Source organism: Calonectris borealis, chromosome 1 (assembly GCF_964195595.1).
Source record: "Calonectris borealis chromosome 1, bCalBor7.hap1.2, whole genome shotgun sequence".
NCBI lineage: Eukaryota > Metazoa > Chordata > Aves > Procellariiformes > Procellariidae > Calonectris > Calonectris borealis.
In genome coordinates, this window is record NC_134312.1 from 155,953,009 (window position 1) to 157,106,441 (window position 1,153,433).

Sequence of the window (1,153,433 nt, forward strand, 5' to 3'; positions counted from 1 at the left end):
CTTTAAAAAAAAAAAACACAACCAAAAAAACCCATGCTAGTTGCAGACCCTAGAGCGTAGAGTTGATGCCTCGATGCTTGCCACTATGTCATGTAATAACATACTGTCCTTATGATTCCTCTTGTTGGCAGAGCTGCAAAGTAGTCCTTAACCTGCTTAAAGTAAAGCCAATAAGATTAACACACATGCAGTTTCTTCTGCGTTTTAAACTAAGGTATGACTAAAGAGGACTAAGGAGTGCTCAGATTAGCCTTCCATGAGCAGACATGGGAGGGTGTTGACTCCAGCTGAACACGAGCTCTCAGTGGAACTTCCTTGTTGAAACAGGAGGAAAATATTAAGCGAAAAAGAAAGGTAACGGTAACCATGTTTTTATATTGACAAAACTGTTTGCATATAGTTACGACTGCCAAAACTGAAGAGTGAAAAGGGTTCAGAACAAAAATCCAGAATGAATATACAAGGCCTAAAGAACTCATCGCGGAAAGGGTATTCAGTTTGTGGTTAGCAGCCTGCTTCTACTGGCCAACTTCCCTGAAAACCCCTTTGCAAAAGTTTGTACCATATTCACTGGTTTTGGCTCAAGACACACATGCATGCAATAAAACCTTAGGGCAACAAGTGACCACCTCAAGCCTAGTTCAAAGCAGCGTTTTCCAAACAATTTCTAGAAAAGAAAATGCCTCTGCATTAAACTGCAGAAACCTAGTCCTGGCCAACTAACTCTGGAAGCAAATAGGAATAAACCCTTATAATAAAGGTATTCTGAAAATATGGTCCTATTTTGCATGCACAGTACAGTTGATCCATGCACACACAGTGAATCTAACCATTTAGTACCTCCTTAACCCAAAGAATCAGCTATGCTGAACACTCAGGTTGACTGACTGAGGGACCTCTTTAATTTAGCCAAGGAAAACTATTAAGAAATGCCTTGGCTAGTCTAAGAATTTTACTTAACCAAGTCTTTTACTTTTCAGAAAAAGAGCAAACTTTTAAGTAAAACTCAAAATAAGAAGAAAAAAAAAATTAACTACTGAAGACTCTTAATGGTGAAATGTTTCACTAGAAGAAATGGATTCCTGAACAAAATCAAGGCTGGTTAAACCTTCCAAGATGTTACAGCAGAAACAAACCCTGTAATTTCTGCAAGCAATTAATTTTTTTCATTTCCATTATGCAGAGTATCAGATTAAATGATCAAGATGGGCCCTGCTAACCTGCAAATTTATAAAACATCATCACCACATCTGCGGGGAACCAAGGCAGAGATAGTAAGCAATCACACAGGAAATTTGTGGTTGAACCAGAAACTGAACTCTTGATTTCCTGAAATCCAGTAATGTACTTTAACCACAAAAGCATCTTCTTTGAGGGGGAGGAAAATCCCATAATGAATTTTAACGTACAAAAGAGAAGCAGATGATTTGAATATGAAGACTTGGGTAAAAACCCAATTTACTGAAGAACTGTAAAAGTTTACTTAAAAACAAATGTTCTGGTTTTAAAAGGGATGTTGTGCAGATGCTGCAAGCCAGAGATCCAGGCAAATGTCGATGGCCATACTAAAAGTACGCCACTGGTGGCAAAGGTCCAACTGCACATATTGTGAAGTAGCCACAAAATGGAACTGCTCCCTGCGGTTATTACAAAAAGAAAGAGCCCACGATAGCTTGCCTCACTACACAAGACAGTGCAGAACAGATAGAGGAGCAAAGAATAAGCAAAGCTTCCATTTTAAACACATGTAATTTCAAGTCCTTTCTGAAGATGGGCAAAATGGATGGACTATTTTGGAGGAGATCAGAATAAATCCTGTATGACAGTTTTCTGCTATTACAGATATCTGTATTAAGACTATTCATAGATAGCCCTCTGAAACATTCCCTACAAGGACACTTGATTAGTTCTTTCAGCCATTAACTCCAATTTACACAGTAGCAAAACCGGGTAAGTTCCTACCTCACATATAGATCCAAAAATCACTCTATTTGGGGCTACTGTGCTCCTGTGGCTGTGTACAGCTTACATCCTATTATCTTAAATTTTAAGAAGCTGTTGAATACCCCACAAGTAAAGGATGTGTTATACAAACAGTTAAAGCCTTATTTGATATATTACCTTGTTAAAAGGGAAAGATAAAATCCTACAAGATTTTTCTGAAGAAAAAAGGTATTCTCTTTTCTTTGCCTCCAAATTTCAAAATTGCCCAGGATAACACGAGCGTCTCTGCACATTTTTGATATGCCATGCTTGATTTATTCCTTGCCTAAGACTTTATTTCTCTAGACATCTAGACAATTTAGGTCCAGATCCGGCATGCATACTACACAAAGTAAACATACAGCTGACTTGGAACCATCGTTACATTTTAAATGGTTATTACAGTGCTTTCAAAGAGAATAGGAAATGGGACAGGAAGGAAAAGCAATTATTATAGATGTCTCTCAAAGTATGCAGCAGAACCAACAAGAAATATAAACTAATTTTAAAGAATATATAAAATATAAAAAGAAAACCCAAGGTTTATATACTACCGCAGCTTAATGCCAGCCTCCTCCCCTTCCCCCCGGCTCCCATGATGTTATAGCAATTCCTCCTTACTGCACAGGGAAAAAGGAGCTCTGTCATACAGCTGTAGCTCACTTCTCTTGAAGTAAGTCTCACTGGCTTGGCTATCCAGCAACACGGGGTATTGCATTTCTCCACCTCTTCGACACTATGTAACTTGACAGATTTTGCACAGATGGGCTAAAAATGCATTTGTATGGTAGCAAAATAAACAAGGAGCCATGGCCCTTCATGTGGGAGTGGCCACTCTGCTGCTGTACGGCCTGTGGACCCTCAATAGAGGGCGCAGGACAGGGATCCGAGTATTTTCAAATCACAGTTATTTCTTCATATCTGTAGCTAATTGCTACACTGTCCCTGAGTCCTCAAGGACAGAAAGGGACGGGTTCTCTGCCTGACCTTTCCCTTTGAATTTTTGTAAATAATTAGCCCACACCAGATGTAAGCATAACGCAAAACAGCTGTAGAACTTCCTTTCTTTCTGTCTTCAAGCAGCAAAATCCATTCCTTAGTTGCTCATCAAAACTAGCGGCGACATCTCTCCAAACTTGTTATGTGAACACACTTACATTTTATGTCAGCAACCTTGCAGTTTTGCATGTTTCAGCTCATTGCTTAAGATTATTAAAGATGTATCTCCAATTATTATGACTGAAACCGTGTCCTGTAATGCATTAAAACCAGGTCTGCTCTTAAGCTGTATTGCCTTTCAGAGAAAGAAAAATTGCTGTTTTTCAAGACATACGAGAGTTATTCTGCCCCCACTCAAGCTGAAGCATAACAAATTAATCACATAAAGGTTTTCAAAACATTTCCAGAAAATGTATCTTCCTATCTACTTACAGAGAGAGAACTCTGTAAAAAGTCTAAAATGAAGACCCTGAATAGGGTCCAACAAAGGATTTAAAGCTCAGGCATGTTCAATATCTTCAAGAGCAAATAGTTTTTGTCTAGCCCATGGTTCAGTATTTTCTCAAAACCTTATCTACCTATACGTGATCTTTTTAACAGGCAGCAAGTCCCCTGCCTTTGGTTTAGGTTTCATTTCTAGCATTTTAGCTTAGATGTTCATATGCCCTTACGAATGTTTACTATGATTTAAGCAGTACTTGCAAATTCTGAGAGAAATTCAAATACTGTATTTTACCTTTGTCTATCTGATATGAAGGCCTATACATATCTACTAAGCAAATGAATGTAACATCATGAGACATTCCAGGACACAGATGGTGCACTTTGTAGCCCAGCTGCTTATCAATTCTCAAATAAGAAAAAGCAAATGCAAGACTTGTATTCTTCAGAGTAGCACTGCGCAAGTGAGGTTTAGTGACATAGTTCACAAGACAGCAAAGTGCTTTTCATTCAAGAAAGGTAGTATTCACATGAAGTACCCAAACCTGAGTTGCTCCTTTACTTTCATTGCTTCCTTTTCAAGAATTAGAAATACCTTTTTTTTTTTCCCCATTCAAAATTAATAGGTATCTTGAATAAAGTTTCAAAATGTACCACCCACCCCCCTACCCTATTTCCTAGGTATTGGGTTAAAATTGAACTATAAGCCTTGCAGTAATCCAGGAGAGGACACACATTTTGCAGCTTTAGAAGAGACAGCAGTAAATCCTTACTTTCTGGGTATTTTGCATTAACTATGCAGGATGGGAGCAGAGGTGATACAAGCCTAGTTACGCATTTCTCTGTAAGAAAGTAGAAATTGCTTCAGCCCGAGTATCCCCCTGCAGCTACATGAATTAACTATAAAACTGCTAGAGTGGCATTATAGCATTTAAAATTGACATTTGAAACATTACCAGCAACAGGTGGTAAAACTAGTCAAAAACACTTAAAAATATTTCCTAAATGACATAAAATTTGGACCATCTCTCAGTCCCCCAGATAACAGAGACATTTTGAAATGCAGAATGTGTTAGAAAGTGATGGACAGCTACTGCACATCAGGTTTACTTATTAACGCTTCCTAACTGTGAGGATACGCGACGAAGCTAAGAAACAGATATTTGTAGTATAGCTTTTCCCTGCTGTAACAGCTTTCCACAAATGCCGCATCTAACAATGCAGATGTCTAGTCCATGTGCTCTGGTTTTAGTAAGTAACGGAAAACGATACCTTGAGGTTGATCAGTTACCGTGCATACAAAAATACCCCTGTTCACATACTGAAGACAGGCCACAAACTAGGACAAGACATTAACAGCACTTTTAATGTATCAATTTATTGCATATGTCAGTACATAAAAATAGAAAAGTGTTTTTTGTAAAATTAATTTTACTGTAAAAACCAGACTAGAATGAGAATGTAAAACTTTGCCACAATTAGCACATATACAGTAACATTTATGCTTTGTCTACAAAACTTAAGAATACTTTGCAAGACATTTTTGCTTTAACTATATATTAAAGAAAAATCAGATAAAGAGCTTGCATCATATATTCAATGACTGTTTCTGAATTCAAAACACAAGTGCTATTTAGAACTTGAATATGCTCTCTCTATTTACATTTCTGCGGGGTTCTACTCTAAATTATACAAGCAGGATGGCATTGTAAATTATTCTTAATGGGATACATCACGCTGATCCCACTACATGCAAGAGGCACTGATTTTATATTTGGCAGAAGTGCCCCTAGCAAAATCACCTGTCATTAACAAAAATAAAAATGTACTTCTCAGGAATTGAATTATGAAATACAAATGGAGGTACGTCTGTGTCTTTTTGCTAATAGAAGAGACCATACCTTGGACTCTCAATTCAGCCTTGCATTCTTCACTGTGAACATCCAATGTGACGCAAATGATTAGCTTAGAGATGCTGATATGCATATTTTGTATAGTTAATCCATCTGCCCTTCAACTGAGAGATTGTCCGTAGCCTACCAAACGTATTTGTGCTCTATTTCTAATTTTACCTGAGAAATGGACATGAGGGCAGCTACACCAGTTAACATTTCTTCAGATGAAAGCACAGCTTGTCTCTCTGCATTTCACAGTTCAGAAACAAATATTGGGAATGTAAACTTGGGTTAGCAGGAAGCCTCAAGTATTTCCACTAATTAAAACCACACACACATGTGCGCACACGAGGTCTTGTACTGGATGCTTTCTTACAAGGACTTTACTGCTACAGCTGTTTCAGTTCAACTCCTGACCCCCCCATTCTTTTCTTCTTTTTCTTTGTTTAAACTTAAAGTTCCTCTTAAAAAAGAGACAATTCCCTTAATGAGCATATTTAAACCAAGAGGCTTTCTCACAAACCTGTGAAAATAACTCAACTTCCTCTTCCCAAACTAGAAATTTATATATACAGGAGAAATACTTGAGAAACATCTATACACAAATGGAGAACTGTTAAGGGAAAACGTATCATGGTATCAAGTGGAATAAATGCAACAGTATCATAATACACCTTTTGGCAATTTAAAGTTATTACTACTATGTTGCTTGCAGTTCACTTTTTAGCAGCAGATAACTGTGGGTTTCCATCACAGAGACCACAAAATAAAAACAAGTCTTGACTTGTCAGAACAAGTTTCTTCCCCCTTCTCGCTCCCTTAAAAGATCGTATGTACAGCAGTGAAATATTTGCATAAAAAAAATAATTTCCTTCCTATTTTCTTTCAGTGGATTTCATAGCCAACGCAATGAAAAATAGCATGATAACAGACATTCATTCACAAGTGTATGCACCCAGCCCATTAAGGGAGAAGTAAAAATGTGCATATGTGGAAGAAACCACATTAAGTGTAAAGGATGCATTTATGACAATTGTGTCTTCTCATACCCAATACTTGCAAAATCAGACCAAATTTCATCTTTATATCCTGCAGACAATATAGTGAAAAGATACGGCCTAATAATCAAAAGTAATGCTTAGATACAGTCCACTCTGAACAGCTCCAGATTTCCATAATCTAATGCCACACATTTGACTTTGACTTAGCAACTGTGTGCCCAAATGAGAATACTTCATTTGTATATAAGTGCCACATAATACTGGGAGTATTTTGGGTTGAGGTTTTTTTTCGTCTTTGGTGGGAAGTGGGGTAAAAAGTCAAGTTACTTTAGACATTGTCATTTTATGAAAAAAACAGTGGCATTTAATGGCAAGTTATGACAACTTCTGAAACAATTACTTACTTTTTTTTTCATTCTGTCTCCAATAAGTAATCTATTCTTTTGGCTTTATCAACTTATTTTTAGAAAAGCAGTATTTGCCCACTTATTTTCCTTCTCTCCCTCCACCTTAATTCTAAAGCAATGTGACGTAGCTGAAACAACCTATGCAAGCAGCTCACCTTGTCATTTTAGAATACATCGGGGAAAGGGAATGCTATGTCTATTAACTCCCTTCTGCTATATAAACACCCGCACACCAGCCAAACTTCACCAATATACCTTCCCCACCTGCCTCCCCCCAAAAAAATACCACCACTGGAAGGCTGAGGAGATAGTTTTGGTTTCACTCAGATTTAAAACTATGCGCTGTCTATAATGATTTTAGGCCTATAGATCCAAAAAGCTGTAGCTTTTTCAATCAACTCTAAGAAAACCTTAAAAATAGTATGACAAAAGATACTTACCAGAGAAAGCAGCAACTTCTGGTATGAACATGTTTATTTAAAAAGAAAAACAAAAAAATCACATTTAAGTGAAGTAAAGATGTATCACCCTATCTATAAATTGCTGACAACTATTACCCATGTGTACATAAGACCTGTAATTCCATGTAATAAATTTTAGGAGGCATAACCATTAAGGCACCAGTTCAGGAAAGCAGTTTTATTCAACCAGAAAACTTAAGCACAAGCTTAAAATACCACTGTCCATCAGGAAATAGATTTTAAGTGTGTGCTGAGATGCTTTTCTGAATCAGGACAACATGGCAGAAAAGTTTATTTAAAAATGTCAATCCGAAGGGCAATTGTACAGATTGTGTGGAAGATTTTCCACAGTTCGTTCTTCCCATAAAGAAATATTTCGAAGAAGCAAACTATCAGGTGCAGCAAATGAGAAATTAAACCTGCAGAAGTGATTTAAACAGCCCCACACTCCAATGCGGACTGAGCTAACAGCATACAACTTTGATATGACTACCTAGGATAAAGAGTCCTAAACCCAACCAAACAAACAAAAAGAGAACTTCAACAGTCAGCCAGAATCAAACTCTCTCAATTTAAGTACTGCTGGTTGTGAAATGGTGATACTAGCTTCAAAAATCCCAGCAGAGCTGAAGAAAACTCACTTCTGCTGATGCTTAAGCTACTTCCACATGGTACAACAGAACTGTAAAAGACTTTTTGCAAGCAAATGGGTAAAAGTGTTAAAATAAATGTCGTCTCTTTCAGACTAACTAAGCTTAGGTCTACTAAATTTGATGCGCTGCTCATTTTTATTATCCTTATTGTAGCAACTGTATACGTTAATCTCTAATGATGTGATCACTGGTAATTATTTGGATTTGTTTCTTTTGGAGGTATAAATAAAGGGCACAGACATTTAGCTACACCAGCCTTAAACAAACAAACAAACAAAACCAAACACAAATACATACTTCTACCTTGTACGACACTCCTTTCTATCACACCACCCACTCTGCCTTGGGAAATCCCACCTCAAATGCACAAGCAGACTAATACCAACAAACAGTTTGCCCGTACATTAGCGAGGAGAGCTTGGGGCAGAGAGAAGCTTAGATCGCACTGCTCTTCTCGAAGGTTACTTCTATTTTCTATGAAGAAATTGCCTGGGCAAAATCCTGAAGCCAGGATGTTTAGGCACATACAACTTTCCAGGCACTATTATAATACAAATAGTAAAATGAAATCAGGGAAAGTGTCTTTTCCTCTTCACTTACAGTTTGAAATATATATGTATGCATAACCATAAAAACCAGTAATAACCCAATAGTATACCTGCAAGTATACTCTACCATTAATGTTATTTTATATTATTTAGCACATTAAAGGCTTCCCACCTTGCATAATATAAAATTTCAAGGAATAAAACATTAATCTCATGCATGGCACACTTTAAATAAACTCTAAGAGAAGCAACAAATCATTTTGCTAACCATGACTGTCCAAAAAGCTCACACATACAGCAGTGAATACTGAAGAGCCTCCCGTTGATCTAAACTAAAACATTCTGTACTACTTTTGTAGCAAGTTTCTTTAATAGCATCCATTGTACATATCAAACAAATGGAATATATGGACAGAGATACCAAAAAAGTATGAGAAAGACATAAAATGGTTCATTTACAATGCTGCAAATGTAAAAGTTATCTGGAACATCTTAATAAAGCATCAGACCTTTCCAAGTTTAATTTCACTCTTAGGCAAGTACAGACATGACATACATTTAAAAATGGACATTCTTTTACCACTTTTCACAAATCAAGGTACAGTGCAGGTACTCCCCCCACCCCACCCCAAAGAAGAATATCAATTATATTATTGTTACGTTAGAGGATGTTTTCGCCATTTCTTCAGGGGAGTGACTCTTTATTACTTCTTTGATGAACTGTTCAAGTGCAGTGAAATAACCCTGGCACTGCCAAGTGTCATTATGAGTTCCATCAGGAAATATCGCCAATCTCTTAGTCCGAGCTGGGGATAATTCATAAAGTTGCTTCATCATAACTGGTGGAATTAACTGGTCAGACAACCCAGAGATGAAGAGAGAAGGCATTCTGCACTGAGAGATTTTTCTGTAGGACAGAAACTTATTTTTGTAGCACCATAAAGGAAGATATCTCATTGGAAAGAAAGAAAACAAAGTGCTGGCCATGTATGGGATGCTAAGAAAGGTGTTCTCCACCACGATGGCAGAAATCCTATGGGAATTTTCAGAAGCTAAGTGAATAGCTACTGCTCCCCCCAAGGAACGGCCAAAAAGAAAAATTTTTGTTTTATCGAGATCAGACCGAGTCATCACATAGTCTAACACAGCCTCAGAATCTAAGTACAAACCTTCTTCACTTGCTTCTCCTTCACTTTTTCCATACCCTCTATAATCGACAAGAATTAAGTTTACTTTCAAGTTTACCAGCATTAACAAAGCATTTGGCAACCTGTGGCCAATGTTGCCTGCATTCCCATGAAAGTAAATGATGGTCGGAGAATACGCTGCATTGTCCCCTGTGTATCTCAGCAGAATAAGATTGAGAAGAACTCCATCTTTGGTTTTGATGAAGATATTTTCATGTGGTATACCAGTAGGCATAGGAACATAAAGGCGTGATGAAGAGGGCTGTTCAGGAAAGTAAAGCAGCACATCCTGGAATTTATATAATATACCCGCTATTGATACAAATATTAATATAAGTAGTATAATGCCTCCGTACAAGTGAAAAGTTACTATCAAGGGTAAAAGACAAATACGGCAGAGACTCCAAGACCAGGAAGCCAAAGCTAGTAGCCATCTTTTAACAAAGGTCCAAAGCATCCATGACTTTTCCATTGTAGAAGTCAGTGATCTTTTACTCCAAGTAAATCCTGTAAAAAAAACCCCAAACATATATGTATAAATATAAGGGAAAGAAAAAGGAAGCAATTTAAGCATTCATACTTGCAGAAGATTAATGGCAAGTCAGTACATTACAGTATAAACATCAAACTTGGTGGCAAACTCCCTTTGAATTTTTGGAAACCATTCAACTCTGTGAAACAAGCAGTTTCATAAGGAAAAGGCTTTAGAACCCTTCAAAATCCCATGTACATTATTTCAGCAGGCAAGGTCCATCAGTAACACTAGAAAATTGGTTAACTGGGACCATAATAACTTATGCTTTCCCTCAGTCTTCCCTACTGACCAACAGAACAACCATACAGACCATATCACCAGTTTGTCAAAGTTTTTCACATAAGTAATTCTAGAATCCAGAGAACACGAACAAAAATAGCCCTTATTTTCAAGTTGCTACTGATTAAGGCCAAGAGGAGCATTCAGTAAGCCTACGCACTTCACTCTGCAACCAGTGGAGGCTCACAATGCATACCGAGTCTGCTATCATTTAGTGTATGTCTTTCAGAATCTTCATCAACTGTGATTACAGAGCAACACGTAAACTGGTCAGCAGAAAGACACTCCTCTATAATAAGATACCACACTGTAGTTACATTTATGACAGCTGTTTTGCTATATTTGGATTGATTCTGATTTGTTCTGATTTATAATGATAGTTTTCCACTATCAGATCAGTAATCCATATTAAATTAGCTGAATGAAATATTGTATCATCATACAAGACCACTGAAAACAGTCAGCTAACTACATTATTCTCTGATCAATGAAAAGCCCAACTGCTGAAAATTCCAAACATGAAAACAGACTCATGACAAAAACATACACACAGCATACAATGAGGAGAGTGATGTTAATGATAATGGACTAAGTCTTCTTTCCAACCATAAGAGATAGTTATGTCTCACAGCATACACAGAATCTCTCACATTATTCACTGCTGGGTTCACATGTAATATGGAAATAGGCAAAAACTGCCAAACCTACAGAAGAACTACAGTAACCATTCTGTCGCCACTGAGTTGAATAACCATACTGCTTGGAAGTAACAACACCAGCTCACTTGTTTAAGAACACTCTAAGTTATAGAACAGATAATAATTACAGTTTAGACACACTCAAAGTTATAACCTCCTAAAATGATGTAGTGCAGTAAGAAGCTGAATTAACTCCAAAGGAGTCTGACATACAGAGATGCATCCAAGCATTCAATTAAGTCACAGGACCCACACTAAAGTAAGCTGTATGGCCTAATACAGGAGAGGGCTGCAACTGCATCAGCCATCTTGGTAGGATCGAGGGATAACAGCCTTTGCACTCCACAAATATGATAAGCACCCAATATGACCAGGAAAAACTGCCATTTGTAGTTATTTTATGTGACAATTAGATATAAATCAGAAATAAAAATAAATCTGGTACTTCTTAAGATACACATATTAACCAAAGGCAACATGAAATTAAGCTTTTATATAGTGTATCTACTCCAAGTATGTAAAACTGGTGAAATACAAAGTAGTCTAGAGAGCAGTTATCCCAGATTTGTTCTCTCATATTATTTATGAGTTCATATTCAATATCCACATCCAAGTATGCACAAATACTGTCTATAAGAAAATTTAATTCTTGTGATCCATTTCTCTAGTAAAGAAATGACAGTAATGAGGAGATATATAAAGTAGACACTTCAATTTGTAAGAGAACTTCCTAATGAAGTTGACAAACGTTTCCTGCATTACATTTCAAGACTATAAGAACATTGATAATGACACAGTAAAAACACTCTCCTTACCTATGCTATTCAAAATTTTGCTGACTTTCTTACAAAATGAGAGACACCAAAAATGCTCTCAACAAGACACTCACAAAAGAATAAAAGACCCATCATTAAAACCAACTACTAAAAACCAAAGAAATCATAAAAATCTTACTTAAGGTGATTAAATTTTGCAGATGGCTATCCCATATACACTAAGGATTGCTATTTGATAGTCACAGCTGATTTTATAAACCACATTAGCTTCATTTGTGCACTGCTTCTATTTTCATTTCAGTAGGATAATATTATCAAAATGCTGTACTACTGAGATACTGCTGCTGTGTGATTACTTCTGATATATATATATATAGGTATATATAAAAACTTTGCTACTGGAGTTGCAAAGCCAATGCATCCTACAACTAGAACTCAACTTATAGCAGTTAGCAAGAAGGGTAAGCCACAAACGTTTCATACTCACCTCTGTATTTAAGTAAAGCTGACTACTCTGCACTAATGAACAACTACATGGCTATTAAAGTTTTCTTCCCAGCCTCGTGAAACTTCACTAGTTCCATCCTTTCCACACTTGAATCAGACCATGGCTCTTACTACACATCTTACTACAAGATTTGTTAGCTAGAGACCTAAGATACAAGTTTCTCCTAGGTTCTTCCCCGCCTCCTTCCAATACCAATTGAAAGATCACTAGAAAGGAAAATGATGGTTTTTCAAACAAGCACACAGGCCTAGAAGAGACTCTAAATCAAGACAATACATTCTCATTCTCAATAAAGCTACAAACCATGCTTTCTATGGAGCCCAAAGTAGCAGGTCTTCCAAACATTATCTTGTTTGACCTGACCAGTAGAACATGATACAAGCAGAACCGGATTTCCACTTAAAGAACATAAATAAAAAGAGTAAGCTAATATAGTAATTTTCAGTGAGTAATAAGGTGTTCCTCAACACTTTTTGAAGTGTATGAAATTTGAGATTGCTCAACATACTGCAAAACTACACACAAAAAAAAAATCTTCTTGCTCTTCATTTCCCATTATTGTTATGCTGGATGGGAAGTTATAAACCTTTTACAATATAATATCTTATGACGCTGTCCTGGGTTTCAGCTGGGATAGAGTTAAATTTCTTCTTAGTGCTGTGTTTTGGATTTAGTATGAGAAGAATGTTGATAACACACTAATTTTTTTAGTCATTGCTAAGTAGCGCTTAGTCCTTAAATGTAGTCAAGGACTTTTCAGCTTCCCATGCTCTGCCAGGTGCACAAGAAGCTGGGAGGGAGCATAGCCAGGACAGCTAGCCCAACTGGCCAATGTGGGATCCCAAGAGTTAACTGTTTTGGAGGCCAGGTGAGCCTAACCGGGACAAAAGCACACCATTGTGACTGGCCCAGTGACTCCATGCATTCTTGGCATAGACCACTTCAGGAGAGGGTATTTCAAGGACCCAAAAGGGTACCGGTGGGTGTTTGGTATAGATGCCTTGGAGACGGAGGAAATTAAACAGCTGCCTACTTTGCCCGGTCTCTCGAAAGACCCGTCTGTTGTGGGGTTGCTGAGGGTTGAGGAACAACAGGTACCAATTGCTGCCACAACGGTGTACCGGCGGCAATATCGCACCAACCGAGACTCCCTGATTCCCATCCATAAGCTGATTCGTTGACTGGAGAGCCAAGGAGTGACCAGCAAGACTCGCTCACCCTTTAACAGTCCCATATGGCCAGTCCTAAAGTCCAATGGAGAGTGGAAACTAACAGTAGACTACCATGGCCTGAACGAAGTCACACTGCTGCTAAGCGCTGCTGTGCCGGACATGCTAGAACTTCAATACAAACTGGAGTCAAAGGTAGCCAAGCGGTACGCCACAATTGTTATCGCTAATGCGTTCTTCTCAATCCCTTTGGCGGCGGAGTGCAGGCCACAGTTTGCTTTCACTTGGAGGGGTGTCCAGTACACCTGGAACCGACTGCCCCAGGGGTGGAAATACAGCCCTACCATTTGCCATGGACTGATCCACACCGCACTGGAACAGGGTGAGGCTCCAGAACCCCTGCAATACATTGATGACATCATCGTGTGGGGCAGCACAGCAGAAGAAGTTTTTGAGAAAGAGGAGAGAATAGTCCAAATCCTTCTGAAGGCTGGTTTTGCCATAAAACAAAGTAAGGTCAAGGGACCTGCACAGGAGATCCAGTTTTTAGGAATAAAATGGCAAGATGGACGTTGTCAGATCCCAACGGATGTGATCAATAACAGCCATGTCCCCACCAACGAGCAAAAAGGAAACACAAGCTTTCTTAGGCGTGGTGGGCTTCTGGAGAATGCATATTCCAAATTACAGCCTGTTTGTAAGCCCCCTCTATCAAGTGACACGGAAGAAGAAAGATTTCAAATGGGGCCCTGAGCAACGACAAGCCTTCGAGCAAATTAAACAGGAGATAGTTCATGCAGTAGCCCTTGGGCCAGTCCGGGCAGGACAAGATGTGAAGAACGTGCTCTATTCCGCAGCCCGGGAGAATGGCCCTACCTGGAGCCTCTGGCAGAAAGCACCAGGGGAGATCTCGAGGTCGACCCTTAGGGTTCTGGAGTCGGGGATACAGAGGATCCGAGGCCCGCTACACTCCAACTGAGAAGGAGATATTGGCAGCACATGAAGGGGTTCGAGCTGCTTCGGAAGTGGTTGGTACTGACGCACAGCTCCTCCTGGCACCCCGACTGCCGGTGCTGGGCTGGATGTTCAAAGGGAGGGTCCCCTCCACACATCATGCAACCAATGCTACGTGGAGTAAGTGGGTCACACAAAGGACCCGAATACGAAATCCCAGTTGCCCAGGGATCTTGGAAGTTTTCACGAACTGGCCAGAAGGCAAAGATTTTGGAATAGCCCCAGAGGAGGAGGTGACGCGTGCTGAAAAGGCCCCACTGTATAATAAACTACCAGAAAACGGGAAGCAATATGCCCTGTTCACTGACGGGTCCTGTCGTCTTGTGGGAAAGCATCGGAGATGGAAAGCTGCTGTATGGAGTCCTATATGACAAGTTGCAGAAACTGCTGAAGGAGAAAGTGAATCGAGTCAGTTTGCAGAGGCCTTGGATATCCAGCTGGCCTTGGATATTGCTGAACGAGAAAAATGGCCAGTACTTTATCTCTATACTGACTCATGGATGGTGGCAAATGCCCTGTGGGGGTGGTTGCAACAGTGGAAGCAGAACAACTGGCAGCGCAGAGGTAAACCCATCTGGGCTGCCGTGTTGTGGCAAGACATTGCTGCCTGGGTAGAGAACCTGACTGTAAAAGTACGTCACGTAGGTGCTCACAGACCCAAGGGTCAGGCCACTGAAGAACATCAAAACAACCAACAGGTGGACCAGGCTGCTAAGATCGAAGTGGCTCAGATGGATCTGGACTGGCAACATAAGGGTGAATTATTTATAGCTCAGTGGGCCCATGACGCCTCGAGCCATCAAGGAAGAGATGCAACATATAGATGGGCTCGTGATCGAGGGGTGGACTTGACTATGGACGCTATTGCAAAGGTTATCCATAAATGTGAAACATGCGCTGCAATGCGCTGCAAGCAAGCCAAGCGAGTAAAGCCTCTTTGGTATGGAGGACGATGGTTGAAATATAAATATGGGGAGGCCTGGCAGATGGATTATATCACACTCCCACAAACCCGACAAGGCAAGCGCTATGTGCTCACCATGGTAGAAGCAACCACCGGATGGCTGGAAACATATCCCGTGCCCCATGCCACCGTCAGGAACACCATCCTGGGCCTTGAAAAGCAAGTGCTATGGCGATATGGCACCCCAGAAAGAATTGAGTCAGACAACAGGACTCACTTCCGAAACACCCTCATAGACACCTGGGCCAAAGAGCACGGCATTGAGTGGGTCTATCACATCCCCTACCATGCACCAGCCTCTGGGAAAATCGAACGATACAATGGGCTGCTAAAGACTACGCTGAGGGCAATGGGTGGTGGGACATTCAAGCATTGGGATACACATTTAGCAAAACCCACCTGGTTAGTCAACACCAGGGATCATCTTTCAATCAAGCTGTACCTGCCCAGTCAAAACTTTTATGTACTGTAGATGGAGATAAAGTCCCTGTCGTGCACATAAGAAATATGCTGGGGAAGACAGTCTGGGTTAATCCTGCCTCGGGCAAGGGAAAACCCATCCACGGGATTGCTTTTGCTCAACGACCTGGGTGCACTTGGTGGGTAATGCGAAAGGATGGGGAAGTTTGATGTGTACCTCAAGGAGATTTGATTTTGGGTGAAAATAGCCAGTGAACTTAATTGTATGATGTTAATTATTATATAATATTGTATATCATTATTTCTATGGTTGCTGTCAATGGTATAGCAGTAAAAATCACCCAGATTAATGAATGAACTTTGATGAAACTGAGCAAAGTGCAACAATGATAGAACCGGATGAGCGCAGCAATACTGGAATCAGAATTGGCTTCAGGATGCAACAGTCGAACACCACACACCATCTCTCCTGCCCTGAAAGACTGTTATGACAGATAGAGCCTGCAGTCATGGACTAAATGAACTAAATGGATATTTTAGAGGGATGGCCCATAGACTAAGGGAATGATATCTGTATATACCAAAAGACAAGAAAAGTGGTGGTAATTAACTGGTATGTATTGGAAAAAGTGAGACCTGGACATGACGTAGATGGTATAGAATAAGGGGTGGATACTGTCCTGGTTTCGGCTGGGATAGAGTTAAATTTCTTCCTAGTGCTGTGTTTTGGATCTAGTATGAGAAGAATGTTGATAACACACTGATGTTTTTAGGTGTGGCTAAGCACCCTTCTAGTCAAGGACTTTTCAGCTTCCCATGCTCTGCCAGGTGCACAAGAAGTTGGAAGGGAGCATAGCCAGGATAGCTAGCCCAACTGGCCAACAAGGTATTCCATATCATGTGATGTCATGCTCAGTACATAAATAGGAGGCGTGGTCCAGGAAGTAGCGATTGCTGCTTAGTTATTGGTCAGTGGGTGGTGAGCAACTGCATTGTCCATCACTCATTTTATATATTCTACCATCATTATCATTATTATTATTTTCCCTTCCTTTTCTGTTTTATTAAAGTGCCTTTATCTCAATCCATGAATTGTACTTTTTTTTTCCGATTCTCTCCCCCACCCCACTGGGGTGTGGGGAGGGAGTGGTGTGAGCGAGTGGCTGTGTGGTGTTTGGCTGTCCGCTGGGTTAAACCACAACAGATGCAAAATCTCTGTGTTGAATTATGAAGAGCACGTGTTGCGATTCTCCTGTATCTCTAATTTTTGTGACTAATGGGATACCAGAATAACCAGGGAAAGGTGGGGGTGGAGGGGATAGGGAAGGAAAGGGAGAACAATATCTTTAGACTTTGATATCTGAGCTGGTCAAACTGAGAAACAGAGCGGACCCATCACCTGGAGAAGCCTGTTTCTCTTTCTAGACAAGACTACTTCTGTTCCTAGACTACAGGAGCCACTTACAGACTTGCTCCATAATTGCCTGATGTCCTAGTTAAGGCAAGAAGTGGGCACCCTTTATATCTTCCAGAAGAGAACTTTTAAATCAATTTCTGTCATCTGCAAATATGACAAGTTAATTTTCTTTTAATGGCTGACTGTTTAACAGGATTATCTCAGCTATATTGCCTTCTACTGTTAGAAGTATCACAGCTCTACAGAGAGATGGAATGAAACATCATCCACGTATTGCAGATGGAGACACTGGAACCAAGGGAAGTCAGCAAGTTGGCCAGTGGCATGCTAGTGGAAGTTCTGTTTCAGCCAGGGAAATAAGGTTTTCTTTACAGATTTCCTTTTCAAGTCTCCTCGATAAAACATTAACCCCTTGGAAATCATTCTTGCTTCACTAAAAAAAATTTGTTTTTTTAAAGGAACGTTATATTGAAGCACTATATTTCAAGTAATTGTCATAACTTTGCCAATGACAAGGTTTTCCTACAAGAAGTCACATCCCATTTTACAGCACACACAGTAACAGTATTTTATAACTGCTGATTATTTAAACTAAGTTAGAGGCTATGAAAACAAGCATAAGGGAGATTGTTTTGTTTCTTTAAGCTTGTTATGTGTGCTGGTTTTGGCTGGGATAGAGTTAATTTTCTTCATAGTAGCTGGGGCTATGTTTTGAGTTTGTGCTGAAGAGAGTTGATAACACAGGGATGTTTTCGTTACTGCTGAGCAGTGCTTACACAGAGCCAAGGCCTTTTCTGCTTCTCACACCAGCGAGGAGGCTGGGGGTGCACAAGAAGTTGGGAGGGGACACAGCTGGGACAGCTAACCCCAACTGACCAAAGGGATATGCCATACCATATGATGTCATGCTCAGCATATAAAGCTGGGGGAAGAAGAAGGAAAGGGGGGACATTTGGAGTGATGGCATTTTCTCTTCCCAAGTAACCGTTACGCATGAAGGAGCCCTGCTTTCCTGGAGATGGCTGAACACCTGCCTGCCGATGGGAAGAAGTGAATGAATTCCTTGTTTTGCTTTGCTTGCATGCGCGGCTTTTGCTTTACCTATTAAACTGCCTTTATCTCAACCCACGAGTTTTCTCACTTTTACCCTTCTGATTCTTTCCCCCATCCCACCCGGAATGAGTGGCTGCGTGGTGCTTAGCTGACATCATGAAAGTCAATGTCTGTGACAAATATACAGTCATCAAGAGCAGAACCATTAGTTTTACCTGGTAGATGTTTTCCTAAGTAACTGTTACATTAATGGAAATTCCTACATAAGCTGTTCATCACTACTCTTACTACTAGAAAATATTTCTTAATACTTTATAGGAAGGGAGACTTAGTAACTTAAATTCTTTACTTCTAGTTCAATGTTCATTAACCTCCAAGTAGGTAACCTACCTTCAATTCCTTCGGACTATATAAACTCAGTTCCTCCATGTTCTCCTCACAGATGATGTTTTCTTAGTCACAAATATGATCAGAAGTCTTTCCTCTAGCATCTATCTGCTTCACATTTCCTCCTGTCCCTCTAATAATGCTGCATTAGAAAAGCTAGCCTTTGTGAATGCTGATGGTTCCTACAAGTGGTTTTTTGATGATGCTTGCAAACTTAAGAGACGAGTAGAAGACAATATTGAAAGACAAAGTTCTGTCGTGGAAACCATTAACACAGGAGAACAGCAATGTGGCCCAATTCAGCGTTAAGACCTAATGAAAGTAAGACTTAGTCAAACTGCTGCTCTGCCGTTGGCTGAAAGGCCATTAAAGACCAGTTCAGTTTACACAGCCACAGAACTGCATTGCCACTCAAAACAGAAATGAATATTGGAAGTGATGAGTTTCAATTTTATGCCACAGGGATATAGACATATGTAGATATGCACACACACTTCTGTATCTATACATTTCCACTGCTGAATCCACAATCCAGGAATTATTGCAGAGGTCTATGTTCTATCAGATGAGCTACAAATCCCATAATTAAGTAACTACTGAAAATACAAATCACTCATAACAACAAAAATTCTGAGGAAAAAAATAAAGTCTTTATGATCAAGACATTTTTATAATATTCTGCTGTGCCCTAATGCTATTCTTGAATGGTTAATGTCATCATCAACTGAAGATCATAAAAACTCAAGTGCATACTTAAGGTACTTGGGAACAATTTTTCATTCATTTTGAATGGCAGTTGAAATTACTCTTGTATTTGTCACAAATTCTGTTGTCTACATTTGTCTTTGTCTACATTTTTAATATTAAAAAGTGCTATTTTCATACACTAATCACACGATAAAACATTTACCTTTGGATGTGATGATTTCCCAGGCTTCATCTCTGCCTGAAAGACAATTCCATTTATGAACTTTGAGTAAAACTGCTTTGGAATTACACACATAATTACTGTTTTTCTTTCGTTACCTGAAAAAAAAATTAAGAAGCGCTAACAGCCAATATCCCTAGAAGTTACATGTGCTTTACTGATGAAACCATGCATACCATGCTCATGCTCCTCCTTATCAAGCTCAGCTCTTGTTTGAAACATCTGATAAACTTGAAAACAACGTTTTATAAGGAAGTTCAAGAATCACGTTGAAATGTTCTGGACTATACATACAACACACAGTATAAAACATACATAGTGCATAACAACAAAGTTATGATAGGTTTACATTGCCTCCTTAAAGCTAACTTTTAGTGTATGAGCAGCCTTAAAGTTAATGCTAAGAAGAGCATTCAGGTGTTTAACGGCTGCTTTCTCATTAAAGAGCTTTAAAAAAAAGAAGTTAGTTTTACCACTCACTGCAATCCTTCAGATTTCATGGCTTCAAAACAAACAAACAAAACGAGATATTTCTTAAAAACACAAAGAAGTATCTGAAAACATCTGTTTCTTTCTACTGCACTTCCTTCCCCTACACTCCACCTCCTCCAGATACAGAAAAGATTTACACAAGCTCTACATTTACTCATATTTATTCAGAAGACTTCTGTAAGTAGAAATATTAAGTCCTCAACTGTAAAAAATTATTTTCAGAGGGAGAACTAATCTGGAAGAAAACCTACAAGTTTAGTAAGGACAGGAAAAATACACATTCTTAGTACTAAAATCTTACAGAGACTCTCATTAAAAAGAAAAAAAAAAAAGTTAAAACAGCAAAGTAGCTACTCATGACCAAGGAAAAAGCAGAGCAAGAACAACTAAGTGTCAGACATTTAAGGCCTCTGGCTTTTAAAATCAGCGAGCCACTTCTCCTACTTATTTCAAGCAGCAAACTTCCACTGCTCTGCATCAAGTGGTACATATTCATAATTGAAAGTGTTTTCCCCTTAACTCTTATCATACTTCCCTTCCCAACTGACAAATCATGATGAACCTTACAAGCACGTCTTGAATTATGATGGTACTGTGTACAAAACCCAAAACCACGACAAACCAAGGACACATCATATTAGAGCCTCAGCTTTCTAGCGAGGATGGGCTCCTAAAACATATTACTTTCCAAGCATGTTAAATTATTTCCATTTTTACCCGGAAGAAACATCCTGCTCAGCCTCGCCTTTTCAATATATTCACCCAGAACATTAAGTAACATTAAAGTTATCATCATCTGCCCCCTCTCCTACAAGCATCCCCGTTTGCAGAAGTTGTTGCGTATGGCAGTGGAGCCAAACGAAACCCGAGAGCGAGATCCTGCTGCGAAGATGCAAAAGCTCTCCCCGGGCCTGGCAGGAGGGCACCTGAGGGAACTTTTAACGGCGCTCTCAACACAGCAGTTCCCCGGGAGCGACGTCCCGAAAGGCAGGCACAGGCGCCACACGCCCACGGGCGGCACCCCGCCTGCAGCCGCTCCCGCCCAGGGAAGACCCGCGTTTAGCCACGGCGAGACCCCGAGCACCAAGTCAAAACCAAAGCTGCCGCCCGCCCCCCCGGCCCGGCCCAGCCCGGCCCGCTCCCACGCCCCCAGCAGCCGCGACCCGGCTCCCGCCCACCCCGTTCCGGCCTTGCGGGGAGGGGACCGGCCCGCCACCCACCCCAACCACCACCACCCGCGGGGCGAGGCGAGGCGAGACCCACCCGCCGCATCCTCCCGCGCAGCCGCTGCCGGCGGCGCCTCGGGCCAGCGCAGACCCCAACGCGCAACTTCAACCACCGCTCCTTCCGAGACAGGAAGTCACGCCCGCCGCGGCTTCCGCTTCCGGGTCAGGGTCCGTCCGCTCTCCTTTTTCTCCCCGCCTTCCCCTGCCTCGGGCACTGCCGCGCCGGGCTCCGCCAGCGCTTCCCCACCGTGGCGGTAATTGCGCAGGCGCGGCCGGAACCACTCCGCCCGGGGGAGGAGGTGCGGGCAGCGGCGTCAGCGGGGCGCTTCTCCCCTTCCGGGGTGGAGGGCGCCCGGTGTGACCTGGGCTCCGCGGGTACCCCCGGCTCCGCGTAAGTCTTCTCTGGGGGTGGCCGTGACTCCGCCGGTCCCTTCCGGCCCGTCCCCGTCTTCCCGCTCCTGGGAGGGGGCGGCCGGTGCGGCGCCGAAGGTGCCCCCCGGGTGGTGTCCATTCCCCCCCGCCCCGTGTTCATGGCAACGCCGTAGCGGTGCGGGGGGGGGGGGCGGGGAGCCTGCCCCGGGAGGAGCCCCCGCCGCTGCGCCCCCACCGGGAGCGGCACCCGGCCTCGTAGGACCCCGCTCCCTCAGCGGGGCGGGCCCGGTGGGTCTCCTCAGTCGCCGGGCGGCCGGAGCCGGGGGAGGAGTGGGCCGAGGGCGGGGTGGTGTCAGGGAGGGCTGTGCTCCGGGGGAGGGCGGCGGCGAAAATCGGTCTCCGGGCAGTGGAAGCTGCCGCCGGCGCAGCAGTGGGAGGGGTGCGCGGTGCCTTCTCCCGTCGGCTAGTCCTCTCGGCTGGGTGGTGGCGGCGTGGCAGTGTCCTGGCTGCTGGGTTTCACCCGCAACGAAGGATGGTGGTGCCAGCTGGTGACCCTTAAGTAAAGATGTCAGTTAAAGCTTAATGAGAAAAATAGTAAATCCTAATTAGAAATATTTTTTTCGAGACAGAATAACGTGCTGGTGTTTTCTTTCTCTACAAATATATACTTTTTTCTGTTCTTAGTGAAAAACGGACTCTGATGGCTTCCGCACCTGCTTCTCAGCCTTCTAAAAAAACGGTGGCCTCTCAGGTCCCTTTTGCAGATCTGTGCTCTACCCTGGAGCGAATACAGACATGTAAATCTCGTCCGGAGAAAACCAAGTATTTTAGGGATTTCCTGGATGCCTGGAGAAAATTCCACGATGCTCTTCATCAGAAAGAGAAAGATGTCACGGATTCGTTTTATCCAGCTATGCGGCTTATTCTTCCACAGTTGGAAAGAGAAAGGATGGCGTATGGAATTAAAGAAACTATGCTTGCGAAGCTGTATATTGAACTGCTTAATCTACCAAAAGATGGAAAAGATGCTGCAAAGCTTTTAAATTATAGAACACCTGCTGGCTCACGTGGAGATGCTGGAGATTTTGCAATGATTGCATACTTTGTATTAAAACCTAGGAGCCCAAAACAAGGCAGATTGACAATAGAACAAGTCAATGAACACTTAGATGCAATAGCTAATAATAATGCTGCTAAAAACAAGGGTCTTTTAAAGAAAAGTCTCCTTCAGTTAATTACCCAGAGCACAGCACTGGAACAAAAATGGCTCATCCGGATGATTATAAAGGATCTGAGGCTTGGTGTTAGTCAACAAACTATATTTTCCATTTTTCATCCCGATGCTGCTGAGTTACACAACGTCACAACTGATTTGGAAAAAGTTTGCAGAGAGCTGCATGATCCCTCTGTCTCACTCAGTGATGTTTCTATCATGTTGTTTTCTGCCTTTAAACCAATGCTTGCTGCTATTGCTGATGTCCAGCAAATTGAGAAACAAATGAATAACCAGGTATTCTACATAGAAACTAAGCTGGATGGTGAGCGTATGCAGATGCACAAAGATGGAGATGTGTATAAATATTTTTCCCGAAATGGGTTTGACTATACTCAGCAGTTCGGTGCTTCCCCCCTTGATGGTTCATTAACGCCCTTTATTCATAATGTATTTAAGAGCGATATACAAAATTGCATTCTCGATGGTGAAATGATGGCTTACAATCCCGAGGCGCAAACCTTTATGCAAAAAGGAAACAGATTTGACATAAAAAGAATGGTGGAGGACTCTGATCTGCAGACATGCTTCTGTGTGTTTGATGTATTGATGGTTAACGATAAGAAGTTGGGTCACGAAGTATTAAGCAAAAGATATGAAATCTTAAGTAGCGTATTTACTCCGGTAACGGGCAGGATACATGTTGTACATAAAAAACGTGCTGGAACGAGAAAAGAAGTAATTGATGCTTTAAATGAAGCAATAGATAACAGAGAGGAAGGGATTATGGTGAAAGATCCCATGTCCACCTATAAGCCTGACAAACGTGGGGAAGGCTGGTTAAAAATCAAGCCAGAATACGTCAGTGGGCTGATGGATGAACTAGACCTTTTAATTGTTGGTGGTTACTGGGGAAAGGGCTCACGTGGTGGAATGATGTCTCATTTTCTGTGCGCTATTGCAGAGACGCCCCCTCCAAATGAAAAACCCACCGTTTTCCACTCTATTTGTCGTGTTGGCTCTGGCTATACTATGAAGGAGTTGTATGACTTAGGTTTGAAACTGGCTAAACACTGGAAGCCCTACCATAGGAAGGACCCTCCCTGTAACATTTTGTGTGGAATTGAAAAACCTGAAATGTACATTGAACCTTGCAACTCTGTCATAGTGCAGATCAAGGCAGCCGAGATTGTTAATAGTGATATGTACAAAACTGACTGTACTTTGAGATTCCCCCGAATTGAGAAGATAAGAGAGGACAAAGAATGGTACGAGTGCATGACTTCAGACATGTTAGAAGATCTCAGAAGCAAAGCAGAAGGGAAGCTGGCATCTAAGCACCTTCATATAGAAGAGTATGATGAGCCACAAGAAAAAAAAAGGAAAACTGTATCAAAAGTGAGGAAGATAATCGGAATAGCTGAGCAGTTTAAAGCTCCTGATCTTTCTAACGTAAGCAAGGTTTCAAATGTATTTGAAGATGTTGAGTTTTGTGTTATGACAGGAACGGGAAAATACTCAAAGTCCGAACTGGAAGGCAGAATTGCCGAATGTGGTGGCAGCGTGGTACAGAACCCGGGGCCGGAGACTTACTGTGTCATTGTAGGAGCTGAGAATGTCAGAGTGAAAAACATCATTGCTTCCAACAAATACGATGTGGTGAGGGCAGAGTGGCTCCTTCAGTGTTTTCAAACCAAAATGCTGGTGCCTTGGCAGCCAGCCTTTATGATTCACATGTCTCCTGATACAAAAGAACATTTTGCTCGTGAGTATGATTGTTATGGAGACAGCTACACAGCAGACACAGATGTTGCTCAACTCAAGGAAGTGTTCTCAAGAATGAAAGACAGTAAGGTGATGCCTTTGGACACGATTGCAGAGTTAGAAGAACGTTATTCGTGGAACAGTTGTCAGCTCAGTATATTCAGAGGAAACAATATTTATGTGGACTGTTACGCTGTTGTTAATGAGCCCAAAACTAAAATCCGTGGAACAACACTATCGATAAGAGCTTTGGAGCTCCGTTTTTATGGTGCAAAAGTAGTCTCTCACCTTGAAGAGGGCATCTCCCATGTTGTTATAGGAGAAGATCATTCCCGGGTAAAAGAGGTGAAAACACTCAGGAGAACATTTGGGAAAAAATTTAAAATCGTATCTGAGCTGTGGGTAACGGAGTCAGTGAAGGAAGGAGTCCCAAAGAATGAAAATCCGTACTTAATTTAAAGTAGTTTATAACTTGGAGTGAAAGCATTCTTGTTGGCATGATTGGATTTGGATATAATGAGGTTGCCTTAAATTTTCTGTGTGTTTTCATATCTGTTTAAAGCTGGCTCTGGCTAAAGAATAATGCTGCATTGTTGAAATTAGAGGAAGGCTTTTAATTATGCTGTTGTGGAAGCAAGAGGATGCTAAGCTATGTTGGAAGAGAAAAAAACCACCACCAGATAAATTATGTAAGCCTTTTACTTCACAGACAGGTCTCAGGAGAGATCTAATATTTTACTTAAGAGAATTCCTAGCTATTAATAGTGCTTGCCTCCATTGTTCAAAATGGAGACAATAATTTACTATTTTATGGAGATTCTACTATTTAACATATTGTTTATTTATCAGTTTACAATCACATTCATGTTTTTTTTAGAATTGTTTTGTGTACGTTCCATATGCTGCAGAATTCAGTAATTTATAAACCTTGTCTGTACTATTTTAATTTGTTTACATTGTTTTTAGCAGAGCCCCATATAGCCTCAGCACTTTGGTTTTAGGATATTGCATTGATCTCATGTTTCTTTGTATAAGTAACCATTGTAAGATAGAACCTAAACTTCTGATTGAGGTGCTAATAAATTAATAATGACCTATATATCTGTAAAATGCAAATCAATTACTTAAAAACTGTAATGACCTCCTGTGCTCATTACAGTCAAAGTTAAACTGTGAAGTGTGACAGCTAGGCTTTTACGCTTAAATATGAGTTTTACCTTTCAAAAATAAGCTATTTCAGTAATGTAAGATTAATTTCCAAATATCCAGTTCAATTTTTTTTTTTTTCAATTACTAAATAAAATACATTTTTAAATCTGCCTGGTGTGGTTTTCTTAGTGAGAGAGAACTCTTTTGAAAAGCACAAAACTTAGTTTCTGATTTTACTCTGTTAGATAATTTATGCTTTAACTTTGAGGGGAGAAAGGTTCAGACCTCGATTCTTGTTACGTCAATACTGGTATCAAACAGAACTGCTGTTGGGCTGAGATGTGGCACAGAACCAGTTTTTGGCTGACCTATTTTTTCAATGCTTTTTGTGGTGGGGTTCATATAAAAAATTACTGTAAAAAGAATTGGGAAATGTTATATGAAAGGCTAATTGGAAGGAAGTTTATTCTTATCTGTTATAGTTAGTTTAAGCATTAGGAGCTCCCTTATTATTTGAAATACTAAATAGGTAAAATGTAATAACCACTTCTCTTAAGCCACCATATAAATTGTTAAAAAGCAGAGTATTTTTTGTATACATAAAATAGTATATACTGAAAGACAGTGCATTATTTTTCCTCTAATAATTCAAGCTGAAAATTGGTATATGTGAAATATAATACTTCAGTTTTAACTTTTTGGGCTTCTTCTGTGTAGTGTCATATATTCTGATTTATAAATAGAAAATTAAAAGAGCATTTGTCTTCATACCCATACAGATTTCTCTTATATGAGTTTTAGTAAAATGGTTTCACATATTTTAAGTGATCCTGGTTAGGAGAGTTAAGAGAGAAAAAAAGGCAAATATGAATTACAGCTGACTCTTGAGACATTGTCAAATATCTCACTTTAAGATCTAAATGTTATTTACAGAGATGTATTTAAAAAATGTTAATTCCATGTTAGTTTTTTGTTCTCTCAAAGCTATGCAAGGCTGGGGAATCTAGAACTAGTAACTTGCCAGCAAAATTGTTACTCTTTTTACTGACTCCTCAATACACAATGTACTGAAGGTTTACTTTTACATACAAATATGTGGCATGATAATTAGCATACTGGATAATGTCAAGCAATTTAGATGGCATGTATTTCTTCTTTTGGTTACTGTTTTGCAAATTTACATTTACTTTAAAACGTTGAATAAGAAATGCTGTACTTCATATGTCAGTGTAAAAAGGGAATCTTGCTACTATGCTGCAAAAATACAGGCATTGCAGGTCAGGTTTTCTTTTGAGATGCTTCTTCAATGTGGTGACTTAGGTGGATGGACTGTATGGATCTGTGGATGAAACTGGACCTGGCTGTTATTAAAGTATGTATCTAGAATATAAGCCAGGGGAGAGAAGAATCCATGGATCCTCTAAGCAAAGGCATTCTCATGGAAGAACAGTAGTGACAGGAAAACAGAAGTAGGGAAGTAGTTTGTGAATCTGCTTAGTTTTAAGGAAATTCCGATTTATACTTAAAGGAACAAATGAAAACTGGAAGTGATTCAAAAAGTAAGAATATGTTGTCCAGACACAAATGTTTTTCTTAAAAAGTCAAATCAGTTAAGGAGGTATGCAGAGAATTTCATGCATGATGTCTAAGGATGAATATAAGACAAGATTTGTAAGTAGCAGTAAGAGTTGACGTGGATCAACGGAGTGTTTGTACCAAAAAAATGTCTTTTCTCTATTTTGTTTTATCTAATTAAAGAAAAAAAGTTTTGACATACAAACTTTTGTTTATATGTCTTATTATTAGGTAATCATCATCCTTTAAAAACAGTGTTCAAGAAAGAAGAAAAGCTGGAGTCAAAATGCTGAAACATTAACCTGATATTTGAACTTCCAGTCGACTCGCTCTGATTACAAAACATCAGCCTATTGTATTTTTTACTGCAATAAATATTCCTATTTTCTTAATTACATTTAGATGTTTGAAAATAGAGGTTTTGTAGGTGAAGATTTCTTAGCTTATTTACATTTTGTGTAAAGCTGATTTTTTTTTTTTTTTTTTTTTTTAAATAGGCACTTGGCTTGAGAGCAAGCCTTCCATTTGCATTGAAATATAAAGTTTTAAGTTTATTTTAAGATGATGTTCCTGAAGAAGTGGGAAAAGAAAGAATAGAAAAAGGTATTGTAGACCTTGCAGTTTGGAGGGAATAGAGAAAAATTTGGTCTTGTTCCTATCCACTGGCTTGTAACTGGCACTTTTCAAAAACGCTGCCAGTGACGGAGAAAGAAGAAAGCAACTTTCGGGACCTGCTGTAGCAGAACACCTGGTAGGTACCCATCCTGCCTGCAACTGTGTGTTGGTGAATGACGGGCTGATTTCTTGGCTAGTTACAAAGGCAGTTCTGCACAGGCAATAAACTTCACAATCCCTGGGAGGAGGTTCCACTGTTTACTTCGTTTATTAAACAATTTAATAAAATAGGTTCACATCTAACTTTTTTATACTCTGAAAGGCATACGCTCAAACTGATGTAGTGCAATTTTGGAATAAAAAGCCTGTGGGCAGCTTGCACAAAGTATGATAAATCTTGCCAGGGAGCAATATTTTTTTATTTCTTCATATGATCTCTCTGACTTGTCAGTGGAAACACAGCGTGTATTGACTATACAGAGCTGGTGAAATTTCAGATGTTCTCATATGTTAGAATATACACCTCAGTTTCACATCTAACGATGTAAAATGAAAGACTATGACTTGCTAATGCTGTAGACGTTTATGCCAGGTACAAAGCAAGTGCCAAGTGCTGCTACTGCTCTTTTATACCCTTTTCATATGCCAATGGATGAAAGGGCTGTTGCCTCTGCTATCGTTACATGAGAATGTAAGAAGCCAAAATCATGCGTAGTTGACATTCAGAAGGCATTGGCATATGGTGTTGGCAAGGGCTATTTTTTCCTAAGACAACTTACTGAATTCTTCTAATTCCACTTGGAATGCACCTGCCTTGTTAAGCAAACCACTAGTATATGAATGAGCTGAAACGTAAATATATGAAGAAAAATTATTCACTGGGGTGGGGAGGGTAGGATTGCTTTCTAGAAAGCTAGAAACTTGTGCATCAGTGGGAGAGCAAGAGCAAGAAAGCCTTGACTAGTTGTTAGGTGTTTGCATGTCAGCACAATTTTCATCAGCCCTCTTGCTTTATTTCACATTTCCTCTGCTTGTGCCTGTACACTGAAAAGAACTAATTGACATTCTTGCTATTTTAAGGGACTTAAAAAGATCTTATTCTTGCATCTGCAGATAGGATCTAAAATATAGACTCTTGCAAAATATCATCCTATTAACAGTTTAATTATCCTTTGAAGACCTGAAAGCTAATAACACTGAAGGTAATAGTGCGCATACAATAGATTGCAACCTGCTGACTCTGTTGAAGATGTATTATGCTAGCAATTTCACATTTAAAATATTATAAGTAGTAACACTGGGGAAGCTCAACTGTGTGGATGAAAAAAGCTTCCCTCTCTTTTTGCTACAACTTAGCTGTAGTATTATGGTAGCTTTAGGTCTTTTTATGCAACTCTGCTTTATCATAAGTGTAGTGAATATCAGAATCAAATTCCTGCATTTCCCTCCTGCTTTTAGAAAGATAAATTGCTGGAGAAAGAAAAGGCAGGAAGCTGCAGTGAGTCAACACGAGACACCATCCATTTTCATATACACTGGTCTTCACAGATACCGCATGAAATGATCACTAACTAATTAAATGAATACTTCAATTAGGCAGGAGGCTATAAGTAGCGTTTTACATAAAATACGATGAAAAATCATTGTTATTTAAACAGTTAATGAAAACCATCCCCTCTTAGTTAATTTGTATTTTCTTTGTTTTTGAAGAACAAGGATGATTCACATATTTAACCTCTCTAGCTAAATTGTATCATCAATTTATTTTGGTATTTGGCATACACCAACAATGATAACTTCCAAGGGAAACTATTTCAACCACACACGAGTAGGATTTCTAGTGTACAGAGCACTTCATAGATGGGAAGGAGCTGTCAGAGCCCCCAGTGCACCTGCCTCCTCCTGGGGTATGGCTGCCTGTGCTCACGGTGGTAGCTGTGTTACCTTGCTCAGACAGCTGTGAAAATGGCTGTGTGCAAAAAGAGTTGTGACAAGCCTTGCTAGGGACCTCCTTCGATCAGCTTGGAACCTGCGTTTGAGTTCAGGCCCCTGGTCTTAGTCCTCGCTGTAACTATCTTGCAGCTGTGCTTGGCCATGTACCTAGCTGATCCCAGTCCTCACCCCCTGACTTGACTTCCCGGCTTGACGTTGGACCTACTTCATCACTACGGGCTTACCTAGCCATCACTAGCTGACCAAGTCTACCATCACCGGGCCTGCTTTGCTCGTCTTCTTGGGTGGGACTTGGAGGGTGGGAGTGTGCTGTTTGTTGGTGAAGGCGCTGCCTCGTGCCTGCCTTGCCGTCCCCGTGGCTCCCAGCATGCCTCCCCGTGGCTCCCAGCATGCTTCCCCGTGGCTCCCAGCATGCCTCCCCGTGGCTCCCAGCATGCCTCCCCGTGGCTCCCAGCATGCTTCCCCATGGCTCCCAGCATGCCTCCCCGTGGCTCCCAGCATGCCTCCCCGTGGCTCCCAGCATGCTTCCCCGTGGCTCCCAGCATGCCTCCCCGTGGCTCCCAGCATGCTTCCCCGTGGCTCCCAGGATACCTCCCCGTGGCTCCCAGCATGCTTCCCCGTGGCTCCCAGCATCCTCCCCATGGCTCCCAGCATGCCTCCCCATGCTCCCCACATGCCTCCCCTTGGGGAGCAGCCCGCTTGCTTCCTGTGATACTACGGGGAATTGAACGAAGGAAATGGAAATCCTCACCCCTCACAGAACCCCCTTTCCTTGTCCTCTCTGATATTTCATCTGATATTTAGTTTGGATGTGAACTTCTTTCCAGGACTGAGTTCAAAAATTGTGGAAATCTTATAAATTTTTACCGTAGTACATCTGTTTGGTGAAACACTTAAAAACTGTGTGGTCCCTGTTGCTCAATTTCCAGTTACTCTTCCCTGAAATAGTACATCTGTATGTTTTGAAAGAGTCTGCATGAATATCTTTGAAAAGCACAAGGTCTATTTATTCAGGTGAAAAGAAGTCAATCAAAATCTCTGTCAGCTATGGTAAATGACAGGTAAGGTGTATTATTCCGTTTATGGTGCCCTGATTTAACTATCTGTTGACAGATTTTAAAAAGCTCTTCAGTTTGCTAGTGAGGTTGGCACACTTTTTTATAATATTCAGTTTCAATCTTCCTGTTAAAAAAGAAAGTAATTTAATCTTTCCAATCCATATGTAATTTCAGTTTGAATGCTTTCAAAAGAGGGACTTGAAGTTGTAAGTTATAAAATTTCTTGCGAAGGAGAAAGAAATGTTCATTTGAAGGTGACTAGGGAAATGCCTTTTAACATAGTCAGTTCAACCAAGCATAAAGCATCTCCAGCTGGTAACAGCTGTTGTACCACAGAACAGTAGATGGCCTATAAAATTTTACTGTACTACTTTTTGCTATGAGTGGATAGGAATGAGGGAACAGTCTGTAAGTTTGAATTATTATACAAACCTAAGAGTGAAAGTGGAGCTTGTATGTATAATTAAAATGTTTCTCCATGTTATTTTCTAGAAGTAAGGAAATTAAAAGGCACCTGTCTTGAAATGATTTTGTTTTAGATAAAATATATTTAGCATTTTATTGGGATGTTTTCAACAGATGTAGCTTTACTTTTCTTTTCTTTGTAATTTTGGGGAAGATTATTTTGAAAGAACATATGAGAGAGAATTTCAAGTTCAAACTGCAAGCATTTATGTTCTTCATTTTTTCTTACAAAGAATGTAGAAAGATGTAGAATGCCTAAGCATGTGATTGCATTTGAAAATTGATATAACAAGAATATTTCAACACGTGTATTTGTCGCTATGTTAGTGACAAAATATATTTAAATTCATTCTCCTGTTAATGCTGCAGGTGGAGGAACTGTGTAAAACTATGCAACCAGAGTTCCGTTTTCTCCTGTGTCATGTATCATACACAAAGTAAAATACGTTTTCAGGACTTTCAAATCTCAAGAGGAAGCTACTAGAAATAAGATACCAGGGAAAAAAGAAGGGTTGCTACACACAAAATGAGTGTGTATGGTGTGAGGGGTTGTGTATTCCACACTCTCGTCCTCAATCTTTCCCAGAATATAACCAATTTACATTGCCGGTTCTGTGTGGAGCGTACTAGTCAGTTAGAAAAGGTTAACTATGATATTACTATCACTTTTTGTAAAGTTCTAATTAGCCTTTTGGGATAGACTCAGATACAAGGGGTTTTTTTGATATTTGTCTAGCATTATGTGGTTTGTTGTAGTATAAGACTAGCTTGGTGGACAAGGGGAGAGCACTAGATGTTGCTTTTCTCAACTTCAGGAAGGCTTTTGAGACTGTCTTCTGTAATATTGTCATAGACAGCTGACGAAGTATGGGCTAGATAAATGGGCAGGGAGGTGGACTGCAAACTGGTTGAACTGCCAGGCTCAAAGAGTTGTCAGCAGGGGCCCAGGTGCAGGATAAGAGGCAATGGGCACAAAATGAAATAGGGGAAATTTTGTTTAAAACTAGGAAAACCATTCCTTAAACTGTGAGGCTGATCAAACACAGGAACAGGTTGCCCAGAGTGGTTGTGGAGTCTCCATCCTTGGAGACATTCAAAACCCAACTGGATAGAGTCCTGAGCAACCTGCTCTATCTGCCCCTTCAAGAGCAGGAGGAGTTGGACTAGATGATCTCCAGAGGTGCCGTCCAGGCTTGATTATTCTGTGATTCTGTGAGTCAGGTCTGAACTGAAGTTCCCACTCTCATTTCTGGTGTCTTGTGAATGGGCAAGCTGTCCAATGGTGACATATTATACATTGCAAACTTAATGGATTTTTTTTTTTTCATTTGCAGTACAACAGGTATTAGTATAGCTAACACTCTTATCAGTGTGATTTTGGCAGCTACACATTAAGCTGCAGGAAAACCACAGAATTTACATAATCCTGTACTGTAAAATTGATAATAAACTAATGAGTCCACAGCCCAAAAAACCACACCACCCCTCCAAAAAAAACCCCACCAAAATCCAAAACATAAAATTTTATTTCTGAATGCCAGAAATTGAGTTATTCCGTACATGAACACCAAGGTTGTTCAAAATCTCATGATCAGTGGGAAGAACTCTCTAAGCAATGTGTATAAATGTTTAAATAGTAGCCATATCTGAGAGAACAGAAGAGCTTGCTTTCAGTTTGAGGTGATATATAGCCCTACCAGTTTTGAAAGGGAAACCAGGTTCCAGTAACTTAACCACTTTAGGCAGATTGCCCAGCCTTGGACCCAGGGGTGCTGAAATAACAGCTTCTTTCTGGCGATGGTAGACTTCACAAACATAAAACCCTACTCCAAACCACAGTTCGAGTCCCTGCAGGCAAGCGGGGATCGAAGGAAGAGGTAGGATTTCTCCCTGTTCTTGCACGTGGCAGCTTCCTCCTGCAGCCGATACGCTACAGCACGCCTTTCCTCAGCGGGCTTTGCTGCAGCAGCAACCAGAGGCAACCTGTTCTGTCAAATCCGTGTTTTCAGCCTCCGCATCTTACACCTGCAGTTAATGAACTAACGGTCTCGAAAAAGGCAGGTGGATAAACGGGTCATGTGTGCGTGCCTGTGCATAGGTACGTCTATTCGAGTAGAAGACAGCAGTAGACCTGTAACAGCTAGTCTCGGTTTAGGTTTTGTGGTTGCTTTTTTCCTCCCTGTTCTCCCACAGCTTCTCCCCAGCCTTAGCCTCTTTTGACTAGCGTATTATAGCTTTTAAATACCAGACCTCTGTGCTGCCAAAGCAGAATGATTTTATTCAGCCAGCTTAAAGCTAGTTTGCGTAGGTCTGTGTTATGCTTCAGTCTATCCTATAAACATGCTCATATATGATTATACCAGACATAGTTAAATGTGTCTTGGATTTATTTTTATTTTATTTTAATTAAAATCTCTGAGTGCTATTGGGGTAATAAGAAATTAAAAACTATCCAAGGCAAAAATAAATACGGATATTTCAGGTGTCACATTGTTCAGGTCTCTGAACATGGTTGTATGAACAAAATAGAAATAAACAGGATAGCCAGTTTTGCTGATTCCATCTACCTGTAACACCGAGCAGACTACCTGACGTGCTGCTGTTAACAGCAACCAGGGCAGAGCAGGGGGCTCACGTGCATTAACAACATTAACAAAGTTAATAAATAAAAGACAGTTAAGAGAGAGAAAAACATAATTTTACTCCTTTTTTTCCCCTCTAACTTATGTGGTAACTCTAGAAGCCTTTTTTTCTATATTGATATATCTAAATTCTTATGCTTGATGAGAGCTTTATAAACACACCAACTGCTGTATACAGACCTCATACAGATTCCTGGCAGACACTCAGTAAATGGCATCTGAAGTGCGGTACAGGTAATATTTAAAAATTTAAGACTGAAATAGTTAACCTTTTTTAATGACCGGGGGATGTAAAGGGACATCTTACCACTTAATAAATAATGGGACAGGAAAAATATTCTGCTGTACCTGTTTTGGATAGCCTGCCTTCCTGACCTGTATTTTTGGCAGACACGGCCAATTCAACCTTTCCAAAATCATGCTTACATTTTCTCTCACAGTGCATTATCTTTTAGAATTACATGGTATTTGTCTCTACATGCATGAATGCATATGCTTTGTGGTGGGTCTTACTTGTTTTTGAACTCTGGTCTGACTTACACAATGCTGTGGTTGTGTCGGGATGCTGAACCCTTGACCCACGTTTTGGCTGCTGCCCAGGGATGGACTGTGGCTCGGTCATGGCCCGGCCCTGGATTTCTGCTGCTGCATGCTTGTCTGTCCAGCTTGTGAGTGAGCTCCAGGGATTGCATGGAGGGGAGGGGGATTTCTAAATCAGAGTATCGAAAACCTGCTAGAGTATGTGTAAGTGTGCACACACATATATAGTGTGTATATAAACACATGTGTGCATGTATATATACATACATGTATTTTTATGTGGTGCTTCTGATAGCTCTTTTCTGCACCCATCTCTTTTTCTTCCTTCTCCTTTACTAATGCTGAGGAATATTTTTAGAGATCCCAAAAGTGGATGGGAAGGCAAGATGGCAAGAATCTGTGGGAAGGTGTCTTAACATTGATACCTACAGACTACCCCACAACTTTGCTCATACCCCAGCCTAACCAAACTTGCCGCTACAGTGTAGATGTGCCCTACATACAGACCCCTTTCCCCCATCCAGGAAAAGGACCATGGAAGTTTTACTTTGTCAACAGAAGTAAAAAGTTCCCAGGACTAGGCGCAGACTGTATGACCATTTCTTGCGTCCTGCTGCCTGTGCTAAACAGGAGGAGTGGCTCCCAGTTACGGCTCTTTAATTTGTAACTTCAGCCACCAGCTAAGTGTGGTCTGCCCTCAGAGTGCCCCAAAGCGACTGGAAGGTAGAGGAACTGCCCTTTCAAATCTGAATGCCAGATGGAAAGTTACCAAGCAGCAAGACACCGGATAAGGGATGAAGACCAGGTGAGAACAAAGGCTAGGTGATACTTATTGGACCAGGTCTGCTTGGAGTTGTTCTCTCCTCCAGGTTAGCTCTGCTCTAGTACTTAAACACTGACAGGGACTGTTCCCTGGTCCTGGTGACACCGCTGTTCCTCATTCATACAGTAACTGTTCTCATCTCTTAAAATAGGGTGGTCATTTAAAAGCTGCACCCTTAGCCCTGGCCAGGTCCTTCCAGCCGGTGCTTCAGCACTGTTTTGGAGAATGCTATTTGGTCTAGGCTAAACAGTTAGCGTTATGGACAACAGCATGGTAGTGGCAGGCCAGTGCCGTGGCTCTGGCTATCCAGGATGAAGAATTGAGCCTGGGCTGAGTGACTGATGTGGAGAGGGGCCCTGGGTTGTGTTCAAGAGCAGAGAGGAAACACAGGGAGGGAGCTGTGTTTCGTGGTCCCTGAGCATGGGCAGAGCTCTGTTGTGGGAATTTGAGCTCATGGGAAGATTTCTAAGTGTTTACTGTTGGCCATGCAATTATAGGTAATGTCAAAACAGAACAAGTACCCAGAAGCCTAGAGGGGGGATGAAGAATGCTACGTGCATGCAACCAAAGCGATCAGCGTGAATGTCCAGCAAGGGCAGTGGCAGGGCTTTGCTGCTGTTCCGTAAGCTTTCATCCACAGCTGCCTGGCCTTTGACTAAATTCCAAAATTCCCATAGGGAATTTTAATATTTATTTATTATCTCACAGAGGTTTTAGCAATCAGACAACGACAAATCACAAATTATCTTTTACAATTATATTAAAAGCTAACAAGAATTAAAATAAAAATTAAAATCATTTAGCAGCATTCATACAATAACAGTTCCCCAAGGATCAGCATGAGCAATGAAACACTGGCAGGAACCACGTAGTTAGGCAGGTGGCCAGCATAGATAACTTGGATTGTAAGTATTCAAGCAGAAACGGTCGTTGCATTGTTAGTCAGCCTAACCTTTTTTTCCACCCCCTCTCCCTCTTTTATCCTCTACTTACTCCTTTTAGGTGGGGTTGCACCCTGCAGAATCCTGTGCTAGGTCTGGTCTTAAACACTGTTGAAAGAGGGAGACAGGCTGTTTCAATTAACATATATTTGGCAGGATGACTTGGAAGTTAGTTAAATGCAAAAAAGGAGTTCACTCACTGGCATTAAGCAGTGTGTGCTGAAAATGGTGTGAAATAATTTTCGTGTTGAAGGATAACAGGCTAGATTGTGTTATATCCATGAACGTACTGTGAGCAGTTTCAAGACCATCTCAAGGAAGAAATAATTTCTGCCAATATATCCTTCTAACTTAAATGTTGACCCGTTGTTATATGTGTCTAGCTTCAAATGGTGATCAGGCTGTTTAGCAGAACTGCTTAAGTTCGCTGAACAGCCTGTGGAGAGCTGCAGAGAGAAAACAGGTCCATCTGTTTCCCGTTACTTGTACAAAAAAGTCAAGCACTTCAATGGTATCATCATGCAGTTGCTGATTTGGGTGTTCAGCCTGTTCACTGGAGCTGTAAACTTAGCACTCTGTGAACACTTTCTAAGATAAAGTGGGTCCTCTTCCCAGGACTGCTTCCTAATAAAATGGTCAACATATACTCATGCCCCAGGAAGCCAGAAGTAGAAACCCTGTTTTGATCTGTCCCAAAGAAGTTCATCAAAGTGAAGTCTGATTCCCTTTGGCTTTTCGCATCTCTTGCCCCACAACTTTTATAATCCTGCATGGATCCAAGCTTTGGGAGATCAGTTAATAGAGCTTTCACGCTTCTATATATTTCACCCACTTTATTTACAGTCTGTTACCTGAGTATTCCCCAGGAATGGGAGGGCCATGCAGTTGTATTGTACGGAACCCAAACCATCCTACTGCCTGGGTAGGTACTCTGACAAATGGACTGTTATACCAAAAGGGCCCTCTCGCTAGAAACCCCACAAACTGGGTAGAATGCTGTTAAAGGCAAAGAAAAATCTCATCAACTAGAAGAAATTTACTTCCCCTCCCCCCCCAATTTAGATATCTAAGGCAAGACTGGCACAGAGCTTCGGTATGCCAGTCCTATTGGGTGAACATAAAGTATTCTTTGAAAAGGACTGGTTAACGTCCAGGTTTTAAAATGGCTTTATAACCTGGCTTCATGGATGAAGTACTTGCCATGGGAAGTTTCAGTCCCTGCTCTCAAAGCTGTTTATTTGTTTTACATCATGGAGTCTTTATATAAAAGGAAAAATCATGATAGGAACTGAGACAGTAATCCAGACAAGTAATCCTAGCCACTGGCCCACAGGATCTAGTGAGAGGGCTGGGGCTGATCCAAGGAAGACTGTATTTCCAGCAAAGTTCTCAGGTAGAGGAGAGAGACTTCACACGTCACAGCTCTTCTGCTGGTGGAAGACATGTGTAAGTTTCCCAACTGTCAGCTCAGAGTTTCCGTTTGGGACAATAGCTTACCCGTCAGCTACCATATTGCTTCTGACTGATCAGGAAATGTTAAAAGGTACAGTGGTCCAGTCTGAAAAGGGAACATATACAGTGTTGGGGAATTTTTATGGTACTCCTCGAGGTGAATTAAACACACGTTTGTGCTTAAATATAAAAGAAAAATTTAATGAACAATGCATTGGGCAGAGTCCTACCGCAATACGGGGTTCTACATGGAGTCTGCAAAGATGCGGCACAAGCAGATTCCTTATATACACTTGCACCAGCACCAGTCCCGAGAGCAGTTGCATGCGGCACCTCAGCCCGGACGTGGGTCCATCCCTCAGCCCAGCTCTGCTGCCCAAAGGTGTCCTCTGAGCTTGGGCCCCTGAGTGCTCCCATTCCACGATGGTCTACAAGACAATGCTGAGGCTGTTTCGTTTCTTATCACCAAAGGAAACTTCACTCCTTTGCAAGGAGTCATTCTGTCTCTGGCATTCCGGCTTCCAGCCAGTTTAACCTCTTCTTGCAGTCGGGCCTTCTTGCCCTCCATGCCAGATCATTCCTCGATCACAAATGACCACTGCTGAGCAGTCACAATTAGAATTTCCCCTTCAACAGCCAGATTTCAAAAGCTGCACCATGCAATAGATAGTACAGGTCATTTAACACCTTTCCTTTTAGAAACTATACCTCAAAAATCTCTCCCCGTTCAAGCTCTGCAACCAGTTGCTTTTGGCCTGTTTTGTTTTTGGTGGCATCCACAGAAACTCAGCATGACTAAGTCATTACCTGTTTGATGTCACCAGCTGATGTTTGGATCGCTTTGGACACCTTTAACTATTTGCAAAGAGACTACGACAGCTTAATATATACAGCTTTAAAGTACGTAGCAGTTACTCATTGCTTGGCCCATACAGAAGATAGCTTCCTAATAAAGAACTAGGCTAAACATTAGTGTGCTCAATCTTTACCCCTTCCCATATGGCACTCAGAGACTCCTTGCTAGCCAGGCGGGAGTCAGTAACGAGGTGGGGTCAGGAGGATCCTGAGTCAGGTAAAGTCACAAAGGTTGGCCTCTGCTGCTCCCTGGATCTCAGCTCTTCCCGAGTTGCTCACCTCCACCTCCCTGTTCTTCTTTTAGGGTTTTTTCTTTTCCATGTTGGCATTTTTCCGCCTGAATCCTTGAGCTACTAACAGTCCCAGTTTCAATAATCCTACCTCCACCAGCAATTTTACCTTTCTTATCTCGCACGGCTCCACGCTACAGATGTTGTCACAGCTCTTTCTCATAACTTAGCAATTTCCTCAGAAGTTTGAGCCAGGTTTCCCTACCAGAGCTAAGCCTTGGATTCTTGAAACACAGACAGCAGAAATCCTACAAGGAGGGAGGAAAAGAAGGAGATAAAAAGGGGCGACATTTATAAAACATATAGATATATTTAATAGGACTTGAAAGGCAACCACATTTTTGGAATAAATTCAGAGAAAACCTACATGCAGTAAGTGCTGTGTGTAGTAAAATCAGGTTTCCAGGGACTTGCTTTTTTCTTTTCTTCCCTCACTGGGAGAATTTTATGTTAACCATAAAGTGAGAAATCAGAGGCAAATTGAAGGGAGCTGCAACTTGTTAAGAGTCAGACCTCTTCATACAGAAAGCAGATGATTTACTTGTGCCCTCTGCCTCCCTTCACATTTTTAATCAAGTTGCCTGAGAAGAATGAGCATTGAGCAATCAAAGTGTGAAAGCCTGTGTCTGTGTCTATTCATATCTTACGACTTCTGAACCAACCAGCCAGTTCTAACCAGATCTCACAAAGGAATAGTGATATCCCTCTCTCTGCCCGCTCCTCTGCCCAAGCTCCAGTACGGTAGGTGCCTGAGTAGAAGCGAAGGCATTAATGGCTTCTATGAGAGAAAGGGTCTGTGAACCCGTCCTGGAAAGAAGAAATGATAAAAATATTTCAGATGCCGAAAGAACTCCCCCCAGTTTTCTCATCTTCTCATAAAGTCAGTCCACCCAAGGCGCAGCAATATGGAAACAAGTTTCTTTGGTTGCGACACCGCCTCCCCTGCTCCACTCTGCTGCTTAGCGCTCGTGTGAAGAGGGAACTACGAACGCCCAGCCCCAGGAAAATCTCCTACTTCATTAGGCATCGAAGTATCTAATCAGTAATCCACAAAACTCTTTGAAACCACTCTCATCTGGTTCTGTTGCTTAGAGAGCTACGTGTGTCCAGCACTGCTGCAGTGCGTGATGCATCCTGATGTGCACCCCTCGTGCAAATGCTGTATCATTTCTATTTGCTTGCTTTATGCAGACTCTCAGAACCTAGCAGACTCCCGCTATGTTACGGTCTGCTGTAACCTGGCGCTGTTTGTCATTTTTATTTAGTAAGAAAGATACTAAAAATGCAATGCTATCACATCCTTTTTATGAATATCCAGTGAATTCAAATCCAGATAAAAGGGGAGTACCCATATCATTTCTACCTGGACAGAAAGAACCAAAGATGAGGAAAAGAGACTGATAGACCGAAAACTGTTCCACAGATTGTTGCTTTTATTTCCATAAACCAAATAATTGCCAAGCCCACAGCACAGGAAGGGTGATTTGATCATCAACAGATATCCCCATCAAAATCATATGATTCAATTATGGTTTGGTTTAGGTGGTATTCCAGTGCTTCACAGGAGTTACTGGGTATTGTGCAGGATGAAGGGGTGCTGCACTGTCCAACCATATAGGAAAGCTATTAATTTTATATTTTTGTTGGTGATGCGATTTCAGAGTATTCATTTTTCTCAGGACAATGCAGTTTCTTCATTAGAAACTTTAGGGCTTGGGTTCAGCCCAAGTATTTGGCATTGCTGTGCTTTTTCTGAAATGCTCACAATGATATGTCACTGAAAAGCATTTTTTTAAAAAACATTGTTCTTCAGGATCCAAAATTAAGGTAAGAGCAGGTATGATGGTATCATTCCTTCTTTACCTTGTTCCTACATGATTTGATAATGTCACAGTGTCATGCTGTCAGTTTTAATAGTCCTGTGCTCAAGATGTATATCTGTTTTCTCCATGGTTCACAGTATAATGTTATTTATACTAATAATGGAAGCTTTCATTTAAAGAATAGTTAAAAGGGCTATAGGTCACAGATTTAAGAATTTAAAAAGTAAAAATAAAAATGTGTATTTCTATGGATAGAGGGGGGTTCTAAAAACTCTTCTGATTTAAAAATGCCAACTTTACTGTGCAAAACTTAGTGTTGTGATCCAAAGGATAAACTAAAATTCCTGGATAGTATTGGAAACAGATGTAGTAGCTAACACAAAAATTAATTGTCCCGGGAAAAGCAAACTCAAGAGGGAAAGAAACACCCTTGTGCTGTGAATGATTTAGACATTAATGAGTCCATGTTCATTAACAGTGATGATTGTAAGCACTTAAGACAGTGTAAAACATCAATGTCTCCTTTCAAAGACACTCATAAAGCAGACAAATTCTACAGCAATCAGAGTTGAATGAAAGTACTTAAAAATAAATAACAATCAAATCAAGCAATGACTTTGGGGTTTTTTTTTGGCTGGCTGTTCTTGTGCTCGGTAACCCAATATCACTGACAGCAGCAGGCTCTTAATGCAGACAAAAGATTCCTTATGAATACTGAGTTGACATTTAAAGTCTTCTGATAAATCAGCTTAGGGAATAAATTTGTACCTGAAAATTCAGCTGACGTATAACTGCACAAAATCCGCCAGAGCAACATAACTTTAACTGCCTGAGCACAAAAATAAAGCAAAGCTACTAATCTTTATATTTTTGAAATTATAATGATTACCTAAGATCTGTAAAGATTAAATGAATGAAGTATTGAATCCACGGTTCTTGAGTCATCAATCAGCATTCCCAAGTGCAGCAGTGAACAAGACCAAGGTATGAACTACAGGAGTGAAACATTTAATCAGAAAATACATGTTTGAGAGACACCCGTCAGCTTGTACAGGCTGGCCTTTAACTCCAAATTTGTAGTAGTTCTAATGGTATGGAAATTTGCACCTTATATAATTCATGTTTTCTAAGTCCTTTGACGTATGAGCACACTGTTATCCTCATTTTGTTAACGTTGCAAAATGGGGTTTAACTATTACAAGCTCACCTTAGGCAGAGTTTAGGGACTTCTAATTAGCACTGCAATCCTGGAAGACCTGTTTAATTGCTACCAAAAGCTACTAAAGCTTTGTAAGTTCCTTGGTACCTTATCTTAAAAAGCATTTTGTCTCCTGCTACTGAATGTGGAGAGCAGCATCTCAGTTTTCACAGCTCTGAGCATTGTTGGTGATGAAGGCTGATGATAATCCACAACTACTCCATCCATCTCTCTGCAAGGGTTCAACCCCGTTAGCACTTCACAGCAAGCCTACTGGTGTGGGTCCAGCTGACATGCAACGAAATTCATTGTTTCTTTAAAGTGACCCTGGTGTTGTTATAACAAACGTTATCATGCAGGGTGTGGGCGACCTGTGTTGAATATCCTGTGGTTGAGAAGCTACAGGCTCACTGGTGCCGGCTTTCCAGAGGAACCCCAGGCGAGCAGGCTGGAGGCCACGGGCTACTGTGGGCATTCCTCACCTTGCCTGTGGAAGCCGTGCAGGAGCTCTGTGTTGCTGACTCTGCTTCAAGAGCTGTTTATACATTTTATCCAGTAACAGCTTAATGCAGAATGTGTAAACAATCCTTCACAAAAGGATTCAAGTTTAGACCTTCTTCTAATTGATAATGGATTAAATTGTCATTGTGCATAGATAATATGTAGCTTTGTATATACATATTAGCTTTTTATATATGAATGTACACACACACACATATATAAAACAGGTATCCTTCTACAGAAGAGGTCCCAGCTGGAGATTTTAACTAGATGGAAATGCCCCTGGATAGCCTGGAGTCCTGTGTCTAAGCCCTGGAGGTAGGTGACCTCTCAGGCACACCCACGTCCTTGCTTACTGGGTCATGCCTCCTTAATAGTCAAAACAGAAAAAGCAATCCTTTTTCTATATGCACCTGTGTATAATTTTGTTTCCTCATGGCTGTATAAATACTGAGAGAAGAATTGGAGATACTCAGAGTTTCCAAGAGATATTCAGAGACAATCCACATCTGACTATTACTAATGTGTAGAAAGAATTGCAGAATATCTGTGATATAAATCAAGAGTTAAAATTTAAATTGACCTTACTGTCATACGGTAAACCAAATTACCAAATTACCGTGTTTATAGAAATGACATTTTAATAAAAGGAAAATCAAAAAAGTAAGAGAAACATATCTAGATACACATCGTCTTTATGGTTGTGTATATCTGTATAAGCATTTCTTTTAAATTAGAAGGACATTGGTTTGTATTAAAATACTGACTTTTGAGAAGAGCATCACTTTTATTCTGATGGTATCATCAGTGAAGAAGCAGCGCATCTGCTAATAATCGACCTTTTCTGTTTTTCACTTTTCAGAGAGCCTGAAGATATATTGCTCTTTCATTGCTGAAAACGCATTTGCTGTTTATGCTAAGTCAAATCAACACAAGCAAAAACCCCCATGTCAGTTAGTGCATCGAGAGCAAACAATTTAATTCATGTGTCATCCTTCTAGTAAATGAAAGATCAGAGGCTATCAAAAAAGGTAAAGGAATTCAGTGCTTTGGCTTGTAGCATTTTTGTGGCTCTCATCCTGCCAACTGCTTAAACGTGTGGTTAATTTTAAGCGTGGAAGCAGTTCTACTGATGCATATATTTTTAAATTAATTTTTAAAAGGCATCTGTTTAAGAGTGTGTAGGACTGGATTAAAATTTAAAATTTAGTTTCCACATGTGATACGCACAGATTATTCTGGACATCTTTACACACAAGCAACATTTTGAGCCAAGCGTTTAACTTACGAAAGTCAACCTGGTACAGCCATTGACTTTGATTGAATGATACTGTTTTACACTACCTGTGATCAAACTATTTTGTTTAGTTTAGAGCAAAGTCAATTTTTGGTGGATTTGGCTGGCAGATTCTTGCAGGTGAAAGCACAAAACAGTGTGGAAACAATTTCCTTGTCAGACAGCATTTTTGGAGAGAACCTGCAGAGTTCAGCACAATAGAAACAAAAGCAATAAAACTGAAATGCAGGTGATCTATTCTCCACTCCGTTTTGACTAAACCAATGCAAAATAAAAGGAAAAATAAAAAGATTTGGACAGAGAGAATGTTACTAAGAGAGATTCTTTTGACTAATCTTGCATATGCATTTGTCTGAAGGTATACTTGCTTTAAAAGAAGATATACTGCCGCTGCGGTGTTGTCAAACACATGTACCCATAAATATTAAAATATTTAATTTATGAGGCACCAACATAAAGGTGCTTCATGAATTATAAGACACCTACAAAAAGAGTAGAAAGAGAAGGAAAATGCTTCAAAATGAGGTATGGCATCTCTCCAGAGAGGCAGAGATTTTTTGGAGTAAGACAGAGGCTATCACTAAAGCAGAACTGAGGTTTGCTTAACTTTCATCATCCAAAGAACATGTTGGGATTTCTGGGCCATTGTTTTACAGTTCTGTTCTTTTCTTTTCTTTTCTTTTCTTTTCTTTTCTTTTCTTTTCTTTTCTTTTCTTTTCTTTTCTTTTCTTTTCTTTTCTTTTCTTTTCTTTTCTTTTTTCTTTTTTCTTTTCTTTTCTTTCTTTTCTTTTCTTTCTTTTCTTTTCTTTTTTCTTTTTTCTTTTCTCTTTTATCTTTTCTTTTCTTTTTTCTTTTCTTTTCTTTTCTTTTTTCTCTTTTCTTTTCTTTTCTTTTCTTTTCTTTTCTTTTATTTTTTCTTTTCTTTTCTTTTTTCTTTTCTTTTTTTCTCTTTTCTTTTCTTTTCTTTTCTTTTCTTTTCTTTTCTTTTCTTTTCTTTTCTTTTCTTTTCTTTTCTTTTCTTTTTCCTCTTCTCTTCTCTTCTCTTCTCTTTTTCATGCTAAAAAAAAAAAAGAATAATTAATTGTCCTATTTGTTCCTAGTACAGTGCAGTTTCTAGCATTGTGCATCCTGGAACAACACGTGGTCTATTCCCAGCTTAAGGTGGTCAAAATATGGGACAGATGTTAAGGGAACAGATACTATTAGGATTCGTGTTTAAGATAAAAGAAGGATCATTGGAAAACGTGTATTTTAAAGATGGATATGGAGGACGGAGTGAGTGAAAGAAAGGAAATTAATTTAGGGACAAAACCAGTATAACCAACAGACTGGGAAGAGACAGATCAATAATGAAATGGAGAAAGACTGCACAAAAAGGACATCAGAAAGCTGAGGTAAGAATTATTGCCATTAATAGCTAGGGAAGGGAGGCATGGCCAGCAGCTCCATTACATCTTATCCTGCAAAGAAGTTTCCTTAGCTCAATTTGATAGCCTAAAGTTTTCACCCATAATTTCTTCTCTCACAGAAAAGTCTTATTGACAGAAGTATCTCAGAGGGTTACAAGGAGCACAAATCACCTGGAGAGCCCCAGCAGCCTCTGTGCACATAGTCTTTCTTGAATCTTTCCCTACTTCAGTTTATTAAGCTAATTCTGACTGAAGGGTGACTCACAGCGTGACACTGAAGGAATTCTGACTAATGAGGATATGCAAATAAAGCCAACCGAAATAGCCTTTCCTTTCCCCATTCACCAACAAACAGAAGGAGAGAGCTCCGGATTTCCTGGTGCAGTGGATCCCAGGCAGCACGTAGAGTTTTCTGCAGCGTTCAGGATGGAGAAGCCGCAAGCGAGGTGTGTTCCACCACCTTTCCAGGGATGACACCTGCCGGCACTACTGCTGCTGGCGGTGGTGCTCAGACAAAGAGGCTTGGGAAGCTCTGCTGTAAGGAGGAAGGCAGTGGGGCTTTTGAAAGCGATGCACGAACATGTGGCAAAATGTTTTGACATCGTAACAGGTAGAAAAGGGGAGCTTTGAGAGACGCTAAACTGTGAGGAAATCAATCAAGTCTAGCAAGATAATGGTTATGACTGAAAGATTTTAAGTCTATAAATATAGTGGGGGGAAAAAGTAAGAAAAACAGAACAGAGATATTAGGAGAAAAAAGAGGAGGCATTCAGTTTTGGAGAGGCTATGCCTGAAATGGCACCTGAAACCTCCAGGAAAAAAGTGTCCGGAGGCTGCCTTAAATGTCAACCTGGACAAAGGGAGAAAAGAGTGAGAGGAGTAATTTTGGTGGGCTTAGTTGGTAAAACAGTGGGAGCAAATTGATTTGGTAAGGAAAAGAAAAGGTAGAGCGACAAGACAGGTGATCATAAAAACTAAATATATAACAAGGAAAAGGAATAATTTGTTACTTTTATTGTTGTTGCTATTAATAATAGCAATTAGAACTATGATTCCTGTCGTTAGCATGGGTAAGTATTGAAAAAGCACTCAATGGCCTGAGCGGTAGGTTGCAGTGGGGTGGGCAAGCCTTTCAGTGTTTTTGGCCAAATGCTAGTTGTGCCTTAGTTATACTCTAACAGGAGTAACACCCTAACAGGATACCTGCATGGGCTTGTGAGGGAACTGGTGTCCTAGTCCTGCAGTGTGAGGCTGCCTAGGTGATGAGATGAGGGAGTAGGAAAGCATGCAGCTTTAGCACTATTGCTAAAACCAAATTTCCCTTGTGGGTGTGCTCACACCATCCTTGGAGCGGGAGACCCATTTCCCCGCTGCCTGGCCTGCATCAGCCTGAGTGAAACGTGTGCTGCAAGGCCAGCAGGATGGGAGAAAGTAGCTGGGTCTACACTGCACAGACTCCTCTGTTCCCACCAGTCTTCAGATGCGAATATGTCACCAAACATACCAGCTCTCTGGAAAGAGTTTTCCTTGATGGGCTTCACTCTTGGAGGGGTGCTGCTGCTATGGGCAGGAGGAGAAGGGAGTCTAGAGAGAGCTGCCGTGGCTCTGGTAGCTCCTGCCGCACCGCAGGCTACACTGTGGAAACACCAGAAGGGGGTTTCTACAGTTCCAGAGAGCAGAGCAGAATAAGGCTACAGCCAGGTTCAGCTCAGGGAGGGGATGACTCTGCTCTGCATCACCGCCTGGCAGCCCGTGGCTGGTGTGGCGTTAGGCTCCCTGGGTAGAGAAGAGAAAAAATTCTACACGCTGCAAGACAGCCACGTGCTAGAAAGACTGGCAGCAGGGACAGGATGACTGGGATTGTTCTCGATGAAAAGCAACCTGTAGAAGCTAGAACAGAAACTGCATTTGCTACAGGACAATGTGCTCGGCTTTTCTTATTAGCTTCTTTTGTGCTTGTACTTTCTAATGTAGTAGTAAGTACTACATATACACATGCATACTTATTGGTACAACATAAACTTCTTTCTGCCTTCTTTCTCTTCTGCCCTAGACTTAATCCCTTTTTTCCCCTCCAAAATCTTGAGCAGACATAAGAAACCATTTTCCAGATTGTGACAAGCAGCCTAAGCCACTGACTTGATAGCACTTCCATGGATTTATGCCTGCTGAGGATTTGAGAAAAGAGTTTACACATAATTCAGCTTCTTAATTGGAGGCAGACAAACATACCAGGAAGAAAACAGAGACACACATTAAAATAGCCATATAGAATGTGTCCCTTGCCCCTACAGTATTCTTATTCTAACAAATCATGAAGAAATGTGATTGATTTCCTGAACATTTATTGGCTTTCCTTTGAGTCGAATGGGCAACTGAGTAAAACAATAAATATTTTAATAATTTATATTCTGAATTTTTGATCCCTCATGGCTTCATTTATTAAAAAACTTCTACTCACCTTGGAGGAATTGTTAATTTCTTAACTGAATTTTCTGTATTTGGAAATGGTTAATCTTCATAATTATTATTGAAATAATGTGCTATCAATTTCATATCTATAACAGAACTGTGTCCTAAATTTCCATGCATCTTAGAGACAGTCAAGCTCCAGCTATTACAAATCATATATAATTAAGAAACTTCTACGGTCAGAAAATATTGGGATGAATAGATAATTTAATTAGCATCAGAGAGAGATGTCAACAATCTAGCTGTATTTTAAATCCAAGGCTGACTACCTTATGCAGCTTTAAAAGCTCTAAAACTGCAAAGGCAATTTCAGTTGCTTACAGCAGGTGGTAGTATGTGCTATTAAAATAAAATATTTACTTCCAAGAAAGACTGCTGCTTAGTTAATAAGAACATGAGTAGAATGGGCAAGAAAATCGCTGCTATAATGTGTTGAAAGCTTGTAGATTAGAAAATTGAGTATTTATTACTTCTTTATTTTTAAAGCTTCCTGTTTCTCTGCTATATGACTACAGCACTAACATCTTGGGGAACAGTTATGGACAAGCCACAGACATGTTACCAAAAATAACTCAGATAGCCTAACTCTTACAGAGCGGTTTTCATCCATAAATCCACAGTCTTTTAATCCCACAGCCTTTTACAAAAGACAGACATGAAGCACTTTAGAACAAGATGTAAATGGAATTTAAGTAGGTAAAAGCAAAATGGTAATTCTGATAATCCTCTTTCCGTTGCTGCCTGAGACTGGGGTGAGCTGAATCTCCAGAGTCTCTGCTGCAGAGTCCACTGGAGGCCCGAGAGTGCAGTTTCTGCCCATGTGGAGCTATGCCTCAACCTTGCCCAAAGCTCACTTGGGTCTAATCCAAAACTTACTGGGTCTAGAGACTAGATGTTCCTACAGCAATATCCCTGAACCAATATATGTGGACACGTGATGCATCCAGCCAACAAGATGAGGCTACTCACAAAGGAAACTGCACGGATCCTGAGCAGAAAAGATACCTTCTTGTGGTGTTTGGGGATGGACTCATCACATATCTCCATTTTCACTTTATATGTATTCTGCATCCAGAATATGACAACTTCAGACAGATTCAGATCTTTCTCTCCCTCTTGGGAGGGAACCTTCACAGGACCATGAATTCCTGTCATGGGGACCCATGTGAAAAAGAGGGACTGAGATACCCACTTCCATTGTCGGACCTAGTTTTGTATGGGTATGAACACGGGTTCTCCACACGCGGTGTGAGATTCTGTGATCAGCAGCAACATCCCCTGCACAGCTACTCTGTTTTCCATTGGGTAGGTGAATTCTGACAGCATCTTCCAGACTGAAGCCCAGCAGTGAGATGAGGGGCAGTATGATTAATGAGTAATTAGAATCAGAGAGATGTCTACCAGCTTCCAGGTTGCAGTTGATTCAGGGTGAAGTTAGCAGCAGATATTTAGGGTAAGTTTATCCATAAAATTATAGTTACCATGGCATTTCAGATGCCTACAAAAGTCATAAAGCAATAAAGATAGTTGTCAAGAAGCTCAAAGACACTGCTGCAAACCTAAGTCCTTCTGTGAATTTTTGTAGGTTAGTTTTCAGTCTCTAAAAGCCTTTTGCCCTTAATTTACTACATTAATACGATATGTCTAAAGGTTGTTCCCCTTGTGATGTTACTTTAGCACAGCATGGTCTTTAACTGAGCCATCTTCTTGGAGTCCATATAATCATTTGCAAATACACAAAACCAACAGTTAATTTAAGAAAGTAATTTTTCTTCTCACAGAAACATCTAATTAAGATTTTGATAATTGTCAAAATAATTTTTTGGCTACCAGTTCTGCTCAAACATGGCAAAGATGGGACCCATGGGACCTTATTTGAGTTAATGTCAGGGTACCAAATAGTAAGAGTTTCAGGGGCACCTGACAGCAAAGGTTCTTTATAAGCCATCTCCATCCTTATGTGCCATTGGTTTTGTACAACTGCAAGGTTTTTCCTCAGGCAATGAGCTTCCGTTGCAAAGCAGAGAAGCATTTTTGTTTTCTTCCACCTTGGAGACTCATTTTTAAAACCAAACGACTCCAGACCAAACCTCTGTAAATTGCAGTCCCCAAAAGGGCAAAATTTCCCTTCACTGAACAGACATTTCAGTGTCAGCTTTGGCTGAAGCTGGGCTGTTACTCTGACATCCGTTCCTTTTATACTGACCTACAATAACCCTATCATTCCCTTACTCCCTTGGGCAAAAGTTAACATTTGTATCAAGCTCTGTTGTGGTGTCTTGATTGCAAATACCCACTAGGAATTTAGCTGAAACACTCTTGGCTTGTGCATTACATAAAATTTCAATCCTGGAGCACAGTCAGATAAAAGAAACTATAATCAACTGTGAATTATCTGTGGGTGGTTTATCCGGTTGCTGATTAATCACTCCATTAATCGTTGCGAAGACAGTGAGCTAACTCAGTGCAGAGCCAATTTCTGTGAGCTGGGCTTCTAAACTCAAGCGCAGTGCTGTATGTGTCTGGCTATATGTGCCCAGAAGTAGTCACTTTTGCACAGTTTGGATCTTGAGTCAGTAAATGTAGTGCCATTCAGGAGCTCCTGAACCGCTGCATGCAAACCCAGCCCAGACCCCCGTTACTGGCAGCTCTGGGCAAAGTGACACAGAGCCACCAGAGTGATGCTGCATAAAGCCAGTGCAGGTCCAGCATGGGCGGGGCAGGGGGAGGGTGAATAAAGTCACAGGTATCTGAGAGAAATTCTGCAGAATCACTTTCCAGCAGTCTCGGTAAAAGGATTTTCCATTTCTGGTGCAGAATGAGGAAAATGGATGGAGCCAACACAGACACAGTGCTGCATCTGAACTAGTAAACCTGTGTGAAACCAGAAGCCTGATGCAAGGAAGCCACTGTGAGAGTAATTTCAGGTCCAGCCAGTGATTCAGTGATTATTGTGAACGGAGGCTACCGAGTTATTTGGAAGCCTCTGTACAGTGTTGCCTAGAATCCTTATGATCTGGGGTCGTTCATCTGCTTGCTTACCCATCTGTCCCAGTCCATTACCCTGGATGGAAGAGAGCTAGCAGTTCTCAGATGCATCATCTGTTTGTCCAAGTGCAATGTGAGTTTTACCTACAGCAGTATGATAACAAGTCTCCTAAAGAGCTGCGAACTGAAACTAGGAAAGTAGATGCAAAAATATTACAAGCAGTACACAGTAAAGGTAAGTAAGGTTATACTTCAGTTATACTCCAGTTTTTGAAGCTTTAACATCAAGATGGATGACTTTCTGAAAGATGTGTCCGGTTCCAGCTGAAGGTACGGGCCTGAAGGAAACAGTAGAAGCCTAAGGACAAACTGGTTGATTAGATTTGTTCTTTCAGTTTAAAAAGTCAACATGGTGATGCCAGCAATAGAGATAAAGCATGGGGTAGGTTCTGCGAGTCAGATCTATTGATTTACAGGACTGATGAGTCTCGGGTTTAAGGTTTAACTTCTGATTTTTCCGCACAGCTATTTATTATGAAGAAATAATTGTAAGGAAGGTGAAAGGCTTTCCAAGCTCTCCCTTCCCAGCCAAAACACTCTGGTATGACAAAGGCAGGTAGGTGGCAGTAACAAGTGACTAATACCCTGCTGGATAATTACATCTGCCACAGGCTTATCTCTTAGCACCAAGTGCCTCAAAATTAAAAGCAGGGAGTATAAGACAAATGCTAAAGATACTGAATTAAGCAGAAGGAGAAGCCTGTATAGAGTCAAAGAAACTGTAGGAGTTCAGATGGATAATGAAGATTGTAATGTTGACAGAGACAGAAAATTCAGTGTGAAAGCTGTCTGAGGGAAAATGTTAAAGACCAGAATCTGCGGGCATATTCTGGGCCTCTGAAACGGGTATGGCAATGCACTGAAGGTAAGCCCCTTTGCCATAACAAGCTAAGTCAAGGTAAGGTGCCTAGGCTTTCAAAGCAGCGGGAGAGAGAGAAGTGCTTTCAGATGTCTGAGCAAGGCACTTGTTCTTCACTGTGTAAAGAGCCAAGGATTTCTGTAAAAGGGTTCAGTACTTCTTATACAAAAACCTACACCCCTGATTCAGAACTTCACAGTAGGTTTCCCCATTTCATAAAGCTGAGTCTTTGTCTCAATGTAGACAAAAGGGAGAGGAAATTTTCTTTTTGGCACAATTCATGTAGTTGCAGTGTGTGTATATGCAAGTGAGTAATTTGAGGTACAGGCTCCCCATAGCTTGACACCTTTGGACGTACCTAATCTGTTTTTTTTTAAAGTGTTTGAACTACAAGACTACGTGGTATTCCAGGAGGAGGGTCACTGCACGTCTCTCCTGTTGAAGGAAGACTATTTTGCTGTGCTGAATGCAAAATTTAGGGCCTGCTTTTGTAACCATGGCTATTCTCTCAAAATAGATACCCACTTTCAAAAGGGCATTCCCCACAGTAGATATCAAGTGGGTGAAGGTATAGCACTGTAGCCCAAGAAAAACATGCTGGGGGTGGCACTGATCTCCAAAAGTTTTAGCACATTTTTTGATCTTTAGTCCTCTAACTGTGAATAACAAATGCATCTTATAAGAAATGCAATAGCAGCTTCTCCTCATCTTGAAAAAAAAAATATGGAAGGGTACTCCAAATTCCCACCAAATTCCCACCAAATTCCCAAATGCCTGTTCTTATCGGTCCTTTCTACCCCAGAAGATACAGTTAATAAGTGCAAAGTACAGCCCGTCCTGAAGGCCACCAATTTAAACATGTTTCTAAATAAAAATATTCTGGAAAGTTCTAAAACCGAGGGAAAATAACTTGCTGAAGTCTGAATATTTTATTTTTTGAACAGAGGGCTCTAACTTACATGTCTTTGCTGACCACAGCTGCAGCAATAAGGTACATAGAAAAGCTTTGCCTTGGGACAGGTACTCCCAATACAGTTGTGTCTTACTAAATCAAACCTAAATCTTAAACTCTATTTGGGAAGTGATAAGCAACAAATCTTGTGGAATTGGTTTCACTTGCTCCCATGGGATTCAGTGCTCAATATTCCACATCAGCATTAAAAGGGTTGATTTAAGAAGCCAGCTTTCCATCTCAGCTGAACCTGTTTGGCATATTAAGAAGGCTTCCTTTGCTGGTGAGGATTCAAACCCATACAACGGTAAGGACAAGCAGACATATCTGGGATCTCCAGACCACACGCGCACATTTGGATTTCCTGATAAAATGTTTGTTTTCCATGTTAAGACTTGTCTTGTAAAAAAAAAAAAAAAAAAAAAAACACCAAACAAAAAAACCCCACTGGTGATTTCAAACATGTTAAGGTCAGCACCATTTGAAACATAATTAATTAGGACAAAGTGGTTGCTGGGTGCAACCTGGCACAGAGTACAGAACACACTTGAGCTTTACAGACAATACCATAGAAATCCAAAATTTACAGAGGAATTTCAGCGATGGACTTGAACTGAGGAGCCTTTCAGAGTGAGAACTGATGGAGAAAGAGGGCAAGCTCGAGTGATGGTAATGGTGATAACACAGGTGTCTTGCAGGCTTCTCTCCTGTACCAGAGTGGCATACATACATGATCCCTGAGGAAATGGTATTTGTGCATGCTTAACTCCAAACCCTGTCCAAACCCCTTAAGATTCAGTGCTGGAACAGTGTTGTCCATTCATGCAGTTCACATACAGAAAAGAGGAATGATGCTGTTTATCTGCCTTTGAAAGGTTGCGGGCAGTTTACAAAAGTCAAAAGGTGAGACATGGAACTGAAAAGAATAATATAGGGAGTGACCACAGCTGTTGTAGAGAAAGCTGAATTTATCTCAGCACAAATGGGATGCAGAATGGCCTTTGTTTTGCATAAATATCTGTGTCAGTTGAGTGGATCAACTGGTTGTGTGAATAACCTTCCCTGAGTTAATCAAAAGGTGTGAATGCCTTCCTGAGCCAGCCAGACCAGCAGTGCCTGCACTTTGATTCAAACACGTATGCAAATAGTGTAAAGAAACATAGTTTTCACAAGGATATCTCATTCATACTTGCATTTAATACTTTTCTTTCAGATTCACATTGAAATTCTCAAAAGTTTTCATTTGTTGTTCAGCCATCAGTCTAATTTTTTTTTCCCGTCTTCCCAGCTTGCTACCGAAGTTTCTTGTATGTATGCTATAGTGTGGGAAGTAGATTAGACACTAATCATATCTAGTAAGACTGTGTTCTTGCCAAGAAATAAACAAGATATATTGATCACAATTTAACTGTGCGTAGTTATACATATATTGAAATGTCTGCAGTTATTATTCTGTCAGCATTGTCCTACTGCAGCCACAGAACTATTCATCACATAAAATTCAGCACAAGAAGTTGGTTTGAATCAACCAATCTCTCAGTCATTTCCAATCAAGTGAAGAATGTTCATAACATCATTTCAAAAATCTTGCTACCATTCCTGCCCTGGCAGGAATAATAATTCATCTTTCACCTTCGGTGCAATGAGAATTGTGAAGAAGAATTGTTTATAGGTTATCGAGGATACTTGAAAGACTGATATGGTTCTAAGCCTGCATGACAGTGAAGGAGGCTGAGCTGTTGTCCTTGTACTATGTCTTAATATTTATGTAAGGTTAGTCAGTAGTATTCAAGGCAAGTAAAGATGTCAAATTTAGTTTAAATTGTACAGATATGTTTCAGAAGTAGCTAACCAAGCATATCGTTTTAGCATCATTTAATGGACTACTTTATCTTAGTGGGAACCTTATTTGCAAGAATAATAGTTAATAATTTTCAACAAATCTTGAATAATAGGAACCAGGAACACACGCATTTTTTATAAGTTTCTGACCTTGTTTCCTTTCCTTTAAAGCAAAAGTTGTTTGTCAGCTTAATATAATAAACTGCTTTCAAGATTAACATGCCCTTCAGGTGAACACTGAAGATAAAAGAAATGTCTCTTTCAGTTGAAAACTGGACATGATATATATGACACAATTGCTTACACAGCCAGCTACTATAATAGATAACGGTTTATCTGTAATATCTGTATCTATGTAAATATAAGTGAAAAGAGTAAGAACACTTATTAGTAAATCAAATCCACCTTTAGCCTAGGTTAGTATTATGTGAATATTAATCATCATTAGAATTTGCCCTAATTGTGTGAAAAATTAATATGCTGTATTAAAGCAAATAAACATATCCTTTAAAAATACTAAATTAGAAATTAGATTTAAAAATAGACAGATTCTTAATTTTGTAATATTATAACTTTTAAAATAATGATACAATTTTACCATGTAGGTTCAGCCTTGTAAAATTATTTTCCAGCACTTTATTCCCTTATACCAGCAATTTTTAAACAGTCTCATGAAGAAATGTTTAAAGGTGTGAAATCTGCTACAGAAGAATAAATATGGCTTGTGTCTATTTTTTCCTTATAAGAACTTTTATGTTCCTGTATTCTTTATAGCATAGCATGTTCAGGGCATGTTTTAAAGTGGTGTTCATAGATATAATTAAACAACTGTTCCAGGACAAAGGTAACGAGAGAGAATTTCAAATATCCTAGAGGTGCTAACTCAGATTCAGTAATTTTAGCCCTGGTGCCCACAGTGCGAAGTGGACAAATTGTAACAGCTAGAGATTGGCAATTGAAGTTCTGGCACTTAAGAAAGTCAGTAGCCCTCAATTCCAAGCTCTCACATATTCTCAGTCCAGCAGCAACTGGACTTTTCCAGAGGGGGAAAGGCGGTGCCCATAAGATGACGGGTGGCACGTGGCCGATGCCTCTGAGCCTGTTTAGGCTCTAGTTTGAAGAAAGAAATGCAGGTTTTTGCATAGCACATGGCAAGCTGCTGGCCTCTGTGCTAGTCACTAGTGCTTTCCTCCTTCAAGTGCCCACAAACTTTCCTGAGAGCCTTGCTGTCCCAGTAACCTCTTTAGACATTTGGTTACATTTATAAAGGTTTGACTATCCAATGTGGGAACAAATGGGCAGCACACAATGCTGGTCTTCCATGAAACTTCAAGAAAACAGACCTTGTGCTCTCATGTCCAGGTAGAAAAAGAGTTTGGTCTACAGTGGCCAAACCTGGCTGTAGTAGTCTCACAGCAGCTAGAAAGAGTTCACAAAAAACAGTATGTTGGTAAAAATTGCTAATAAATATGAAAAGCATGCACCTTGTAAAAGATTATTAATAACTGTAAGACACTTTTCAAACAAAATCCCCGCAATAATAAGAGTAAAATAATTTTATATTTGGCTCTAAGCAACAGTTGCAGTGATTCAGCTGTTACTTTCTCTTTTCCCTCTCAATCCCCCCTTAAAGCTTATTTCTATAATTTATGTTTTAACTTCTATCTGGAGAGGGTCTCGTTTTGCTTTGTGGGTTTTTTTTCATGCTATCTCTTTAGAGAGATAGAAGATATTTGTTTATTCCATTAATTCAATGGAATTGATTTGAACCCACCTTCATCTGCATTGGGTTATTCTACCTAAAAAAAAAAAGAATGTCTTAAACATGCTATATTTAATAGTTTTCTTATATGATCATTTCTAGATGGTTTAATTAGTTTAGTGACTGTACATGCATGAGTTAAAACAACAAGTCTGAGTTTATGCTGAACCACATTGTTTCTAAGTTTTGAGAAGGTGGATTCACTTTCCTCTTCCTTTAGGGTTCCAAAATGGCCTTAATGCCCTCACAGTATTTTTTCTCTTGCATGCTTGTCTGCAGTTGCTGAGTTTTACTGCTGCAGGAGGGTAGCCAGGCACCTTTTTCCCTTTAGCCTTTTGCTTTAGTACAGAGGGTGGCAGAAGGTGGACTCTCCGCTCTGGGTTTAGAGTTCTTCAGGAAACATTTGAAATCCTACTGCTTATTCCCACTGATTTACCACTTCAACATTTGTGATGCTCTCTAGAGCTTTTACAGTTCCTTGGAGATGTTCTGAAATCTTACTGTTGTTGAGATTCCTCCTTCGTTAGGAGTCCACTAGCACGAACAAAAACCTTGGCAAGGAGGAGTGGAAGGGGAGAGACCTCACTTCAGCAAAACATTCTGAAGTGTCAACCTAGAGTCCCTTCACATTTTAAAGGGAGATTTTTGAGTTCCTTTTGTATCCTCCTTCTGGCAGCCAAACAGCTGAATGCTAAGTAATTTTTCAATACAAGAGCTAAGATCAAGATAATAATCCTAAATTCTAAATGGTAACTAGAGGAAAATGCATGTTGTTCACCTGTTGAATAGGAAATACAGACGACAAATAACATTTGCCTGCTTACATTCTGATTTTCCAAAATATCATGACAGCAACAAAGTTTATTGTGGCTGAAAGTTCTGGTGAGCTGTAATTCGCTTTCTATATTGATTTCTGTCTGAAGAGCTCTGTTCAGGTGAATCTTGTCAGAATTTTTGTTTCAAAAGGGTTTTTATGTCAGAAAATGAATATTCCTCAAAAACAAAACATGTTTTGCTGGAATGTTTTATTTTTCACAAGAAAAAATCAAATTCAGAGGCAGAAATGCAGTTACTAACCAGGAAGTTAATGATTTCATGGTCGTGGAACTCCTCTAGGGGTTGGATAAAAAGTCCCAAGTCTCTGTTTTTTTCAAACTATTGGGCCAATGGCTGTTTTGAGGTCAGAGTCACTTTTTTTCTTGTCCCCTTTATACCATAGGAATATCTTGAAATCTAGGAATTTGTCATTGTAGAATGGGAAAGATTTTTTGAAAGATGCGTCAAAATATATCACAGGGCTAGGAAAGCCATTTTCTGCCTTATTCTTTTCTCTGATGATTCAAACAGCAAGTAATTGGGTTTCCCCTTGGCGTGCATGGCACTTTATGTGTAAGCCTGGGTTCTAGGACAAGCAACGCTGGTATGAATCAAAAATGTATTTGCTGACAAAGTCTTTGTTGAAATTCATTGGCTTTTAAAGAGGTGAAATGGGGTCTGTAGTGGTCCTTTTCATGATCCAAAGATCATGTCTCCATTCACACACACTGCAGAGGAGGCTGCAGATTTGTTACTCGGCTTAGCTGTGACGTATTGCCAAGAGATTTGGACCAGACGCTTCCCGTAGAAGGATTATAAAGCAATTTATTTTATTCTTGTAGGAAGTCAGTTCCTCACATTTGAGAAAAAGGTGTTCTTGTTGTAAAGGGCAGTATGAAAGGCAGCATTTTTGGTCACTTTTTGCTATATCAAATCCTATGAGGGGTTATAAACAGAAAATGTATGTACGTTAGTAGATACAGCTCTCAAAAATTCCCTTCAACCTTCTGCCAGAAAGAGGAAATGAGTACTTATTTACATGCCACTGTTTGGTAGGGGAACAAGCTTTGATCAACAGCAGAACCTCTGAGGATCTGTATTTGCAAGAGATTACTTAGGAGCCACAGTAAATCAGTTCATTTCCCATATGCCACATACCTTCATAAATTTTTCTGACAACCAGCACTTTCCTCTTCCGGGGAATGTACTTTGGACCCTCTGGCCGAATGAAGAAAGCAATAATGGAGTGGCACAGTATGGATGCAGGTCTCTGCCTGACATTGGCTGGCATAATACAGCTGAGGCGTGGGCTACAGGTGACACAGCTTCACACCAGCCTGGCAGCTCTGCTCGGGGGTAAAGGAGATGAACCTTTGTGAGGAGCGTAGCTATAGATACTGCTTTGCTTTTCTGTCGAGGTTTGATGTGAATGCATGCCACATAATTGTCTTTCACCTATTATTTCTCTGAGGCTGAGTGCTACTGCTAACAATAAAAATTCACAGGCTTACTTTAGCAGAATATTAATGAAAATCTTCTAAATCTTTGCACATACACATGCAAGGCAGCAGCTGCTTTTGGTACTCCGAGAGAGATTTCAAACATTTACTTACTGTTGAGCTTTATGCATATACGTGCATGTGAAAGGTCAGAGATGGTCGTTCTATCATTTGGGATGAACACAGCTGAATTGAAATGTCACAGCAGTTGTACCTAGCAATTTTAAAGCTTTGGAGGGTTGCAAGCCTGTGGATTCTCCTGCCAAGCAAATAAAAATCGACTCTCTGACTGTACAAATTTACATGATTACAGATAATATATTTTACATCATGCTTGTGGAGTTTCTGAGCACCGGTAGAGTGCAGGCAGCTTTTGGAGTTGATTGCAGTCGAGAAGCTTGCTGTGCAGCCCCGGAGCAGGGAAGCAGGGCAGGCTGTTCATAGCATATCATGGAAAGCATCAGTCAACCTGATGTGCAGCTGATAGATGTTAGCCTTTTTAGACCTCTCAGATGTTACAGAGGAACTCTGCAGAAGACGTCAGGGGATGTCATGGTGTAATAAAGAGCATGAAGAAAATTAATTTTAAATAATTAATTGAAGAAAAGGCAGTGTCTGTGTAAAAAGGGCTACACTAAAAAGACATCATAATCCCTTTGTCATGTTTACATCTGGTAGTTTCAGATAAATACCTTGTTTATATCAAGGTAGTTTCACTTTCCTTGTTGAGAACGAGAGCTGTGTAAACAGAGTGCAGGAACTTGCTGACTCAGGGGAGGGGGGACTGCTGGAGCATTTGCAGGTGCTCCTTTCCTCAGGGAGCACTTCACTGAAGAATGTGGTGAGTGGTTCAAATGGGGATGGTGAGGGTGGAGGTGGACACCTTATAAACGGAAATGGGAAAGTGCCTGTTAAAAAAAAAAATCCAAATGTATGAACACTCCACAAGAAAAATCCAAATGTATGAACACTCCACAAGACGAAGTGTGTTGTAATTTTGTGGTTGTGTAAGGAAAACGAAATCAAAAGGGCAAGAACAAGCAACCTGGATTCTGTCTTTTCATCTGAGATTCATCCTGAGAAGAAAAGAAATTGAGGTTAATTTATTTAGTGTATGGAGTGAGGACAAACCATAATGAAACTCATCTCCATGCGGAATTACAAACTCTACTCCTGACTATTTGTATAATCATTAGATATTTTTCTCAGAGAGTCCTCCAGAAGAGATGATAGCAATAAGGGTCTGTGTAAGTTCTGTAGAAATTGTTTTGAAACCTACAGAATTTAATAAAAAGTGGGATAATGCCTATAAGATTTTAAACGAAGCTTACAAGGCAGAAAAGTTTATCTATTGAATTTAATATAGTTAAAATAAGATATTTTATGTTTGTCTAATTCAATTTTACAGATAATTTTTAAAAGTTTGTATATTTTGCTTCTCTAGTGAAGGCAGATATTATTTGATTAGGGAAAAACAACTATTATTCAAAAACAGGCTGCTGTCCACCTGCCCACTCTTAGCATACATTCTGTTTAGCAAGTATAAAATTAGGTTATATCTTGTACATCATCCACTAAGTGGGTGCTTCATGGCATCAGTGAATCTCAACATATGTTGTTTAATGACCCATAGCTGTCCCGATTTCCAGCGTAACCATCTTTTATATTTATATTTGAGAACAGTATCTAGTTGAGAACAAGCACAAAATATCCATAAAAACTCAAAAGAAGGGGTAGTCAGACTCTCATAGATCGAATTTCTTCAACCTCTGTCTTATTTGTTTGTGTAATTTTTTAGGACAAGAACTAGTTCTTCCTCTTCCCTGATTTCAGCTGAAGACACTGCGGTGATAATTTTGTTGTTTCTAGTAAATAAATAATGATTTTGGAAGAAAATAGTTTCTATTCACCATGGCTGCTTTCAGAGCCAGAGGACAAAATCTCCCAGCACATAGATTAAAGGTCCTGCTAGGAAACACATATCGGGCAATTCACCCACCCTGAGCAACCCTCTCAGGCAGAGAAAGGCCATTTCAGAGCTCTCAGCCATTGCCAAAATCCCAGCAACCTGGCTGCTGCTTTTATCGTTAGCATTCATCGAAGCTTCAGAGAAGATGGGAAGGATTTTGAAGTTGCTAATTTCATGAGGGAATGAAGCGAATAAAGTTAAGGTAATTTGAAAAGACTGAATAAAGACAGCTGGCTGAGGAGAGTTGGGGATAAAAATGCAAAGAGTTTCATATGGTGTTTGTCCTTTAATAATAGCCAGGAAATAACAGGAAAAAAAGCCTTGCTGGTAAGGTCCACTGAGAGACCAGAGGCACCCTAGGGGAAGGATTTGGAAAATCTAAGAAAAGGCCCTCTTGCCTGAAGAACTCTGGCTGCAGTGTTCGTGTTCCTGTGGCTGCAGATAACAGCAAATGGGAAAAAACAAGCAGAAAAGCTTCTGTGGGATAGGCAGCTAAAGGCACTCTGGTTTACAGACGGGAGGGATGGGGTGCCACATGGCCCACCTCTGCCAGCCAGTCTGCTCTGGGTGTGTTCGGTACTGCTGATGGCACAAGTATCTACGTTAGAACTAACGCCTGTACAGATGAGGGAATGGAGGTAAAGCAAAGCACTTCAGTATTTAGCCCGTTATTATTATAGATATGCATCACTTTCCCCTACCAAAAGAAACCCCAAAAGACACCCCTCTTACCTGCCCCAGCAAAGCCAAAATAAACACGAAGCGAGAAAACCACAAGCCACTTTTTTGAGCACTTGTGGGTTGGAAACATAGAAGCAGAACGGTAAACGATGCTCTGGGGCGGCAGACCTCGCTCTTACAGGGAAGTGAGAAGTTTAGACACTCTTGGGTTGAAAAGGAGCCATGTACATACAAACCATAAGACAGTTATATGTCTGTGCTTAATTGTAAGGAAAAGAGGGATAAGGAAAGAATTACCCTCTAAATTTGGAAAGGAAAACTAAGAGGATTTTTGCTGTTCTGACTCCTCCTTTGAGAAGAGAGGGTATAACCTTCGCTTTGGATGTAATTTTTACAGTCTGCTGTAGACCCCAGGACTAAACAGGACGACTGGTTGTCCTATTAAGCTTCAGAAAGCAGGAAGCCGCAGGGTTGCTGACGGGCAGGCAGGCACCTGCCGGGTAGCGTGGGGGAACTGAACCAGTGGGTGCTTTCTTCTCTCCTCCGCTTTGAGAGTGCTGTGACAGATGGCATTTAGAATTGATTGGCGTATCTTATAGGGTCTGTGCCAATTTAAATTATCTTCCAGTTTTATCGTATAAAACACTGAGGTGAACTGTGTGACTCGGTGAATCGACTCACTGAGAAAGAAAGAAAGAAGAAAACCCACTCTGAAAAAATCCCCAAATCTGACAGCACAGAGTCTAAACGAGGGGAAAAAAAAGAGACTCATCTGAAGACAAGTGTGCTACAGCTTGTGGATGAGTTGCGTAGTGTTGTCAGTTTGCAGCCTTACAAGGTGACTGCATCAAAAATCCTTCAGACTGTTATCAAAGACAAATGCTCTATTTAAGCAGAGCTATTCTTATTCAGAAAGAAGAGGGTAGTATACAGTATACAAAGCTGTTTCTCTGTGATCAAAATTTGTTGTATGCCTGAAATGAATTGGCTTAAATAAACCACTTATGAAGGAGAGGGTTGGGTAGCATTCCCATCATCTGTTTGCATTAAGTCTTAATTTTTCTGGGATGAATATTGTGCATAACATTCTGCGCTTCCATTTTACTATGTCAGTTTGGTTCATGTTCAAACAGGCGCTGTAGATTTGCTCTTGCTGCTGGCTTATCGGAAAGAATAGCCCACTCACCCAGGAGGCCATAACACCATTTTAAAAGTCAGGGAGAAGGAATCAGGATGAAGCCTTATTAGAGCTGGTAATTAGAAACAGGGACAGCAGCACAAAGCTGTTTTACTCCGTCGGCTCCTAAACTCCATCAAGGACTGCACTTGAGAGAATAAAATGTAAGTGCTTGTCAGGGATATCAGTGAAGTTGCCTCATTCCTGCAGAGGTCTCGCAATGCAGAGCCAGAGCCGTCCCAGAGCAAGGCTCCTGGCAGCGTCCCAGCCCTGCCGCTGGCATCCCTCCCCTGCTGTCAGTGCTGCAAGGCAGGTCACCGCCTCCGCTCCTCGTGCTCTCGGCTGCCAGCAGCAAAGGGACAATATTGCTCGGCCTGGCGCCAGCTGCCTGGTGCGACGGCGTTGGATCAGCTCCTCACCTGACATAAGCCAGGCAGAAGGAAAGTAGACAATGTTCTGAAAGGTGAGAAGAAGCAAGAAGAAGGTGACAGCAGCCTGGCGAAGTGTCCAGCAAGGTGGAGAGAGAGAGAGAGAGGTAAATCTAGGAGGGTCACCTTGAGGCAAAGCACCCACTCCTTACAGCGCAGTGAGAGGTGGTTATTTGTCTTTTGTGAGGACTGTACTTGGCCCAGAGAAAGAAATAGAGAGGTTGGTTTTAAAATATGTAATTTTCTGGAGATTGAACATCGCATAAAGCAAATATTGCCACTTTAAAGTAGATTCCGCATTCGCAGGAAAACAAGGTATATGATTTTATCAGCACTCTGCTACAATATCTATGTTACAAACATATTCCTAAAGCCACGGAGATGATCCTGAACTGAACTTTCTACTCAACGCTTTCATCTTTTAGGATCTTCTTGACAGACAGACTGCCAGTTGTCAGAGTGTCTGTCAACTGTGAAAGCTAGCAGCATATGCTGAGACAAGCTGGGAAGGGCAGGGTAAGAGAGATGACTTCTCGGTTTATATAACAGGAGCTCCGCAGAGTGCCTACAGCAACCCTCGGGAGGTGCAGACGCATCTGAAGGTATCAAAACCAGGCAGTCTGAAGTACTGCAGGGAAATTTGTTTAATGCACAAAGTAAATTGTCCTAATGCATCTCAAGAGCTAACTAGTGCTCTGTTTTCTTTCTGATGATTCACTGTTGTTATGTACATTATCGTTTACTGCTAATGATTACTTAGCACTCTGTCAAGTCTCTACTGTGCAGGTCACGTTATCGATGCTTAATGGGCGTTACTGCTCAGAAGGGGGATTCACCCTTTAAGTATTTGCAGTCTGGTATGTTAGAAAGCAAGGTGAAGCTGCCCCGATGTTACTAAAGAGACTTATACATCTAACGAGCCACCTAATGCACTCTGGAAGAGGAAATCTGAAGGTTTGAAACGCTCTGTCTGAACCCTTGAAGTCTTTCTCTGTGGTCATTCCCGCACAGCCCTCTTCAGCCCATTCAGCTCTTCAACAGATGCTTTGTCTAAGCTGCCTTCTTAAAAGTGGGGAAGATCAAAAGAATTAAGACCTGTGGCCTGCTTTCCCCATCAACCACCTTTGGCAAATGGGTTATCTCTCTCTTTTGCAATATTTGGATGCTACCTTGTGTTCCAGGATTAATTTAATCCACATCCAGACTGACCCACGGCTTTGTGCCATTCAGGACACAGGGTCCTGATAGCCCCTCCTTGCAGTCACTCACTGGGTTTTTTTGCCCATGGACTGACAACATTCAGATCTGCCTCTGAAAAATGGAAAAATGAAGGAGGGGCCCCAGCCGTGATATAAACGCAAAGGTCACGTGGAGCCAAACTGAGACAACATCTGTACTCGATGTAGAGCATTGCTGGTTGCTGCTGCTAAGGTCGTTAATATCTTGACCTAATGAGTAAATGTGTGCCAGGTGTCTCCTTCATTTGTGCATTCAGGTGAGAAGAATAAGCTTATCATGTGACACTTGAAATACAGTACCAAAATGTTCTATCAGGCAGCGTGTACGTTTTGGTGGCCAAGCTATCATGGAGACTTTGCAACATTGATATAAAGCAATGCCTGCTCAGGGCAGCAAAATTCCCCCAAGAAAAGGGAAATCCTGCCTCCCTTCCTCCCTTCCTGGTCTAGAAGTTCAGTAATCATTGTAATCCTTATTACCTGACAGCATATAACCAGGGAAGGGTTACAGAGCTAATGACATCGAAAGACAGTTTACAACTATACACTTGAGGAGGCTTATCAAGGCATACTTAGCAGGAAATTTTCAAATCTGCTGCATTTGGGAATTTATCATTAGACAGCAATGTCAAATTTTAATAAGTGAAATTAGTTAATGCATGTACAGTGCTTTGAAGATATGAAATGCTGTTTAAATTATGGGAAGTCAAATCAAGGTAAGGAATACAGGCTGAGCAATGGAGAAAGAAATATTTTTATGTAATGATACAGTGGCTTCATGTGCAATGAAATACTATGCACTCCTTCATCAGTGGAGAGCCCTCGATCACCTTTTGAGGAGGTGGAAATCTTCTCATTTTGCTGTTGTTACCTTGGACTGAAACCCAAAGCATCAGCTTTTTTTTGGATTGCATCATTTCTACTCCATCTTATCAAAAGAAAAACAGCTTCTCCTGCTTTCTCTTTTGTAATGCATATTTCACTAAGGGAATTTTGGCACAATAATGTGACTATGGAAAAGTCAGCTAGGCTTTGGGGTGATTATTATCTCAGTTATAACACTGATTTCTGCAGCTTTTTTTAATTAGTCAGTTTAGGGAAACACATATTTGGGGATTAAATGATGCTCGGAATAAAACAGTGAATGTGCCATTAAAGACAACTGACAGATCTTAAGAACAAAGTAGATAAAAAAAAAATGAATTTTTTAAATGAAAAATGTGACAAATATTTGCATTTTTTTGTTGAGAAGTTTGACAGCACAATAAGCTGGTGAAAAATCTGGAAAATGTCTTACTACAATTTTTCAAAACATATTTGCACAAATGAATTAAACAGTAATTTTATGCACTACATTTCCCTTTTAGAAAAGCAAATGTATTTTACTGATATGAAATTGATTGATTCATAAAGCTTCTTTTCCGGTATTTATAATGGAAATCCTTAGTCATTGGCTGACCTGGTGTAGTGCTCGTGATAATCCTGCTTCAAACGGGAGGCTGAACTACAGGACTTCCAGACCTCCCTTCCAGACAACATTTCTCTGATTTTAACATACTCAGTCTTTGACTTAAAAACACAAATAAATACAAATCTATGCCAGATATCATGCAAGGCATCTGCACAGATACAATCTAAGAATGCTCCTTAGTGCTACAGGTAAGGTTTTCTATCTATTGATCTTGCTAAAAGTAGCAATGCATTAATGCCCTCAAAGATAGTGTTAGATTTGTTCTCTGCCTCATAGAAAAAGCATATATGTATATTTTGGTGGGTTACTTTGCCTTTTTCTTTTTTTCTATTTTTGAGCTCTCAAACACTTCCCTATAGAGAGAGACATGACCTCCACTAAAGAAAACAGAGGCCTTCTGACAATCACTTGCTTATTCTTCAGTTATCTTTCTTTGACCCTTTAACATCTCTAGATTTTGAAGCCATAGGTACTCGGTGCTGCTATTATTATCTAAGAGAAAGAGAGTGCATTGTGTGCAAGCCATAGTATCTCTAATGTACATTCATTGTAAGTCTGTAAATCTTTGAGCAACATGCTTGTATTGTGTTAATGGAAGTTTCTGTGTCTAAATTAAAGGTAAAAACATCCCCTTTGTATTGGGTTAGGTAAGACTAGAACTAGAAGCAAGTATTATCTTTATCCGTCCCAGCAACTGCTACTTTAATAGAGGAAAATATATAAACACAAACAAATTATGCAGGGGCTACATGGGCCACACCACAACTGTGCTGGAGAGGGTATTGAGACAGTAGAGAATACAACTCATAGAGCTGTGCCCAAAGACACTAGTAGGTGCTACTATGCTGTAACTTACACTATGTAATTTACAGAAGCTCAGATCCTGGAGGACAATCTAGAGTCCTGCGCAGGGCACCTGCAGAGAATGGAGGGAGTTTGGCAGTGGGAAATGCTCACTTCTTGATGCCATCCAGAGCTTTGATGCCTACACAAAGTTGCAGGGAGATGACTCTTTTCTCTTTGGCTTCGCCCTTTAAATCATACTCTGATAACAGAGCAGAAATCACCTCTTGCTTTTTAAGGCGTTAGTGCTGGAAAGCCTATGGTTGCCACTTTTTTATAGTAGCCTAACAGGGAAATCACTCATCCAGCGGGCTGCTCATTTGTTACGTTTAAAATCCTTTTTTCCCATAGCTTTACCACGCTCCCAGGCTAGAAGGGAAGAGACGGGGGGTACTTTCTACACATTTGGTTGAAGTTATTCCACTTGACAGCGACACTGAGCCACAGAAAAGCAGTCACTATGAGCCTATGGACTAACAGCCAATGCAGCCACCTCCTGCCTGGAGGGAGAGGAGAGAAACTGTGGAAGCTTGTCGTCAAGACTTATACTGTACTTTACATTGAAACACATATTAAATACAACGCATAAATAGTTCTTTGCTCATGCTGAAGATACTGGGGCCAGAATAGGGCTTGTTACATGATTTGAAAGGTATTGGCAAAGTTGTTAAGGGAAGCCAATGTAATGTCTCTCTGCAGTACATCTGCTTCCGCTGTGCACTAAAGCCACAGCCATTACTTTTTTCTTACATGAACACCACAGCCATTCTTTTCAATACAGAGATATTGATCCTACCTCTGGGAGTAGCTGGGCAAGCACATTAAGGAAGCTGTATTGCTTGGAAAAACTGATAACTTGTCTCTTAAGCTCATACTGTAAAATGAGGTGAAGCAAAGCCTACTGTAGGATGCTAAAGAGGAGCTTACCAGCGAAAAGGTGACAGAAGCAGCAATATTTCCTGTCTGATTTTTCATATTAAAAGGCAGAAAAGCTGAAATCTAGCAGAATGAGGCAGGTGTGAGTGTAGTGTACACTGAACATCTGAACAACACTAAAACCCACTAAATACTAAAAAAAGCCAAGCTGATCTTTTAGCAAGTCACAATGCCTGATCCTTTCTAAACTGCTTCAGTTATTGCATGTATCGTTCACCCTGTCCATTGCATTGTATGTGGATTTGGTAGAGGATGGAGGAGCAAACTAGTGTGTCCCTAAATCCTCTGTCCAGCTCCTTTTTTATGTAGGTGATGTCAGGAAATGGTTTTGGTTACTGAATCAATTGCATGTTCTGGCTGGAGGAAAAAAAAAAAAAAAAAAGTGGCTAGACATTCATTTGGTAGATGCAAGGAAAATCCATTATTGCATGTATCATCCAGGTTAGCAAGGTGTGGAGCAGAGCACCAGAGCTAGAGTTCAGCTAAGAATTGTCTTCCAGTATGAGCATGGCTCTAGTAGATGTGTGTTAGCAGCTCCACCACTGAAATGCAGAAGACCCAAATCCTCATGTGTGCTGCCCTGAAGGAGTCCTTCTGGAAAGGAGATGATGAGGAGGAAAGCTCTGAGTGAGATGTCAGGAGAGAAAGTTCATTATCACCCAGCACTACAAATAACCTGGCCCTCACGAAGCAAGCCTGTTTAGCTAAGAAAAAAAGTAGATGAGTAGGACATAAGTAGAAAGGCTCAAATTAATCAAGTTTGACTCTCAGTGAAATTACTCCTGTGTAATTGTGAAGAGTGAACTGGCTGTTCACTCAGCCCCTTCCCAATTAGAACATTAAGATTAAATATTATACTATAAATGTGACAGCAAAGAAAAAAAGGCATGCATATAATATGCTAGAGCCTATGAAGTCCCCAAAACTGAGTGAGATGGAGATCTGCACACTGCATTTGTAAGAAAGCACCTAAACTGGCTGCAAACCTTACAGAAAGAAAACAAACTCTGTTCCATTACAGCCTCAGATGTTGATCCATAATACAGGCATAGAAAGCTCTTCTCTGTTATACCTAGAAAGCCAGTTTGAAATGTGTTCAATCCAGAGTCACTAGCTTGAATCCTGCATTTTATTAGCAGTGGTGAAAACAGTTCTGCCCACCCTCAACAGCAGTTAGGGTGGGGAGCCACTATCAATAGCTGCTGCATCCGGCTAGGTCATGCCAGACGGTATTCTGTAAATTTAATTTGGAGTCCCAGTTTTTGACCAAGATCTGGTTCAAATTTATTCTGACCCTTCCCTGAATTAATCCATTATGCAGATCACATCTGAAAAATATACAAGATGAAATTGCTCTGAAATTCAGAGATCTTCTTTTTAAAAACTGGTTTTAGGTTAGTTAGTAATGATGGTAAGTTAAGTATCCCTGTTAAAGACTTGAATAAATTATTCATGTAATTACAACATATTCAAATGCACATACTAGCTTCTACAGAATGAAAGAAGAGAGGGAAAATGGGTATATACTAATATTAATTAATTAGACAAGCAATGTTAATTAGGTGACTACATAATTAGATTTGGGACAAGGAGGTTTCATTTGCTATATTTGTTAATATTTGCTTCCTTCAGACCGAAGTCTGTGTTAAGCAGATGATCTCAGCTTACTTGCTGTATGTTTTTCAGGGAACCTGATAAGAAATGCTGTCAGATTTTCCGGTGTAACAGAAAAGGATATTCTCTGAGATACTTATGTAAATACCACAATAAAATTTTCCTTGACCTATTGGCTTTTTCTACAAATGTTTCCTAGAGGACTGCAGGGTATCTGAAAGAACATAGGAGTGCCTGAATAATTAATTATACATTTGATATAAAAGCATGAGGATGATTGCTTTCAATTTTGAATATATAGTAATATAAGGTTTTGTCAATTATATTCTGAAACTACAAAGACTTTCCAAAGCACGAACAGTAATAATCAAATGGAGTTGGTGATTACTCCTTAACTGTTATAATATGCCCTTGTTCACATGAAATTAGTTTTATTAGATAAATGCATAAAGATGTTCAGAAATGTCAACAAGCTAGTAATTCAGATTATTGCAATTGGTTTGCATTATTAAGTTGACAACCTTTGTCTGTCTTGTTTTCATTCTATCTTTATCTTCATATTTCATCAGTTCCTTTTCTCTTCTCTTTTGCATTCACCATTTTTCTTTAGTGCCTAAATCTATCTGTAGAGCATAATAGGGGTTTACATCCAAAGCTGAGAGTAGTATTGCTGTAACGATCTTGAAAAGACCAAGGAAAGACAATGTCCTGGTTTTGGCTGGAGTAGAGTTAAATTTCTTCCTAGTGCTGTGTTTTGGATTTAGTATGAGAAGAATGTTGATAACACACTGATGTTTTCAGTTGGTGCTAAGTGCCCTGCTCGTCAAGGACATTCAGCTTCCATGCTTTGGAAGAGACTGGGAGGGAGCATAGCCGGGACAGCTGGCCCAGCTGGCCAATGGGGTATTCCATACCATGTGACGTCATGCTCAGTATATGAATGGGAGGCGTGTTCCAGGAAGTAGCAATCGCTACTTGGTTATCAGTCAGTGGGTGGTGAGCAATTGCATTGTGCATCACTCACTTTGTATATTCTATTATTATCATTATTATTATTATTATTTCTTTTTCTGTTCTATTAAACTTTCTTTATCTCAATCCACGAATTTTCCTTTTTTTCTCCTCCCGATTCTCCCCCCCATCCCACTGCAGGAGGGGGAGCGGGTAGCGAGCGAGCAGCTGTGTGGTGTTTAACTGTCTGCCGGGTTAAACCACAATGGACAGTAAGGAATGCAATACTTGGTCCGTTTAGCTCCTCATGACGATGGCATCTCTTTCCTGTTCCCATTTTGTCACCTATTCATCTCTACCTATACCATTCATGCTGTTGTCGTTTCCTGGACAGCTGGCAGCAACCATCTTCCTGGCATGCCTATTTTCTCAGTTGGGTTTTACTCCAAAATCAACGCATTTCTACTCTTTGCAGAGCTTTACTTCCGCTGTATTTTCTTGCGCCTGTCTAGGAGCCAGGAAGCGTATTACTATTTCATGACTCAGAGAACAAATGACTCTATTTCAGCATTCTTCCTCAAAAGTAACTTTACTTTTCAAACAATCCCTTCTTTCTGGCACTTGGAAAAGTAAAAACTTCTCATCATGTTTGATGAGCATTTAAGTGAAATCCTCTGAACCAGCACAGGGTTGTTGTTTTGTTGATGTAACAGGAGCATCCAGGAAGGAGAGCAGGGGGGAGTCACTTCCATTTGTCTATGGTCACTTCTTTCATGGGTGCTCCCTACTTGAGCTGGCAGAAAGAGGAAAGCTGGCTGTATTGCCGGTATTTAGAGTGCATGTCCCGGAGGTTTGATGACCTGGTGGGGAGGGTCAAGGATTTTGATCTTCTCCTACCATTCAGTGAAGTGTTTTAGCTAGCTGTGCATGTGGATCTTAGTTGTCTTAGGTAATGTATAGTATATGAAAACAAATGGAGGCTGTTCCTTAAGGTTTTTCTTAAAATAGAAACAGAACAACATTTTTAAAAAGTAGAAAAAAAGTGAATTAATGATCCATAATATGAAAAGATCATCAAGTTTTGAGAATAAGGGTTTCTCAGTTTGTAATTTGGCTGACGACAAGCTGACTGATGAAAAACAGGAGAGATGAAGCAGTAGAACTCTTCAGAGTTACAAGAGCTGCAACAGTTAGCATCTGTTATCAGTGGATGCCCCCTTCTGTCACACTGGGACACACTGGTTTTGACCCTTGCATTCTGTCCACACTACATACATGCTAATTCTCACTTTAGCTCTGTTATGAAGAAGGCCAACTTAAGAGCAGATATGAGGTAGAACAAACTCTCTCCCCTAGATATAGTGTCTCCTGATTGTAGGTACAGGAGAGCAGCAAACCACCTAGCTCTCTAGCTCTTGTCTTTCAGGGATATCCACAATACCTGCTTGCCTTACAGGTGATCGCTACAAAAAAACGTCCCTGCTGAGCTCCAAGGCAGCTGCCTCATTTTTGTGCATAACTATATGAAATGACACATTTGCAGAAGGAAGTGACTTTTTTGTCCAGAAGAGAATGGGACCCTTGTCAATACATGCCAGGACCATTCTTTCAGAGACAGCTTTGCAGCTGGAGAGTTGCCCGGCAGCAGTATGATGAAAAAGACTGACGCTGGCTCAGTCAATTAAACCAGCAAACAGCACTTAATCTTAAACCAGCATGCATTCAAATGAGCTGAGCTTCTGAGTGTAGCTCAGCGTAGTTGACTTCTCTTTTGCAGAGCTGCACAAGATTTTTGGGTAGCAGGCTGTCAGGGCCCTGAGGACACTAATGGGCATTGCAGTCCCTGCCCGGTCTTCCCTCCTCCTGCCCATGGGTCCTGGAGCCCCATTTCAGCTCAGCCTTAATTCCCTTCCTGAGCTGTGTTGTAGGCGTTCCCGTCTCTGGTCCTACCTCCCAGATGGACCTCAGACCTATCTTGTAGATAGCCTGCCTCCTGGATGGGATGGGCCCCTTGGTTCATATGGCTCCGTCTCCTTGACAGATTTTGGACTCACATTGCTGCCTTCTCTTCAGTCCTGTTTCAGGCCCGGTCTCCTTTTGCTCCTGACGGGACTGCCTGGATCGGCCTGGACCTGGTTCATTGCTTGCCATGTCAGGGGCTGCTGATGCACCCTGTGACCGACAGGGTCCTACCCTCTGGTCCGACCTTCAGAAAAATAAAAGCCACGCTTTGGGACATGCTTGGGTTTTTTGCATGGAAGAAGCTCTGCTCCTCTGATCCAGGGTTTGAAGGAAGAAGTGTACTTTTTGATCAGCCTCTTTAAAGGATCGCTCAGTTGTCTGCCCAGCAGGTATGCATCCACTCCGGGTATATGATGTGGGCAAACTCACAGAGCAGATTTGAACTTACTACTGACTGTCCAAGGTGGAGTTGACAATGCAGCCCTATGTACTGTGCTGATGATTTTTAAAAAAATCTATCCCTTTGTCAGCAGATTGGCCATACCAGACCATTTTCTGGGCAGAGGTTAAAGGGAGCAAAAGAACAGCCCCTCTTTGACTTCAAAATCTAGAGAGCTGAAATCCCAAGCTCAGCCTTTCTGAGTTTGGATCATCTTCCTGGTGTGTTAGTCCAAGGAGTCAAAGGATAGTCTGCTCTCTATGGTTCAATGTTGGCAGTCTCACTGGCAGCAACTACATTAAAAAAAAAGGAAAGCAACATAGCTGCACAGATAAAGAGAAATGGAAATTTCGGTGTCATACGCTGCAGTGCATGGGGAGGGTGATGAGTTGCGAGCAAGCTATGTAGAGCTAGATCACGCTACTTTGTTGGATACTGAGGGATTGCTGGCTAGTTCCTACCAAAGTACACTATGAATGTGACCTGCCTCTCACAGAAGGTCCTCGTACTTCAACAGAACAGTCAAAAACCTTTTTTCTGTATGTGACCCATAAGCTACAGGGAGCCACTACCCACGAGCTATTGCACGTGAGACACCTCCTCCTCATTAGTTAAGTTACTGCAGAAGTACTTACCTTGAAGTGTATGCATTTTATATGGTTGTAAAAAGTATGCATAGTCATTTGATAGAGAAAGATTATTTTTGTTTGATCACAGGTGTATAATGAAATGCTTGATTTTATATACCTATATAAAAATATGAAAATCTTAAGTTTCAGGCAGTTCAATGTTTGCAGGTATAGTAGTTAATTACCAAGTTACTCAGCTATAATTATACATGTAAGCTGAAAGGAAAATTACCCAAGCCTTTGACATTTCTGTGGCTTGATTTGTACTTCACATGTAAAGTAGACACATCCACCAAATTTAATGTTGTAAAATATTTGTGTTACAAGGATGTATTTAATTTCTAATGAAGGATTAAAAAATTCCTGTGTTGAAATAATACATGAATGTAACCAAAAGATTCATTCTAGCCCTGGGAGATTTTAATCTCTAAATACTTGAATTAGTATAATACATACTATAATATCATGAGTCTTAGGATAATTTCCCAATACATCTTTTCTATATTCTGTTTAGTGGAATATACACTGTCTGGCTAGTCAAAACACATGTGTTGGTGAGGCAGTCAACATGCTTTAGATTCAAACTGCCACATTCAGTGTTTTCTCTTGCTCTGTGGGTGTTAGGGAGCTGCGCTTATTGTGGCAAGAAAGCCAGCAGGATGAAAGTCGTAAATCAGTAGGAAATTGTCATTAGTGTCTGTAATAATTTGTCTTTATTAACATTGGGCAATATATTCAGAAAAAAAAGAACTACCATATAAATACTACAAACTGTTCGTTGTAATTTCTCTAGTTTGCTGTAACAAAGTTCTGGAAAGTTTTTGGCTTGCAATAAATAGAGACTGTGCAGAACTTCTGTCCCATTAAGTCAGTTGGCATTTGCTATCAATTAATTTCACATTACACATATAGCTCATGTTTTTCTTACATAAAATTGCAAAAAAAATTCAAGGTAGATTTTGCACGGTTTAAACCCTGCCTGCCAAATCTTTGCTACTGTGCAACAGAGGGTAAAAGATGCTTGAAACCAGGGAGAACAAAGAAGTGGGAGCATGACCTGCTTAAGAAACAAAAATATTTTGGGGAATTTAGCCATTTAATTTTAACCACACTTTTTATTTTTTTCTCTCAGATTCTAGGCAAATAAGTATACAAAGCCTAAAAGGGGATATTTCTGTTTGCTAAGGAGAAAATTGACTGGGGAACTCACTTTTCAAGAGATGAAAAAGATAGTAAGAATGATAATGCAAAAGGTCTATGGCTTTGTTGTAAGAAGTATCACAAACAGTCACACAAAATAATCTCAAAAGTTTGAGGTAAAATGAGATATAATCTTGTTCTCTATTTTTTTCCTTTTAATGGATTATCAAATTCAGATTAGAATGGATAGCAGAGGCGCACTAAGTAGTGGAAGACATTGCTAACCATTAAAAAGCTTTAGACTAGGACTGGTTATATTTTAGCAATCATTTTTGTAGTTAATTTTGATTCAAACATGAAACAGACTCATGTCTTCTGTAACTGATTTACATTAGGAATCAAGTTGGCTTCTAATACTTAAATTTCAAATTAAATAAACAGAAACTAGCACTAAAATTCCTTAATCTTAACATTATCCCAAACAGACTGGCTTTAGGAGTGAAGAATTGATTAGCTTATTGTAGACCTGTAGCAATTAATAGGTTTAGTAACAATCACTTTGTAAGTAAAGTCATGCTACTAAAAGAATACAAAAAATGCACACCACATAATTTTTGACATCCTTACAATAGTATTTACTAAGTCTTTAATATCATACCAAAAAACAATATAGCACACTCAACAGAAATTAGAAGTATTTAAAAATATACATGATCTTTTAAATATATGGAGATCAGACTCTGATGATGTTGTTCAGTAGAACTTCATTCATGCTTCACAGCAGCCCAAAATTTCAAAGCAGTTATTCTGAAAGGTGAAATATTACAAATCTAAATCATTAAACAAGCTTTGGGGTGAATACTAAGGTAACATTTAGAATTATTTATCAATACTGTATACTGATCACAAATTTAAATAGATTGATATATGCCTGATAATCAGCACAAATCAGCACAAATGTTGTAACTTATTAATGAGCAGTTTCATTGGGTGTCAACATAATTACCATTTCCTTTTGAAATTAAGTTCTCATGCCTTTATCTAGTGACTGTTTACTGTAAAATACATGCTTACTCTCTGTCCAGCGAGCACTGAGTAAAACCACAAACTGAGTTGAGTACCTAACCGCTTTATTTAGCTCCTTCTTGTACCTACATTACTTTTTTTCTGTCTTATGAAATGCTTTCATTCATAGCAATCCACCAGGTTTTTTACTAGGAGAAGTCAGGAATTTTTTCTCCCCATTCTGGATTTAAGCCTGAAGGATTATGAGACTCTCCTGGAAGTTGAGAGATGTGGGATTGGACCCTCTTTAGGTGAGGAAGAGTTCTGAAGTTGTGTTTCCCATTTTTTTCTTGTCCAAGTGTTGTAAGTGTTAGGCTGCTAGGCAAAAGACAAACCACTATCTGTGGGGTTTTTCTGGAAAGATTACTACTGCTTTATTGGAACTGTCCTTAAGAGACCCCCTCATCCTAGATCACAATGCAGGTGTTGAATCTAAACTCTGGATGGAAGAGATTCAAGCAAAATATGTATTTTTTGGTTGTTGTGTCCTTACTCTAAATTTTAGTTAGTTGTCAGAGGTGCTTTATTCTCTTTTTGGCAGTAGAAATGTCTAGCTCTGATACTTGGAGTCATCATGATGGAGTCAGATAAACACATTTCAAGTGTTCATCCCCCAGATTTAGGGACCTGTAGGTAAGAAAGTGGTCAGTATACTGCAGTGCAGTATTGCTATTCAGAGAGATTTCAACAGGCTGGAGAAATGGGCTGACAGGACTCATGAGGTTCAGAAAAAGCAAATGCAAAGTCCTGCACCTGGGGAGAAATAACCCATACACCAGTACAGGCAGGGGACTGACTGGCCGGAAAGCAGCTTGGCAGAAAAGGCCTTGGGGGTTCTGGTGGAAACCAGGTTGAATATGAGCAGACAGTGTGCCCTTGCACCAACGAAAACAGACTGCATACTGTGCTGTGTGAGCAAGAGTGTAGGTAGCAGGTTGGTGGAAGTGATTATTCCCCTCTGTTCAGTGCTCGTCACCTTCATCCAGAGTGCTGTGTCCAGTTTTGGGTTCCTCAGTGGAGGACCACTGAGATGATTAGAATATTTGAAAGGATGTGACATACAAGGAGAGGCTGAGAGAGATGGATTTATTCAATCTTAAGAAGAGAAGGCAAAGGGGAGATGTTGCTGTCTTCAGGTACTTAGCAGGAGGGAATACAGAAGACGGAGCTTCTTACATTTGCTCAAGGACAAAAGTTGCAACATGGGAAATTTTCAATAGATATTAGGGGAAAGAAAATTCACAACAGGGTATTGAAACACTGAAAGAGGTTGTCAAGAGGCTGTGGACTCTTCATCCTTGGGGATATTAAAAACTTGACAAGGCCCTGAGCAACCTGATCTAAGCTGAGCAGTGAGTTGGACTAGACAGATGATCTCCAGATGTCCCTTCCAACCTGAATTACTCTATGTCTCTATGACTCTGTAATGTCTCAATTTGTAGATTTAAGTCTGAACAGTTCACATGCTAAAATATGCCTCATTTATATGACTCGTGACTTAAGAAGTTAGATGCCTTGGCTCTTTTTAAAAATTCCTGTGACTATTTGCATGTTTAGGCTTCTAAGTAGCTTTAAGGCATATTTCCAACCCTTTTTGCCGTCAAGCTAATGTGTCATATAGCTGTTATCTTTCCTTTCTTGAAACAGTTTCCAACAGGAACCCTAATCCTCTCTGTGTAAATGCAGAGTAGCCAAAACCAAGGGGGTCCTATCTGTGAGTGTTACAGGGAACAAACCATTGTTTTTTTCACAGTTAAATACCCAGATGACAACTGGAAATTCATATCTGGATGCTTTTGGATATTCATCCTCAAGGAATGTATTAAATTCTTATATACTGAAAACCTAATGTTTCTGATTTGACCGGGCAGCATCCAGTGTTACACGTGATCTGGAAAAAGAGAACGGATACTGAAGAGATACTGATGCTGTTGTGTTCACACATAGGTAAAGAAAAATAAAAGTGCATGATGCTGCTTTGTATACTACAGTAAAGATCTCCAGTCTCAGTCCCTGTACTGTCTTAAACATATGCCAGATTACTGGTTGGAATTGTAATACATTTAAAAAAAAATAGAGATTCTTAATGTTAGTCCAGGTTGCTGGAGTTAACAAGTTTTTGTTTTATTTCTGGACATCATCAGTTTTATTTGACCTCTGGTAGAGTTATTGAGAAGGTTAAGAAAACATGAGATATCTAAAAATTAAAAATCTGGTTCTCCCAAGAGGGCTTAGATCACAATTCCTAGACCAGCACACTTGTTTGCTGTTCTAGCATATGGAGAATCCTGATTGTGATATGGAGATTAAATTGCTGAAGTTTTAATTTTGATGGCATTTCCTCACAAGTCACTCCTCATAAAACCTGTTTGCTAAATGAAATTAAGCTCCATAGAGAGTGTTTTAAAGATGGGTTCAGAGAGTTTAAAAACGATCACTCTTTCATAAATAAATTTACTTGCTTTCCCTAGTTGTAGTGCAGGAGATCTAGAAGGTAAGAATCTGACACCTCAACAAAATGTCAGTCTAGGGATGTTTCAAAGAGATAGCTCTCTGAATCTAAAGGCTATGAATATGCAATTATTGTCATGTTCCTGGAATATTTCCAAGCCCCTTGATAGAGAAAAGATATGCAATTTGTCTGACTACCTGTAACCGTATACATGTGTATCTCTAACCATGTATATATATACATGTGTATATATAACTGTATAGATATGTATATCTTAGCTAGTCACCCTTAGGTCCTCTTTATAGTCAGTGCAGAGAAACAGACACTTCTAGGTCACTGTTCTTCTTGTCTTAGAGCCAACATTTAAAATGGGAGAGTTGTCTGTGTTGTTACCATCAAAAATTAGGAGACACAAATAATACTGAAGATGACAACTCTCATTTTTAAAAATCTTGTTTAATCATATCTCCCCAAAGCTACCCATGAGTAGCGAAATGTAAAGGCTACCCAGGAGTAAGCTTCCCTTTTGTACTCAGAATGTATTAATGGGAATAAAAAGGCTCGCATGACATCTAATTTGCTCTGCAAAAGCTGCTTATTTTAGAACACAGAAAAAGACAAAATGGTTTTGCCGAGTCATTCTGATCTGACCCAAATACATCCAACCGGTGCCACGGAGCAATATTTTTTCTGTTCAACTTTACTGATATTTAATTTACTTGGCTAGAGCAGAAGCTAGGTACTGGTTCAAAGGCAAACACACTTGGCTGTAATAGAGGAAGTGGGCCACTTGATGGAGCCATGAGAAGTAAGGAAGCTAGCCTGCCTCTTGCCGTGCCTCTGTGATTCTTCCATTAACATGTCAGCTTGTGCATCTAAAACGTACATGTAAAATATAGCAGTGCCCTTAAAGAGGGGGAAAAAAGCTCCCATTGCCTCTTCTACAAATTCAGTTCCAGCCTCTACCAGCCCCTCTGGACCTTGTTATAGTGAAGTGACTGGCCGTGCCTAGTTGTCAAGCACGGAGACATTTTCCGAACTTCCCCCAGAACCGAAAGCCACTCATGCAGGTGTTCACCAATGGTAAATAATAATAAGAATGGACATTGCTGTATGAAGCATCCTCTTGCAGTTTGCACGATTCTGCATGTATATTGTTTCTAACGTGCTTGACAAAATCTTGACAGCAATATGCAGCTGACTTACACAGAGGCATTTTTTAATTCAATGGGATGGATATGGACTGAACCAAAATATATGGAATAGGAAATACTTCTTATCAAAAGGAAGTATCTTAAATGGTTGCAAATGGTATTCAAAACATCTATTCACACAATGTATTTTAAAACAAAACCACCTTGAGTAATATTTAATGCAATATTTCTCTGCTTTTGAAAATATTCAATTGGAGGCAGACCGGATATAATTTCTTTTCGATTTCCTGGTTTGGGTTTGGGGTTTAATTTGAATTTAAGTAGTCATATTACGCTGAGACACAGCAGTGAATTACTTGAGCTGATGAACGGTCTGACTTCTGCGTTACCAAAGAATCTCACCAAAGAAAAACTGCTATTTCTCTATGACTACAATGAAATATTGTAAGGACTGTCATTTTTGCTTTAGAGTGCAGATGTTTATATTGAAAAACAAATGCTGATCCTTAATGTTGGCTCATTCTGTAATAATTATCTTTTAGTACTGCACTATATTTTATAATCATCATAAAATCTTTATAATCATCATCAACTCAACATATTAATACATACAATGTAATTGTTTCATAGTTTATGTATTATCATTTGACAATTCATGCTGAAAGCAAAGATTCAGCTATTGAAGGAAAGTAGGCAAAATGTAAGCAAAAACATGGGCAAAATATTGCCTAAATGACAGTATTCCATACTGAAAAAGTAAACCTCTTTTTTCTGAAAGGTTTTCTTATGCCTCACAGTCAAGAGAAACATAATGAAATTAAGTATACATATGTATAAAAGAATACATTAAGGGAAGGAACTTTGTGTAAATGCAGAAATCTCAGTGAAATGAATTGAAAGGACCAGTGCCACTGTTGTCATGTTTTATCTTCTTTTCCAACCCTTCATCTGTTTTTTGTTGCTTTTTCCTCACAATTCGTAATCCTGCCCACAAGCGTAATATTATTGGAGATTATTAGACAAATACACTGCCTACCGAGTTCTTTGCAAAAGTTCTTGCCTTAACCTGATTTGTAAGTGCGTATTTGCTTGAGAGGCAGCTCTGTATTCTTAATAAGGAGTATCCTGTGACACCCCATACATCCAAGATAGGGGTTTACAGCTATGATTTATACTATATTTAAAAAGCATGCAAACAAATCCCATAAAAAGTATTTCATCACAATTTGGTTTCATAGCATCAGTATTCCTAATTATTCCATGGCTACATAATCAAAATGATACATGGTAATATTAAGCAGTTACAGCAATTAAGTAAATATGTGATAAAATTGCTTAGACTGGAGGATGAACTTCATTAAAGTTTAACATCATAATGAGGTAGTTTAATTTTTAACCTCACAAAAATTCTCAACCCTACACTTACGTCAAGAACATACAAGAAGTAACACAGCAGTAGCTATGAAGGTTGTTTAAAAATATTCCATGCTGTCAATATGGCATTAATTTCTGTGTTTCTGATGTTTTTTTAAAAAAGCTTGTTAGAATATTTTTCTTTTCATTTCCTGGTTTTAGAATCCTTTCTTGCCATTTCTTGAGAATAAGAACACATTTAGTTTACCTAGTTTCTTTTTCATTTGAAAAACACCTACTCTTTCCATTATGTTGATAGAATCAAAATTAGCAGAAAACTGGTTTAGCTTTCCTGTCTTTAAGTTCATTCCATGTGCAAAACAGTCATCCAAGAAATCCTGATGTGAGATCTGTTTTAACCCTGAAGAGAACCGTGCGGAAGGTACCTTCAATCCCATGTGCTATGAGCAAAGGACACTGATAGCAAGAAAGGATTTTCGGTATTCTGGGCACAGCAATAAAGCCTTTTGGGCTAAATAAACAGATGTAGAAAATTGTTTACATTACAACCAAAGTTTTATTTGTATCGGATGACTCACAAGATGTTGTGCGCTTGTTTGTGTGGTAACAACCAGAATGAACTTCCATCTCGAAAGCGCTTAAAGCTCTTTCACAGAAGTATTGGGGTCTATCTGGAAGCTCATTAGAGCTCCAGTAGTGTCCCTAAACTTGTGCAGTGAAGCCTGTTTTGGATAAAGAATAATAAATATTTTTAATAACAAAAGTTTACCCTCCTTATATGATTTCCTAAAGTTTTGTTCAATGCTTAGAGAGCAGAGGGTATTGTTGAGCTAAAGATCTCATTTTTTTTTTTCCTATCACTAGTATGTTCTATAGGACACAAAAAATTCCCTTCCCACTGCTTTTGCTGACACTAGGTCAAGAAATTATCCCTCTCACAGATATGAGGAACAAACAGATTTTTCTGGGAACTTATGAACAATTTCAGAATTCCTTATAATGGGAATGCTGGTCGGTTGTAAATTACCTGTTTTAAAAAGCCTCTTTGTCCTTCAAAGAATTTAACTTTTCACCTCAATTTGTTGAGCCTACTTTTGCTGAGCATCCTCCTTTTTACTGAGTCTACTCTCCATGGTCTGTCTTCACCATCCACCATCCTGTCAATGGCTCCCACTTTTATTGTTGCTTCTACCTACTCTGAAACCCCCATTTTCCTGATTTTCAGACTACAGCACACATGATACAGTACGCATTTGCTTTTCTCAGATGCAAAAGCGCAAGAACTTTATATATTTATCCCAATAGTTCTATTCACTGCCTTTTCTCCCAAGGTTCAGGTCTGAATGTCATTCCAGAAAGGATCTGTGGTTCCAGTCTGTACAGTGTACCCTCTCTTTGGTGCCTTGCTGTCTCCTAGACTGTGTGAAGCAACAATTTCTTTAACACAGTAATTGGTGCAAAAGAAGATGACTAATTTCTCTAAGCCTTCAGCGTCATTTCTGGGTATGAGCATAGCAGCTATTTCCCTCTCCTGGCTTTACTGGTTTTAAAATCAAATACCTGAAGAACATCAGAAAATTGTTTTCAAAGATCATAGTGATTTTCCTTTAAGTAAAAACCCTGATTAAGGTATGATTGCATAAAACACATGTTTACTGGAGACATAGCAAGGTGAAATAAATAATAGCCTATAAAAATTCCTTCTTAAAACTGAGTACCTCTACAGGTGGCAAATCTTAATGCATGTTTTGGTGGAATCTTGAAAGACCTCTTAGATGTGAAGTTGGAGACTAAAATGTACGATGTTTCAGTTTGCTTGACTCATATTAGCTTTCCCCCTGACAAAACAACAGACTGGCGCAGCTTACTGCTTTACTCCCTATTCAAGGAATTTGTTCAAGACATCAAATATTCAGTAGTAGGTATTCCAGACAATAAATAGTTGTCTCTTTTCAATTTGATATAGTTATCACTGTTCAATAGGGTTTCAGAGTAAATAAATGCCAACTCTTAATTCCTGGTAGAAGCAAGGAGGAGAGCTGGGGTTCAAACGAAATAAAGGTAGACCAGTGAGCAACTCCAGTGAGAAAAAGTGTATTTGTTGCTTCTGATTAGATTGACTTCCACTAATGTATGCAATGCTATCATGCCGTAGCATGATGGACATGTTAGCATTCTTGTCCAGTGCCTTTTTAAAAAAGTAATCAGTTCTCAGTCTTTTTCAGTTCGTGCTTTATGCTGCACAAATAGAGATTTGTGACAGCTTTGCAAACGCGTAAATGATCTGGTCATTTGCCTGGCCATATGGCACAATGGATTTAGTATGACGTCCCAGCTCAATGAGAGGTTGGGGCAAATAAACTTAACTTCTACAATATTAATTGCAATTGTCATTAGTGTTTTGCAACACTATATTTGAACTGAAAGAAAATACTTGGGAAATGTACAGAAAGGTCTATTTCTTTCTAATTTCTTAGGATATTTCCTCTTGCCTTCACAGCTACATTGAACCTTCTAGCATGCTGTCCTAAAAATAGATGCTCAGAATTTTTACATAAGTACCTAGAATTATTGATCAGTGCTTTTATTTATTTCTCCCAAAGTAACGTATGGCTAAAATGACAATTTAGTGATTCTTCTAAAGCAATTAAGTGTTCTCTCTTTATTCCATCGCTTTCTTTCATTTTCCTTGCAGCAAAATTGGTATCATTTTTTTATTAAAATCCAAAAGACAAAACTGGCATTGTCTGTCATGAGACAATACAACAGGAAAAAATGGACTTAAGGGTAGTTTGAAATATATGCATATCATAAAACTGAGTCTAAAGGACTAGAACTTTAATGAAAACTGATTTTAAAAAATGCATTACAAGAGTAAGTCTTAAGGAAGGTATTAGTAAAAATAAGTACTGTGCTGTGAACACAACTTTCTTTTTAATATTCAGCTGACCCTCTCAAAATATGATCACTTACTGTAATTAGTTACATTTTCAGATAATTTTCTGTAAACTACTGACATGAGGCAAAGAGTGTGGTATGCAATTGTTAATTTCTCTATGATTTTACAGAGACAATTTGTACAGCTAACTTTAAAAATTCACACTTAGTAATTTGAATTTTTATTAGAAGGGGACCAATACCTAACACTCTGATATCAAGGAAATGAAATGCCATCCTTTGGTATAACTAAACTGCGAGTTTCAGAACACAGGACAAGTGATCCCTGAAACACAGTATAATTGGATGCTGCTGCTTCTCTTATTTCAAAATATTAACACATGCTTCAGGATATGAAGGACTTTCCTTCTATTAGTGCTCTGTATGCAATAGTTTGGAAAGGAAATTAGTGTACACCCATTAGTTTTGAACCCTCCCCAATTTTTTTTACTGTCTGGGAAATCTCTCTGCTCAGCTTCTGGTCACTATTACAAAGCTGTAATAATGAAAATTTTCAGATTACTGAATTCCTGTTTAGAGATTCATGGTGGCTGGGTAGGACTGAACCAAGTATCTATCAGTCTAGAGTCAATAGTTAATAAATGGATTCTACTGACTGCCTAATCACAAGGTGGAATTATGGATTAAAATGACAGAACAAATATAAAACCTTCTTATTTGAAGTTAGTAGGAAGAAATGAAAAGAGTGGACACTTATTAGCAATAAAAAAAAAAAGGTGGGTGATAAATAAAGAACAAAGAAAGAACTAGAAAAGTAAGATATTTTAACTTGAGAGGAAAAGGTAGTATTTTTTTAACAATTAAGGCTAGAGATGTACCTTGAAGCCCAACCAAAAGAAAGAAGAAATCACCCCAAAGGAAAGGAAATCTCATCAGAATGTTTATTTTAAACTCTCTTTCTTACGAATTATTTTTTATGCTCTGTATAGAGTCTCTCTATCTCAGTATGCTTAGAATTGCTGGGAAGCACCTGGCCTCATGCCTTTGGCAAGATTTAGTGAAGCAATGCTAAAAAACTTGGCAGGTTTTGGGGGTGTGGTGCGGGGGTATGGTATTCAAGCAAAGAGGTAGAAACTGAAGAGTTTAGAGTGGGGACTGATAGCTGAAATAATGACTCCAGCTTTTAAGATAGGGCATATGAAGGACAGGTTTTGCATTTTAGATGCGTTTGCATACTCCAAAGCAAAGTCAGAATATGGATCTGGTCAGTGAACAAACGCTCGAAACCTTTTGGGAATTCAACAGGTGCAGTTCCTTAGAGCAATCTGTGCAATGGCCATGAAGGAGCAAAGAACAAAAACCGTCACACGCGGAAAAAACTTGATGATGTAATATAGGAGGAAGCCAAAATGTTAAGCATATGCATTGAGAATATAGTAAAAGCAAGATGCAAAAACATGTATTATGAAATCCAGAAAATTTGCAATTTGCAACACAAAACAATGCAGAGGTGCAAAAATTTAAATGCAGAAAGAGTTTGAAACAGTACAGAGCATCAAATTAGGGCAATTACAGACCTCAGATATATAGGCAATCTTCTGAACAAGCACGAGTGAAAAACAGTGTTAAAAAGGCAGGATAGCTTTAAAGCTTTTGACAGAATCCCAAGGGAAAAAAAAATTATGAAGAGGGAAATTGTGTTCTGAAGAACAGAAATAATAATGCAGATTTTGAGGGGGTAGTTTTTCTTCTGTTTCAGATATTTCATAATAATGTCTATAGGCACTGGAGGGAAACATGAAAAAGGGTGCTTCAGGCTGTGTTACAGGAAATGTAAAATGCCAGCTCAGTTTGTGTAGTGTGCAGTGTTTATGTGCTTCTCTGAATTATGATGGGCTATTACCAGTGCTGAGGTGCTAGCCCTACATAATGAGCAATGACAGACTTTTAAAGAGTCTCTGGCTGCATGGTAGCTTGGGCATCACAATATGGTGTTTTCATTAATATCATATTCATGTCTATATACCACAGGTTTATGTACCTGCTTTGTAATAAAACAACCCCAAACCACTGAAACAGTTTCTGAAAAGAAAAACATTTTTTTGAAGAAACTGATCTGCCTATTTGCCACTGAAAATGGTTATACACTTTAAGTAAAAAGAAGCAAACACAGATATGCAAAAGGATTAGGAAACAGAAGAAACCAAGAAAATAAGGCTCCAAGACTGTAACTACTACAAGGCATTACTGGTAAATCTCTGAATATATCAGTCTGGCATTTTTGCTGTCATTTTATATATGTCTCAAGAAAAAGATACCTGTTTAGGTATAGTAAGGTAAAATTAACAAAGGGTTGTCAAAAACCTGAAGCTCTAAGTCTAACTAATTACACTTATTATATGTATTCATACACGTTTTTAAAGACAATGGGTATAGGAATTTTATTTTAAATATATTAGGGTCTCATGTTATTTAATGAGTCCTGTGAATACTGAGTATACACTTGTGTTATGCTCCTGTAACAGCTGAAGAAAGCCAGTGCTGTGATAGCTGAAAGTTTGAACTTCATGTAGCATGAACTGAGTGAAAATGTTTGCAGACTTATGCGAGTGAGAATCACCTATACCTGGGAAGTCTTGTTTCCGACAGCAAAGTGGGCATAAAGGGGGAAACTCCCTTCTTCAAACTTCACATCAAATAAATAAATTTATTTCCCATTGTTCAAGATCAAAGATATTTTGAGTATAGACAATTGGAGAAAGCATGTTAATATTGGACTACCTTAGTAAGAGTGCAATCAGTGGACAGAGTGTAGTGGAGATGATCCAGAGAAAGAAGCAAAAAAAGTGAAGAGATTATGAACTCCAGGATCATCCCTGAAATTTTGGGAAATGTGTCCTATTGTGGTCTGACGCTGCACTGATGATTTGTACTTTAGGAAGGATCATATATTTATATATGATCATCAACAAATTTCAGATGTAACAACCATCAACTTTCACTGTGTTCTGGAATGAAGAAAAGCTGCAAGAAAAAAAAAAAAAAAAAGAAAGGTGGTTCACACAACAGTTACGCTTTCGCAAATTGACTACTACCTGTAAATAGAATGTTAGCTGTGTAGCAGTAAATTCTTTTTTTTTTTTTCTCCTGGCTTTAAAAAAGAAGAAAATGAAAAGGCCAGAAAGGTCAATATAGAAAGAGCTACAATAAGTTCTCAATACAAGAGGGTCATTGAAAAGATCTAAACCAAAAACTATAAAGGACTGGAAATATTACAAAATGAAGTTAAGCCACTGTGAAATAAAGGAGAGGGAAGCAAAGGCAGAGAATGACAGGAAGATTGCACCAGAGGTTAAGATAAATGATAAGAAATGTTTCAAGTAAATAGAGAACAAAAGGTCAGCAAAGGAGACACAGGAACTCTAACAGATAAGGATAATTTATTGACATAAGGGTAGACAATGCTGGGAAGAAATAGATGAATCCTCGTTGCAGTGTTCACTGAGAAGCCCAGGGAGCAGAAGCTGGCAGAGATAATAGACGTGCTTCCACCTGTCTCCTGCTGGGAAAGAAGAAATGCGGACAGAAATGGGGATCCCTTCAGAACAGGTCACTAAATTACCACCTCCCTGGCCACTATCTCTCCAGCATTTGTGTAAGGATCTTCTTTGTCTCCTGCCATGCGATAGACTCTCCCAATGTTTTTCTTACCCCTCCGTTGGCACAAGTCAGCTGTAGCACACACTAAGAATTTGCCATAGAGGCTCAAATCCCTTTAGTTTGTAGCTGCAGTTGCTTTCCCCATCTGCCTGCATCTTACTTCTGTAGTACAGAATAGTGACTACTTCCACAAATTACAATCTGTCTTCATAGCAGCCACGGTCTGCTTTCAATGAATTTGGCAGACCACATTGAAAGAACCTGTTTCAAGAAAGATGCCACAAATGAAAATGTTAAAAACTGGCAAAGGTTACAGACTAGATGAGGTCTATGCTGTTATTTAGAGGGAAGATTGAAGAATAACCCCTGAAGCCAATGGTGATGATATCAAATATATTTCAATACACATGTAAGGAGTTGTTTATGATGGATTTCAATTTAGAAAGATGTAAAGAAAATGTCTAAATTTCCTTGTTTCTTCTAGTATCAGGAGAAGATCAGAATTTTGAATATTTGCAAAACTTTCATGGTGACCTTGCTCAAGCCATAGAAATGCCACTGAAATAGGTGTGATATAATTGCATTAAATGATATCCTTTTCTCGCTAAGGATTCCTGGGCATATTGTACTCTATTGTCAAAAAAGATGATAAACTAATGGTTTATAACATCAGGTAAATTCATTACCAGGGAATAAAACCCTGAGCATAAGCTCAAGATTCTGATATAAATAAGCATTGTAGGCCAATTTCAAGACTAAAAATCAGGCAGAAAACAGATTATTTTAAATATAATGCATTCAGTATGACGAGAAGTCACTTGCAATTTTTTCTAGTAAACACAAGATCACATTTTTCCCCCTGTGTTTTTAACAAGGGAACTTTTACTATAATATTTGAGCTAAATTAAAAAAAAAAAAAAAAAGAAAATAGTGATCAGAATCAGTACAGTATACATAATTTAGATTTTAAAAAATGTTTCATTTTTTCTTTTAGTTTAATGGTTTTGATAAGTCAAATAATTGTTTAAACTGAAAAGCTATATATTATTATACAAGTTAACACCAGGAATTTAGTTTTCAGTAAGTAATAAAAAATAGCTCTAGTGAAAAGAATGGAGGATACATAAGTTATTCAACAATTTCAAAGCTATTGGCTTAGTTAATTTTTCAGTGGATATGTACACATTTCTTTTCCCTTTTTCCTGTTCAGTTCTGACCTCACTTCTATCAGCTATCCTTCCTTTTCTTACTTATTTATTATGTCACCAATTTTGCTATATCATCTGGCAAAAATGCATATTTCAACCTGGGATGTAACATCATCTCTAATCTCTTTAAGACACATGAAATAATATTTTTTTTCCTCTCCTGTATTAGATCTCAGCTGAAGTGCCTGCTCTGGTTTTAGGCACTCCATTGCAGGAAAGTTGTGGACTAATAAAAAAAACTCAGTAGAGAGAAAGAGGATTAATTAGATTTTTAACACAAAGGAAAAATATTAACTGGGACTTTTTAGTCCTGAGATGAGAAAACTGTGGCAAGACGCAGAGCCACAGTGAGGGGGGAGCAGAAGAGTAATTTTAACCACTGGGCTCGGAGCTAAGCCACAGAAGAGCTATGGCACCTGTAAACGACTCATAAAGGAGCCAAGGTCTCAGCATCAATGTGTGGTACCCTGCATGCTTGGAAATCGGTGGAGTATGGAGGACATGGGAGTTAGAGACAGGATGTATACTGCTGAGGACAGCGGAGGTGGGAACAAGACCTTCACTGGGGTAACCAGCGGACCATAGGCAAAATCTCTCATATTCTAACGTCCTGCAAAGTTTGTAGAAACTTTTTACGTGTTGGAAGGAAATAAGTTGTTCTCCACATCCACCAGAGATAAGATACAAAACTGGGTTAAAATTGCCAAAAAGGTGTGTTCTGACTCAACATAAGCAAATAGCATTATTTATGTATAGGCTAGCAAATGTCCAGCTAGACAGTAACAAATGTTTTTTAAGTAATAGAGTGTACTGCTTTGTAGGGATCATGGAATTTCCTTCCAAGAAAAATTTTTAAGAATAATTCAGAGAAAACTCTGTTTTGAATAATGTAGAATTAGTAATTGATGTTGCTTTGGGACAAGGAGATAGATTTAATGGCTTATTTTGATTAGAGTAGGTATTCTATTGTATATACCCTGGGAATCATTCCATCGCTGCAAAGTAAGTGGGGAGAATTGATCCACCATTCTTTCAAAGTATTCTTCATTAAACTTATCATTGTATGTTCAAGAAATTACAAGATTTTATGAACTACTTAGACATACTTTTTGTGTTTTGGTTCCTTTAATAGTGTTCAAACTTTTAAATTGGGATAGGTAGTGCCATGTATAGCAAACCACCTATGCTAAGTATTTAAAAAAAAAAAGTTCATATTCATTCCAGTGGTAAACACCATCAGCTCTTGTTATTGAGTGGGAGCAGTGATGGTGTAATATCAATCCATAATGCAACAATCATCCAGAAAAATACTGTCTGATTACTCATCCTACACATTTTAAAGCAGGGAATTTATATATGTATGCTTACACAGGAATTATTACCCATATATTTTGATAATGCTTTTTTAATAGTGTATGTATATGCACGCTTACCTTCTGAGCCAAATTGTAACATATGGTTTGCATGTGATTTCATAGCCCATCCTTTCATTAGCATGCTTAGTTTGAAAGCACAATCACCAGAGTTATGCACACGAATCAACTGTATGGTCAGACACAGCATTATTGTTGCAGTTGGTCATTAGGCATGCACAGTCCATGTAATTCTGATGTAAATTTGACGTACCGCTGCACAAATTGCACATCTGCTTCTGTTAATAGTCTACCCAAATTTTAACCACAGGAAATCTGTATTTGTGTTTACTAAAAGCGACAGAGACCTGGATGCTACAGAACTGTTTTGGCTAAACTAACTCTCAGAAGGAGATCGGGAGAAGGCGGCTGTGGTTAAAAGATTTGCCATTATCCAGTTTCTCCCATCCGCTTACTATGAGTAGGCACTCTGCTTCTATCAGGATGTAGGCAATGACCTCAGTGCACTTGGGTGCCTGAATTTCCCTTCCAGCTGTACCTTTGCACATCAGGGAGCTGCCTGGCCCGTGTTCTGGGGTCATAAGCTAAGCCTCAATTATTAAAAAAACAAAAGAGAAACAAAAAGAAAAAAGAAATGTACTAAAAATAAAACAAGATGAGTCAGAAGTCTAAGAGATTGGAAAAGAAAAGGAGACAATATAGGAAATGAGATTTCTGACTTGGATGTGGCAATTCAGGAATGCATTTTCTAGCTAGCTGTAGACCTTGAAGTATCAGGTTTCACACATCAGTTAGCAATTTTCCTGCTATTATGCAGTAATGATATTATAACTCTTACTCTGTCCTTTCCATCCAAAGATTACAAGCACCGCCCGTATATGAGCAAACAAATGTTCAGCCATGCTAACATTTATGAAAACAATTATATTCATATTTCACAGATGGGTAAATGGGAAAAATTAAACTACTTCTTAGGATTATTCATGAAGTTTGTGGCAGAATTGCAGAGGGAATCTGATTTTTTCAGTCTTTAGCCTTGCACAATATTTTCTGGTAAAATTTTTGGCATACTGAATGAAAAATGTTGTCATCATATGAATGAACAGGAATTTCCAAGGAACGGGTTGTTTATGTCACTATTATGTAGGGGTAGATAATTACAGAAGATGCACAGCTTTACAGAGTTACAGCCTCACCTTTCTTGATTTTTTTGCTTTACCCCATAATTTCTTCTCAAATGTGTTACTAGACCTAAAGGACCAATTCAAATATACAGAGTAAAAAGGTGAATTTACATGATGAAAACTCTTATTTTCTGTGTTGCTGTGCTCTGACAGATATTTATCCTGAGGAAAAAAAATTAAAATGCAAACTAATAAAAAATTCATCCCAGTTTGGGTAAATCACATACAGAGGAAATGCTGTTTCTTTGACATAATATCGGATGCCAATATTCATAAACGAAAAAATCGCAGGGTAGAATTTTTACTCAACATTTCCAGGGATGGAAAGCTTACTGCTTCTGTGTGTTCCTCTCCAGAAAATTAAAAGCTTCATCTATTAATGAGCCTTCTGCATTACCCAAGCAAACTCCATGAGTTTCAGTGAGGATTTCATTGCTGCTGCCATTGTGCTGTAACACCGCAACTTTTGCAAGTGTCTGTCCAGAAGCAGAGGGCAAACTGAGCTGATAGGATGACTCTGTGTGTGCACGACAAGGGGGTTGTCTATTTCTTTGCTGTAGAAAGCTCGATCCTACAGGCAAAGCTGTCTTTAGTTATCAACGTACTCATTTTCACTCCTATTTACTGTATGTATTTAGAAGGCATTAGCTATTGTAGTAGTTATTTCTATATTACTGCCAATAACAACTGACTTAAGTGGGTATTTGACTTCTAGCATGCCAATAAATGGCAAGCCTTGCAGGAGAAACAAAATATTCTGGTCGAAATGCGATTGCTCCTACAGCCACCTTTCTTTACCTGAGTGCAGTCTTTATGAAAGCTCTGCCCCAAAATTGTCAGTGTACTCATCCCACATAAATGTTAAAAGACAGCAAGTAAGCGGTGGTACATACATTGCCAGATGTGTCTGAAGCAGAATGTGTATGGCACTATTTTAACATTAGCTGCATGAGAGACATAGTAGAGTTCCTACTCCACTATCAAAATAAGTAGAAAGCAAACACCAATTTGATTTTTCAGAGGAGTAACATAGAATCTGCTTGATAGGAGACCTATATTTGAAGTAGAACCACTATGCTCAATTACATTTTTACTTTCAAAATTAAATTCAGGTATGAAGTCTGCATTAGGGTAGATCTTAAGTTTTCAATCAGAAAACCCTGAAATTGGTGGATTTTCCATGGATTTCTTTCATGCTTGGTTGACTTCATGTCATGTCATGTTCTTTTCATGAGACATTTATAAATCACATGTTGATGCCAGGTATGCAGTCATGTTTGAAGGGTCATGTTTTAGCTTGTCTTTTAGGAAAAGCATTAATAAAATCTTCTACCTTCTTCCCTGTTTCCTGAAACACATAGTGTCTTCCTTTGAGATTGTTATTTTTGTATCAATTAGCTTGGAAATCAGTCAACAGACTCAAAAGTTACTGGGGAGAAGGGAGGGTTTGCAGCTGGACATGCCTGCAAGCCGAATGACCACGAATATCTTATTTCCATAGCTAGCTAGTCTGAAAGTTGCTTAAATTTGAAAGACAAACTAGAATTAGCCTCCTCATATTTGTTGTAGAGACATGTATTTGGGAGAAATGTTGATTTTTTTTCTTTACTACACACTCCTGCCAGGACATAACTACTATTGACAGCAATGTAGAAGCAGATCTAAGGATACGTTGAGTTAGATGTTAAATCAATATTGGATAGAACAATGCAGAAGTCAGAAACAGGTATTTGCTGCAACATAGATCCTCAAAATTACAAAGAGTTTTAAATCCCTGTGAAATTGATGGGAATTTTTGAAGATTGTACATACCACTTGAATTAGGACCTGAATCCCCGTGGTTTTCTTCCTATTCATACAACTATCCAGTCATACATTCACTATGTTAAATTCAGGACAGTTTACCAGCAGTAACCACACATTTGAGTCTTTGCATATATAGATCTTATTCTCAAATTCTTTTTGCTAAAGTTACAATCAATGCTTTCTTTTGTAATGACCTTTTGTCAGATCTCATGAGTCACCATCATTCAGACCTCTACCACAAAGTGATGGATGCAGCTGGTCGGTCTCTATTACATGGCAACTCATGGGCTGAATGTAATAAAAAAGGATAGCTTTCTCAAGCATTTCTGCAGGATTTGTGTCTTCTCTGTATCACACTTCCTGAAACAGCTGATTTTTATTTTAAGATTGTTTACAGGTTAAAGGCACAGGAATAATCTATTTCTACAGCTGATCTCTTCATCTTGCGTTGGTAAATAAATTGCTCAATATTTAAATTGCCAAACTACATTTTTTTGTGGATATAGTCAATACACCATTGCTATTTACACAGAACAGGATTTACTTGGGTCTATATTATACCTGGCAATGTAATCTATCTTTAGATGCATATACTTATGAGATGTACAATATATGATAAAGTGAAAGGAGCCTCTAAATTAGACACCTTTGAGTACCACACAAGAATCCAAAATCTAGGATTGGGTGTCTAACCTCCTTCTGCAATGCCTGAAGAGAGTTGCATGCCTGAGAAGACATTTATGAGCTGCTGAGTGAGGACACTCTTAGAAACAAAGCAAAGGAGAAACGTTAAGCCTGGGGTATTTCTGAAATTCCATCTTCTCTGGAAATGAGATAATGGAGGCGAGGTTGCACATAGATTTCTCTCTTCCCTGGGGCTTGAGACCTGAAGGTACGTAGCTAGAGCTATTCATTTAGAGAATGAACTGGAGTTGCTTCTTTCTTTTAAAATGCAGTTATTGATGTTTACAGCTTTTGAACAGCAAATGGGAGACCTAGATTTAATATATCCTCAGACCTAGATTTAATATATCCTCAGCCTTATAAGTATTCCAAGTTGTATCTGCCGGCACTAAATGCTCTGCAAGGCTTGGGCTGTTGCCAGTGTTCCTAACAAAGTATTGTAACCAGGCAGCACAGAATAAGAAGTTTAGTAGAAAGAAACTAGAAGAGGAGAAGTGAAGGGAACCTAAATATCAAGCTCTGTAATGAGTGATCTTGCCTATGTGCCAGTGGAATAGGGAGTCTTGGGGATCAGATTAGAAGGGCATCAGCTTCACCTTACAGGGTGGAAAGTGCCACTCCACTTACCTCGATAACTAAGGAACTCTCCGTGAGTAGAAGTTTTGATTTGAATGCCTAATTCAAAGGGAATATTGTGGCAAATCTAGCCATACCCAGAGGCAGATGCTTAAAGAAAATCACAGGTGATACCTATGAATTTAGGTAACTCTTGAATGTTAGACTTCTGTGCTTGTTGTCTTCTGGTTGTCTTGGTGCTTTCTTTGTATCTGGGCTTCATTCTGTTCAAGTATCTGGTTGTCAGGTATTTTAAAGCAGGGGCAAAATATAACCGTATTTTGGGATCCTGCTGTTTGTCCTAATTTTCAACATTAAAACTTAGTATTGGCTAAAATCATGGGATCTTTGAGCGAAACTGTTAAAACAGATGTGATTGATTTCTGCTCTGTATTTCACATACTTTTTCTTAGCCATATTGACATGTAGGTGTTTTCACTTATGAACGAAGATGTTCTACAATTTGAAGAATGCTTTATGGTGCTAGGAGATAGCTTACTTTTTCAGTTGATGTTTATACCATTCTTTTGGGCATTCTGAAGTTGTATTGTCTTCTTTTTTTTCCTTCAGCATAGAAAAACTAAACAGCACATTGAAGCCCTCCAATTATTTTGACAATTATTTGTTCAATTTTTCTCTTTAGCTCCATTATTTTCAGTATATACGCAGTAAATTTATAAAATGGATTTGGGGAATTTGCATTTTCTTAACTGCTCATGCTTTTCAGGAATGATTTGGTAAGTGAACAACTTAAATGAGTCTGTATGCTCTCTTTTGAAAACCAGGGGAAAATCCTGAAATAGCTTGGACCCCTATTAAGTAGAGCAGGAAGAACTTGAAACTTAGAAGACTTTATTTTCAAATTTGCTTAAGTATCAAGAGATGTAGAGGGGCACCATATTGGCAACTAAGGTCTCAATGTGATTTAGACAATTAAGTTGGTTAGATGATTATTGTATACTTGTTTTTATTCACAGGTGCATAAACAGCCTGCAGCTTTTCCCATTATATGGACACGTGAAGACGTTACTGTGAAGTAAGTCTGGGTGTGGGTAGCATCATCTGTTGCACAGGTCCTGTCTGCATGTGTGTACTTTTACCCTCTGACATGCAAAGTGTCTCAAGACCTTTTTTGCTGAAGGTTGTAAGGAAATCTGTCACCCAGATTAGTTTTGATGCTAGACTTTGTCACCCCAGAGATTGCGTAAGTGGTCCGTTTCAGTGGAATACAGGAAACTGGTTGCTAAGAGTCCGAGACCTATTCAGCTTAATAGTTGAAACAGTCCATTAGTGACATTTGAGAGCACCAGTTTGATCGTCTTTCACCATCCTCACTTCTGTTCAGGATTTGCTACCACGTAGTGCAGTGTAAGAGGGGACTTACGCAAGTCTTTTAAGATCAGACAGACGTGGGGTATTGAAATGTAACATGCTGAGAGGAAATGATGAAATCTGTATACCTCATGCAGCATCAAACAATATGTGATGTTCTGAAAGTGCAGCTGGATATATCTAATGTGATGTGACAGAAAGTATGGAGAAAGAGTGGTAGGAAAATCACCAAAACCACCTGAAATATATCTGCCTCTGGAAATACATGGAAGATCTCAGGTAATGTTCTCTGGAACCAGAAGTTAGAATAAAAAGGTGAGGCAGAACAACATTCCAAGAGCAATGATGTATAACATTGAAGCGCAGGAACAGTTAGTAGACTCCATTATCCAAACTAATCACAGAATAATAATCAGGAATGGAAGATTAAGCAGTATGGCAAAAGCTATTCCTGTGTCCAGTGATAGGTCATACAGCTGAATGAGTCAGTATTTGTGACGCTTTTTCTCTCCACAGAATTAGTATATTTTATTACTCTTCAACGGAAGCCAAAATAGGTATCATCTTAAACAAAGCTATAGTATGATTCAATTAGAATAAAAGGGTTATTTTATCAACATGATGTTTTGTCATGAAAGAAAGCAGTCTTGAATCACAGGTGGCATGCTCCCAACTATATCGAACCAAGAGATCTTGACAGCAGAACAATGTTGTTTATGAAAACACAAAACCAAGGGAGGTGTGATTAATTATGCCTGTTCTTGGAAGATGTCAGAATTGATTAGCAGATAAATGGCTGAATGATTCACCTCCTGCAGGTCAAAGTGATTGCACAAAGCTGAAATTAACATACTTAATACAGGGGTTGCCTCAGCAGTTATCCCACTGCGAAGGAAAGCATGGGAAGGTGATACCAACTACCAGCAGCCCCCCTAGCCTGGCTCGCGCTAGCCCTTGATTTCACGGGATATCGTAGTTCAAGGAAAGTTATACCACTCATTCTTCATGCAAGAGAGACAGATATTTTTTGAATTTCAAGAATAACTGTATTCTTGGTGACTCCTTTTACATCTTTGTTATTCTTTCTAACCTGAGTCTTTTTCAAAAAGCTAAAAAGGAAATGTTGCTTAAGTTAAAAAGATAATGTGGAAAAAGCTATTGAAATTAAAGCAGCAGTGGGATATTTGGGAAGTTTAACTGCATATAGATGAATATATATGGAGACTACTCGTTCTAGCATATAGTAAATGGTATATAGTATACGTATAAGAAATAAGAAATGAATGTATTGAATACTAAGAATGTTGGAAAAGCCTTGGAGTTATGGGAAGATACACAAAGCTTATAGAAAGATCAAACACTGTACCAATCTTCAAAAACCCCTCTTTCAGGCAGTTTCTTTAAATATTAATATATATAATAACTTTTAACTTATGGCATCAGCCAAGATATAAAAAGCATAATTGGAAAAATAGTAGTTATTTCAACTCACTTTTTTTCTGTCTACAGAAATGAATGCCAGAATTATTCTATTTTCCCTGATATTCCCTGCCCTGCTCACAACTAATACACTTCAACGCTCCACCCTGTACGTGACTTCTTGCCTCCTGAGGAAGCTGTGAAAAAATGCATCTTGGTAAAATGCTGAGAGACTTTGGTGTTGAACACCTTAAGAAAATGCAGGATGGCAGGTAATAATTCTATATTGAGTTCAGTGTTTAATATATAAAATATAAGACCACATATTTTGCAGTGAAGATTTAGAGACACAACAAGCAGGTTCTCATCGGGATTAGATTAGCCTGTTGCTATCCATGGAAAGCTTCTTAGAGCTGCGGGCCTGTTTTGGCACCAGCTGGAGCTGTTTGAGTAAGGAACAGGAGAAAAAAGGGAATATATTAATAATGTACAGGAAAACAGAACTCTGATATTTCCAAATTTTGAATTAGTTGCATTAGCAGCTTAGTAGTGCTCTGGGATTGCAGGAAGAAAACATCTGCATACACACACACACACACACTGCAAAACCTTGGCTGAAATAAAGAAAATTAGCCTCTATGTGAAATTTAGGAGCTTCCATCTCAGAACAATTTGGTACTGTGTTTTTGAAATAGGATGGAAATTAGGAGGCCAAAAAAAAAGTAATGAAAAGGAAATCAAAATAAAGCATTTAAAAGAAAATAATTTCAAATGAGGCAAAATATGTTTAAAATTTACTCCAGATTGTAGACCAGATGAAATCTTCTTTATAGACTGTGGTAACTTCGTTATGAACTGTGGCGGTATAAGTTTTTTTCTCATAGACAAACAAGGATTCTTCTGTTGCATGAAAGCAATCCAGGGCACAACATTCCTGTGTCCTGACATTCTCTAGAGGACAGCTTTATATTTTACCATTTATCACTGAAGCAGTAACAAGACTATCTAACTGCTTTAATTTGCTCTGGTGAAGAAGATTTAAAGCTACTAAAAATACGCGTTGCAGGATTTTCTCTCTCTACTGTGCTTTAGGATGCCTGTACTTTGTAGTGCTGTGATTTTCTGGGAGGGGTATAAGAATATCAACAGGGCCATACTTGGTGAGCCTATGAATGCATATAACCCAATAACCTTCTGCATTAAAAAGCTGCGATGTGAGCCTTTCTGCCTGATTTTCCTTCCTCATCAGGTCGGTGGGCTACATGTTTGCACAGCATTACTATGCAGAAGTCCAGCACATTCATAGCTCTCAGACAGAAAGACAATAGAAATGTCAGCTGATAACTAAACATCCAGCCTATCATTTTCAATTCTGTTAAAAGAAAAGATTGGTAGACATTTCAGATGAACAGAGAACATTTAGGAGGGACATCACAGTAAAAGAACACTCAGCAGATCAACAGCTCGATAAGAAGCTCAGAAGCAGCATTTCAAGAGTCTTTTTTTTTTTTTTTTTCACTTGGAGGAATTGCTTTTTTGTCTGTTTTTTTCCTATTTATTTGGCACATAGAGCTGTTCTCCCCCATCCTCACAGCTTTGCACATTTACAACTTACTTTACAACTTACTTTTCCCCTTCAACAAACATTTATCAGGGAAACACTGAAATCCAAAAAGTTTGCTGAAGGGACAAATCCCTACAGCTACCTTCATCAGACTGACAGCCCAGCAAAAACCTGTACTGCAAATTAGATGGCTTCTTCTCAGGTGCCAATCAAACACTGTTTCTAGTTGAGTATTCACCCGTTCCTTTGCCTCTTAGACCTGGCAAAATTGCTGTGTGTCTACTTTTAGGCCCTTTTTGAACCCAAATTTGTAAAATAAACAGGCTATGAAAGCCAGAAATCTTATATAGTGACTTTTCAATATAGCTAAAAATGTAGTAAAAAAAACCCCCACACCCTCCCCCATTTTATCATTTCATTTTTTTATCTGACTCTCTTAAGCCAACTTTGAATGAAATCTCTATATATGCACACATATAAATTGTGCCCAACAATATGAATTACTCTTGCCACATTTTCTTTCCAGCTATGACACCTGCAGTGAGGTACTGTTGAATCCTATTCGGCACTGCATTACTTATTTTCAAAATTCTTGCTTCTGGAGGAGGGAGTTTCCAGAATAAGCAGTTCAGATCAGTAAGGAACATGGGAACCTAAATTCCAAATAATATCTTTTCTTTACTAGTGAGATAACAGGTAGCTAAACAGGTTTCTCTTTGGAAAGGCTTTATGATGAACATTTGCAGTTACAATCATCAGTTACAGCTTCCATACAGAAACTCAAGCACAAAGATAACGAGGGTGTTTCGGGGTTTTTTTGTTTGTTTGTTTTTGTTTGGTTGGTTGTGGGGTTTTTTTTGCTGTTTTGTTAATGGTGCTTCCTGGAAATTGCTTTTTAGGATGACAAATTGCATTATTTGGTAAGATAATTGCAGGCTCTATAAATATGGATTCTCTGCAGAGTACAGACCTGTTGGCTGCAGTTATACCTTATTTAGTTTTTAAATAAAAGTTGAGAAAGTACAGTGCTTGCTTGAGAAATTATCTTAAAGATAGGGTCTTTGCTTTGTCAGTCTCCTGCAGTGAACACTGCAGAACAACAGCAGGATGCAGAATGCAGACAAATGCAGAAATCAAATGCACTTTCTACTATTCTGCCCTAGTCCTATTAAGAGCAAACAGCAGGGCAAAAGAACGGTGTAGGTGGCATTATACAAGACACTTTTGTCCCCTTCTGGGAGACTGCAACTTTACAAGGTATCTCCCATCAATTTAATAAAAGAAGTATTTTTTTTTCTGTCCAGAAATAAAATGATTTTAGTGCTCCAAACCAATATTTTAACTTTCTTAGTAATACCACAATTTTCCAGAATATGCATGGAAAGAAAATCTAATTCTGCCTTTCAGAATCATTAATGAACTTGGTCTTTCCATCAAGTCAACAGGGATCCTCTGAGTCCAGGTATTATGCTCGGCTCAGTGCTGGGACTAAGAAGCACTGGGGTACACAAACCCCTTTCTGCTGTGAGCTGGTTGGCTAAAATGTTGCTAATGATAGACTTTCTCTGTAAATCCAGAAGGTGGTGAGCAACTGGGAGGTTAAACCTGTTCTAAGCTCCGTGCCTCTGTGTTTCTGCAGCCAAATTACACCGTAATGCTTGTTGTCAAAAGAGGTAAGTTCAAAATTAAGTATGGCCAAATCTATTAGTGCATTGCACTGTTTTTCCACACAGCGTTTTTGAAGCAGCTACATCAGGTAATAACAGGTGGAGGCTGGGAGCCAGCAGGACTAAGAGGACAAATGTTTGAAACACAATCAGGGACACGAAGCCTGCTGGAAGTTCCAGCTTCAAAAAAACTGCCCTTAGATCCATACATAACTGAGGGCGTTTCACTATTACATTGAACCTCAGGAGCATATATGACTCTACTGGAATAGTGACCTTTGTCCCTTCTGAGCTCCAGAGGCAGAAGCCCTCTGTCAATAAGATGAAAGGCTGTCTGTTTTGGGGGTCCAGCTGGAAGAGGAAAGGACACAGTGGTCTTGCACCTACTCCCGAGGTGTTCTGATGGCCTCCTGTGCAGACAATGAACAGAGAAAGGCAGTTTAGTGTCCTGCTAAGATATGGCTCAAAACCATTGAAACTATTTTTATGTGTCAAAAGCTTGACAGATCCCTGCTGCACCTTGTGTCTGAATTTCAGCTGATAGCACTGTGCACTGAGTCTTTACGTGGCTGGAGCAGGTCTGTCATTTGGAAATTGGCTTGTAATTTAAGACTTAGAGGGCAGAGAGGCGTCACGCAAGACACAGGGTGAGCAGAGGGAGTGAGCACAATGCACTCACTGGCATAATGCAATTACCAAAATTTCAGTGACATATGAAATAGTGGTTTTAGGCACCATCTTGTCACATTTAAGGTATTCAGTCACAGGTATATGTACCCAAAGAAGCAAGAAAAGCCATTGGATAAGTCTCATTAAATTAAAAACAAACAAAAAAAGAGTAAAGAAAGTTGAAACCCCTTCCAGCAGGGTTACATTACATCATCGCTGGAGATGAGTGATAATTAAGAGCAACAGAAAACTGGCAGTTTAATGTGACACCACACTGGAAAGGAAGGAGGCGATTCAGTCAGATCACTGACTCAATGCTTAGTGGCCCAGGTCCTTTATCAGTTTAAATCCGTGTGTAAACTTCTGATGTGTTTGGCATCAGGAAGAAATTTCATGGCAATTTCTTCAGTAGCAAGAAGAAGCTGGACCATCACTGGCCCTTTGCAGTAACTCACACAGAAACCGCAAAGCAAGTTCGTTCAGTGATAGTGTCAAGAATGTGATGCTAGCACAGTAATGGCAGAATAATTCAAAAAGTTATCCAGTTTTGGCTCTATAGTCTGACTCACCCTTGAAAATGTCATTTAAACCGGCTTACCATGTTCCCCTATTAATATAACTGTTATTTGTGTTTGATTTCTAAGTGACTTTAGTAAACTGACAGCTATGGCAAATACAAAGGTTGGCTGTAAGATTTGAAAATGCATCCTTTGTTGCATACATCACCTTTACAGAGAAAAATATGACTTATCCTATTTTACTTCTAATTTTTCCAGAGGAGAGGGCCATGTCACTACAGTTCTCAGCCAAAAAGGTTCTCCAGGAGTGACTTAGCCGAATTTGTATCAGGCAGCAAATCCTGTCTGGAAACCTACAGTCCCCTCTGCTTAGGAAACTTTGTGAGAATGGACGAGGAATCGCAGTTAGACGCATATTGCTACTCTTCAAAAGATTGGGGTTTGGCTTGGAAGAAAAGGCCCTGTTTCCTACAGACATGAAAGTATGCTCTTCACCTACATATTTTCACCTTAGAGAAGTCAAGAAATGATAACACTAAAGCTTTCATAATCTCACTGTTGCCCATAGCATGTGGTATTATCATACACCCTTGGTAAGTATTCTCGTACCATTTTTAAAACCATGATAACATCAGATAACACTGTACACAGACGTATTGACCAATAAGTATTTAATTGGCATGTCTTTACCTAACTGCTCAAAAATGCAAAAACTGCATTGATAAATTACCTGCCAGTCAGGTTTGCCAATCTTCAGATTTTATTGTGGGTATCAGAATGTTTATTGCTTTTCTTAAATATCTAGTAGTACAAGACCTGTGAGCAGAAGGTCTTCTGAAAGGAACTTCTTTCTGCTTTAAATGAAATAGTAGCAAGTAATTTGATTCATTTGCAAGAAATTCTATCAACTAGTTGAAGAAAATGAATCATTGCCGAAGTGTACACTACAGAAATATAGAAAGCAAGGAAAACAGTTTCAAAACATCTTGCTGTTTCAGAGGGAATCTTTCAAGAGAGAAGCTGATTTGACTACTGAAAGATTTCAGTGGCAATAATGCACTACTTTATTTCCTTTTATGCATGTACACCATGAGGCTCCTATGGACATATCTATGTTGCATGACAGGACTTTGTACAGATCTCTGGGTTAAATAAAACCCGCTGATAAGCTCAAATGTGCCACCTGGGGTCCAGAACCACCAAAGCTTGTTGTGAGTGTTGAGAATAGGACTTAAAGCTCAAGCAATCTCACAAAAATCGTCTTTCCTGCTTTCTGAGCCCAAAAAGAGAACCAGCTTAGACATTGTTGCACCGTATACTCCAGAGCTTCCAGTTCTGGGGTCAAGGGCTGTGCAGTCATAACAAAGGATAAAGTTATGTTTGGACTATATTTTGGAACAGAATTGTTGAGTAATATCACATAAATATAAAAATAATTTCTTAAAATTTGTCTGCTTTTAGGTTTGCCTCATGCCTCATTCTTTTGTGGGGAATCACAACCACTTAGATTGGGGAGCCTAAACTACTATTATCATTTCTTTTTTCTTCTCTAACTCAGCCTGAGTGAGTTTGATGCCCAGGATCTTCTGTGGAGCATCAACGTAATGGGCCCCAGGTAAAGACAGAGCTTAACCTAGATGGAATGGAAGAATCCTCCACTGGTCCATCATATCTGGGGCATCTAAAGCAGAGTCTGATGCTTTTTGGTCTGGCGATGACTGTTCCACTGCAATAGCAATTTATGACCTAGTTCTAATAAATACCTGCACCTGGGGATCAGTTCACTGTCTCAATAAGGACAGTCATGTTTGTACAAGAACTCTGTCTGTTTGCACAAATAACTCTATTGTAAGGGACTCCAGGGTTTGGGCCCCTATTTTCCCTGTTAGTTTGCATACCTTGCTCTCCTTTTGAAGGCATGTGTATATGTGTTCTTATATCTAAAGCTCCTAATGCGCAAATAGAATTGATCTAAGTCAAATACTCTTTATCTGACCAAAAAAAATCTAGTATTGTTCAGCTTTTGATTCATTGTGACAGCAAGAAACAAACTGCCAACTATGTATGCCGTTAACAAAACATCTAGTTTGCATGAAGGAACTAATTAAGCAATGTCAATGACTGTACAACTAAATACTACTGAGCATGTTCCACACTGCTTCTCCTTTACACATAAAAGGATTCATGGTCTTTGCTAGTTTTCTTCCCCAGTGCTTGGCTGATTTATGTACAGAACATGAGTTTACACCAATTTAAAACTGTATTAGTTATAATTGTACAGATTTCATGTATAGAAGGGTTTATTTTTTAGAATTGCCTTATTTAAATTTGATTCCTAGGCAACTTCAGTTAAACTAAAAGAAGTCCAATTTAAAATGATGAGTTTTCAAGCTTTACTGATTTAGTGAAATTGTTTGAAATCATATGTCAAATTGATCACTACTGTTTTTTCCATAAACAAACACTCAAGCTAGATTTTAATGTGCCCTACATCTAGCATGGATAATTTAGCTTGGTACTTGAAGCACTGGCATTCAGTTCTGCCAGTAATTTACAAGTGAATGTTCACTTTTTGTGGATGTTAATGCTCATTTAAAGTGGAGATCCAGCCTTTTCACCATCCATGATCAGATTCACAAGTCAAAGTCTGGCCTTGCTTACACCAGGGAGTTCTGCTAAAATTGATAGGCAGGGGTCCTAAAGCACAAGAAAATTGGTCACAAAAATTAAAGGCAGAGCTACTCTGTCGAATATAGTGAAAGATGGATGTACATGAGCTAGTTTAAGAAGCGGAGTCATTTTGGCAGCACAAAGTAGGCTAATTTGTCCTCCTTCTTGGTGGTCTCTATGTAAAACCACTTTATCATGTCTACCTGAAACCATTGCTGGATCAAATCTTGTATAAATTCATTGAATGGTTTGTGTGTATTACAAATGTTTGCTCAGTTCAATTTGTAACACAAATAGAAAATAATAATATTTTCATATTGATGGAAACATTTAGGTTGTAATGGACCTCTTGAGATCATCTAGCCCAACTCCCCTTCTCAAGCAGGATTGGATAAAGCCAACAGTCCAGGAGCTTGTCCAGCCAAGTTTTGAAAATCTCCAAGGCTGGTGACTCCACAACCTGTCTGGACAGCCTATTCCAGTGTTTGACCATTCTCACAGTACAAAATAATTTTCTTGTGTTCAGATGGAATTTCTTGTGTTCATTTTCTCTTGTCCTGTCAGTGGGCTCCCTCATCTTCATTCCCTCACATCAGGTATTTACACACCTTGAGAAGATTTCTCCTAAGCTTTCTCTTCTCCAGACTGAAAAGTCCTGCCTCTCCATTTTGTTTAAATGCTTCCTATCCTGGTCCTCCTCTACCAAGGGTAAGTCTTGTTCCAGATCTTCCCTCTGGGATCCCTAAAGGCCATTTTTAATGGTAAATACTTTTTTTTAATTGGGAGGGAATTTTTCTCTCACAGCTGGGTTGATCGAGGCAGAAGTGTGTGTGGGATCTTCCCTCTGTCATTGCCAGGAATCACTTATGTGGTTCAGGAACCAGGTTCAGTCTGCTGCGGTTTAACAGGGCCTTACTATAGGCTTAGTTCATCAAAGAATAGAAAGAGAAAGACTCCTGCTGGAGCTGCCACTATTTAGTATGAACTACACTGGAAACAGTTTATTCACCTCTTCAGATTTAATGCAAAGGGCTGATAATGGCATCCAGAATAGCCTGGGGACCAGATCTGAAACTGATGATATAGCTACATGTACAAACAATTAAGGAAGGAGTGATGACCAATGCAGCATGAATTATTAGTGGACAGCTTCCAAATGAAGCAAGTTAATAAAAATATGGTCTAATTAAATCATGGTCCCTGTGTCTTATCTGCCTGCATGCCCCACACAATGGCTCTCATTAGTCATTCAGGTAACCTGTCTGGAAAGCACAAAAGAAAAGAGAGTAGTTTCTTGCCTCTACTGGAAGTGATTAGGTAGGAAAATGGATTAGAGGAAATTCTACTGGGAATGTGGGGTTTTTTTTGTGATTTCTGTGGAAAAAATGAACTCTGACATACTTTGTATTAAAGCTTTTTGGGTATAGAACTGCTGAAGATACGTGAGACATTTTACTTTGTGTCCCAGAATATCTGAGGCTACAATTCCTCCTACAGTACATGTTCCAGCCTGTTAAAAACCATAATCACCATCTCAAGAAATGGTTCCAGTAACTTTGCTAATGTAAGCTCCTTCCGTTTTGGATCGGGAGTGCTCACTGAAGCAGTAGTCTCCTGAAGATGGCACGAGAAGCCTGTGGAGCTCTGTCTACTACCACTGTTGTTTGAAGGCAAAAAAATATTAAGGCAGTGGGTACTGCTTTTAAATAGATGGAAATACTGAAATAAATATAGACGTTTGGTAGTTAGAGCCTTGTCTCCCATGTAATTACTGTGAATTTTATGTATTACCTACTAGTAAGAATAATTTAATTTATATATGGCTGTGGGTTAAGTTTTCAGTTTTTTGACAGTAGTAATATAACTTATCATTGGTTTTTAAATTTTTCTGCTAGGAAAACAATATATGCGCTTAATTTTTCAGAACTTTTCTTTCTCAGTCATTCAGAAAAATAAAATCTGTCCTTTCATCTCCTCTCTTGCATTTATTCTTTTTACTTGTGACCTTTATGGCAACATAAAATGGACTGCAGGCTTAGGTTTACCAAGCAGGAAGACAGAAGGTAGCAAAATGGGTGTCTCTCCACTGACACAGTGCATGATCTACTCTCTCCTCCTATCTCCAAAACATCACCCTCCAGGTGGTGCTTAATAGAGAAGCATTAAAGGAGCTTTGCTATACTTTTTCCAAAACACCTAAGTTTTTAACTTATGATTCTTTATTTCTATTTGTTCTACTGCATCCATTGTTGAAATACTGTTGATATTTTTTTTATTCAGAAGGTATATTTCTGTGAATAAGGTGGCTGACTGAAGAATTTTTTCTTGTCCTTTTCATTATCAAAAAGATGTGGAGAATATGAGAATGTGGAGAATATTAAAATATTTTCTACATTTTAATGTTAAGATCTACATGCCTCTCTTTTAATTAATCAGAAGGGATTACGTTTGTCTTACCCTGACACGAGATGAGGAATGTTACAGAAGCACTTCAGCGCTCAGTATCAATGGATTGGCCACATAATTGAAGCAATAATTTGGCTATGGATTGTGGAGTTTCTGCCAGACCTTTGCTTTGTACAAAGAATCATCAGGAGCAGCTGTCAAAGAAACTTTTAAGCATAAGATTCTCTTAGAAGAGAAAGACTGAAAGCTAACGAGTCTAGCAATATCTTGAAGGGAATTGAAATATGGGAGAAGAACCACTTCATGGATGGAAAGCAAGGTGGCCTATTACTTTGTTATGTGACTGAGAAAAACTTTCTATGGGTGACATGATTAAACAAATATCTCTATTTATAGTTCCAGGGCTTCCCAAGAAATAGTTAAATCCTTTTTTTTTTTCAAAACAGATTTGAGTGTATCTGATGGAGCCAGGAAATTTAACTGTTCCACTATGACTTCTGCAATTTGCACAGAGCTGTAGCAAAACATCTGTACAGCCTCCATAACAACAAATTTATATTTGAAAGGTCTTATCTGCTGACAAATTTTAACTTCCGAGGATCTGTAGAAAACTCTAACCCATATTTGCCCCAAGGGTTTGCAGACCTGGGTGAGTTTGTCACATTACCTTACAACAGACTTTCTGTATTGTATCATCATTGAATGGCAGGCTTGGAGGCTCCGCTGTTCCATCTTTTAACCAATAATTAAAAAATCCACTTAATAGTGATCTCTCTCTGCCCAGTTTGAGTTTGTTTAACTTGGACATAGTCAAGTGGCTTTTGCACAAATGTATTAGTACCCCACTGATGCGTATAAAAGGATTGAGAATTATACTTTCAGTTGATTTCTTCTTTGACAAGCATTTTTAAATTACCACTTGGCCTGTTTTTAATCAGCTTTGAATTTCTGTCAGGCTGAGATGCATTCTGTGTTTAATGAAGCAAATTGTTGATTAAGGCCTTTGCTATCATGAAAATTATTTGGCCCTTATTTTCAATTCTTTCTACCTCTGTTATTAGAAAGTTATGCTGATTTGCAATGATGAGGCTGACAGTGATATTGGCTGCAGTCTTAATCTTTATTGCACTGTTTACACAGCCTTTATTACACTAATATAATACACTCTCTATTACACTAGTGCAATTCTTTCTTTTAGGGCCTGACCAGAAGTGATCCATACATTCCCTTCATTGTCCTAACTGTCAAACCTTTCAAACTCAAAAATAAAAAAAAAGAAAGAAAAAGAAAGAACATGTGTTTTGTTGCAATCAGTGTCCACAAAATTGTATTTCACAATTTGTCATTCTTATGCAAAAGATAAAGCAGCTGCAGTTTGATCCACTCTATCTAAATTAAATGCAGGCTAGCTGCTTATTTATGAATGCCATGTCATTCTTGCTTTTGGTAAAGGTTATTTCCACCTATTCTACTTTTTTGCCTTTGCCCTTCAGTTAGATTGGGACCTTAAATGTAATTGGATGGCACCCGAAATTTAACTGGAAGTGACTTTCTGGTGTCCAGTTCCTACTGCAGGAAAATGTGAAGTACCATCCATTTTCTAAATTCATCAAAAAACTTCTTGACATTAAAAGATTAAAAATTGAAAAAAACAAACCCACAACCCCCCCCAATCTACTGCTACTTTTGCTATTCTGCTTGCCATTGATGTTTACTAAATTTTTCTTTCAGTAGTTTTAAATATTCTCTGGGTATATGGCCAATTTCCACTCCTTCACTTTTTATTTCATATTCTTCCTTAGTTAAAGTGTTCTTTTCTCGCTGCAGTGATTACCTCCTGCTGTATGCATAGACAGCAGTACTGTCCTACACTTTATTTGACTAGGATAAAGAGCTGTTATTTGCTCTTTGTGTGATAGTATCTCCATTCCTTTGCTCTGCTTTCTCTGTGTTTGTTCTAGTATGATCTCCTATTTTCTGAGTACAGGTGATAGGGATTGTACTCACCATTCCACATGAGCTTTATGATGACATTAATCGTTCTCCAGAGGACCATATCAACTGATACATTCTGGACTTGCTTTTTATCATTACACTATGCTGTTGAATCATAGTTATTCCATGATTATCTAACGCCACAAAATACCATTCTCTTTTCTCATTTCCAACTGACAAATTCCATTTCAGAGCAGAAATTCTCAATATTAAGTGCATGACCTTGCATCTTGTTCTTTTAAATAGCATTTTTTAGAACATAGGGCCTCAAAGACAGACTGTTTTCCTTATTTTGAATCCTCTGTAATACGGAGACTATACTTAGCTTTCCCTCATTGCCAGATGTCATCAGAAGACTTCCACGCCTTGTGCCAGGACCATTTAGTGGAATTTGTAAGTGGCCTCAAGCTCTACTCAGGAGATCTGCTGATAAACTCTACCTACACAGACTGTATATTTAAAGCTACCCATTTTTGTCTCCCCCCTAAGTCAGTCTCTTTTCTGTCTAACAGGATTTTATTAATCCTTACCCTCTTCAGATGCACTAATAAAATTTCTTACATGACATCCCATCAGATGATTTATAGTAATCATATTAGAGAGATTAGATCAATTGCTTCTCATCTGTCTGAAAATTTATATAGCTCTTCAAGGGAACAATAAATAAAAGTAAGATTTGTTTAAATAAATGTCCGAATAATAACAAAGAAAGAATTGCATATTAATGCAACCTTCCCAAACCAGAACACACAACTATTTGTTTCTTTTAAGTCTTTGATGAAAAAAAAAATGGTTCTTCTGCCAGAATCCTTCATTCTTTAATTTGTTAAATACATTGGAGTAGAGTTGAAAGGAAGAAAAAGAGATCATTCCCTTTTGTAGCTTATTTTGATGTTTGGAAAACTGTTCTCACTCTGACTTGGATCAAAATCCAGGAATATTCGCATTTGCTAGGAAATAGTATGGAGTTTTGGTGCTAGCAACATTCACCTCTGTCTGTCCTGCGGCCCCTGGAAGACCCAGAGCTCATGGTCGTGGTACCCAGCAGGTGCTTTATTGAGGAACCATGGAGATGAGCTGGCAGAACACCAAGAAAGGTTTCAAAGCTCATCTGGTGCCAGATTTCCAAAAGGATTTCATCACAATTGGACTATTTTAGTAAAAAATTTGCATTCCGAGGAAGTAAAAAACTCCAAAACCAAAAGATTTTCTCTGAATTTTCTGACCAGCTTTAATGTAAATTATTCTTGCTATGGCAGATAATCTCTGTACGGGACACGGGGTGCAAAGAGTTTACTGTGTTGGGACTTCCTCTGAACCATACTTGTGGTATGTCCTGTTAGGGCCTTGAGGGCACTAAGGACCTTCCTGTCCCTGCCCAGCTTCCCTGGGGCTTTGCCCCATCCTGCCCATGGCCCAGGACCCCATTTCAGCCCCCTGAGGCCATCAATCCCTGCCCCAGCGACACTGCAGCAGGGCTGGTCTCCAGCTCTCCACAGCCCTGCCCTGCCCGGCCATGGGGCCACAAGACAAAAGACCTCCACTTCTTTCAGGTTAAATTGATGCTAACTTGCCTGATCGATGCTTTGATGAGACATGCTTTTAACTGCCCTGGTTTTCTGGCTGGGTCATAGCCCCTTTTGTTATGGTGGGTATACTGAGATCTCAGAGCTGGCAGCAAGTCTTAGACAGTTAGCAAGGTCCATATTTATCACAAATTTCATTGTAGGCAAGGAGGAAAGGGGTTTGGAGACCTCCTTTAAGATTTTATATTTTGATAAACCTAAAAAACTGGCCTGGGATTTAGCCTGGGATTTAACCATAGCAAAATTATTTCTTATTGTTATCTGGCATAAAGCCATAGCTGGCAATGAACTAGGCGTATGAACCCCATGTAAATGTCTGGAATAAAGTCTACTTGCAAATTTGAGAAGAGCTATGAAATCTAATATTCAGTGTTTAGAAAAACTTCATGCTATGGAGTTCACCCAGCTAAAAATAATAACCTAGGTAGCTTTTTTAAAAAATTTTTTTCTTCAGTTCACATCAGTTTCCCAATTTACAAGGGGCCAAATTTACAAGCTGGAACACTGGGGTGAGGAGGAAGACAGAAATTGCAGAGTGTTGGAAAACAGAGCAGGATGTAATGAGACAGACTGTGTGTATTTAAGCTGGCATTGCCTGCAGAAAAGACATAAACTGATGAATAAATAAGTAGGTTAAGTGTAGCTTTCTTCTTTTTCTTATTTTTACAAACTTTTCTAAATGTGTTACCTGTTTCTATTTGCCTTTAAATTAAGCTGGTGGTGACTCAAAGGTATCTCTCTATCACAGAAGGCAATCTGCTCCCATTTTTGTAGTAGTTCCTTTAGCTCTAGAATATTCTTACCCAGCTTGGACCTCCAGTGTATTTCTCCATGATACCCCAAAAGTTGTGCTTTCAAGGCTGCAGGAATCAGTTTGAGAATCTAAGAAACCAAGATGAAGAAGTATAATTTTCTAGATGTTCCATAAAATGTTACAGTTATTTAGGATACACACATTAACATCAATTATAGCCCAGAATGTAAAGTTTCTAAACTGAAAGTTGCAAGCAAAACAGGATGCAGTGCTTTGTCTCAGTTTCAGATCAAATTCACTTTTCAGGTTATTGATGTTTCCTTGTGCAAATAATTTCGTATTGTAATTCACAGTTACAAAAATATTTTTTTACCCTGCCTAATATACATGATATTTAAAGCTTATGCTCCGAGGCACAGATCAGTCATTCAGTCACAGGACATATGAAGAAATATGTCCTATCAGCAATTTATTCTATATTTGTCAATGCTGGAATTTCTTGGTCCTTTCTAAATCATCTGGTGCTAACCACAGTGAGACAGGATACTGAGTAAAACAGACTAATGATCTGATCCAACCTGGCAGCTTTTGTGAGGTTAAGTCACAAACGGAGGTGGGTTTATCCTATAGATAACAATGGCAATTATATGCTTGTTAGTACAGCTTGACCTAGTTTTCCTTTGATTTATGCAGCAGATGACAACTAAAGCTAATCTATGACAACTATTGTTAAAGCACAAGTATTGCGGAGTTCTAGAACCACATAAGAGCAAACACTGTCTTTTCTGCTGTTTCCCAATATCTTTGTAAACCTCTATACATGTATAAATTTTCTTTTGTCTTTGTATCTCCCAAAGTATGGCAACGCTAAATGTATTGGGATTCTGTATATTGTCACAGAATATATACCGACTTTTTATTGCCCTGCCTGCCTCTCTAGTATATTTTTAAAGGGTATACTCAAATAACTACTGTACTGGGAGTTATACTGCATCACAGAAATTGTGACTTCAAATGGACTAAAGCATGCTGTTCTTTTTTCAGCTGTTCTTTTTCTTATACCTGTTCTTTTCTTTTCCTTTTTTTCTTTTTTTTTGTACTCTAGACAATAACCCATTCACCCCCATTCAGTTTTCTTAGCTCAGAAAAAAGTGAATGAACACTTCAGGAGTTGGCTTACCAGTATTATTTCCTAGCGGGACTGTGAGGTCTGAAATTATATTTCTTGGATGAACCTTACTGTGCTTTTATTCAGTCTTTTTGATCAGTTGATGTGACCTGCAGAGATGCTCTGTTACTCCGGTGACTGCACTCCTGAAAATAAGGAAGTCAATAATATTAAATAAACTTCTAGTCTTCACCTCCTATATAAACTTTGAATGCTTCCTGTCTGCATGAAATATGTTTTTCTTAAAATGTAAGCTCTCCTGGCTATAAACTGCGATGTTTTATGACTTAGAAAGTCCTAGATACATTTGTTTGTCTTTAACAAAAAATAGCTTGGCAACGTGTTAGGTGGCTAACCCTGCCACGTATGGGGGGAGGCAGCACTGCCAACTGGGGTGCACCAGCCCAGAGCACTGAGCACAGAGCTGCCCAAGCTGGCTGGTGGGCACCGCGGAAGAGGCAACTTCCATTTTGCTCCTCTGCTGACTTCAGTACCCAGCTGGGATTGAATGGAGAGAGTTACATTATCCTGTGGTCCTTAGCCTGGTCACTAGAGTTCCTCTGAAGAATAGGGAGGGCTAGGGCATGTCTTTTTTTCAAAAAAGCTGCCGGTGAAAATGATATTTGAGTGGGATGAGTTTACCAGTTTGTGGAGGTGGGACGCCTGGGTTCAATGCCTTCTTTTGCTTGAGGAGATGTATTTCACACTTAACTGAAGTTTCTTTAGCCACCAGCTGTTCTGGGTTGACCTCTTTTTGAACTTCTTTCATTTTGCAAAAAACAATGAAAGATTCATTGCCTCAGAGACACAGATAAAGGAGGAATGCCTGGATCACAGAGCAGTACCCAGTGAACCTAGGGAGAGGTAAGCACAGCAGAACTGCCAAATCAAAGTAATAAAAATTGGAACATTAAGGCTCTGTCTACATTAGCATTTTGGTTTGGGGCAGCAATGCAATACTGAGATAAATCCCTTGATTGCCCCTATCAGTGGTTTGGTTGAGAGAGGTTTTTGGTACACACAAATGAGACTCCTTTCAGGGATAATGACATTAGAAACTCTGCTTCAGGAGCTCACCAAATACATTCTAGCTTCTAATGGGAAAATAATGGTCCCAGGCAAAGACTGCTTCTTCCAGCAGATCCAAATCACATGTGGTGAGGTTCCAGGTCCAGGGAACTGACTAGCTTGAATTAAAACCCCAAATTACATTTATTATAGATGTAGAGTTCTCAGCAATTGCTTTGATCTACTTCTGCTCCTGTTGTGCTGAAGTTTGGATCAGCAGAGAAATAAATTCAGATGATACTGGACCATAAATTAAAAGTTAGTTTTTTGAAATAGATAGGAAGAAAGAATTCAGCCAGCAGAATGGATGCTGCCTAGGCACCCCTAATATTAGGCTCATTTTAAAGCAATAGGCGGAAAACATTTGTTGAGATAGAAGTTATTGAACTGAGAGGCAATGGGAAACAAGAAAAGTTTTAAGTATCATTAACTCAGTTTAATGTAATTTTCTTTAGTTTAGTTGGTTATTGAACTAACAGCCCTGAATACAAAATAATACATAGCTCTTTCATTAAAGATGTATAGGCTACATGTACGCTCTTATGTTCCAGCTATTGAAAGTATTGCTAATAGAATTTCTGAATGCCTTCTGATCATTCCTTTTGATATGTACAGCGTCATTTGGGGAAACTACAGTAATGTATTTTTAAAATGTCTGAATGGCCACTTGTAAATTGTTTCTGTTGTTAAATGTAGTTCTGTATTCAAATGCAAATGAATTATTTAATAGGATATATTTCAGTAAAATTGCTATTTTACTTTTACAATTACTGTTTTACCTTTATAGATACTCTCTTAAGAAAAAGATATCTGGCAATTTAAAATAACACAGAAGAGTAGATCCTGGACTAAACCCTATCAGTTATTAAACAGTAGTGTTTTTCAGTTACATTAAAATTAAAGTCCATGTGCTGATAAAAACAGTAACATTAAAAGTATTGTACTGTATTTTAGAACACTCTAAATCAGACAGTGTAATCTAAAATTACATCTCTCTAATCATCTGTTTTATCTCTTACTTCTGGCATGGTTTCAGCAATTAATAAGGTAAGAAATGTATAAATAAAGTAGAAACTTGATGCTTAGAAATTCATGACTTCTTGGAAATCTGGATTTTTAACATTCATACAATTCAAATATCTGACAGTCTCAGAGACTAGTTGAAACATTTGGTTGGTAAAGGCTTGTGAAAATGAGGGTGTGTTCAGCAATACAAGGTGGTAATATTTCCAGGATGACTAGCTCCTTGACAGAGGCTTGTAGAGGCTTGGGTTTACAATATTTTCAGTCACAAACAAAGAGTTTAATCCAATAAGGAGAACCGCAACTCCCTATTTGAAAGCAGTGATTGACTCGGAGATGCCTTGCTCCTACAGTGACATCCAAAATCTAAAGTTAGAGGCATGGGAGGAAGCAACATTCAAAGAGGAGATCAGAAATCCAACTACTGAGCAGAGCACCACCTAAACCTGGCTGATTGATAGAAAACGCTGGGAACACCCTGAAATTTTGCCACAGGGCAGAATATAAGTGCTTGGCTCAAGGCAGCAGGCTGGCATCTCTGTCTAAGCACAAGGCGCATAAAATTATATTTTCTAGCATTTACGTACCTTGACCTTTTATCTCCACCCGGTAGAGTGGGCAGACATCTTTTATGCGAGGCTAATGGAGCAGTTGCTCAGGCAGCATTAAGTCTGCCTGTGGTAACGTGCTACAGGTTTGAAGGTTAGCGCAGTGTGCACGGAAAGGCACACGCACTCCTTTTGGCTATGTTAAGGAGCCGAGCTTGCTGTGTACAGCAGATTGCAAGATGGTTGCATAGATTGAAGCATTTCAGTCACAATGCATGTGGAAGGATCATAAGCTAAAATTTGTCATGAAAATGTGCATATCTACATCTACAAGCAGGCTTCCACAATTAGAAAATGTAAGATATCTTGTAATCAACGCTGACATTTGGTATTCAGCTACTGGAAAGTGCAAATTGCCAAACACTGGACCAATTACTTCTAGTAAGGAACAACAAATACAGTCTTAGCTCTTTGAGGAATGTAAATTAAATCTTAGCAGAGGAATTGCTGCTGGTTAACCATGGAAATAGGAAAAGTAATGAATACTTAAATGTTATTTTAGAAATCTTTCACATGTGGTCAAATCAGGCCACAGCTGCTAGTAAGTCACACAGCATCCAGAAGTGAAGTGACAGATACTGAGGATCAGAGCATAATATGCCAAGCAGTTCAGATACACATCATATCACCCCATTTCAATCTAATCTTTCATGAGCTTAAAGAAGATTGAGATGAACAGGAAAGTTTTCCTTCTGCCACAGCATCTCAACAGTAAACCAACAAAATTTCTTGCTCTGTGAGAAAGGCAGTGTGGTCAAGAAAGCTTAGATGGAGAATCGTAAGCACAAGCTATGTTGGTTAAAGCCATCTTGAAATGTTTGATCTAATTTCAGAAAATCTGAAACATTTAATGAAGAATATCTTACATAGTCTTTTCAATAAAATTTTTCTTTTGCCACCAACCTTAGTAACAAATTACATTTTGCATCATGGTGACATTTGAAGGCCACGTCTCCCTGTGTTAGATAGAGTCCTATCATTCAGTGAAGCCACTTCTGTTCTGAAGATCTTACAATGTAAGAGTACAAGCACAGCTGACAAATAGATAGAACAAAAGGTGGGGAAGGATAAGAAAAGAAGGACACAGGAAAGTAATACAACACCGTTCAAGATAAGTCTGTTATAAAGACATACATTCATATCTTTTTTATCTCTGCTCAGGCTAGGACATAATTGGTAAAGAAAGACATTTTCAGGAGGCAAGGCTACTGTTCAGATTCCAAGGTACTGACCCGATTTCAGAATTCAAGAGTCATCATACTGTGTTTTTTTTCCTGTATGACTTTCCCTTAATAAACCTATGGTTGGCTTGGAAATAAAATCTTAACATGTTGTAAAAAGTGGCTAGTTAGCTGATTTAGGTTAGTGTTCTCTAGCATTTCTCTTAGAAAGAATATGTGGTTCAAATAAGTCACAGATAGACCTAGCAGAAGAATCTGGGGTATAGTTAGTTAGGAATTTGCATTACAAGTGGGCCATTGATGAACGAGAAGAGGTGTCTCTGTTAAAGGTAATGCAATGATTAGTATGCATCTGCAAATCTACAAGTTCAATTTTGGAAGCAAAGAGGCCTGGACAATTTTTCTACATGATTAGCTAAAATTAAACTTGGCATACGAAACTTTAGTTTCGGTCATCCATTCTTAGAAGATTCAATGCACTTTAAGTTGTGGTTAGATACTGGAATTCTATAATCCAAGCCATTTATTTATTTTTATATATATTTATATAAAATATATTCATAAAGGAAATTAATATATATGTTGCTTCAGATTAACTATTTCTTGAAAATTTCTCACAGTAGTTTATACTTTCTATTTTGAGGGAAGTGTGACTGGTTTGACTGCCTGAGGATACTACTTCTCACCTCATACATTAATTACCCTGCCTTGTATGCACTGGTTTTCCAGCCTCTGAAGCCCTCCGTTAGAAAACGGTAAGCACAAAATCTGCACTACAATTCGGTGTGCTTGAATGGTGACTAACGTGCCTATAAGTTAATTTAGATAGAGAAACGTCACATTTGTTGCAACTGCAGTTACCAGGATCCCTTTTGCCCTGGCCACCGAAGTTTGAAACTGAGGACTACTTCACAGTGGGGAACCCTGATCTCTTCAGACTTTTAGGCTACTGTCTTGCAGTAACATCCACAGGTAAATCTCTATAAAGAACGCAACCCGTATTGTCTTAGTGTGGTTCTTTGATAAGCGTGACTGGTCATACCCACGTTGACACCTCTCCCTTTATAAATGTCATACTGTCATATTGCTTTTGTTGGAGGCTAGGTAAGATTAAATCCTCTAAAGTTACCAGCTAATGGCCTCGTCTTTTTTAACAATCAACAATTTTGGAATGAAACTGTCTTTTCACTAGCTTATGTAAATTTTCTCCCGTCTTATAGATGTGTAACTTGAGCACCAGCTACAAAGGGAGACATAAAAAGCTGCAGCATATCATCTCTATTCCCTAATTCTGGGAATGGTTCCTTTTGGACTTAGTTCCCAAAATGTTTCAGCTAGGAGAAGTCCAAATAAACCAGTTCAATAATTGATTTTTTCCACTTGTTTCTTTCAAAACCCTTCATCGAGTTTGATATCAGTGCATGAATATATTTAGTCACTCAGAATTATTTTTTCAGAAATAATTAAATAAAAAAGTCATTAATCTCTGATTCTAGGGAATATGTGCAAGAGAATGAATTAGAGGCGTTGCACAAGTGGTAGTCATGCTGGTATTTTCTATCTTTTTTGTTTCTGCCTTTTTTTGCCTTAATAATGTTCTTCTAATATAGATTTTGTATGTGTAATATATTTTATTATTTCTTCTACCTTTCTCTAATATTTATTCAGCTAAAGTCTGCAAACTGGCTTTGTATGCTTTTGTGTCTTTAAATATTTGCTCTTATAGGAAGACTCCTACATGTACATTTTTGGTGATGATTCTAATGAGGTACCCCAGCCTCCAGGGCATAGTTCTGTCAGCAGGTGCTCCATACAAAACAGTGTTCAAGCTTGTAGGTTATCTTCACAATAGTGTAATTTTCTGGAATGATTCAGTGTGCAGTGGGGGAAATACTGGCATAGGGCCCAGAGCACTTAAGCATCTCTTTTTCTTCTGAACTAATATTTACAAGTTAAATACCACATGCTTCATAATATAAGTAAAAGTTAACATTACTAATACTGGTGGCATTGTACTGCTACCCTTTTCATGATGGCAAATTTTCCTCATCAAAAGAAAAAAAACAAAACCAAAACCCCACTCCTCACCCCTAAAAGTTCAAGTTGTTATTAGACTTGTGATTACAAAAGCAAAGATGTTTAACTTCAAGTTTAAGCTAGCTAGATTTACTTGCAGGCCTCTCTTTTCACTCTATTTTTTAGTTACAATACAAGAAATAAAACTGACATTATTCACCCTTTTGAGTTATGCAATGACTACGCACAGTGATCATCCATTAAACAAAGACCTCTTTTTGCACTCCCGGCAACACGCTCACTATACAAAACCATCATGTATTTCATATACATCATATAATTTTTTACTTACGATGAGAAGTTATTAAAATACTGAAAAAATGAAACACATTATTGATTCATCTGATATTAGAAATCCTTTATAGTTATAGCATTGTTTACAAAATAGGGTATGAATTAAAAAGCTCTTCTAATTAGAGACTTTGAATTTTAAATAGAAGGTGAAAGAGAATGCTGTATATCCTGTTTCCAAACTTCCCTATTGCAAGTTCATGTTTATACTAGAAGAGATTGCAAAATTATAGTTAAAAAAAAAAAAATCAAAGAAAAATTGTCTGGTTTAAAAAGTTAGTATGCCAAACAAAATTTTAGCCAAAATGAAGCAATCTTTCTTTAATCAATATTTTGAAAACTTTTATAAGTTTTCTCAAAGAACAGGTATAGTCTTCTTAAGATGACAGCAGAGATCACAAATTGTTGTCATCTCTGCGTGCTGGTCCTTAGAATAATTGCAGCCCTGAGTCCAAAAGTGAGTTCTGAAAACGGTCTTTGCTGGAAAGCGTTTTTAAATGATCTTCCAGCAGTTAAGGGTATCAATCATCAATCTACTTTTTGACAGTACCTTGAGTCAGTGTTCATCCTCGTAAAATCAATATTAAGTCATATGGGTAGTACACACTTTGACAGATTTCCATTTCATGCTGACTGCCAGGAGTTACTGCCAGGGAGCAGCCGGGGTGCTGCCCTGCGCCGGCAGAGGAGCTGGGAGGCAGGAGCTGGAGGCAGCGGCGGGGAGGCAGGCAGGGCAGGTGAGATGTAGAAAGTGTTGTACCTGCGTGATACCGCCTACCTCACTTTTAGTTTCAACATCGGCCACTTTATAGTCAGCTCAGCGAGGAGCTGAATTCAAGCTCACCTGCCTATGTTGCTATTGAACGGGAACTCGCGTCCTGCTGGAGTGCTGGGTGTGCGCAGGATCCACCTACCGAATAGCGTGCTCCAGGGACCATAGGCAAGGGAAGACCATAACTGAGAGTGCCGGTCAAACTGAGGTGTGACGGCATTCACCCTGTCAAAGAGTTACTGACAGCTGTCATGTAGCTTTGGGAAGCTTATAGTGGAACAAATAGTTAAACATACTTCCCCTATCCTATAAAATCCTTCTATATTAAAAGATCCAACAGAAGACCTAATGGCTTAGTGAAGGACCAGCACACCATAAATAAAAACCAGCAGATGATGAACTGGATTAAAAATTTGGACCAACTGGATTAAATCTTTGATACTAGTTGATAAACATTTCCAATGACAAAGTAAAAGTCAATTGGTTACAGTAATTTCCTATAAAAGGGGGACATTGATAATATTATCAAAAGGGAATGTTCCAAGCAAGCCTGAATAGCATATTCCCAATAGGTTAAATGTAAGCTCTTTATCATAAGTCTTCATTTAGTAGACAAGATCTTTCACTGGTTCATTTGAAAAGGGTCATTTAAAGTCAGTAGAGGTATGCTTGGGACGACCAGATGAGAACCTGATCCATCGTCTTTTTTTTCATTTTATGTACTCAGGAGACTGATCCAGATAAGGATAGCTAGACAATATAGCGATAGATATAATTGCTATTGCAGCTAGTAACTTATCATTGCAGAGTATCTGTGCTGAAGATTCTCAGATTAATCACGTTTTTACAGATTTCTTTCATGAGATATTTTACATTTTTTAAAATGTATGTGTTTGCAAAGACCATATGAACATCTACTATTTATGAAATACATTTTTAACAACTTCTTTAAAAAGTTTTTTTCAAGTTCAAAATTTTCTGTGAAACCATATTTTTCATGAAGAGCAAATGGTGATTAAGAATTCTCTTTGAAGTTGAACACTTGTGGAGAAACAAATGAAACATTTTATGCACTTTTCTCTATGCTTTCAGCTAGCCAAAAGTAAAGAATTTGCAGATGGTTTTGAAGAAGGCGGGAGGGAAGGAATCAGATATTTATCTCATTTAGAAATAAAATTGTGCCATAATGGTGAGGTTTTCACGATGGATTTTGTTTTGAAATACAACAGAAATAAATATTACTCGATGCATGAGAAATCCTAGGTTTCAGGAAATTTGATGTCAGACAGTTTGAAATCAACAACCAAGATAAACAGCTGCTGCCTGTGAATGAACTAAATATTTATTGCAATGCTTGTCATGGGGGAGTTTAGGGTGCCATAACCACAAGAACAGAACCGTACCACTCAGTGGCACGAAATACAATTTATTTACGCAGAAGATGGGATAATGGTTTCTGTGTTGACATCCCAATTCTAAGATGTCTGTTCCTCGGCACAAGCACACTACACGCTCACGCCAGCACAGGTCCCGGGTTTCCCCCTGCCTTTGGTGCAGCTCAGACCTGCACCGTGGACCCAGGGAAAGAGGACACTCACACCCGAGCCCGGGCCAGCAGCCCTGGCCCCCGGTGTAGCTGCACCTCAAGCCCAGACTGATATAGGGTGCCAGGTACACAGAGTACCCTGAGGGGCAGCTGTTTTCACTCTTTATTGCTACTTAAAAACAGATTGTCAGAATAAGCTACCAAAGTCCTTGCTATTTACATAGCTCCAGGTTGATCTCTGTGATTTTCCCCATATCCAGAGCCAATTACAATTCATTGCCTGTGTTACCATCACCTTCCACCCTCCTGCCCCAAACAAGTTACAGAGATATCAAGCTGCTAATAGCTCGCCTGTGTTTCCTTATTTCTTTCCTGCACGTACCTAAACCACCACAGCAGGACAGATTAGCTGGTGTCTCATTCAGCAGTGCTCTTGGTTGGCCATCTCCATGACATTTATCTGTGCGTCTCTGTTCTCTGAGAACACACCAAAACCACCTAATCAGTTAGGGCTGAGCAGCTGTGGTCAAGGTCCCACCTACCCAAGCAATGCTTTTGGGTAGGCTTTATCCTGGGACAAATGCCACTCAAGGAGAGAAGACTTATTAGCAAAATCAATTGTAGGCGCTGCTTTGGGCGACGAAGCTTTGTTGACCATATTGTCAGCTGACAGCTTTGCTCTGGAGTTGTCTGAGATTCAGCAACTGCCGTTGTACTGTAGGAATGGTTATGCAGTCATCTTTCCAAGTTAAATATGCTTCTTACCAGCACACGTTATTTCCCAAAGACAGAATTCCGTATCAGTTATATGCATAATTTAAAAAGTTATTTAAAGAAAAGACAAACCCTTGTCCCTTATAAAAAACATGGCAGTCTAGCAGGTGGTCTAAGGCTGCTTAGCAATTTTCCTGGTACTATTTTTGCATTTCCTTTGAAATCACTTCAGACAAAGAACATCATATTTACATACTTTGTGTATTTTGGTTTTGGATAACGTGTTATGAGAAGAGGATAAATGGCTTTCAAAATTCAGACACAAGAAGAAATATTCTGATTTGTAGCACAGGTAGTCATTACACTTACTGGGTTTTCTGAGGATTTCTGTGAAAATAGTTTCAACTAACAGCCAGCCTGAGATTTTGTAACAAAACAAGAAGATTGATTTTAGTGATCTGAAAACAGAGGGGTAATTATATTCTCATTTTCATGTTCATGATGTGCACAATTCTTCTATTAAACTTTAATGGGTGTTGCAAGTGAAAAAACATATGCAACAAGAGAGGGAAAACACCACAAAGCTGTTAGCTTTGAAACTCATTGTCAGATAGCAAATATTATCGCTATAAATCTTAACTTTCACAGCCAGCGAGAGCTGCAGGCTAGACTAGAGAAAGAGACAGGCACGGAACTGTAGCTGTGCATTAAAAGTAACACACTGTACATTGCTAAAATATGTATTGTGATTAAGTTAATATTGAACAGTGAATTTTATAACCTTTTCTGATTTTCTTTTCCCTAGGCAAAAATCAACACTTTTCTAACTGCAGTATCCTTCACAATTCATTTTCTGCAGTGTTAAAAGAGGTGTATTAAACACTCTGGGAGAAAACACACTCTCTGATATGGTGGCAGCAGGGTGCATATGGTTTCATAACAACATTAAAAGCTCATCTTTCTTCCTCTCTCTTTCCAGGAGCTGTTGTGAGAAGGGTGACACAGAAGTGAGAGTGCACTACCTGCAGTCGCTTCTCAGAGAGCTGTGAGAAAAGACGGCATGGAGGAGTGCGGGGTATACTAAGTAACATCTGTTCCTAAATGGATGCAATAAGATCCGACCTGCTTAGCATAAACAGAAACGTGTCAAGTTAAATAGGGTAGCAGCAGGACTCAAGGTAGAGCATGTGGAAGTCGTGAAAATAAACGAGCGGAGCACTAACATTTGTCACACCAGTCAACTGCTTAACCAGGCTGGTGCATTCCCGGTGACGTGTCCATTTATTAAAAACACGGGGAAAATGTGGAATTCCAGCCATTTGACATAATGCAGAAAAGAAGCATTAGAAACTGTGATTTACAGTATGTCTTTATAGGAAGTCTGGAAGGCAGGTATAGCGTTTTCTCTTGGCTTTTGACGCAATCAAAATTTTTGGGGTGAAGCTGGACAGTTAAAAACCATGAAAATAAAAGGAGGGCAAAGTTTACAACCAAACAGAGAGCTGGAATGGAATTTGAAGGGGTAACCAGAAAGAAACCTTTGCCTGTGCTTTCACAGGATTTTTTTCAGGAACTGGGTCATTTGTTTTTCTGATATCTGGGGCTTTCTTAAGATTGCAATGATTTTTTTTTCTTTTTTTTTTTTTCCCAGCTTCTTCTACTACCTTTGTTCAAGTTCAGCAAATACTGTGTATACATTTTGATTTAAAAAAAAAAATCTAGATATAAATATGCACAGATGTTCATTCCTTTCTGAGAGGAAAAACTGCCCCATTTTAAAAAAGCCCCAGATCTGAAAGCTATCTAATGAAGCCTCAGTGAGGGAGGGAATTGAAAAGGAACAATCAAAGTAAAAATAGATGTTTTGAGACAAAAATTAAAGAAAGCAGATGACACAAGTGAAAAGAAATACTGGGAGGCTGATTGAAATCAGATGTAACAGAAAAGTTACATTTACAGATAATTTGATGAATTACTTGAGATGACGTTTGAGAGTGTGATGATTTTAGCCCACAGCTTTGCTCTGTGGCACCACCAGCATGCCCTTGCCCATATGAGTGCTCCATACTAAATGCTCCCTGCAGGAAACTTCTCAAACACATCTCCTGCATCAGCCTTTAAATGCAAGTTTTCCTGTTCCCAAATCAGTCTTTTCTAGAAGAAAAAAAATATGATTTTTTGTGTCTTCCTGGAAACACGACAGAAACTGCAACATGTTGGATAATTAAATATTTTTTTTTCACCAGTAGGAAAACAGAGAGCGAGGACACAAAAAAGAACATTCTCCAGTTCCTCTAAAAAAGGACAAGTCTGCCTCTATCAGAAATTAGATGAGGTTTTGGGGAGGTAGTTTTATACTTCTCTGCAGGGGGAAGTAGTTTTATACTGCTTTTCCACCAAGTACATTAAACATAAGTCTAGCAGCTTCATCTTGCTTTTCAGTCATTCTTCACTCAGTGCCACACACTGAGCAAAATTTGACTCACTCTACACTGGTAGTGCTTTTAGTGAGTTACTGTGAAAAACAGCATGGCATTTTAACCTAACAGCATGAGAGCAAATACATTCATGCATCTCCACTGGAAACAATATAAAATAGGAAGTAGATAATATTACCAATGCTATATGCATGGTACTGCCAGCATCCTGTGTCATTAACCAAGAGCTTGTAAACATTACAAAATACAGACACTAACCCACAGATTTTTTCTTTTTTTAAAGTTTGATTTTGTGAAGCCCCTGTGGCTGGCAGCAAACTGCAACATCCGAAGTGCCAGATGCCAGCTTGTTTTGTTTTGCTCTTTGGTTTACAGTTGGATATTGCTAAGTGGGTGCAGACTATCAGGTTTATTCCTTTGTCTCCTTATTTATTTGCTTTATTTGTTTTCACGCACAAGTAATAAACAGCTCTCCGGTTAGCTGTCAGTAAATCTCTGGGTTGGAGTGTATGGTGTGGCAGTCCTTACTCTGAATTAATTAAGAGGCAAAGTCACATCAAAGAGCTTTTACAGTGGTCGTGGAAGAAGAGGAATCAGTTTGCTCTTAGGAGACTGTCTATGAGAATACGTCTGTTATTGGGGGGGGCTGTTTGTGTGTGTGTGTGGTAGAGGGGTGGAAAACAGGAAGGGAGATCTGTGTTAGGGAAAAGCAAACTAGCCGAAGCATGCTTTTCAAAGTTCTTTGATAAAACAGGTTCCATGCTTTATGGTGGGGAGGGAAACTGGGAGAAGTATCCTCAAGCATTTCAGTTAACCTAAAGTATTTGATCTCATTTTGGAATTATGTGATGTGTTTTTAAAGTTTTTTTAAGATCGGTTTTGAAATGAAAGTCATCTTGAAACAACTACTTTTGTTCTGAAAAAATACAATAATTCCTTTGGCTAAAGCCAGAAATTAGCTCTTCTTGTTTTAGAGGAGAAAACTAGGGGAGAGAAAAAAAGAAATTTAAAAAATCATGGAAGCGGAATATCTTTGAATAAATCCAGAAGTGTTACAGTAAAAATTAACCTATATTTGTAAAGTTCTTCTAGGAGGTAGCACATCATCTCACTAATGTAAAATTCCATCTGTCTGAAAAGGCTGAATTATAAACCAAATTACTCTGCCACTGCTAATGCTGTATATAGTTTTAAACTTTGTTTTGAAAAAAAGAACAGGAAGTGGTTCAGAGTCGATGGCAAGTCTTCTCAAATATGGAGGATTAAAGTCTGAACTCTGCCAGCAAACTTTTCTCAAAACAAGTAGAGTAGGCTTCGTCTTGCATTACTTTCAACTTCTACAGCGTAGATCTGAATTAGACACGCTTACCTCCCTTTATAGGCAGTGCAGAGAGGTAAGTACAATTCATCTCACCCTGAGATAAAAAAGTGAAACGTTTAGGTGAACTGTTACAAAAAATGGCTTCTTCCTCCCCAACTCCTCACAGAATTAAAGGTCAGGTGTAGACATTTACATTATAGACACATACAATTCAGTTTAATAAATCTTCCTGTGATGTTTCTGGGGATTCTCAAAGCCATCAGAGTCTTCTCTGTGTTTTGGGCCGCTTCAGGAGTAGCCCCAGTCCATCGCGGCTGCGGTGGGAGAATGTTGAGCCTCGTTGGCCAGCAGAGCTGGAGGCTCTGTGCTGTTTTTGGCTGAACTCACCTTTATAAAAATTACCCATCTGACCCTGGTAGACCCAGAATAGAAAAAAATTTGTAGGATAGAGTAGTATTTCTTTAAATACTTTGTAAATCCGCTACTGATGATTACCAGATCTTGTGTTTAAGGAGACTCCGAGCTCCAACTGGTTTACAGGTGATTAGGCGTTGTGTTTTGCATATTTTCAATAAGCACTATCATTCTGATCCCAGCATGAGCCTCATATTAAGTTTGCTTAAGGAGTAAAAAAAATTAACACCTACGATGTTCGCACTAACCCCCTCCATCTTAAGTGATGTGACAGCAGTACATCTTTCAAGTTTAGTCACTGACCTGGCAAAAACACTGTGGCATGGCTGACAAATTTTCTTTTCAGTATAACAAGAGTTATTTTTTCATTAATAAACTCTTTCGGTCCAATAGAAAGAAAACTTTGGTTGATGCTGTTTATGAAGGTTTTGTGACTATATGGTTTGGAAGTGGAAGCTGGTGGAAGCTGATTTCACTGGTCTCTGGAGTTCCTCTAGCTTCACCTTCAAAGGGTTTATACTACTATACTTGTTAGCTTTCCTTACGGATCTTAAATTATTTCCATTCCGTATTGCACTACATTAAAGCATGCCAAAAGAAAATCCCACAGATTAGGACAAAGGTACAAGGATGGCATTTCATACTTGTCTGAACAAGAGAGAGTTGGGGCAAGGTGATAGGCAAAACTCACAGCAGCATGGTCGGATGTAATAGATGATGGGAAGAGAGCAAAGGAAACTGCTGCTGTAGAAAAAACTAGGCTGAGAGAGCAGCAGCAAGAGGATTTACTGTCTGATAATGATATAGATAATGTGTGACAATAAAGAAGAATGAAGGACACAGGAGAACAAAAACTGAATGACAAACAGTATATGGTCTTTTTATCAGGGACCACTAAGGTGAAAGCAGAGATCCCGGATTAGGGCTTTCGGCAGCAGTCTAGAAAGAGTTTTTCAAGGAGCTACTGTTTCCAGAAAGGCAAATGACAGCTTCATTTGTTGTCCTAAATGCTAAGATGCCCCTAAATGCAAAAAGTCTTTTTGCTACTGGAAAATGAAACATATGATTTGTGAGATACATGTCTAATTTTACAAATTACTTTGTGAAATTAATGGCTTGATTCAAAAAAGACATGGGGATTTTACATACAATTGGTACTGTACAGAATTTATTTTGATCTACCAGTTAACCTTTGATTTTTATGATCATACAAATTATATTAAATGTCATTATGGTTAAACTATGACAATGATGATACTACATATTATAACGTATTTTAACAGACCTGATCATTGATCAGGTTTCATAGCCGCACTAAATGTTCCTCTGGCTTACTATCCTTATAAATAGATATTGGGTACAATTTTCTAAACTAAATCTCCCTTGCTGCAAATTAGGCTGATTACATAATTGAGAAATATTAATTATCTATCTCTTTTTACAGTAATACCATATTCTATAATATAATTTGAAACTGAACTAAACTTGTTTTACATTTCAGAACTCAGAAGCTTGGATGAATAGAGGTTAATTTTGAGGACTCATTGAAAGGTAAAGTTAAAACACATGACCTGGAAGTTATTTTATTTTCTTTGTTTATTTTTTAAAGTAAAAGTGACTATATTTGTCTTTGTAAGGATTGTCACACAAAGAGAAAGAAGAGTGCACAGTGTCATGTAAAATGCAAGAGTGAAAAACAGGCACATTATATTTTCAGTAAAAAGCAAGTTTTATTAGTTGATGGCAGCAGCTCACCTCCAGAATCAGGTTACTGATTCAGCTGCAAAACACTTGATTGTAAAACATTTCAGTAAAAATTTACAGAATTAGCACACCAAAATTGGTCTTGACACAGTCCATCCAAGATAAATCGTGATGGGATGAGGATGGAAAAGAGGCTCTTAAATCCTATAACAATACCATAAAACATACAAAAATCAGAAAAGGGGTTGTCCTTTAAGTAACAAATGGTGTGGTAATATACAGGAGAGCAGGAAGAATAAGCAAATGTTTCATCCATGTTGAAGAACCAGATAGCGTTACAACACTGCTGAGGAATGTTGATCCAATTTATTTTTAAAACTGTTTGGTCATTTTATGAACAGACCTAATCATTTCATAGCCTCAATAGCTGTTCCTTTGGCTTACTATCCTTATAAATAGATACTGGGTACAATTTTCTAAACTAAATCTCCCTTGCTGCAAATTAGGCAGATTACATAACCAAGAAATATTAATCATCCATCTCTTTTTACAATAATTTAATATGTACCTGGAGACACCTATTACATACCCTTTCATTCTTGTCTAAGCAAATCCGATTTACTTTTAAATCTTTCCTTCTGGGTTATGTTTTCAAAACCTTGTATTTCTGCTGTTCTTTCAATTTGTTCCAATTTGTTGGCAACTTTCTTAGCATGGCATCTAAAACTGGACACAGTGTTCCAGCTTAGGCTTACCTTGCATGGAGCAATGCAAAATAATTGCCTGCCATAAGATAACAATGACACTCAATTATGGTATTTTTTTTACTGAGCAAAGTAGGCATTGAATTTTTTTTGAGTCATCTGTGGTTTGCTTGCAGCCCACTAAGAGAATCCCTGATCTCCCTCCCTGTCTGTCTTGTTTATAAAAGCTTTCCTAACATTGTATCCCTTACCAAGTGTTATTTCTTTCAGTCTTCTGTTTTTCTGTTTTATATCTCTATATGGGTACACATTTTCTGTGGGATTGGGTCTTAGAGACAGGGACAGGTTACATACAAATCTTTTTAATTTCAAGATTTTGTAGCAGTAATGGCATATAATTTCCCATCTTTTCTCTGTATTGAAACAGTTTGTTCTTTTGACTTAATAGTGACATTTGTCAAAACTAAAGCTTTTTCTGAATTTTTTTCCCCTGCCTGGCATCTATTCTAGCAATTCTCTATGCTGAAATTTGCATTTGTTTGAAGATTTTTATTGTTCCACTGCTCTCACTTGTTCCTCACCTTAAAATCACAAACTCTATTGCTTTGTGATCAGTTTCATGCATTGTGCTTTTCTATATTGTGAGCTAATGCCTTCTTATTCAAAATGTACTGTAAAAGAGCTGCTCTTAATTGTTGCTTCCAGCTTTTTCAAACCTATTTTTTCAAACATAGATTGCTATATTTTTCCTCCAAAAATATAGTGGCAAAGACTTCCATTACTGTTTTTTGTTTCACCTGATAATTCACGAAAAAATTTGTTTCAGCCCACACCTCCTTTTAATTTAACTGTTTATTAAATACCTACAATTAAATCAAGCCTGTTTTATTCTGTTTTATTTTCAATCAGATACTTTCAACAGATATTTCTTTCAATTCCTTGTAAACTTCAAAAAGCTTGAGAGGATAGAGGTTGTTCAACAAATGCTGAAACAAAAGAAAAAAAGCAGATGGTGCACTCATATGTGTAACCCTCTTCATTTTTTTAAAAATAAAACTTTATTTCTACACTGATTTCAGTCAGTTTATCCCTTCTTTTTTCCTCTGGTTCTGATCAAGCCATGGTATGGTTTCTATAAGTATACTCATTTTTCCTGTTTGATCCCTGTACTCAGAGTACAGACACCTAATGTTATCTTACCAAAGACTTAATTTTAATATCCTGCTATTTTACCCCACTTCTATACAAAAGGTCTCTCTCTCTTTTTTTTTTTTGTAACCTACTTTGTGGACTTTTTACTAAGTTGGCAATTCTCCATTTAATACCAGATCTGTGTCACCAAGGAATGCTGCTTTCACTTAATTTCTTCCAGGTATCATAGAATCATAGAATAGTTTGGGTTGAAAGGGACCTTTAAAGGTCATCTAGTCCAACCCCCCCTGCAATGAGCAGGGACATCTTCAACTAGATGAGGTTGCTCAGAGCCCTGTCTGACCTGATCTTGAATGTTTCCAGGGATGGGGCATCTACCACCTCTGTGGGCAACGTGTTCCAGTGTCTCACCACCCTCATCGTAAAAAATTTCTTCTTTATATCTAGTCTAAATCTACCCTCTTTTAGTTTAAAATCATTCCCCCTTGTCCTGTCGCAACAGGCCCTGCTAAAAAGTCTGTCCCCATCTTTCTTATAAGCCCCCTTTAAGTACTGATAATAAGGTACCGCAATAAGGTCTTCCCGAAGCCTTCTCTTCTCCAGGCTGAACAGCCCCAACTCTCTCAGCCTTTCTTCATAGGAGAGGTGTTCCAGCCCTCTGATCATTTTTGTGGCCCTCCTCTGGACCCGCTCCAACAGGTCCATGTCTATCTTGTGCTGAGGGCTCCAGAGCTGGACACAGCACTCCAGGTGGGGTCTCGTCAGCGCAGGGTAGAGGAGCAGAATCACCTTCCTCGACCTGCTGGCCACGCTGCTTTTGATGCAGGTTACGGTTGGCCTTCTGGGCCGTGAGCGCACATTGCAGGTTCATGTCCAGCTTTTCATCCACCAGTACCCCCAAGTCCTTCTCGGCAGGGCTGCTCTCAATCCCTTCATCCCCCAGCCTGTATTGATACCGGGGGTTGCCCCAGCCCAGGTGCAGGACCTTGTATTTAGGCTGGCTTTCTGGCTACTTTGCATAAATGGAATATGTTGAAGATCTGTGTTAGTGTTCATCATGTGTATTGGCTAAAGAGGTGAAGTCTGAAGTCTGGGATAAGCAACTATTTCCATCTAAATTACACCTGATTCTTTAGCATTCCAATGTCAGCCTTCATCATTACGTTCCTTAGGTTTATCAAAGAAGGGTAGAGGTTCTGGAGAGGAAGGGATCTCTGGAGGTCATCTTGTCCAACCACCCTACTCAAGCAGGATCACCCAGAGCTGGTTGCCCAGAACCACGTCCAGACATGTTTTATTATCACCAAGAAGGGAGACTCCGCAACCTTCCCTAGGCAACCTGTGGCAGTGCTCAGTCACCTCCACAGTAAAAAAAAGTTTTTATGTTCAGACAGAATCTCCTGAAACAGAATGCCTGTCACCTCTTGTCCTGTCCCTGTACTGAGGGGCCCAGAGCTAGACCCAGAACTCAAGGTGTAGCCTCACTAGTGCTGAAGAGAGAGAAAGGATCACCTTTCCTCAACCTGTTAGCAACGCTCTGCCTAATGCAGCCCAGGAGGCTGTTGACCTTCTTTGCCACAAGGAGACGCTGCTGGCTCATGTTCAACTTGCTGTCCATTAGGACCCCCAGGTCCTTCTCCACAAAGCTACTTTCCAACTGGTCGGTCCCCAGTACTGGTTACTGGAGTTATTTCTCCCCAGTTGCAGGACTTTGCACTTTGCTTTATTGAACTTCATGAGATTCCTATCTTGCCCATTTCTCCAGCCTGTCGAGGCAGCACAACCCTCTGGTGTATCAACCACTCCTCCCAGTTTGGTTTAATCTGCAAATGTGCTGGGGCTACACTCTGCCCCATCATCCAGATCATTAATGAAGATGCTGAACATGATTGCATCCAGTACTGACCCCTGTGGTACACTGCTATTTACTGGCCTCCAACTAGACTTTGTGCCACTGAAAACCACCCTCTGGGCCTGGCTATTGAGCCAGTTTTCAATCCACTTTACCGTCTGCACATCCTGGCCACACTTCAACAACTTCTCTATGAGGATCCTCTGGGATACAGTGTCAAAAGCCCCACTGAAGTCTAAGCAGACAATATGCACCGATTGATCCTCATCTACAAGGTGGCCTTACTCTTCTGCTAGAGACAGACTCTGCCTGTGTCTCCACTGCAGTTGGGGTTTGAGGCTCTTCAGGCTGTTGAGTTTCTGAGAAGATCCTGTGTGTCTCTCTCTCTTTCATTCTCTCTGATGCTGTGCAGCCTGCTGACTTCCTCCCGTGACTCCTCCAATTGGCAACACAGCTTCTCAACAACGACATACCTCCTGCAGGAAAGACGACCATCTCTCCCAGCCTCAGCGAGAGGCCCCAGGCACTGTCTGCAGTCTGGGACTTGGAGGGCTGCATCCACTACCCAAAGCCCTGTCTGGATTAAAGCCTCCACTCTGGCTGGGACAGCTGTGCCAGCATCCGCTGGAAAATGTCCACTGTGGCACGTTACAATGATACATGAGAATGTTTATGCTGGTCTGAACTGAGATGAGGACCCCCTCTTGGTACCCTGCTGTACCAACTTCTGTACAAACTGCTGCATCTGTGAGCTGCACTTTAGGTCTAGCTCTTTTATAAGCCTCTCCCTAGCACCACCTAAACCAGTGCTTGACCATCCATAATCAGGGGACAGCTTCAACAAACGCTTCAAGCATCTTTAGGTCAAGGGCAGATGACTGAGTTCTTAGAAGCTGATAGAGCTTACCTCATCCTTACTTGGCAGCAGCAGGTACCCTCAAGTTTCTCAGACTTGAAATCCAGGCATTCACCGACAATCCTGGACCTTGTCCCCAGAAGATCCAGAAGCTCCCAAAGCAAAACCCAGAGACTGCTACACAAACTGCTGCATCTGTTAGCCACCTCTTTTAGCTGCACTTGACAATGAAGGATATGTACAGTGTGTATATAACACTCCAAAGTAAGAAATGTTGGCTTTCTTATTGAAAAGTCCATAGAGCAGATCACCAGTTCACACAATCTAAGCGTTTAAGGGTTATCTCTTTCAATAACTGTTGCCTTTGTAGCTCATCTAAAATGGTCTCTGGAGAGGACAAGAGAGGATTCTGAAGCTCCAGCTCCAGACTACCCTTCTGCATTAGCAGAACATCTCAGGGAAAGCAATAGTGTAATTCCCAAACCAGCTCTTCTTTGTGAATATGTGAAGGACTTAAGTTCTTGGGCTGCCACACTGGTCCTTCATAAAACCATATATCCTGTCAGGGGTGAAGAGAGTGCACTGTGAAGACTGCCTTCCAAAGCTGAGAGTCTTTTTTTTGGTGAGAAATCTTATGCTCATTTTCAGTCCTCTTATCACACTTTTGGTCAAATAGCGCATCCTTACTTGCACTGTAGTATGACGTTGTCGTCTCCAGTAAAGTTTGACATTTGTGGCATTCATGCCAACTACTTTCTTGCTTTAATATTATTGGTTCTAAAATAAAGAGTCTTTTCTCTTCATAGAAACAGCCAAATTTTGTCAACCAAGTGTCCATCTGGTCTAATATCCTTGCTCTAACAGTGGTAAGTAGCAGATGCTTGAATAAAGTGCTTAAGTAAAAGGAATCTACTAAATATCCTTCCTTGAAATGCCCTACTGGTTTCTGACAATCAGCAGTTTAGGGATTCCTGCTGACCTATTCCTAATTGCATTAGATGGTATATATATCTTTCCTGTCACTCTACAAATTCCAGTGCAATAGTGTAAAATAGTGTGAAAATGGGAAGATCGCTCACTGAGGTGGTATATTTCACATAGTGTGATATCATTTAGGAATTGAGTGCTATCATGTGTATGGCTCTTTTCTTTTCTTGGTTGCTGTATAATACAACAATACAAAAATGCAATAAAACCTCAGAATTATAGTTATGTTTAATAATGCCATAACTAGAAAATGGTAATCAATGGACAGGTCAAATAAATCAAAAGAGGATTAAAGATAAAAAATGGCTTTTTTAGTTTTACCTGCGTAAAAAAAAAAGATGAAATGCTTTAGAATCGATGCACACTTTACAGTTTCAGCCAGAAATTACTGTAAAGCCAAGAAGTTATAGGATGCACGTAACTCAACTTGAGAATCTTCAGGAGAAGATTATTTGAGATGCTGAGCACAGCCTGTGAAAGTAAATATTTTAAAATTTATGAAGCACCTTAATACTATAGAGATGGGAGACTGTAATTACTTCAGTTCATGATGTGCTGAGCACCTTCTCTTGCCAAACTGATGTAGGTTTGCTGATTTAGATTGTAAACTACGAGGTCCTCTGGAAAAAGTTTGAAAAAAAAATCAAGTAAATGATAAAAAAAGAACAACAAATGCAATTGGAAATGAAATGGAACTGAGAATTAAACAGTTAGGCCAGATTCTGCAAGAGGCTGTGTATTTTTCAGCTGGTGCTGAGCATTCTTGACTCCCACTACAGCCATTGAGTTCCTAATGAGCTCACACACTAGTTTAAATACTTCAGTTTGGAAGCGTTCATCACTATATAATCTCATTCTTGTAATGACTGCCAATACAGCCGTTATGTTAATGAGACAGCTAGAAATGAAAGGAGATAAAAGGAAAAATGATAACTAAAATCCAAAGCAGTTTTAATGCTTCTAGTTTTAGTTTAATTATGTTCTTCCAAAGAATTATGACTGGATTAGCAAGAAAGAAGAGTAAATATTGTAGATTAAAGAAAAAAATGCTTTAGTACTTCTCATGTAGATTCAGGGGCCATTCAATATTCTCATATATGTTTTAATATTGAACTTAAGTAGGGCCTCATCCCGAAAGACCTCCCTGTGGGACATTTTTGGACTTCAGAGTACTTTGGCACGCTAGATCAATTCTATCACTATGATGGTTAATGGGGGAAAATAAAATAATAGGGCTAAGAGAATCCTGAAGAGTTGAACTGGCAGAACAGCGCAAGAAACAGAAAAAAATAAAGTGAAATAGAGTTCAAACCATTTGATTGAAAGACAAAATTAAATACTGAAACAGATTAAATAGTAAAGTATGATTCAACACAGACAAAAGTGAAAAGAATGAGACGGTTCTAAGACGTGTACATGGCCAGTTTCTATAGTCAAATACTTTAGAGCAGATCCTCATGAATCCTTTGGGCACTAATAGAGCACAAAGTCCAACCTTGTTGGGAGAACAACTGGTGGTTTTTGGTTTATGCCTCAAAGACTGCAGAAAACATCATAGTGACTTGAGTGATCTCACATTAATTAGAGTTGCTTTGTTATCAGGAATGTTGTTATCCAGCATAATTTGGAATATCAGATGCTGCTTCACTTCCTGCAGTAACCTGCACCACTTAGAGGAAAGCAAGGTAGTGCAGGGGAAGTTTGAAGCCCACTTTGACCTCATTCTGAAAACCCATTCAGGTCAAGTGTGACTTTGGAAGGTCTTTTTCTTTAAGACAAAACTTTTGCCCTGAAGAAAGACCACTGATGTAAACCTCTAGAACCTGATTCTTGTTTGTTAACATGCCTTCCAGCAACTTTGCAAGACTCAGAACTGTATGTTGAATTCTAACATGATTTTTTTTTTAATGACAGCTTTCCAGGTGGTGATGACTAGTCCTGAGTCATATTCCCATGATGTTTTTCATTCCATGACTTCAACCATTTCCAGCATCCTATCCTATTTCAGAAAAGTTGGAAAGCTTTTGAAAAACTCTCAAGAGTAATTCTTTGTCATGATGTCTGCGCAGAGCCATACAAGTAAAATGATAGCAATAAATAGAACTTATCAACTGCTTGAAAATTGATGAAATAAACATAGCCTGCAGAAAGGAAGACCTTAAACAATGCACCGTTAAATTAGTCTATGTCTACTTAGAGGGAAAGTTAGGGGCAGTTGCATCACAGAACTCCGCAGTGAATCAGTTTGGGTTTCTCTCCCAGGGTACTATCCTGCATGAGGCAGAGGTGGCACAGGGACAGTGATAAATCTGGTGTCACCCACAAGAAAAAGAAAAAAAGCTTGAGGCAGAAAAGAAATAGCTAAATATGAAACAAGAAATATATCTGGAAAGGACATACACTTGACCTGCTTTTTTTTTCCTTCTTTGTTTAATGAAGTTATGTACACGAGGCTACCAAAAAATCAAGTGAATTTTTTCTTTTTTACTGCTGCTTTACCAAGAATATTGCCTGAAACACTAGAAAAGTGTATGTTAAAGAGAGCCAGACAAAACAAAACTGTTTTGTTTTTACCTGAAACTAAGTATAAGAAGATGCAGTCTATGTTATCATTGTGTATTTCATCAAAATCTGGTTGTTTTTCATAAACAGATCTAGGTTCATGATGACATGCAGAATATATGTCAGTAGTATTACACAAGTTGCAAAGGGGAAAACCCATAGATCTTGTGAGTCTCGCCAGGATGAGAATCAGGGTTGCTCATAAGAGAAAGGGGACGGCTTTCAGGAACATAAAAGCTTGTTAACAAGGAAATTTTGTTTGTTTGATTCTCATGTCTGTGTGAGATAGTACCAGAAATAATGAACTTGAATTGCAGCAAGAAACTGTGGTAGATTAGAAGGAGATGAGAAAAAAAAGAACCAGAAATTTTGTTGATATAAATACATTGAACTGCTGTCCTTAGAAGAACTGTAGGGTCTCCACCATTGGAGGTCTTAAAAAACTGGTTAGGTAAGCATCATGAAAACATTATGCAGGTATTGAGCATAACTGTATTAAAAGTGGAATTCATAGAGAATGATGCAGACTCTTTGGACCTTAGATTCGCTTTGGATATACTTTTAACTAGTTGTGATCTCAGGTGGGAATGGATTGTTAGTTGAGCTATATGTTTCAGATAACAGAATACAGTTTCTGTAATGTGACATTTTAAAGTAATACCTCAAACAAGAAAAAAAAACCACAACAGCTGTTGAAAGTTAGGAAAGTTCTAGCTTCTTGTATTTACACTTTTTTTTTCCCTCCAGTAGACAGAAATGAGAACTAAACAAGCCCTGAGCAAGATTTGAACAAGTTTTAATCAAAATTTAATTTCCTATATTTAGAGTGGAAAGACGACAAGGACCAGTAGGGGACAAAGATGTGAATTAGGGTGTGTAACAGGGGAAAGAAATCAGATTTAATGACAGAATATTTCTGTGCAAGCAAGAGAAAGCCTAACAATGCTGGCAAACTAAAACAGCAAACAGAAACAAAATAAGATTGCTCTGATTTGGGTGTCAAGCAGAGAGAAGTAAAAGTCTATCTTTTCATGCCAAAGAAATTAATTTAATCCAAGTCACGGAACAGTTTTTAACCTTTTTTGCAGAAACAAATTCTTCAGCTTGGAAATGCCAGTGCAGACTGAACAAATGTGTCTCCTGATGTTACACAGTCTTCAGCCCCCTCTAGTCCACCCCCACAATCCTTCAGTTTGGGAGAAATTCGAGGCAACCCCTCCTACTGCCCTTTCTCTTCCAATCAGCGAGAAACAGACTCCCAGCTAGGTATTAAGCAGTCTTGAGATACCGACTTTGTTTTGTTTGTTTGTTGTGGTTTTTTTTTTACAGTGAGAATACTTTTGTTTTCAGTAAAGAAATTCCCTTCCCTAACCACCTCGTTTTCTTTAAGTGAGACCATTTGTTTTCAGCAGTGCTGAATTTTCTTCCCTCTTGCAAACATGATCAGTTTTTGCAGCTAGAGTACAAACAGCAAATGCTCACTAGAATCGCTCATCTCTACTTTCTCCCCCCGTCCCCCATACCCTCAGCCCAACTCCTTCAACAAGCCCAGCAGCGGCAACCATATGTTATACATTAAAGACAGAGAGGTTAATATTTATTTGTATGCTGCCTACATTGACAGAAATTGCAGATTCAGAAAAACAGTGTTTATTTTCCTTAGCTTGAAATTTTCTTAATTTCTCAACAGATAATAACAATTTGAGAAGTTGCATAGTTGAATTCCTCATGCCTTCCAACAATTATTGCTATGTGTAACTATGGGAATGCATCTGCCTTTTCCTCCAAAAGGAAATAATGTTTTCTTTCTCTTCTATACATACATTCTCATGTATACTGTATTTTTCTTATTTAACCAAAATTGCCATAACATAAGTAAACAGTTCTGAACAAGAAGCACCCTTCTTTTAGCAACAGATAATGAGTAGTGTACCTATTGTCTAAGCAAGATGCCAGAGACCTCCTGACAGAAATACATAACCTGTATTTTGTGTTTGAGTGTTATATTCCTGTGGTGCTGTATAACCTTTGGCTTACAAAAAGACTGTATCTGTGCTCTTTATGCAAAAGCTTTTCTTTGTATTTTTAAAATTGGCAGCAGTGGGAGTTTTGCTTTTGCAGGATCTAGTTTAAGGAATACAATAACTAGGTTCTCAGAATGTAGCAAGATAGGAGAAACAAATATGAATATATATAGATATTCAAAAGTCATCTGCATTGTCCAAATTCTCCTGCTATAGAAGTCCAATAAGAGTTTTATTGCTCTCTTTAACGAATCAGTGTTATTCATTTTGCAGTGCTTCTTCTGACTATTTGATGTCTGAAAACATCCTTCCACAGCTGAGTGAATATTGAGCAGAAAAAAACAACGAAGATGAGATGTTGGATGTCTTCTCTGTAGTACAGACTATATCTGAACAGCTCTTTGTGCTCAGACTATTCAATGTTGCCTTTTTTAAACAACAATGGAAAATTGTTGCGTCTTTGCATAACTTTCATATTTGGTTTTGAATGAGCCAGGAGACGACCAGTTGTGCAAACATCAGTATCACTGAAAACATCACTCATCTCCAAGATCAGATCAGTAGTTTGATTTCTCATTGTCTGTTGTGACTGGTACAATATGCCTTCAGTAAATAATAGAAACAGCAGAAGTCCGGAAGTCAATTTATTCTGAAAAATCTATCAATATTTAATTGCAAATTATCTTTTTATCTATACAAATGCTAAAAATTGCTGTGAATTCACTAAATCCAAGACGCTGGATTTAATGATAATTAATGGCAGTGAGTTCCACAGGTTGGTTGTGTTAAAATTAAAGAGTTTTTTCCTGAAATATGTTGTTTTTAATTCCACTGTGTTTCCTCCTTTCTTTCTCAAGATGCTAAGCCAAGTGAGAGCCTGATTATCTGAACTTGTTTTGTTTTTATGTAACAGCTTATGTTCATCTTCTTTGAAACTATGATCCATCTTCTTAAAAACTTTCTGCCTGCACCACTGCTATACTACAGTTTTCCATACAATTTGCAGGATGTTACGCCCCACCCCCACACCCCGAATCTCTTCATTCAGTTAGTTTGTTTTTCATCCAGTCTATCATCTGCCAAACACAACATCCTAGGCTGGGGATGGCAGGTGGGGAGATGTGCTTATTTATATAGGGGACAGCCTAGTCCAAATTTCTTTTAAATTCTTCATAAGATCTGAGAGTCAGAGATCAAGATCCACATGGAAAACTATGTCAACATTTATCACATGCACTTTTAAAGTCCTTTCAGAAGTTAAATCCTAGCAGGCAAATTCTTCACCAAGTAGGTTATATTAGAAGTTCAGGACAGAACAGATGATTTGGGGGTGGGGACACTAAAGTCCAGACACTGGTTCCCACCATTGCTTTAAAAATAGTTCTTCCTAAGACTTTGTAACCATTCTTTGGTTCCCTCTTACTGTAACCTAAACTGTTCTGTTATGAAAGAGATTTAATTTAAAAGAAGAGAAATTGATTGTCTGAGCAATCTGCCTCCCACTAACCTCTCAAGTAAAGCCTTCAGGAGGAGTCTGAAGCACCTAATGACCTCACTGGCTAATGTTTATATTACCCTGCAGAAAAAGCCCCTTGTTAAAACACCAAGTAAATTAAATTGCAGGCCACACAAGCTTTTAAGGTGTGTTAAGATGAGAGGGTAGCTGTGCTAACTGACTTTGAAGAAACTAATTTATTTTACTCAGTCCTGTCAACTTTCAGTGACTATATACTATGATTTTTATGCTGACTTAAAATTGTCAAAGTTGAGTGTGAGGTTGTGTCAAGATGACAAAAGTTTATATGAGCAAAGCATTCTATGGGGGAGCAAAACTGGAATTTTCCACTGCACTTTTTAAGTACTTCATGACCCCAACTTCAGTGATCTCTTCAAATCCTTTAGAAGAGACAATTTCTCCACTGTCATAATGATGTGATGTATTAAAATGTGATTGAGTCATAATTTCACAATTAACTTTCTTGAAAAGCACTCTTCAGCCCTGAATGATATAAAATGAATGCAAGACAGGCAACATTTTTATATTAATGTTTTTGTTTCTTTATCAGGTGTATTTTTAGCTAATCAGGAAAATCATTAACTATAAACAAGGAATGGATCCCCCTGATGTTTGCATGTATGTGTGTATGTTCTAGCATTGACTGTAATCTTGCATGTGGTGACAAAATAATAAAATGATACTTTCAAAGATGTTCAAGAAACTCCAGAGACTAGTTGTCCATTGGGAAGTACAGGCAAGTAACTTCTCAGTACATGATGGTGAGGACTGAAATTTGTGTAATGTTTTTCAGGAAGAAATAGGAAACATTTCTGAGGCAGTTTACTAGATCACTTTGTAGTGATTTCATCAGCTCTCCTTTGCTTGGAGGTACTGGGAGCCTGGAGCATTTGAACGAGGATGTTCATATGCTCCCAAGTCTGTCTGTATGCGTCCTGAGCAGCTAGATAACCAGCTCCTGCATTAGGATCTAGGTAAAACAGCATCTTACTTCCCATAACACTTCAATTTCTGTATGCAGTCAGTCTATACTGGACCTCCCAGAAAATGTGGTTGTGATTATTTTCTTTTTAAAAAGATTGTAGTGCCTCCACCATCCTTGTGCACATTCATTTACTCTAGGGGGCTAGAGCACTTGCAGAGCCTACACAAATAGAGCATTCAATCTTTATTCTCTGTCTAGGTATCTGTCAAGTGCCAGTCTGCATGTAGCCTCAGTAGGGTGGGGAGTCTTTACGTGTTTCTTGCTGAAGCTTGGCCATAGTGCATCCATTGATGCAAGATTTCTGGGAGTAGGGAGAGAGAGGTCAAAAGGTAGAACCACAGACTCATAGAATCTTTAAGGTTGGAAAAGACCTCTAAGATCATCCAGTCCAACCGTCAACCCAACACCACCATGCCCACTAAACCATGTCCCTGAGCACCTCATTTACACGTCTTTTAAATACTTCCAGGGATGGTGACTCAACCACTTCCCTGGGAAGCCTGTATCTTTATAGAAGGAAGAAAAATAGTGTCTGCACCCAGGATTATTTTGTTTAAGTTAGATGTTTGGTAGAAAACAGATATCAACATGGGAGAGGTGCTCAAATCTCCCTGAACCGTTTATCCATTAAGGTCTTCTGTGAAGAGTTAACCCCACCATCAGTGAAAGAAAACAAGCCTCACTTAGCTCTTTGCAAGAACAATTTGTAGTCATCTACCATCAGTATTCCTGTCTCCAGATGTTGATCATAAAGGCATCTGTCTGCAGCCTTTAATGAGCTGCTCAAACCTCAAATGTGAGTGGGATTACAAACGCTGTCTGTAGAATTTGCTGTTGGATTGGCACCTCCCTACTCTCCCTGAAGCAACTTTAAGCAGCCTTTCTGAGGCACCTAACTATCTCTGTATATCATGGAGCGATTACAGGTATCTAACTTTGGGCTTTGAGAGCCGGGACCTGAAAGGCAGTTGTCACAGCAACTCTGTCCTTCAATAGCTCTGATCCTCGGTAACTTGTTCTCTCATCAGCCCAGTCTGGCAGAGCAGGGAGTTATATACAGGTTCCACTTCTTCTAACGATTGAAGCTCTTGAACTCTACTTCATTTGGGGTATCTATCAAGAGATGACTTCTTCGCTGAATGTAGGGCATACATTCTCTCTGTGGAGATCAACTATTTATTTCCTGTCTGTGTATTATCTGATTCTGCACCATGCAAAGATGACTCTTGCTGATAGAGTTTTTAATACATGTTGGTAACTGGTGCCTAGAATTACATTAACACTGATATAGTAGCAGCATTTTCTACCCCTTCAAGAGGATTTTCAAAAAAACAGGGGACCAGGGCAGGGTGCTATGATCTTTCATCATTTTACTTGCTGTAGTAGCTACTTCCAAATTACTAAAAATTGCATGGATACTCCAAAACCAAGAAACAACTCATCTTAGATTAAATCACTTTGTGAAAACAAGCTGGTGTCATTGGTGTGGTAGTGCAGCTAACCCAGGATAATATTTCTTATGAATAGAGTCCATAGTGATAGACCCCTTGGAAATATGCACAGTAGAAAAAGAAAAAAAATCTTTGGCAACTGTGAAAGCACATTTCAGGAATTTGGCATAATCTAGTTAGATTGTAGTTATCTCTTTCTTGAATAAAGGCTGGTGCTATTCATTTGATGTTGAGAGGAATCAGAAACCCTGCTGAGAACTTTAATAAGATACCTAACAAGGGAAATTCTCCACATCAGGCAGTCTGGCTAGCTGACAGTCACTGCTGTGCTATTTCAAGACGCTGTAATATGCCCCAAGTTAATATAATGGACCTCTAGAATGCTTCAGTGAATTTCAGTTTTATATACTCCTTATTGAGATATTACATACATATACATATATGCACATAAACACAAACAGATATATGTCTGTGCTCCACAAGATGAAATAGGACAGCTGGATGAAATTATGTCACTGTGTGAAATGATTGACCATGGAAATAATCCTTCCACTCCAACCTATAAAAACAAGCTCTAAAGGCTTGTGTTTTGGAGACAGAAGTTCAACATCTAAATGTTGCTGTAGTATGCTAAGAATTTAATTGAAAATATAACTGGAAGTGAATTTCTCTAGGACCGAAACTGAATCGACTTGAAAATTAACAAAGAAAGAAAAAGGGAATGAGTTTGTAATTTTTTTTTTAATTTGAACTTTTTATACCCTTTCCCATTTTTAAATATAAATTAACATTTTTAACATTAACAACAGCTTTGGAAAAAAAATCTTATAGTTTAAAAATATCAATGACATTTTTCAGGTTATTTTCAATGAAATTTGGTTGAAATTATAAGTATGGACAAGCAGTTTCTACTGGGTGACTAAAAATTAACTGAGGCATTTCCAACAAAGCCTATTGACATCAAAGGTAGCTTTTGTTTTGTGAACATATATTTGTTACAAAGTTAGATGGGAAGGGTTGGCGTAATTTCTTGCATTCAGCTTGAGAAGGAAATCTGAGGGACGCCAGAAGGATTATGATATATGAAACATTTCTGCTTAAAGGGACTTCAATAGGAAGGATTGTTCAATTAAAAAAGTGCAAGGAACATAGACTTTACCCTCAAAAGGTAAAATTTTTCTCAATATCCAGCTTAAACATGCATGAAACTTTGGAATACATTGTTTAATGAGAAGGAGGTGCTGAAGGAATTTGATAAAGTCAGATATTTAAATAAAAATCTCCCCTGTTTTTTCTATACTGCTCTCTTTCTCAGAAGTCATGCATCTGATCTTTGCCTTGTTGGGTGATTAATATTTCTCCCTGCCCACCTAGATTTGACCCACAGATCTTTGTTGCAGCCTCCACACTTGTCAAGTCTTCTGCTAGGATTTGTTCATGTTAGCTTGCTAGCAAACCCCTGCATAGCTTTCTTTGCCAGATATCTGTAAAGACAACTTAGGCATGCTTGACTTTGCCTTGGGTGTCATAAAGTACTTTCTGGACTTACCTTCCTATAACGCCATTACTTACTTGAAGCAGGCCCTGACAACTTTCCTCTTACAAGTAGGATATTGTTTAAAAAATTTAAGTCTGTATTCGCTTGCTTGGATTCTTGTAATTTTACCTATTAAACTAGTTCTTGTTCTTTAAAACAAAATGCTGCTGGACATGATTACATTTGCTCTATCTTTAATATAAATAAAGGAAGCAGTGATAAATAGTTGATGAGAATCTGTGCATGCATAGTGATTTTTAATTGCTGAGAAGTTTATACTACATTCAGCTTGCAGCTGGCTGTATTGTTATTGTGTTGGTCACATTGTGGTTGGCTAACTTATTTATTGCCTTCCCAGCTATATTTTGGGCTTTGGACTATGGTTTAATAAGCCCAGATGGATTTCAGCCTAACAAACACATTTAAATCTATAACCTAAATATAAAATACAGATTTTACTCATTAAAAATATTGCTCCAGCACCAATGTTGATGGTTATATTTATTATATGATCTTCCTGTAAATAGGTAGAATGATGTACATTGGTTTTGGGCAAATTATATTGTAATCCTTAAGTATGACTTTTGTATGTAAAAATGCAAAATGTTGGATCATAGTGTCAAAATCCATAATGACGATTTTGTTCATCTCAACAAAGGTTCTGGATTTATGCTTAACACACCCGTATTCAGCAAAATACTTAAGTATGTACTAAGTTTGAATAACTGTTTAACTTAAAATGCTATTATATAGCAGGCAATATTCAAAGCAGATTTGTATCACTTGGTGTTTTGTTATGAAACATTTATTCTAGTTTGGGCATAACCCTGAGAATTAATCAGACAGTCTGTCTCCCAAGGTCCTCTGAAAGTGCTGGTAACACGGCAGAGCCTATCTCTACTGAAATCAGTAGCAGATCAGTCCATTGACATGAGAAAAAGCGGGACCCCACTTAAGGGAAGAGAAGGCATGAATATGTTTACATATATAAGAGAAGCACACTACTTATTTACTTGATATTGGCTTGTTGCCAGTTAATGGCTTGCTAATAACTGTGACCCCTACTATCTGCCACACACCATGCTCATACCTCGCGGTGTGGTGCATTGCTCGCTATTGTGGTGTCGTCTTAGCCGTGCAACTGTGTGAAGACCCCAACCAGACTGCAGCTGCATTCTCTACCTTGATCAACACGAAATCTTTCCTGACAATCACAGTGAAGATGCTGCTGCATGCTCATGGTACTGGGAGCTTCTGTGAAAATTCTGCAGTTAAAAGAGGTCTGCAGTGATTAGTCAAAGCCCTTGAGACAGTTAATTTTTCATTGAATAAGAAAATACAGTTTTACACTTTTTTTTCTCCAAAACCCATGGTAGAAAAAGGAGTCAGTGCTTCAGAGTCCTGGTAGCTGTGAGTGTTTCTCAACAGAGACTGTCACTTTATTGCTGTTGTTAGCAGGTGGTCCAATGGCAAAGATTTTTAATAACTCTATTTTTTATTAAATAGTACTATGCAGCTGAAAAGTAGTAAATGTGGTAAGTATGTTTAAGAAGGCACAGAACACATACATAACAAACACCATTAGTCTTACTCCAACAATGTAAATGTTTCAGAAAATTTTTTCCTTTAAAAAGAAAGAGAAAAAGTAATCAGCCATGGCAGTAAGTAGGAAACTGAAAAAAGAATAATACATATTTACCAAGTCCATCATGCTGTACTCATCTGATATTTTCTTTGATAAGGTATATAATTTTCTAGATAAAGGACATACAACATTACTGGTTAAACTAAAGAAGATAATTGAATAGTCTAAGAAATGTAGGGTACATAAAATCTAGTATAAGGATTATGATTAACGTTGAATTGAAAGGAATTTAGTAATGGTACTACTTAAGAATTGTCACAGAGGTAAATGCTGTTTAATATTTTCATTTCTGACAGTAGCTCAGAGACTAGCAGTGTTCTCGTAAATTTTTTTGCCATCAAAAAGGTAGGATATATTGTCAATATGTGAATAATGTAAATGTCTTAAAAGGACAAAATGCAATGAAATGATCTTGTTATCAAGCATGGTATCATTCAGTTAGGGATCATGTTAATAATTTCTGCTGTAAGACAGGAATTTGGGCTGAATAATGGAGGGGGAGGAAAAATAAAGGGTATTGTTCAGCCATGAAGGACAGTCAGGCATCAGTGTAATGTGGCTGTGAAAATGGCAGAGACAATCTTAAGATTTACCAGCTGCAATATTTCTTTAAAAAGAGGAAAGAGCAGTGCCATTGCAATATTCATGTGAAAACAAAGGAATTCTGATCACCCGGCTCTAAAAAGCCCACCAAATTCTAACTAGAATAGGCTTGGAAAATATTATTCAGATGGCCAGGAAAAAGGAGAGACTATATTCTGTGAATTTAAAAAACATGGCTTTTTTTGGTCAAGCAAAACAAAGGTTGAGAATGTCTGTGGTTAAATCCAAGAAGCAAGCACCAGCAGGAGAAAGCATTCCTTAAAGGATGATATTAATAAAAGAAAAAGTGACTAGGAATTGGTAAGGAATAGATTCAGACCTGAATTTTCAAATTTCCAATCTGTTTGTTTCTTCCTTCTTCTGTATAAATTTTCATTCCTTCACATAGACAGCTGAGATTTTTTATCTCCTCTTCCTTTACCACACTTCTTAGTCCGCAGCAATTTGGAGAACTGCTCTCTTTACCTTCTTTCTGCTACGTCCATTCCGTATTGAAGCATTGTTTTCTTTTTCCTGTGTTTAGAACAAGATGAATAACCCAAAGTAAATAATAATAAAATGAATCCTTCCTAAGTATTTTTCCTGACAAGGACAATGAATGTTCAAATATGGAGAATAAGACAAATCTTCTTAGCACTATATCATCACATATTAATCATTGTTATATTGGAATGAAAGAGAAATTTTTACTTGGCAGCTCAATATCTCCTCAAATATAAATCACTTTCTCTTTGGAAAAACAAAAGCCATGTCTCTTTTTTGAATATTGCAATTCTTCCTTTAAAATATTAGGATGCTCATTGTTAAGCATTATGTAGTTTGGTCAGATTCTGAAAACATAAAGATGTAGAAGATCAAATAAAATGAACTATCAACAGCGTGAGTCTACATTAGTACAAAAATTTTCATTGCGAACAAGAGGTACTAACAATCTTGCAGGCTTGCCTATTTTGATTCAAATTATGTGAGCACTTAGCCATAGAATGATTTTTAACCACTAGAAAGCGAGATGAATGATAATGCACCCAAAAAAACCTCCCAAGCATTAGAGAAGGAAAGGGTGTCCTGCAGCTCAGTACCAGAAAGACATAACATCACAAATGAACCAGGTGTGACAGCTGATATTCCCTCCCTGAGACCTAACCAACACATCTGCAACACTTGAAACCTACACTTGAAAATAAACAAAATGTGAAGTTGATGAGAGTTTAATGAAAACAATATCTAACTTCAATTAGTTATAGTGGAAGCTCACTAATTTTCACTTGGCTAACTCCCAATCTCTGTAATTTTAAAGGAAATGTTATTTCTCCCTTCCTCTCAACAAAGATTTAAGAAACAGAGCCATAGGAATACGGTATCAGTAACAAATTATTACCTTTCTAAAATACATAGTATTATACTACAGAGTATGTACACACATCTTGCTGCATCATCACAAAAGGTAACTGGTAATACCTTGCTCATATTCTTTGTTATAACTCATTGGATTCAGAACTTTTATTTCTAATAGAGTTAAACTAGGACCCATTTCTTAAAGCAGAAATGTGCAAATCCTTTTTTCTGGCTGTTCACATTGTTAGGAAGGACTAGGAACGAGGTTCCTTTTACAGTGTTGAAAACTGAATCCAGCCCTTTAGTACTCTATTGTGCTTGCAGGATTGAGATGTTTAATATATGTTTCCTAGGTTTTCATTAGTCTTGGAGCAAACTCTTTCTTGAGATAACTGGACAGAAAGTAGCTCATAGTTGATTTTTACCTTTGGTGCACTAGGACTGGATTAATGTATTAAATCATTTATATCAGGTTGCTTAATGTGGCTGACTGAGTGCACATATAAACAAGAAATGTTTTGTACAAATCAGAAGCAGTGCCCAGACCTAAAATAACTATTAGCTATTTCTTCTTTTCCTAGAAATTATAAAAAAGAAAAGGTAGGGTCTAAACTGGACTGCAGCCTAGTTCATAGAGCAGGACTAAGCAGGTACAAACCAGGTAGTTCATTCTGATTAAAAGCTGACTCAAGTTGCTTTTTATTGAGAGAGCAGTCCCTACGTATAAGCTAGATGTAAATTCAAACATGTATTTGTTAATTTAAAAAAAAAAAAACAACAGTGTTGACATCTTTAAAATACACCTAATGGATCATAATTCTACCTTAAGAAGTATGCTTTTATTACTCACTGGTACTTTAAAAAATAAAACCAGAAATATCTCCTAGTGGAGTAAAAGATCTTTTCAAAATAAAATGTTTCACAAGCAATGATAGAGAGAATCCAAATCATTGATCTTCTTTTGAAAATCAGATCAACAGCTCTGCATGAATCACTTGGCTTAATTGTCACAAAGGATTTTGGTTTTTTCTGTATTTTTATACAGGATACTGTATAAAACTCTCTTCAGCTTTATGAAATTATTTGTTCATTTAGGGTAATATTTTGGACTAATCTATGGCTTTTTTATCTTTTTTACAAGAGTTAGTCTTCAATGTGCAGGAGGTTGATAGCTGGTGTAATTTATATAGCACATTTCTTTCCTTCTTTCTTTTCCTCCTTCACGTAGATTCAAGAATACTTTCATTGTGCTATCTGCATAGCTGAAGACATTCATGTTTACTCAGAAGTTGTAAACCATATTCAGTGCTTAATCATATTCTTCATGGGCATTCCACAATGGTCTTTTTTCAAAATTAGAACAATCAGACACTTGGAGTCCCACATCCATCTTAGAAAAACAACATTTTGTAATTAAAGTTACCGTCTTCATGTTTATTTAATAGTGGACAATCCTGAAAATTGTTCCTCATGTAGAAAGTCTTTACTGAAAGTAAGTCTCCCACTAATTTCAAATACGTGAAATGGCAAAGTGTATTATAGAGGATAGTATGGATATATTCTATCAGGATGTCTTTCTGTCCCTTTCTTTAATATTTACCCTAAGCTTTGTGATGTGTGGTTACTTCTCCTGACAGTTTTACAGAGCTGCAAGGGTTAGCAGTCTAAAAAATTGCTGCTCTGAGCTGGTCTTGTATGGTATTCAACAGAGGAGGAGACAACAGTCCCCTACTCAGGTTCCTTCTGAGAATGTCATCTTTACCTCTTCCAGTGGATTCCTCATATTGCCGTTGCTTTCTCATTCTTCGTTAGCACATAATACAGGATAGATAATGAATTACAAATTTGATTGTGTTTTCTCTTATTTCTAATGTGACAAAGTAAGCCAATGATAAAGCAGAAACCTTTTCTGTTTTGTTTTGAAGACAAATGTAACACCTTACTTAGTGTAATCTCAGCTGACTAACAGATTCTTTGGTAAACATTTTTAGAAGGTTGTAGCTATAGCTACATTTTGAAATTGCCCTGATGTTCAGTATACTTCAAATCTGCATTCTTCTGTAAGGCAATCTTCCATTTTGCTGTAGGCAATCAAAGATCTCAACTAAGGCATCTCCAATACTCTTGGTATTGGAAAATTATTTTCTAAGAGGAAAAATGCCTTTAATTTAGCACAGTATGCTGTAAAAGAGAAAAATACTTTCATGTTTTTGCCTCCTAGGACAGACCAGATTCTGCTGCTGAATAAGGATATACAAAATAGTCCTTCTGGTATAGCAGTTGTTGTTAACCAAGGGTAGAATACTTCACTGAGAAGTGAAGCGTGAATATACTCCAAGGCGCTCAGTAGTTATTTCAGTTTCCATGGCTTTCTAATTAGAGGTGTTTGAATGCCTTAAGAGTTCCCAATGTATTCATCTTTGGGACATAATTTACAGGAAGCTTACCAGGAGGTTTTATAAGTTGATGCAATACCATCAAAGACATTTTTCTTTTTTAGTTGATCGAAGATAAAGAAAAGGCTCTTTGGTTTGTTGTCTGAATTTCTTTAGTATGAAGGACTTGATTCAAGACCCATGTAATCAGTTTTCTGTAAGTAGTTACCTTGATTTACACCAACTGAAAATTTGGTTTACTGTTTTTCTTAAATAATTTACCTTAAATATTTTGGTTTGCCTTCAGGCTTTGGTTTACTTAAGACTTATCTTAAATAATTTGCATTGCATCAATAAAGATGTACTTTTAAAAAAGACTTTGAATGTTTGTTGCTTTTCTTGTGTTTACTTATCCTGTGCTGTGTGCGCACTTGTTTGTGTTTGTTTCTCTTTTCTAGTTTAGTATCACTCTTTATTTTTGTACCTTCTCTTCCTTTCAACCTACCGTATTATCAAGTATCTTCTACTGTCAGCTTGAAAGTAAATAGCACGGTATTGTTCAGAGGGTGGGCCCAAACCAAAACACAGGATTGGAGACCTTCCTCCCTGTCCTACTGACATTTTTTACTCTAAACATGAATTTTACAATGTACGTTTGTTTTTTGAAGATGAGTTTAAACGCTAAATCCAAACTTTCTGCAGTTTAGAGATTTTCTTATAAATTCACATCTGATTTTAGACACAAACATTGTTACTCTAGCATTGTTGGAGTTTAATATTAGTGTTTCTCATGAGTTGACTTCTTGACAGATTTTTTTTTCCTTATAAACAATGTTATTTTGTTTCAAGCTGGAGTTTCATTTACACTATTTAGAATTTTCTCAATATATTATAACAAAGTGTTCATTAAAAAGTACACTTTCCAGAACTGTTAATTAAAAGGGCATGCTGGGATAAATAAACCCATATGCTGTTGATTAACCACCTTTTAGGGGTCAACAGTTGGGATCTCCTGCTGTGCTTATGTTAATTGTTGTCCAAAATTTTACCAGGAACTGTTTTGTCCATATGGCACTTGCTGAAAATGTAAGGTCTATAGAGAGAATGAACAAAACCCAAAGAAAAAAGGTATCTCAGGCTGTACTCTCCGTGTTGCAACTTCACGGTGGTACTTAACCTGCTCTATTACATAAGATACAGAAAAATTTAAAAAGACATAGAAAGTTTATGTAGGTGGATGTGTGTATTCGTCATTATGAATGATGTCTATGAATATCTACCACTACTTATAGAGAGAATATCTACCTGCATGTAAAGAAATGTAAATGTAGATTTGTAAGAAATAATTTTCCCAAATAATGAAAAATAAAAAGGGATGGCAATATGTTTTAAAGCCCAAAACTACACAGCAAAGAGCCATTGCTGTTGACTCTGGACATGTTGTTTTTCAGCTAAACAGAAATCACTTTCCCTTGTAAAAACCAATAGATACTGACATTTCTTTTTGTTAGCTAATTATCCCCTGAAGACGTCTGTCTTCATGGAAGGTGAATCACAGAAATGTCTATAAGAGTGGAAGATTTGCCCTTTGATTCTCCTTTTTGAAGTCTGAAAACACACTCACCTTTACTGAAAACTCTTTCTATTTCTTTGGATTCTTTTTAAATTTTAAGCATACAAATTTTTCACTTCTGTCTTTCATGATGTAAAGTATTTATGAAATTATTTGCAGATGAGTTAAAAAAAAAGCCGAACAAACCCCATACCATAATATTTTATGCAGAGATTTAAATCAGACTAAAAGTTTTGCTTTAGACTGTTAAGATTCAGTATGTCTTTCACCACACTTCTGCTGAAATTATGAAAAACTGCTGCTCAAGTTTAAGCTTCAAACAGCGCTATCATCATCTGGGTCAGAAGTTGGAGAACACCCCCCCCAAAAAAAAAATGTTTGTACTGATCATTTCTTTTACTTACTATGTCTTCCTTTTCTTTTTTAAGAGGGAAAATCAATCACTATTGAGAAAGCCTCAAACTTTCAAACAAAGTAACTTTAGTTTCAAAAAGAAACAGAGAAAGGGAATAATTGAGGTGTGGATTAGTTTAGTTTAGTTTGACAGTTCAGAAGGAAATGGTGAGTGACACACCTAAATACCTGGATCAGCGTATTTCCAAACACAGGTGGGGGACACCATTGTTTTCAATGTGATATTGGTTGCCCAACAGTTTCTACGTGGCGAACAGGTGAATGCTGGTTCCTGTTGAAGATCTGTCTCTGCATACAGTCCTGTCCATCAAAGAATAAGAAAATCCTGTAACAAATCTCGCTTAGTCAAGCAGGATAAATTAGCAATCCTTGTGTTTCACAGACAACCAAAATTATGCTAAACATATGGCTGCCTCCATTCACACTGAAATGACTGTGACGTTAGGTCAAGAAGAGCTGGAGAAGGTGATGGGCTGGATGATGACAACAGAAGTGCTTGACTAGGCTGAATGCTCTGTGGTACCACAATTTCATGGAAGAAAGCCAATTGCTCCTGGTCCAGGCCGTGTTCATATTTCATGTTGTCTGACAAAGCAGCTTTGTCTGGGGAGAAAAAGTAATGAGCTTTTCTGGTTTTAGAAAAAAAAAATTGTGAAATATTTTAAATAAAATATTGCATTGATGCAGCTTTGCTATATGCAGAGGCAGAGTTATGTCTCATTCTCCTCAGGCTTTTCAGATTTTGCTGTGCTCTGAAGTAATATTGTATACATATTGTTCAGCACATCTGTTCACAACTTCCTTTGGTTCTTTACTGGTCAGAGAAACTAGTCCAGAAATCCCAAATCTCAGTCTGCTTCCTCAGACTTCTCTCCTTTCCCATTAGTTTAGTTCTCATCTTTGTTTTATATGCCTGTGATCTTACTTAAGGAGTATTTTTAGCTTGCCAAATAGTTATTTGATTCAACTCTCCTCTATGAAGAGCAATTACAAACCACAGACAAGTCATTGTGGATGAAATGCCCCTGAAGCCATTCAACCTTGAACCAGTATCAGCAATGGTACAGTAAAACTATGGAAGTAAAGATGAAAATGGGTTTCTTTCTCGCTTGCTTGCTTTCTCTTTCCTTTCACACGTCTGTCTTTTGCCTAGCTCCCAGTTCGCTGGCCGTATGGCTAGTTTCTTACTCTCTCGTGGTGTCCCTCCGTGTACTTTTCCTGGTTATTGTCAGGGAGAAGCCAGCGTGGGACTTGCTCCGTTACCCTGCGCAGGGCCAGGGTAATAAGCGGTTCCTTGGACATACAAGGTGAAACGATGGGTCAAGTCCAAGGTCAGCCTGGGAAGTCCAGTGAGCAAGTCAGGATCGGCAGGGACAGAGCTGGAGACCGGCACTCCTACAGCATCGCTGGGGCAGGGACTGACGGCCCCGGGATGGGCTGAAATGGGGTCTCGGGTCATGGACAGAGCGGAGGGGGGCACCGGGGGAGACTGGGCAGGGACAGGTAGGCACCTCCGTGCTCTCAGGGCCATGACAGGTTATAACCATACCTTGTGAGTTTCCTCTTTCACTAGGTATCATTCTAATTGTCTCCAATTTCATATTTCACCCAGCATAAGCAATCATGCAGGACTCCTCCCACCCCCAAATTCAAATATTTCACTCATTAGTGTTTTCCCCTTAATACAGAGCTCCGCTTCCTCTTTGCCTATTAACTGAGGATAACTAAGCAAGTCATCCTGCTAGAACTGCCAGTTTCAAGATGATAAGAAAACAATTTAGGTAAAAGTAAAAGAGAAAATTGGAAATCAGTCATGTTTGGAGACTAATAGAGAAACAGTTGTTTAATTCATATTTTCACTGAGTCTTTTTTGTTTTTCTGAGACATCTCTTAGGTACCAAGCATATTTTCTAACAGTGAGTACTCCAAAATATCCTTCAGATTTTCTGGAAGTAACCTCATCAGATGCTGCCCATGTGTCAATACCACCTCAAGCTTCTTGAAGAACTCCAGGCCAAATTTTTTACAGGATATCCACTAAATTTGTTGAACAATTCCAAAGGTCAGACAAAATCCTATTCTCGGCCATGGCTGATGATTGCTGAGGGTATGCTTTTCTGTCACTTCTGGTATACTGTCAGAGACCTGCTACATACTATTGCTGGACTTTTCCAGCTAAACTAGGTTTATTGTGCCCTTGGCTTCTTGGCAAACAATAACTTCATGTAGCACAGGAGAAATTTGTAGCAATAAAATTGAAATTTAATGTCTTACAATAGCAACGCCACGCCTAAGTAAAATACTTTCTGCAAATCCGCCATTGCATGTTAAGTAATTCAGACTATAAGAAGAAATCTAAAAAACTTCAAAAGGAAGTTGGCACTTTTTTAAATTCCTTAATTTATGGGCAGTGGCTATGAATAAGGTACAGCCAAAAAATCCCACCCAAAACCCACAAAATGTAAAAATAAGATAATCAGCAGCCCAAATTTACCTTCCCTCTTCCAAATGCTTAGAACACTCCTTTTTAAAAATACAGGAATTCTACATGTAGATTTTGACCAAACTCAGGTTTTGTTTAGTAAAATACCAGCTGTTTTGGTGGCTTTGAAACCAGAATTGATGCTCTGCTTTACTTCTGTAAGAAAGGTACTATGCTGAAATAATCTATCTCAATGAAATGTGATTTCACTATGGCACAGGGAATAGTATTATCAAAGGGTTCAATTTAAAGGGTTTAGATATTGGTTTGGGATGAAGGTTTTGGGATATTACCTGTTATGAATGAAAACTAATGTTTTTGAGTAGATTCTCAGCTGGTGCTAAGTTACTCAGTGCAGTTACTCTGATTCATGCCATGTGAGGACTGACTTGCACTCTTTCTTCATTTGTACTAAAGCTGTCTTCCTCAGTATCATTCATTAAAAAAAAACTTAAACAAAACCTGGAAGAAAAGTGTATCTATAAATAAGAAACCTTGCAGATAGCACCTTGCTTAATTTAGTATATATGCACACTCACATGCTAAAGCTGTTTATGATAATAGATGCACTGTCTAATGCTCAGAAACCTGTTTTCAAATTTCAAAGCAATCTAGCCTTGGGTTAGGTAGTTCTGTAGGAGAGAATATAACCAGCCAGAGTGACTGTGATGAGTATTCTTTACAGCTTAATACACTGCTGATCACTTATAAATATTCTACCATAATATGTTATTAGATTTTAATTTCTTTATCACTTTTTCTTCCTTTGGTTTTATTAGAAATGCCTTCCTGAGGCATTTGGAGATGTCATTTTGCATAAAGAAAGGGGACTAACATGAATGCAAATTTCCAGCAAATATTTTTCTTTCTTTTAGAGGCAAATTCTCATGAAATTTTCCCAAAGAAAATTCTACTCTTTTGGCAGTTTTGCTATATACTTCTGGAGATTTTTTTTTCCTCATTTTCAATGGTAAATTCAAGATCTTGATCCATAGAATTAATTTTAATTAAAAAAGGTAAATTAAAATAGTTAGTTGAAGTGGTTTAAAGTGCCTCCAGATGAATGGAAATAAAGAATATGGAATTTTCCCATTTCTCATTACTCATCCTAGAATGCCAAACTGCAGAGTTTACCCAAAGTACTTGCTGATAACGGTCTGGTAATAAGAAATTGAATTGTTTCTTTTTGGCATGGTACAAATAGGGTGCAACTGAATATTAGGAAATACATTTCTTTGGTCACTAATAGGGAAAATCAGAAAATAAAAGTCCATTCTTCCTAGGCAAGTATGCATGTTGCAAACCTTACTTATACCAGCTGATTATTCAGCAGTACCTTTGGAAACTGTAAAGTGCTTCCATTTAAGTGCTTCTTTAGTGTTTACAAAACTAATCTGAGAAAATGTCCAGATTAGTCATTCTCCCGTGACTAAGTTACCATTAAAAGAAACTGTAAATATTAAATAAAAGGAACAGCTGAAGGAAATAGAAAAGATAGGTCAGACATACATAGTTGTAAATAATCCAGTTCAAACCCCTGCTACTTCAGGCAAGGACACTTCATGAACATTTCGCAGATTTCGGTATTACCCCAAAGTCCTACATCCTTGTTTCCTGAACACAGATGCAAATGATTACTTTAGTTTTAGTACTATACGTTGATTATCTTTAATGTCAAGAAGAGTAAGATAATCACAGCGGGGGGTCCACTTGCACCTTTTATTTGCATAAATAGAATAACTTTTATCATTCAATTTTTGGCATGTCTGCCTTCATTCTTACACTTTTGTGATGAGTCTTTTTTCCAGTTCCCCCTTGTCTCTTGGCTAACTCATAATGTCTTTCTCTGCGTGATTTTCATGCACTGTCTCTGGAACATTTCTACATTTTTTTCCCGTTGCTTGAAATGCAAAATCTAGCTAGTTTAATGCTTTTAACTTGGTATTCAAAGCTGGTTCTACATCTGAGGGCTAGCAAGTACCTTTGTCCCTCAGGACTTCTAACTACAGCAGAATTTGCATGGAGGTATAGAACATTGCTCTAAAACTGCCTGAAGATTAATTCTTTTGCAGTCATTCCCCAAGTGGTTTTAACCTAAATATTCCATTAAAAAAAAAAAAAAGTAATTCTTTTTTTTTTAACCAATATCTCATATCATTAATTTACAACAGTGCCTCAGTATTTTTACTATTATCTTTCCTTATCCATGCATACTTTTCCACTCCTCTATTTTAGTCATACTTGCCTTTGATTTTCTTCAACTCCGGCTCCATTTCTCGTAGCACTAGTTTTTGTTGAACCTGTCCTTCATTCTCCTGCAACTTACATTCACTGAGAGAGAATAACTCAGAGAATTAGAGAATAAATAGCAACAGAGAGCTAATTTATGAAATTAAAATGTGGTGAGCTGAATGTTGACAAAAAGAAACAAAAATTCATCCAGTAGTTTCTGAACACATGCCCATTACTATCCGGCTTGCCCAACCTGATAACCACCTATTCCAATTTCTGTGCAGGAGAAAACCATGACCATCAGGTTTTTGACAATGGCTGTCATCTGCACTGTAGACATAGGTGTGCATTTCAGCTCCTGAATGCAACTGCACCCCCCGTCTGCGACTCTCCTGTGTTGGGCTAGAGCTGGGCGACCACTGCTTTCCTTCCACATGAGGGATGTGTGAAGGATGTGTTTGGAGGGAAACACAGCGTTCCAGTGGGTCTACTGAGGACACAAGGAGTTTGTGAGCTCTGGCCTCCAGAGTTTATCAGTGTTAATCTTAACAGCTCTCTTAATTATATGGAATAATTTGCCTTTAAAACGTGATGGAAAATTATATTGGAGGTCAATTTGTTCCTTATCTGTTTTGGTACTCAATTGCAAGTCATTTGCAACTGATGGCAAACAAGGAAAGTAATTTTACCTGTTGTCCCCTCATTAAGAATAATAGCCTGTTTAACTAGTTTTATGGAAGAGAAGAAAACTTCCAATAAGCTTGTCTGCTGTGATTAGATTAATGCATGTCAGACTGTTTTCCTTACTCATATGAATCAAATGGTTTTCCCACAGAAATGAAGAAAACTTTTCATTGACTTTTTTTTGCACACTACTTTTGTTATTGACTCCTTCCTCTTTAATAAGATGAGTCAGTATGGTGGGTTTTTTTTCCTTTCTCATTTCTAATATATGTGGTTTCCTACTTAGAAAAGCAACAACATAATTTAGTAGTGTTTTAATTATTACTAATTTCAAATTTGTGTCCAGGTAATGTTTAAAATGCCTTTTTTAGCAATCTATGTGGAATTATTCCTAGAAACTTACATTCTTTGTTGTTCTAAGTAACTATAACCTATGAGGCTGATATTCCTTGCATAACATTCAACTATGCTGTTTTCAAACGCATCAGTGCCTGTTTTCATTCTGACAGTGGTTGAAAGACTTTGGTTCATTCTTTCCCTATGTTTAGACATGATGATAAATATTTGTCAACAGTTATATTTATTGCACTAATTCAGGAACAGAAGGAAAACTTTTCAAACAAAATTGCTGTGACTTCCATCCAGTACATATGAATGTCTTCTCTTCCACAGAAACATCCACTAACATATCATTGTCAACATCTCATTCTCCCTCAGCAGTCAAAATATGCTTTGAAAATAAGTGCCACCTACCCTTAACATACTCCAGTGTAACATGCAAACATACACATTCTTTTTTGTACTCCTCCCATGCTGGGTGATTCCAAGTGAAGTATAGGTAGATAGCCCTCTTTCTCTTGCAATTGCATAGTGTGTTGCTGTGAAAAACAAAACCAATTTTAGTATCAGGGGATATTTTTGAGCTTTTTTTTTCCTTATGTTTTTCCTACCCTGAGTCTGCTGCTAGATTCTTCAGTTACCATGGTGAGCAGGGGTGTAGGCAGTTCTTCCAGTCAAGGAAAAAAAAAAAAAATCATGAAATGAATGCTAATGTGAAGGGAAACTGGCAATACTCTGTTTTATTACCCAGTCTGGTTCATAAATAAAGAGGTCTCCACGTCAGGCTTTCATGGGGCAACACAGGTAAAGGTCATAAAATTAAAGCCCATATTGAAATAAATTCCTCACTTTTTTTGTTATCAAAAAAGACCATAGAGAAGAGAGTAGTCCAGTGATTCAAGTAAGACACTAGGAAATTAAAAGTCCTGGATCCTACTCCAGCTCTAGTACTGCCAGTTGTTACTGAATGAGACGATAGGTGAAAGATAGGCACTGCAATGAGGGGCAATGACCTTAAGGAGGCAGTGGCCTCTTTGGCAACCAAGTGCCTGGTCTCCTTTGTGCTTGCACAAAGTTGAGAAGCTCAGTCCACAGCCTTTTCCTTAGAGTAACACTAATTTGATGCATCAGTGTGTAATAGAACCTCATAAATAGTGTTAACTAGAAAAAATGCAAAGTTTTACAAACACTTATACTTTTTAATTTCAAAATTTTTGTTCATCAGCCTTCAAAATACGACAATTTTCCATGAATGACATAAAGTCCTCCATCTACATTTAAAATAATGTTTTCCATTCCTTGCTTTTCTTTCCAATCTTCCTTTCCTCTGCCTTTTCTTAATTTTGTTTTTCTTTTCTTATTTTTTAAAAGAAAGATGTGGAAGGAGAAAAAACATTAACAAAAAATACTAATTTCTTTGAAGAAAGCATGATTTTGGGAGCTTAAAAACTTTTCGCAAAACACCTCTTTTTTCCCCCTCAGGAAATCATTTCTCTAGGAATACAGTTTATTAGCCTACACCAATGAAAGGGGTCAGCACTTCTTTTTATAGACAAGCAAAAATATTGGCAAATGTTTGCTGTAATTTTATGCTGGTTAGCATCCTCTGTCTTTCATCTTCGAGACACTTTGCAGCGCTTGGGTTTCTGACTGGAAGGGGTGGCAGCTGAGCTGGGGGCAGTCGATGAGCCAAATCCTGGCAGCTGCCCTTCCTGCCCAGACAGTGGAGCGAGGACCAACTCCTTGCTAAATTACTGCAGTTTGCAGGCATGTTAAGTTAAGCTGTTTTCCATTTTTGCTTCTCTTAAGAGGTTGCATTGGGAGCTCTGATAATTTAGTAACTTCTGAGCTGCCTGGACACGCTCGGCTGTGGCCTCTGGGCAGCACGGAGCCCATGCAGAGCTGGCCCTGCCTCAGCCCCAGCTGGACCTTATAGTTTAACTCAGGTGTTATTAAAATAGGTCCTACCAGGTCATCCATATTTTTGGTACAAAGACAGAGCTACCATCAGGTGCACAAGTAGCTTTATATTGTGTTCACCTTCCATATGCAATATTCATGTCTATGTGACTAGAAGGTCAAAAATATTTTAGGATACACTGAGTACCAGAAAAAAAGTAGATGATGTTGACTTTTAGACAGTGAATGTGGTACATGATTTATTACTAGTTACAAGGCTTATTGTGAGATATAATTAACATCTATAGGGTACCTCAAAATCTTGTGCTACACAAAAGTCAAGCATTACTGTTATTGACTTGGAGTCCCTTAAGAGCTGTAAGAAACTAGTCACTCTCTTAGGTTTAATTTAGAGATGGTGATCCTGTAGATTGCTGATATTAAATCAATATCTCATTGGAGGAACAGCAGTATGTTCTCTCCCAACATATTACTTATGTGCTTAATAGTGGAAATGTACTCTCAGTCTAGAGCTGGATGAAATTTTAGTGTTATGCAAGCTTGTGGAAAGAGAATTTTAAGTTCTGCTTCTGAAAAATATCCATAATAATATTTTCTTTTTTCCTTTTTTTGCAATTGGAAACTCCAAGTCTTTGCTTAAGCCCTGATGATAGATGAATAAGTAAGAAAGGATTTTTTCACTGGTGACAGGCTTGAAAATATTTAGTAACTTAAATCTCTAACAGAGGGAAAAAACCTATTTACATTATGTTTACAATGGAAATTGTTTTTTATTTATGGTAAAATTTGGTGTCGTTATCTTCTAAATTTTCTGAAAATGGAAAACTTTTGCTAGAAATGACTACTTATACCTGCTTAGCTTTAAGCTTCTTGTAAGCTAAAAGTATGAAGATAATTCTTCAAGGAAATAAAATAAATGAGTTTGCCTTTTGTGTGTTTATCTGTGAGATTAAGGGATGGCAAGGCACAACAGTTCCTAGCCAAAACTAACCTAGGATTTACACAGTCTTAAGCAGACAAAGGAAGTTTCAAATCTTCTTGCCAGGGGCAGGGAAATGAGCCACAGGAGGCTGTGCAGGCACCTTCTGCATGCAAAACTTTCTTTAAATCTGAGGACGAGACATAACAATTGCTCACTGCACTTATCCCTATAAATCTCGTTATAACCGAATATTGTAGGAACAATGCTCTAGGCAAGGTCTAGATGGTCTGAAAATAAAGATTTTACTCTTTTCTAAGTTTTAAAATACATTTCCTAGCAGTTTCCTTCATATGCTTAGAGATAGGAAAAAATTTCACTTGGCAGATATATCCTATCACGGCTAAACTGAACCATTCAGCTGTTAAACACTAAGAATATTCCAAGTTATCTGTTAATAATGATTACATCCTGGAGGCTTTAAAATAAAAACTTTTAAAAAATCAAGCCAAACAAACTCTTACTAATTGTAATAATATCTACATCTAAAAACAAATCCTGATTTCTTTCACCCATAAACAATAAGCTACACAAGCAAAATAAGTTTGCTTCATACGTACTTTGTCATTATAATCTCAATAGTATTAATCTCTTTTCTGCCTGAAAAAGAAGTCTAAAGAATCATAGTCTTCCAGGAAAGCTCACTGAGTGTTGCCTGAAGAAATTATTATTCTTGCCCTATTCATTTAAACAGAAACTCTTTCGGATGCTATAGAAGGCATGCAAGTTTGCTTCAGCAAGTAATGGGTTAAAGTTAATCCAGGTGTTTAGGTATCTCTCTTGTATTCTTTTCATCAGAGCAATTAGTACTAGCATTATGCAGAAAAGATGACTAATAATAGCATTATTCACTGTAGAGCACAGCAAATGTTGAAGGCAAATTATGTGGCTCCAGGCATTTTTAGAGATAGAATAAACAGTGATTCACTGTGTCACAATCTTCATGACCCCCTTTCTTTCACTTATACAGCTACCCATGATTTATGGGTGCCTAAAAAAGCAAAAATAAGAACACAAATATAAGTCCCCATTAAAAAGTAAAATCAAAATGCGGTAAGGAAAGAATATATCAAATATTCCTACTGTCATGAATAGGGCTGGATGCAGTTCAGGTATGGATATGAAGTCCCTGTAGCAGTCTGCCTTCCTCTCTGTCTTCATCCCAGAGTACCTGACTTTCTGGGCTGTGCTAATATGGGGGTGGATAGCACAGCCAACACCCCTATAAATCCCTCTCTTTGTCATGAAAAATAAACCATGATTGAAGGGGAGAAAACATTGTTACAGAAGCTTTGGTGACAACTAGGCTTTATGGATTGAGAGCCAGATTTTAGGTAAAGAGGAAGAAAAACTGAAGCATTAACCATGTTAGAGGAAGGTCGAGTTAGAGAGCTCTTAAGCTACTTGAACATATATAAGTCCACGGGACTAGGCAGGGTGCTGGTAGAACCAGCACTCTATCATCTTTGAAAGCTTACACCAGCTGGTGGAGCTTCTTGATGACTGGAAAAAGACAAACATCACACCCATCTCCAAGAAGGAAGATCCAGAGAAATACAGGCAAGTTAGCCTTACATCAGTCCTGCTGCAGGTTATGGAGTAAATCCTCCACAAAGTCATTTCCAGGCCAAAGAAGAAAAGAAGGTAATTAGGAACAACCAGCAAAAAATAATCAAAGGGCAAATCATGCTTGACCAACCTGGTAGCTTTCTATGATGAGATGACTAAGCAGATGAGAATAGTGAATGGTTGACATTGCCAAGACTTTCAACATAATTTCTGATAGTATCCCTTGTAATCAAATTAGTGAGTGTGGACTGGATAAGAGGACGATAAATGAGTGAAAAACTGGCTGGACAGCTGGGCTCAAAGGGAGGTGATCAGCAATACGAAATCCAACTGGCAGCTGATTACTAGTGGTGTCCCTCAGGGACAATATAGGGGCCAATACTGTTTAACATTTCTATTAATGGTGTGGACAATGGGGCAGAAGGTACTCCCAGCAAGTTTGCAGATGATACCAAACTGTGAGGGAATAGTTGATATACTAGAAAACAGAGATGCTATCCAGAGATACCTTAGCAGGAAATATAAATGGGCAGAAAAGAGGTTCTTGCAAATGCAAGATCCTGACTCTGGTATTGAATAACCACATGCAAAACTAGAGGCTGGCAGCTGACTGGCTAGGAAGCAGCTTTGCAGAAAAGGACCTGAGCTTCCAGGTGGACAAGAAATAGGTTATCCAGCAGCGTGCTCTTCCAGCAAAGAAAACTAACTACATACTGAACTGTATTAGCAGGAGTACAGTCAGCAAGCAGTAAGTAGTGGTTTTTTTTCTCTTTTGGCACTCATGAGACTGCATCTGTTATGCTGTTTTGGGCTCCTCAGCACAAGACAGACATGGACATGTCCATCTCCATCCTTGGAGATATTCAAAAGCTGTCTGGGCATCGTCCTGGGCAACTGGTTCTAAGTGGCCCTGGTTGAGCAGGTGGGGTGGACCAGATGGCCTCCAGAGGTCCCTTCCAACCTCAACCATTCTGTGATTCTGTGATTCTGTGACAAACAGGAGTGTGTCCAATGAAGGCCTGCTAAGGTGATTAGGAGACTGAACCACCTGATGTCTGAGGAGAAGATGAGAGGACTGCTTTTGTTCAGCCTAGAGAAGAGAAAGCTACGAAATCATACCAATGTCTTCAGCTACTTAGCTGGAGAGTACAGAAAAACAGAAACAGACCCTTTTGGAGGTGCACAGTGATAGGATGAAAGGTAATGGACAAAAGCTGCAATACAATAAATTCCTCTTAGATACAAGAAAAAAAAAATCACCACTAAGTTGTTCAAAGAGTTTGTGGAATCTCCAGCCTTGGGGATATTCAGAACTTGAAGCAATGAGGCCCTCAACAAGGCCCTGAGACCAGATGATCCCCTCCATATCTAACTTATTCTGTGATTCTGTGAAATTATGGTTCAGTGAGCAAAGGGGTTAAGAATGAAAGCATTGCCATTCTTACTCATCAAAACGCACTGCCATGTGATCGAACTTAGTTACTGCTTAAATCTTACTGGCTGAGTTCAGGAGAAAGCAATAGTCCCTCCCAAGATGCACTCTTATGAACACTTGCGATGTAATCATAACCCAAGTCCATACTATAGGTTGAATATACTTTTTAGAAGTACATAGAATATATATATTTCTGCATAGACGGGGATATCAGTAGAGCATAACTTAATACTATGGCAATACATCTGAGTTTGCGCTACAGGTACTCATTTGATTTCCAGTAGCATTAGAGCTGTATTGGCACAGTTCTCTGAATGGTCTAGTTACCACTGCTGAGAAGCTATATATATATAAAGCCAAGTGAAGCATTAACTTCACTAGCATATGCTGCTTGTGGTATCTGAGATGGCTTGAATATCTTTGCTTGTGTTCGCACACTTGGCAGCCCTGAACTACTTTACACATCAGATTTGAAAGCTCCATTGAAATTCACCTGATCTCACCTAGAAATACTGAATCCTTTGGCATTGTCAGAACATGACTCTAGGTTAGGCCTCACATAAAATGCACGAGGAAAGATTCCAGCATACTCTTCTCCAGTTTCCCCCTTGCCTGCGGTAGAAGCAGCTCTGTAAAAGACTCCAGTTAGTTAATTTATGTGCCTGTTCTCATGGAGCTGCTCATTCAGGAGCGTATCTTTACATGACGGGAGACAGAATATTCTGGAGTAAGGCTTTTCTTTTTCTTTTTTTCTTTTTTTCTTTTCTGTATTAAATATGCAGTGATCCAAAAAAGGCGGCAAGTGACCATTCAGTGGTACCTGAGATACCAATCTAGTATATTAAGGACTAAAGTTCAAATCTCTTTTCTTGGCTCTGCGTTGTATAAGAGTGAGTTCATCTAACCCTAGGAGAGGATTGACAAGGTTAGGAATTGTAAATTGTAATACTTTTCCTACAAGAGTGATCAAACTGTGGGAGTTTAGAGGGAGAGGGAGCCTCTAACAAGCAAACTTAGGCAGCTCACGGCTCTGGTAGCTGACTTCTATGAATCTCACCCTTCAGTACCTAATTCTTATAGTGTACTGGGGAGGCTAGCTACCTAAATTGGATTTTGAGTTACGCCAGATAGGTTCTGATGTATTGAGCTTAAGCATCTCATGAGGATTGAGTTAAAAAAAGTTGGTTGTTTTTATGCCTTATTCCCATTTAACATGCATTAGTTTGTTCATTGAATTCATATTTCAACACACTATGCACTGCTTTGCTAGAAAAAACCCTAAGACCTGCATAACAGTGTAGAGGAGGTGTAAATGGTACTCTGAAAAAGAATCTGCTTTTAGAGGCTTTTGGCATGCCTCCTCATTAAGCATCTAAGATAGGAAAAGTCATGTATGACAAAGAATCTTAGGTCAACCATTTTTATTTCTTCTCAGTTAGAGATGAGCTTAAACTGAAACTGTACCAAAATGTCATAACTTGGGCCAGTCTCTGTGTTCACAACGTAAGTAGGGATAATCCATGTGTCAAATCAGTTTATGCTCTCAGCAAGCAAGATCAACAGTAATCAGTAAAAACCAGAAGACTTTGTTTCTGTCCTAGCTTCAGGTGGATTCCATAAATTTGATTTTATCACCATAGAAAATCCTAGAGGTACTTAAATGTCAGTTACTATTCATTTGACATTGAAAGATAGGTTTTCAATAGGCAGTGGCCAAAAGTTTTAGAAAGAACTGGTAACGTAGGAGCCTCCATTTTTTTCAAATGTAGTTTAGGACAACTAAGGTGGCCTACATTTCCAAAACTGGAAATATTGTATTTTGGCAGCCCAACTTTTGAAAATGTTAAGATTTCAAGTGCAGCACCCAAAACTGAAGCATGGAAAATCAATACTATTTATGTCATAAGATTTTACAAATGTCAAGACTTCATTTTTTAATGTATATAAAAGATGACACTTTTAGCAGTACATTGCCCTCTACCACTGTGCTGTATATTAATTTAGATTCTCGAAGAGGCCTAGATATTCCTAAGAGGTGTCTGTTCCAAGTATTAATCCATCCTGACCTGACCTAGCTTATGAGATCTGAGAGGATCCTAGTATAAGATGATATGTCTAAAGGGAGTTTTTTCTTTAAAATATTAAAATAAAATTTTTTTTCAGTGTGGTTCTGTCATGTAAAGAAAATTATAGAATAGATTAAAAAGTATAAAATAAAATTGAAGATCAAATGACCAAAGATCAAAATAAATGACATTTCTTTTTTGGATAAAACAAAAATAAGAATCCTAGAGTCATCTGAAATTTAGTGAATTATCTAGACTTCCAAAGAGGGCAACCAGAAAGGATGGGGATAGTAAAAGGAAACTGAAGGATTTCTTATGAAATGGTGTCCACAATAACTCATGACTGGAAGAGGCTTTTTGTGTGGCTTCTCTGAACCTGTATGAAAATTCAACTTTATTAGGAACATTTATGTGATAGGAAATGCCAATAAATTTAAACTACAATATTTAGATTTATACATCCTAGGATTTATGGAAGTGCTGTAAGCAGACAAGTCATTGAATCATTTGATACATACTGCTAGATAAGGACAACTAGGCACCTTATTAATTTAGGTATTTTGTAAATGCCACTAGGCAGGTCTCCTAAGCTTAAGATTTCCATAAACTCTCTGGTGTGGAGAACATGTATTATAGAACATTTTTATTAATTAACTCTACCAAATTATTTGAACTGCAGCTAGTCTGACTCTCACAAATTGTCTCATTAGTTCTGACAGGACAAACAAGCACTGGAAGAACTTTTATAAAGTAAGAAACATCTATTCCATTTTAGAATAGAATGGAATAGAATAGAATAGGATAGGATAGGATACGATAGAATAGGATAGGATAGGATAGGATAGGATAGGATAGGATAGGATAGGATATAGAATATTTTCTTATTTAAGTTTCACTTAAGACAGTAGGACTTAGCTGGTTTGCTTTGAAATTACCATACAAAGTCTCCCCTGGCAAGAGATAATACATGCAAACCTCAAGCATAAAGAATCAGGCTGAGACAAGAAAGCTAGTTGTGATCTTATTCTTAAAAAAATAATTTCAGTTTATGAAATGTTTGGTGTCGGCGGGTGGGGTGATATGTTCAAAATCACATATCTTATTAACTGTAGAAATCTTTCCAAGGATTTCATCAGACCAAACAAATATGATAGCTGATTTTTGATCTTTTTCCCTCTCCTTTATAATCCATCAAAGTAGGAATGTCTTGAGGCATTCCCCTCAACCATTTATTGTGAGTAAATGTTTCTAAAACTGAATCTTCAATCAGATAAGAGAAGCTTAAAGCAGGACATCAACTCTTTACACTTGACAAAGCACACACCATATCTTCTCTGGAGAGAAGATTTTTGATTCTTAGCCTTATCTTTTAGAATATAAGTGATGTAGGGGCTTAGACTTCCTAGAATTCCAGTGAAGAAGCAGATGAAAGCTTGACACATCTGGCTGTAAAATGTGCTGCCGTTTTAGCTGGTTGGCAATTGCAGGGTACATGACAATGTGCAACAGATGCTAGAGTATTAATCACCATGTTTTACTTTCTGTGGTGAAGTATTTAGGAGTTATTCAAATGATAAGGCTTGACAGCTCATGTAAGTTGTTTTTATTGTGCTGAAGCTAGAGAAATAATGTGGCCAAGCTGCTCCAAAGAGAAGAATAAATTGTTAGAGTTTGTGTGAGGTCTTGCTGTTTACAAAAAAAAGGCCTAGCAGCTACTTGTAGGTCATTATATAAAGGCTGCTTGGGTAATAACCAGGACTAAAATGTCTAAGACTGTCCATCAGGAATTGGCTTTCCTCTGAGGGGGGCATTAAGCTTATCACAACTGCTGATTAGCAGCTAGTGACTTGAATTAAGAGAGATTTTCTTGGTGAAGATTAAAATGGAAGTCTCAAGCCTGCGGAGAAGAGGTGGCTTGTTGAAAATGTCAAGCCTAGAAGACTTTCAGGATTCAGGAAATTAGTTATTTCTCCTGGGGTTTGAAACTACATTTTGGATTCCTACTAGAGATAGGAAAAAACTCTTCCCACCAAGCCATCTTCACAAATCGTAATATTAGAAAGAATAATTATTCTTCAGTTCTTACTGAAATTATTCATTGCACTGTTTTGATTAGTATTATTCTCTTTTTACTGTGTTTCTATTACATATTTTTTAAATATCCTTTTCCATACAAGATGCAAATGAAGATGTGGGATTTTCAAAACCACTAATGCTATTTTGGCATATGGTATGCTATCACATACAAATGGCAGTTACAAGGCTTTGAAAATCCCCTCTGAGCCTATCACCCCAACAAACAAGACCACTAGTCCCTTTCAGAAGCAATTTATACTGAAGAGCATTCTTCTGTGAGGGGTGGACTATCTTACCAGAGAGTCAGTGTTAAATCATCGCAAGTCCCTTTTGAATTCTCATTTCCCAGGTAAATATTTTAAATTTTGGGATATGAAATTGAACTTTTTTTCTTACTTCAGCTACTCCTCTTTTTTTGTGTGAATTCCAATTGGATGGGCACTTTCCAAAATTAGCTTTTATATTAGACACTCTGGAAATACAGGCAGGGTAATATGTGTGTTTTGAACCATGCTGGAATGTAGGCTTGCAGTAGAGCCTGAGCAGTTATGTGATGACGGGACTGAAGAAGTTCTGTTCCTTCCCATAAAAAGAAACATTGACACTAAGGGGACTTTACCAGCAGAAATCTGGGTACTGATGACTGTTCAGTATGCAGTCATTATTTCCCTGCCCCTGGGTTGAATGGTGGATAACACATTGCTGACAAATGGGGTTCCAGCCTTCCAAGTACCTCAGGACATGCTTATTTATACACTATGAAAAAAAGTGAAGGTCTATCAGTAAGATAAGCATCTGCATGAGTCTTTTCAGGCCTCCAAACTTTAACTTGCCTGCAAATCCATTTTTATGAATGGTTAAATAATTGAAGAAAAAAAATCTATCTGTATTACTCAGATCGCAGACTTAGGACTGATTGTTACAAGAGATACAGTTCAGTGTTAGGCAGCTGAATTGTTGCTTCTCTCATACCATCCTATGCTTCTAATTGATTTTAATTTAAATCAACTTTTGATAGAACCAGTTCACTTAAAGCAGACTGGATTTTTACATATAAAAGAGAAATATTGTGAGGGTTTTTCAAGAACTTTTAGAGGTTGCATCTGATCACTACTTTTTTGGGGAAAAAAAAAGGAATTTATTATTTTGCTGGCATTTTATTTGACATTGATTGAATAAGAACAAGATTGAAAATTTTCAGCTGAATTTTGAGAAAAAAAAAAAGCCATGAAATATTTTGACTAGGATTCATTTTACTTTATGTCTGTCATATCCTCTCAGCCTGTCTTATTCTTCCTCTGTTTTGCAAGCCTAGTTTCTACATATGCTAAACAGAATAATGTATACTGTCTAAAGAGACACTACCAGGAAATCTGGAATTTACTGGAGACAGGTAACTCTTCAGAAGCAAAAGGAACTTGGACCTGAAAACCCGTAGTTGTTGCTACATCATTTAAAGACAGGATTTTTGTTGTTTATAGCATAAAAGTTTCACAAATATTTAAATACTAATCCCGAAATTAAATTGGAAAATGAAACTAGGACTCATAATTTACTGAGACATTCTGGAAATTTTACTCCAAACAAAATAATTGGTCTGACTCATCATGACAACTTATGTGGGAACTGAAGGAGTAATCAGTTTGCTCACAGAAATTTTTGCTTCACCACCTCCCAAGATTAGGGTAAAAATATGTCAGGCCATCTATAGTCTTGATATTTTTAAGATTAAAACCTGAACATTAAATCTAGTCCAGTTAATCAGAATGACTGTAAGCCAGGCATCTTACATATTGAGAAAATAAACTCATAGGAATTAAGAATTTGTGTTTTGTAAAGTAAGACCATTTTAAACAAATGAAAATGCACAAAACTTCACTTTAATTTCATTTTACAAATTTGATTCTCTAATGTATTCCCTTTCATATCTTTTAGTTAAGATTTTTATACGGACCATATTGATTTTCATAAAGATTTTCATATCTAAAAATATTTCATACTTAATGAAATAAAAACTAATAAAACAATGCACATAATTAAAAAAACGGCATTATATTGTGCAGTGGAGTTAAGGCTTTGTGTATTACTATCTTTGGCCACAAGTTTGCTTTAAAATTGCACACAGCACAAAAAACCCACACAAAACCCCCCAAACCCTACAGATAGCACAAGGTGGACAGAACACATATTTTTCACTTGGCGTTTTGTTCTTTGAAGATGGCATTCTTCCCTCTTGGTTCATTGTGACTGACACCATTATAGTCTTACCTCTATCCTTCTATAATAAAATAACTCTAAGGAGTGAGGTTACGCATATCTTAGTTAAAATTTATTTGGACTGTACTTGAACTTTTTCTGTATTAAAGACCACAGAAATAAACCTTCAATAAGTATGCTCTGCTCTTATTGCTAATATTGGCTAAAACAGGCTATACTGATGGTGTAAATGAACCCACAAAACTAAGCAGACTAAGATTAAAATCAGCTTAATATGATTTCTTTTTATGCCAGTGTAGAACCTCTGCATCCATACAAGTCACTGAAGACTAACTTGTAGTCAATGGGGAGAAATAAACGCTACCAAAGTGCGATTCATCCAAGTTGATGTAGCTACCTACTTCAAGAAAAGACAAATTTTACTGTCAAAGTGACTATTTCTCTGCAGTGACTATGGAAAGACCCAAAGGTGACCAGCTCAGATACAATTATGTGCAAGGTAGTTGTCTGCATTTCATCAGATGAATCATAACTCAGGAGTCAGCCTGATCAAATTTAAGTGTTACATGTCTAGGCAAGAACCATCTAGTTGCCTGTCTGTTTTGACAGAAAATCAGAAATCATAGTGATTTTTTAATCATTTAAACTGGTTAAAATACCAGCTTGACTTTTGTATTTGGCATCATTTGGTTTTCACGATGTTACTTTTGCTTTGATTTCTATGCATATGACTGAAAAGAAATACGGAAGATATGCGTATATCTCCTTCTTTTATGGAATACAAGAGTGAATGAAGATCTAGGTATATCTTTATCCATAATAATTACTGTGTTTAATTACCACTCCAAAACACGAACTGTTGCAAGAGTAAGTTTACTTAAACATGTTAAGTATCAACTCAAGAATTTAAAACAGCCTTAGGAAATTCAATAGAAATTATGTCAAACATGATTCTTAGCAATAGCTAAAGACAATCATCTAGTCCCTTTCAACAAATGTGCATCATCCATCAAATTCATGAGCAGATGTCTCAAACAGTTAAGCTTAACTAACAAAAACAAATATAGCCATGTCATGAATGACATGATTCTGATTCCAACTCATTTTTCCCCCGTCATACTATAAATTGCTAGAACCCTTTTTTGGTTAAACTGTTTGTAAGATCGTAATTTATTGTGAAAAGCATTTTGCTAGTTTCTTAGTCTGTTTCTTTCCTTTTTTGTTTTCTTTTTTTTTTCAAAATATATTTTCATTTTTGCTTCATAAAATCAGTGCAGTATTCTCTGCTTGGAATTTTAGTCAGATTGCAAACTAGCTCTCACAAATGCCACAATTCTGAACAGTTAATTTCCTTTACAACTTTTTCCCCTTAAAAAATTTTTCATCTGTAAAAACTGTGGAGATTTTTCACCTATGTAAAATTTTAATTTCAGAGAAAGAACCAGCAAAAATAGAAAGTTTTTGAACATGATTGAAGACATATTTGAAGGTATTATTAGAGGAGTTCCAGAAGTTAAATGAGAGCAAAATGAGAGTTATACTTGACAAGTAGAGATGCTGTACATTCTCAAAATAATTAGGTGTGCAGAAAAAAGGGATAAATCAAGCAGGCTAATGACCTGGTTATACAAAATTTAAGGAAGTTATAGGATGTTTGAGGCAATCATGATATAGAAGGGTTATGAATTTCAGTGGCTCGCTTTAAAAAAATATTTTCTGTGATAGAGTTAGGCATCACTGGAAAAAATCAATTAAAAAAAAATACATCATAAATCCTGAAGAGATTGTATTTGCAGAGCTTAAATAATGAGGAAAGACAAGATTTAAAAAAAAAAAAGAAAAAAAAGGGGGGGACTGATTCCATAGAAAGGGTAGAAACTTACCCTCTACTAGGATTGTGCAGAGGTAAAGCCCTTCATGGAAATGACCTTTCTTCCTTCCTTCTATGTTTGTAAATCATGTGTCCATCCCACCCTTCAAGCAGTGCTCAGGAATTAAGAGTTCATAGAGGAAGTAACTGTTCTGAATGTTCAGAACAATATAAAGGAAGAACGAGTCTTTTCGTATGTTTTGGGTGAACAGTCACTGGAATGAAATTAAATAGGCTTTGTAAAATAAACTCAGCTGAGTCAGATGGATGCTCTTTAATATGGGTTTTATATATCTTCACATATATATTTTTAGCATTCTGAATGTTAGCCAATTTTCTCCTCCCAAAATGCCCAGGTTCTGGTGATGGGTACAAGAAAAGTCTCCAGTCAGGTTAGGAGACTATAAACTAATTGAAAACAATTGAGTATCAGTTTCCTGTGTCTTGCGAGATGCTAATAAACATACCTGCTATGGGGTTATTGAATCTTCAATCTTAAATTCCAGGTGGTCATAAGTACTTGTTCATCTACTCTAGGTTGCATGAAGTGATCAATTCTCTTTGTGTGTAAGCACAGCTGTAGCAAGTGTTTGGATATTCTTGTCTTTATTTTCACCAACACACCATTTTACAGTAGGAGTCACACATTCTTTTCATTGTTGGTGCTGACCTTCAAGCTTTCCTTATGTTTAACCAAAGTGGTAAATTTATATAGGACAGTCAGGACCAAAAAAATTGCAATAAATACTGAGGACATAAATTACCTACTTGAACAAGATAGAAAATTTATATTTTTTAATTAGCAATATTAAATTGCTATTTAATGTAACTCAAATGCAAAATAATGCACCTTGGATGTGAAATAAATAAATAAATAAATTAAATTACTCAAATACTTCACAGGATTGAAACTTAAGTGCATCAAAATGAGAAATGTACCAGGTTATCACTGCAGACAACTCAGTGTGCATCTGTGGTCAAAAATAATCAAGATGGTAGGTTGCATAAGCAAAGAAACAATGAATAAGGTAGAGAATATTATAATTCCCTGATACAAGTCAGTGCTGCAATTTCATCTAGAATACATTGTCTTGTACTAGTGTCAGCAGTTCCAAAAGAAAACAGCACCTGTTTGAGGAGGGTAAGAAGAATAGCAAAGACCTCTCAGATAAGCTGCAAAACATTGGTCTTGATTGGCAAGATGTTTGAAAAAAACGTGAAAGTTGCATATGTCAGGGCCCACAGTCATAACCACTGACCTGGCAGAATTTGGTATAGCTGTTATAAGTACCCTCCACCTGGGCTTGAGCTGAGGAGCCCAGGAGAAGCAGTGGGGAGTGATCATTTGTTTTCTATACTTGCTGGAAAGGAGTGGAGGAAAGGGGACAGTGTTCTGGGTTCAGCTCAGGAGACTAGTACAATGTCTGACGACAGCAGGCAGCAAACACAATGATAGACACTGTACCTGAAGGAGGGAAGGGAGTCTCCTCAATGGATGGCCTGCCAACTGAAGTCAAGAAAACAGCAGCTGCCAGGTAGTCACTCTGCATCTCAGCAGCTACACCCCACATCACCACCCACACGTGCTGAGATCACAGTTAATGTTGTTTTCCTGTGCACAGGTCTCCTGAATAAGACTGGCCTTGGCAGCACCCAAACATGGCAGCAAATAATCCAGCTGAGCACTCCACCTGGTTGAGGACATGGCACCATCCTTAAAAACGGCACTGTGCATCGCAGCTAGACAGCAACACATTTCTTCCATGTGCTCCTAGAAGAAGTGCACCTAGAAAAAACAGTCAGGATTTCCTGAGTTCATCTCCACCTGGAGAGTATTGCTGCTGCCACGACCTATTCTCTGTGTCCACCCTCTCCCCTCATACATGTTGTGTGACCCCATCTCATGATCTTAGCACAACCACAGGGTTACTCTAGAGGCTGGTCTGAAAGGGCTGGAAATGGCTCCAGTCAAACAGCTTAAAGGGAGAGCTGCAGCCCATATGAAGTGACCCACGGGACTCTCTGGACTGTTTTCCTCTTTAAGAAGGTGATCATGGCAGCGAGTGGAGTGGCTCAAGCCATCAACTGAAGGTCAGAGGAAGAAAGGGAGCACCTTCATGGTATATTAGATTCTGCTCCTGAGCATTCTTGCACCTCAAAGAGGGCCTCACCTCAAAGAGGGCCTCACTTCACTGGGAAGGGTGCCAGAGGTACATCCTCAGTGACTCCCCTCAAGCAGGTGCCTACCACAGTGCTGGTGTCACCCGCAGACCATTTGCCTTGACTGAGCTGAAAGACACCATACATTGCCCCTCATATTCCTTTTTATTGATTTTCCAGTCTGGATGGTTTTCTTGCATGCTTTTTCCTCTTCCCAAATATTGATTTTTTTTAAAGCAAAGTTTATACATAGTTCAGATTTGTGTTAAAGCCTTTGGTAGAGGTGGTCCAGATACAGAGATCAAAGACATAGGGTTATCGATGGAAGGAAAACAGAGAGAATAACCAAGAGTCTGGGTCATGACAGTGCCCTGCATGTTAAGCACCTCTGGCAGGGGAAGGATAGAAATTATTATTTCTGTCTGTGTAAAATGTGGAGGAAAGCAGAGAAACACAGAAATGTTGCGGATAAAGAGCAATGATCAAGGGAACAGAGGCAAGCAGGCCATGACTCTGTATCTCTTAGGGAAAGAGGAGGGGTTGGGAAGGATGCAGCAGGACAGCTCTCTGAAGAAAAGACCATGGAAAGAAGACCAGTGGAGAAGCCAGGAACTGGCAATGATTGCCAGTGAGAGAAGTGTGGGAGAGGAAGAGGAGTCAGATCCACTTTTTGACAGCTGTTGGGAGAAGACTGAAAGGCCTCATTGCATTGCTTCTCCAGTTGCTCTTGAGACCTTTGGTGAACCTATACCCTGCTCAGATGGCTACATGCACATTTCCACCCCCCTGTCACTCACTTCTGGGATGGACAAACAAGAGCTGAAGGATCTTGTCCAGCTATGGTGCCTCTTGTCAGAATGGCTTGTAAGCATCCTTGGGCATCAAGTAGAGCAAGAGTTGACAATCCAGTTAGCTTTAAGGACCATGTTGTCCAACGTCTCTCTCAAGACTAACCTTTCTTCAGTCAGGTGGCTGCATGCACAATTCTCCAAGATCTATCAGGACTGAAGTGAGCAGAATCTGTGATTGTCCTGAAGTAACTTCAGAACTCACAACTGTAATGAGTAGGTAACATCTGCCATGATGAAGAATGGAACAAGGACCACACACAGGCCAATATCTTTAACCAAGGTTTGCTCTTTTGCCTCACCTGTGGAGAGCAGAGTATGTTAAGGTATCTGGTGTCGTGGGATTCACTAACATAGCTAACAGTGCTGGCCGTAATGACTTCCAGAGAACACTTTGGATAGTCAGAGGCAGCAAAGGTTCAGAAGGTGATGGCAACTCATTGCTCCACTTGAATGAACTTAGAGGATGGCCAAAACTCCCTGCAGAAAATGACTGTGGAACATGGATGTTCTGCACCCACTACTGATCATCCTGTTTGCTGCCCCACGTATCCCACCAGTGGGGCACTGTCTCTGGGGTGTCAAATCTCCATGCTGGGGGACAGGTATTGTGTGCAAGGTGATGTGTGCACTCTGCACATAGACGCAGCACAGACTGCTTACTTGTGGTGCATGTGGGTAAAACTTGTCTGCCATGCATGGGCCAAAGGACAGCATGTAAGTCTTGTGGAATACATTTTGTGAGATCACTGTGCCAGCTGATTAGCAGTTGGGACAAGGATACTCTGTTTTGGGAGACTATGAATGTAATAGGAAGGATGGGTAGAGAACAAGCTTTCATATTCTTAGCACAGAATTAGTGAAACATGTACATTGTGTAGTTAGTACTCATAGTCCAAGCAGAGACAATTATAGTAACAGGGCTAGTGAATTCTTGGAAGGAGTAAGCGGAATGCACGCATCATTTCAAAGATGTTTTCCAAAACAGGTAATCTCTTACGGTGGTTCTTGGTTAAGAGAAGTGAAAAAAGGAGCTGTTAACACAGTGATTGCAACTACTCCTGACTGATATGGACTTTGTTCAGTAATTTGTACTCCTTAAATTAGAGTACTGCAAGGCGTTCTACCCAGAATCCTTACAGAGCATTTCAATGGTTCAGCTCACACAAAAAGTCTGGCAAACCATCTTTATGAGCACATAATGAAAGTGCCCTGTTATTCAAGCAGCAATGCTATTATAGTCTGTCTTTAGAAAGAGAAAAGGGGCGGGGGAGTGGGGATGACATAAGACATGTATTTGCATCAGCAAGGAGGAAAAAGGTGAATTTATACAGAAGTAGCAAAACCAGACAGGACAGCTGGAAAATCCCTAACAAAGTGCTAATGTATAATTAGGTCTGCATGAATAATAGCACACTATTTACTTGATTTGTTTTTCATGTCTGAGAGAGATTTTTTGAACAGATCATGGGCTCTCAAAATGTTTGTTGTTCATATTTATTTAATAACTGCTTTCCACATTTGATAGCTTATTCAGAAATTTTATACTGTCAAAACATGTTTGTTCAGACAAGACACAGGATGTGGCTTTTCTTCCTGGGTTAGAAAGCCCTTCCAACTAATGCTTCTCTGTATTTCCTATTTCATCATTCATTTCCTGTGAATGTTTATGCTAGAAACCAAGTTAGTTAAAAATTTCTAGGAAGGGGGCATGAACTCATAGAAAGCAGTTATTTAAGAATTCCAATTAATAATTGGCTTTGTTTTGCAATATATATTTACTCAGGTATAGCAGAATATTGGCAAAAACAGTAAAGATGGGGTGATAATAGGAGAGAAAACTAGCCAATAGGGTCCAGTGCAGTGAATTAATCAGGCTACTTACTGGAACTGTAAACCAAAGTATTATTTCTACAAAATAAACAAATTGCTTAAAAGAATTATTTGGAAGTAAGCCAAAGAATCCAAAATCTTGTTCCAAATTTTTCAGGAAGCAAAAAAACCCCAGAATTTAGTTTTCCACCTCATCTTATGTCCTTATAAGTTCTCCCACTTGAAGTAGCCTTTCACTTTCCCCCGGTGGGATGGGGGAGAGAATCAGAAGGGTAAAAGTGAGAAAACTCGTGGATTGAGATAAAGACAGTTTAATAGGTAAAGCAAAAGCCGCGCATGCAAGCAAAGCAAAACAAGGAATTCATTCACTACTTCCCATCGGCAGGCAGGTGTTCAGCCATCTCCAGGAAAGCAGGGCTCCATCATGCATAACGGTGACTTGGGAAGACAAACGCCATCACTCCGAACGTCCCCCTTCCTTCTTCCCCAGTGTTATATGCTGACCATGATGTCATATGGTATGGAATACCCCATTGGTCAGTTGGGTTAGCTGTCCTGACTATGCTCCCTCCCAGCTTCTTGTGCACCTGGCTAAGCATGGGAAGCTGAAAAGTCCTTGACTACATAAATATTACTTAGCCACAACTAAAACATCAGTTCTCATACTAACATTATTCTCATACTAAATCCAAACCACAGCACTATACCAGCTACTAGGAAGAAAATTAACTCTATCCCAGCCGAAACCAGGACACACTTCTGCACTAATTGCGTATTCTCAGATCTTCATTTAAAACAAACATAGTCTTTTCGTTACATGTTACTAGGTTTGAAAACTGAGGGCCCTTCATGCATATTTGTTAAATGATACTTGAAACAAACTCTCATTTCAGTTTTTCGCAAAGAAACTCTCTCTCTTTCTCAGGGGAAGTTTGAAAGTACAATTCCTCAGCAACAAAGCTGTTTAAATAAGTTACTGTCACTGTGTTGTAGTTTGCCTTGTGTTGCACTTAGTTGCACCAACTTGTTGTTGAACGAGGCAATAAACTGTGCTGCTGAAATGAATTGGGTTACCATCATCATTTCACTAGTCTAGTTTGCTGAATAGTGGTTGCATTGGCCCAGAGGGACAGACCAATGAACCAAATGAGGGGACAGGAAAAAGCATCTGGAGGGAGAAATGATGGGATGATATTAAACTAGCATTGCCATCAGAGAAAGCCTCACATGAAACCTTTTTTATTTGTTATTATTACTATTTTTAAGATGCACTGTGGTGTCCAGCACAGTAATTATGAAGATATTCCAATGGCAGCTGTAGTCCCAATAAGCACAATTTTCATCCCATTTCTTACTCATCAGTTTTGTCACTCACTTATATTATTACATAATAAAAACATAATAATAAAAATATGTTGGCATTTCAGTGAACTGTCTCTACTTTTTAAAATATATTCTAGTAATCTCCACTATTAATTTCCCCAAATCTAACTTATAACCTTCATAGCCACACACTTTGTCCATGCTAGCAGAGCAAAAGACAAATGGATTTATAAAAAGAAAACCCAAACATCATGGCAAACTTATTTATGGAATGATTGTTCTTCATACCTTTTTTACCTGTATTTTGCAGCTTTCTGAAAAATGTCCATCAGTAGTTTAAGACTTGAGTCTGATACTCAGATGATATAAATCTGCAGAAAAAATTACAATGGGCATATGCCAACAGGTGTAGGTAATATGATAGGGACTTGAGCACTGTATTTCTGATTAATCTTTCTAAATATATGTATTTTCTAGGAGAACAATAGATTAAAAAGAAAGAGGCAGAAATACATTTAGCTTATTTAAGGGAATGGAAAACATAACAAGAAATTCAGGCTTTATACAGGTAGAGGAATTAGCTTTTTGTAAATTAATGCAGATAGTTTTAATTAATATCAAAGCTCGTACTCTGCCTACCTGGCCAGCTTAGATTTAAGGGAAAGCTTTGAGAAATATTTATCTGGGCAGATGCCTCGCCAAAACATTTGTACAGAAATACATCCAAGAATTATGCAGTTCTTTCAAAATTAATGTTCTTTAGTTTGTTTTGTAATTAAGAGCATAATTGAAAATGCAATTGTTTGAATTATTAATAAGGACCAAACTGTCTCTGTGTTATCCACTCTGAATAACTCTTCCATGTTCAGATTGAGAACAGAGAGACTACTTCAGAAATTCTTATAGCTCCATTGAGGGAAAGTAATAGAGTATCCAAGTTCATATCTACAACACCTTATTTCTCCTTTACATTTTTTCATAGGTTTATGTATTAAAATTGTACTGTATGTTTGCTTGTTGTAACATTAGAACCGCTTCTTGCTGCATACAGAATGCTTGTGCCCCTCCTTGGTGCACAAGCATTGATTAATTTAGGAACCGAAGAACTACTAAGTTGGGAACAACTGAGGAAGCTTAACTCCACATGAGAAAATCTACTGTGAACCCTAGGATGGTTTTACATTCCCTTGCTTTTCTTACTGCCTAAAATTAAGTATGTTTGGACAATATATGCATAGCATCTGTGGAAATATTTTCAAAAGTTAAAGCTCCTTCATCAAACACTCAAAGCAGAAGATGGGCAAATCTAGATCCTCTGCTGTGAAGGTAGCCTGGAATGGTTACAGTGTGGAAGACAAGGAAATTCCTAAATTCACCTTAGATTTGTGCTTTTTGCTTTTCAATGGCTCAAAAGTTTTGTAATTCATGGTATCAATAACTACAGGTAGATGAGTGGCATAAGCTGTGACATTTGCTCATAGTCAAGAGCAGATTACCTTTCCCATCTCTTCCCAAGAAAAGATGTCTGTATGTGCTTATGGTGAACATATATTTTTCATCCTTCATAATGCAAAATTACTAATAGACACAGTTAATGCCTAAAAAATAGCTTTTCATTAGGTTCTCGTTTGCAGTGGTTCTTCCGGAAAAAAAGTTGCGCATGTACACTTTTGTATATTAAACTAGGAGCAGCATTTTCAAAAGCATCTGTGAAACTAAAAGCTTTAATTTTCATATCCAAAATTATTTTGGCACTGGAGAGCTAAACTTACATGCTCTGAATCACCCTGAAATAGCCTTTCCCTTTTTTTTCTTGGCAAGTAGGAGAAAAGTCTTCATTGGGCTAAAATTAGCTACTGCAAAATAACTCCTGCTTCCCCCAAGAATAACCAGTGTATATGTTTGTACTGTTACAGCACCTAAAGACTGAGAAAGTTGCCTAGAAAATATGGCAAAGCCTCTAAACTGAAGTTATGTAAAGTACATAGACTTTGGTTTTGTGCCTCAGTAGAATACCATAAACATTTCAGTCACCTACACACTGTCTAAACATCTGGTTAACTTTTAACATCTGATTAACTTTGTTGAAATGACTAATATAAAAATATGCCATCATTTTTGGAGTACTCATTTATTCAGCTGTAGCTTCATCATCCGAAGCGTAGATAAATTGCAATTAAGAAATCAAGTTTCTGCCAGAAGGCTACCAAAAATTATGAAATTTTCAAGTCCTAACTCCACATTTCTGGATGAAATTTCTCCATCAAGAACTTTAAGTTCTCCATATCATTGTATATGTAAAGGAAAAGAAATTCTCCACTATTCTTGTCCTTTCTTTGTGCCACTTCTTAACCTAGCTATGTTGGTTTTGCTTTTAAAATACCTTAAGACAGGAGTATATTCACTCTACTGGTAAACTTAAAACCTGAAGGCCAAAGCATTGTTTAATTTGGTCTGCCCTAACACCTTTTATGAGCCACACAAGTTTCACTGTTTTGAACCCCCAAGTCTGTCCTTTTTATTCAAGCTAGTCACTGCAGACAGTTCAGATAGAAAAAAGAGCACAGCTTTCACAGCAGTTGATAAATAAGGAAGCCAGAAACATTTATTTTAATTAAAAAACAGGGAAAAAGAAAAACAACAGTTTTCCATTTCAGAAGGGTGTCTCCAAGTTTCAATAATGTCAGTATGAATTACGGGCTCCCTACTGGTTACTCCTTAACTATGTCTTTACTGCCATAACACTCTCACCCTTCCTGATCCTGTGTGTCTATTAACCACCTATTACATCTTCTTGTGATTTTAACTGATGTGCCCTGCACGTCAGAGACTCTGGAGAGTAGTCTTAAACCTTGCTTTAGGTGCCAGACTAAACCACCTCCCTCCTGAGGCTCAGCGGACAGAGAAGAGAGAAAGAGGTTCTTCTGCGGGGTGATGCTGAGAAGGGGTCTAATTAAAACTCTTCCCTACAAAGGAACCTATCTCTCTACACTGACTAAGAAAGGACTTCAGAGAAATTAACTAACTTGCTTTAGTGAATTCCCTCTGTCAGTGTTAAGTTAGGTATCTAAAGTACAGCGGTGACTCCCCCTTTGTTTTGCATTTTTCTTTCTGTACTAAAAGGGATTCTGGTCTGTAATTCAGGCTTTCAAGGAGTTCTCTCTTACAAGTAATTATAAGAAAAGTAAAAAAAAGTAATGACAGAGTGAAATTGCACTAATTTTTTTAGAGAAATACCAGAAAGAAGCTGAAGATCATTGCCCTTCTGAAGTGTTTAATCTCTTATTTTTTCATGAAGCCCATATGTAGCAGAGCCGGCCAACACCGTATGAAATGATGGCCTGTGAACTCTGAGAGCACGCGGCCAACTCAGCAACACACAGTGCACTTCCACTGGCCCTGGGCCAGCCGTATTTGCAGCTTCAAGCAAATTATAGCCATAATGGTGGCACTTAGAGGCAGAGTCTGTCTGCCCACTCCTAGCAAGACTCTGAATATGCTAGGTAATGGGCTGGAAGCTGTATTTGCTTTGGTGCTAGGGGAGGAAGTGAGTATTACACAGCCACAGCTGGCCATCAGGAGCTGTCTCCAGAAGCAAAAAGGAGAACAAGTTGAAAGGAAAGAGAAGAAAAATGAACTTCAACAGAATGTAAGAGTTAAATTTAAGACCCGGCGAAGCTAATTAGGAGACTAAAGTACCCAGTATAACTATATTTCCTTTCTCTGTCTTCCCCCCCCCAAGAAAAAAACATGAAAATAAAGCTCTGCTTTCCCAGCAATGTAATGTAATGAAAATGTAATGTATCACCAAATATCAAGTAATGTATTTTACTGGAAAATTAGAAAAGCAATACTGTTCATTTACTCTAAGATTGAGAATGATCTGACATCCCTTTTGTAGAAAATCTTTATTTGCTTATTCACAAGGGCACGTATGCCACTTAGAAAGGGGGAGCAACCTGATTCAAAACAATAATAAATACTCAGTCCTTAGGAGCTAAATGAGATAAGAAATAACACGATATGCTGACCTATATAGTAGCCCATCAAGAGGTGAATTCATTATTTTTGTTATTTAGAACAGCACTTTGCAGACATTAGCTAATTCTCCCAGTCTCCCCTGTTTATAAATAGAGATGCTGAGGAAGAGGGAATGAATGCTTTGCCAGAACCATGCCCCATCTAAAGAGTGGAAACAGAACAAAATCTCAGGAGCTCTTTACTTGCAGCCTGCACTCAGTTCTCTAAATCTCTCACAATGCATATGGAACCGAAGCCAAAGCCTTTAGAGAATTGCTGGTGATGTCGCAGACAGAAGGAGACATTTGCCTTCAGGTCAGACACATTAAATTGATTGTGGGTCGACTCCAAGAAGACCACAAGAGCTTGAGTCATCCTACAACTTGAGTCACATGCCTTCTTCACAGGAATACCCTGGAAGGCAGGGGAGGCAGAGAGAAAAAAACCACCTTCTCTCTCCCTCGCTGGCAGATGGCATTGCAGCCACTTGGCAGAAGGCAGGATATTACAGTTCAGCGGAAAAAGATACCTCGCGGGTCAAAAAATACGGAGCGTTAATGTATGGTTCATTCATGTCTGCTTTTCTTGTAAACAACAGAATGAAGTTGGAATGAAAGGAAATGTAAAAATGTCTCAAATACGTGCTTCCACACTTGTTTACAGTTTCTTCAAGGAGAATCTTTTGTAGGACAGAAAGACAAAGCCAGGAACCTGGCTGATTAACTTAAAATTATTGTTTATGTTTTAGAGAGTTAAAACTAGGTTTGATAGGCAACAATTTAAAGTTAATCAGGGAGATTTCTTCCATAATCAGTGGAAAAAGATGGCAGAAGATGACTTGCCATACAAAAGTGCCCGACTTAGACACCTGTTTAAGGATGGAATAAGCTGTGCTCTGGAGGTAGCTGTATCTTTTTATTAGCAAGGTGATGAAAGGATAAGCTTTGACTGGATGCTTAAGTCTAGATAGCTAAGGTTAGATGAGACAAAAAGTTCCAGAAAATTGTTTACATTTTTGAAGATATATATATTACAATGTTAATTTTTCAGCCTATGATCAAGCTCTATGTCAGAACTATACATAATTAGGTATGTTTTATTAATAGGAGTATTTATTCTGGTCAAAAGAAGAAACCCCCACATGTAGCAACCTCAGGGAAGAGTCTGCTAGATTTCTCTCCTGCATGCCCACACTGTCAAATGCATTTAAAAGTCACGCTGCAGCCATGAGTACTCGAAACATAAAGATATTACCAAACTTGCATATGATCAGTCTCAAAAGAGTTTTCTAGGATGGCATATTTTCCAAGAAAGTGGAATAAAAAGTGGGATAATAAGCAGGGAGAAGTTTACTTGGTAACATATGTTCTTTCTAAATTAATTCTTTCTCTCTTTGCCACATTCTTCATACTACAGATACGGGTGGAAACGGGGCTACAAATACAAGTTAGTGTGAATTCTGGAATAGCAGCATCATATCAGTACATCACAAAGAAAATCTACCTAATGTAGGCATTGTAACTTAAGCTCATCAAAAATATTCTACAGTAATATGCTTAAATAGAAAATCGGACTATGAATTAAACAGTGAGGTTATATCTAAAAGTACTTTTTTTTTCTTTGCGTGAAGGTGAGAGAAAGCAAATGAAAATTATGTGGCTGATCAACCAAAACTTAAGACTTTTTACATAGTACTCACATTTTAAAATTTTATTTTAGAAAAATATTATAAAAGAGTATTTCTGAGAAAAAACAAGTATTATCTCTTTCCTATGAGGTGTATTTTGACACAAAGAAGGGCTGGGATATCTATAAGGCAACCAAGGAGGAAAGACAAAACGATGTCTTTGATGTCTATAAAAACATAATCAGGCTATAACATTTATTAGAAGACAGCAAATTAATACAATTAGTAAGGCAGGGAAAAGAGGAAAAACTATTTTGAAAGCTGTAATCTACCTTTTGGCGGTTCTTTCAATCCTTTTTCTTCCATGCCCATACGAGGGGAATCTTTATTCTTCTGTCTATTTCCTTTCTACAAGCCTGGTTTAAAAACCCATAGCAATCTTTCCCAATCTCAGCATGCTTTGGATCAGACCTTACTCTAATAGGCCTAGGCTAATTCGCACGAGACATTTATATTATCTTCTTCCTGCTGCAGTTATGTGCAAGAGTTATATTTCACTTGTTTGATGGCTTCAGTTAATGAAGAATAGCCTCAGTTCATTTCAGCTCATGCCCAAATATACCAGCTGGATGTAATATTATGACTGAGCTCTCATTATAAAGATGTCATGATAAAGATGACCTACAATTTTTAGAGAGAAATTATCGGACTTCCAGATCCCATGTTATCTGTTCATTGTTCCATGTCTGAAAATGTCAACAAACAAAAACATGTTCTCATTCTCTAGCAAGAAGTCTTATAGGATACAGAGCAAACATCCGCAAGGTAATTCAATCAACTTAATGACATTAGTATCTTCCAAGTTTGTACTGCACAGCCTTTTAAAATCCAGTCTGACAAACTTTTATAACTTACTGGGTGATAATTAATCCTCTAAATTTGTAAGAAAGGCTTAAAAAAAAATCAAGCCAAAGGGACAAAACTGAAGGTAAAGTGGAAAGTGGGAACAAAGGAGAGTGCAAGGATCTTAACATCTGAATTAGAGCTGTTCGAACAGGGATTAGTAGCTTCAGTCCCTGCTAACATTAACATAAATTTCCCATTGCTTTGGGCAATCAGGCCCAGATGCCTGAAGCTTTCTCACAATAATTCAGCTTTCTGAAAAATACTGAATGGGAAACTAAACATTAGGAATTTGATGGGAAATAAAATGAATTCTTCAGTGTTCTTAACTTGCTTGTGCCTCACAACCATCATGGATATTATTCTTAGCAAATAGACTCAGATAATGAAATCTCTGACTCCCTTCCCAAGTAATGGATAAAATAATATCCACAATTTATTGTAAGAAGTCAAAATAAAACAAAAATTACACAACTCTGAGGGTGCTAAAGCACGTACTTGACATATCATTTTGCCTACAAAGAATGTATAGATATTCCTTTTGAACACAATTTGTTTAACTTACAAAAAAAATAATATAAAAGGAACTAGTAAAGGGCCTGATAATGTTTGCTTGGTATTAAAAGTGTTGGATGACACTCCAATGCAAGGGTTTAACTGAGTATTTCTGTTAATAATTGTTGCAACAGTTGCTCCTATGAGTAGAACCAGTCAACCCAAAATTAAAATGAAATCTACTATTTTAAAAATACCCTGCTGCAAGATTTTACAAAAAGAAGTGCTGCTTAGCAGTTAGAAAACACGTTTTTTCTTATATAAAGAATATACATTGCAAAGACAAGACACGGCTCTCAAACCTGTTAAAATAATCTGAAAGACCTATATACAGCTCTTCAGACCTTACAATTTTGTATCAAAAAAATCAAAGAAAAGCAAGAGACTAATGCAGGAAATTACTGTATGCATGATATTAGGCAAATATTTAAGAACATTTACTCTGAAACAGTAAAGCCTTCTATTCCGATGAGTGTTTATTACCATTAACATGTTATGTCAAGAATTATTTCTGCTTGTAAGCTAAAGTACTTTCACAAAAAAAACACATGGCATGTAGGCTAAGCAATAGCTTCAAGTCTCTTGAATGTTGCGCATGCTCATTCTGTTAGACTTTGTCCTCAGTGCTCGATAAATTAGCTATCTCACATATTATGAGTCAAGGAATCAAAGAATGTCAGCTCTGATTGTATTGATCGAAGCACTGTATGGCAGAGCTGACACTGAACTACATGACTTTAAGGAGATCCATCTGTGAAACATCTGGTGACTCCACCAGCTAGAGAGACAGACTTCCATGAGTTCCTCACACTTGCCAAGCTTTGGAACACAAGTAATAAATATTCCCAATAAAAAGTGTAATTTCAAAGTGAAGCCAGTATTTTGCGCCACTGGAGTTATTTAGGATGAATGATGAATATGGGAACATACTTCTGTAATGATATTTTTGAGGAAAGTTTGTCCCTTTTCTTCACGTTCATATAATTCATTAACCTAGTTAAATAAAATTCTGTTATTTAGATCCGATTTATGATAACAAAATTTTGAAGGAGCTTTGAGAGAAAGCAGCTACAGTATATACTTCAGATTCTTTCCCCCTCAGTATGCAATCAGCTTCTTGATTTTCAGATATTATTTTATAGCCTTATTTTTTTCCCTTGAGCTCCAAGACCTAACACTAAGGGGCACCAGAGAACTGAACTGCATCTGTTCAGATCCATCGGGAACCAGCTGCTGCAACTAACGTAAGTTATTCACCGTGCTAGGTGGAGAGGGAATGGGGCTTTGGGGGAAACATAACAGGCGAAACAACAGTTCTGCCTGACACATTCTCTGTTACAGAAAACTGTCACTGGAAAAGCAAGGATGCGCTCCATTTCAGGAATGCTGAATGTCTTCTTATAGTTTATAGCTAGGTGTTGAAAAAGAACTCTCACTCTATTTTTCCAGACAAAAGTTGGGAAATGTGTGCAAATATTGCATGACGTGAAAATGGATTTTTTTGAGAAGCCAAGTATATATATAAAAAATCCTAGCAGATTGACTTTATTTGCTTTGATCCTAGACAAGTGTAAACAGAGAAGCACAGCCTTAGGAATTTATTCTTATATTAAGTTTCAGATGAGGTCTGGATACCAGCATTTTTTCATTACCAACTCTTAACATTCCACTATGGAGATTTCTAATTTCCCCATGGATTGCAAAATTGCCTATTACCCTCTCATTTTCCCAACAGGACAATGGGAAAACAACATTAAAAAAAAAAAAATAAATAAATCAAGCCTCTTTGCCAGGTGGGGACTCCAAAACCGACTTTCTTCACCTCGAGTTTGGCTGTCAAATAGAGAATAATTATGCAGCCAATGCCACTTATCTTAATAGAGCACATTCTGAAAATATCAGACCTGATGTCAGGAATCTGTTGCTTATCCCAGTTGTTTTTTTTTTTTGTCCTGTATTTCTGTTTCAGTCCTTCTATTCCACCACAAAATACATAACCAAGCAAGCAAAATGTAATTAAATAAATGACACCACATGTTAAATTAAGTTAAACTGTTCTGATTCCCTTTTAAAATCTCGGTCATGGTCTTGTCCCAGAACAGAAAGCATTACAAAAATGCAGATACAGTACAGGGCCCAGTATGTCAAATCACTGCAGTCAAAGCTCCAAGACCAAAATTAATAATGTACCATTAGCAGATGGTGTGAGCTGATTGACTGAGAATTGCAAAGATGCATTCTGATTTTTCTTATAATATTAGCACTTATTTCTGTGTCTTCAAATAATCTGTCAAAATAAAATCCACAGATAACTTCTGCTCAGTGTAGAATTTGACTCATAGATCTTTTAAGGCCAGATGAGACCATTATGATAATGCGCTTTGACCCCCAGCATAACACAGGGCATAGAACCTCACTCAGCAATTCCTCCCTCGGGTGTGCATCTTCTGTTTGAGGTATACCATCTCCTTTTGAAAGACATCCAGCCTTGATTTATTGCTCAAAGTGATGGAAATTCCAGCACATTCCTTGGTAAGCTCACACTTCAGCTAACAACAGCTGCAGTCAGAAATGGTACAAGTTTTGTCCTCCTCTGATGTGGTTTAGTTTCAGATTTTTTTCCCACTACACCTTTTGAAGCTGAATTAAAGAGCTGTCAGCGATCTGTATCAGTTATAGACCATGGACATGTCTGTTAAGGAATAAAGCTTTCTTTAAGCAAATAATGGGGAAAAGCCACCTTTTGGGGTACATTGTGCACCTTGTTCAAGGGCCATTAGCAGTTCTAAATGGTCCTTTACCCCAGGATGGAGAAAGCCTCCGGAACAAGGAAAGGTATGGCCTCTAAACCTTCCCCCAGTCCAATGGAGAAGATAAAATATACGTCTTGGTTAGGCTATGGCCAGATAGCATACCTGACGTCTCAAGAGGAAGACCTTTTAACTCCAGGTCTTCATCTGATAATGTTCAACCTCTAGCTGGCATCTTCTCTTATCTTGTGTGAGATCCAAGTTTTTCTGTTGCTGTTACATTAAGGTGCACCAGCAAGCGAGATGAAGATAACTTAGGAGTGACCAAACAGTATGTTTATTTAAGCAAGAGCCTCTGATGGTTGGGGCCAGAAGCTGGTGGGACCTCTGCTGTGGGTCTGAGTGGAGATCATCAGTGATGCATCACCCTAGCTGGAGAGTTAAGCCTGCTCTCTCTGTCTCTCTCTCCAGGCGGTGACACCTAAAAGGTGAAACATAAAGACTGGCAGTGTTTACCCAGCTCATGTGCTGGACCAGGGTTTTGCAAAACCTCTCTTGGGGGAACCGTGTGGGTTTTATGGGCGTTATGCTTTCCAGCTCACTGACTGAAAGACAGGCAGCTGTGTTCAGGCATTTTGCTGTGGGGCCAAAACCTGCCAGGATCCAGCGCCTGGAGTTTCATATGCCATTTGTGATTTGCTATGACAAGGACAGACACGGCGACAGACCTCTCCAGCCACCATCCTGCGTGGACATGGTGTTTCAGGGCCACAAAGGGAAGGAGACCCTGAAGGAGAGAGGGCTGGAGGGTGGTACCGAGCAGTCCCTTTGGTGAGACGAGTAGAAGGAGTTGCACCGAGGAAGCCCTTTGGAGGGGCCATGTGGTCCCCAGTGCCTCTCCCACCACCTCCTCCTCCTCAGGCAGGAGGAGGCAGAGTTGCTGCTGCTGCCAATGCGCCAGGATAGAGAGATCTCGGCGCGGGAGGAGATGACGCAAAAGGCAGAGCTCCCCCCAAAAAAGTGTTTCTCCAGGACGAAGATGGCGGCAACTTAGCCCAGGGGCCCAAGATGCCTGTGCCCATCGGGGGCCCCCAGCCAGGCAGTTCCGCCCCGTGCGCCCGGGGACACCGCGCCCGGCGGCAGCAGCGGCGGCAGCCGCAGCCCATTGTCACCAGCAGCGGCGGCGGCCCCGGCAGCCTCCTCCTCCTCTTCCTCTTCCTCCTCCTCCTCTTCAGCATCCTCGGCAGCGCTCCGGGAGCCCTGCAGCAGCGTCTCTCCAGTTAGAGCGGAGGGGGGAGAGGAGAAAGAGGAGACGGAGACAGCGGTGCAGGCATCTGTGCCGCGGCTCGGGGCTGAGGAAGAGGAGCAGCGGCGGCGGCAGGGAGGAAGAGGAGGCGAGGAGCCCTCCCGGAGCCGTCCGTCGGCAGCGGGGGACGCGGCATGCAGCTGTCCGGGGGCAGCGGGCTTTTCTCGGGAGGGAGATGGGGAGCTGCGATCTGACCATGCCTGGGTGAGAGGGGGAAAGGACCAGCCGCGCAGCCCCGCCACCACCAACTATCACCACTACCACCACCATCTCCTCTCCCTCCTCCTCTCTCTGCGTTATTGCTCTTATCTTCTCCACGGCACTCCGCGTTGGATGGACTGGGGCTGCTTCGTGTGGTGAGACCAAGGCAGAGCCACCGGCGAAACCCAACAATATCTCAGAGGAAGAAAAAGAAGAAAGAAAGAAAGAAGAGGGAGAAAAAGAGAGAGAGGGGGAGAGTGGAAGAGCGAGCGAGCGAGCGAGCGAGTGAAGGGAAGGCAGGCAAGAAAATCCCCCCAATCTTTTAAGTCAATGCATATTGTGGTGACACTGGCAAGGGAGCCCTCACGGTGGAGTCGGCCAGGGCTGTGCGTTCCCAAAATATGACCAGGGGTGCTTGGATGTGCAGTCGGCAGTATGATGACGGCTTAAAAATCTGGTTCGCACCCCGGGAGAACGAAAAACCCTTCACGGATTCAGAGAGGGCTCAGAAATGGCGACTGTCCCTGGCATCGCTCTTGTTTTTCACAGTCCTGCTCTCTGATCACTTGTGGTTCTGCGCCGAGGCCAAATTCACGGGGACCGGAGAGAAGGAGCAGCCGCCGCCCGAGAAGCCGGAGCCCGCGGAGCCGGAGCTGCTGGCGGGCATGGGGGAGCCGGCGCCCCCCGCGCCCCGGCTCCTCGCCCCCCCCTCGCCCTCCCTCCCGCCCTCCCCCGGCAGCAGCGGCGGCGGCAGCCGCGGCAGCCGCACCAACGGCACCGAGCCCCGGCACGGCAAGTCTGCTTTCCTGGGGAATTCCACCGCCAGGCCCCTGGAGACGTGCCCCCCCCCGAGCTCCTCGTCCGGGCAGTGCTTCAGCGTGGGGGACGCGGAGGCGGTGTGCCGGCGGCGGGGGGGGCCGGGGCGGCCGCGGGGCGCGGGGCAGAGCCCGGCGTCCGGCTGGGACCTGACGGATTTTTACCTTTCCTTTTGTAATTCCTACACACTTTGGGAGTTGTTCGCCGGGTTGTCCAATCCGGACACTTTGAACTGCAGTCTGGATGTGGTGCTGAGGGGGGGAGGCTCCTGCAGCCAGTGCGTCCAGGCTTACCAGCGCTACGACCAGCACGCTCAGGAGAAATACGAAGAGTTTGAGGTTATGCTCCAGAAATATTTACAGTCGGATGAGTACTCGGTGAAATCGTGTCCTGAGGATTGTAAGGTAGGAGCCCCTGCTGTGTTTCCCGTCCGCGGCTGGCGGGCTGGCGTGCCTCCCTCGGCTGTTGTGGCTGCCGCGGTCCTTGTTTTGGCTGCTCCGGTCTCTGCTCTTGGCGCCGGCGGCCGTGGGTTTTAGGGTGCAGCCGGAGCTGCGGAGGATGTCGGCGGGGAGCCCCCCGCGTTAGCGCGTCGCTAAAAGGGAGGCAGAGAGAGGGGGCAGGTCGGGAAAGAAAAAGAAAAAAGAAGCGATCCGCCGTCCTCCGAGAGTGCGGCGCTGGATTTCCCCCTCCTCATGAATATGCGATTGGCTCCTGATCGGCTGCCGCCTTCCAGCGGGCTGGGATGCGGCGGCTTGGCGGCAGGCAGCGACAGGGGCTGCACGCCGACGAGCGGGGCCCGGGACAGCAGCCGGGGCCGGGGCCGCCCGACGGCGCTGCCCTGCCGGCGGGCCCTCCGGGGCGGGCCGGGGCCGGAGCTTGCAGGCCCGCGGCCAAGCCGGCGAGAGGCGCGGCGGGGCCGGGGCTGGGACGGCGGGTGGCCGCGGTGCCCGGAGGACGGGCGTCTCGTCCCCCCGCGGCGGCCGGGGGCGCGCACCGGCGGCTCCGGGTGGGTTCCGTCGGGCGCTTGGCCCCGGGGGCTGCGGGCGGGGGCCGCGGCGGTGAGCGGGGCGGCGGAGCGGGGAGGCTCCCGGCCACCTCGGGAGCGGGGATCGGGACCGTGCCTCCGGGCGCTCTGCCCAAATCTGTGGAGCTAGGAAAAGCTGGAGGACGAGGGTGGATGTCAACGGGCACCGCGGTGGCCCGTGGTTGGGAAGTGACGGTGGCAGCATCTCCATAAGCCGCGGCGGTTTACTTTGGTGCCGCCGGGGACCGCTCGAAGAGATCCAGAGGGTTTTCTTTTCCTTTGTTAGAAGGCAGGGTCCCAGTTTGGCTGTGTGTAGTTGTTGTCTTCTCTCTACTTTTGCACAAGATCAGTTGGCCTAGATCTCAAGACAGGAAAGGGCAGAAGAAAGTGTTGTCCTTGGCGCCTAAAATAACTAATTGCATGCTTTTTTCCCCTGTTTGTTTGGGTATTTGTTGAGAGCCGGGCCAGGTGAATGGTTTCTGCCCTGAACTGGATTATCTCGGCTACTGTAGCACTACATTAACCAGTCTGAACCAAATCCTGCTTTAGCCGTGGAACACAACAGTGTGTACAAATCACCGCTCTGAGCAGAAGGCCTAGCAGTACCTCCGTGCTTTGTGACTTCAGCAGGGCCTTCTGAGATCATCTCATGGTAACAGTCCATGCCTAAAGAATCCCATTCACCAATAAGTTAGTGTAATTTGCACATATCTTTGCCACAAAAATCAATCCACTGTCCTTCCAGAAGCTGAAATATCCTGTTATCTAATTGGATAAAGTAGGAAAGTTGCTGTATTTATTTTTTCTTGTTAAACTTGACAAAAGTAAAGTAGTCGCATCAGTAATTTTGACTCCACTGTTTCTAGGTTATAAACTGTGTATGTACACACTTATTGTATAGATGTTATGTACTCAGTTACCAATAATGTAAATGTATTTTATTTCCGGAGTGAATTGGCTAAGTAAAAAGCATAAATTGGATAAGTAAAAAGCATATCAAATGTAAATAGATGTCTACTGCTGTAAGGACATCTTTGCCATTTCAGTAACTCTTTAACTCGAAATTGACCTACTGCTCTGTGCTGCCAAATGATCAACATCTACTTGCTTAAAGTGATTTTTTTGCATCACAGTTTAGTTTGACTGAACTTCACCACAAAGTGTGCAGTTGCTTTACAGTATATCATGGTGTAAAAAGTGTTGAAAATGGATAGAATAGCAAATGTACACTGTCTATCCATTTCCCCTTTGGAGGTTGAATAAGGAGAAATACTTGTCTAATGATGGGGAAAAAGTTGTTGACATTAAAATGATTGCGTGAAACATATAAATGAACTAGACAAATGCAGTGCCAATGACCTGCAGTTCTCTGGTTCTGAGTGCCAGACGGTATTGCTCTCTGTTTTGAGAATTTGGCCAACCAGTCTGTGTCAAAAATGAAGGATATTCCAGCAGGGAAAAGGAAAAAAAAATAATTCAACAAGCAAACCAAGGGTGCAACGCTAGTGTTTTCGTTCGCTTTCCGGGGAAGCTGGCGGGCGGTGCAGGCCGGCTGGGCGGGGCTGGGCGGGGCTGGGCGGGGCGGGGCGGGGGCGGGGCGGGGCGGGCGGCGGGCGGGCGGGCGGCCGGTGGCGGTGAAGTTGCTGTCCAAGGTGCTGCAGAGGCGGGGCAGGCAGCCCGCGGCCGCGCTGGGGAGAAGCCGCTCTCTTCCACTTGCGCCCTGACTTGGTGCTTCTGGGTCCCCCTGGAGCCTTTTGATTCGTGCTGGTGGCTGAGAAAGCCAAGCCTTTAGCAGGTCCAGCGGTCTGATGGCCGTGTGCATTGATGTGCTTGTACGCCGTCTACCCTGAAGTGTGTACAGGTGAAACTTAGAAACTCGTGGTGAATACTGTGTGACCATTGCAATATTTTGCTGGGCTTTCTGGTGTTTTATATCTATTTCACTTATAAAACTCACTCAGGAAGTAGCTTTTTTGTGTAAGTAAATATTAATTTTTTTGAGCTTTGAACATCTAGATAATGCATAGCTTAAGAATCAGAATAGAAAATAACTTGACATCTAATTATGCGTTTTAGATACACACCATTTGATTGGTTTATGTGGTCAGCTGCTTTTTATTTTCTTTTAAACAAAATGCTAAAAATACTGACTTTGCTCAATAATCATGTATGCAAGCACTTAATACAATGAAAGACTTGTTAAATAATCTTTTAAGACACCTTTAGTATTCTGGGAGGGCTGTTTCATTCACAGAAAAAGAGAACTTTTCATCTAGTTGACCAATTATAGCTGATGACAAAATCAATAAAATTTACACTGAATAACAATCAATCTAAAACTTGTAACCGGGTATTACTTCCCCCTTCCCCAACTCTCCATCCCGCACCCTCAACACAGTCAGTTCTCACAGTAAAGAGTGAAAATCATGGGGGTTTCTCAGTCCAGCAAGTTATGCTTTTCAAGAAAGTACTACTGGTTATAACAAATAGTACATATCAAAATACTTTTGATGTATAAGTCTAAACCTCAGACTTTATATTTTCATTCCTTTATCTGAAACTGTAAAAAAATGAACTTTACTTTCAAAATATTCTGTGTTCCACTACATGTCTCCTGGTCTCTGAAGAATATTTTAAATAAATTGCTTTGTATTGCAGAAGTTTGCAGTCAGGAGTTGTTTGGGTTATCGGTTCACATTTAGCTATTCTACATGGTGAGTTTTGGTTTCGGTTTTAATATATATATTATATACTCAGTCTTTTTTTTGAAAAGAATGCTGTCCTGTAATTAAGGTCTTACTATTAAACTTCTTATTGAGTTGCATTGGGATTTTTGAAAATTTTGTAGAAAATGCTGAGAATTTTGAATTTTAGAACATTTGGAAAATCGGCATTTATTTTTGATAATATCAATGAACATACATAATGGATGTCGGTAGACTTTGTATGTTGTTTAGAAGTTCTGGATATCAGTGTTATCTCACTATAAATCCATCTTCAACTTATTTCTTAAAACATATCCTTGAAGTCTGATGTCTTTATATATTGTTTTCTTGTCCTGATAGTCACATATCAGTAATGGCTAAACAATAAATATAAGCAAGACAAATATTTGAATCTATTACATATTCAATAAGGTGACATAAATAAATTGCTGTAGCTTTATGAAATCACTAAAGTAACAGAGTAACTGAGAATCTGGATCTACATTTCTGGTTTTCTGTTTGAAATCTAATTTAGATTTTTTTTTTTAAATTTATGAAATTTGCTTTTGAACATTATAAAATAGTGTTTATATTTACAGAGATTGTTCTTGGTAATATCTATAGTTTCTTGGTTTCCAGAATATAATTTTTCTATGCAGCGTGACACAGGACTGTATTCAAACATTTAACAGAGAACTGTATTGGCTTGACGTTGGAAGACACAGTTCCTCATAATGACTTGTCAGCTTTCTGTCAGGGGAAATACTCAAGTTCTTATTCTTAAGACAGCAGGCAATCGCTCTGTGGAATAAAAGAAAACTCTGGCTACTTCTGATTAAGAACTGGGTCAAATAACTAAGTAGGACATAAAAATGTAAAGGTTTTTAAATTTTTTTTTTTTTTGAGAGATAGAACTTCTGTCTTTGTGAAAAGTATCAGAGGCCAAGGCTTTCTTGGCAGATGCATTTATTAATGTTTGAACAAAACATCAGTTGTCATTTTTTGACACAGGTTTCTTTAACCCGGTGAAAGTTGAGAGTGTTTAAAATGTGGCCTTCCTTAGTGCTAGTTAATATATTGAAATGTGTAATTCAGGTAAGTGCATTATAATTAAAATAACATTAAAATAATTCAGTTTTCCTCCTAGAATATCAAAGGAGAAAAATAAAAATACACCAATTTTGTTTGTATCAACATTGCTAAAAAGCAGACTTTAGCTGACATCCTAGGTGTTCAACATGTACACACAGACTTTTTTTTCTTTTTTTTTTTCAGGAATTAAATATCATTTAATAACTTCTGTTTTGAGGTTTATGATATTGGTATCAGAAATATGTAAGAAAACAGCTGAGACAATACTACTTAGTTGAAAAACATGCATATCAATAAAGGGTTTCATCATTAAACATAGATGGTATAGTTGATACGAATATAGAGCCGGTGCTTCTGTTACTAGATAATTTTTAATTTTTTGGATCAAAGAACTGTGTTCAACTACTTTTATTTGAGTAAGAGGATGATTGAAAGTTATTTAAAACAATTAAAATCACATTTGTTCTCATTTATCTGGAAATATCAAAGCTTATATGAATCATGACTTTTCCAAGAACTTTTTCCTGAACAGCATATGTAGTCTAATTAGGTTTTGATTTAAACTCTCAGTTAAGCTGGCAGAAAAGAGCAGATGAGCAATACAAAACCAAAAGCTCAAGTGATAAAAGAACCCTTCTGTTACAAAAGGTCACATACACCAGCATCTGCCACAAAGTTAGACATTTCAGTTGCACATCTTAATCACACAATATTTATATTATATGCAAGAGTGATACCTAAGCTAATCAGAAGAAACTCTTACAAATCTTCAGAAATCTGCACTGATGGTCAGCGTCTAATACAAAATGGGAAACAATAAACATTAATTACTAAACTGATGCCTTTTCAGAATGTGTTGAAATATAAATATTTATTTTAAAGCTCTTTTTAAAATGAATAATATGCTGTATTAAAAAGCCATGATACTTAAATGTATATATTTTTAAAAGTTTTGTTTAAAATTCTGTGAAACTAATGTGACGCTATAAATTGATGTTTGCACATGCAAACATCAGTTGATTTAAAAAAAAGTATAAGTTGAATTATTTTTCAAAACTAATTTAATATAAATATGTGGTTGAATTAGTATAACTATTCTTGTAATAGCACACTCGTACAAGGAGCAACACTGACTATGTACTAATGGACTTTGTATTTTGGCCTAAAATCCTGAGTCAGCAATCTGCTTCAGTCTCCTGTTTTGAGCTAGATGAATGGCACTGCACTCAGGGAAGACTATGCACATGCTTATAGGCATTCAATTGCTTAAATGCTTTGTTGGATTAGGATCGGATCCCTTCACTCCTAAAAGAGCAAATTTCCCAGGGTGTTCTTTCCAGAAGTGAGTTTACCCCACCTAACTTTTTAAAAGTTTGCATCTAGTTGATCATCTACATATTCATCTCATTCATTGTGTTGATGGGTACTTCCTTCCTGATTTAGAAAAAAAAAGACGACAGATGACTAGCACAGGCTAGTTGAAGTGAATTCCACCCGAGTTCAGCAGCCACCATTTAACACTTCATGGTATTAGTGTCACATGCCTAGGGACCTCATGGTTCTGCCCCCAATTTGACTTTGTTCCCTGTTCTCTTTGCATCAAGCAGTATCCTTCACATGCTCCTTGCAGAGAAGGTGGCAGTCTTGCCCTTCATTTCATGTTCTTCTAAAAAAAGTAATCAAAATGGATATTATAGTTCTATCACTTATCCTGCCTCAAAATTATTTGGTCTATACTTAGTAATTTATCACTTCAGTCTTGCACTAAGATCCATAATGTATTTAGATCTGTTAATTGCCTAAAAGAGAAAAAGTAACTTAGAAGCTGAATTCTTAAATATTACTTTTTCATAAGTATCACTCATAACACTCCAGAAGATAGAAAAATTAAATAATTCATCTGACCAAAAAAAAAAAAAAAAGTAGCTGTCCAGTCTGGATGTCCACATCAAATATAAAAGTTCAGACTCTCTTTGTAGTCAATGGAGATGGATAGGTCATTCTAGAGTTTGCGTTGATTCACAGTAAAGTGGACATCTAAAATAGGTCGGATGGATTATGCCCCAAAAAGTACCTAATTTCTGTTCATTGTCTCTAAGGAGTACTTACTGTCATTTTATCTCAGATACACTGTGGACCTCTAAAGTCATCTTAGGTGAATCCTAACAGAGTGATTTTGGTATAAAAAATAAGTTTGGATGAAATTGTGTTCAAATGCAAAATTTAACTGCGAGAAAGTTTGTAAAATCATGCTACTTGTGCTGTCCCACACCAACCTAGTGAAATCACAAGCCTCTTTAATTTCTCTGGTAACTATATTCTGTCACTCAAGAATGTGTGAGCTATGCAATCTGTTTCTTAGGGATGAGAATAGGAAAGGGCCTTGTATGACATAACTATATTTTTATCACTTTTTTTGAGAGAGGGGAAGCTAAGAGCTTCTACACACTACTTTTTTTCGGTTGTTATTTCTACTGAGAAACCATACTATAACAATTGTAGGTCATCTTCTTAATAGCAATTTTTGCAGGTAAATCTGCTACAAATTATTTCTCTTATTTTCCCTTCTCTCTTTACAAGGAAGGTGGCTTTTGGGGAGAGGAGGTGTATGTGAGAATTCCTATACATTGCACTAGGTTTCATTTTATTCCCTTAGACCAAATGAGAGGGAACTCGCAAGCCTACCCAATCTCTCTCACTCAAGAGGCATATATTCTTAGACGTTTATGCCACTTTACTAAAATAACCATACTGTACTTTTCTATGTACTTTTCACTGTACTTTTCTCTTGTCAGAACTGTAGAGCAAACATCGCTAAGTGAGAGCGTGTGATAGTTTGGTTTACTTTACAGCATCAATCAGTTAGATGAATACAAATTTAGTGAGGCACTAGAGACATATTCTGGCTTGTAGAGAGATTTTATTAATTTGAAGATATGCTAAAAAAAATAAAGACCAGGTTTATTTTTGGATTTGTGATCTGACCTTGTTTGCAAACAGGGCAGGTATATGAAAGATGTAGATTACTCCTTTAGAACATGCACATTGAACAGCTATATCCAACGAGCTCCACAATGACAAAGAAAACAGGGTGGCTTTGAAGTGAAGTTGATCAACACTTGATATTCTCCCACCTTCATCTCATCTCTTTCATCCAAACTGATGGACATGTCTTGAAAGCTGTGTTTGAAATAACATTGCCCTAAAGCCTTTGTGGGAGAACCTGGTAGGACCCTTTGAAGCACTGGTCGAATGCAACCAAACTGTTGGGATGAATGGTGATGATAAATGTTGAACTGATAAACTTCAGCAGTTCTATATGAATATCTTGGTCCTTTGAAGTGTCTTGGAGATCCTGATGGGAATGTTTACCTTTCATATAGATTGATGTTGAGGCATCATTCAGAGATTTCATCATTAGAAGACAACTTTCTGATTAAAAACAGTAGCAAAGATGATCTTAACTGAGGTTAACAACAAACAATATGTTTAGGTTCAGGTTTGGAAGCAGGTCCATGCAGCAGTTTGGAAGTCATTGTGGATGTTTTAAATGATTTCAATGAAACTAGGGGGAAGCTGTACCTGAGAGATAACAAGTTAAAAAAAAGTCCAAATTTTCCTTTTTAGGATATGACAGAGGCATTTTTATGATTTTTTTTAGTGTTACAATTTAGGCAAGTTCCTTAGTCAAGCCATTATATTTTCAAATTTGTCCATTGTAAAATTTGAAAAAGAAAAAAAAGTAATTATATTATTTTTGTATTTTAGAATGTGCAATATATTGTAGTTTTCAGGAGATATTTTCCAGGGAGCAAATATGATATCTAGAATGCTTTTTAAATGCATGTTTAATTCTTGCTGATCCTCTGCATGTTAGATTAGACGTTGCCTTCAATTTGCCTGAACGCTTATGTAAATGGTATCTTGGGCCTGTCAACACACTTCATCTCTGTAAAACATCATAATGAAGTATCTTTATTACATTTTTAAGATATTAGCAATCCAGAACGAGAGGACATTCTTTAATAAAGGGAAGCGGAAGAGATGGATTGTATGTGATATTTAGAAAAATAGTTTTTCTTATTTTATTCATTCTTTTAGGAAAATAAGAGAGTTTCCAGAGTTTTTTGATTGATGATTTGCTGATCATTGCTCTACATCATTGGTTAGCTTGCTTTCCATATTTGAGGGGTAACACTCATGGGTTCTTCTCAGAAAAACTAATTTTGTATGAGATGTATTAATTTAGATAAATACTTGGATTTAAAGATCTATTAAGGAAGAATCTGAGCAACCCTTAAATGCTTGAAAATCTATATAAAAGTTAATTACAGATCTTGCAGATTTCTGTGTGTAATAATAGACAACTAAATATAAGACTGTAAACATAAAAATCTATTCATGTATACATATTCTTCATGAGGAACAGTATACCAGACAGAAAATCTTTTGCTGGTGTGGAAAGTTTATTCTTAACTCATATTAGGTGACAGTTGATTTATTACGCTCATGATTCAAGAAAAAAAAATTTTTTATTAGTATAACTTCATCATTTAGAGGGGTATCTTTATTGTGGTTAGAGGTAAAGTTACGTTTTCAAAAGCACTAAAATGATCTCTGCTAAGACAAATTTTTGTATTTGTATACGTGCACACTGGATTAAAAACCAGATATTCCTTATAATATAGCCCAGCTTGTAGGGGGACATCAAAAAATTGCAAATAAACAATAAAATTAATTTTTTAGGCTATTTTTATTGTGGAATAAATAATACAAGTATATATTTCTAAAAAATGTACTTAAAAAATTACATGCAGATTTCCCATGAGTACTCTTAATATTGCCTTCAGATATGATCTTTGTTGAAACTGGGTGTCTGTATAGAAGAACTTTAGGATAATAAGGACATTTTATTTATTCACAGTTGCAAGTAAAAATGCCTGTGTATTAAAAGACTTATAACTGACTTTTAAAAGAAGATCACTTCGTGGTGAAATCTGGTATAGCACATCTCACTTTAAAAATAAATTCTTTTTTAGTCATAAACTTTTTTTATTAAAAACAGCTACAAATAATCCAAAAGCTATGCTTTGGTAAAGACTAAAACCTCTGGAAATTTTCAAGAGAAACATTACCATTATATCTACTTAGAATACTGATCATTAGTAAATTCCTTAAGCAAGTTTCTGGTGGTTTTCCAGTGGGACGTGTCTGTACTGATTCCAGCCATGTTAAAGTCAGGCAAATAGTGTAATCAGTGGAGAAAGATCCGTGTCGTCAGAGCCTAATTCATTGTTTTATTATTAAGTAAAGTATTCCAAATACATCCATTTTGGAATATTGCAAATTTTATACCCCTGTAAGTACAAAACCATCCTTTCATGTTTTTCCTTTCATACCATGTTCAAGCTGTTAATTTTGTGGTACAGTGCTTTAAAGTGAGACTGGGCAGTTTCGGTAAGAAGAAAGTTTTTATAGAAGGGAACGAGTATGGGACGCCCCAGCATGTGCTGCCAGAACGTGGAGGCTCTGCCCGTTCAGCTACACAGCTGGAGCAGGGCTGGGGCTGAGGATATATGGGAATTAGATTCCACTGGCTTGAGGTTCTGCACTTAAAAAAAAGGAAGCAAACCAAAAATGTAGCCAAGGTGCCGTGGAACGGTTTTTAAAAGTCTTCATGCATTCAGAGATGAGAGATGTTCATTTCTAGTCCCATTCTGCCGTGGAGTTAAATTCTTCTGTAAATATTTTTACACAGAACCTGCCAGAACTTGGACCAGTATTGTGAAGAAGTAGGAGTTTCTGAACAAGGTACATTTGAAATATTGGGCAAATTATCTTAAAAGCTGAATTAATTTTTCTTTTTATGCTTTATGATATAGCAATCCTTGGGGAAATGACCCCTACTATAAGTTGTTTAGCTAACAAGATATAGCGTACCACTGGAGTTCAGGAAATGAGGCTTGCTGTTTTATATCCCAATTCAGTTAGAAGTGCATTATACTTTCGTTTGTCTCTATTTAAATCTTATAAATGTTAAAGCTGAATCTTATAAATATACATTTTTTGCAACCTTACTATATTAACGAAATTAAATCATTACTGAACAATGGCTTTTCAAAATGTAGCAGCTGAGATTGATTCCTGGGACGTGACCTGAGTAAATGTGCTGCAAGCCGATCTCTGTATGACAGATGTGAATTTTTAAAATATTGTTTTATTTTCATTTGTAAATACAGATCAATTTTCTTTAATCGGGAACCTACAATGACATAAACCAGGACTAACTCCATTGAAATCAATAGCTTTACTTAAATGTAATACTGTTTTGAGAGCAGGAGGAGGCATATGATACACTTTAAAAATCAAATATATGAAAACAAATGGACAGATTTGACTTAGACTGATTTGCTTTACAAACCTTGCTACAAAAAGCAATATGCAAAGTGCTTTAAATGCTCATTTCCTTGTTTTTGACTGACATTACTAATTTGTTATTGTTGTCAGATTAATGTTTTTTTTTTCCATTTTCTTCGTTGTTGTACTTGGTCTTGATCCCATTCTCTTATTCTATCCATTTTTCAGGCACACTGTAGAAAAATATTATGAGCTTAACTTGTTTAGCTATCCAGGGGGGGTGAAACCTTGAAGACAACAAAGCAGAATTAATTTGCCTTTTCCAGCCAAGAGTGTAGATCATCCTCCAGGGTTAAAAGGAGAGATGCTGACCAGCCATGCTGCTAGTTTAAATCCAGAGAAGCTGCTTTGATTGCTGTAAAGACACTCTGTATTTATGCTGGTATAAATACAGTTAGAATTTAAGCATAAGTTGAAGAATTGAGCAGGTAATGGAAGTTTTGCTCTGTGGTACCTTTCAACACTCACAAAAAAGGTAGTAATTTTAACAATGACTCATCTTAAATAAAAATTACAGGTATTATACACACATATATGTATATGTGTGTGATATATATATATACACGTATATGTCTTACAGGAGGTGCAACAAGGAAATTACTGAAACAGGATCAAACATCTTGGAGAGGTTAGGACAGTCCTGAAGTAGAGTCCTATGGAAATCTTTGAAATGTCCTGGATTCTTTAAAATTAAGAAGTAGTTTAGGAAGTACAGAAAAATGTAACAATTGTTTCTAAATGGTCTTTTCCTTTTTGCAGTCACTGATTTGTTTCTTTTCTGACTGATCTGGAAATGTAAATTACTTAGAATATTTTCTTACTTTCATCAAAACTTCAGAAAGGCCCCACAGTAAATGTGGAATACACAAACATCAATTGCCGATGTCGTATGCATACTGACCTGTTTTACATTTGTCTTTGCAACTCCTTTGTAGGGACCCTCTGTGTGAAATTTTGATTGCTGGTTGGAACAAAACCACCTAAAACTCCATGTATCTCTGCTACTTAATATTAATAGATTGTGGAAGATGTTACCGTAAATGTTCTTTTGCTTAATTGGAATATTTCAGATTATTTTTGTTTCTGCTTTTTTATTGCACATTACATAACAAGGGTTTTTGATTGTTACTTGTTTTTTTTTTTTTAAGACCAGGATCTTTTGATTGCTGTGATTATCTGGGAGGTCAGGTTTTTGTTACTGTTGTATCATCTGAGTTTTACATTTTTTCTGGGATATTTTAAAGGGTAGAATTATGTTAGCTTGTGCAATATAAGCATGAATTTCAGTGACTTCCCAAATATTTATTTAAACCTTTTTTGCAGTTTTCTGTCTACTTGCTGTTGTTTCTTTTCCATCACAGGAGAAACATTCCTCCTTAAATTGTAGTATGAATGTAAATATTTGTGGTATGATTTTTTTCTCATAGTCTTTAATACAGGCCTGATTTGAAGAGAGCTGGTATTTGGGATGGAAGAGATCTTTTCTGCCTTTATAGTTGTTTAGATCTGCAAGAGGAGGAGATGATATGTTTTGCAGCTTGCAGGAAATATTTACATCTCAGAATTTTACCAAAATCATGACTGGCAGGGAAGATCAGGAGGCTCACAGGGGGGAATAAGAGAATAACAATAGGAAAATATGAATAAATATTTTTGGGTTACTCTAAATTTGTGGTACAGGATAGAAGATGGAACCTAAAGTATTAAAGAATAAAGAGATGTTTAAAATCGTTTGGTTATATGTTTGAAAGAGAAGCGAAAGACATGAAAGTGTTTTGGGTTTTTTCCTGCAAGTAATGGTACTATTGGGGAACTGAAATATTACAGTAATCCAGCAATGCAGAGGCCCCATAACATGCAGCGTGCGATGAGATGCGCCTCTCATATTCCTCAAAGGGCTGGTCCTGCTTCAAATTCTTTTCTTCACTTTGTGTCTTAATAGAGTTAAAAGGCAACTATTTATTTCTTACAGAGTCTGTACACACTCGGGCACGCAGCTTACAAATCTCAAGTGCTTGAACTGTGTACAGCTGCCCTCAGGCTGTGTCTACATTAGCGTTTTAGTTCAGGTCAGGGGTGTGCTTTTGAAACAAATCTCCCACTCAACCCCACTCCCACTCTTACTGCATCTTGATTCACATCACGGAGCAATCTGGGAGCACACGAACTGGATTGCTTTCCGCTGAAAGTAAAGGCAAAGTGCCCCAGAAGCACACGCGATGAGTTGCAGGCACTAAGGGACATCCAGTCTGTAGGACTAGGGTTAGCCCAAAGTAAAACCTATGGAACACATATAATGCGGATGCCAGGCAATCAGCACTGTTTCAGCCTACAGAGTGTGTCTACAGAGCCACACTCTTTGTTAATATTCACATAGACATAGTTAAAGAGACTGAAATTCAACCCTTACCTGGAGATAATTCCCAAAGTATCTCAGCAATTTCTTCAGGACTGCAGCTCAAGGCCCCGAGCCGGAGTGCTGAAATGATTCACTGCACCTGACTCTATATAATCATGGCACTAGTGATCATCTATTCTTTTTTTTTCTTTTTTTTTTTTAGTTTTTTCCCCTCCATCTTCTGCTGGCATGCCTATGGAGGTGATGCGCAGCCTAGTGCAGATTTTTGCTCTATGCCTTCCCTGCAGCTGCCAAGCCTCTGTGCAGCAGAACCACTGCAGCTCTGCCACGTTTCGGGCTCTCTGGGCTGCCTCTGTCCTTGCTGTGGAATTCACAGCACCTTCCCAGACCACGGACATAAGGCTGAACAGACCTTTCAGTGCCTCTTCATGGCAACTCTTGAGTTTTTAGTTTCAGAATGGTGCAAAAATATCTAAGCAATCATGAAGTGAAAAATTTGTGTGGGGAGGGAGGGAAATCGGCAGGAATGGAACAAGTCTGACCTTCCTTCATAAAATACTGCCCTCCCTATCTTCTAACTTATTTTCTTGTTTCCTACCAGAAGAAAAAAAGATTATGGGGCAGTGTACAGTCTGGATTTTAGGTAACCACTGAACAACCAGATATGCAGGAAAGCCTAAGTAACTGATTTTTCTTTTTTAATTATTTCATTTTCTATATACCTGTGAAGACTTCATTTTCGTTGGATTTTTCAGCATTGAGGACAAAACTGTGTCTATGGTATGGATTGATATTATTTTTCTTCATGGAGTAAAGCTTTTTTCTTTGAAAGGTTAAAGTACTGTGTAGTTCTTTAGAAAATATAACACTAGCAGAATATTGCCTTGCTGATAGAATATTTGTTGTTAGTACGGGGAACTACTACCTTTCCAGTTTTTATTATTTAGGCATTTATATTGCAGTACTCCCAGTAATTACAAATTGTTATTGCTTTTGAACCCTGAAAATTCATGCCGTGTATTGAGTTATTTTTAAGTAAGTTTACTGCACTTCTGGGAAGAAAATTAGTTCTTCTAGAAGTCATGATCAACCCTGTTCCAATAGTAACGGTGTTCCTGAAGATCTGTGGGGCTTAATGCTTTTAGCCTTTGGTAACTACCAGGAAGCTTTCTTACCTTTTCCCCAACTCAAAACTCCAGTGGGACTAAAAAGAGGCAAGAAAAGTGATTCACTGGCCTAGCAAAAATGGATAAAGAAATCATTTGCTGGAATAGTATCAGTGTGTGTGATTGATTGTGAAGGGTCTGGAGAGCAAGCTTTATGAGGAGCAGCTGAGGGAACTGGGACTGTTTAGTCTGGAGAAGAGGAGGCTGAGGGGAGACCTCATCGCGCTCTACAACTACCTGAAAGGAGGTTGTAGCGAGGTGGGTGTTGGTCTCTTCTACCAAGTAACTGGCGATAGGACGAGAGGAAACGGCCTCAAGTTGCACCAAGGGAGGTTTACATTGGACATTAGGAGAAATTTCTATACTGAAGGAGTGGTCAGGCCTCGGAACAGGCTGCCCAGGGAAGTGGTTGAGTCACCATCCCTGGAAGTATTTAAAAGACGTGTAGATGAGGCGCTTAGGGACATGGTTTAGTGGGCATGGTGGTGTTGGGTTGATGGTTGGACTCGATGATCTTAGAGGTCTTTTCCAACCTTAATGATTCTATGATTCTATGATTGAAAACATCAGGGGGAGACCTGCTGGTGATCAGCACTTACTTCACCACCAGATGCTACTGAACTGACCAGCAACTGCAAGAGAGACCAACTAGCAGAGGCAGGGCATTGTCCTGCCAGCAGGAAAAGCAGTCAGCGTGGCAGGTAGGCAAAATTGCAGAGGTTGAACTTAGGTTATCATAAGAGTAGATAGACAACATATTCGTATAAGGCTTCAATTGGATGTATCTCAGATTATATTTATGTTGCTTTATCCTGAAGCCTGAAGGAGCCGATACTGAAGAATCAGAAAACTGGAGAGAGTGTATTTTTGATAAGCAGGATATAGGAACTGACATACTATGCTGCTCAGTGATCTGCTTGGTGTCATGTTCTATCTCTGGGAATAAGCTTGGGAGGTGAAATGAATGCTACACCAGACAGTTAGAAAATTGTTTGCTAGTTTGCAAAGTTTCTTCTTAACTCATATTGGGCAGCAGTCAATTTATCATGCTTATGATTCAAGAAAATACTTTTCCATATACTTTTCTATTAGTATAATTTCATACGTGAAGGGGTATCTTATTGTTAGAGATAAATTTCATTTTCAAAGGCACTTTGAATGGTACTCAAAATCCTAATTTTCTCTAAATGTGTGGCAAAACCACCAAAATTTCATCAAAATTTGGTTCTTGCTATGTTTCATGCATTAGTTCTCTTGGTTCTTTGTAGTAATTAAGATACGATTTCTGTTCCTATAGTTCTTACTGAATTTTTTGTAGAGCTGCTACAGGATTTTTTTTCTGATATCTAGTGGCAAATTGTTGGATGAAAGTGGAGACTAGGGTAGACTATAATTTTGAATATATTGAAATACTAGTGGAGGGATTTGCTGCTTATATGCCCCTTGCACATGCAGTTTTGGGGCTGTATTAATGGCTACTGACTGATGAAGGCATTTAAGTGCAGTTTCTTGCATGACAGAGCAGGATTTTTTTTGTGTATTGTACACATAAATGAGAAGAACTTCTGTACATCTGCTATAGTACAAGAGTTTCTCTGCAGCTGCGACAGATTACAACGTAGGCTTTTACCTATGATTCTTGGCAAAGAGGACTCGTGCAACAAATCCTCATGCATTAAGCTTTCACTGTTAGCAGTTTCTCATAGACACAGTTTCACGTTACTGTTTACCTACTTTAACACTAAAGGACATTGGTACACAGCACGCTTTGCTGTGATGCAGTCAGGGTTGTGCTAAACAGAAGATTTCCGATTCACGCCCACCAGTGGCAAAGGTGACAATTTAAAATATCTTTTAGGATATAGCTATTATTTTCCCTTTATTGTTCACCACTTCCTAGCTGTTCCTCTTTCCCTCTCCTCAAGCTCTCTACCAAACTAACCTCTGCTGATATGTTTGACTGTGGATCTTTGATATAATAATATGCTGTACTAAAAAGTACCATTTTCTGAAAGGGGAAATGAAAGGTGGGTATCCATGACAGCAGACCTGCAACTGAAAAGTATATAGAAGTGTATAGAAGTTGGGATAAGAATAAGCTGTGTGCCCGTGAAACAGAAGAGGGTAACTGCAGAGGTAGCTTGACTTTTTATTTATTGTTTGCGTTGGTTTGATTCCGGCTTGCTGTACAGAACAGAACACTTTACTGTGAAGAACTTATATGTATAAATCCACAGAAAAATCAAAGTCTTTCATTAAAATGGTGTTACCTTTGGGCTTGGTAAAATCAAATATAGAGTTCCATCTGTCTGGTTTAAATGAAAAATAAAAAATATTTGTCTGCTTTAAACACGCAATTTTCAGTTTTGCTGAATTCTTAATTTGTCTTATGAAGAGAGATAAGATAAATTATATAATTTACTTTATCTGTGATTTACCTTTACTTATTCATTATGTCTTTTTAGCCTCTTCCTTTAGTCAGGCTTTTCCCCTAAACAAATAAATCTTAGCCTTTGTAATCTCTATACCTGTACTCCTTCCTTTTCATCTCTTTCTCAACAATGTCTTTATTTTAGATTGTGGTTGGTCCCAGAGGAGTGTTTTCACTGATCTGTGCATATCAAGAGGGTTTTTCCTCCCCTTCAGTGGTCATACTGAGTTTTTAATTCTAGACGAAGTATTTCATATGGTTCTTCCCAGTGTGCATCTATTAGGCTTGGCAGTGCTGGATTCCATCTGCCATTGTTTCCCCTTTCACTGAGCTCTTTTGAGCGACCCAAAAGCTCCTTGGCCTGCGTTGGCCTTGATTAATCTAAGACTTGTTGTGTCACTTGTAAACATTTCCATCTTATTGTTAGTCCCATTTCCAGATGATTAATAAATAGATTAAACACTCTTATCCCTATTAAAGAACTTGGGGGCACCCTGCTGTTAACCTCTAGCCACATGGAGCAGTGACCATTAATAAATGTATTCTGCTTTTGTATTCTGCTTTTTGTAGTTGGTTTCTAATCAGTGACAATGCTTTACTTCTCACCCTGTGATTACTTAGTTTCTCTAATAGCCTTTTGTGGGAAGCGTTCTCAAAGGCTCCTTGAAAGTCCAGAAAACTTGTATCAGCCAGTTCTCTCTTATCTGCTATTTATTAACATGCCAAAAGAGTTCTAATAGGTTAAGGAGACGTACAAGACATTAAGGCTTCTAACTTTAATCCAGATATTTAACACTTTTATTTTTAACTGGTACCTCCGCTAGTGTATTTATTACTGCAGTAATATGTGTGTGGAGCTATTTTAATTCTTCCTCGGTTTCTCTCAGTAGTTACATGAAGATGACTGCTCTCCTGCGTGGTTCAGGTTCAGTATACAAACTGATTTCAGCGTGAGACTCATAATTGTGGATTTTTTTTGGTTAGTCTTAAATTGCTTTGGGACCCTTGAATAAGCAGCATCCCATTCTTGGGATACATTGATCTTTTATTTATTGATTTGTTCCAGCCATTCCTCTTATGATATCTGAATCGTCAAAAACTCCTTATCTTTGCTTGAAAAGGCTGGTATATCCTCAGTGCTCTCTGAGACAAAAAGTGATGTAAAAAATAATTTGCTTTCTTTTCTATGTTCTTATTTTGTCCAGTTTCTCCTTTAACTTCTTGGGAGGGTAATCATGATGTCTCTTGCAAGAGCCATATTTTTTATACCTAGTTACTCCATATATTCTCATCCCACTTCCCTATGTGCCTGTCACCGTTTATGCGTCTTGAAGACAATAAGTGTTCTGTGCCACTGGCAAATCCACAAATAGCTTACATGTTGGAGTCCCAAAAGTAACCAGGATATTTCTTGTTCAAAGATCTGATTGGGTTGAGGTTTAATTTATGTATTTATGTATGTATTTATTTTTTTATTTTAACTCTCTTCCTCTTGGAAGGGAGAGTAACATGTTTTTAGGGTGCAGAAGTGCAGCCATGTGTGCTGGGTCATGCAACAGCATCATAACTTGAAAGGAAATAACATAGTAAACTTATATTCTGATGAGAAATCCAGGACGAAAGAGAATCCTGGAAATTTTTACTGAGGTACTGTTTCCAAGTAGCCTTTTTTCCAAGTCTCTTCCTGCCTGGATGTGTTGCAGCACCTATGCACACACATACCTCATTTTCTGAGGTGCTGCTTTTTTAAAACCACTGTAATATGCATGGTTTCTGCACCTATTCCTTCAGAGAAACAAACAGCATTTTTTTTTTTAAACCCTCCCCCCCCCAAAAAAAACAGACTGGGGGATGCCATTCTCCGCCATTTATGTAATTGCCTAGTAGCTGGAGAACTCAGTTAAGATGTAGGGGATTTGCTGTGGTGTATGTTCAGTGTGCTCCACAGCTTGAAGATATTCAAAGTCACTTGAACATAGTGAAGCAGTAGGAATAGCGCCAAGTGGTAGTCGATGGGTTTTGGATGAGAATTATTTAGCGATAAGTTGGTCTGTCTTCAATTTTTTTTTTGTTTTTTTTCCTCCATATTTCCAAATTTGCAGTTAGGTTTTGCTGGGAACTATTTTTAATGTGACTATTTTAGTACTAGTTATAATTCTCAAAGTATTTTCATAGAAAATCTCCAATCACATCTATCGAATTATTTTTGATCACATATGTCTCAGATAGCTCTTTCACCTCATACAAAACTCTTCTGCTGCTGCTGCACAAGACCCCTCATCCTCTGAGTAAAGAAAGGTGCTCTTACGCTACAAGAAGTGTGAAGTAACTACTCAAACTCTCCTAGCTATCCCGTTAAAGATTTTAGGCTTTGGACAGAGCGATAGTGGAACGGCTAGCCTGTTTGAAGTAATTCTCATCTGAGTGTACCTACCTTAAGATATGCACTCCAGGGATAGTTTTAAACCATTAAAGGTTACAAGGTTTGAAACTTTACCAAAGTTATTTATATGCAGCAAAAGACCCAGAGGAACTTTTGCCTCGGTAATAGCTTCTTCTGGGTCTTCCAGCATACACAAGGGCCTATTACAAACATCAGAATATGCTCAGTAGGTACAGGGTACCTCTCATTTCCCTCTAGGGATGTTTTACAGCAGTGGAAATATTATCCCTTCTCTATTCTACTCTCAGAAGCGTCGAAGTAGGAAGTACTTAGGAGGATACTCTCAGGAAAGAGTGTCCAAGGGAAATTAAGAGAAATGACCTGGCTTTTAGAGGCGCTAAGCACTCGTATCCTGAGTTAGGATACAAATTAGGATCTAATTTCTATCACGTGAAAAAAGTTAAGACAGGAAGAAGTGCTTTTTAATGCACACAAGACAGATCAGTGTGCTTGGTAGGAAATAATGTAGTCCTTTTTGAATACAGATGACTAAAATGAAGCAGAATATGAAATATTTATTTGGAATTTTTGATGTTTGTCATTGATAATTCTGGATATTTCTGTAAGATCTTCTTACTGCCACGATAAAGTAGTCTATACTAGCATTAAGGTGATTTTTGTTGAGGGGCTTGGGTTTTTTTTTAATGTACAACACAAATAGATGATGAAGACAGCCTGCAGGAAAATCATTGTCTTTACTACAAGTGGCTAATCTAAAGATGTTGTTGATACTCTAAACTTAACATTCACAGCCAGGTGCAATGCTTACCTCTCTTTATGTGAGAAAGAACATGCTGTGTATAGACTGGCAGGAGATGTGGTCTCTAGATGGAAGAGAAAACCAGACAGTGTGGTGTGCAGATCCCTTTAACATGAACCTGAGCTGCTTGGCTGACTCAGTAGCAGGAATTTCGTGCTTGTAAACAACTCACTTCAAGTTGACATCATATCAGGTTTTGCATTCTGTTTGGATGTGATCAGTCGTACACGCAGGGGCTAGGGTTTTTGTGATAAAGTATTTCTGCTTTCTGTTTAGCTAGCAAAAGTCAACCGATGGGCAGCTGCAAGATATTATAATAAAAAGTTTATGTTATTCAATTTGCTTTCCTCGTTCAGCGACATATTAAAATAAGTTCTTGCACTCACTGTGTAAAATAGTAACAATAGAAACTGTTTGGAGAAATCCTTCCTTACACATTACTTTTCAAAGACCTACTGAAGGTCAAAAGCTTTATCACACAGTTTTCCTTCTCATGAACAAGTTCTATATTGTTTTCTTCCTTTCTGCAATGAGAAAAATATCTACTTACCATCTACCTAGTGGTAATGAAAACTCTCTTACCCAAACATCTTCCAAGAGACTATCACAGACAAGGTGAGCCCAAATGTTTTGAGGTAATATTTTAGTCAACAGAAACTTCTCTTCTAAAATGCACCCACAAAGGCTGTGTTCTTCTTTGTCTTCTTCTAACAGTCACCACCATGAGAAGAATGATCGCTTGCCAGGTGAGATCCTCTGGAGCACACTACAGGGCGTACATTTATCGCTGCATGCATCACTCCTCAGGAAAGCAGTCAAATGGCTTAAAATAATCCCTTGTGGTTTCCCACTATGAAAACTGATATATTTTGCTCTGTCCAGCCTGGCTGTAAGATGTTTCCATGTACAAGATGTTCCTGTTTGCTGGCAGTCACTAGCAGTTGAAGCAGTTCCTCGAGATCACTGGCAACAAGAATAAAATAGCAGCAACTCATAGTTTTGCTGGTGGCTGGCACTAAGATCAAGCTCCAAAAGACAGCATTTTGAATGAGTGTTGGAGAAAAGGCTTAACTCACTTTTTGAGCAGAATAACTGCTTTCTGTACATAGTACCTACTTTACGAAGCTCTTTTCCACTAAATCAACACAATTAGCATTAAAAGCTTAAGATAAGCTCCCTGTGTCCAGAAGAGAAATCAGTTAGGTCTCCCTAGGGAATGGCTGTTTTGGAAAAACCTTTTTACTAGAGGGTTTGTTGGGGTATTTTTTACGAACAGAAGATGATATGTTTTCATGCATCTTTTAACTTCTAAAATGCATAAACTGCACTGCACTTGAGGACATTAAAACTGTATCTGGATTGAACATCTGCATAAAAAGTCAGAATTCAATGCACATTAAAATCACAATGTTATGAAGCTCTCAAAGGTTTCTAAACTGAAAACTTGACAGGCCATTACGGTAAATTTGGCCTGACTACAATTTGATGCTTTCTGTCTGTAATATCTGTAATATTCTATTTGTGTAATGGAGCTTCCAAGAAAATCTTAAATAAAAACCTGGATAGCTTTACTAAATAAAAAAAGTTATGCACATTATATTGTGAAGCCTGTCTTCTGTCTTTTTAATTCTGGGATCAAATATGGGATCCCAGAATGGGATATCTGCGTGATCAAGTGTGTTTATTTTGGGCTTTATGAAAGTTAGTGAGAGTCTATTAATTTTGTAGGTTTCCATTAACCCGCAGGGAATTATTTCTCAGGCCAATTTTCTCCAAAGAGGCAAAATAGTTTGCTTACAGAGAAACATTATCTTTATTTTTGAGGGACCAATTGCATGCTGACAGGAAAAGTTAAAAGCATCTTCTCAAAGATTAAATATTCTATGTTATAGTGAGGAGTTTTACCTGGAAATGAATGATGTTCTCTGTCTCTAATTTGTATTTAAGGCTACTATACGCTTCAGGCAGGTAATTGGCTTTACTCAATTAACAAAAACATAAAATGACCTATGTTTTCTTAACGTAACAGAGAAATAGGGCAGTGCCCTTTTGAAAGGTCTGAGTGCTCTAAAACATAAGAATACAAGTGTTGTCAATTAAATCACTTTTGAATTCCACTTATGAACAGGATTTACAAGCAAATAATGTGTTCCTTCAATAGTTAGCACTTCAACCTATGAGATGCTGATCACTTGTAGAGTAATTAGATTTGCTAAGATGAAAGTGGGTTGAAGTACTAGCCTTTGATAAGAGATTTCTAGGTTACCTTTTTTCCCATGCTGAATTTTTTTATGAAAAGGGATTTTTCCAAGCTACCTTCACAATTGTATTCCAGCTATGTATTGATCTGGGAGCTGAAGATGAGCTAGTATGTTAGAAGTGATATTTAGCTTGGAGGTGTTTTCCCTGCCTCAAAAAAAAAAAAAAAAAGAAGAGAAGAGAAGAAAAGCATCACCAGGCATGCCTGAATTATATTTGTCTCACTGTCAGAGAGCTAAATCATGACCTCTGTGTAAAGTCTGAATAAACAAGCTTTAAGAGGGGTTTTTCCAGGTTTTGAAGGGATTGAAAAAAATCTCCTTATGGGCAGCAGAGCGCTTGGGATATAATTCATCTCAGCAACTTTTACTGTCCAAACAATAAGTGTCTAGTTAAGCAAGTTAACTTGGCTCCCTACATAGTTAATGGAGAGAAAATGGTTTCCTCTCTTCTCTAAATAGGCATTTAAAATAGATGGGTTGAATTACCCTCTGGAGTTTCTGCACTCTCTCCATTAATTAGAGAGAGATTCATCAGCTCTAACTTTATTGTTTAAAAGTTAGATTTCAAAGTCTTGGTTAAACTCAGTATATCAAATGGGGAAAAATAACATTTCCAAAGGGTCATCCATCTTCCTCTAGCATAGGCATTTGTGACAGGACAAATGAATCCATGAAGGGAACCTAGGGTGACAGACATCTAAAAAAGATGACAGGTTAGACTAGATCACTAAAATAAAATGAGATTGATTTCTCTCTGGTTACTTGGACAGCAAGTTAGCCACAATAACTGCAGATCGGGTGCTTCTGCTCTCCGAGGAATGTAGGGCCATGAATCCATTATGTTATAGATGTGCTGCTGATCTCCCATTGCCTTTTCTTCTGACTTTGTGTGTTATGAGCAAAGCTATATGGTACTTCAAAATATGTTTGAGAAGTGAAGTGCCTCTGCAGGGTGTCTCTGCATCAGAGCCTTCTGCACAGTGGAGGCTCTTGAGTGCTGTGCCTCTGGAAGCTTTCCACGGACATTCTGCAGGATTAGATGTCTAAAGGAGGTGGGGCTGTTGTTTGCAACAAGACTTGGTAAAAGAAAATACTACATTTCCTAAGTGCCGAGGGATGTAGCTTCCAATTATTTTCCATGTAAAAGCAAGGATCTAATGAACTGGATCGCTCGCTCAAGATGTACATGTTTCCTCTTATTAGCAAATGATGTTGTTCTGCATAATATTCTTTGTACTTCTCTACCATCCAGTGATTTCCTTGTAACCCACACTTAAAAACAAGCTTATCGTTAGCAGCACTCTGGATTTCAGTATTACTTTTTTTGGGGGAAAATCCTCAACCATTTGCTATCAATGAGTCATTGCTGCCTGGTCTGACTGCAAACCTATTTCTCTAGGCTTTGGTTTCATGAGTAAATTACTGCAGTCTCAAGTAGAATGCAGATGTGCGGGGTGCCAGCTACTATACTGTAATTGCCGGTGCGCATGTGCTCGAATTCCGACAGTTCAGAGACTTATTCTACCCACGTTGTCAGTATTGTTAAGCAAACATATGGAGATACTGGAAGATATATTAAGAGGTGATTTTTTCCCCCTCTCTTCCCTCCCCCCCTCCATCTTTCATCCAGGGTCACACACAGAAAAGTGTGGGGCACAAAAAGACAAAAAACCCACTTCTCTAACTGTCTCCAGTCAATTGTTCTTAGAAGAGGGGGAGTTTAGAAGTTGAATAGTAACACTGGAATGGGGAAACCCAAATACAAGGTAGACCTGTAATGGTGAACTTAAGGTCTTCCATCTACCTACCCTTTTTCACCAAGGCAACTGTAATAAGGAGTTTATTCTTAAAAGTAATCCTGGTGATCATAATAGCATATTTTATCAGCTTTATTCCATAGCTTTATTCAGTTCAGGACTTGATCTTTTTATTTTCAGCCTCCATACATCTCCTTCGATGAACGTATCATCATCCCTCTTGAGACTCTTCTAGTTGAAGCCCAAAATAAGGAAGGAACAGAGACCAGCAGTTTAGCTATCCCTCTGAATTAAAAATTAGTATGCTTCTCAAAAGCACAAGGTGAGCCAAAATATCTAAAGATTGTGAAAATTTGCTAAAGTTACATGATTTTTATTTACCTGGTTGTTTTTGCTTTAGAAAGGTTATATTTTCTTGTGTTCCTCAGAAAGCATGAGGATGAGTATTTGCCTCTTTCTGGTGTGAAAATTATCTCCAAATTACCTCTAAAGAACACAACTTCAGGACATGACACTTCCAGAAAGAAAAATGCAATGTTAAGAGTTAGCCTTAATTCAATGTGCTTGATACTACTAAGCATTAATCTTTTTTAGGGAATCTTCAATGAAGCATGTGCATATTAGATTTCCTCCCTTTGCTTGTACCCTGGTTGCTAAGGAGAGGGAATGATAAACATAACATACATGCCTGATTAGCACCACAAATGTAGGCAGCAGGGAGATCAGGCTGAGAACTTTGCAGAGCTCTCTGAGAGGCAGGAGAATTTCTTCTTTATTATACTGAAGTGACAAGAGATTTCAAGTTCTAAACATCACAGATGGGATATTTATAAATAAGATTTCTCCAAGTGGTTTCTGTGTTTCTTTGACAATATTTGTCTATTTTTCATCCTTTTCCTAATGATCCAATATTCTACCTATAGCCAGCTCTGTGGCTTACTATTTGGGCTATCTGACTTTTGCCTGAATGACAATCTGTCCCTGATCATCTCTTGTCCCATCAAATGGATGTGAAACTTCAGCATATGGTGGGGGAAACTACAAGGCATAATTAGGCATAATTGTGGCACAATGCGGAATTACAGTAGAGGTCACTGGAAAAGTGGTCACTGTTGCTACATACTCTAGGTGAAAAATAATAAGGAACGAAAAGAATTGACATACTAGAAGAGGAAAAAAAGGAGTAATGATTTTAAAAAAGTATACTGAGACATAGCATGTAGTGTAGGTTTACAGGGGTGGTATTGCAGTGCTTAGGAAACAGGTAATGAACCTAGGGAGAGGTTTATGTCCATGTTGACACATCTGTATACGTTTATTCCAGTGGCTTTGCTATTGCCCTTCTGGGCACATCTTTGTCATAGGCAGGTGTGATGGAGATGGAGGATGGAGAAAAGGGAAAAGGAAGAAGGAAATCTGGGAGAAATGTAAGGAAGTCTTTATCTGTTGCCAGGCTGAAAGAAATTGAACGCAGCCTTCACATCTCCCAGAGGCAATTTGAAAGTCAGGGGTGAGTTTTATACTATCTATAGTAATTTTATCCAGATCAAGCAAATTTCACAATAAACTAGGTGAACCTCTGTCTAAATAAAGCTAATGAAATACTTGAAACAACACAATGTTGTGGTTATATGATTTTTAGAAGGGGAAGAAGCAACATAAATATAACAGTAGCTGAAAAATAGTAGATTGCATTATGAAACTTTCAGAGCGACACTATACAGTTGTTTGAAATAATTAATGACAACAGCATTGAGTGTTGTAGTGTTGTAGAGAGCACAAAGAATGGACTTCATATTTTAAAGAGAAGCTGGAGTGAGTCTTGAATAGAAAAATCAAGTGATGTCAGAACTGAAGAAAAGCTTAAATGTTATATCCTTAAGTCTCAAAGTTTACATGTTATCCTTTCATTTATATACTGAGCTCTGAGCAGAAACACGACCTCTGTTGAGTTCAGAGGAGAAAGATTGTTAGCCGTGGGAATTTTTTTCTGATTCTGGGAAAATATTGCAGAATGTAGACTGTTCAGAAATGTTATGTTCCAAGCGAGTTTTCTTTGTAAGAATTAAATAAATAAATTGAAGAGATCTCCATAGTCTGGTTTTGAAGATAAGCTTGAATCTGAACCAGCCATAAACAAATGTTGCTATTTGAAGTCTGTGAACACAGCGTATGAAATGATTAACTTGCATTACAAGAACGTTTATGGCTTCTTGTTCAGTAACTCTGAAATCTAACAATGCATGTTCCAATAGTTTAACACTGATCATTTGTAAGAGGCAGTTTAGTATCTTGGTCAAAAATAATATTAAAAACCCCTTAAGCTGACCTCTCAGATGCAAGTAAGCACCTGAAATTGAGTTGTCTTATCTCCAGTTTGCTGTCTTCTCAAAAGCAGACGGTCAGCTACTGTTCACTAAACATGATAGGGAAACAGGGCAGAAATTGCTACGATATTACTCCATTTTTGAACTCCCGTGGTCCCTTTGCTATCAATCAACGATGCTACATCACTAGACAGGTGGACTGACACAGGGCAGATTTAAGGCCTGCAGGTTTCAATTCTAGTTCTGAGATGTTATTTCCCAATTTTAGCTTTGATTTCTCTTGTGCCAAGAACAGGAGATGCACGTATTTTGTGAATGGAACAGATTAGAAAAGAACATGCCAGCCCACTATATCAGTCACAATAAAAAAATCAATACACTCTAGAAAGTCTATACTTTATTTTGACTGTCTGTAAATCCAAGTAATACATGACTGCAGTATAAAAAGCCAAAAGCAATGTCAGATTTTATAATTCAATTTCAGGCAAACAAAAAAAAAGCCTGCTTCAGAACGTATTTGGAGCTATAGCAGAAACAGCAGTTATGGCACAGAATCACCCTAAGAATGCGACATAAGCCCATGGGATTTGTCAAGGAATTTAGCTTCTAGTTTCCATGAGGTACAACACAGTAACAAACTTGAATATATTGATACTCCTAATCTATAGAAAGAACGTTTTTATGGGTTAGTCACTACCTTCAAAAAGACTTAACCATATTGTGACAGTCTAGGAAATATGTATGTGGACAACTGGATGTATTCTGCTAAATCACTAATATCCTGAGTATAGAATCATAGAATCATTAAGGTTGGAAAAGACCTCTAAGATCATCAAGTCCAACCATCAACTCAACACCACCATGCCCACTACACCATGTCCCTAAGCGCCTCATCTACACATCTTTTAAATACTTCCAGGGATGGTGACTCAACCACTTCCCTGGGCAGCCTGTTCCAAGGCCTGACCACTCCTTTAGTATAGAAATTTCTCCTAATGACCAATCTAAACCTCCCTTGGCGCAACTTGAGGCCATTTCCTCTTGTCCTATCACTAGTTACTTGGGAGAAGAGACCAACACCCACCTCGCTACAACCTCCTTTCAGGTAGTTGTAGAGCGCGATGAGGTCTTCCCTCAGCCTCCTCTTCTCCAGGCTAAACAACCCCAGTTCCCTCAGCTGCTCCTCATAAGACTTGTGCTCCAGACCCTTCACCAGCTTCGTTGCCCTCCTCTGGACACGCTCCAGCACCTCCATGTCCTTCTTGTAGTGAGGGGCCCAAAACTGAACACAGTATTCGAGGTGCGGCCTCACCAGTGCCGAGTACAGGGGCACGATCACCTCCCTGCTCCTGCTCGGCACACTATTTCTGATACAGAAATATATGTGTATATATATGTATATATGGGAGTCAGTCTCTGCTATCAGGATGGTATCTTAGAATCATAGAATCATAGAATAGTTTGGGTCGGAAGGGACCTTTAAAGGTCATCTAGTCCAACCCCACCCGCCGTGGGCAGGGACATCTTCATCTTATCTCTCAGAAGACACTGGAGAGTCTTTAAAACCTGGATTGATCCCATTGACATAAAAGCATATCAGGCTACCAGGATGGCAGCATCCTACATGAAGCAATTTTTTTCCTTCTCATCTATAGGCAATATAGTCTTTAGCATGGAAAACAGAGGTAGATAATAGTGCATGGTCTTAAAAACAAAATTCCTCCTCCTTCTCTCCACTCCCCAAGAACAAAAAGAGAGAAAAGGTGTGAAGAAGAGTAACTTAGAGAAGAGAAATTTAAAGTTCTCTTCAAAAGGGCAAGGAAAGCATATGCAAGGGCATCGTGATTGTATAGTAGAGACATAAGGTTAAATTAAAGACACTGTTAGATGTGGAGAAAGGAAGAGAGACTTCATGATTCAGAAGGAAAGCCATATCTAGAAAAAAGGACATCCTAAAATGCTCAGATATCTATGAATTATAGTAAAGCTAAGGTAGGAAAACAGAGGTTTAGATATTTAGAATTTATCAAATTGGGTAGACTGTATTAGTTTAAATGGACAACGTGTGACTTTGTGTCTGTTTGCTTTCTTTATTGCCTGTTCTTGAAGAAGGACGTGGTAAACCCACAGGTTTGAACTCTGGGAAAGGACAAACTAAAGCTACCATAGAAGTGGCAGTGGATGATGCTGGTCAGGGAAATTGCGTGGTCTCATTGCTGGGAAAGGATTTCCTTGTTTCCAGGAAATCTTCCAGGGAAACCATGTTAACCAAGGGAAGCTTAAGAAGAGATGGACCTATACTAGAGTAAAATATATCAACCTGATAAATGTTCAGCTGGAGAGATCTACTAGAGCCGTGATATGTGTTTAATTTTATTCACAGTGAGTACTTCCTGGAAAGACAAACCAAGACAGTGCATATGTCTTTGTGAGACAGAATCCTGAATTTAAAGTATCACTGAGCTAGAACCTTGAAAGCATCTCTGCCCATCAGATGTCAGTAAAATACTCATGTCTGTCAGCATCTTCTTGATTTACAGCTTCAAATATGTTCACTGCTCTAGAGAGAACCTAATGGTGGCAATGGGGTGCTCTGTTGGTAGAAATGATGTGAATGTCCGATCCCCAATACCATTTATCAGATAAATCTGATCATCAAAACGGGCCATCAAAATGGTGCAGATCATGTTAGTCACATCCACCTGAGAGTGCTATCAGTTAACACGTCTGTCTGTACATACATACATGTCCTTAATAATTTTAAATTCTTGAGAAAATGTTTGAGAAAATGCTTGAAAAAATAGCTGGTGTACAGATGTAGCTTTAGAGAGCAGTGAAGGACAAGTGAGTTTCATATCTGAGTAGTTCAGGTTATTGCCAGAGCGTGGAAATTTAGTTCATATAAGCCAATGAAGCTTTTGTCAATGTGGCGTTCCAACTAGCTATTCACAGGTGGCCTGCTATTGTAACTGCACTCAAAATAGCATTGGCTTTTTTTAAGCCATAATGATAATTGAAAGTTTGGCACTCAAATACTTCAGCTTGCCTGGTGGAGTTAGTTAAAGGAAGCACAGTACACTGATCCTCTGGCAATTGCACGGGAGCAGCTTTTGTGGCTGAGGGTACGCTTGAAAAAGGAAAGCTATACATAGCATAAGCGTGTATCAATTGGAATATCACTTTTCTTACCGCGTATGACAATTGCAGCTGAGATTAGCTGGAGTGCTTATGCTAGCAGAATATCGCTAGGAACATTCCTTAGCAAGGTCTCTGGCGCAGCTGAGGTAATACAACACAGACTGTTGACTCTAAGAATCTGTCTGTCTTCTTAGGATGTTGTCTTGTTGAGGCTAGGTAAGAGGAATCACATCGAGTTGCTTGTGTGAAGCTGAGATATTGAAGTTCGCTTGGTTTAAAAAGCTGGTTGTGTCATATAGCTCGGGGAATGTAATAGTTTGTGTCTTTTATCAGCTACTTACAATGTTCTAGAACATTGTTTTTATATTTCATTGGATGAACTTTAACAGCATTTAGATAGGAATACATTAGAAAGATAGAATTTAATTTGAAATGGGATTTTTCTTGATTAAAATCAATAGGAATATTAGGGTTTATATCTTTGGGAGAAAAAACTGGGCCACAGAAAGACCTTTTTTTCCCCCGAAAATGTGAGACACCACTTTTTGGCAACTGTAGCCTAGCCATTCATCTTAGAAAGATTTTTCTAAAATAACTTAAAACATTTTATTAGAAAGAGAATAGACTTCCAGATCTGACTCTACACAGCTGAACCTTGTCTAATAATTTGTTTCAGTTTATAGGTGGATAGATATTTTTACCAAATTAGATTGTGTTAGTTTTGTGAACTGACTTTGAATTAGTGCAAATGAGCACATAATAATCAGGGCAGTGAGAATTCATGCTGTTGGAAAATGGGTTAGCTAGTGCTACAAATCTGCTTCCCAGGAAAATGTCCAAGTGGAACCTTCAAAAGCTCTTATTTTTGCTTGTCTTTAATCAGGAGATGGAATAAACTTAAAGTGTGAATCAAACAATTTGTAGGTTAGTGAAAAATGTGAACAAATCTGTATCTGGGAGCCAAAGTTAGTGGCTGAAACCTGAAAGATCATTTGAAATGAGATCATTCTGGCTTCACTTTGAGCTTTGTCTTTTGAGTATAGTTCACAGAGACAAACAAGTATTTTTTTTCCCAAAACCTTGCTACGAAATATTTACCTGGGCAGAAGGAGAGGGCCATGTGGATTTTGATCAAGAATGATTCAAATAAACCGGAATTAGAAAATGTTTGGTTAATTGTACTGGGTGAGGCAAAAACATAACTTGAGACTTTGAAGAAAGTGGGACACCTGGTGCAACTTCTGTTAAAAGGTGTTGGATTCTTCTGTCCTGTACATATGTGTAATTCAGGTCTAACAGTTGAAATCACTGATGTTATGCTAGGCTAAAATTTAAGGAAATTTGAGAATTAGAGGAAAGGAAACTTGAGAATTAGCCGGAAATAAAATAAGAAGAGTTTGACTATAAATTCAGAGGAAGCTGTAAAAGAGGACAAATCCGCATCCTGTGTTTTTATCAGGGACATGTAAGAATCAGAACAGAGGGAACAGAAAATGAGCATCTAAATAATTTATCTTTAAAAATGCTAAAAATATCTTTTCTTCAAAAATGGTTCTCCGCTACAATATCCTGCATAAGTCTACATTTCCAAAGCAGTAAGTGTGGCTTTGAGAAACTTTGTGGGGTTCCCCCCCCGCCCCCGTTGTACTCTTAAGAAGAAATTTGTTTTTTAAAGGTTGAGCTCCTCTTCTGTAACCAACATGAAGTCCTCTGTAAGCATGGGATTTTGTTCAAATAGAGAAAATTTCATGCTTTGTTGAAAAATACTTTAGCTTCATTGTAGCTACTCTATACTTACCCATCAATTTTATGGTACTTGGATAAATTTCTGCTCTCAAGAGATTGACCAAAAAGAAGGCTGAACTTGGTCTTTTCTGTATTCTGTATAGAAAAAAAAAAAATCTAAATAACATTATCAGTCCTTTTCTATGAATATTCTTACCAGCAGCTTCTCTTGACTATTTAGATTGCTCTGGAAAAAAGAATAATCTAGATGTCTTTTTTGAGTCTTTAGAGATTTTGTATCGCTTAATTTATCTCTCTAGTAGTCCAAAGGAATGGAAATTGAATTTGAGAATTCAGCCTCAGGCTCTTCCGGATGTATCAGCTTTTTCCTATTCGCTCATTCCAGCACCCATGAGTCAGGGCACCAAATGTTCCCAGTGAGGCTGCCTAGCTGAAGTTGCAAGCAGTTAGTCACAGATGAAGGAGGCACGGATGAGTATCTATGTGGCATCAGTAAAAATACCATGGAGATATCTCTTTCAGCTGAGTAACACCTGGCTGAGATATTTACAGGCATAAGCAGCCTTATTGTGTGTGAAAATGGGAAGGAACTTTCCCACCATGAGGCATTGGGGGAGAGGGCAATGTCAAGATAGCAAGGATGATCTGTATGCAGAAGCTAGACTGAAGTAAATGAAGAGTGGAAAGAAATATTAAACTACTTGTATTCTTTGAAAGTATATTCATTCTACTGTCAAATTATAAGCAGTTGTTAGATTTCTTTAAATCAAAGTATGATTCATGTAATTATTGTATTATGATTATCTTTATTAAAGGACTCAACATTTTGTAAAGGTTTCTGACAAATAAAAGGGAAACTAAACATGAAAAAATAATTTTGAAGGTAACTGCTACGTTCAATATTTAAATGAATTCAGTCATTGTCTGGCATTCTTTCTCTCAAGATTATGTCTGAATGGAAGATTACGCATTCCGACTTTTTCAATTTCATTGAAACTTTTTCTAAACATAATCTGTAGTACAGAATCCATCAAGACCCAAGATACAAGACTCATAGACAGGAAGAATTTGCTACAAAAAACCAAAATCTGACCTATTCTAATTATTGAGATAATTAGAATATTCTTGCAGTGGTTTTATTTGTTCTGTTGATTGATTTTTACTTACTTCAATTTCTTTCATGGAAACGTCTAAAATATTTGGTTTTGTCAGCTTTAAAAAATCCACTTACTACACGTAATTTAACATTTAAAACCATATGTAATAAACATTTGTTGAATATGTATATAAATGATGTTCAAGCCAACAAAAGAAATGAAGCAGAGAAAGAAAGGAGAGCTATCATTTTTTAGATGAGTGAATAGTAGAGCTCGTATCATTAAGTATGCACAGGTAGTCCATGTTACGACTGCTTTGGCAGAGAATTAAGAAATGGAGAAATGTTGTTGTTTAGGAAGATTAATTGGCAATATCACATTTATAACTTGTTTTAAACCCAGCTGTGCCTCCTGAGTAATGTCAGTATTTTACATTTCTGAACCGGTCTGTAAACCAGAGTTTTACTTATTACTGGGAGTGTTCAGGACGTAACTATATTTTTCTCTCTATTTGGCTCAAGAGTGGCTTTTTTCAGGGTAGTTAAGAAGGCTGAAGCCCCTACTCCGTGTGAGTACTGCCTACTCCATCACGTGCTTTCCCTCATCATGGGATGCAATTACACTTACTAAGTCTGTACAAACTGCATTCCTCCTCCATGTACCATTCAGTTGAAGAATGTGTCCACCCTGTTCCACGTTTTATATTGGAAGAAAATAAAATGTCAAAGGGTCAGATTCTGCATTATAACCTATAGTGATAGAGGTTTACTTGGTGAAGACCCAGAAAGCAGAGGCAACACTAGTAGCTCTCATCCCTAAACCTGAAAATAGTTACAAAGGCTCTGTATAGCAAATCAAACAGCCAAAACTAAGGATGGAGTTAACCATGTTGGTTAGCATTAGCTAACCAGGTTGTGGTTTACAGCAGCCACAGTGCTGAATTCTGGTGTGTTGAAGTCTGACAACAGGAAAGTTTGACTGAGGTATGGCTGAAACTCTTTCTCTTTGGCATGTCGGGGCTGTCCATTGTCTGTGGAAATGGAATTCTAAACCCAAAAGTCATGCCCTGAGTTTTATGGCATATGACCTCTTTTCTTCAGCAGTGAGACTGCTCTTCATTCAGGAAGTAGAGGTTCTAGGCTTACTTCACCCTGAGTGATCTTCTCCTACAACTTAATTACCAAGGTAAGGATTTCTATAGATGAATATTTCTTAGCCCCTCTGTTAGTTCTAGACTATAATGCAAGCAGAAATGCAAAATTCCTGGACCCACATAAGCCAAGAGATGCTTTACCCTGAAGCCTGCATTTTTCAGTTTTGATTTGGATTTCCTTCCGGACCTTCTCCTTTTGGTCTCATGGGGTTTCCATTTTTGACTATACTGTGTTCTGTAGCATACTACTTGGCACTGTCCTGGAAAATAACGGCCATAAGTTCAACGCCCTCAAAATTCTATGAGGTTAGGCACCAGTCTCCATTTTCTCATCAAATCCTATCACCAGAAGGCTGTCCTGTAGTAAAGGGGTAGTAGGACCGTGGTATCTTTCAACCGAGCTCAGTGCAATCTTACTGATTTATTTTAGTATAAGCTAACCTAGCAAAACAAGTTGTTTAGGGTACTTGGGTGGATGCCTGCTTTCAGGAAGATGGGAACTTTATTAAGTTTACGTAATAGCACAACTTTAGCCAAGTGGAGAAGTTTTCCAGAAAACTGCAGGTTTTGAATCTCTTGCAAACCTAAGTAGGCATTCTTGAATTATTTTTATGAATACAAACTTGAGTTGCATAAAATTTTTAGCCTGGATTAGCCTTTCCCCTGAGAGGTGTTTGGGAGTGGTTAAAGACAATGGTTACATAAATGACTGTAAAGTTCTGTCAGATAAAAACTTGAATCCAGTTTAAAACATGTAATTCTATAAAAGACAGAACTGATTGATTTTGACTGTTATTTAGTTGACATTTATAATCAAATAGCCATTTTCTTATAATCTATATAAAGATTATTTTTGTCATTCATACAGTAATTTAATAAATTAAATTATTTAAATGACTTATTAGATTCTGAATTTATAATTGTTTAATACTTTGTTTCTTTAATTTACTGTTAATAAAAACATAGCTTTAGTAGTATATTTCTAGATTTTTATTTAAATTAACATTTTATGAAAGTAACAGCAAGTAACAACATTAAAGAATCTTTCAGGATTTCAATGGATGTAAAACCTAACTGACTTAAAGGCCTGACCAAATGTCTTTTACGAGTCTTTTTTTTCCTGTAAGTTATATGGATTAGAAAGAGATGACTCGTCTGATATCTCAACCAAATTTGTATTCTCACTGGATGAAAAGTTGGGAGCAAAGGTGATCTTAACTTACCACTCATATTTATCAGATTTTAGGACATGTCTTAATGTGAGAGTGGAAACAAATCTATATGTGCTCCCTCTAAGCTTAATAATGATTTAAAACAGAAAACATATTTTTACTGGGAGAGCAAAATTAGCATGAGTACCAATATTTTTGTAGTTGTTACTATGGATAATGAGAAAACTCACTAAGGTCCTCTGGCCAGTGTAAACATCTCTTATGTTAATGCTTAATCTGAACTTTAAAGTCAGTGGGGAGAAATAGGAACAGGAAAGTAGGATTTATCTGATCTGTGGTAGATGTGTAAGTTGGAACTTTCTGTAGGTCTTTATTTCTTAAATTGATTATAAAGATAGTCTAAATGTCTGGCTTAAATGTAGACATCAGTTGTTGACATCCAAAAATATATTAGATGAATCCTTCTCAAAAAGTTGATTTTGTTTTTTTTTTTAATTTTTTTAAATTTACTTCATTGGACATGGGACTTGGCTTTCACAAATATTTTAGTATTTTAGTTCTGACCCAGACTACTCTTTTGAAATGAATCTCCTGATCGTCCTTGGTTTTGAGCTTTAGTTCACACTACTAAGTGACCTCAGAGCATTTCTTTGGGATGAAATTCAACTGGAAGATGTGCTTCAACTGCTGATAAGCATTCAGTCTATGCAACCAGGCTAGACCTATTCTGAACTCCTTGTCCCCTAAAACATATATACAGTGTGCATCAGAATATCAGCACCAAAAGCTTCAATACATAAATTTACCCATATTGACCAGCACTACTTATTACTAGAGAATACCGCAAAGATCACTTCTTGTTGATAGTACAGACAGTACAGATAATGCAGATAACCTATGAAGGCAAAGAGCGGTGATGGTAATATGCCAGTGAAAAAAGCAAATTTAGCAATTTTTACTATGACACCACAAAACTGAGTGCCAAAAAGGGAGTCAGGGCAAGAAGAGACCCTGAGCTGGCAAACAAATAGACAAAACAAAACCACAACAGTTTTTATATTTTCTTTAAAAAAACCCAACCACATATCTAATATGCGTTTTCGGTATTTTTTGCTGGAAATTTTAAACAAAATTAAACTGTTTTTAAAATTTAAGTTGACATCTAAAAAAACCCAAGCCACTAAAGTAGTGTTCATTATGTTAGTAATTAATTTTTTTTTCCCAACAGAGCGTGAAAAGTATCAGTTGAATCTGCTTCATCGGAAATTCATGAAGAGGCTGATCCTCTTGTTAAAAAAAAGTAGAGAGAGAACAATATAAATATAATAGGATTTCAGAAATTGATTTCCATCAATTATATTTATGAGTAATGTATAACATACGTCTAATTTAAAGCTGGTGGCATCACATTTTGAACTACAGTTTTTGTAGCCCTTTGTTCTGGTTTCAGCTGGGATAGAGTTAATTTTCTTCCTGGTAGCTGGTATACTGCTGTGTTTTGGCTTTAGTATGAGAATAATGTTGGTATCACACTAGTGTTTTAGTTTTGCTATGTAGTGATTACATAGTCAAGGACTTTTCAGCTTCTCATGCTCTACTCACTGAGAAGGCTGGAGATGCACAAGAAGCTGGGAGGTGGCACAGCCAGGACAGCTGACCCAAACTGGCCAAAGCGATATTCCATACCATATGACGTCATGCTGAGTATATAAACTAGGAGAAAGCTGGCAGTGGGGATGCTGCTCAGGGACTAGCTGGGCATCTGTTGGCGGGTGGTGAGCAATTGCATTGTGCATCACTTGCTTTGTATATTCTCTTCTAATTATTTTTTTTTTAATTTCAATTATTAAACTGTCTTTATCTCAACCCATGAGTTTTCTCACTTTTACTCTTCCAATTCTCTCCCCCATGCCACCAGAGGGGAAGTGAACGAGCGGCTGTGTGGTGCTCAGTCGCCGGCTGGGATTAAACCACGACACCCTTTTATATAGAAGAAAGTTGGTTATTGGTTAGGACTTAAAGGAGATTAAATGTAGAAAAGGAAAAACTTTATAAATTAGCAGGGTGCGACTTGCTCAAAGTCCATTTAAGTATCGAAGTTGTTAAGTGGTCCTATACTAAAAAATTGCTCTCAAGGTTAGGACTGTGGATAGGGCTGTGATATCTGTGCTTTTGGTGGGCTGAACTCAGCTGAGAGCAGCCCCCACCATTGGGACTCACATCTGTTTTGGTTAGAACCACAATCTCTGCCTGGTGCCTGGGTTCAGCCTCCTACAGATATCCTCCTTAACCAGACAGACCCAACAGCTTTTGTTACCTGTAAACTCATTTCCTCTGGAGATCTATGATGACTCAGGTATGCTTTCAATGACAATCTATTATTTATTTTTGCTTCCACTCACAGGCTGCAAAAATGGGGAGCAGACAGGATAAAATTTAAAAAGAGAGCAAGTTATAAATTTCATTAATTTAACTTAATTTCTTTATGATTTGCTTTCTGCTTTGATCTGGAAGAGACTGTCTGCTTCATGTAGTCCATATGTGTGATTATGTCTGCCTTGTATTTTAGTTCAGGTCTATTCCTGCACAAAAAACAAACAAGAATGACAGAAAACCCAAAATAAACCCAAAACCCAGTCACTCTAGAGAGCGTTCTAATTTTGAAACAGGTTAAGACTGAAAAGCCACAGCTCCTTAGCAGCAGAGTTTATACCATAAAGAAGGCAACAGTGGGCAAAACATTTACTGCACATCAAATGGTTACTGACGTGAGAAACAGTCAGATACCCTTCTCCTTCAGAGGAACTGATGGAGTTTTGGAGGCAACTTCCATTTTCACCCCTATTGCCTTCTTCCCAACACCAGTCATCTGTTGGAAATGTCCAGTCAGGTATGTCCCAGTAGCAAGACAGGGAAAACACGTGGGATTGATCAGAATGCTTTTTGAATTCTCAGGTTTAAGCGTGCTTCTATGAATTCATCTTTGTATAATGGTCCAGTTTGCTACATTTGTTTGTAGAGTTTTTACCTATTGAGAAGAATATTGATGAAGAAATGAGAAAAGGGGCTTTGAAGGAAAACAGGTACAGTAAAACCTGTCAAGTAAAATTAATGCAGTAGGGTTTCCTGTGTTATATTAATTTTATTTAATATTCTTATATAACTACAAAAGTAAATCCCTTGGAAGTTGTATTCCCACTGACAGCTTCCCTGCTATTTTATGGTGGCATCCACTATAGTTAATGGTCTATCACAACTTCCATTATAAGTTCTGATTTTTCAAGGCTTTATTGTAGCAACAAAATTGTTAGAAAGGGATTTCATCCTGTGAGAGTCTGGAAAAAATATTTTAGTTTAAATTGGTTTAGCCACCTCTAAATTAGAGGTAAAGAGATTTTTTTTTTTCATTTTTCAGGTTTTATCCATCTTTTTCTTTAATAGACCAATTTCTTTTCTATTATAAACTGACATCATTCCTCTGAGGTTGGAAAAAAAGCCAGAAGTTTGGCTTCTATCTAGAATATCTGTCTCTGTAATCAAACAAGGAACTATTTTACTGCTATCAGTGCACTGCAGATCTGAGTCTGCAGATATGCACTTGTGCAATTTTTCAAACCGATACTCAACAGTAGGAGAAGTTTATAATGTGTGAAGGAGATGTATAGATGCTCTGCATGGCAAAGCCCATGACTGCTTCCTGACTTACTGACTTATTGTGATATTTGTGTCACACTCTGCTCTTCAGTTTACATCTGCAGCACCTAAATGCTACTAAAGCTTCTTTCCTACTTTTTTAAATCTTAGAAACTATCATCCAAGAAATTGTCTCTTCCTTCCTACACAGACAAAAAATACAATAAAAAGACCAGATGTTGTAGTGACACTCATGCATGTGACAAAATGAGACAATCTCAAATTTTCAAACAAGGACACTGGAGTAAGTACTTCTTTTGACATATTGTTGCATATGTAAATCCATAATTTAGAAACAGCCATTAATACAATGAATATCTGTCATATAAATAATTTCTACGCCTCAAAACAATAAGAAATTTTTTTTTTCCAGAAAGGTTAAATAATTGATTTTGCAATGTACAGGATTTGACCTATAATTTTAGAGAACCACAAATGGATAGGCAGATTCAATGTTCATATTCAGTATTAGAGGTGAAAATAGTGTTTTACATAAATTGTTCACCAATGGGAAAATATAAGTTTGTGACATTCATAACTTACTTGTCTCTTTACTAATGGAGGAGTCTGATGGAGATCTGTTTTCCTTCAAAGTCCACCTTTTAACTGTGTGGCACTGTTATAAATAGGGTTTTACAGAATGCAATGTTCCTGCAAGTGATATTGACTCTCAGCCTGTTGAAATACGGTGGACTTCTGAAGGGTAGAGGAAAGATGTTAGTTCAGCCTGTTTTATGAAAACTTTTAAAAGAAGTGAAACATTTTGAGTGCTTACCTGTTCCTTTTTAACATTAGCATCTAGGCTTTGTAAATATCTTATGAAAATGTTTAGAAGTATACTGTAGTAAAATGGTATTACAGGAATCCTCTTTGTCAAAAGGAGAAAAAGAAGAAAAAAAAAAGAAAAATAATATAAGCTAAGACTGAAGTTTATATAAATATGTGTATGTATAGTATGCAGACATTTCTCTTTAATGTGTGTATATGTGTAATTTGATTAACTTTTGATAGCATTCTTTCATTTCCAAGTGGCATTATTGATCTTTATGGTACAGTATTGCTTATCATCTAACACTGCTGGAATTTTATTTTGAAAGTTTATTTTTTTATTGCAGATAATATGTAGTTACAGATTGTTGCTATAAAACAAAGCTACCCAAAACATTTTCTGACCGGATCCTCTTGAAACAGTCTATGGCATTACAGTTAGGTTTTTGTCTGTCTTTCCGCTCCTTTTAGTACAACAGTCTGAGGAAAGCAATTACCTGGCTGTGAAACATATTTCTTGAACAGCAGGATCTGGCTTAGTGGCTTGCTCCTTATATCTACAGAACTATTCTGGCAATCATGGCAAGATGGAAAATAGGTGACCCTTTAGCATCTGCCTTTACTAGTTAAACTGTTGATTGTTTTTGCCTTAAGGCTTTTTTTAGGGAGGAGGTGTAGTACTTTGTTTATGATTTACATTAATTTCTCCTCTCCTGTGCCCATATGATGTTAAATCACCAAGTGCCTAGATATTCATTAAATGTGTGTGTGCACGTACGTGTGTGTGTTTGTAAAAGGGAGAAAAAATATGACTTTCAAAAGGATGAATATATATTTAAATATCTTTTAATAAGGATGTAACTTTTACTTTAAGATCAGACATAAATCTCGAGGGCTTGATTTGTTGAAGGAAAATAGGTAATTCTTTTCCTTCAGCAGGATCCAAATAAACACCTCTTCCTTCTTCTGCAGATGGGTTGATAAACAGGGATTCCCTTTTGGTAAGTTCAGAGAGGGAAATGCTTTTTGTTTTGTTTTGTTTAGTTTTCTGGAGCTAAAATACAAAAACTGTCTTCTCACCAAAAGTTTTCATCTGTGACAGCAAAACATGTTCTGTTTCCTGCTTTTAATCTTTTTAGAGATTGTTAAAGGATTCATTCTCTGCAAAGTTCAGATAAAGGGTAGATGTTCTCCCTGTTTTTAAGGGCATATTTAAGACCCTGCAGGTTGTTGCACCCAAAGCATTTAAGTTTTTGCTACCTGCATAGAGGAATTCCTGGATAAAGATCTGTTGAGCATAATTAAATGTCCTGATATTTTTGTTTGTAAAATAATTTTACTTCCAGATCAGTTCCAGCATGGATCTCAAAAATCTCAAAAATAGTAGGTTGCTAATTAAACCCACCACTGGATAAGGAAGATAAAAAAGCTGTCAATGTGATTAATAAGTGAATATTTTCAGGAGGTGTAGTGAAGCAACCTTATTATTTTGTTCCATTTGCATTCATGGTATGTGATAAAATAGTTTATAAATGAAATAATTTGTTCAATATTTTTGCATTTATCTCTTTATCATAGAGTAATCCAAAGGACATGTACCTGAAGCTGCAAATGACATATTACATCCCAGTGGATTACAATGTGATAAAGATATCAAGCAGTGGTAAATAAAATAATAATAAAATTTGTCATGAGAGAAGAGCTATCTAATATTGTAAATCAAAGATTTGTGTGCTCTTAAGGTATTAACAATGATAGTAAGAGTGATTTTGGTGCATCATACTAGTTGAAAGCTGTCCAGCTAAGCAAATCAGATATTAAATAAAAAGTAGAGAGAGTCCCGTGAAATGCAACTAGTTGCTTAGTATCCCGGCAAAAGAAAGACCAAAGTCATATGAAAAATAATATGTTTTTATTAATCGTGAGTCAATCTATTGAAAAGAAACCCAAAGACTGTACCCTGGATAAACAGAGAACTTGATATTTGGTTATCTAAATCCCATCAATAGGGGCCTAGACTCTGAAATATCTTTGGAAAAATGTAAATCTAGAAGAATATATAATATGATACAATATCTATGATATGCTATGACACCTACATAATCACAAGCTAGGTTATACCTATGGGGCCAGAGACATCTTCCCAGTTATTAAGATTGGTAAGGCATACCTCAGGGTTATTTTATTTGGAAGTACAGTATACACCACCATGGCCCTCTCCATTCCTGCACCTTGGTTTCAACTGGAGGAAAACCTGGGAGGTGGGTGAAAAGTGAATTGCCTTGCACCGCAGGTGATCTCCCATTGGCCCCTGATCTGGATGTAACCATAGATGCCTGAGGGAATGTTTGCATCCCCCAGAAGTGTGGCTTTTCCCAACAATATGAGATGATCTAATGGAAGGCATTAATTCTGCCTGGAAAGTAATCACAAACATTTACATCAGTTGTTCTTTTTTTCATTTTTAAGTTTGGAGCACAGAGCCTCTTTATTATTCACGATTAGCACCTGCCTTAGTAGAGCTGTGTACAGTCACCTGCTTTGCTCCCAGTTCCCAACAAGGATGACTGCATTTGCCCCTTCTCCCTTCCTTCATCTAGGGGAAAAAACCTTATGCCTCCAGCCTGACTTTTTTTTTTTTTAAACACGCTGCACCTGCATCCGCACCCGCACCGTAAATAGCAGGACACCTTAAATTCTGGTCAGTGCCCCACATGGCTTGAACCCCCACCCCTCGTCCCTTACATATTATTCTTCTGAGCTCCCCTGGGAGTCCGCTCGCTCAGTTTAGCTCTGCTGGGGAAGCAAGCAAGGAATAGCCTCCATAGAGGAATATGTAATTAAAGACATTCGGAACTGTGTTAGGAGCACTCAAGTATCCCTGAAGTTTAAAAAAATAAAAAATCCAGACACACCTTCTCCCCTTTTCTCTTTTTGGGAGTCTGATTTTTAACAGCATTCAGGCTGAACAGACTTTATACATGAAAAAAATTCCTATCTACTTTCCTTAACTGCAGTTTCTGTCTCCTTTGATGACATTTTTGACCATAGTCAAACCACAAAAGCATCTGTCATTACTGCAGTGTTGAGATTCTTCCCATTTCATTTGCTTTGCTCATTCTAAAAGTGTTTGCCATTAAAATAATCTGCACTTTCCTTTTTTCTCCTTCCTTCCATTACATTTGGATTTCACCAAATAAGTTGTCTCCCACATGCCGCTGTTCATGTTCATGTTCATGTTCCTGTTCCTGTGCCTGTTCCTGTTCCTATTCCTGTTCCTGTTCCTGTTCATGTTCATGTGCTGGATACCTCTTTTTGCTTAACCTAGGGAGATATCTCAAGGAAGAAGCAGATAATTCTCTAACAGAGTCAGTGTTTAAGCCTGGATTTATCTTTATGCATGTTAACAGCATTTTCCCTTGAAAATTCTCTTCCAACTCTCCTTGTGTGGCATTCACTGTTATACAAAACCTGATATTAGTTTGGTGTGCTTGCCTGGTTTCCTTAGAAACCTTTCTGAGTGATTTCCTGTAAAGGAAATTATCATCCCACATTTAGGAAGGTACAGTTACAACTGAATAATGTTTTGACAGAATTATCAAAATTAAATTGCACACCTTACTTTAGCACCACATCTGAATTAGCCTGATTTATATTTTCAAATCCTAAATGCCTTCTCTTCAATTTTGAGCTGCAGATCAATGTCCATCATGTTTAGAAAGCCATCAGATGAAGAAAGGTCATGGCTAATCTAGGCACTGAAGCATTATATGCAGTAATTTCATTTTGTAAATCTGATTGTTTTAGAGTCTTTTTAAGTGACAAAGCAGACATTTGCATCAGACTCAGGAAATGTTATTATATCAGCTGTAAATTTTGCTACCAGCCTTTATTTCAGTACCACGCAATGTGCCAAAAGTTACACTGTGTCAGGATTTGGTCGCCAGTGCAGTGTCAAGAATTACTTGGGGACGTTAAGCCTTTGATTCTGATTTGTAATCGATGGGTTGACTTGACTTGCTGGTGGTAGTTTGAGACTTCGGATACGATGGGTCTTGCAAGGAATTTGGACATGAAGTGGAACCATTTGTTTTACCCAGCTTGCTCGGGAGCATCTGTAGCAGATTGATACCTGTTGCTTTAGTACTGCTTTTGCACCCCTGTGTACAGAAGTGTGTGTGCCTTGTGTCACTGTTTTACTGGCACTATTTTGTCACAGGGCTGACCATAGCTGATGGCTCTTATTTTGTTTGCTAAAATGTAAACAAAATTTTAAAAAGCCTTAGATACACAGTTATTAACAAAGAATATGATACATGATATATATTAAGATAAATAAGATCAGATTATCTATATTACATAATGTTAATGTATATGATAAATTGAGTGCCATTTGTTGCAATTGCTCACAGACATGAACTCTTCACTCAAAATAATCCAATACATTGTGAATCTTTCAAAATTAACAATGATCTCTAAGGCACTGCTTTCCACAAGACTGTAGCATAGACATCTTTTATCCGGGTATTATTAAATGTATATAATGAAAAGTAATGTTCTTGGAATTTCTGCTGCAAATTAAATGAGCTGAGCATTTCTGGTTTCAGATGAAATCTGAAACTATTGGTCATACTAATGTATAATGTATAATTATTATACATTTTTTTTTTTCTCCTCCATATTTTATTTTTAAGGAAAACACGCTAATGATGCAGTCTCATGTATACTTAAGCACTGGGAAGGCCAATGCTTCTTTTGGTAGCGTGTGTCCCCTATGGTCAAAGTATATGGGATTAAAATATAGTAGTTCATTGCTCTCTCCCTCCTAATATACACAGTTATTCCTTGCCTGTGATGTCAATTGATTTTTTCCTTTACTTCTAAAATTGTTGCTCTGAAATTTTGTGAGTATCTGAAACCCAAGATTCCCAGCTCTGTTTAACTTAGGATTAATTGCTGGATATTATACCCATGAATGCAAAACATACAAAGGTCTCTCTGAAGAAAACCATGTATCAGAACAGTCCCTCCACCCCCAAGTTTAATGGTGCATCATGAATTCTTTTACAGTTGATAGTAAGTTGGATGGGATTTTTGAAATAAGAAAAATGGATTTTGTATTGATTAAAATGTAAAGCTTGCATTGAAGATAAGCTACATGTATGTATACATACTGTGATATATTAAAAATCTATACAGGTAAAAGCTTACAAGTTGAATACTTAACTTCACAGTTAGTAGTAGGCTGATGTAGTGAGGTGATATGGTTAATTAGTTCTGGGCTTTTGTCTGATGCAGTATAAAAACCCCAAGTTAAAAGCTAGAGCTGCTGGGAATAAAACTTGTATGGATGCAGCTTTTTCTTAGTCACTGATCACTTTGCTGCTGTTAACTTTTAAAAACTAATTAGTGTTTTAGAAAAATGTATGTGAATGCTGGAAAAAATTCTTATTATTACATTTGTGATTTACTGGCTGACATAGGCCTATTATAAAATAAATGAATATTCTGCCATATCGCTATTGATTTGAATTTGTGAGCATAAGGCAAATCATATGGTCAAAAATAGCTGAGCTGTATTCCTTAGAATTCTGATATTTCAAATAAGGACAGGTTTTAAACAGATTGTTTTTAAAGCCATTGTAAGAGAAGTGTTCTTGATTTTGCTCACGTAAAATTAGAGAGTTCCTATGCAAACCATACCTGCCTTCCAGGTGAGATTAAAATCTGGGCCACTAGCAGCTCTATCTCCATAAAGATAACTGATCTGATGTCAGATAGGATTATTGAACCAAAACTGGGAAATTTGGAGAGTTCTTGGTATTCCACTTGGAAATACCCTTTTGATGGATGATCCAAGCTGAGGAGATATCATGCATATACATTTTTTTTATACATCCATCTGCTAGTATACACATTCACAAACACATTTGCACCTATCTCAGTGATATCCAGTACATAACATTCTATAAAACCTGCAAACATAAAGAGACATGTTGCAAGGTTCATAGAATATTTTATAAAGCATATTTTTAAAAATCTGAAAATTTCTGCTGATGCTTTTTTTCCTTTCACCAACTGGAAAGCTTCTTAGACATGTTCTTTTAAGAAATCCTGTTCTAAGGGCAGAGATATAGCTCCAATAAAATGTTAAAACTCTAAAGTACTGAATATTTTCATGCTGTTTGCAACATAAAATAGGAAATGTATGATTTCAATTTGTGGATATAAAGCTTTTATTAACATTTTCTAGACACTGTCTAAAGAATTAATCTATAGCTCAGCCTTTCGCTGTGAGTAATATGTAGATTGCTGAGTCCTTTATATAACATATCTGCTGTATAGTTTACTGTAATAGTAGAGTTCTTTTTCATAATAAAATAGGTAAATGCAGTGCCATTCATTAGTCATGTTCGGTTGTATTTTGCTGTGCTGTCGTGAACTGTGTGTTGATCTGAACTGTAAAAACCAAAACCTTTCTGACTAATTGTTAGGAACATCTTATGTATGACACTCATCCATAAAGAAGATTCCACTGTCTTAATAATTTTCACATCACAATTATAATAACTGTAGCTCCAGCTATCATCTTTCTGAGGATGCTTCATGCAGTTAATGAACCTTGACCATTAGTTGTTTTACTACAAAACAGGCAAGAACTAATGAGTCGCTAGAAATACCCTCTCTCTTAAGTGTTATTCTTTAAACTAAGTGGGATGGAATGTACCTTAGATGTAGGAGTTTGTGGTGAAGGCAGGAAAGAGGTTTGTTTATTACTGAAAGGAATCGGGAAAAGTGCCACGAAGATAGCATTGGAGACTAAAATACCTTGTTTATCCAAAGAAATGGTTAAACAGGCTGAATATTGTCATGTTATCTATCCTTCGGTTATATGTGAGTCTGTAGCTCCCTTATGCAAAGTAATATGATTCAGAATGCATCATGCCTTTTAGTCTCGCTCAACTTTTTATTTTCAAAATTCTGGAAGGATTAATCTGAGGTATATCTCTATAAATATTTGATTTTCATGTTCTTCAGTAAAATTATAAAAGGTTATAAAAATCTTTAATTCATCCCCAAAGTGATGTTTGCCATTTTAAAACCAAAAAAAGAGGAAAATATCATAATTTGGACGATTCAAAATGTTTAATTAAATTTTCAAAGTGGTTTTTAACATTTTCTGAGTTAAACTGAAGCATTTGTAACAAGCTGTAGTAAAATGAAAATGTGTTTAATTTAAAATCCATAAACACACAACTGGACAGTTTCTTTCTGGATGTTTTTCAATTGAATTCACTGCATGAATTTGAGAAAAGTTTCTTAAATATTTTGGTAAATCTAGAACTAAACTTTCTTTTTCTTTTTGAGAAAAAAAAAGCCTGGTACTTGCAAAACCTACGTGTCTTAAGCTATATAGTGCATGCATAAGAGACGAACAGGCAAATGCCGAACTCTAGTGAAGAATTTCTGCATATTTTTGTATCTCTGCAGGAACAGTTTTCAGTGTTTTACTGCATTGGTCTGCCCCAGCTCCTGTTACACAATGGTGGAAAGCTAAAAAATTAATTGCAACCGTGGGTGAGTTAGTTAGCTTTACCACTGATAGCTGTTGATAGCCAATAATAACCACCTCTATACTTGCTTTTGAATTTAGTTCACAATAACATATCCCTGGTTCTGAACTAAAATAGCCTATGTAAACAAATGTGGAAAAATTGCCACATGACATCTAGTTTAAAACTGGTTTTGTTTGCTGTATTTGATCAGTGTAGCCAAAGTCGTGTTTTGCCTGGTATAGTGCAGGGAAGGGAGACCTAGATTTCAGGTTAGTTAACTAGTCGCTCCTCATCGCTCATCTCCTAAGTGTTTATCTGGCCTGAGAGCTGATGTCTTCCCAGAAGACTGTCATGGTAAGCCACGTTAGGCTGCCGTTACATCGCTATCCATTGGCCTGCTGCTATGCATGTCATTAACCATTGCTGTTTAAAAGATGCTTGCATTGTAGCGCACAAGCTCCTGACGTGTTTCAACCTATTCAATCCTAGTTATATTTGGTTTATTTTTCCTATATCTAGGAATAATCCTTATAAAGATTAAAAGAAAAAAGGCTAAGCTTTGTGAGCAAACAAAGATCAGCTATTAGCTGAAGTGTACACCATTTTCATAGAATCACAGAATCGTGGAATGGTTTGGGTTGGAAGGACCTTTAAAGATCGCAACTGGAACGCAATTGAAATGCAAACTGGGAGAAGAGCATGTTAGTTATAATTACTGATAAGTAATCTGAAAAAAAACTGGACAGAAAAAGGTATTTTGAAAGTGCTATCAGCTTTTTAAGATTAAATGGAAATTTGCCCAAATAAGAGGTGACATGAAATGGTAATTCAAATACTCTTTTTGTTTACTTAGATGCTTTAAGGCTTTTACCACCTGCTGGGTGCCTGGAAGAATGAATAAACATTGGAGTGACAGGTTTCACACTGCTACATCGTAGCTTTGCACAGCGGGACTGAGTGGTTCCCAACACTATTGGCTGATCTGTTTTTCAAATAAAAATGTGGGTTTCAAATTTTGAGAAAAAAGGATTCCTTTCATCTTTGCTGTTCAGAGAAGAAATTAATTTTTTGTCTAATCCTTCCTGAAAATTATAAAGTTTTTCCAAATACAGAACATTAAAGGAGTATTATACTAGTCAATACCCTGAAGAAAGGAACATAATTTAGGAGTTTAAACCCACAAGGAGAATATATGCATTTATATTTGTGAAAATTACGAGAAATCATTATTCTGTGGAAATTGTCTCCTCTCAAAACTGTTTTTCTGTAAGACCTATACAGATACCAGTCGGTGGAAAAAAGACAAAAGGCACAAAGTAAATCTCTTTGTAATTCAATTACACTGGGCCAAGGTACTGTTCCCATGGTGGCAGCCTGACACATTAAGTTCAAGGAGTAAGTGTTGAGGCATTGGAATAAATCCTTTGATCGTGGCCAAGTTGGACTTACAGCTTTTTATTTAGGCTAGTTAGTGCTCAGCCTCGGTAAGCAGCAAGGCTTGCTTGCCTTTCTTTCCAGTGACTTGTCAGTGAGTTGTAAAAAGGTAAAATTCAGTCTTATTCAAAGGTTGGATAACTGCTTGGAAAGTCTCTAAAGAAGTCCATGTACAAGAAATAAAATAAATACACATGTAAATTGTTCATTAGTTTCCAACAATAGTCTCACAGTCATGGTTAATAAACAAATAAGGAAAGAAACACCTAACGTAAAACAGAAAGATTAAAGAAAATATTTTTCATTTGTATGGCATATTTAATTTTAGGAACTCTTTTCAAATAATGGTTAAGATCGAGCAAACCCTGGGAATAGAGGCAGCTATTCTAATTGTTTTTGTAGATAAATATACTGAGACATGGATTGAGGTAAGTTTTTGATCACAGACAGTCCATCTTGAAAGTCATCAGCAGAACTTAACAGTTTATACTTTTTATATATAAGGACAGCCATGGAACTAAAAAATAACAAGCAGGTATTAAAAGAAGAGTGTGGTGTTCACCACAGCAAAATACCTCAGCAATCAAGATGCTCTCAGTAACAGAGTGAAATAAAAAACTGCTGTGGTGATGTATAGAAGAAACTACAAAATGGTACTTGTCTCTCAGATTCAAAGCTGCCCTTGCTGTCTTCCTCACAACAGAAGAAATAAAAGCTCATCAGGATACAAAAGCGACAAGGATGTAATTTCAAAAAGAAATATTTTATGGAGGGAAAAATCAAAATGGTACTTCTTAAAATTACTGAAACTGAAAAACAAAGTAGTTGTCATGGAACACAAAAGACATGGATTCAATTTCTTATTTTGTCTTATTCAGAAGAAGATCTTGAAGCCAAGTACAGCCCAGCCCAACTGAGTACCTACTGGGTGCTTTCTGGACTGACTCTGGATTGTCCTATATTTCTGTTGTTGAACCTGTTCCAGTTTATGTAAATAAACAGCTGATGGTGTGGGAAATTGAACCTGAGTCTCCCCTTCTGAGGTGAGTAAATTTATCACTAAATAGAATCGATATCTCTTATGCAGCTTCTCAGCTTCTTTGGAAAACATTTTTTTTTGTGGTGGCTACCACCTACTAAAGCCTATGCTGGCTTTTCTCTACTACTATTGCAGAAGAATGTAGCATAAGCTACAATTACACCTTCATTTTGGTAACCGACATACTATATTGCCTTCATCACTGTAGTAACTTGATGCCTCCTACTCATAATGTATTTATCCTCACAGAACTCCTATGATGTTGAGCAGATGGTAAAGTGAGTCACTAGGTACAGAGCTTGACTCCTCAAGATCAGAGAAGATGACTATGATGAAACCAGTCCTGGGGTTCCTTCATCTTTCTGCTAGACCCCTCATGCTCTACTGGGAACTGTGAGAATGGACATCAGATTCTCCTCCTTTCCCCTTGGGAAAAAGGAAGAGAGGAGGTCCTCTGGTGGCCCTTGTCTTATGTGAACATCCAAAAGTGATCGTTCAGGCTTGGCGTAGCTGAACAATATTATGGAGTTCTCAAATTATGTTAACTATGAGACTGTCAAAGACAATCCTGAAGCAGATAAAAAGTGCGACTCTTGTGTTTCCCCTGACTCCAGCACACGTTGGCTCCTACCGAGTTGAGCCAGCAGATGATTAATTTCAGTCTATTGATTCTACTGGCAACGGCTACAAGTGTCTCTTCTTGAATAAGCTGGCTGGGTTTATAAGGGCACTGGAGCTGTGAGTGATGTATTACACTCTTCCCATGTAGTCCTCTGCACAAGGTAACCATCTGGCAGCACTTCTGTGAGACGCGGAGGATGTGACTGAACGAGGCAGCCTCTTTTCTGGGAATCTTCTCGTCCTCCTAGGGTGAGACACCGTTGTTTCCTAGTCGACTCATTTGGAAAGTATGTTGTCTCTGACATGCCACTAGCAGCCTTTTTGGCAGGGGAGGTGGTGGAACCTCATTTAACACTCTTAAGTGATTTTGAGCTTTCACATTATTAAACATGTATTCCATTAGCCATCCAGTCTAGCAGTCACGTGGCAATTTCTGTAAAACGTAAATGCATCAGCATGACATGGGAAAGATTCCCAGAAAGTAAAAAACCTGACCTTTGGTATTTAGCGCTAACCTGACACAATGGGAGCAGAATACAGGTTTTTAAAGCGTGTCAGGTGCTACCTCTTCCCAACAGCCCCCAGGTTCTTATTTCTTTTTCTTTTCTCACTGTCTCCTGTTCTCACCCCTCTCATTTTATCTGTTATGTTCTCAAGGGAAATAATTTAATTACAGAACTTTTTTTTTTTTTTACTATAGATAGAAATTTTTCAATGAAAGATATTTGTTTTGGGTTTTAGTTTTGTTTTGTTCTTATATTGAAAGCATTAATAGGGAAGTGGAGAGTTCAGAGAATATGCTAGTTTCAATACTTTTGGTATGAATGGCAACTGATATTTAGCATGCCTCTAATGATCAAAAGATTTTAAAACGAAATATTGATACTTTGCATGCTAGGAGTTTCAAAGTTAAGAAAAGCATTTTTTCATGTCAGAAGTCTTAAGTTAAAGGAAAAAAGTCTAGAATATCTAAGTTAGGATAAATTATTGAATATTTTGCTTAACTTGATTAATTTTTTTCTTTTATTTGGATTAATGAAAATCTCTGATTTTGATTTATCATACAATTCTGAGTGGAAAGATTAATTAAAATCTTGAAGTTTTTATGAGTAAAAAACCCAGTTTCTTCTATAATTTATTTCACAATCTATCCAATAATTTCTTGGAGTAAATTATAGCATTGTTGCATATCAACCACCAGAGCTTTAAAGAAGGTCTCTTCTGAAAAAGTAACGCTGCAGCTGATACTGTGATAGGGAAGATGTTTATTGCTTCCACATGGACTGTCTGGCAAAGGAACACAAAGGAGGGAACGAGACAGGGAAGGTAAGCCATAGCCTCATGGCTGAACTTTACAGAAAAATAGGATACATGAAATTTATAATTTTGAGATTTTGAAAATAAAGTTTCTCTCTTTTGCATTCAAACTACCTTCCATTTCTAAAGAGTTTCACATGAAATCAGCAACTTTAAGCAATAATAGTTGATGTAGATTATTACAGAATTCTCAGAAAACTTTTACAGATTCTTTTTATTAATTTTATAAATTTTATGTTATTTTAGTTTGTGATCACTTGTGAAATTACTGAGAACTAGAATAAAGTTTATATTTGTTAATGTACCAAATTAGTAGGACAGGGAGAATTTATTAGACATAGTGACAAACTCGCATGACCAACGTTATCTGTAAACCTCCTGCCCTCCTTGCAATTCAGCAGTAGTTTAGGGAGTAATATTGAAGGAATAAGAGGGAAACTACCAAAATCCCTTCTGCCTATAGTGTCTTTGCCTGTGCTACTTCGTATCATTTCATTTTCCCTGTAAATATCTTCTTCTGCAGCCTTTGCTCTCCACTCTGATAGTTGTCAGACTTTCCCCTGGCCTTTAATGCTAGGGTAGTCATCTAAGGGTATGGAAAACGTCAAAGGCTGCTAGTTTTCTGTGAATTGATTTTCAAGTGCTGATATTTTTTGAGGGCTGCAGAACATGTGCGGGTGAATTAATACATGTTAAAATGTTATTACTATGCATGCTGAGTTTACCAGTCCCCTCTGCATCTTACAAGCTTCTCTTTCTCTTTATTTTTAAAGTCCCAGGGCAGTTGCAGTGGTGGGAATAAGTAACAGTCTGCTTAGGAAGAAGTTACCACCTATAATATGGAAGAGGTGTAGATTTTGGATGCCACGCTGCAGCTTTGGGGCCAGGAGTTGAGAGCCCTGCTCCCTGAGGAAGGCAACTTGGGAATGCAATGGTGCAGAACAAACTACATTTAAAACAAATGAAGGAAAGGACATCAAAATGCCCAGAAATGTCAAGCCTGGTAGCAAAATAATCACAGGAGATGAGCTGAGTTAGCACTGGTAAGCTAACAAGCACAGTATTCAGTCTTCAAGTAAGTGAAAGGTTGCCACAGAAAAAAGGAATATCCAGTTCTCCAGGGCCACTGGAGATTAGGCAAGAATTGGTGTAGGTACAGTTATTCTCGCTTCTGGAAAGGTCTGTTGGCCAGATGACGCTCATATCCCTTTCCATACATTTTGTAAGGCTGTGAATCTGGATCACATCGTCAAAAGGAAGGAGAATTTACAAAGTGAGAAGTTTGGTGTTTAAAAGCTTTTTCTGTGTTGAGAGACATGTCACAGATTAAAACTAAAAAGGACAAAAATCAAACGGTTGAGGTCTGGTATGAAGGCAGGTTCCTAGCAGGGGATGTGAGCTAAGTGGCAAGTGGCAAGCAGTTCCGTAGTCTCTCACCAAGGAAGAGCTGGTGGCGGTATTCTGGTTTCTGAAGTGATGATGAAGGATGGAAAGCGCATTTTGGGGAAAAGATCCTTGAAATTGCCTCAGCTGCTCTCTCAAGACCTGCAATCTGAAAATGAAGGAAATACTGCATAATGTAGAGGGTCCAAGGACAGCAAAATCAAATGATATCTAGAAAGTATTAGATTCTGAGGAAACTAATTCTGTCATCTCTTGCTATAGGAAGAGAACAATGGAAATAAACTTGTATTGATTTTATTATTTTGCATGCAAAGAAGGATGTGCTGCAGGCGCTGTTCAGGAGCTTCAGTGAGATATAGCTTTGTTCCAAGAGATCTTGCCGTCTAAATTTTAAATATGACATGATGAATGAGGATGACGTGTAGTAAGAAAGATGCTGGGGTAAAGAGGGACAAAGAGCACAGTGATGAAATGTTACAGGGCTCAGGTTAGGCATAAGAATAAATTGCATCAGATAATAAAGAAAAATAGAATGGTGAGCGTGTTGTTTTGCCTACTCTGGTCAATAAATAATTTCAGTAATGTTGTGAATATCATCCATCTTTACATACCACATCGAGTGAGACCAAAGACTTAAGATCTGTTGCTACCTGACTTCCTTCACAGCCTCTCCTCACCCACAGGCACGGCGTCTCTGCTTCCTTCGCCTGGTGCCCTCCTCGCTTTTTCAGGCTGTCGTGTCCTTCCCCATCACCACCACAGAGCCAGAAGCCCGGCTCTGCTGAAGAGGATGGGCATCACGCCACAGATTTCAGCAAAGCCAAGATTTCGCTTGAGCTAGGAGCGGAGTTTTACCACGTTTGGCAGGCGAGCCCTGCTCGCTCCTTCTGCCAGAGCAGCAGAGAGGGAAGCATCTGGAAACAGACCCCGCGCTTCCGCCTTCCCCGTGCCGTGTGGCACGCGCTCTGCTAGCGCCGAGCAGAGGGCTCTAGTGGGCACAGAAATAGCACGGAGGTGGGTTTAGAATGAAAACCTAGGTAGAAAGCAGACGGCTTTTGGCCAGAGGAATAACAATAATTTCTGGTAATAGAAATTGTCACAATAGCCCCTGCTAAGGGTTGTAAACAGTCATCAGGAATCAAAATTGCTAAAGGGAAAGAGATGAGGCAGCAAGATAAAACTGAAAATTGAAACGCGCTCTGTGAATACGCTAGGGTATCTCATGGTCAACCCAGAAGCGCTTAGTTTGTTTTTCCCACATAATGTGGCAGGTTCTGCATTGTCATTTTTGACTGTGATGTTCATGATGTCAGAGAACATGACATTAAAAAAAAATATAATTTATTTTCTTGAACCACTTACAATCTTCCATCTACTTATTATTAGGAATACAAATGTGTGCTTCATGTTTTAAATTAAAAATGGCAAGCTTATTAATCATTGAGAAACTCTACAAAATTATTTGTTCTGAAATATTAACATTGCAAACCTTTTCCCAGAAGTATATAAAGCAAACACTTCACAATGGCATTTTGTTGCCAGATTTTGGGTTTTGATTAAGGCAGACTTATAAGCTGATGTTTTTTTACCAAACCAGTAATTTCTTTTGAGTACTGCTAAGCTTTAGACTTTAAATTACAATTAAATATAAACTAACAGAGGCTTCAGTTGTTGTAACAGAATATCAAAAACACATGTAACTTTTTTTTAATTAAAAATGTATTTATTTGACAACTTAAAAAAATTACTTCTATGTTAAATTTGAGTAGACTAATGTGATTTGCAACAGTTGGAAATGAGCATTCACTGTTTTAAAAAAAAAGCTGAACTTTATGCCTTTGTAATATTGAAGACAAAGAAAAATAAGGTACACTACATATTTCATAAATTTAAACTGTCTCATCCATCTGATTGTGAAATAATGACCTTTTTGTTTAGAAATCTTTTTCCTATAAAACTTTACTTTTAACTACAAAGGGTGTACATAACTAATGAAAATCAGAAGTCATGAAATGTAAGTCTATTACACACTCTAAAATTGTTCCTGCCTGGAATTCCTTTCGCATCCGTGTATTTGTTCAGGTTTTCTCGCATTTAAAAGCAAAGCCGCCTACTCTGCCTGCTCCTGATCCCTTTAAAGCCCACTTCTTCACTTGGGTTAAGAGCACTGAAAAGGTGTTTCAGGTTTCAGGTGGAGCAGACACTCCATGCTCTGCTTCAAGCTCAAGTCACTTGAAGCTTGTCATAGTCCAGGGCAAAGAAACAAGTTGCCTTGTATAAATCTTTTTTTAACTTTGGAGGTCAGATTGCTGGGAGGCAGATTTTGAGCAAGACTCTGAGCAAGGAGTAGGAGATATGGGAGATGGTGCAGGGGTTGTGGAGGAGCTTTGTCTTTTGTCTCCATAGCAGAAAGGCTGCTTGGGTAGCAGAGGGTGCCTTTTGCCGAATATCTTGAAGTTACGGAAGCATGGACAACTCCCTTCCCCTGCCTGGACTTTCCTCTCCATTACCAAACAGCAGCCCCCTGTTCTCTCCTTTCTACTGCACCTCCCACTACCCGCCTCCTCATCCCTGCCAAGTCATAGCTTCAGGTGAGTGTTTGGGAGCAACTTATATAGTATGTTACTGAACTGAACTTATGTCCATTGGAAAACCAATGTAAAACTCTTCCACTTCTATATTGAAAAATATGGCCTTATAGGAGAGTTTGAAGCTGGTCACTCTAGATGCTTTCTTAAATTAGGACAGCAGGCCACAATACTAGGGATATACTGAATACTAAACTGGTTGTACAATTAATATCAATATATGATAATGCTATATGCTATTAAGCTGATATTAATTGACCTGTGAACAATCTGTTCTAATGGAAGTTCTCCTGCAAGCAAGTCCATATGCTGAAACATAGGTATTTGCTTAGATCTCCTTTGTTTCTCGTTTGAGATGTATATGCATCTTGTGGATACCGCAGTGCTGGGGAGAGTTAGTGTGGGTGCTGGAAGCAGTGCTCATCTGCCCCGCTTGTTGTGTAGAGCAAGTGTGATTGATACTTGGGCTGTACAGTATATATGTAAGTGACATTACCTTTCATGCTTGCACATGCCAAATGCTATTTTTTAGAAAAACTGTAGATTGAAAGTTTATATAGAATGGAGAATATGGTATATTAATGCCAGCCCAACATGTTTTAATGTTTACAGCATAAAAGCAGCAATACGTACATTATAAAGGCCTCAAGCTTAGCTCTGATCACTTATCATTTTTACACAAGTATATTTACATAATTAACCCTACTTATTTCAAAGAAAATCACCCAGTGCTTATGATGAAACAACTTTCTGCTGAATTTCTCGGAGAGAAACTCTCTGAATTGAACATTTTTGGAATATTTAGAATGGCACTTTTAAAATCAGTGTAATCAGTTAAATAGAAAATTTACTTTTAACTTGAGAGAAAATGTATTCTATACTGAAAGATTAAATTCTCTAATTTCTGGAAGGAGATACTGTGACTAAAATGCTTCAATTCCGCTTCCAAGTTGCAAAGTTTAACTCAAACTTTCCTCTAAAGCTGTGCTCATCACTTCCATAATGCCACAGAAATTCTTATTTTCTGTTAGAGATACTGTTTTGTAAGTTAGGAAGTCAGTGGTTTCACCTAGAACTGTTTGAAAAATTAATCTAATCAAGTTCTGATATATATTTTTTCTCCACAGCTGAAGCTGTATATTAAATAGACTTGCAAAATGCCTTTGCCTGGAAGTGGGAAATACCTGTGAAGCTATATATATCAGCTGTGGAAGATACAGAGATACAATCTGTTCAAAATAGAAAGGAGAAAGATAAATCATCCCAGGAAGTATAAGTAAACAAAATTATATTTGAAATCCCCAGCTGTAAAATCACTGTTTTTTACTGCCTAGCACAGGAAAAAAAGCAATAAACGTGAGACACCTGTGCCAACAGAGAGTGATTTTCTTGATCAGTAGACCAACGTTTCCCTCCTTTTTCGTTCCACCTGCTGTTCAGCTGAAGATGGGACGGGGAGAAAATGTTGCAGTAAATGAGACAGAAGGGGAACATTATTTGTAAAATGTTTAAAAACACATATGTTACATTTATTTTTCCCCTCTGTCTGCATCTTATATATGTATAACCTTCTAAAAAAGCCTTCTTGATTTCTGTGAATGAAAGCAGGAAAACGATAGTGCAGTATCCTCCTAAGGGTAAAAAAAGGTTTAGTTTATTACCCTGGGACCTGTAGGCAATCAGGAAAGGACTGTGCTTCTGGGGGTGTTGGTCCCTCTTTGTCATTTCAGGATCCTGGGTGGACTGAGTTGAGCTTCTCTGCTTCTCACCCTGGATTTTGACTGAAAGTAAATTTTCTGATATCACAGTCCAGTGCCCACTGGGCCCCCAGGGAGTCAGCAAGCTCCCCAAGCATGACAGTACTTGGAACTTCTCATTTTCATTTTACTTTGGCCTTAGTTTGCAAGAACCAAAAAGTCTACAGAAACAGCTTAGCCCTTGATAGATTAGGAAGGTATAGAGACACGCAGTCATACACAGTATCCTTTTCAATTAGTCCATATGAAGTCAAGCTGGGGTGGGGCTTCCAAATGGGCTAATAAAGACCTGTTCAGATTTTTCACCTCACACAACCAAATTGCATGTCTTACTACTAAGAGCACACCTTTTCCTACACACTTAAGTGTTTAACATACACTGCTTCAACATAGCTTAATCCCTTCTTATCATGATCCTGCTTTGCACTTTGTGGAAATGTTTATGCCGCTGAATATATGCATAAATTAAAAAGGGCAAGGGCACTGCAGCCGTGGTGGTCCACAGTTGCACAGTTTATGGTTAGCTCAATTCCTGGGTCTGTTTAGGACAACTACATCTGGCTTTTTCCAGCACAGTTCCTCTTGAGAAGAGTCTAGCTTTAGGCAGATTCCATGTGAGCCACTTGGCGTCAAGGTCAAGGATCAGTCCCAGATTCTCTTCCATTTAGCACAGAGAAATAGCTTATTATGCCACTAATTTGTCATTTCTTGTTTTCCTCAAGTCAGCATCCAGGAATTCTCCATTAACCACAATATAACCTGTTCTTTCCAACTTCTCTGACTGCCCAAAGTGACTAACGGGGCCACTTGAATCTTCATTGTATCTGCCAAGCCACCCCCCCATTCTACATGCTTATAACATCTTTCAACCTCTTACATCTACCTCTAAAAGCCTCCTCTACTCCATCCAAAGAATTCCTTTTTTTCACTTTCCAGCCTAGGACCACCAGAAAGTTCTATTTCTCTACTTACGTACAACAGTTTTTTAACAAAATATTTTGTAGGTATTGTGACAGCTCATTATCTTTTGGGCTAGAAGGAGAGATGAAACAGCACCAAAGGATTTACTAGAAATGCTTGCTTGGCTAAGCAATCCTAGCAGACAAGGTTTTTCCGGATTGGAGCTTTTTGGTTAAGTTAGTTTGTTGTATTCTTTTCTTATCCAGCCTTTACTTAGGATGCAGCAGGAATCTGAAGGAAGTAATTTTCTTCTGGCTGCAGCCAAAGTTTTCAAGCAGAGTCCTCCAGTGTCAATTTTCAGAGTCTTTTCTTTGACCAAGGTTTTCTGTCAAAAGTCAGGACAATCACTTTTAGATATGTTCTTGAGTCTTAGGTCTTTAATAGTCCTCTTCATTCTCAGGAAGGGAAAGGAAATAATAGTTGAAGATCAGGAAGATTTGAAAGAAGAATAGTTAAATGAGGGAGAGTTGTGGTTGAATAATTGGAATTGGAATTTTTGTTGATATATCTCTTCAGAAGCCCGTTCTGCTTGCTGCAGCTTGGTGTTTATATCTCTTAGTTATCTGGTCTGTGCCTGTTTAGACCATTTTTCTCTTTAGGCATCTTTAAATGTGAGCTCAGTCTTCACACACAAACAGGCACAAGGATTACATATGTGGTAAAGTTGCTTGCCTGGAGTTATCCAAATCACGAATGAGATTGAGAGTATAATTTAGATTGCTTTGATTAAAATTGGTTTTAGTTACTTGTTTCCCACTTCTGTGGCTGAAGTAGTTCCAACAAAAAGTACGGTGAAAGTAGGAAGCGAAAGTTCAAGGACAGAAGTAATTACTCTGGCACTGTGAGTTTGGGGAGTATCGAAAGCATCTTGGAGATTTGCATTTCTTTGTGTTTTCTCTCAGAAAAAAAAAAAAAAAATCAGATTGCTTGAATCTGGGTGGGAGAAGACACTGAACTGGATTTTGAATGTGTGACCCAATGATCTACCAGAAAGAGTTGTTTTCAAAGTAAAGGTAACATCAGAAGTATGCTAACTTGGAAATTTACCATGTTGAGAATGAGTTGCCAGTATCTGAGGTAAGCTGAACTGAAAACTGTTAAGGAAAATGGTAGGTGGCACTGGATGGGAAAGGTTAAAGATGGAGATTAGAATTATGGCAAGATGGCAAAGAAAAATTTGCAATTTTATTTATTCCCCTGAGTTCTGTCTGGGGGTACACTGCAATTTGCCTAGGCTGCAACTTGCAGTTGTCAGTTCCATGGGAAATGCTTCTGTCCCAAGGGTTGCAAAAAGGTTCCTCCTTCTATCCTGGCTCTGATTATTGCTTCCCTCCAAGCTGAAATCATACATTTGTCTGTAAGTTGCAATATGCTCTATTCTTGAAAAGGCTTTTAAATGTGGGACAATCACTAGCAGTGATGTACATTTCCCAGCTTTAACCCTGAACAATGCACTGTAAGGTATTTTGAGATACTGTTAGCCACTGTGTCCAATATATTTTTTGTTACATACAAGCTGTTAAAGCAGAACTCACATTTATCCTAAATGGCTGCTGTAAAATAAGGCAATGTAATTCCTAAATTGGTTCATTAAATTATGTACTCTCTTTACAGAGGTAGGGTTGTGGATGTAAATGTATCTTAGCACTTGCAATCTTTTGTTGATATTATTTATTCCAAAAATGTTCTCTTTATTTGAAATCTATTTCAATTTGTTCATTCTGCTTGGTACAATCATTAACTTTTGACAAATAGTCAGTGAAAGCAAGGCATATATATCCATCACTTGGTTAATTTTCACTTGTAAATCCCCAAACAGGCTGGAGTTGAGTTTCTCTTTGTTACCTTGGAAACAAATGGAGGCTTGACTTCAAGTAGCTCTACTCTTGAAATGAGGGGTGGAGCTTTGATGTTGCAGTTCTTATTATGATGCAGAAAGGGAAGGCAATTCTTGCAGAGATTCTGCTTTACTGCACTTACAAGAATTTGGAGTTTAGCTAATATGATAGAAACCAGGTAGTTTCATGGAATGGGATGAATGGGAAATGGGAAAAGGGAAGTTGCACCAAGTCAGTAGCCTTCAGCTTCTGAAGTTGGGTCGAGTAGATCACCTTCCTGCAAAGATGACTAGCCAAAACCAGATAATTGTTGCCGTCAATTTATTTATCTTCCAAATATGGAAAGAAACTCTGCATTTTTCCTTGCTAGTAATTTCCAGCATTGACAGTATAAATGTGCACTCTTTTCACTTACAGTAATAATTTATTTACGATTTTCCAATCAGTTCATGGACTGAGTTAAGTAAAGTTCCAGCTGTTTCAAGGAATAGCTAGTAGATCATTTTTTGTTCCCACTGAGGCAAGCCTTCCAATGAGAATTTGACCAAGAATACCTCTCTAATAAGTCATTTGGATAAGAAGACGTTTTAAATTATAGTTTGGATAATGAAGATATCAGAATGAGGTACATTATTTAGGATTTTGTATTCTAGTTTCTACTGTTATCTTTTGCTTATGTAGTGTGAACAATAATATTGATATATATTCCTGTCAAGACAATTTCAAAGTAGAAAAAATTGAGTTCTGAAATATTACTACTTTGCTGAATTTTCCACAATAGAATGTGATAAAGGGCCTCTGGGATTTACAGGGATTTGAATTAATCCTCTCTATACTCTGGCTGTGGTGAGAACTATTAATACCCCCATTTTACAGTGAATGTAATTAGGCTTTCCTTCCACAATTGTTAATACCTGATCTGTGTGCTACTGGGTGACCCAGGAGTGCTAATTTCATCTGGATGAGGAATGGACACACAATTGCATTTCTGGCAAATTAACTGGAGCACGTATACAGAGCTTATGTTGGCCTTGCGCTTTTATGCTGGTTTTATATGGGCAGCAGTGGACAGACAATATTTGAGCAGTCCTCAAGCTTGCCAGTGTAAAGCTAATTTGTCAAAAAACCCCTTTGAGCACATTTGAACCAGCAACTGGCATTTGCACATGATCAGTGGTTTGCATCATGAATTTGTGATGTTTTTGATCTGACAAAGTATTTCAAAGCTGGATTCACTTTAGTAGCAAATTCCATACTTAGACGTAGCTTTTGGCAGCTAGTTCATCTTTTGGAGGAATTCTGTACGAATAGGGAAGACTAATATCCTGATTCAGTTTTATGTCTCTAAACATTTGTTCACCAAGGCTTGTAAGGATGTGCTCAACACTAAGCATGTGAATAGGGCTTAAACAAATGTTATCCTGAGCCAAATAGTACAAATTTGCTCCCAGCTGTGTGACTGATGAAAAGTAATTGATTGGATCATTTTGGATGGATTTTTCTGTTAGTATCCTCCTTCCTAAACTTTCTGATGACCTTTTGTGATTTTATTAAGAGCAATTAAATTAAATTTAGTATGTTCTTGGCATAATGCACATTAGAATCATAGATTGTTTGTGTCTTCCCTGAAATTTGCATTCAAGGTAAAAAAATGTATGTTATCACGAAAAACACCGAAAAAGGGAAAAAAACACCAAAAAAAGGAAAAAAACACAATAAGCTAAACAGTAGTAATACTTTAATAGACCTAATCAAGACTGCAATAATTAGATACACTATAAAACTCTTTCTTTTTGTTGCTAATAGCACCTTAGATTACTCTTTTTTATTAAAACTCTTTGAAATCTGTTGGTCCAATCCTGCAAACCCTTATTCATGAGAGTATCTGATTGTTGTTTATATGTGAAGACTAGCAGGCTGCTCACAGGGATTTATAAAATCAGTTCCTAATTTACTTTTCACTTTTTATTCTTGCTTCTCAGTATTCCAGTTTCGCTTAGGGTGGATAATGAAAGGAGCCTGCTGTCTGTTTCAGTTAGCTCGAGCTGTTGTCCTCAGCCAGTGTAATTTTATGGTTTACACATATTAGCACAGCACCAGCATGCTCAGGTTTCCATTTCTGCAGGAACAAGAAAACCAAATAAGTAACCTGTTTCAATTGATTTCCTCTGAAAAAAAACATCATGACAACATTACAACTGAGATAAATCTCTACATTAAATAAAAAACAAGCAGACGTTCCCTCCAGCCAAACCCAAACCACCACCGACTAACGGCAGGACTCAATTATGTGAAATGGTTTTTTTAGGTTACAGCTTGATAGAATAAACTTTCGAGTTTTCCCATCTCGTTTCCTAACTCTATTACTAATAAACAGGTGGCTACTAACTAATGGGTGATTTCGTTCAAGAAAGTTACTGCCTGTGGAAAGGGTATTTTAGGACAGTGTGCTCCTCAGTCTCATGCATGGTGGGACCTCAGCAGTGACTCCCCTCTCACACATCCCTGGCACGAAGGCTCCATCTCGTATGTCTGTCTGCTGCGGTGGCAGCGGCTCTCTCCCACCCCTGCCAGAGCCAGGCGGTGAGCAATCCTTGCAGCCAGGCAGAGCGAAACACCGCCAAGCCCTCACGGAGCTCCTCCCTCCAGCTACCTGGGGCAGACCCAGAGGGAAGAAGGTGGTGTTTTGGGGATGCTTCTGGGGCAGAGAGGAGGGGGGACTTGATCTCACTCCGGCTGGCAGTCACACTTCCACGGCAAGTTCGCCAAGTACCGCCAGCTGAGGATTTCTCCTGTTGAATCCATGTCACCAAATGTTGTATGCTTGCGATTAATCTAAATTAACAGAACAGTCATTTGTTTCTTGTAATTTCTGGGTAGTAAGTTGGAACTACATAGCAGTGACATTATCCTGCGGCTTTTATAGACCTGCTTCTTCCCCTGCACAATATGTCCTGTTTAATGGGATGATCCAGGCGACTTGTGGGGCTTCCCTGCTTCAGGGAAGCTGGCAGGATAGTCAGACACATCCAGTAGATATATATAGTGCCATATGGTCATTTTTAAGAGTCTTTCTTTTTTTCCTGATCAGATCCAAACTTTGACCTTTTAACTACTGCTGATTTACTTACACAGTATGTTCTATTGATCTACTTACATCTGAGCCCATTAAACACATAAAATGAGCTACAAGCAGAGTAAAATATGGCATTATTGAAACTAACAAAGATATCAAATTATTATACGCCCAATATCGCTGTTTTATCTAGTTCCCTGGAAGGAGAAGCACTTTGGTAGCAGACATCTTCCAGCACCACTGCACTGGATTATCTCCCACCCCACATGTATTTTTGGTAAATGAAAACACGGTTTCGTCTTCTAGGCCAATGAACACGTTCACAGAAATGCTCAAGCGTTGTACAAACATTAAAACGGCACAAGCATTTGTGAAAATTCCCAGCATGTGTGGTCTTACATGCTTAAAATACCAGTAGTCTCATGGCCGAACATTAATGAAAAAAGTGTTTTACAGTGCTAATACATGCTTTCCTGCTGGATTAGAATAAAACACAATGGCTTTGTTTATGGTCATAGTCATTAATCCAATTTTAAGAGGTGAGAACATCCCACACTAGGGGTGGTTTAGTTTAGATAATTCCTGTTCAAAGCTGGATGCATTTTCTCCCATTCATTTTCCTCCATATTTCCAGCTACTTATTGGCTTAGCTACTCCTGACAAACTGAGGGATAATTCCTCTGTGTTAGGTGATCCCATATTATCTACAGCTGTTATGAGGAAACCAAGCATTTAGCATAGGAAAGAGATGAATGGGGTAATTTTCTTTCTTTCTTTCTTTCTTTCTTCTTGCTTGCTTTCTTGCTTTCTTTCTCCCACTCCCTCCTTCCTTATTTCAGTGGTAGCCATAATGGAAAAAAATATCAAAAGAAGACAAACAAGACCCTATCTTCAGATCAGCTGTCTTTTGTCTGTTTTGAATGTAAACATTGCAGAGTTTATTTTATTTTTTAACGTAATGTTTTAAAAAAAACAATTCTGGAAGCCTAGCCAGTGTTTTCCAAGCGATTAGTTACATAGCTGTCTAATGACAAGCAGACATTTTATCTGAGCAATCGTGTATGATATGTATAAATGATCTTCAATATCAGTAAATCTGCTTTCCCTACTGTTTTTGTCTCATGGTGAACCAATATTTTTCATATTATATATATGTAAATATTTGTATAGTGTATATATGGAGAGATATTAAAATTTATATGTGTAAGTATAAATAAATAATATATATTCATATTAATTGAATGTATCCTTCCACTATTAAAAATTACTTAGAACTGTGCATTAGTTATTGTGCATTGACTAAGGTTTAGAAAAAGAGACTAAGAAATATTGCTGACGCCAAATATCATTGCTGACTCCAGAATTCATCTATTGAAACATTTCTTATTTTCATTCATGTTTTCACTGATCACATAAAGTCATAGATAGAGATGGGCAATGCGTGGTAATGACGCTTCCTCTGTTACATGGTTAAATCCTCAGGAATTCCTTTTAGATGGATGTGCATGGCTTCAAAGCCACTGTAGTCTTGTGTTTGCATGCTGCAGTGATTGCAAGGAAGAAGTGTTCTGCGCTTGCAGATAGGAAGCTTTTGGGGCAAAAGTTGAATGGGTTGTTAAGGGGCCTGTATATAATGCGAGCCAACTAGCCAAATCTTCTTACAGGAAGATAAAAGCAAGCCAAAACTGGTAGTAGAAGTCTGCAGGAACTTACTCGCTTTATGGTGTAGAGGAAGGAATTTATATCTGCTACATGCAGACTCTGAAAGCCTGGCACAATGTCCTTATCCTCAGGTTTTGTCTGGAATTACAGAGGTTTCTGAAAGCACTACTGCCAAATGCCAAACACCAAATCCATGAGAGCTGCACTTTTAACTACAATTTTACTTCCTTTCTTAGATTCAGTTTTTATTTAAAGAAAATCCTGAGCAAGGGCATGCCTGGGCAAAAATTATGGAATTTGACCATTAACCCTGTCTGCCTTGCTTTTCCTATCTCTGCTGTTGTGTACCCAATTCCCTTGAGTACTGAAAATTGTGATGAATTAGGTCATATTTACAAAGCACTTTGAAGTTGGAAAGCAGTGAACAATTATTCAGTATTATAACTTTATTTTTTGTTGGAGTGAGAATGAGATACTTGCTATAAAGCAATGAGTGCAATTTAAAGTTACCATCAAAGACTACAAAGGACATGTGCTCCTTTTTGCTTTGAAAATGTAATTATCATGTGTTAATATAGTCTAGGAAGTAGGCTATCTTCTCATGCAGAGATTCTTTTGAAAAATGGTGGAGAAAGCCAGAAGACCTAATATCCTGTTTGGATTGCTCTGGGATGTATGTAGTATAACAATGGGGAAATGTAATTTGTTATTGATGAGATATGGAAGAAAATACTCTTGTACTTTAATTCTGCCTCCAGATTTCCGCCATGGTTATGCATGTTTTAAGAATATTTTTCTTATTCTACAAAGTAAAAATTAGGTATGAATTACAACATGAAAGTGCAGAAAGAAAGACTTTTTAAAGCTTCTTAGGGGAGTCACCATATTTTAGTATTGCAATTCTACAGTGCATAGCACAATGGAGTCATGATCTCGTGCTCCTAGATACTCTAATATTATTATTCCTTGTATTAATGACTTTAGATTTAGTGGTAAAATAACATTTCTTGCTCATGCAGATAGTACCAGTAACAATACCAACTAGTAAAAAGGAGCCAAGAAACTTATATATGTGAGAAAATCAAAAGGCATACTTCCAGATGGTAATAAAAAGAGCAATTTCTGTGGTGTATGTATATGCCAATACTACTTTGCACCTAATGCTGTAACTAACCCAAACAAATCTTAACTGTGATACCCAGTGTTTGGATAGTAAAGGTCTATCTGACTTTGCTTCCAAGACAATGAACAGCTGAATGCTGTGTTGGAGCTCTGAAACCTGATGATTATAGTTTACACAGGTAGCTGAGTGGGCTGGGATTAGCACTTTTATGAACAATGAGGCTGTTCAAGAATTCCAATTCAATTATCTGTACCTTCACCAAAAAAAAAAAAAAAGTTTTTCATAAATAAAGATGGAATACATTTTTAATGGATTTTTTTTCATGTTTATAAAGTTGAAATTGCAAATCATTGTAAGCCTGTTAAAAAACCCACAAACCTACAACAAACCCCCTCACATCTAAAGTATACTATCAGCTTAGGTGTGCTAATACTTTGCTTCTCTTGGGTGAGTTATTTAGACAGGGACACTCCAAAGAGAATTTATTACTTAGTAGGTGTAGAAGTAGTGTGCTGAAGAAACAACTTGTGCTGTTGGATATTTTTTGTTCATACCTTTTTTCCAGAGTTTTGGACCAAGTATATGAATATTTCAGAGAATCACAAAATCACAGGATGGTTGAGGTTGGAAGGGACCTCTGGAGGTCATCTGGTCCAACCCCCCTGCTCAAGCAGGACCACCTAGAGCCGATTGCCCAGGACCATGTCCAGACGGCTTTTGAATATCTCCAAAGATGGAGACACCACAACCTCCCTGGGCAACCTGTGCCAGGCCTCGGTCAACCTCACAGTAAGAAGAAGTTTTTCCCGACGTTCAGTATGTGCCCGTTGCCTCTGGTCCTGCACCAGTGAAAAGAGCCTGGCTCTGTCCTTTTTGCACCCTCCCTTCAGGTATTTATACACATTAACACGATCCCCCCTGAGCCTTCTCTTCTTCTGGCTAAACAATCCCAGCTCTCTCAGCCATTCCTCATAGAAGAGGTGTTCCAGTCCTTTAAACATCTTAGTGGCTCTTTGTTTGAGTCTCTCCATTATGTCCGTGTCTTTCTTGTACTGAGGAGCCTAGAACTGGACACAGTTCAGTTTGATCTCATAGTTTTGTTTCATGCAGCTTTTGGTAACTTAAGAACAACATTGTTCAAAATATGAACTTTGGCAGTAGTCTAGATAAAGCTTTTTTTTCTGTTTGAGGGTTTTGTTGCAGTTGTTTATCTTTAATAAAAACATTTGCCATATTTGTATCATTTGAATACCATAAAAGACAATTATATTGATTCTACTAACAAAATATGAGAGCACATTGTATCATTGATTTTGCATGTAATGAGGTTACAATGGATAATTGAAAGGAGAATTTGGCCCATTGCTTCTGAAACTTAATTTTCTTCCTCCCAAACCTGCCTAGGCAGACCAGCTGGCTCCAGGCGGGACCTATTTAAGTGTAGAAATAGTGTTAAGCCACCTTAATGTGACAAATGGCAAAAAGCACTTTGTAAAAATTCCATTCAGAAACAAAAGAGTGAATTGTTGAGTGAGCTTGTGGGGAAGAGAGGTCATAAGTGAGTAGATTTTTATATCATCTTCAAAGAGCTAACAAAACCCAAGTTGGGGATCTGGGATAAGAAGAGAAAAAATGAGAAGATTTTCTAGTTAAAACTGCCCAAATGACTGGCTTTTAAGTGTTAAGTAGTATAAAAATTAAATTTTGTTTTGATTCAAGTAAATATTCTGCAGCCACTGTTGGTTACGCTTTCGGCTACCCTCTGAGAAGATGCTAATTTTCCTCATCCCTCTTTAGGAGATCTCTTGAAGAATGGGCTCCACTGAACTAATGCACTTTACTTTCCTAGTGACAGCTGCCAAGGTGCTGTCAAACCCAGCTGTCTCATTATTCCACTTTCATTACATGTTCTTGTTATTCCTTGTACATAGGAGAAGAACCATATTAAAGCATTCCCTGTGACTCTGTTATAATTGCACCCTCTGTTAGTAATTGCTCATCCATTCAAAAGCTTTGCTGCAATATTTTGAAACAAATTGACATCATTCTAGTTCTGCAGTTAATCTGCTATTCAGAAAGGCATAGCAGGGGGATGTCTTATTGCTGTACTTTCTATGCATGGGTACTTTGGAAAGAAAATTAGCTTTGGAGACACTGTTTGAACATTTTAATGAAACCATTATACCTAAGAGACTGTAATTTCTAGATTTCAGTCTGATACAAACTACCCCTGTTTATAGAATATTGTCGTGCTCTGGTTGTGCATGTCTTGATTCTACATTACATATTGTACATTTTTGTCCTCAGTGTGCATAAGAAGTTTGACATTTTATTACATGAAGTGATAGAAATGCATGAAGATATTTAACTGTCATACAGACAACTTGTATGGAAACACTAATGGAGATACATTATGCAAAACAAGTTCTTTGAAACGTGATGATCAGGTTCCTGTAGAATAGCTTTCTCTGATGATGTAGCATGTCAGAAAAATAATGTATATCAGTAAACTGAAAAATCAAAAGACATATGCTGTCTCCTTCATAACAGAAGATCCCATTCCCCTCCCAAATATAACTCTTCACAAGGAAATTATAAAGGGTTGGCCTGAAAAACAGCATTGCAAAACGTGCAAGCAGCATTAAGAATCAGGAAAGGTTTGTCTACATATTGGTATTTAAAAGCAATAAATATCATTGACAAAAAACAACTTTGACTTGAATTATAACATTCTCTCTTTGCCTGACTGTGAAGAGTAGGACAAGTACTGACAAATGAATATGAATGATAATTTTTCCAGACAGCACGTAAGCAGTGTTTTGACAGTTAAGGATAACCACTATTTAACAAAACATTTTCTACCAAATCTTGATTTGAAAGTGAATGCTGTTTGAAAATTTAATATTTCCCTTCTCCGCTTCATACCCTGACAATAAAAGTACAGTATGACTTACTTGTAGTTTTGTCTTCTAAACTAATGGGTTATAATCAAAGCTGTAAAAATTAAAATTATTCTTCACAGAATAAGGTTTTTTTTCCTCATGAAGATTCACATTGCATTTATAGCCACTGCTTTACATTTTGTGAAAATCTTTTTTACACGGCCCAAGAAAATAGTGAAGGAAATGTGCTATATGTCAGGATTATGGCCATTTTCTCCCCTCAGTTCCATCTCCTGAAGGCAAAATATCAAGAAACTCAAGCAAATTTGAAGGGTTTTCAAAAACAAAATGGCATATCACATAGTAATACAATCACATCATACAACACACATCAAAACATACGCTTCTCAGAATATGTCTTTGCCATTCTGTAAGAAGAGTCAATAGAAAGTTTATAAACTGGTATTTAATTTTTGGAACTGAAAGTTATCAGTCTACTGTATTTAGCCTCAGAAACAGCTGTATTTATTACCATTGTTTGCGCCAGCTCAGATGCACACAAAAAATACTGACTGTGGGGCCAAGATGAATATTTCATCTATTATGTTCAAAACTGAAATGGGAATTCTGTACTCTGTGTTTTATTTTTCTTCCTAACTTTTCCTTTGTCAGTATGGTTTTGGCAGCCACTGATTGTTGTTTACTGCTATCATTTTCAACAGCTTTATGTAACTTTTTTAATTACTGTAAATATCACCTACTTTTCATCAGGAGTTTTTTATGGATCATTAAAATATGGAAGGTATCCTTGGATAGTTGAGTGGTGATACTTCTAAACAATGTTGTAAGATGTATGAAGAAAAGGCAGACTTTTAGATATTTAGATTGGATTTTGAATTTTTTTTTTTTTACTTTTTAAATATATTTCTTCTTAGGTCTGTTTTCTTTGACTGTGTCTGTTTTACGAAAGTAGCACTCTGTTTTTCTGGAACTGAGTTATTTAAAAGATACAGATTTTAGACTTTAATAGCTGCTCATAATTATTCAGCTTTACCTTTTGTAGTAAAGATACCAGGTAGAAAAATATTTTCTTGAAAAAAGGTGTTAAAAAAATCATCTTCAGACTAGTTGATCTTTGATGAAAAACTTTACCTAGGTTTGAGGCTGATCTTCTACAGGACCAAGTGGATAGCGCGCTAAATAATTTACATGGAGAACTACGTAATGATTTCTGTCCTAAAAAAAATGAGGCCAATTTTCATTAATGTCCGTGAAACAATGCAAATTAATTTCAGCCAATTTTATTGTCACTATAATGCACAGTATCTTCTAAAAGATTTGACATTTTATTCAATATATCTGCATTTGCATTTATTTTCTTAAAATTGACAGGTAGGATTCTGGGCCATTCTTCTAGAAAGAAGAATGTTTATACATCTCTGGAAAGGACTGTCTTTCACAATAGTCAAAATTACTGGGTTTCATTCAATTGTTTGTAAACTTACAATGAGTTTGCAACCTTTTCATAATTGCTCTACTGGAAACAGAAGTCAGATCAGGAAACTGTCCAGTTTTGAAAATTGTATCTATAATTCGTATAATTACTTTTTTTACAGAGATTGGTTTGGTTATCTGACTTTTAAAAGAAGGACCGAGTTTAGACGTTTCTTTAACTTTTTTTCATTTTCAAAATTTATAATAAGTACAAAACTTTCTGCAGTGAAACAAACATATGCTATACCTAAAAAGTACACCCTAAATTTGTTCTTCAACTTTTCTTTCTTATATCTGGATATCTGAATTTATAATACATTTCATTAGGCGTGAGTGACTTGAACTGTAGCTCCGGTAGAAATTGACTCAGATTAACTATATATGCCTCAGATATCTTGCTACTAGGAAAAACCTATTTAACTAGAAAAAACTTTGAACGAGTAGAGGGAAAAAAGGTAAGCCTACAGCACAGCACTGAAACTTTAATTTGTTCTGTTATAGAAGACTCAATAATTAAGACATAAACCCCAGATTACTCTGAGAATATTGACTACAGAGTCAACTAATTTAGCCTTGGTGCAGTCACATAATTAGTATTGATAGAAATGACTTATAATTCCACTTATTTCACTTTTTATAGTTTCTGGCAAACTGTTCTTTTTTGGATGTTAACTTAGTGAAGGCAGTATGACTTGAAATTATCACACTTAAAGCCCACCACACTGGTCTTTAGGATGACAGTGTTTTGTTCTGCATTTAGAATGGACCTGTTAAAAATTGCTTATATCATAGTTCACTGTTACTAAACATGGCTTTATATTTCCTAAGTACGTCTGAGGTACATTTATCAGTAACATTGCTTTAAAGTTAGCGTTAGCTGTTCATTTGCTAGAAATTTCCACGTGCTTTATATTTTGAAGAATTGGTCTTCATTGTGTTTGTATATTTTCCTACCTGCCTTAATTACAGAATATTAATTTGTTTTCTTACTTATTAGTGGAATATTAATATGAGATCTTGAGAAAAAAAGCATAGGCTGAGGACATACTTACAATATCCTTTTCAGCCTTTTACCAAGAGTTTTTCCTTAATACTTCAGTATTAACTCAGTTAATAATTAACTTCAGTAAAATCTTAATACGTTCCTACAGAAAAATGCCCTGTATAGTAACTAGTGCAGCTAAATGTAGGGGCTTACTTAGATGATACATCTTAAATGGGCGTCACCAAAACAAATATTTTAGTTTGATTCACTTAACATTGGAGTCCACCTCCGAATATGGCCTCTACTTCCCTCCGCAGTGGAATCAGAAGAGGTGCTTCCCAAAGTGCTGCACATCATTTATAATTCCTATTAGTTCTGGGGTTACACAGGAACTGTGAAAATGAAGCCCAAATTCTTTACCACAGTCTTGAAGCAGATGCATATATTGAATTTACCATGTAGTCCTTGTATATCAGGATGCTTCCTGCAAATATTTATACCTTCACTTTTAATATTCGTCTGAAACAGAAAATGAGTTTAATTAGTCTAATCATTGGTACGGTCTCTTCACTGACAACAGAATGCTCCCTCACCCGTCTTTGCTTATCCTCTGTGAAAATGGCAGCTCAGCTGCTGGTATCTGTGCTGTTCTTTAGCAGGCTAAACTGAGGTGGCCTATAAATCCTATTTATCATTACTTTCTGGCAGGTAATGTCATAGTCTTTCATAGAAGGACTTTAAGATTATGTAATTTCATTCCAGAAACAGATGGGACCTACAGGACTGGGTCTGGCAGAGTACAAATCAAGTCTATCCAAAAAAGCATATATGTGCTTGGATCTGTGGTATGTGGCAGTGTAAAATCAAATTTTCTAATCTATAATTCCTTGAGAGTAATCTCAAACCAAACTTGACTTTAGGCTTTTACACACATAAAAAGTTTTTGAGGAAAATAGAAATTTTTATATAGGTACATCCTTTACTTTTCATAAACAACATATTTATTACTATCCATGCAACTATTACAGTGGGTAGCAGATATCTTTTCTGATATACAATCAATCAGATGATACGAAAATCCTTACTGATTACACCTTTCAGAATATTTTGAAAGCTTCTCAGATCTACAGACACAAAGAATTCATGATACTATGAATCAAATGAACTTTTAGTATGCCTGTTTTATAATGCTTGTAGTTTTGTAACAATGAGGACGCAATTGTTTCTCTTTCTTTAATAAGGATTAATTTATTGATGGTATTCCTACCTGTCCTGGACTATTTTGGGCATATGTGAAGGTTAAATATTGCACAATGTTTTATGCTATGCAAAAGTTCCTTGAAAATACAACAAGGTTCTCATATTATTTCTTGAAACCATTCTATTTTTTTTCTGCCCAAAATGATGTCTTTACATTTAAATAATTGACAGTTAAAACTGGTGCTGTTTGAGCGGCCATAAATCAACAACTAACTCCAGTAAAAAAGTTTGAGTTGTACTTAGACTTACCAGTGAGGTCATCGAACATAAATTTCATAAGCATATTAATTTGTCTATCAGGAGAAAGTGGGAATGAGGGCAGATGTACTGGAAAGTTAGTGAACCAAGATATAACATTGTGGGAAATTGTTATGTGCACTAAGTCACTATAAAAAATCATTTTGAGAGTCTTCACACAGAAAGGTAGCTGACATCATCGAATGTATAGCATCCAAGGCTGTAAGAGAACAATAAGGATTTCTTCTGTAAGGCCTCCGAAGAGGGCCTTGTGATTGATATTGAGTTGTGCAATTGATTGGTCATCTGGAGTAACCTGCCCAGGGTTCAAATATTACTGAAATTAAGGCAAGGCTTCTCTTCATTGACTGGATTAGGGGGAAAGCAGTTGGGAAGAATAACAAGAGTTAATGCTATAGCTGAACATCAATAAAATCATAAATAATGCAATCAATAAATGACTGTGTCAGATGAAGACCACTTGAGGCACCGGAACTTGAGATACTAATTTGATAGTTGGAAGGTATGGAGGAACAGTCCCAAAGGCAAGAGGAACGGCAAAGATAGATCCAGCACTGTCTGCAATTACAGGAGGAGCATAAGTGATACCAGGGTCCAGCTCCAGTTGAATAAGATGCTTCCGTGTATATCAGATACACGGTATATGTATGTCAGATGCAGAGTCCAAGAGACTAATATATAAATGATAGCGGGTAAACCTCTGATATGGAAATTTTGTTAAGCCTATACTTTTAGATATGCTCAGTATCTGATAACACCACTGACGGTAGTTAGGGTTCTGCGTGCAATTTATAAGAACAGTAGTGTTACTGTCAGCACTGAAATCAGTAGGAAATCTGCCATTGACATTAACGACACCAAGTTAAAACACTGCTGCAGTCTGATTCCATATTAAATCAGTTACCATGGATATGCATTCGGCGGTTAGACTGTTTATATAAGCAGAACTAGCAATCTGAACAAATGCAAGAGGATAGTTCATTGGAAATATCCACCAAAAAGCAAAAGACCCTTCTCCGCTCCCCCAAACAAACAAGCAAAAAAAGCAACGTGTTTTTATCTCCATGGATTTGACTTTGTTACTGCTATAAGTATGTGGACTCAGATTACAAAGAAGTGCAGGTGCCTAACCTTTACTCAGTTAAGGACTTAAATGACTTTATAGATCTGAGTCAAATAAGTGTTTAATTAGACACTTGAGGTCATTCTGTGGTGATTTCGTAAACTAATGACATAAGCAAATGACGGATTCCATCATCCCAGCTCAGTGAAAGTAGGACAAGCAAAAAGAGATAGGACGAGACTTTCCTTGTTTTCCTGTAAAATGAACAGGCTCCAGGATGACGTGATATGTTATCTATGTGGTAACTTTCCTATGTGATAGCTGCTATTGCAGCAATTCCTGCATTGCTCCAGAGATTGTGGTTCTGCCTTACCTACACAAGAACCTTGAAATCCCCCACAATTCAGGACTGTTGCAGTCCTATGCATTGCTATAGGAGGGTAAGACTGGAATTTCTGGTGGAAATCGTATACGCTGTTCTTAAAAAACCCATTATATGCAGCTCTTTAAAAATGCTTGCTTATTAAAAAAGTTAATGATTAATGTTTTGGAATGGGCAAACTCTGAAGTGATTAATAATGTGTATAAAATGATGATTGACAGAGAAATCAAGAAGACCATGGGGAAGAAATAGAATAATAAATGTCAAAAACAATTACAAGATTGTAGAATGTTAATACAAATGAAAAGGGGAAAATATTAACAGAAAAAAATGAAACATTATGTTCTGAAATATTTAACTGAACGATAATCCTCATGAAAGGAAAAACAGATTTATTAAAAAAACCTGCAACTTTACAATTTGGTTATTAATCAAATTAATCTTTAGCTGCTATGCAGCAAATAAGAGAGCACAGGCAGGGACACATGTTCCCCTTCTGCTACAGCTTCCTTCAAACTGCAGGTGCGGCTCATGCGCACTGCGCAATCTCCGTGCACACTTCAAGTCAGGGAGCGGAGAAGGCCAGTGTATGGATTCAGTCCCTGTCCGTGTAGGAGGGAGGGAAAGCGAAGGGAGGTGGCTGCAGCAAATGGCTTCGCTGCCATTTAGAGCGCGTGGGGAGGCGGGCAGGCAGGGTACCCTTCCTCCTGTGCTGGTGCAGTAGTGTGTAACCCCACAGATAAAGCTCAGTCTTGTCTTGTAGTGTTATTGATAAACACTTATGCCTCGGTTTGAGCCTCATTTTCAAAGCAAAAGCATTTTGGGAGAAAAGGGTTTTCCCAACAATCACCTTTTCTACATTGTTCACTTTTCTACATGTTCACTCACTCAGTAGAGAGTTGCTACTAGCCAAGATGGCTGGGAGTCATTTGGAAGGGGAATGTGATTTTTTGAAAACTGTAATTTTCCACAGAGGAAAAAGAAATGATTTTGCAAAATTCCTGCCTCATTCTGTTGTGCTAGGTATGATTTGTCTACATTGGTTTATTCTTCGCTGATATCCCTGGCTGGAGTGCACCTCCCAGGTGCACTAACATCTTTTTTCTGATACAGCCCGTGAGAGTTGTGTGCAGGAGACACGTCAGGAACTGTTAAGAAAAGGAGAACAGAACCGAAGCTGAAGCTAATAGAAATACTTCAGTAGCTAGGCAGGTATGATACAATATTAAAATGAATGTAAAGGAAGTATTTTGATGAAGAACATAAAAACCCATTCTTTTGGGTTAAAGACAGTAAATATGCCAGAAACACACGCCGTTGTTCATAATATTATTTTTAGGCGCTAGTTCTTTTTTCTTTCTCTTTTCTGAGGTAGTAGGGGAAGTAGCATCCCATTCAAAGTATGGAAAAACTCGTAGAATTAAAATTGCAATATATAGTGAACTCTGTGAGACGTTCTGAAGAACGAGATTTTGAGATTCGTTTGCTTCCTTGCTCAGATATGAACACAGACACACACACACACTCTTGTGTGTCTTAATGGTGTAGCTCTGGGAAAACCATGTTATTCAGACTAGACTCTGGGGTGATAGGGAAGAAAATGAGTATATACTGCTGTAATCGAAAGTCGATTACCCTAAATTGTAGAGTAAGGGAAGAAAAGAAGATTATTTTCCTGACTTGCCTCCCAAAGCTATTTCTTCCTTCTTAAGCAGCACTAATTTTTGGCAGAGATTTTGACAACGTCTTTCAGGAAATCCTTGTGGGATACAGTTTTAGCCTCCAATTTGATTTGATTTGATTTTCCATTTGATTTTCCTCTGCCAGCATTTACCTCTGAATTACAGGGTTCACAAGAAGCCTTCTCAAGCTAGCACACCAGTCCTGACATTTTCTTTTTTTTGTTGTGTCCTTTACTTTCAGGGTTAAACCAAACCCTAAAGAAAGTGCAAAGGTGCATCCAAAGGTACATCCACATGTACAGTATCACAGACTCGCATATATCCATAGAGACAGGGTAAAAATTGCATTGTCAAAAGAGCTGATAACGAAGCCGCCATATAGATTTGTATACTGCTACGTGGTAATGTGCACTGGACCAATATATTTAAAATGACAGAAATTATTAATGTACCAATATGTACTTGAAATGGATGTACACTGACATGCAAATGGAAATCTAAGCCAGCTGATTGACTGGAAGTTAAGGAAAATAATTTGTCATGCACAGTGTTTTGCCACTATATTTAGGTAAGCTTAATTTTAAGCACTTTCCAAATACTTCAGTCTTTTACAAATACTTCTATGCTGTATTTACTTTTGTACTGGTTTTTACTGGGATAGAATTAATTTTCTTCATAGTAGCTTGTAGGGTGCTATGTTTTGGATTTGTGACCAAAACTGTGTTGATAACACACCGATATTTGTAAAGCTTTACTTTACTTATTAAACTGTCTTTATCTCAACCCAGGAGATTTCTCACTTTTACCCTTTTGATTCTCTCCCCCACACAATGGCAGGGTGAACAGGGTGAATGAGGGGCTGTGTGGGGTTTAGTGGCCTACTGGGGTTACAACTTTGTAAATACTTTGTGGTATTTACTAGGCTGGTAGAACTAAACAAACTAAAGCAATATTTCAGAACAAGTTCAATGTTACTTTGACTTGTAAGCATGCAGTCAAGACATTCACCACTGCTTCTAAGAGGCGAAGAGAAAAGATATCCTTTCTTATTATTTCTTATTAACAGATAAGCAAAATAATGTAGTGTTCTTGTTCACATTTAATTTTTCCTCTGTAAAATGCAGGTGTTTTAAAAATATACATGCAAAAACCAACTTAGCAGAACTGTCTTTGCTTTGATACTTTAAATTCCACTATCTTGTTGGAATGACTTGGCGATTTAAGTGTTTTGCAACATTTGTTCATACAAGTTGTTTTGCCTGATCAAATGTATATATCCTCTGCATAACTACAGTACCACAAGTACCTTGACCTACTAGAACGGGAAAAATGATATGCAGGAGAATACTACAAGCTTGAAAATACCTTCATTGTGGTTAATTTTTAAAAAGTGTGCTTTTTCAGTGATATTTTTGGAGTGTCTAAGTTTTGTGGTGTGGTGAAAATCTGCAAATTCCAATTAACACAAAGGGAAAAAAAGATGAAAGATTTGAGAATAGAACTCTCTGTTTAATTCTGTCTTCTCAACTAGTGAGTTTCCTGTAAATTAATGGTTGGCATATTGAGTTGATCTTAAAATGGACTGTAGACTATTTTTATGTCATGCTGGCAGTATTATCAGTAAAGGTCTAGTACGCCTGCTGCAATATTATTCAGTGTTGAAGTGTGAGCAAATACTTGCATAACTGTGATCTGAAGTTTGGGTTTTAGGTTTCTATCCATGCAGCAAATGCTACTGTGGTAAAAATGACAGCTTTTCCATGTTTGCAGATTTTTGTGATTGCTCTGTTCTTCTTGTCCATATGTAAATGTTACGAATGCCAAGCAGGATTAACTGAGAAGTGAGTTAGAACTGGATGAAAGCCCAATTACCTGATGCCTCCATGAAGCTAAGACAATAAAATCAAACCAAATCAACAAGTAAAATGCTTGACCTTCTATTTCACATTAATTTCATTGTTCAGACTCTTTCTTTTATATCACTTTTTGGATATGCTGCTAGTGATTTTTGATGAACAGCTACACCACATAAACTTAGAGGTTATTGATCAGTACTAGGTTTGCCTGGAAACTAATACACGTAAGTGACAGTGAAAACTTTGCTTACAGGCAGCATGCTGGAACAGAAGAAGAGCACTTCTGTTGAGGTGTTCTTCAGCAGACTCTTGGCAATGTATTATGTATTGCCTTGAGTTAGCTTTAATTCATTAGGAAAGCATTTAAATAAGTGCCTTGACTGTAGGCAGTCCTAGTCATTTCATAGTTTCCACTGAATCACTCGATGCCTTTAACATTTGGGAATATGTCTCCTAATTCCATGCCAAAATAGAAAATGTCTTAATACATTTTTAAAGGAGATTGGAGTTGGCTTTCTCACCTTCTAAGTTTAGACTTAGCTAGTTTAAGATTTTTGATAACATATAGGATTTGATTTCATGGCTGTTAGACTCCTAATGTAAATCTCTTCTCTTTCCATGATCAGGTACCTGTAACATTCTTTCTTTTGTATCAGACAGCTAACGGTTCATTTCAACTCCAGGACACAGTGTGAGCAGACATCCACACACAGCGAACGCTGCATGCACTCTTAAAGCAGGTACCTGCTAGGTAAGAGAGGGTTATCCAGCTGGAAACCACAGGAGCCTGATGAAGCTTTTGGTTGCCCTCTCATCCCCTGCCTTTTTTTCCACTCTTTCCAACACACTTACTTATTTCTCAGAATTATCCCTCATGCACCTACAGCAAGCTGGATTGATTTTGAATGAGCTCATATGTCATCCTCGCTCCCATTAACAGTAAGGGCACCATTCTCCGAATCAGAATGTGGCAGACATAAAAGTTGACAAGCGGCTGGGCAGACCTATTGACACAAACCGTTGGTCCCCGTCTCTTCTAGGAAACAACTGCAAATCACACAGAAAGACCACACAATGATTCTAGACTACAGCCTCCCAGCTGGGAAAGCTGACAAAGTGTTTCAAGGCTTACTTATTTCTACTTTTCATTCTCAAGGCTGCCTTTAAGAGCCTAAAAGCCATCCTCATTGATAAAAAACCTCCCTGGCAAATACAAATGAGAAGAAATAATATGGGCCACACAGAGCAAATGTAAGATGGAATGTCTATTACTATAGTATTCCTTTTAGAGGTCCATCAGAACGTTTTTAGACAAAAGTGAAATGTATAAGTGAATACTTTTGAATGTGTCTGCATATTCACATCCTCTAGGCAAGCTCATGCTTAATGGGTTAATTCACTGCCTGAAAGGGTAATTTCTCAGCCAAGAACCTTCTACGCAGACTAAAGTCCAGACCGGCGTTTCAGATCAGAGCTGCAGAGAACAGATCAGGTACAGGGAGAGCTTGTAGTCAGCAGACCTTCTTGGGAGGAGACCTCCAGGCATACCTTTCCTTTAACGGAAACACCCATCAGTTTTTAATGTTTGGATAGGGTGTACCCAGCCCATGGCATTCACACCGGTTCTTCTCACACTGAACAAACTGCTGTTCAGTCTTGTCCTTCTCTTCATGAATCTCTTCTCTTTCCTTTAATTTAGCAGGGAAGGCTTTTTTTTTTTTTCTGGGTGGGTTTGAGCTCTTCCATGCTATTACAACCCAGAACTTCAGTTCCTGAGCCCTCAGAAGTGTAGCCGCACCTACTCTGGGGTGTTTGCACCACTCCTCTGCATCCACAGCAGAGACACCGGAATGGAGGGGACTCTAGTTTCTGAGCTGCCACAGCCTTTATCCTCATCTTGCTGACAAAACCCCATCCTTTCTCCTAACATGGTGGAGGTTCGAGCTAATAAAACAGTTATTGAAGAATGTCCCTAGCCTCTAGAAGAGATTGTGGGAGCACAGCTGGGAACAGCAACGTCTTTAGCTGCTATAACTAGATCCAACCGTGTTTATGAATCAGAGTTCACAGTCTCATTTTCTAAGACTTGTCTGTAATTACCATCCACATTATCCATTTTCTTGCATTCCTTTCCCTTATTCTTCTTTTGTCTATTACCTTCAGTTTTTGTGTTTATCCACTTCTGACCATAACACTTCAAGACAGGGATCACACCTTTTTATTCCCAGGGAATGTTATGCAGACTTCCAGTGTTATAAAAACATTGACTTATCCTCTCCCTAACTAAATGTGTCTACTTATTCACAGGGATATCTCAGTGTCAGTGATACAGATTATTTCAGTTAGAGTATCTCAGTTTGTATTGTTACAAGCACTCAAGATACGTATGGCATCCATGACTGTATAAGCATCCCATAAAATGTAGCATAGTTTTTATCATAAAACTCATTTGAGGTAGGGAAATGTTTTTTCCCCTGCCAGAACAGAGTGGAACACTGATTAACCCCAGCTTATCATGCATATCCAGTTAAATTTCTTATGGACAGAATTTGGATCTTCTCAGACATCTAGCCAAGAGTGAGCGTTGGGTGCACAGACTTAGTTGTAAGTTAGGGTGAATGCATCTGGGCTGTAGCAATTTGCTTGAGTTTTGCAGAACTTTGTAGCAATTCTGAGATCTAAACTTTTGTCAGTTACAGGCTAGATCGCTGAGTGATAGTTGAGAGATCTACTCAAAGCTTGAATTTTTCAAATATAGGCTCTTTATCATTGAAACTGCTACCATCGTATAAGGAATATTGTCAGAAGTTAGGGCAGATGTAGGTTTCTCACCTCGAGATCACTAATCTATGTATACTGGATCACTTTGCATCCATTTGTTTGGCATTCCTATGCATCAGCGCATTAAAGAACCATTTTTATGTATTTCCAAGAAGTGGGTAGCTATTAAGAGACCACTTTACATCACTGTGCATGGGTACCCAGGATTTCCCCCTGAGCATATTGAAGTGCTCGAGCAATCCCAATTTGTTAAATCAATAGAGGCACTGTCCATGAAAAGAAGCAGTTAAAGACATTGCACTACTTGCAAACTATGTGCATCATTGAGAGAAGCAAAGGCACATCTGACCTTGAAACACTTTTGTTTAAGATTCTTGGTTTAACATTCTAAGTTCAGACTCTCCCTGTTATGCAGATCTTCCTCTCTTACATAATGCTAAAACATTTTTCTGGTTATAATGTTGGACAAGTCACATCACCTGCTGCTTGAGGGAAAAAATTCTCACTCATTTTTCAAAAGCATTTTAGGGCTCAGCCTCTCCCACATATCACTGAATTCTTGATACCTTTCCAATTTCAGCAACCTCTGACATCCTCGCTTGCTACATTTCTTACTAGCCATAGGTCTTCATCAAAGAAAGCTAAATTTTGATACAAAGATTAGGTTGTAATGATAACAAATACTACATTATCACTTAAGCTTTCTCCATATCAAAGTTTTAGATTTATGGTCAAGAAATAGCTTATTATTGCATTATTTGTGTTGTGTTCTTTAATGGCCCTCTCATAGATTTGGAAACCACAGGTCTAGGTGCTCTTGTATCTTATTGCTTCTCTTTTCAGTATTGTCACTCTAAATCAAAATCAGAGTAGTTCAGAGTAGTAGTCAAACTACCTGTTTTACCTGGAGTAATACAACCATTACAACCCTTTAGAAAGTAAATTATTAAATTACTATCAACTATAAACTATTAAATTACTATAAATTTTTATAGAATATCAACCTCCTATTTTGTAATTATGTATAATGTCTATCAAACTTTTTACATTACAAATAGATAGCATAAATGTTTATAGTACATTATTGGAATATTTTCAAATGCATTTTAAATATGATAAATTATTTTATATGTATGATAAATTCTGAGGTTTGTAGGTCTCTACATCAGATTCTCAAAGTAAAAGCTGATTGATAAACTAGGCTACAAAACTGCTGTAAAGTAGGTTATCGGTAATGGAAGACAAAGAATATGGAAAGCAAGTACATTTTGTTAAGCAGAAGTAGTAGGCCCATAGGTGTGGTGAAAGGAAAGATAGAGAGGAGAAAGGAAACTGTGGGAGGAACATGGTATAGAAAAGCTGAATGATTTAGCTATATTTTATGACAGGTATTTGGATTTTAACAGGTTGTTTATGGTAGCCCAGAATGGAATCTGTGTCTTTTATGAGAAGTAGCAACACCATTCCAGTTTCAGCACGCTAAACAATTCCCACCTTCAAATTTAGATGGGTACATAAGTTAATTCATAACCATTTAAGTACACAGCAGTAATGAGGTTCCCGCTAGGTTAATTTGTGTCATATTCAGTGTAAACACTTGATATCTGCTGGTAATCATTGTATAAAAGCCTGAACAACAGCATGATATTTCTCAAGATAGTTCTTTAATTATCTAGGGAAAAAATGATCATTAACACCTTATTTGGTGTTTCCTTGAAGTAAGCAGAACACATTCCTAAAAAGGAAGAAAATAAAAACAGTTCAGGGACATGTCTGTTGCAATATCATTAAAAATGAGCCAGAGTCTTTAATAGCTTGGTGTGAGCTGCATGAGACAGCTGGCTGTGCATCTAGATTGCATTCGCATTGCTTATTAACTTGATTGTATCATATGGTAAGAGATACGGCAAAAAATATCTAAGAGTCACTTTTTTAGATCACTTTCTAAAAAGAAGTGTGCAAGGATGGCTTTCCAATGGATGTAAATCTTATCACCTAAATCTGGATGAAAGCACTCTGTGAAAATGTATTTGTAGTTTAAATGGTTGCATATGCTTTCTGGGTCTGTAGTGGATTGATGATATTCTCTTCAGACTTGACTTTTCCCCATTAAGCTTGGTGAACATTTTCCCATTGATTTTAACTGGAAAATACTAAACTTTATAACATGACTGCCCCTGTGGAACATTTGACTGAAAACAGTTAAATACTCTAAATTCAATTAAAAGGTTGTGTTGAGAATATTGAGGTTTTTACCTTAACAGACACACAGTGCTTTAAACTGGAAAACACATAAAATACATTTGAGAGACTATTTCAGTGACATTATCATTGATATTTTGTTGTAAAATACTATTGTTTAAAACAGATTGTTATTGTCTGTGATGCAGTAGCTAGCGAAAGACTGGGATTCTAACTGGCATTCTCCATTTGGATTAAGGAAGAAAACTTGAACACAACTGTATTTTACTATTTGTAGAGAAAAATATAAAAAATCTTTTGTAAAGCTTAAATAACTTTAAATACCTGTACTTGAAGCATTTAGTTTTAAATTCGTTTTTTGAAGAATGGGAATGTCATTCCTTGATAGAAGGGCTTTCCCAAAATGTCTCAGAGCTCCGTTTGTATTTAGTCATGCAGAAGTGATGAAACTGCCATCCGGTCCCAGAGCAGAGAGTGTACATTTACAAAGGAGATGAGAGGCAGGCAATTATTTGCTAAGAAGAAAGGAAACATGAGCCCATTGTGGTAGAACGGAGGGTGCATAGGCAAGGCGAGAACTGGAAGAGGAAAATTTTTAAACTATATTAGTTAAGGAACAGTGGTTTAATTCCGTGATCTTCCCAACACTTAATTAAAAGCTGTAAATGTTGTTATAAAGGTAGTGATAGTGCATTGACAGACACTGGTCCTTCTCGAAAATTGGTAAAGTGATCATAATGATCACTTATGGGCTTGATGGTATCCAGGGGAGATATGGACCTTTCGGTGATTACTTTCTCCATATAGAAAAACAAGAAATATTGGAGGATGTCAAAATGCCATCATCCTCACCACCTGAAAGAGGAAAAGATAAAATCAGACTGCAGCAACTACTGTGTAATGTTCTTGTGGACAGTTTCTGGCAAAGTCTTGGCCAGATTTCTGTTTGATTGCTTTCCATGCTACATCATCTATTGTGTTCTGCCTGATGCACATGCTGTGACTTCAGAACCAGTGATGTGCATATGAAGTGTTATTGGGTATCTTGTCAGCAGCAAAAAATATGTAGGCAACATGCTGACAAAAGCACCCACTTTTACTACTGTTGGTAGACCTAGCTAAGAGCATGAAAGTTTTATTGCTCAAGGGACTTTACTGATGTCTTGAACTTGTTCCTTGCAATTATGTTCCTTGCTGGGGTCATCAAGGCTGGAAGGCACTCAAAAGCCAGTGTAGCTTGTTGAATAAAAGAATGAGTATGTTGTTTAAAAGAATAGATGCACAGACACCTGTGAAATTGATATCAGCAGCTGGAAAACCAACAGTAGAGTGGTGCAAAGCATTTGGAATAGGAGTAGCTAAATTTCAGAAGCAAGGTGAAGCTAATATTCAGCTGAGTCAAAAGTATAAACTGGAGCTGGCAGTAATTCTACTACCTCCATAACCAGTGGAGAGACTTCTTTCTGAACTCTTTTAGCTGAAGGATGATGTTGTCAGCATAATTTTCTTAGATTATGAAAGACAATGCAAGTGTGACAAAAAATCATGTGTCTTTTAGAGAATGATTGAATGACATTCAGGGGATGTGGTGAGTGGCTAGTATGGAAAGCAAAGAAAATAGAAGCTTGAATCCTACAAAACATATGTTAGTCTATGTGAGTGGTTTCTTCTAATGTAGGACTTCACTGGATAAACTCATGGGAGCAAGGAATGAAGAATATTTCCAGAGAAACAATGCAAATCTAGATACTAGAAAGGTAGATAAAAGAATATATATTATAGCACAATAGAATTAGATGTATAGTTGCAGATAATGGGGGAAAAAAACCAATGACTGCGTTTAGAGGCTGTTATTCTCAAAAGGATAAAGAAACATGCATGTCTTTCTAGTGTGTGGCAGTTGTAATTCTCAGCTGAAGATGTGTGTTGCCTAACAAACTTGTTTGCAAATGAGAATGCCCTGCTGGTGATGAATCCTTTGTAAGTGCTCCATAATGACATTGCAGGAAGAATAGTCACAAGCTATGGGCAGTGTCCCATCAATATTCCAGTCGTGAGTACTGTTGTAAATGACTGGTAGCTTAGCACCTGGTAGTCTACTTGAGCTAACATAGAATACCTTTTGATCAGCCTACTAAAAATTAGAAGCAATTGCTACCTGACCTTAGGTGCCCACAATGCAAAAAGCAATGCGTTATTAATGAAACATAGAATGAAACAGGGAACAAAGCTTACGAAAAGATAGTTGTGAAACTGAAGCCTCCTCCTTCATGGTTTTAGGGGAAATTGTTCAGCTTGATTGTTGATTACACAATATTCTTTTCTTGATTACATAATATTTTTTTCAAGATTAGCCTCAGGAATATTGGGAATATTGATTTGAATTCTATCGAACTCACGTCAGATTGGTGTAAGATATCACTCCAGATATGTGTGTTTAAATACAGTTTCCAAAAATTCCTAAATAATTAAGCCTTCAAGGCCACCTCACAGTCTACTTAAATCTATTTATCTTATTTAAATGTATTTCTCATACTTAGGGCAGTGTAATTAAAGTGCGCTTAGATATAGAATATATCATAATTTTGTAGATTATTCCAATTCTAATGATGCAATATTTTTTAGTAATATCATGATATTGCACAACTTCACATAGAAATAAATGTCTAAAAACATAGAATTACAGAAAGCTTTTCCCATTATATATTTTCTATTGAAACCACAAAATTTTCCTGAGCTTATTTGAGTTATTTTTCTGGGCCTGTTTTAAACAAGCATACAAGCAAAGAGGAATTGGAAGTAAATGGATATTTCAAACACTACTTGAAAACATGGTTTTACCTCAAAATCAAGATTATATTTGGTTGAAGATTCAAGTTGGTCTTTTCTTACGTTATTTGAGCCAGCTTGCCTATCTTTAACAGCATAATCTTACTTAGCAGCTGCGGGAGATGGGTACTTGAATATTCATTTCGATTTCAAATGTAAAGCTAGATTTTTGTACTGAGGTATGTATATTCTGTTCCACAAAAGTATCCATCATCTAAAGAAGGAGTGTTTGCTGTGAACTTTTCATTCTGCACCATCTGTCGCTGACTACTTTCCTATTGCAGAACATACAATAAACCTCTTTTGCCCTACATGGTTCCCCTACCAGATCTCTTACAATCCTCCATTACCTCTTCACCTTAATAGTGCCTGCGAGTAGTTTTCACTGAAATCACAACTAGAGATCAATCAAATTTAACCATACCAAGAGTTTCCCTTCTAATCTCATGGCGCTGTGGTTTTGGCAAGAGAATTCAACCCCTTCATTTTTATCATCTTGTACAACAAAGTAATTATAAAAACCAGACAAATAATTTTTATTGACCTTGGTAGGGTAGGGTAAGATGTATGATTTTAAATGCTATTGTTGTTGCTGTTTTATACCCTCATTTATTAAACCCAGCTCTGAATTATTGCAACCACCATAAAAATGTAATGGGACACCAAGTAAACATAGCCATTCTGGCTTCCGGGACATTCAGGTGGTTTCTAATCAATAAACAAGCTCTACTGAAAAACAAACAAGCCAACCAACAAAGAAACCCTACTCGGGAATTCAGTTCTGGTCTTGCAATACTCTGGTTTCCAAAAGGCCCTGCACTCACGTGGAGTTTGGTGTAGGATCAGGCCTTACACCCGCAACAGGACAAGGCAACAAATCCACACCTTGCTCGCAGAAATGCCAGGGCTTCCTCCTTCCTCCAACTCAAATGGAGCTGTGAGGCTGCAGAGGCAACACAGCCAGGTAACCTGCCGTCTGTGGGGCCTGCTGAGCCCTGCTGTGGGCGGGCTCTTGACGCCCAAGGACAATGCACGCGGTTGTATGGTGTTTTGCGTAGATCTCTTACTAATTCTGGTTAGTTTCTTTGGCTGGGGAAAAGTTCTTGTTCTGGAGACTTCCACAACGTTTGCGTGGTGGGTAATCCACAATACACAACTAGACCCCACACCGCACAGCGGGCTTCGTTATTTAGGAAGGATGACAACTCCTCAGTGTTTCTTACAGCGTTAACAGATACCTAAATCTCAGACATCAGTGCAGCATAAAGATGGGATTTGTGCCTAGTTCTAATATATATAGAAAGAATCTGGTCTTTCAAAGCTCTGAGTGTATCCTCCAGCAGCAAAGTGTCCGGGGATTTAACATCTTTTAGAATCCCACTGAAAGCAAAAAATTCTAATTTAATCGGGTGAAAAGTGTTGTTCACAGGTATCTCCTTGCCACGTCCCAAATCAGTTTTCTCATTAGATAACTGCAGAATTAGGGAGAAGTGAGAGAAAAGTCTAAATCTGCTATTTTCAAGGATCCACAGTCAGTATTTAAAATAAATTTGAGGAATGTCAGCGCAATAAAATTAAAACAATAAGTTTCTCCTTCTTCCTTTCATGTTACCATTTGATAGTTAAGCTATGAAAGGTAAAAGGAAAAATCCTCTTAGTTGTTTAATAACAAGATAGATTTTTTGGACATTTTTTTGCATTTTTTGTTGTTGTTGGTCTGAATTAAAAATATTTTTTCCACACAAACTTATTCCCAGCTAGAAAACAAACAAAAGTTATAGGTTTCCACACCCAAAAATGTTTTTTTCTCCAATAAAAGAAACTACGTTTCTACAAATTCCAGTTGTCGTGTATATATTCCTAACAAGTTCAGAAAAGAAGTAACTTCCAATTAAATAACAACATTAGTTATATGCTTGAAATTAATCTTTCAAGGATTTTTTTTTGTATTAATAGTGACACATGTCTTGCAGAAAAAGAGAAAAAAATGAAGAAAAGAAGCACATTTTTATAAAGGTACACCAGGAGCCTGGAACTCTGGTAACCCTGTCCGTTACCCAGCGGCTACTGAAAGCCCTGCCAGTATGTGCTAAACAAGAGTAACGCCTGGATTAGGGTCTCTGGTTATTTCAGCATCTCAGCCAAAAGCTTAAGGCAATTTCTACAGAAAATGCAGGCTGCATTTTTTGCCTCTCAAATCCAGTTGTGCATGTATGTTAAATTATGTTGAATCTAGAGTGCCAGCCTTTCTGTGCTGCCTTTCAAAAACTCATTTATAAACTCTTGCCATCACAGTGAGGCTAATATACTACCAGCTGTCGGTATCTGAAATTACTGCAGTAAAGTTTAGAGAGTAATAATCTTTCTTTTTCAAGGAAAAAAAGGCAGGTGAGCGTTAATTAAGTGTCAGAAAGGGAAGAATAACATCGGCCACACTTGAGCATTCTTCAGTCTACAATGTCTATAACTTCTGTATTTCCATCATTACATTCTGTCTTATTGATCATCTTTGTTGCAGCTTTTTCTGTGGGATTAGTCAGGCGTTGTGCCAGGTGCTAGCTGGCACAGCTAGCGTCATGGGAACATACACATCATGGGAACATACACATCATGGGAAAACACTCTTGTGCTATGGGAATGCCAAAAGTTATGGCAATGCCTAAATAACCTCCTGAATTAGGAGAGTATGATGAACATTTGTAGATATGTGTACGTAGAATAGTAGTGAAGCATTCATATGTTTTCTGAACATTTACAGATATGTGTGCATAAAATAGTCTTTAAGAATTCTGATTGTTTTGAAGCATCAAGGAGATATTTAACAATAGAATCATCTCCCTGAAGCTAGGGCTTTCAGCAATAGCATTTGACATCCAGTATTGGCAGGGAAAAAAATAATCACTGAACTAATTTGAAGCTATATTACAACATTTTTTATTCAAATTACTCCAAATATTAATCGAAGTATATCCTTAAAATTAAATTTGAGTGAACAGTTATTTTTACAGAGATCTAGTGTACATTTCCAGAGAACAGTACTAAAATTGCCAACTTAGCCTAAGGGTTAAAAGTTTCATCTATTGATGTGATTTTTTGCTCTTTCCCTTTCAGACATTAACTGACCCATGTTATATTTGTGAAATTGATATTCATAGTACACACCTCACAGGAATGAAATAGAATAGTGTAACCTCTCCAGACATACTGAATATTCTTGAGGTGAGAATACTCATAATACAGAGAATTACCTATTTAAAGTTTCAAAAGAGACCAAAGCATTCAGCTGAGTGTTTAACTTGCAGGTAACACAAATAGGCAATATATAAACATATTAATAATAGCTCTACATGCATATGCAGTGTCACTCAACAGTTATCAATACTTTTAAAAAACATTGGTTTTGCATCAAAATCTCTAAAAATGTTGCATGAATACTAAATATGCCAATCCCACCTCCAGTTTAAGTCATTCCCAAACTATTTATGAAGTTGTGATGAATTTGTAGGAAGGCATCAAATGGAAATAATGGGAATAAGTGAGAAATGTGAGATGTGGGAGGTATGAGATAGCCATGAGATTTAAAGCCGTGTCTCCTGTAGGAGAGATCACTGTGCATATTTTGCAGAGTATGCTAGCTACTAAAATAGTATGTAAAAGGGAATCTCCTCTGCTAGGTATTTTCTGAATCCAATGCTCCATTTTCTTTTTTCTTTTCTTTTCTTTTTTTTTCTTTTCTGTTTTTTTTTCTTCTTTGTTTGTCTGTTTGTTTGCTTTTAGTGTGCCTCAAAATACATTTTCTAAGAAACAATTTTGGAGAAACTTGTTTTAGTAGAGGAATAAGAATTCTAACTGAATTTTTTTTTGGGTTTTTTTTGGATTGGCAGAAAAATAAAAAATATATGTTTGCATAGCAAACATGCTGCTTTATAACTCAATTTTTAAATAGCTGTGCTCCTTCGGAGGCAAACAGGGGATGGAAACAGACTGTGATTGATTTCATCAGTGCCAAGTGCTCAAGAATCAAGCTTGTAGCACTGACTCTTTTGTAGGTGTGCAGAACACAGAAAAACACTTACTACATTGCCCCATTTTTGTCAGATTGAAGATTGCCATGGCCACAGCATATGAGTGCTTCACAACTGCTAATTAATTTCTTTTCACAGGACTCTTGAGATAGCACAATTTCCTTGTCCTCATTTTCTAGAAATGGAACTGAAATACAGAGGAATTAGGTGCTTTGTTCAAGGTCACAGAGGAAGTTGGGACAGAACTTGGAATAGAGCCTAGCTCAAAAATTGTGCCTTAACTAATATATCACTTCCCTCCCCCTGAGGTATCTATGCAAAGGTAGTCACAACACAGTTCTTGGTGAATCAAAACTCCTCCACAAATAGCGGGCAAACCTTGAAAAGTTTAGTTTCAGTAGGAGTATCAGTACTTCCTAAGTAAATGAGATAATTTAGAAATGTTCTTTAAGAGTATTTGAAATTTCTACCTGAAGTAAATGAAGAAGGCCAGTTGGAATGATTTTTTTTTTTAGGATTTTACATACAGAGCTATATTGTTACTATCATTTTTATCATCATTGGTTTGCTTTGGTCAAAGATTTAGCCTCAGTCCTGCTTTTTCTGAACCAATTCTACTATCTTGCTTCAAACAGAGTTTAAACAGATGCCATCCAAAAGCATTTTTATCCCGCTGAAAATTTACAGGCAGATTTGTGGTTGGTCTCTTGAAAGCCAAAAGAATTCAAAGTAGATTACTGTAGGAAAATAAAACTTTTAAATGGTCTTTTCTGTAAAACTAGTTGTGTTTCGTACAGTAACTAGGTTTCAACAGTTTTAAACTCAAATAAAAGAGAACAGAATCTTGTAATGGTATCATATTGCTTTTCAACAGTGTGTAATTCATGAAGCAATTTCATTATCAGGGAATAACTTGTCTGAATGCATGCATTCAGACTGAAGCTGAAGGTCCATTTGTAGTGGAGGAAGGTCTGCTATGTTATATTAAAGCAATAATCTTGTTCCTAAACAGATAATCTGAGATTTGAGATTGAAATATTAATTTTGATAAAGACAGAACATTCTTTCCCAGCTCCTGCTTTCATGTAAAAATCAGGTAAGATTAAATGAATGGAAATATTTTAATGCTGTAAAATGTACTAACAGATGCACTGTAAAGCTAGTAGCCTGGTCAGGATAACTTCTTGTGGTCTACCTACATAACAACATGGCAAGTGATTTTTTTGCATTGCTCATTCAGTTCTTAGCATCTCCTGAAACTACTGCCACAGTGGTTTTAGACCCTTGCTACCATCCAACTACTAACCAAGGGACTAAAAGCTGTGCATACTGTTACCAGTCATTTGAACCTGTAAATCCCTGAGTCCGCATGATAATTTTTACTAAAATCACTCTGTTACTGTGTGTTTATCTAACATCTCTCCAAAAAAAATTACTGGCTGGCTTGTGAAATTACAGATACCATGTGTCTTGCCCAAGGTCTTCTGAGAAGTGAAACAACCTTCGAAAAATCCGTTTGTGCTGGAAGTTTGGTAAAAGATGAGGAAGTAAATCTTTACGTTTTTAACCGATAAGTCCTCATAGCTCTATTTTTTAATGACTAGTTACCTTAACCTTATTAGATACACTTTTTTGTCCTATGTAACATACTCGGCCCTCAATCCCTTCACAGCCTGTTACTTTTCCTATTGATCAGGAGCTTCTCTGCAGTGGTTTGTAGAGTAAATGCTGCGCGCTGGAGTCATCTTTGTATTTTGGAGTAGATTGAAAGAGACAGGGCAGCCGCTGCAGGTCAGATCTGATGGGAGATCTGAGTTGTCATAATAAGCCGGTTTCTCAGTAACTTACAGCGATGAAGTTCAGAGGCAGCCAGCTCTGGCGGCTGCTGAGCAGGCTAAATATTGATTGGAAGGGAAAAATGAGAGAGACGGTGACCTTCTATTCAGAGCCTAACAAAATGTGGCCGGGACGACGCTTTTGCTAATGCAGCGCCTTCCTAGTTACCCTGCACCGTAGCGGGGGGCAGCCACGCTTCCTTCCTGCCTCAGATCCGCCACTCCTGACTTCTGACACCAAGTCATTAACTTTGTTAGCCTTGCTCCTCCCTTGGTGTTCCTAAAAGGAAAGAAAGAGGAATTCTTCTCAACGCGAGCCTCATCAAAGTCATGAGAGTCATTTTCAAGTACAGTACATTTTTTATCTGTAAGTTACCTAAAAAAAAGCATGGTTGAACTGAAACTCCCTCAAGCCTACCTGTATTTTCAGCAATTAATGGGGGAAGTATTTACTGTTCAAAAGGCTTTTGCTGTTTGGATTTGCTCCAGTTCAGAATCAGCTCTATCAAATTGGCCAATGCAATTTATTATCTCCTCAGGGACATTCAGCTGTCCCAGCTAACCTTTCTTAGAATAGATCCAGCTGTGTCCTTCTGTACGAAATCTTTCCACTCCCCTAAAAATGCAGTCAATGTAAGGATGTCCTCGACAGAACTATTAAAGATACCCTTAGGCCCGCTCTGCATTAATGACCTATAAGCTCATGACTTCCATTTCTGCTGTATATATTTTGATGTGAGGGTTAAGAAGGATAGCACAGGTTCAAGCACACCAGCAAGATCCCCAGGGAAACAAAAGTGCAATTATTCTGTAAATGGCAATTCAGAATTAATGGTCCAGGAAAATGACTTTGCAGAGAATTTCAGCTCCCATGATCTTATTTGGAATTGACAGCACTTGGAAGACAGTCCATTACACCACAACAATGCCTTGCATTTTTCTTAGCATATTTACTTTATAGATCTTGAAGCATTTCTATGTCTTGTCTCAATTTTGTAAGCATGGGCAGTGAGAAATCTGGAAATGAGACAATGAGTTGAATCTACTTGCTTGGAATCACGCATTCAGCTCGTGGCTGACTAGATGACACGGAAACTTAGATCTACTAAGCAGCAGGCTGGCATCCTAGTTCCTTAGCATAGTACTAACTAATTCGGACAGGTACTTCAGTGATCCCGTTGTTGTGTGTTGACAATCAATGGAGGAAAATTAAACAAATTAATGTTGAGGTGTGTTATGTGTTGTTGTCTGCTTGGAAAAAAAATACACATGCACACAACTATGTATTTACAACATAGTCACTACAAATAAATTAATGACAGGTCTTTACAAAGTGAATTAAATGAGTGGTTACTTTAAAAATGTGTTTCAGCCCAATCTTATACCTATATTTCATTTTTAGCATCATCAGGTTTTCACACTACATGGGCTCAGCTACTTCCTACCATAAAAAAAGGAAAGAAAAAAGGGTACTTAGAAAGTAAGTAGGGTTCATATTGGGAGGAGAACACATACTGACTTTGGGACTCAGCTCAGTGAAGCTGAGATAATTGTCTTGATTTCCCTTTTTTGCTCCGTTTCCTAAAGCCTATGTAATCATGCTATTTGTTTGCCTGTTCTTCCTTCCATCCTTAAGTAACTTTTGAACCCATTAGCCAGTTTTCACCATCTGGGACAAACAGCCATCTCAAAGGTTTGAAACTCCCGTGAGATTTCTGAGCAATGGTTCCTACATGGGGGAGGAAGACTACGGGAATGGCTGACATTTATGCTCAGCAGTTGCCTGGCATGTGGCCACACACAATGCCTTGGCAGCCAGCTCATGGGTGCCGCTCGCCACCCTCTGCTGCTCCTGATCGTGGTGCTGGATAGGGAGCCCGGGAGTGCAAAGAAACGGGAAGACTGTGGCCTGGAAAAAAGGGTGCAAAACAGGGGGGGTAACTAGATTAGTGCAATGAGGAAGTGTAGACATGCAGGAAACACACTGGTATGAAATTTAGCGTCTTTATTTTGGCTGGTTGAAGAACAATTTATTTAAATTAGATACAGAGTTAAAGTTCTCCAGTCGAGATACAGAGAACATCTTACTGCAGGAGCAACTATTGTAGAGTCAAAAAGTGTATTCATGCTACCTGATTTAAAATCTTAAACTAGGAAGTTAGTCTCTCAGTCCCTGCTCCAGGATTTTCTCTCTTCCTGTAGACAATATGGGGAAGTTAGGTAACCTGCTACCTGAACTGGGCTACTGTATTTAGGTGGATCTTCCTCAGATTTGCTTCTTGGTCCTTCTGTTTTTTCCTGCCTAAGAAACACTAAGTTCAACACACTGACAAAAGAAAGAAGAGGACTTCTGTGTTGCTGCATGGGTTTTCTCATAATGTATATTTACGATGCTGGTAAGGTAGATACTAATACATCTTGACAGAAGCCAATGTTTTCAAGCAGTGCATTTTTCTTTAAAGCATGTGGAGGTTCTGTGTGGAAATATATACAAAAGAGGAAATAACTTCATTGAAAGTACACATTAAAAAACAAGATAGGAAGGGAAATTGTTTTACCCAAGGCATAAAAATGGTCTCACCTAATAGAAATATTAATGTAATATTTAATGTAATTTTGCACATTGCATGATAGATATCCACATTTATATGAACAACTTCAAGATAAACAAGGGGAAAAAGCCTCCCTTACATTATTATTTTTCTGCTTACAAAGTCAATGAAACTCTTAGGTCCAAGAGATTATTGTGTAATATAAAAAAAAACCAGGGAAGGGAAGAGAAGAAAGATTCCGAATTGTACTGCTGGAGTGGAGGGTGGATTTTCCGATGACAGAAGATGGAGTTATTACTTCGGACTGTTTAAAAACACGATCAGCTGAGCAGTGTGGCTCACAATGATTAATCTATTTCAGGAATGTTTTATCACTCAGTCAAGCTACAGCCTAAATTAGGCTTGCTACTTATCAGGCTTTTACTCAGAAACTCATGTCAGGTTGCTTTATGGTCACGATTTTAATGCTGTCTTGTTGACTATATTTGTTAAATGAAGATTTAGGCTATTTTTTTGTTTGTTTTTAAAGAACTGAAAAGCAAACACAGGTGTTGATATGCTCAAAATCTGCTGCTGCTGTGTCTTTATTCTTCCTTGGGAGAAGAGTATTTTTTTTTACTTGGGTGTTTATTTTTCAGGGAGTTCGTTTGCAGTGTTCTCCACAATGTTATGAGGCACTGTAAGTAGCTGTGTTAGCCGAGAAAATGGAAAGGCTCATGCTAGAGCAATTGATCCTCTTTACTGTTCAACTCTGAGGTAGGCAATTGGAGGTTGGTCTATTCTGACTAAAATTTTACCAAAACACCACCAATAAATGGTTAGAAATATTTTCCATGAGGGGGTGTAGATGTCTTTCTGAGTGGTAAACTGCTTTGCTTTGCTAAATCTCTGCATTAATATTGGTAGCTACATAGACCCATGTGTATAATTCCATCTTTTAGAGCTTTGGTTTGGATTTAAAAATCAATTTAAGCTTAGAGAGAGAGGAAAAAAAGGTATCAAACAGACAATTTGATAAGCTCTTATCGGTCTCCATGTTGGTCTATGGTCTTCATGAATTCATCATTTTGATAATTTGGTCTTAAAAATGTCTTTACTTTTACCAGAATATGTAATGAAAGGCTCTCGGTGGAGCAAGCTTAAAAGCTGAGATCCCTAAAGCAGGTCTGTGCTTTCTGTTCTGTTTGCTTAACAGTTGGCCTAATAGGTAACCTTAGTGATTATGGAGATGGGGTCTTGCTCCCAACTAGGATTTCTGTGTGCTTTACAGAATAAATCATTAATATTAACGGGTGCTAACACCATGGACCACATTTATGTAAGTGTAAACAAGCTGCATATACACTTACATCTGTTGTCTGATCTGGACGGCTATTCCTATGAATTAGCTCAGTATCCTGTGCAGGCGTTGCTCATAAATATCTAGGTATACAGCGTGCATATAGACATGATTTGGGTGAAGAAAAAGAGAACACTTAAAACGCATGTGGTGTGATGTAATACTTGGAAATCTCATTCTGGTAGCATTTTAAGGAGAGACAAGAATTTTAAAAAAAGAACGGTAAAATGAAAATTAAAAAAACCCCTTCTCTTACAATAGTGCCTCAAATGATAGTTTTAGCATTCACATTCAGGCTAAGTTTGGGCAAAGGTTTATTTAATTGTGTTTTAGGCTGTGAGGCATCCATGATATGCACATTAAAGTGTAAGCCATTTCGGTTCTGGAGTTCCCAACACACACACACACAATTACAGACAGACAGACAGACACACACACACACACACACACACAGAGAAAAACTGCAAGGTGTTGAAGTGGGCTGATATTGGAAGAGTTTTCTTGCAGAGACATAATTAACAGGTCATGGTTACCTTACTTCTAAGTTTGCATTTTCCAGTCCAAAGTTTTAATTTCTTTACCATTTCATCTTTGCTTTGAATTTCCTGGCTTTCTCTGGTTTTCTGCTCATTTTTTCTAATGCTTTATTAGACGCTTAATTGTTTTTCAAAAATAATATAATTTGAAAACTTTGTAGGCCTGATCTTCAGTGACGTTGAGTGCTCGCAATTTTACGTGTTGTTGATGACTCCAAGGCCTCAGCAGCTCTTATGTTAAGTAGTTCATAGGTTCTGACTAACTTTTAAGAGCTCGTAGGCTCCAAGGCATGCGTAGCTGAGTAGCTATATATGTACATGAAGAAAAGCTTAGACTTCATTTCACTGCAATTACAATGCATAGAAAGGTCAAAGATGCATAACTTAAAAAGCTAAAAATGTACTCAAAGAAAAATCCCTTTAGCAATGAGGTAAGAAGGTAGAAGAGCTGCTTTCCAAGAAATTCCTTAATCTTGGTAGTAACCAGAAAATGTATGGAGAGCAGAGAGTTACAGAGAATGTGGGCTGTGGCATTGCAGAAATTCTTAACAATGCTGCCATCTATTTGGTAATCTTATGAGATGGCTTTTTCCAGACAAATTTCAAGAGTACTTTAGTTGTAACTATGGGAACCTCTGTTACCCTAAAGCAGCTCAGACTGGGAAGGCACAATGAGTGGAATCATCTCACTTAATTCTAGGATCCCAGAAAATCTGTGGTCAGCTGCATATGAGCTAGCACCTGTACCCTGTGTTGCCTGGAGGCACTTGCACTATAGATTCTGATAAATCCCACACAAAGTGCAGTTACCATTATTTCTTCTCTCCAGAAGCTACAAATTATGTACCATTTGCTTTGAAAAATGCAGAAACTTATATATGCAAGTTTATCTTTCTAAAACAAACTTCTATATCATAGAAGAGAGGATAAAAGACTTGAGTATGGATCCCATTCTTTTGTTTAATAATGAAAAAATCCTCAAAAAATATTGAAAAGAAAGCTAAAATTTTGTGGTGATGAATACAATTTGAAATAAAAAATAGTGCAAGACTACACGACAAGTTTAAATTTAGCTTATCATTAGACATTTTGAAACTATCTTTGAATATATTATTAATTTTACAGTATTGTAAAAATTAGACTATGTGTATACTTGCTCATTGTTTCTTTAATGATAATATTCTTCAAAATCCTAACTTTTGAAGATGGGGTTTTTAGTGTATAATAACCCATGAGAACATTACATCTGAATTATGGAATGATTACATACAAATCATATTTTAATAATAAAAATATTTTTATGATATAACAAAAAAATTCTAACATCTAAATATTAAACCACTCATAACTTAAATAAGACCTAAAGAAAATAACAGACTTTCAAGATCTAAAGTACTTTTGATCATAATTGCATTGTGCTGGAAATTATTGTCTGGGAAATGGAATCTGGGAAGTGACAACCACTTCATTCACTGTCTAGGTAACAATTATCTATGTCCTCCAACAATGAAACTTGGAAATTTCATATTTTATATGAGAAGTCACAGTAAATATGTCATTCCTCAAATGAATGGAATACAGAAGGATCATTGAGAATATGTTCATTGCCATAGTAGCACAATGAGTATCAGTGTTTATAAAATAATGGTCTTTTGATGAGAAAATGATGATGAGGCTAAATACATACATGGGGAATAACATATGAAAATAGCTTTTCCTAGGATCCATCTTAGAAAATGTCATTCTTGCTGAAATCTAAAGTAATATATATTTATCTTTCCAACAATATCTGTATTAACTTTGTTTTTTGACGCATTCTCACTGCTTTGTTAACCTGCTTCTCTTCTTGGATGGAATGCAATTCCCACAAGGATATTGAGCTTTGATTTTAAAAATTTAAGGTAATTTCTGCACGTAGGTTCCTATGTTCTTTAGTTCTTTTAGTTTTGCTGAGTAACTTCTTTCTCTCAATTCCCTTTTGAAATCAAACATATTGATTACTAATTTGTTTTAATTTATTATTTAATTTAAATAATTTGACATGGGAATTAAATCATGATCACTTGAACCAGATTTATTTTCTGTCACCAAACGTCCTAGTTTCGACTGGGATAGAGTTAATTCTCTTTCTAGTAGCTGATGTGGCACTGTGTCTTGGGTTTGGTATGAGAGGAATGTTGATGGCACATTGATGCTTTAGTTGTTGTTAAGTAGTGCTTACATTGTTCAAGGACTTTTCGGTTTCCCATGCTCTGCGGGGTGCAGGAGAAGCTGGTAGGGAGCATAGCCAGGACAACTAACCCAGCTGGTCAATGGGGTATTCCATACCATATGACGTCATGCTCAGTATATAAATTAGGAGGCGTGGTTTGGGAAGGGGGATGGCGGCTTGGGAGGACTGGCTGGGCATCGATCGGTGGGTGGTGAGCAATTGTATTGTGCATCACCTGCTTTGTATATTCTATTATTGTTGTTGTTATTATTATTATTATTACTGTTTTACTTTGTTTTCTTTCAATTATTAAACTGTTCTTATCTCAACCCATGAGTTTTTCTCACTTTCACCGTCCCGATTCTCTCCCCTGTCCCACCAGAGCGGGGGTGTGAGCAAGCAGCTGTGTGGTGTTTAGCTGCTGGCTGGGGTTAAACCACGACACCAAATCTTTAATAAAGCCCTTGTTACTTAGGAAAACTAAGGACTGTCACAGGTGGTGAACTGAAATGAATGGGTGAAACTATTACCACCTTTCATTATATGCCCTGCCTCTGAGGCATTTTGCCTACCTCCCTGAACAGAGTCCTTTATTCCATTTTTGAGCTACCTCAATATGTTCAGTATGATTTTCAATATGCATCAGAAGTGTGTGGAGACACAATCAACCATCAGTTTCTAAATATATCTTAAAAGTCTGCCAGAGCCATTGCTTTCAAATGGCCTAACTTCATGAAATCTGCTGGGTATGTCATCCAGGAATAACTGGGCTGGCCAAAGCACTTAGCTGCAAATGTTTGAAAATGTCGATCCAGTTTCTGGGTGTTTCTGTCAACTTGTGGTTAGGACATTCTCAGTAAAACTGAGAGAGAGGGATACCATTGAATAGATATATCATTTAATATCACTGTCATTAGAAAATCAATTAAAGTAAATTGTGGGCAGGCCTGACTCTTAGAGCTATATTTTTGAACATAAGTGGCTGTGGCTGCTGCACTTTGTGTGGAGCTCAGTGGTCCAGGGGGCTAGTGGAACTGAACCCCTTTTAATCTTCCTCTGGTCACAGTATTGCACACATAGAAATTTTACAGGGAGTGCAACATCTGCACTGAGGAAGCCCTCATGCCAAGAAGAGAGATGCCAAGTGACTATAGGTAACTTTAGTATGCAGTGGCCACCAGAACTTGGAGTCAGTGCATTGGGTTTTTTTGGAATTTAGTGTCTAAATTCTACTTAAATGCCATTTCAGACATCAAAAAAGTCTTGAAGAATCAGCTCACTCATTGGATATATATTTATCTCCAGCCCTGGCTGGGTCTAAACATGTAGACCCAGATACTGCTATTATAATTGATGTAATTGATTGCTGCTATTCTAATTGATGAAATTGAGTTGGCTGAGGCAGTTTTAGATGACTTCCTTTTCTGAGAGCAACACAGTGTGAGCCAACAGTTTCTTTATGTAGGAGTTGAAGGAAGGCACAACCAAGGAAGAGTAAGACTAGGACATTTATCAATGACAAAGATATGGCAACAGTATCCTATATTGCAGATACAATAAAGACTAGTTTCTCTGAAGCATGATCATAGATTTATAGAGGGGTAATGCTGGCTTGTAGCTTATGTAGCCATGACAACAGTGGTTTTACACTACTGTGGAATAATGATGTTATATATTTTCTAGGAAGTAGTGTATAAACAGAGATTAATGAAGTTCAGAGAACTAAGGGTGCTGTAATATACATTAGAGTCCTGTGGGCTACTGCTGTAGGAGAGAATGTGCGTACTTCTGCACACAGGTAACAACCCTTGAACAGCACGGTATGGGGAAGAGAACTGAGAAAGAATGTTCCTTGTGGTTTGTAAAACTGTAGAGCAGTCCATAAACATGCTGAGGAGATTTGTTATGACTTGTTAAAGTGGAAACTGTGATGCAAACGTATCAAGTGAGGAAGAATGTTAAGGAATAAGAGCTTGGTAGCTAATACTCATGGCATCCTGGCTATCCACCCGTCGCTGACTGCATTTCACTTTCTCTTACTGTCCATCTGCCTTTTCTGTTTTCATCGTATTTTGTGACGTACGTCATTGCTGTCTTTTCTCTGATGCCAGCGGAGTTGCTGATGTAAATAACAGTGGACTCTAATAATAAGGCTGTTCTTGTGAATCATAAGGCATCCAGGATTGTATCAGTATCCTTCATTCTATATGTGGGTATCAAACACTCCTTTAGGCATCATTACCATTATCAAGAGAGAGATTTATCATAATCTTGGGTCAGAAAAAGGATCTTAAAGGGAAAACAGAGCAATCTGAGGTGGTGATCCATATATCCAGCTACACACCTGGAGGGTAAGGAAAGGTAGCATTGCTTTTAGAAAAAAAAAACTTCCAAGCCAAGAGGAGGGAAAAAACCCCCATCATCGCTATTTAGATATAAGCCTATCATAGTGGGTGATTCTCTTTATCACCTCTTATTGACCACTAAAGCCTATAAATTCTTTGTACTCCAGCTACATCTCAAAGAGAGACTATGCAGGCTCCCAGGGGTTCAGACTGGGAGTATACACAAATATATAACAACTTTCTATATACAAAATGGATCTTTAGTTCATAATATCAATCCATTTTGAACTGATAGATTCCTATGCTGTAACAAAATTAGCCAGATGGAAGAGCAGGTATCCCAGAGACTGCAACGTTATTAATTGGGGTTTTGTTGTTGTTGTTGCTTTTAAGAGAACAATTTGGTGTAGCAAATGCAGTAAGGGAGAAAGCACACAAGACACTTCTCAAACAATAAAGATTAAAAGTGTAAAATCAGCCAAAATGGTGCTTGAATTCAACACCTTTAAAAAATGAAAAACCTTATCTTGGAGTTTAAATGAATAATAAATTACTTGTGTAACATAAATTTCAACATGTTCACCAGAAAGCTAATCATGTTTGAATGTGCACTACAAAACTATAGCCAAATAGTAATTTTCAGTTGTAATAAATATACTAAAAAAATACACTCACACTTGAATTTAAGAACTTAAATCTTTAAAAACTATTATATGGATTTTGCAACTTGTAATATATGTGATAGTTATTAATGAATATTTTACAGATAGAAAAACAGTGAGACATTAATCTTGGCTCCTTGTATCATTAGCAGTATCACTTTGAGAAATAGGTATTACCATTTCAGACTAGAGAACTGCGTGTTCAAAGGACTACATATTTACATACATAAGTTCAAGAAAGCAGCTATGAATGTGTGCTTTTTGTCCAGTGTTAATATTTAAACTGGAATGATCCTGTATTAGAGTTTTATAGTTTTCCATGTAAAAGGAACATTCTCAAATTTGTTTTCTCTCTGAGACTGTAGCAAATATACACAGAAAAAATGTGACTCTCTTCCGTGTAACATCCAGTACCTAATAAAATTCAGTCTCTTTTAGTAGTTTTGTTGACAGTTCTTGTGTCATTTATCTCATGACAGATAATTTAACTGAAAGCTCCAGATACTACATTCATGCAAATTTGTCAATATTTCAGCTTTTATTAAAAAAACCCAACAACTTGGTGAATACTCCATGACCCCTTCAAGCTTCAAAATTAAGTTGCAATTAAAAGCAACCCTTGTTTTTAAACCAGCCTTTTTTGCTTACAGCACTTTACTTTTCCATTCCACTCACTAATAAGTGAAAGATATCTTTTTTCCTCCTTCTAAAAAGTGCTACGCTTGTGAATTAATCCTTTTTTACATGAGTGACGTCAAATCTTTGCCACATTGCTAGCAAGAGCCTGCTCTTTCCCACATCTAACTTTAGCTCATTCTAAATTGATATTTAAATGTTTTAGCTAGGAGAACTCAAAATTTCCTTCTACATAATTTTTTAATTTTTTTTTTTTCTAATATGCCAAGTCAACTAGTTTATAGAAATTTTAATGCATCTCAATATGCTTTTGGTTGCATTGGACAACTTCTCTATCAGAGCAAATAGTAGATTAATGAGTAATGTTCTGGGTCCTTACCTTTGGTGACAATTTCCCTTCTTGCATATTAATATTCCAAGCATGTATTGCCTTTTATGAGACAAACACGTTCTAAGAAATATGCTGTTGATTGTATACAGAAAAACAAATCAACAATAATTAAATGTCATGTTAAGTTTCCTTGAAATGCCAGTGGGAGTCACAAACATACTTTAAAATCCTTTGAAAATAAAAACTGCCTTATATTCTCAGGTTTAAATTATGTTTTCAATAGGCAGATCTTTATTTTCCTTTTTGTATGGTTTGTAAGTAATGCACGGAGTTTGCTGTGAATGATGCTGCTAATTGAAAAAGAGTCTGCATACTTCGATCCAAGGTGCAGCAACTCCCATTCATTCCTGGAAGTTTGCTTTCAGACTCGCTCTTTGTTTTGGACTTCTGTAATAATGTTGTATTTCACACTGTATTCTGTGTTAAAAATATGCATTCTCAGGACTAAGTATATATTTACTGGGGAGGTAAGTGTGTCATTTTAAAAAGCATATGCTCGGAGAGCTGTGGTGGAGGTTCTTGGAGGAGGTTCCTCATCGGCCACTGCAGGGAAGGCTGACTGATTATTATGAAACGAGAAGTTTGTATCAGACACAAATTTTGAGCTTGCTTCCCCTCAGTAATGTATTCAGTGTCATGGATACTCTTCCCATTCCTTTCCTCAAATTGCAGACAAAAAGAAATCTTATAGCATTTCCTAAAACCAAATTCTGCTATGCCATTTGGGAGTGACCAAGTAGAAAAGCATCCACTTGAACTGTCTGACTTATGTCTTCTCCCTTCTTAAGGAGAGAAAGAGGCTGACTAAGGACACTCTGTGTCCTAAATCGGATATTTTACAGGGTCTTTTTCACATCTTATGAGCTTTCATTCCACAAACAGTAACACGTATGTATTTTAACTATTTATAAATAGAAAATAGTGGTTTTCAATGTGTGAATTACAATTTCCATTATTCGAAAATTGAGGAGAGTAGTTAGATTGTCAAAGTAGTTTTCATGTCTAATAAAATAAACAGTGAAAAAAGGTAAGATTTGTTTTGGCTTGAATTTTTAATCTCATGCAAAGGCTATAAAGCTCAGGAAGACAAGAACTATTTCTGTTTTTTTGTTTGTTTCCTTCATTTTTTGTCTGGATTTCTAACATGTTTGACTCTCTCCATTATTCATGTTTCTGTCCACACACCTAATGGTAATAATGGTAATGGCAATGGAGAGCATCATATGGGAGAGCACTGTGGTTTACAGAAGGAATCAACTAACAGCGATTTCAGCAAGTGCTGAAAGGAAGTGGATGGATGGGATTTTGGCCTTTGAGAGGAACTTGAATTTGTAACATTTTTTTAGGAATTTCTGGGTGGAGCATATGTCTTTGCAATCTATATAACAGTGGCCAGTTTCAATGCTATATCCTTTGTTTTGAATTCACAGCAAAGGCAGATGTTTCACCGATTGCAATATGAGATATTTGTTGCTACTTATCATACTTGTGTTTTGTTCACTTCGAGATACCAAAAGGTAGAGAAATCTTGGAAAATGTGTGAATGGATGAGCTAAAGCTGTGCAACCAGATAGCATAGGAGCTGTTTTTCATTCAGCAAAATCTGGACTCTTCTCCAGTTACTTTCAAGGGGAAAACTGTTGGTCTTTCTTGTTTATTTGCAGATTTTTTTGGATAAGGAAAAAAAGTAAATCTGGATATAGCAAGTTCACTGACAGTGTTGTATAAATGTGAATGAAGATTTTAACTGCACATGCTAACATTGCTGTGGTTTGTAGGATACAAAAACTGTATTTCTGAAGGAAATTCTGCATTACAAGTAGGCATCCAGCGTCTACACACGCTGAGGTTTTGCATCTCCTCAGGAGCATGCAGTAGAGGCGTGCAACCTTGAATTACTTTGCGAGCAAGTAATTTGGCATATATAAGCATATATAAGCTTTCTGGTCTTGACAAAAATTAGCTGCATTGGCCTGGAGAAGTCTTCATACCATTTGCATTTTTACAGATCCTGTTTCAATAAGTTGTAACTGTTTTACTAACACTGATAGAGCTTCAGTAGAAAAGTACAATTCAGCCATTTCAACATCATTTCTAGCACTTTTCTTAACAGGCTTGTGCCCTTAAGAGGCTTTGCACAAAAAAGTGCAAAAGGGGTGAGAGGGAAGATGGCCAAGAAAAGTCTTTGTAGTTTATATAAGTTGTACTGCACTTGAAGAGCTGCCCTGCTAGAGATTGCCTGATAACTGTGCTGATTTACTGCAGAAAATCCTCCTTCCTTTCTTGGTTTGGCTCAGTTCCCAGGTGTTGGCCAGCTCCAAATGACCTGAAGGAGCAAGAGGTTGGGACAGACTAACAAACTTGTACTGTGGTCTCTGCTCTCCTGACTGCTGGTAGTGACATTATGAATCATGTTCTTTGCACGGAACATAAATCAGAAAATTTTACAAAATCTAGATGAAAAGTATTGACTGTGCATAAGTCTTAATATGTATTAATATCCTTAAAAGTGTCCCTCTCAATTTTCACCATTCTTGTCTTAATTACTTTGTTAACAATGCACATATCTCTGAGGCTCTGAAAAAAGACACCATTTGCAATTTTAAGCCCATTAACTAGGTGGGCAGGGTCTTCCTCCGATATTTTCAAAAGTAGTTCTGTCTAGCCACTTACTACCTAGGGTATGTAGGGAATCACTTTGGGAGGACTACTGCATCAGGGATGTAAAATTTAGGAATAAGTGACATGCTTCTGTCAGGCAGACTGTCTCTCAACTAACTTGTTGACTTAGAAATACCTATGTTCATGACTACCACGTTGGGGCAGTAGTTATTGTATTGCATTGTATTGTATTGCATTATTGAGGATATTGTTATTTGTTTCACATTGCACATACAGTTTTGTATTGACATCCTGCCTGCATTGTAAACATTGTCAGCACAAAAACTGGAGCGTTGTCAGCTTCTGTCACAGAGGAATCAGTGGAGCTTTTTCATACATTTTTGTGCATGCTGTTCAGAAACAGCTTGTTTTACTCTATATAGTACGTGTCTTCTATGTTTCCACTAAAAATAATAAAAAATGCAATTAGTATCAAATAGTGAAATATAAAATATGGCCATTAGGAACACCCAATAAGATGAATAAGAAATTTCAGAACTGATGTTGTGAGGCAGACCTTGGGAAGAAATCACTCCTCTGGTAGGAACCCAGTGCAGGAATAGGAGATTAGAAGTGTAGAATCTATTAAGTTAAAATTCTTAACAGGAAAACCCCCTAAGTTAAAAACCGTATTATTTTAAACACATTTTGCTTATATTTTCAAGTGAAGTGGGAAAAAGAAATGTACAGGTCAAAGCCCCCTTATTGACTGTAAAACAATGAGATGCAATGTAATGATAATTTTTTGCCACCAGAGAACTCTTACTGCATTGTGCTGACAATGATACTCAAATATTTATTCATGGGCACCGTAATTAATTCTCATGAAGTGAAAATACCTTCATATTTATGTTCTCTCCTTTTCTTCATTCCCTTCTCTACTGGCAATTCCCACAGGGTTCTTTCCTGTCATCAAATGGCATCAAACACCTTTAAAAATAAAATCTATTACCTATGTATTTGTTCCAATAGTTGTGACATTCCCATGTCTGCTTTAAGTTTCTAGAACCATGAAATAAAGTTTCCTGTCTGGTATGGATGATAAAGTTATTTTTTGGTGTTTGAAGTTCAATGGGATTTATAGGCAGCCCTCTGATAGATTAACATTAACCTTTTTTTTCTGCTGTTAACATTAAAACTTGTACTCACCCAGTATTTCACTATCAGCCTCCATGGTTTCTGTACTTGATTCTACTTTACCTTTCACCTTGTGTGTATCATATACAGTCTGGGTGTTAAAAACTACAAAATGGGAAAAGCAGCACTTTGCAGCTGTTTTTGCACAGGTGCAGATTTTTAGCCAAGGTTTAGGAGAGCTAGATAAGGCGTCTTATCTTAACAGTTGTTGCTTATCTTCACAAGCAACAATTGTTAAGATATTTTTACACATGACTTAAAATATTATTAAATTTTAATATAATTTGTTAAACACAATATATTAAAATACAGTTATATTTTCCTTTGTAAACGTATACCTCTGTCCAAATGTATTTGGACATCGCCATGTCCTGTGTAATCCTGGGCTGATTCGTCACATTTTCAAACTACTCTGGACTCCTAGTGATCAATCTGAATTTTGTGGACCAAATTTTACAGGTTTCAAATGCAGTTACTGCTAAAAGCAAATTAATCAGCTGCAGATCCATACTACTGTGTTACTATGGTCTGGCACAGTTTCTGCCAATTATGCTGCAAAGGTATTATATCTATTTTCTCAGTTTGACAGCTGGTCTGAGCAAAAAAATCATAAATATCTAGCCTGAGTTTTCTTCTTACAATAAATCTATGACAAACAAACTTTATTAAGTAAAAGCAAATAATAAGACAAACATCTGAATAAACAAATGATGCTATTCAGAGTATCCTTCATAATCTATATACTTGCTAGCAAATCTTTAGCTAAGGAAGAAGTGGGATTTTCAGAAGTGCCTTTCTCCCTCAGGTGAGCGTCTACCCAGAGCTGCTCTACCTTTGAAGACTCCTGTTCCCATCAATGCCTCAAATGTTAACCTTAAATCTTCTCAGGTGACTCATGTCCTGGGCATAACCAGATGTCTGATAGGTCTGAACTCCATTCCTCATGCCCCCTAACCCATATCCTGAAACTAGTGGTGCCATTTGCCTGGTCACAGTGAATACCCAGACATGAGCTGGTATGTAAAGCCTCTGTTGCGGCCAAGAGGAGACATAGGCAGGTATGGGGAGGCTGGGTGACTAATTCACGCCTCCACACCTACCTTTTGGAGAACATGTTAGGTGAGATAGTCCTGCCTCGCCTCCCCCTCTTGTGTACCCTCCTCCCCCACCTCCCTCCCATGGGTTTCATCCCTTCCCAGAGTATGTGTGCATGGGGAGAGGGTATAGAGGATAAATACACTACACAGAGTTAGAAGGAGCTTTCCCCACAGCCCAAAACCCTGTATCTATGTGGATTGTGATGTCCCTCAGAGCCAACAGTGTGCTTCCCAGGCTGAAGAAAGTAGTACAGCAATATTGATTGCCATTTCCTAGAAGTCTGCATTAATTGTAGAATAAGCTAGCTAAACTATTAGGGAGGCTGGATTTGCTTTCATATTTCTGAACAATCTCCATGCATCATGTAGACATCTACTGTAGTTATTTAAGAAAAAGGTAGTGTCTTCTTTTCCTCTCACTTCCTTAATCCTAATGTCTAGCAGGATTTTGCACATGGGACTTGCAGTAACCCCCTCAAGGATTGCTTGGCTCTTATGGTGATTTGTCAGTTGGATTTATCCTGCTGGATGCTTTGAATTGAGATGAGCCACTTGGCTTCTTCATTTTCTCTTCTGTTACCAGGTGGAGTTTGGTAGGAGAAGTTACAGAGTTACATTCCAGATGCTCCAAAACACTCAGTGGTGGTCTTGTATTCACCCATGATGTTTGAGCCTGGAGACGTTGGCTAGAAATCCTCCATGCAGCAACAGCATTCTTGGTACTCTGTAAACCATATTTGTTATTAATAACATATTTGTTATGAAAGGCGTTTCTTCTCTCTCTCTCTTCCTATCATGCCCATCAACACTGTATACACTACGTAAGAGAGAACTTTCCTTTAATGAAATGTTTCAGTCACATCTGTTTAATTTTGCTTTGCTCTGCTCCATAGAGCAGTAAGGGCCATCAGGCAATGTCTGCTGAGCTGCCAGTGATTTCATTGTCTTGGCTAGGACTGGTACCTACAAGCTTAACTGCTTGGCTACCCAAAGAAATGAAATCCTGTGTAGTAGGTCTAGTGCTGACGGATTCAAGGCCACCATCTTTCACCAGGGCCGTGTCTGTCTATGTGGTGGGTATTCTTCAGAAAATCCTTCACCCCCCCCAAACCAGGTTCTGAAATCACAGTATTTCAACACATGGCTGAATCAAGATCATCCCTTCAGCTAAACTCTTGATTTCATTTGTAGTTCAGTTCTTCTTCGCTTGCGGTTGGAGGTGTGACTGGAGAAACAGCTCAGTGCAGGCTGCAGTTGCTGAAATACTGAGCTGCTTCAGGGTACGTGGCGGTCTGCGACACGGGCGATGGTACAGCAGCTCTGCTGCAAGCAACTCCCAAACTGATTTAAGGCTAAGAGTAATCTACAGGCTGCAATCAAGATTAGTCTTACAACCAGTGTTTATATATCATTAATGAAGCAAAAAGTAACCTGAGGATGGGTTGCAAATGGGAGAATTAGCATCTGTTGCCTGAAAGCTAGGTATTTAATCACAACAAATCAAACAAATTCCTCTATAGTTCAAAAGAGTAGCTAGATGAGACGAAAGAAAATGGGACAGATGAGATGAATTCTGAGTAGGACTTCATAGTCTAAATAAAAATAATAACTTCCAGTTCTGAAAGTATAGATAATTTTTTAATTCATAATGTATTTTTCTTTTTTGGCTAACTTTTCACAGTAAGTAAATTCACAACATGCATTTACAACTGATGGTGTATTTCTGGAAATAAAAGATGAAAATTTGATTGATTTTATAATAATTTAAGAAAATTATTCCTCTAGAAAGATGCTAAATTAGGTGGGAATGTCTAATTGTACTTAATGCATTATACATAGAAATCTTTAATATTTCTTCATTTCAAAAGTATTTCTTCAAGAAGAAGAAAAACTTAAATTATGCAAAACATTTTTGCTGACAGTCTTAATTTCTGGATCCATTTTCATTTTTAGGTATCAGAAATAAATTAGAGAAATAATTATGACAGGTTGTGTAGATGCAGAGAATTCCTTTTTTTTTTTTTTTTCAGACTACTGCTTAATTAATTGTGTTCTCCCAGGGTGATGGAGCAGCTTGATGTGTTTCCACTTCCTGAGGGGTCTTGGGCAAAAAATTCCTCTTGTGCAATTTAATTTGTATTAGTGACGTGTATTTGGTAAATTCACTTCAGAAGAGCAGTTGCAAAGCTAGTTGCAAGAGAAGAAAATATTTTAAAAGATATGTTATTTTTACTTCAGATAGTTCCCCACTCTGGCACCAGCAAAGCCATCTGGGAAAATTTTTATATCACTGCTATTTTCACTTACAAATTGAAATATGGAGAAATGAAGGAGCTGCGTTTTCATCAGGGAGGCTTCAGCTTTTAATGAACTCACTTTTGCAAAACTGAGAGAGGAAGTCTCAAAAACACTTTGGAGAAAATTCAGTTGTCTAAAAACGATTCAGCGCTTAGCCTGATATTTCCCCGTCCCACTCCAGTGGTAGCCACGGGCACGATGCTACCGGGGAAGGACACCGGGCACTGATGGTAAATGTCATCCCGACATGGCAGGCGCTGCCCAGGGTCGCAGGGTTACGTCAGCTTCGCCTTGCTGCTCCTGCGAGGTGGCTGTTAGGATGGCTGCCAGCTGGGTGTCACGTCAGTTGAGCAGATCAGGATCAGCGTTGTGCCATTAGTGACTAAAACCCCCTCAACAGGCCCTCTCTACGGGCAGGCAGTGGGGATCCTGCTGGAGGAAAGCTCTGTTATAGAGAAGGCTATTTTTCAGGGGAGCCTTGGCAATCTGGATTATTTCTTCTTTCTTACTCCTCGTTTCTGCCTGGCTGACATTTTGGCGCAATAGATCTGTCACCATTCCTAAATCCCCACCTAATTTAAATGTAATACTTTATTAATGTCCTGCATGGTTGATCAGGTGTAGACCTCTTTCCTAGCTTCAAAATGAGTTCCAAAACGCAGCTACAATACACAGATAAGTCAATCTCTTATTGTGTGTAATGGCACATAGCTGAAAAAACAATTCACAAATACATGCAAGGGAAATATATTTTGTAATGGTTGTGAAGAACATAAAAATTGCAAAATAGCAGTATTTTTGAGTACTACATTAACTCACACATGAATAAGAGCATCCAATAAAAGAAAAGAGAAGGAACTTTAGATTGTCCTTTTCGTTCTCATCTATATTGTAATCAAAAGAGTGAACAAAGTTGTTTAATACAGTTATGCTGAAATGCCATTATCTCATTTTTCAAGTCAATCTGTTGACAGAAAAGTACTTCCAAACCTGCACAATCCCACATAGTGAATACAGTCAGTGAGAGATTTCCAAGGAGCAGGTGAATATATTTGCATCAGTAAACTGGTTTGCTGTGGAATTAATCTTAGAAATCAGATTCTTTAATTCAATTCTATATTTCAAGATAATAATCTTCAACACAGAAACTACAGAGAAACTAAATTATTCTCAAATATGGATTGGATGAAAACAAAATCTCCCTTCAAAATCAGGTATACTCAGGGTGTGGAGCAATAACGTGATTGCAATCAATGTGAATATAAGGGAAAAGCAAAATTAAACTGACTCAGAAGTTTCACAAAACATGGTGCAGTTGTTAGACAGCTAAACTAGGACAAGAAAAATATTAAATGATCTTTCCAAGTCCTTTTATACTAGTGAGTAGGTCTGCATGGTACAAACTTGTTTCTTAGAAGTACTTGTTAACTATCACATCTATCATACAGAATTCTTTAACTGAAGTTACTTTGCTTCCAAATGGTAAAACTTAAGCTTTGACTTCACCAAAGTATTCATAATCCTCACATGTATAATTTCCCCAGGGCTCAGTTTTGGGGCCGGTCCTGTTCAATATCTTCATCAATGATCTGGACGAGGGGATCGAGTGCTCCCTCAGTAAGTTTGCAGACGACACCAAGTTGGGCGGGAGTGTTGATCTGCTCGAGGGTAGGAAGGCTCTGCAGAGGGACCTGGATAGGCTGGATCGATGGGCCGAGGCCAACTGTATGAGATTCAACAAGGCCAAGTGCCAGGTCCTGCACTTTGGCCACAACCACCCCAGGCAATGCTACAGGCTTGGGGAAGAGTGGCTGGAAAGCTGCCCGGAGGAAAAGGACCTGGGGGTACTGGTTGACAGCCGGCTGAACATGAGCCGGCAGTGTGCTCAGGTGGCCAAGAAGGCCAACAGCATCCTGGCCTGTATCAGAAATAATGTGGCCAGCAGGAGCAGGGAGGTGATCGTGCCCCTGTACTCGGCACTGGTGAGGCCGCACCTCGAATACTGTGTTCAGTTTTGGGCCCCTCACTACAAGAAGGACATGGAGGTGCTGGAGCGCATCCAGAGGAGGGCAACGAAGCTGGTGAAGGGCCTGGAGCACAAGTCTTCTGAGGAGCGGCTGAGGGAACTGGGGTTGTTTAGCCTGGAGAAGAGGAGGCTGAGGGGAGACCTCATCGCGCTCTACAACTACCTGAAAGGAGGTTGTAGCGAGGTGGGTGTTGGTCTCTTCTCCCAAGTAACTAGCGATAGGACAAGAGGAAATGGCCTCAAGTTGCACCAAGGGAGGTTTAGATTGAACACTAGGAAAAATTTCTTTACTGAAAGAGTGGTCAGGCCTTGGAACAGGCTGCCCAGGGAAGTGGTGGAGTCACCATCCCTGGAGGTATTTAAAAGACGTGTAGATGAGGCCCTTAGGGACATGGTGTAGTGGGCATGGTGGTGTTGGGTTGACGGTTGGACACGATGATCTTAGAGGTCTTTTCCAACCTGTATGATTCTATGATTCTATGATTCTATGATTTTTTTTTAATCACTGGATTACTTTCTATATGCAGTGATGCATTCTTGCCCCAGCTGGGGCAAGATTCAGCCTCACAGAACATAAGAATATTTAGTTAGGTAAAAAATTTCATGCTTTTAAAACCAGGCACCATAAAGTCTTTCAGAACTAGGGAAGCTACCCAACTCTATTACATTCTCTATTCATTTTTATTTTACTGACAAATAACTTTTTATTTGGATATGTATCATTATTATTGATAGCAGAAATGAATGAGCTGGAATCTCCTAATTAACTATAATAGCTTTTTTGTTGTTGTTGTTTGGTCTAATCTAATCTGGTTTTAATGTAACAGAATTTTGATATAGTGATTTATCTGGCTATAGGGAGCAAAAATATGCAATTAGGGGCATGTGAGTTGGACCAGTTGGAGAGCAAGTACAATTTCACCACAATATAAAACTGGTAGCCAGATCAAAATACATCTGAAAAAAAGAGAAAATGAATAGCTGTGTACTGCATACATACGTATTATATATGTGTGTGTGTATATATATATGCTTATACTGATTTTTAAGTCCCAAATGACATTTGAATTTTTATAGGTTTTTTACTATATAGTTAGTCTTCAGAGTCACTGCATGCTCTGGATTAAAAAAAAAAAAATCAATCTATCTATCTAATCAGTTATTTTACACATGTAAACAACATCTGGTTGCCATGTTACAGAAAACATCTGATATTCTAAACCAAAATAATGTTAAATAATTTTGACCACTGTTTTTTTTCATCAATATGCACAAAGCAGTAAAACAACCACTGATAGCATCAGATTTTTGTTGCCAATTCATAATTTCATGAAGTAAAACATTTAAGACTAAATAATCTTTTAATTCCTTCTGTGTGAGAAATACTAAAAAAAAAATCCCCTTTAACAGAGCTAGAGGATCCTGTCAGGAATACTCTATTTTTTTCTCTCTCTCTGTTAAAATCTGTGTAAACTAATGGCTTTACAGACAGCTTGTTAGTAGACAGATAAATTCAGCCTTCCAGTCCTTGTCTTTATTTTTCAAATGAATATCAGCAACCACTATGTAAAATCAGCAGCATACAAGTTAAACAGAAGTAGCAGATGGGTGAATTTCACACAGTCTATTCAAAATTAATATGGATGGGTGTGGGGAGAAAGACAAGGAAGCATGGGAAATTATAGTGTTTTGTTGATATAAAATGATGGAGTTGAAAAATATTAGCTGTTTCACAGGAATAGAAAATGTAGAAAATGGGAAAAGATTAAGACCTAAATGAAATGACCTGAATAGTGGCTTTTACCTACTTTGGCAGATGGGAGGGAGACATTTTCTGTGCTGCTACTATTTTTTACTTTTCTCTGTATTAGGAACAAAAGGACGGAAAACTTAAATTCAAGCTCTCCTTCCATTACCATGTAAGAAAGACATAATAGGCAATTATTGGGTTTTAAATATTTTTTTAGCAAGTGCTGATGGAGTGAAAATTAACCTTATTTGGTTACCATGTATCTTGCAAAGTCTTTTGCTATGTGAAAAAGACTTGATAATTTACTGTTGATAATAATATCAGCTGTCACTCAATGAACAGCATAACGCATGCACCAGGAGACAGAATTTTACTTTATTAGTATTTTTAAATACTCTATGCCTAAGAAACTGAGTCAAATATAGCCGGCTCAATCATCATACATATGTGGATAATAGGCAATATACAATATACTCTACATTTTATCACACATTCTTTTCTTCGCCAAACGAAACCAAGTAACTGAACATACATTTTGGCAAAATTGCCCCTAAAGTCTAAGGTTTCCAAATAATGTTTTGTGACTGTTAAGACTGAGGTTCTTTCTTATTCATATGACAGTTTCAACAATCTAGGAAAGATGTATTTGTATAATGAATAAAGAACTGTGGTAGGTAATACAACTTCATAGTACAGTGTATTTAGGTAAACTACAAAAGCACAGAGAGGAGCAGAAAATATGTACTTTCTGCATATCGTTTTGAATATTGAGAAGTACAAAGTGGATCACTTAGAGAACTCACAAGTAAGTCTTTATAGCACAATAACAATATTGTGATGTTTGAGCATTGTCGTGGTGCTCACTGATTGCTGACTACAGAACTGGGAGCCATTCATACGAAAACATTGCTATTCCTTGTGAAGCTATGCTTTGAATACTGACCAAAAGGTAGCTCTCGATTAAACTGCTGGCTCTGAACTTGTGGAGAATGAAAGACACATTTGCCTTTGATGTTGGCCCATAAGGTGTAAAGAGAATGAAGCAAGAAGGGGAGAGAAAAACTGAAGATAAACACTTGAGCTTCAAGATAATGCCAAGACACTTTAGTAACTACCTTACAGCTATACTTCCCATGCCTGGAGTGAAAGAATAAGCTCAGAGTTTGGCTAATTCCTAGTATTAAAATATAAGGGCCCTTTCAAATAGTAATAGCTTCTCTGAAATTCATGTACAGGCTATTAAACAAGACTTCATGCAGCAGTTCTTTGTTTCATCTTGGGCTTAGTTGGGATTTGGGATAAATAATCAAGTTTTCTCTTGTGCTGTAATAATAGTGAATTAGAGTCTGTATGAATTAATTGATCTCAGAGTTTTATAGGTTTTTTTTTTCATATAAATAAATATCTGGCTAGAGTTCTGCATATGATGACGTGTATGAATATTAAATGACATATTTTGCTTAGAACAGTGAAGCTTTTTTTTTTTTGTCCTTTCTCTTATTGGTTGCCACCACAGCTAATGTGACTTATGATGAATAGATTCCCTGAGTAAGGATGGACTGCCCTTGCCGTGTGGATTTTTTATGTGATGTATTGAGTTCTCTTTAAATAAGAACTCTGATATTATTTCTTCAATATTAGTTTTTCACATATCCATCAGCTGCTGTTTCCAGAATTTCACTTTTCTGTGTGTTTGATACCTATAACTCTCTAAAAGAGCACATATGAATAAGAGTCATATTTTATGTGACTTGTGTGAGAATATTCCTAGAAAATATAAAATCACTGTACTGCAGCATCCTACCATGGGAGCCTCCCCTCCTCCAAATACTGACATTGAGGTGTTTCGCATTTCTGTTAAGTGTAGATAATAAGTAACTTTACTTTAATCAGAATTTAAATGTTACAACAAAGCACATTTCAGAAATGTGAAGCTTAATTCATGTCTTTGATGTGTCTAGAAATAAAAGCAGAAAGGAAAAGTAGGAACCCAGGAAAATCCTGCTAAAGAGAGTTAGTGCCTGAAGTTCCCTGCAGAGATGGAAAGCATGTAAAAGTCCTATGCAAAAACCAATGCCTTGTTGACTAAAAACAGGCTTCACAGCTCATTAAAGTGTCTGTGGTTATTATGCAGATTCCTAAACCAAATGTATACTCTGAAATATTTTCTCTGTGTTCAAAATCTAAAGGCTGACATAGGACACACAAAGAGCATTTGACTTAGGAAATCTACACAGGAAGAACTTGCCAGAACCAGGCTGACAATACATTTAATCAGTTGCAGTGATGTGAGGAGTCTGCCTATGGGTTATTCATTCTGCTTGGTATTGGGGAATTGCTACCTGTATCTGTCAGACAGAAAATTCTGTTCTGAATTTAAGGTTTGGTTGCCTTCACTTCTATATTTTGTGTCTATATTTTGCTGCAAAGTCAATAGGAAGTGACATGAAAAAATATTGCACCTGTCACAGGGATCATAATGGAACGTCATTAAATACAGTTTTTCATTCAGTCAAACAGAGATCTTATGAATAAATGGATGGCTATCATATAGAGCAAACTGGATTTTTACATTTAAATGACACTGTTGTTATTAATGAGGTATTATATAAACCTGACAGGAGTTTCCTTTTAAAAGAATGTGAGTCTTAGATGCACAGGGTGTCTTCCTCCTCATATCAGATAGAACCAGAAAAAAAAAAAAAAATCAAGAGTCTAAATTTGAGTAAAAGAGCAGGAGAAGCACAAAGATTTTGAGAGGTCACACACTTTTGGATATATGTCTTCAGTGCTATAGCAGACTGTGTTCTAGGACCATAAAATGTTAAAGATTTCTGAGGGAAAATAGACATTTATTAGTCCTATTTCCTCATAGTAACTAAGCGAGGTAGGAGTGGGTCTCAGAGCTCTTGTAACACTTTCCTGACTATTTGCTTCAGTTGCCACATGTCGCTGAAGAGGTGAGCTGTAAATCCAGGATACCTCTCAAGGTTGAAGCTGTGGACAAGAGAATGTGCTTACGCTATTCATTGCAGGGTGCCAAGTATCAGCACTGCTTCAGAGAGCTTGCTAATTTATTTTGTCAAGAAGAAATGGACAGAGGACCTGTGTTCAGGACACACACCAGGAGGAGAAAAAAAAAATGTCTTCCAATCTGCCAGCATCAAAGAATATTTCAGAATATATTATATTAGCTGAGGGACATGAGACTTAACCTCAGTAGATTTCTGGGTGGCCAGCTTGGACAGTTTTGCCACAATTACACAGTCATTCTGTTGACTCACTTGCATCCTTTAATTTTGGTGGGAAAGGCTGCATTTGTTTTCCCATTGCACTGCATAGATTTTTTACCTTTTCACCTTAGGAATTCTGCATAATACATGGAGGTATTTCTTGCTGCCATAATATTAGTGGTGTGGGTGTGCAGAACAGCCAAATGAGCCTAGAATAAGTTAGTAACTTGCTCTTTAAATGAAAAACTGATTGGTCATGTTTAAAATAAATTAATATGTTTAAAAATTCTTTACAGAATGCCCCTCATAAACCAATTCAGATGCAATTTTCAGTTCAGGTTGCAAGACAACAGTGGCCATTTAACAGTGCAGATAATTTAGTCCGTTGTCAGTAGCACAAGGAAGGCACCTTCGTACATTTAAATGTTTCCTGTACCTTTCATTGTTTGAAGGTTTTGTACTCAGTGTTCCCGTGCACTGTTTGTAATGAAATTCTGGAGAAGCAGTGGAGATATCAAAGTTCAAGAAACCTTGAAACTTATTTATCTAAAGATTTGGAAAGACATTTGGGGTGGCATAAGAAACAAAGAAAGAATAAGGAAGTTCCCACACATGATTTAATAAAGTATAAAGGTAAGAAAAAAAAACCACTAGTAAAGGGTTAAAAGCCTATTAAACAATAGTAGCATAATCATAATTTTTGTGTCATGGCACCTGATTCCCTTACTGAAATTAGTTTTGTTGACAAGTTAGTCTTGTGGACAAGAATTGCATCTATTTTTGCCAGGTTTTAGATTAGGTCTTTCACCATTGCACCATCTTTCCAGCCTAAAGGTGACTGGTGGGATGAACTGACCGATAAACCAGAAAAAAAGTAGTATTTTTTGGATGCTGGGAGAAATTTTTCTGACCTTAGATAAGATTCCAATGAAAAAGAAGCAACCTGTGTCTAATTTCCGCTGCTTATAAATAACCAGGGCTAATAAGTGGGAGAAACTCTTGCAGAAATCTCATTAGTCTTGCATTAGATTAATTCCTTCATGAGAAGAAAAAGAATGTTTTTTAAAAGTTAACATAAATATTTTGTTGAATCAGACCCATAGTCCCTGATCCCACAGACACTTCGGTAGCAAGTACAGAGCAGTAATCAGACACTGAAGTAATTTTCAGTATCTTTGTCCTTCTAAAATGTTTGTTCAATTGGAAATGTAAGGATTGATTTAGCAGACATGTAAAATGATCACCCACTGTTCTTTTCTAGTAAGAAAAAAACACTAAGATTTTGAGTTTTGATGATAAGGTTACCAAGGATTTGAGTTTTGAGGTTCTGGTTTCCAAGAGTGTATCAGGTGCTCCCTAGACTTTTCTCACTTCAAGCTAGCATAGATCAGTCTATCAAAAGAGAAGTAGTTGGTTCAGTGTTGTAAGTGAAAATCTATGGAATGAAAATACTTTTTTGTGTTATTAATAAGAAGTGCAAGTCATTCAGAAGCTACAAGAGTGAGCACAGGACACTAGCATAATTAAAACCTCATTGTAAAACCTCATACAAGATCAAAAAATATAAACATTGCTAGAAGACTCAGTGAAGAATGAGATCAAACTGAGAGACACAGGTAGGAAAAGTAATTTCACAGGCTTTTTATAAAATTTGGAGAGTTAATGCCTGCATTACTATACCGATTAAAGACCATAGATGGACTCATTGTACTTAGATCTGCACAAATCCAAAATTTTCTAAGGTCCCAGAAACAACAGTTTACAAATTGCAGATCTGATTCTTCAGCAGCCTACCTAATAATGGCCTCTGGAAGGAATTGATTGTGTCCTTTTTCTTGAGAAATCATACTACTTTTTTTTTGTCTAGTGTACTCATTCCTCTTCTGTTTCTTTCCCAGATACTCTCGTTTTCTCCATGTAGACAGAGTTTAGATATTTTTTACACAGGATTCCACCATGGCTCCAATAATGAAATGCAGTCAGCAGTGATGTTTTTATGGAGAATCATAGAATCATAGAATCATTAAGGTTGGAAAAGACCTCTAAGATCATCCAGTCCAACCATCAACCCAACATCACCATACCCACTACACCATGTCCCTAAGCACCTCATCTACACATCTTTTAAATACTTCCAGGGATGGTGGCTCAACCACTTTCCTGGGCAGCCTGGTCTAAGGCCTGACCACTCTTTCAGTAAAGAAATTTCTCCTAATGTCCCGTCTAAACCTCCCTTGGCACAACTTGAGGCCATTTCCTCTCGTCCTATCGCTAGTTTCTCGGCAGAAGAGACCCACACCCACCTCATTACAACCTCCTTCCAGGTAGTTGTAGAGCACGATGAGGTCTCCCCTCAGCCTCCTCTTCTCCAGGCTAAACAACCCCAGTTTCCTCAGCCGCTCCTCAGAAGACTTGTTCTCCAGACCCTTCACCAGCTTTGTTGCCCTTCTCTGGACACGCTCCAACACCTCAATGTCCTTCTTGTAGTGAGGGGCCCAAAACTGAACACAGTATTCGAGGTGTGGCCTCACCAGTGCCGAGTACAGGGGCATGATCATGATCACCTCCCTGCTCCTGCTGGCCACACTATTTCTGATACAGGCCAGGATGCCATTGGCCTTCTTGGCCACCTGGGCACGCTGCCGGCTCATGTTCAGCCGGCTGTCAACCAGCACCGCCAGGTCCTTTTCCTCTGGGCAGCTTTCCAGCCGCTCCTCCCCAAGCCTGTTTTTGACACCCCAAGTAGGAAAAGGTCATCTTACTACCAGCTCTGCGTATGCATGGTTACAACCAAAAGGTAGGAAGAAGTGCTGACAGATGTCCTGGTTCAGAGGGTGATGACAGACTCTTTACTGCTGTCCCCCCTCCAAACAGGAGTACCTCAGTGCCAGCACATCATTTTCTGCCACCTTTGCTACAACATGAGAATATCCAGTAGGAGAGTGGGTTGAGCATTTGAAAATCCAGTAGAAGAGCAGGTTGAGCATTTAAAAATATTGAGTGAGTGGTATTGGTTAGATTATGTCCATCCAAGCTGATTTTTACGTACCTTGAATTTTACCGCCAGAGCTGTCCACTGAATCCCAGGTCAGGAGTCAGCGCCTTCATCAGACTTCACTTTGTCTCCTGTTGGAGACACTTTCAGTTATGGTCATATCCTGAGATGCTAAACTGCAAAACCGTGCATAGTGTTTTTAAGAAGCACCTACCACCTGCAGTAACACTAAAGGGCTGGATTCTTAACCAGTGTAATGTAATGTAGCTTCACTCAAAGGATGGCTTCTATGAAATCCCTGCATGTCCACTACTTGAGGATCCACTCTGTAAATACACCAATAATGAAAATGTGATATGTCCCAAATGAAATCAGATATGTTTGCTGATAGAAGCTGAAATGAAAACAGAGGTTTTCTCCCTTTTGTTAAGAGGCAGAGATTCCAAGTGCATCTTAATTAAATCAGAACTTCTTGAATATTTATTTTGAACATGTAGAGATAACGTTCAACTTTTCAAATAATTTTCCTAGGAGTGTGGTAAATGTTTAAAAGCAGGAAAAGAACTAAGGCCAAACAGTGTTTCTAGTCATCAGAGTTGAGCTGAGGATGCTGAAATAACAGTACAAATGGGAACATTCTGATTTGAAGGCTGGGTTTTGCTCCTCAGTTTCTCTCGTTCATGCCATTGTATATCAGCCTACATTCTAATGAAATGTTAACACAGAAATTGCATATGTGCAAGAACCTCCTGTGGTTTACTTGAGGCCAGCTTTCGCTGTCAAACCTTTTGTGTGGGAGGCTAGCATTCAATGTGATGGTCTGATTTAACGTGAATTGTTCCTAACTGCCTAGATGTCACAAACCTCTAAGAGAGTGCTTGTCAAGAGATGGCCAACAAGGACAGGCTAGACAAAGCTGAACAGCCCAGGAGCTCTGTGTGCTCAGATCAGATCAGATCAGGCTTAGTGAACCAACGGAAAAAGAGCCCAGCCAAGCCTGCCAGTCTTGCTAAATGCCAGGGTCATGCGTTTTGTAGTCTGTCTACTTTAGAAAAAAAAAATGCAAAATTGTTAGAAGTTTTCTGAGTTCTCTGGGTTTCTTCTGCCTGTTTGAGGAGGAGTGCCTTCCCCAGGCAGGGAATCAGAAGTGTGCATTTTCATTGCTGTGGAAGACTGCTTCTTAAAAGTACCAAGCAATTTCAATTCACAGTTTCCTGGGCAGGAGTGCAGTCCTTGTAATCAAGACATTGTCAGGTTTGTCAGGCATTCTCTGTGAGTATGGTTTCTCATAGGTTAAATTGTGCTGTTAAGCTCTGAGAGCTTCTTCACCATATTAAGCCACTGTACTACTATTTAGAGCTTCTTTTATTGTTGCTGTTGCAAACAGCCACAGTATGTATTGACTGGAAGAGTAACTAGCCAATTCTTCTCCCACTGCTGCAAATCCTCTACTCAAATATAACCGTTTGCTGGCAGAAAAGAAAATTCTTGTCAAGTTTTCAGCAACAGTTTCTGAATCTGAGGCATCTGTTTATTTCGTATTCAGGATTGTGCTGTTGGTTTCCTGCTGCTAAATGAAGTCAACAGCTAGTTCCTTCACTTTGCCTCAGTACAGGATACATTCCTAAATACGTGGTCCTGAGCACTGAAACTGCTCATACCTCCTCCCATCCTCCTAATCTTCCTTATGGTGCAGCATTTTGATGTTTGCTAACAACTATGTTTTTCTGCTTATTTGTGCTAGATTCAAATTTTACAAGAAAATAAAGAATGTCCTTTTATGAAAGTATAGATCTTTAAATATTGTCCAACTTTGTTTCAAGCTGAGAAAGCACCTGAGAAAGCGAGCATAGCAAAGTCCATGAAGGCTGTGTGGTGTCCTTTACAGGGAATGTATTATGTGGGTTTTGGTTTAAAGAGATTGTGCAGTCATTTGATAGGGTGCATTTGCTTGACATCCATCAAAGGCGACGTGAACTGGTCCATAAGAAATTTGCACATTGTCTTGAGATGTATTCTTTAGATTGTGTACATCTTCTAGTATATTAGATATTTCTGTCATTTTGGGAAAATATTTAGTATTGTAAAAATAAGGTGTTTGAAAAGTGAAGCCCATAGTTCATCATTCTCTATAACGCAATGCACCATTCTCTGCAACTCCCCATCAAAATTACCAGCATTTTAATATGTTGCATCTCTGACCTTGTTCAGTTCCTATGCCGTGAAACTTCTCAAGTGTGGAAAGCTTGAGGATAACAGTGTTTTCATGAATGTCAAAGGCAACAAATCCTTTATATGTAAAGATGAAAAGTTGTGTTTTAGCCACATTTGTCCTTCAAGAGAAAATGGGGCAAGGAAGAGAATAATGGAACAGCCTTTCCTTACCTTGTTGTGAGTATATAGCCATATAGCTTTTTATTGTCAGCGATTTACTCAGAAATCACTCCAGTACTTTTCACTGTAGCACAGCATTAGCTAGATCAGCCCCTGTCTGTCCTCCCTTCTAACTGCATTAACCCATTGCCCTTGAGTTTCTCCTTCAAGTTGTGAACAAAGAGCTCTTCAGCTTGGGTGGAAGTGGAAAATGTGGTTATTGATTTAATCATGAATAAATGAATGTGTGCCTGAATGTATGAACTGATAAATGGATGGATGTTATTAGTATTGTATATTGTAGACAACCTTCTTCATTTTAAGGAAATATGCACAAGAATGCCAAGAGTCAGCTGCACACATACATTACTTTTGAGTCTTTATAACCTTTATAACCAGTATTTATGTGCTGGAGTTTGCTACAGCGCATTTTAGAGCCAGGTACCTCTCAGAGCACGCTGCAGTCCTTTCTGGAGTGTCCTGGTTTTGGCTGGGATAGAGTTAAATTTCTGCCTAGTGCTGTGTTTTGGATTTAGTATGAGAAGAATGCTGATAACACACTGATGTTTTAGTTGTTGCTAGTCAAGGACTTTTCAGCTTCCCATGCTCTGCGGGGTGCACCAGGAGCTGGGAGGGACCATAGCCAGGACAGCTAACCCAACTGGCCAACGGGGTATTCCATACCATATGACGTCATGCTCAGGATATAAATAAGAGGCATGACCCAGGAAGTAGTGATCGCTGTTTTTTGGGCATTGATCGGCGGGTGGTGAGCAATTGCATTGTGCATCACTCACTTTGTATATTCTATCATTATTGTTATTATTATTATTATAATTTGTCCTTCCTTTTCTGTTCTATTAAACTGTCTTTATCTCAATCCACGAATATTACTTTTTCTTTCCCGACTCTTTCCCCCATCCCACTGCTGGGGGGGGGGGGCGGGGGAGGGACGAGCGAGCGGCTGTGTGGTGTTTGGCTGCCTGCCGGGTTAAATCACAACATTGGAGGAACACACAGGAGTGGAAACCAGACACTGGGAAGAGACACATTTGTGAGGACATTTCATCCTGAGAAAATCAGAATGTACCTGCAGAGCATATCCCAGGAAAACTGTAGGCTGCATGAGGTAGATATGGACTCAGAGGCCCCTTCTATACCAAGATCATAAACATAACATTTTTTGACGTTGTCTATTTCAGTTTTTAGATGAAATACATGATTTATAGTCATGCCTTTACATAACAAAGTCATATCTACCTATGCCTGGTTGCCTTTACTTGTCCTAGCACATCTTCATTTCACCAAAATCTGTGCTTTCTAGAGGCTTCTCTACACAGTACTTTTAGTTATTCTGCTAGTAATACAGTTAATGTGCTTTATAGTGTAAAAACCCATACCATTATATTATTAATGCAACACAAAGAAAAATGTGCTTATATCAAGACAACTTATTTTGATACTAAATGAAAATACTTTTTGTCTGGTAAGAGACAATCTAACAACAGCTTGTTAAAGTCAAAATTGAAGGTTTATTTGCTTAATTAATTTAGCAAAAACAGCCTCCTGAAAAAATGAAACTGGTACAAAAGTTAAGTGTAGACCAGCCTCAAGGGGAAAAAATGAATTACATCTTTGTACAGGCATGATTTTCTGATATTAACTGAGTATTGACCAACCCAAATGCCCAGTAGCTGAAAGTCAGGAATTATGTGAAGAGGGAGAAATGCCACTACACAGCCTACTACAAAAGAACATAACAGCTAAAATGGAGTTAATGGCTATTTTAACAGCTGGACATTTTCCTTTGCTTTAGATGGCAAATTTTGAAATCTAAAGAAAAGGAGAAAGGAGGATATTTCCTCAGCATGGTTGAGTGAAACAGTGCCGCTACACAACAGCACACAATTTGTGTTAGCTGTGGCAGAGAAGATTGTTGCTGAGCCCTGGCCACTTTAGTATTAATGATACTGAGTCAGAGAGACGAAGGAAACCATACAGATTAAAGCTGATTATAGTTTTTCACCAGAAATGCACAAAGGCTTCTGATAGGTACACTTCAGTGTTACCAGGCAAACATATCATAATTTGATCTGTGCTTCTTCCATCCTGATGTTTCACCAATTACAGAAGAAAAATGCAGTTGCCATCATAGCTGGGGAGGACAAGTGGAGTGGATTTGGTAACTCTAAGGAGTCAGGGAGTGCAATTGTATTGTTGCCTTGTCCATTATTTGTCAGTAAAGTAAATTAAGCTCCACTTCCCTGATTAAATTTGCAACAAATGAAGGAAAGAATTAAAGGAATATAATGAAATCCGAAGCTGTTGTAATCCCTTTGGAAATTACAGTATTGCAAATTGTAATAATCCAAAACCTTGATTGCGACCCCTCTCCCACTCTGTTTAATCAAACCAACAAAATACAAATAGTGGGCTGGTTTTGTTTGCTCTTGATTCTTTTGACTTTCTGGGAGATATTTACTCTGAAATGTGTGAGAGAGCACTATAAAACTTTTTTCATGTTTCTTTTTATTCAGAAGTGATGACAGTTCATCTTAATATATTGTAATGAAGGAATAAGAATGTAATTCTTTAAGAAGTATATATGAATATCTATTTTAAAGGAGTCTTTTTAAAGACTAATATTTTAAAAGCAGTCATTTATTAAGCCAACCAAAGAAAAACGTTTTTGTCTTTGAACTGAATTTATGAGTCTCATATTTCCCTTACCTGGGATAATAGACATAGCTGAAGGACAAAAAGGATGATAGTATTTATATACCGCTATTTCTAAACAGATAACTGATAATACAAACAGGTAAATTAGAGTGCCTCAGACACTTTTCTCTTTCCCTTTTGAGGTTTAGTCTATTGATTCATCTCATTTGTTTTCCTTTTCTCCTTAAGGGTATTGTGTACATATTGGTAATCTCTTACTGACTAATTTTGTAGCAGAAGGTAGAAGTAACTGAAAGCATCCATCAGCTCAGTACCCTACATTGACTATATTTTGCAGGTCAGATCAACCTCCTCTGATACTCTTAAGGTTTGTAAATATTAATCTTTCTGTGTGTCTTTCCCCTTTTTCTTCTTCAGAGATGTATCATTCTTCTCTAAAGGCTGCCCAATGCAAATGTTGTTCTTCGGAGATTTTAGATTATTTGTTATTAAAGATTTTAGATTAAGATTTTAGTTTTGTAGTTATTAAAGATTTGATCATTTGCCACCTAGTACCAACTGATACACTGTCCGCTCCAAAGCGTCCCCTATTTATGTTGTATTAGAAAAGTCTGATAGTTTGACACATCCACTTGGAAGCAAAATGAATTTTTTGCTATCTGATGCCGTATAGGCACTAGATTTCAATGCAAAATCTATTTCATTGGCAATCTGTGGCACTCTCTACAGGGCTGAAGTAAGGTGGTTTTGGTCCCCTCACTGGATTTCTGCCTCGCAACATGCATGGCCTTCTTTTAACCTTCACTCAACCTCTTAGATTAAAATGTAAGATTTAAGGATAATTATAAAACACCTTCTTTGTAATTTACCTTAAACTACCAATATGTACTCTCAATAGCAACTCCATTTTAATTTAGGTTTTGTCAGGGAATCATTATATCTACAGATAATTATCTAATATGTTTCCCAGGCTGTGTAACAGATACAGTCATCACAGCATCTTAGCTTTGTTGTTCAGTGTCAGGTGAATTACTTTTCTCTCTGAGGCAGTTGCCGTTAAAGACCTTGAAATGAAGCTTTCATTATTTGCTGATTGCTTTCACTGTAACAAAACAAAACTCCAAACATTTTATTTATTCTTTGTTGTCCACATGCTACAAATTAAATAAAGTGATCTCTTTGCCATTCTGGCATAATGAACATTCACGTTTTAAAGGCAGTTAAAGCAACGTCGCTTTAGAATATCTTTTAGGATCACCAGGTTAATCAGAGAAGTGTTAGTGAAAATACAGGCCGAATTTGGTGTGCCCTGATGTAATATTCATAAACAAAAAATTAATTAGAAGTTAGCATCTCCTGATATTTTGGAAGATGACCTCGGTCAAATGACCTTGTTTGCGCATTCCTACCGATCCTCCCCTTTAAGGCCATGCATGCCTCTGCTATCAGAAGGTCGCATCTTTTACGAACGTGACCCACAGCAAACCAAGCCTTTGCCTGCCACGGGGCTGCCGATGGTGCAGCGAGGTGGCAACCCCTCCCCGCAACCTGGGGAGCTCTCCGGTGTTTGCACAGACACGAAGGTGCCTTCCACCGTAAAGCTGACCTCGCTCCCTATATCTGCCAAACTATGTAAGCCGCACTTTGTAGTTGGATCACTGAGCGACACGGGGAAGTTTTATTCACTAGCGAACGGGGAATTAATTACGTTAGCGTTCTTATGCCAAGCCCACGCGCTTGCCTTCCTGTGGGCTAGAGATCATTCCTTGCAGCTTACCAAGGATATTAAGAGGTCTTTGTACTGTAAATCCTTTCACCTGCTTCACCAATATTGCTTCAGATGGGGACTTAGTTGCTACAGCTGTCTCCTGGGCAACATCTGTTAAAATCCTACTTCTTCTAAGAGGGCCCCTGGGAACTGGTTTCCTGTCAGAGCCTGTTGATTTCTGAGCTCAGCCCTTTTCTTGTCAGCTAATGGGTACAAATTGAGGAAATGGGCAGCATGTTAGAGCAGTGTGAATAAAGGAAGTTTTGCTAAATGAGGTGGGTGGTGGAACCATCTGGACTTTTGAAAACTTGCCTATTTCTCAGCTAGATAATTATCTAATTTCACTATTATTAGGCATGCAAAGTCCAAACGGCAACATCTTTGCCTGTGACTTAAAACACAACATCAAAATGCCTGGGATTTTACGTGTTAAGCTGGTTATTATATTTCTCTGCTGCATTGTTTTGCAGTTGTACTTTTTATTGATGCTTCTTGTGCTTTTATTTACTAATAGCTATATGCAAGTTATGACCTTTTTCCTTGCCTTTGATAAGGTTTAAAAAAGCCTTTTACATCCACTTACAGATCAACAATAGTTTTGAAGGCTTTCTAGAAAATATGTATTCGTGCTTATTCACTATTTAAAATTTTGAGTATATGAAAACAATTGTGGAATACTTTTGTTTTCAGACCCAGTCTCTAAACCCCACCACAAAATCGACCGTAGCTGCAGGATATATTGAAGAGTGGTGAAACAACCTCTTTTAGCCCTGTCGGTCCAGCACACAGAGCATTTTCCTGAAATCAGCCTAAAAGAGAACTCTTTGTGGCTATTTCTATGTGAATTCATAGGGATACAAATTTTCTAACTGAATAATAAGTTGTAGGGCTTTTACTGGCTTGACAGCAGTTGTTTTTCATCTGAGAAACTTGATAACATAGAGAGAGAAGGCCAAATATAAAAACATGGTGTAGATGCACTTTGCATCTTTAAAGTCCTTGCATCATTTCTGGAAAACATGATATTTAGATAGTGCCCATTGTTTATTTATTCACTGAACTTTACTAGAAACTCTTTGAAGTGAAAAACAGATTTTTCTTCAAACTGCATTTATGTAAACTTTTATTTTAGATTTATTAATGGACAGCATGAAAGGAACCTTTCAGACATCTGGTTGAGGGGGAGAAAAGAAGGACAGAGCAAGAAGGAAAACACCAAAGAACAGCAAGAATAAAAAGTCAGAGTCTGAGGTTACCAATACTGAAAATGGGAAAAAAGAAATCTTTCTTTTAATTTTTTTCTTAAACACTTTTTACCTTCAAGTTAGGAGATCCTTCCCATTGCATCATCCATCGTGTAATTCTTGGTAAAATAAAATGAAAATTAACAGTAAATGTTCCAAATTTGATTATTAATTATCATCATTATCTAGGTGCACGGATATTAAAACCAAGTGTACTCACTTTGGATTAAGTTTGCAATCCCAGTATTAAAAAAATGGTAATACTTCTATTCCATCAGTTTATGACACTTGATTAATCAGACACTGAGAAAGAGATTCTCTTTTCTTCTACAGAATGCCTTTTCTTCTCTTGCATACAGAAGTATGCATGTAGACCCCAAAAACACATGAACAATATGGTGGGGTGTTCTCTGAAATGCAATTTGTTTGTGTGTAAAAATAAAAAGAATGGAAGAAAGTTTTAGGATCGTGTCTTTAGTAACAAATTTCTACCATGCTGTGCAAATTTAATGCTGCTTTGAATACTTTCCTCTTCCAGATCGCTTGCTATCTCATCGGTTACTTCAAACTTGACATTCATTACTTAATGAAAAACACTAAAAAATGAATTAAGATATTAGAAGATTCTGTCAGAGGGGACTCTGTGGGGTCTTTGCCCTGTTCTGGTGCCCCCATGTATATGTTGGTGTAGCACAAAGAGATAACAGCTACTGGAAGCTTATTGCTGTCTATGAAGGCAGCACAGTAGAACAATCTGGTTTATGTTGAATTTGAAATACGAGGAATTGCACTGGCTTCAGAGGGAAGGAAGACGTAGTTGTTTTTTATGTAGGTAATGAAAGCCTACAAAGAGCTTTTTAAGAACAAATACAAACGACTTTCTGTCTCCTTTTCCTTCCCTCCCTTATAGGTCCAGAGAAGTCAGCATTTTCAGTGGTGCATTACCCAGAATTTTGCCACTGCTGGTTCCTCAGGTCCTGCTTGACCAACCTGATCTCCTTCTATGACCAGGTGACCCGCCTAGTGGATGAGGGAAAGGCAGTGGATGTGGTCTACTTGGACTTCAGTAAGGCCTTTGACACTGTCTCCCACAGCATTCTCCTAGAGAAGCTGGCGGCTCACGGCCTAGACAGGTGCACTCTTCGCTGGGTAAAAAACTGGCTGGACGGCCGAGCCCAGAGAGTTGTGGTGAACGGAGTTAAATCCAGTTGGCGGCCGGTCACGAGCGGTGTTCCCCAGGGCTCAGTACTGGGGCTGGTCCTGTTCAATATCTTCATCAATGATCTGGATGAGGGGATCGAGTGCCCCCTCAGTAAGTTTGCAGACGACACCAAGTTGGGCGGGAGTGTTGATCTGCTCGAGGGTAGGAAGGCTCTGCAGAGGGACCTGGACAGGCTGGATCGATGGGCCGAGGCCAACTGTATGAGATTCAACAAGGCCAAGTGCCGGGTCCTGCGCTTCGGCCACAACAACCCCAGGCAACGCTACAGGCTTGGGGAAGAGTGGCTGGAAAGCTGCCCAGAGGAAAAGGACCTGGGGGTACTGGTTGACAGCCGACTGAACATGAGCCGGCAGTGTGCTCAGGTGGCCAAGAAGGCCAACAGCATCCTGGCCTGTATCAGAAATAGTGTGGCCAGCAGGAGTAGGGAGGTGATCGTGCCCCTGTACTCGGCACTGGTGAGGCCACACCTCGAATACTGTGTTCAGTTTTGGGCCCCTCACTACAAGAAGGACATGGAGGTGCTGGAGCGCGTCCAGAGGAGGGCAACGAAGCTGGTGAAGGGCCTGGAGCACAAGTCTTCTGAGGAGCGGCTGAGGGAACTGGGGTTGTTTAGCCTGGAGAAGAGGAGGCTGAGGGGAGACCTCATCGCGCTCTACAACTACCTGAAGGGAGGTTGTAGCGAGGTGGGTGTTGGTCTCTTCTCCCAAGTAACTAGCGATAGGACAAGAGGAAATGGCCTCAAGTTGCGCCAAGGGAGGTTTAGATTGAACACTAGGAAAAATTTCTTTACTGAAAGAGTGGTCAGGCCTTGGAACAGGCTGCCCAGGGAAGTGGTGGAGTCACCATCCCTGGAGGTATTTAAAAGACGTGTAGATGAGGCCCTTAGGGACATGGTGTAGTGGGCATGGTGGTGTTGGGTTGACGGTTGGACACGATGATCTTAGAGGTCTTTTCCAACCTGTATGATTCTATGATTCTATGATTCTATGATTCTATCATATCTCAGGGCAGTCCACCTAAAAAGCTACTTTACACCCAACTTGTGGATCATCTGTTTAATTAATGCTTTATTTATTGATAGCAAACCACCTATGGCATGAAGTGACAGAGTTCTCCAACTCTTGAGAATCTAAAGGTGAAAATATCCAAATAATTTAGTGGGATTATTATTATTAATAATAATTACTATTGTTATTACTGCTAATGGAAAAAATGAGACAGCAAAAAACCTATTCCCAACTGAGACATGAGAAAACACCATGCACATTTAAGGGAATAAAATAATAATAAATAATAAAATTTAAGGGAATAAAAAAACATTCAAGAAAATAACACACTGTTATTCATATGCATTATTTCTAATGAATAACAGAAGAAAACAAGAGGGACTTGTGTTCCTTCATCAGAAGAACTCCCAGAGGTGATAAATCATACCAGATTCGGCAGGAATTTTAGGCTTTTTACATCCTCTCTGCAGCTCAACTAAATCAACAGAGTTATTTGTGAATGAATTTGTCCCAGGAAGAGGACAAGGCAGGGTTTTTTCGCTATCTGTGCTGACATAGTCTCTGATACCAGCGAGCTGAACTTCTGCAGCCGCCGGCTGCCCAGAGCAGCTGGAGCACTTGCCAAGAAAGGGGAGAGCCCAGTTCAGTGCCTCTCCCCTACCTCCCACCTACACCGAATGCCCAAATCTATCTTATCTCCCTCCTGTGTTTCCTATTTCACCTTCGGTGTATTGACGCGATTTCACTGCAAAGTGCACATCCCACATGTGCTCCGTAGAGAGCTGCAGCAACAAATTCAAATCAATTAGTCTTTTAGAGGACTATCTACACTGGCATAGGATCAGTCAAATTTCCACTAGTGAATCCATGCCTTAAAGGTGCCATAGCCCTTCCACTCTTGACAGCACCTTCTGTCTCCTGTCAGAAGGGTGTCATATAGCCTTTGCGCATAACCAGACAAAAATGCCAGCACACAGATGTACAATTTTTCTAGGTTTCTCAGACTGATTAACAAACCTTAATTTCAGCGTATTCTAAAAACAGGGAAAACACTGCTTCATTAGTGTACCATTAAGATACAAACCCAGTACAGAGCGTAAATCAGGATCTGGTACCCATTTAGTACCCATCTAACAGCCACATGTATTGTCATAACTATGGCACATACAATACATGAACTACAAGGCATTACATGTATTCAAAGGAGTGCTAATACTATCAAATCAATATTAATACGAATGTTTATACAGATAGTGTTAGTAATTTTGGGGAACAATTTTTTCTGACTGCTTGGACCTCTCCTGTGCATTTGTGTTTGTATGTTCTGGTAAATCCAAGTTTTCCTCAAAGCATCAGTATTTCCATTACATCATGTCACTGGGCTTATTAAACAGTATAGAATTTGAGAACATAGCCAAAGTCACCTTTTTTTCCTCAGAGTTACTTGTGCTTGACTGTCAGATCTTATTCTACAGTCAAAAAGGCAAAACTTGATTTTGTTTTTCCATTTTTGATTTAGTTTCATATACCTTGGTGGTGTTCATGATAAATAACTTTGGGAATTCTGTTATGTATGGTGCTAGTTCAGAATCACACTATTAAAGATACAGTTGTATACAAGATTATTTTTGTAATGAAGTTTCTGACGAACCCAAGTGAATGAAGCAGAGGAGGAAGGAGAGGTCGAGAACGATAGGAGGCAAATAGCAATCTGTAAAAGAGGCAATGGTGTCAGGTATATTGATAAACCAGTGGACTGTGACAGGTGTAGTTATGCTCAGTCTCTGTGGGAGATCTCTGGATACAGCTGGATGCCCTGGAAGAAGAGCTGGGAGAAGTAGCTGTGCAGTGAGATTTGCAGAATCTCAAGACAAAGCTTGTTGATTTTCTTGAACTGCAACTGCTGGGCAAGTCAGGACAGGTTAAACACGGAAGACGGGTTTAAAATGTAGCAGATGTAATTCCATTTCTTATTTGTATTGAGCTCCGACTTTGGCTTTGAACAGATTTGTGCTGAGCTTTTGGGAATTTTAGACAGAAGGCTCCCTTAAGTTATATCTGTGAAATATGTATACATGTGAAATATGTATACAATATATGTAAACTCATATTTGCCTGTGTACAACAGTGGAGAAATTGCATAGTTACCAACATTTCAGCATTCTAGTCTCACCTTTGAACTGATTCTTGTTCAATATAAATGCTATCAGAAACAGTTATGAAAAATTCTCAGGTTCTGAGCCCCCCAGCTTCCGCCTGGATCCACTTTTTTGGTTCCTGCTCCTATCTGCCAATGTCCACAAGCAGTCGCAGTTCTCATTTTTAAAGAGAGCAACTACATGACCTGTCCAGTGAAACAAGATATGCTGGTGCAGACACAGAGAGGACCAAGATTTTTGGATACTGTCCCTCTGCCTCTGCTTCCAGACAAACTTTCTTCCCCCAGAATTTCCCAAATTTTTTGGCTAAAAGTTATTTTTGTTCTGAAGTCAGTGATGTAATGTTGCTACATATTATATGTTATGTGCAGTGACCATAGATCATGACAGCAACAGGTAGTTAGTTTTCAAATAAGCAAGTTTTAAAGGTTGAAAGTATTAATTTTTTTACATACAGACAGCATATAGTATTCACAGATTAGCATCTGGGCACATTTAAGGTTTGGTTGACTAAAAGTCCTTGTTGCCTCCAGGCAAAAGTGTGTTTAGTCCAAAAAAATTTATGTGGATGATGAGGAAACACTTTTAGGGGTGCATGCTAATAAGGTCAAATATATTGAAGTTAGTGCAGTTGAGTAATTATTTTTGTTCAACAGGAAACATTTTAACATCTCAACTGTAACTTTCAAATTAAAATAAAAATAATATGAAAATCTCCTGAAGTTTTTGGCTAAAAGTATCTCATTAAAACACCAAGGTGTTGCTCCAGAAGGGACTTGGGCTTTCTCAGCCAAGCAGTGCTCAGTTTTGAGGTTACAAAAATGAGATCAGGATACCTAGACAGGTGCTGAAGCTCCTTGTGTGATTTTTTTTAAAGACTTGGCTACCTAGGCTTAACCAACAGGGAAACAATTTCCACTACTCACCTCTAGGAAAACAATTCCGTGGCCTAAATGGAATTAGCATTTCATGCGCTGTTTTAATTCTCCAGAGTGCTTGAGGTACCTGCGCAGAGCTTGCGGGTGTGGTCCAGGATTTGCAGGAGAGCTGCCCCACCTGTAGCAGCAGCTGGAGAGCTGCTGAATGCACTGGGGTGTCCAAACAGCATCATTCCCTTTGGCTTGACAACTGGATCCGGTGCTAGGCTGCTTCTGCTTTCTTCCTGAACCCAGGCAGAGATCAGTCTTTCAAGAAGCAGAAATACTGCTGGTATCTTCCCTTTCTTTTCAAGGTTTTTGTGATTAAGATACTCACTGATGGTTTCAGAGATCCAAGTTCTCTGATTAGGATACTCAGACACATCTTCAAGAGTCTCTTAATCACCCAGCAATCCTGGAGAGAAGAGGCAGGATTCAGCATGTTAAGTTGTTTCTTTTTTTCCCCCAGAAAACAATTCAGGATTCTCCAAGAAAGAGGAAGGAAAAGGAAGCACATTTCTGGTTAGGGCACTCTTCTGGGATTATGGAGACTTGGCTGCTGGTTTCCACATATATTTTTTTTTTTTGGTCAATGACTGTTTACAGAGTGAGTGAAGAACAAATAGAAAAGAAATGTTATACTAAGTGCTATTAAAATGCAAAAGCAGGGTGAAATACATTCAAGGACTACTTATTTAGACAAATGCTATCACTTGAGTTTTATCTCATTAAAAGATACTTAGAAGTTTGTTAAAAGAATACTTCTTTATTCAGGCTAAGCAATTACTAATGAAAACTAACCTAAATTTGGCTAAAATAGTTTAAGCTTAATAGACAATTCAGGCATAGTTCTTTCAGCTAGGATTAAGACTGAACAGGAAGTGTTTGCAATTAAACAGAAATTAATAACAGAGGAAGACCTTTCCCAGTGTCCATTGAAGCCTATATGTAAATATAGTAGGAAGCTACATGCGTGCTATAATTCAACGACTTCCTTAGAGTTATATGAAGGAACAAGTTGTATAAATTGTTGATTCCAAACAGCCTTAATTTACATTTAAGGTAAAACCAGCTGCTAGTAAAAATAATATTTATTTTTCTAAGACAGAATTTGAATTTTTAGTGCTGAGTCCAATATCATTTCAGCACCATTTCAGCTCACAATGGCTTTTGGTCTCCACATAATACTACTTTTCCTAGAAATCTCATTAACAGACATAATTAAATCATTGAGTAATTGCCAGAATTTGAATGAACACTAAGTACAGCCAACTCATTTTAAAAGCTTTGAAGGAGCCATTATCTGAGTGTTGACTCAGGGCTAGACTTTAGGCAAAGCCAGCTGCAGGGAACAAAGTGTTAACTTTCCTATCACAGATAGCACAGAAACAGGTTTAGTAGGAGGAGGGGAGAGAGGAGGGGAGAGAGGAAGCAAGAGGCACCTGAAGATGCATCAGCTGGTAGTGTGTGTCCTAGTAGCAGCGTGTTAGGAGGATGTACTGGTGTTACCCAAGTACTCTGGCTGAAGAATTGGGGAAAGGAGTGCGATGAGTAAAGTCTAGACTCTTCTTGTTTTGGAAAGGAGTATCTGCACTGGCATACAACAAGAAATACAAATTAAGTAAGTAGCTTGCTCCCCTTAATGCTTCCAGAATGAAAATTTGAGAAGAGTCAAGCACAGAAATGAAGAGGAGGTCGTTCCTCTAGTTACAGCAGCATCAGTAAACTCAGCAGAGCCAGGACTCTGGCTTGAGCACCGTCACGCAAACAACCTCAACAATCGTCCTCAGAGTTTGATAACACACGCCCTGATAGAGCTTTTGGCTATACTAACACATTTCCAGATAGTGCCCATGTTTGCTTCAAAGATGATAATGATCAGGACCTATTCCCACGTGGCATAGACGAGACCACCCATTTTGGGGTGTGAAAGGGTTTAGCCATAGGGACGCAAGCTCTGCTCACCACTCACTCCCAGGGCTAGAGGCCTTGCCCTTTTTATTTAGCGGAACAGTTGTAGTTTCTTGGCCCAGGAATAGATGAACCTGCTTGCAGTGGTTTCACATTCCTATCTTTTAGCAACGGCAGGAATAAATAAAGCTGTAGTTTTTTCGTGGCAATCACAGTTTATTATCTTATTTTGTTACCTCCAGTTCCATAGATTTTTGCTATTGTTTAATATCACAGTGAGATGTTTTGGTGCATATAGCAGTGCATATCAAAAGAATCCCATTTATAACACCACTCTGCCTCCATCACTGAACTAGTGATAATAATATTTTGATGGCTCTTTCTGATAACTGTTATTGTTTGTAGAATCATTCATCTAATTTCAAGGAACATTACTTCCAAAAGTGAACTCAATCATTTCAAAAATGTTCCAAACTGTTTATTAAAGATTTCAAAATGTGGGACATAAGCACAAGATTCAGACAAATTTTATTAAGTTTGCCATTAAAACAAGAAACATTATATTGTGTCTAAAAACATAGATATTCAGGCAAGCTCATCTTTCTCCTCTTTGTAGGGGTTCTAGCGTAGTACGACACTAAGCTGCTTAAGTGCTTTCTTTTTTATTTTTCCATTTACTGTAACCTGCACATTTATGCCTCTGGAAATTGGAAAATCAAGTTATGATTTCTCTTTTGGTAGCTCTCAACAGTTCGTTGGCAAGTTGTATTCCTCTGTCTGCTACCCCTTTTCTCACCCTGGTCTTCACTCTCTCTGCTCTGTTTGGCTTCTGGCTGATTCTTCTGGCCTCTTAGCTGGGTGATGCGCCTCTTACAGGTAGATTTAAGCAGTTTGTATCAGTGAGTGAACACTGCCTGACAAATCTGCTGCTACTCTGTTTCCTAGGATTTAATGCATGTCACAGACCTACAGGCTCTACTGCAATAGGATCGCTGAATAATTGAATAAAATGCCCTGAATCCTGCAAACAGGATGCCCTGAAATCTTCTTATGCCCTGAAATCTAACAGAATATAAGAAGATGAATTTCATATTTATTTGTGAAACCTTTTATGAGGCTAGATATGATATTTTATCTAAAGTATAAGCTACAGCATGGGTTGTAAAACAGAAATCAAAGATGTAGCTCCTGTGCTAGTTCTGCAATTTGGCTGGGGACTGGAAATGTGACCTACTCAATAACATGCACGGTAGTTATTAGCACTTCCAACAGTATGCATCATATAGGCAGCACAATCAGTGTGCAGTTGGTTTTCCAGGCAAGAAAGTGAAAAGGAAAACCAGAAAGCCAGTAATTTAAATAGATATAATACATCAGGTAGCGAGGAGTGACAAGGGTCACTGGAAGGACAGGTAGAATATTAAAGGACTAAAAGACAAGGGAACATAATTTGAGGAAATGAAATTGGAGCAGAAACTATAAGCATAAATTAATGTTAGCAGGCTGACAGAAGGAAGGGGTTTGTAAGGATAGGAGCTGAAGGATGAGAATTACAGTGGGCTGTGTGATACACAGAGGATCAGTAACCAAACAGAAGCTTTACAACATCAAATCATGTGTGGGAGAAAGAGACAAATCTCTCAGCGAGGAGTTTGGGGCATAATACTGCAGAAGAGCAGATGTTGCATATGTAAGCACTGAAAGAGCTTAAAAAATTGTTAGAACATAAGCAAAGATGAAAATGTAGCAGCAACTATAATGGTCCCTGTTACTTAATACCCTAACTTTTACTGGCCAATAGAAGATTTTAAGGAAAGAGGATAAGAAATAGGAAAGTATGGAAAAATCCTTCCCGTTGAAAGTCTAGAAAACAGTGGTTTAGGGACGTCCAGAGTTCAGACTGAATCGAATCAGCAATGCAGGACTAAATCTCTCATGACTTTTCCATGAAGGAAATCTTCCTGAAGTTCTGAAATTCTGGAAATAATTTTTTTTCATGAATGAACAGTTCTTGATAATGTTCACACCTTGACTTCTGTCACATCCTGTGGCAATGAGTTTCACAATTTGATTACTTGTCAAAAGAAAAAATACTCCCTAATGTTTTCTTTTAAGTCTTGTGTTTTGCAAATTGTCCACTAGTCCTTGCATTATGAAAAAGACAAAAAACTCTTCCCTGTTCCTTTTTTCCATATCATTTTTTTACTTTATAGAATCCTACATCTTCTGATTCCAAAGAAAAGCCATCCTGGTGGTCTGTTTCTCTTCAGTTTTGATGGATGCTGTTCCTTACCTCTGATCATTCTAGTCAATGTTTCCTAACTTTACTTTATTCTTTCTGAGATGGGGCAGCCAGAATTGCAAACTACTAACCCATATAGAGGCATTTCTTTTCTTTCCGCATTTCTCTCTTAACAGTTCCTAGCATTCTGTTTGTCTTTCGGATCTCTAATGAGAACCGCTATATCTTCAGAGGACCGTCAACAATATTTGCAACATCTCTTTCTTGTATGGCGACAGATAATTTAATGCATCATGTACATATGGTTAGAATTGTTTTTCTCCATATATGTTAATTCTCATGTTTCTTTATTGGTTGCTAAAATGAAAGGTGAAATTCAATCCCTTAATAGCAAGGCTTCCTTCATTAACTCTTTACTGTCAGCTTTGTTTTTGATTACTGTGAATAATTTTGAAATTGTGAATACCAATAATTTTTTCTTGGCCTCTGCAGCTCCTTCCGACTTTAGTTGAAAGACATTTCCAAGAGCTCTTTGGAGTTCCAGTTCCCTGTTTCATCCATTTCACTCATCTGCTATGCTCACAGAGTTTATGAAAATGCCCTATAATAATTTTGTGAAGTCTGATTAAAAAAATAGTGTTGAATCTTCAGAATAGTTACTATGGGTCTACTAATTTTATTCTGTGTTATACTATCAATGTGTTGGCTAGAAATCAGGTAAACTGGAGCGCTTCAGAAATTGGCATTATTACTATTCTTACCTGTTGTCCTCTGATACTGAGGCTGGTTTGAATGATAGCTCAGAGCTTTCCTACTTTAATTCCTAGAGAAATTGATTGATGTATTCAGTTTGTGGTGGATTTTTTACTGTTCTTTTTCTGAGTCCTTCCAAAACCTCTTCTATAGATATTTCAGTTGAGCAAGTTCTTCTGATACCTTCCCCTTTAAATTAAAATTCCTGTTTTGGAAGCTTCCTAAGCTGTTTTGCAGTCAATGCTGATGCAAAGAAGTAATTTAGTTTTTTCCTCTGACCTTATTATCAGTGAGTGCACTTTTTACAGCTTGCTTATCTGTCAGCCCCACTGCATCTTTGCCAGGTTTCCTGCCGGTGTTGAGGCCGTGATGAACAGCTGGTACTTGATATGGAAAGAGATCAGAAGCCGGAACAGGGTTGTAGATGGACGAGAAATATGGTTGTAATAGAAATAAAGGAGATAGATAAAAGTATTTTGGGTGTCTTTCATGCATGCTCTGTACGAATTGCTGAAGCAAGAAAAAAGAGGGTTTAGGTAAACAAGAAAGGAGCTGGCAAGGTCCTAGAAACAAATGAGGCAAGATTTAGAGACTTATGGAGAAATGACGGAGGTGGTGTTTCTGAAAATGAATATATTTCATTATTCCAAAAAATGGGTCACTTTTTCCAAAGTGTTCACTTTCCTAACTCTGAACAGTGGACCAAGCGAATTGGAGAAATTACTTTTGCTATTGTACCAGCTCATCTAATTGTCAGGTTCGTGACACACAGAACGAACAAGTGATGTCTCCTGAGGGTCATGCTTGCACCCTAATAAGCTTCTGCCTGTCTGTTGACAGTGATGGCAGGCCCACGCACAGCTGTTTGACCCTGTTGGTTAATATGAAATCAATGACATCATTAGTTGGTATTTGACATCCCTGGTAATCAAACCATGTGTCTAAGGATGGATTTTAAGAGAGAAAAACTCTAGATATTTTAGGTTAAACATTTTTCTTAGTCTTCTAAGTATCTCAGTTTCTTAATTTGCAGAATATGGGTGATAATATTAACCTATTTTCAAGGAACTGTCAATTTCTGTTCTGTTATTTTTAGTTGTTGGGTCCAAATTATTCCCTGCAGGAATGTTAGTATTCATAAAGCTCAAAATTGAAAGGCCTGTACAAATGCTGAATACTTTTCTTTTTGATTCTTCATCACCAAGACAGAATATATGGTTTGGAAATGCTTAGGCTTATATGGGGTTACTGTTCAGAACATCGCACTTTCAAGATATAATTGCCTGACTTTTCCTACCCTTTGCATTTCACTTCAAGTACGAATATCAGCAAAGGTTGTAAAGAGCTTGTGAAAGTGCAGAATAGCAGATTGCAATGTCAAACAGTGGAAGGTGAGTGCTTGCTGAACATGGAAAAAGAATGATGGGAGGGGGAAAAGATTAAAATCTAGTCGGCACTTTTAGCTAGTAATAATCCAGAGGGGTATATAGACAGCTGAGCTTCTGGAAGCCTGATGTAAATGCTCTCTTCATACCTCAGCTTTCTGCTGAGTTTCTTATGCTTCTGAGCTGTTCTTAATGTAGCCTGTCTTCTTTTGCCATCCAGCCTTACTGCATATAAATCTTGTTACCCAGGGAAGATTTTTGCTGGAGAATTATGTTGGCAAGAAGACATGTGACATTTTTTTGCCTAAGCTCTGGGTGTAAAGCTGTTCTACATGCCCACTGAAGGAGATGGCCTTATTTTGGCAGGGTAAATAGCATTCTGGGCTCAAATCCCCAAGATGTTTCAGGGCAGAATACAAATGCATACAGTACTTACAAATTATTAAATATTCTGATGTCTGTGACCTTTGTTTCGATTCTCTTTTTCCTCTTCTCCCCCCTACCTCCACCCTTTTCCTTAAGTAGGATTATGGAACAAGTGCAAACTCTCAGAACTGTTAACTTGTACCCAGACAAACTTGTACTCAGGTTGTTAAGTTCATAAACAAGATAAACTATAAAGGATCTATAGGGAATGAAGATACTTTGTTTCTCAATATTAAAATAAAACAAAATTTATAAAACATGTAGTCTGCCTTTATTATTTTTTATTGCTGGACGTAACTCACAGAGGAAACACTGTTTTCACTCCTTTGTAGTCTAGTCTGAGTTTTTAGGCTGGTTTTAGGCTAGGAACCTCTTTTTTTTGTTCTGTATTTCAGAAGCCAGACTTGGATAAAGGTTAAACTTCACAAGAGCAACAATGTTTCTTTTTTTTTCTGTATTACAATTTTATCATTAAAGATTAAGGGGTCTGGCAATCTTCTGATCCTAAAACAAAACCAGTATAAATTTTATACATGCAAGCTACGAAATTTTTTTTAGTAAAATATTATTGTAACTATGTATCTGTACCTGCTGAGGTCCTGATCTTGTCAATAATTTTATTTGTGTGTTCAGTCCATATCCATAGGTCAAGTTCCTGGAAGTACCATGTTCTATTCTTCACAGTTAAAGAAATGAGTAAATGTTGGCAAAATGAGGGTGCAGATGCGGTGACTTGCTTTTCTCCTACTATGTCTTTTTGTTAATATAATAGTTTACTCCTGGAAAGTATTTATTGTTGTGCTAAAAATTGAAATTGCTTGGCTTTTTACATTTCACTCCTCTGATATTATTTTGATGGAATTGTTTAGTGCCATAGATGTCCACTAGTGACAATCATGCCAGGTGATGATTTCCAATTATTTTCTATATATTTGTATTAACTATCATAACATGAATCTTTAAGATAAATACTTTCCTCATCCCATTCTGTTCTTATTAGTGTGTTCTTTACAGTAGAAAGGTTTAACTCATTCTTCAAAATGTTCCATGTCATCTGATGTTTTGTCCTGAGAATGTGGGCCTGAAGATGTGGTTCTGCACAAGGAAAACTCGGTAGCCTTTCAGTGACTTTAACTGAGAACATATGGTCATGTCATTTTTAGAATTTAATCCTAGTCCCCTTGATGACGTTTGTACAGATACTGAAAGCGTTTGAAATTATGTGTGCTCGTGGAACTGAGATGGTACCTTTAAAGGCAAAGTACACAGATTTTGCCCCTGATTCCTCCCATAGCTTGCTTTACATCTTGGATTAAGACATGTTAAGACCTTAACTCCCAAGTTCTGAATGTCATTCAAACCCTCATATTTGAAAGTACTAATTTAAAAGCTAGCAACTTTTAAATGTTCCTTTTGCAGAGAGAAGACCACTTTATGCATGCAGCAAAGCCAGGTGGTGCTCTGTCATTCCCTTTACCCTAAAGCAGATGAAGACGACACTCCCAAAGGGTTAGATTCAGCCTCCTTCACTTCAGCTACCAATAAATTTGGGCGGCAGAAACTTGTGCAGCTTGCTCAAATTCAAAACAGTATTTCAGCTACCAACAGGTCATTGATTTCCAAGATGAATAAGCATCTTATGCACTTGGGGGAATCAGAACGCTAACAGAGGGTAGCAGAATTTGGACCAAAGGTTCATTATGCTGCTCTTGGTAGCCTAATACAGTCATCTCCTATCTGTTAATAGGAGGCCTTCAGCCAGTTATCTTCAACTTAGCGTATAGACTGGTGTCAGTGAAAGAGCTGAAGGTGTTTAATATCTCTGAGAATCAGGTGATATCATTACCAGCTGTTGCAGCTTCTGGATTGTAAATCTGAGCTTTATTTTCCCTTTTCACCTGATTATAAAAATATGTTATTTCATTTAAAGGAAGTTTATGCAGCTGTGACAAATTAAAGCAAACAAATGCTTCCCCCTAGCTTGAGGTGGGAGTTGGGAGAGCTCAGAGGACCAAAAGGAGTGATGAGGGCTTCATGATTTATCCTCAGGAGACTTGCAAACTGAGTTTTGGTCCAGAGAAGTCTGTGCAGATGGCTCCTTTACAGTGAAATAACCTAATTTTGCACCCTGTGAAGTCAATTGACTCTTGACCACAATCATACTGTGTAAAATTTTTATAGGTATCCAAATACTTGAGATAATTTGCAAAATTATCTTTCCCTGTATGAAATTAGGGAAAGTATTTATCTTTTTTTTTTTGCTTCAATCAGCCCAGCAGTAAGTTAAACACAGTGTGGTTGCTACTACAAAGTAGAGTTGATGATTGAAACTAGATTCGAAGGGGGACGGGGATAAAACCAGGCTCTCTAGAGAAGAGCCTAGGGTCCGCACGCCATTGTCGGGGGAGAAATCGGCAGCCCAGCTCAAGTGCATCTATACCAATGCACGCAGCATGGGCGGCAAACAGGAGGAGCTGGAAGCCATTGTGCAGCGGGGTAGCTATGACTTAGTCGCCATCACGGAAACGTGGTGGGATGAGTCGCACGATTGGAGTGCTGCAATGGACGGCTATAAGCTCTTCAGAAGGGACAGGCGAGGAAGGAGAGGCGGTGGAGTAGCCCTGTATGTTAGGGAATGCTTCGACTGTCTAGAGCTCAATGATAGTGATGACGAGGTCGAGTGCTTGTGGGTAAGGATGAGGGGGAAGGCCAACAAGGCAGATATCCTGCTGGGGGTCTGTTATAGACCACCTGGCCAGGAAGAGGAGGCAGATGAAATATTCTACCAGAGGCTGGCAGAAGTCTCCCAGTCGCTAGCCCTTGTTCTTGTGGGGGACTTCAACTTTCCGGATGTCTGCTGGAAATACCACACGGCAGAGAGGAAACAGTCGAGGAGGTTCCTGGAGTGTGTGGAGGATAACTTCCTGACGCAGCTGGTAAGCGAGCCCACCAGGGGAGATGCCTCGCTTGACCTGCTGTTCACGAACAGAGAAGGGCTGGTGGGAGATGTGGTGGTCGGAGGTCGGCTTGGGCTTAGCGACCATGAAATGGTAGAATTCTCGATACTTGGTGAAGTAAAGAGGGGGGCCAGCAAAACCGCTACCATGGACTTCCGGCGGGCGGACTTTGGCCTGCTCAGGACACTAGTCGAGAGGATCCCTTGGGAGACGGTCCTGAAGGGCAAAGGGGTCCAGGAAGGCTGGACGTTCTTCAAGAAGGAAGTCTTAAAGGCGCAGGAGCGGGCTGTCCCCATGTGCCGCAAGAAGTACGGGCGGGGAAGGCGACCGGCCTGGCTGAATGGGGAGCTCTGGCTGGGACTCAGGGAAAAAAGGAGAGTTTATCACTTGTGGAGGAAGGGTCAGGCAACTCAGGAAGAGTACAGGGATCGCGTTAGGTCGTGCAGAGAGGAAATTAGAAAGGCAAAAGCCCAGCTAGAACTCCACCTGGCCACTGTCGTGAGAGACAACAAAAAATGCTTTTATAAGTATGTTAATGACAAAAGGAGAGCCAAGGAGAATCTCCATCCTCTATTGGATGCGGGGGGGAACGTTGCCACCAAGGATGAGGAAAAGGCTGAGGTACTCAACGCCTTCTTTGCCTCAGTCTTTAGTAGTCAGAATGGTTATCCTCAGGGTACTCAGCCCCCTGAGCTGGAAGACAGGGACGACAAGCAGGATAAACCCCCCATAATTCAAGAGGATGAAGTTCATGACCTGCTATGCCACCTGGATGTTCACAAGTCTATGGGGCCGGATGGGATCCACCCGAGGGTTCTGAGGGAGCTGGCGGAGGAGCTTGCCGAGCCGCTCTCCATCATTTACCAGCAGTCCTGGTTAACTGGGGAAGTCCCGGACGACTGGAGGCTCGCCAATGTGACTCCCATCTACAAGAAGGGCCGGAAGGAGGATCCGGGGAACTACAGGCCGGTCAGCCTGACCTCGGTGCCGGGGAAGATCATGGAGCGGTTGGTTTTGAGGGTGCTCACGAGCCATGTCCGGGACAACCAGGGGATCAGGCCCAGCCAGCACGGGTTCATGGAAGGCAGGTCCTGCTTGACCAACCTGATCTCCTTCTATGACCAGGTGACCCGCCTAGTGGATGAGGGAAAGGCAGTGGATGTGGTCTACTTGGACTTCAGTAAGGCCTTTGACACTGTCTCCCACAGCATTCTCCTAGAGAAGCTGGCGGCTCACGGCCTAGACAGGTACACTCTTCGCTGGGTAAAAAACTGGCTGGACGGCCGAGCCCAGAGAGTTGTGGTGAACGGAGTTAAATCCAGTTGGCGGCCGGTCACGAGCGGTGTTCCCCAGGGCTCAGTTTTGGGGCCGGTCCTGTTCAATATCTTCATCAATGATCTGGACGAGGGGATCGAGTGCCCCCTCAGTAAGTTTGCAGACGACACCAAGTTGGGCGGGAGTGTTGATCTGCTGGAGGGTAGGAAGGCTCTGCAGAGGGACCTGGACAGGCTGGATCGATGGGCCGAGGCCAACTGTATGAGATTCAACAAGGCCAAGTGCCGGGTCCTGCACTTCGGCCACAACAACCCCAGGCAACGCTACAGGCTTGGGGAAGAGTGGCTGGAAAGCTGCCCAGAGGAAAAGGACCTGGGGGTACTGGTTGACAGCCGGCTGAACATGAGCCGGCAGTGTGCTCAGGTGGCCAAGAAGGCCAACGGCATCCTGGCCTGTATCAGAAATAGTGTGGCCAGCAGGAATAGGGAGGTGATCGTGCCCCTGTACTCGGCACTGGTGAGGCCGCACCTCGAATACTGTGTTCAGTTTTGGGCCCCTCACTACAAGAAGGACATGGAGGTGCTGGAGCGCGTCCAGAGGAGGGCAACGAAGCTGGTGAAGGGCCTGGAGCACAAGTCTTATGAGGAGCGGCTGAGGGAACTGGGGTTGTTTAGCCTGGAGAAGAGGAGGCTGAGGGGAGACCTCATCGCACTCTACAACTACCTGAAAGGAGGGTGTAGCGAGGTGGGTGTTGGTCTCTTCTCCCAAGTAACTAGCGATAGGACAAGAGGAAATGGCCTCAAGTTGTGCCAAGGGAGGTTTAGATTGAACATTAGGAAAAATTTCTTTACTGAAAGAGTGGTCAGGCCTTGGAACAGGCTGCCCAGGGAAGTGGTGGAGTCACCATCCCTGGAGGTATTTAAAAGACGTGTAGATGAGGCCCTTAGGGACATGGTGTAGTGGGCATGGTGGTGTTGGGTTGACGGTTGGACACGATGATCTTAGAGGTCTTTTCCAACCTGTATGATTCTATGATTCTATGATTCTATGATTTCAGAAGCTCTATTTTTACTCTTTTTTTATTTTCTTGTTTTTCAGCCACCTATAGAATTGACCTGCTTTAATGGAAATTTTGATGGGGGTTTCTGAAATCAAAGACATATTTTGTCTTTTCACATTTATGTTAACCAGTTCAATAGAAAAACAGATGTGATTGCCAAGCTGATTGTTCCTAGGCAAATAAATTGCATTTACAAAAGCCTTTTTAAAAGCTAATCTGATTTAGAAACTTGTTCTGGAAATGTTTCATTTCTGTTTAGAATAGAGGATTCTTAAAGGTTTAGGTTTTTTTTTTTTAGTTGTTAATCTATTAGTTGTCAATCTATTTATTTATTAATCTATTATATTATTCATGGGCAGTAGAGAAAAAAAGATAGAACATACCAGAAGGACAGTGCACTTGTGATTGCTTATTAAATTTACTAAAGTTTAATTTTTTCAAGGTATACAACATAGTATTACAGTCTCCAGAACTGTCATTGATAGTTCTGATGATATTTGATTTGCAGATTTAAGATTTCTGGTGCTTTTCTGTCAAGTCTATTCATTCTCAGTGTTTGTCTTCATTGCATGCTTGTGTTCTCTGGCACAATAAGGACCTGATATTGTCTGAAACCTCTGGGTCCTATTGCACTGTCAAAAATAATAATAGAAGTCTGTAATCACAGTTAAGTATCTAATTTAGCCATAATTATTATGTTGCAAACAATTGTTGTGCATTTCACCTTTGTAAAATATTGTTCAATAGTAATATGTTTTGATAAGCTTTTTAAATGCAATGTGCATTGGGAGTAAATAATGGTCATCATGGTATTTTGACAAAATGTTTCTCCCAGGATTCAGCTAAATAACTAACTCTGGACGTGACTCTTTTAAAGATTACAAAACACATCTGTGTTACTACCTGCTCAATGTTATAAGTCATAAACAGAGACTGTACCCACAGGCACAATTGTGTAATTGTGATTTTGCATGCCTCATTAGTGTAATTGATTAGTGTGCATTATTCTATGTTATTTCCACTCCTTCAGAAGTTATATCTTATCATAGTTTTCCTCTCACTGCATTTTTAATATAAATGCAGTTCTGTATTTGGTTTGTGGGTTTTTTTCAGAGTAGTAATTCTTTGAAATGTGCTTAGGCACAGTTTTGTCATGATAAGATACCTTTTAAAATTGTGTTAAGGCAAGTAAAAGGATAATGATTTACTAGTATGAAACCTGAGGCAACACATAAAAAGTAGCTGTTATAACGGACAGTGCAGCTGAGCAAGCCTGAAAATATACAGGTGACTTAAACAGCGTGAACCACATAAGCAGTTTTTAATGAAAGACTGGAAGGCTGCCACAGCCACGTATAAATACACCCCAGTTTTCAGCTGGAGAAGGTCAGAGCCAAACAAACCTTGAGCCTGCATAGGCAGATGACAGTTGTCTCCTGAAGGAGGTATCACAAAAGAGGGGACAAAGTCAAGCTGCTATCAGCCCGACAGTGCAATCCCAGCCCAGGTAGTCGCTTTCTTTTTAAACTTGGCAGAGTGCCACAGCATGCAGGCGAAGTGTAGTCCGGTCCTACCGAAAGGTGAGATGAGGGGGTGGGCTCAGCAATACAGTGGAAAGCATCCAGGATGCACGCGCAGCTGAGGGCTGCGTTTGTGCAGTGTGGGAAGTTAAGAGCATCGCTCCCTTGCTCCTCTCCTCTGCCCTCCAGCTAGAGCCGTATCCATGGGTGGAATAACCTTGTGAATTAATTTAGTTTCAGCTCTTTAAAAATTAGGCAGCTAGTCTGAGCTAGATGCATAGTTCCCTCTCTAATCAGTGGAAAATGAAATAGGCAACTCCAAGATGCAATTCATCTCTCATACTTGGCCTTAGTGCAAGAAACCAAAACATTGGACAGAATAAAACAAAAAACAGCCCTCACAACCTGCAGAGTTGGGAAGCAAAAGATTAAAAAAAGAACTGTATATACCTGCAGCACAAAAAACATGAGAAATAAAAAAAGAATGGAAATAGTTTGGGAAGCAGCTGAAATTTTTCCTACTGATTTTAAAGCCAGCTTAAACTGAGATTACATTTTTAACTCCCATTTTCCTGACAGAACAGCTCTAAATTGGGCAAAATGTGGTGTGGTTGAGAGAATTTTCTGTGACACATATGACAGAAATGTCTGAATTAATTACTGAGATTAACTTTAAAGGTCTGGGAGAAAGGATTTTGGGGGCTGAAAAACAAGTACCTGTGGCTTAGGAGAAAAAGAAACCTATTGCCACTTGTAGTATTAGCATTTTAGCATGTCTGAATTCCTTGTAAAATAGGAAGCTCTTTGTGTGCTCATAAATAATAAAAATATGTTGAACTTGTTCTAGCATCTCATGGGTCTGTGCACAAAAACCACAGTTGCAGTTTTCTTAAGGTTCTACCAAATTCATAAAGGTCCTGAATTTGCTTATTAACAACTTTTTTTTGTTGGCAGGAGTAGACTTAGCATAACACTGTGGAACTCACAGTTTAGGAATTAATACAGAATCCAGTTCTCTGTGGTGAAGAAGTAACTCTCATCTAATACTGGTGAACATGATACTAATTTGACTTGTTAATTGTTTTCGCCAGTAAAAGTAATGCTTTTAGGAGAATCTCCTTTCTCATCTGGATATTATCAAAACTGATATCCAATTTGTGCTTGAAAATATTCTTGACTGGAAAACCACCACGCATTAGTTGCCCCTGGTTTAACGTTCTGGGGTGCCTTTGTGCACACTCTCTCAACGTAGATTCTCCAACAAAGGGTGTTTGTGTTTATCTCTCTCTCTGCATTGGTTGCATTAATTCTCTCTGTTCTCAAGCTGCTATTTGGTACCCCCCCTACAACGCACAGGAAGGATCTGCAGGTCTGGCCCCAGCAGGTCAGAAGCAGACATGTCAATGTGGGGGTATCCAGCAGTTGCCCTGACATCTCCTATTTCACTCTTGCTGACCAGCTGGGTTTTGCTATGAGTTTGGTATATTTGATTGGTACATGCAGGGAGGTTTTTTGGGAAGGATTTCTAGACAATATGTGCCCTGAGCAGCTGGATATCCAGAAATCTGCTAGATTATTAACACCCAAATTGCCCTGTAAAAGGGAAAACTTTAGCCACAGATAAAAAGCATTTCCTGAGAATCAGATCTTCCAGTTTGAAGGATATTCTTTCCAAGTCAGGTGAAACCTCGGAAGTATTTGTCATCCTATTTTTAATACGTTTAATGCTTTAAAGTACTTTGTACCCTTGGACATAGATTGTATAATTGCAAGATATTGTACACCTTCTATAATGGAGCGTGATTTCTGTCGTAATCATTGGAGTTCTATGTGGCTAAATATGGACCATAATGGTTATATTTCTAGCACTGACTGCGGTTTAATATCAATATTTTTGTTTTGTTTTGTTTTGTTTTTTGGTCAAGCAGACCAAGTGTGAGATTCAGTGCCAGAATACACTATCTGTAGAGAGTTAAGTTCTCCATGTGGACAATGGAGTCTAGAAAGTAATTCAGCCTATCTATCTGAAGAAGACACCCAGTGATTAGTTATTGAATAGTTTTCTACATTTCATTACCTGCAATAGGTTAGCCTCCAAGCTCTTTTATAGATATCTATTGCAGGTGTTTAAACCCTGAAGTCCGTCCTACCTTATTTCTACTTGAAATAAGTAAGTCCCACCTCTTTCTACTTGCGACAATAACTTTACTGCGAGTAGGAAAATTGCAGCTTGCTGTTCTAGCATTTCGTATTGCAAGAAATGTAAGCAAATAAGGAGCAGTAGCAGCAATAATTTGAACCGTTACTTTCATAGTTCTTTTGTTTCATGCATCTTCTGGGGATTTTCAAACATTCAGGTTTTTAAACAGCCTCCCTATAGATGTATTCTGTCATTTGAGATGTAGTTTCAAAGAACAGGGAAAAAAAAAACAGTAAATACATTAAAAAATATGGGCTATGTCCTGACCTATAGATAACATGCTCAACCCTTCTGAAGATTCATGAAGTTCAAGGATTGCTCTTAAAATACAAGAAGAAATTGGTGTTGTACAAAAAATTTGCTACTTGACAGTTCTTATTATATAGTTAAGCATAATTAACTAAATGTGAACTGGCCTGTGGCATCTATGTTTTTTTTCCCAGTGATTAGACATGACAGGATGTTATCTCCAACTGTGAGATAGAAGGTAATTCGGTTTTCACAGAACTGTTTGTTATGTGATTCTGATTGAATTAGTATTTAAGATATGTGTCATGTCTTGTGTAGGGCATTATATGCTCACTGCTTTTATTTATGGCTGAGATGTTTTACTACCTTCTAGGTATTCACAGGCGTGATAGGTCCAGAGAGATATTTGTAATGAATAGTGGAAAGTACACTCTACAATTTTGAGATTTTAGTATTATCTTCTGCATTTTCTTTAGTTTTTTGTGGAGAACACTGTCTTTAAACCGTAAACATAAATGATAAATATGTTTTGCCATCATAAAAAAATGGTGGTTCTATGTAGGTCAATTTGGAAATATGTGAGGAAAGATGGTCTTTATGAGACAGTATTTGTAAATGGAGGGGTATGAGGATTCAAACCCAGCATTTTGCTGACAGATGCAATAGGTAAAGAACTGATTCATTGCTGCATGAAATTATTAAGAGTTCTGAAATACGTGATAGCATGTATAGGGAGGGAATAATTGTTAATGTAATAGTTTCATTTCAGAAAATGAAAACCTCAGCTTAACTCTCCCCTCTGCTAAATTTATTCTCAGCTGTTCATTAAGAACAATGAAAGAGAATAAATGCTTCTGTCTTGTTTCATGTCCAGGGTGATTTTAGTGAAGTAAAGGTTTGTGGAAATAGCAATTCTCTGTAATTCAAACATGTGTAGACAGAATCTGTCTACTACTTTGGATTCTAAACTTTAATTTCCTTTAATTTAAACTTTAATTTACATTTGTCATGCTTTCAGATGTCTATTTATGAAACTATTAGGCATTATTTATTTATTGGCAGTTTAACCTACAGACATTATTAAGATTACAATTAACAGTCCTTTATTCAGTGTCTGGCACACCAAAACATTCACATGCTGCTAACATGACTAGGTCAGACCTATAAAATAGGAGGTATTTTAGTATGTACCCCAGGAGAGTTCCACTGGAAACTTGGTAGACCACAGAGAAATCTTCCTTGCGGCTGTCTTAGCTTTGGAAGCATTTTAAGTCTTTCAAGACATTCTTCATAGAGGTCTTGCCTTTCTTTTGTTATGAAATCCCCATCAGTTTTCTACACAGAGTAAGTCGAAATGTATTTGCCTATATTCTGTGGTGAAAGACAGAGTTAAACCACATATTTTGAATTCTTTACAGGGACTAAATGCCTCCACCTGATAGGCATGGGGAATTTTTCTGTCGTAAGTGGGGCATGTGTGCACCTTTGCATTTCCCATTCTTGAGAGCCCCCGTGAACTCTGTGACAGAAGCAAAGAAGGGCTCAGAAGGCTGTTGCAGTTGGTTTTCACTGATAGATCGACTAGCTGAGCTGTATTGAAAAAATTTCAATAGGGTCACCACAGAGAATGAAAATCATGCAGTAAGTCAGTGCACGAGGGGATTTTGGTCCACTGACGAGTTCTGGCAGAGATCAAAACAAGTTTCTCACTCCTTTCATAACATTAATCAATAGGAAGATGTGCTAGGAGGGTGAACTGCTTAATTTTTTTCAATTTAGAGAACAGACAAATACAAGTCCTAGCAGACAAAGCCTGGTGCAATTGGATGGCAAATAGAGCATCTTCAGGTATAAAAGATGCGTTGATAGGTTGGTGGACTTTGAAGAAAGGGCTACAGTCAGTATATAGCTGGAAATACCAGGATCCAAACTGGCTTTTTTGTGCTTTGGAACAAAGATGGACAATACCTTCTCAACAGCAGCAAGTCTGTTTCTGGCACTGTATTCTAGCACCTAATTACTGACTGAGCACTTATTCAGCACAGTTGAGACAGTTTTCTTTATCTTTATGACTGATTCTCAGAAAGCAGAGGACCTCCCTTTGGATTTGGTTGTATTCCCTAGAATTTTGAAAGGTTCCTGCCCTCTTGATAGAGGAAAGGAGACCACCATTTTAAGGTGTCTCAAGCTGATCGTGCAAAAGAATGACTCACTTGATACCAAATTTTTAAAAGTGAGTCACGGTTTTATTTATAAGGAGTAGGTGGGAGGATATGAGAACTCCTCAAGTCCCCTTAGGCTTTAGGAAACCCACAGTGAAAACAACTTCTAGTTGTCTGATCTGGGCAAATTCTGGCACTGTCCATTTTTTCCCAGTACCTCAATAAACTTCCATTCTTACTTCACATTTTGTTAATTTGGAGAAAAAGGAGGGAAAGATGGGAAACTATCAAGGAGTAAAAGTGGGGAAAGAAACATTTTGCAATCACTCGGCACCCCTTTTTCAGACTGTCTTGGGAACAGATTCAGCTCTGATGAGGAACTGAATTCCAAGCCATCTGTGAATCCTCAAACTTGCACACCCACAGTGGAAAATGGGTATAATTTGTTTCTATAGCTGCTTATGGGATCTGCCAAACTTTTTTTTCTCTTTCAGTTGCTTCTCTTCTCTATCTACATCCGTCTTCATCCTTATTTTCCCTGAATTTTTGACCAGTAAGAAGAGGAAAGAAGCACCATCTGTTCTTAAAAACCTCTAAGTTTGTCTTCTTCTGCTGTTAATCAGCAGCAAATCAGACTAAAGCACAGCATTTGGTATTCCTCAATTATAATGTATCTAACAGCAAATGTGAGCAAACCTAAATGGAACAGTGTTTTGTTACTAAACTAAGTATAGCATGACTACTGTGGGATTGTTGTTTAATTACTTCACAAATACATTGTCCAATCCAATTTTCCCTGAGGACACTGTTAACTGTAATCCAATTATATCTGAATATTTTTCATTCTTTCTGGTATTTCATTCAGAGTATTTACCTAGGTATAATTTATATAACTGTTGTAGTCCCAATAACTTCTTCCCCCAACAGTAGTATTAAATGTTATTTTGCAGCAAGTAGAAATCACTGTAAAAGCTGTGAAGATTCTTTTCTTTCTCTTTCTGTCTATCGGACAGACTGGTCTCAAGGAATATGCAACAGATTTCACACTGTCTAATTATAAAAATTATGTTTTCTTGTAGGACAACCTTGCTGTTAAAACTCCACCTGGCCAATTAGAGAAATAACCACATTAGTGAGTTTTATCTTCTGAGCATTGGGAGTTCATAACTCATTAGTGACCGTGGGTCATTAGATGCAAATGAGTCAAAATAATTCAGTAGTATTCATGGCTTCATTAAGAAATCTGATGAAAATTGCTGTTCAAATCTGAGTAGTCTGCAGAGTTTTGTGCTATGACATTCAAAGACTGAAAATGCATGTATATGGAATACACATTCCTCCCGTTGTGAAAATGAAGGAGTAAATCTTAGCAGTGTTTTGTCATGACTCAATCTTAATTTCTGATCTGCTGCTTTTACCGCTACAGCATATCCTATCTTTTTTCAAACCAATATAAATAAAAGCAGCACAGTCAATCCCTCGTTTCTGATGTTATGACAAACCGCAGAGAAGGCCCATTAGTCTGTCTCCTTTCAGTGAGCAGTAGCCGAAGGAGGAATTTCACCCTAAGTGTTTTTTTCACTGGAACCTCCAGATGGTCTGGTGTTACAGTGCTGCATCCGACGCACTGGCAAATAGGCTGTCAGGGAAGATTTTTCCTGTAATGTACACTGTGAAACAAAACCATCTATTTGTTGATATACATTGTTTGCAGTGTGTGCAGTTTGCCATGAGATATCATGAGAACGTGACATATAGCCTCTATATGAATGTAATACTTGATTGAAGTAAAACTCATGTGGTTGTTCCGTATACTCAGTTGTCAAATGAAGCTGTGTGCCAGTGAAGTAGCTCTGCAGAAGAAAATCAAAAGTATTTCTCGTCTTTTACAACATGACATTTGCTCTGTGTAGCCTCTCTGTAGGTTTTCTTATGTGACTTTTCTTATCTGACTAGATGTAATTAGCTAAGCCCATCAAATTTTGGTCACCTACCATTAACTACAAGAATAGGCACAGTGATCTCCATAAATGTTTAATAATAAAAGATGAAGAGCCCAAAGAACAATTTCTTAGCTGGCTTGTAGAAATGATATTCAGCTCTTCATTGGATTGAAGGCTACTGCAACGGTGTTAATTCAGACTTGTGATTTAGAAGCCTAAGTGAAGTGGAGGAATTGGGGTCTTAACCTGTTACAGTTTCCCACCACTTGGCTCTATTCTTTGGTAGAACTTCACTTGAAATGATTTATTTTCCCTCACATTGCTATTGCTGTTGATTTTGACCACAGAAGTCTTCATGTTACTGACTAATCTGCATGTTGATGACTAATTAGTTTCAACAAATCACACACTTTTTCTTGGCTTTGTTGTTTTAAAGTGAGTCCTAGTTTAGCATGATCAGTATGGGGCTGCATCGAATCTCACAAAGTTTAAGGTTCTATTTGCTGGCTTTCAATTTGGCTTTCAATTTTGGCTTTTCATTACCCCATCTACCATTCTGTATATGGAAGGTAGTTTATTGAGTTTTTAGGGTTAAGCATACCAGACACATACTAGATGTAACCAAACATAACCTAAATACTGCCACTATCTACCAAAAGCTTCCTATGAAGCAATTCTATTGCTTCATTTCAGTCATTATACAAGTAAAAGAAATGTACGCCCTAATTGCTTACCGTATTTTTAATTATGCGTGAAGGAATTATGTCTTTTCAGAAGTTCGGAGTTTATTGTCCTGAATAGTTTTGAAGGAAATCCTGTAGTTTCCCAGCTTAGTTTATAAAGCTGAGAACTTACGTATTTATGGGTTTAGATATAATTTCAGATCCTTCATTTTAGTCAGAAATGAAGATTATAAATAGGTAACTTACATGGCTCTGTATGCATAAGGTGAACTGTTTCATGTTCATTACAGCTTTTAATAAGACTTCAGAGTATCAGTGCTCTTGACATCATTTTTTGTCTTTTCTTTTTTCCCTTGTTCCAGTCTGCTTAATTAATAATTAATTACTGCAGACAGATTCTGCTACGATTCAGTATTCAATGGTTTGGATGCCAGCTACAGTGAATGCAACGTATAGACTAACAGCAAATAACTTAGTGTGACTTATTGTGCTCTACCTACAGAAACGACCAAATCAGCAAGTACTCTGAGTACGTAAAACAGGCAATTTCACTTCTAAGAAAACAGACAAGGGGATGAGTGGGAATGAGGTGGGCAAATATAATGATTTGCATATAAATAGTGTTACTATTCTCGTGTTAGTATAGAATTACCTTACAAAAATAGAAAGTTACCAGTGAGGCTAGCAGCAGGTGACTTTCTGAACCACATGTCAGTTGTTGACTGTGTGATCTGAAATATTAGAGACTGGTAATTTATTCAGATTGACTGAATTTATATCAGTTCAGTTTGTGTAACTTCAAGAAAAAGGGTAGGATCATAAATCTTTTTAAAACTCTAAAACCTCACAGATTTGGAACAGATTAATAGACATTATGGGATGTTGAGAGATGTCTGTGCTAGAGAGGAATCTTTTACTGCCTTTGTAAAATTCCATCCAGATTTGGCCAAGTGGCAAATATCCTAGTTTGCATATGCTCAGCGGCAATTTCTGGACTCCAACTAGCTGATATCTCCCAGGAGACTGGCCTAATCATCTAAAATAAGAGTGCTTAGTCTGTCCTGTGATCTCAGGAATGCTCTGCTCAGACAAAGCATCATTGAACACATCTCTGAAGGCTGAAGTACTTTGAAAAATTAGATGTTACGCACCTTGAGTTGGTTACTCAATGTTGGAAGAAGTCTTTTACTTCAATACCTCTTTTTTGCCTAGAGGGAAGTTCACTAAATCCTAACCTCACTGAATAGGTGCAGAGGAGAAAAAAAGTATTTTCAAACACTCCTGTGCTGTACAGATAATCACTCTAAAATCCTGTAAGGAACAACTAATTGTGCCTTCAAAGTAGGTCTGAAAAACATCCAATAAATAAGGCCCTATATTAAGCAATTTAAGAAAAAGAAAGTACTGGATAGTCATTTAATGAGCAAAGTATGTATTGAATATAGCAGAGTCTATATGGGAGAAAAATTTATTCACAGTCATAATATGCATGTAGAGGAGAGAGTATTTAATGTTACCCTTTCCTGGCTCTATGGGGTGTGACTTTTAACCTTAATAAAACTTAACATTTTTTCCATACCTGTAATATAGTGTAAAGTATAGCCTTTAAGATCATCTTGTATTTCCTCAAATTTAACACAATGCATGGCATTACGTTAAAAATGGATTGTAGATGTGTACTAGTATAGATAAAAGTGTGTGAACGTACACAATAAGAATTTTAAAATATATTTGGAAATATCTAGATATTATAAGTTACTTTGTTATGTATTTTAAAAGCATTATCAGGTTTCTGCTTCAATTCTACTTTGATTATCCAAGGGAAGTTAATGTAGAAGAATAGATTATTTCATATTTACCTATGTTGTGTTTTTAAAATGTGAATATCTGAATATTCACATATTATTTGAATGACTCATCTTTGATTTTGGCCAACACTGAAAGACAGAATCAAAGATAAATATTCATTCTTATAATTTCTGAATTACAGCAAAATGTATATCGAGGAGAGCTGAAAATAACCTTTCCTTGAAAATGGTCTATTTGTGTATTATTTTCCTTCAGACTTAATGAAGAAAAGTCTTGTGAAAAATGCAGCTTTTTCCAAGCAACAAAATTTCTCAAGAGCTTTCACAGTTCTCCTTTAAATGTTTTGTTCAGATACCTCTGGAAAGAATCAAATATGATTACAAAGAGTTAAAATGCACCTAGGAGCATCGGCCCTGTATTTTGCTAACATTTCATCATCTGATTATGCAGTATGTACTGTATCTTTAATGCTTGCCTTTTAATCCACTTATAGCTATTTTATACAGGAAATGGAAGACTGGAACATTAAGATTTAAGAAAGGAGGGAAACACATGATACCAGGGGAGCTTAGAAAGCAATAAAAATGAATTCTGGCAAAAAAAAGAAAATCATACTGTAAAAATCAGTCATTCCTTTTCATCTGTCATTACTATGAGAAAGAGATTAATTCAGAGTTCAAAACATCAGCCAAAGTGTTCATATCCACAAAGAACATGAAAGGAAAATAAAGTTATAATTACCTGTAGCATAAGTAGGAGTATTGCGAATAATATATCATACAAAATGTGTATGGACTGTGTATACACATATATCTCCAGATAAATTTCAGCTCACAAACTATTGTGCAATAAGTATCTGTATGGCTGGATTACCATAGTTGGAAAATGATCTAAAATATTCTTTCTGACAAATTAGCATCATAAGGACTTAATTGTACTGCAATGTTACCTTCTAGAAACAAAATGATGCCTGATTTTGGCAAAAAAACCCTAGTGATTGCTTCAATGACTTGAAGATAGGGCAGAATGGCTTCACTCTACTAAGAGTAAATTTTAAACCGTTATTATGTATTTTGCATGCTAGCCAAATGGAGAACTATGATGTGAAGTCATTGATAAATTCAGACTGTTTTGAAACTTCCTGAAGTAAAATCTCAGCTTTGCTTTTCGGGTTTGTTCTTTATTTCTTGTCAAATTGTTTGAACAGGAGGAACCATCCCACCACACAGCGTTATTTATGTGCAGAACTTGTTTGTGTCATCCTCTTCAGGCAGTGCAGGTGCCCTGAAGTTCTAGGTGCAGTCACTGAGGAGAGGCGACTCTCTTCAGGAGCGGGATTCACAGCATCAGACTTAAGCTATAATTATACCGCCTTTGATCGGCTGCATAGGGAGCTTACTACGCAACTAAGGCTACTTAACTACATGCTTACATTTAGGTGAGGTGGACTGTATCTAAGTTAGGCCCTTTTCCTTTCTGCCTTTATAGAATTCTCTCTCTTTTCCATGCCTTTTGCCTTTCAAAGTTCTTTTTGTTCTGTTTTTGCTTGTCCTGTCAATTTGCTCTTGCTCCCTTCCAGTCCTCCTAGCACCGGCATTTCCTCCTGTGTCAACACTTACAACCAGGAGGTAAGGTTACAAGCCAGACTAAGTAACCCAGTTGATTCTGCAACTTTTTCTCTGTCTGTAACCAGGTTTTAAATAGCAAGGGCTGGCTGTACTAGGATCTTACTCTCCTAAGTTTATATTTCCACCATTTTTGCTTAGCTGCTCTGGCTTCCTACGCAGTATTATCAGTCTCCTGAGTGTTCCCGTGATTCTGAGCTAAACAGCCATAAAAAGGAAAAGCAAAAGGGGTTTTGAATCTTTCCTGCCTGTTTAGAGATTATAATCTCAGTAGATGGAAAGGAGCTGGGGGGGGAGAAACATATTGCTTGCTTTAGCTTCACTAATCATAATCAAACCAAAGCTCCTTTCATTCTAGGTTCTTAGAATATACTAAACAAGAATAAAGGTGATCTTTAGCTTGAAATTTTCCCATTGTGCCTTTTGAGGAGACCTGGTCTTTGAATTTAGTAGTTCAAAGTGGCCGTTTGGCAGCTGCTGGCTGTGTTTCTCTGCCTTCTGTGGGGGACCATTCCTACTTCCAATGTATTGGCGCTTTTATGCCAATGTCTTTCTTCTGCACAGATCACTGGCAGTCAGGGGAAATCCATTCAGAGCAAATGAGATCTCATTCTCCGAATTTACAGTCCATACTTCATATGACAAGATCAACATTCATATAATTAACGCCCCCTGCCTCACTTTTGAGAGATACCACTTTAGTGTATTTTAGGTCCATCAAATGGTGTTTCATGATTTGGCGGGTAAGGGAATGCATATTAAGTTGAGCAAGAATGAATGGATTTAGGGTTTAGGGTGGAAAGGCTGATGGACTTGGCAAGGAATTTACTTAGGTAGAATCAGATGGGTTGGCAGTAAGTAGAAACTTTTTTTTTTTTTGGCAGGAAAGCTGTTATGCTCAGGGAAAATCATATGTCATGTTGACTGAGGTGGAAAATTTTGGAGAGATCCTCTTGTAAAATTTCTGGAATTATATCACAGCCTTTGTCAAGATGTAAATAATTCAGGATTGCAAAGTCATCTGGAAAACAGTCAGGAAAAGATAGCAGGGATTTTTTGACAATGATGCTTGTCTCATATTCAGAAGAAAATAATTCCTTGATCCCTTTTATATAAGCCTTGGGATTGCTCCAGCCAATGAGGTGCTGGCTTTAAACCATAAAGCAAAATGCTATGCAAGAAAGAAAGAAGCTTGAATCATTAATCCCTATGAAAAAGAAAAGGAAAAAAAAAAAAAAAGAAAAAGAAAAGAAGCATTTGACTTACTGATATGACCACTGCTTTCTCACATTGTCCTCACATTTCATTTATGTCTTTAATAATGAATGGTGTTACTAAATCACATCTCTTCAGACTGTTCTTTTCCCACTTACTTTTGTTTAGAAACAGGGTTTCAAGGAATTTTTAATCCATGATATTAAAGTAGAAAGCATAGCTGTGAAACCTCAATATGATTCAGTTTTGGACAGTGTTTTGGTTCTAACTTTATAGTAAGTGTACAATAAGACATCAAGACTAACTTTTGTGGGTGGATTATTACACACTAAAGGCATGTTTAAATTAGATTTGATTTTGGGTTTCATTTGACATCTCTAATGGAGATATATAAAATACTGCTTGCTTTAATTTTTTTACCTTTTTTTTTAATTCTGGAGTGACTGCTTTTTCTAGAATGCTTACTATTTACTTGGCATTTGATTAACCTTTGACTGTTTGATTAACCTACTGGTTAGAACATTTGTTGTTCAATACAATTGTGTTTAATTTCAACATGCAACTTGAGTAGACATAACAGGGGGGAACTTCTAAGGGGCCTTCCTTCAGCTGCAGACTGGATCATCTCTTTCCTACCCTCCCGGACTGCAATGAGTGGACCTGATTGGTCTTAAGTACCATCAGTGGACTATTTGGCTTACACTCACGAAGTGATCACAGAATCATAGAACAGTTTGGATTGGAAGGGACCTTTAAAGGTCATCTAGTCCAACCCCCCCTGCTGTGGGCAGGGACATCTTCAATGAGATCAGGTTGCTCAGAGCCCTGTCCAACCTGACCTTGAATGTTTCCAGGGATGGGGCACCTATGACCTCTCTGGGCAACCTGTTCCAGTGTTTCACCACCCTCATCGTAAAAAATTTCTTCCTTATATCTAGTCTAAATCTACCTTCTTTTAGTTTAAAATCATTACCCCTTGTATATGTTATGGTGACAAAAATATTTGTACTTGGTCACTGAAGATAGGATAGATATTAACTGTGGCAATGTGGCTCATCACATACCCACAGATGTTTCTATAGGAATACGTGTGTATGTGGTTACACATGTGTACATTCATGTGCTTTTATACAGACAAGATTATGTATATGTATATGAAGTAACATACCTTACACCTGTGTAATGCATATTTCCTACCATGAGTGGGTATTTAATGTTCTCTTTCTATGCCCAAACCAGCTGAGATCCTCTGATAAGGATAGTCTAAATATCTCCTCACTGGGAATATGCAGTTATACGTGTATAAGTACATTTTTATTCATAAGTAGTTGTGGTGTCCTGCTCACTAGTGGTCTGTGCGTATGTTTCCATGTGTGTGTTTGTGAGAAAGTGATCTATGTGACTAGAATTAAAAGCCCCTTTCCTGCTCATGTTCCCAACATTTATGATACCAATGTTAAACAGGCAGTAGAAGTTTGTTTGGGTAAAGGTATTTAAGAAAGTGGAGGAAACATATATGAAAAAAAAAGTTCAGATAAAAAAGTTTTTTTAAAGTGATGAGTATCAAAGCACAGGAACTCAGAAGAATGTTATTTCTTTTAGAAAGCTAAAATGTTAACAGTAGTATATTTATTACATTTTTTTCTCTGAAAAAAGTGTACATTGAAGTACTAAGATTAATCAAATAGCAGCATATGATTTTTCACACATGCAACACACACAAAGTAAAATTTCTGTCCCCATTTTGCTTGTCAAATTTCTTATTATTTAGTGGAAATTGAGTTTCAGAATAGAATAAGAGGCTTTGTTTTGCTGGCATTAAATGGGAAAAGGTTTGATTTGTACACTCAAAGTAATCTCTCAAGTCAATCATTACAATGGATTCTTGACCTCATTTTACAGCTGCTTTCAAGGTATGTATTGCATCAACTTTGAGAATCATTCTATTTTGCTAGCTTTAAAATAACTTTTTATGTACTCCTGCACATTGAGTATATGACATGGGACACGGTTTTTCAGAGCTTTTTTTTTTCAGGCTGCATTAGAAATTAATGGGGAAACATGAGCAGCTTCTTGATGCAAGCCCTAAAAATTTTGATGTACTGACTACAGTAGTCTCTATAACAAAAAGTGTATTCTATGCAAAACTGAAACCTTTTGATATAAACATCTTTTTTTTTTTTTTTAAGGAAGAACAGATTTTCCATCTTCTAACCATGTCTGACACAGTAAATGAAATGAAATATAATTTCTCTGTGCCTGCTGTGCCGCAGTCATGTTTCTTCCTGATTACAATGATTTCGGTCTTGTGATGCACCAAAATGCTTCCTAGTCAACGTTATTTTCTTCAAAGAGAACACAATATAGTGAAAACATTAGGCACGTAAACTTCATAAAATTAATTGGGGACTCAGCTCTCTTCAGAGACTGCTAAGCAGAGAAAAGATGCGTGGTAATATTGTTCGAACTCATTTATGGAAAAAACCCATGCAGGTCTCTTAAAGAGGTCAAATTTAAATTGCAAGCAAGAAATTTATTATTATATGAAATGCACAAACATGAGTCTTGTAAATGATAAATGCTGAACTATAAAGGTTTCTTCTTAATATGCCTACATCAGTAGATTTTGTTTAAAAAATGAACAGCTTCAGTGGCTAAAACCAAAGATATTTATTTTAGTACAAACTAGATAGTTTTTACGAACATCTTCTGTCTTTCATAAATGCCATGGAGGTTTCGTGAAATATTCTTGCCACGGAAAAAGGAGAAACTGAGTGAAATGTTCTGTAAGTGAAATGAAAGACAGTGATACTGGGATTTCACCTGATTTTTTTTCCCTTTTTTTTCAGTCCCTGCTTAGGGAAGTAGAACTTCTATGGATTTCCCAGATTGCAGAGTCCCATATAATTTGATTTAAATTTAGGGTTATGTTTTGTTTCTCTTGAAAGAAAAAGCCCCAAAGCTATAAACATATTGTTAGCTCTCTTATATCTGTCATAACAAAGGCTTTACCTAAAATTACATCTTTCTTTTCTATGATTCTGTAAAATAATTAAATATCAATATTTATGGAATGTTACAATGTTTAAACAAGTGTGGTTTTGCTGAATGAAAACTGACATATGTAACACTAATTTTTCAAAATAAAACATTTGAAAGCTACAACTGAATGTCTTATGGTTCCGTTGCTATTCCTTACAAGTATTACAGTAACACATGGCTCATGGGGAAATGCTGAGCTGGCCTGACAGTTCCTATTCAACACACCTTTACATCCATCTGTTTTCAGATAAATAATTATTTTCATTTCTGATTTTTAGAAAGTGAATAAAAATGAGTCTGAAAAACAGAAAAGTAGTTTATTCTTTTATGTACAGCTATTATAAGTAGTCTCATAATACAGGCTTAGAGCTGCATTTTTTTCTGAATCCAACTGTTGAGTGGAGGGCTGGGGAAAGTGCGTTAGGTGCAGCTAAGAGAGATATAAATATTATTTTAGCTCATATGCTGAAGGAAGTGAAATATGGCTTAAGCCAAGACTGGCCCTGCTAGGATGTGCTCCTTCATGACACATTTCTTCTGCATCATCTTTTACTGCCTGGATCTGGTTCTGCAAGACCTTACACACACGAGTGGTCTCGCGAAACATGACAGGTCGGCTGGAAGAGTTGGCAGTTCCGGAGCCGATAGGTGTCACAGATCCCTGGCACCGCAGTGAAACCAGCTGAGTGTCAAGGGACATCGGTAGTTCAGACCTTAAAGCCTTCCTGCAGGTTGCCTTCATACAGTTTTATATGTTTTAAATGTATTGCCTTCTTTCCTGTCACTCTCATAAACCGTGAACACTGCTTTCCTCTCTACCCACTTCAGCTTTCTTCCTCTGTCTCCTTTCTTTCTTTGGGGGAATGAAAAACAGAAGACAAAGTACATTGAGTACAGTCTCTGATACTATATATACAGCATATAAGGCAGTAAAAGAAACTGCAATTTTTGTATATTTAATTGTCTAAGCCATGACGAGAAGTCTGAACAGCTTTATCTCAAGCCATTCCAAGCACGGCTATAATGTGATAGTTTAGCAGTGCACGCTTAGTGAGTGTGTTCACTGTAATACACAGTGCCAAAGCTTGATTGGGGTGGGTAATAAAGATTAAAGATAATACCACTGTGTAATTATTAAGGAACTTTAAAGCTATTATAAATAGAAAAAGTCAATATTGATATTGTTGCATGCATTATTAATATGGACAGGAATAGCCCCTACCCAGGAACTGGATCTGTGAGATCAGGGCTCTGTCTCAAGAGTCTCAATGAAAGGCTCCAAGGAGACTAATATTAAACAAATGGAAAGAAAAAAAAAGCCAAACACCAAGAAAGCAGCTAATTCTTTGGGGGACAGGATGAATTCAGACGACTTGAGTTATACTGGATATAAAATATTGAATTGTTCCCTGATTTTGGTGTCAGATTGGTATTTGATTAATCTCATGCTCAATAACATCTTGCATTAGAATACACAAGGGGAGGAAGCTATTATGTATAATAATGCAAGACAATATCTGAGAAGAAGAGATACTTAATTTTCCAAATTGACTAGTACAATGGGATGAGAAAAAATATTTCTAATATGAAATTGGACGTTATTTCTTTTTCATTTAATCTTTTTCATTTTTTTAAATGCTTTAGAAGAGGTAGTCTGTTGTCGTGTTAAGTCCGGTGTTAAGTTTGTTTGTTTCTTCTGTATCAATCAGAACATCAGTTTAAAATCTCTCTGTACTCTATAGTTGACAGATTTTGCAGTAGCAACAATGCAAGAGGAAATGAACTTGCCCATTCATATGGCCAGACTATGATTTTTTCTCATTCTTTCCTTTTTCACATGGCACATTGCTGCAACATCAATAATTTTACAGCAATTAGTTAAGAACATGTCTAACATCCCGTTTACCAGGTCAGGAACTGCACCTTGTTGTGCTGGGATCAAACTTTTAACTAACACCACATTTAAGAGCTGGGAAAGGCAAGTAACGTCATGGAGAGTTTTTGTTGAAACGGATCTGTACTTTGAGAATGCCCTGTTGTGTACGAAAAAGCTTTTTCTGCACAGTGTTAACTTTCAGGGAAATTTCACTTTCTTCCCTCCCCTGTATGAGGAGTGGACTTCAGCACTTTTTTTCACAACATGTTCTACAACTGTTTCCAGAGTGGGTTTCTTAATGAAGTCGGTTTGGGGGATATTGACAGAAAAACACATGCACAAATGTAAAAATATTAGAGGCAGAGTGTGCAATCAATTCAACCCCTTTTTGAATTAATGGTTAAATGGACACTACATGGAACTTTCTTTTGCTACACCTGCTGAGAAGTGTTTTATATTGTGGTTTTGTATGGTTATGCATCAACCTACCATTTGCACACCCTTCTTGAAAACACATTTGTAGACTTTCTAGAGACTAAGTATCTCCTGTTTTCAGGTGAGAGCCATGCCTGGCTTATTGGGTATTTAAAAAAAATATGGACATTAATTGCATGATTCTCCTTGCATATTCCTCACACATTTTTCCTTCCTGTTCATGGTCAGCAACCCAAAATGCACATCTTTGTCAGGAAGAAACTAATGGTCTTAGCTTACATAAACTAGTGTAAAAGTGAAATCTCAATCACATTAAGTGATTTGTTGCTTTCATATTCATTCAGTGATAAAAAAGAAAGGTTGTGGGAAAGTTAAAATTACTGACTGTCATCTTTTCATCTCAATTCCACTCCCCAAGACAAGGCTTTAGCTGATGCTGTCTTCATTAGAGCTGCTCCTTTGTTATAGTCTGAACACTGGTGACTGGAGACAGTGAATGGCAGCAGAAAAAAAAAAGCAACCCAAAAGTCTAAAAATATAGCTGTATGAATTGTTCATGTGTTCATTGTATACAGAATGTGACTTTTAATAGAGAGGGAGTGGACTAATAGTGGACTTGGTCACATCAGTTTAAGGTAGGAGAACTGTAACGTTTTTTCTCACTTCACTGACTTCCATCCATAATGTGAACGTAAACTCACCACCATCCTTGTAGGTTGTTGGTTTGTTTGGAGGACAGAGGAAGTATTTTGTATAGGAGTCAGTGGTAGAAATTCCCTCAGGATTTAACCTTTCTTCACATAATGGCTTAAACCCCCTGTCTTCCAGTGCTTTTTTTCTTTGCTTTTTTTTTTTTTAGATAGGAATCTCTTTTTTTCTTTCCTGATTGCTGCCATCACTTCAGTGATTTATTTCCACTCTTTTTCTCTTACATATCTCTCCTTGAACAGAAAATTATGCTTTTCAAAATTTCTTGTGACTGGTTATGATCCATTAGTATATTTTATTCTCCTTTCCATTCCCTTCTCCAGAAAATTATAGCATTCATGTATCCATTCCCTGTGCACCCTTATCTTCACACCAGTTGTAATGAGGAAAAAAGTTAATAAATAAAACTTACAAGCCAATGGGAAAAAAAAAATCCATGTATGTTAGCAAAGCATGATAACCTTTATTTCCTTACAGCACTATTCATGAGACTGTAGAATAATTTAAGACCATCACACCAGTGGTAGCTTTGTAAATTTTGTAGTATTTTGCTTTGTTCATAGTGAATTCTGATGTAAAGAAACTTTTTACTATGTAACTGCAGTGAGTGCAAAAGTGAAGAGCTGGGTGACCTTGCGACTGGACAAAGTTCCTTTGAACTAATTTGGAGTTTTGCATGAACAAGATGGGAGCAGCATGCTGAATTGCTTTCATTTTCTTTACGCATTAGCCATAAACTTTAAAACAGCGTGTGTGTAAATGAAGCAAAAATAACGCTTTGATATGGGTATGGTAATCTTTGCTCCATTTATACATGCACTGCATAAACAGCTTTTAAATATGCTGTTATAATATACAAGAGTCTATTTCTGTTTGTGATATTCCTGTGAGAATATCACAGATATTCCTGTGAGAGGGAAAGACGATCGGCTGAAAGGTGCAGCTGAGTGGGAGAAACAGTCTTGCAAATTACTGTAGGTAATGGGGGGGTGAGAACCATGGTCTTGCTGGTTAAAAATAACGTCTAACACACACTTTTCAGCATTTTGACAGCAGTAGAAGCAATCATCTTAGCTTTCCAGGGGTCTGGCAAGGCCAGCAGTAGAGTTATGGATGTCTATGCCTATAGTCAGCTCCCCTCATTCTGTTGCCCATGTGGTTATGCATAGGCTAGACCTGAGTCAGTATTCATTAGCACACCGTATGCCATTACACAGTGTTGGTATCCAAGCTGGACTGGTCTTTCACACCTTGTGACCGTTTTTGCTGAAATTTGACATGTATCCCAATTGAAATTATCTTTCAATGTATGGAAGACTTCTCGTTGAACTACTACCCTCCGAATGATGTGAGGCACAGTCCACAACTGTCCGTTACACAGCCTATATTTTTAGCACGCAAGGCTGATTCTCCAAGCTTAGTTGTTATGTCCACAACTCAAAAAGGCTATCAGGTGTTTCTCCAAACTCTCACCTTGGGCCATAATATTTTTATGAAAGGCCACTTAGATCAGGTTTGTTCATGATACTCTGGGGCAAGGAGGCCACGTAGTAGGAATTCAATGTCATTTCCCATTTCCTCATTCTTTCAACAGTTTCTAGAATAAATAAATAAATAAATAAAAACTTAATCTGTTCTTTATAGCTAGAGTCTATATACCTGTAATAGGCATAACATTATATGTTATGAGTACATTACTAGAGAACATTCCACCTGAGAGGACACTGCGTCAGAATTTAGTCAGTTTATGGGGGTGCAGATTTAAGTTATGGTAACGCCAATGCAGACCAGCAACAAACTTGCATAAGCACAGATACTGGTTAATCTTAGAAACATACTAGTTATATACCATTGTTTTGAGATAATCATAAGAATGGCATTTAAGTTATATAATGTAACAACCATATCGAAATATTGCTCAATTTTTGCTGTTTCTACCTATTCTGACTCAGGAACCCATTCCAATGCTGCGGTCTTGCCATATTGCATCTTATTATATCATGTGCCAAAAGCAATAACATAAAACCTTTGTTTTTCCTACATGCTCCATTTAATCTCTAAAAGCAGGACTCTGCTCAATGAAGTGTGTATACATACCAGCATTACACCAGTCCCATTCTGGAACCACAACAGCTCTTGCTCATAAATTTCTAGACCACAGCAACGCACAAGTGAGGCGTATAGGTGAAAACTATGAGAAGTTTAGTATCTAGTAAATTTAGCAGTCACTTTGTGTAGTATTTGCAGTAAACCTCTTCTAGTCGATTATGTATTAAAGCTACATGCTCTAAAGAGATTTAGCCTTGTCTTGGCAACAGCTGAAAGAATAGGATATGAAGTGTGCAGAAGTTTATATTGCATTTCAGTAAGCTGATTCATTTCTTATTAGTTCTGGGCCAGTGTGTGGGGGGGGGAGGAGGGAAAGGGGAGGATGCACTTAGTTCTAAGAATATAAAATAAAAAAAGTCAAACTATAAACATGGTATTTGAGTATAAATATAGACTGTCATATTTTCAACAACACTTACAGTAATTAGCACATTTTGAAATGTCCCCTCCAGAAGGGGAAAATATGACTGTACTGGAGCTGCCTGTAAACAGTCTCAAGTGCACGTTAATATGATTTTTCCAAATAAAAAATTCTAGAACAGACTAATACCCAACAGTGCTTGACACAGAAAAGCTACTGTTGATGCATACATAATGTGTTTTCTAGAAAGCTAAAAAAGGCAGTGAATAGTAAGCTAACATAGGTCCTATGTTGCCTAACTTTAGACAAGTACAGTGTAGTGGGCTAGACTCTCCTGAAATGGTCATTTAAAGGAGCAGACACTTAGAAGGGGTAATTAATCACTTCCCAAGGTACATGCCTACTTTACAGGTAACTCCAGTTCAGTGAAATGTATACCACTCCAAATGACCACCATATCTATTTTCCACCAATTGCTAACATCTTCTGGTAACTCAACTATAATTTTCTCCGTATAGAAATTCAGCTTTTCAGCACTTTGTATACCAAACTTATAAAACTAATCTGTTTCAACCATCTTTCCTCCCATGCCCCAAATACACACTACCAGTGGAAGTTTAATATAGTGATCTGAATGCGCTAGCAGGAAGGATCTTGCAAAACGGGATATAGGACATCTGGCACTCCTAAATGAGTAGAATTAAAGGAAATAATCATGCTTCATGGTACCTGTGGCTGAAGTAACATGTGGCTGTCAGGTAGAAGAAAGGAATGTATTTGTTAAATTATTTATTTTTTTCATTTTCTTAACCCTGTGTCACATCCATAGTTTTAAATTATTGTACTCGTTTATTTTCTTTTGCTTTTAAAATAGTAAACACTCTAGTTGCCATGGCATATAAAATTCTGCATGTTTTTCGTTTGTGGTCTCTCAAGATTGGAAGGGTGCTTTCAGTGCTTATGTATGCCTGATAAATTTACTGTTGCTAATCAAAGCAGTAGACCATCTTCAGTGGTCATTTGCATGCTGTTCAGGCTTCTTGTGTATGAGCTCAGTAAATCATCTAAAAACTCTGCTTGACAAAGACAATCCACTTTTAGGCTCCCCCCTCTCTAGTTTTGCCCATTGTTGGTTGTCGTTGTAGATGCGAGGAGAGCTGGAAGAATCGGAGATAGAAGCAGTAAAAATACCAGAGTAGAAAGGAAATGCTTCAGTTTTTCAAATATCATCAAGTTTGAGATAAAAATTAAAAACAGGCATAACCTAATTAGTGCCTGTCATTTAGGGGTTTTAGCCTTATAGAGACAGTTGCTAATTTCCTAACTGCATGTGCTCACTGAAATGCAAGCATTATTCAGTGTTTATTCATCCAGTAATAAAATGTGGTCCTAGCAACCTCGTAAAGAAAAACTCCCTGCCCTTTCCTAAATCCTGTATTACAGGAGTCAGCACTTCTTTAGTTCATCAGAAAGCTGTAAAGGAGAGAAGCTGTACGAGTCCTCTTCCTAGAAGAACCCCCACCCTTAGAGATTCCCATAAGTTTGCTCCTAAGATAAACTTCCAGGGTGGGTTTTCTGTGAGCCCATTAGCTTCCCTGCGGCCTTACCAGTTAAAAACACGAGCTGACATTGAATTAAAAAAAAAAAAAGAGTAAAACAATTGAGGCCTAAAGTCAGAAAATAACAAGAAACAAAGATGAGAGGAGGGAAAAAACTACTCAATAATCCTGTTAAAATGAAAGTGTAAGGGAAAGAGGTAAAGATTCGTCAAAGGAAGAAGAGAATGATTTCTCCAAGAAAGTAGGCCATGTTGGAAGCCTCCTTCTCTCAAAAAGGTTTCACATATATTTGTCTAAGTTATGCAACTTTTTTTTCCACTTGAGTACTCTGTATTATTATTTACATTTATCAATGTTACTCAAATGGCAGGGCAATATATTTTTTTTTTCCCATTTACTCAATATTCAGTCAATTTTTTATAAATGTAGAAGTGTGGCATTATCGAGACAGCTAAAAAGAATAAAACTTCAGCATGTCATTCAGTGAAAAATAAAATATGTAAACTTAAAGTAACTTCACTATTTTACATATTACACACTGTGTGCCAGGTTACATATGTTTTTTAATCTTTAACAAATGTAAAAAAGCCTACCTATCCAGACTCAACAATTCATTGCCTCAGTTGATCTTGACCACATGGGTCAAAGATTCAGTGTTTATTGTCAAACCAGGCACTGTGTTGTGAGAAAGATAGCAGGGGAGTTGCAGAAAAGAAGTTGGAAAGAGAGCACAAAAAGAAATCTGTTAAAAATAGTTGAGACGAAGCCTCCCTGTTCTTGAAGATGATGTACTGTACTTTCTGTTACATAATACAAAGGAAAGTGATTATAGCAAATTGGCTGTAAAAACACCAGTAACATTTTGTTCTTGTTTTGTTGTGTGATAAAGTGTATTGTGGGCTCCAGGGAGTTGAAAGGAAGTACATTGGGGGAGATCTGCAGGAAGGTGGTTGAGAGATGAGTTTCCAACCTGGTAAGGAAAATAAAAAATGAGCAAACCTAAAAAAAGAAATGTGAAGAAAAGAGCAAGATGCACAACAGGAAAACCAAAGATGTTGCAAAAACAGTTAAGCTTCTTTCACAAGAAAAGAACAAGAAACAGTAACAGATTGGAATGATTATTCAAATCCACCTCTTTTCCCACATTTTGATTCTTCACATTACTAAGGATGTTTCTTCTTCTTCTCTTTTGGTAAAAATTGTCGGAAGTAAAGTGTGTGCTCCATTTTTAGGGTGTCTATATTTGGCACCACACAGGAAACATGAAGTGTCAATAGACTCCTTTGTTAGACTGAAGTTGCTGAAAGAAAGGAATTTTGAAAGCAACTGATGAGACAGAAAGTTAATTATCATCTCCCCGTTAACTGATAGGAAAAAATGAGATTAATATTGGCTCTCATTTTAGGGGAGAGAGCAACCTTAACTGAAAAATTATGTTAAAGCTTTAAAGAATAATGATGCTGTAAAGGCTGCCAAGTGCACAGCTTCACATAGTGTCACACATAGTCCCCTAAAATCCTGGCCTATCTGCATGAAGAAACATGACAAGCTGGGTAACATTAGTGTGCATCACAATGGTAAAATGGAGAATAAAGATTCAGGAATTCCTGATTTTAAATTCTCTGGTTCAAGTCCTTCACAATCCGCTGAAAATATGACTGTGAAACAGAAACCAAACATTTTTTTGTCCTTTGACTTAAAATCTTCACCCTGGCAGGAGAGGACCTGGGGGTCCTGGTGGACATCAAGTTGAACACTTTGCAGCAAAGTGCCCTTGCTACAAAGAAGGCTAATGGTATCCTGGGCTGCACTTGACAAAGTATTGCCAGCAGGTAGAGGGAGGTGATCTTTCCCTCTCTCCTCAGCAGTGGTGAGGCCACACCTCCAGTCTTGTGTCCAGTTCTGGGCTCCTTAGAACAGGAGAGACATGGACATAGTGGAGAGAGTCCAGTGAAGGGCCAGAAGGATAATGAAGGGACTGGAGCATCTCTCCTATGAGGAAAGGCTGAGAGAGCTGGGACTGTTCAGCCTGGAGAAGAGAAGGCTCAGGGCGATTGTAATAATGTATATAAATACCTGAAGGGAGGGTGCAAAGAAGACAGAGCCAGGCTCTTTTCAGTGGTGCCCAGTGACAGGACCAAAGGCAATGGACACAAACTGAAACTCAGGAGTTCCCTCTGAACATTAGGAAACACTTTTTCACTGTGGGGGTGACCAAGCACTGGCACAGGTTGCCCAGGGAGGTTGTGGAGTCTCCATCCTTGAAGACATTCAAAAGCCGTCTGGACAAAGTCCTGGGCAACTGGCTCTAGGTGGTCCTGCTTGAGCAGGGGGGCTGGACCAGATGACTTTCAGAGGTCCCTTCCAACCATTTTGTGATTCTGTGATTCTTCAGTTGGTTGGTAAGATATGGCTGTCTTTAATGTTTTGATTCAGCAGCAAGTTTCATTTAAGGTGACTGATAAAATAACTTTTTTTTCTCATCCTTTTCAAGGAACCCCTTCCTTCTTTCCTTGAGTCTCAGAATAATACCTTTTTCCTTTTAATTGTCACAACTCCGTTTGTATTCTCCCTAGTACTCATTATATTGCACTGACAGGATAATGACAATGAACTGCTATGCTTATGAATTCAAAATCAATTTCTAAATAAAAAAAAGTTTAATTGCTACAATGGGCAAAATTACAACACTTCTTGATTAATAAAGAAGACAAAATGTTTCATATTCATCAGCATATTTCAAATCAAGAATTTGTAGCTCAAATCAAGTTTATGCCCCGTAGCAGAATGGATCAATGGTAAGTTAGCTCCCTCATAACCCTTTAACTGAAAAGTGAATGCATTGAAATATTACAGAAATTCAAACCAACAGAAACACTGTAGATTAAATATACATGACTAGAAATAGTATGCATGTTCTTCCAAAATTACAAGAACATTTTTCCTTAATTAATTTTCTTACAAGTTTTGCAGAAATTAGTATTTACCTTTTTATCTGCTGAAAAATTCAAGCTAAAGTCCCTGGTTTTCTTCTTGAAAAGCAAAGGACAGGCTTTTCAGACTATGAAATTAATCAGTTTATCATTGAAAGAAAAAGATACTTAATCAAGTTAATAATTCATAGCATATAGTTAAGGGCCTGTTTAATTTGAGGAGAAAAAGAGGGAACAGAAGCAAAATTGTTGCAATTTGGAAACAGAGGAAATGTATTACAGGAATAGCTTCTTCAAACAACTGTGTATCTTAAAAGGAAGTTTATCCAGCAAGGGACTTAGGCTTCTTGTCTTAATAGTTCAAAGTTATTTAATCATGTACAAGGAAAAACTGTCAATAATAGGATTACTTTCTTAAGCAAATAGATAATAAAAACTCTGTTAAATCTTGATGGAATTATATTTATCATAATGAAATCAGAATATTTATATAAATTTATTCTTCAAAAATACAGGACTTTATTTTTTTCCTTTTGAACGGAGTCTGCCATCAACCCTCTACAGTAAACATCTGCAATTTCTTTGGCTGGCTAGTATAAAAAGAATAGTTAATACAGATTTTAAGAGTCGACACTTTAATAAATAACATGAGGTTGGGAAGAAATGTCCATATTCCTATTGTCTCAAGCTTGTGGATTTCTAAGGGATTTTACATCTTTCCTCAGCCTGTATAGTTTTTGCTGCTGTCTGAGATTGGACATTAAAAAAAAAAAGACGACATTTATTTCTTGCTTTTTATTCCTTTAGGCGTATGTAATGGAGCTCTACTAATAAACAAATTGGACGAGCTTACCTCCTATAACCATACAAATGTTGGCTGGGAGTCCTCTAGCTTCACCATCCTGTCAAAGCAGCACTTTCAAACACTGCACCAGCTCCTTGTGTTTTTCTCCAAGTCTTGGAAAGACAGAGATTTCACAACGTCTCTTGCTGGCTTGTTCCAATTGTACACTACCCTCCTAGTGAAAAAGTTCTTCCTAAAGTGCGGTTTGAAAGTGCAGGTGACTGTTGTGCTTCCTTATACCACTTGCTATTACTTAGGAGAAGTCTCTCATCTATGTGACTGTTGTTAGAGTAAGCTGCTGTGACTATCTCTTGAGCTCTTTGTCAGAATAAATGAGCTCTCAGTTTCTCCTCTTAGATCCCCTTACTATCTTGCTAACCCTTCCCTGAACTCTGGTTTCTGGACAGTATTCCTGACCTTGGATGGCCCAGAACTCAACATAGTATGTGTTGCTCAACTAAGCTGTAATCTTGACTTTTAATATTTAGGCTGACTTGAAGGAGAATATTTTATTTATAGACACATAATGCAGTGTTAACAAAGTGTGTAACAGATGTAAAAGTCCTTGGTGAAATGAACATTTTATAATCGCTTTGTACAGTAATATTTAAAAGAAGCCAGATACTTTTTATTGTGAATGATTCAGGTAGAGAAATTACAAAATTTTGGGACCTGTGACGTGCTGTCTATAAGTACTGATAAGTGACTCAATTTAGAAGTGTATTTTCATACACATTTTAGCTAAAGTACATTTGAATTTTCATACAGGATAAACATTGCATGTCAGAATCTTAAAAGAAAGGTGTTATTTTTAGTCTTTTTAGAACTATATCACAGCGTATCTCATCTTAACCACCTACTTCTATATTCTAGGTAAACATTAGCCACCTTCTGATCCTTATTTTTAGCTAGCGTATTGCTTGTGTGACCATGAGAGAGAGTGCTTGCTTTGATTTCTCATGAGACTGATTTCAAGCCATGTTGCTGGAATCCATTGTTCTGTTCTAAGTTTGCTCATGGACTGCTGAGATAATATTGCCTTATCATAAATGTATTCCATCATTCATTATGTTAAAAAGTGAGACAGGGAGATAAAGAGACCAGAACACACTGTTGTGATTTTTTTCCCCAAGATCCATACATTAAATCCTTGATGCTCTAGCAAGATTCTTACTTTGACATTTCTCTACTCAGTAGAAAGTAAGAATCCAACACATGCTACAGAGGGTCAGAGAGTGATGTTTTTGCTGAAGTGAACCAGTTAATTCAGAACATGAAGCAGTGGTGTAAGGAGTGTGCATAAGGGAATATGTTCACATTCCTATTTGCCCCAACTACATTTTACTGATCCAAGAGATACCATGCATTGGTTGATTGTAAATTAGGCATCATGCCCACTTTTATCCACATGATTGAACCAGTATCTGCATGCTGAGTCTTAAGCAGTGAGTCATGGCTGCCTCGAACTTAACTGGTCTTGTAAGTCCTGAGTTTGCCTTAAAGGCTACAGTAGACAGTCTGAATTTTGTCCAGCTAACCTCTGTGGATTTGAAGCACTTGAGTGGGGCCTTCAGTGATATTAAGTTTGACTGGCATCAACTAACTTGACTAGTACAAGAGGACCTGCAGTCTAAAGAAATATTGAGGAGAACTTGTAATAGATTTTTTTCATGGAAACAATTAGTATATAAAATCTTTCCTAGAAGACCTGAGGGCCTTTTGAACATGAAAATAATTGTTATCTCTTGAAAACTGAGTCTAAGCAGGCCTGGAGCAAAGGAAGCAAGTACTACTTTTGTGACAATCCATCCAGCAGTACGATTTTGCTGTTGGTAGTGGTGGTATCACCTATTTTTAATGAGTGATGTTACTTTGCAGGAATACTATCTTAAGAATGCTACTGGAATTATTTAGGCATTAGGCCAAAGCCTCTTGTTCTCTCTCCCTACAAGACACAGAGGGAGAGAAGAACATTGTATTACATGCAAGAAAGCATTAAGAAGAAATCGTTTCAGTGACCATCTGCTAAATGCATTACAAATGGTAAATATTAATAAAAATATACAAACTTGGAGTATATAACAAAAGCCTATCCCAAGAGGCAGGCTGTAAGTCAATAAATATTTTGTTTTTCTATCTTCCAGAAGAATAGAGTATTGTTAGCAAACACACAATGAGCATTCACCACAAACCTCGGGTGCTCCTTGAAAGTTCTTACAAGGGTAGTTATTAGCCATCAGCTTTATCTCTGAAACCATCTTCAGCATCTACCTTGGAGATGCTGTTTCCCTTTCCGTGTTCTCTGAAGTAGCCAGGCAGAGCGCATGATCCTGCTCCTTACTGGTGAAGACTTCTCCTGGCTTCAGAAGTAAGTTCAGTCTGTATCCAGCAAGCGGCATGTTTTATATAACTTTATAAATACTAAATAAACAAAATAAAAAGTGAAGCTATTGGATTTTTTTGTCTAAAAATTTTGTTATTTGTTTTAATTTACAGGACTCTTCATCTGCCGATTCTGTATCTGTCAGCAGACATTCTCCTGTAAGCCACAGAGTCGCATGCTGTCACTAGAGAGTCGCTGGACATTAAGGCTGCTCGAGCAGTTTGAAAGAAAAAGCATGAGGCGACAGCTGTTCTTTGTAAAGTTCAGTAAAGCAGAGACAGCCTTGAAGCAGAAACCTCTGTTTGATCTCAAGTTATTTTCCCTCTTCAGCATCCACCCAGTTTATCTCAAGCAGAGGTGTATGTTACTTCCAATTGTTTGAGACAAGCAGGTATTATACATAGATGCTTAGAGGATGTACACAAAGGAGAACATGCCCTGTCTGCCATAATGGACTTGAACTGATGAGAAAAGGACATAAAAGTTCAACTTGCAGAGCAGAAGAAAAGCCAGTTCTGGACCCTGGAGCAAGTATGTGACTTTATTCCATATTATGCTCACATCTTCTCATTAAAATTTCTCTCTGCAAAGAATGCTGAAAGAATATCAGTGAGAATGGCACAAGATGAAGCTCTCGGATGAAAATCTCAGGTCAGTGAAGAAACAGTCAAACCCAATGAATTATCTTTCAAGTTAACTTCATGTTTTTACTTATGAATTTTGGGGGTGAGTGGTTTTAACTAGTTTGGAAAAAGTTGAAAACAAAGGCAATTTTTATATCAGAGCATCTTGCATATTCAAAGGGGAGTTATCTTCTCTGTTGGCCAATCCTATGAAGACTGCTGCAAGCATGTTTCATAGCTGACTCCTTTACAAAAAAAAGAAGCAGCAAGGAACTCATGATCATGATCCATGTAATTTTGCACATTTTATTCTGATACTCTGTGCTGGTTTGGGCTGGGATTGAGTTGATTTTCTTCATAGTAGCTAGTATGGGGCTATGTTTTGGATCCATGCTGGAAACAGACTTGATAATACAGAGATGTTTTTGGTATTGCTGAGCAGTGCTTACACAGAGCCAAGGCCTTTTCTGCTTCTGACCCCACCCCACCAGTGAGTAGCCTGGGGGTGCACAAGAATTTGGGAGGGGACACAGCTGGGACAGCTGACCCCAACTGACCAAAGGCATATCCCATACCATATGATGTCATGCTCAGCATATAAAGCTGGGGGAAGAAGAAGGAAGGGGGGACGTTCGGAGTGATGGCATTTGTCTTCCCAAGTCACCATTACGCGTGATGGAGCCCTGCTTTCCTGGAGATGGCTGAACACCTGCCTGCCGATGGGAAGGAGTGAATTAATTCCTTGTTTTGCTTTGCTTGCGTGTGCAGCCTTTGCTTTACCTATTAAACTGTCTTTAATCTCAACCCACAAGTTTTCTCACTTTTACTCTTCTGATTCCCTCCCCCATCCCACCGGTGGGGAGTGAGGGAGTGGCTGTGCAGTGCTTAGTTACCAGCTGGGGTTAAACCACAACATACTCCTTTTGTAATGTTATTTCAAAAAGCAAAATAAAAGTTTTCTTTTAATTATGACTTCTGCGAGTTTTTTTTTTCTATTGACAAAACATAATTAAATAAAATATCATTTTCCATACTTTCAATAACTCAAAGTTTTCACTTAGCTACTCTTGTTTCATGTTCCTCTTTCCACCTCTCCTAAGCTCTCCCGATAGGAAAACATCTGTGTTTAAACCATGATAAATATCAAATAGTATATAAAAATTAACAATCTCAGGCTAAACCATAATGAAACTATTGGGAAGGCATATATGTTGTAGAGGTAAATAATTGTATAGGCAATATGTGCGCAATTATACACATGCAGAAAGAGAGAGAGAGAGAAATTTTGCATGTTGACTCATTGGAAAAAAGAGATAAGCAAGAAGGAAGATTCAGGAGGATCTTTCAGTATTATAGTTAAACTCTTATGTGCGTAACTCTAGCCTAGTGATAAGGCCTCATATGCAAAAATGTTACATGGCAGAAGTTTACTTGCAAGCTGCTTACTAGAATCTGAACTTGATTTAGTCAATCTCATTTACGTTGTATGACAGGATGGTTACATAGAGAAAACAGGTAACATGTTCGTGCACTGAGGTGGGATTTTCATTTTTGTTTCTTCTGTTTGTACTAGTGTTAGAGAACCTAGGAAATCTACTTTTCATGACAATAAAAAGAACAGGTAAACAACATAGCCTTACTCATTTTAAAAGTAACAAATCCCCTTATTTTGCAGTCCATCTCATATGTTAATGTAAAATACCAGTGATTAGAAAACCTCATACAGTGGCAATGCCAGTTACACTAGTATCCATACAATTCAAGATGCTTAATGGAATGCTGTCCCTCTAATTAAAAAAAAAATACTGTGATATTCTGCTTTGCAAAGAGGTCTCCTCTTGGGGAGATGTTTCTACAAATAGTGTTTTTCTTCTACAACAAACCTTCATTATCTGTTGTTTTTGGCTGAGCTTTCTGAAAGTTAACAGTCAGTGTGCTACTGATTGTTATTCCAAGGGAATATAAATCTGGGGAAATACTGTCTTTGCACATAAAAAATTATGCTATGAAAAAAGGAAAAAAAAAAAAGAGATGTAAACCTTCATGGGTTTAAGTTCTTTATTTTATTTGGGGAGGAGAAAGCACTTTATGTTGAAAGTTCAGGATAAAAACCAAACTAACTTTTTAGGTGCAAAAATGCTAAGAGAATATCTAAAGTGCTTAGAAGGGGAGAAATGTCCTCTTAAGAGAGCTTACTTTAGAAATAATACTTTTTTCCTGAAAGTCACACTTACAATTATTGCAACTGGGAAGATAGCAACTGTACCTCAAAATTCATGAATCAATAAAGGGATTCCCAAGCTAACAGGTTGCTCTAGAAGGATGCAGTTCTGCAAGGAGGCAGAGCATAGCTTCTGTGCTGCTAAGGCTCCAAGCATGAAGTAGCCAGCAGTGTAACAACAGTAGTTTGTTTTTTCACTAATGAGAAATACAACAAGGCAATAGACAGGACAGCAAAGTATGTCACACTGGCACTGTGGAAGAAATAAATCAGAGGTGAAAAAAAAGGGAGGAGTGTGTAACAAAAGAAGCAGAGTAAAGATGGGAGCTTTTGAAAGACTTGGACAAAAATTAATCAATAGCAGCAGATGGTCTCAGATGTGTCAGAAGAATGAAATATCAGGAAAGCCCAGGGTTTCAAATCTGTTGCTAAACCATTAAGTATCTGTAATTAATCAAACAAAGTTTAGAATTAAATAAAAAAAACCACCAAACTTTTGGATTGAGCTTATGTTTGATTGATAGCTAAAAGTTTGGGTGAAATTTTTAACCTAGCTGCTTTTTTTCTGTCCCTCCCACATGTAGGACCTGATAGCAGTCTCTGAAGAGTAGAAAATTTGATGTGAATAAATTTTAAAGGAGACTAAGCCAGCTGTAGTGTCCTAGAAAAGTGTCTCCGCATTTCTTTATGGGGGTCTTGTCAACTCAGCTTAGAGTCAGCACTTTCTTTACTTCAGCTGTGTGGTCTAGTAAACATGCTTTGTTCCTAGTGCATTTGGGAATTACAGTTGACTGAGTGCACTCTCAGCTAAAGGCCTTCATTCAGAATAAACGTTTTCTTCATGTTTTATTTGTTCTCCGTAACTTATTACTGCATTGTTTAATGGAATGGAAGAATTGACATAACATATGTGGAAAGTGATCTTGTTTTCTGAGTTTCGAGGAAAGGGTTGGTTCTTTATTTTAGAGGCGGTAAACTTATTCTTAACAGCAAGTTCAAGTCAAGTGTACCTTGACTAGTGTAAGGCCTTTGACATGGTCCCACACAACATCCTTGTCACTAAATTGGAGAGATATGGGTTTGATGGATGGGCTATTTGATGGATAAAGTATTGTCTGGATGGTTGCATCCAACAAATTGCAGTCAATGGCTCAATGTCCAAATGGAGATCAGTAACAACTGGTGTCCCTCAGGGGTCCGTATTGGGACTGGAACTGTTCGGTATCTTTATTAATGACATAGACAGTGGGAGTGCACCCTCAGCAAGTTTGCAGATGACACCAAGCTGATATATGCACTTGATATATTTGAGGGAAAGCATGCAACCAGAGGGACCTTGACAGGCTTGCGGCGTGGGCCCATGTGAACCTCATGAAGTTTAACAAGGCCAAGTGCAAGGTCCTGCACTCCGGTTGGGGTAATCCCCAATATCAATACAGACTGGGGAATAAACGGATTGAGAGCAGCCCTGCAGAGAAGGACTTAGGGATATTGGTGGATGAAAAATTGGATATGAGCCCGCAACGTGTGCTTGCAGCCCAGAAAGCCAATTGATTGTGGACTGCATAAAAAGAAGTGTGGCCAGCAGGTTGAGAGAGGTGATTCTCTCCCTCTACTTGGCTCTCATGAGACACCCCCTGGAGTACTGCATCCAGCTCTGGGGTCCCCAGTACAAGAGAGACACGGACCTGTAAGAGCAGGTCCAGAGGAGAATCAGCAGGTCCAGAGGAGGGCCATGAAAATGATGAGAGGGCTGGAACACCTCTCCTATAAAGAAAGGCTGAGAGAGTTGGGATTGTTCAGCCTGGAGAAGAAAAGGCTCTGATGAGACTTTATTGTGGCCTTTCCATATATAAAGGGGGCTTATAAGCAAGATGGAGAGAGACTTTTACCAAGACCTGTAGTGACAGGACAAAGGGTAATGGTTTTAAACTAGAAGAGGGTAGATTCAGACTAAATATAAGGAGGAAATTTTTTACAATGAGGGTGGTGAGACACTGGAACAGAGTCTCCAACTCCAGAGAAGTTGTGGATGCCACATCCCTAGAAGTGTTCAAGGTCAGGTTGGATGGGACTTTGAGCAACCTGATTTAGTGAAAGATGTCCCTACCCACAACAGGAAGCTTGGACTAGATGATCTTTAAAGGTCCCTTCAAACCCAAACCATTCTATGATTCTACAATTCTATATATTTTAACAATGACCACCATATATACACTCTACAGCCATTTTAGATTTTTAGATTATTGTGCTTGCGAGTCTTAAGACATCTGAAAAGACTTCACATTTCAATTATCAATAAATTTAGTAATTTTCTTAGACAAAGGCTAAGGACTTCCTATTCCCGTTCATAAATTAACTGCATTCTGTAGGCAAGGAGTCATTCACAACCAATATCAGAAATTTGTCTTGAATGGAGAGGAAGACAGATATTTGGTTCACCTGATGTCTGATTAAAACCAGCTATTTTAGGGAACACAAGAAAAGCCCTATTCTGCTCCCATGGACAATCTTTGCTTGCAAAAAATCGCCAGAAAATATCTGATAAACAAATTGGCTGCTTTATCTCTCAGCCAAAACAAGAAAAAGAATAAGAACAAGAAAAATGTTTATTTTTATTTGTACACTGCCTTATTTTTTTTCTGTGGACTCTTACCAAATACAGCATTCATTTATCTTGGTATGCAGAAACTGATAAAAATGATATTGCTAATACACAAAGACTCTAGGTATGAGAACAATTTCCTAGCTGCCTAAAAATTCTTGCAGCATTTTCATAAACAGTGACACTGAATTACTTTGAAGTCAGTGGATCCACAGAAAATCTGGGAGTTGGTGCTGCAGATCTGTTTCATGTATTCCATGGAAAGGGAAAAAAAATGATCCAAAACTTTACACAGAGGAATGCACAATGGGATGATGGAGAGGTAGAGTTAGAGTTCCTCAACCTCTTTCAAAGTAGCAGGTCAGTTTAATAAATCTTACTGAATTTCCTTGTGAATTTTTCATATTTCAGTGTGGGTTCATTTTTGTTTGTACAACAATAGTCCTACTGCTGTGAATGTTATCTCAGGAGGTAGTACACTAAACTAGAAAGAAAAAAAGAGTATTGCAAGGAAACATTGAAGTGAGTGTTACATTGAGGGGAGTGGTGGGTTTTTTGTTTGTTTCTTTGGGAAAACAGATTCACCTGACCTAATGTATGTATGAAATCCCCACCTTTTCAACATCCTATCTGTTTTTATGTGGCTTCTGGATGTTCAAGAATGTTGAATTAACGGAAAAAGTTCTATAAATAGAGTTGTTAGGTGATAATAAGAATAGTAAATCTAAATATTGACAAATTCTTAAGGGAAATAAGATGCTAGAGAGAGAATGTGTAATAATATTTGAACTGCAGGAAAATACACATTTGTTCACTGTACCTCTGTTTCCCCTCACGTTCTACAGACTTACAGTTATTCATGTTTCAGAACAGAAAGAAATACTGAATTTATGGCTAAGCACACATGATTTTCTTAAAACAAGTAATCCATTCTAAGTTAATGGAAGTGTTCTTTAAAAGATGAAGAGGAATTGCCCCAAAAGTGTGTGTGTTTGGGAAAAATCATATTACGACATCGATACTTGTTACATACCAATGGCTCTCATAGGGTCCTCAGTCTTGAAAGAAATGCTAAAGATAAAACCAATGTTTGCTTCAAAACTGCTTTTTCTTGTCACTAATCTTCCTTTTGATCTTCCCCTATTTTCTGTAAAGAAATATTTTGGCTCTTTTAAGCATTAAAGGTTAAGCTGTGAAATTAGATATGTTTGCTTATTTGTGATGATAACTTGGAGGTGGAAAAAATGAAACAACCTTAACCTGATATGATCCACATACTTGTGAAATGGAGTTTATCTTAATCACCTAGTACATTTAAGATATTTTTGCTGAATTATAGAAGAATATTAGCTTTTTTAATGGGCTGTTTTCCCATTAAACACCTAGGTCTTGAGAAACCTATTGCAGAAATGAAAATTTCTTCTTAGTCTCAGGAAGTTTCAGTAGAAACTTGGGTGAATTAAACAGATGATTAACACTCATGCCTGTATAGAGTTTACTTTCCGGGTGTCTTTCTTTCAGGAATAATATCGCTATGTTTATGAATGGGGACCTGATTAAAATCACGAAGAGAAAAAAAGTAGTATAAAGTTCACGGAGAAACTTAGAGAGATCTTGAAAAATAAAATGGTCACATCCTAGTTCTACAAAATCCTTGAGTTTAAACTTAAAGTATATTTCTAGTGTCAGAATAATAATGAAATACATTCTTAACACGTACTTGGACAGAGGTCTCCTCAATTGCCTTGTGAGTTTTTTCTCCTCTCTCTGTTCACAGTTATACGTCCTTGGTGAATGTTGAGTCCTCCAAATATGTGCATGCATGGGTTTTGTATAATAAATGGCTATGACCAAAGACTCAAGTAAAATATGTGTATATTATTATCAATCCAAATATTTTTCTTTAATGATGAGAAAAATAGCAGCCTTTAAACACCCAGACTAATGACTGACCTCCAAAGAATTTCTACTGTGACTTAAAGAAACCCCAACTTTGATCTTTATTTATATACTTTCACAATCTTTATGGCTTAATCTCAATCAAACTTGATTATGCTTCTCTCTAGTATTTGGCTACTAACTTTGTAATACCATACCCCACTAATGTGATTATACACAGATTTAGTGTTTGCTTTTTAAATTAATAAAAAAGAAAATTAACTATCACACAGCTTCATTTTGATTTTTAGTCTTTTTCTGGAAATTTTCAATAAAATTGACTTTAATTTCAATAAAATTGACTTTCAGTCAAAAAATCTTTTAGCTTTTTCAATAGACAAGTCCAATTTTAACAACCATGCAATTTAAACATAACCTAGACAAGAAGAAAATTTGACATCACTTAAAGGTATAAAATTAAATGGTCAGATTAAGTCTATCAGAAAGAACTAATTTGGTTGCATTGTCACTGCAGAAAAATCTCTTTTTGCATGTAATGAATGAATGGAAAACCAATTTGCTAATTGTAAAACTCCAAATAATTTTCCTGTAAACATCTTTTTATATATACATCAGCTGTCTAAATAGTAGTTGAAGATGTTTTTTTGAGGGTTTTATTTTGTTTTGGGTTTTTTTTACAGCTTTTCAATATTTGCTTGGTGATTTCTGAGGAGCAGAGTTAAGCAAAAACATAATTCAGGAATTGAGAAAAAGACAGTGTTGCAGGTCTTGAGCCAGCAAGTGTGTGTGTTTGCATTTAATTCTCTGCACGTGAGGAGCTCTGTTACACTGCAAATCCTGTTTAAGTGTAGAAAGCTAATCACAGTCACGTATGTGTGAAGGAATTAGATCTTGTTTTCCCACTGAGGTTAAATTCTACATTTTTCTCTGCTAACTCAAGTTTTATTAGCTTTGAAATATTTTAGATTAAGCTTTGCCTCAGGCATGTGGTAAGCAAGGTGATTTACCTTCCTTTATTTGTCATTGAAGTGGTGGAGAGAAATAGCATATGATCTAGAAGCTGTCTTGCTGCTTAATAGCTTGGCAAGATTACGCAATATGTAAACTAGTCGAAAGTAGCCAAGTTTTTCCAAGCAGCTGCAATATATATATTTATTTACTTTTTCTTGGCTCCATTCAGGAATTTAAACCTCTGAAAGGTTTTATCCTATGCCTGTTTCCAAGGTCTGAAATCACCAGTTTCAAGTAAAACCGTTTCCCAGGACAGCTGCAGAATCTCTGTTCGCAGCGCCAGCGCTTATCTCCGGTCTGCTCGGAACTTCTTTGGTCTTGAGAAACCTGTTGCTTACCTTCTTTTCTGACTCCTTCATCCAGGGTTTGGCCTTTTATAACAGAAATGAAGTAAGCTGCATCCAGTGATCATTTCTCAAGTTGTTACTGATTTTCCTTAGAGAGAAATTCTGCCTATGAGAAAACAAACTTCTCTTCTGTCTCCTGACACCTGATAAAAAGAAGTTTGATATTCCTTTGCTTCTATGCAGTCTGAGTTTTAATGTGATTACAAGACAGGGCATCTGATGTTTCTGTTTGGATCCAGGTAAGCTAGACTCTGGTTAGGTGATGTTCATGGTCACATAGTTTCACACTGAGACACTGGGAAGGTTTCTGGGTCCTCCAATATTTTCAAAGTTAATAAAGAAACTGAGAGTTGGAGTGTCTCCACCATATGAGATCAAGTGCAGAAAATCTTGCTGTAAGACTACAGGTTTGATGAGAGCTGTTGGATTGTTTCCATGACTTTCCCACACAACAGCCTCTGCTCTTATTTCCTTCTGACATCTCAGACAAAGCATACTTAAAGTGGCAGCAAAATGATTCTCTAATAACTTGAAAATAGACTCTATTCACATTGGAGAATCTCCTTTGAGTTATTCTGGCCTGAAGTGCTTTCTCTCTTTTTCTTGAAAAAGCTGACTGTCCCTCGGGCTTGATTAAGGGAAGTGTACTTACTCAGCTGCACTGACGACGGCAGGGCGTGTTGCACAGGACATGCAGAAGCCTCTGGATATAATTGTATGATCGAACATTTTCAGGGAAAGAGTGCCATACCTCTGTGCTACTCTTTAGCAACTTCTGGGGAAATGTTTCAGCAAATAAAGAAGGCTGTATTTGCTCAGTGGTCGTTGAAGTCCCAAAAACAGGAACAGATGAAAGGCTCTGTTAATTTCTGTCGTGTCAAAATAAGGGGAATGAAGCAAGATTAACAACCCAGGGGAAAGTAACAATCTGAGAAAGCTATGAGTACCTTGGTTTTTTTCAGCAATGGCTTACACAATGCTGGGAGGACGGATGGCAAAGGGGAAAGCAGGCTTTGCACAGTGTGTGCTTGACAGAAAGCAGTCTTCAGGAGGAACAGTGCAGTTTCTGAACAATGCAAACCATGTCGTGTGGTTAAACTGAATCGGGAGGTGAATAGCTGCCTCCCAGCCATACTGCAGTTCCTAACAATTATTTCATTTCTAACCTCATGTTTCCCATAAAGGTTTCCACTCTCTTATTCATATAAATACCAAATCAATTACTCACATTACATAAAATTATCTTCAGCATGGAATCAACCTTGTTAATTTTAGTTTCTTATGCTTATGATTTTGACTCATAAATAAAATTAAGTCATCAAATTATAATGTACTGAATATTTCATATGTCAGAGTATCCTCTGAGTCTGTCCTGGTGACATTTTAATCAAGAAATTATCATAATTCATTAGCAGAATAGCCAAGAGCAGTCCACTAGAACCTTAAAAAGTCCCTGTCAGTTTGTGGGAGCATGGATATCAAATGAGGTTTTTTTAAAGAAAACCTGTAAGGGTAAGTACTAAAACTGATCAGAATACTTTCTCTGAAAAATTATATTTTACTGAAAAATCATGGTTTTGTAGGATCATTCAGGCTGGAAGGGACCTCAGGAGGTCCCTCGTGCACCCCTGCTCCAAGCAGGGCCAGCTGTGAGATCAGACCAGGTTGCTCGGGGCTTTGCCCAGACGAGTCTTGAAACCCCCCAAGGACGGAGCCTGCCCGACCTGCCTGGGCAGCCTGTCCCCCTGCCTGCCCCCCGGCCTGCCTGTCCTCACGGGGAGAGGTTTCAGCACCCAGCCTGAGCCCTCTCGTTTCAGTTCACGCCTGCCGTACCTTGCTGCCCTGCCACGCACGGCTGTGAAGGGCCCGGCTGCCCCCTCTCCGTCCCCTCCCCGTAGGAACCAGGGTGGCTGTGAGGTGCCCCCGAAGCCCTCCCTGCCCCAGGCTGGACAAGCCCCGCTGCCCCAGCCTCTGCTCACCGGGACGCCCTCCAGCCCTGAGCGTCGCGGGGGTGAACTCCCTCCGGCGTCTTTCCTGCCTTGGGGGCACCAACCGGCCACGCTGCCCAGCTGTGGTCTAACAGCGAGTGCTGGGCAGAGGGGACAACCCCTGCCCCGACTCCTGGCAGTGCTCCTGCTGATGCTCCCCGGTGCTGCTGGCCGTCTCTGCTGCCAGGGCTCGCTGCCAGCTCCTGCCCAGCGCCCAGGGCCCCCAATGTCAAAAGCCTGGCTGAAGTACAGGTAAATGGCATCCACTGCTCTCTCTTTGTCCACAAATGTAGTCATTTTAGTGCATAAAGCAATCAGGTAGGTTCTGCTGTGAATCAGGCAGCCCATGGACTTGAACTGGCGACTTTTACAAAACCACCCCAAATGCTGAGGGGGACATTTTTTCCCATAGTGCTCTGTTTTGTGGAAAACTGTACCCTGCAAAACGCTGTTTTAACTAAAATGTTCAAAATGCATCTGTTTCACTAAGAAACAAAGATAATTCTGAAAACCTTAGAAGTTGCCCAGGAAAAAAATTTCTGTCCTTTATTCAGCTCTTGTGAATGCTAAATGGATTTGATATCACGGTACCTAGTAGAGAAAACTATGATACAAGGCGACGGTCACACAAAGTAACACCGATTATTAGAAGAAGGTGTTTTTCAAATGGGTTCCTACTGAAGAGGTTACAGAACCTTTAATGTCTGCTTGAGTTTGAGGGACAGCACACTTAATGTGAGATTTATATAGTTTTGCTGGCTGTTTAACCTGCAAATTTTTCCAAACAGCTGAGGAGCAAAAAGGTATTTGACAAACCTATACTGAGGCTGTAGTAATGGGAAGGAAGCGAAAGAAATGTGAAAGGATAAAGTCTTGTCAAATATATATTTTCAAGAGGGTGATAATTACAGAGTGATTTCAATTTTAAAAACCAAACACCCCTCCCCAAAAAACCCAGACTAGAGCCCTGCATAATATATCTGAGGAAATCAGAAAGCGGCTTTGGGTTAAATAGGGAGATTTAGAAAAGAATAATTGTGTGGTGGTGGTTGACTCAGGAAAAAAGCAATGCTTGTCACTACAAATTACCATCATGAAAGAAATACAAGGTTTATTGACATTTAAATTGTGGGATCAGTGAAGCTCTTTGAAGACCTGCTGCATATTTCATGAAAAGGGTCTATGCTTTTCATTTGTGTTTTTTTTTTTTTACTGAAAAAATCTAAGGAAATAATTTTAGGGTTTTTATAAAAAAAATAATTTGCACACCTGTGCAAGTGCACACAAAAGCTTTGGGTGCTTTAGTTACTGCTTGGACTGCATGCTTTAGAAAATCTTGCAAACTGACAATAACATTTTTGGATAATGGTCACTCCCTAAATACGTTACCTTGACGGGATAATGAGGATATTAAATAAAGTTGTTTAAAAATCATTTTTGGGATGCCCTTGCATGAAGGATTTAAAACGCTGCATAAAAATCTCACATTTGAAAAGAACAAACAAAATTACCTGAAGCAACTGCAGGGTCCTATTACTTTTTTGATATGTAAAATACTTCTGCAAATTTATTTTAGCTCATTATCTCTTTAATTTGTCATATTCATGCAAGCACATTTTTATTAGTACATATTTAATATTGTGAAACACATTTTATGGAATATTACAAGGATAAAACATTTCACAGTCTTTTCAAACGCAAAGTAAGTTAGATAAAGGGCCATCCTGCCTAGAATAAAAAAGCTTAACAAATCATTAGTGGCCTAAGTTTCTAACTGAGCTGCCACAAATCAGTTACTGTGTCCACCTGACATCGCGCTGGTGGAAAAGGGGAAAATCGTTCAGACCCACCTACCTGCCCAACTCTACACATGCACATGCACGCCTTAAGGAGAATAGTAGAAGATGCTCTGTGAAATACAGTTTAGAGTTCAGGTTGCCTGCAAATCAAGTGATAGAAGTGCAAATTAAGTGATTTAAAACATCAAATGGTTTATTAAGAAATTGACCTGTACATAAAGCTTGGTCTTTTATCTTTTCTACTCTTTTTTGAAATGAGAACTTGTGTGAGATAAAAGCACCAGGTTTCCATTAGACTCTTAATAGGTTTACATCAATTTTATATGAAAAATAGCCAGTCTGTGCTAGCAAAGCTGTTGGCATAGGACATTTCACCCATTTTTTTCTAAAAAAAAAAAAAAAATAAGAAAAAGTAATACCTCTTTTGCATATTTATATTTTTGAAATTCAGGTTTTGCCTTTAGGACTGTTTTTAAGTATGTAAGAAATCTATATGGACTGTGGACTGTCTGGCAAGATGTCATCTCATGGCTTTTAAGTCCAGCTTTTCCCACAAAGGAATATGTTAACAGCGTGAATACCTCAAGGTATGTAGGTGTTCTGTAACAAAGACTTATCTATAAAGAGATATGCCTTGTGCTCAGCTGCCTTGCGAGATGGCAGGCACAGTAATGCTTTATGGCATGGACTAGAGTGGAGAACTTAAACATTACTATAAGGTAAGAATAGGTGAGCCATGCTTCAGTTTATATATGTGCATGGCCAGTTCTGCCTTTTTCTTTCCCTATCCATTCACACCTCTAGTAGCTTTGGAAAATCCAGTCGATGTAGGCTCTTCAGGTACAGGAGACCAGGAAGATAATATCTAGCTATTGTCCTGCTCATTATATCTGAATGTATTGGAGGTGTAATTAATCTTTTCATGCAGGAAGAGCAAAAGCATCTTGATTACTTTCATCAGTCCTTACAAGATGTTACTGCCCCAATTTTCCTTTTACATGTGTGTGTGTATGTATGTATATAGTTTACTGCAGTATAAATTAACACTTTAAAATATTTGATCTAACTTTCTGGTGGGAAATTATGTTTATTGGTGGGAGAGAGAAGGACGAGAGAAAAAGGGAAACGTGAAAGGTGTTTTGGTTTGCCCTGTGGAGTCAACGGAAATATTAGGAACTATCAGGGTCAGCAATTCTCAGGAAACAGCATAGATAGCACTGACTGTGACTGGCAAGGAATGAAACTAGTCCTGCCACACAGCTGGGAACATAGCTTGGCCTTGGCTTATGTAAACTGGCACCAAGATCCTCCTGTCCCATGGGATGCTTGAGACTTAGTAGGTGAGCACCACTAAATAACTAAAAGTTACCATGCAACTCTATATACTCTGTAGAAATAAGCATACATACCTCGTATCCCTTTCTTCCCTTACTCTTTCTGAACAAGTTTTTTCTTTTTCTCCAGATGTCCATGGTTTTAAACTCTCACATAAAGCTTAGAGAAATAGCTTTGCTTTTTACACAAAATTGTTTCTAGCTTCTTGTTATGAAAACACAGTTCCTACTGGCTAACAAATTTTGACTGGACTTATGCTAAACTCTGAGAAAAAAAGAAATAATAGTAAATAACTTGAAAATTAGTAAGTCATCACACAAAGTCTTGACCTTCATTATAAGTTTTTCTAATAAGTGTCATAATAAGTATCATAATAAAAAAAAGGAGCCTGAGTATTCTGTTTCCTTTTAAACAGACAGCAGCTGACAAATTATTGTAATGGAATCAAGCTGGTATCATACTTAATCTCTCAAGATACTAATTTCCTTTCATATCTTTTCAAACTCACTCCTTAAATCCCATATGCCAGAGGAAATATTCATATATTCTCTATGTAATTAGAAAATTTCAGACCTCATTTGGTTGTATAAAGCATAATAATTAGCTTAGTAAATGATATTTCTTTTCTGCTGCTTTCGTTGTTTTCTTTATGTGCTGCCTGAGTTTTACTGAAACAACCCGATATGGTTTGAAAAATTGCAGACCCTTTGATTTCAGAAAATGCCCATTTAGAAATGGAAAAAAAGACATTTGCACATGTGGGTACAAAGGGAAGAACCATTGTGAAGCTTTGAAGGATTCCTAGAACATTTTATTAATATTTTTGAACTTATTCTATATTATCCTATTCCTGTTATTTTCCTTATAGATCACCTATCTTTTTGATAGCAACATAATAAAAAAAATGCCTAAAAGTGAGAATATGTGGAGTGTTCACCTCTGTATTTTTATCTACCTAGTAAAACTAAAAATCCTTTTGCAAATTATTTCATGGTCATTTCTTTGGAAGCCCTTTGACAGAAAGTCATACAAACAAGTTGAGAGAACTCTCTGTAGCCAGCCTTTGTCATCTTGCAGATGAGTGAGCTCAGTACCATTGAAAAGTGACTCCTCCACAAAAAAAACAGACAACCTTGGTGAGAGTGGGTGGCACTAAACAATATCCAGGGGATGGCGGGCATTGAAAAGATCAGGGATTTTTGTTTTCCTTTGGAACTGACATATCACCTCTCAGAGTCATAATATGTCTTTTAGCACATGTGCACAGTGCTGAAGAATCTACGAGATTTTCTTTTGCATTTCTTAGCTGTATTTGCATTTATGGTGTAGATAAAAATAGGCATTTTTTAATTGAATGAAGACACCTGTTTTTGAGCTATATTGCTGGTAAGCTACAAAGCTTCACTAGAAATCTAGAAATCATCGGCTTGAAAAGAAACAGGAATAAGTAACTCCTAATGTATGTCTGCTGTGTGACTCATAATCCAGTGTTTTCAGTATCTGTCTTATCCAGCTCCTTCTAGATAAATGATTCTACTAGTGTTAGATAGTAAAATAGAGTATTCAGCATTCAAATATCAAGACTGAGTTTTCTCTAGCTAACTGAGTATAATGTCCACAAGGGGAAAAAAACCCAGCAGGTATTTCTATAAATGACAAATATACTTGTAATACTACCTGTTAAGAGCTATGGGAGGGGCATGAAATAGATGGTATTTATATAGAACATATATAGTGATAATTGTAGCTTAAAGTTAGCTCAAATCTAACTCTACAATTTCCTTCCTTTCTCTCGGTTGAAGCTAGCTAACTTTCCTACACAGATAGATAACATATGCTCTGAAGCTTGCAATCAATGGTTTAAAAAAAGAAAGAAAAAAAAAGATGATCTAATTTATGTAATGAAGAAAGGTATGTTTATATTCAATAATTCTTACCAGTGACCCAGGCAAAGCTGAACTCTGTTAAAGCATAAAATGTAGCTCACTGTTGTTGCTGTGTCTTGGCAGACCTAGATTTTTGTGAAACTGATAATGTGTTTTTCTTTGGAAAGTATTTTGAAGCTGTGCTGGGGCAGAGGGTGGTCATTAAGTCAGAAAAATACCCCAAACATAAAGTTTTAATTAATTTATTTCATTCTTCCCACCACTCTCAATTTTTCACATAGTCTATTTTGATGTCTATTTAAAATGTGAGCAGCAATTTTTTTAAAAGGTTTTGTATCTCTTGATAAATATCTGCCTAACCACTCTTCTATAGGTTGTAAATTCCTTATGGTTGGAAGTCTTTTTCCTTTAGTCTGAAAAGTACAGTCTCATACTCAACACATCTGTATTGCTGCGTCTGTTACCAGCTGTATTATTATTGTTTTACAGTTTAGTGGCACTCCATCACAAGCTTTCCATTTTCCTTGTCTTGGTGATATTTAGGGTCTGGGCTGCTTTGATTCAGAATAAGGTGGATGCCTTGCCATCTTTTGTTTGAGAATTTAGTTCCTCATCCAGCCTAAAACATCCTTCGATGTCTTGGTTGTAAGATTGGAATAAATATCTAGGTCGATACACATGTACTGAATACAAATTAGCTTCCATCCCATGAGAAAGCCTCTGGAATAATAACTGTGGGCAGATCATCTTGATTCATGCCTCTAGTTTTGTAGGCGAAATGTTTCAGTTCTATGCTACGTATCAGATGTGCAGAAAATTGTGACTAAAACATTTTTTTATTCCTATAAACTCCTCTTTGTTTGCTAATATTTTAATAGGCAGAGTGAAATCTCTTCTTTCTTAGCACATACTTAATTGAATATAAGTAAATCATGAATGGCCTCACTTCATATCTGTAAATGCAAACTGAAACCCAAATACAAGACATACATTTTGTTAATGCAGGAAGCATAAATGCCGTGGAATTAATTTTAGTGGCTAAGTGTTCATTTTCAATAACCTCTGTTTCATAAGTCTATAATAATTATCTAAATAACGTCCCTGGTTATTGGGTGATTAACACATTTTAATGATGAGAAGATTCATTCATTAAAAAGAAATGTGTGTTTTTCCTTATGGAATGATTCCTGTTCCTTCCTTGGTCAGAGTGGATAAAAAGAGTAACAAAATTTAGACAAGTATAGCACTGTTCAGCAGAACAGACAAATGTTCATGGTCTCCCATTAACCTGCTTCTCTCCATTCACACTCTTTTTACAACCAAAGAAAAAACCTCTGCCTCAGTAGTGTCTCAACATGCTGATATACTACTTGGTCTCAGCTGTGCTCCCAGTCTGCAACTCTTTTGGAGCAAATGCAAAGCCTTCCTGTCTCAATGGGTTTTGAGGAAGTTTCATATCAAACAAAGAGTGAAGTACGGGATCTGTGCCACTGACTCCATCACAGGTCACTGTGACACAGAGAGAGCTTGAACAGCAGATTACAGCTTAATAAATAAGCTCATAGGTACCATTGTACGGTTTTTGTCCACCATAGTATTGTGCTTAGAATATCCCAAACTTCCTTGTTTTAGTTCTGGAATATGTTGGAAAGAGAAGGTTGATGTGGATCTGAATGTGTCTCCTTGTTAGTTTGTTGAGAGTTTTCCAGTTTCTCTCCTGATTCTTATTTTTGCAATACTGGATCATGATTGTTTGCTAGTTCCACCAACATGCTCCAACATCTCCTGCTAAAGAGCCGTCCTCTAATACGGGTGCTAAAGCCAGACACAACTGGATCTTGTGCCCTAGGGCTTCAGCACGATATTACAGAAAAGACGGTTCTTACCCCTAGTTTTAAAGACTTAAACACAAATTTGTTCATATTTTAAATTACAGGGTTCTGGAAGACAAGGAGGTGACATGACTACATGTAAAAAGACTAACTAAACCCCTTTGATTTAAAATTAGAGTTTTGTAGGCAGCTGTCCCCCAAAATAAATAAACTGAACGATTGAAGTTATATTTCCTAACAGAAACATCAATATTCATCACAATACCAATCTTAAATCATTAATTTAATACCATCATAACTCCCAATTGTTTTAATACATTATTGACGTTAACACACTAATTTTTACCTGGCCTTCAGCATCTAAATAATCTCCCCACTCCCCAAATACTATACACCTGGGATTTGACATATCATAAATAAAGATGAGGTCCCATTTTCCTTAAGCTGCAGAAAAGATTATGCAATTTGTAATAAGAAAAATTCTCTGTCTCAGTTATTAAAGGATACCTTAAGCTTTAATTGTTTTATACACTCTGTATTATCAAGTTCAGAAATACTGTTAAAAAGAGTTCTTGTTAAAAAATGTATATGTGTTTCTACCTGAATTTTTAAATATATTCAGGGTTAATGCTAAGCAGATAATAATTTTTTAATTCAGTAGCTAAAACAAAATTAAGAAAAATAGGGAATCTCTTGATCTAGAACATTTTTTTCTAAGATTTTGCAATAAAAATCTACTACATTGTCAACAAAACTACTTCGGGAAAATGCAGAGAGGATGCTTAATTTTATTTTATGGCCTCTTAAAATATTTTTGCAAGATCAAATAATCTGTTTCAAAATTAAAAAAGAGTTTTGTTGTTTTGCTAATTATGAAAGGAAACATTTTATGGTAATGAAATTAAAGATTTCATTTTGAATAAAGCTGATATGGAATGATTTAAACATTTTCAGAAATTCTTCTAATTCCTCCTTTTTATGGCTGAATCTTTTGCTGTTGTTATTGTGAATTAGTGCTAAAAAATGTTTTAAATCATCCTGCATTAGATAACTTGTGTCTAAAGAGCTTGTACTGGAGACACCTGTTCTGTTCTTTTGTATTTAGCCTATCCAAAAGTCACTCTTTCTGCGGAGCCCCTTCAGGTCCAGAGAAGTCTTCCTATGCCCCAGTGATTCATTGTGTTTCTGCTGTACAACAAACACCCCATTTTCATTGACTTGTTTTTCTAAAATCTTAGAAAAAATGTTATATATGTAAGAAAATCATTTGGGTTCACCCCTGCTGTTAGATGAACTACCTCATAGATACTTCTTGTACCAGAAAATCAGTTTTAACTTGACACTTAATAGTGCCATGTATTTTTTATAAAAACCTGACAGCTCCTGGATATGTATATGAAAGGGTTATTTCAGACTTAGATGTTTCTGAAAATATATAGGGAAGGTAGGATTATTTGCTTATTATACTTAAGACACATTGACTGTACTGTCTTCTCATCCACTAACAGACACATCTTTATTCTTTCTACTGTGAGAAATGAGAGCAGGCTAAGATGTATCCAAGTCAATTGACTGCATTTACTTGAGATGATTTTTACAAGGTATGAAATGGCAAAAATGTGGAAGGAAAAAGGACAGCATAGTCCACATAAATACAACTGGGTGAATCAAAAACTTATTTTCTTGTCTTCCTCATTGCTTTTTGAGACCTACCTATCATACTGCATATTCCTGATGCCTCTGACTGGATTTTGACCCGGGTTATATGTTCATTTCATGAAGGGAAGATAGAAGAATAGCCAGCACAATTGCCAGTGCAACTTTCTCTGTTTGTCTGTCTCCTTTCTCTAAAGGGAATGAGCTGTCTGCTGTAGGCATAAGCTGCTTGTCATCTGAGTTCAGCAGCAGGTCAGTTCTTTTCTCAGTAGGTTTCACTACAGTCAGATTCAGCTGCCACAGGGCTTTTTTGTTTCCTTTCCCAAGAGGAGGAAGTAAAGAAACCTAAAAGCACAATTAAGGTTAAACAAGGGGATGGGGACCAAGGGAGCAGTTCTGCAAAATGGCATATTGGCCAATGTTTGTACCATACTGTGGGAATATTCTCCACAGAAGTGGAGCTTTGAGACAACAGTACTGATGTATGCATATTCTGAAGAAATAGATGGCTATTTCAAATCTTCTTGTCATTCTCCAAAACAAATTCAAACCCATTGAAAATATCTTTGAGGCTTACACCATCCTGTCTACTACAACAAGCTCTTTTACCCATTTTTACTATCCTAAGCTACTTCCCCAAGAAGACAGGATATACTTCCTCTTTTTTTTTATATATATATATATATATATTTATGGTTATGTTTATGTTTATGTTTATATATGTATATTTATATATATAAAAAGATTCAGACATCTTCACGCCCATATTTTAGGAAGGAAACTACCCTCCCCTAGCACTTTTTGTGAGCATGCATCCTGGAGCTTTCTCTTCTCTTCCTCCTGTTCGTTTATGTTCATTACTGGGTTTTCTCCCTCCAGTCATAATAGAAAAGATCACACAACACTTTTCCCATCTCTTCTGACACAAAGTCAAACATAACAACCATTTCATCTTAATCAGGTATAAGACACTAGTGACTAAAAGGATTCCAGAGACTGAGCTCCCTTGTTCTCTCCCTGTTATCCCTCCTGCTGACATTTTTGAAGGTTGCCTTGTTTCTCTTTCCCTATCTTTTATCCTTCCACCACATTTTTGCTTTTTGGTAGTGTTTTTGCTTTTAATAACAGATTGTTATATTGCCTATCTTTAAAATCTAGGGAGGGAATGACCTCACTGCAGTTAATGGGATCTCTATACTAATTCTATTAAAGCGGCTTTACTGACTGGGGTCAGTATTTTATCTCATTAAACTTTATTTTTTGTCTCTCATGTTCAGAGGTGTGTGAGGAGGATCTCTAGCTTTCCACTGTTCTTCTAGAAGCTAGTAATGTCATAGCTTTCACTGGGAAGGAAACTGGGAGCAAGACTAAGAGTTAAGTACTTTCCTTACATCCGACTAGCACCAGAAAATTTTATAATCGGTGTTAAGTTTCTCACATTCTTTACCTGCAAGTAGCAATGTCAGCTCATCGCAGTCTCAGTCTTCGGCAAACTGGAATTTATGGCTATTATGAGAAAGTAAATAGCTTTTTTCATTGAATTCTTATCATCGTTAATAAGGAATTTTTCTGCATTTCTTATATATATCTAATATGTATATATTTTTCTTATCCAAGATGACTTTGGGGTGGATTTTTTTTTTGTTGATTTTCTTAATAGCAAGCCCAGAAAGAGGCATAACATAAAAGTCAAATATTAGCTTGTATAAATGTGGGATGAGTGCATCATTTGGATAAATAAAGAATACCTCACTAATGTCACACACCTTATGATAAGATTAAACCTTTTTTTATTTCTGGTATTGAAATAAGTTTGGACTGAGTTTGAAATATTTCCCAAAGTTTATGTGCCCATAGTTTATACATTTATGGCTTGGATACATTTTTATGGCCATTAATTATAGTCTGATCTAATAACCTTTATTCATATTGATGGGATCTTTGCCTGAGTGGTGACTACTCAACTGAGAGGTGATTAAATACATATAGTATAATTTAAAATGGCCAAAATACTTTAAAATCCAGGAAAACAAAGCCAAAATCTATTTAAAGGAAATGAAGTGGCTTAGAGTGGGCTGTTAGATACACTAACGTCAGCAGGAGTTTTGTCATTCATATCAAAGGAACCTTTCCAGATGCCAGGCTAGTTATTCAGGTTTTAGGTCTGCGTGGATGCAGAACAGAAGTGGGGTGGTTTTTTTTGTTTACCAATACAACTATGTTGAATTGGTATGCACTCTAATGATGTTGCACAAATACATAATGCTTGTTTAGGAACATGTACTTGTCATGGTTTAATCTCAGCTGGCAACTAAGCCCCACACAGCCGCTCGCTCACCCCACCGCCGGGTGGGACGGGGGAGAGAATCAGAAGGGTAAAAGTGAGAAAACTCGTGGGTTGAGATAAAGACAGTTTAATAGGGAAAGCAAAAGCCGCGCATGCAAGCAAAGCAAAACAAGGAATTCATTCCCTATTTCCCACCACTTCAGATCATGTTCTAGGGATAGCATTGCCATAACAATGGTGATTAGGTACATGGGAAAGAAAATATTATCATGTTCTGAACATGAGTTAAACTGTTATATAATTATAATGAAATTATTTTAAAATAAATAAATAAACAACATAAAAAAGGCTCACTCTCATTATGAATGGATATTCAGATGTGACTATAATGGCTGTTTTGTAAAAGGAATTTGTATATTATATTAAGGCATGCAAGTGCAGGTAAACCTTAATTGCTATTAGTGACCGTCAATGGGATTTACAAATTAGCAACATTTTGACTGAAGGGACTTTAAGGTTAGAGTTATCCTTCTCTCTCATTTCTAATAGCAACCATGGAGATGGTACAATATAGAATAAAGAAAGAAGGCAGACTACAGCTTGAGCTTTTATTTCTTACTAGCCAATAGAAAAATGACAAAGTGGTCTGGCATATAGACCATTTATAATTATAAGGTAGTTAAAAGTGGGGAAATTGTCAGTAACTGCAGAGCGTTTGGACAAAACCCCTGCAATTTGAGTTAATTATGTCTCCAGAGTTCTTGTTCTGAGCAAAACACATGTGTTTATGTAGTACTATTGTACTGAGGTTTTATTTATACTTGCTTTTTACATAGCCTTATTAAAAATAAAAATAGAGAGATCCGGAAACAGTGTTTGAAAAGTTTGTTAAAATAGATCATCTGTCATTAAATAGACATTGGAATGCAAAGCATTTCTAACAGTCTGTTTTCAAGCAGCAAGGGCAAAACGCAGAATCGAGGAGGGGTGGATGAGGCGTGTTGCATAATCCTGACTGCATCCTAAAGTAGCGCAATAGCATGTGGCTCTGCTGAACCCAGTGGAGCTCTACCTGCTCTACGCAGCTGAGCTTCTGGATAATTATGATTTAAAGCAGCGCTGTTGTCTCACCTTGTTTTTGTCTTCCCACTCTTTTAAGAACTACCTTGTTTCTAAAACGGTGGAGAGTTCAGGAACTTTGAATCTTTGAGTTATGTCATTTTTGAACATAATAAAATGTTATGAATTTCTCCAGAAAATGCAAGTAAATTGGAGGAATCACTTGTCTTAATGCAAATATAAGTAAACAGACCTAAGTATTGCATGCTACAGTGATAAACCCAGAATTGCTAATTCCCTGTTTGAGCTAAGGTGGACAAAGCACACAGCAAACTTTAAAAATAAAGTTCAGTACAAACTATGTTAAGTGAGTGTTTGTGAATTTAGCAGCTATCCATGACTGAAAACATGTTGTCCTTCTATTATGTATAGGAACATTGCTATTCTGATGAACTGTAAACTGTAATTATAATCAATATGTGCCAAATATAAATAGAAAGTATAAAATTAAACCATAAAAAAGCATCTTTCTAAAAGATTTCTAGCTTTTATTTATGAATAAAATGAATTTATTTATTCATAAATGAAGGAGTCCTAATCTAGAGCATGAAAAAAAAAACATACTCCTGCCTGACATAACCAGGCAAATAAAAAGCCCTAGGTAGAAGAGCAAAGCAATCATTTTTTTTGTCAGACCTTAACCACAAAAGCAGTGGCAATTACAGAAAAAATGAGCTGAGGGATGTTTTCTTTTTTCCCCTGTTGCCCTTCAATGCTATCTCTATATCTTTCAATAACTGAGTGCTGGACTCAAAAGGAACAGCAGACTGTAGTAGGACAAAGCTGTCTACCCTTCTGCTAGAGCTGCTGGTGGCTAGTTACACGGTATTTGGGCATATTAGTAGCCTGAATTAATTTTTTTTTATAGAGTGCAGCAATTAGAGCTCTATAGACCATCTATAGACCAATGTGTTCTTCATTTATGTTTCAACATCACTGATACTTTCTCTGCTCCTTCTGGTGTAATCCTTCAACTGAACAAGACAATGTTCTTGTTCATTCCCTGTTCTCCTGAAACAACCCTTAACATTTGAGTTTGTCCTCTCAGCCTGTGCAATCCTACATAGGTCACAGCCTGTTGTGGTGATACTCTGCGGTCTGCCAACATTAACATTTTGTTTCAGGTCAGACATGCACTTTTGAAAGAATCTCCCAGTACTTGCTGGCTGGTTTTGTGGTCTCACAGTGGACTCTGTTCAAGTAAAACTAAACAGCAAGATACACTCCAGAAGCCCTCCTAGTGCATTCTGACTGCTAATGGATGCTCAATTTACAGGACCACACCAGAACTATTCAAGAGTAAACTTCCCCTGAATCATGTGCAGTGTGGTGACCAGGTCCTCTGTACCAACTATTCTGCACTACGGATCCACTGCTGTTGCACATTGATTGCTACCGAAGATACAGTCTGCAAAATCAACATCCAGAAGAAAGATTTCAGCAAGAGGGGTTGGAATGACTTGAGGATAAGGGTGAATATTTTATTTACCTGAGGCAGTAGCAGAATCTGAACTCTAGGCCAGGGACTTGATGAAAACTTTCTAGTCTTCAAGCTATTATAATTGCACGAGCAAAAAGCACTCTGCCCCTAACTGACAAAAAAAAAACCTTATGTGGATGTCAACAACAAGTCATTGCCAGTTTTAAGCTTAGGTTATTTATGCTAGAAAAACACTGCTTTTATATAGAAAAAATCTATACTTCCATTATAGAAGTCTTTTGGAATAGGGAATGTTTTTCCTTGTTTTGCAGTGGAAACTGTCTAGCCATGTCACATAGCAGTGAGGCCAAACAAATTAGTCCTGCTAAAGGGCAGAGAGTGTAACAGCATGGATGCACACTCTTGGGTCCAAAGCTGATAAATTCCTTAGTGTATTGATGTAATGTGTCAAGGGAGGTACCTGGGATGGAGCCAATTCTATTTCTGTGTTACTCTGATCCCTGAAGTGCCTATCTTTTATATATATATATATCTTGTATATTCGAATGTTGCTTGGCTTTTGCCGTCATAGATATCTTTTCCAACCTGTAGTAAGCTGGATTTTCCATTTTGTCTTTATGTGGTCATACCTTCTTTCTTTCCTTACCATCTGCTGAGATCTGCTCAGGCTATTCTGGGTGAACTTTCAATGATCTAGTATTTCGTTATCATGGTATTGCTCAAGCAAGTTCGTTCTCTTTTGTATTTCTTTTCCTAAATTAATGTGGTCATATTGTTGGGACACTGCAGTTCTGAATGGGCGACTTGTTGTTAGTGGCAGTATTTGCTACAAGGCAAATACAACGCAAATTGAACTCATGCTTGTGTTGTTTGGATTAGTCTTCTTCCTACAAGTAAGAAAATGCTGTACAGGGGTTTCTTTAGAATCATAGAATCATAGAATCATTAAGGTTGGAAAAGACCTCTAAGATCATCGAGTCCAACCGTCAACCCAACACCACCATACCCACTACACCATGTCCCTTAGCGCCTCATCTACACATCTTTTAAATACTTCCAGGGATGGTGACTCAACCACTTCCCTGGGCAGCCTGTTCCAAGGCCTCACCACTCTTTCAGTAAAGAAATTTCTCCTAATGTCCAGTCTAAGTCTCCCTTGGCGCAACTTGAGGCCATTTACTCTCGTCCTTTAGATAGGGTATGAGTGGTCTGGCATGCCATTATATCTGATTTTATATACACGCTTGGGCTACTTCCATACCCACATCAGGCTTGCTACAATGTTGCTTACAGATGGTAACCACAGTCTTTTTGTGTCTATCAGGTTCAACCCAGACATCTTCCTTCATTTCTGGGTATTGAATACTGTAAACAAAATTAAACAACAGCAAAAAAGTAAGCCAGCCCCCTCACAAAAGAAAAGTAAGGTAGGAAAAGTTGAAGATATTCTAGTTCAGATCAGTTCAGTCTCAAATGATCAATTCTGTTTCCACAGTTTCTTTGGGATGGGGAAAAGTATTTCTGATGTCCAGAAAAGAGAGCAATGGAACTGTGCTGGCCTTTACTGTAAGAAGTATAACTGAAGAGAGCTGAAACTACACTTGAGCTCAAATGGTGATATCCATACTGATGTGGATTTCCTCCTCAATGTCTATCTACTAGGACTCTCAGAACCCACCAGTCTATCTTAGGCTGTATAGCTGTGTAAATCAATGTTCTCTAAAGCTGAACAAAACAAGGCTCTTGAGCTGGGAGGGGTGTGCAGAAGGAATACAGTGGACCAAACAACACCTATATTTTGTTTGGATATCTCTTTTTTCTGGTTCCATTTATAGATCTTGATTCCACTCTGTTTTATGATAATCAAATAATCTGCAAAAACAAGTAATGACCTCTTGCTACTGCTGAATATGAATGGTCAAAACTATGAATGGTCTCAGTATGATAAATTTTGCCAATTCTTACAGGTCTTAGTATATTACAAAAAAGTTCAAACACAGCACAAATAGCCAAGTACCTATGGGCATGGATGTAATTAATTGGGAAAGAATTTTAGACAAACAATTAGTCATCTTAAATGACAGTTTATCATAAAAAGTAAGGCTTAAAAAGTATCTCGGAGCATGTGAATAATCAGCCCTGAATGCTTATTAGCTCAGTGGAGGAGCAGCGCTTAAATGCTCAGGTGTTGTATCATGAAGATGTGGCTCTAATATTTTTTAAACCCCAAATTTATCCTGTGTGGCATAGACATAGTGTTTCACTTAGAGAAAAAGGGGGTTTGTGCAATGTTTACCCTTGCATGGGGTAGAAACGTTTTCCCTCTTAGATGAAAGTGGCAGTCTCACAGCAGCAGAAAATGGTTTGTAGCAGCTTGTTAGGCAAAAAAAAGAAAAAAAAAAAAAAACATAAGCACATTTTTTAGACTGCCTATAGGCTGCTGTATGGATGTTTGTGCCAAGCATATGTGTTCCTGGTGTGATTTTACATAAAATTCTTCAGTAACACAACTTTATTCTATGATAGACTAAAGAGAGTTTTCTTCATTAGCTAATTTAGGACATTCCTTTTCCTCCATAGGAAGAAAAGGAGAAACTTTGAAGTATCTTGTTCTGGCATTTTGATACAAAATAAATAGTTTTTGCTTTCAAGCAAGACTTCTGTCTATAAAGATGCCAAAAATCCAGATTAAAGATTTCTCAAAAGATTTTTTTTCTCTTTTGTAAAGAAATGTCCTGTAAAGAATTTTTTTCCATCTGACTTGAAATATTTTTTTTAGTTTCCTGCTTCTTTTTTTTTTCCTGTTACTCTTACCCTAGTGAGTGGCTAGTGAACTGAAAAATTAATTATTTGCACAGCCATACGGGTGAGTGAACAGCAGAGCTTTGGTTCTTCTTCCTCTGGAGTCTGTAAAAGAAGAGTAAGAAGCTTTTTTTTTAAAAAAAAAAAAATTTAATTCATTTAATGTACTCCCTTAACAAATCTAGTCAGGCATGACATGCCAGAGTTGCAAACTCTTTAGTGGGTTTAACTGTTTACTTTCTTTGAATGCCAAAGATGGGTTGTTTAAAAATTCTATTAAATAATTTTCTTCTCTTAAGTTAAATTAGATTCCCTCCCTTTTTTACATTGGTTTTAAAAAAGAAAATTTTAGTTTCTTAACTAAATAGATCTCAACATTTTTTTCCTACTGCAGCTTGTTTAATTCCATTTAATTATGATGGATATTTCCTCAGTTCCAGAATTTACATTGTTGCCATTGATTTTTCAACTTTTTGAGTAAAAAAGATCTTTTGCATTTTCCACATTTACAGCAGAAAAGTTGATAAAGTTCTTTTTCCTGAAATTCCTTTCAGATTTCTTTAATGCAAAAAATATATTCATGTGTTGGCATAAATATTTCTTATGATTTTATTTCCTGGAAACCTGTATATGATGTCTGTGTAGATGTTAATAACATCTGTCTCTAACTTTCTTCTTAATAAGATGGTTTTAAAAAGCTGAGGTAATTTATTTTTCCTCTCTACCATTCACAGTTTTGTCTACTGAATGCCCATAAGTAGCAGTAGAGTCTTTCAGTTAAATACTTACATTTATCAAAACCATGAAGGTTTGGATATTTGCAAATTCTTGGCTTTTAGTATCTGTTTTTGTTATTTCACTATGGAAGGATTTTTGATTTTTATTTTTTAAAACATTTTGAGACAATGCTATATTTCTAGACTTTTGAGTCTCAGGAGGCAAATTAAAAAAATATGTTTTTCATATTATCCTATTCCTTATGTTGCTCCTTAACACTTACAAAAAAGCTTTTCGTTCTGTTAATGGATGTCACTATGTTCCCTCCAAAAAATGCATAGTCATGTATCTTAATATTTAAACAAAATTTAGATGTGAACCACTTTTACTTCAGCTTTGAATAAATACAAATCTGTGAATTAAGTGCAAGCATTTGAGTTTCAAAAATGTCTAAATAATTATCTGTAGCTTCCATCACTCTGTTATTTCAAAACAAAACCTTGTGTCTTTAGGAAAATATTCCCACATTTGTCTGAAAGGCTTTGCTTTCTAGTAAACTTTCTTTGATATGTCATCTGCCTTTGTAAAGCATTTTAAATGAATCTTTTCTTTAGATTCACATAACATACTGCATTCAATTTCTTGCAACATTTCTTACTTATTTTTAATCTTTTAAGCAAAATATTGGAAACAATAACATTGGCTACCTTTCTGGGGAAAGTGTCTCCAGTGAGTGATGGTCTCCATATGAAAATTTGTCTCGATAGTGAGGCAAGGAAGGGAGAGTATGTTAAAAACCTGGGTTTGTGCATGCACGTGAGTGAGTGTGTGTGTATAGATATGTTTTTTATTATGTGGTATAGTACTTGACTTGGTGGTAGCATCCCAGTTAGGATCTAGCAGTAAATTCCTTTGGCTAACTAATTCAGTTTTTGTTAGAAATACCCATTCTCGTTTTTTTCCTTTTAATGTGTTCTGGCATGGCAGCACCTTGTCTCTTGTTTTACATATTTTGCACAAACCGCTGCAAGCCTTTGTGGCTCAGGATGTTGTATGACTGGTGTTTGTTTGTCCTTCCCTGGGCCACAAGTACAGTTTGCCAGCTTTTGGGTGTATTTCACATTTTCTGAGCAGTCCTTTCAGACACACGTTTTCCTTTCGATTTGGTGCAATCTAAAATTTTGCATACGTATCAAAAGTTCATATATTCACCTATTTTTCCAAAAACTTTATGGTGCTTTAAGTTTTGATGTCTAGCTTGAGCCAGATTATAGGGATCTTATTTTCTGAACTGAAGAGCAATTATATCAGAGAAATGTGTGCCTCGCTAACTTGTGCCTTGCTAATTTGTATCAACTTGTATGTTATTGTATTGTTGCTGCCAGGATTGGGTTCTTGTAAATCTATTCTGACAGTCTCTGATCAGGTTATCATTTCTTATTCAATCTGTTTTGAGTTTCACAGCTCTCGTTAGTCAAGTTTTTTTTTTCTTTTTTTTTCTTGTATGCCTCCCTCATACTCCAATTACTGCTATATAATTATTAATTATATCTAGCTGTTAGTTTGGCTACTGATCATCTGGAATCTAATTTGCAATCAAAAAATGTGTTAAATTTATAGATATTTTCTAGAAATTCCTGGTGCCACCTATTGGCTAAAATGTAGAAATGCAGCTGCAACTCTTTAATTAGCATAAAAGCAAAGCTGGCTGTGGAAATAACTATTGAAGCCGTGTATTAGTTAATTACTAAAATTCTTATATGCATACGAATCTATGTCAGACTTATCATTTAAAGGCATATGCTAACTTGAAATATGTATTGATAATATGTAGATTACTAAAGAGAACGCATGTTACTAAGTTCTAGTAACTTTATAAAGTTTTAAAGTATTTTCTGTATTTAAAAGATTTAAATAAATATCAACACTCCTTCTCAATTGCAAACTTCACCTACTGTGAAAGCTGGATATGGCAGCTCCTGATTATTTCTGTTAATTTCTTCTCTGTTAATTTGGTATTTTTATTAAAGAGTGTGTATGAATTTTAAACACATTGCCCATAACAGCAGTTGTATAGACTCATTTCATTATGAAATATAAACTCCATCTTAATCAGTGATCTGAAATAGACTTTTTAATGTGGATATAAACATACATATAGACTTTTTTCTCTTTAATACTTAGTCTTACTGGAGAGATAAAATTTTGTGCAGAAAGTTATTAAATTACTGATTTATGTGGGGAGTGCAACTTCATGCATTTTACCAACCAGGTCAAAGTAGATAGCAACAAGGGAGTCCAGTGTAGCACATTTTGGAGCACAGATGGTTTTACTTTACAGGCAGTGCAGAAATGGTGAATTTACAGAGCTGCAAAGACAGAGTCAGAAATGGAGTTGGCCCATTCACTCTGACACTAGATCCCAGTCCGACACAAAGAGACAATGAGTCAGTCTGAAGTGACTATGGAGCAGATCTTGTAGGTGGTTCTGGAAACATAAAGATGCCTGGAAAATTCATCTGTCCCAAAGCAGCATTATTTCCCCAAGCAGCACCCCATGGTAAGAGGGATTTAGGAATGGCAAATGTTGTTTCCAGGCTATTAGACAATTCCCTGCCCAAAGTTTTCATCAGTTATCAGAGTGATTCAAGGCTCACTTAATGAAGCTGAATATAAAGCACCCAATCTTTCATAAACATAGATACTGAAAACATCATGGGAATGAACAGTTGAGGGGTTGGTTGGGTATTCCCCCCCTCCCCTTTGGTTTTATATTATGGGAGATTATTTTGGTTCATTTGTTTACTTGTGAGACACTTCTATTGGATTATACCATCTGGTGGCCCTGCCAGTTATAAGTTAAGTTGGATTTGCGTGACTAAGTCTGTGTCAATGAGAGGAATTTATGCATAATTGTGGTTGACAATTGAAGTCCTGGCAATGATGATAGATGATTAATTACCATTAAGCACCTCTCTTGATATACCTGCACTACAAAATCAATTTTGTTTCACAAATATGTAATACTTAATTAGGTGAATTACCTAATTGTTTCATTCTCATCTAGAGTAAAATCTGACTTCATTCCTGAGCTTGTTTAACCTCTTAGAAAGGTCTACATGTAGATATTACATCTGTCAGGTACTGTGCTTCTCTCTAAGAGATAGTGTTTAAAAGTTAAACTGAACAAGAAGCATTACTGGCAGTCTGAGATAACGCACTCCACGACTTGTTGCTTCTTCAGAAAAATCCATTAAAAAAGCAAAGTTCAGAAAAGCCTTACTCTTTTATCCTTTGTGATTATTTAATCTATACTCATTGTTTTTCAAGAGCAGAAAATTATAGCACACTCAAATTTCCAATTTATTAACGTGACAAGAAAAAAGTACCTAACTGTTGGACCTTCTGTGCTTTACAGATAGGAAAAATACAGCCGCTGGAGGTGTGTTTGTAGTTTCAAAGCCTTGTTAGCAAAGGTTTAGAAAACAGGGAGCCTGCCTCTAACTTTTTGTGTGGCTTTAGACACATTATTTTGTTCTCATTGTAGTCCTTTACTTCTTGCTCTGCATTTTTTAACTCATAAGTTCTTGAAGGCAGCGTCCAGTGCAGTGGTCTGTCCTCCAAAATGGGTAGTGGAAACGCATAACCTTTACATAAGCAGCACTCCATAACTATAACAGGTTGGATTACAAAGTAATGCTAGTGAAAGGAAAGGTCTAGTGAAATGATACGTAGTCCCGACCTACTCTTGACCTAGATATATTTTAATTCGGGAACATTTCCTGTAATTGTCAACCTGTTGCCTCAACACCTGGGCTGCTCGATTTGCATTGCACATTTTGCTTCTTTTACGGTGTGTTCACAAAATTAATCTGGGAGATAAATAATGTGTTACGTGAATACTTGTGCTTATTTTACTTGTATGCAAGAAGGCAGATTTTGGTTCTGCAGTCATGCAGTAACCTGCTTTCACTGAAAGGAAGTATCCTAAAACTGTTTTTGTTCCCAAAATGAATCGCACAAACATGGCCTCTTCTCACGTAACAGGCCTGTTCCTTACGTGTAGAATAGAAAAGGCAAATCTATTTATGTTAATGTCAGAAATAATTTTGCTTCCTTCTCTCCCTCAGTCCTCGCAGCCAAGTAAGGAAGATTTGCCTGTTGCTCCTCCCTGACGCACGGGCTGAGTGTCAGAGCCCACCGTGCGCCGGAGGCCCATCCAGAGCGGTTTGCAAGTGTCACTCAGGCCGCAGCGGAAAGCCAGGGAGGCCACCACGGGCATAAAGGCCTCACTGGAACCACAAAATGCGTAGGACGTAGTGGAACAGGAGAAAAGGATTTTATGAAGGAAGAATTTTAGGGAGGAGGTAACAAGAGGCAGGGTGTCTCCTGCCCGCCCGCGTTGCCAGCTGTGCAGCCTCTGTGGGCTGTGCCCCGGCTGAGCGGGCGGTGGAGCGAGGGCCCGATGGTGCAGCCCGCCCCAGCCAGGCCGTCCCCTCTCCTCTGCAGGCCCGGCCCTTGACGAGCAAGATCACTGAGAAATCGCAAACATAAAGCACCATAATACCAACCCGTGGTTTACGTTTTGCAAGCAGAATAATGCTTTAACCTCTCTCCGTGCGTTAAATGGGGCTCAGGATAATTACTTCCTTTCCTCACAGGGGTGTTGTGAGAATTAATTAGTTAACGTTTGTATGGCGCTTCCAAGATACAAAGTGCTATACATGTGCTAATTAGTTTGATTATTATTAGCTGTGTGTCATTTGCACTGTCAGGAAACCCATACATGAATAATCCAGCCCAACAGTTCAGTTTTATATACTGCATCCTAGCCAATAGATTAGAAATGCCTCTCATAAAAGAAACAGTAGAAGAAATAAAGGTGTGCATTGTGTAGCTAAAGAGGTTTGCCACCCAAGAGTGCCATTTTCATCTCGTAAACATTAACAAAATACTGCTGTAGTGGGTTTTAATTCTCAAAGCAACCGTGAAAACCATCTTGCCACATAGGCGTTCTGGACTCTGGATCTTCAATTACAGGGAAAATTTAAAAGTACATAGAAAGATGGCCTTTGGACAGGAGGTACGGTCCCACCAGATATGAATGCATCTATAATCAGGCTCTTGGATTTGGATATAATTAAGCAATTGGCAGTGAATCTCTGTGTTAGTACATGTTTCCAGCTGTATCGTTCATAAGGTTTGCGGTTAAAGCCGCTTTATAATGACCTTACGTACCTAAGAAGAGCAAGAGTTCTCTGAATGTATGTCCCACGGTAGCACTTCTGTCTTGTAGGAAAAAGAACATATTAAAAGGAAAAGAATAAGCTTTCATGAGAACTATAACACATAAAACCTTATTTCCTATAGATGCATGGTTTTATCTCGAAGTCAGTCACAGTATCTTTTTAACAAGCAAAGACCAAAGCAACATTATGGATATACTAAGTGGGGAAAAAAGAGAAATGCCTTATATAAATCACTCCAAAAAGCAGGTCTGCCAGATGAAGTTCTTATAATAAGTGATGGTCCCTATACTACCCTCTTTCATGAAATTTTCATAATCAGTAGTAAGTGCAACGTATTCCTCTCTCCACTCTCTTTGGGCTTCCTAGCATCTTATTCATTCCCCTCGCCTAGTCTCATCATCTCTATGTAACCCTTCCATTTAGTCTATTTTATCCTCATCCTGTCTTGATTCATCCTGTTTCTTGGTGTTACTATGCTTTTCCTTTTCTTCTCTATAATGCCTTTTTGTGTCTACAATTTTCTGCTATTCATGCTTTCCTGAGACTGCTTTGTGGCATTCTTCTCCATTCTTTATATTCTCTTCCCTGGCATGAATCTGAATCTTTTTTCTTCTTCTTTTTTTTTCTTTCCCCCCTTTTCTCCCTTCCCTCCCTTCCCCCTTTTCCTTTTTCTTTTCCCTTTCCTTTTCCCTTCCCTTCCTTTCCCACATATCATAAATAAGATTACTCTCCTTCTGTAATAATACTGTATTTCATGGAATACTAATATCATTGTGGGTTATGCTTTTATGTGTTGAAAGCACTTAGAGTTGTGGGAGGAGAACATTTTTATAGTCATAAACCCTCTGGAGCTGGGAATATAATTCCTCTCCCAGCTCTGTGCCTAAGCTGTCTCTGACTTCAATCAGGATAACTACATGCTTAAGGGTGATGTACATGTGACGGTGTTCTGCAGAAACAGCACTTCCCTGGTAAGCCCACCTTAGTCCAACATTTTAAATCCCTAGTATGTTTGGATGATTTATGTACAGTAAAAGGTAACTGAGTAGTAAGAAAGCCTTTTTGGTTGTGAAGATTTCTTCCCAAATAGTTCAGCTGAACCTGTTATTATACAAACTGCTCACCCTCTAAGATATGATCTTCATTTCATAAATTGTGCTAGCAGCCACACCATTACTCAACCCCGGTTCATGAATTGCCCTTTTGAAAAGGAGGAGGAAGGATTGAAAAGGAACTGGTGACTTCTGTGGGCACTGTTAATAAAGTTGATTTACTACCAGTCATTCAATGCTAAGATGCTTCATCATCTGGAATGTGATACAGTGCAGTGATCATGGCGGAAATCCATCACCTAGAGGTGGCTGCTGGCATCTGTTCTGTAGGGAGCAAATAGCTGTGGAAGCTGGGAACTGGCTAGATTGACTCTCCTAGTTCCATAAGAGGTCTGTGGCTGTAATCTGACTTTTCAGTTGTTTCTTAGAAATGTGTTGAATGTTTTCTGACATGCTGATCAAGCCTCCTTTCCTCCTTCCCCGCCTTTTTCTGTTCTTGCACTTCTTCAGCTGGAAAGAAGAGAAATAAAAGCAATACGAGTGCATGCTTGTCCACCTGATCATGAAGGTGCATGTGTGTATATATATAAAAGCAGGTTTAAATTTGGCTGTCAGAATGCAAGATGGGAATCTAATTTAATATTCAGGTACTATTCACATAGTCCAATGGAGTAACTTTTTATTGTGGTTGCTATTAGAAATGCCTAGTCATTATTCTTTCTCACCTTTTTGTTTAGCTGAGGATTTTGCAATAAATCCTTTTGCCTTTTGGCAAAATGGGAGAAGAATATGATGAAGGAGCTTCTTTAAAAATACAAAGAAAAGTGACCTCAGACTAGCTGCAAGTCAGTGAAAAGGAAACAAATTATTCTTCCAGTGGCTGAGTCCCCTGGAAGATTTCTAATGAAATCTTTGTTCATGTAAGAACCATTTGCAGGAAACATTTTTTACGATGTCACACCTCCAGTTACTGAGATTTCTGGATCTGATCTTTGGTTTTAGTTTTTCAACTGGTGAGTCACAATCTTTGGAATATTTTTTTCAGTCCAAATCCGGGATACTTATACCAAAAAGACAGAGTTTGGTTTGTATGAATTCATGGTGCTTTCTCATGCATAGGACCATCTTCACTGCATATGTCAGTAATTTAAGTCACATTTAAGCACCTATGAATGTTAAATACCCACTTGTTGTGTTCAGTCACATGTCTTTTTGTGTATGGTTCTATGTCTAATTAGAAAAATAACCATCAGGTTTCCTATCTTGTGAAATAAATCTGAAATATCCTTACAATCAAATGGAGCCTTCAGGGAAAAATGTGAATACTTTATTAAAAATAAAAAATAGTAGTGGTACAAAAGTTGATTAACAACAGTCTCCTCCCTGAAGATCCTGCTCTCTACAATACCAGTATTAAGCACCTCCAAGAAATGTGGAAAGAAATTCTTCTTTTAGCAACCGAAGGACTACCCGAGTAAAGGTATAGCTGCACGACTCACACATTTCAAAGGCAACTATTTTTGCTGCAAAAACTTACTGGGTTCTTACTAAAAGGACACTAATTTAAATTCCTTTCTAGTGCTTACATTTTTCAATTTTGCTACATTTTTCTGCTTCCTTTCTTGATTAGTAGTTAATTTCCTATGGGTTTATGGTAATTTCACATATTTTCCATTCTTGATCATCTTTTTCCTTTTGAGAAGTACATATTAATGTGTTGTGATTTAGACGATAACAGCCAATTTGATTTTTTAAAGAGGGCTACAGGAATTATTTATGCCTTTGGCCTCAGCAGTGGGCAGACCATTATAATTTCAACACCAGAAAGACTGAAGTCTTATTCTGCAGATTTCTATGTAGCATTACAGCAGTGTTGCTGGTGGAGTTGACCTTTGCTCACTAGCTATTAAATATGCAAATGTTTTCTAAACGTACTGTAGAGAAAAGTTCTAAGCTACAATTTCACCCTCATATATATACTTGACATGTTCTAACAGATTTGGTATTAATAGCTAAGATTAGTTACTTTTGAACCCTCATCTGTATTGATTTATTTTATATTAAGCCATAGATAACAGGAAAGGCTGCCAGAGCAGGGATTTAACTTAAAACCAAAGATTGCCTAACATTATGGATTCTCAGAATAAGAGAAAGCACAGAAGTATTAAGTGAAAATCATAGTTTGTCAGTGTGTAATCTTTTCATGACTACATTAGTAAAAAGATAAATACTGTGATGTTACTGGACTGACAGTAATAGTTCCAGTGAATAAAAATATTATTGTGTATATTTTTCACTTTGTTCAAGGACGCGAGAATCTTGACTCTTTTCTTCTTGAAAGAATCATAGAATCATTAAGGTTGGAAAAGACCTCTAAGATCATCAAGTCCAACTGTCAACCCAACACCACCATGCTCACTACACCATGTCCCTAAGTGCCTCATCTACACGTCTTTTAAATACCTCCAGGGATGGTGACTCAACTACTTCCCTGAAAGAAGATAGCTTTAAAATTAAGGAAGGCAGACTTCCTTTTCTGCCAAACATAAATACACAAAACCTTTATGAAAATAGATAGATTTGGATTGTTTCTCAAAGAACAGTGTTGCTTAATGTCGCCTTCCCAGGAAAACTGGACAGTAATGAATTGCATTTGTAAGCAACAGCTGAACAATGGCCAAAAAAAAAAAAAAAGAAAAAAAGAAAAAAAGAAAAAAAGAGAGAGAGAGAAATAAAAAACAAAGGAAAAAAGACAAACCTAAAGAAAACTTTTTCATGCCTGCTGCAAAATGCTAAAACCATAACCATACACAAGACTGTTCTTCACTGAAATTGGTTTATACTCGCTTATACAACAAATGATACACAAACAATGAAGATACATGATGGAAAGTCTTTTAGAACTGGAGTGTATTATCTGCCTTCTCATCACAACCTTTCTGAAAATCTATCTTCAACTTTGACCCTTTCCATAAGGTAAAATAAAATGCAAGTTACTTTACAAAATAATAATAAAAAAGAGTCAGAACAGTACAGGAATTTTGGTGAAACGTACAATAAAAATGTCTAAGCAACCTTGATTAGTGTATCATTTTTCCTGACTTTTGTATTTTGTAGGAGTTATGCTTGAATTAAAAGATAGGTAAAGAAATTTGGAGTTACTGTAGAATGAATGCATGATGTAAAAGGCTGATTTTTAACAAGTGGATGGAGGCAATTAGAACCTGTGGATATTCTAATCTCAGTCGTGGGAAAAGCAGTAATGGCAATTTTGAGGTATTATGCATCACACTTCTTTTCTGAGTGATCAAGTATATTTTCTTAATCATTGCCTTTAAAACCTTTCTTGGAACAAAGAGGGCTAGAATGGAAAGGAGGTACGCATTGTTTCTTCTTCACTGTGTAATTTCAAAATGAATATGTTGTTGAAAACCAGAAAAGAGCACATTTCAACCTGTGAAGCTTTCTTCTGTTTTACATTTTGTGGCAAAATTACATTTCTCCATTTTTAGTGGAAATTATGAAATATTTGGGAAGCTTATGCCAACTGTTCGCTAGTTCTGGAAAAGAGTTAGGTAATTTGGAGAAATACTGTAATTATTTCACAGAGAGAGTTTGTCATAATTTGAGAGCCGGTTCTTCAGATTATCCATCAGTGGGTCATTAAGTATTCCTCTTATAACACATTTAGGTTCTATTCACATTGTTTCAGGAAGCTTGTTGCTATTATTGTTTTCCAGGAAACATAAATCTGGAATTTCTTCAGAGTTAAAGACAACTTGAAAATAACATTTCAATGCTTGTAAGCTAGAGCCAGCTTCTTATTTCTAGCTGTTGTTTGCTTCAGGAAGGACTTTCCCACATAATAAATCAAATATGAGTACCCAATATGTCATGCAAATGTACCATGAGGCAGTCAAGACTGCTAAAGGTGTCCACACATGCTGATCTATACACAGGCTTAAAGAACCTTGAGTCAAAGGCACATATGTTCAATTGAGCAATTACAGGTGGAATCTTGGCCTCATGGACACCAGTAACAAAATTTCTATTAACTTCAGTAGAAATGAATGCTCCAGCATCATTATTTAGGCTGTGGTATATTACAGGTGCAGCTGCTCTAAGACGTGCTGTGCCCCAAAGGATGATACTGCTCCACATCACCACACATTTCTGCCACCTTTTTTGTTTAAATACAGTTGACCATTCAGACATGTGGTGAGCTGGACTGAGCACAAACATTTACAAAATAAAGTTATTATTGTTTAGTTGCATCAGGCACTCCCCTCGAGAGATGTGATTGATTAGAAGGGATACAGGATCATGTCGTTGGGGGTATTTTGGCACCAGCATGGCTGAGACTGGCTTTAAGTGCGTCACAAAACTCAAAAGAGCTGCAGCGCATGTGCTGGATGCGTATATATGGATAACTGTTATTTGGGTGACTGTGCTTGCTTAAACTTGGTAAGTGTTTGAATATTCAAATTCCACAGCAGCCCGCAAGATGTTTTTCAAACACACTGTGCCTGGATAGACATTGGCATGTGCTGCAGTGAAAACAAGTCACAGTTTTCATTTCACCTCCCTCAAAATCAGCAAAAAGTTGACCCATCATGCTCCCTTTCTTCCCTGCTAAACTGAGGGATTTTGAGGAATATTTAGGTTTGCACTTAAAAAAGAATGACATTTTAATTTGACAGCAGAGCATGTCTCTAGCCATTCACACACCCTCCAAGATCAATTATTCTTTCAGTTAAGGGGCATATTTTGGCTGGAATATGGTTCATAAATCTATGCTAATGACACATTGGATTTTAACTTAACTGTTACACATGTACACAAATTTGGTGAAATAAATTTGTCTTTAATCTTCTGCCCTTTTTTCCTAAAAAGTTAAATATTTTTTGTAAATGAAGTAACTAACTTCATTATGAAATTCAGACAGCAAAATTCTATAGCATTTTACTTGGTGGGATTTGTGATGGTAATTTGAAATCCAGTCTCATTTTTGATCCAAATTAAAAAAAAAAAAAAATTAAAATTATTTTTTCCCAAGCAAAATTGTTCAAATCATCTTGTTACCTGGTATTGTTTTATTTGATCAAGAACCAGTCAAGCTATTACCAATTTATTGCACCTTTAAAAAATCTCCCATAATTTTGACGTTTGGGGAAGGAGTTCCTGTTCCTGTGGCTGAATAGATGTTTCTCCTTAAGGAAGTTCCTTTTTTTAATTGTTTTCCTTATGTCACACTTCTGCAAATAGTGACTTTAACACGTATCCTGTGTGCCTTCCTCACTGAAGTCACATTCTCTAAACTAATTTAATCACTTTTATTGCATTCAGGATCATGATCTGCACCTTGTTGCACTGTCGATTCACTGGTTTACCTCCTTTGAACTGTCAGAATTAGCCCGAGCAAAAACTAGTGAAACATATGGAACACCATATAGGAGGTTTAATTAAGTTAATGTGACATGCAGTGTGAATATTTCTAATTAAAGAAATTTAAAATGTAATTTATTAGTTAAAATGTCCTATGGGGGAAAAAATAATGTATGGGGGTGTTTCCATAAAACAAGAACCCTGAATCATGGTTTGTGCTCTTTTGAGCAGGCTCTGACCAAAGGGAAGATGTAAAACAAAAAACACAAGATTTTCTCATTCACACAAAGTCCTTGTGTATCTGTACTGTACTCTCTTTCCCGAAGGATATCAGGGGACGGTTCCCTTCACAGCGCATAAAAGGAACCAAACAATAACTGGGGTAAAGCTTGTTTGCCGTCTCCTGCTGAAATACACACAAGGACCAGGACACTAGATGGGTTCTTGCACTGCATAGGAGACAGTATAGCAGGAGCAGCTGTGCTTGCCACAGGAGCTCCTGCACACTGCTGGACAATTTCTAGCGCAGACCCCAAATCGTGAATAAAACAAGCAGGTATTTAGTCAACTACTACTGCTTGCCATAACTTTCTGCCATACTGGTAGGTTTGTTGCCCATACCCCGGAGCAATTGTTTTACCACATTTTTAACAACCACTTCATTCTTGCTATCCCCATGAAACGTTGTCTTTAGACATGAAGTTCTCCCTGGAGATTGCATACCTCTTTAACTCCCCACAGTCCAAGGGAGTGTGCCTTAGGCCTTACCAGCATTTGCAAATTTAGCATTTGTAATTTCAACAATGCCAGCAATAAGTGTAACAGCGGGACTGACTTTTGCAGAGCTGAGGTTCATCATATGTCTTTAGCACAACCAAGAAACCTCTGAAATGCAGGGCTCTAGCTCTGCTATCCGCATTTGGCATACTGTTGCTATGCTGCTGTTGCTGCTGTAAGATGGATATTATTTCTTCTTAGTGAACTGGCATAAGTGAGTTCCCCCCCATCCCCCCCTTCGCTGCCGACAGATGGAACAACAGCCTTCTTGTACTCGGTAGGAGATATGGGAATTAGTAGAAGTCATCTAGCTGTGCCATCAGGGAATGTGCTGTTGATACTTGAACTAGAGCATCAGTATTTTTGCTGTACTGAGTTTGTAACTAGCACTTATTTTGCCAGCGGCTGTTTTTGTGTTGGTTGCTGAAATTTTAAATTCCTTCCATCCACTCAGTTTCCTAGAGCAGCGATAGAAGGTTTCGCAGACTGCTGAGAAGCCTGTCAGATCCTTGCAGAGCTGATAAACTTTTCATTGGTGTCTTGGAGGTTTCATCTTCATTGATGCATGGAGATGTTCTAGAGGATGAAATACTGCACTATCTCATGGATGGAAATTTAAAATTCTACATGGTCTTTACAGTTTATAATGTCTAAATAGAATTTGGAAGGAAAAGACAATACTTGCACCCGGCACCTGAAGCTAACCTAATGCTTTGAACCTGCAAACGCATATGAATGGGTGTTGTCCCATTGGATTTCCTTGCTGGTTGAATTCAGGCTACTCGTGAGCATAAAGGTTCTCATACAGGTAACTGCTTGCAGGGTTTGAGCATCAGTCCTGCATACAGGTTTTCATTTGTGCATAATATAGACCCAGGACAAAAATGAAGTAATTTTGATGGGTTTATTTTGTTTTCCGCTTTAGGTTTGTGACTTCCAGGCAATTCTGAACATGATTTATAGTTGCAGCGATGTCAGTGCAAGTTAAAAGAATTTAATGCCCTCATTTGTTCTCACAGAAGGCAGATTTTATGTGATGTGAGATCTGTAATGATGTTGCGCATTAAAATGGAAGTGCAAGGAGATACCTTGGGATGCAATTCCTTTACAGCTCACTGCCTCTGATTGATTTGAAAGTCTGCTTTACACATTATAAATGGATTTTGACCACAACAACATTTCATTCTCTACCACTAAAAGCTGGATTGCCTGTACAGTGGCAGCTTTGTGGCTTGCCAGAATAACTGACCTTGGGTATGAATCCCTATGTCAGCCTATTACAAGATCTTAACATGCACAGTGAAATAGCAGAAGCTAAGTTTCTTATGAGGAAGTCCTTTGAGCAGTACAGGACAGAGGGATGAACTCAGTTGTTCTTAACTGTCAGTCCAAGAGGAATGGTAAAAGACAGAGACGCCTGACTGACCACTGAGGGGATGGAAATTAGGGACATTCTTTTGGGTGGGTACCTCTGTAGTTATCATTCATTCATAATTCACAGTAGGACTTCTCTCATAAAATGCTGTGAAAACAGACTTTCCGCCAAATGTCTGCATTTTGGACAGAGATCTCACTTGCTTACATTGGTAATAGTATAAACATTGCACAGGGGCAGGAAAACCCACAGAAACAAACAATTTCATATTGTAAAAAGGAGGTCCAAAACATCTTGGCAGTGACCAGTTTGCCATTTACTGCCTCAGGTTTCCTTGCCAGCATTTAAATTAAACTGGACTAGAATCAAATCAGTTCTATCAGTACCCTGCTCTAACCTTTGGTTAAGCGGATAATTTTCAGCTTGTTAAAATGTTTAATCTATATCAAAACTGCATCACACTATCACTCCTTGGCACATTTGTGTGACTGCAGAATAGGGCCCTACCCAGCATCATTTTCTTGCACAGTTACAGAATATTAATTCCATGGTCTCTTTATGAGCTACTTGGTTCTGTCAGTTGCCTAGTGTAGAGATGCAAAACATTTTTCCTCCTCCTGGGAAATGTGATTTATTAGAGTATTATCCAAACAGAATGCCATTTCAATAGTGCCAAATGTGCACCATTCAAGGGAAACAGACGTTCACAGGGAAAGGATCTTCACCACTACAGTCAAGCTCTAAGAGTCTAAGGTCTGTGAAGTCACATTTAATTCAATTCCAAAACCTCCCTTCCAAATAGTTCAAGAAATGTCTGCTTGTGTTAATTCCTTTAGCCCAGTGGTGACACATTTGTCAATACCTGATGGCCACAGTGATTCACAGAATAATGGCTAAAGGCCAGAAAAAAATAATTTTCAGAAGATTTTTCCACAGCAATCTCTCCTACTTTCTGTGACATGCTATAGTTTCATCTGTGTCTTTAGAAATTGTAGTATGTATTAAAAATAAATTTTGATTACTCTTTTTAAACTTCATGTGAAAATCAAGAGAAATTTTCACTGAATTTGTTACAAAATAAAATGAGAGTTCAGAGCGATCCCAGTTCTATAAAGTAAGGAATCCAGTAAGTTATCTTTATTAGTGTCGGACAGCTCAGACAATAACAAGGGAGGTAATACAAGAAACCAAATTTCTTTGGGAGAGAATATTCATCCTATGAATACACAGAAAAATGTTAAATAAGTTGCATTTTTTATTTGTTGCAATATTTTTATTTGTGAAGTGCAGTCATAGAGGAACATGTGCTAGTTTTCTTTTAAAAAAAAAAGAGTACTCACAGAACTATAATCTTTTTTTTAACTGAGAAGAACTGGCTAGAGAAGAGATTTCTCTTGGCTGTTGCATGGTATTAAGTATTACCTGACCTCAAATGACCTCTTGGAGAGGAAAGCCAAAAAAACTGGAAAGCACATTTCTCAACTCTCAAGAATTCCAAAATGTGTATAATATATGAGATAATCTTGGGGCAGGAGTGAAAAGGCTGAGAGAGGGATCATACTTCATACTAGGCAGTCTTTGAAAGAAGGTTTAAATCACCTTTACTCAGCCAAAGCAAAGAGTGAAGAAATTGGAAAAATCATCAAAGAGTTACAAAACATAAAATGTCAAAAGTATCATCTGTATATTCCTGTGACTACACCTCCAGCTCTTTCCTTTGCTGCTATTTCAGCTTCCTTGCAACTTGCTTCTCAGCAGATGGATTGGAAGCAGATTCCAGTGTCTCCTCCCCTTCTCACTTCTCCAGTTCAGGTGTCCTTGTGTGGCTGCTTTCATACTTGATGCTGGATTTGATGTGTATTTACTCGGGGCAGCATTTACTGAATATTTACTGGGGAAAATTACTTCATTAAACTGTGGGCATGCTTTGAGTATAAACTAGACACCCTTTCATAAGGTTCTGTTGGTGAACTTTATAAGAAAAAAGAAAGCAGTGTAGAAGATTCCACTTCTGCTGTGGAGATTGTACTTTTGCTGTGTCTTGTGTCTCTACCCAGCAGAAACATGAAGATTTTATCAAACACCATGTGTTTCTTGCTGCAGACCTTGCAATGACTATTTGTGGAAGAGACAATAAATCAAAGGCCAACACATCCAATTCACTATAGTATCATGCTTTCAATTTTACTATTGGGAAGGTGGATTTGGGTCATTTTTAGATAAGTCTTCAACTGCACAGCCTGCATTTTTTTACGTATATGCCCAGATGATCTATAACTGAAATCATTGCCACCTTGTTCTAGTAATTTCAGTTGCTAGAATACGTTTCTAGTGAGAAGAGTGCCATTTGTGGTCCAGATGGATTTTTTTAATTTCTCTTTTTTTGTGTTGTGTCTTAAAAATACATATATTTTTTAAAAAATTTAGGTGGCCAATGATAGCTTAAAGACTGTTGCTTCAAATATTCTGTCAGCTAGAACTCCTTTTGGATAGGGATACTTTAAAAAAAAAGCCCTTTCAACACTTTTTAATGGAAAACTGAGGCTTTTGCTTTAAAAATACTTTAGTTTAAGTTGATGTTTTGTACTTTTTTCTCCAGTGCAGTTCCTTTTCTGTTTTCATCAATGTTTTATGAGAGAGGATGGGAAAAGAACATGGAGAATACTTTTATCAACATCTCCACAGCTTGACAAGGAATACATATTAGAGAAAGCAGCAAACAGCTTGTTAGGTATGAAACAACAATAAGACATGCACTTCCCTGCTCCAGTCCTTTCAGTTTTGTCCAAGGATATTAATAGAACTTTCTCACATGTATTATTCACAATTTCTGTTTAAGAAACAATGGTTTCTATTGAAAACTGTGTTCCTATCTTTCCCTGTGATTCCCTCACTATTGCAGCTCATCCCAGTGTGAAGTTGTTAGATGCCTTTACTCATATTGTGATTGCATGCAAATTGTTAAATTTTAGCAGTATTTCTATTCTAGTTCTATTCTCATTAACTCGGTTTTGCTTAAAAAGGTAATATTTGAGCTAAAAGTTTCCACAGGCGCTTTTTGATTCATTTGTCCTCCCTGGAAACTATGAGCAAAAGTTTAGGTCTGTTATTAAAAATGTGAAGACTATTTTGTGCTACATACGTATTTCTGACGTATTCTGTTAGTAAGTGAAACAACAGAGCAGCTGGGGGTAAAAAGTAGAAATTGGGCCAGCAAATAGTCTTCAGTGGGAAGGACTTTTGTCTGTTCTGCTGATAACCAAATTTTGTTTCACTTAATCAAGAATCCCTCCATGCATTTGACTTGTGGTGTGTTTGGTTGCATTATGCTTGTATGGCTGCATGTATTGTGAACTGAATAGGAAGGTAAGCACATAATAAAAGAACATGTGATGAGTGTTTATACTCTCTGGTTTTCTTCTTTTTAAGGTACCTGGTCGTGGGCATCAAGGTTTTGCTGGGAACATGCTTAGAAAATAGGCCCTGTGGCATCTTTGGGTGCAGGTTGCCCTTCTTCCTGGGGTCCCACAGCCAGCTGCAGCATATGGGAAATGGGGAGAATTCACAGTGTGAGGAGTTATGAGGAGCCAGCCATGTGCACTGCCATGCTGACAATTTGAGATTATCAGGAAGCACAGACCAGATTAGCAGATGGATACAAGCAACAGGATGGTGTTGGAAAATACTGGGAACAATTCTGGGAGCAAAGAGTCCACAGGAAATTCTGAAACATTAGTTATTTTGTAATCCAAAAAGGTGCTTGTTGCTGTGCCTTGGGTGAGAATAGGACATATTTGGATATACATTGAACTGGGCAGAACGTCACCCACCAGAGATCTTTGTTTTCTGAACAGAATAGGTCCCTACAGTGTAAATTTAAGCTTTGGATTTTCCTTTTTTCCCTTCAAATACTCACCTCAGATTTTTAATAACACATACAACATATTGAAGAGATAAACAAATTCATGTTGGCAGTTTCCAAATACCTGACAACTTTTCTAAGAAGGTGATTGAATTAACTATGGGCATAAAACCGCTGTGCAGCTTTGCCTATTTTTGATAAGGAAAAACTAGGAAAAAGGATACTAATAAGGAGACTAATAAAAGTGATGTTCTTCGTCATCTTTTGATGACAGGAAAGCTGTCCTTCACGGTTACCCAAGAAGAGATGGCAGGGCCTGACAGTGAGGTTAATAGGGCTCTGCAAGCAAGGAGCAGGCTCTGATAAATGGTGGTTCCTTTCCCACAGTGGAAGGGCAGTCCAGAAGGCTTTCCTGATAAGAATTAATGGAAAGTGTGTTTCACAGTTTTTTGGTGTGATCCGCATCTCCATACTATCGATTCTGAAATGTTGATACTGAAAATTTGTGTGCACAGTGTTGACTTAGTTTAGTTTAGTTCATTAAATCAGAGTTCTTTACCATTTTAAATTGCAGAGCTGGAATATAGATATGAACTGTATAGTCTAATTTAGTAAATGAAGTTTATTTAATGCCAAGGTCTAGAAATGCAAATCATACCTGAGGACTTCCAGAGCAGACTTCCATACCTAGAAAAACAAACTTTAACTTGTATAAGCCTGTTGGGCAGTCAGGAAAACCCTAAGCAAACTGGAGAAGATTAAGTAAAAAAAAAGTAACATAAGTCTATTGAAATTTTTTCCCAGTCCCAGATGACTATAACCGCATAGGAAATTAAATAAAGTTCTCAACTGCTGTAATTTCACATAATTGTGTATCAAAGCTTAAATTTAAGGGTTGTCCTTGTTAGCCAGCAAATGTTATGTTGCACAAAGGATTAAACTTCAAACTTGGTTCTCAAAAGATGAGTGCTGCTATTGTAACAAGAGAATTCAGGCAACGTTGGCTATTCAGATATGCGTCACTACTACAGTGACACCATTATTCTTTGGCACCTGGTAGGATCTTTTTTGTCGTTTCATCTTTGAAGAAATACAGCTGTTCTAATTGTTGTAATTGTTACCTGGTTTATAAAGCTGATTTGTTAGTATCAGAGACAGCAGTGTCTATAACAGTTTGTCAGAGCAAGTTTGCAATATTTTCTACCCTGTAGACTATGTTTTTTTGCCATGACATTTTAAAGAGTTACCTTAAGCTGTTCTAGGCTCGTCAACACTGTTATTGTATAGCTTCACAAAAGGATCTTGCTGCCTGTGTAGCTTTCAGTTGTGAGTAGATGTTTGTTTTGCCATTTCTCTTCTTTCTGCAGTACAGGGAAAGAAAAATGCTACTGTATATATATCATATTTAAGCAATAAGCCCAGCATAAGCCTTTTATCACTTAGATAAGGACAGACAGGGTAGTTAAGGTCCCCTGGTTACTGTCCCCTTTAGACAGTTTGATTCTTATCTGACATTAAAAAAAAAGAAACCTGCCATAAGGCTCTCTTAACTATTTCAAGCTAACATTTTAAAGAGAAAATGATTGACACTTTTCTGTTTTGATTTTTCTGTATTTTTTCACATCTAGTTTGCACTTAAAACAAGCTAGCAGTTACCATGCACAGAATAACTTAGAACTGAGGCAATCAGTGCAGTAGTTATCTATTCCTAGAACAATTTGAGGGCAGGTTGGGGCTGTCATCCCTACACAAAACATATGAAGAAATGAGGAATAAAACGAATGAGTAGAGTAACTGATTTTTGATGGCGTTAGTTTTATCAAGGAAGCATGCATTTGAATAATGGCATTCCAGTCACTTCTGCTCCCTTGTTTATATACAGTTATGCACCAAGTTTATTCTGAAATAAATGAGGCTTTAGTTTAGTTTTTCTTTCTAGTCACATTAATTATGCTGCTTTTATGTTTTTAACTAATGGTGACTATCCCTGTATTAGGTAATACATGTCTGTGTTAGAAAGGCATTCACAAATACCTTTATTAGGTGAGCACTTCACAATCATTAATAATGAGAACCACCATGATAATTTATTAAGAAGTGTCATGCCACACAGTTCACTGGTTTACCTGGTACAAACTGCAAGCTTGGAAAGTGAAAGTATTGGATGTGTCCTAGAAAACAAAATGAAATTGTGATGCACTCTGTTGCAGATATAGGTTGACTGTTGCCCATGTATGCAAAGTACCAAATCTCTCCAGAAGTCTCTGGGAGTATGTTGCAGGTGTGCCACCTGTCTTCGAAGTTTTAAATATGAAGGAGACATTGTCCCTTCTTTCTTATCACTCAAGACAAAACTCTTCATCTTTATCTCCCCTGTTGCAAGCAGATTGTGATGAAACTTATTATTATAGTTTGTCCTGCCTATGATTGTTAAGTATTTTATTTATATATTAAATTTGTATTTCAAAAGAAATAACTTTAATTTGCTCTGATGGTAAATCAGGAGTAGAACTGTCCAGAATGGAGTTAGGAAATGTCAGGAAATGTTAAATTTTATTTTGGTCTAAAGGTCTATTGAGTAGAGGGCTGCAGATCCAGGAATCTCATTCACGGCTTGAGGACAAGGTCACCCTACAGCCAAGGACTCCAGTACCTATGGCTCAAGCTGGATCCAAAGGAGACTCCCAGATGAGGAATTCCAGGACTTGAGTACTGCAAGCAGAGGTACTGGATGAACATCCTGGAATAAGGAAAGGCAAAAACATGGTTCTCCAAAACACATGGCAGAATTTTGCTTGAAATACTGTTTGGATTTTGTCAAACTGAATTTTCCCAACATCATTTCACATAATTTCTAACTAAACCTAATCTGTAGTGGCAAATATAGTGTTTGGCAGGCTATTGCACCTGGAAAACATTTCAGCTTGACACCTGACTGTAGCCATTTCTGCTCACAAATAGATGATTGCACCATAAAACTGATTGTGGATGCAACGTTACTATGAATAGAGCTAACTATTCACGTGTATTGTTAAACAATATTATGATTATGAGACAGGGAAAAAAGTCTCTCTTTTCTGATCAGCAGAGTTATTATTTAACTCAAATTATATATTTAAGACAGAAATGCTGGTTAAAGGAAGCATAATCTTGCGGTTTTGCTTTAAAAATCCTGATGGCACAGTTCATCCTGAAAGCTATGTGGATTTAGAAAAGATTTGTCAATGAGTAAAAAAGGAAGTTGTGCAAATGTGTACATGGCTCTGGATGTTGTTCCTTTGTAGACATCAAAGAAGGTCATGACCGTTAGAGTGGAATGATCCCTTAGGTGATTTGTGCCACATCCATGAGGACTTTGAAGATGACTTGTTTGTTTCTTATGTATTCAGTGAAGTACCGATTATAACCATTAAAGTGGATTATACCTGTTTATGTGATTTTTCAAAGGAAAGTGGTGGAAGTGTGTTGTAGATAGCTTTTGCATACTCAGATTTAACACTGATCTCAACATAAGTTCTAATGTACTTCTTGCAGATGTCTTTTGTTTATCTATTGTCACTGGTACCATCCCTTAGGTACAAGAGAAATGGACCTTCTGAAGAACATGGATGATCTAGGGAAGGAAGGGTTCTTGCTACATCCCTTCTCCAAGGACTTATATTAAACACATCCAGAAGTCTAGTTTTGGGTAAAAAACTATGATCCTGTCAGTCTTTCTTTCAAGGAACAGGCCTAGGAAACAAAGTATAATTTTAAATTAATGTACTTTCAATTTCTTCATTCCTGTGTCATTTTTACTGGTTTAGTCGAGACTAGATCTCAACCATATTGGAAACCTCCCTATACTCAACAGTTGCTTTATTGGATCTGTTGTATCTCCTGAGGGAACATTTCCTAAGTCAACAGGGATTAGAAAGAAAGGAAGGAAAACACTTATAAGATGTACTAAAAAGTCAGAATTTTTTTTTGATTGAATTTAACAGTGCATTATTTTGTAGGAGGCTTGGTTTAGTCCCCTCCTTATTTCTAGAATATCTCAAATATTGCAAATTCTACTTAATGCTGCCAACTTTTGTTGACATATATGCATATCCAACCCAAATGTTTCTCTCTTTCTCTTTCACTCCTCTCCATCCAAATAAACACTTATTCAGCAATAGATTGGGTACCTCTGTCTAGTTGATGATGTATTCCCTGACTGCATAATTAAGACAGGGATTCTTAGAGTGGAAATTTTCCTTGATCACAGAAAAACATGCCCTGGGGAAAGAAGTCTTCTTTCTGATTTGGTCATCAGGTTCTGTCACTGTTTTGTTCCAACGTTTCCTTTGATCACATTATGGTTGCTAAAGTATAATAATCTAAATATATGTCTTTGAATTTAAAAGGATGATTTTACAAGCCAACATTTAAACAATGTCCTAGAAACCAGTTCATAGAAATGATAAATGAAGGGTTTTTTTCCATAGCTGAGAAGCTGACTACAAATATCTATGCTTGAGTTTTTGAAGGGATTGTTCTAATAGTTGTCACTGGAGTGTTGTATTAATAATTCAACAGTAAAGGATTTCAATATCATTTGTGATTTTCTCTTCTCCCCCAACCCTTGACCTGAGTTTATTGGTCTTTACATCACAGTCGATTGTTTGAATCTAAGTATCTATTTAATATGTACAAAATACGTAAGCAATAAATCCTGTCCCAGAAAGAAATTGGCTTACTCTAGCACTGACTACATCAAATCCCAAGCTCTCAGTGCTCAGAATTAAGGATGAACATGATTGTTCAGCTTCTCCATAAAAGGAGTTGTTTTCCAAATTTCTAAGTTGTTGGTTAGTGTTATTTTCTCCCATATTTACAAGCAAATTTAATGTAATTACTAGATATTTCATGTCAGGAAATAGGAAACAATTTTCCTTCAGGCAGATGGGCGGAGATCATTAGGGAAGTGACTGCATTCACTTCTGGATAACAAATTCTCTGCACTTCAGCAGTTCAATGTGTTACTGACAACCTTCTTATCTCCTGCTCTTTTTCTGATACCTTGAGGCATGTGGTCCTTTGTATAGTAGTCTTAAATGTGTCATATTTTAGAGGTGTCTCATGCCTTGACTGTACAGAAGATAATAGGGTAGGTGTTCTGGAGAATGTTTTTGAGTTCAATCCCTATTACATTGTTTCCCACAGTTGGAGGAGACTGGATTTGGTGGCTGATGCGGTCCCATAAAGCCCTGACTTTAATGTCTTGAGGCATTAAGGAATATGAGCACAGAAAAGACTATCTGGGTACAGTTTCTGCCTATGCAACATGCAAGATTACAAATATATGATTTTAATGGACTTTTATATCTCACTGAAAGTGAACTCTAATAACATTTAAAACTTCAAGGTTTTACATACCTTGAATCTTTACATCCTGCATACATTGGACAGAGTGTTGCTACCTTTTCGTGTTGAGATTTCAAAATATTTTTCAAAGGAAAACAAATTAATTTTGTAGATGTTGTTTTTCCTGCTAACATTTTAGCTGGTGGAGCACAATAACAATCAGCATTATTATCCTCTAGAAATCTAAGCATTTTAAACATAGATGGCAAGATATGAGGTATGTCTATGATTGTTCTGGACATTTTCTATACACAACAAAATCAGTAAGAGCTAAGGTAAAAAGTGAGCTTTAGGGCACCAAATAGTAATATTTAGAGAGCAGGAGATGTTAGAAAGCAGAAGACATCAAAATTTTGTACCTGTACTTCCCAGCATGACATCCCAGGAAAGACACTGTGCAGTAACCCTTACAGGGATTGTTTAATAGGCTTTAAGAGTGTATAAACACACCAACGATATATTGTGAATGTAAGTATTTAACACTTGGAGTGAAACATCTGAAATGCTTTTCAGCAAAGCATCTGAATGAGTTTTCTCTTTTTCTTTTTAACAATGAGAGTTGTTCACAAAAATTAAAACAAAAGAATTTGGACTTTGGCAGTTTTGCAGAAACTGCCTGCAGGCCTAAAAGTAATTGTGATTTGTTGGAAGAAAAGGAGGGAGTAAAAATGTGATCAGCTCTCTGTTTTGGCAACTGAAACCTGAGCTGTTTTATTCAAGATGATTACAATTTTTCACCATTTCTTAAAAGAAATACAGTAAAGGAATAATTCTTTTCATTTGATATTAAAAGCTTTTCTAGACCAAGTCTAAAATGCATAATTCCAGCAGAATTCTACTTCAAGAGGCAAAGTAATTTTTTTTTTAGGTTCATAGATTATGATTTAGACATATATATGAGACACCTAATACTCTTCTGCAGAGAATCTCCCTATAAAAACCTGGATCTTACTAAAGTGGCAGGTATGATTTAAAATGTTCTGCTGTTATTATCTGTCTCCCTTTCAGCTATACTGATGAAAATCCTCTAGTATTATAAACAGGATGCAGGACTGGGTTGATCTTACTCCAGCTGGGGCAAAACTGGTCGACAAGAGGCTGGCCTGAGTCTGTGCCTCTGTGCTAGAGACCTTTGTCATTCCAGTCATGCTGGCCAAATGGGAGGAAAGTTTGGCAAGCAATGAAGTTTATTCTTTCTGTTTCTTACTTTAGTGGAAATGAGCAAATTCAGTCTGATTTAATCTATGAATGATTGCTGAGATGTCTTTATTTCTTTATATAGCCTTACATATGGTGTGAAGACACTTTTATTGATGCAAAGGACCTCTCAAATTTTAAAGTGTATAAAGAAATCATCAGTTAACAAATTATCTTTGTAGTTTGTACAAGTGAAAATCTTCATGAAAATCAAACCTGAATGGTAAATTATGTGTATTTCAAGGGTTTATAATTCCCGCTATTTTAAACAGCAGTGAAATGTAATCTTAATGATGCACATTGAAAATATACTTAAGATTTTCAGGCTGTATTGAGGTATTCTGCATCATCTTTCAAATACCACGCTGAAATACAAAGTATAAAATATCATTACTATAATAAACTAATGCCACCTATTGACTTGAAACTAAAAGAAAACATCTGCTATATTATGGGAAATATTTAGCACCAATGTTCTACCTTTAGAAGTTTATTTAAGATTGCAGATGGAATTTCATATCTAACAATTTGCAGGATATAGCTCAAGACTACATTTCTAAAAAAGAGTATAGAATATAATGAATGGGAATGAATAGAAAGTAAAATACATTGTAAAATATTGATATATTTAAAATGTTGATACTTCCAGCATAAGCTATATCACGTTCTACTCCTTTGCTCTTTGCCTTGCTTTTGTTTCTTTGGCAGTATCTCTACAGATTTCTCTTCATTTTTTTAGTTTTATTCTTGTCCTATTCCATCTAACCTCCTTTCCTTTAGTTGCAGATGCACAGAAAAAAATATTCAGAAATCCTTTTTTTCTCCATTAATTCTTTTCCCTTGATTTCTTGATTGTTTTCTTTTTTCTTCTTATACTTTTCTAAGCCTTTTTATTCATTATTATTTCACAGTTTTCTCTTTCTTCTTGCATTTTTCTCATCTATGTCATGTAAATAATATTCTCTACCACTACCTTTCTCTCAGATTCCCCCTTTCCTTCTTTCTTTTTCTTTTTTTCTATTTTTCTCGCCTTTTCCTATTTTTCATCCTCCTTTAATCTATCATCTTTCCCTGTACTTTTCTTCTGTTTCCCATCATTAATTGATTAATTGTCTACTTCTAAAAGATGGACTTTAGAAGAGTGTTCTAAATCTAAATCAATAGCAAAATATTGGTTTAAAGTTATAACCCCAGTGGTTTTATGTTATATTCGTATTGGTTGTAGGCTATAACCCAACACTCCAGAATACTTTTATTATCTAATATTTATATTGTAGTGGAGCACAAACACCTCATTTTGGATAAGAAGCCTAGGACAAGTACTTGGACTACTAGGTACGGTACAAGTACAGAATGAGAGAAAATAAGAAATAAGAGGCAATAGCGTGATTTTTTCTTCAGGAATCCTTTTATTTTCTGTCCTCTCATCTCTTGTTTCACTGTGCTCTGGTAGATCGTGCTACAGAATGATTAAAAATAAATATTCAGGGAGATGGATGAAATATATTCAGATGCAATCACAGATTAAAGTGTGATTCAAGTTTCAAGTTTCTATTGTTGTCACTCAAGATGGTACTTAATGTGAGCAATGCATTGAGATCAAGATGAAGCTCCGTAGTCAACAGCAGGGGTAAGAGCTTTTTGAGTCTTAATTTGTGTATAATTGTGTCTGAATAACAGGGTTTTTTTTTCCTTTTTATTCCTCTGATTTACTAATAGTACAGATAACCAAATGAAAAATGTGAATCTAGTTCTGTGTGGAAAGCAGAAGAAGGACCTGGAAACCAGCAGAGAATTAAAGAGAGCTCTCATTCACTAATTTTCTTTGCAGAGTCAACTATTTGAAAACCAGTAGAGAAAGTAGATAAGCAGTCTCCACCTAAAATGAACACATTATCGATTTGCTCATGTAAGTTAAGATTCAGATTACTTAATATTGATTTTTTAAATTTTGTTTTCCTGAAGATTGGTTGCTATTTTTTGGTGGTGGTGGTTTATTAACTGTTTTTAAAAATTAATTGAATACATATAATGATCCCCATTCCACAGGTCACATGGGGTTTAGGGAGTTCTTTAGAAGGACATATAGATCTATGACTTTAAAATTTAAAAGGTTCTCCTACAGGGTAATAACAGACAGGTAATAATGAAGAGAGATATGAGTACGGGTGAAGATCTGGCAGGTCCTTCATTCCCGTTGTTGCCCAGATAAACAGAGAGGAGGGAGAAATGACCTGTTAAGCAATGCTGTCTTGCCCTCATAAGCAGCTGGAGAGCAAGCCTGCCCTGTGCCATTCTGCTGTTCTGTAGTTCATGTGGCAGAGTGAGGTTGCACCTCACCAGAGGCAGCTGAATCTGGGGGGTACACGACCTGGGGAGCTCCTCCTATCCCAGGTCCAGCCCGCTGGAAGGCTGAGCACATACTCCCAGCAGAGACATATGCACAGTACTAACATGGCTGGGTGCACAGACCGACAAGGACAGAAAAACGTGTCTCGCTCAGCACAGCTCTCATTCCAACATGAGCAGCAGAGACTGTTCCTCTGCTCCAGATTATCAGGACTGAGGTCCATTAGGGGAGTATGCACACACACACACGTGCAATACACAAGTGTCTTGTGTAGCTAGCTTTACATGCTCAATCCACTTTGTAGCAGGCCCTTAGACAGCAGCTTCCTTGAGTTGCTAGCACCTGGGTGCTCAGGACCCTCCAGCCTGTGGTCTCTCATTCTCGTTGCACTTGGCCAGCCCATGCTGTCACTTTTTCCCTCACACTTGTTCTCTTGAATCCACCTTGATCCCTTCCTTTCCCCACCTTTGACTCTCCTCCTTAACATCACCTAATAAGTTTCTCACATCCTGCAATCCCCTGAAAACATCTTTTGATAAGTTTTATGCACTCTCCCAAACCTCTGCTGCCAGTAAGTCCCATGCTCACGGAGACAGCAAGCCCCTTTAGTTGCATGCCATTACAGGGAGAAAGCTTCTTTCTGTGACTCTTTTTGGTGACCTTCACACCCGGGACAATGGTCTAACTGGTTTTATTGAGTCGTCTTAGAGAATAACCTTTTCTGTGTGGTCTCTTTGCAATGATTACTAGGTTATGAGGATCCCTCTGTCTTTCATTGTTCCTCTGATTCCCCCAGGTCTCTGTTTTTGTTAGGATTTTGTTAGGATTAGCCTTTAATTGGATAATTTAACAAAAATTACTCCCATGTTTCAGGTAGGATTCATCATACTTCATAATAGACATAGATAAGCTGCACAGATAGTTTAAGCTAGTCATATCTGAGGAGAAAAATAAGAGCACACCTGTCTTGAGACATCTCTTATAGGATTTGCTTTTGGCTTCTAGAGACTATATTTCTTCATTCACCATAGAGATAACATGGATGACTGGTTTTACGCAGATGTCAAACTTTCAGATGGCTAAAGAAGGTACTATGACCCATATATGTATTAATATATATGTATAAATAATAGTAAATAAAAAATAAGTAAATAATTTACTGATTGATGAAAGGTAATTGGATGGAAGTCTAGGCCTATGAGGAGGACAAACTGATATTTGAAGTTAGTATAACTTTTGTTGTTTGAGATATGTTTTCTACCACAGGTTATTTTATAATAACATGTCAAATATTAGTAAAAACATTTAATTTATTTTTTTCTAAAGAGGTTACCTCCATGAAATATTCAATATGGATTAATTTATGCTTTTTATTTAGGCCAGGATGAATAAAATAAATGGAATTACAATTATACGAGTAAATGTTATTTCAAGCCCTCTAGCAACAGGAAATAGCTTCATAACAAAATTACGTAACAGCTGCTATCACCAGTGATCAGCATGATAATGTTTTCTTTCTCTTTCTCATGTAGCAATAAGAGTTATTTAACAGTAATGTCTTCAATGGTTTGTGTAGTGAGGAAAAAAAACCCAGATACAGGGGACACATGTAAATATGGAAGTGGTAAGACAGTCTATGTTCTTTCATTTTGACCTGGAAATGTCTTCTTTGTACAGTAAGTCAGTGTTATTGCCTAGTTTTTTTTGTTTTATTTTTGATCACTAGAATAACACGTGATTGTTCAGGTCCTAATGAAATAAACACCTGGTTTGTATAGCATCAATGTTTTTGGAAGACTGAAAATTCCATCTGCAAACCAGAAATAAGGTGATTTTGTCAGAGTTACATTTTATGTATGGATTGTAACGTAGCTATGTAGTTACAACCAGCATAGTTATGTAGTTACAACTGCTGGAAAGTGAAGGCAAGTTGGTTTCTTTGGCTCAGTTAAGTTACGAACAAAACTGGAAATAAGTCATAGCCAAGAAAGAAAAGTATGGTATTTTCCAAAGAAACAAAGAACGAGTACTGAGCAACACTACAACAATAACAGGGAGGAGGGTATTAATGCAAATACTGAGACACCTATGTGCTAGCAAACATTGTTGGAATGCAGAGGGGAAAAAGAAAGATTTTGCCCACAAACTTTTATATACAATAAATTCTATAAATGAAATTGCTGAAGGAAGTATTGTACAAAACATTTGTAAGCTCAAGATCAGTGGAATTCATTGTAGAAAAAGAGTTAATTGATCCTAAGACTTGATATTTACCAGGTATAACAGAGTAGTTATTACTCTTTGCCCAGGTAGTGGTTTCTCAGTCCATGGAGAGATCTGACTTTTGTTGGAGAAAGTCTTTATGTTATAATTTCTGTATTCATGCTTTAAACATGTTGCTGTTAATAACATGTACATGGATCTTGTTGATTTTCAGGCAAGACATACCTCAGGCAACCTTTTAAAAGCTTAGCTCGGTTACCTTGAATCCATTCTAGTTGTAGCTACCAGAGGAATTTTCTATTTCTAGATGTCCTCCCATCAGAGCTGGGAGAAATGTGCAGTAACATTTTTGCAAAAACAATTTTGTTCACATGTTTTTCCTTTAAAAATAAATTAAAAGTAAGTTAAGTCTATATGTCAACTTCTACTGAAAGTCAGAAATCTATCATCATTTTCAATGTTTTGTCTGGCACTAATTTAGCATTTCTCACAAAATTCCTGAGTAGCATGTTACCTTACTTCTGAGCAGTAATATATTTGCACACTTAAAGTCTGATTTCTCAGTGGAGGAGGAAACAGAGGTAGAGTCTGTATATATTCTAAGAGTGAGTAACTTTTTCCGTTTATGTATATTTTCAGTCTAGAACAAACAGAATTGAACAGAAAGGAAGGAACTTGTATCTTATTTTAGCTACAGTAGCAAGACCTGGACTGCTTAGATAACTTTGCTCAAGAGTTCAAGGGTTGACTTAAGTTAGAGATCAAGGCAAAGGATAAATTCTCCTCTGCCATATGATTTTTGCCCTGGAGTCTTGCATTAAATAACCCACCCTAATAACATTGCAGCACATCTGGTAAGACAAAAAATTCCATGTTCATTACAAAAAAGAACTTTTAATTTTTTGTAATTCAGCCATATGTCAATAATTGCTATCACATATATTTTATTATTTAGGGACTTTTTTCTCACCCTCCTCTCTCCCCTCCCCTTCCCTTTTTTTTTTTTTTTAGTGGCTATTGAAATATAAGGAAGAGTTAGAGATGGCATTCATAGCTGTCAGGAGAAAGCATATAGCAAAAAGGGTATGTAGATAATAAGCCCAAACAGTCCTACAGTCCCCTAAGGAACAGCGGCAATAGAAGACATTGCTTCTGACTCACATAATTAAAAAATAGTCTAAGAAAAGGTGTCCAGGTGGAGAAAGCAGCCTGAAATGCTGCAGAGAGCTCTAGTTACAACGAGAGAGAAAGGAAATAATAGATTTGGAAAAGAAATCAAATCTACAAACACATTAAGAACCGCTTCACCTTTATAGAATAACAATCATCTCATTCCTTGTGTCAAAACAACCTCCTCCAAAATATAAATTCCAGTCCTGACACACAGCCCTGGCTAAAAGTTCAAGGACCTTATCCCCGAAACATGGCAGGTTATCACAGAATCGCAAAATAATTCAGGTTGTCAGAGACCTCTGGTGTTCATCGAGCCCAGTCACCTGCTCAAACAGAGCTAACTTCAAAGTAGATCAAGTTGCTCAAGACTTTTAGTTCAGTTTTGAAAATCTCCAGGAGCGTCTCTGGATAATACAGCCTGGTGTTTAAACACTTGACCTTGGATTTTTTTTTCCCCTTTTTTTCCAGTCAGAACTTGCCTTGCTACAGCCTGTTGCCTCATTTTGTTTTCTTGTGCACCTCAGAGAAGAGCCTGGTTCTGTCTTTTCTATTACCCCACCTTCTGTAGTGGATGACAGTGCTTTATAAAGTCACAGGTTGTGCATGCATGTAGGCAAGTTTTATAGCCCTTCAGGGTAAGGGACAGTATCAATCTAGCTGAAGGTCTCCCTGCCAGTGTGAAAGTTGCACTTCTTTCCCAGGCCCACAGTCAGAATTGGATTTCTGCTGGATATTTTACAGTCATCTTATATTAATTTGCCAAGAAGAAAATCTTAGACTCCCCTCCCAAAACGCCCTGGCATCCATCCACACTTTCGAGGTGATATCATTTCATTCACCACTAAAGAAGTTAATATTTTGTCTCCTCCTCCTTTCTACTACACAGCCATAGAATATAGAAATCCATCTTTTTTTCTCAAGAATTACAAAATTGACATTTTTTGAGTCTCATATGATCATGATTATTTGTACCTGAAGTCATTTCACTACTGCCCTGGAACATAGACGCAGTTGGCCTGAGTTTTTCTCACAGCACGCTGCAAGATAGAATTGGCCTTAGTGTTTCTGATTTCCCAGCCTACTTGTTTGAAGGATTAAATGTTGGGCTCTGTAGATGGTTTTGGAGTTGTTTATTCCCTGTCTAATGACATTACATGTGTCACAGCAACTGGTAATGTGAGGTGCTCTGCTTAGGAAATATACAGGAAACAGCTGGGGTTAGCCACTGCCAGTCTGCAGAGCGCCTTGTTTTCTCTTTACCTACAAAAAACATCCTAGAAAAGGAGGGAAAGAAGGAAAAAAGTACCAACATATAAATGCTCAAGTAGCCATTAAATGGGTTGCTAATATCTATTCAGTGTCTCAGAGAGAGCACACAAAGGCACTAGTTCTGGTTCTGCACAGCTTCACCTATCATTAGTTCTGTAATTTTGGCTTGCAGAATTTTATTCAACTTTGGGCAATACCTACTTTTCTTTTAAGTTTCTAGCAGATATCCTAGTAGACTGTAGCCAAAAATAAATGCATAGTTTTGTAAAAAACAAGCAATAGCTTTGTGCTTTCCAGTGGATTCTTGATTTATTTCATACATTTCTCCTACAGTGGTTTCATATTCCAAATGATCACATCTGGCAGCTGCCCAGGTAAAAAAGCCCTGCCAGCTCAAAGATGCATGGCCAGGACATTAATATTCATGCTATGGTTTGCCCTTCTCATTTGTGTACTTAACTCTCTGAAATGCAGGTAGATCCATGGGGAGCACTGATGTGGGAGCTCCAGCCAGTTGTGCATCAGGACTTCATTAAAAAAACAGAGAAGAATACAGATTTTAGAAGCACAGGTCCACTCTTGCCCTTAGAGAGGTTTATTAAATAATAGCTAGCAAACATCAGGTGAGATGGTATCCTGACAGTTGCTGAAGCTGTTGACTTTCCTAGCTTTAATCCAGAAGAAAGCGATAGGTTTGTGCTACAGTTTCTGGAAGATACCTGAGAAAATGTAATCCAGTGCCTACAGACATCTATACCGAGGAAAATGAAATATGCTGCCCTTTACAATTAAAAGAAATCCACTGGCAAATCTTTTTTTTTAGCCATCAGAGGTTACATTTGATGAGCTTAAGGTATATGATTTTATAAAAGGAGATTTCAATACATATACTCTAAATTAAATTTATTAGAAATTATTTTACTGATTTTGTCAGAATTTCTTTTAAAATACACACATTATAATATAATAAATGAGAGAAATAATTACCTGAACAATGGCTTGAAGGTAAATTTATTGTGACACTATTAGCACTCCCAAAATTTATTCTTAACTCCTCCATATTTTCAGGAATCTCTTTTGTTATGATGTCTGTGAAAAGTAAGCCAGTATATAATAGCTAGAGGGTGTTTAGAGGAAGTTTTTAGGTTTATGTTATGAAAAACGGTGGTCCAAACCTTCAAAGTGTTCCTAGAACTCCAGTTAAAGCTAAAGGCACTTGAAAATGATCAGCACTGCAGAAAATCCTCGAGTAAAATAGTATTATAGCTTATATTTTCCTCTCCTTCATTCCAAATGGATTGTTTTTCAACACATATGAACACCTTTTATAGGTAGAGTGGGTTATTATGTTGTTTTCGTGCCAAGAACAACATGGTTTATCACGGCCACACATAATGAAGAAAGGCAGGTACCGAGCAAGGGCCCAGCTCATTGCTTGCTGATTGCATTGAGCACAGTATTGTTCTTTTCTCCAGCAAGCTGCAGGTTATCAGCCAAACATTTTTTTCTCCATCAGGTAAAAACCTTCCAGTTTAAGGAAGAACTCAGTACATTTTAGAATATAACCTACAAGATGGACCAAATAATCCCTGATTGTTGCTCGGATGGTCTTTTACTTTAACTCCTTATTGTTTGTCTCCTTTACATAGAGATAAAATATTTAGCTACCCAATATTTTCTTTCTTGGCTATAGACAGCTGCTAGGACAAGGTAACGCAGTCCCTCTGAGCCCAAACATCTTTTCTACCTAACGGTACAGAGCAGGGATTTTTATGACAGCTTAACCTCGTGTCAACCTTTGTGAAGAGTGCACAGCAAGTAATCATGAACTTTTGGAGCTTATGCATCACAGAAAACCAAATATTCCTTAGGCTGAATAAGCCTCTTCTAATCGTTTAGATTTTTCACCTAAAAATGCAGTAGATGAGCAGCTAGTAAGATGTACACAAGAGCATAAAATTTGCCCACTATTGCTATGACAAATCCAGCTTATGTTACAAAACCAAGATTTAAAGAAGCCATTTCAGTTCCCAATTGATTTGAAAAAGTGACTTGATAATTTCAGACTATGTGCAAAGATGATTTTTATTGAATACTGAACATGCAAGCACATTAGAACAAAGGATAAAGACCCATTTGCTCTTCTGCTATTCTGGTCAGTCACCAAAAAACACTGTTCTATTGCACTCTCGCAGAGAAGCCCTAGTTCCAGATAAGAAATACATCTTTTTAAAATCAAAGTATTGTATTGTGTACTTTCATATTACATATCATAAACTGCATGGCATATCTTTTGGGATCAACTAGTAGAATACAGGCAGAAAAATCTAAGGAATTCTAATGCTAAACAGTCTTGGCTAGATACACACATATCCATATGTTGTGAAAATATCTACAGAAACACAAGGATCACTTGACTCATCTCAGACATGTATGCATATGCAATTACATATGTGCTTTCAGATATTCATTACATTCTCTAGACCGAGATCTCATTTGCTTATCTTGAGACATTTTTCCAGAAGAAAATCCAACTCTCATTTTCCTGTACTAGGTTGTGTTAAATGGATTGATGTTATCTCTTTGGCTACACAAAATTGAACACTCACTCTTTACAGAACTGGTATTGTTCTGCTGCTGTAGCACTCTAAGGGGGTACTTAGGAGGATGAATCATTAAATAATTATGCAATCAGCAAAATGATCGATTGATTTGTCTAATTGCTGCCAAATGAGATCATTATAGCGTAGCAACCACCTTTTAAAATAAAGTGATTTTTTCAGCCCATTCCCAACCTCTGTGTACCTGTATTATTAAAACAAAGCCCTGTTAATTACATGTATCCTATGATAGTAGCAGTTCAGGGTTTCTTCTGAATATCGATATCTATGTATCATAATTCGATGTCTCCAGTGCTCAAAGGCGGATACTTGCCATTGCTTTTGTGTTAATACCGTAGCTGCATTCCTGCTCAGGTATTCCACAGAAAGCTGTGTGGGTAAATTGGAATTCTGGCCTGCAGCTGCCTGATTTTGCATTACAAAGGAATGAGGACCTTTACTTCACTCCACAAACAGCAATATTTTTCATTATCCCTTAACATTCCATACAGCCAGAAGAAGAAAACCACGGTGGTGGGCAACAAGTATGAATGTGGTGTAACTACCACAGACCATGCTATATCACAACTCCATTTCAAAACTTAAGCGAATAATGTGTCCGGGTAGCAGGTTTCATCTCATGATAAGTAGGCTACCACCCACCCCACTGTCAAAATCCGAGTTTTCAAAACAGTGAAAGTTATGCAGTAGAAAATACATTTAACCATTTTTTAATGACTAACCTTTCCTGGAAGACATTTATTCACTCCCACTGCTCCATGTTGGACAGTAAAGTGTGTGTGTCTTTTAGGCTGAGTACGTTACAGACCACATAAGACATGCTGCAAGAAGCAACATGGTTGTACAGTAAAAAGTCAGGGATAAATGCAACAATATGCAGTTGAACTAATGGCAAAAATTCTCTTGTAAAATTACAGCATGTGTTTAATTTAGAATTATATAAATTTGTGGAGTATGACATTTCTTAGGACCAGGAGTACCTCAGAATTGTTATTAAACAAATGCTTTCCAAATAAAAGAAGTATTTTTGTGGATTTGTCCACACTCTGCGTTCTTTCATGAGAAAAACCTAAAACCAAAACTGTAATACTTAAAATGAATCTTGTCTTGTAAAATCAAACCTAAAAATTCTTCCTCTTAACTACTCCTGAAAGTATATGCATGACAAATGAAAAGAAATTTCTTGGTTTTTTTAAGAAGGTCTTTTCAGGTTTCTTGGGAAATGGCAGTTTCAACTAGGCCTGCTATTTCAGCAGCTCAAATTCTTACAATTTAAATATTTGTAAAGAGTGAGAAAAATAACTCCATTTTCTATAGCTGATTCTGAAACCTTTGTTCCTTTCCTTTGAATATGCATGGACAAACAAGTAATTTGTCCTTGCTTTTGTCTAACTGCAAACAAAAGACTAGGTACAGCTGAACATGCAAGGGGAAAGACAAAACCAAGCATTGTCAAGCACTTTCCATTAGCTGGATTTTTTTCTGAAAATGCCAGAGTCCTGCAAAGCTTTTCATCCCGTTGTTTTAATAATCATATTCAGTGGGTATGGCTAACTTGTTAGCTCGTTCGCAAGGAAATTGAAAGGTCAAGACACGTACACACTTATGGTTGGGGTGATGTCATAGGCTTGTACATCTTCTGCTGGAAGCAAGGCTTTTGAATCACAGCTAAGATGCAAAAAGCCTAATTGTTTGAGTCAAAACCCAGATGATTTTGAGATACTGTTTCCACCAGACCTGAAAAAGCCTTCTTTTGGTATATCAAAAATGGAGAAGTAGAGAAACCATTCAGAAGACTAGAGAAGTTCTTGTGGGACACACACACAAAAAAAGAGCTAATGTTTTAAAAAATTATATTTCTCATGCCTGTTGGTGCAATAATTCCTTCCCTGGCATCTTTCTTTTTCTTACTCAAGTAAAACCTCTTGATGCTCTTTTAAGATTTTATAATGTACCTGTAGTTCCATTGCTTACATTCATTCTTCTAGTATAACTCAATATTTATTTTATTATTCAGCACTTCCTTTTCACAATAACTCCTGTTTCCTTCTTTTATCTGTGTCCGTAGTCTTGCTGTTCTGTTATGCTGTACCATGCTGCACTCTAACTTCAATTCACTCATAAACAAGCAAACGAACAAACAAAAAACCCCAAAGGAAAAAAAATACCTTCTTCCAGCTGCAGTGCTAGCTTTTCCTGTCTGCTCTCTGTAATTTCATCAGAGTTCCTCCTGTGCCTATTGATACAGATACACACTTTCATATTCTGACACATATTGGTACAAAAGACAGGCACACATCAAATCCTAAATTCAGTGCTTTCAACAGGCTGTATTAATAAGTAGGTAACATCATTCTAATTGTACTCATTAGAGTTATTGGCTTTTGGTTCTGTTGTATTGAGAGAAGGTGGCTTAGTAAAGGGGGATCAAGAGCAACTCAGTACATTTATGGATGGGTGGAATGGCACAGCAGTTGTGAGCATGGTAGTACTGTAAATGAACATTTATTCCTAATTGACCTCACTTTTTTTTTCTTTTTTTTTCTTTCTTTTTTTTTTTTTTGTGACTTTGGGGCAGATCTTATATCTGTGTAGCCCCACCTGAACACGACAGAGTTCCTTTTCATATATTAAAAAAATCCCCAGCAAGAACAAAAAGGCTTAGATAGGTCAAGCAGGGAACAGCTGCAGCCCACAATACTTTTGGGCTGGCTAGTGCGCATAAAACCTTCTTGCACTGTAATGCGTAAGCATGAAGAAAATTATAGAAAATTGTACCACAAGGCAGATTTTATACAACAGAATTGTACCCTGCAGCATCCCTTGTTGCATAACTTCTGCTTGTAAAGAATAACAGCTTTTCTTACTGACCCCCAAACATATAAATTACACTAGATTTTCTTAAAATACACTTCTCTGACAGATTTCCTTATATCTTGACCACATTTTGTAATAGGGATCAGATTCTGTCCTTAGCAGTTTGACCCTTTATTTTTTGATCAGATCACAAGTTCACATACTTGCTATTAAAATTTCATGTGGGGGAAACAAGCAGCTTAATATAAAATTCAAGGAGCATAACATGAACACTGAAATATCATAGTAATGTGCTTTCTAGTTTTAGAGAAAACCACAAATACATATCTTAATTTGATACCCATACCGTAAGGTTAACTTATTTGTTGTAGTTTTACTGTGCGGAAAAGTTTCTGATTCTTGAAAAACTGTGGGAAAATATCATATTTTAGTTTAAAATAAGGCACACTAATTTCAACAATTTTTATTGAACTTCTGGAGAAAAATGTAGTTCCCATTAATTTGGGTAACTGATAATTAAAAAGTTCATCAAAAAAACAGGAAAGAACATTTCATTTTTTCCTCTATTCTTTGGGGACATGAATCCAGCACTCCATAGAGTTAATGATCCTTCTAGTTGGAATTGTTATATTTCATATAAAACAGGTTTTTAATAAAACAATAATTTCTGAGATAAAGTATGTGATTTCCTACCCTGTAACCAGTCCCCACCCCACAAGCTTTTAATTTTGTTAAATAAAATATTAGCAATCAGACAAGTAGATTTTTGCCTACTCTACTGTATGAGTGAATAATATAAAAAAATCAGGCTTTTAACTCTACCAATGACTTCATTTGAAAGAAAAAAAACACATTAAAACTAATTCTACTAGTTCTAATTTTAATAGTAGAATTCATTGATATGAAAAAAGACTCAAAAATCTGCTCTTAGAAGTAGGTTTGGATTGAAATGCTGTCACTCAAGAGAGAAAAAATAAAAATCACCATTCAAGCCATGGTGAATAGCTCTAATCCCTGATGTGCCAAGCGGAGGGGTCACTCCTCCTCCTCTCTGAACCTAGCTGTGTCTGAGCATTTGTTTTTCCCCAGTTGAAACTGTATGATAATTTCAGTCAAATGCATACATGATTTTGTGATGTTGGTGGCATGTTTTGGAAAAGGCATACTTTGATTAATTTAGTGTTTGTAAATACAGCTTTCTTCCAACTTTAGCGTATCTGTGCACCAGATAAACAAACTAACAGCCAAAAATCTGCCCAGCTCTCAGTACCAGGCACATGTCTGTGTCATCCGTAAAGGAATATTTTAAAAGTATATCAATGTGTTAAAGCTTATACCTGTGTATTTGTCTTCCCTTAACAATTGAGTAATTTGGAAGAAAAGGTTTAAATCTAACTCTCTTTAGTTGTTTTTAATAGTAGAATTTGCTGTTATGGAAGCACAAGCATGTTACTGTTTTGCTAAAACAGAACAGACAGTGTGAAAGTTATCATGAGATTAAATGGTGTATTAAAAACAGATGAGCTTTGGCATACAAAGTTGCTTTCCCGTGTTCCTGATATCATTTTGATTCCTATGCCTAGCAGAGCATGAATGAAATAAGGACTGCAATACTGTGTTTCTTTTTGCAGTGAGCTGAATAACTGTTTAGATTTTCCATAGTCAAATCTCTATCTGAATTAAAAACTAGAGGAAATATGTACTGGGGAAATATGGATTCTGCTAATTAATATATGGTTTGATATAATCTAATTAGAAATGCTTTTAGAAATAGGAGGGTAGTTTGTCTGATACGGTTGAAGAGCAGAAAAGCAGATGGTATGCAAAGTTCAAATTCAGGTTTATGTGGTGGATTTCTGTCTGAAGCTTGTCAAAATCAAGTCCTGCTTGTTTGTGAACACTGAAATAAGGGGGATTTCTTGAAAAACACTGAGCAAGGACGTAATTTTTTTATATGCCATCAAATCCATTGTGAATCTCATTTTGGAAGACAGGTAGCTTGGAAACTGAAGCAGTGAATAAATCCTATTCTGCATGAATGAGACTTAGCAAGACTCTGCCTTAGCAACCACCAAGCAACTATCAGATGATCTAATATCAAGGAAAGCTGGCAACATGGAACAGCTTGCTGGGAGCTGAGATCTGATGGTTTGTAATGTGTAGGATGTGGTTACTAATTCAAAATAAGAAGCATTGGCATGTGCTTGTTTAAGATAGGGGAGACACAATGTTAGCACCAGAAACCATTACATTTCCTAGACTTGCATAGCAGCCTCACCAAATAGACTCATTGGGTCAACTGTTGCCACTACGAGAAAATGAAATCCTACAGCAAGCGAAAGCATAAGTTGTATAAAGTCAATAACCATTTCTATGTCCCCTCCCAACATCTTGTGCACGCTGGTGGGATGGTGTGAGAAGCAGAAAAGACCTTGACACTGTGTAAGCACTGCTCAGCAATACCAAAAACATCTCTGTATTACCAACACTGTTTCCAGCACAAATCCAAAACATACTAGCTACTATGAAGAAAATTAACTCTATCCCAGCCAAAACCAGCACACCTGTTTTCAAGCTGGGCCATGTTGGGGTTAGGGAAGGAAAAAGCAGGAAGATATCCCGAGCGGGGATGGAGAATGAAACCCCAGCAGAAGTTCTGCAGCTTTTGACTTTCCATTTCTTCATGTCTCTCTTCCTTGGTGAAAATGTTTTTCTCTGTGGCAGCAACGTTAACAGGCACAAGCTGACAAGACATGAGCAGGGACAGTTGGTTACAGCACAGGCTGGCATGTACTCCTTGTATATAGTAGTAGCTGATTCATTGGGACATGGATTTCAAGAAAAGGTCGATCAATTTAAAGTATGAGAATCACCTATATAGAAATGCTGGAGCTAAATTGGTATGAGCTTTCTAGCAGTGACAGGATAGCTTTAGCTGCAGGTTATTATTCATCAGCTAACTTTCTCCTCTCTGTTGCTTTCTTGAAATAATCCTGAAAATCATGTAGTCTTCTATGCTTATAGAAAATAAATATTTTATTTGTACAGGGATGTCAGGTTAAACCATTCTGAGTTTAGGTTACCAAATAAAAAACTGATTAGAGTAGATCAATAATTTACAGAACTGAACATCAGATATCCCTACTAATCCACATGCTTGCATGTTCCCAAATGTGCTGTTTATTTTCTTCACTTTATTAATGATTGGGGATGGGAAAAACAATATTTGAAAGTGTATTAAACTGTCTTAAGATATTTCTTAACAATTTAGGTTTTAAAGAAATTTTTACTATGAGTGTGATTCAAGTACTGCTGTGCTGATGAGTTTCTTGTACTTCCCTTTCAAACATTTTCTGTGGACTGTTATTGCTTGATTTCTACCGTAACTGGGAGTGTAATGACAGCATCAATAAGCATACTAGCACTCTTTTAAATCCATCTAGCTTAAAAACAAAACAAAAAAACCCCAAACCCCCCAAAAAACAGAGGCAAAAAAGTCCTCAGCAGTATGATATTCATTGTAGACTAGTATTCCCAGTCTCTAACAGGTTTGTATAAACCCAGCTTGACACAATCTCACAGCATTTGTTTCTTAAACTAGACAGATTAAATTTACTTCTAGTACTTCCCTAACTGCAGTAAATATTCCCCCAACTCAGTCTACACATATGGTCAGTGACAAGACACTAAACTCTCTGAACCTGCTAGTCCGATTCAGTGAGGTGTTAATTTTTCTGCTCTCATCTGCTTTGAAGAATGAGTGCTACATCTCTCAGCAGGTCTGTCAGTATAAAAATACTACTCTGAGAAATGTGGATATTACTGTAGTACGGGAAAATTAATTTGGTTTGTTTGTTGGTTTGTTTGTGTGTTTTATTAAGTTTTCCTCTGTTAAAATAAAGCTAAAAGTCTCGCAGAGTTTTGGGAGTTACAAATTGGCAATTACCTAGCTGTGAAAAGTAGGAGTTGCAACCAAAGTCCCTTCATCTTGACTGATATCTTCAGTGAAGTCCTTGCAGTTCAATTACGGGAACAGCTGGATGGCCCCTTGTCCCCTGCTACTACGTGCCTGAGACCGCTGCCCTTTGCCAGAAGATGCTTCCCTAAACTGAGGAATCACTGAGGGATTCACTTGGACTCCTTACCCCTCAGTATAGGAGGGTCCAAATGCAGCAGAATGAGATTAAGCAATGAAGTGGCAGAGTTGAGATACCGCTGTAAGGAGGATGTCATAAGAGGACAAAACACAGGGAAGGCTGAAGGGTGAGACCGGTGAAGGCACCTTGAGGCTTTACGTACAAAGCTGCAGAGCAATACAGCAAATTTGGTGATGTTCAGCTTTACAGAGGCTTTGGTTACACAGCAGCAATTGCAGGCTCCACAGATCAAATGGAGTAGTCATTTATCTAAGGTTGCCTGGTTAGGTCCAAGTACATTGGCTATGTAGGGAAGGATATGTATAAATATAAAGCAGAAAATGTGTGTTAACAATAATATTTGTGGATTTGATATTTAAAGACCCAATTAATCCCATTTAGAACTGTAATTAAAATCTTTTGTGTATATTCAATTTAAATTTATCTCCCAGCATTTTTTTTTTCATAAAATGTTTTTTTTTTTAGATGTGTAATCATAACATGAGTTTTTTAACAACATTTTATTTTATGGAAAACTTTTATATCCAGGGGTGGCTGGAAGTTTTAATTGATTTTTCACACTTCAGTGCAGTCAGTTTTTACAAATACTTCTTGCTCGTTCTCAGTAGTGTCCCAAACCCAGATTTAATTTTGATGTGGTAAGGGTGTTATTGTGCCCAGAATTCCAATATATTATTTAAAACATTTTTCAAGTTTCATGTCAAATAAAGTATGTTTATTCATTTTCTGGATGTTAAACTTCAGCTTATATGTTCCAAGTATCTCCTGAGTTTTAAGCTGTCTACACAGCATGAATGGTGGGATAGATTCTGCATTCCTAGTCTGTGTAGTATCTTACTTTTCAAATCATCTCAATGAAAACAGAAAGATTACTTAAAAATAGGTTTTTGACCCTGAAACATCTAACTCCATTTGGTTTTAAGCAGGGGAATTGTCACTGAAATGATTTTTGATGTTTTATCCGTAGAGCCAATATATGTTTGAGGATTTACAGGATTTAGCTTACTGTATGCCTCAGAAGGAAAACCTGATACAGTATCTAGCCAACAGTTCACATCTAGTAGATAATTAAAAGGTAGTTCATATTTTCAACTGCCATCATATCATTGACTGTATACTGGACTAGAATTTCCTGGATTTAGCCATTAAAGTTTATGAGAAATAGGATACATCAAAATAAAAATGTATAATATTCTGTGTTAACAGATTTTCGTGTAATTGCCATATGACAGCAATTGCTGCACTATTAATATTTAAGTATATTTTTACTCTTCCTTTCTATTTTATTATGGGTTGAAATACAATCAGTATCATTTGCTTGCTCAAAGACAAAATCTGTGCATATTTACGAAATGAGGTCTGATATTATACATTGGCTGTGTTAAAGGACACAAGTCAATGTGTATCACCGAGCAATATATCAGAAGGGTTTGGTGAGGGGAGGGTTGAGGGGAGATATATCTTTTCTCTCAGGCCAATACTGTCACTGAGGACAAAAATTTGCTCTTTAGACTGTGGCAAAAGCATCCATTTTTCCTTCACCCCGCCCATCCCACTCCAGCAGCAAATTCAAGTAGAAGCTCTAGTCTTTATTGGTTTTATGTCTGCTGGTCAAATTTTAGGAGAATGGCTTTAAAACTGAGAACAAACTTGGAGAAAATATAAGCTGTGGTGGAGTGACAGTGACTGGAAAAATAGCATAAGTGTTATTTCTTCACAGGTTGCACACATGGGAGTTGGTAGCCTTTCGTAGGCACAGGATTCAGAAGTTTATCATCAGAACCAGAGAGGCAAGGGGGAGCCCAGCTTTTGCTGCCTGAGGACATCTTCCTGCAGAAGTTGTTTAATTAAAATGTGTCCTCCACTGTATTTTATCTTGTGAAAGGCTGGCCAATGTTTCAGTTAAAACCCCTGTAAATTCCTTTGCCAAGTGTCATTAATTTGACAACAGCCCTGAGAAACAAGGGGTCCTAAGGTCAAATATATTTTGCCTCCCTGGGAATCCGGGAGTGCCCTCAACAGCAGCAGCTGGAAGGACAGGAGAGCAAACAGGACTTATACAGAGGATCTCTAGCAACGAATATTGAATAATTGTTTTTTATCAGATCACTTTCGAAACGTATTTTGATCTCTATAAAGAAAAGGCATTGTTCACCCTAAAAGGTCTTTTATGTCACCAAGTTTCTGTTTGGGAAACCAAATTCTGCTTATATCTGATCTATACATATTTATAGCAATATTGAATTTTAGGTTACAATAAATTATTTGCCCATGGAATTTTATGTTCACTTTATTGAAGTTAAAACATATGTCGAACACTAAATGACCATGTTAGCGCTCCAAAGCTAAGGAGCTTCTTGTGCTGATGCATTCACTGAAGTGAATGAAACTTTGGAATTATGTACCAGATGAGAAGCTGAGGTTATATATTTTCCTCTGCACTTGGACAACTTACATTTAGATTATAATAGGAGGGAAAGACTGATGAAAATGCAAACAGTTGAGTAATGTCCCGAACATGAAGCTCCTGTAATGGGAATAAAATAACTGAAGCTAATTAACTCCAGCACTAAAAAAAGAAAAGAACAAATTTGCCAATGAAGAAAGTAGCTCTTAGAAAGCAAAAGCACTCAGCATGTTAACTCTATGGATCTGAGCCATGCCTAGGGAAAGAAAGCTTCCTTTAGCACAGGAATGACTTATCTTCTCTGGGCTTCTGCCCCATATTTGTCCATCCTCTTCTGACAGTGTTCTTTATTCCTTAGGAAATCTGGGGAAGGGAACAGAGGCTTAATTAAAGATTGTCGTTACTCTAAACTTAGTGACCATGATGTACCAAAATTATTTATTTCACTGCCTATTACTATCTCACTTAATTTCCAAAATTTCATGTTGCCTAGCAGATTGTCAGAGCAGTTAATTTTATTTAAGTAACTGAAGAAGTAACCTTAAAAAATAATCTAGTTTCACAGTTTATTTTTACAGAAAAAAAAGTCTTCTTTCAACTTAGTTCCCAATGTGTTACATTTGAAGAGTTTTCTCAAATTTAACAAATAAAACTCATTTTTGTGATGAGAATAAGGAATAGAAAATTTAAACTGGAAGGAATCATTTGTCAGAAATGAATGAGCAAATAAAATAAATATGGAATTCCTAGAGTACAGTGAGAAAATTTTGAAAGATAATGCTTCAAAACAAGAAGCAGGAGACTTTTCAAAATATAAAAATACTCTCATTTTTCAAACTCCTGACTCACAAAATGTAAATTAATTTCAAATTTTCCAAATATTTACTGTTGCCTAAAGATCCAATATCAATGAAATCTCATCAGAAAGGTTCAAGGAATTCATAATTAGACCTAGATAATGGCAACTGTAAAGTCAAACTGACTAGTACCTTACTTAATGGTTTGATAAGTAAAAAATACACAGTTTAACACAGTGAATTAGCTAATACAGAAACGCTTGGGTACTCATTTTATTTAGATTGAGTATAGTTTTATGGGTTTATTTCAATACATCAATTGTACTGCAACTGTAAGATGATGAACTGCCTTTCAACTCTCCTCTCCTTGGGAGAAGTTCCATTGTTCAGAGAGAGCCACAGCAAAGCCAGCTGGCAGCTAGACTAAGAAATAATCGCCTCAAAATGGACAAAATAACAACAGTAATTGTGGGCTGTACTATTAGTGAGATGCAGTATAGTTACGTATGAATCTTACACAGCTTGATCTTGAATCTAAAATACTCCTGACCTTATGGACTTGTCTATTAAAAGAATGTATGAGCCTTTGAACTATAATATGTGGATGTTTACAGATTTTGATTATGATTAAAAGCAATTTCAGATAGCTATTAAAGCTACCTTAATGTTTCCTCCTGTCTTCAGCTCTGATTCTCCAGATGATCGCTTTTCAGCAAACCATTTAAGCATGTGCTTTAAATCTCTGCTAAATGCATACCCCTTGAAAGCAACAGAAAGTATTATTGTAACATCCATATGTTCCTCTTGACTTGAATATTGAGATGTAGTGAAATTTGGTCCTCAGAACATACTGAAGTTATAAATGTGTATCCTAAGTCATTAGTGAAGACTGTCTTACCAGTTAACATGAATTCTCATAAAGATTTCATGTTGTTCTTAAAATTAGAAACCTTGATGAGTGTGGGGTACATAGGCAAAGAAAGGATATTTCACAGAAATAATGTGTGCGTGTACTTGCCTAAACTAGAGAGCAAACTTGGTAAACCAAGTAACCTACTACAGTTACAAATCCATACGCAAATATGACTGTAAGGAACTGCATCCACATTGTCCGAGTAGACATTGTGTTGTGATGCTATTATTGTACCAGTTCTATTGTAATTTCTAAAAAGTATTTTAAAGGCACCCGTGTTGGACTGCTACCAGATAAAACAGTTGGCAACACTGTGCCATGGTCATTACAAGGACACAGGGCAGACGATTGAGTAGCACAATGAAACGTATTGCCTTTTAAAGACAATGACTTGCATCGTGTGTGTATGACCATGTCACTGCTTCCTGTGATCATGTTCAGTCAAATTAATATAAAGTTATTAATGTGGGTTATATATATTTTGACTTCTGCAACAAGCACAGGGGAAAACCATCGTGCCAGTGTGGATATTCTCACTGACTGCTCATCTCCATCGTTTAGCTAATTCATTATCCCTCTTCTGTCTGCTTGGCACTCAAATTGAAAAGTAATAACTATGATTGTAAAAAGACTGAGACAGGGGACATTAGAACCAGCTTTCTCAGCGCAAGAATACAGTTGTTCTGCTGTTTTAGCTGGACTTAAAACAATTATTTTTCTTGCAAGATTTTTTTCCCTCTTGGCAAATTCAGACACTATATCCCATTTTTCTTTAAGCATGATGTGCAGAATGATGAATAGTTTCTCAGAGAAAATGGAATTATTATTAGACAATAAGATTCGGATTGCTTGTTTCAAAATATTTTTACCACAGATAGATAGGAAAAAGGTAATGTAAAGTTGATATAGAATCCTGCTTTGAGTCATTTCACCTGTCATCCAATGATTAGGTTCCAAGAGAAATGTATGAGAAAAACTTGAGGCTTTTGGAAATGGTTTTCATACACATCAGGAGGATGAAAACAGGGTAATGTATTCAAGATCTGTTTTGTTAAGTTATTCAAAGCTGTAGAGTTGTGGTTCAGCAAGTGAAGTATTGCTTAGTGTAAAGTTCCATGATTTCATTTTGATTAAGCATAAATAGCATGTTTAAAGCATGCTGTTACAGATTCAGAGACATAAACTAGAACTGTGCTTCAGACTCAGAAAGCTACCGTCAGTGATCCTAATTGTGAGTGGGTAGCTGGCCAGGAAATCAAATTCCTCTCCTGAATACCTTCAGCTATAGAGAGTAACCTAGTGATCTCTCCAGTTTTAGGATTGATTTGGGATTGAGACTGGGTTGGTTTTTTAAAGGCAGGATGAACAGTGGATTTCTGAGAGGATAAATATTCAGTTTCTTATGGTTTTCTGTCAGCTCATGTGGACAATCAGAGAGAAGACGTGCTGGAAAGGAACTTGTGGAATCCTCAACTATGTCAGTCCTGTGCGTTCTTCAGTTTGACATAAGTGTCGTAGAGAGCCTAATGCATTTCTGAGACATGTCAGGACAGATCCATTTAGCTCTTGCAGAAGACTGAAATAGGGTTTCTTACAAAAAAAATCTTGAAAGGTTGTAATTATCTCATCCTCCTACCGAGCTTTGTTCATGTGACATCACCAATAGATGTGACACTTCTAGGTTGTCACCTAGAACCAGGTGATGTAACACCATGACTGGTCCAAGCAGTAAGTGTACAATGCTGTTCTACTGAGCCTTTTTCCCCGTGGGTATGCATCTTGTTCACCAAGAAGTAAACCTTGGTGCAGCCCTGGGAATAATTGATATAAATGGCCTATAAATTTTCCCTGGAGCCTGTCTTCAGTATTGTTCTTGATCTAGAAGCAGCCTTAATCAATATCCCATGTCTTAGGGATTAGCTCCAAGTACCTGTCCAAACGCTGTACAGGTTGCAAAGCTGAGCTCTTTGCAAAATGTAATTGCTTTACAGAACAGGACCACGGGAGCAGGAGGGAGCATATGAGCATTCCTGTAAAAGCCTGCAAAGAGTCAGGTACTGAGCAACCAAAATATAATTGATCAAATAGTGGTTGTAAATGTCTTCCTTTTGTTGTATGAAAACACAGTTAATGACGGAATTTAAAGCCAGAAGAAAATTTTGTAGTATTGTTTCCATTTCATTCTTTCTCTTCCATTTTTTAATATTGTCTTTTAACATTTGCTAGAGAAATTTGTATAAAATAGTTAGGCATCTAATAATCAGTGGAATGGCCTTTTTGGACAAATGGCCTAATTTAATGCCACATTGTTATTGTGTTATTCTTTCTATTAATCATTTCCAATAGATTGCAAAGCAAATTGACTTCTAAAAACTGGGGAATCACTTCTATTATATTCTATTATTCATGCTTTGAATATTCCTCTTTCAAATCAAAAAAGGGGACTCAGGAAGAAGGAAGTACTTATTACTATGAACTTCTGTTCTAAAATACTCTTTAAGTAACATTATAGCAATGATTCCAACCTCTGAATGCCAGAATGATGAGGTTTTATCATATGGAAAAGCTCCTTAATTATGTATTCCATAATGCTGCAAAATTAGTTGGATGGCCTCTTTTCTGATTATGTATCATTTTTCAAAACATGTTCTCTAGTATAATTCTTGGTGTCCTAATGATCATGACTACCTGTTTACAAAGAATTAGTGGAACAACAGCAATCACCGTCAGAATATATAGCATTTTCCCACAGTAGCAACTGAAATCTCAGCTTTACTTTTACTTTTGCTACAGCAAAGAACAGTGATGGCTAGGAGAGGTACAGAGAAATGCTGGTATGACCTATAACGTGCAAAATTCTTTCTTTAGCATAGCTGGCATATGGAAAGGATACAATTAAAGTCCTTCCCCCACTGCTGTTAGATGTGTTGCTTCAATCTATCTAGCCTATCTATTTCAACATAAGCATGCCAAGTTAAACGAAGATTGTTTTCAGAGGGAGGGAGCTGTTCTTTGTATGCAGTGGGGATAGGACAAGGAGTGGTGGCTTAACACTGCATCTCTTCTGAAATGTCAGCAAAGCCCTGCCAGAGACCAGGAATGTTGTGGCACGACCATCATGATAGACAGTTTGAAGAATATCTTAAGAATGGTGGAAATATTTCTGACCCTATTCTTCCGAGGTTCTGTGTTTCTGAGTACAGATTTACATGGGAGTAATCCCAAACTCACCTTGTCTGAATCAAGTTCAGCCCTTTATTTCATGATCAAGGTTCTGGATTGTCACTTCTATGGGGCAGAATCTTTTTCCTCCTATTTTGCTTACATGCACAGCAAAATATTTGTCTGAAGATATTTTGCTTTATATTCCTCTGATATTTTTCTTTATTTCTGTGTGTATTTGTCCATTTTCTTGAGGTGTCTAGAGCCCTCTGCCGGTACCTGGCCACTTCAGGAATATCTACTGTGGTTTTGGCATGTCAAACACTGCCTTATTAGCCAGACGTTGTCATGTGTGTGTAGTTGTTTGTCTGCATATTGTGCTGCATAGTTTGCTTCTCCTGCATATGTAAATGTCTTTTTCAAGAAGCTAAGGATCATATAACTTAAGAACAGTTGCTATCATACCTATCCATATAGTCCATAGCAAGGGGTTTGTGGCTTTAGCTCTACAAGCACTGGGGAAGTGCTTTACTTCGTTTCTACAATCACCAGGGATTCCCGGGCTGCCTGATTGCTCCAGAGCCTTTGATTTGATCAGAGCTGTGCCTTTCCTCCCTGAAAGTGTCCTTAATGAAAAGAGTATTTTGGGAGCTATGAAGGAACTCCTCAAGAAAAGAGACAGCATGGGGGGGGAGGGAAGAGTGAGGAGACAGTCTTGCCAGGATGCTGAGAAAAAGACGTGAACAAGCACTGTTAGGAGAGGAGAGAAATATGATTATGCCGCGCCAGAACTGCAGTAGCCTCTGCAGAACAGAGAATAATAGAAGCAACACAAGAAGACAGAATTTTCCCTTTGAAGTCACAGATGGGAGACTCTCTACATGGGCATGCAGATCTTTCTCTATTTTATCTTTCACAGGTGAAAGATTAATTGCAGTGCATTTGAGAAAGCTTTTGAGAGAGGGGACATAAATCCTGCTTTTCATTCTGTTTATTGAAAGCGAATGCCCCGTCTGTGTGTAATCAATTTAATTTTCTTGTTAATAACAATGTCCAATTAAGAAATCCCCTAGAAGTCTATAATTCTAATTTAACTGGGTAAATCTTGGAATTGTTTTGTAAAAATTAATACTACAGATTTTTATGGGTTTCCTTATCAGACATTTCCACTGTCTACAACAGGTAATGTTTTCACAGTATTTCTATGTCTCAAGTACGAATTCCTTGGCTGATCCATATTCTGCTAAATCTGGAAAGCAATACATTTTAATCATCCTATTATCATTAAAAGCAAGATGATGGTTTGTGATAGCCACTTTTAGAACATCACAGGATCCTCCATTTATTCCATCAGGACAATAATTGTGAAAGTAAAGAACTTGTAATGGGTGCTTTCCCAAAAAATTCTTGGAACAACAAGAAATTCAGAGTGATACTTCTGAAATAAAACAAGTATTAAAGGAACAGCTATTATAGCAGTTTGGGATGAAGGGTTTGTTGTAGGCACATGTACCATTAATTAGCATTACAAGCTTGATATTTTGAGATTCTTTATCTTCTACTGAAAATTGTAAAAATTAATATATTTACACAGGATGTCTAAACCTATAGCTGGAAACAAATAACTGAATGGTAATCTAGTAACCTGGCTAACTGGTATTACACATAAACTCCAGGACAGATGGTGACTTGTTATCTAAATCTGGCATAAGGACCGTAGCACGGACACCACTCTGGCAGGAGCCCAGCAAGGCATTTTGCACCATGGGGATGCAAAAATCTGTCTTAATATAGAGGGTGCACATCCTATCACGCCCTCACTGGAGTTGTCCTCTTTCTTTTGCAAGGTGGTCATACGTTTGACTCTGTGTAAATGGAGTAGGCTTTCCATCACCTCACCTTTTTCCCACCAGTTCTCAGAGGCGGTAATTCTAAACTGATTCAGAAAAGAATAAGATTAATTTCTCCACCTCTATTTGGGAGTTGAGAGAAAGGGATAAGAGAAGAACAACAGGATTTTTGCTCACATGTCCGTACACAATCAATTCTTTTTACCTCTCTCACTGAAGCTACATAATATACTGCAGTTCTGCACAGTGGACAGTTTTTACTGGAGGTTTTTGCACAGTTTGTGCACATATTAAATCACTTTTTATTTCGTATATGAAGTAACAAAACTCATGTGACGAGCTGATTTCTTCATGGAAGATTGTGTTTATACCAAGTTTATAGGTTGAGCCAATTCTGAGTATCCAAAAATAGGTCACAACCTGTTTTTGTAGAAGTACGTTTTCTTCCTATTTATATAATCTGAAAAGGATTGAGCCAATTTTGTTCAAGCATGATTTTAAAGACTTTCTGTACATGACTTAACATGAAAATTTTAAGGACCTGTTCTTTCCTCAAAACATGTCTTTTCTTTTTTTCTTTTTCTGTTTTTAAATGGTGTGAGAAGTTAATAATCAACACTGAAAGTACCTTTATGATATTCTAGTATTTCAGTTCATGAATGTCTGAAACTTGAAGGCATGTGACTAGCATATGCTAAGAATATGAAGACAGATACCACCAAAATTTCTGTACTTACCTCATGTGGTGAACAAGGTTAGCTAGGATTTAAGACTTCTGCTGTAGCTCTTTACTCCAGAAAAAGAAGAAAAAATGCATATCTTGCTATTTCTCTGGCACCTCTTATGTTGGTTTACATTAGTCGTCTTTTGCAGAGACTGCTGTACAGTGTCTTTTACAGCAACAGCTTGACTTTCATTGCAATTTTTAGTCTTCCCTGTTATTGAATTTTTCACTTCCACTTTGGGTTTTCTCATGATATTGAGGAAAAAAGCTTTGTGTAGCTTCCTCAACATCTGCAGTGTTAGAGGCAAAATTACTACACTTATCTGTCTGAAGATGGGATTTCAGCTTTCATTCAAAATGATCAAAAAGTGGATCCAGATACAGAAGTGTTCCAACTACCTGCTGACGTCAATACCTACTGATGATTGCCACCTTTCCAGAATTTTTTTAATGATCCTTTTTTTTTTCTGAACTGTCAGAACATATACAATTAAATTTTATTCCAATTTAATATTAAACTGTCTTTATTTCTTATGTGAGGAACAATGAATATGCCTATTTTGCGTATGTGTTTGTGTATTTACTTGCATAGAATTACAGGGACAGATTCTTCGGTCTTCCCTTTACTATATCCTCACATCTAAATACAATGCCTTCCTGTATTTTTTTTTCCCAGTCACACAGATGTCTCTCACATACCTACAAATTCACTTATTATAGTTTCTCCTAAGAAGAACATAAACATATATATTTTAGTTATATTTGAGGAACTTCATAGTCAAGGTAGTTTGATACTAGATAAAACCAAGTTTTCTTCTCATTTCTAGCTGTGGAAAATAACTTGAAATGTCCTTGTGATGAAACTTTATGTTACTTTAAAGACTGCATGATGAAACTGTGTCCCTAAACACGGAAAAAGCCCTACAATTGCAATGAAGATATAGGAGGGAAGAATGTTCTTATGAACATCACAAATGTGGCACGCACAGGTTAGCACTGGCACACAAGAAAACCACAGCCAAGAATGGCTGCAGCATGTCCACTTTTGTTATCTATAACTGGTAGCTTATCTGAACTTTACTCTTATCACTATATATTAGGAATGAAAATTTCAAGGGCTAGAAGGAGCCTTGGCTTTGCAACAAAACCTACCATATGCATTTATAGCTTTCTAAATGTCATTATTCCTAGTTCTTTTTCAAAGAATTAGGCGGAAAAACATAACAACAGTTACCAATGCAGAAGCAAGTAGACGTACCTCAGCTACTTTCAATACCAGTTTCAGTATTGGCTATTCAGACGATGGTCAGATATGGTCTTGTGACTCCAGTTCTCAGAGATGCTTCTTCTCTATTATTGACATTTGCATTCATTTTATTAAGCTGAAGAAGCTGGGTGTGATAAAGCATCAGTGTAGACAAGCCCCCAGACCTGGATTGTACAATCTTATTCCTCATGTTTTCTCCAGCTTCCTCACATTTAGTATTTTACTTCAGGAGTACTCCAAATGAATGAATAATGCTCCATGAAAGTCCCGTAGACTGCCCACATAAGAAAGGACTATTTAGCTCAATTAAGAATGAAGGTGTTTGATCCATTTAATGCATGCTGCCTGTTCAAGATCAGCTGCCTCTCAAGCAAGCCTTTCTTGACAAAATATTGCCAAGAGATAGTAGATTTCTATGAAAATTGCAGGTTAAGCATATCATTAAGCATTTGCTGACAATACCAATTCCATCAGGAATTTTCCGGATAATTCGGATCGCTTTATACAGCAGAGAAATCAGCATCACAAAACTGCTGGCTCAATATATACTCAATTTACTGTCAAAATTTTATATAATTTCTTTATTTTTTTCAGTAAAATATGATTGTTGAATGCTTCCAAATGATGGCAAGTATTTAAAGGTAGCAAAGTTTAGCATTCTGACATATAAATATGAGGATAACTTACACACTGAGATGTTTAATCATTTAGTCATTTCAAAGCATTAAAAAGGAGTGCTAAAGTGCTCAGAATAGAGTCCTTGCTTTATTTTGACCTTGTTTAGAACAGCAAGTTTGAATAAGTCAATTTCAGTAAGCTGTCTTAAACACCCATCTTTGAAAGATATTTTTCTTACGGATGTGTCTGTCCATTGACTAAAATGGAGACTTAGTTCAAACTTGGATGCCTGACACCTGAATGCCTAATTTAGGGTGAGTGAAACCTACTAGTGTTTTTAGTTCCGCATCCTTCATGATTCAGGAGATCTGGATTTGGCAGCACAGGAGAAATTTAAGATAAAAAAAATAATTCAAAGGAAAAATACTGAGATCTATGTTAAAAGTCAAGTAGTCCGAATGACGTTTTCATCACTATTAGATGCTGCTACAGTAACACTGTATGTCTCAACCTTTCTGCTTGCATTCCTCACAAATATACTTGCAAAACCATTTAGAGAGCGGAATTTAATTTTTCAAGATCTTTTTCCCCTATTCAGTAAAATTTAAACATCATGTTCAAAGCTGGTATGGAGCTATCAGGGTACACAAGATATCTGACACTAAAGAAATGCATTCCCAAGCTGGGTCTTCAATGCCAAATCCAAGGCAGAAATAAATTTTCACAGCTGAGTTTTAATCTTTGAAAAACTGGATTTACAATGGAAATGATGACAGACCCTTAAGTATCACAGTGCTAGTGGGCACCTATAATTATTGTATAAAGCATAAGAGCATAGATTTATAGCTGTGAGCAGTTTCATTAAAATGCCATATCTCTCTTTCCAGATTTTTCCCATTTCATTAGTTCAAAATTCTCAGTCTTCTCCAACAACACTTATTTATGGAAAAATATTAAAATAATTATAATCAAATAAAAATGAATCTTAATGTTGATATTACTTTTATTATTGTTCTTATTACTGAAAGTTGAAATTGCTATGTAATATGAATTAACAGGAGAATTTCAGAGAAAAAATCAGGCAAGTTTCTGTCCTATTTCTACACTCCTGTCAGTCTCTGAGGACCTGAAACTTGGGATCAGTTCTGGTCTTAAAGCAGGTTGGGCAACACTCATTCCCATTTTACCCAGGAAGTAACTATCTACCATGCTGGTCTATGTATCTATTGGAAGTAATTCCTTAAGAAGCATTTTCTGACATATAGAAGACTTTATTTATCCAATATTTTCTAGAGTTTTCTTAATGAACTCCCAGCATTTTTCTATCTCAAGAATAAACATATTTTCCAAACTGGAAAACTAAAATTCTAGTAAAGATTTTTATGGCAAGATTTTTATGGTATAAACTGTGAGGATCTGATTTTCTAAGATAATTTGCCCAAACTATTAACAACAGTAAAGCAACCAGATCCTTTAATTCAATTTAGATGAACTTGTAGATACTGCATGTTAGTGTAAAGCTGTAGGTGAGTGCAGTTCACATCAGTCACACCATATTTAAAAGAAGATGTTCACAAACAGTCTTGCTTTCATCTGTTTCTTGCTTAACCAGCGATCTTTGGTTCACATGCAAGGAATGAAAAAATACATTTGGCTTGTTAGTTTTAGCCTCATTTTTCAATTATAGGGTGTTTTAGCCTAGGTTTGCCTTGAGGTAGGCTCTGTATGCATTATGTTACTGTAGTTGTCCAATGACATTTGGACAATTGTCTAATTGTCCAAAGCTAAAATTCTTTAGATTTTAAGGTAATACTGTAAGTGTGCTGGTGAAAAGGTAGGAAGGAAGGAAGAGAAAGAGGGAGGAAATGAGAAAGGGAAGAAGGAAGGCCTTGAAGGATCTAATAAACCTTGCATTAGTTCAACATTTCTCTTGGAAAGCATTACTTATTTAATGCATAGGTATTATGCAAGAGCTCCTCTTTCCTCATCTTGACCTACTCTTGGTCAAGTCACACTCTTCAACATAGAATAATCCCCTCCCTTATTTTTGTGACCTTCAGCAATTTCAACCCTTCTAGAGATTTGCTGCTTCTAACGCATGTTTGCCATTAGTCCTGCTGCCTTCCCGTTCACCTTTTAGCCAAGTGTTTTCTTGTTAGCTGTATCCTCAGGCTCAGTACAGGCATTACTTTGGCCCCTATTCTGAAATGTGGTAATGTCAGAGTTGTGCTATGGTCTTCATTAGTAAGAGTCTCATGTTGGAGCAGCCCAACCCTCTCCCTGGGCCTTTGGAGGTGCTCCCGGGCACCTCTCCAGGAGCTCAAGATTCACTTTAGGTGGTAGGCAGCCAAAAGATAATTGTTATAGCACTTTATTCTACCATTTCTTTTCTTTATGTCCTCTAAATTTTTCCTTGGCCTCATTGTAGCATAACAAGGACTTGCAAATATGTTGTATGCTTTTGCATTAAGATCCTTACAGGTAGCCTTCTCTTCTGCTGTCATAAAACGTGTTTTTAGATGCCCTGTGAGGCATCAATATAAAGGTACAAACAGCATGCAGTTAAACCACTAATATTTTCACTGAATAGCTGTTGGGACTTTTGTATTCAGTCTGCCTCTGTTTTCCCAACTGTAGCTGGAAATGCTCTATCTCTTAGACCTTGACTCAAACATCATGAGGGTGGTCACATTGCTGGCCCTTGACAAAAAGGTCTCTATAACCACAGCTGATACAATGGGAAAGGTGAGGGCACCCAAAAACTGTCCAAAAGGGCCTTTGCCTCACACTGATCATACTAAAGCGGAAAGCAACCATCAGCAAAATTAAACAGCAAGTAGAGAATTGCAAAGAGATTTCTGACACAGCAGCAGTCACCTTGCTAGAGGGGTAACAGGTGAGCCGTCCCACTGGGGCACGGGGCTTTCTCACCAGCACCTGGGTCAGCGGGTGCAGGGTACAGCACCGGCACAACACAAGATCAGGGCACCCACTCGTCCCACAGGAGGGGTGTGCACAAAGGGGACCCACTTCTGGGGTGGAGGGTGAGCTTCTGACCCCCACAACTGGGGAGACCCTCACTGGGGTGGGGTGGTGTAGACCTTCTTGGGATGAGATATAAATGGTATTTAGAAATCTGAAGGTATGTATTAAGATTTTGCAAATGTCTGTTACTGTGTTTTGTTGTGTTTCTGATACAGATCCTGAGCATGGTGTTTGCTGGTTAATTACATGTCATTAGTAAATCAATAACTTGCTTTGATCCTGATTTGATTTAAGGTGTGTGAATTGATCAGTTTTCCCCAGGGTCAACATCTAACCCATTAAAAAACTAGCAGCATTTCTTCGGGTTGATGAGTGGATTAGGTTAGTGAGAGGGTTTACTGAATCATTTACGGGAAAAGGAAAGAGAAAATAAATAGATTTTTGATGATGAAACAGGTTATAGTTCCAAATAGGTTATAATTCCAATTCGATGGCAAAATTTAAATATTTTCTTAATTAATATTCCACAAAAGGTAGTCCATGAAGCGGCAGTTCTTTCTTTCAAGAAAGTTTATATATTTCTTATAAGAAAATTACAGATAAAACTCTAGACTCATACAAATTTTATGTATAAATTCCAAGACAAAAGTGTTTTCCCAGCCTCTTCAGGTAGGGTTTCTTAATCTCTGTTTTTAAAAATGCAAGTTTGGTATGAATCTGGTATTTCATTCTCTATGGACCATTTTAACGATTAATCATTAGGAAAAAGACTGCCTTCACTTCAGAAAAAAATATTCCCCATTTATAAGAGATCTGGAGTACCCTGGGGTTGGCTTAATAAAATGTTATAGCTCAAATAGTGTAATAATATGTCATGAAGATGAAGTACAGATAACTATCCCTAGTACTCTCCACAGTAACATTTTTATTGTTTATATTGTTTTGCAGTTTTTATTAAAGCTCCTGAAGAGCTATGCTTTGACATGTTATTATTTGGTGTACCATCTTGAAAAAGCTCACATAAAAGAGAGAGATGTCTTAGAATTTGTGGAAAAATATTTGTATAGTTAATTAAAAATGAAGATATGTAAGGTGGGAGAGTTTGTGGAGAATGTAAAAAATTATGGTGGTCACTTCCAATTTTAAGCAACCAAAGTCTTTAAGAACAACCTGTGTACCTGTGTCCTGTGGGCATCTCTGTTACGTACATTTCTCTTGGAACTGAATATTGCTTTTTGGGTACCATACCTGCAGCAGAGCCACAGCTATCTCAACACACTTTTTTTTTTCTTACTTGGCTCAATAGAGTGCTAAACATTGTCTCAGACAGTAGCAGTATTTTTTTCACGGGAATTTACTAGACTACAGCTGATCAGTTCTGTCCACTGACTGTGTAATATAGCCTGTGATACATTACATTTATACATCCTTAATAGTTAAAATGCACACACACAAAAACAGAGGTACAGCAACAAAACAATTTCACAGCCTGTTTTTCTAAGAAAAGTACTAGATGTTTAGATCATCTCTTCACTAGGGAAACATTAGGTTAGATTTTTCTCATTTTCTAAAAGGATGTGGCTTTATTTGTGTTCCCACACCACAAAAAAAACCATAGGGGTGTCACTGGAAAAAACAAAGTGAGCTAAGCAGTCCGTAATATAGATCACATGGTGTTTTCTGAGGCTTCCTATTAGCGTCAGTTGCATTTTCTTTCTTCTGGTTTAAAATTATACAAGTTACCTTACTCTTAAAACTTTCTCTGTTTGTCAGTGGATGTCTTCCCTGTATATCACTACAAACTGGTTAGAAAAAACAGGAGAAATAATTTGCTTTCAGGAATACAGAAGAATGATCTTGATTTTCAAACAAAAGAATAAAAATTAAAAATAAGTAGAAAAGAACACAATGAAGACTGAAAAAAAGAGATGATCATAAGATTCATAGTCTTCCCCTCTCCACCATGCTGTTTACACTTCTCCAGCTGATTTGAACACAACTAATGTCTCTGTTTTAGATAAAGCTCCTTCTTCTTTCAGCCACTACCCTTTCAAAATTAAAGACACATTTTTATGAAATGTGTGACTTTTTATGAAAGTCACATACTTTCATACTTTCATACTTTCATACTTTCATACTTTCATACCTTAGGTATGAAAGTATGCCTTTGATGTATCAGTGGAAACCAAAGACTTTGCAGAAATGCTTAGCTAAAAAGTTCATGTCCTTCAGTAAGTATTGTTGGTGTTACTCTAGCAGAAAAGGCATACTGAATACACGAAGTTAAATTTTGCAGAGGAGATAGGAGATAAAAAGGTCAATATTAGTTCAACAAATATTGAGACAGGCGGGTGGAAGCACAGGTGAAAGCTTACTCATGGTAAGAAGAAGTGCTAGACATAAAGGTTCAACAGTAAATAGTGAGTTACTAACTTTACCTTTCCACTTCTTAAAAACAACACTATAATGTTTTTACCTGCTATGTCTTTCTCCAACACATCCTCACTTTATTATATAAAATGCATGTTAGCAGTCGAGTACAGAAGGTGCAAATTGACTGGAAAGCAGAAACTCAAAGAAATTACAAGGAGTCTGTGTAGGTTCCTGGGCAGCAAATAGAGGAGGATCTTCCTTCAAGTAATGCAGTGCATCATGCTCAGTCCGTGTCACTTGCTTCAGGGTAGTAAGAGTTCATAAAATCAAGGCAGTTACACAGCTATAGATCCTCTATAATGTAACATTTATTTTTCTTTGCCATGGGCAATAGATTTTCTATTACTGAATGTGAACTAATGAACTAGCAGAACAAGTCCAAGTTATCAACACCTATTGAATGTGTTCCCACGCTGTAAAAAATAGGACAGCTCCACGGATAGTGTGCCACCTGCCTGACACCAAGACAGGTTTCGGCTCCGAGGACGCTCTCTGTGTTTGTGCTGCTTGCTGCTGCTGCTCCTCTCCTTTTGAAGCACATGGTAAATATGCTGTGTTCAAATCTTCTCAGCCCACACAGGCGTGTGACAGCTACTTAACAAACTGAGTGGCATTACACAACAATCCAGGAAATAAATTTTCAAGTGATCTCGTTAGGAATCTTTATAGACTGCCTTTCCACGGATAGAAAGCTGGTCTGTCCACCAAAGCTGAAAGTCTGTGGGCTCCCTATCACTCTGAACCTTGCACAGGCATTTGTGCCAAGATAAAACAGACATAAAATCCTAGCCTTCTGACGAGGCCACATCTGCTACTCACTTCTTACAGATGTCATAGATGCCAAGTTAGAGTTTCTACCTGTGAAACTGAAGAGCCTGAATTAGGAAGGCAGGGGGCTTACTTTATTTCTTCTGTCTCTGGTTGCTGGATGTTCAGATATGGTTTAGAATGGTTTCCTGTCTGTTTTTAACCAGAAATTTCATCTTGGACTTTGATCATCAAGAAACTGCTCAATATATTCCCACATAAAATATCTGGGAATATAATTGTAAGATTAATGTGAAACAATCTCACACAGCAAAATTAATATTTCTGACCATAAGGAACCCTGGTTTCTGACTATTAACAGCAATTTTTATTGCATTCTCTCTAGAAGAGGTCCTTATCAAATGTAACTTCAAGCTGGACGGAGAGAATTGTGCAGAGAATTGCCTTGCTAAGAGATCTTTGATTACATGCAAACATAGGACTTAGGGACATACTTCTAAATGCACCTCTTAAATCATAGTCAGTGGAAAAATAGAGCAAGTTATTCAGCACGCCCTACAAGCCTGCAATGGTCTTAGAAGGTATTTTGCATGTATTTTCATCTGCAGAGGCTTTTAAAGAACTTTAATACCATAAGCTTAGACATTTTCATAATCCTGTGCTAAATTCTAACATACCTATATTTCATAAAGTACTTTGTGAAGATTCACACATGTTTATGTAAATCAAATCTTATTGTGGTTCTTGAGGAAATTTGTGCAAATTTGCTTTCATTATCTCTGTCTTTCCTCCCCCCTTAATTTTAGAACCTACTGCCAATTTTAGTCAAATCTGATAAAAGATTAAGTGCCTCAAAGGTAGTATGTTACACAAGTATCGTGCAAGTTGGTGGAGAGAGGGGAGCGTTCCCACTGAATACCTCCATGGATGGAAAGATGGAAAGTGAGCTCAGCAGTTCCCTGACCTCAAACCAGTTGGCGGGTGCTCCTGGATCTATCACACATGCTGTCGCTGGTCTAACTCTAGTTAGGGGGTAAAAGAGGGAGGTGCATACGCTGGGATATGTTTTAGGGGACATGGAGAAAACTGGAGCAGGGATATATGAAGGAACTACCAACTTTGTGGTGCAAAATCTGGTGGGATGGAAAAGAACATGGAGCTATTATGGTGATGTGACATAAAGGATATTGGATGTAAATCCAAAAGAAAACAGGCTTCATTAGTTCCTGTGCATGGAAAAAAAATTGGTTTTTATGTATCCAGTGTAATAAATTGCTATGAGTTCCAGTGATATATCATACCTAGAAACAGACCCTAGTTTGCTTAAATTACGTTTGATGAATGTTTTTGTTGTCTACGGAATGGACAGGCTGATAAAAGTTAATGTTAGAAGATGAAATGCCTCAGGAATATAATTGTATTTATTAAGAGATATTATTAGCTACAATTCAGCTAGTGACAGGTATTATATTATTCTGCTTATATATCTGATGACCTCAAAAAATTAAATAGATTTACCTCATTCAGTCCTGCTTGAGGCCTCAGATAGTAGCCATTACAGGTGGAGGGCACTGCATGCCAAGTTAAGACTGTTGATCTGTAGTAATCTTAAAATATGAGAAGGAACGTTTTGTAAAATTTCTGTATTGTAACCATCTGAAATAGATCTCAAAACCCTACTGTTCAGGAAAAATACACTGTCCTCGTTTGCTATATTAGGCTTTTTTGACCAAGAGCCTGTCAGCAGTTAGCGCTCTACATCCTGCAACTATTTTCAATGTCCTCCATGACACAAACTTCAACTGAACTACACAGTGATTTCCTGTCCCTCTATCTATTATGTATGAGCCAAGCCAAAAAAGGAATCCATGCTGTTCCAAACGCTGCATATGAGCTGGCAAAGTTATACAGCAGATTATATTCAGCTACATCAAATGTGGAAAATATGTGGCACTTCCGGGTCTCCTCATTAGCCCAGCATCATAGCTTTAGTTGCCTATTACAGGAGAGGAAAGCCCAGTATGAGAAAAAAATAAACAATTTCTTTTTCAAGTATCAATACAGGCACATGTAGTACTGATTCAGGGTCAGTTAATCCATCTAATTATAGTGATGGTCTTCCAGGAGTTAATGTACAATTGAATAATACAAATGAAATGTCATATGTAATTCTAGTTTAATCTAAACCACATCACTCAGACCAAGACATCTGAGTCTGATGTACTGTGATGCAGTGGGCCATTAACAATGGGCTTGGATGCAGCCAATTTCTGAACAGCAGTGTATGTATTTCCTTTGCCTGTTTTACTATTTTGGGGGTGTATTGAATGATTCTGCAGCAGTTGAGCTCTATTAGAATTAACTTTCAAGTGTTATGCAAGAGGAACGTAGAAATCTAGAGTTTTATAATCTGTTTTTATAGATCTCTATTTTTTGGTGCTTGGGTATATATAGGCTTTCAACACATAAATGTATGCCATCATCTGCTCAGATGGGTATTCTCTTTTATGGATGTGTAATTGTTTGCTGTTTAATTTCACTGTCAGAATTGTTTGCTGTTTAATTTCACTATCACAAACAATCTGTACATGCCAACTTTCTCCTTTTAGGTGGTAAACAGGGTGATGTTTCATAATTTTTTTTACCCCTAGGCTTATTTTCCAGCACAGCTCAGGAGAAATTAAAGATAACAGCCTCGACCTGTCTCTCCATTCAACGATGGTTTTCTTTTTTTCGAATTCAGAGGATAATATTAATGAAAAGTGCTGGGGGAAAAGGTTTTGGTTTTTTTTTTCAGGTTGGGAAGGGGATATTTGGCTGGATTTTTTTCAGTCAAAATGCAGTCAGATGATCTTTTTAACCCTCATACAGAGGTGGAATGTGGTCAGGAAACACTAACACATATCTGACTCCCTTCAATTGGGATCCACCACCTCTTTGAAACAGAGCCACTGCATTTTTACCCTCTGTAACAGGGATGGGACATAACCTAAGACTCATGATGAAGCCCTGAATAAGGACATTCTTGTTTCCTTTGGATGCTTTGTTTCCTCTGTGGAAGAAGGAAGCAGTTAACTTAGAGAAAAAGTACAGTAAATAGGATTTAAAAATTCCATTTACAGGATTCTATATGCCAAGTACTTTTTTCCTAAAAATCGGAGGAGAAATGTCTGGACAAAAACTCTTAGCTTATTAAAATATAGGTATATGATACTGAAGAATAAAAGAGTCTTTCATTCAAAAGCCACCAATTAAGATGTCTTCAGCTTTATGAAATGCCATGAGATGCTTTGTGTGATTTTTGATGCACTGTGCCACAAAGAACATTGACTGAGTTATGTTACTCCTTTTCTAAAGGCCAAAACAAAGCACTTAAGAAATATGTTCTCCTTCTCTGTCCTAACTTTTTCTCTTTCCCTCTCCCCCTTCTTTTTGCTCATTTCATTGTGGGGAAAAAGAAAAGGTCTTACTTCATTGAAATGGAAAATAAGCAAATATGAAGGCAGTTTCTTGCCTTCCTTATAGCCTTAAGACCTATTCAGTCTTTGAATAAATGTTTCATTTGCTTACTAAATTACAGTTACTTGCAGATGTTCTAACAAATATTCCCCAAAAGGTCTTTAGGGTCAATTTGTCTTGCAGGCTTGCTGTATGCCCAAATTCTGAATGCACCTATCGTGTTCAAAGTAAATTAATCACTTAAAAATGTCCTACAAAAAGATACCTCATTAGATTTTTTTCAGGTTTCAGATACATGATTCAAGCACTTCCAATTTGATTCTGAATATGATTCAGCTGGTGAGTTAGAAGGGAATAATGAAATGCCATTATACCAATGAGACAAGGGAAAAAAGGATCAATCTCTCAAAATAAGACCTTTAATAACTATGAAATAGATTTAGCTCTTAAATAACTGAGGGAAAATGGATGATTTTCGGTATGATTTTCATTCCAGATTTCCGGGCATATGTATTTGATAAACTTACTAAATTTGAAAATCTTCAATAGTATCTTGAGGGAACTGCTAGACTAACAAACAGCAGCTTCAAATTAGGGAAACATAGGTTTGCATCACCTCGGAGGCAAATTTAAAATTCATTTGATGAGCGTTCCATGAAAATATTGAATTTACAAATTAAATGGATGAAGAACAATTCTGCATTTATTTAGATGCATTTAAAAAGAAAACTTTAAAAGCTCTATACATAATAACTTTTAACACTATCACAGACAAAAATCTCTTCATTTTTCTGAAGCATGTAGCTGGGTCAAAACACTGATGCATATTTTTAACAAACACATGTTTTTCAATTTCAGGGGTCACATTCAATTAAACCACTTTTGAAATAATATGTTAAATCTGGTTACAAGTGCATTAGTTAAATTATTTAGTTACAGATTTACTGATGTTTCAGTTGTGCCTCAGTTCAACGATGAGTCTGTTTTGTGTATAGAAGAGACAGTTCCTGTCCCAAAGCACTTCCAGTCTATGGATGCAATGAAAAACAGATGACAGGTGATTGTGATTTGTTTTATAAGCTTCAGTCATTGCGTAGCAATTGCTCATCCACCAGCAAATATTTTACAAGCATCTCTCCCTCATGGCAGTATGGGAGTGACTCTGCTGTTCCTGTGAAGAAGTGATTTCATCTTCATGATGTCTCAGTGATTCTTCATATCTCAGTGACTTCCCAATTAAAATGTTGCATCTGCAAGAGGAACAACACACGTGTATATATTTTTGCAGTTTACATACATAGAAACTCAGCCTGTGAATCAAAAAGTCAACTTGGTTCTTTTATTTCTCTATATAAATCCATCAATAATTATTATTCTAGCTTCATTCATTTATTCCCAAGCAGCTGATTTTCATGTGGGTTGTACAGATAAAATGAAGTTGCTATCTACAGTAATCTACTTCCCCTATCGTTCTTCACTGCTGCTGCAATAACGGTAACAGTAAAAATACTCCTATACTAATGAGGCTGACATTTAAACATGGTGTTGCAAACTAAGTTCAAAGAACTTAACATTCTTAATTTGCAGGTGTTTCCTGACTAATATTGCTAGAATGAGCTGTGTAATACTGAGAAATTTCAGTGGAAAAAGATAATATAGACAAGGATCAAATCAATTAACAATTCTACTAATGGGTGTGATAATGAAAATTCTTGTCTCATTTCTTCATAAACACTGCATTGTTACTAAGAGTATTAAAAAGCCAACAACAATAAAAATAGCACTTCTTGCTTTTGCTGTAAGAGGAAGATAAAACTCTGAGGATAAATAAATATTAGATTTACTTGACTAAAAAGTGTAATTTTTGCATAGTCATTTCTTTGCAACATCATGTGTGGATTCCTTAAACAATCTTCTTATTAAAATTACAGTTTAGCAACAAAAAAATAAAAAATCTAGCCATATAACTATCAAATTAAGAAGTTGAGGTTCACTGGAGCTTGTCTGAAAGTAGAAATAGAGAAGGAAATAACCCTGTGAGTAGAATACATCAAGAAACTTATAGTGTTTCTTTTCTGAGGATGATTATATATGGAATGTTTGTAAGGCTGTTAGTTTTTTCTGTTATGAATAGAAGTAATACAAACATTAAGGAATATTTGAAATTTCAAATAATGCCAGTAAAAAACCCAAAGTTTTTAGTTTGGTTGGTTTTTTTGTTTGGTTTTGGGTTTTGGTTTATTTTCTTAGGAATACATGTAAGTTGGGGTGAGATATTTCTAAGGGACAAGACAATACTTATTCTGCTGTGAAACAAGTGGCTATTATACATTGTGCCAAATTTGCATCCAGTGATTGTCCTTTCCAGATTTGAACATCATTGATGTCAAAGGAAATTGGTGAATATGGGCAGGAGGGAAGATGAAGAATGAAGCAAAAGGCAGTTTAAAGTTAATATTGTAAGCTCAGGCTGACTAGGAAGATAAATCAAGCAGAACTGTTGGACTTCTGTCAGAATCTTACCCTCTTCTTCTGCCCATTACTTCTCCGTCTAATCCTGCAAGCTATCTGTAATCTGTGCCTGCTTGCTAACATTTACTTCAAAGCTGTGTTCCGAAAATCCAAATACGACAGCTTCTATGCGAGAGGTTTCAGCCTACTTCAGTAGTAAAATACTGCAAACCACGCTGCTTGCTTTCTAGAATAACACCCATCTCTTGTCTGCGGAAGCTGTCAAACAGTTAGAGGTAAAACGAAAAGGAAACACGAAAATTAACTTAGAGCTAAATTTCAGTGTTGAATGCCTCCTACACCCAAATCACAGGGACATTCTGAGAGGAGTTATTTTAGATATTTAAGAAATATTTGTCTTTCTGTGTTCCCTGTTTGGTACATTCTACCATATGCACGTGTCCTGACAAATGGTCTGACAGATCCACTGGAATATTGTGAGAATTCTTGGGTAGGATTAGGTGCCTACAATATACATGACTGCATCTAAGCTAATTCTATAAAAAACCCTTCATAATCCACATAGAGAAGTAGGCACTACTTGAGTCCAAGGAGTTCAACTTGTTTGCCTTGCAGGATCAGATAAGACGTGATTTTTTTCTCTTCAATAAGTACAAATAACGTGTCAACAACTAAGACAGATGTACACATGTATTTTGTAGATGTGATGTTTATTCCATCTGTCTTTTTTAGAATGCCGAAGTTTCAAAGTTTCATGAATTTCAGCAGGGATGACAGAAAAGAAAAAAAAAAAAGGAAAATTTCAGTAGTTTTTTAGAACCTGGATTAGGAAAAAAGAATATGCAGAGCAAAAGACTTAGAAGAATAAAATCTTGGGTAGACTATTGCTGTTAAAAGGAATGTTAACTTCTGATAATTTTGCTCAATTCAGTTGCCTTTTTTTTTACCAGGATAACAAATTATGCGTGTGTCTAACAGATTATAAGAGTGCTGCTTGAGTAGTTTAAGTGATAAATACACAAGGTTCGAGGAAAATCAGATCAAATTATCTGCTTTGCTAGGATTTCCAGGTTTGGAAACTGAAATCAGTCAACTCCTTTCATGATTCTGGTTCCTGATGCAGGCAACAAGCTGCACTGTGGAATGATGCTAAATAGGCTGTTAATTTGCATACATAAGATGAAGCATAGATGTGTCATCTCGGGTTTGTCTGCATGAAGTTATATTCATTTTGCTGAAATTTTGCTTGCAACTAAAGTTCACCTTGTGCTGGCAGAGCCCAAGGCACAGTCTAGAAAGTGGGAGGAATTGTTTTTGTCATTGGACCCTGTGGGTGGTATTGCTTTACACTTCCTACCCGGCAGCCTGCCAGATGCCTCTGTATCAGCCACGGGTGTGCTCCTTCTTGCTCCCTCTAATGTTCTTGTGCAGAAGCTACAAACTAGTTTAACTTCGTAGTTAGAACTGAAACACCTAAATTCTGCAGTGGACAAGACTGGTGAATTATTTACATCGTATTACTTATCAGCTATTCGAAATGTTTCTTCATTTGCTTTCAACAACCGATACAAAGATAGCCAGGAAGGTTGCTGTTAAATGCAAGCTGTAACTGTACATGCTGGCTTCTGTCTCTCAGCGTTCAAAAAGATTTACCCTGGGTTCAGTGTCTGCTGTGCTCCTAGTTGAGGAAGGGGAAAAGCAGAGAGTGAAATTTGAAGCTGTTGTCTGGCAATAAAGTTCTTTGTCTCATAAAGACAATTGTGACAGGAAAAAAACCAAACATTTTTTAATGAGGGTTTGCCTTTGGAAGAAGTAGGCTTTGATTATACCAAGTAGTTATCTTTTGAATATTAAAATACTGCAAACTGAGGAAGCGCTAGTAGAGCCTGGGTGCTTGTTTATATGATGTCCTTTTCTGCTTGGCATGCAGAAGACAGATTTTCTGTGTTTGTGAACATGGCTTACTTACCCACAATATAAGGTGTGAAGAGGCTGAGGACAGACTGCTGAGGCAGTTTCTGGAAACAGAAAAAAAACTGAAGGAGCCCACTGCAAGTTGTGCAGTGGGAAATCCAGCTCTGATCTGCTTTCCAGAGCTCTGGAGCTTTGAAGTTTGACAGCAGGGGGGCTCCAGGTGGTGGCCTCCAAGGGTGCCTTGGATAGAGTCCAGGCCCCTGCTACTCAGCAAACTCTGAAGTAGATGATGGTTTTGATTTCCACAGAGATTTGGTGTCTTGGAGAGAGGAATCCTCCCATTCAAATGTTATCTGTCTTTTCTCCAAACCCAACGCACACACAGGAATGCTTACACAGCAGCAGAATCCCTTCCTTCCAAAACAAAAATTAGCATGTTTGTGTAATTTCTTGTTTATAGATGGCAAATGAGGTCAAAAGAGAGAAACTGACTTCTCCAAATAATACAATATGTAATATTATTGCTAATATTGATCACATTAAGAGTATATGTGTATTGATTTACGAGACCGAAAAGTAAGAGAGAAAAATGACAATAAATAAAAATGAAATCTTTTAGACATAAAATTTGAGGGAGGGTTTTTTTACATAAAGCATAATTTTACCTTTTGTGGCAATAAAAGAATTTGCAAATAATGTAGAAATCATTTAACACAATAGTCTAACAAGAATTGAGACAGATACAGAAAAATAGTAGTTACAAATAATTTGTCTCTAAGATTTCAGAATAAGAACAAAGTCCCAAAACCTCTGAGGTTACTTTTGTTCACTAGTGTCATCAAGCCCAAGCTTGCCAGTTCTTTCAGTTAATTATAACATTCTACGGTTCTCAATTTGCACACCAATTTCTGATTTAATTTGACAGTTCTTTTCATCCCTGCAAAAACTCTGCCTAGGAACTTCTTTCATCCAGTACTAAATCGGATGCAAGGTTCCCAATCTTCCTTGTGCCCGCAGCTCTATGCTTGATGAAAGTCACCTTTGTTCTGGAATGCTTTATTTTACTAAAGAAAATCTCTTTACACTTTGTACTTCAGAGCGGGGCCTCTAAATCTGTGAGTTGACGTTCTTGCTTTATTAAAAGTACTTAATATATGGATGTTTCTCTTTGCCTTGCACATAAGACAAACACTTAACTCTCTCTGCAAGCATATTTTATGTTCTTCTCTCCTTTCAATAACAGTCAATCATGGATGTTAACTTCAAGATTCATATAAAAAAGGACTATAATTGCCTTTATTAAAATATCAAAAATTCTCTCAAGTCAGTAAATATAAAAAAGCAGCTATCAATTAATGCAATGGCATTCAATCAATTATTTAATTTTTATACATCTTTTTATTGGTTATAAGCAAAAGAGTGCAAGAGGATACCAGGATGTTTAGATTAACAGTACAAGTAGTGTAACAAGCATATTCAATTATATGAGGCCAGATTCACTCTTCCTGACAAGGGAAAAAAGTGATAGGCACAAGTAAAAATAAAATGGGCAATCCAAAGTAGGCATATTTTTCAAGCAGAGGGTGCTTGCATACAAAGGGGAGCACAAAGCTAAAACTTTCGTTTTCTATGTACATCCCTCATTAGCGGAGTTGTAAGGTTGCACCTCTCAGTGAACTAACTAATTTCACAGTCTTTCTGTAGTCACAAACTAGAAGTCCAGAGGATTAATATGGTCATGCATGCAAACAGAGCTCATAGGACTTAGAATCATAGAATCGTTAAGGTTGGAAAAGACCTCTAAGATCATCGAGTCCAACCATCAACCCAACACCACCATGCCCACTAACCATGTCCCCAAGCGCCTCATCTACACGTCTTTTAAATACTTCCAGGGATGGTGACTCCACCACTTCCCTGGGCAGCCTGTTCCAAGGTTGACCACTCTTTCAGTAAAGAAATTTCTCCTAATGTCCAGTCTAAACCTCCTTTGGTGCAACTTGAGGCCATTTCCTCTCATCCTCTCGTCACTCAATCCATTACTATCAGAGCTAGTGAATGTGCATTTGGAAACCAAACTGAAGTAAAAATGTTCCCAAGAATTAAAAAATCTCCTTGACCATTTTTAACAGAAAGGTTAAAAAACCTTTAAAAATTTTACCAAAAGTTTATCATGATGCGAAAAAAGTGCTTTTTCAATCCTCCATAAGAATCTACCCAACTTTCACTTTCAAGCATTGGGTCTGGTTGTATTAACTTATAAATCAGGTTCCATTAATTAACTATTTGATTTCAATGTGATAAATTACATAGATTTTGGGGTGAATGTTGCTGAATGGACATTAATGGCATGTTTTGCAGTCCATTCATCGTTCTGGATCCTTGTTTCTGAACGGTTTCCAATTGTTTTTCATTACTCTTTTTAAGCTGCTTGCAAAATGTTCTTAGTACTACTAAAAATAAATGGATAAAATAACTAATCCATGCCTAATTAATATTTCCGTTGTTCAGGTATCCAAGGACTGTGATAATCTTTTTGGTAATAGTGCCACACTAGAATCTATATTCCATTAATTACCCTTATAACTATATATTACGTGTAATTAAATTGCGTACCTGAAAAGCAAACTTAGACAAATATGAGCTAGAAACAAAAGCCTTACAAATTTATATTCTGGTTTACATGCAGCTATATCCCTAATTTGAAAAGACCTATGAATATGGTGTTGACTCTACTAACCTAATCAGTCAGTTTTGTTATCTCATTAAAAAGAAAAAGAAATATCAAAGAAGCTGAGCAAGCTATATTTTCCATTACCCTATGTTGTCTGGCATAAATTGTATTAACCTTTTTCAGAACCATAAACTACGACCTAATTAACCTGGATTAGAAGGAGTTACCTCTGTTTTACTGTTTATATCAAGCTATTCATGGCTTTCCACTAAAAGTAATGTTTCCACAGTTTTGTGCTGTCAGAAGCTATCAAAACCTAACAGTGAATTTTATCTAGAGACCTCTTCCATTTTAAATTCTGTTTGATAAATTATAGTTAAGTTAACAATATATTTCCAAAATTCTGTATGCCAGAATTAAAACTGGCATTAAATAAACATTAAATTCCTTCAACATTTACTCCAGGAAGCTAGAAGACAAGAGTGGGCAAGAATTTTATAAATATAATTCTCAATTTAATCTAAAAAAGCATTAGCAGTATTTAGCAAGGATCTTGGAGGGAAATTCACAAATCAACAATTGATGAAGAAGAGAGAAATTCAATAACAGAATCATATAACTGGGGAAGAAATTATTTGGAGGAATAATCCAAACATACTCTGAACGTATGTCAGTTTTTCTCATAGCATAACAGATCATCAGAAGGGAACTCATTGTCATATGACAACTAGTAATAGTATCTTGTTTAATTGACATTTTTTCACAATGATCCCCAAGAAATTTGTGGTTTGAGTATGCTGTTGCTGCTGCTCCTCATGTTCATATTTTGGACTGTCTGTATTGTCTTTCTGAGATCGGAGGCTGCAGACTACAAAGCCGAATGAAATTCTGTGAACAGGAGTCCCATGGCACTGTCGCAACTCAGACTTTCCTGATGAGAATATCGTTGAATATAAAGGGCGTTTACATAACATCAAGATGATACACAAAAGCAAGGGAAAAGAAAGAGAAAACAACAAAGTTCATTCTTTCTTCCTCATCTTTTTTATTATTCAGGTACTTAACACTGAGACATTTCTTCTGTTAGTTGGAACAATGAAAACGACTTCCCTTAGCCTTCAAAGATACTCTCTGGAGGAAAGAAGGATGTTTTGGCATTCCTACACAGTTGTCTTCTCCTTCACACTTGTTGTTAACAACTTGCACTTCATTCCATTTCTGTTCATGTGCTTGCTTCAAATATGATGAATTCTAGTAGTAGTTGTGCTTGGAAAGGGCTTTAGAAATTATTCCTTCTTTAGTATATAGACTTCAGGTGATGGAGAATTTAAAGCACCCTGTGCAATCTTGTTCCAGGATTGATTTACTTTCTCTTCATTGATTTAAGATTCATGTGTGCAACTGATTTAAAAATCCTTTAATACTGTACATCGGTGATGTCAGATATTGCACAAAATCAGGATGATGTTGATGCCTGAGTGCATAATTAAGCCTGAGTAAACAACTGAAGGGTTTACAAAGAATGTCAAGGTTTCAGAATTTGTTTTCATTCAAATATAAAAATGAGATGCTTGGATTTCAAAATGCTCGGCCAAAACAGAAATCCACTAAACTGAATCTTTTTGGAGGACTATTCACATCACCCATTTTAGTTGCCCTACTATTTTCCACAGAGTCCCTGCTGTCAGGAAAAAATGAATGACAGAGATAGAAGAGTATCCAAAGGACAGTTTGTAGTACTCCACTCCTATCACCTTCTTTTTTTCCCCAATGGATTGCAAAAGGGACTGAAGAAGTTTTACATGCCACATTAGGTCCCCACAGATAAGTGATACAAATATTCCTCCTTATTTCTGCTTTTATTTCAGTAATTATGGAATGGAGTTCTCCTAGGCATAAAACAATTTTCTGAAGGACCTGGTTAATGCTGGACTCCAATAGATCATGCATATGGCTTTCTGCAAGCCTTGACCATATGGCACCTTCCACTGTGGACTTTAAGGGGATGCGACAAGGGCTGCAGAATATTTACCTCTTAATTCTTAGTTTGACTAGTTTTTACAGAAAGCAGGATTCCCAGAGCACGCAGTTCCCTGGAAGCTGGACAGTTTCAGAGTTTACAGGCTCAAGAAAAACATATCTAGGAGGCTAAGTGGGCTGCTGGGAAATGAATGACCTGACAGAGATGCTAATAAGGTGAGATTCAAGGAATATTTTATGAAAAGACATCCCAGATTATAGTGTCTTCAGTCTACTGATCTCTCAAATTTTTAGGTAAGTTTTTAGAATACAGTAAGTTCCTTTTCACAGATCACTTGAATAGCAACAACAGGACATTTTCCAAAGAAATAAAAATTCCTTAGAAAATGTCCTGTTGAAAGTATTTTTATGTCCGAACAGACAGACCTACAGCTGACTAATGAAAAATGTCTCCATGAAATCAATACGCTTGTGCTTGTTTTCAGTTACCAAGGTATTTGTTTTATAAGTTGAAATTTCAAAGTAGAACTCCTCAGCAATATTCAAATGTTATGTTAGTATAAAATTTATTCTGCATTTTAAGGATTCTTATCTAGAGAGATGTGAAGGAGTGAAAGTAGGTGTGTTGTCAAATTAGCATTCTGTTCATAAAAAAAGTGGTAGACTGCTAAATGCTAATATAGACTGTAGAAGGTCCCAAGAAAGATTCACATGAAATCAATTTATGTTGCTAATTTATAGCTTCTGTCTGCTGCTAAATTATCTTCTTGAGACTGAATACTAGTCATGTGAACTTTACACTGGTTTGAACTTGGAGATTGTCATTGAAAAAATGTAACTTCTTTTTATTTTCTTTTGACTGGTTTATTTTACAAAGTCATTGCTGTCTCAGCAGCTGAGATCTTGGCAGCTATCTTCATGAAGAAATGAGATGGTGTACACTAGTGATGACATGAGTATTTAACCAGAGAGAAAGTGAGAGACAGAGGAAAGCACTGGCAGATTTTAAATGTTGCTATTATAGAGGTTTTTGGGGGGTGGTGGTTGTTGGGTTTTGGTGGTTTTTTTGTTGGTTTTGTTTTTTTTTTTTTTGTCTTGCTGTAGACTATGAGTAGGAGGGGAGAACTGTGCAATCACTTATATTTAGGAAAGTGTAGCCTGGGATTGGGTTATGATTTTTTCCTGACATCCAAATATACTGTTCTGGTAGGATAAATAGCAAAGAATTTTGATGACTCACTCAGTTCATAAGTTTTCTGAGGAGGAATAGTGAAAAACTTTCTTTCTGTGTCTTTTCATTTTGCACTTCACATGCTAAAATTAGAGTAATCGTGGCCTACCTGCTTCCAGGAGGAAACCCAAGGAAATATGTGTCAAAATGTCAGCCACAAGTAGAACAAAGCAACTGTCAAAAACTGAAAAGGTGCCTTTATTTCTGCATTTTCTCAGTTGGCCATTGTTTCATCACATGATATAGTTTAACCATTCTTTTAAAGATAGCTCATTAAAAAGGAGCATAACCACATTACATTAGCTATTGTTCACAGCCCCATAGAACTTAGGAAAATTGTATGTACATAGTTCAGGAAAGGTACAGAAGGTGGTTTAGGTGGCAAGATAACTGGGCTGGTCTTTCTGCTATTAATAATTTGTGTCATGAGAAATGGAATAAAAGGTATTGTTAAAGAGACCAATGGAATAAAAAGGAGTCTATAAGGTAAACCAGAGTAGTCAATACCACTGTCATAGCATCCTATTGAATTGGTTTAATAAGGCTACTACAAACAGAGCTACTTAGCAGATTCTACAGAACTGGAGATGGTTGCTTATTTTATTGGAATTCTTGCAAAAGTCTCCAGTCGTTTTGATACCATGGTGACAGGAATGTTTCAGATAGCAGGATGAATTGAGAAAGAAGGAAAGGGTGAGTCTGAGTCAACTGAAATATTTGTACTGAAATAATTTGAAATGTTTTTTTCTGTTAATTTTAGTCATACTAGTGAAAATCAATGACATTGAGAATTGACTGTAGTGGCCTGAATCCCATGAGTGCTTGTGTGTATTTCCAAACCAGAACTCATTCTGATAAAGACTGCTAGATTTAATAAACTTTGATTTATAAATCTTGACTCTTTTGCTAAAATATTACAATGTTTGCATACATATTTGTTGTCCTTAGCATCCAGTCTCATAATGCCCTATTATATAAACTCTACAGCTAACTAAGGCTCAAAAGCAGACTGCCAGCCAGACTTTATTAACTACAGATGGAAGGGTGTGATGCATCAGTCACAGGTATCAAACTGTTGAAAAGAGCACATTCTATTATTTCAGCAATCTAGTTATATGGCATTGACCCTTAATATGCTAGACTTAATGAACAATTGCTCTTGTGACTGCTTATTATGTAAATTGTTTAAGACATCATTTTTAATTGTGACAGCTTTAAGGAAACATTGAAATGTTGCTGCATAATCTGCCTTCTGCCTCACAGGTATTTCCCAGTAGAAATGATCATGAGAAATGTAAAGTTTTTTAAATGATGTTATGTGCAGGAAACAGGAAGGCCCTTTAATTATGCCCTTAAGTACAGAATATTTGCTTAATTGCTTAGTAGCCCTTGTACCCTGAAAATTTAATTAACTGATGATTAACTATTCATTATAATATTTTCCTGTTATTATTCAGTACAAGATGCACATTAACTTTTAAAGTCGTTATCATGTTTGGAATTAAGCAACCCCAATTCTCATCAACTGCAAAGACCGACTGTGATACTACAATAACTTATCTACCTCCCTTGCGCAATTAATAATACCTGATGCATCAGGCAAATCAGAATGGGCCATGGAAAAAGGCTAGCAGCTTAAGCACTGGCAGCTAATCCTGTTTTCTGCATTAGGCCTGTATTAGGCAACGTGCTCGGTTGCCCTGGCCCAATTGGTTTAGTCTGGAAAGCTATGATATGATACAGCCTGCCCCAGGGGTTTAGAGCCCCTTAACCTCCATCTGAATGTGAATGTCCATGCACAAAAACCAGAGGAAAAGATGGTGTTCTTTTTATACAATAACTGATGGGATCCCACTGCTTGGGACATTGGAAACCAAGTTGGGTATCCACTTCTATCCTGAAGTAATCCCAATTGTCTTCCCACTTCTGTGGAGAACATCTTGGTCATGGGGAATGTGCCACTGTGGGGGAAGCTCTCCACTTCTCCCTTTGAAGCTTTGCTGCTTTTTACTGCGAACTCCAGGAAGAATTCAGGGTCAGCGATCAGCAGACCGTTGCGTGGCGTGAGGAGCTGAGCTGGCCAGATCTGAGATCCAAACCTAGGCCAAAAGATTGTGACATTAGTTCATCTTTGGAGCAGAGGTTAACAATATTGGACCCTTTGTTTTTGTTGTTACCACTAGATAAACTTGGAGTTTTGTTCCAGGTGCCACCCTTGCTTTCTACCCCAATGAATTATAATTACCATCTGGGGAGTGGAGGGACATCAAAAGGATTCCTCTCCAGGCATAATTTAATAATCTAGAAGAGGAGAGGTGAGTTTAACCCCATTCACTTCCTACCCACCCTGAAAAGCGTTAGTTTCATTAGTTGATTTGCAGGAATCAAAGGAAGAGGAAAGTACTTTTGTGGTGGTCAATAGCTGTGCTCGACTGGTCAGCTGATGCATTACTTACTGTGATGATGCTATGTGTCTTGTATTTTTAGAACTAATGGACTGAATTTTTGGCAATCGGAATATTGGAAATTTGAGGTGTTCATAGGGATAGACAATAACCAAATATGAGTTTTCAGTTGTCATTTAAATCCTTGAGGCCCTTTTTTAGACTTTATCTAGACTGTATCTTTACCATCCTTTTCAAGTAATGGGACACTCCTGAAAAATTCTGGAATTAAAAAGCTTCTGAGGACATGACTTTGCAATTTTAGTCTTATTGCAATGTCATATTCTGTATATAATAATTTGCATGCATGTTGAACCCAGAAATCTCTTAGTCACGGTGCTAAACTTGTATGTATGGTAGGCAAGTGAAATCAGAAGTGAGAGGAAAGTAGGGTAAAACTCTTAAGAGGGGAAGCAGTGGGAACGAATTCATTCAGAAGCTTTCCTGTGAATTGATGAAGGAAGAGATTTTCTTTGACAGAAAGCTTGGTTCTGAAAATCTTACTAAAGTTCTTATTTCTCATTTTTATTTTGATGGGCATATTATTGACAGTATCACCTGAACCTGCAGGGTGCCTGATCCAAAATTAGTGGGAGGCTTCTTTCGGGAAATTTCACATCTGTCTTTTAAATAATTTTGAATGACAACTTTATTAGATATAATTAACATGTTAGAAAATTATCTTATGTTATAGATCATTTTATGATTGATGGTATCAATCATGGAATTTAGCACATAGACTATGCATATGACTAGCTGATACGTTAAGTATATTGGAGAATTTTTATTTAGTCTTTTAATCTTAATATTATATCTTAATCATTAAAAGCATTTGATATTAATATTTAATAGTATCTTAATACTTAATAACATTAATATCATAAGCACATTCTGACAGAAGGAAACCTAGATATGTCTCACACTTTGGGACCTGTCTACAGTCAGGACTCCCTAGGGGCAAATCTACATTCATCCTTGTTTCTGGATTTTATTATAATGTTTACTTATAAAGAAAGGCATCATTAAAGAGTTTGTTTTTGATAAACACTGTACAAAAAAGGCCAGTAATGGACCTTTTGCAGCTCAGTAATGGTTTTTGATCTGAGTACTTAATAGAGATAAGATTTATATAAGAAAAGAAATTGTAACTTATTTTTCTAGCAGGGCTTTTTTCAGAGGTGGCCTGTCAAGTGTACTGTTAGATTTTTTTTTTTTTTCTTTTTCAGTTGGTGCTTTATTTGACTTCTACAGCCCACAACTTTTCTAAATGAATGTTTTAGGTGTCTCCTTTGTCTGTTGGTGATTGAGACACATTCTCCGGACACTTACTAATCAAAGGAACTGCTCATTTGACGATGGCATCAATCTCTGTGCAGGCAGCTAAAACAACAATAATTTCAATCACAAGATGAGGCAAATGTGTGTGCACACTTCTCTAGAGGAGAAAATCCCCCTGTAAAAAGCACTATCCTTGTTAAAAAATGGCAGTACTAAGTTCGCTGAGACCTAGCTCACCATAGCTCACACGTATTTTCAAGTGATATCTGAAGTATGAAAGTATTCATAAGAAACTTTACTGTTGAAAAGTTTCTTAAAGTTGTAAGTAAACTAAGACCTGGTAGTGATTAAGCCTGTCAAGCTCTTTCTTAATGATTGCTTTTTTATTCCACAAAATTGAATAAAGGCTCTGCAGTAAAAAAAATATAATCTATGGCTCTGTCTTCTCAGGTTTTGGCCAGGTTTTGCTTTGTGTGGGTGTGTGTTTGTGTGGATGTGTACCATATTGCGAAACACAAACTAGTAAGATCCAATTACTGGGCTTGCTGATGCTCTAGCCAAAGTGCTATTAAAGTGCCTAATTACTTTTTACTAATTTACAGTCACTAGGAGTGCTGAAATGCACTATTTTCAATGCTTCTAGGAAGGCAACCAGGCACAACACGATGAAGTTTTAATTTCATATGGATGGCAATTATCCATGAGACCATATTTAATAAAGCTACTAATATTATAGTTGAACATTTGGTTAACTCTTGCAGAAAACATGATGTTTACAGTATCATACTTAGGTTAACAGTTACTTAGAGAGACAATATTCTGATCCCAGGTAATATATGAACTAAAGCACAATCTGCATTTTTTTACTCATGATTCTTGTGAGAAATTCATCAAAGCTGAAAATACTTTGTATTTACATTCTTCCTTCTCACATTCATGCCAGCTCTGTGAAAATGCATCATATTTCTGTGGAATATTCCAGTCAGAAATAATTTACAAGCTGCATGCAGATTGCACTTCTCTTATGTACTTTCATTGTCTGCCTATGGAAACTCCAAGGTCTCACGCAATTTCCCTTTCTAAGGTGGTTTAACTGGGACCGATCCCAGAGTTTAATTCCCAGGCCACTGACTTGAATCCCTGGCTAACAGTGTGTTTTCCACATTGTCAGGAGTCCCAAGCTGGAACAGCTTGAGGCTGAATTTACATCTCTCAGGAAAAAAGCTATTGCCTGGTAGTTCTGTCCTTGTTAGTCAGAAAAAAAAGCAGTGACTCTGTTCTTTTATAAATCTGAAGTAATAACACAGTAATGATATAACCTAGGAATGGATTACTTTGGAAATGATTTGCTCACATTTTGAAGGATCTATCCTCCATTGATTTTGTTATTTAGAGCTTTTCTTGCCAGAGCTCTTTCTTGCCTTTCTAGGTTTGAAGAGATCAGTGTCCTGAACTCAAAGCTGTTGTCTACTTTCAGTCAGAAAACTGAGTATGCCTTTGACTATTTTTATTTATTCATCATTTTATTGGAAAACATTTGTTCTGAAGGCTAATGATCCTCTACTGGCCTATGAGGGATATTGAAATTTGTATGTGTGTGAGAAAGGAGTTTAATCTAATGTCACTAGTGAAAAGTAATTTAAAATTGTTTTCATCAGTCTGCATTTTTGTCTCTCAGAGAAGTTAAAAGGCAGGATAAACTGCCTAGAGTAAACCAAATAATATTGAGAAAATGTATTTTCATAAATCAGGTTCTAGATACTGGGGAGAATCCTAAGTAATAGAAAAAGAACTTGGTGAAAATATTCCCTTAGATTTAAGTGTATAGTTTCACTTAACTACAAGCCATTTTTTTTCAGCAAAATTGGTATTTTTATATATATGTATACATATACATATATACATAATACCAGTTGGCTACAAAATTAAATGAAGTATGGTAAATGTTAAACTTGTTGCTCATCTCACTATTTAGAACAAAAATATATGTATCGGTGAATATGTTTTACATTCTTCTTAATTACTTGATTATAGAGGTGATTGACTAGGTCTACTTTACCATAGCAGTCTGACAGATGTCCCTTTACATGATGCTTTCTTACCCCTTTTCTTGACTTCCATGTGTGTTTTATACCACTAAAAAACAGCGAGAATATAGACAAAAACATTCAACACCACAGCCTGTGCTCCCTTAGCTGGTTAGTTTGAGACCAATCCAGCTGTATCTACGTGACAGTAACCATCCTGTAATTATACTTTTGTAAGTCTAAGTTTAGGTAACTATTGTTAAACTGTTAAGAGGTAAAAAGGAGTAACTTTACCCTAGTAACACTTCCACCCATCTTCTCCCTAGGATTCCAGTGTTTAATTTCCTTGCCATTACACATAAATGTCCTGACTTTTAACTATGAGAGACTTCAAAGCTACACAGCAGTAGACAAAGCATGACCAGAAAGAGGTGGTGACGGGGCATCACATCACTCCTGTCCACCTGGCTAAAAGCACTCACTCTCTAAAGGGGGTGTCCACGTTCAGGTCTGTTTGGACCGGTTGCTGGCCCGTGCTGAGGAATTATTTGGGAAAGCAGTAGGTGCATGGGCCAAAGCCCCACACCAGAGACCGTATTGCCACTTCTGCAGCCTGTGGAGCGGTGTCCAGACCTGGAGCCCATGCATTGACATTGTTAAGTTGACATGTACAGATATAGCCTGAGCATTTCTGGGACTGTACTCTCTCAGGCACGTATCACTGTGGTTTAGGTTTCTAGACGTATACTGGATATCTCAAAGCCAATAATACACACAGAGTTTTCTTAAAATACCTGCTGTGCCTATCAACTACTGACATGTAACAGGAACACATTTTAAAGTTTTCTCTATTAGGAGAGTAAAGTATGTTGATTACATAAGCTTTAATTTGGAAGAGGACCATTTTACTTGAATTAATTAATGTTTAACTGAATTTTAGGTCACTAACAATTTGAACACTTAACAAAATGTTGCTCTTTCTCGAGAAGACTCCTGACCTATCAGAAGCAAAAAAAAACCCCAAAACCACAAAAAAGCCAGAGCTACAGTAGCAGTCCTGTTTCTTTCCATGGCTCTGCTTATGGAAAATTTTCACAAATGATTCCAAAGCAAGCTTTCATGTGCTTGCTCTGTTTTATGTTGTTATGATTCTAATGCACATATTTTCAATGGATTATTTTCATTTTATGTGCTAAAATTTTTATGTCCTAAAGTTCATTTACTAATATGATCAGCATAAAAGTGTTCTGCAAAGAAAACAGAAAACAAAAGAAATGATATAGTGTTTTCCAAGCTTTGAGGGAGTAGGGAGGGTAATAACTATGCATTTTATTTTTCATTTTCTGTCATTACTCAGACAAATTTGTTTAATGGGTAGAAAGGATAAGTATTACATACTTTGTTTTTCTTGGTCTGTGCTTGTTTGGTTTTAGTAGTACAGCAAAAAGAGTTTGCAACACTACATTATTTCAAAAGGGGTAGTTGAAAAGAGAATTACTACTGGGAAACCACTACAAGTTAAGATTTTATTTAGTAGGAATTCTAGGCTTGGAATATTTCAGTCTTGTAAAAGGAGCTAAGTCATGAAATTCATTCATTTATATATTGAAAGGACATGTTTTGCTTACATTTCTCCTCTTGATTGCAAAGATATTAAAATGCAATTGTGCAGTGCAAAGATATTAAAATACTAATTATGCTTATCAGGATTTTAGGAGGTAATAGATGGTAATGTGTGTGACAGACTAGCTTTGAAGTAACTAATAAAAGATACAAGCGACAGCTTTCCAAATGCTGCTTTAGAGGGGTAAAGGAAAAGCTTTTTTTGACCTTGATCTTTGTTAGTAATGTCAAGGTGTTACTTTGGAATACGATCACTGAAGGCACTCCAGTTAGAAATTACAAACAGATGCAAACAGAGATAAATAAATAAGAGCATTACTGAGATAGTGGCTTTAGGTGTGGAAAGTGATTATTTAGGTGAAAAGTTTAGGTGAGTTATTATATTGCATTTTAATAATAATAGTATCTTATTTCATGTAGTTAGGAATTCTATCTAAGGAAAATTTATGATTATATTAACATTACCCTTTAATGTTAACTCAGTTTCCCTAGGGAACGTTTCTGTCATTCTGGGCTGCCCAATTAAGCGTAACATCAGTTGAACCTTAATAATACACACAGATTCACAAGCAAATCAATGAACACCAGTATACAGTGTGGCACTTACAGGGAAAAAAAAAAACATTTTCATTAATTAATAATGCATTTTGTAATAGTTACTTTTGAGCTGGATGAAGATATATTCTTCAGAACAATTATAGGTTTAAGCAAAGGAGTATACATTGCCCAAAAGATACTATTATAATACCTCAGGAAAAAAAGTACATGAACTTTACAAGCTTGTGTGACAGTAATTGAAAAATAATTTGCCTCAATGATAATTAAGATTATATTATTATTAAATAATTAATGATTAATAAATTAATAATTGTGTCTGTATTTGTGTTTGGAACATTGCTAATGATTTAAGTGAGGCTTGCCTTCTTGGTGTGCACTGAATTACTATCTAAAGGCTCTGATTTGCTCTGGGAATGCCTTAGCTGGGAAGAGTTGCCCCTTGCAGCATTGCTTTCAAGCTTCTAAACCCCCTCTCAGTTATCCCTCTGCATCTACTGCTAGCACAGCTCAGATGCTTGACTGACAGCTCCTAAACTGTTGCAAATGACATTCTGGTGAATTAAGGAAAACTGAAATGGAAGGCTTGTTTACTTTAGAAACTAGGGCTCATTAGTTCATGAGCCACTGAGCCATCCCTATGTAAAAGACATGACTTTCAATAAGCACCTGGGAGCAAAGTTATCTGAAGGTGGGAGCCACTGGAATTACCACAGCTAAACTTTACTTACTTATCTGTGAGATGGATCTTTAAGATTTTTCCCTGTAGGACTGCATGAATATAATTATGTGCACTCAGTGTTCTTGGAATTTTTGAACTCAATTGTTAAAAGAGGCTACAAAAACCAAACAGTTACCCATACTTTATGATGGACAAAATCTCTGTGAGACAATCACAGTTATTGTCTTCCTTTTTATTTTGGCTTGTTCAAATCTAAAAAGCAGACAATAAAATATCTCTGATAAAGTTAAATAACAAGAACAATTTGGGACTTTTGGACATCATTCCTTTAATAAAATGTTACCCCCTCTCCTAGTTGTAGATACATTATATAAAAAAAAAAAAAAACACAAACAAGATGAATATATAGCTTCTTGTTACACCAGCTGTACGAACAGTTTTTAAAAATACAAAAGAATTTGTCATTCAAGCAACATAGGGTTAGGTTGCTGGATTAAAATGACATTCAATCTAAACCATTTGGTTTTGGCTTCTGGCATTTTCTAAATTTTTTCTTTTTAATTAATTTTGTCTTTATTGCCAAATGAAATATTTGCTGGGATGAAAGAATTTATTTTTTTCAGCCAAAGTTATTTGCAAATTTGGCACAAACTTGTGATTCATTTTGAATGTCACATTTTTACACTATTTTTCAGGGCAAGATATTTCTTCATCTGTAATGATAAATCCTGTAGTTCTGTACTGAAAATGACATATATTCTTAGTTTGGAATTAAATTTGATGTCTTCACTGTTTCATTAGTTAATATAACTAGTAATGCAGTTCTGCATCGAGGTCACAGTAACGTTATGCCTCCTAGTGCTTTAAACGTGCAAAGATTTAATGGCCTAAAGAATTTAGTCTTGGTTACTGATTTTATTTTATGTATGAATGCTATTACATTGAATTAAAGATCACTTAAGTGCAAAGGCAGCTGTAAATAAAATCTTCATAGCTGGAAAGATATTTTTTGAAGTAACTGTAGAAATACCTCTTATTTAAGTGGCTATGAACTGTCTAAGCTCATAATAGGAAAAGATTTTGTCTTTTCTTTCACATAAAGAAAAGCCACAAAGCTATTTGAACTCATATTTTTGAAGAAAAGAGCAGTGAGGTCTTGATACACTTTCTAAAATGTAAAATGTTGCTGAATTGTGAATGTCAGATAATGCAGGTGGCATATTGTGTTGAAAAATGACAACAAAGAGAATTTCATTCATCTTCATAATCGCATGCTTCAGTGAATAAACAGGTCAGTGCTTGGATCGAGAAATAATATTTGTCTCTTCATCCAGCATTACACAGTTGACCATATGTATTCTGACTTTTTTCTTCTCTTCTTTGTCTTAAGGTGGAACCTACTAAAAACCCTTCAGTGCTTTTGTAGACTTCAGTAGTACATGACCTTAGGTCTTTCACATCCTCAGCCATTCGGTGTCTTAACCACAAGAGTGCAGAGCCAATCTGCTTCCTTTAAACACGTGTCTCCATTTTGAATTAAGTATTATGGTATATGGACATTTTTGTGTGAACATTCAGGAGGACTGAGATTAGGTCCAATCCAAAAAATATGTAACCTACTTCCTGTGTCAAAGAGCTTGATTTTTAATCCCCAAATGCATATTTAAATATTGCCTTTCAGCAGGCAATATTCCACTATAAAAAAAAGTCCTGAAACCTTGGTAATAGCTATGAAATGGAATTATTAACACATGATTAACTGTGTTGACTTAATTGTAATAACTACCTAAAAAAATAAAGTGGTAACTAGTGTGCTACAGCTACTTCTGTAACATTGAGTGTCTGTTTTGTCATTTGGACAACCACTGTAGAAAATGTAGAATTATTTTTACTTATGATTTTAGTAATGAAGTAACCATCTGCTATGTGTGTTTGTTTGTTTGTTTCAACTCCACAGAGACTCTTTTCATTTAGAAATTAGCAAATTATTTTGCATAGAAAAGAAAACCAGCACAATGGAATCCTGAACTTGACAGAGATCCACACTGATATAAATTTTTAACAGTAATAATTATTCCTAGTATACTAATTACATAGAGTAGATATAAACCGTTAGCTTTAAAAGATTAAAAAAAAAAACATTTTTGTCATAATGCCTGAAAATTCTCCCCACACACATCTGCATTGTGCTACAAAATACAATACTAATACCGAACCAGCTCCAGATAGATTGCCAGAAGCTAGTCCACACAGCACAGTGTGGTAACCATAATTATTGAACTTGGTCAAAAGTCTGTTTGTCTGCGGTACTTTAGATGTTATATCTGGAATAACTTAATTTCTATGTGACTGTAAGCTGTCATCAAACAGGGCAGTTTTCTTCCATTCCCTTCAATCTGGGTGTTCTTGATGAGATCAATTCTCTGATCTGTCTCATCACAAAGTTATACCACAACTAATGCCAGCACAAAGGAGATGGCTGGAAGATGAAGACCTCTTCCATCAGCGAACTACTTCTCTGTTGCTTTTGACTGTTAATGGAACTGAATCTCAAGCTTGGCCTAAGAGAAGGGATATTTTTCTACATGGATATCACTGTGGTCATATGATCCAAGTGCTGTCCATTGCATACTGTGATAGCACCATATCTGTTATTCATGCTAGATCTGTCTTTTCCTAGTCATGCATTTAAATATGCCCCTTGACAAAAACAGTTTTCTTCTCCCGTAATAAGACAGAACATCCTTTCCCCAAATTACATCTATTTTTCGCTTGGCATTATTGTCTTGCGACGAACCTTTGATCAAAATGAAACTAAATAAAAAATATTCTACCATCTTCAGCAGAGGAGGATTTCACTCTGTGTATTTACTCTGAAACTAAAAAAAAAAAGATCTTCAGTATTGATTTGTAAGCACTTGGGATATATATCCAATACAACAGCAATAAGTTCTTGGGCGTTAGGACTCTGCAGCTTAATGAACAGTATATTTAATGTTCACATGCCCTTCTGAGAGAAGAGGGCCAATCTGAAACAAATCCTAAATCAAATTACTGTGAATAACATGTTGCTGCTAGGTAAGAAGGATGACTGATACAGAGCAAGAAGCATCTACATGCAAGAAACCTGTCCCACCATGTGTATGTGGTTCAAATGGCTCCCACAGAGAGTTCAATGGTGAGACAAGCATGTTGTTAGGTTCATGCTCAAAAAGAACTCACTGGTATATCCATATGATATGGCAATACTACTGACTGGTATGTCATTTACCATAGATTTTAGAGACTGTCCATGTTTTTGACTGGAAACATACATCTGACAGTAAGATCAAGGAGCCTTTGCTCCATGATTATTGACTGCTTTGTAAAGAGTGCGAGCAGAGCTCTGTTACAGGAACACGGAATTCAAATGAGCTCCAGTAGTCACAGCAGCCCTAGACTCCTGGAAAAGAGCTGCCAGAGCTTTACAGTCTTTGAATCATAGAATCATAGAATCATTAAGGTTGGAAAAGACCTCTAAGATCATCGTGTCCAACCGTCAACCCAACACCACCATGCCCACTACACCATGTCCCTAAGGGCCTCATCTACACGTCTTTTAAATACTTCCAGGGATGGTGGCTCAACCACTTCCCTGGGCAGCCTGGTCCAAGGCCTGACCACTCTTTCAGTAAAGAAATTTCTCCTAATGTCCAGTCTAAACCTCCCTTGGTGCAACTTGAGGCCATTTCCTCTCGTCCTATCGCTAGTAACTTGGCAGAAGAGACCAACACCCACTTCGCTACAACCTCCTTTCAGGTAGTTGTAGAGCGTGACGAGGTCTCCCCTCAGCCTCCTCTTCTCCAGGCTAAACAGTCCCAGTTCCCTCAGCCGCTCCACATAAGACTTGTGCTCCAGATCCTTCACCAGCTTTGTTGCCCTTCTCTGCACACGCTCCAACACCTCCATGTCTTTCTTGTAGTGAGGGGCCCAAAACTGAACACAGTATTCAAGGTGCAGCCTCACTAGTGCCGAGTACAGGGACACGATCACCTCCTTACTCCTGCTGGCCACACTATTCCTAATACAGGCCAGGATGCTGTTGGCCTTCTTGGCCACCTGGGCACACTTCCGACTCATGTTCAGCCGGCTGTCAACCAGCACCCCCAGGTCCTTTTCCTCTGGGCAGCTTTCCAGCCACTCTTGCCCAAGCCTGTAGCGTTGGCATCATCACCAGTCCATACACACTGATGGATCTGGGTCATGCTGCCTAAAAAACTTTTTTTTTTACAAATATCTATCAAAAGATTGATGTCTAGGAATATTCTGTGGAAGCTGTACAGTATTGGTGCACATAGCACAGCATCTCTGGAGGTTGCTAGAAGGAGCTCGATATCTCCCGTAATATACACAGTCATTTCAAAAGCTTGATCAATCTCTAAAAGCATACAGAAATATCTTGAGGTTGTTCTTTATTCAACTGTCCTAGAAATCTATGTCAAAATGTATTGGTGAAATGGAATTGTTAAACAGTTTGTTTTATTTGGGTAAATGAGTCAGGTGAAAAATGTTATGTCAGATTATGTCAGTAGCAGTAGGACCAAAAAGAATCTCTATATGATTTGGTATATCAACACTTCTTCAAAGTTATCTACACATTTATGCATTCTCTTACCTTTCATGTCTGTTTGTGAGGTCCTGCAATGAAGACATATGGATCCTGTGAGTTATTGTTGGGATGAGATTGCTGAGTGGAAAACATAACCTGAGCAGCTGAAAAACAGCTATCAGACCACTCTTGTAAGCTAATATTATCTTCCTCTTATCCAAGAAACTGTAGTGATCATGCTGATTGTTGTGAATCCAGTTAACTATCAATGAATTTACGAAGCTTCCTTCCTACATCAGTAGCTGCAAAAAATGAAGAGAAAGAGAGGTAGTTCTGCTTTATGGAAATATCCAGATTTTATTACTTTCCTTTTTCTTTAAGTTTCAGGTTCTTGGGCTCAGCACAGTCCTATGTAATGAAGCAGAAATGTCCACTGGAGAATGAAAAGCAAAAGAAAAAGTAATTGCTTTCTAAGATCTTTGAAATTAGGGTGACAGGCATTAACTCTACATGTTAGAAAGCATGGTTTTCATGCTCACTGTCATTCTTACTGATTTTTGAATGCCTCGATAAGTGATCTGTACTAATGGAATCAATCATTCTTCATCCTTTCCGTTCCCAAGGACCCTGAGTAACAGGCTTAGATGGAGTAAACTCCTGACCTCCAACCAAAGCAAGACACTCAACTGAGTGAAAAGAGTAACAGTGAATTTCAGGATGAGAACAATCAAGAATGGATTGTCCATTAGCTATAACTTTTAAAGCTCTGACCCAACTTGCAGTAAAGTAGTTAATAATGAAAAAAAAAAAAGGTTGTTTTTTGTTGGTTTTAGTCCTAATTGTAACAATCTCTATCTTGACAGTGATGTTTTGCATGATTGGTTCCATTATGTCTAGTACTGAGAGGCTGAATACTTTCATCTGCATAATGCTGTGATGGAGTATAATTAGCAAAATGCTATTTTGAGTCTGAAGTAGCTTTCTGCTGCCCTACCCATCTCAAAACTATTGTCTTATTAAGGAGCTGAAAATGATATCGTGTCTTCTGTCAACAGTTCAACTTTTGTTATATTTGACCAAGTGAGCTAAAATACAGTGAATTAAAGTAACATATTGAAACACTTTCCTAAACACTCTTTTAATACAGCCATTCCAGAGCGCATAGTCTCCTAAATAGCTCAGAGAGAGCAGTTTACATTTACAGTTATAAAACAGCTGCAGCTCACTGAAACACCCCTCAAATTCTTGTTGCATATGTGCATCCTCAAAGACCGCACAAGAAAAATCCGTTAGCTGACATCAGTTATTCTGTAGTCGTTATTAGCCATTATTGGACTATTCTATTGGTCCAATGCTAGTTATGTGATCTTGCTGTCAGGCAGATCAAGCAATCACCTGGCTTTCCTGAATGAGTTCTCAGTTCATTCATAGCATGAACTGCTATATTCTCTATCCTGCCCTAACGGTTAGGGAATGCTCAGGATGCCATCTCCTTGGCCCCTGTGCCTCAAAGAAGGATACTTGTGGTATAGCTTATACGGTGAATATAGATACAGTGCAGCTGTGAACAGGTGAACAACAACTCAATTGAGGGTATCACACTTGAAATACTGCATTGATATAACTACAACATCTTTCTAGAACTAGCACTTCTGATAAACTTCTCAGGAAAATAAGGATCAGATATCCTTATCTGATTACAGTAAATAACCTACGGGTATTCCAGTTAAGCGAATTACTATCCCAATTAAGCAGCAGTTCTTGCTGATAAGTATCATTAGGTTTAATTCCATTCCTTGGGAAATGTCCTGATTAAGGCTATTTCTCAATTTAGTGGTATGTAATCTAATAGTTAAAGAAAAAAAAAAAGTGACATTTGAAGCAGAAATGAGAAAGAAAAGTTGAATAAATTGGCAATATGAGCATAGGTTTGTATGAAATGCATCCCAGCAAACTCTGAAGAAACTAGACGAAATATTGTCACAATTGCTTCAGTTAGTTTTGATATCTCACAGAAAATAAAAGAGTAAGTCCTGTGAAATGTGGTGTTTTCTTTCCTTTAAGATAGTATCAGTTTATTATAAGCAAATCAAATGCCCAATCATAGAGAGAAATTTAGTAGATGGTTAGAAACTAGGGAGAAAAAAAAATATCAGCTACTTGAAAAAGAAACTTTTTATAGGGGTACATCATAGGAGAGATTTTTCATAGCTGAAGTAGAATTTATTGTTGAAATAAGATAGTTACTGATAGGCTATGCAGACAGCACGTTTGACGCGGTGAAAATGTGGGAAGCAGGAGAGCAAGTTCAATCGAATATGTTGAGTTACAGCAAAGCTGGATCTCCCATATTAAACTCAACAGTACCTGTTTATTATGTTGTTACACACTAATGTATAACAGGGTGGGGAGGGATGGGGAATGACTTTTCCTGGAACATTTCAGGAGTTCCGAAGATTTTTTTTTTTCCTCCTGGTACTTTATAAACCAATTCTAAAATAAAGTGTTACTACTTAAAACTCAGAAAGGTTTATTTCCTGAAAAGAGGAAAAAGAAATAGAAGTGCAAGTAGGAAGATGGAGCATGGTAGGTAAGGAGAGACATAGGAGCAGAAGGAGAAATTCCAGTCTAGAAGCAGGGTCCTGCCAAGAGGGGAGCAGAAGGCAGTTAAGCACACAGAGCCTCTATTTAGGGAATAGTGCTATTAGAAGGAGTGGCACTGGCAAGTAATTTCTAACTCTTTCCCTTAGCTGTTTTTAAGAAATGCAGTGACTTTACCAGTATATTAAAAGGAAATGCATTCAGTTCAGTTAAAATATTATACTGCTAAGAGCTCACTGTTTATACTGAGGATGTTATAGATTAGCAGCTTGTAATTTTTAAAGCACCTAGAAATGTCCTAGAAAAATGTCCTAAAAAAACTGCCAGGAATCTTCTTTTCTGCTGTGGCAGTATGGATTTAGGGACAGAAGGGGTTTTCTGAGGTCTTTTGGTCCACTCCCTGCTCCAAGCATGGCTAATGACAGGTCAGGTTGCTCAGGACTCTGCCCTAGTACTAACTGGGAAAAGGATAGCAAAAGGTCTGTGAAGATACTTTATGAGCTATCAAATCCCACAATTCTCTCATACTATCAAAGGACATAAAACCAATGCTCCCTTTCATTTGTGTTCTTACTGAGTCTCTGAAATATTTAAACAGATGGTTTACTCCTGTCCAAGATTTGTCTATTGCAATGGGTATTTTAAGCTGGGTAAAGGTTTTCCTCAGTTTGGGCAACTCTGGAAATGTCAGAAGATATGTATTAACATGTAATTTAAGCATAGGCTGTCTTCTGTAACATGAAATCTTTCTACATTCAAAAGCTCACTGAAATAAATGTGACCATATTAAACGTAACCTCTGGTCTACCTGAAACAAATTCTTAGTAAAACTGAGATTATAAGCTTGCTAGTGGTTCAGTGTGAATAGGTTTATTTTTTATAGTGGAGAGAAGGAAAAAAAAACCACAAAAAAAACCCCAAAAACCTAATCTACGCATACTCTCCAATACCTGGTTAGTGTCTATATCTTTCTGCATCAAGCACTCCAAAAGACATTTGAATATTTTGAAATAACATTTTCTAGTAAGTTGGTGTTGCTGTGTTTTATTCACTGCTCTGTCTAAAGCCCTCCTGGAAAAGTAGAGTCCCTAAAGAATATACTGTACCACATAAAACTAGTGGCAAAATGCATGGGCAAAAGTATGTGCTATTATATAATAATGGAGCATATAATAGTATGGAGCGCAATAGCGTATCTTGCATAACAGATGTCAATTGTTATACAAGCAGCAAAATACTTGACACTTCCAGAAATGTACAGTGCAGCACATGAAGTATAAATTCTAGTGTATTGCCACTAGTTAAAAAAAATAATGAAAAGACTGCTTGTAAACTAGAATCCAATTTCGCAGGCAATCTAAGCAATTGTAAAAAAAAAATACTCCTGTAGAGAGTGGTATGGTCAGAGAGGAAAACATAATCTAATACACGCACATAACTTTCTGCAGGATGTGACACACTATAAAGGTCATTACGCCAATCACTACAGCCTAACATTTTGTAGCAGAGTGTGATTTTCCTTGTTTGTGAAGCATATGCTAAACAGAAAGAGAGTAGGGAGTTGGTTGTTATTTAAAGCTGACAGCCAAAATAACCCTCAGTGCTTTGCCTTCAACTCCAAGTGACCAAATATTCAAAGGTATGCTTGAGGGACCTATAGCTGCATGGTTTGTGAATAGGTATCAAGGATGATAATCCTAGGTGCCATCCATCCTTGCATTTTTTCACTTGTTATCTTCTCACTCATAGCTGTATCTTTTTTTCAACAATGCAGTTAAATAAACATACTTAAAGTCCACTCCTTTTACAAAAATAAGAGGTTTTATTTGAAAAAAAGAACTCTCCTCAAATTTCAGGGTGCCTTGAAACACCACAGGTTCCCTTTAGAATAAATGCCCTCTGAATTATCCACATCTGTGTACTTTCCATAATAGAAAATGAAGTGGCTTTCTACCCTTCATAAAAATCTGAATGTTGGTATCACGTCTTTGTTGCAATCAGGAAGCATTCATCTAAACAAAGCTCAATTTAATTGCTGTTAACTTCTGAATGCCACTTTTTTTTTTTTTTTCTCAGAGAGAAATGAAAGTGTTGTGGGTTTGTTTTTAACACTAATGCCAACTGATAAGCAATTTGTCAGTTTTAAGATAAAACCATCCCTAAGCAGTGCTGAAAAATTGCTAATGGTTTAAATAATATAACACAACACATTCTGACTCTCTCAGAGGGCACTGGAACTAGATAAGTAGCACAGGAATAAGTATTACAAATTTAAAGTAGCACAGCACTCTATACATTAGGGAAGTATACTGAGAAAGTGCCCGAGATTCTTGGTACAGGCAATAAAAAAAAAAGCAATTAATTTGAACAACAAACCTAATGCATAATTTTTGAAAGCATGGAACCTACAGCATGTAGACCTTGAATATAATGGGTAAATCAGATTGTGGTTTTAAATCCACCTGAGCCTCATGAAATTTTTTGATTGGATAATTGCTTGCCTCTGCCTTTCACAACTACAAAATATCAATAGAGTGGCCCTTGAATACTCCAAGTGAATGCTTTGGGGAAAAGATAGTTAACATTCTTTAACTAAAATCATTAGGCAAATATTTACAATGAATGGATTGTCGTTTAGAGTCAGGATCGAATAATGACTTGTTAAATAAGTTATGCTAAGGGACTGATCCACACAATTATTGCATGTGGAGATTATGTTTCTAATGTTAAACAAGCTCTTCTACTGATATAAATCTGCTAGAAAAATACCCAAATATTGGTGTGTTTAAATTTTGCAAAATTAAGACTTTAGGTGTATGAAAAAGTAGTATAGAGATATCTTCACAGTTCGAGTTAAAAGCACCTCTTAAAAAATATATATGCATAATGACTGGTAACAACTATTGCAGAGTAGCAAGGATATAAGATAAAATGGGTGCAAATTAGCAGATATATGGCAGATCAGTAGTAATGGTGTGTTAAAACATGTAGTGCCTTAGGGATGGAGGAACTATTCCAACCTGAGCGCCACCTTCCTTCATTACAGTTGCCAAATGAAGTTAGGAGAAGTTAAGGCTGTGCTGTTAAATATTCCCTGTTGCCAAAAATTTTTGCTTTTCACATGGAGCGTCTTTGGAAAGTAATGGCCAGAGGAGGCCCTGGAGGAAAAGGGGCAAGGAATCAGCGAAGGAAGCTGTTGGGCTCTTCTGAGGTTATCTGTTCAGGTCCATGAACATCTGTTTTTTGAAATATATGAAAGGATGCAGGATCTTCTTCAGAGGAAAGTGGATTTTAGGTCTCGCAGTTTTTATCACAAAGGATTTACCTGAGCATGAATATGAGAACACTGCTTAATTTTTGTGAAGGTGAAGTGGTGAATTCTCGGTTGCATGAGCAGAGGGGTAGATAACACAGCAGTTCTCATCAGGGAGGTTCTTTGGGACATACAGTGTGACTAATGGTGATCATCAGGGTGACAGGACTAATCATTTTATTCATGTTTAATGAGCATAAATAAATGATGGCTAGTGCCCAAAGGCAGCAGAAATGTGGGTTCATAGTTACAAAACATAGCTGAGATGTTCATTGCATCCCAGTTCTGTATTTTCCTTGGTACCCAACAATAACATAAGAAAGTGATGAGGGACTGCTTTTGGTCTTTGGTTCATGAGCTTTTTCTGTATTTTCTGTGAGACCTGGTTAGGTTAGAGCCCAGAGCTTCCAGGAATGTGTCCTAAACATTACACTACGGTTGTCATGATATTTCTGCTTTTGTCTTTGTCCAATGAATTTCAAATTATTTCAAATTATTTAGTTTCACAACATAGAAGAGATCAAATGTGTCACTTCTTTCCCACATATGACATTCCTTGGATGGTTTATGGCTTGGTTGTGTTGGACACTTGACAGGAGTGAATGAAGCAGAGAATGGAGGAAGCATGAGTTTAAATCTTATTAGAAAGAAAAGCTGGTCTTCTCACATGTCTTGTCTGAGTTTTGCAACCACTAGTTAGGACCTCCTTGCTAAAAAAATAAAAATAAATTTGAAGTTGCAGCCTAAATTTGATGTGTCAAATTCTATCAGAGTTCATTAAGCATGTTGAACTTGAAGAGGCATAGTAAATTAAGATAAATCTGATAAATCAAGAAATCAGTAAACCTGCTTTTAAAAAAAAGACATTTCTGGTTTCTGGTTGGGCCTTGCACCTTGGATGGTGCAATCCATCCAATCATTCCAGAACCAAAGCAATTATCTGAACATTTTGAAGTAGAACTTTCAGGTTCAAAAAAAATTGAAAATCTGAAATGTAAATATCGATGGAATTTTTTGACATATGTGATGCAATGTCTAATACATACGCACACCACTCTCCAGTGCAGTCTGAGATGGTTAATCTACAAGATTTCTTGTACTGAGCAGGGAGATTCATGAAGTTAGTCAACGGGAAACATTAACAAGAGGGATGCCACTGAACTCCTGTCCTCTTCATGCTTATAGCTATCTGAGGTAATGTTGTTAGGAGGGAGGTGCTCCTGGGATCCTTTCCCAAGGGTTGGTGCCCATAATTATCTTTAAAAGGCAGGGATAGGATTTACTCTTTTATTATAAAATAGAATCATAGAATCATAGAATATGTTAGGTCAGAAAAGATCTTTAAGATTACAAAGTCCAACCGTTAACCTAGCACTGCCAAGTCCACCACTAAACCATGTCCCTAAGCACCACATCTACACATCTTTTAAATACCTCCAGGGATGGTGACTCAACCACTTCCCTGGGCAGCCTGGTCCAAGGCCTGACAACCCTTTAGGTGAAGAAATTTTTCTTAATGTCCAATCTAAACCTCCCTTGGTGCAACTTGAGGCCATTCCCTCTTGTCCTATCGCTTGTTACTTGGGGTAAGAGACCGACACCCACCTCACTACAACCTCCTTCCAGGTAGTTACAGAGAGTGATAAGGTCTCCCCTGAGCCTCCTTTTGTCCAGGCTAAACAGTCCCAGTTCCCTCAGCCATTCCTCATAAGACTTGTTCTCCAGACCCTTCACCAGCTTCGTTGGCCTTCTCTGGACACGCTCCAGCACCTCAATGTCCTTCTTGTAGTGAGGGGCCCAAAACTGAACACAGTGGTTGACGTGTGGCTCCATCAGTGCCGAGTACAGGGGCACAATCACCTCCCTACTCCTGCTGGCCACACTATTTCTGTTATAAGCCAGGATGCTGTTGGCCTTCTTGGCCACCTGGGCACGCTGCTGGCTTATATTCAGCCAGATGTTGACCAGCACCCCCAGGTCCTTTTCCTCTGGGCAGCTTTCCAGCCACTCTTCCCCAAGCCTGTAGTGTTGCATAGGGTTGTTGTGGCCCAAGTGCAGGACTCAACACTTAGTCTTGTTGAACCTCATACAGTTGGCCTCAGTTTATCAATCCAGCCTGTCAGATCCCTCTGCAGAGCCTTCCTACCCTCGAGCAGATCAACACTCCTGCCCAACTTGGTGTCACCAGCAAACTTGCTGAGGGAGCACTCGATCCCCTTGTCTGGATCATTGATAAAGATATTAAACAGAACTGGCCCCAATACTGAACCCTGGGGAACACCACTTGTGACCGGCCGCCAACTGGATTTAACTCCGTTCACCACAACTCTTTGGGCCTGGCCAGCCAGCCAGTTTTTCACCCAGCGAAGAGTGTGCCTGTCCAAGCCATGAACAACCAGTTTCTCCAGCAGAATGCTGTGGGAAACGGTGTTAAAGGCTTTACTAAAGTCTAGGTAGACAACATTCATAGCCATTCCCTCATTCACTAGGTGGCTCACCTTGTCATAGAAGGAGATAAGGTTAGTCAAGCAGGACCTGCCTTTCATAAATCCATGCTGACTGGGCCTGATCACCTGTGATGGCACACAAGATGATCTGCTCCATAACCTTCCCCGGCACTGAGGTCAGACTGGCAGGCCTGTAGTTCCCTGGATCCTCCTTCCAGCCCTTCTTGTACATGGGCGTCACATTTGCTAACTTCCAGTCAACTGGGACCTTCCTGGTTAGCCAGGACTGCTGATAAATGATTGAAAGTGGCTTGGTGAGCATTTCCGCCAGCTCCCTAAGTACCCTTGGGAGGATACCATCCAGCCCCACAAACTTGTATGTGTCTAAGACGTGTAACAGGTCGCTAACCATTTCCCCTTGGATTATGGGGGCTTCATTCTGCTCCCTGTCTTCCAGCTCAGAGGGCTGGGTACCCGGAGAACAACTGGACTTACTATTAAAGACTGATGCAAAGAAAGCATTAGGTACCTCAGCTTTTTCCTCATCCTTTGTGACTATGTTTCCCCCCACATCCAATAAATGATGGAGATTCTCCTTAGCCCTCCTTTTGTTGCTAATGTATTTATAGAAACATTTTTTATTGTCTTTTATGGCAGTAGCCAGATTAAGTTCTAGGCAGGCTTTGGCCAATGAGATGAGAATTGAAACCATCAACCTCTGATAAAATTAGTGAAACATTTGCTTAAGAAATAGGGGACCTGGGTTCTATCATTTTCTCAACTTGGAGAGTTCAGACCCACATTTCATCAGAGAAGGCTAATATATGAGTCTGGTGACTACTGCTTTCAGCACGCTACTGTGAAATCAAAAAATCAAGTCCACAGTTTACATCTTAAAGGGCAGGGCACATAGCAATTGTGGAATACCATTTGGTTTCCAGTCCCAGCTGTTGTCTTTAATCCAGCAACTACTAAAAAATCCTCTCTAGGTGTTTTAATTGCACAAAATAGGCAACTTTGAAGCTGAAGATTCAAGCAAAAGTAATTTAATCTTTTTTTGCCTTTTCTTATTTAATGGTGAACTTGAAGGTCGTGATTTGTTAAAATATGCCCAATTGTAACTTTTGTTGTTCTGCACTATGTTGAATTCCCATTTCTCATGAGGCAGCAAACAATTATTCTCTAGTGCCAGAGAACATCCAAGAGTGGAGAATCCTTTTCTACTATATCACCTGGCATACAGAAATTTTTGGGTGCAGGGTTGCCTTCTAGTTCTACTAGATGAAAGTAATAGAAAGCTTTATGCAATTCAGACAGTGACATGATGATATTACACACGTTTGTATTCACTCTTCAGAGGCATTAACATGGGAACATGTATTGCCAACTTGTCCTCCTACCAATGGTTTTGTTCAGCTTCCTCTCTTTTAGAGGCAGTGTCATTTCAGAGCTGTAATGACCCTGACAGCTAAATAAAGATGTATTAAATTCAAATAAGAGTAATTAAAAACTAATTCTCTAGTCACTATCCCAAAATTTTGTGGGATTCATGACAATTTTGAAGATAGGAGCAAAATATCTTTTTTCTCTCTCCTCAACTTCTGAGTCAAGCTCAGTTGCCACTTCCCTCCCCTCCCTAGGCACTGATGTCAGTGTATGTTGTGCCTTTCCATCTTCCACTTGTCTGCCCTAGCAATTCACTCATAGCTCCCCTTTTACCCTATCCCACCCAAAACCACTGTCCTTAGATAAGATGAGTCAATTTTTTTTTGTTATCTAAAGGCATTCTCAAAACTTACTAATTTCTGATTTATGTTTGTAGAGTTTTACACAGCATAATAGAATTATCCAAGCTCCTCACATGCAAAACTGATGTGAAGGTTTTACTGTATTTTATAGGTTCATGATGATTTCATTTTGCACTACCATAGCTAATAAATGTGGGACACAAAATACTATTGACAGAAACACTTTCTATGTGCCTTTTTTCTTCCCTTAATAATAGCACAATCTTCTCTTAAGCCTTGTAACTTCTTACAGTCATTTTATATAATGTATGAAGTTGAATTGAAAGTACTTATGGATGATCCAAAAAATGGCAAAATATGTTTTTAAGTTTCACTCATATGTTTTAAGGGGAAACTTTTCCTGGGAAAATCATGCATAAATTTGGCAACTTTTTAGCCTTTTTTTAAACTAGCTTGAGAGAAATTTCTATCCAGATATTAAATGTGAAAGATTCTCCTTTTTTCTTTATCATTTAATGTTCACCTTCTTTACACCTTTTAGGGCACATCTGTTTCACACAAGGAACACAATAAAACAATCTGCAGAACTGTTAACAACATATTATGACTAAGCCTGTTAGTTGTACTAATGAGGTTTTACTGCTTGCAAGATTTGAAAGAGCCCTGTCTAGGGGCTGAACCACATGAGTATGCTAACCGAGGTTGGTGTTAGCTCAGACATCTCAATCACACACAATTCCCCGTTATAGGCTCATGTAATGCCTTTGAAAGAGTAGATTAGTTTATATCTGATTCAGCACTTATTAATGTTCTTTATGTTTAGTTGCTCGGTGAATGTCAGAACCAGATGAACCTTTTTTAGGTTTAATTGGGATGGTCAGGTATTTCTGCTGATAAGGAATCAGGTATTTTTAGCGTTTTTATTATAACTTAAGAACAAGAGATAAGAATGAATCTTCATTGTATGAAACATTAAACAAGGAAAAGTGATAGGTCAAAACGTAAAACTGAAGAAGATAAAAAAGATGGCAAACTACCATAACTAATGTAGAACCCCTTCCCCAAATACTGAGTTGGTTCTTTTTTTAATTCTTGTTTTTTCCCCTCTATCTGTTCATTGAATGTGTTTTCACACAGTCTAGTTCTTTTCGTTAAAAGCAAGACTTTACCTACCTGTCTTAGCCTAGTCCCACTGGCAGCTTTGGTGCTTATAAATGTTTTCTGTGCCCTCCCTACTTCTTCTCTTGGCTATGTCGTCTTGAGTGTGTTTTACTTTGCCATGTAATCATTACGCATGACAGTAAGCAAACATATTTGAACATAATTTGTATGTAGGCAAGTGTGTTTCAGAGAAACAAAAAGCATGGGAGAGAACATGAATTAGAGTATGCCAAGAGACAGAATATACTTTACTCTTTGAGTGTAAACATATGACTATGTAAACAATTTACATTATTTGCTGATCCTTCAGTAGATAGATACTTGATGCATCAGTGGAAAGTTAAGACCTCTGCTGATTGAACTGAACAGTTTTACAATTAAACATGTACTAATATATTAATGAATAGTCTGTGGGCTGCTAGCATATCTGTTACTAGCCTTTGTATGCCGTCCCATTTCCCACTGCTATAAACATGTGAACGCGAATTTAGCCCCCCTGATGTAGAAGATTTCACTCTTCCTCGTGACTCTTGTGGAGTCCTGATATAGCTTTCATTAGACAGGAGGCATGGACAGCAGTTCACACCTGTTACATTTGCCTCCCTTTGGGTTTTCACCTGGGGACAGACACATTAAAAGGGATATATCTCCTTCACTTGGCAAAAATTATCTAGATTGTCAGGGGTTTTTGTTTTGTTCTATGTTGTATTTTTTAAACACAATTTTAGTTTCACCTTGCAAAGGCAGGAACTGAAATGCAGTCTTCAGAACACAGCACTCCCTGAAAGTGTGATTATTTGCAAAATGATATGGGCAATACTATACTTAAAAGCTGTATTTAAGAGTATGGCTCTTAAGTAGATAGTCTAATTCAGTATTTTTTTGGCAGAAATGTGATGCTGTTATCTAATACTGCCAGTAAAAACATAAAATGATGAAATATATTTATTTTCTGAGGCTTTCTATGATTCCACCAATGAAAGTGCAATATTTTTTCTGGTGGTGTTATTTAAGTATCAGATTCTTTGAGCCTCTCTTGCTTCTTTAAGGAAAAGAAATTATGAAGTGTCCTTGAGATTAAATAAATACGCAGTCTTCATTTAAGTAATACTGAGAAACATTGAAGAGTTAAGCCACAAAGATCCTAGCAAACAATCCTGTAGTCAAATGATCAAAAATAAAACTAGAGAACTAATATATTGTGTTGTTATAGCAACTGAATATTTAAATTTAATTTTATGTAAGCAGAACTTCAAGGATTATCCTGGGCAAATACGGTAAACATATTTGCAAACAAATTAAATATTCCCATCCAGATATTCTATCTCTAGTAATCATGAGTTATGTTTACTGAAGAATTATCTAATATTTTGGATTCCCAATGACTTTATCATTAATCTGGTTTTGTACAATTTTATTGTATGTTTTTGGCAGCTGACCATTCATCCTTCTTGTTGTCCAATCTGATTTCAGCTAGTGCTGGTTTTAGATTTTATTTTTCTCTGCTGCAATGTATGTTCTTTTTTGCCTGCTTCAGCTGTTGCTTTAAACAACATCTCTTTCCCTGTCACCTGTAGACTAAGCTGCCTTGCGTTTTCATGCCCTATGATCAGTGTATGATTCCTTTATTCCTCCACTTTTTTCTTACACCAGGGGCAATCGCTGTTGCTAGCAACAATTTATGGCAGTATATGTGAACTGAGGACCTAGCTTAATGTGGTTAAGATTATTCTGTGCTGATGGAATTTGTAAGAAGCCTGTCTTTAGAAGGTGATCCCTGGTGTTTATTTAGTTTCTGTTCAGATGCTCAAAGCAGGTTTTTTTCTCCAGTGCCACAATGTAGTTGAGCAAATGCTGAATATACTTAGCATGCAAAGAACACTGTTATTTTCGGTTAAAGAGGAAATCAGATAAAATATGATTTTTTAATGCAGTTTTCAATACTGATTGTGTTTAATCGTATACCTTTAACTGAGTTTGTAATTTTCAGTATCACATTTTATAAGAAAGTGCATTTCAAACGTAGTCAATCACTGGATCATGAGAAAATTAGAATTTGAGTGAATTAACTGCTTTCTAATATATATTGTCTTGTAATTAGTAACTTCATGTACTAATGCAACTGTGTTTTCTAAACAGTGATTAGCTCCTTTATTAGTGGCTGGGTCAAAAGGAGCAAAATTTCACCACCTTTGAGCATTAATCTTCACCACTGTGTGCCAGGTCTCATTCTTTCATTCAGTTTTGCATTCTCAGCCTCAATAGTGTTTCTATTTCTCCGTTAAGAACATTTTCCCCTCTTGCAGAAGAAAAAAAAATTGAAAAGAACCTTGCAAGAGAAATCACATTGTTTTCCATGTGCATTAGGAAATGTGATAAACAGAGTAATTAAATATATTTGCAAATTTTCCTCTAGGGTAAAGTATACTTGAGCAGAATACTTTTTAAAAATTTTTCTCTGCAGTAGGAAGGCAAAAATATTATACAGTCTGCCTTAGAGAGCTGGAGAAGCGTAGGTCTGTCAATTAAACTGGTTTATAGATACACAGGCAAAAAGGAATAACTCACCAAAAGCAAAGAAAGAAAGAAGTCATTGTTGAATAAATAACTAGCACTACATCCAAGGTAGAACAGAGATTTCTCTAAGTTCATGATGCATTGTTTCAATCTCAAATAGATTGAAACAAATAGCTGCAATTCCTATAAAATAGACTTGCTTATCTGATAAAACAACCTTCAATAGTCTCGCAACAGATTATTTTTAAATATAACACATGTAAATCATAAACATGAGCCACCAGGGAGATAGCTGCTATAATGTTAGCTGTGTTATAATTTTAGCTATGTTATAATAACTGGAGCTGAAGCAGTCTGAAACTGACTTCTATTTGACAGTCATGAGATTTTTGACATAAGATACATAAAGATATTTTCATATTGCATTATATAGTCTTTCAGTGACATATTGATGTCTGGCTGTTGCGGCTTCTAGAATGTGGCACACATAAAATAAAACACACCACTTAGAATATTTGGGTACTTTATGTTACTGAAATGTTTATGTTTTCTTTTGTGATTGCCTAATATTTTCATGAATTCAGAGATCAGAATTTTGTGATAAAAGACAGATTTTATGTAAAACCACAGAGTTGAACACTGGCACTATGTTATCATAGAGCTAATGAATCACTAAATGTAATCATAGTTTACATATTATGTTTACAGAGGTTTATTATTTCATTTCAAAATATCATATCTTTATTTCAACATTTTTGGGTATATAGTTTATTAGTAATAACTGTATTAGGTGGAATCAATGAACTATATAAACTACCACCAACGGTAGATGTTCATATTAAATAAGAGGAAAAGTTATAGTGGATAATTGTGAAATAGCTACTGCATCTAAGAAGATTCTTCATATTCGCAACACTTAGTGAGTACACACTAAATAATGTGAATTTACACTCCTTAAAATGTGGCTCTTTTTCTATATCAAATTACTACATGTACATTGGCATCTTTTAGAAAGGAACTTTTGAATTTATAACAAGCATCAGTATTTTTCCAATATGTCTTCAGTTTAGTCTAAGAGTTTCTGAAACTCAGGACTTAAGTACAATTTTAGCTGATTTCCAAACTGAAATAATGAATACTGAAAGCTGTTCTTTTGATCATTATTTATTATTATATACTGTCATTGATATTGACAAAATGGCTTGTGTATAACAGGGTGGTTTTCACCCAGATGTTAGTCAGTTTCTGATTTGAATAATGCAGTTTAAGAACATTTAAATGCAGACCACACTGTAAAACAATACTAGTTTGCATAGACCCATTAATTTTAATGAATGCTGACAATTTCTTAACAATAGCCTCTGTCTCCCTACACACTTCAAGCAGATTCCAGGCATGTTCTCACAAATCATCAAATGATTTCTATGGTTAGTAATGTAATTCCCCAAAATAAATTCCATTTGAGATGGTATTAGGCTATAAATGCTCAGAGATTACTTTGAGTGGTCGAATCAACAGCTGTCAAATTAGTTTATAAAAACAACAATGAATATTTGGTTTCAATAATCTATTCTTTTGAATACTAAAAAGTAATTTATCCAACCCTTTGTAAACACAGGCGCCCAAAATAGCACAGTAATTTTACTAAAATATCTCTTTGGTAAAATCTCCTATTAATTCCAACAGAATGCCTGTGCTCTCTGTATAAACTCCAGCAATTGGTTGTATTCATTGAGCTAGACATCTTGACAGAGTACTAGTTGGACAAAATAATAATCTGTACCAAAACTGAAGGAAGCTTCATAATTTAAGAAAAATGTAACACATAATTGAAAGCATATTCAGAAACAATTTTCCAATACTTTCTTCACTGTAGCTCCATAATTAACACTAATTTTAAGTATCCCCAAATTAAGCTATATAAATACATTTTTCTAAACTGCCATCATTATCTCAGGCCTAACTTAGCAACATGCCCTCTGATTTTGTCCAATAGAGTTCCCTTTGCAGGGTGAAACTCTGCTTGTTACCATCTTCTGTTTCACTTATTTAAAAATTCTCCTAGAGAAAGAAGAAACAATTAACAAACATGTTAAAGTTTCTATGCATGTGTGTACCCAGTGTTTGTTTTGGAAGAGGATAGAAGCTGTAATAGTCTTACTGTTCAAAGACAAATTCAGTTGAACCTTCAGGTACAAGTTGTTTCTCAGGGCTGTTAAGGCTCTAGTTCGGTGTCTAGTATTTACTAACAGTAATCCTCATTTCCCACACCAGCTCCTGCTCTGTTGTTTTTGTGGAGGTTATCATCACTGCTCTTTCTATCCTCCCCCCCCCCCCCATATTCTTGTACATGGAACAGTCCCATATCGCAATGGGAAAGGAAGAAAAAACATCGGCATTTTGACTTTCCTATAACATGACAAGGTTTAGTGGTATAAGTAGCTTTAACTTTGGCCTTCCTTTACTATTCCCAATAGTGAGTATTAGTAAAACTTAGTCTATTCACTTTAATTCTTGGATATTAATTTGCTCTAGAAATGTAGAAGACATAATCTTTTGGCATTTTAATACTATTGAAGCACTATTGAATTTAGTAATATTTAATAAATTATTATTATTATTTAATTATATTGCATTTTGGTCCTATGAACTTAGTCTATTCACTTTAATTCTTGGACATTAATTTGCTCTAGAAATTTAGAAGACATAATCTTTTGGCATTTTAATACTATTGAAGCACTATTAAATTTAGTAATATTTAATAAATTATTATTATTATTTAATTATATTGCATTTTGATCCTATTTTCCATTTCTGGTTGCTACAGGGAAGCTATAAACTGATTGCAGTAAATTATGTTCTCTATGGAAGACAGAGAAATCTGTGCACCATAGCAAAGCCTTATTCCACGGTACCTGGAATGAAAGAAAGGTCTCTTACAGATTTTAGCATTAATTTGCTTCTGCCATTGCTGGTAAATGCATGTACTTACAGATGAGCACAGATACAGTTCTGAAGGACTGATTTCAAAGGAGTGGTTGTTGCAAAGCTTGGAGTTGATCCCCAAATCCAATTGTCGGTGCAGTCATGGTATAACCTCTAAGGCCAACATGATATTCTTTGTAATTATTAGTATTAAGTTTGTAATTCACTGTTTGTTTTTTTTTTTTTAAATAGGCAGTCAAATATTAAAGGAAAGAGTTTGTTAGAGTTGTCTGATTCTGCCACTTGTTACCAGTAACTCACTCTAATAACCACTCTAAGTCAGAATATATTGGGGAGTTTATATTTCAGCCTAGATCTCTTAAAAGAGCCGGTCACCATGGTAATCAGGAGATAAGAAATATTCATTGATTGTGCAATAAAATACTGAATGCATCTACGGTTGCATTCACACCCTAGGCTTCTGGCCAAAACCAGATGTAGCAGCTGGTGTTGTTCGGTCCATCTGGAAATTGGCTGTAATGTGATAACTTCATTCCCCAAAACGGCCTGTAGCTGAATGGCCGCAGCCGACAAAACTGAGTATAATGTCTTGGGAAAAAAAGCTAGACAAAGAAACTGAAAGATTTTATTCAAAATTATATAGGCTTTGATTATGACCACAGTATTTTGAAGTCCTTCAGTAGTGTATTATGTAAGCAACATGACTAACACATTCTCAGAAAAGGCAGAATTGGATGTGGTATGTGGTGAAGTATATTATTAAAGAAATTATTTTTTTATTTCTATTGATTTTTTTTTTTTCCTACACAGTACTGTGTGCTAGAGAAAGCAAGTTTTTAGAACTGTGTCTTGTATTTCAAGAGAATTGTGCATGTCTTCCTCTGCTGTGGATATCTGCTTCAGACATGGACTTAGGTGAATAATAAAGATGCACTTGCAATGTTGTGCGTTTCTATTTGTCTGCATGAAATAACCAGACAGTGAGAAATATGATTAGTAGCCTTTGAGTTGTAATAAACCATAATCAGTATTATTGTTTTCTTAATTGTGGCAATATCTAGAGATTCCAATCATACAGGAAGGGCTCATGGTTTATAGACACGATACATCACAGGACACAGTGTGCCCAGTTTTGCATACTACTATGTTCATATTTCTTTCCTTTTTAAAAAGGTTGCATGAAAGTTTGATTGTTGTTTTTATTTTTCTCCTCAGCCAGCCAAACACATCTTTCTTTTTTGACACTGCCTTTGTTCAGTATCTGTTATTTTTGGTGAAGACTTCCTATATTAAAATACATATGGCTTAGAAATTTGTAATCATGCACTTCTTTTACATGTGGCATCAAATACGTATGACAAGAAGTCATATACATTTTTTGGTTGCTAATAACACGGCTCATCTCAAATCACTGATGAGAAGGAAAAGCATTCCGTCCTATGCCATTGCCAATCCTAAAGCCTGGCCTTTTTCTATTTGTACAGTACAAAAAACCTGATCTTAAACCTTACTCTTCAGCCAGGTGGTCTATATATACACATTATTTCCACATGTGGTGTTTTTCCACTTATGTCCTTAAGAACAAAGAAATTGTTGCTATAAAACATATTATATTCCATTATACTGGAATGTTTAGTGTATTGTTTCTATCAATAATTTACTCTTTTTAAAAGCATCTCCAAGCAAGCAAAATCTGCTAAGTAAAATTAAATTATATTGTTACTTGATGCTGAATACATGCAACTATAAATGAGTTAGACATAGACACCTGTTATCTTCATGAAGTGGCATCTTTTGCCATCTTATTCAAAGCAGCATTTAGATTACTAGTCTTTGAAGGTTTCTCAAATATATAGTAAGTAATTTATCTGCCAAATAGTTATATCTTCACACTTGTAATGATGCCTTGTAAGAACAGTATGCAGCAAAGATGATGATCCAGTAAAACAAGACAATAGGTTTGGAAACCCCTGAAGCCAATAGACTGGTCAATTTGTTTGGAAGTAAGCTTACATAAAGTCCCATTTCGTGGGTATACATTCTCAGTCCCTGAACTCTGAAAGTCATGGGATAGTAATATTTGCATTGTCATACTGATTATTTTTTTTTCACTCTCAACAGAGAAGCTCTTGATTCCCTGTATCTCCGTATCTGAATGTTAATATCCTTAACAAGAGGTTCATTATGATTAATCTTTTTATTGTGAGCTCCATGTTTTCTAGATTTGTGAGGAAAAAAAAAAGTTTAGTTTAGACTGGCTCAATAGCACTGAATTTCAAAGAGATTCCATTTTTACAAAATGCTATAAAACTGGACATAGAAAGGACAGAATTTTATCATTATTCCTGAATTTGATTTTTCTACACACTGCTCAAGCAGTTGCAAGTTTTATTTTGTACGAAGAATTTTGACAATGTATTTTCTGCTACATATAACTTCTTGTGATAATTTACTTTATTTTTCTCTAACCTACTGGTTACCTTGGGTGATGTATGCATTTCTATGCTTTCTATTTTGTTTTAAAAAGAGGTACATAAAATAAATGGTTAACATTGTGCATTTCTCAATGAGCCATATTAATCCACTGAACTCAAACAATCTGTACATATCACTGATGTCACATCTTCACTAGTATTTTACAGAGGAGTAAAATGTGTTGGAAAGAATCTAATCTGAGATTGGATTTTAAACCGGTATGAATTTAAGGATTTAAAATAAAAATATTTTTCAAAATTGATTTTTATTATGGCAGATCTCAACTTTTCCTTCAAGTTTTTAGACACATTCCTTCAAGAAAGTAATTATTTGGAACGCTGCAACATACATCTAAGGAATAGAAATCACTAGTAAATTGTGAGGAAACACATCTGCTAAACTAGTGTGTATAGTATCAACAGAAGAAGAGACACAAAGAGAAAATAAGAAAAATACTTCTCTGACAATTTGAGAAAATAAAAAAAACACACACCTCCAAAAAAAACCCAACCAAAAAAACCTGATGGTTTTAGTTTCTTGCAGTAGAACACACCTGAAGGATAAACATCTTGAATAAGTCTCAGTTATATGGTGGTGCATCTACTTTCTAAATCAGCTGTTGGAAAGCTAAGTGTATTAATGAGAAGCTGTGCTGTTTAGAAACGAACCTCTGATATTTGTAGGTCAGTTATATATTTTTAGGCTAGTCTTAGTGATAATTTGCCATTATATATAATATTTTGACTTGAATTATAAGCAGACAAAAAAGGGTCAAAAGAAGGGAAATATCACTACCTTCATTTTACCAACAGGAAAAAGTGATACAGAGGTTTAAGTGATTTCTCAGTTATTTGCCTCCAGTCAACATAGCTGCAAGATTATGAAGGGCTTTTCCATCTTTCTGGGACGGATAGACTCTTGTCTCTGTCTCACAACCCTATGTTCAGGTTAGATCTGGGCGTATATCCATCTCCCTGCTCCACAGCTGAGGAACCAAAGCTCTGGTTCCTACAGAGAAAAACTGATTTAACATACTGCAAGGCTCTCATGCAATACTCCAGACAGGACCCATCTGGGAAACCACAACAATGGTGCATGTTGTTAAACCTATCTCCTGTGAATGAAATTCCGTCTTAAGTTAAGAAAATAGCTTTTCTGTATGATGCAAGGGAAAAGAAAGTTGCTTCAGGTCGGGATCCACGAATGCCAGGATCTGAAGTAGGAGTAAGTAATAATAAGTTGTGTTCAGGGCTGAAAATCAAGCCTGCCATCTTTTACTGGTTCCTTTAACCACTGCGTTTCAGATGTGTATACTTCCTTAGAATCCTACTGTCCTTATTGTCTTGCACTCCCATTCCTACATTCCTTCTTCTTACAGAGACAATGAGAGGGTGCAGAGACTGATTTTTGCCTCTCCTGGGCCCTGCCCTGTACACAGAGTTTGGGCTTTGGTGGCCACTTTGGAGTCTTACCACCTGTAAGCTCTATTTTTATGGAAACTAACTTGTAGGTACCTACACCATCTATAGGATCATTTCAAGTCTTTATGAGCTTTCTTTCAATGGAAAGGTAACTTCCTTTAAAAAGTCCAGTACTATGCTAAGAAGGATATAAGTTTGAAAAGCTGGTTTTATTATCAGCTTGCTTTTCAAGCCCTATTGTTAATTTTGCTCTTTACTCATCCTTATTCTCCTTCTTGAGAGAATGCCCCAAGCTTGTTCTTTTCACAGAATGTAGAGATTTCCTTGCTCCATCCTTCACTCAGGAAGAATGGATTTTATTCAGAGGACAGACTCCTGTGCAGTGTATTTTTCCAGTTCTTAATATTGTTTGTTTACAATGATCATGAGCTGCTGGAAAGTGGAACTGAATAAAGTTTGCGTCAGCCTTGGACGTTGCATAATCTGGAATTTCTTAATGCTTGATAGCAAGCTGTTGTACAGCACGGCGGATGGGTTGTAAAACCTTTCTTTCATGCATTGAAAAGTAAGTATGAAGTAAATAAGTAAATATGACATCTATATTGGAATGCCACATTTGCTGAATTTCTGAGCACATAGTATGTGTGCATCTTAAAAATTAAAGCGCATTTTAAAAATGAAAGACTATCTTATTTGAAGGAGGTGTATTGCAAAGAATTAAGAATTAGAAAGTTTTTTGAGAAGATTACAGAATAAACTAAAAAAAACCCCAGTTTTTCAGATTTAAAACTAATTCCTATCATGAGGGTAGGGAGGAAATGAAATAGGGTTTTTTTGAAGAAGAAGAAATTGTTAATTTTTCTGAAACATTTTACAGAGAAAGTTTGACACTGATGATATACCTAAAAAGCCGGCCCAACTTTCTAGATTGCTTTCACTAGCCCTTGAACTTAGCTCTTGGTAAGCCCTAGATTTTTGGTCTCAGCTGCTTCTAATATTGTTTAAGAATGATTTCATAAATCTGTCTTTTATTTTTGACTCACAGAAGGCTGAAAAATCAATATCTAATGAAGCTAAAAAGAGCTGTGTGAAATGCTTTTAGGAATGTCATAGTTATTCTCTTTGCATAAGCTGTTGCTTGATAAGATCTCCATAAAAGATTTCATTAAGACTGAAAGAAGAAAACATTTCAGAGATAATTTGAATCCCGTATACCTCATCTGTGTGAGAATTCTGACATATCTCAGTTTTAGAATTTTGAATTAGAAGGAAATCATGAATGAATTCCCAACTTCGTTGTAGACAAAATGGCATGATAAGAATGAAGTCATTTAGTAGAGAGAGAGATTTAAAAGCCTGTTTTGAATTTATTGAATCAACTAATGCAGCATGACCGAATATAATGATGTATAATTTATTTTTCAAATATAAGCGTGTGTAAATTTTAATTAGTCATTGTTAAGTTGTAATTTATACTTCTACAGGTAATCTTAGGTAATTGGCAATATATAGAAATGGAAGCAGTACTGGAAAATTAAAAATAATAGGCATACAAACTAGATAGTATTAACAGAAAGCAAAAAAAAAAAACGGATCCTGGGCTTCTGACAGGCTTTTTCCCATTTTACACCTGCCAGGTAAGGAGGTGACCTTCTGGATTGCAGTACCTTAGATATTCACTCACCTGTGGCCTGGCAAGGGGGAGGCAAGCAGACAGCTGGCAAAACTGTTGAGAGGAATATTGGGAGTTATTAGTCTGCCATAATTATCTAAACCATTGCTAGGGTGGTTCCTCATCCTTTCACTTCATATTTTACATCTGAAAATATTTTTTCTTTTACTTCAGTTGAATATTTAATCACTTGAACACATTTACTATACACAGCGTTCCCAGGTATCGCTTCTGACTGCTTGATTCCATAGAAACCCCTTCTTTTCCCAACTGCAACTAGTTTATGTGAATTCCACTTAACTTGCTTTTCAGCGAATAAATACATTTTATTGTTGTAATCATTGTGAACATTAATGATACGTAGAAAAATTAAGCAAAAAACCAAAACCCACAATCTTTTCATGTGAATAATAGATATATTATTTTTGTGTCTAGTCTTGGTAGGCCGGGATTTTATTTTAGCAAAGCTGAGAATATTCTAAGTTAATTAATTAATCCCTGAAACCTAAGATTTTTTAACTTTACACTTTTTTAATTCATGGAAATGGAAACTTCAGGAAAAAATCTCTGAAATACCCTGCAAGTTTGATTGTAAATTACAGACGTTCAAAATGAAAATTCTACGGTTTTTTTCATAACAGAGAGAATATTCCCGGGAATAAGAAGTAAAAAATTCTTGTTTCAGGTGAAAATCAACCCATCTCAGAAATTCATAGTAAAAATGTGTTTTGTAAAGTTTCGAAAAAGTCACTAGGCATATCCACATAAAACTGTATATATAGTAGTGTGGACTTTTAAGACCGTAACAGCAGGTAAAACTTGAAGCCCAGGGTAGAGATTGCAGATAGTACTTCAGTTGTGTAATTTTGTTTTTTTAAGGATCCCCTAAAATTCTGGGATCAGAATTGGCCCCTGGGTGACCATATGAAAACACCTCCAACACAGAGATGTACATTTTCACTGACCACTCTTCTTTCCCCTTTAGTCCATAAGAACTAATAGACAGGTCTGAGATGTAGTTTATTTCATACTGCTCTAGACATCTGCACTTGTTAAGATAAATTATGGACTGAAAACACTAATTTATCTTAAATTTATCTTAAATAGTCATGAAGTTGAGGAAAAATATGGTATTTCAGATGGCACTGAAGTAAAATCAATCCCATCCCTGTCTTTAGTATGACCTCAGATGTATAGGCAGTAGTCAGGTTATGAGAAAAAAAATACTTTCGTCTTCACCTAAGCATCCTTTTTCTCACAGTGCTTTGGGCAACAGGCCAGACAATAACAGGAAGCAGAGTTTTAGAAGGTAATTTCTTGTTATTGATTTAATTTTATTACAAATACAAAATGAACACAGTGAAAGACAGATATACAGTATACCAATTACTGGGATAAATAACAGTATGAGCTCATTATAATAGAGTTATAAAAGTTAATCAGATAATGCAAAGGATCATGTTAATCTTTGCACAAAACACAATTCATATTACCAGCAAAAACGTGAAGCAAAATAGTGTGAACTTTATCATAATCCCCAGCTTTCCTGACCACACAACATACACAAAAAAATGCTTCAAAAAGAAATGTTTTATGGTTTGAGGTGTTTCCTTTCAGTCAGCCAAGAAACTGTGGACATTATGAAGGACATCTGTGATGAAAATCAATGTCTTCCCTTAGGTTTCAGAGAAGAGAAAGGTTTTAATGACAACCAAGAAATGCACATGAGAATAGACTTATGGGTCTTCGGGACCATTCATCAGTACGGTGCAAGGGCAATTCAAAAACTACCCTAAAAAACTCTAATTGATGAGGGTCTCAAGAGGCTGACACACTGCATGAAACTCAGGAAAGCCTTGGCCATGCCTTCAGAGCCAGCAGTCGCAATTGAAATGTAATAGCATATTATTTACCTAAACAGCTGTATTGTGTATTGTATCTCAGGAATGGTGCTGCTGTAGCTATCATGGCTTAAGCAGACAAGAAGAAACAGCAAAGAAAAGGAAAATCACTGAATTAATAGAGATATTAGTTTGTAATATCTTTAAAAAACAACATTCCTTCAACAATTCTGTATATGTCTCTGTTTTTTTCTCCTATAACATAACTTTGCTACACCTCTTTCCCTCATTTTTTGCTCCTTCTCCCTGCAACATCTCTTTTATTCTATTAGTACCAATTACCTTTTCTTTCTGTCATGGTTTAACCCCAACCGGCAACTGAGCACCACACAGCTGCTCGTTCACTCACCCCCGGTGGGATGGGGGAGAGAATCAGAAGGTTAAAAGTGAGAAAACTCGTGGGCTGAGATAAAGACAAATTAATAGGGAAAGCAAAAGCCACATGCACAAGCAAAGCAAAACACGGAATTCATTCACTACTTTCCATCGGCAGGCAGGTGTTCAGCCATCTCCAGGAAAGCAGGGCTCCATCACACGTAACGGTTACTTGGGAAGACAAATGTCATCACACAGAACGTCCCCCCTGGTTGAGATAAAGACAGTTTAATAGAACAGAAAAAGGAAAATAATAATGATAATAATAGAATTTACAAAATGAGTGATGCACCATGCAATTGCTCACCACCCGCGCTGACTGAGAACCAAGTAGCGATAGCTACTTCCTGGAACACGCCTACCATTCATACACTGAGCATGACGTCACATGGTATGGAATACCCTGTTGGCCAGCTGGGCCAGCTGTCCTGGCTGTGCTCCCTCCCAACACTTGTTTTGTTTTGGTTTTGGTTTTGGTTTTGGTTTTGGTTTTTTCTTAAGCTGAATGTCCTTGACTAGCAGGGTACTTAGCAACAACTAAAAACATCAGTGTGTTCTCAACATTCTTCTCATACTAAATCCAAAACACAGCACTAAGAAGAAAATTAACTCTATCCCAGCCGAAATCAGGACACTTTCAAAGGATTTTGTTAGTACATCGTTTGCTAAACTCCGTCAAATTCTGCTCTAGAATTGTAGCTGCTCCCTCTACTTTGGACCTGAAGAAAGGTGTATGTGCCCAAAAGTTTGTTTAATTTTTTCCTCAGCTATACTACTTTGGCCTGATAAAAGATTTGTTCTTTATTACAAGCCTTGCTTTGTGTTTGTGGCGTGGCACATCTAATAGTGAAGCTATACATGTTGCAATATAAAGTCACAGTATAAAGTCAAGGGCAGTCCAGGTTATGACTACTTTTTACCAAGGTTGTTTCCATTCTTTTTTTATATAAAGATCACCCTGTAGTGAATGCTCTTACATTGTATTTACATCTGTTAAACTTCAGAAAATTGTGCTTCCAAATTATATAAGACTGAAGCTGCAGCAGGTAAGAGATTTGGTAAAAATGGTAACTTTTCTGTCTTCAGCATTTAGAATCATAGAATACCAGGTTGGAAGGGACCTCAAGGATCATCTGGTCCAACCTTTCTTGGCAAAAGAGTGGTCTAGACAAGATGGCCCAGCACCATGTCCAGCTGAATCTTAAAAGTGTCCAATGTTGGGGAATCTAACATTTCCCTGGGGAGATCATTCCAATGGGTGATTGTTCGCATTGTGAAAAATTTTCCTCTTGTGTCCAATCGAAATGTCCCCAGGAGTAACTTGTACCCATCACCCCTTGTCTTTTCCATGTGACTCCTTGTAAAAAGGGAGTCTCCATCTTCTTTGTAGCTACCCTTTAAATACTGGAACATGGTGGTAAGGTCTGTCCTAAGCCTTCTTTTCTCAAGGCTGAACAAATCCAGTTCTCTCAGCCTTTCTTCATATGGCACGCTTCCCCGTCCTTTGATCATCTTTGTGGCCTCTCTCTGGACCCTCTCCAGGCCGTCCACATCTTTTTTCCATAGCGGGGACCAAAACCGAACACAGTATTCCAGGTGTGGCCTGACAAGCGCTGAGTAGAGTGGGAAAATGACTTCTTTATCTCTGCGGGTGATGCCCTTGTTGATGCAATCCACCATCATGTTAGCTTTCTTTGCCACAGCAGCCCACTGTTCACGCCTATTGAACTTGCTGTTCACCAGGACCCCCAGGTCCCTTTCCACAGAGCTGCTCCCCAGCTGGGTAGATTCCAGCCTGTGCTGCATTCTTAGATCATGTTCCCCCAGGTGCAAAACCTTACACTTGTCCTTGTTGAACTTCATAATGTTCTTGTTAGCCCAGTTAGTCCAGGTGGACAATGTCCGCTGCTCACCCCACATCAACTGAGCAAGTTACTTTGTCATGGAAGGCAATCGGTTTTGTCAAGCATGATTTGCTGTTGGTGAATCCGTGCTGGCTTTTCCCAATCATGTGTTTCATTTGACTTGTGATAGCACCCAGGAGGATTAGTTCCATAACTTTCCCAGGGACTGAAGTAAGACTGAAGTAAGGCCTGTCATTTCCTGGATCCTCCTTTAAGCCCTTCTTGTAGATGGGGGTGACATTAGCCTTCTTCCAGTCTTCTGGGACGTCCCCCGATCTCCACGACTTCTCAAAGATTATAGAGAGCGGCCTTGCAATGAAGTCAGCCAGCTCTCTTAACACCCTTGGGTAGATAACATCAGGGCCCACCGATTCGTAGGGGTCAAGCTCCTGTAATAGTTCACATACCAACTCTTCTTTCAGTGACAGTGGGTCTGTGTTTCCATCAACCTGGATTTTTGTTCCCAAGGCCTGGGGCCCAACAGTGTTGGTAAAGACAGAGGCGAAGAAAGTGTTGAGAACTGCCTTTTCAGCATTGTTGGTGACAAATTCACCTCTCCTGTTTAACAGCAGGCCAATATTTTCCTTCTGTTTCTGCTTGTTGTTTACGTACCTGAAGAACCCTTTCTTGTAGTTTTTGACATCTCTGGCCAATTTCAATTTGAGCTGAGCTTTTGCTTTTCTAACTGCATCTCTGCACACCCTGGCAATGCCCTTGTAGTTCTCAATGGGTATTTATTCGCTTTTCCATCTCTGGTACGCTCCTCTTTTGGTTTTGAGCAGACTCAGAAGCTTGCAGTTAAGCCAAGGGGGTCTCTTGCTCCGCCTACTTCCCGTACCTTTAAAGGGGATGAACTGTTTTTTGCTTCCAGGAGAGCATTCTTGAAAAACTCCCAGCACTCGCTAGCTCCTTTATCTTCCATGTAAGCTTCCCACTGCATCCCTCCCAGCTGAGCTCTGAGTGAGCTGAAGTTTGCTCTTCTAAAATTTAAAACCTTTGTCTTAGTACTAACCTTCAGGGTGCTCAGCAGGATCCCAAACTCCACAATGTTATGATCACTGCAGCCAAGGCTGTAACTAACCGATATTACAAAGCAGGTTTTCTTGGTTTGTGAGTAACAAGTCCAACAGTGCCTCATTCCCGGTGGGCACATCTAACATTTGTATGAGGAAGCAGTCCTCTATGCATTCCAGGAACTTGATGGATGACATGTGAGCTGCTGTATTGTTCTTCCGACAAATGTCCGGGTAGTTGAAGTCACCCATAAGAACCAGGTTCAGTTGATGCAAAGCTTGCTTAAGTGACCCAAATATTGCTTTGTTGGCCTTATCGTCTTGGTTTAGAGGTCCATAGCAGATGCCTTCTGTAAGATCCCCCTTGGAGATGACCCCTCTGATCTTGACCCAGAGGCATTCTATAGGGCTTCCACAATCGCCATAGTTGACATATACATTCAAGGTTCTCCTTAACATAGAGCGCAACTCCTTCTCCTCTTCTTCCCTGCCTGTTTCTACGAAACAGCTTATAGCCATCCATTGCGATCCTTCAGTTACGTGAGTTATCCCACCACGTTTCAGTTATTCCTATGATATCATAACTTTCTGACTGGGCACGGAGCTCCAGTTCCTCCTGTTTGTTCCCTAGGCTGTATGCATTGGTATACATACACTTGAGGTGGTTAGTCTTCTGGTTCTCATCTTGGGAGGCAGCTAAGGAACATTTGTCACTGCTCTGGTTGGCCTTATTCCCCAGCTGGTTGCAATGGCCTGAGCGTTTGCCACTTGGACCCCACCCCCCGCAAGTCCTTCAGTTTAAAGCGCACCTCACCAAGTAGGCCAGCCTGCTGCCAAAGATTCCCTTGCCTCTTCTAGACAGATGGATCCCATCCCTGCCTAACAGGCTATAGTCATCGAAGAATGTCCCGTTGTCATAAAAGCCAAAACCCTCATGACGGCACCAGCCACGAAGCCAGAAGCTGATTTGCATTGTACGTCTATTTCTGGCTGCATCCTTTCCTCTAATTGGTAAAACGGAAGACAAGATAACTTGAGCACCAATATTTTTTGCTTGCACCCCCAGGGCTTTGTGGTCTTCCTTGATTCTGCCCAGATGCCAGCTTGCGGTGTCATTCGTGCCCATATGAAAGAGTAGCAATGGATAGTAGTCTGTGCTCTTGACAAGTTGTGGTACCCTCTCGGCAACATCTCGGATCTTAGCTCCCGGAAAGCAGCATACCTCTTGTGACTTCCTGTCAGGCCGACAGATGGGCACCTCAGTGCCCTTTAACAGAAAGTCACCCACTACAAACACTCATCGTTTCTTTTTGCAGTATCCACTCTGTGCTGCTGGTACAGTTTCTCCTTGCATACCTTGCTTGTGGGTGTCTACAGTCGTTAAAGCTTCATATCTGGTTTTGGTTGTAATGCAATTGTTTGGTTGTAATGGTTGGGTGGGGACAGAAACAGAGTCCTGCTTTTGTGTGTCACCAGGGTTCAAGGTACCTCATTCTCTGTGGTGTCTGCCACAGAAGCATGGTTATGAAACCACTTATCCATCTCCGTCTCAGCCCCTCTAATACTGCACAGCCTTTTAACTGTTTCCTGCAACTCGGCCACCTGATGCAACAGATCATAAACCTGTGCACATCTTTGCAGGTACTTACCTTTTCTCCAGAAGGGTCTCAGCACTCGTTGCAACCTACCATCCCTACTGAAGTCTCCTTCCTTACCAGTTCCGCCTGGGTGGAAACATCAGACATCTCAGGGGCTTTCTCTGTAGAAACACTGGTTTTAACTCTGAGGCGAGTGCCCACCATTATGGCAGAGACCTGGAGCACTTCCCTGGGCTGTGGGCCTCCAAGCACGGTGCACAGCCCTTCTCATGTGCCCTCCTGCACCCCCTCAACCCCTGTTTGCCCGTCTGTGTGGCAGCACTCCTTGGGCCATGTAAATCTCCTGCGACTGCTCCTGGCAGTGCCCAAGTCATGTCAGCCTCTCTGGCGAGAGGTGCCAGCTCCCGGCGGGGCTCTCTGCTCTTCCTCAGGTTTTCCTGGCTCTGAGAGACCCCTGGTACACCTCGATCTAGCTCTCAGCCACAGAAAAATATCTAGCTTTGTTTCACGTGCGTTGTCTCAAACTCTTAGCAATCACAAGTGTCTTTTGTGTTCGCCTGTCCCTCTGTGACTCCCTCCCTGCTCCCCTTTCCGTAGATCATTCACTCTCTTCTTCTCCTTCTCAGGCTACAGGGGAGCTGTAAATTCCTGGAAGAAAAGGAGAAAGTGCCATAATTACCAGCACAAGTACTTATGCAAGCCAGGTAGCAACTAACTACCTTTGATTACTGTCAGCAGTGTAGCCGCTTTAAAGTAGAGGAGGAAAAACTTTCTGTAACTACTGGTCAGAAGTATAAGCTCTCATTCACCAAACTAAATTAGCTGAGCCGATGCCAAGGATAAAGGGAGCTAAGCGTTCCCTTGGTCTGTGCAAGCACTTTGTGGCCCTCTTTAACACTTGGGCAGAGTGCTGAGACATACTCCTTTTCATAGGAATTTGCAAAAGGAAACAATGCAATGCTAGAATTAGTTTGTGAAATTCACTGTTTTTACTGGTGGTTTTAAAAGATTCCTTTAACCTTAAAAGTTTATAGTTTTCTTTAAACCTCCTCAACCTCTTCCTCTTTTTTCTTTGCACTGCTGTATGCAGTTTTGCTTCATTGCTTTTGAGCAAATTATAGCTGACAAATAGTTTGTTGCAGTGGGCATGTGGAAATAAGGGACTATAAATGCCAGCCACCCATGAACACATGAAGGTGCCAAAGAAAACCGATGAACTGAGTCAGAAAGCGTCACCTGTTTGACTCAGACGGGACCACATTACCGCTGCTGTGTGAGACTCCAACTCAGGAGCTTTTACCTTATTCAAAATAGGACGTGACAGCAAATATCATTGCCTTGTCTTACGTCTGGGGGAAGAAAAATATCAGATTGACTGTGGCTTTGGGTTTTTTTCTCTTTTCTTTTTTTTTTTTGCTGTCTATGAACAGGAAAATAGAAGAAATTGTTTTTGCACATTTGCAACTCGGTTCTTCCTTTATGTTTCCCTTGGAGAGTTCATAAATAGTTTTAGTCAAAATAACTAAATCCTTCCCTTTGGCATTTTCTTCCTTGAGAATGAGTTGTTCCAAGGCACAAACAAAAAAACCCTGAGGATGGCAAAGGCTGTTTTGACTGTGTTTTTATATAGTACAAGCTAACTTATTAAAAATGCATAGAATATGAATGCCAGACATAACCTACATTTCCTGCTACACTTTGGTCCTTTGCTTTTAAGGAATTTGTGTAAAGCGTATGTGGATCGTCCTTTATCCATGTTGCACTTCTTGTGTTATTCCTTGTGTTCTATTATATGGAAGACAATCTCTTTCCAAAGGATATCTAAAATGAAGATGTATCTCACAGATTGAAGCTGCCTGCTGCTGTGCCTGCTGTCACTGCTCCTGTCACGGACATAAATGCTAGCAATCACAGCCACAGTGAGGGAAACAGGTGGTGACAAAAGCAATAGTGTCAGGAAAAGAAGCAGCAGTAGTGCCACATATCCAGTTGCCATAATTTACCTGTATGGGGAAAGCTCAGCTTATGCACTGCTGTATTTTAAAGCCTGGAAAATAAGGCACTGCTTATCTTTTTAGTGTCTGACCTTATGAAGGTTTATGTGCATGTTCAGTTTCCTACATTTCAAGTAGAAGCTGACTTCAGAAAGCATTCATAGAGCATTAAATTAATCCACGTATGTGCACAGACTCCCTTCCCTATGCACAAGAAAATCCTTTCATAAACACAAACCCAATCTGATCAGTTATCCTGCATGTTTAGTGAAGTGATGACAACTTATTTTTCAAATTTTATGGTGGGGGTGGAAAAAAAGAAAGAAAAAGCAACAGAGCTATGTCACAATGTTGGAATAACCTTTTAAACATGCAAATCAAATAAAAAGTGCCAAGTGGTGCTTAGGGGTTCAAAGTACATTTATGAATGCAATTATCTCAGCTTCTCATATTTTTATGTTAAACTGTTCAGTTATAACTTTAGAGCTAAATTTAAAGGAGAAATAGAATTAACAAAAGATTTTTTTTTTCTTTTTTTTGGATTCAGAATCAAATAAACTAGGCAACTTAATTTCATACAAAAATTCATCAGCAAAAGTGCTGATGAAGAACCTAAAGTTAGAAAACTGGACTGAAGAATGCTGTAAAAAAGAAAGTGTTTTAAAGAGAATGTCCAAGTAACTAAAAAAAAAAAAAAAAAAGAGGTTGTATAACAGCTAATTTGAATATTCAAGGGTGCTCATTAGCTGACTGAAAAAGTTTTAAAGCCCACTCAGTTTTATATTCCATACCCTGAACTACCCTGTATTTCAGGCTAACCATAATGGGACTTGATTCTTAAACTGTGCTGGATTCAAAATGTCCGAGTTCAATCTCCAGATCTCCTATGAAGATCTTCTTGTTTTCAGCAAGTCTGAACCTCAATTTTTCATCATTAAAATGGAATATAATGCTTTTTCCAGTCTTTTGAAGTAAGGGAAGAGACTGTTTTTATTATGTGCTGTGTGATGCCTAGCACAAAGGATTCCCAATCTCCTTTAATATCTCTTGGCTCTGTTACAAAAGAGAAAAGTAACCTCATAACTGTGTTGGGGTTGTCCAGAATTGGTTGAACAGTTCCAGGAGTCACCCTGGAGAAGAGCGATTCCCTTCCTGCTTAGCTAGCTTTTGTATCTCCCACAAGTTCCGTATGAGCCAACAGCCCACCAGTCGTGAAGCCAACAGGAGCAGCTCTTCTGTGGAGTGCCTATTCCTGCTCACACTGCAAATGGGTGAAAATAGTCAGTGTAAGAGTGTAAGGGGAAAGATCTTTACATTTAAAATAAGCAAGATCTGCTCACTTAGTAAAGATGTAACTGACTATACCGTGTAAGAAGCTATCTATATTTAGACTATACAATAACAGTATGGGTTATGTTCATAATTACACTCAGCATACCACTTCCTGCTTACTCAGCCCAGGTCATGTTAATTGAAAGCTACTTTTCTCCTTAGACACAACAGCTCCTGGTAATCTATATTGTAATCTATATTGTAATCTATAACAATGTTCCCCTATTACTTTAGAAAATCAGAGAAAATAACTCCGGTCACCACTTTAGTGATGAAGATTGGACTCCAGTGTTGCCAAGCAGGTAATCATGGGGTATGTTTTGCATTAATCCCACAATGGGCCAACTATGTAGGGGAAACAATAGTGCATACGAGTACAGTTGGTTAGTCATTTCAGGAAAGATCTAAGAGCTTGCTCCAGCTAACTTAGTCACCTCCAAAGACATAAATTCAAGTAGGTGACATTTAGGAAGCTTCCTGAAAGTCAAAATTTGTGTACATCACATGGTCACCTCAAAACTGAAACAAGTGAGAGTTTCTGTTGAAAGAGTAGGGACAGGGAATTGGGCCATAGCAACATTGCCAGACATTAAAAAGCTTATAGTGTGCATACTTCCAAACCAACGTGTTTCCTTTCACGTACAAGTATTCTCAAAGGTAACTAATGAATAACAGGTAAAAAAAGGAAATTCCTGAAGCCCATAAAAGATGCATTTTCCAAAAGCTCTTTTTGGCCTACAGTAACAATAGCAAATCTTACCACCTTCTTCTCTACAGCAGGAACAGTAAATCAAAAACTCAGCAAATCAGATACCTATATTACTGGTATCCTGCCTAGTATTAATTCATGTGTAATCCATAATACCTGCAAACCATATAGTATTTAAAGCTGCCAGATCCTCTGACTGAATCAAAACAGAATTCATTTGGCTGCTTTCCACTTCTTCCTTTTTCCTTGTCATCCTACCTCCTCACTTTGAACGTGTTTATGGGAAAATTTACCCATCCAGCAAAATATTTTGATTTAGACCTTTTCTGTATTCTTCATCAAGAAAGAATTCCTGCTTTAGGCAGAACACTGCCAGCAGTTCAAGTGAGGTGATCCTTCCCCTCTGCTCAGCACTGGTAAGGCACATCAGGAGTGCTGGATACCGTCATGGGCTCTCTAGTACAGGAGAGACATAGACTTATTATAGCAAGTCCAGCACAGGGCCACAAAGATGATGAAGGGGCTGGAGCATCTGTCATACAAGAAGAGGCTGAGAGAGCTGGGGCTGTTCGGCCTGGAGAAGAGAAGGCACGAGGAGATCTCATCAAGGTGTATAAATCTCTGATGGGGTGAGCAAAGAAGATGGACCATTCTTGTCAGTGATGTCAATGAAACGAACAAGAGGCAACAGGCACAAATTGACATACAAGCAATTCTGCTTAAACATAAGAGAACACTTATTTACTTGTGAAGGGGGTTGAAAATGGGGTATCCAGAGATGTTGTGGACTCTCCATGCTTGGAGATATTCAAAACCCATCTGGTTACAACCCTGAGCAACCTGCTGTAGCTGACCTCTCCTCTGAATGGTTTCATATTCAATTAAACAGTTTTAACAAAAAGTAAAGCATTTTCTACCAATTAATCAACAGGGCATTTACTTGAAACAAAAGAGAATGGCGTTCAATTTGTTAGTGTGTATTGTTATGAATTTGAAATTTGATCTTCTGAAAGCCACAGAGTTTCTGAGTGTCTGATTTATTGGGTGTCCAGGAGTGATTTTTTTTCTATGTGTTTCTTGCTGAAAATCCTATGCTTGTCAAAAGCCTCACATATGTACGTTTAGCCAACCTAGATTTTCCAGGAAAAAAATATTAGAAGAACTGCAACCAGCTTTCCTCTGAAGTGCTATATAGAGAAGTCCTTATCACTATGAACTGCTGTCTCTTCTTTCCCCATCTGACCACTTCTTTTTGCCTTTTAATCTGCTGGGTCCTCTTCCTGCTTTTCATTAAGAATGGACCTATGAGTCTGGCAAAAGCTATCAAAACCTTCAGTTTGTATCTCCCTGAAAATATTTTTTACAGCTTCCTCACTGAGAAAGACCAACAAATAAACAAACAAATAGATTTACATTTAGGATATTAAAGAATTTCCTTGAGATTCTTCTTCTTATCCTACTCACTGGTATTTCCCAGATCCCTCTTGATGTCGTCTTACATAGCAATGTATATACGTAGACATTCATGCCATTTTGTTTTTGTAAACAGAGACATCTCCAAAAAGTAATCTCCTGTTACATGACAACTTGAAGGTCTCCCCATGGCTTCCAGTATTATTTCACCTGACCTTTAGTTAAAGATCCGACAGTTGTTAGGAACAGTCTTTGTAAGTCCTTTGGGTGATCACTGAAAAAGCTTTTATAGTGTGCTTTATATTTATATTCCTTAACATTAGGCTGTAAAATACCAGCTTGTGGAAGCCTATAATTTACTAGGAGATAATAAGTAATCATGTGTTTTATTCTTGTATTTACTTTGAATGCCATATATCAAACCTGGCACGAGATGAAGAAGCAGCTTATTTTAAGGTGTATGTAGAAGGAGAATTAACACTGAAGACTATAAATTTTCAATATATTTACAGGATTGTTTTTCTTTGGTTTTGTTTTTTTTCCTTGACAAGGACTGATTCAAATACAGTAACCCAAGACAGACATGAATGACAAATACACACCCAGGTTTGTGGTTCTAACATTAATGTATAACATTTATTAATATATATTATATGGCAAATTTAGAAACATAATTTCTTCAAAGCCATATATGTTAGAGTGATGTCCTTGTGAAGATTTTGTTACCATTATGTGCAACAGTCTCTGAGATGTATTTTTCCTTACTGTCACAGAACCTGTTGCTCAATCCATTTTAACCTTCTGAGATACTCTTAGAAACTGAACTCAATGACTGGTAGAGCGGAACCAAGTTCTTCAGTGTAATATGTTCAAACCTGATGTATTCGAACAAGCCCCTCAACTTTGTGTATGTACAAAAAAACTAGTTTCAAGAAATTCTCAGAGTCATTGATCTCCATTCGAATTAATGAGTACTCCCACTCTGGAAAACTCAAGTAATTTTTACTAATATTGCTTTATATTAATGTAGCTAAAGCCTTGAACAATGTTGTAAATATGACTGACATGCTTTTTGTGGTGATAGAATTTCAGGAGAGCTTTGCTGCAAGATAAGCAGGTATGCTAATTTTTGTTGCTGGGTTGACTGCAGCTAATATAGCAATGACAACATGTGCAGGTGGCGTTTTACCACACTTTCAGATATTTTTAAATTACTTCACGCTATCATTCACAGTTCATTGCCAGGTGTCTCACCTGGTGACATGAATTTACCAATATACTCTGTCAACATTACAGATTGAACTAGGGTTTTTCAACTTTCTTGTTGCCAGTCTGGTATCTGTTTCTACATCAGGCCAGTTTCTCTGGTGCAAGTTTCTAATTTATGCACACGAAGCAAAATTTTGCTAATCTATAACACTTCCTGGTAATACTAGAAAAGATTGCAGGTGTACTATCCATCACAAATCCAACATATAGTCTTAAAAAACATCTGCTATGAAACAATTTATCATCAGATATATAGCTACAGATGTTTAGTAAAGTAGAATTTGAAAAATACAATTTTTTAAAAAATCAGGAATCATATGTCTGTCTTAAACTGTATATCTTCTGAAAACATGTCTATAGTAGTACTACAGAGAAAACAGTCTACTGAGAACACATCAGCATTGTCTGGTAAGAAAGATGGGAAAGAAGGAAAGCAAAAGCAGAAAAGGAAGAGGAAGAAAACTACTTCCAGAAAACTGCTTGTAAGCATTATATTTAAATTTCTCCTTCTATAATGCTTCTTGTAGCTTCCAATAGTGTCTGCCTTTGGAGATGAGTTTTACACACTAATCACATAACTTGATTATTCAGCAGATTGAGAATCTGTAACCATAAAAAGTAACATATTCAATATCAACAATGGTCTGCTGGTTTTGTTGTATGGTAGATGTATATCACAAATGTATGAATAACTGGTGACAGGTTCAGAATACTAATTTTTTGCCTGTTAGCAGAGGGAGACATGTTGTGAGGAATAGAAGTTTGACTCCTTGTTGACCGTCACAAAGTAACTCATCTTAGTGAAAAGAGCCTGATGCATGTTCTATACAGAAAATGTGAATAAGTGCTCAAATTCATTCTCCTTGGTGCTACAGAACTTCTTTCTATTCCTCAGTTCCAAATAGTCACAGTATCTACTACAACCTCTTAGCTGGCTTGATCAATGCAGGCTTATCACCCTTCTGCTCCTCTCTGCCGATTTTGCTGTTGCCTGTTTAGCTAAAAGATTACTCAAAGATTTAGCTTGCCTCAAGCAAGTTTCACGGATTCCTAGTTTAGCCTCCTTATAGGGACAGATCTGAAAGAGGTGAAGCTTATACTGGGTACCTCAAATGTTGGTTGTAAAATTAAATCTAGAGAAACAGAAGAAAAGGACTTGTAAGGACGAACTACAGTCGATGTAAATGAATAATAAGGTTTATTCTTGTAAGACAGCTTCTTGAGAGGTTTCAAACAAAGGCCTTCAGAAGACTTCAGATAGAGGCAAATGTGTCTGATTGTCAGAAGTAAGTTTTTGTTGAAGTAATCAATTGGTGGAAATGGAGGTTATTCCACAATAAAGTTGCCTGAACTGGGTTAGGATGATGGTATCACAAAATGTCGCTAACATTAAAATGGTCATGACTCACAGTAGATGGGTGTCAGACTTTCGTTCACTCCTTCCACCTGGATGAATGGATGCCACTGCCACTCTAGGCTGCCATACTTAGTACTTGTCTATTGTCATTATATATTTCCTGTGCACTTGGAGGCTTGAAAAAACACTGTGTATAATGGAGCTTTTAGTTCCTTCTTTTTAGATTGTTACTTTCAAGCTAAGCAGATCGAATAATCTTCTTCTTCGTGATATAATCTAAAGACTTGCTAGTAGCATCATAAAATTTTTCAGATTCACAAACAAGTCTAAAAATAGAAGAGAGATAACAAGAAAAAAAACACTCATAGAATACAGCAATAAATGGTTACAACAACAACAACGACGACGAGGTATTTCCAGGCTTACACACCATATTAAGTGGTCTGACTAGAGAAATACATCTCTATCACTCAGTTACAGAATTCAAGCACTCCATATGATACCCTGAGATTAAACTCTTTCTCCTGAGTTTGTCCCTGAATCTCTGATTCCTTCTTCCAGAAGAATATCAGGAATGGTGACTTCTTCCTTTAAGGGTCTCACCATCTCCCTATTTTTCTCTGTCCTAAAAACCTTGTCCTTTGTAAAATGTGATTTCTTTCTGTTATTTAAGGTATGACATTATTATCATAATAAGTGTATTAGAGCAAAGTTGCATCCAGAATTCAACAATGCGCTGTCTATTCAAGTGTGCCTTCTGTCTGTGACCTTCATGCAGCAGCTACTGTCCCACATATCAATGAGTTCACAGCAGGAGTAGATGAAAAAGGCGTAGAAGATAAGGGTGGAAAAAGATTTAAAGCCACAAGATGCTGAAACTAGATAAAATGCCCATTACTATCGTATATAGGAGTTAGTGAACATCAGAAGTCTATTCACAGAAGACAGCATGCTGAGAAATAATGTTTTTTTTCCAGAGGAAATGAACCTGCACTGGTTGTTGGTGTTTGAAGAGATGCCCACAGAGCTTACTCTTCAGTAGGAGACATGCAGTATAAGCTTTCATCAGTTGTCTCACCTCCAAACATTCTTCTAAGTATAGAAGTTCCATGTTTTAAATTTGCAGGTAAGAGAGGAGTAGAGTGAAAAACACTTCAGAGGCTCTTTTTTTTTTTTTTTTCCCCAAAGATAAATACATAATTTTGAATCCAGAATTAGGGGGGAAACGTAGAACCAACAAACATATTTTTCTGTGTGATGTTTCCTTTTTTTGGTATGAACTATATTAAGTGTATTAAGTTATCATAGTGTTGGTGTGCAATTTTTCATCCTGCCACTTTTAGTTTAGAAAATAGCCTTTTGCTGAGAGCAGAACTTGTTAAGGTGTGGTTGGTATACTCCCACATTTCATTTTCCTGAACAAAATTTCTGGTCATAACAAAGAAAAATTCTCCCCCACTCACTACCATCTCTAAAACAGCCAGGACAGCAAGCAAGACAAACATTCAGGAAATGGCAGGCTCAGATTCTTCTTCTTGTTCGTCCTTATGTGTAAAAAAAGACAGAAACAGATTTCTTATACCCCATCTGAATACTTTAACTTTAACAACCAATACTGGATATATTTTCAGTCTGAAATGGTCTCAGCTTCATCACAATAGGGAATGGAAATAATTTTTTAAAAATTATTCTTTCATAAAATGATAAAAAATATATATCCAACCAGCTATATTTTGTATTTTCAAGTCAAGGCAAGAGAATAGGCGGTTAAGAAAATTTTGTAAGGCTCTTTAGACATCCTTTTCTGAGAACTGTATCTTTTGGTGCCATCTGGTTTATTAGAAGTGTAAGTATTTCCTCTTCAGAAGTACTACTTTGTATGACAGAATGATAATTTAACAATTTCCTGAATGAAAAGGTGAGGTACATCAGAAGAAGGCAAGTCACCCCAATTTAGCTGAAAACTTAAAAGCCAGGCTTTTCAGAATCCCTTCCAACTTCTCAGACTCATATGTAGGATGTTGTACACAGAGAATGTCTTTGGACGAATAGATAGAAGAAGTGCAAACTGTGCTTCCCTAGTCTGCTCTGTCATGTCCAAGTACACTTAGAAATAACATGTAATGGATAGTCTGTGTCTGCGGAAAAGGATGGGTATAGGAGGTGCAGTTAATAAGAAAAAGCTGGAACATTTTTCTCTACAGAACAGCAGAAGACTGGCAGCTAAAACAATTCCTAAAACAATTCATTTCTTCTTAAGTGATGCTTTCTACTTTGTGCAGGAAATACTAATAAGAACAAATGACTCAAATTCAGGCTAGAAATTCCAGACTGGTTTAAATGAAGCTTATTGCTTACATACACAGAGACTCGCAGTTCAGTAATTTAACTTGTTCAAACTTCATATGGATGCAGTTCAAATTTTCACTTGAAAAGAATGAGAAAGTTAGAGGAGGAGTTTTCTTCAGAAGTAATGATGGGCTTTAATTTTTTCCACTTCTCTTGCATCACACAGTAGTATAAAAATAGTGTCTTTTAATGATATGTGTATCTAATCTTTAATACGGCAATAACCATAACTAATACTTTATGCTGGAGGATGTAAAAATGCAGAATAACAACTTATTCAATAAGAAGGAAAAATCAGGACACGGCTAACCTGCTTTCACAGATTTTCTCAGAATTTTAAATATGTGGCTTTTTATTGTGTTTAATGGAAATGTCTAGTGCTTGAAAATCACCATGGTACCATTTATTACAAGCTCTTTTGGTCTAAAGGCTTGTACTTAGAGAAAATGACATCTGTTGGTATACTCCCACATTAAGTTTTGAATGAATTTTAAGTTTTAACTTATGGCGGGCCTGAATGAATATTCCAAGCATCTTCTGTGAGGTAGTACAAGCTCTTGACTCCCATCTAATGTAATAGCACTTGAGGGTGTCCAGCACCTTTCAGAATCAGAATTTATATTTTCATAGAAATTTGTAATGCTTAAACAGTTGTGAATGATAAAGTATCACCTACACTATAGCTGTCCTTGAGAACATTTCATTGTTTATACCAAAAACGGCATTGTGGCAGAAATCCACAGATATCTAAACTCCTTTGAAGTGTTTTTTTTCTTAGTAATGAGTGTACTAGCTCCTGAAGAGCTTAGTTACCAATTCAGACAAAATCTGTGAATCGTTAAATCAGCGGTAGTGTTTCCTAAGGTTAGAGTTTTGAGAAAAAGAACATACAAGCACATTGAAAACATACTATTTACCATTTAGGTTGTGGAAACATTTTAATTCCCATATTTAAAGTGAATAAGAGCAGATGCTTCTTTTTTGCAGTCTAAACTATGCCATGGCAGACGATTCAGTAGCTTCAATTGCAGACCCTCCATTTTCATCTCAGCTTTTAAGTGTAAAAGCTTGGAAGTGTTTCAACTGTTCAAACCAATAAGAATTGCTACTGCTAAATTAAATTTGAATATAGCTTGTTTTACAGTCAGTTGCTTCCTTTTTTTTTTTTTGGTTTGGAGTGTGTAACATTTCTGCACTACTACTAGGGTGAATGAAGACGACAGTAAATGAATGCACAGACAAACTTCTTGCACAGAACTCTGAAACATTTATGATAACAAAAGAAGAAAAGGAAAAGGAAAAAAAGGAAAAAAAGGAAAAAAAGAAAAAAAAATCACCATTTGCTGCTATACAAGGATCTTAAAAATATCACAATATTTGCCCTTGAAAATATTAACCATGGATGAATCAAATGACAAATTGTCAACAGCATGCCAGTAATTATGTCAAATAATTGTTTTTCTTTCATGCAAACAAAAATGGAAATCAACGTATTTAACAGAGGATTGTATGCAGTTTAAGAGAGGGAGAAATCACTTTGAAACAGCTCAGTGTATTTACCCCTAAACTTCAAGTAATTGAACAATAGATATTTGGACATTTCTGTTGATACAATCATTAGGAAAAAATGTCTTGCATACCAAAAAAAAGAGATCTGTGATCTTGCTTGACTTCCCATTCAACATAATTTTTCAACCGCTTGGCAAACAGAGATTCAGAGTTACTACCTTGGAAATTATAACCATTTTGTGTTCTGATATTCAGAAATGAAGAACAAATTATTTGCCTTCACAATAGTTTTAAGGACAGTACTGTATTCCACCATGATTAGGGATATTGATGTCAGTGTGCGTACTTAAATGAAGGAATAGAATTTTTTGCAGTTTAGAAAAGTCCAAGAAATATAAGAATCTCCAGATCTCAGATTTCAATTAACTCAGTTTTAGCTATGCAAATTGGGAGGAACAAAATATGCATTTTAAAGAGCAGATGTCTGTGGTAGAAGAGAGGTAATCCACCCTACATCTTTTTTTCCCCATGCAGTCTTTCAGGAGTGTTTCCATAGAAGTTATGTCCTTTTAATTACTTGTTACAGAGATTTATAGCCCATTGACTAAAATGTCCATCAATATTCATTCCATCCTCATATGAAAACTACCATGAGCACATGGTGTGGACAAAACCAGCATTAGCTTAAGGATGCATGTATATAATTATTTCATATATAATATGCACAACAAATAGTGAAATGGCTTTTTAAGGTATTACAAATGCATTGGTAGCATCTCTTATAGGAATGTTTTATTTTGTTTTATAAAAGCAGTTATGACTGCAGCCTCCTTTTGTAGACAGTGCATCACTTTAAGCATTTTCCCCACATAAATTAGTTCTCGGTGTGTTTTCCACATCCTTTGTATTCCTCACTTTACCACTACTATAAAATAGTTTAGCATAGTCAGCCTACTCTCATCTGTCCAGACTTTTCTTTTTCTTCTGTGATTTCATTGAGTCTGCTACAGCTAGTGCTAGTGACGGATTCTCTTTGAGATCACGTAGCTACGTATCTGTAAGGAACAAAGACAGATAAAGATTTTTTCATTTCCTTATCTAGTATCCAAACATATTATGGGCTATGTGAACTTGGTTTATGTATTCAGAAATGACCGTAATTTGAAAATAATTGATGATTTTTTATCTGCAGCGTAGCTTGAACTGGACAGAAACACACTGTTTCTACTTTCTGCTGTCCAAATGGAAAGATGGCTATTTTGATGATGGTTCTATTCAAAACTTGATCCCAAAAATCATTACGCTCTGGCAGCTCCCACTGAAATGAGTAGAAACTGAAGATGTTTACAGCCTCTCTTGATAAAGCTCACAGGTTGTATATCTCCTCAGGTTTAGCATAATCTGTTTCTCAAAATATCACTTCCAGGGGGAGGTTATATTAAAGAAGGATGACGAGCTTACAGTTTTGAAATGAAACACTCACTTGTTCTTGGGTAATACTATAATTCCTGATTTAGAATATGCCACTAAAGGCTCAGCTAGTTTTGCCACGTTAAAATGGGATTGAAGCAAATCAGCATCGTTTTATGGTTATGTTCACAAGTAGCCTGCAATGTTTTATTCAGAGTTATGCGTTAGAGATTTTAAAAATAAAGATAAGGAAATCAACTAATGCAGATCATGAGAACAGCTTTATTCTCTAGCACTTAACTTTTTCTGCATTCAATGTCTCTTAGCCCTCCAAAAATTCTCTTAGCTGCCCCATCTAGCGGTCTGTTAAACAGTGAACAGTTAAACTTGTTCTAGGGATTTCTTTTTAGTCAAAAAAAGGACATAAATCATGAAAAATATTTTTCCTTTTTCAACACTGAAATTTCAAAACTTTCCCTATACAAAGTCTAACTGTCTTATTCAAAAAAGTGTCAAGGATATGCTGAAATATTTCTATAGTGTTGGCTAATATATCTCTTATTGTATGTTTCAAGTGAAAAATAATTAGGATAATATCTTGAAAATACTGGCACTTAGATCATTGCAGTAATGAACTATGAGAATTTGCCAATGGCTGCTATATTCTGTAGGTGTTATTCAAAACAAGTATTTATTGTCATGTTCCTTTGAGTCACGGTATTGTATATATTGTCTTTAGTCTGTCCATGTCACCGTGTGGAACAAATGAATTGTCTTAGATTTTGTGCCAAGAAAAGGTTTAAAATAAAAGCAGTCTTTTCTGCTCACAGATTCAATCAATTTTTAATTTGATTTTGTTTTACATGTCTGTTGTTGGTTTGAACAAAAATCAAGTCTCAGTTACAACATGTTGGGTGTGAAATCATTCCATCTATGTCTGTATACCAACATGTTTTGAAATGTACACTGGGCAACCAAGATCAGAATGTATCCCATTTTCTTTTTATCCTTGTTCAGATGTGGTACCAAAGGATGTCATTCAACAGTGTGTTTTCTCTGGCAGAAAAGCCATTTTAAGAACAGCTGGACACTCATTCTTGCATCCATGTAACAAGCTATTGTCTTCTCTGCTGTGCCAACTCTGCAGTAAACAAGATACCTGAAATAATTCAGCTAAAATTCAAAATAAAAATAAACATGAAAACCTTTGCTGCTCAGATTCATATAGTGGTAAAATAAAAAAAGTTCCTTTTGTATAATGGTGGGAAGGGAAAAGGGCAGGCAACTAGGAAGCAAATTAATTTCTTTATTTTTTTTCAAGTAAAGAATAAATATTCATCAAATTTTTTAGATTCTGACTTGATTTTCATCCTCTCCTTATGAACAAAAGTGACCAGTTAAACCATTGTTTTTCCTAGTACTAGTTTTTCACTAATTTTTCCTTCATTGGAATCAAAAGCAACTCAACTCTCTTTACTAAATCTAATTGAACAACACGATTTGGACTTAATTCATGTAGTTATGTTTATTTCTGGAAAAAAAAAAAAACAAACAAACCAAAAAAACCCAAACCACCAAACAGATATGAAGCAGATATGTGGACCACCTCCCCACCCCGAAAACTATCTAGACGTCTTAGAGCTACACTAATAAATTATTTCAGGGAAATTTCTACTTATTCAATGTGACATCTGTGTGATGTAAATTCACTTTTGTTTTTCTTAGAAAGAGACACACTCTTAACACTTGAAGATGAATAGCAAACAGCTTTCCCCTAACTTAGTCTTTTGTTGGTTTATTCTGTTTGGTAACTGAGTGGTCCGTTTACCATCAGGAAAGTATTAGCATTACATTTTTCACCTCATTTTCCCCACTCAGTTCTTATTACTTCAGTAAAAAGAAGCTAGGAAAACATTCCACATCCCACAAAAAAATAAAGATGAAAACAAGCTGTTTCTGTTGAAAGTCAACCAGGAATGCAGTATGGCCCAAAGTATATCATTCAGCCAACATACGCCTTAAGCAACAGCATTAGGAATCAAAAAGAGAAGGAGGAAGGAAGGAAAGAGGGAGGGGAGGAGGAAGGGAGAAAGGGAGATTAGGTTTGTGTGTATGTGTGGTCTGGTGGTATCTGGTTTGTACCATGAAAACACTGAACAATTAGAGAATGTGTACATCTTTTTATTCGTGATGTAGCTAAATTATTTTTAAAGAACAGCTCTACATGCAACAACTCATTAAGATCAAAGAAAATCTTTAGAAAATTTCATTTCCTGATCAGTTATGCTAAATATTCTTGCTCTTCTGTATCACAGCAGATTATGATTATTTTCCTCAGTTTGAAACCTGAATGTGGATCATATACGAATATATCTGTTCCTTCATCTGTTTCTTCTCCATGTCATTTATGCAAGGTATTTCCATGGCAAGGATAAATGGTTGCTGTGGTGTTGATGGACATGGTTTCAAGACTGAAATCATGCTGTAGCAGGCTACCTTTCACTTGTAGCAAATCTCAATACTCAGATGATTTGGAAGTGAATGGAGAATCATTTTCCCACCCATGAAACTTCCATATTTCAAAAAATATTCTTGTTCTGCATCATGGTGATAAAGAAAACTTTCAAAGTATGAAAGAAAAATGCATAGGACTTAACTGGGATACAGAATATCCTTTTCAGGTCCCTCTTCAGAGAGGCTGAGAGGAAAGATTTATGTCTGGGTCTTCTGTTTATCTTGTTATTAACTTAGTGTGAAAAGGAATGTTTTAGTATATAAGAGCTGTTTACTATTGAGCTAAGAAACACATTCCAATGATTTTTTCCTTAAAACTGATGAGTTTTCATAGAATTATTTGATTTGCATGATCAGGCATTTTCCAAAAAGGCACAAAAGTAGAAAATTGTCATACTGTTTAGACAGCCAGTGTGAATGGCATCATTGCCACATAACACTTTGATACACTTATACCTGTATACATTTAGGTGTTAATTATAACATGATGAAGTTTAAGCTGTTTCCTTTATGCAGTGAAGAGGTTTTTTAATCACAACATTGATACAGCAGAGGGTATTCTATGAGTTAAAACAAAAATTAATCATTTCATGCATGAATAATCATGTCTGCAATCATACAGAAGAGAGTCAGAGAGCTTTAATACATTCAGGGTTCACAAGACAGACAAGGAGGTAGAACAATGATGAATTATTGCTTCTGTTCCATTTATTTAAGAGAGCAGGCTAAACCACTGTCAACTAAATGGGTCATCTGACTTCTCACTCTAGACTAATTTTTTCCTCTGATTTCTTTTTCTTGAGGTTTCCCATCAATGACTATTGTACCTCATCTTTTCACAGCCCTGCAGCTGAAAGACTGTTAATGGGATTCCTTAGCTATCTCAAGAAGATGTTTTCACATGCTGCAAGCTCTGCCTGTTCACCTGCATAAGCATATGTCACTTCCCCCCATCCTGTGGCCTTCGATTCAGAGTACTTCCAGAATCTGCACAGGCTTCCCACTTAGCTGTGCGTCATGCATTGGCTCACACTGTTCACCACAAAACCTTTTTCTCCCCTGCTCTTTTGTCTTTTTTCTAACGTCTCTAACTAGCAATGATAAAATGACTGTAGTATTTCATTCTTAAGTGTCATTTTTACAGTAAATGGTAGCACATTAGTGTGCAAATTTGAAAAACATAATGGCAGTTATTTCATCATCAAATATGTTGACTGACTTTAGAAAGCAATATATATTTATTATATCTGCAAATCATGAGCTATATTATCAAAAATAAATGTTAGAATCCTTAAGTGAAAATGGACTAGTGTATAATGAAACATAATCAGGTCCTCCTTTTTCACATTCTTTTATAGCATAACAAATACAGAAACAAAAACATTAAATATAAATATATACACATAAGTATTTACATTACTTAAAGATCTAACCGGGATTTGTGTTTTGTCATACCTAGAGACAAAGTTTTTGCTTCTGTGTCTTTAAAGGCAAAACTGGGTTAAGTAATTTTGGGACCAGTAATAACTTTCTTCAGCTGCCAGCCTGTCCATTGACCACAGTCTCTTAAGGCAGGAGCTAAATCTGTCTGTTTCCGAAGGCAATGCCTATCACAGACAGTCTCCAATCCTAAAGCAGGGCCTGGGGGTGCTTTTATAATAGAACTATTAAGTAATAACAGCTTTTCAATTTTAAGAAAATAAAATTGTAGTTCTCATGTCACAAAATAACCACCATGGGGATTAAGAGGAATTCTGCCTTTATCACACACACCATGTTTTGATGTGATCTCACTGTCCTCTTTGTGGTGGAGGAGTGAAGCAGGCAAGCTTCAGCCTTTGTGACACAGCCATGAGATGAGGAAAAAGTACTTTATTAATGGAGGATGGAAAAGTCCATTCCCTTCCTGCTTCTGCTGCTGACTCCAAAACACTAAGGTCTTTCCCCAGTCAGAAAATTTACTCAGTCCCCAGTAGCTGTATCCAGTAGCTGGCCCCTGGTTCCCCATTTTCTCCACAGTTGCTGGCATCTGGGCATGCCAGCCACCGAAGCCCACAGCCCCTCTCCTGTTGCTAGAACTCAGACCTGCACACACACGTGAGCGCGCACACACATACACACACTCCCACAGACTGTAGATCAGTACAGTCACCCAATCTGTACCTGGATCTTCTCATCTCCTCACTCACAGGGACACACATTTACGAGAGAGTCTTGCCAGCAGCTGACCAGACCTATGGCCTTACCCGTAGATGACCTTCTATCTCCATGGTGTCCCCATTAGCTGACTCGGACCTCCTAGCCTCTCCAGTAGACAACTTGCTGATCCTTTTGTCTCTCTAGTGTCTGCTCCAGACTTACGGTTGCTCCAATACTTGGGTCCCAAACCTTTTATCCTAGTCCAGCTTGATTTTCACCAGCAATCACATGCTGGCGCACACACACCAACTCAACATGCAGGCTCATTGGCCTCTCTAGTTGCTGGCACCACAGACAGACAAACAGACAGACAGACCTCCTGGTCTGACTCCAGTTGCTGGCATGCACACCTCCATACACACATGCACACTGAACAGAGTCTCCTCATGCAAGAAAGGAGTTAGAAACGTAGTTCAATGAGAAGACAGGACAAACTGCGCTGATCGGGTGCAGGGCATGGCCTGACCAGCCGCTTGCTTGCATGGTTAGCATGTGACCCATGCTTTTTACCCTTACCCCTCCCTTTCACATGTTCGTGAATCACTTTGATCCCGCTCTTTCCCCATGTTTGGTTCCTCCCAAACATCCCATAATTTCTTGTGCAATCCTGAAATGCTCTTTCCTTGCATCCCATAATGGATTTCATACCCCCAGACAGTGAGCCCTTTCAGTCCAAAAAGTGGTCAAGGAGAGCATCTCCCATGGACTCATTATGGGTGTCCCACCATCTCATGGGGCTGGTGACTCCCCTGGGACAGCTGGCTGGTGGACTTGTGTCTCTGGCTCAGTTACTGGGTTCCCCATCTGCTGTCATGCCTCGGTGCTCTTTCAGGTGTGTGGAGGAGCCTGACACATTCCACAGAAATGCCATGGGATTTATCAGAACATGTTTTGAAGTAATATAGATACACTAAATAAACCTTGGATGACTAAGGCTGCAACACGGTAGAAATACACATTAAAAAAATGTTCAATCACATGAGTCAAATAAATTAGCATACTGGAGGTAGCTAAATTAGAGGAATAGAGAGCAATCTTGAGTTAACTTCAGCAAAAAGGACAGGAATAAGAGGATATATGTTTCATATAAAAGATTAAGTCAATTAAAAAAATTAAAACTCTTAAATGAAGAAAAAAACCTCTGCTTTGGCTAGCAGGAGGTACATATATCTCTGACTAAGAAATTACTATGCTGTTCATCTGTATTCTGCTCCTTTCCCAGTAAAAACAAGATTACGATGCTTTGACCTGAATAAGTCTCTATTCAGCTTTCTATCCTGTCTAATCAATACCATACAGTTATTGAAATACCTCCAACTAATCTAACATTATTTTTTTTACTTGCACAGAGCTGCTAATGTGAATCTATGTTTTCAAGCTCAAGTAATTCATGGAAAGAAAGGGCCAAAGATGAGAGTCAAACTTCCAAGAATCCTGAGGGTTTGGGGGGGTTTTGTTGTTGGGTTTGTTTTTTGTTTTTCTGATGACCTTAAAAACTGATAAACTGTTAGTATTCTCTGGCCATCACCTTGGAAACTGCCTGCTTTTTCGTGTTCCCTAAAATTACTTTTTCCTTCCTGAATCCAATATACAGAAACTTATTTAATATCTTATACTACTGAGTGAGGAAGGATCTTCAAGCAAATCATTTTTTTCCTTTCTGTCTTCTTTGACAGTATATTATCAGCAGTTGCAGTGCTTCTAACATGACTTGATGAAAGTAACTATTTTTAGGAAATGGGAAGATTTTTTCAGGAAAAGGAACTTAATTCTCTCTTTAATCAGTACACCACAAAATATATGGACCTGACATCCAGCAGTGAAAATAGTGGCATAGGAACAATGGAAATAGTAATAATAATAATAATAATTAGTGTTCATAATAACTTACAATGAATAATTCATTTGATAAATTTAGCCACTCTTTCTGCTCCTGGGATATCTGCAAGCAGAATAAGACTTCCCTGGATACAGTATTTTCATCAATTTATCTTTCAACACCCAGAGACTTTTGGGAATGGGAACAAGTAGTCCTCAGGAGACAAGCCATATGATACTGTTTTTTCACCCCTTGGAAGCATGTTAGTGGTTAAGCCACAGCAATAAGAACAGGATTAAATATTCTTTGCTTACAGGAGCAGAATTAGTTTTCCATGCACACATGTGAATGCAAAGTTTTGAAACTCATGTTCCACAAGTATCCATTGCACAAATATCCATAAGAAGTTGAAACAAAAAAGTATACACTTTTCTAGACAAAAAAACAAATTAACGTTTGCATATATTTTATTTATATTTACTCTTCCCTTAACATTCTTCTTGATTTCAATAACATTTTCATTATTATATCCTACATAGTATACAATAGTATAATACATGACAAGGAATAGAAATGAACCTCATTTTATGCACAAGGTTGGGAAAAAGTGACTAGACAAGCTGGAGGCAGAGATGGTGTCATATAACCATTCAGGTAGAAAGGGACCTCAGGAGGTCTCTAGTGCTGGAGACCATAATAAACCTGTACAGTGAATGAGTAATGTTCTTCCTTGCCTCCTTTCATTTACAAGGGCTACAAATACAGTACATAACAGTACTCAAACATGTTTCTCTTCAAGTCCTGTCTAGTGTTACTTTCTACTGTATGTAGTTTCTCTGCTCAAGGATAAATTCAAAATGAAATGTATCTGTTGAGCTGTGTGAACTGTGACTGCATAGGACATGGCTCTGTAGAGCAGTAATAAAAGTAACATTACCTGGCACTTTATTTGAAGTTATTGAATTCCTCATCGTTTATCAGTAATAGGAGTGCCAAGGTCTGATTTCCACATCCCTGACTGCTGAAAACTAGGGTTATTTAGTGTAGTCAGTGAAAATTTCTTTTTCTTGTTTTTCTAAATGTATTCTTTATTCACACAAAGAAAACATGTATGTGTTAAGGCCTATGCCTATTGCATCCAATCTCAGACACTTAAGTGTATAAACTAGGAATCTAGCATTGTCTAATGGAAAAGAGATAGCCTACATAAAATTAGTCTCTCAAACAGTCTACCTCTTTTCAATAGCTATGATGAGAGTTTCCACTCTCAGCACAGGCACTAAAAGAAGATGTCTTCATTTAAAACTTGATGAAATCAAACATCGGTGTTTGACAACATTTGTGATAACTGACGAAAAAAGAATGAAGACATATTGGAATCAGAATTTCATTATAATAAGATAATGATACTTAATAGCTTACCTGAAAATAGCTTTTCAACTCAAGAAATCAAAGTGTGAGACAACAGAAGTCAAAGTTATATTTGCTTCCCGAAGTTCACTCCTGAGGCCAAAGGAAGGACCTGAAAGACTTATATGTCATGGGTTCTTGGAAGATGGTTTAAATCGGGGTTTCTCAAACTTTTTTGTCTGTTCTCCAGTTTGGGGTAAAATAATAACCTCTCCTCTATTTTTTAAAAAAACACAAAATAGTGGGAAAAGTAAGTCTAATTTTTTTCCCATTCTCTTCTCTCCCCTTCTCGTCCATGGATGCATATTTGTAATATATCTTTCTTGCTGATGGGAGGGCCTCTTCTCTCTTTCTATCTTGAGAAATACTATTTTGACAGGTCAACATCGAAAAAGTGTTAAGAAACTATGATAATATTATGTTTATTTTTTCCAAACATTGTTTGAAAGTAATCAGGGAAGACTAGATTCTAAGAAGGCTATGGTGCTGCAAATGGGAGTTAGTTTTAAGAACACAGCAATACTTTGTTAATTTTTAATTCATACATTATCCCTTGTTAGGTGCTGGAAGAAATTCTTTCTTTGCAATCTATATGCCAAAAGTAGTTCTTGAGTGTTTAACAAAGCTAAAAGCCAAGCCAGTTCTTCCTCATTTTGATTCTTTGCATTAAAGGGAGATCTGAAATAACACCAGGGAACTATTGTAACATATCTTTCCACAAAGTATGTGGTATGCCATGGTCTTAGTCTGTTTACTCAGAGCTCAGTGGCATTCTTGTTGTTATTTTAGTTTTGTAATTTTTTTTTTTTTTAAATCAGTTTTGCTGCTCCAATTCACCATCAGTTTACCAAATATCTTAGTGTCAACAGTGGTGCTGATGGGTTGCAAGGAATTAAATTTTGTATGACAACTGTGTCTTGTATATAAGGTTTATATTCCCAATTTCTGCTTATTACAAGGTTTTAATTGCAGATACACATTCATACCTTGTCAGAAATGTCCTCTGAAGATCATCAAAGTTCTTGAGGTAATCAGAAGGAAATTTGCAAACATTTATGGATCCATCTGTCTGTTCTATTGGTTTCATTCTTTTGTACAAAAAAGCTTCATTATTCTTATGCCAACTTAAAAGAGATTTCATGGTAAGGACTCAGGTAATGTGGCACAGTTTAACATGAGCAAGGTGTTTAGCAACCCACATCATAAAATATGACAGAACTTCCACCTTCTAATAAGATTTTAATAAGTTTAGAAGCAAGCAAATTTTTAATAACAAATAATTTATGTGACTTTAATCACATTCATTATTTTGAAATATCTTATATTCAGTATTTATGGTGGAGTCACAATTTCTCTCTTGTTTAGTGTACGCAGTGCTAGGAAAGTTTACCTGTTTGTCAGCTACAGAAATTTCTGATGAAAACTCATACTGGAATGGTAATGTTTGGATTTACTGTTTTTAGTGTGTGTGATTGTATGTTGGAATACAAAAAATACAAAACATCTGCATTTTATTTTATCTGTATGTGTCATACCAAATTTATCAAGTACCAATTGTACTTTTATCACTCAAAGTACAATTCTACCCTTTAAGAAAACATACCTCATCACTGTTTTAATTTTCCTCAATGCTATATTTCCATGTTGCTGATAATTCTTTCACCATCCAGCAGTCAGCTGTAATTCTGTAATTTCTGACATTAGATACATATTCAATACCTTGAAACAAGTAGGCGATCCCTGAATTTTGAGTAGCCATCATGCAAAATGTAAAGCTGTATTGGTCTCTGGAAATGTTACTTTGCCAAAAATATATAGTCATGTCTGGCAATATAATCAGTAAGCAGACAGAAATGAATACTTGAAGTACATTCAAATGCAAGAGTAGTTATGGTGAAGTAGAAAATTTCGACAAAATTGAAAAGGTTCTCTTGGAAAATAGTATGACTGTTAACACAATGGACTTTAGCCAGAATAAACTATGTTGAGAAAAGTTTACACTGGATGCTAAGCCAGCTCTTAGGACAAGGCCTCTGCAGGCAGCAGATGAAACAAAATAAAAGTGTTTCATGTCTTGATGGTGGCTTATCCTGCATTGCTTTCTGCTTCTTTTTCTTATGGATGCCTCTTGGCATCCTCCATGATAGTGATGGTCAGTATGCTGTTCAGTTCCAAAAATCTTGGCAATCAGAGCAAATTTCACTTCTCACAGCCTGATTAAGGAATCTCACTATTTTATATTCATCTAGGCATCACTGTTATCGTGCAGTCCTGAAAAAAGAGAATTTTGAGATTGTTCTTTCCCCCTCATCATTTCCTTTTCCTCTTTGGATAGGATTTATAAAGTCTGGTCATCTTGGAAGATGATTATTACAGGCTCTTCTGCTGTTTTCAGACATAGTAGTGGTGGACTATATCTTCAAGGGTTTTCAGTATAAGAGTGTGAACCATTTTCCCAAATACCTTCACACATCTGAGAGCTTAAGACATTGATCTGTCTTGTGTTACTTCTCCTCTCACCATTCGCTCCTTTGGTGTTTTCTTCCCTTTTGCCATAGATGTACCATAGTGCTGAGAGAGAAGGAATTAATAAGGTTTTTTATTATATCCAATAAATCACCAATTTCCTTTATCTTAATTCATGCTTGCTTATGTGCTTTGTTTAACCATTCATAATCTCTGATTTCTTTTGAAAGGGAGGGAGGAAGCTGGGCTGGGCAGGTGTGAGAGAGAATGGACTGTACTGACTATGTAGCCAGCAATATTTTATTTTTGTTCTTGTCATGAAAATAGTTGATCATCTTGCAGTCTTAGCTTCTGCTCCAAGAATATTGAAATTTAAATTTCCTATGGCTTATGAGAAATTTCTCAAACAAAAGAAACATTAGGTGGAAACTAACTATTTGAGTGGAAACTATAATTATTTATTTGCTGCTTATCTAGAAAAACAGGTTAGAAATTTTCAGATTTCATTGATAAACAGAAAAATCCTTTGTTAATCAGAAAAAAATAATTTTACACTGGCATTTGTTGGTATAAGAAAACATTTTTCTTTGTCTTCTTTTTTTAACATAAAACACATAAAAGACTACTCTTTCTTTGCTCAGTTCTCTCCCTAGAATCCTTTTCTTCCTTAAAACCTTAGAGAAAATAGCTAGCTAATGCTTTTATTTCTAATGGAAGGCAGAATGTAATGTTCTTCCTGCATCATGCCTTGCACTAATCCTGTTGAATAGCCATGTACTTTCATTGATGTTGGTTTCCTCTGTCATTCTGTGTACTAATATCTTGTTACTCCCTCTGTTGTACTGAATCTAAAGTCTCTTTATAAACTGCTCAAGAAGAAGTCTTTTTTGCCTCTATAGAGGAGCATCATCTTCCCCAATATGTGTAAATTAATTCCCGACTTTTTAGCTTAATTAGAAAAAAAAGGTATTGCCTTCCTGTTATTTTTTCCTTTGTGGAGACTGGAAAGGAGGAAAAATGCTTATACCAAACAAATGATTCTATGGTTCTTTTTTTCCCTGTATGTATAAACATGAGTTAGATACTTAATATCTCTATCAAGGTCTCTGCATGAAACATTAGTGCTACAGGATTTTTCCACTGAAATACTAAAAAAACCCATAACATTTTGGGATTTTTTAGGTGACTGACTCATCTGAGGAGAGCAAAAGGGCAGTTGTGACAGAACTTTTGTCCCTTGTTTAAGCTCTGTAATGTCTTCTTTTCAAGTATTACCTAGTACTACAAGAACTTACTGCTATAATCATATAATATCTAAATTTATATTATATCACACATCATTGAAAAACCCTTGAAGTTAGAATTTTTCCTTTAGGCACGTGCAAACACATGAATGCTAAGTGCAAATGTATGAAATACTGTAACTTAGATGCAGCTGTGAATATTAATTTCTTTTCTTCTCCATTCCTACTTTTAGTATTGATAATCTACTAGTGGTTCATCCTAGCTGTAATCTTGATATTCCCTCCTTTTTACAATACTGTAACTACTTTTGCCAATGAATAGAAAAATGAGCCAAATTTCCCCTTTCTCTTTCCATATACTACAGTGGCTTTGATCATTTGATCCAGCAATATGTAAGAGACTGAGTACTTGTGTTTAAAACTTGAAAAATTGAGAATCAGAATCTAAGATGAGCTAAGCAGCATGGTTGTACGCTATGTTTCACCTCTGCTTGCTCTTATCGTTAAATCACAACTGAATCATAATTAAACAACTGTCTTACCTTATTTTTTTTCATACTTGAATATAAAGTTTCTCAGTGCCTTTATTTTACTTAGGAGCTTAATGTGTTTCCTTTTTTCTTTTTCTTGTTCTGCCTTTTGTTGAAGTACACCGCACACTTTACATGGCCATAACTGTTGGTTTGAATGTATAAAGCTATCAAAAGTCAGGTAGTCTTATAATACAGATTTTCATCGTGATTGCTTTGAGTATAGTACATCTGGTAAAAGATTTAATGAAAGTTCAGAGATTGCAAAAATAACTGAAACAAAAAAATGCTCTGTTAACAACTTCAGCTTGCTTGCTTTTCCTCGTTACAAAGAATGTCTACAGGTACTTCATTGTTAAACCTTAAAATCTTGTGGAGGTAGAGAAGCAAGAGAAAGCACTATAAAGAAGGAAAATTTGTTACATGTTCAAAATTACCATAAAGGCAATGTAGGTAGTAAAATCACACAATATGGTATACAATGAAAAATCACATGGTAATGTCCCTTGGGAAATGACTGCAGAATTTAGGAGATGAATGAAGTTTTCACAGTGACTTATATTTATGCCAATAATACTCAACAATTGCAATAGAAAGACTTCATGGTTGCTTCACTTAAATTTCACATTATTAATGCAATTCTTTTAAAGACAATTATTTTTCTTGGGTAGCCGAAAGAATTTGATTTTTTCTGTCTTATGACTTTTGAGTTCTCCCGTTATTGGGATATGCCCAAAATTATACTGCTGGGGCAAGCGGATGTAGTGTCCCACTGATTTACTCAAAGTTTGGAATTTGTGGAATTCCATTCTAAGACAATTCCAGGTCTGATTAGAAAATGTCTACAGAAGAAATGGACAAAGACAGAAGCATCACAAGGAATGCTTATGCTAAAATTATGTAAAAAGCTCACGTAATAGAGAACAAATAGTAAATTCCTAAGTATAGTCACGGGAGGAAGAAGGAGGGAGATAGGGAAAAGTCTTTCCAAAGAGAAAGTATATATTTGAAAATACAGAATATTAACATGTTCCAGATAATTCTCATATAAACACAGGATGGTTTTCCTGCATATATATATATATATATATATATATGTAAAAAATAAAAATACATGGTAGGAACTGGAGCAGTTACTAACACTAACCATCTTATAGAATCATAAAGATTGGAAAAGACCTCAAGATCATTGAGTCCAACCGTCAACCCAATACCACCATGCCCACTAAACCATGTCCCTAAGCGCCTCATCTACACGTCTTTTAAATACTTCCAGGGATGGTGACTCAACCACTTCCCTGGGCAGCCTGTTCTAGTAGTCTTCATGGGATCCAGGAACATACTGCAAGATACTTCCACATGTCAGACATAGACCTGTGTGAAGACTGTTCACTTCTTTTTAGCTTTTTTTGTTTGTCCACTGGAACAAACCTCTGTGTACAATTTCATTTTACATATATCTGCATTTCTCCAGAAGCAATACTTTTTGAGGATTCAGATGCCTGCCTTGTGATTTTTGTATTTATCTCACAACTGACCCATCTTAAGGACACTACATAACACTTGTAGAAAAAGACTAATTTTTTTGAATATTGTCTATGTTCATAACATTTATCTGGCATGGAAGTCTTTGAAGTTCCCATCCTTTCAAAGTCTCATACATGTTAGGACTACTCTTTTTTTTTTTTTGTTCACTTTGCATTGACAGAAACTATTGCACAACAGGGCAGTCAGTCCTCGAACGCCTAAAATTAAACTCTCTATGGTCATCTTGTCTGTTGGGTTGGCCCTGGCTAGCAGCCAAGCACCTGCTCAGTCACTCAGTCCTACCCACCACAGAATGGGGAAGAAAATATAAAGACCAGTAGTGAAAAAACTCATGGGTCAAAATAAAGACAGGGAAATCACTTACCAGTTACTGTCACAGGCAAAACAGACTCAACTTGGGAATTTAATTTAATTTATTGCTAATTAACTTAAACATTTAAATACTGATTCAGGCATTCAGAAACAAAGGCAAATATTTAAACAGTTATAGAAAACACCTCTCCTCCCCACTTCCTAATCTCTACCCCTTGTTATTACTGCAAGTTATACTCAGTCCCTTGAGCGAACTGCAGGAGGTTGGTGTCAGTGTGTAGCAGTTTCTTTCTGCTGCTCCTGTTTCTCACTCTTCTTTTCCACTGCTCCTTTCTTCTTATTCCTCCACAGGCCACACTCCCTTCAGGAAAGTACCTGCTCTAGCCTGTGTCCTCAACAGGCTGCAATTGCTTCAGGGGTGTTACCAGCTCCTACTCCTCTGGCCTTGGTGTTCTCTTATTCCCTCCCTCCCAGTGTTTTGGCCTTTCTTAAATATGTTTCCCAGAGGCACCACACACTCAGCTGTGCCCCGTGATGGGTCCATTGGAGCCGTCTGGAGCTGGCTGTATCTGGCATGGAGCAGCCCCTGGCCTCTTCTCACAGAGACCACTCCTGCAGTCCCACCACTGTCAAAACCTAGAGCTAATACATCTTGTTACAGGATTCCATTCAGGAACACCCAAACCTGACAAAAACGTGCATTCAATTCCACCTAACTCTTCAGCACGAGAGAGTTACTAAAGAACAAGAAGTTTTTGTTTCTTTGGATTTTTTTGTTGTTGTTGGTTTTGTTTGTTTTGGTTTTGGTTTTGGTGGGGTTTTTTTAATGGTTAAGCTTGTATCATGCATATGAAGAACCAGACTCATTTAGGGAGCAAAGATAAAAAGAAAACAGCAGCTAAAGGATTGGAATCAGAGGCTAAATAATAGAACAATAATGAAAAATGTTCTTGTCTTCAGTTAAACAAAATTTAATCAGCTTTAGATATTTTTCATAATCAGATACTGCTATGTGTGCTCTAAAATGCTGGGAATACCTTTATTCGATTTACTCAAGAAAAATCAAATTATTCTAGCTCCACCAAGTACAATATAAGTTTCTGCATCATCTTCTCTTTCTTTGCTGAATAACAGTGCTTCTGTGTCAGTTCATATGACACCTTATAGAATAATTTTCCTCTCTCTCAGTGATCTCAAATAGGGTGCATACAAGTGAAAAAAAAGCATTTGCCTGTTTCTTTTTCCCTCCCCCCCCCTTTTTTTCTTTCTTTCTTTTTTTTTTTTTTTACTTCTTTTTGCCATTTGTGATACAATTAAGGACTATGTCACAAACTTTATATTCATCCTTCTCTAAAGCTATAACGGAAGTTAACCTTCTTTTCAGACATTGTGTTTGTTCACTACATCTTGAGTCCCAGTGTAATAAAACTAGTCATTGTTTTCTTGGCTATAATGATGTTTTACTTAGAAATTAGGACCTTTACCATTGGATTTTTATGTGAATCCAGATGTTGATTTCATGTTGAGTTCTCAATTCCCACGTATGTGTTGACTTTTTTCAGGGTTGTTTTTTGTTTGCAAAAGAAAGCTATGCTGCTTACACTGCAGCTGACAAAACCTCCATGCAAATAAAGAAGTGTTTAAAGCAAGTGTAAAGCAAATGCCCACCCTTATTGTTTAATCATCTTTTACTTGTTTTTCAGATAAGTTGCATGTGGTTATACACAATAAAATACTCTTCAATTAAAAACCCATTTTGAACATGTAACAATATTTTAATATGCTCACAGGTCACTGGATGTTCAAGTCCTTCTCTATAGAAAATCAAGGATTACTTTTTAATTGCTTTTGAAATGTTTACCCAGTACAGTTCCAAAACTACTTATCTGAAAGAAGTGGATATTAAGCTCCTCTCCTATAAGCTGTAAGATAAGCTTATTTTATATTTGCTTACGAGGGATTTATGCAGTTAGTGTTTACTGAAGTTTATGAAAACAAAATATCTCTCCATAAAAACATGACATTATATCTTCAATTTTGAACATGGAAAACTGCCATGTTGTGCAAAATGCAGTGTGAGTAGGAAGTTTTTCTAGTCAGTAATTTTTTTCAAAAATAAAAAAATGCCGTGAGTCTCATGAGGTAACTCATGACTGGGTCTTTCTGTCACTGTACCTGAGAAAAAGCTATAATTGGGTTTTAGTTAGGAAGATTGCATAGGAATTGCAAGAGAACAATAGCTTTAACTGCACAGTAAAACCATACCTTGGTTTTAATAGAAGGCATTGGGGTCCTCCATCTTGAAGGGTGACAGTTGCATTCACAGCAAGAGGGGATGCAGCTAATATGTGAAGGGCAGTTAATCCCAGTGTCCAGATCCCAGATCTAGATTAAGGTCTTTCTGAGAGGCAGTTACTCACTTAGAGGACAACAGATTGACATCTTGCTCCAGAATCAAGATATCTCACTGATCCTCTGGCTTGAAACCTAAGGAAAAATAGGGTTTTCTGGAGAGAAGTAACTGAGGATGTCATTTATACGGTATAGCCATTCTGATGTGGCCATGTTTTATATATACTTTGAATGCAAATTGCATTGTATGGTACAAAATCTAAGTGTATAAAGGTTTACCTAGCTAAGGATGGCTGCTGCATTCACACCTGTTTTGAAACTGCTTTCCTTGTAAAGTTTCTGTAATTTTTTTCTTCTAAAGGAATATATGTTATTTCAGTTATGATCACACATAAAAAGAACAAAGAGAAACCAATCTCTTACTGTTTATTTTCTTTCTAAACTTGTAAAAATAGAGTTTTTCAATGATTTAATAAATTAATCTATACTTACTTTGTTGTGAGTTCAGCCACTGGAAGCCAGAATGAGTGGCAAAGGGCAAGATCTACAAACGGATTTGGGTACCTACATCCTGCTTTAAAAATCAAAGTCCAAGCGTGGTTCTCAGCGCTCTAGAAATGGTCAACTTCTTTAAGGTACTTAAAGTTTTATTGATAAGTATGTGAACAGCCACAGCTTGATGATGTTGATCAATTTAACACCCCTCTCCCATCGCATTTCCTTAATCAGGGGTCCTCTTGGCTACCTGCTGGATGTTTCCAGAGCTTGTCTACAGGAACACATGCCCTAATCTGGTTTCTTTTTTTGGATAAAATGATTAAATATTGAGCTGGGGAATCATTAAATACCTTGCATAAAGAAGGCATTAGTCCCAGTCCCTGTTCTGAATTACGTTCAAATAAACTGTAGTATAAGTAAGACTGTGAAGGAGACCCAACTCCCTAAACCTCGAATATGCCAAGTATGAGATCTGGGTTGAAATACCTAGATGTAACTACTTACTGCAAATATCAGAGGATGGCATCTTTGAACCAGGTTTTCCCACATAAGGGATGAGTTCTCTGAGTGCTGAATTACTGCATAGAAAGCAGTCAAGACATCCTTTTTTTCCTCGTTTTGGGGTGAGTTTATCGATTTGCATGCCTGAACACAAAAGATGTAGTCCATAGTTGAGAATCTTGAATCGAGGTAGGCATTTTCTTCCAGACCATTATTAAATTCTCCCTGACAGGGAGAGTGTTAGTCATACTCATTTCCCGTATTCATTGTTGAGTTCGCTCACAGCTTGCTGGCTTCTATAAATCTCGTTTTTAGTGTTTGACCTTTCTTGAGGCATCATTAAGATTGCATGGATTCCTGACCTTGAAACTGTAGATTTCATTAGGTTAGTCTGGTAAAGCTGAGTCCAATGTCTCCTGGAGACTGAGACTTGTTTGCATGCTAAATGGAAGACATGAGATTCAGATATTCTCCAGATGATGACAGAAGGGGAGAAATTAAACAGAAAAATATAAATTCCAGCATTGACCCAGTGCCTCTTAAATTCGGTGAGATTAAAGAACAGTCATGTAGTTATAGAATAGATGATCAGTTTTGCAGAAATATCTTGTCTGCACTAAAGAGGGAGTTCTGTAAGCTCAGAAAACTAAGCCATGTGAAAGCTTATTATTTCGCTTACAAGATGTACCTAGGACCATGCATGTTCCACTTGAGGTTTCCAGCACAACCTGTCATTCACCTAGAATGCTCTGCTGGCTGCAAAAGTGAGAATCAAATCTTTTGTGTTCTAGTAGCCTTTTCAGTGTAAGTTTTCCCATTAAAGGCAAACAATGCAATAACAGAAAATGGACATATCTTTTCATTCTTTGCAGTGCTTCCTTCCCACAAATCTTGATTTCTTATTGGACTAGAAATATTTTGGACTCACTTATGGAGGTTACTGAAACACCTCTAATTTTAGACTTCAGTGATAAAAATTATTAAGAAATTGTTTTAAAAATGTTCTCTGTATCTTTTATCAGAAAGGCAGACCAGAGTAATGATACATATTACATACAAAATAATACATATTTTTTATTTCCAGGAATGCAAGTAGTTTCGTAAAGAAAACATCTGACTACTTCAAAGGCAATGGTTTACTAGATAGAATGATTTTTTTTTTTTTTTCTGTGGGAGCAACTAATGCTCATGGTAATACTCTATCAAATCATTCCCACTTGGATGTTAGTGCAAATTACAAATCCACACATTGCATGTTCGAAAATGTTGTGAATTATTTCTGCCCTCTGTTTTCTCCTTCTGCTCCTATTTTATTCCCCAAAGCCAACAGAAAAGACCTGAACTGCCCACTTTATATCAAGAATGAGAGAACTTGTAATTCATACAGTGCAGTAAGAAGTGCCATCCATCATTAATGTGATGAAGATAAATGTTGCTGGTCACAAAAAGGAACCTTATGAAGATGACTGTGCCTTGCAGGAAAAAGGAATATTCATTCATCTTGACTGAATATAATAGTCTGAGGATTCAGGAAGAAATAGGACATTGGTTACATTCCTTTAAAAATATCTTTAAGTCAGTTTTCAACTGCCACTGTTATAATATTTTAGGATCTATGAAAGCCTTTTAAGAAAAGGAAATCTGTAGTCAGTACCTTTTTTTTTAAATTGCTGCATTGGGGATTTTCCCTGGAAGAGCATTAAAGGTCAGAAAATTGTAGACAGTTAAGTGATACTTCTTTGAAACAGGAAAATAAACATTTTAATAAATTGGGTGCATGGGGGTATATTTTGAAAAGCATGTCATAAATTAAGGAGGCCATCCCTATATACATGTTTTATACACTTAGTCTACGATACATGACATTGCCAGTTCACAGATTTTTAGACATTTGTGTCGGCCCAGTCACTTGCTAGTTCAGGAGAATTAAAGGAATACAGTGTATGTTCTGAATCTCTGTGAAATCCATCAAAGAGGAGGTCTGGAAGAAAGGTTAGATTTCCAAGTGTATTTTAACAGGTAACTCCCTTTTTTAATTACCCAAATACATTTAAGTTTCTGACCACATGTGATTTGTGTGGTAGTTCATCTCATCTGAAAGGCATTTGCCCACTTAGAATAATGGCTTGCCGATGCACAGGGATGCAAGATGCATCAGTAGGTTCTCTCTAATGTGGTCTGTCTTTGACTACCACCAAACTCAAAGAAAATAGTTGAATTTAATTCAACATGTCAACATGAATTTGAATGCTCTAATCTGCAGGTGAGAAGTTCTGGACAGTATGTTTGCCTCCTGATACAACTACAGAGATTTCAAACGAACATAATATTGTTGTATAAACTAACGGCAGGGAATTGGAAGTCAACTTGAGTAAAAAACTCTAGTGAAGACAGACTTTCTCTCAAATTAGTTTGATATCTGCTCTTCATTTTCTTTGGCACTGTAAAAATGTACGTGTTCTTAAAGCAGCTCTTTCACTGAGCTAGCGGTTGTTTGGTGTGGGCTAAGCTGGACTGGGTTAGTTAAACGCAGTTTCTATCACTACTATTGAATTGCCATGCCAATGACTAAACAGCCAAATTCCTCACTAAGATATTTTTGGAGATATTTATAATTTATTTTCTTTAAATTAAAATCACGGGCTTGGACCTGGAAAGTTAATTACTGTATTTGTTTTTCTTATTTAATACTAAGTATTATGGAAATCTCTTTCAGAACTGATAAAATTAGAGCTTTTTTTGTTCTTTTACTATAATTAATTTGAAGCAAAATTTGGCAAGTTCCTAAATAATTTTCACACTCAATTGTACAGTATGTTCAGTTGTTGAAAGAAAGGATATTATTTCCAGATTTGCAATATAATATAAATTTAGAGTTAGCTAATTTCTGTTTATTGTGAACTTAATCTCCCTCAAGAGACAGGAAATAGGCATGGGCACATTTGTTTTCTCAAATCTATTATGAAATTCTAAAAGATTGTGAGGTCTCATATTAAAACTAACTTGAAGTAGTTAAAGGTTTAGTTTTACAGCATTTAGCAGAGAATAATTTACCTCACTTTTAAACAAAACTCAGTATCATTTCTGCATATACAGCACTTCAATAAAGTTAGCTATATACAGCAACACTATATTGCCACTATATTGTTAATTGATTATGTCATGCAAAGGATGATTATTAAAGGAAATGTCTTGATTTGCAGCTACTCACAGTACTAAAACTAGTTTACAGATGCAAAAGTGAGTAGTGCAGGCATAGGCCTCTTATGGCATGTTTGTTTTACATGCTTTCCTTAAGTCTTTTTTCATATTACGTTGCCAATCTCAATGCTATAAATATTACTGAAACAATTAGCTTATTAATCAGACTATTAGTTCTATTTGGACAATGAAGGTTTTTTTCTGAATCAAAATTAAACCTTTTAATAAAAATTAACTTTAAAATTATGAAAATATATTGTATGATTTAACAGTAGGCATTCTGCATGGAAAATATTTATCCTTAAAAAACCACAAAACATTCTGTTACAAATAATTGGAAAAGCAGTTTTAATTGTGAACTTTCTACCGTCCTTCTCTGTGGAGAAGAATTAAGAGGTGGCCTAATGAGTACCAGCTGATTCAAGAGCAGAAACAGGTGAAGGGAATTGTGAGCAGACATGTGATTGTTGCCGGGAGGAAGATATAAGAGAGACAACAGAGAGAAACAGAGGAGAGAGGTGCAATGGAGAGAGAGATGGTAGGGCTGCCCTGTTATGATAAAGGCTGTGCATGTATGCTGCAACAAATTGCACCCAAACAGGGACTGAAAGAAGAAAACTTGAAGAAAGTAAATAGAAATATCCGGTGGCGAGCCCTGCTGAACTGCAAAAGCTGTTGAAAAGAAACAGGAAGAAAAGCTGTTGAAAGGAAACGGGATAGAAACTGTTGAAAGGAAACAGAAAAAAAAGCCGTTGAAAGGAAATGGGATAAAAGAAAAAAAGCCGTTGAAAGGAAATGGGATAAAAGAAAAAAAGCCGTTGAAAGGAAATGGGATAAAAGAAAAAAAGCCGTTGAAAGGAAATGGGATAAAAGAAAAAAAGCTGTTGAAAGGAAATGGGATAAAAGAAAAAAAGCTGTTGAAAGGAAACGGATACAGAGGTGAGCAGCTGCGGGGAAGTTATATGAACTTTATACATTAGTCATGAGGCAGTCGGCATCTCAGTAGAAGAACTGCAGAAGAGGAAAACTTTGCAATTAGAAGTTCTAGAAGGAATATTGTGTGTATGCAGTTCTGCAGAAGTTGCGTCCTGCAGAGCAGGGGTTGCAAAATGTGACTGATTCAGCAATTCCCTTCACCTGTTTCTGCTCTTGAATCAGCTGGTACTCATTAGGCCACTTCTTAATTCTTCTCCACATCTCCCCCCTTTTTGTTTATGATTTTGTAGCATTGCCAAAGTCCTATCCGAAACTCCCGATTCCAGAATTCTTCTCCACACTTCTCAGCTGTGATTATTCATGCTTACAAAGCATTAAACAAAGCAAACCATGCAGCCCATGTGTGCCTGAAGCTGTAGGTTGTGTTGGGCATATACATATTTTCATATGCATCTTCACTTTTAGCAAAATCGTGGTGCGATGCCTAGTGCTGTCACTTATCAAAGCTAAGGAACAGGAGATATATACTAGAAACCCATAATTCAGAGTGCAGAAATGCTATTTATACTATAATAAAAGAAAGAGGGAGGAGCCCCAGTATGCTTCTATTCCATTTCATTCTAAATTAACCCCTTCTGTTCACTACTAATAAAATAATATATAAAAGGTCTGTGCAGGTTTGAAGGGCAATTTAAGGTCAGTGAAATTGCCCTCCTCCTAAGATGCTGTATTATTTTTGTTATTAAAATATTCAAAGCCTTTTAATAATTGTAAAACAATGGATTTTTATTTCTTATATAAAATTCCCACTATCATTAGCATTGAAAATTTGTCAATAACACATTAGACCACCTTCAGGCTCAGAAAGGTCAATTAAAGTTATTTTTTAAATACTTGTTTTTCCCTGGAATATATTATAAATTGTGTAATTTTTAGTGAAAGAAGAGGATGATTCCCTCTTTCTTATATAGTCTGAAAATAATTAGCTAAGAAAAAAATGCTATTTCTCTTTTGAACAATCCCCAAATCCATTTATTTTCTCTTGTGCTCCTTGTACCAGAACTGGCATGTGCCAGATACCCTGAAAGAAACAAATGAGAAAGTATAGACGTGCTGGACCTCTTCATTTCTCAAGCCTTCCCAATAAGGAGTGACAACGTATGTAGTGACGGTCTGCAAAAGGCTCCGAACCCCCCCTGCTCGGTGGAAGGGGTTTCTTACCAGGGCTGGCTTAACCTGCTGCTGGGCACTGCTGGGTACTGGAGGACGGTGGCCAGCACAGGCTCCTCACTCCCAGGCTGTCACCCAGCCTCCAAATCCGCCAGGATCTCATCACAAAGCCAGTCTGAATTTTGCTGTGGAACAAATATTTAGTAGAGGCTCTTTGAGTGAGAATACAGGAGAGCACTTGGTGGGGATTTAAAAAACAAAGCAAAACATGTTGCTTTCTGAATTCATGACAGATATCGTGTGTCTGCTTAGTATCTTTTCCTCATCATTTTCAGGAAGGCAGGTATAAATGTACTGATATCCTTACACATCCAATAGTTTTTCAAATCTTGACTGCATTAATATATTCATGTCTGTGTTCATTAGCTGTTATTTACAGAACACCGTTATGATGCCAGAACAACTTATACATCTTATACAATCTATACCCATGGTTTGCAGGCACAGCTTGACAACTGTTGCTATACTAGCTATGTTGACAACTGGGCCATAGTTTCCAGTCATTCATTAAAAATACAGCAATGTGGTTTACATTGCAAAATACTGCCTACGCCAATGACTTGATACTCCTTTACACCCCTTACCTCAGACTTCGTGTTAAAACAGAAGAAATGGGGCACTCTGCACCTTCTGGAATCAAACATGCCTTTACTGGAGGCATTTCCCTTTCTTTAAGGAAATAATGATTAAATTAGGAGTTACAACTTCAAGTGGAGCCATAGCAGTTGTGAGAGGGGTTGCAAGATTGACAAAAATTAACTTAAATGGCTATTTTTGCTAATCTGCGGGAATAGGATTAAGAGGGGTAAAAAGCTGCAAAAAGCAGAGTTTTGGGTAGTCTCAGGGCCAGTTTTAACAAGAAATTCCCTGCATAAACAATGTCGATATCTGAACGTCTCTGTGTTACTCATACCAATGCTTGTCTCTACCTGCATACTGTTTTTCACTTCTTGATCTTGGCTGATAAAAGTGTTGATAGCACTTGAAATATCTATAATAACAAAAATAAGATTTCCCATTATCAGGCTCATCTTCAAAACATCACAGGAAACACGTTCAGGCAAAGTAGAAGACCTAGTTGGGTCACCTCCAGTTATACTGGGATAGCTAAATTGGGGAAAAACTGTTGTATACATAGATTTTTTTTTTAAGGACTCCAGATGTAGCAGGTTATTAGTTTCATAAACTTTTATATTTTGTTTTATGTTTGTGTTTATAGGAACCTTTGGCCCCAAGTCTGAGCTGTGGGAACTATCCTGGGGAAAAATGATTGTTTAGATATTGTGCCTTTTCTTCAGGCTGTTGCGATACATACTGCCCTGTCTATGAAGCAATTCACAGAAGTCCAGCTCCTCAGTGTCAGGTGAGATTGTGGGACCTAGTGAGTAGTTCAGTCTCCCTGCACTCCTTCACAGTGGAGAATTGCTATTCTCCAGGACAGCCTACTGAGGAAAGGGAAATCAGTACAGTGTTGGGCTTGGCACCAGGGTATTGAGTTTCAGGAAGAACCCTCTGCCCTAGCTCTATCGTTGTTGACTCCTGGAAGCTGAAGGATCCATCCTAGAGGAAGGAGACTAATGGGGCTGCCCTGGAGTTCAGGAGTTCCCCTGTAATCGCCATGGATTAAGTTGGAGAGCGCTGCATTAACTGTTCAGCTTTCAATTCCCAAGCAGCTCTACTGGCAGATTTCAAGCATGGTCTGAAGGTAGAGTTGGCAGAAGACTTGCCAGCTCCAGTGTGATGCGTTACAAAGCATGGCATAGGAAATTATTTAATTATTGTTGGTATTGTAACTGAGGACTGGGTGCTAGTTACTACAGATTTATCAAAACTTTAGAATAGTTGTTATAGCAGATGCATTTTCCCATTTTGTTAATCTTCTTATGAATATTTAGTTACTAATTGATTTTTGAAGGCAGAAGATCTATTATGGTTTTTTGAATTAGGCAATATGCCAAAATCAGAGGATTAATCAGGACAGCAAGAAACAGGTCTATATTTCCAACCTCTTCCTTTCTGAAGTAGTTTCTATTTGAAATTTCTAACAGTTTTGTGGACCCAGAGAAAACATTGATGCAGCATAGCTCTTTTTACTGTTTTGTTTGAGATTATTGAATAACTCTTTGACTAATTGGTCCTCAATCATGAAAGACAGTCTCCTTTTTAATAAGATTATTGTAAGTTGTGCTAACCTCAGAAAACTTAGAATACTTTACTGAACTCTATAAGACAGAATACAGCTAATTTTACTTCTAGAGATAACTTTGGAAATAAATGGAAGTAAACTGTACTTTTTACTTCCAAATCTTATTGGATTACCTGCTTATGATGTGAAAACAGAGGCAATGCTAATGACAAGACTATACTAGTTAGAGCTGCACATCATACAGACAACAACATTAACTACAATGCTGGACTTTGCGTGGAACAGATTTTCTCTTTTTCTTCCTCCTATGTTTAATTTATAACAACCTTTAGGAATTTTTCAAGCTGTAAAAGGAGCCGTTTCAACTGCTTTTATAATGGGAGTTAGCAACATACCATCTTCCCTTGTGAATAACTGTGGAGCAAATATGAAGGTTATTTTTACTCTTGCAAACAGAGAGAGAGGATGAAACAAAAAATAATACATATTTCTGCAAGCTGATTTTGTTTGGTTATGGAAGATTTTTTAAAAAAAGGAATAAAAAGTTTTTGGAAGTTAGAGAGGAAAGCAGATACCTAATTTTTAATTTTAAAAGACTTTTAATTGGTTAATTTACTTTTCGATTTTTTTTCCCACTGAGAGTAAGAGAATATATTTTTTATAATTTCCTACTTGCTAGAATTGCTTTGTTGTCTCTGTTTGTTTCCTAGTGTTCCTTAACATTTCTGTCAGGGATATTTCCATGCACAAACTGTGAGGTCATCTTTATAAATTTCAGGGATATTAAACATTTGATTTTTTTCAGGTAAAATTATTTAAAATAATCCACAGATTTGTTCACAAATATAAAACTATGTTTGAATGATATGTCTGCTGAAAACTGTGTGACTAGGGGAACATAAAACAGTAGCTTGAACTGTCTCCACAATTACTATAGGCGCAAATTGATTGCTAATGAATTATTCTAAATTATTAGGTAAACTGAGAACTCCTACTAGCCTGGTTATGAGCTTGTAGAGGTTACCTCACAGTGAGCTATCACAAACTGTGTGACCCCTGCATATTTTTTATCCCCTGAATTAAATTTTCATTTTAGCATCAAACAAAAATACATAAAATTAAAACTGGTGTTCAGAAAACCCATACAGGTCCTACCATGTCAATTCTATCCAGGATTTATCTTTACACGAATTAGCTCCAGCAACCTCTGCAGAACAGCACCACTCTTAATTGGTACAGTATTTTAATGAAATGTGGACATTTAAAATAAGATTTTGAGGGTCACACAGAGTTGAACTGGAGCATTTATCTATATTCGTACCTTCTTGGGCTTATCTTGCATTCCTGTGATCTAAACTTCTCTGAAAGAAATGGTGAGCTTGTGTTCACAGGAAATGAACAGTCAAGGCCACAATTAAAGGACAAAAGACATTGCCCATTACTTAGTTAATGACATTCCCATCCAGTATTATTATACTGAGAGGAGAATGTATGTTAACATACATATCTAGGACTGCATGCATAAGCATGTGTTTATATGTATGTATATAAGTATGCATATATGTTTGTGGGGGGGTGTGTGTATAAAAACATAATATTTGGACCCAGATTCTGCCAGGGAATATTCTTATTCATACTCTGAAAGACATTTTTCTTTTCAAAATCTTAGAAAGCTAGTTATTACTAGTGAAATGTTAGTCCAATGTAAGTAATCCCATCTTCATAAAAGGATTCAGGTTAAACAAACTAAAATCACCATTTGGTATGACCAGAGTTGTATGAAGATGAAATACTCACTTGTGTAGAGTACAACTGGTAAATAAACCTCCAAATCCTTTCATCTTTTATTCCAATATGATATGAACTGAACTAGTGTTAGACTGTATATTTTTTACTGGTGAACTCTCTCTGACAGTAAAAAACTGGGAGAAAACGTCTCCAATTTCCATTTCACTTTATTGTTGCTTAGGAAAAATTGAAACAGTTATGTCATTGTCCTGACTGTGTGCTGCCATATGACATACAAAGGAAAAAGAAATCTTTATTATGGACTTTTTATATAAAAATAATAAATTAAAAAAAAAAAAGAGAAAGAAAATGCAACCAAGACATAAATGTTATAGCAGAAATAACATTTCCAATTAGGAAAGATTTTAGTTCTTAGTGTAAATATTCCATGAAATTACTTTTCTCCTAATATAAGATAATTAACAGATCCCACTTACACAGTGAGATTGAAGTTGTAATTTTACCCGTGTAGCTTCAGATCAGAAAGGACTGCACATATATCAAAATTAAGTGTTAACATATTTGTCAGCAGTTCTATTTCAAAGGACTATGTTTTGTCTAAAGCTCTGTTTCTCATTTTTGTAAAACCACTGGGTCATTAAAAAATGTATATTGGCAAGATCCCATGCCTATTACTCTTATTTTTTTATGTACCTCTTTTTATATGTTTCTCTGCCTATCTGCATATGCTATGGGGTTTTTATTATGAAATCTTTTTGAAGCTGGAATCCTGTCAATTTTTGTGTTAATTATCATAATATAGCCACTTCCTATCAGAAATAAATAGTAAATAAAGTTACTAGACTTCATAGTGGGAGCCATTTGAGCTATACACAGACCTTTCAAAACCAACCACCAGACTCACAATCATGTGTTCAGTATATGCCACTGGATGTACAGAAAAGAATATTAGAGTTATTAAACTGTATAGTGATTTAATTTATGCTTTCATTCTTTCACCTGAAAAACTGTCTGTGAATATTATGATAGATTCAGCTCATTACTTCAGTCTGTCTCTGTTTTTCTATTTCTTAATAGCCCAATATCTTAATAGCCCTCTTCAGACTTTTCTTCTCACAACCTCTACAGGACCATTAGAAAATGACTTATACTTGTGAGAAAGAGTGTAAATCTTGACATGTATTTCAGTCGTGCTAATTCATTAAAGATTTCCTGCAGAATCTAAACGAATAATGACTATTTAAGGTTCTGTTTGTTGGGTTTTTTAAAGCAAAAAAAAATCAAGACCTCAGAATTCTAGACGTATGTTTGTATTTTTCTTCAATAACGTTTTCAGAGGATTTTATTTGCTCAAAGAGAGTGCATCCACATTTCCTACTGAACTTGTTGATGTGAAGCCATTCCTCAGGGACTGCAGGCTGGGAACCCAAACTTGTTAGCTGGCAAAGATGTTTTGAGGTACTCTGAAATAAAGCACCAATGTGAATAATAGTTGGTGCACATGTTTACCTTTCTCAATGATGCTGGTTGCCTGGCAACTAGCAAAAGACATATATCAGAGAAGAGTTCAAATGAAACAGCTGACATCAATCTCAGTGGGGTAAGGAAAGGGAAAACCACTGATTAGCTCACCCAGATTGGTATTTTATATATAGGAATCCTGTCATGTTATATATCATTGAATATCTAAGCTGATTCCAAACCTTAATTTACCACAACATTTGTAGAAGTTCTTAATTAGGGACAGTATTTGTGTCTTTTAAAAGATGATTTAAAATGTTTATTCGCAGAAGGTGCATAGTGCCCCTGCTCAGTAGTGTGTATTGGAAAAATATTGTTTGCTTTGTTCTGCCACTGGCTGGGCAGCAGCTTTTTTATTTTATCACAAAGTCACACTGTATTTTGCGTGTGGAGTCACTGGACCTTCAAAGATAAAGGTCAGCTATGCTGCACGGGAAGTCACAGGTCCACAGACACATTTTCAAATATATAATTTCAGCAGTTGTTTTCTTTGGTATATTCCTCTGGTTAAGTCTTTTATTCTAAACCAAAAAGTACACAAGAATTCTGGTAACATTTTTAACCTCATTTTTTCAAATATTCAGAAAAATATATTTATCTGTACCTAAACATTACAAGAAACTCTCTAATTACAGTTAGATACTCATTTTTGCCTACTAGGCCACTAAGCCTCTTAGTCCACTAGGATTCACATTTTTGGTGATGTGTTCTTGTTTATTCCCAGAATTCATAGGCAAATATAAAATTTCCATTGGGATTTTTTTTGGGGGAGGTGGTGGTAATTTTAGTCCAGTATCTTACTTATTTAAAAACTCTGAAGTGTTTATTGTTTCACGGTCTTTGTGAGAGTAAATGATACCTTTTATGCAGAAAATCAGACATCACTATTACAAAAAATGTTTTTAGAGTAATAATTTTATTCTGATTTTCCAAAATTATGAATCACTGTTGAATTAATCTGTCTTATAATATCTACCTAACACCTGTGTGTTTAGCCTAAGCTTGTCATCTCACCGCCCTCTGTTGTCAATGGAGAGGGGCAGCACACCTTTCTTAGATTGTGATGAATTGCCATCTAAGGGTGATAATTGTTTCCATTAGTGATAAATGAAATAGATAACTACCACAGGTTAAAACCCTATTCTTTAAACATCAAATATCAGATGGAACAAATCCACTGTTTATGGTGGGGTTTTTTCTTTTTTAAGTAACAATAATATGATAGGAATAACCATTTCACATTTCAGTTGCTAATGCTTGTTACTAAACCCAAAATTGCTAATCCAGAAAATAAGAAAAGCTATCAGTAAGCGTTTCTAAAAATCTTTGGTTTAGGTGACTTGCTCATCACCAGGGCAATGGTGTGATGAAAATAAGATCCAGCCATGGTATTCATCTATGTCATACATGAAATCAGCTACACACAAAATTATTTTCCTTTTTTTTTCCTGAAATCATTGCCCCATACAGAATACATTTTCCAAGGCCTGCAATAAATAGAGCTGCACAATACTATTATGTTTCTAGAGTGGGGCCACTATCCTTTCTCTTTTGCGTATATGACTTTTCCTTTATCTTTTTACATTCTCTTCCTCTTCACTACCAAAGCGTCCACCAGACTAACAGTGAGAGCATGAGAGGACCTCAGATCTCGTATCAGGGAGATGAATTCCCAATGGTTGTGGAGAAGCTGGAATGAGCAATTCTAAGGAAAGTCCCTTAAGTTCTTACATCCTGGGGATGAAACAGTCTTAAAGTGTCTGTGGGAGGTAGTGGAGGTGCCGCCTCTTGGTTTGCTGAAAGAATGTTTATTGCAGACTGATTCTTGGGAGACTTTAATTAATCTAACTCTATGTAATCTAAGATTTTTGTTTCAGAGATTAATGACGTCAACAAATTTGGATATATTTCAAGGCAAGACAAGAGGCATAATGGTAATACAAAAGACACCATTTTGTCATTGTGAAGGAGCAGGTCCCTGCTCTGAAGCAGTGAAATCCTAGATGTCGTCAGTGAACTCGATGATCCACAATGTCATTCTGAGAAATGAATGAAGTATTTAACTAGAATCAAAATAAAGATTTCTCTTCAATTATAGCTTACAAAGAATATTCTAGTCTGATCAACAGAAGTTTAATATAGTTAAAAGGGTGTAGAGAAAGATGACACTTTTTAAGGGAACTTTAAATAACATCTGGAAGCACAGAAAGAACAGAAAGTATCTGGGTGACTGAGCCTAATCCCCAAAAACTACAGTCAGCTGTCAAATGGATGTGTTGTTGAAAAAAATCAATAATATGCTTTTTCCACATATAGTATAAGCCATAAAATGCATCTTTTGCCACTTAAGTAGTGAGCCTTGATCAGAACGTTTAGAAAAAATAATTACATTATTGGTTTCTTATCCTTGGTTTAAATAATAACACAGCATAAAAAAAATGTTTTAAATAGACCTCTTATTTGTCAGTGTATTTCAGACATGTTCTTCATTGCATTTACACTTCTCTCAGTCTGGGAAATTAAAATTTAAATTATAAAGGTTAACTTGATTTTTTACTTAGAATTGCTATCCAGTGCTTTTCAAGTCTGTACTTGAAATACACAGTACTGCAAAATTTTGACTGCAAGCACCCAAGGGAAAAAAATTGTTTTGTTTTGTGTTTAGTTTTGGTCCATCCCCCATCCACCCCCAAGTTTGGATGGTTTCTCACTGGATAAACAATGAGTGAAAGTAGCAACAACAAAAAAGATTTATTGTCCTCAAATCTGCACTAGGTCATCTTCTGAATAATCCCATAAAGGTGTGACCACTACTTGCATAAGAGCAGGATTCAGAATCAATATCTCCTACATTTTAATAATTTACTTAATAAAACTGAAGTCTTAATCCTATTACAGCAAAATCAGTGGAGAAAATCCCACTTGTTTCAGTTAAGGTAGGAACAAACAAATTCGTTTTCCCCAAATTTACCAACAATGTCCTCTTAACCATAATAAATCTCTCTTGTATTCTTAATACCACAAGGAGACACTGTCACTGAGAAGAAAATAGCCCCTTTCCTGCCAAAGGCTGATAAAATTATTATTTTTTCTTTGCAGAGAGAATGTGAGAGCAGTCTAAGATTTCAATTTTTATTATTTAATTTCAGAAATTGTCTTTAAATATATCTTTAGAAATGACCTAGCTATTTCCTTTTATTTATTCCATGAATTTAAACATTATTGATGATGCCAGCTTCCTCTGAACTCTCTCTCAAAGCTCTTTGAAAATGCAAAGGAATTCCTCCTTGCTTTCCAGACCCAGACACTTTTTCCTTTCTGTAGCTGTTTGATAGCTTAGCTGGGAGAATCTGTGTCTCACATATGTTCATTTTTGTACTTAACACAAAGGGCACCTTGAACAGAAAGGCACAAATAAAAAATTCAAGTTTTGACAGACATAGCTGCTTCTGAGTTTATACAAAATACTGTCTTACCATTAAAACATGGCATCCTATTTCTTTTCTGTGAGAAGTTAGATTCCTTCACTGAGAACATAGTTATTTATTTAGGTTTTGGTATATTCTTGTGTTATTCACTTTAGATACTGATATATCTAGGTTTACATATATTATTACTGAAACAAGACATTTACTACACTGTTCAAGTTTACTGAAGCACTCCTAACATTAGTCTGATTCTTCTCTTCAGCTACAGAACAGACGAGCAGAGGGCAACAATCTGTGATGCAAACTGCCACTATTATCACAGCAGTCACCACTTGAATTGTAAACCTATTATTTGGATCTTTGCAGTGTAAGAAAGTGGCAACCTACCTTATAGGAAGATGTAAAATAGTAAGAAGTAAAAATGTAAAAGCTCTTCTTGATCACCTAACCCATCTTTCTGATAAAATGCTTGTTGTCTACCATTGCTCTCTTTAAACTCACTTTGGCTAGAAAAGCTAACCACTTACTTCGTCATTTTTATGTTGTAAAAATAATTTCTGGGGTTAGGAGATTAATGTATCTCTGGAATTGGATTTGAAGCTAAAAGGAGCCTGTTTTTTATTTTTTCGTCATGAATTTTGCCTCAAAATTCATTTATTTCTGTAGGATTTCAATGGAGGTCATCAGAATTTTACCAATGAATTGTCATTATGAGTGATCAGCAACTTGCAAGACTGATAGTTTATTAAAGTTAGCTGTATAGTATCAAAATCTTGGGTTGTAAATCTTGTTTTCTTCACAGAAACCAGTTTAGTCAAAATATACATCTGATAGAAAATAGCATTACTACTCTGTCCATGAGTAGTCTACAGAGACAATATGTAACTTCTCATTTAAATTCACTGCACTCTGATTCATTGTAATTTAGCAATACTTTGAGACCAGAGGTTTCATTCAGTGTTTGAGAGCAATTTATTGTTTTCCAACTGAGGATCTAGTGTTTTCCAATTAAAGGAGAACTAAACTTTGTGGGAAACAGCTATAGTAGACTTGCATACATATCCCTTTTGCTAACGATACCACTGATTTGCCTTTTTAAATAAAAAATATTTTCTTATTAGGTCCATCTAAATTCCCTGTTTATTTGCTATCCAAAGTATATCTCCGATAACAAGCATTCACATTCTCTGCTTTTCAATCTTGCCAAAATCCAAACAGACGTCCTTTGCTTTTCCGTACATCACATCCTCAGTTCACATTTCTGCATGACTTTTTCCTGGGTCTGGAGAATCTTGGGGCTTCTGGATAGAGCAAATTAGAGATTCTGTTCTGTTTCCTGGACTGTGCCGTGATTTCATATCTATGATATAATAATGAATTTAACAGTCTCAGACTTACAAAATTGCTGATTTTCTCCCAGTGCTCTTCCTTCATCTGTACTAGGAATGACTGTATAGGTTAGGAGTTGCCCATGCTGCCTAATTTGAAAGAAATTGATTATGTGTCCCAGTTAAGACACTTGTCTTGCTACACTTCATTCATACATGGTGGAAAGAGATGGTTCTTTAAAAGGTGATTCTGAGAAGGATCCTATATCTTAGTTCACTGCATTAAATTCTGGATGGAAAAGTCTATACTGAAGGGCTCTGGAGAGTTGGCAGTATCCACAAATAAGCTTTCTGACTTGCACAACTAGCCTAACTTCTTAAAGTTAGATAATGTGAAACTCTCCTTTTAGCATGTATATGTTTGAGGCTTTGGTGTCCCCCTGTGTTCCTATGACACAATGGATTCCTGGCAGTTAGGAGACAGATGTGGCAACTGAAATAGGATATACCGTTAAGCCAAGATAGAACATAATGACTATATTCTGGCTGTTTTTAAAAATGTATTACCTTTTATTGTGATTGAATTTATTATGTGTTCAGCTCCTGTAAATATTCTAGCAAATTAGTTTAGGTCCAGAAACTATCAGTCACATACCAAAGATCTTTATAGGAAAGCAAAGTTTATTTTTCGAAACATAGATCTTTGTTGAGCATGTGAATTTCATTCTGCTGTTTATGTCCAGTAAGAACTACCCCTGCAGTGTTTGTTTGAATTTTCATCTCCTACCTCAATTACCTTAAGACAATATTTTGTAAAAGATTTTAATAAACATTTGAGGAAAATATAAACCATTTGCAAACAGCTCAGGTGAAATCAGACTTCCATTTAATTTCATTTCATCATGATGGAAGTTAAAAATTACTGAATTTTATAAATAGTAATATTAATTTAACTATGCTTATTCATACTTGTATAGGTATATAAAACTTCCTGCTTTCCTGCAAAATTTATAACATAACTTGGTTTTTAATCTATTCTGGATATGTTCATATGAAACTCCTCTTAATTCAAGATTAAATCACATTACAAAGCAAAGAATTGAAAACATTGAACCACAGTCTTAAATTAAAGCCAAAAAGAAAGCAAAGACCTTTTTTTAAGAGCAAAATTTTGGAATTACAAATCAGGATAACATACAGGCAAGCGTGTGAGTAAATTTTATGAGTTTGCACACATAATTTGCATAATTGCCTACACAAATGCATAGCAGTCCTTGAAACAATGCTTGTACGAGCAAATAGTTTGTCAGATGCATACATATTTTCCCGGCTTAAAGCTTGATTTCTAGGCATTAAATCTCAGTGATTAGCACCTTGGTGCTTGTACTGTTGTGTTCTTCAGCTTGAATTGTGGTAAGTTTTACTATACCACCCTATTTTAGGATTGCATTTTTAATGAAACTCCGTGGACCTATGTGCTGCTTTTTATCTTGAAGCATGTATGTCAATTGAAGAAAATATCAGCAGACAGGCAGGCAGTGGAACACAATCAGATGAAGTTGACAATGGCCTGTTGAAGTATTAAAGATAAATTATATGCAATTCTGAAGATTTTGGCACTGCTGAGTAATGAAAAACATCAGTACCCAGCTCTGCTTGAAGGAGTTGTACACATGCTCAAAACCTCCCCTTCATTCCCTCAACCTGTCAGCCATGAAGTACCCTGGCAACTACCATGTGCATATATTTGTGAAAAGCAAAATGAAAACCTGTGTTTACTACTTATCTCTTCTATTGTTGTAAGAGTATCACATTTTTGTATACTCCTTATTACAGCATAACATCTTTGTGGCAGTTTTCTGACAATAAAAGAGAGTTTTAGACATCCAGCAGGCAAGAGGTACTCTTGTGTTTTGAATTGTGTTTGTGAAGTGGATGGAAGTGGAAGCTGGCAGCTTATTGCAGGATAGGTTCTCAAAAAATCATTTCTCAGATCTTTTTTCAGTATCTAGATACTTGCTCTTGACAGGAGAGATCTAAGGTCTGGGACACTTCCTTTTAAGTTAATAGAAAAATTTCCATTTCTTAAAGATTTCAGAGGGTTTTGCATTCAGTCTATTTCTATTGTTAAGGCCATGAATAAAATGCAAAGTGCATTTGCAATACTTCAATTCCATCAAGACTTCATACTCTCTGTGTTACAACAGACAAAAGCTAAAATAATTTTGGGATTGCTCATAAAAATTGAGCCTCAGATAAGACTTAACTTGCTCAAAGATACGCAAGGTGCAAATGAATCCATCCTACAAGGTATTGGTATTGTCACCTCACTCTGAGAAGTATCCTGCAATGTTTCTTCAGGTGGAGCTAAGTATATTAAATTAAAAAAAAAGTTCTCCATTGCAGTTAACCATAACTTTGTACACGAGGTGAATGGTGTATCAGCAATAAATACGTAGCTGAATCTTTATGGCCACTAACTATTATTGTTCTGGAAGACCACAATGCCAGGCTGGAGAATAAAGTTCATGTTCTTTTCAGCATATGTTTTATTATGAAAAAAATGGGAAAGAGTTCAGAGAATGCAAGTTGAAAATATATTTATTTATGTAGGCAGAAGTTATTGAGTACTAGAAGATTCTTCAACTATATAGACAAAAATGAAATCAGAATAACAGAGATATATATATTGGGCTAAATTACCTTGTGACAAATTTTCTACTGTTTGATCCCTTCAAAACCATATCGAAGATCTTTCCCTGTGCAGTCATAAACCATTAGCTAGGTGCAGTAATTCCTGCATAAGTATTATGCCTTTACCACATGGACATCACTCTGATTGATTCTTCTGTTCTCAATATAAATTAGTACCTGATTTTAATAAGTTAGAGAATTAAATAGCCAGTTTGCATTTTGAAGTCATTTTGAAATTGAGCCTACTTGGAGGCATGCAAGGTACAGCTGCAATTTATAAAGATATTACAAATACCTTACTGAAAAGTTAGAAGCACAGATTAGCCTTATTTTCTTTTATTTTCCCAGGTTACAACTTATTTACATGTGACAAGTTCTTTATATACAGCTAGGTATACAGACATATACATATATAATATAGAGATATATATTTACACAATTTAACATTTCTAAAATTATTGCCTCCTTAAAAGATTGATTTGCCTTTCTTCCTGCCCTTATCAAAAAATATGTGTATTTTGTAGTAACAGTTAGTTACCATTTTAGCACAAAAGACACCATTAGGATATATTACATCAATATCTAACTATTAGCTTTTATGTGACCTGGTAGATAAGACACATTATCTCTCTTCTCTTATTACACTCCATGCCTCTGTGCTTTGATGGTATGCTACAGTCAAAGTCTTCCGAGTTTTAAGGACTTTGAAGTACTTCAAAGTATTATGAAAAGGGCAATTACAAAGTTGCCTACAAGCAAGCATGAAATACAATAATGATACAGTTGACCCTTTTTCTTTCTTTTAAAAAAATATAGGTTTAAAATTTTTTGCAGTGATCAAAGTGAGAAGCAAGCACAACACACTTCAGCTACTCATAATCCCAGCGTAGCTGGGTATACTAGATAAACTTCTTTTAATATCATTACTTATGGAATTCTTATTTGATTTGCAAAATATAAAACAAGCTAGAAACCACCTGTAATGTCAAACCTGTATCTAAACATGGTATTTTGTATGCAAATAGACCAACAAAAAGCAAGTAAGCTAATGCTTTTTCACACTAACTTACTACTTTTTTTTTTTTTAAATGCTGTCCTCACAAGACTGTAACAAATATTGTATTGCTGTTTGACTATTCAACCCAGTTTCTTCATTCTCAAATTGTTTGAATCTTACTTCTTGGTGATGTGCCTCCATTACCTGCATCATTACTAGTGTTTTTCATGCTACTTAAGACGAGAAGGAATAAAAATAAGTTATGCAGACTGTTTTTTTTCTTGAACTCACTCTTTCTTTAATAATCTGCAGACAAAACTCTCTGCTGTGTAATTGACTAAAACTTTTCTGAGGACCGACTAAGTAGAACTCATTTATATCAGCAGAGTTCAGTCCTGCCTACAAAGGCAGTGTACGAGGATGTCCTGTGGAAATCAATACACAAGCCACATTACTAACAGTGGCGACTTCTGATCAAGTAGGAAGAGAGGAGATCTTTCTCTTTGGAAGTCTTACCACTCAGGAAGGAAGGGCAAGCAAATTAGTTTGCCAGAATATCCTTCTGTCATTTAACAACATTGGAGAACATTTTTATTTCAAGGTTTTTGCACAGATTCAGGCACATTTTCCTAGCTATTCTTATATTTTAGGAAAAAAGGATGTATTTTTAAAAAGTAATGAAATGTTCGAACAATCTCAATTTTTTAAGTTCTGTATCTGGTTATCCTTTGCAAATATTATGGATATGATGTTTTGTTTCTCACATTGTGGGCAGAGGCCAAAAAGAACTGTCGTGGTTTAACCCGGCAGGCAGCCAAATACCACGCAGCCGCTCACTCACTCCCCCCACCCCCAGCGGGACGGGGAGAGAATCGGAAGGGTAAGAGTGAGAAAAACTCATGGGTTGAGATAAAGACAGTTTAATAGAACAGAAAAAGGGAAAATAATAATGATAATGATAAAATATACAAAATGAGTGATGCACAATGCAATTGCTCACCACCCGCGCTGACCGATAACCAAGTAGCGATCGGTACTTCCTGGATCACGCCTACCATTCATATACTGAGCATGACGTCACATGGTATGGAATACCTCATTAGCCAGCTGGGCTGGCTGTCCTGATTATGTTCCCTCCCATCTTGTGTACCTAGCTCAGTCAGTAGGCACGGGAGCTGTCCTTGGACTAGGAGGGCACTTAGCAACAACTGAAAACATCTCTGTGTTATCAACATTCTCCTCATACTAAATCCAAAACACAGCACTAGGATGAAATTTAACCCTATCCCAGCCGAAACCAGGAGACACATACAAAATCTGTCATTGATGTAGAAGAAGTAGAGTTTTCCTACTTTCGGGGAAAATATAAATAATCCATTCTGCAAACCTTCTAAGTGGTATTTGAGGATAATTTAGAGGCCCAGATAACAGATGTTTATAAATTTGGTACCTGTCTACAGTAGTGTGAAGGGTTGTTTCCACAAGTTGCTGAAAGTCAGGTTAAATGGAGACTTCCTTCATGTTGCAATAGTTTAGGAGGAAAGATGTAATCTTTACTAGGGCTGGTTATAGAAAATAAGACCCATCTGTGATAGTCTTATTCCTTACACTTTTTGGTCTGATAATAAGGCCCTGTTAATGACAAATTTTTTGTTTTGTCATAAAAAGTAGTGCTTCTTCAGAATTTTCTTTAGAAAAAAATATTCTTTAAAAAAAAAAAAGTTATGGTTTTCTTCACAAAAGAACTAGATACCTGTGAAATTGTGCAGCAGCACATGCAGATTTTGTTTTCAGAGAGGATACCTGGATCAAATGGTGCAGTGAACCAATGCCTCACTGGAGGACTGACATGTGAAGTAAATGGTTTGTCACCAGAGGGAATCACAGAGAAACCAGCTCTTAAAGGAAATGCAGATTTATAAAGGCACTTAAACTGATATTATGTCAAATTTATCAGTCTAAGTCCAAGACTATAATCTTAAAAACACATATCTAGCTTCTAGCTGCCTAAGATTCTATTGTTAAATTCACTGTATGCTTAAGGATCATCAGTTCTTGTATAGAAACAACTGTCCTGAAATCACTGAGCAACTTGGTACCTCTTTTGTTTTAAGATGTGCATTCTCATTTCTTATATATCCAGAGGGATATAACATAATTGGTGTGCTCAGATTTTCTTTAATAAACATTGACATGACTGAGTGCTGTACAAGGTGCACTAGGAATGGCCATATTCATTTCACTTGTGCTTTTAGATGAAGCACTACTATTGGAGTTTGTCCAATAACTCTGCAATTACTGTGCTAATCCAGTATTTGGGAGAACTGAGTTCTCTGTCTTCCTATCTGAGAGATGATTCTCATACACTTTTCTTAAAGCAGTGCCCTAACCCTTTGTCTTTAGTTGGGCTGAGTTACACACACGTGTTGAATGCCACTTTGAGTAATGCTATTGATAGTAAGAGTAATAACCCAGATTCAGACAAAAAGGAAATGCTTCTGTAATTTGGTAGATAGTGCACAATAGGAAAAACAAGAGGGGTTGAGGTCATGGTCTTCACTGCAAGGCTTGCTTGCATGTTTTACGGGGCGTAAACAAACCTCAGAGGACAGGTTTGAAACTGCATAGATACAAAACAAATTCTCTATCAAAAGAGCATTTTCAAACTGCTCTGTGTTTCCCTGTACTTCACTGTTCTTGAATTCATTCATTATATTGCAGTGTTTGGACAACAGGAATCAAAACAATTGCATTTTTGTGTGGATGGGTTTTTTTTTAAAAAAACTATTTTTTTTTGAGACTGTTATGGCATGTTTTACCTCAGTTTCTGTGTGTCTCTTGAAAACAAGTTGAATAAGTACATGGATAGGCACATTTAGAAAGAACTATGCCTCTTCAGCATGCTGCTCGTATCATCTGCCTGCAGCACAACAAATAGGTCACATAGCAATTTTATCCTCTGACAGTGTGGCAGTCAGAGCACAAAGGCTGATATTGAGAAATGTTAATCACATCTCAGCTTCTTTTTCCTCTTAATTTTGTGCTCATCAGTTTTATATAGACCCTGAAACGAGGATTAAAAAGGTGCTCTAAATCATTCATATGCACTGAACGTTAATCCTTTCTGGGCTTCCTCAGAACATTTTTCTTTCTTTATTCCTTCCTTTATACTTTCTTACTGATGTCTCTTCTTCAGGAATCTTTTCTCAAATGATGTTATCAAAGGTTCTGTGTTCTTTGTGCTTACTTTCATCCTTTTGGTTCCCATTTAGCAGAACATTTGCTATGTATTGGGTATCAGTGTTCTCGAAACCTTCAAAGAGATCCCAGAGAGATTGCAGTGAGAGATGTTCCCTGGTCTGAAAAGCCTACGTTCTAAGTAGGCAAGAGAGACAAGGAAGGTGTAAAGGAAGCATTGCTAGCTATATTTTTACGGAAAAGGAGTTGAGACTCAGGTAGGCTTAGAAACTTGCCCAAGCAATACAGAATGTTATTCAGAACAGAGACTGTAAAGTAATCTCTTACATTCCCTACTTACTCAGTTCATAAAAAGCAAAAATCTCAGTTCTGCTTTTTCAACTAGGTTCACATGACTAAAATTTAAAAGGTGCTGAGCAACTTATCACAAAACTAATTCCAACACTTTCCCACTTTTTCCTATTTTTCTAAAAGTTGAGAGCATAGTATGTAAATAGTATGTAAATGCTGTGGCATAATAGAGATTTCACTTTCTAGCATCTATAAGGTTGTTCAGACTCCTGTATAAGTATACATAGACTTGCTTTTTATAAATGAACAAATATGTAATCCCAAGAAAACTAAGGTTCCCCATGATATTTTTTTTCAAGTTTGAAGACCTATTTGCCCTCATTCTCCAATATCTCCAAAAGTCTCTATTTCTTTTCCTGAAATTAGTCATCCCAAATGTAATGTTTTCCCTGACTCTGCAGAGAGGGTATAATAAAACAAAGGCCAAAACCAGAATGAGGAAAACAGCAAAAGTGAACACCCTGTAACTTTACACCATGTAGTGCAATGGAAAAGAACTATAATATGAGGCACAAAAAATGCGTTCTTTTCCTTTTCTTCTTTTTCACTGCATTCTACTTAGAAACTTCAGGTAATTTTGAGGAAACAATCACTAGGATTTACTACTGCATTACGAATTTTATCTTAGGATATTTGAAGGTGTTATTTGTTTTCTTTCCGTTTCATTGAATATGACAAATACTGCCATTTCCAAGGAGGTTATCATCATGGTTATTTTCTGGTTATTACTCAGCAGATTTACTTATGGCATTCAGTAAGCTGTCCTTTTTTCATGACGTTCAAACAAATTGTGTACACACATCTTCACTCATGCACACATAAAAAAAAAAAACCTAGCTAAAGCATGTAACACAGAGTGCATTGGACTACAATATACTGGCCTGATCCCACTGGAGCAGTACTTTCAATCATAAGTAGCCTTGTTGACTTTTATAGGTTTATCTATTTTCATAAAGTTACGGAGGAATGAATTTCTAGGGCTGAGATCTAACATAGTAAAAGGTCTTCTAGAGTAGGTTGAAGCTTTTGTAGCCAGCTGCCTAAGTGTCACAACCATCTGTGGGGAATATTTGCTCTATACATGGATAGCTGGTCTCTTTTTCCAGCTTGCTGAAAATGTGAACCAGATTTTCGGTCTTGGCCCACTGTGATTATTGTGCCAGCACTGGAAACCAGTTTTGTGCCTTATAAACATAAAAGTATCAGGATTCAAATTCTGATCACAACAGTCTCTTACTCATATAGTATTCTTTAAAAAACCCAACCCAACCCAACCCAAACCAACCCAACCCAACCCAAACCAAAACCTTGGAAGATCAGGTGGTGTAAAAATACTCTAGTAGCTGCCTGGCCTTTTGCACCTGCCTTGCCTCGGTTCCCAAACTTACTTCCAGATCTTCTGTTTTTCCTGATCTGTTGATTTCATGTAGCTTTATATATGTCAACAAATGTTTCCTCACCTGATCTTCAAAGCAGAGTAATGCAGAGGTTATCTTTACTCATTGTGGACAGATCCATAAGTTCCCTGTCAATGAATAAGTAGTTGTCATTTATTTTCCTTGTGAGTTCATGTAAGCTCCAGGGTGACTGGGGACAGAGAGAGCTTTCTGCTCACGTATGTTTTTTGAACATCAGATGGAGACATGACACTTTCCAACCATGGTATGTTATTAGAAACCTGCGCACACTCAACGTAAAATTATCTAAGATAATAAGGAACAGGAAGGAATTAATATAGTTAATCAGAAAATCTGATTGATTTAAATGAATTAAATTGAAGGTTTTGGGCTTAGCTGTTTTGTTGTGCCTTTTTTTTTCTTTTTTTTCTTTTTTTTTTCCCCCTCTGCCTCTCTGCAGAGAAAGTGTTTAATTAGGATTAGTGCAACACTGCTCCTGTCAGTAAGGTAAAAATATCTCTGATTAGTGCACAATGAGTTGCCTAAAATATGCCATTGTTTATATGGAAATCATAAAGCCTGTGGTCACATACTAGATTTAATACACATTTAGGTTAGCCAGTACACATTCAGGTGTTTCTTCTTTATCCCACAGCTTTTTAATTTTTGTTTGTTAATATTTGACAAATTAGATCAATCATATATGAAAATGTATATTATTAATTTATTTTTCATTCTGATTATTCGTTCTAATTTGTTGGAATTTTTCTATGTAATCTATCACATTTCTGAAAGTCCTATAGCAGTGGGTTTGTTCTGAAATGGAGAATTTCTATATTGCCTCAATCCTGTAGGCATTAAATGATAATGATCACACATATTCCAGCTACACACTCAATTTTTCTTAATAGAACGTTTGTCACGAACTTGACGTAAAGTAGTACTGTATGTGAAGACCTGCTTTACAAAAAAATTGAAGTAAGCATGTTTTCTTACTTCAGCAATTAAAGTATTTGCTGACAAGTAGTTTTAATTATGCCAAAAAAAGTGTTCAAATTAGTACTAAATATACCAGATCGTCTCATGTGGGAAAAAGAATAGTCGCAAGAGTAAGTTGTTTTTCATTCCTACTTTCTTTTACTAATCAATAACGTGAAACACTTTCAATCTAATGGCTGAGGAAGCCTGGCACTCCTCGTTCCAAGTCTACAATTTAAGAGTAGGCCTTAATCCGCAACTTAGGAAACATTTTTGGGATGTCAGAGAAATGTATTTAAAACTATTTACTGTCTAATTTGGTCCAGACATTTGAACAAATTGTTACAGTTCTCATCTGAAAGTCCTAGCTTGCAGTTATGAGGTCTTCTTGTTTTGTTCCTGCTGGAGCTCTTTCACTTCTATAAAACTCTTAAGTGTTTATGCAGTGAGAAAGCAGAAAAGGGTAGCTCAGTTAGCACAGATTGGTTTTGAAAAAGAGCTAAGGCTGAAAGCATTCCCCTCCCAAAAATAATTTGAAGCTTGATGTCTAGAATATTCTTGTAGAAGATGGGAGATATAAGTTTCAGGCAGAAGAAGGAACTGAACCTGGGGTTTCCATATTCCATAACCTCTCAGTTTCAGTAAAATGAAAGAATATTAAATTTTTAGATGAGTATTTCTTCTGTTACAAATATCCAAATGTTTCTTTCCATTGCTTTCCATTTCCCATTTCCATTACAAATATCCAAATGCTTTCCAAAGGAAACATTTTCAAATTTTTGTGTCTTAGGGAAAAAATAAAGATACCATTTTAGTGTTCAGCCTGAAATGGTTATTATATATTAGATTTTTCTTTTTTTTACGTGCCAACAAGGAATCAATTTGAACAATCCTAGATCAGACTGCAAATGTGCTTGTGTTCTAATGATTTTCAGCATCCACAAATCACTTGCCTTTGACATGCATCACAATCCATCTGTTCTTATAAAAAAAAATCACCTAGATGTTTTTCTAATACTAATGTATTTACATTGCCTAAAAGCTACTATATGAATGCAAATTTTGAAAATCCACAAAACAAACATAAAGTTTTCAGTTTGCCTTCTGATGTTATTTAAACAATGTAGGAAAAAAAGAAAGAAGATAAGAAAAGAAATTCAAATACCTTCAAAGCAGGCAAAGCCTTTTAGATTTGTTGTTTTTTACTTCGACTGCAATGAGATCCACATACTCCAAAGGTGACAAAGGAAACTTAAATATTTCAGGTGCTATCACCCACCAGTAGTATGTTTTAGAAATCTTCAGAAGATTTTCTACCACCTAGAGAGGGGAGTTGCATCATGATAATATGTACTTTTTTGTCTTCCACCTTACCTACATTATGAAACAATTACAATTGTATGTTATTAGGTATCACTGAAAACTTTTTGTTCATAAACTCACTTTTAATTTTTTTCTATCTTTATGTAATTTAGGTAAAACCTAACCCTATAGTAAAAAGATTTCAATCTCTTGCAGGAAAAGTTGAAAAATTTTTTTTTAAATAAATGCTACATGGAATATTATCTTCCCTGGCAAAGGGTATCTTTGGAGAGAAGAAAGATACAGTTTTATTTAATGATTGATAAATGTTCAAAGTGATTATTCCCTCCTTAATAGATGGCAGTAAATTGAAAGCAGTGATATGGAGCTGAAAGTGTGGTAGGAAGAAGTAACATCCCTAAAAGCAGAGGTTTCCTAAAAAATGTATCTGTCTTGCAGAGTTTAGTTCTACCCATGAATACATATGCTTCATGAGTAGAATTTAGCTTTGCCATAGGAATGACACTAGCAGGGAGAGGGTGGATAGGACAGGACTGACAGTAAATATCCTTCTGACAGAGAGGGGCGTGGGGAGGTTTTGCCAGACTTCCTGAGACACTTGTCTGGAGGCTGGAAGGACCTCAGGAGATAATGGTAGTGAATGCCCTCAGGAAGGGAAGATGAAAATTGTGGGGTAGCATGTAGATGTTGGGGATTAAAATTTTGTGTGGTCCCAGATGGGGAACCTATGCTTATGCTGTAGAGAGGAGGATGTTTAGTGAATACAGTCTCTATTTATTCGTCTTTCTATGCTTTGCATAGAAGTTAAGCTGGAAAGAAAAATTCAGGCCATGTCTTGTCTTGGCTTCTATTGTATACCATAGTAGTTTATGAAGATAATCTATCTATCTTTTTAAAACTTTTTTGTGTCTAAAAAACCGTACAGTGAGAACAAAGACAGGAAAGAAAATTGGCAGGGAGGGAAAGAGAGCAAGGGAAACCAAAGCACTATTTAATTTGAAAAAAAAAACACTTTGAAATGAATGGGCAAGAGTCTTTCATTTGAGTGAAAAACATCATTTATATGACTTTATTTTAATTGAGAGAAAGATAAACTGGAATACAAGTAAGGTAGCGGTATCAACAGTTACTATTCTGATTTCAATGCTTTGTTTTGAAAAAGAGGAAATCTCATCTGCTTTTGGCATTCACTAATTTTGTAGAAAATGGAAAATAATTGGAAATTATAATAATAATTTGAGTATCCCTGCCTACTGATGTTCATAATGATAATCTGTTACAGAATTTTGGAGAAGTGTACGTGAATATGTGTGCAGAGCCACTCACACATATATATCCATGTATACACAGATAAGTACATACTCTTCATTTATATATACATATTTCATGCACTCTGAAATACACACGTGTATATGTGTGTTTTTATAAATACATACACATTGTAAATGGATATTCTATGTTTGAATACTGTCTAATTTTGCAGACTTGAAATTTATTCATTAATTAACTATTGTATTGGTAGACATATTGGGTACAAGATACAAATACATATATGCTTGAAAGGTTTGTGACATAATGAAATATTATGGTTGAAAATAAAGAGCATTTTTTGACAGGAAAATAAGGAGAATTAGACAAAGGACAAAAGAGGTAAGAATTTGGTTGAGATACAGTGTGTCCAGGAGTGTGGGTTGTGGTACAAATCTCCAAAGAATAGAGTTTTACTTATTTGCCTGAATTTGGGGTTAAATAGCTTAAGGTTGCTGTGATTTATCAAGTAATGACTCTGTAGCTTAATTAAGGTTACTTTCTGTTTTAAGTGGAATTTCACATTCAAGATCTTAAAGTAATGGGGAAAAAAAGCAAAAAATATAATAGTTGATGGTTTAAATTATTTGAAAGGCTTAACCTGTCCAGAAAGATGAAAATAAATATAGCTAAGGAAATTCTACAGTATTCCAGTCCTCTTCTGATCTGCTAAGGCCACCTCACAAATTGTATCACCTCATCAAATTTAAACATATCTTCTGCCAGGCTTGAGAGCAGAAGGAAGGAAGGCTGTTGCAGCTGAACACCAGTTTCTCATTAGTCCCTTTATGGATTCTTGTAAAGATGATATTCTGAAGCAAGCACTTGGAGTCATTTCTAGAACAAGTAGCATAAATGCAAACTATGCTCTGCATTCCCAAATATCTTTTGTTAGTGTTATTGAAGATATATAAAGTAAGCCAAAAGCATTAGTTCTCTGCATGTTTTTTGTGTTCCTTTCTGATCGTCATTGTCCAGCTTCCTTATTACTCCTTGCATTAATGCTTTTAGTCCTTTCATGCCTCTTTGCTTCCATATTCAGCTTCCAAAGCACAGGGCTGTGTTGGTGCTGAAAAGCTGAGGTGGGAAGAAAGCCTCACAGAAATGTTCCAAACAGGCGGGGAGAAGTCCCTGCACCCCTGGTGAAAGACTGTGCTAAAGCCAGTATTTTGTCCGTGTGGCCCAAATATCTCACTAGGGTAAATGATTAATTCAAATGATCAATCATTTTCTATGCTTTGCCACTACTCTTTAACGTACACTGGGTGTGGTTAATGAAGTACCATCACAAAAGAGAAAACTATTTTGTGCCTCAGACACTGATGCTATGTCCTTAGCATGTCTCATATCGCCTTTCAATTTTAAATTTCAAGAGAAGACAACTTCTTTGTACGTTTGCTGTTTTGAATTTCCAAGATCAGCCAAGTTGGCAGATATGCAAACCAATTTAATTATGCCTGGCACCACAGTTGTTCTTTTCCTGGCCCTCAAAGGCTACTCTTTGAAAGAATTGAACCACAAAAGCAAAGATTACTCACTACTGGACAACACATGTCTTGTCTGGAAACAAATGTGAAGGTGCCTGCCAGCTGTTAATCAATGTAACAGAGAAAAATAAACGACTAAAATACTTGAGAGACTTGAACATAAGTAGTATCCTTCAGATCTTAGTAAAATGTGCAGCCCTCTTCCCAAATATGGCTCAATGCTCATAACATTGTTTCTAATCTTATTTTCATATTTCAAGTCCGCATTTTTACAAATATATTCTTTAATCATATTCATTATAAATGTGAAAGCTCCACTTGATGTTTCCACTCAGCTAAACCAGTGCAGACAAATTGAAAACCTTTATTACACCCCTCTCCTCTCAAGAGGGCCACTGTGGCAGCAGTTGACATGATTTGAATCACTGAAATGTTACTAGCTGTGAAAACAGAATTTAAGTAAAGAATGTTTGCTGCATGATGTGGAACTACCACTGCCTGAATTCTAAATCTTTGTTGGTTCTCTCTGTTACCAGGAATTGACACTGTGTTTGATAATTTGTATTTAAAACTGAGCGAGTCAACATTTTCTGAATTTTTTAAAAAAAAATATTAAAAAAATGCTTCAGACTGGGGCATTCACATTGCAAAAAAGCTGATCAACAGCAGAGTTATTCTGTGGTAATTGCTGTTAGTTACTATATCTTAGATTTCCAGCAAGCACTCTGAAATTAAATAAAAGGACTGAAAATTGAAGCAAATCTAATAATAAAAAATTGCCAGTTATACCTAAGTATTATACATACACTCAGATTCTGACACCATACTATGTATAAGTAAACAAAGCAAAGCAAAGCAAATTTTTAAAAAACAGCAAATATCTTGCTATTTGTCTGTCTTTCTGTAGTTTTAAGTCTAACATCTTTGACAACTTTAATAAAAGTCAAGCTAGAAAACAAAAAATAGAATGAGATTATATTGGTATGACCAGAATTTAACATAAATATTTTATGGGATACTATTGAACTGGGGGGAGGTGGGGTTCAGAACTGCTATTTATGGAAATTTACCAGTTCTCATAATCAACAAGATGTTAGGAAAGTCTGTTCATAGGATAAGGGTAAATAAGGAGCTAAAGTTGTTTGAGTCCTTATAAAAAATAGAACGTAGGAAATGTTTCAGGCTACTTACAATACCAGTTTGGTAAAGCATCCTTCAGAAGTTGTATTTAGGCATCAACTAAGTTTTCCTGACTGTGAAAGAGAAAAACGTGCATGTAGTCAACTTCCATCTTTTTACTTCTTCCTAATTGTCCCTAGCTATAGGTGAGGCAAGTCCCAGGTTTCTGGGATCTGTGTAAGGACTGGAAGTTTTGCTACTTCATGGGAATCTTGTAAAGATAAATTCACAATATTTGAAAAGCACTGAGGGCTGCCTTCATGAAATTACTTAGGCTTCCCATTCTTGCCCTACCTCTTGCTTAGCTGTGGCACTGAAGCTCTTTTCTGAACCTACTGGTCATGATAAGTTGTAAATATAATAACATAGAGGTTAGGTAGGCACTGAAAAAAAGTTGGATACAAAAGGATACCATGTTATCCTGCCATAAAAGAAGCTGGAAAAACCATGCATCTGCATTTTTCTGTTCAACTTCTTTCCACCATAGGTACAACTACAGCCAGATGTTGGCGATGTTGGCTATGTCAGTAGGAGAGACCATATCACTCAGTCAGCACAATGATGAATTTATGAAGGGAAAGCTACAGATCTAGATTCTGCAGATAAGTTTTAGTCCTTCCTGGTGAGGCAAAAAAAAGTGTCAAAACTTTGTGAAAAACTCACGTGTGATGTGTAGGAAGTTACCCGCCTTCCCCCTCATATTCTGAAGTTAACCTTCAAATTTGTCAACTGCTTTGAATAACAGTCAATTGACAATAGAAAAAGGAAACCAACAAGTGTTCTATGAAGGGGAAACAAAGTGAGATTTAATACAATTTTTCTACTTTCTCTGAAGACCTAAAAAATTAGGACTTAAAAGATTCCAAGGATGGGGATGAATGATGTTTAATGCCTTTATTTATAGACATTGAAAAAACCTCAGTGGAGAGAGTAATACCTATATAATAAAAAAAACATTTAGCAAAATATCTCAGGCTTGCTGGGATTAACTGATCTCATGTTGAAACCCACTTTTTTATCTTGTGTAGATATAAAAAAAATCTTTTTTTTTTCCTTCCTTCTGACAAAACAGAGTAGCAGCAAAGTAAATTGCAAGAAGCAAATATGTGCTATAGCTCAGGCAAGTGAAATGTGGATGGCGCAGCCTATTCATTCCATCCATTCTAGCTCTCAGCACAGTAGTAATTGCTGTAGACACACCTTTAATAGCACTTTCCCTTTTGCATGTTGCTACAAACCATTTGTAAATTCTCAAAACCAAGCAGTATGTAAAAAAAAAAAAATTGTGGTTGTCATCTCAAAATCAATTTTCCCCTTGTGCCCAGAGTGAAACTGATTACAGGTTATATAAATGCAAGTTTTATCATGATAGGAGAACAGAACTGATACAGCATAATAATTTATTCATTAAAGTGTAAATGAGCAAATTATAATAAGAAGTAGTTGCATAGTTTGCTCCTGCTACTCTTATTGTAAATCTAAATGTGTGTATTCAAAACTGATGGTTGCCCAAGAAAAAGCTTTGCAAATCTTTTCAGTTTAATCTGTTCTGCCTTCCTTACAACAGCAGTTATGCTATTTTTTTAAAGAGATATCAGTCTCCTGCAGTCATCAAATGGTGAGAGCTCATTAAAGGCTGTCTGAGTGGGAAAGGAACTAGGGGGAGAGGGAAAGGAGGGGGAGAATAAAACTGCAGATCTGCTGTATTACTTGTGTTAAAATTCATATGGAACTTAGTGATTGCAATATACTTTAATTATCCACAAGATATATTAGCAGCCAGCTTAAAACACTATTAAAACAATCAAAACTTTTTTTTTATTAATTATGAAACCAATGTAAAAATAAAAAAGTCGCATGTGCATCAGCATTTTCTTTTGGTTTGAGCTTTAAGATATTTAATATATTTTTCCTTATGGAGTTAAAACAGTCATAAACTGACTTGCAAATAAGTTTCTATTTTATTTTGTCCCTATTATATAAACATCTAAAATCTATTCAACGGATCCTAGCTTCAAGATTATTAGGCCAAGCTCTCGGGGTTGAGTTAACAAAATTTAAAATTAATTACTCATGAGATATAACAGTAATAACAAAGAAAAGCAGTTGACAAAGACAGGCACTGTTTCCATTTGCAAAAATGTTGCAGAGATTCTCTGTTGACATTTCATTAATGTCCCTACCCATGTTCGGTGGGCGAGAGTAACAGACTAAATAAGGGGAGTTATTTGTTCACTATTCACTGGTTCTTATACCATTCCCTGAAATCCTCGTAGGTTACCCCATGCTGATATAAGAAGTTACCTCCGGGACAAGCCCTGTAAACCTGTATGGAGTTATTGGTATGATCACACACCGAGAAAGCCAACATTTTGTCACTGCACCTCAAGAGCAACCCCATTTATTTTCCTGAAGGGCAAAGCAATTTCATAATGCTTTTGATGTCTCAATAGCAGGGGAAAAAACCAACCAATCAAACAACACCCCCCACCCACCCCAAATAACCCACAAACCCCTAGATCAATTAATCCTTCATAATCCTTCAAGAAGCAATGGGAACAACCTGAAACACGGGAGGTTACATCTGAATATCAAGAAACACTTTTTCACTGTGACTTGGACTCAATTGGGGAAGTGGTGGGGAGAGACTGTAAGTACCAGAGATTTTTCACTGGCAAGTACTAGGAGGGAAGCAACACAGGTTTATCACATTAAACACAAAAGCAAATTCTTCTGCAATGTGTTTTCAAGTAGGAATTCAAACTGCTCTTTGAAACGTTCTTTGGACCAGTACACAAATATTTTCCTTTTTCGTGTGATGATCATATAAACAAGGGCAGAACGAAAATCCTTTAGCATTCTTGTTTGTGCATTTGGTTAATGCACGAACAGTGTTAACTATGCCTCAGCAATTGATTTTTTTCTGCAGCATGTTACATTTCATGGACAACAGGTAATTAAGTTTCATCAGTGTAACAACTTGGTCAGTGTTTAAATGCACTTTACATTTGTATTTTAGTGAAGCGACAATTTTTCTAACCTTTTATAAAGACAACAGTGACACTTAAATGTTTTTGCTTGACTGATGCAGATAAATCTTTAACATCTCAGTACCGTATTGAAACAGAGCAGCTACAACTTGACCCTGGCTGGCTTCAGATAGCAGCAGAGTTGTGAATGTTTGAGGTGGTCTGCAGGCGTGGGACAGCCCGGAGAGCCAGCGCTTCAGGGTGACATGTTCAGATACAGAAATCACTCTAAGGTATGGTGAGAGGTATAGTAATATATATAAGGTATATATGAAAGGTATAGTAATTTTGTTGGTGACATCAAGCTGTGGAAATGTTAAGCTAGAGGGTGTGGATAGTCAGAAGGGGATTAAATACTGTGTGGGAGGGACTGAGTGTCCCTCCCTCAAGTGATGAACTTGGATGAAATTTTATAGTTACAGGTATGCAATTAAAGACAAGTAACAATAATTTTACTATTAGATCATTTATTGATGACGACTATGGGTAGAAAGGCTTGATTACACTAATTTGACACAGAGAGTACCTCAAGTACAATTCAGCCTGTAAAAAGTCAAAGTTAACCCAAGATAAAGGCAAAATTAACCTAAAGACTTGGGAGAAAATTAATAGCTTTTTATAAGGCACTGAGAAGATGTTATTTTTGGTGCTGTGTTGTCAATGTTCAAGAAAGGTAATGAAAGAAAAGCAGAGGCGCTTCAGTTCAGCCTCTCCAAGTCCTTTAGACACTGAACTCCTACTAAGGAGTCTAATGCCCACTGAAGTAATTGGTTTCAGTGGGAATATGAGGCCTAAATAAGAGTTAGGCACACAAATACCTTAGAGGATCCATTCCTAAATTTTGTACTTTAGCAAAAGAATACTGAGAATGGATATGACTGTACTTTCTAAATCCTTCAGGGACATAAACACTTATGAGAGAGAAGAAACACACAACAGGTAATACTGGTACAAAAAGAAATAAGTACACACGGGTCATGAATAAATCTAGGCTAGAAACAGGTTTCTGACCACCAGAATAACAAACCTGGGGGTCGACAACAACGTTCTGAGTCGAATAATGAGGGCTAACACACTTTGCTACATTTATGAATAGGACTGTGAAATATACTGGCTCATAACAACAGGACTCTAAATCAAACCTATTTACAACCTATTTACTTTGGTCTTAAAACATCTGGAGAGTGGTTGTGAATGTCACTAGTCCTAAATATATCATGATATATCACTATATTAAACCTGATCCTTGCTTGGAGCTGAGAGGTGGATGGAAAGAAATTTCATTACCTCTTGGTAACCTCCTAAGTCTTCTGACTTGTGTAAAGATGGATTGAACCTTAAATGAAAGCAGTAAACTGAGATCAGGGTTTTTAAGGGTATATATTGTTTCTCTTTGGTATGAGAAATTACTCTAAACAATTATTGAAGATATCATCCAAAAACAGATGCATGGCAGCAAATTAAAATAAAATGTGCATCTGGAAATGTTTCAGGATTAAGATTGCAGCATTTCTTATGTATGTTTTGTCTTCACTTTCTGGATCAATTGCAGCATAATTAAAATAGTTATTCAAATGTGATTTGTTTTTTAAAAAATAAAGTACTTTTGAATTTAATGAAAGCATCCCTAAACACATCTACGTAACTTTGCTGCTGCTACAGGTGTCATTCTTGTCTCCTCCTGCAGCTTCTGTAGGGGCTACAGAATTGCTAATGCCTCACTCCTGGAATAGGTTTTGCACAACGTCTCACCATTTTCCCTTAGTCTTAAGCAGTAAAGTGCTCCCCTAATCCAGATCAGTGGTAAAGACACTTCTGCTGCTCTGGGTCAGGTAAGACAAAAGTCCATCTGTTTTACATCTTCCTTTTCTTTGCTCTGTGAAGAAAGTGGCTTAACACTGTCACCTTTTGTCCTACGCTGACTTGGTCTGTGAGATATAAGCCAGATAGAAGGAACGTGCAGCTCAGGATCTTTTTAAAGTGCTTCCTCTTTCTGTGAAAAACTACAGTAAATAAATAAAATAGATAGATAGATAGATACATAGATAGATAGACAGATAAATAAATAGAAAACCTGGCCACTGTGGTACATCTCTGTCAAGACTATTTGGTTGATAATGGGGTCTTTTCTGCTTTAAGGACAAGCCCATGTAACCATACTATTACAAAACCAACTCCAAACACTTTTGCTGCTTGGTGGCAAAGTGCCGCTGAGGGGATTGTGCAAGTTTTGTAGATTCTTGGAAAACAAACAATTAAAAATGAATTTGAGGTATTTGGAACCACATTGATTGGGACTGGGATTGGGATGAGTAATAACTGATCGTTTTCTGCTAAAATTTATGTCCCACTGGGAAGCCCTTGGTTAAATAAAAGTCCAGTTCCAGGGAATTTCTTCAGTTTGATTGTTGAAATGGTACCACTGTTTCAGGTGTATACTTTTCTCTATGGGGGACATAGCATCATTTCAAGCAGGAGTTGGGGTATTCTTATTCCAAATGAACACCTCATTTATAGCTCATTAGCATTTTACAAAAATATATCAAAAATGTGTTAATAGGAAGGACACAACAGCTTTGAACAAGTTTCACTTATATAATTTTTCTTTTACAAAAGCAGATCAAAATGCAGTTTTTGATCAAAGTGCTCTGCTGTCTCCAATATAAACCACGTGCACATCCTTTTGCCCCCAAGACGAAGCTAGTATGACCTTCTTAACTAATGTGATTGCAACAGGGTATTACAGCTGTCTCTAACTCTATTTTGGATACTGAGATATTTTAGCTGAGATATTTGGATAAGACAACACTATTTAAGGACAGAGAGGTACACTATGTCCTTAAAACAGTATCTCTTTTTACTGCAGTCTCACAAAAAAATATCGCTTTCATTACTATGCATTTTGTAGGTTTGACTTAGTGATTTATGAAACAAAAATTATAGGGTCTGTTACACAAACTCCAAATTATTTTAAGCTTCTTACCAGTATTTCCCTTACATGTGCCCTTCATTTTGGCCATTAACATTTGACATTGGAGCCATAGTATTTTGATCAGTCTAACCAAAGCATTAGTTTTAAATTCACACAGCATCTAACATCACTTAAACTAAATGATAGGACCTGGATTGTTTACAGAAGCATTGCCTGATAACAAAAAAAAGAATGAAATGAATATAAATTTCCAACAGCATTCAACTGCTGCACTTAATGCATGTTTACTCAGATAAATGGACAACACTTCATCCAAATGACTAGAATTATTTGAAAAATTTCCCCACAGACTGAATATAGTTCTGGAAAACAAAACATCATTGCTTCAAAATAAGCTTAGCTCCAGATACTCCCTCCATACGCAATGGCAAGGCAGTTCAGCTGCCCTACAGTCAAACATGACCCTGATTTAGAGGAATTTATGTTTCAGTCCGAAAGTCAATTTGAAGCATCTGTTCTCACTAAAAGCAGATGATTTTTCTAAGAGGATGTTTTGCTTTAGCCACAGTAACTGCAGCCCTCTGTATTACAGAAGCCATTGAAGTCTGCAAAACAGTCTTAAACCTGATCACGGACTTTTTTAGAAAATTTTTTTTTAAAAAAAGAAGTGAAACAACAGCTAAATATAGATCTATGGACTTCAGATGGAATTTTGGAATATTTTGTAGTCAAGAAACTTTCTAATAATGAAAAGAAAAGGATTACTGTGCCTGTATGGCAATGGGATGTCGCTATACTGTTGCAGAGGGTATGTGTTATCTTTAGGAACTTTCTGGAGAGAAAGTGTGACTCCTCCATTTCAGAGGCATGCAGTCGAGTTCACAAGGAATGAGCATGTTACCTACAGCAGTATCATATTTCCTGATAAATTCTCTTTAATAAATGAGCTTTTCAAGAGATTTCAACCCAAATTTCTGAGGCTGTCCTAGGGAAGTGGCATTTGAGCCAAGAGCTGATGATTCCACAGAAAATCAAGACCTGCACTGGAGATGTACTTGAGAACCGGCAACCGTACCCTCAACACAGTGATGAGACATGCTCTTCCAGAGAACATTGTTTTCCTGCGAACCTTTGCAGGAGTAAAATATCCTTTTTAAAAGACAGGGTGTACTAGTACTTCAGTCTGACATGAGAGTGCCTATAATCAACAGTATATGGAAGAATGATATAGGTACTGTCTAATGTAGTCATATTGCACTCCCCAGACTGAAATATTGGGTGGGGCAGCCAGGACCACTGTTGTCATAAATTCAGCAGAACTTATTTCTGGAGATATAGTGGGGTCCCTGAACCACTGTGCAAGCACCTCTCAGAGAAAGTTTTTCCTGTAAAAGGCCGATTCACCCACAAAAGTACTCCAGTTAATTTCCAGTACAGCTTCCGTTACAAAACCAGCTGAAGTCCAGACATATAGCCAACCTATTTTTTTTTTCATAGTTTTCTGAGTAAAGCCAGAGGTATTCTAAGCATGCTGAGGGTGGTGGGAAACTGGAGCGGGGCAAGGCGTGTGATGCAGCCTGCCCTGCTCGCTGCTAAATTGACATAGCTTCTAGGGAATATACCAAGCTTGCAGGATGTTGTATATAAAATACAGGACGCTTCCAACAAGGAAAACATGGAACACGGATATAGTGGGACCCTAGTTGTATTTTGAAAACCATTTAAATGCAAAGGTGACCAATCTTCCTGACCCAGGTGTCATACATCAGACCCCTGCGAGAAGACACGTACCTCAGCTGAGGAGGCTGTGAAGTGTAGGAGTATTTGATTAGCAGGAGACAAAGAGCCAAATATTCAAACTACACAAAAGTCTCTGTGTCAGCTCAGCTCCGTTGTTGACTGTGTGTCACCACCTCAGCAGAGGAGCAACCCAAGGGGGTTGTAAGCAAGCTACTTGTGAGCTGCTTAAAAACTCACCAGCTGATGGCTCCTGCCGTAAGGAATCTGACATCCACTGATCTGATGGAGAATGAGATGACTTGAAAAAAAAACTCCCTAAAGGCTTGTTTGCATCTCCATGTCCTTAAATGCTCTTAAAAATCTGGTGCTTAGCTAGCTTTTTTCATAAGGGTTTCAGTAAAATAGCTCATTCTTTAAGTAACCTTATTTAAGTGACATATCTGTTATGTTAGTGAATTTCAGAAGAAGGTGAAGCCTCTGCTGTTATAACTTTTGGTGGGGGATAAATTCCTATTACTTATTAGTATCTAACAGAATGTCTACTTGAACTTTATTAGCAATTATGCTGTAGTGGTGGGTGAATCGCTGAGTAAGAAGAAAGTGCTTGTTATACCCTTAGAGACATGACTGTGCCAAGATTTAAAGATAATCCCAACTTTTTAATAAAAACAATGGAAAGACAATAGCCTCCAAAAATGTGCTGCTTAATTTTATGTGTGAATGAATCTATGTGTGTAAGTGCTGGATGTTATATTATACACAAGCAACTACATAGCCCTTTTACAAATATATTTGATTTTTTTTTCTCCTTAGTAGTATGCATATTGTTTAAAGACTAAGCTCCCAGCAGAGATTTAATGCAGCATCACCCTCCAACAAACCCTGCAGCAACAAGAAAGACAGGGGCCATCTCTGACAGCTGTAATCTATGCTGCTGTCAGTCTGCTGCTTTAATACAAAACATTAGTAAAACTATCTGGAGGTTGGCAGGTACAGAACGGTATTCCAAGAAACATCTGTGCTGCCACTGTAGCGCCTGCCTGTTTCTACCAACCCCTTCTCCAAATCCTGTTCATTATATCTTCCCTGAATCAACTTGTATTTTCTCCCTTTGGGCTGCAAGGGACTATGACAAGAAGGAAGGCTGTTCTGTGTTGTGAAGACTTCTCTGCACGGCCTTTGCAATTGCAACGCCTCTTCCAGCTGTTTTGGGGGTCTGGAAAATCCCAGAATCCTGCTAAGTCCCATTCACTCTTCTCTAGATCTTTCTTCTAGATTTTGTAAGCAGTCAAACTGTTTTAAAGACAGTAATTTAAGAAAAGTGAATGCTTTGCCTGCAAGACTTCCTCTTTTAACTTCTTTTGTGCATAGGTTTTAAGAACATTTGAGATTTTCCTGTGATTCATGAATCTAAGCCACTCATTAAAAGGTTTCTGGCTAAAATATCCTGTAAAACACACTAGTAGCTCACTAAAAAAAACTTCAAACAGTGCAGAATCTATCACATGTTTTTGTAAATTGTTCCAGTGATAAATTATTCCCTCAGTTAAAATATTATGCTCATTACAACTGCATTTTTCTATTATTATTTTGACTGTTGCAGGTTAATATTAAGTGGATCGTGAGCTTTTATGCACATTATTCTTTGATCTGTTTTATTGTTCATGGTTAATATTTAATTTTGCAAGGGCTCTGAAAGCCTGGAATTAACACTTTTAGCTCTTATTGTCATCTCGCCAAAAACTGACATGAAATAATTAAACGATGTCTTTACATCTCTAGATGAGTCAGCTACTATAGAAAATGTATTTTTGATTGAAATCTGGGGGTGAAAATGTGGCAAATGAGAAACATAAAACAAATGTGAAAATAATAAAGTATAAAAGAAAGTATAATGGCAGATAAGAAAAACAGATGTTTCTATGGGAACATTTGACAACTGGTTAAAGGAACAATACAGGAGGTAAGTAATGAACAAAAAAGGTCTCAAATAAAGAAGAAAATGAGAAGGAGCAACAAAGCAAAAAAAAAAGCTTCGTTAATGGAGGCCTAAATGAAGGTCTATTGCTGCTAAAACAAACATGCCTGGATTTGTACTCTATTTCATACATCTTTCTATTTACATTGTACAAGTTAAAGGAAAAAGGGTTGGAGTTTTGGAAACTTCTTGCTGAGAAGATAATTATTACTGACATATAGGGGTCATATAAATTACCGGCAGTGACTTTTTGCTTCATAATTGTAATGTAGATTAGCTTAAACTTGTTATTCTTTCCTGTGGTATCAGCTCCTGATACATTCTCCTGAAATATTGTACTGACAGAAATGTTCACAGCGGTAGCATATCATAAGAGACAAAGCATATTTATGTACAGAATGTAGGAACTGATGGGTGCAAATACTTACGCAAACATCATTAAAAACTTCTGCTCATTTACCAATACTGTTGTTATTCCCGTGATATGAGAGGAACAAGGGGACTAAAACACAGAGAATAAAATTTCCCAAGGCTGCCCTGGAACAGAAAGAAGAGCTGGATTCTGACTGCAGCAGGTTTTGTTTCATAGGATCTTCATCAACAATATTGATTAAGACTTTAAACTGTACGTCTCAAGAGCAAAGAGATGTTTATGTATATCTAGCTTGGCTACTTATTGGTTATTTTTGACTGTTAATTAAAATTGTAATTACAAAGCAATGTTTGTACTGTATCCACTTGATGTTTGTCTCTTGTTCTTTGGAGAGATAAAGCAAGATACTCAGCTATTCAGCTTGCACAGGTAACAGAAAGGAATAATTGCATTTTTCATTATATTGAAATAGAAGGAAGAAAATATATTCTTGTGTAAACAATTCTAAGTACTCTGATTTCTTGAAGAAGGGAACCAAATTTATAGAAGGTTTTTTTCAAATCATCTGAATTTGTTTTGCTTTTAAATTAAAAGTGCTTCTGCCATAGTTTCTTGCTGTCATATATAACACGGACATTGTAGGAAGAACACATGAGTCATCCCCTTCTGTAAAGTAGGTATGAAAATGCCCGAGACAAAAGTGTTCAGGAAGCCTGCAGTCTTTTTTCTTTAGGTAGAGTAATTTAGTAGAAAAATGAAGAGGCTAATATTGTGCAGGTCTTTTATTTCTTCATAATTCACTGAGACGTAAGTGCAGACAGCTAACTGGAGCAGGTTAGCCTGGGCCAGGCTGTTTCCTCTAACGTTTTCTATTTATTATAAGGGCACTCTCGTCACTTTAAATGAGGTCCTTCCTCCAGAAACAGCTTCCAGCTCCACCCAGGCCCTGTGTGCCAACATTCTACCTAATTAATCCTAGGATTAGGAGATGACACTCAACCAGAAATGCACGCAACTTCTTTACAGGGTCCAACCAAAATTGACGTGAGGCTTTGACATGGATTTGGTCCTTCATTTAGTTAGGCTGAGATGTATGAACGGAAAATGATCTGCTCTAGCTTGTGGCAGTATTTGACATTCACAGTGAGCGTCTGAATGACATGAAATTAACGGAACAGAAATGTTTTAAGCCCAAGAAGCTTAATGCAAACTTGCCTGCCTTCTCTTTTCTCTAACTTAAAGCTTAGAGCAAACTTGCCTGACTTCTCTTTTTCTCCCCTTTCCTGCAAATATTGCTTTAATTGCCTGGTTACAATCCAAAACAGAGAATCGTAAATTTGTAAAATAATTAGGTGTGTTGCCAGTTAAATGAAAACAAGAACTACTTGGCTTTAGTGATGTTTCCTGTTTTTTTGTTATGTTTTTCCGTGGCAATATTTTTGCCTCCTAGGACTCAGGCTGTGTTGTGTTCTGAGCTCCAGAACCACATCTGCATCATCTGTAACAAACAGGTTGCAAAGCAATTCCTCCACTTAGGAAGTTGTGCTTAAGAGGATAATTCTGTTATTCTTGCAAGTGAGAGCCAAATGACAGTTAACCAACAGAAATAATCTGAGACGTGAAATTAGTCAGAAATTGTTTGTCCAGTGATGTCAACTGGTTTAAATTGGCACATTTCTTTAGAATGCTTTTAGTTTGCTGAAGAAAATCAGTAGAAAGTGGGCAAGCCTCCCAAAGTTTTCCTTGCCAGGTTCAACTCTGAGAACCTGAAAATAGGGCTGCTGGATTTCTTGGTAGTTCTTGGTAGCTAGAGGAACAACAGCAATTGGTTTTGGAAAAGTTCAAATGAACGCGATATCTGCATTGCATTTTGAGACTAATTTTAGTGTTCCTAGGCTAATATTAAGCTTTGGTAAGTGCAAAGGGGTCTTCAGGCGCTCTGAGTTCAGCAAACATTCATAACACAAACGAATAGGCCGGCAGGGTCCTAGACAGTCTTACATGGCTCCTGCAGAAGCCATAATACTGCAGTTTCACTGATCTCAACAGATGTGATAGCCAGATTAAAGCTAATTCAAGTATCCTGCACATGCTGTGATTGCATTTCATAATTACAGCACACACAAACCTAAGTGATGCTTTAGTTTCATCCTACCTGGCTTGTTTGTGGGAGCAGTTGGAATTCAAGTGTTGATGGCTTTAGATAGTAGCACAATAGTGGTGCAGCGAGTTAGATCGTAGCAGTGGAAAACCCCGGCAATTTGATGATTGAATGGCTAACTCCAATGTAATCTGAATACTGGATAACCCCAGGCAGCACGCTAATTCTAGCAGATTGTGCTATCTGCTGCCTATCTGTGTGGCTGCCTTACTATCCACAACTATTTGTTCTTTCTGTTTGGTGACAGTAACTACCCACTGCAGCTGGTGTATGAGGCAAGTTCTCCATTTCCACTCCACTTCACAGGATGAGACTCTACAACATGAATGAGCCAATCTGCACCAAAGGGAGCAGTCCTCCTTTGCTCACTTATAGGCAGTTTTCTTTCCTCTTTTGAGCCACCTACACTACTAGGTATGAATTCCTCTTTTAATTTTGTTAGCCTTCCGTTGGCTAAGCAAGTCGAACTGTCCCATTTTGAGATCAGATGAGTGCCAAAGTCAGCAGCAGGGAGGAGGTGGGAGTAGACATCTAGGATGAGAGAACATGGGAGAAAGGGACAGCCAATTTTACTGGAAGCGAGCCATTAGATCGGTTCAGTTTTATCACAAACTCTCACCCTCAGAGATGTAAATGTAAAGCTGGAAGTCTTGGTTTAGGCTGCCAGCGAAGGACTTTGTGCTGAAGCAGCTGACAAGCGGGCCCGCATTATCTTGCTGACTCTGCTGTTGACCTCTGTCAGAAGAGCAGAGTCGCCAGCTGGGGGCTGTCGCAAGATTTGTCATCGCTTGCCAGTCAGTGTCCTCGCTCTGTGTTCCCTCCTGCTGAGTTAGGGACTAACTATGATGCATTCATTTGGCCTTATTGTTGCACTGAAGCAAAGCTATTTGGCAGAAATCTACAGGATCCCAAAGTTCCTTCTGTATGAGAAAAAGTTTAACAGAAGAGCTGTTGCTATTATCACCTTGCTTACTTTTTGGAAGGCAAGACCAAGGTATTATTTGTTTTCTTTTCCCAGGAAAAGAGAGTCACAGTGAAGGAGGGAAAATTATTATTCTTTTTTTTTTACTCAACCTCTGTGTAAAATGGACCCAGAGATCTAGTTCTAGTTCACTGACGTGTAATTTTCCAACTAAAATTCATTCTGCAGCCTATACCGCACTAGTGAGTTTCAAGGGCAAAAGAGTATGATAGCATATGAAACTTGAAGTCTTAATGATTCAAGCAAGGTTTGATCTCAAACAGAGTAACTTGACTATATTAACTCCTATTAATGGCTGCTGTGAAAGCTAACCCTCAGTCAGTTATAACTTGTTTTATTAAAATTAGATTGAAAACCCAGTCATGCTTCATCCATTTTCTGGTTTTATATGTTCTGGTTTGCATTAACATATATATGCATTTATATAAATATATATATAAACATAGTTTCTTTCATTACATGGCAATAGAAAAGTAAAATGGTCCATCCAAATCCTGACTAGTAAATCTTTTGTGGTAATGATGAGAAATGCTAACAAAATACAGATCTACAAACTGCTAAATCTCACTAGTATTGTAGATTACTGACTATATACTGATTATTACTCTCTTTCCATACAGAGAGAAAATGCACAGAATTATTTTCACGCTCCCTTCTGCTATCTGGGACAGAAGATGAGCAGAGGATGAAGATCCATGAGTGTTTTGTTAGCATGGTGTGCCACAGTCATTTTAGCTCAATGTATAAAAGTAGCTTAGAGAGATGAAAGTGCCTAGAGATTTTTGCAAAGAGATTATCTGGATCTCATATAATTTTCTGTCCCAGGAGGACTCCCCCTGCCAGAGAACTCAATAGTTCCACTGGGAGAAAAAAAATGTATCAAGTCCAAATAAGTTCATTGACTGTGATAATTTGAATAATTGTCTATACACAATTTACAGTTTCTGTTTCATGAGGTAGACTTATTATAAAATTCCTCTGCTTTTTTTTTTTTTTTTTTTAAATTCTTTCATCTTAAAGTGCCTGCAGTATTGCTGGCAAGGACTACACTGTGTCCCTCCAGACCAGAGACAGTAGTTAAAAGCAAGTTGGGATGATGGGTTAGCAGGAGCCCAGGAGAGCCAGTGTTCTCTTCTCTGTCTGCGGGGAAGAGTTTATTTTGAAACAATGGAAAGTTACCCAAAGCAGAACAGAGAAGTCTGTGATCCTCTGGGTGTTGTACGCTGGTGGAAGCCTCATCAAAAAAAGGCAGGTAGGGAAGAAAAACAAATAAGAATCTTTAAGAGACAAACACTGTTCAGAACACTGTTCAGAACACAGGGAGCTTAGGCCAAGGTCAGAAATAGCCCGATTATTTGACTAACTAGACAGCCAAAGTCAGAAAACAATTGCATGTGATAGAAAGTTCCACAAATCAGGAAAGAAACCACAAATTTCAAAAGGCATTTAAACAGTTTGAAATGGTTCCTGCTGCAGGCTGGCGACTGCTCAGAAGGGTAGGAAATTGAGGCAGAAAGATGAATACAGAAATTTTTCTATTCTTATTTCTTATCCCACTAAGTGTTTCTTATCTTACTAAGCAATAAGCAATAGTGATGAGAAATCCTGTACTGATGTGCATGTTTGATTATGCATATTTTGTTCATGTAATTTTGTCTAGAATGCTCTTATGCTGGGGTTTTGTGTTTTTCTTGTTTTTTTTTTTTTTTTTTTTTTGCTAAGGATATGTTTAAAACTTAGAGAGGTTGGGCAGCAATCCTCACAAGGGTCCCCCTGCACACGTTTAGCAGTGAAATAGCTTTACATCCTGCCTTTAACCAGGGGAGGGACCTGCACTGTCTTAGCAACCTAGAGGCTAGCAACACATTAAACTGGGACTCCATGTAGTGCTATGGAAGCAGCCAGATCCCAATTACATCTATGGATCTGCTTCCACTGTTGGAAAAAAAATTGAGTTTAGGTTCATAAGAGATGGCACAAAGGAGACACAACAACTGCCTTGTCTTTTGTTCTTGGTTTCTCTTGTCAAAAAGGCAGCAATGCAACTACTGACAAAAAAAAAAAAAAAAAACATTAAAAAAAAGACTATTTAATTGTCTCAAATTTAAAAAAATCTTACTTATACATGAAATGTATAACTATTTTTAACCATGCAGGTGCTTTCCTTAGTTTAGTGAGTACTAATGCAATAGCATTAAAGTTTTAATATTTCAGTACTAATTGAAGTATCATGCACCACCTAAAGTTAACCATAAAAATAGTCCCAGTGAAGAAAATTATGTCTATATGAAGCCCACGTACTGCTGTCTTCAAGCTTTTCTTTCTGTCACCCTATACCAAGAACACAATCTCACCTTTTTTTTTCCCCTCATTATTTGTGTAAAACAATGTTGGGAATATCAGAATTGAACTAAGCATGAAGCTAAGTAAGCAAACTAAAGTTACAGAGTTATTATGTTTTCCCCTTACTGTCTAACCAAAATCTCTTGTATTGCAACTTAAGCCTATTATTTCCTGTTCTATTCCAAAATAACACCAGCTTTTTCCTCTACAGACATTTCAGTTGCCTTATATGCATGTACACTTTATTTCTTCTGGGTTAAAAGAAGAATCACCTTCCTTTTACCAGCAGAAAAATTAAGGAGAAATATAATTTTTTATACTTTTTAAAAGGCTCTGTGTCTCTGAAAAGGCACTCGGGGTTGTAACATAAAAGCAAAAGAATTTAATTCAGAAAGCTTTTTGGAGAAAAGTTATGATAACTGCATGTGGTAAAGGCACTGTGGCCACCAGTTCTATGAAAGGAAATAAGTTTGTCCTTATGAAGAGACCTGAATATCCTTAATTCTTCTGATGTTGTTGTCCAGCTGTACATCAGTGTACTTCTTGAGATGGTGCTCACTGCAGCTTTTTAAAACCACCTCACAATAGCAAAAGAGGAAAAAAATGCTCCATGAGGAGTATTTTTAACTTATATTTCACTTGCAAACTTTCTGGAAACATTATCATTCACCCTTTAGTCTTGTCACTGGTGTGATTATCATGAATGACAGCATGAACATTCATATTTCAGAGAGACAGACCAAACACCCTCCAGTGGTGGAAAAGGCTTTTTTTTTTTTGTAACTCTGGTGCTGTGAGGGCTGGAATCTGCCAGAGCAGGTGAAAGGAAAGTGGTGGGTGGTAACGAGAGAGGGAAGGAGGGGAGTGTCAGCTATGTTTTTTTCCCCATGTTGTTCCTTTTCTGTTGATTTTGTAACTGAACAATTTTAACTTATTTCTCCTTAATGATTGTATGTTTTTTAAGCACTGCTAAGAATAATTTTCTCTGTGTCTGGTGGTGACTTTTTATGGCCTTTCAGGTCGGATGAGTTGAGGACCATGAACATTTCTGCTTACAGGTCCTTTTATGTCCTGGCTTAACTTAATTGGGATCCCATTAGTCAAAAGTCAGTCATTCAGTCTTCTCAGGGACATGAACAAGCATCTTAAGGTCAGGCACAAATGTTGTGCATAAAACTAGTATTTATATATTTTCCTTACCATGAGCAAAATTTTTGTGATTTTATTATTTGTGAGAGCTTTTTGGCATACTCTCATTCAGGGATTAGGGGAGGTGTTGGTTATAGATACAGTTCTGCGAAGGGAGTCATGCAAGTAAAGTCAATGCACCTGTAGGTTTTGAAAAAGAAAGAAGTCTTTTGGTGCAGGTACAGGAGTTCATGGCTTAATATTTGGATTTGGGGTGCAGGAGTGGGTGTGCAAGATTAACTGTGGTTTTACATATCACAGTAGATGTGGTGGAGAGAGGTTTGTGGAATAGTTTGTTCAATGGTGTCTCTAGTGGGTTTTAACTAGTGGGAATATTAATAATTTTTAGTAGATTTGTTTGCATTTTGTGTGTGTGCCTGTGCACTTGTATGCATGCATGTATAATGGGGAAAAATTAAGAGTATCATAGAAAACAAGAATGGTATAGATTTATTATTTTTAAGATAATAAGATAATACTACCAAGATAAAAAAGTTTAGCTGTTATACACTGGAAAAAATGCTAATGACTTTGTAAAGGACCTTGTAACTTTGTCCTGTGCCTCTGTTCCTGCTCAGCCCCAGCTGCTATATGCTCATCTCTGCAAGCCAGAGTAGTCAGAGAAATCACCACTGAGGACTACTGCAGGGACATTTTTGTGCACCTTGAAAACACAAGCTTGCAGGTGGAGGGTCTGACCAAGACTTACTCCCAAGAAATGTTTTTTTCAGTTTGCTTTTGCACCAGTTTGGACATGACAACACATAGGAGATAAATGAAAATAAGCATAGTCATTAACCTTCAATAACAATTTCATGGAAAGAGGCATGTAGGACAAAATAACGATGCCCTTTGCAAGATAATGTCCATTTTTTCTTTTTCTACCTTATAACAATTAAAAATTTTGGCCCCATTAATATTGCCTTGGAAATTAATAACCTACATAGTTCTTGGTTTGCTCTCTTAGACCTCCATGGCACTGTGCTGCTACTGGATGTCACTGTTAAGACATAACCTCAAAGAATGGTTTTATTGAGGTCTGTAAAACTTGTTGAGACTGAATCCCACTATCTTCAGGTAAGAGTCGTGCCTGATTACATGCAGCTGCAATATCTGCTCCTCTCCGATATTCATTAGAATAGAATGAATAGGAGGCTTCATTAGAAAGAACTTAACCAACACAGTTCTGAGAGGGAAGGATTCAACAGGATGCATGATTGAAGAAAATAACCTGAAAGCTGAGAATAGTTTTAGGGGTAGCAAAATTATTTTTAAACTCAGGCTTTGAGCAATAATTATTGCCCAAGATCAGTTGGAAAAATCTAAATCTATTATGACCTTTAAACAAGTAAGTGTAGATTTGTTTTAAAATTTTCCTAAATTAAAACAAAGAAAAGAAAGAACCTGAGCTTTTTTCTCCTTGATCTTAATGAAATAAAAGTCCATTTTGTTCATAAAAACTACACAGCTCTGCTCTCTGTACCTGGTCTATTCCACTACTTTGCAATCTCATTCTGTTCTCAGTTACTGAAAGACAGCTACTGAAGCATGTTGACACATGTTGTTCTGTGCTTTCAGAAAATAAACTCTTTGATAACAAAAGTAATTTTTATTTTAGAGACAATAGATGTACCATTTTCCATTCCATAGATAACCTTATCTTAGAACTCGCCCCACAGACACCTCAAAAATGCCTGGAAAAGAAGGTGCCCACTTCAGACTCATCATGGTTAAGTGTTTTGTTTACCAGTTTTAGAACTGCCACTGACTTGATATGTGAAATCGTTGTAGTTCTGGTTTATAATTTATTTTGTATTTAGCAACTTTGGAAAAAGTTGGTTGAGTAGAAGAAACTTGAGACACAGCACCGCACTTTTTAGTCTTTGCAATAAAGTAGTGTTGTAGCTCTACAGAATTATTAGTCCATGAATTACAGTACTCTGAGCTCAGCAATATGATAGAAGCAGTGAGTGTGAAATGATAATTTTGTGTGGATACTGTTGCAGAACAGGGGCTTAAGAAAGCTTGCTTAGCTTTAGATATCCTAGATATAGGCTTATTAAATTATCTATATGTGTAATCTAGGAAAGATTACAGTGCTTTAGTAAATCTCCCTGGAGTAGTTTGAAAGATTGTGCTTTAAAATACAAACAGAATTAAACAAACAACTCTGGAAGTTTTCTATCATCTTCTAGCAAAGAATTCAACTTAAAACTCCATTATTTTTTCCCAGTATTAGCCAAATTTACTGGAAAGATCGATTGCAAACAATTTGATCTTATCTGCGAGTTGCTCAGTTCTGTTACTCTGATTTCTTTTAGGGTTTCTAGCAAAAGTTACATATTTGGTAAACTGCATTTCACAATACCGTTGCTCAATAGAGTAAATAATTGTGATACAGTGATTATATTAAGCATCATCTTTCTTCCTAAATTATCAAAGTGCTTATTTTTCTTAAGCTTTTCTCCCTTCATAAACAGTATAACCTTTTATTTGTTTCCTATAGAATCAGAATACACATTGAAATGAAAATCGCAGTTGCAACCTCATTCAAAGGAGAAGCATAGTGATGAACAGATGGCACAAAAGAACAAGCTCTTAGTAGAAGCCTCTTTGTGTATTTTGAAGAATTATATTAACATAAACCTTTTTTTTCCTCTTGTTTTAAGCATTATATTTTGTTCCTTGTCATAGGATTTGAATTCAGGACAGTCTCATATTCAGTTTGAAAGATGCAGTTCAGCAGTTTGTATACAAATATCCAGAAATTATTCGGAAAGCAAATGCATTCTCAAATGGTAGTGTTACTATAGTTACTGATAATCCCTATGCTTAAGTGAAAATATGAAGAATCATCCAGACAGTAAGGAGAATTGCCCTCAGGTATTTATGATTATCTCATAGATTGTTAGTTTTGAGTGTATGAGGAAGTTCTAATAGATTTCAAAAACACCAATACTTATTTTATGTTTGCTAATTTAATTGAGGTTTTATTTTCAGATTTCTGATGATCTCCAGATTATCCAGACATTTTTTGCCTTCACAAAACTTCATTTGCGACATCTCTCAAATATAAAGTTCCTTTTCAGTACAGTTCAGGTGAACAGAAAATCAAAGGTGCTCAGTTCTATTTTTCTAACTCTGAAGGTTCCATGTTCTAAAACGTGAATATAACCTCTATCTTGTCTCAGCCATAAGAAATACAATATAATTTTTTTAACTATAATATCATTGCAACACTAAGTCCTGTTATCTAGCAGAAATCCTTCTGTTTTAATATAAAAGTGCTATCCACACATGTGTAGTGAAAGTAAAACACAAAATAGTAGAAAAAACTGGAACTACAACTTAGGTAAACTATAAAGGCAGAATTGCAGGATAAAGAATTTTAATTTTAGACATTCCAAATGTCTTTCCTTTTCTGGCTTCCAGTACTGAAGACATGAACAGAGAAATATTCTAGTTTTACACTTAGATAATTAAATCAGCTTTGAATATCATATTGATGTACATTTGTTCAGTAAGCTAACAGAAATGTATTTGAGTGTACACTATAACCCTTGAAAACATTTTCTAGTATATTTTTTAAGAACACACCATATTTCTGAGATGCACAACTTCTTCTGGGAGATCTACAGAACATGAACACTTGACTATTACTTTTACCAAAATCTTAATTTCTCCAGATTTATTTTATTTTGATACATTGAACATTTATTTCCTGTGTTTTAATGGGAGCATAAAAGTCAGAGTTGAGTCTTCTAGGAGGCAAAGGGTGGTGTTGCAATGTTGATTCTAAGTTTCATGTCTGTTTACCACTTACTTCAATAATACTGCTGGATGAAAGTATCTTTGTGTAAGTTCAGAGAAGTTCATCAATTTCTGTGGTGGGTTTATTGGGCTTAGACCTACTGACAGATCCAATCTTGCACAGATTCTAATGTGGAAGTCCATCTATATTCAAATATGTTTTTTGCTGTATTCTTAATTCATGAACCAATACATTTCAGCTATAAAAAAATGGCAAAATTATCTCATTAATTTAGAACTGGGAAGAGACTATCAAAGTAGATCTTGGGAAGTTATTCTTTCAAAATTTACAATCTCTCTCAAAATTTTGTAGTGTTTCATATTTATTCAGCTTTCAGTCTCCAGGTTTATTGCAAGGAAATAAATCTACTTTCATTTTCACATCGTTCCTGAGTTCATGCCACAGATGAAAGTACTTTTCCTTACCACCTTTTCATGTAAGTGATGAAAAAGAATGAAAATTTCCTGCTTGCAGTGACAAACAACTTTGGCACAACTTGAAATCCTCATTTACTAAAGGACTTCCATGAGGAACAGTGAATGTCTTTCAAGAAGCCTGAAACCATCATCCTTTGGTATTCAACCTTCAATTTCTGGCTCTGCAAACTATTTTCTTGGTGGTGAAGGAACCTGCTTGAATGGGTACCATAACAATCTTTAGTTCATGACACTATTAATATTGTACTGTGTCATGCTTTATTTGCAGCTCTTGAAGACAGTAGCACAGTGAGCACAAATGAGAAGAAGAGAAAGAAAAGCATGCTCTTCCCTTTTCTAGAGACACCTAATCAATGCTGGTTTTTGTGTCTGTGAAACAGTGAAAACAAATGAATAATATTTTTCACATAATTTTATTTTAATTAAGAGCAAATCTGTTGAACAGTTCTGCTTCTCAGAAATTTGCTGCTGCTGCTGCTATCAGTGATGCAAAGCCTGCAGATATTACTCTTCTGACTCTCATTTTTACTTGGGCAACCTCACATTAAATTCAAAGGATGTGTAATTGAGGAAAAATTTTCTATATATAGGGTAAAATTTCAGGATTTGGTCCAACAGGACTGTGTGACGTAAGTGTTAATGGACTCCATGTAATAACAAGTGTATTGAGATTTATGGATTTTTTTCCCAAGGCACTTAGGCACAAATCTATCCAATCCATCTTCAGATCCATCCATATCTTAAGTGGGCTGAACCAATTTCTCTCTCAATTTATTTCTCTTCACCTAAGGAGTGTCACTTAGATTGTCTCATTTAAAGTCCTAGTTCAAATGAATCTAGTCTTAGGACTTTGAGAATTCAGCCTTTAAAAGAAGTCTTTTTTCATACTATTCCTGTTCTCACAATGACAGTAATGGCCACCCAGGTCGTTATGCTTAAGGTAAGGAGCACTTTGTCACAGAAAAAATAATAATATAACAGTTAAATTATCTGTAAGATTCACCTTGTAGATTTTCCTTGTAGTGTTTTTATCTACTCCATGGATATAGTGTTTTCCCCACAGGTAGGAAAAAGGGAGTACAAATTCTGAGATTCACAAGACAAAATACAGCCAAACGGCTGCTCTATAGCTTATAATACTCCGTTCAGCAACATTCCGCTACAATATTCAGAAAATGCTTGAACTGTGCTACTGCTTGGATAGAGCACACTTAAGATACGCTCAAAAGCCAGTCAAATTCTACATATTGACCATGACCAGTCATTAGTCTATGCTTTGTCTGTGCCTGCTACCCTTCTGGATTATTTATCCATCAACATTTTATTGGCACAAATTTTCATAAGCCATAATATCCAAAACTTAAAACAGAAAAATGTGGGATGTAATTGTGTATTTATTCCTTCAGGGAATAGAAATAGTACCACATAATTTGTCTGATCAGAAATCCAAAGTTGGCAGGTGTGATTCTTTTGTATTCTGTCCATAGCGTATATTAAAAATACTTTAATACAATATTTTAAATAATTGATTAATTTGATAACAGGTATTCCAACTAGAACTATATATCGTAAAATGTTTTAGAGTTGAATCCTGTTTCTTCTGAAATCAACAGGATTTTATCAGTAATTTTGAAGGAAAGTTGGAGGCTCCAATGTCCTAGAGATCTGTTGTTTGCTGATGCATACCACAGGATAGAGACCTGATGAATTTTCAGTGGAGAACATGAGGAGTTGTGAAGGGGAAATTGAAGGGCCTTGTTTATTAACATAAGCCATTTGATATTGATTTGATCTAGCACAATTGTGTCATGACAATACTTGCCATCCATAAATATTTCTTTAGGGTTTTAAGTTTTTGCTTTTTTTTTTCCCTTAAAGAAAAAGTCAAATGAAAGTTAATAGGGGAATAATTTTATATTCTACTTTCTTCTTGTCCTGTAGCATAGAGTTATCTTGCATCAATAGTTATTCAGTTTCATAACTATTCTTTACTGTTGCTTGCGATATTACAGTAATAGCAGTTTAAAGTAGATGTATAATTATCAGGGCCACCTCCGTGTAACACTTCTATGATGTTTGTTTTTCAAAGCTGACTAACACTTCACATGAAACATTTGTAACCTATAGATGAACAGCAACGACAGAGGTAGCTTTGCCAAAATACTTCCTTTGTGGTAATTGTTTGTTTTTTTGTTTGTTTGTTTTCTACTGTAAATAATATCTTTAGAGGAGGCTAACATATGGACAACAAAAATTAAATTTATCAGGTTCACCCATTTTCTGTATCTCACAGTTACTTTTTCTGCGACTTACTGATATCATTTGAATCAGTGACACTTGGTGACCACCCTTTCCCAGATTACATACATTTATTTTTTCTTTACTTTCTACATTATATGCTACTTTCAAGTGCTTCCATGACTTTTGTAATCCTTTCTTATGTTTTCTAATGATTTCCTTCAGTTTAGAGATAAAATGAATGATGCAATTGCACGTATGTCAGTGTTATGTTTTCCTATTTTTACCTGTGGATTTTTTTTCTGATTTCCAGCAGTTAGATTTATTTGACTATTAGGGTTTTGACCTTCAGAATGCTTAAGACTTTCTGTATTTCAAAAATACAAGTAAGCAAAGAGCTTTATACATTCACCTCTTGTTTTTTATTCGTTCTTGTTCTTGTTCTTGTTTTAAAATTACAAGTAAAGTATATAGATTAAGAATAAGTGGTGTAAATACTTCTTTATTCTCCTAATAATTATGTTATTCTAATGTTAACAAGTGACTTTTGAAATGTATGTGAAGGATGTGGATCTACAGACATGCAGAAATAATGGATTCTCATGAAGCTGAACAACAGTAAGTTTGCAGATGACACCAAGTTGGGCAGGAGTGTTGATCTGCTCGAGGGTAGGAAGGCTCTGCAGAGGGACCTGGACAGGCTGGATCGATGGGCTGAGGCTAACTGTATGAGATTCAACAAGGCCAAGTGCCGGGTCCTGCACTTCGGCCACAACAACCCCAGGCAATGCTACAGGCTTGGGGAAGAGTGGCTGGAAAGCTGCCCAGAGGAAAAGGACCTGGGGGTGCTGGTTGACAGCCGGCTGAACATGAGCCGGCCATGTGCCCAGGTGGCCAAGAAGGCCAACGGCATCCTGGCCTGTATCAGAAATAGTGTGGCCAGCAGGAGTAAGGAGGTGATCGTGCCCCTGTACTTGGCACTGGTGAGGCCGCACCTCGAATACTGTGTTCAGTTTTGGGCCCCTCACTACAAGAAGGACATGGAGGTGCTGGAGTGTGTCCAGAGGAGGGCAGCGAAGCTGGTGAAGGGCCTGGAGCATAAGTGTTATGAGGAGTGGCTGAGGGAACTGGGACTGTTTAGCCTGGAGAAGAGGAGGCTGAGGGGAGACCTCATCGCGCTCTACAACTACCTGAAAGGAGGTTGTAGCGAGGTGGGTGTTGGTCTTTTCTCCCAAGTAACTAGTGATAGGACGAGAGGAAATGGCCTCAAGTTGCACCAAGGGAGGTTTAGATTGGACATTAGGAGAAATTTCTTTACTGAAAGAGTGGTCAGGCCTTGGAACAGGCTGCCCAGGGAAGTGGTGGAGTCACCATCCCTGGAAGTATTTAAAAGACATGTAGATGAGGCGCTTAGGGACATGGTGTAGTGGGCATGGTGGTGTTGGGTTGATGGTTGGACTGGATGATCTTAGAGGTCTTTTCCAACCTTAATGATTCTATGATTCTATGATTCTAACAGATGCTTTAAGGAAGCATTTTTCAATTAATCTTTTCTTTCTTAGCAGAATTCACAACATCAAAAAATTGAGGATTCTTCTAGTCTTACCAGAAACATTACCTTTTAACCAAAGAAGAGATTGGACTGATGAGATAATAGGAAGCTATTATCTGATGTTTAGTGTTTTCTTCATCTTTGGGAATTCCAGAAGTAGGTCTTTTCTGCATGTGGGGAGAAGCAGAATGAGGACATATCATAAACAGCAAAATGGAGCTTTTTCCTTATACTTCTTTAAGCAAACTATTATAAAAACATGTTTTTTTCATAAACAATATTCATAGTATGTATTGGTTCCTCTTTCAAACTCTGTTTTTCTTTAATCAGTTTGGAAGGATTTTCACTGTTCTATGTAGTGAAACAATTAAATAAGTTACGGAGCTTTCAAATAACTGCCTTCATAATTCAAGAAGATTTCTTAGTAAGAGCATTTTTGTGAGGAAAATAACTCAGCCAATAAACAAAAATGATTGCCTAGTTCTTCAAAGTACATAAATATCAATGTTGCTGTATTGATCAATTCATGATGTAACAGAATCTGAACTGGAAAGCAGAGGACACTTAGATGGATTCAGTGAAGAGCTATCCTGTGTCTTAGGAGACACTTAACGTTATTGGTTATCATTGTAGAAATTTTATCTAGGAAAAGCTTCAGGCTACTTATTTTTTCTATGGCAAATTGATCTGAGGAAAAGTTTAAAAGCAAGCTACTTTGCATGATTTGGGTAGATGTATTTCAAGATCATGAAACGGAAATACTTCCATACACAAATTAATATCCTCAACAAAGGTTCTCATAACAACATAAATGTGGCTCCCAGTCATGAAGCTCTGTTTTTGGCTGGCCTTTTTTTCAGAGATTAGAAGCCCTTCTTGGTATTCTGAGTGAAAAAGGAGCTCAATGTAGACATAATTTAATGCTGAGCTGTCTTGCACATGTGAGGAATGCGAGAGGAAAAAGTAGTTTTGAGATTCCATTAACACAAATGTAGGTACTTGATAACCCTCAGAAGACTTAGTGATGAGAGGAACATGCCTGTCTTATTCACAACACCAGTTGGTGGCTGCAGACATTCCTGCAAACTCTCCAATATCTACAGGGCTCTGTAAAAGACACTTGGGAAGAGGTTATTTGGGTTTATAAAATAAGTAATTACTTGTTCTAAATAAATTCCTCCCCCAAAAAAGTTTAGAAGAATAATAAGCTTACTTTTAGAAGTAAGAAGAATACTTTTAGAATACTTAGAAAAATATTAATGAAAAATGACATTGCAGTTACTCAAAGCTGGTGAAGAATTTTAATTACTTGTAACACAATGGAAAATAAAACATACTTTTAAAATATATAAAAAAAATGAAAAAAGTTTTGTTATGTTGCCAGCTGATGAGATACCAAATTGGTGCATATGACTCCTTGCAATGGCAAATTTCTCTGATGGAGAGCAGAAATATTGCAAATGTTACTTAAGTATGGCAGATAGGTCTTTCATAAAGTTCTTTTAAAAACTTCATATCATTGCTTTTATTTAAACAGAAAAGTTTTGGAATTCAGGCAAAACTGTATGAATAAGCATTTAGTAGAATGAATCCAGAAACTAAATGCAATAGTCCTTACAAACAATGCTGTATTTTGTAGGACTTGCATTTTCATCTGTGTAACTCAGTCTTTCCAGCTGACAGCAGCAATACTATTGGTTGACTTCAATTGACCAGGGAATAAATTGTCCACAAATACTGGTCTGTCAGTTTGGACTCCCAGGAGCCAAACATTGTACTCAATTTTTGAAAAATCTTGTGGTTTAAGCTGAATTTTCTCATATTAGAGCTGTTTCTCTATTAGAAGAAACAGAATGAATGCACAATAACTGTTGTGAGCGGTAGGACGCAAGAGAAGAGCAAACCCAGGTTTTAAAGCTTAAAAAGTGTAAACCATGCATGTATTTCTAAATTGAAGCACACAGTATGAAGACACTACCAATCAAAATGTGGTGAAATAGAGTTGTTTCTAGCCAGTACACAGTGACAAGTGATTTTGCTTTTTGGATCTTCTTGAGTAAGCTTACTTCCAAAGGAGACATGAATGTTCCAAAGTACGTAATTGCCTGGAAGAAGGACTAAGGAATTTCAGACCACCAATTAAATGTTTAAAGAAAATATATCTGAGAGCTTAGCTAATATTTTTGGGTGCACACTAAAAACTTTGTAGCATTTTCTTATGAGCAACATTTCTCTCAACCTCCCATTTAACAACTGTATCTAATATTTATCTGAATAAGTCTAATAGTTTACAGATGATAACTTTTTTTGGCGTGTCAAATCTCTATGAAGCAGCATTGCCCTTTATGTGAACTCCTGCCAAGTGAATCAGGGGTTTGCCATCGGGCAGCTGCACGCCTGAGCAACTTGTGGAGTGCTTATAAGATTTTTCTGGGTGTGAGCTGATTTAATAACTGACCTGAAATAGAATCAATCTCTAGTAGAACTGCAATAAAGTCCAGGTAGTATTCTTAATTCTATGGACCTGCTCCAATGGTCCTTGAATGCATTGCATTTTCTAACAGGTTTTATACCTGAATAAGTCTTTTTTGCACACACTCATAATATTGTAAATAAGATCTATATAGTGAGAAATTTCTTCTGTTTTATATAGCCTCCCCTAAAAGCTACTTATCATTATGCTCATTACAGAATAGAAGAAGAGGCAAAACAGACAAATTAATCAACTAGTTGAACTCCAAAAAGGGAATTATGGACTCACATAGTGCAATAAAAATTGGGATTTATTTTTACTGTGGTCACATGCTCAGACTTGCATATTGCAGTCTAAAGTAGCAGAATAACATTAGTACTATCTGGAAGAGAATGCTGTTAATGTGAAAGAAAGTAATAGTGCTTTATGGTTATATTTACACAGACAATTAACATCTATATTATATCTTCATACAGTTATTTAAAGGGCTGTGATTGTCATTATTCTGTCTGTAAAGTGATAAGAATTACATGAACCATTAACAGTAAGAAGTTAGGAGCAATTTTTGTCAGAGCTCAGGGAAAGGCTGACCTTCAAGAAGTTGCTCTATCTTCAGACAAAATAGGAACGTTGGAATCCTTTTTCCAACAGTCAACAGTGAATGTCCACAGAGTCAAGTATGTAAGAGTACTCCAGAACATACTCATAGCTTCCAGCAATTTGTGGCTATGTGTTTCTGGAACTAGAAAATATCTTTGTATTTTACAATCTTTGCTGTATTTTTCTGCATAAATTTGCCCTTATAAAACTTCACTTATTGCCCTTTTATATAAGAATACTGATTACGTAAATGTGACTTTTCACAATAATAACTTTTAAATTACCTATTGGTCAGCTAGGAAGAAATTGTACAGAGCAGCATATTCTTAAATATTCCTCCCTTATCATCTAAGGCAGGGACTAAAATATAGAGTTTACACACACAAACATATTTTTACCAAGCTGGCCAGAGTGATGTAAAACGTTACTGTTCCCATCTGTTCAATTACAATTTCTACATCCTGAATAATACCTTATTAAGGAAGCTCCCCTTGTTCATAAAACCAATTAACTTAAATCACCCTTCTGTAGTCATTAGGCTGAACTTTTTTATGGTATGAGATAATAGATTGTGCTTACACTATCGGTTACGGCATCTCAACTGCGATATCCAAAATCTCCAGCATAGGAGAGGTTGTAAAGAGTTTGAAAAAAATGCGAAAGTGACTATCTGCAAATGCAGTCTTCGTGGTTTTGTTTATATATTTAAAAAAATAAACTCTGCGGTAATAAAGGACACGGAGTTATTTGCTTTTGGAAGCTGTTTACATGTGATCTTACATGTGATAAAAGATCTGAAATGTAGACTATTAATGTAGGAAACAGGATGACTCTTTCTGAACATTTCATGTTACTTCTATCTAAACAATAAACAAGTATATATGTCCTTTTATCATTAATTCAAGTATACCAGTAGCCTAAGAAAAAAGCAAGATAGCTCACAAATTTTATGATAATATCCTGACTTTTTATTTGCCTTCAGAGTGATTTCAAAGATGTTTATCTAGTTTAGGGTTTTAGAATAGGACCATTGCAATGGGTTTTCACTAGGAAAGCAAGATATTTTTTGTGAGGTTCTTCATGAAGTTTCAGCTTTCTGCTTGCTCTTAAACAGCTTCAGATTCAGTATTAGTGATAGCTCTGAGATGTAAATATTAACTGTTGGGATGGATTAACTGGAAGCAAAAGATCTTGATTGGTAAATTTGAGCACAAACGTGAGAGAAATTCCTGCTTTGACTTTACATTTGACATCAATACCTGATATGGTTAAAGACAAGAGACTATTGCAGATTCTGTTATTTTAGGATTTGTGGATTTTTAACAAGTTCTATCTTCTGAGATTTATAGACAAAATACACATAGCTATTTACACAAAACTTACACATATATTTGGCAATACCATCATGAAAACATGAGCAGATAAACTGCGGTCCTGCTAATTAAGTAATATAAGAAGAAAATCTTCACTCCCAAGAAGCTTTGCCCACTCAATAATAACAACAAAGATAGGTGATGTCAGCTCATATACACTTCAGTGAAATAGGCACTTTAATGTCAGTTGGGGTTGACTAAGAACAACATCGTCAGAAATTTCCTTATATTCTTACTGTAAAAAAGGACTGAGGTATAAAATTTAATATTAGAACCAATCTTCATAAAAGTAATGCAAATATATGCAATTACACAAGCAATGGAAACAGGTTAATCAGTGATCCTTTAAGTTTTCTGGACTGATCATATAATCAGACTAAGAATTTCAGTTCTGAAGTCAATTAACATTAATCATAACTTAAAAATCATAGGAAAGCAATTTATCTTCTTTGACCAGTACAATTCTTCAATTCTTGATTACATGAGCAGTTGGATTTTTTTAATTATTTGCTGGAAAATGTATGTTCATTTTTGTATAAAAAGAAGTGTGTATACACACCCACCCACACCCTGCTATTGCCAATTTATTGTAATTTTCATGTAGATTTTAACCTCCTTTTCTGTTTTTGCTCGGCCATTTTTCCTAGACGTTAACCTTAAAAAGTAAATTAAAAACAAAGAAAAATACTTCCCTACTAATATACCAAAATATCTTAAATACCTCTTGAATAATTTTCATTCTTCTGTTAGTGCTTTTTAGGCTAGTACTGCAGCACGTTTCTTTCTTGTTTCTGTCCACGACTAATCTTATTGCCACTGATCTCCACAGTTAACCAACATTTCAGTTAATTAATTTCTATTTTACATTCCTTCTTGCTTGACATGATCTGCGTTCTTCCTCTGTACAAATGATTAAATTAATTTCTGCTCTATAATAGCATTATTAGGTAGAAGTCTGAAAATTTCTAACATACTGGCCATTAAAAAAAATCTACCAATTCCTAGGTTAAAGTTTGCATTCCCTTTTAATTTGGGTGCATTGAAGAAAAATAAAAAGTTTCAATTACCATAGAAGTTTGGCTTTTAAATATGCTCTCTTTAAAGGAAATGTATTAGAGGAAAATTAGAATGGTCTTTCTTACTGTAACTGTTTCTTTTATTTTTTTGTGTACAATTGAAAAATGTTTCAGGCAAATTTCTCCATTTAAGAATCTGCTGAGTAAACTCCACTGGAGAACGTTAACTCCACTTTTCTCTATAACTTTTTCATATAGTTAATGTCTTTTTAAAATTTATTTATTTTCTAATGCTGATTCACTTAAAGATGGTCTGACCTGAGTAACAAAGATTGGAAGAATGCTTGCAGGTAGTTACAGATTGTGTGAATCTGTGTTGGGCTGTCATTGTCTATATCTAGAAGTGTACAGTCATCTTGAATAAAAATAGAAAAGTTGATGAGTTTGGTGGGCGTGTATAAACATTCCTCTTAGATCAAGCCCCCAGCTATGTTATGAACAGGGAGCTTACACAACCAAATGTAAAAATACCATTCTTCACTATTTCAGGGTGAAAGGATATTTCCCCATATTTCCTCCAGTAGTATAATACTTAAATAGATATTTTTAAAAAAGCTGCTTTTAAAGAGAAATGCCATTATGTGTAAGTAACAAGTGGGTATATGTAGTGAAAAAAGAAAGAAGAAACTGTATTGGACAAGAGTGCAAAAAGTCAAGGTAGAAAGCCTGCAGTAGAAATCTTTAAACTTTTCTGATTGTGTCCCCATGTTTGATTGCAACCCCCTTTGGAGTCAGAATCTTGAATTGTCTCAGATATAATTGAATTTCAGCACAGCCTTCTGGTATCTCATGCTTCTAACTGGAATCTTAAGAGTTTGTTCAGAACCTCTTCTTACATAAAAAAACCCAGAATGATAGTTCGGTATATAGTACCTTTTACTGAGTGACCATTGGTTGAAGACCTATTAGATAATCAGTTGAAGTCCATAGCATTTATGAAATGAATGATGATCAGTATATTCTGAATAATATTCCAGGAAACATCACACCCTGTAGTAGTTTTGATTTAAGAATACAGACATTTGTCTCTCTGTTTGTTCCTACATAATCTAATACCCCATGCGGAGAAAGAGATTTTTAAACCGCGATGCTTGGATTTTATCATGACTTAAAAGAGATATTTCACTCCTCTACGTTGGTTCCCAAATCAAATGCAATGCAAAGAAGAAATGTTTAGGGATTACTTGCCTCAGCAACTAACTGAAAGCATGGAAGTATAGTGGGACACACAAAGGGTGGCTAAATTCACTTAAGGTTTGAGTTAGCCTTTGGAGCCGAGTAATTTTGTAAATATGTGGAATCAATCCAGGTATCTATCACTATCTGTACATATCCTTCATTTTGGATGCACACACTTTTTCTGGATGGAAAATGTAAGGAATGGTGATTTGAAATCCCTCTAAATCACAAGTTTATTTTATCAGTAACAGAAAACCTTCAGAGGGGAAAAAGACTTACAAATTAAGCATTTATATATCTGTTAATCTTACCTAAATTTTCACAGCCATTCACTATGGTCCTAGTGGCTACATCTAAACCAGTAATTAAAATAGTCCAAACATCATTTTCTTGTTCTGAGGACAAATGGCTTGGCTCAGATAGTGTTCATATAGCTGACTTCCCACCCACTACCCAGAGTGGCCTTGCGCCTACCGCATAGTGGGAACAGTCCTTCACACCCGACACCCCAAATCATTCCTATGCATTGTCTGAAAGAGTTCATGTTGGTATAAATCAGATATATACTAGGGACTGTACTGGCACATGATCTCTGGCATTGTTTTATTTAGCTCACCAGTACAGACGTAGCCATAGCATAGTTTCTCTAGGCAGTGTTAATGGGTTCTGTTTTATTCTATAAATATCCCCTTCCTATACCAACACAACCAAGAAAGCCTCTCCCAGTATTTTTGGTGTCACCTGTTTTGGTGTCACCTATATTTGGTGTCTTTGTTCGGTTATTTGGCAATCAATTAATGCCAATAAGCAAATGACCAATAAGCAAAGAGGCTCTTCATTGTACCTGCTGTATTCAAAATATTCAGAATGCAACTTCTAAGCAGTAGCTTATAAGATCCAACAGTGTGACCTTAAAAGGGCACTACGACCACAGTCTAGGTTGATGTGGAGATCAGCATGTTGTTTTGCTTCAGTAGCTCATGAGCCAATAATCTTTGTTCTAGATGAAGGTTATTTTTTTTGGGTAGCATCTGATAGAGGCCCATAGTCCCAAGGTCAGAGAAATGAAAAGCATGTAAAATGGAGTCCATCATTATATCATTTTTAGATGATCCATTAAGGTAAAAAAAACCCAACCACTACCTACAAAACAACCAGGAGGTCCTGCTCTCTCACCCACCTTCCTGTCAGTACTTTTACACCAGAAAAATAAAGGGGGCAACTTAGGCCTCTTGTAAAAGAAGAAGCAGAAATGACATGAATTTGCTCGTTTAATTTAAGGGTTCAAGTGAACCTGGAAAGTTGAAGATTGCAATTATCTGTTCATTTTACTTCTCTGAAACTGACAGATTTCACCCTGCCCAAATTGCCACTCCTTCCTTTGAGAGCAATCATTACTGATTTCAGTCTAACAAAGCTTTCTATCCCCACCTGTCTTTCACAGAAAGGGAGAGAGAGAAAAAAAAGTTCAGATCATCTCTCAGTCAGAGCCATATTAATTACAATTATAACATGTTGAGAAGAGGGAATGAAAGCTGCTTGCTAAATTCATAATGTGTTTCAGATGTGTGTGTATTAAGATTTCTCTAAGAATAATTTTTTGCCCTTCTCTGATGGAACATTGAGTTCCTTCACTTGTTCAAATGTGAACTGCCTCTTTCTGACACAGAATGATAAACCACAGTATGGGTATGTGCTTTCTATTTATATCCTTGATGTCGTTCATCTGTTGATCAGAATAAAACACATCAATCATAAAGTCTGTTCATTTTATCAGATACTCTCGAATTTGAACATAAGATGGGTTATATGTTACTTTATCAACCAAAGAAAAAGAAATAAGGAATCAGGTTAGATTTTTCTATTAGTCATTCTCAATATGGTGTGATAAAACCAAATACTACTTTCATGAAAACTAATTTTGATTTTGATTACAATATGAACAGAATTATATTACCATCCAATCAATCTTTCACATTTGAACAACTACATTAAATGGCAGAGCAGTTTGAAAGATAGTGATAGAAATCCCTTTTCCAAGTAGTGGTAATGTCTGCAATATAGTCATAAATATACAGTCATGAACTGGAAATGTATCCCATCCTCAGTGACTGCACATATTCAGTTATAGTTGTTGTTTAGTAGTACTCTGATCAGTCGTTGTGGAGACAATGTAAGCGTCAATAATGTCTAATAACAGCACACAAACAGCAGCAGTTTGGAAAGAGCCTGTTTAGTGACTTGCACACTCACATTTACAGACTCATTTATACACCAAATACAAATTCTCTGCTTATACAGAGCATGTTCTTGTCATGTTGTTCTCATTAATTCATTTCTGTACATTCATTTCTATAAGTCTCGGGTGATACTTACAGAGTTCCATTCACTTCAGATGTAATTATTAACTAGTTCTTGTAGGAAAGCAACAGAACTGTCATTTACATGTGCTATTGTGGAAATTGTACTTAATGTCTATCTGCATCCTCAGGTGTTTAAATATCTTGATTTAAGCAGCTGTGGAATGATCATTTAAGGCCTAATTTGCTTGTAGCCCAGCTATAATACTGCATAGAAGTACAAAACTATGAAGGTATGCTTAACTTCTTCTGTAGACAAATGATTGCCCCCTAAGACCTTGTAGTAATAATATATATAAGATTAAAGTATCTGTTTCTGAAGAGTGAATGTTAAACAGGATGCCAGCTCCTGTTTAGGAGTAAACAGTATCAGGCACAGCTAAATATTTCATGTCAATTACCCAGAACTTCCATGCTGATATTACACTGAAATTCAAGGGTCTTATTTCTACATCTGGTAGAGGATTTTCTGACAATATGTCTTTTTGCTGGATTTAGTCCATCAGAACCTGAACTTCTCATGGAAGCGTGTCAGTTCTGGTAAAACTTTTAATAGGTCAAGTAAATTCCAGTTAAAGCAGAGACATAAATTACAGGAATAATTCTATTAGGAGAAAATTAACAGAGTACTATAAAATTCAGCAATTTTAGTCTTTAGGGGTTTGGATAAAAATTAGCTTTGCTTTTGATCCACAGATATTTGCACTTGTCAATACAATTTCTTCAGTTTCAGCTCTGAAAAAAAAAACCCACCAGGATCACAAAGCACGCAGTCTAAACCATTTATCTGTATCTTTTGAGAGAAGAAAATTGGAACACCAGACAACAGGGACACAAGGCCCACAATATGAATTTGAATGAACATATCCAGTAGTCTGGAAAGTAATTTGAAACCAAGCCTTCAGAAGAAGCTATTCCAGCCATTATTTGAGCATTTGCAAGTTTTCCCATATGATAATATATATTCATATAATAATATAAATTTATACTTGGAATATTTTATATTTATTGATCTGAATGAATAGTTCGGCTTTCTCTAGTTCTGAAAGGATTGGTTTGAAGATTCTTGACTTGTCAGTACGAAAACTGAAGGAAAAGAGAATCACAATTCTTATTAATGAGAATATACAATTTTGACTAATGTGCCTTCTAGGTGACAGCTGAATAGGCTTTTAAAATCACTGTGCACATAAGTATTGCATCAAGATAAAGACTGAGTCATTAACCAATTTTTTTATGTGATACCATGGCACTGAAATCATCTTAGTTGTAAATTTCAGAAACATGATACCACTTTAAAAAAGCAATAAAATTAATTAAGGGAAGACTTTCTCAATAATTTAGTATTTTCTCTTAGTAAGTTGGCAGAAATTTTTCAAGGCAACTTCTTTAAACTGCAAGAATACAAGGAAGAATATTTTTGTACAAATTTGTGCATTCAGAAAATTCTGTATCAGTAATTTCAGTAAGTTGATTACAAAAATTATAAAAAATTAATATAAACTGAAGAATGATAAATGTAAAAAAGAAAAAAGTAAAACTGAGTTATATACATTCATATTGAAAGTTTTCTTTATTTATTAGGATAGACAATTCTGCAGAATTCTTAGGTAAATTGTTAGTCAGTTTTGCTTATTGTCATTGAACAACTAAATACATCTTTCAATATTTCTCTATAAAAACAGACATAGAAAGAAGACAAAAGCCTATACAAACGCTATCATTAGGCCGACAGAAAGTAAGTTATGGAAGTTTGCTGGTATTTTTGATAGACAGAAAATTCATTAAATTACTACAGAACCCACATCTTTATATGTGTTTTGATGTTCATAAGTGTATGCATATGTGCACTGGTGTTCATAAACCTGAAATATATTTACTTCTTTTTCTTTATGGCTTGCACATAATCCCATTGAAGTCACTGAGTTACTTGATTGACCTGAGTCTGCTGTGTAGGAGATTTCAAAATCATTGCCATAAGCTCAAGTGGATAAAGCAGTTAAATAAGCAGAAGTAATTTGAAATATCTTCATGTTAAATAGCCAATAACACACCAAACTCCTGACCAATCTGGCAGTTTTTTGACTGTGTGTCTGACTTGTCAGTAAATAAGAAAAAGTCACTAAGAAAATCTTTTCAATTTCTTTTGCTCCCAAGACTCTGAATGTCAGTTAATTTTAAAATGGAAACAAGCAGAAAAATACTTCTCCAGTACTGAATAAAAACATTTTGTTACAGTTTTTATATTCTTTACATGTTCTTAAAATCTTAACCTATTTTTCTTTCACATATGCAATGAAGCATACAAAACCAGCAAGAAATCAGCTACCTACGTTAAATACAGCATTTTCCTTTGATGTCAAATACTCAGATGAAACACATCTTGCATATTCTGTTTGTAAATGACAAGTCAGACATAAATTTGAGATAGAAATACTCAATTTGGAACTCCCAAATAATATACATGGTAAAAACATTTATAATATTTTTTGTTCTTTCTAAAACAAACACAATTCAACAGGTTTGTTTGGCTTTTTTCTAAGTATATGACTACTTTGTTATTTTTACTAAAAAAAAACTTGCTTAAAATTATATATCCTTAGCTGGTATGCAAAAATTATTTCAGAGAAAAGATAATTTCTGGAAAAATACCAAAGTTGTTGCTGTTCTTGTTTTTTATAATTAATTGCAGTAACATCGAAGCATGCCACAGACCAGAAAGTACCCCTCCTACCCCAACTTGATAATTAAAGTATTATATTCATTTTTCAACTATGTTGTATATCAGGTATATATACATAAAAGAGAGGGAGAGAAGAAAATGAAAAAATAATTTATCCTTTATATACCTCAATGTCATAACCAGTAAAATGGGATTAGGCACACTTGTAAAAAGGATGCTAAACTATTAAAATTTATAATTTTGGACCACATTAAAATCATCAGCTAAAAGATGTAGCACTTTTATAACTTTTTTTTTCATCATCGCTGAGCACACTGACAAACCAGAATATTGGAAATTGACAATCACTTAATGACTTGAAAATTGCTACTTAATTTCAGGGAGGACAACAGTATTGTTTCTTAGTCTATGTGCTCTCCAAATCGGAGTGCCTTTCAGCAACCAAATCATTCATAAACATATTTCACAGAGTCTTACAAAACTCTTCAATATCATGTTGACATTTCCTTGGACCTCTAGAATAAGTCAGTGTCGATAAGCCAGACATATACTTTTTTGGGGGGGTAATTTTATCAGGAAAACAAAATATGAAATGGGTAGAAATTGACATTTCTTATTACTTTACACTACAGAAAACCCTTGTTTCATAAGAACGTGAGATAAGTGCAGCTGTCACAAAAAAACAGGAGCAACAAAATACAACTATACTCAAAGATAAAGAAGATATAATATTGCAGAAGACAAATCTTCGAATGCAAACTCAATGTGGTAAAAAAATACATCTTTCACAGAAGAGAATTGGAGGAAATCTTATGAAAGCAACTGAGGTTGTCTAGGGTCTTAGAGATCCAGAGAGTAATGGAAGTAAGATACGTGCTCTGCTGTTGTCTGAGCCTGGGTGTGTGTCATCAATTTAGCACCTCCGTCTTGCTTGGGCTAGTCCCTGAATAAACATAGAAGGTCAGGCATGTGGTAATAGTAAGAATTATGTAAGTTTTGTGAAAAATGAAGGAGGAGTGGTGGAACCGCAGAGAGATTGCTTGATAAACATAGTATGTGTAGTATTGGACAGCACCCTTCAATTATTAATATGTAACCTGTAAGTAAGTTAGATTGCTTCTGAACAACCTCATTTATTCTGCAGACACTAAATTAGAATTTACAGTACTTCATTAAGGCAGTGGGTACATCTGTCCTGTGCACACCAGCTAAGTACAAGAGAACAGATTGGTTACTAGAGTACGTCAAAAGCGTGGAGAGGGCTATTCGTCCAAATCTCACGCTTTCTAAATGACATGAGACATCAAACATTTGAAATCAGCGTGTGCTCTGCTAAGCTGCCAGCAGCTGGTGTGTACAGATTGTTACTTTTGCTGCTTCTGCTGTAAAAAATTGTGTTAATTGTATATATATTATATGCTGAGTTTTTAAAAAGTTGTGCAAATGGAGCATTAACCCCATTTTTGATAGGACAAGCTGATGTGTTTCATCAGTGCTCTTTGAATTAATAAGCAGTAAAGATAGAATTTGCAGGAACACACACAGATGCTAGGCATCTAACACCCGTTGACATAATGAGAATTATGTACTTTGGGGTTCTATAATTCTAAGAATCTGATTCAAATCCTTACTGGAGTTAATGAAAAGACTCCCACTGACTAACAATCAATGATGATCTCAAAAGCCATTCAGATATTCAGATATTCAGAATATAACTTCTTAAATTAAAACCAGGTCTCTAGCCTTCCTCCCTCGGTGAACTAAAACTTTTCTAATCAGATACAAATTAATATCAAGCAGTTGAGACAAACTGCTCAACTTTTTTCATAGTATTGTTTTTCATTGATGACCAAAGGTTAAGATAATTTTTTTTAGTCCTGAGCAGGATTGTGGTGCATCTTGCAAGAGATAGGTGAAACACTGAGAAGTAAAGCTGCAGCTCAGAGGCAGCTGTGTCTGTCCTTCTGAGGCTGAAAAGGACAAGGGAAGAAAGGGTCATAAGTTTAGATGTTCGGAAAGACTCAAATATTTAGAAAAAATAAGGCTGCTGGTGACATAAGAAGGGTTTTCACAGCGGGAAACTTGCTGAAAAGATAAAGGGAAAGCCTTTTCTATACCTCCCGGTATAAGAGAAGTAATGAGTTTAAACTGCAGTAAAGAATGTTTAAATTAGACACAGGGGAGAATTTGCTGATTTTAAGGATGATTAAGAATTCGAATGGCTTGCCTAGCCAGAATACTGGAATCCTTAGTGATTTACGAATGGATAAAACAAACATCTGTCAGGAATGTGTTAGGAAGAGCTGATCCTGTCTTGGGAAAAAAAAGTTGATTAAACTCTCAAAATCTCTTTCAGCCTAACTTTCTCTGATTTCTTTTTTCCTTTTGCTCATCCAGACGGACTGACTGTGCAGAACAGACTGTGCCAATATTTTAAGTTCTCGTAAAGCTGCTCATGAAGTGTGCATTCAGGTAGACAGACTGACAGTAGAATACACTTAAACAAATGTTTGAATTCCCTTTTTAAATAGAGCACTTCTCAGAAAATAGGAATTCAATAATTCACCCCTGCTCCCCAGTTTCAGTGAGGAATATCTTCATTTATTTGGGTGAAATTTATCTTCCACATGTTATTATCTTTTTTCTACTTAGGTTGAGTTCAGAAACAAAACTTTTCAAAACAGATATAGTGGGGATATCTAGTAAGGACAAGAAAAAATACAGCTTTCATTGGTTTGAATTTAACTTTTTATTTTGCATACGGTAATTGCGATTAGTGATTTTATTAGAAATTCTATTGCATTCTGCCTGAAGAACTTTCTACATTTTGGCTTTGAATGACAAGGTTGTTGATATATTTGTGCAATCGGTAGTAAAGCAAATATGAAGTTAGTGGGCCACAATAAATGAATGATAACCAAGATATGGTCTGGAAGCCTTGTGACCAAGCAGATTTTAATTCATCATAGTAGAACTCCCTAGAGACGTGAGAATCTTTTCACTGAACTGTTAGAAGGGAAATGGTCAGTTACTGTCAATGCAGTTGCAAAGTTCAGTAAGTCACAGTATTTTGGGGCATAGGCCTCAGATCTTCCCTTTTAAATATTGTCTTCCTGATATGAAAAAGCATCAGCATGATAAAGTGCACTGAACAATCAAATCTTTTTGTTGTGTACAATTTTGTTTTCCTGAGAGAGGGAGAATTCTTTTACTGATGACAGCAGCACTATGAATTTACTCTCTATATCCATGCTTTTATTTTAAAGTTGCCCTTCCTAACAAGACTTATTTCCTGTAACACAGAACTTCTTGTTTTACTCATCTGCTCTAGAATGATTTGTTACTCGTTAATGTTAATAGTATGTTATTAGGTCAATTAGTATTATAGTTTTATAAAAGCACCCTGGAATTGTTTAAACATGGGAGTTGCAGTAATTGAAAATGATGAGATGGAGACTGGTTGCTTGGCAACAGATGGCCTTTCAATCCTGAATATGCCTAATCTCTAAGAATATCTGGTATTACAGGTCACTTGTTCCTTTGTGATGTCAAATTCTGTTTTTAATGTATTTTAATGTATTTTATCTGGTACTTTCTGTCTTTCTAGAAATTTGACATTTTATCTAGCAATACAATGCGTGAAACTAGTGCAGATAAGATCTGAATTTAATTCCTCTTCTTCGTTTTCCCAATTTTAAATATTCTCATATTACTTTGCCACAGCGGACTGTGTCCTTGGGGTATTTCATCAGCTGAGCAAATCTTGTATTGCCCATCCCATGGAATGAATGAGACTCGCATTCCTTGGGAAAGTAGGGCATGATATCACATTTAACCTCATCAGAAGGTTGTCTAATCAACTTCAGATCTTGTAAGTTGTAGCTTTTGAGTATTTTAATACTATTATTACTGTTTTGATTCAAGGTCCCTCTTGCTATGTTACTTATTACTTCCTTCTGCTGACTAGATTTTTAAAAAGAGAACAGGAAAACCAATTCCAGGCAGCAAAATTATGTTCACACAGCAATTTTAACTCAGTGTCCTTCTAAATCCAGTATATTCTAGAAGGAACTGGCTTTTTTTTCCTCTCCTGTACCTTTAGCTCTTTGATCCTCCTTGTCCCTTGTTCTGGTATGTTCATTTCCTCATTAAGGCATCAAAATACAGATGGAAAAAACCAAACAAACAGACAAAAACCCATTTGTTTTTGCTAGGTGACACATCAGTTCCCTGGTCTGAGTCTCTTGTGTATGTGCACGGGTAGAGGTGGCAGCAAAACGGAAAGAGCGGTAACGATGGACCATTTGTCTCAGTGACAGTACAAATCTGTAAAGGAATAAAGTAGCTGTATAGACATAGCTGACCCACATGTATCTTTTGTAAGGCTCGCATCTCTAGGACGGATTGAATCCAGATAAGAGGGTGACCTCAGATCTGGTAAAGGAGCTGGGAAAGAAGAAACAATACACACTGCCATTAGACTACAAAACTGTTCATCAGACAGAAGGAAAGATTCGGGATATAGTGAATTCTGTTGGGAAGAGCAAGGCTGGCTGGTAAAAACACCTTAATTAGACAAGAGTCACTAGGTGAAAGCTCAAATATCTCAATAGACTGTGGCTACAACAGCAAAATGTTCACCTTCTGTTGTGAATGAACTGAATTAAACTTTTGGGTAGCAAAAGCAAAATGTCTGTATATTCTCATTTTATCTTGATCACAGTTCTCATTAAAACCTTATTATTAGCTCCTACAGTGTTTTGGATATCATCAAGAAAATTAGACACACTTTCATTTTCTGTAATTTTATGTTCACCTCTGAATTTAGACTTAATTTTTACTTCCAAATTTATGTAAAAATTCTCCTGCTACCTTTTTCCTTCCACTTGAAATATCCTTCCTAGAAATTCAGCTATTCTGATGTAAATACTCCTACACTTCCTGCTTGCTTCGTATGTATTATTTACTGTGGTAGCTCATTAATCATATTTTCTTCTTTGTTAAGCAAAAGAAGTTAAGAAGGGTGTGAAAGAACATTCTAATTGCATTTTCCACTCCCACTGTATTTCCTGTAAACATGTTAGATAGGAACACGAAAAGAATCCATATCTTTAAAATTGAACTTGCTCTTTTTTAAGGGAACTATTTCAAGAAATGCCACTATCGCTGCCAGTTCCTCAAACATATGTTAGGAGACTACCGGAAGACTGTCTTCAGAGTTATGCTAACAATCATAAAATGATGCTGTAAAGTACCCACTTGTGTTTAAACATGTAAACAGTCATTATACATACTTTCTGACTGTGGTTCATAATATCTTTTGGTTTCTGAGGAAAATTCTAGCTGGTTAATAACACATTCATTCTTTATAATATGAAAACCCAGATGGGAGAAGGTTTCTCTCAGTGATGATTGCCATTGTGTGCTTATTAAGTATAGCAGAAAAAAATTCATTAATCAAAACATAATTTGACAAATTCTTGATTATACCAATATGACTAATGGGAAAATAACAGTCATTGAGGAAAAAAGGTACAAATTTAGAATATGACTTTGCATATTTGATTGTGGTTAATAACAAGCTCAATATAAAATCAAAATACAGGCTTTGGAAAGCTAGATAATTTGTGTTAGTCTGCATGAAAAGCAAAGGTATGTTGTGGTAAACAGTGATAATATATTAGTCAACACTGATTAATCAGAATTTTTTGTCTTCTGAGATTTGCATTAGAACTTCAAGTGCTTGAGCAAGACTTTGCAAGATATTGCTTCATAGATTAATTGTTTTCCAACAGTGTTATTCACAGTGACATTACCTCTGCATGTCCCTACTGATACACGCGGTTAAAGGAATTTTTTTTTTCATAAAATTTGTAGAGATAAAATTGTCTGTGTTTTCTATTGAAGTGTTTTCATTATTGTCTACAGATTTGAGAAAGCATTCTTTTGATGTACTTTAAAGTAATAGGTGAGGGATCCAGTTACGTGCATTGTTACTTTCGCTCCCAGAGAACTTTGACTCTAGTGGTAAAACCTTTTTTGAAGGTTATGGGGAAGAGGTGATTTAAAACACTCTAAATAATAAAATTATTAATTGAATGGTGTAAGAAAATTATTAGCAGAATTGTCTCAATTCTATTGAAAGAGTAACTGTACATTCTGCCATCTTGAACTGATATTTTAAGGAAAAGGTCCTAAAGAAAAGAAAATACAGATACATTATCAGAGCTGTATAGCTGGATTTAAGTCTCTTTTGTGGTTTGGTAATAAAACATTTCTGGGAAAATAAATTTAGCAGAAAGCCAGAGGAAAAAAGGTGAAAATATCTGCTTGCTTTTACTTTTTTATCACTGAACATGCTTTCACAAATATGATCTCATTTAATACTTTCTTACATTTCATGAAGATTAATACTGATTATTACCAGTCATAGATGATGACATTCATTAAATTAACATATGTTCAACTGTTGTGCATTTTGCCTCTGTAATTCATAAAAACATTTAATTCTCAAGTGTTGTTTGGTATCAGAAAAACTGCAGCTTAATTCCTTCACATTTTTCTGTGCTTTGCAAAGCATTTCCAGTGTGGAAAGTTGAAAGGATTAAAAGCTGGTGTCAAATACACTTGGTTAAAATTTTCTAGTTTACATTTTGTTGTATTTTTATGAATATTATATGAGGTTATGGAGCCCAGTTGGCCTAGCTTTTCACCAAAAAAAAACCACAGCAGCCTAAAATCAAAAAAGAATCGGTCTCAAGCCCAACATTTTGATTTGGCACCAGAGCCACAGCAGCCTGTAAGAGCTATAGGGCAGATGGCTCCTGTCTCCACTGTTCTCCCCAGGAAGGGTGACCTGACCTTCTGTGAAAGTAAAAACCTGGTCCCCAGGTGAAAAGGAAGCAGGAGGCATCGTGGCAATGGGGCCCAACAAACACTATCAGGGTTTTGTTGATTCACTGAAAAATCAGAATCCTTTTCCTTTTCACTGTATCTCTTGGCTTTTTTCCCTTTTTTTTTTCTTTTTTCTCTTTCTTTTTTAAATATATTTCTGTGCACTATCACAAAACACATAGAGGAATGCTTAATACAGAAAACAAAATAATTGTTAGTTAAGTGTATCAACTGTCTCGATATGCTGCACTGTCTGTGGTAGGTTGGCCTATGTCTTAAAATGGCTTGGTTCAAAAATGTCAAAAAACATAAGGTTTGAATTGATAAATTCTTCAGCAACTAAAAAATAAACTATTCCATGTAGCAACATGAAAAGAGCTAGGGCTGTATTTCATATGGCAGTACCAAAGGCAGCCATCACTCAGCCTCAGTTTTTTGGTTAAGTATGGGATCTACAAATACTTTTCAGAAATCCAGTTTATTTTAAATCTTGATTGTGAACATGATTTTGTGATTGTGAACCTATCAAAAGATTTGTTGCAACAAAAGGTCAGCCTGAAGCATGTGCACAAAAATTCACTGTTCTATGAAAAATCTGTCATTTGCATTAATAAATTGGATTAATGTGAAGATTTAGGGCCTGTAATTATGAACAGACTTCACTCCAGGTGTTAAAAAACATCTGCCTTTTAAGATGCTAAAAACTGTTGGACAGTAATTCTATATCCAAAATACATGCTAGCCTTGTGTAAATTATTTTATAATGAAAAGTCCTCTGGAGAAGCTCATGTAGAGGAGCTTTTCACTTGAACATCGAGAGTCAGGAAATCTGATTTCCACAGTATTCATGCATGTAGAAATCATTTGGTCATGATGCTTTCCCTATGTCATGTTCAGATTCTGTACTTTTTCCCTTGATTGCCAGAGACTTTTGAGAGATGTGCTGACCCTTCTTATGTATGAAATTAATTGTTTGGATGACTACACAAAACATATTAAAAAGTGTAAGGAAAGAGTGTGTCATTAATTATAAGGATTAAAGTTTCAGAGGAGTTGAGTGCATTTCTGTGGATTATCAAAATCTTTCTTTTACTTTGAAAAGGGTTTTCATCCTCCACTGGAAAACAGAACTTGTGATACTTCCCTACTTCATATAATAATTTTTAAAATAAAAAAGGATTGTAGGTTACATAAGGTTTTGATACTACGATTGAAGTTTTAGGAGGTACATAAAATTTACAAAATTAAACAAGTACATTTAGTTTGGAAACCTAACAGAGATTAGAATTTTGTATGCAACTTTGCAAATAATTTTAAAACCCTAATATTGTTAATTCTTTGATAAATTCGTGCTAATGGATGAAGAATGTTTAGAAGATCTCTGGACCAAAGCTGACCAGTTCTTGCAGCTATAATACCGTTATACAATTTGTATGAGTAACAAAAACAATACTTTCATGAAGAATTTTATTTATTTATTTATTTATTTATTTATTTATTTATTTATTAATTCACCAGACTAAAACAAGAGGACATAAATTACTATATCAAAAATATTTTACAAATTATTACGAGTCTTCTTTTTTAATTTCAAAACCACTCACTTTTTAGTAGATGAAGGAAGATAGTTAAAGTTTTAAATGTATTTTAATGAAGTCCTGAAAAAGAATAATTAAGTTCATATATTTTTGGCAGAATCTTCTGCTTCAGTTTTTTCTTTTTTCTTTTTCCCAATACATTGTTTGTCAAAAGAAGCTCTGGTCCTTCACTTACCTACCATCAGAACATTGAAAGCCAAAGCCCTCTTTTCCAGGAATTAGGGCAGGTTAAGTTGGCAGTGGCTGTGGAATACGTTGGCCTGGCCCTGAAGAATTGACTGAAAGCACACAGAGAGAAGAATCAAGGTTGGTTAACTGCTTTATTGAGTAAAGAATGGAAATTATAGAAAAAATGTTAGCAATCTTATGTCCCTTATGTCTGGTGCTGGGAACCGTGGCTGTTGTAACATCAGAGGAGGCCCTCCTCGTAGATTGCAGCATGCTGCTCAGATCCCATCTGTGGTGAGGTTCTCCAGCCTCCATGTTCCTCATATCTCTATAGCATTCTGACAAAGCGAACAGAGCTATCTGTCTTTTACCTGTACAATGCTGAACTTTCTAGACGGCACACCAAGGTTCATGGAGAGCATCATGCTCTTACGCAGCTCCATAGGAACAGCTCTTACAAGATACACAGGTGCTATTGTTAAAGGCAGCACATACTCATGTCACAGTATGTGTTCCAGTTATCTAGCAGTCACTCACGCTAACATATAGGTCTCTGCAACCAAGGCCTATGGTTAAACTCTGCCTAGATTCTGCTTGAAATCACTATCTCCTACTGCAATGTCTTCTGCGGTGACCCACTCTACATTTGCTTAGAATAAAATCTTTACTCAGTGAAAACCCTTCTCTAATGACACATCTTAGAACCTTTTGCCTGGCTTAGCTTTACTCTGATTCTTTCCCTTTCTCAACAGTTTTTAATAAATACCTTTTACTACTGTCTTTGAAAATTCCAAACTATTGTCTGGAGTACCCTGTGGTCTAAGAGATTATCTGAAATGCTCTTAGCTTAAGACCACTTTTATCTCTGACCTGCAGCCGAAGGAAATACGTTCTCTGTGGGAGTTTAAGTTCATCATTCACTCAGCCTGCATGTACCCATAAATGACAGGTGCCAACATGGCCGTGTAATATATCTACTGCAGTTGTTATCATATCGCCCAAAGCTTTTTTGAATTTCCAGATCTTTTCCTCTCTTTTTTCCTGTTTGCTGTTACAAAATAGTCATAATTTCTCCCGTCATTTGCTCCATTGATGGGTTTTCAATGATGACTTTGTTCATCCAGCCATACCATCAGCTAATTTTCTCTGGAAGACTTTCAGTGACATAGATCTAGTGAGTAATATTTGTAATGAGAACTTTTGAGTAAGGGCACAGCTAGTGAAAGCACAAAAAATAGATTCTCCTTTTATGCAGTTGGGAAAGAGTGAGCTAGAACCCTGATATTTTTATTTCTGGAAGTGAGTATAGGTTACGTCTAGTGCTCTAACTTCACCCCCTTGTATACACACTTGGTTTCTTCCATAACCAAAACTGTTGTATCAGAACCTCTGAAGTGGAGGTCCTCCTCCAAAGCCAGCATTTAAATTGAAACATTCATAATTACTTCCTGCTGAAGTCCAGAGGAACTTTGGAGAAATAATTAATTAGAGGTTATAGAGACTCCCTTGACATCTTATGACAGATATTGCAAGCAGTCCTGAACATGTAGTTGTCTTTATCCATGTCTTTTTTTATGGTAAGATCACAGCACATATCCTCTCTTGTATCTATTATCTGTTACCCCCAAACACTAGTTGAAGTGTCAGCATTTTCCACCCTCTCAGCTGTGCACACAAGCACACTGCTTGTGTGATCACTTCAAGTCAAAACAGATTCAGTTACAGAAACAATTTAATCCATATTTATTGGCAAATCTGACTTACTTTGACAGAGTAGAAACAGAATATACAAGTAGCCTAACCAATAGTTCAAAGGAAGCTGGTTGCTATATGTCAACCTCTCAAGCAAAGTTCTCAACTAAAGATTATGTCTCTGCATGATACTTCATGGAGGTTAATAACGCCTTCTAATTCCACTTCTAAAATCCAAATAATTTCTCATTTCCTGTGCATCAAAACTACAGAAGCAGGGAAAGGGCCTCTGTTAGCCCTAAAGTGCTTTAATTCTACTGATGCTAACTGGGGTACCTATTTTGCTGGTAGGTGTCTGACTTTTCGAAGGTATTATTAGTGCAATTCTGATGAGAATTGAGCAGCAGAAGCCCAGGTTTAGATGATGACAAATCTTCTCAAGACCCCGAGAGCTGTAAAAAAAACAAGTCCTGTGCCTTAGCATAAAGCAGGCAGCTCATTTAGTTATACCATTTTCAAAAGGTGTTTTACAATGCAACTTCAAAGGTGTATTCTTCTGCTGTTCCAGACCAAAGAAGCAGGGAGGAATGGAAAGAGTTCCTGCCCAGTAACCTGTATTATTAACTATAATCTTCTTTAGCTGCCTGTTAGATAACAAATACTCTGCTACATACCAACTTGCTCTTATACTGTGCCACTAGGCTGCAATATGTCGAATACTTGATTTGATTTTCACATTTTGATGATGGCAGAAGCAAATTAATCTAGTCTGACTTAATTGGAAATTCATACACTTTCCCAGGCAAAGCTGTCAGACAGGTAGTATAGATGAAGATGTTTAAGGATTTTCTGCCTGTAAAATGGAAGGAGGAAAAAAAAGATAATTTTAGTAAGTTACATAATGTTATGAAATAATAAAAAATGAACTGTCGTCCCCTCAGTCTTGTTATATTTTAATTCACTGTTGAAATGAGCCCAGACTGTCTCATTTATACCAATCATCCTCCTCCACTTCATTCCTGAGCTGAATGGTTCAGGAAAATAAGACCCAAGTCTAACCAATGACAGAGAAAAGGTAGTATGTAAGCAAAAAGTAAGCAAACTGATCAATTAAGTTACCCTCCAGCTATGTGGAGCAAGTATTGTCAAGCTTTTGTCGTCAGAGAACTATTCAGCATTCTGGGCAGCAAGCTGGGAGCTACTTAAAAAATTTATCTCCATCCAGTGTGATGCAGGATACCACACTTAGAGAAGCCTGTTCAAAGTTTTCTTGAGCCTCTGGTAGCCAAGAGGATGTGCTTTGGGAATTTCAGATATGATGAATTCATTAGTGACCCATTCCATGTTGTATAGTGCCATCCTGATTCTCTTTTCTGACCTAAATATATCATTTACTGTTGACAGTGAAAGGCAATAGACTGTCTTAGTAGAGTTTAGGAAAGTAAAGAAAGGCCAGCCAGGATCAAATATCCATTTAGTTTAGTATTCAGAAGTGGCCATTAAACACATGCTTGGGAAAAAGTCAGAAAAGGGCGAGAACAAACAACAATTCTTGCTAATACCAGAAATAAACTTTCCTACTATTTTTAGCTCAGGAACTTCCCAGAACAGGAATGGCAAGCCTGGGAGAGGGTCGATGATTACAATTCTTGTGGCTTTCAGTTATTTTCTTTCTAGATTACACAGGAAAGGCATTTGCTGATAGCAGCGAGAGATGGTAAGAACATCAGTGTCATTTAATACTTGAAAAATATGGGGGTTTTATACTATGTTCTGTGCATAAATCCAGAGCCTGCCCATTCTACGAAATGACTGAAATGAAAGACAGAGAGATAATAAAATGAAATAAAATATGACTTTGCTATGAAATTAAGAGATGAACAAAAATTTTTGAACTTATTCAGATGGGAAATATTTTTATTCAGAGTCCACCTCAAAACTATTTTAAAAGACAATGAAAAACCATTACAACAGAAATATTAAACTTTCAGCAGTGTCCTAAATTTCATACTATCAAAGGTGCAGTATAAATAACATGACAAAGGGATTTTACCATTAAGCAATAAAAAGTATTTTGAATTTGTCAGATTGTGATGTTTAAGTAACATTAAAAAAGAAAGATAAATTTCAAACACAATTATTTCTCTCAAATGTTAAATAAGTTCAATTTAGTTTTTTTTTCTGGCAAACATTACTTTCAGTAATTCAAATCATTATTACCAAAACTATGTTCAAATGTCTTTGTAGCAGTCTTTGCAAGGGAGAATCAATGACCATGAATAACTTGAAATTTGAATATGGTTGCTAACAGGAAAGGACAAACCAAGCTGTTATAAAATAAACCGTGTTTTGCCTTGTGTTGGGAATGATTTGAAATGATTAATACTTCTTTAAGATAAACTATACTTGTTATTTTTAACATAGTAAAATTTTGAAAACAAGAAGATAAAAGTTTATTAGGGAGACATGTAAAAGGATTATAGCAATTCAAAGGGACAGGGACGCAAAATTTCTGTACCTAATTAAAAGAGATTTCTCCTACACCTTCCCCTGCCACCAGTAGGTGCCATAGAAAGTAGCCGAAAGGATATTTAAGGTGTCTTTCTAAACTTTAAACAAGTGTATATATAAAAATGTGTAGAAAAGAAAAGAGTCAGGTCAGAAGTTTATTACAACACGGCTCAAACTTCTGTCACACAAGGTGGGGAATAACCAGCAGTTCACCAAATTTAATTTCATTTGAACTTAATTTATTGATATTTCTGGTGAAATCATTTTAGTATATCTAATCTGACGGAAACCTCACAGGGAGGGAAATAAGCAAGAAGATCAAGTGCTGCAAAGCTTTATTGCCATTAGTGGTGACATCTCTCCATAACTACATAATAGAATTCAAACAACAGAGGGCCCCATACTGAACTGTTAATTTTCACTTTTTATTGTGTAAAAACTGGGAGGGGGAGGGATCCTTCTTCAAAATAATGCACAGATTAAAGAAACAATTACCTGAGTTTGTTGTATTTTTATCTGCAATAGATTTTAGAATAATTGCATAACGTATCAGTCCAAGGCATTTTTTAACAGTTTGGTATTTGTTTTGGACATCCTGTATGGCTCTAATTCACTAAGTTCTGGAAATATAGATATTACTAATTGTCCTTTTATTGAAGTGATTATAAATGGAAAGCAGAGGTTTAGTGGACAGCCCCTCAAGGAGAAGGGAAAGGAAAAGTGCCCCAGGAAAATGTTCAAGGAAGGAAGGAAAGAAGGAAGGGCATAGATCAGACTTATGGCTGTAAAGTCTCCTGGCTTTTCTACTCACAGTAAGAGCAAGATTCAATCCACTGAATGTATTTTTATGTTTTAAAAGGTTTACTTCCATTTACTTTTAGGTGAATAGAAAGAGATTTAAGGAAAAATAACGTGCACTGTTTGCAAAAAAAAAAAAAAGGGGGAAGGTATGCATTACATCACTGCTGAAAATGTTGGAGATTGCTACAATACTTGCACTTGTTATACATAGTATTATTTTATTTGAAGTTATCTGGAACAAGCATTTCAAATGACAGGTTTTCTGAATTTTGAGTTTTTCTTTTAAAATATTGTCTTCTTTTCTCTTTTTCTATTATTTTCTCAGTTCCTTTACTTCCACTGGGGCAACAAAATGGACCTTTAGGTGTGGGTTTGTTTTTGAATTAGCAAAGAAAACATAAGGAAAAATCCCCTGGAGTAGTCAGAGACAAAGCAGAATAAAGAATTTATAAAACAATTCCATTCAAAATCAGACTGAATCGTTAATAATTTTAAATAACTTTGCTCATATTAACAAGAGTCTAAGTATTTTCTTTTCTCAGATATATTTTGCTTAAGGATGCCCTTATTTCTCTGTGTTACATAGGTGTTTGCAGCAGCTAAACAAAACCATTTAATTCCTTCTAAAGTTTTTGATTCTGGAAGCACTAAATCAGCCAAACAAAACTATTTAGTTCCTTTTAATCTTCATGTTAGAAGCCTGTATCAATACTTTCAATACCAGTTAAAAAAAAAATATAGCATCTAAATTTTTTGGCAGTTAATGAACCTTTCTTCCAGACAAACGTTTATGCCTGTGGTTCTTCTATAGCTCAGTGAGAAGGCCTGGAAGGAGATCAACTAGGATCTCATCTCATATAATTAATAGGTGTCTGCAACAAGAGGAATGAATTTTTCTTGGAAGGTATCTTCCTGTCTCTGTTGGCTTCAGAGGGAGCCTAGATGACTAGGTTAGCCTAGAAGCCTCAGCCAGTCACTATTTTAGTAGTTTTGGAAGGGATCAGCTTAATATTAATTGTATCTATGCATATCAAAAGAAGATGATAGCAGACGACATTTTCATTTAATCATGCAAATCAGATGAAAGATTCTTAGAAGGGGCAGCAAGACATCCTCTAGTCCACCTGCCTGCTCCAACTCCTGCACAATAACATGTCCTGGTATAATGTGTCACGTATCCCAGTGCAGTTACTGACTGTAATGACTTACAGCATTCACTCGTGCTGCAAGTGTCGTGAGTCCAGTGTCAGCTGGGAGTCTGGCTGGACCTTATAGTAACCTCTGTGCCTGGGCTTTGGCCCAGAATCTGTAGAACATTTCAACAGGTCTCTCTCTCCATCTGGTGTGTTAATTAACCTTTGTTCTATGACGGGCTGCTTCTACTGCTTAGTGTTATCACAAGCGTAAGGAGAATAAAAATGCTAGCAGCAAAGAGAGGCCAGAGACTGCCAAAGATGCGTTTAAGGTCCATAAAAACGTGAGGAAGAACTCTCACACTAAAAGCTCTGTCAGTGTGGCTTTATCACCACAATCTGTCACTGCTCCTGGTATAAAATAATGTTGAGTTTTTGCAAAAACAGAACAACAAATCGAAAAGAAAAAGCAGTTTCATTTCCATCTGAAGATAATTGTATTTTGTCACAAAACAAGCTTGGATGAACTTGAAATTCATCAGACTCTCACAGAAGCAGTTGATATTCCTGAAAAGTGAACACAGAAAGACAAAGATGTTGCAACATTTAACTCCCTCTTTAATTTGTCAGAATGTTTGGAAATAGTTTTCTATGCACACTGCATAGAAGCAAGCTGAATAAGGACACATCATATCAGAGGCTTACCTGTGTTATCCCATATAATTATCTCTAATATAATAGTATATAATATAATATGAGTATATGAATAAATAATAAAATACAATAACAATAGTATTTAGTTTATTTATTATTTGAAAAGGAGAATAACTAGTATATTTAATTACAAAATAAATTAGAAAATAATAGAAATTATTGATTAGAAAATAAATAATGATATGTTGCAAATCACTGTGAAAATATGGCCCAATACAAGAGGATATTTTGAAAGAGAGGTTTTACATACATAAGGGAATGCGACAGGAAACAGACTAATGGGTTTGGATAAAAGAAGAAGTTCTGGTGCTAGCTAGAAACATAATAGCATATCTTTTGTGTTTTAACAGTGAAAATTTTAGGAAAAAACATTAATTTTAATAAAAACATGAAACATTGTGCCGTATCTAGGCACAGTGCCAGATCTAGGCTGAAAAGAGCTGAAAATAAACATTTACAGTGGTATTCAGAACACCTAATTTTAGGTGACTAACTAAGTTCTAGATTAAGAAGCTCATCACACATGCTGCCTATAGCAAAGTAAAGAGACATGGTACCGCAGAGGAAAATCCTAACTTAGTTCTGTATTGCCGTCTCTCACAGTCTCTCTTTCTCTCTCTTTCTATTGAATATAAAGGGAATATAAAAATTGTGTTTCTAATTTCATCACTTCAGTAATTAAAATTATATGGATGAGAATAAATCCTTGAGGTTAAAAGTTTCTCCAAAACAGCATTGAAAGGCTCTTGTTTTCATTCTTCTGAGGAACAGAGATTGTTTCTTGTAAGATTTATTCTCATTAATACAAATAATAATGTCTTTTCCACTTTGCTCCATTTAAAAAGAGAAACGCAGAATAAAACAAGTAAAAATTTTGTAAAACCGGTGTACACATTCATGGTTGTAATGACATGTAGAAGCAGTTTATTCAAGGAAAAATGTGGCCTGCATATTCACAGAACACAAAAGTTAAAATATTCTTATGAATGTCACGAGACTACAGCAGAGGTTGAACAGAGAGTTAAGTGATTAATACTGAAGTCTCAAAGAAATCTATTTCATTGCTGAGGCCCAACAAAGAAGGGTTGGAGATATATAAATATAAAGAAGAGCAATTTTTTGTAAATATGATAAGGTTCTTAAGGTTTGCAGTGGGAGGAAATAAATACTAGACTGTATTTAAGTGCCAGAAACAATTTCTAAATAGTAAGATGTGTTCAATGAAGACATATTGTGACATTAAAGTCCTTTGTTATCCAGATATAAAGTAAGGGATCTCAATATTGTATATAATATTAGTGGAGATGCAATTGTACAGATAGTGCCATGGAGTTAAGAAAACAAGGGAAAACGGAGCATGGGCAAGGAGATGTCATATTACATTTCTACTCAAGACTTTTTACTATTCTTTTCTGGTTGTTTCTTGTCTGTAAAATGTCAATTTTTTTTCTGCACTTGTCAGTATAGGTAAGAAGTAGTATATGACAGTCAAGTGTTCTTAAATTTAACTTCCTCTTAACTCTGGAGGGATTGGTACTTAAAATAGAAAAAGTAATTCAGACATGGACTTGTAAAATTTTACACTTAATGTATGACTGTTTAGTATTACTGAAGTTCAAGGAGTTGATCACCACTTCCTTAACTTTTTAAACAAATTAAAACATGAAATGATCGATCTTATACTAAACTCTTAAATAAGTGATCGCTTTTCTAAAACACTGAGTATCTAGTAGTTTCCTCTGAGGTCAGCTGAAGCTTCTCAATTCTCAGCACACCAAACTCTTGACCTGGTTTCTGTCCCACTTTTATTACCATTTGCAGGGAAAAAAGGAATACTGTTTCAATTATTTTTCTTTCTGTACAGTACTTTGAGTGAATTATTGCTAAAGAAAAAAAACAACAGCAACAGCAACAATAAAACCTAGCTATCTCTATATGCACTCTGACTGAAAAAAGAATTCCCTCCCCCTGCTTCAGTTTCTTCTGCTGACCTTCAGATTTGAAAGAATTGTTTAACTAGCTGGGCACAGGCAAAAGTTTACCTACCACTGAATCCGGCAACCGTGTTCTCTGGTTTGGGTCAAAATGTTCATGTCTCTGCACTGAGGTCTCTCAGGCATTTTAAGACCCTTGAGCTATTTTCTTTCATGAATACAATTGATCTTGTGTAGCTGATACTGCGCTCTAAGCTCAGTTTGACAAGAATCAACACAAATTTCATGAATGAGCTTCAGTTTTCATATCAATGGAGAAATTTTGGCTTGGGGATATATAGAAAGCTGAAGGAGGAGATTCTCCTTGGGTATATTATTCTGCGTTGCACAGAATAAAGCAATGAACAATAGTATCTCAAAACTATTCTGCAGTTCTCCACATATATGTTAAAATAATAACCTTCTCCATCACTGTTGAAATATAAATATGCAAAATTTTATATCATTTTTTTTAATATCCAGTTCTATGTCTTGTCTTTTTAGTTTATAAAAATACCAGTTGACCAATATAACATTAAGTAGGAATTGACTTTATGAACACACATTTATAAACAGGTGTGCTTCATGTTATGCCCTAAAAAGCAGTAGGATTAGTGCTTATAAGGCTCTGAGGACAGCACATTCCAGAGATAAGTGCATTTTAATACAAATGACCTCCACAAGATATTCTGATTTTTATATAACCATCGTGATTCTCCATCTTGTTCTATCATTTACTTTTGTACAGGGATAAAATTCTTCATTTTGAGGTAATTTTAAAGCATTTTATGCATTTGGTTGGCAGAAGAATAGTTCACTAGATGTCAAAGAATGGAGAATTAAATTAAAAACTATTAAACATTTCCATTAGTCTCAATCATTGTGGCAATAGGTTTTACTTTTCCAGACTTTGCACTTGATTCTAGGAAACATGAGAATATTCCATATCCAGAATTCACTGCATGAAAGTTCCCTCAGCACATTGAAAACTTTCACAGACAAAATGAGACCAACAGAATGAGAAACAACCAGGTGTTTTCCCACTGCATTTTATGTCTTATGGAAGAAATCACTCTAATCTTCCTCCTTTTAATCTGAACTATTCATTTGTTCTCAGGAAATGCCATCCCAGCATTATTTAGTTTTCCACAGTTTGTATTAATGATCAAAGAAGCTGATCAGAATATATCATTAGCACGGCAACAGAATGACCTATTTATTTACTGAATAAAGTTTTCCTTCAGAGAAGTCTGCAGCTCATCTGGGGATTAATGATATAAACAGAAATGGAACAAAAGTAAACACCAAATTTTATAAAATGCATACAGAAAGCTTGTATTTCATAAGATGGGGAAGGCAGGATAGGAGTTGTGCTCGCTGCTGTGAGTTGGTTAATTTGCCACCAATACTCTAGGATTTACTAAAACATTGTATTAGTTATTGGTTTTATCTTGCTTACTTGTCTAATTGGGTTTTTTTCCTTTTAGTGGCCGAGCTCCTTGGGACAGGGCTTTGTGCTCTCTGTGCGTATATTTCTGCAGTGCTTAGCAGAATGAGTCTCCAAGCATTCAGAGCCTCCAAACCACGATTGCTATTATAAATAATCAGTCAACTCAAGCTTCTCAGCAGAATACACACCACTGATTTACAAACACCACCACCACACACCTCCCCTCCCCTTCTTTTCCTGGAGTGAGGAGAGGAGACTAGAAGCTCATGCGGAATAAAGAAACCAGAGGATTGGTTGGATTTGGTGCTCCTGTTCTCCTTCAGGGAAGAGAAAAGTTGAAGGTTGTGTTTATAGCTTCCTGGATAGGTCCTGCTGCTAAGCAGTGGTTGCCCTCCCTGTGCAGCAGTTTTCTCCTTGACAGCTGAGTAATAAATCTGTCTTTTCACATCTCTGTTTTGGCCAAGTAGACAATGGGACATGAATGCTCTAAGTAGGCCTGTGAATTACTTAGTAGCTCTGTAAATAGTAAATAAAATTGTGTCATATCAAATTATCCTGAAATTTCAGGGGCAGCAGACTTGCAATATGCATTTTTTAAAATTTTCCTTTGAAAAAAAATATTTGTACACAAAGATGTTTGATGCTTTCTCCCCAGTCATTGGAATACAATATAGAAATTTCATAACTTTGTTACTTTTAGATTGTTCCAAAGTCTTGTATGATCTTAGGAAGGAAAGGGTAGAAAGTCGTTTCTGTGTTTTATATCTCACTCCTCGAGAGCTTGGAAATCACAGGGAAAGCTCTGTTTATGATTTTAAAAATAACTGTGAAAAGGAGAAAAACTAGGAAACAGTGTTGAGCTAATGCACTAAGTCTCCTTTAGCAAATTGCATTAAGAAAAAGAGGTGGGCACCAGGGAGCTTGCAGAAAGGATTTGCTTCCTCAAATTAGTTTTCCCAGTTTCCTTACTGTTGTGTTCCCCTCTGTTATGTTGACTATTTTATTTGTAAAGAAAGTAGCCAGTACTTCTGAAGTCTGAAATAGGCTTTTTCATTTAATAGAGATTGTAAAAATAATTAACAATTAATTAAATAATGTCAACTGTACAGCAAGAGCAATATATCCTCACTACATTTTTATTATGATGATGATTACTGTTATCTATTACGCACTTTTTTTTTTTTTTTTTTGGTTACCTAATCTGTTTCATATGAGAAATTAACTTGACCTATACCTTATGCTCTGTTTCAGCATATTAATTTTCAGATAGGGTACTCTGAAACCTTTCCTTAATTTTTTTCATAGAAAATACATAAATAGGTTGATGGAGTATAAAGACAAAAAGTTTGAGTTAGAAGAAAATTAAGCTTAATGATAGAAATCTTTTCTTAACTTCACCTTGGATGCATGAAGTTTGCCGAACAATATATAGACAAGATATAAGCAATCATAATGAAAGAACAATTGTTTCAACAAATACATCCAACTCATCCATATTCTTTTCTTTTTTTAAAGATCATCAAAGTTGATATTTTCATCTACAATTCAAGAATAATTAGTTACATATGAAATAAAATCTTGTTTTGAATTCGTATTGCTATTGTGGAAAAAAGAAAGTAGCTAACTTTTGAATTAACACTTCTATAAGTAATTTAAGGATTTATTTCATTTATACATAATTTATCTATATCTTAGGTAGTAATATTGGACTAAATTACTGATTATTAGTTTCAACATTTTCAATTTTGGACCTTAAATTTGAATAAAATTTATACACAAGATAAGTACTCTGACTTTATACTATGACACAATATCATATACTTTGTACAATTAATCTTTGATGTTTTAAAGATGTGGCATGTAACCTCAGAAAATTGTTACTCTAGAGAAAAATAATTTTATTTCTTAGAGTAAAGACCAAAGTTTCATTTCTTTTGTTTGGAGTTGAATTTTATATCTACTCTCAAGGTCTTACAGATTAAAACAGGCATTGGACCTTTATGTGGATATAGACCTACACAAAGCTAGATTTTGTAAAAGTAAAACAAGCATTGTTAAAGTACACATAATTCCCATTTATAGATATAGAATATATTAGTATATTACATGCATATTTCTCATACATCAGAATTATTTAAAATACAAAATTGCTTAGTTCTGTATTTTATCTTCAGTGGAAAATCCTTTGTTACACATCTCTCTCTATATATATCTTTTATTCAAAGGTAACAGACATCACTATGAGTAAATCATAACAGTGTTTAGTAGTTTTATTTGTACACATACACATGCACATGCCTTATCTACATGTGCTTGCTGAAATCACATTAAAGATCAACATAAACTGTCCACAAAATTCAGGACGTCTTTGTGTTTGTGTCCTTATTCACAGTACTTCAGTTTTCTGCTGAATATAGCCTACCTTAAGAAAATGCTAAGTGCCACTCAAGTGCATATGCTACTCACAAAATTTTAATTATGCACTTATTTAAACATGCTGGTACTTTGCTCCTAAATTATGTGCACATTGTTAATCAGAAAGGTGAGGGTTTTGCTGTTTTACATTCTTTTCCAAAAGAGTTTAGATTCCTTGCAGGTGAATTTTATAAGGTGTTTTAGAGAAATATTGTAAGAATGTTAGTCCCATGTCCAAACCTTACCTGGGTCAACATATGGATCAACTATGGATCAACTATGAACCCTGACATACAATAGGTCAGCTGTAAACTGTCATAAAAATTATTGAAATCAAGAGCCAGGTAATAGGAGTAATATCTTGACATCCAGTAACAGATATCTTTGAAAACAATTTTTTGCTACCATGTTAAAAACTAAAATTATGTTTCTTTTTCAAGTCACAGAATATTGGCCAACTTGCAATTTTTAATATTCCATTTCCTTACACCAACTAGAAACAGAATCCTTATAAAACTTAACCTCATGTCAGATACTAAACTTATTAAGTATTAAGGAGATTTAAATAAATCCATATTATAGCTAAACTTAGTTCACATTTCAGAGATAATATCTTCCTATATTCTTCTCCCATGTTGAACAAATTGAACTGACCTTCAATTAGAAGTGCTCCTGCCACTAAACCAGAATATTGATAGTTACTGAAACAATTAAAAGCAGAAGGATTAACATTTGGGGAAAAAAAGTAAAGAAAAGAGAAAAAAAGATTTGTGTCCCTCTCCTATGTGATTTTATATTAATTTTGCTTTTAATTTTCACCAAAGACATTAAGTATCATTAATGAAATGTTTCATTCTTACTAACATATATAAACTATCTTTACAAATACACTCTGTCTATTAATGTTTTGGTTTTTTGTTTTTGTTTTTGTTTTTACTTAAATAGAGCAGTTCAGGAAAAGCAATGGCATGAGAATTTTATGAAATTTAACAGTCAATTTAACAGTCAACATATATATATTTTTCTTATATTTTCTTTTTTTTTTTAATCAGTGTTGTTAACAGTGTTATTAACAGAATATTGAATATATTACTGCAACTTGATTAAGTTCGTATAGTATATCAGTGTTAATTTTCACCTGTTGGGCTTTTTCCTGAATTGCTGTGATATCAAAAAAATGCTTAGTGTGCAATTGAATGGTACAGCTGTGCAACCGGAAGGCTAGCTGCTGCAGAAAAGGGCAGTCCTCTGTCCACTCTTCATGCTGGCCACACATTTCCCCCTCTCCCTAATATTTTGTACCAGAACAAAAACATGCCTGAACAGTCTGGTGAACTGTTTCAGGGAGTTAAGTGGCATAAAGGGTTTTTTTATCTTTTTTGGGTCGTAGTAATTTTGTACGAGCTTAGCTCCCTAAATGGACTCACTGAAGGATCAGACCAGAGAATAATTAGGGAGTAGGAGAGGGGAGGACAGAAACTGACTTTTTTGACGGTAAAAACATAGAAAAAAATAGTTGGAAGAGACCACTGACCATCATCTAGCCCAGCCTCCCATTCACAGCAACGGGTTGGGAGTAGCTGGTCAGTAGATTGGTTTAGTTCTAACATCAGTCAACACTTTTTGTTAAAACAGCACAGAATGGTTGTATCAGTATTTGAGAATCTTGCCTGGGTGGCAGATTGTCCATCATTAAATCACAAAGCTGCAAGTCCTGCTTATGCAGCAGTTCTGTATCAGACATAGCCTTGCTGCAACTGTACGGATATGACTATACATTATACTCCTCTATGCATTAATGCATCTAGTCACTTAATGCAAATGCAGCTGTACAGAAAGAGAATAAACAAGGATACTGAGAGGGAGACAGAGAATATTTTGAAGAAAGAGCTAACCAACCTAAAAAGGAGTCCTAACAAGGAGTTACTACATCCCATCCATTCTCACCATTCAGTCCTAATGCTTTTCCCCATCTTGAGGTGGCTTTTGCAGGAGAGGGCCTCTGGTTAGTTATCTTCTTGCTTCAGGGCATTTGTATGACAGCTACATAACAGGAGAAAAAAACATAAACATTATACTGTCCTGCTGAAAGTGGTTATCATATATCTAGCATTATTTTCAGAGAAAGTTTCTTTTTTTCATGACTCAGAACAAGCTGTGAAAGCTTAGCTCATGCATGAGTCTTCCTTGTAATTTATATCTGAGATAACTTTGGTGTTAATCACTGTATCTGATTCTCCTTTTCTTCTACGTTTATACAAGCAACCTATACACTAGTGATTATTCTATCTTCCTCCCTGATGGAACGTACAGATGTATATTGAAATAAATTGTATTAAAATATTTTGTAACAGATGGAATATATGGAAATAATTTCTAGTGATAATTAATCTTTGTGCTATTGTGCTGGTACAGTATATGGCCTCTGTGATTATAAGTAATATATCTTTAGGGCATAGATCATTGCTTCATTTTATTTATGTTCTTCTAAGCCTGACTGCATATTACAAGCACTCTTTCTTGCTAATTAACTCCAGTGATCCTTTTAAGTCCTGATTAAGTTCTATTATTAAATTATTAAGACCTTTCCCTAGTGTCCTAGGTTTTTTCCCTCTAATTTTAGATGACTTTTTGAAGCAATAAATACTCTTATGAAATAATTCTTCTCTTTTTTTCCTATGCACATATTTCAAGACTGTCAGGCTGGCAAAGTATTAGAGTTAGAGCTTATAAAATTAGGGATTTCACCTGGAATAACTTTGAAAGATGTTTACAGTGATATTTTCACATTCTAAGTTACCTAACATTATCCAATGGATTGTAGCAAACTTTCAATTCCTAGACACAGAAGCAAAAAAAACCAAAACCACAAAAACCCCACTAAGAAACCTTGGACTTCTTTCCAAACTCATGGAACACTTCATGCTGTAGAATTATTTGCTGCAAAAAGAAATAAGTTTTTGAAAAAGAGGTGCATATTACACTACACTTTCTTTTAGTTCTTCATGCTTTGTTTATTCAATGTCTTTGTAGAAAGCAAAGGTTTGCATACATGTAAGGGAGGAATAAAAGACACAAGCATGGCATGAAAATACTCTCTCATACACACGTGTATGTACATGTGCACACACACTCATACTCATTGCCATTCATATATACTATCTCCTATATATTCCTCTGTCAACTTAAAAAGATAATGGTAGTAGAGAATTAACAGGTCATCAAAACTGTAACATTACTTAGAGATGTGGAATGAAAACATAGGCATTTGACAATAAAGTTTTAAAATTCAAAACAATGATATAATTTAGTGCAAAGTAGATATGGTATATACAAATCAATGTTTTATTTTGTATTTTGCCTAGACAGCTACAAAAAGCAGCTGTTCTGATTGACTACATCAAAAACTGGAGGAAAAAAATCTTTCAAAAATTGGAGATGATTTTTTTCTTTAAAAAATTCATTTTAACATCTTAGAAGTGTAGTTTTTTTTAAACAAGCACAGTAATGCTAAATGGAAAGAGATTCAAGTTTTTTACAAGTAAATGAAACAAAAGAATAATTATAGAAAACATCTTTATAGACACTGGAGCATGAAGATGTTCTATATTAATATGTAAATAATATACATTTTAGAAGAACCATAGCATTTTAGAAGAAAGATAAGATAATATTTAAGAAGGATTTCTTTAAAAAGTAGATAGAAAAGAAAAATAATTAATAGAAATTAAGATTCACTTAAGAAAATACTTTAACAATTCTTTAAACATTTGTGGGTCCCTATCAGCTGGGTGACACTTATTAACTTTCCAGGTTTGAAAACAAACAGCAAAGGTCTATAATATTTTAAATTACCTTTTGCAGTAGGAAGAGTTAAGCATGAAAGAAGGCTGTAGCAGAAGGAGCTGATCTATAGCAACACAATTTGGTTGTGACACCCAAGAAGGAAGGTGTGAGATAAAACATATATGCGAAACTTTTGGAAAGTTTTAAATTCAAGTGATAGGAAAGGTGTATAATGCTTACTTTTAGCACTTTATTTTCTTTAGCTTATTGTTTATGAGTAGAACAAATTAGGTAATGAATCATTTTAACTTTTGATGGACCTGTCCTGACTTAGAACTACACAAACTGTAAATTGGAGAAAAATTCATCTGAATCAATGAAAATATTTTGGTCAAATGTAAGCAGAATGTTGTTGTCAAATTTTGATATCTTTCCTCCTTTACAGTTGTATCCGATAGTCAATTTATGCAATATTCTAAATAAAAATACCATTTTGAAAGGGAAAATGAAAACACTTTTTCAATAAAATATCCATACAAAGCTTTTGAATTCAATAATAAACCCCTTTCTTTTTCCTGGTATTTACTAATTGAAAGTATCCAAGTGTGTTTTCAGTTAATGCAAAATATTTTTATGAAAACTTAATCCCTTTCCAAAGATATTGTCCATTTTATTTTTGAGTCACTGCATTCAGTACTGCTCTTAGGTATCAGTACAGTTCCACAGTTGTTTTCAAAGCAGGCTAGGTAGTCTTTGATGAGTTAGGTTAAAAATTGGCTGGGAGGATAATCCAGTGACGAGCACAGCCCTGGAGAGTGAATTATGTTGTTTTGTTCAATGAGATGGATAAGCAGACAAACACCTTTCTTTCAGAAAACAGAGTCAAAGAGAGATTTGGGGGAGGAGCAGGGGACAGTGAGAAGAGAGTCAACTAAATTTTAGACTAATAGCATAGCTCCTTGTACCTAACAAGACTCCTATGAAAGGTTCCTTTTGATTTTTAAGGGTTGCTTTTTATTAATTATTATTTGGACTTCCTGCAGCATTTTTATTATACTGAATGTCTTAAAACACCAACTGAAATTAGTATGTTAGTTTTACATCCATATCAAAAAGACTAAGCAAATTCCTTTAAGAATTGCTGCATTTCTGGTTCTTCTGCTTTAAAATTTTAGCTTCAGCTCCATTAAATGATCTGCTGTAAACTTTGGTTTTTGAATTCCAAGTGTGCCTTTGTGAAGTAAGCACAAATGAAACCACACGTACACATTTAAAACAATAATAGGATGTGACAGCACAACATGATTCAATCATGTAACAAGATGAGAATTGTATAGAAGGATCCATCTTGCATTTTTTCATCCTTCCGAATGGCTGTTGCTTTTAGCAGTTCTTTCATTGAAGGAGGTGACCTCCTTAGCCTTATACAAAAACAGAGAGGAAGTTGGGAGTAATATCCAGAAAAAGCAAATTCTGGTCCATTGGAGTAACTGGGACTTAAAGAAGCCTAAATATTAGTGGTCTTAAAAGGTATAAGACCTACTGTAAGGAATAAATTTCTAATTATATAAATCGTAAAATCTGGCACATTACAACACATAAATATTTATCTCTGTCTCTTGCTTCTCTCTGGCACTTTCTAACTTTTGATTTTATTTTTTATTATTATCTTTAGCTTTGGTCTAATAGTCATGCAATACATTTAATCAGGCCTAACAGTCATGCATTGCATTTAGTAATTCACACACTGAGACTTCAAGTGACCAAGGCTATAAAAACTGAAATACACCTGCAGTAACCACAGGAAACATTTCATTCCCTCCATAATTGCTCCCTGGTTTACACTATGGTGGTACTTTCCTGCTGGTCTATACCGCCAGGTGATAACACTTCTCACTCTTTAGCAGTGAATTGTGGATATGGAAAACAAAGTTTCATTTGGGCACCCTTTACCTGCTACAGGAAAGAAGGATTAAGCAGGTAATGGTTTATTCAGTATCCTGTCATTATTAGCCCTCCCAACCCAGGAAAATTCATAACCTGATTTGCAACCCAGACATTTTTTTACGGTACAGTCATGAATTAATTGTGTTTGAATGAGGATTGAAACACAAGCTGATGAAGAATGAGTAAAGGTATATTGAAAAAAGTTATGCATCTTGACACAGCAGCTCCAGAGATCACACTGAAGATCAAAATGGCATAACATGCTTAATTTACATAACAGATCATTTATTTTCCTAGATACTGCTGAAAAAAAAAGGAGTGGTTTTCTGTAAATATGTTGAGTTGATAGAAAACCTGATAGAAAACAATTTTCATTTGCAGAAACACCAAGTTTTATGTGAATGTATTGCAAAGTGCTTTGCAGTGATTGAAAAATTTTACTCATAAAAAAACCTGACATCTGTTATTACAAAATAGCAACAAAAAAAGTTAGGTAAGCAAATGACAGGAAATTAAATCAAAAAAATGGAAACAGAGTATATTTTGAGGAGGGTTTGGGAAAGAAATTGGAAACATAAACAATAAAAGTATGCAAGGTGTAACCTTTTTAATTAGCTAACAATCTATTCAACTTATTTGACTGCTTTAAAGTGTGGCTTGTGGAAAGCAAATTTGCTGCAATTTTTTTACTTTTAACACATAAAAACAATGAATTAAAGTACTCCATGTCACAGACAGATTGTATTGGCTTCAGCAAAGTTCTATTGGGAGTAGACTGTTCTGTAATATTGCAGAATGAATGAACCTCCCTGGATCTATAATTGCTAACATCCTTCTCTGCAAATCCATCTTTCAACCTTTTGGTTGAAAAACTAAACTATCCTTAAAATTATCCTTAAAACTAAACTATCCTTAAAATTATTTTATCTTTTGTAAAACTTAACACTATAGTGAACTTTCTTCCAGACCTTGAAGAACATGGATGTTTGTTTTTCTTTTTTCTTTTCTGATTATATGTTTAAAACATACTCTTTTGAAATATTGTCTTTTGTTAAAACTTCTTTGTATTCCTATTGAAGACAGAAATAGTTCATTACTAGCCCTTCAAAATGTCCATATAGTTAAATCTGCTTTAAAAAAAAAAAAAAAAAAACAGCTGTATTTAAAGAAAACAATAAATAAAATTGGTGACAGTTTTCATTTGGGATGGTCTATTGTACTTACGCCTCCATAGAACTTCTGTTGGGAGCAGCAGAAACTACTTGTTCTCAGTAGAAGCAGTTATTTTCAGCTGGTTTTGGTTGAGAGAAATACGGGAGACCACACGTGTGAGAACATACTGCACTCTGTTGGCAGATTGTGCTTTCAAAAGAATTTCTTCCTACAGGTGTCAACTAGACGATTTTTTTTAAGCTCCCATATTTTCATAAGTGAGAATGAAAATTCTAGTTCTGGGCCTGGATTGAAGAATTCTGAAGAAGAAACCAATTCCTACAGATAAGGCTTTCTAATAAAACTTTTGAAACTATCTCTTTACGAAGTATTTTGTTTTGAGAGATGCTAGATTTCATTTTATGCTTCAGTTTCCTTTATTAAATCATATCATGTCCCCATATTTGCAACATATTTAAATTTAGGCCTGGGCTTATGGAAGTAAATCTTATAAAGGATTGTAGTTTCAAAATTTGTTCTACCAAACTGAAGTGCTTAAAATATCTCCAGCAGGAATTTTACCCCGTGAAGTATCTGAACTGTCCTTTTGAGCAGTATAGCTATCTCTCCCGATCATAAGAGGGTCCTAAGCCAGATGTCTCTACCGGGAACCTAAATTTTGGTGTTTGTTGTGATAATTGAAGTTTTGGCAGATGCAATCATAAACTATGAGTGCAAAATTTTGGGGAGATTTTAGGGATTGCTTAAGATGACAGTTTGATAATGATTGTATTAATGTACTAACTCTGGCACTGACCTTATCTGTTTAGAGAGAATTATAGCGACAATACTGTATATCGTGCTGATAAGGAAAATCTTTTAAGTTGTAGAGGGTTTCGTGCTAGCTCTAGGATAAAGCTGTAAAACAAAGTAGAATTATTTTAACTTGCCCAAACTGTGAACAAGATGCCCTGTATTACATAAAGGTTACCCCCATGGCAGCATATAAATTCATTCTAAAGCATAAAATGAATCAGTTTTGCTGAATTTAGAATTAATAGAGAACATCTGTTTTCCCACAGCTGAATGGTAACACATGCTGGCTGAACATAATCATGAAGCAAAACCATGTAAGACATCTACAGGCAAAACTGCAGAGGTTTTTAAATTCACACATACAAGTAGTCTCATAGGCCGAACACAGCTAAGTACTTTATTGTGTCATTTTCATTAATTTATGTAATCCCATACCCTATCTTATGTTTTGCTTGTGGAAATGATGAAATTATATGTTTGACTTTGAGAAATGTAGAATCTAATGAAGAAGACTGTAAAATCATATAATTCAGAAGCACCACAGCATTGGGGATGGTCAGTAATCTTTTTTTATTACTCTTTACATTAACATTCATTTTAGCAGCAGAGATATTCTAACATAATATATTTCAAATTGTCCAACTTGTTACAGCTATAAGAAGTTGTGATTTTACTGAAAATTTCTCTTCCAGGAAACATAGCTTCTTTTTAGACAGTGCATCCCAGGAAAAAAAATGTACTACTAGTATTTGCAAATACTTCTTGATTTTTGAAGGAGGTTTTGGATAAGATGACATACTTTGAGTTTCATTCTTGCTGTTTAATAAGCCAGAATAATAAATGCTCTGTAGATCTCTCACTTAGTTCTAAGGGTACTGCTAAGAAAAGAGTTGTAGAGAAAGAAGTCTTCATTGGCAAAATAGTTTGCTTGAAACCTCCTAGTGAGCAAAAACCTTCAGCTTTCCTTCAACCTCCTCCATTACAGGTTCAAGGGTTCTGGAAAATTTCAGAAGAGCAAAGAGAAATTGCTTTCCAGGTTTATCTCCTGAGGAATACAACATTTGCACTGAGGTTAGGGACCAGGAAGAGCACACTGTAACACACCCTACGTGCACAGGTTTCTTTGAGGGGAAGCCAGAATGTCTTAGAAGAGAAAGTGGAGATTTCTCCTAGAACATGTCCACATCCTACTGTGATATAGAGTCAGGACATAATTTCAGAGTATGGGGAATATTGAATTCAGGAAAGTTTCTGAGTCTGGTTTTTTTAGATATAGTCTTCAATTGAAGGAATGATATTTGAAACAGTAGTTCCTCACATGGGCTAGAAGGGAGATTGCTATACTGGAAACCGCTTTGCCAACAGACCCTGCAGAAAGCTAAAGAGCTATGTGCATAGATGTAAATTAATATATATAAGGTCAGAATCACACATTCTTTACCTTCAACATAATGAAACATCTTTTCACTGCACGTATCTCCGGCTGCTGTAGGTTGTGTTGTATCTTATCTATCAAATGCAAAAGACCAAAAAAGTGGCGTGTTTGACCAACCTGAAGGTCCCCTGTTATACATCTAAACTTCAAGTTTGTACTTATCCAGTTGGATATGTACATTGGCTGATACAATAGTTGTGAATTAGAGGAACCCATCCAGAAAAGATTTTGGGCCAAGGACATCTATGTCTTACCTCTTTTATACTTCTTACATAATAGGAGATGAATCATATATTGCAAACACGTATTTCTTTTCTTTGGCTCTAACAAGAAGCCTAGAATGACCTGCTTATATATTGCTGTTTACACTGACAGAGGAGTTTTTGCTTAGGATATAGTCTGGCAGCATTAGCCATTAAACTTTTGCTGGTGTTCACCCAAGCTACTTTTCTCCCTATTAAATAAGAAAATAATTTGTTTGCCTAGTCCTAGAATTTTGATCAATATCAATTTGCTGAGATTTCCTGGTTAAATTTAATTTCTGTCTTCTTAGTTTTGTTATAGCATCATATCAGTGTCTCCTGCTTTTTTTTACAAATAAATTATTTACTTTGTTTTTCTTCAGTTATATGATGTTATATACTGATCAGAGCTTCTGTTGTTATATTTTTCAAGTTTTGAAGCATATCAAATCTTCTTCTGCTTTCCTTTTCATTGGAGGACTTTCCTTATATTTGACTTATTTAAGATAACAACCTCATTGGGATAGTGTTTCAAGATAATTATATGAGTTGGAAATTTTAGAGATGCTTGTTCCTTCAGTGGTACTTCTGTACAAGTCAGTTTGTAGAATCAAATGTGAAAATCTTGGGTTTCTTTGGTCTTTTTTACTGAGTACTTCAATGTCTCTTGGATTCCATAATCCATCCAAGCACAATATTCTTTCATTGTTGCTTTTTCTTTTTCTTTTACACATCACGTATGAAATGAAATAAACCGATTTTCACTTGATTCTGAGCATTTGCCTATTGACAGGTTGACATCATAGTCTATTTATAGTTTCAGCAAATTAATTTAATACACCCTGTACTGTGAAGTTTGCTATTCCTTTTTACTATTAATTTCAGTTAGGTAGGTCTCACACATCAAGATGAGCAAAGATATCTCAACCCTTAAATTTAAACCGACAATAATGACTTAAGAAAAGACATAAAAATAATATCAAGGAGTGATGGCATGATGAAAGTTATTACATCAGATGAAGTTCTTATGAAAATATAGATTTTAAATATTTTAAAACCAGTATCCAAATCTTCTGGTTGTTCAGGATTACATGAAGTAACTTGCTGATTATGTCAGTGCTAAAACACTGGAAACAAACAAAGAAAAAACTTAAGTGAGGAAATATGTGAACAGGTCATTTTCTTGCTGTTTCTTAGAAGCCCCAGCATAAGCTAAATGGTCTGTGACTTGGATGCTTCATTATTCAGCAAGAGTGTGGATCTGGGTCATCTTGTGCCACACCACACCATTGATGTAGTATCTTTTGGAAACGTCACTGCTTTCGGAAGCATTAGTATTCCAGTTCTATAATGTCTTTCCCGGTCTGAATTCTAGTTTCACTTATGTCCCAAAGTCATAAGGCATCAACAAGGCTTTTCTTCTTAAGATGCCTAGATAAATTATGGTACCAGAGCCCTAGCTGATTTACAGTTCTACTACTTCAACAGATGAGCAAATCCATACTTTCTGATGTTTTACATTAATGAAAGTCCGTGGGTGTCCCAGGGTGCACAGAAACAGTTGAAATAATTAGAAAGCAATTTCCACATGACTCTCCTCCTCCCCACGGAGCATTCAACAGAATTTCCTTAAAGCAGACATTTGGAAAAGAGAACATTGCTCTGCTAGGATTACAAAAATTGCTAGCTTTCACAAAACTCTAGAAATCATAATATTTTCCATTTAAAATTGATTTGGATAACATATAGTGAGAGAGTGGTTGTATTTTCCCATCTTTATTTTCCCCTACACATATAATTTCCACAAAACCGTAACAGAGAAATAAACTCAAAGGCTTACTTACAGAATAGACATTATTATTTCCAAAACTGTTCCAATTTTTCCTGTATTTTTTCTTTCTCAAAGCTGTAGATTATTTCAGAAGGAAAAATATCAACAAATTCCATGACTAAACATCTTTAGAGCTGCTTTTTGGGCTTGAAGAGAATAGGCAATTGTCGCAGTTTCCCCTTCAGTGTGCCTCAAGCTTGTGTGAGGTAAAATGTCACCAAATATGCAAGTACGGAAGAAGGAAGATCTCCTACCTTACCTCCTTCTTAAGTGCCCACAAGTCTCTTGTAGGCTCTCGTCATTGTATATAATTTAATTAAAATTAATATGAAAAATACATGCTTTTGTAAAAATAGAAAAATAGCAGAAGTCACAGAATAGCAAGAAATCACTATTTTATTGTCAGAAAAACATGTTAGTATAAGATTCACTACAAGAACTCTGTGTCCTATCGTCATTGCCCTTGTCCTTGTAGAACTTGGGTATTTGTTTATTTTTTTAGTTCATGATCTTGAATAGTTTTTCCTTCACATTGTACAAAACAATGATGTGGTAAAAAGTACTTGTGCAAATTCTTTGCTGACATGGTAATAGGCTTTGATTACATTCATGACCTCAAGAAATGACTGTCCCATAAATGTCCCTGAATTTGTAACAACTTTTTTTTCTCTTCCTACTGTAACATTTTTTTCCAATGGCTGTTTATTAAAGTACTTTTCTGAATACCTATATATATTTAGAGTGCTTGCTTTCACCGCTTTCAAGTGCTTGGCTGTTTGTATTGTCCTGAGCTTCTGCAACATTATATGAAGATGTCCTTGATTTTTTGTTGTTTCCCTGAGCGTCTCATATTTTAACTCACTGAGTACTGCAGAAGCCAAGGAATACTGTGTTTCACTCTGGAACTGAATGTAGAGTGCAATTGCATTTCAGCAATTTATATGAAATGTCTCACATACTGACTATATGCATGCTATCGAGTTATGCCCAGACCTAGAATGTGACACCTGAAAATCACAAGGGTCACAGATGTTTCCTAAGGTCATAAGAAATGTGCAGAATATCTGATACTTATAAAAGAAAGCCAGAGAAGAAAAAGAGCAAGAGAGAAAGCTCTGGATCCTAATTATCCACACTGTTTAGCGGTTAGTTGTCTCCCCAGCTCTGCCTTTGAACTGCTGCAAATACTTAAATCTACCACAAGTGTTAAATTAGCTCTGAGTAGCATCGATGTGAACCAGTTGGTGTCATTACGTCTTGATTTTTAACTTAGCAGAACAGAGGTTATCTTTTGAAATATTGGCATTGTTTATATTGTCAGCAGGCTTGCTCTCTTGCTTAACAGTCTTTTTAGACAATGAATGAATGAAGAAAAAATATGAATCTGCACAACTACAAGGAATAGGACTATTTCATACAAAGCACGAGGAAAGTTGTGTGAGACACTATTCCCATTCACAGCACATGCTTCAGCCTTGATTTAGAAAGGCCCTCAGGTACATGCTTAACTGGAATCCCTCTGAAGTCAATGTATGTACACGTGCATAATGTCTGTGGCTGTTATTTGGCAAAGTGTTTTTTCAGTGCATCTGAAGGAGGTACGCTAGGAAAAAACAGAGTGGTATCTACAGAAACATTATCAGTCATGGCTGTCTCAAACCGACAACAGCAACACAGCACAGAATGCATCTGCGGACGGCACATGTTGTCTCCTAGGGGTTATTGCTTAGAGAGCCAATGTCCCTGTTCTCTCCCAGAGGCTGCAGTGTGTGCCTGAGTGGTATCTCCCAGGAGCAATTCATGCCATGGCAAAATCGTATCCCCGGTCGTGTGCTCCAGAGCTTAGTGTCACGTAAGGAGGTGGATGCAACAGCACCGTTCCTTTCTCACTGCATTTCACGGAGCTCATGCTTTGTCAGGCATGACATGCTGCAGCCTCTGTGTCCCGCTCAGTAAATCCCTATCTCAAAAGCTAGATTTTTCCTAAAGTATTTTACTTTAGGGGTGCTCTAATCAGATTGCTTACTTTTTGTATCCAATGTTTAAACCACCTTAAACCTGTTAAAGTTCAAGTTAGAGACCTGAATTTTACCACATCTTTCCACTTGCCTGGTGCTTGTCTCAGATGTGGCTGTGTGAGTATATGGTAAAGGCATGGGAGCTTCCTGTGACTTTGTATTCCTTCATGCTTCACTATATAAACTGCTCTTATTAATAACAGGAGGAAATTAGACATGGTGAATCTCTGTTAATGGCATTAGTGAGGGGTTAATTTGGCATTGTAATTTTCACTGGGGACCTGTTCAAATCATCACAGAAGGAAGTCCTGTTGTTTAGCACTGCTTTGAATGTCTTTGCTGAAGAATTAAGGCAAAGCCTTTCCCTCCCACCCTGATTTGTTTTTGCTGTGGGAGGAGTAGGGACATTTATTGTGATCCATGGAGGTTACCGCTCTAGAAAGTTACAAAAGAACTTTTCATCAAAGAAAACAAAGATATGTGTAGAAGCAACAGTGAAATTAGATAGCCTTTTAATCTATTTATCAAAGGGCTCGCAGTTGCATTTCAAGGCAGGTGAAGGAATACTTATTGAACCCAGAAAATGAATCTACCTCCACAGAACTGAGATAACCAAAAAAGGAGAAAGAAATCAGTGCAAAACCGTTAGCACCTGCCAACTCTTATTAAGAGATTAGAGTGCTTAAAAAGACAGAGAGCAGCTCAATATTTCCTTTTAAGTTTCTCTTGGTTGATTTCTCATGCGTGCTGCTGTGCACCACAGTGAAACCAACAGGCAGTATTTCAGCTCCTCAGAGCTGCGAAAGCACTTTATGACATAAATAGCGAGTAGCTTCTCTTCAGACTTTATAAGATTTCTTCAAGCAATCTATCTGCGCTCGAATGATTGACACTTAGGAAACTGAGTGAGGCTAAGAGTTGGCAAGAAACTTACTTTCGCAACGTGACAGTGGAGTTACTTTACACATGAACGCCGAGTGATTTAGGAATTGTTCTGGATTACACTGCAATATCCTACAATTTCAGCGTTTCCTCTTTAATTGGTGGAAAACATGGTTTACGAATAGGTTTCTTGTGAAACAGTGATGAAAGCAGCACTGCTAGTCATGCAGATCAGAGAGTGTAAATCCCAGTGAAGCTGACAGGAATACAGACACAGACTTTAAAATGGACAGAGCTATAAGCTCTAAATGGACAGAGAAATAATAATATATTAAAAAAGTAAATGTTTTAAAGCATCCTAACAGTACTGGGAGTTGAAAGTAATCCAGTGTGGTCAAATTAAGAAACCAATGTGAAAACAAATTTGGTATAGATGGCATATATGACACAGATTATCTTCAGTTTGTTTCCCCGGTTCCTGTTCTATACTTTGAAGCTGTACTACAAAACAAGATTTGACTCAGCTTTCTCACTGATCCTTTAGGACTGAGATAAGCCAAACTACAGGCCATTTTAGGAGAAAAAGTGAACATGACCTTCTTCAGAATGGAGACAGCACAGGGGACAACGCAAAACATTTAGTAACTGCATAAGTCTCCTGAAGGCATTTACAAAAATGTCCCTTTGCAGACTCTGAAAGATTATTTGAATATATTGCATAATGGTACTGCATGTTCCTTGTAGGAATGTAAAAGCTCCTCTACAAACATGAGAATCAGCCCCTTTAGTTCAGGCCTGTTCAATGAGAAGATATCAATCAGCACCTGGATGTGTATTGCGATCCCATAGTTGGATAATGGCCAGAATACAATGTGGTCCTCAAAGCCGAACAATAATACTTTATTTATTTCCTGGCATGTCTCATTCTTTATTTAAAGCAAACCCATATTTTACCACAAGAATCATTTACAATTAAGAATTAATTTAACATACATTATTGATCTAAGCTCCAAAAGGATTTAGTGAATTTCTCTAAATTTGCTTTCAATCACCTTGTGCTCATTTTAATTAATTACATTGTGTGCCCTCAGCACTTTTGTCTTTAATTAGGATACAGCAGAGAAAGATTCTGCTTTAAAATCTTGCCTTATCTCTTATACACTTATTTATGGAAAAGCTTTTGTGAGCAGATGTGGAGCAGTTCAGTCACTGTGAATGAAGTAGAAATAGGCCCCTTCTTTGTGTCTCTCTATTAATTTAATGGATTAATATTAGGCTCCCATATTTACATTTGTTGACCTTTTACTCTCTACTACTGTTTACATATTTGTCAAATATTTTTCATGTCTCCCTGTGGGTGGTGAGAGTTACGCAGTGTTGACAGTGCCTTTGACTGTGAATTTAGAAGTATAAAGTATCTATACTGAGCTATGCTGTGCTGCAAATTATTAACACTAAACAGTTATCATTAATTTCTGTGATGGAATTATGCTTTAAAGTAACAGCACGATACGACTCATGATTGTTAGTAACGAACTCTTTATCCTTGCTTGTTTTTTGCCACTGCTGGTTTCTCTGCTCTTTAGAAACTTTCCCAACTTGAAAATTTTCCTTCATCTTTTCTATAGAAAGAGAGGAGGAACAACTTTTGGAAAAGACCATATAAGCCTGGCACATCTTGTGACAGTTGCCATATTTTACAATTTCTATAAAAATTCACAAAATGTAATGATTTATTTGAAATTTGAAATTATACTGGTGTAAGATTAATCAAATCCTTTGACTAAGAATCTCCTCTTTTGTTAAAAAGCAGTCTATTTGTAGGTTACAGAAGAGTTTAGTGAATTTGTTTAAATTTACTTTCCATCACCTCAAACTCTTTTTCAGCAATTACCTTATATGAATTCAGTCCTTTTTTAGGAAGAAATTTTTTTTTTTTAATTTCTGAAAAATCTAATAAGAAAACTGATGGATCAGATTAAATTATATCAAGCCTCAAACACTTTCTCTGGCTGTGACTGCTAACTGATATGTAGGAAAGAGAAACTGAGTGATAGCATCTCTGAAGTTTAGAGGGTCTAATAGCAATCTAACTGTATCTACAGGGAGGTCATTGAGAAGACAGATCCAGGCTCTTCACAGTGAGAAGACAACAGACATAAAACAAAAGAGGTTCCAAAAGATTATCAGAAAATATTTTTTCCCCCATGAGGACCATCAGCAGTGGAACAGGGATGTTGTGCAGGCTCCATCCTTGGGAGGGTTTCAAGACAAAGCCCTGAGCAACCTGCTCTCATCTCACAGGTGGCCCTGCTTTCAGCAGAGGGGTGCTCTAGAAATCTCCTGAGGCCCTTTCCCACCTGGATTATACAGTGATCCTATTCCATGATTCTCTGGACATGCCTCAACATCACCATATCATATAGCCTTTAGTGACCATTTCTTCAATGAAAGCACCTTTTCATTCAGTAACTGCCTTATACTTTTTGCTCACAAAAATTTTTATTGAAACCAGATCCTCAGTTTGATTCTTCATTTTGTGAAGACGAATGCTTAATACACTGTTTTATAAGAGTACATGATAATTAATCTAACTTTGTGATTTTGTCAGTCTCAATCCTGGGTTTTTGAGTGTTTGGAATAGGTAATGTTAAAACATGACCTTGCATATACATCAAAACACACCACTTCATGACAGCACTGTCTTTTGTTAGCCAAAGGAAATAAAAATAAACAAATAAATAAACAAACAAACAAACAAATAAATAAATAAATGCAGTGATTTGTTCTGTGGTCCAGTAAACCAGAAGATTAAATAAAAATATCTGTAGAACCTTTGAGAAGTGTAAAGCAGTTTAAAATTAGCAAAAAATTGATGAATACAGGTAAAGCAATTAATCATAATGTAAAGCAATTGTTCATAGGTATCAAAGTATATAAAAATAAAAACATTGTTCTTAGCTTTTCTTTAACATTTCCTAGCCATTTTTCTTATGTAGTTAGTTCCCATCTCTCCTTCCTCGTGTCTTTGCTTATACACTGTTTTGCCATGAATAAGAACAGGATGAATGAATGAATTTCCCAATAAAATAATAAGAGACATGTTCATCATTGCATTGAAATCCGTGCTTGTCTTTGCCTGTCCTTCAGGAAAAAGAAATAAATTAATCAACTGTTTTCATTATAAGATTTGTCAGCGTGATAGAGCTAATATTAGTGCATCTTCAATTGAAACTAAATAGCAGGGTTGACATTTATATACAACGTTAGAATGTGACAGGATACTGTATGCTGTGATGTGTGTCATTGGCTGATGCAGACTGAACACATTATCCCCAGCATTCTTTGTGTGCATAAATCAGTGTAATTATTTAATCTTTAATTTTAAACAACTGCCACTTTGTTCTAGCTCCAGCATTTCATTGTACAGGAGTAAGACGGGCAGTAGAGTTATTTCTGCATCTCACAAAGAGGACTTCCTGATGGGGGAAATTATATAGCAAATTTTGACAAGAACTTACTTTGCACAGATGTCGCAAAGTCCTTGTCCTGTCTTTTAGCAGGTCATGTTCCATTCAAAAGCAGAGCTGTCTGCCAAAAAAGTTGTTCCTGATTTTGTGGCTACAGCACTTTTTTGGAATTAGAGTTTACGAGTAATATTGGTACTGGCCAAATTCTAACATGTTTTTAAGCTACTTAGCAGAAGGTTAAATTTACAGACAAAAAGTATGTATCCACTTCTCTCCCCTGTGTCCAGACCTAAATCCCCAGAACACAGAGTCTACTTGCTTGTATGGATACATGCTCTTTAACAGAACAATCATATTTAAAAAAAAAAAAAAAAATTCACAATGGCTAATTTTCCCTATCATAAGCTTTTTTTTTAGGGAGAATGCCACATTTCACAAATACAGACATCTCATTGCATTCTGTGATTCATTCACTCCATGATCTGTGGATGTAAGGCAAGACTCCCCAGTAAAATCAATGTTAATAAACTTCCTTTACTTATTTGGGTCTATTTCTTATGTTTAGAATTAGTAGCAGTTTATCAATAGAATGTGAATTACTTGTAATCCCTAATACAGGAATTTAGAGTAGGGGAGGAAAATCTCTCTAAATCTCTGCATCCCTAGGTAGACAAGCAGGCTCTTTCAGCAAGTGAGTCATAGTAGGAGTCAATGCGTCTCCGTTGGTTATACAGAAACCACAGAAAAAGACGACCCTGGCACCTGAAGTGCCCAGTTAGTAATGCTTCATTAACATTTAAACAGATATAATCTTCACGCAATACAAGTACAGTTTTGCTTGAGCTAAGAGTAAGACTTCCTTTTAGAAACTGAAGGCATGAATTCCACCTACACTTCCCTTTCCTACAGCTAGACCATAGCCTAGGGTATTTGGTGCTGATAGGTGTTTGAGACAGCCACCTTTCACAAAGTGTAACCAGAGAGATTCATGAATAAATAATTTAATAATATTTGACGAAACAGATCCAAAATGAGAGAGTCAAAAACTGTGTAGTGACTTAAATAACTAAAGCTTTAAATTATCACACCAAAAAGAACTTTCTATCTAAGAAAGCAGGAATCATCAACTCAATTGCAGTCAATGAGATCTGCGGTGTTTTAACACCCGTGAAGATGAGATGACTGAAAATAGTTTTATTTTTAAAACTTCAGCCCTAGACTTATCAGTAGTCTGCTTCAGTGTTGGATTTTGTCTGTCGCAGTTAATTCCTAAGTAGTGTGGCTGGGCCCTGATTCTAACCAGGAATTGTGGCCCCTAAACAAGATTGTGAACAAACAGTAATTAAATATGAGTGCATTTAGTACCAGTGAAGAAGCAAAAGAAATTAAAGCAAAATATGAAGTTAAAAAAAAAAAAATTCAGATAAAGCAGCATGGTTGGGAACTAATTTAGTATAAGTCATTAAGAAGGAAAAAAGTAGACAGGGGAGATTTGCTGAGTTTCCAAGCAGCTTGTTAGCATTCATGAGAGTGGGTCTTTAGGAATTATCATGTCACACAGTTAGTTCATAGCCTAGATGAAGGATTCTGTATGTCAATCAGCAGAACTGTAATCACCCAAAAAAAGAGATGTCTGAGACTGGTTTCTGAGATTAACCAACTTTGAAGGCAAAGGAGCACAGGAGCTTAATGTATTATTCTTTCATTCTGCTCAAGAGGAGAACTTTTTAAGACGACACACAGGCTTGCCATTGTCAAGATCATTATTAGTAGGGGTGAGATTCCCACCAAGAAGAAGTGCAACTAATCACAGAAAAAATGGATTTGGTTCTGTGCTCTTTTCCCATTCTATATTCCACAAAATACCATTGTATACAGCACAGGTTGACAGACTATGCTGCCAGTGCTGACTTTCCAAGATGTCTTTGATATTCATAAAGACAGCATCTTCATTAAAAAAAAGAATAAAACCTGTCAATATGAGAAGAAATACAGCTTCATAAAAGGATAATTAACTAGGTCACAGGCTAGCAAAGAAAGATCTGCAATTATTATGTTGAGTGCATTTAGGAAAGAGGCATTTTGACAAAGAGTCACAGCAGAGCTTCCAGACATAACAGAGTTTGATTAAGGAACAAAAATCATCACAAAATGACAGTGAAAACTTAAAAATAGCTATATGTTCAAAAGTTTTAAAGCATCTAAAGTTCCAAACAGAAATTTAAAGATCAAAAATAACCTGTGGCTTAATTTTAACTAAAGAGATGTTAATGCCTCTGGTTAAAAAAAAAAAAAAAAAATTGTTTGCTGCTATTAAACCATTTTGATTACATTTTCTATGTTTTTCTGCATTTTTTTCTTCTTCAGTCATTGCTGGGAGAATGTCACACAGGAAACATAGTCTGTACTTCTGGTGCTCCAGCTGGTCACAAGCCATCTAAAGGTACAGGTTTAGACTCTGCAGTCACCTTAAGTCTGTAATTGAACAGGACTGCACAAAAAGACATAGGGCTTCCTTACTCCTCATTCCCAGTTAGTCTCTTCTCCCTGGCTTGCAATTCACAGGGCTGGATCACAGGTCTGATTCAGCTGAGAATTAAGTCAGTAAAGAAGACCTGGTCTGCCTTAACATATGGCTGCACTAATATTATTGCCGGTACAAAAGTGGTAGCAGGAATGTGCATCTAGTATAAAAATGTGGGGAGGTTCAGCTATTTTAACAACAGCCTGTATTTATGTTGACTTGCAGTCATCATGGAAACAATGTGTAAGAACCAGGGTAATTAGAGAACCTGGGTCTAAGCTAAGGACTTGCATTGCAAAAAAGGTAATCTCTTTTCTGTTGCAATTCATCCTTCAGGATTTTTTTTTACTGAACATTTAAGTTCTCCTTTTAGTATAGTAAACACATATCTTTTTACCTTTTGTCATTTTATTAAACAATGTGGGCAAATCGGACCATGCATTTCCATTGGCTGCTTTTGTAGGGTTCCATTTGGTTTTGGAGACAAATATAAGTGTCCAGTGCTTGGTCAGCAAGGAGTAGAAGCTCATGAAGCCTTCTGAACCTGTCATGTGCTTCAGGCACACATCAATGAAACTGGCACATGATTTATTCACTGTTGTCACCCACTGAAATTAGGAGTAGTTCCCTAGAAGGCAACTGTCCACAGGACAACTGTCACTTACAGGACTTTATCAATAAGCCATCCCATCCAAAACCTTGTTTCCACAGTAGTCAGCAATAGACCTTGCATATGAAGAAGCCAGAAAGTTCAGAATAAACAACAGCACAGATTTTTTCCTAATCATTAAATCCCAAAGTGAGAGATTTTCTTAAAGACTTTGTTTATATTTATACTAGTACTTTTTGTGTTAGCACTATAAAGTATCCAAGCCACCTTATGTACACCTGCATTTTAAGTATCTAGCACAGTAGCTCTCCTAAAGTATAAATGCCTTTATATATGCAAAAGTGAGAAATGCCTACAGGTTCTTCAAAGAGAGAGCCAGTACACCTATACAAAGGTGGACACAGTTTTGCTCCCTGAAGGTCTTAAAAAATCTTTTTCCTCTATTTACTATACAGAGGAACATATGGCCTTACCTTAGAAAGATCATTTTCTGAATCTTAGTTTCTTGTGCTCAAGAAAATGTTATTGTATGACTACCAGGTCTAAGCATTATGTGGAAAAATATTTCCCTCTATTATTTCAAAAGTGAGACTTTTCAGTTTTCTTGTTTCTTTGCCCTCTGGTTCTGGGACATAAACCAAGGAGATCAGAAAATTGTCCCTCTTCTCTACAACACTCATCATTTTATAGATCTTTCCCTGCTGTCATCTCCTTTCTGAAGTTTCATAACTCAATCTTTCAGTCTTTCTTCAGAGGTCCTAGTGATGGAAATGCTGTTCGTTTTTCTCTAATTTTGCGCCTCCCTTTTGAGGTGGGATTATCTGTTTCTGGGTAGAGTATTCCAGGTGAGCATGTGGCATTGGCTATGCAGGAGACGGTTTCTACCTTGTTTCCCAGCATTTGTGCATCCACTTCTTGTCTCTTCTGGCTGTAACTGCACAGAGCTCACTGAACAGCAAGATCCAGATTATTTTCCTGGACTAAAAAAAAACATTTACATACTAAAGATGTGGCAAATCACGGGTGGGTTTTTGGGAGGCTTTTTCAGTTACCTATTTAGAATGATAAACTCTTTATTTCTTAGCGCACAGTCTGTCTACTCTTGCATTGCGAGTTTGCTAAAGAAATGAAACTTTGCCGAGAGGGACAGAAATAAGTATGTGAATGAGGGTACTTTGTGAGTATTTTTTACTGAAAGGTAACAGGGATACTTTACTTTACTTTTTTATGTTTAGTTTACATACTAAACATAAAATCCCTGATGGTATACAAGTAGCTCAAATTTTCTTCACAAAGTTTCATTTCTTTCAATTATTCAGCACTGCACTTTGCTCTTTATTCAGCAAGTTTTCAGTTCAGCTGAACTTTAATGTCTTTTTTTGGACTTGATTAACTTTTTTTCTTTCCCTACTTTCCTGGCTTTCTTGTTGTTTAGCCCTCTTTCTAATGGATTAATACATTACTAAGCAAAACATAGCACATATGAAAACCTGAGACATCCTGCTTTTAACCTTTTGTACTAACGAAAATTGCTTGATTTTCTCCCTTCCTTTGTTTCCCCTTACCCAGTTCATATACGTGACTGTATACTACTCTCAAGCAATAATAATTTAGTTTGTTTACTACCTTTTTTAGAGACCTTGTTAATGGATTTTTGAAAGGCTAAATAAATTGTCACCAGGATCACATTTTCATTTTTATGCTTTGGAAGAATTCTAATTCATTAGAGAGAGAATTTACCTTCGCAGAAATCAGGCTGGTTAGCCTTTCTCATATCACCATTTACACTTTGTTTTATTATTCCACTTTGAAATATTATTTTAACCAACTTATTAGCTTCCAAATATGTCTGTGGCTTACTTGTCAGAGAGTCTCTGGATGACTCAGGGAATCATTCTGAAATATAAAGTAGAATATTTTCTACTTTCAACCCATCTAATCTATTAACTTTTCTTAATGACAGACAGTACAATTTTTGGTAGCAAGCTCTTTGGTAGTCTTCCAGCGTTGTCTTCTATTTGCTGAACAAGCTGTAACAACAACAAATGAAAGTAAATTTGAAGGGCAAAACTCTGCATCTCAATATTTTCCCTGATGTTACTGACCTATGCAAATAGTTAGATGTGTCAGCAGATAGTTGCATTCAGACTTGACCCCATGTAGCACATTAAATAATCTAAGAAAAACTGCAATGAAGTAAATATTTGAAAATCTGAAAGCAAACAACACTTTTGTTCAGAGAGAAAAGGTTCCCTTTACAACAGCTTGTAGAAGTACCAGTTTTGCATAACTCAGGCAATCCTTTATGAAAAGAAAGAGGGGACAAACACATTATTGTGATGGCAAAGTTAAATATATATAATGCCATGAAAATAATGTGGTAATGGTTTAGTGCATTCATTACAAGCTCGTCTTGTTTCATTTGTGTATAACTCTTCTACAATATCACTGTGGAAGACACAGTATCTTTTTGGATATCATTATTGCATACTTATCAGCAAAGGAATACAAACGAAATATGAAAAACACTGAGCCCCAAATCCCCTGATTCTCCCTAAGATGGCACCACACTCAGCAGGATGCCTCTAAAGGCACGTTTCAGCTGTAAGTAAATTGATATCAATGTCTAATGTATAACAAGAATATAGACATTTAAGCAAAATGCCTGAAATTGAGATGGCATCATATAATCCAACAGGATCAAATAGAAAGAATTTTATAGCAAGCACTGCACATTATGATATAGTGTTTTATTCAGTTTCCCACGAAGATACTCATCAAGCAGTGAAAGCATTTTGATATTTTAGATAAAAACATATATTTTATTTGATTTAGATTTATTTATTTTAGATTCGATACTATTAAAGTTGATGCAAATCTGGCAGAGGAAAAACAAGAGATATTTCTCTTTATGGAGAATGAGCCACTCACAGAGTAGCGTCATACATATCATACAATTAGATAAGGTGCTTTTTTTTTATTAGCTGAAAATGGTGCCTAATGTGACCTGTCTCATAATTTCCACCTCAGCTAGCCCCAAGACTCTAGCATAAAACAAAAGCTTTTTCCCTGGACTAGGCATGCACAACTGATCCCAGTATTAGGCACTTTGAAGATGAGAAGTGTCATATATATTGTATATATTACTAAAATCAGCTATTTCTTCTGCAGAAGTGTATAGTAATGCTGAAAGCTGGCCCTTTCAGGCTGGAATCACTGAGACATTCCTGGGTCTTCTGTGGAAACTTGGGGAGCACAACAAGGTTTGGAGGAATTAGACCTATTTTTTCCTTTCAAGAACTGCTAGGCATCCAGACATGAGAACATATTAGACCACTGCTAACACAGAAAAGGATTGGGAAAAGTAAACAAGTATTTGCATTTCGGAAATGCAGGATAAGAGAGGAGGAAAAAAAGAATGGAAATATATAGGAAGTGAAAAGAACTGTATTGTTCACATCTTCCTGACAACCGAGTGAAGCAAACATGCTCCACATAAGCAAAAGAGAAGCTTTTATAAATTCTATCAGAAAGTCTGGTGAGATTCTTTGTTTCAGAGATACTGAAAGTTAATGTTTTTATTTGCCTGCTTGCTTAACAGCTTTGAATCCTGCACCCACGATTTGCTTGTGGTCTCACTGTTGAACAATCAGTGAAGGACCCTGCAGTCTATAAGCTCTTCAAGACTGCAGACCATTACTAGCAGTAGCTGATGAGTGTGCACTAATCCCATCATCCAAAAGCTCTTCAGGGTTATTTTCTACTACCAAGTCTCAAATCTCATGCCCTGAGGCTGAAGCTTTCTCAAAGTGATACCTACCGCATACTCTCCTGGGGAGAGGCTGATGGAGCCCACTTTGTATGAGACACGACCACTGGTCTGGCACACAAAATTAGGTAGAAATCACAGATCTGTCTTGTCTTCAATGGAATCACAATTCAGTATCTCATCTTTCTATTTGTTCCTTCTAATTGACCAATAATCAAGATTAAGTGGCTGAGAGCGGTAAAGAGCCATTACAAGTTCAGGGGATATAAAAGATGTATTAGATTTTAAGTGGCAAAACCTGATAAATCTAGGTACTTGAATAAGCATTTCTAGTATTAATAGTGCTTGAGAAATTCCACTTTAATCTCTGAACGTCAGCAAGAATATCTGGCAATAATCTCTGCTTCCAACATTGCTCTTAATGGTGGAGAATTTACCTGACAAAGATTTAATTTTGTGTTCAACTGAATCAGCCACCTCTCTCTACATGGCACAGTATATGACTGTAGTGCTTGAATAATTGGATAGGGTCTTAAATATTGTAAATTTGTTTCACTTATCTTTATACATTCGTAAATGTAGTAGAAAGGATCAAAAATACATCTCAAATTCTTTCCAAGGTAAACCCAGTAGAGGGAGGGTTAATATATAAAAAGAAATGTTCAAAGACAGCCAATGAACTATGAGCCTGCTGAAGTATAAACTTCAGAGGTATCATGCGTTTTGTATGCTGGTAAACAATATAGACACTAGCTTTCAAGGGATTTCTCTAACTATATTACGGTGAGATTATACAGAGAAAACAGAAAACATGGGTTTCCTAAGGTGGTTAAAAGCTTGAAGTCTCATGAATACTGTATTATATGGTGTGAGAGCTCTGAATGCTGAATTTATAGACGTGAGCTGTCACTGTGGGCCAAACTGCAGACAGTTTGCACAGATCCTGAGATAGACACTTGATTCTTCCAACTCTTCTGGGAAATCAGAGGTGAGAAGATTGTGTTGCAGTCTCCATGCTGGTGATCACCAGATTGGCAGGTGAAATGGCAAAAGGTATGTGTACGTTGTCCTGTTGCTCTGTAATATCCTGTGGTAACAAGTTTCATTCTGCTGTGGCAAATATCTAGTCCCTTGCAGAGCCACACCAGACTGGGGAAACTCCTCACTTGGGACACCTGCTCTTGGGTGAGCTTATTGTTGAGCTTACTGGTGAACTCTTTGGAAAGCTTATTGTGCTCTCCCCCAAAAAAATGATTTATCGAATGCATGATCACAAGCTGTCATGGCTCTGACTGCAATGTTGTATATATCCCCATATATATCCCCCATATATACCCCCATCCAGGCAAGGTTTGGCTACGTGAGCTTAAGCCAGCTTTTGGTGCAGCTATGTGGCCTCAAACTAGACCTGTGTGAGAAAAAAACTATGAGAAGGGGGGACGTGTCTCCTTTCCTTGGGAGCTGCTTTTAACTCAGGCACTCACCCTCTTTGGATGTCTGGATGTCTAACTTCAATGTCATAACAGCAGCACACAACTCTGAGGTCTTTATGTCAATCTGTACGTTAAATGTAAGGGGGAGAGGTAGCGCAACTTGAGGACACTGAGTGCATCAATGTAGAATAGTGCAGTGGCATCTCCGGCCCTGTTCCTGCATTCAAAACTGTCTAGAGAAAAGAGTAAGGCCAAACTGCTTTGCCTCTAGATAATGTTCTTCTAATCAATTTCAAATGACCATGATTAAAATAAACTTGTGTCGGTGATACAAATGACATCATTAATAGTCTACACTATGACAGGCTCCTTCGTTTGTTATGAGTTCTGGTTGTTTTTCTTTTTTCCCTTTTTGAATAAATTTCAGGTTCTAAAGCATTTGTCTTATCTCCGGTGCCTTAATTTTCTTATTTCTTCTTGGATTCATTGGCTCGTTGTCTTTAGGTTTTGTCATCTTGTTTACTGAATTTACAGATGCTTGTTTGGATTTAGACAGAGAACTTTTCGGTCTGCATGATCAAGATGAAAATTCAACCCTGAAGTTGAATAAGTCTTATGTTTAAAACGGTTATAATTCCAAATAGAAAGAGAAATTCAAGGCACAGAAAACTATTTCTCAGTGTATGTTTATATCGGTCTATGACAAGTCCCCTCATCTGCCAGGAATCTGCAGCAGCTGTTGCAAGTTGATTGGAGGCCCTCTGGGTCCGTAAGGGATTGTCTCTTCTGAACAACACCAGAGCTTTGTGGGCAGAAAAAATCAGATCCTTAATTTGAGGAAGCAGAAGAGAGAGAGAGACTGTCCTGGCCTCCTGCATACACTGGTAGTCAGCAGTATCAATCTTCTGAATAATGTCATGTTCAGCTGATTTATATAAACTACCATCACTTTAAAAGTGATGGAGAGCAGAGCTGAACAAAAGACTTTCCAGCCTTGATAGGTCGCTTGGTTCATGAATTCAGATATATTTTTAGAACAGACTGTAAAACTTTAAAACAGGACCCTGCCCATTGCGAACTGACTTGAAGTCAGTGGTCCTGAGATCTTCCAGGGAGGCTGATCAGACACTTTAAGGATTATTCATTTGTTTTATTTTAATAATTTGAAGGTTTTAATACAGTGTCTGATTAGTTGGAGTACTGTTAAACTCACAACATCAAAGGCTAGTGCCCCCTTTTTACTTTTTACCAGACTACTTATTTCTGTAATGAGTTATTTAATTTTCAATTTCCTTTAAGCTCACCCAAAGGGATGTTTACGATCTTCAAAAGAAAGTTTCTTTGTTATATTAAGTAAGAGCTAAGACTGAATTCTAACACAGATGATGAGTTCAGGTTTTAGGGTATTACAAAACAACAGTGAAGTTAATCATTATGATGACCCCAGTGGATTGGTTGGCTAATCACCAGAAAGATAGGGCTGGTGGATCCGGTTTTTGCACAACATCTGGTCCTTGAAGAAGCTTAATTTATTTTGGTGGATAGGAACATTATAGGTCTCTTCTATGTCTGTGTTTAAGATTACCAAAGTGACAGTGAGACATTGATGCCATCTCCTCTGCAGTAATTTCTCCATAATCAAAGAAACATATTTGTATTAGGAGCAGGCATATTTGCATCTTTCTGGTTGTCTTTTCCAATATAAACAACAAAGATGTGAGCAGAGCAGTTTATCATTCCTCTCATTTGTATTTGGTTAAAAGAACTCTTGTTATGCAGTATACAAACTGAAGCTAAGATCAACAATGTTCTGGCAAATAGATTTCAACCTTGATTTACCTTTCCTCTATCTTCAAATAAAATAGCATGCGTGTCTTTCAGATGAACTTACTGATATAATAGGTAAAATAGGGAAAGAAACAAGTTTACCTATTTAATTTACAGTCATTTAGGAAACACTAAAAGTTTTTGTCTCTTAATACAATAGTTTGCTTTCACTGGCATCAAGATCTTCTGGATAAATACTAAAATATTTATCTTATGATATTCCAACCATGCAAATAGAGAAAGTACTCATTATAATAAAATATAAATAAAATAAAAGGTTGAAATAATCACCAGATAGATGTGTTTGTTCCCAAATTACTGTGAATTTCAGGCATAAGTTTCCATAATATGAAACAGACATTCACATTTCCTGGTGCAGTCTTTTAACACAAGGAATTTAAAAAATGCACGTAGAATGGAATACCTGGAAAATATAATGTCTCTTCTACAGGAAGCTCAGATTGTTAATTTGTGTTCATTCTGTATTAGATTAAAAAAAAAAAAAATCAAAACCAAAATTAGAATTCCCCAGGGAAAAAAAAGAAGTGTATGTGCATGTGTGGTATGTGCATGCATGTACAAAGCAACTTCTCCACAAAGCAGAATAACTTTGAGTCAATATTAATGTAATAAAACATAAGAGAGTGTGATGTGTACTTAAATGAATGTCTTATGAGCAATGTTTGGCTGTATAAACAGAATGACAATAGTTTCTTTGGAAAGAAATATTTGAACTTTATTGAGAAATATTTCCCCAGTCAAAATTGCTTGATTTTGCAAGTGTTGAAATAAAATTAAAATTATATTTTTTTTTAACTTTTGTTCCTTGAAAGCCTGTTCCTGTGAAATATCTTATTCTCAGCAATCCACATATTTGAAAGCCACTATTGTGTTATATGTTTTCTACTGCAATTAATGAAGAACGTTTAATCACCTGCCGGTACCACTGACTCTCATTGGCAAAGATGCCTGACGGAGGATTGATCCCTCTTATCCATTCACTATTTTTGCACTATTTGTGTGCTTAGCCAGCCTTATCCTGAGGCTGCCCACAGTCTCAGAACAGGACTGGGAACGAAGGTCAGCATAAGAGAAACACCACCAGCAGTCCCGTGGCTCTCATGGGCAGAAGGCTTTCCGTAAGAGCTGATTTTTATTCCATAGTATGCATGCAAAATGCACTTTTCCTGAAGTTAGACAATCCTTACTGCTCAAAACTGACAAAGTTCCTGGGGGAGTTCACATTTGTAACACTACCCTTGTCAGACTTAATCAGATCTTGTACCAGTTAGCCATCTATATTTTTGTTGTGTATTCTATATAAAATACACTTGTACGCTATCTAAAAGACATCTTTGCTTGTACAACATGATATCTCAGGTCCTGATGCACAAAGCAGAAACTGAAATTGACCCAAGTGTTTCTTAAAGAAGATGCACTGTCACTCAAACTAACACATAATACCCTGGTGATCCAAATATAAAAAGCCTTTCAGAGACTGCACTGCACAGACAGCGCGTTAGTTGATAGGTGACAGTAGCTATTACTTCTCTGCTGTACAGCATGCATAAGATTTAAAGTGAATTTTACAGCAAAAGCTTTATCACAGAAAAAAAAAAGGTGTGCTCTTCTGAGATCCCTCATTGCTGGCATGAAACCCATAATTACATTAAGATTTTGTCCCCTTATTATGTCCCGGTTTCGGCTGGGGTAGGGTTAAATTTCGTCCTAGTGCTGTGTTTTGGATTTAGTATGAGAAGAATGTTGATAACACACTGATGTTTTCAGTTGTTGCTAAGTACCCTGCTAGTCAAGGATTCTTCGGAGATGGGGAGGGAGCATAGCCAGGACAGCTAGCCCAGCTGGCCAACGAGGTATTCCATACCATATGACATCATGCTCAGTATTAAATAAGAGGTGTGGTCAGGAAGTAGCGATCACTACTTGGTTATCGGTCAGTGCGGGTGGTGAGCAATTGCATTATGCATCACTCACTTTGTATATTCTGTCGTCATCATCATCATCATCATCATCATAATTATTGTTATTATTGTTGTTATTATTATTATTTTCCCTTTTCTGTTCTGTTAAACTGTCTTTATCTCAACTCACAAATTTTTCTCACTTTTACCCTTCCGATTCTCTCCCCGTTCCACTGGGGAGGGGCGGGATTGAGCGAGTGGCTGCGTGGTGTTTGGCTGCCTGCCGGGTTAAACCACAACACCTATATATATATTGTTTGATATATCCGTCTTTGCCTGGCCAATGTTCACGCACAGTTCTGAGTGGATGAATGAATGTCTTTATTGGGGCAAGGGAAGGCTTAGAAGGTTTTCCCGCCTTTACCAGTAGCTTTTCTCCAACTCTGTTATTGACAACATCTCAGCTCTTGAAGAGAATTACTACTATTTTTGACTCCCTAATATACCCGGTGACCCTACCCTTTAACATTATGGGATAGTAAAACAAACTAAAATGAAGTAAAGGAAGTTAGGCTGAAGTAGATACTTTAAAAAATTTTCATAGAAAGGTTGAGATGGAACTCTAGAAGAGACAACATTATGGATTGTGGTAATGTTGCAGAATAACACACAAAGGCAACAATTCACCCAGACCCAAAAAAAAACCAAAGCATGGGATTTAAACATATACTCTAACTTTAAATGCACATATAATGCCTTTAAATAGTTCATACATTCATAACTCCATGGATCAGGCAGAGATAGACATGTAAAGTAGACATCACCTGTTGCATATGAGCAGTATGTTACATACTAGAATCTTTAATGTTACTTTTGGCTACAGAAAATCATATGCTAAAACTGAAGCTGACAGGAAGAGAAGAATTTTGCTTTCTGTACACAGCTTATTCACTGTTGCTGTCAATGAGTCAGCATGGGCTGGGGACCACTGAGGTAGAACAGAGGAAATACTCGAAGGCCACATCACTGTTCTGCAACTCAGAATTTTTTTTTTGCTGAATGAGTGCTGTTTCTGCATCCAGTTCTGCTGAAAACCTCAGCTTATGTAATAAGTTATTCCATGAATATTCTTAGAAAAATCAATTGATTAGTCAGTCACAGCCTGAGGTACTCCTCAGTATACATAAATAATGCAGAATTTAGCTCAAAATACTCACAAGCTTTGGGAGAAGTTGAACTGGAATCATATCACACTGTCTCAAGGCAATATTGTTAATTCCTTTATCCCAATAAGGTGCAATTTCCTGATGTTGTTGAAAAAGTCAATGAACAGAGAGCCTCTGAAGTTCATGAGGGGCCTCTTCCTTTTCAACTGGTAGGTGAAATTATTAAGTTGTTCTCTGTTTGAAGACTTCATTTTCATACTGAGTAATGAATATGATTGCAAAGCAGTTAAAATTTATTTTGATTCAGAAAATTTACCATTTTGAGAGACAGTTTCTGTTGTGACTTCTCTCTTCCTACTTACTTTCTCTCCCACCATCCTCCACAGCTACGTAGTAAGAGCTGTTTGATGATTTCTAGGTTCCCTTTTGTATTATTATTTTGACAACCCAGCCAGTAACATCAAATTTTTGTTCAGTGAGAAAAAAACAGTAATTTTCATGGAGAATAGCTAGAGTTCTTCCTGGAAATTTCACGCTTTTCATTAAGAACTGTGATGGCAACGGCAGTCAGGAATGATGGGGGAAGGGGCACAAGAGAGCTGAATTCATGTCTTGAAAACTATGAAGAATTGGCAGCTGTAGAGAATGAAACTGATTGAGCTTTTCCATTCTGCTCTACTGATACATCTCATGCAGTGTGACTCAGATGATTCAGACTACGTACTCAATCTGTTTTGACAGAAATTAGGTTATTTAGAATAACATGTATTGTGCATGTATGAGTGTGTGAGAATGAGAGGGGAAGGGAGAGAGACTGTGGGCATATATGTATAGTAAATACGACTTTATCTTCCCATCATTTTTGCAGTCTTAGTAAATACTGGTCATAGAATTAAAATTAGTTTTGTGCCGTTGCACAGCCAGTTGCAAGTCAGCTGGTGCAATGACCAGGGCTGTGGTCAGCCAATGCACTGTTCTACCAGGCGATATTGCACACATTGTAGGCAGCAGCTATTGGACCCTCTCTGGGCAAATAATGCAGCCATATTACCTGATAGCTCTGTCTGATGTCCTTTCAAGACCAGAAAAAATAACTCTGAGACACTGTCTAACCTCACGTGTGATACGAGACACAGAATATCCTAAAAAGAGACAATATCTGACTGCTATTCCCCACAAAAAGACAAAAATAAATGTTTTTCCTGGTGTCCTAGAGAAAAAGCACATGCTGTGCTCTTTTATTTTCTCAAAATTCTCCACGCACAACCTCGTTTTCTTTCTCTTAACTCTGAATCCATTTATTATCTGTAATGATTTGACAAGCAAATGCAGTTTAGTGTCTGGTTTGTTTGTGAAGTGTTCATTCCTTGAATTGCTGAAACTGGTTATTTGTGATGGGTGCTTAGTCAATGAAGTCATAAATATTTTTTCTGCTTCCACACGTTGGCTTGAAACTTGTACAGTAGAAAAAAAATGAACGCCAAATAATGAATTAATCTGCCTAATTAATAATATATTTTTATCATTGTATTATTAATCATTTACAAATGCCAAGAAGATTTTGATGATGATTGTTCTGGGTAGCACCCATGCATATGAATACAGGTATATAAAGCTGGCGTTGATCGGTGAATTTTTTCAAAAGTGTAATTTTTCAATGTTTTCCTACAAGAACAAGGTAGTGTAGCTTTAATTTATTTAGGAGCAAAATTACCACTAAACTCTTCTGAGATTTTATAGTTATACTTCTTTATATGAAAGATGACCTTATTCTTATGTGATACTATCTTTCCAACAGAGTGTCTTGTCTAATAGCCAGGACTGTATCTCTTTCAAATATAGAGTGCCTAAAGTTCTGTTGATGGTAAAAAAATGAGATATTTAGATGCATACAGCTATTTACTGTATGTATGTGGTTGCCATGATGCATCAATAATCCAATTAATCTGAGTCCTTTCACTTGATAAAAAAGAGTAAAATCAAAACCAACAGGAAAACATGGGGTTTTTTCCATTCTTTGAGATCAGTCTGTGAGATTTCTATTTGCAGCTATGATTTTTCAAAGGTTTTCATCATCTCCCAAAACAGCTGAAAACCCAAGTCCATTATAATTATTTTTCTGCATTATATGCATGCAACATATATACAAGATTATAATATGTAACAGAAATTATAAATTTAAGAAATCCAAAATCTATGTTGTGTGTTAGTTTTGTGTTTGTTTTTTGTGGCTTGACTTAAATTCGCAAAACATCTATTCATAAAAATGATGCTTTTGTCTTCTGAAGTTCTGATTTTGTGTGAAAGTCACTAGATTTCCTCTTGTTTCTTCAAAAACGGTTGATAGTTGTGTATTCTTATATTTTCTCTATAATTTATATATCTTTCCTAATCTTATAACCCAGTTTAGTTCAGTTCATGTTGGGAGTTAGTTTTGGTTTTGTTTTCTTTAATTGAGGAAATATTAAAGTGAAAGCCTTGTCTATCACTGTCACAGCCCCTCTTTGCTTTCCTTGAAATGTAATCCAAGACATTTGTTTTATTGACTTGAACCTTGAGAAAGTGCATGTTTTGAAGGAGCAAGAATTTTGCTCTAGAAAACTTTACTTAATGGAAAATCTGGAGGGTTTTCCCTGCCTCTGGCTATTTAACACATGGTCTTCTCCTCACATCCACCTTCCATCTTTTCTCTGTCTTCAGAGAAAACCCAATATAAGTGCAGAGAGTAGAATGAAAGAAACAGCCAGAATACAGTGTCATACTATCACTTAGAATCGGAGAGAATGCATACCATCCTGAAATAGAAAACAGAAAACATATGGGAGATAAGGAAAAACAGTGCATAAAAATGTGCATTTATGAATTTTACATTGGCTCCTACTTTTTATAAATTTCCCTGTTCAGAACAACTCGCATCAGCTATCATTTGTAATACAGCCTTTTTAAGCTTTTGACTTTAGAAAAGAGAGATGGGTCTCGGAAGCCTAGTAGTGAGGCGCTTTGCTCAGTTGTGAACAGTTTCCTGGACTTTATGAGGCAGATTGGCCTTGTCCCATATGACCACACACACACAAAACCTGCTGATGCTTCGACATGACCTTTTTTGCATGATAAGCAGGAGCTAACAGGTTGGTTACAAGTGGTGCTATCGTTCTAGATTTTGGGGTGGTTTGTTTTTCTTTCTTTTTTGATTTATTTTGATTTTTTGCAGATGACACCAAGTTGGGCGGGAGTGTTGATCTGCTCGAGGGTAGGAAGGCTCTGCAGAGGGACCTGGACAGGCTGGATCAATGGGCTGAGGCCAACTGTATGAGGTTCAACAAGGCCAAGTGCCGGATCCTGCACTTCGGCCACAACAACCCCAGGCAACGCTACAGGCTTGGGGAAGAGTGGCTGGAAAGCTGCCCAGAGGAAAAGGACCTGGGGGTGCTGATTGACAGCCGGCTGAACATGAGCCGGCAGTGTGCTCAGGTGGCCAAGAAGGCCAATGGCATCCTGGCCTGTATCAGAAATATTGTGGCCAGCAGGAGTAGGGAGGTGATCGTGCCCCTGTACTTGGCACTGGTGAGGCCGCACCTCGAATACTGTGTTCAGTTTTGGGCCCCTCACTACAAGAAGGACATGGAGGTGCTGGAGTGTGTCCAGAGGAGGGCAACGAAGCTGGTGAAGGGCCTGGAGCACAAGTGTTATGAGGAGCGGCTGAGGGAACTGGGGTTGTTTAGCCTGGAGAAGAGGAGGCTGAGGGGAGACCTCATCGCGCTCTACAACTACCTGAAGGGAGGCTGTAGCGAAGTGGGTGTTGGTCTCTTCTGCCAAGTAACTAGCAATAGAACAAGAGGAAATGGCCTCAAGTTGCGCCAAGGGAGGTTTAGATTGGACATTAGGAGAAATTTCTTTACTGAAAGAGTGGTCAGGCCTTGGACCAGGCTGCCCAGGGAAGTGGTTGAGTCACCATCCCTGGAAGTATTTAAAAGACGTGTAGATGAGGCCCTTAGGGACGTGGTTTAGTGGACATGGTGTGTTGGGTTGATGGTTGGACTCGATCATCTTAGAGGTCTTTTCCAACCTGTATGATTCTATGATTCTATGATTTGGAGCAATAACATCTGCTTGAGAAGGAAGGCTCTGTTTTGGCAGAGATTATGCCAACACAGGAAGACAAAGATAGTATTATACCAATGTCCTCAGACAAGACCTTCTATATCTTTTGTCAGTGACCCATAATTTGCTGCAGCCACTTTAAAGACTTCCCATACATGCAGTTAAGCTACACTGTAGAGAAATATTCCAGAAATGAGAGTTATTTATCTGTCCCACTATGCCATAGTTTATGTGAGAAAGAAAGAGAATATTCTGTTAATGCTTGAGAGGAGGATGTATTGTTTGCTATGTTGCTAGGTTGCAAGGATGAAGTATTGACGTGGGAAAAAACAGCAGGAATATTTTATATTTTCATAAAAACCATCCTTTCTTCAGTTTTTTAAAAGAAAGTGTAGGAGTCTTGCCTTTATTTTTCACAGATATCTAGGGGTCAATTCAACTCAGCAACAGACATCATGCAATTCAGAAGAGGTCTGAAATGAGAGAGGAAAAAAAAAAGCCAGGCAGAAACAATGTTTAATTACAGGAAGAGCAGAAAGAAAGGAAAAGAAAACTGCTCTCAAAATGGTCATATACAATATATTTTGTATTTCAATAAGATAAAAAATAATTGCACCATTTACAAGACATGAAAAGCTTAACATATATAACATAATGTATTTTCTCCATTCAGCTAAGTAATACTCATTTTCAGTTGACACTCAAAATGACATAGAAAAATACTACTAGAATGTAACTAATACTTTATAATATTCTATATGCAATATTTTTAAGAGTGCATTTATTGTGATTACAAATCTTTAGTTTTAGCCATTGATGTCCTTTAAAAAAGGAAAAATATCCTCTTATCAAAGCACAGTTTGTAAAGTGCATACCATACTCAAAACGCAAGCCAATACATATTTTCATTGATAGCTTCAGACCTTGTAATACATTGCGTGTTTTAAAATTCTGGAGATCAGCATTTGGGATTTGCTAGGAGATAAAGCAGAATTCCCAACCAACCAAAACCTATATTTTCCAGGGTATAAGAAGGAATAGTGGCTGATCGAAGGCCATAATATTTGCTTTGCTGTTAGGAAAATTTCAAGAAATTTCAATACATTTCAAATCACAGGCTTGTAATATTTAAGCTAAAGAAGTCAGTTTTCACTATTATTGAAACAAAGAAAAAGACTTTGGACTGCTCCGGATCTACTTACTCAGTTGGGTCAGCCGTGGGACTCATGTAAAGGCCGGTGAGCGGTGAGTGGTATGCACAAATATGAGATCAGTTCTTATGTTTCTGTACTCCCTCTTGGGTAGCACATCCTTAGGCACAAAAGGAAGATTTCTGTGTAAAACCTTTGGTGCCTAGAAAGTCTAAGATGTCCAAGAGGGTAGGAGAGGTTTTGGGGGGTCTTTGTTGGGAAAGTATGCACTTAAATCACATCTGTACTATTAAGCAAGAGGGGAGAGGGACTACTCTCTGGTCTACCAGCCGGCCCAGCACAGTTCATCTGCAGACATCTACATTTTTTCCTTTTTCTCCAAAGAACAGCATGGCCATATCAAAACTGCTTACTGGCTGTGGTGCTTGGAATATGCCTTTTCCCAGACGATGGAAATGTATGAGTTAGCACAGGCCAAAGCTGTGGAGGCAGTGGGTTAACAGCTAGGCACCATGGGTGAGCCTTCTCTAGTGCTCAAATCTGGCTTTGACCTTTTTTTTTCCTTATCCAGATGTGACTTTAAATTCCACCTCAGCTGCACTATAAGTACTCAAGTGTTAAATTGGTGCTTTTCCTTGTTGACTCCTCCAGCTACTCGGACTCTTTCATGCCAGTTCTCAGGCCTGAAAAAGACCTGAAAAAATGGAGGATCTTTGTGGGAAGGGCTGAAGACCAGCATCTCCTATCTTCTAGGCTAGTTTTCAGGATGCCCTGAGGGTTTCACCTACTACTTCTTGGACACCTTACAGTGTTCTGCAGAGATATCTTGTCCCACAAACCTGAAATTCCTTTTGAAGAAAACAGAGCATGCACGTAGGAAGGCTGACAAGTATCAGCATCTCACCCTGAAGTGGGATATGACCTAAGCTCATATCCAGACAGAACTTTGAAAATCTTAGTTTCCATGTAGCCTCACTGGCCAAAACAGAGCAAAATGGGACCATATTAAAAATCTCAATACAGACTGCAAACAAGGTTGAAAGGGGCTTGCAATAAAAAGGATACAGAGTGGGAGACACTTATCTGAGATACAGATCTCAGAAACAGGTATACTCATGCATTCTTTAAAAATACGGACAAGAGTTCGAGCATAATTTTGAGCCAAAGCTGAGGACTTGTGAATCAGAGCAGGACGATGATGTGTACAAACTGAGACTAGATATGTAAAAATATTCACAGAAGCCTATGATTGCATTATTTACTTCTGCTCTTGAATAAACATTTATTTCCTGTCTTGCTTAAGTAGACACATGGGTTTTCTTGTTTTCTTGTTAACATGTATGGTGTGCTGTCCAATACACTCCCTATAACCTGATGTACATTTTTAAATATGATTCATAAATCAACTTACTAGTCTTAGATCTATTCTATGAAGAGAAAATGTGGATTCATACTGAACAGAACTACAGTGTTAGCGATCGGGAAGGAACATATGTGAATATTTATCTGTTACCAGAGCCAGCGTTCCTGTCTCCAACCAGTAGACTATGCTCACTGACTAATTAAAAATAGAAAAAGAATTACTTTATTTCTTTTATTGTTGCAAGTGTCAATATAGGAACTGAAGCGTTAAAAATGTGGTAGGGAATATAGTCAACACTGAGAAAACCCTTGTTGTTTAGAAGTTTATTTAAGAACAAAAAGTACACACATCGCCTAGTCTTCCTTCTCATTAATCATTTACTGTGGATAAGAAACCTTTGTAAGCAATTAAAATTGAATTTATAATGAAAAAAAACGTGTTCTACAGAATGCAGTATGCAAAAGCTACTATAAAGGGATAAACACAAGCCATAGATTAGTGATAAAGGCTTCGCTTTATCACCTAGCAACCTTGCCTATACCTTCCATGGTTGCAAACAAGCTAAGATAAAAGTTTTGTGATTCTGGGATTAATACATTGAAATTAATTATACAATTTAAGCTGCTACTGACACTAGTAAAAATTATAACTGATGAGATGAAACATACTGAAATCAAACCAAACTCTCAGCTAGATTGCTCTTTTCAGGTGTCAGGTTTTGAATTTTCAGTGCTTAAAAATTTAATCTAAGTTTCCTTTTTTATTAAAAGCAGGTGTAGGAAGAAGGAAAATAATCAGCTGACTATATTGTTTTTCAGCCTGTGATAAAGGAAAGGTAGTTACTAAGCTTTTCAGATATTCTGAAGGAATACAAAAAGGAAATTTTCGTTATATAACAATCAGGATAGCAAGTATCTAGCCAGTAAATAATGTACTTCAAAACAGATAAGTGGAAAATAAAATAGGAAACAAGCAAAACTCTCTGTACTCAGTCATACAGGTTTTTCATCACCTTTGTAGCCTGATGTCCAATCTACTTTTGTATGATCACATGTGAAACTTTTCTGTGTCCAAAAGGCTAGTTTAGTTTTTATGACAACATTCATTGCTTAGAAGAGAATAGGCAAAAGAAACTAAAATCAACATGTTTATTTTGCTTTTTTGTTTAAATAATGATAATAATAATTGTAATAATCACAGGTCCTGTAGCCATGGCTACACAGCATCAGATGACAGCATCTTTAATGTGTTCCATTTAGCTCCCAAATGTAGACATTGGTCCTCACTGTTGCAGATTTATGCCCTAGTCTACAGCTGTTGGCGTTCAGAAACCTGAATGTGTGTTTTAATGCTGTGGACTGGATAAGGTTTTATTTGAAGGGAAGCAGCACCATCTATTGCGACCTGATAGCTTAGCTCTAGATGATATAAAGAACAGAGCTGGCCTGAGCTCAGTTTTAAACTCTTTCTTGCACTTACTTTCATACGTTTTTCCCAAACCAGCTTCAAATGAGGTTAAGATCTCAGTTTGTATATGATAAGTACAGGGACAGGGGTGTGTGGCGTGTGTGCATGTGTCTAATAAAAAGGCACATCCAAGAGATATACCTGTTTACAAACTAAGACAAAATAATAGCATAAGCCTAGACCTGACTAACTGTTGCTTTTAAGTGACTTGGCTGGAGTTTTCATTTCTGAAGTGGGAGGATAGTCAAAAGTTAAGAGTATGTTTTAGCCAGGTGATATTCTCTCAAAATTTGCTTTCAGAAGCAACGTTAATGTAGGTGTGTAGTACAGTATGTTCTTTTAATAATGACAGTGCTATTGTCATCCATCTATACTTCTGATTCTTCTCTTTTTCCAGACTGTCTACAAAGCCTGGCTCTGTTCCCAGTATTTTGAAGTCACACAGTTTCACTGCAGCAACAGAATTCCTTGCAAGCAATACTGTTTGGAGGTTCAGACGAGGTGTCCCTTTATATTACCAGACAATGATGATGTCATCTATGGAGGACTATCAAGTTTCATCTGTACAGGTATAGTACAGAAAAGCTAATTTAACTTGTTTTTGTAAGTCTAAATGTGAAGGAAAGTGTGGATAATGTTTCTTCCATTAGCTCTATGAGAGCCTGAAGCTATTCCTCATCACAAAGATTTCTCGGAGGTGCTAGGATTTGAGCCCAGATTTAGCAACGCTAAATTTACGCTACAGCTTGCCACAGTCATTAACTTTACCAAAAAAAATTAATAGATGAAATTTGTTTTGGTTATTTTTAACTCTTAATAATTTGGTGGAGGATTTTTGTTGCTCCGTGTCGTGCAGTACTCGGAGAAAAGAGGCTCTGTGCCACGCAATATTTAGAAAAAAAGAGAAAGGCAAGTCCAGTTTTTAGTATATTCACCTTTGTTCATCTGCATTCTTATGTCAGATAAACGAAGAATCTGAGACACAGCATTCAAAATTGTGCAGCAGCTGTTGGAAGGTAAATGTGTAAGGAAAGGTCTTTCACTAGTGAAGAATTTTAAGAATCAGTTGTTCACCTGTGAAAAACTGATCTTTTGGTCTCTTCTTGAGTCTTATTACATTCTGTGAGTATTTTAATTTTAAAAGGTGTTGCTAATACAGGTCTACACATTGATTGATAAAATGGTTTGGTTCCTTTTACATTCCATTCTGCTTCAAACACTATCCCAGAATGATCCAACCAGAGAGGACATGGTAGGTGAGAAATACCTTTAGTATTTCAGGTACATCTCAGGTACCTCAGATGTTTTTTTCACGACTGGCTGAGAGTCATCCACACAAAATTTCATCTTATATCAATATTATCTGCAGATTTCTTGTGCCTAGAGTATCATCCGAGAATCTTGAAGATATTTAGGCAACTTATTCCCACTAAATCAGTAAAAAGGCATTTCAACACTTAGATTGTTTGACAGCCTGGTCCAAATATGTGAAATTAGACAGCCTCCACCTTAAATTAGGGCCACATTGGAAAGCTTGATACTAAATGAGTTGCCCAAGGTAAGCTACTTAAAACCAGAGTAAAATATAAAACCCCATAAATGCTCTATACCATCTCAGAGGCAGGCATAATGTTTGTGGCAACTCACTTCACCTTGTACCCTGTGTTTGGATTTAGGGGTGTTCTGGTAGCAAGATATTTCCTGTATTTCTTCTTAAAGATTAAGCTTATTGCACACAATTGAGCAACATCCATCCATATGCAAAAGACAATATAATGAAACGTAAGCTGAATTACAATTTGGTAGTCATCAATAAGGTAATGGTGATTAGCACTGCACTTCAATGCATTTTTTAAATATTAATAGCCTTCCAATATGCATACACAGTAAGCAAAAAAGCATAGTTTTCCAGTTTAAGATAGGACAGTAAAAGCTGAAGTGAGAGACTTAGGACATTTTTATGTACATGTATACAATATGTGTGTGTGTGTGCGCGTGCATGTATATACACGTGTGTGCGCACTTACACACATACACAATGGCAAAGAACAAACAAGCAATAAACAAAAACATCTTAGCAGTTATTTCAGAAAAACTCTTAGGAAATACACATCCATCTCTTCATTTTCCTACTACATCTCCAAGTCCAAATTCATTCCTAAAACACAAAAAATAGATAACTTTGCAAAGATTACTGACAGTCGATATCTCTGAGTTTGGGATGAAAAGCAGATTTAAGGGGAGGATTAAACTCATTTTATTGCAGGTATTAGTAGTGTGGGTATCTACACATAAACTCTGTGACTAAGCTCTCACTACAGTCTCTGAAGATCTGGTGTAGTCAGTAGAGCTGAGCGCTATTTAATTCAGCTTAAGTCGGTATCGGCACCTGATGAGCTGTCTAGCATAGGCTGCACTCTATTTGCTGTAGCTGCTGTTAGTCACCAACGTCTTATTGCAGACACTTAAAATCAGGGTGACCTGAATCTCATCTCAGCTGTCCACTAATATTTGGTTGAACTTTTTGTCCTCTCGAGTCAAGACCCTCAGCATCAGCAGAGCAGAGCTTGTATTCATGGACCCACAGGAGTCAGCATGTTGACTCTAGGCACTTGTGTGCAAGAGAAGATGCTGAGGAGAGGTACAAGGCTGCAATTCAAACTTTTTCCAGAATACAGGTCCATTATCACCCTCTTATTAATTAGCAGCTCACTGTAAGAGCACTTCCTGTCACTAAACAACGAGAAGTTAGACTAATATCTGCTGTGGGACTAAAGAATTACACTTCTCTGCAGCTTAGTGAAAACAGAGGGATTTCATGCAAAGTACAGTGAGTTCAACAGCAGACAAAATACTCTACCTCAGCGTAGCTTGTGGCTTGACAGTTAACTTGAACTCCTTTTGCAGAAAAGCAACTAAAAGCAGGTCACCCACTCTTGAGGGACCTCTTCTCCTGCTGCGCTTCCTGTGAGCTCCTGTCTGGCAGACATGTTCTGGGATTTCTAGTTACTGATCCTTCTCTTCCTGGGGTGGGTGAAATTCATTGGCAAAAATCAAAAGAGTCAGGTCAATGGTATATCTATTTGATATTCAGGTGTTATAGCTGGTTGACTGGTGTCTCCATCCGACCAAAGTTCACTGTGAAGCTGGTCACCGTTGAGCTCTGCTACATGAAACACAGCAGGAGCAAACTTGACGTTCAGGGATTCCTCATGAACAGCATTTTGCCACAGCCTGTCACTCATTTAAATTAGGCTTGAATATCTCTGCTGCTCCTGACTCCGATGGTATCCCATGGAGAGAAATGCTACAGGTCCTTTTTTGAAATTTTGGCTTACGTTTTCAGAGAAATCCAGCAGGAACTGAACTGGATTATGTCGGTATGATTTTTTTTCCCCCATGAAACTGATGAAAGATTAGCTGGCTAGCTAAGGAACACTGTTAATTATAAAATATTTTCTGGAGAAGAAAAGGAGCTCTTCTGCTTACAAGTTGATTTATCTCTGAGAAACGTCAAGAATTTGTGGATTCTGATTTTATTTAATAATGTTTTAGAAGCAATAGTTTTACAATAAGGGCTTCCCTTCCTCCTCACCATGGTAACAGACTGTTTCCTCCAAGGTCCAGTAGAGATTTAGGTTAATGGAAGGATTGAGGATTGATTTCTATAAAACATTTCAATACACCGTGGAAGGCAAGTAACAGGAAAAGGTGTACTGGTGGTAGCTGGTGCTATTTCATATTGACCACAGCACAGTGGGCAGGATGTACATACACAAACATTACATGCCGTATTCCAATTGCAGCTAGATGAGAGGCTGGTGTGGCTTCGTGTAACCGGCAGCGCTGGGAGCTGCCGCGGCGGTACCGAGCGGCCGCCCGCCCCCCGCCACCGCCGTCCCGCCGCGGCCGTGAGCAGGGGCGCGGAGGCATCTGCTGGAGGCAGGGGCACGGCGGGGCCGGCGGGCAGAGGACCTGCATGCTACTTTTTTTCCTTCAGGGCAGGATTTTCTCGAGGTTGGAGGCTGTAAAAAAAAAAAAAAGTACTCGAGGCTGTAGAAAGAAATAATAACAAAGGGCTTATCCTTCCTTGGGAAGTGCGTGTGGTGAGAAAACGGCATAGCATTGGCAATTTTTTTCCCCAAGAAATTTTGCAGTCATTGTTCTCTTAGAATTCCTAAATAGATATTTTTAAAAATGCTTTAAAAAACTAAATATGGCTATATGTAGAGCCATTATAGGGGGCAGGCTGGAGCACGGTGGCGGTGTACTTGCTCTCTTCCAGTCCTTTGACACCATCAAATTTAAAAAAAAAAAAAAAGTTGCAGTTTATAATATGGATTAATAATGACTTATTGGAAAATCCTGAAGGACTGGTATAACAAATAAGAAGTATTCTAGCCTGAGAATGTCTTACTTGATTACCTCTGATGAAAGCAGATAGTAGGAAAAGGAGAGGGGATGCTACACTAGTTGTGTATTACTGGAACTTGTCTTTTGTAGAAATACATGTGAGGATGTGGGACAACTGCAGTGCAAAGGAAAGTACTTGGGAGATTAATCAAAACAATCAGAATCACAGTGTGGTTCTGATTATGGAAACGTGGTTAGCTAGAAAGAGGTTTGTGTTCCCCTCTCCCCCCTTTCTTCTAGGAAATAGAGGGAAAGAAGTCGGTCTTTCCATCAGGTGCTGTTCTGGAACATACTGTTTTTCATATTCATTAAAATTGAATGGTTGATTTCAGTTTAGACCTTTGGAGTTTGTATCCATACGATTAAAGTTTCAAGTGGTTTCATCTAATGTTTCTTTCTGCAGCTCAGATGTCTACAATTGGCCATGCAAAACAGAATCTTATTTAAGGGAGGTAATGGTAGTGTTTAGGCATACATACACACACATGGCAGATTACAATGAATGAGTCCCATGGGAAGTCTTAGGTCAAGATTTTTAATTGTGACTCCTATGAAAACAGTGTGCATACCACTGGGACTGTTTCCTTTCATCTTTTATTTTCATCTGACTTTTTCCTAGTTGTCTTTTCCTTTTTTTTCCCCCATGTGAATGGAAGATGTGAAAGACTTCTTTCACACATGCTCTTTGAGTGTAAAAAGAGGGTTGAAAGATGTATGACACTATGTACAGAGCACTGGGAAGAGGCTGGTAATACTTTACAGCTCCTGCTTTTCCCGTGCCTTCCCAAGTAATATGGTCCAGCAGCTGGCCTGGGGACTGATCCAGCCCTTGAACTGCTTCTGTTTCAGTTGCTGCCATCTCCCAACAGAGATAGAGAGAGAATGCAGAGGCCATAGATGTTTTCTTCACATTGAAAACTATACAGTCAGGCCTTCAGTTTGCTCAACCCAGAAAACATGAGCGCTCAGTTTCAACCAAATGAGCAGCAGAGATGCTCAAAGAGAGGGGAGAAGGGATTATCTCTCCTTCGCACACATGGCCCTTCTCCGAGCAGCCAGGATATGTCATCAACACCAACGCTGCAGTTGCATCCGCATTTGCAGTCTAGTTCAGGAATGTACTTTTGAAGCAAATCTCCTGTTCATACTCCTTGCTGTTTGACTTGCGCTGGGGAGAGTTCTTGGAGGATACAAGCTGGGTTCCTTTGGATTAAACTAAACTATGAGATGTGCTACAGGACCATACCCAGTACGTCTCAATCATTAATGCACATTTGGTCTACAGAATCAGACTAGAGCTAGAGTGAGGTAAAAACCCCTCAAATGCATTCAGGGTTGACATGAGATACTCAGCACCAGCTGTTTCATTATACAAATTTTCTGCTTTTGCCCAAAACTACTTGTTAATACAGACATAAACTATTCTGGCTGCTGGGAGAACAGTGCCAAAACTGCTATCTGTGTGCCAAGTCTGGACCACTTTAGAGTGCAGAATTAGGGCTACCTGTGTTGCTAAGGTCTTTCTTTGTATTGAGCAAGTCTTATGGACGCTTTGTGCCTTGTAGCATACCAGGGCCATCACCCAGCAGCAAATATAGGGCAGGAAATCCCAGCCACATGCTCACACTCTACCTGTACAATAGATGTCATGGAATTTAATGGAGCACTTGAGTTCCTCTGTGAAGGAAAGGAAGAGAACGTAGTGAGCAGCAATAAGGCAGAGACATGTTGCATTAGCTTCTTCCAAAACCAGCATGGCACCCTCCGGTATTTCCTAAGAGCAGAGTCATCAGAATGAGCCTACTGCCACCAAGAGGAGAATCAAATTTGTCTACTCTCCTGTGCTGAACAGACTTCTGATACTTTTCAGTGTAGAAGGAGAAAATAAGGGGAGAGAAGAGGTGAGAGGACAGGTAATTCAGGTGCTTTGAATCACTTATATCTTTCCTGAATCACCTATATCTTTTCTATTCCTATTCCTTATTCAGTTCCTATTAATTTAGGCTCCTAATTTCATGTGTTCCAATTAACATCTTAGTTGCTTGGAATGTGTGGTGTGAATATTCTCCCATACATCAATTTTTGGCAAATATCACTAACATAGGCTTATGTGATCCATGCAAAGTAGCACTTCCTCAGAAACTCCTCCTCCTTTAAAGAAGAGTATTCACTAGAAAGGAAACTTCAGTCATGCTTTATTGCACACACTAATGTTCTAAGGACGTAGTGAGAATTATTACAGAGAATTCTCACCAACCTGTAGAAAGGGTTTGTTGACTAACAAAGCTCAACAAAGGTATTGGGAACAATTCTTTTAACTGCAGCTTCTTGTCAAGGGGCAGATCTGTGTTTCACCAGCAGGTTTAGCTATAGAGTGTCTGTTTCAAAACAGATGCTCTGATTTCAGTGCAATTTGAAAAGCAATTTCCTTGAGAAAATGTGATCTATAGAATACATCACAATCTATCTTTTCTTTGTAAAACAATTCAAGAAGAGAAAATCTCTGAATACAATCCTCTTTATGTTGTTCTTAGCAAACTCCAAAAAATATATATACTTGATCCAAATTTTTACTCTAAAAATAACTCATAATAATGTGTCATTTGCCTCCTGCCTACACCGCTTAGTAGGTCCTAAAATATCAAAATATTAAGCTAACACAGACAGCAGGGCAAATCACATTTATGTTTGACAAGCATGGTTTAAATAGTTACTAGCTATGGATCTGCTTAGAAGGAAAATTTGACATGGTTTTGCAGCAGAATCGGTGAACTAAATAGCTCATCTTTTTGAGTCCAGTGTTCTTCTAATCTTGAATATTGGGGCTTTCCCATGAATGAGGTCCCATATTATAACAGGCTTATTAGCTGCAAACGTTCTTCTCCTACAAAAACCACCCAGGTAATTAACATGTTGATATCCCTGAACTTGCTATGGCAACACAGTACTTAGATATGTATGACCCTTTCCTTTCCTATCATGTCAAAGTAATATCACAATTTTTTTGATCAAAAATTGTACATTATAGAAGCAAAACTAGAGGGGGGTGTGGGGAAAGCCAAATGCTTGGTAGAAGCAGGTTATCTCACCCTTATCCTGTATCTCAACATAGCAGAGTTAAAAAGGTTCATTGTATAGCCTTGAGAGTCACCTATTTGCTTATTTTTTCTGACTTGCAGCAGCTCAGTCAGTTTTACAGGGATAACACTGATTTACATTGGCAGGAGGAAATTGGTCCTGTACGTATTTTAGGGGAAAAAAATCCATGCATGGTGAAGAAACACAATGAATTTTTCTTGAATGTGGACGCATGCACACAGGAAAATGTTCCAGAGGCAATTATCTGAAATAATCACCAGCATATAGTGATAAAAACAAGTTAAAACACAGCAACCCAGATCTCATCCAACAATTGGAATGGAGTCTGAAATGGAAATTAGCCTTTTCAAAGGAGCTGAACAGCCTTATTCAACAGTTTAAGAATAATATGTTTGACTAAAGAGTAATTTATTTATCTTTAAGCCTGCTTCTATTTTTCATTTTATTACTTTTTACAATATGAAGGGTATAAAATACGTGTCTAAACAGAAACATCATAATGTGTCACAGACACAGCAATTTAGAAATTGAGAGGACCATGTGGATAAGATCGAAGAGAGCTGGCTTCCAGAGCAGATGTAAACAAGCAGTGAAATTTGGTCATGCAATATCTAATGTGTTCTCTTGCCTTCTGTAGTTGGAAAATGTTAATATTGAAATCTCAGAAATAATTCCTCAGAAAGAGAAATGTCATGCAGAGTGTTGACATTCACTGGTACAATGATGTCACTGCTGGATGGATCACTCTTGGCAGACATTATTTATTTTGTGCTTCACAATAAAATGGAGCATTCAAAACTTCTGGTATACTACATCCACTTATCTGGTTTCTTCTGGTTGATGGTCTTTTCTTCAAGCACAAGAAGCTTGTTATGCCTCTCAAAATAATCAGAAATCTATGTTAAAAAGGACCACAGTTGTTTATACTTACACAGAAAAAAAATTAGGAAAAAGCATGACATACCAAAAGTTCTGGTTTATTTCTGTGGCTTTTCAAAATGCTTATCCAATGACAACAACAAATATATCAACCAGTCCTGTTTCCTTTGAGGGTGACCGGAAGATGCAGAATACTATGGGTCCATAGCCCTTCCTGTAGCAAAGAAACCAAGAAGTGGGCCGCAAGAACATATTTGCAGTTTGCTGTTTTTCCCCCCAAAGCTGTTTCTGCACAAAGTGAATACAATGCTCATGCTGTCACTCCTTTTTCTTTCAGTATGATGAGCTGATCAGGATACACGGGATTTATCTACAGTCATATCTGCATTAACAATCTCAGTCAAATGAGTAGCCTTACTTCTTGCATCAGCATTAGTAACACATGCTCCCTACAGATATAACTGCTGTGCTGATCATCAAAATGTTATCCGAGTGTGAAAAAAGTATCTGGTTACAAAGCAAAGAGATAGATAGCTTTCACATGACCTTCGTGAGCGATAGCATATCTGTCTGGAGAATGGTTATATACCAAAAAGTATCCTGGCAAATTCTAGATCCTTGATTAAGATCAAGGTCCACGAACCTTTGTAAGGACTAAGATTTCTGCTGGTGAAACATAAGTGAGTGCTGGGTAAAGTTGGGAAATGGAAATCCAGAGCTGAGAATTTTAAGAGAAAAGTGAAAAACAAAGTAGGTTTCGAGCCAGTAACATTTGGTAAATTAGTGTCAGAGATATAATTACTGAACATCCAAGTATTACAGAGTAATGTTGTCTACAAACTGAACTATAAAGACAGAAGAGGAAGAGGGAAACCTTGGTGGTTTGGTGGGTAAAGGTATCCTTTCTATTCCTTATCCCAAACTCTGTGTCCATATAAAATATTTTCCTAAAAGAACAAAATAGGTTTTTTTCTCCATGGTTTTCCAAGGTTGATGTAGCCGGCTTTACAGGGTTTCTGGTAAGTCACAGGTTTGTAACCCTCTGACTGAGTAGACTGATTAGATCCAAGGGGCTAAAACAGATACTCATGGCTACAAACAAATATGTGATGAAGCACAATTGTGAGGTAATTTATTACTTCAGTGCAAAAGCTCTGACTGAATTTATCTAAATGTTCTGCAACTGTCATCTGAATAGTTGTTCTGTAGTTAATTGATTATTAAATATGTAACTGCAAATTCAAAACCTAAATTCAATTGCTGAATTGAAATAAAGAGGAAATGTAATTTTGCATTAAGGAACAACTTCAATGCAGTTTGAATCTGGAGTTGTCTTCAATTTATTTATAATTCACTAAGTGCATGTGAACTATTTAAATATCTTTTGATTGCCAACTTGTATACATAGGCTTTGATTTCAAAGGAAGTCTGAGTTTTCCTATAACAAGAAAGGCAGGAAATACAGTTTGAATAGTAAACAAACCTCAGTGGGATCAAAGCATTAACCATTCTCTGTATCTCTTCAACTACCACTAATAGTTTGAGCTACTGCAGTCACAGAACAGATCGTATAATTACCTGCTTTGGGAGGCACTTCCTGTATGTTACCGTGTTTAAAAACACACTTATGCACACAAACACCAAAAGATGGGTCTCAGAAAATATGATGTTAGCAATAAGATTGCTTTATCATACTTGCAATAAACAACTATCCAGAAGTTCCAAAATGCAATAGAATTTCTTAAAGAACATGAAGTACATTCAATGATGATCTGAGAGAGAATAAATAATTTCCAAGCGTTGGTACGCTGCCTTAAGTGTCTGACTGCATAGGTGCAAAAATGGCCTGATTTCCTACAGGGTAAACCCTGACTTTACAGAAAATCAAACAAGCTGTTCTCATTCCTATATCTTTAAAAACTTGTTTGAATCCAAAAATAGATGCAACTTTACTTGGACTCATGTATAACATAGTAGACCATTGTGCCAGCTATGTAAAAAAGTGCCAGTCTAGGTTTAACCTGCATTTTAACATGCTCAGCATACCTAACGCACTTTTTGTTTAGTTACAGATCAATACTATGGAAGTAGGAACGAAAGAGTTCAGTTTTATCTTACTTTAAGGTGTGCTGCTTTTCTTTACAGGTTATTCACAGAATACAGGCAGTCTGGTGCCTGAACCTAAGAATGTTACGCCTAAACTTGTAGGCATTGCTTTTTGAAAGTAATATTATTGTTGTGATACTTTAGACAAAATGTAATTCTTGTTCCAAGACGCAAAGTTAATTTATAAATTATAACAATTATGTAGCTGCTTTCAAAATCTTTATTCTAATATTTCAACACAGATAGGTTTTTTTCTAGTAAAACCTAGCACTACCATAGAGTAATTATTTACTGCAAAATTTATTCCAGGATCATTTTAAATGGAGAAAATGTGTTTGTCCATTATGGTAGACATTCTTGCATTTGACCATTAGTTAAACAGGCTAAATTAGGTTCTTCTAATTTATCAGAAAAGAAGATGTGTGAGAAGTAAACAGAACACTCTGGTTATGTTAGTCTCCTATATAATAATGCAGACAGTATTGACAATTTCCAAAAAGACAGTTGTGTCTTTCGGAAAGGACAGAATTCCTGGAACTGTTCAAAAATTCATCATCAGATCAGGCAGAGTAACTCAGTAAAGTTCTAAAGGCAGAAATAGCCTAGATGTACGGTCAGAAATATCAAGAGATCCAATTATTGCATAACGCGGCAAGATTGTTCTCACCTCTGGGATATGCCAAAGTGAACATCCCAGCTGGAAGAACTCATCTGAGGTAGGGTAAACAAGTAGACTCTGAACAGCTCTGTTTGGAAGCTGTTCCTGTGAAGCTGTTGCATCTGTACTGGTTTGACAATCGATATTGTCAATATTGTCTGTATAACAATTATTTGCTGTTTAATGCCTATCTTTTAATGGACAGTGATATTACTGGTATGCGCTAGCAGACTGAGGAAGAATTTCAAGATTCTTTCAAATTTTGTGGAAATGTCCAGTTTGATTAGCTGTTACTTCATCATTAGTTGTTACTTCCCAAAAAAGAATTCAAATATCCTTATCATTCAAACATCTATAATTACTTCTTAATGTCATTTCTTTACACAACCATGCTCAGTATCATACTTCTGTTGAATGATCTTTTGATGCTGCTTCTTGTTAGATGACGAATATCCTTTCAACAACTCTAATTATACAATGCAAGCATTTTGAGGGCCTCAGGCTAACCCAAAGATGTGGATTTGGTAGCTTAGACTAAACTACCAACTGTTCCTTTGACCTACCAACTTCTGCCAATCATTTTGTGCCTGATGTTTATTTTTTCTTGTGTTTACCCTACAGGGCTCTATGAAAACTATCCAACCAATGCAGAACCAGAATGCTGTGATGTCAGATGGGGACTATTATCAGATCATCAATCCAAAGGGACTATAAAAATAAGTGGCTCAACAATGTGTCACAGGACATCGCTCACAGTTTCATCAGCATCAAGACTGTGTAACAGCAGACTTAAACTGTGTGTTCTTGTATTAATTCTCTTACATACAGTACTTACAGTCTCAGCAGCACAGAACTCAACAGGACTGGGCTTTGGAGGCATAACAACTTTGGAAGACAATTCAACCAATGAGGAATAAAAGAAAGGATTCATCTTATACGATAGAAACACAACAGGCCCAAATGACTACAGTCAAAAATAGCAAGGACTGAGTGCTTTACCCTCAGATCTCTTCTTGAATGACCTTTTGGGTAAAATGAAAAGAATGGGCCACTACCCAAACAACAAGGACACATGAACACAGCTTTTTATTGAGTAAAAGGCTGTATGGTGACTTAAATTTCTCACACCATTTTATACACTGTGTTTTAATGTTTGGAGTTTCTTTTTTGTTCGTTTTTTGCACTTGTTAATACAGGATTTTATTTTTGGGACGGTTTCTCAAAGCTAAATTAAGTCTTTTCTCTGTCGATATATTTCTAGTCATTGTGTGTGTTCATCTGATAGTTCTGTCTTTTATGTCCTGTCAGTTTCTATTAGAGGAATGACTGCTATGATTCCATGACATAAAAACAAAAAAAAAACCAACAAAAAAACCCCAAAAAACAACAAAAAACCACAAAAAGAACAACAAAACAAAATTTAACAAAAAAAAAAGAAAAAAAAAGAAAAAAAAGCAACCACAAAAAAAACCAAACAAACCTAACTGTCCTCTTACCCATGGGAACCATTCATCTCCTTTCCCCTCCCATCTACCGTCGCAGACAACATACATTTGCTTCTGTCTGTGTAATCACAATGAATGGGTACACAATTCCAGTGTGCCTCTGCCACTGTTGCACAAACCAGTTGACTGAGCAAACCCAAAAGGAGCATGAAGGGGGTTCCTTTTAGCTGAACAAACAAGTGCTCTCCTTACAAGGTGGGATCGGACAGTTAAAAAATGTAAAGAAATATATAACAAACTGTTGCTCCAATACCCGTTTTGAAGAAGTCCAGTCCTTTCTCACTGGTCAGTTGAACAGGAGCAGCCTTTTTTAGATATGCTATGTAAAACCAGTTATGCTCAGCAAGTTGAGTTGTTGGGAAGCCTTCATATTGGAGGTGAAGGATTGGCATTCATTGTGAATTACGTTTTGAGTTCTCCTGCTGTCACACAACCAGCAGCTTTCCATAAGGAATGGGAGCAAAGAGCTTCCAAAATCCAAGTCTTTTTGTCTCAACAAAATTATACTAGAAGCCTTTGAACATCTATAATACAAAGTATCTCCTTGGTTTTGATTCCATGTTTTTCTAATATCTACGTGTTGTTGAAAGTTACTCTAGTTATTAAGGGTGCACAAGAATGTGTTAGCACAGGTAAAGAAACTATTTTGTTTTAAATATATAGGACAACCATTTTCATAAATGTGCAATAAAAACAGTAAAGATATACTAGGATATGAGTAGTCAAGAGAAAAGATTGTAATCTGATTGCTGATTGTTTGGGGTGGTTTTTAATTTTTTTTCTTTTATTTTTGTGGGAACATTTCACCTGCTGAGTGTATGGGAATTTGCTTTTTAAAAAGGCTTTTTAGAGTTTACAGTAGAATCAATGGAAGGAAAAGTTAATAAGGGCTGTTTTTAAAAACTTTACATTCCTTCCTATTCTCTAACTACACTTGGGAAGTGCACTTTAGAGATGTTTGCTGTGTAGCTGGGAAATGAAGGAAAACTATAGGAAATGTTCTCTTAGGAAATAAAATACAGTTACCTACTTTCTAGCTATGAAATACCCCTTGATAAATATCAATGTTGTAAGAACATTTAATCACTGGTGCATAATGCGTTTTTGTATACATTTTATGGTCTGTTAAATTCTGGAGAAAAACAAAAAGAGGAAAACCACACTGCTTAAGCGGTTCAAGATGCACATGTTAAGCTGCGAAAGCTCAAATATTTTGCAAGAGTATTTGTTTTGATAGTGTTTTACTACAACCTGGACTGAGGAATCTAAAATGATCTGTACACATATGACAACAACAAAAAGCACCAGCTAATGCAAAATTCTTCAGCACTGGTTTGTTTCTATAATTCCTCCCTTCCCTTCTTTGCACATGCTATATTTTGTCCAATAAAACATGGTGCTTTTTAGTTATTTTATTTTCTGTTAGAGGCATATGTATTAATTATATTGAATTGATGCAAAAAGTGGGGAAAAAGTAGAAATGCAAATGAAAAAGCCTTAACTAATGGTAGAATGTAGACTTTTGAAAGGACAGAGATGTTATTGAAAAGTGATGGAGCAATAACTGGGCAGTGCTCTGGTACTGTACAACAGCTGATGAGTCACGCTACTGAGAAAGCTCTTACTAGGTGAGCTCTTGTTCAACTGACCTCTTAATTCTAGTAAGTGTACGTGGTCAGTAAACAGTTTGTTATAACCTTTATCTACCTCTGCTGTGCAAAGGCCATCCAACATCCATTTCTGTGATGTTCCTCATAGTTTTTTGTTCACACCATTACTCTCAGTCATCTATTTTTACACTGTACCAATACAGTAGCAAGTCTGGTTCATCCCAATTGAATTGGCACATGAAGAAGAGTTATTATTTCTGTTTTGCCTCATGGTGAATTAATGTAGAGAGCTATATTTAAGGCATTTTCTTTCCTCTCTCCTGCTCTTCTTCATCCTTCATCCCTTATTTTTCTATAAAAATGTTTTCAAGTGGTGTCAGTGAAAAATATGACTTCTCCACTGCTTGGCTACACTCAGTCACGTGTCATACAACATGAGAGAGACATGAGGAAAAACAGTCACAACACCACCACATGCATAAAGTAGCCAAATTAAACTTGAGCAAAATGAAGCAGGAAACAATTACAGACTTTCAATTAATACACAAGTACAAGATGTAATAAATTCCTCCCCCTCTCCCCACCTGGAGTCAGTGCCTGCAGTTCAATAGTCTGTGAATTTTCTCTGTCATCTTTTTGAGGTCTATTTCTTTAATTTTTGAAACAAAGAGTCATGTTGCAGAGGTGACTACTGCTGGGGTATCTGTTGCCATTTTCACTCCAGCAGTGTGGTATGCAGCTTCTCTTGGTGGCACCTGGGACATCAGGAGTAGACAAAGACTCTTCTATGAAGTTAAGCAACACGTAATCATGTATGATGCAAAATTCCATTCCATCCATTCCTCATTCGTAATAGTTTTCCTGGCACAAACTTAAGCATGCTTGATATTGTGCACATATTACTTTTTTGCCAGAATAAATTTGCATCTTGCCACTGCTATAACTGCCATCTTGTTCCATTTCTCCTTGTACTGTATGCCTAATACATACATGATAAAGAGCTGGCTTAACAAAGAAGTAATATTAAAATATTTCTGCAAATGACCAATGAGAAGAAAAAGGAAAAAATAGGATAATATTTATTTTACGATCATACGGAAGAGAGAAATTTCCCATGTCTTTTATCGTCTTATTTTCTGCAATAGGAAAATTCCAGATTTTGTGCAATATGTTAATACTGCTAAGCCAAATGTCATATAACATAACCAGAGCTATATGTTATTCCTTATTGCATTTGCATTCGGTAATACATTATATTGACGCTTTTCTTTCATTAAAGAGACAATATCTTTTTTTTTTTAAATATAGCAGGTGAAGGCTCTCCTTCTGCACACCATAATTTAAAGACAAAAACCAAGAAAACATTAGAATGAAGTTTTAGTTCTATAAATGATGAAACCAAGCCATCAGCTGCCAAAGAATCTGTGGAACAATAGATACAAACCAAACTTCCAAGAAGTTCCTTCTCGAGGGTGAAAAATAATGTTATTCTAAGTGATTCAAGGAGAAAGAATGAGGGTTGTATTTCAAACAGCAGATATGGTAGGTTTCATCTGGTACGCGATGTGGCTCTCAGCTTATATAGTTATACTCTTCTATTAAAACGTGAGGGACAAGGACATTGTCTTCTGCTCTCCCTGTATTTATTATGGTAATTAATGTCCTTTTTGTAAGCGTTGCCTCTCTGCATGGAAGATACCTGCTTATCATGAGAGGTGAAGACCGCTTATGTACATGCACACAAATTTACAGTGAAACCTGTCTTAAGCGACTATCCAAAGCACAAGCAAAACTCGTTTGCGGTAGCTTTAAGGAAAGTGAAACAAATTTGTTGTAGGAAATTTCAAGATACATGTAAACAGTCACCTAAGCAAGGGGTCTGTGAAGGTGCCTGGTCCTTACTGCAGCTTTCACTGTATGTCTCACCAGTGCCACAGCCCTGCGATGACCCCTGCACAGGCAAGCTTCGAGCTGGGCTCAGAGTCATGCTGACTTCAGTGGGCCTCGATACAGGTACAGGCACGCACCCACAAAAAATTCACTGTAGCACATAGGTCTCGATTTGTCCCATAGTCTTTACTCAGGAATTGCTCGTGGGCATAGTGCATCAACAGAGGATCACTGGGTTCAGCCCTAGCCAACTGAGTCTTAACAAGAGACTGGCAATGGCATATTAATGGTGAATGGTTCTGTTTTATTATTATTGTCTACTAATATATTAGTTTGGTGAAGAAGTGGTTTCAAAATTTAGCTAGGAACACGGAGGACAAGCTAACAGAAACCTCGTCATTGCGGAGATGAAATTAAATAGACTTTCTGAGGTAAAAAGAGGCTCTGTCATCTGTCAGCAGCTGTCAGGAAACAGCAGTATTTTAGAAAAGCTTGGGAAAATAAGGTGTTCAGTTCTGGATATGATAGTTCTTATTAAAACTAGATTTTTGGTTTGCAAATAGGACTGGAGCGCATACCATCTAAATTGGGAAATTTAATTTGCCAACATGTTCTGCAACAACTCTGAGCAATCACGTTTACTGAACACCTCTAAGTTTTCCAGTATTTTCTGGCATTTTTTCAAATGTTAACAAGGTTGATCTGTCCCTGGAGGGGGAAGAAGGGAGAGAGAACTACTGTGACTGATGAAACTAAAGAAAAAACAAAAATAGAGCTGGGGCAACTCAGAAAATCCATCTGAGAAATAAGCTATACTTCTTCAAAATATAACAGAGATGCAAAAAAAGTTGCATATGTAGATGTAGGCCTATACAGAAATAGTTCTATTTTAAAAGAGAGAGACACAAATATATGTTCTCCACAATTATTACAAATACAGCAAACTGTAGGGTAAAAACACCAAAGGATAAGAGCTCTAAAATAAATAGGGCAAAATTACTGTATTTGTATTCCTTACTATGGAATGTGAATTTCCAGGTAGAATTTCAGCAGCAGAAATATATTTTGTAATAAGAAAAGTTAAAAAAATTGGGGAGAAGGGTCATATTGCTTATTCATTCCACCATCCTGTCTCCTATAAGCTTAGCTGTTATTCTTCTGAACTTTTCATTCAAGTCCTTGACTTTTGCAGAAAATTCCCAGCACAGACCCCATCCCAGCAGCTCCAGTGGGCGTCAGTAGCACAGGAGGTCTCAGTCATGGGTCCTAAGGGAGGGTCTCCGTTTGAAGTGCCGACTACGCTTCAGCACTTCAGTCCAATCTCTAGCCTCTCCCATTCTCCTAATGCTATGTTTGTCTCTTGGGCCTACACAAAGTGACTCAGTTTCCTCTTCAGAGGGGACTGTGCTTGCCCTGCTCACACCTTCAGTCTCGGTCAGATCCCATTACAAAGGTCAGAAGAACCACTAGTGTGCTTTAAATGCAATACGTGCCCTGAACTCCCCAAACAACTGAAGTTGAACTAAAATGATAGGCATGCTTTGTAACCAGCCCTCTCAGTAAGGGTGAAGATTTTACCAGCTGTGTATGTCTTCAAATCCTTTTGCTATTCTCACACCGAGGACTATCTCAACAGAAGGGATAAGAGGTTTGATAATGAATTGCTATCAAATCTTTCTGCAGCAGTTCAGACATTACCCCGCCCAGCTGCCCCCTGTATGATTTTGCCAGGATTTATTGTCCCAGAGTAGGATAAGCAGAAGAGAAGATGTGATGTCCCACACCAGTGCAAAATGAGGGGCATCTGGGTGAAGACAAGATTGCCAACTGGGACACCTGTAACACAGGCGCATATACCTTTCCATCAAGTCTTTAGCAGTTGGGGGAATTAAAGAAAGAAGAGGGGTACTTTCTATAAGAGGGATAAAGCAGGCAGCAGAGGGAAATAATGTCTTCATACACCGCTGCAAGATTTATTTGAATGCATCTTTAGTCAGGACAATACCGAGCATTGCAGCACCAAACTTTTATGTATCTTATAAGTGGTGAATATGCACCTCTGAATTAAGCTGAATGAAGTGTTATACACAATAGGAGTTGGTGATATAAAAAGAGAATCTGCTGCGGAACGTGCCACTTAAGCCAGTGGTCTACACTGGTCTTATTCTAGCCCTGCCGCCTCAGAGTCATTCTCTGAGCATCCAGGAAGTACCTATCTCCACCAGGGATTCACATTTCTGAAGTTTTTTTTACTAGACTTAGGCTCCAACACCAGCTTTTTTGCACAAAATGCAGATGGAGGATGAAGTGATAACCCTATACCAGCTAGAATGCAGTGATTGAGTTTCCTGTTGAATGCACATCAGTCCTCTCTCTAATCAGCAGGCTACTTTTTACTGAACAAGAAAGAAAAAGAAGTATTTTTATCTGTTTCTTTTCTGGCATTCCTCCAGTGGACACAAATTAATGAACTATTAATTGGCCTAGTAAAAATATGCAAGGTCTGGTTACTGCACACATGTGGGAGAGAGGTGCTCTTTTCCTCCTCTGAGGAATGTTGACAGATTATATATATTAAGCAGTCAATAACCTGGTAGCATTACCTAATTTCAAAAGCATTTCTTATAATTTGCACAGGGAATACAGGATTTCAACCAAGTATGCTCAGTTCTAGTTATTTCACGTGATGGTGAAGAGCAGCTAGCACTTTACAGGACCAAGTTCCTATGTGGTAGTGGTACTCAACTATTGTCAGCTTTCTAGGAAAACTCTGAAAAGAAAGCAGAGCAGCTACATCCATTGGAAGATATCATCAGGCCTGTGAACAATGGGAAAAATAGTCACTAGTTTTTGTGGGGTTTGGAGAAGACCAGTAAAAACAAAGACAGAAGAAAAAAAAATTGTCTTTTCTTTCTCCCATTCCTTCCCTCCCTCCACCTTTCCCTTTCTCTGACAGAGTCACCGGTCTGACCTAGGACATATTTTTGCCTTAGTAGCCCTCTGAAAAATTAAATGCGTTTGATAAGATGTAAAGCTCTCCTACTTTATATTTGCCACATGTGCAGGGAAAAAAAAAAAAAAGAAAAAACAAAAAACACAAAAAAAGATTTATTTTTTCATTCACAGAGAGATGTTCTCCCATCACTTTCCTATCCATTACTAGTCCACAGGTCCACTGAGTTCAATGGGACTCATGCTTTTCATTTAGATGGAACTAGGATTAATGCCATGGATCAAAACCTGCCAGTTTCAGTGCAAGTCCTTCCACTGACTTCAAGGAGGATTTGGAAAGCCCAAGGTCCCTTTGAGCACATATAAACTCACATGGATAAGATAAATACGCATGTGAACAGCTGAAACACTGAAATGTTCCAAAGGTTTGTCCAAGTGGTTGGTCAAATAATTAGCTGCAGCTCTATGCAAAAGTCATGTTGAGCCAAAGCTTTGAGCTTTGATTTGATAGACCTTTCTTTTTCTGAAATCTAACAAGATTCATTCAGGGTTTGAATATGCAAAAACTTACACAGGATTATAAATACAAGAAAAAATATTGAAAAAAATTGACAATATTTTCACTCCCACAAGTGAAAATTAAATTAAAGAATTCTGATAATTGCATTTTTTTATTATTAAACCTTAATGACAATTTGTTTATGTAGTTCTTCAGAAGCTGCTTGGTTTCATTTGTTTGTTTTCCTTTGTTTTGTTCAAAACCAGATTTTTGGCCTTTTAAAGATTCATATTGAACTATGCAGCTACAAATTACATGCTTATGTTAAGAGATTTGCAATTAAAATTATTCTACTCTTCTGTTATTCCCAAATTGTATGAACAGAAAGCTCATGTTAAAAGCAAATTTAATTAACTGTGTTTAATCTTGTTTCCTTTTTCTTTTCCTTCTTTTTTTTGTTTTTTCTTTCTTCAGAGTTAAGGACTGGATTTTATTTGAAATGGGCTAAACTGGCATCAGTGTTTTTTAACTATATGGAATGTCCTATGATTCTTAGTATTGAAAAGAGGGCTACGTGGTCCTGTCAGAAAAAAAAAAAAAGAAAAAAAAAAGCTGTAAATTGTAATAATATATTAAATATTGTATTATTATAGCAACTTTAGTGAAGCAACTAATACTATCTTTAATTTTTTACAGAGAACTTTGATGAAATAATTTATTACAATGACTCACAGAAAAACTTGTTTTCAAAATGACAGGAGAAACTGTTGAAGATTGTGAAAAAATACTAAAAATAATGCTCTACTAAGAATAAATTTAAAGATGCAAACAGTGAGTCTGACTTTTTGGGTTCTAGGGATTTGTGAATGAAATTAAACCCAAGGTGTTGGGGGGGGATAATAATTTTAAATAATGATTAAATTTAAACAACTTTCCTTTTTCCTCAAAAGAAAAACAAACAAACAAACAAAGATAAAAAAAAAGAAAAAAACTTGTGTTCCGACCTGGACTGCAGCTACCTATTTCATAAAATGCCTCTGACAAAAATATAAAGATTGAGGTAATTTCCTCATATTCAACTGATTTTCCAGACTATACTGTATAACATAGCATCAGTACTTTACAGCTGTTCATCTCAAATTTCTTATGAAGGGAATAAAATTACAAGAAATGGTACCCACAATAGAAAAGCATTTAATTTTTAGATCATGTGTATGTCAAACTTCAGTGGTGTGACATCTGCAAAATACATGTTCATTTATCACCTATGGGATATTCAATAGTTTACAACAAGGATCTGCATTAATAAGTGGTATCAGATATTTTTCTGTCTGGTCACACAAGTATTGGTTATTCTCAAAAGTGATTGATAACAAAACAACAGTTCAAAAAGGTATGTACAGAGACGTTTACAAGTCAAATTTCAAATGTTTTAGGAACTATTTTGGGTGACAGTAGATGATGGCAACACATCTGTGGAAATCAGTGCTGACCCTCCTGATAAGATGAGACAAAACACGGTGAAGTCAGCATAAGGTACTGCGACAACCAACAGGTGAAAATAAAAACTCATTTGTAACAATCTGAGCTGTAAATATGGTGAGGAAATAAGCCAAAAGTCTCAGTTTCCTCACAGCCTTGTAACCTATCTGAGATCTCTACTCACACCTTCACAGACACCCACCTTTTTGACCTAAGCACCTGCTCACACAGGTAGGTGCATGTAATGGGTGAATGAAGTCCACCACGACTCTTCTATTTCAACATACAGATTTATTACAAATTCGTTTTGCATGTCAGAATGGTATGAAGCCAGATTTTCCCTGCCATGAATAGCTTCAGACATTGTGAATGAGTAATTTCACTGGCTCGGTAGATTAAAACCAGTGGACCAGTGATGCCAGTTCGTCATTAGGTCACTGGCTTCCTAGGAGGAGACATGAGGCCTGGACTTTCTATGGTCAAATTCTCCCCAACTGCAACAAGATCAAGTTTTCACTTTATGTATGCAACATCATCAGGCATAAAGTAAATGCCAGTTCTGTGTGGCTCTTATTTTAAGAAAACTATTTGGAACACAGAATGAAATATTTTCTCTAGCTGACCATTATTCACATGGGGATCAGAAGAAGGAAACAGAGTATGTGTAAACCAAAGTAAAACTCATTAAGCTTTTGATATATACGTAATAATGTTTCAAGAACCCTGTCTTTCTTTTTTTCTTTATAACATATTTTCCGTCTTTTTTAGTTTAAGGTTGAGTTGTTCCACTTTTCTTAATAAACCTTCACGAGACTACAGTAGTCTATACTCTAAACTGAAAGTGACAGTCTATGTTCTTCAAAAGTAAATGTATTTAGCAGACCAGGCAAGCAAAAATTTTTTCAAGCATGTGTTCATCACTTTTACCCACTTAGCTTATGCACTCCTCTTCCATGTCCTCTCGCTTGCTATGGTCTCCTGCTTAATATCCCCTGAGCATTTCATAGAATAATAGAATCATAGAATGATTGGGGTTGGAAGGGACCTTAAAGATCATCTAGTGTAACCCCCCTGCCATGGGCAGGGACATCTTTCACTAGATCAGGTTGCTCAAAGTCATGTCCAACATAACCTTGAACTCTTCTGATAATGGGACATCCGCAACTTCTCTGGGCAACCTGTTCCAGTGTCTCACCACCGTCACAATAAAAAATTTCTTCCTTCTGTCCAATCTAAATCTACCCTCTTTCAGTGTAAAACCATTGCCCCTTGTCCTGTCACTACAGGCCTTGGTAAAAAGTCTCTCTCCATCTTGCTTGTAAGACCCCTTTATGTATTGAAAGGCTGCAATAAGGTCTCCCCAGAGTCTTCTCTTCTCCAGGCTGAACAACCCCAACTCTCTCAGCCTTTCTTCATAGGAGAGGTGTTCCAGCCCTCTGATCATTTTCATGACCCTCCTCTGGATCCGCTCCAACAGGTCCATGTCTTTCTTGTACTGGGGATCCCAGAGCTGGATGCAGTAATCCATGTGGCATCTCACAAGAGTGGAGTAGCGGGGGGAGAATCACCTCCCTCGACCTGCTGGACACGCTTCTTTTTGTGCAGCCCAGGATACAGTTGGCTGGGCTGCTGCAAGCGTACATTGCCAGCTCATTGCCAGTCCAATTTTTCATCCACCAATATCCCTAAGTGTTTCTCTGCAGAGCTGCTCTCAATTCATCCCCCAGTCTGTATTGATACAGGTGATTGCCCCTATCCAGGTGCAGGAACTTGCACTTGGCCCTGTTTAAGTTAATGAGGTTCACATGGGCCCACCCCTCAAGGCTGTCAGGGTCCCTCTGGACAGCATGCCTTCCCTCAAGCATACTGCACTGGTCAGCTTGGTGTCAGCCACAAACTTGCTGAGGGTGCACTCAATCCCACTGTGTCATTGATGAAGATATTAAATAGATTGGTCCCAGTACAGACCCCTGAGGGACACCACTCGTTACTACTTTCCACTTGGACATTGAGTCATTGACTGTAAGACTTTGGACGTGGTCATCCAGCCAATTCCTTATCCATTTAACAGTCCATCCAACCCATATCTCTCCAATTTAGTAGCAATAATGTTATGTGGGACCATACCAAAGTCCTTACAGAAGTCCAGGTAGATGACATCCGTAGCTCTTCCCTCATCCACTGATGCAGTCACTCCACCATAGAAAGCCACTAGATTAGTAAGGCACAATTTGCCCTTGGTGAAGCCATGTTGGGTCTCTCCTGTCACCTCCTTGTCATCCATATGCCTTGACATATCTTCCAAGAGGATCTGTTCCATGATCTTACCGGGCATGGAGGTGAGGCTGACTGGCTGGTAGTTCCCAGGGTCCTCCTTTTTACCCTTTTTAAAAATGGGTGTGACATTTCCCTTTTTCCAGACACTGGGGACGTGTCCCACTGGGGACCATACCATGCAGCCGCTCGCTCACTCCACCCCCCCCAGTGGGACAGGGATTGAATCGGAAGTGTAAGAGTGAGAAAAACTCATGGGTTGAGATAAAGACAGTTTAATAGAACAGAAAAGGGAAAATAATAATGATAATGACAGAATATACAAAATGAGTGATGCACAGTGCAATTGCTCACCACCTGCGCTGACCGATAACCAAGTAGCCATCGCTACTTCCTGGAACACACCTACCATTCATATACTGAGCATGACATCACATGGTATGGAATACCCCGTTGGCCAGCTGAGCTAGCTGTCCTGGCTGTGCTCCCTCCCAGTGCTTGATTTGTTTTGTTTTGTTTTTTTTTTTTCTTGAGCTGAATGTCCTTGACTAGCAGGGTACTTAGCAACAACTAAAAACATCAGTATGTTATCAACATTCTTCTCATACTTAATCCAAAACACAGCACTAGGATGAAATTTAACTCTATCCCAGCCAAAACCAGGACACTGACATGACTTTTCAAATATCATGGAGAGTGGCTTGGCAACTACATCAGCCAATTCCCTCAGGACGCTGGGATGCATCATGGACCTATGGATGTTTGGGTTCCTCAGGTGGTCTTGAATCTGATCTTCACTTGCGATGGGTGAGACATAATTAGACATTTTATTTTACTTATGCTCTTCCTCAGATACTTCAGAGACGAGTTGGCTTCCTTGGAAGATTTTAGAAAGCTACCAGGAGCAAAGCTGCACTCCTATGTACCACCTTTTACGTCCTGCTAAAAGGAGACTCAATTCTTCCTGCTTATGAAGATTCATAGAAAATGTAAGTTTTTTACAGGCTTTGTATGATCTGTGTCCTGATTTCCTATGTAGTAGGTAGGGTTGGAAAAAATCCTTGGGCAAATATTTTATGCCTTACATTTTCTTGTATTATAGAAATCTTCTCTGGATTGTCTGTGGGCTTTTGAGTAGAGGCTTTCCCCCCTCCCAGTAAATCAATCAGGGACTCTAAGAAAGCTTAAATTCAGAAGAAAATAAAGATTTCAGAAATAGCTAAAACTGGAGGTACAGCTGAACGTGGTACAAGGATATGTTGTCAGACACTAGGAGAAGGACTGTTAGGCATAGGCACCCAGTCCTGTATGAAATTTAAAAATACAATTTATGTAGCAATGAAAAGGCAAGTGGAAGCCTGTGTCTGGCCCATTAGCAAGTGATAGTCTAGAATGTAAGAGCGAAATTAAAAGTGACAAACAAAATTTCCCAAACAAACCAGAACCTGGTTCAAGAATTTACTATTTTTTTTTCATTATGAAAATAATTTGTAATTTTGAGGGGTTTATTGTTTCAGTTTTGTTTTTCCTTCACCATTTTAAAGGCATCCTCTACTACTGCTAAAACTAATTTTCCAGACTACTATGGAAAATCACTTGTCTTCATAAAGTGACAAATCCTCTTGTCCTTGATAACACACTGCTCTGAGATTACATTCCCGATTAAAAAAAAAGAAATCAAAAAGCTGCTTATTAGCTTAAAAAAATATAATTCATATTACATCTCTGCAGCAAATGAGTGTACTAGACTTTTTTTCTGAGCCAGCAAGAATTTCATATTTGGGGGAAAAAAAAAGAAAATAAACAATCTGTTAAATAGATTGAAGAATACAGCAAAGCTGTTGTAGTGCTACACTAAGAACTGGGTGTAGCCGATAGCAAGGAGTCATAATAAACTTACTTTTGAATTATTCAAATTATATGATATAAGAAATACACCTTTCTTGTCATTCTTAACTTTCTTATACATACCATTATATTCACCCAGGGAAAAATCTATGTCAGCTTCAAATCAAATATGTCTTCTTTTTATATCAGTTATTGGAGCACTGTGTATTCCTGTTTTATCAAAATAATATATAATTACATATTTTCTTCAAGATGTCTTATGATTGTGATGGCATTATAAAAATTCAAGTCTTCCACACAGAGTTGTAAAAATCAGTCTTGCAAAACAACGGAATACGTATTAAGAACTGCATCCAAACCCCGAGTGTTTTGAAATATCAAATCATACATGGAAGCCATGTCACAGTCAGTTTAGACTCATGTGACTTAAAAAACCTGGAAGTTTATCTCATGTTTTAGGGAAATGGAAAGAAACTTGCACCGTGGCTAGTTTGGTACCGAGGCATCCATACAGCTCAAATCCTCTAGGTCCTAAATCCAGTTGCACATTGTCGTGGTTTAACCCCAGCCAGCAAAAAACATAAACTCCACGCAGCCGCTCGATCACCCCCCCCCCCCGGTGGGATGGGGGAGAGAATCGGGAGGGCACAAGTAGGAAAGCTCCCGGGTTGAGATAAAAACAGTTTAATAATTGAAATAAAACTAAGTAGAACAGTAATAATACCAGTGAGAACAACAACAATAACAGAATACACAAAGCAGGCAATGCACAACACAACCGCTCACCGACCGCCGACCGCGTGTCACGAATGGGGGGCGAGCCCCCCCCCACACACACACCTGGTTTTTATACTGAGCATGATGTCACATGGTATAGAATACCCCATTGGCCAGTTGGGTCCGCCACCCCGGCTGTGCTCCCCCCTCCCGGTGCAAGCATCACCCAGCAACAGCCAAAGCATCAATGGGCCATCAACGCTCCTTTCACACCGAACCCAAAACACAGCACACCCCCCAAGCTACTGGGAAGAAAGTTAACCCTCCCACCCCTTTTGATAGAGCACAATAGGATCAAAGTTACTCTGAATTGTCTTCAATAAACCATTCTGGAACTTTTTGCCCTCATAATCCCGGTATGTGTTTCTTGGCTTCATTAATATTTTTAATTTCTACTCGTAAGTGTAGGCAATTTTTGGTTACTCTCAAGGGGCTGGTATACTGAGCAGGAGGAATCCTGCTACAGTCAAGAAGTAGTTCCACAGCTGCTCTGTGGAGACTTTCCAGGTTGCATTAGTTTCACAGGGCTTGGGGTGGTTTTTTTTCTGTTTACAATTATTACATGAAGTGGCATGGATGTTGATACTATATCTTCCAGAAGCACAGAATTTGGGGCAAAATTTACCCATAGGAAAGCAGTTATGAATTGTTTCTTCATCTTCAGCCAGAGCACTAAGTTCGACAGTAAGACCAATCTATCCTGCCTTTGAACTTACATAATATTTTGTTTAAAGCAAAGATGGACATGAAACAAATGTTCCATAGGGTCTGAACCGTCTCTTTCTTAATAAATCTTAGCATTTAGAAACTTGGAACTTAATTTCTCTGCCAGGTCCTGTATTGTGTGCAACTGAATCAAAGACCTAGAACTGAACAACCTCCTCTTCTCTGATCTTCTGGTAATCAAAATTCCATCTAGGTGTTGATGTTCTCTCTCATTTATAATTCAGATCTCATTTCACTCCTTAAGAGATGTCCCTGAAGTGTCAAATTTTAAAACTGAATAAATAAATTTCTACCCTAAATAAAATGCATGAATACATCCATTATAAGCATAATGGATTAAATAAACAAATAAATTTAATGCAAATTGAGGCTGCAGTGCCTAGCTGACATCTCCTACCAGCTGTACAGCAAATCTACAGCTCTGAATCAGGTAAACAGGCTTTATAAAATATGTGGGAAAATAAAATTCTTCTCTGAATATAAACATACTCAGAAAACTGTTTAAGCTAGTCAGAGGAAATATAAACCTCCCTTATTCTCCATATCCATAAGAATTCCATATTCTTAAAATACTTTTCTCCCCGGGAGTTGGACACTATATTCAACACTGCAGGAAGAATATATGCAAGAATATAAAATGTAATTCCTCTCCTTATGTGAGGTATCCCTGCTTTTTCTCCAAATGCCCAAGGATTGAATTGAAATGGGGGAGAGGAGGTTTATGATATTGGGGGGGGGGGGAGGGGGGGTGTTTAATTCCTTTCTCTTTCTCATGTTCTTTCCTCTTGCCCTCCTTGTATTACTGCACATGCTCATACTTTTTTCAATAAAGTAGTTTAAATGTATGCAGCATATGGGTGATGGTGGTTCAATTTCTTCCTGTGGCTGAGATCCACATCCTTCATGCAAGTGCCCTCACTTTCAGGCTAGTGGGCATTGTCCCCCTGCTCTTTTTGTGTGCGACACATTTGCAGTTCCAAATTAATGGGGACAGAAAAGGAGAGTCTGGAAACAAGAATGAAATAGTCAAGAGGGCAGATGAATTTGCTTGCTTCATAACCTTTTTCTTCTCCGAGTCTCAGCATCTTTCTGTAATACATTTCACATCATCCATCACATCCAGGGACTTCAGGACTCATTACCTCCTCTTTCCAAAAGGCGATCCTCCAGGGATGTGCCTGCTCAGGACACCTGGCCCAGAGAAGAGGAAGGCAGAGTCAGACTTTCCATCCACCATGAGGCACAGGATTTCCAAATCCCAATATTTTACATTGCATTCACAACTTTTCTTTATTCAAATATTATTTTTTTAAAATCACAGGGAGAAAAAAAAATTCTAACCAGTTCTAACTATTTTCAAATGGCATAGTGGTCCCAGAATCAGGAATTTAATTTTCTGTTAGTTAAAGTACCATTAGCCTGTTATTTGAAACAGTTGGGCATTTGTTGGTGACTTAATAATGCAATTTCCTTTAGTTTTTCATTACAGTAAGCCTGAACAGTCAATGATACTGAATTCATCATAAACCAGAAGGGAAATTTGTAATCCAACATTTTAAATCTTGACAACATATGTTCTTTTCTTGCTCTGATTGTTATTTCTATAACAGAAGTTCCCCTAAAATCTAATTGTAAACATAGCGCAAACAACAAATGCAGGAAATGAACTTTGCAGGGGTTTTGTTGTTGGTTTTCATTGTTTATAAACAGTGCTACTGCTTATAAGTAAGTTTCACTCCAAACAAATTCCAGCCCTTAAGAAAAAACTGTCTGTGTATGTTAATGGAAGGTAGTTCAGGGAGCACCTCATGAATGACATATTGACTGAATCTCAGCTCATGTGTTCAATGTGTTGGTTTCTCTTTTAACATCTAAATATTCTTTAAAAAAATGAAACGTGAGACAAAGAATGAATGAAAATTTTGCATACATTTCTCTACATAATTTCAGCTGGCTTTTCCACAGGATACCACCTGAATCTCCAGAAATGCTTTTTTTACTAAAGCACCTTTAGTACAGTACTGCTATTCCTTAATAATCCTGGAGCTTCCAAAAACTAATTGATTTTCTTTAGGAGCCACCAGGTGGCAATCATAAACTTAGCCTGCTCCATCAGCTCTTCTGAAACAGCTACTGCAGGCTGAGAATATGCTGTAAGTATAAAGCAGAAAAAGGTATCTCCATGGTGACTATTATACTATGTTGTTTGTCATGGGTGAAACTAGATGAAACCATGTTCATGCTTCTAAATTACATATTTCATCTCATTAAGTCCTGAGCAGCTAACCTTGAAAAAATATGTTCTGCTGAAAAATGTACTTTGTCTCACAAAGAACCTGTAGATAGCATATTATCCATGTGGTATTTTCAGCCTTCTGGACAGTGACCATTCCTGCAAAAAATTTATATGGATTTTTAATTGCCTTTTCTACCCAAGTAAAATATCTAATTTAATAATAATTCAGCCTAAAGTACTTGTTTTTCTCTGTCTTCTATCGGGGCTTTGAGTGAGGCATTGCAGAGCTATGGCAGGCAGAGAAAAAGATTCTGCACTTTCCCTCTTGTGTCATTTGGTTTTTAAAGAGCTGAGAGCTCTGTAACAGCAGCTCTGCTTTCAACATTATAACACTCTGAAAAGTAAAGGCGGAAAGCTCTGGTCCATACATGTGTTTCATTTTGAACATTCCTGTTGAAATATAGCCAAAGATCAGCAGATTTTTTGTTTTTTTCAAAAGTGTTTTAAGATCCTAAACCCCACTGACTTTTAGGAGGAGAAGCTTTTTGGACCAAAAGAAAAACTCACCACACTTTTATTTCAGTTTGTTTTTCTTCCAGATTTATTGCACGTAGATCTTTTCCTATAGATCTTTCAGTCTCAGCTCCCATGCCTTTGGATTCACTTGAAACTGTCTTATGTTTAGTTCCATTTCAGCTAACTGGAAAACAAGTCAATAAAATAGGGTTGTAAAGGATACATTGATTTTACCTAATCTGATGGAATTATGTATTTTGATTATGCCACATATTTTTTTCTCTAAAAAATGGCAGAAAGCAAAAAGATTTAAAAACAGATGATGAAAATAACTGGAGACACAATAAGAATGTCTGGAAAAGAAAAGTTGAATAATTAGAAATAGTAAGGGACTCACAGGAAAAAAAAAAAGCAGAATACAAATTGTTGGAAGCCCCTTATATCAGGTATAGGAAAAAAATCCACTCTCCAATAGGCTTGAAGGACATCAGGTTTAGAGCATGGAAATAAGTGTCCTGTTTGCTGGTGAAAGTCACTTTCAGAAGCAGCAGTGTTAACAGGATGTGAAAAAATAGCAATAATGAGAGCATCTCAATCTACATGAGACAGCATAAATATGACAGAACCTTATAGACTGATACTGTCTGTGAGTTAGTTATTTACCATTTTTTATTTTAAGTGCTCTTCAACATCCTTCTGGAGCATTTGTTACATACAAGGTAGCAAACTGGTAGACCAGTTGTGTGATTTGATGTAGAAATTCCTGTGATCATGCAGTCTGTTGTTTCCTTTGACTTTTCGCTGCCCTCCAGCATACACACTGTCTTGTATCTTGTCCCTGGGCAAAGCCAAATTTCCAAAGTCAAGTGCATTTCCATTACAGTCTTAACTTCCCCTCTGTCATTCAAAGATAAACTAAATTTCACTGCTTACAATCAAATTCAGAGCAAGTACAAAGGTTTAATATTACTCCTTGAAAAAGCAAAATGTATATAGAGAGACTATCTCCATTCAGTCACCATAAAAAATAAAAGGAATCTGTATATACGTGAATCTGAGGTATTTTTCTCTGCTGATAACTTGTGATTCTCTGTAGGAACAGTTAGATGGCAGTGTTGTTACACTATTCGAAGCAACCATTCTTTTATTTCTGGTTTTGTCAGAAACCATCATTTCAATCCAACATTACAAAGTCAAAGCATAATTACCACTAATGTTCCCCCTCTCTTGAGCAATACCATCAGGGTATATCCTGCAAATGAATGGAAACTGTTAATTATAATTATATTAGACACCCGTATTGTACATTTCAGCAGTGCTGGTGTCGTCTTTGGATCTTTGTTTATCATTACACAGGAGATATTAAAGTAAAAGGATGAAGACCACAGTGACAACACTCCTTTGTAGTATGAAAATTATGCATCCTATTTCACTAACAGCTCGGCCCAATAATTTGAACATGCTTGTAATTGGATTCTGCACACATATTTTACATATATGTCACAAAAAAGAGACTGTTTAATTAATTTTCTTTTTTTTTTACATAGTTTTCAACCTAATTAATATGTTTGCTTTCATTTACAAAGCAATAATAGTTCATATTCATTTTGCCTTGAAACACGTATCTTCATTTTCAGCCCAGCCTCCAGGGGTCTATTTCAAGTAGAGCTATAATATGTGTACAGCACAAAATCCCGTCTCTGAAGAAACTAGGGAATAGCATGTACTTTCTTGGCTCTTCGTCCTCTCTTCTTCACATCAATTTTCCTAGCTAGTTTTCCTCTTCACAAAAACCCTAGTTTATTCTTAGCTTCCTGGCCTTTCCAGAAAAGACCTGTCATCTTTCGCTTAGCATTTTATTTAGCCAATCTTCCACATTCTGTCTGGTGCATCTCCCTGAAATTCTTCAGCTACGCTCTCTACTGACTGCTGCACTGACTCTGCAGGTGTGTTACTTTATTCAAACTTCTGCTGATTCTTCCCAGAACTTGCTTGAACTTAGTATCAGGAAAGTATCACTTTAAGTGCCCATGAACACATTCATTTGTACCACTTTAACTATGCCAGTTTGACTAAATGACTGCAATGCCACCCTCTACAGTGGTGATGCAATTGTACTGGTATAAAAGACCTTCTGCTGGTTGTGAATGTACATCTTCTTCCAGCTATAGCAGGGCTGAGTAAGCCGTTACTGCCTGCAGCAGATCCTTATTTAGGTCCTAGCAACCATCTCTACCAGTTTTATCTCCATCTGAAGAGTCAGCTGAGAAGCTCGTCCAATTGCTAAAATGTTGCATTCAATATGAGCCAAATCTGCAATGAATTGCTCATTGGTTCAAACTGATTAAACTGCTAAGCATGCAACTTTTCCCTAATCAGACCACGATCATAAACTGGTAAAGAGTTATCTCACAAAAGTGCAAAATACAGGTGCCAGGACTCAGCTTTTGCCTCATTGTAACCAACAAAAGGTCTCTTTTCAAAAAGCCTTTTGCCATCCTGAATCATACTGCTAAATAGCTGCCCACTCTTCTCCATTTCAGAAGGCCATCTGAGCAGCACATGGATATTTCTCCTTGAAAAGCAATTCTTGGGTATCATTCTTTTAGGACAAATACAGCTTGCTTCATTTTTTTCCTAGTACAACTTTCCAACCTTCCTCAAATCTAAGCGGCCTACTGCCAGGATTTTTGCCCTGTGGCCAGGAGTCGGGAAGCTCTAGGAGCTGCAAGGCAAACAGAGGACCTCAGGGTTCCCAGTAGCCTGAGTGCACAGCAGGGAACCTGGAAGCCTTCACTGGAGGCAGCATTCCTTGGCCTCCCCAGGTTATCAGCACTGCAGGAGCTTGCCATGGGGAGTGCCAAGGAAGGAGAAAGCCGGCTGTTAATCAAACAGATTTTTCCTGAGAAACCTTCCTGGATCCAGTTGGGAAATTAGAAGAATTTGACATGTTTTGGTGGAACAGTTGAAATGTTGTTGAATGTGTGTTTCCCAGTGGAAGGTTTCCAGACAGCTGTCATAAATTCAGGCCAAGAGAGATAAACAAACAAACTGAAGACACCATAACCATTCTCTTCTCTTCTTTGCATTAATGCCTCAGAAGCTCATTTGCAATAAAACCCTTTGAGTACATTCACTTTATCTGAACTCAGAGACAATTGTGTTGACATTTTGCTACTCTTCAGATCGAAAACATCTTCCAGAAGAACTAATAGAGATTCTTCATGAATGCATGACGAATTTCACTTAGTTCAACTGCAGCACCCAGGCAGGTAATATCTATTCTCCACTTCAGCAATTACTCATAAGCAATTATTAGATCAATATTCACATTGCTGCATAGTCAGAGTCAGCTCCCACCTCCTCCCTATGTCTCAGAGGCAGACATAGATCTTCATGCTTGAAACTCTTGAGAAAGCAAATTAGGGAACAGAAATGACAATGGTATATTTATGACTGATCATTATGGAGAATCTTACTCTGGCATCTTAAAGGTAGGTATCACCGCCTGACATAGTCATCCAAGGTGCCCTATGAAGAGAACTAGAAACTTGAGTGATTCACTTCACCCTAATATTCCCAAGGTAGGAACATCTAAGAGAGGTCAGACAAACTGCAGTCTAAGAATGCCTATTACTCTTTGCTGACTATAAACAAATCTTGAGTGAATAGGTCAAACCTGGACATCTAACTTGGGGAGATTTAAAGTTAGTTGAAGCATGCCCCAGTCTGTAGTCCTCATATAGACAATAACGGTCCCTCTCTCATTCAAAAGTGTTTCATTCAAGCTATTAGGAGGACCTGCTGGCTATATCTGAACCTGTCAAACATAATGTTGGTACTGACCTCTTTGACTTCAACTGAATCTCTTTATCAAAAGCTGGTAACATAGTGTCTTATGAACATATTATTTCACAAATCCATTCTGCACTTGTTCCCATTTAAAGTCAGGTTTCAGTTCAAAGGTTTTTGTTCTCTTATTCAAACCTGTCCAGGAAAGAGAAAAAGGTCCAGGAAAGAGAAAAAGGTCCAGGAAAGAGAAAAAGGCATTTGCATTTTATTAGGGTGACCATTTTTTACTTGACCATAAAAACCTCAGTCAGTAAGGAGACAACTGAAAGTAAGAAATAAGTTCACACTGAACTCATCATAGGAAAGATGTCATATCTGTGCAGCATCTTGATGGCCAGGTCAGGAGGTTATTGGAGCTCCCAGATATTCCCACAGGTCCATGTAGCTTTGCTGCAACATTTTATCTGACTCTCTGTGGTATGTATGCATATGCCACAAATCTGTATTTGCAAGTCAAGGCAAGTAGATATAACTAGATGTAATTCATTTCAGCACAAACACAAATCTCATGTTTTTTTTATTCCCAGTAAGCTCATACATTGAAAAATAGGCATTCAAAATTTTTATTTATTTCAACACACAAAGAATTTTCAAATAATCAATATCTCTCTTCAGTTGTACAGGAACCAGAGAGACTATAATTAATGATATGTGTGCTAAAATCTTGTGATCCTTTCAGACTATAGTGTGCATGAGGTTGAGTGGACAAAGAGAAACACAGAAAGAGAACGAGAGAGAGAGCAAGGATATAATATTATAATTTTGTTTTTAAGAAAAAAGCAGCAGGAAAAACATAAATTAATGGACAATCATCTCTCCAAAGACTCAAAGCACAGAAAGCCACATACAAGCACACTGCAAATAATTTGACAGGCATCCGCTTAAATCAGATCTGTATTTAGGTCATATGACTTCTCTAACACAATCCAACAGAAAAAGAAGGATTCCATATAAAGACCTAGGGTAAGTAGACGCAATGCCATCAAAGATCTTGAAACTGAAGAGCTGAATTTGGAGTGATTATTAGATATTTCTTCATTTATGCTTTTCTTTACCACATTATTTTGTTTCGTGCATTTCATCCATCATTTTTAAATGGGAAAACATACCTTATAATTTTTTTTTTCATTTAGCAATGCACATTTGAAAGGCAGAATAATAAAGCCGAAAAATACACTTTTTATTTTCTTTATTCAAAACCTTCTCCGTATTTCCTCATTTTACTTTATGCCCTAGTTACTCCCCTTTAAGGCTACTGCAAATCTGTTGCAGAGATGTGTTTCACTCTGTCAAAATAAGAGCCTACGCTCAGAGAAGGCAGGGATTTAAGGTACTCCAGAGTTTCCGTCTGGGAAGCTAATACAGGGTCCTACTAAAGAAGCCATATTTGTGTATCAAATTGTGAGGCATATAAGGATATGGATCTACCAGAGGTGGTCCAGCATGCCTCAGTCCTGCTTTAGCTCTCCTCCAGCCTAAAAATCCCAAAATTGCAGGGGTGATCTAATTGAAAACACACTGAAAATGCCTTCCCTTCCCCTACAAATGGTACATTTTGAGCTCATCAGCTCCTTTAGCCAGCCCAGTGTGATCTGGCTCTAGTATTAAACAACTAATTTGGATACTGACCCTGAATGCCAAAATTCTGCTAGATACTGCAAAAGTCAGGTGCTCCGACTTAGGACAATGCAACTACTAAGTTCTCCCCGTGGATCTAGTCTTCCACATTTAAGATGAATAAATCAAAAAAGTCTTACAGATCAGCAAGAAAGCCAAACAGAAATTGGCTCATGAAAGAGGTTTCAAATCTCTTTGGAGATTGGTTGTGATTAGGTAATCCAAGAGTGCATGTGTGTATGTGCGTTTAATTAGCAGGCTACACCACAGTTTAAAACTCCTCTTCAAGTAGATCCTATCATGACTGTGAACAAGAACAAGGATGAATATGCTAAACACATTGGAATAAAGCTGCTGTCTCTCCTTGTTCCAAAGCTTCTCTTTTTACTCAGGAGTCTCCCACTCCTCTTAGTTTCTAATTTGCCTGTGGCTGCTACTGTTGATCAGCCTCTCTACTCCAGTTTACCTCTACTGCTGCAAGACCTCTCAAGAAACTCTCTTTTCTACTGCCCAGTGCATTTCTATTAAACAATATAATGAGGTATATTGTAGTAAACAATATAACCAGAATAACAGTGTAATTGGGGATGGAGTTAGGAGAAAAGCTTGCTTTAGTGCTCTTACATTTTAAACAGACAGGGTTGTTTTTCTTTTTTTTTTTTAATCACTCCCCTGAATTTCCAGAGCCTTCCTCCCTTCATCTGATCAGCTGGGTAATTTAATTTAGTGGTGAAAAAAAAAAATCCAATTGCGTGCTGCTTTGTTCACCTGATTGTACTTTTCAATGCAACAGGAATCTAACCCACTGAAGAGCTGTGGGAGAGAGTGTAGGGCAGGCAGAATGCAGAAGTTTAAAAGCTGCCTTTATTTTTTCATTCTTCTACTTTAAACACTAAGTAGCTCCCAGTTGTGTTTGTCAAGATAAAACAAAACTGACAAGATGGCAGGGTGAGAGAAATAAGGCTGCCCATATGTGAAGAAGACAGAGTCATCAGGAAGAGAATTTAGAATGGACAAAAAAGTGATCATGGAATAAAAAGGGACTTACTCCCTTATAATATAAAATAAAAAGAAAATAATAATGCATTGGACTTTGCAAGTTATTGTTTAGTAAAACTCTCTCAAGACTAAAAATCAGAGTCAAAGATTCTTCAACATCTTTTGTATCGCTAGTAGCAATGGATTTCAGGATTTGAACCTCAGGGCTTTATGGACTCTACAATAATGAAAAAAGTGGTATGGTCTAAGGCCAAATATAACTCTCAAATTTTGTTTTTTAAACTAGCAGACAACCCAAATGGACAGTCTATTGTAATAAGGATAAGGCCATGCCCATCCAAACACTCAGGTATAGGCAGAGGCAGCAGATCAGCATACAGATAACAGCAAATACTCACTGTATGTCAGGTTTGGTTTGGTGTCTGAGTCAGGGACAGGTCTTCATCACCAGCTAAATGGAAGCAGCTGATGTCAGAGGGTGAGGACTAGTGAAGACGAGCTGCCTAACCATCAAACTTAGCCTCTCACTTAAACTGTAAAATTAGCCAACCCATCCTGCCAAGCTCTGAGCCTGGAGTCTCTCAGGAAGAAGGGTTGAGGCCTCTGCCCCTATAAGAAGCCTGACAGTTTGAAAGTGGGGCAAGTTAACTCCTTATGAAAGTGTAATGCCTAATAGAAATGTGCTTGGTCACGCAACAGAGGTATGAAGCAAGCAAGGGTGCATGTTAACCAATGTTGCTGCAAAGGCTGCTTAAACCAAACCCTAGAGCATAGAGTTTTCTTGGATGGAATAGGGTGGCAAGGAGGAACTGATGTGTCAAATGACTGGCACCACAGGTGTGTAGGAAAGGATGTTTTTCCTTTGCTTGTTTAACACGCACCCAATGTTTTTACTGTGTTACTCAAGGAAAGTCATTTACTTCCTAACATCTTCTAGTTTTGTGAGCAAGCAGTAGCAAGTGACTTTGCCCCATGTTGCACAGTGATATCAACAAGCAAGGAGATCACATTAATTTCTGGAAGAAATGTCTATCAAGACCCATCAGGCCCAATTCTCCATCTGTCTTGAAAATTCCTTTAGCAACAAATTGCCAAAATGGACAAGGCATACAAAGGGAACATCACCACATAACTACCTTATTCTTTCTGCTGTTGGCAACAATCAGAGACTAAATTCTGGCCTTGCTGCAATTTTGGTCTGATTCAAGATGTCCATCCTTATATATTCATATAATAGCTCAAGTCTCAAGACAACACGACACTTTAAGCCTAGGAATATTTTCAATAACTTCAGAGATGTCCTTACTATTGCCTTAATATTACGATTCTTAATTGCTCTAGTGAGTCAGGCAGTCAAGTGTTCCACCTCTAAAGATATTGTGTATGGGAATACAGAATTTAAAAAGACCTGTTCCTTGAAAAGCAGAAAGATAATATCAAGTATGAGTATTTACAATAACTCTTTCTTGTAACCTTAAATAGTTGTTCTTTGGAGTCTTTTCATATCATTTCCTCCACAGTGGAGACTGTCACTGCTTAAGTAAGACTGTCACTTAATTAAGTCAGTCCTGTTATCTTGAAACATGCAAGTATCCACTGATTCACATTGAAGATGCAGATTCAATCACTGTCACTGTTTGTCTGAAGAGGCATATTTTATTCCTCTGCTGTTTATCCCAGCGAAGAATTCTTCCAGAAAAAAGAAAGTAGCAGCTTAAATACAATTTTACAATACTATAATTTGTAGAAGAAAACTTCCAGAAAAAAACTTCAGAATTTGCATTCTGGCAAGTATAAAGATCATGGGCAACTATCAGAGCAGTGCAAAAGATAGGTATTTCTCATGAACAGATAACAAAACTGAGTAACACATACCACCTGTTACATCCTTGAGTAATGTACAATATCTAATTGAGCATTGTTTCTCGTTTCACATGGGTGCTGTAATGTCCTTAGTTAGCTTCATCAGGTTATGAGAATTAAACACTTGTAAATAAATGCAGTATGTTCCAATCCTTATTTCTTAACCTCTCATAACACTCATTTAGATTCCAGCTGAAGAATTCTCCATTAGTCATGAGAAGTAATAGGCTTATAAATGCATTAATTTGGGATAGACTTTTTTTCCTAGCAAGTTAATAAACACAGTTTTCAGTTAGCTTCCTCTCTTTCTTTAAGCAGATAGGAAAGAGCTGGTTCCATTACATTTTGTCTCAATTTAATCCCTCGCTGTTACAAGAAGAGGAAAACGCAATTAAATGCACTTCTGAAACCTTTCCCTAGAGTGCTGTTTACAATATTGCCTGCATTAAGCAGTCTGTGTGAGGTGATGCATCTGCTTTTCCTTGCCCATGCTAGCCTTAAGAAAAGTTTTTAAAAAAAATTTTTTTAGTCAAAGAACAGAAATACCTCCCCCCCAAACAAACAACAATAAAAACAGCCTCCCTCTTTTAGTATAAAACAATGTTTATCAAGAAGTGGTAATGTCATACATGGGTTCCTGATAGGTTTACAAGCACACCATTGTCAAATGAGCCTGAATTTTTGTTCTCCCATTGTTTTTTCCCTCCCACATTACCAAGAGGGCTGTAAACTTCCAGAAGGCTTTAGCTGACCCCATACAAATTTCATAAACTTGCAATTTTTCCTATCTGTTTATTCATTCTAAGCAACAAAAAGAAAGCTGATAGCTATGACATTAGATATGCCCCAAATGTATTATCTCCTCACGCAAACTGTGTCTAGATAAACAAGGTGGGGTATATCTGTATCCCCCCACATCTGTAGGCTTCTACATCCAAGGTCATCATCTAAGCTCTCTTTTTAGTTAGTGGGGGAAAAACCAGGGATTTTTAATGACTGACTCGTCTGACCTGTTCCAAGGCTTGTACCTTAAGATCAGATGAGTTACAACTATTTGTTGAAGAGTTACCCTCTTAAATTGTCTTGTGTTTGCAACCATGCAGTTAAGGCTCCAAAATCTAGTTATTTTTTAAAATCTTGGCCTTCTAATTGAAAACTGTCAGAAAACACAGGTTTAGCCTTCTATTGAATTAAATATCAGTTGCTCAAATAACTTTTCTAATACCAGAAGAAGGGAGAATGATCACAATAATAAAAGATTACATAAAATTAATAAGGTTAAAAAAGAAAAAGAAAAAACCCTCAACGGGAAAGCATCACAAATGCTCTAGTATACTGCTGTTAACTTTCTAGAAGAATCTTCATCAAAGGCTCTTAAAAAACAAAAATCCTAATTTTTTTCTAGTATAAGAAGTGCTCTTACAGACTGGCAAGCTCTCTATAAGCAGGAAACAAAGGACAGGAATACACATTCAGTTTCCAGAACAATGGCATGTATAAGCAGCTTTACTCCAAACCTGGCCTAGCATCTCTACAACCTGAAATAATTATAAATACTCTGGAAAAAAATAATTAGGTGTAAAAGTTGCAGATGACAAAAAATAACTTCAAAACTTGGCTATAAAATTTACAATGAAAAGTCCAAGAAGATTTCATAATATATGGGGAAGTAGGTAGCAAAATAATGCCTGAAACTCAGTGTCAGTGAGCAGAAAGTGCCTCATGTGGAAAAGTATAACCATAAAAACATCTGCAAGATCTAAGTTTGATATTACTAGTCAGAAAAGCATAACAGTGTCACAGTATATCACTCCCAAAAATATCAACCCAATAGTCAGGAGAAGTGAGGAAAAATGACAGAACATAAAGAATTATGAAGGAAGGAATTGGAAACAAAGTAGAAGTTTTACTGTCATTATGCTGTTGTATAAATCTATGATAAGTCCCCAACAATGAATACTGCATGAAATTCTTGTTGCTCTCTCTCAGAAACTTACAGAGAAACTGGGAAAGACACAGATAATGGAGACAACATATTGGCAGAGGGTAGGAAGGGTAGGTGTCTTCTGCTTAGAAAAAAACAATATAGAAGTGATGGGGTAGATATGGGTTAAATCATGCATGGCAATGAAAAATGGCTAAGGAATGAGTATTCACTGTTCCTCGCCATACAAAACTAGAAGAGCACCTACTGATATCATGATGCAGAGTTTAACACAAAAGAGAAACAACGTTTCACAGAGTGGATAATTAAGCTGTAGAGCTCATTTTAGGAGAGGGTGGTGGAAGTCATAGTGCAAGAATGAATACATAGAGGAAGGCCCCAAAACACTGGTCAAAACTGAATTTCTGACTTAGTCTCTGGTTTTATCTGGAAAGAATAAAAATACACAAAGGAAGAATATTTGTTCTTTTCTTACACATTTTTCCCAAACATCTACTACTGGCCATCACTGGAGACAAGATACTGGGCTTCTCAGACTCAGGTTCCAGTTAGTACAGTCATTCTCATGTCCTTAAAAATAAATCTAAAATATTTAGAACTTAAGTGATATCTAACAATATTTAAGACCAACAGTTAAGAACTGGTGTGTTATTTAACAATTATACTCTCAGTCTCCTCATCCAAATGAAGTTTCTGCCTCATTCTGGTTGGCTGGCTAGGGAAAATTCACTCCCAGAAAAAAAACTGTCATAGCTTATGAATCAAAAATTTAATTTTGTACTGGAAGAGGAAGTGTTTTCTTGAAAAATACATATTTATTCTAAAGTGTTAGAACTACATTTTCAGCAAGATTTCTTTACTCCAATCTTTAAATTGTTTGGGCCAATATGTTTCTCTGACTGCAGCTTGTTTTGTAGCCAAAAGTGGAATGAGGAAAAAAGTAGAAAATTTAAAATTGTTCATATTTTGTACAGCAGGTTTCTAGTTTTGGTGACAAAATCTGAAAGTTGGTTGTTTTATCTATATAGTGACAGCTTACTTTTCTGAAGGTGTAATTGTAAGGCACAACCAAAGGGTGCAGATCAGTGTCTCTGCTGTGTTGCACTCCCTCCAACATAAATTTGAATTCAATAATATGGATTTTTAAATTTAAATGAGGTCAAGTTGTAATCATGTGGGATCTCATACTGGCTTCCAGGAAGAGAGCTAGTGGTCATTCCTTTTTTTTTTTTTTTTTTTTTAACAATATAGGAATACACATGGCTGGTCTCCCAGACATTTATTATCTGCTCCTATTTAGCCTTGATCCTTGTTTGGGTTAGGTTGCCAAGCAACTTGTATAGTCTACCTGATAGTCTTTTTATAGATTCAGGGTCACAGAGAGATATTCAATCCCTCACTGTTACAAGAAGGGGATAATAGCTATGAATTTATTTCTGAGGTCTTCCATGGCCTTTTGGAAGAAGATGGAGGATTTTTGAAACAGAGAGAGTGAAGCTTCTGATCTAGTAGTAGGTAAATATGAATTAAAGGAAAAATCATACCGTACATATTTTTTCCCTGAAGGGACCCATATGCACAAAATTTCTGCCTTGGAATAGCTGTGTAGAGTGCATTTTTGCTCTCTTTTCTGGCATATCATGTCCTTTGATCCATGAAATGTAACAGAGAATTAGGAAGACTGTTCAGGAGAAGGGTTTCTGTGAACCCTTAAGTGTGTTTTTAGGTTTTTCTGCTTTTCAGCCCAGACTTCCTATATGTGTGAGTCTGTTCTGTTGTTAAGAGAGAAGAAGAAAAAAATGACCTGATATGACAATGCCAATAAGTTTAAAGTATTTTTTGTCTTCTCCTAAATTTCAAATGTCCTTTCCGTGTTATAAATTGTTTCAATATTTTGAGAGAGGTTGGAATACAAACCTTCACAACAACAAGTTAGTACTGTACCATAAATTGGATGGGAAATGGCACCTCAAAAGACACCTCCACAAGGAAAGAAAACTGTGCAATTTTAAGCTATTGCAAGCATAAGATCGGTAGGAGGTTTTCAGGGAAAATAATTTTGGGTGGGTAGAAAATGAAAGCACAGCAGGGTCATCTATCCTCCTGGGACTTGAGAAAAACCTTGCAATATACAGTTCAATTCCCTTCCAATTGTTCAGCTGTCTATATCATTAACCCAGCAGCCAAGAAAGTAAACAGACCAGCAGTTCTAAGATGGCCATTCAACACCACGAGGAATTCAGACTCATGTCCCAACAATTATCTCCACTGCTAATGATTTGGAAGAGGAATGTTTTTACAAGTTTGGGTTGCTAGGACTTGAAGGGAGGAGGATGGGTGGTCTTTAGCATTTTTGATTGGACTGGACTCAATTTCATCCTTTTGCTAGCAACTCTTGCATCTACATTTGAGGGGGTTGATTTTAGTTTTATTTTTTTAGCAGACTAAACGCAGGCAGATTTTTTTTGCTTCCATTTCTGTGTATCTTTGTGCAGTGTACCTGTTGGGGTTCTTTGGTTTCCCTGTTTTTATCACAAGGTAGAACAGTGCTAAGAGTGTGTTGATTGCTGTACAGAAAGAGGAAGCCTATAACAGAGCTTTTTCTGCAGGAAACATTGTTTGTATAAGGATTAATTGACTCAATCTGTCAACATTTTGGCAAGTGGAAAAAAAAAAAAAAAGAGTAAAGAACACCTCATCATTCTTATATAATAAAAGACCAGAGAGACTCGTTTGTTTAGGATCAAAAGATCCTGGATACAGATATTTACTCTGCAGTTTGCAGTTGTCTATTGAACAAGAAATCATACACCAACTGTCCCACATCCTATTTTGGAATTATTCCTACAACTAAGGTTAAATATATTCTAGGGATGTTTGTCAGGTCATCACCTTGTTCCTCTGTACAAATGATTCAAGCTGCTGTTAATGAATGAATTCTTTGTATGGCTAATGGGAAATCATGAAAAGATTAGGGAGGAGGTAAGAAAAAAAAAAAAAAACAAACACCTTGCTTTCCTTGCTACATTTTGCTTGGTGTGTGGACATTTCCTCCTCCCTCTGCCTGTATTAGCCTGAAGCCTAACTGTTAAGGCACTTTCCTGAAGCATGAAAGTGTCAGGCTTGAGACCATCTCTTTCTCCATTCCCATGGGACTATTGTAACCCCTTAGTACTTAAATTGAGGCTAAATCAACTTTTTCTGGTGATGTTTTAAAAAACTGTGGCAACTGCAAACAGATTCTATGTGGAACTCAATCTCACACGCGTACAGCAGTCATTCCCAGAAAAGCCCCACAGGGCGCTGAGGCAGAACGGTATCTTGTTTCTGAATTCCTGTCTTAGGCAGGAGTTACAAATGCAGACACATATAGTAGTTCCCTATTTTGAGTATTTTAATGTAAAAAGTAAGGTACCTCCATAATTAGTCAGGGGCTGAGCCAGGTTTTGCAGGATCTGCAGTCTGGGTTTTGATGTGGAGTTCTTTGACTGAGTCAGAGTTTAAAGTTTAGATTCATTGCAACTAACATTGGCTGGTTAAATTGTTGACATTTAGTTTCCACAATCATGGTCCAAGGTAGGTAAGCCCCTCCAGAAAAACAATTACTTTGATTCTAAATTAAGCAAGATTAATTATTTTCTGGAAACATTTATTTCCCTCCACTAGCTGGAGAGGAAGCCAATACATCTCAGCTTAGAAGCCTTGCTCTTGGATGGCTAAAATTCAGAGAGATGAGACCCACTCCAGAAAATGAAGTTCTTGGGATTGGACTTGAGCCAGTAAAATGTATATTTTATCAGCATATTTTATCAAGTACCTAAACTTGAGAAGAACATGAAAATTGTCACCATCTCTACATTTTGTGGTTTTGAGGATTTCTTGCAGATTGTGCTCATTCTAGTCTGTGAACATCTAATGCAGATCAATAGTTTAAATCTGGAAATATAATCACAAAGCAAATTCCCACTGAATTTTTAGCCTAACTAAAAAAAAAAAAGAAAAAGGTATTTTTACAATCTCTTTAGAATTCAGTTCTCTTGATACTTGTATTTCTGTTTTATAGGTGTGTCAAGCCCCAAGCTTTTCACATGGGCAGGTTGCATAGTTATTGAATGTAATTTCTGAATTTGGAGAGGTTCACCACTGTGAAGGCTCTCTTAAAAGTGGTCTTTTCCACTCAGGTAATGGGAGAAGGAGGGTTGCATACCTGAGTGATGTGCATTGTGGTACACCTGGAGGTCCTGATTCAGTGTGTGCTAAAGCTCCCTTCCTATCAAATCACTCTGGATTTCTTCTCTGTCACAGTCAGGCCACATGGAAGCTGGAGAGAAGAATGTTCACAAGATATTTCACCTCAAATGGCAAATACATTGCACAAAGGGCTTTACGAGCACGCCTGTGTGAATATGGGAGTTTAGATACAGCTATTAAATATCACAAGCGATATTGCCATCTTATCTTCCAATTTTTAAGCACCTGTTTCACTTCTACTTTTCATCTCTCTTTCTTCTTCCTTTAAATTTCTTAATGCAATCTTCTTCCATTTTCACCACCTTTCTTTCTTTGCTCTTTGTAAAGATCATCCTCTTTACTACTTTCTCTTGTTCTTTCACTTTTCTTCTGACTCAAGCATTTTTACAAACTGCTGCCCTCCATAGAGGCTGCTAAACAGACAGCATTATTGCCAGGTGGCAGAAAATTGAGGAATGATGTGAAATGCACAAAGTCCATTATTTTATACTGCCCATGACTTTCCAGTGATCTTGACTACAGCTTCAACTAACAAAAATACAGTGATTACCCTTGCTGCTTTTTTATGGAAGGAGGATTTCTGGGGTTCTATAACATGATTTCTCAATTAAGCAATCACACACCTTTAAAAACGCAAATACTTCCCTGTCTGTGTAATACTCGTGGGTATTATGAGGATATAATTTTAGCACAGATCAGTTAATTTTCACTACCATTCTGAATTGCCCAGCATGGATTGCAAGACATCAGAAGCCACTTCCTATCGGATGTCACTTTGAGGTAAGTAATCATTGCAAGTAGCTGTTCCATATTTATATCCTTGACAGTGAAATTGTCTAACAGTGTAGCACTTAAGGCAAATTGGGGAAAAAAAAAAAAAAAAAAAAAACAACGAAAAAAGACCTAAGAACTTTCCTCAAAATCTGTATGAATGAGGATGACTTTTGGTGCATTTATGGAATCTAACCTCATCTCTCACACTGAACTTCATTCAGCCGGTGAAGGTCTATAAGGGGGATGCAATTTCACAGTTGATTTAAGTCAGCTTAAAAGCAAGTAGTCTCACCTTCCTGCCCTTGGTTATGTCTTCCTACCTCGTTTCTTATACTGCTAGCACTCATGAGACTACACTGTTAGCTGGACAGGGATCTGATCCGTGGCAAATTTCACACACACACACACACGGAGGTAGACGGATATATTTGGTAGGGATAATGTTCAGCTGGATCCGTTGCCTCATATGGCTGACCACATAAATACTAGGGCTCGCTTAAGAAAAAGATCAAGAATGATGAAGCAGAAGGAAACCCCCCTTGACTGTGACAGGACAGAAGTGAACATTGCACACTCAGTTATTCCATAAATATACAACAATAACTATCAGTGCTAGCTACTTTGATAATAACTCCTGTACGATCTTCTAGTACTGAATCCTGTGTAGTATGTATCATTTAGATAGTTAAACTGGTAAACTATGGCTTAGAGCAAAAAGGTGACAATGTGCTCTTTCTTCATACTTGACAGGTTCAGTAAAGCTCTGTCACTATTATTATCATAATTTTTGAGGAACAGTGGAAGGTTTGCAGTCAAAGAATGCACAAAAAAGGGACAGCAAGGTAGACTTTGCCCTAAAGATCTCTTAGTTCAGTGAAAGGACTACTATTCCTTTAGTGCGTATTTAAGAAAATAAAAGAAAGAGAAGAGGATCTTTGCATAAGAACCATCTTAATAATCCAATTAGCTATTTCTGTGAATGAGTGATATGCCACATTAACACCAAAAGATAATTCAGTACAGCATCAGTAATAGAAGTCTTTTTTTTTTTTTGTTCAGTGTGATTAACTAAATTCATTGTTCTTAGGAATGAGCTTTTATACTTGGGAACAAATCCTAGCAGAAACGCAAATGTACATGCTGATTATGGCTAATTCTGTACATATTGATGTGTGTGTATATATATACATATACATGTACATACACACACATGTATACAAGTTTTCAGTTCACTCAACTTAGCTAAAAGACAATGTCCATCAGCCTTCAGGTCAAACATGGAGTTATTCCCGGACTGGGTCGGTTTCAAAACAGGGTGAGAAGCAGGGTGTTTCTATTTCACTGTATTTCTTCGTCCGCTAGTAAGTATTCCAATACTTGCCCATCTATAACTTTATCTTTTCTTTACAGAACATGCTGTAAGGTCTGTAATTTATTACAGTGTTATTTTCTAGACACAGTAAGTTATATTAGTCATCTCATTCACCTGTGAAAGATCATTCAGAAGGTGAAAGACCTTAGAGATATGGCAAGCATTATTCTAACAAATGGTGATGAACAGCATAGTATAAATCATGTTTGTGGGCTGGATGAAATGTTCAGTGGTGAGTCTAAATATCATATATCAGAAGGGAAATTTTGTGAAACACCAAACTCCACTCCATAGGCAAAGTCTTTTCAGACAACCTTTTGTGCCCAGTCTTGTAACTGTCCGATCTATTCTTGGCCAAAGTAATGTCTTGGTGTTAACCAAATTTGCACATTAAATTATTTGCATCTTTCGGTGTATGTACTTGCAGTTTTATGTGCCAACCCCTAATACTTCTGTTTTTTGCTCTTTAGTGATTATTGCCATAAAAAAAAAGAGAAGAAAATGTTGTATTAGTATGACAAATGGAGGGATTGATTGTCAGTGGCTTCATAACTTCTGGTCACTTTCAGGAAAGAGTATTATTTTATAACAAAACTTAAGCACATAGTATGAATATTCTATATTCATATATGATACATATAATATGAATATCCTATATTCATAATGTAATACGTATATTATATAAAATTTTGAATGTGAATGTGCACTCTGGTGGAAATGCAACTCCACTGAAATCAGCAACCAGTTCAGATATACATTTAGGGAAATATTTATTACCAGTGACTCAATAGTCTAGTTAAAATACACATTAAATGTCACAGGGAGATTTGTCTGTAGCAGTTGTGTAGGTCCAGGTCCTATAGCCCTTATCCTGGGTATTAGTTTGTGGATGTTTCTGACATGATTTAACTCCATGCCATTTCAGTCATCATCTGGAGAATTCCCAATTTCACCCTAGCAAGTTAAAAAAGTAAAAAAAGTAAATGTAATTTTTTCATCATTTTATCCACATACTTTAGGCTGAAGTCAGAGGGAATAATTGCCAGAACAAAGTATTTTCTTGACTTAATATAATTCTTTTGGTCCCGGAGCTAGCTCAGATATTTCTGTTTCATCATGTTCTGTGTAGAAACAACTACAAATATTTAACTTCTTTTTAGTTGTATCTAAAGGCTGTGGTATCTGAAAAGTCTTGATTGTTACATGCACTGTAAAATAATTTTAATTCTCTGTCGAGACTTCTAATTCTTTGATAGGAATTTAAAAACTGGGAAATCTTTATCTACAAACCAAACTCTTGCTTTTAAATGTTTTCTTGTAAGTTTACAGGGCTGGTAGCTTGGAGCTGCATACTTTTCTTCCTGGGAAGACTACCTTCCCTATGATGAAAGAGGGTCTTCTCTGTTTAAGCTGTGTGTTGAAAGAATCGGTTGCCAGGCATGAACTAGAGTTCTGTCAGGTATAAATATGATTCTCAATTAGTTTTCAAATGATGTCAAAACCCACAATTTTAAAGATGTGTTTTTTTCATGTCTTCTGGGAACAAGTCAGTATTTTCTGCATAAAATATATTCCTTTATGAATAATGCAATTTGCCTAAACTACAATTATTCCTCAAAATGTCATCATTTTAATGTGGTGATGAAGACCCTTTCTTTCTTAACTTTGGTGAGATCTGTTGATGAAAAGTAGAATATAAACAGGAGTGGGAAGGAAACCAAGAAGAACCATTCTGAAGAAAATTTGATGTTTCCTCACAAATCTATGCTAGAACAGTATAAGCACTAAAACTAATGAAATCTTTTTTTCTATGGTTTCCTGTCTCATGATTGATTAAATTTGATGCCTAAAAAGCTGCTAGCTCTGATGAAAACCTTTCCCTTTTTGGGGGCATTTACAAGGGCTCTCCTCCATCTCCTGATGTGATCTAGACTCTCAGGTGTCTAATATGTGTGCTCATGCTGCTATTTTTCCCTGAGCTGAGGTACCTTACTTGCTGCCAGTTTGCCTATTTGCAGAAAAGCTGACATAATGAACTTGCTTGAGACCTCTATTCCTTTGTTAAATTTGACTGAAAAGAGTTGATTTTAAAAGCTCTTGGGCAGGGAGCAAGAAGCTCTCACACACATACACTTAAACATGGACATAAACCTCATTTCCATAGGAAATCAGACAAGGAATATTATTAATAAAATGTGTTTTTATAAGTCAAAAAACATATATTAAGAGTGGAAGAAGAATCCTTAAGAATGGCTTATATTGACTGAAAATTTATCAATGCTCATTTCCATTAGTTACAAATAGATCCCTACTGTACTGTTTTTCTTTTCCTGGACTTACCTACTTTGGAGGATGAGGAGAGGCAGACTTAAGGAAGTTCACATCCGTAGTGTCTGTATCTGTTGTTGAGACTTACTCATGTTTGTCGTTCGTTCTCCTTCAGTGCTGATGAGATCAAAGGGCTTTATTAGCTGCATTACCTTGCTGATGAACTTGTCAAGCTTGTTATTTGCAAAGACTGGCTGTGTATTTTTGCTTATCTTGCTTTTGCTGCTTGCAGAAAGCTTGGCATCATTTTGAAAAACCCTAGTAATAATACTTTATTAAAGTAAAAGACTTCTGTGTAGGGATTTGCTCTTAGAGGTTATTATGCTGTCATTCAATCACATCCCCATTTCATTTCATTTCATTTCATTCATTAAAAAGTATTATAATAGAAGCAAATGTAAAATGCATTCTGCATGTTTATAGTATTAGGCTGATACTTTTAAATCCTGAAGGCCTTTTTCATGATCTGTGATACATACACTACTGATTAACTTGATTCATCTGCTTTCAAAGCAATCCTCCCTCACTTGGTAGAGCTTTCATTCTGCAACTTTGTAACACTAGCGTAAATTATTTCCTCGCTGTTCTGTTGTGCTTCAAGCATCCTAAACTCTGCTTCCACACAGAACTTGGATTCAATGAATGCCTACTGTTTGAATGAGCTGAATCTTTTGTTCTTTTTTATCATTCACATACAGGCACGAAGGGGTCTCTCCCAATGAAGTAGGTTCTTCAATGCAGAGGTTTAGTTGAGATAACCCACGTATTCAAGGCTGTGCCCTTTGGAGAAGTCCTTCAGACTGTTTAATGAAGCAAAGAACTGGGAAAGTACTTTGTTCTTGCAGCTTCTTATCCATTCTTCAAAAGCATAGTGTTTAACAACACACTAATGAATCCGGTTTATTGGATGGAAATACAGTACTCTTCATTACAGATACTTTAACAAATAATATCTATTAACTGAATGTTACGGCAACTCAGGAGTGTGAGAAAATGATTTCCAATTACAAAATTGTACTTGTGCAACTGTCTATTGGATGTTGATAAGTATGTTGAGATATAACCTTTAAAGGGAAATTCTACACAGGAAAAGTGTCTGTGTTAAAATGGCAGCTGTTAAGTGAACAGATTTCTTTTGCTGTGCTGAAGTGCAAATAATGCAATACAAATTAATGCAGATTGCTTTTCAGATCCTAGACTGATTTTTTCCAAGGATGATATTTAGAAAGTATTTCTTTTCACTTTATACTTGTTGTATACATACATACATACATTCATATATATGTATAAAAGAGGAAATTACTGATTCATAATAATTTCAGACTCCCTCCATTTAGTTTTTGCACTCCTTATTTAAAACTTCACTTTAAAGTGAAACTAACCAGAAATAATAACACATTTAACTGAAAGGTGAAAGACTTGGAAATTGTTAGTTTTATAGTGATAGAGTTGAAACACTTTTGAAGGAAAGCAGCTTTAGCATGTATAAAACAGAAGAGAGACATTCTGAATGCATTTGAAAATTCTAGCATGAAAAAAAAGCATAAGGTTCTCCAGGTAAATATTTATTTTTTCAATGTTTGGAAAAGGCTGTGAAGAAAAACACTAGTCAAGTGAAATATACCCAGCATATTAAGTACATAGTATTAGCAGTTGTTGATTATTTCATTTCAGGAGTTCGTTCTGACCACGTGTTTTTAGCAAAGTGGACGTAGTTACTTCAAGTGTATTGCTTCCATGTCAGAGATACTACTTTTCTTTCCCACATTAAAAAAAAAAAAAAAACAAACCTAAAATATCATAAAAAATCTCTTTTTCATAGAGATTAATAGTATGGTATTTGTATTTATAAACCAGAGTTTTATTTCAATACTTGGCAATGCTTCCATTTGAGGATACTTGTAGGCCTTTTTGTACCTATGCAAGTATGTGTGACTATGCATACACAACAGATTTTCTCAGCAGACTGCAGCAGCTTCTTCGCTGTCTCTGGTTGTCGGTCAATTTGGTTATTATCCTCCTTTGCTCTTGTTCTTTCACTTCTTATCTACCACTGGTATGCATGAAGATGGCTTTGAGGTGTTAATCAATAACTGTGAAATGGTTAAATATATCTTGTGTTTCCCCAAATGGAAATGCCATAACTTAGTTACCAGGAAGGAAACTTGCAGATTGTGATAGTCGACCTAGAATAGTACCTTCTCTCTGATCATCAGAAATCTGCAGAACGTTTACAATACAATTTATTTGAAGGGGCATTACTTTTTAATATGGCCAGTAGCTAGATTATCTGTCAAGCCTTATATAAAGTTGTCTGCTGTTGTAATGCATATCCAAATGAAGGGTCAATTTTTCATTCTTGAATATTAACAGGTGTTTGGATTAAATGATATCACATAGCAGGGAGTGAGTTCTGCATGTTGCTTATTAAAACTGAAACAGTAAAAGTAACAAGAACTTTTTAAAAAATTCTGCATTATAATATAAAAATATACAAACATATATCTAATTAAATATAAAAATTATATTTCAACTATTAAAAAAAAGAAGAATGCTGACTATGCTTTGAAAGAGCAGTCTCTGAAGAAGAAAAAAGTACCGCACACCCCACTTCTTGGGTATCTTCTGTTTGTATAGCTCCTTTGTGTACTACCTATGCAACCTTGCTCCAAAGAGCAGACAATACACTAACTACCTGGAAAATCTCTAAAGAGCTCAAATGCTGTTATCTTTCCCAAGATCGCTTATGAAGTTTTCTTTATGAATGTTATATGAAGACAGTGAGGCTATATTAGCTACCTTTTAAGTTTCTCAGCCTGCCTTATAAGCCATTCTAAGATTTGTCCATGCCTAAACAGTTTGTTGCTTTAAGAATCGAGTAAAGCAGACATAATCTTCTGTGCTTGGATGCAGATATGCTGCTTTAAAACTGCCCAGACTAGTGAAGAGTTGTTTTGTTTTGTTTTGTTTTGTTTTGAGAGGCGGGGATCATCTCATTTCAAAAAGCAAAATATCTTATATTTATAAAGTGCAACTTCATGTCAGTAGAATTCTGTCTATTTTTCCTGGGGTAACTCTGTTGTCCCCAGTGCTGGATTGTTACATCCCCACATATATAAATGCTTTCTATCAGTACATTTAGGCCAGACAGATATTAAGTGTTCAACACTCCCATGCAATTTTGTTACCTGCCTGCCATACCTTTTTAGAGGACCATTAAAATTCCTTACCAGTACTGTTTAAGAGCTCCTGATATGATAACCTTCACCCTGTTGAATAATAATAATTAATTCCTACTCTTTGTTTTCCACTTCTTAACTAGCTTCTGATCCGTGACTATTTTTTACTTCTCATCAAATGAGTACTTGATTCCTCAAAAAAATCTCAGGGGAAACTTGTCATCATCTTTAGAGAATCTAAATTAATTATAAGTGCTGTATTTTACTTCAGTGTATCTGACTAATTTGTGTGCAGAAACTTTTTAAGAAGCTAAAAAGCTAGTAATATACTTCCATTAACAATGACAAACAAAACAAAACTAAAACAAAATCAAAATCCATCAGGCATTACCTCAGCACCAGTATAATGTCAACAAGAGTTACACTTTCTGCTCTTTCTAAAGTATAAATATACTCTTGGAAGTTGAAAGAGCATGGAGTGGATAAGGAGCTGTATTCTCATTTTCCCCTCTTCCCTGGGTCTTTATGAAAATCTCTTGTCATTGTCTATGTGGTTTTGACTCTATTTAGATTTATGACTGGCTTTAGGTGACTTTGTAAATATTCTGCAAACTGTAAATGAAGAATGAACCCTCCCTGAGTAATATTATTTCCTTCTGGATGATATGCATGGAAGTTACTCTAGAGTCTTGGTGAACTGTAGACAATGAATGCATAAAGCTCAACTTAGTGTCATGGCAGAAATGTTAGCCCATGGACCTGCACAGGTTTATTTTCTATTTTCAAGCATCCCAATGGTTAGATTTTTAGATGACTGAGTCATTGAAGATGTGATTCATCTCGCCAAACCTTATATATCTAAAACATAGACAGATACTTCTGAACTAGTCATCCAGACTCCCTTTACAACTTATGGAGAAAAAAAAAAAAAAAAAAGCTACTTTGAGAAATTATTCCTCTTATTTAAAAGTAAATATTTAAAATGCATCACATAAATCATGCCCTAAAAATGCCTCTTCATTTTCTTTGGCTATAGTAGAGTCTCAGACAACTAGCTTAGGTGTAGACATTTAAACATTAGGACCCTAGAAATATAACAAATAAAATCCACACTAGAAGTCTCGTAACATCGGAGAGCAGGCAAATATTTTTTTCTCTCCACAGGGCAATTCTGAGAAAACAGAGACCTGTAGGTATGAAAATAAAGCTTACTTTAGTTAAAGTGGATTTGGATTCTGAAACAACTATCAAAACAGTATTTAATGATGGAATACAAGATATGCATGTACTCAATTTTCTATGTACAATATAAAGCAAAGTAAGAAAAAAAGACAATTTCAGATAGTCTGTTGTTACATGATCTGCATTCTGTAAGTTATTATTGCTGTCTGCCCTAAATCTTTTCAACTCTCGTACTAGCAAATGCTCCTCTCAGTGAACCTGAGCTTTGTTCAGCATACACCAAATGAAAATATTTGATCCTCAGTCTGAGACAGTTATTCAGTAGCATGTGTTTTATGGAGATTGTTTCAGAGAAAAAACACTGTGCACACAGAATTGATGACATACACTGTCTGCACAGATGGGCCAGAGAAATAAGATAGTTTGTACATCTTTATATCTGCTAATTCAATTCATTTCATATAATCACCTGTCGTAACTTAGATTGGAGCTTTTCATATTTCTTTTTTTTCTGATAATTGCTAACTTTATGCTTTAATTTTGTCTTAGTATTTTTTCTTATATGATATTTTATGACTGTCAAGTTCTAGTGCACCTTTAACACTATCAACTAGACAGTGAGCTGTACAAAATGTCAGAGTATCAGAAATGTTCTTCTGCCCTGATAATACTTCTTTGACTGATTTAGAACACAAAGCTCACTAAAAATCTGTAATCATGTCACCGAGTCATAGCTTGAGTGTTCCTTGTTTTATCACTCTCGGTAACATCAATAAGTAAAATCATTGCAATGTGTCTTTTTGTTAATTGATTCACTTTCTCTTATTTTCTGAGCTTTTGTAGAGCTACAAAATGTTTCTATCCAGATAAGTATGTTGAGATATGATGCGGGCTGGCAGTTACAGCACCTCTGTCTGCCAAAAGTAAGGCACGTGATCCAAGTAATCAAAGCTCCTTCTTTTGCCAGTGGAGAGAGAAATTACTTCCCAATCTAAATTCATGCCAACTATCTTAGGCACTTATTATTGGATGGGGTAAATCTTTCACCTGGAAGTGCCTCTCCTCCTCTATTGATTACCGAGTCTAGATGACTAGTTCAGACTTAAAAAACTAGCATTGATGATTCCCACTCCATGCAATTATTTAAACTGTACTTTAAAAAAAAAAGACATCTTGTTTGTTACTTTCTCATATCTTTTCCCCCCAGTTCTCCTTCATTGTTCCAAACTGACAGACTATTAAATTCTTTACCGCCAGATCTAAGCCCATCTCCCTGATAACTATGCAATGCAACTCTATTTAATTAAGTTGCATTGATCAATAGTAACATTACAGAAATTACAAAATATGTATGTGAAAATAATATTTTTAGACTAAACTATGCATTCCAGTACTAATGAGATTTTAACCACCTTTTCATTCTATTTTACTTAATTTTTCAGTCAACCTAGTTTTCATCATCTTTTTCCTCAGTTGAACATACATGTTTAATAAACCAGGGTGAAGTTAAATTGTAGTAAGGGACTGTTAACATAAATTTTGAGCAACCACCTCAGAAGTACAGCACTCAAAAGTGTAATAGTGTTATATCATTTAAGAAAAAACATTTGAGTTTTCAATTTTTCATGACATTTCACAATACTGGTGTTTAGTGATTGCTTCTAAAATATGTGTTTTGACAAAAGTAATTAAAGTGTGGACATTTTGAGTTATTCTGATATTTGAAACTAAAGATTTTCTATGTTATTACTTCTCATCCATCAATTGTTTCATTCACAGTGACCTTAAAGTTACTCTGGCGTAGTCACCTTGAAGGTGAATTCTAAAACTTTGATTAGCAGCCTACGCTTCTGTTTTTTTCTCTGCTACTCTTTTGGCAGATAAACTAACGTGGAGACATTACTCTTTTAGAGGTTGTTAGAAGAATCTGGCAGAGATTTGATTCTTTAATGAAAGGTAACATCCCTGAAGGGTAGAAAGGAAACAAACTAGGAAAAATAGATGCTAGATTTCTTTAGAAAACAACACCCAGATGCATTCTCAAGTAAAAAAATATTTTGGACCAACATAAAATCTGAGTACTATGTCTAACTTTCTTCAGGTCATATTGCACGTTAATTGGTTATTGTTATGTCATTTTCTGATTTGTCCATCAAAATATCATTCAGGTCCCAATCATTTAATTATTACTTGGCATCATAAATATGCAGAGGTCTCCTTTTCCTTTCTGTTCCAATGTCTTAACCTTTTTTTCTCATGTTCTGTTTATTTTTGCTTTGTTACGGGAATGTCTTCTAATTTTGTATTTTTGTTCAGGCATGTTAAGGATGTGGGCTAATTCATTCCTATGGGAACTAATTCAATAGTTGAGACCTTGCTGTAGAAAATTAACTGGCACTTTTCTTCACCTGAACTCTCAAACTAATCTCTGCCAGCTTTAGGTTCCTCTTGACCACATAGTCCTTATGGGTCCTTGGTGAAATCTAATTCAGAAAGGATTTTGAAGTTCAGAAACATCAGCAGGACCTGTTACTGTTCTTTTATGGATGGAAAGCCCATGAAAAATGCAAAATGCCTGTTGACAAATGTGTTAACATTTTTTCCCTATTTTTCAATATGCTACAGTTTACACAAATGGTTTAAATTGCATCAGTTCAATTTGAAGGAACTAGAGAATGGTTCATTAGGTGGATTCATTCTTCAGTTTGGTCTTCCCTTCCCATTCTTCCCAATAGTCTCTCCACACTTACATGTATATAATTTCCTCTGCTTGCAATGTCTTGGAGAGGAAGTTATGCTGACATGGTCATTTTTGTTAAAACAGGTGGAAATCTGTTAGAGGATGTGGTGTGAATCATTAGTTTAAATGGAAATGCTTGTAAAGATACTCTATGAGGAAAGTATATTTAGCTCACTGTTAGTACGAAAATCATTGCACTGAAATTTATGTCTCCTGTTTTTTACGAAAGGTGTTGTGAACTTTTTAGACTAATTGTAATGTCAGTATATGCCATTTCAGATAAAATAGATCCCTTTATAAATATATATCTATATAACAAAAGGCAAAGTGTAATGAAACCCATATATTTTCACAATCCTTCTTGAAATGTCATTAAAGATGAAATTTTGGGCAAACATGGAGAAAAAGAAATATAATATGTCTTGAAAAAAGATTTTGTTCTGTCTTTGTAAAGTCATAAATTAATAGGGTGAAAAACAGGTTTCCTTCTCAGGTAGCCCATGCATTAAACTGGAGTTTGCTTTATTTAAACATTTTGAAACAAGATATATCATAATATGATTGAAAAGTCCAAAATGATGCATTTAGACTGAAAAGATAGTTTTCCCAAGACTGGAGTTACATAACACAGATTCTGAGAAAAATCTGTAGTATTTATATTTTAAAAACTCCTGTTTCTAGAGATTGTGTGTGAATTTGTTGACTTTGACAGCCTATGACCTTGAAAGATGCTTGTCTTATCCTCCATCATGCTATTTCTGTTCCACAAGTCCTGTTCTAAAACAGTATGTTCTTTCTGAATGAAAAGTAATTCTAAGCACTTCACATTTTCAACAGAGATTTGGTATTTTGTCATTTCAGCATGTCACATTGTTAAGCTACCTAATGCAATGGATCAAAATGATTCAACACTAGTTTCTGGGCTTACATTTATTGTGATGTACAACACACTAAAGATAAATTGCAATTAAAACAAAACTCTCAGCCAATAGATACACTTCTTGCTAATGATTATAAATATGAATATGCGTCTCAGTTTTCTAGGGATGGATTATCTGTGTATTGTATCAGCAGAACAGTAGGCAATGCAAATCAGTTCATGTATGACAAGACTTCTTAGTACAGCACCATTCAAACCTAGTTAGGTTCCTTCCAGGTGCGTTTGCATCTTAATGCAGTATAGCCATTCTTTGCAAAGCAAGCTTGAGTGTTTTTGGGAGTCTGGAACTGTGAGAATTGGGAACAGCACACTTACTTGGTGGGAGGGAATGAAGGTGATGGAGCCAGATTCTTCTCAGTAACATCTTGTGACAAGACAAGAGACAAACGGCACAAATTAGAGCACATGACATTCAATCTGAACACAAGAAAACACATTTTTACTGTGTAGGTGGTCAAAAACAGGAACAGGTTGCCCAGAGTGGTTGTGGAACCTGCATTCTCAGAGATATTCAAAGCCTGACATGGTCCTGGGCAACCTACTGTAGCTGACCCTGCTTGAGCAGGAGGGGTGAACTAGATGATCTCAAGAGGTTCCTTCTAACCTAAGCAATTCTGTGTTTCTGTGATTCTGTGTAAATAATCCAAAAGGTGACAATTCAGCAGAGCACATGTACACTGGTAAATAATCTGAGAGGTGACAACACAGCTGAGCTGAGCTGGCTTGAGTCAACAGTCTTATTCCTCACCTCCACCACCAGCACAAGTTCCAGGATTCACAGAAGGGCTGTGCAGAGCTTAGCAGACTCCAGTTTCTAAACAGAAGTACCTGCTCATAATACCTTATTTTTTCCTAAGAAATCTTATTGTCAAAGTGTTTCCAATACTGAGGATCTCCCAGCCTTTCTGTTACCTCAATAAATTGAGAGCCAATTCTGAACACATTATATGTGTATAGGCTTTGATCAATGTCTAAGGATCTGCCAACTTGGAGGAAAACCTCTCTTTCTCTTCAGGTCATCTTTTCATACCTGTATTCTATGGCAATTCTCAAAGCGAGGTCAACTAACTGCCCTCTTTTCCCTGGTTTAGAAATTCACATGCACTCACCTCATTCAGTAATTTCTTGAGAACTGCTAGCCAATTTAGCAATTAGACAGCAAGACATTGTTTACATTAATGTAAAAGCGTTGGTTTATAGTAGTTTCTTGCTATATTTCTAAGGATGTCTAAGCTATGTCTAGATACATTCCTTAAGGCCTCTGGTACACTATAAGTCTATGGTCTTGTCTGAAGTTTTTGTAATACAATTTAACATTTTAAATAAAATTTCTCAGATACCTTCTCATATGCATTCCGAGCAAACCTTCCAAAAATGCTAGTCTTTAAGTACACTTTTTAAATATCCAGGAAGCAGAACTAAAATTAAACAAGCAACTTGTATTGTTCAATATTACTTTTGTGTGTGTGCATTTCCAGTGTGCAATAGCTATGCATTTTCTTTCTCTGCTAGCTTTTACAGAATAAAATGAAAGGAAATAAATCTCATGTCCTCTGAGCGGTTTTTTTAATTTATTTATTTATTTATTTATTTATTTTTGTGGGGTTTTTTAGTCAGGATTTCCCTTGAACTATATGCCTGCAGACATATTCACACCATAAATTGATGTCCCACAGCTGGGCTTGGGGATGCCATGGAGAACTAATCAACTAATGAAATATTTCTAAAAAATTTCATAGTTTTTTACTCCTTTATTCTCAGAATGGTTCATGTCAGCTCTATACCTTCATGTAAACTAGAACAGACTGAATAATTATTGTAAAGTACTCTTGTTGTCAGCTCTCTGAAAGGTTCATCTACAGTATTGAATTCACAGAAGTGAGAGGATTGCTGGCAACACCTTTTAACTGACCACACATGAAGGCATGTGAGGAGAGGCACAGGGAGGTGCTGCTGTGGACAGCTACAATCCCATGTCAGCTTGCAGACTGCTTTGGGCAAATAGTGATATGTAAAGCACATACAATGATGGGAAAGGACTGGATGAAGCAGGCATGATTTCTACATTGATTAATCGTAAGTGGTTTTGTAGTTATACCTCACCTGCAGGATGTAGGACAATTCCCTCTTTACCTTCCCACCCCAGAGAGAAGGGAACAACACATTTAACAGGTCCTCAGGTCTGGAGAGGCAGAAGCTCTCATACAAAGATGATTTCATAATGTAGACGTAGCTTGCTAGTAAATAGATGGTTGGAAACAGACAGACTGCATAGATACCTGGGCTCTAATGTCAGTGGGGTACGGGCTTTTCATCAGTGCTTCTTCCAGTCTTCCTTTAGAGGCATTGCACTGCTTATTCAATTGATTCAAAGAGATCTGAGAGTTTAGGCAATCTCTAAATTCCATTTTATGTCAATCATAAACAAGGCATAATGAAGTCCTGGTGTATTGTTAGCCTTTTGGGTTTTATTGGTATATTTTTAAGGTTTGAAACTATTTTTATTTATTGATATTCTGTGTGTATCTAACTACATCATCACTATATAATTTGTCAGAACTGCTAGTAAAGGTGGGATATAATTAAAGATAAAACAAATAATTCGAATGGATATTTAGAACACATTCATGCCATCCTAAAAACAGTTCAGAATGTGAAATTATAAACACTTCAAGCAAAGATGTTCAGTGTGTTTAGTCTTCTTTTGTTTTCTTTAGGAATCTGTTGTTTAATGTTTAAAACATAATACAGTTTTAATCTCATAGCTTGTGATGATAATATTTACCTAAAAGTATATTTTTAAAGCTTATAGTAACTTTAGATTGTAACTTTTCTTTATTTAGAAACTTGTAATATTACAGGAATTATTCCTTTAAATTGGTATTTCACGAGTGACAATATTTATATCCACTTACATAAAAAAGATGTAACATTCCAGAAAATATTCTTCATTTTGTTCATATATGGCCTAATCTAATATACACTTTAATAGATGGGAGTTCTTCCAAGATATGCTGCCAAGAAGCTCAAAAGAGAAAAATTCCAAGTTAAAATAAAGCAAATAATGTTAACAGGATAAAAACCATTCTCAAGGAGCTTGATAGTTATTCCATCACTTGAAGTCTACAGTTACTAAAAGATTTTTCACTTTCAGTGCATGTTACTGAGCGCAGTACAGAAGTGGCATGAGTAGAGGTGGGTGAATAATGGTTCTTCTTGTCCAAGGAATCAGTAAGGGATAACCCAAGGGAATGGAGGGGAAGAGAAAGACCTCTAGGACTAGTCATTTGGAGACCAACAGTTCATCCAAGATGGGGGAAAGTTAGATGTAGGTGTCTACTAGCACTGAGTATGAGGGGAGCAGGGGTCTCATGCTACATTCTGTTATAACTACCAGACTCTTCCATAGTAAACATTATGCAAATATTCATAGTGTGAATTGGTTGATTTATTAAGTCAGAACTTGACACACAAGAATTTTCAGTTTCAGCAAACTAATGTTTATTCATGAAGATTTAGTAGTAACAATCTTTTTCATTCCTATGATAGTATCTTAAAAATGGCTGTGGACAATAAGGCTCGCTACTAGGACTCTGGATTGAAGACTACAAGCTCTCTGCCATCACAGACCAAATATTTTGAATCATCAGAGTTATGGAAGTTCAAGTTATTGGTGAACTGATAAGCCTTTTATTTGTAGTCCAGCCTCTAAACTGGGATAAGGAATTTCACTGAGTGAAAGATATAGAAAAAACATTGGTTGTGATTCTGCGGTCTGTATCAAAAGAAGATGTACATAACAATGAAAATATTTGCTTACTTGTGTTTAATATCTTTAATATCTTAAAGTCACAACAGTGGCTTTCACAGTAGAAATAGATACTGATTATAAAACTGACATTATTGATTTACTGGTTGCAAAGTTCAAGCCTATGTTATAGCAATTCTAGTACAGTAAACAAAGTAAACACTTAAAGTCACAGCTTTGAGAGAGTAGTCATATAAAGTCTCCACATGTAGAAGTGGTGGAGACAGTTACACCAGATGTGCTATTCTGAGGCAAAATTCCAGAATTCTTTCAAAGAGCCTCGGAACTGGATTGCACACTTTAGGCTATAAAAGCTGAGCTCTAATTTATCATTTCTAATACCTACCCAATTGTTACTCCTATGAAGTAGCCTAAGTAACATCTAGAGAAAGCTTCTGAGAACACAAAACCTGAGTGATTCATTCTGACTGTTCTCTGCATTCAGACACTGTTGTCCTCCTCCTGAAGGCCCTCCTGGGTTTCAGGGTTTCAGACAGCATCTCTCTAGGTATCATAAACAAATATCTTGTGGAGATATTTCAAAAAGAAGAAATTTGTGTAGAAGCTCTCTTAACTCCAAACGAAACAATTTGGCCTGGGCCTGAAACCACCAGCTATGGACCAGACCTGCTGTTCATCACACGTTTGTTATTTTGTCCAAGTGACAGCATGAATTGGCCGTAAAGCCTCCAGCAGCAAGCCCAGAATCCTGCCAAGTGCTTTCTGCAGTGCTCTGAAATCTGTCTTTTGGTGCTGGTTGGAGAGAAGGTACAAAGGCCCTGAAGATAAGCTACACAAAACTGATACAGGGAAGCCCACTTTCATGTTATGTTCCACCATTGAGAGCTACCACCGTCAAAGATATCTCATGCCTTGTAATGTCTGGGTGAAATCGCTTTACATACACCACTTCTCAATGTTTAATTCCTCATTTGTATGTGATTCTACTTATAGTTTGTGCTTTGTTAGTCAGAGTTGTTTGGATACTATATATCATATTTAAACCTCATTCTAGCAGTAACACATGACCCTCATTAGATTCTGGAAAGAGTCCACCGAAAGGGTTCTGCATTGCCATCATCTACAAAAATTTCTGAAACATGATGTTCCTTGGTAATCAACAGAATCAAAGAGGTGCAAGGAAAGGATGAAGAGACTGAATTACAGGAGTATGAGGACAGTGGTCAACCAGAAACTGATATATGGTTTCAACCATATTTGGTTGAAGGCTACTCAGTGTAAGCTACTAACCTCTGAGACAGTTCGTTGAGAACAGTTTAGAATAGTTTGATGTCAATCATCTATCTGTGACCTGTGGAGAAGCTTCTGACTCCATCGTACTGCCAGGAAAGAATCCTAACTTCTTCCCATTCCCCTCCCTTACTTCCTCATTTTACAACACTGGTAATTAGCTTTGGCAGGAATAGGTGTTGGCATGTGGTTTTTGCAAAACAAGTTAAGGACTTCTTCATTAGCAAGGTGACCTTTTTCAGACCAGAGAGAATCATATCTGTGCATCAACAAATTTCATACCGCAGTCCAGCTGTTGAGCAGTGCCATCTGCAACAAAGGAAAATCAAATGCATATTGCATAGCCATGTGCAATCCTTTTCATTTATTAATATTTTTGAAGGGGTGCTCCAAGATAAGACACATACAGACACGTGTATGCCTCAATTCTAGATTAAATTAACTATAGTTTTCTGAGCCAAGCAGTTCACACTTCTGCTTGAGTGATTTTATTTGTCAAATAAAAGCTTTAAAATAATAATTACAAGAGTCAGTGTAACAGGTAAACACAAACACATCCTGAAAAACTATCTCAATCCACCACCATCAGAAGCAATTGGGAAGCCCTTGATGTTTCCTAGTGACTCTGGAAAATGAACTGTTGCTTTATGCTCTCAGTCAAGCAAACTGAATGCGGCTGTTGGACATTCCTAAATCCTTTCTTTAAGCGGTCAGCAGATGCTTTATAAATTACATTCATTGTCTCTGAACATCTGAAAAATAGTTGTCAAGGTAAGCAACAATTTTCTTTGTGATACAGAAAAGCAAGTGGTAACAAATGTTTTAATTAACACCATCCCTTCCACCAACTGCAGGGTCCATCCATTCCACCTTTAACCACTAAAATGAGAAAACTTGAAATACTTATTGAAAAATGTCTCTGCAGTAAAGAAAGAATAGTTTGTCCTTGAAAGAGTTTACTGAACTACATTCAGCATGTCAGCAGTTTCTTTCTATATTCTCCCAGTATGCTTAGCCTCTCATAATCCTACCTGTGTGTATCCTCTTCTATTTTCAGTTCCTTAATACATTAAAGGAGGTTGTTCTGCCATCTATAGTCCTTTACAGATCCAGCTGACTCCAGCTTTCTCCTATAACCACTTTCCTTAGGATGATTGTGTCCATGAATTCCACAGTTTACCAGCTGTAGGTCTCTCTAACAACCACAGTCTTAGGAAGTGATAATAAGCAGATACATATTTGTGTCCTGCAAATAACACAGAAAAAACCAACAGGTTTTACTTTGTCAACTCTCATTTTGTCTGTGAGGTTTTGCAACACTCCTGAACTCTTTCACATTCTGAAAATGTCTTTGACTTTTCTAATATCTTAGAGAGAAAAAAAAATTAATTTTCAAACTGTGCCAGCCCAAAATCCTGTCTCCTGTCACACAAGTTTCCTTGGCTCAAGCAAGTGTTAACAAACTCCATAGGTTAACAGCGCACAAATACCTTTTATCTAAAATGATCAAATGTCTGATTCACCCAAAAAAGTGTAGAAGAACCTCCTTCTGAGATTAGAATGAGTCAAAACATCACCTTTTCTTTTTTAAGCAAATGTTAACATATAAATATGGGGCAGATGTTAGTCTGTTGGTCACAAGAGCTAAACAATTAAAATCCTTACTAAAAAAGTAAACACCCCAAAGCACTGTTGACAAACTGTCAGTAAAAAGAGAACAACGTCCTCCTTCAGGTGTGCAATATAAATGGTAATATAAAGGCTCTCTTTAACATGCAGATTTGGTGCAATCCACAGCACATCCCATATCCTATGCTTACCATTACCCAGACCTACTAGAGAGTATTCTGGCTATCTCCTTGCCTACACAACTGACACATGAAACTCGAGCACACATACCTTCTTTTCCAGGTCCCACAGTTTATAGAAGTATGCAGTTTTGCTTCACACATCAATAACCTGCTGCCTCAGAAAGAAATATAATCTAGGGTAATGACAGCCAAAAAATGTAAGTAGATTTAAAGAGAGGATTAGGAAAAGTTATGGACATTAGATCCATCAGTAGCTGTTAAACACAATGAATGAAATGCAATCTGCCTCAGCAAGTTCCAGGAAACTGGGAGGTTTTAAGGGGAAAAGAATCACTCTACACCTGTTCTTGCATTTTTTCCTTCAGCACAAGAAAGTGGAAAGTATTTGAGACAGGATGTTGGCTCGAATAGACTTTTGAATTGATGCATTAGAGAAATTTATATATGTTACATATAAAGCAGTTTTCAAAGCCCCATAATAAATACCAGATGGCATAAACTAGAAGAAAAGATCCCTTGAACCCCCAAAAGGAGTACTATATTGTCTCATGATTCCTCTGGATCTTAATTCTTTCCTGCCAGAAAATGAAACACTATCTAGAAGTCTACATCAGGATAGGAAGGACGTTCAAATGTGTCCCATGTGATTCAAAGACTTGCCAGTTACCTTGCATTGTTGTTACCCCAGAGTCCAGAGATGTCTTCCATTTTTTCAAGGTTTCCTGCATATGGGATACTGTTCTTCAACTGGAGAGTCTGTCATGCTGATGACTGCTCACCTGTGTTAACTAACATTTCCAGTGTTAATTTCTTTCTTTTCATGTCCTTTCCAATTTTTCTTTGATTTTAATGCAGTAGATTCCTGAGTACTCATGCTCAGGAGTCCACCAGAAGTGGTCATGCTCCAACCTGGAGCATTGTAATTTCCCATTTCCCTCTTCTTCTAACTAACACACTCCTGAACCTGTCTTATTGACTTATAGTCAGTAAGGTCTGTGTAGACAGATATAGATAAGGTCTGTTTCACTCAGAATGGGGCCATCATTGGTCTAGCTAAAACTGCTACGAATCTTCTGATGCTAAGTTTTCTGTGGTTGTGCTAAAGATCTTGTATCAAATCTTTCTCACTCCTTCTTCTTCCCCACTTCCCAAATTTATTTCTTGACTCAGAGTAGACCACCCCCCAAATCCAAGGCACTACAGGAACAAGATTCATAACCTTGATTCCAGGTCCACTTGGTCCAAATACTCCATATAAATATTTATTCATATCAAGAGTGCTCAATGAAATCTTTTTTTCTGACTTACCTCGTGAATCTGTAGCTATGTGAGAAGTAGGAGGAAATGATATCTTGACCTTCTGATAGCTTGAACTAGAATCCAGGATGTTAGACTTTAAATACCAAGTTTCACAAGTAACACCACATACCATCTTTGTTTTTTCAAGGCAGCACTCAGTAATTCAGATCTTCAGGTGGCATATCTGTGTGATTTCCTCAGAGAAGGAATGTGATTTCCTCAGAGGCTACATTTGCCTTTATTCCACATTTGCTTATATTCATGAAGTGAAAATATACAGGTACATATTCAAAGGAAAAAAATCTATCTTCTCTCCCCAGTATCCCTTATCCATCATTGTCTCACAGGAATTTAAACAAAGTTTCAAAGCAAGAAAAAAATAAAAGAGCACAAAATGTAATAAACAGTGCATTACACATTTACTTTTCTGCATGTAGGAAGAAGTTAGACAAGGTGAAGTTGCAGATCTAAACTTTTGTTTGAATAGCATTTTAGTTAATAAATAAATGCTTAGTGGTGGGAATTTTAGATAACTTGTAGGTTCTAAGCAAGTATTTGTTAATTCTACTGTGCTTAAAAACTAATAAAACAGACCTCTACATGGGCAGTGATCTTGAAGAAAGGCTGTTTGGGTCCAAAATATTATTAACCCACATTTATAGATTTTTGTAAGTGTACATTATGTTGTTAAGCTTTTGAAACGCTGAGATGAAGGGAATTTATTTTGTTAAAAATGAATACATTTTGTGAACCACCTGTTCACACACTGAAAAAAAATATTATGCAGCAATTGCCTTCAGAAATTCAGGTCATATGGTCAGACCCTGAATTAATTATCCGATCAAGACTGATTGGGGTGAGACCAAATAATTACTCATTAGCATTCAGCACCACTGTCAGGCTGCATTTTGCATGCTACAGTGTATGCTGCCCTTTTTCATTTTACTCAGTCTCCTTTTTGGGTTACGCCACATTGTTCTGCATGACTGGGAAATGAAATTGGAAACAGGAAAAGAGAAGTTTGGAGAATAAAGCAGACATGACTTTATATAAAAAAATGTGACTTGCACAGTTTTGCCTGTTGAATGATCAAACTGCCTATGAACTATTTCTATAAACCTGCCACATACTGGTCTCTCTGGGAAGCCAATAGGAATTCTGGGCATAGAGAGTTTGCAGCATTATACATTAATTTGTTCAAATTCTTCAAAACTAGTGTTCTATGTTTAAGTGATCCAGTCTGTAACTGGTTGAACTGTAAAGTAATATTTCCTGTTACCCTGTAGGCTTGTAACATTTTTTGTCTGAGCAGCTGAGTATTGTATTTCAGTAGCCATGCCATTTAGCAGTGCATGGTGCAGCATTTGCATTCTTGGACATATAAAAGAGGAACAGACAGCTCTAGCTGCCCCCAGACCTGTTTTGGACACCATACTTCATAATCATAGAATCATAGAATCATGGAATCATTAAGGTTGGAAAAGACCTCTAAGATCATCGAGTCCAAACGTCAACCCAATACCACCATGCCCACTACACCATGTCCCTAAGCGCCTCATCTACACGTGACTCAACCGCAGCCTGTTCCAAGGCCTGACCACTCTTGCAGTAAAGAAATTTCTCCTAATGTCCAATCTAAACCTCCCTTGGCACAACTTGAGGCCATTTCCTCTCGTCCTATCGCTAGTTACTTGGGAGAAGAGACCAACACCCACCTCGCTACAGCCTCCCTTCAGGTAGTTGTAGAGCGCGATGAGGTCTCCCCTCAGCCTCCTCTTCTCCAGGCTAAACAACCCCAGTTCCCTCAGCTACTCCTCATAAGACTTGTGCTCCAGGCCCTTCACCAGTTTCGTTGCCCTTCTCTGGATATGTTCCAGCACCTCCATGTCTTTCTTGTAGTGAGGGACCCAAAACTGAATACAGTATTTGAGGTGCGGCCTCACCAGTGCTGAGTACAGGGGCACGATCACCTCCCTGCTCCTGCTGGCCACACTATTTCTGGTACAGGCCAGGATGCCATTGGCCTTCCTGGCCACCTGGGCACACGGCCGACTCATGTTCAGCTGGCTGTCAACCAGCACCCCCAGGTCCTTTTCCTCCAGGCAGCTTTCCAGCCACTCTTCCCCAAGCCTGCAGCGTTGGATGGGGTTGTTGTGGCCGAAGTGCAGGGCCTGTCACTTGGCCTTGTTAAACCTCATGCAATTGGCCTTAGCCCATCGACCCAGCCTGTCCAGGTCCCTCTGCAGAGCCTTCCTACCCTCGAGCAGATCAACACTCCCGCCCAACTTGGTGTTGTCTGCAAACTTACTGAGGGAGCACTCAATCCCCTTATCCAGATCATTGATAAAGATATTGAACAAGACCGGCCCCAGTACTGAGCCCTGGGGAACACCGCTCGTGACCGGCCGCCAACTGGATTTAACTCCGTTGACCACAACTCTCTGGGCTCAGCCGTCCAGCCAGTTTTTTACCCAGCGAAGAGTGTCCCTGTCTAAGCCGTGAGCTTAGACACACCTTAGCCAGTGTGTCTAGGAGAATGCCGTGGGAGACAGTGTCAAAGGCTTTACTGAAGTCCAGGTAGACCACATCCACTGCCTTTCCTTCATCCACTAGGCGGGTCACCTGGTCATAGCAGGAGATCAGGTTGGTCAAACAGGACCTGCCTCCCATGAACCCGTGCTGTGCTATGCTACACTATAATAAGCACAATGGCATCTTAGAAGAGTGATACACAGAATCTGTATGTTATGTAGAAAATATACTAAATTTAAGCTGTAATGTTCTCCAAACCTCTGTCCATATGGCTATGCCTGAACTAGTAAACTGAGTATACCCAGGGCTCCAGTCTCACGATGAGGTCAAGTGGAGCAGAACAGCTGCATCCATGCTATTAAACTACTTGCTCTCTGAAACAGGGTGTCCACACTGGGAATGTGCCTAATGGCACATTAGGCCTCTGTCCTATGATAACTCCAAACCTTTTTTGGAGATTTGTTTTGGAGAATTGGCATGGGCCACAACAATGCCATGGTCATTCAAAAAACTTAACGATATAAACATTCAAATTCCAGTGCCTGCGAATGTTAACTGGTCCTGACTCAATAATATAGACATAACTGTGTTTTCCTACAATAAGGAACCACAAAATAGTAAGCATAGTTCAACTAAATTAACGGGAATAATGGTAAAATTTTGCCCTGCCTTACTTCCTCTTAAATATGTATCACAAGACATCAGGTCTTCAGCACCAATTATTTCAACTCTGAGTCTGCTCTTACTTGTGCAATCCTACTTGCTAGTAGGCATAGTCTTTCTTACCCTTTGATTATTTTCTCTTTTTAAGTATGGAGACCTGTCTTCTAGTTATTTAGAATTTGGCAAATAGGATAAACAAGTCAGATTTCTCGGGTAGCTTAAGTGAACCTTTCCCAGGTTACTATCCATGGCAGACAACTTTGAGTTTATAGTTTAATTTTTCATGAAGTACATGAACAATATAAGCAAACAGACCTGCATGTATTAGGGTACTTTTTACTTGAAGCTTCTCAGTATAATACTCTTCTTTGTTTACAAGAACGTGAAGGCCTCGGAGTCAGACAAACAGAATTGCAGTGCCCGTGGCCTGGCTGGAGTTGGAGCCCAAAACCCATTGCAAAACTTCCAGGCTCTGAGTTCTAATCTTGCAGCAGAAAGTCTGGAAGTGCTCGCACTTCTCACCTAAGTGGGGTTTCATGGGGGCTTTTAGAAACCCTGCTGGTTTATGGGGCGTCATTTTTAATAATAAGCCCAGGAAATTCCAGAGGAGTAGAAAAATACTAATGCAGCACCAATGTCTTTGGAATTGCCTGACCAACTAGAGCTCAGTCATTCTGGCAGCATCCCAGTTCAAGTACTGGGGAAAAAAAATCTATTTAAACTTAACTGATGCAAATTAAGACAAGATGTATTAATAATAGCTGTCAACATAATTTTAAGAAAAATAGACTGAGAGTCCTGGTATCAGTTTTTAGTGAGATTAAAAGTTTGAGACATGAAGCTAGATGAATGGATGTAATATACTTAATTTTGTAAAGTATTTTATACAGTCTGAGAAATTGTACTTCAGAAAATAACCTGACTAAAAATAGTGATATGTAAGTCGACTAACTAATAGTTATCATAAAGTTATCATAAAGTAGCTAGCAATAGAAGCCATCATCAAAGCAGGAAGGTTTTATATTGCACATGCACCTGGTAGCAGACTTCATGCTTTTCACCATTTTCTTCAGTAGCTTTAGCAGTATATATAATTTACTTTTCTTCTTGTGAACTATGAATCTGATTCAGAAACATATGTTGAGTTAAAGAACATGAGAAGTCTCATCAAACCCAATTGGATTCCCAATGATAGGCTAAAGGACATAAAATTTAAACCGCTCAAATGCCCAGAAGTCAATGCATGATTGAGAGTTTTGCAGAACTGGGGGCCTGCACACTTTTATCTTGGAGCATTTGTATATGAATGCCATGAGTAAAATATTCTGACTAATCATGTTATTCTTTGATAATTTATTACCGCCTTACTGTTAGCTGAATATCTCTTTCCCCTTGACAAGTCTCCTGGGAAACTGAGATGAAGTTAGTCTTTTATCATTATCTCAAGTTTATCTTTCCAAATGCTTTTATTATATTGATTTTGGAAGCAAGCATATTAAGGCAGAGATATTACAGGACTGTTGTACAAAATGGTATTGTCAAATACCATGTAAGTGAATTTAGGTCTTATCACAAATATCTCAGAGGTAATTTAGGACTAAGTAAAAAGAAGTAAATCAGTTCTTGAGCCCTAAGGCACCTTTCAATAGTAATAGTAATAAATCAGAATGATAGCCTAAAACAGCCACTGATTTTTCCTCTTAATCAAATAAGATCAGAACCAAGCCATCATTCCAGCAGAAAAAGCAAAATTTAATTAGCTTATCTAACAGTGTCATTTAGTGAATCAAAAGCTTTGAAAGGTCAATGAATTTTGCCCTTATCATCTCATTATCTTCCATCACTAACAAGATATCATTAAGCAACTTCATGAGAGCAGTTAATGTAGCAACAGCCAGCAGCGCTGCTATAATTTAAAGGGAAATTCCAGGCTGTTTTCAAATATCGATTTTTATTACATTTTTCATTCACAGAAGTCTCCTAAAGGCCATTGGAAGAAGGAAAACAAATACATTATTTTACATTATTTCCATATTTGTTTCTATTTCGGAAAAAGCCAGTAGAGCACTTTCATCATCCTTGTTGTTCAGACAGGCACACCACAAAATACGTCTGCAAGAATATACACAAAAATACAGCTGAAATGCTTCATTCTAATACCACTAATACGAGTATAAACTCCATATAACATCCAACATTATGAGCTGTCTCTCAACAAAACTGTTTTAGAGGTCCTTGTCCCACCCTTGCACAGGCAAGCTCACCTCCTACTATACATTACGTTCCTGTACAGCACCACATGGTCTGTTCTATAAATGGGACCAGTGAAAACAGCTGGGTTCAAAAAAACAACTACTGTGCACGCCAAAGGTCATTTCACTGGTCTGCTTTAGAGCACAGATACACAAACAGCTGAACGAGTACATCTGAGAGGGCAGCAACCTGCGGTGAGGCAAAAGGCTGGGGTGGGAACCTCTCACTACAGATTTGCCTTTAGAGCAATTCCAGTGAGGAACTGCACCCTGGAAAGTAATTTTGCGGAGTTATGCTGAGCGCTGCTGCGAGGCAAATAGTAACGCATTAGTTAAAATAATTTGTTTACATTCCCTAAAATCAATGGAAATTTAAGATTTTCTTGTCTGAAAGCACAGAGGGAAGGCAAACAAAATAACTTGCCGAGGTTATCTCCATCAGATTGTGATCATTTTAACATAAGTCAGATCCGGAGCCTAAACTACCTACTGCTGTCCCACTGAGAGGCTGTCATGGTTTCGGAAAATGCATGCTCTTAGCTGAAAAACCACATATGCTCTCAGCTAAGATGCTTTCCCTTTCTCCCCCCCACTCTTTATTTATTGGACCTATCTGGTATAAATTGATTTTGCTATCTTTTTTTTCACAGAAAGCTAAAAAAAGGGCTACGGGAATTCACATATCTTACCCTATGCTGCAACAGAGTTTATATGGCAATCCTTCATTGTGAAAGGATACAGGCTTTACAAAATCAGAAGTCTTAGCTACAATGGAATTTATCTCCTAAAAAAACAAGATCAGCAGTTTTAGACTAGATAAGAACTTCTCAGATAGGAAACCGCATACCCTGTCTGATAGCAGCACATATCTGACTCTCTGAGACATGTGATGAGGCAGGGAAGGGTGAGTAAACTGTTCTCCTGATCCTATTCCCTCCTGCTGTTGCCACAGCCATCTCTGCTCACTTCCCAAGTCCATTCCCCAGGCAGAATTTTCCTCTTAACCAACCTTTCACACCCCCACCACCCTCCGAAAAATGAGAACCATGCCTGTTTCTGCAGGTGTGGGAGCAAGTGGCTTTCTTGCTGGCTTTGTGCTCTAGCAACCGCTGCTGCTTCACCATCTGCTGCTCCTCTTTCGTGTCTCCAAGCAGCTGTAAGTAAAGCTGCTGCATTCAGTTCACATTCCAGGTTTTTCTTAGCAACCACTAAGGCTAAAAAGAAAATCTGTTAATGAAAACTGAGATTCTGCAGTCACTGCATCAGTACTAGACGTATGCCTTATTGACATGAATTGGACCCATCCAAGGGTTTATCCAAACCATGGTCAGAGGGAACTGAGCGACAGGAAAAACAGATGATTAGGAATTTTCTAGCAAAGCAGACTTTTTCTTTTGTTGAGAAATATTGATTTGCTGAAACTGAAAGGCAAGTTTTCACAGGGAGCTAAGCAGCCAGCTCACTGCAGCTGTGTCTTAACTGGGAATCTGAGCAACATAAGAGCCTTAGATTCAGTCCTTTTGCTACCTAGCAGCCTGGAAGATGTGGTGCTCTGAACTGCTCTTCAGTCCACCAGTTTCCCACCCCAACCACCTATCACTACAATACTATCAGTATGTGCTGGTTTTGGCAGGGATAGAGTTAATTTTCTTCATAGTAGCTAGTATGGGGCTATGTTTTGGATTTGTGCTGGAAACAGGGTTGATAACACAGGGATGTTTTAGTTATTGCTGAGCAGTGCTTGCACAGAGCCAAGGGCTTTTCTGCTTCTCACACCACCCCACCAGCCAATAGGCTGGGGGTGCACAAGAAATTGGGAGGGGACACAGCTGGGACAGTTGACCCCAACTGACCGAAGGGATATTCCATATCCCATATCCATATGATGTCATGCTTAGCATATAAAACTGGGGGAAGAAGAAGGAAGCGGGGGATGTTTGGAGCGATGGCGTTTGTCTTCCCAAGTAACCGTTAGGTGTGATGGAGCTCTGCTTTCCTGGAGATGGCTGAACACCTGCCTGCCGATGGGAAGTAGAGAATGAATTCCTTGTTTTGTTTTGCTTGTGTGTGCGGCTTTTGCTTTACCTATTAAACTGTCTTTGTCTCAACCCACGAGTCTTCTCACTTTTACTCTTCCGATTCTCTCCCCCATCCCAGCAGGGGGGAGTGAGTGAGCGGCTGCGTGGGGCTCAGTTGCCAGCTGGGGTTAAACCACAACACAGGAATAGGCAAGAATGTAAGCTATGAGGGTTTATGAGGTGAGATTTAGCCATTTTATTACTTACAGGCTGAAGTCCATAGCTGAATGCAACTGGGCTACAATAAGAACTTTTCTAATAGTTAAACATTAAAAGGTTAATCTCAAGACAAATCCATAGGGTCTGGGTTGATAACTGTAGGAATTTTAATAGAGGAATTGTGTGAAAAAATCTGTTTAAAAGCACTCATTACTGGTATGCATAAAAGAAGTGCAGTATTTTTTTTTCAGGAAGGTTTATACCATCTCTGCCACTCAAAATATAATAGTATCTGTGTTCATAGAGTACAAGAGTCTCAGGGCCACACTTTCAAGCCAGAACACATATTTTTGCTTGTGATTTCACAAATAGTAGAAGTGAAAGATGAAATCCCATTTTACTAAGATTAATATAAAACACCATTTGATCAGGTGAACTTGTTGTTTGTATAAGCAATTGATAATGCAGCAAAAGAAAGAAATTAAAATGCAAGTCATTGATATAAAGAATTAAAGAGTCTAGAAGAGCCTATAAGATCCCTCAACTGTGCAAGTTCTTTTGACAAAACAGTCGAAAATATTTGTATCAATAATATACCAATTAGCGCTCACCGAATATACGTTAACGGGGTAGACCATAGCAGCCCCAAAGGAAGTGTAATGATCAATTGTGGCAATAATCCACAAATTAAAGATCTCTAATAGTATGCATTCACTTGATAGACTGCAAGCGTTTTGAAAGAATGTTGCATTCTATCATGCCAATGATCCATGGATTAAGGGCTCACATTTATATAGCACACTGTAATGGCTTTGAGGGAGCCATTAGGGTCTATCATGTCAATGATCCATGAATAATGAGAGTTGTTGAAGAAGTATCTTTCAGTCCATGCTGCAGTGCTTCAAGGATGTATCAACGTGGCTTAAGGTTTAGCAAGTGTAATATACTTTATGTAGTACTTCTTACACTTGTTTTTACACAGTGAATAATCACAGTATAGAAAGCATATGAAGGCAAAAGTAAGAAGTGCTGCTTAAAGGGGAAAATAATGTTTTATTTTCCTTCAGTGCCTGACATAAATTTCTGGCAGCAATAATCTCTTACTGCCCACTTGGTGCTAATTCATATGGTGTTCATAATATCACTATAATCAAAAGCATGTAGGCCACAGGCAGCCTTTGCAGCATGACAGTAATCAAGGTTGTCGTCAAGGTGGAATCAACAGAGTTTTGAGGGGTTAGGTAACTCCTAATAATAACTTAACTAGTGACTGTTCAGTGTTATGTGAACCCCGCTCTATTTTAGTTTGACTTGATGATCATAGGGGTATGCGTAACTGTAGGTGTGACAAGATTTCTGACCAAGTCTTCCCCAAAACATTATGTCTGCACAAAGACTTAAAAGTCATAATTAGCTTTAAAATAAATCTTGATCAAATACAAGCTCTTCCCATAGGTGTTCAAATCTTGTGAAATCTCCAAAGTTCATAATTTTGAGCATGGTTGAAGGAATGTGAGAAAAAAATCTTTATACATTAAGAATATTTTCTGAAAATATCTATACTAATGCGGTTCAGCGCACAGTTTATGAAGATGCTCGTCTTAAGATTCTTCCATCCATCCCAAGTCACCTCTTCCTTAGCAATTACCTCCTCCTGCTCAGGACCTCCTCAAAGACAAAGTGAGCTCTTGGCCCTGAGAACACGTAAAGGGGGAGGAGGGAGATATGCCCTGCCCATGCGTGGCTTGGCAACATCATCTTGCTGTTGTATTTCTCAGTGACTGCCTGTCCCAATGCCTATGGATGCTCTTGGGAAAGAAGGGACATCTTTTCTGCAGGATACAAATAGGGGGAGGAAAGGGGACAAGAGGAAGGAGCTGTAAGCAGCATTCCTGTCCCAGCTTGTTGCCACATCCAACTCTTCTGGCAGGAAGAGAAGCAGAGGAAATATTTCCTGCTGTGGCTAATGTCTTTACAGGCTACTGCAGTCTGGCTGCAGTCATGTACAGACAACTGCAGCCCACTGGATCACAACACTGGGAGCCAGCCACCGCAGCTGCTAAGTTTGGACCAGATTTGAGGGTAACTTCTTCAGACAGTGTATAAGGAAATTTGAGTAGAGATCAAACAAGATGTAATGCGAGTGTTGGCAAATTCACCAGCACAGCATGTAGTGACTCCTACAGTCATTGAGTCTTAGTTCAAGCTCCATTCAGAGCAGTGGAAATCCTCCTGTTCCCATCAGAGGGGGTTTTTTCCAGATGGAAAGTTATAGTTACAGCTCCAAAGGAGCTCGGCCTCTCTTTTACAGTCAGGAGTGGGAAAGAGGAGATAACTTCAGCCAGTCTTTCTGGTGGACATCCCATGCACTCTCTGCCAATAGTTGCAAAAACCAAAATTATACCTCTGGCTAGCCTCACTTTTCTCCCTCATCTTTGTAGCTTGATTTCTCATTCCTTCCAGGGCAGATGGACCAGATGTAGTGGTATCGCTATATGCTCTAAAGCTAATGCACTGCACACAGAGCCGAGAATTTGGCCAGGTGACAGAGCCTCATATAAGGATTTACTTTCCCTCCACCCCACAACACACCTTTTTTTTTTCCTTCTTCTTCCTATTTAAATGGAAAGGTATCACAGCCAATGCCTTGAAATGCTGTTCAAAATAAGCCCTAGTTTAGTGACACCCAAAGTAATCCAAATGAAGTATATGATTGTTTATGGGTTAAAGAAAAAGAAAGACTTAAAATACATTCCCAGTATTTAGAATGGCTTTTTGCTATCATTTCATGTACTCATTTCTCTTTTTCAAATTATTTTTGCTGAAATAACAACCTTTCTCTCAGTCTTTGTCTGCTTTACCAGTTTGATCTTAAGTAAAGCCACAGCACTGAATTTGTGCTACTACAGATTGTTTCCACGGTTAGGACTGAAGTCATAAATACACGATTGTGAATTCATTGCATTACCAAGCTGAGATGTGGGGTAATGAGGGAGAACAATCCTATTCAGACACCAATATCTTCAGCAGTATCTAGTGCAATGTAGAGTATTACAAGCAGAGAAAATTGCTTTTTGTGCAGATATTCTCTTTTCAAAGAAACCTAATTGATATCTATAATAGCAGAACATATGAATTGCAGAAAACCTTGAAAAGGGTACTGGTCTTTGGCTACTGCCATGAGCATGAGGTTACACCCCAAAATACAGGGAACATGTGCATCAAGGGCATTGAAGTGCAATTTCGAATGCAGTAAAAGCAAAGGAAGAGGGAGTTCAGAGAAACCACAGCCTGCATTACCAGCTGTCACCTGGCCTCCTGGTTCAAGGGTAGAAGCTAGAACCAACGACAGAGCTGGGCTCTTTAAAAAGCATGGGCTGGAATATGTTTTAGGTTCCAAGGTCACTAGATGGGAAGCTTGAAGTTTGTGTCAGGTGTTCAGGCTTCCTTATAACTTCAGAAGAGAATCCAAAGTGCCTGGTTCACTGAGCATCTCAAATGAAAGTATGACTGGATGAAATATAGAAACAGTCCACACAGGAGAAAATGCCATTAGGTCCTCAGTTTTTCTATTGCAGGCTGGAATTAGACTTCATACATTTTCTGTAGACAGACACAACGTCAATTCAAAGGTAGAGAATCACTTTTTTTTTGAGGAGTTCGAGGGATTTTACTGAAGAAAGGGAATGCCAGGTCAAGATTCTTTGACACTGAAGAGGAGTTGAAGCTAGGTCACCTACCGGTTGGGTCAATGCGCTGCGCTGCTGTGGAAAAGTTAAAAGGGGCATGAAATTTATCCCGTGAATAACCTGCTCCTGTGGTCATGCTCAGAGCATGACAAATGAATCAGGGGATTTAGGCAGAGAAACCGTTTCCGGATCTTGACTAAGCTTAGTCAACAGGATATTTGAACTGAAGTTTTGTCTGTGTGCTTGAATACAAAATTGCATGTGTCTGGAAGATTTAAGGTCCAAAGACGCTTATCTAGTGAGACTACAGAGCAAGAGAGCTGAGATATGGGGATCATTCTTTTGGATTCAGATATGTTGGTATTTCACAAGTGACCAAACTGAATCAGTTCCTGGATCCTCTTTAACATTCCATCTTTCCAGTTCTTGTATTTTTAGACAATAATGATACAAACACATTCTTGTTTTTTAAGTAGAAAATCTTGAAAATTATTCAGAGAGAAAAAATAAGCTCAACTACTCACCAGCCAGAAACTCAAGATTCTGGTCCAGAAATGTTAAAAAAAAAAAAAAAAAAAAAGAAAAAAACAGGAAAAAAAGGTAAAAGATATCTTAAAAGTAATACAAAAGAAAGGAAAATCCCCAAAAAACAGCAAGAGGTTGTTCATAACTATTTTTAATGAATGAGAAAATGGTGATGAAAATAGAAATATGTCTTGCATAGTGATCTGTCAGCCTACCTACCTATTGAGGGTTATTATTATTGAATCTATTTTAAAGGGTTTAATTTTATGTAACTGCAATTCCATATTCACTTCTGAATAGCTTATGAACATATACTGTACTGTAACAACTTATTCTAGTTAGATTTTTTTCAGAAATAAGGCAAAATACCTGTGCATATTATTGTGAAAGAATGGGGTTACCTGAACCAGTGAACAGGAAGTCACTGTAGTATGTTCATGGTGGTCAAAACATAGAAGAGGTCATTCATGTCAGCTTTCTCTCACTTCCCTTGCCCTATAATTTTCTGTCATGCAGTTCTGAGATATGAAAATGTGCCAACAGAATCTAACAAAGGATGTGTCTGTGAGTCTGTATGTGATGGGGGTGAGAGGAGAAGGTGTGCTTGGTCAAAGCACTCTACCCTGTTCCTTATCTCTGAAGTTTTACTGTGTCATCTGTAGTTACTATGGAAAGCTAAAAGTAACAGGAACTGTAAGTTTGAGATGAGTTGTTTGTAGAAGAGCAATATATAATAAATAGAGGATTGAGTCACCTTAAGATGAGAAATTTAAGATTTTGTTTATATTAAAAGGGAAAGTGTTGCTACCTAACTCTCCACAACAAGTGAGGAGGCAATAGCAGTCGTCTGTGCCCAGGTTTGCTGTAGAGTAATGTGAGGCTAATAGCCATTTTCCTGTTGGATAAAAATGAAGAGTTGCAAAGGCACAGTTGAGAAAGAGGATGTATTCCTTTCTTTGGAGATTCATCTCCAGAAACTGGCCTCTGAGCAGCAGCTATGCATAATCAGAGTTTCGCTTGCTACAGTTTGTGACTCTTGCCTCTTGTCTTTTCTCTGTGGACCTCTGAAAAGCATCTGACGACTTCTGTATAATCTTCCTTTAGGTAGTGGAAGACTGCAATTTGACCTCTCCTTTTGCTTCTGTACTCCAGGCTAAGCAAACGCCGTTCCTTCAACCTCTCTTGTATGTTGTGTGCTCTGGCAACCTAACTGTCCATAAGTGTCCCTTCACCAGACTCTGTCCAGTTTGTTGTTATTTGTTCTGTCCCAGAACTGCATGCCAAGCAGAGGTTAATTAGCTCTTCCCTTAGCCTGCTGGCTATCTGCAGCCCAGTATGCAGATAGACTTTACAACTTCCTATTAAAGACACAGGACTTTAAAATAATGATTTTATAGAGTGTTTTACCAGGCTTGGCTAAAAAAGGACAAAATGCAATAGATGACACTTGAGAAAAAACTTGGTCTATTTGAGACAGTTTCATAAAATTGCTCAACTGAAAAGTTTGAATTGGGACAGGAGAGAAACTCTTGCTTTCTTAGCTGAAATAGAGGCAATAGATGTGATAGTTTTGTCCCAAAACTGTTTTCTTTTTTGTCATCCTTACTGCAACCGTTTTCCAGCTGGATTTGAATTTTCTTGGTTTAATTTTTTAGTTACATGGGTTTTCTTTTGATATTTACTAGAAAAATCCATGTGTTGGAAAAGCAACTGTTACCAGGTGGATATACAAGCACTGTATAACAATGTAGCCTTTTATCATTTCTAGTATAGAATATTCTTGTCATTATTCTAAGTGTCTAGAATTTGATTGGTTTGCTATGATATAAAAAAAAGTCTGGAAAGTTTAATAAATAATTGCAATTAAAAATCTTAAAATACTATGCATGCAGATTCTGTCTGATCTTCCACTGAAATTCATTTTAATTCATGATCAATTAGTATTCCATAAAAATTAAAGGTTACCCAACAACAAAAGAATTATGGCTCATTGCATAGAAAAATGAGCAGGGAGTACAGTTTCTTGATTAGTTAATAATAGCAAAACATTAACTTTCCCAAGGTCTTTGTCAGCTCTGAAAGCACCTCCTATTGTATAATATCTGTTTATAAAAATGTACTTTCAATATGTACTCTGAAAGAAAGAATATACAAAATGTGGATTTCCTGTTTCAACAAGGCTACCTAAAGGTCAGTTGTACTGACACAGTGTGTGTGTCTCCTTCGTATTAAGTTCAACAAGTACAAGACAAACACAGAATCAAACTTGGCAACTGTTACTCAAGTGTGCAATCCCTCTTCCTAGAGGAAGTTCAATGTCATATAACTCCAAAGGATAACTTCTGTGAAAAATTAAATATTCCCCTGAGTAAATACTGTAGAGGAGGCCATGTAGCCCTGAACATTTCCATCTGCAAAATAATTCCAGTAGTAAGTAAATGAGCATAAAGCTCTCAAAGTCACAACACAATCTGTCTGAATTTGGTATTTTGGAGAATAAAGGATTGTGGGGGAACGAACTTTTAAAGTAAGAGACTACCATAATAAATCTCTCTTTCCTTTTATTTCCTTCACGTGTCAGATGAGCATGAAATTATTCACAGACTAAATAGTTTTCTTGCTAAAAAGGTATTTGTAGTTTCACTGAAATGAGTAACAAAACGGGATCATACCATACTGAACAGTTTTTTTCAGTGGAAAAAAAAAATTGATTTGCAAAATGGAAGAGAGGATAGTGGAGGGAGGCCACCTCTTCACTACCCCTACTACCCTAAATGCCCTACTAGTGACAGATACATGCAAGACACAGATAGCTAAAGGGCTTGTTGGTGACAGTGGTCTTTCTAAAAAATGCTTACATATTAAGTGAACCAGTTACTGAAAGGAGCATATCCCACTTCCCCCATATTGTTACTTTATTGAATAATTCTTCATTACTCCACAGGTTAATTGCTGTGCTATTTACATGTTCTTCCAGGTGAGCTGATGAAGCACTAGTCATCACTCCTCATCTCCCTGGGGAGAAAAAAAAGATGAAAATGAATTGAGAGAACGACAATTACAATGCAATAGGGAAAAAGAAAGTAGGTGAGAACAAAGGAAGAAATACTAGTGAGGAAGAAGTTTTTGATTCAATGCTTTATTTTTTTATGGCGAATTTGTATGCTTTTGTAATCACACATTTCCATAAGTATGACTTTACCTTTTCTGCAATGTATTGCCTTCTTAGCCAAGCTCATCACCATGATAGGAGATTACTTCAGATGGCTTAAAGATGACAGGGTGCGAGGAAGATATGATTGTGATGAGCTGTCACATATCCCGCACAAGTTTCTCTCTGCCTGCCCCACTGTGAGTGCTTAGAAAACAGTGGGCATCATTTCAAAATAAAAGAACAAATTCCCCCAAATTCTTTTACTTCAGATGATGGGGAACTCTGCCACCACAGATGGCAGTGCCCTTTTTTAATGCTGCACAGATATATCTAAACGTGGGCCTAATGATAAAGAATCTGCATTAGATGAAGGCTTAAATATTCTGGATATCTGAACATTCTGAACACTTTAATACTTTGAATCTAAACTTTGGCTGCTATTTTTTTTGAACGAGCTATAGCACAGTGACATCCAGGGACAGGCCAGGGCCCAGGTTCACAGTTACTATGCCTCAGTAATCTGTGCCACAGGTTTCAAGAAACAAACATAAAACTGAAATATATAACAGATAGTTTCCATACGAGTATCCTGCAATGGAAATGTATACCTGTAATTGTGAAAAGAAAGATGTCTTTCTTATTTTTAAATGTATAAGGAGTTGTAGGGAAAAGTTTTGATGCAAGACTCTGTTTCTTCAGGTAAAATTTAAATTGGGATTGTTATGGATAGTAATGCATGAGCAACAAGCAAATACATTAATTTCTCCTTGCACCAATTGGGAAAAAGATCACAGCAGACCGGTAAATATAACACCCAGAGGTGAGAAAGAAGCATATCAACCATGAAATTGTGTTAATTCAATAATTAAAGTGAGTCTCAGTTCCAATGTAGGCTCTGGTTGTGTAGCAAAGATGTGACAAAACAATTGGGAATGGCAGCCCATTACACTCGTATTAATTGTCAGGAGAAAAGAGTTCCAGTAAATCGAACATTTTATGAACACTACAGCATATTTAGCCTTGGACCTGGTATCATCTCATTAATCAAAGCAATACACAGGGAGTGAAATTTCCACCTGAGTTTAGTTTTGAGAAAGAGGCAGCGAGAAGTGGGAGTGTCTTGTCTTTGTTCCCAGACGCTACAGCAAAGCCAGGCTTTGTAGTGCTCTTCCCAGCAAGAGAATGAAAACAGTGCTGTAGGGGGAAATTAATTATTATCAGGGACATTCCAGCTGGAAATCTGTGTAGCTGCAAAACGAACACGTTTCAAGGAGCTGAGTGTTTCCTGCTGATCATGTTAGTTTCCCTTGTGCTTTAATGGTGTCAAAACTTCTATGGAAAAGCAAGTCCTTATCCGGGCTGGCGAGGAATTTAGTATTTGATTTTGCATTTTTAAATTTCCATTAGTTTTCCATGTGCAATCCCAGAGACGTGGAAGAAAGAGAGAGACTCCCAGGTGAGATCAGCGGCCCAGTGACTGGAATCTTCATCTGAAATCTGGAATTACCTCATGTCCCCACATCCAATGTAAATCACCTGCTTAAATAGGCGGGTTTTGTCTGGGTTACTATCATTTATAAAAAACCACCAATGGATGTTTTTGACAGAGATTAGAGTAGCCCACAGAGATACGGTTAATGTTCGCCAATGAAATGTGTTGCAACAGAGGCAAATTAGGGAGTGAATATCCCAAGAGGGTGCCTTGGCCATTTGGCTGCGCTGTAATTAGTGTTTCTTGTCAACATAAATTCACTCCTTCACCTGAGAAAGCGTTCAAGTGGAAGGCTTTTAGTCTTCACAACTCATAGATGTTCTGATTAAGGAAATGTCTCATTAAGAAGTTCCCAGCCAGTTCCTGTTTCTAGTGTTCTCGGCCAAAACCCTTCAAAATGTAATCAGCAATAAGATTAGATCTGTGAGTGTCTTATTACAAGGATACTAAAGGCTGTAGACCCATGCCACTTTTATTCTGTCTCTCAACAACCATTTTCATCATCAGCCATGAAATTTAACTGCTAGGTATCTAGGTATAGGTGGAGGAGTGCTTTATGTTCATTATTTGCATTCATTGTAAAAAATCAAAATAACTCTAACATTTAAAAAATTGAAGCAAGCATATGGCCTTACAGTTACACACAGTTGGAAATTATTGTGGCTTGCTTTAAAAGCTCCTTCAATATTTTTGTACAACACTAGGTTCACAATTTACCACAGTACCATTCAATATGAAAGTGGATCTGTCTTAATTTCACAATAACGTACATGAGAAATAAAAGCTATATTACAGAAGGGAGTAACTGAGGCATGGATACACAGAAATTTGGCCTGGAAAATCCATGAAACTTAATTCTAGATCCAGAATAACAGTCCTTCATTTCCTGATACTGTGCTTCCGTAAATAGTTATATTCACCTTATATTTATTTCATTTTAAAATATATGTTCATGAATACCTGCACTATTTATATATACTCACATTCTTGAATTTGTTTGACAACAGAAATTCTTTTTAGAAGTACAAATAAAACAATAGCTGATGAAATGTATTTTTTGGCTAATAACGAGTCAGGTATTTTGACCAACCTAATAACTACTTAATTAATTATTGAAAATAGCTCCTTACCAAACCCTATGACTGTGAAATTATTTTCCATTAAGAGTTAAATCAAACTTTCTTTAACTACATAAATACACTTTTTCAGATCACAAATAATTTTCTCTGCTTTCCCCCACTATATACAAATTTTCTTACTGATTTTAGAATAAACTTTCCCTTAGAAGCTGATAACTAGTAGCTAATGAAAATAACACTAACCACAGTAAATTATCATACACACACTTGGATTTACTAATTTAGAGCAAGCAGCTATGTTGAAAATGCAGCAGCGTATTTAAATAGCTGGTCATTTTCTCAAGACATGCTCTAACACTTGATGTTTTTCTTTGTTTATATATTTCTTGGGAAAAAATGATAAGACATAGGTATGTACCCTGTAAAAACAATTTTACAGACTTGATGTCAGTAGGAATCTATTTTTCTTTAAATATCATTTGTTAGTGGCTTGACATTCCTTTTCTTTCCGTGCTTTCCCAGGACCTAACACACAGCAAATAAGTTGTTATTTGGTTTTGGTTTATCAAAAATATGCAACACCAGACAATTTTATACCACTTAGAATTAAAAAATATTTAGTGTAAGGAGTTTTAGTCTGTAATATGAGGCCCTCAAAACGCCTGCAAAGTATTTGCTGGAGGTCTGGCTTGTGAGTACAATATCTTACATTCTGCCATTATCTCCTTGTTCTCCACTGAGAACAACAGATTTGAAAGGAGTAGGAAAGGTTAAATAAAAAGTCAGTTAAACAGTATGCTTGCACCTTTTGAAAAACAAAATATTCCTGGCACCATCAGTAAATTGCCCCTTGCAATGTTGGATAAAACTTGATTTTAATCAAAATTATGTTTTTGTCCCTAAATTACCTTTCATGTCAAAATGTCTTTATAGCAAGTCAACCAAAATAATTTTAATATTAAAAACAAGTAACAATTACAAACTATCTCCCTAACAACTTTTCATACAATTATAAAAACATTTTTGTGCTTCATAGTGTTATTTTATTATAATGAATATGAATTCACAGATCTAGAGAATTCACTGGAGTTATTAGGATTTTTTTTAAATTTTAAAATATTAAGTAGCAAAACTATGTTATTGGAATAATTTTGCTAACAAAATACAAAATAACAAGATATATCCTATATATAGAAAATGGATAGAACATAGCTGACTTTGCAGGACAGAGTGAGAATTGATTTGCTGTGGTTTATATTAACTGCAATTTACATTTCTTGTTCCAGAGCAGATGGAGAGTAAGGGTACTAGGAAAGCACAGGTTATTAGCAACAGCTACAACAATATATTTCAGAACTTCAAAAATATGCACCTCTGCTTCACAGCAAATTAAGAAAAATAGACAGGTGGCATATCTGATCAACTTTCTAGGGAAAAGCCAAGATATATGTGTGTGTGTGTATATATATATATATATATAAGCTGAAATAAGCAAAATCCCTGGTCTACAGCTTCAGACAAGACAGCTATGATATAGAATTATGTTGTACAGATGGAAAAATAATACTTTTCTGTTCATTGCCATCACAGTAGTTATACTTCAAATCAGCAGTCTCCAATTTTTAATGGCCAATCAGTGGGAATCTATTGGAACCTCAGACTTTTTCGGTTTGTTGGCTTGGACAATAAGAGAAGTGGTGTGCTGTGCCTTTGATGGCCTTGGTAAGAACATGTTTCAGAGCAAAAATCATTAAAGAAGTGCTGGCTGGTGTCGAAACTTCAGATCATTCCAATTTCTGAGTCTCTAGCAGGGCCATTTTACTTACAGAGGCCTTTTATGCACAATAGCTAATTGACAAATACATACATACCCGTAGACATAAACATACATGTCTCTGTATGCATTACATACATACACCTATATATTTCTACATATATGTCTCAAGCCATTTCTGCTTATAGCTGAAACCAAACGCAATAAAACAATGAAGAGAAATGCAAAAGAAAGCATTTCTGAAGCTCTCCCAGCTTTCAGAAAGAAACATCTTTTCTGCATGTTTCATTTCAAATGTTGGTTGATGGTTTAATGTAGCTTCTAAATTTCAGCCTACATGAGTGATGGAACCCTAAAGCAAGCCTCTGATCCTGTAACTCTGCCTCATTCCATCACAGAGTCCTTGTAGGTATTCTATAACATATTCCTTAATGTTATTCATAAATATTCTGCTTGAGAATTATGGGGAATAATTTGGGGTTCTGCTTTTGTTAAAGTGATCTCAATAAACATAAAGCAAAAATGAAGTATTAATTTGGGAATTAAATTATGAAAAAATTGTATTCCTACATATATGTAAATGAAAGCCTTATGACAACAAAAATACTTGGGTGCTATTTTTGATGCAGCTGAGGGGGATTATGTTTGTAGTTCCCCTCAGAGACACAGATATGGCACTGCCATGAGGCTGAAGGCACTTTTTACAGGGGAGTGGTATCCTGGGAGCAGAGGTATTCTGGACATATCTTACAACATATCTACAAGATGTGCCTTTAACCCTCCACATACTAATTTATAAAATTTGAAGCATGTGGTTCTTCCTCAGACATACATATTCGACAGTAAGTAGCATTACAGCAGTTTTATTTTCAGTATTTTCATTACTTTTTTTTTTTTAAGGATTGGAAAGCAAGTTTCTCATTCGAAAGCGTAAGTTGATGTCAGATGAGATGAGATGAGGTAAAATATCACGAGGAGTGCAGGCATTGAGGAAGCATTTGAAAATCACTTCCGTAGGCAAATCTTGTATGGGATCAAGCTCCATAGGGCAACTAGAAAGTAACAGAGTTCTGTGCCTTTCAGTTAGATGCCTCTTGTGTGCAGAGGCTGCCAGTAAACTCTGAGCCATTTTTTCATTTGGCAAACACTCATGCTTTCAGCTAGGCTCAACCTGGGGCTGCTATGGACTACTGCCCTCCCTAACTGCTACAACTGTTGTACAGCAAATTGCATTCAACTGCAGGCACGAGCTATACAACCTGCTTAAGGCTCCTCGCAACCCAGAAATGCCAGTATTTCTGCTTAAAATTAGAGACAAAAGCAAGCAAATATGTCTTGCCCAGTTCTGCTTAGTGTTAGTATAGAGCTTATTACCTGATCAGTAAAACTTTTTCTAATAAAACCAGGACACAGAAAATCTGAACTCTCGTGGTTCATTATGCGTCAAATATTGCCAGTCTGCCTGGATGATTATTACCTAACAAACTTTGTGATTATTATCTGGGTCCTTCCCCAGAAAAATACTTTTAAAAGGTTTTTGAAAAACCTATGCCCCTCAAAATTGTTAATGAAGAATCACAGAAACATTCCAACTTATAAGGCAATATTTACTTAGGGTTTGGAATTTCCTATTTCTCTTTACATACATGCCAAAAGTTACTCAGTACTACATTCTGAAGCAATAATAACTAAAAAAAAAGGAAAATATTTTTAACAAAAGAAAGCAGGAAACATTTTCATAAGGATGATTTAACCTACCTCTACTGCTCAGTTTTAGTCATATGAGAAATACCATTAAGCCATTAAAATCATCCAAATGCTTAAAGGTAAGTCCTCAGGTAACTATTTTGCCAGGTTTATATTTTAATCACTTTTGTTTGTAAATCTCACCACAGGAAGGTAAGTAATTCCTTCACTTTCAGTGGGCATCTTGTTCCCACACACTTTTAGGGATACATGAGTTACAACAGTCTTAGAGAAAAGTAATATTTTCCATAGACCCAAAACTTTTCTTAGGTCTCTTTCCTCATAACTTAAGATTAGTGGTACCTGAAAATGGGTCCTTTTTAAATAACTGTATCAGTTAATCTGATACATTATCCTTACATACTTTAACGAACGCATTATGCCAGTTTTATATGCCTCCTCACTAAAAAGACCTTTCTTGTCTAGAAAAAATGTCACCAAAATTATATTTCCCTCAAACAGCAAAATCATAACCCTTGCTGCAAATTTTACAATAAATTATCTTTATTTGGCATATTTTCAAAAAAGCAAATGGCGTTTAGTGGCAATACACATTACTAATAGTTTCTGTTCCCACATGAGAATGCGAGGGTTCAACCCTAAGCATGGCAGAAATGAGTATGCTTAGTCATATTAAAACATACTTTTATAAACATCCTGTGAGAGAAAGTATCATGTGAAGCAATATTATCTCATTTCAAGAATCAAAGTAATTTCATATGCTATTGCCAACCACTATGACTGGAGGAGCAAAGTGTGTTTCAGAATGCCTTCTTTCTTCCAGGAGAAATGAAACCGGGGAAAAGAAAGAAAAGAGAAAAAAAAAAAAATCTAAGTCTTATCAAAGCAAATGTGGATGAGCATTTTTAATCTTTTTCTCTGGGTGCACTGTTTATACAAAATGCTTGAACATTGTGACTCTTGATATGGGGGACACACTTTCTGTATCTCTTCATTTTACTGACCCAGGCTGCATTTCGTGATGCCTGGTTGAAGTAGTACGCTTCAGAAGAGACACACTACTCTTGGCTCTCACAAAAAGTTTTGTCTTGGTTAACTAAATCACTATCAGTGGATCTGTTACTTTATTATAACGACTTGTTTGTACTGCAGCCGTGTCCAAAGACCATAATCAGACAAAGATTGAACAAAGTAATGGGGGCTTAGCCTAGTTCTGTGCGTTACTGTTTGACCACTCCTAGCTTTGAAAATGACTACCGATCCTGACTACATCAGTCTGGGATGTGTCTGGAATATAGGCATTTGTTTTATGCTAAATAGGGCAAGTGCAGGTTATCTGAGCAAATTATATATATGTATGCACATATGTACGTATATTTGTGTTTGGCCCACCAAATCCAATTTCTCCAGTGCATACTCACCTCCTCCAGTGACTTCATATGTAAAAACCCACATCCCTAAGCTCCTGTGCAAATTCTACATTATTTTTATGCAGCTCCTCTAAGAGTAATTTATAACTACGTATTATGTAAAATTCAGTACCTCACCATGAAAATCTTTCAACATATGATAAAAAAGTGTTTGGACTAAGATGTGTAATAATGAATCACAGGCTTCCCCTCCGGGATTAAACCATTGTTTGATTTCACAGAAGGTAAATTCCATCAATCATCTTGTCCTTTGTTGTAAAGGGACAACTTAACATTTAATTCTATAAGAAGTAATCATAAAATGAACAAACAAGAAACTTAATTCATTAAATTAAGAAACAAGGAAAAATATACCAACTTAAGATTTTCCCCACATAAAACACCGAGAAGTTAATGTTGTGTGTGGATATAATTTTAAAGAAGAGATAAACAACTAAAGCCTAAAAATACATGGGATTAAAATCTGACAAAAAATTTTATTCATGCAGCAATCACGTCTAAAGATTCCCAGAATTTTTAAAGGGTGCTTTTGTAACATTAAAAAATAACACAGAACAAATTAAACCTCTGTAGATTTCCCAAGATTTGGACTTCCATAAATCTAACCCAAATTTGTATTTGAAGCTTGATTTTGTGGGATTCTTTTAGACTAGAAACCCAAAATGAGAACCAATGATTCATGGTGTGATCTCTGACTATATGTTGTTTCATTTCAGTTTACACCAGCAAGACTGAAATCAGATCAGGAAAGAAGAAACCTGCCTGAGAAAACAGAGAAAAACAAGAGAACAAAATTTGCATACATTTCTCCACCACCACCCTCCCTCCCTCCATGAAAGGAAAAACAAAAAGAAAGGGCGGGGAGGGGCAGGGAAAGCAGTAGGAAAAAAGAAAAAGGAGCTGGAGAGGGAGAGGGAGACGAAAAGGGAGAAGAGGAGGGGGGAGGAAGAGATTAAGGGGAAGGGGAAGGAAAAGGGAAAAGGAAGAGGGCATGGGAATGGGAAGGGGAAAGGAAGAGGGGAATGGAAAGGGGAAAAAAAAGTTCACAGCAAACCTCATGCAGCTCCTACTATGCCTGAACTAAGTATAGAGTAATGACGTTACATTTTAGAAATATAATTCAAATATTAAATCTTACCAGAGGTGATCATTCCAGCACTATCAGTGGGAGTTTATACACGAGATACCAGACAAATGTTACACAACCTCTTTTCCTAGCAACACCCAGTGTCAGCTGAGATAAAGATTGTCATAATATGCAATTTAAGGCTCACTTCAGGTCAATTTAAAATTCTTTCTGAATATTTCACATCTCATTCTTAAAACTGGCAATTTCCAGTTGTGCTTCATAGGACATGAGGCAGCACTAAGGACTGGAAAATGTGGATCTCTTAATGAAGAATTAATATTTATTGAATATTTGGCTATAACTACATCAGAATATTTTCATGAATAAAACTAAATGATGGGGAAAAAATCATGATGGGGAAAGTGAATGCACAGCAGCATTAACCTCCAAATAGTCATGCTCATTCACACTAGCAGTGACTTTCGCTGTGTAATTTGCCATAGGACACTCCTGAGCACATTCTCTGATGGATGTGGCCTCTTCTCAGGTAGGAGGACGCACTTGGCTCGCTGCACCTTTTGTCTGGCAATGCACCGGAGGCCTGCTGAGTCTGACTGTGCATGGTCTGTCACGTTGCCTGGCTTAAGCAAAGCTGTACTAAAATGTTGCAGGCTTTGTATTTGTTGACCATCAGAGTTCAGCTAGGAGAGAATTTATCTTCCTTAAATACTTGTTATCTTTGTTAGCTAACTCATCATTATTTAGGCAGCTTAAGTCCACACACATGAAGGGCACAACAGCTAATGTTGTCATGTGGACTTTGAAATGATCCATGAAGGAGAATATATGGCCACTGCTTCATAATCAGATACTAGAAGTGATTTACCTTTCAACACTTTTTACATCCATAAAACTCGACTGCTGCCAGTTCAAAATACTGTAGTTGTTTCCCCAGGGAGACTTAATTTAGATCCTGTATCTCCTCTGCAGAGTGGGCCTCCTTCACCTGCCTTTGCAGCTGGTTTGACTGAGGTCAAGTGAGTCTTCTAAGGTCACACAGTGAATGAATGACCCAGAAAGACACTGAAACCAGGCCAGCACCTTTTCGAGTTCTGTGCTGCACTACTGAAGCACACAGTCTCCTTTGAATAATTCTGCCTGTTGATCCCCACTGAACATGTACATTTCCTAGTGCCACAGGAAATGAAAGTTCACATTCAAGCTGCTGTGAGAGCTAGCGTACAGTGGGAACAAAATACCTTTTTTAGTGTTTTATCAATATCGTTACTTCCATTCCTATACTTCAGGTTACCCTTACGTCCCGAGAAAAGATGGGATGGAATACAAACCCATGTCCGAATACATCCAGCTTCATATCACCAGTCAAGATCCCAACTTTGTGGTTCTCATATGTTTGCCTTTTCTTTGAATGGATTAAATTTGACAGTTTCGTGTTAGGTTTTTCCACAACCACGACAGTTTGAGGCACTTCAATTTTCTTTCAAAGAGAAAACATCGCTGTGTTTGTAAGAATCACAATGAGTCTTATTGAACAGCCCACAGCAAACTCTCTGGGCCACAGATAGCAAGTCCAGTGTCAAGTGTGTAACTCCATAAATTTCAGAGGAATTCTACAAAGATTTCACAAGTATAAGCCAGCCTGGAGTCAGATGCAATGTCCTGCACAGGAAGTTTGGGGTAAATAACATGCAGTTACAGCCCAGCTGTTAGGCTCTGTATGGCCTCCTAGAACCAAAGACACCAAAAAGAGTAGAAGAAAATGCCTACCTAACTAAAACGGTAGGATCTGTATGTCACATTTCTGTATGGAGTTGGTTTACATGTACTTAAAATGAAACGAATAATTTTATACATGCAATAAGAAGGGAGAGAATGAAACTAAAAGTGCAATTAAAAGCAAAATTTCAAACATTTAGATCTCTTCTTTTCAAAAACCCAACTCCCAGCCTCACATTCAAATTTTCTTTGCTCCATACACAATGACTCCAGATGTTTAACTGGCATGTAAGTAGGACCAGTAGTGTTTTCCTTCTACCTGTGGGGAGTCAATATGGCTCACATTCCATCACTTAAACACAGAACTAGTCCATTAGTTAAAATAATAGTGATGCCAAAACTCCTCATCTCCTGCAGGCACAGCAAGGGTGAGAGTTTAAAAAAGGCCTATGTACCAACCATACCTTCAGGCTTGCACTCAGCTTGGGGCAGGTGACTTTCCCACCTCTCATCTCAGTCTGTGTTTTTGTTCTGCTTTTTCTTTGTAGATTGTGTCCTGCTTAACTCGATGTTCTGTGAATCTTGTTTGCTCATAGAAAAGTACTTCCGGACATCTGCTCTGAATTTACTTTTCAAATAATATCTATATGTGTGTGGGTTTTTTGTAATGTTGGGGTTAGGCTGAAACTGGCAGTCTGCAGGAGAGAAGGAAAGATCAGTACCATTTCTAATAATAACAGCTATTTACAAGCCCAGGGACCTCAGCAGGTATCACTTTCCTTCCCAGTGACATGCAGCTATCTCAGATCAGAATACCACAGCCGTTTTTTACCAGTAACACTGCGCAACAGTTTTAAACAAAGGAAATGAAACATATTTATGCATGGCTAAAACTACAGGGCACTTCCAGGGATGCAGAGTGGAATTCACCTGGAATTCGGCCAGAACACAGAGGCCAACTTCTCGCCCTGGGAAAGGGGTGATATGCACATTTCTGTGATCACAGGTCATCAAGGCTTCAGCTTTGTGCCTAGCCATAGGGGCCTACAAATGTGGCATAGTTCAAATTTGGCACTGAAGAAAACATTAGGAAAAAGTGATCCAGCTCCCCCTAAAATAAATAGAAAGATCTCTGTAGGAGTTAGAGCACGGTGAATCACCAGTTGTTTCTTAAACACCCTGCTTTATCCTTGGGACTCAAGTCGCCTTCTTTTTAGTTATGAGATCTGATGGGATTTCAGCCTAAATAGTATGGCTATGATCTTTTGTCCTATAATTCAACCTGCTCCAGAAAAACTCTCTTTGTTGAGTGATGAATAATAGAATTGCTTAGCATCTTCTTTTAGCTTTCAGAAAAGAAAACACAGTACTGTATCCCCTGTTTTCCTTTATTTTCCCATGGGGATTTACTCTTAAAAAAAAAAAAAGACCTCACTGAGAAGTACAGTAGTTAATTCAGACAGTTTCAAGTTGCCTAGAGCTATTGACTGATATATGCAAAACCTTGCCATTATGTTTTCAAAGCAGCAACAAATAGAATTAGGAGTGCAATTCCTTTGATGATACTTTGAAATTTTTTTAAAATTACCTTCCTTTATTGTCTGGGCTTGTTCCTTCTCCCTCAGAAACTAGTGGGAGTTCTGCCACTCACTTCAGGGGAAGGAGGATTGGGTTGTTTTCAGCACAGATTTTAAAACAAAGGCTTGAAATTGGCAGGAACAAAACACTCTACCATGAATCGAGACAGCAGGTTGCCAGATGGCAGCTTTTCAGAGTTATGCAAACAAATTTTGTTTATTCAGTATAAATATTTGAAGGAAATAGAAAGAAGACAACAATTCTCACTTATCAAAGGGTCAGATTTGAGTCTTTTAAATTTTAACTTGGTTCCAAGAGAAAAAGAATCTCTACCAACACTGTTAAATTATTGCTCTAGAAAGCATCTGAGCCTGGCTTTCCGTTTATACCACTATAGGTATAGTTTTGGATGAGTGAAGAAAAATAAGAATATTGGGGAAGGAAGGGTTTCACACTGTTATTTGGGGAAGGCAGTTTAGGAGATTCGGTTGAGTTTAGGACTTCCAGTTGAGAAGCACATGTTCTCTATACAACCCAAAGAGAGAAGGAGACACCTTGAGAGGGCGTTTTGAGCTTTCAAGTTAGATGCTTGAAGTTAGGCACTATGAGTAGCTCCATAATTTGCCGGTGAAATCTTCAACATACGGCTGACCATCCAGTTCCACTCAGCAGGTAACATCCAAGAGAAGAGGCAGGTCAAGAATTCCAGAAGAGCACTGCTGTTGGTCTTTTTGGTGTATTTTATTTTGTTTTGTTTTAAATCAAGTAGCACTCAGAAAAGACAGACAGTGAATATAGTACAAACAACAGGAGGATTGTCTTTTTTCTGGAAAATTAACTTTGGATCTACTTAGAAGAATGACCTGTGAGCAATAAAAATTTAATATTGTTGTACTCAGAAACCTTGATTTTTTTTCTATTGAGTGAAAAGGCTAAACAAGAAGAGGTATGTATATAGCTCAGAGTAAGAGAGCTCTAAGAACTTTACTGCACTGTCACAATCCTTTTCTCAACTAAATCTAGCATAAAAAAAAAAAAAAGCACATCTGTCCTGAATTCTCTCTGCATATAATTTCCTTCCGCCTGTGGTGAGGGGTGTGCTTTTGGAATGGCAGAAGGCTTCATCTTTTAACAAATAATGAAATCCACATTCCAGTCAAATGTGATCAGCCCGGCCAGTGCAGAAGGATATTTTTATTGTTCATGTTTGCCTTCAGAGTGCCACTGCACATTACTAAGCATGTTGGCTTTTTGCCACCTCTATTTTAAACTGTTCAAAAATCTGGGAACTGAAGAAATATCTGTCTTTGCTTTTTAAGGGGAAAAACATTATTTAAGTAAGCAAACATTTTCAATAACTTACACTAGAAAATGTATGTGTTCTTAGATGGACACGCTCATTTTTGTAAGACAGGACTGACCATATCGATGAATTAACCTCTTGTCCCTTACACTCCACTCGTATGCACTGTACTGACCTCATGGGAAAGAAAATCGAATCAACTGTAAATTGCCTGAACAGATTTGTCTGAACTCATGGAGCAGTAAATCGTACATTTACATTACTTACTCAAGACAAGTTGGACTTGCCACACCTTCTACTCAAAAGGTCACATAGAATTTTTTATACTTACTAAAAAAAAAATAGCAGTGGGCCACAAACTTGAATTAATTCCCTGCGTGTGGAGGAAAGGCATGGATGAAAGGAGAAGAGAATAAATGACTAGCAGAAAAGATCAGAGGAGCAAGGTGAAAAAGTGGGAAGGAACTCTTTCAGGTTCTGATGAAAGAGTTTTGTTTCAAATGGATCCTCCTCTCAGCTTACTTCAGGGACTGGCATACGGCATATGCTACAGATGGATAGGCAGCGATACTCGTACAGCTGTAAGGTTCTGGCACTCCTGGTCCTGGCCCATGCTGCCAGCTGGCCAGCAGAAAGCAGGTTTGCAGGATGATTTAATTTTCCACAGCTGTCGTACAAAGCATGGGGTCAAGGGAGGTGAGGAGAAAGGAGGAGATGTTAGAGAGAAGGAGGGGGTTATAGCTGACTGATCCTTGCTTACAGCGCAGAGTTCAACCCTGACAACTACAATATCCCAGGCAGCAACTTTCTCCATGTGCAAGCCCTTCATTTAAACGATGTGCTAATGTAAAGTTTAGGTTTTGATGGGACTGGGCAACTCTGGAATCGCTTACTGACACACGCTGAGTACTGTACAAAATAAGTGAATACTATGCAAGACGGGTGATTCTTGTCTAATGCCCAGCAAATATACAAAGTAGGTTGGAGTACTCTTTTGTGAACTGAGGACATCTTTTGTTGGTAGTTATGTTACGGAAAACTCACTCTAACACAACCGTGTGTGTCGACAACAAAGAGTTTTTTAATAGATGAATAAATAAAAATCCTTTGTTGCTGGAATCAAAGTCAAATGCAAGGTCCTCTGCACACTTCCAATAGGCTCATGTTTTTGTTAGTGTGGTTTGAATAATATTCATTGTTATTTTCCCAGAAAACTTTAGGTAAACTTGTAGGTCAGTTGTGGTATATAGGTCAAAAATCACTATACTCATTTTAATATGATGACTTACTAGAAATATATAATTTCATGGCTATCAATTTTAATGAAATTTAGCTGTTTATTAATTATTTACAGATTTTTGAAACCAGACATATTAATTATGTCAAGCCATTTGAACAAAAAGTTCCATCTGATATAACTTGATAACATTACTTTATTCAAGATAGTGAAAACAAGGTTGGAGCGTGAGGAATTTCGGATTAATAGGGCTGAGTAAATGGATGACAAAATATCTGAAGAATACCAATATGGAAAAATTTCTCCTATGAAGAAAGGCTGAGGGAACTGGGGTTGTTCAGCCTGGAGAAGAGAAGACTCTGGGGAGACTTTATTGCAATCTTTCAATATATAAAGGGGGCTTATAAGCAAGATGGAGAGAGACTTTTTACCAAGGCCTGTAGTGACAGGATAAGGGGCAATGGTTTTAAACTGAAAGAGGGTAGATTTAGATTGGACAGAAGGAAGAAATTTGTTACAATGAGGGTGGTGAAACACTGGAACAGGTTGCCCGGAGAAGTTGTGGATGCCCCATCACTGGAAGTTATTTTGGACATGACTTTGAGCAACCTGACCTAGTGAAAGATGTCCCTGCCCATGGCAGGGGGTTGCACTAGATGATCTTTAAATGTCCCTTCCAACCCAAACCATTCTATGATTCTATGAAAATGGAGAACATGAGGAAAAAAATCTCTACCTTCAGATATAAAAGATGAGCTCCAAGTTGTCCATCACTCTGCAGAAACAAGACCTTGAGGGCATGATAAGTAATTCCACATAAGTATTAATTTAGTATTCAGAGGCAGACAAAAAAGAAATTCAAATACTCGGAATTATTAAGAAAGAAATAGAGAATAAACCAGAAAATATTATTCTAGAATATAGATCTATTATTCACTCCGACTTTTAATTCTGTACTCTAGTCATCTCATCTCAGAAAAAGTATGTATCAACAAGGTTCAAAGACTACTAGTATGGTTGTATGGAAATGGTATCTTACAAGACATGACTTAATAGGCTCAAATATTCAGTTCAGAAAAGAGATTATTTTGGATCATAAGACAAAGGTCTACAGAACCACGAATGGCACAGTGGTCTGGAGAACCAGTTCTGGCCAGAGAGTCATTACTGCTCTTCTAGTGCAAGAAGCGGTTGCTGGCAAAAGAAGCTAGTAGAAGCTAGATTCAAAGAAGAAAGAAAAAGGTACTTTTTCATGCAACATGCAGTTAACCTTTGTAACAACCTGCCAAAGGACCTGATCAGTACAAGAAGTATATGTGGACTCAAGCGGAGACTGACCAACTTGAACGAAAGGTTCATAGAAGGTTACTAGACAAACCACAGACATTGAGGGGCATGCTTGAGCTGAAAATAAGTGAAGACTAGGAAAGCTTTAGGAAGAAGTATCACATGCTCTTGCTCTTTTCCTCTTTCTCCCTAAGTGTGCACTTAAAGGCCAGTGTTGCTGAACTAGATGAATCTGAACTGTGTGGCTGCTCTTTCATTCCTATTATGAACCTCTTATGTTATGAATTGTATCACGACTGTCTGAACAATTCTCCAGCAAAGAAACAAAAATTTATATTCACAAGTATTAATAAAGGTATTTGTATCTTAACAGATTATTACAAAAGGTGTGTGAGCAATGTTTTGAGGAGAGAAAAGGCCATTTACTGGAACTCGCAATCTAATGCTTGTTCCTCTGTGATGCAAGACAGAAGCCTAAAACAAGAATTCAGAGAGATGAGCAAGCTAAGTAGGGAGGGACCACTTGCCTACTGGTAGTAGCAGTAGGCAATGGGGTTGTCCTGCACACTGTTCCACAAAGATCCATTACCTTTAGAAGTTAAACATCCTCAACCTGGGGTACATGGGCACAACTCTTCTTCACAAGCCCAATGTGTTTTTTCCTCTGGCAAAAAAACAACTCCCTTTCCCCCTATGTGGCCAACATTTAAGAAACACACATTCTTACTTGGTCTGGAATACAGACCTACAAGTTCTCAAGCAAATATGTCTTTCACAGCATGTACAAAAGGCTTTTTGTCCCTTTTACATTAAGTATTCAGAAGGCCACAGAGGTAGAGAATGAGATGGACTCTGAAATCTGGAAAGTTGGAGATTTGCACCAAGTTGTTATACTGCTAGATATTTCTTTATTCATTCAGTGAATAAATGTGTAACCAGTCTCAGCAGGCAAGGTTGAAGGTGTCTCCTTCAAAATGGACCCTACTAGGAAGGAAGTGACCAGATTTAAATCTTTCTTTCCAAAAGAAGATAAAAAATTATTTAGAAGCTGCTAGCCTTTATACTTGGGGTAAATCCTTTTTTTTTTCTTAATAAAATGGTGTAGACTTTGCATAAGAGCAATATCTTACTTCCTTTTCTGGCTATATTTCAAGTGAACTTAGGCTTCTGAGCTTTTACTCAGGTCTATATGTCTTGTAATAAGCCGATAATTTGTCCCTCAAGTATTTTTCTGATACAGTGATGCCTACAGGGAGAGCTACGCTCTCAGCCTGTGTTGATACTTATAAAGTCATTGGTTTGCCCACTGGTCAAGGGTCACTTGTAATGTTTAGCTGTAAATACATTCCCTGATATAATTTTGATCCACGTCAACTAACACTCTCTCAAACAATGCAGGTGAAAATTCAGGATACAGCATATCCCAGAGAGTTTCCTACAGACAGTGTGGGGGTATAGCCATTCTAGTTTGAGGGAAGAAATAATATGAGCATAAATGTATAAGCCTACATCAGTTTGCCTCTGGACCAGATAAGACTCTCTGGCATTTTTTGTTTACTAATGTAGTTGAGTCTTGGGAAACCAGCCCGCACTGGTAGCTGAGTCCCCCTGGGAGCTCCAGGAGGTCTCACACAGACGAGGTGCAGAGCAGGCTCCAGCATCCCTGGCCAACACAGAACACAAAGGATATGCAGCTGCAGCATGTGCGTAACTTGGAAAGCTTCATTAGTCAACAATGCAAGGGAATTAACCACCCCTTTGCTTTTTTTTTTGCTTTTTTTTTTTTTTTTGGCAGGCACATTGGTGATGGTGACTGTGCTTTGTATTTGCATAAGGATAACCCCGTGTGATGTGTATCTATTCAGGTTTACTTGTGCTGTTTTCTTCTTATTCCCTTTCATAAAGAAAGAAAATGCTTTGGTCCTCTGAGAGTAACATCAATGAATCACAGAAATTATTTATTGTTCTATGTACATAATGCACTTGTGCATAGTTCTTTTGGAGTGAAAGAACAATAAATGATTCCTCTGTCCTTGGACGGGAAGACAAAACTTTTTGATGAACACCATTAACTGCTGTTAAAACGTGATTGCCTGTAAAATAAAACATTTGAAAAGGACTAACCTGGTTCAAATATCTTCTAAACTGCATGTGGAATCTGTTGAGACCTCAGGAGATGTTATTTCTCCAAGAATTGTGAAGGGGTAGACTTTTCCCTTCTAGAATGAATCTGCAACGGCTTGTGCCATCAGAGAAAAAACTTTGATGATGCATTAACATGGCCCTGACCCAGCTGGCTGGCATGCACTGTCACTCCAAAATTCCATTAATAGGGTGCCTGAGGACATGAACTCAGTTTGACTTGAAAGCTTCATGTGTTTCAATTAAAAATGCATTTATTTAATTAATGTAGACTTTAGAGAGAACACTGCTTTAAAAAGGAACACTGAATTTGATAGACTAACTTTGTCCTCTTTTTCTAAGACATCTGGGAAATGTTGCTTTTTTGCAAGTATAAGATATAGGAAAGGGAGGAACTGAAATCTTGCAAATTAGTAGGAGGCACTGAGGAAGATGTCAGGCCTATTGGACTCGAAATATTTATGTCTGGAAGTTGATAGCGCTCTTTTTTTTTTTTTTTTTATACAGCTGATAAGACAGTGCTAATTTCATTTGAAGGTGCTAGAAACAAGAGGGGTTTGGGCCACAACAGAAGAAATGTTTACTGGCATCATTCCAAGTGTAGAATCAATGTTTTCTGTAATACAATAAATGGGACAAAATTCTACCATTGCTTACACCTAAGCAATTTCATTGAAAGAGGAATCTGAATAGATGAAGGAAAAGTATAGCTAAGGGAAATTTCACCAGGGATGTTCCTATTGTACCTAGTCATCGTGGACCCTATTTTCAATTTTAATAAAATGTTCTGCTACCCTGATCAACTTAACTCACTTTAAAGATCATTTGCACTCTGTGGCAGAGTTCAGGGCCTTACTAAAATAAGATTCAGACTCCAAGTACAATTGCTTGTTCATAACTCCCAGAGGATCTCATGAAGAAGATGCCACTTCTGTCCTGCTTTTATAGATGCAGTTTTCTGATGCAGTAATAGCAGAGTTCATTTTAAATAATTAGCTGTCATGTGGATTGCAGTCACAAATGGATACATCTTTCCTAAGACACTCTGTATGGTATCCATTCTTATCAACCTAATGTAAACAGAGCTTTAGTTACCCACAGACACACCACATAGATCTTATCTAGCATAGGAATACCAAATTAGCACTGACTGATTCTTAGGTAGCTATCAGCTAGCTGGCAGCTGTGATTTTTCATATCCAGTACATCTGTTCAATACCATATGCCAAGGCTAGATCTAGGGATTTTGGCACCTTGCTCTGGTTGGACAAGTTCTTTGACATGTTTTCTCCTTGATGTGAGACCAAACAATGAATAGCTTCAATCGCCTTTGCACTTAGTATTGTCTAAGTTATTTATTTACTTTTGAGCAGTTATACAAATGAGACAATTCTGCAATCTGATAAAAAGAGGGGAGCTTTGGTACATACCACAGAATAATGATGTGTCAGGGACACACAAGTATTGCTTCTTGAGCTGCTGTCACAAAGCTTAACCTTGCTTACTATAAAGGAAAGCTGGTAGTCTATGAAGGTTTTGTGGCCTGTTGAAAGAGATTCAAAATCCTAAGAACATAACAAACATACAAAATCTTTAAGATATCATGCAAATGGAGCCATAATACCTCACAGTTATCCTAACTTAGTGCAGTAAAGCAACAGAACAGATCAGTCATTTTAATTTTGCATGTGTCACTCCTGCTTGTATCACACAAAAGTATCCCAGCACCAGGGACGTAATTCTCTCTTCCCTCTTCTCAGTTGCTTTTTCCCCTCCACCTTTGCCAGCTCCAGAGTTTGTGGAGATGCACAGTAGCTTAGAGAAGGAACCGATCCAGCTAAACTACTCTTGGGGAAGTGGGGGGAGCAGGAAGCTTATTCTCAGAGAAGGCTGTTTCCAGGTTTCATTATATGGTGGCTCAGAGGCTAGATCTGCCACTAGAGAGGAGATAGGGACAAGCATTGATGACCAACCACAGAGAAGGGCAGAACAATCCCTTTTGGTAGCACTCTGCTTTTTTCCACATTAAAAAAAGACCAGGTAACCATCGCCAAAATGGTTTTAAGCAATAGCCACCAGAGTGTGTCTTTCTGAGGGACAGAAATTAAATTAATTTAAAACAACAAAAAAAATGCAGTCCTATTTTTACTAGTTTTTCATATGCAAGTCTTCAGCTTCACTGGAAATGTTAAATAGAAATTCCAATTTTAATAGACTGAAAGCCACTGATTTCTGGTGGATGATCTCAGCTGTGGTTCTGAGTGCACCTACAACACAGCCCATCTTGTACGTGAGAGCAGCCAGCCTGCCAGCACCTGGGTGGGGACCGGAAAGGTCACAATCACTTCTTCTGTGGGCTGAACCCCAGAGCATAATGCTGCTGAAGAACCCAGCATCCCAGCTTGCTCTTGTGGCCGTGATACCTGACGATGACCTGGTTACAAGCCGTCTACAGGCACAAGATACTTCTAGTGCCTCGGGACAGACCCTGCTGAACAGCGGTTGCCTTTGCCCATGTTGCAGTTTGGTTTGGAGCCATTCATGAATGGCAAAGCTAGGTAAAGTGTCTGAATACATTGGGGCTTTTTTTAATTTATTCTCCACCTGTGGAACCACCATCAAAATTCAGCAAAGCCCAATCAGTTCACTCAAGTTTTTTGCATAAGCCATTGCTGCGAGAAACATAAAACAACAAAGTAAGCATAAGCAGAGCCCCTAGGCCCTGGGAGCATCACATTTTCTGTCCCTCAAGAAAACTACATGCCAAAGGTTATAGATATTATTGCACACATTTCTTTCTCTTCCATGTTTTGAGGGAGTGACATGGCACACGGCTTTTATCTTTTTTAAATTATAGCTCTTTTTATTTATAAAGACTTCAGCTTGAAAAGCTGTTAAAAGTAATAAACCACATCTTTCTGAGAATACAATTCCATTATTTAATCATGCCCAGAGGCAGCAAAGACACTGGGAAATAATTGTCTTTTCGTCACTCAAGCATGAAATGCCCAACATTGTTTGAAACCTAATTCTAACAAACCTTTAATATTCTAGTTCAGAAATCCCTTGACCATGGGCAAGTACAATCTCATTTCTCAGTCCTTTAAAAAGGTTTGATGAGGTATCCCAGAAGACATAAGTTGTGTTTTCTTCTCTAAATTCTTTTTTTTTTAGTCTGCAAGGTTTCACTTTTTACATCCATCTACCAAGTCACAATTCCATTAATATGTTAGCATCTCCATAAGATATTCATTCATATAATTTCTTCAATGTAAAAATTCCTCTTTTAAATTTGGGGAAATCACATATGAAGAAAAGAGAAAATGGGGAACAATACATCCAGAGCTATTATAGTTACGGGAGGCAAAACTGTGTTACTGCAGTGGCATTGTTTTGGCACAACTTGCCTTTCTCAGACTAATGCCATTTTTTCTACTAATTTGTAAGTATTTGCAGAGCCTTTTAGTATACTTTTCCAAACCATGATCAAAAGATTTGTCATATATCACAAAATCACAAGATTCTGGCACTTAGAAATAAATTAGCTGGTTAATGTTAACGTTGTATCTCATAATTAATAGGCCCAGTAAGTGAAGACATACACTAAGATGAAGGTCGTATTGGGTACAAAAGGGGAAAAGAAAATGAAGAGCTCTTCAACATTTGATGTGATATTAATGTACATATAGTGAATCTCTCTTTCAATTATCATCTAATATGAATAAAAAACAAGTCTAATCCTTTGTCTTCCTCATAGTATTTTTCATAATCTTTTTAATAAAAAAAATACATACACAAGTTTACCTGTGTAAACTTGAATAGCTGAAGACATTGATATTGTGCTTCTTTTAAAGATATCTGCACAGCCCTTGAAAAACAAATGACACATATGTAAGTAAGTACTATACTTTCAGTGGACTTTCTCCACTGGTGACAACACCTATAAGATGTTTCAAGTACATCAATAAAAATGCTATTAAATAATAAAGAGTTAAAAAATAAAAACTTTGGAATATAGGCTACATCCAGTCCTTTTTATAGACTCTCTGACTAAATCAAAAGGAGTTGAGCATGGACAGAAACAGGAATGCGCTTCAGGTTGCAGTGTGTGAGCTACTCCTTTGCAGAGCTCCAGCAAACTAACTGGGCCATTTCATGTTGCAATTGAAAAGATCAGGGCCTAAAATAGTGCAGGTGGAACAGGGAATCCAAAATGACTTCTAACTTCTGCAAATACATGCACAGTACCTAAATCAATCAAGAAAACAGGTCACTGACTGCAGAAAAGGAAATGGAATAAAGACATGCTGGAGAACAGAGAATAGCCAGTTATTACAGTGCAGTAGTTAGACAAGAATAATGCAGAAAAAATCAAGAGACAACAATTTATATTCAAGATTTTAAAGGCAGGGGAAAGGTTTATTTCAAGCAAGTGCCACCAAAAATAAATTGTTCCTGAGCCTCAGTCTAAAATGTGGTGCAGTGCAGCATCTGAGCACAGGGCCAGATGTCTCATCATAGACAGGTCTTTCTAAAAATGAACAGCGTGTCAAAAGCATTGCTATTTTTTTATAAACCAAACAGAGCAAATGCAAAAGAGACACTTAACATTTTTGTATGTTTTGGCATATTATTTTTCATTATATTAATTAAAAAGTCAACCTATCTGGCTTTCTCAAAAGCCTAGGAACCTAGGGAATGCACACCTCTCTCTACTCTAAATTCCAAGCTTTTATTTGGAAATATCTAAACAATGTCTTTGATTATTTCATTTATAGAGGCTGTTCAGATTTACTTTGATTACGTATGTTTTTATATATAGGCATATATACCTCTCAGTAATGTTATGTTTTCAGCAGAAAAAAAAAGATACTACTGTAAATACACATTTTTCACAAAGATTATGCCAAATAACATTAAAGACTATCAAGGTACTGCACAGTACAGAGAGTAACTAAACCCTCTATTCTCTGTCCTCTTGGTGTGCTATTTGCCTTGCCAAATATGCAGTGAAACTGTAATAAAGGGACTCGGTGAGTGGATTTTAAATTAACTGACAATTTGAACTTTGAATGATTACTGTTTTGTGACTATTTGAGGAACATGGCTGCTGGATTTAAAAATGGATAAAGACAAAAACTATTCTCCTCTGACAAACCATTCTTCTAAAGAAATTGAATTGTGTTTTTTTTTTCCTCAGCAGAGAAATGATACTTAATCCATCGAGATGTAAAAACTCTATAAAAGAGACTCTTTACAGGAGCACTTAGGTCGCCAGGTTAAAGAAAGTGAATGGTATTCCTAATGGAAGATAAACGGTTGCCCTGTGGGGTTTTATCTGTCATACTAATCTCAAAAAGCATCTCGTATAAAAGTAGGGTTAAAAAGACTGTTAAAGCAAGCTTCGCCACTGCAGTAAACTAATACCTGTGGCTTACCGCCTCTGCCCTACACATGTGAAATGTTTAAAATGTTTGGCAGGAAGCTTTTTCCCACATTTGGCTAGGCGTACTCAGTGAACCCAATGTGAGATAATCCAAAACAATTCAGGTTCAACAAAGCTTGGGAAAATATTATAGCGGACATAAAGCTTTGATGGAAAGCTTCTTTGATCTTGAGATTATAAAATACACAATTTCTAATCTGACAAATTTTTAGCTGCAAAGCAGAATATCTAAACATTCCTCTTTTGTCATAACAGTTTAATCCCTTAAGAATGTGATTCAAACCGTTGGGGAGCAAAGGTTACCACAAGATTTGTATGAAAGAGGAAACCTGCCTCAGACACCTAGATAGAAAAATGTGAAGGCCATTAAATTATATAACTAAACACTATCTGCAGATTGCACTGCCAGGTCACCCTCAGTTCAAGCTGTGTCAAATATCTGTTGTTCCAAACACACTTGTTCACTGAACGAATACTGAAGTAGTTATGATTATTTAAAACTTTGGATTTGAGTTTATGCCATGCATGAAAAATAGCATCAATACAATAAGAGTTTAGGTACCAAGAGCTGGGGAGGTGGGAGGTTTTGTTCTGGGATTGTTTTTGAGGGGGCAGACCACTGAGCGTTTTTAATGTATTTATTAACCTCATAAAAGATATTGCTTCTTCCTACTAATCTTGCTTAGGCCCATAGACTATGACAACTCTACTACTAATGTAAAAATAATGATTGTAAAACTTAAACCATCCTTCTAAAGCATTGACTACCTGTTAGACACAGCAATTCCTGTGAGGAAACATGATCAGCAAAAGCAAATACAAAGTTGTTTTATCAATTATTCACACAACATGATTCAATACTGCAAGTCACATGTGTAAATCCATGAGTCGGACTTCATAAAATGTGTTTTTCAGTGCTGATAATCTACAAAGCATTTAACATTAATTTGAGTACCAAATCTAATAGAGCCCTAAACAGCTTCTAATAACTTTAAAAGTCAGCTGGATCAGATCTCAACTTTTATATTTAAAAAAGAAAAAAAAACTCCTCTTTTTTCCTCCCTTAACTTGAAAGCAAAGTCCATCTTTTTTACTTGGAAAGCCAACAAGTAGAAATTTAATGCCATGGTGACTTGATTTCCATGGATCTACACATTAGTGTTTGTCACTAATGTTTGTAGCTAAATATCTTTATCCAAACTCCATTCAGTTTTCAGCTTTGTAAACAAATTCTTCCCTACCCTATAATCACGCCTGATAAAGAGAAAAGTCTGGGTGCAGAAGACAGGGTTTGAAATAATGACTAGAACAGGGGTTTTACAGCCATTATACAAATGAATATAAATAGTGATGATTAACGCATGGAATGTCAATTTAAAAAGCATAACCCAGTTCAGTGTTGTAGTACAAAACGAGGAAAACATGGATTTTTGTGGTACGTTTTTTTTTTAAAAACAATGAGCTTTGACTTATACTATGCTCCCATTTGAGAGGACAGAAAAATTCCTGAATGGGAAGTGGAGAAGAAAGCGTTCATAAGGCTGAAACTCCATAATCTCAAATTTAGAAGACATCACATCAAAAACAGTAGAAATATCAGTTCCTGACACAGTGTTGCTTCTTATGTTTCTTGGCACTATATCAATGATAAAAGTCTTTGTTTCTTTCTTATCAAAATGTGCAACTACCTTTCTTAATCGCTCCAAAATTTTCACAAAAATTAATTTCACAAAAAAAAATCACAAATTTTGGTCTATCCTTATGTTAACTGCAGTGAAAACTGTCTAATAGGTGCAAAAGTTCCGAAGGAGAGTATGATGGGAAGACAGACACATACTCTAATTACACAAATCTCATTCCTTTTGGAAAGAGGTATATCTTTGATTAGAAACAGCATTAAAATAAAATAGCTACACAACTTACTAATGCTTCTGGAATTACAGCTGATCTTCTCCATATGCCCTCCAACCACAAAAGGAGGTCTCTGACCCAGCGTAGGGAGGCAGGGCCATGGCTCCTAATCCGCAAAGGATGAGCTAAGGACCGGGTGTCCCTTGAGCTCCCTAGAATTTGCAGGATGCGACTCTGCCTGGCTCCTTACCTGCTTGGGCACAGACTACATCCAGGGATTATCAGGTCTTTTCAAATTATTTCCCTAGGTTTTTTTCTTTTTCCTGGCAGTGTACATTTTGGACAATTAAACTACATAGGCTTCTATATAAATCTAGGATAGTGTTATAACAGACACAGTTCACTTCAGAGGGCAGCACATTGACCATTAAATCCTCCCTTACCATCCTCTATGTTTCTAAAATGTTATCCATATTTCAAGATTATGTGGTGTTCTTGGGCAGAACAATTTCAGATGTGCATTTGTGTGCTGATATAGCACGGTAAAAAATCCCATAACATTAAAAAATGCTTTCAGTGCGTTTCCATCATTAAAACTTATCTATAGCTGAATGGAATTGACAGAATGAATGCTTTCTTCTGAAAATCAGAATGAATTTTTACACAATATATCCATTACATTTACAACTTACTTCATTTCAACCATAAAAATTATTTGCAGAGGTTTCATAAAGTATTTACATAGTGTTTTCATTAAATATGCTACTACTCATATCCATCAGAATCAAAGAATAGACACTGGGGAAAACCTGTGAGACGGAAACAGGGAACTGAGAGAACACTTATGCTGAAATGAGCTATATACACCCATGTGACGGACCCAGAAACAATTCAGTTGTTGCCAGTACAGCTGTCTTTGAAGTCAGCCAAACAACCATACTCTCCTGCCAAAAAAAAAAAACCTTCCTAGTCTGGCATCAGAGTTTTGCAATTAGTTTGTCACAGTTTCAGAGCAGTTATTTTAATTTTTAAAGCGATTCTTCTCTAATTTTCAGTTCTTTATCTTATCTGCTTAACATAGTGCCTTGAATAGTCATTACTTCCCTGACAGAAACCTCTTCTCTATGAATCTTCTTTCAAACTTGCCTTTGCCATCTGCAGTTTCTATTGTCCTTCCACTGACATGGATGCGTTTTGTTGTCCAACTTTTGTCTTTGCTCTCAGGATAGAACAATAAAATAAAACCAAACCCCCTTATTTGTTAATTCTGTCTTATCTGCAGTCTTACAGTCTTTTGAAAGATCCCTCAATGTCCCATCATTTTGCTTGTGTTTTCTTGATATTGTCAGATCAGTTTTGATTGAATTTCTGCTAAATATTTCAGTACAAGGTCATAAAATCTTCCTTCTTGCAGAACATGCCTTTTTACTCTCAAATTCAGACTATTATTCCCCTCATTTCAGAACTTTTCATACTGCTAAAGCACATAATAATCTTTAATGACCACCTCCTTCCTCCATCCCAAATCTTTCCTGTCTATTGACCTGCTGTGCAGCTATAAATTATTACTAGGATTCATCTTTACTTTTACTTTATTACTCTTGAAAGTTTTCTTTTTGTCTTAGTTTCCTTCCAGTTTTCCTGTTCCTTTATTTATAATTTTCCCAATTTGTTATCTCACTTGGGTATTGAATTTTGAACCCAAACTTGTTCATACCAGCAGGCAAAAATAAACTGCCACATTCCCTTTCTGACCAATATCTGTGCAGTACCACAAATAGTCGTCTTAGATGTTAAGTTCTCTTGGAAGCTTCTCCTTTTCTGCCTTATTACAACTCACTTTGTTCATCCATCCTCATCCACTCTACTGGTTTTATATCCTTGCTGTAGAGTTAATCTCAGAAATTTTAGACATATTATTTAGGCAGCATTTCTTACCCTATAACATTTTAGCTCCTTATAAGGGTCCAAAACATCTTGCACTAGCCTGACAGAAATGATACAGCATCTCTGAAAGACCTATGCCAGAGGAAATTCCTTTGAATATTTAAATTGGCACCACACATCTACATTTAGGTATCTGAATCATTCCCTATGTGTCCAGTCTGAGTTTGTTGTCTAGGCTCCCTCTGTAGTCCAGAATAAATGTTTAAAATAAATGGGGTGGATTGCCCTCCAGAGGTGCATATTTCTGTTCACTGACTAGAGAGGAACCTACCCATCTCACTCCCAGAGAGGTCAAGTTAGTGCAGAGCATCCTGTCCTCAGTGACACATCCTCCTAATCATGGGAACAGTGGGTATTACTTCTCTGTTTCCTGCATGCCTGAAACTGCCCCTCATTATTGTTATATTCCTTTCATTTCAAAACTGAAATGAAAACTTTAACCTTCTTTCTAGCTCATGGCTAGCTCTTACTAGTATGGCAAATCTCAAAGAAAAGAGATGTGGTTTCAGGAGCAATCACAGAATATATCCTCTTGGATTTCCTCACTTCGAGTCTGTGTCAGAAATAGGAATGAATTCTAATACTCACAATATAGCAGACTGAACAAAGATTAGATTCTTCTAGAAAAAGATCACCAAAAGAAGGCATTTGAGATAGCTTAAACAAAGCAAAACATATTCACAGTCCCCAGTTCAGTCTGGGTAAGCTGACAGGAAGCTTTAAGGAGACAGCATTGAATTATTACATTTTTTTTAAGATAGAATGTTAAATGAAGTCAACAACATTAGCCAGAGGTCAAGAAAGCCTGAATTTCAATTTGATGAGGTTGACATTCAATCATCTGAAAGACCAATATTGTAGACCTTTGACTGCTCTCTCTCGGGGAGAATCAGTGGCGTAAAAGGCCGAGCATCATCCTTTCCCATTGACTTCAAATGGAAATAGAGGTGACTACACCTCAAGTACTGAGCACCTTTCAGGACCAGGACTTCATTTAAGAGAGGAGAAAATGAAACTAAAGCTATAAGAGCAGCAGGCTGGAGATACAGTTAAGCAAAATGGTCCAGGCAATAGAACGCTAAGAAATAGATAATTTCCACTAGATATAGTACCTCTGTGGAGACCAGGATTTTCAGGAATCCCTGAATATGGTTTTCTTTATGTAATTATTCAATGATTAAAGTACATCATTAACTAAATGTAATGATTTAAGTGGAGAACAAGATTCCTGGAATATGAGAGTAATATTTATTATTTCATCTGCTGTAAGGACTTCAGACTCTCTCAGGATTATTTGAGCACCATGTATACCCTAGCAGAACAAAGTTCATTTTGGGGATGTTAGAAAGTGACCGTCTTTGCTGAGGTATTTAAAAAATAAAGAGTGTTTATAACAATGATTATTGGGAAGGTGAGGGGGGAGAGAATTCTAGACTATTTAGCTGAGATTTCTATATTCTCTGTCAACCTTACTTTTAACATACATATAAATACTTCTTTGGCTGGAATGCACATGCAGATTAGGCCCAGAGCAAAACCTTTTCTGGACATAAATGTCCTTCACACTTGTTTTCCCTCTTTGCGTCAGTGAAACTTGCCAGAGAAACTTGTAACAATAATACTGACTCCAAATCTGAGACAAAGTGCGCGACATGAAAAAACAGCCTAGGGCTGGAAGAGGTTCGTCTCAGGATGAGACCATGAGGAACATGAACAGAAGAAAGCAGCTGAGTAGGATAGAAGCTTCATCTGGAAGAGACAAAGGAATTATTTGGGAATTAGAACAAAACAGGTAGGAAACAGACTACACAGAACCACTTAGAAGGTCTAGTGTCAGAAAATAAGAAACTAATTTGATTAAGTAAGGCCAAGTAAGCAGTGCTCATGAAGAGAAAGACAAAAATTCAATACTAATGCAGGCAAATCTGCAGAATGGGGATGAAAATGACATGAAAAGGAAGACAGACAAACAAATAACATGGTCAGAACAAAAGATGAAAGGGAAAGTGTACAAAAAGATCTGGTAATTACCTGCATTGTTCTTTGGTAAAGATAGGGCGCTCCTACTGAGTCTGGATGTGCCAAGAAGCTTAACAAAAGTTCATTCTCTTGAGAATTTAAGTTCCTGAAGCTTTAGCCTTACCCTGCTAAAAGCATTAATGGAATATGGCTATCATTGACTTCTGACAATATTTTCAACTGGAATCAGGCATAAGGACCAAGAAATTAAAAAAAAAAAAAAGAAGAAACCCCACCATTGGAAAACTGTTAACATGGGCTTCTTTGAAGAATAATGTGGGTAATCAATCCACAAGTTTAAAGAAACAAAATTACGAAGGGCTATATACAAAGCCCTATCCCAAAATTAAGAGAGGCTTGTTTAAGTCAGAATAAAACCCTGTCCTATTCAAAAGCAATGGGGAAAATAGTGACTTCTGCTCAAAACATCCCCTCCAAGGCACTGCGACATTTTGTCTCAAAACATAAAATGCTGGCCGCTTCTTTTGGACAGGGTGAAGCAGGTGACATCTGGAGAAGCTTATGACCATTAGGAGGACAGAATTAACTTATTTTTAAGCATTTGAATTAAAAGATAATAATTATTAATAAACCTCAATTCTTTCTTTCACTAAATCCTAAATTCGCACTAAATTTACTTTCAACTCTACTGTTATTTTCAGAGTAGTATTTTCTTGCTAGTTCTTTCTAGCAAATGTTTTCTAGTGTTTGGTGTTTCTTGCTAGAAGTGACCTGCCTCTTGCAGCTCCTCATGTAAGAGATTCCATTAGTTGGCAGGAAACCTAAGGCTTGGACACTGTAGTTCTGCATACAAGTTTGTTCCAGGAATCCAGTCTTTGGCTCTTCATCCTCTTTTCATGCTACTGATCCAGAGACTTTAAATTGCTTTTTAAAAGTAATTTAATGAACCAATAATGTTCTATTTCAGCTTGATATGCACTTGGTTGGTTTACTCGGGATACAGTTACCAAACATGACTCACCCCAGGATGATTATGTTTCGGTTTCAGCCAGGTGCAGCTAGGACTTGGCAACCGTCATCTTGAAGCTGGTGTCTGTGCTAATTCTGCACTTGGTGACCTTCACGATGTGGGTGTTTGGAATGATTCTGTTGGCACAAATACAAATTCTCTCATACAACCATCTGTTCCTTGTGGAGAGGATTTTTCAACAGGTATCTGGGATGTTTCATCTGCAGAATTCAGTTTTCAGCACATCTCCCATATTTATGGTGGGAAAATAATGCCTTCACTCACTGCCTTGAAGAAAGTAGGGCCACTAGTGATATTTAAAGATGGAATCCTTTATCAGTCTTAAATGTAAGGGGAATGTGCTGAGTATGTCCTCATGACACTTCAAATCAACCTCAAGGTTGAAGATTCAGAGGCTGGTCTTCAACCCCAAGGTCCTTATTATTCCCATTCTCCTATCACATAACTCCACTTCCGCAAACTAATTCTTCCTTCTGTTTCTCATCATCCCCCATACCTATCTACCGCACCTGGCTGTGTCTGGAGAATGACTAGTATACAGCAAGTTGATGGCAAAGAGCGTTGTCTAATCTAGGTGTAACACAGTGTGCTTAATGATAACCCTCTTTGATGCCCTGATTTAAGGAACTACGAATGTCATTCACAGAAATAGGTATATTTCTTTTTCTTAATTTGACCTACATCACACAGCCAGGGTTGGAAGAAGGTTTTCAATTTTTCCATTTAACTACTAAGCCTAACAACTACTTCTTAATATAAACCTTAGAGGACTCCTGTTCCGCTAAATCAAATGCCAACATCTGCGCGGCATCTGTTTTAAGACAGATATGTCAGTATAAAATTACATTTTTGCTTGCTATATGCAAGTTAGTTTCCTTGGAGTCATTATTGATTTTATATACTCTTTGGAGACTTCCTGCTCTTCAGAAATTCCAGCATAGTTTATCTACCACTTAACTTTACTAAAAGAGGAAAGCAACGTTTTGTATATAGGACAAAGGCTTTGCAATCTTCAAGTTAAAAAAAAAAGGTGGGAAAAAATATAACTCTCAGTTGAACATTGAAAACGAAGAGTTCTGTCTGCAATAACAGATGTACTAACTCGTTATGAAGCATACACTTATGTACAGAAAATAAACAGAGATCCTATATGGGTGCCCAGAATTACAAGTTACATGACAATAATTTTGAAGCAAATATTGTCATTTATGTGGTGCACAGGGTACTTTGCAGTAAGATTCAGTGACTACAGCAATTCCTCTTTTGGTACTTCTGAGAGATCTTTTATTTTAGGAAGTTATCAGTTAGGTCTTTCATTTTAAAAAATCTCTCCGAACATTCCAAGGTTAAACCAGTCTTTATTTGCGGGGAGGGAGAGGAATTATGCCGTCTTATAGACACGACATATTTTCTAAATAAATTTAGTGCTGCCCATGGAAATATTTTGAACATGTAGTTCAAATTACCTCATTTCATTTTAGTTTGTGTTTCAGGGTGTCTACCCCCCCGGTTTAGTATGATACACTCTATACAATGACATAAAATTTTAGTGTTCAATCCAAAGTGACCACCAATGTCAACCTGTGATGCTGTCAGGCCACTTGCAGGTGCTCAGTGCTCTGCAGAAGCACGGTATCACAGCTACTTGGTACAGAATCTCTGAGTCCTTCTGCTTCTTCAACTTAAATTTCATAGAATCATGGAATCACAGAATCATTTAGGTTGGAAAGGACCTTTAAAATCCTCGAGTCCAACCATTAACTTAGCACTGCCAAGTCCACCACTAAACCATGTCCCTAAGTACCACATCCACACATCTTTTAAATACCTCCAGGGATGGTGACTCCACCACTTCCCTGGGCAGCCTGTTCCAATGCTTGACAACCCTTTTGGTGAAGAAATTTTTCCTAATATCCAATCTAAATCTCCCCTGGCACAACTTGAGTCCATTTCCTCTTGTCCTAAATTTCTTTCTTATTCATATCCTATTAAAAATATGCTGCCTTGTGTGTAGTTTTTCATGTATTCATTTATCATCTAATCTTTGTAGCAGCTAGATCCTGTAATGTATTCTTTTTGGAGACAGCTGGCATACAGAACGATAAGCAACATAACAGTCCAAATCAGGGGAGTGTCTCCAAGCAGTCAATGGGTTTTCTACAGAGAGATAGCAGTTCTCGTTGCTTCTTCTCCTAACCAGTTGGATGCAGCCCAGTTTAAAATAAAAAGCTGTGCAGCTATGTCAAACATGATATTATGGTCAAAATATCAAAGCTTTTCAAAGTGTGTGGCCTATTCAGAGTTTCTCATTTTCTTACGTTATTTAACGGTTAGGATAAGCAGACGTTTTAGAACCAGAAAGGTGGGTAATCAAAATCAGTGTGAGCAAACCTGAGTAACTAATGATGCACATGCTCCTTATGTCCATAGCACTTCATTCCTAGTGCAACAGTTGGGATAAAAATGTGCTGACGATATCTTGTGCAAACTGGTGCTTCATCAAAATTCCACAAGTGCTGGAATGTATTCTGCAAGCAGTACTCTACCCGCATAGAAGGCTGGGAGGTCACTGATGTGCTCCTCTTGAAAGCTTTGGATTTTTGAAAGCATCAGTTCTGTTCTTCGGCTAGATACTAAAAGAAAGGCTAGGTCTTGACTGTTTACGTTAGAGCTTATTTCTTTTAGTGTTTAACAGTGCCTTCTAATGGTATCAGGTTTGTTGCAGAGAGACAGAGAAGGACCTTTTTCTTCTATTATTTTAGTCTGGAGAGAAAAAGATACTGCAAAGAACTGAATAACAGGTGAGAGGTGAGACGACTGGTACGGATTTTCTCTGTCTGACCCATCATCATATGGAGGAGAGACTCCTAGCTGCTATAAAACCAGAAGAGTCATGGCACCTCCCGCATATTCCACAAACCTTCTCATCCTTTTGCTTAAGATTTTCCTGTCTGTTTACTTTTTAACCATACCTTGTTGTACTGCTGTTTCTGCAGCAACTGTTGCTTTTCAGTTCTTCTCTTCCATCCTTTTAGCCTGTTCCTTCTCCATTAAAGGATTAAAGATGAGTGTAAGAGGGGAAAATAATATAACTTATCAATACACAAAAGAGACACCCAGAGGCTAGTCTCTTTCTCAAGGTACACCGCTGTGCTGGTTGCAGTTAGACACCCTGTTCTGAGCACTTGCACTTCAGAATCCTACAGCTGTAGAAGCAAGAGTGGAAGATGAATCCATGGTAAGCTGGCAAAGAGGAAGGGGAGAAGGAGAGAAGTTATCCATAAAAAAAAACCAAACAAACAAACAAATAAATAAATAAATAAAAATCCATCCAAGTAAGACCAAAGGAACAGCGTGCAAAACACAGAACATAAAGAAAGGTTAAACGTACTAAGGTCCAGAAATACATAAAAGCAGAGTTCTACCCTTCATAATTTCCTTTGCTATAGTGCCGTTATTTTTGAAGTCTAATCTGTTTTGCAGAAGTCACCATAAAATGCACGACTCCAACCTAGATGGAAAGCTTCCCATAGCATAATCAGCGAGATCAGGGAGGCAGGGGGATGCCACTGGGGAGGTTTCCAGTATAAATCATATTTTATCCCACCTAAACTGTAAGCCTGCAACTATAAACTCTGTAAGCTAAACAAACTATCAGTGTGATCCTGGTCTGTACATGGTTCAGGACAAACACTTAGACAAAATAAAATTTATTCAAGTAAATTGGCAACAGCTGATTGCAAATAGACTGCATATTCTGAATTTGCACAATACAAAGATGAACTTGTAACATAAAGACAATGAAGTACAATTGAAAGGAAAAAAAATACGCAGTTACTGTAACTAATAATCTTGAAAACTGCAATAAAGACACTGTAGTTGAGGCACCTAACTCCTGATATGCCTTATTGACATTGTTGATCTATATAGCTTACCTATGTGGGTATCCAAACGTATCTGCCCACAGAACCACAGACAGCAGAGGTGTCACTGCCTAGCAATTTGTCAAGATACAGCAAGGAAGAAATCTGGGTCATTTGGATAATTATCATTTGAATAATCATTATCATTCCAGACAACTCAGTCTGTTGCCTCAGGCATCTGAGCAATTTCACCGAGTCACCTCAGCCCTGTAAAGTACAGAAAAGCATTCTGTAAACTTAGCAGAACTTATAGAAAAAAGAAGTGTGCAGAGGAGTGTTTTGGATTCCAGATATTCTAAATTTTCTATACATTTTCAGGACATATAGAAGTCTCATAGGGATGTCTTTCTGGTCATTACCCTTATGATTAGTAATAGCTAATAACCTTGCTGGAGATGCCATAAGGTTAAACACAGCCAGGTAATTATAGAAGGTTTTGCCTGAAAAGGGGAATGATCCAAATATGCAAATTTTGAACCAAGACAAAAGACAAGGAAGGAAGCAGAGTCAGAGGAAAATAGTCACTTTGCATGTTATCATCTTTCTAAGCTCACTGGGACAAGAGATATTATAAGTTAAAAGAAAGGGTAGGAGGAAAGAAAAGAAACAAAGTGACATAAAGATCAGCAGAACAAACAGGAAAACAGTCACAAAAAGAAGCAGGTTTCTTAGAGATGCTTAGCAGCACCTCTGAGCAGGAGGTAATTGCCAGTGGATAAAAAGAGCAAAATGGATGCCAAGACAGAAAGCAATGGTGGAGCACCAAGCACCTTGGTCAATATATTTGTAAATCTGCAGAAGGTCCCGGGAGGAAGAAAAACTTATCCAGCTTTCTGTTTCTTGAGATGGTAATCTTTCCATGAAATATATTTTCACTAAATTTCCTGCAGAAAAGAAATGCAACCACTCCTAAAGGTTGCTAGACAAACAGAGAATTAGCTGCGTGTGTTTAGTCTTAAAACACAAATACAAATGTATGCCAATAAACAAGCAAATATAAAAAAAGCATTGGTCAATTAAATTTCTTTCTCTGGTATGGTCAGTTAAAATTAATTCTGGCACGAGGCATCCTGAAGCCAGATTGTACATCCTTGCTGTGCTTTGAAGTGAGAACTTAGAAAACAATGTCTTCTTCAGGCCAACCAGGAGCTAACTAAACACCTGGCTTTTTATTGAGGGAGACCAAGGTATTATGGTGTTCTTGTCATGGGAGTCATATATTAGACAAAACAATAGTCTGAATTCTATTCTAGAAGCAGAAATGGGAAAATGGAAAGCTGTGCTCTGTTGGTTTTTGGCAGCAGGGAATTATTCGCAAATCAAAAAATTCAGTTAACTTTCGTTTAGAAAGAATTTGTATTGAGCATAAGCATGAGTCTGGCATGAACACTACCATTTAACCACTTAATTTATAGCATTTAACCATGAACCTTGCCAAAGTTTGTGCTACCCACATAAACATTTAAGGTCTCAGAATATTTCCAAATATATTCTTCTGGCCACCACTTTTAAAAGGAACCTGCTACTGAATTTTTAATACTTATTTAGTTCATGTGAAATAGCATTTGTTGCTCTGGAACTGCTATTGTAGGTATCTTTGCTGACAACTGAAAGCACTGTACTTTTTGTAGAATCACAGCATGGTAGAGGTGGGAAGCAACCTCCGGAGATCGTGTAGTCCAACCCACCTGCTCAGAGTTGCTCAGGGCCATTTCCAGTCAGACTTTTAATATCTCCATGGACGGAGACTCCACAAGCTCTCTGGGCAACCTGTTCCATGTTTGACCACCCTCATGGTAAAAAAGTGTTTTCCTGTGTTTAAATACAATTTCCGATATGACAGTTTGTGCAATGCTTGCAGTGCTCCTTGCCAAAACCTGAGAAAACCAAAGAAAACACCAGGGCAACTGCAGTGTGTTAGGCAGAGCTGAGGGTGCTCAAGCCAGGGCTACCAACAGCAGCTTTCCCAGCATCTGAGCTGGAATCAGCATGCTTTGGAAATGGCAAAGCCCCCACACGCAGTGTGACCTTGTAAGGTCAAGAACTGGAACCAGCCAAAATCTGATTCAGTCAACCTTGACTTAAAAAAAAAAAAACAAAACAAAAACCATGAGCAATGTGTTCTGAGGTAGAGCAGTGACTAACTACCAGGACCATGGGAGGAGGGTAGGCTCACGACTATTGTGCAGCACATCCGGGAGGGCGAGGAGGTGGGGCGGAGGGGGAGCCTCAGGAGAAGGGGGTGAAGAAGGAAGGCAGCAGGAAAGGGTGATGACATAGTTTAACAGAATTGATTTATGAATCACTGACTTTGTGAAGTTAATTCCATACTCACCTTTCCCTCCTCTGCTCCCCCACTCCCAATAAAGTTGTCTCTGTTCTAAACCCTTGAACTCATTGTTTGTTAGTAGGGAAGTATTGCTCATGAGGGAGACACAGACAATGTTCATTTAATTTCCCAGCTTTCCCAGGAGACTCTTGTGGGTGTTATTTAAGGAGTGTTTTCAAAGGAACATATGTATACTGGCCCTCTTTACTACCCACAGCGCCTCCACCTAGACAACTTAATACGTCAGTCAACATTTGCAAGTCATCAGTTAATCAACAGTGAGGAAAGGTAAATTGAAATGAAATACCCTAACTGAATAATTTCATTAGCTTTGCTCTAATACACAGACGCCCTCAGAGACGCACCTTCTCACTGGAGACCGGTAATAAATGTGTTAAGCATATGAAAAGAAAGTGATGCAATTGTGAAAGCACATGCGCAGGTAAAATTTTCCCAAAGGTTGTGTGGAGAGCGTGTAGCGGGAGCAGACGTGATTTGGCTACCACGTGTGCTACCGTAGGTGCAAGGAAGGAAGTCTCCAAATGGTGGATTTAACATGACTCTCGGCAGCCACATCACAAAGCGCCCGGGAGTGGCTTGTCCCTCCTGGCCCCTGTGGGAATCAATCTGAGGAAGCCTGATGCTATGGAGGTGTTTCCTGTATATTGTGTGGGAAACTCAACTAAGTGCAAACTACCGGCAACAATGAGACAATAAATTATAATAAACAGGAAAAATAGCATTGGCTCCTGAAATCAATGGCTGGAGCGAATGAAACTTTCACAGCATTGATAAATGAATAAATATAACAAAAAGCATTGGGTTTTGAAAGAATGGGCAGTTTTATCTGCACTGAAAGGCTCCTTTTCTCTTAACTAAATACATGTAAAAAATAAACACCACTGAAGGACTTTGACTGAGATTTTCAGCGCTGGAGAGGTGACTTAGAAAGCTGCATAAAACTCCAGTCTGCTTCCTTTGCTTGGCCCTGAAAACGGCAGCACAGTCTGAACAGCCACCTTCTAGCAACCCCATTGCATCATCTGTGCACATCTGCTACTCAGCCCACATGAAATCATCAATTCTGAAAGATGAGCCGGCCCCCTCCTTCCGAAAAATTATAAAAAAACAGCAACCGAAACTGAGTTAAAAACTACTGGAAGCCACCTGCTGTCCCATGAAGAAGACCTGGAATGCTCTGAGGATTAAATACAGTTCGTCTTGTGTGCATATGCTATCTTCCTGAATTCACAGAAGTGAGCAGTGGGAGCTGAAACGAGTGGGAGTAAAGAGTGTGCAGTACTTCAGAGGAGACACTGAAACACCTTGCAGGCGCAAGAGAACTGCAGTATTAAGCACTTTTCATTTACTGCCCTTATGATATCCAGGCTCTGCAAAAGAGCTTAAGAAATTGCTTAACTTCAGCTCAGGAGAGCAGTCCCACCTTAGGCAAAATTAAGTCCATCACCATATAGTCTCCAGTAGGCTCAAGACCTTGTGGGGCCAAGCTCTGCGGGACAATACCTAACTGGGATAAAGCAGCAAGGTTTAGCCTGCATTAGAGGTCTCTGCTCTTCAACAACAAAAAATCTGACAGAATCCCCAAACTGATTTTTGAGGTAATGAGTAAACTGGGTAGAGTGAAAAGTTACTCTTTCAATATCTTTGGGAAAAAAAAGAAAAATTAAAAAAAGAAAGAAAAATTTAAAAAAGAAAAAAGAAAATAGCAGCAGAAGCCTATAAACACACTCCAATTTTTCCTGAGTTAATTTATTTCAATTAGTTTTAGCTGAATCATATATCAATAGAAGACCATGACACCGGGGCAATAAGGTACACAGGTTTAGAAAGAATATGCATTTTGCAAAATGAACTGGATTGCTTGTTTTCTAGTATTACAGAATGAATTGTTGAAGAGAATGCAAGAAAAACGATACACTAGGATCTTAGTACAGTACTTGAGGCTTTACCTCTTGCAATATATAATGAAGAATTAGTTTATTTTATTCTAGACAGGAAAACTGCCCGGTTTAATGGAAACTGGCTAACTGACACGTAGAAAGCAATGCTAGATGGCAATGACTTGGCTGTTGAATAGCTTCTTGTGAGAAGGCACTCAGCACTATGAAGGCATTCAGCACAATGGTCATTTTCAGTAATGATTGGAAGGGGGAAAATTGTCTCAATTAAATTAAAAAATTATAAGAAATTGTAGGCAATAAATAGTGTAAGAGGGTGCATAAAGTTTGATTTCACAGAGAGAGGCAGCCTTCAATGGGAAGGGAAAGTAATCGCACTGTTCTTGTCACTGCAGAGCGCTGTGTTCTGGGTGCCTCATCACTGATACATGCAGAGTATTCTAAAAGAAGCATGAAAAACAGTTAAGAACATGCAAGGAATGATTTAAAAAAATAGCAGAGTTAAGTCTAAGCTTGGCTAAGGCAGTGGAACACAATAGCAACCCTTAAATATTTGAACAACAAAGAAAGAGAAAACTTAGCAACAAGGGAAATAACCAGATTAACTGCAAGATACAGAAAAGTGTTCTTCCAGAAAGATCCATAATGTCTGGGCTAAAAATGGTAAAAAGCTTGTCAGCAAGCACATTCGAAGTTAGATTGGACAAAATGCTAGTAGAAGTATAATAAAGAGTTGTTCTGTGCTAACAGCTTGATCCGCTTGATGCCTTAGTGTTTTCCATCTCTTTCGAAGCAGCTAAACATCAGAGTAAATAAAATACTTCACCTGCCTTTTACCTTATGAATAGCAATTTAATAAAATATTTCTGAGAATTCTCCCTTTTGGCATAGACAATCTTCACTTGTTCACTATCTATAAGTAAGTAACTATAAGGGAAGAGGCATGTTAATAGTCCAACAACTACCCTGAAAAGCTGTCGAGCTGCACGCCAGCTTCATACGAACCATTATCCTAAATAGTTCATATGTCTCTAAATGCTTCCTGTATTAAACTAGACGAAGCAAACAGCGTCCCGTATGGACGATATCCAGCTGCAAATGCGAAGGTAACCGTTGCGGCTGTGAGAGCGAGCAGTAGAGGGCAGCATAGACTAGGAGTACCTGCAGGTTTACAGGGGCCAGAAAATACCATGGCTTCGTAGGAGGTGGAGAGGGGGATCTTTAAGACTAAACGCATGCTGATCTCTCTTACGTGTGATGCCCAGTATATTTGAAACCACGGGAAGTTGTTACCAGCCCTTCATCAAAGAGTCTCCCCAGCCTCTGTCGCGGCCAGTCTGTGCTATATTCCTTTTCCAAGGTGACCTCACCTGGCGTTGCAGCTAATGTTTGCACTGCAAGGATTGCAGCACGTACTTCATAGCTTCTCAGGTCACCTTCCTTTCCACGCCCAGCCTTCCCCCCTACCTGCCGCCTGATCTTAATCTTTAGGCAAAAATCTCTCAGGCAGGATTTACTGGGGTAAAATCTGAAAATTGATTGTCCTGTGTAAAAGGTCAGGAAAAATGTGGAACTGAATGAAAAAAAAGCATGTTTATCTGGTGACAGTCTAGTGCCATTGCATTTTTTTATGTGATCCTTCCTTCTGTTCCTTCAGGTCTTTCCACAGCCTAAAGACACAGAATCTGGAAAGTGTCCCCTCTGGAACTGCATTAAAATTTTACCTCAGAGGCTGTAGCCTCCTGCCATCCCCTCTCCAATATCTTTCCTTTGACTGTCTGGGCCTGATTTTTGCCTACCTTTTGTTTTATTCTCTGTAATAGTTTTGGCTCAGAACACAGTCTGTGTCCTACGGCCTTCAACTCTTTTCTTCCCACTCCATCTGGCTGGTTTTCAGTCATTTGCAGTTTTCCCTTTATAATATTTTTCTTTCCCTTCTAAAATCGAAGTAAACACAGGTTTTAAGACAACATTATTTCTAAAAAATATTTCTGCAGCCCTGTATCTTAAACTTCTATTGTTATGTTACACTCTATACACACACATGCATGAGCATGCACACATACAATGAAAGTGCTTAACATAAACATTTTCCTAGCATTACAGGATGAAAGTGATCTCAGGCTGACCACTTATTTTCCGTGAATTTAATTATGTTCAGAAACCACAGAAATAAAAAATAATTTTTATTATTTGCACTAACGTATCAACTGGAAGCCTTTGTCATGAACCAGAACCATATTGCACTAGGACCTTTAAAAGCACAGGCAAAGATGACTATCTCCCTGTTCCAAAAAAGAAAAAACTTACCATGAAAGTGTAACACAAAGAACTAGGTGAATTATTTATTTGCTTTTTTGTAAGGTGCGGATAACTGCATGCAATAAAAGTGAACAGGTCTCTGCTGTGAACCTCATATGCCCTAAATAAACAGAGAAAACAAGGAAACCCAGAGGCATAAAGAAATAACATGAATAGAAAGAAGCGCTCTCTACTCCAAGACCAGTGTTCACTAAGGTTGGCTGTTTCTTTGCACATTGCACAGTTTCATCTTTTTAGAGATAATTAAAAATAGTGACCTTTAGTAGTCACCTTTATTGGATGTAGCACATAGGATAGGAAAAAGTCTTCCCTTTTGCTTTTCGTTTTGTCCTGTACCCATTACCACTGTGCACATTCAGGTGTGAATTAAAAGCAAATTTTAATTTTATCAGTGTGAGTTATTTAGCAATATTTTTTCCAGACACTTGAATTGTTAACCAGTCATAATTGAGTCTAATTATTATGCAAATTTTGGACTTATTTATCAGCATTAATTCTTTTAATAACCCTAATACAAATATATAAAATTGCATTTTTAAGAGAGGAAGCCCACACAGCCAAAAATACAAGCTCAAAACTTTCTGAAAACAGAGGTCTCAGATATACAAAGTCTTTATTTTTTCCTTTAAAAAAATAATTGAAGTTTCTTAAAAAAAAAAAAAAAGACACACACAAAAAAACCCAGTCTTTTTATTCTGATTCCTTAGGAGGAAAGAATTCAGTATCAAGGCAACAAAAGTGCCCACATCCAGATTTAAAGCAAGGATTCACCACTTATGCTTAGTTTCATGATGAAAGGAGGAAATCTTGTCTGAAAATGGAGTGTTAACCCATTTTTGCTGCAAAGAAGAAAATCCATGCCTCTTTCTTTCAGCAGAAGTAAGAGTGATTGATTGCGTATGTATATGAACGAGTGTCTGTATGTACACATGTAAGGGAAAAGTGCAAAAGAAATCTGCCACCCTCTTTCCTCTTACAGCAGTGCTCTGCTGTGAACCAAGCTCTCTTGCAGGACGTGTAGTTAACCTGCAGAACCTTGTTAAATAATAAATGCACGGCACTGGCAATTCAAAGTTTGCTGAGAAGAGTACACGCTGGTTTCTCTAAAGTGTTGAAGACAGGCAGAACTCTGTTGATTCAAATTATTTGGGAGCCACTGGTTTCAGGACAAAAAGGCCATGCTGAAGAAGTTTAGAGTCCAGGTAGAGAGATGGCTGGAAGACTGTAAATAGTCACCATGGGTGTGAAGATGTTTCTCAAACACAGGTGGTGAACCTGCTGTGATATGGAGGCTTCAACTCCCCCCTCGGATCCCGAGGAATTGTGCCCGTTTCAGCCACTGCCTGTGAGTAAAGCTAAATGTACCTTACCTACCAGTCACCACCTGAAGAAAAGAGGCCTCCTGTTACCCCGAGGATGTTTGAGCAGATGACGTGGGAAGTCTTCCTAATACCTTCAAAGTTTTCTGTCTGAGCTAGTATTCAGCTGAGGGAAAGATTCTGAGGAAGCATTACACATACTTCCTTTCCCTTCTATCCAGAACTATGCTTTGGTCTGAGTTTTAGTGGGTACTGATGTTTCTCTGAGGGTCAGTTACCTTTAAAGGTCAGAAGCCTGAGGACACTATCTAGAAGTGGCAGATCTTGGGATCCTGGACTCTTTCGCTAGGGACAGAGTCTGGGCGTGCAGAAGTGAATGACCCCGAGTAAGCAATTTCCATTTTCTGTCTCTGCATGAGAATATCCAGCCGGAAATTTAAGCCAGGTGTTCATTTCTCCTAGATTACATTGGCTGTTCAAAATGGCCTAGAATCTCAGCCAAAGTTGAGACTCTCTCATCAATATGAGACTGCAAAGCCTGGAAAGAGGAAAAGCTAAAACACAAGGAAGATAAAAGACACCTAAGAGGCACTTCCAGCTGAAATTATTCCACTTACATACCATCCTTTCAGCATTACCCTTAAGAAAATTAGCACCATCTAAACCTTGATAACGGAAGGACAATCAAGCAGCACTGTAGATGCTATTACAAAGTCTTCAAGGAGTGATAAATACAGCCAAGAGCTATTTGTCTGACGGTTTGGACTGTGAACACAAGTAATTCCAACCAACATACATATAACAAAGAAATACTATAGATCCCAGAATATGTCCCTGAGGGATACCAGATGACACTGAAGACACCAGAGATCAAAGCAATAAATTTTACAAAATAAGAAAAAGAGTACCATTATAGCCAATAGTCAAGAGAGTCAAATGCCACATGGAAGTTCAAAAGCAGTAGGCAAATGTAGTAATAACCCTGCTGTGTGCAAGTCCACATACACATTATCTGGATAGCCTTCAGAGAACGAGAAAAAATAAAACTCAAAATTATATCTATAGTTTATCTGCAGAGCTGTTTGCACTAACCTTTGACTGCAATGACAGTATAAAAGAAAAGTTCTTGATTTTCAATGGCCATTACTTTTGCTGCCATAATTCCCTCCTACAGCAGCCACTTTTCTTAAAAGATAAAAAATATTTCCCCCATTCATTTGAGTAAGAAAGTAGTTGCAATGATCAGATAGACAATTAGGAGGAAAAAAAACTGAAAAAAAAAGTCACGGAACAGACAAAACAAGACAAGATGTTTGATGTAGTCAAACCACATTTTTATTTTGCTGGTTACTCCTCCACTTTCCCTATCCTTCATCTGTGCACTGTCTTCTTAGCTTATAAAATCTTTACCAAAGGAAATTTGTTTTCATAATTGTCAAAAAATATCAGTACATATTCTAGACTAAGTGTAATAGACATCAACTTTATGAAGGTCTCGAGAAGCACCAAAACATTTGAAATTTTCAAACAACTAGCTGGCAAATATAAAGAAATTTCCAATAAATCAGAGTTTGTAAAATTCAAGTTTAAATGCATTATAATACTAACATTTTATTAAGAGATCCAAATACGGTAAGCAGTAGTGAAAATGGTAGTTCTGAAGCATAACTGCAGAAACCTTCAGCATTCGTTTGAACTCTGCTTACAGTGGCTGGTTTTGGTCAGGGGCTGCAAATGCATCATAATTATAGAGACTGTTATTATGTCATTAAACTCGCTTGGGATTTTGAATTTTGCCCAGGTTTGGAACAAACTAAGACCTTTCTAAGCATTCTAGGCAACCACACATCAGACAGAGAAATAAATCTGCAGGACAGCTGATCGCCTAACAAACAGACTCATCACAAGCATTCGGCCAGAGAGAACCTGAGTTTGCATCCCAACACCTCCGGGACGTGGGAGGCCCAGATTTAAGACTCTGTTCCAAATTGTACGGAATGGAGAGCCGACTCTGAATCTCTCACATCTCGGCGGTGGCAGTGTCTCTCCACCAGACAATCTGCCCAGAACATGAGAAATCCTTGTCATTGAAATTTTCTGGGGGAAAAAAAATGTGTTTTTACAGGAAAGTTTTATTTTTGGCAATTCGGCATTTTTATGAGAAAATGACCAGCTAAAAATTAAACCCCAAAAGGCAGAATAAAACTACTCCATGGATACCACCTAATTACTATATGGCAAAATTTGATGGAATGCTAATAACAATGCTAGCACTGAACACAGAGTATTTAAATTTAGGGCAAAAAGAAATAACAGATGGAACAGAGATACATGCAGAGCTCTTACATTCATATATTCATCTACTTATGAATATATTAGCATCTGACTCACAAATAAAACATATTGAAATAGTCACAGCAGCATTATCTACCAAAAAAGTCAATCGTGAAGTTTTTAACACGCTGCCATTTATAAATGTAAGTTCGTTTAAAGACTGTTTTTTTAGAAAAATATTGATTCTTTCTGTGCAATTAGGAAAAAGAAAAGACTTTTCTGGTTAGAAGATTCAGTCCTGCACCACTGCCATCAATAGCACTCTTGCCATCAACTTCAATGGGAAAAGAATTATACCCTGTGTTAGCTTTCAGCAATTACATTGACATTATCAGTGATTTACTGAGTGGTATTTCAAACATGATACCATATGTCAGCTGATACCAAGCAAGTTTGAGTGACAAAGTTCTGATCATAACCACTTGGTTCATAAATATCACAGCCATTGAGCCTCTAGAGCATTTAAACTCTGACAGCTAGGGCATCACCATAAAAAAAAAAAAGCCTTGAAAAACCCTAGGAGACTCAGCTCTGAGTTCAAATGACTTCCTCTTAAGTCTTCCACTTCTCAAGTTGATTAAGATTCAGTGCATAGCTCTGATCTGAAATCAAGCAGTTCAGCTAAGGGGGAGGCTGGAAATTTTCTCTTGTTGATAGGTAGAAGTGGGAAATAGTATTGCTAACACTTTGTGATGATTTTCAACCCTTTCAGATGTGCCGACATCCTTATGAATTTAAGCTGCTGAAGTGTGTTTGCTTTTCTGAGCTACATTTCAGAGACTTTTTAGAATGGCCCACAGATCCAAGTGGGTTTTGTAGGCCACCAGTTGCAAATCACTGTTCTCTAAACACTAGTTTAAAAAATATATGGAAATACTTTTGTTCATCATAATTAAACTACATCTTTTAAAATAGCTATGTCATTTTTACCCTGTATTGGTCCAAAGAATCTCCAGGGAATTATTTTTTCCTCTTCCTTTTATATCAGTTAAATGACATTGATTCCAGTTAAGTTATTTCTAATTTGAAGACATTTGAGAGGAGAGTTGGGCCATTTGTGCTTTAAAGAACATATACTTTCTTTTCTTCTCTTGCTTTATTTTAGTTGCAAATTATGAACAGCTAACTTTACTCTTATGGACTTCATTTACAGACAGATCTTACGAGTTGTTCAACATTATAAGAGGTCTAGAGAGTTGGGGTTTTCTCTACATCTACATTAATTTCCCATAGATTTTAATTCCGTGTTAATTCCCAGGAGTTCTCTTGCATCTTAACACTTTTTCCAATATCTAAAGATGTAATAACCCTTTATCAGTCAGGAAACCAAGCTAAAAAACTCCAATATTCCTGTCTCTTTTAAATTTAATTTTTCTTATCCAAATTCCCCAAAATACCAAAGCCAAGCTAACAACAGGAAAAAAAAAGTCAAAAATATAAGAGGAAAACAATACCAAAGGAAGGCTTAGCCAGTGTCATATTGCTGGTAGGGCACAAATAATACTAGCTATTAACTTTCATTTTTAAGCAGCTTTTCTGAGTTAAAGAACTTTCAAAAGATAGAATTTCAAACACATTTTGTTAGAAAGGGCTATTTAGATAAGAACGACAACAAAAAAAGTGAACAAGCTACTCAACCTACAGAAGTAGTTTAAATCGTTATATTGTCTGTTTTGAATGATGTTCACAGAGAAGCACATCATTAAGGAAAGGGCAAGGTAAATAATGAGTAGCTGACTATCAGCTGCAGAGAAATAAAATAGCAGAATTCTACAAGCCAGGGAGCCTGGTGCTGCATCATTCAGTTAATAGGCTGAGAGAGTCTGAATTAACATTAGAGCTCTGTACTGAGAGATCGGAAATGCAGGAAAAAGAGAAAGTAGAGCATCCAGGGTAAAATCAGCTGCTGTGTATACAGGCCAGAGGATGTTATTTGGCTGCAGGGGAACTGGTGTGGATCATCAGTTTGTACATCAGCCCATTAGCCTCATGCTGGTTAACTGTATTTTTTCAGCTGGGAAGTATTTAAGGCCACATGTTAAAGCTATTTTTTTCCCCTCCCTACTAGACTTACAAGGAGGAACAGGAAGAAATTTAAAGTAAATTAAGAGTAATAGTGAGGTATTGACTTGCTAAACTAACTTATTGAGGTCTTATAGATCATATGAGGCTTGAAATCAGAGGGGCAGAAAGAAGGAAATGACAGACAATGTACTGAAAATGAAAGATCAACTCAGAACATGAAAACTTTGCCTGGATTTTGAAACCAGCAGTAAAACCTGTTAAGAGGAACAGGTGTTGCTTTCTGATTTAGCCATGGGCGATACCTGGAGTCAAGTCATGAAATCTCTGAAGATTCACTCTTGTGATCAGAAGAGGGATTCGGTGCTTGGTGGACAATCTGAGGGTGCGGATGAGCAATACAGCTGTGTTAGTCCTTGCCAGATGTTGCTGAAGGGAGGGACGGCTCCCTCCCACTGCCCTCTCCTTGCTCTTGCGCAGATTCTGGCATTCATCTGAGCTGGCAGTGAGCTGGATCACAGAGCTAAACTGGCAGAATATTAAAGCCCCCTTCCCCTGCAGCGTGAATTGTACCGAAGAGCTGGAGCACCGTTCTAGAGAATTTTGAAAGCTGCATGTGGGCAGTAATGACATTCTTTAAATATGCCTCCCCCCCCCACAACTCGGAGCATACAAATGCCCGGACTTCCTTACAAGACAGTTTGCCATCCCACATATTCGTCCCAAACCCTCTGCACTGCGGTAGCGCGAAACTGGAATGCGCAGACAGTGTGCGGAAAGCTGCTGAGCAGTGCGTGTGGACGGCTGCATTGTTTAATTTTGCATGTCCTTCTGCTGGTCAGCCTTCCAGACCTCACCCCCAGCCATTTAACCATGCTGCAATCTGGGTAGGGACTAGAAGTAGACTTTCCTTTATGCTTCCCTTTCCTTTTCTCATTTATGGCTGCTATTAAAAAAATGCCTCGTCTCTGAAAAACATAGAGTACTGAACTGGTGCAGCCAGAATCTGTTTGGAGGGAATCCAGCATCTTCTATAAACAGTTCAATTTCACCATATTTAACACAAGCGCCTCTAAATAATAGTAATATTTGCTTTCAAATATTATTTTGGCCTTTGACCAATGTTCCATTTTATGTCCAGTCTCTGTTACAATGTTTTTGACCTCTTATGTACTGATCTTTCTTTCAGAAGAGATAAACTTCTAAAAACAGCTCTTTATCTTCCCAAGACTCATTTATAATTTTACAGGAGATTAAAATTTCACTGATGAATGGGGAACTGCAGATGGAGCTGAGCCAATGCTAAAATACCCAATCTCACTTTGGTATCTTCCAAGTATTTTCTTCTTCAGCACAATGCTCTGATATTATTTCTGCTCAATGACCTCCATGTCATGATTCTGCAGTTAAAGACAATGAAATATCCAACAGTTGCATGTAACTGAGGTCAAGGGATGACTGATACGTCTTTTGGGAACAGAAGACTGAATGTGGTGTGAAAAAGGGAAAGAAGAAGAAAAAAAATGGAAAAAAAAAACCCAAAACACATCCTAAAAACTCTGGCTTGTGGGCAAATAGCCTGTCAATTCAGACAGAATTGAGCTGGACATTGAATGATCTTTACAAAGTGTGACAGAAAGATCGTCCTTTCCCCCTAGGAATTTCATAGTAACTTTGTAGTAAATGTTCTAGTTTGTAATTAGGTTTACACTACTGTTTATTTGGAACAAACACTATTATTTTGAGTACAGAGACCTCCTTGCACCACAGACATCTTCACTGGTTCTGCATCTTCGTATCTACTTATAGGCACTTGTCTGCCACAAGATGTCTTGCCTAATGAGAGATTAATTTATATGCGCTTGATAACAATTTGACAATACTGGCCTAGAAAATTATCAGTATCAAATGAACAATTTACCACAGGGTAAGCAAGGGTGTGAAGACAAATTATACTGGTTATTTTAATTTGGTACCTGTCTGGCTGGCTGTCTTTCTGCACCTTGCCCCCAGTGAAAAAGTATGATGGAGAAAAACCTAAATATGGAGAGTTACCGCAGAACAAAGGATGCGGTGTAAATGCAGTGCTAGTTCACCCTCTGGCGACATGTCCACTTGCATAATTACAATACAACTCACTTCTCTTACTCATTCTATAAAAGCAATCTGGGTTCTCTCATCATTTGAGATACAGAGGGGTCTTTCTAACTCAGCTCATCTCGATTGCACTGAGGCAGGAGCCAGTAACATGAACATCACCGTCGTCAGAGCTGACTGGGAAGCTGCGCACGGTGAGGAAATGGCGAGAGGCAGTGGAGGGGAGGACCACATCTTCAGCCAGGCCAACTGCTGGCAAAAATGGATGAGGGACCTCAACCATAAACTCATGTAAAGGTTTCAGGAGAAATTAATCTTGATGCAGGAGAAAGTTACATTCACTTTGTTTAGTACAGTCTTTTTTTGAAAGTTACACGGTCTTATTAATACACTGCACTCAGAGTAAGGCTCCTCCTATTCTTTTCCTTATCCGCTCATGCTCAGACAGGCAAATCCTTATCTATGGCCTCAAAACCATGCTGTACGCCATGACCCTGGAAGTACTTACTAATCTGGCAGCACACCTTTGCCTGAATGCCTGAAAATCTCTCCCTAACTGAGTGTGCCGTATTTCCAGCCTCTCTTCCAAGCCCCTATAAAACACTTGCTTGAGAGAGAATTCAGAAATGAATGACTCTCTTGTAAACTGAAAACCTCCATTAGCAGGCAAGCAGAGTTTATCAAACTCCTGCTGCCTGTAACCTGACCAGCCCCTGCTAAGCTCAGGACTCCAGAGGTGAAATGTTACCGTGTTTATGCACTGAATGATCTGTCTCCTAGAAATTGTACATGTGTAAAACATCTATAGAATATACGTACTGGGTTGAGAAAGAATATTGTGAACCATATTCTCATTTGACACGGGCAGGCAAACATCTATCGACTCCAGTGAAACTAAATCAACTTACTTCAAGATATTTTTATTGTATTTTATACTTTATGGGAGTTAAGGTCCTGGTCTGTCACCAGCAGCACTGTGGAACAATCATTTCCTCTTCACCCACTTAAATTACTTAGCAACCATTTTTTCCCCCTACCTAGACATTTTTTCTCTGTTAGTGACTGAAAAACTTCCAAATGTCATCTACCTCTCCTTCCGAATTGGAACATATTGATTGTAATTTGTTGCATTTTTTTTTTTCCCAGAAAAGTATATGCTCCTCCCTTACCACAGTAAAAAACATGTACTTTTTATAGATATTTATTTAAAGGATAGATTTTCGAGAAATGTAAAAAAAAAAAAAAAAAAAAAAAAAAAGCAAGTCATTCAAATGCTTCTTTTGGAGAATCTTTTCATTAAATTATAAGATCTGTTGCCAAGAACATTGCCATGTTCCCTTCCCCCTGCCTTAACTGATAGAAATGCCTGAAGATAATTGGTTTCTAAAAGGTAAGAAGGTACTTGAAACTCGATCTACTGCCAGCAGAGGTAGGTCCTTCAGGTAGCTAGAGAGGCTTTGCTAATGAGATCCTAGTTCAATCATTTACATTTCTTTGGTGGTTATTTTCTTATGCAAATTAACAGACTTTTCACCACATAGAAACAGGCAACAACTGACTGTTAAATGAATTGCCTCTCTCTTAATGAAAACATCCAGCTTCTTCTTTCTTATGAGTTTACAGAAGGTTATTTGTTTGGATTATTATAATCCACACTACTTTGATGTTCACACCACACTGGGGTTTAGAAAACAACCCTATTATCTGTAATTGCAACTGCAAAGTTCCTCCCTTCAGAGAAATACTACTACGTTTTAATCAAAGGATGCAAAGACAAATATGTTATATACGACATAATGAAGGCAGCCTAGGATATCCAATGGCTTTTTCTTTTTTTTTTTTTAATAAGGAAGCAAGCCACCATGAATCTCTTTATAGATATTCAAAGGAAGGAGGTAGGAAGTGTCTAATAAAATTAAAAGAGGAACTGTTTGCACATTTTCTATCATTCAATTAACATGCTAACAGGGTATAACCCACAAAGCAGTTAAGTGAAAGGGACAGGGTAACGGTATTTTAAGCTCTGTATTTCTTTTTCTTTAACAGGAATCAGGCCTTCAACCTGGGGAGGTGGTGATGGAGGCAATAAACCAAAGAAGTTAGATCAGTGGGGAGCTTTCATCATCTCTCCTGGATTAAACACAGGAAAGAAAATAATATCCTTAATTCCCTTCCACATTTTACAAGAATGACAGAGACAGTGAAGAACTGTGATGTAACTACGGTGTGGTAAAAGCAAATGGTTAACTGCATGCAAATGTAGTGTTAAGCCTTAATTTGCTGCTTTATTTCTGCTCTCACACTGTCTGAAAGCTGCTGCTGCTACCAGGCGTCAGGAACATGATCCTATTTTGTTTGATGCCACAAAAGATCAAGCTGAACTTTCCTTAGCCTCTAGCTATGTTGAATTCTGTAATGAAGAGTTAATCTATGCGCAACTCGAAGGTTGAAATTATACTTTCTTCTGTTCTCAGTAAAGGTGTAAATCCTTGCAGATATTCTGACACCCCCTGGGAGATCCTTCCTCATAACACATCATAGTCTGCTGGGGATTATTTTTAGATTCTTTTTTTAAAGCAAAGCTCCTCAGAACTCTGCAAATATTTACTGGTTAAAGCTGGAACAAAGACATCAAATGCTTGAAGAGGGTAATTTTTTCCTCTCAATCGTAAGGCACTTACATGCCTATAAAAATAATTTGACTTATTTTCTTCAAGTTTATTTATCATTTAACAATAACAATTTCTTGTGGTGCTTGTAATGACATCAAGCAGGACCAATTCCCATTGTATTATGCACTGCATATTAGAAGTTAGCCTCCAGTCACAAAGCTATTTCAAACACTGTACTGTAGAGTCTCATGTATTTTCATCGGACACTGTTTGTACTTTCATAGCTCAAGCATATTTTTAAATGTCTTTTCCACTTTGTCTTCTCTCAACTTTTATTACAAAGTGCTAAATATGCTTCTAACACTGCTAAGCACACATTCCCATCAGCTGAAGAAACAAGTGAGTAACTAGTCACCGTGCTCTACTGACAGGATGGATATTGTGCAATATGTCAAATTTGACTCCATTTTCAGCTATTTGCTTTACTTATTATTTACATGCTTAATTAAGATAGAAAACTTCTACGTATTATAAACATTCTCTCCGCGAAAGTAATTCATTTTTTTTAACTCTGAAAGTACATATGAAGACATTTGAAAGTAAAACTCTACTTTCAGTAACACAGAAAAAAAACCCTGAAAAACAACATCTAAGAAATATTCTTTAAGAATAATTATAGGTTATCTCCTTCCAGCTCTAGTTATTAGCTTTCCATAACAAGAAATAAAAACATTTCATGAATATTTCCTCCCCACTTTGTCTGTATTACTAAGGGAGAACTTTTCCACAGCCAAGAGGGAGTCTTTTTTTGGTGCTCTCTGTTAACAATGGAGCATGAATAAGGGGCAAGCAGATCTTCTGCAACTATGTCTGTGCTGGCAAAAGCTGTGGTTTTATATCACAATCGTTAGTTTGAGCTAGTCTTGTGACGGATATTAAGTCCTATGTGAGAAGCACAAAATTAACCTTAGCTAACAATGAGCACAAACTCTTATTGCTACTAAGATTTTAAACAAAGAACACCAAATTAGTTAGCAGCGTTTTAAAAGTGAAATGCAGTGAAAACATTGTGAAATACTGCGTTGCAATAATGGGCAAATATTGGAGAATTAATGGATAAGGTCAGATTTGTGCATTGATTAGCACAATGGAGTTCAAAGTCACTGGGTTCCATCCAAATACCAACATTAAATAAGAATAATAATGAAAAGATTCATTCAGTAAGATACATATCCATCTTTATCTGAACCTTTTGAACTCATTAAACTCTAATCAAAATAATAGTAAGATCTGACTTCATTTATTTCTTGCTTCTGGTTGAACCAAAATACTTATGAAAACTACCTTTCCGCAGGAATTTAGACAGATATACTGTTAAATTAGCTTGGAAGTACTGCTCATAGCTTGGAAGCAAAAAAATCACTCTAAAGTATCAATAAGAAGTTTAAGTCAAGATAAATTATAAATTAAAAGGTTAAATTTAGCTGCAGCTCAGATTTGGAACAAAATTTTGGATTAGATTTTATACCTTGACTGAAGTTGATCTGGATGTAGACAACTGTCAGTCAGATGACAAAAATTTTTTCAGAACCCCTAAAATACAAACATACATACAGCTTCCCAAGTTGCTTCCATTTAGTGCATTTTTAAACAAAGTGCACTTATAAGATAAATCTCAAGCAACTCAAAGTACCATTTTACTGCTGATGCTAATGGAAACCCATTGCCCAGGAAGAATTTCAACTTTAGTTAGTTTTCAGATCATATGTTCTTAGTGCAACACTTCCGTACAGATGTACATTGTAGATGTATTATATTAATGAACTAGTATTTATGAAAGGGCTGTTAAAATGCATGAGGCAAACTGCATCAAAAATTAGAGCTTTTCTGCTCTGCTCTTTAGCTGACTACCCATAGCACAAGTGCCATTGCTCCATTGCATGTGGAAAACTATTGGAGTAAATGGGACTACTCATAAAATAAGAAATTACTGAATATAGTAGGGTTACAACATTTCTGGTTCTATATGCATTTGCTTATTCAGGAAAACTACACAAACATCTGCCCTCACTCTCCTCATGAGGGTGTTAGAGTCTGATTTAGAACTGCATCCCCTACTTTTCCCCGAAATGCTTGAGCCCTCAAATGCTGGTGCCATAACTCACTGCCGCCTATGGCTCTGTATCCATCCAGGCTCTTTGTCCTCCTGCTGAAGAAGGAGGAGGCAGCCTAGTTTCATATGGTCATATGAATGTCAGTGTGCTTTGAGTCTTCTGAGGATTATCTTTCCCAGCCCAGGTGTGGGTCGTGGACCTCTAACTGTCAGGGCTTGAACAAGCTTAAGACAAGGGGATTCAGAAACAGCTGGAGAATGTGGGTTTCTGCGTGTTGGTGCAAGGAATGTGAATTTCCAAGAAATAATGATGGTGGGAGGAAAATACCAGGCATATTGACTGCTGACAGAAGCCACATTTGTGCCAAAATTAAGAAAGAAATAGTCAAGAGCAGGCATTCTTCTGAAGCTGTTACCCTGTAAGACTGCCAGCTGAAAGGGAACGTGTGATATCTAGGACACTGTAAAGCAGTGTCTCTAAGGCACACAGCTTTCAGCAAATTAACCATCTTCAATTTAGGCTATCTGTGTACTATGTATCAACAACGCATGTTTTTCTTCAGTCCTCCACTCTCTTTCAGAATTTGTATATTGTATACTACTCCCTTTCCACAATTTAATAGCTTCATGTTGTGTGTTGATATATGTGGCAGACAGAAACAAAGATAAACAAAAGAATGTTCTATTTTGTTCCCCAGGGGAAAAAAAAAAAAAAAAACAAACAAAAAACAACCCCAAAAAACCCCCACAACAATTAATTCATTTATAAAAGCAGGACTTTCTGGCTACACAATGATTCATCATGTTAACAAAATAACAGAGGCAGATTTTCAGACTGTGGCTGGATTCAGCCATGGAAGAATATAATGTGTTGACAAAAACACAAAATTGCATTATATGATTTACATCTACACAGACACATTTCTTGCCTTCTATCTTATCAGCTCTGGCATAGTTTGCTAAAATTTTACTATTTTAATCTGATATTACTGCTAAATGTGTAAGACATAATGCTCTTATCCATGAACCAACTCTGAGCAAAATCACAAGGATTCAGAAATGTAGATGAGTGCTAAAAAAAAACCAAACTGGGAGGGAGAAAGAAGAGAGAAGAGGAGAAGGAATGAACAGTTACCCAAACTAGCATATGCAAACGAAACATATGGTTGAGCCTGCTTATTCCACAAGCAATATACTCATTGAGGATGACTCATAAACACATGAAGTATAATACTTGTACAATCTAAAATAACAAAAAACAGCCCATAAGACCGGTTTAAATGTAAGATGTTTATACTGAAAAAAAATAATCAAAAGCTTAAACTTCTTTGTATTTGTCTTAAGTATGTGCTATATACAAATATGCTAGCTCTTTTTCCTTCTTTCTTCTTTCTTTTGTAAGGAAAAGAAGCAGTAGCCATAACCACACTGTGATACATGAACTCATCTCTAGGCTGCAGAAACTCTGAGTTCCTTTTTTGAATAAATGCTAAATTTTAAAATGAGCTGATGTATGAGTTCATACACAAGATAACAAAGTGGAAAGGGTTTTATATTGATAAAATCAGCATAATTGAGTTTGAAGGATATCAAAGATCTATGCAGGGTTCTTTAATTTGTCCAAAAATCAAAACATCATGAAATTCTTTAGTGATAGAGTAAAGTTTGCAAAATCTTTCCCCCCTACAGAAAAACTCAAGCTCTCAGCTGAGTCTGAAACCTCTGGTCCATAACTACCTATATAAAGTCAACAAGATGTTGGATATTAACTGCTGGATTTTAGCCAATAACTGTCATCCTAACATAATGTCAGGACATGGTCCGGCCCTAAAACCAAAACTTGACATCAGGATATTTTCCTAGGCCTGACAGTGTAGACGTATGCTTACACTTAAGTTATCAGGAAGCTCCCCAAAACACAGAGCAGAGGATAATACTTTCTACATTACAACTAAAGGCAGCGGTTGCCCAGAAGGGGCAGGAGCTTGCGCCCTGATTTCTGAATGATACCTAAACCTTGGCCAAGTCCTTCTCTGTGTGGACCAGGCAAACAAGGTCCATCAGATGGGCTCTTTTGGGGATGGACAGACTCTGGAGAACATCTGCCTCCCAGTCTTGATCTGCTCATCTCCCTGTGGCAGGGGTGGAGGGGGCTGGAACAGCATCAGCTCTCCTCCCACCCTTTGGCAGGCACAGAGGGCATTCAGCTAGTTGTGCTGTGTTGGTTGATCTAGCAGCCGTTCCCAGTTTCCTCCAGGTGGAAGTGTCCCCTGGGTTACATCTGGCCTATCAACTGTAATTGCACTATCTGCTGGTTTGCATAATCTAATTAGCCACTCTTTTCACCTTCCCTGCTAAGGAGAGCAAAGACCTTTGCTTAACCTTTCACTTTCACAATTTAACTCATTATTAAAATACAGCTACACAGTGACTCCTCTACCCTTTCCCAGTATTTTTTCTCCCTCCCCAAATCTTAATTTTATTCCGTAATTGTTGCTATCTATCCTTAACCTGAAAGCTAAAAAGAATGCAATCTCATTGATCATTTGTCTTGCTACCAAGAACTGCACAGAGATAAAGGGAAAGAATAACAGAATAAACCTGTAGGAGACAAACATATACTATCCTGCCAGAGAAGAGATTTAAAGCATTTAGGTGGGTGAAGTTCAACACATAGTGTCCTTAGAATTGAGGTGAAATACAAGGAATTCAAAATTCTTAGAAGAATATATTTGAGTATGATTGTATTCAGAGTAAATACAAATTATGGCCATTCTGCAAACTGCTTATATTAAAAAGCAATTCCAGGGATTTGAAATGTTTACCACAAGACAGTGATGGTACTTTTGATGCTCCCTTCAAATAACAGAATTAGAGGTCTAGGGACAGAGAGTAGCCTTTCAAACAGAAAAGGATTCAAAATTGCTATTTTGTTCTAACTGTGAAGAAATCTTAGACCCAATTTTCACAAAAAGACTGTGACAAAGTGAATAGGAGTGCAACATAGGTGTGCTGAAACTATACTCTTATGACAAAACCTTGTAGTCCTGTCTCCGCAGTGAATACAGAACATAAAAAGGATAGTGCTTGATACAACGTCGCAAATCCCCCATTCATGAAGCAAACTGTAGTGTAGATAGCACAATGCAGTGGCTTAAGAGAGATTGAACCACATTACATGTTATGATGCGTCCTTACAGAGGTTAATGCAAATGGGATTTTTTTTGTTCAATGCTTTATGAAATCAGGCCATGTAAAGTATGAATACTACTGGTATTATTAAATTAATATAGCAAAGCACTCAACAGCTCAACAATAGCAGCTATTTTTGTGATTAGAAATGGGTTTCAAAACATATTCCATGGAAAGGTCGTTGAAATGTCTTAAGCTACTGGTAAACAAGGAAAGGCTATAGGGCCAAATTCTTCATTCATTTGCAGCAACTGTAGGTTATTTTTTTCTGCGAAATGGAGACTTGGCCCCTCTGAAGTTTGATAACTTTTTTTTATCTCATGCCTGCCTGGTCCTTGGCGCACACAGGAAATATAATTAGTTTTTTAATTCTCAGGTGGTTGGCTGGCAGACTTAGGAGAACACAAACAAATAAAAAATGTTTTTAATAAAATATATTCTCCTAGCCAATTCTGGATGTTGGAGGAAGGCAGACGAGTATGAGAAACAAATTCATCCAGGTTCCCTTAAGGGTTATCTGCTGTTTATTTTAATCTATTTGATCTTCCGTAAGTTGCTGACTACTATCTTACTTTTTCCAAGGCATGGAAAGGTTACTTTAAATATAGTTACATGCATATCCCTTTGTGTACAAAAAATTCACTCTCTCTTTTTTTCCCCCCTGTCTGCCATTTGCCTTATTATGAAGTAGAAAAAGGAACCAGTTTGTCTCAGCGTATCTCAGAAACAGTGCTTCATTTCCGCACCCAGGAGTAAGTGAAGACTGTTAGTATTCCATAACAGAGGTGTTTATAAGTCTCTTGCAGCAATCTAGATTTGTGGGACTTAATTCTTCTTCTTCTGTGTTGGTACTTAAACATACTTATGGCAGCTGCTTGATTTGGCCAATAACTAAACTCCTGTAATTTGTGACATCAGAATAAAGTGATGTTTGCTTTACTAAGTGCAGGGCTGCTCAGCTGCTTACAAAATATGCTAAGAAGAAAGGGCAGGAGAGTCCATAATGAGATCTACAGAAAAAAACATGCCGTTCTTAACACGTCTGTTTGCCATTAATGGCCCTTTAATTTGTTAAAAACAAGTTTATCTCTGGCTTCTTCTTGGGTATATGATCGTGTCTGAGGAACAAACAAGAAGATAGGAAAACAATTCTCCCGTGCTGGGTCCATGCATTGTTTCTTCTCCACCAGCTGTAGAACTTGAAGTTCTTAAATTCATCTTGAGCTAGACAAGGAGCAGTGGGAAGGAGAATGGACCACAGCATTGGCTCTCTCAGCTGGCCTGCTGCAGAGGAGAACAACACGCATGCTGCGCTGGACACTGAAGAGCTCATGGATGGCTGGTGCATTGAGAAACATAACAACTATCCAGCTTCTTACAAAGTCAGGAGGTAGCACTACGTGCCCTACAGAGTTTTTGTTGAAAACTTTTTTTACATTCTTGACATTTTCTCAAGAAACACTGAACAATAAACTCTGTGAATTACAGACACCATCAGAATCATGCCAAAAGGTAAGAGGATCCCAAGCCTATTTCCTCTGACTCACAAATCTGCACACATGTAATGAACACCTCTGGTGCTGCAAGGCACATATCTATCTACTGTACCCCCTGTCATCTGACCATTTCCTAAATATTCCAAAACAAAAATAAAAGCCAATCTTTCACTGTCTTTCTCCCTTCTTCTTCTTGCAGCATGCAATAAGAGAAATGGGTTAATTAGATGAAATCTTTCTTTTTGGATTGGTGTATGTGTGTGTCAATATATACACCCATAAAATGTGTTTTATAGATATAAATACAGATATATATTATATAGATATATAAATTATATAGATATAGGTATAGATACAGATATAGATAGATAGATAGATGCATGTATGCATGTGTCTGGAGAAAGTTAATTTTTCAAAAAAAAAGTACTGTAAATGTATATGAATTGGTTACAGAAAATTGAATCAGTTCTGCATTTAGAGCAGGTATGCATGGGACAAAGCAGCACTATATACATGTACCTCAGCAAGGCTGGTCCATGGCATAGTGCCGGTAGTGGAACTGCGCAGGGATGCTAGTCTGGGTTTGAGAAACAGGGCAGTGACTTTGTTGCAGTGATTTTCCTGGGCTGAGCCGACTATGAGTCACAGGAACTCCTACCCCAGAGGTAGCTCTCATGAGCCAGCTAGAGTTTTCCAACCCTGCACTGCTTTTGCATGGACGTACCTACGGAAGTACTGGAGTCCACAGACATTTTTATATGGGTCAAAAGCAAATTCAGCAGCCTAGCTCTCATAAAAGTTCTGGGTTTAGTGGTTAAATCAACACTGGTGATGCTGACGCATCTCACTGGTGATTCCAGTGGAGGGAAGTTGTAATGTTGCAAGGAGTGCTTCTTGTACGGGGCAAATTTGCAGGTGAGGTAGGACCTATGCCACATCTCTCTAGCAAAATGTCTGATCTAAAGAAGTTTGAAAGACACTAATCTGCCTTTTTATCTTTATTCTTAAGACAGGAGTTTCGTGACAGTGTTAGCTGAATGGAGTCTTAGGTGTATGCGGAAATTATAGGCACAACCAGAATACAAATGAATCTTTAAATAAGAATAAGGCTGCAGATGAGAGTAAAGGAATACAAATCAGAAAGCAAAAGTATGGACAAAATACCTGGAAAACTTCATGCTTTTGAAAAGCCAAATATATGATATAAAACTTTTTTTTTTAGAAATCTTCCTAACCTAAAACTATACAAAAACTACTTCTGCATTGCAAATGAGGGAGTATGCTAGGTTTAATGGTAGTTTCTGACTTGGATAAATTTATATCACTTTCTCTCTTTGCTGTATTGAATATAACTGTATGTTGTCTTATTTGTCTTGCCTCTGGTAAGGGTTCAGTCAACCTGTGTTCTCAGTCCAAACATGAATAGGATACTGGGTTCCTGTTACTGCCAAGTGAACTCAAATTTCCCTGGCTCATCTGAATTGATATCAATTTGAGGAGTGTTAGCAATTAAAAAAAAAAAAGAAAGAAAGAAAATAAAATAAATTAACTGCTCTTTTGTGACCTAGACACTGTTTGGTTTACACTTCTGAGTGAATTTATGCAATTATGGCAGGGGCTAAACAATCATCTTCCAGCATATTCGTTTAGTAAATCAGACTTGTATCCGATCCTGAAACACAGTTGTTCTGATTGCACATTGTGTGGTGTTTCTAATGCATGACTGAATGCTTGCTTTGTTCATCTTTTCCCTGTTAGCTGTTTTCTTGTTAACCCTTTCTCAATAAGATATGTGTCAAGTCCTATCCTGGAGGAAAGGATGAAGTGAACCAGATAGTTATTGCAGTTACAGTTCAGACACATTTAGGCGTTCGACACCTTGTTGACTCAGTTGCAGTAGTATAGATTTTCCCACACTGTTTACTTGACACTTGCGAGTCCAGCCTGTACCAACTTCTATTGTATTAAGCAAACACTCCTCCTGCACTAAAATTCCACTCATTGTTAGCACTAAAGCAACAGGATTTTCTCCAGTTCGCAGACAGCAGAACCTATTGTTATAAGAAAACTCTCTCAAGATGGAATCTGAAAAGAATCATATGACCCAGAAAAGGATTAGCCTTCAGGAAGTCTTTGGGCTTTACCATTTTGTGAAGGCATCCCCAGAGAGAGCAGAAAATAATAAAGTAAAACATATTTCTGGACTGAAGCCTGTTCCAAAATAGATTATAGGCACTTTCAATTGTGTGAAAAAAAGAACATGTAATGGTTACTAAATGAGACTATGACTTAGGCAAGGGAGATTGTGGTGATTTAACACAAGTAAGGTCAATAAACTTTAATAAAGGAACGTTTTTACTAAAGGGAGGAATCAAAATCATCTATGTGAAAGTAACTGCAGTTTTAAAATACAAGGCAATTACATCACGTACTGTTACACACGCAACCCCTACTGCTTAAATAGTCATCATCAATTCCTTCTTAGAAGAGATTTCAGTTGTTTTAAGTTAATTTCCATTTTCTTCAGCACATAAAATGGATGTGTTGTCATTCAATTTTTTGGAGTCATGCTCATGAATTTAAAGTTTGTGCGAAGTATTTGAACATAGGCAGACTCTGCTAATAAGACAAATCTGAGATTTCTTTATACTGTAAGGAGATATGACTGCTTTTTTCTCACTGATAGAGATCAATAGTGTAAGTTAAACAGCTTTATTGAGTAATATATTTTAAATATAAATTATAAATATAAATAAACAAAGGTCTATCAGCAATTGTGGAGAAAGAAAGAAACAGCTACCTTTATATAAAAGAAAACACATACTTTTTCTTGAGTAGAGAAAAAAATTCACGTATATCCAAAACACAGAGCATCTCTTGTACCATCAATATAATTAACTTTCCATCAACATCTGCACTTTCTGGAAACAGCTACTGGTACAAAGGAGTAGACTGCCGTAAGAAGCATGAAAGTAAAAACTGTGGCACCCAGACATTGCCCCTAGCTAGAGATCCGGGATGGAGCACGCTGCCTCACAGAGAAGCCTGGAGACTGGCCCCCAGCCTCCTTCGCTGTCACCCCAGCAGGCAGCGCTACCCGCCACGCAGATGTGTGCTGGGAAGAGGCAAGGCAGCACCAGGTGTGTGTGGTAAAAATTTCATCAGCTAGAGCTCCAGCATGGCTTTTCCTCCTCGCTCAGCATCCGCAGACAGCTCTTTGCCTGGCTTTGTGCCAGGCTCCCATGCCGGCCAGCCCTCCCTGAAGCAGGTGGCACGGTGACAGGGCCTTGGCCGCTCTTCTACTGAGCCCTGGAAGAAGGGACCATGCAGGGCTCTTCAGCACCAGCAAATTGGATGTTATTGTCCCAGTGAGGCTGTCAAAAAAGCTCAAAGAAACCAAGCCAAGTTAAATAGGAGCATGGGGAACTGCGGAGTGCAGCCCTCTCCCCACTGCTGGTGCAGTCTTCCACCCCCATAGCTTTTCATACAGCAGTTACCATGCCAAAAGCCACTCCTCAAGGAGCTCTGCAAGCTGAGAAATAGGCAAGTAGCAGAAGTATTGTTATGGCCCTCCTGCATGGTTCTACCAAGTTAACACAAGCAAAGATAAAATTATTTAAGGGAGAAGACAAAGATCAGATTGCACTCTCTTCCACTCTCTCACTTCCCTAGTTTTAATGCTGACCTCCACCACTGTGCGTATGCAGTAAGATCTTCCAGTGCGAAAATGTTCTTCAATTTTTTTTTGTCCCCTGAGAATCTACTTACAGAATCTATTAACACAGGCCACGTAGAAAGTTGCCGCGCTTGTACGTGTGCTCCCACTTACCCTGTAGCCGATGACCCGGCATGCCTCCAGCTTCTGGTCACCCTTTCAGGCGGAAGAGGTGTGTGGTATGGAGCCACCAGGCCCCATCTGGCCCAGATGTGCAGCCTCCCATTCTTTCAACTGGCCAAGGAGGAGATCACACTTTGTGTATACCAGCTAGAACAGCTTTGGTTGGTACTTAAGCTTCTAGATATAAACTATGCTTTTGTTTTTATTCTTTGAAATCCTACCCAAATCCTAAAGCCTCTCTTAGGGCAACTGTGTTCATTTTTAACCTTATAAATAATTTTATATTACTCACCAAAAGGCAGGAATCCAATTTTCTTATACCATTATTTTTAAGGTATTCAAAATGATTCACATTATACATCTTGTTGAAGGATACATGCCTGGGGTGTGGTGAGGATACACAGGAGCCAGCAGGGTGAAAGGAAATGTAGCTAAAATAAGCAGATGGGTGGACAGATGGGCATGAAAGAAAGAAATAGTATTAATCTGAAAAACAGAAAATAAAAGTCCCAGGAAAAAAAAAGGGAAAATGAAAAAGTGATGGTCAAAATATAAAAAATGAGATAGTTTACTCAGTAGGCTCGCAGGGATTCGAGGTTTCTGCTGCATTGAAAAAGGAAAGAAGAAAAAAAAAGAAAGGCATCTTGATCTGCATTTTAACTGTTATTCAAATTTGTTAATGTAAAAATAACATGTTTCCAGGCTACAATACTCAGTTGTGAATGGATATGTTTGTGCTAATTAAGGGTAAGACAAATCTTTCTGAAATTAATGAATGCTTTGACTTCTCTAGGCTTAGGTTGGGCTCTTGAAGGGATTGAGACATTGAACTCGGGGCAGTGGTGGTGTTCATATATTCAACAGCTGTGAAAGTTACATGATTTGTTATAGTGCCCTAATGTGAAAAATAGGTCCCCTGTCCATATAGTGGAGGGGCTATATCCAACCAGGATTTGCAGCTCTCTGTAGGCACGGACTTGCCTCTTTCTGTGGAAGCTCACATGCCAGATTTGATGCCTCTAAAGGATCAGTTAAGTTTAGCTAAAGAATTTGAGAGTAACTATGACTCTTTTATAAATATACATTAAATATAGTCTAAGAATATATAATCTAAGTAAGTTTTTATGGACAAAGAGGTCCATTTTTCATCCTTTTCATTACGGTACTAGGTAAAGAGAGAAATCTCCACAGAAACATTGGGATTTATGAAAAAAAAAGGTGGATCTCTTATGTATTATATAGAGTTACTTTAAATGAAAAATACATTCATAACTCTTCTTAATGTAACTTTCACTTTTGCTGGCCAAAGGAACTCAAGGACTTTTCAAAATCAGTGTATAAAATATATGTCAAAATATAGTAGACTCACCCATGACAAATAGAAATAAATTTGGGAAGCTCTTGGGATCTCTGAAAGAATGTAATAACTGCATCCATTTCTACCTGATTCTATTGTTCAGGTTTTATGGTAAGTTTATGCAAGACAACTAATAATCTAAAATCACCAACACTAATGAATGGTATGGTTAAATGAAGCCACGCAAAACCCTTACCCCACCCAAACATATCTAAGAAATTTGAACTTTGCAGAATATTGCCAGACTCATGCCTGTACAATCTTCTGTTTAAATCACAGAGGAAATGGGTGTTACAGCCAAGGTAGTATTTAGCAAGCTTGTATATGTTATTAGTGCTTTGCTGAGCCATTCACCTTAGGATTGCTGGCACTTTACCCTCAAATTACCTCCTCTAATAATGGATATAAAGAGGAGCAGCTCTTTTGCTTGACACTACTAACCATTTCCTCTCATTTAGCTAATATTTTGGTGAATAAAACTGACCAAAATTTGCCTTATTTTTCTCCCTTCAGGCAGGGCAAAGTATATGAGTGGACTTAAATACAAGTATTGTAAATACAATAAATGCACCAAACATACATGGAGAATATGGTGAATAAAATTCTGTACTTGCTACATAAGGGTTTTTTTTTTAAGTTGTTTAGACCTGAAGGAGGGATTTTGCCTGAAAGCTTGCCTAATTTTTCCAATTACACCATTTTATTTAACAGAAGATATTACTTCTCTCCATAAGCCTTGCCCAGCCAGCATTCATGGCTACGGCAAGCTACTCCTTCCTGATGTAAACATGTTTTAACAATCCAGCCTTAACTGGAACATACATGCCCATTGAAAAATGTATCATAACAAGAACTATGTAACTGCTTTCAGAAGACAGGAGTCTCTACTCATCTACCTGCCTTGAGAAACTCCCAATGACCTATAGGGTAGTAGTGAGCCCAGCTAAAACCTTCCCAAGTCCCATCTCGTAGGGTAAATCAAACACCTTCATCCAAATGCATTCCTGAAATGCTCAACTGCAACTAAAATTTACTTCTGAATTTTGGATCACAAGGTTCCTAATGCTCTAAATAAGATCAGAAACAGTGATCTCGTGAAAGAGATGCCTAAGCTCTGCTGGAAATCAGAGGCATACAGAAAAGCACCTACGAAGTGACCTTACGATGTAGGTATGGGCTTATACTCATTTTTATAATATTAAGTTCATATTGTTGTCATGCCTTTTGTATATTATCTTTGTGATCACAGCATTTATCCAGAGAAGGGGAAAACAAGTGGAAAAGGGGTCGAGCATACACCCCAGCATACTAACCAAACCATCAACAGTGAAGTACGCTGTGTGAAAGCTAACTAATTCATCTTCGCAACCCTTGTGTAAGCAACCTGTAGAATTACTGTTACATATGGGAAAATGTATCAGTTCTTTTGAAATACACTGATTTTATGTACATGATTTCTAGATTAGTATCCTGCTGAACAAAAATAATTAGTGTTAGAATTAATAAAACCAAGAAAGAACTGAAGTTGGATTTTCTGTAACATCTCTCATATTTTGGATGTTCTGCTGAAATGAGAATAGAATCCAAACAGGCTTATGGTTTTGCAAGATTGATCTCTGCTCTGTCTACAATGTAAGACCATGACCCTGTAAAGAAGGGGTCTGCATGCTTACTATTAGTTCCATAAATGTCAAAGGGTTTATTCATGGTGTGCATAGATATGCAAATGCACAGTCCTTTTCAGGCTTAGGGACTAAACTGGTAGTATTCATGGTTATCTCTGTGCTTATTTTTGCATTTTACTTACATGTTTTAAAACTGGTTTTGCTTTCCTTTTCCTTTTTTTTTTAAATAATTCTGCACCAGATAATTTCCATCTGTCTTGGCAGATATACAGATCTGTCAGGTTTTATCCAGAGGCTCGAGGGAGATTTGCATAGAGCTGGAAGGAGATTGGGCAGAGACAGACTGCCTTTTTTCATTCTCCCATTTTACATTCCCCACATTTTCTTCTTTTGTTTTTGCTGAATGACTTCCATTCCCTTTCCATTCTTTCATTCCCTGTTTATGGAACTTGACTTGTCACTTTCCCAATCACCCCTGTTCTTCTATGCAATCATCAACACTCTCTACTGTCTCTGTAGCATATGGTCAGAAACAGATACATATGGTGATAAGTTACTCTCATATAATAAAGGGGGTAAGGAACAATTCATTGCTAAGCTTCCATCTAGGTCAAATTGCTTCAAAAGCAAGAGGAATGCACCAGTAGAAAATGACATAATAATCTAATCTGTTGAGGCGTGTTATGAAAATAAGGCTGGGTTGGGGCGATAAGTAGACTGCATGTAAGATGCGTAATAGCGCTCCTTTTGAGCAGGCATGGGGATAGGTTTTGTTCCTTGGACAAAGAAAAAAGAAGAAAGGCCAAACTCAGTATGAGAGAAATCCTAAATGTGGAGGATTGGTACCCCAGGTAAAAGATTTGAGAATACGAAATACATCTTGAGAAATATTTTCCTTTACAAGTGATTTCTTCCTTTCACTTCCAACAATATACACTAGTATAGAAATCTTTAACCTTATAACAACAGCCTATGCTACACTGTCCCACAAGTTTGACTTTCTTGAGGCTAAATTCCCCTTACATCCTGGCTTACCTCCGAACCATTCACAGGGAACCACAAGACCCAACAGGTCTGTACTCCAAAAAAAATCCTCACTAAAATGGTGAAGGGACAACATAATTGATGAATATACGTGTACGCATTATAATCACGCTATGGGTTTTAAGATTTTAGCTGCAGCAGTATAAAGTCGTATCCTCAGTAATGATAGTGGTATAAAACTTGTGTGTGCCATCCTGCCATTAAAGCAATTTTCTTCTCAAAAATGGCTGCAAAATCAAAGCTCAGTGTTCTGCTTATCTTTATCAGTTCAGAGTACTATGTACAATTGTACACATGTATTAATGCATAGAATTTATCAATATATGATTTACATGAAGACGGATATTTCCTCATTCCTTCCCTGGACCCACCTAGCTACAGATACATAGAATTTACATCAGTGAATACCTCTGAAAATCCCATATGTATGTGACCCATTTCACTGCAATATAGGATAATGGTATGATGTTCCGATGTTCATATAATTTTACACTTCTGTACTGATTTACAGACAAGGAACATGTTGCTGTATAATTTTCACAATCAAAAATAATCTCTTCTGAGTGAATCATTTCTGCTACCCAAAGTAGTGGGTCTTTTTCTCATCTATTGTGAGACTTTTTTCAATGTAGATGAGCTTTAAGTATTTCAAAATAGTAATCCAGAGATTCACATGGGCAGCAAGGCTTTTTGTAAAACTAAAATAATTCAAATTTGCTGTTCTCTCCGTGACCTTGGCATTTCTCTTTTGTTACCAATTGGATGAGAGATGTCAAATTCTTGTGCCTTTAATGTCCATCACTGGATTGAATAAGATGCCTTTCATGTTTTTTTAGGGTCTGCTATTTATGTTTTCTGTAAAGCTACGAAGCAGTAACTACTACAAAGATCAGAAGTGCATGCTACAGATTAATGTCCACTGCCTGGATATAATGCATCCAGCAAGACAGACGTGTGCAAAGAAAAACTCCCTGCTAATATCTGTCAAACTACTAAATGATGAGATCTAACAGAAATCTGCTCTTCAGTCTTTCATAGGTCATGAAAGTGATTTGTTTCTTGGATGGAAACATCCACACTTCTTCCTGAAAGACATTATTTTTCATCTGATTATAAGTACAGTTAATGATGGTAAAAAGACAACAGCGGCTTTCTTTCTGGAGTCACTTTTCTGGGTGAAGGAGAAGGAAGAGGGTGGAAGGCAAGATGAATGGTAGATCAGATCAAGTATATTGCTTCTGTTACTTTTCACATGTAATTAATCAGAAAATTTACAAAGGGCTAAAGAAAGCTACACACAGATAGGAATACAGTTGAGAAAAAAAGCAATCAGCCTGGGGACAAACTTCCACTTTATAGACAAATTCTGAACTGCTTAGAGGAGTATCAGCTGGCAACTGTATAGTTTTAAATGCCACTAAAAGAAACATCTTGTCATAAAAGAACCTTCACTGGGAACTACTCCATCAATATGAGCAATATGTTCCATATTTTAATGAGATTAACAAGGAAAATGATCAGTTCTTCTATATGACTTTTTACTATAGCAACTATTACAGTTGATTTTCACACTTTTCTAAAGGATCTTCAACGGCATCCACAAGGTATGTGTTTAAAAGAGGATTTCATTCAATATTTTGTTAAAGTTGTTCCTCCTTCAGCAGATATTTCAGTGGAAACAGGGTATTCTCAGTGTCTCAGAGAAAACTTCCAGAAGCATTGATTCGCTTGCGAATACATAAATTTCCTGCGCTTTTTGATACCTTTTCTCCAAGTCACATGTATGTGACATCAATTAGGTAACTGACTTGTGATAGGAAACTTCATTTCCAAAAATGGTCTTTTTAGCCCTGTGGGACATTTCTGAATGTTGTTCCAGATACATGTTTCAGAACACAGAAATTCAGAAGGATATTTGGTGATGTCAGTAACAGGCTTAGGAATAATTATATCGTTGAGACATCTGTTTTGTTTACCACACATACCATGCTAACTTGAAGACTGATCCAGTAAAATAGGTGCATTCTGGCCCCTAATCCAACAAAATGTTTAATCATAACAACTTAATTTGACTTGCAAACAAAGATCACCTTGGCTACTGGTCCAGAAAAACAAGTCTCTGCAGAACCTTGAGATCTTGAAAAGCCCTATGGTGGAAAAGCAATGTAACTTGTACATGCTCCAGGTTAAGCACAAATCAAAGTGGATCAGGTCAAGAGTGCTGGACACATTGGAAAATTAATTCAATAATTGAGTAGTAAAATTATTGGTGTTAATTTTACAGTTGCACATGATCATTTTACAAATACAGTGATCAGTAACAGGAGCAAGAGACTGTACAACGCAGGCCTATCACAAAATAAATTCAATCAATACATATATCTCTTTAGGTGACCAAACCAGCTGTTGGATTAATTATAACATGTATTTAATGCTGCATTTTTTAGTAAGAAAATAAAAGCAGCCAAACTGGATCGTACCAATGGCTTAGTTAACACAGGTACTGTGTCTCCACTAATGACCACTAGTAGATAATATTGTGTTTAGGATAATACAATCCTTACCCTGGCATTTCATCCCAATTTCTAGTAATGCAAGAGTTAGGCATTTCTTGAGGCAGAGTTTCTATAGAGTTAGGTCTGGCAGCCTTTGATATTTGGGGCTTTTTTTCATAAATTTATCTTTATTAATTTTTAACATATTAACTTTTGACAGCTGCATTCATATTGTCATCAACACAGTTCAGGAAAACCCTGTTATCAAGCTGATTAGCACAACCCTTGGAAAAAAGTTAAGTATAGCAGTACTGTAACTTCAGTACGGAGGTACAAGCTGCAGTGCAGAGACATTCCTTTGAGGCAGCTTCATGAATTTGCATGGTTATTTAATTCCTTTGTAGCTAACATAAAAGAGACAGGAGAATTGGTTGCCAAACAAAAAATTTCTTTCAAGGAAAGAGGTTTTTCACACATTTTGTTATGAGAATGTCACACCTTTTTCTCTGTAGCATCTCTATGATGCTTTCTTCCACACTGCCATTTGCAGTTGAAGCCATAATCATGTCACACCTTGATGTCTGCAGCACCATGTTCTCACTAAGGTAGGTATTTCTCAACTCAGTCCATGCAAACTGAGATCAGCTTATTAGCTGAGCAGCACACACACCTCCTTGGAAGTGTGATGTGGTTTTCTTCTTCCCACTATGCCAGACTAACACTGTTACAACGCACTATCATCAAAAGCTTGTACAATTTTACCTGTCCCTACTGATCTACCTTTGTCTTATTCTTCTCCACCGCTCTGTCAGTGATAACAACCTCTCCTTGTCACTATCCTGTTTTCTGGATGTGTCCAGTCTACCTTCCCTGCTATTCAGGAAAGATGATCTTTCCAGAGCTCAGGCAGAAATATGTTTCACAGCTAAACTTCTCTATATTTAAACTCCTATTGAAGATCCCAAGGTCTTCTGATGTCCCTGAACAGAACTACTTGAGAGAGTGCACTATGCTGGAGGACTAATCAAGACAGAAGTCACAAGTCTGGTGGAAAATATATATTTTGTTCCCCTTTTACCACGCCCTCTGTATGTGTGTTTGCACATGTACTTACTGAGTTTTTATAAGTGGTTTAGAAATATTAGAAAGGACCTAATGACAATATAGAGAACTTGAAATGACAAGAACAGGAGACATTACAATCTTGCATTTTGGGCTTCAGAAGAATCTTCCTGTGCTAGATCTCTAGACATACTCTTTCTGAAGTCTATTAATATACTCAAACTAAGAACTACTGATAGTTAAAAAATTTCTGACAAAATGTTTTTGGTCGAAAACAGAGTTTTGAAAAAATGGAAATTACAGCCTCCCCAGGCTCCCAAACATTTTATTTTCATTTCTAAAAACCAAAACCTGAAAGTGACAATAAGATAGTTTCCAATTTTTCCTTTTTTTTAAATGAAAACGTGAAAAGTTTTTAATGTAAAAGCAAAACAATGCTAAACAAAAGCCATTTTGAAATTATCAGAAGAAATAAACCTCTCTTACAAGTGATGCTACAAAGTTATGGAGGGCATCAGAAAGATTGGAAATCTGTGCCAAGTGTATAACAGTGCCATCCAAAGGTTGCAGGAAACATTTGCAGGAATAAAGCTAATCCCAGTCAGTTTAGAAACTTCTACTATATGCCTTTTAAAAGCTATGTCTCATCTCCCAATATGATGTCTGCTTGCCTTGGAGGTGAAAGGCCAGGGGATAATCTCCTGTACTGTGCCCTGGTTCGAGTTTCTGAAAACATCTTAAAGTCTTGACAGGATTATCTCTGTTTAGCCCTAACCCTACCCCATGGAGAACACTGCTTTGTAGAGACCTCAGCAAAACTCATGTGATGAGGCCAATGAAGCTTCCCTAGATCTTAGCTAGTTGTTGAAAAAGTGCTGGGTTTGCTAATATGTCATATTTTATCATCATATAATAATAGCAATATTGGAGCAAGTTCTTTGTTATATGAATCATCGCTGACTGAACAGAGCTGTATTATCCAAATCAAAAATATGACCCGTGTAATATTATTTCTACATCTGTTTTTCCTAGTAAGCAGATGGTTAGGTAGATACATAAGTAATGCCATTCCCTTCCTTACTCTAGCATCCACTTTTATAACTGCTTTCATCAGGGCTCCTGTCTATTTCCTCCTGTCTGTTGTATCAGAGACATAGCAGTTTTTAAAAGTAGCTTTAAAAAAGCTTTTTAAAAATAATGAGAGATATTTTTGTATTGAGAAAACTTCACAACAGTCATGCTTTCACTGAAAAACACAATCTAGTAGTAGATCTATCACAGGAACTATGCGTCTTATATGTGTATGTGTTTTCAATTTGCAAACAGTGACAACAGTAAGGGATAATGGATTTAGCACTGGCATCTTTGTCCTTGCAAAAAGGCCACTTCTGCTAACTATCTCCTCTGTGTTTCAGGTTAGCAAATTCTATTGACAAGGTTTTCTATTTGGATCGGCTGTTTGCATTAAAAGGGGAAACAACTGTCAAAGAAGTCGTCTTAACAGATAAGCAAAACTAAAAAAAGCTTATAATGGATTAAACTTTGTATCACTTTGTCTGATGTAAAAAGGAGATAATAGAAGACATGGGGATACATGCAATGAAGAGAAACAATACAGAGTTTCTTAGGGGTTAATCCAGGTCTGCAGCTGAATACAACAAAGTTAATCTGACCAGAAGAGGCTTTAGGCTAAATTCTAGGGGAAAACTTGTCACTTTATGATCCAGTTGTACTAAATGAAAGGCTCTGTTTACAAAGAAGATTTTGGATCTGGGATCCATTGGGGCAGAAGTTACCTCCATGATTTCTTCCTTGTTGAACACACCAGGGGACTTGTAGACTGATAAATGATTTTTCAAAGATCTTCATTGTTACCTTCTTTCTTCTTTCTGAAAAAGAACAAGTGTTACAAAAAACATACTTAAGAAAGCACACAACTTTGACCTAAGGGCAAGAAGTCTTTGATGATAAAGACTTTGCAGTTTGTCTGTCAAATTTTGCACTAAACAACAGTAATCATCTTGTTTATTTCTGCAACAGAAGACAAAGTAAAATGATAAATTTTCATAGCTTGATAATTATGCATTTAGCACATTCAGGTTTTATTAATTTTCCAAAATGGAAATATGGTAAGCAAATACATTAGATTACAGCATATATTAGCTACTGAGGAGACAAATTCTAAAATAAAAGTTAAAGGCTAAAAAAATATATAAATAAAATTTCTTGTCATTAGAGACTCTTCTATAGTACTTTAAACTCAGATGTATATGAAGAATCATCAGAATTAACATATGTCCTCACTGATTAAGAACAAACTAAGAAATATAGTCACATGGTATTTTTTATCATGTTAATAATTAAAATTTTAATATGTTGTAACTTTTTAATATAATGTTACACAGATGGAAATACAAAACTACAGCTGTGACACTTTAATTGAGAAAAAGTCTTAAAGAGATATTAGTCTAAATGTTAATAGACTTTTGTGTGTAGCACATTTTTATGCTTTTGCAATCAAACATTAATTAGAATATTATTTTCCAAAAATACTTTTTATCCTGTACATAATTAACAGAAATAAAGAACTGAGATTTCACTGGCTCATAAAACATGAGTCCTGGAGACTGAAATCTCTGATTTTGTAAGAAAGCTTGAAAAGTGTAGAGGACTTCAAAAGAGCAAATGGTTGATTATTCTTGAACTAAATATACATATTTGAGTAACACATTCTTCCCAATTTGGGCAGTAGCTGTCACATGTATAAACACTTCTATCTTTTGGCATCTCTTTTGAATACACAAGTGTCAAAGTATATTTGGTAATTACAAGGCATGATCTTGTCTTCTGCAACACAAAACAACTTTTTTAAGGAACTGAAAATCCGAGGAAAATGTTGTATAATATTTAGGACAAGACCAACATTCAGCTATGTATTGAAAAGTAAAGAAAGAAACATCAGGTTTGGTCTTGCTTCCACGTAAGTGGCTGGGGTATTTTCTCTTGTTGGAAATCAGAAACCATTTTTTCTTAACAAAGAGACAGTTTACACCACTCTTCATGGAATTAAGCATGTCACACTCACTGGCAGGAGCATCCCTAATACAGCAAGAGGAAGGGAAAGAGCCCTCCTTGTGACACCCCTATACCAATGCTACAGGCAGTCTTCAACTCTTTAGCTTATAACTCCTCTTCTTTGGGACAAGGACAGACAATAAAGGGTGAGGACTATAGCCTGACTACGACTGTGCTGTTTCTCAGTTAGTGAAATTCCCTTTCTCTACAACAGCTGAATAAATTGAACTGTGCTTTCAACCCATCAGTAAACGAGACACCAGGCATGGACATTAACATTGATATGATCTCTAAACACAAAGGTAGTAAACTGAACTATATCAAGGACTTTAAATAACTCACCAGAACAAAAAGATATGGTCTAAGGCAGATAGCAAAGAAACAAATGGTTGGTATGCTTTGGGTATCCAACTCCAGCAGTAAGTTCATAGTTCAAGAGTCTAGTGGAATGGGGGGGGGGGGGGGGCGGGCAGGGGTAGGAACTTATTTCTAGTCTGTTGAGAAGATCAGTCACTAAAGCCATAAAAACTTAATTCTTTCCTTGCTTTTTAACTCATTTGTCTACCCAACCTTCCACGAAAAGGCAAGGTGTCATTGCATCTGCAATTGCAGCAGATATTTAGTCTTGCATGTGACTGAAACAAAAGTATGTACAAAATTATTTTGTGAATCAATAAGTGGTCAGAACAATTGTTTCAGTGTGTTAACTATGTCCTCCATTTACCTCTGTGCTCAGATAGCTAATTCTGAACCCTTCTTAGGTGCTTGCTTATCCCCGTTTACTTGATAGACACCTATGTGACCAACTCAGCCAGATAAGTGAGGTCTGATAATTCCACTAAGAAGTTAAATGAAGTTAAACTTTGTTCTGCCATTAGGCCAACATCTAAATAATTTTGGGTATCCTTATCTGTTCCTCAGCTGTGAGACAGAGAGAACATTAAGGAAAATCTGTAAGAGTAAGGATGTAAAAAACATTGAGTCATTCAGAGTCCACAGTATTGAAGATTGCAGCATTGTTATAGATTCATTGCTACTACATAACCATAATATTTTACCATTTCTGATTACTTCTGACTCCTGTGTTGTTGGCCTAGATACAGTAGTGTAATGAACTGAAAGACAAATAAACAACAACAACAACAAAAAAACAAACCACATGAAATACTGATGTTTTGTTTACGTGCAAGAGACAAAGGAGATTTTTTATAACAAACATGAGTAAAATACAATTTGTTGTACAATCTGTTGCCTCATTTTCTCTCTTTTTTACCCTCTTCCTCTCCAAACCTCCTTCATGACATTACCATCTATTCAGTATCCCTTGCAACCACTATTCCTAAGGGAACCTGGACTCTGTATGGGACGAATGGCCATGGTGTGGCCAGAGGTGTGGTGGGTTGTCTTCCAGATAGAGTTAGTGGTGTCTAGAGGAATGGAGATGGAGAATGACGTGAAAGAGTATTAGGGAGGTTGCAGAAGGGACAGGAGAGCTGTAAGCACCAGAATCATGTCTATGTTACATGCTAACGTTTCCGTTAAGGGAATTAAGATCCTGCACCGTGCCCGCCTTCCAGGCATGTGTTCTCACAGACTGCCAGTTTGACATAACTGTCACAGCAGGTCACTAGCACAGCCAAGGAAAAGGAAGAGAAGACTGTGAGCTGGCTACAGACAATAGAAAAAGTTCAAAAGACACAGAACATGTTCATGCATTGAATATGTCCTGATTTGCCAGTAAAAGACACATTTTGTGGCTCTGGAGATCTTCTAGCCTAAGATTGTCTACCTTTTCTGATGTCCCACACAGATACCAACCCTGAAATTTCTACTCCTCTTGGAAGACTCATGCTGGTGCTCAGGGAAGGACAGTATGCTGGGACAGCAGTGGAGGGTTGGTGGAGGAGTAGGTGATGGTGGAGGCCATGAACTGCCTGCTAGTCAGCTGGGGAAAGAAAAGCATTGAGAACACACTTGTTGGTCTTAAGGAACACATCTTGCAACAGCCTTTGATCCTGGCAGCCAGGTGATATTTAGAAAGACCACCCAGTTACTTGTTGACTCAGGAAGCTTTGTTCCAGCCATCTGAAATCATGCCTAGGGAAATCATCCAGACATGAAAAAGTCAGTTTCTAAAGTGAGCATAGGTTTCTGTGGTGACACAACCAATACCAGGACAAATAAAGCAGGTTCATTTCATAGACGACCTCACAAAGCTTACTAGAATATCTTGGAGGTCTGTGATCAAGCTACCTGGAGCCAGCCTGGTCCCTGTCATGTCCACACAAGGTAGGGGCAGAATGTAAATACCAACTTTCTTTCAACTAATGATCTGAGTGTGACCTTGAGTCTGAGCTAACATAAACAAACTCGTATCTCGTATCTCTATATATCCTAATTGTCTACAATATCAGTAATGGACTGAACAGGTGCCATGCTGTCTGTTCAAGTCCTTCGTCACCAAATAATATCTCCTCCAGGAAGGTGGTCAGTAAGGTATTACCCACCAGAAAGCACGCTGACTGAGCATACCATGTTATTTAAAGGGGTAAATACTACCTGATACATGTCTCAGTATTTCATGGAGGACCTTTGGCTTGATTCCTCCATGCTTTACATTTTGGTAAAGGCATTTACAGATATGCATAAAAGGAGAGGTGGATGGCAAACTGAGTGAAAATGGTAAAGTATTGCATTCACTTCACTGACATGTAAACAATCTTCTGGAATTTGAGGCAGAGCAGAATCATGTCCCCAGAGGTCTGAAAGATCACAAGGTAGGCTCGGAAAGTACTAACAGTAAGAAATATATTTTACTTAGGGCTTCTGGGTAGTCGTTGATAGGAACTAAACAAAAAAGAAAATGCTTTTCTGCCATACAGGGAGCTGTTTATCTGTCACACTCTAACAGCTTCCAATATCTCTAAAAAGACTTCGTTAGAAAGGGTTTTTCTGGTTGAGATGTAAGACTGTTACACAAAAGATACAAAAGGCTTGATTCTCTTTTCCCTGCTAACTTTACTGATTGGCAAAGAAATTACCCCAATTTGCATCAGAGTATGTGAAGGTGGAATCAGCCAAAGAATTCTCATCCAACCAGGAATCGATCAGCAGGAAAAAAAACATACAGAGAGAAAACACAGAAGCAAGTGTGCAGGTATAGACCAAAGTGTTGCATATCTCAAAACACATATAATTTCCATTTGGAGGCTTTTTGCATTTGGGTTTTTTTTTTTTTTAGCAATGGATGAGTGAACAAACCGAAAGCCTTGATGGGCAGATAAGAGTTGAAATGGAAAAGGACAGTAATGTTAAGATGAGTTAAAAGCTCTTTTTGACCCTATCCTTAACACCATCTCCCCAAATGCTTCCCCTGTGAACTTTTTGTGTTGTATTAAGTTTGCTGAAATAGGGGATAGAGAGGCCAAGCCAAGGATCTATCCCGCTTCATTGAGTAAAGCTAGCCTACCAGAGAAGGTGATGGGTTAGAAGTTAATACAAATGACAGTTCTAAGACAAAGTTAGCCAGTGCCTTCCTGTGGAGCCCAGTGCCAAGAAGGGGACCCCCTGCTGATCCCACTTCTTTACATTTCCTTTTGCTCTCCTTCCCCTTATCTGCAGGTCCTGCCGTGCCAGGCCAGGAGATCCTTATTAAAATACAATGTACTGTCACTAATAGAAGTGAGCAAAACCTCATTAGCACAAGGGTTAGAAGAGGACTAGCTCTAATTACAGCTCACTTAGAAGAGACAATCAAATGAATAGATAAACCCTTCAAGAGAGAAGTCAATTTTTTTCTTGCATTTGGCCAAGAGTGGATTTCTTTTATATACTCCTTTAAAAGGAATCGAATTCATCTATTGATAGTTTTTTCCTACAGAAATTCTTTCATCATATAGTTTCTGCCAGAGGACATTTAAGTTGGCTGGGTGGGTGGCTAAGGGGCTTCTTGTGTTATTCGTGCCTGTGTTGGCCAGCAAAGGCACACTCTACAGCACTTACTGCCTCCCATCAAAGATACCGCTGGGGAGGGGTAGGCTGTTCATTCAGATCCATCACATAGGAACTTTTCTTTCCCTGAGCACACAATTGGTAATCAAATGGTCCATTGTAATGTTTGGAGCGCAGTTGTCACAAAGCAGGCAGATTACTGCTTCTCCTCTGGACAGACATACCAGGAAAAAAATGTAGAACTGTAACGAGCACTGTGAGTCAAAAATGTCCCTTAAAGGTAGGGATTGTAATTTTTACATCTTTGGTTTAATCTTCTAGCTTCCCTGAAAGACTGGAGTGAAGAGCACAGGCATAAAGTGGTTAGGAATTAACAATTTTTTGAGGTAAGATTTTTCTCATAATTTTGTGGGGAATTCCTCAGATTTTGTAAAGCTCTACAGAATTTTCCTATTTTGCCACACATGATTTTAGTCCAGTTCTTTTAAATTCTTTTTTAGCAGTAAAATCCCCCCAGCAGTAGGTCCCAGATGACCTGGTTCTGTCTGAGTTCCTGACCAAAGACATTCAGATTCTCCCAAGTTCTGCCTCTTAGGATTTTTCCCTGTGCTCATAAGTTCTCTCATGCCTACAGAAATACTCATCAGACGTCTGTACAACGATTGCCATAGATATATATTTGGAAAATATTTTTTTAGAGACACAGTTTGTTACTTTATTATGACTCGTGTTAGTTATCAATCTTATTTAAAGTCTTTATAATTGAAGTAATTTGTAAGGACATGCAGATTTTATGCTATGCCATCAATAGGTAAATTAACCAGAGCAGATGTTACAAAGTTACTATGTCAGAGTCGTATTGCAAGTTATTTGGAAGTTTCTGGATCAAACCAGTGGCCCATCTAACGCAGCTCTTTGTCTCTGACAGTGCATTTTACTGGTTATAAATGCAAAATGCAAGGGGACTTTTTCTAAATCTTACCCATTACTCGGCTGTTGGTTTATGCTGTGCTATCACATCCTCTGTGCGCGGGGTCAGACTACCTTCTTTCATCTAATTTAGGAAGCCTATAGACTGGTTTTTCTAAGTGCAGCTAAGAAAAAGCATTGCAGCAAAGAGGGCGAAAATACAATGGCCACAGTCCGCTTTCACTGATTTATAAACTGCTTGCTACATGAAAGGAAGAGGACTGTTTTCCTTTTGCAGCCCTGCTTTGACATACAAAGAGAGGAATCTCCTCTGTGTTCCCACCTTTCTGCTCCACCACTGCACCAGTATTAACCACTGACTTTGCTGCTAAAATACAGCCTCGTCTTTAACAAGAATTATGAGAGTGGGATGTTTGGTTAGGTTTTTTTCCTAATGTGAAAAGTTATGAGACTTTCTTCCCAAGAGGACCAACCCTCTGCAGGAGACCTAAATATTCTGAGTGCTCATCTAAGACAAATAATATTTTTACCTAAAATTGGCCTTATTGCAAGGTTTTTACAGAAAAGAGCTGATTATTTTTTATGAAAATGCTATGAATAATAATTTCAGTTATAGAATATTTTGTGGATAATAATAACGTTTTCATCACAAAAGTTGTCTTTTGGACTATTCTGGTCTTTAAGGTATTCAGTGGCTCTCAAAATCAGTGGGCACAACACATCTAAATGTGGATCTGAGGCGAAACGCCTAAAACTGATTACACATGCTTAACAAGCAACATCTTACTAATGAATAGAATTCTCTGTATGAAGAAATGATTGCACTAGGACTTTAATCAACTGGTCTAACACTATTTCTAAAGAAAATAGATGACAGCCATGAAAGCAGTTTGTAACCATTGAAGGTCATGTGCCATATATCCTTTCATGAATTGAAGTCACCAGCACATTTAAGAGCTAGATTCATTTGCTGCTAAGGCAGAATAATTCCTTGCAGTGTCATCTCCAACACTCCCTGCAATCTAGCTATTATTTATTCAAAATATCCTCTCAGACTATATAAGAAATTATGGCCCCTTTTTTCAATAGGCAAATTTAGATATTTATTATAACATGCTCATAATTTATAGGGCTTTTCCCTTTTTTATTTAGTGACTTCTTTCTTTCTGTTAGGGTTTAATGAAAAAAAATCAAACCCAAACCCATGGAAGTTAAGCTTAATGCAACAAATGATCAATACTGGGTGAACACAAAACCATGGATAACTGCATCAGCTGGAACCTTTAGATGGCTAAATGTTCATAATGAAAGAGTCCAAAATTAAATTGTTTTTCTTTAGTTGTGGTTATATTAAATTCTGCTGTATGGTATACTAACCAAATCAAATGAATTATGTCTGAAAAATAACGGAACACAACTGCTCTTGAAAAAAGAGGGAGAGAGATCAAAAAAAAGGATTCATTCTTGTTCAAGTAATGAGAACCTTCTTTTAAGTGCTTATCAATATGGAAGTTAATTTGCACAGCATATTATCTATCAAAAGTCAGAATACAATTCAAACAAAGGGTTTTGTCTTTAAACAATAGGCTATTAAACATTTTTCTGTGGAAAAATTAATTTTGCAGGGTTGTTTTTTTTATTTCAGGAGAGATTCTCAGCTGGTGTATATTAGCCTCATACTGTTGATATGAGAGGATCTAAGATGGTTTTCGCAGCTTTGAAGAGGAGATTGATCCATACATCTAGCTGAGAAAGTTGATATTTTTCATTATAATGTTCACATAAAAGACATGCCCTACTCCATATATTATTTTAAAATCTTTTTTTTCCTCTGTAATTTTCCCCAGATCTCCCTGACACTTTTGCTGCCATCGAGAATAAAGAACTGGAACAGAATGTTAGCACTTCTGAATCAGTATCACTCTATAATGATCTTTAGAGATACAAAGGACAGAGCTTTCTTAAGCACCTTAAATTCCATTAGAAGGCAATAAGAATTTGGAAACTTTCAATATATTACTAGAGAAACTCAGCACTGCAGAACCTGCACTGAAATGCAGAAACTTTGTCTCTGTTATTTATTTTGTATTATTATTATTATCTTTTAGAGACACCAAAACTACCTCCACTCTTTCCAAACTGGGAGTGGCATCACACATTTGGATTTATATTTGCACGAAATATAAAGCAGGAAGCAGAACAAATTACTCCTTTTTATGTTTATAAGAATCCTCTGAAATCTCAGATAGGTTATAATGCTCCCATATCTTATTGTTTTTCTCTACATTGCTATCAAAATAGATAACTGCAGGAATAAATTGACCTTATCTTGTAGAAAACTTTAAAAATGGGAGTGAAAAAAAATCAAAACTCTTTGTTAGACAGTCTAAAACATCAGGTCTGATCAGCAGGAATCATGACACAGGAAGAAAGCCAGCAGTTCGCAGCCTAAAAATATCTTTCCTCTTCCACTTTGCTGTGGGCCTATTATAGCTTAAGCGACAGTCACTGTATTTTTTTCTCTATAGCCTATAGCTTAATAGCTGTCTGTAAAGACTTCTTTTAGATGCAAATATACTCTTTACAGAAAAAGTCATGACCCTATACTATATTACACACTGTAAATCCAGAAAAAAGCTGTCAAAACCTATGAAACTATGTCCATAAAAAGGTACAGTAAATAAATGAAAAATCAGGCCCAGTGTATTAGTAAGCTGAGTAATATTTATTGGTTTACATTTTGCACTATTAATAAAGTGGTATACACAAAAACCAAAGGTGTTATTATTTTTCACTGAAGTCTTAGAAGTTGTGTCAAATTATTGCAATCTTCTCGGGAAAGAAAATGCATCTCTTTCTGGTTTTATTTGTCACCAGAGGTATGTGGCAGAGACTGCAAATTTTACAAAACACCTTACTTTTTCAGGGGATCTAGTATAACTGATAAAATTAGTATCATCTCCTTTACTTATCAAAGAATAAGGATCTGCTTTACTGTGCAAATCTGTAACATGCTTGCTGATTGCCTTGCATGCAGAGATAAATTACACTGTAAACAAAGTAATCATGGAAGTATCCACAGAGGTATCCACAGCTGGATGTAGCTAGTGGGTGCATTTGAAGGGGACATCCGACCGGGATGCAGGAGCATCCTGGCCTTCCCAGTTGTCAGCAGCCTATAGCTTTTGCTGGCATGCAGCAAAAATCTAAATCCCCCTTTACGCCAGACAAAGAGGTGGAACAGTACAAAGGTTGTAATTTCTTGTGCTACACATGCCGTTCTCCAGTTACATTAAATCCTGCTCAGCTGTCATTAACTGTTTGTCCAGGGCTGACTCACACTGAGAAAGAAGGCAGGATAAGTGAAAGCACAAGAGCAATTACAATTTAAACTAGGTATAAGAAAGATAAGTCAAACTACTGTACTTCAGCAGTACTAGTGTGAAAGACAGTCTCCTTATTATAATGGTTTTCTGACAGTCCCAAATAAATGGAGCCCCTAATTTGGATTTTTCAAGTCTTAAATGCAGAGAAAGGGATTAGGCCATAAATATTCCATTCGGTTACTTTCAAAATGGGGTGAAAAAACATGTACAGGCATACAGAGATATGGAAAGGATAATTTTTCAGGCTTAGCAACAGAACCAGGCTTGGTGAAAGCACAGTGGGCCCAATCTGGAGAATTACTGTGGTGTCTCAGATCCCATAAACCCCCGTGAGCCTTTCCTCACCCCTTCCCCACAGATTTCACATGGTATTTGGATGCCAAGAAGGTCGCACACCTGAGCAGCCTCCGCAAGCTGCGTGGCCTGGGCACAGTTGCTGTCCATGCTTGCTGCCCCCCAGGAGCCGCATGTTGCTTGCAGAGACAAATGTGATGGCTGGCTTGTGGGTTTTCTGCCCTGTGCACGGGACACCTCAGGGTCTTCCCACAAAGTGCTACATTTGCTTTCCATGATAAGTATTGCTGGTACAAGGACTTATGACAGCTACAGGGAAAGGGAATCTGAAAGAGAGAGGTTTTCTTTTTCTTGCTCTTGTGTTTGTGTTTCTTTTTTATAATCCTAGGTAAATCTTTGTCTTTACTGGATGGCAGGGAGGAAAGATTTTATCAAAATAAGCTGGACTTGGAGTTCTACCTGGCCGCTAAAGCAACTCAGTCATTATCTTTAACCTTATCAATATCCTGAATGTCAGCTGAACAAGGCAGCTAGAAAATTTCAGTAAACAGAACAGGGAACAACAGGGAGGATGTGGTAATCTAAATCAGAAATCAATCATCCAAGAAGCTTTTTCAAATGGAAAAGGAAAAAAAAAAGAGGCAATCAACTGCCAGCTATTCTCCCCCCACCAAAAAAAAGGAGTTTTTTTCTCCGTGTCTCTTTCATGTGCACCACAGTGTTTCTGCAAACAAAAATAATAAGGGCTCTCAGGTCCTTCAAACAAAGTGAAACATAATCCCTTCATGGAGAGTGCATCAATAAATGAATGGAGTTCCTCGGTCCGTTTGGAAGAGTAGTATCAGCTATGCTCGGGGATCTTAATAATACTCTTATTAAGAATCAGAGCAGTTGAGTTGATTTGTTTTTCCTGTAACACCTGAAGCAACAAAAGTCCAGTGAGAGCACAAGAAATGGTTTTTCTTAGGTCAGACTTTGAAAATCATTTTCCCTCCTTGGCAGTGCCCTGTCAGTCAAACTCCACAGGAGAGGAAAGGGTCGTCTTGCCAATACATTTTCTGAGAGGAAAGAAGTGGAGCTGTATGTTACAGAGAAATTAATATGCCATTGAGAGCAACCTCCAAGAAAAAAAAAAAATCTGATTTATTAGTTTCCGAAATTACCTTTTTATGATGGGAATTTTGTTTTCTTTGCAAAGCCACAGCCGGTACTTTAGTGGGTGTAAAATCCAGATGCTTGTTTTTTGTATGTTTTAAATCTTTCTTGCTTATCTAGATGTACAAATTTTTAAGGCAGGGACATTATATAACCAATTGTTTTGAGCTGTTCTCACACAACTGGCACTCGCTTCAGCCGACAGACATTACTGCCATACAAAAAAAACACAGACCAGACCTCTAGCTGGTTAAACAAACACAGCTTCATTAAAAACAATGGGTCCTCACCTGTATCTACTAGCTAAACAACAGAACCCTGAGTTTCAAAACACTAAAAATTATGGTTTTGTCAATAATTTCTTCTTCTTCATTCTATTAAAGGTAAATTATAATGCAAGTTTGTGTCTACTTCCAATCTCCTCTCCTTCACAAGCTGTTATTTAGACTGAGAGCCTAAGTCCAGTCTTTCACTACCAAATAGAGTAAGTTTCACATCACACCAAATAAACTGGGGAAAGCTTACTGCTTGGCATCGGCTCCTGAAAAATGAAAAATCTTGGAAACTGGCCATAACTTACAGGTGAAAAATACTTGGAAATCTAACTCCCAGAAACTCAAAGGCAATACTTCAGCACCAAGCTATTAAAACACCAGATAATGTTCCCCCACTCTTCACATATTCTTTCAGTGACTCTACTACATCAAATATTAGTGCTGCAAATTTAATGTTGATTTAATGCTGATTAAAGGTATTTCTCTTAGTAAGCAATTTGGTGCAATAAAAACAGATCAGTAGATCGAACCCGTTGTTGCTGCAGCCCCTCCATCTACTCAGGGGATTTATTTCAGATTAGCCTAGTCCCCTGGACTCAATATCTCTTTGACACATATAATGCAAAGATGTCCAAAAAAGCAGTCATTGGTCTACAATCTTATGGCCTATTTGGGATCTGGACAACACTGGGGGAGAGCACAGACTGGTGTCTCTGGTTCAGTTTCTTTAAATACATGCAATATGTGGACCATTATCAAATTATTTGTCTTTTCCCACACTGCAAAATCAACTACCGTATTTTAACATCTGGAAACTGTAGGTTATTTGTAAAGATACCTTGATTTAGCCACAAGTGCTGAAGTTACACCTCTACAAGCAGAAGTATACCCCACAAGTTTCTTTTCCTCCAACAGCTTTGCAACATCTGAATCTTCACAGCTTGCTCCCAGTAACTTCTTATGCCACTGTTTCACCAGACTGGGGTGATCTGAAGATTTAAATTCAGGGAGTAGTACTTCTGAAGGAGTAAAGCTATCTGCAATTCGAGTAGTATATATAAAGTTGTGGTATATAACTTGGTAATCCCATCTGTTCCTCAGTAAATTATTCTCTGAATAGTTCATTCCCAAAACTGCTATTTCCTGGAAGCAAAAGATATTTTTCTGTTTATAGATAGACCTCTTCCACAGTCACAGGTAACTCAAGATAATGATATGCCTATGGTCAGTTTGAACATCTGCAATGTAATGTATTTCCACAAATAACTATTTGTCATTATTGTTTCAAGATTGATAAATAGGACATTATTAAAATCCAGTTGCTGTTTACTCATCACCGCTACAGCATATCTCACTTTTTTTTAGATTGCAGCTGAGAATAAATAAAGAAAGCAATAAAATTGGGATGATGTTCAATTCTTTCGAGTAGGTATTTTATGAATTGCAGTTTGTGAGATCAGTCACAGAATAGAAGTCAGAGACAGTTTAGTTTGGGGTTTTTTTTTATTTTGTTTCTGGAATTTCAGAGGAATAAAAAAGAGGTTTGGGCTTTGATTAAAAATACACTCAAATTATTTTAGCAGATAAACCTTGCATAATACCCCAAGACAAAACAACTGTCTTTTACATAAAAATTCTATAAAACCCTCCTAAACTTTTCTATTACAATAAAAAAGATATATCATAGTTCTTATCAATGAGTATTGACAGAGCTAATTATAGTACAGCACATCCAGCCTTTGGTATATATGAGAAATCTCACTTAAATTGAAGTGACATGGATCTCAATTACCACAGAAATTATTCTGTATTTAATATTAGTAGTCCTGAATCTTTCAGTCCTTAGTTGCTCACTGCCACTTGCAAAACCAACAAACAGTCAAGATGTTTGAATCTGAGAAGCTATGGGTCATGAGCATGGTAATTTTTTATTCATGAAGTCTCTGAAAAGAAATCGTCACTTAAGATGAGTACGCTATATCTTCAGCAAATAGTTGACAACCCAAAAGCCTGTAATAGTTATATTGCTAAAGGAAAGAGGTTGTACACTTACTAATACCTGTCCTACTTTTCTAACCCTATCATTTTGAGCTCTACCAATTGTATATTACAAATTTAACAAGTGAAGAAATCTGCACCACCCTTAGTGTAATTCTTTGAGAACATTTTATACTTTGGTAAGTATACGTTATTTCCCAAGCCGTCTGTGTCAGCAATTCTATAGACCTTCTATAATTACCATGTTAATAATTTTGAGTCCAGAGATGTAATATTTGATTGAGGCATTCCTTCAGTTTGGCTATCATTTATGGTTTAATCACATTGCTTCCTCGTTTTGCGGTATGCTCACAATGGACCATAATGTAAAATTAAAAGGCAAGACAAGAACTGCTAATCCAGTAGTAAAATTTGTTTTTCTTTGCATTCCCCACACATGGCCATACGGACACACAAAAGCCTGAAGCAAAAATGATCAACTGCTATTGAAGATCTAACACTGATTGCTGGCAATAAAAGTGCTCCCTGGACAGACAGCAATAATAAAACCAGGCCACCATTCAGGGTCCATCTAGCTATTGCTTTTAAAGGTAATTGCTGCATCTGCTTCTTGAAGTAGTTTAAAACCCATGTAAAGATCTTGCTTCTGTCCCACTGAATGGCAAGCAGCACTGAGTAAAGAGTGAAAGGGTTTTGAACACATCTATACTGGAGTGCACTACCAGGTCAGAAGTGAAGGCAGAAACAGCTGCTTTTTCAATAGACTCATCAGAGCTTCTCATGCTCGCTGCACTTGCCCACAAGACTCCAGCACAGACTATTGTGTTGTACTTTTTTTGCTGTGGGAACTTCACTCTTAAGAAACAAATAGACTGGCTTAACTATTAAGTGTCAATCAAATTGACTATAAGGGCGGGGGGGGGGCTATTTTAAAAATTTAATTAGCTTTCATCCTGTGATCGTTCTATGCATTTGCATGGTTCAGGTTGCCTCATTTAAGTCAATGAAATTCTGATGAGGAGGGGAGATGTATTTTTCCATCTTAGCACCTTACTTATATATTGTAGTAGCACTAAAAACAACCTCTGTTTTTGCATGAAGATTTATAGTCTTCTGACAGCCTCTCCGATACAGAAGGTGATGACTGTTATAATCTGCCATGCTATACCCATATCCACTGATTTTACATCAAACTACTTGTTTGGTGTCTGGATGAAACAAAACAATTCTTTTTTCTGTTCAGCAATACAGATGTTCAGTAACATTTCTTAGATGTAAATAAGAATACAGAACACTGGGTAGTCCTTCATTTTCCCTCTATTATTCAGACAGCAACATTGGTCTTAATAAATACTTTTTGCTCTGTGTTTATCTCCTTACCCTAATGCCCTGGGAATAAGATTGCCTTATCCAGAGATAGAGAGAACATCCAGGATTCTCACCTAACCATGGAACCTATTTCACATTTCATTGGTTGTGTGAATGAGCTGTGAAAATTGCTTCCTGTTTCTCTAAAGTATCAGGACAGTGGTTTGTATGGGAGAGATTTCTTCTGGTTACATGAAATAAAACTCATCCACTGAGTTCATTGCAAAGTCTTAAAACTACCGTGCATCTTGTTAAGTTAGAACAAATCTTTTCTGCCCTGTGAATACCTGCTCCCAAATCAGAGGCATTACAGTTACCTCTTGTTTACAGCAAGTTATCTCTATAAAGAAAGAAATAAAATTTAAAAAAAAAAAAAAAAAAAGAAAGAAAAACAAACAGGCTTATTCTTTTCTGCTAAGTGTAGTCTTGGCTTTCCCAAATTGAGAGGAAGCTGCTTTCAGTGTGTCAGGGGATACTTGAACAAGGACAGTCTATTTTAGTAAGAAGCTGGTTTTGTCTAACATTAAACACAGAAAAAAATAGCTTAAATAACAGTGGTGGGAGCCTAATTTTGAAAGCTAAGTTAAGCACTTCTCATCCTTTTCTCTATTAACATCCTTCCACCTCACTGAGATATTAATCAGATTTGAAAGCATCTAGTAAGCCTGAGAATATTTAAAACCCGTGAAATGTAAAACCACAGATTCTACTTAAGTCCATGAAACCATATCTATTTCCACTAATACTAGAGTACATATGGACTGTGTATATACCTGAGAGTATTCAGGTTTAGGACTTTCAAATTACTTAAAAAAAAAAAAAAGGAAAACAATTTCTGTAAAATATAGAGCTCAACTCTGTACAATTGAGTGGTTGAGAGCAGTGAGATTTGGGAAAATATTTATATGGAGACCTAGGTTCAATTTAATCCCATAAAAGCCAAAGGAATTCAAAGAAACTATGAATCCAGTCCTACCTTCAAAAGTGTGTCTGCAGCCCCGAATGACCAAAACCATACTTGCGGTAAGCCTGCAAATTGGCATATACTGTAGCAACCTTAATGTTTTCCATCTAACTTTAGTTTTGAGGGATTTACTTTTTACTTTCTCAGGTGTTTTTTTCTATTGAAAATTAGTTGATTTTATTTTTCAATAAAATCCATTACAGGCAGGAAAGTGCCAAAATGGTTCATCCTGGTTAGTTATTTTATAGCTCGAGAGATGGCAAGATAGCTAGAGGAATAACGCTGGCATAACCCTTGCACAGAGGAATGTCAGAAACTCTGTAGTCCAAGCTTTGAACTGACGAACCCTGTAATTTGCAATAAAAATGGGGGGATGGGAGGGATCTGAGTAATCTGTATCAAAAAACATAGTTACACCATCTTTCCGTGGTATGTCACATTGTCAGAAGAGACTCTAGCTAAGAAAGGAAGAGAAAGTTTATTCTATGTCAAATATGAAATCCCGCATCACAGACAATGTGAATAACAAAACCATATCTGAATGTTTTAACCTAATACCAAGCAAGATAGTATCTTAACCAATGGGTTAACCAGCAATTGACTGGAAAAAAATCTCAGTTCTACAAAATTAAATTATGGGGTAAAATTATTTTTTGACCATTCTGCATATCCTTAACTGTCAGTGAGGCACAAGTGTTGTGGTAAAGATTTGCCCACTTTTTACGTCCTTCTTTGCAAATCTAGATTTTAAAAAATGCTTAAAATACAATAATCATAGAGATGGAATTAATATTTTAAATACTAAAAATGAAGGCAGCCTGTACATTATTCAGGAAGAAAGTAGAGATTTCTCCTCATGCTACTCAGACCAGCTTTCCCTTGGCATAAAGCCTGGTGCTCATCATCTCAACAGAGCATCGGGAACCAGAGCGAACTTGACTTCAGCCAATTTCCAAACAAAACGCCTAGCATTATATGGGGTAAAGTTCAGTGATTCAAAAACGTTTGGCTTTAAGCCTGAAGATCCAATTCTTCAAATGCGACCCGTAGAGGAGGAGCTTCCAAAGGAGGGTCTTCCAAAGGTGGTTACTGCAGTACTCTGGTTCTGTGAGTAAATCTAATAATAGAGCCAGAAAGGAACATGCTGCTAGTTGCATGTCTGTAACTGTGAAAGAGAGAGAGAGAGATCATGAAGTGCAAGTGTTAGGGAGTGGGAAGGTATTATTCTGTTTCTTTAACTGAGGAAAGGAAATCCAACACTCCAATTCTCCAGTGAACAGGGCTTATTTGATTCTAGTGGAAACAACTAAAATTTCAGTTTCAGCAGAGCTACTATTTTTCTTTCAGAATTGCTGAGAATATCTAGCAGTGAATAACTCTTAATCAGATTTGTTTATTCATGTTAAAACTCAGTGCAGGTCACATTGTTTGCTTGGTGCCATTTGGTCTGTACTTAGTCCTTCCTGAACAGGAAGTCCTTAAGATTAAAGATTGTATTTTTATGGTCCCATGCCTGCCTACCCCTAGCTATTACCTGAAGAGCAATGTAACCAGGACTTAGTTTCTAGAAAGGATATTAACAACCATTAGTGTGTGTGTATGTCAGGATGAAAAACAGGAGAAAATCAAAGTAGAGCAACATGGTGAAAGCAAAATTATAAGAAACAGCAACATGATTGTTCAGAATATTGGGAATAAGGTGTATTCAGACAGAGTTATTTTCTATCCAGAGGTCTGCAGAGTGCTAGATCACTAGAATGTATTTAAATTCAAGCAGCAAATGTGATTTAAATACCCCAAGGCTATTTGCCACTGGACATTTATTTACATCCATTTCATAAGGTATGAGAGATCTAAAGTGCTTGTTATCCAGAAAAGCTAGGCTTTTTCCCCAGCATTGCAGAAATCATGTAATGACACAAGAATGAGAAAGAAAACTCTAAGCAGAGTAAATGGTGTGTCCAGAAAGGTCAGGAAAACTGCTTGCTTTCATAAACTAATCATTCTGTCAGCTCTATTATTATGTGGATGTTCGTATTTTGATTTTGTATTTCTTCTTTATGCTCTATAATTCAAAGAATTACTTGACAAGATCTTAAAAAATGGAATTAACATTTGAAACTGAAACAACTATATACTATTTCAGTATTAACATATTTTGCCATTATGCTTTAGGAATGAAATCCAAATGATCTTTCTGAGGAACGATTTTGTGACCAATATTTGCATATGCAAACTGAACTTGAATATCTATGTTCTGTATTGAATCTGTGTATCAGGTGTCATTAACACATTATCTGAATCAACGGGGCTCTAGAACAGCAGCATGAAATGCCTAGACAAAACTGCAGGCTGGATGCTCAACTGGTCCGATGTCCAGTGCATGCAGTGGGACAGAGGTCACTGCCAGGCAGATGGTTGTAGCTCCTGATCTCTGAGCGCACTGGCTACAAATGAAAGTCTGAGGCTGTAAACCCACCTGTACCACCCTGTGCATTGCCAGATCGCATAATGTTTAAGTTTGCCTGGATCGGGAGTGGATATATGAACACACTTCTGTTAAATTAGCTAGCATATGTTGATATGGAGTTTTATTATACCAGATTTGCAGTGACTGTGGGAGGACGGTCAATATTCAACCCAGAATAAAGCTACGTTGTAAGTCAACTATCATTTTTAGCCAGCATTTCCACTGAATTAAGTAATCTCCACTTCCCATCACCACAGTCGCTACTTCTCACTCCCACGCGGTTTTCTTCCTTCTGGTAACACCATGTTTATTCAGACACTCAGTAAGTCCCAGGTTAGATTAACCTTGTTTTCTTTCTTTCTTTTGGCTGTACTGGTTTTCACCTAGGCATGTTCCTAATGCTCTTCGTTAAAGAAGGGAGGGTGTAGAAGAGGGGATGAACAGCTGGGGAGTGCAGGGCCAACCGCATGAACATGGAGCTACCCCATTTGAGTGGTGCAGGCAGACAACTCATGTAACACGAAACCTGCTGGTATGGAGATAAAGTATTGATAAGAGACAAACTGTGTTTGTTGGGAAACTCTGCATGGCGGAGAAATTCTCTGCTAAGGTAATCAGATGGTTTTCTTTCTCCCTGTGCTTTTGGAATAGTGTGAATGATAAGAAATAGAATGATTTAGTACTGCGGTATTCAATTTTACAAGCATTTTTCAAAATCATTTCTATCACAGTCCAGATTTCAGCTGCTAAAATCTCTCTGAAGACAGAACTTAATACTTTGATGAGTATTGGAGTCTCGTATTCACATATTAAGGCAGTTAGGAGTATAAATAAGGAAGTCCGGAGGCAGGGCTAAAAATCCCAGTCTTCCCCAGAGAAGATATCATGCTAGGAGTAGTAAATCATCTTTCATTCATTATATAAGAATAATCTCCAGCTCCAGTAGTTCCACAGAAGTGTTATAAACCAAAACAGAAGAATCCTGTCTTCCTTTAAACATCTTGTAAATGTTCAGCTTAAAATAATAGTTTGTTCTTAAGTAGATGTAAAGGTTTTAATGCTACAGATATTTATTTGCACTTAAGTATCTCAGACTCTCTTTTCTATCAAACCTTTGCAGAGAAACAGTTTCACTAAGCAAACGGATGAGATGAAACTTTAATAAATTAAACAAGTCTAAAATAAAAGCGTTATTTAACTGCAGAAGTTGTTTATGAGGAATAAAAGGTTTTAATCAAACTTGCCATCAACATTTTGAAAAGGAAAAACCATTTTTCAGTTGTGGCTTGGTCAAATTCTTTGAAGTATTAATGTAACCCTGAGAAACTGGCTATTAGTCTCAACCAATTGCTGGACTTTAGACACAACAAAAACAGGAAAAGTTCAAGAGTCTCTGTTGACTTTCCGCTTGATTGTAACAAACTACTCACTTTCTGGGTTTTCTTTTTTGAAGTGGAATTTTATATAGCAAGGCCAGGCTTTGGTGTTTTTTTTTTCTTGATACACAAAATTCCCACCAACCTGTGCTCCCTCTTTTAGTTCAAACATGAAGGACTGCTGTTTGCCCTTAATGCACACACTTCCAATTCTGTTTAATTCAAAGACACTGCTCCAGTGTACCTGACAGGAAAACCTGGAACATCAGTGCATGGGTCAGAAGCAAATCTGACTGGTAATTACAAGATGTTGTGAAATATCATGGCAATTAAATTGTGTCTACCTATTTAGAGACAGAAAAGTACCACAAGTTCCTGTCACAAGCTTTTTTATTGTGCGGTGTATTGCTGAAGTGTAAGCACTTAGATAGCCTTAAATAAGGAGCACTCAGATAGCCTTTGCCATTATTGTCAGGGAAAAAAACAGCTGAATGAAATATAGTCCCCTGCATTTAGAAATGCTAGGGGATAATCCACTAACGTCAGTAAGCTTCCACTGCAAAACAGAGAAAAAGAAAGAGAGAGGTACATTAGTGCCAGGATATTCCACACTGAGGCAGTCTGACTAAGAAACAACATCCCATAAAGCAGACACACACTTCACACAATATTCATATACTTAAGAGGAGTGTTCTTTTATGAGTGCTTTAATACTTTGGGATTATGTGTGTTGTTTTAGAGTTGCATTAGTCACACCCCGGGGAAATGTGAGCTTCCACGCCTGCCTATTTCAGTGCTGTGCTAGCTTGACCCACAGAATTTACCACATTAAGAGGGGATTTAAATCTTGATTATTTTCACCTGTTCACTTTCGAGCTTTTTTTCACCTAAGAGGCCTGCCCTCTTAGCATGATACAGTTCATAAAACTGGTGACCTTTGCCTGACTTCTTGATTTAAGCAGAACGGGGGAGCAAAGGGACTCTCATGCACTGGTAAAAGCCTAAAAATACAAAGCAAAACTCTTGCCAGTTCCTACTCCAGTGAAAGGGTTGAGGAAATCTCTTTCTTTTCCATTCTTATTAGGAGGGTGGGCACAACTGCTTCCCATGCTTTCCTGCACGGTCCAGCTCCCCACTCCAGCCCTGAGAACTCGGGGGGACACAGCACCCTGCTTGTTCATGCCAGCCTGTTGCACATCCTGCTGGTTTAGGGGTTCGTAGTGATTCTGTGTTGCCCTGTGTATAGAGAAATTTAAGATGTTCACCCTGTTTTCTGTCCAGAGACAGAGAAAAGGAAGAAGAAAAAAACAAACATCTGTTCTACATTTTTGTTCCTAAACAAAACCATCCTTAAATTTTCAAGAATGCTTAAAGCTTCAGACAGTTATTTGGAAGAGAAAGTTGATCATCACATCTCACAGAGATCTCCCAAAACCCCTTTGCTGTAACTGCATGGTAGGAAAAACTCTGTTGTTCAATTCTGGGAGTAGCTCAATGCACTTGCGACCTGATAAGATCTGGATTCCCAGCCTTGTAACCTACCAAATGGTGATACATCACTTCATTCATTTTTTCTACAGCAGGGAAGAAAAATATGTGGGAAAACTGAGAGGACATGGAAAAAGTAAAGACAGAAAAATAAAAGAAGGTAAAATAATAAAAATGTGTTTAATTAAAGGAAAGTCCTTCTGCTTTCACTTCTTTATCTTAGAAAATTCATCACATTTTCCTGACTTTTCCCCTCAACATTTTTTATTCCAAATTCTATCCAAATGGTATACAAAATTAAAAAAAAAAAAAAATACAACCTTTCTCACTGTTTCCAAACTATATCATCACCGCAAAATACACTTTAGAAGGACTCAAGAACTTTTGAAGATTCACTAACATGAAATCTTCAGATGCACTGTTCATCACCTGACACCTAGCAGAGGTTTAGTAAAATCCAGTCAAAATTAGACCATGAAGAAATAAACAGGGAAGAAGCTCTTGACAGTAGAAAAAACAGCGGAGTCAGTGGAGAAGGTGAAGGTCAGTGGTCAGAGGAGAGGAGGGGTGGTAATATGAGAGCACAGTAAAGGACAGGATAAATGGTCCTGCTGCAGTAAGGCTGATAATGATGTAGTTAGTGGAAATGGAGAGAGGATATTTAACAATCAGCATAAATGAATAGATTTTGGAGGGTAATCAAGAATGCAATTGAATTGGGAGGAGTACGGGAGGAAGAAGCCCTTAGAGGTTTTGGAGAAGATTTATTTGAACTGAAACTTCAGCTGATTTACATCTCAAGAGAGAACTATAGCTTAATAATTCAAAATATACCTCTTCTTTAATATTGTAGAATACAGTGACAAATGTTATTACACAAACTTCTCCTTAAATGACTATCCCAAGATATCTTTAATGCAGTTCACAATATTAGATTATCTATATTAAGCAATCACATCCCCAGCTCAGGCCTGTGGTAACATACAGTGGTACTCTTCCATTTCAGATCTGTTGGACCTCTGTTATTCAGAACCTATAAGGCAAACAAGTAATACAACACATTTGCTGCATCCTTTTTATTTTTTATTTCAACTGAAATAAAATGTCAGCTATTAAATACAGATATCCAACCAATTTTCTTTTCTTTTTGACCTCTGAAGAAGCGTCTTGACTAGATGTGTAATACAGGCTTAATTGAACACAATACTGGATTCTTTCTGTGCCAAACACTTCCTTTTTCTTCTAATGATCTGCTTTTCTCATAACTGTTTGCATTTCATCTTGATGTCATTGCCACGGATGTTATTCTCTCAAGCAAACTTTTACTATTTCAGCTCTCTCTTGCTATGGTTCTCCTCCCCCTTGTGTTGCTGTCCTTCTGTATCTTATGACCTTATTACTGTGCAACTCTCAACCTTTTCGTTTGGCAACCATTTCCAGGAAGGACATGAAGGTACTGAGCTGACCAGCAATGAGCTAAATGTCTTAACTCTCGTTACTGACAGCTAGTGTCTGAACTATAGGATTTTTATGGTAGAAATGAAGGGTAAGCAAGTACAGTAAACAAAGCCTAATGATAAATGACAATGTGTTAGGCTGTAGAGACCTGGCCAGTGGTTTACTGCAGGGATCACTGTTCTACTGAGTTTTATTTATGACCTGGAAGATGACATGCTTAATTCAGCTTACAGATGTCGCATACAGGTAGCCTGAGAATTATTAGACTAGAAAATGGGATCGCGGTATACCAAAGTCTGATGACATCAGTGCAGCTGAATGAGAATATGGAGAGAGAGTGGAGACAGAGAGGAAAGACAAATAGGTAAGAAAAAAAAAGGCAGAAAGCAGATTTTCTCTGAAATGTCTTCTCATAGAATTTCCTACGAGTGATAAAGGGCAAAAAAAGTGCCAAAACAACCTCCTCTGTTCTGTCCCATCCATAGCTCCTTCCTGGTTGTGTAGTTTTGAAAAAGTCATTTCACTTCTGTGGTCCAGAGTCCTTTCAATACTACTATGATTCTGTCCCTGGTTAGGAACCATATCACTGAACTCAGTCTATTCTATGATGGCAGAGGACCAAAACAGGATCTGCAAAATTAAGGTCCTTGGAAAAAGCATGCCATGCACTCCTCTCTAGCAGGCTAAAACAGCAGCTACTCTGCAAAAGATTTGACTAATTGTAAAAGTGCACAGATAAAAGATCATCTACCCATAATTGCCCTCTACTTTGCAAAAGCAAATGAAAAGTTACCTTGGTTCCTTCTGTATGTAAGGACATCTGACATGCAGATAGCCCCCTAAGTCATGGACTATTTCCAAAAATTTGGGGTCTACATTCAGTACTGGGCATCATATACATACCAACGGAAAGTGGTTAGTGAACAGGGAAAACTTGTGGCAAAGTACATGCTTATACTGCAAGTCAAAGATGATGTCGCAATTCATGCAGGCTTTCCTGAAACAGTTCTAACCAAGCTAGCTGACGATTAATAATGGTGGACCAACATCAGCATGGTTCCCAGGTTGGCCCAGCATCCTGAGTGAGTTTTGCAGATGCTGCTGAAACCCAGACTTAGCAACTACACAACTTCAGTTTTCACAGGTAGGTTTCTATGTCTTGCAATCACACCTTTGAGTTTCAAGATAGGCGTAGCTGTTTGGGTAAGTGTTTATTAGAGAGATGAAAAATGAACAAAAGTTATAAAAATTCCACAGTCTGGACAAATAACAGAAACTCAGTCTAGGGAAAACAGCATCTCTTCAGTGGAAACCTATGAGAACAGTAATTTCAGCAATTTTGTGGGTAATGAAGCTTTTTCTTCCTGCACTGTTGTCATGGTTGCATGCTTACACATTCATTAGTTTGTCCTTTGCTAAAAATCACTGGTAAAAGACAGAAAATACTCTCCCATCTCCAGAGTGCCTTCAGTCTTTCTCAACTTGCTTCGTCCCCCCACAAAAAAATCCACCCCTAGGCTAACCTTGAAGTTACTAAGTCTAATAAGAGGTAAAGGAAAAAAAAATCAGTACTTGTTTATCGTGATATTACCCACTTTAATGTTCTGATGTTGTTCTCTAACAAGCGAACAATTTTCTTTCAGTAGTTGGTTCATTTAACTTAAGAAAAGTTAGAAAAATCTTTTTGGTAATTATTGCTCAGGCATTCTGCCAAGTCCATTTGCAGAGGTAAAGACAGCTGGATATCAGGCGCTACATGAAGCTACATTATTTATTTTGCCTCAGTTTTAAGGTTTTTTCGTTTGTTTTGTGTTTTTTTAATGGCTACCTTACCATATGACCCTTGGTTGTTTCAGAGCAACGAAGACTGCCCTCTGAAAGCAGTTCAGCACTTCTCAGCCCAGTGCAGCAGAGTACCTATAACGTTCCAAGCAAGACATTGATACTTACACAGAACCTAAGGCAAAAGGTCAAAAACCCTGCTATAATCAGGGGTGTTTCAAGTACCCAAGAAGGCAGACCTTGAGTAACACGTAGCTGAAGGAGAAAGGCAGATTTCACTGGGAAAAGAAGATGTAGAATAGAGTAAAAAGTAGAGGGAAGGAAGTGTGAAGGCTTTGAAGTTGAGCCACAACTCGGCTAACACTCTGATTTATACACACAATCTTTCTTATTCTTTCCCACAATAAATCACCATTGCACGACAGGTTCTGGTATCTAATGGCTGCACAGGAGGAATTCTCATGCCATTTTGCTTTTGTACTAGCTAAACCTCCCTTCTAACTCTTCCCTTCCAACTTCCCAGAACTTTGAATCTATATGCAAAGTTTACAGGCACAAAATAGGCTAAACAAATCCAGTCAGAAATATCTCTGCAGGGTGATATTGTTCTGAGTATTACGTCCAGATTATGTTTTCTACTTTATTTGCTGAATCAGACTCTTAAAAATTGGCATATTTCAATTGTATTTTTAGGTCTAATTTATCATGTCAATATAGAAAACATATTCCAGTACCTATTTTGATAGTAGGAATGTAGGGAGAAAAAATCAGTAACTGTAGTTTTACGAACTTGAAGCCTAACACAAATGTTCCATGTTTAGAGATGATAGGAATCTCCTGCATTCACTGACATCACTGTAAATTTCTCCACACTGCCAAAAATCAGGCAGCCAGAGCAGAGTTAATTCAGTAAATAAATTATCACTCTCATATATGTAACCTGAAAAAATGCTGTAATTCAGAACTGAGGCCTGATGGTACCCAGCACTATTGCAGTATCTTGCTGTTATACTCAAAGTATTTGATTTTGCTAAATCTTATGTAGCACCCATTACAAGTATTCACTGTCTCTAGTGGGTAAGTTCATTTACCTGGGAAATACTGTGTTATGGGAGATGAAGATGCAACCACAAACTAGCTGAAACTAGTGCTGCTTTTGAAGGATCTAAGTGACAGTGTGGAGGAAAGTATAACAGTAGCAAAAGTAAAAGCTCATTGAGGCAACAGTCATAACATCTCTGCTTTGCATGTGGGGTATCTGGATTGCTTACAAGGCCATTGTACTTGTTTTGGCTGGGATTGAGTTAAATTTCTTCATAGTAGCTAGTATGGGGCTATATTTTGGATTTGTGCTGAAAACAGGGTTGTTTTAGTTATTGCTGAGCAGAGCTTACACAGAGCCAAGGCCTTTTCTGCTTCTCACACCACCCCACCAGCCAGTAGACTGGGGGTGCACAAGAAGTTGGGAGGGGACACAGCTGGGACAGTTGACCCCAACTGACCATAGGGATATTCCATACCATATGATGTCATGCTCAGCAATAAAACTGGGGGGGGGGTTGGCAAGGGGACTGCTGCTCGAGGACTGGCTGGGCATCAGTCAGTTCGTGGTGAGCAATTGTTTTCATTTGCATTGCTTGCCTTTCTTGGGTTTTATTTTTCTCTCTCTTTGTTATTTTTCCTCTTTTCCTTACATTTATTATTGTAGTATTATTATTATTATTATTATTATTATTATTATTATTATTATTATTATTTCTTTGTAATTATTAAACTGTTTTTATCTCAACCCACAAGTTTTCTCACTTTTACCCTTCCAATTCTCTCCCCCATCCCACTGCTGGGGGAGTGAGTGAACAGCTGTGTGGTGCTTAGTTGCCGGCTGGGGTTAAACCGCAAGAGCCGTGTTCAGAACCACGTTAGGAAACTCAACTTGTGTCACCTAAACTGTCCCAGAAAGATTATGGAAATGCACAGGAGCCATTAGACATGAGACATAAGACACTAGACACTAAAATCTTAAAATCAATAAATTTACCAGGCAGTCAGGCAAGGGTAGAAACAAGACAACTTGACTACTCAGTCCAGTGCCTAATGTTAGACAAATAGCCTAGGAAAGCAATCTTTCATTAATCAAAAATTTACAATGCTCTTGTCATTGTCAGCTTAGGAGCTAATGATTGCCACAAGTTGGATGTTAAAAAAGTGGAACATCTACTAGCACAAAGAAACAATTTGCTTGTGACAGAAAAAACAATGGGGGAAGATGGTTTATGGTACTTTACTTACACTTGAAATAACTTTTATCTAATTACCTGAATAAGTGAGACTTCAAAGGCAGTGTAGGAGAATATGATCTTCTATCAATTTGACATTTGTTTTTCTAAGTGTGGAAGAACAGTACAAAAAAATTAAAGTACAATTGAACATATATATATATTTATATATATGCATGTGAGGGTATATATACATAAATATAGGCACACTTCAGCCAGTATCACTACACTTGTGCTATTCCTATCAAATGGCACAACCATTTCTGATGATGGGGATTTCAAATCCTTCCCCAAACTGGAACAGAAATGCCAGTACTTCATTTTGCTTCTAAGCCTTTCCTCCAATGTCGTGACACTTTCGTGGGGGTGTGTGCACATTTGCTTTATAACGTAGCTCAGTTCAAATCCTGTCATTCCCTTTCTCATTGTTACTGGTAACTGCAGAAGACATGGGGAAGCAAAGAATTTGCTTCAGATACTTTCTCTTAAGTGAATTCATGGATTGCCATAGATGATATCCAAGTCCTATTTAAACTGAAAAAAAATCTGCACCATTGAAGAATCAATCCTCACCCTCACTAGCTCTTGCTAAGCATACAGGAAAAGTTAGCCCAGAATCACATTATTGCAGTCTTTTGGGGGTAGAGATGGCCATCCCTCTACATCCTGCTCCTGTTCACTGGAGGAGATGTTTGCACTTTGATTCCAGAATGGCTGTATTGCAACAGTGCAAATTCAATGATAAAATCATCATATTATTGCAATTTAAGGTAGGTGAATCAGTTGAATCATGGTAAATTGTTACCTATTCTTATCTCAAAAATCTGATAAAACACGTTCACTTAATTTTTTAATCTGAACTTTAAAGGAATATATTCTCTTATTTTGCCTTGGAATCCACAAAAATTTATTCATAAGGCTATGTCCTTAATATGTAGTCATATCATTAAAGAATGCACAGCACTCAACATCTTACAAAAATGTGCCCGTACATGGTGTGAGTAGTATCTTAAAATGATGTACCCCTACCTAATCAGCACTGGTGCTGATTCAGGTCTGTGCATGATTTGGACGTGATTCTCCAGAAAAAAGCATTTACTAGGTGTTAGCACAGCTGACAAAAGTAAGAGAAAGGTTGTTTTTGTGGAGACAGCACTGCTCTGGGACACCAGACCTAGTTTTAGTACCCTGGATCAATAACAGAGCTTCCCACAGAGTTTCCATTTGACTTCAGGTGAGATTCTCCACCTACCCTGAGATCCAGTTCCCCAGGCACAAAATAAAGATATTTTCTTATCTCACTGGGACGCTGTAATGACAAAACTGAGTAACTGTGATGTGCTCGGAAGTACTTAGACCGGCAGTAAAACATACAACCCAAAAGTTTAACTCAAATTATCTGATACATTGTAAGGGCTTTTATCTTTAAAGGGAAACCTTTCCATAAGCAAACCAAATGATCTAGTCTCAGGCTAACTCGGCTAAGTGGGATGTTTCGTCTTTCCTTTGAACAGATTTCAAAGTAAAACAAGATAAGCAGAAGCTCCTTAGAGGACCTCTCTTCACAGAAAGCTGGGATGTGACAAGAAGCGCAAAGTATCTCTAATTTCAGGAGTAAGCGTTAGTTTGGAAGGGTGAGATGTAGTGTTTACACCCACAATAGATAAAAGAAAGAAATTCCCCAGTCCTCAGGGGATGTGCCACAGGGAATTCTTTTTCCTTTGTTTTTCCCTTTGTTTAAAGTGTAGACAGATGCCAATCAATGAAGTATGCATCCTGCAGGAATTTACTGAAGGATTTCAGTAAGGGACTAAAACATACACCTTTGCTTTCTCTTCAGAGATGGATCCATTCATGTGTAATTTATAGCTGCTACTAAATAAATTGAATTGCCTTGAAAATTATTTTTATTAATTAATTAACACTAAAAATATACTGCTAGTATGTTTTTACAAGGGTTGTTTTGGCTGAAAAGGGATACTTATTATTCTAATTTAAATGTCTGTCATGTTTTTTGACAAAATAATGACAATATTGACGTGTGAAAACACATTTCTACAAAAAGTATTTTTAAAAGTCAGGATTTCTATCATGTTCTTAAATATGACTTACATTTTGTTCAATAATAACCTCATCCTACTCTCCAATAAGTAATACGTGGCTTAACATTTGTGTATGCACATTTTCTTTAGAGACAAACAATTTTCTCAGTAATTTTAGCAAGTTTTTCTATTCTGATAATCACTGCAAACTGATTATTCTTTCCTAAAGAAAGGCATTTTCCTGCACTGTAGACTGAGTCTTAATGATTTGCTCTAAGTATTTGATACTCAATACCGAAGCAGTTCCCCATCCCAACTAATATTACACACACTATCTTCTCTGCAAAGACACACAGTAATTGTGTGTGTGCTCAAACTGCTCAGTCAGTTAATCATTTTTGTACCAAGGCTCTCTGGAGAGACTTACAGGACCTGCCAGTAGTCCTCTCTCTATGAGAATAGACTAATAACCATCATTGTTCTTCTGCACACACTGAAGAAAAACAGTTATAGCTTAACAGGTCAAATATGTTTGTCTGTTATCTCACAAGTTCATGTCCCATCAATACCAACTTTGAATCAGCCTCATCACCTGACCTATTTACTGTTCTGCAGGTAATAACAGGTTGGTAAGTCATCCTACTGCCGCTTTGTCACTTGGGTGGATCTGAAGTGCGTCTTTTGAAGCCAAATCTATTGTCCCAGAGCAGCAGCATCAAGCAGGTTACCCTGATGCAGATATGATATTAAGCTAGGAAGAAAGTTCAGCAAGGGATGATACAGTCCAGGTTACAGTGAGAGATACTGCTTTTTGCTGTTGTTGTTTTTTTTTTTTTTTCGGGGGGAGGGGACAGGGCAGTGAAGAGGTGTCAGAGAACCCGTATTATGAGCGTGTTTTGATACTCTACATCTGCTCTACATCTTCCAGTCTCAAAAAAAGGCTCAACTCTGTATCTCTGCCCAAAATTTGCAAAAATTAATCCAGCAACTGTCTAATAGAACATAATGACAATAAAAACATCATCATTTATAGAATTCAAATACCTAATCTTGACATACTAAAATAAGAGTATTAGCCTAGATCTGGAGCAAAATTTTGCCCAGAATTTACCAAGATCTGTAAATTGTGATATCTCCTGCATTCACCGTTCGCAGTGAGGAACATGACATCCAACACTGGGCTGGTCCAGCAACGAGAAAGTTAAACAAATGTCAGTCTGATCCACCTGATCTCAATAAAATAACTGAGTAACTCTGACTTAGCATGTGGCATTTAGGAACAGTTAGACACTGAATAACATAAATGCAAGGGAAGAATCTGCTATCTCTTCTTTTGCCCTTCATTAAACACCCTCAGATATCCATATATAAGGGAGAAAAAAACACAAAAAAACCAAAGAATATTTATTGCATCTGTAAATCTCCTAATTTAATCTCCTAGCATTTAATCTCCTCTAGATTATGCTATCTAGAAAAAAGCAGGAAAAGGTTCCTCCCATCCTCCCTTTTCTCACATTGCCTGGTTATCCTAAAGCAAAAAAGTCCTTACTAAAAGACACAGCTTTTCAGATAAATCCCTAGAAATACAGACATTTCGTATAAAATATTTAAATTTAGAGTTCAATAGGGAGCTTTATCCCAGTTACCTAATGCTTTTAAAACTCTGGGGAAAAGTTGCCCTCTCTATTAAAATCCACTACATTAATTTAAATGTAAAACTCCTGTAAAACTCCTGTAAAGTGCGCTCTTTTGAGACGTTGGCTCCTCCGTCATGCCGACGGCCCCGGGATACGTGAGTTCAACCAGCTCAGCCTGAATCTACTGTAAAACCTCCTGTAAACGTGGCAGCTGGTAGTGATAGGCCTGACATCCAGGGGGACATTAGCATTGCCTAAACTGAATTAGTTTAATGAAACATGATGTAACAGTCGCAGGAAGTTTTTTTCTGAGGCTGACAAAGTAAGGCCCTGGGCTCCTCCACCTTCGCTTGCCCCTTAATTGAGCGCGGGTAATGAATGTACATGTTAACCAGCTCCATTCTTCCTCCTGGGTTTCGCGGCGGCGCTGCCCGCGGCCTGCGCGCCATTGTTTAGCGGAAGGGTGCAGGACATAGACTGAAGGATTGCTACCCAGATGTTTCAAGCCACCCACAGAAAGTTGTCAATGGGCTATAAATTTGTGAGGGGAGAGGAAGATTTGCAAAAGAATTGGAGGCAACCACGGGGAGAAGCTTGAATAAAAGGAGCTCTGCTGGTGGTATGGTACCAGTAGATGGACGGGCTGAGGGCTTTCCTGTGGCAATCTGTTCCCTGCTAGCCATGAATTTTAACTAGCTGTACACGGAGTGATTGCTTTACTTGTTTAGACTTCTCGTTTTATTGACACACAGCCATGTAGTTAAACAAAGGTCAGAATTACCGAAATACCATAAACTGCCTACGCACGTCCATTCAGAAAAGGAAGCGGCTGGCTTACCGACATGTTTTTTTTTTTAAATCCTTGTGCAATCGCGTTGGGGATTTTCTTTTCTGTTTTCTTTAAATTCCACGCGGTGTTAACTTTCATGAGTGATTACATTTTTCTCTTTATGTAAATAATACGTGCTGCATTTCTTACATTTGTTTTAAGTATAAATTACAAAGGAGACAATTCTAATCCTGGACAATTTAGGAAAAAAATTAAGGTCCTGATTCCACCATTTTTCTTCATACTGAATAAAAACGCTTTCCCTACTAAAGTTCATTCTGTAGGCTCTCAAATGCAAGAAAGGGCAAGCATTTTTATTTTGTTGTAAACCAACCACAGTTAGATTGTACCAGCGAGAGCCATGCGTACGTGGATGCCGGCGCATCTTGCACCAGCGGGACTTGGCTGCCTTCCTTTCCCCAGGCCTCTCAGCTCCTCATACTACCTAAACTGCCTCCCTCTGCAGTCCAGTTTCTCCACTGGATTATATTATACATACCCACTAATTATCCGCTGATTTCCTATCACATTCATAGGCAGCAGCAGTGGCGCAGGAGAAGATCACTGCTGCCCCTTCCATTGGAGCTGCCTTGGTAAGGGTGAGGTGTATTCCTGAGATTATAGTCAAAGCAGGAATAGACACACCTGACTCCAATTTTCCTTAGATTTTCCTTAGGGGATTTATTAGATAAGAACAGAGGCTTTCTGGCTTTTACTCTGGTGCATCACTTTTCTGCATATCATATTGCGAGAAATTGTTGCAAAGGCATTTGCCACCAGGATTATTTTCCTGGGGTTTTTCATGCAGGAGATGGCCCTTAGGTTTTAATTTTTAACTCAAGAATCTTAAAAATTATCTGAAATTAAAATCAAGGAAAATCAGCATGATATTAAAGCTTAAGAAAGTTCCAGTAGATGAACTAAAATTTTAAATATAATACAATGTATATTAAAGGAAATTACACTGAAAGACAAACTCCTCCTGGTATAATGTTCTCCAGATGACCAATAAAAGCAGGGTGTTGTATCACTGAAGTTTGACCAGTGCAGAGAAGGCCTGTGTAGTTCATAATAAAAGTCCTTTGGAGACAGACATTCTTGTTTCTAAACAATGTTGTTTATCATCAGAAAGTCAAAAACCTATTATGAAACACTGTATCTGACATTAAGGCATATGCATATGCACAAGATTGAAATACCTTAAAACACCTGACTTAAAACTAAGGAAGTGCATATTAGAGGTATTTGTTTAATTTACAGCAAAGAACACAGATTGCTTACTTCATATGAAGTCTGACCCTGAAGCCGCCATACAAGATGACACGATTGCATGACAGAGCACAAATGTCACATCAACAACCAGTGCCCTTTGGCCATAATAGTTATAATATGATCAGAAGGTTCAGGGCCAAGATGAACATAACCAAAGATCCCAGTTATATCAAACGCATGCTCTTTGAATTTTAGGGAACATCAAGTTAGCTGATATTTTAAGTTAGAAAAGCACAGTCAGCAATGGCTATGTAAGGTTTACTTTCCTTCTTCGGGGCTAAAAACCCTTTCAGATGTCACTGAATGTAAACAGACAAACGAACAAACCATTAGACTGGACCTTGAGGACAAGTAATTTATAGTATTTGTAGTCTTCAAGCCCAAGATGCCGTGATTGTGCATGATGTTCCCTATCTCATTACGTGCCTTCTATAAGCAAACTCAGTGGCTGAGGTTGAGTTTTCAGGTTATTTTTAAAACCTGCATTATGCATTTAGGGTAAGATTTTTAAGGACAAGACATTTTGAAGTACATTGCATCTGACTCAAGCTAACAATGAATTTCTCTGTGGTCTTACTGGATGAAAAGGAAGTCTTGGGTGAACCTGTTCTCTTTAATCACAGTGAAATAATACTCTTTGATTTTCAGTGCATGTCATTCACAGTTATTTATAGGACAATGCTGGAAGTCAAAACAGTCATCAAGGGTTAGTAGATATTAGACTTAACATCATACGTTTTCATTAATGGGCTTAAATGAACAAGTAAAGAAATACTCCAGTGATTAAGGCTATTAGAAAACTAGTCACTCATATCAGCCACCAAACACGAGTCTCAAATTTCCATTAAAAAAGTATTTTCTGTCTTAATGAATGATTATTTGGTCACAATATGATTTTCTGAAAACAGCTAAATTATGATGCATCACTAAGTACTGATGGCTCAAAAATTTAATTGCCTGTGTCAGACTCTTTTCCTAAAAATCAGGCACTAGAATATAAGCAGCTAAAACTATTATTTCTACAAATCTAGCTGGTTTTAAGCAACATTACAGTCTTTTAAAAGCCCATTGCCATCTGCTCTGTCAAAGTAATAAATGAAGAAGTTGGATTTACATGTGGCACTCTGTTAAATGAGGTAAAGTTCAGGACAGAGTTTCACTTCCCAGCAGATGGGGATCTCCCAGCAGGGATGGAAGTCAACAAAGAGGGTAGCAGGGGGTTTCCATAAATTCATGTGATCCCTGGGCAGAACTAAATGGATTAAATAACAAGGACTCTAGGAGTTAAGCTGTATCTTGTTATACTAAGATGTCTCTGCATATTAGGTACACAACAGTTATTCATCCTTTCTTGATACAGTAGAGAAAACATGCTATCCTTTTCGTTTTAATTTTGAGCTTGTTTTGCCTTTTGTCTTCTTTTGGAACTGCAAAGCACAAGACAAACTATAAATCTGTTCTACACAATAAGACGATATTGAAAAGTCTGTATGATCATAGAGAAAGGCAAAATGTATCTGCGGGTACTATTCAATGGTTTCACTCAAGTGTCCTAAAAATGCTACCATTCATTGTTCATTAATATTTGTGTCACAGAGACTTACTGTTAGAGGTTGTTAAAAGTCTTTTTCTTATTATTTATCTTTTTCACTGGAAAAGTGGACAATTCTGCTACAGAAGTTTCCCTTCTTTTGCAAACTTCTATTTATCACCCAGATTCATCGCACTCAAGGAATTAAATGGTAGTGTTTAAAGAATGAAAATATACAATGGGAAAATGCTTGGATGAGTACAATATATACCTTTAAAGTTATTTGTATGTATGCGGGCAACAAAATCTGTATTGAGAGTTTGGGGTTTTATTTTAGGACCATTGAGCTTGAACAAAAAATTGAATAGCCAGTATTGTAATGTATTACAGTGAACAGATATGTTTGGCTTTGAATAGACTTTCATGTTTGCTTTTGACAACATTCCAAAACAAGTCTCTTGAATTTTTTATGCTTTGTCTGAGATGGCTTCCGACATTCCTTGTAACAAACACCTGATCTGGAGTGAGAGTTTTGATCTTGGGTTGTTTGTTTGTTTGTTTTTTTTAAATTTATTTTGGCTGAAATCATTCAGTTACTTGCATCGTGGGGCTGTATTATCAAGATCACTGCTTCCTTTACCATAGCACGGCATAGCTGTTCTTTTTTTCGCTGTTTCATGGCATTGGATTTTCAGCAGATGAAAACCAAAATTTGCCTGCTTATGGTTTCTACAGGTCGTATAAACTGGGTATTTGCAGTGCAGCTGATTTGTGTGTTTCGCTTAATTCCAACTCAGACAAACACAAAGAAAGCAAAAGTGTTTGCTCCTATAGCAGAAGTAACAGACGTTTGTTTAGTCTGAATGGTATTTTAATTAAGCAAAATTATTTGAAATTATACTTGGTGTTTATATAGAGAGGTGTATGGTTTTAGGCATAATACAGATGTATGCACATCCATACAGATGTATACCTGTACACAAATTTCAGATGGTTTTAATTAGAGACATCACTACAGGGCCGATGTCACCTGATTGCCTGACTGCTGAAAAACAGTTTCTTCACTTAGGCATGATGATTGATTAAAAAATATAGAATAATTAATATGAATATTACAGATCTCAAAACATTATTGTTTATGTACTTTTCTGATATAACAGTCTTTTGTACATTTTCTGAGACAAAACCTCGTGCAGGAGAATCCCTTTTCTGAGTAGGGAATGCCTTTCCAAAAGTCCTTTGTTAAGATGACAGGTTGGTAATTCTACGCCCATCAGCCATGTTTTTCCCATATTACCAAGTCTTAGCGTGTAAAAGAAGTTTAGGGGAGGATCTCTGTGTCAAAATGAGTTAAGTTCATCATAATCTCAACCAAAATTCTGGCACACATTCATTTTCACATCTCCTCTAAAAGCGTATGGCAATTTGAACTGCTAGTAATTTTTAACAGACTGGCTTTGGCTCTCCTGAGAAGAAAAAAAACAAGTCCATGAGAAGAGTGTAAGCTGACAGAAATAGATTGCCCAGTCTCTGCAGTGGTAGGACCAATTTCCTACTGCAGAACACTGTGAGCCATTCAGTTCCCAAACACACCGTGGGACATTGCCAATTGATTTGCCGATGAGCATCTACAGACAAGATGACGGTGACGTGGCAGTAGAGTCAGGCTACAAGCTTTGAATCTCTTGCACATTTTTGTTTTCACACTCAGCTGGGTTGTCTTTTATATCTGCCTCCCTGCTCCTAGCGTTACCCTGGTTATGAGTGGATGGGATAGCAAGTACAGTTTGGGCATTGAAATATGTCCTTCTGCTCCTATTTTGTTTGCAATATGCATATTTATTTCAAATAATATTTTTGAAAGCCTCAACTTTTTTTGTAAGAAATCTGAAACAATAGAAAGATGGGTCTTTCATTTGCTTCCCCTGAAGTCAGCATCTAGCTCCTATTGTTTTCAGAAATGAAGGATCAAGTTCATGACATGTTTACAAGACAATACAAAGGGAAGGCAGAAAACATAACAAAAGTATAAATATCTCTATACGCCTATCTATATATAAAAGTAAAAACTTTTAAAGCAGTCTGTTTGTTCCTATTTCAAGAAATACACAAATGGTCCTATTAACATCTGAATACACTGTATCTCATTGTTTGACTGAAAGGGAAGGATAAGAAAAGGAACAGAAATTTTAAGAGCACTTGAAAAGTGCGATACAGGATTGTGCAGTGCTAGAGAAGGGAATATTGAAGACAGGCTTGGATCCTGAAGTCATTTTGTGAAAGGCTCTTTGTGTGGACTTCTTCAGAGAGCGTGGGGCTGTCTCAGAGCATCTCCCTGACTTCAGAGCATATCTGAGCTGCGGATCTTCACAGGAACCACAGATGTAAGCTCACATAGCAGCTTTAATCCCTGCATTCACTTAAGGGAACACATGTTCTGAGGTCTCTCCAGTTACTTTTTGGAATGTCTTCCTAGCCTGATTGCATTTTTAGCTGTGTCCTGCTTTTATTAGTCTCAAAAGCCCATGCTCCACGATCATGTGGTGTTATTCACTGACATGGACTATTTTAAAGTGACTACTAATTTGTCAAATCTCCATGAGTGCCTGTGGCTGTCAAAAGTCCCAGGAAGCTTAGTTCATGTCTAAGTGTCATAGCATTTACCTCTTCAGTCACCCTCTTGTCTTTTGTAGTTTCTTAGCCCTCACCATATATCTTCCAAATGTGACAGCTGGGAAAAAGGGCAGCCATAGGTTACAACTGATAGTCCTGGTATGCTTATGCTGCAATATCAAAAAATTTTACCCTGTCATTTTCCCCTCGGAATAACCATTTATATCATAGGTAGGAGTACTTTCAAAACTTCTGCAGTTATTGACTCTCTTTTCTTCATAACAAAACCTGATATTTTGCTCATCTTTGGCAATATCATGTATTTTGCCTTAAAATTATTGAATATTAATAGTGCAATCTAATTAGTTTTGTTTGGAAAATAATGCATTTAAATTCTACCTCCCTTCTGGAAAAGGGAGAGTTCCAGTTGCAGGAAAAGATAGGGTGTGTTTATATTTTCAAGGTATTTTTAAGTGCCTTAGGTTAGACTCACACAAGGAGTCAGGCAATAGTGAGAAATGCAGGTCATATCTCCTAACCACCTTGCCTCTTATTAGGACCCACCGCCCTGAGTCAAATTAAATTAGATGCCTTGTACAGAATGCATGAACAACACATACTTTCAAAGGAGCCTCCAGAAAAAGCTTAGTCATGAGGCTATAGATTACTCTGAGGTGACAGAGTTTGGGCATTAAGCTAGTTGTTTAGATGTTAGGCATCATCAAGACTTAGATAAATACATGTGCAGACAGGGCAGGGCTTTAAGAAACATCACAGACAGATGCCTACCTATTTTGGTCCCTCAAGCACTGAGACACAGAAAACATATGCTTAAGGTTCTTAAAATCTTGTGCTAGACCTCCAAATTAGTCGGCAAGGTCTAAACTCTGTCCTAGTCTTTTAACAGAATTAACCTTAAATTGTTCCAAATGTCAATTGTTACTTTAACAGAGGTGAGCTATGCAAAATGATCCAAATATTGCCATTTTAAGATGGAAGCATGCTGTTTCAATATTATTTCCCACAGAAAGATTGAAGAAAAAAACCCCACTTTTTAAAGACAGCAGCTACCCAAACATTTTTTTGGTAGTTTAATTATCCCTTATGATTTTCCCTAGGGTCAAATTTCCCTTTACATAGCACATACAGAACTACATTAAATTTGCTGACAAGTGCTATATGCAATGTGACAAAGCTGCAAAATAAAAGAGTTAATGTAATCTTAAATGAAATGTTCATGGAAGACCTTTTACTTTTTAGTCGGCAGATTCCATTGCTTTGACTCAGTGCAAATCTGTAAAACAAGTTTCAGATGTAATCTACATCATGGTGTCAGGTTAGAAGAAAAATATCTTGTCCAAAAGTGTGCAAAGAATTAAAACAGTATTTTCCCTCAGCTGACTACTTATGAGCAAGATGTTGAAAAGTAGACTTATCATTTCTTGGGAGCAGCTATTTTTAAATTAGCTTTTAATTCCATGGTGAAATAAAAGTAAGTTTCACTGTTCTAAAAGATAAATTTATTTAGAAATATAAAAACAAGAAAAATTTTATTTTGAATTGTTCCTAAAGTTACTTTCTGAAACCATAAAATATAGATTTTAAACTTTAACTTTTTACACAGGAGTTATCAGTAAAATTGATTCCACTTCATACATTGCAGATCAAGGGCAGAATTGATTCAACAATACACTGTTCACAATTTTTCATCCAGAGATGGTTATTCATAGTTAACGTGAATTTTCACATGCATAATAAAATGGAAGAAAAACATAAACGTTCTCTGTAACTGAGGTAAGCCTTTCATCACAAACTTTCCACTCAGCATGGATGACCAGAACCTAGGAAATGCGATTTTTTTTATCAACATTGACCATAAATATCCATTTACACAGATGTAAGTTCAGAACAAATCTGGTAAAGCCCATGAACGTACTCTGGATTTTCAGCAGCCTAAATGACAGTAGAAGTGTATCCCTGGCTGCCCCTGACAGTGTTTCACTTAAGTGTTATTTAAAACAAATTTCCAGTGCAATAAAGCCTCTCCCCTCTGCAAACGTAAATTATATTTAATATGCCTGGGAACAAGTGAGGCTGCCAAAGTCTGAGGCAAGCCAGCCTTTATGACTTCAGTCCGTTCTCAGCCCTTGATTACAATTTGATTTCCTTTGGCATCAAAAGACAAACTATTTTAGTGAACAATGTTCTTCCTTTACCAAGAGTGAGCTCTAGTTACTTGGCAGAAGGCCTATTTACTTGCAGACAACATGTCCAATCTCCCAGCAATAGCAGACCCGTGGACTTTGATTTAAAGCAGCACAAAGTAAGAAAAACAGAACAGAACGTATATTGCTCACTTGAGACGCTTATTGTTTAAACGGCCTACTTACCATTAGACTGTGCTCCAATCCTCAACACTTTCTTTTGTGTACTTTATGTCAGACATATGGCCACGTTGGGATGCTGACAGCAGTTTTAACACTGCTGCACTATACATACTACTTGTAATTCGTTCTATCTTATAGTTGGGGCTTTCCTCGAAGAAGAAAGTGAATTTTAAACACTGCTGTTAATAACTGTAACCATCTGACAAGGAGATATAAAAGTGATGTTCTTGGAATGACAGCAGAGTTCATTCATCTGCACTGGGAGGCTCGTAGATGTTAAGGCATTCAAAATGAAGCATCTATTATAGCAAGAAGTGAAACCCACAAAGGCTGCTGAATTCAGTAACACAAAATAAAATGTTCCCATACTCTTAACTCCGCCCCCCCACTATGTCACAAGAAAAAAAAAGGAGAAACACACTTCAAACAGACACAGATTGCCCTCAGCCTTTTTGTTTATCTCCACCTTTGGGTAACCCTATATCCCCTCGGGCTTACAATAGCATGCTCTTCCCCTTCTCCGCACTATCTGAGCACCGAGAACGCCCTTTTACCTCTTTTTCTCTTTGTTTGTTTTACTTAAGTACCTTAAACCCGATATTGGGATCAGGAGGGAAGAGCGGTGAGACAGCTCTCCGGTCCCAGGCAGTCCTGCCTGCCCCGTCCAGGCAGGAGCCTTCCTGCCTGCAGAACAGCACCAGGGTGTCCTTGCTCTTTCCCCCAAATCTTCCCTGGGGCCAAGGTGCCTCCTGAATGGATTAGGCTCCTCTGATTTCAGCTGAATTCTACACCTTACAAGAGCTTATCAGCTCCACTGCAGAGTAAGCAGCTTTCAACAATAACGTCCTTACTTTAGAAAATTGTTTCATTTACAGGAAAATAGCATGTGAGGAAATATCCTCATTCAGGGACTGGTTTGTTTAAAAAATTTTGATAGAAAATATTGATGTCAAAACTGTATTTAATTTTTAATTTTTTTTTTTTTAGTCAAAAGTGGAATAAAAAAATTACAGGTCTGAATCACAGCACAGTATTTCAGTGCTTTCTAAGCAGAACATCAGTCTCCCGTTATTTGGTCAAAATTTCAGTCAGTTTTGGAATTTACAAAAAACCACTTAAATCTCAGAATTTCCCAAAGAGTAGACATTCCAAAGTTTAACCAACTTCGCTCAAGATAGAAATCCAACTGAACAGAAGAATGAGACTGTATAACCTAACCTCCTTCACTACTATAGCAGAGGCACTAGACTGAAACAGAAATGAACATCACGTAATCATAATACTAGGTAAAACAATCAAAATAATTAGCAAAATGACATGTTTACATATCTTGTTGAAAAATTCAAAAGCACATTAGTGAGGAATGGGAGGAAGGGAGAGAGAGGGGATTAGATATGTGTCTGAACTGTTATTGATAGCAAAAATGAAATTGCATAAGATCGTTAAGGTCTTGAGCATTGTGTCACTGTCATGACGAATAAAGAAAAAGGTCTGGGGAAAAAAAAATGTCTCCTGTGCACTCTGAAGATTGTCATAAGTAATAAAAGGAAAGTGCACCTGGGTGTGCGTTCTGAGAACATGTTCATTGTGAGTCTGCTGGAGTAGAACAAGAAGGTAGGCTGGAAGGAAATAATGTTATTATATCTCAGCTGGAAAATTCCTGTAATATTTAAGGGAAAATATCAGAAAAAAAAATCTACAGGGATTTTTTAACCGTTCCCAGATTTATTGAGAAATAAGAGCAATACAGGGTAATTCAAAAACGCTGGAAGATTATTACTGTGTAGGTTTTTAGGATAAAAAGCCGAAACCAGGACAATTTTGTAGAAGTGTAATTTATTTTATATGGAATCTTACTGAGCTAACCTCAATGAAATATGGCAGATTTGATTTGCTGGCATAACTCTCGGAAGTCTCTGGATTGTTTGTTGGTTCTGGCAAACAGGAATAATTGGAGAATTGCTACATTGCAGCCATATTCTGTTTTCCATTGCTTTAGCCCTTAAACATGGGGATAGTCAGATACCTCAAAAACTAGCTAAGCAGGATTGTGCACAATTTAACAAAGAGTAATATTCAGAGTCAATGCTATGCCCCTGTCACACTGACATGATCCATGTGAAGCACTGGCCCAATGTTTCTCTGCAGTGAGACAGATTGTCAGGCATGAATTTACTCTAAGTGCATTTACGTCTAGTTTTCCCTATCAGTGAAAAACCACAGAAAGTCAGAGAAACCATGAAGTAGATGCTTTCTTGGATCACTCACCTGTGCTTGAATCTAAATAATCTCTCTTGCAACTTCATGGAGGCAGTAATCCAAACTCACTTTATAAGAGATTACCCTTAGCAGCTAGTTACTGAATACTATGTTACTGAATGTTATGTTACTGAATATTATGTTACTGGTCCATGTCATTCTCCCAGTTAGAGGAATTCCATTTTGCTCACTGGACCACGGGCAGAAAAAGCTGCTGTCCCCCAACGTTTAAGACACGTACCCAAGATGCTGGTGCAAGTCCCAGCTCCAATGACTACCTCATCACTTAATGAAATAAAACTCCAACAGCTTGATGGCTGGAGCTCTCACCAAGTTGAATATGAAGTCCTGCCATGTAAAGAAAGGACTTGGATACAGCTTGGTACAGTCAACTTGAACATGCTACTTCAAGGAGAAAACCCAGAAATCAGTGCAAGAAGACTAAGTTGTGTATGTTTTATGCATCAGGCTCACAGGAGACAGAAATAGATGAATGGTGCATTTGAGTAGCCGTGTTTCGGAGGCTGGGAAGCTTTCGTTTCAGTTGGAAACCTACTGTGGGATGGTCAGAAGGCACAGTGGCTATCTAAGACACCATCCAAGCTGTGTAGGCTTAGACACTCAAACGTTGACAAGGTATTTAAGTGGATCAATGCAGCTGAGGGTGACTTTGCGGGTGTCAGTCATGCCTAAAGGTGAACCTGGGCACTTTTTAGGGAGAGGTAGGTGCCTTACATCTTTCAAACTCCGGATTGCAGATGACAACCATTTCTCCAAATACAAAAGTGCAAAGTTAATAAACTTTAAATAATGATTTGGACAAGGACAAAGAGAGCAAAAAATGAACTAGCTGAATATTCTACTCTGCATCCTCCCTATCTCGGTGGTCTCCATCACCCTTAAAAATACTCTTTTCTCAGGTTTCCAGAGCTTATTCGCATTCTAAGCAAAGAAGAAAATTGCGATACACCACCATTTTAAAACTTCAATTACAAGAGCCAAATTCATCCCTGATGTGATCTCATTAGCTTAATGAGATTACACCAGGGATGTAATTGTCCCAAGGACTAAATTAAATGAAAAGTAATATACGTTTTTTGTAAAATCCTGTAATATACTTTCATTAACTTTGTTCCCCTAACCACATATTTAACCTCTCTTCCTCTCTCTCCACTCGTTGTGAGTGTAAATGCAGCTCATCACCTAGGTAAGATTAAGCACATTAACAACATGAAGGAGTCAGCATGCTGAATTTACCTATTAATCTTTTCTCCCACCCTCTTAATGGACTGATTTCAACTCCATAAAGCAAAAAGCAAATATTGCTTCTCCCCATAATGAAAAGTTTAAAAAAAAACATTAGGCACCAGGTGCATTTTTTAATTATTTTTTTTCTTCATTCTCTCTCCCTCTCTATCTCCTTCAAACTGGCAAAAATCCAGTCACTGTTTTGCTGCATCATGTATGAAATGTTATGCTTCATTGTAATACCAAAGCTGCAATCCTTCTTTCAAACTGTGACTATTAATATTTATTTCATCCTCTGGCTTTCCTGAGCCAAAGCAAATGAACTGTGGCCTCATTGAAATGATACGGTCTCTTGACCCTTTGTGCAGTTTAAAATGATGTAACCTGAACCATTTTAATCTGAGGGCTGGAACAAGTCAAAAGCTGTAATGAGTTCAGGACACTTCAAGACGTCAGGAGAGCTATCTTGCCATAAAAGATGCATCTTTTGCATACAGAAGCTATAACTTTATATATCTCATGAGTGACACAGACATAAAAAAACTGCCCAGTAGCTGATTTTTCCACCTCTTCCCAGTGATGACTTCAGAGACCAGATCTTGCACAAGGGATGAAATAGTTGATAGTAAAAGTGACACCAGAGTTAAATGCCTCTGCCAACTTTTCCAACAGAACAAACATTACGGTGAGTGTTTAAACCTATGCCATTTCTAAACTGGCAGACAATTAACATTTTAGTGAAAATGCTGACTTTCAGTGAGCTGGGTTTGTTACAGATTTTGAGAATAACATGTTTTGTCTCTCCAGCCCACTCTGAGATGCCACTTCCGAAAATAACCTTCAGATATGTTTGGAGTTCCTTCCCGCTTCCACTGTGATCACATCCAGAGATCTCATGGACTCCACAGACCTCAGGGGCATGCTTTGACTCCACTGAAGTCAGTGAAAGATGAATATCATAAATCTTTACATGTTGGTTTTGTTTTCTTTAAGACCTCTAAACATTTTATAAAATGGGAGAAGTCGAGTCTTAGAAGTGCGAAAACTTAGGTATAATAATCCCAGCCAGGAAAGCAATTAAACTAGGCACAAAAACGCTGCCCCAAATGTCAAATGCAAAGGATCTTCCTATCTTTTTTAACAGTTTAAGAAACAGCTTCTGCTTATACTATGCAGTGGTGAGTTAGTGTTCTGTTCTCATCTTGAGAGCTAACAATCTAACGGCAGAGGAAAAAGGCAAATTAAACAAGGCAGAATGGATTCAGACTGCAGAGCATCCAGCAGAGGTGAACGTAACAAGCTTGAATTAAATAATTAGAATACCAAGGAAAAAAAACCTTCAGAGAGCAAAGGGTGTTCTTGGTCACTGATTGCTATTTAAATTGGTTTGGCCTCTAACGATTTAGAGATGGTCAAAATGCATAAATTTCCCTGAGCTTTATGTGCTTGGCTGTGATGACTGAAGAAGGGAAAAAGTCCAATTTGCATAGTACATTTTTATAGATGGTTAAGCCCATAAGTGGATTAATAAAGTTTGGTACTTTTAAAGGAATAGGTTTGTATTAAATGACAGGCATTCAAGTTAAAAATAAAATGAAAACAATATACACACACACTGATTAGAAACACGTACAATACCTATTTACCAAGGTTAAGGTCAAAGAGTTATTATAGTCAGATAACCAAAACATCTGCACAGGAAAAGCTTTCAAATTTCACCAAATTATGTATCAAATCATTTTATGGGTCTCGTGTTACTGTTGAAATCCTTGAAGACTGGTGTGTGCTGAAATAGCTTGCCAGCTTGGAACTCCAGCTAAAACCCTTCTGATAGTTATTCATGCACAAGTAGGATGCTATTCAAGCTCTTCACTTTAACTCTCCACCCAAATATTTTTCCATTAAATGATGGAAATTTTGTTTGTGACATGGTTTGACATCAGAATGAGAGAAATAGAAAAATTCTACCTGCCTTCAAAGCCAAAAAACTAAATCCTATCATGTAAATTTCACCCCAAAGAGATTTTTGCCCATAGAGAAACTGTGTATTAAAGAATAAATTATGACTGGACTGGTGAGAGTACTTTTTTTTTTTTAGTTTCTGGTTAAATCAGAAAGAAAATTTGTGACCTACTAATAATTCATTTTTTATACATTTGTGACAAGATGAAAAGAAAAAGAAAATAATTTGCAACTGGATGACTTTTTTTACATGAAACAAAATGGTTTAATTTTAAAAATCTTTAAAATAAACTGTATACCAAAATATCATTTTGAAATGAAAAAAGCAAATATTTCAATGACATGATGTTAAAATGAAAATTACATTATCTTGTCAAAAAATTCTATTATTTTAGGACAAAGCAACTTAATTAATGAGACAAAAACTCACAAGATGTGACCCAAAACAATGTTTTACAATTTTAAAAAGTGAAAACAAATAAAAGTCTTGTGCTGCGTTGACAAACATTATTCTGGGCTACCTCTGTCAGCAGATCAAAATTGTCATGGCATCCTCTTGGATAAGAATTGCTGTGTAAATGCAAATTACACTTCCATTTTGTAAAACAATGTAATTAACAAAAACAGGAAAGTACCTATAGTCTGTCAGTATCTAAATTCATTATATTCATAGTTACAGCTGCAGACATGGTCTCAAATTAGTCTAATATTCCCTACTACATTTTAGTGCAGTGATCTGAGTGTCTGAATGACAAACTGAAATTTTCCCTTCTTTTATTTTTTACTAGTAAGTCAAGGCACTTAACACTATTTTTATGTATAGCTTTACTTACATATAGATTACTTGGGGTTTGACTTTTATAAACACGCCATGAAAAAGGAACATACATTTCCATTTCTTAAGGTGCACATATTATATGTCCAAATACAGAATGGGCATATACCACTCAAAAACATATGTTACACAGACTTTTCTTTCTGAAGAAAAACATTTCATCAGTAACTGAATGTGGATCTTCAAAACATAGGGAAAGAACCCTCAAAAAAAGATCCATTCAAGAAAAATACAAAGCACAAGGAATGGAGGGGGCCAAGGCCTCCCTCAGCCCCTACAATTTGACTGAAGAAACTTGCTTAATGCAAGCACCATGTCCTCTTCCTTTTAAACAATTAAACATTATGTCTATATAGAAACGTTAGTATTATAGAATTGAACGTAGTGATCAGTTTAGCTAACAATATCTCGATGGAGCCTTTGAAAGACAGTTATGTAACTAAGCTATTAATCAAAATAATAAATAGGTACACAAAGTCACTGATTAGCAGTATTTTAAAGGAGCTATTAGCAGGAATTTCAGTCTTAGCAGAGGCTCTTGAACGAGCAAAATTAGATTCAGGCCTAGGGAGCACTGGTGCTTGGAGAGCACTATCGGTAATGCCCTGCAGGGAAGTCAGTGCAGCCAGGGGTCCGATTTGCCTTGGTACCTCTGGTACCAACATCAAGTCTCCAGCTGTTTCCAGTTGTGTTCAGTGTGCGCACTGAAGTGAGGCTCTAAGTTACGACACCATGCCTTGTTTCATAGCTTGCGTTCGGAATGAGATTGCAAAGGGTTAGCCAAATGTTAGTCAGGTGGTGTCTGCTTTGGTTGCATAAGTTACTGTGAAAATCTGGGAATCCCTGAGAAAGTCAAAGGAAACTGCTTTGTGGGCGTCGCTTCAAAGGGCTGGGATGGACAGTGTGCTGGATTCTTTTTCCCAACAGCATCTAAATTTATCTCTATTGTTCTTTTTTTTCTTTTTTTTCTGCTTAGTACTAAACCTGGATCCCAGCCAGCGAGGGACAACAATATCTTGACAGAGAACCGCATGCATCCCACACGGGTCATCTACATTGTCCGGGATCCATGTGCATCAGAGATTACAACAGTGGAAAACAAAAGAATTACGCAACAGAAAGGTCTTGATGAGAGTAAACAAGAGAAACGTGACTTACTGCTGAAGCACTTTCCTGCCTGTAGCTGAAGCAGAGGGACAAGAGGAGGTCCACCCTTCAAATCTTCTCAGACAGTAACACAAAAATGCAGCAAATAAGCAACTGGAGTCTCATGTACTGTTGTCCGGTGTTTCTGTTTAGTCAATACTGTTCCTTAGAGCAGAGATAAAGGACTAAATCGTATGCAATTTCATACAAAAACATGCATTTGTTTTAAGATCCAGCTGATAACATTGATAAAGTCTTAGGTAAATTAAAAGTGTGTTACTAAAGCCAATGCTGCTTTATTCAAAAAGAAAATCAACCATACCCATGAGAGAGCTTGACTGAGAGGAAGACTGTGGGACCGCTAAAATCCTGGTCTGTCCTGAAAGAGGTCACTGACCTCACGTTAGCCATCAGAGCGGTGTGGCCAGCCTAAGCTAGCTCAGAGATGTTGGCACAACCACCCCTCTAAGCACCTGCTCTGCCAATGGTTCATCTTGCCACAGCTTAGCAGGCTCCCCAGTCCCAGCAACGTGTGCCCTTGGCACCATAGCCCTCACTTTTAACTTTGCCTTTGGCTTTGCACGTGCCAGCAGTGGACCATGCGAGCTCTGAAGGAAGGGGATTGCGAAGTAGGGAGTATTAAGCTGGAGACTAGCTCCTGCTCACACTCTTTTCACCTACAACTCGTCAGCAACAGCACGTTGCTTCAGTGGGCACAGGTACATCTGCTCCATGGGGAAAGGAGAGACCCAGCCAGAAACAGGCTGAGGGTGGGGTTGAATACAAAAATTGATGGGGAGCCTGCTATCCAGAAGCACTTGGAAAGATGTTGCCTACTGACTTAAGATGTTGGGAAGCCTCAGGGCACACCAAATACTATATTTTTCTTACCTGTCCCTATGCATGCATTGAGTATTTGGTATAGTCAATCTCTAGTCTCTTGCCCTTTTGAGGGGAAAGCTTGTATTGCCTGTGTATGAGCTGTGTTTTGAGATATTCCTAAGGGCAGTGCAAGTTGAAAGCAACCAGAGGTAGCTCAAGCATTGGATTTGAGCAGAATTTAGGCATATATGACAAAGATGTAGTATTCTGAAAAGCCTTTTTCAGCTGCTGCTTAATCCTGGAGCTACCTAAACTCCTTTGGTAAGTCCATGGAGTTTTGTGGTAGTCCAGAATGCACAGAAGTATCTCCACTTCCACAGGACTAAGTCAACAAATACACTCCTTTTACCTAAACCAGATCAGAACAAAAATATCAGATGCTTCTCCACCTGTTTTGACATCATGACCCAATAAGCATTCTAGGAGCATACCTAGCATCCACACACAGCGTTAGGACCAACATAAAGCATGCTGCTTGCCTTTAAGATAAAACCTAATGACTGTTACATTCAATCAGGGTGTAAAAAATAGATTCAGCTGCCTCCCTTATTGAACCAATGCAAATCCACAACTATCATCTCCCCTAGAGAATGCTATAACCACCAGGATACAGATTATTCAAAATAAGGGTAGTCTCAAACCAATACTGTTGAAGAAGTGCTACTGTGCACGATAGTTAATTGTACCCAGCAGGTCAAAAGAAGTGTTTATTTCCCTTTACTTGGGAATTGTGAAGCTGCATCTGCACTCTCCAGTTTTAGGCACCCCTCTGCAAGAAAGATGTTGAGAGACCGGAGCAAGTCCAGAGGAGAGGCAGCAAAATGAGTACATGGCATATGAGGAGAGGCCGAGAGAACTGGGTTTGTTCAGCCTTGAGAGGAGAAGGTGAAGGGGAAATCTTACTGCTCTCTGCAGCTGCCAAATGGAAGGATGCAGAGATGACAGAGCCAGGCTCTTCCTGGAGGAAGAGCATTGAAGATCTCACACACTATGGCATGAGAAACGATGGGCACAAGTTGGAAAACAGGAAATTCTCTTTAGATTTAAGGGGGGAAAAATGTGCTATGGAGATGGTCAGATGCCTGAGCAAGTTGCCCAGAAAGGCTGTGGAATCACTACCTTTGGAGATAATAAAAAATGTACTGGGCAAGTCTCCCAGCAACCTGATCTAACTGAGCCTGCTTTGTGCAGGGGACTGGAGATGGTGACCTCAGAAAGTCCCTTCCAACCTCAGTTTTTCTATGATTCTGTGACTCTGTGAAAGGAAAGAACAACAGATGAAGACCTGCTGTAACCTCATAGTGGGAGCACTTGGTTTGCAAGAGGAGATCTGAACTCTGGTCCCTAGAACCAAATGTCTACTTATATATGTGTATATACACACACAGGCACAGAGGGAGGTGTTAAAGCTCTGTTAAAAACAATATACAAAAATGAACCACTCCTTTTTAAAATGCCCTATCTTTTCCCCTGGACAGAGCTTGCGTTCTGGGCTGCAGACTACACATGAAGAGCAGCATCTCTAGAAACTGCAAGTGAGAAAACCAGTGAGTGGGATTTGATACATATCCCCAGCCTTCCAACTGGTTAGACTTAGGCAGAATTACACCCATTTACTGACCCCACGTAGCTCCCTCCCTCTATTCCAAGATGCCTAATTTTCTCCATGCTTTTGTACAAGAAGCCTATGTACCTCATTCCTATCCAAGTCTTTGGGTGCCTTAATTGAACCATTCCCTAGCACTTATTAGATTTCCTACAAACATACTAATAGTCTTGTAAAGTTTCTGCCTTCCATTGCCTAAATTCACAAGCTTTCACCTGTTATATGGTCGATTTCTAATACACTTTACAAAAAGAGGTTTTAACCCCCTGATCTTCAAGATAGTAGATGCTATAGTATTTAAATTATCAAAGTGGACACTACCTCATTCAGAGATAGCCTGATCTTTACACATACATACATGCCTTATTTGATAGCATTGTTCTCTTGCAGTCTCCCCATAAGTGTGTATTATCTGTTATCTCTTGTCTTACAACGTATTCTCTTGAGAAACTGTGAAAGGGAAAACTAATTTCCAGTTCTGTGGTTTTTTTTAAAGACCTCACCACATGAGGTCTTTGTTACAGCTGCAGGCCCCAGGTGCTATAGTTACATTATATTATTTTATTATAATCATTGATATTATTATAGACTTTGTAAGAAAGACGGAGGTGTAATTACCAAATTAAGCAGGAAGATAGTATGGTCAGTGAGGACTGAAGTGTAAGGAAATAGTTCCAAGAAAAGGGAAAACTGTTTTTATATCTTATAAAAAATAAGCATCAGCATTTCAACTTCTTATATACCCGTATAAACAAAACAGACTTCACCTATGCAAAAGCCTGAAAATGAGCACAGCATAAAAATAATATTTTGTGCATGCAAATCTATTATAAATAATTTAAAAAAAGATTTTCACCTTTGCTCCATGTAATTAATTATTGAAAAAATGCTTCTTTTACTGTTCTTAGCATTCTCACTGAGTGTGGAGGTTCTGAACTATATATTGCTCATGAATCAGTACTGAATTTTATACTAGTGATATAAGAAAGTAGAGGTGGATGTTTAAGAGATTTCATGCAGGCAGGAAATGCTGATATGTTACAAAACAAAATAAATTTCCCACTGTGATAGGTAGGTTGGAGTCTATTTCCAAACTATAGCAGAAGTCTCTGTCTTAATGTCGCTAATCATATTAGCTAAATATTACAGCAGGTAAAATGAGTTTTCAATAACACTGCTGAGTAATTTTCCAGCTAGTTTCATGCTTGGGATAATCTTATTTTTTTCTTTGTAAGTTTTGCATGGATATACTGGGGCAATTATCTTCAGGCATTTGGAAACTAAGCTAGCACAGCAGCTTGCCAGTCTGCCTTAGTGTGACCCACTGTGGTGTTTATGTTCTGCATGCCAGTTGTTATTAGCTCACATGTGCATGGAATACCATTTTCCTCTTTATTGGTTTAACATAATGGTATACCATGGGGAGTGTTTTACAGAAGGGACAGGATCTGAATATAAAGGCCTTCCTTCAAAGCAGGTATTTATTATCCATACACAGGAAATTTCACTCATTCCTCCTATTTTATGTTATTCATGAACATCAAAATAGATATCATGGAGGAGCTTAAAGATTAATAGATAATGGAGAAAATAATTGCAGTTATCTTCTGAGCAATCACAGTTTGTTCCGTGTTGCATAAATATTTTCCCAATCTGAGGCATTTGTACAATAAAGGCCAGGTTAAGACTGTCCATCACAGGAGAGGATAAATTTCACAGTACATTTCTCAGTATATTCAACAAGTGCAGGCAGACAGTGCTCAGTGTCCTCCTCTGACACTGTGGTTACATCCCTCTCAGAGGTAGGGCTGACTTAAATGTCTCTTTACTTCCCCACCATAAAGCTGCCTCCAGTCTGTCCCTTCAGCTGGGCACGGTGAGTCAGGTCAGAGAACAATGCAGGTTTAAAAAGAAACAAACGAAAACCAAAACCCTCACAAAAGAAAAGTTATTTTTCCTTTATCCTAGTCTAGTTCTTACTCTGCCTCATATATAATGTAGCAGACCAACACAGGGAGCAATGCATGATAGGAACAAAAAGGCAGGGACGGCAAGATAAGGGCTGTTTATGTCTGCAAAACTGCAGAGGAATGTACAGGGAAACAGGACCCAAAAAGAGAGAAAAGAGAAAAGTGCCTTGTCCCCAGATTTGCCCAGAATTTGAAGTTTTCATTGAAAAGAGAGATAATATCCTGATATGAACAAGGAAATGGAAGCCAAACCACATTCTGCATCGGATCATACAGCAAGATTACATACTTCAGGCTAGATCAGGGAAGAGAGCAAGCCCATGGTAAGGGACTGCAGATGCATAGAGGTCTCCTCCTTCTGCTTTTCCTCTGCTCGATGCAGAAGGCAGAACCCCCCGCACTGCACTGGGAACATGCAGGCTCCGGTTGTGCAGCAGAGGAGTGGACAAGTTGCCCAAAGCCACCTGCCGCTCTCGAGACACAGACCTACAGGTATGCAGAGGGGAGTCTGCTCCTTTGGGTCCAGTCATTGGCGACTTCTTACATTAATGCCTCAGCTTCGCCTAAGCATGCCAAAAACGTGACGGACCAAAGGAGTAAAGAAGTAAAAACTACAGGGCTAGAAAATATGAACAGCCTTGCTCAAGTGAGCTGTATTAATTAACATAAAAGCCATCCACAATTTGGGAAAGGATTAATAATGAGCAAGAAACAGGTTTTTGTTCCAGTTTAACGTTACACTACCTTTCTCCCCAGAGTCCATGAAGTTTCAGTCTAATCAGGCAGTTCATGTTCAAAGTTCTCTGTAGTATCCGGCAAAAGTGGGAGGAAAATGGGTTTTGGCCTAATGTCCCTCATTGTATGCAAGGATACACCTACACGGAAGGCCGCAACTGTTCAATCAGTGCTGATACACTTTGAAATAGATTATAAATATGCATATCTCATTCATTTTATGTTGTAGGTTAAATGTTAAAAGACAACACAGAGAAAATGCTTTAGGAAGCATTGAATAAGGACAAGCAGTTAAATTGCTAAACGTAAAGAAATTAAGGGATCCTGAAATAGGCATGATTGTAAACACCCAAATGGATGGAACACCTCTAATTTTGACCCACACCTATCTCTTGATCTAAGGTGAGACTCCAAACCCCAAAATCCCAGTTTCCAACAGATTTGTATCATGTGGTTCTTTCCTGTTTCAACTGAATTGGAATAAAACAACAACTTAAATTTTATATATACTTTTTATATACTGGGTAGTCCATGCAGCAGAAAGACAGTTCTATGTCCTAACTGTGGGGAAAACTTCAGTCAGTGTTTGTGTCTTATTAGATGTCAGAGGACCAGCCTGTCAGCTGTGAGTAACATCATGTGTAGGTTTCTTGATGTCCAAAAAAAAAATTACCAACAATGACTAGGAAGATTTTGGTTTTTTTTTTCCCCTCTCCAGTTAAGCTATTCATAACATACTTGTCCCAAGTTCTCTGCTCTTTGCCTGAGTTCATATCCCATCCCTTATCCTCACTGAGGGCATTAAGCAGGTTGTCTACTTGGCTGCTATTTTCGAGCACCACGTGAGAAGTCTGTATCTTTCATACACCTACCTCTCTGTCTGATTTGGAAGCTGGCCAGTGGGTTCCAAAGTTATTAAGAAGAGAAAAATGAGAGCGAGCAGAATGACAGGCAACATGGTGACAGCAGCTTCACTTCTTTTGGAAACCAGACAAAAATAGATGCTTGCATATCCTAAATGCCGAATTTAAGTGGAAGGCAACTTTTCTGGGCTTCTGGTCTAAACGGAAACCAGATGTTCCAGGGTTATTTTCTCTGGTCCTTCAGAGAAGAGTTGTTTTGTCAATAAGTTGCTTCCTCCGTCACGGCCTGAGACTTCTTCCGCTGGTATTCAAGTGCACTTAAGGCTGGGGGGGCAGCCAACAAACCTTTCTCCAGAATTTTGGAAACTCATTATAAAAAAAACATATTCAGCACAAATAAGTGTGTACTCATATTTTTGAGTTTTAAATCCGTTTTCCTCTTTCAGATAAGAACAGCCAAATCCTGAGCTTGTCTAAATCAGCACAGAATCATTCAGCAGCACTGTGCCAATTTAAACCAATTGAGAGTCCTTGTATGCAAAACCAGATGATTTCCCACACACGTCAGGTTTGATAGTTGGGCTGGCAAAAATGTGGAAGACACTTCTTGTTTGGATGTTGTTATTGAAATAAAGAAACTGGTCTTAATTCTCCAGCCTACTGATTTGCTCCTACAGACAATCAGCTGGCAATGCCCAACGATGGGAGTGATGGGAAGGTACTGGGAAAAGAAAGCATGTGAAAGGCCAAACTAAAAAAAAAAAAAACAACTAGGCAATGTTTCAAAAGAAATATTACCTAGTTTTATTAAAGAAATAATAAAAAAAGAAATCTAGGATAGTAGGCATCCCATCAGACTTTCTTCTGATGGGAACATGAGAAATAAAATTTTATTGAGGAGAATAAACATCTATTAATTCAACAGATTGTTGTTATATGTTGGAGATGGCTAGCTCTAATTTGGGTTTAACACATGCCAGTTTGGAGAAGATTGATACAAGAGCTTAATTTTACATGCTGAAAATTATCAAAAGACATTCTCACCATCAAGGAGTCGATCTTCAGAGGTTTACACATGCATTTAACCTCACATGCTACAGCCATGTGACAAACCAGGATGTGTAAAAGTTGCGCTAGCACCTCTTTTGCAGGAAAAGGACTGTAACTGGTAAAACTGAGGACTCATGTATTCTTTGAATCCAAGTCTTAATGTCAGTTCCAATGTCGATACAAGCAATGATAATTCCTTACTCCAATGTGATAGGCCATATCAATGTTTTTTCTGCCACTATTCTTCTATTTTTCTAGATCAAACATCACTATGAATTACATATGAAGATTTGGGGGGTTAGTGTATTGTCTTTGTTTCAGAGTGGGTTTTTTTCTTTGTTTATTAAAAATATTTCCTTTATTAAGAAGCAAAATGCAAAATGAAAGGCGATAACAACATAAATTATATGGAGTGCTAAACCATAAACTATTGCAAAATGACTACCAGGCTATGGGGGGTACTAGGGTGAGAAAACAAAATATATTTATGTAGATTTGACAATATTTAACAAGCAAGAGAGGAATTTACACACACAGAGGTAATAACAGATACAAGGAAATAATTACTTTTAAACTTTTTCATTTTTATTTATAAGGAAGTACATTTCATGTATCCCAGCAGATCCTTTACAAAGATCATCACAGATACGTATAAACACAGTGAAAAACAAACACAAGATGAATGAATCCTGCTTTAAGAAACATTAAGTCCTTCCAGGAATGTATTATTTATTTTGATTTATTCTACAATGATAGCAGTCTTTTGACATACTTGTTATGTGGCTGAAGTATGTCACACTTGGATTTACTGCTTCAACACATAAGACACATTGATATCCTAATAATAAGCATTCTAAGATGCCTTATTACTATGCTAGGTCCACTGGTTTCTCAAGTCTCAACCCAGAAAGGGAGACACTAATTTTCTTTTCATAAAGAGAGAATTTTCATAATGGCCCCTATGTAAAAATCAACCTATCCATTTTTTAAGGATCCATCCTATGACTCTATTATTTCATGTAAAGCTGGCATTTAGCTTGCTGACATTCTTATTTCTTGATTTGGGACCTAGCAATAGAAACAATATTGTGATCTGTATTTTCTGTATCCTTCGGGAGAGTCATGGGAAGATGTATGCACAAGGCTCCTTTTTATGACCATGGGCATTCAGTCTGAGTCAGATGGGTTTGCTTTTTAAAAAATAGAGGCAATGCTATGCTCTATCTTATAGTGATGTTGTGCAGCTGCGCACGGCTGAGCCCATATTACTGTTAAAATGAAGTTTGACAAGTGCCATGAACACAGTATTAAACGAGGCAATGGCGACACTTAAACTAAAGCAACTACAGTTCCTCTGCTTATGTTTTAGTGACCAAGTTAAGCAGTCTGTAAAGGGTATTTCTATACATGTATTCTCCTTATCAGTTGTCCAAGTTCATTTTTAGGTGAAATTAGCATTTCAGTAGCAAAAATGTCAATATAATAGGAAACTATATTGCACAGAAGTCATAAAAAGTTTCAGTCTTCTAAAACTCCTATAAAATTTTGGAATATCCAAGAGTTTCAGAAAGACCAGGAAAATTTATCTGAAAAATGTTTCCTGACAAATAGAAATAGACCTGTCTCTACCAACGTCCAAGATCAGACCCAGAAGTAATGGCTCTATTTAAAATTGAAGGTAGAAAGCACAAGCAAGCTAGCACAGAGAAGGCATACAAGGAGAAGTATCACTCTAAATTTGATTAAAACGCATACCCATTACCTCATGCCTCCTCTACTAGCTGTCATTGGAGACACAACTCTGGGCTAGACAGCTTCTTCTGACTGTGTTATATCTATACAGCTAAATGCATCTGTCCCAGGGAACGATTGTTCACCTCCGGGCAGGTGCTGAAGCGTGCCTTCACACACATTACTTGGCTGTTCCCATCTAGAGTAGACTGGCCTAATCCACACTGCATGGCATTTCCTATGGGTCTGCCCTCTGCCCCATTTTGGTGGCCCTAGAACATAATATTTTTTGTGTGCATGTTTTTTTTCCTGTTCAAAGAGTTCAAAATATTGTGAGATCAACACTGCTGTCCACCAGCACAGCAGTTATATGTCACATACTAAAGAAGTTGTTGCAGGTCCTGGGGAATGATGTGTAGGTATTTGGCGTATTTGAGAGTGCAGATCTTGCCAGGAGTGTCAAATAACCAAATTTATTGAAATCTTGTCTATTTTTCCTATAATGAGGGGCCTTCAAAGTGATCCCAAACCATATCTATCCCCCAAACCATAGCTGAGTTTTGTCTGATGGAGAGCTATTAGCACACTTCAGAAGGAAGCCAGGGAGTGAATGAATACTTCCAATCTGCAAGACTTCAGCCCATTTCATTCTGTGCAGTTTCTTGTATGGATGGACAAAACAATTACATTGCAGCTGTGAGAAGGAACAGGAGTATTTGGGACAGTATCTCAGTCACACATCTGCAATCAGAACCCTAGTACTGGTCCTTCACCTCTTCCCACATGTCCCTGTTTGGTTCATACCTGAGTAAAAACCAAAGCTGCATCTAGATGAAAATGGCTTCTAAAGGATGCCAATAGGTGCCCTGTTCAAACATTCAGAGCTAAGGATATCAGATAGGGGTAATGAGAGAAATAACCTCATAGCACTCCTTCAGAAGCTTGTCAGATCAAGTCGTAGGGAAGGCATGGATATTTATATCTATAAACACAATACCACTAAAGAGGAATTAGATACCGCTATGTAATGCAAATGGATTGAACATGAACAGCAGTATGTCATGTGAGACTGTACAATGAAACCACAAATGTAAATATTAAACTTTGCCTAGACAAGCCCATCACTGGTGCAGGCAAGTTATTACTTCCCTAAATACTATTTACCAATGTCTAACTACAGTAACCAAATGTTTGGTTTGAACGTGTATTTTAGAGGTTGCCTTCGCTCAGCTATTCCAGTAACCCTATTTTGAACAAAACCCCAGCCTAGACAAAACCTGCAGCTGGGAATTTTTAGGGAGGGACTTCATGTATTTGTACAAAGCATTGAGGCTGAAGACCTGACTAGGAGTGCTGGTGGGTGAACTGCAATTTAAGTGATTCTTATAGTTCTGTTTAATTGCACTGTTCAGGTAAGATTTCGTTCTTTACTGGAAACCTCTGTTTATACCAACTTGTTAAGCATAAAATAACATCAGTTATTTTTCAAAAATATTTTTCCAAGGTGTGGACTGACTACATTAGTGAATAAAGATTGGAATAGGAAAAAAAAACCAAACCAAACAACAAAATGGGAGGGAGGGTGTGTGTGATTGAAGTTAAAAAGTACATAAATCACTTCAGAAATATAATTTGCAAATTCATTGTGTGAAGTAATTAATCAAAGCATGGCTGAGTTATAGTACTTGAGAGACTTTGATCTGACAACTGGAAGAAATATAAAGAAACTACTGGGTATCAAGCTACAGTGTTAGGACGTAAAATGTTTCTCCATGCTAGTCACAAGTTTAATTACTTCTTTTTTTCCGCTGACAGACCCAAATTAAAATAAATGGGCCACATCGAGACAAATTTCAGATGCATGGAGTGCTTAAGAATATGTTGTTCCCATAATACAGGACTACCATGGAATTTATTAATAAAGCTGTTCATTTTTTTTCTTTCATTGGGAATTGTATTGGGAAAGTAAAATGGAATACATAACAAGTGCTTAACATTTTCTATTTTAGATGCTTAATTTAGAGACTTTAAATTGTTGTTTTTATTTTTGCAAGACTATATATGTCTACCCAGATTTATAGCAGCATGTGACAAGAAAAGTAGTTATGGTAAAAAACATAGACAGTAGTCAAATATTAACTGAACTGCCTTTTTACTGTCATTCCTTACTCTCAATATGAAGAATTTCAGTTCGAGTAACAGAGATTGTTCTGCTAATCTGTATAGGTTTGAGATTGCTGAAAGTGACTTGAGATACTTTTAAAGTAACTAAATGCACTTCTAGAGGGACTAACTGCAAGAATAAAAATTAAAATATAAAGCATTTCTTGTAAAATGTATGCAGATCTATGTTACAAATTTAAGGTTTTTAGGAAGTAAATGACACTATTGCTAAAGGAAATTACCAAGTGAGTGTATTGCTGCCATACCCTGTGAAACACGGCTGGGGCTGGTCCATCATAATGGAATTCATATCAATAAGCACGCAGTCAGAAACCAGGAGTCAGGATCAGCATACCCAGGGTCAACATTTCTAGTCATTTGCCTTAAATGGAAAACCACAAAGTTGACAAGAAGTGTCATTGTTACATCACCTGTGTTATGGCTTTTAGAAACATAGAAGTTTATTGCTTAGTCTGTATCCAACAGTATGGACAATTATTATGTATCCAAAAAGCAGACAAATTAACAGCAACATATAAGAGCATTCCCCCTACCATCCTAATCCTGGCTGATAGGAAGAGATCTTGAATTGCTCTTTAATCTCCAGGGTAATGATCTCACTCTTTCCCTTTCCTCTTTCTCATCCTCCCAAAGCCACCTTCCAGTATATTTCTCCTTCTGTTTCACACAGTCTCTTACCTTATTCTCACAGTTTTCTGCCCTGAGTTATCTGTAATCTGTACATAGCAATCAGCAGAGACAACACATAATTGCTTACGTTAATGAAGAAGTAGGAAAAAATCCTCCTTTTTGCCCATTTGAGTGGCCAGCCAAATACAGATGCTTCATTGGCTGCTGCTGCTGTTACTTAGTCGTAGCTCTTCTGCATATGCCACACACAATGGCAGTGAAGGAGCCTCGTTCTCCTGTCCCTGCTGACTAAATTGCATGAGCGGTTATGCAGTCTTGCAGCAGTGGGCTCCAGAAACACTCCTTTTCGTGCGTGAGGCGGCAGTGCCTGTGGGTAGGCTGGAGTTGTAGAAAAAAGGTGAACTATGTAAAAGAAGGAGAGTTAATGTACTTGGCACTTCCTCTGGGAAACATACCTAAAACCCAGGCAACTCAGAGGATGTGAATACCTTTTTTCTGTGTGATTCACTAGAGAAATTATCCTTAAATAGGGTTGTTTTAAAGCAGACCCTTCATTCTTAAGAGTCTGAGACTTTAGGGTCCCCAGCACCTGGGATGCACTGGCGTCTTCAGATCTTATTTACTTCACAGCAATGAAGGAGCCAGGAACTCACTTGGACTATCAAGCCTGAAGTATCAGTCCTAAAGCAAAGAAGTATAATCTTTCTTTCTGCAGACAAAACCGAAACACAATCTTAAAGCAATGAAACGTTTCAATTGCTGTTCTAGACACAATGTGCTTTGCAAGCCCCAGCCTCACCGTATCCTTCCTGAGGCCCTGCTTCCTTCCAGACATCGGCGCTTGTTCGCAGGCGCCCGATCTCAGCTCTCAGGCTACGATTTGCTGAGTTCTCATGTCACCAAAACTTTGTTTTGCAATCCACCCATTCCCACAACTTTCCAAAGGTTACCTCAATCTCTTGCAAAGCTATGAAAGATGGTACAGCAGGGGTAAAGAGGAAAAGCAGAGCCTGTTTGGAAATTAAAAAAAAAAAAAAAGAAAAAAAAAAGAAACAAACGAAACAAAAATCTTGACTCTTTCCTTGCTCTACATGAATTTGTATAAGCAAACGAGACTAGGGAAGGCCATGCCTCAGATGTGATGGAATCTTGTTCATTCAAGTTTCTTTAAAATATATACGTATGTCTAAAATCCTCAAATGTAAGTAACAATTTTCTTTTTCAAGATTTCCTTGTCTTCCACATAAGTTCACTGAGAAAAAAAATCATGCAAAAAAGGTTGTATTCTCACTCACAATGAGGAACTAATTGAGTAGTTTTCCAGAAGAACTTCATTAGGGAAAAAAGGATTGCAAGGATGCTTGAAAAATAAAACATCAGACAATCCAAAACATCATTAACCCTAGTTATATTTCTTGGAAATTCGTTCTTATGCACTACCTTACAGATAGAGGCAAGATTTTGTGACTGTAGCCTCCTCCCTCCTGTCTCAATTCCATTTTCTTTCGATAAATGTGTTTACTGTGAGAAAACAGCATAGAAGTATTTGATTCAGAAAACAAACCTGGAGGGATGATGTAGAGGAGCAGGAAAGCAGTGAAAAGCAGGCAGTATGAGGAGCTTTGTGAATAAAAGGAAAAAGAAAAGGTAAAGGGACACAAAAAAGTAAAATACAAAAGGCAAGAAAGGAGAAATGGTGAAATATCATATCAAATGGTAGAGAATTTTGTTTTATAACAACCTAACTTTTAGCTTTAAAGGACAATGTCTAAATGTTGTGTTACCTAGTGGCTGGAGCTTTATTCTGTCTGTGTAAATAAAGCTGTCATAAGCAGTGGTACCTCTGTAGCCACTATTTTTTTCATTTTCTGATGTGTTTCTTTTTGTCTGTCACAAAGAGATGTAATATTCTTCTCCATTGGACAAAGCACTTTGAATTTTTGTAAATTCTGATGCTGTCTTACCACAAGTGAATGTTAAATATGTCTGCAGTTATTTAATCCTGATTTTCCTTTTATTGACATTCAAACTGCATAACCCTCGTTTCTCATACAAAAGTAAACAATGTTCCACAAAAGCACACGTCTGTTTCTTGCATCACTTCACTTCACCAGCAGGTTATTTCCAGAATCCTCTGTCATTTATCCTCTTTTGTTTGAAGGAAATGAAAAATTACTGATATGATTGCTAGGAATTCATCTCCTTTAGCAACCTTTGGGGGTCCTTGACGTTGTTCATTAGCTGGGAGGTATCTAGTAAAATCAAGTTATTACAGAGGATGTACACCACCATCCACGGTTCTCCACATTCTGAATTAGGAGCCAATATCAAGTCTCATGAAAAATATTATTGCTCATTCTTTAAATAAAGTCTTCAGCAAAGACCATCTATCTGTCTTAGGTGGCTGTGGATACATTTAATTTGTTGCTTTTGCTTTCAGGATTGAGTAGTTTTCCACACAATATGTGTCATTTTATACCATCCCCTGGATTTAAGAAGATGTCATTCAGTTTCTATATTGAAGACGTGGTAACAACTGAAAACTTCCAATAGCATGGATCCAACTCCTTTTGCTATCCTTTTCCCTCACAGTCACAGCTTGCTCCTCCTCAATACTCTCTGATTACTTTTCCGTGGTGTTCCATGGTGGTCCTCCTTGAATCTGAGCTGGTGAAATTTCTTAAATCTGGTTGTCCAAGAAATTACTTTTTTTCATCCAAAAATTCATGGGGAATTTTAAAAATAAAATTGCTAACTTTTTTGTGAAATTCCCTATAGGGGCAAATGTTATGGTCCTCACCTTACAGTTAGAAAACAGAAAAAGGAAGATTAATGCAATAACCCCAAAGCTAAAAACTGTGGTTGTATGTGGCATAGTACCTGAAAGTCTGGGGCAGCATCCCCTCCTCCCCATATTCTGAGGTCAGGTTTACAACTTAACCTTTAAAAATGTACTTAACTGGCACTGAAAAGTGTTCTGTGCGGTATATCATACTGCAGAAAAAATGGAAGACACCAGAAATTTGTGATTTAGAGGGGTGAGATCTGCGAGCACTTAGAAGTAGAATGAAACAGGAGGGGGAGCTCTCAGTACACCGGCCAACGACGAAGGCACGCTCCGGTGCAGCAATGTTTCTTTCCCAAGCCAGGAAAGGAGGATCAGCTCTCCCTCTGCTTTCAGCTGGGAAAAAGGAACAATTTTCTCACCTGCAGAGGCTGACCTTCGGCATTTACTGGCACAATAGTTTTCTTAAAATTGCATCTTCCCTTCACCAAAAGCTTGCTTGATCACTGGTAATATAAGATACCTTGTTTGTGGGATTACACAGGAAAAAATGAGCTAATTATCTTCTCACCTTTGCCTTTTTGATAAAATATATAAAATCTAACTTGGTTCAGCAGGCAACTATAGCAAACAGCTAGGGAAAGAGCAAGGAGAACATCAGTAACAAGTCAGAGATCCAAGAAGTGTTGCACAGCAAGACAACAACGCACAACTGCTTTCTACCTCATTTTCTCTCCTTACTTCATATATTTGCAGCTCAGCAATTCAGCCTTCTCCTGCCCTGTGGCCCTATATGCCAAATGCAAACCATGCCTTGGTCTGTGATCTACCGACGACAAGATCACCACTAGAAATCACATTTCCTCTTTGCAACTCTTTCCTCATTTATTGCAAGGTGCTGCACTCACTCAACTTGAAATCAAGTAGAGGCACTCAGGATGTCTGAAAAGGAACAGCTAATTACAGAGTAGCTACACATGCAAGTAACAGAGCAAAGAAGTTAATTTTATAAGCAAAATTGAAATACTACTGAAATCAGTCAGGAATAATTTATCCAGCCATTGCCGCCTAGCAATTTTATAGCAGGTAACAAGAAGAACATGCAGAAGGATTGAAACAAAGGTTTAATAGACATAGGACAGGCTAGACATAGAAAGGTAGTCTGTATATATTTTTTGAATCATCACCCTTCACAAATATGTAATAAAACAGGATGATTTCTAGAGTAATAACCTTAGGCAAGACATGTATGACCCAGAAAAAAATCTTTAAATGGTTCTAAAATTACCTAATTTTACTCGTCTGGTAATTCTGCAAATATTATACCTTCAAAAGAGAAAACAATGGAACATTTTCCATCCTCTTATTATGAGTTGGATTCAGCCCACTGAATACTGTAAAATCAGTAGATTTTAGGTAAGCTACAATAAAAAGAAAGGCTTAGAGAAAGATTACTAATAAAAACAATACTCGAGACCAATCAACACTGAATGTTGATTATTATATACTTACCAATTGTTCATGGTTGGTCTCTGAAGTTAGAAAAAACAGCTGCATTAAGTCAAATGATAATAAAAGTTAGAAATCTGAATAGATGGAAGGAAAGAGTTCCTAAGGTGGTCCAGGGAATAGAAAGAAGTTTTAGATGAGGCTTGATTTATTTAGCAAACCAGATGCTGAGAAACGAGTATACACTAGAGAAGACAAAGAGCTAGTAAAGCTGAAAACCCAAAGTTCATCCAAGAATGATCAAAACCAAAATAGTCGGGTAAGATTAGACTGGAAAATTAGAAGAAGGTTTCTAATTACCAGAGAAGTAAGATAGCAACTTAACTACTTTTAAGATCAAACTGGGTAAGTTTCTAAAAGGAATTATATGACGTGGCTGCAAGCAACAGCAGAGAGCTGTTACCGAGGAGATCGTAGCTGCTCCCCATTACCCAGGACGTCCTTTTGTATCTCACATCCTTACCAAACAGAGGCCTCTCAGCACTGGTTGGTATTCCACAAACAGAAAAAGAGGTTGAATTTCTCAAATGCACTTTTGAAGTAAATTATCCACTGCAAATTAGTCACTAGTTTTATTATTCTATAACTCATATAGCGAATGAAATTCATCTAATAGTAATGAATTCCCTTAGTAGGACTAAATTAAAGATTTGTGGTTAAGCACTCAAATGACACGTAACAGTTTCTCAAAGAACGCTGGCTACTATTTACTTCCCTGACATCAAGATTTTGCAGTTTTCTTTTTTTTTTTCCTCTGGGACACACATTTTGCATCAAGGATTTATGTAAAAACTTCTAAAGTTAAAATCTACTTTAAAAGTAAGAACTGCTGGATCCAAAACCTGTGTGTATTGATACATCCTCAAGGCACTGCACTGACCTAGCACCCAGCCTCTCTGATGAAAGCTATCTATGTATGATGAAAGCTATATATATATATATATATATATATAAAAAAAGTTATAGAGAAACATCTAAATAGTGATTCCAAAGTTGTAGATAAACAAACACAATAGTCTTATTTATCAGTGGAAATGAAAGAGAGAGCATAAATAATGGAAAACATAAAATGTTGTGGCAAAAGCAGAGACCACACTAAATAAACTTGGAAATGCCTGCAGATAGATATCAAAACTGAGAAACAGAAGCTCTATATTCTGACTTAAAGGAAGGATCTAGAAGGTTGCTTTGAAAAAAGGATCTGAAAAATGCTCAACCACCAAACAAAGAATATCCAAATGCATGCAAAAAGAATTTGCAGTCGGCTGAAAATTAAAGAAAACCAAAGGGAATACAAAGCAGATTGATTGTAAAAATTTCAGTTTTGAGATGGAAAAACAAAATGTTGTCAGTGATACAAGAAAGCAAAATCTCTTCCATTGTGGATGATTTCCATTTTCTTCCCCATCTTTCAAACATTTTGACCAAAAAATGCATATATAAGATGGTTTTGTTTTCAAGAAAATTTTGGGTCAACCACAAATGAAAAAAAAATGTACTTATTTTCAGGCTATGAAGATGAAGCATCACTTTTGAATGGAATTGGTAGCAGAATGGAGGAGGATAAACCGGGATCAGAGAAGAACGCAGAACCTTAGCGAAGGGTCTGATTGTCATCACACCTGGGGATTTGTTATAGCTTCCTATGAATTTGCTAAATAGGCGACTGAGCTACAGGTTTGGGGGTGGGGGTGTTGGAGTTCAATGTTTAGCTGTACTTAATTGATAGAAGAGCTTTCAAAGGAAAGTTTTATTTTATTTACTTGTAATTGTTCCTCATTTTCTTGATTTGGATCTGGTTTACTCATTGTGGTATATAGATAAGAAATTAGCGGTTTAGTCATGCTGCTGATAGAAATGACATGGCTTTTTTTCATTTGCTGCTATCACCAGCACCATGCTTGCTGCCAACATTGTTCCTGCATTTTGTTCAAGAATGGTTCAAGATATTAGGAAGATGTTAACAGCCCTAGGAGCAGGAACAGAGGCCATTTATCAGATACATGCCCCAAAGATTCATTCAGTCTGCAGCTCCCTCTTTCCAAGCCAACGGTTGTTTCTATTTCTGCAAAGCAGCAGAAATTTGGAGGGCCCCCTACTGAAACATGTTACAGAACAGCGTTTGGGCAGTAGCTGAGACATCCTGGAGAGCTCTGAGCTCCTGGAAGCTAGATCTCACGTTTCCTGGGGTACCACACACACTTTTTTGCATGGCTACTCTTTTTTTTTTTTTTTTCACAGAGCTCGTTCCTGGCATTATGTGGTGTTCATGATCCAGACCAAACTTCAGGCATGCAGGTGTATCACTGAAACAAGCGTGGGCATGCTATAGTTAGCCACATTTTCCCCTTGTCCAAATCTTCTGAATTCGCACAATCCAAAACCAGCCAAGTGGAGAAAGTGGAAGAGCCTGCCCTTGGTCAGAGGTACTTAATTTACAGTCATGTACCTTTGAAAGTAATTATCCATTTGCAGATACGGGTCTTTGTGCTCTATTGTTTACACTTACAAATCTAAATAATTCTTTACCTAGCGAGTTTAAGTGATGCTACTGCTCTGCAAGTGGAGCAACACAATCAGAAAGAGAAAGAAGGGAATAAAACCTAAACAGCAAAATGAGTCCTCTCATTTCCTGTGAAAGAAGGGAAAGGGAAGTTAAGGTGTGGGTGATTTGCAGATTTAGTTTTGGAGCTTGTTGGGAGGTACTCAGCTACAGCTAAAATGGCTGCCATTATAAAATCTTGGGTAGATGAGATGCATAGTAGATAAAGTGGTAACCAGTGTCTCCCTTGGAGCACTCTAACAACTTGGTTTGAATTCGTAAGCGTTCTGATTGTACATGTGCAAATGCTTCCATATAAAGGTTAGGCACCTATTGTTACTGCAGCGTCTGTTAAAAAAGATAGCCATATCGGTTGCTAGGAGATGGCAGACTTCTCCTGGAGAAAAATCACTCCTGATAAAAAAAAATTATTTTACATAAAGACCTTCTTAAATATAAATATCTGTGACAGCAGCTATTATTATTCACTGAGTTCCTTCACAACTGAATAAATGGCAGAAAAATATATTATTTGAATACCATTATATCCTAAAGTGTTAAATAGATTTTTTTCTCCCTTTTCTCTCCTCCCTTTTTGGTTACTCCGAAGTGATTTTTGCTTCCAGCTAAAATTGCTGCCTTCCTTTTTCTATAGAGCATTCCATGAAAGAAACGTTTGGAGAACGGAGCTCAAAAATTGAACTTGCTTGTCTTCCCTTCCACCATAAAACCAGCTTTGCTTAAAACGAATTGTACGGTAGGATAAATACTTTATCGGGAAGGAACTTGGATGCAAAAAGACGAAAAATCCTGCAGTAAGTCTTCATAAATGGATGGCTGGGAGAAGGCAGGTGGGAGGCTGTGCTTCATGAAAGCAACCAACCATCCAATTTCATTTCAATAATGTTTGTAATTTTCTTCCTACTGGGGTGGCTGGAAGTACAGCTGCCCTGTATTTGTGTCCATGTGCCCAGCTTTTGGTGAAAATGACCCTAACAAATAAAACATGAAACAAACGATATACTTGCTGTTTTAAACTTGTGTAGTCAATAAATGAAACAATAATCTTTCCTAATTTAGTGTGCTCAGACTTGCTATTGTGGACATGAGAACTCCCCAGCTGCACAACACAAAGGCACGCTGCCTGCACAATATGGGGTTTCAGCAGCTGTGCCTTCCATTGACCGGAGCTGGGAGAAATGTAGATCAAATACCGACAATAAGAGATCGATGTTGTAAATATTAGCATGAGAAAGAGTGCACCAAACTCTGAGTGTGTCCTTTTTTTTGTCTGGTTGTAATAAAGTTTCTCAAGAATTTTGCATGCAGGGGGTGCGTGTGTGTGTGCTTATGTGTGTGAAGTGCCTCCGAATCAGGCAGCAGCATGTTTCCTTATACAAATATTGACAGGAATCCTTCAGTTTATTTGGAATTTTCCTGAGAAAGCTGCAACAATACAGTAATACCTCTTCACTACTTTTCACACAGTTGTTTCAACCATTGGCACCAGGAAATCCTTATTGTTTTAATCAATACCACTTGGAGTGATGACATGTTTCTTTTTTTCTTTTAGTGACAGACACGGTGCATTTCCTTGCACAAAGTTCTCATGAGAGACTTTTCGTGCTGTGCTCAGTATATCCAACAGCAAATATGTATTTGCCAGAGGGCTGAAAGAAGGGGTCGCTATTTTTTCCTCTCCTGTTTTTCATCCCGAGACTTTATGCTTCATTGCTGTACTTTCAAAGTCACAAATGACCCCGAGAAAAGCAATGGGACTACTGTCAACGGTTATAATGAAACATCTGAGGAATATTTGGAAGATCAGGAGTTGTTCACTTAGTGAACAAGCTTTGAATTTAACCTTGATGCTGCCTTCCTCCTCAATCTCCTTTCTACTGCTTACACTTGAACAAAAACCATACAGTAATGCTTTAAATGCATTCTTTAATGCTTTACATTAATTACAGACTTGATTAAAGTTATTAAGGTAATTTGAATGTAATATGTGTATACCCAACTAATATACTATGATAAATGTTATTACAGCACCATACTTTGCTCTGCAATTTGGTGTAGTATATAGCAGAGACAGAAAGGAGAGATAAGAAATGTCTTCTCTTAAGGCATGTGGAGAAGAACTCAGTCTGTCACTGTGCTGGTGACACCAAGAAATACTCCGTTTCTACTGCTCAGAGAACAGGCAGGACCCTCACTCCCTATTCCCACAGACCCCAGGCAATGAAGGAATTCACCACCCGCAGCACTCATGTCGATATTTGGGACCAACTGAGAAAATGCCCTTGTTTGCATAGCGCTGTATGTGTTCTTCGCCCAGCACAATGAATAACTGTGCAAAATAAACATTTCTGACTTCAAACTTTTACAACTTAACACATGCCCTTTAAAGAGCTTAATTGCAGCAGCTGCACATCCACTGATCTGCTGCAGCTTATGTGTTTTGACATCCTCTCCATTCTTTTTTTTTCTGCCTTGATCAAGTAAATTTGTAGCTTCCAAGCTTCATTCAGTCAAGTATTGCAAAGCAAACAACATTTTGTGCTTTCTGAGGTTTTTTTTCCATTTCTCCTCTCTTTCCATGATTGAGTCTTCCTGTTTACCCCTCACAGACCTTGGCATCACCCTTCAGTCCTAAACCTCCTCTTTCTGCGCCATCCTGTACCACTCCAGACAGCAAAAACTTTGACATCAGCTTTAATGAAGGTGGGATTAAAGCCCAAATTTTATTTGTTTCACAAGGCTCAAGCCTATGAGTTGTTGAATGCATTTTCCTCTCATTGATGCTTGAGTGTAAGTGACTGAATCATGGTCCACATTTCTGTAATTAAGGCACAAAAAGCCCTACAACCCTCTCATCCTATTTTGCTGGTGCAAAACCAATGCGGGTAACTGAAGGAAGCAGCAGTAAAGCATATTTTGGTTTCTGAAAAGATGCAAGTATGACACAGAGCATACAAATGGTTGGATTGCCATTTTTTTTGAACTCTGAACTCATTTCTCTGTTTCAAACATGACCAGTCTTAAAACAAGTTCTCAAACAGCCAGTTCAAGGAGGAAAAAATCATTATTGACACTTAGACCTTGCAATAATATAACAAAACAGTATAGTTTTTCCATTCTGCTAAGTTATAAATCAGTCAGTGGTTAAGCGCCTGAAATTAGTTACTTTTTAGAACACTCATAATTAACCACCTTATTTGGGGCAAATGCAGGGCCTCATTCCCTAAAACAATGTTTAAGAGCAAATACTCATATTTAGAAACCGTAGAGATCATGGTCATTTTCCTGGAAATTCTTCCAAAAGGAGAACTATGTGAGTGGTAAGTTATTATTGCTATGTTGCAAGACTAATTAGGACCTTTTTTTAAAAGGTTTATAAACTGAAAAAAGTATTAAAGCATGCATAGCACTTTGTGTATTTGTAAGACTTAAATTCAACAGTAAAAAGCATACAATAACTAGAAAGCAGAAAAAAGCGATACGTATTGGGAAAAATACCTGATAGCCCTAAACATTACCTTCACTTTTTTTTTTTTTAATGACATAAATGAATTGCTGCTTCATATACAGAAGCAACGTTGGACAATGGGACTATGACTGTAAAATGCTTTTGAAAGAGAACTTGGTGAGACTTGTCCATGTTAAGCTTGAACAACTTTTTTGTGAAATTCCTTTAAAAAATAAAGAAAAGAAGAAACAACTCTAGACATGCAGGAAATACTTGGGTTTGTGTTATAGTCAAACATGAAAATTAGGAAATACATTTTGAAGTGTCTTGAACTACAGCCCATATGACTATGATAGACATTTGGTTCTTATGTCACCAGTGTTTAATGCTGATTCCCTGACTAATAAATGTACGTAGCTGGCTAGGACACAGCTGGGTGCATGGCTGAGTACAGCAAAAACTTTCAAAGTGTTAGGGATGGTAAAATTATCAGTGGAACGGGGACATACTTCACTTAAATAACTGACTTGCAACACTTTTGACATTTATCCCATCCATCTCTTTAAAAACATACCTAATTAGTTGCACTTGTTTCAGATAAATTTTAAAAATTACAATAAAAATAAATAAAACCCCTGATATTCCATTTTACTAGCAATAAATAGAGAAAAGTCTGAATTTAAATGCTAGCTTTGACACCTGCTCCTGGCACAAAGTTAATGTGCAAAAAAAAAAAAAAAAGAGAGAATCCAGTATGTCTTTTATCAAAAGTCAATTCAAAGCTCGATATAAAGTTCAAACCTTTTGCAGCGTACATTATCATTAAGATGAAATATTTAGTGGCTCTGCATTCCGGTCATCTTTTGACAATAACCTACAATGTCTCAGAGGTGGCGGGCTGGAGAATTCAGTCAATTATTAAAGACAATCTCATTTTTCAGGAAGAAGGGCTGAAAACTGCTAATTTGTATTAGCATGCCATCGATTAAATTGCACTTTCCATTTTAAAGTTCTGAACAAATTCTATAAACATTAAAAATTTTAGCTGCTTTGAATCTTTTACAGTAGCTTTATAAAACCTTGAAACATTGCTATTTAATAGCCATCCCCATCTCTTGCCCCAGTGATTGGGTATAAGTCTTTGTCCTGTGGACCATAGGAAGTCACGTTTTTGGACTTCATGTAATGTTCTTCAGAGATAAGCTTGTCACAAATTATAGCTACTAATAATGTTTCAGGCTTCCCTATGTGATAGTTGCAAGGTGAACACAAGGTTGGAGTAAAATTAAAAAGTAGAACTGCTCTTACACTTTTTTCAGATTAAAATCTCACTAATATTTAATATTTGAATTTAAGCCAATGTTTAAAATGTAAAACTCTTGTGATTATTAAATGAGCATTAAAGCATTCACGTGGCTATGCACACAGGCGATGTTACATTTTGGAAAATATTTGCCAGGAAAAAAGCCTTTAAATGCTTATTTTTGTTTAAAACTCTACTCACGGAGTTAATTCACACCACGTGCAGGGCAGGAAAAAAAATACTTCTCCATGGGGGTTCAGAACATCACTCAGAGCAAAAACTGCTCTGAGACTTTCAATATCATCATAATCATATGTCATGTTACATTCCACAAGACTTTACCGACCAAAGAGGATTAGGCTGATCTGTTACCAAGGGGTAAGATCTTTGAGGAACACTACCACATTTCATGTCCACTGCTACCAGCCATGCTTACAAAGAGCGTCTTCTCCATGAGCAGTCCCATTCCAATCAGCAGGTTCAATTATGACAGCCAGCCGTAACTGGAGTGGGTGACGGTACAGTCATGCCCTTGCAGGAGAGGGCAGCAGGGAAAACCTCTGCCCCAGAGAAGTACAGCCCAGGTCTCTCTGGCTGTGAAGGAGAACATAACCTTGGACACCTTTGCCAGATCTTCTGATGAGCATTAAGGGCTTGGGCTGAGCATGGCTCCGTCATCTCATTCATTCCCTTCATCTTTCTTTCATGTGATGCCACAGAGAACAAAAGAGCAGCTCTTTTGCACTTGTCTGAATGGAAAGTTCTGGATAACACTTACACATGCCACACTTGAGAAGATAACCAGAAATTTTAAGTCTGCTGATTTAGGTGGGATAGGGTTAATTTTCTTCATAGTAGCTAGTATGGGGCTATGTTTTGGATTTGTGCTGGAAACAGTATTGGTAATTCAGGGATGTTTTATTTATGCTGAGCAGAGCTTACACAGAGTCAAGGCCTTTTCTGCTTCTCACACCACCCCACCAGCCAGTAGGCTGGGGGTGCACAAGAAGTTGGGAGGGGACACAGCTGGGACAGCTGACCCCAACTGACCAAAGGGATATCCCATATAACGTCATGCTCAGCATATAAAGCTGGGGGAAGAAGAAGGAAGGGGGGACGTTCAGAGTGATGGTGTTTGTCTTCCCAAGTGACCATTACACGTGATGGAGCCCTGCTTTCCTGGAGATGGCTGAACACCTGCCTGCCGATGGAAAGTAGGGAATGAATTCCTTGTTTTGCTTTGCTTGCATGCATGGCTTTTGCTTTACCTATTAAATGGTCTTTATCTCAATCCACGAGTTTTCTCACTTTTACCTTTCCAATTCTCTCCCCCATCCCACCAGTGGGGAGTGAGTGAGCGGCTGTGTGGGGCTTAGTCGTTGGCTGGGGTTAAACCATGACATTAAGAAAAGATCATTTCTATAAACATTTCCACCTGAATATACGCAGAGCAAAACATTAACTGAAAAGGATGGGAACGAGGTTGAAGTAAACTTACAAAACCAGCTGCATTAACAATAGAAAGCTTCTTTTTTCTTTTTCCTTTTTCTTTTTATTTCCTCTCCTCTGGCAATAAGGTTCCAGAGAAACCAGCTTCACAGAAAATGAGCAAGAGAACAAGTGCCTAGTGACTAGACCTACACTGGAAATAAGGACTGCCCAGATGAGATCTAATGCCATTTTGAGGCTGACTTCACAGAGGAAATGAACCCTTTGATTAATATTTGACTGAGACAGTTTCCTTGTCTTCAGTGATATTTTTTAGTCTGAGAGAGTAAAATCCAGATTGTTGTGACAATTGTGGGAACAAATTAGTCAGTATTTATAAATCACTTGGAAGAAAAAGTGCTATTGCTGATAATTATGAAATTGGATGAAATCAGCAAAATATGTTGCATGGGAAACCAGTTGTTTCCTCTTCCTTTACATCTCAAGGTTGGAAACACAGAACTGCAGTCATCTATTGGGGATGTGGTTATGTAGGCTCTAGTACTCCAGTCAAGTCTATTGGAATCCATACTCCTACCTGAGTATTCACGTAATTTTGCCTTTCCTGTTTTGTAGGAATGTGAAGACAACTGACTCATTTGCACAAAATGTCAGCAGTCTGAAAACTTTAATAAGTTTCCCTTTTGCTCACAACCACCTAAACTGTGCAAGAAATAAGTCTGTATGTTTTGGTCTTAAAAAAATACATCAGATGATTCCTGGTGTCTTAAATGTATAATTCACACCTCAACTAACCCATATTCCCTTGAAAATATCAGCAGTAGATTGTGTGGAATTGAGGGTAAAAAACTATTGGGGAAGGGAAGCCTCAGGGATCAGCTTCCCCTAGAGCCAACCAGCCACACCTGCGCACATACACATACACACATACAACCCATGCTTCTCACAGCAGAGTTGTGTTTTGTTTGCATTTTATTTTATTATTTTATTTTATTATTTTTACAGTTAAACTGATGTTTGCATGCACAAAATTACAACACTTCTTTCTTAGTTGCATGATGAATAAGGGCCACTGTATGTTTGGTCTTGAGTGACAAAACATTGGTACTAAAATATTTCAGAATAAACACTGAAAAGAAGGGATAAGTTTTTGGTTTTAAACATCTGTTTTAAAGTGATATGAGGGAGTGAAATTAAATTTAATAATCTCTCTTCCTTCCTCTGCTTTTGAAATCATAAGACAATGTGGTAGGACATGTGTTTCAGATCTAGTGTGGTATTTTCAGATGTAGACAATTCATTATCCTTGGTTCTCCTTTTCTGCATAAACCATGATTTTTCTAAGTACAAAATTGTCTGCTAAATTGTCCCCAGGTTACACAACACAAAACAGCATTTGTGTATAATAAGGCATTACCTCCACCTGCTATAGACAGTGTTTATTCTGCACATTTTGTTTTCTCTGTTGGACTGCGGCCAGTGAACTCAATAGTTTTTTGGGAAGCAAAGGATCTTACACGTCAAATTGTCCAATTTATTTTACATGAGCTTAACAACTGTCAGCCCTTTTTCAAGGGAGTAGAAGGGAGGTTCTTCCATGCTTTTTAATGGATATTTCTCCTGTGAAAAATTCATTTTTAATATCTTTGTCATATCCTAACTCACATATGTGTGTGCTTACATCAGGCCACAGCGTGTGAGCCGATTTAGACACCCAGCTACAGGACTTCTGCACCCACATTAATCACGCACTTGAAAATGCCCATCAGTTGTGCCAACCACCTGCTCGTTCTGACTTACACAATGTTTTCTGAACAACTTTGATTATACCTGTGCCCATCTTTTTGCCTATAGCTGTATGGGTCGGGGCATCCATCACCCCTTCTTGGACCAGTAGATCAGCCTAATCAGAAGGAGAACTTTACCACACAGAAGCTAAATCTTTTGACTGACTGTCCATTTAAATCAGTCAGCTGAGTACAAAGCAGCAAATGACATAACATTTTTTCTCTCCCATGCAGGACAGAACTGTGCTTAATTAGGCATTTAAGAGAGACTTAACTTCTACAGTTCTCACCACACATGTTATTTTCAAGCAGCTTAATGATCTGAAACACCAATTAGTTTCAATTCACACCTATTATCCTCCTTTAGTCCACTGTTAATTCAAAGTCCAAATTCCCCTCCTTGTCAGAAAGTGATAATTTTCTCTTTTTGTAAGTGTTTCGTCTGAAGTTCTGAAAACTGTTGTGCCAAATGCTGTGACTTAAAACTTCATATGGAGACCTTATACCATTTGCCAAGTTTCCTATTTTCATGTTTTTATGCCCAGTGTATTCTCTTGCTTTCCCTCCATTAATGAACATATTGTTTCAACTCCCTTGAAACATATTCTCTCTTCAACATTCTTCTTCCTGAACCAGTTATAGACTTTTACAGGACACCATAGTGATACCGCCAAAGCAGACTAAGATGACTGCAGTCTCATAAAACACTGCAAATAAACATGCAGTAGAAGTTAAAGCAGAAAGGTTGAAACATCAGGCCTTCCCCTTTCTCACACATCACAAACCATTCTGCAGTAACATCAGAAAAACACTCAATGCTTCCTACAAAAAAAACAGAAGCCTTCAAAACCTACGTTATTTAAGGATGCCTACAAAAAAAAATCTCCATTATTTATCAGTTAATTTTCAGATCACTCATATTCAGCAGTCAATAGTCCAAAGGGTGAGGAATATGCTTAGCCAGGTTTTTACCACATATGCTTACCAGCCCATAAAATCAGTGATATCTACAGCTCTGTGGGCATAGTTTATGGCAGTCCCTTATTTGTTCCAAATATTACTATTACTTAATAGCTGAAAGTAATGGGGGGAAATAATTTATTCTTTAAATACGCCTTTTGTCTGAATGTCTTTTCTGTAACTTAAATCAGGTCACACTTAGAAGAAGAATCAGGAAAAACAATCAAGTATCAACATAAGCATTTTAAAAATGCATTTGTTACTACTACATCCCATTATTTTTTCCTTTTGAAAACTAATGCTAGTAAATTCTGATGACTGATTATCTTAATTGCCTTTATTAACTTTTTTAATAGTTTACGTAATTGTAAAATTGTTTGGCTGTTCCTTAGTTTGTGAATGCTTATTTTGAATTTTGTGAAAAATATAAGAGGTGGGATGACTTCAAATCTCCTGCTAATGACAATACAGAATTACCCATCACTACCAAATAACTTTCCCTCCATATACAGTACAAAGTTACTTACCTGTGCACCTGCTGATGTTTTTTCATACATACTGCCTATACAAATTAGCATGTTTCGTATCCTGCTTCCAGATACCGCAAAACAAAAAATCAGTTAAACATTAATCTTTTCAGTTAAGCTGCCAATGTTGCTCAAAATCTGTTGGAGTGCTTTCTCAGTCCAGCCCACCGTCAAATCTCTACACATTTCACACCTATCTGACAAGTTTTACATGTGATTCTCTTCATTATGGTGACAGACTGCATAAAAATGTATTGTGTTTGTATTTAAAAAAAAAAAAAAACAGGCTTTTGTCCAAAAAGTGGAGAGACAGTTCTACATCTGATGATGAGATTTTCAGAAAAATATGACGTGAATCTGTTGGTTTGGCTGGAAATTTGGAACTACCTCTGATCTGAACTATGGGCATGTCTTATTTTGGCACAAATATAAACCTCAGTTTATATGTATGCATGCTATATGCTACTGCCAAATAATATATCTCCAAGCTCACTCTTATAAGTCTCCTGCACGCCTGCAGTCAAATGTACATATGAAAATCACTCAAAGGAAAAATTGAATTTTCCTTCATATCAGCAGCTGAGAGATCTAGCATATGTAAAAGGATCAAAATTTGCAGGTAAATGTGTTAGAAACACAAATAACCTCAACGCCAGATTAAATCTAAAAGCCAGACTGGAATACGTCCAAGACGGACTATCCCCTTGAGACAATTTTTATTTAGATTTATAGAATTACCTTCTCATACTCATTTTCCAAAATGGAAAGGCTAGACAGTGCAGAGTAGCAGCAAAGCGTTCAAGTCCCAAAAAACTGTGAAACAAAACGGTCCTTCTCTATGTGTGAATTTGCACAGACCCTCCACAGCATTTGAAGACATCAAAACAAAACAAAGATAAGTCTTACCCACAAATGTAATTAACAAACTTCATATTTGTATTATGGCAGACAACAAGGATTAACAAAAACCAAGCAAAGCACAGCTGTAAGTCATAACCATGTCCCCAAACCAACGAGGAACATAACCATGCTTGCTTTGCCAAGGGTTAATTCTGGATATCTCAACAGCACATTTTCTAGAGATTTTTGTTCCAGATTGCAGTTAAATCTGGCCTATCACCAGGGATTCAGCCTCTCAAAATTGAGGATGTTCAACCTCTAAACAGTCACAAATGCTCAGCTTTTCATCTCCAGTTCCTATCAAATATAGAAACATCTTTCATATGTTTAGTTTTTACACAGATTTCAGTACTCCTCAAACTTATTTTAAACCATTTCATAGCTATCCTTCCTGCCTGTTAAACACATCAAGTGCTTCAGTGCCAGCTGGTGTCAGAAAAGAAAGTCTAAAAACAAAAAACATACTGCTGGCTGTCTTCTATCCTTGCTGGCACCCACTGCTTGAAGACAGATTAAAACACTACTTGTAGCTCTTCCAGCTTTCCTCAGACACCAGAATTTTATAGTGGGAGAGGCAATTAACAATACCGCTCTTCAGCGAGGGGCATTTTCTGAGTTCCTTTACTCAGTTCCATTATGACCTTCTAATCTGATCCCCTTTTGTTTGCAAAACAGCTTTCTATGTAGCAAACGTGGGGGTTTTGGGTTTTTTTTTTTAAAAAAGCAACTGACAGGAAAATGCAAGGTGGCTCCAGTGGACTTCATTTTTTTTGTTCTATTCTGGTATGACCAGCCAACAGAAACAGAAACAAAAAAAAAATTGCCTTTATATTGTGTGTATTCAAAACTTTCAGCAGATTTATGCATTCAATCTGGTACTGTTTCCACCTTCCCTTCCAGCTCCCCCACACTCTTTGTTCCCTCACAAAGACCAGGCTCCAACCACCTTATTTCCCTCCGTGCTTCCACAAGTGTTGGAAGTGATGCTAAATGTCACCACCACATCAGATGAGACAGAGGCATACAACTCAATGTGTACAAAAGTATTATAATATTGAGAGAAAAAGAGATTACATAAACATTTTCAAACTAACATGCCTAAATTAAGTCTTACTTAGGCATTTAACAGAAAAGATAAAAGAGATGTCTCATTTACTGCATACATTGAACTTGTTTATTTTGTCAAAACCATAATTTCTTACAGTCAGTGTGACAATTTCCCTATAAGCAGGATACAAACATTTCTAGAACACTCAGATTTGCAGTTCCGTTTGCTTTAATCAGATCCATTTTGTGGAGCACCTTTAAATGAAGACTATGCGTTTTTTAATAAATTCCTACAGAACTGGACTATTAAGCAGTAGCTGTATGAAAATTTTAATACAGTGATTATTTATTCTTTTCAGTTATTATTTTCATAATACAATTGTATTATTAAAAAATTAAAAATTATACTAAAAGATATCAACTCCCCCTGCCACTAGAAATTTTAAAAATACCTGCAATGCTAATCTGATTGAAGAACAAGATCTGATTCAGTCAATTTTAAAACAAATCTGTGGAAAAATATCAACAAATCAGAAATTACAGTATGTGAGTCTCCTAATTTTACCTTCTAGTAGTAAAATTAAAAGATCTGCATCTAACGTAGTAATTATTTTTGTTAATACAAGTCGTGCACTTTTCTTCCAGTAAAATGTTTACTATCAGAATTTAAATATTTTCATCCCTATTGCTGTTAATTTTAAGAAATACCTTACATTTTTCACCAAATGCATTGCAAATAAGTATATAAATAAGTATATAAATAAGTGTATAAAATAGTTGGAGCTGAATAAAAACATCAGTTCATGTAACTCTGGTGTTCATGACTACTACTTTTATGAGACACAGAAGAACTTCTTAACTGTAAATAAAAGTTTTAAATGAAAAATTCAACTCAAAGCATTATTAAAGCATTAATCCAATGTCTTTGGTTCTTTTTCATTGTTGGAACAAAAAGGAACAATAGTAAAAACTTCCACTGGCTATGCCCATTCTGGCAGACAGTCTACAAACCAAACTAATAACTTTGCAAGCAGTAAATTTTGAACTTACATAATGATAGCGATTTTGGCATTGCTCTAGTAGAACTGCAGTTGCTTCCAATCTGAAAATTTCTGGATACAGCAGAATACTTCTACACTTCATGGCTCAGTTCCATCTAAAGACAGCTAACTAAACAAACTATCCAAATCAGCAGAGTTAGTATACTTGTGATATGGAGATATTCCAGCCAGACTAGCTTATCTTTCTGAGAAACCAGTTCCAGTATTTCTGTAGGCCAATTTACTGCACTTTGTAGACAAAACTAAGAGTGAGGTCCAAGTGAGGATGCAGGCATCTAAAGTAAAATATAGGCCAATGAAAAAGCCTGTGTACAAAATAGCAATTTCAAATTGAGCTGCCACCTAACCATCAGGATAGTTAAACTTATCTGGGCAAGAAACAGTATTCACAAGCTTTTCAGCCTATTTTGCAGCAAAAATCCTGACTTTCAGAGTATCAGAAAAAGAGCCATGAAGCATGGCTCCTATAGTACAGGCTACAATACAAAAAGTCATTACAAACCTACAAACTGAAGAAAATATGGTGTAAATTCTTTTCTGGTGTTTCCAGTATTCGTAAGTGGACAACATTTCTTAGGCTTCTGAACTCTGGATCCGGAGTTGATGGAGGTGCCTACCTACAGCCCAGAAACGAGGTAATAGAGGAGAAAGGTTTTTAAATATATCACTGTACTCACTATTGTCTAATTCCTAGCTCTGGAAGCCTTCTGCAAAGCCACATAGGCTCTCAGAGGCTATGTCTAAACTAAGTTGAAAAGAACTCCCAAGCTTCAAAGCCCGCTTACGTTCTTCCAAGGTGGTCTTTCATGCAGATGACGATTCTCCCTCTTCCCTCCTGCTCCCATTTCATAGTTGCCAGTGATGGAAACCTTATTGCATAAGCACAGTTACCTTTCTAAAGCACTTGGATCTTCCTGCACATTGTATAGGAATAGTAGGTGTCCAATTCTGGCCCACCACATATCTGGGCACCCAAAATGGAAGAATTTCAGTGCCTAATTTATATATGTCTCAGTACTGAATCTAGGCCTGCAAGTGGTTATGTTGCATACATAGTTATATAGAGTTGCAGCCAACTTCACAATCTTGCTGCATCTAAAAAAAAAAAAACACTATAAATGTGCCACACTCTGTAAAAATCAGCCTGAATACCAATCTCAATCTGGTCATGTAAGCAAAGATTAGGGTGCCTACTTCTGAGCCAGTTAAAATAAAGCAAAGGGGCACTCCACAATCACAGAATAAGATAACACCAGTCCTACAAATATAATTCAGGAGTTTAATTTCAAATTGTTCGGATCTAACTTCCAAAAATCATTATTAGCAAGTCTGAAAATTAAAAAATAAATATTTCAAATTATAACTCAGATTGAGAATGCTCAAAGTGGTACTGTCAAACTTTTATCAGCTGGGTCTTCCATAAAACCTGTCTCAAAGTACATAAGGCAAAGAAGTTCCAAACCAGACAAAATGCATTGCTTTTTTCCCCTCTCTTTTCAAGTAACCATTTCAACACTTAGAAAATGAAAACACATCCTATTGCAATAGCTGCTTATAGTTACTCGTATTTGCTGTTGCTAAAAATATGCAGCTTTGACAGAATAACTTGGACAGAATGTCAGATGTTGATGTATTTTGAACTAACCTTAAGGAAAACAAAGATATTTCATCCCAAAATGTTCAAGCAACTTACAAATATGATGCATAGGTGATGGATTATGGTCCTGATATTACTGGCTACACCAATAAAAAAAGTAATTCAAGACTTCAATTGCTTTCAAGACTAGCCCAAAAACCCTTCTGAAAGTTTTTTGAAAGAGATGTTAAAAAACAAGAGTGTTAATCTGAAATAGTTATTAATAGATTTGATATAAAATCCATACATTTACCCAAATACAGGTTGATGCTTAGCAAAATCAATTTTTAACAGTAAATATTTGCAATAGATGCAAAATGCCTGACTATTTCTTACAGCACTCACTTAAAATGTTTAACTTGTTATTTTTGACTTGGCAATTGCTATATATTTGTGAGAATTAAGAAAATGTCTCTCTGCTATATCTCATTTAATATTTTTCCATTGGTTTTAAATGTTAACATTCCCCTTTTGCAGCAGATTTTAGGTAAGGTTCTAGAAAAATATATTTAATTTTATGATCAACTGTAAAGTTCCAGCTTCTCAGAGGTTGTTCATGTATAGATTATATGCAAAAATAACATAACCCAGACAGATTTAAAAACAAAACAAAGCCACTCAACTTCTGTGAACCAGACTAATGACATAGGTCTAGGATGTTTTTGTCCCTGTTTCTAGGCACTATATGGTGCCAATGAGAATACAGTTTATGCCAATCTTAATCTGGCCATGGGAAAGAAACAGCCAAAGATATATAGCCAGAACTGTTTATGTGATAAACAAAAAGTTTACTGCTTCCCACATACTAGGGAAACAGTTGGATTACACATCAGCATCTGGTTGCTCCAGACAATACTACCAGGAAGTTAATGAAATTGGAACAAGGAAATTACTATGAGTCGGCACTCCATAAAAAAGTGTAATTTATCATCAGTAAAAAAACAATGGGAGCTTTGCTGATAAATTAACAAAAGAAAATATAAAGGCTGTATTGCTGTAAAACAATAAATCAGTTTTTTCTGGGTAAATTAGTTCTGTTCCAAAAACTGATGTCACCTAAAATTAGAAAAACGGCAACCTCACTCTGATGAGAAATGGTAATCTTTTTGGATTACAACTAAGACGTGAGGCAAGGTGTTCATCTGAAGTTTCAAGGTACTCATGACATCATCTTCAAATGAAATCTCTGGTAGTTTTATTCTAAAGGGGGTTGATTCCACAAAGACTAAGAAACCAGAATACTGCTTTCAGCATTTAGGAAAGGTGTTTTCAGCATTTAGGAAACTAGACTTGATGGGGGCAGGGGATAATATCAGGCTTGCCCGTGACAAGCTGTGGGATGACATAACAAGGTTAGAGGGACGGGGTGTTAGTGAGGGCCCTCAGCCTGTTGCTCTGAGACGTGCTGGTTACACCGCAGCACACTTGAAGTCTTACGGAGCCGAGCCAGGGGCTCCTGAGGTAATAGGAGCCAACAACAAAACACTAGTGAAATACCTCAAAGGAATTAAGAGGTGTTCCTCTAAGAAGGTGACATGGCTGACAGGCCAGCTGAAGTGCCTCTACACGAATGCACGCAGCATGGGCAACAAACAGGAGAAGCTACAACCTAGTTGCCATTACTGAAACTTGGTGGGACGAATCCCATGACTGGACTGTGGCTATTGATGGCCATAGGTTGTTCAGAAGGGACAGGTGAGGAAAGAGGGGCGGAGGTGTTGCCCTCTACATCAAGAAATTGATAGATTGTGAAGAGCTGTCTGAAGAATAGCCACATGCAGGTTGAAAGCTTATGGGTAAGAATCAGAGACCGAGGCAACAAAGGGAACCTTGTGGTTTCTACTACAGGCCACCCGACCAAGAGGAGCCTATTGACGAAGCCTTCTTACTCCAGCTACAGGAGGCATCGCGCTCGCAGGCTCTTGTCCTGCTGGGGGACTTCAACCACCCCGACATCTGCTGGAAGAGTCGCACAGTGAGCTATAGGCAATCCAGGAGACTCGGAATTCGTCGAGGATAACTTCTTAAGCCAGGTAATAGACAGCCCTACCAGAGGGGACGTGATACTGGACCTGTTGACCACCAATGCAAATGAGCTAATTGGTGACCTCAAGATTGGAAACAGCCTGGACTGCAGTCATCATGCACTGGTAGAGTTCTCAGTCCTGAGGGATATGCGTCAGGCGAAGAGTAAAGTCAGGACCCTGAACTGTAGGAAAGCAAACTTTCAGCTGTTCAGGGAGTTAGTCAATAGGACCCCCTGGGAAACTGCCCTCAGGGACAAGGGAGCAGAACAGAGCTGGCAGATCTTTAAGGATGCTTTCCATAGAGCGCAAGAGCTCTCGATCCCCATATGTAAGAAATCAAGAAAGGAAGACAAGAGACCGGCATGGATGAGTCGAGACCTGCTGGTCAAACTAGAGGGCAAGAAGGAAATGCACAGGCAGTGGAAGCAGGGACAGGTATCCTGGGAAGAGCACAGGGACACTGCCCGGTTGTGTAGGGATGGGGTCAGGAAGGCCAAGGCGCAGCTGGAGCTGAACTTGGCAAGGGATGCAAAGAATAATAAGGGCTTCTACAGGTATGCCAGCCAGAAAAGGAAGGTCAAAGAAAGCGTACCCCCCCGATAAGCAAGACTGGCAAACTGGTAACCACGGATGAGGTACTCAACAACTTTTTGGCCTCAGCCTTCACTGGCAACCTCTCTTCCCACACCTCTCGAGTGGATGGACTGCAAGACAGGGACTGGGGGAGCAAAGTCCCTCCCACTGTAAGAGAAGATCAGATTCGTGACCACCTGAGGAACCTGAACATACATAAGTCTATGGGACCTGATGAAATGCATCCCAGAGTCCTCAGGGAATTGGCTGATGTAGTTGCCAAGCCACTCTCCATGATATTTGAAAAGTCATGGCAGTCAGGTGAAGTCCCTGGTGACTGGAAAAAGGGAAACATTGCACCCATTTTTAAAAAGGGAAAAAAGGAAGATCCAGGGAACTACCTACCTGTCAGCCTCACCTCTGTGCCTGGTAAGATCATGGAACAGATCCTCTCAGAAGTTATGCTAAGGCACATGGAGGACAGGGAGATGATTCGAGGCAGTCAGCATGGCTTCACCACGGGCAAGTCCTGCCTGACCAACCCAGTGGCCTTCTATGATGGAGTGACTACACAGTGGACAAGGGAAGAGCTACGGATGTAATCCAACTGGACTTCTGTAAGGCCTTTGACAGAGTCCCCCACAACATCCTTCTCTCTAAATTGGAGAGATATGGATTTGATGGGTAGACTATTTGGTGAATGAGGAATTGGTTGGATGGTCAACAGCTCAATGTCCAGATGGAGATCGGTGACAAGTGGTGTCCCTCAGGGGTCCGTATTGGGACCAGTACTGTTTAATATCTTCATCAATAACATAGACAGTGGGATCAAGTGCACCCTCAGCAAGTTTGCAGACGACACCAAGCTGAGTGGTGCAGTTGACATGCCTGAGGGACAGGATGCCATCCAGAGGGACCCAGACAAGCTTGAGAAGTGGGCCCATGTGAACCTCATGAGGTTCAACAAGGTCAAGTGCAAGGTCCTGCACCTGGGTCAAGGCAACCCCCAGTATCCATACAGGCTGGGGGATGAAGGGATTCAGAGCAGCCCTGCTGAGAAGGACTTGGGGGTACTGGTGGATGAAAAGCTGGACATGAGCCGGCAATGTGCGCTCGCAGGTCCAAAAGCCAACTCCATCCTGGGCTGCACCAAAAGAAGTGTGGCCAGCAGGTCGAGGGAGGTGATTCTGCCCCTCTCCTCTGGTGAGACCCCACTGGGAGTACTGCATCCAGCTCTGGAGCCCTCAGCACAAGAAAGACATGGACCTGTTGGAGCGGGTTCAGAGGAGGGCCACAAAAATGATCAGGGGGATGGAACACCTCCCCTATGAGGACAGGCTGAGAGAGTTGGGGTTAGCCTTCTTCAGCCTGGAGAAGAGAAGGCTTTGGGGACACCTTATTGCAGTCTTTCAGTCCTTAAAGGGGTCTTTTATAAGAAAGATGGGGACAGACTTTTTAGCAGGGCCTGTTGTGACAGGACAAGGGGGAATGGTTTCAAACTAAAAGAGGGTAGATTTAAACTAGATATAAGGAAGAAATTTTTTACGATGAGGGTGGTGAGACACTGGAACAGGTTTCCCAGAGAGGTGGTAGATGCCCCATCCCTGGCAACATGCAAGGTCAGGTTGGACGGGGCTCTGAGCAACCTCATCTAGTTGAAGATGTCCCTGCTCATTGCAGGGGAGTTGGACTAGATGACCTTTAAAGGTCCCTTCCAACCCAAACTATTCTACGACTCTTCCTTTCACAAAAGGCAAAATAAGTGTTTCTGTTAAAAGACTCATTTCCCAGGAATCAAACCTTGGGCTGTCAGTTTGGTGACCAGCCAGGTGAAATATTCTGAAACTCTTTGGAATTTGGTTGCCTGAAACTTCTCCACTGGGCAGCCTTCACTCAGTCAGTCCACATTGTCTGTGGAGTGTTACAAGATGTCTTGTATGAAAGTTTCTAAGAAACACTTTCCTTCAAAGCCAGAAAATTTCTGTTTCAGGAATGCACTTTTCATTCCCTTTGGCCATTTCCAAGGTAGATTTATTCCTGAAAAGGGTCTCAGTTATTGCACCACAATGGAGCAGACTATTTCCACTTCAGGCTCTTGGAGTGCCTTCAGACCACTAGGAACAAGAGCATACCTAGGTTGGTACACCCTGATGGACAGTACTTATCCACTAGTCCTCACTCCGCAAGATTTTCCTAGGCTGGTCTCATCCCCAGCAACCTGGCATGCCCATGACCTACACAAAATTCCCTGTCTGACTCATATCATTAACTGCCAGCACTTCTCAACAAAAGGAGGAAACTTAGGCCATGGTCTGGGCTCCTTATTCATAAGGTATATTTGTTCATGTGCCAACAAAGGAGCGGGCAGCAAGGAGACACCCTACAAGCTCAGTCTTCTCCCACTAGCAAATTCAGCTTGCCTAAAGAGCACTTGAAAAGGATATTCCTAGACAGTGTGCCTTCTCCATTCTTTCTCGTGCACATGTCTAAGCAGACAGATGCCCCATACTTAACAGGACCCTCCACTGGATCACTATGAATAGATCACAGCAGCACGCAGAAATAGAGCTCTTTACTGTGGAAGGAATAAGGGATAGGACCGCCTGTATATATGTTAGGGACGGAAAATTGAGTTCATGAGGGAGAACCCCAGTTCTCTGGGAGTGTCTATTAGAAGACAAATATAAAATTAAATACATTATTGCCTTAAAAAAAAAACCAACAACAATAATTAATCCTATTGTGTTTGGGTTTTTTTCTGGAGCAGATACATTGCTCTCCTTATTCTTGTCACTGCTGAAGAACAGGCATTCACTGCCAGTCCCCAAACTATATCCTCAATGTCCTTAGTCATCTTGAAATCATTCAGTAGCAGTAGACAGGACAGTCTCTTCCTCCAAGCAACCTCTACTCTAAAATTAGGCCCACGTAGAGTCAGGCGTAAGTTGCTTTCCGCTACAACAGATTCCAGGAAAGGCAGGCAACACTGCAACACTCTGTAAAGACCCTCCATAGATATTCCCTAAATTAATGGTGTTGCAGCAACTACAGTCCTTGGCTCTAAGCAGCACAGAACTGCACTAAAGGAAGACACAACAGGTGTCCCTTCGAATCAAGATGAATGAGACCTTTTTCTGATTATCCAACTGCCCTAAGTAAGTGATTTCACTCCACAAGGGAAATTGCACTGGGAAAACAGCACTCTCAAACCAAGAATCTTGCAGACCAGTGTTTAGCTTCTACTTACAGCCAGCATGTGTTCCCCAAAATTGAGCTCATGGGTTCTTGGGGAGAAGTTGGGCTGTGGGAAAGCTTGCTTCAGAGATGGTATACGGTTTGTCTGCAGAGCTCTGTTCTCAGACAGTTGTCAGTATGGAAAATAAGCTGTCATCAGATCACTTGGCAAGCCAATGCATTTTACTAATCTGGCAGAAAAATACAGCAGAAGAAAACCTGACTAGCTTCCTGCCAGACTAGTAAGATGAATTGTCTCACTGCAAAAGCTGACACAAGGGAAGGGGTGGAACCATATGGCTAGATATTGGCGCAGGGGTACAAAGGAGTAAGGAGAAAGGATTGGAACTTCCAGTTTTCTTGGCAACAATTACATTGGCCACTTACCCACACCCTGGGTACTGACATGGTTCACAGCCCAAGATGGTAAGTACTTTGGAGAATATGCAGCTGAGGAGAAGCAAAGGGCTGGGGTATGCAGCAGCATTTCATTGAGTCAGAAAGTTCAGGGTCTCAGCCTTGGCCTTCCTTAAGTCGGTGGCACAACTGTGGTCTTCTCCATCTGATTAGGCTTACTACCCGTCTATCTCAACAGAGACCCATTGCAGTATTTCAAAAACAACAGCCACTCAGAGGAGCACTCATATATTGGATTAAAAATATACAACTGCAGATAAAGAAAAAAAAAACACAGTAGGATAGAAGTGCCTCTAGTATTTGAAGCTATAGCTCTCCAGAAATATATTGTCTCATTATCAAAAATGCTGTTTATTGGTAAACTTTTACCAACATTTTGTCACTCCATAAAATTAATACCCTGTGACTGTTCCCACTGAAATTGCAAGAATTTCCACTGTATAAAAGGCATGTATAAGTCATTACATGATTTAAGCCACAGATACGAAACTCTCCAGCCTGGAAAATACAAACAGTAGCATTGTAACAACCCAGGAACTGTACTAAAAGTTAAACAATGCCTTTGGACATTAAAGATAAGACACAGAATAGGCTAACAAACTACACAGCTGATGAAAACAGTAGTGAATTGAAGACTTGAACAAAAAGTGTGAAAAGGAAGAACATCTGCAATACTGAACTACTGGAGGAAACAGAGGACAAATAACCCTGTTTCTTTAGCTGCAGACTGTAACCCCACAACAGTTGAGTTAAAATTGAATGCGTCTAGGAGCCCAGCAGGGAAGTGTACAGAAACCAAGGATAATCATATAGACATATGATTAGACCAAACAGTAATGCTACATGGAAGAGGACAGCACAGTTGGGTTTTTTTTTATTCCAAATTGTCAAAAATATTTGTGAAATATAGGAATCATAATCTTTCAGAGAGAAATATAAAGTATCCTTATTATTGAGAATGCTTTGCTGACAACTCTGTCATTACACACACACAAACACATATTAAAGCTAGGAAGGGCCATAGCATTTATTTAGACTAATTTAATGCATAAATAATTACAAAGTTTCTTAACAGCTACCTTTTCAGCAAATTTATAACTTCTGCTTCAACTGTAAGAGATCTTCTAGAAAGATATCCATCATACTTGTAAATACCTCAAAGGGTGGAGGTATTGCGCTAAATAAAGGAGAGCTAGGGAGGGAGCCCAGGCATTAGACCTTATCATCTGTGTTGTTTAACTGTTATTTCAGTCCCTGGCTCTGTTTTGGGCTGCTCCAACTAATCATCTCCAGTACCATACTCCAAAACCATACATAGTGCTACTCAGAGGATAGTTTACTCCAGTGACCACTCACAAAAGCAAAATAGAGATGAAACAGTTGAGAAAAGTATACTAGAATGTAAGTAAATTATTTTCACCATCAAAAAGAAAGAAAAATTAATACGGCAAACATTATTTCAAAGTGACAATTTTAATACAGTAGCTTTTTCTCCTAGCCAAATTTGAAGAACCTGACTCAAAATGACATGAGGAGGAAAAACTTATTTGAAGGCAATTCAACAATGGGCAATTAGGTACTGAAAGTCAGTAGAAATTTAGTAGGTACTGAAGAATCTCAAAAGAAAGTGCTGCTGAATGTTATGTACTACATAAGACCATCTTAAATCCTGATTAAAGCCACAGGATATATTCTCCTTATTAAAGCAAAAGAAAATGGACTAAAATTGAAAGAATAACCAAGCCTCATAATGATACTATTAAGATCTTTTTGTGAGACATTTAAAAGGGACATGATATAGAGAAATGTAGGGTTGTGACCAAATTGTTAATTATTAATGGGTGGGGAGAGGCCAAAATACAAAGCAGATTGAAACAAATCTTAGGCCAATTAAAATAAAGCAGACCTTCTCCTGTACTGCTAGGTAAGGAAGGATCCAAAGTCTATATTTAACCAGATGATGTTAAAGTAATAGGAAACCTAGTGAAGGACGCTGCAAGTCCAACATCTCAATCTTGCATATTGTACACATCCATCTGAAGCCTAAGATATGGGTTGGAATGTCCGATTCCCAAGTTAGTTCATTTGGGTAACACAGGATTAATAAAGGGCACTGTTTGCTGATCACCATAATGAAATTGCTCCACGCAGGAAGTTCAGCCAAGGTAATTAATGAACTTAAGAATTTCTGGACCGTGAATGCCAGCGAGACATTTTATTCATGAGCATTTTTTTTCTGCAAAGGTTTTAGAGGAATGCAGATTTAAATGGCTCTAGATACTGCATAGCAGACCACTGCACCCATGTGGATAATTAATCTGTAATTAGATCAATAAGGCTAAACAGAAGGATAAACCAGGAATGTTGTTACGTGTCCTGTATTACTTAACCAAGCTATTGCATTTTTATCTTTATTAAATTAAGGGATTACTACTGTAGAAGGCATACAAATATCAGAACAGGAGAAAAAGATCACTTTCCCTGCTGATGATGTGAGAGTCTTTGTCAAGGATTTATAAAAGGTCTGGATATGTTTATGAAGGCTTAAGGAACAGTTTGGGATTGTGGTAGTACAAAGTGAAGTATGCCAAATCTGAAGTAACAAAAAAGGACCTCAAGCCACGTCTAATTTGTCCAGTGCCATTTGAGTGGAATGAAGAAAAACAAAACAAAACAAAAAACTATTCAGGGATTTGTCATTCTCATTCTATCACTCTATTAGTGCTGAACCTGTGATCAACAAAATATATTGTGATCTGAGAAAGAGATACTCAGTCTCAATAATGCAATCTGGTTTAGATGAACAAATGTATATGTGAGGGAGAAAAAAAAAACCTTGCATGTATTTACCAAATTCTATTCTCTTGGTGTGTGTATCTGTACGTGCATAGGCTTTACACGTGTTTCAGAAGATACACAGCTATAAAATATCTTATGTTAGGAAGAGGAAAAGGGTGCAAAAAATTGCAGCATCACCTAATCCAGTTCAAATGGAGAAAAGAAAGAAAAAAGCATAATGGGTTTAGAGTCCTAATCGATATTTTACAGCTCACTATCTCTCACACTCTGTGTACAACATGCAGAAGTTCTTGTGAAACCTCTGGTAACATTCTCATATATCTATCTTGGAGACTGAATCTCTTTCCATAATCAACTACCATTGCCTAAACTCTGCAATTAACTGGGAAGCATTTTCCCTCAATGGGAAAAGGCAATTAATTGAAAAGAATTTTCCCTCCAAATTTAGGACCTCAGAGGCACAGTAGTTTCCATCGTTTCCTCGTACAGAACGCAAAATGACCTGGCAACACTGCTCTTGGAGAAAACAAGACTGTAACTAAAATTTGGGAGAACAAAATGTCACAACCATATAATTCTTCTGTGTTGTTATTGCACTAAAATATTTTATTCCTAATGCTGCCTACAAGAACAGTGTGAGAAGTGGTATCTCTGAATTCCAGCATATATTCCACTGATGAGAACTGCATCTCCTGGGCGTATGTAACAACAACCTGCTTTTGTACAAATGGCACGGAAGCCTATAAGGACTCACAAATTATATATGATTGCATATCTAAATGTAAATGAATTACATAATTACTTTTACCCTTTTAGGAAGATAGATTTCATCTTCAGAACTTAATGCGTTTGTTAATGTAACAGACCTCAAAGTCCTCTGCAGTAAATGCTTTTATGTACAGAAAGAAAGAAATACGAGATACTTCAAAAGACAGCCTGAATGCTTCTTTAGTACCAGGAATAATTTAGTGGTGTCCCTCAGCTTCAGTTGCTGTTTAGGTCAGCTAAAGTTGCGAATTCTTAAAAAGAGACCTGTGATCAAATGAAATATAATTCTCTAATAAAACATAAGTTGTTGCAAAGCTATATTTTATATCCTAATTCAACTCAGCGGTTAAAACTCAGCTCCCTGAACAATAAAAACAGTTTTGCTGAGCACAGTTCTTCCAGCTTCTAAGCTGCTCCTTCCCCCACTGTCTTCTATGTAACTAGGCGAATACAAAAGAGACCAATCAAACAAGATTTTTGTTTACTTTCACTGAGAGATAGAAAATGGTGAGCCTGCATATGCTCCTTTGTCCTCGGAGAACATACACTAGATTTTGTTTGATACACATTTTAAAAGTTCCTTTTAAGTTTTCACTTCTTAGAGAATAGTTGTGTTGCTATAGCTTTTGGCCCCTTGCTAACAGCAGCTTTTTCCCCCTCACCAGAATTTGAAGCTTTTGATCTCTTTTATCTTCTGCTTGCTCATAGCCTAAGAATTGCATCTGTGGCAAAGCTTGTCCTCTTAAGAGTCCATTGACTTATTGCTAGAAAGCAAGGAAATAGCTTTCTTTTCACTCCGAGTCCCTGTTGAGATAATACATTCTGAAGGGACACAGCCTGTGTGGAGTAATCAGAGCTATTGTTCACCACTGTTTGAAATGCACAGTGAAAATACACTACTGGGGGGGTTGGAAAAATCAAAAAGAGCTTCTACCTAAGAGAAATATACAGATAGCAACCCAAAGTAGGCTTTTCTTAAATATCATACATCAGGTAGCATCAGGTTATGCTACAACTTGGACAACAGCACGTATTAGACATAAACAAATAGAGTATAAAAGCAAATAAATACATACATTTTATTTAATTTCTGGGTGGCAGAAAAGGCAGGGCATTAGTAGCACTCATCTTTCCAATCCAGAATGGCGCAGCCCAGCCCATCGGACCGTCCCATGGTAAGACTAGTCTGTGTTTTCAGGCTGATTTCCTGAGCACTGGTGGCTCTCCCATAGCATCCTTACCAAAAAAAAAGCAGCACTGGCCTCCACTGTACTGCTATCCCCGGAGTTCAGTGGTAGGGCAGCTTCCACACCAGCTTGGCCAGAGGATCGACATTTCCCAGCTTCAGCTGGAAAAGGCGTTCGTCACTTCCATCTTACATTGCTGCACACTGCCGACCGAGCGGCTGGACAGCTGTCACCAATGAAGCAATCGCAGTACTCCGAATGGTTGGGACCAATCACCTTCTTAGAAAAAGGCAGCGGTAAAGGTGCTCTAAATGTGACCTAGTGGCTGCCGAGCAGATCCTCACCGCACAAGATGATCTGTGGTGGTGCAAAATGCTTCTGACACTGCCAGTCTATTGCACTGCAACAGTGCAGGGACTGCAGTCGTGCAGCTCCTTGTTCTGCAGCTTTCTCCTAAGGAACTGGCTTGCCCAGAACAATTTGAGTATTTCCACTTAATAAGAGTGAAAAGGTGGTTTGAAACTATATTTATGTAGCTCCTCAGCTGTGATGTGCACTCCTCGCAACTGAAAATTTATTTTTAAAATTTTCACTTGTTTACAATGCTGTAGAGACTCTGTACAAATCAAAAGAAATTACAAACACCTAATGGGAAGAAATTATTTACATTTAATAGCTGAATTCTTAATTAACGCCATATGAACACATGTCTTAAAGTCAATAAATAAGAGTGAAAATTGTGTGTGTTCATATTTAACATCCCTCTCTTTATTTGTTTTCTGCAAACAGGTGGAGGAAACCAATTTCATTTTCATTCAGGGGAACAGCAAATTTCAACCCTGGAAGTAAAGAAACCCTCTGTAAAATTCTGCCAATGTAAACCTACAAGAAAATTAAATATGAAAGGGTAAAAAACCATTAATTTTATTTGTTTCTGAGTGCAATGGCAAAAAGAGGATATGGAAGCATATTAAGTCATGAACTTCATGTTCCACATACAGTGCCATAAGGGAACAAAGATTTAAAGGTTAGCACAGCAAGAAAGACAACTGTAGCAGTATTAAAGAAATGAGCAATCTTGCCTCCATCTCCAGAAATAAATAAAAATTAGTGTAGCACAACCACTAACAAATGAGCCCTTCACACCTTCCATAAAGAACTATAAAAAAGGATAACAAAAGAGCCTTCCGGTCTTCTATCCCCTCCCAATTACTAAATATTTCTTGGCAAGAGCCATTTTTCCTTCTGAGTAAGGACAGGAACACTATACAAAGAAAAGCTATTTGGCCCAATTTAAATTATTTTTTTACAGAACCATGACGTTGTTTGACTTTATTTTGCTTGCCAACTCTCTTTTCATAGTTTAAGTCATCAATCCCTGGGGTTATTTGTGAAAATATACCACATTTGGACTTGGATTGCCCTTTCCCCTCATAAAATCTACAGGACGAGATTTATTATAGGTCCTGTGTGAAAATTTTCTTAAAAAGCCTTGCCTCTGGAGATACGTAATTTTGAGGAAAATTCCTCAGAGCAGTCCACATCTGTTCTAACTTTGGTGGCTTCCTCAAGGTACAACTCAAGTGAAATCACACAGCGCGGCATTCCTGCTCTGGAGAGTTGTGGCTCCACTACGCACCATCCACTACAGGAAGAAATCAATGACAAATTCCATATCACCTGAAGTCGTACAGATCCAGAACAAGGACACTAGACATTTCCTCCACCAGTTCCAACCATAAAATGACAGACAAAACTGACCCAGTCAGGTAGTCTGTGTCATAGCTTTCCACAAGAATAGAGGAAACGGTAAAAAGCCGTACTGGTAAGGACATCGAGATAAAGCTCTATTCCCTGCAGATCATTTCCCACAAGTAGAAGTTAACCTAGGCTAGACCTTCAGTTCTGGTGACAACACTGGATGTGAACTTTTACTGTATTTCTTTGGTTTTGTTTTTAAAGAGCTAGCTTTTCCAAGACGTGCACTTAAAAATAATGATATGTCATAAAGTATAAATTAATTGTGTAATATATAGTTCGGCAACACTGGTATAATTTCTCAGCAGTAGTACTAAATATCTCCTTACAATAGTTTTGAAGTCCAAAAATACCTTCAGAGATGTTTTAGTAATCTTTTCAGCCAGGCTTTCAAGCTGCATATCAGTTGGTTTTACTGTTTTGCATACCATACTGCAAATGTATTTAATGTACTTATTTATTGCTTAATTCCCTTTAGATTCTGTTATGAATGGACAAGAGGCAACATTTTTTATGCAGCAAGCCTGACAAAAAACCTTAAATACACTTAACTTGTAACGCTACAGCTCTACTGAGCTTTTAAAGCTCAAAACAGATACCTTCCAGGCTTGACACAAGGCTTGACCAAAAGAAAAAAATTCCCCAATCAACTAAGAAACAGACAAAAACCTTATCACGTAAAGGGCATTTTTTTCATAAGAGATCTTTTCTTGCAGAATCAGTCACAAAAAAAGAGAAGTACAACTGCCCTTGAACTTAATAAGGTCTGCAATGATGCGTTACTACTCGCAATGAGAAGACCTCTAGTATCAGTAAGAATGATAGCAGTGAGAACACCACTAACATGTCACAGTTATATGGTCAATCAAAAAGCTGTCTCTGCCTACCAGTACAGACAGTCTTCACAACTTCATCATGATTCATGGGACATTTAATATCTTTTTCTTAAAAACTTAGTCCCCAGTGTTTGTGATGATACTACACCCCTCAGGTTTAATTTTGAAAAGTTTCTATCCCTTGAAACTTTTAAGTGACATTTAAAAAATAAACTGTATGCATTCAGGAGAAAACAAAACAAAACAACCCCAAACAACAAAAAAACAGAGCTAAATATTTCTTATTTTTTAAATCTGCACTTTTTAAACTGGTCTCCTGATTTCCGTACATTTGAAGAGGGATTCAAACCTCAGCTTAAGATGTTGTTCAAGGCAGTTGTGTAGACACCAACACTTCCCACTCCCCTCCCAGGCAAAAGACAGGCAGCTATCTGGGATAATGGTTCCCACTTACACTGCCATATATTTGCTAGGATAGGACCTCAGCAGATCTCCATCTCTTCTCATCAGTTACTTAAGGGACTTAACTGATGCCTAAAGTTAGATGAGAATTCCTCCACTCCAAGTTCTAAATTAAAAATAACGTAACAGTTAAATCTCCTAAGCTACGCATCAATTAAGAGTAAAAACAACAACAAAGAAAAAAAATGTTCAGAAAGAATTTTATGGGACATTTTTAGTTCTATTATAATGCATTACTCATATAGGATACATGCATTGGAATGTATCCCAATAAAACAAAAACAATTAATTAATCTTCGATTCTAAAGCAGGGCTATGAAATCACTATAATCTTGTATTATTACAAAACGCAAATGGTTTCAGGAAATATGTTTCATCACCTTTTTACGACCAGCAGTCCAACAGTAGCTACAACAGCCAAGCCACAGAAAGGTTTCATTTCTTGTGCAGGTTATCATATTGCAATAAACATCTCTAAAATGGCATCCTCAGAAACAACAAACTCCCTTAATTGAGACAACTGCCAAGAACCAAGGCCTGTGTAATGAACTTGCCTACTCTGTGATGTTTCATATGCTCCTGTTCTTACACGACTTCACAAGAAATCAGTATGACTGTAATGCAGATTTTTAAAAAGTTACATGCTTTACATTACAATTGTTATTAAAGGAAATCATTACATAAAATATTGAATCTCTCCAATTACATTGTATTCTTCTAACATTTTTTTACAAATGAGGCAATCGCTTCTCTGGAATAATTTCATTTCCACCAGGGCTTGCCGGTTCAGAGATACTACTGTAAGGTTACCCAAGAAAATCTGAAACCCCCGTGGCTTGACACAACTAACATGCTGCCAGAAAGTCTCTCCTCTCACAGAGGTCTATTATTATACATATTTGCAGTCCAGCAGGGAAGGACAGTCACTGCCCTAGGGAGATGATCACTTCTTGATGTCAATCACAGTGAAGACTCTCTCACTCTTTCATTTGCAGTAAGGCTGCAAAATGGCCAAGGGAGGGTTCAGGAATGCAGTTATCACACAGCTGGAAGAGGTCTTGCTTAAACGATGCTCATTTAGGGCTTAAATGATGTTATAATGATGCTACCAAGACAATGTACTACAAACCCAAACATTTCACTTAAAGGAAAATTTTACTAAACTTTATAAAAGATCAAGGAGAAAGTTCTAGGGTTCTAGGATGAGTGGTGTACCCCTCTGCTGCTATGCAAAATATATTTTCTGGGTCTGAATTAGTGAAAACAGCCTCTGGCTTTCCTAAACCCAAGATAGTTGGCATCATTTTCTACTATGGCAGCCTAACGTAATTGCATATACAAGGAAAAAGAGGGTGGTTGGAGGAGTGCAAGAGGAAACATTGATGCCCACAGCTGCAGAATGATAAGACTGACATTCAGCTGCAACAGCTTCCCTGGAACTGTACAGGATTACTCAGTCTGAGACCTGATTTTGAACTCTTCATAATGATGACAATGATAATAGCAATAATGCATTTGGAAGAGTCACATCCAGCATCTTAAGTAGCAATGCTGGAGTCATCATTAAACTTACCACAAGTGTTTCCCTGACATTAGACCAGAGCAGGATCACCTTGGATTGATAGTAAACTTTGGTCTCTGCAAGAATCTGCTCAGTAAGGGCATTCAAAATGCTGTTCTCGTAGGTCTTTGTTCCTACAGAGCCTATTAACATCAGCTACAAGGACAGGAGCCCAGCCAATCATCATACCTGTCTTTCTGAGACCCATCCTATGTTGAAGTTCCCCAATTTCACAACCATTCGGGTGTATTTAAAAAAGACATGTACTGTAAAACAGATTGTCAGACTACAGTTGTTCGCTGAATACACTTGCTTTCAAATGTTTTTCTGAAGCGAGACATTGTATTTCTATTAAGATCCATTACAATTTTCATTGTCATTTCTGCTAACGTTATCACTCATTATTAAAATGAAGCACAAAAATCAGATGGGCAAAGAAAACACTCTGATCAGGAAAAAGTCTACAGACTTTAAATATGCTGTTGTATCTATAGACCTACCTGCCATTACAAATACACTTTGTTTCTATAAATGAAAATTACTTTAACCCAATGATGAAGTTATTTCTTCATCAAGGAAGCTAATATACTTTTCAGAGAATCGTGGATTCAAATGTGCGGACAATAAAGGGAAAAGCGCCTATTTCTGTGAATTGTTAACTTCCCGGTGGTTCCGCTCCAACATTAATGCTGTGGAAGTATTGCTTAAGGGGGGTTTTATCATACAAAGAACTGTGGCCAGCAAGTAGGATGATACTCCTTTTTACTTGTCAATTTCTAGGCTTTGTATGGAATATAAGTTTTTAGATCTTTTTACCTCATTAATGTCTTAAAATATTTCATATCTAACTACCAGCAAGTATAAAGCTGGCATACTCAAGAACATAGAATTATGGTATTTTTTATTTATGAGGATCTAATCTTGCACCAGTGTTCAGTGACAGAAAGTACCCTTAAAAACATACTCTATTTCTCTTGAAATAGAGTTTTAAAGAAATTTAGGGATATTAAAGCAATTTCTATTACATTCTATTACTGCCTATTACAAGTTTATCTAGATTAAAAAAATGATTCAAGACTAGTTGTGAGTTGGTCCACACGTGAGCTAACCTCACTTTTTTTCCCCGCTCATGAAGGTGTGAGTTAATACTCTCTAACTTAGCTTAACTAGGCAAGTTTAATGTTGATGGGCACTGAGAATAGGTGCCAGCTAGGAAAATCAAGGCGGGGCGGGGAGGGGGGGGGGAATATCTCCTGCATTTTAGCTTGGAAAAAGGTCTAAGTTAGATAACATTGCAATGTGTTATCTGAGTTTAGCCTACCTTCAAAGGCATTTCCTAGCATAGGCCTAATTGAAGACTTATTCTCACATACTTAACACTTAATATAGTCCTTTATTTACAGATCACTGACAGGAGAGTGCCAAGCAGTCCATAATAAGCCAATCTGTTTCTGTGAAATAATATTATATGCTAAATAAGACAAGGTGCACCATAGCTACTTTCTAATTTAAAAAAAAAAGAAAATAAAAAACTACAAAAATCACAGGTTAGCAGTATGTATTGAAAACTTTCCTTTTAATGAAGAACTCTTTTTAATGAATTCTGCACTGTTACAGGAATGTAATAAAGCATTTGAAGCATAAAAAAATTTATGATCTCCCATAAAACTTAAAAACGGACAAACTGATTTGTCTCAAAATTTATACAAAAATAATTGGACTGAGAATTTACATGCCAAGTTTCCACTTGGAAAGAAATTTTAGGGACTGTTACTATTACAAAACACTGAAAATGAAGGTTCATAATGGAAATGCTGACCAACTCTTTACTTCACCAGTGCTAGCTAGACGCGTAAATGCTCACAGGCACTCTGTAAGAATCTGAAGCTTTCTTTGATAAACTCCGCTTCCGTAACCAAAAATGAATGACCACCTTTCCCAGCTTTTCAGCTCAGTACAGATATAAGCACAGAAATCCCTATCTCGCAAATTTCCTGACTTCCCAGAATAGCTTTGAAGCAGGAATTATTGTAAGTCATGAGTAACGATGTATTATAAGAAGTGCTAATGAGGCATGGATTACACTCTTTACTTTTTTTGTTAGGAGACCATTCTTTGAAAAGGCCTCCATGGCCAAAATATCACTGCAAAGTTAATTTTCTCTTTTCAGGGCAAATTGAAGGCATTTGTTTCACATTATCTATCTGATACAAGCTGGAGAAATAGCAATCTAATCAAATCACGCATGGTTTTCATTACAGTTTAGCAAAAAGTACTATCTGACACTCCCAGAAATGAATCAGATATTTGGGTACAGTAATTTCTGTACAGCAGTAGGCCAAGGCCAAATATGAAATGAAATTCATGGTTAATGTAAAATACCTTTAGCCTCTGCTGTTCTTAAGACTTTTTCACTAGATCCTTTCCACAGGGAATCAACCAGCTTATTTCTGGTTCATGTTTTTTCCTTTTCTGGGAGTGGTTCCCAGCATAGTAATCTTTGCCAGTGGGACCAAATCGTGGTCTTTTTAGGAGCATGTTCCAGACTTAGTCCCATGATTCAAGCCACCATCTGGTTTTAAAGGGGAAAACCCTTCTCTGTGGAAATATTAACCTGACATGTCTCCAGTCTAGACTAATAATTATGTTAAAGGACAGAGCGAGTCCATTATCCACAAGGAATGGGTGGAGGCTTTGATAAACCGGTAATAATAGGCATCAGACTAGCCACCAAGGACTTTTCATACTTACTTGCTTTCTTATAAAAGGGAACTTTAGGCTCATTCAAGAATTCTGCTTCCACTGGGACTGGCAAACAGTTCGTCTATTTCCATCAAAGGCAAGGGACTGTATTTAGTGTAGTGCCCATAAAACAGGAAATGGAATGTTGTTCAACAAAGGTTGACCTGCTCCTGTAGATTTTTGTCGACACTGCTTTTGTTCAGAATGGGAAGCAGGGTTCCTCTAATTGTACCATTCCAATTCTTCTCATTGCAGCCTTTTATATATTCAAATGGACGCATTCATTTAAAATTGTCTATGCTTTGCAAAAATTGCACCAGCAAAACAAGTGTTGAGAACTGGAACGAAGCTGGTGACCTTCAGTAGAAAAAAACCTGTACAATTCACATTCACAGGGTAACAGTTTTCAAATGCAAGTTCCCTAGGCCCCGTTTTAGCAGTGGCCTTAAAATAGGCTTAACTTTCATTAAGAACACCATGCAAAGAACTTCAGACAGAAATCTGTTGCAACCACAGCGTGATTATTGATCCTGCAACACTGGGACTGTGGAACCGGGGACTGTGCTCTCGAGTGCCATCTACTGGCACCTAAACCATCAACCGGCTGCTCAAGCAGCTCCTGGTGTACAAAGTACTGACGTCAGAGCTCTGAGCACACATGTAAATACGTACTTATTTAGGCTATTCCTATTTTAGTCATACTCGCTTACGAATTCTGAAGTAGGGCAATCCAAGGGTGTCTTGCAGACTGTTTTTAGAAGGGCATGCTAATGTAATATTTATACAATCATGTTGGCATTCATCTTTAATGCACACAGTTAGACCACCATACAACATCCACAAGCATGAGTGCAAATCCTTTTGCCAACCTCCGTGAGTCTATCTGGAGCTCTTAAAATGGTCTTTTCAATTCAAAAGTGTTAACCAAAGTACCTAGTTATAGGGGAAACTCTTTATCCCATCTTGAAACAGGCAAGAAGAAAATAGATTTTCAAGCATACTTTATGGACAAAGGAAAATGAACTGCGTATAGGACTATGATAAAATATTTGAACTATTTGCTTGCATTTTCCTTCCACATATCTCAAAGAATTGTAAGAAGACTGAGGAGCATTGTTATCACCATTTTGCACAGAGAGAAACCAAAAGAGGAAACTAAAACGTGGCTGTTTTTCTTACAAGCAAGGCAGTCACTGAAAAGGGAAAGAAAATATTTCAGAAATTCTCACTTCTACATGCTGTTTTTCAGATCACTGTTTAAAACAGCATATTTGAACTGACTGCTTTCATACTAATTCAGGAGGCTGACATTTTTAAATAGCTGCATACAAATGTCTACTGAAAAATAAATTTACAACCTCATTGGAAAATACCGCTGATACCTAACTTTGCAGAGCTATGTCAGAAATAAGAATAGTTAGCTTCATTCGTAGTATAAATTCCTGTCACAAATTCACACTACAAAATGAAGCACAGTCGGTTTCACACACAGCCATATGAAAGGGTCCCTGCACAATGACCACTATCAGTCTTCAGCTATCAACTTAGTTTCAGGTTTGGCTTTCTTTCAATAAGGAAAATATATTTAATATTAAAATACCTAAAAAGCTACAGGCATAATTAAAAAAAAAGTATTATTAGAAATACCAGTTTGCATGGTCTGTGTTTTTCGCTCCTATGCTGCAACTAAGTTCTAAAAGATGATTCTACTTGTAACCACTATTCAGTTTTATAATCTGGTTTTGTAACAAAAAAGCTCGAGAATTCAAAGTGATGTTTTTCTTTCTCTTCTGTTCTCCAAGGTAACTACTCTAACAGGAAGTAACAATCCTAAAAGACTGTGATCTCATTTAGGGGGTAGCGATGCCCAATGTAGATGCAAAGGAGAGAAGAAAAACTCAAAGAGGCCGTAAAAAAAGCAAAGGAGAAGACCCTAAACCTCTTGAAGACCTGCCCTAATGTTAATAGCTAACTAAGAAATGAACATCGCTGAAACAAAGAAAAAAAATAATCAGGAAAGAAGATCTAGCCAAATGGCTTTCTCTTCCTGCAGATAAAAAGCAGTGTGCGACAGCCCTTACAGAAGGGCAGTAATTGGTGTGTTGGGAACATCCCACACCCTTCCATTCTCTAGCCAAAAGGGGACTGAGCTTATGTTACACAATCTAACCCTTCACAACAGTCCTAGCTTGGACTCATATCGGAGTACTGCCTCTCGAGCACTTTCTGCATGCACTCAGGCTTGAGAAAGTGATACTTGCCATAGCACAGTGTTTTCTGTGTAACCCTCAGTGAACTACGAACAAACCATCCCACAACTCAGCTACACGGTGCTGCTAGTAAAGATAAGATCACTGGGAATGCGGAACAATTGTTTGCACTGTGACAAAGCCAAACTAGATGGTGCCATTCAGTGAGGTTACCTCTGAGGAAGTGCAGAGTTAGCACTGTGATTGCATCGTCAGGCAGATTGGAAACACGACCAGAGCACCGCACAGCTTCCGTCTGCCTAGCTCACCACACACCTCTCCATTAAGAAATAACAATGCCTGTTACAATTTGGCCTTAACAGGCTTTGCCAGTATGAACTTAAAGTGAAACTGAATTGGTTTTAAATAGGGTCTTGCTGCTGTACAAACATAAATATTTCATGATTAATGTATTTTTCAAGACTATATGGATCTCTTCTTGAAATTGCTGAAGTCGTGATTTGGGGATATCTTTTTTGCAATAGCAAGCTTTGCTCATTTATTTCCTGGTAGGTAAAATTCACTGTTCAAGAAAAAACATTATACATGCCCTCCTAGTACTAATATTCCATTACTGTTTCTGCCACTGCAGAAAGTGAGCAAAGAAAGTTACTGGCCTTGGAAACTCCCTTGCCTACCATAAGCTTTGCGGCTGCAAGCACAGCTCTCCTGCAGGCTCTGTTCCTCATTTTTGAAGCAGAGATAATCACAGCTCCTTGCTTGCTTCACAATAGTGTTGTGAAGTTAAGCACAGTAAACTCTCGGGAACACTGTGGTCATAAGAAGAGTAAAGCAGCAAAGGCAAAAAGTCAGGGCATATTTATTTTGCTGGCAAAGCACTGCTCTCAGAGCAGTAAGGCAAACACATACTTGGTAGGGTTGCAAGTGAGACGCATTTGGCCTGTTGCTTTTAACTGGTATTGTTTCTGTTGCTAGCTTTTCAGGACACTGCAATCAAATAATTATTGTTTTTCTTTGGTTGCCAACTATTTTTCTTTTATTAGTAATACCAACCTTTGTTTATTCTTCTTCCTCCCATGGGAAATTTCAACACGCCTCCAGAAGGGATGTTGTATGACTCTCATTTATAATGGAATCACTCCCTTTCTTCCCAGGGGAGGCTTTCTCTTTCCATTTTTTTCCCGCCTGTATTTGTAGACAGGGACACCAAGTCAAATCTCCGCTGTGTTCACATTCATGTGATCTGAACAAGATGAACAGATCAGCAGTTCTCACACATTTGCCTAGGAGACGTACCACTGAAGAGAATTCATCTCAGACACCATTCCATTTAAACTGTTTGACATTCATTCTGGCAACATTAGCAACAGACCATATAGAAAAGTAGTAATGAAAATACACCTTTGTGGTTTTTTCTTTCTTTAATGCAGTGAGTGTTTTCTAGGGTTTTGCATCCTTCATTTCTTTGCTTTTTTGCTCTTCACTTCCTACTTGTTTTCTCACCAACACATGCATTTTACTGCCTGTCTCCAATCTTACTCACTCACAGCGTATTTCTTGGTGTGGTTTTGTCCTCTTTAGTTTCCCCTCCACGCCCCCATACCTGATCCTCCTCTTTTAGGTACATAATTTATTTTGCTTTCTTATCATGAACTACTACCCTTTGTCCTAGAAAATCCTTTTCTTTCACTAGGTCATCGTGTACTTCTGTCACTCACATTTGTAGCCCCCAGCTCCACTACTGGCAACTCCTGCTGATGACAGATGTCTCACAATCAGCTGCAAGCCTGCTCTTGGCTCCAAGCCTGAGGGAAGCTCCATTTCACATTTGCTCTTTGCAGCAGCACTTTTATACAGATGCAAAGTCACCTTTTCCTGAAGTACAGCTTCTTAGAGAATTCCAGGTCCCTCTGCACCACCAAGACTGAATACCTGTAGAAACAGCTTGAGAAAAATTGCAGACAATGCTATTCAGTGGAGTGAGTAAGCATGGATGGCATTTTGCCCTAGGAGTCCTGTTTTGAGCAGTCAGAGCATGTCAGTGCATTATTTCATTGCCTAATATACACAGCAGGAGCTCTGGACTTGAATGTGCAGACGAACCTTCATCATACCAACCCTAAGCTACATACATCCTCCCCCACCATCTAGTGCAATACTTTCATCTCTTCCCATGCCTCCTGTGCCATTCAACCTCAGTACTACCTTCCCCCACTCGTTTCTTCTACTTACCTTTGGCAAGCCAGAAAGAATACGTAATTGTCCAATGAGGATCTAAATGAAGAGAGTCTAGGGTGTGCTAACTCATCAACAAACTAGCAGGAAAATCTACAAATTCAGATTGGCTAGATATTCCAATGCTATACACATTCAGATTGGCCTGGTGCCTATCTATCAGATGCTGGCAGCCAAATAACACAGTCTTCTAGCCTGCAAAAAAATGGCTTAAGGGGCTATGTCTGTATAGATCCAATATACAAAGTAATTGTGTCAACTTTTGGCCTGTGCTTTCTGCAATATCTATGTGTTCCTGAGCAAAGAAGCCAACACCAAAGGACTTGCTAACTCAGCTCTACGTGACGTTAGTGGCTATGTCTGCATTAGCAAGTAGCACTTTGCAATAGAAAGCCTGTGAACTAAGACAGCAGCTGCTGAGAACCAGATGCCCACGCTACATGCTTCTGGGAGGTGCTTTACTTTCCACTAGTTCTAGACCAGTTCTACAGACTGAAATCCCAATAGCAGATGGAGTCCTAGAATACATCATCCAATTTCGCAGAAATGCAGAATGGTTCAGGTTGGAAGGGACCTCTGGAGGTCATCTTGTCCAACCTGCCCTGCTCAAGCAGGGCCACCTAAAGCTGGTTACCCAGGACCATGTCCAGAATATCTCCAAGGATGGAGACTCCACAACCTCTCCAGGCAACCTATGCCAGTGCTGGGTCACCCTCACTGTAAAAAAAAAAAATGTTTCTTTATGTTCAAACAGAGCCTATCATATTTCAGTTTTTATTTTAGACTTAGTTTTCTCCAAAAAGAATCCAGTTTACCCAGTCTGAGACCACTCCAATGCAATCAAATTGATGTTCAACAGATTTGCTTCAACAGCAAAAACACAACCCTTTATCCTAGCTGAAATGTTGCTGCAGATTCATTCACTGGTTCTTCTACTACAACCATGTTCTGCCACCCTTATTCACAATCAGCAGTGCCTTTAAAAAGTGGTGTTTAATATAGTATTTCTTTAAGTGTTTTAACATGGTATGGGCAGATGTTTTTTCTTCTTCCTCAGCTGCTTCCCCATCTCCAAAAGCAGGACACAAAGTAAAATAGAAAGAACTGTCTAAACACAAATATACCACCACACTATGTGTTGCAATGGTTTAAACCATCGAAGGATATGCTTCATCCATTCAAAACTTGGTAAGAAAGCAAATAAGAGATAAAGGAGAAAAACCGGTGCATTCCCTTCCATATTTACTTCATTTCCCACATTACCGAGACTATATCCCAAGAATTCATAAAGCTGTAATTAGCATTTGATACAAACCTGTAAACAACTTTATCAAACTTGTATGCCAACACAAAACACTATCAATGACCAGTAACCACATATGCATTGATGTCAGCTATATCTCTAGAGAAGTATATATAGGCATTAGACATTCCATGCATTTGGAAGCCTATCCTGCTCTAACACATTGCTGTCTTAGACACGGACCTAAATGAACCAGGCCCCAAGCCCATTTTGAAATCGATGCACAGCAGGGCTGATGGCAGGTTAAATACACTGTGCACAGACTCTACAGAGCGTACAGCCGTGCAGAGCGTGACGCTGCACTATGTAGGCAGTGGGTTAGATGCTATGCATGCGGAGGGTGCCCAATGTTCAGAGCTTTGTGATCGATCAAGACAGCCCTGTTCTAGTATTGCTGAAGTCACAGTTACAGTTATAGCTCTGTGGCAGATCATCAGCTGGGACAAAGTCAGGCAGATCACTCATGAAAATACAACTCGGTTTGACCTGTACAATTGCTATTATTGCAGTTTAAAAATTATCAAACCACGTGCAGAGAAGTACTACTGATATAATTTAGGAATAAAGGACGTGAGGAACAATCATAGAGGCAAACGACGCACGCCACAACACTTTCGATGTCTTCCAAAAAGAGTAGAGAGAACACACATTCTAATGAAAACTCCCAGAAGGACACACTTCAAAATATCTATTTTCCCTCTAGTATTTTGTTTCTCTTCAGATCACTAGCAAAGTCTTTTACAAGTATAGACTCTCAGTTTTTGCCATTTTAATGAGTTTTTCACAAAAACTTAAAAAAAAAAGTTTAAAAGCTTCTGTTAAAACTAAACTGTATAATAAAATTGCATCATGCCCAAATGCTTTATTCCTTCAACCTTTAACCTAGCTAGTCAGGGAAATGAATTAATGAATCAACTTGCAAAATGAAGTGCTACTTTTCTTAATACAGGAGTCAGAATCTGGCACTTGGAAGACTTCCTGCTAAACTGGCTTGCCCATATAGACAGCATATTTGACTTATACTTTTTAACAAAATATTTTAGGAAAGTAATAACTGCTATTTTCTGCCCATTAATGTGTGCAAATTTTAATTTTCATGTTCATCAATTTGCACAGTGGTAAGAAAAAAAGATTTCATCTGACCTTTTTTTGATAAAATTCTAACAGAATAGCTGTTAACACTCAAAAATGCTTCAGGGTCAATTCCCATTAATTGTTGTAGCATTGATTTAATTTTTAAGTGTAGGTAGGATGCTTTTCCCATACCTGCAACCCTATTTTTATCATAAACAAGTTGCTTCTTGACTACTTTTAAAAAAAAAAAGTAATCACTCCCAGTCATTTTCATATTCATATGGAAAAAGTGGTACTGCCAGACATATTTGTGTGTTTAAAGAAATCGGGGGAAAAAAACAGGAAAAATTCTGGTTACAAATAAAATATGCAAAATACTCTGGATATAAAATTTCCACAGCCAGTATTTCATCCAAATAGTTTTTAAAAATTAAACAAGAATTAGAAACTCATAAAATACACATGCTAACCAGGAGTCACCAAGCCAAGCGGAAACGCTCTACAGGGAGGTGTGGCTGTCGCCCCGTTAAAGCCAAGGTGTCTGAGTCAGCACCGCAAGGGTGGCATCTTCATCTGTTTAGGAGCCCAAAATTGGAGTCCTCTCCTGAGGGCAGTGCCTACAGTAGCCTTTGAAGAACTGAGCACGGCTCACCCCTTTTGAAACACAGCTGCCATGGGAGGGGGCACGTTGTGCAACAGTCAGGCAGTTATAGCAGCCGCCAAGTTTTGTGCTCCAGCTCTCAAGACTAGCCCTGTTTCTCTTCTTGTGATTATTTAACAAAATTCAAAACCAGTCTTTTGAATAGAGACTTAAATCCAGGGCAAATCGCTCCCCCCCCTTCCAGAGTACCACAGTCATTAGGGTACAACCATGTTGCCTCCTGCACCTGAACATGTCTATTTTGTATTTTGTGAAATCCACTTGGATTCAACTGAGGAAGCAGAAGGGGACTTTGCCCCTAACTCCCTTCCCACCTTCCTCCAACCTAGACACTGGCTGGTGATTAACATACTGTCATGGGAAGGAAGAGACATTGATATGAATGAGGACACACCTGAATCCAATTTTCTTGCTTGTCCAACTAGTCTAACCACTATGCTAACCACTGGATCATGAGCAACCTGGTTTTGAATAACAGTGTCCGTTGCTACTCTGGTTCGTTTCGTTGTTGTTTCTTTTAAAGGAATTATCCAAGTATTCACATTGGACCAGTCCCTCATGAGGCTTAGGTGAAACCTCAACGCATTTCTGATTGGCTTAAGTCCCTAGTTACACAAACCAAACACTACAATTGCTATGAAGTCTTTCAGATAAATCATAATATGCCTACAGAGTTAAGTAGCTCCATGATTATGCAGCTGCTGAAGAAGGTTGGCTGGATTTTTATTACTGTCAGTCTTCAATGAACCAAGTCTTAGGTCCAGATATAAATACTTATATGTGACATTAAATCTGCATACTCCATATAATATCAATGATTTTTAAAGAATATTCACTATGAGAAAAAGGCATATCACTATGGATACACAGCTTACAGGTCAGAGTCTCAAGTTGTGGTCAAAACTTATATTCACCACTTCTTGGACACTTTTTAGGACACTTGTTTAGGACATAAATGGACCACTTGGACCACTTGTTTAGGACATAAATGCACTAGGCAATGTGAACAAAGCAAGCAAATGAATGTCCCTTTTCCCTTCTTCCATGTAGAAAGAAGAAAGTAGTCCAAACATTAAAAAAGTGGTAAGTGGAGTTACATAAAATAAAAAATATAAAATGTCCTTCGACATTGACAATTAATTCCCACGTTGATCATGATTTGGTAATTTTATTTATTTTCTAAAACTAAATCCACGTGGGAATGAAAATAGATGTTGTTTTAAATTAATTTGATTATCATATATCCACACACTAGTCCTGATTACTCAAGCTGTGCCTTTTTTCATATCCAAATCACAAAACACTTTCAACAGCATTCTGTACAGTATTGTTCATTTTCCAAGGATATGATTATCATCTGAACATATGGAAAAGAAGAGTATTTGAGCTAATAACAATACTTATGTATACAATCTACCCAGCCTTTCTGTATAGGTACAATATGAAAATCCTTTCCATTTATTTAATTTCTTGTTGTACAGGGTTTCCTCTCCATTCTTTCAATTAAACATTTTTTCCCCCCTTTTCAAGGGAGTCCTTTGAAGCAGCAGTTTTAATGACTTATTCTCTCAAGTTTTAGAAAAGAGACTTCCCTTTCTGCCAACTGTTCCATGCTCCTGCCATGCCTTCCTCACAGCTGTTCTGCCGGTGTCCCAGATGCTTCATTTCCCTACCTCTGCAGCTTAGCAGCTCCCAACTCCGTAGCGCTGGTAAAAGAGAAACAAAGCAGCTGACAGAAAATGCATAAGCAAAACAAGCAACTTTGGCATTAGGTGTAAATAAAAAAGTGATTAAGTAATACAACTTCTACACCTGCATAGCTTCTGTGATCTGCGAGACATGAATCACAGCGCTGACTCATACTTTAAAAAAAAAAAACAAACCCTGTATACATAGTTTCTGACCTTGTAATAAACTCAGGCTGAAATAGCTACTTTGAAAGAACCAACACACATTTAAACCACTTTTTTTTTCCCCCTTTCAGGAACTTAACTCTTCTGTGCTACTCCTGCCCTGTTACTACTGTGACCCAGACTATGCCAGAGGACAGTAAATTATATACCAAACACCTTATCCTATTATGCTCTGTTGCTTTCTTTCTCTGCTTACCCTCCAGAGTTCTTCCATTTCAGACCTATTACAAAGATCTTACATCCAGCTGTGCAACACTAACACAAACCAAAGTAATCCACCTTTAATCTCCCAAGATTCCTCTTGACCCAGCTGAAGACAAAAATGGTGGTGTAAGTGAGAGCAGGTATGATCTGGAGATTATCAGAACACAGTATCTCCACAGGGCTACCCCCAAATGCCTACGGGTTGAGAGATTTCATGTGATGATAGTAGCCGAGGTAAAGAAGGGTGAGGTGCTTTAATTATGCCACCATTTGGCTGTCAAATAAGGTGTTTTCCAACTCTAAGGCAACCGTTTTAAGACGCAAATTATTCATTATAATATACTGAGATCTATTAAAATGGAAAAAAATAATGCAAAAACACAAGAGTGCATATAAATGAAGTATGGCTACCAAACCATGATAATACACGGATCTACATGTGATTAAAAACTCAAAAATTCTAATATTATTTAATCCAGGAAAAATCACACAACTTTAATCAAATATTGAAAATTCTGAAAGGGAACTGACATGGAAAGTGACCATCTTTTTCAATTAACTGAAAACAAGAAATTAACTTATTTAATGAAACAAGGTTCTTAAATTTATTAAAACTTCCTTTTGGTACTGTAATTCCATACCTGTTGGAATTACATCTGTGGGGGGAAAAAAAAAAACCTAAATATTAATATTTTATTACTATCAAGCTGGGAAAAATAAGGTGATGGGATTAAAAAAAAAGCCTTCCAAAGTGAAAAAGAAATCACAGATAGGAATGTTCTTCTACTGATTTGTCAGCTCTCAGTAATGTATTTTATAAGAGGAAAAGGAGCTTTTTCCAGAAGTACCAGAACTTAATTCTCATAAATAACAAAGTAAATGGACTAATGACCTTAACCTAGTATAGGTATTAAAAATCTCATGCTCTTACTAATTCAGGAGTTTTAAGAAAACTGAGATGGAGCAATACAATAATGGATTGGGGGAAATTATTTCATTATACCATATTATATAATTTCTTAATTCCACACAATCCATCATCATGAATTATTCTCATAAAATATTGTATATTGCATTTTATAGTTCTGATGAATCAATATTACTAAATAGGAATTGAATTCTGCAGTTCAAATTGATATTTCTTCAGACAACCAAGGTGCTAAATATAGGTTCTGTTAACAGGGATTTACCAAGGAGAAAACTCAGCTTATGGTGAATATTTGAAAAACTCATTTATACTTATAACTGACTGTACAACAATTAGTGATGTCCCTCTTTTTTTTTTTTTTTTGTCTACATTCCAGGTCAGGTTTGGTATATCCAATATGAAATGTAGTACTAATAAAGTTATGATAGAACTTTTAACCAGAACCTGTTGCATCATACGAATTTAAAAGCTCTAGTACTCAATTGTAGCCAAGTTGCTGTAGAAATTATGCCAGCTGGAAACTAATCTACCCGGTCTGGAGGTAAAAGGTCTGATTGTCAACTTCCTTAGCTACCTGTTGCAAGAACTTCCCCAGGGCTAGAGACAAACAAGTGCTCCCAGGGTCTGTGACTCTGGAATTCCTGTCACGCAGGTTTCACAATGTCCATTACTCTGCTGTTACTTGCAAAGTGGTCTATCAGAAAGATGCTTGAATTTTATTTATTTTTCGTGCTAATTAGAGTAAGTCTGAATTTCAAAATAATAAAGTCCTCCTTCAAGAAAAATAAGACAAGTCAGTCAGACAAAAGAATTAGACAAAAAGACCTTTAGATGAGATTGGATTTTGTCCAGTGACTAAAGGAACATTTTGTAAAATGTACCTATTAAACTTACTAAAAATGTAGACTTATTTTAAAAAAGAGCCCAAATTGTGAAAGATAATTTCCACTGAAAGTAAACAGCAGGCTTAACTACCTATAGCTTGCACCAGTTCACCTGAAATCAAGAACAACATCAGTTGCAAATTTTGTTATGGCAGAAGAGACTAACGATTACATAGCAGAACCGGGATAAAAACCTCATACAGAGATGCCTACCGAACCACTAGTTCACATTCTCCGCCTGACTTGAAGCTGATTCCTTTGCCTACATCCCTATTGTTAACAAAGGACAATAACGTGTACAGGTAAACTCACCCTAAAAACACCCATTCATTGTGCCGCGTTAGAGATTAGCTACAACGAAACAGATCCCAGTGACTATGCAGTTCAACACAGGACTCAGAAAAACTAATTTTCACAATTTATTTGGAACTTTAAATGTTTTTGATAAATCCCCCAATCTGCAGTGATAGATTCCCTCTTTCCCCTATGTCAAAACAAAAAACACACAAACAGACCCAACAAAAAATATGAAAGCTTGAAAAAGACTTCAATTATAGAAAAATGTGGTAAGTCCTCCTCCGTGGAGCACCCCGGCACCGGACGCGGGGTTGCTCACGCAGGCTACAGCTGCCCGGAGAGCGCACCGCAGGGAAACCGGCCGGGGGGGACCCCAGGGAGGGAGCGCTCCCCCGGGCAGCCCTTGCGCGGCCCAGGCGGGACAGCGGGGAACCGCACACGGGTGGCACTGCACCTGCTGGCCTGCCCCTACCACACTTCCCGGCCGCTTCCCGAGGCGGCCTCCCGGGCTGGATGGGCCTCCAAATGCCTCAAGTCCCCCGCACCTTTCCCTCCTAAGCCCCCCACACCCACCCGGGGCTCTTTAAGAGGCCGCCCTCACCACGGCCGGGCCGAGGCCCCACCGGCCCCACCGCACTAACGGCAAACGGGCCTACGGCGCGGCAAGTTCCGCGCCACTGCTGGAGACACCGGCGAGCGGGGCAGCTCCCAGATCACGGGCTGACCCCCCTGACGCCTAACCCCAGCCCCCTCAAGCAACCTCCCCGAAACGCCTCCCCCGCCAGCTGCCGCTGCGCGCCGGGCGTACACTGCGCGCGTGTGCGGAATAGAAGCGCGGCCTGACGGGGTTTCCTCCACGAGCGACGCTTGCCATTGGTTGTCGAACATTACCGAGTGCTTTCGTGCTCCTCCGGCGCGACGCCGAAGGCGGGGGAGGGGGAGCAAACGGCTCGAACGCGGCGCAGTGCATTGTGGGGCGGAAGAGGAGAGTCACCGCTCTGCTAGGGCCGCCATCTTGCCTGCGTCCAGACTTGCTCCCGCTTATCGGGGCCTGCTCCTTCTCCTCGCAGCGCGAAGCGGCGGAAAGGGAGAGGACGAGGAGCCCGCCCGGGCGGCGCTGATGCGCGCAGAGCCTCCTCGCACCTCTCTCGGGCGCCGCTAGCGAAGGGGGCGGGGGTGGTCGGGCGGTCGCCGGCGCGGCCTCTCCTCTCCTCTGCCGGGATGGGTCGGTCCCGCAGCCGGAGCTCCTCCCGCTCCAAGCATACCAAGAGCTCCAAGCACAACAAGAAGAACCGGAGCCGATCGCGGTCCCGCTCCAGGGAGAAGGAGCGGGCGCGGAAGCGCTCCAAGTCCCGGGAGAGCAAGCGGAACCGGCGCCGCGAGTCCCGGTCCCGGTCCCGCTCCAACACGGCCCCCTCCTCCCGCCGCGACCGGGAGCGGGAGCGGGAGCGCGATCGCGCCTCCTCCCCGCCCGACCGCATCGACATCTTCGGGCGCACGGTGAGCAAGCGCAGCAGCCTGGACGAGAAGCAGAAGCGGGAGGAGGAGGAGAAAAAAGCGGAGTTCGAGCGGCAGCGGAAAATGTGAGCCTCGGGCCCGGGCTGGGGGTTTCAGGGGGCGGCGGTGGGGGGGTGGGGGTGAGGGGAAGGGGGAGAAAGGGAGGTGCTCTCTGCCCTGGTGCCTTTCTCTCCGCGCCCTCCTCCTCCTGCGGCTGGGGTAAAGGCGTCTAGGCCCTCGCCGAGGCCTGGCTTCTGCCTGTTTTCCCGCCATCCTTCCCTTTCCTGAAGGCTGGCTCCCTCGGGTGCCTTAGAAGCCGCCCACTCGGGGTGCGAGGCCGCCGCACGCCGCCTCCCTGTCCGCTGGCTCTGCTCGCTTCCGATCTGCCGCTGCTCTTCAACTTATCTCCGCGGCGGCGGCCTCCGCGCCCCGGGGGCTTTGTGCTGCACTGCCACACGGCCTGCCCCTCCCCTCTCTGCGTGGAGCTTATTATGCGCCGAGCGGAGGCATCTGGAGTTGCTCGACTTAGGGTTTTGAGAAATGCTGTGCAACCATTATATTAACACTGACCGGTTTGGTTTTTTTTTCCCTTGCCAAATGGGACAGTGAGGTCCGGTGACTTGTTTCATTTGAAACCTTTTCCTTTTTCAGTGTTAGATATGGGGAATGTGGTTATTTGTAAAGTCTACAGAAATAGATAAATTCTCATGAACGGTGGATGTGCGTTAAGATGTTTAGCAATGTTGTTAAGTTATGAGAGAGACCTTTATGCAGCAGAGATAGCAACGATTTTAACAGTTGTGATAAAATGATTGTTTTTCTTTGAAAAATGATTGTGATAAAGTGATTGTTTTCCTTTACCCTCGCTCATTGGAGCACTGAATCCAGAAATAGCACTTGTTTGTACGTGTGAAGCCAACTAGTTCTGTTAATTCTCAGGTGGAGCTTTGAGTTTTATTTCAGTGATATTGTTCTAATGAAAGATTAATTATAGTTCATAAGGCTTGATCATCCTGAGCTGTCACTTTCATTTCTGTTTGTTGATAATCTCCTTTGCTAACTTCAGAATTTGACAGCGCTGTCATCAAAAACTTGCATCGTAACACAAACACGTGAAAATGTTGAACACTTTTTGAGTTATTGACCCTAATTTTGTGGTTTATAGTTTTATTCAGTACCTAAATTGATAAAAATATTCCATGCATATCTGGGAAGAAGGATTGGAATATGCTTAACAATTTGAGAATACTGTGAATAGTTTGTCTTAGTATTCTGGATCTATTTTAGATCGTATGTATTCTTTTAAATATTATGTAAATGGATTTAAAGATAGAAGAGAGAGAACAATATGCAAATAAGTATTATCTAACCGAAAATATTAAATGGTGTTAGTCTCAGTGGAGAATTTTATGGCTAGTCTGTGTCCAGGCTTTAAAAGTTGAGAGAGGATCTGTTCAAGCGCCTGTGGAAAATGAAGTGCTTATAATCTTTAAATAATATATCTAAAAAAAATTTATCACTTTTTTTGCCGTGGAGTGCTCACATTGAAACTATCAGATGTAGCAACATATATTTCAACTCAATTTTCTGCAATAAGTTTTCTATAGTAGTTAGCTTTGAAATTTTAGAATACTCATGAACTCTGTATAGGCGGAATGTGACATTTGAGTGATATTGACAACAGAATAGTAAACTTCTGAGGGAGAAACAATATTGGAAAAGATTTGGTATAGATTTTGATGCTTCTAGAATACACTTTAAATTTCAAAAAGAAAAAGCAATAAAACTTAATAGAGTAGACAACTATGGTATTTGAGTAAGACATCTGTAAATTGTTTTATATATGTTAGTATATACTCATGCTAGTGAAGGAACAAAGTATTTCTTGCTAACTAACTGAATTAACTAGTGGACAGTTCATATATTGGAAGTGACTTTCTTCTTCTCATGTCTGTTCAAATCCTAATGTATTTCCTAACTTCTGCTTTTTCCTATAATGCTAGTTTTCTATAAAGGCCTTGCAAATATGACATTTTTTTCCCTCAGAAATCTGCTGAAATGTAAGCAGCTTCTTTTCTCCAGATTTTATAAAGTTAGTCTTTAAGGAATAAATGGAACATACTAAAAATATTTTTACATTAATGACTTATCTGTTTCTCTGGAGTCATGGCTCAGTAGGTCAGGATGATACACTTGTAAAGAAAATACTGTAAGTTCATGTGATTTAAAAAAAATCATGAATAGTTGGTATAAACTACAGAATAAATCATTGAAATTTATATCTGTGTTTATAATTTGATTTTCATTATAAACTCAAAGCCATTGATTGGAGGTTTTTTATCTTTATCCATAGGCACAAGGTGGTCTTATAAATTAACTTTGAGAATAAATTTTTACTTTATTCTATTTCACTTCTTTCTATTTCTAGTGTTTCAAGAAATGTGGTTGCTTACACTGAACTGAAGTTGTTATATATTTGTAAAATTGTCATTGCCTATGAATGTGAAAAAATGTATTTGCTTGGTTTAAGTACATTTGAATGGAATTTGTTGGGGTGAGAAGAATGGAACGTATGCAGGCACAGTGCTTAATTTGAGTCATCAATTGCTGAGAATATTTGAAAACTTATTTCAGACATGGGTGTCAGGGTTTTTTTTATAATTACGTACTATCTTTATTCAATTAGCTAACTTTTATTCTAGATTTCCCTAATGTTAAATGTAAATAGTTGAATAAAACACGTGAATATGAGCTTTCTGAAAAATTATTTCTGTAGAACAGCCACTTATGTAGCTGTACGCTGTATCAGTACAGGACGGTGAGAGTACTTGCTGCTGAATAAATACCCATAAGAGGAAAGAAAAAACATTAAAAATAAAAGGCTACTTTGTATATAAAAGGTGTTTAAAAATTTGTCTTTTAAACTTTTTACCCCTCCCCACCTTCCATCCAAAAAGGATCGTAGGTAGTAGCGGCTTGGCAGAGACACACTAACAGAATGGGGTTGATGGGTTTTTCTGGGTGGTGCTGGTCTTGGTTTTTTGTTTTTCTGAAAAAATCACCTCAAGATATTTTGTGTCGCTTTAGGAAAAGCGAATGCTGGTGTAATGTGTCACTAAATAAGTTTGCTATCTCTTGAGGAATGGAAGAATAAAATTTGTCTTCTGGGGCTGAACGTTTGAGTTGGGGGTTCCAAAACTTTTATCTGAAAGAGATAGATGATCCATTGTGAAAAGAGTATACGTGAACAGGGGGAGTTTGGGAGCCTTTCATCTCATGTTTATCTAGCTCAGTAATCCATACTTTATTATGTCCTATTGCTTGTTTGCAAATCGTACACTGGGAAATCTAAAAGTTAGTAAATCCTGTAACATTTTTTCTTTTTTTTTTTTTTTTGTAATCAAAGTTGTTTTTATGTCTCTCAATATAAGTAAGATAGGAAAATGCAAACATTATGAAAATGACAGGATATTAGGATATTACAACAGCAGTTGTTATTCTAAATCATGGATTTCTGGTGCTGACAGACCAGAAGATAAGTTTATAAGGTTGTTCCATTCCATATTCATGGAATACTTAAAATGAAAGTTCAGTTTCAAGGTTAGAAAAGAACAACCTTCTCCCCAAAGCCTGTAATAATTCTAAATAAATAGTACTATATGAAACATAGCTATACAGTATTCACTTTTTTTGGTCTTTGGATATCTAATTGCCATATTGTACTAGTGATTACTACCCGGAAGATTTTTTTTTTCTGCATTTGGTAATAAACCTGCGAATTGACCTAATCTTTTTGTATCCTTTTTAATGAAAATTTAAAACAGTGATCAGGCTAAGTGATAATGCTGCTGCTAAACAAAAATCAAGACAAGAAGATATTTGAAAATACTTCCAAAATTCAGAACATGGAAAACTGTAAAGGTTGCAAGGATTTATTTAGCACTTGGTATATTTTATTTTGGGCAATTACGGCAGAAACAGAGTGCTGCAATAAAGAAGTTAAGGAGAGCTGAAGTATTTGAAATTTGATAAGGTAAATTATTGGATAACTAGATTACAGAAACAACACCTGGAATTCTTATTAAAATATTCAGATTGCAAATTTTATTCCTTCTGTCTTCTATTTTAGTTATTAGAGATTAGTTTGGTGCCTCTGAGGTGGTGGCTTTAAGACAAGATTTTACAAGCTATTACTGCTACATGTGGCTTAAAATTGAGATCATTTAAGTTCCTGAAGGGTGAAAGATGGCCAAAGTTGGGGGATGTATGTCTCTTTTATTTTTTTCTTTTTTTCCCTAAAATGATCAAGAAGTAGCATGATAAGGTGTCTTCTTAAGCTTGGTGTTGTGAGATATGGAGAGATGCTAAATATAGTATGGTCTGAATGAGTTCTCTGTGGTAGGAACACTGGTTGCCTGAATATTCACTTTCCTTAAATGTAGAGCAAAACATTCTTTAAATATAATCTGTCTGTATACGAGTGTTAAAAAGTTGATTCAGTAGCGTGGCTGATGCTGTGTATTTGCAAGGGTTTGTTTCAATGCAACCATTCTGTATTGATTAAAAAGGTAATCCTCATGTTTGCATTTTCTAGCCGTCAACAAGAAATTGAGGAGAAACTCATAGAGGAAGAAACTGCTCGAAGAGTAGAAGAGCTTGTGGCTAAACGTGTAGAAGAAGAGTTGGAGAAACGGAAGGATGAGATTGAGCGAGAGGTTCTCCGCAGGGTGGAGGAAGCTAAGCGCATCATGGAAAAACAGTTGCTCGAAGAACTCGAGCGACAGCGACAAGCTGAACTTGCAGCACAAAAAGCCAGAGAGGTAACGCTCGGTCGTTTGGAAAGTAGAGACAGTCCATGGCAAAACTTTCAGTGTCGGTTTGTGCCTCCTGTTCGGTTCAGAAAGAGATGGAATACAGCAAATCTAATTCCCTTCTCGTATAAACTTGCATTGCTGCGAAACTTAATTTCTAGCCTATTCAGAGGAGCTCACTGATATTTAAACAGTTATTCTCCTAAAACCTGAACAAGGATACTTGATTTTTAATGGAACTGACCTACATATTTCAGAATTGTTTGAAACTTTTGCCATGGCTGCAGGATTTATCAGCGGTCCTTTCATTTTTGGGGAAGGGTATTGAAAATCTGTAATTATGTATCCTTCATTTGTTTCATTTTGTTTACCTAGACTGTAAGAGGCTTTTGCCTTCAGTCAGGCAAAAAGCAGGGTCCAGCAGTGAGCTGCAGTACCTGTCTTTAACAAATAGGTTTCTTACTCTTCATTTAAAATGAACATTTTCCTTGAGCATACATTGGACTAATTCGGGGACTTCGAGCATAAGCCCATCCACGTCTTCACGAAGAATCTGTGTCCAAATCATTATATCAATTTTTAATAACTACTAACAACTCCTTTTTTTTCCCTAGAAGTTATAAAAGAGCAGGTTGCCCTTGTCTGAAGTCAAGCTGAACATGTGACTTGGGTTTTTGTTTTGGTTTTGTTTTTTTTTTTAATCAGCAGCTGGAGCAGAAGCTGAAAATGTCTTTCTGTGAGACAGTAATTTGCTACTAAAGGCTTTGATGCCTGCCTGCACCAATCATTCCAGGATCCAGAAATTTCAAGACAAACTTTAAACCATAGAGGAAATCTGTGCTAAATAGTCTTAAGTCTCAAATGCCTTTTTCACTTTGTACCTCCTACACAGTTTATTTTAAATTAATGTTTTGATTGGCTTACAAATAGAAAGACAGTAGCAATGAAGCTTTCCCCTTCATACTAAATGTGTCTTGTCTGTCACATAATATCTTCAAATTAAAAACAAAAAAAAACCCAGAACACTGACTTACAACAAATATTAAGAGTGTTAAATTACACTTGGTTTGCAAATTCAAACCTTAACTATGAAAGAACTGAATTTAGGTGTCTGTAGTCAGCAAATGCTTCATGTATAGAGGTTTTCATTTGATCAGATGGATGACTTTTTTTGGTTTTTCAAGTATTTTTGCTATTGTCAATGTGATGTGAAGAAGTCCCATCAGTTCTTTATAGCGCAGAATAAACTTCCATGCCTGGAGTGAAGTGTGCTAGCTAGTAGCTGGTTACTAGTCATAGTAAGAAGTTTTCTCTTCGTATGCTTGCTTTGTTCGTATTAACTTTTTTTTCTTACACAGACACAAACCTCTGGCTAACTTTAAATCTTCCAAATATTAAAATAATTCGGATATATATTACGTGAACTGAAACACCTCAAAAACTTTCACGCAGTCTTCATATTTATGAGTTGCATAACAAAGTTCCATAAAATTCACCAAGAAAACAACAATTACAAGGCTTTATTTCCTGATCTTGCCTTCCCTGGACTCCTGAATTCCAAGTTCAGACTGCAAATGACAGTTTCAGCTGTCTTAAATTTGTCAAAATATTGAATGTTAAGTCCATTCTCCCCATGAAAGAAGCCCATAGCTCCATGAAGTATGGATTACCATTTGTATTTTTCACTAACAGTAAATGTATTTTTCTTATTAATTGTTTGCCTTAGGAATGATTTACATATTTTTGTTCCTTCTTATCATAAACATCTGCATTCCTCAGCTCAGCCTTCCTTGTATGTTGTTTCTTTATAAATGGTTGAGCTGCTGATGCAGGTATTGCCAAGCTAACAGTACAAATCATTTTAAAGAGGAAGCTGGCGCGTATGGCAGCCGAGGAGCACACTCTGCAGGACACTGGACAAGACAGTAAATATTCAACTTTTAATGCTGATTAAAGGAGTATAGGTAAAGAATACGTAGGTATACTTAATTGGTGAGACAAACTATTCACTTTATTTATATTTTCTATATTACTTTTTAATTTGGTAAATACTATCCAGTTTTTGTAGTTGTCCTTGTTGATTTGTGTGATATTAAAATTCTAGTAATAAATTGTCAGGATTCTATGATTAGGGAGGGTTTAGTTGGTTGCTGTTTGGACTGGGCGGGATGATTTAAATTGAGTACTAGAAACCAGTTTTAGTGGCTGCACAATGTACCGTTGTGAGACAAAATAGGTGGCTGTAAAGCTGCCACTTTAAGTCAGTTCACAAAAGAATTCTAAGAAAGATTAGTGAACATGCAGAAATGAATATTTTACTTTACTAACATCTTGCCCTGTCCTCCCCTTTAGGAAGAAGAGCGTGCAAAGCGTGAGGAACTAGAGCGAATACTAGAAGAGAATAATCGAAAAATTGCAGAAGCACAAGCTAAACTGGTATGTGAAGATGTAGTTAACAGTTCTGTAGGGGAATACAGGTCCCTCTGCCTGATTTGCAACACAATTAAAATAAACAAATCGACCCTTTCTGGGGTTTAACTTGTCTATTGCCGGTTATGTCAGTAGCATTGCTCTCCCTCCCTTGAGCATAAGAGACCAGATCCTTAGCAGTAATGCTAGTCTGAAAAAATAGTTCAGATGCAGTTAATTTAGAGGAAGATTCTGCTTTCAGAATTTAAAAAGTACTTTTTTAACCTTATCTCACAGGGAAGGTTGAAGTAAGTTTGCAAACACGTTCAGCTTCTAAAACAGAAGTGACTAATTCTGTTTTGTTGAGCAGGACAAGTACAAACTGGACTAGAGACTAGTATTATGTTGCTGTACCAAGTGCTGAAAGGGACTTTCAGCATAAGCCTAAGATGTCTAAGTTACGAAAGTCTATCTTATGTTGGTCTCCAAGCCTATTTAAGCAGGCACCTGCTTCATGAGAACATTCAATATGATTTAGCTGATTCTAATCAATTCATGATAAGCCAAAGTAAGCTGCTTCTAAATCCTGATTGAACTCTATTGGTTTCAATTACCCAAGTAATTGCACCTTTTTCAGGTAAAGAAGATGCTTCTTAAAACTCTTTGCTTGAACTCCATTTGCTTTAGATCTCTTTCTGTTTTACCCTTTTCCCAACCTCATATGGTGGAAACGGGACAAATGGAAAATTTAAAGTATTAACTGACATAATGAAGAAAATAAGGACCTTTAAAAGACCATTGGAAGAGCTGTAAGAACCATAAGTCAGTGTAAGGATTGACTTGTTACAAATCAAGTAAAGATGGCTTTGAATTAGCAGGGGTTTTTGGATGGGTTTTGGAGTGGCGAGACCTCTGTTAGAAGGTCTGTTACTGCATTATATTGTGCCTTCATCTGGCATTTGACAGGTGTCAGGGGGACTTCTCTATATATACACTGATTTCATTAATTAAAATGTAATGTGTTGTTTGCAAAGCAATGCTGAAAAACATTGCATGTAATCACTCCAGGTTTCAATGCGTTAGCTGTAGAAAGTTTTCAGTGTTTCTTCCAAACTCAATTCAAATAACCATTTTCTAAATAGTTTCACTAAAACCAACTATGGCATCTAGCTCAGGTAGAACTGCTTACATAACTGTGCAGGATTGGACCTATTTGGAAGTTAATATGGACTTGTAAATTGCTTTTATGACTACAAAATATGCTGGCCTAAATTCTGCCATTTTCATATATAGGCTGAAGAACAATTGAAAATTGTTGAAGAACAAAGAAAGATTCATGAGGAGAGGATGAAACTAGAACAAGAGAGACAACGTCAGCAAAAGGAAGAGCAAAAAATTATCCTGGGCAAAGGAAAGTCTAGGCCAAAACTGTCCTTCTCACTAAAAAGCCAGGATTAAATTGCAACTCTGAACTCTTAAAGGAAAAAAAAAAAAAACCAACGAAAAAGCAAAACAAAAAAAAAACTTTGTATGGTAGCTTCATGTTGAAGTGTTTTTTTTTTTTTCTCTCTCAATTTTTTTTTTTTTGTCTTTTTTGAAAGTCTGGAAAGTTAGCTTGTTCTAATAGGGGCTGTGCTCTGCAATTCTTAATTTTTTTTTTAAAACTTCCATTAAGTTAAACCCTTATCAGATCATTGTTGCCTTTTAGAGGGTAATCTATTCTCATCAATTTTGTTTCTGTACTAGTGGTCTGAAGCAGTTCAGGTCACTTTATGAATTGTGGATGATCTGATAAGGTTTTACTGACCTACTCATCAGAGTTTGACTCTGATAATTGACAGAACTTTATACTGGGTATTGCTGACTTTTAATTTTTTTTTTTTTTTTTAAAGTCAGTAAATACATGAGTAAATTGCCATAGTATTACTGGACCTCTGTGGTTTATTGTTAAATCAGTGTCCTATGATACTGTCCCATTGTTGCGCTTGATGTTCCTGATACAGGTAAGGAAATAGTTTGTCATTTCTGCTATGACTACATAGAGAGAGTTCAGTATTGTCTCTGTTAGATTTGTTTTTATTACATTGACGGCATTCAACCAGCGTTCCCCATTGTGTAAATAAACCAATTTGCTGAATAAAGTGAAAGTCTTAAATTCATATGTTTAAGTAAATTTTTTTAGTACACTTCTATAAACAGCTATAAGAGTGACAATTCACATTATTAAATTCAAGACTATAGTGGTATTTTTTCTAATTTTGCTTTAAACTATTGTGGCTTCTCCTACTTATAATTGCAAAATTACACACAGTACAAAATCCCTGCAGTTGTGAATGTTTTTGATGGCTGCTGCTGTTTTAATGAATGTTGGTTTTTATTCTGACAGAGACTTATTTCAGCTGTAGTATCATGTTTAAACAGCTGTTTGGCTTACTGCACCCAGACCAATACTTCGATATCTAATCCACTTCAGTTCACCTCATAATATACTATATTGTATAAGTTAAGGTCATTTCCATATAATGAATCTGATGGATCCTAAAGGATTTAAAAATGGAAGTTTTTTTCCCAAAGGACTGGACTGGCTAGCATACTTGAAGTGAAAAACAGAAAGTGAGATTCTGTCTAAATATATTGTTTTAGCCAGAAAGCAACTGTTACTCATATACAGATCTTGAATGTTATCCATTTATATATACAGGTTTTATTTTGAAAAATGAAACTGCAGATTGAAAACTATATATATAAAAGTCCCCTTTTTGTATATAATTCTTCTGCCAAAACCTGGATTACTATAGCTTGTCCAGTTCTAAAACTTTCTTTTTCCTGTCGGTATGCAACATCTGTAGTAACCGTAAAATGAAAGTTACCAGTAGTTGCCTGAGCATTTGAATGTCACTGGACAAAGTTGGAAATAATTCCTGATACTCCCAAAGGATCTGTTTCTGTAGATTTGGCAAATTAAATGTGGGAGCAAGTTGAGTGTGCCACTGAAAGCAGTATTTAACGTGCTTTGTATGAAACCTGGGCTTGGGGGCAGACTGGTGTGTATCGCTTTGTCCAGTATGTCAAGAAAAATGTGAAGACAGTAAAATACCTACATTATTACTGTACTTAAATTTGTCTATATATTGTATTACGAAATAAGGTTGAAGGTTGCTTAATGCATAAAAACAAAAGCTGAAGCCAAATAAATCATGTACATGACCTGTTGGCAGGAGCAGGCTGTATTTAAAGCTCAACTGATACCTGTATTTCTAAAACAGAAAACATCCCCTGTTCCCTTATGAGAAACAAGCTATTAAAAGTCAATACTCAAAACAGACCTATGCATTTTTGTTTCCTCTCCTCTTCCAAAAGCAAGAAGCTAAGTTCTTATACATGCAGCTGTGGTATCAAACATTTTGTTCTATGTCACTCATTTGCCACTTAATAGTAGCGTTTGTTCATTACACTTAACATTGCATAGGCTTAGACTTTGAGAGGTTGTTTTCAACCACACCTTTAGGACTACTGTGTGGACAAAATGTCCAATCACAATTAGATCGCCCCTTCTGCCATTCCACACCTGCTTGCTGTGTTTCCTTCTCCCTGCCCTCAAAAAAACCAAAAAACAGCTACATATTTCTTTTTTTGTTGTTGTTGGGGCAGAAGTTCAGTTGGTAGATACCACTCTTTACTGTCCTAAAGCATTCTGAATTTCTTAGATAGCTTTTTGTAGACCTGGTGCGGGTGGACATTACATTTGCATTATTCAGGGGTTTTCTTTCTTTTTAAAATTACCATAGGACTTCAGGGATATACTGTTGATTTCAGGGAAAATAAAGAGGTGCACACAGTTTGGGAGGGGGGTAAATTGACTAAATTGACCTTTGATGATAAGAGCTTGAGATGTTCTTATATTCCCTTAAAACTTGATACCCGTCTAATGCAAAGAAGGTTAGAACGTAGACTGACATTTTAGGTAGTGATTAAACTGAGTGTGAGCTCTGTGTGTGGGTCTACATGAGGATATTAACCTAACAGAGAAATAGCTGTTAGAAATTATGTTGGGTGCTTAATTTTTATTTCATTACAGTGTGAAGTTTCAACTTCAAATTTTGGCTAGACAATTTTTGGTTCTGTGTTGTGTTTTTTTTTTTTTGGGGGGGGGGCATCCTTCCCCCCCAAGGGAGGCACGGAGGCATTTTTTGTTGCCACCTACCTTGGGCGGTATCATTTCCCTTATATTGTGACAGAAGAGATCTTAAGTTTTCCCAACCCCTGTTCATAAATGTCCTGGAGAATTATTTTAATACCGAACAAAGCATCTATCCGGCAGAGGCAAAGGAAGGCCTTGCAGCAGTATCCTAGCAGTGTGCTGTTACTTTGGAGATTTGTTAAAGTGCCCTTTGAACTTCCCATTTTCGTTACCATCATTTTTCCAAGCACAAGTGGAAAGCTGACTGCTGTGAAATGTATGGGAGGGCTGGTGTCCTTGAAGCTTAGCAAGGCAGAGACAATTAGGTTGGCGAGATGTCTAAGCTGCCAACCAACTGCATACCTACGCATAGACAGATAGGTCAGTATTCTCTTACTAAAGTATCAATACTTCATCTGCTCCTATCTTGTCTTGAAAAAGAAGGATCTATCTTCATTGTCCCTCCGTTTCTCTTAAGCTTTGTGCCACCTTGTACACCTCACCCTGTCTATTGCCCTTGCTGACTCGAAGATCGTAAACCCCTCTTTCTGATGCTATTAACGTGCCCTCTTAGGATTGTTCTGAGTTTCTGTGCCATTTTTTGCATGTACAGCAGATAGGTGTTGGTTGTGATTCACTTTTAACTGCATGAAGTGTCTCCTTAAATATTGTCAGAGTATTTGGGGTTGTGTTGTCCCTTCAGCAAGCAGGGGGAAAATGGTTAGCTCTGTTATTGTAGGGTCTCAACTCAGTGTAAGTTCAGGTGAAGTTCAAGTTCATAAACACTTTTCAGTTTGCGTTGCAGAGGTGGTTTATTTCCAAAGAGAACTGTGGAGCTGCCTGTGTGCCTAAGGCTCATTCCAAGGCTATGGTCGAGGTGCCCAGGCTGGTACAGTTTCGGGCCAACAGGCCAGTCCAGCTGGAGCTGAACCATGACCTTCACGCACCTCTGTTCCGTTTTCGTGCTTGCACCGCCAAATCCATGCATTTCAGGGTTATATCCCCCTCTCCCCATCCCACTGTTTTGTTAGCCAGCTGAAGAGTGCTGAGCCTCTGTTGACATTTCCATACAGAACAACCTAACACTTCCTATCATCTTTCCTGGACTGACGCGTGGAACCCAGGGTTGTGCTGGCACAGCGGCCAGCTCTGCACAAGGGGACATAAACCCTTATAAAAGGCCGGTCATGCAGCAGAGGTTTGATCCCTGGTCTTGAGTCCCACCCCACGTATCTCATCGCAGACCACAAATCGATGTAAGAATTTCTGTTTTCACAGAGTGATACTGATAATCAGTGTAAAAATAAGCCAAACAGGATTAAAATTCCTGGTTAGGATGTACCACCTTCTCTCCTGATTTTTATTACGAGGCTGCTTGAATTCTATGGCTGTATTTAGGAGGAGCCAAGCTGATTTTCTAAGAAGCTATGGTTAACCAAAATTGCGGTTATAAAACAGACATGGAGGAGACAAATTAACATCTGGATATATATACTCACTCTACCCTAAGTGCAGAAAATGCATTGTTATGGTGTGGGTGATATTTTAGGAGCTGTTTCAGGTATCTGGCACGCTTGCCTTTTGTACAAACAATAAACAATCCATTTAAATCGGTAAGCATCAATCATGCTACCATTTGTCTTTATTAAATTTAGCAGTAATTGTATCTATATCTTTTTGCCTTTCAAAATTGGTAAATTTTCAAATAATGATGAATGACGGTGGGCTTTCCCACTTAATAAAAAATTTTGTGTCCCGTGTATTCTCATTGCCGATGTTTAGACTGATGTTTAAAGAGAATCAGGGATTGTGGGCCCAATCCTGATCCCATTCAGATTAGGTCCCTTTTTGTTATAGGTTTCTTAAGATCAGAGCCAATATCTATGTAATTATTGCCCACGTCACTGTCGGAAAGAAGCCGAAACGTGTTATTCAACGATAAACCCGATTTTTGCTGTAAGGCCGGCTGAAGTGCGGGAAGTAAAGGTTTAAGCGGTGCAAATGGCAGAGTCCCGGTTTTCCCCTGAAGGCAGAGGGAAAGGCAGGTCTCACCTGCTCGCTGGCCCCGCTCATCCATCCATCTGTCCGTCCGTCCACCCACCCCCGCCCTCCGAGCCGGGCCGCCCGGGCGCAGGGGGACGGCGGCGCCGCTCCCACGGCCGCGGCAGGATCTCCTCCCCGCAGAAGCTTGACCCCTGCGAGTTTGTCTGCCACGGAACCGCGTTCCCCGCGAAACCCGAAACATCTGCCGGGCCCTTCTCCTGAAATAGCCCCCAGGGAAGCCGCTACTGCGGCCGAGGCCGATCGCTAACTTCCTAGCGCTTGTGAGCTTTTCTGCTCCTAACCCCGCTCCCCCGCTCCTACTCTCACGTTTCCTCCGTGTCCGGGGCGATTCCTGCTGCTCCTCGGAAGCCAGGCGGGAAAGTTGGAGGCCGATGTGGCGGGCGGCGGGGGGACGGGGCTGGCGAGGGAGCGCGGCCGCACCGCCGCTGCCCAGGCGCTCCGCACCGCCCCGGCCCCTGCCAGCGCCGCCCGCCCTGCCCGCGCCCGCTCCCGCCCGGCCCCGGCCCCGGCCCCGGCCCCGGCCCCGCTCGGACCCGCGAATAACTCCGCGGCGCAGAAAGCGGACCCCGCCCCGACCCCTGCCGCGGGGATCGGCCCCTCGGGCAAAAAAGGTGACCTGACCGGAGCGGCCACCGCGCCCGCATCTCTTTGGATGTCTTAACCTTTGTTGCTTGGGTTACCTGGGAGATAAGTTCCCGGTTTCCTCTAGGTTCTTACTTAAAAGTGGTTTTATTAAGGCGGATTTTTCTACACCTACAGTGTGCATCAAAAGGATGCTGGAGAGTAGAGTAAAACAGCTGTATTTACGTAAAATGATTAGCCTCTGGACAATAGAAGTCGAGTGATATATTTAGCTACAGGAGGATATTTTCAGACAATACCAGGGCTCTTCATTTCCTCTGGTTTACTTAGAGAAAGGATACGGAGAGTTAGAGGTCACGATTTACTCACAGCTTTTACGAAACACCGCTCGTAACCTTTTGCTTCAAAACAAACAGAAGAAGCAGCATCACAAAATTGAGGTAAACCTATTTTACACGTCTCTGTTGCTAGAAGCATTTATCAGGCTCAGTGTTTACATTGGCTCACGACTGGATACACACCACACATTTGTGTAAAAGTTTAATAATTAAGTACTTTCCTCCGCTCACTGGCGAAGCTCTCCTTTGATGCGCCTCGATGTGCATAGATACCCAATCTCTGCCTCCCACTTGAGTGCTAAGTTTCCGTCCTGGGAATCAGATCCTCTTCCACCAAATTGCGTCGCCGGATCTGCAATTCCTTCCTCACTGCAAATTAAATTTAATTAAGCAGTTTACTTAAAACGTATTCGATGTTTTGTGTGAAAAGCAAACCGATGTCCTTGTTTCCTTGAGTGGTAGATTTCATTAGAGAACTACCAAACACAATTAACACAAAATCTATGGGGCATCGAGCGCGCCTCCAATCTCCTTCCCCTGCTGCTGCGAGCGAGCGGAGCGGTCTCTGTCAGGCAGGGCGGCGGAGGCTGAAACACCAGTTTAGTTAAAACGGGGGGGAGGGAGCGATCATTTTCTTCCGAATTGATCAGGGAAATAAATTACAGTGTCAGTCGTTTTTCTTATAAGGGCTTTTTCGCGTTCCTCTAAAAGCCGAACGAGCACCGCCACTAACCCGATTTTTAAGTAAATGCCCGTATTTCTTCGGGAATAAAATTAAACGAAATTGGCTCTTCATTACGGTCTTTTGTAGCATGTTCTTTGCATGCCTCAACCAAAAGGTAGGGAAATGACAGAAAGAGCGCCGCAATTTCCTGGGATTTAACTTTTAATCCTTTCTGCAGATACTATTTTGGCAAGAAAGCCCTACTGGAAGAAATTCGGTAACCCCCTTCATTTTACAGAGCGACATTACACGAACGGTATTTCGCCGCGGAACAGCTCTGGGCGCGGGCACAGCTCCGACCCCGTGCCACCGTCCGGGGCAGCGGTACCGGCCGGCCTCGTCTGCGAGGGAACCGCGAAGGACGGAACGCGAGGGAGCCGCGGAGGGGGGACAGCCGAGGGGGACCGCTCCCCCCCGCCCCCCGCGGAGGGCTGGCGCTGGCCGCTAGTGGGAGCTGTGGGCCCGTGGAAGTGCCGCGGGAGCCGCGGCTCGCCGGGCCCCGAGCGCGGCGGCGGGCGCACCCGTGGGGGGTCGCAGCGACTCCCCCCCCCCCGGCGCCCTCCGCACCCTCCGGGGGCCCTCCGGAGCTGCCGGGAAAGCATCTTCAGCGCTGTCCGCAGTTAGTTCCCTCTGGCCAGAAATTAATAAAATGAAATAAAAGGGCCAGGTGCCGGCGGGATACGCGGGGTCTGGGGCAGAGCTGGGGCGGAGAATTCCCCCCCCGCAAAAGCGTGGAAGGGAAGGGAGAGGCGCCGAGCGATGGCCAGGGAACGGCGAGGGAACCCGCACCCGCCCTCAGTGCCCCTCGTTGCCCGCGTCCCTTCGAAGAGGCTTCGCGTGCCCAACTCCTCTTTATTTCGGGACAGCCCGCGGCTCATTGACTCGTAACCGAACAGACTTTGAACACGCCGAGTCCCCGTGGGAAGGGCCCGCCCGGGATCGGCCGTGGGAGAGCCTCCCGCCCCCCTCTCCCAGCAGGGCACCCGCAGACACTTGCGCGGGGAGCTCCGCGCCAGCGGAGACCCGGCCCCGGCCCTTCCCCGCGCAGCGGCGCGGAGGCGGCCGCGGCCGCGGAGCGCCGGCAGCCGTGCTCTCCCGAGGGGGCTTGGCCCGCAGCAGCGGGGAGGGCGCGGGGGAGCCGGCCCTGCCGCGGCTCCCCGCACTTTAAGCGGCAGCGCACTTGAAAAACGCTCAATTTCGGCAAAGACGGCTTTTGGGGTTTATTTAATTTAATTTTACTTCCTCCTCCCCCCGATTTCGCCCCGCGTGGGCCAGCCGCGCCTCCCGCCCAGCCCCAGCGTGACTAAGAGCGAGCGGGCTGTTCCCTCGCCCCGGCGGCCGCCGGCGGGGCCGGGGCCTGGGGGGTGTTACCTGCCGGCCCTGCTCGGCTGGGCTCGGCGCAGCCCCGCCCGCCGCCGCGGCGGTAAGTGACACGCGCGGCGCCCAACCAGCGCGGCGGCCCGGCGGCGGCCCTATGAGCGGCGGCGGCGGGGCGGCGGGGCCGCGCTTATATGGCTACGGCGGCGCGCTGCTATCGGCCGCGCTCTTGCGCCGTGGACTAGCCGCGGCGGCAGCGGCGGCAGCGGAGCGGCGGCGGAGCAGCGGCAGCGGCGGGTTGAAGGCGCCGCGGCGGGAACGGCTCCTCCTTCCTTCTCCGCCGCGCTGGGTTGCGCGGCGGCGCGAGTCCCGCGCCCGGCTTTCCTCCTCTCCTCCTCCTTCTCCTGCCGCCGCGGCGCGCACTGCGGATCTCGCAACGGGAGAGAGAGGGACGTTTTGACGCTGCGACCCCCCTCACCCGTTTTTTTTTTTGTTTGTGTTTTTTTTTTTTTCCGCCCTCTTCTTCTTTCCCTGCTCCGCTCCGGAGTCTTTGTCGGCGACAAGGACAGCAGTGCCCCCCGGGGAAGCCGGAGCCCTGCGGATGCGTCTCCCCGGGACCGGGGGAGCTGACTCTCGGAGTGGATTTATTGACTCGCGGTTGCTTCCGAGCTCCCCGAAACAGCCCGGGCTGGTGCCTGTGCGGATTGCAAACTGCAGGGAGCAGTGAGAGACACACAGGAGGAGCTTGCTGCCGAGGCTGTGCCCCTTTCCCCCAGCCCCTTTATTTCTCCCACCACCATTTCTTTTATTTTACCCTTTTTTTTACTCCTTTTCACGCGAGCCTTAGACACTGTGAACGTGTATGGCGCACTGGATCCAAATGGGAGTTGGCAGTTTGAGTGGCATCTTCCAAGGCAGCCGGGAGACCCCCAGTAAGAGGAAGGACTGAGGCGTTTGCATTTTTTTGTTGCTGCTGCTGTTACTTCGGAGGTAGCTTGGATCTTACCTCGCAGGAGAATTTCCTACATGCGAGTGGCATACATGACTCAGTAGATCTGCTTGCAGCTCTCGCCGACTGCATCGTCGACCCTGCGCGTGTGATTTTTAATTTTTTTTATTGTCTCTTCCCTGTCAATCGCCCCGGCTGTCGGGATACCGGGCACCCACCCTGCTGTTGCTGCTCAGGTGCGGGGAAGCCGCACGGCGGAGTTGGCGAGGCTGCGGGGAGGGACTCGGTGCCGCCTGCGACCATGGCAGCGCGGAGGCGAGACGCCTCCGCCTGGAAGTACTGTTGGGGAGTCGTGATGGTTTTATGCAGAACTGCACTGGCGAGGTCCATCGTTTTAGACCCCATATATTGGAATTCCTCCAACCCCAAGTAAGTTTCCATCCCGCTCCCGCCCGCCGCCTCCCCCGGGGACCGGCGCTGCCCTCCGCGGCGGTGCGCGGGGGGACGGTGCCGCAGCCCGGCCGCGGCCGCCGGGAGCCACGGGGACGGGGCGGGGGACGCTGCGAGCGGCGGCTGCCGGGGACTGCAGCCTGGGCTGGCAGCAGGACCTGGCCCTCCCCCGGGGCGGGCGGCCCATGTCACAGCGGAGCTGCCCCGCCGCCGCTTGCCCCCGCGGGAGGGTCCCGGGAGGGACGGGGCGGGGGGAGCCGCGGCGGGACGGGGCGGCGGAGCGGGAGCGGGGCAGCGGCAGCAGGCTGCAACCTGCGGGCGGGGTCCGGGCTCCGCTCCGGCGGAGCCGCCGCCTCCCCAGGGTCGGAGCCGCGGCGGAGGCCGCCGGGCCGCGCTGCGCTGCGCTGCCGGGAAGGGATGATACTCTTCAACTTCTCCGTCTGCAGATGAAAACTCATCCCATTGACTCCAACGAAGTTACATCTGCTTGTAACAGGGCTAAATTTGGTTGTGGAGTTGATGGTATCAAGGCACATGTCAGTGAGTAATGAACTAAGCATTACCCATCACACAACCATTTAGTGTCATTCTTCATTAACAAACCGAGGCAAAAAAGTACATGCGTTTCCAGGACTTCACTATCAAAGCACACCCTTCAAATAGAAGCATATCCTTTAAAAACTTTCTTTACTGAAACATACAAAGTTATTGCTATTGGGAAGATGAACTTTGTGTAAAGTGTGTGGGCTGTCTTTTTAAAGAGGAATCTGAGTCAGTGATGAAAAAACAATTTCTACTTCTCTTTTTGTCTCCTTTCATTTTTGACATGCAAAGTAAGTTGGCTTTGTTCAGTTGTGAAATCCTTTGAACTTTTGTGATTAAAACCACTATTTTAGAAAACCAAAGTCACGATAGGAAGAAATATTCTGTGATGAGTTTAGGAAGTTTTACACCAGAAATGAGTTAAAATAATTTTTTTAACCCATGATGCATATTCACTTACGTACACTTAAAAGCAAACCATATGCATTGTGTTAATTGAATTCAGAGTTTCCCATTAAGTCCAGTAAGTACACATCTTGTTTTCCCGGGGGACTTTTTGGAGGAAATGTTAGGTGGTGATCAGACAAGAAGAAAGGAGTGTTTCCTCGATCAGGGATTAATTCTGTGTAGGTGGCAGGATCTCCAGGAGTTTGGTGAAGACTTAAAGTTTGAATTAGGAGTAGCATCTCAAGTTTATCAAGTAGTCTTGCATTACAGTCATCATTACCTACCATTGTTCCCACTGAAGGGAAAACTCGCCGCAGATTTCTGCCAGTATTTTTCAATAATAGACATATTTGCTGTATCTCCGTAACATTTCTTTACAGAAAAGTTTTCTTATCTATCTTAAAAAAAAAAAAAAAAAAAAAGAAAAGGAAACTGACAGGAATGCTGTGGACTGCTCAGTTCAGTGTGTTGTGTTTTTTTTTTTCCTAGCATTGCGTGACAAATGTTAATGTTATGTATGCACCAGGTGGGAAGTCGGTTAAAACAAAACAAAGTTTAGCTCCAGTCTCTGTCTCTGCACTTTTATGATGCTCTGTAGCTAAAGCTTTTCTTTGGCTTAAGACAGGTACGACATAACATCTGAGAGTAAAGCGCCCTGTCCGGTTATAAAGCAGGCTTTATAATGCTATTTGAATTCTCGAAAGTCCAAGGCTGCGAGCCGGGGTTGCATTGCCTTAGTGGGCCTGCTGTGCTGGTGGAAAACAGGCTCGGCTCAGCCTTGGAGGAAGGGGAAGGCTTTTGCATCCCCAGCCCTTGATGGGTTTATGCCTACAGAGGTCACTCTTCCAATGCAGAAGAGCCCGCTGCTCTGGCCTCTGCCAGCTCCAACCTGCTTTCGCTGTTTTAACTTACCTTGATAGCTTTTATTAGCCATCAGTGAAATGAAAGTATCCGAGCAGCTGAATTCAACCCATCTTACAGTGCCTGGGGATACGCTTCCTTTATCAAATACAAGTTGTGTTTCCATTTGGCTAATTCTAAACTATTTGACTACAAAAAAGGTTTGAATGTTGTTAATGGTAGATCTAATGATAATATCTAATTACTTTTTCAACTTGAATGCGCGCTTAAAAATAGGTTGTGCTGTTGATGTAATTGAGTTTTCTTGAGTGATTCATTGAGGCTTAATCACCACAGTGAAGAAGTACACTATTAAAATTAGTCTTTTCAATTGCTGGGGCTAGTGATTTATAGGCCACTTGGAGGCCCGTAGTTTGAGGAAGCTTACAAATGCATTACCGATATTGCTGCTGGTGAGACAGCTCCACTTCTCTGAGCTGGATTTCTTGCTAATTCTTGTCACAATTGTTTGCCTGAAGGGTACGGAATAATTTCTCCTTAAACGAGGTTGTCCTCACTCTGGATTCAAGCTGAACCTTAGCTCGAGAAGTAAGCTGCTGAATGGATCCTGGCATAGTATAACAATAAAGCTCCTTTTTAGGTTTGAAATAATAGCTATCTTTGGTGCCGGTTAATTTATTCAGGGAAACTGTGCATTTAACTCTATTGAAAGCCTCAACACATAAATCTGCTGAACAGGTAGGCAATTAAATGCTGGGAGAAGTTGTTAGTCAGGTTAATATAAAGTATGAAATAATAAATTTTAGGTTAAGGTGAATGTATAAACTGAATTGGTTTTGCACTGAAGTTTAGAGGTTATAATTTCTAGCAGGTGGCTGGGATGGAGAGCATACAGTAGCTGCTTGAAGACAGAGCTCCTCCCTCCCTTCCCTGTTCCCCCCTCCCTCCCTGTTTTAGAGATCTGCTTTCATTGCCTCGACCAAATCACGAGAGGTGCGTTTTAAGCGACATACAGAAAATAACTACACCTGCGACTTTATTGCTTGGGAGGTTAAACGTCACTGTTGCAGATGGTTTTGGTAGACTTTAGACTTCTCATCTGAAGAACCTTAGATCTCTTGATCTTGAAAACACGGAGAAAAATTACTCTGTAGACTTAACTCCTGTTGACACTTTTTAATGGGGGGACTTTCTGCCTGTGTTATTTCTGCCAAGACAAACAACGTGTATAGATAGCACGGATTACCTCAGTTTCACCTCAGAAGGGCTCAGCGCCGCCTTCGACAGACAGGACAGCACGTAGCGTTATGGGCTGCCTTTTAGTCCAACGGCAGAGATGTCTCATTCAAAAACCATTGCTTATGTCTCGGGGTCGCTGTTCCCCGTGTGCTGTAGGCCAGTGAGCACAGCGGTTCCCCTTAGTGACATGTGGAAGGTTATCCTCACAAGCCGTGCGTTTGACACTGATTAAGTTGGATTATATAGCTGTTTTTCTCTCCCTCCGATAACCAGTTATATATGGGATATTTCACAGCCCGTCTCTGAATGAATGCTAACATGTCAGAAACTGATAAAATAAACTGCAATTGATGACCCTGTTAAATGGTCTATTCAGTAGCATACAGAGTAGTCTGCTTCTCATTGTATCTGAAATTCTTATTTTTGTAGGTAAACAAATGCACATTCACTACCAATTGAATAGCCCCTTGAACTATGCTCTGCAGTCGGCATTTGGGTTAATCTTGTCGGTTTTAATATAGAGAGGAAAAAGGGAGAAAGCACCAGGGGTGGAATTGTTAGTGCTTTCACATCCACATTCCTCACATTTTGTCAGGATGATAAACTGTAGGTAATGGACAGCCGTTGTTTCACAGGACAGGCGAGCCAGCCCGAGCACAAAGAGCTTGCTAAAACGGTATCTATCTCACAACACGTTTGGGAGCCTCTCAGCTAGACAAGAATTTATTTGGGAGCCCTGTGTCATGGGACTGCACTTTCTAACCTCAGCAATTACAGCTTCAAGCTGAAGAAACAGGAGTGGAAGGTTAAAATGATTTAAACACATGCTCCTAAATTGTACCCAAAACAGAGCTGTCGACACTTGGCATGCTAATACAAGGAGCGAGTGGTGGCTTCCAGTCCATTTGATATCTCTGGCATTCGTAGCCAGGTCTCCGAAGCACAAGTGAATTAGCAAAATGAATTCAGAAAAACTGAAGGCCGAATTCTTGAGCTGCTTATTTTCCCCAGCCTTTTATACATGGCGTATAATTGCTGTATTATTTATAGTAATTATCTTAAAGCATGTTATCTGTAAGCTGTGCTACGTTATTTCAGTTCGTTTAATGAAGTAATTGCCTTTAGAAAGGCAGTGACTAAAAGTCAAGCTAAAATCACTTCAGTTCTCCTTCTTCCCACACACAAGAATGCTTCCCTCCCTCTCTCACTTTCATTTTTTCCCCCCCCTCCCTGTTTTATTGTAAGGAGATCAGATTGCCTTAGGTGTGACACTCGGGATGGTCTCAAATTCGACCAAGGTTCCTGCGACGGAGAGTCAGCGGAGGACCGGAGGTGACTGCAGTGACACGCTGGCAGAGGCAGCCCTCTCAGCCCCGCGCAGCAGCCAGAGCCAGGGCTGCTTTTGGGGCTTTTTTTTTTTTTTGGAGGATCTGGTCTTCATGTGTCGTGCAACCTGCAGTACTTGAAATTGCTTGTTGCAAATGAGAAGAAAGTGGTGTTCTGAGAAAAAAATAGTGATTAAAATGTTATTCATGTGTGCCTAATGTCTGCCTGCCTTGGCTGCTGACATAAAGAAACCTGTTTTTCTGGTCATTTATCATACATCTACATGGATTTGCTTATGAGCTCATTCTTTGTGAGGCGTTGTGGAAACTTAAATAGGAATGTTAAACTGCTTGAAATATTTTGATTAAAATATGCAGTGCCACGGAATATAGGCTTTTAACCAGAACACTGTTGCCTTGAGTGAGGGGAGTGGGTTTTTTTGGGGGGTGGGGAGGGAGCGGCAAGGGAGAAGAGTTTGGGGGGGAGTTGCATGAAAAGCGGAGGAAGGGAGGATGGCAAATGGACAGTGTTAGAAGAGCTTGGAAAAACTCCTGTGGCTTCATTGTCTCTTTAAAGCCAGAGAACACAAAGACAAACGCAGTTCAGCCTTTCTCCCATGATGGAAAATGTAAACCGTTGACACAGCTCCCATGTTTAACTTGTTTAATTCTCATTTTAAATTCAGTACTATACCAGCCGTGTGAACTCTGAAGATTTCTTTAGTAATCCATTTTGTAGTTCCGAATCAAAAACAAAGTGAAAAGGTCTGACACAATTTGCTTTTATTTTTAGGCAAATCAACCCTGGTCATAGTTAATAAGGGGATTACAACCCAGACTAGGTCTTTACAGATGTAATGTAAATCAAGGGCAGAGTATAAAGAAACTGATCCCTTTTGATTGAAGTATGGTAAAAAGGCATAGAGAAACTAGCAGCAGTAATCTGATTGTATGGCAATAAAACCACCATTTTCTGTCTTTCAGATAAAAATAATGTGGTAAATCCATGCAGTTCATAAGATGTAAAGGCAGATAAAAGGTGATGCCATGGCAACATATAGATTAGCTTGATGTTAGAAATGACACGTCTCTGAAAGGGGTGTTAGAAACTAAGGGCCTTGCTCCGGGCTGTAAGGTATTATGTGAGAACCGCACAAAACTTGGGGGCCGGGATTAGAAAGTATGAAAGGCCTACTTGTGGCTTGGGATGGTTAAAGCAGTAAAGAAAAGCTGCTCAGTTCTTGCTCATTGGTGGCGTATAATATGGTAAAGATAGATTTCATTTACTGTTTTCTGCTGAGACGGGGACCGGTTAAAACTTGAGATGGCTGATTGTTGGGTGTGGAAGATTTTCTTTTTTAACTCCTGCCCTAGCAGCAGCCTTTCTGAAGAACTAGCTGCACTGGGGGTTTGTTGCCTTAATCTATTTGGGCTTCAGGCAGGAGCATGCTGGCAAGGAACAGAGAGCAGAGGGGATAGGTAGGACCGGGGTTATCTGGAAAGAAAACAGAGACCTTTTGATTTCAGTTGTGTTTCAGGCTGTGGTCTCCATCTCGCGCGCCATGGGAGCAGCAAAGATAAACATGCTGCATTGTCTGTGCCTTGGCCAGGTGATACTTCAGCATCTCTCGTGTTTCCCATCTTGCAAAAATATAAAAGAAAAAAAAAAACCCACAGACAAACCAGCATCCATTCCTATTCACCAATAAAGCTGTAGATAACCAAATTGATCTGGCTTAGTCTCTAGGTGGTATTTATTTCCGAAAGGCAGGCTGAAGTCTAGAGATGAATGAGGTAAGCATCTGCCTATCCTCCCCACCCCCCCCCACCCCAACTTAAAATCATTGGGATGAGTTTGCTGTCAGCCCCTCGAGTTCAGCCGGCAGACAATTTTGCCATTGTTTTGTCATTCATTTTAAGCGATCTGCAGCTGTAAAGGTAGTGAAATATCTCTCCTAGTGCAGCTACTTGGATTTTTTTCTTCTTGCCTTTTCTCTTAAAGAGCCTTCTAAATAGTTAGGACTTGCTTTTCTACCCAACTGACACCATAAACACCCACAACTTAAAGCCAGCGTTACATTGCGAATCAGGGGTACGATTCAAACGAGAAATACTTACTTTATTGCCTGCTCGTTTGTCTGCTAAGGAGGGGGAAGAAAGCACTCCGCATTTGTTAGGCAGAGTCTAGACATAAGGGGAAAAAACACTGAAGCCTACAATAACAGTTGTGTCTTTCTTTAGTGGGAATGAGCCTGGGATGAGCTCGGCAAAATGGAATTCATGCTGTTTGTTTGGCAGTGGCTTGGACACTTTTTAAGTTTGGTTGTTTTTTTTTTTCCCCATTTTCTGGGTTTTTTATAAAGATGTTAATTACATGCTTGAATTTATCATTCTTATCCTACCCCATAGTAAGCTGGAAAGCTTCACAATTCTGACTGAAAAGGGAACTCCAGAACCAAAACTGTCAAGCTGCTGATGCTGATGTGATTTAACAAATGAAAAATAAACAAGTGCATATAGGGAGCTGAACAGATTGGCAGAATATGCGGGGCCTGAAGTGCTCAGATACGTTTCCTCTCTTGCAGCTTAACCTTCACAAATCTATATGAAAAGATCCAATTCATTTGCTGAAATTCTCCAAAGCGCAGGGGCACCCTCATCTAATTTACAGGCCGGTCACATCCAAGCACCTTGCATTCTGCATTTGACAATGATTGCTAATGGGCCATTCAACTAAAGTATTTGCTTGTTAACAGGGAACAGAGCATGATAAATGTCCAGCAAGCTTGCGGCCTCCTTCAGCTTTTCAAATGCAGACTGGTGCATATTTATGGCAGGCAAATGACAAAGAGAGAAGCTGAATTACTCTGGCCTTATGCTTTCTGTTCGAACAAGGGTTAAAGTAATTAAAGAAATAATGCAAAAACCGATGTCCTTTGTTTGCCCACCATTATCCAACATTTAGCTTTCGAACCTGCCTGTCATGTCACATTTCAGAAACGTACCAGATAAGGCTCGCTGGGTTTGGCAGGGCACAGAAGGGAGCGGGGAGTTCCTGATGGAGCGATGGAGCGCATCCTGGGCAGCGCGCGCCAGGTCTCCCTGCTCCCGCACAGAATCCTCTGCAGGTCCCGCTCTCCCGAAATAGTTTTCACTGGCATACGTTAACTCCAAGATGTACTCAGAACAGAGAGGTTTTGCAGTTTGCAAAACCCTGCTCCCTAATTGGAGGAAAAAAAACCCCAAACACAAAACAGTGGAGAGGCTGTGGAGAGAAAACAAGCACGTTGCGCTCGGTGCGTTTCTGAAAGCCAAGGATGAAAACAAAATGGCAGAACAAAAAACAGTTTTGCCGTTGCTCCTCTGCCCTCGAGGACAGATGGATCTTCAAAACTGAAACTACAAAGCATACACACACGAGTTCCCTAAACTTGAAGTGTCTTCAGTGTAATGTTGAATTATTTGTTCTTTTCGGGGTTTTTTTTATGCTTTTAAATTCGTGTGTAATCTTAGCCCGACTTTCAAAAGTCTTCAAGCAGAATTAAATGCAGAATTACAATAGATAAATTTAAATTCCGTATTTGAAAATGTCATTTAGTATTTTATATTTCTAGTTGCAAGTAGATAAACAGGTTCAAGGCTTCTGTCTAGCTCCTGTTCCACTCCATGAAAATACCTCCAGTGAATTCAGTGAGTACTACATTAGCCTGCAAGGGCTTTACATTATAATTGTTTTTTCATTATAGGCTAAATTTTAATTTTCTTATAGTGAACAAAATCTATCGTTTTACTCGAGGAAAGAGAACATCTAGATTCTTTTTTTTTTCTTCTTCTCTTAACTGTGATGCAGAGAACTTTCCTTTGATGTGATTATGTACGTTGTCAAAGACAGCAAATAAGGGCAGGACCTCTATCTTTTTTGGCAATCCTGGCCAGCCAACACCCAGTGTTTATTGCGGTATCAGCATGGTAATTATAATGCAGCTGATTTAAACTTTGATGTAATAGTCTATGCTTTCTTCTGGTTTTAAACGTAGGTTCCAAGCCAAAAAAGATAAAGGCTGGTAGAGGATTATGTTGCTAGGTGAATCATTCCTGATGTATGGCATATACATAACTATAAGATGGGGTTTTCTACTTATAGTGTTCTTTTTAAATGTCTTGTGGTTAATGGCTAAAATAGGATTTACAAAACTTTATTTAGTAGGATTCAGAGCTGTGTACACTTGAAAGAATAATCAAGTTTTACACGTGTCAACAGAAAATGAGAAATTATATGGCTTGTCTTACACAGGAGGATAGGTTAGATGGTGGAATGGTACCGTTAGACTGAAAAATCTGTGATGCTGCAAATTACTTCTCACTGTTTTGTTAGCTTTTGTTTGAATAGTGCGTTTACTTAAGTACCCAAACCAAAGAACAGCGGTGGGAAAGGTGAACAATGCACTATAAAGGGAAGTGCATGTTAAAGCTAATAAGAGGGATTTAAAATTTATGATTATGATTATTAGTTAAAGCCCAGTCGCAATTGAATGCTATTTTATTTTGGATTGGGAGTTCTGCCAGACTCCAGCCTGTCAGAGCTGAGAAGACTCAAATCAAGTCCAGGCCTATTTCTGCAGCAAACGGGAATCCTGGCTTCTTGCCTGTGGATTCATTCAGGAAGGCCCATCTGGCTTTTGATGTTCTGCAAGTTTGAAGCAGTTTGTTTAAGGAACCTATGCAGCGAGCACTGGTGAAAGCACACATAACTGCGCTTCTGACTCTTCGAGTGGTGCATCGTTTCGCATTTTCATTTTTGCTGGTGCTTGCCATCTGCTTACCTACTGCCTGAGCAGCAGTTGCCTTCTATACCTGACTGGATAAAAGTGTAAATTTGGAGTTGGGAACATCTTGACTCCTTTTGAGGATCTGCAGTCCTATAGCATTCACTGTCCACACTTCAGCTGCTTTCTTCATGTTTAATTAATTTCAGTTTTGTTCAGAAGCAGTCTAGCTTAATCACTGCACAACACTTGACCTTTAGGTTTTTTGAGGGTTTCTTTTTCCAAGGTATTTCCAAGCTATATGGATTAGCTGAACAGGGAAGGTCACATTGGCAGGCAAGATTACTAGTCTGCGTGATAAATATTTTAAAACAGATGATTTTTAGCGGTAATCGTTCTTCCTTCTACTTCTTATCAGACAGTTTTCAGGCACTTTTTGAAGAACAACAAAAGCCGCATCTTCATAAATTTATTGCTCATTTTAGTCTTCTCCATTCTGTGGATCGGTCTGTGGCAGCAAAGCGAGCAAGACTGCGCTGTGCTCCTAGGGCCTGACTCGGGAAACTGTCCTTATTCAGAAAAGCTGTTGTTAAGCATGTGCTGAATGCTGAATGTTTTTGCTGAAGCGGGACAAATTTAAGCATGAGCTGTCTTGAACCAAGGCCAGAGTGGGAAGTTTTTTTGGGGTTGGACAAACACAGATCTCTCTGAAGCTTCATTACTTTTTTTTTTTAATACCAGAAAATGATGTCAGAAGCTACGGCCCTGTCTGCACTTGGAAGGAGTCTTAATTTTCATGTAGCTTGCTGGTAGTCAGCGTAGCCGTAGCAGTGGTGATCCCTTGTGCCAGCTGGGACGGCTTGAGCGGGTCCATCAGCTTTGCTCCTGGAGGTCTGGCCGCACCGGTAGCTCTGCCGGTACCGGGTTTTCCGTGCTTTTGCGTGCCGTTCGCTGTCATGCCAGCACCACGTTTCCACTGACGACTGATCCCGGAGAGTGGCCCGGCTGTTCCCAAGAGCCCAGGTTCCCCCTCCGAGAGATAACCCAGTTTGCAACGAGTGCCCAGGCTGAGCCTCCCTGTGGTAGAGGCCGAAGAAAATGCCCACGCTCTGGCAGGCGCAGGGCAGTGGGTTAAAATGGAGTGGCTGGAGCTCCCGCTGTCCCCAACCATCTGCTGAACCCCTCTGATGGACTCTTCCACCCGGGGCAGGGAGGTCCGATCTAGTGATGAATGCACTTCTGGACCTTTACAGGAGTTTTTAAACTACTCCAGTTTAGCTTCATTTGAGAGGCTCAGACCTGCAGCAGGCCAAAAGCTCATTCTTGGTCTGTCAGATATTACTACTGCCTTGGAGATAGCAGTGGCTGCCCGGTTTGGAAAAATTTGTATTTAATGTAAGAACGTAGGATCTTCACGCTTGCGAGTGGCTGAATCTTGGGTTGAGTGTGAGATGCAAGTGCAGACTCATTGTAGATCTCCCATTTGGGTTTTTGCTCAAGGTCATTTTCTCCCATCTGAAAACTGTCTTTTTAATATAAAGAGAAAAAGGATGCGGTATAGGAGCGATAGAGAGTTGTAACTGGACTCTGAAAATCTTTGCATAACAATGATTTGCCAAAATAGGTTGGTTTGTCATACAATGCTGTTACTGATTTGGCATAACTTTTTCTGAGAGTTGTGAGTTAACAACTTGTTCTACTTCCAGTGTTTACTTATGCAGGCAAATGGTATGCAATAATACATTTTCTAACAACTGCAAAGCAGCTGACATTTTTTCTTTGAATTTGAGATATAATCACCGATTATTAATGTCTCATCAAGTAACAAGACAGTCCCCGCCCTCTTTTATAGACTTTGCTTGGAGCATGTCTTGGAACAAGACTGTACAGGTGCGAACAAATTGTAGTTAAGAGGAGGAAGACTGCAAACTTTGGTTGGTATCCCTGTATTGTGGCTGACATAAGATTTGTTTCTGTAATAGGAATGGTGGAGAAGAGCACAGAATAGCACGGCAATAGAACAATCTGGTTTTATTGTTTCTTTCTTGTGATTTACAGTGCCCTTTTTGAAAAGTAGTTCTTTGGCAAATGCCAGCTGCTCTCTGTTAGCTTTCTAAAAGCAAAGACTTTAGTGACTTGTGTAAGAAGCACACATGGTTTGGTTTGACTTTCCATTCCATGCTAACTACTGCTCTGCATCTTTTCAGCAAAGCGCCATCTTTCCTGGGTTTGGCACACCCCGCCTCTGTGAGCACAAGTCAAGTAGAGCGGTGGTTTTGTGTTACGCTGAATTCATGGCACAGATTTTTTTTATTTGTCTTTTTTTTCCCCCAAAATCCAAACCATATAAATACCTGATTATCTTTGCTGCGAGAGCAAAGGACTACTTTAATATTCCCAGTAGCATATTTTGAACAACAATTCTTTAATTAAAACAACACTGGTCTCTTCCTGTATTTCATGGCTAGCAAACGAGAGAAAACACCAGTGTTAATATCAAAGGGAGTCAGTTTTCATTACAGTAATGGTTCAATTGTGCAACGCTGTAGGCAGTGAAATTTAATATTATTGTGACTTGTATTGTAATTGTAGGATGACAGAGGAAAATGGATTAAGTTTAAATATAAGTGTACACAGCAGCGCATGGACTTTGTCAAATGGAAGCTGAGGGTTGGGGCAGGACGGGTCCCCCTCTGGCTCTGTCATAATGAATTAGTATTTTGTAAATAACTGGCCACTAGACTGTAGATTTATTACCTTTTGTAGATACATGTGGACACACACAGACATACATGGATTCTGTACTGAGTGTAATTGCAGTGCGGAGTTGCAGAACGGGTTTATGCCTGTAGGCTTGCCGGGTATTTGAATGTCTAGGCTTCCTGTCTTCACCTTTCATGAAAACGCTCTTGCCTGCCAGTTGGTGAAGTTTTCTTCTGAAGGATACACCCATCCTTTCAGTTAAGGGATTGCTAACACATGAATAGCCTCAGACTGGAAAGCCCTTTGTCATTCTTTTCTTCCTGATGAATAAAACCAAATTCAAGTTGCAGATGATCTTGCTTTAGGAAATTGTGCTAGAGAGACAACTAGTGTTAATGAGCAATATCCCCTTCTTTCCCAGTTGCCCATATACATGCAGATTAAAATGGCAAATGGTAATTTAAACCATCCATTACCGATCTCTTCCATGGAAGATTAGGGACAATGAAAGCTAGATGTTTCATTTGCTTACAGTGTAGGCAAGTGGAAGATGTCCCCAAAGCAGTGCCTGATAGTCTACTAGTGCGTAAACATGATGCCCTGTCGCCTTACCCCCTATCTTCACAGTGTTTCTCGGACGTATGTTCATGTTGAAACCTGTTCTAATGTTAAAGTGCAAAAGGGGGCAGTAAAGTGCTATCCAAAAAATGTTTATTTTTTAAGGGTATTTTTTGAGGCAAAAGTTGCATTTCTCAATAGGCTTATAATCTCCCGTACTTGAATTAATGATCTTCTGTTTGAAAAGCTTACAAATGTCGCCAAAGCGTATCGTTAAGCATTGTGGGAACAATGTTTGCTGTGTGTATTTCCATGTTCTGTCCTTTAACCCAGTCCTGAAACATGCCACAGACTTGGAAGGAATCAAAGGCAGGAAGCTTTGGAAGCTTTCCTCAGATATATTTAGGGCATAGCTATACGAAGCACTTCTGAGAGAATTCCAACTTTGCTAATCATGTCTGGTTCTCATGTTGTGCATTACCAGCACCGCCTTTCTGGAAAAACAAAATGAAAAGAATGCTGAGGCTAGGGGTTTCTGCTTGAAGTACTAAAGTGTGTACTGGTGGCATGGGTCAAGAGTTGGGCTCTCATCCAGACCCGCTTGCATCATTTGTCAAGAGGTAACTAGAAAGAGCAACTAATTACAATGCACCTACTGAGTGTTTTCTCTTTCAGAAATTCCTCAGAATAAGCCATTTATACAGATTGGCTGCTACTCTCCACTGCAGCCACTTGCAGTTTTTAAAGTCTACGTAGAAAGCATGTTTCTGCTGAAATGCAATAAAGAGGAGAATGTGCCTGTGTGTGTTTCCATGCTTGTGCATGAGAGAGCGAGCGAGCAATGATTTGAGGAGTGATTCTCTGTTTGCTGAAGCTGAGTAAGTCCAGCACTGTTGCGAGGGTTCATATTTCTGTAAATGCTGATGAAATGTTAATATAATACACTTCAAAATAGAACATTGGTCATATCCATCCTTTTTTTTTTTTTTTCCTTAGTTAGGAGACTGTCCTGAAGCACATTAGCGGTTCTTTTGTGGTAACCAGAATTGATTTTGTAAATGGATCAGAATTCTCTAGTGCTTTAAGTACTTTTAGCAGAGCAGTAATTGCTTTCTGCACAATAATACAAAAAGTTAATTGCTATTAATAGTGCTTTATGTAGAGGTCATGTATGAAAACTGAATATAAAAATCTATATTTTTTAAAAAAATTCCTTTGTCAACCTTGGTAAAAAATGGAATCGTACAGCTTTTCAGCATTTCAAGCCTTACCCGTGTGGTAAATGTTCTAAGCCAGGCTGCACGTTCTTGTGCAAAAAGCCCAGATCTTGTTTCTCATTGTAGAGGAAAAAACAAACAGATAGGTGTTTGCTCTCAGAGGGGTTTTTTTAAAGCAGAGGAAAACGTGCTTCCCTTCTACGGAGGGAGAACCGCGCATTCATTTTCGCACCCTGGATTTACGGTGGGGACGGAGGGGTAAAGCGCAAGTTGGTTTGAAGGTTTTAGTGATGTAAGCGGGTTTTTTGCTTTGCTCTGCGAGTGAGAGCCAAGAGGCAAGGGAAAGGGCAGCTTTCCAGCAAAACTAAACCATCTCTTGCAGGCAGGATGACGTCCAGTTGAAACAGATACGCTGTCTTACAGCAAAACCCTTCTGGCAGCTGTGCGCCGGGGGGCTGAAGGCAGGGGCTGAAGGAAGGGCGCTGCCTCTGCTCGGCAGGGCGGGCTGGGCAGAGGGGGCTCCCGGTGCCCCTGAGTCCGTGGTCACCCCGAGATGCCACAATCCCCTGGACAGGACTTGCCGAGTCAGCTACCTCTGCCGGAGCCCAGGGCTGGGGTAGCCCCGAAGGAGAGTCTGCGGCACCTCCTTTGGCTTAGGTACTTTTTCCACAGAATGAGATCGCATCTGTAACCTCGTACATCACAGCTTTTAAGGAACCAGCTTTTCTCTTAGAGAGAGTGTCTCCAATAAGATGTGTTTGGTGCTGGGTTGCAGGTGACCTCCTGTGTACGTGAAGGGTGAAAGGGGTACAATTCTTGCCAAATATCATGTCTTAGCTGCAGGTTTTGTGCTCTCTCAAGTGCAAGGCACCTTTAGGCTGTGACCATCCTATGCTGAATGGAGAGAAGAAGTGAGTGTCTGTACCTCTGCAACAGCAATAGTCACACAAGTTATTTGGTGAAGGAAACCCATGACATATCTTTCTAGGAGACCGGTCAGAGCATTTTCTGACGCGTTTGAAGAGGGATGGCGTCTGTGGGTGTCTGTCCATACAATGGAAGCGCTGTGCCTTCAGGACTGTGGATGTGATGGTACAATTTGACCGTCAAATCCTGCAGATCCATGCAAAAAAATGTTTTCTTTGGGGAGAAGTGTATGCACTCTTAGCCCATCTTTATTTTACACCTAATAGAAATCCTTTGTTGTATTTTAAATGCTTTCCTCTAGTATTTTGCAAAAGGTAGTGCGATGAATTGATAAATGAAACCGCTAAAATTTCATACACGCTCCTCATTCCCTGTCCACTTAAAATTTTGAGAAAACATAATAATGTTGCAGAATCATTCTTGTGTAGGTTATTAAGATTTCAGTTGTAAACATATTGCATTGTCTTGCCCTATTGAAGTCAATGGAAGCTTTGCAATAAGAATAGGTCCAGGAAAAGGCACCAAGAATGGCGTCCATTTGCATGGCTACTTGAGACACACGAAATGGTGGCAACACTACCATTTTGTCTCCAGGGTGGTGATTAAAACAAAATAAACCCTTGACCATTCCCTTCTTCAATGCACTGCAAGCATTTCCCCCCCAGGTAGTCCGAAAGAAGATGGGCTCCTTTGGAGGTGAGGAAGGGGGAGGACAAGGAGGTACCACAAACCCTGGGATGGAGATTAGCTACAGGGGAAAGCATTTATGGGCTTGCTGCAGGTTTGATTGCAGGAGAGCCCGACCCCCGAAAAGAGGTTCTTCCCTTCCAATGGAAGTGAGAAATACGAGAGCTGCAGCTTTTGAAACTTGTGTTATGGTATTTTATAATCTGGCTTTGTATAATGTGGTACTTACCATTAAAGAGCTTAAGGGATGAGCATGAATATATTTGTTTATTTATTTGTTTGAATTCCATTTAGTTTCTAGCCTGCAAGTCCTATTCATGCAAGCAACCATTGCTTACGTGAATAGATTCATTAACTGCATGGAAAAATGTTACATATAAATAAAGGTCAGCAGATTAAACTTCTTAAATTTTATTTAAATTCAAAAACATGCCTGTTTAGCATGTTTTGTAAAACTTTGTTATAGCATTAAAATAATTTAATAATACTGCACTGGCAAAGAAAAGTAGCTTCTAAAATTCACTTAAAAGGATTTTAATAATATGAAATGCTGTACTTCTTTTGTTTTCCAAGTTTCATTTGCTAGTCTGTGTATAAAGCCAGTCTGTCGTCTTGCTGTGTCAACCTATGGTAATTTTTCTTGCAGAGACTTCACATAAGAGTAGTGCCTTTCTTTTTAACCAAATTCCAAACCCATTTTGAGACAGAGACTCCACATTAATCTTTTTTTGATGAAGCTTGTTTTGCTGTCTGTTCCACAGCAGTTACTGATCCTCTTCTCATTGAATTCACGTTCACTTAATCCATTTAAACTGCAGTGAGATCAGTCCTATAAAATCACTGCTTCTGCAAAAAAGCATTTCAGGTTTACAGCTGGGTATACCTGCAGCTCGTGGGAACTGCATATCTTTGTATATGATGTTGAATATGACAGAAACCAATGTGAAAGCTCTGTATGGAGCAAAGGACTCTTACAGAGAGCTCTGGTCTATGTTTCTGGATTTTATTCAGTTCAAAGTCTTTGGGAATCAGTAAACTGGTTTTCATCTCATTCAGCAGGCTGATTAGCCCGCTGCTACTTCACTGAAATCACTACGACCTTTTCCCGGAACTTTTATTTGCTTTGCATCGAGCTGGTTTGACTTTTGCCTTGCTTAAATATTTCTCCTGTGGACAAAATGATATTCCAAATATGAATGTTTGTTATTTTCTCAAAAGCCGGATGATGAATACATATACTATTTAATAACCATTCTTTTTAAACAGTAAGGATTCGCATGTGGAATGCTATTCTGTATTCTGTTTCAGTTTGCACTTGTACAAGTAACGGACTAACATACTGTGTTATTAGTATTCATGACATTTCCTTAATAAAACTTTTCAATGAATAACTTTATAGTCAGGCTGGTAGTTAAACTTCATAAAGTTAAGTGGGTAGGATTCCCCAACAGAAGGTTTCAGGCTGCATTTTAAGAAGCGTCTTGATTGTTCACATTTTTAGGGTTATTTTTGTTACATTAATTTAAAGCTAACTGCCTACACCAATTAGTTCAGGTAAGGTATTAAAGCACAGAAATTTGGCACTGTTTCCCCAGTTAAATACACAAGACTTGTAACAAGTACTAACACGCTTTCTAAAATTGCATCTATTTTATAATTACTAGGATATAGTTAAAGCTAAGTGTGCATATATATATTTATAGTATGTGTGTATATATATAGTTTTGCAAGTTTGGAAAAGCATGACAACACATTTGTTACATCGGTCAATATTGATTAACAAATTCTCTTTAAGAATTTATTTCTCTAAGAATTTTATCTATTGATAATTTTACAGTTTCAGAAATGTCTGTGTAGTAAGGAATAGCAGAATATTCTCGGTGAAAAAGAGTGCTGACAGGTAAAGTTGTATTTTTTTTTTGAGAATTTGCTATTATGAAATTAGGCAAGTTTGAGTCGTTATCATTAAGGAAAACTCCTTTATAATTTAATATGGTTGAATGTGCTAAGTTTCTCTAAACAAGAAATTAGTTGGAAACTGCATAATATAAATTTTATTTTTTGTAAAATTTCAAAATTAAATCTAACTTCTCTAGGACTTTGACCAGTAAGGGTACGTTAGTACCAGGAACTGCTGGGCCTTAAATAAGCATGGTACAGAAAATTATTGTAACATTGGTGGGAGTGGGGAATGGACTACTCTGTTCCTGTTTTCTCTTCATCTGTCATGTGAATTTTTGGTCTAATATAATAGTTATTTTTAAAAAGGTTTGGGAACTCTGCGTGTTGCTGTTATTTGATAAGCTGCATGACTAGTTGGACGTGTGGGAGGGATTCACGTCCATGGGCTTTGCACAGATGTCAAATGTTGCCCACAATACACCAATTTTGGGCTGACAGTAAAAATGCCCTCTGTATCCAAAAGTGCCTGACAGAAAGCGCATGAATTTCATCGTACAGCTTTTATTGTACTTAATATACTGTTCTGTGCTTTCTCACAGTAAGCACTAGGATTATTAATTGTGGGCAAGATTCTTCGAATGCTCTAGTCTCACTATGTCTGACTGCTGACAGAAGTGAGTCGTGAGACTCGCTAAACTTTTCTCCTGAGTTTCTGTTGGGGTACAGGGGCCTGTATTGGTATGTAGGTTTCCCAGTAAAGAAAGTTAGAAAGTTAGCTTTTTGTAGAAGGCAGTGGTTCCAGTGCTGCCGCTATCCCGACTGCTCAGAGAGCGTGCTGCTGTCCCAGGCAACCATTGGAGTAACGCAGCCTCCTTGGGATCAGTCACAGGATTCTGAAAACCTCTTGCTCCGTCTTGATTATATTTCTGTTTGGGGAAAGAAAAAGGTTTTTAACTAGTTGAAGGCACATTCTGATCGTTAACTTTATTTTTACAGATGCCATCCTGCAAACATTTCCGAAGTGTTGATGCTACCCCGGAATGCTTAAGGCTACATCAGCACTTGCAGAAATGAAGATTCAGGATTAATCCTGAAGTTTTTGTTAGCCTCTACCAAGACGGAATGTACATTGTCCTTTTTTTTTTCAGATACTAGGTTTTCAAAAATAGGATCATAAAACAGTAGTCTTAATCCTCCCAACATTTAATAAATAGCTTCAGAAAATGCCTAGTACCCAGCAAATGATTATTTAAAGTCTTTATGGAAATAAGGTAGCAAAAATATTACACAAATGCAGGGATAATAATCATTCCTACTATTAATCGGCCACTGTAAGTTTTGTGGTCGAACTGAAATGCGTGAGGTGAAACTTCTTTATTCTCCCCATCCATACTTGTGCTTTATTGTTGTAAGAAAATAAGGAAAGTAAATTGGAAAAATACCTTTCTCGCAAAGGTCACCATCAAAACTGCAAACTGTGGAAAAAATTTCAATACAATCAAGTTCTCAGATTAATCCTTTCATTTTCAGCCTTTTTTCTTTCCTAATCCCATCAGCGTTAGATCCTACAAGTTCAGAAACTCAAGTGGAAGGAGATTTACGGAGTTTAGTTCTCAAACTGTACAGACTTCAGAGCCATAGCGAGAATATTCCCCTGCCATAAAGTCTAACGAGTGCGTCGGTTTAAAGCTCTTGTAAAATGTGTTTTAGCTGTCTGTTGGGGGTGGTTCTGTCCTCTGCCTTTTATGGGGCAATTCCTGGCTACTTAACCACGGCGCACAAATGTGCTTTCTCTCCGGTAGCTGTTCCTGAGGATTGCCTGGCATGCCGTCTCTCAACCCGTCCTGTTTGCGCTCAGAGTTTGCATGGAGGACGTATACTGCTGCTGCTTCATTACACACATACATATATACAAAATCTAAAATTAGAATCAGTGGGTTTTGTTTTTCAGGGCAGCTTTTAGGTCATATTATTGATAATGACAGACAGGTGCATGTTTCTAACCTTACGAATTTCATATTTATTATGCACGGGAATCTAAATTGATTAATTTTAAAAACAAAGATCCGGTTCTCTGAAATCTCATGTGTTTCATATTACACATTCCCGTTACGTGAAGAAGAATTACTGGCAAGAAGAAATATTTGCAGCAGTGGGATCATACAGTGACCAGCCTTTGCTTTGTCCTGGCGTGCAGATGGGGGGAATACGAGTAATTTTCGTCTTTCTGGTACCACGCTGCTGCACCTGGAGCAAAGTAAAATGGGGCTGACAAGGTGGTGAAGTCAGCCACAGGTGACTGAGAAACTCTGCCTTTGCCTGGTCAGAGTCGATCCCCGAGGAGAGCCTGAGTCAGGATCCGTGCTGCTCCTTTGGGAACGTTTGCTGGCTGGGGTCTTCCTCCCCCCCATTTCCTCGGCGCCTTTCCAGAGCTGGCCTCTGCCTCGGTCATCCCTCGCCAGGCTGGTGACTCCCAGGAGGATGCACTTCCACCTTTCCATTTGTTTCACCATTTCGACTTTCGGGAGGTGGTCGTCACTGCATTCCTTTGGCGTGTCCGAAAACTGGAGGAGGAGGTGCAGTTTCACCCCGTCTCCGGTGCATCTCAGTTTGAACAGCCATGGCCAAGCCTAGTTTCTGTAGTCTGGAAATCACGCTGCACGACACAAAAGAGCGCAGTGGTTTATACATCAACAGTCGCTTTTCTTGCCATAACATTTCATTGGTTTTTTTTCCCTAAATCTGTAATTATATGTCTTTGTCCTGCTACGTGCTGCTTCACAACAAATGTAATTCTTACACAGGCTTTGTGAGCAAAAATAATCCCGCTCAATTAGCACGGATCATAAACTTGCGTTGTGTGGGAGCAAGCGGTTGTAAACGATGGATTCGAAATTTGGGGCGTCTCATCATCTTTTCCTCTAATTTAGTAAGTTCTCCTCCAGCACTACTACGTGCTGGTGGGCTCCTTTAGCCAAGCCAGAGGCTGGAGGTCACCGACGCCTACAGCTTTGTTCTGCTTGCGCCTTAATACCCTAATTTAAGGTTTCCAGGAAGGCTGCCCGTGAATAAGCTAGATTTACTACATGTGCTGTTTAAATGCTAGCACTTGGAGAAGGGTGTTCATTAGGCCACAATTGTTTCAGTCGGTTTTTCAGGCCGATTCTCCATTAAAGAAGATCTTTGGAAAAGGCTGGCAGGCAGGAGAAAGAGGAAAGAAAGTCAGTCTTTTAGGTCTGTGCATTCGAGGACGTTGTGTCGTTGGCTGTAGTTCTAAAACACGCACTTCTTGGCCTTAATTGGAACAAATATATCTTACGGAGAAAGAAACAAACAAACCTGCTGTGGCTTTTGTCCTTGTGAGAACAAGGCTCCTCATTTTGTGGATGAATCAATACTATAAGTAATTATTTATATTTTTCTTTCGTGAAGAAGTGGTGAAGTTTGCCTATTCATTAATACGAGTAGGAAAGATACAATATCGAGTCTAACCCCAAACATTAAATCTCACTGCCAGTTTGTGTAAGAAACGTTCATCTATACTAAAGCAAAAGCACACCCGTGTTTCACTTTGTAGCACAAGAAATTAAAAAAGAGCTAAAATAATGATGGTAATGGTGGAGTTTATGAAGAGAAGAAATCATTGTAGTGTAGCGGTCACACTGTCTTCGAAAAGTGTTTTATCAGAAGCATGTGTGGTCCTTGGGTCAGGCAGATCTCTGTCCACCCCAGGTCTGTAAGCATGATCTTGGGGAGTGACTGATGTTCCTTTGTGTTATACTATAACGTCAATCAGTATCTTAATATGTTGTTAACTCTTAAAGTCTAAGTTGTTTCCTTTCCCACATGGCTGCTCAGGAGGTTTGAAAGATTGTTCTTGTCATTCTCCCATGTCCAAAATTAGCAAAATATGTGCAAGAAAGTAGAAATGTTACCAAAGCAGAAAAACAGGATTGTAGCCCACCAGACATTGCACTAGCTGCAACGTAAATGGCCAAATGTGGAAGAAACAGCAGTGCCTGCCAGAGACGTAAAACCTACTAGAGTTCCCAAAACTGGGATAAGACTACAAGACTCAATCCATCTGTAATTTCCAAGATCTAAATAAACATCTTGTTGATATTAAATTGAGTCAGGACCAAACTATTAAGATCTGGTTTGCTCAGTCTGTCATTTTGGTTTTGGAAACTGTGTGTTTGTTCTTTTCTGTCCGTTGCAATTGCTACTTTTCTGGATGAGATTTTATCAAGTGTTTCACATTTTCCCTTTTTTTCTCTCTCTCCCTTTCCCCCCCCCCTCCTTTTTTTCTGTTTTAGATTCCTTCCTGGACAAGGATTGGTACTATATCCACAGATAGGAGACAAACTGGATATTATATGCCCAAAGGTGGACTCTAAAACTGTTGGCCAGTATGAATATTATAAGGTCTACATGGTTGATAAAGACCAAGCAGATAGCTGTGCTATTAAAAAGGACAATACACCTCTACTCAACTGTGCCAAGCCAGATCAAGATGTTAAGTTTACCATCAAGTTTCAAGAGTTCAGTCCTAATCTCTGGGGCCTGGAATTTCAGAAGAACAAAGATTATTACGTCATATGTAAGTTCAAAGTATCAACTGTTCATTCTTTTAAATATAGTTGTTCATTCTTTTGTATGTTGTTTTGTACATTATAAGCAAACTAAGAAGAATGTGAATGGGTTTGTATTTTTTTCTCTGAAAATATTTTCTTGCCAGCATATTTTCAACATTATTCCTGACTTCTGTGGGGAACGTCTCTTTTTTTTCCCTTGGTTTGTGTAAACCAAGTTAGATTGTACTTCTATGCCTGTAAAGGGCTTTTCCTTTTCTGCACAGTATCATGTCCTGTAATCACATTGAAAGTTGTGTGCAGCTAAACCGTGATGTGTTTCCTGCTCGCAGCTCTGGTGATGTGCCGTGCTGTTGGCCTTGCCCTCGGTGCCCTTACTCCGGGAGTAGGAGTAGGGTGGCCTGGCCATTCCGAGCTGAGGCATCCCACGTGAGGTGGCTGGCCATTGCTCCAAGTGGTCCAGGGATTCTTGCAGTGACTTTTTGGCCGCTTTGGTGCCGACTTTGACGGTGTAATTTCCCCACAGGGGTTACTGGTGGGCTCTAGTTGAGCATGCATAGCTGCAATACATACCTACTGTGTCCATACAGTAGCTAGGAGGGTTCTTGGGCAAAACCTAGACTAGCGTGATCTTGAGTTTCCTCCTTTTTCATGGTCCTGGACTTGTAAAAAGAATGTGTGTGACACAGGCCTGTGTCCAACAATATAAACTTCATGTGAGTTTTAGTCTGATAAGGGATTTATGGCTGAAAGCGAGTCTGGAGGTAACCGCTGTGTTTAGTGATTCAAATTACTTATGATGTGTAAAGTTAATGATGTGAATCAGGAGTTAGCATAATCTGAGACCTCAGCAGTACAACAATTTACATTAGCTTAGGGTCTGTCATTGTAATACTATGGCCTGTGGATCTCATTTAGCCCCATGGGGACTTTTGAAGTCTTGAGCAAGGATCACCAGTTAGTAGGAGATGGGCAAATTCTGTGCATTGGCTTCTCTGCAGTTACCATGAAGTTAGATACTGGTGTATCTTATTTCTGCCACCTGCTTGAAAATTGGAGGACTGACAACTATTTCATATAATGTCTGCCACTCTAAATATTTCTTAATTTCTTAGTTAAGAATATCGGTAATTTTACAAGTGCTCTGAGCAAGTACTTTTCAAATGGAAATGGAAATTCGTTTAATATGAATTAATGCTCAATTCTCAGTTATATCCATAATGGTACATGCCATGTATAAAACAGGTTGTATGTCACAGAAACTGAGTAAGAATTCACTGTATTAAATATTAAATGTAGAAATCACTAAATAACAGTTGTGGGAGGTATAAAACACCATTTTTTGGTTTTTAAGGTTTGACAAAAAGATGATAATATAGGTGCTTTTTCTGTTTAGTCAGGGGGTATATAAAAACCCAATCCCACTTACTCAGCATTTAACTTTGACAAACTTCCCACTGAAATCCAGTGAGATTTACCAGGGTAAAAGCTGCAAGGTTCGATGTTGAGAGATAGTTGTCTGTAACTCCAGTGAAAATGCGTAGCATAAAAATGACCACGCTCAAATAGTTGGCTTTAATGATGAAATACGTTCAGTATTTAGTGCTACTTTTAAAAACATTCACAGCAGTTCAGCTGTAGTGGAACAAATGGCACTGTTACAATTATTACCTGAAAATTATGGGCAGAAATGGAGCTTTCTGATACTCTGTCAGTTCTGTCATATCTATGTCATGGATTTACTCAGAGAATTATTAAATATGTCTCATTTTCATTAGTTTTGTATAATTATTTCATTATAGCAATAAGACATAATAGACGTTGCATTTCCTGGAAGATTAAAATATAGTTTGGTTGAAAGAACTTGCTCAGCCTTCAGCCTAATGCCTCAAAAATCACACTGGCCTTGCAGTAATACTGGAGTGCCTTAGGACATTACTTTCCCTGCTCATTCTGGCATAAACAAATGGCTAATTTATCATTATATTGCTAGCATACTAACCGAGCTGCAGCAGGGGTATCCATACATTTTAATAGGTTGGACAAAAAAAAAACCCAACCCTGCAAACCCAGCCATGCTGAAGCTGAAACTCTCGCTTTTCTATCATTCAAGGAGAAAACAATGAACTCAGTGATGTCGGTCTCAGAAACACTAAGAGGGGTAGAAAACTAGGCCAGGGCTCAGCTAGGACACCATTTTACAGAGATGCTGGAGCTAGATAGGATTTTAACAGTTTGTGTTCAAAAGCTCACGACCTGACACAGCCTTGTCAGATGCAAGTTCTGGTAGTCAGGACGTTTACTGTCATTTTTGTAAGTAATATAATATATCTTAATCATGTACGCGTTTGCGTACACCCCTATTCCCAGACCTGTAATGTAACAGGTGTGCTTGGGCCCGGACGGGGAATGCACTGGGTCTCCCACCGACTCTGATACTGCTCTTCCGCTCTTCTCTCTCTCTCTCTCTTTTCTGTTTGTTTGGGAGTTTTGCGTTTTGTCTTGATTTGTTGGGGTTTTTTTTGGGGGGTGGAAGTGCTATGACGTGAAGGCAACGATGCATTTTATGTGCCAGCTTTTGTTCTTGAAGTAGTTTAGAATCTTGTATTCCCTCGACTAAGGGGCATCAAACAAACCTGAAACAAGAGTTTCCTGAGCCCCGCATCTTTGCAGCGCTTGCTACGGCTGCGTCTGCAGCCTCATCTGACACTGTTTATGCTGGCAGGCTGTTGTCAGCCCTTTAAATGTTTTGTGCCGTGTCATGTACCTTTATCATCTTGCCATTATTTGAAAACACGATTTGTTTTTCTTAGGTAATAGTATGTGGTTTGTGGAGCTGTATTAAACAGTAAAATCTCCATTCAGATTAGGGGGTTAGTCATTTTGGGATGAGCAGTTACAACACAGGATGAAGCAGCTTCCTGAACCCTGTGTACCTTTAGGGAAATGTGATTGTACAGTAATTCTTCAAGCCATAATTTTTATATCATCCAGATGTATTCATGATAGGTATAGCAGGAGATCTTTTCTACTCAATACCTCCCTAGGTGTAAGCATATAAAAGGCGCAACTTTTCTCATTCCACAGTTCACAATGTTTTAAAAAAGTCAAAATGTAGATGAGTTTCTGATGCCTGTTTTCACATTTGATGGTACTTTAATCCAAAAATAATCTAAACCATTTCTTGGCAAGATATTCCTCAATATGAGTATCAGGACCCAAAGAGTTAATTCTGTGGACAGCAGTTCTTGGAAAGATGATACTGAATGTGAATGTGAAAGTGAATAAATGATGTAACAGAGTGTCCTTGCTTTTCTTTTCTTCGCTATCATCAATTTTTGGTTCCTGGGAAATTAATAGATTCATTTTCCTACAGTTACCTGATTTCTTTTCAGCAGAACTGGAGAAGGTCAAATGTACTTGAGATCTCAGAAGTATTAATGTTAGATTATCCTAAAATATGTGACCATTTAGCTAACATATCGTAAGTCTCTAAGGAAATCCTTAATCAGATGCATGAAGGAAGATACATCATGCCCAACAACATAAATATCTGTGCGAAGGGCAAAGTTAAGTAGAAGAAGGGTGTGCAGATTTGCAACTCTGATGTTCGCATTAAAGTCTTTTTATGTCTTTGCATGGTTAGGGAAAGACGTATAATTTTCTGCTGTTGTGGATTGCTCAGAACGAGCAATGAGTATGTTCTCAATAGTAGGGGATTGATCTGCAAGTAGTTGGGTCGTGGTGTAGCTGCTTCAGTACCTCCCTCAGATGCAGCATTTCTTGTATGGGAAGGAGACGTGTTAGCATAGTACAAGCATATATAATATGCCAAAAGTATTTACTTTGAGGAGTTGTCCTGAACCCTTCCCGACAAACTTGGCCTTCAGTCAGAGGGCATAGAGTGCGCTGCGGTACCCTGGGTTTGCACTGGGGGAGTGCCCTGGGGAAGCCTGCGGGAAGCTACGCCAGAGGGAAGGGAGCAGTGCTGCTCGCCTTCAAGCCACCATCATGCTCCTGAGATAGTTTGGCCAAGCAAGCGCATACTCTGCTTACTTCATCTCTTCTTTTGCATAAGTAAAATGAAGATTATGGGCTGGCATCATCAGCATTAAAAAATGTCACCTGCAATAAAGTCTTCACCTGTTCAAAATTTGTAAAAGAATGGCTTGAGACCTGGGAGGGGGCTACAGAATGGTCCTAGAAAAGGTTCCTCTAAAATGCTTGCTCTGCCTGCGACCTCATTAGCCAAGCTTGCCGAGCTAATGATGCTCATTGGCTTTGACATTGGCAAAATGGAATATGCAGCTTTCCTTAGATGTTTTTTTGTCAACTTTTTTCAAGTGACCCACTTACATAATTGGCCTCTGGCTTGAATTAAAAAACATATATATATATTTGATCCCTGACTGATTTAAAGGTTTATACTGGCTAGTAGCACTACATTTTGGATAACTGCTTTAATAGTACTGCTTTTAAAATCGAAACAGTCATTCTGAAACTTTAGCATTAGCTGGGTTTGAAAAAATCACAAGGCTTTTTATGTTTTCACTTTGTCATTCTGTTACAATTAAAGGGCAATAACTGTCTGAGGAAGAACACATTAAAGGACAATACAGATTGTGCCCTGAAATATGGCCCAGCTGGGAAGAATAAATCTCTTTGTGTGGCCAAATAGATTTACATTAAAATGTTATTTTAGTATTCTGCCCAAACAGTTTAAGCACTGGCTAGTCTGGCTGCCTGGGCATTCCGACAGCTCTCTGAGGCAGGTTTCAGTCTGCAGCCCCCTGCAACCTCCCAAACACCTAGCGAGAGCTACCCGAAAGGAAACAGTAGGTTTTCCTTTGTTTGGAGGTTAATTCTGAACTAGCCAAAACAGGGACAAAAACTGTATCAGAATTTCAATTCCATTTCTTTTGCAACAAAGACATTTTTCATGCTTTTTGTTAAAGGCTCTGTGGTCCAGGAATCTATTGTTATTTATTTTTTTTGTGGTGGTGGTGTTAATGAAAGCCTATATAATAATAGCCACCCTGATTCCAGTTGTACAAAGATCACGTTTTTCTTTCCCTTCTCCTCCTCCTTCCTCAGAAAATTAGATAAATGATTTCTTCTTAGTGTAAAATGATATCCAGAGGTCAGTCTTTGACTTTGCTGAGAGTCTTTTAAGGGATATATCAGCAATGCCACTTAGCTCTTGTTGAATTAAATATAAATACAGCTCATACAAATAATATTATTGGAGAAAAAAATCACTGTCTGTGCAGCTTCAGATTTCTAACAGAGTCTGAGACCTACAGGATTAATGGAGTCATGGTCCTTTGGGGTTTTGTCCCAGACCACACAGGTCTTGTAAGAGAATAAGGCTATTTTAGATTGATGGACTTTGTTCATATTCGATGCCATTACCAAGGCCATACTGACCGTTTATCTCCTTTAAAGTAGACAGAGATAGTTCAGCAGGAAATCTGTTTTTATTTCTTTATTCCTAAGGGAAGGAAGTGAAAGATAGGAATGCTCAGTTTGTTAATTGATGGCATCTTGTGAAAAAATATATTTACCCTCCCCCACACGCCCCCAAGTATTCCACATAGATATGGAATCAGATGAAAATGAAGAATAATTATTCAGACTGGAAGAAAGAATCATTCAGGAAATACTCAGGAATTAAACAGGTTTTAAAATTTCATAGGAAGCTCTTTAATATATTTAGTCACTATTTATTTTTCTCATTTTTTTAGTTCCTCATAAACAATTTATAAATACTGGAAATGCAGTACATTCACAAAGAAAGAGACGATATTCTCACTTAGAAGTCTTTCTATATATAGTATACATATCAACAAGAAGGGACACTTGAAGTGCTTTGCAAAAAACAGTTTAAACCCTGATCTTCTACAAGTTTTATATGTTCTTAGATTTACGTATACATCTTTAATAGGACTACCTGCAGAAGAAGGTTGGGTTGAGTGTGTATTTTATGCTTTGTATGCAGGGTATGAGTAACTGTTTAAATCAAGGGGATGTGTATTGGGGAGACACGCCATGCTATGAGGAAAGTATCTGTCTAAACTGAAACTTAGAAGCGCACTGGCATACTGAAGCACATTGAACTTTCATTTTGTACCTAAGTTTGGTGATGAGCATTTATCTTACCAAGTGGGATGATCAGTCTTTATTTTATACAGTTGCTTGTATTATATCTATTACATATTACAGAATTTTAAGTCCTAAAATAAAAGTCCAGGAACTGCATAAGCATTTATAAAGGCTTTAGTGAAATTGATTTTAAATACTTGAAATTGTTTGCCTCATTAAAGTCTTTGCATAGCTGGATTGGAGGGAAATGTAATTTTGTCTGAGAACTGCGTTAGCTAAAACAGAGGGTTGAAATGGTTGAAAAACAGGGTTAAATGTCAGTTTGGACTTTGTTTCCTGACTTTAGTCAATCCTGGAAACTTTGGAGGAAGAATATTTCAGGATTTATTTCTGATAAATCAGACTATAAAGCTAAGCCCTAATGGGCAGTCTTCCCGTTGCTTTTTTTCAGTTCCAAGGAAATCATGCAAATATTTCTATGAGTAAAAGCAGGATTAGGCTTAAGGTGGTCTTAGCAGTTCTTGGAGAGGGGTCCATATTAAGCTGATAAAGCTGGTTTTAAAAAGCATGTTCAGATCTTTGTTAGCATGATTTATCTGTTTTCTGTTCAGTAGATGAAGACAGCAAAAAGAACTAAACCGGAGTAGCAGACTAGTCCTTATGCGCTCAGTGAGCGGCTGTGAGACAAACAGAAGTCTGAATCCAGATCCTGCCAGGGAAACCGAGAAGGATTTGTTTCTCAAGTATTTCACGTTAGCACGTAAAGGCATTAGACCACAACAACGCAGTTGATCACAGAATCACAGAATGGTTGAGTTTGGACGGCTCCTCTGGAGATCATCTAGTCCCCTGCTCAAGCCCTTGCTCAAGCAGGCTCAGCTGCAGCCCATTGCCCAGGACTGTGTCCAGCTGAGCTTTTAATATCTCCAAGGATGGAGACTCCACAGCCTGCCTGGACAACCTGTTCCAGTGCTCAGTCACCCTCACATTTAAAAAGGTTTTCTCAGGTTTAAACAGCATTCCCTGTATTTCAGTTTGAGCCCATTGCTTCTTGTCCTGTCACTGGGCACCACTGAGAAGAGTCTAGCTCTTCCTTCTTTACTCCCCCCACCAGGTATTTATACACAGGGATAAGATCCCCCTGAGCTTTCTCTTCTCCAGACTGAACAGTCCCAAGTCCTCAGCCTCTCCCCCTATACAGATGCTCCAGTTCCTTCGTCATCTCCACGAGCACTTACTGGACCTGCTCCTGTTAGTCCATGTCTGTCTTGTATTGAGGAGCCTGTGACTGCGCCCAGCACTCCAGCTGTGGCCTCACCAGTGCTGAGTAGAGGGGAGGGGTCACCTCCCTCTGCCTGCTGGCAATGCTCTGCCAAACGCAGCCCAGGAGGCTGGTGGCCGCCTTTGCCGCAAGGGCAGGTTGCTGGCTCGTGGTCAACTTGGTGTCCACCAGGACCCCCAGCACCTTTTCTGCAAAGCTGCTTTCCAGGTGTTTGGCCCCAGCCTGTGCTGAAACTCAATTCCACCTGCCTTCCAGAGGCTGCCACAGCAGATTTAGTAGCAGAATCAAGACATTCACTAAATAATTTGTGTCGCAAATGAAAAAAAAAAAACACTTAATAATGTTATACTATTTAAACACTAGTGAAATATTAAAAACTGTATGAATGTCATTATTAAATGTATTGGTTGTCCTGTCTAGTTATGACTTTTCAAAATTCCAAACACTGGAGGATTAACATACCTGTCCCATCGGAGTTTCTTAAAATGAACCGAGATGTGCCTATATGATAATTTCTAAAGAAGCTAAACCCCTTAATTTCTTATGGCAAGTATTTAACTAGAGGCCCTGTAGCACCTTGGAAACTCAGATTGCTTTATTTCAGCAATGGTCCCTCATTAAGTTTTACTTCGTGGATATTTTAAAGTTCTAAACACAAACATAAGCATACTGCAGTCAAAACAGTGCTTAACTTCTGATCATCTTTGCAAAGTGCACAGTCATCCAATAGTATCATAATTGATCTCAGTACTAAGGTGCAAACTGTGTGTTGCTGAAGGATAGTCAGATGATGTAAATAGCTTTTTGTGTTTTGCAATAAAGCACAGTTTTGTTGTGCTTGATGTAAAAGCAGGAGATGAAGGTATTCTTTTATTGAAGCAAACATGTGGAAAATTGCTCTAGATTGTTATAGTGCAGAGCATCTCCCCTGAAAGGAATGAGGTTCATCTATAGGGCAAACTCTGACTGTGGCACTTTATTGGGGTTACTCCTGGACTCTGTGTGGTCAAAGCAAATAACGTCATGTCCATCTAAACTGTTATAACCATGAGAGTGGCACATTTTCTCATCTATAGTGTTATATTCTAAGCTGTCACTAGGCATTAAGTCAGTTACTGGTGAAGTCCTACCACCTAGAGATGAACTCTGCCTCAAAATGATGTTTTCCACTTCAGTGCTACTCGTATAGCAATTACTGGGTCATTAATATCATTGCATGCAATTAGTGACAGTAGAATGAGCAAGAGATTTGTTATTTATTTAATATGAACTTTCACCATAACCCTTTCTTATCCAAGTGCTACAGACAGAAACCAGAGAGATTTTCAAGGCAGATGAACATCCTTGAAGAGTGATGTTGAGTTTGTATGATACAGAAAATAGGTCCTCATTTAATGTTAAAGCTTCTGCTTTTGTTTCCAGCAAGCCCGCTTGTCATTAGCAACAATCAGTGTAACGTGAATACTAACTAATTCTATTAGTTCTGTTCAGCTGAACTGTTAAGCAAAGCTTGCTGTGGTAGTAAAGAGATATTTCTCCCCATCCATGTAAGACTTTTGCCAGTAGTGTGACGGGAGAAAGGATGACCTTGCGTAAAATACTTTTTTGTGGTTGGTGAAGTTAACTAGCTAGTAATCTGTTTTAGACGCATACTTTCTGATATACACTGAATACATCATAATTAGTGAGCTTACATCTGCCACAGTTACTTCAGCGCTCACAAATATATAATTTGTTTATGTAAACTAGAAGCAACCATGTGTGCAGTAGATCATTATCTGACAACATTTCTCAAAGTATGTGAAATATAGAACTGAAGTACTTTTAGAAATGCTTAACTGTAACGAAAGACTTAAATTGTCATTCATAGTGATACAGTATTGAGATGCTTTTATTTTTTATTTATGATCTCTAAATCAAAATTCAAGAGAATTTTGAAGAGGGACACTTGACAGCAGTGAAGCAAGCAGGATTTTGTTGTGGGTGGGTGGATGCTGTGACCCTTCTGTAATGGATAATAATTCAGCAAATAGTTTACTGTTTAGTACACTTCAGCTGTGGTATTCCTTAACCCAGAGATAAAGTGGTGCTGTTTTTAAATTGATAGGCAGCAGAAACCAGTTGGGGCTCACAGCTTTTTTGATACTTTCCAACTCCGTCTTGCTCACTGTCTCTTTTTCCCTTTATGGAATGACTTTGTTGACATAAAAAGGGCTTTTTTTTTACCGCCTGTATTCTTGTTGTAGATTGCCACGTTTCCCTGGAATTAAGAGAATCATTCTGAATGTAGGAAAGGGGGGAAACTTTACAAGAACTCTCTCCCTGTTTCGTGTTTAATACTTGGGCGGTCCTTCTCAGTCGGACGACATGAGATGCGGGAAGGAGAGTCTACGGATTTCTGGAGGTGTGCCTGGAATTAAACAGTTGGTATATACCAAGATGTATTACAGTACAGAACTGATTGGCTCTGTCTTGCTTGTGTCCTCCACATTGCACCCCCCCAAAAAAAAATTGAAGCAGTAATAAAATCTGTCCCTTTCTTGACATATGAAAACAAGTGGAGAATTTTATGGGGAATTACATAAAGACCCCTATATCATGAGTCCCATCTAAGTACCACAAGTCACGCCGTTCACATTTGGAGAAGATACATTTTAGAGCAGTGGTTAGAAAAGTGAATCACAAAGTTTCAGTGCAGTGCCTTTGCCTTATTTCAGGCAAGAAGAGGCCTGTTTTTTATTTTATTTCATTTTGTTCTGGTTTTAGCATGACTGGGGAGTGCTTGTATACTGCTTATATACTTGCTGTGCAGAGTATAATTTGTGGATCCTGTTTAGATATAAATCCTGAGACATACAACATGGGACTTAATTTAAAAAACAACAAGGATTAGAAGTGGAAAAGAAGAAGGAAGAATTCTCTTCCTTTCCTTCACATGGAAGTTTTGCCTCGTGTGTGGATAGAGGGAAAAAAGGCTGGCTTCAAGAGTATTTATAAACATTTCGTAACCTTTAGTTTAAGAAAAAAATCTATCTTAATTTAAAGAAACGTGTGGAATAAGATTGAGAGAATGAGAGTTTCTGAATGGTCTTTAGGTTGAGAAACTCCTCAAAATTCTGCTGCCACCTTGACTTTGCAAGTAGGACAAATAAAAACCCAGACATGTTAGAAAAATGCAACATTATTGGTAAACCATTTTTATACATTTTTCATTACTGTCTCGGTGTCCTATACTGTATTAATTGAGCAAATTCAGCAGGATTTTATCTTTTTTATTAAAGATCCTTTCTTTGTCTCTATAAGATTAATAGAAAAGGTAGGATGTGATTTTATCGTTAAGGCACAAAGAGTTAAACAGAGGAGGTCTCCAGTCTGTAGACAGAAACACAGGCAACATGCTGACAGTACTCCATGCAGCTATTCATAATGCATTTAAGTTTTAGCACTTGTGGTCCAGGTTTGGGACTGCTGATAGTTAAATTTTGGAAGACAATTTCATTTTTTTTAAAAGTGAAGGTTTTAGCGTCGGTCTCATTTTTTGTCACTACAAGCAAGGGTAAACCATTAATTGCTAGTAGTTGAAATTAGTATATTTATCTTCTCTCTAAACTTTCTGCAGCTCACCCAACGTAGTGTTTGCCAAGCTACCTGTTCTTTGGTGAGTGGCCTCAACAATTTTTTTTGGTTGCTTCAGATCTCCATGCAGATCTGGCATTGCTACTAAGTGGGAAAAAAAAAGAATTTAATTTCATTTAATTAAAACACTCTTTCTATTACCTCAGCTGCCTTGTACTTCATCCCTGGCTGGTTTAGAAACAACCTCTGTGTTGTGTTCTGTGATTTGTGGTTTCGCAGTGTGTGATTTCTGGTGTTCTTAAACCTGTCCCATAAATTTAGATAATTTATGGGAAAGAAGAATATTTATTCGGTGCTTTGCTAAGAGAGTCATTAAAAGGACCAAAAGCAGATGAAAGCAGTTAGAGCACAAACACACGATGCCTGGCCAAAATAGTGTTCTATTACTTAATAAAGTAAAAAACCCTCAAAAGCTTTACATGAGCTTAGTAATCCTGTGAGTGCATATGAGATCAAGTGTAGCTTTGCTTTAAGAATAACTTCTTACTACTGCTGGATCTAAAGCTTTCATGGGTTTTGCCGCTGTTTAGGCTTTTCCATTCTGTTTCGAAGCACAGCTGGGGAAAAGTGGAGGTGGATAGGGTTATTTGATTTTATTTAGCTCTGATTTTGAGAAACCTATTTTCTGATGCTGAATTCAGGCAGTATTTAAGAAAAAAATGGTGAAAATCACTACTATTGGACAGTACTGATCTACCCCAAAGAAACCTGTAATTCTCATTTTTCTATTAACAGATCCACACCAGCAGCAATTAATTCTTGATGACCTCGTCAATGATGTGTCTTTGATACATTGCCAAGTGGCTTGTATCGTCCAGCACACTAAGGGGGGACAAAAGCAATTTTGCCCTCTCCCATCAGTTGACATCACTCATTCATTCCTATAGTCTGTGGTTTAAGGTCCATGTGTTTTCACAGGAAAATTAAGTACGCTGATCATAATTTCTCTCTTCAGCTATGTAGTCCATTTCATATTCAAGCTCTAGAAATAAATGTGTTATAAAATTGTGTTGGTTCAAAGGATATGACATTTAATTTGCAAGTAGGTAATGTTTTTCGTAATCGTAAACCATGAAAGTATGGGTAATAATTGTGGCAGAATTAAGAGGCTGAGATTTTTGTCTGCTGGTGTTTTCTCTTAAGTAATTGTGATGGCATTTTTTCATTTTGTAATGTGTGTTTTAGGAATGAAGGAAGCTGAATTTTTGTGACTGTGCCTTCATTTCTAATCTCTTTGTGAATGAAAAGCTATATACAGGCACAAATCCAGCAGCTTAATTCTCCATCTGATTAGAGCAATGTTACCAACCTGATAGGTTGAAAACAGCCAAGATCCATGCAGTGGCTTAGCCTCCTGGGAGGCAGAGTAATAACAATCAAATGAAGACATATTAAAATGTAATATTACTTCCTCTCCATGGGGACCGTATAAGAATCATAGCCAGGAACTATTCTTGTCAGCTGACTCTGTTTCGCTCACTGATTCCCTGCCTCTGCATTGATGACTAATGCATTTTGGACAATAAACAACCCTTGAGAAGTTCTAAAAACAAATAAATGTAAAACATCATGCATTGATTTACATGAGTTCCAGGTTTGATTTTTTTTTTTTTTTGGTTAGTTGGGGTTTTTTTAATAATTTTTATATTTTGAAGAAGGGAAGGCAGAGCTGGAATGAAATTCTTTGGTCTGAATAGTTTCATTTCCTCTTGTGTAAGGGAGAGGATATGTTAAGGCAGTGTTTTACGAAACTGAAAATGTATACTAGCTTCTCCAAAGTAAGTATGTACCAGCAGACTCTTAACCATAACTTCATAACAAGTCTTTTTTTTCTGAAAGTTGAAAACCCAAATTTATACTCCTTATAAAATGGCAGCTGCTGTTGCATTCAAGGAATGCAGACACACAGTGTCTCTGTATACTGAGCTCAAACATCATTTTTGAATGACTGCTGTAAACATTGCCTATAAATGATTACGATTTTGTCAGAAGGTCTTAAAATTAATAGAGATTTTAGGGCAATTATATGTGTTTATTTGTAGGTGTGGATAAACTGTAGCCTGAATAATTTAGTGCGCTTTTGACTATAATTATTAGTTTTGCAATTGACACCAGTGGAACAGGACAGGTCTCAGAAAATCAGAGGTACCTATCCATCAAAAGATTTAAAAATACTTTGCTACCTGTTTAGCAACATTGTACTTACTTTTAGTTTCCTATGTGTTGCTATGTGAAGTGTGGGATCCCGAGAACATTTAATATAATGAGAAACTTTGTATTAATTGTTAATTATGTTTATTACTGTTAATATTTGAGTAGTATCTAGTCTTAGCACAGGGCCATGTATGGTAGTTCATGTGTGAGTAATTGCCTCTAAAATATATCCATATTTAGCCTGAAACGTAAAAAAAAACCCAAACCTGTTCTTTTTTTTATATATGTGTATAAAAATAAACGGGATGGAAGGTCTAAAATTTGATCATATGAATCATTTGATCATACACCGGAGAGTAGCATTTCCGTTTAGACACAAGAAACTTGTATTATGTTTCTGTGTTTATACCCAAACCTCCTATCTCAGGCATATTTGGAAATATCCTTTCGGTGTGAGCAGAGCTCCAGGTATGGGGTCACTTTCCTGCAGAACTGTGAGGGCGGTGGAGGAGCTTACACGATAGCGGGGATAATTTTCCTTTGGAGATCAATACAGAAAGGCAGTGGCAAGTGTTTGAGGAATATTTTGTACTCGCTCCCTTGTTTGACTTCTGCACGCTAACCTGTCAAGGGGCATTAGCAATATGAAACTGTGTTTTCTCTGATGTCCCGGATTACTTCTTTTCCTCCGTGCAGCTTTTCAAAGCTGGAAACGATGTGTTTAAAACTACCCACTTTCCTCCTGGTACACTAGGGATATGTGAGGTTATATTTCGATAGTCTTAATGAATTTTGAAAAATAATTTCCTCCCGTGGCCTTGGGTAATTGTCAGTTTAATTACAGGGAGAAGCTGAGATGGAAACTTTGCTTTGTCACTGAAATGCTCCTCTTTGAAAATTCCCTGTTCCTCGGGATGTAGCAGTCTGTACTCTGAGCTATAACGTAGGCTTTCCGAAAACCCCTTGAAGAACTGTGGAAAAAGTGAATACTTCTGCAGATTCATTCATCTGACATCAAAGCTCTGGAAGCATTCTTTTAGCAAGCAAGCGAGGCAGATTGCGCTTCGCGTAGGCACACAACCAGACTCATTGTACATCTGGGCCTTCCCGTTTGGAGACTGTATTTGAAGTAATTTTGCATTCTTTTTGCCGTCTTACTTTCTTATTCTGTACTGAGGTCAGGCTGTATCCTCTGCATCTTATTGAGGTCTCCTGCTCTGTGGGTTAAATGGATAGGCCTTTAAAGAATAAAAAGGCATTGATGTTCAGGAGAAGCAGCACTCTATTCAATTAAAATCAAGTAGAAGGTGTTTAAGAAGATGTGAGCCCAGATCGCCTCGATTAAAAAACAAACGAAGAATAGCAAAAAACAGAAGACAAAGTCAGTGTTTATTAGTTGTACTTTCAGTTGATGCTCAGCTTTGGCATTTCTATTTACTGCTTTTTTTCCCTTGTCCTTGTGCTGGTACATTGGCAAATAGGTCATAAAAAACACTTTCAGCAAAGACACATTTGATTTATGTCCAGAACTGGTTCTTAGTATTGATTTTTTTTGCCTCTGGAAAAAAAACAAAAGAAAACAAAACTATATGTCTCCATTATTTTCTGAGCCTGGCAATCCAGTGGCACATTTCAGATCGGCTTTTATCTTAAATTACTCATTGTGCTCTTTTATATTTTAAGAAGTCTTTTTTGCAAGTTGGAAAAAAAAGAAGTAGTTGCATGTACGGCCATTGTCATGTTTTTACAGGGGGGAGGGAACAAGAGGAGGAACTGGGAGGGACCACGTACGATGAGAAGGGAATTTTAGGAAAAGAAAGCACAATTTGGGAAGTTTGTATGGTGGCTGTAATTCGAGTTAGTCACAAAAGAGGCAGAAGTGGAACAAAACCAAGAAGTAGATCAAAGGCTAGGAAGCAGGGTTCAGCGGTATGGGGTTTATATCTTTACGGCCAGAGAGAAGATTAGAGCAAGAAAAATACTGCCATGGGGCTAGGAAGACATTGTGAAGGAAAAAGGAAATATACATCGGCTGCATTTGAAAGAAAATCCCCAAGGAAGGTGAAAGAGAAGGAGCGAGAATTAAAAACAAAGATCCGAGCAGTATGAAGCCCTGGTTGAATTAGATCCCGAGCTGAAAGGAGAGGGGCAGAGGCAGGAACGTGCTGCTTCAGCAGTTCGCCACAGCAAGCAGCGAGCTCCTGTATCCTCCGTTTTCTGTTTGTTTCCTCCAGCTGGTGGCCCGCCGCCGGCCTGCGTGCCTGCACCCGCGCCTACGCGCGTTTTGGGCCTTGGGTAAACAGCTCCACAAAACGGCGGTGAAATTTGCACCCCCAGGGCAACCGGCGTGGGAGAACCCCTGGTGCGTTCCCTAAACGGCGAAGCCGGGAGTCCAGGGTTGGCGGACGTGCCTGCTTTGCCACGGCGGCCGGGGCACCAGCGCGCACGCCGGCCTGGCGCGGTGCGGAACGGTGGCGATGCCCAGGGCTGAGGAGCTGTCGAACAGTTTTCCAGCAGCTGTTGGGGGTTTGCAAGCAACAGCTGGCTCTGGCGGCGGCGGAGGCGCACCCCTAGACCGTGACTCAACGTTTTGGATTCTCCAAGGGAGCTGCGCTTCGCGCACAAACAGCATTGCAGCATCAGCTTGCGATGGGGTTGCGCGGTTCCAGCCAGCGCCTAGATAAGCCAGAACAATATAAACGCAGGGGAAAGCACCCATTTGTTTGTACGAGCTGAAAGGTTTCCGTGAGAATAGAGCGTATTCCCTCCCCGCCACCCGCCCCCGCGGAGGCTCCTCAATGCTGAGAAAAATGAGATTGTACTTTAAAATATTAAATGGTTTTCCAATCAGTGCAGAATCTCGGCTTTCACTTGGGTCTTTTGTATGCGTTCACTTCTTCCAGCAGGAGATTTGTAATAGAGGAAGCAGGTGTAACGTGGTGATTATAAAGATATTGTTGGGGGGGAGAAAAAGGGTGAATTTTCAGCGCTGTACTCCTCTGAGCCTGCCAGGGCTTCCTTTTCAGCTGACTCTGTCACCTTTTAGCAAGGTGCTGTGTTTTCGTCCTAGTCAGTCAGTCAGTCAGTCAATTGTGCATTGCTGGGTTGCTGGGTAAATTTGAAACCTTGATAACACATTCCTCCATTTGTATATATTGTACGGCTTACCGATGTATTCATTCCTTTGGCTTTCAACATTTCACAACTTTTCCGTAGGTCAGCCCGAGCAGCAAGAACAGGTCCTGGTAGATTGAAAGATTTCTGCTTTCAGACACTCATGTTCACATCACTTTGCCTGTTGATTTCCTGATTTTTATTTATTTTTATTTTTTTATTTTTCTTTTATTTTTAATCAGCAACATCAAATGGGTCTTTGGAGGGCCTGGATAACCAGGAGGGAGGGGTGTGCCAGACAAAAACCATGAAGATCCTCATGAAAGTTGGACAAGGTAAAGACCATCTGCTGTTTCATGAAATCACTTTGATCACTCTCAGTGTCCTTTTAGTTTTCAAGCTTCTTTTAGCGGTGTAGAGCAGAGAGCCAACCGAGTCTAGTGTGGTCATTCCTCCCTTATAGTCTGAAAGCAAAGCCTACTTTCTCTTCCTCGGCTGCTGACAGTTTTCTACAGGAGGAGGGTTAGCGTAATAAGATCTCTTCGTTGGAGAGATCCCTAGAAGGAAAGGTCACCTGGGAGTAGTGTGTTTCAGTCATTTTTATTTTTATTTTAACAACAAAAGCCACAACTCTGCTGTTCAAAATTATTTAAAATACATGAAAGAGGGGAAGCTAATATTTCTGTAGTTTGCTTGTTATGAATTCTGATTACAGAGAGGTTTTTGTTCATTGTCTCTTTTCACATATAGATAACCTATTGTGCAGGAAGAAAGAATTATTCTTCTAAGTAGAAGTTGGTTTAGTAGTCAATCAGCTTCCTCACTTAAACCAAAATGTCATCTGCAAAGCTTTTCTTGCCAATTACAGGAGTCCCTATAGTTTCTGCAGATGGCCTCACAATTAAACCTCTGAAATAACTAATATAACCATTTTGCTTTAAAAGGAAAATTACGTACTTATATCTCCCAGACCTTTGCATAAAGATTCTTCTGTTCAAAGCCATTCGTGTCTCACGAGGTACCTAGAGCCGGCTTACAAGGCTCCGCACTATCAAGCGCCGAAGCTGCATGAGTCGTCTTTCTCTTCCCCCAGATCCCAACTCGGCGGGGCTGCCCCGGCACACGGATCCCACCAAGCGCCCCGAGCAGGAAGCTGGCACCAACGGGAAGAGTTCCACCACCAGCCCCTTTGTGAAGGACCACTCAGGTAGGTGCGGCGGGGCTCGCGCCTGGGACGGGGCTCTGGTGGAGTCTTCTCCTTTGTCCCCAAACGCATTTTATTTTACCATTAAAGTGCCGGAAAAATAAATGTTTTCATACTGAGATGAAGCAAAAACCAGTTCTGATGCTCTGGTGGATAGTGGTCTGGGAGCTGCATGTTGGCAACGGCTGCTCTCTCCCCTCTTCCACTCTGCAGCAGAAGTTAATTACATCTTGTGAGAATATCACTCATTTACAGGAAAGTTTTTGGATAGGACATTTGCTAAGCAGCTTTACGATGGTAAATGCTGCCTTACATTTAGTACTCTGGCAGATGAACGAGTCTTTCTGTCTTTCTCTTCCCGTATAATACATTATCAAGTGGTTCTCGACAGCCATTTATAAAGTTTATTTCAAGGCATCTATAATTAATGTCCTGATCTTTTAACTGACCATATAAAGTCTACACATGAATGGCTGGTCTTTCACTAAATGTAAAGATTTTTTTTTCTTTTAATAATTATCTGAATAAGATAAACGGATAGTTCCAAACGAGTATCTTCAGGATGCATTTCAGACATTAGGTGAACAAGAAAAAAACCTAACTCTAAGACCCAAGGTCTCTGGAAGAAAATTTGGTGAATTGGGAATGCTACAAAACAACACTTGCTGACAGTTGATTCTGGGATTCCCGAAAACGGCTGCAAGTTTTCCCTGCTAGCTCTGTCATTAGTTACTGGGCTAATAAGTCTTTGATATGTCAGTCACTGGGCAGGCTTCAACCATTTCCTATGGAGGTTCCAGTAGGAAAAGTTCACAGTTACATGGATGTAGCATCTGCAGCGTTCTTCCACCTGTGAGTGAGCATCAAGAGAGGGAAGTCAGTTCAAATTTTCAAGTGAGAAAGTGTAAAAAGAGTGTTCATTTAATTTTTGTGACAAATGATATGACAGTGTAATGGCACCAAATAGTCAACAGGCTGTTCAGCACGTGAGCTTTTCCTGACTACCAAATGTATGGTGGTGTTTTCTTTTAAGTAAATGTAAGTTAATGCAAACAGATATATGCTATAGCCATTTTGCCTTAAGCTCCTTTGTTTCGTGCGCAAGCAAGAGGAGTCCACGTAAACAGGCACTAAGGACAGTTTAACTTAAATCAATACGCGAAAGATAAAATGGCAGAAGAACGGTGGGACACCGAACAGTACCAGTTGTCCTGAGAATTGTCATTTTCCTGTGTTATTTTCCCCTCGCAGTCCTATCCCACCCCTCTCTGCCGCCCGGGGCTGGCCGGCATCTGTTAAAAGATGCGATGTGCATCAAAGGCTGCCTTGTCAGTGCCAGTCCTTGCCGCTGATGGATGATGATGTATGAAACAGGGTGATTTGGAGGCAGCACAAAAGTGAGACCAACAGACACAAAGTCTTGTTTAATATTGATTGCTGACTTCGGCTGTTTGCATTTAGCTATCTAACAGGGTAATTGGTTTGTCAAAGTTCAGCTGTCAGTTAATTCTTCCAGTCTTGCTTACTCTACACATTTTTAAGCAGCGTAAACGGGTCGCAGGATGGCAATAACTTTTGTCTGTATTTCCGTTCTTTCCAGGATCTAGCACAGATGGCAGTAAGGCTGGGCATTCCAGTATACTGGGTTCAGAGGTGGCCTTATTTGCAGGGATTGCATCAGGGTGCATCATTTTCATCGTCATCATCATCACTTTGGTGGTTCTTTTGTTGAAGTACCGGAGAAGACACAGGAAGCATTCCCCGCAACACACGACAACTCTCTCACTTAGTACGTTAGCCACCCCAAAACGCAGTGGCAACAACAATGGTTCTGAGCCCAGTGACATTATCATTCCTCTAAGGACTGCAGACAGTGTCTTTTGCCCCCACTATGAAAAGGTCAGCGGCGACTATGGACATCCGGTGTACATAGTTCAAGAGATGCCTCCTCAGAGTCCAGCAAACATTTATTACAAGGTCTGAGAAACACACAACCAACTCTGTGGTACAGTTGAGTCGTAGAGGAAACTCACTGGTCAAATGCTTTCTGTTGGGGTTTGTGATGACGCCTTGTGCGCTAGCATTGACTCAAGCACAGGGGGGGAGAAGGCGACAGCAAGCCGACGCAAGCTGGACAGCTTACCTAGTCTGTAGAATTCCTATCTCGGTGAATAAGTATTCACTAAAAGCTGGAAGACTTTTATGTAGAAGATGCCCATTCTGATTGCTGTACTCTTGTTACATTCATCATCCTCAAAGCCATGTGCTGTGGGCGTTCAGGCATGTACAAAAGCCAAGGGAAGACGGAGTGATCCGTGGATGTTAATAGCTCTAGGCATCCTGGGAAGGTGCTCTAGGATCTATCAAGCTTGAAATGCAATCTTCTGACTTTTGTGTGTCTCTCTCAGTGCGTACTGGATTTGTCACACAGACCTTGGTGTCTAAGTAAGACTTGTTAAAGTTCTCTTGCTTTTAGTCCGTCACTGTTCCATTTGTTTCTGTTATCCGGGGCTCTGCCATCCTTCACATAAGATTTCCTTTCACTCCACCTCCTGAATCACTAATGGAACATTAATGTTTGGAGATCCGCGCTCCATCCATCTGCTACAGCAGCCTCACTGGAATGGGTACTGCATTTATAGAAACTGTGTTTGATAGTAAGGAGCCTTCCAGCCAAAAAGTTAGGCTGTCAACAAAGTCAAGAGCAGGACTGGGTGGTGGAGGGAAGGGCTGACTGCAGTTGCAGTTGAATGCTGCTGCCTCGAAAATAGAAGCTGGGAAGAAAAAAGAAAAAAAAAACCATTTAGGTAGCACAGCACTTTGGTATGCTAAGTTTTAAGAGGCAAGTAGGAGGCACAATAACACGCGCAGTGGATTAGGGCTGCATTTGAAGGAATTCATGGTTATCAAATACCAGTGTGCAGAAAAAAATAGTACCTTCAATATAGTAGAACAAAGGGGTATTGTTAGTAAGTGAACAAGCTTGGAGAGGACAAGACAATAGCAGGCCGCTGAGGATATATTAGGGCAGGGCTGTTGTGGTACTGGCAATAAAAAATACAGCTTTGAAGCTGTAGCGAAAACGTAGTCTGCTTTGGATGACTTTTAAGCAGACTCAGCTGCTATACTATCACATTATACTAAACACAGGGAAAGCATTTAAGAAAATAGCAGAGAGCCAAATCTGACCAAGATGATTATAAGCCAACGGGTCAAATGAGCTGTAACTCTATCACTGGTAAAGTTGTGGGGGAAAAAAAAAAGCCACCAACCTTTCTCATCTGCAAAAGTAAGACAGAATTTCTTTCTGACTGAGTCTTTTGACACTTTGGTTTATTGTAGTGCTGCCCCTGCACAGTGAGTGTAGGTACTGTGACTGACACAGCCGTTCATTGGTGCTCTGTTGCAAAGTGAAAGCACATATGGCAAACCTCTTGCAGTCCGTAAGAATAAAATAAATTATGACACTGAGATGGAGAAGGAAGATATGTCTTATTTATAATAGGTGTATAGAACACAAGGGATATAAAGTGAGAGTTTTTCTTTCGTTCGTTCTTTCTTACTTTTTTGTTTTGGTTTGCTTTTTTTACTAATATATATTTTGAGATTGCACAGAATCTACACCAGAAGATGTGAAATTCATTTGCGGCAATTAAATAGTCTTAACTTCTCATCATTTTACACATATATGGAGAGTGTGTGTGTATGTATATGCACACAGATATATGTTTATATATGCATATATATGCATATATATACACATATTAAAAAGAAAAAAAAGAAACTGCTTCTGGGAAAAACATCAGCCATCTAAAAATAACAATGGGAGCAAATTAAAAAAAAAATAAATCCAAAGCATCTCATAAGAGAAAACTAGGAAATATAAAGCCCAAAATATCAGGAAGTCAATGTTACTGCATCACGTATTTAACAATGACAAGGTGTGCCGGCATTTATTTTCTGTGTTGTGTTTTCCCTTGCCTTACGGGCTGATGTGTTCTGTAGAATTCGTTGAGGTTCGTGGAGGGGGGGTTTCAGGTTAAAGTTTTCTCTTTAGCATGGTTATTCCCCTAAAGCTCCCATCCTGAGGAGGAAATAAAAAACCTCTACTTTTATATGTGCTATGCAAATAGACATTTCTAACATAGTCATGTTACTATGGTAACACTTTGCTTTCTGATTTGGAAAGAAAATGTAGCAACAGCATTTTGGGGTTCTCAGACCTTTGGTGAGCACCTGCAAGAAAACAAAAAGAAAAAAAATCTGTCGTAGAAATGATCACTCTCTCTGTTTCCTGAACCTGAAAATGATGTTGGGATGTTGGTCCAAAAGAGAGAAACAAAACAAAAAAAATCCCAACCCATGGTTCTGTGGAAGGTTACCATGGTGACTAACTACAGTACATATGTAATTCTTTTCAACAACCCTTCCTTTCTGTGAATCCATCCATACAAGGTTCTCTTGTAAGTCATTAAGATTTTATTGTGGGGGAGGGGGAGGAAGGGAAAAGATGGGTTTACTGATACTGATTTTTATTAAATCAAATCTATGCTTCATCAGTTGGCTACATTCTAGTTATGTACTAAACTGTGAAAAAAAAATCAGACGAATTGCTCAAGAGCAACCTGCAACCAATTGAAAAAAAAAATGTACTGTGCGTCTGTTTTGTGTCTGGTGCAGAATTATGACAATCTACCAACTGTTCCTTTATTTGACGTTGGTCCAGCTTTGAAAAGTTACTGTAAATGCCTTGCTTGTATGATCATCCCTAGTCACCCGACTTGGAATTTGCACCATCATGTCTAAGTGAAGATGCTGTAAATAGGTTCAGATTTACTGTATATGGATTTGGGGTGTTACAGTAGCCTTATTCACCTTTTTAAATAATAAAAAAAACACCACATGAAAACAAGACAAAAATGGCTTTTCTTAACCAGATTGTGTATATAGAGCAATGTTGGTTTTTTATAAAGTCCGAGCAAGATGTTTTGTATAAAATTTGAATTTTGCAATGTATTTAGCTACAGCTTGTTTAAAGGCAGTGTCATTCCCCTTTGCACTGTACTGAGGAAAAAATGGTATAAAAGGTTGCCAAATTGCCGCATATTTGTGCTGAAATTGTGTACCATGAATATTTATTTAAGAATTTCTTTGTCCAGTTTGTAAGTAACACAGTATTATGCTTGAGTTATAAATAATTTCTTCTTTTTTTTCTTCTTTTTTTTTTGTTTGTTTTTTGTTTGTTTGTTTGTTTCATTCTGTTTTAAAACTAGCCGGTCATAAGTTTGAAATCTGCTTTAGTTCCACATTGCGATTAGTTCCCAGAAAATGAAAATTATGAAAATCACATTCCACGTCTGTTTCAAACTGAATTTGTTCTTAAAAAAATAAAATATTTTTTTCCTATGGAAACCTTGCCTTCTAAGTATTTTCTTTTGTTTTGCAATTTTTTTCTTTTTTCAAAGATGAAAATAAAAAAGAAAGCCACCAAGCCTGCCTCCCTCTGCCCCTCCCTCCCTCTGTTCTTCTTTCTCTCTCCTCTCCCCCATCTCTCCCCCCTGATTGCCAGTAGTTTATAGGAAAGACAGCTCCTTATAATACGCTGACTTCTGTTAACCTACTTCTTTCCCAGACTTTCTCTTACATACATCAGCAGATTTTAAAAAACACATGGGGGCCTTATGCCCTTGGAAGTCAGTGAGCTTCAGTCAGGTGCAGTAGCCGGGTTGCCTGGATGATCTGGGAGGTGAGATTATAGCCACACAAATAATTCCCAGGCATTATGGAGTGGATTTATACTGTGGGCAGAGTCAGAGAAAAAAATTTACCTGAAGCCTTCCGGGCACTGTTGCTGTCACTGCTGCTCCTGCGGAGGGGGAGCGGCAAGCCTGGGATGGCGGGGCTGAGCAAGAAGGGACAGGAGACGGAAGACGTTGGGAGAATGGCGAAGGATTAGAAATAGTGCAAAGTCAAAACATCCCTGCATGGTTCTTCCAGTGGGGCCGTGCATCGTCCTTCCCTGCTTTACTGCGCCTTGAGGTAAGGGAGATGGGGGCAACGTGCAGGTGACACAAGCCTTAATACAAGATCCGTGGTTGTGTTGCTCTAATTTTCACTAGGATAACCGATTCTCTCATTTAATAAATAATACCTTCATTTTTTGACAAAGCCGAGTCACCCTGAAAGTGAAGCACCTTTCAGTTTGTTAGCAGCGCATAAATGGCGTGATCATCCATGGAGTAACAGGTGGGAAGGTCTACAGAGGGGAAAGATGCATTTGTCACTGTGACAACAGATGCCGATTTGTCATTGAATTTTCATTGAAGAAAGGCTAGTTATTCATAGTATTGGGCATGCAATTCCCATTTGTCAAATTATTTTTTCTTTTCTGAATAATCAGGGAAAAAATGACTGTATGGTAGAGGCACTATACGTGTTGCAACGGCACAAGTATTCTGAAACCGGACATACAGAAAGCCCTAGAGACTGCTGGGCTAGCATGGCTTCCTGCTGACGGAGCTCATTTTACAGGTCTAGCTTACAGAATCTATGCTGGAAGCTGACCTTAGAGGGAAAGTCACACAGTGGCGCTTAGGTGCACCTCACTCTGATAGAGATGTCCTTGGTCCAGCAGAAGGCATAAGTACCCATGGTGGAGCATGTAAGCATTCTCTGACTTCTCAGTAAATCACTTGGGCCTAATCCTGCGTTTACGGCTGTAAGTCACTTCAGAGGAGGTCGTCTGGCATACTGAGAGGCACACGCATACTTGGCTGGATTCAGACTTCACTCCCTGCTTCGTGCTTGGACGCAGGGGATTTCACTTGCTCATCTCGGTGGGTTGTCGTGAGGGTCCCACATTGTTAGTGGCTGTGAGGTGCTCAGGTCTGGTCTACGCTAAAAGCTTGTCTGATACAGCCATCTGTTAGAGCTGTGACTCTAGTTTAGTTAAGGCTAAGGCTATTGTTTTCATTTTAGGCCTTGGTAAATACTGCAAGATGGTGATAAGAAAAATAATTTGATAGTGTCAAGTTTACATGGCATTTTCATTCTGGGCTTTTTTTTTCCATCTGTGATAAATATATATGATTATATAATTATATATACATTATATTTGTAACTAGCATGTATACTGACACCCACATACATCTATTTTTGTCACTGTTTTAGCCATAAGGGAAAAGCAGTGTTGCTATAAACGGTGTCTCCACTGGGGGGGAAAAAATGGTTGCCGGTGTAACTGTATCTGTATAGTTACACCTGGGGATAAGGATGCTGGGTTAACGGGACGGCCTTGCACACATACCTTCACAAACATAACGGAACCTCCACTGAGTCTGCTAAACTCATTTTAGTAAATTATATGTGCCTTAGACACTCAGCATAAAGTCATTGACTTATAACCCATCTTTTATAACATGCAGAGGAAAAAAAAATCATACTGGCATTTTGCACTGCTGCTGACACTGCACTATTAATTGTCAAACAAGCACAAAATCAGAATTTACTGCCTTTATTACGAAACTGGTTCCCTGGCAAGAACTAGTCCAAGTCAATAGGCTCCGCTAAGTGGAAAATAAAATTATAATTCACAGTTGTTACCCATCTAGAGTGGAATAAGGATCTGTTACACAAAATAGTGCCTCACAAAGTAAGCATAACAATGTTACTGCCTAGGTTTAAAACGTTATACCTCTTTCTTTAGCCCTTCTCTTTAGCTTTGCTGTGATGCATTGATCAAATGCTCACTCAGTCAGCAGCATACTCGTTTTGATTCCATGGGCACTGTAAATTTTCTTTTTGCAGAAAAACTTAAAATTGTGTAGTGGTTAGGAAAATAAAGGAAAACGAAAACTCAGTCTTTCTAAGAGACACCCTCCATCTTCACAGCCACAATAGAAATTTTGGTGGGGAAAAAGCCCAGGGTTTAAAAACACCAAACATACTCATTATACAGTTGGCATGTCATTACGTGAAGCATCAGATCAGGTAATATTTGTTTTGGAAAAAGATGAGGGTTGGAGGATATAGCACAGTGCATTCATGGTTGTGCCATTCATAATCTGAATGGTGCTGGATTCAGCTGACTAAGCCATCATCTATGAAATAAAACAATATCTGTCTTTCACATGACTCACGGAAATGCTTTGATGCTTAATTAAGGCATAATGCAACCCATAGGAGTCACCCTACAGATAAAATCACGGGGCTGATGGTGGAACTGGCGTTCCTATTGGAAGTGGCATGCAGGTGATATCCTTGCCTGTGCCTGGATCTGCCGATGATGGGCGAGGTGCTGGCAAACGGGGGCTGGAGACTCTTGCGAAACAGGGTCGAGAGTCTGCCCACTCGTGGTGAGGATGAGGAGGGGGAGCTGCAGGTGGCTGTTCCTGGAGAAAGGCCTGTGGAGCAGAGGGAGGAGGCGAGGAGAGGGAAGGTGTGTGCGAGGGCAGTGACTTCCTGAGGAGGAGGCTTGGGGACATCTGTAGTGGCAAAACCCCGGGGACAAATCAGACCAAGATGACAGGCCCAGCTGTGGAGGGAGGTAGAGAAACAGGGTCTTTAAAGCTCTGGTAAAGGCTTTGGTGGAAAACGGGTAACAGCAAGCAGAAGAAACATGCTGACAGATGAAAGGCAAATAAGCATAGTATGGGATAAGTGTTGGCTGTTGTTTCGAGCGGGTGAGGAGATCAGGCTAGGTTGTTATGCTAGACACTGAGAGGAGAAAGAGCCTACACGGGATGGAGAACCGAGACCAGAACTCAGTGTTTTCTGCAAGCTGAGATCCTGTGAAAAAGAGATCAAAGATCTGCAAGAATTGAATGACTGTAGGACTATTAAAAGTCTAAACAGCAGAGAACCTTGTGCATAGCTGTCATAACCTCTGGAACAGGACTTGTGTTTTCATACGTGCATTGACAGATCCTCATGTGTTTAGGCTGCTGAAGAAGTGTAATTAATTTAATAATATGGGGAATCCATTGAGGTGGGAGAACGGTTGCTTCTAGATCAGACCTTCAGTGGATATAAATTAGTATAGTTCAGTTTGATATCTGATCCTACTTATCACAGTTCAGAATTGCACATGCATAAGCAATACTCATACAGATTTTATTATACCTCTTAGCTATGAGAAAGTGCTTTATAAGAGTGTTGTCTTGAATATTATGAAGACTGTATGCAAAAACATACCAACAATGACATGCTTTTATAAGAGACTGCTATTAAATGCCATAAAAATTGTAATTTCTATTTTATTGAACAACTTCAGCAATTTGCTGTATCTGTTCATTAAAAGTAGGTTGGACTACTAGCAAATGTATAATAAAAATTGTTCACATTTTAATGTGTCTTTTTGTCCTCTCTTCTAATATTTAAACTTATTCCTTCCTACTCCTGCATTCAATTCTATTGCCTATGCATAACCGGCAGGTCAGCTGTCTGCTGTTATTAGGTTATCTGTTCATCCCCACACGCCACGTTCCCAGTGTTTCCAAATCTCGTAATTTGATCAAAATACTGAATTTTGGCTTTCTTTAAACTCAGCTGTTGGAAGTATATGATCACATGAACAATTTAGTAATTATTCAGAAGCAATAGAATTTTAGCCTTTACCACCGCGAGGAATACTGGAGGATGTGAGGCCAGAAGGCAGAAGAAGATGCAAAAGAACTCTTTGTGTGTCACTCTGAAAAATCTCAAGATTTGGAGAAACCCAAATGGTGATGCAAGAGTTAAAAATAGTTGCATGCCTTTGCTGCCTTTGCTTCAGACTCTTTGCTTCATTGTGTGCTATGGGCTTTTTTTGTACATAACCAACAAAGCACATGTGAATTTTCCAGGCCTCAAAACAGTGTTTAAGCTGTAGAGATTCATACTGCTGGGTCTGGAGGGCTTCTCTTGAATTTCCACTATTGAGAAAATGGTGGCTGCTTTCCTTCAGGCTGTTTATCACATACCCTGATGCCGTGCCCTGATCACCTGCTCGGTACGCCAGCCCTGTCAGTCCCACAGCCCTTTCTAGGGCTTCTTATCTTCCCAGATAAGGTTTCACTTCTGGACAAAGCTTTTGCTGCTCAGCGTGAAAGTTTCTTTTCAAATGTTGCCCTAGGCTTTCCTCCTTTTATATGACTGTCTCTGGATTTCAGCTCGTGACAACTTTTTCATGAAAAAAATGTTCTGATGGAAGACAGAAACAGCCCTTGTACCAAGAGTGTGTTTTCTTCTAAGCCCTTTATTTTCCAATCAGCTTTATTTTGAATTTTTATGTGGCTTTATCTCTTCCTTTTGTATTTATTCAATTGCATCTGAAGGAAAATAGCGTGCAGTAAAATTCCTAAATACAATTTAAATATAGCTCATTTCAATCTGGGTGGTTTTACATCTCCATTCATCAATACATTAAGCTAAAAATATCTCAGATTATTTTGTCTTGTTTCTTGTAATTTAAAAAAAAATAAATCTATTAAAATATCTTTTCAGAAAAGTGTAAGCACTTCACTTTGGAAGGCATCATTAGAGCAGAATTAAGAAACAGTGATTGGTGTGCAGCTCAAAATTGAGTGAGCATATTTGAAAGACAGAATGACTTTTGGCAATAACCAATATTTGGTTTTGTTTTGTTTCCTTAAGTCAACTCAATACTGAGAAGCAGAAAGTACTGTTGGTTTTACTGTCGGTGCACCAGCCTGGTGGCAGCCAGCTTGGGGCTTATTTATGTAGCTTTGTCCTTTCAGTCTCTTATGACGAGCAGTGACAAAACTAAAGTCTGCATGCTTTGGCCACCAGTAGGTGTAACCTATGTGACTACACACAATACAAAGGATTTATACTAAGACATTGTTCCTGCAGGAGAAACATAAATCCCTTTTGCCAGCTCCCCTCCACCCCCTTCTAGTGCTGCTTTTTAAAATAGCAGACGTTTTTCCTTTGGATTTTTCACCCAGCCTAAATATTTCAAACATAGCACCAGAACTATATTTATCGAGTTACACAACACTTTCGTTTTTCTGTGTAGCTGGCTGCTTGCAACCCTTCCACAGCGTCCCCTCACTCAAGACACCATTAATAGACCAGTGCCTACGAACATCCAGATGAGACTTATTTTTGCATCAGGTTTTAGAGAGAGATCTTACGGTCGCATTTTAGTTGTGTCACGTTACTGACAGACCGAAACACCAAGACACCTCGGTCCAGAAAGGCCCCATCCCTGCTCGCAAAAGTTATAAGGACTGATTTTATTTTCTCTCTTTCAGTCACCAGCAGGGAGGGATTACCCTGGGCTGTTGAGGGTTTTGCAGGGAGGCGGAGAGGAGGTGGCGAGGCCTCAATCCCCAGCGCTTTGTTCGTTCCTTCTCAAAGGGAAGAGCTGCTCCGTGTTGCACAAGGCGGGAGTTTCGCACAGCCCTCGCCGCGGCAGCGAGGGTGTGACAAACGCAAGGCCGAAGCGCCGAGCGACGGTGCTCAGTCATTCGGCTTTCTGCACATGGCTGTGACAGCAACCCTTTGGAAATCAAAAGATTTCTTGGAAGTGGGCTGATCGTGTAAGGAAGGCACGTGGGGGCTGGTCCAGGGCTTTTGGCGTGCCTTAGCTCATCTGCTGTACCGCTGCCGAGCGCTCCGCCAGCCGTGCTTTGCAAGAAACGAACAACGAGGAGGATCCGGCTTAATTAAACCCTTGGAAGCTGCACGGGTGGTGAGAATCACAGAGGCAGGGAGAAACAGCTGCAACTACCACAGCAGTACCTTCTGCAGACTCGGAGGTGGGCACCGGCTTCTCGGGAGAGGCTATTTCTGGGTCGCAGGAGGAGGTCTGGGAAGGCTTACACTCCCTATTTATTATTTGGCAGCTCTGCTTAACGTTACTGCCGGCTCCTAGAACAGCGTTTGACCCAAACGTGATTTCTTAAACCTGAAGTGGAGTTTTTCGCTAATGCAGTTGACTGATTCCAGTACCCTGAAGAATTTGGCCCCTGATTTTTCTAACCAACTGACAGCCATGAATCAGGGGGCAATTAAATCACTGTAAAATAAAAGACCCATTTAGTAACATTTCCAAGTCTCTTAGAAATAATGGCTCTTGCAAAAATCCTACCTGTTGCCAGCCATTTTAAGATAAACATAATCACTGAGTGTACCAAGTCCTTTTTCTTTAAAAACAGTGAAAATCAGAACTCTGGGCAGTCTTAATCAGTGTTCAAATTCTGATTTTTTTAATCTTCCTAAATTCCAGGCCTGAGTGGCTTTCTGTGGAGGTGAGTTTTATAGTTCAGTCACACATCATATGAAAGAGTGTTTTCTTTGATCAATTTTTAGCTTTCCACCTTTGAATCTCTCTCTATTAGTTTCTTCTGAGACAGAGATATCAACTCCTAAGTTCTATCGCTTCTTAGCATATTTCTACCTTTAAAAAAAAAATTCATTCATCTCATTCTCATTCTTACGGTACCCACGCTCCTCAGTTGATTTCCATTTAGTGAATTTTCCATGCCCCAAACAATTGTTTTCGCTGTACTTTGAACTCTCCCTTAGTTCTGCTTTATCCGTTAAAAACAAAGAGAGAGACAATATATATAGTTTGCTAGTCAAGATTGCAAGGCTTTTTCCTAGAGTGTAATCTTAGAAGAGCTGAGGAGGAACCGCACATGAAACAGTTTGGATGCCGTCATGGCCAATTATTGTGTCCACAGCATTGTGGGAAACTGCTCCTGTAAAACATCTTGGATGGTGATAAGCACTTTAAGTTTGCATTAATAGTAGTAGGATTTGAAACTGCTCAGCACCTCTTAGGCATCCCATCCAGAAAGAAAGGATTATACTTTTGGCTGCAGTCATGAAGCTTAATGTTTCTCTACAACAAAATCAGGATATTTCCTTCGTAATACAGGATATATTTCTCTAAATACTCTGTCATTGTATTTTCCAACCTGGTGCATAAAACTCCTTCTTCAAATAGGCCTCTTAATCAATTTTTTTCCCCACACACCATGTGAATCACCCCTGTACTAACAATTTGCCTTATTTCTCAATCCATCTTTTGTAGTCAGAGCAAAGGCTGGGTCCTTTCCCATGTACCAAGGGTCCCCGCTAGCAGCCAGACTGTCACCATCTCCATTGCCTCTAGAAACATGCATTTGCCTTCCAGTTTAGGTCATTCACCAGGAGTGTGGGAGTCCTGGGTTTAAATACATGGCCAGTGTGACTCGGAACAGTGATATGGATATATGATTTCAGATTAGTGCCCTGCCAGGTATTTTGAGTCTGTCGTTTTTTTCTGTTGGAGTTTTATCACTTTTGGTAGCTGAACAGCTACTGCTCAGAAGAGCCTCTCACATACTAAATTTCATGAAGCAGCGGTCTGGGGAGTCAGGCTCTAACCCTGCTCATCCAGCCTCACCAGTTATGTGCAGTGGCATTATGCTGTTGCTGTTCAATAAGAGAGGCGGATCAAGGATATCCCAAAACCTGACATTTAGTGAATTCCCCTTTAATATGGAGGGCATGGCTCATGTCGCAGAATAGACTGCGAGCCCATCTACACAGCCTAAATCTTGTCTGAGGGCTCTGACCCTTACATTGTCCCGGTTTGGCACGTGTCCTAAGTGGGATACCGGGTCTTACTGGCAATGTGCCTGTTTGTAAGCTCTCCTCTGAGCTTTTGGCTTGGGCTGAGATCCCACACACGTCATTAATGGTGGACAGTGAACTCCATCAGGAGGTTTTTTTTCAGAGATCAAGGCACCCGCTGGGTCCAACGTCAGGGGGAGGTGTCAGCAGCCCCCAGCTGAAGGATTTAGGTGAGGAAAGGCACAGCGAACAGCCTGACTGCTTCTGAAGATCCGAAAAAGATGAATCTGTCAATTTTTGCTCTAAATGGGAAGCTGAACTTTAAGTCATGGCTTAACCAAAGGGCAGCATATGGCAGCACTACAGCTGTTTGAAATCCACTTGCACTTCACACTGGCGCTTTCACAAACGCTATTGTGTTACAAATACTGGATGACACAGTAAATCTAGGGCCATATTCGGCTCTGGCATACACAGGCGTAATTCCCTCTGACTTGGTACACGTCTACACTAAAAAATGTATGGAAGTGCGTAGGACTAAAACAAATATACAGTGCTTGTAAGCAATCCTTCTGGTAGACTGAGAAACATTTGATGCAGGAAGCATGAATGCTATAATGTGGAAATGGAGGAAAAATTAGGGAATCCATGAGGTCTAGGAGACGCCTGGTGATTTGAAAGACAAAACTTGTATTTCCGCATTGGAGCAACAGGCACGCTGGCTGGTCATTATAAGGGGAAAGGGGCTCCCCCCGCCGAGATCCATTTGCCGTCTTTCATACTTTGTTTCTCATCTCTCTGCCAGTTTCTACAAGGAAAGAAAGAACTCAGAGGGATTGTTTTCTGGAGCGAGAGCCTACAGGAGGCCTGAAAAGAGCATTAGACAAATATATCAGGGAAGAGATCATGTTGCAGGGAGCTGTGGCTGCCAATGATGAGATCTTCAGTTTCTTAGTCACTTTAGGTCAGAAGCCAGGTGTTACGTTGTTGATCCCATGGCTGCTTGCCGTCCCCTGCCTCCTCCTGCAACGAACAATCTCAGCTGTACAGCTTTCATGGCTCCAGATGTTTAAAAATACACTTTTAGAGTACTTGAACAATAAAGTGCTCTTTTAAAAGTACTGCTTTCTCTGTTCAGTAGCTGAGCCGGTGCTGACTCTTATACACTGATTTTTAGATGGCATTTCAACAAGTCTGGACACATATTTTCTTTGCTTAAAAACCTGCTTAACCCCTTCAGCATTGTGGTTTTAGATCCCCTGAGGTTCATATAACTACAAAGGGCTTAAAATTAGAACAGTGGAAAATAAATAATAGGAAATCAATAGCCTTCTTTTCCTCAGCAAGAGTAAAGGCAGAAAGGAAGACTGCTGCAAACATGTCTTATGAATTCAACTTTCTTGTGCATTTTCTACCACTAAGAGCCAGAACAAGTTGGCTTGTACCAAATGGTCAGGCAGCAGGGACAATTTTGCAAAGTGTACAATAACTGAAGAAAATACTGTGCCCCTGGAGCATGTGGGGGACTTTATTTTATAACAGTCACAACCCCGAATTTATTAAACCAAATCACATTACAGACAGTTGGAAAAACAGAGCAAGAGGAAAACATTGTTTAAGGTTCAATAAATAAAACCTATCCTCACGTTAAAGACATGTATTTCATCCTAAAAGAGGCAGAGCTGGTGCTGGCATCAAAGACAAGGATGTCAGCAGGAAGTGCCGAGGAAACAGCTGAGGCCTTGCACTTCAAAAAGCTTAGCTCTGGGTGAGAGATGTTCCCACCAACAGTCAAGATTCACAGATGACATTTTCAGATGTCTTCAGTATTTTGCATCCAGGCAAATCACACGATGTACCCTATGCCATATGTCTTTTCCATGGGCTTCAGTTGCTTAGGTGTCTACAACTGCTTTCAGTTCTCCACTACAAGATGGAAAAGAAGTGTATGAAAGCCTCCCTGGTTTGTCTTGTTATTTTAGAATTAGTTCCACGAGATTTGGACAGATTGCTAGCTCTCTTCCATTAGCAGAGATGACAATTTTTAGCTGCTTAATGCGGTGTTAACCATTTTCTCCGACAAGGACATGGCCGACCCATTGGATCCTTGACAAATGATTGATTTAACCTAGAAATGTCTATTTACAAGCTAATGCAAAAAAATATTAAGGATGAGTAAACTAATTAATGAGCAGTGTATTCCCCATGGCAACACGAATATAATTACTGCTAGGTCAACAGAGAATTCAGCATTGCTCCATATGCTTCTTTTAGTGGTGTTCAAACCGTACAGGTGTAAAGTTTGGGTCACCTTATTGTTTCATATTTAGGTGTCATTAAAGGAAGCTGTCACCTATTGAACTAATTGTTTTTTTAATTCCTTCCTGCTGCTGTGAAGAAGAATAATAAACTTCTTATATTGCTAATACATCTAGAGTTCCTGCTTTTAGAAAAACTCTGTATCCATAGAAATAAGGCTGAATTTCCCCTAAAATCAGAGGCACCATCTTAAACATTTATAATCTGAAAGAGGGAAAAAGACACTCTATGTCTTTAATGCCCTTCATCCATTTATTTGCTAAGGTGGGGCAGGAAACCTCAGTCAGAAGGAGTGTGGGAGGGAAAAGCAGCCTTAGGCACAGCTGATGTAGGTCTCCATGCCCCAGATGCAGAAAGAGTTGTAGGCATGGCAATGCTCAAACCTAAATTCTAGGTGTCTGACTTCTGTAGTGGAATTGAGAGACCCAAATGTGGTCTCTGAATTCCCCGTATAGTGCCTGGGGAGAAGAACTAGGTGAATCATAATCTACCCAACTAAATTCAGCTATTATGTACAGGCTCTGAAGTCAGTGGGGTTAAATTGAAAATTAAATGGAGAACACTTGGCCTGTGGTTTACTTGAAAGAAAAGAAAAAAAGAGTAAAAGTGTGTATTTCTTTAAATTTTCTGCTGACAGACCAGAGATAATTAGCCTACAGCTGCAGACTGGGGAGAACTGCTCTTTTTTCTGCCTTGAAGCAGCAGGTGAAAGCCTAGCGAGAGAAGCTGGGTGCCATTGACTTAATTTAGTTGCTTGAATTGAAGGCAGCATATAACACCACAGAGAAACAGGGAAGTGGCAAATATTCAAGACCAGGATTTCTAAAGAGCGGCGGTTAATAAACAGAGATGAGAATATGACTAGGGAGAAGAAAGGATTAAAAATATGTACTTATGACACCCCCATAGTATCTTAGATGCATTAGAGACAGATCAGCTAGACACAAGCCCTGTCTCAGAAGTATTGCAGTCTGATGAGAAATGTGATATAGCAATGGAGAATTGTAAACAATAGAAGATGGAGGAGAGTTACCAAAAACATCACGCAGTTATATACTGCTACACACATTTCTTATGTAAAAAAGCTTTCCCCTGTTGTCCGGTGTGCTCCTACACATCGCTCTGCACCCTACTAAGGCTTGTTTTGCAGGCATTCCTTGTGACATCTAGATACTCCTGTTGTGAGCCAAAAGACACAGTCATTCATTGTTTGCAACGCTTCTTGTGTTGTGAGAACCTCTATTTTAGAAATCTATTAACGTGAAGATTATTTGACGTTTGTTAAGGGGGAAATTATTTTTCTGTCTTAATAGGCAATAGTTTAGGAATAGGAAAAGGCAATAATAACACTAATAAATTAACATAATTATCTGTCTACATAATTTCTTATGATACCTGTTCTATTGGGCATTTGTTTGAAGAGGCTTTTTATCTGTATGAGAAGATAAAATGTATAGAGATAAAATTGCTCCATCTTTTTTCAGGAAGGATCTTCAAAGTAGCCTGATCACTGTATGCTGATATTTTAATAACATCAATGGGAGGACTTGTAGAGTAAGTTTAAATAAGTGTGGCAAAGTAAGGCACAAGATTAAAACGTATTAAAATGAATGGGTAGAAGGTGTCTTTCCAACACTTTCATTTGAAGATGAGAGACAGCAGTGTCAAAAGACTACTGTGCTGCTTTGTGAATCAGGAGATAACGTTTCTGTTAACAATACTGGCCACTGGCAATCACCAGTCTCTCCTTCTTCCCATGTGCCATGCATACACAAGGTCAGGTCTGGTGAGGTGAAAGGAAACCTTGGTCTGAGACCTCAGTAGGTACAGTCAAACATGAGTATGGCCGTGATGTAAAGCCAGGTATGACTCCACAGAAGCAACATAGATCTGGCCATACTTATTAGATCAGGTATTGTGTGGCATGAATACTTGAAGCCATTGTCCAGAAACAATAAAGACACATTTGAACAACCTTTACCCAAGGTTAATATTCTAGTAATCTAATATTTCTAGTTATAAGAGGGCTCACTAGGCAGGGCACAGATCCAAGTGAAAAAAAAGCCACTGTGCTTTGTGGCCTGATCTGGCTCCCTGCGCTCACACACCACTGCACCTGAGCAAATAACCCCTCCCAGAGCAGCAGGTGCCCAGGAGTAGATGGAGAGGCAGGACCACGCAGGAACCAGGTCAGATCAGGAAACAAGCAGTTATTACTACTTTCTTTTTCCATTTTTATTCTCTTGTTATGTCAGGATATGGAGAATTTGTTTCTGAGATGCAATAACGAAGCATGCAAGTCCTCCAGTGCAGTATATGCTTGAGGTATTACAGAATGTTGTGGGTTTTCTTTAAAGCCTGCTCTAGCAGTAGTTGTGTTTGATATACCGTCACATCAGCAAATTTATAAGCTTTTGATTAAACTTTTTGTTTTAGAATGGCACCTCATATTAACACACAAGAGCAGAGCCAAGGAGAATAGCAAACAGAAGGAGGAAGAACGCTGGAGGAAAAAACCTGCAGATCTTGGATAGCTGCTTAGAGATTTTGTGTGAAAACCTGTGAACATTTTTTCTGTCACTGAGCAAAAAAAGATTGGTTTAGAGGTTTATAAGAAGTGTTAACAACTGCATACTAGGCATTATTTTCCCCTTGTTAAGCAAGATAAATCATTATTGCACCAAGGCTTTTCAAAGACTGTACTAAGTGGCAAGTGCCAGCTTTTTGTTTATTATTTACTTTTATAAATTAGTGATATATTGAATGCAAAATCATTGGAAGGATTGCATATTTATCCAGTGAGCATAAATCTCAAGGCCTGCGTTAAATTTCTGGCAGTGCAGTGAAACTCAGCCATGCCCACACACCTGCATGAAGTGGGTGTGTTTGTTCCTTGGATCATGTGGATTATCTCCACTGTAAACTATGCATGAATAAAAAGCAGGGCAGGCATTTACCATATTCCCTTTTGGAATTAAGAAATAAAAGGGAACTTGCATACTTGGCTGCCTTTGAGGAAACTTTTAGAAAAGAAGGTTCAGAGGAAAATACCAGGAATATAATGACTAATAAAATCAGGAAAAACACTGTGCCATTTTAAGTGTAAATGTATCTTGGAAATACCACTGCAAAATGCTACTGAGTAGCTAAGGAAGATGTCCATGTTCTTTTGCTGGCCATTTGAAAAAAAACCCAAAACAACAAAATCACCAAACCTAAAAATCCTCTTTTGCAGTGAAATCATACATAAAATATAACTTTCGATTAATCTTAGACCTGAAAATTTTTATTGATAGGTAATAAGAAATGTCCTGACAATCACTTCGATTTTTGCTGGCCTTGGGAAAGGAAACAGAATCCAGAAAAACAATCACGCCTGACAACTATCTCATCATCAGTTATCATAGTGCAACGCTGCGGCAGGGAACAGTTTCATCGGGAGATTAGGAGTTTGAAGGGCTGGGAGTGCAGAGGGGAGGCATTCCTGGAGAAGAATGGGCAGGGAGGCTGGGATGCAGGATGGGGTGGATGCGGTAAGTGAGGGCAACACTGTACAGATCCAGCAGGACAAATGCAGAGGGGAACGCTGGCAGGCAGGGAGCAGTGCTCTGTAGAAATCCACCTCCTGCCCTCTTATTTCCTTATTCCCTGTACAGGCAGCTCGAAGTCAGCGTGGCTGTTCAGAGGGTGTGGCACGAAGATACTAAAATCTGGTCTCAGCTAATCGGAAATATCCTGAAGCTTTTGACCACTAAGATCTGGGGTGCTAGGAAGGTGGAAAGTAGTCTTGTTCTATTGGCTATATTTGATTCCTCACTCATTTTGTAGTAGCATATACACCTGGTATAAAAGAGATCAATATATAATTTTTTTTGTTATTTTATTACATTTTTGTTATTATATTTTCCAAGAATATTTTCTTTTTTTGGTACCAATAATGTGACAGTAGTATATATTAGTGCCACCTTGTTTTAAGGAAACACATATACATTACCACAAGACTAATCATGTGATTCAAAAGCGCTTTGTGGCTGTAGGATTACATTACCTTGCTCTTACAGGAGGGTTGTGGCTGCTGTTTTTTCTTAATTTGTTTTGTGCAATATCTCTTTTTTTTCTTAAGTCAATATGCAACTATTGTGGATAGGCATGGAACCACAATCTTCCCTTTGCCTCTTCATTTTTTAGGTGTGCTTACACTGTAAAATATTGTGTAATTTCAGAAGGATATAAATGAAAGAATGGATTGAAAAATAAGTAACTTCATGTATGTCTCATACTTTAAACTTGTATCTTTCATGCACAGCCAAAAATTAGATGATGGTATACCATTTTTTCCTCTTTAGGTTTGTAGTTGAACATTTATTTCAAAAAATCAAGTCTAAACTAATCAAGTCCGCACCTTTATGCGTATACCCATTCCCTGAGGCAGAATTATCAGGCAGATTGTTGTAATACCGTTTTATTAAAAAAAAAAAAACCTGCCATTTTTTTCAGTTTATTTTTGCAGGTTGGTCAGGATAAATACCATCTCTTCTTATGTGTTTGGCTGTTCAGTCTCATCTGATATAGCTCAATGAGTGTTCGTGCGAATTTACGCATGCGCCAACTTTGCAAGGCAAAGTGCTAATTGAAAGAAGCCACCATTGCCCAGGGCTATCAGTTTTGTGGCTAGGACAGCTGATTTTCCTGACAACATTATCAGCGGATGTTTCCAACCCAGATGATGAAAATGGGAAGATTTGAACTGGGTCATCATTTTGATACAATTAAAATGAAAATGTTTGTTGAGTTGCCAGGGTTCAGTAATCTGCCAGTGGCCACTGCAGCTCTTAGCATGGAACATATCTGTGTCAGATTCAATTCAGATAATCACAGGTCAGCTTAAACACTACAATTGCAATCTTTATCTCTTTTTGTAATAGAGCTCATTTAGGCACATGGGTTCATTGACGCCAGCCTCTTGTGCAAGAACTTAGAAAGGCAGAAAAGGTTCCTGGATTACTTCATAATTGTGAAGGCCTTGTTCAGCTTTTAAAAGAACAGTTTCCAAAAGCTCCTCAAAGTGAAAGCCTGGAGGTATCCTAACCCCACACACTGAAGGTGCCAGTCAGTCACTGGGGTGGGTCACAGAGGTTACCGGAGATAAAGGAATTTTGCAAACCCTGCATAGATGCTGCATGACTCAACACACCGAGAGGGGAATGCACTCACTCCGCTGAGCAATTTAATGTCCTGGAGTAATGAAATGATAAGTCTGTTTCACACAGTGGGCCTGTCAAAAAACAATAATAATGACAATGGGATTCCCTTAGGAGAACTCTGGAAAGTTTTGCTTGGAAGATTTAAAGTCTTTAATTTTTCTGATGCAAAGTCATAATTAAATCAAATAAGCTCCTGTGGCATATGGTGAAATCAAGTTAAACACTAACATTCAGAAATACTGATTCAGCCATTTTTATCCATTGCACATGGCTGAAACAGTTAACTACTGTTATCCCTGTGGAGCGTTATGGTTTGCTGGAGAGGAAAAGACAGCTTGGTCCAGGAAGTGTGTACTTAATTTTACCTCAACTTATGTTTCATTTATTTATTGGTTTAGCCTCAAATTAGATGGAAATTAGAACCCTCAAATTAGACCTTATCATTCACTTGCAGGTGTACTGAGCCTCTCCTAAAAATAATGTGTACACATGTATGTGCCACAGTACGTGCTTTCTTGTCCATGCTCCTGTAATCTTCATATGCTTGTATTTAATTAAAACTTATTAAATTAATACTTGGGGGAAAAAGGAGGACAATATGTCACAACTGCTCCTTTTCAGAATGATAGCCATTTATAAAAAACATGCAGAATATTTAAAAACAAGTAGAACCAGATAGCCTATTATCATTTTTTCATGTTACACATTCACACTCTGCAGAAGGTCTGTACACTTGGTCTACGATAGGTTGCAACACTTTTTTTGTAGTTAGAGCTCATTTTTACAAGCTTTGCTCAGGTACAGAAGGATGAAGGATTACTCTGGTTCTATCTAGTGAACACTACTACACATATGCCCTCAAAATATTGCTTTAAATTTAAGCAATAAGATGGAGCCTCTATAAGTGTGAATAAAGGCATTTTATTATCACTGCTGATAGCACATAAGCTTTAGATAATTAATTAGCTCAGGTTTTTCTTGCATCATACATCGAGTTTTGCTTCGGTTAACCACAAATTTAGGGTAAGCTTGTTACTAGCACAGCAAATAAATACATGAATAACAGCCATTTCATATTCAACAGTAACTGGGCTTTATTATATTCAGTAATATCCAACACACAATGACTTGGAATGAAGCCATTTCTAGAGTACAGCTTTGAAACTAGTTTCAGAAATCATGCATAATAGGGGAATGAAATACGGTTGCCATACAGGAGTCATGTTTGGACAGTTATATTGTAATTGTATGCTGTATTTCCTGAAGTGAAAACCATATCTGAATACCTGCAAATGTGAACCTAAGTTCCAAAATCTGCTGATTTTCTACCAAGAGTTCCCATCTGCTTTCTATTCTACTTGGCTCTAGTCTTATGTCAGAATATCTGATGTCACTGTAAAACAAAAGGAAGGTCATTCAAAAGCATAGATATTACCTTGTTAAGTTAAATTGCATTTCCCACTGAAAGATGAAGTTTTAAAGAAAACCCTCCACATTCCCGAGTTCCATAAAGGATTTACAAGCCACATTACCTCTATCCTGACTTTTAAGGATAAATTGTCGTTATCACCTGACTTAGCAAATGAATTGGTTGATTACTTGATTATTTCTCTCTATATAAAACCCTTAACCTTTTACTTTGAAATACGCATTTCTAAGCACAGTGTTAGCCTGTGGAAGGCCTGGTAACAGCTCAGAGGCCCAGATAAATATGATAATTCATTTAACCTTTACTTCAAATCCACTTATTTGTTACAGGCACCAGTCACGTGTAAAAGGTTGATGATAAATGTACAACCTGCATTTGGATGTGTAGTTTTTGTGGTCAGGCACATAAAGACATGAAGTACTCCTGTCGTGTAAGCAGATAAATCCCTACAGAAGTTGGCAGCACAGACAAGGTGTGAAATAGCAGCCTTGCAGCTTGAATACTAGATCAATGAACCATTTTAAAGTTGGTTTTAGATATCTGCTACTAGATTTTTACTGCCTGCATTAAATATTTGTTGTTTTGGTAGTTATTAATCTATTTGGTTGGCTCATACAACTCAACATTTTTAGTTTTCTTCAGCTGTAGCCCTTGTTTTTTTGTGCTCTATATCACAGAGATACCATGTCAAGCTATATTTGTCTAATCCTATTAGAGCTGTATCTGTTATGATATTAATTGGTGGAAAATAGTATTTAATAGTTATCCTATTACACAGTCTTTTCCTTTGTCACTGGTTTGTTTTGTATCTCTAGAGCTCAGATTTTCCTCTGGCTTTAATTCAGTACGTTTGAAAATTCAGAGCTTCAACAAAGGCATGAATGGAAGAACGATATCCTCACTCCTTCTTCTTGGTTAACACAAAGAAAGTGTAGTATATCTCTCCTTTGTTTCTAGGTAAGGATTTGGAATGGCTTTTAAAATATCTCAGATTACTTTTCTCACATTGTTTATCCAATATGACCAATCATAGCAGGCTCTCTGCCAATCCTCTTGTTTAACTTATCAGCTTGCTTAGTTCTGTGGAATCTTTCTCATACATTTTTTTCCCTTCACACAACACTCATCACAGGTGAAATTCATTCCTGCGTCTAGAGCCAGATCAAGGCTCATGTGATAAGTTATTGCTTAAATTTATAGCAATATTATGGGGACTTAAATTCATTTTAAGGACCTGGCATGGTCCTCTGAACAGGTGTGAGTTTTAACTATTAAGATAAAGTTCTCTTCAGCTGGAAAACTTGCAGCTTTGACTGTACTTTCAAACAATTTAAACTTTCAGTCTCCTTTATTGTAAATGCAATTTGCAGTGAGTGAAGCCCATGGTAATGTGATGCTTAAGTTTCATTTGTATGGAAGACAAACAGTGGCTGTTACAGAATGGTGTGGGAGACCAAATTATCCAATAGTTTCAGTATGAGTGATACAATGAAAACATTTAGAAATTTCAGAAAAACCAACTGACACCTGCATGCTTGGTATTATCTACAGCTGAATTAACTGTGAGAAGCAACTACCAAGAAAGTGATTATAATAATGATATGAAAAAGAATGAGCTAATTTCAATGCTTGCCTTCTTATTTTTGTAGATTAATAACTCCATACTAGATCTAGTATAAATTAGATCAAGAAAATACTTTTCTTTCAAAAATTTTGTTTCTTTTTTTACTTTAGAGATGAAGGGAAAAGAGTAATACAAAAAAACTTACAGAAATCTAACATTTTTTTTTACTTTCAACCAACAATCAACTTCTCTGTTGGAAAACCAAACATTCTCATAGCACACGTCGAAAATTTCATTCTATATCTCAGTCAAAAATTCAATAAGATTGATTCATGAATGATATAATATTTTTTATATAATTCTATATAGAGAGCCATGGTTTCTGATGCATTTAATTACAGCTTTTTGCATAATGATAAAGTCAGGATCTGTGCTGGAGACAAGGTCTTGTATTAGACCTTAAGCTGGAAGTAGAACCTTTCTTGTGGGCCACCCTCCTTCCCCTGCAATGCAAAGCCCATCACATCCATAAAGATAATACTGTTTTTCATTCCATACCTTTCACATCTCATGTTTTGAGCAAACTGTTCAATCACACTCTGCAATTTGTAGCTGGTGCAATGATACCACACCAGTTGTGCTGTCGTCCCGGAGGCATTGAAGGTTAGTGATGTTGGCTGCAAATACAGATGGAGTGTGTCTTCTCATCAGGCTCCATGTGAAAAGGTCTCCCACTAGAAGACATATTCCCTGGCTTTGTGGAACAGGCCCTCCTCCATGATGTGTCTTCTACTTATCCCTCGTGTCTTCTACTTATCCCACTTTTAGTGACACAAAACTGCCATGAAGGTGTGCCATATGTCCTGGTGTCTTGATTATTGTGTGTCACGCAGTAGAGTGTTTACCTAGTAGGACTTGTCTTTCGCTGAGGTTGTGGAGTCCTACCCACCTATGGGAGGACAATACCTGAGGGATAAATTTAGTACTGAGGGTACCTGCTAACAAAGGTAGTCTTTATGACATGCTTCCTAGCAGCAATGTACCTGCGAAACAAAAGCAGCTATTAATTGAACACAGCTTTGTAATAATAATAATAAAAAAACCAATACAGTAAAGAAAAGGAAATTCAGTAATAAGCAGCAACTATTGCTGACCGAGACAAAAGAATAAAGATGAACTTTAAAGGAAAAAGTTCACAATTTTTTTGCTTCCATATTTCTTCTGCTTTGAAATGCCTTTCTTTCTCAGTGTTCCCTTCTATGCTTTCTTTTTGCCACTAGTGAAAAACATTCTAGCCTGGATTACATTGTTTTGTCACTTCTTTTCTTATTTATTTTCAAGTATTGTATTAAAACTTCTGATTCACCATCTGTGATATCCAATACTTGATATATTAGGCACTGTTACTGCATTCACCGTTTTTGCCATGCTTCCTTCCTCTCTTAATATCTGTCTTCACAATTACTCAGTCATTATCTTTTATATTATCCTGTTTCTCTTGTGCCTTATCTCTGTTTCACTCATCTTTTCCATCCTGCAGCTGGCTTCCCTCTCCTGTCACCTCTTTGGAGTCCAAAACTAGGCATGTGTCACCAAAGAAATATCTATATGCATTGATTTTTTCCTAAGTGCATCTGCTTGTCTCTTTGCTTCTGCTACTTGATCTTTCAGTACCATGAATGATAACATTTGTAAATGTTCAGTTTTGCTTCACCATTTCATCCCTTCATGGGCAAAAAAAAGTTTTATTGCATACCTGAAAATTTATCACCACTTGAAAAATCCCCAGTATATTACACAAATGCTAATGATGATTTACTGTGCCCACATTAAAAGCTAACTGTAAGAAGAGGTTGTACACCATGCCTACAGAAACCGGCAATTTCTTATTCTAAGACTATCTCCACCGAGGTTAGAGCAATTTGCTCTGTTGAGGAGGAGAAATTAGCTCAGACTGCTGCCACTGGAGTGGTAATGATGTCTGAGCTAACTAGGTTAAGTTAGTCCAGATAGCCCTGTGTTTCAGGGAGCTCACTTCTGAGCAGCCATATCCTAGGAATAGTGAGATAATTAGGAAGCAGTCTCAGATAATTGATGGCAGAACTTCACTTTTTTAAGGTATTGCTGTATACGGTGGAAAATTGACATTTTTGAATTAGTGGTTTCAAATGCCTCAGCTCCATCCTCTAAAAATCAAGCCTTTTAAACTCAGGATGGTTAGATGAAGTCAGGGCAATCAAAATCATACATCACTCTTAAACACAGTTGTAGTATAAGTATTCTAAAGGACGTGTTTGGAATTACATTACCTTCTGATTAACAGTGGCTTTTCTGACTTCCTTTGTTGTGAGGATGACAAAAACATTTCTATCTTCTTGGATGTTTTGCAAATCCCTTTGGGTAGCCAAACCTCAATAGTAACTTCATTTTCAACGTCTGGTCATGAGATCTTCTGGTTATTGAGTTTGGGAGGGAGGGAAAATTTATTTTTCCTTTCTTTGCATCTCAGAAAGCCTAATGGGGTGTCCAAGGAATCCCTAGAGATATAAATCTGGATCTTCAGCACCTCTTCATTATGTCTCTTCCAGACCCCTACTGAATGTCGGAAAGAATGATCAGTGAACGCTTAAAGTAAATGGAGATTGTTGTATCAGTCTGTACCATATTAATCAATGATGTTTCTTTAAGCTCTGTTTCACAGCTGTTAAACAACGAGTTTCTGGTGAGTGAGACAGGATTTTCAGAAACAGCATATGGAGCTGACTGTGAACCAGATTTACTTTTTTTTTCTTTTTTTAAGTAATTAACCTGACTGTGCCAATATTAGGTGAAGTTGATCATCTCCATGAGATCCTTCTGGAACAAACAATAGGATACTCTTCTGACTGTTTTTTTTCCTCCTTTTTCCTTACAGCAGGATTTTTTTGAACATCACACTCATGGTGGTATTTTTACCTTCATTAAAAATAAACAAAAAGAAAAAAAAATGCTGTGGGGAAGATCTGCTCAGACTATTTTGAAAGCATGTATTTGAGGGTTTTCATCTGTATCCTGCCATTAAAGGAACAGCAGAGACAAAAAGATGGGGAGCCTGAGGAGGCAAAGGTAAATTCTGGGCCCTCGGCAGTGTGGTGGAGAGGTTTCTTTTTGGTAAAGGTAAGACTTCAGTAGGAAATATCAGAAGCCCTCTTCCTGCAGTATCTGTTAATAGTCAAATCTCCGCTCTGAGGTGTTGCAGAGATGGAGAAGATGAGAAAGGTCATCAGCATCAGCTCCTGTTGAAGTACCCCCTCAGGCCACAGCCGGTGCGGGTCACCTGAACCGCCAGTGCTTCGGTTGGGTGAGACACAAACCAGCTCTTGCCCCAAGAGCCACGTGTGATAGGGAGATGTGGAGAAGTCTTGATTTTTTGAAGTGAGGCATGTGATAAAATGTTGCAGGAGTCATGCAGATCTGTGTTAAGTGAAACGCATCTTTTTCAGTGCAAACTGCAATGGGCTTAACTAAAACCCATCAAGGTTCACCCACCTGAAACCAGCACAGAAGGGCTGCACGAAGCTAAGGAGTAGAGGGGTTCGTATAGACTGTATCCATACATCCTGTGAAGAGAAATGCTTCCTTAGTCCTGTTTCGGGGTGCTATACCTAAAGTGAAACCATATAAATGCAGAACAAAGAAACCTGGAAGAACAAAAATCCAGTCACCTTGCGTGGGAACAGTGACCGTCTCTTCTGCCACACACTGTCACAAAAAATAGCAGCCTCTTGAAGAGGGGCAGAGTTCTTATGAGTATAAAGGGGCAATCAAGAGCAAACAAAGGCATAACAATTTATAGCTCCCTCCACATCTGTTTATTATTCTTTTCCCCTCCTTTTCTTTTTAGTGGGAGGTACTATATCAGATTTTCATGTGAAACATTTGTGCACATATTAAATCTTGTGATTGCTACTTGCCCAGCACTATTGGGTAATGATTTGGATGATGGCTATCTGCATATTCTGTACTCTAAAATTAGAATAAAAACTCTGAATATTACATTTTGCTGTCGTTCTCCCCTCTGTCTGAGTAAATATATATTGAAATGAGGTAGAGTTCAAAAACATTACATTGGACTGTGATGGAATCAAGATGTAAGGACATCTGTCAGAAACAACCTCATGGATAATTTTCACAGTAAAGTTTCTCTTTATTTATATATAGAGTGAGAAAATGATTCTCATATATGATTCCCCCTTGTCTCAACTACAGGCTTTTCCTGAGGAAAGGCAGTTGGCTCAGATTTTAACCCTTTGTCCCCCTTCTTTGTTTTCTTTGGCTACTTGTACAGCAAAAATTATTATTTTTTAAATTAGAGCCAATTACGTTACTGCCTGCACATGTCTGACAGACCATCAGAATTTAATTGCCACCAAAATTGCTTGCAAAAAATCAAAGTTACCTACATAGCCTGCAAGATAAAGACTCACTCTGATTCTGCAAGCTTACTTGATAACAACAGGTTACAAAATAGAGAAAATGCAAGGAAACTGGAGATGATAATTATTTATTATTGGTGCACAAGCACCAGCATTCTTGTACATCCTCCCTTACAGATTAAAACGAGAATGTCAGCTCTAAAGATCTTAGAGTTTAATAGGAATCTGATTTATTTATGATTTATTCTTCCCAGAACCAATGCTTACATACAAAACTAAGCTATATATAAACCTATGAAAATATAAAACATGTAAAAAAAGATTAGGATCTATCTGTGCAAGAGAACTATGCAGTATGAAGTATATTTATTATGCCAGTTTATTGGCAAGTGGTTTATATATTTGACAATGTCTTTGAATGAATAGAATTATTAGATAACTTAATGTAAATGTTTCCAGCTCCTTCTATCAACATTATCAGAATTAAAATGGTATCATGGGAACTGGCTAAAAAAAATAAAATGAATGATAAACATGAAGTTATTTAGTCATAAGAATATTTTCCAGCTTTTCAGCTGATAAAATAATTGAGCCTGGAAAGTAGATAAAACAATCAAATAATATAAATATTCTCTCCCTACCTCACATATGTGAAGAATTAAAAGTTCATGATTAAAAATATTTTCAAAAATACCTACAGAAGTTTCTTGTTTTAACGCAAAACTGGCAAGAGTCGACTCGTCATTTTAAAGATAAATTGCTTTTGTTGTTATTTCACTCTTGCAAAACAAAGATTAGTGGTTGATTGCAGTGGAATTCTAACACCTGTGAAGCCCATTTTGTTTATTAGCTAAAATAGGTCATAGCTTCAGCCTTAAACTTTGCTGGTGGGGATTATGTTCTTTTTAGCTATAACCTGCCTTGACTCAATCAGTCTTTGATGTGTTGGACGGACATTAATAGAAAGAACAAGGTATGCCATTGAAAACAAGAGGAAACGATGTTACAGCAGTACATGAGCGTGTTTAGGGCTGGATCCAACATCCTCTGAGCTCAATGGCAAAGATCCCCTGATGCTAGTGGAGCAGAAAACATACGGGGAACAGGCCTAACTATTAGTTTTGCTTGCTTTTCACACAGAATACTACTCATAACAGGGAAGGGGGGAGAAACTCACATAGACAAAAAGTCATCCATAAAATAAACTATATCCACTGAAAATAGTTTAACCCTCATGGGATGTTTTGTGACTAATTTTATTTCAGGTAAAGAAAATAAAGCTTATGAGTTACTGGTTGCAGACTACACGGATCTGTAGCATGAAGTAGTAGCTCTTTGGACTCTGCCCTGCATTTGGAAGGAGCAGAGGTGGGATGTATTTCTTAACTTAGGTGTTCCTGCTGCCTGTGAATCCCCAGTATGAGAGTCTGTGCTTGACCTCCTGCATGAGTGCGTGTGTGCGTGTGCGTGTGTGTGTATCCAGTGATACGAGAAAGCAAAATGGATGAGTAATTCCCACCAAACTGGCAGGAAAATCTGAAGTACGGGGGGGTAATTGAAATAAATGGCAGAAGGCTGAGCTTGGAAGACTAAAATCCTGATTTTATATGCTATATAGGGAAATGAAGGCTGTTCAGGATTGTCCCAGATCATCCCAGTTGAGGAAATAAGAAAGCTAAATGCTTTCTTGAACTGGAAATCCATACAAGAAAGGATCTAGCCAAGTGTTTAAATCACCCTGGTTGTATCTATATTTTAGTTAGAGGTATCCTTCCCTTTGAAGGAACCCAGGAACGTGAGCAGGGAAGGTGCTGACACATACACCAATAGGTCCCCCAGTTTGGGTGGCCAGGGGACCCTCCCTATAGGGTAGCCCATGGCGAGCGACAGTCCTGTAGTCAGGGGTTGGTAGCCACCTGGGATTAGGGATAACGCATCGGATCACACCTGCCCCAAAGACCAGAACAGCTGTTATTGACTGCTAGGCACATGGACACCTTCTTCAGTGACATCCTTCACAAATGAGATGCAGGACTCGCTCACTGTCCTTTCTACTGCAAAACGGAAGGGGATAGCAAAAAATGAAGCACTTTTAGAAAAACCCACACACACCCCCAAACCAAACCTAAAAGAAACTTCCTGCTTTTCCAACAACGTCATAATTTCAGTTTAATACAATTTTTTACCTGGTTAAAAGAGCTCCAGACCCTATAGAAATGTAGAGTCAAAGTGAAGGAAAGAGGTTGTTGAGGGAGTTTCTATTTTAACTCTGAAACTGACCCCACTGAAAGAAGTATTGTTGTAATTACAGGTAATGGACATGGAAAATTCTTTTTTTTTCTCTAAACAGATCTCCCAGAAGATTTTCCTATATTATTGGCTAGTGGACATAATTGTATAATTCAGCACGGAGACCAAGGCTGTGAATATCTTACCTTTTTTTTTCCAAAGATATGTATATTCAATTCTATGCCCCTGAGTTTGCAGCCGGATTTCACAAGCAATTTAAATTTGGTGTCAGCATTAGAATTTCAGCCATAAAATCAAATTCTTTTGCTGACTTGTTTTAGTTGGTTTACAAAGATGATCTTGTGTTTCCAATGAAACTTCTGTGGCAGATAACTACAGGAATGTTAGAGTTGGTTGAGTAGTAATGATTTTTTTAAATAAAGGTTGTGTTAGCTGTTAATTAAAAAAGAAAAGACTATATTTTTTTGTTTTCAGAAGCCATAAATATGACCGTTAGTTGGTTAAAAGCAAAAATACTTCTAGAAGTGCATGATCAATTTTCATATGTTTAGTGAAAAAGTGAGTAATTTTAGAGAAAATAAATATTTTTTCACATAACAGCCTTAAAATATCAAAAAAAAGAAATTGAAAAATATCATTCTTTGTTTGCAGTGATTATCTATATAGGCATTCAAAGAACATATATCAACTCATACCTTTTTATCCCCTTAGACCTTGTAAGAACAGGGTCACTATTGCCTGACTTTATGATTTCTATGAGTGTCGCTTTGAACTTTCTGTATCAAAAAGTCATCTTTAAAGATGCAGATGTCAGTAAGGTTAATATTTTGGACCAATATACTTTTAAAATCTCCTATGGAGGCAGAAAGTCTACCGCATAATATGTGCAGTAGAGCATAGCATCACAAGCTATTAATATACAGGCAAAACTTTCAGAGAAAGACACTCCTCATTGACTAGCTGTACTAACAAAAGAGAATCAAATTACAGGAGCCATCAAACCTTGTGCTTGGGGAAATAGGTAGATCACCATCTGTGCTTTGGCAGAAATTTAGCTTTCTAGTATAGAAATCTACGGTTGCATACAATGTAAGGGTTTTACAGCTTCTTCTAAAATATCCAGCTCTGACTATTGTTAAACACGGGAAAAAAAACTGTATGAAATTGATTAGTGTAAGTCCTTCTGATCCTTCCAAAAAATTTCCTGCATTGTGCTATGTAGCTACTGAGCCTATTATAATATGTATAGCACAATCCATCTATTCAGTGAGACATACTTAAGCTTACTGCAAAGTTATATTAATTAACAAATGTTGTGAGGGTTGAGCAGCAATAACTTTTTTCTAATGAATAGGACTTTTGTTCTCAGATTGTTTTGTTGTGCTCTTGATAAAGCATAGCCTTTTAAAAATTGTGAATAGTTCAGCAACTGTGATGTTATTTTTTATTGCTTAGTTTTTTATATTTATGGTTAAAAGCTATAGCATGACATTTTTGCTTTTGTTCTGAAGCATATTGTGGTCAAAAATAATTTTTCTTTGTCAGAAAGTATAAGTTAATGTTACCAGCTTATCTGTTGTATTTGTGAACATCCATGTAAATTACATGCTGTTTGGATGGATGTGCATTAACCCAAGGAAAAATCAGCTTGTAGACATGGGAAAATGAGACTCTGTATACAATACCCTGAATAATTCCCACTCGTTCACACAGCACTGATTACAGTTGTCTCTTCTTCTCCATTTAATTTAGGAATAACTGTATGGGATTAGATCAAGTGTACCTGATCGTCTACTACATCCAGATGAGAGAAAAAAAGCTGGAGAGAACAAAAACATTAAGGAAAGATGCACACGATTTGAGGATAATTGTCTTAAGCGCCAACCATTTGACCAGAACACTAATGTGTCCAGTAAGATTGGCTTGCCTTCCAGTTATTTTGATGGTGTCACAGCATGATGATCCGTGTTCATTTCAGATTGATCCCATATCATTTGCATACAATATATCAATCAGTTAATAAATCTGCTTTAGGAAGCTATTTGCAATTTTGCAACTCATGGAAGTATGACATCAGATTTCATGGTCTTATTCTATTTTACGACGTGTTCCCCGGTTGCTGTAGCAACGCTGTTGCTATGGATTACACAGTGGGAGTCAGTAGGGTCAGCAAAGATCAGAGCCCCGCCATTCTTCATTCAAAGGCAATTGTCCCTGAAAAATGTGACTTACTTCAATATTTAAGGCCTGGGTACTGATATTAAACCAGAATGATACTTCTGTTAAAAACCCATAATTAACCTTGTCTTCAACTCTAGGTCACACGTTAATAGCAATTTCATAAAGTGGACATTCCTCTGTCTTTCATTCTCGAAAGCCTAGACAGGTTTTAAATAATATGTCTCTTGGAAAAATACATGGGTAATCGTTGCAATTTATTTTATGTCATTATCTAAGCCCTTGAGACCTCACATTCCCAGCTCCTCTCCCTGAGGTAATTGCATACATCTTGGGAATGTGTGAAATGGTGTTAATATTCAGTGCACCATGCCTTTTCAGAGGATCTGCAGCCTACAATGGTGCACAGTCTAGATGTTTCTCTGCGGAAACTATTTTTGGGCAAGGGTAATATGAAGCAGTTCTTTACAGAACCAGGGTCCCAGGATGTTTAATGATTCCCTGGATCCCAACAAAGTTTTTAACAGTTTCAGTTGTAAAGATATACTCTGCAATTTGGTGATGCAACTAACATCAACTGATACATTCCATCAATATTTTTTTGCTTTCCTCAAACAAGTATCAGCAGTACCATTTCTATCTGTAAGTCATTCTTCTGTCTAATGCCTGTTTAATAATATTTATGCCCTCTCTGAATTTTCTGGGAGAGAAATTTGCTTACAGAGAGACTGTTTCAGATTCAAAGCTTTAGGATGCAACGACTGAACTCTTTATCCTCTCATATCTCACATTGTCATTACCTTGTACAAACTGCATTCAAAAAAATACCGTCACTTAGGGCAAGGCAATGAACAGTCAAGCTCCAGGTGCTTAAAAGCATTAGAATTGAATTTATTTCCTGTAGAATTTAACTTGAAAAATAGTATGAGTGACCTAATTTCCTCCTTACTTCACAGTATCAGTTGTAACTACATAAGATATAACAACTTCTTGAAAAAGGTAGAACAAACATTGTCTTCACAGTATTTTTCTTTGTTGCACCTTGATTAGAGTCCCTGATACAGAATACATTCTCATCACTTAAAGATATCGGTGATGTGACATGCTCAATTCAGAAATCATATGAAGAATATGACTGACGCTGGAAAATGTAATGATTCAACACTTGTTTTGTTATTAGAAACATTGATTTCTGAACAGCCAATTACTTTCTGGGGTAATTCATACTCAGAAACTCAAATGTAATTTTGAAAAATGTAAATTATTTCAACATCACACAGTGAAATGAAAGTTGATATAACTGAGGGGCTTGTTAATGTCGTAACATCACACAAACTAATGCACATGGGAAAACAAATTGTTACACATTTTCTTTGACTCTGCACTTGGAACCAAACTTCAGTCATACGTCAACTCATCTTTTCCAATTAACAACACTGTTTGGAATGACTTTCCTTTTTTCATGTAATCATTTTTAATGAACCTTCTGATCAAATACACCTCATTATCTTTCATGAAGAACTGAGACAGTCAAGCTGATTACTTAAAACAGTTAAAACTGCTTTACATTCATTTAGCTTTGATGGGGTAAAAAAATGTTAAGGAAAATAGAAATAGTTACTTTGCTAAATTCTTAAAGACCCTTAAAAGTATATTCAAGTCAAATTATCTTTTGGACCATAGGTAGCAGAATATAAATAATAATTTTTATCTTCCATTTATAACTTGTAAAAGGTCATTTTTAAAGGTAATGCACTTAAATAAAATAAATGGGGTTTTTTTAGTCTATTTTGCTGTCATATCCAAACAGGAAGCTATTTAGAAATGTATAGAGAAAATCAGAGGCCAAAGTCCAAGTGTATTACTATTTGATACAATAGTGTTATCATGTCTAAATTCTTCTACTATATTTTCTTTTTTCCAGCCAAGACTTCTTTTTGTTTGGTTTGGTTTTCTTGGCTTTGTAGCAGCCAGCTAGGGTAATTACTCATCTTTCTATTTGGCGAGTGTAACCTGTAACTCCAAATTAAAATATACCACTGTAATTAGATTTTAAATACATTTCTTCTAAAAGGGTGAAGTGACCAGTTCTTACTAGATAAATCAGCACACTGCTATTAAAATCAGTTTAACCTCCTCTGCACCTTTGTGTTTTTTTAGAGGAATATTTTGCAAGTAGACCAATCCACTGAAATCAATGTGGCTACCCTAGATGGAAGAGTAACTCAGGATAAGTAGGCATAGCAGAATTTAGCCTTGTGAAATGTGTGTTATAAATAGAATCTGATTTCTTCTCTTTTTTTTTCCTTCCCATTTTCCCATTCTCTTTTGTAATTATCTCTGTTTAATCAGAAATAATATAAAATTGAGTCACAGCTTTCCTTTCACCATACAGGTCACCTAATACCATCCTCCCTCTTTCTGTGTCAAGGGAAGCTGAATGGTATTTCCTGAATGACATTTCAATAGAAACCTACAAATACAGTTTAACAAAGAGATCAAGGGATACTGTAAGGATGAGGCAGATTCCTTTTTCTTTTTTGAAGGTGTGAATAGCCCCACTAATTACCCTGCTACCCACTCATACACACAGTTTTTTCCTCGCAGTCTCTTCCCTCCACCCAGCACCTCTGTACCACGGGGGCTGAAAGCCCGTTCAGGCACGAAGAAGGTATGCTGTTTATTCCCCATGTAAACAAAGCGTGGGTCCCCGTCCTCTGCCAGCTCACTGTTGACTGAGATAAGCAGACCTCCTATTGCTGAATTATGATCTTTCTTTCAGGCTTATGCCCCCAGGATCTATAGCAATCCCTCTAACAGCTTGAAAAATGGAAGCGTTTTCAAAGACAAGCTTGCTGGTACTGTGACTGACAGACTATGAAACCTTGTTGTTATTCACACTCTGAGAAAAGACCATTCGTTCGATTTCAGCTCGTCTTTTCATTGAATTGTTTCCCAAGCAGTTATTTAAGTGATGATAACAATTTTTTAATTGCAGGTTTAATTACAGGGAAAAGTCAATTACCTCATAGGTACAGCATTTTACATAACGAAGGAGCCAATTTAAAAACAACAACAACAGCAGCAACTAAATTATGGCGCTCGCAAATATTTAAGTTATTGAAATTTCATAGTGTGAGTTTTTCAAGTAATCTTTGTTTGGTACGGCTATTAGAAATGGTTTATTATATTTATGGTGTTCAGAAGTTGATGATAAAAGTAGCGGCAGCTTCTCAGAAAAATATTTTGGATGCATTTAAATGATTTCTTAATAAATTTACTGATCTCTACTACTGGATGAAATCTTCCACGGGTGTAAATCAAGCCAGCTGCAGTGAGGACTGTGAAGGCCCCTTTACATCTGAGGAATATTTGGCCATTTTTGTTAGGCATATGTCTCAGGTTGGGTAAAATTTGTGAACAATAAGTGGAAGTCCTGAAATACCTATTCAAACAAAAGTCACATTGACCCCTCACATGAAAAATACAGTGCTTCACTGGAAGTTTTGCCTAAATACAGGGTTAGCCCAAATTTTGTGCAATATTGGACCATATAGTGTATTCAGTTACAACTTTTGATGTTGGTCTCACAGGGAAAATCCCAGTCATTTTTCAAAATTTTTTCCAGATCACTACTACAATAGCTGTCTGTTTTTCAATACAGTAAATATTTATAAGGAAAACTGCCTGTCCGAAATATAACAGCTGTCTGCTCCAACATCCCCCTAGTGATTCCCTCTATTACTGTACTGCTGTTCCAGTCAATCACTCCAGTTTCTTGAATCAGCAGTCTTCAAAGCCTCTCATTCACGTAGCCGGATATGGAGAAACCTCTTGAGTTCATAGCAGATCCAATCCTAAGAGAAAAGGAGGAAAGAATGATCTCAAAAGATGTTTAATGCTAACAGGACAGAAAAATGCCTTTAAAAGCAATATCAGCACCAGAGCTCTGTTAGGCAATGAGGCACTGTTGGTGGGAACACAAGGCCAGATTGAGCAAATGCATCTACCCAAACAGGAGTATGAGGGAGCCTTCTTCTCCCATGCAAACCACAAATGCAAGTACAGTCTTGCTATGGTTTGATGGCAGTAATCCCTGATATTATATGATGTGATGGGTCTGAGGTTCAGCTGTGGCTTTCGTGTTGTAGGGCCAGCCATACAACAGGGAGTCTGCTACCACTGCCCAAGGTTGATGTAGTGGGCACACTTCTCTTTCCTATCATGATCTGCCATAAGCCATGTGAAATATTGGCAAAGTCTACACTGATGACACTGGCCATAAAAAAATGCCTGTACGCTGACCTCACTATTAGACTCAGCTGCTGCCCCTTTTTGCAAGTTCAGCCTCTGGAGCAGCCAAAGGAACTGCAGAGCAGATGGAAAGCTGGGCATGCTCGGGCATTGCTGGACATGCTCATGCAGCCCTTTTCAGGTTGAGTGTAAAGTGCAGACCTACAGTGGGAATAGAGTATTCTGCGAGACCACTGGTGCAAGGTAGTGTTGTGCCTTTGCATCCCCTCAGGGGGGAAGCTCTCAGTGCCCTTTCTTCATGCAGGCTCATCAAGGAGGGGTGTACATTGGTGCTTTCTAAGAGTGGGCGAGGTGGAACATTAGGTTTTTGTTAAATTAGAGTTCAGAGCTTCACATTTAATATCAGTCTTTGAGTGTAATAATGTTCTCCTTCTTTCAAAAAGAGATATATGCGCTGAGTTTAACCTGGGATGCTGGAGAAAGGAGCCCAGTCATGGAGTATTTCCAGTGCTTGACTTCTGAACACAGCTGTTAAGAAGAAGACTGGGTGCATTTCAAGGCTTATCACCTGGAATGCCTATTCACTGCCTATTTATGCATCTGTTTAACACCACATTTCTTAATATCCCTTAGGCTTCTTGTTATACGGGCTTTCTAGTCAATCCCAAAAATAGAAGCAAGATGGAGTCTGAAAAGTCTGAGCATGCTGCATTATGAAGACTGAAAGTAAATTTTCTTCAGTTTTTACATGGTTCTTTTTACAGGGCAAATATGCACCTTCCAGCCATGCATTAAGCAACATGCATAACAACTGTTACTTGCGGTTGTTCTCTCTCTCTCTCAAGGGGGAATTTGTGTAGGCAATGCTATGGGCCAAGAATGGTACGTACCTGGTGGCATGGTTTTTTTCAGTGAAAGCTGCAAAGTTGGTCACTCTTGGCTTTTGATAAAAGAAATTAAACCACTCCTTTTTTTACCACTGCTTTCTTTCTATTGCCAATGACCATGAAGATAATGTAGGGCTCTTATCTTAAGCTATATGATGTTCAGAGGAGTAAGGTGTAGGTATGCCATTGATGTACTGTATGAATCTCGGGTTGATTTTGAGACTTGAACAGAGGTAACAGTAGTCACAGACATTACAGAAGCCACAGAAATGAGATTTTGGAAGGTCACCTTTCCCACTGTTGTTTGGTTCGCATGTTTGATGGGGTTGACATAGTTTGAATGTCTAGGCAAGAAGGGTGATATTTTGCCTACTGGAGATTTCAGGACACAATGGATATCCTCTTCTGAGTTTTTTGGAATGAGTTGAGAGCTTCTAATAGTCTCTCCAATTTATTTCAGTGAAGAAATGAACCTCGAGAAGGGCTAAAGGACTCGTAGTCCTATTTATACCATATGTGTTTGGACAAAATGCCCAAAAGGTCTTAAAGTATAACATTCTTTCCTTCAGAGCATGTCTGAAACTCTCTGCAACAACTTTTGACTACCTTGATAGTTCTGCCAGAGCTGATGGTAAAATATGGGAAATATAGACAAATAGAAAGAATATAATTCCAACTCTAACTGTTAACTTATCTAAATGTAGGCTCTGAAAACAATTAGCATCTATATAATTGTATGTGTGTGTGGTGCTCCACTACGAGTGTTTTTGCCTCTGGAAATGCACATAAGAAATTGTGTCAAATTAATATTTTAATAAATTCTTGACAAAGAACTACAGATTGTACACAGTATTGTCTTTCCTTGGACTTAAGAAGTCAAGTGTAAAGAATTTTACAAGTCTTTCAAAAGCTTCCCCTGATCCATTGAACTTAAAATAGATTAGTCTCAAGGGAAAGTCAACTTTCCAGACACTGCAATTACAGTGAATGATAGCAAGCCAGAGACATCTATTTAACGGAAACCTACAGACCAATACAGCTAACTACATAATTCTCTTTTTCTTCCTCCCTACACCAGGGATTTTGTCACGTACTGCTGAGCTATTCAATACCAACATCTCTGCCCAGTCCAAAAGTCCAAAAAATGAGTAATAAGAGATATTTGGCACGCAGTGGGAAAATGTAAAATTACGAGTGATTGAAATTAGCCCTTCACTCACCAGAGGGGCACACCACAGAACACTAGGAAGAGATATTTTACTCTGTTTCTGGAGCTACTCATCCAGATATTAATAAAACTGCTATGCAGAGTATTGAGAACTCAACATCATAACTCTCACAGGGCAACCTGCTGAAGAGAATAATTATATGCAAGGCATGTATTCCTCTATACAGCCTTTTAAGCAGTGGGATTAGCACTTCTAAGCACAAGAAAGCTCCAAATATAAGCAATTTCAGGGGATAAACATAATGTTAAGAACTCCAAACCCCACCTATGCAATGAGTAAGGCTCTGCAGCCATGCTATTTTATGCCATACTCCTTTCGGTTGTCAGAAAAGAAGCATGGTTTGGGTCCTAGGTCTAAAGGAGCATGACCACTACTTGGAAGAGATGTTAAAATAGGCCAGAAACCATTTATAGTGTAGGAAACAACAGTGCTGGTTCAGTGAGCCATAGCCGGTCCTTTCAGTCAGTGTTGGTATATGGGAACTCATTAGCATTATGTTTTTGTTGAGTTGCAACATAGTGCTAATGAAAAATGACAAAAACGGGAGTGAAGGTGGTGTTTTCTGGGGGAATTCCCCAAACAGGAAGGAGATTCTGAAAGGAAAAAACTACTGTCTCATTGCAAACACCTGCTGTTGGAGAAGCTTCTTAGGTTGTTGTGGGTAGATGTAATGTGTAGAGGTCCTGAGAGTGCTAAAATTATCCAGGCGTCAAAACTAGACTTTCGTTCTTTAAATGACCACAGAATGGACACAGAGGAATCTTTGTCACCTGTTTCCCATTTCTGGTGTCTATTATAGCTTGGCCAAAGTTAGAACATCTAATTCAGATTGCCGAAGTGTGTTGAGAAAGATGTCACAGCTGTATTTGGCTAAACACAGGGTTTTAAAATGAGCATAGAAAATGGCTTCCCTGAACACTTTCAAACATGGCTCATTTTTGGGCCTTCTGTGTAATATTATTCTCATTTTACGTCATGGCATTTTTCACTTTCTTCATCTTCCCGTAGGGAGTGTGCAAAATTTAGCACCATCTGAAGATTCTACAGTAGCAGCTGATGGATAACTCTCAAAGAACCACTGTTTAGGTTCACTTCATTTGTTAGAGGAGCGCATCCTGAAAAGATCTGAAGCAACTGGAGATTTGTAAAATAAATAATAGAAGAAAGATGATTCCGGGTAATTTTTTGCAGCTATATATCACAAGAAAAATTACATAACCAAGCAATTGTCCATTGAACAAGCTTATGATGTGAAGCTACTGTTTCTGGAATATAAATGCTCACCTGTAGCAGCTGCTAGTACATAAATTTTGTTATGTCAGTGGCTGCTCATAAACCCTTGTCATGATTTAGCCTACTCCTCTCTCCCTTATGCAGTAGCCCTTTCATGCTGAATCCTTAAAATACCTTTTTAAAAATATAAAGATAAGCAATTTGCTGAGAAGTATTAGGAAGTCTTCATATTAATATACAGTCCAATGAACTTATATCTACAAAAAACTAGGAAATGAAAAGCTTATTTGCTAGCATAACAGTCTCATGTTGCCTTCTCCAGAGGCCCATGCCATTTCATGGCCATTTCATGCATAACAGAAACTACGATCATCAGCCTTATCTTGGCTACTTGAGGTGCCCACCTTCCCTCGCTCTATTTCTGGACTACCCCTTCTCAAAACAAGCCACTAATCTGAACACAAGCAGCAAAGAAAGGGAAACAGAAATAATGTTCCTGTGCTCGGGTGTTGATTTTCAGGGCTTGTGATACTACTAAGTTATTGAGTTTTATATGACTGAATGGCTTAATGTATTGCCTTGATTTTTATGATTTTGAGCGAGACATTTGTAGTCAGGAAGAAATCTAATTACAGCCCTGAAAATCAAGTTGGGATGATTTGGCTGCCCTGAGTGAACACTGGGTTTGTGGTGCTAATAGGGACATGTGTTACAGCCCCTGTGGTACCTCCTTAAATCCACCAGTGATTTTAGATCTTTCAGAAGCTGAGCTATTTCACCAGTGTTTAAATTTAGATATTTAAGTTGGAGGTATAAGAGGCTGATGTTTGAACTGCAACTGAACCCTCTATTTTTTCTTCCTTAAAATATTTTTTAAATAAAATCTTTAAATTATCCTTTGTGTTCCTTGACGTATGCATTTAGTGACAAATATGTAATGCTACATAACAATCTATTGTATAGCTTATATCTAACACATTTTCTTTTTCCTCACAGCCACTAAGTATCTTTTCTAAATCTTCCCAACCTATTTTCTTCTCTAACCTATATCTTATCAATCTTTGATCCATAACAGTTTCTCACACTTCTGTTGCTTAATCAGTATCTCTCTGGATGAGGCTTTAGCATTGCTTCCAAGCTTTTTAATCGTATTGAATTAATGCAATTACATGCCTGATGCATCAGAAATCTCACCTCTGGTCTCCATATTTGCTGCTCCTTTTGAGTCCTTTGTAGCCTTTTTTTCACCATCCTGGAGGCAGGATTTCCAGCCTCCACAGGCTTATTTGTTAATGTTACTAAACAGAGCGGTACATAGAGAGATGTTTGCAGTAGAAAGAAGGAGGAGGAAGAATAAATAGCACACTAGCAAATAAAGTAAGTGTTGCTTTATTTTCTTAACTAAATGGAGTCACTATAGGTATAATTGAAATGGGTTATGTATTCAGGAAGGAACTTTTACTTTTTCCAATACTGTACTCTGGAGGTTTGAAATCCAAGTGCTTAGTTATACATGTAAATTGCATAAAGTTATTGTTCCTTACAATAATGAAACACTGAGCCCCTTGCATTTCAAAGGGAAAAGGCTCCGAGGGAGTTGAAGGTAACTCAGAGAGAAATATTCACAAGAATAAAATTTAATATAAAGCTACAAAGAAATAACTTTCTTTTGTAAGCAAAGTGGATTCTGATAAGGGGCAGGTATAGTTTTTTCAGTATTCCTTCTGCCTGTGGGATGTGGTACCACTTTTCAGCATATTCTCAGCAGGGTTGGATCAATACAACCTTAATGACATCAGTGGAATAGCAATAACAATTTATGTTATCTGAGGATCTGTCTCTTCATATTTAATGCTTAACCTATTCAATTTTGTCCTCAATTTGTAATGGTTACTATTCCCAAAGAGAATTTCACCATTCTGCTATGATCCGTGCTTGCTTTAACCTGTTTTAAACAAAAATACATGAAACACTGGCAGATACCTCTGTAGAAAAAAATATTTCAACCCTGTCACTCCTAGGCCAGTACTGACAAATGGATTAGGAAGGTCTAATTAGAAATGCAACACTGATGCAAACCAGATGCAGAACGATATGGGGACTCTATCAATGGGGGCTTAGCTGATGTCCTGTTGTAAAGTTGATTGCCTGCTGATTCCCAAACTTCATCAAAACTACATTTTTTTTTTCAGAAATTCTTTGTTCTAAATTTAATTCTGAGTAGCTAGGTAAAATTCAGTTTAAAATTATTATTGTTATGATATTTGGTTATGGTTTAATTTTAATAAAAAATACCTTTTCGGTTCATGACATCAGTAATAAAAATAACAACTTTGCTTTGGCTTTGTTCTGTAGACTTTGGTAAGGAAGACCTTTCAGTATTTTCAAGGGGATTTAATTAGGGACATTTCTGAGAGATTCAATGAGTAGTTGTTAAATATATGATATTTACAATTGAAGGTTTTTAATTAGAAACTGTTCCTTTTCTGGTTCCAGCTGTTTGGCCTGAGATGTGAGAGGAAGGATTTAGGAAACCACGGAAATGTGTGAGGAGGCTGAGAAGACGTGTGGCTGGGGGATGATGAAGAGCACTGGGATCAGGGTATTGAGAGGATGTAAAGTGAGCATGAGAGAACTGAGATCAGTGGGGGATATAAGAGTAGAAGAGGTTGCAGGCAAAGGGGAGACATCAACAAGGTCAGAGAGACAGAAGGTGGTGGGTGCGTGCAGTGCTTAGGGAGATGGGAAACTGAGGTAACAGGAAGAAAAAAGAAATGGAAAAATGTTAATTTCCCCCATGTATTCTAACCATATCCTGTATAGACTTAACTCCCACTCAAAAAAGTCCTTTCGCATGGCTACCATCCGCAGCACATGAGCTCTGGTTGGGTCAGGCTTGTATAAAATATGCTGGGGTTTAACCTTTCTCCAGCAGACATTATGATTAGCCCAGTTTAAACTGGTGTTCATTAAAACAAATCATAAGCAGAAACTGCTGCCAATAGGGAGTTAATGTTGAAAGTATGCTTCAGTGGAGTCCAGCCAACAAAATACCCTTTTCCACACAAAAATTCATCACCTTTTGAAAACCCAAATGTTAGGGAACCTGGTAATGAATGGTTCAAGAGATGTAGCCAGTTCACAACTGAAATTTAATCCTTCCCTACTCTTTGCTACCCTGCTCAGCATATGCCCACCCATCCCAGCTTAAACGGTCCCAGAGTAAAGCTTGCAAAAAAAGTATGCAAAGGTCAGAATAGCAAATTGCTATAAAACGTCCACTGTGGGAATCAAGTATGACAGGTGATCAGTGTTAAGGAAACAAAGAATGTACTGTAAAGGCATTGCACTCTCCCCCTGCCCCAAATGGCCTTGAAATGCTCTAGCTCAATAAGAAAATCTAATAATGTTCTGCCTTATTAATAAACACACCATTTTTATATTGCAATAGATTTCATTAGGACACTAGATTTGGCTTTCTCAATGTTAGTACAGGCTGCATATCAAATTGCTCCATATTTTTTGCCCATCCTGCAATTAAAAAGCAATGTTCAGCCTATTATAATAAGGGCAGTAGGAAGGCAGAGGATGGCAGAATTATCTTCTTTCATGTTACACATGTAGGTAAAGGGATCTTTTCCAAACCTGTTCTCTTCTTAGGGAGGATCTTCCAGCTCTCCTAAGACTGAACATGTTTTACGCTGTTCTCTGGACAGAAATCAGACAAATCAGAGCAGACTATTTTTTTTTTTTAAGTGAAAAGCAAATACCTCTGGCCAGCAGTAATTGCATTTGCAGCTCCAAAGTTGCCTCTGGCTCTGTCATGCATCTAACTAAATATCCTTTTTCTCAGTGAATCACAGAGTTTCTTTGTTTTCAGCTAGTTACAAATGTCTTGTGCAATGCCTGTCCTGAAAAGTTATGAAAAATACTTCATAGATTGTGAATAAGGATGGCAAATTTAAAGCTCATACAGCCAGGTGCAGACTGCCCACTTTATGCACCTCATTTAGGAAATGCAATCCATTTTTTCTATTAATTGTTGCCAGGTGACTCTCTGTTTAGTCTGTACAGTCAATGGAGAGAAGGAGACACCTCATTTACACATCTTGACTTTCTCTTAATAGTGGACTCTACCCAATACAGCTGGGTTTGGAGGTCATACATAGTTTTTGGATTCATTTCTTGAAGTCATGAATCACAAAATTACAGAAAATCCTTCCTGTTTGGGTCCAAGTTATAACTTTAAATACTCAAGGAGGCAGCATCCTGTGGTCATTCTGGCTGAAGCCTCCTGAGAGTTTGTCCTATCCTGCTGTGGAGGAGGTTGCTCTTTCCCGAACGCAGAGGGGACCACACAACAGCTGTTTGGCCTCAGGAAAATCAAATGATCTCCTTGTGCTTGACCAGTCATGGGGCTGCCCCAGATTTTGATTTCATGGGCCTCTAAGTCCCAAAAAGGAGAGGCAGAAATGATTCCACACCTCTGGAGGACAAATGTTTCCTGGAACGCATTGCTTGTCTGCATGGCTGTGGCGACCTCTTCCAAACAAAGCAAAGAAATGAAACAACCTCTTAGTACCGAACACCAGCAGAAAGCTGTTTGTTTTTTTTTTTTTTTTTAACAAATTAATTCTCTAACCATGAGTATCTGGAGAACTCTGAGAGTCTGGAACTTCTCAAAGTTTTTAGGTAGACAAAACCATTTACTAAATAGTATCCACTTAGTGTCATCTAGTAGTGCATCATTGTCTTTTATGTGAAGACTGATTTACAGTAATTACATATAGTTGTCAGGAGAAAGAAAATTTAAGACTGTTGATATAAATTAAACCCATTTCCTCATTTGATAAAGAAGCCACCTCTGTTGAATAGGATTCAGTTTTCAACAAACAAACAAACAGTTTTTCTTTTTGTTTAAAAAAGATATTTAACGATCTAGCATGCCAGTTCTTAGAATTCACGATAGAGCATTTGTCAACTGCTTGATATAAATGACAGATGTTTATATGTAATAGAGCAGTGGAACAAATTTTGTTAAGAAGGGTATGAACCAGATGTTCACAATATTGGCATTTTGAGAGGAAAATGTCTTTTTACATTGTCTATGACTCATGAGCCAAAAGAAAATGTGTTTATCACAGGAACTCACACTTGAGACTTTATGCTTTCAGCAGCAACATAAAAATGATAAAGTATCAGGCATAAGAAAGTATCTAAACAGCACTTACATTTTACGAATATTTGTGGGACCATAGTATGAAATCTTCCACACTTCCTTTATCTGCATTATTTCAGATTTAAATCTAAGCACAAAGGGTTTAAAAGTATTACTATCTGTAACATCTGCTCAATTATTTTTAATCAATCATAATGAAATCTGAAGGATTTTGAGGAGTAAAAAATATCACGGTGCTTTGTTTTTTCTTCAACTTTATTATTGTGTGCAAAGCAACCAAAACATTTTAAATTGACTGCATTCCTGTAAGTGATACCTGCTTACTATGCTGAGAAAGGGTTAAGAGACTTCACTTGCCTTAGTCCTTGTGGTACTTCTGGCAAAGTTTTCCTCCTCTGTTAATCGAAATGTGAATGGTAATCCAGAAGCTGCAGATTTTACCCCAATTAACACTCAGAGTAGCTTGAAAAACAACAATCAAAACCACTTTAATTTCAACTTGCAGAATGTTGAATTTAATCCCCTGTTTTAGAGATTGAATTGAGGCCATAGAATAGGGAGAAGGTCCCTTGTTAAAATAGATTAATTCTTTGAAAGTATGCAAGAGGTGGATGGAATGGAAGAGAGTCCCCTTTGATAAACATTCAACATTCAGTTCCTCATTAGTCTGCTAGAATGATGCATTTTGAGAGTCAAATGAATGTTGGGCTATGGAGACTTATTAACTGATGTCCATGACAACCTCGAGACTGAGCATATTAGTCCAAGGCCAGCAGTGTATCTAAAAATGTTCAGAAAATTGGCTGTATTTTGTGATCTTTTCACAATATTCTTTGTCTTCTCTATCCCCATTGTATACTGTGTTCCTTATGGTCACATTCCACACCAAAAATAGGATTTTAAGACCATTGAGAACACTTTTTTTGGCAAAAACAGTGATATGAAGCTGAATTTGTCTTCCAACACATAAATGTCTTCTTGACATAAATGGAAAACTTTGTGTGCGCACTTAGGACAGCTTTCACAGGTGCTTAAAGGAATCTTAATCCCAAAATACTGGCAAGACAAATTCATACTTTTTGATTCTTGCGTCCAATGTTTAATATGATAGATTAAAAAAAAAAAAAAAAAGAGAGGAATGTCTTGTTAATTGCAACATTATCTCTTTTATATAACTAAATACATCCTTCCTAGGATATATGATTATTTTAGTAATTTGATGCTACCTTGTAACACTTAAGGAAAATCAGTGATGTAGATGCCAAGACAGAGTAGGCCCCTTACAATGTCCCTTCCAATCTGCAGGAAACAAAAATGAACTATCAGTGATGGTGATAGTCCATGTGATGAAAAACAATAAAAGAACAAGTTATAGCTCCACACTGTTCATTCAAATATTTAAGGTCCTAAGGAAAGTATAAGAAATGGGAAGAACATATGATTTTCTTAGATCACTTTCACTGCATGAGGCGTTGGCACTGCACTTCACTGGAGTGCAAAAATGCCAGCAAAGCTATAAGTCAGGTATTTGTAGTTTATTTTATTAGTACTAGGCTGAACCACAAAATAGATAAAACAGTTTTATGGCTTACATCTGGTTGAATAATAAAACATATGGCTCTAGAGTAAAGCATGTGCAGCTGTAATTTACTGTAAATATCCAACTCAAGATAGCTATGGAGATAAAAAACTTACAGCATGCACTCAGGGTTTATCCCACCATCCATCACTACTTGAATATTTATGATATTCCGACATTTGTGGTTTATATGTTAATTAACCACTTTTTAGGAGTTTTCTTTACGACATTCTCTTCTATGTGCAACAGATATGAGTTCACAAGGAGCAGATACTACTGGACTCATTTTTTTCTCCTAATATATCCGTTTAGCAAGTCCTTCATTACAGAATGATTAGAATAATGGAGCCACTATTGATATTGTAGGACATTTTCCAATATTGATTAAAATGTGACATCTTTCTCATTTTTTTTTAAATGCTTTCCTTAATCAGATTTTCTATGAACATGGGCAAAGAATTTCTTCTCTTGCTTTTATTCTTTTGGGTAGTTCTGATAATAACAGGAGATTAAATAAATCAGGCTTTGTTTCTTTTGGGGCAATACAACTAAAAGTGATATTCTGAAATTTTTTTATATCTTTTGCATTCACAAATTAAGAATACTGGAGGAAAACTTTTTGGACCCTTTTATATAATACTCTGGAGTGGGACTGTAGGTAGAGGTTTTTGTCAAACCCAAGTGTAGAAGTTTGGATTGGTGTTTCTTTAAACATTTGATTGATTAGGTGGGATGTGCCTGAATTATTCCATCAGCTTGAGTTCTAACCAGACTGTGAGAACAAAACTTAGTTCTGAGTTTGACATCTTAGATTCAGAATTTATTTCCGTGACTTTGGATAGGGACCTATGTCACAACAAAAATTAGAAAGGACTTCATCCCTGCTTCCAATCTGGATGTGGCCAAAGGGGATGAAACACCAGGGATGCTACAACGACTGTGTAAGAATTGCAGTAAAATGTAGCACCAGATTTTGAAATTTGTGTCGACATTGATCAGCTTTGATGCTAAAAGCTAGACTGAACCCCATTTAGCTAGAAGATGACTTTATTACTCCACATATTGGCCAAGAAGGCCAACAGCATGCTGGCTTGTATCAGAAATAGTGTGGCCAGCAGGAGCAGGGAGGTGATCGTGCCCCTGGTGAGGCTGCACCTCAAATACTGTGTTCAGTTTTGGGCCCCTCACTACAAGAAGGACATTGAGGTGCTGGAGCGTGTCCAGAGAAGGGCAACGAAGCTGGTGAAGGGCCTGCAGAACAAGTCTTATGAGGAGTGGCTGAGGGAACTGGGACTGTTTAGCCTGGAGAAGAGGAGGCTGAGGGGAGACCTCATCGCGCTCTACAACTACCTGAAAGGAGGTTGTAGCGAGGTGGGTGTTGGTCTCTTCTGCCAAGTAACTAGCAATAGGACGAGAGGAAATGGCCTCAAGTTGCACCAAGGGAGGTTGAGATTGGATATTAGGAAAAATTTCTTTACTGAAAGAGTGGTCAGGCCTTGGAACAGGCTGCCTAGGGAAGTGGTTCAGTCCCTGGAAGTATTTAAAAGACGTGTAGATGAGGCGCTTAGGGACTTGGTTTATTGGGCATGGTGGTGTTGGGTTGACGGTTGGACTCGATGATCTTAGAGGTCTTTTCCAATCTTAATGATTCTATGATTCTATTCTATATGGTTTGTGTTCCTTACCACCTTACAGTTCAGACCTTGAGGTAGTGGCCCGCTATTGTTGTTGCATTGACTTCTAATGAGTCTTTCTTGTTTCACTCTGAGAAAGTGAAAACAACCTTGCAAGTTCTCCTCTGCCTGCTGAAAACGTTCATTTTCTAACTATGTTTTTTTTGGAAAATATATCTGTCAGAAGAGGTACTGTGGCCTTAAAACCCTCCACAGGCCTTCAAAGCAAAAGCCAGGTGGTTCAAAGCGGATGGTATTCTCTGGAACACAGTGCAAAGACCAAACCATTTACCTTCTTCCTAGAAAGACAGGAAAAGACAGGAGCAGTGAACTCCTTGCAGCACTTTTCTCAGTTCACTATCCCCTCCCAAGGGCCTCTGTCAGACCTTTACTGTGCACTTAATTCTCATTTCAGATCATTGAAGGATCCCCTTGAAGGATTGCTCCTAACAGAGAGTATCTCCTGCAGACACGTGTCTGAGACACGTGAGACACACCTGAGAATAAAGGAATGCCACACACACATAGATGGACCTCTTCTGCTCTTACCTCTAAAGGAAATTGTTTTCCTCATTTTCCATACTCTTGGGTGAGAGATGCCATGGCATTGAGTTTGACAGTTTCCACCTTTCCAGACGCAGTAGTGAGACGCAGTAGTGAGACGCAGTATCTCCAGTAGTGAGATCTTCTGAAGGTTTCCTCAGTGTAAAAGATTTTTGGTTGGGAATACAGTTCTGCCTATGGAAACTGAGCTTACTGATCCATTAGTGAAATGTGAGTGTCAGACGGAATGTCAGTGAGTGGAGTAGTGAAACTAATTGCAAGAGAATGCTGGAACAACTGAAAGATGAAACCCTGTATTTATCCAAAGAAGATTCCTGTAGTCACAATGAATCAGGGATGCAAATATCACCTCTTAGTCTGTCTGCAAAAAGGTTCAGGGATATGTGATTGTTCCTGCAGAGAAAAAAAAAGAGAAATCAGAAATCTCTATGAGACCTGGAGACACTGGGTCTGCCATTGCAACTTATTTTTCCTTTTCCTGCTCTGCTAAATGTTTGGCTCAAGACCTTACTCCAGTCAAAACCAGTGTGGCTTTGATCCATACCTGAGGGATAATTCATACAGAGTGCTGTCTTTTGGAGCTGTCTTTGAAAAGCAGTTGCAGTTTTCAGACAATGCAAAATGTGGTACTGGTCCTTTAAGTCAGGCAAAGGGTAGTAAGAAATACGTACTTCTAGAGGAATCCCATATGCATAACCAAGGACTAGTTGCTTGCCTGTTTTGAAGGACATTTAACAATATTGTCTATGAAGTCTAACCGATTCGTTTCCTAACTATTTCATGAATCAGTTCTTCTGTCACTCTAAGGGGTTTGCAACATCCTACATTTTAGATGGACTGTGATCTAGCCAAGGTTATACTTATGCTTGGCTCCAGTGGGTTGCAAGAAGCTGTGTAAGAAATGCTTGGTTTAGCTTTAGAGTCTCCTATGGATTGATGTATTATTTTGGATTAGTGATAGGGATGAAGTTGTTGCTATGCAGGAATATTTTGTTGCTGAGTGTCTAAGTTCCAATGCAAATATTTTTCTCTTTCAAAAGTTATTGTTTTTAATTCGGTGAGGTGTCTGGCCAGAGAAGTGATAGGCACATCTCAGGTTTATGACATTGTTATTGCTATTGCTATTTTTCTTCAGCAGCTGGGGGGAGCAAGAGAGCCGGATTCTCCACTTGGCCCCATATTAGAATTCTCACTCTAATCATTTGCTATGAAGGAAAATAAGGAAATCAAGAGGATGAAAATTAATCAAACAAAGAAGAAAGACTTAAAATAAATCACTGAGAGAGGCTTATCTTAAAGCAATTTCACAAGAAAATAAGATCAAAACCAAAGCAAATTGCATGCAACCTATGAACCCAGAAAAGCAACAATTACACAACAAGAGACGACACAAAAGACTATGCCCCATCATTAACTCTTCTTAGTCAGCTACATACTCAGTCACTAATTATGACAGAGTCCTGGACAGAAAACAGATTGATCGATGCAGAATCTCTTGGAAGACAAAGGAAAAAAAGAACCCACAAACCCAAAACAAAACAATAAAAATCCTTTATCAATAAAATTTCTGCCAAGCTACAGAAAGGAATGAAATGCAAATTTAACAAATTAACTATGTGATTAACACACAGTGGGATCACTTCAGGCATTTTGCTTTGCTTCGTGCCAGGGTGTAATCCTACTGAGAGTTATTGCTGCCTCAACATTTCCAGTGGTATCATAAAAAGAATTCAATGACATTATAGAATCTACAGCCCCCTACTTTCAAATATGTAGTTTGAAACAGATCTGTGTTTTAAATATTAAGGTACTTTTAATACTACTTGTTGTATACCTTAAAGGGGAGAAGAAAAAAATAGGCAGTCTTCTGGAGCTGATTGTGGGCTTGAATTTGACATCACTTTCATTCTGTTCCTTTTGAAAGCTGTCTTTGAGCCAGTGTTTGGCTCAACCTCCTTAGAATGATAAAAGACTCCCATCAGTATTGATGGGGCTGTAGGTTGTGGTGATAAAGCTTAAATGATGTAAAATGAAGGGTATATAACCACAGTGTAGACAGAATCCAGAATTAAACCAAAAATTCCCTCCTTGATGCATGCAGTTGTGCCCACTATTAAATAATCCAAGTCTTGATTCCTTTAATTTGTGGGAAGAAGGGAAGTCTTCAGTGTGCGCCTCAGATTTTAGGAAACAAAAGTTCATTTCCCTCTTCTGTGACCCCAGACATTTAAAAAGGATTGCGCCACGATCTATATTTAAATCTATGTCATCAATGCCATTTAATCACATACCGGCTTAATAATTAAAAACAGTATCTGAAAATAATTTTCAAATAAACAAAGGAACAATGGGTTTTATTAATAATAGACTCTTGCACTACCTTTTTTTTTCTTATTTCAGTTAGATATAGATTTGTGTCCTAGAAGTTTTTGCATGCAGATACAAGGAAAATGTAGTGTTTACTCAAGCCAGTGGGGGATGATGGCTTAGACATTTTTGTGGCTGGTGTCAAGATTGTGAAACATCTTTAGTGCCAATTCACAGGAGACTTCATTTCTTTTTTCAAACTTTCCCTACATAACATCCAATTATTAGGTTTTATGTGAGTGAAGTGATTTTCACTCTGAATGCATATTAAGAGAACACATGTTTTCATTTTATGGACCTGTAACACTGAATCTTTACTAAAAGAGACTAAAATACTTATGAAATGTTGTTACAGAGAGTGCACAGAAAAAGCAGTCTGTGTCTTATTGCTAATTCCTTTGAGCAGTTATATTCCTACTCCCATGAAAGTATCAGTACGCGTGAATTTTCACTCGTCAGAGTTGCACTGAAAATTGCTGCTACACTGATAGTATATAACCTTAATATAGATGGAGAGAGAAGAAAAGATCACACACTCAGCCACGGTGAAGCATTGCAGAATATATCGGCTAGAGAGAGGGTTCTTGTACCCAAGGCTGAGAAAGACTGCTGCTAGCGTAGGTGTAATTCAGCACAAAGACGTGGCTTCCATGCACCGTGCTAGCTGGTGCTGACCATTTTGGCTTCTTCTGCAGTAGTAAATTAAACATGTCTGGGACTGTTCTCTGGCCAGCTGACAGGGAACAGCTAATGCCAATGCTATTAAACTCTCTTTCTCTCCTGCTAGGAATGGTCCCTGGCCAGTGCTAACTCCTGCGCCATGCCCAAGAGTTGTTTGGGAGGGTACTAATTGGTATGGGCCAAAAACATGTCACAGGCTGTTGTGATACTGGTACTCACTTAACAGCATTTACAGTTGATTTTCAGTTCCTAGGTATGTCTCTTGGTATGTCTCTTGGGACAATTGAATCTATTAGTGGGAACATAGCCTAAACACTGAACACAAGAAAAGAACTGGCTGGTGCCTTGATGTTCAACCTTGAGTTTGTTAGGTGAAAATCTCTTATGTTTATTTCTTATCTATAAAATGAACAAAAGCATTTCTGTACTTCACAGGGTATCAGGAAAATAAACATAGTAAAGACTGGGCATGGTATGATAGTAAGGCCTGTGATTTCTGTAATTAGAGAGAATAACTGCATCCCTTTCTGTCCCACGCCCATTGTTCCATTCCAGGAGTTGCAGGGAATGAAGCAGAGTAAAGTAGGATAACAGGCTGCCAGCTCAGAGTATTCCTTTGCCATCTGGGGAAATGTGACAATTTTTCAGCTCTGCTTTCTCTACCACATTCAGGTTACTGTTTTGGATCAACATGTGTAATATAGAAAAACATGCCCTACCTTTCCCCCATACTGAAAAGCCAACATTTTATTAGTCCTACAATTCTTGTAATATCATTTGTAAAGGAAAATTCTCCTCTTTTTAATAATCAGCCAGCCTAAATTCCAGCCTGGAATATGCTCTCATAGCCAAGGCACAAGTATAAAACCACTGAAAAGGAGGGAAGAGATTTACAATGGAAATTCTGACAATCACTTTGCAATAATAGGGCTTGGAGACACCTGCTTTAATCAAGATGGTGTGAATATTTAAAGTGGTCTATTTCTTGATTTTCAGTTCAGCTGATGAAATCATAATTTCCAGTGAAATAATTTTTTTCTTAGGGATGCATGAGAAAGAGAGAAAGTGAAAGATCCTAATTTTCTATTCACTTGGTAGAAATAAATTATAGCTTCTTTAACCCTCTTGACTCCAGGGCTGGCAGATAGAGCTGAAGGAATTGCTTTTGGTTAGGAGTGGTTCTTTTAAGTGATAGTGCAGTGCAAAAATATGGCTGGTTTGGGATGACAGTAACTCAGGTAGTATGACCATGGCATGGTTTCTCTCTGATATGGGAATGATTTACTAAACTTTCTTTGGATTTGGTAGCCACTGGTGTGCTGTAAATAACACAGATTGCTTTGGGCTTCTGAACAAAGACAGTTGTTCACTGGAGAGGCTGACTCACACTACTTCGGACTCTATTTCCATCAGTAGTGGAGTGGTCCTACTGATTTTCAGGTGCTGCATGCTGATTCTTGCCATGCTGAATGAAGATGTGTTACTAAGGGTAAGATATCCATAAGAATCCATAAGGACAGGTATACCTTTTCAAACACTGAGTTATATGTTCGTGCAGGATAGATTAGGAATCTCCACTCGCATCCACAGAGCTGTGGCATTTAGTTCAGCCAAGGATTGGCTTCAGCACTGCAAAATACTTGACTTTTTTAGGGAGCTATTATAGAGAGATATATGACTGACAAAAATGTGAAGACTGCATGCGTTGTGAAGTACATCTCATGTCCTGTGAAGAAAATAGGGAAAAATGGATGACTGGAATAAAAGATGATGAAGTAAAAATAAGACTCCATAGAGAGTTAAAGTTATCTAATGTACCAACACCCTCAATAGGATAGGATATATACCATAATCATAATTATAATATCAAAATGCAAAGAATATAGAGCAAAGGGAATGCTACTTTAGTTGTCTTGGTAGCTTAAAAATTATTTTTTTTCAGTACTGCTCTGTTTTAGTGCTGTGCTGCATTCTTTATTTCTCTAGTCTCTTGGTGGGTTAGCATAAATATGGTAAGACCCACTAGTGTCCAACTTTCAAGTTTATCTGAGCTTTAATATAAATTATAATGTTATAATATTTAGCCAAGTGGCTTTTTAGCTGATTTTTCCCGATTCATTCCCAGTTGCTTCGCTGGCTAGTATCTATTATTTAGATAATAATGTACAGTTCCAAGAAGTAACATGCAATCTCTACTGAATGGAAAAGTAATTACTTTTTGACTATGGCCTAATTGTACTGTTCAGTTCTGCCCTGCTTTATTCGATCTGATTTGACCTTCTTATTCTGTGACCATAGAAACAACTTGAAACACATGAGACATAGCAGTTAAGGATGTCTTTCTCTAATTTCCTCTGCTGCTTTCTTGCTATTATTTCACTAGGTTTTCCTCCTGCTCAGTTCTTCAAGTTTCTTGCCAGAGTTTGAAGTTATCTTTCTTGTAGTGGCTTTCATCTTTCCTCTTGCTTTTCCTTACTTGGTGGCTGTTGACTCTTTAATTGGTGCAAACATAATTTTTCCAAACAACCATGGTCAATGACCATTAACTCTTCTCCGACGCCCCAAACTTTCAACCTAAACATTATTTTCTGCTTTGATATCTGCAAATAATGCTTGTTACCCAGGTAAAAGATAATGACTTGTCTGTCCTGGACTTGGCTCAGTTTCATGGTTTAGTTAAGAACTTAGATTTAAGAGGAAATTTGATAGTGACATAAGCTGAGAAACGTGCAAACTCTTTGGATGACAGAGGTAGAGTTCAAGATGGTCATGATAAACTGTGAAAAGAAATTTGCAAAGTAAAGCCAATATAGATAAGCATAAAGACCTATGCCTAGGAAGCAAAAAAAAAAAAAAAAAAAAGAAAAAAGAACAAATATGAAAAAGGGATTAAATAGCTGGTGATTAATATACAAAAAGAAGGCAGGAGGCTACCTTGGATCATATCTATTGTACCTTAATAAGACTTAATAACACTTATATCTGTACTACTGCAGTGAGGAGAAATTTTGTGGGTTCTGGTATATATGTCAGGCACCTGCAAATCCACATTAGAGTGGGACCCACATGCACAAAAGCATCTACATCCTAAGAGCCCTGGCTCTATCCGCAGAAAGTGTGTTTGTGCCACACTGCTCTTTGAAGAATGATGACGTCAGGACCCTGTGGTATTCTACAGTAAGCACTCATCAAATACAAAATCTTGAAGCATCCGTTGTGCAGCTACTGCAAAAGAAGAAAGGAAATCCTGTTCAGGAATATACTGATTGGAGTATTGTATGTGTGAAAAGCGAGGTAATTATTTACTTCCCATTAGTCTTTAAGTTTCATCAGCCCAAGCTTATCTTCACATAGAGTTACCACACTTCAAGAAAGTGAGTCCATAAAATAGTATCAAGAAGCATAAGAGGTTAGATAGATGTCCTGTGATGGTGGGGATTGGTTTTGCTTAGTCTAGAATAGGAAAGACTAAGGAGGACCATGATTACATCTTCTAATATGTAAAAGATGTTATAAAGAGGGTGGTGATTAGTGCTCACAATCACCCACTAATGGAAAGATGTGAAACATACTCCTTTACAATTTCTGAGGGAAAAGAATGACTACATTCCATGGCTGGAATAGGCTTCCTAGAGAGACTGTGGACTCTAGTGTATAGAGTTTAGGACAACACAGACCATCATGTAGATCTCGCCCCACTGCAGTAGAATGTACTAACGAAGTCCCTTCCAGCTCAATAAATGAAGAAAGTGACAGTATGAGACAATACCAAGGTATTCCATTACTTGGCACTAGGATTGCAATATTTGTCTTCCAGGCAAGAAGACAGTACAGTGTCACCTGGAGCAGCAGTTTTATGGATGTTTCTGACCACAGCATTATGGAAAAGCAGTGATGGAAAGGACCTCAAAGTACACTTTGCTCCAGCACTTTAAACTGGAGAAGATTCAAATACCTCTGCTGCTTCAGGAGTGGTGCAGAACACTATGTTTCTTGTAATTCTAGATTGATTCATTCTTTGTGTTGAATCTGAACATCTTTATTTAGCTTTGAGAATAATTTACATCTCTGGGGAGGCTACATTACTGTAGTAAAAATTAACCTTTAGCCTGGACTTCTCATTTTTTTCATAACTTCATTAAAAATATTTCAAAGGATGTAATTTTTGACATAATTTTTTGGCATTCCCCCAATAAAAGGCATATTATTTTAATGAAAATATTTTTAAACTTTATTAAATATTTTGGCCAGATATTTTGCTAGTAGAAAAATTTTGAAATGAGAAATTTCTTCTAAAAAGGCAGTAAAATCACAGAAGTTTTTTATTAAAATTATGTTCTCTTTTTCACCCTCTGTACTTTTTTCTGTTTCTGTAATAATTTATGTTGCTGTAAATATGTTGTAAACATGTCCAACAAATTTAGTGCCTAGATTGTACCACCATAAATATTGAAGATCATGAAAATAAAATCTTTGAAACTTATCAGAAAACAGAGGTAATGTTCCCTCCAGGATCTGCTAGTAGTTTAACACTATGTTAAAGGATTTGATTTTATGAATATTTCTGCGAGATAAGTGAAGATGTGGATTTACACCAAGTTACTCTGAAGAAACTGCCTTTGCATGCACCCTTCCCCTAAGCAAAAGGAAAAGTGGTTTACTGCAATCATCATCATCAGCAACTTTCCTTATTTTTACCATGGCCTGTGAATGTTTAGAAGGGCTGTTTTCAGTCAATTCCTGCCCCAAAACTGATATTATAAATGCACACTCCGGCTTGTGTTGCAATGAACTCTTTATGAAACTATGCTTTAAAAATAGCAGTTTATCTATAGGGAGCATCTCTGCATTAAACTGGTGGAACAAAAGTACTGTTTTTGATGCTGTTGAGAGTCCTTGCTGCTTTTTGCCATTAAAGTATAATGTGGTGTTCTCTGGAGAAGTGGCATCTGTTTGTGTATGTGTTTGTGCGTGAGAGAGAGAGAGAGAAAAACATAGAAAAAGAGAGAAAGAGCAAGAAAGAGAGAGAGAAAGAGAGGGAGAAAGAAAGAGAGAAAGGAAAAGAGAGAAAGGAAAAGAAAGATAGAAGGAAAGAAAGAGAGAAAGAAAAGGAAGAAAGAAAGAAAAAAGAAGGGGAGAAAGAAAGAAAAAAGAAAGAAAGAAAGGAAGAAAGAAAAAAGTGAAGAAAGAAAGAGAAAGTAAGTAAAAAAGGAAAAAAAGAAAAAAGAAAAATGAAAAATAAACCCTTGTGTTTACAAATGTTTTGCAGGTCTGGTTGTTCCAGCAGTGCTATTAGAGCCCACACCAATTTTTTGTTTTGGGTCCTGGGGCAAATAGACTTCTCCCCCTCAGTCCTCACCTGAAAAAGTACCTGGGTGGTCCTGCCTCCTCTCTCCCCAGTGCCCTCCTCCCTCCCTTCTTGCACTGTAGCACAGAAACCTTAAATATGGAGCAGCAGCGGCTGCCAAGAAGCAAGAGAGGCTGAGCCAAGCAGAGGAAAGGGCTGCAGCTGAGGAGAACTGGTGTCCCCCTGGCCTCGGCTCCCCGCCAAGGAGAGCTGCCCTGCTCCTCCTCTATCGTTCAGCCCCCACCAGCCCCACCGTGCTTTGCCTTGGCTGGCTGTGAACAGCTATTAGTTCTCCATGGCTGTGAACAGCTATTCGTGGCATCAGCATATCTTCATCGGTGTATTCGGAGACAGCCTTACGTTCCCACCACACTCGCAGTGGGCCTGAAGATAAGGGCTTGGTCTTCATCACTGTGGCGTCATCACAGGTTGCTGTGTACATCTGGGCTGGAGCGCAGCGCATCTGCATTTAGCCAGCACTGCTGCCTGGGAGCCCCAGGGGAGCCCAGCAGACTGCCTGGTGAAATTACATAGCCTGGTGAAATTACATGCTTCTTCCTCACTTTCATTCCTTGGTAGGAAACAAAATGGCATGCCTCCTGGCTTATACAAGTTTTCCAGAATGGAATCCCCTCTCTCCCAGAGATTGTGTTCTTGAACTTGAAATTAAATTTTTAAATCCACAGAGATCCGTTAGATTGGAAAAAGTTTCATACTGTCACATTTTAGTAGGTTGCAAATAATGATTTATGTGACTGAAAAAAAGCCATTTTGTTCAACGAGGTTTCATTACACTGTAAAAACACTGATCATGATAGTGCCATTAGCCCAGTCACACTGGAAAAGCTTAAGAATTATGCCTGTGAGGGAGAACACTGAAAACACCCTCCTATTTTTCCTTAAGCATGAAGGTTATATTGATTTGTTTTTTTAAATGAAACTCTGCCATATTCTATGAAACATAAGCTTCTCCAAGACAAGATGTTAATCTATATCTAATACATGTATAAGGTTAAATACGGCATGAGAGGCAATAGAGATTACTGCAGTTCTCTGGTTCATTGCTTTAAGGGAGAGAAACCTAGCACAAATCTAATTTTACAAGGAAATTGCTGAAAGAATGGATGTAATAGAATGGATATAATAGAACAAGGTACTTAAAAATTCCATGCTCAGATGGATAATAAGCACTTCAAAATTGTATCTGGCCACTGAGAAATGTGCACTTGCTCCAAAACAGCTACTGCTCTTTAATAGTCACTAGCCAGAGCATTTAATATCTGACAATTTGATTTTTAGTATTAAGGTGACTTTGGTTTGAATATATCCAATACAGAACAGAATTTTAAAAAATGAAACTCTGTGTATTTCTGACTTGAAAGCAGGCAAATACTAGACTTTTTCTTGAGCTGTATTAGAATAATCAGCTTTTGAGCATGGTGAAGGAAATACCTTAATACCCAAACGGTACGTCTGAAAAGCAAATATTGATACTTTCTGGGAAGCAGGATATAAAATGAAAGACAAAACAGATTTCTATTGCACTGTATCTCAAGGATTTTTGCAAGCCTGACAGAGGGCTGAGTTGTTGTTTAAAGCACAAGCTGACGATCCTTGCTAAAAGAGAAAAAGACAGCTCATTTGCTTTGCTGAGAAGATGAGCTTTCAACATAACATGAGAAGAAAAGTTGCTAAATGGTTAAAAGTATTCCATGGTGCATTGGGTCCAGGTTAACAAGTAAGCTTGTATCTGTTGACCTGAACTGGTGCTTGAGGGTGACTCAGCTGGTGCTTGAGAGGTGACTAGATCAAACATGATAGTATAAAGAGAGACACAAAGACCAGTGGTCCCCCAGTGCTCCTGCTGTTTGATTCAGTGGCAAAACTCCCATTGATAGGAGGCCTGGCGTGTGCAGGACAAGTCAGCGACAAAAGGACCCACTCTTTGCAATTTCAGGACAGACATTTGCTATGTAGGAGAAGTTTGACTTGCTAGTCAAATTGTCGCAGGGGGATTTGAATTCACTAGCTGAAAAAAAATGATAAATGTATTAAGTTGTTTTCCACGCTGTGACAGATTAAGGGTAATCTTTTGAAAAGCTCCTACATCTTATTTTCAAGAGAGTCACCGAGATGTTTAAAGGGGCTTTGGATCAGTGCCTCAGCTAACCAGTGTCTGATGTTCCCTGTCAGTTGTTCAAACAGAGAGTCGTATGGCAGTCTGCAAGCTGTTTGCTGCTCCTCAAGGAATGGCTTTCTGACTTGCATGTTAGCAGCTATGCATAATAGGGGAGGATTGTACTCTGCACTCTAGGGGCTAAACTGTGTCATTTGTGCCACTAGTCCATGCAAGCGATATTAAATCAATATGGTGTACAACAGGTCCTCTTGGGCCACATGAGATACTAGGGATCTGTAAGCTGAGGTTGGAGCAGGTGCTCCTGCAGTGTGTCAGCCCTGTTGTTGCCCTATTGCATGAAACACTGCAGACACTGGGTTAACAGTGAAGTCATGGCACTGCTCCTTCTCTGCTCCTTGTCTTCCTTATGACCCCTTTTTGTTGGCTTGTTCAGGCATCTTCAGAGAAATGCAAAGATATTCTGCAAGAATAATATATGCAATGAAACCATGTAAAACAGTTATTCACAGGATAGCAGACACAGAAGATAGCTAGGAATCAATAAATGTTAGCCTAAGCACTTGCATGCTCATCACTCTGATGAATGAGGCAACCAAAGAGCTGCTGGTGCCTGGACCAGCGTTGGCCAAGAAGAGGTAGGGCTGGCCCCCACAGCTCTCCCAGAGGCCCCATAGCACCAGAGATGTGCCACTGTCTCCACTGATGACACTGACAGCTCAGCCTGGGACTCCTGACACCACCCTAACCCCCCCCCCGCACCTAGCTTTGCCCTTTCCTGTCTATGCTTGTGTTTTCCCTTCTGAATCCTTGACTTATAGATGATCCCACCTAAGCAATCTCAACTTTGTCTGTAATTTTGGCCTTTCTCATCTCTGTATAGTCATTCTCACAGTTCTTTCTTGACAGAACAGGCCCAGCTTGGGGCAGGGGGGAAGCTTGCAGTAGGGGCTACAGAGAGACTAGAGCATAAACTGTAGGACACAGAAAACATAGAAATGGCCACAATGGGATAATTGCACTAAAAGGGTGAAAATCCTAGTATTTCTTTCTGCTTCTACACTGTTTATGCATTGTACCACATTCTTGGGATCTCTCTTTTTAGTGCTAGCCTTTTATTTTGACCATTGTCCTCAGATGACAAATTCTTATTTCTGCTTATTTGTAAAAGTATATCAAAACTGTGTTTTCCAAATAGGGTTGAAATTGAGCAGGTAACAGCTTCCTTGCTCTGTATTCTAAGCATTCTTTCCAATTATATTCCGCCCTAAACACTCTCCCAAGGTCATACCTCAACTGTTTGCCCATAGCTTTCTGAGTGTTTATATTTCTGACTCTGTCTGAGCATAACTCAAACAACACCACCAATCCTATCTAAAAAACCCTTTCTTGGTCTAGACTTCACCCCAATTTACTAGAGGCCAGCTGATTTGTGGTAACTCGCACGGCTAATGTGATGTAATTCTTATTAGCTCAGCTGTCGGCGAAAGAGGAGAACTCAACATATGTCAGTGAAAAGTGTCTGACCTGTCATATTTGCAGTAGGGGTTAAAAATACATACCTGGACTGTTACTGGAGATTCACCAATGCATGTATTTTTTTTTATCCAAACTAGTTTTTTAATGTCAGCTTATGCTTTTAGCTACTTACCAGCCTCTGTGTTGAATGGCAGTTTCCAAAGCTTCAGCTTTACTCTAGAGTAAAGTTCCTTCCACAGTTTTCCTGCATGAAGAGTAGCCAATTTTATCAACATTTTGCTCTATTTAAGCCTAACTTATCAGCCTTAGTTATCAGTACTAATAGTACTTATGCAAATAGAAAGATTAAATCACAGAGGTAATGCCTTAGCAACTTATATACAATTTACTGTGGACAGTATCAGTAAAATCAGATCCGTATAATGCACATATTAATGCACTTGTTGTTATGTGTGCTGTCAAAGTTTTTTTTTAAAGACAGGCATATTTTCTGAAGTGGTCTTTGCATTGCGGATGAAAATGTGATATGCAAGGCCTGCTGAAAAGAAGAGCATAAGAGTGCAAAAGAATTCATTATATCTATTGAGAGGAAGGGAATAAACTGAAATAAAAAGCCTAGCACTGACGCTTCTCATGACAGGCAATCAGATAGGGAGGCTGAGTCCATCTGAAACTTGTAGGTGCCTCAGGAATTGAGCCATTGCAATTCTCTACAGGTCAGCAGGGGATAATAAGAAAATCTGTCAAAGTTGAGGGAAGAGTCAACTTTCTAGACCACAAATCTGATCTGAGGAGAGTTGAGAGACAAATAGTTCAAAAGGTTAATGCTACTATGCTTATTTAAGTGAACATTAACACTGTTGTGAGAAAACAGATGGAGAAGAACTGGGGGAATTATTTGACTAGTTAGGCTTGTAAAATGGTGAGCAGTAAGACAGACATCTCACGCAAAGAAGCTTGTCACAGTGAAAGTGTAAGCTGAGGTCTTCTTTTTCTTTAGCTTACAAGTAGTCTGAATTAATGGCCTCCCAATCGTCACAATTATGTGCTCCTATTTAGGAAATCAGTGGGGAAACATCTGGGTTGTACATAACATTCACTATCGTGTCTTTCATCAGATAAATTAACAGCTTTGATTTGCAGTGGCTGTAGAAAGAGACAAAAACATCGGAGCACAATGGTGCTTACCATTTTTCTGTCAAGATGGAGCCACTATTAGGGATGCTACTATCAGTGATGATCAATGTGAAGCAGACATATTTACTGGGAGTTTGTTCGAACACAATACGAGGGAACAAACGGCAAGGTGGGGCCATTTTGTGGATAGATTACAACCTATTGCTCACGACCTGCCTTTATTACATCCCTTTCTTTCCATCTGAAGAGAAGAGAAACCCAAATAACAGCGGGTTCTGTTGCTCTGATGACAGCTTGAGAAAAAGTAATAAGGAATTCCTACAGCTATAAAAACAGAGTGAGGAAAGGGAGCCAAGTTACCCTTGGAGCTGTCACTCTTTGCAAGGCTCTTTTCTTTTCACTTACTTTTGTATAATACTTTATGGCTAAACAGCTATTTTTATAGCCAGATGAGGACATAACTTATTCTTTGAGGAGTCTTGGAGAATCGATGAAGAATTTCTGGTAAACCTTCAGATGGCAAGTCTTATTTCTCACCTGCTTAGATACTGTGTATCTCGAATTTTCAGGCATCTGAAATTATGGATTGCCTCATGCTTATTGGATCTGTTGTTTGGGCTTGAGCTATGTCCAATTTGAACAAACAATGAATCCCAAAGTGTTTTTACATAATTTATTTTTTGTAATCATTTGTCTTTCAAAAACAAGGGAACAACCTGAAAAGTACTACACAGGAATACATGAATTGGTTTGGAAAGCACAACCGTTTCATATTCTTGATTCCTTTACATCCTATTTTAACTTTTTGTTTTCTTTTCCATAGTGCGGGAAAAGCCAGAACTGGATGAATATTGAACAACAGTATTCATGAACATTTGCAGGAATTTGAAATGGCTGTTTGATCTATCCATATCAAGGCCCCTTGTTATCTGCTGCTCCTGCAGTTTCAGACAGAAAGGTTTTTGTTCCTGAGGGGGTTTGAGGAATGGCTGATTTGTGTGAATACCCGTATTTGCATGCGAACGAGGCTATTCCTTTACAAACAAGAGCGTTCATTATTCCTCTGTTTAAAAGGATACACTAACCCAATTAGTGAGCTGGAAGAATATCCCGTGACTTAGCTAACCAATAACATGCTCCAAATAGGAGGCAGTGAATACTTAAATTCACAGTATCTGAACCCCCAAGTTGGCATTTCCCAAGCCTTTGAAAGTTGAACCCTCCCGACTGCAAAATAAGAACAATTGCACTCTTCACCCCTCCCATGTGTTATTAAAAGCATACCAAAATGAACAGACACTCAGAGAAGTCTGGGTGGATCTGCATGTTCACATACTTCCTCCCCTTCCAAAACATGCTTTGAACAGTGTAGAAAGAAACTTATTGTTGATGTTTAAAACAACTTAGTTAACTCCTCTTGAAATGAAGAGTGTCATCCCACCTCAGAGCCACTGCTTCAGGCTTTCTGCAGACTCAGGCAGGTATCACTTAAATTCAAGCAACATTTACTGTATGGCTTATGAAAGAAAAGCTGAGATTAGAAAGCAGCTGAAAGACTGAGACTGTACCTCTACATATTTCCTCATGTTCTGCTTATAGTTGAATGTAGTCCACATTTGATGATGCTAAGAAAAGTTAAAGTCTACTCACCTAACTTGTGCAAAATGCTAATTTCAGACAGTAACTACATTAAAAAAAAAAAAAGGCTCAGAGGAATCAACAGGATCAAAAGGCCTTTCACATTTTGGAGATCAGACTCAAAGCCTATCACAAATGATTCTCAAACAGAAAAAAGGTTTTATTTGCTATGAGTATTACTGAGGATGAATAATCCATCCAGTTGTGCTAAGTAGCATGAGAAAAAATGAGTTCTTAAGTTATTTCTGGCTAAGTTATACTATATATAAGGAGATTTATATGATTTAGGTAAGATCTGGAAAAGTATCCAAATTTCTGAATTTCTACTCAAGCTTCCACACCTCTGTGTTCACGGTAACAGGGAAGATTTATAGAGCCTGGCATAAAATGAAAAAGCATGCATTGCCTGCCTCATCATCAGTACTCTCAACCCTTTCCACAGCTGCTATTTACCTCCTCCTCCTCTTATTTTTCTTTTTTTTTTTTTTTTTGTTTTACTCTAGGGGTTTCTTTTCCTCCCTCCTCCAACCTAACCCCTAGGATATTTAATTAATTTTCAAAATTATCCTCTTTTTATCTCTACTTCTTTAATAGCTATTATTTCTTTACCCCACACTGTTCACATTATCTTATCATGTGGCTTCTTACATCTACTCTGCAGATGCGTTTTCAGGGCTCTTTGCAGCTCTGCCCCAGCACCTCATCTTTCACCACCCCGCCTCTTTGTTCCTCTTTATAGTGCCTCCTCTTCATACCTTGTTGCTGCAGCTGAACCTATGACACTTCCACACTGTTCACCGGGCCCAGGAGAAAAGCAAATATAAAACAGTTGAATTCCAGGAGATGATGTTGGCATGAGAATGTATACAGGCACTGTATTAAAGCACTGGTAAAACAAGACCTCCGTGTTAGCTATAGAAATACAACACATAGGCCTCATTCAAGATAGGATTATACTCTGTCTCTGGAATTTGAACTTTTGATTTTTTGGCATAGACATCTATCTTCAACCAGTATTTGTTCTGGGTTTAAATCAGAGAAAACCCATTTATCTTATAGAAGTACTTTGATGACAAAGCGACCTATGTTAGCATGGTAAAAGAGTCAATGACTGTGGTGGAAAATTTTCCTAATTTTACCTATCAAAACTTTCAGATAACTAAGAACTAGCTACAAGGCAGGCACCACATAGCTCAGAGAAACAGAGGAATAGTATCTCTGGAGTTGTTTAATGAGTGAGAGAAAGTTAATGGAGGTTCCATATGTCCTTTGCAGGGTGTTATGTTGCTGTTGATCTGTGATGTTGTCCCCAGAACTCCCTCCTGACTTGCTTTCTTCCACAGGCCATGATCTGATCACTTGGTTGTCGTGAAGCACCACTGATTGCTTGCAGTCAAATGACATAGCTTGGAAGTTAAGCTTGAGCTTAAAGACCCTTCTTAGGACAAACAGAAAAGTATGGCTATTAGGAAGCAAATAATTGGATTTTATTTCCTCTTTCTTGTGTTCTCATATCTTCTCTCTTTATTCTTTTTAAAAACAGCCAGAGTTCATAAGCACAGTATATTGCTTTAAATGACTTATGCTGTTTACATGTATTCCAGAATTCCTTCTTTGTTTGACTAGTTTCAGGTTCTCTGCTGAAATAACGTACCTGCATATTTTTCAGGTCAGTCTTGTCTTCAGCTCCACAAAATGCCTTTCAAATGGCTTTACTTAATAAACATTAATGATAAATATTCCAGTGTATGAAGTACTTATATATCCAGTTTATCATAGTGTTCCTGTATCTTTCAATCTTTTAAATGAAGTGTGGAGCTTTAAGATTTGTAAGCTAACCACAAACAGTCATTCAGTTGCTAAAGAACACAGTGCATAGAACTGCTGCGCTCTTCTAGCTTCATTCGTTCAATTTCCGTTCTCAAAAACACCCAGAAGATTCCTGTTTCTGGATGATCCCATCCCTCTGAGTCAAAGTGGGACCAAGATGGGAGTGTTGGCTATTTTCTCTCCAACCCCCAAAGTCTCCAAACAAGAAGAAAAAGCTTGTTCTCCATCACTTCTTGAGCTTTGAAGAAAGGACTAAAATCTCGCCTTCCTCACCCTTGGTGTGAATGAGGTTGCTTGAGGACTTCAGCCAGCTCAAACATGGTATTAAAGAGCAAATTGTTTATACTTTTGTGTCCTTCCTCTCCTAGGTCTTTCTGGAAGTTTTGGAAAATTTGGCATGCCTTCTTAAGAAAGTCTGTCCTAGCATAGTAGAAGGCACTTGTCGTATGTATCATTTATACCTGCCTCACATGAACCCCCAGAACTGCAGAGCAAAAAAGCAGGCTGGGATTGCCTCGCTGAAGACTGTTCCCATCTTTTCTGTAAATGTTTCTGTAAATTCCTGTGTAAGCTATTTCAGCTACTGAACAGACAAGGCTGTGTGTAGTCACTGTAAAACTCCTTTACCAGCTAAGGAGAAGGATTCTGAGCTGCCTTTCCCCAATTCCCAGCCTTTCTGTATCTCCTCCGCACTTCTGCCAGCTACAGCACGGATCTGTATCTGTCCCTTTTGCACACCCAAAGTTCCAGTATTTCAGGCTGAGAGAAATATCTCCTCCCTTGGCATCAGCACTTCCACAATAAAGTGGCTCTTGTAAAGCAAATGGAGGCTTTTGGCTGAGGGTGAATTGCATTCCCCTTCTAAAGAAAATGAAGATGCACAAGAAACAGAGTCATAGCTGTATTTAATGAGCAAGTTGCACTATTTTGCTCTTTTAAAACATGGTCAAGATAGCAACAACAGAAATTCCCCAAGTACTAGCTTCATTAAAATCTCCAGGTCAGCTTTAAATCAGGTAACCATCAAGTTATGGAGGACATTGCTAAAGGAATTCAGAAATTCCCAACAATTTGTTCTGTGCCTACAAATCTGGACATTCCAGTTCCTTCACTGGAAATACACCGGAAATGAGCAACTTCTCCCAAAATGCAGTCTTGATCCTGCACTCTGATTTATGAGATTGGGGGTGTAGGAGCAAACCCTAGTATTTCTTTTGAAACAACCCTTTCCACTTCATTTCATTTAACTTACAGCAGAACTGGGTACTGCTCCTGACTGAAACCTTAGGGCATTTCTGAAGCACTAGTAAGTAACTTAATTAACAAGAATGAACATTCTCTGAACATTCAGAACTGAAGCATAATGCTAATGTCAATAAAAGAAATGAAATATTTTATTTTTATTGCAGTCAATGAAATACTAGCTTTGCTGGTACTCTGTAATAGCAAAACTACTGTTGATGCCAGCATAGGCAAGACTTTACCCATTTTTCATAGTACAGCATGTTTTCAAATGTTAGTTTAGCTTGGGCAAAAATAATCTAGAAGTTAGAGCTGTCATAAGTACTTGGAAGGTGGCCCTAATAAATGTGGAAGCCTTACTGAGGTCCATGGAAAGTGGGTATTGATGATTTTGTCCAGGGTGATTACATTTTGATCCATGTTCTTAACCCCAAATAAGTACCTTTTGCAGAACTGTAGCAAAGCAAGCTTAAAGCAATTTACAGCAACAGCAAAAGACTCCACTGGGGAACAGCAAAACATCTATCCACTTTCTGTCTCTATTCCCACAGGGCCAGCTTGAAATGCCTTGGGGGAAGGACAGGCTATTCTGGCTATGCCAGCTGTTCTCCGTAGCATCATTATTCGCTGGCACAGCTAAGAGTGGTTCTGAAAATGCTCTAACTTGCACAAGGAATTGATTTGTATGTAGGAGCTTCCATGACCAGAGAAGTGGGGGATTGTGGAGGACTGGTGGAAAAGTTGTCTTTCTAAGGTTCACTAAATACTTCTCTGACACTCTGGGGGTCTAGTCTTTAAAGTATCACTGAAAATTAGATGAATAATTTTATTTCCACTCCCTTGTATCAATCATTCTGGTTTCCTGTGCAAACACAGACATTTTTGTCATTAGGCTAAAAATAAAACTTTTTGAGAACTCAAGCAACTGGTCTGTCTAGTTATTCTCATGCAATGTTTTTGCTGGTAGTAGCAATAACAGGATGTGCTGACCATTTCTCAGTGTAATAATCTGGTCTAGTCACTGATATAAACAACTTGCCCTTTGACCTTACAATTTATTCACAGCAGGCCTAACCCAAGACAACTCAAGTAACAAAAATATTAATAAATAATTTGCAAGTATAGACATTCTCTTGCCTGTGTTAAAATAAGTATAATAATATCACAAATAGAGTCCTGTAGTGATAGGTGTCTTTCATAGAGCTGACTAAAGTAATATTGTTATCACTGCCTTTCCAATTATATTTCACTTAAAAACCTGAGCATGGTTATGGCTCTTTCCCCAGTGCATGAGCCTAGGGAGTCCAAAGTGTTGTGCAAAAGGCATGTCCACATTTGGGGCAACTAAATCCTTCTTTGCAAATTGGTCATGCTAATAACTACAATGTATGCATATGAAGGAGAATTAAAGAAGAGTTTGTATGGGGTTGAGGGTCCACTGTCATTTCCCTCGTCCCTCCCTTATTTCCTCTTTATTCATCAAACTCTCATCAAGCCTTTCATTGCCCTCCTCCCCTGCTGACTTGAGGAAGTGTTTTTGAATGGTGCTCTCTGAGTTAATTTTAGGGTTTAGGTCGGAAAGGTCCGTGTTTCTGTTTCCATCCTGATCAGGAAATACAAAACCATAGTTCGTATTCATGCTCAGGTTTGCAAAGAACCATTTCCCCAGCACTTATTTTAAATCTTGTTCTTCTGGGAGGGAAAAAACCCTTCCAGTTTGAAATCAAGCCAAATTAGTTTCCCCTTCCTGAAATATTTCTTATTTTTCCAGAAAAAAAGAAGAAGAAAGCTGAAAGTGAGGAAAGCATATTAATCCTACGTGCAGATCTATACAGATGCTCATGTTTTGTTGAGAAAAATAATCAGATTACAAATAAAGTTTCTGAACCTTATCTCATACACATTAGATCCACAAAGGGAATTTTAGTTCTACTGGAAAACTTTTCCTTGAATTATAGGAATATATCTTTAAAGTGATTAATTACTATAATGAGTTATAACGAAGAGTGTGACTGTAAAGAACTGCCACTTTATTCACTTTACTGCACTTCTAACCATCCTGTGGGCTGAGTATTTGCTGCATTTATAAGGGTTGTGCCTTTTATACTATACTCAGGGAGTTGTAGTTAGGCTATTTAAAGCAGAAACTGATGTCTACGGGGAGACTGGGTATGAGACAATGTTTTATGCTGCACAAGCCAAAGGCTTGTAAGAATTTCTTGTTCACGCGCGTTACTTCCATGCTAATGCATTAACAAACTGTGGTGAAATATTGATCATTTATAAATAAACATTACAAAAAGTCCCACAGAATATATAAGGGAAGCCTGAAATTACAGGCAGAAGTAGGGTTTTGCATCCCACTGGCCCAGTGGAGATACAGTCTATGAGGGATCTTGTCAGAGCTGCAGCCCTGGGACCCCATGCCAGGCTGCATCGGGCATCACCTACAAGCTGGCTGGCTGTTGCCAGAGCATGCTCGCCTGATCCTTGTAATTTGAACATGTCAGAGGGAGAAAAATCTGGATAAAACTTTAGTCTGGGGGTGAAAGATGGTAGCTTTGATTCTTTGTGCTCGCACCAACCCCATGACTGTTATTTTCTGGGAGATGTTAACTTCAGTGGAGTTGCCTGAGCGCAAAGCCTGTGCAACCAAGTGGAAAATCAGGTCTGGTGCCCCCATGAGAGCTGGAATAGACAACTAACCATCTTTAGCTTATATCTCTTGAGGGAACAATTTATGGAATATGGGATATGGGAGATTTATTTGGAAACCATATGGAAACATTTATGTGTTGTTTTGGTGGGTCTGGGATTAATGTAAGAAAATATGATACTACATATTTGTTGGCAGGATGGTGTTGGAGTGGAGGGTTCATCTTTCTATGGGTTTGTTTTTTTTTTCCAGTACTGGAGTGTATTGGGGACCAAACATTTAAAAGATAAATGGACTTACATACAACTCAGTTGAAAAGGCTGGTTTTCATAAAAAGCGTAAACAACAAAAACAAAGTAAAGACTTTGGCCTGGAATACAGCATATGAAATGGCTTAATCATTTCAGTTAGTGTTGTCATGCCCTACTGAAGTAATTTTTCCAGGAATTACTTAGAATCATAGAATCATTTAGGTTGGAAAAGACCTTTAAGATCATCAAGTCCAACTGTTAATCTAGCACTGCTAAGTCCACCACTAAACCATGTCCCTAAGCACCACAACTACATGTTTTTTAAATACCTCCAGGGGTGGTGACTCCATCACTTCCCTGGGTAGCCTGTTCGAATGCTTCACAACCCTTTTGGTGAAGAAATTTTTCCTAATATCCAATCTAAACCTCCCCTGGCTGGAGGGGTAATGGTAATTCTGGTGAACAGTTGCCTTATGTCCATGTAGGCTCTTTCCTTTACTGTATCAGAAGCACTAGATTGATCTGACTTGATGTCGGATTAGATCTGACTTTCCAATCTCGCTATGTCTGCTCAGCTTGAGCAGAGATTTAAGCAGGGGCTTCACTGGTAGAAGAACCCAAGGAAGAATCCAGTTCGTGGTCTCACCCAGAGCCTCTGGAAGTACACGGCGAAAAGACAGCCCCCCTTCCCACCGGAGTTTGCATCACATACCTCTCTCTACTGCTAGAGCTATTTGGGTTTCAATCTACCACAGCACACAAGCTCCTGTATGAAGGCTCACCGTATCTTTGCCTGTAGGTAAAAGCAATGTCAGTTTTCCTTGTAGAGATTGCAGCTGAGTGCGCTGCAGAGATTTAATAAAGAATGATGATCTGTGAGGCTTCTTCTCTTCTTTGAGCACCTGTAAAAGATGATTAATTGTTCCCCCCAGAAATATTTTTAAAAAATGTTTTCTCACCTTCCTTTTTCTACCTGTCTCCTCTGAGACTTCATCTGAACTTAGAATTTGTCACAAAACGTAGGTGGTGGAAATGCCTTACCTGCTGCCGCACAATTGCATATTGTTTGGAAGAGGAAAGTGGAAAACAACGTACATAGCAAAGTAAAATGTGTACAGACCTGTACCATAAATTGTATCAGACAGTCTCTCTCTAGATTTCTCCTTTATCTTTAATATTACAGAAATGGATAGAACCAGATAATATTCTCAGATACCTTTAATGAGCACAAGAGATAGACAGAAGGGCCAGTTTGGACAGTGTTGCCAAAATTTCAGCTATACAGTGCCCAGAGGCCGTAGGGGACTAATTTTTCCTGGAACGGGAGGACAAGTTAGTGTAATATTTGCTGAGAGTAGTGTACATGTTGATTCATGCTAACTAGGAGCCCTGTGGTGATAGTGATATGAGTCTTCTAGGGAAGACAGATTAGAAAGGGGCAGATCGTTGTTTTAGGGCCAGGTGGCCCCAGGCCAACGAGAACTACATGATTAGCATCCCCAGTGCACCTGTACCTTGCACTTCAGCTGGAAAGTACCTGTCTTCTGCTGGGAAGAATGAATTCAGAATAAAGAGGAGAATGCTAGAAATAGTGAAAAGCTCTTGGGGGAGGGAAGAAAACATCACGTAAAAGGGAAAATGAGGCTTATGAAGGGCTAGTGTTTCCTCATACGATCTCAGTTACTTGGATGTATCTGTGGTGAGCAGCTGCCATTCAGGTCTTTTTTCCTGCTAGGGGACTCCATGGATGAAGTCCAGGTCCTGCTGCTCTAGCAAAAAAAACCATAAGCAACTCCAGGATCCTAGAAAGCACGGAGCTAGTTGTGTACTGGAACAGTGACTCACGAGGGGAAGGTGCCAATGCTCAGGCAGCATGTTGGGCACATCAGCAGGTGAAGGAATTTGTTGGCATTGCACCCCAACTGGTGCAGATACTTGGCCTTCTAAAATTTGGTGGAGGTGCTGTAACACCTAATGTATGCTGCACCTCCAAAATTGCTGGGATCTGCATTTTTCCTGCAAATACCAACACTTGCCCTGAAAGTGAGTAAAAGATTCTGTTTTATGAAAGTGTTTCTGACACATAGCAACTTGGGGACAACACAAAGGATGGCATACTTAGGGACTGAGACTCCTGAAGAGGCTACTATACCTAATATCATTGCCTGGGGAAGTATTCAAAACATATGTCCTAAAATAAACACCGCCTGCTTACTCACAATCTTTTCTACTGCTCCAACTCTTTCACAGGAACACTGGCCTCTAGATTTAATCCCCTAAGACTTCAATAATTTTTTTTTTCTTTCCTGTTTTCCACAGCTTTTCAAGAGTGTCTTCTTTGGCCTTATCTTGCCTTTTATAGCAGAAGCCAGGTGGTTTCTATTAATTGTTAACTGGGCACAAACGCACTGGACCTATTAATTGTCCGGGCCTCACTACTCCTAGACTTCCTACTGCTGGAAGGAGCAAGCTGGCTTGTTACAAGGTGGTTTCCATCTTTATAATGATTTTGGCTGATTTCCAATATATGCTGTAAATAAAACGGTAGGCATATGTACTTATTTCCCTTATGAATCATGAAAGAACACATGTGTGCACTGAATACACTTCTATTGGCAATTTTTGTTCAATGTGCTCTATTTCCTTTATTAGAGCAAGATATATGTTATACTAGACTGCAATACACAGTCATTTATCGATGTACAGATAGAAATCTCCAGATATTCAAATCTTTTTACAAGCTTTTTGGTAGATCACATTTTTGTATGGGACACTCTTTAATTGTAAACCAGAGAATAAAATCCTTCAAATGTTACTTAACAGAATCAATAATCCTTGTTTCTCCACTGATGCTGACTTTACAATCCTTCATTAAATAGATCAATGCATTTCCATCACATTGTTTTTCTTACTTTACTGAGAAATTAATCGTGTGTCTATCTCTTCTGAAAATTGCATAAACTGGTAAAGAAAAATCAAACTTAGCCTTTATGTTTGTTTCATACCTGAAGGAAAGTACATTATAGAATTTCTGTTAAGATCTTCAATAAATATTAAAAATTCAAATGTTTCTAATGTAAGAGGAGCTGTAAAAAGTCTCCTTCAGAGAGACCCAGTTTCTCTGAGCCACAGAAGGCTCCAAGATTATTATTGAGTGACTACAAAATCCAGTTATTTCAACTGAATTGCAGTTCTCAGGGTTTGACCTCAACTGTGACTGAATGTTACAAATCATATGGTATGCACAATGGAAACAGAAAAAAAAATCAGTAACAGTGAGATGGAAAAAACCTTAGAGAAGTAAATTTCTATGAACAGGTTTGAGTTCATATTGCTATCCAAATTAGCTTTCTGAGTGCTGCCCTTTACTGCTATGAAAAAAAACCACAATTCCCACAAAAACTTCAGTATAAACTCACCTTATTAACCTAGCTGCCACTAACATTTCCTCCTTGAGTCTCTTTTGGTCTAACCCACCAGAGAATGGCTCCCACTGTAATCATCAGCAGTGGGGAATTAAGCCACAATGAGTCAGGTGAACTTCAACAGGGTTCTAGCACTTATGAACATAAAAGTCACCAAAAGAATTGCTGATGTTTAATCTGGCCATATCAACAAGGAAAGAAGTATGTTTTGAAAGGAAGCACTAAAGAAATATTTTGAAAAACCTTACAAGAATAGTAATATTCAAAAAGGGAAAACATCTGTTAATTCATTATCTTATCCTATGGCTGAAAATCTTTGATAGATGTTCTGTTTTACTAGATGTAGTTTGTGTTTGATTCTGTTATTCATCTGAATCAGTCTTAGCAAGCCTGTTCTTTTTACTTGTTTGTAAAATTGACAAAAGAATCTTTATTTGTGAAAAGCAGCTGTTGGGATTAATTGTTCCATCTAACTAGTCTGATCTTTAAGGTTTGGTATAACCTAATCTGCAAAGAAACTTTATTACTTGGGAAGTTTCCTGATGTAAAATATCTCTTGCACTTTTGTTAACAGTCCTCGGATAAAGAACTGTAGTTACTTACCCATGATACTTATAAAATACTAATTCTGTCCTCCTCTTTCATATAAAATTTCATTTATATTTCTTAGTACAGAGTTTGTATACATTTATAATAATAAATAGAAATATGTAAAACAAGTGAGGAACTTGTTATTCTATCACTTATACTCTAAATTATGTAGAAATTGATCAAACAAGTGAAATAAAAATATTTACTTTTGAACATATTTGTCATTCTTTTGCTTAACTTGTAAGCAACTTATACTGAAAGAGAATTAGAAAAAGGAAAGAGAATTGGAAAGATAATTGGAAGAGGAAGTGATTTCTCAGGTCAGTTTTTTGTTGTACATATGGAATGTAATTTGAGAAGTGTAAGAGGTTATAATGGCTTGGATTACAGGAGTCTCTCCCTCTTTCTGCTGAGCCCTGTGTGTTTAAGGCACTTGCTGGTCTTTTATGGTGTCTAGGAGTTGCTAAATGAGTTAAAAAACTGTAAAAACCTTCCACTAAACTACCTTTGTTATTTGCAAAGATCAAGGAAGGATTTTGTTTGTTTATTTTTTGAAGAGATGGATAGAAATATTTTAAAAGGTAACAAGCCAGTCAGGAGGGTTTAGAGTACTGAGGAGATCCTTGATAGCTGATAATTCAAGAAAATGCTTCATCAAACAGGGTTGGCAGGCATCTCTTCACTCCTTTGAACCTTCAGCGTTGATAAGGAGGTTTTATAAGATGTCATTTGTAAGAAAATTTGTTTTTCAGATATCTTATTTATAGGTAGGGGATTTTCAGTATGAGGGGCATAACAAAAAGTGACTGTGTCTTCATTTGAATAAAGGACTAATATCAATGTCACACAGATCTGCCTTTCAGCAATTTTATTCACAAATCCAGTGGCAAAAAAATCTCTGGAGTCACTTAGAAAACACTGTCAGTGGTAGATTGTATGTGTACGTGTGAAACCAACAGACTATTCATAGGAACTTTGTAATTAATGACCGAATATCTTGAAAGATCTTGTTAGTAGCAAACCAAGGAGAAATGGGGAAAAGGATGGTGTATTCATATTTCACCAGCAAGGCAAATAGTGACTTTACAGAGCATGAAGATGTTTCAAGTTCTTTCTAAGATTTTTCTCAGATGAAGCAAACAACTGGATCCTGGAACACCTCACTGGAGGCTGCTTTTGTCAAACAGAGAAGAAACAAGAGAAGGCTGAGCTCCCTCTTTGCTTACAGAAAGTTTTATATTTGCTAGGATTATATATTTAAAACACTTTCTATAACAGGCCAGGCACTAATGTGATGAAGTCACTGGGTGTACATGTATTGAGGAGATTATACAGTGCTTCCAGCTAGCAGCAAGGGGTGGACCGAAGTTTTTCTGGAGATCCAGTCATTGTGAGACAACTGAAAATTGATCTTTCCCTCTCTCACTCCATTTCCCTGTTTGAAAATGGCAGAGGGTCTGCTGGTTGGAGGCAGGAACCCTCAAACAAACTGATGTTAACTGATAGAAACAACTGGAAAAAATACAATTCTATCTGGTAACGTACAAACCCAACATACTTCAGTCATTTAGTCACTCACTTCTTCCATCACACTCTTATCTCTGTTTTATTATGTTTTATCTTTTTCACAAGCCATTCTGGGTCGAAGTCTGTAACATATTTACATTGGGTTAGTTTAACAAGATTTTTTTTTCTGCAAGTACCTGCACGGTACATCTTGTTCTTCTGGTTTGACAATATTTATAAATAAAAAATAATAAAGAAAAAGATTTTTCCTTAGGAGAATATAATAAATGGATTCATAAAATTTAAACTGCAGTCTTCTCATCCACTTGCTAAACATATGTATTTCATCTACAAGACAAGCAGAACCTGGGATGTGAGTGGCAAAGCAGAATCTGACCTTCGCTGTGTTCGTAAGTATGACTTAAGGAGAATTTTTTATCTCTGTACTAAAAGCACGTAAAAAAGTAAACTGGAATTGGTGCTATTGATTTGGTTCTGGTATTCGTTTCTTTGCAAGCCTACAACAGTCTCCAGGACTTTTGGGATTTTCAGAACAGATGCATGGTTTTTGCTTAAGATGGGTGTGGGAGAACTGAAGTAAGTTGGGCTCATTTCCATTATGCTTAGAGGATTTTTCTGCTGTCACTGAGGTTAAACCAAGAGGTCCAAGTTAAAGCACCCATCTGTTAAACTTTGCATGACTCAAAATGTGTTACTCTAAGCCTATGAGAAAATTAGAAATAAATCCTGTGATTCTAGGAGTGAAAGAAATCAAAAGTACTCAAACAACAAGCAAAGTCAAAGGGAATAACCAGTGCCAGGATACGGAAAAAAGCAGGGATGTAGCTGGTGTCAGGACGATGTGGGTTATGGCAGTACAGGTGAGAAAGGGTCTTGGACAGATCTGGGTGAATGCAGTTTTGAGGAAAAACAACATCTTTCAGCCATTGCAGTACAGAACCCAAATGCTTTGAGGATGGATTGCTTCTGAGGTAATGAGTGAAGGGAAGGCCTGCCTCAAAGGCTGAGAAAATCCTTTTATTTTTCAAGCAGTGTGTATGAGCTATTTATTTTATGGATCTTGCAAGCCATTGCTCTGATGAGTTGAGAAGGACTGACTGGCGAGATTGACTTCGCTGGCCCTTGGTGAACTCCCACTCCGGGGTTCAGCGGTGAATCTCCCTTCCTTCACTATCTCAAGAGCATGCTTAATTTACACAATCTATTTCCTTCTGTACAACTTCCACTGGATTCAATGGGAGCTGTGTGCCTGAAGCCAAGGGCAGAATTTGGCTCAGAGAGAGTATAACAGCTCCAGTGCTTTCCCAAATGAAATACATTTAAAGTCTGACATGCACAGTTGGATGCAGTAAGTAAAAAATCAGTTTTGCTGGATACAAGTCTTCACTGACTACTGGTACTTTTCTCTCAGCATTGTTAAAAGGTGTGCTTTATAAGAAAAACTGTGCTAGATCAAACCAGAAACTTACCTTACCTACTGTTCATAGAGTAGTTTCCACTCTTTGTGGCTTAGGACTTTCTGTGTCAGAGGCCACATTTTTTATTTAGCTCTGCATCGATTATAATAAAAGTTGTGCCAAGTTTAATTGCTTTCTTTGTCACAGTTCCTTGAAACACAGTTCTTTTCCAAATCATTTCCCAACATTCAGCAGCAGTAGCAGCACACTTGACTGATATGATCTGTGCCTCATTTAAAACAGCCATTCAGCTTGTCTAGTCACTGCTGAACAACAAGTATTTTGCTGCTAAGTCACAGTATCTCACAGTTCACCAGTGTCAGGAACACGGCTTCTTATGTGGCTTTTTCTTGTGAGGTTCTTTTCATGAAAAGCTATTCTGAACCGCATGCAAATGACTACCTTGTGGAAGTAGCCTTTTAGTTGTCTTTCTTTTTCATATTACGTAGAAGTAATTCCTGTGGGATCATCTCTTCTTATAAAGATTAATTGAACAAAATTGCACATATGGACAAGAACTCAGCTATTCACAGACTTTTACAGCCTACAGGAGTCTTCCATCAGAACCATTAGTTGCAGTTGTTTGTTCTTCCCAAAAAAACACAGTGGCTTACTGCTATTTCCCTAAACAAATAACTCTAGAAAAAAAACAGTACTTTTAAGTGTTAACTGCATACCCCTAACGTGATCTGGGTTTGTTTCTGAGTTGGGGTTTTTTGAGGCTTTTGTTTTGTTTTGTTTTTCCTCTGTGAGACTTCTGCTTCTCTTCCCTAGTGTTTTTTATCTTTGCCTTTAAATTTACAGTTCCCACCTCTGGTGAGAAAATCCAAATGAGGAAATCCCTTCACTAGAAATTATTTTCATAGAAATCACCAGTTCATTCAGCCTCCTTAAAATAGCCAGTCTGCACTCTAGTAAGGAATCTGGTCTCTCTAACCCGTTGAAGTTCAGGACTTTTATCGTCTGTTTCCTTTAAAACAACAAGGCAGAAAACCTTGATTTTGCATTATGTGATAGTTTACAATACTTCTGCGCAGTGCAGCATACAAGGCCAGATTATTTTTCTTTAAAATTATGTCAGCGCTTTGTGCAATGTTCCCAGAAAGCACTGCTTTTCTAGCTAGATGTTTCAAGAATGGAACTGTCAAAAATTTCACAGATGCAAAAGAGATTGGTATAAAAAATCAAGGTGAAAATGTTTTGATTAAAACAATGGAAGATGTTTGGGATTCTTTTCTCCCTCAACATGTGGATTTTAATAACTGCTGTTTGTTATTAATTACAGAACATACTGCACCTTCTAATAAACACGTCAGAGGAGAATCAAGTTAATTTGTTATATTCCCCTTTGGATATGGTTCCCATATACACAATATTTAGACTGAATCCTGTGACTACTTTTTTTTCCATTGACAGCTTAGGGAGGCAAGTTCTCAGCAATCTGAACTACAGGGGATCTGAATCACTGATCATGCTCATAAACTAAAATGCCGCACTGTACGTGACTGTGAAGTTAGGTGCCTAGAATAGAACAAAGGTGCCTAACTCATATGCATTTCTTTGAGCAATTAAACCTTAGCACTTGATGCTGAAAGCCTGCATGTATGTGTGAAGTTAGCTTTCAGCATGTGAGAAAGTTTGCAGAGCCTGAAAGAAAGAGAGAGAGAAGCACCGGTGAGATTAGAACATTATGTAACATAGTGACTATCACCTGGAAGGGTCTTAAAATATTGTATGCAGCATCTGAAATATTTCCATATAAGAGTACATTATATGATGTACAGCTATTAGTCAATTGTGCCACAGCTGGTATTTTTATCTTTATTCACATTTGTACAACATGTACATGTAACACAGAGGAACAGACAAAGAAATGGAAGAAACAAAGGCCTGTATTTGAATAGTTGAACAGCACAAAGTTATTGCAATCCAAGCATATTTTTAATTAATCAGAACCAATCAAAAAACCTTAAGTAAAATATAATTAATTTTATAGACGTTTCAGAGCTTCTTAATAGAATAAATCTCTTGTGTGAAATATTTAGGTAATGACTATCATAAAGGAGACTGCTTTAGAGTGCAATAATGTGTTCTGAAAGAGTCGTCTTTTCTGTGTCAGTTGGGAAGAAGATGCCATTATACTTGGGAGTATTTTCATTGTGCCTAATACTTAATGAGCTGTAGGTGAGTAAACGTGGAATGTATGCCAATACTTCCAGACTACCTGCCATGCTGCCAATAAACCCTCACCATCACTGTGATTGTCCCCAAAATATTTTATAAAGTTTGTTCTCTCTCTCCTTTTTTTTTCTTTCTCACTTCTTGACATCCTGAATATACCAGAGATAGGCTGAACTGATGAAAAAAAATCTGAGATAGGCATCTAAGAGCCAGTCTATTATTTGTTACTTTGGTAAATCCTACCTGTGGACACCCTGAAACAGAACAGGTTTTTTTTATTTATTCTTCTCTCTGTCTTCTGACGTATTTCCAAATTTTATGACTGTTTAGAATACCAGAATTCCTGGAAGTGAAGGAAGTTAGGAAATATCTGCTAGAGCTTTGATACATTACTTTTCCAGAGGTATTACTTTACCTGAATGATGTGAGAACATTGTGATCCTCTGCCGTTCATTACGGCAGGTAATGTACCTGCATCTAAGAAGGCTTGCTAAAAATACCATGAAGTTCATTATGTACTACTAAGGCTAACTATTCTTATTAATTTTGAAATTGCATGCAATTTATATTGGTATTGAATACACACTGTTGGAAAGGTCTGATTGCACAGCGAAGGAGCAGATGGTCTTTGCCTTGAGGAGCTTACTCCCTGAAAATACAAAAGGAAAGCAGGGTGAGGGTGTGTACATGCAAAGGAAGGGCTCGCCACACAGGAGCAGAGTGGGGATGAGAAGGGTTGAGTCACAGGGGAGGAATGAGCAACGGCCTGTCGGGAAACACCCTGCGAGTTCCAAACATTTTTATTTTTGTTTGATAGGGGTTTGGGTAGGCGGAGATCAGTTAAACAGGACAAAGAAAAGGCAGGGAAAGAGGCGAGGGCATTTCAGGATGTGGAGAAGAGAGGGGGGAACAGGCATGCAATGAAGCTGGGGGTAGAGAAAGAGAGAGGTGTGGGGGCGAGATGGGTTGCAACAATCAGCACGTGGGAAAGGATAATTAAAAATCATGGGTGTCTGTCAGCCGTTAAGCCTCTTTTACCTCTGCTATGTCGGCTCCATTGTCAGACTGGATCCTCCCTGTAGTCTCTTCCTCATTCCAGGCTGCTCCTGTCATTGTTTAACACAGCTGTGCATGAACCGTGCGCGCAGGCCAAAGCCATAAAATTATACAGTGCGCTTAATTGAAAGATTGAAAAATTACTTTACAGTCTACGCAATGGTTGACACTTAGGGACTGATCTTAGGCTACCGTACTCAGTAAGTGCAATTTAATGTTGAAGCTTTTAAGTATGAAACCAACGATTTTTCCTTTGACAGATGGAAATCTTTCTTACACCACATTAACTTTTAGGGCTGGAAGGGGAACTTCTCCCTTTACCTATCCCTCTTAAAGATTCAGATAGATAATAATATTTCTCACTTATGCTTGAGACAGAAAGCCTGAATCTCAAAAATGGTCTCTATGTGTGTGTATGTGTGTATTTCCTTAGGTCAAGTGATATATTAAATTTCCTTAATATTGAAAGGTTTTGCTTATCTGCTGAGAATTTTTGTTTTTTTCTTTCAAAACTGATAGTAGATTTATGGTAAATAAATATTCTGCTGAGAAATCCCAGATCGGCTCTAAGTCTTTTGTCACTGCCACCCTTCCTTTCTCAGGGAAACAAAATCCAATTAAGGTCCAATTTTATCAGTCTTTCTCCTTGCTCCCCACAACTTGTTTGAATACAGAACCTTATTTTTCTGAAAAGCTACATTAAACCAGAAGAGTTTGAAATGGAGAGGCTCTGTGTTCCCTAATTTTTTCCACAAAACATGATGAAAAGAGCAAAGTAGATCCAAACAGCATCTAAATTGAATAGTGACAGTATCATGGCTGAGACATAAAATCTGCATGCCTGGTTATTTAAGTTCAGTTACTGGCTACTAGAATTATACTCATGGGACCCCAATATCTCCAATCCATAAGCTTATTTTCCAGTCAAAATTCAGAAAAAAACCCATCCAAAATAATAAAGGAAACCCAAACAAACCACTCTCTGTATGAAGCCAGTTTTTTTTGCAATTCAGTAAATTCAGCCCTTCTATCCATAAGCTCAGCATTTGCATCGTCAGCACTTACTCTTTTAAGTGGAATTAGAAAAACAAAACATCAGTGGAAAATCAAGCTGATTTCAATATTGTTCAACAAAGCAGGAATCATCTGACACTGTAGGAACTTCTTACCCCATTTTCTCTAACAGCAGGGCAGGAGCACTTTAGCATTAAGATATTTCATTTTCTCTAAAAATTATACTGAAGACTGCAGTTTGGTGTATGTCATTTATAAATATTTGAATTTCATAATTGTTTCCATACAATGTGGAGACAGAACCCACTAGAGTTCCTGACGTATTGAATATTCTTACTACTGAAGTCTCACTTTCAGTATGTAGTGTCAAACTTGCATCTTTTGATCACATATGCAGAAAATCTAACATTAGAATAAACTTTTTTATTTACTTTTCAAACAGCTTCTCTCATGAAAGTGCAGCTAATGGTACACTATTTGCAGCCTCTGTGCGGTAACACTTCGTTCAAACTAACACCTCTAGCTAGAGCTCATTAAATCAGCACTTACATGACTTCAATACAAAGGGAGTAGTTTCAGGATGAGCACTGGATGTCTGATCTTCTTTTACACAGATTATCCTTTTTTCACCCCTGCTTTAGGCATTGCATGAGTGAACTTATTCCTGAAATACTGTAGCAAGAAATGGCTTCTTCCACTCTCTCATTAAATTGTCACAAAACATATCTGAGAACCAGATATTCCACTGCAGTGTATAAGGAAATTTAGGAGATCATGTAGAAATTTCTCACGATAGAAAAATGTGAATGTTCATCTTCTACCACCCTACAAATTACAATTCCTTGTAAGCATTATTTTTTTCAGCTTTGTAGAATTAAAACCTTTTCATGAATTCAAAACATGAATGTTAAAAATGAATGTGTTATACTTTCAATATATTTAAAAATCTGAGTCTGAATTTGATTGAATGAGATGTGATCATATTGTCCTATTTTTTTTAACACAAAAGGGCTAACTTCGAAAATGTAACTTTAAACATGTCTGGTTTGTTTTTACTTTCCTTTTCCATTCATAGCTTTTCAAATCACCACCACTGAGTCCCAGATAGTGGAGGAGAATCTCATTCCTGTGGAACGATTAGGCACCTCATTTCAAGAGTCAGGCGATGCTTACCAGGCACATTGGGTGAGTCTTTTGGAAAGTCTACTTGATGACATCAGGCTTGGGTCTCAAATAGTTAGATGCTTACTTTGGTTAAGGTCTTACTCTACTGCCATTAAATAAATAAATGGATCCAGATGTTGCTGATGAAATAAATACCTAAATAAATTTGAGTCTTCTCTTTATTTTGTTCAGATCTCCATTTTGTATACAGATCCTTGAACTAAGAGTCCTGGTGGGATGAGGGTGGCACAAGGAGATAGCTAAAGAAGAGATACACCTCCTTTGCACATGCAAACAGTTAAGTGACTGCAACAGTGTCTCTATTCTCCTGACTAATCATTCTGACTTACCTCCCGAGTTAAATAATGCTGCAAGGGAAACAAGCAGGGGCCTTAAATATCCCATCCTCATGTATTTCTCAGGAAAGTGAACACTCAGTCTGTACTTAGATTGATGGGCTTGCCTGACTGCCATGACAGGACTCCTTTCTAACTGAACTAGCAAAAAACCCATTGTCTAGTCTCTATCTAGGCCTACATCTGTGAAAGAAATCAAGCTCCATCTTGGTGATAGAAAGCATCAAGAAGGAGAGCAGTGAACAATGCTAAGGCATCACAGTCCTACATTTCTGATACACATTATTATTTCTGTTTGTTATTTCAGTAGTACCTTGAAGCTTCATCCAAGAATTACCAACAGCTCAACAATCACTGTATGGGTTGTCACAGACAGCCATAACAAAACACAGCTCATGCCCTGAAGACCTTACAAGGGATGACAAATACTGAGCAGATGATTGGGACCTGAAGCCAAGAGAGTTATCACAAACATTTGCTACACATCACAAATCTGTGGCAGAGTCATGAATAGACCACTGTTACAGCATGTTGACTTGTGTTTAACCATAAAAATGGTTTTTTTCACTCTATGTGTTAGAGATTTAAAGTTATGGCAACAAAAGCACATAAGCAATTGCAATGCTTATTATTGAGATGATTAGATGTCTCCTAGAATTTCCAGTTGCAATTTGGATTAGATCCAAAACTGGTGTTAACTAATGCACAGCTGAGTGTTGTAGTGAACACCTTTTTGGCACCTGAAAGGGCATCAGGTGCAGTTTGGAACCATGAGGTGAATACCTAAGCTCCGCTTTAAAAAGTGAGAAGCAAAGAGTAGGGAATTAATGTCAGTTTTCTCCCTGGGAGGATGTATAAAGTGAAGACCCTTAGGGGTCTCTCCTAGATCATGTACCTTTCAATGTAGCCATAAATTATCTAGACAGAGAGAAACTAACAGAAAGGTAGAGTTTGCTGAGAGTAATAAGTTATTAAATGCAGTAAGAGAAAGAAGTTTCCTGCAAAGGTCTTTGTAGAAGGACCTCACTGAACTGAGTGAATGGGCAATTGACTGGCAAGTCAAAAACAGTACAGTAAAGCTGAAAATGGTATAGGGAAGGATGATGGCAATGATTGAAGGTATGGAATGGCTTCAGTACAACAGGTAACTAAATAGACTAGGACTCTTCAGATTGAAAAAGAAATTATTTAACTGGGATCTGAATAATTTCTGAAAAAGATGGGTGGTCCAGAAAAATTGTGTTGGAAAATAATTATTTGCTGTTTCCCCTAATGCAAGAACTAGGGGAAATCAAATGAAGCTGACAGGGGCTATGTTGAAAATGAACAAAAAGAGAGATTACCTCCATGGTAGACAAGCTGGGACTCTGCACCTTAAGTTGTTGTGGATACTGAAAGTTTACCTGGGTTCAAAAAAGCGATCAGACATAGGGGAAAAAATACCCATAGTATTCAACACAAAGTTACTGGCTCTGGCCCAGGAAGGCTTTCTGTTGCAAGTTTGTGGAGGATGACAGAGTAAGTAAGGGAACTATAGAACTATAACTATATTCTAGTCTTGTTCTCTAGGCACCTGCTGTTGGCCACAGTCGAATACGATGCTGCAATAGGTGGATTTTTTTGCCTGCCCCTTTACAACTGTTCTTAGGATATTATAGGCAATGAATGGGCACAATTAGGTCTGTCAGTATAACTCATAACAGCTCACATGCTGAGTAGGAAACGATCTAAACAAGCCATACATATGCCGAGGACAGGTCTGACACAGCGGTAGAACTCCCGTTTGACCTCAGCGGTAGCACAGGGTCCTATTTGAGTACGCAGCGGTGCTTTCACTGGAAGATGATGGACCTTAGCAGGAAACACTCAGCACCAAACAGGATCAGGCCTCAAAGCATAATTAGGTAGGAAGCTCTTATCAGATAATCTTTTGCTTTGAAGAGATTGCGAAATCTCATTCAGGCAATTTGGCTGCTTTTACCTCACCAAGCAGCCAAGTGAGGACAAAGGCAGGATCAGCTCTGCGGTAGGGTTCTGCAGAGTTCATTCTTGCATCGTGTGGCTCAGAAAATGAGCTCAATCTCACTGAAGTTGAGACTGACTTGCAATCACACTGACTGTCCTGGATCTTACTGCCTTTACAAGGCAGATGCTGGCTGGAGTGGAAGTGTTGCATGAGCAGGTTTTGCAATAGGTAATGCAGACCCTTTAGGGATCTTGGTGTGTAGTCCCCTTGAGAGCAATTGGGTTCCCTTCATCTGTCACATTACCATCCCAGATTAGAAATTGAATTTAAAAAACAAAACAAAACAAAACTCAGGACTGATTTAAAATTAGAAAGAAAAAGAAAAAAAACCCAAAACATCCCCCTTCATTAAATGACCTTGTAATGTATTTGGCAGCTTTGACAGGAAGTTTGCAGGGTGAAAAAAAAAAAAAGAACGGAAGAAAAATCCAGTGAAGTTTATGAGTGTTTTTACAAACTGTTATTCTCCCTCCTCCAAATCTCTGGCATCGCAGGTGAAGCATTGTGCGGCTGGTATCTTGACTTACCATTCGCTCTCAGGCTCTGCAGGGAGTGTCAGGCCATCAGCACTGATGTTCAGAGCAAAGCTGTGAAAACAAACCGTAGTAGATTAGTTGGGCTGCTGACCAGGTTATTTAATGCTAACCACTTTGTGTGCCCTTGCATCTCAACCAAACAATTACCCTTTTCCATTCTTTTATTTGTGCATGCACTTATCAAGGAAAACAGTGTTTGCAAGGGGACATTTTATTAAATAGGATGATTCATTTAAGAAACGTTTCTTTGACTCTAGAATGCCAATATATTCTGCTCTTTAATTAAGAAGGCAAACAACACAGCAGACATATCAAAGTGCTAGTTAACTGAAATTACTTGATTGTCTGAAAGAGAAATTAAAGACAGTTTTAGAAATGTTGGAGGCTGATTCTGCCATTTTGAACAGTTGTTCTTATATGGATAGCTTGCTTGTTTACAGTAAGGTCAGTCATGAAGTGAGTGCTATTTTGTGAAAATTAGTATTGGTGTATAGCCTTTAAAATTAAGATATAAAAAGATGAGGTAGATACTTCAAAGCTGAACATTTCCCTCTTCATTTATTTTTTCTCACCTTCCAGAAATGTTTTTAAATGATTTGTCAACTTGATTTGTTCCTTTTTTACAACTTAATATGTTTGTGGTTAGAAGTAATGGCAGATGAATGAAGTAGAGCAGTCATTTCTAGGGTGAAATCACAGGGAATTAAAGAGGAATTGTTACACAGCTTTTTATTAAAGGCACCAGGGATCATGTGCCCTTAAAAGAAAACACTATGCAATGTGCTTTGAAAATCACTTTCATTTTTTTTGACATTTTAGAACTATAGCACTTTCTAAAGCGTTGTAATTTGTTCTTAAGTATCAGGACTTAGCATCAACTTTTTATTTAGTGCAACAGCAGAAAACATTGAGCTTGCCCTGGCTTTGTTGTGAATGAGTAGTTGCTGTCAAGTTACTTAACGCTTCAAGAAATTCACCGAGGTGTTTATTCTGCTTTTGTTGCTTTAAGGCTTATGCTCTTTTTTCTTTTTTCTTTTTTTTTTTTTTGTTTCCCCCCTGGGGTTTCTGTTGAATTGTATACAGATAGTACGTGTTCATAACTGTCCATGGAAAACCTTGGCTAATAATATCATTATCAATTGCTCTTAGGAACAGCATGATTTGCTATTACCACACACACACATGCTACAAGGTTAGTATTTGTGACAAGCCTGACCCAAGATTGATAATTTGCATCTTGTCCAAGTGATTGATTTCAAGCTGACTTGGAGAAGGGAGGAGAAAATAAAATCCCCTCAAATACATCTCTCAAACTCCGTACAGGATGGTAGATTTGTCTTTTCTGTGCAGAAAAATTGGCATGACAAATTGCCAAAAGATCCTCCAGAGATGTGCACCAGCACTAGAGATCACATTTTATCTTTTTCCCATTTTGAAGCATTAATTTTAAGCTTTCGAACAGAGTATGCAAATGGGAAGGAGAGATTACCGCAGGAAGAAAGGAGTTAAAGAGGTGTCTTGAAATCGATTGCTAGGCTGCATAAATATCACTGTGGTTAATTCCTCCATTTTTAGACATCCCTCACTCAAGTTATTTTTACTCATGAAATTCACACTTCATACCTTAAAAGAAAGGTTAAATAAGACTCTTGCTCAAGGCTATCTTAATGAACTTGAGATGCAAAGTCTAATTTTAAAAAGTAGATACTTTGACAGCACTTCCAAAACCAACACCTTACACACAGTCCTAGCTCAAAGTGAAGCTCCAGGAATAACTTGTTTATTGTTTATATATAAGCTCACTTCAAACTGTTACTCCTGGGGTGGAAAGCAGCTGGAGTAGGCAGGGCATGCATTTGTTTTCTTTCTTTCCAATGAGATTATCTCAAAGACATTTCTCCCCTTCTCCTCCTTTGCCTTTTTCACATAAAGCAAAATTGAGCACAGCTGTCAGGGAGCGGGAAAGGTGAAACCTCATCTTTATGCAAACCTGTACTTTTTCATTAAACTAATTCACTTAAATCAGCACTACACTTATGTAGACACTCTTACTTAGCTTTGAACCATCTTATTTGCAACTGACTTTACCAAACTGGAACAAGTGTATCTGCACAACCTCTTATTTCTCTTTAATAAAACAGGTTTAAAACTATCAGCAAATCCTGAGCATTCCAACACTCACAGAGAACCAGCAGACTCCGGCTTCTTTTCTCAGTGCTTTAATTTATCAGGCACTAAAAATCTGACAAATGAGTGGGGGAATGTCTGTTTATTGCTTGTAGGGTCTGCTGGAGCAGAGTTGTCTCAGATCACCCAAATCCCAAGATGCAGTGAAAAGACTGTGAAGTCCATGTCTTTGAAATGGTAAATTTGCTGAATATGAGATTATAGTCTGAATTTCAGCTTTACTATAAGTAAGTATATTTCATGAAGTTTCTCTGGCTATATGATTAGAAATGATGTTGCTAGACAGTTTTAAGGAACTCTTTCCTCTCCTCCAGCTCTACCTGAGAATATATCACAAATGCAGCAAGTCTGTCAAAGATAAATGCATGCTCTAAGTACTCTGGATGGCATCTGGGGCACCAGCATGCTGCTAGCTGAAGAAGCAATTCCTCCCTACACAACAGGGACTTCTCTGCTCTTGCCCTACAGATGGCCTAATTACAAAAAAAGGGAAGAGGAATAATGTGAAGATGAAAAAGACGTTTCCCTCTGCCAGCTTCTCATTTTGGGCTCTGTGGAAGTGATTTTGTTTGTTGGGAAATACGGAGTGACACTCAGTCTATGGCTCATGCACCCCAGCCAGCTGTGCGTCCTGGCTCTTCATGAGCAGGCGATAGTCCAGGAAAAACACTTGCTTTTGGCTGCCATCTTTTCAGGACCCTAATGGTGTCCCCTCCATCATTTTAGGCTGAGGCTTTTTATGCTGTACATTCATGGCCTGCTTTCTTCCCCTGCATCAGGGCACAGTCTTCAGGAAGTCTTTGCATTAGAGCACTAGGACTTTAATGACCTTTTTTTTGGAGGAATGTTTGGCTTCCTCTGATGCTCAGACTGGTCATCTCATTAAGGGATGGACTGTGGGATTGCTCATTCTCTGTCATAAGAACCTCTGTTCCAGGTGGACGTGTTCTTTACTTCCACTCAAGGGGCAGTTTTACCTGTCAGCTCTCCACATAGCTTTTTTCTTGTATCAAACATGAGAAAATTATCATTTCCCTCTGACATACTGGCCTGGAACTGGCAGCTTCTAAGTTATGAGGATAGGGAGAGGTGCTGACTTTATGCCTACTTATTATGAGAAGCATAATAGGTGTGTAGCATCTAATTTTTCAGTGCCAAGGTTCCACCAAATCTTGAATGGAACTTTTCCACCTCTTCAACCACTTTGCACACGCGCAGTCCCTTCCAGTGTTGAAACCTTTCTACCATCTATGTCAATTAGGTCTCTCGTATTTATACCAAAGATCAACTGAGACAATTATGTGCACAAGTCACTTCAAAGTTCTATGTAAGAATATGAAATGCTATCTCATCTGGAAACTCCTGTGATTTGTCCAAACTCGGGGAAAAATGTGTGAATCGTACTGATTTGGGTGGGCCAATTGCTAAGCTGTTCTTTCAGTCCTAGGAGAAGAAGCTGGAGCAAGGGATCAAGAAAGCAGGCTGGCATGGAGTAAGGACATTGATGTAAGTGAAATAGAGGGCAGCTAAAAGAGGGATGGAGCAAATAGTGCTGAAAGATGCTAGCAGAGAGGATCGGGGAAAAAAACCTGATCATGTATCCTGATTGCAGTCATTGCACAATCTTACAGGTGGCAGATTTATATGACTGAAGAATCATCTTATCAGAGCATGGTGAGGTACATCCCAGGAGGCAACGGTAGATAAACACAATAAAGACCTCAGATCATTCTACAGAAAAACAAAATAAAAAAGAACAAGCAAGGCTCCCTGAATGCCTCAGCATTTGGAAAGGGCCTGTAAGTACTTCTGTGGGGTTATGGTAATGGTAGGAGCCCTGCTTGAAGAGGACTAGGGCTGTCCTTCTCTTAACTCCAGTCTGGAAAACGTTCATGCATTAAACCCAGAAAGACATTTTGCAAGTAAGGTAGTGAACATATGCCTTTCTGAGACAGAGCTGTGCCTTGGGGAGGAAAAATGTGTGTGTATGTGCACGTTTGTGTCAAGGTGGCTAGAATCATTATAGCTCTGCGATGCCTATCTCAAAACACCTCCTCTGGATTGTGTCAAACACTAATGAAAAAAGATAAAATTAGTCTGTCTGAAGAACACATGTGAGACTGCTTGTGGATTTGACTGAATTTTGGTGATGATTATTAGGATGTGTGTAGGAAAAGGAAGAGAGTACAAGAGAAAGAGCAAAGGTGTTTGCGGGAATTGTCATTAAAACCAGACCAAGATTCAACCTTGACAAAGGAGATACTGCAATTCTGCTATAATGAGGAAATTAAGTCAATAAGGAGTGCATTCTTTCAAAGTCAGAGGACTACAACACAAGCTTGTTTAGAATTACTGTTAAATTGTAGTACACTTCACAAAGAAATAGATGTGAACATCTCAGAAAGCAGTCATCAAGCACCTTGTTGTTTGCCAAGAAAAATAGGCAATTATGAACATTATGTCCAACTATGCATCATATCGGCTCCAATCAAAACCATTTAAATCCAGTCAAGCATTGCTTTCACACATAAAACCCTACCCTATGCTTGATTATACCTCAGCATACCAGGTATGCAGCCTAGGATGTTGGCCAATAACAATATTCCATTGTCTAGGAATTTTAATCCATCCATCTATATTTATAAATGTCATAAATTTGATGCAAAAGATTACAATTATCAAATCCTTGCTGTTTTCACTTTTCTGTCCAAATCTGTTAAAAAGCCTTTGAAATTAAAAGCAAACAAATAAACAAAGTCTGATGAAAAGGGGACACTGTCAAGCTTTTAAGTGGAAAAACTGGACATAGAAAATGACTTAGCTTTTCTACAGTTCTTTACCCCTCCCCAGGTGATGCTGCCTCTCAGCAGAGTAAAATTATTATATGGAGAAAATGGTTTAGGCTGCACATACCCAGACTGAGAAAAAATTGCTTCAATATAGATACATTAAAAACAAACAAAAAGAAGCCTTACAGGCACTTTTGTGGTCTCATGGAAACAATGAATTCTATTCCTCCTATTGCTCTGCTGTGGTAACTAATTAGCTTTTTTTCCTACAAAAGCCCTTTATATTGGAGACTTATCTAAAAATGTGTCACTTGCTGGTATGCGAGTACCAGGTCATCTCAGCAAGTGTCAATAGCACTGGGAGTCTTAGCACAGTTGAGTGACCGGTGTTTTAACATTATGTCAATTTGACCTGCTGTGAGTACGCTATTGAATTTACAACACTGACAGACCAACTGAAGTAAGGCTCTCCACACTTAAAGGAACTGGAACTGAGCTACAATTAGCAAAACCAGGAATTTTCTGCTTCCTAAAACAGCTGCTCAGGGATTCAACCTTCTGGGTCTATGCTGCTCAGCCATCCACTGAATGAGTACTTCCTTTCACGTTCTCTATCTTAATTTGTTTTTTTTTCCTAGCACAGCTTTCAGTGAGAGACATTTGCCTCATTTCTTTTCATAATAAAAATGATGGCTAAAATATCTCTGCCAAAAATCTCTTTCCAAGAGCAATGTTGATGTCAAAGACTCCAGACAAACTATGCGTCTAAATGCTCAACTCTTGAGTACAATGACCACAGCTTAACTGAAAGTAAGATTTTATCACTGGTATTAAAAATGGCGCGTATGATCTTAAATAGGAAAACAGAAGAATTAATAGCTTTGGGCTGTCACTTCATGACCAGACGTTCCAGGAATCTTTGAGGGACCCTTACATAGGGAAAAGACATGTACAGTAGCTGACAAAAAGTATTTTTTCAGATACTATCAAAGGTGAGGCTGCACAGAGGTAGCTGATTTCATTTTATTGCAGCCAGTGTTGGAATGTACCTGCCAGAAACAGGAATGCTTCCTTCATTTAGCCTGATTTATCATTACAAGAGCTAACAGAGCTCCTTCATAAACTACTGGAGCTTAGCTCTGGCACAAGTCCAGCAAAGTTACACAACTTGCTTAACACCACAAAGAATATAATACTTTTATTTACCCTTAAAATAATGCCCACCATTTTTCACAGTATTGTACTAAAATTCATGAATTAATTCTGACAACATATAGGGACAAAGGAGATGTTTTTTCCAGCAGAATAGACAGAATAGGAAGTATATTTTGAAAGCCACCTGTGACCCCAAAAGTTCAGGTAGGTACCTATAATACAATTTAGATACTGAGTTGAATTTCTTGGAAGGGGTGGTAGGCACCTAAATACCTTTGCACTGTGTTGGCAGTAGACAGCTGGGTTCTTAGGCAGAGATTTAGGCATGAGCCGCTCCCTCCTCACGCCCACCTGCTGGATGACTTGCACCTCTACCTAATTTAGGTGAGTGCTATCCTTTTCTCCCCTTAGGGCCCGAGAGAATTTCCCTGGTTTTCTGCCCTGTGTAGCCACCTCTGCCTTTAAGCATCTGCGGTCTAGCCACTTTCTCTAAGACCCTTTCACTGTGGGTCGAGAGTAAATTGGTATCAAATGGGGAGCTGATTTAAGTAGACACCGTTGGCCATCTTTCACATGCTTTTTGTACATTGCATGTGTGTGTGCAAGGGGAATGTTAATCTTATGCAAACAATGACAATGTAATCCAATGTGTCAGTGCTCCATGGCTTTCTTACACTTTGCCTTGGTTCTCCCTCCATGCTTAACTCTAACAACCTCATACGCACTGTTTTGCTTCTTATCTTTATGCAGTAACTGAGAATTTGCGTTCAGAAAGATATTAAGGTACCTAAAAAATACAGTTGCTTAAATTCCTTTGATTTTAGCAGGAATTAGAAGACTAATTAAGAGCTGGATGTTTGACTATATTTGTAGATCTGAGCATTGGCAAGTGGTTAACAGCCATCTCAGTTTGTGAGAAAAATAAGATTTATGAGAGTGTTTTTTTGGGCAATGTAAGAAAATACTTGGAGCGCTCCAAGAATCCTAACATTACTATGCAGGCATTAATCTGATTTCACTTTTCAGTGTTGATCTCTATTCATAAATTCATTAAACGATCAGCAAATCAAACTCTGAATACTATATTAGTTTAGAGCACAAAGTAGGAACAACATGAAAAATGAACCTGGAGAGCTTTTTACTTGAATTTTGTACGTAACCGTATTAAGACGCTGAATATTTCAAAGGCTGAAAGTATTTATAGCTTTTGACTTTTAACCATATTATATCCTTTGCCTTATTTCTTGTCCTCAGCAAATGTCAAGTGGGTGTTCTGTGGAACAGAGAGAGACCAATCTCGGGAGAACATCCGCCTTCAATAAGTGGAACTCCAGATTACACAAAACTGCAGGCATAAAAGCAGCTGCTTTTATGCAAGTTCAGTCTGAAAATGAAACAATTTTCTCAGGAAAAACGAACATGAAAGTTAAAGTAAGGACTTAACGGAAATCATCATGCTTTTAGAAAGTGTACTTTAACAGTATTTGCAGTCAAATTAAATCTGTGTTGCGGGTTTTAGTTTTAAAACTTTCTATTTCCTTTGCCTAGAGTTGGCATATTTATATAAAAAAACCAGTCCAAATATGCACTCTCTTCCTGAGAATTATGATCTACCAAGTAAGCTTGAAATTCTGAGAATTATGATCTACCTAGTAAGCTTGAATTCCTTTTTAAATTCAAGACATTCTTTTAAGAAGAGAATATAAATGTTCTGAGCAGGAAGATTTTTCAGAGATGTAACTCAACTCCAAGGGACTGTATCTGACTTATCTCAGTATAAAAGAGCCCAGAACCAGGGCTTGTTTTGTAATGCATGTACAGAATGCAGAGTGCAGGTGACAATGTGAGCTGTGAAAGCTCGTATTATAAAACTTGCACCCACACATTCTGAAAGCTCAGCCAGGTTTATCAAAAGGTTAACTAAAGTTATGAACCTTTCAAGTAAACCTATGGCTAATTTTGAGTGAATCTTGACTGATTTATGGTTACACATAAAGGTTCAGCTTTTTTTCTTATTGTGTTACACTTGGAGTTATTTTGGTTTATATGAGTTTGGAACTCAAACTGAGTTTCATGAGGGACAACCCCCTAGAAACTAAAAGCAAGGACACTGATAAAAATCTGAGGATGGAAACTGCTGAGTTTCGAACAGGTCTGGATACAGCAAAGCCTCCTTTTCAGCCCTTTTGAAATCCTGCAGTCTGCACTGAGAATAAAACTGAAGTGTGTTTAAGGGAGTTTTGGCTGGGTGGAATGATTGACCTTTGAGAAGATAAGGGCAGAAGAAGTAAACAAATGCAGTTTGTCAAGAGGACGTGCAAAATAGCTGTATATGCTCTACATCGTGTTGTGAGCTAAAGTTTCTTCCTAATTTCCCGTGGCAGAGTTCTGTTCGAAAACTCAGGACACGGTGCATCCTCAGAGCCAGAAAATGGAAACAACATGTCTAGGATACTCTTATGTCCTATCTAAGCTTGGCTACCACAGCAAAAAAACCACAGATGTGCAACTGTAATGTCTGGCAGGCCCAGACCCACTGGTGTCTGTTGACAGTTTGTGTCTCCTCTTGGTTTTGGTGTAACTCCATGCTTCGTTCGGGCCTGCTGGGGCATGTGGAGGCAGGTAGAGGGTCTACGTGGCCACACGGATGCACTGAGAGATGCCACATTGTGCTGGTGTTGCTAGCCTTTCACCCTGCACATAAATCCATGTCTTCGCTGCTCTCAGCTGAGAGCTGAACCGGGGCCTCCGTGAGGCTGGCGGTTTCTCCCCTGCAGAGCCAGCAGCGAGGCTGAGCCTCCACCAAAGGGCAAGTCAAAGCATCCCAGGCTCTGCTCCACGAAGGGAGAGGCAGGGGAGGGAGAACAGCATCCCTCATTTTTTTCCCCAAGATAGATGTATCTGGTCCTCCTGGAAAGTCAGAAATGCTCCCAGTTTTTGCAGCTTGACATAGCTTTGGTTGGGCTTCTGCTCTGAATTGTGTTCTGGAGAAATCTGTCAGTGTCCCATGATGACATGAGGATCCCAGGGAGACCTGTGTTTCTACATAAGTATCCAAATAACATGCCTGAAGAGAGGTGTTCTTATCATCCTCCATTGATTTAGTTTGTTACATAATTTTATATAATTTTATTTCACTACTTAAGTAGATTGAACAGATAATAATGACCTTGAAGTGAGCTATGACAACTTTCACATTAAATTTCAGCCTCGTGTCCTGAACCCTGCTCAGTCTATAAAAGGCACAAGTGAATATATATACAATATGGAGTCTATTGTTTCCTGTCATCTGGAGTATGATTTTTATTGCTCTAGGTGATTGCTTTTTATGTCTAGCTTGAAATAGAGTTCTTGTAATTGTACTGTTTACTTCTCTGGAGAAGCCAGTTTGTTTTCCTATTCTCTTTTGAAATTTAATGAATTCCTTCATGAAAGGTGAGGAGCTGAATAGAAAAGACCTACTTATGGGCCAGATTCTTTTGACTGTATACATACATAGGTCCCCACAGTCTCAGTACACAAGGGTTTCCCTGCAACAGCATCAAAATGTAAAGATCAAGAAACAGCCAGGACACAGAGAAAATAATTACTAATTATTAAATAAATCCTACTACTAAATCAAGTACTTTGAATCAAAAATAAGCTGACTCTATGACAATCTTTATTTGGTAACTGTGGTAGTACAGATAAAGGAAAAAGATGGGACTATATAATTTATTAAGAGAGTTATAAAAACAGCTAGCAGATAGTTAAGTGTTGACATTATCTTTCACAGGATGAACAAATGCCAGCTATATAATGAAATGAAAACCATCTATGTTCCAACCTGGGTTTAAATGTTTGGAAAGGAACACCTTCATGATTTTCTTAATGTGTTTTGTTAATTAAGTCAGTGGGACGTGTGCTCCTAAGTCCTTCAGGCGTTGCTGAAAGTGTCACCCTACATCAAGCTGACAAACTTTATTTATGTGATTCAAAAAGCATACCAAATCCCACCCCGTGCTCCAAGAACCCTGCCAGTTATTTAAAGCTACAAAACGAAATAACGGTCTCACAGGGTCGTGATTTGTAGTACATGCTCCAGCTCTACCCCTTTCTTCTTTCTGTCCATCTCTAATGTCTGTCAAAACAAGTAGGTCTGCAGTGCCACCTCAAAGGCATCATGTCTGAGGCACTTAGCCCAAAGGCAGGGAGAGCACGCTAGTGTGGTGATAGCAGAGTGGGTGGCAGGAGGCTGTCGTGGGTGACGTGGGGCAGTGTGACGAAGCTGAGATGGGGCAGGCTTCGCACAGTGCTAAATAGGGCACTGTGAAGGACCGTGGGATGGATGTGGTACATGATGGCGCCAGGAAACGTATAATAAGGGCAGACCTTGGCAGTGTGAAGATAGTCTCAAAGCGTGGATATAGATGAGTTTTACCAGCTGGGGAGGTTTTCACTGGCTGTTAATAGAGCCATGTAGCTCTGACTTTTCAAAGAAGGTCTATGCAAATGGGAAGCTTTTGTTTTTAAGATTACAATGGAAGGACCATTGAGACTAAGTAGATATTTGCTAGTCTTGCAATTCTGTGTACTGAAAAGTCAATATTGTTTCTGACACATGTGCTGTATGATGAGTCCATACAGGACTCTGAGGGCACAGATAACTTTAAGTCCGATTTGAAAATCCCTGAGCTCTTCAATATGGCAGCTTGGTTGCATTTTTCATTCTGTAACTCTGTATCACATACTGTTCGGTAAAGTCAAAATATTTGGATGGACTGAACTGACCTCTGTCACAGAACTAATAGAGTGACTAACAGCTATAAGGTTGGCAGCCTTTGTGTGGATATGAGATAGAATAATAGAAACACGGAAAAAAGAGCTGAATATGACATGAGGTGCTCTACCCATGGCTCTTTTTTAATTTGTTGCAGTACCACCTTCACCCGTGCCTGGAGGACCTGAGAAAGGAGGTGCAGAGGAAAGTTTCCGCTCTTTGGTCTCTACATGGGAGATCATCAACTGCATTGTAGGTGTGGGACCACTATACCAATGAATAAAAGTGCCTGAAAATGTTCCCAGGCTCTGACTGCTGGACCAGGGAACAGACTGCGTTCCTGCTAATAAATTCCATCATTCTCTGGAATTAGGTGGCTGCGTGAAAAAGTGGCTGTTGGAAATGATCCCGGGAATATTTATACTCCCGAGCTGGTTTGGGAAATTTTTGAAAGAGTGCTGGATGGCATGCGTGCCAAAAGTGTGCCAGGAAATGGTTTCACAATTTAGGGAATGTCTATATTAGGGAAAAGGCCCAATAAGAACAGATCTATGGAAGAAGACATCTAGGGCTGAGGATCACATCCACACTGATATTCACATTCTTTGTATTTCAGAGGGTTTTACTGCTGCCTAGCTCTAGCCTGCTCCTGTGGACAGAATGTCCATTAGCAGTCAAAGTGCATCAGATGCCCTCCGAGACTGGTCCTCCAGGTTTATTTTTATCTTAAAGGAATTCATTTTGCACATTCCAAATGTGATGCGAACCAAAGTGCAGGAAGTGGGAACTACTGGGAGATTTGTTTCAGTAGTGCCTCCTGGTTTGAACTAAAATGCTACCATAGATACATCCAGAGGCAACTGTGTACCAGTGTCTGATAACATCCCCAATCACAGTTTAATTTACCAGTTCACCCAGTTCAACTGCACATAAAAATTGTGTCAGGCTTTGGCATGCTAAGTGGAAATTGGATTTTAAATTTTATTGCTAAAATTGAGTAAATCTCTACTGCATGTTTGAACTGTCATTCTTCAAGTGCCTAGAATAAACTTAGGAATGTTTGCAAGCGGACACAAAAAGCACAACTGTTATATATCGACTGTGTTCATGAAGTGTTTTAAATGTGGTTTGCTAGCGTATATGAGAAAGGAAAAGAAGGTGGGGGGAGAGAGAGAGAGGCTGTGAATATCAAAAGAAAAGGGAAAGACCTAAGCAGGATTTCTTCCTCTTTTACATTAGAAAACTCTTCACAGTAAATTTACAACCAAAATTTCCAGTCCTGACTAAAGCGAGTGATGTTTGGCATGCTGTATCTGTAGGTCGTGAGCTTTAATTACACCACATTATCTTTCACTGTAAGATCTGGACAGCACTTGCCTTTAGGTTGGAATCCAAACTGATAAGGAGCTTTTTATCACTACGTGGTACATCAGACCTAGTTTGTAAGGAACAGATAGGCATCTGCTGTACCAACCTGCCTATTCTAGTTGAAGTTGCCTCCAGGGAAAAGATACCAGAAACTTTACATTTAGAACACTTAAAAAGAAAGATTCCTGGCAAATGTGATGGCATAAGTGGTATTTAAAAAAGAGCTGTGTAATATAGTACCTAAATCATTTTATAGTCCCACTGCTATTTTAGTATGCTAGTGGGATATCTGAACCGCTTGCTCTTGACTTGTACCTTGTCTGTAATGATGTTATGCATAATGCAGCAAAAGGAATTCTTCATTCCTGAGCAGGGGAACAGAAGTGAACAGAAGTACTTTTTACAACTCACCTCTTATGTATCAAAGCAAACCTCAAACTTGCCTTATCATGTAAGCAAGGTTAGCGTCCTTGAGCTTTACTGTTACAGTTACACATGCTTATCCCGTAGTTTTTGCTATGTTTGTGTTAACTGAAATTGCACGTTTATAGATTGCACAGGCTTGATTTCTGCTGTTAGTTAGACGTTCAATGTGTCTATTAAAACCACATATTTTCAGGGCTTACTATGAAGTATATGCAGAAATGATTCAAAAATGTGTAGATATTTACTTTGGGCTAAAACTGGCTAAAAAAAAGAATCTCATACCAGAAATAGTCCTGGGGGGAAAAAAAGATTAAAAAAAAAAAGAAAATCCTAATACCTTGAAATTTATTCTTTTTGTGTACACTTGTTATATTTTTATTTTCCCTACTAGCGTTTGTGTTTTCTGTATTTGTAAAACATAGATTAAAAACAGTATAGATGTGAAGGCTGAAAATTGGGAAATGGATCCTTATTGTGGTCATACGGTTAAAATGAATGAGGTATTTTGTTGCTTTCTGCACATACATTTCCATCTGAAGCGTTTTATACCTTCATTGTATATTGTGTATGTGAAGTACAAATCATATAAGTGATAGGGTAACTGCTTTTCAGTGCTAATCAACCCCATAAATGCTGTTTTAAAAACAAACAAAAGGCACTGTAATGTTTGACCTTAATGCCTTTTGGTAGTGATCTAGCACATTATGTGTCTGGACTGCATTGCTTGTCTCATTTAGATTTCAAGGTTTTTAGGGCAAAGTGTATGTTCCATCTGGGTTTTGTGTCTTGCTGAGCAGTTTGACAGTTTCTACTAAATCATAATAATTAGAGCAGCAAAAACTGTAATTGGTGTCTTTGAGAAAAAAAAGGTCCCATGAAGCTTCCCCTGTGGAACGGTCAATACATACTTTCTTAACTAAAGAGACCCATAATAGCCAAGAAACTTCTTATACCTAGTCATGCATTTACACCTTCCCATGAAATCTATATTGTGCTCTTGTTGTAGGAAAACAGTTTAACTGGTTGGGTGGTTGTGCTGCTGTTGGCTTCCTAGCTTTCCAGCCTGCAGCTTTTACTTTTTTGCTAGTTCAGCACTACTTCAAAAGAACGCTCATTTTCCAGGAAAAAATGCCTTAGAAAAGATCCTGGAAATGGACTCTGGGCGTACCTATGTATTCAGCTATGCTCTACTTTCATCCGTTGTTTTTTGTAAACCAGAAAGGTATGAGCCAGTTCTCATCTCAAAGCCATGTAGCTATGTCAGAAACTCAGGTAGAATTGTGTTAATAAATCAGGACTTGCATTAAAAATATAGGTCAAGTTGCCCAAAGAGCTCTGAGACTGGAGCTGGCATTCTCCCTGCTGGTTTTGGACCCATGGGCAGAAGTAGCGTGCAAGTGACTACTTAGAAATTCCCATGACTGAGTCAAGGGCTGGCATACTGTGCTGGTGCCAGCTTTCTATCAACTTTCAAGCCTCTTCCCGAGTGATAGATCTCTGGATTTGGATGCTTAAATTGTGGTATTCTCTTCCTCCATGGTGCTTAGAAAAGAAACAGTGGGTGCCTACTTCGGTACTGATGTTAAATATTTACATAACTTTGCCAAAATTAGTGATAAAAAGAGAATCGTTACTTCAATGGGAAAATTGTACTGGCAGTAAGCTTTGTTTATAACAGTAAATCAATATTTGCCTTACCAGTGTATGCTGCCTGGTTTTGTTTTTCTGTAAGCTCAAAGAGGCAGAGGTTACTAATGGAAAGTGCAGAGTAAGTTTTAGCTCTGATCCAGAATAAAATGGCTCAGATCTCGGTTAATTTTGTCCATGGATGGCCTATTTGTTCTTTCCTTCAGTTGACTGTACTGGGGTTTTGAGCCTGTGAGCAAAAATATTTTTAAAGTAGCTTCTATTCTAAGTCTTATTTTGGCATTCAGCTACTCAGGCTTTCTTTTGAACACTAACCCTCTCTGTACAAACAGGAATACTCCTTATTCGGTTGTGTTCTGGCATCATTAACTCACTATGAGTTTTGTTGTTGACTGAATACAGCCCAGATTTCACCTTCACTCCCAAAAAAACTATGCAAAACCCCCTCAAGTTTTCATTTACTTATTTGAATTTTTAAAGTCTGCTGAACGTGTTTGGACTGGCATAAACATGGGGACGCCACAAACACTGGACTGGTTAAGGAAAATGTCTGGGCTGGCATGAATTAAATATGGTACATAATTTAGGTCAGGAGTCTGCAGATTTCATGGTGTAGAAGTGGTGGTGGCAGCGGAAGTCCCTCTCATCTATGTACATGAGCAGGAGAAGGCATATAATTGTTTACCCGAAGTTCATGTATACTGCCATCTGAGAAACCATGGTCTAGATGCTTCTCTTAAAGGTTGCTCATTTATGCATTTCTTCAACCTGATCTAAAAGCCTTGGTATGTGCGTGCATGTGTGTATAAATATATATATGAATAAATAAAAAGATCATTCTCGGAGCTACCCACTAAATATTCAAACAGATTATAAATCCTCCGTTAAAAAACCACTAATATTGCCTGTTTTAATAATTTCCCCATAAAATAGTTACACAGAATTCCTGCACGTTGATGCAGAAAATAAACTACAATATGGAGTCTATGTAAGCTTAGATCTGCTTTGCACAAAGACAACACACTCAACTCTTTCACATATAAAATACTCCAACTCTCTCCCTTGCACATATACTAGACATACACTACTCCAATCTTGAGTCATTTCCTTCTCAGGGCAAGGAGAAAAGATATTCTGTAGTTCTGTTTTCAAGTGTTTGAGAGGTGCTTGATGTTACGTTTTAATTACATGGATAGATAGGTTCAATAATTTATGAATTATCATTACTTACAATACATTGGATCCAAAGACCTTGGAGCAGGTTCAGGTAGAGTGTTCTTAGCACTCGTGACGCCTGTTGTGGTCTTGAATCTTTCAGACCTTGGCCCTAAATCAATTGAAAGGGACTGCAGAGAAACATGGAGTTTATTGAATTCAGGGGTTTCCACTGTTACTGATTATGAATTACAGCACCTCCAGTGTTAATTAGGCCCAAATAAATCAAGTTCTTGGTGGATTTCATGGAGTTTCTCTTCAGGAATTAAAGCCTTGCCCTGGTCTGATAAGAGATATCCTTCCTTCACTCATCCTTCTTGGCAAGGATAAATGTCAAATCAGTTATAAGCTTTTATACCTGTTTATGTATAGCATGAAATTGCTCTTATCTTTACACGATTAATGCTATTAACTTCAGTGGGACTACTGAAGTAGTGGGTGAGCTGGATTTGACTGTGTATGTCAATGCGCTGTGTCTTGTGTATGTGTCGTGGTTTAACCCCAGCCGGCAACTAAGCCCTACAGAGCTGCTCGCTCATCCACAGTGGGATGAGGGAGAGAATCGGAAGAGTAAAAGTGAGAAAACTCGTGGATTGAGATAAAGACAGTTTAATAGGTAAAGCAAAAGCCGTGCACACAAGCAAAGCAAAACAAGGAATTCATTCACTCCTTCCCATCGGCAGGCAGGTGTTCAGCCATCTCCAGGAAAGCAGGGCTTCATCATGCGTAACGGTTACTTGGGAAGAGAAAACGCCATCACTCCAAATGTCCCCCCCTTCCTTCTTCTTCACCCAGCTTTATATGCTGAGCATGATGTCATCTGGTATGGAATATCCCTTTGTTCGGTTGGGGTCAACTGTCCCAGCTGTGTCCCCTCCCAACTTCTTGTATCCCCCCAGCCTCCTTGCTGGTGGGGTGGTGTGAGAAGCAGAAAAGGCCTTGAGCTGTGTAAGCACTGCTCAGCAGTAACGAAAACATCCCTGTGTTATCAACTCTGTTTCCAGCACAAATCCAAAACACAGCCCCATACTAGCTACTATGAAGAAAATTAACGATATCCCAACCAAAACCAGCACATTCTCCACCCCTTATTCCATAACATTTACATCATGCTTAGGTCTCAATACATTCTCATTACCCACTACCACTCTTCCCATCCTTTGAAATAATATACAGATATCATTCCCATAGTCCATGGACCACCCCTGTGAAATGGCTGTAAAATGTCCACAAATGTTCACAAAACGTCCACTGAGTTCATTTAGTTCATGACTTTGGGCTCCTTCTGTTATGGTGGTCGCTCAGGACAGGAGAGCAAGTGTGTTGTGTGGAGTTACTGGGCACTAAAACCAGCTCAAGTTGGGTCACTGCTGCACTTGCACTGCTTCTTGTAAGGCTTGTCCTCCATTGGAACGGGTGGTTCCTGCTATAGTAATTCCTGTCACATGCAACTCAGATCATGGGTTACAACAATTTAACGGTATTTCCATTACAACCTCCAGCCCTGGTCCCTTTGGGCCAGACCACAGGGTTTAACATTGCAATGAACTCCTCCCCTTGTCCCTGCTCCGGCTTGGACTTATCCACAGACTGCAGTCCCTTAGGGGTGTACCTGCTCCAAGGGGAGCCTTAGCTATGAGCCACAGTCTCTCCAGGGGTATTCCTGCTGCGGCATAGATTTATCCACAGCCACATCACTTTGAGATGCACCTGTTCCAGCGTGGCCTTCTCCATGGCCACAATGCCTTCAGAGAGATACCTGCTCCAGCATGGCCTTACCCACAGCCACAGTCCCTTCAGAAGTAAACCTGCTCCAACATGGCCTTACCCATGGCTGCAATCTCTCCAGGGGTGTACCTCCCCTGTCATGGGCTTATCTACGGCCACACGCTTTGAGGTGCTCCAGCATGACCTCATGCACAGCCATTGATGCTTCAAGGTGAACCTGCTGCAGCATGGACTCATCCACAGCCACAGATGCTTCGAGGTGTACCTTCTCCAGCGTGGACTTATCCTTAGGCCACAATGCCTTCAGAGGTATACCTGCTGTGGCATGGACATAATCATGTCCAAAGACGCTTCGACATGTACCTGCTCTGGCGTGGGCTTATCCATGGCCGCAGATGCTTCAGTGTGTCCTGCTGCCGTGTGGACTCATCCACAGGTCACAGTCCCTTCAACTTGAGTTCACACTGCAGTTCCAGCCTGTCCAGCACAGCAGCACAGAAGCAGCAGCGATGCCCTGGCCGTCTGCCAGCCCAGGCACATCCCCATTGCTGTTATCAGAATGTTCCCAGGCACAGCACAGTAAGGTGATAAGCTGTGCAGCAGCACAGCAAGCAGCGAAAGCAAAAAGCAGCCACTAACGAGCACTAGACTCTAATACACAGTAAGGCAAGAAAGCCCCATGGCAAGCACAGAAGCCTGCCCATTAATAGCTAAACAGAAATAACAGCTCTAAGTTCGATCTAGCACATTCCAATAAAATCTGTCGTTATCTCAAACACTTCGAGCCCCACGTTGGGTGCCAAAAAGGACTATCGTGGTTTAACCCTGTCGGCAACTAAGCCCCACACTGCCACTCAGTCAGTTCCCCTCAGTGGGATGGGGGAGAGAATCGGAAGGGTAAAAGTGAGAAAACTTGTGGGTTGAGATAAAGACAGTTTAATAGGTAAAGCAAAAGCCGTGCACACAAGCAAAGCAAAACAAGGAATTCATTCACTGCTTCCCATTGGCAGGCAGGTCTTCAGCCATCTCCAGGAAAGCAGGGCTCCATCATGTGTAACAGTGACTTGGGAAGACAAATGCCGTAGCTTTGAACGTCCTCCCTTCCTTCTTCTTCCCCCAGCTTTATATGCTAAGCATGACGTCATATGATATGGGATATCCCTTTGGTCAGTTGGGGTCAGCTGTCCCAGCTGTGTCCCCTCCCAACTTCTTGTGCACCCCCAGTCTACTCGCTGGTGGGGTGGTGTGAGAAGCAGAAAATCCCTTGGCTCTGTGTAAGCACTGCTCAGCAATAACTAATACATCCCTGTGTTATCAACCCTGTTTCCATCACATATCTAAAACAGCACCATACAAACTATGATGAAGAAATTTAACTCTATCTTAGCCGAAACCAGCACAGTATGATATATAGATACCATCTCTTTTAGCCTCTATATTATTTTATTCTTTTCTGAAGTGTCTCTTTTTGTCTGAAAATTAGTTATGGCAGGAATCAGATGTGCCATCTGTATAGCAGTTGCTATTGTCACTTCACCACCTTTCCAACTTCAAAAATTGTACATAATTAATGTAACGTTAAACTGTGTTGTAAAAGCTTAGGTACCTGTGCCTCTTATGTTTAAATATATTTCCTTTGTGAAAGATACAGCTTGAGAACCTGCTCTCATTAATGTCAGATATACTCTTGTTACTCATTTCAATGGGGACAGTGTTGGGCCCATAATTTAATTTGATGACTTAATTGTGAAGTCAGTCTTGCTGGACCTAGTTGCCACTGAATATATATCAATGACTTTGTTGCAAATGAGCAATCACATTTATTTCAGATCAAAAATGGGGGAGAAGGTAAGGAGAAAGTTCTACAATACAATATCATCTTTTGTCTTATTTTTTTATAACCGTTATTTACACCTTGAAAATTACTCCGTGAATCATGAGTGATTACAGTGAAGTCAGTGAGTAAGGCTGGGGCCTGGTCATACTAAGAGATCTTTAATATGGACCTGATCCAGGGCTTATTCAAGTCTTTTGGAATTTTTTCATGGACCATGAATATAAAGTTGATCTGGCTGTGCATTAGGAATCTTTTATTTTCCCAGTTAGTACTAAGGCTTGAAATTTACTGTGTACAGAGGGACAGCACAATGTCTAAGAAGCACAATAACCATTAAAACCCCCAGATTAGGCCTTAGGTGGGAAGGAAGTAATGCAGAGGTCTTTTGTTGGACTAGTGTATGGGGTCAATTGTTGTGAGGATGAACCTTCATTTAATTTACCATTTCTTCCCATATTTTTCTACATTTTTCTTGGTAGCATTTTTATTTTATGAATTGAAAAATAGAATATTTTTCCTCCACCATATTAAGATAAATACATTATATCTTTCTCTTATATGTTGGAACTTCTGCACTCTAATCTTAGTAACAAAAAAATATTATGATAGTGAACAGCATGTGGTGGTGGATTAAACCTAGTTTGTATCTCAAAACCCTTTTTGCAGATTTCTGATTTACTGTTATAAGACATTATGATTATTTTTAGCCCTGTTGATAAAAAATATCTTCTTTTCCGTAAGGGCAAAACATGATTCACAAATGCACTTCAAAACCAACCATCATATTAAATGAGACCCCTACATAATGAAAGTTGGTTTCAAGCTGTCCCATGACTCAAGTAATTATTATTTCTCCAAATATTTATACTTGATAGTCATACTTTCCACAAGGTGCCTTCTTGCCTAAACTGACATTTAGAATCTTGTAGTCTGAAGTAAATATTTTTACTTAAAAGGAAGGTAAAATCAAGACAAAACCTTATAAAACCTTAGAATGGCAAAACTAGTTTTAAACCAGCTTTTTTCTTTCCTCTGCTTCAATCCACTAGGAACTCAACTTTTGCACTATTCATGGAACCTTCTTTTGTCAATGGCTTAGATTTGCCAATTAGCATGAGAATGCTCCCTCCTTGCATAATGTCAAAATCACCATCCAAGGAAGCCCAGTCATTGTATGGCTTGCAAAAATACCAAAACGTGTACAAATGGTGATTTACTTCGGTGTGAAGTGGTCTTTTAGAACATTTTCAGAATAAAAATGGAAAGAAAAGATTTTGGTTTTTTTTTTTTTTGAAATTTCTGTTGATGCTGACACAAAAATAAAGGCAATTTCCCTGGTACATTATTGATAGAACTCCAGCATCATCAGAGTATATAGTGAAGATGGTGATACCATTGTATGCATTGTTAAATTGTTTAAAATTCAGAAAGATGCAAATCCCATAGAATGGAGCACCTTTTTCTCTGGAGAGAAAATGAATAACCTAGTAAGTTTTTGCTTTCCTTCTGCAAGGTATTTTAGCTTCACTAATTGAGTGGTGAAAAAGCTGAAGTTTATATAGAGTGTTTATAGAGTTAAAGCAAAAATTGGGTTTTTATTGTCTTACTAAGGAAACAACTCCTCCCATCTATGGGGAAGAAAATGAGATTTTCTAATAGGGAAGGACTCTCCCAAATGCTTCCAAAAGAAATCTGAATATGTTAGGGAAATAATAGACCTCAGAAAATAAAGATTTTTAGAGTGACTGCCATAGTAGAATAAGTTAGTCTATCTGCCCACTGATCCACAGGGCCTGGACTTTGGATTCAGTCTCCCCACTGCAGAATTAAGTGAGATTGAAGATATGCTTATATATTTGGTATGAGTTAAATTTATCTAAACATATGAAGGTGAGCAGTAGACCTAGAGACCTTGTATATTTTAAATTAACACAGAAGTGCTACAGGGCTCTGACCTTTCCCCAGGGATAAATTGCCACAAGAGTCACGTTTCTGCTCTCCTTGTTTTACAGCGAGTAGACAGGCCAGAGCAATGGAGAGACACACTGAAACCCTCTTCTCATGCTGGGTGATGATTTCTACAGAAAGGCCATTGCGATGGCTTTCTTCAAGGGTCCTCACATCAGCAGTAAATGTCCATACGCATCAGCTCACCCGTGATGGGCAGTGTGCCGAGTGATGTGGTGGAGTGGTGGCTCCTCGGTCCCCCCAGTCATTTGCGCGTGCTGGGGCCAGCCAGCGCAGCTGCCTGCACAGCACCCAAGCCTGGACCCACTCTGTTCCTGGCTGGGGCAAAAGCAGCAAATCACTGCCCCTAAAGCCCCCTATAGGACCTGTAAGTATGAAATGAATTGCCATTAGGGTGATAATCTAATTTACCCTTTTCTTGCCATACTCTTACACAATGGTTTTTTGAATTGTTATTAGTTTCTTTCCTTTCCCACTCGTTCACATTCCCTTTTGTGCACACTCTCTTGCTCTTTCCCTCTTTCCTTTGCTATCAGTTGTCATCTTCCCCACTTCTTCCCCTTTCTCTTCTGGCTTTCACAACATCATTCTCCAGAATGATTCTTCATCATTCTCCATAATTTTTCTTTTCTTTTTCTCTGTACTTTCCTTTTAATGCTTTTTCTTAGGCCTTATAAAAGGTCTTTTGGTTAAAATATCATCTATAACCTTAGCTTCTACTTAGCTCTTAGCTTCATGCCTTTTTTTACAACTGGTTTTGTTTCAATTTTTCCTTATGTTTGGCATAAATAAACGGTTTTAGTCCGAAAAGACCTTATCAGTAGTTATGGGTTTAAGGACATTCTTAGAGAAAAAAAGGGATTAATACCTCCAGTAATGCACAACAGAAAGAAAGGGGACTTGTGGGGGGGAAACCCATTGTGCTGGCAGACTCTCTGAGGAACTCTACTCTCCCCTAAAGCAGACACCAGCACTGTTTGTGAAGATTACGGCTACTCCGTTTGCAATGTCCTTCCCTATAGGAAGCACTCAAAGTGAAACAGAGTATCTGAACTTTGAATGCAGACTGCAGAGAAGCATAAACAGGCAATCAAATCCAGCTATAAAAACATGACATGATCTATACATAATACATTTGAACCCTAGCATATTGGATGCTTTTTATTATAGTTATTAAGAAGAGTCCATGAGATCTGAAAAATAGCCTGATCCTAAAGGGAAAAGAAAATGACACTCTTTATTTGAAACCATTACTTACTGTACCATTTTGGGGGGGTTAACTGCATTGTCTAGCATGCATCATCTTGGCATGCTACTTTTTCATGGGGGAATTCAGTTATGTAATTCACTATTTTTGGTACTTACTGGAGTTACATGTTTTATAGAGGGGAACACAATATGGACTTCTGTGCTTCACGTACTTAGTAATAAACATAGGGAATAAATTAGGGGAAAGCAATCTAAAATAAAGAATACAAATGGGTGAAGTTTATTTCTGTGGACGGAAGAAACAGAGACTTGTAATCCAACAGCAGAAAGCCTGGACTGAGACAAACTGGAGATGGGCAGGTAAGAGCAGGCAGCCCTTTCTTAATCTTGTAACTGTATGCATTTGAAGCTCTCATATGTGCCTTTCATATTAAACACCACATTTGTGGGCATAATTATTTAGCTGTACTTTCATATGTCATCTTCAAATTCTTTAACCTCAGTGTTCTGAGTCTACAATCATTTCCCAATTAATCACTGCAAATTGCCTGACAGCCTTTAACAGCCACTGTGATGAAACGGGAATGAATCTATACATTCAGTTCCAAGGGACAGGTTTCAAAACCCTTACTTTTAGCAGATGAAGGCAATAAAGATGGTGTGACAACTTGCTAAGACACCATTTCTGCACTGTTACTAAAATGCTAACTTTTGTGGCCAGAAAGTATCACAGCTGCCTACGGGCAACATCGAGAGCTCTCATGACTTGTGAGAAAAAGATACAAAATAAGAAGCAGGCCTTGCTGTTCTGTGGGAGGAAGATGAGTGACTGGGTTTAAGGAAGTGTCTTAGGTAAAATTTAGTAGGAAGTGCTGGTGGAAGGAGGCTAGTGTTGCTAGAAGAAAGTATCAAAATATCAGTGACTTGGTGAGTCTAATTGTGAGTAAAAGACTCAAGAGATTTTTTACCTCCTAATAAGTCTGAGAAGAAAAAATGCTCTGGTGCAATGATTTGCAGAAGTACAGGAGAAAGAGAAACTGAACTCAACAGAGCAGTGTGTGGAATAAACCCATCCGCCCGCACATAAATTCTGTACTGTCCTATTGCTTAGATGGGATTTGCATGTTGTGTAAGCTTGAATTTAGCTCTTTCTATAGGTTTGATTTTCATCTACTGTCTGTGCTTCTGACAGACTTTAAAACGCGGTGTTAAGAAACATGGTAAAGATCCTGTGATTAAAATATTGTGATACTTGGTGAGGCACTCTAGCCAGCATAGGCAACAGTAGTATTACTGTGAAGACTATTCTTGGTATCAGTCAATGGAGGAGACAGAAATTGTCTTTCTAAAAGAGGAACTAAAATGACAAAATAATTGGTTTGATATCTGTCCCTCTCCCAAACCCTGAGCAATCACTGACTTCAGCATACTTGCTGAAAGAACTGTATTTCCTACAAAAGAAAAGTGGTATTTTTGGAGGTTCATAGAATCACAGAATCATAGAATGGTTTGGGTCAGAAGGGACCTTAAAGATCATCTAGTTCCAACCCCCCTGCCATGGGCAAGGGACACCTTCCACTAGACCAGGTTGCTCAAAGCCCCATCCAACCTGGCCTTGAACACTTCCAGGGATGGATATCCACAACTTCTCTGGGCAACCTGTTCCAGTGCCTCACCACCCTCATAGTGAAGAATTTCTTCCTTGTATCTAATCTAAATCTACCCTCTTTCAGTTTAAAACCATTACCCATTGTCCTATCACTACATGCCCTTGTAAAAAGTCCCTCTCCAGCTTTCTTGTGGGCCCCCTTCAGGTACTGGAAGGCTGCTATAAGGTCTCCCTGGAGCCTTCTCTCCTCCAGGCTAAATAACCCCAACTCTCTCAGCCTGTCTTCATAGCTCCAGCCCTCTGACCATCTTCGTGGCCCTCCTCTGGACTCGCCCCAACAGATCCATGCCATGTCCTTCTTATGTTGGGGGCCCCAGAGCTGGACGCACTACTCCAGGGTGGAGTAGAGGGGGAGAATCATCTCCCTTGACGTGCTGGTCATGCTTCTTCTGATGCAGCCCTGGATATGGTTAGCCTTCTGGGACTGCAAGCGCACATTGCCAGGTCATGTTGAGCTTCTCATCAACCACCACCCTCAAGTCCTTTTCCTCAAGGCTGCTCTCAATCCATTCTCTGCCCAGCCCGTATTTGTGCTTGAGATTGCCCCGACCCATGTGCAGGACCTTGCACTTGATGTTGTTGAACTTCACCGGCCCAACTCTCAAGCCTGTCAAGGTCCCTCTGGATGGCATCCCTTCCCTCCAGCATGTCGACTGCACCACACAGCTTGGTGTCATCGGGAAACTTGCTGAGGATACTCTCAATCCCGCTGTCCATGTCGCCAACAAAGGTGTTAAACAGCACCGGTCCCAATACCGACACCTGAGGAATGCCACTTGTCACTGGTCTCCACTTGGACATCAAGCTGTTGATCATAACTCTTTGAATGCAACCATCCGGCCAATTCCTTATCCACCGAGTGGTCTATCCGTCAAATCCATGTCTCTCCAATTCAGAGACAAGGATGTCGTGCAGGACAGTATCAAATGCTTTGCACAAGTCCAAGTAGATGACATCAGTTGCTCTTCCCTTATGCACCAACCCTGTAACCCTGTCGTAGAAGGTCACCAAATTTGTCAGGCATGATTTGCCTTTAGTGAAGCCATGTTGGCTGTCACCAATCACCTCTTTATTTCCCATGTGCCTTAGCATAGCTTTCAGGAGGATCTGCTCCATGAGCTTGCCAGGCACAGAGCTGAGACTGACTGGCCTGCAGTTCCCCTGGTCTTCCGTTTTTCCCTTTTTAAAAATGGGGGTTATGTTTCCCCTTTTCCAGTCAGTGGGAACTTCACTGAGCTGCCATGACTTTTCAAATATGATGGATAGTGGCTTAGCAACTTCGTCTGCCAGTTTCCTCAGGACCCGCGGATGCATCTCATTGGGTCCCATGGACTTGTGCACCTTCAGGTTCCTTAGATGGTCTCAAATCTGATCTTCTACAGTGGGTGGTTCTTCATTCTCCCGTCCCTGCCTTTACCTTCTGCGACTTGGGCAGTGTGGCTGTTCTGGTGTTCTGTCAATAATGTAAATTACTTCTTCCTAGTTTTCAAACGTTTATCTTCTCACTTTTAATTAAGGTGAAGAAAGAATGTGATAGTTAAGATACCCAAACTCACAAATAGTTGGTATTCAAAACCTGTAAGAAATGCTTTTAATAGTGATTGGATTAAAAAGCTACAACTATAAAAAGCAATTATTATATAGCATGTTATTTTGGATCCCACTTGTGATTATTATTCTTCAATTACTTTATTTTTTAAAACTATATAAAGATGCAACATATTCCTATGGGAAATCACATTTTAAAATATGGGGAAATTTAACTTTTCTGACATTTAAAGTAAGATTTTTTTTCAAAGCTGTCCCATGGGCTTTGGAGATGCAGGGAGCCCTAGCATTCAAATCCCATAACAGGGACTGAAAATGTCAGCCTAAAGGCAATGTTAGAAAACACAATAGGTCAAATTCCTTCTTTAAGAAAACTGCCCAGTGCTATCAATAGAATATTACTCGGTTTCCTTAGCAGATAATTTGTTTCAATATGTGCCAGATGCTACAAAAAATATTTAGAGAAGTTATTCTCTGCATGGGCTACAAAGTCAGCCAGACCCTCAGCATTCGTTATGTTTCTGCTGCCTGGCTGCACACATGTCAAGGAACTTTCTCAGCAAATGCTACTTACTAAAAAATGTTTCTTTCACACAAATACCCAATCCCACAAGCTCCTGTGGTGCCTCTCAGCTTTTACAGGATATTCATTTTGTTGCCCTTGAGAATTATAAGAAGATGCTGAGCATCTGTGTTGTTGGTCCTAAGGCTTTGGGTACTGTTACTGTGTAGTTATCCTTATTGCAAAACATCCTGTGGCAAAAAACAAATGAGGAAACAGAAAAATTCTGAATATAGACAACACTATTGCAGACATTTTAGAATCGGATGAACTGGGAAACAAAGAACACACATACACATGCTATCCTCATCTCTATCTGTATGTCAAATTATTCTCTGTCTATGAGAAAAACAGAATCTGTTAACAACTGACCTGTTGCTCAGCTAGCTATAAAGAAATCATTAACCTATTATGATGCACACATGCTGTTCCACCTGGCAGGAAGATGTTTCAATTTTAGTTTTGACAAAGATTTCAAAAAAGACAGCATGCTCAACAGGAGGAAAATCAACTGAGAATGATGTAGAACTCCGATTTTTTTTGAAGGATCATTAAAGGGATCTTTAATGAAAGCAGCTGAGTAAAGTGTCACAGAAAGAAGCAGACTCATAGAGAGGCCTGAGTACATTTGGAGGATAACAATGACATCTTATGTTTCAAAATGAAGTAAGTATGTAAGGAGGCTGGGCTGAGAATGCTAGGGTAATGAGGCTATATGAGGAGGGCTGTTTTGTCCCAGAACATCCTTTTCCCTCACACTGGAAAAGCTCAGGGCAGCAAAAGGTATATAACACATCCCTCCATCCTGTGGCAGGTAGCTATCGTTGTTTAAGGGTGGGTCTGCCCGCCTTACTGCCTAAGTGCTTTATATTCATTTTCTCAAACTCCTGTTGGTCCTACTTGCTCTTTTCTAGTTAGGTTAACCCTTTCCTTGTGTTTGTAGATGATACAAAACCAGGAGGGGTAGATGATACATCAGAGCGTTGTGCTGCCTTTCAGAGGGATCTGTACAGACTGGACAATTAGGTCAAAAGGAATCTCATGGAGTTCAACCAAGGGAAATGACAAATCCTGTTGCTGGGAAGGCATAACCAACCCCATGCACTACTATGGACTGGGGGGTGACTGTCTGGAAAGCAACTCTGCAGAAAAGGACCTGGGGGTATTGGTGGACAAGCTGAACATGAGCCAGCATCATGCCCTTACAGCAAAGTGGACCAATGGTATCCCGGGATGCATTAGGCAGAGCACTGCCAGCAGGTTGAGGGATACGAACCTTTCCCCCTACTCATCACTGGTGAGACTCATCTAGAGTGCTGGGTCCAGTGTTTGACTCCCCAGTACAGGAGAGACATGGACTTATTGAAGCACATCCAGCAAAGGGTCACAAAGATGATGAAGGGACAGGAGCATCACTCCTAGACGGCTGGGACTGTTCAGCCTGGATAAGAGAAGGCTCAGGGGGATCTTATCAATGTGTATAAATACATGATAGAGGGAGTAAAGAAGACAGAGCCAGACTCCTCTCAGTGGGGCCCAGGTACAGGACAAGAGGCAATATGTACAACATTAAAACACACGAAATTACTCTTGACCATAAAGAAACACTTTTTTTACTGTGAGGGTGGCTGAATATTGGAAAAGGTTTTCCAGAGACATTGCAGAGTCTCCTTTCTCAGAGATATTGCAAACCTAACTGGACATGGCCCTGGGCAACCTGCTCTAGGGGACCCTTCTTAAGGCAAGAGGGTTGGACTAGAGGAACTTGAGAGTTTCCTTCCAGCCTCATCCATTCTATGGTCTATGATTCTACTATTGTAAAATTCTTCTTCAGTTGATGTTGTGTTTAGATAACACAAAATTTAAACAACTCAAGAAGAAAATGTTTGGCCTCAGTATGGATTACTTAAATTTAGAATGAAAATAGGAAATGAAGAAAGTATAGGTGATATATAGAGGATTTATTTTGTATATAGTATGTGAAAAAATTTGTCCTAAGCACAGAATTGAGCTGTGGATTTCCCTAGCACAGTGAGAAGCAGTGTTGTATTCATTTAAAAATTCTGAAATGAAACTTATATGAATCTCTTCATGCATCACAAGGACTGGTAAATCCTATGTTTTTGTTGGAATATCAGAGAAATATTTTATATGGATAACTTTCACAGTGACAGCATACAAAGCAAGCTTGGTTCTGTCAATCATTTTTGGGATCTGCTGAAATAATTCTTCAGTTTCTAAAATCCAACACCGTAGAGAAAAGAGGATGCTGTGCCAATTTTATATTTGATTTATCACCATAATTAAGTCTTTAAGAAACAATACAAGACTAATATGGTCCTTAATATAGCTTGTGAGAAGTGAGGGGAGGAGCATCAGGTTGTCTGATGTGAGCCATTAGAGTTTGGTGATATACAGAGGCTGCCACTGCATAGTGCAAATTGGTCAGAACTTGGGAAAATAGAGAAATAAAGTAATTTCTTGAAAGCTTAAATGATTTGGAATAAAGTGAAAGAGTGCATAATCTAAGAAGATGAAAGGACCTCTGGGGCACAAGTAGAGAAGGATAAAAGTAATTTTCTACTTACAAACTATAGGTGCAGCACAGAGTTCGTAGGTAGCTGTACTTCTGGCTCAGGAGCCCTCTGTGTCATCTCAGACAGAAAGCTGGCTGTGAAGCCAGAGGAAGTACACACACCTCATTTAACAGGAAAAGCATAGGTTTTTTAAACAAAATTTAAGTGATAAAAACCCCACTTATTTTAAGCTTGAAATCTTTAACTGTAAGGCAGGAGAAAGTACTTGGTAAAACCCAGGTTTTGGTTGTGAGCTGAACTGACTTGGTGTGTGGATTAATTGTACGAGCAAATAGCAATCTGAAAAATAAACTGTTTGAAACAATATGATTACAAATAACATGTTGGTTCAGAAACTATGTATGATAGCTTAAAAAAGATGTCAAGCTTTCAGTCTCAAGAAAAGACATGAAGTGGAATTGAAGTAATTTACTAAGGGTAGAGAAATTCTCCATAAACTACAGAACAAAGTTAGAAAAGCCCAACCAGTCGATTATTTATGCCAAAAAAGCACTCCATTCACCTGAAGACAGAGATTAAGGAGAGTAGCTTATAAGGTTCAATGCAAATAGGGCCAAGTATGCACACTTGCTAGTCACTGTATTGAATGTATACCTTTTGCATATGCAGGGACCCCAAAGAACTAAATAACTGTATCAGAAGGAAACATTTTCCACTACCTACAATGGAAAAAATATGGAAAAGATGCCTAATTCAAAGTCTTTCACTAAGCTTGATTGATAGCAGGGTTTTGGCAAGGGTCATTAGAAAAACAAAATTTGCATCTTTGCATGTTCAACCCTTGCTTAAAGAGATGCTATCACCAAAATGCACTGTGAGAAAGTTTGATGTCATAACAGCTATTAAGTCTGATGGTGTTTTACAGTATGGGAAAACAGTTCATAGAATCATAGAATCATAGAATCATAGAATCATTAAGGTTGGAAAAGACCTCTAAGATCATCGAGTCCAACCGTCAACCCAACACCACCATGCCCACTAAACCATGTCCCTAAGCACCTCATCTACACATCTTTTAAATACCTCCAGGGATGGTGACTCAACCACTTCCCTGGGCAGCCTGGTCCAAGGCCTGACCGCTCTTATAGTAAAGAAATTTCTCCTAATATCCAATCTAAACGTCCCTTGGCGCAACTTGAGGCCGTTTCCTCTCGTCCTATCGCTAGTTACTTGGCAGAAAAGACCAACACCCACCTCACTACAACCTCCTTTCAGGTGGTTGTAGAGCACGATGAGGTCTCCCCTCAGCCTCCTCTTCTCCATATTAAACAGTCCCAGTTCCCTCAGCTGCTCCTCATAAGACTTGTTCTGCAGGCCCTTCACCAGCTTCGTTGCCCTTCTCTGGACACGCTCCAACACCTCAATGTCCTTCTTGTAGTGAGGGGCCCAAAACGGAACACAGTATTCGAGGTGCGGCCTCACCAGTGCTGAGTACAGGGGCACGCTCACCTCCCTACTCCTGCTGGCCACACTATTTCTGATACAGGCTACAGGCCAGGATGCTGTTGGCCTTCTGGGCCACATGGGCACACTGCCAGCTCATGTTCAGCCAGTTGTCAGCCAGCACCCCCAGGTCCTTTTCCTCCAGGCAGCTTTCCAGCCACTCTTCCCCAAGCCTGTAGCATTGCATGGGGTTGTTGTGGCCGAAGTGCAGGACCCGGCACTTGGCCTTGTTGAACCTCTTACAACTGACTTCAGCCCATCGATCCAGCCTGTCCAGATCCCTCTGCAGAGCCTTCCTACCCTCAAGCAGATCAACATTCCCGCCCAACTTGGTGTCATCTGCAAACTTACTGAAGGAGCACTCAATCCCCTCATCCAGATCATTGATAAAGATATTGAACAGGACCGGCCCCAGTACTGAGCCCTGGGGAACACCGCTCGTGACCGGCCGCCAACTGGATTTAACTCCGTTCACCACAACTCTCTGGGCTCGGCCGTCCAGCCAGTTTTTTACCCAGCGAAGAGTACACGTGTCTAAGCCGCAAGCCATCAGCTTCTCTAGGAGAATGCTGTGGGAGACAGTGTCAAACGCTTTACTGAAGTCCAGGTGGGCCACGTCCACAGCCTTTCTCTGATCCATTAGGTGGGTCACCTGGTCATAGAAGGAGATCAGGTTGGTCAAGCAGGACCTGCCTTCCATGAATCTGTGCTGGCTGGGCCTGATCCCCTCGTTGTCCCGCACATGGCTTGTGAGCGCCCTCAAGATAAACCGCTCCATAATCTTCCCCAGCACCGAGGTCAGGCTGACCGGCTTGTAGTTCCCCAGATCCTCCTTCCAGCCCTTCCTGTAGATGGGCGTCACATTGGCAGGCCTCCAGTCATCTGGGTCCTCCCCTGTTAACCAGGACTGCTGGTAAATGATGGAGAATGGCTTGGCAAGCTCCTCCACCAGCTCCCTCAGTTCCCTCGAGTGGATCCCATCTGGCCCCATAGACTTGTGAGCGTCTAGGTGGCATAGCAGGTCGTTAACTGCTTCCTCTTGGATTATTGGGTTTATCCTGCTCTCCGTCCCTGTCTTCCAGCTCAGGGGGCTGAATACCCTGAGGATAACTGGTCTTATTCTTAAAGATTGAGACAAAGAAGGCGTTAAGTACCTCAGCCTTTTCCTCATCTTTGGTGGCAATGTTCCCCTCTGCATCCAATAGAGGATGGAGAGTCTCCTTGGCTCTCTTTTTGTCGTTAACATATTTGTAAAAACGTTTTTTGTTATCTCTTATGACAGTGGCCAGATTGAGTTCTAGCTGGGCTTTTGCCTTTCTAATTTTCTCTCTGCATGACCTAATGAGATCCCTGTACTTCTCCTGAGTTGTCTGCCCCTTCTACCACAAGTGGTAAGCTCTCCTTTTTTCCCTGAGTCCCATCAAAAGGTCCCTGTCCAGGGGAGGCCAGGCTGGTTGTCTTCCACACCCCGGTTCTTCTTACGGCACATGGGGACAGTCTACTCCTGCGCCTTTAAGATTTCCTTCCTAAAGCATATCCAGCCTTCCTGGACCCCTTTGCCCTTCAGGACTGTTTCCCAAGGGACTGTCTCAACCAGTGTCCTGAGCAGGTCAAAGTCCGCCCTCTGGAAGTCCCTAGTAGCAGTTTTACTGACCCCCCTCCTTACTTCACCAAGAATCAAGATTTCTATCATTTCATGGTCACTAAGCCCAAGATGACCTCCAACCACCACATCTCCCACTAGTCCTTCTCTGTGAACAGGAGGTTGAGCGAGGCACCTGCCCTGGTAGGCTCGCTTACCAGCTGCGTCAGGAAGTTATCTTCCACACACTCCAGGAACCTCCTCGACTGTTTCCTCCCTTCTGTGTTGCATTTCCAGCAGACGTCTGGAAAGTTGAAGTCCCTCATGAGAACAAGGGCTAGCGATTGTGAGACTTCTGCCAGCTGCTTGTAGAATGCTTCATCTGCTTCTTCATCCTGGTTAGGTGGTCTGTAACAGACTCCCAGCAGGATATCTGCTTTGTCCTTCCCCCTCATCCTTACCCATAAGCACAAAGTGCTTACTCATAAATTCAAAGTGTGGTAAGAAAGAATGAGCAACTTTGGAAATATTCAGAGTGTAGGTTAAGACTATAGAAATAAAAATTAACAAATCTGTGTAATAGAAACAACATACCTGGGAGAGAAGTTAGCATAGCAAAGACTAGAGCTAGGTCACTGTATAAGCGAGGCCTCAAAGATGCTTGTTCTCAAACACAAGAGTGGCAAGCAAAGATTTCTTTGGAGTAGTAACTATGGAGGATGACGTGCCAAATTTGGCTGCTAGCAATCTGAGACTGCTCTGGTGCAAAAGTGTCTAATAGATATCAGATAAGTATCTTAATAAAAAGCAGAAGGAACTAAAGGCATCACTTCTGAAATAGTTGGAGAGTAAATTAAAGAACAAACTGTCTATAGACATATCAGAGGCCTGATACAGTTCTTTGAGAAAATCTGGTTCAAAAAGAAAGAACAAGGGAATTCTTCCACATAATGAGCTATTACTAAAATTGTCCGTCAATATGCTCAGATAAAGAAAGAGGCTTTTGTCTTGGTCCACTGGAATAAAAGATTTCAAATCTTTTTAATGGGAATTCAGTATAAGTGAACACAACCCAATTACTGGAATTGTCAGGTAAATAACAGAGTAAGGTTGTAGAGATTTATTTATTTTTTAGCTACATATGTATGATTTTCAAATTGAATACTAATCTGGAAAAGAAGCTGTATTGTAAATGCATGCTCCAGAGAATTTTGTGTAAAAGGACAGCTGAGATAGATTATATACATGTCAATCTGTTACAACAATAAATCTGTTTGGTCTTCCATGAAATATGGAATACTATTACTAGAAATATTGCAAGTGATGAGACATACTAAAGAAACTATTTAAGTCATAAGGTGTGGAGAGCAGCACATTCATAGAATCTCTTGAAATCAATTGAAAAGTAATATCTGAGTAAGAAAGGATCTTTTGGGGAGGCAACTGGGTAGTGTTTCCTAAAATACTCAAGTAAAGAAAACTTTACTTTTATTTTTTATGTATGTTGAGAGAATAATTGAAGTTTTAAAGTGAAGGAACAAGGATGCTCTACATCCCTGCAGTATGATGCCTAGGCTAGTACAAATTGGTTGGGGTTAGCCTGGCATACCAACTTTTATCTGCATATTCCAAGGGAAATTCCTGTGCCTGTTTTCCTTGGGATTTAGAAACAACATGCAAGAGAAGAGAGTGGATGCCTTCCGTGCAAGACACAGAATATATTCATCGTAAAGCCTTCTCAAGCTATTAGCTGCCCTCAGCAGTCTGACTGGATGGTGGGACATAAGGAGCATTGCCCTTGTGTCCTGTGTTGGGTGGCTAGCCCTGCTGCAGAGGATTAAGCTCTCCAATATACAGTTCAGTATCAGAGAGATTCCTCTGCATTTGGTTTGTGGAGGGTTAACCTTGGCTTGCTGCCAGGTGCTCACCAAGCCACTCTCTCCTTTCCCCTCTTTCTTCACTGAACTCGGTGTCTGCATAGTTGTTCCTTTCATGTTTTCTCACTCCTCTCTCTCACAGTTGCTGTGCAGTGTTTTTTACCCTTTCTTAAATATGTTATCACAGAGATGCTACCAACGTCACTGGTGGGCTCAGCTTTGGCCAGCAGTGGGTAGGTCCTGGAGCCAGCTGGAACTGGCTCTGTCCAACATGAGGGTAGCTCCTGGTGTCATCTCACAGAAGCCACCCCTGCAGCCCCCCTGCTACCAAAACCTTTCCTCCTACACCCAATACACTGCTCTTTCTACATATCTCACAATTCTTTAAGACACTCAAATGCGTGTCAGTTCTGAGGCTTATTTATAGAAGACAAAAATCTAGGCCAAGGCAAACAAAGGAATATAAACTGATGGTCCAGCAAAATGTGCTCTCAAATCCATATAGCTCTCAGTTTGTTTATTAGCCAAAAAAGCATCCAGAACCCTAAATAAAATGTTGCTTCTCTGAATGAACCTGATGTGAGACTTGCACCACTAAAGAAGAAATGAGCTCAGGTTAATTCATCTCCAATAGAGATATATGTCATACCTAACACAGCAATATCTAACAGAGAAGTACTCTTTAGTGACTGGAAGCAGAATGCTTTCAGAGAAATATGAGCAAAGCAGCTTGCTGTTTGTGCTGCCACAAACATGTTTGAATTTGTAATCAGTCCTCTGCAGTCAAAATAATAAGGTGCCTGAAGAAGGAGCCAGACTTGGAAGATGTTCTTTGCTGTTGTACTACAGCACCAATTGAAGAAAACCTGGACTGTGTCACCTACTGATATTTTGTTTAGGAGAAAAGCAAAACCAAGTAGACCCTTCTGGTGAATACTTTTAGGTTGCAAGTCCCTCTGAGCAGAAATTGTAATTTGAGTTTGTGTAGTCCTTAGTAAGATAAGATACTGATCTCTACATAGTGCCACTATAGTTTTCATCTCAATGAATAATATCTTTTTTCCCCAGAAATCCAGGAAAATAAAAAAATTATGAAAAGAGTACTTAGTACTGACATAAAGACAAGCTTCATCATTTTCATTTTATGTCCTAGATCATTGATCTGGCCACAGAGAGTAATTCAAAGACTAATGCCAAATAACACTAGTTCTTTTTTAGAAAAGGCAGTATCTTAACAAAATTCTGTAGAGTACAAATGCATCATGTCCTAGAGAGGAAACTTTTATTCCTTGTAATTACTTTAATCTTAACAAGGATATTTCTTTTGTTTTCTGTGCATTTTCATGTGCAACAATGACAACATTGCTTGTCTGTTTTTCCTATACAATCAGTGCTTTCAGCCAAAGAATATTAAAGATGACAGTAGAGAATATGGTAGGCCTCTTGAAGGAGTTTCCATAGTCTTTGAACTGCAGGTTTAACTCATACCAAGCTGTAATTTTTGCCTGCTGTAATCTTTGCTGCAGTACACTTTGGTTGCGATAATAAGTTTGGGTATCTTATATTACAGTTTCAGAATGGGAGAAATTATTGAAATTGAAACCTAGTTTTTCTAAAGTGAAAAAGCACTCTTTTCAAAAGTGACTTCCAAAATCTTGACATTCTAAAATGTTAGAGCTACTTGAATTCATTGCTTGTGAGCTTTACTTGGGGTAGGTATGTTTTATTACGGCAGAATGACATCCTGGGGGAGCATTGTTAAGCACTTGCTTTAGCCTTACGAGGCCAATCTTCTCAGGCTCCCTCTGTAGAGAGTGAGTAGAGAGAGTGCTCCGGGGAAATGGTGGCTCCTCAGTCAGGGTCCTGTCCTGAACCTCTCCCTGGGAGATGGGATGCCCAACTCTCTTCATGACTGTGGAGGGTTTCCAGAGAGCTGAGGTTCTTAAGGAGAAAGTCAGCTTTTAAAAAATGCTTTGTGTTGTTATGTTGTGGTTTAACCCGGCAGGCAGGCAAACACCACACAGCCGCTCAGTCACTAACCCCCCCGGTGGGATGGGGGAGAGAATCGAAAAAATAAAATTCGGGGATTGAGATAGAGGCAGTTTAATAGAACAGAAAAGGAAGGGAAAATAATAATAATAATGATAATGATAGAATATACAAAATAAGTAATGCACAATGCAATTGCTCACCACCCGCCACCTGATGCGCAGCCAGTTCCTGAGCAGCGATCACTGCCCCCTGGCCAACTCCCCCCAGTTTACATACTGAGCATGATGTCATATGGTATGGAATATCCCTTCGGCCAGTTTGGGTCAGCTGTCCTGGCTGTGCTTCCTCCCAGCTTCTTGTGCACCTGGCAGAGCATAGGAAGCTGAAAAGTCCTTGACTATTAAAGCATTACTTAGCAACAACTAAAACATCAGTGTCTTATCAACATTCTTCTCATACCAAATCCAAAACACAGCACTATACCAGCTACTAGGAAGAAAATTAACTCTATCCCAGCTGAAACCAGGATACCTTATAAAGTCCAATAGTCTTTTAGTAAAAATTCAGAGTGTTTTCTGGTAAAGATAACAATTTTTTTTTCTCTCTTTCTGGTCCCATAGACAATCTCTGATTTAATCTATATACATATATGCATATTAAAATGTATATGTTTATTGTTATATATGTTACATGATATTTATGTTTTGCTCCCCTCAGCTTTGAAATAAGTTTTTGTATCGTAGGTTTTTGCAACTATCTAAATAATGAAAAATTGATGTGATTTATTCCTATGAATCTAAAAATGTGTACACAATCTTCTTAAAGCCAATATCCAAGTCTTACTTCACTCAGCATTATAAAATTCTGTCTGTCAATTGTCCAAAAGAATGAATTTGACAAATATTTTATGTAGAACAATGGTTAAAGAACACTGTGTCTTACTAGTAAAGGCAAAACTAATCTCTCTGTAAGTTAGTACAGCACTAAAAGCTTAATTTTGATGAGTGACTACAATATGCTTTTTGTCCCGTGATCCTTTCTCACCTGGCTCTGCAAGAGCAATTGTTTGGATAGTTATCTGTTCATGATACTCAATGTTTATTTGTCAAAAGGCAAAAAAAGCCCTCTAACAATGAGAAATACGTGTGTTTTTGGTTGTTCTGGTTCTGCTAGTTTAATAAACAGGGGTTGTAATCCCTGAAATTAAAAAAAAATAAAGGATTTCCTTCCGCATAAGCAAATGACAGGCAGATTGAAAAGAGAACATAGTTGTCACCTACAACTTCTTCACAGCTTGCAGAAATACCAATAATTCAATATACGTAAGATAGGATGAAAATTTTTCTTTTTATTTTTAGAAAGACTTAATTTTCAGTAATTAAGGAAACAAAGTATATTTTCTAGTGAAGAAGAAAAAAAACTCTAACTGTGTGGAAGACATCCAAATTACAGGGAGGTAAGCTAGAGTGACAATTTAGTACACATTAAATGTTCTATGGAATAAGTACTTTCCTAGGTATATGGACAGGGAAGACTGGAGCAAAAAAATAATGATTCAAAATAAGAAGCTCTAGGAGCAGATGATTAAGTCCATAAGATCAAGAAAAAGCAGAACGTTAGCATTTTGGGGTCACGTGGTTTCTGGTTACAACATTTGAACCCCATTTACTAAAAAATAACAAGTTCTGACTCTTGCAACAGAGAATTATAGAAGTGTATTGAGTGAGAGCTGTGCTTTAGAGAACAAATACATCCTCTTTCCCATTTTGTCTGCATTAAATATTTCTGAGGTCACACTTAATCAGACAAAGGTGAAATTAAGGTTATGCACTTAAAAGCTGTTGGTTTTTATGGAAGTTAAGCCTGAATGCTGTATGGATCATTTTTCTAAAAAAACCCAGCTTTAATGCAACAGACAAATTTTTGAGCCAGAGTGGTCTTGCAGTTGTGAGTAAAAGGAGATCTAGGAATTACAATCAAATGATGAATAATTTTCTACATTTTTCTGTGAAAACTGACTTTAAAATTATGAATTTTAGCTGTAGAGATGAAATTCTTACAGAAAGTTATTTCTGATCATCTTTTATAAAGTGAAGGAGCAGGAATATCCTAAGAAGACCAGACCTTTCTGTTTCACTTTATTTTTATTTTAATATTTCCATTGCTACAGAAGTTTCAGCACTGAATTTTTTTTTTACTTTTAAGAACTTTCTAAGCTAAATAAGTAATGATCTTTAATGCTTAACTTGATGTGTTATGCTACTATGTCTATGGATAGTTATAGGAAGGCTTTTATTCAAATGATGTTAATACTTTGAGCTCTTAACCTTTTTGAAGCTGTTTCAACTTTCTCAGTCTTTTTTCTTTTTCCTTTTTTTTTTTTAAGCATGCCTTTGGGGTTTAGGAGCAGCTTAATAGAAAATTAGACTGAGGAGGACTGAATGCTTTGACTTTGCTATACCATTGAAAAATTAAAATTATTGTCCTTCTCTGTCTGAAACTGCCTGAACTAAGAAGGCGTATTTTTTCTTTGGGACAAAAATGTGTTATCTATAGCTACAGATCTGAGCATGTCAAGCAGTGTGTTATTTAGCGCTTCTCTGAGAATGAGATAAATAATTGGCAACTGATGGTTTAGCTTCCAAAGGCCCTGTTGGTATTTAGCTTCCACGAATATCTTCCACTAATTTTCACTTTCTGTGGGAGTTATGCATCAAAGTATGGACTTTACAAAAGCTACCCTGTCGTGAATATTTGAGAACTTCGTCTTTGACCTGGTAATAGCAATGAGATAATTCTGAGATTTATGAAGAAGCCATCTCTCTTTTCTCTGAGGTAAAATCCCACTCTCCTCTTTTGGTTTTCTACTGCTGTCCTTCTGAACACACTTGATCTTCCCTGCTACCACAGAAGAGAAACAAGAAACGAATCCTTTGATCATCTGTTTCTTAAATGGAGCCTGCTTTCATTCTTACATGGTTGGAAATTTAAAAGAGAAGTGCCAGAAGTATCTTGTGTGAAGAAAATCAAATAAGTTATGGAGGGCAAGATTGTATTAGTCCTGAAAGAGGCAGATAATACTGAGCATAAAGATGTGGAAAAACTTCCAGTGAATCTTGAGTGCACAGGTTGGGGAGCAGACCACACCTAATTTTTCCCTCTTGAACTTCAAAGTGTCATTTAATGGCATCTGAACTTGATGAATTTCCAAAAGAATATTCTGCTCATCCACAACATCTATCCCATCACCATTTTTCTCTGTAATTAATCTATCTGGACATGACACACAGCAAACAAAATCTTGCAATCCAGCAGTATTAAATGTATCTCAGTGTTTTCTCAGTGATTTTCTTTGTGTCAACTTACAATGACTACCAGCACAGATTTTGTCTTCTCCAATAGATTAATTAATGAACTTTTGTGATGCGTGAAAATTGACTAAAGCATTCTGCAGCCAAATGTGGGATGGTTGAGAGGAACGATTTGAACTCCTTTTCTGTTAATTCCTTCATCCATTTCTCTTTTTTCTAGGAAATGCACAGAGAGTTTATTGTACACCATCTCTTCCCAACATGCAGTTTTACATCATTGTCGAGAAAGAGAAAAACACGGAAACAAAAATGTTCAAGTCCGTTGTGAGAAACTAGAGTAGACTTAGGTCAGCTGTTAATTATAGATATTATTTAAAATTAATTCGTTAGCTTTTTTGATTGCTATTGTTAGAAATTAGAACTTTAGATATCTTTTATAAAAATAATTAATTAAATTTTTAAACTACTAATTTTCCATGTAAAATTTGTTCTTATTATTTGTATTGTGTTGCTGAATATATAAATGAGATAATTCTCAAGATGCATGTTAATATTTTAAAACAGATCTCTGGAAAACTCACTTGTATTGAAATTTATGACAGGTTGGAGGTGGCTTTATTTTCCTCTGTATTTGTCCATGTACCAGTGACAAATGACCTGATTGAATGAATCACAGCAATGTCAGCTCTGCACTTTTATTTTTAACTGTCCAATCTGTTGTGATTTGAGGACTGAATTGTAGAAATACATCTTGCTCTGCAGGAAAAACTCCTCTGTCACATGGCCAGTGTTCACCTGGAGGGTGTACATGACAAAACACTGCAGGCACAACATTACAATATATGTATTACAATTAAAAAATACCACATGGAGGAGCAGAGGCAAGGTAATGACATCGAGATGGATTTACTTGTTCTATACTCTGGTCTCTTTTTTTAGAGATCACATTGCTTAAACCTAAAATAATTTACATAAACATCTGTTCATTATTTATATCTGCTTTGCTCTCTGTTTCATAATTTTAAGATTCCCCAAATTGTGGTGGGATCTTCCTGACAGGGAGGAAGATGTGGTCATCACTTCACGGAATGTTCAACCTTGCGTCAGGAAGTGGAGTCCAGCACATTTTTTCAGGAAGTGTGGGAAGGAGATAGCATGATGAACAATGAAATTGCAGTGTTCAACACAAATGTTTTCCTGAGACAGTCTCTTCTTGAATATTTTTTTTCTTTTTTCTTTTTTTTTTTAATAAGTTTATTGAGGGTCTGCAAGTTTTTACTCATTTTTAAAGGCAGCATGGACATTTGCTTTAAGGCAATAACAAAATAAGATTTGCCCAAACAGTTTTGTGGCCATTTGATGTCTTGGACTTATCAATTTGAATGCAATTTGATTAGTTACCCACCATTCTCATATGGAGGTGGCACCCATGTGCGGTCTAGGAGCATCAGATGTTTAGTAGTTTTTAAGTGTACATTAGAAAAGAAAGAGTTTTGTTTTAAAAGACTTTATCTAATAACATATGTACTTCAGATATAAGATTTGAAGCTTTAAACGACGGAAAAACAGAGGGGATTTTTGCATTAGAAAGAATAAAGAACAAGCAACCCTTAATCTGTTGCTAGCACGTTGCTTTCCCTCAAACATTCTGTAAATACCTTCATTCATGTCTGGACCTGACACACAGTATACTATCTTTTGCTTAATTAGTGGTATTGTCAGTCTCTTCTCTTCTTCTCCTGCAGTGAAAATTCATTTCTAAATTTTATGAGATGTCAGACTTCCTCTAACAGTGTGAAAAAACCGCTCGAAGGCTCTAAGTAAAAGGTTTTAGGCCATGATTGACACAGTATAGTAGGTCATATGCTCCCCTGACAAGCAGTAAATTCTGAGCTATACTACAAAATACAGGTGTTTATAAGGAAGATTCTGACTGGATAATTTGTGAACATCAGCCTATATATCAAGTGTAGCAGAATGTAAATGGCTTGTGGAGAATCTTTCTTTGCTGGATATGCCCAGGAAAGAGAGGATGCTGTGTGTGTGACAATAAATTATATCTAACCGATGGAAAGGGGGATTACAGATTACACTGATGAAAAGCACAACCATCACTCAGAGAGACTTTGACAGGACCTTCCAATCAAAATTCCACTTTCTGGCCCTGGCGGATTAATTTACAGACACGCACACATGCACGAAGTTTGAAGCCCTATTGATGAACAAATCACATCCTCACAAACAAACCTGGCAAAAAACTCTCTTGGAAATGACTGTTTTGTAAATGTAACTAGTCTACGACGTGATGGCAATGTGTTTGCACAAAACACTTTGTAACATAGTGTCAGAATGCTTTCCTTGACAATTAGGATTTTTCCCCCTGATATTCTAATAGAAGAGGTATTTTGTTACCATGAAGATGTGATGTTTCATATTCTCCTGGCTATTCTGGAGCAGTTAAAGATGGATAGACAAATTCATCACAAAACCAGTGTCCTGCTGGTTCAAATTTTGAACTACCAGTAGTGCGTGGAAACTGCTTCTCAGTACCCTGCTTTTCTGTGACATGCATTTTCTGCTTTCTCCTGCTATTTGGTATAATTAGAGCTATTTGCATGAAAAGAGAGTGTTGCGGAAGGGGTGGACTTAGAAATCCACCTACTCCTGCCGTTTGCTATTTACTCTTTGCATAAAGTCATAATCCCTGATGAAGTAATCAGTGTTTCTGCAATAGCAAATCATTAAGTCGCACAAAGGAAGTTGCACTTTAGGGATTCTGATCTGAAAGGATTCTGAGGGCTGTTACCTGGCGGCTGACTTCAACGGGACCTGGAGACAGTCATTTTTTCTCACTATCAGACCTACTTTCCTGAAGTCAACCAGTAAAATTGCCATTGTTTTCAGTGAAGCAGAATGATACCCTAAATGAGAAAAAGGAAATGAATATTGAAGAAACAAAGATGCTTCTTTCATGCAAATCACTCTACTAATAAATAAAAAAGGAGGAATTAGAATCAGGAAATATAGGCGATAAAGAGAAACTGTTGTCTGAATTAATGCCTTTCAAATTTTCCAACGAGGCATTTAGTTAGCAGTTAGTAGCAATGTTCATTATACTTCGATAATTATTTAGAGCTTTCTCCCTCAGAAACTGGTTGCAGTGAAAGACTGTATCATGGTTCAGTAGTTAGGGATTCTTTTACACCATTATGCAAAAAAAGAATAAAGAGGAGTTTTTCGGGGGGGGGAGGGCTGGGAACCTGTGAAATAAAGCAGCTCAATTAGAGAAGACCTGAAGTTAATGGGAGTGAGTTCTGTAGGATATATAATTTTTAAATTAGCCAATTGCAAGAGAATAAACCAAATTAAATTAAAACTAAAAAAGCAACAGCACCACCCCACCTCCCCAAACCAAAACTGTAAAATCTTTACTTGTTTTCTACTCACCACAATATAAGAAAAAGGAAAATGCAAGTGAAATGGATGATATATATCCAGTGGATGTTGTAGAAGTCAGTGCTTGCGGATTATTACCATGCAGTAAGAGTAATGTTAATTGGAAGTCTTGCCTTCAATTTCTCTTATCACAGCTTTGTAACTTACCTGAAATTGGCTGAGACTGTAACTTCTACAAACACCAAGATCTGTCTCCACTGAGCTAATTTTTAAATTGTACCCAACTTATGCATGGTTTTAGTCAATAAGTTGCGCTATAAGGTGAGACAAACACAAGAAAATAATAAATACTCATGAAAATGTATCTATCTTAATTGTTGCCAGAGGACAATATGGTGTATGTACAAAATTCAGTGTTTAGTGCCTAGTGGGAAGTTCTTACTTAATGGTACCTATTGAGACAAACTGATTTTTTTTCTACACTTTTATAAGGACATACTACCTGATGTTAGAAGTCAAGTTAAGGAAAAAAAAAAAAAGATTTAATAGTGTATTATTATTTTCAAAATCAGAAATATGCAAAGAAATATTTTATTCCCTTTAGATTTTTTCTGTCATTAATTTGTTCAGAGCATTTATTAAAGTCTACCTATTTTGTTTCAACTTGACCCAGTCAAAGCAGTTTGAAGACATTTACAATGATGAAGAGGGAGCTTCAATTAACCTTCTTGGCTGAGATATTTGATATGCATGAGTTACTATATAACAGCTTAATTATCTAATACTCTTTGTAAAAGATTTCTAATAAAGAATGGAATTGATTTATATATTATGAGAGCATAATAATTTATTTAATTTCTCATCAGATTTCTTTTGCCAAAGTGTATGTAAATTAACTAGCAAGCTATGGGATCAAGACCAATACTCAGGACCTGACAACTTTCTAGCTTTATGTGTGTTTTGATAGCTTTGCTTTGAAGGAGATGCATTAACTGTTGGTAACTAATAACCACGTACTACAAAATTGCACTGCAGGTCAGAACTCATTAGAGCTATAAAGATCTATTTTAATCTTTATTGTAGAGATTCATTGTCATAATTTGTACCACAACATATAAAAAGAGATAGACTAAATTTTTTTTTTTTTTTTAAATTGATCTTACAGGTCCTAATTTGATATTACAAATATATATATATATTTAATTGATGTGATTTACCTTACTATTTTGGTGACATTAGAATTAATGTATTCATTGTCTTTAATAAGAATATAAATATAAATATACAATTTTTCTTAAAGATTGCATACTTGTGAAAAAGAACAACGGAATAGATTTGGGCTCAACCGTGGAAAAAGTGATCACCGTGTTTCAGACTAAGTCCTGGTTTATCTCAGTCCTGATGCAATCTAGAGCCACCCCTAGCATGGAATGATCAGAATCCTTGGGTACCTGGTGGCCCGTTACAACAATACTGGTTAAATACTCTCTGTTTTTACCGCATCAAATGTCAAAGCTTCTTAATAAGAAAGATAATTATCATATTACAAAGGAGGAAACTGAAGCACTGAAGAATTGAGTGATTTCTTGAAGGTAACAAATAGAGCTGGTGACAAAGAAAGGCACAGGAATTATGGTTTGATTCCCCCATTACCTGTATTACTTAGATTTTGCTCCCTCAGTGCTGCCACATTTTGCTTGTGGTGTTGGGGAAACTGAAAGGTGTTTTTTTTTTTTTTCCTTGTGTTTGTGGAAAAGATTCAAATCTAAGAACTGTGTTTTTGAAAAGAGATTTCAACAAAACCCAGGACATTAGCCAGCAGATGAAAGATAGAATCAGCCAGGGTGAAATCCCTGCTGAAATTGATATGAAATTTGCCACTGATTTCTGAGAATCCAGAATTTTACCATAAGGTGAAGTGGTAGGAATAAAATCTCCAAACACCAAAAAAGGAGAGTTCAAAGGCGACATTTAGGAAGAGGTTTGGGAAGTGAGTAAGGAGTGAGAAGGAAGTAGAAAATAATGAATTCAGGGCTGTAAGCAAGAGTAGACTTGCAGAGATTTCTAAAGGTGAGAATGAATGAAACAAAACAGTCTCTCATCACTAAGACAAGGTGAAGATTAATATTTTTGCACGAGGGCTTGTGTTTTTTTACTCTTTTGAAATATATTTTCCTCTCCAGTAATAAGCATAAAGCATATAATCCTTGGCAAGACAAACACAGATAAACAGAGTTTGTTAAAATTGGCCATAAGAGGCTTCTCATTTTCTAGAAAAATAAATATTTTGTTTTGTTTTGTTATTTAGACAGTTTGCTTAATTGTTAAGAAATTTCTTACATTCTGTTTCAGCAAAAAAACAGAGCCTTATCTTGTTTACAATACATCTATAAAACATCACCATTCTCTTCCTTTCAGGATACAGTGTTCATTATGTTTTGACCTAATTGCTCCAGATTGACTCCACCCTTTAGGTCCCTACAATGAATGTCTTAAATTCTCTTTATGGTTAAGAAAGGGAATTTCACCTCCCGCCAGCAGGCTGTCTCATCCATAAATTGGTATTCAGGCTAGGAAGGATGACCAGGGGTGTGGCGAAGCTTCTGCCCAACTGTTGGCAGGAGGTTGGTGTTCATGTAGGTCATAGGCAGAGGCAATCTCTTAGCACGTCAGTGTCCTACCCAAAGATTTTGCTAGAAAATTCAGAAGCTTGAGAGATATAGGAAACACATGTTTTGTTTTGTTTGGGTTTTTTGTATGTTTTTTTAATTTACTCCAAAATTTAGACATCTGATTTCTGCTTAAGTTATATTTTAATGCTTAAATGCCATCTTGGATATCACCTGGAAATAAAATCGACAATAAAGCCTGTGGACTATGCTTTTCATTTGTACATTCTAAAGCAAGAAGGTAATTACCTCCATTTCATGAAAAATGAAGCTGTTAATTGTAATCACTCTCAGTGCGGGACTGAAATGTTAGGCATGAACTAGGATTTCTTTGTTAGAATGTTTCAAATTGTATTTCCTATGTGAGGGTTTTTTTTAAGCATTTCTTCTGCATCACAGTGACTGTCTATGTTACAAGTTAGTGCAAAAATAATTGTGAAGTTCTTCATTTGTTGACAGGGGTTAGAGCTTTCCAGTCTACAATCTGTATTGGTAGAAAAGGCTAACTTTCTGGAAGAAAAAATTGGTTAGTGAGTCAATGCTTCAGGAATAGTATAAATCTGAGATACCTTTGTTTCAACTGGAAACTGACCTACATAACTACAGAACAGGTTTAATCTGGCTCAAAGTAAAGAGCAGGAAGTGTTCAGGATATTTAAACTTCTGTAGTGAAAAGTTTGAACTTACAAAGAGAAATTCAAATACTCTGCCGGAGATGTCTGCTAGGATAGGATTCATGGTACTTCAGTCTGGGAGTCTCATTCCTAGAGTAGTCAATGAAGAGTGATTTAAATGTAAGTGTCCATGCCATCCTAAACTATGAAGTAGGTCACTGATACAACTATGGTAATAAAAACATTATAGTAATTATGGGGGTGGAGAAGTAGCAGGTGTAAAACTGAATAAAGATTTGGAATATTGACAAAGTCATCCAAGGCCAACTGAAAAAAAAAGTAATTTTTTATTAACATAAATTTGCTTTAAAGTTGAATGATTTTTTTTTCAGCTAGTGACTGGTTCACTGGAATAAAAAAAAAGTTCTGACAATTTTTTACCAAACCAGGCCTTTCTCTATTATATTTCAAGTATTGGAAGTAGGGGATGGGAAGTAATTATAAGACGAAACTCCAAAAATTTTGAAGGAAAACTTTGATGAAAAAGGGGAAAAAAATCCCACTGAAACTGCTTAGAAGAGGTTTTCCGTCACCAGAGCAACTCTACTTCCAAGCACCATTGATATGTTCAGTTTACCTGCTTTAATACAGCCATATCCTGGGACTGTTTATCTTTAGATGTTGAGAACACATGATATCATTAACTAAACTCTTAGGGACCTAAGTTACTTTAATCTTTTTTTTTTTTTCCCTCCAACTGCAATTTTCCAGTAGCCATAAAAGAAGAAAAACATTATTTGCATAATGAGCCCTTTTCTGGCTCTGTCATCATGACATAAAAAAGGGTAATTTTTTTCCTTATAAATGACATATTCACTGAACATTTATCAGGTTTTCCAGCAAATTCTGACAAAATGTGATGAATTTGTGGAAAAGAACTTGACCAGAAAGAATAGAAGGAAGAAGAAATATCAACACACTGAAATATCTTGGATTTTGTGTGTTGTTCCAGTCAGCATGCAGGTGACTGAAATGGTGAGAAAATATTTGTGTTCTTGTAGTTGACAATTTTTCCTCCCCCGTCATTACACTGTGTCATACCATGAAGCTTTACAATGCTGATGGTGTTCCTGTAGGTTTGCTTAATGGTAAACATGCAAAAATCACTCAGCAACAGCTTAGAAAAAAATCAAAAGGTCTTTGTTTAGTGGCAGAGTTAAGTTTCTCCTCTGACAACTTCAAGCAACAGGAATGCAGAAATGGAACATTCTCAGTCAAAACACTGAGTAAAGTTTAGGCACATCCGGATATATTCAGGATAGGAGTTCATTTAGCAAGCTAAATGGCAACGTTACAGCAGATACACAAGCTGACAGAGATAAACTAATATTTTGGAAATTAGAAAGCTTTTGTTGTAGGTGCTACCATACTTTGCATTTGTTGGCTGCTGTTGGTAGGAGAAGGGGGAAGGGAGGCAAAGGGGAGTGGAACAGGAATGAAGGAAAGAGTTTCTGCTGTCTTTTTATCTTTCCTGAAAGTCCTTGAGGTTACCAACCAGCTTATTAGGATGTTTTAAGAGTTTTGCTCATGGCAATAAATTACTTTTTTTCCTATTGAAATGCTAAAGAATTTTTAATTCTGAGTAAGAAAAGCAGGCCACATAGGAAACACATTTTTCCAAGCACATATCTAAAACTTATTTTCTTAATTACAAAGATAAATTGCATTTTCTATTTTTAAAAATAAGTTTAATACATTTTCATGATTAGAGGTAGACAATAACTTTTTGATCAATTTAGAAGGAATACATACAAAAGCCTGTAAGTAAGAGGAAAGTAAATAATATCAGGAGGCTTAACTGTGGCGGTTCAGAATTTCCTCTTTTCTTGCTTTTACACTAGTGATGCTTGTGTGTGTACACATGTGTATGTGCACTTGTGTGGGTGTAAGTCCTTTTGTGAGCTAGTAATGGAAAAACAGGGCTCATTACATCTCGCAGAAATTGCAGCGCTGCCTTTGCACAGAAGGAGAGAGGAGTTAATGCAAACCCTAACATAATCACATAGAATTGCTGCTTCTTTTGTGATTCCAGACACCGCAGCACTCTGCACTTCAGTATCCAGACAATACTGGTAACTTTTGCAGTACGTCTGCATACCTAGCTCATTCCCAGGAAAAATGACAATTAAAAAAAAAAAATCTGGGAATCTCACATAATTTTACCTTTTTAGCTTTTTGCCATGGGATGTGCATTTCAATGTCTACTTAAGCCTGCAGGTGATATCAGCATTACTAGTGAGAAGCCAGAGCTGTTACACATGGCCTCCTCACCCTCTCTGACGGGAAACGCAGGATGAAGACAGCATCTATCCATATGTGCAGAGGTGACTGGGGGAGAGGAGAGGCTGGCTGTGGGAGAAGTTTGTCTGGGTAATCTTGTTAGGAAACAATGCAATCTTATTTTAATGCCCTTTGAACAACATCAATTTCAAGGCAGTAATCTGTTTTTGTTGCATTGCACGCTAGCATCCTGAATGGGCTGGCATCCATCTTCTGGCGGGCCTCCTACAGCCTTTTAAGACAGGGTCTCTTAAAACCCTCGACTGCCAACTTAAATGAATGTTGCATAGAAAAGCCAGCACAGCTTTGCTCTCCTTGTGACTGGTGATGTCCTCCCGATACCACACACTTCCATTTCCCTTTGTTCCTCTTCTTTATCATTGACAAATTCTGCAGAAAAACATTTGTCCCAAATAGTGGAGTCTCAGATAGAAAAAAACCCCAACAATTATATGGAAAAAGGATGTAATGATAATACAGCACAATATTAGTAATATAGCAGTGACTTTCACTTCAAAGTGATGTAGCTTTATAAAGGATACACAGCTTATATACATACAGACATATATATATATACATATATATATATATGTAATTTATATAGGTAGCAGTTACAAGTTCAAACTAAAGACTGGAAGAAGTGCACTATTGGAGATGACCAAAAGTTCATCTAATCCAGTAATAAAGGAAGCTGAGAGAAAGGTTAAAAAAAAGAAGACTGCATATAATGTGATCTTTCCCCAGAAATACCTGGTCATCTTCCAGTAATTAATTAGTTAGGCACTTCCTGAGCTGGCTTGCTTTATTCTTCATGAATTTATTGAATTCCTTTTTGAACACATGTATACCTTTGGCTTTTACACTAACCCTCAGCAAGGATAATTCATCAAATATCGTATTAATCAAATGATTCATTGTATGTCATCTTAAAAACACAAAACAAGCACACACACTTCTGTATCCCACCCCACACACACCTTCTGCTTGTTTTGAACCGGATTCTGCTTCTAGTGAGGATATTTTTCACTTGGTTGCCTGCTGAAATAGACAATCCATGTTCTTAAACAAACAAAGCAAACAAGCAGCAAAAGTGAAAATATTGTTATTCTTGTAAGAAGGGAAGACCAGAGAAACTGAGTGACTCACAGAGGGAACACAGCACTGCAGGGCACTTGAACCCAGAACTGCTCCATGTCTCTTGGAGGAACAACTTTCCTTTGAGCTCTCGGCTTGTAAATTTTGGTTGATGGTGTGGAGGAAAAAATAGGCTGCAGCAGTAACAGTGTCTTTCAGAAACCTGCTTCGTGCCCCAAACCATGGTTTGCAACATGCAGCCCCATCTCTTCTCATTCCCCTCACTCCTGCCCCACACACATGCTTTCTCTCGTTGCTCCTGCTCTCAAAATACGTGCAGCCTAACACGTACTTTTGTGCAATAATTCCCAATAATTTTTTTCTTTCCAGTTTAGATGGGAGCCGTGGAGTTAGGGATTTACTAGTTGACATGATTCAGTGGTGGTTTGGCATATATCTTTTTCCTTCTTTAGTAGCTAGTTAGCTGAAAAAACCTCATATATTCATCATCGTTTCTAAACAACCACGAGTCAGAGACGTTCTGACTGTATCCACTATTCCCAAAGTACAAGGTTGTTTTCTTGGAAGGAGCAACAGTATTGGGGTGGCAGCTGAGGAATGTGATTGCACTTAGTCATGTGAGCATTTCTCTTTTTAATCGCCTTAAAATCAAATAAATTAAACACTCATTAAACTGTTTTTATGGAGGTGTTCACTAGCATCAGCAAAGGCTGAGTGTGTCTCCAACTTGAGTTCACAAGGAGTTATTTTTATAAGCTCTAGCAAACCCCATTTTGAGGACAGTGTATAACCCTACTTGAAAGCTTGATAATAAACTGAATATAATTATGGAAACATATGGAAACACCATCTATAATTTTTGTATTTTGATATACATAATCATATGGTGAAGAATTTTTCCGAAGTGTGCTCAGCATATAAAGTGAATAATAGGTAATAGTTACTTCCTTTAACTATTTCAATCGTTAAAGATTCAAATTATAATCCAAGATAAACTAACTTCAAGAGGTCAGGTTTACTATGGGGTTTATTGTCCCATGTGAAACAGAGTTGATACAGTTTTCTTCAGGGCAAGAGTCCATTAGTAACAGACACTAAAAAACTCTTAATTTCATACTCTTGCTCTAAACTTTTGAATCTTTCTCAGCAGCTGTAAAAGGAGCAGTTTTTTTTCTAGTGTGTGGTGGAGCCAAGAATCCAGTCTTGATAAAGGTGAATTAGTCAGCTGAAAGAGAGAGATGAAACAAAACTGAGAGGAAGGAATGTAAATGTGTATGTGATAGTGAACTGTAATATAGGTCTTAGTCTTGAGCGTGTCAACTTTGGTGCTCTCTCATCAGTCCTCTGCTTAGCTTAAGCACACATATATTTTTGCAGTCTTGCAAGGCCTATGGATTCCGTGCCATTTGAATCAGGAATGAGCTTTGTTCTATGTGCAAGCAGCATCTAAAATAACTGGATGTCGATGCTTATTCAGAGCTGGTAGATGCTATTCATGTGATTACATTTATTTTTACTGTACAAGATGTGTTCATACACTTTAGAGAAAACAGATCATGTTTGCTGTCTTTTGCTTACAATGAAAATTATGTAAGGGATTATTATAGGATCTGCTATTCTGACTCGCTAACTGGTAAACTAATTACACTGTGATGTGATAGTATTCCTATATGGATTGTAAGTTTAATTCATTGTCAGGGTGTATAGCACCCTTGCATATAGGCACCCTTTGGCATTTTAAATATAAATAACCCATATACACCACTCATATTTGTTGCCAAATATCTTGTTAACACATTTTTGAAATTTTGTTTTACATACCAAGAAGAGCTTACCTCTTTCTTCAATTTATTCCTTAGCGATCATTTTGCAAGATGCAATATTACAATCAGAGTCCTTGGGTATGTTCTTAGGTCTCAAAAGCATGACTGAGTTACTGCACGTGGACTTCTCAAGAGCACACTCCAAGTCTGAGAGAAAAACAAAGTAGTTTAACTTAGCTTGACTTTCTTCAACCCTGGGTTAACTCAAAATTACCTTATGCTTGCTGTGGATAAAGAACACACAAAGGTTGTTATCACAGCTGAACTGAAGTTCAGAAACTTTTCTAAACTGCAGTACTATCTGAACCCTTACTGTTTTTAGCACTCTACACGTGTAAAGGTAACCATTTGAAGATATACCTTTATGCTTATTTGAACATGGGTAATAACAGCTCTCACAGGTTTTTATTTCTAGATAGTCTTGTTATCTAGAAGAAGGTGAGAAACAGAGAATTTGCTTGCCAGCATTTCAATTAATAAAAGAATGATGAAGCAGATGAACACAACAACAAATGTGTTTACTCATACAAGATTTGTCTCTTTCTTTTAACCATAATGTGAGGGGTTTTTTTTAGTAATTTTTTTTCCTGAGGAAGTTGTGGGCTAGAGGGTGGGGTAACAACACGCACCCCCTTGCATTCCTCGCGGCCCAGACTTGGATGTAACTCAAAGCCTGTGCTGCAAATCTGCCTAATCGTGAGTAGGAACATCTGTCACTGTGGTAAACACTAAAATATTATGGGATATATTCTGATTTCTCTCAAATCTGTTTTGGAATAACACTGCTCACTAGTCTTCACAAGAATGTATACTAGTGACCTATCTTCACCTTGTATGAAGAAGAACACTACATGAGTAGTGCTACTAATTTTGTTGTAAATTAACTTTTTTTTTTAATTTTACAGTAATTTTAGAGTTTCTTTGAGTTTGTGGGTTTTCTTTCCTTTGTTTTGTTTGGTGTTTTTTTTTAAGTTTTTTTTTTTTCTGTTTTTTAATGTATATATTTTGTCCAGCTAATTGATCTGGTTGAGCAGTCGGTCAAATATTTAATAAGAAGATTTTTCCAAATTTTTTTTTCTAATTATTTGTGGTATGCATTGAATACACACACAATAATGGTTTAGAAGCCTGAATTCATTAATGGAAAGCCAGAATGGAAAACTTGATCTGGAAATTCTTATCCCACAGAATACATTTAATGATCACAGATATGAAATGTTTTGGCTAAGAGTTTTAGAGCAAATGCAAATTCCTAAAGATTGGCTCTAAAATATGACTAAACTCCAATTCTCTGCTGGAATCAGGAGGACTAATCCTGTGGATAAACATGAGAACACATTTTTGAAAGGCTTTTGATCTCCCACATAAACAATGTACACTTCTAATAAAAAAGGTTACAGAGCATCCAGAAGTTTAATGTGTAAGAGTATAGAAAGCTTTTCAATATAAACAACTCATTTAGTAAGGTTTCCAGATTTTGATGTAAGTGCCAGCTTTGAGTTCCAGATTCTAAAAGTTGGGTAAAAATAGAATTGTATTTATCAAAGATTGCACAAACATTTTCAGTAACCTAAGTTGAGGAACAAGGAATATAAATTAGATTTAGTTTACTAACATAAAAATTTTGCTGTAATGAGAGTCACTCTCATTCTTGCTTTATAGTAGTCTTTCTCTTAGCAAACTAAAGCTAAAAGAAATATATTCATGCAAGATCTCATTTAAAAAGTATTAGGGTGTATGTGAAAGGGGCCTATCTTTTATCATGGAATATGTGGCCCCTGGCATATGTCTGTGGCAATGTGGCATGCATGTGTGGAAACGTGTTGTCAGATAGCTTAAATAACAGTCATTTTAATTATAGGTTACTCACAAAATTGTCTAGGAGTGGGCAGGGAACACCCACAAGACATTACCTACCTAGATCAGATCCCTTTCTTGAGCAAGAATTTCTTCCTCTGCAGCCAAGGGATATGAATGACTCAAGTAAACTGAAAAAATTCTGACACAATATATAAAGAAAAAAAAAAAGAAAAAAATTTATATGTATAAGTATGTATGAATACATGTTTACTTCTCACTTTTACCCAGATGCTCCTCAATTGAAAATGCAGAGGCAGGCCTTCGCTCTTGAATAGTGCATGAAAAACACACAGTTAAACCCGCATATAACTCTTTGAAAGCATACCCCATGTCGATAGGCTTTCATAGCTCAGCTTCCAAGGAGGCTAAGCCTCATTCAGAAACCCAAATTATCAATTTCTCTTGTTTGGAAAACTTGAACAATTCAGGGAGATAAATATACTTCTGATCCATTGCCTAATGATGCCTATTTTAAAAACTTATCCTCTGCGGAAGCCACTGTGAAACAAAATGCTATGACACTTCGGGGTGGTGTAGTTATGGACTGAAGTTATGCTGGTCCTGAAATACGTTTCAGGCTCTGTGCTCTAAGCTTGCAGAGCACAAGCTCACCTCATTGAAATCAGGTTAATCCCCAAAAAAGTGAGAGCAGTCAATGGCAGTAAAGCTTCAAATATGAATGATCAGGAACACTTGAGGTTGCTGAAAGAATATCGTCTCTGTGGGAGGACTTAGGGAAGCGATGAATTATAATCCCTTGAATGATTGTCCTTTTTAAGGAAAATTGCTCCAAATGCCTCTTGGGATATATTCTTAGAGTTGAACCTTTATTTTGTCTTCTTATTTTCAGAATGAACAAGTAGGAATTATCTTCTTTGCTCTTTACAATAACGAAAAAGAATCAAATAGTTTGGTGGATTATACACCCACTTTAACCTGATTCCTAGGAAGGATACAAATGTTTTGGATTTGTTATCCCGACCACCTTAAACTACACTGTTTTTATCAATGTTGTTCAAACAGCAGGGTCAAATATACAAAGGCAGTCCATGTATAGGTCTTGTGTATGATATGTCTGGTAACCAGTATGATTTGTCAGTATTCAGTGTTAGTGTTAGAGTTTTTGTTCATTATCTTCTTGACTCTCCGGGTATCTGTGTGGGAATCATGTTGTGAAATTATTCTCTTAATTCTCCATGGTAACAGACACAGAGAAGTTGTAATAGAGGATGAAATTTTCCCTTGTAAATCAGGAAAGAAGGAGCCTGTTCCACTGCCTTCTTTAACATTTAAGAAAGCTTCACACACCCCATTTCTGCTGATTTTGAGAAATTAAAATATTTTGCCCAGACACCTCAGAATTTGATTTTATTCAGGGTTATTCAGACTTAGTTAGGAAGTCTGGTGCTCTGATACTAAAGTGATGGACAAAAGGAACACTGGATATCTGGGAAGAAAAATGATTCGTGGTCCAGATTATTCTACCCCACATGCTTTTGGAAATGGGTTTTGATAAAATCGTTTGAGGAGGTTAATAAGGGATGGTTTTTGGTGCTGCCTTTCTACTGATGAACAAATACGTTTGGCAACTCTGAAGCCATCCGTCAGCCAGATAGGAGGAAGCTCCGTGGGGGAGGTGTCGCTTTGACAGATGCCTGCAGCTCTTGCTTGAATCGAATGGATTGTACATCTGGCTGCCTACAACTATATCACACAACATGGCACAATCTCTTTGTCTCCCTGCCTCCCACACCCTAACTCTCCACCCCCCGTTTATTCTGGGTCTGACTCTGCAGCTGTGACACTGACTTCATCATACAAATCTGAGTAAAGTCTCTACTGCCTGCTAAGAAATGTTTTGCAGAAATGTGGCTGCTGTCCAGACGTCTGTTCTTGTCTCATCTTGTACTTCTGTTTAGACCTTTTGATCTCATTCCTGCCTCTGTTGTTTTGTTTGTTTTACTTCTTGTCCCAAGAATCCTGTTGCTTTTTTGGTCTCTGAAGCCTTTCCTTCAGTCGTAGAGCCAGTCTTTCTGTTTGCCCAGGTTAAGACCTCCACCAGGATGTAAATGGGTTATCCAGCTGATAACTACGGTTATCCGTCAAACCAAAGCATGACTGTAGCAGTATAGTCGATGACTGGGAGGTCTTTTTGACTCTCAGATTTAAGAAGATATTTTGTACGGTCAGCATTGACCAGCATTATGAGTGTCTTCGGAGTGTTATGTATTACCTGGAGTACTCTGTTTATGGTGTGATGGCTTTCTGCTAAGTTGTTAAGTATTTTAAGTATTGCCATCTTTATACCTTTCTTTCTTAATCTTTAGCCCTTACAAATTTTTAAGTGTTGTCCTGTGGAATCTTTGAGTCCTTGTTCTGCAGTCCTTCCCTAAGTGGAAAGTCTTTGGATTTTGCAGAGTTTAAACCATTCAGATGGGTTAGTGAGTTTGAAAAAACTTGCCATAGAACCAGAATATTCATGTACATTGAATTCTAAAAAACTGCAGAACTTGCAAAGTTGTTTTTTTGGTTTTCTGGGGGTTTTTTTTGTTTGTTTGGTTTTTTGTGGTTTCTTTTTGTTTGTTTTTTGTTTTTTTTTGTGGTTTTTTTTTCTGGCGATGGCATAATTTGTAATCACCTTCTTTTTTTTGCTTAAGAAAGTGTGAAGTATTTTGCATGAATAGCTATGTATGATCTGCTTTGTTTTTTTTAATGCAAAATAAAATGAGTTTTACTCTGAGGACTAGGATAAAGTGACTACATGCATGCTAAACAGTCTGGTTTGTCATAAAGCAATCCACTAAAACTTAAAAAAGGTTTAATTAATTTGTAAGTGACAAGAAGGTTACTCAAGATTTTTTTAGTTTCAATTTTAATTTTTTATTTCAAAATATGTATTGTAGGTTGAGTCACTGCAATGAAGTACTATTGGAAATGCTGAGGAATCAATAAAAAATCAATATGAGCACAAATGGAAAAGGGGCAAGGCTTTATGTACTTTATGTACTTTATGTACCAAAGCAATACACTGAGCTTGAAGGAATGTGCTGTATTGACAGAATGCTACAATATCTTCTTCAGAATATAATACATCAGTGCAATAAAGGATAACACTGTGGTGAGAACAATTGGTCACTGACAGAATGAAGAGTGCGCACAGTTAAAGAAATCTTCACTGTTCTCCTGCTGGACTGTCTGCTAACTGTGTATGTGCATTGTCCTAGTAAAACCAACCCAGTTGCAAAAAAGAGACATTTAAAGCAGCTCATGATTTATCAACTTCACAGTTTTTGCTTTGCTTACAATGAACAGCAAGAAGATGTTATAAGACTGTCCCCAGTCCATGGGTAGGAAAATGAGGAGATAGGAGAAACACTTGCGCTCTGGTTTAGAACCCGCTCCCTTTTAAGAACCCTAAGAAGAATGGCCATGGTCGCTCCTTAGCAATAACATTGTTTTTTCAAAATTTGAGTTAAACAATGCTGTCGGCACAAATCCTAGTACTGTACCTCACCTTCATGTTGTCGGAACACTGGCCACAAATCAATACATTTGTGTGGACATACCACTCAGTGATGTTTTTCCTTGGGTCTGCGCTGTACATTTGCACACTCAGAACTGTTACAGGAGCTTGCAGTTTAAAGATGCATATTCACAGTGACCTTCAGTCTAAGGTGGCTGAAGCTTTCCAAATCTTAAATTTCGGCCACAAATTTCACTGAAATGTTGCTGTTCAATAGCAGCAGCAAACAAATACAAAACAGTAGTCTATTTGGCAGCCAGTTCTACACAAGCAGAGATTTCTGAAATATCTTCAATGCTTAAGATAAAGTAGTAAGAACTATATTTTTTCCCCAAAAGTTTTCATGAACAGTGTTATGCTTCGTTAGGGCTCTCCATTTGTTACATGTTTAAGAAAATCCAGTAAAAAATGCAGACAATGCCTAGGCTGTATGAGAGACTCTTAATGAGTTAGTGTAGTCCACAAAAGGTGTATGACTAAGCTTACTGATGAATATACGTAGAAGCTGAACTGCTTCAAAGACTCCCCAACCAGATCTCCTGGCAGTTTTTTAGTCTCTTCTGTGTAGCTCTCCAACATCCTCTCATGTAGCTTAGGATGTTTTTGTGAAGTTTCTAAGACTACTGCAAGAGCCAGTTATCCTGCACTTGTTACACGAAGCAAAGGCAGTGGATTGAAAGCTAAACAACAGCAAGCAATGACTTTTTGAGTAACAGGCACAGCAAGTAAATCCAAAGATAGTGTTTTTATACTGGTTTGCTAGGTACACCTAATCTTGACATTCAGGACCTCTGAGGGAGGGGAAGCATAAACAAATGCATCTGGAATATAATATATAAACACTCAGGTTTTTAAGCCTGCTTCAGGACAGCTTGCCTATGTTCGATTTTTGTGAATTGTTTTATTCTCAAGCATTATTACCAAAATAAGAGAACTTCTATGTGAGCCACTCTCCACAGACTGAGCTGGCTGGGATGTGCCTCCCTGAGAAGAGCCCAGCGCAGAGCCTGTCTCCCAGAGAGGCTCTCCCACCTCTGGTACAAGCAGGGTAGAGTTCAGGAGCCCCATCTGCTGCAGTGAGTCATCACTTTGCATCTCCCAGCAGGATCAACACCTGTTAGCAGGGCGAGTTCACTGAAGAAAAGCCCCCAGCCTGTTACATGACAATAATAGCTGTGCACATTGTACAGCTAAATCATAAACATAAGATTGCAATAAAATGCAATATCTGCATAAATCTGTCATCTGACGGATATGGCTGGAAATGCCTGTACCTCAGCCTTCTGTGCAAAATTACTAACTCAGTGTTATCAGTGAATTCAGAAAGCTACAACGCTTACAAAACCAGCAAGTATCAGCAGAGTCAGCTATTAGAAATGCATGCAGGTAGGAATCCTTTTGTGGCACTTTTGTTTATTTTAAGTATCACACCCTGTCCTGGACTGAACATTAGCCATTTCTGTCATTTTCTTGATTCACTCCCAGTTGTTCATTAGACTTTTTTTTTCCTTTGTTTGGCTTCACAGTTTCAGTGCCCTAGATATGCTTGTTAAACTCCCTTTTTGGCTTAATGCACTTCAGAGAATGATTTTAATTAAACTATGATAGTTAAGGTACATGATTTTTCCTGAAGATTGAATAGGTCTCTGGAAAAAGTCAGTAGTTCTTGGTTGCACCGTAGCAGGGAGATGCAACTCATTATTATTTGTCAAAAATGCTTTGTGTTTGCTGAATTTCTCTTACAAAAGGAAAAGAAACATTAGCTAAAGTATAATTTTCTAGTGGAGTGCGAACTTTCTCGCAGTTTTCTCATTTTTTAATTCTGAGGCACAGCATGTATGTCTCATTGATGATGTCTTCCGAGTGTGATAAGCTCCCTGAGTTTCTCCTCTTGCTATCCAAGGCTACTATATGACTGTGAGTCATATACACACACACATACACATCAATTGGAGGACACAGTGACCAGGAACATAACCAGGGGTTTGGGGGGATGGAGGAGAGCCCAAAAAAGACAACTGCATTCACTGACTTGTGCTAACCAGCTTTTGGGGAAAGACCGAACCAAAACTTCTTCTTTAATTGTATATAATACATATAGTATTTCCAAAGACTGGAGGCTGTTGAAATTCTTGGCTTAAGTGGATGGATCTTTGGTGGAGTTGTCCTTGTTTTTCAGCAAGACTGAATATGGCTTATAATGTCCTGTACATGACTTAGCTGGCATTTGAAAATATACATTGTGAAGGTGTATAAATGAATCACATTTAAAAAAAAAATTAGAATGCTCAACTGGCTTCAATATTTGGCTTTAGATGAGCTTCTTAATGCATAGGTGTAGCATAAATAAATACATATAAACTCAGTGTCAAAACTGATGAGCAGTGTTATGTTATGAAACCTGATCTAGTAATAATGATTGCTGATGAGCAGTCAATTACCATGCCTTGATCGAGAGGAGGATCTTACATTCCAGAAGCCACTTGAACCATATTTACTCAGACACATCCAATAAAAGCCTATTCAACTCTAGTGCTCTTTAGGCTGATTTCCTATGGAAATTCTCCAGCCTGCTGTCTGATTGGGTGGAAAGATATAATCTCTGAGATAATTGCATTTAAAAGAGTTTGTAAAAATAGTGACTGGTGGAAGAGGGAGACATTTTAGGTGACCCGACTGAAGAAAAGACTTCCAGGTGAGTTCACAGCTTCTTAGAGATTCTCTTGTGATGAAAACTTTCTCAGTGTTTGAAGCGTCCCTTTGAAATAAAGGGCATGGAAGATTGCAGCTGCCTGCCTTGTCTACGTGTCAAGCTGAAATAGCCCTTTTTCTCACAATCATCTGGTCGCAGGGAGTGTGGTTCCTCAAAGGACAGAGCAGCCCCCTTCTAAATTGGAGGGAAGCTACACAGCCAGGCAGCAACTGCTCTCATGTATCTTGGGAGCTTGTGGACTATATAGGGCAGGTGGGAAAAAGTCTGCTAAACCCCTTAAAGACTTGGCCTCCATCCACAGTATGTCTGCACCTGATGCAGAGTACTTGGCTCGTTGGACTGAGACACAGACACACAGGAGACAAGGCAGCACTAATTCCTCTAATCGGAGAAGCATTTGTTTTATCACACTTTGCTGCAAGAGGGAATGACTCCTGCAGGGTCAGACTACTGCCATTTGCCATAGAAGAGCATTCAGAGCTCTTAACTCCAATTGTGCTCCTGCAGAGTCTCCATTCAGGCTTGTCCCGGAGAGTAACAGGCTGATTTAACCTGCTATGCGGCATGCAAGAACCTGCCGTATGTAACCTGCTACCCGTTAATAGCTCTGGCGTCTATTAACTAACCATAGTAATTCAGAAATTAACAGAGAAATGTAAATTAAAAATAAGAAACATAAAGGAATAAAAATATGTAGGTGTTGAGGGCCTTGGGTTCCCTAGTGTAGGTTGGAGAATGAGACAGTGGCTGGTCCTAGCTCAGGCACTGTTTATCATGTAAATCAATTGAATCAAGTGGAAATAGCTCTTAAAAACTCCTGTCTAGTAGAAATGGAACTTGATGGCTTAAACTTGTATGAACATATTTCAAGGCTGTCTGGAGCTCAAAACACTGATCATGCTGTGAATTGGAATCTTTTTTTCTTGTTGGTATTGTTAACTCTTTCGTGTCACCGGCTAACTTAACTCACACAGTCTGATTTTTATCTATTTGACAAAGTTTTGTTTGTTTTCAGGTTTCCACAGCTTCTGAATAACACTTTTATAAAGCTTTATAGTTATCATTAATGGGTCTTCTCTCTAGGGTTCATCATGGTGACACCCTGGAATGTAAAAAATGCCTCCCTATATTTTGGGCAAGCTCTAATCAGTCAGTTAGTTATGGGAAATGGAGGCTTTGTAGCACAAAGGAGTTGATGGGTCCCATTCTCTCCCCCATCGCGCTTGAAATTTGGTACTGAGTTCAGCCCCTTTACAGATGCTTCTCAATTTGACCTATGTTTTTTTCTCTTTTTTTCTGTCTTTCTGAACTAAGCCCCTATTTTTTTACCTACAACCTAGCAGACACTGATATTTGTTGTGAACTTTAGTTTTTTAACAACACGGTAATGAAGGTAGTCATGTTCAGATCCATTTCAGATCTCTGTAATGAAATTTGCTTCTTAAAGTAGCTAAGTGTGCTTTCCACTACTGTTCAACTGATACAGAAAATATAAGCCTGCTAATTATTCTAGTAATCCATTTTACTTCTGTTGGTAAGATAAGGCATTTGATAGCTATAGGCAGAACTTTCAAGCTATTGGTTAACTCTCTCCCATTAAATTGATCAATTTAATGGGCACACTAATAAGTAAGTAGATCTGGACCTTTGTTGTCTCCCTGTTTTCCTCAAAAAATAGATAGTAGATGAGATTCTGACTCACATGAGGACCACAGTTCTGATGCAAAGTAAGTTTTGGAAAAGATAGATGCATCCTGTCACACTCAAATTCCATATTATTATGCATAAGAAATGACGTGAGTCAGTCCTATTAGCTGCCCTAGCCTCTATGTGAAATTAAGCTGAACACTGACACATGAACTCTCACACTTAGTCAGCTTGAAACATATTCTTGTTTCAGCAAGAAAAGCTCATTCCAGACATCTGAGGTGCATCAAACATGGGTTTGCTATTCGCTGAATCTTTAACCATGTATTTTTGCTGGAATATTTCATTGGGGAATAATTCAGACATTCAAAATAATGAAATGAGTGGGAGGTTTATATATTAATTTTAAAAACTAGTTTATATAGTTCCCATCAGATTATATTATGCACTAAGTTAAAAAAAAAAGTAGATAGAAATCCTTATTCAATTTTGTATTTAATATTTCATTTACCTGATTTCATTTAAGGAACAAAGGGGAATTCCATGAGTAAAGACCAAGCAAAAAAACAAAAAGAGGAAAAACAGCTGCTCATCTAAAGGAGAGCTCTCTGACACATCAGTTTGGACTGCATACAAGAATGAGTTGGTTTCTGTTATGTAGAAGGTCAATCTAGATGATCATAAATGGTCTGTGGCCTTAAAAATCCACAGGAAAAAAATTCTTATTGATTTCATAATACTGATGGACATAGATGGGGTAGGCCTAGAAAAACAGGCTAAAGCTACCTAGAAGAAAACAGTTTAATAAGGAAGAAGTGTAAAAATAATGATTGCTTCCTTTGATGAGACAGGCACAAATGTGAAATAATACTCTTTTAGATTTTTTCTTCTGGTGGTGCTTGTTTGTTGTCTGTAATATTCAAGGAATGGTCTTGCTCCTCTCCGTTTATAATTTACTTTGTGACCATATATATAGTGTTGAGCACTTACATTCTATTCACTCTGTATTGCTATTTTAATGCAAATGATTACCAAATAATGACTTTCTACTTAAGAAATAATCTCCATTGTTGCAGGATTTGCATCTGATAATTGAATATGAGTAGAACTGTACAGCCAGAGCAGAAGGTGCAGATGTATAACAGGGATCAAAATCAATTATTGGGCTACCTTGCTCACAACAAAAGTGAATTATTGCTATTAGCATATTTTTTTCTTAAAAAAAAAAAAAAAAGAGGTAATTCATACTGTCTTTTAAATTAAAACAAAAAGTATACCGTGAGTTCATTTTTTCAGGTGACACTTAATCAGAGTAAAAGTCAGCCAGAGTAACTGTTTTTAAACAATCACTGTATCCTCATATTGTTTCTACCAACTTATTAAGCATCTCTGAATGCAGATGGGCTTGTGAGATGGAGAGGTGAGTGCGGTTGTGAATTATGGAAGAAATTCTTGTTGTCTGAGAGAAGTTTATGACTTGGAAAATGACTGACTCTACAAGTTTCTTCCACCCAGGAAACTGACTGACTGCTGCCGTGATTTGTACACTTTTCTATCTCCGTTTGAATCTCTGTTGTTTTCCATCTTCTCATGCACACACACAGGCACGTATGTGTGCACACACACAGGCACGTATGTGTACACACACACACACACTCTCACGCAAAATACACAGAAATTATTTTTCAATTTTAATTCATTTTACTCAAAATGGCAAGTATTTTTATAGAGGTTTTTTTTGTCTTTTTGGTATCACTTTCTCTTACAAGGCACACGCTGCATAATCAACCAACTACTCTGTAATTACGTTGCAAAGACTATGTAAATACCTAATTATTTTCATGCAGATTAGTTGATAATTATACTACCAGTTACGAAGCAATTCAAAGAATAATTACCATGTAACTTCCACTTTTTAGATGTGAGGATAAGGCTTTGTTTTAAAGATATAGAGAAGTGCATAATTATCCCGGGGTTACATTCTACTCAGATTGTCAATTATCTTATATTTACAATATTATTATATAGCTACTGGGCTCAGTATCGTGTTATCACAATTTGAAAAAAAAAATCTTCACTTTCTGCTTTGTAACAAGTATTGGACAATGACAATGTTAACATTTTTTCTACTTTCTTATTAGTAGAAACAGTTTTAAACCTTTTTTTGACTGTGAAGAAGAAAATGGTTTTTTGTACTAAAATGTACTTTGTTTTTTTAAGAAGAAAATGACATGGGCCCAGATTCTTAAAAGGCACTTGGATACTGAAAAGCTCAATTATGCCAAATGTATTTTTTTAATTTCTAGAATGGGTACCATAGCGTATAGTTTATAAGAAAGTGACATGTTGCAGAAAAAATGCTGTTCCTCTTGTAGGTTAGCCTAGAGGGAGAGAGGGTGATGGGTGTCATCTGCTGCTCTCAGGACAGAGTTGTCTTCTTCCATTTGCAATTGCATAAAATAGATTTTGGGTAAAATATACAATGGGCACTTTGCCGTGACTATGTCACTATATGAAGTGACTCCAGGACTGTCATTTCATTTCTAGCCACGAAGCTACAGTTTAATGAATTTGTTGCATTTTTGGTCCAGTTAATCTTTCATTACCGCATAGAAAATGACACCGCTTGAATTGTAAGGGATGAGAATGTTCTTTTTCTCCTTCTGAGAAGCCTGGTATCTTGTTTGTTGGCTGTAGCCAGTGGAGAAAGAACAGGACGTACAGCATGATCTACTTCTATTTTAATGCCCAAATACTCTCCCAATTATCTTGATGCTGAATTTAGATGCAGTACACATCACCATGGAAGTAGCAAGGCTGCATGTGGAGGATACGACCCTAGGCTCTCTCATAGTAGACAGAAGTTGAGCAGAGGGATGAATCCCATCCATAAGATTATGGAGGACCAGCATTAGGCACAAACAAAACAAATGATTGCCTGGAGCAGCATGTTGGTGGAGGGGTTGCAAATTCATCACCTGCCAATGAGGATGTCTGGGGAGCTTCACATTAGTGATAGCAGCCTATGACTGTCTGGTACCACCTGAGCAGCTCCTCCGGCACAGCCCTTCCAGGACAAGCCGAGCTGCAGAGCCTGGACAAGGTCTCTGTTACTAAGGGGAGACAGTGGCACCAGCACTTGAAATTTTACCTTTGTTCTGCATGCTTCCACCCATGCAGATAGCAGGTGGCTCTATCTCAGAGGGACAAAATGAGAAGGAGGGAGCCGGTGCCTCCTTTCTTTCTTCTCCACTCATCTGACTGCGCTGCATTTACCCGATGGAAAATGGGCATCATTGCCTGATGCAAGTGAAGCAGAAGGGGATGCTTGTTGAGTGATGGCTGATGCTTCTGGGAGCTGCTCTATGACTGCCACGCAGCTAAATTTTACCAGTAAGTTATTCTGATGATAAAGAATGGCAGCACTTGGTATTATTTACATTGTTGAGAAACCCTGAATGAACCTTGAAACTATTTTCATTAAAGGGCTGAACATGTTATGATAGTTCTGTTGTTACAACTGTGATTACAGTGTATAAAAATCTGTAAAAAACAGTATCATGGGCATCAAGATCTGTTGCATCTAGTGTAAGAATGCAGAGAAAACTCCATGCATATAAGCATGCAAGATATCTCAAAAAGCATCTTAGTAAAGGTGAGGTAGCTACCAGTTTTGAATGCAATGTATCTTTCCTCTGCTGCCTCTACAGCAACAGAGAAACTCACTGGAATTATCTGAGATCTGCTATCCTTCTTTTTACTCAGGCAAAGAAACCTAGAGAGCCATGCTTCCCTCTTACTCTTGCACAATACAAATGACTCTGCTGATATTACATCAGTGCCAGTTTGGCTTGGAGGGGGATTTGCTTCAGGATTGTTCAACATACTTTTTGCCTAAAAACCTTTATAAATCCAGTGTGCTATCCAGACTTTTAATCAAGGCTTGCCCATGTATGTGTTGTTTTGTAGTTTGTAAAACAGAAACCAGTCTTTCATGTATGTGTGTGTATCTACTTTATATCTGCATATATATATAAAATACATATAAGTCTATGTGTATTTTTTGTATCAGCCATGTACGTATGGCTGATCTTGAGGAGAAAATGCCCCGTTGTAACTGAAAACTTGCTGTCAGACACCGTAGTATTGTATATCTAATCCACTCAAACTGTTAGACAGCAAGTCCTGGGGCTCCCTGGTAAGTTTCAACTGGTACCTTTCAAAACGATCCTGCCTGCTGACACCCTGGAGCTGAGGTGTTGTATAGGTGACAAAAGGGGCCAAGGCAAATCTGAGCTGCCAGGGAACCTCTTGGCTAATCTGTAAGAATAGATTGCCAAAACATTTTGTTTCATTAGACTGGAGGAAGATCAGACCTAAGATAATTTTTTATGTGTTTTCAATGTTCCAGCTTTTCCCATTCTTACTATGGCGACTGGCCAATACTTCCAGTGTAAAATGTACAACGGGCTGTCAGGACCAGAGACATTGTGCTTGTTTGGTAAGACTTAGATACAGCTTACTGCATTGTTTTAAAAATCCACTTGGGTTGTTAATTCCATCCTTTCTTAACCTAGCTGTTCAGATATGCCGTTTTTGGGAATGGCTTCAGCCAGCTGGCGTAGTAAATGATGAAGAGTAAGAGCTGGACCTTCCTACTCTCACTGGATACTACTTCTTTTAGAAAAAGCCAAATATATGAGACACATTCCCTGTGCGCTGAGCCAGTCTATCCTTTCCTGCATACCCCTCAAAGCAGTGTGCACTGTGAAAAACACAAAGCTGCACTGTGAAATAGCAGGAATCTACCTATTCCCAAAGAGCGGTATTGGTCTCTGATTGCTGCAGCTGTTCAAATGATTCAGGCACTGAGAAAGCCATGACTCACAGCACTGTTACTGGAGCAGCCCAGTCTCCCTAATGGTGAATGTCTGACTTGCTAGGTATGATTTCTTCAGGAGATGTATGATGTAGGATACTGGAGAGATAGCACAGGATGTGTGTGGGTGTTACAGATGGCACAGGAATATGTGTGCAAGGCTAGAGCACATGGAGCCTTAGGGTTTGCTATGCCATATTTAACAACAACCAGAAAAAAATGTCTTTCTGCATTAATGACCCGGTAACAACATCTTTGGCTCTGCACCCTTGTTCTCTAATGTTCTTCATTTTCAAAGCTGGAAGTAAAGGGAATGTAGTCCCCATCTTCATCAAAATCTGCTTTTAAAAGCTATTTTAAAAACCTGGGTGTTGTAGCAGTAAAGCTGGGGAGTATTCAAGTGATGTAGCATATGTTCATGGTGTCACTAACTTTCCTGGTGGAATCACAATCCTTGTGATAAAGTTAGTATTTTTTCCACTTGAATCAACTGCTCAAATGAGGAAGTTGTACGAGACCAACAGCTATGTTTCTGAAAAGAAAGTGCATTTTACAATTTCCTTGGACAATAAATACCCAGCAAGACTTTCCAACGCTCTTTTAAAACAAAGTTTTCAAATGTTCACAAAATATGTCAAAATGAGAAATTCTTAGGAAAACAAATTACTTTAAAATATTACTGCAAAACATGGCAGGGAATTCAGTGGCCTAGATGCAGATGTTTAATGCTATAGGGTACCTGAGACGTCCACTTGGGGCTGGAAGATGTGGCAAACAGAGAAGACCTATAGTTGACCCAAACCCTTCTGGAGAGCAGGCAGGATACTTTACATTTACTTTTGTGGTAGGTGCCTGTTTTTTAGCCACTGAATTCCACTTCTGGGTTCAGCTGGTGTGAATTGTCTCACTGATCCACATCTTGCAGGTGGTGCGCTATAAACAGCTTGCAGAAATCTTACCCTGCCCTCACCCTGCTCAGCCTGTCCTCTCCTCTGAGCATTGTGCTCACTAGGACTGCATCCTTGGTTCCAGCTTCAGTTTTAGCTTGTGCTTCCATCTCCCTGTTCAGTTCTTCCCTTTGCTAAAGTAGGCAGAGTGCAAGGAGTCGTCTGAGTTCTTGAAAAACTCTGATGGGAGTTTTGATCACTGAAAAGGTTCAGCAAAGTAGCTGGAGGGATGCTGGAGTAGCTTGGGAGTTTATTAGTTTCTAACAGAAGCTTGGCTACTCTGACTGATTTATGTGTGAAGATCTTGCTCAGATTATACGTCATCCTGGCTTTCTTTTTATGCCCACGCAAGAAAAAATGCAATGCCAGTTCCTCATTTGGAAAGCCTGAGCTTTGCTCCTGACTGGCCAGAGCTTATAAAACCACTTTTTATGAATGTTGACTGACGTAGAGAGCTGTGTGCAGCTACGAACTGCAACTGCCTCTGGGGGTGTTGCAGTGGAAGAAACTGTTCTGCATTACAAGGAATGACTGGGGGCATGATATTTAATCAAATGGATATGCTATACATGTGCACTTTTTTCTTTCAAACTGTCAAAAAGAGACTAAACAGGTAAATAAAACAAAGCTATCTGGAAGCTTTTCCTGGCCTGATCTGGTCTACCTGCACCCCTGCCTAAGCAGCTCCTGTTCAATACAGAAAAGAGGTCTGGGCATCTATCCTATGTCCAAAATATAATCCTTTTGCATATGTTGGGATATGCTCAAATCCTACCTTACAACGTACTGTTTATGCTTTTTCTTCTGCTTAGAACTCTAGATAATACGGGTAATTTAGTGGATTTAGGTTTTTGGAAATGTATGCCCTCATGTATTTATTTTTATCACATCAGCGTTGTTGCATTTTACTAAGTAAACATTACAAGGATCCTCAGTCTGCTCTCTGTGGCTATTTAGATTCAAAAGAAACCATAAGACTTTGTGAAGAAGTGAATATTCAGTGGATTTCCCGATTGCTTCTTGTACTAAGTACTTAATCTCATCGTTTTCTCAGAGGAGATACACTGCATGATTCATTGAAGTCATTCACAACATTTTATATTGACTCACACCTTTGCAAATTGTATGAAAATTCATGCAGTGTCAGAATTAGCCAGTGATCCTTAATGCTTCCTGTACAACTCCATTTGGCATTTTATAAATGGATTTAAGATTCCAGAGTGATTCAAGTGAAAAAGCTATTAAGCTAGTCTTTTCTTAAAAAAATATAAAATTGCTGATAAAGCTTTTCTCTTTCTAAATACATGAACACATATATGAAGAATTTCCTTACTATTTTAAAATAATGCAGAACTTTGGAATTATCTGATAAAATCCATTATAATTAATGTTGTTGAAAATGTTTATTACACAAACATGACCCAGTTGACACTACAATTATTTTCAAATTGTATTCACCATGACTATGTTGACATCTGCTATTCCTTTTTCAGGTGGCATCCTTTCCTCTGCTTATGAAGGGAAGACTTTAATCATACTTTGTAAACAAGTTTTAAATAAATAATTTGCAGTGTAGTCAACTATAGGTACTTTTTGTTGTCCAAAACTAAGATTTTAATTAGGTGAAATACATCAAAAATATCTGCAAAATAGTAATTGCCCTATCTGAAAAAAAAAACTGAATTAAAATATTGAAGTGTTCAGTGTTTTCAAATGGAGCAAGTTTTATGGATGTAATATTCGAAGAAAACACCATAGAAACTTTTAGAATCAAACATTTTCAACTGTACTATTTGAGAAAAAAATGTTGACAATCTTCCTATAAGTTCTCTTTCTGGCTAATAATAATTGTTCTTCTATGTGTTCTATAGTATTTCATTACTGAAATACTGCTTGACCAACCTGATCTCCTTCTATGACCAGGTGACCCGCCTAGTGAATGAGGGACAGGCTGTGGATGTGGTCTACCTGGACTTCAGTAAAGCCTTTGACACTGTCTCCCACAGCATTCTCCTAGAGAAGCTGGCGGCTCACGGCCTAGACAGGTACACCCTTCGCTGGGTAAAAAACTGGCTGGACGGCCGAGCCCAGAGAGTTGTGGTGAACGGAGTTAAATCCAGTTGGCGGCCGGTCACGAGCGGTGTTCCCCAGGGCTCAGTACTGGGGCCGGTCCTGTTCAATATCTTTATCAATGATCTGGACGAGGGGATCGAGTGCCCCCTCAGTAAGTTTGCAGATGACACCAAGTTGGGTGGGAGTGTTGATCTGCTCGAGGGTAGGAAGGCTCTGCAGAGGGATCTGGACAGGCTGGATTGATGGGCCGAGGCCAATTGTATGAGGTTCAACAAGGCCAAGTGCCGGGTCCTGCACTTCGGCCACAACAACCCCAGGCAACGCTACAGGCTGGGGGAAGAGTGGCTGGAAAGCTGCCTGGAGGAAAAGGACCTGGGGGTGCTGATTGACAGCTGGCTGAACATGGGCCGGCAGTGTGCCTAGGTGGCCAAGAAGGCCAACGGCATCCTGGCCTGTATCAGAAATAGTGTGGCCAGCAGGAGTAGGGAGGTGAGCGTGCCCCTGTACTCGGCACTGGTGAGGCCGCACCTCGAATACTGTGTTCAGTTTTGGGCGCCTCACTACAAGAAGGACATTGAGGTGCTGGAGCGTGTCCAGAGGAGGGCAATGAAGCTTTTGAAGGGCCTGGAGCACAAGCCTTATGAGGAGCGGCTGAGGGAACTGGGGTTGTTTAGCCTGGAGAAGAGGAGGCTGAGGGGAGACCTCATTGCGCTCTACAACTACCTGAAAGGAGGTTGTAGCGAGGTGGGCGTTGGTCTCTTCTGCCAAGTAACTAGCGATAGGACGAGAGGAAATGGCCTCAAGTTGCGCCAAGGGACGTTTAGATTGGACATTAGGAGAAATTTCTTCACTGCAAGAGTGGTCAGGCCTTGGAACAGGCTGCCCAGGGAAGTGGTTGAGTCCCCATCCCTGGAAGTATTTAAAAGACGTGTAGATGAGGCGCTGAGGGACATGGTGTAGTGGGCATGGTGGTGTTGGGTTGACGTTTGGACCCGATGATCTTAGAGGTCTTTTCCAACCTTAATGATTCTATGATTCTATGATTACAAATTAATTTATAATTTGTTGTTTTATTAAAAGCAAATTATTTAAACCCATTCTCTGTGGAGTTCTCCACTTTGAATTAGGCTCATCACATTCCCAAATAACACTCATTGAAAAGGGTCATTTAAGTCACAGCCATTTCACTCTCTACTGTAGTGTATCCTAAACCGTTCAGTTAGGGTGAGGTAGGGGAGGCTTCTGTAGGAACAATGTCGACATCATCAAGAGCAAAATTTGACATTACAATTGCCAGTGCAATATTTTGACTTAAGTTGTGCATATCAGGCAGCATCCTTATCAGGACACAGTCTAGAACTGCATTGGTACGGCCTCTGGGGGTGCGTGATAGCTGTAGCCTGATCCTGCAGGTGCTACGTAACGGACGGATGGAATGAATCCATAATGTCTGCTCCTGACATATCCCATATCTTTTTGAATCTGCGTAAGGGCTGTTTGAGGTGACTCACTGTGTCAGCAACACGGTCTTCTCTTTCACTTGGATTTTTGATAAATATAACAACTCGTGATTGAGTGTGTAACTTCGACAGTGCCAATTCCCCTCCTCCCTCTACCTCTTCAATTTAATGAAAGTGTTTACACCTGTTGTTTGTAAGTATAATGCTCTTGCTTTAAATTAGTACTCCCTTTCTCAGCCACCTAACATAAACACGGTGAAATATCAGAATGTTCAGTAGTTCTTCCCAGTACGTCGTATTTGGGAGTTGGATGAATATAAAATACGTGAACACAATGAACACCTTAGGGGTTGTAACAGCTTTAAATATGTTATTTTAAAGAAAAATTCACTCCTAGAATATAATCTCATATACCAAGGGCTGGCTACAAATGAATCATTAATGTCAATTTACTCTCTCCTCCGTCTCCTTGTGGCTATATAAAAAAAATGTTCTGGTCTCTAAATGAAGACACTGTAAAGTATTATCAATCTGGGGGGGAGATAAACCTCTTGTTTCAAAAGACTGTTATAAAGACTTTTTAAAGAAAAAGGAAAAACAATACCAGCCAGTTAATGAAAAGCAAAGCAAAAAGCCTTCTGTAAGTAACAGTGGACCACTTGAAGGGAAAACAGAGAAGTTTCACATTTTCAGTGCATATTTATCAGGGAGGCGTCACTGGAAAAAACTGGAAATTCACTCCATATTCTAAGCACGATGTAGCGAACAGCGGTCCTCCCTGCCTACCCTCCTGTTTCTATATTTACCATTATGAATTGAAAAAAGACTTCTGCATATGTTGCTATTTCTAAAACTTAAAATGGCTTAAAATCAGATAACAGTGACCAGAATAATCTAAGTAACAACGTTTCCTATCCTGAGCTACCATCAGCCTCTTTATTCTATTCCCTCCCATTGTGTGCCTCACCCTTTGGCTGAACATGTGTCTTAACTTATCTCTGAAGCCCAGGGAGAGAGAGGGACAGGCACTGCGGACAGAGCAGGCTGGACAGCACTGAAGGCTGGGTGTAACATGTCGCACCACGCCAGAGAAAGCTTTCTGCACTGGCTGTAGCCAAAGGGAGAGGCGACACAGGTTGATTCATGATGGAAACTTTTCAGGTTGGCACAGGTCTGAGGGACCCACACAGTGATTCTATGTTGATCGAGATGCTACTGCATTACTTAAAAAAGAAATAAAGGCACTGATAACATTTTGGAGTGAGAGAAACATATCTAATGTATCAGAGGCAGTCAATTCTGTGCTGTGACTTTTGTCTTATATTCAGTTTGGAATAAATAGATGGAGATCTTGCTGTTGCTGTAACCTGACATTTTCAGTGCATTGAAATTTCTGTAGAAAAAAACATGAACTGCAACAGCTGTCACTTTACGGAGTCCGAGTGATTGAGAACCTCATAGTGCCTTGCCAGATAGATCCTGATGCATCACTGATGCTTTTTCCATTATAACAGATAGCTGCCATCAGAAATGATATACAAGCAAGGGGCAGCATTTCATGTCCTGGATAACTGTGTTTCTTTGGCAGGATGTGATACTGGTTATTTAGTGAATATGGGCACAGGCAGTCCTTTTCCCCTACCCATATCTGAACTTCAATTTTTGAAAAGTAATTTTAATATTTATCTCTAAGATTATAATTTGTCCAGAGGGTGACAGACCAACGTACATTTTAATGTTGTTTGTATGGAAATATATTAATACAAACTGATATCCTCAAAATGCAACAGAAGCTGTTGGATGTCACCTTAATCGTTTCAATTAGACTTTGCATACACTGTTGCTGGGAAATAAACGTGCATTAAAGCTTTCAAAGAGATGACTTCAGCAATGTGTTAAGAAGTAAATAAAAGCACAGTTTTTATCTGCTGCATGCTAGAGGAATTGTTATTTGAACATTTATAGCTTTTAGATTTTGAAAATTTTAATGACAGTAACTGTCCTCTTGTATCTAAGAGGTTTTGTATCAAAGGAAGACCCTCACTGAAGTGAATAGATTTGATGCAGCCATTGCATAAATAGGCAGCAAAGTACACCCTGTGATTCAGAAGGGCTATGACCGAATAGACGCAAAAAATTAAACTAAACTAAACACAGAAGAAAATTCTGCTAGACTTGAGGATTAAACATCCCCTCACTGCCCAAAAAAAACCCCACCCAAAAAACCTGCCCAGAAGTAAAATTAGAATTAAAATTAATGGTGTAAAAGTCAATCAAGAACTCAAGAAAAAACATTGTGGGCTAGTGGTAACTAGTGAAATGACTCTGACTTTCCTCCTACTTTAGCGGTTCAGGAAAAAGAGAAGGAATTGAAGACACCCAGGCTAGAAGATTAGATGGTTGGGAGACTTGTCATTTGCCTAATGCCAATAGCAAAATTCTCCCTTCAGCCAAAGACAAGACTAGTTGCTTGTTTGCACTTGCTTACGGTCTAGTGAATCTTGCATCAGAAACCTAGATTTTGAGGAACCTTACTGCAGATTAGCCACTCTCATTGCAGAGGGGAGCAAACGAGCAAAGCTTAGCCCTTGTGTTCAACCTGAATTTTTTCCTTTCAGTATCCTATCTCAGTCTTCTCTGTAGTTTTATTTCTTTGTACTCTGCATTGCGCCATAAGAGAAAAAGCTGATGAGGCTGAGGGGTGGGGGTAGGGAGGCAAGTAAGAGAGATTGGAGGTGGCATTCAGAAATGTGAGTCATGCAGAGAAATATAGTGGAGAGTTCGTCATGAATAACTTGAGTTACGTGACTCCATAAAATTTTAGGTTACAACTGAAATGGGATGTATTCACATGCCTATATGATTCCACATAAGCTTCCACACCTGCCATAGATCTACATGCAGCATTAGACGCAGGTTGATTACTGATGTATTGGGTGTGCTTTTTAAATTTCAGGCAAAATGTCTCTGTTATATGCAGTGGAATGAAAAAGCATGTGTTTCTACTTACCTGAGGTGACAGCCAGTTTTGTGCAAAAGGGTCTTTTATTTAACCACTGAAAAGCTATACAGCTGTCATAAATGTCTTTGAAATGGTATTGTATTAATTTCTGATAATATCCACCTTAATATCATTGTGTTCACTTTATGCTGCCTTAGCCCTTTCTTGTGTATTATGTAACAAGAAAGTTCAATATTCCCAGGAAGTCTTTATGATGCTGGATGTGAAAGCCTTGCTTTCAGAAGATTAATGATGGCCCCTTGATTCTTCTTAGCCCTCCCTCCCTGCAGCTTTACACTTTCACATATTCATCCTGCCTTTCCTTCTTTTGGCTAATATGATGTCTATACCAAACACAGGGGCAGTAGAACAGGTTTCTAAATTCTCCATATTGCAGCAGTAAAGTGCTCCTTCCTTCCTTCCTTCTTTCCTTCCTTCCTTCCTTCCTTCCTTCCTTCCTTCCTTCCTTCCTTCTGTCCTTCCTTTCTTCCTTCCTTCCTTCCTTCCTTCTTTCTTTCCTTTCTCCTTTCTTCCTTCCTTCCTTTCTCTCTCTCTCAGTTGGCAGTTCTTTTCACTGCAGAAGGCAGCTCCCTAACTTTTTCCCCAATACATATAAACATTTTTTAAGAAGTAAAAAAGGCTCTGAATAGATTCTAGATCTCTTTTAGCTTTAGAGCTTTCTAACCTGCTTCTCATTCACACAGTTTAAAGCACGACATCCCTTTCCTGTTTGATCTGGGAACACTATGAACAAAGCTGTGTACTGCAGTATTTTGACATATAACTCCAATAAGTGAATTGTGCAAACAGAAGAGGAGAGGTGGAGTTGGCATTTTTAATGGTTTGGGGGAATAAGGCATCTTTCAGAGCTACTGTGGATACTTACTTCTTTTTTTTTTTTTTTTTCCTTTCTTCTTCCAGGGAAGATTTATGGCTTTAAACCCTTGTTGACCAGTATTGCAACAGTGATGTAGCAGGCTTGAAGTTGAAGGGTGTCACGACTTCTATGGAAAGCTTGAATTTGGTCTTCTCTAGGTCTTTTCTATACAGCTGAGAAGCAGTTCATATCTTGATATGTTTTTTCATATGTTTTGTTTTTTTCTGCTTTTTATGCTGGTTTGTTATTTGACATTGAACTATTTCTTAAACATGCCTCTTCAAATGGCAAGATTTTGCCTTTTACAGTGATAAAGGAAGCAGATTCACTAATTTAGATCCATACATCAAGGTGTTTAAAATACAGCCGACTACACCTGTGACTGTTGGTGGCAGTAGCAGGATTCTGACAGTGATATTTTGCAATGAGTTATAACAATACTGAAAATAACGTCTACTAAAAAGAAAGTCAGGGGAAAGGTTGTCATGTTCCTTGGGAAAGGAGGAGTAGAGGAGAAAAGATCATGCAATAAAAATGATTATACACATCTCTCTAAAATTATCCTGTTGATAAAGATATGAAAACTGTGTTTGTGCCTAAAGATGTTGAACAAGAGATTCATGCCATGTGTTATATTCAACTGATGAGGTATCATATTTTTAAAAGAAGATTCATGACAGTAAACTTAGTTCTACAGCACCAATTACTGAAGGGAAATGAATCAAGATGTTACTTTACAAGACAGCCAAGCCCTGAGGCTCCTGAGCAGTTCAGGGGTGACTCCATGACAGGATTCAGCATGTGACCGGTGGCAGTACTGAGCTAGTAGGAGGGCATTAGGAAGAAGACATCAGGATTGCATTTGGTTTTCCCATCAGAGGCCTCGCCACATCTAAATCCATTCTTCACTGGAGTGGTGGGGCTTGAGGAAATGTCAGGACCTGCATTTGAACCACACCTAATGCTTCCTCAGCTCTCTTGGGAATGTGGTATATATCTTACGGGCAGGTGAATATTTTGGATATGAAGCTTATATGGCCAGGAAGACTATCAGAATAATCTCACTCACTTCAGAAAAGTCCCTTATTAAAAATGTATTCAGATGAGTTTGAAACTTCTTTAAAAAAGAAATTGCAGAGAGAAGGACTGAAAGGAAGATCTGGAGTATCTGAGGTTTGTCAACCAAGCAAAGCAGAGACAGAACAAATAGGAATTGTTATAGTTGAGGAACAAAAAGCTACAGGAATGAAAAATGTCAAATGGGCTACAGTAGGTCCCGTATAGATGTTATATGATGTTGCATTGGCAGAGCTGAAGGAATGGAGGATTGTGGATGTATTTTTCCTGATGTTTGTTTACTTCAGTGTGCACTGCCTTTGGAATTAGGTCCCAAGTCCATATATCCATCTTTTCTTCCTCCACCAGCTTTTGTGAATACTCTTTTCACAGGCTGCTCAGTCTAGTTCTTGTCCTCTGTCTATCTGATTCTTTTGAGTTCTGCGTGCCAGTGCTAAGGCTTTTACAGAAACTGTTAAACCGCAGTCTAGCCTTTTTTTATAGCCTGGGTCATTGAATGTAAGAGGTGAAACTGGGTGGTGAACACACTTCTGTTTACTGGAAGAGTGCTTTAACTATGGGACTATAACACAGGAAGCATGTTTAAATGAAAAGCAATATATCTTCCATATTTTGTGCTAATATGGAAGCTAAGCTGTCTGGTTTTAGCAGTAAGTATGCTCAGAGCACATTGACTGCACTCAGCATTGCATAATCTTGGATACAAGGAGATCTCATTCATGAATTTTGGATTTATTTGGGAACAAGATTAGAGTTGGATGTTCAGGTCAGCTAAGATGATGGGACCAGTACCAGAATTTCACATGCTTAAATAAATTTGGGTTGAAAATATGAGATAACAAAAAGAATTGAAACTGATGGATTGAGTTTTTATGGGTTATTCTATGGTAATTATGAACTTAGAAGTGAGCTAAAATAAAATATGTGCCTCTTCTTCTTTGTAAAGCTCACCTCAGAGAGCCCTAACAAAGAGCATGATTGAAAGTGGAGGGATATTGATTTAGTCTGAAAAGGAGGCTCATAAGTTCTCAAAGAAGGAGAAGAGATTAGGGTCATGTCAGAAAACATTTGTGAATTACTCCAGAAGCACAGGCAAGGAGATGAAGGGAAGAATATTCACAGAAACACGTGAAGTTTTAGCTGGGAAGAATTCACCAACTGATGTTTAGAAGCATATTCTGAGGACCAGGTAGGTGACCCACTGTATTCCTAGCCCGAATGGCTTTTGGGTTTCAGATTAATGCAGTTAACCATGTGATACATCTTCTGCCAGAAAGGTACACTGCTAATTCTTCCGAGATCTATGTTTTTTTGATAGGTGACCCTTCTCATCAAACAACTATAAACAACTGCTTTTTTAATGTTTCATGTTGGGAGTTTCAAAACACCTTGGCATGAAGGGGATGGTGAAGCAGTGTGCATAGGAGAGACATTTAAGAGGGTTGGGACACAGGGGCTTCTGGAACTCTGGTATGGTCTCATACGGGGAAATAAAATATCGGATGCTGGGAAGGTATAAAATGCAGCCAAAAGTTCCAAACGTGAAGCCACATCTGCTGTCTAAAGAGCACATTTCTGCATACACCCAGTAAAGTTCAGGAATACTGTCAGTGAAGATATCAAAGGACATACCTTTTGATATTTTGCTTGGAAGTTATATTATATGCATGAGCCAGAAACCTGGTCCTATCCTCACTAAAAGCAGAGACAGCTGGCTGCAGGAATGCAGCTGAGGGTATCAGTGAAAATACATGAGATGATAGGGAAACACAAGGGGAGGGAAGGTCAACATCCTCCCCCTCCATCACAGACAAAAGTGAAAGCTGTTATCCTCAGGTCACAATCCCAGTGCCTGTAAGCTGACATGACTCAGAGCAAGCAGGACCTCCACCCACTTCCACAGGGGAAGCATCAGGTACATTGGTTATCTAGGAATAAGTGCTCTGTGACCATGAAAAATAACCTACTGTATATTGCTAGTGAGAAATTGGGGACGAGGGTGTTGTGCAACATGATGTACTTGAATTTGGGGAAACAGAGTCAAAAGAAGCAGTTCAGGCACTTAACATCCATCCTTCTTCCATCCATCCATCCATCCATCCATCCATCCATCCATCCATCCATCTATCCCTGCATTTGGAAAGAGTACTGTTAAATATGTGAGCCTTGACAGAAAATCCTTGGGAAAGAATGAAGAAATCAGGAGAGTGCCACAAATTCTGTGGGCTCATTTTACCTAGAGACATTGAGTTACAATTAGATGTGCTTGGAATGAAACATAGGCCAGTTGAAAGAAGGGTTTGGGGCAATGAGGTCACAGGATGGAATATGAAACTTTGATCTGGGAAACTGACATTTTGTAGCTGACATCTGATATTTCATGCAAACTACATTATTGATAAGAAGGCACTCCAAGAAACATTTTACTTTTAGATGTAACGAATGTACCATCAAAAATGGAGTTTATAACCAAACCTCTCTGGAACAGTTACAAAACAGATATGCTCAGCTATTTCACTAAGGTCCAGGAGATGTGGAAAAAGAAGGATATATCAGTACTGTGTCGTATAAATATAATATGCTTACTAATCTACTTATTTCATATTATTCTGCAGGTGGTATGGAGTTAAATCAAAAGAGACTTCTATAGGGAAAAAGAAAGGAAATGAAACAATTACAAAGACCAGGAAAAGAATGACAGCCATTTTTTCCAAAAAGCATACCAAAAATCCTTCAGAGATTTGTAGATGAACACTTTTGGATAATGCTATCTGATCTACTGTAATGAAGGCAATGATGTATTTTCTAGGGAAGTGAGGCCAGGGGCAGAATTTAGGACTGAAGAGACACCTCACAGTTAAAGATTATTTCTAAAGAGGGCAGTGGAAACAATAAGAAGCTAAGTAAAATAGCATGCTTGTATTTATAGGTAGGGGTGGGACCTTAGTCCATTCCTGTCCCTATTTTGGCACTGGTTTCTGTGGTGTGCTCACCCGGGTTGTCTGGCTTAGTCACAACCCCATAAGCATGCAGCTCCCCAGTCTCAAAGGGAAGGCACTAAGAGTGCAGCAGCACGGTGTGTCTGCTGCTACACAGATCTAGGTGCAACTAGGCAAAGAGAAGCCAACACATGCTCGCAAACAAAGAATAAATTTAGAAAAAAACATATGCAGGGTTGTTATTTCAACCCTGTTCTGTGCCTATTGTTTGTGTTTGGCTGAATATAAAAAGCACTTGTTTTAAAGAACCTATTTTGGGATTAGTTTTAATTAATGAAGGGCCAGAGAAAAGTTTTCAGCAGAGTCCTCTGTAAGAGCTGGGACTGTCTGTTTTGTAGTGATGGGAAAACTGCAATGCAGAAGTCCAGTTCGAGTATGGTCAAACAAATTTTTTTGTAAGAAATAATGCAAGCCTTATGACCAGAGGGTGAGGTGCAAGACAAATTACAAAGGAATGTAAACCACAGCTTGTCCTGTAACAGGATTATGTGAGGAGACACCCCAGCCCCCTGGCGGGAACAACTGAGGTGGGAGCGAAGCGACACATGGCTTCATTGGAAGGAGCCTGGGTTGCACTGAGTGTGGCTTGAAAAGACACAGGGTTTGGCCAGGGAGTGGGTACACGTTTAAGTGCCAAACAGGTCAGGCATAGGCTTCACTCAGGCTCTAGCAAGCAGGCTCAGATCAATGATAACAGCCGAGGGAGCTGAGATATTTCATGTCTGTTATCTCCTTGCAGTCATCTTAGATTGCCTTTCAGAGGCAGAAGGCTTGTTGCTTGTTTATTGACAAGCAGTGACCCCTCACTGCTTCCAGCTCCCCCACCTTCTCATTTAGCTGTTGCTAGATCCCTGCTTTTCATAAGCAAGCCTGGAGATGAACATTTCATGTGGCAGCTATCACTGGCCAAACTTCATGAGTATGTTCCTACATATGATAAAATTAATTTTATACCTTGTTTCTGCACCCCAAGTATTATGGCATAAATGAGGGCTCTATACAGTTCCTTGGTTTCCTGGAAACTTGTCCATATGCATGAAAATTGATACAGTGTGTTAAGAAATGCATCTTTCCAGCTCAGTACTTACTTTTATTCTCAGCTGGAGCAAGGCATTGTTTAAAACATGGAAACCCTTCCGAATGTATTGGCAGATACATACAGAAGCTCACAGTTGGTTGCTCTGTGTAAAAATACTGTGTAAAAATAGGTGAGCAGAAATATCCAAGATTTATGTGGAAACTTTCTCATTACTGGGATTACAGAACATACTGGCTCCTGCGTGTGATCCTTAAGGCCAAAACTCCCCAAATCCCATGAAGCTCCTGTAATGGAGTAGGATGCTTTAAAAAGCATAGCACAAATCCTATGAACCACTTAATGGGTCTTGGATCTATCTAAGGTAAAGTTGGCACATTGTGTTGGATTATTGTCCAGCATTCCTCCTCAAAATCACCACTGCTGGTATTTATAAAGCATGAGCAGGAAGCATAGTATGAATGCTATTTTTCATACTAAATACAGTGTTTGCATCTAATGTTCCTTGTCAGTGATTTTGGGTTATAAGCACTGTATTTTTAAAGGTGCTAAGTGAGCTAGGAACCGTCACTGAAGTGAACTTCTACTCCAAAAAAAAACCCTAGCAAGAAAAAGCCTTTTAGTATGCCATGGCACTTTAAAAACGGTCACTTTGAACTTTAACACTGGTACTTGAGGGGAAAAAAGGTCTGGAAGTAACTCAGGGGCAGTAGATAGCAATGCTTCTCCAAAGGCTCCTATCCTTTTGTTCTAGGACGGACAAAACGATTGATGGGTAGCTGGATCAAAGGATGATGTGACAGTACTAATCTTAGAAGTCCCTGCTGATTCAGTCTCTCTGACCACAGAGTCTCATATTACTCAGCCAAGATTAATAACCTTGTGGCTATTAACATGATGTAGCTCTATGGAAGTCACGCTTAAACTCTTTGTAATGCTCCATAGTTACTCAAGAGTTACTAGTTGTGCATGTAGCTGTAGATGTTATTCCAAAAGCAAGTAACATTTTAAAAGTAGGCTATAGGTGGGGAACAAAATGTTCATTTAGCATTTACCCTGGTGACTCTGTCTGATTAGATTACAGACCATTATAAAAATTCTTCTGTAATGATAAAATTCTGCAAATAAGAGGAACCATATATTTTATCACCTGTACACCTACAAAAAAATCCCAAACGCTGTATTTTATCTCTTCTTCTATACGACACATTCTTTCCAAAACCACATTGGATACACCCAATGTCAAGTTCAACTTAACTGAGATACTTCTGCACTCAGAAGCAATCCTGTAGAGTAACTTTCTTCCATTCTGACAGTCTGTGGATTCTAAATCAGTACAAACTGCAAAATGAGGAACCTTAAAAGTTATAACTGAAAAAAGCAATTGCCCTACTTCATTAATTCCACCATCAATTCCATGTGTGATTTGCACTCATACTCCCACTTTAACTTCCTTTCAGCCCATAAGCTGTTTTGAGGTCTAATTTATATTACTTCAGATATTTCTCTGACTTTGCTGAAGACAGCAAATAAATCTGCCCCTTGTCTTTCTGATCGCTGGCATTCTTTAGCACATAGCAAAGGCTTTTCATACTTTGTGTGTGGTGATTTTGTGTTGTAGAGTATTGCTTTATATTGAAATAACAGTATCAAATTAATTTGATCTGATCCCTGGAGCTGAATTCCAACCACCAGGCCACATAGGGAATATATCTTTTATTTATAATTCATTTACTACTGACAATCATAGTGGCAATTTCATTAAATGAAATATATACCAAACCTAAAAGCCCATTAATATGAACTTATCATTGATCTGACTTTATTAACTTTACTGACTTGTTCTATTTGTTTCCAGAGGATTAATAAAAATATTTTTCCATTATAGTTTTTTTTAAAATATGTATGTATAGAATTGTTGTTAATAGTTCAGAAATACGTGTTTCAGATAGAGCAAATAAAAGAACTGTCCTCTTTTCTAATAATAAACTTTTAAACAGGTCACTATTCCTTAAAATATAGAAAAGGTTAGTCATTCTAAAAGTCAAATCTGCCTGGGATTATTTCTCTAAGGGTTAAAAATAAAATAGACTTCAAAACTAAAGCAGGCTGAATAATAATCCAATTTTAACCTCACAATTTTTTTGAATAGTGTAGAGTAGTCCTCCTTTCTTATCAGTTGGGCAGGCATTTCCTGCTACTGAGCACACATTTGTGTCTTAGACAATATTATAGGTATGTACATTAGCTACTGTTTTGCTCTTACAGTCCACCACAAATAAACAATAGAAAGCTCTTTTATCTTTCTCTCAAAAGATATTTTCTGCTGTCTGTATTAATTGGCATTTCAGATCATGTGCTGTCACTTTTACATTTTGGAAAAAGAAAAGGAAAGAAAAGGAAAAAATATGTATTACAGCTATTGTTGTTATTAATATAAAGTCTGACTTTTCTTACAGAGGTTAATTTGAAATGACATTATGGAGTTTGACAGTTCTTGTTGGTTATTTTCATTTAATAGACAATTTTGCATGCTATTGGCATGACGACATGGTCTCAGGCAACAGCTTTGTTCTATTGATTATTATTCTAAATGAAATAAATATTGAAGCAAACAGTAAGCCTAACTAAAGACTAAATTACTATGCTAGATTAATCTCTAAAAATTATTGAAGAGAAATTCAGTGATACATAATAAATGATTGAACATTCAACTGATAAACACCTTTTCTGCTGGATGAGGGACTAAGGTGTACACAAATTATTGGCTTTATTTGGAAATTTTGAGGTGCTCATATACTGGCTTTGGAGTGTGTGTTATTCCTTTCTATAATTCAGTCATTTCAGGTCACTTTAATATTACTTCTTCCATTTCTTTATTTTAAGGCAGTTGAAGAAGTTTATGAGCAAAGCATGACTGAGCCAGCCTTACATGTATTAAATTGTGATATTAAATTGAAAACTGAATCTTGTAGATCAGAACTTTTTCTGTTCAGCAAAGACCCAGAAAGCGCTACTAAAAAAACCTGACAACCAACCAGATTTAGTAACCTATCCAAGTCTAGGTACTTAAAAACACATTTCTATACCGAATTCTGTAAATTGTTAGTTAAGTTGTTAGGCTGGGATATGATTTTAAAAATGACCATTCTGTCCTTGAAATAAATATAAAAGTTAGAATATATCTGCTCTAACCCTACAAGTGGATATACTAGAATGGTGAATTTTAAATTAGTGCTCTGCAGCCTTGGAGATCAGTGGATAATAAAGAAAGTATGCAAATATGTCCTACATGAACATGATTCAGCTAGTTTTTAAATCACAGGAAAAAACCCTCTTTGTGACTCAGGTTTGTTTTATTCTCTGTAGGATGCATCAGCCTTATTCCAAAGGAGTTTTGCTAGAGCTCTGTGTGTTGGTCACGACTTTTTCACCTTACTTTTGTGTTCCATCTGCTGATGCCTTTTTGAGTTTTAGGGACTGCTTCTTTGTGTATGCGTATCTGTTTTATAGGCCTTTAAGTATGTGGTCAGTATGAGCCAAATCCCTCCTCTCTCTCTCTCTCTCCTTCCTTTTCCTTCCACAGGTGGAAAGTCTTGGAGAGCGGAAAAAAAATCACAAAATCATAAAAAGGATAAGTTTGACCTCTTTCTAGCCTATTTTCAGACCTTGGTGTTCTCCAGCTTCAAGTGCACAAGCACCTCAGAACTTCCAGAAGGTTTCCAGACAATGACTGCTGCCTCCATGATGCTTCCATGTCCTTGGTCTTCCTTTCTCCTGGCCACTGCACTCTTCTGTCTGCCGTGGTCTGGCAGGTGATTCTCAAATGCCTTTTGCTGCAGGTCCTAGGATTGCAGCAAAATTTTTTGCAATCTGATGATAAGCTAAACACACTAGAATTTAATTTTTCTTCATGTGTAGAAACTCTTCTCCATGAAGGCGTTTCATCAGCATTTGAGAGAAGGAGGGTCTTCCGTACAGAATGGCCTCCTATGGCTGTTCTGATTCACAATGGGATGCGTCAAGCTTTTATAAGTGAAAGGACACAGTTTTCTCCTTTTTCCTGTAAGCTCTCTGTTAGGACTACTCCACTTACGTATTTATCACCTATGTGAAAATCTGCTGTGACTAGAAATTGCTCATCCTACTAGTTATCAATGAACTTTAGGTAATCCAGCCCTATGAAATTGCTTATCTTTTATTTTCACAGTTATATTGGGTCTGGTTGGCCAACATTGGACACCACAAAAGACTGTGATGTGTTAACCTTGGCTGGCCACCAGATGCCCACCCAGACACTCTCTCATGCCCCCTCCACAGCAGGACAGGAGAAGGAAATACAATGAATAAGCTTATGGGTTAAGACAAGGACAGGGAGATCACTCACCAGTTACTGTCATGGCAAACAGGCTTGACTTGGGGAAATTAATTTAATTTATTGCTGATTAATAACAGAAGAGGATAGCTAGAAATAAGAACAAAACTAAAAACACCTTCCCACCACCCCTTTCTTCTTCCCATGCTCATCTCCACCCCTAACTCTTCTATCTCCTCGCCTCAAGCAGCATAGAGGGATGGGGAAGGGTGGTTATGGTCAGTTCATAACACTTCATCTCTGCTACTCCTCCTCCTTATGCTGTTCCCCTGTTCCAGCATGGGGTGCCTCCCCTGTGATACAGTCCTTCATGGAGTTCTCCAACATGGGTCTTTTCCATGGGCTGCAGTTCTTCAAGAACTGCCCCGGCATGGGTCCTTTCCACAGGGTACAGTCTTTCAGGAATGGACTGCTCCAGAGTGGGTCCCCCATGGGGTCACAGGTTCTGCCAGAAAACCTGCTCCTACATGGGCTTCTCTCCACGGGCCCCAGTTCCTGTCAGGAGCCTGCTCCTGCATGGGCTCTCCCCGGGCTGCAGCTTCCTTCAGGGCACATCCACTTGCTCCGGCACGGGGTCCTCCACAGGCCTCAATGTTGATATCTGCTCCACCATGGTCCTCCATGAGCTGCGGGGTGACAACTTGCTACACCATGGGCTGCAGGGGATTTTCTGCTTTAGTGCCTGGAGCACCTCCTCCCCCTCCTTCTTCAGTGACCTTGGTATCTGTAGGGCTGTTTCTCCCACATTTTTCTCACTCCTTTCATGGCTGCCACACAGTGTTTTTTACCCTTTCTTAAATATGTTATTGTGGGCTCAGGTTTAGCCAGTGGTGGGTCCATCTTGGAGCTGGCTGAAGCTGGCTCTACCTGACTGGTGTCTTCCTATAGAAGCCACCTCTACAGCCCCCGCTACCAAAACCTTGCCACCTACACCCAATACAAGAGTTTTGTTAAACCCAAATGTAATTATGGCCTGTAGTGAATACATTTAAACATACAGGGAGAGTAAAAAGAATGCTGAACATGTGACAGGGCCATGGCAAAAGAATGTCAGTTTATGAAAAGGCCTAAAAGCTAACAATAGAAAGAAAATTTAACCACTAAGAAAATTGTTAATAATGAAACTTAGTCATTAATTTTCTGTGATTATTTGACTAAGCCAGGTTTTTTTGTGGATTAGCACATATTTTGTCTTCTGACCATCCTACCATGATGACTGAAGGTCATGAAGATGAGTGTGTGGTTTGTGAACTTCCTTTTTGATTTCAAGGTATAAAACATGAAATTAATTCCTGTTCAAGTGAGCCATCATGGAACACAATGAGGACTATGCTATGGGACAGCTATTCATGCTCACTTCTGGAGAGGGGTCAAAGATTCTTTTCAGCATGAAATCAGTATTAAATCCCTGAAGTGTTTAGAATTTCCTTTTTCAGATCTTTTCTTCCATCCTGTTTGCATTTATATTGGTTTAGTTCAAGAAGTATGCTACATTCTGGGGAAAAAAATTATATATTTCTTCCTTTGCTAAACAAAATGTAAATAAACTTTCTAAGACAACTCTCCTCACAGTATGATGGTAATAAGAAAACATATTGCCTAAGAGTTAATTGTGCTATTTCATATAAAAAATGTTTGTCCCAAAAGATTCATAAATATTTTATTTCTGTACTGTAAAATGTTTTTTTCCTTTTTTTTTTTTTCATTTGCTTCTCTATACTTTCTTAATGGCTGTTGAGAATTACATAAATCTCTTTCTTGATGCTCATTAGAACAATTCATTGAACATTAAACATACTAGATATCTCAGTGTTTTGGTATCTATTTTATAACTGGATAAGTCCTAAACAGTCCTAAACAGGTCACAGGCCTCAGTTTAAGGATGTTTGTTTGTAATAAAAGCTCTCCTGCACCTGGCTTTGTGCTTTGTAAGAAACTGTTTTTCTCCAGGGTACAATTACATCAAGATTTTTTTTCAGCCAGCAAGAAGAAAGGATAATGGACAAAACTCAAGTTACACAAAATATTTGGTCTAGAGTTTGGCTTTGCAATCTATTGGTTATTAAGCATAAGAGTTTGAAATCCCATGAGAACAATAGGTTACTATTTTGTGGATGTTTTAAAAGGCTCTAATTTAGACTAAACTTCCTTTAATTTTTTACTTCATATCAGAACCTTAAGTCAGGAGCATGAACCATGTTTTAACTAAATGTTCCCATTCCACTGAGAAAAAAAGTAGTGTTTTGCTTAGTGAAAAGTTTAATATTTCTAATGGTTCTTATTCTATGGAAGGGATTTAAGAAGCTAATTTAGATTAACTGGGAGTATTATTATTCTTTCTAATTGATTAAAAAATGTTCTTGTTCTATACCAATGCTCTGCTTTGTACGATACCTCCAGCTGCATGAGGCAGAGGTAAGGGAAAGCACACTCCTGTAGATGAGTGTTCCAGAAATACAGACTTGATGGAATAAGACAGAATAACTTGGAAACCACTTGCAAGTTATAGTTTCAAATTAAACACATATCAAAATATAATCTATACTTACCATTGCAGAAAGGTAGCAGTGGTGACACTAAAGTAATACTTCAGCAACAAAACCTTTTAAGAATGTTGCCCAAAAAATCCATTGTCAATGTAGAAAATTATAGGAAATGAAGTGTTATTTCACTAACAAGTCCATACATCCCTGTATAAAACTGATACTAGAATCAGAGTCTTTCTTTATGAAAAGGCTGTCATCTAATGCACTGCAAGATTATGCCAATAGCTAGACATCACCTCTTTTCCATATTCTTCATTTTCTGTAGCTGCACTGTTCCAAAAATGTGAGAAGGAATGGCTTCAAGTGAGAGATGACATACTTTATTAGATGAGCTGACATAGAGCAGTTGTATATTCTTGTATAAAATTAGACATCTAAAATGTTAGTAGGTTTATAGAAATACTGTTTATAATATCATCAAATTGTTTTCATAGTTCCAGTGTTCCAGGAATGATAGACCATGTCTTCTATAATATTAGTCAGGAAGGGGGCATGGTTTAAGTCCCTCCTTGTCCCAGGGAAAAAACAAAGGTTTGGCTGCAAACTGTAAAACTTCATCATGCCAAAGGTGCAAAGCCATGAATTTGAAGGCATAAAGTGTCTGTTTTATTGCACCTGTCTTTGCGAATGGTTCTCTTCACAATTCTCTGAGACTGGTCCTTGGCCGTTAAAGAGGTTCCGTTGATCTCCTGCTCTGCTGAACATTGGGAGCAAGCTGTTTTTTCCTCCACCTTTCCTTGATGTTCTCCTGTCTTCTGTTCTTTGAGTCTTTACACTTTCCCTCACTTACCATGTCCTAACCTTTCCTTTTCTATGGAACTTCAGACAAGTGAGATTACC

The 1,153,433-nt window shown here is 38.1% G+C and overlaps 5 protein-coding genes across 9 annotated transcripts; 4 read left to right on the top strand and 1 right to left on the bottom strand.

Moving 5' to 3' along the window:
- Positions 1-4,763: 4,763 nt before the first annotated feature.
- ABHD13 (abhydrolase domain containing 13) lies at positions 4,764-21,602 on the bottom strand. Of its 2 annotated transcripts, XM_075137492.1 has the most exons (3): positions 21,479-21,591; positions 19,706-19,741; positions 4,764-10,082 (listed from the first exon to the last, which is right to left on the bottom strand). In XM_075137492.1, exon 3 carries the CDS (start codon positions 10,045-10,047, stop codon positions 9,034-9,036), a length of 1,014 nt encoding a protein of 337 aa, XP_074993593.1. In that variant the 5' UTR covers positions 10,048-10,082; positions 19,706-19,741; positions 21,479-21,591; the 3' UTR covers positions 4,764-9,033. The 2 variants fall into 2 exon arrangements, with proteins under 2 accessions (XP_074993593.1, XP_074993602.1); XM_075137501.1 differs by lacking the exon at positions 19,706-19,741 and having other exon boundaries at positions 21,479-21,602.
- A 124-nt stretch (positions 21,603-21,726) lies between these two features.
- Positions 21,727-26,109, top strand: LIG4 (DNA ligase 4). Its single transcript, XM_075137477.1, has 2 exons — positions 21,727-21,832; positions 22,498-26,109. Exon 2 carries the CDS (start codon positions 22,514-22,516, stop codon positions 25,247-25,249), a length of 2,736 nt encoding a protein of 911 aa, XP_074993578.1. The 5' UTR covers positions 21,727-21,832; positions 22,498-22,513; the 3' UTR covers positions 25,250-26,109.
- A 161,080-nt stretch (positions 26,110-187,189) lies between these two features.
- NALF1 (NALCN channel auxiliary factor 1) lies at positions 187,190-677,511 on the top strand. Its single transcript, XM_075139279.1, has 3 exons — positions 187,190-188,667; positions 663,344-663,515; positions 674,723-677,511. The coding sequence occupies exons 1-3, from the start codon at positions 187,849-187,851 to the stop codon at positions 675,016-675,018; spliced, it is 1,287 nt and encodes a 428-aa protein (XP_074995380.1). The 5' UTR covers positions 187,190-187,848; the 3' UTR covers positions 675,019-677,511.
- A 244,249-nt stretch (positions 677,512-921,760) lies between these two features.
- ARGLU1 (arginine and glutamate rich 1) lies at positions 921,761-933,449 on the top strand. 4 transcript variants are annotated; one of them, XR_012671000.1, is made up of 5 exons: positions 921,761-924,156; positions 928,665-928,890; positions 931,234-931,317; positions 931,928-932,118; positions 932,584-933,449. XR_012671000.1 is itself a non-coding variant. In XM_075137533.1 (4 exons), exons 1-4 carry the CDS (start codon positions 923,795-923,797, stop codon positions 932,746-932,748), a joined length of 837 nt encoding a protein of 278 aa, XP_074993634.1. In that variant the 5' UTR covers positions 921,761-923,794; the 3' UTR covers positions 932,749-933,449. The 4 variants fall into 4 exon arrangements, 1 of the variants encoding a protein (XP_074993634.1); XR_012671003.1 differs by lacking the exon at positions 931,928-932,118 and having other exon boundaries at positions 930,749-931,317; XR_012671001.1 differs by lacking the exon at positions 931,928-932,118 and having other exon boundaries at positions 928,665-930,806; positions 932,584-932,797.
- A 7,958-nt stretch (positions 933,450-941,407) lies between these two features.
- EFNB2 (ephrin B2) lies at positions 941,408-984,919 on the top strand. Its single transcript, XM_075137557.1, has 5 exons — positions 941,408-941,873; positions 963,386-963,669; positions 980,192-980,284; positions 981,043-981,156; positions 982,754-984,919. The coding sequence occupies exons 1-5, from the start codon at positions 941,746-941,748 to the stop codon at positions 983,134-983,136; spliced, it is 1,002 nt and encodes a 333-aa protein (XP_074993658.1). The 5' UTR covers positions 941,408-941,745; the 3' UTR covers positions 983,137-984,919.
- Positions 984,920-1,153,433: the final 168,514 nt, after the last annotated feature.

Bases quoted from the DNA above. Each gene is read 5' to 3' on its own strand.
- ABHD13 (XM_075137501.1), bottom strand. From the start codon at position 10,047: ATGGAAAAGTCATGGATGCTTTGGACCTTTGTTAAAAGATGGCTACTA.
- LIG4 (XM_075137477.1), top strand. From the start codon at position 22,514: ATGGCTTCCGCACCTGCTTCTCAGCCTTCTAAAAAAACGGTGGCCTCT.
- NALF1 (XM_075139279.1), top strand. From the start codon at position 187,849: ATGACCAGGGGTGCTTGGATGTGCAGTCGGCAGTATGATGACGGCTTA. The intron at 188,668-663,343 runs GTAGGAGCCCCT...CTCTTTTTCCAG, and splicing joins CGTGTCCTGAGGATTGTAAG to ACTGTCTACAAAGCCTGGCT. The intron at 663,516-674,722 runs GTATAGTACAGA...TTTACCCTACAG, and splicing joins ATCAAGTTTCATCTGTACAG to GGCTCTATGAAAACTATCCA.
- ARGLU1 (XM_075137533.1), top strand. From the start codon at position 923,795: ATGGGTCGGTCCCGCAGCCGGAGCTCCTCCCGCTCCAAGCATACCAAG. The intron at 924,157-928,664 runs GTGAGCCTCGGG...TGCATTTTCTAG, and splicing joins TTCGAGCGGCAGCGGAAAAT to CCGTCAACAAGAAATTGAGG. The intron at 931,318-932,583 runs GTATGTGAAGAT...TTTCATATATAG, and splicing joins CAGAAGCACAAGCTAAACTG to GCTGAAGAACAATTGAAAAT.
- EFNB2 (XM_075137557.1), top strand. From the start codon at position 941,746: ATGGCAGCGCGGAGGCGAGACGCCTCCGCCTGGAAGTACTGTTGGGGA. The intron at 941,874-963,385 runs GTAAGTTTCCAT...TTTCTGTTTTAG, and splicing joins TGGAATTCCTCCAACCCCAA to ATTCCTTCCTGGACAAGGAT. The intron at 980,285-981,042 runs GTAAAGACCATC...CTCTTCCCCCAG, and splicing joins CCTCATGAAAGTTGGACAAG to ATCCCAACTCGGCGGGGCTG.